Source organism: Falco cherrug, chromosome 9 (assembly GCF_023634085.1).
Source record: "Falco cherrug isolate bFalChe1 chromosome 9, bFalChe1.pri, whole genome shotgun sequence".
In the NCBI taxonomy this organism is placed as follows: domain Eukaryota; kingdom Metazoa; phylum Chordata; class Aves; order Falconiformes; family Falconidae; genus Falco; species Falco cherrug.
This window is the reverse complement of record NC_073705.1, coordinates 36,821,871-37,967,458: the sequence shown is the minus strand read 5'-3', so window position 1 is coordinate 37,967,458 and position 1,145,588 is coordinate 36,821,871. Positions and strand designations below refer to the sequence as shown.

Here is a 1,145,588-nt window from a genome sequence, read left to right as displayed (position 1 = left end):
TCAAGACGCCACTGAGAAACACTGCCAACAACAGCTCTGACTGCAATGTCAGCCTGAATATTGCTGGAGTCAGCAGCAGGTGAAGCAGACTTGGAGCCCTTCCCAATCTTGCCATCAATGACCAGAAACCGGTAGCAGCAGGTGGCAGGGCTGGTTGGTGCCAGAACATGGTAAGGTCACCCACGTCCCTCCCTGCAGCACCCATGTGGCTGGGAACAAACTTCTTCCTTGACTCTGTCTACTGAGGCATCCCTTAATGCTCAAAGCCTGGAGATCCATAGCTCCTACTTTTGTACAAGTCAGGACAACTGCAGGAACTCTTCCCAACTACCCAAAGACATCATTTACCTCTGAAGTTACACAGCTCTTCTCAGCCCTGTGCTGGGTGCAGGCTTCCTGGTCCATCATCACGAACCCTTTTTACGGCTTCTTTGGGTTCATCCCTGGCCTGAGTGTGAGATGCTCCATTTGTTTTGGCAAGAACGTCCCTGAGATTTATACCTATAATTATACAGCTAACCTTTCCGACAGGGAATTTTAAAATGATCAACGCTAAAGCAACCTACACATTAAATGTGATTAATAAGACACCAAATGACTCTGAGTCTGTGCCTCCCTGCTTGTTAAGCATGTCAACTGCAGTGTCCCCGGCTGATCCCACTGCTGCGAGACATCACAGGACACCCGAAAATGGTGTGGAGAGGCCTTGGTCATTCCCACTGGCCATATCCACTCCTCCCAGGCAATGTCCATGGAAGGATTAGGGTACACACAAGCACAGAGAATGACATCCATCTCCTTAAGTTTCATTTCTGAGGGTGGAGACTTCTGGTCCTTGCTACTAGCTTCTCCTGCCTCTCCTGCTCTCTGTCCTTTTGCCCCCTTCCTGGTGGGAGCTTGTACCAGTACAGCCACAGCCAGAGGGATGCTGAAGAGATGACAGCAGGATCTCAAGTGACAGGAGACAGATGAGCACAAGCCTCACTGGGAGGCAGGTTAAATGAGGTGCCCGCTCCCCCAGCACAAGGTCCTCTCTGCAGAATTGTCTTGCTGTCCCCAGGGGCACCTAATGGAGCTCTTCTCCTCACTCCATGAGCAGGTACCAACTTCACCTGCCATCAAAGCAGCCACTACCCATATAATCGGGAAAAACAGCATCTGTCAGGATATCTGTCATTCCCCGTGGAGGTGTGGGGTCCCCTCCTTTCACCAGAAAGGGTTGCACAAGCAGAAGAGAGAAGCTTTGTTGCGTGCAGCACTGCCAAGGAAGCCAGCTTCATGGTGTGCTTGGCAGGTTGTATAGTGCTATCTGTTATGGCCCGCACTGAGTCAAGGTTTTACAAAGCTTGCATTTTGCTGATGGGTTGCCCAAAGACAGTAAAAATCAGTCATAGTCAACCTTGCATTGACCTTCAGTCAACGGCTACAGCACGCTAGAATTACAGGAGAAACCCTGATAGCTGCTTCCCTATTCTCTGGACAAAGTTATTGCATATAAATTGTGTATTGATTAGAGGCAGAAAATGTTAAGAAGCCTCTCTGGGAAAACTGGAGGGGGCAAGAAATTCAGGGACTGACAAAAGACCTACTTTAATTAGGAAGGAAAACAAGGTAGTGGGAAGAAAAAAAACCACAGCCTCCTCTCAAAAGCCTCCCACTCCAGATCTGAAAATCTGATCAGGAATCATCTCTCTTAAGGAAACTAGATTTTGGAGCTGGTTTGGCTAGGCAGGAAAACAAGCTGGCTTCCCCCCTTCACCCAGGACTGATGAAGACGGAGGCTGGGGAAAAAGAACAGCTATGCTTTCTGCCACTCCTGGATTTCGCATGCTGAACAGGGAAAGCAATAGATCACTTAATGAGTGTGTAACGACCATGCTTATTTCTGTCTTCTAGCTCAAAGTGCTTACAGGGTAATTACACATTTTGGACTTATTAGCTGTAATTACTAGGTTCTGTAATCTGCAGAATGTGTCATTAGAGTATGGGCAATCTCAAGTGGTCTAAATACACATGAAAAAGTTTCTTGTTTATCTTCCAACTTTTCCTGTCTCAGCCTTAAGATGACCATGGAGAGACGAGGTGCTTGTTCTCATGTCAGGAAGCCTTGCTGGCCCCCCAGGACTGCTGCAGCTGCCAGAGGTTGCCATTCCCTGACCTGGAATAGATGGGACACTCGTGGGAACACACACAGCCCTGGCCTGCAGCTGATGGCATGTTACAGGAGTCTTTCAGAAATTTGGCTCTCATTCATACAGCCAAATAACACATGGTGTTCACAGTAAAATCACAGCACTCCTCTGGATAGACACCATTACACCAGGAGCTGCTGGATCGGCTACAAGGTTTCAGCTCCTGCCTCCTGTCCCTTTGCTGCTGGGCAGGACTCTGCCTTCAGTTGGATGGCTTTGGAACAACATAGCTATCAACAAGCAGAAAATAAAAATTTTAAAGTCAGTTTGGGTCTACATAAAAACCCTGCCAGCTCATTGCAGATAGGATTGGTGGGGGCCAGGGTGAATTGAGCTTCTCTCAGTGTACAGAAATGAACTGGTTTAGGACTCTCCTACCTACTAGACTGATGCAGCCCAGGTTTCTTCCCACCCCAAATTTTGTGTGACTCACTCCTCCTTTTGCTTGTGTAATCTTGCTGCATTTCCCTTCAGCCTCCCCTGCTTTTCAGAGCACAGGCTGGACCCACACATCCAGGCAGCTACTCTGGTCCATCCCTGCATGCAGCAGTTCCCCTCTGCAGACATCTTGCAGCCCAGATTTGCCCCCAAAATTACACACAGCCTTCTCAGTTAATGTCCATCTCCCTTTCCAGAGGAGAGAGAGCTGGCAGCTTGGCCAGGACTGGAAAGGCAGAGTCTGTGGGGAAGCCTGGGATTCCCACATCTTGGACAATTAGTTTCTCCACACATTTCCCAGGGCAGCTTAGCTTTGCTAGTGCAGCCTTTTTTTCCAAAATCCCTTTAATTTCACACCTGTGCATGAAACTGAAAAGCCAGCGTGCCCATCCATCCCTGCAAAGCACAGCCACAGACAGCCCCATCTGGCATCACTGGGGCTGCTGATGGCACCATGCTCCTGTTCAGAGAGCAGGACAAGGGGGGACCCTTTACTCAAGGCTGGAAACTGCCAACAGCAGATGCAGAGAGGCAAGAGATCCCTCCAAAAGGATGGATGAGGAGATGTGGTGAGCCAGCCCGCCAGTACCTCAGCACCCAAAGGCCTCTCAGATCCAGGTTTTCATTAAACCCAGCAGAGATGCCCAAGGATGAAGACAGCTTTGCATTTTTTACCTCTGGTGTAACACCTCTAAGGCTCACCAATCACCACAAACTACACAGTGCTACAGAGCCCATCTTGACCTAAATAAATTGCAGTGACTGTACCTAAGTTCTGCCTCTGTCTGATCTTTGAGTGTTTTTAATTTTCCCCCAAATATGTCTTTAAGAAAGCTTTGCAATCCATCCCTATGTGATATAAAGCCAGGGTTTACTTCCTTCTGATTCCTGCTTCTTGTTTTGGCCAAAAATCTACTTGCAAGTGGAAAAAAATAAATCAAAACCAAAAAAGCTTGTGGGATATCCTGGACTGCAACATACCCCTCCGTACAGTGTCAAGGAGTTATCCAATATCAGGGTCAAACAGCAGAATAAAATCAAGTGGTCATTGAAGTGAAAGATGGGAAGGTACAGCGACAAGTACAGCACTTGCTGTCTGCACACAGTGCCAGGTTGCAGCATCTCTCACGATCTCGCTTTGATCAGCAGTGACCCTGGGCCACGGCAGCAGTGCTCCCATCCCTACTCTGTTTACAGCAGTGCCCCCAAAAAGCCAGGCAGGCAGAGGCAGACACCAGGCTCCTCACAAAGGTAAGGACTACCTGGGATAATTGAGCTCTTCCACAGGCAGCGAACTCCAGCGCCACTAACGGAGCTAATGCATCTCTCCAGGAAAACAAAATGCAATATAGTACAACACGAACAAGCGTTTTCAGGCCAATTTTACTTTACATTATACGTGACTTCATTTTATCATTTTATGAGCATGTAATACCCCCAAAAGCAGTACTCCTCTGTGGGAGCCTAGCAGCCACCTCACACTGGGCTGAACAGGAGAGCAGTGGTAGTGTAAAACCAGAACGTTGTCCTTGTAACCATCTAGTGAGGGGGGGAAGAAAAAAAAAAAAGTATCACCACCATTTTTCTTTTTGTTTCCTTGGGAACCAACATCCCATCCGTGATGCAAACAATGAGCTACCCAAACAAACGAATTCTGGTTTCTCTTCCCTCTGGGGAAGCCTCTGAGGAACCTCCACTGAAGTCAGTAGAGCTCACTGGGGTTTATACAGATGTAAGAGGGAGGAATAAGGACCACAGGCTTTAAAAGCAACACCACAGGTACCCATTATGGTAGCTCCACATTTCTGGCCACCAGCCAGCAGGTTAGATGGCCAAATAATCCAAACGTATCACTTATCTTTTTGCATGCTTAAGATTTGCCTCCTTCTTTCTCTGTAGTGAAAAAGCACTGTCCAATGCTTAGAGAAGAGGGTGGATATAATGCCAATCATTAGAGTAGCAATTACTTATCTCACAGGAGCTCTGAGAGGCTTAATTAGTTAATATTTGTAAACCATGATGAGCTCCGGAGATGAAGGATGCAAGGAAAGAAACTGCTCACGACAAAGCTGAAAGCATCTCTGTTTTGCTGGCTGAGCTCCCCTTTGCTGTTCAGAAAGCCTGGCCAGTTCGAACCCCACTCCTTGCCTGTGGTGCTGCACATGGTGAGGCTGAAAGACACCTAAGGGAGCGTTCCCTGCTGCATGCCAGCTCTCTGAAACCCAGCATGAATATGACACTAATGACATCTTTCAGAAATGTAATTAGCCTTCATTCATGGTGAGGCACATTAGGGAGAATTCAGAGGCTTGGAGAAGCGGGCTCCAGTGGGTGAGAACCGAGGTTTGTGCTTTGAAAGCTGCATTAGGGAAGGGGAAAAAAAAAAACAGAAAAGAAAATGTTCTAATATTACTTAATTACCCCAAGACATCCTCAGATGTAATCGAGCTTGGAGGGCTAAATGAAGGCTGTGCGTGAGACCGGCAGAGACCGATGCATCTATAATGAGACCACCTTGCAAGGCGAACTAGGTCTCCACAGAAGGAGAGGGGGGCAAAGAGGGTGGCCAAGAAGGGGGCTGGGAGGTACCACATTGTGCATGAAGATCTGCCGATCTCCAGTGGCTTTGTGCAAAGTCCCTTCCCCTCTGCTCGGGGTTGCAAGCTAGGCTGGGTGGACGGAGGGTGGGAGATGAAGGCTGTGGATGCAGGTACAGCACTGCCCAGCAAACCACACACCAAGGAATCACCTCACTTATGGTTTGGATGCTAAAACCCCATGAAAAACCCTTGGTATCCAATAAACATATATGAGCTGTTAACTCATACTGACAGCAAGACGTCCCTCCATCCAAACCAAATCCAAATGCAAGTCATTTCGGCATCTAATCAGCATCATCCTTGGGAAGCCTCCTCCAGGTAGGAAGCTGGGATGGGAAAGTGAGCACAAACTGTCCTTGGGACACGGCTGTCTCCAAAGATGAGGGGAAACCTTCCCCACGGTGGCCAGGGTTTGGCCCCATTGTTCCCATTAACATTAATGGAAACCAGGCAGCTAAATCCTAGTACTGAAAATCAGCCCTTTCATCTGCCACACCAGAGGCCCAATGCATGCTCACAAGCCCATTCCAGACCTGATTTACATACTGTACAGAAGGAGACATTAAAATCCAAATGGTTTATGGTAATTAATGCTCATTTAAGTATTATACTGGTAACTATCACTTCCAATTCTGCTCAGCCTTGAAGAGGCTCTATGTGCATGTATGTAAGTACAGGGAGATTTTAGAGGATACTGTATCTTCTCTCCTGTTCACTGCTTTCCCAGAAAAAAGGATGTTTAATGTTCATTAATTGTTTCACTTCAAGAAATTGCTGTGAAAAAGTCACCACAGGAGAGCAGACTTTTTTTTTTTTTTTTTGGTAAAGAAAGTAATAATGGGAAGCCCTGCCTGTGGCATAGATGCATTATCTGAGTACAGCTCTGCTCAGGCTGTTTAAGCACTGCGATGGGTAACAAATAGCTATTAACACTGAGCTCCCTGTCACTGGAGGAGTGAAGACTATGCAGATCAAAGAACCTTTAGGTGGGAACAAAATGCATTATTTATCACCAATTAATCTTTCTTTCTCCTTGTTCACTACAGAGCTCCAGCAGCAGGACTGGGGTGGGAGGCAGCACTGCCTCACTGAAGACCAAGAGGACCTATGAAGCACCTTTAGTGAACCTTGCACTGATCCATCCCTTTGTGATATCAAACATCAACAGCAAGTAAATAGGTTGAGGAACAAACCTATAGATTGTGGTACAAAATAAAGGCACAAGGGGCTCCTAGTCCTGTTTTCAAGGCTCATAGAGCCACTCCAGCAAGGCCAGGCAGGCGTGACCCTACACTGCAGGCAAAGCTGTACCACAGCATTCCCAGAGGACGAGGAAGATGATGTCCATTGGCACATCCTTCAGGCAACAGTCCAAGTAGAGAGGACTCTGTCTCTTCCCATCTCCTGTGGTGTTTCCTCCTGGGATGATGAAGGATGCAGAAAGTTGTCGCTCAAGGGATATCCAACAATATCCACTCCAGCATCTACCAGATGTCCGGATAGCTAACCCCACTGAACCACGGAGATATCAGCTCTCTCTGGGAATATCTCCCACACGGGATGTGGAAAAGGGCCAGCGTGGTTATCCTACCTCACAATCACCTCTTTCATCTGAACACCATGAGCATGGCCAGAGAACTTGAGACCTGCACAGCACATCAGTGGGATCCAACCGTTAGCAGCTGCAGCAGCTGCCCTCCAGTCAATCTCACGGCACAAGCAAGGCAAAGACAGAGATGAAGTTTTGGCCCCTCTCCTCCTCTGGGTGCAGCCAAGCTCTGCGCAGCACCTACACTGAGCCCAAGGCCGTCCGCATTACTCATTGTGAGAACAGAGACAAAGTGTATATGGCAGAAGTGTGAGCGGCAGCAAAGGGGGAGCAGGGCGTTAGCAGAAATGCACAGTACAGGTCTTGGCCAAGCAAAATGACCGACAAACTCACCGGCATACTGAGAGCATGTGATCCATGTTCATATCTTGTCTGAACAGGGTATTTGACAGCCTCATGCTCCAAAACATTGCTCCTTACCCACCCATCCATGGGAAAGCATGGGAAGTTGCCACTTCCCATGCAAAGATCAGGAGCTATTGCAATGCCCCTATTACACTAATGATGTTTTCTGCCCAAACCTTCCCAAGTGTGGCACCTCATTGCAAAACAGGGGTAGCCAGGAGAACTGCCCTGATCCCTTCAGACTTGGACCTGTCCCTTGAACCACAACTCCCATGAGAAGTACCTAGAATTTTCTTGCAGGAGACCACCAAGTGGTGCTGAGAGACAGAAGCAAGAGCCTGCGCCCATTCCAATCACTTGACAAGGTCTTGCAAGACCCATGTTTGCATTAAAAAGAAATTAAAAGATTTTCCACTCCACTAGCTTGCCCAAAGCCTGCATACTAAATAGTAAATGCTACCTATGAGGTTGAATAAAATCTTCACAAAAAAAAGCTAGCAGTCATTGAATACATCATGAACAATGACATTGGGGAGGCATTGTTCTTCTTCTGCCTGATGGACCATGCTGAAACACCTGTTTCTTATCGTGAAACCGTTAATAACTGTCACCACTGAAATCACTGCTGAAAATGTGTCATTAAGTCAAGTTATTCCAACCACCACCTAACGGAAAAAAACCCCACCAAAAAACAGCAAAAAGCAATAGAGGCAAAACTAGATCTTAGATAAACCCAGATAAGTGTCAAAAACGTACTTGTTTTGTCCACTGAAAAAACACTTGCCAGTGGGGAGTGAAAAAAGACCCAGCCTGCGTATTAGATGGCTCCCGCCTCACAGACATCTTCTTGCTGACAGACACAGCTGGATAACTATAGGCAATTTTAACTGATTAACTACAGACATTGACCCTTACAATTAATTCACTGGGGATTTGTTTCACTGCAATCATTTCCTAAAGCTACAGCCTCCCCACAGAGCAACAGAAACCCAATTTCTGGCCCTGCTTTTCTCCTACACCAGCCAAAAAGTGGTAACAGGGCTGGTAATCCTGATTCAGATAGGAATGATAGAACGTTTTGTACTTAGGAGGATGGACATTTGCTGAATGCAACCCTTTAGGGACTGCAAGGTCTTTATCTTCTCAAAGAAACCTAGACTAACGCACAAATCCCCTAACTGCACAGTTCAGATGTGGAAATGGACCCGAGTTTTACAGTGCAGGACCCTTTTCTGTAACAAAACCTCTTGCTGACATTCATTGTACTGCTCACTGGCTGTATCAACCTGATCTCCCATAACCATTGAAAGCCTTCGATCACTTTCCTATAGCAAAAATGGTTATTTCTCCCCTAAAATCACAACCAGTCTCAGAGTTTCCTCTTTCCCTTCAAGGCCCTGGTCGGGCCTTGGTTTGGTCCTATTTTGGGCTGTTTCTGTCCAGCAGAACTCAGCTGCCACCTTGTAAAATCAAAACATCTCTCCCATTTTTTATGTCTTCTGCACTGGCACAGTAAGCAGAGATATGAATGTTGTTTGTCCATGGTGGTCTACTGCCCTAATTTGCTGCCTTTTTCCCATTATCAAGGACTTATCCTCTTGTGGCACCACTGGAGTACTCCACTTTGTATAAAGAAGCATCAACTGGACGTAGCAACTCCATCCCCTAAATTTTTGGCATAAAGCCACACAGTCCTTTTAGCAAAGCCCTCGATTTTGATGTGGGCAGCACAGGAGCTGACATTGGCCCCATTTGCAAGGAGTCACAAGAGCTCACTGGAATGGTTTGAGCGCAGTGCTGTCCAAAAAAGTCAATTACACTGGTATTCTCTGTCAAAATGAAAAATTAAATGGAAAATTCCTGGGTAGAGCAACTCTTTGCCCTCAGCCTGGGTATCTGCACGGGGCCAGCCTATACACTTCATCCTCCTCGTATGGCACAGAGTGTGAATAAAATCTCCTTGTTTCTATTTTCTTGAAACTTCTAAGTTTATTTCCCCCCACTGCCCCTTGATTCACAGCTATATCGCCTGGAAGAATTTTAAAAGGATCTGAACTTCTCCAGTGGTGCAAGTGCACTCTACAAAAAGATGCACCTGAGATGACCTTGAAACAATCCAAAATGAATCTCTCCAACCCAAGCTGCTGAGGTAGGGAAGCATTGCTTGTGCGGGTGCGCACAGCGAGCCGTGGTCTCGGCTTTGGAAAGCAGGATGGCATCCTTTATCTTCCTCTGCAAACTCCCTGACAGCCTGAGAAAGGATGGTTCAAAGGAGCAAAACAAAACACTCACCTGCATGACAGAATAGTTAGCTTAATCCCCCAAAGGCAAATCCCGTTAGCATGTAAAACTAGGAGTGATAATTGTAACCAGTTTTCAACCTTTACTGTAGTGGAAATAATCACTTCAGCGGCGCTGCCTTGCTTCCCAGAGATTTCTTTCTCTGCAGATTATTTTAAACTAATCTAACAAGGGGGAGCAGGAGGGAAGGAGGATATAAGATTAAAGAAGAGAGAATATTTAAGACTGGGGCAGGAGGATGTGATTCAGGCAGCTACAAGTTGCTCAGGCTGGTCTGAGCAGCATCTCTGCTTGAGAAGCAACTCAAAGACAAAAAATTAAGAAAACTAGTAAAACGCAGACTGGATTTTACACAGATGGATTCTGCCAGGCAAGCCTGGTAAATATATTTTTTTTCTGGGAGATAACAGCTTTTTTTTAGACAAAAGCCAATCTCTGTCTTTTGTGCGAGAGCTTGACCATCTGGACTTCAGAAAAACATTTGATATTGTGCCACATGGGCAAATGATTAGTTAAACTGTAGGAGGGGAACATTACAATAAGAATTATGAATCAAAGAAAAGCTTTGCCTAAAAAAAAAATATTACAATTGATAATACCAAAAAAGGAGGCAGTCTGGAGGGATTTTGCTGAGCAGACTGTTCAGTCACCACTCACGTTCAACACTTCCTTAACGATGGGGGACCAATACTCAAACTCACTGCTTAGGAGGCAAAACAACCCAAAACCGTGAGTGTTGGCATCATTCAGAAGGAAATGATGACTTTGAGAACCAGACCCATGGACGTGGAATGACACTCAACAGTACAAAATTCAAGGCCAGGTTTAAAAGATCAGTGGCACGGATGAAAACTAGTGGAGATGACAACAAATGAGAAGACCCACCTGTGTGGTTTAGACTGGGGGGGTCCCTGGCACAACGTGATTATAAAAAGGCATCTACAACTCAAAGTATTTCCAGGAGAAAGAGAGAGAAAAACCTATTAACTGCTAATGAAAAACATCTCTGAGAGATCATATCCTGAGTACTGTGGAGAGGTTGAAGACAGCAAATACAAACCACTCATCAGCACGTTTAGGCTGGCTAATTACTATTCACTATCATATAAGCCAGGGCCTGAGACAGCCTCCACGGGAACAGCAGGAGCAAAACCCCGCTTGCCATTGAGGTAGCTCTCAATAAAGTTGAAAACAGGGGTATGGTGAGTGGTTGCTTGTAATAGCGAGTGACTGGAGACAGTGAGCCATGAGATCTTTCCAGCCCGACATTCTTCTTACAGCAGTAATTATCAGAGGAGCAACAATACTCCCCAGCTGGTCCCATGCCCATCATTATCTACATGCTCACCAGATCCCTGCAACATGGCATGGGGACACGGAGAGGCACTGGCATGATTAACCTTGTAATTAGTTTCTGGTGGCACACCCAGCTCGTGGGCACCTCACTGCCCACTTCACCAGAAGCAGGTGGGTCCCCTCACAGCTTGAAGAGACATTTCTCATCCCATGGCAGGGCTTCTCTTGAGAGCCCAATGTGCTTTCACAAGCATCATTTGAGGGCTTCTGGGTTTCGCTTTTTGCGGATGCTCAGAAATAACACCACCCCCCATGGGTGTTTCCCAGGTCTAAAACAGATTAATTTAAGGCTTGCTCATTCAGGGAATGCTGGTCCTTAATGCAGCTGAGCAGCCAAATCTAGTCTGGAGTTAAGTACCTCTCATGCACTCTGGGAAGGCTTTACAAGGAATATAGATATCAATAGCTATCTCAAAAAACACAACTCTGAGGAACAGATGCAATATAAGCTGGTCTTATGTCCCACCAGCACGGGAGGTCACACAACACAGCATCTCCAAACCCACATCTTCGCCAGCCCTCTCCAAATGCAATGATCATCTTCAGAGGAACCTGAAACCGTAGTTTCTCCTTCCTCAGACAGCCCTACAAGGTCTTTGGAAAGCAGTAAAGGATGAAGCAAAGGGATTTCAGCAGAAATTAAACTGAATTTACTCTGGTGAATTTTCGTGACAAGATACTTTGGGCAAACATTATTAAGCCTCCCTAGGTAATGTAATTAGAAGTTCTGCCCCTTTTATCTAGAGTTTGCACACAAAAAAAAGCCATCACTGCATTAAGTGGTAAAAAGGGCTTTTTCTTCTTTTTTTTTTCTTAATAAAGGGGTTTTTTTTAAAGCCTTCTTAAAGCAGGTGAACATGTCAGGAGGAATCCTAGGCAAATTCTGAGTACATTTGGATCTCTCCTGAGTAAATCAAGAGCCAGGTTCAGGTTTTACACCAAAATACATGACAATAAGCCTCAAAATTCAGATGGCTATTCAGGGGAGAACACAGCAGCAAAGATCTCTAAAGGAGAATTACTCAGGTTAACCCAGCAACTTCTGTGTTTATGGGAAAAACCCACTCACAGTGAGTAAGGATGGTCAGAAACTGAGACAGAATGGGTTTTAGTCAGAGAATGTCAACTTGCCAAACCCAAGATCTCACACGGAGGAGGAGGAAAAGCCATTTCAAATGACAAATTTATTTACCCAGGCCAGAGATTTTTCATCATCATCATGGAGTTGTCAGCAGTTAAAAAAATAAAAACCCAAAAAAAAAAGAAGAAAGAAGAAAATAAGGAAAGAGCGTCACAAAGCACGAATAACCTGGTATGTTGGGTACTGGCCAGGGATGCAGATGGTTCAAATTCAAGCCCTTCAAAGCAGGGATTTGTACCTTTCCGTCTCCAACATTCCCAGTGAGGCCCCAGCCATAAAACAATCCGGGGATTTTCACTCTCATCTTCTGGTTAAAAAACACCCCAAAAAAATAAAAAAGTATCTTGGTTTTATCTTGATGTAGAAAAAGCACTTCTTTCGAAATCTCAGGAAGGGTTGTGGGATGAGAAAGAAGCAGGTCCCTTCTCTTGCTGTTTTTGATTACAGCTTATTAGCATCATTGTTTGGTTTAAGATTTCCCATAAAAATTCCATTCCCAGCAAACAGCTCAACCGAAAAAGTAAGCAAGCATTAATAGGAGCTGTCTCTCATCAAGACCAGTTTCCCAAGAAACGGGAGCTCCTGTGTGTGTGTGCACACACGTCCATCTCAGTCAAGCCACCATTTAATAACTTTCATCCAGTTTTGACACAGGGTAGAAATCACAAACTACTACATTCCTAAAAGCCTAATGAAAATAAATAGCTGGACAAAGGAGACAGCAATAGCCCCACGACAGACAGCCTGCCCAACCTAACTATTAGCCATCAGAGAACCCACACTGAGGAAAGTCATAGCAGATTCGGTTCTGCATCTTCCCCTGCCAGCAGTGGGACTTGGTTCTTAAAAAAATTAGTAAATTACTGTCAGTAATAACCTGGACTAAGAAGCAGGGAGAAGAAAAGAGGCTTTTCTGTTCAGCTTGTCCTTCTCCTGAGAATGGCCGATTCTTGCAGCCGGTCCCCACTGCTGGCGGGGTCGAGGGCTTTACCACCGCCAGCTCCAAGCAGATGGCATGGACACGCCTGAGCTGGAGAAATCTTTTGTAATAAAACGCCTCTCCCAGAAATTAAATTTAATTAAGGTGAGAGCACTTAATATCTGTATTTGAGATATTAAGCCTTCAGCAGAGAGGCCGTTCCCAGCCTCTTATTTTCACACCTTCCCCAGCATCTCCTTCTGCCCCTGGGTGCTGTGACCCAGCCTCATCCCCTCCCTCGGGAAGGTGGCCCCAGCTGCTAATTTGCAGGGAAACGTGCAGGAGCTTCACGTCTTGGAGCTTTCTATCCCTCCTGGTAAATTTGACAAGGGGTTCAAAACTTGTTAAAAGGAGGCTGGTGGGAGGAAAAGCACTGACAGACAGTACAATCGCATAAGCTTCTTTTCCTCAGGAAACCAGGCTAAAAATAATACTCTGCAATTTGACAGCCTCAGCCCAGGAGAGCCACCAGTGTGCTAGCGAAGATGCAGGAGCAGAGCCTGGCTGGGTGCTGGCTCTGGGCTCCTGCAGCACCGAGCAGGCACAGGGACAGCACCCACGAGTCGAAACCACACCCTCAACCCGCGATGGCACCCACTGCCATCCGCTGGGGCCACCCCACACACCAAGGCCCACCAAACCCAGAATTTTGCAAGCAAAAGGGCTCCTGCAAGATCCCCTGGCTATGTACCCACAGCTTGCACAGTTTCACCATGCTGCTGCTATATTTATCTACAAAAAGCCATTTTACTGCCCAAAACCATGTTCCCCCGATGCAAGAGGGAGATCTTGCTGTCACAGACACAATTCACTCTTCACATCCCGCTCTGGTGATGGAGGAGAAACCCCTTTGGTAGTAATTGACATGCAAGGGAGGGGGGAAGAGATTCTGATAGCTTTTATTATCAGGGTATCCAGATGTAAAACGAATGCCTGCAATATTTATACATGTCATCACTTATAATAAGTAGCCTGATTTGTCAAACAGCGACAAGATTCAAAGATGTCAATTAGGAGGAGACGGAGGGTGAGGCAGGGGAGAAACGGTGCGCAGGATTTATCAGCGTTGCAGATGCTGTATCCCAAATGTCAGACACAAAACCGCAAGTAGCTTTGACCAGCGAAGGCAAGGGCAGAAACCCAAAACAAGGCAGCAAGGGCAAGGCAATGGTTGCGGCTGGGTCCCACTTTGGGGTCAGCCCTCTGCCCCAGGGGTGGGCGCAGGCACTGGCTGGCAGCCCGCAGAGCCTGGGGAGCAGGAGAGGGAAGGTTTCCTTTGACTGCCCTCTAATGCCAGGTAGAGGAAGAAGAGATGGGTGCTGGAGGACACGGCAGCGGCCTGCCCAGGGTAAGGCAGCAGGACTTGGGAGCAGTCCCCACAGGGAGGCGAGAGATGCGGCCATAAACCTGATGGAGCCCAAGAACAGACCAAGGAATGAAGAGAAACCAGCTCTGGAGATACCAGCACCGCTGCACTGTATGCCCTTACCGGGTATTTTAGGCCACTGTTAATGGCAGGGTATCCCTTTCTCCTCGGAAATCATTAGCCCTGCAGGGAAGCGATGGACCATCTTGCTGAAGGCTGGGGTGGGTGCTCCCTCCACCCCAGCTGCTGGAAGCTTCACCCATGTTTGCACCCTCCTTGGCCAGGCAAACCCTGCACAGCCAAGGCTTACCAGCAGCAAGAAGACCAAGGCTGAAGTGTGTAAGGGTTTATTTAAAAGTTTGCAAGCCCTGGCCTCCAAAAAAACCCTAGAAATCCAATGCCAGCCTTAAAACCTGCCTCCTGTAATGCCCATCACTAGTGGCACCAGGCAGGAGAAAGTCCCTGAGGAAGGAGTGCAATGAGGTCACAGGCTCTGAGGAGATTTATACCCAATACGTTTATGTGAACTTTGAGCAAAGCTCCCCAGATGTTTGCACCTCTGGATTTTTGCAGCCAAAGCCCACTTCTTCCCCTCACCCAGCAACTGGTGGCAGCAATGAACTGAGCTGGCTGTGCTCTGCAGGGCCACTGCTCCCTCATACCCCTGGCTCCTCCCCTCAAACCACATCTGCACCTTTGCTGGTGGCCAGAGGCTGGAAATACAGAGGACATGAGCACAACTGAATACAGGTGTCCTCCTCCTATGGGGTTAAGTGGCCCTGCATGTACCATTATAGCAGCATCACCATAGCAGGGATGAGGGACGGGGGGAGAGAAAGAGAGGAGACCTCCATGGAGTCTCGTCTTCCAGCCTGACAAAGCAGAATCACCCCAAAGCGCCTCTGCCTACAGCAATGTTAAAGATAAATCAGGTGGAAACATCGCGTTGAAGATCCCTTAGAGATGCAATTACGTGTGATGTGATTTGCTCGTCAAGGCAAAGGAAGGACAGTGCAAGAAACACAAACAGTGAGAGCTTCCTCCTCCACCCCAAAATTAGTAAGGAATTAAATAACTGAGGTGTGTTTTGTCCCTGAAAATGGTCAGCCAGTCAAAGTTTTATTCATCACCCCCTCTGAGACTGAGGACAGGCAACACCCTGAAATGCCAATACCCTACGTGCTTTTTTAATCAATGTCAAAATATACATCCTGTGGCAAAGAGCGATATAGGAAGAAGCCACAGTGTGGGACTGCTGCAGAAATGCAGCCCCAGAGTCTGCCTCTCCCTGGGAAGCATGTCACATCCCAGGCAGAAAATATCCAGCAAGTTTCAAGACTCCCAAGAATGTCACCCTGCGGCAAAGTCACCACGAGGAGTCCTACAGGAGAAGGAGCAAACCTCTAAGCAAAGCCAAGGGAGATGCTGACACCAGGATTCGTCATGCTTAACTTAATAACTGCAGACACCTACATCTGAGCTACTCATTCTGCACACCTGTCTCTCTGTAATGAAGAGAAATAGGCACTTTTAGGATACAAATCGATTTTTTAGGCATCCGAATTAGCAGATAAAGCCCAAGCTGAAAGCACTTGCACTTGGGAAATCGCAGCCATCGATGTCCAAGCTGTCCGTGAAGCAAATCCCTCCCAATCACAAGACAGGAGACAGCAGAAGGAACCAGCCCAAGAGCAAGATGCATCTTCACGAGACGAGAGCTGATGTCTGGAGACAGCTGTGGCTGACGGGCGAGCGACGGCAAGCAGGGTTGCCCTCTCCTCCATTGGAGACGGAGCACCCAGCCTTCCACCTCTGGGGACTGGCCAGGAGAGAAGAGGAATGACAGACACATTAGCACCTTCTTCTTGTTGACAGCTTGTTTTCGTCCAAGCTTTCTCATCCTCTGCTAATTATTTCCCTTTGATTTGGAGACTTAGAATAAAAAATTTGGCGGTAGCCTCCAGCTACCTGCCTTGGGGCTGAAGAGGGGGAAAAAAAGCCCTGAATGACAGAGGACTCAGAGAAGAGGGAGACTCACTCTTGTCCTTGCATCAAGAAAGCAGGAGTTTCTCTTTAGAAGCATTTGGTGCATAAAAACTAGAGGCCAGACATGAGAGCTACAGTATGTTGCAATGAGATTTGGGGCTGACTTGGGGAGACCAGAAAAAGTTGAGGTCCTACAGCAAGGAGTGCTGACCAGGCACCCAAGCAGGGCCAAGGAGGACATCATCTAGAAGCATCTGAAAAACAGTACAAGGATAGGAGGGCCACTCTGCCCACTCGGGCCCCATGCCACGTACGAAGCATAAATCTCTGCAATGCTTCTTCAAATTAATCCATGGGAAAAGACTTGCTAAATGGCAGAAGGTCAGCGAGGGTGATTCAAACCAGTGGTTTGGAAAATTCTCATTTTGATCGATAACCAAAGATCAGAAAGGAAAAGGGCACATGCTCACAGGAGAGGGAGGAGATGGTCTCCACCAGGAAAGGGAATAGCCTGCATGCAACCACAGCCTCTGCGCAGTGTAAAATGCCTTCATCACACCATCCCAGCACTGCCACTGGCATCCCTCACAGTGATGCTCAGTCCTGCAGCCCTCCCCAGCTCGTAGCTTTGGGGAACTGCTAGCAAGGAGCCATGAAGATCAACTTCCCACCCAACCCCAAACCATCACAGCACACACAGGGCAGTGAGAAAGCACCCAAGGGAAACGACAACAGCCCAAAGCCCCTTCTAGTGCCCTCCTAGCATGATGTAAGCCAGGTTTAAAGGCACCCTCACTCTGCAGCCTCCCAGCGCATGGAGCTGCAGTGACCCAAGGCACCAGCACGCTCACAGCACACGGGGACCAATGCGGGGCCAGCCAGGCATTTGCATGCAGAAATCCTCTGCCTGCTTGGAGCTTTTTCAAGCCCATACGTTTGTATTAAATGGTCTGTTAGAGATTTGCCGGTACTTTTCAAGCCCTGACAGCCCTGTTTTTATTTCAATTGCCTTTAAGCCACTTCATAGAATTTTCATATATAAATATGGAAATATGCAAAAGCCCTCACAGATTTATAGGATCTGACACTGTGGTTTAAATGACTCCCTGACGATCTCGTCTTCTGCTCATGCCTTCTCCCACAACACCCCTTCCTCCGGGCTCCATCACGCCCGCTCCACGTGGAGCAGTAATCCTTCTCCCAAGCAGGTCTGGAGATGTATCCACACTCCCCTCTGCCTCCCAGCCTGCCAATTTCCCATTTAAGCTAGCAGGGCCACTGCTTTGCTGCTCCCCCCGCACAAATGGGGGTCATGCTGTACAGCAGTGGTTCAGTTTTGACCCAGGCACAGCAGCCCAGGGGATGCAACCGCAGTAGTAGGCAGTGAAGAATCAACACCACAGGGCTGTGGAAAAAGCTTTGGTCAGATCCTGTGTGGCTTCAGAGGAGACGATCCCAAGACAAAAATCTCTTGGGCATGCAGCTCCCAAAGGGAAAAACTCCTCGCTTTATATCTCCCATCACAGGAAAGCTCTGCCATCGCTTTGGGGTTAAATCAGAAACTAAAACCTCTGTCTCACACCACATTTTTCCTTCCTGCTCCTCTCTGCCAGAGGATCACAACGGAAAAGCTCATTCAGAGGGGAACGAGTCCCGCAGCTATGATGGGAGCCAAGGGCAAGGCGAGGTTCCTTTCCCCTCTGAGAGCAGGACAGAAAAATGTGGCATGGAGGTGGCTCCCGGTGATGCTTTCAGACTGAAATCCCCACAGGGCCTGTTTGGAAAACTGCCTTTCCTCTTTTTCAAATCACTCCCAAGCAGCTGATCGTAACAAAAACCTACCCTGAGCTCACAACAGCAAAAAACTACTCTGAAACCTCAATCAACCTTGGCAGGGGCACACAGTTCACCCAGGGAGGGACACCACCAGGGGCTCATCCAAGCTGCACAGCCGCTGCCATCCCAACACATGCTTAAAAATAATTTAAAAAAAAATAAAATAAATCAAGGCTGAAGTAATGATAGCCTATATGAGGCTGATGCTTACCCTGGTTTAAATCAGTGAAAGCCAACTAAAAAAGGAAGAAGTAATACACACTTGGTAGTAGAAGGTTAAAGAAAGTCAAATCAGTGACCTGGAGAAAATCACTAGTTCAGTACATGCAACAAGAGCCAGTTAAAATAATCTTCCAGCAGCCATATATATTTCTATAGGTGCCCCACACTCTCCCTGAATACTAACTTGTGTAATGGGCTCACTGCAGTCCAGGAGGTGGTTCCTTTGTGGCTGGGAAAGCAGCTGGAAAATGGCTGTGGCATCCTGTCCACCTCCACCTCTCACAGTTGTTTGGAGAGAAAAATTGAAAGTTTGGCTTTGCAACAGAGCTTAGTTTGTAAGCTTTGAGAACATACAAGAAGGAAAGCTCAGAAGAGATGGGGCTAATTTACTAGGCACAAGCAATACCGCCTTTGTTTAACAAACTGGGTAGTTGAAAACACAAAACATCTTTGACTAGGGGAAGGCAGCACCACCTACTCAGGGAGTCTAGCGTTTCTCCTGGACATTTTTTTTTCTTCCTTCCTTTTGGCCTATTTTCTGCATCAAGAGAATTTCAATTTCCCTCCAAAAGCAACTTGATACAAATCATAAGAAGAAAAAAAAAAAGTGGGGGAAAAAAGTGTAGGCACAGCTTTTACTGAAGGAGATGCCTATAAACAGCTGTACTGGAGCATGTAATTCTTTCAGATAAAGGGTATTTGTTATTTTCTAAGAGACTTTAAATTTAAACCCATAATTTGGTGTTAGACCTACACTCAGTTATCAGATTGACATGTCCTGATTAACCAAGGAGAATTAACCTCTCAGAGTACAGAAAAAGTTGATTATTTTAAACAAACCAGATTCTTTTCCAGTTCAGATCACACAGACACTTGGTTATTTTAAGTCGATCCACAAAAATACATTTTTGGCTGCACATGCCCTGGCATCCGCGGGCTTTCTAAGCTGCTCCTCCAGCGACTCCCTGCAAACCCCAGGCTTCCCTGCAGCCAGGGCAGCCACGTTCAGCCACAGCCTTTCCCCCTGCCAGGATTAAATGAGGGGAGGCTAAGGAAGGGCAAAGCACCTCGTGCTGACTTGCCAGCTTCCAGCAAGGTGTACCCCTGCCTCCATCACCACGTCACCTTCACTCCTTTCTCAACCCCTTCCACCATCTCCCACTTCATCCCTCAGCATGAATCATACTGCTATTAACTTGTGACACCATTAGCTTTTGCTGTCACCAGAGCTGACAATTCAAAAGGCCCTTGAGAGCTGTCTGCAGAGACACAATAAATGAGATCTCTTAATTAACACCTCCCTTAACTAAATAAATTAATTTTATGCAGCTGATATGTTGCATCTTCACAGTTTGAGGGTGACTGAGTAGCTGAAAACGTCCCTCTCCTCTGAGCCCCTGGAAAGACTTTTTACTTGACAGTGTTTCTATAAACAAACCTGGCTCCGAGGTGGCTGCGGTGCGTGACAGGCAGTAAGGGGAGGGAGGGAGACAGACCGCTGGAAGCAGGCCAGCTGGCATCCCTCTGCTTCAGCATCCTTCAGCACCTAGGTTTCCAGGAGGAACACCTCACTCGGACCAGGGAGGGGAAGAAACCCTCTGCAAAAAAGAGATGAGGGACGTACATGCTTGCATCCTTAGGTGGCTGCAGAGGCAAGGCAACTCACCTCCTTTTCTTCCACAGAGCAAAACCAGCTGCAGATAGGCCAAAAGCATGGAAAAAAAGTCAGGGTTCTTCACCTCTCGAGTGAAGAATCGTGAACCCAGTCTTGCAGTGAGTGCTATAAAACCTGGATCATAAAGATTAGGAAAAAAAAGGACTATGGCACACAAGAGTTCGAATTTCAGCCCTTGATCTATAGGCGTCTGATGGACAAAGCAGGTCCCACACCCCCACCTAAATGCAAACAGATCCCTGCTGAAAGTGTGGAAAATGGTTACACACTGAACCTTCACATCCAGCACGCGGCTTCTGATGGATCGCTCAGCCAAAACACTAAGTGCAGCCTACCTTAGTTTTTTTATGGTACACGCACCCTCCTCTCCAAATTCATCTGACTTTTTCCAGGGCAGATGGCATAGATACGTACATGCTCCCTCAAAAACACCTTTCAAAGGATAGCCTTTTCCTTCCCCCTTCCTGCCCCTCCCCCCCCCCCCCCCCACACACACACCCTTTCTCTCCCTTTTAACCCAACAAGCAGAGTCCTCTTTGGGAAGGAAGGAGAACTGGGCTCCCGTCGGCATGCCCACAACTTGTTTCCTATAAAGCAGCCACTGGTAACACGATAAAAGCCTCCTCTATGGCCTTTGATGGCTGAGGGGAAAAAAAAAAACCTGAAAGCTTACCACTAAAAAAGACATTCTCCTCTGGGTCTGAATCACCAGCACAGCTTTTGGTCCTTGAAGGAAATGATAATCCAAGGGAACAGACTCAAGGCCAAAATCAGATTGTATTATCCAGGTTATCAACAGGGCGCCCTGCAGAGATGCAGCCAAGAATTATTTCCTCCTCCTTCTCTTTTGCCTGGTGGAGCACAACAGAGAGAAAGACTCTTCATTTTTGGGGGTTTGTCGTTTTGGTTTTTTTAAGGAAATAGAAATAAACTAGATTTTTAAAGAGGCTTGAATTTAAAATTGATTTCCCAATTAAAAAGCATAAGGTTTATAGTTGGTGCAGGTTTTAAGCTGGGTCGGTTTGTTTGCATTATGACATCAATGCACAAACTCCAAGTGCCATGGTTGCCACTATTTTGACAAGAACTTTTTAAGCAACTTTTGGATGAACTGTTTTCCTGTCCAAAACCAGTTTGAAGGAGAGAAGGCAAAAAAGACTACGCTACTGTCAAGTAAAAAGCAATGCCAGGCCACTACTATTGAAAGGTATTATAAAGCAATGCCCACCTTCTTCACAGGAGCAAGGAAAACAGTCTCCAACAAATCAGAGACTAGTGTAGATGGATTCTCTGATGTGTACCAGGGGGCTGGTTGACTCTGAATTTCTCCCCTGTGGGGGGCACCAACAGCAACTCCTCTTTGGCCATCTCCCTCTGCTCACCTCCGAAGGAATTGGTTCAAGGCTAGACTCTCTTATCGCCTACAAACAGAGCTTGACCTCTGCCATATTTGCAGCAAGCCCTATGATTTTAGGGTTATTCAGAGCTAGAAGCTGATTATTACAAGCCAGGAAGGAGCATTCTAGCTTCTTTGGTGTTTATAGCTTTTATCGAAGAAAAATCCACCTGCACTAGCTATAAAAATAGATAATATCTCCCAGCAAAGTCTGCTCTACTCAAGATCCCATGTCACTAACAAGTTCCTGTATGCTCTGGGAATCTCCCCCACCCTGGAGAACAGGAGCTCTGGAAAAAGGCGTAAGATTTTCCTCCAATTCAATCTGGCCTGTGATCCTGGCTTAGAGGAGCTCTAGAGACAACCTTAATGCCGACAGCACAGCACATTGCTGTGTTGAACACGCTGTGTTGTCATGCAGTAAGCTGGATCAATGCTTCCATCACCTTGGCACTGCCACACACACCAGCAGCCATGAACAGGCGCAAGCAGCAAAGCACAGACCAAGCAATGGCAAAGGGGAGAAGGAAGAGAAGCAGGTTTAAAAAAAACTTATATAACTTCTTGTGTACCAGTGGAGTTACTTTCATATCCAGAGCACAGGAAGCTCATTCGTGGTGGTATTTTCACTTGCTTCCAGGGTTCAGGGTGACTTTGTCCCCTGCCACTGCCACGTAACAGAAGTGGTATATGTTGGTCAGCAAGGCCAACAGCATTCAACAGTATGACATTCATTCAAGCACATTTCTGCAGTGTGTGAGATTTACTGTTATAAGAAAATGCTGACTGCACCCTCTGGAAAGGGGCTGGGTAGTGGGGAACTGCCTGCTTGGGCCAAACACCAGCATGGAGGTACCTGAGCCGTTACAAGAGGAGGTGCAAGGAATGTAAAGGAGACATCTGTAGAGCAGGAAGGTGAAAACATGAGTTGAGGAACAGTTGTACAGGAAAGCCAGGAAACGGACCAAAGCCAGCTTGTAGGGAGAAAAGGGACTGGAGTAAGTAGCAGCAAGCAGTGCTGAGGGAGCTGCAGGAGCCCGAGGGCGAGGAGATGTTGGAAAGCCATCACAACACAGTAAGCTTGTTGGAGGAGGGAGTGCCACGGGTTGGCATCTGAATGAAATGCAACTGCACACAGCCAGCCTCAAAGTCTTTTAGGGCTTTTCAGAACCCTGGTGCCACCAGAGAGGACTTGACGAGCTGAAAAAAAAAAACCCTGACCCTGCATTTTAAAAAGTGTCTATCTCCTACAGCTGAAGAGGGGAAAAGCGTAAACACCCCATACAAACTGCAAGGGAAGGAAGTAGTTAGGAGATGTGCAGAACCCCAAGCTTGACTTGCATGTATTGCTAGAAATAAGATGAGTTTGCCTGTAATTGCTTCCTTCCCACACTTATATCCAACCCATCCTTTGGTCTCTCTCACTCAAAGAGCCCCTGATTCCCAATGACCCATTCCACCAAAGCTTGAGAAGACAACGGGGCTCCCCAAGACACACAGCTCCTACCAGCTTTCATGAAAATCTATGTTTACGCCAGCAAAGGAATCCAGACTAGTGCAGACGTGGACAAGGATATCAGCAAAGCTGTAATACTGCGCAAAGGGTATCTAGAGGCACTTGATGTGGTCAAACAGACCAGAGGAGTGTGGCACAAGAAAGGCAGGGGCATGGAGAAAATTAGGGGGGTTTATTTATGTTCTTCCCCCCTTGCTACTCCTGCTGTTCACAGCACAGTTTGCCTTCTTCCTCCCACCTCTCTCATGGAAAGTCACCCTCTTTCTCTCATTTCCTTGAGTGAAGGGCTTGGCTTAGTCCCACCTAAACCCCAGGGCCAGAAACTGTGATAATCCAATCGCCAGCACCCAGCTCAGCTTTTTGATTAAGATATCTCTCCAAACAGGGAGAAGATCCTCCAGCTGCTGAAGGAACAGCTTCTGGTCTGAAATTTTTACAAAGTTACTGCTTTCACAGGAGACAAGATATTAATTAAAGTTCATTTTTCAGTGAAAAAATAAATCCCAAGATAACCTGGAGTCCCAAGGGGAAATAAGCCAAAGGACAAAGCCATGTGGGACTGCTGGAGGGAACGACAGCTCATGCAGCATGCTGCCATCACCGCTGTTTCGATTCCCTGAGATGACATTATCACTTTTATCCTCATCTCTCCTTTCCAATTCCCAGAGTTAAGTGAAAGAAGTTTTCAGAGGGGCAGACAGGCAAGCACAAGTGCACATTAACAGTGCTACTAGCACACTGCCCATTGCCTGTAGTCACTGTTGCAGCTAAAAGCAGCAGTGAAAACCTCAAGAGAAGCACGGTTCAACCTTAGCTCAGGGAAGACCGCAAGACATGCCAAGGCCTGGGCCCCCAACCCTACATGGTGCCACTTGTCCCCTCCACCCTAGATGAAATGTATTTCCCTTCATTTGGGGATTTACAAGACAGAGCATAAAGCCATTTGCTGCGCCACTGCCACCTTCTTTCCCTCACCCTAAGTTGTTCTCAGATTTCAGCCTTACTGGCTGCTTGAGGACTATTTTTAGAAACTCACAAATTCCTTTTTCGTTTTTTAAATAATTTTTGAAACCTAATTTTTGGTTCCCTGCTGTCTTCATGGACACACCTCAGCTAAAAATGCAGTTTCAATGACATATCATTCATCCAAGGCCTGAGAGGGAGCAAAGAAATTGTTCACTCGCTCCACAAACAAGCACAGGAAAGGCAATATTCCCTCCCATTCCTGCTGTTTCATTAAACTAATTTTATGCATGAGGTGAGATTGCATCTTTCCTAAAAATAATAATAATAATAATAATGAATACATTTTTCTCCAGTGACAGCATCAGTGATGAGGTTTTGCTTTACCACAAAGTAGACATTTCAAGAGAGAACATGTAGAAGCTGCCTAGTTAAAAATGCACCACAAACAGCCAGAATTAGCATCTGGAGGAATTTATGAGGCTTTCTGGGTTATTCTGGAGCAGAAAGGTTGAGGGACCACACCATGTGCAAGAGACTTACAAACCTGTTTCCAAAGCAGTGCCCTTCTGAGGGCAAACTGATACCTAAAGGATCCACCCACACAACTGGATTGAATGAGCAAACTAAGACCACCGAAGCAGAGATTCACCAGTTCTAACTTTGTTAAAGCATAATCCTTCACAAGTCTAAAATGCAACTCTGAACAGGGATGCCAGATAACACCCTGCTGAAAAAAAGCAATGTCCAAAGCGAGCAGGGGATCTCCAGTCCCCACATATCACCTGCAGAGAGCTCAAGGACAACTCCACCCCATCCTCTTCCTGAAACCCAAACCCCAGTTACAATGAAGAAGGGGACATAGGAAGATAAACAGATAAATCAAAACCTTGCAGAATAGCCAAGAAATTCAGAAGTAGCTTTGCGGAGAGCACATTACAAGGAGACATCTCAGGAGAGTCTGACTGCAACACAAGGAGGACAGGGGGAAAAAAGCTTTTAGCACCTGTTTGCTTGCACTTATAAATAAGAAAGGAGGCAACCGCAGTATGAGGGGACAGCAGACACCCATCTTCCCTTGAATCCTGGTTGCTGTCCTTCTGTGAACTCCACACTTCATCAGGGCTGCGGCCAGGAAACCTACGGCTGCGGCTCCAAGAGAAAGTAAAAGGGGAGGGGAATCACATCCCACTTCCTAATAAAGGCGGGCACAGAGGAGGCGCTGAGAAACATATCACCTATAATTAGAAGGCAAGAGTCATAAATACAACAGCTGAATTAAAAGCAGAAATAAGTCCACAGCAGAAAAGCAGAGCTGAAACACAGTCAAATTATGTCCCCAGCTGCAGCGTTTGACCAGCCCTTGAACCTGGTTTACATCACCACTGTGCTTTGCGTCTCCAGCCAAAGGACTTCACACATCCAAGGAGATGACGAGGGCTTAGCTGACAGACTAACTCTGAGCACGCAGCCCCCTACACCAGCAAGACATGGGAAGAGCCCCCTTTCCACAAACAGGGATGGAGATGCCTCCCCCCATCATTAGTTTCCAAGGCTGAATATGTTTAGCATGGATGATAAAGCGTAATCATTTCAGAGAGCTGTTAGAAGCAAGGTTACAGACACTGCTATTGCTGATTAAAGAACTGAATGCACTTTGCTAAGGTAGAGCATCTTGCCCTTTGCAACCCAGCACACAAGGTCATGCAGCACAGGTCCCTTCAGACAGAGGCCAAATTAAACCAGCTATTTAACACAGAAGGGTGTCCAGATCACTCCCCCACCTGCTACAGGGCACACTGAGCACCCAAGGCTCCACAACTGCACCAGAGCGAGCCCACAGCTGTAATCTCCAGGCCTTACCACCAAAGAAGCCCAGCTGAATCAGCAAGGTCCATGTCAACTCGCCCATCCTCCTTGGAGTCCTGCATCACTTGGCTTTGCATCACCTAACAGGAAAGACCAGTGAAGAGAACAATGTCCTGAATAATAACAAGCAACAAATAAAGATGGGGAGAGGGAGAAAAGCAGCAAAGCAATTTGCAAGCCCAGTTCTGTGGTCACATAATGGACAGAAGACCACTGCAGCACACACAGCAAGCTCTTGGGTTTTCATCTCCTGTAAGGCACTCCAGAAATTCTGTCTTGTCCTGTAGGACGAAGTTCAGGGTGTTTGCACCCATCATCAGTTCACAGATACAGAGAGGGAGGGCTGTGCTTTAGGCTACAGATATTCCAGACACCAGCTCCTCACTCCTAATCAAGGGTGAGGACAGCAACAAAGCTGGAAGACTTCAGTCCCTCTGATATGAAGTTATATCATAGCCTCTACTCATCCAGACATCCAAGCAAAGCTTTGGCAAGCAAAGCCAAAGATTTGACACCGTGCCTGCAAAAGGTAATAAACACAACCAGTGCTGGAAGAGCCTACTTGTCTGTCAAGGCCTGGTTTCATAGCATCAGAGGAAAATTGCCTCTGACAGCCTAGAAAGCATGGCAGTGAAGTCACGGAGCAACACCAAGATGCTGTGACCTCCAAGTCCTGTTCAAGAGACCGGCAGACTCCTGTCCTTGCCCAGCAGGACAAGGGAGCAGCTGACCACAGGCAGCAGCAGTCCCGGCTGGAGTCAGCCTCCTAGCCAATTCCACTGACACGTGGAAAGAAGACACACCATCAGCTATTCCCCAGTTATTTTTAGTACCTGATGACTTTTCTGGAAGCACGCCACAGTGGCGGGTCACAGAGATGAGTGCAGAAGGGACAAGCATGGCCCCTCTGCCAGGATCACACCAGCAGCAATAGGCGCCAGCCAAGATCTGAAGGGATCACTGATAAACACAGGAGGACACCAAGCACGAGCTCCAGCTGCTCTTCCTCCATCCTCCTCTCTTTCCCCATTCAACTGTGGAGCAGCAGCCAATGCTAGCCCCAGGGCTTCCTGCTGCCCACTCTGTCCCTGCACAACCCCAGAGGGGATGCAGGGTTGGCAGCACTTGCACAGAGAGACCAGATCATCTCAAGACCATGGACAAGAGTCAGTAATTATTACTGAAGAGACAGACAGGGCATTGCTCCTGAAATGGGATAAAGGCCACAGCAAAAAGCCTTGTAAGTCTGGTCCTAGGGCAAACTGGCAGCTGCATTGCAGCACCTCCAAGCAAATTGCACCCACCAGCCAGGATGACCACTTCCCACAGCCCTGACCGACACATAAGTTCTCTTGGCATCTCCTAGACTGCTCCTGGTCATCAGGAGAAGCTCAATACTTCAGTAGGGATTAGGCTGAAAATTAATGATGTTTTCCTTTATGCTACCAGACAGACGCACTGGAAAGGCATGAAGGCAGGCAGTTCAGCTGAGAGGTCCAGCAAGGAATTCAGCCTAGTTTTCTACCTCATCTAACATACTCCTCCCAAAACAGTCTATAGAACAGCACCCCAGAAGCAACGCATTAGGGCAATGGCAGTGGGAGGAGACGACAAGAATTGGACTGGGTGCACATGGGAGAGCAGCTGGAGTTGAGCACAGCATTGCTTTTGGGTGTGAGTTACCAAACAATTATCAGTTTACTCTCTGCCTGCACTCAGGGGGCTGCAAGTAGAAAGACTCCCATGCACTGCACAGCAGGGCTCAGCTGGTACAATCTTAATGTTGAGGCACCCTAACTGAGCAGAGCCAAGGTAACACTAAATAAATAAAGAGAAGTCTTGAGAATTTCAATATTATTTTTTGCTACTTTAGGACCCAAATCAACAAAGGCAGGAATTGAGGAAAACCAGGATATGCAGTGCTATGAAGTTATTCTATGGACACACAAAATAAAGGGCTTAATTTGGGGGGTGGGGGGGGGGGGGTGTTTGCATAAGACATAGCCCAACTGCCTCATAATTGGCATATGAGGTTTGACTTGGTTAGGATCAGACTATGTACAATTCTGACAATGATACAGCTGCCTTGGGGCCATATTCTGTGGGTCCACACCAAAAAAAATGGGATGGTGAGGAGTTTGAAGAAGCAGGCAGAAGTTTTGAAAATTAAATTCTTACCAATTCACCCTCTTTAAGGTCTTGTCCCATCAAAGAGGAGTTTGACCAGTCACACCCCAGTGCCATCTCCACGGTATCACTCAACCCACTGCAGGGATTTGTCCCAGGTAGCACCCTGCAGCCTGGGAGCTCACAGCCCGAATCCCTCCCTGACGCTGCCAGGGAAGCTGGAACCCAAACTGAGCCTTCTGCAGGGCTGGGTCCTCTCAGCTGGGTAAGGCAGCTCATGTGGCCCCACAGTCCTTCCTCAGTGACCCAACCACCAGGTCTGGGCACTCAGTTGCCCCTCAGTATGGAAGGAAGCACAGCAAAGGCTTCCCACTCTGCTGAGAAAGTCCATGGTTTTATCCTTGCATAAATGATTTATTCAACTTTACCTGTGGCCCAATTATGTGTCAAAGCATTAAAGGAATAAAAAACCTTGATGTGTGCAAACTGTTGCTTTACTAAATTAGTTGGTTGGTGGCACTGTTTAGGATTATTTTTTTAATGCATTCTGATCAGATAACTTTTCTGTTTTGCTTTATGAAAAGAGAATTGGTAAGAATGAATATAAAACCTGTAATAATGAGAGGGAAAGAGAACAGTTTTACAAAAGATGGGCATTAACAGGGTTAGAAATACATGCTTTCAAGATGCGAGACTGTAGGTTAGGAAATGAGGTGAAGCATCACAGTGAAGGAGTTTCATTTTGGCTGCCTTCACTTCCACATCCCCCCTCCCCAACTTCCACATGTGGTGCGATTGATAATGATAACTAAATGTATAATTGAAATGAAATGAAGGCAGTGTAAAGTTCAAACAGATGCACTTGCTAGTCCTTTGCAAGAGCTGTGCGCATGCAGAATAGAAGTATTAGCGCAAAGCTTTGCTCCCTCATCAAGAGGAATTGTCTGAATATCTGATGTAGCACGCGTGCAGCTAAGGCTAGTTAAGCGGTGACACTCTGAGAATATGAATGAAGGCAGGCATTTTTAAAGGCCTTAGAGGAATTAGGTGCCCAAAACACACATAGGCAGAAATTTAATTCTCCTGAAAATCCAGTATTTCAACTACCTTGCTGAACAGATCTCTTTAGATAATCCAGAAAGCTTATATAATACCCTTACAAAGTTGTGGGGTTTTTTTTGGGGGGGGGCGAGGGGCGGGAGACAGGCGACAGGACATAACGCTTGGGGTTTAACATTATGATTTGGTTGCAGAAGGCATTTGGTCTTATGCTTCTCCTCACAAGGCCTCCAGCCTTTTGGGAAGCTTCAGAGTGTATTTTCTAGTTATTACAGTAATAAATGAAGAAAGGCTCCAGTCTAGTGTAATGGGTACAACCTGCAAGCAAAGAAATCCCTTTTCTTCCTCACACCCACTTGCATCCATCCACTGCCTGTATTTTTAGCAAAAAGGCAACTTGAATGCATAAGCTTCATTGCTGCACCTAAACCAAACAGAAACATCCAATCTTGTGAGCCAAAAGCATCACTGGTGCCATCCTGGAAGCATCCCTGTAGACAAGGTGAGCTCAGCAACCTTACTCTCTGCACCCCTTTCACAACAGTTTGAGGGAAACACAAGCAAAGACACACAAAAAGCCAATTAGGGTATTATGAAGCATCTCTCATTTGCCAGTCCTAGAAAGAGCTGTGCAAATAACGGGGTGTCCCCCAGAGCTCAGGTTGCAAACTACTGCCATTAAGCCTCCCAAGGCTGCTCAGCATCTGTGGCTCCCAGGTTGTGCAAAAGGGAGTACACTGGATTTCCAAAAAGCCCTTCTCCATCAGTGGGATGAGTTATTTTCAGGGCCATATTGCACAAGGGCTGGAAATAGGCTCCGATCACCATTTTATGCCTATTTAAACCAGGCAGGAAATGGCAGAGTCTCACCAGGGAGTCTCCTACCTGCGTGGGGTTTGGCAGAGCCACCTTGGTTGGAGGACACCACCTGTCCCCTGCCTGGCCTCCTCCATGCAAGAAGGACAAATGGACAAAGAGGGACTGGGCACAGAGATAAAAAATTAAAAAGCACCAAGAATACTGCAGGCTCCTGACCACAAGGGAAAGTTATTACAGTTAGAAGAAAGCCACCTGCATCAGAAGGGAATGAAGCCAGCAACCAAGATATGTTATCAGGGGACAGGGAGGAGGGCTGGGACGTGATGAGAATAGCCATAAATATGAGGCTGAGGCTGAAATCATAGAAAAATAAGGAAAGGAGAAGGAGGGCTGAGCTACATGGCATCCCTGGTTCAACGGGTCCGGCCTTCCTGCAATCTCCTGCTAAAAGCAGGAAGGGTTTTATCCCCTCTGTTCCCACGGGGAGGCTGGTCCAGAGTCTGATTGCTCTCCAATTGTCAGAAATGATCTTCCAGTTTCCAGGCTAAATTTATTCTGGGCCTGTTTACATACATTTGTTCTTGTGCCAACGCTGTCCTCAGGCATAAATAGTTCTCCTTTGCTGATGCTCTCCCCTCCTCGTCTTCCACCAACGTATTTATAGGCAGCTATCTTCCTCAGCTTTCGTTTTGCTAATTTAATTAAGTCAGGCTTTCCTCGCCTTCCCTCTGAAAACACTAGTTTCATTTTTTTTTATCATGTTAGCAGCCCTTTCACAGCCCCAGTTCTTCGGTCCAGCTCCGGTGTCCCTTCGAGGAAAACAAGAGCCATACAATTGCCAGCAGTGATCTCTCCTAGAAAACAGATGCTTGTGAGCCGTGTGTCTAATTGCAAACTAACAGAGACAGGCTCATCTTTTATCCTGTCAGCTATTTTGATTCAGTTAAAGATCATAAATAGTGTGCTGGAACACAAGCGAGTCCCGTAGTGCTTTGTAATGTATTCAGTTTACATTTTGGCTGAGTTGTCTCACCATAATCCTGAACCGTTCTTCTTTTTCCAATTACGCTACACCACTTTGTGAAACCATATGATGTCCGTCAGATTAAATATTATCCTATTCGGTGTTAGACAGCAGCTCATATTGCAAAAGGAGAAAGCTACGTCCAGCAGAGTGGAGAACAATAAGAGGTCTCATCCCTGCCTTTCTTGTGAAAAGACAGAACTTGACAGCAGACTATATGGGATGTAAATATTGCTGTTTCACTTAGCATTTGGGGAAGAAGTCAAATCCATGGACTTCTTAACAACTAAAGATTATGCAAGAGTGGCAAAATATGGCAACTACAAACACAAGATATATTTAGGTGATCAAGGCTAGGGAACTTGGATTCAAGAATTTTAAGACAGTCAGCCAAGGAGGCATTTGGACTGTTTAATGCTCACTTTAGTAAGAGCTAGAATATCAGAAAAGCTTTCAAAAGATGGAAAAAGCTAACATCACATCAATATACATACATAGCGTATGGTGAGCAAATCCACAGAGCTTTAATGAAACTAGATTTTATGTTATTTTGTTTAAATATTTGATTAACAATGTTAACAAAGTTAGATCTCTCATGCCACTAGTCTTTCTCATTTTCTAACTAGGTGCTGGTACTTAGCACGGTCTTCCTTCAATGTGAGTGAAAAAGGGACAGATCAATAAATGCAGCTAACTGCCTCAGGACTCGCCCAGGGCACAGCTCAAACCCAACTGCAATGCAGTCGCCATCCTAATCATTTCTGGGAGGTGATTAGTTCCTGGATATGACATCTTAAGAAAAGCAGAGGCACAAAAACTCGGTGTCTTTGCAGCTGGTATTAGGCTGACATTTAAAGAAACTCTGTCGAAGAGCAGCTCTGCTTTTCAACCTATCCAAAAATGTTTGTTAGCCAACCAAAACCAGTTTTCTGCCTCGTGTAAGCATGCTTTTCTCCCCTTCTCACCAATGACCTAGAGCAGCTCCTGGGCTCAACAGCAGCTTTGTTGCACTCCATGCAGAATAACAAACTTCTCCCCCTCCTTCTCAGTCTCCTTTTGACAGCAACCAGTGCAAGCCATCCTTCACGTCACCAAAAGCAGAGGCGAAGGTGTACATCACTCTGTTTCGGTGGCCATTAACCCTGGGGAGGTGCCAGCGCTCTGTAAGGCAGTGCAGAGGGACACAATATTGCCCCCATGCACCACTGCATCGCTGCTGAGTAAGGCATTATTTTAATACTGTATCCCCTAATGGCTCATTGCAGGACTGGGTACCGTTTCGTGGGATGATTTTTGATCACCCAGCAAGCAAGACAGGCTCCCTCCAGCCAAAATGGAGGAGAAAAGGTGCAGCCAGAGACCAATTTGCTGTAGCACAACTGCCAGAAATAGCAGAGAAAAATGGAAATATCCTCAAAGAATCCCTAGCCTTACAATAAATAAGGAAAGCTGTTGTCAAGATGTAAAATAGGCAGTAGATAACTGTTCCTCTGGCCCTATTGCACCCCACTACAATTTGCTCTCCTACAAATAACACCTGCCCATTTCCTTTGCAGAAATCACATTTGGTGCTGGCTCAAAGCCACGAAAGCCAAGACCATTTCCAGCAGCATTAGAAACACAACCAACACATCAACCAATTGTCAGAATGACAAAACTAGTGGGAAAAAATAAGGGAAAATATGTTCTTTTCAAGCACCTCCACAGGGAATTTGCAGAAATTGGGTGTTAAAAACAAAGCAAATGGCCAGCATCCTCCAACACAACTCACTTCATCTGTGATTTTACACTTCTGCATTACTGGGGCCTTCCTAAGCCAACAATTTCTACTAAAAGAGAGAAGTGCCTGCTACAGAGGACTCAAGGTGGTCTTGTAATGGGTTTCTTTCAGCTAGAAACAAGCAGATCTAGCATAAACATCTCCTAGCTAAAGGAAAATTATTAATACCAAGACAGCAACTGCAAAACATCCAGCATTGTTGAAATATTAGCTTTTAATTCTAGCATCGCAATTCCCTACAACCTGCACCCTTCTCCTGCAGGATGCTCATGAGGAACCTAAGCTCAGGCTGTCCACTGTGCCACAGAAGTGGCCAGGCTTCCCCCGGCCCCTCCGGAGCTGCTGAGGAGGGGGCAGCCCTGGTGGAGATGGATGGCCAGCCCCAAGGCAGCGTGATTGATTTCCCTCATTAGCCCGAGCGGTTAAGTGGGACGGAATGGTGGCCACACAGATGACGGCAGCCCAGGGATGGGGTGCGGGGAAAGCAGTTTGTCTCGCTCAAGTTTGACATGAGCAATATGTTCCCAAGCATGACTGTGAGCAGGAGGAAGTGCAGAGGAGCAGAAAGCCCTTGCTGCTTCTAGCATGGAGTTTAATGCATTTATGGCAAGGCTTGTGTTGCATCACTGCTGGGGAGCCAGGTAGGATGAGCCCTTCCTTACAGAATAAATTGGTTTTTATCCTTCCTTCTACAGTGAGCTTTCCCCTTTCCATATATGAAGCACAGGTGGAATTAAGGCTCAAACAGCTGATGCTGTCCAGGTGTAGCAGAGCAAAAGGACCTCTTGGTGATGAAGCAAGACCTGCCTCCGAGTTGACCCCAACCAGCCTGAGTTAATATTTATACAGGCAGGCCCAAAGGAAAAAGTTCCCACAAAAGTTTCATTTTAATTTACACAGCTCAGTTTAGCTCTTGAGACTGATCCTTACTTTTCATTTCCATATTGCTAACACTCCAAAATAAAGCATTCCCTGAGAACTCAATGCCCATAATGTTGAAAACAAATCTTAGGGTGAGGCTGCAAAGGGAAAAGTAAGATATCACTGAAAACTTCTCCACTTCCCATGGAACATTCTTCTGCAATCTCAGCTTTAAAGGTAGGATAAAACTGGTTTGGCTTGGGGTTTAGTGGTTTAAGGGGAGTTTTTTGGAAATTAAACAAAGGCACCAGCCATTATGCTATGACACCTGCAGCATGATGCATGTGTGAAGCAATCGCTAAACATGGCTGCCACGAGCCATAACAGAAATGAAATATGGGAAATAGTAAATCAGTGTGGACAGGAGGAGGAGAGAGCACCAGAGGGGTACCAGCCTGACTGCCTTCAAGGCAGGTCGCGGGCCGCAGCGGGGAGCCCCTCGCTCAACGGGCATTAATGGATTCAGAGAGAGAAGACTGGCTTGGTTTGTCATTGCTCCCTCCAAACCAGCTTCACCCCTCACTCCAAAGGCAAATAAACAGGAGCTGGGCTAAATACATCACTTCAACCCTGCTAAGCTCCTGCCAAGCCCTTGCCCTCCACTGACATCCCTGGATCTAGGAGGTTTCTCAGGAAAAACTCCATGTTGGCTATTTTTCACCCTGGCATACAGCCACACTGGGCTCAGCCCCTTGCTCCAAGGTGGGGAAGCATGCATCTCCCTGTGCGTATAATTGTGCATGTATATAGGTCAGCACCAGCTCGTGGGTCCGGTGGAGACATATATGCATTTTTTCTTGCATCCTTAGGCAAGCTGGAAAATGTCACTTACTCGCTAGGCAATCACTAAACACGTTGCTGCCCTAAGTGACCACCTGCTCTGTGTATGCAGCTCTGCGGCTGTGGGAGAGGGCTGCAAGCACGTGTCTGTAAGAGTGAGAACAGGTTTCTCATTTTATACATTGCTTGATTATTTTTGCTGGTTTTTCTTCTTTAAAGGCACACAGAGTGATTTAGAACCCAGAACTGGGGCAAACGCCCCTACTCACGTACTCAGCCCTACTCTCATCTGTGCCTCTGCAGTATCCCTTACCTCCCTTTTTATTTTAACCCTCAAGGAAACCCCTGTCTGCTACCTGGCTTCCTAACAGCAGCACCACAAAGCTTTTATTTGAAGTGAGGCTGATGCCCGAGCAAAACCCACTGAGCAGAGAAATGCCTGCAGAGAGCTGAGAAGCTGTTGCACATCCTGAAGGCAAAGTCCTGACCAAGCAGGTAGTAGGGGTTCCCTGTGTAGCCCATATCTGCATGCAGAAGGAGTTGCATACGTGTCAGAGGAACTGCTTTTTCTTAGTCCTGGCTCCTCCATCCTTGGGGAGGAACATGAGCATCTGGCATAGAAGTTAAGTTCACAGGTGTCTGCTGCTGAATCCCATGCTAATTAAAATAAGTGGGCTGGGGGAGCGGGCTCACAGCACCATTTGAACCAAGCACCCTACAGCAAACACAGCACCACGTTGCAGCCGGAGGACACGGCGAGTCCTTCGTGACTGGTGCGCAGAGGCAAGGGGAGAAAGATGAAAGGGATGAGTCTGAATGGAGGAAAGGAGCAGGGAGACTACATAAACCTGAAGCTCTCCAGGAAGGCAGAGGGCAGCCAAAGATACTTCAAAAGCATCTTCTATCTCCTAGCAACAGGTGCCAGCAAAAAGCCAAGGGAGATGGCCAGAAGATAGCCTTGGTTGAGGAAATAGGGGCTTTGCCAAGTCTCACCCCAAGAGACTCCCATCCCTCCCCTCCTTGGGCTCCTTACAGACACCAACACCACTGCCCTCACCCCAGCCATGCTGCTTTTTGCCCCGCATGGCCCAGGTAAGAGGTTTGGGTGTTTTCAGCCCTGCTCAGAGCACCTCTTTTGCTCTTTTCCCTGTAGGATCTACCCCACTTAACTCAGGGCAATAAGGCCACAATTTGGGCCATAGGCATACACGGGTGACCAAGCAGCTTGGTAGCTAAAAGGGGGACCCCAATATTATGCACAGGATGGTGCTTAGCTGGGAGTGAGCTCTCTGCCCCTCAGGGTCTTCCACTGCTCAGTATTTTGGGCTCCATCTGCTTCCCTGCAAGCATACTCATCTGCAAGTAGCAAAGAGGGCAATATTTACAGAGCCCAAAGGATCTGGCACCAAGACGTTTTAACCCATCAGTAAATGGCTGAAGAACACCATGCTCAGTCCTTTTAAAGACATTAAGGGGGAAAAAAAACCCCTCCTGCATCTACAGGAAAAAAACTGCCCTCCCCTATTGCTGTATCAATTACAGAAGATGCATTAAAAGGTTTTAGTAATGATTTCTTGTCAATAATCTGGATCATCAAGTCTCAGTGTCCTTATTCAAACTCTCCTGGGAGCAAGATGTCCCAGCAATAAGGGACACACCACAGATCCAACAGCAAAGGCAGAGGAAAGATAATAGAAAAGAGATACTGGGCAGAGAAAAAAAAGATCAGAGACAGCAATCTGTACAAACACAGACAGATCACGAGTTTAAAGGAAGGTGATTCTTCACTCTATGCCTATACAAATGATTTCCTTGGCTCTGTGGCTCCCCCCTCCCCTCTCCTCTGATGATTTGAAGGCTTTGGGAGCTGCAGTAAGTGTGACTGGTTTTCTGTGAGAGTCAGCCAAAGATTTAAGCAGGCAGGAGGAAAGCACTCTCTTTTTCCATCAGTGTTCAATAGAAAGATGGGGGGTGGCGGTGGAGAAAAAGAGAGAGAGGGAGAAGAAAAGTCAGGAAAGAGTCCAAGGTGGGAATCGTTAAAAGAAAACACAACCAAGAACATAAAAAAACAGAGAGATGGAGTGGAAAAATACACTCAGGCAATCTTTCCGGCTCTGAGCCACCCTCCGACACTTTTCAGGTATGTAAGGTCTTAACGCAGAGATTAATCTGCAAACTGCTGAGCCAGAGGTGGGGAGACTGGCCTGGGAGGATCCTTCTCCACACCAGGCAAGATCTTCTGATAATCCCCAGTAGAAAGCTAAGGAGGAAAGCTGGCCAACACATTTGCTTAGTCCTTGGGTGATAAAGAGGGGGGAGCGAAGGGCTGCTGCCGGTTATGATAAGGCTGCTCTATGAATGCTGATTATCAGCCTGGCCCTGGCTTGCTAATCCAGATCTCTGGGTCCATAACCCTTTGCCTGACCCCATAAAGCCCTCATATGGGGCCAGGGTTGTATAAGGCAGGCACTTGTGATATGGGTGTTTTCTGACACATGCAGGCGTGCTTGCTAGTCTGGTTTCCTAAGGAAACAGGGTACACACAGTCACAACATCCATCTGTCTGTCCCTTAGCTAACCATTTCCAAACCTGTCAGTCTATTATAATTACATCCAAAAAGAACGAAATAGATCCCCTCCAAAAAAATCACTGGGTACTACAAATGTCATCTTCCCTGGTGAAAGCACATAGGGGAGGCATATTTCTGACTCAGGGGAATAGCCAGCAACTGGGAATTTCTCCCTTGTTAAACTCCAGAGAAACCACATGGGAACCCTATGATGAGCCCAATCACAAGTGAAAGGCAGGCTTTTTAGTCTTCCAGATCATGGGATGGCTTTTTTTCATTACATATGGAAAATTCAATAGGGTGGAATAGAAGAAGCTATTCTTGATGCAATCAAAACTCACCCTCAGACACATGACATTGCAGAAACACATTTTTTCTGTCCTTCCTGTGCTCCAATGACATTCCCAGCTCACAGGAACAGGAATATTGTGGGATGAGGGCTTGGCTGATTATTTTTTCTTCTTTCCAAGACCTTAATCTTTCTTTGCCTCCAAACATTGCCTGGAGCCCATCCAAAGCTCTCCAGGAGCACAGCATCTTGAGTGTGCATGCCTTGCAGCTTTTCCATTCTTCTTGATGTTATAAAACTGTCTTGTAAAAGCAAAATTAAAGGCTTGAGTGCTGGCCACAAAGCCCTTACCATGGACATGTTTTCTGTTGTATGCAACTCCAGACAGAGGGAGGGGGGTGGAAGAGGGGAGAGAGCTTTATGCACTGAACTTCTTTATAAATCTACTGAAGGTATTTCAGCACTTCCCAACATTCCTCTATAAAACCCACTCAGCTACATTTACAAATTATAAAATTAGTTTTATGTGCAGGGTCCAGCTAATGGCGCAGCTAAATCTAGGAAGCAGGAAGATGAGATGCTTCTCCCTTCTTCACGGTGGAATTTATTTTGCAGCATCCCTGCACAGGGAGCAGCATCCATCCTGGGGTGGAAGATCTTCCCCCCCAAGCCAAAGCTTTCAAAGGTCAAAAGAGATCTGACCAGTAACTGGAGAGTTTTGGAGAAGCCACGTCTGTGGGTAGCAAATAGAACTGGATGGCTCAGAGGAACCTTTGTGGTCCACAAAGATGGAATGGTTCTGGTAAATCAGGGAATGCAAACCCAGAGAATTTAAATCCCATGTAAGACAATTTACACATATGGGACAGAGGGAGCGGGGTGCAATACTGAGAATTTTCAGGGAGGAAAAGGACAGTTTTCATTACTCTCCTTATTTTTGCAAAACAGGTGTATGCCTCACTCTGTGCTTTCAGCAGACTGTGGTGGTGGTGGTAACCAGCTAACTGCATCCAAACAGTACAGAGGTGCTTTTTGTTATGCACCTAGGACATAAGATACCTGGCAGCTGTATTACATGTACTTGGTACCCTGCCATGCTGTTCAGAGAAACACTGGCCAGCACCAACCTAGCCTGCAGTTGTCTCCCATTTCTTGGCTACAGCATAAGGCACTACCCAATACAGTTCTCTGCAAGAGTGCTAGAGGATCCACTACAGAGACAGGACCTCCATAAATATTCATTCAGCACAGCAAAACTGCCAGGAAGGGGAGTAATACACATCAGCCCCTCCCACACAGGGCCAGCATCTCTCCTGCCCAGCTCTGTGCTTCATTCCTGCTCACATCCCTGCCCCAGTCCCTCTCCAGACTCCCAGGCATTACACTGGGTGCAGAAAGACTCTTGATGTCACTTACCCAGTCTATGGGGATGCTGTCTGCTTCCCCATGGCAGCCCAGCAGTCCAGGCCTGTGAGGAGGGATCTTATGGCAGAGCAAGGTCACCTCCTGATGTGTTTGGCCACTTGCTAATCCTCACAGTGCTGGGGATCAATGTTGCAGGGGAGGAGGGACAAAACCACAGCAGTTCCCCCAGTTAATGCTGGAAGAAGAAACAAAAGCTAATCAGCTGCAAGCACAGGGGAAATGAAGGGAACAAGCTTCTTCAAGGCAAGTTCTCAGCTTTAGTCCTTTGCTCCCTTTCAAAAAAAAAATAATTTCCCTCTGTAGCGTATTAATCACCACAAGTCAGCCTCAGGAAGAGTTATCCATGGAGCTAGGCAGGGACTGCAAGGACACTGTGTTATAGCAGGATTATTTACTTTTATAACCTTTACAGAAACAAGAGATAACTACATTAGAAAAACTTGCTTGCACACAACAGCAGTGACCGTCTGATTCATTCCTGCACCCTCCCTTTTGTGCACATGTGCTGAAAGAGCTGATGCTCTGGTTGCCACCGTGAAAGACTCACAAACTAGTAGTGCCACCATGCAGGGGCAGCTTGGGAGGCAGCCAGATTTGTAGGGTGGCTTTTTAGCGGGTTTGCCTTTCAGAGGACCAGGGGGTACCTGTCTCCCACCCCACTGGGAGTGGTATTCAAGGGCTCACCCAGGGTTGCCCTGTGCCCCAGGGATGTGCGTGACATTCCACAGCAGCACAAGACAAAGTGGCTTGGTGCAGCCAGACCCTCAGAGCCTCCCCATTGCTCCCATTGGGTTTTCCTCTCCAGCAGGCATCAGCCACCAGCAGAAAGACTCCTGAGGAGCTCTTGGCCACAAGCTTTCCAATGGCTCAGGTCACTGCATGCCAAGAGCAAGCCTGCAACGAACTAAGGGCCCTCCCCTAACAACCACCCCTATCTGACCCGCAGCTCCAAGTATGATGCATCCCTTGAGCAAATGAATGAATAAGCTTTCTTGAGCACTGCCCTCTTCCTCTTCTCCCTGCCCTTGAATGCAGATGCACAGATGAACTTAGCTCTGTGTGTGGTATTTATCCCCCTGGGCACTGGGACCATGCCCAGAGGCCAAGTGCCCAGGAGCAACTATTTCACCTCTCTGCGTTTTGGGCAAGGTGTTGTAAATTTCTAGCAAATTCATCAGCAATAATCATGCCAGCAGTGGCTTCGTCCCTGCAGTCTGCCAGGTGCAGTTTGGAACCTCTTAAAAAAAAATCAAAAGGCACGTGAGGAAAACAAAACAGTTATGTCCTGTCTCTCCTGTGATGAGCCAAACCTCAAAGCAAAAGCACTCTTACACCCATGATCTCCATTTGCCCCTAAATCTGTGTCTTGCACCCTCCAGAGCAGTCTCCTATTTCTGTAGAGCTCTGTGGGCAACATCCTGATCGACAGACATATAAAGGATTATTTGTTTACAAGATAAGAGCCACAAAATGCAAATCAAACCCCCCAAATAGTGCAAGATCAAACAGGGTCCATATCTACCCTTTCAAAGACATCCAGACTGCAAAGCTTGCTATAAGCAATGGTTTTGTTTGGAACATTAAATATGATACTAAAAGCATCTTCTGTGGAAAAACAACATGTATATGAGCTTGTTTATGTTATAACTTTAATCTCTCCAATAACAGGTCTTTAAAGCTTATTTTAAGCTGAAAAAAACAATACTGAATAATGAATCCAGGTATATTGGGTTTGCATGGCCAGGTTTTGGTAGCGGGGGGGGGAGGGGAGCTACAGGGGTGGCATCTGTGATAAGCTGTTAGAAGCTTCCCCTGTGCCCAATGGAGCCAATGCCAGCCGGCTCCAAGGCAGACCTGCTGCTGGCCAAGGCTGAACCCGTCAGTGACGGTGGGAGCACCTCTGGGATAAGAAGGGAGGTGGGGTGGAAATGGCAAATTCAGCTGGAAAGAGGAGTAGCAATATGTGAGAGCAACAACCCTGCAGACACCCAGGTCAGAGAGGGAGGGCAGGAGATGCTCCAGGTGCCGGAGCAGAGATTCCTCTGCAGCCCATGATGAAGCCCACGGTGAGGCAGTCTATGCTCCTCAGCCTGTGGAGCAGATCTCCACCTGCAGCCCATGTAGGACCCCACAGCGGAGCAGGTGGATGCCCAGAGGAGGCTGTGACCCCACAGGCAGCCCGCGCTGGAGCAGCTCCCGGCAGGAGCTGTGGCCCCGTGGGAAGAGGAGCCCGGGCTGGGGCAGGTTTGCTGGCTGGGCTGGGGACCCCGCAGGGGGGACACGCTGGAGTCGGCCGTTCCTGAAGGACTGCACCTCGTGGGAGGGACCCATGCTGGAGCAGTGTGTGAAGAACTGCAGCCCGTGGGAAGGGCTCACATTGGAGCAGTTTGTGGAGAACTGTCTCCCATGGGAGGGACCCAGGCTAGAGCAGGGGCAGAGTGTGAGGAGGAAGGAGCAGCAGAGACACATGAGAGGGACTGACCACAGCCCCCATTCCCTGTCCCCCTGCACTGCTGGAAGGGAGGATGGAGAGAAAATCAGAAGTGAAGTTAAGCCCAGGAAGAAGGGAGGGGTAGGGAGAAAGCGTTTTTAAGGTTTAGTTTTATTTCTCGTTATTCTGCTCTGACCTGGTTGGTAATAAATTATACTAATTTTCCCCAAGTCGAATTTGGTTTGCCTGTGACGGATATTGCTGAGTGATCTCCCTGTCCTTATTTCAACCCACAAGACTTTCATTGTATTTTCTCTCCCCTGCCCAGCTGAGGAGGGGAGTGATGGGGCAGCTTTGGTGGGCACCTGGCATCTAGCCGGGGTCAGCCCACCACACAAGGCCTTAAGAAGCTGATGAGTAGCAGAGAACCATTGCAGAGAGTATACTCCTGATTTAATTAAAGTCTTAAACGTACTCTAAGAAACAAAATGCATCCACCCGTCAATATGATGAAAAGACTGCAACTTCCCTCAAACTCACCTGGCCACCTCATTAACCTTCTGGTTGGGAAAGTGAGGAAAAACACATTCCTCTCTCACTTAGTTCTTCAAACCAGCATTTTCCATGGAAGCATGAGCCATTTTGCTGCCCCTGGGACACACTGACAGGAGCCATACCTGCGCAGTGAGCAGGGAGGAGGCTTCAAAGCCTTCTCACAGCAGGGGTGAGGCAAAGCGCATGTCCCTCGTACCTGTCCTGCAGCTCAGGCCACATGTCACCTCCCCTCCAGCTGGCCTTCCTCCAGCAGCCTCTGTGGCATCCAGTTTTCTGGTGTCCCTTGCCACGCAAAAAGGGATCCAAGATAGCTCCCAAGATAGCTCCAGGCTCTGCCATGCTGGCAGGAGTTATTTTCAGGCACTCCTGTACTCGGACAGCCTGGGGACTGCTCAGATGTCACTCCCATTTCTCCTGGCTTGCACTGATGGCTTACTCTCCCATTTTCAGAGCAGCAAAAATTCAAGTCACACTTCATGAGCACATCCTGCACCTCAACGGATGGTCACTGCATGGAGCATCTGTGCAAGCATCTGAGAGCCAGATGGGATGGACACTTGAGACGGGAGGACTTCCCCAGCTGGACCTCACCCACAGGCCTGCCGGTACACCAGCAGACCACAGGTTTAAGTGATCTCCATGAAGGAGTCTTTGAGCATTGCTGGTTCAGGGGGAGAGATGGCCTGACTCCCCTGAAAGGAGAGAAGCTAAAGGGATTTAAGTACGTAGTCATCATTAGGCATGCAAGTAATGTTTTCCCAAATCAGAGCCTGGGTCACCAAATGAAAAAAGCAAATATTTGCTAGAATGAAAATGTCAAATGTGTGGCAGCTTTCCTTTCGCCTTGTTTTTTTTTGTTCACAGGATCTTCAACCAGTTAATAACCATGTAATACATGGATATTTTTTTCTTTCTTGGTCAGGGAGGTGGGGTCATTCTGAGGCAGTTCAAAAAAAGTTTTGCTTACTTCTTCCTAAACAAAATTTAAAGCAAGAAGAAAATGGGGGAAAAAGATTCAATGGGGAATATGGCCAAACATTTATTATTTTTTTTAAGTTAGCATTAACTTCATTTTGGCTCCAAACATTGCTTCAAAAAGTAGAAGTCAAAACATCTCATTTCAGAAACACACAAAGAAGTGGTTTGGTCTTTTTTAAATTGCTACTTCCTGTTATAACTTTTTGTTGAGTTCAAAACAAATCATTTCAGCTGACCTGAAACCCTATTTTTCAACAAATACATATACGTACACTTTAAAAAAAACAATAAAACAGACTAGTTCTTTAGCCTGTATTTGTGCAAAACCACTAATTTTTAGGTTTTGGCCTTCTGCTAAAGATAATCACACTGAACAAATGATTCTTCTCACAGGTATATCAAAAAGGTTGATGGAAAGAACAAGAAAATAAGATGGTGTATCAGAAAAGGAAAAATACAAAGTGTGTATAGATACAAACAACTAGAAATGTTTATAGAAACAGAGCACCAGCATCAACACTTGAATGCTTGCGTTACCCAACCCTTTTTTGCATTTAGGTTTCACATCTCATGGCAAATGCCTCAAATTAAGGAGCCTAATTTTGTCTGGAAGAGCTTGGAGTGACCTCAAGAACAAGTGCTCTTTGCTTGGAGACGGTGTTTGTTTCGTTCTCGCCAAGAGGAGCATTAGTCCCCTGGGTAACCCAGCTCGAAGGCCTAGGGGACGGCTGCTTCATTTCCTCATTAAATAATTCTGACTCATGAACACATCAGAAAACTTGCATTGTGGCCTTTGACAGTTTACCTCTATAAAGGCGAAGTTTGTCGAAGAAATCATTTTCTGCAAATCATTCACACGGCATTAGTCATGTTTGTCCCTTTCTCCCAGCCTCACAGAGACGGCTCCAGTAATTTGTATTATTTTCATTGCCTTCCCCTGTACCCTCATCTATCTTGACCGAGTGAACTTGCAACTTTATCTCATCTCCCTGCAGCAGCAGATCAAGACAGAACTGCTTGTCCTGGCCAAGAGGAATGGGTTTAAATACAATTTTCGTCTTTTTCTCTTGCAGACAACCTAAATGCCACTAATACCCCAGTCCGGGCTGACTCTTGGCCTTCAGAGGGGTCTGACCAACAAGGAATAATAACCATAAGGACACGACTGGAAGGTCAAACCTTACTGATTTTATTTACCTCCATTGCTTTTATGTGTATAACTCTGACTGGCCTCTCCTTTCCTTCTGATTTTTTCTTAAACTGGCCAAACCACCTATGGGCATCTCTCATGCCCACACATCTCTAAGCCACATGCAAAGCAGAGCACTGAAAAAAAGATGAATATGATAAAGATGCTTTTGAAGGTAATCTTAAAGTTGCTCAGCCTTGCACACTTCTGGGCCCATGAGCACATACCTTCTTGGGTTACATCCTGGGGTGAGAAACCAGTTTTTGAGGAACTTTTCCATGCAAGAGAGAAATGTCCTGAACACCTGATATTTCCTCCCCCACCTCCAAATCCTGGCATATTTCTAGAAGATCTTTACATTTATATCTGGCTGCTTAGCAGAGAAATGCTCTTTCTCAGCCATCTCCACTGTATAATTTCTTCTGACATAAATATGAATTAAGGTTATGGCCCAGTATGATCTTCCCAGGAAAAAGTGTAGATTACGTCGATATGACCCATTAAAGCAATCTTAAATACCCACTGATGGTTCATTATTGCAAGTTTCTTTCCTTCCTGATGTAGAATTTATTCAATATATTGGAGAAAAAAAAAAAAAAAGTCTCCAGGAAGGCACTGCCTATGCATTAATAAAAAGGGACAGCGCAAGGGATGGGCTTGACAAGTTGGAAGAGAAGTCTCCATTTACCCAACCCCGCTGGATGAATCAAAATACCCCTCCTGAAGGGCAAATAGGCCAAAGGGAGAACTTTAATTAGAAAACTTCAGGAGCAAGGACATCCTTATCCCATGCAGCAACAGATCATGCTGTGTGAAATATGAGAAGACATGGATAAAATATTGTGCCTGCCTGAAAATGCTCAGGAACCCAAGAAATCTGAGGGCTAATTCATCTCCTGTTGTGTGTTGAAAATATAGCAGCCTGCATAGCACTGTATCTGGGAGCGGTGGGTAATCCTATGGGATCGCCCACAGTGGCTATATCAGGTGATACAGGTCAGAGGATACCTGGTTGCAGAAAGGACCAGTGCTCCTGAACCCCAGCGGTGAAGGGACTTCCCAGATACAAGCAGCCAGTGGCTTATACACGGCTCATATGTGACATCAGATGTCACCACCTCATTAGCTAGTAGGTTTTGTGGCTGCTTTTTTTAGTATCTTTACCCCACTGCAAGGCAAGAAACAGCACATTGAGTCACAAGTTGGATTTAGGTGCAGAAAAGTGGGTGAAGGGCTCCCCAAAGTATTGCCGCTCAGCTCCTTCCCCATCCCCTGTGCAGAGAGCAGTGACAGAAGACAACTGCAAGGCTCTTCCAGCTCAGGGGAGATGGGATTTCATGAGCCCTAAAAAAACCTTCTCTCTTCCTTTACTTTTTGCTTCTGCAACCTGAATCTGAGCTTAAATATTTTGCTGTGAGTCAAGTCTAGAGGGATGTTTTTTTTTCTTTGCACCTATACGATTCAATTTTAAAAAATAAGAAAACCTGTGTGGAGAAAAGAGAAGCTTGTGCTATGGAAAGAAAAACTGCTCAAACCCAAAGGTGAGAGAACACATACATACACTTACCAGCTTCTCTCCCTTGCAAACAGCACAGTGCCGAAGACACACACCCCAGAGTTGATTGCCAGCAGTCAGCCCTGAGCTGGGCCTGCTCACCATCCTACAAACAGTCCGGCTGACAGCTCATTTCAGCTAACCTCCAGTTCGTGCCGCCGTGCACGCAGGAGCCCTTGGTGCCCAGCACAGCCATGGAAACCAGTGCAGGGAAGAAAGGAGGGAGCTGCAAGCTTGCCACTGGGTCCTGTCACAGCGCAAAGTCCTGAGGCATCGCAGGGGTTCAGCAAACCCTAAAGGGCCAAGAAGAGTTGGGCACTGAGCTCAGGGAATTGAAAGTGCCCTGCACCCTCCCACACCCCCTCCATCTCCTCTGCCTTCAACTGGGAAGGGCAAGACAGCAAACAGCGCTGCCAGCTCAGCACAGGATCATGCTCTGTTCACAGTCTGGCACATCGCCTCACCCATTGCAGCAGGTTTATGGTCCCCTACACTCCCAGGATGCATAGACCTCCCAAGAGATAAACCCCTTTTCCAAGCATCCCTGCCTCCATAGGGTTAGGAGTGAGAGACGCTGCCAGAGCCTTTTCCAGGTTGCTATGGAGCCTGTGCTAACCAAACCCTCCCCTAACAGGATGGCCCTTGCACACCAAAAACCTGTCCCAAAGAGCCAAGAGGCTCCTGTGGGTAGCTCTCACACTACAAATAGCAGAGGGTCCCTGGGGAACAGCACCCTGAATCACTTAGCGAAGGCCAGGCAGTCTGCGCACTGCAGTTGCAAGGTGAGATGTGGTGCATCTTCCATTCTGTTAATTCATAGCACTGACAAACCATAAAATATTAACACCAGAAAATACAGAGTTCTCTTTAAAGAGATTGATTTGCAAAGGTTGGGAGTGGGTCTTTTGCTATGAAGAACAGGTCAGGCAAGAATTCTTCAGCATCAGGCAGAGGGTTTTGTGCCAGGGAGCAAGGATTGCCTTCTCTCTCCTCACCCTACGGGTTCCTGCTTGCAGGGCCTTTGCATGGTGCCTGCTCCGAGGCTTCACAGGCTCCCAGAACATCTTGAGTTGGAGAGGCCTCAGGATGTCATCTCCTCCCACCAGCCCAAAGCAGCTGCTCCTCTGCAGGCCAATTTGCCAACACCTCCCTTAAAATGACACCCCATGCTGTCACACTCCTCCCCAGCATCACCCACCAGGAAATGGGGAACACTTGCCCAGGCAAAAGAGCCAGGACCAAACTGAAGCCTACCTTTTTTCCCCAAAAATTTCCAGTTGCATCAGCTTCTTTATTTGATCCAACTTCCTTTCAATTTTCTGTATTCTTCATGCATCTCATTAATGATTCAGTTCATTAACATTTTTGGAGCAGAATTCTCTTCCCATCTACAAAGTGGCTGTGCCAATTCTTAGCCCTAATTTTAAACAACATATTTTGTTTAAGCTTTCTGCAGAGAAAACAGCTTGAGACCAAAGACTTTTCTGTCTCTTCACAAGACAATTATTCAGAACGTTATCAGCAAATCTTAACGCACCTTCATCTGCGAGGATTCCTCCCAACACTGCTACACAGTCCACCCACCTATAGATGTGCACAGCACTAGAATCAATACATGTTAATTAAGCTGTAACCCACTCCAATTAAAATTATAGGATCTGAAGGACAGACATTTATTTTTGTCAGTAAATTAATTTAAGCATTCATTAATTTTAACTTTAATTTTTAAATTATATATCACTTTAATGATAAATAATTCCTCTCATTACAGAGAAAACATATGGAAGAGAAAGATAAAATAGGAGAGACTTGGACCCAGCGAGGAATATGTTCTCCGGCACTTCCTTCTCTTTCGGCACATCAGCAACCCCATTCATGTCAGCAAACTGGGCTCCTTTGAAAATTTGGCTGGCGAGTGCAGTGCTGAAATAAGAACAGAGATTCTTTGAGTATCTCACCTCCTTCTCTGCTGGGAACATGAAAGCTCGGCTGTGAAATCTCAGTGTTTTAGAATAGCAGAAACTTTGTGCATGCTACCAAAATAAACACTTTTCTACGGAAATAAAAATATTACCATGTTAACGTTTTTTGGGGTTTTTTAATTTATACAGAAAAGGGCAGGTTGTTTTACAAGCTTAACCCTTTCTGCACATATCCCAGGCAGAGAGCAGTGATTTTTAAAGTGAGGTTTGTGCAGTGTCCTGCACTCAGAGTTAAACCTTCCCTGGCTTGGGTATGGCAGTGAATTAAATATGGAGCAGACCAGCAATATTTGGGGCCTTCTTTTCCCAGCACATGCTGCATGGCAAACAATCTGGGCTGGTCCAAAAAGGGGTTTAACCCTCAATATCTTCTTCCAAAGGGACTGCCCAAAAGCTTACCTATCAGTGTCCGTCACATATGTGCCGTGAATTTTCTCTGCTTCACCTCAGTGCAAAACTAAGCAAACATCACAAAGTCTTTTTATGAAGCAGAACGCAAGAGTGACTGGCATCCTAAAACGCTCCCTCTGAGATCACAAGCTCTTCACCCCGCCAAGCACATCCACACAGCACTTCCCGGAGCTGGGATGCTGTATAAATAGCAGCACTGCATACTGAGACTCCTCCACAGACGTACCGTACCCTGCCTGGGACCTGTCAAATGCCAAAAATCAAAATAGATTAACTGAATAAATTATTCAATGGAGAGTGCCTTTACTCCTCAAGCACTGTGCTGGACCGGTAAGAATTGATCAGCTTCACAGCCAATGGTGACAAACAAATAGCAAAACGAAATTGTTCAATGAATAGACTATCTGACAAAAAAAAGAGCTAGAAAAGCATCAGCTCTCAACCTCCGGGGAGCTTCAGGCCTGCAGTGCAATTAAGAGTCTCTTCTTACCATATTTCTTCCCCTGAAACAGCTACTTTGCCCTCTTCCCAGCCTGGCTTTGCAGCTATCATCACAAAACATTGCTGCTGCATTTTGGGGAGACAGGGAAAGAGTCCCTCTCTGAGCCCTGTTGCAGAAGGCTCAGTGCAAGCATGATGCACAGGCACTGTTCATACAGACACCTCTCTGCAGCCTTTTATCTAAGACAGTAGCACCAAAACAGGGAAGAGTCAGTAGCACAGCCTGGCCAGAACTCCACAGAGAAGCCAGGACTCCTAAAAGCCAGACAAGACATGACTACTCATACAGACATCAAGCAGAGCAGAGCATCCCAGCCTTCTCAGAGGCAAAATTCACTACTTCTTCCAGCTCCTCTGCCTCTTGACATCTCCCATCTTGCACCGTGTCACCCTCACACAGTGCCAAAATTAACTGTACTCCCTCCTCAAGATCCACACCTTCCCTCCCCGTGAAGAACCACCCTTAGCAGGGTGGCTTTGCTGAAACCAAAGGGATTTCTCCTGCAAGAAGAAGCCCTGTTGCCTGCATTTCCACATACGAGTATAAAAGCAAGCAGGAGATAACCCAGTGCTTTGAGCAGATGGAGAGGCAGACCAGCAGCTTGCAAAACCTCTTTAGCAAGAACATGCGGGACCTATGTAACTGAGAAGGTTCAGTCGAAAGTGGAATAGGGCAGTGAAAGAGAAACAATGAAAAATATTACTTTATCAGTAATCTTCTGTTTACTTAACTACTGCAGATATTTGAGCATTTAAAAAAAAGCCTCCCCATTTATCTATTAGCTTGTCTTCCATCCAGCTGTGCTGCTGAATTCCCATATTTACGACATCAGTGCATGTTGCTATAGAGATAATTAATTAATGCAACATAACAAAGTCAGCAGTTTTACTACTTTGCAGGTTAACACAGGACTGGAAATAGAGTGGGGAGGATAAAATAACTTTAATCTAAAAAGCAGTATTTTTAACAATCCTCCAAGCACTGAAAGAGAGAGTTGGGCCTGAAAATCATTTCCACAGTACATGAAATGTATTGCATTTGGTATAATCACTGTCGTTAGAAGCCCAGAGAAGAATGAGAAAAACAGCAATGAAGATGAAGGTTCAGCTGAAGAATTGCAGTTGCAGGAAAGAGTTCCCCGAGCACCCAACTAAACGCTTCCTCTCAACCTGGCAAAAACGCATCACTCACCAGGTATTTGGCCAAAGATGCTACAAGCTGTGATGTCCTAGTGGCTAATCCCAGCTGCAGAGAGCCTTTTTCAAGAGTCCTCCAATGCTGGCCACCCCAAAAATCATCTTCTCAAGAGTATCTGTCTTCTATGGAAGAGACAATGAAGGACGGTTAAGAACAGCTCCTCCTTGTGGGACCTTCTGACCAAGTTCCTGATGAGAAGGGGGTTGAGACAACTTCTTTGCATCCCAGAAGACAATGGCCTTCCCAGCTACTCATCAAAGCAAGATTTTCCTGCCTGTCACAGGTGGGACACACGAAGAGGCAGGAGGTGAGACCAGACACTTTCACCTCTCTCATATGTAGCTGCCTCCTGACAGTCAGGTTGACATTTACAGCTGACGAGGACATCAGTGATGTCAGCATGTCCAAACAAGACAACTCTTTGATGAGAGCTATAACTCCACCCAAGAGCTTTCCTTCCTATCAAGAATGAGGAAAAAAAACCAAAAAAAAACCCACCCACAAAACAACAAAAAAACCCCCACAAAACCCAAGGATGCTGTGGAGCATTCAAGTAGGTGCCACACTTGCAGTTTGGTCTAACTCCACCCATTTGTTAATTTAGAAAATTAAAATCAATCCTCTTTTCATTTGAGGTCTTATTTTATTATTTGTCCTGTGCTAATTAGAATCTTTTTATATACTTTTCAGTTCAGGGTCTCTGCCTTTGGAGGTTAGAAAGAAGAAAGTAGCACAGATGAAATTAGGTCACCTAACCCTCAGGATGCTACCATTCTGTAGCAAAGGTTGCCCTGCACGCATTGAAGCAAAGGGGAAAATGCTTTAAGAGAAAGACACATGCAGAATAAATGAGTAAAAGACTGGGTTTTGGGACAAAAGTGACATCATCCAGCAATGTTTACCTTCCATAACCATGAAGGCTTTGTCATGTTGTGGTATTTTCATGGCAAGCTTCACGGTCGTGCCATAACTGAAGAAACCTACACTGCTCAGAGAACTGCCCAGTGAAAAAACAACCAACCTATTTATTAAAAAAGTGAAAAATATCATTTAGAAAAATCAGAAGGCCAGAATAGTTGCCTAATTTATAAGCCATGTCCACAATACACTGCTTCAATAAAAGCACAAAAAAGTGTGCAGCTTTTAGGTTTCATTCATGTACAACACAGCTGAGGAAAATTAGGAAAAAAAAATCCCAAGTATTAAATGCATTATGATCTGTTTGGAGATCTCAGCATCAGCTACCAATTCTTTACAGGCTCAGCTACTTTCAATAGGATAAATTGCATGGAGTCACTAAAATCCAGAGCTTACTGCATACCGTCTGCAGCAGAGACAGTTTCTCTGTTCCCAAGTCATAGCTGTTTTCCCGGCAGGCTGCTGCTTTGACCTGTTCCAAGACTTCTCCGTGTCTGTCTGTAACATGCTCCCCGAGGAGATGGGTCCACCTTAAGGGGTCAGTTTAGCTGCAGAAAGAGAGTGGCAGTAGTCTGTTAGACAATTTTCATGAGACAATTTGAATGGCAATATCCAAGCCACCAAAATATTTGCTTGATCCACACAAGACCCAGAACAAAACCCTCTTGCAACAACCAGCTGCTGCAGCATTGGTTTGTAACTGGAATAAAGAGAGAATATACTTTCCCTAAACCCAGACGACAACCCAACCCAGATAGCAGAGGCAAGAAATCATTTATGGTGAGAGTAACAATGGGCAATTTAGCTTGATTATGTCCTTGCAGATCTTCCTATTTATAACGGTTTGCATTATTTTGAATGCAAAATGGTTTTTTTCCTGTGCATCAGCTCTCGCAACCAAAAGTTGTCATTAGCTCCTGATTAAAAAAGGCTTTAAATAAAGAGTGGAACCAAGCCCAAACAAAGAAGTGCTGCTGCATCCCAGTCTTGTTGTATCAGACTGACTGCTGCAAATGTCAGTTTTATTTACTGTTTGGAGTCCACTAAGCTTTTCTCTTGCAGAAGAGGTAGAACCAGTAATACTGGGCCAGATGGGAGAAAATAACAACAGAGGAGAAGAGAAAAGGTACATAAATAAGCAAACATGGGGCCCATGTGTCCAGGAGGATCCTAGTAGTTCATACTAGCAACATGCATGCAAGTTTGCCCACAGATGCAGCAAACAAATTACATAATATTCACTAGTGAGAGCCTGACCTTTTCCATCTTCCCCCCAGCAGAAATGAAGCTCCGACAGGGACCAAAAAGAGGTTTAGAAATAGCAAAGATAATAAAGTCAGTCATCAGAAGCACAGAAAACTGAAGGGAAAAGACAGGCAGGTGAAAGGACAACCTCAAGAAAACCTGAAATATTGCAAGTCATCCTCTATTGCCAAAATACCATGAGACATAAACTATCCCACTAAAATAATGGCAGTGGAGGGTGTAACCAGGTGAGGCTGGGAGCTCCCTTTTGATGCTGAGAAGAAGCCTGCTCTGCTTTATACATTAAACGGCTCATTTTGGCACACATTTGCTGCGTATTTTTTAGCGGAACAGAACTCCCCTCTAGCAAGGTGCAGGCAGACACCAAACAAGATTACTTTGAATTTTGCAGTCTTGATGGCATCCAGACCACAGGGAATAGCACTAATTATTTCAAGTCGCAGGTTCCTAACCCCAGTGGAAGCTGAGCCACAGCCTTTAGGGTTGCACTGCATAGCCACCGATTCCTCTGGCTAATGGAGAACCTAAGCCAACACTGAGCTGATCAACCACATCAGCACAGGGCACTGCCTGGGTTATTTAGACCCAGCTTAATTAGCCAGGATGAACACCACTGGGAGATGACATAGCAGGACCTGAGCACAGGGTGACACTCTGCTCTACAGATGCACCAGCTTGGTTGGTTCAGTCTCCAGCAGGTATCAGTTTTATAGATGCACCTTTTAGTCAAAATGATGGGAAAGGGGACAGAGGAAGGCACCCTCCACCCTGCACCTTTCCTGACTGTACATATAGCACACTGCCTTTGCCAGGCACGCTAAGGGCTTGCTGGTGAGCAAAAGCGCTGTTCAGAGGAGCTGACAACTGCTCTCTCAAACCTCACATCCGAGTCCATGCTAATGCACTGCTCCAGATTGCCTTCCATCCCAAACAGCACAGGTACTCAACCCTTGTCCAACCCTCGAGAGCAGGAAAAGCTAACTTCAATAAATGCAAAGCATTTCTATTTGATTCCATCTTTTAAATGCAACACTTAATTAACTCTGCTGGGGCTTCTTTCACTCTAACTGCTTGTGTTTCCATGTCACCAAGGTTAGGAAAACACTTTCTCCCTTTGCACAGAGGGGCCCTGCCTTTCCCTCCCTGCTTCGTGCTGGTATTACATTAACCAGACTGTGCCTTCAGGCACACAGAGCCCAGCCCCGAACAGAAAGAGCTTCTCCTTCAGAAACCTGTGACCAGCTGGTAGTTTTTCTACTGCTCTGGCTGACCCTTACTTGGATTCCAGCCCAGTACCCTGGCAGGGCTCTGGTACTTGAGTAGAAGAGGAGAAACCAAGCTGTCACCCCACTAGATGCAACATTTAGAGTCAGTAATGCTAAACTCTCCAAAAAGAGAGAAAAAAAAGCAAAGGTGGGGGAGGAGGGAGAACAACCGAAACCAGATGTTTCTAAGCAGCTGGCATCTCTGTTTCTCCCAAGATGCTGATGAACGCAAACTCTGCTGCTTGACAGACCCCCATCGGCCACCCTCTTCCTGTTAACAGAGAATTCAAATCAGCTCTGGTGGATTTAATCATTTTCTCCTCTTAAATAATAAACTAGGGGGAGGAAAGGAAAGGATTTATTCATGTCACTAACTGTCAAAAAAATGTTTACTGTGCTAAAATAATCTGGGCTCTTGAACTGTGGGAAGGAAAAAAAAAAAAAGTGAAAAAAACCCACCCAGGCAAGAGGGAACTGTAAGAACATCAGTTCTTCACATGAGGAGCATGGACATGCCCACATAGGCATTGATATGGGACATATGTGAGGTCTTCCAGCAGACATTCACAGGGAAATGTAGTGAACACAGAGCAGTGAGGAAAGTGTGGGGAGTGCCTCGGTTACCTTAGCTCAGCTGTTTGAGCAGAGCTCTGTTTTTCAGACAGAGCTGAGAACACTCATTTTTTAAGCAGAGCCCTGTGGGACTCACACCAAACCCCAACACTAGCTCAACAGTTTGTACAGCAGCTCCCCCCAGCCCTGGCCTGCTGCCCTCCGCAGTAGCTGACCAGCATCTCCAAAACTCCTCAGAAAGGGAAAAAAGACATCAGAAGCAGGACTGCAAGGCGCTCCTGCCAGAGAAAGGTCACGGGATGCAGCAGGCCCTACAAGTAACAGCAAAAATTCAATGTACCAGGAAAACCAAAGACTTTGGAGCATTACTGAAACACATTTCCAGCTGCGTCACACAAGGCATGAACTGCAAAGCAAATGCCTTGTAACAGGGCATGTGAAGGGCCCATAACACAAATGTTTAAGTTAACTGGCAGAGCCCGTCAAGGACTATTAATCACAAAGTTACAGATTAACTTCCAGCTCAGGAAGCCCTGAACCTGCAAAATGCCCCAGACTGGGAGGGAGCAAGACAAAGGCACAGGATCTTTCTCAGGCATGTCATCAAATCTTGCCTCTCACTGGAGACCCACCAGTGAACTCAGCATGGCCAGCGTTTTCTGCCTGCTGTAGATAAAATGGCTAATGTCCATATTTCACTGGTGCAGGGGCTGTGAAGCTGCTGGTGCAGTCCCAAGAAGCATGGCCCCTTGAGGGGAACCCATGAAGACCTACACCCGCCCGTATCTGGGACTCCTTCATCACCTGCAGCAGGTAACTGGGAGCAGGCACAGGTGAGACCCCACACTGAGCATCCCATCCTTCAACACACCCAAGTGATGGCATTACAATTGTGCACAAAAGTAAGGATCACTTTGCTGGAGCACGACCTTCCAGACAGCCTTTCCATAGTGGGCATCACGAAGATGAACAGATTTCTCATGGAACCCAGCCTGCCTCCTTTCTCTCCCACAAGCTTCCAGCCTTTTCTACTGGTGCCCACAGCTGGAAACCTGTACAGATCTATTGTTGGTTGTTTTGAGCACGTTCCCAACCTTTTGGAGCTCTCCAGTGCTTTAGCTGTTATTTGTCAGCCTGGGAGACACTCTGCTGGTGGGATCTAACAGCATAGTCAAGGTGCAATGGGAGCCAAAGCAGCAGCTCCGGTCTCCAGTTTGAGGTTTAGAGGCAACAGCCACCTGCAGAGAACAGTCAACAAGAGAATTAGCCACAAGAGCATAGCCAGCCCCTGATTTTTTTGCTGTCCTCGCATACTCTTGGGCTGCCCAGCATCCGGGAAAGTTAGGAGGCCTCTCTAGATAAATCACTGCAAAGCCACAGTGAAGACAACCTTATCATGGATAACATTGATACAGCTGAATCCAGTAACAAATTGTTTTCCGCTATAGACAACGCCTTTCATCACGGTTCTTAGGGGACACGTGATGGAATAAGATTCCCTCCTGTCAGAATTAAATCAGGATGCCTATTACAAGAAAATGAACTCCACTGCTGCACAATTTCCTTTGATATTCCTGTTTCATGATCTGGAGGTGGTCAAACCACCACGATTTAGCAAGAGCTGAAGGGCAGGCTGGCCACCCACCACTCTGCCTGCCTGCAGACCACAAGGACGTTTGGCATGCAGGATGCTCTGTCCGGGTGGCTGCACACACAGGCATATCGAGAGCAAGTGCAAGAACCAGGAACCGCGGGGAAGCAATTACTCAGTGACAACCGATGCCTCATAACTTATTCCAGCAGCAGGACGTCGTTCCAGCTCCACCTGCAGGAATTTCTGCCGGTAAGAAAGCCTTGAAGGTTAGATGGGAAAGGTATTGCTCAGGGAGGTGAGGGAAGTGAGTAGGCTGAGATTGGTGGGGAAAAGCAGGCTACAGGTTAGAAAAGCGGGGAAGGTGGTAAGTCTTGGGGCTGCATAAAAATACCATTAGATAGCTTGGAGAGTCAAGGGATTTAGGTTCCTTGGTATAATCCCACAGGCAAATGCTGAATGCAGCTTCCCAAGAGTGCCTTCTAGCAACCTTTATGAGTTCTCTGCTCCAGCCCATACTCTCGCTGTGTTCAGTCTCTCTGCGTGGCTCAGCAGCTGAAGTTTCCAGAAGGAACATTTGCTGAAGTTGAATTTTAGAGGAATATTAGAGAACATTTGCAAAATGAAATCTGAATTGACAGAACGGGACATTCATGATACAAATGTAATTCCAAAAGAAGGTACTCCTTTAAATCAGGGAACACACAATTGGTATGTCCTTGTAAAATTACTCTTTATTTTTTATTTACTTTATTTATTTATTACTTTATTTTATAATAATTTATTATGTTAATAATATATATTATTAAACATATTTTATTTAATATATTAAAATATGTATTAAATATGTTTTTACAATATATATTAATATTATAAATAAATTTATTACTTTAATTACAGGTTTTGAATATCAGAAGCTTACAGTGCTTTGGAATCTACTGGGCAAAAATATTGTCTTGCAATTCATCTCAAATAGGAGTATGTGGAAACTGTGGTCAGCTCCAAAACATTTCACCTACAGAAAGTAAAAAATTTAATTGCACAAATCGAAATAAGGTATATGCCCAGCAAACACACCAACAACAGTCTAGAGGAACAAACTTCCTGCAGAAAGGGCACACCTGGTTCTCTCTGTCCACCTGGAGCCACACTCCCTCATTTTCCGATGGAGAAGAAACCAAACTGGAATTCATCGCCCAGTAGGAACAGCTTCTGCAGGAGGCTTCTTCCCATTGCACAAGAGCAGCAGCACAGCTCCTGGAGAAGCACATTTCCATGGCAGAGCTGCAAATCCCTATCTTCAGAGAGCCTCAGAGGCAGCAGATAAGCCCAAAGAGGTAAGCAAGCAACCCGCGGTAGGGGTGGGGGTCAGTTAAGTATCTGTGATGCTTCAAGCAACCTGACATGATTTGGGCATCAAGCTTAGGCTAAAAGAAGTAGCAACCGAGCCAGCTGCATAAGTAACCCATCTTACTAAACAGGGAACACCATTAAGAGGTACAAAAAAGATCTTCAGTGCTTTCCCACCGAGAGTCAAATCCTCCAACTTAATAGATTCCAGTGAGGGGAAAAAAAAACCACCCCAAAACAAAACAAAAAAAATCCCCAACCCACTACCTTCAAATCTGCACAATTTTATATAGATATAGATATATGTAAATGCTATCTTTACAGCACCAACAGCAACAAGGAAACGTATAAGCACATCATGGCTCACAGGAGAAACCCCTGCAGATAAAAGACAGCAAAACAGAATCTGAAGTATGAGAGACGGGAGAGTTCACAGCATGGATCGCCAGTCCCAGAGCAAGTGTAAGGCACGGAGAGAAGCAGCAAATGAGCTACATGCAAGAATTGAAGAAAACTGTGACCTTGAGCTGAGAACACATTTGTAATAGATCTATAAAGATGTCAATCTCCTATTTATATAGTGGATAAATACCTGTGCAGCTACCCAAGAAGCCATGCATAAAAATTCTGCACCAAGCTCCTGAGAAAACCCCACGCCAGACATTTCTTTGCTCCCACTGCCATACAATCCACTGCAAAGCCATACAAAATGCCTCTTTTCCTCCCCACAGGTAATAATAAAAGGCCTAAATGCTGTGCATTTTATCTGAATTATCAGCATTTGCTGGGCCTGGCTTTACCTATGCAGACAACAATCACAGAAGAAAAAAAAAAAAAAAGGAGGAAAAATCCCATACAGATTATTCAAAGGCTGGAAATGTCTTACAGCCCGGGTTGTTACAGGGTAATTTTCTTGCATCTCTCTTCTAACAGAAAAGCAGCATGGGAAGAACTAGAGATCTAAAGTGGCAGCCAGACTGACCAAGAAAAATGGTTGGTGGAAAAGCAAAAAAGATTGAGGGCCAGGGTAGTACATACTGAGCAAAACCAACAGCATCCTAAATTGAATTGTTTTTACCAGCTTTGTAAACCAAATTTCAGCTTGTAGGAGACTCAAGAGAGTACAGGTGATTCAGAGTTAGAAACAAGCCTTTTACCCTATGCTGGCTTTGCAGGGGTCTCAGAGAGAAAACAACGGTAGCAAGAACGTACATAACATTAACACATGTGCCTGTGCGTTCTCATTGCAGGGACAGACTGATGGGCATTCCGACAGATGCTGCTGCCATGGGTTGTCACACTGCTGGCTTTTCAAAGAGGAGGCAGATGCACTTTCCTCCTTCCACTTTGGAAATTACCAAATATTTGGGTGTTCCCATGAAGAGAAGCCAGAGAAGCACAAAAAGCCAACATTAACCCTTTCCTTCTGATGCGAATATAGCAACAGATTGATATTATCCTCCTTAAGTAATGAAGTGCCTTCTAAGAGGCCAGGATTAATGCAGTCTCAGCCCAAAAGGCCAAGCAGGCTCTAGACCAAACAGGTTGAGATGACTTGCATTTCCTCTGGGAACCCATGCCAAACCATTCCTGCTAGACACCTCCAAATGCCCTTGAAAAGCCAACAGGGAGCACCAAGCACAGACACGAGCCCAGGTTCAAGCAGTTTGCATTTCATATCCCTGCCTTCCCAACTTGCTACTTGCTCCTCAGTGCTTTCCCTTCTCCAATCCTTTGGGGTGGGGGGACAGACACACACAGACACACACTCTCTCCTCCCACTGGAGCACCACCTGTGACCACTGGGACTCTGCTCTGGAAAACATCATTAACAACATGAGTCTCGAGAAAGCATCAGCTCAGGTCTCTCAATACCTTTTATAACATATCCACCCTCCAATTACTGCACTGTGCCACATCTACCCCTTTAGTGTTTCAGGAGCATCAACAGGTGACAGATACAAGAAAAAAAATAATAAATAAAGCCTAAAGACACTCTGCAGTTCTGGGAGAGCCACCTGAGGAAAGCGACCCAACCGAACACCCAAGAAACTACCTGTTCCCTGCTCTGCTCCAGTACAGATTCACCAAGAGCTCAGCTTCCATGTGGATGGGTTCAGCAGAGGTGTAGATATCTGCCAGAACAGCAGCTCACAAACTCCCATCACCCTCCCAGGGCCATCCTAGCCAAAAATAAGCACAAACCATTATGAAGAATCAATTAAAAACAGCGGGAGCAGAGGAAAGGTGCAATTCCATTCCATCCAGTGTTAAACTTCTCCATCCCAAGGCAGCTTTTTTTTTTTTTTTTTTTTTTTTGATCGGTACCTTTTGCCTGTGGGCAATGATAAAACTACTGATTAAACTTTAAAGGGGGACTATCTTTGAACCAGAGGAGAGGCACAGCAGGGAAGGGATACATTATTTGAAGGAGGGATTGTGTTTTCCACCCCAGCAGCCACCATGAGATTTCCAGGCAAGGCACAGTACTGCAGAGTCAAAATCCAAGTGCCCCGAGATGAACGTTACATGGTAATGTATGCTTAAATAATCCGTTTGTTATATCTTCTGATTGTAACTTTAACAAGGCACAAGTTTTACAGCTAATATTTTGGAGAACTGCAATGGGTTTTTTATGGCATGCCAAGAATTCACAGGAGAATGAGTCTCGCCTAAGTTTACTTCTTCCATCAGGGGACTAAACAGATTTTTCACATAAAATTACCTATCACGTGGTCCCTATAAAAAGATGCAGCTGTAAACATCCCAGTTTTAACCTCACAACTGAAAGTTAGTATCACAAGGAGCAAAAAATTCCTACAGGAAAATGGTTAACTGCAATACATTTTACACCTGTCTGGAAAGCTCTTCCTTCAATGCCGTGTTATCATGTATGCTACAGCCCCCTGCCAGAAGCTTGAGCAGGGCTGTGCAGTTGATGTGCAGCATGCACTGCCAGGGAGGCACTGTGTGTGTTTGCCTATCATTTAAAGTCCACGTTTCTCACTTTTTTTTAAATCAAAGAAGAATTAACCTTTGGGGGGAAAAGAAAAGCTAACCTAAAAAGAGCTATGCATAGACCATCTCCTGCAGTGTTGACACAATAGTTTTCATTTGCAAGCAAATGAAAGTTGAACTTAAACGTCAAATCTTCATTTTTCAGCATTAACCTAGCTTCCCCTCCCTTCTTTGCCCTCACAGGCATTTTTCTTGTTTGTCTTTAAGTGGGCTCGTGAGTGCACGTGTAGAGCCGGTTCTGTTCCCCAGACTACCCCCTGAACTCCTCTGACCCACTAGACACCCCCCTGTGATGGGGTTGCCTGTTCTAGGAAACATTATAAAAAAAAATTGAATTGGACTTTCAAAAAGGCTTCCATTCAGGCAAATCCATTATCATTAATGGCAAGCCTCCCAGAATCTGTTCTTCATTTCTTTTTCATTTTAAAATGTCAATGCATGTTGTCAGAATGCAATTGTTTTCCTTAATCATCCGCAGCAGTGAAGTAGAAAGTACTCATCTTTGTGGTGTGGAAAAGTCACTTGCTTTATTCATACCACACTCGATTTTGAGAGGATACTTTCCAGGCTGGTTTTGCCCTTAAGAATCAAGGTTTATACACTCATCTTCTCTACAAGCCTACGTGAGCAATAAAGATCCTTCCACCAGGAAATTCAGGGGGTTTTTCTACGGTTGCCACTGAAGGAAAGGCACAGGTATGAGGACACATGTTAGAAGGTGTCAGAGCATCCTTAAAGGTAAGTGATCTAGAAAAACTGGGCATCCTCTTACTTTAAGCTTGGGAACTAGAAAAAGAATTGGGGCATTGTTGTCATCTCGATTTTCATCAAAGCCAGAAAGGCAAACTGCAGAATGTTGTTCCGCTCCATTATCGCTTCTAGAGAGTTGCTCCTCAGTGCAACAACTACGTACAATTTTTTCAGTTCTGTAATTGTTGTTTTTTTCCCCCAGCAATCACAAAGAAAAGCTGCTGAAAGGTGCAGGCAATAGACTTCTTAAAGAGCTGTTGACAACTCCCAGGAAACTTTTACATTTCAAATGTGTTCTGCCCACATTTCCTGTATTTTCTGTGGTTCTTAAGTTCCTCAATTTAGCACACAAAGCTATTTGCATGAAAATAGCATCTTGAGAGTTTCTTATGGAAGACTTACAATGCCTTTAAAAAAAAAAAAACACCACATAAATTGTAGAATTATGTGTTGAACATCTCAGGTAGTTGGGGTAAGAGGAGAATGAAGCACAAAACTGATTGCAAACATTTTTCTTTCATTTTAGATCCCATCAAGTTCTCATTCTCCAGCTGCCACTCACAATGGTGCTCCTGGATACATTAATCTAGTGCCATTATCATTCTCTAAAGGCAAGGAGTGCTTTTATTAAAGCAAAGACAAATTAATTTAATGGTTTCACTGTCTATGTTTCTAAAAATACATGTAGGCTTCCTCTTGACCTGCAGGTAGGAAATTCTGTATTGATATATTCTTGGACTAAACCCACTCCTAAAGAAAGATAAATCATCTCACCTGGTAAACACCCCTTTCCCAAAGTCCCAGAAAAATGGCTGGAACCTATGATGCCCCTGACAGGTCAGCAGAGTGTCAGACAAGAGATGAAATCTGTTTCCCAATGAGACGGTCCTACGGAAATCCACCGGACTATGAACTCTACCAAGACTATGATTTGCAGCAGAGAGGTGTTATGTAAGCAAAGATAGAATCTTTTGGGTAGCCAACAACTATCTCACTTAAGGACATTGCACTTCCAATCAGCATCTTAAATTGCACCAGACGGTAAACAGGACAGTTAGCATTTCAGTGTGCTCCAGAGAGGAAAAAAAGCCAGTTCAATACATTTACTGAATTTTATACTTGCTGGCATTTTGGAGTGTGTTGCAAGTGCAGCAAAGGGATCGCTCCCAGTGCTTTTTCCCAGTGTTGGGATAAGCAAGGACAGGTTGCAGCTTGCAGCCAGCCTACACTGCAGTGCCTGTGCAAAGGCTTTGGACAACAGAAGCTCTCGGGACCCTTCTAGACTCAGGATTTTCTCAGGTTGCCCACAAATACAGGGTGCTGGAGCCAACGTATTGCTCCTACCAGCACCACTTGCCTACATCTAAAAGCAAGGATTTTCTGGCCAAACCTGTATCACACAGATGATCATAGTGATGACTCGTCCAGCTGCATTAGGTAGTTGAAACAGCAGAACCGAAGAAGAAATGCCAACTATGTGCCTTAGCTACAAACTCCAGCAAAGGCAGCTACAGTCATTTCCCTATCCTTGGCTCTGTCACCATCAGCAGGTGGGTGAACCAACTGCAGCTACTTGATGTCAGAGCAGTTATAGGAGGTGAGAGGAGACAGAGCATGATGTAGTTTATCTAGCTGCCGTCTATCTACCTTTTATCACCCCTGAAGCAGATGACGATATTACTTCAATTGCCCATGACTCACAGAATCACAACATTGGATTTGTACAAGAATGCCACAGAAGACAAAAGGCAGCCACCATAGATGTAGGGCTACATTATGAAAAACCTCTGGAGACACCCTGCAGACCATCCGGTATCTCAGATAGGTCACAAACACCTTCACACAGTGACATGCTCAGAGCAAGAGCCTCATGCACTCCCATTTACCTGGACCTGTGTCTTAAAGCCATTCACACACACAGACACCAGAAACTGCTCCACCAAGAGCTGTACCAATTTTGGGTATTTTGCAAGAATTTTGCTTGCTGAAGTCCTGGATCAAGCACGTTTCTGCTTCAAAATTCCGAGTACACATTTCTCACACAGAAATCTTGAACTTCAATGCAAAATTCATTGTGAGATGGCAAATCTTAAAGAACTATTTTACTCACCTAAGGCATATGCTTCCAGAGATTAGCAGCATGCTTTGGATACCCCATGGGAATGTGACCTGCCATAGGCTTGATTTGGAGAGATACTAGCAAGGGAGAACTGTCAATTAAGATGATAATCAATATTCTCTCTTTCAAACTACAACCATCGCCCTCAAGATTGTTAGAAAGTCCTAAGAAAGAATCACCATCATCACCTTCTAGGGCGGACCACTGGAACTGTGTATGACACTAAGTATCAGTAAAGGAAAAGGAAGCAAAGAAGAAAAAGAAATTTCAAAAGGGAAGTGCAAATGGCATTTACACCAAAACTGGAATTGCAACAGAGCTAGAGTGTTCAAAATCCTTACAGGACTTTAAGACCTGGCCTTATTGTCCTTTGATCTGTAAGATTTCTGCTGCATCCACACAAATACCCCTGAACAAGACCCTGATGTTTATTCTAAATAGATAGCAGAGCCTTTACAGATCACTACAAGTGTTCAGATCCTTTGTTTTATGCCTCACTCAAAATAATACACACACCTTCAGCAGCATAGACCAAAATTATGAGGGGACATCACATCAGCAGGAACCTGTGGCCAAAGGGAAGAACAGCAAATCACTCAAAATAAACCCAGGCAGCACCTGGGCTTTTTCTTTGTGGACACCCCAGCTTCAACACTGCTTTTCTCATGAACATCGTCAGGATCATCTCCTAAAATGGCACACAGAAAGAATTTCTTTTTGCATGAACAAATGCCAAATTATCTTGATAGCTGGCAATATTCAGCACATCATCACACAAATTCATTAAAAAAATTTACAAGGCCACCTCCAAGTAACTCTTAAATAGCTGTTCTCATGCAAATGTTTGTGTGTGTAAATGCAAGAAAAACACAAACAAATATACTGAAAAGTAAAAAAATAAAAATCACTGCAAGTAGAGGAGCTCTCCCACAAGACAGCAGGAGATATTTTTTAACACTTCTGACTATTATTGCAAAGGCAGGAAGGAAAGACAAATTAGAAAGATGAGAAGGTAGCAAAACACAAGGTCAGCAATAATGTGACTCCAAGGTATTATTGAATTCAGTCAAGGTTAATCAGAGAAGCCAAGTTTCTACCTTCGTGCCTTCACCAGGTGCCTAAAAATGATGTAAAGATCCAGCCCCAAAAAAACATTAGATTCTCTCACTTCTGCCTCACAAAGAAGTATTTGCAAGACCCTGGTTAATTAAACTAATAAACCACAAGTGAAAGCCTGGCCTCATGCCACATTTTTACTAGCATGTTGTGCAGGGGTGTTGCATTAACAGCTGTTATCCTGTCGGAGGGAGATGGGGGAGATGAGAGCAGGGAGCAGAGGAGAAGGAGCAGTAGTGGAAAGAACAAGACAAACCAGCTGATTTTCAATTAACAGTTGAAATAAAAATGAAGTGCTTTTAGCACTCGGCCTTCAAAGTGCCAATACTCTTAAATAACACAGATACCTGGCCGTTCTATAGCCCTATTAAATCAACTTCATTTGTTTTAAGCAAAGCTGAGCGGTACTTATTTAACAAGCACTTCTTCAAGCATGACTCAACATGCAGGGAGGAATCCTTTCAGGGCAAAGAAAAATGTCTGAGAGGGATGCTGAGAGAAGAAATTTCTCTTTGGACTAGAAATTACTCACCACAGCAGCTTCTGGTCAGGCTAGGTGCATTTGAAGATGGTTTGGATCATCTATTTCTGCTCAGGTGGGGGTACATCTTACTTCGTCTCATGAAGTCCCCAGATGTTAAGTAAGCTGCTAAAGGGGTGAGGTGAGGATTGCAGGCCCCTGGAGGGAGAAGCAGACACCTCAAAAGGTGGCCTCAGTCAGGACACCCTAAACATTCTCCTCAGTTACCCCTTTCTTCCAAACAGCACCTGAAATCTTCCTACCACCTTGGCTTTGATTGAAATGGTTAGTATAAATCAGAAACAACATCCACTGAATACATGGTGCTGTGCATCTGTCCCCAGGTGTGAAGTGAGCGAAGCAGCCTTGGTGCATAGTGAGCCTCCAAGCTGACACCCAGCTTGCCTGGGACTCCCAGCCTCTCCTTTTCTTGGAAAAAACAAGGATTTTGCTTACCAAACGGATCTGAGGAGGGGCATGCATGCTACGTCCTTGCTATCCGCAATCACATCCTTCCCAATATCCTTACAGTCCTCAGCCACCCAGACCATCACCCTGTCCCACCTAGGAGTACATCGCAGATCACTTCTCACCCTTCCTGGTTATTTAGGGCTGAGTGAAGCTCCTGGAGCTTCTTCACCACACCTTAAGTGCTCAGGGCTTCATTAGTGGTTACTCTTACCTGTCATTATCTTTTGCTTTAGTTTCTGCGTCCTGATCCCTTTGATCCATTTACAGTAAGATCCACTTACTCCAATCCCTGATCACTCATCTTTGATACAACACACAGCCAATTCCTTGGTTGGAGCCTCTTTCCTTCTGCCAAAGAGCTCTCCAGCAACAGTTTTGTGTTACAGCCAAACCCATTCAAAGCCCCCTTCATACACTTAGCCTGAAACTCTTTTTCAATCAGTCGCTGGTTTTCCATGTGCAAGTAACTCTTGTCCACATGTGACCAAGGCTCTCGTGCGCTCAGCACAAAGCCTCTCAGCACATTCAGAGTGGTGTTTATGAGCCAATGTGCATTAACCTTTCCTCTCAGAAACCTGAATACAGAGAATGATGGTTATCCAAAAGGCCTAATAACCAGTGGGGAGCACAAGGCGCAGCTAAGCCTCGCAGTGTTGAATTGCCTTCCTGGGATGGTTTGATGAGGGACGTAATCACAGAAGTATTTTGAAAGAGTGTACCTTCATCTCTCTTAGAAGTACCAATAATCAGTAGCTAATTTTCTCTGTCCTGTTAAAGCTTGTTTTACTTCTTGAGAAATTAGTACCTATCCTTAACGTTACACTGATACAAGCATCCCTGATTTTTCAATGGCTCAACTTCAGGGCTGCTAGAACAGCAAAATTATCACCATTTAAAGGTATCATTAGTTAAAGCATAAGTTGCATTACTTAAAGTAAAAAAAAAAAAAAAAAAAAGCATGAATATTGTTTGCAATACATGCAGAAGCACGCCTCACTTCACACTTTTGGGCACCAACATTTTGGAAAACTACCCCAACTCTCTGATGCTACCAATGTAATCCAAAATACAGATTAAACTGAAGACATGGGGAAGGAGCAGCACCACACTAGGAACACAAATAGTTTACTTCTCACCTGCCTCCATGCATCTAATTTTAAATCCTTCCTCTATGCCTTGCCTGCAGGGCACTCTGAAACACAGCATTCACATCCTGGGTTTAAAGCACTTGTCCAACACTACACGGTCCTCTCCCTAGCGATGCACCCATGCTTCAGGGGAACCAAAAAAGCATTGGTGAAGGCATCAAATGCATAAAAGCACTATACTTCTCCACCCACAGCAGCTCAAAGGGTAGGATGATGCAGAAACAGCTGCCCTGCTCACCACCACCCGTTTTCCATTTCACTGATGAGCTCCAGACCACAAAGACTGAGGTCTTGCCAAGGCAACCCCTCTGTTCCCCCTGCCACGAGCCCTAGCAGCACCACAGCAGACTGGGCGCACACATAGCCCCCTGAGCCAAATGCTTCCCACGCTTGCCTGGCTTGGGGCTGACTGCATCTGTGTGGTCAAGAAGTGGGTGTCTCAGCCCCTCTGCCCCCTCTCCCCTCTGTTTCAGAAGCATTAAGTAGAAAAAGAGACAAGGCTGAGATTATTATTCGAGGTTTTGAAACCGGGAGGGATGGGGGAGGCTAGAAAATGTCACAGGCTTCTTGCGGACGTGACACAGGCTGGCTTGTGGGCGAATTAACACAACCCGGAGAATTCGCTCAGGCTCATCAGGGTAATGAAATGTGATATCCACTGGAGAAAGCAGGGGCAGGGACACGCTCCACTTTGCTGCAGCATCGATGCCCTTTAGACAAAAGACTCCCCGGTGAAATGCAAAACAACTCTGGGATGGAGTGTATTCAAACAGGATCCAAGGACAGCAAACCCATAACCACATAAATAGATCCCTTCTGCTTGTATCTGTGCTGCATGGGGACATGCCAATGTGTATTTGGGGAGGGGATACTCAGAAAACACTACCATTTTTCTTTTTTCTTGCTGCCTGCTCTCTAACAGTCCTGCTGTTCAGTGTCCAGATGTAAAGGTCTCACCCCAAAAAGCCTTGCTGACTACGTCTACAGGTCATGTTCACCCTGGTTCCTTAAGACTGACCTACAGCAACTGTTCCACCATGCAAGGAGGCAAATTAACCTGGCAAACAACTTTTCCCATCCAGACTCTTTTCTGCAGATCAGCCCAAACCTGTCAGCACTCCTTTCCTGTGAAGACAGACAAATTCCAGCTCTTTTTAAACTCTCCTGTTCAAGACTGCTGGCTGTCAGGATGGTCTGTGTCATCTCAAGACCATGCAAGGAAATCTTCCTTGTTAATGCATGGGGTGATCCATCTAGCGCTTGGCATGCCCCAACCAGGACTGCCAGTCCCACCTCTTCAGAAATGCTTTTTGGTGGTGCCCCAAGATTTCATTCCATTGCACATCCTCCTAATAGCTCCCAGCTCACGTGACTCTCTCCAGGCTTGCAGATGAAGACTTGCATTGTTAACCTATTATGGCCTTTCTGCAAATCAACTTTATTTCAGGGCCCTCTGCCTTGAACGTACCTCCCCATCATCTGTCATTACAGACATCAGACTAATTCTTGCATCAGTGGGGATCCTGGAGAGCTCTTTTCAGAGGAACTTCAAGGAGGTCCTAGAAAAGATTTTCCAAAATAATAACTATTCTTGTCCTAACATTGTGTGAGCATTGTATATACATTATTAAGCATACATACAGAGTAGGAAAATATCCATTAGCCCATGGATAACACTACCTGAGAGGTTCTCTATATGAACTGGTATAACTCTGAGTAAAAGGGAAACACCAGTCCTAGGGAGAGGAAAAAAACAGACAACACAGCTTTAACTTTACTTTTCACACCTTCCCTCGCAGAGGAAATGCTGCATTAAGATGTTGGGTGAAGTATAACACATCCCACACTCCCCATCTCAGTTTGAAACATGCAGCTCTCCATTACAAAACCCAAAATTGCTGCTCTCGAGCAGGTTAAAATAAGACAATTCATTTGCTAAATACTTTCATTGGTATTGTTTGGACTTTAATTAATTTTAATGAGTACCTATCTGAAGATGCCAACACTTAACCATCTAAGACTGGGCAGTCATGACAGTGACACTGGCTTTCTCTGACACGGCTGGCCTCAAAACCATCTCTTGGACCTTGATACCAGCAACATACAGATATTTGTTTCACCATACAGTTTGTTTTGGGTTTTTTAAGGACATTAAAAAGGCTGTTGGAAAAATGTTGACTTTGCAAACAAAGTTTCTACACAGAGCAATTTATCTGATACATGGCATCTTAATTTGGATATGTGTTTTAAGAATGCTTCTTCAGGCAGCAAGCAGCTAAGCTTTGGGAAGTTACATAAATCAGTACATTTACATTTGTATGCACTAACAAGAAATGAATGCCTCTTTCCCTTCCAGTTAGCATTTGTGTGTGTCACAAGTGCTGCTCCCTCTCCCCACCTTTCCCACTGTCTTCAGGATATGACCACAGAAATTGTCATACTGAATTACACTGATAACCAGTCTAATTTAATGCCCACTCTACGATAATACCCCACACCAGCTGCTAAAGAAGAACATTTAACACTCTTTATAATTGACAACGATGGAACAGCACCACCACGAGGGACATACTTCCTTTGCATTAGGGGACCCCCTCCTTTCCTTAAGCATTTTGTTATGTATATTTTTATCCTAGCTCACATACCTGTGAACGTTATACTTCAAAAAAATCTGCTATGGGTTTTTTTCGAGGGGACTCAGCAGTATCTTCTGGCAAGGAGTTTTGCAGATTAGCACATTAATTGGGTGTGCAATGTATTGACTCCCATATTGCCACTCAGTTGCAAGTGGATATCTCTTAAATGTCTCAGAAAGGGCTACACGAGGACACGGGGTAACTTGCTTCGGTCGTTTAGTGACTTGCACACCTTGATCACTTTTCTCTTCTCCTGCAAACAGAAACAGCAACTAATGCAACCTCAAAAAGGACAGCTTTAAAAAATGTGACACTTGCTGTAGCAGAGAAGCCTTCCCTTGTCTCTAATCACTGTTAGAGCCTATCTTCTAAAACCTTCTGTTTGTGCTGGATCGCCCTTCCTGCCTGCTGGAGGGCTCCAGGCAACACGCCAGCTCCCAAATACATCCACAAATGGCTTCAAGACCTCCTTTCACCATGTGGCAATAAAAGGGTGAGCCAGGCCAGACTCTGCCCAGCTGGAAGTCTTCCTCCTGCGGGAGACACCCACACCGAGCAAGCAGAGAGCCCCGTGGCTCAGATGAACAAAAGACATGGCTACTTGGACTGCAGCGCTCCCATGGCAAGGAGGGGATGGGGACGGGGTTGGGCTGCCTTGCAGAGTTCAGCTTTCTTCCTCGACAAGGAAATTTGCAGGGTAATTAAAATGAAATGTTGGTGTCTGTGTTGCACATTGAAATATTGATGGAGGGAGGTATAAAGCATTTTATGAATGCATGCTTCCATTTTGTGATTTACTGCCCCCAAACACCGTTTTCACAGAACCTACTCAGGAAGAAAGGGGGAGAGATGAAAGAGCAATAGTGGTTTTATCGCTGCAGAAAAAGGGAATGGAACTGGACAAAGTTAAATACAATGTATTGAAAGATAGTCTTTCACTCTGAACTTTAAATACAGCAGGAGCTCCCTCACACCTGGAAAGGCTCCAGTGAAGTCCATGGATGGTTTTTTTCCCTTCCCTCGTGCCACACCAAACAATGCTGGGAAGGGGTTACACTGCTTTTAGTTGCAGTTTAAAAGAGGTCAAGCCCCTATTTATAGAGAGGTTTAGTGTACAGTACTCACAGCTGTGTGAGAAGACACAGAGGTAGGACCCTTCATCACCTGCATTTACCTGCCACTGTGTCTTTATTACTCAGCTCTGCCACGTAAGGTTCAGCCAGATGGAAGTCTGACTCCATCCTTATTTCAAAAACAAGGGCAGAGGAAATATTCAGGGGGTTAATTAATGACCTAATTACAGTACAGACTAAGCCTTTCCTGTAGCAAGTGCAGCAGTTAACTGCCTGAAGTTTATCTGCCACAGGAATGGGTGGCAAATTTGTCTCCAGGATGACTGAAATCCCAATTCTTAGCCAAAGATGAGACCTCAGCATCCGTCAAACCTCAGGCAAGGGGAATGTAGAACAGCAGGGTACCAACGCAGCAACCAGCTCCAAAGAGGGTGAAGAAAGTCTTGTCAGGATCCAGGAGGACAGTTTAAAATATATAGTTTCACTGGATTCAGTCACCACTCTTTTCCTTTTTGCTCTGCCAAATCAATTAAGGAACTGCAGCGAGTAGTCAGGAGTCATGAGAAAACTTTGTTAGCTCTGGTGAGGGTCAGATGGGCAGCCAACCCACAACACAGCCACCTGTGCTGCCCACCAAGAGCCCTTGCCAGCGATTCCCCAACCTCTCCTTTTATTCCCTCCTGTTTCTCTCCTCTGCCCCTTATAATCAGGGTGGAACCTGAGAAAGGAGTTGCTGGCCCCATATTTGAGCTGGGAAAGTGCTAGGCTGAGGTGAGGCTGTGTCTGCACCCCAGAGCAAAGTGAGCCCCGGTGAGCACTGAATGTCCCTTGTTTTGGCACTAACTTTCCTTTCCATCAACTCCACAAGCAGACGGGGCTCCAAATTTGCCAGTTGTTTCCCAAAGAGTGGTAGAAACACGAGCCCGCCACTCCCCAGCACTGCACTTGTTCCAGGGTTTGCATTGGTCACTACCAGTCTGCAACCAAAGGAACAGCGATGCACGTGAACATCCCATTTACAGGGTACCTGTGGGGCTGTCGAGGCAGCCTTGCAATGGCAGGGAAGGCTGGCAGGTCTCCACCAAAGCACACAAAGCTGGGGAAAGCTTGCTCCTTTTCTCCTTCAGTGTCTGGCTTTTCTTCACCAACCCTATAGAAACCTACAGAAAGAGACTTGTTTGCTGCAAGCTAAGTCAGTCACAACCATGTTACACGGACGTATTGCAACGTTTTACTCTAGACCAACTGAATGGCAGTGTTTTCAAATGTACAGCAAAATAGTGCCCCCAAATTGCAAGCTGAGGACACACAAATTAAGCGTGTCTCTCCAAACTGACACACACCTGAAAAGGAGGATCTGTATTGCACTACACTTGAATCTTAAGTTGGCACACCTACCTAATTCCAGGCTCCTTGCCAGCAGTTCCAGTCACTGTCGGATCCAACAGGTGTCATGGACAGGCCCTCATGGAGAAGTTCAACACACCCAGGATCTGACTCATCCCTTGAGATCCATTCAAGCCACCTCTCTTGACTACGCAATGAGATTAGGTACCCAAGTGCTGCACCTCAGGGTCTGTGCTGGCTTGGGCTCAGCTCTCAGGGCTGGAATACACTCTTGCTACTTCACTTGTAGATGCCATATCTTGTTTCACTTCTTTTAATTACTACTTGCTCCAAAAATGAAGTTCGTTTCATTAGACTTCAGCTTTACATTTTCTACCTACATTTCTTCCAAGTTTAATTTCCTTTGATAAGCTCAAGAACTTGGCTTTCTTAGCCAACTTAAAAATACTAAATTTTGACTGTGTATCTTTGAATTCAAGCACTTACATGTACAGTTTTGAACCCCTAGTACAAAGCAGATGTCTCATAAGCATACTATAAGCTGAGGCAGATGAGGCAAAACACAGAAATAAATCCAATCAGGTTGAATATTCAAAGCTACCTGGCTGGAGGAGTCCTTACTAGCTACATATTCTGTGAAAATACATTTTATTTTAAGGTTTGAGTCTGTTTTAACATAGAGAGATAGGATTTAAACAACAGGGCAACTTCTTCACAAGATGAATTTTTATATTCCTTGTTCCCTTTAGAAGTAATTCACTCACTGCAATGCAACAAAACACTTTTGAAGCCCCTCGATTTACTACTTACTCAGCAGAAAATATCAGCAAGAGAGGTCTGTAGAAAATTAAATATATGCACACATTGAGAAAAACAGTAAGTGATAGATACCGCTCAATGAAATTTTATGTGACCAATAGCTGTTGGTGGATATGTGATTTAAAGGTTGCATTAAGTATCTGAAGCTTTAACTAATCACTGTATAAATAACTTACGATGGTGGCTTCAGGTAAATGACTGATAGAAAGCTTCTCAGCAGGCAGACACGTATCAATGGAGGTAGCTCCGAGTAAAGTTTTACAGGAAGAGGGGGAAAAAACTATCCCAGAAACACTACTGGAAAAACAAGACAGCAAAACACAAAAGCCCAAGCAGTGCCTATGCACAGCAGCCTGGGAGGAGCAAGCTGCAAAAATAACATTTGTTGTTCATCTCTGCGCAATCCCTCCCTTGGCCACCCATGGGACATGATATCGATGCCACAAAAGGTCAGAGGAGCACACAGAAATTTCCTTGTGCTCAAAATGCATCGTTTTGGTAATCTGCTTCATGAGTTTTCCAGAAGTTTCTGGGAGCTCTCACTGTTAGCCTGATGAAACAACCTGAGCCCACAAAACACCCTCACATGATTTTTTTAAGCAACTCACCTCATAAGCACTGCAGCTAAACCTGGCCTTTATTCTCTTTTTCTCCACAGCCAACAGAAAAGGATGTGCTTTAGGAGAAAGAGCAGTAGTTAACAGGTGTCAAGCCCACCACCCACACCAGTTCATGGATTGGAGGACCACCTTGTATAATCCAAGAGTAGGGGACTAACTTCAACATCTCAGGAGGCTTGAGTCCTTTTAGTTCTTTAAATCATTTTATCTGACAAATGGAGGAATTGCGGGAAGGAAATTACACAACTTCCCAATGTGACCAAGTATGTGTCACATTACACCAGTGTGCAGGAAATAACCTTGCAGGTGACTGAGGACAGCAACGCCCTCTCATTCTGGAGAGCAAGGTTAAGCATGCAGCAGTGGCTTTTCATCACTTCCAGGAAAATACCAGATGTTCACTGAAGTCAGAAAATACTTCCAAGAAGTGTAACTCCTCCTTCCTGGTTTTGAGGTTGTGCATACAGGTTTGGTCGATTTAGGGTTACCCGTCTGCAGATGCAGCTACACCACTGGCAAAGTTAATTTTTAGTATGGAGGAAGGTAATTCAGACATTGATAAGTATTGATCTTCACTTTCTTTCCTCTGTGACCTGAGAGATCGTCTCAGATCACTTACAAAATGCAGATAATCATACGTTATTTATCTACCTTTAAAGATGATCCTGTCCATATTTTTCCTAAGGGCAGCCACTTGGGATAAGAAGCAGAGTGGCTGAAGTCATTGTCCATCTTCTCCATTAACCAACACACAACAAGGGGTGGGAAGAGGAAGCAAAAAGAAATATCACCAAGGTCAGTTTGCACTGGGGTGAGAAAGCGACTAGACAGGAAACCGCCCTTTTACTGTCACTTCTGGCTCCTGTTCCTGGTGTTGAAATCCAAGAGTTAATGAAGATAGATAGACTCACCCATGCTGTTGGGGTCTGGATACTAATGAAAATTATTTAATGGTCAAGAGCTGCCACAGGGTGCACTGATTAATTAGCAGAGTTAGGAGGGGAGTGACTCTACCAGCACGTCAGCTACTAATAATAGAGCCCAAATCAGTCAGGGAGGGTATCCAAAAATTTGATGAGGCAACTGTAGACTTGCAGCTCACCTTCACAGAAAGCAACAAAGGCAAAACCTCTTCTACAGGGCTTTTTTGCATCTCCCAAGTCTGGCTAGGAAGGACTATGTCCAGGATGAGTTGCTACAGGGACAGATGTTCTCAGGGAGGAACTGTGCCTTGGGGGTGGACGTGGCCCCTCTCTGCCAACCCAAGAGCATGTGTGCGCATCAGCGATGGGCAAGGTCAGCAGATGGGCGCTCTGTTTCTCAAAGGATCTGTCTTTCCCTTTCTGCAAGAGGTTCTGGCAACCCTTTCAGACCTGCCCAAGAGACCTCAGCGCAGCCTCCCTATACAACAATTTTCTGCTTTTCATCTTCTGAGGACACAAACTTTTGCTGAGAATTTGGTCTTTTAACACCCCAAGGTCTTAATTTCTCCTTGCTTCAGTTTCCTACCTGTACAAATAAAATCTCCCCCTTATCCATCTCAAGCACAACCTACTCGGAACACAAAATCTGTCTCCCTGTGTATCTAAAGGGTCTGGGGGAAAAAAAAAAAAGAAAAAAAGAAGAAAAAAAAAAAAGAAGCTTGTTCTGGGGCTTTTTCTATGCTACTGGAAAACAAACCAAAAAAAGAATTAACAAAAGTGACCCCTGGGAGCTGAGAGCTGCACTTAAGATAAGCTTCCCAGGTGTCTGGAAGAGTGCAGGGAATGATGATGAAATAGCTATATCATATACACACACATTTCTTAGAGCACATACTGACACAGCTGGGAGACACTGACAGCTCTGCAGAGTAAGACTAATTTCCAAGCACTGAAAATCATCTTGGTGGAAGGCTTAGGAGTAAAAATTATCCAGCCAATCTGACAGAGTGGTCATAATTTCAGCATCTAACATCTCAGCAATGGCTGAGCCATAAATTATCATTCTGCATCAGCAGAAAGAAGAGGTCTTAACGCTTTTTGTTGACATGGCAGACTTGATCACTGGCTATAGTGATTTGGAAAATAAGACAGGTGCTTTTTACACCATGCTTACTGCCAATGAAGATACAGGTACAGGGCAAAGAGAGAAAAGATCCTGGCCTGTTCTCCAGTTTGCTGAAGTTTCCTCCAAGCTCTAAAATACCCTTTCTGGGCCTCTGTAAGGAAAAAATGCAATTCCATGCTCTGAAGTAGACCTAAACCTTCCAGCACTGTAAATGAAAGCAAGTGAAATTAAAAAACAGTATACTATTTCTTTCTCTTAATCTAAACAAGGAGCACATCTCAGGTTGCCTCTCAAATTTCATCAGAAGATGGTACCACAAAGGCAGTAAAAAAACGTTTACCCAACTCATCCCTGCTAGTTGGTTACTTTTGTCAACAAACCACACGCAAAATGTAACCCACAACCACAGCAACTATGGCATGATTCTTCTGGTTCATAGCCCGTAACACAAGTATTTCACAGCATTACTTAATGAAAGCTATGTGCCACTAAGCAAAATGGCAGCATTAAACTGCAGTTCACGTGCAAGCTCCAGAAGGAACAATTCAGTTCCCAAATTTTACTGGATGGGCTCTCACTCCTTCCCCCACAGCAGCCATGTGTGTGCACTGGAGAACTGTAGTGACACCAGGAGGGTACCCAAAAACGCAAGTGCTTTTAACATCACAGTCCCCCCTCCCTCCTTCCTTATGCTGCATTCGATAGCAAAAGCAAAACTGGATTCCCAAGCATCTATTGGGGCAAGGTATATTCAAATCCTTCACGGAGTATCCCTACTGATTTAAGACATCTGTCAGTCATGTAAGCCACTAGTTACCTGCTTAACAAGGCAGATCAGCTGCAGTCACCAGGCTTGAGTGAATCAGCTTCACCTGCTCAATTGTGCATCAGAAGAGACAGCCGAGTTATTGCACAGACATGGCCATGCAGGCCTTGAGGCCAGCCTCAAATCCGCAGCACCGCTACAGTATCTGTATTTATTTACATGCTGGGCATTCATTGTAAACTGTTGATCAATAGCTGTCTCCTGGAGAGAAACCCTCTCTTCACTGAATGACGCTGCTGCTAGCACACAGAGGTTCTTTTCTGATCCTGCTGACTTAAGTCTTTGCTGCTACAGTAGGCAATATCACATCTCCCAGTTGCACTGGAACTGTTGGTCCTTTCTACTGACACAACTTGCTTGATCCAGGAATAGGAATTTGAGGAGAAAAATTCCTGTTTTCTTCTTCTTCTTCTGCCCTTGGCCACTGGGTCTGTTCCTGTCCCTGCTCCACTTCAACCAGCTGTTCCTTCTTCATTTACTTTGCAGGCCATTTGTCCAAAGCCACAGCCACCTCACTGGCTGAGGAAGGGAAAGCACCAGTAGATGAGCTCTCCCTGAGCCTCACGGTATGTCAGAGGCAGATTCCGCAATATACCCTTGCATTGGAAACCCTCCCACCCCATAGAACAAACACTGCCTCCCCATCATGGGGCATACTCCTGTTCCTCAGCTTCCCTTTGTGTAGCCAGCGTGAGGACCAAGCTCTCACAAAGACCCTCTGGAGGGCTCCTTGTTGAAAACAGTCCTACGAGACGTCCCCCTTTCAGAAAAAGCCAGGTCTCTCCCAGCAAAATCCTCCTTCCTAGCACTACAATGCTGTCACCACCACCTTGACTTTTCATTGTGCCTCGCAGGCAGTAACAGCACCCAGTGAAACCTGTCTTGCCACAGGACATTAGCTCTGAGATAACAACACAGGGAAGCTGGTGCTACCAAGCAATGTTCTCCTGAAGTTCATAGCACCAGTGATCTTCCCTTTCAGGTCAGAAATGGCCACCCCCTTTTCTCCTTCCCCCCACCAGCTTTCACACTTTGCCTTTGCAAGGTCAGAAACCCAGCCTACACCAAGTAGTAATTCCCAAGAGCGGTTCAGGGTACTACTCAGACAACCTTCAACATGTAAGCAGAGGTCCAAGAGCTGAGGCAAACCATTACAAGTAATAGGGCCCTCCTTTTGAGCCCCAGCCCCCTCCAAGATAACAGCTGTCGCAGGAGGGAGTAGAGGCAGCTGGAATTAAACACAGTTCCATTTTGCTGTAGCACATCAGCAAACTTACCAGCCCAGGCTGTGAATCAATGACAGTTTGTAGTATTTCATCTCTCCCCTCCTTGCCATGCCTGCCACGGGGAACTCTTTATCCTCAGACTTTGAAGCGAGCTGCTATGTTATTTAATTTGCTACCCCCAACGGGTGAGGCACAGTGGCATTTTGGTTTCTTAAGATTGCTGCGTACACAATTTTCCCATTAATTTTTATCCTGCTTCGAACAAACAGTGCAGACAGCATGGTCCAGTGGTTGTTCCAACTAATAGCAAGAACAAGCAAAGCAGATGAATTCAGTTTTTAAGAAGCACTACAAACTCATTAGGCTAGGGAGGAATAGAGGTGGTAATATAATAAGAGAGTAACCTCATCAAAAGAGTATGTTTAATGCTAACAAGGAAAAAAAAATCAGCACTGCATATGACATGAATTTCATATATGAGCTTCTGCTATCAGATTCTGCACACAGTAAAAAATGCAAAACTTGCCAGTGTACCTCCAGCAGCTTCCCCTATGCCACAGCCCATGCCTGGATATTACCCCTGCGCTTCCAGCAGTGTAATACGCTTCACCCACCTCACCTACAGCCCTTCTGGGAAAGCTGGAGACGAAGCTGAGCATCCACCGAGTGCCCAAACAGACTCCTACAGACAATCTGCGAAAGACAAGCACACCCAGCAGCCAGCAGGGGATCATTTATCACAAAAAATAAAGTAAATCACTCCCTCTGCTCTCTCAGCTCTGACCTGAGAAAAAAAAAGAATTAATAATACTATGAAACACTTCCCAAAGGCAGATCTAGGAAATAAAATTCACAACTCTACTGTCAGGCAAAGCTCCTGGAGGTGCCCACTGTCCCCTCTAGCAGCCTTACCAATGTGCTATGGCCCATAAGCTACCTGTCTCTGTCTCCAAGGAAATCACTGCTTTAGCACGTTTTTTTGTCCACTCACCTACCATCATCTCCTGTACATTACAGTCACTCTTCCCTTCTAACGCAAGGACATGTGTTAAATACCTCGCTAATCTCTGAGCTACTGTTTTCAACTCATTTGGCTTTGACGCTTACTATTTCTAGTTCTGATCAGAAGGGCCTGTATGCCCAAAAGCTTCTCTACCTTCTATAATCCTACCTTCTAATCCTGCCCAATAAAAGGTCTGTACACACAGACCTTGCTTTTACATCCATACCCAGGGCCCCTCTCCTGTCCCTACCTCAGGGCAGCTTACTGCAAGACCTGCAATTGGGAAGCTGGAAATAAAACCAAACAACTTCCAAGACTTGAGAACAGAAATGGTAAGCAAAGACCTCTAGCAATCTGACTGGAAAGACACTCTCAATGCTTATGTATCTACAGACAAGCGTGTCCCAGGACTAGCACCAATGCTTTGGTGCATACCGAAGAATCTGGAGGTGCTTCTCATCAGAAATAATTTGGTCATGAAGGTCCAGCTGAAGAGCTGCTTTGCTGAGTGCAGCCACTCTTTAGCAGAGCTGATCACGTCAGCAATCATTCCGGGGTTTTGGGATCAGATGAGTCTTTGAGAGCCCCAACCCTGTGCCCTCCTGCCAGCGGCTTCGGTTTCAGGAGCTCCCTGGTTTCTCAGCATTTTCCTGACCCCTAGTGACAAGATGCGGCTGTACAGCAGCACTCAACATGCAGTGCCCAACTCTCCCTGCATAAGCAAGGAGCAAAACTCACACTTTAAGATGGGAGAAAGGTTTCCAGATCTGTCAAGATACTCACCCTCCACAACCCCTGCAAATTTGCCAGAAAATCCAACCTATTTAGCAAAGAAGCTCAATTTTGGAGTGAAAGTCAGGAAACAAGATGAATACAAGTTTCCCTTGCACCGGGCTCCAGCTGTGCCAGGGAAGCCAAGTCACAGGATTCATCCATCAGCAGACTGGACAAAACAAGGGGTGGAGAGAACGCAGTTTTGATCCATTACCTTCCCCCAGGGCAAATGCATCCCGTTGCAGGGAGCTAAGTGGCCTTGGCAGGGCCTCAAACTTCATGATCTCACCACCATCGATGACAGACCATGGAGCAAACTCCAGGGGACCTGGGGGAGAAGACTTGTGACACAGGACTACATTAGCTGCCAAGGCGCCTGGCCCTTGTTTTTGTCATGCCATTTGGTTTTAAGGACAGAGTCAAAACAGGATTATTCTGGCCCAACTCTTGAGTTTTCAAATCTAATATGTGCCAGGCTTCTCCGTGCATCAGCTAGCAATGGGTAGTCCCTTGCAGGGCCAGTTTGACACAGGAGAAGGCATCTGTGGAAATGTGCACTCAGGTACTTTGGACTCAGGTTTGCATCATCCTCTTCCTCCAGGAAACATCGCTTCAATGCAACATTTCTTCACTCCCAGATGCTATGGTATTCCACTGCCTCGCACACAGTTGTCTCCCACTTCAGTATTCACATTTTCTACACATTAGAAGCGGTTATGCCACTTCTATTGCCATTTCTTTCAGTCTAGCCTTCTTCCAGGGGCATCTCCACTCTGCCTGACTTCAAGACCCTTTACCTAAAGCATCCTGTGACCAAACCAGAGAAGCCCCAATCTGTACCAGCCTCTGATTTATTTTGTTTATTGTGCTGAGGCCAATTCCCAACCCTCACTGACTTTGATAAAACGCTACAAGAGGAAGTATCACACAGGAATAATTAACAGTTCATCTCTATTTATTGGGCCCTGTTGCCAACTTAAACTTGTCACAACTTCCATAAATCCCCTCCAGTGCTAAACAAACTCCTTAATTAAATCTATTGTGCTTCAGATACCAGCAGAGTAGTCAATGATGAAAGCGTTTCGCCCACCCTGCCTTAAAACACCCTTTAGGGGCTGAGGTTCACCAGAGGATTGTGACTCTGTCCCAAGCTGCTTGTTCAAATGCTGTTAGCATGGATGCAAACTCTGAAGATGTATTCCCAGTGAATTCCTGAGGCACTGCAGCTGATTAATTGTTTCCTTGCTGACTAAGCAGTTGTTCCAGTCTCATTGCAGGAGCAACCTTAAATCCATAATACGTGGGCAATTCAGTACCCACCAGGCAAAAATCTGTTCTCCATCTCGTGGGTCACTAACAGTCCTCCTGCCCTGGGTCTCCCCCTTCAGGGAAAAGAGGTGACATATAGCAAGCCCTTTCCCCTCCCAAATGGCAAAAAGAAGGAATGGCTGATGGTGCCAGACCTGAAGAAGAGCCAAGTGCATCAGTTAAAGGTAAAGCAAACTTAACAGCACACCCAGGATTTTCTAAAGGAAAGCCTTCTCTAAGGAACAGGGACATCCCAACACAGGATCTAGTTCAATACACTGTCTTCAGCTGCAGCCAGAAGTGGACCTGGGAAATGTAAGAACAGAGCAAGCACAAATGAAGTGTCTCCCATTTTCTGCCTCCACCTACTTTCAGCCCAGGAGATCTTCACGTGATGTGTATTTTCTATTTAGAAACACCCACTGGGTCCCTCCTGGGTGTGACAGACAAAAGCACTGGAGGACACACACCTACCTCTCAAAGTACAATACAAAACAAACAGCCCTATAACTACACCTTGCTTGAGATAAAGACTCCTTCTGCCAGTGTCAGAGCAAACATCCCACTGCTGAGTCAGCAGCTCTGCTAACAGCCCATCCAACACAAACTTGCATTGCAGCAAACAAGATGGCAGAAGCCACCACTTTCTTTGCTGGTTAATCCCATTTGCCTCATCAGAGGGCCCCAGATGTAAAATCAGAGTAAATTTACCGTGACTTGAACCATGCTAATACTAACTGCATGAGTCCCAAGGGACGCCTGGAAAAGCACACCTGCAGGAAGATGACAGAGTACATTTTTAATACTGTTAAGTGAGGAGTTAGCACAGACTAAGGGGAAGGAAAAAGGAGGAGAAGAAATAAATCAAACCACACAGAAGGGGAAAAAAAAAACCAACAAAAATACAAAACAGAAAAAAAAATCCCAAACAACACTCGTTGCTGCATTGGAAAGTCCTAGGCTCCTGTGGGCAGCTTCCCCCCCCCCCCCGCCCCGTAAGCAGCAAGGATCATGCTTCCACATCTCTAGCATGATTGCAAGCAGTCACACGCTGCAGCCAGCACTCCCACAGAAGGAAGCTAGTGCACCCTGCTCCCTTCAAAGGGACCACCAAAATGTTTTGAGGAGCATGAAATGAGAAACGGAGAATTCAAAAAGCAAATCTTGAGATGGGAGGCAGTACACAGCTCTCAGCCAAAGCAACCTTCAGGGTCAGCAACATTTTGTTAAAAACTTATTGACAAAATAAAAATAGATGAGTGATACGAGAACTCCCTCCAAATATGAAGAAGCCCCTGTGAGTATGTAACAGCAATGTACGCATGTGGGTTTAACAGACACTGACCTTGCCAAAAGAATCACAGCTCTAAACAAGACAAAAAGGGACAAAAAAAAGAGCAAAAATCTGTTCCCAGTAAGCAGGCACACCCCTTGCACATGGCTGCAAACTGCTCTGAGCAAACACCTTGCCCAACGTCATTCAATTAATCATTAAAAGCAAATTTAAAGGGTCCCATCTCAAAAAAGAAATTAAAGGTGTGCAGAGGGGGACTTTCACGCACTTAAAAGGTTCAGGAGTCAAAGTCAGCCAAAGGACCCCCCAGCCATAGACCAAGGAAAATCACAACTGCCCTGTTGAACTTTTCAGCAAAAACACATCCCTCTGTAAGAGCTCTCTCACATGTAGCATTGGCAGTTAAGGCTTGATTTATACCCTAGGAGAGAAAATGCCATTACAAAGGAGCTGGGTAATCAGTAGACACAGTATAATTAATCAGCTTTCTCCTGATGTTCTCCAGCCACAGAAATTCTCACCTCTGATGAGCTGAGGTGTCTGTCAGTTGCTCTGTACTGGCAGCACATGTATTGGCAAGATAAATAGGACCAGCTCCCAGCTGCCCTGGAAAATCCAACAGAGGAAAAGTAAGGTACCTTGAAAGGTGGGGTATTTGCTTCCTTCCCCTATCTCCAAATCAAAAGGGAGGCCAACAGAGGCACTGTCACCCAGCCAACACGCATTTGAGGCTTTGACAGGTCACCATGAAAACCACCACTGCACTTTCTTGACAAAACTGCAGTTGGTTGAGATCCTCTGAACATAGCTGTTATCTGCAGCACCCATTATCTCCACCTGCAACTTCAAGACAATATTGCTTCCTTTACCTCCTTCTTACGCCACTGTTTAAAGGGGCACTTCTGCCAGGCTGTGCTGATGAAACTGCCAGTCCTGCAATTCAAATGTATGCCAAGAAAATATCTGCTGGCCTTTCCCATCCTCACAAACAACCCCACCTCCTGATTTCATTGCTGGAAACCGCACAGTGCACCTTCTCTTCTCATCCATATCAAAGCTTCCAGCTTCATACGTGCACGCAATTATTTTCTTCTCAGGTGATGCATTGCTCTCTAAGTCTTTTCTCCCCAGACAGACACTCAGGTTCTCCCAGGACCCAAAAGATGTTCATTTTTCCTTTTCACTACCATGGCAAGCAAATCTACAGAGGACAAGAAAGGAAAGGAAGAATTTGCTTTCCTCTAACTTGCCTGCTGGAGAAACAAATCATCTCTGTGGCACTCACGAACCCTAACAGTAGGAAATAAAATGCACGCAAGAGTATATACAAGAGATGTATGTCACACTGTATTAGTTGCTTCAAGGGTAAAGAAAGCCATGAGGGTATAGCAGGGTGCTGAATTTCTGTTGACCCTGTACATCATCAGCACAGTACAAAATTGTTGTCAGCACTGGAAAATTGCCCATCACGTGAGTGGGTTTAGAAGACAATGAGCTACAGGACACAGGCACAAATCCGGCAGAACTGGAGAGCAAAACCACACTAGGGAGCAGCATGTGGCATCTGTGCAGACACAGTTCCCTCAGCCACAGGAGAAAACACCTTAAAAACGCTTCAAGTGTTGTGCTGCACACACTCCCCTCATTACCCCGGGCCCTGATCCACGTGCTGAGATATAATCAGGCTGTCCCCAGACAATGCAGCCTTCAGCTTGTGATTATCACCCCACAGAGCTCAAAGGGCTGGAAGGCACACATAAATACTCAGCCAGGACAACTGTCTCATTCATCACGTGCTGTCAGCAGCATCCAGCCGTAATGGCTTTAACTGCCCCTCTCCATTTCATTCTGCATTTTCCTTGTGCAACAGGTTAAAAAAGTGACCCTACAGAAGAGGGGTGGGTGGTTCAGGGGTGGACACATCACCACTTCCGTGCGCAAGGGTTCAAAGAGACCCCGGGTTAGCCTCCCTCAAGTCCCATGGCCCCATAGGGCCCCGCGGGTGGCTGACCACTGCCGGCCTGCGCTGGGAAAGGCGCAGGAACAGGGACAGCAGCTCGCCGGGGGTGGACCCGGCCCCCTTGCCACGCCTCCCCGGACAAGCCGCGGCTCCACGGGGCAGCGGTACAGCGCGCAGCACCCAGCCTGGGCCGGGGACGGAGGCTGCGGAGACCCGCGGGCAATGGTAAGTTGCTGCTGGGAAATGTGGCTGTGCTTTTGCGGGTGACAGCAAAGGACTGGGCAGGAAGGTTTCAGCGGCGGCTCTGGCCTCCGAGAAGCAGCAGGGAGAAAGGGAGAAAGGAGCAGAGCTCTGCGCCGTGGTTAATAAGTAACACAGGGAGCTCAGCTGCTGCTGAATTACCAGAGCCGCAGCTCACCAGGCTCTGTTCTTCTTCGAGGGGGAGGGAAAGGGTCCATCGGCAAGGCTGCACTGCCAGTGTGACCCCCGCTCAAATTCTGCAGGGCAAGTGTGACCCCCACACACAATCTGTCTGCACGGCCCGTGCAACCCACCCTGGCTGGCTGGAAATCAGCTTTTTCACAGCAGCAGACGGGACAGAAACGAAAGACTACCGGCCTTGGCATACCTGTGGCATACCTCATTTCAGCTCTGCCTGCAGGTCCTGTTTACACCAGGGCTGTCCCCTTTACCTTCTCCTAGGTGACATGTCACCTTTAAAAGGGAATATGCTACTCTGAACAGGAAGGGTTGCTTCACCTCCAGAAAGCCCAAAGCTTTCCCTATTGCCCATGCTGGTTCCTTTCCCTCAGTTGCACAATGCAGCTACTTGGTTTCCTGCTGGAAAAAAAGGAAAAAAAAAATCCCGATGCCTTGGTAATTGAGAGTCGGCAAAAGAAAACAGAATAATTAAATTTCCCTAATGAGAAGAGTGTGTTTTAAAGGAGTAAGTGCACATAAACACATTAACGTGCTTTACCAACAAAAACAGCAGGCTGGCCAATGGGCTGGGTGGGAGAGGGTGGAGAGGATGGATGGTTGAGAGCAGCGGGTTTGCCATCACAAGAGACAGCCAGAGGAGCTGGCTTTGTGTGGTCCAGACCTCAGCCTGGCCATGCCTCCCACTGGTGCTGGCTCTCTGAGAGGAGCTGGGCCTGGAAAAAGCCCCGGGGCCCATCCTCCCATGTAGTCGCAACACAGAAAAGGGTTCAGAGAACAATGAAGCTGCATCCCTCCCAAGCAGCCCGATTTCTTGCTCTGCCTGGGGGAGGCTGGCTTGGAACCCAGCCCCCTGCGTCCATACCACTCTGTTCCAGGAAAGCAACAGCACCGGCTTTATGCAGCCTTTCGTATCTTTAGCACCAATACACAAGCAGAAAGTTGCAGCCACTGGTCCCAAAACCTGGCAGAGCCCCTACTCCCCCCCACGGGTGCCCCCCTGCCAGCGGCCCCGAGCAAAGCCAGCCTCCTTCCCCATGTTACACAGTTGCTAGGCTACCCACGCCCGGCTTATCACGCCATCAGCACGGAAGGGCAATGGCTGAGGGTTTATTGCACTAAGCTCTGTTTACTCACTACCTTCTCTCCAAACCCAGAGCTCGGGAAGGGCCAGGGTTGACATTAGTGGGAGGGGTGGCAGAGCCGGGGCTGGCAGGGGACCATCTAAAACGCCACACAAACAGAAGGGCAGCAAGGGTAGTTTGCATCATGCACGGGCAAGGAAGGCTTTCCCTAAACATCACACATGAGGGAGAGCATAAAGCTGCGATGCCAGGGGGATGGGAACCATCCTGCCCCCAGCCACCCCTGAGTAAGGTTCAGCATGCACACCTTGGCACTCTCCATTTCATGAAGTGCTCTGCAGCTGACAGCTTTCTCTAAGCATAAGCCGAGTGGCTTAGCACAACCAGTAACGTGGGAATAGCACATCATCTTCCCAGCCTTCCTCAAAACATGCAAAACCAAAGAACCAGCCACAAAAACATCAGGTTCATGGCTGCCTCTGGTTTTGTACAGCCTGTGAGTAGGTAAACTATGGGAAAGGATGATTTGCCTCAGCTGCTCAGCTGTTTTAAGATGCTGCTTCTGAGCACTGATGCCCAAACAAAACACCTCAAAGGGCTGCTGACCAAACACCCACTAGAAACAGTGTGCTGTATTTGCTGGGACTCTTCTCTGACTTGCCACACTTTGCTCTACAGCACATAAAGGAAAACAAATTGCAAAAAGATGTTGGTCTTTGTCACTGAAAAAAATAATCCTCACCAACTCAAAAGATCAGATCACCCACTAGGAAAGAATTTTAGTTGCCAGAACATAACCTTTCAGATAGAGAATACCCCTCTGCATTCACCCCTGGCTTCCCCACTGGGCCAGAAGATACGATGGCTCAGGTAGCCCCCATCTCCAAGAACTCCATTTTAGTTTCATCTTTGCCTGTATTCACTTCTCAAAGACAAGAACTGCTGCTTCTCCCTACCCCCCCCCCCAACCTTAAAAAACAAATAGCAGATCTGCCCAAGAGCAGAAGACAATGCTAAATCATAGTCCTTCCCTCTGCCCTTTGTTACTCACAAACAGCCTCTTAAAACTACATCTTAACGGAAGAGACTGAAAAGGAAAAGGAGCTGGTGTGACTCATCTCTCTGATTCACACTTCTCTTCTAAGCAGGTTTCCAGCGCAGATGACCTGCAGATAAAGCCCTCCTGCTTCAGGAAGGTACTTTGTGAACCTCAAAAGCAAGCAATTCTCAGTTCTAGAAGCCATCACAGAGTTTCAGTGGGTTTTTTCCAAAAGCTGTATGTGGTGTATTTGGGAGCTTAACTTCACACAGCCATCGTTTCCTTTGTACCTCAGGTTACAATGAATACATATACACACTGGTGAAGTAGTAGGTGTTGCAGGTCAGAGGGCACTGGACTTCACTTGAGCTAGGTACATACATGCAGGATGTACCCAGGGCAGGGAGCAGAAGACAGCACTGGTATCCCCTGCCATCAGTACCCCCCGGTTCAGGTTCACAGACACACTCTAACCCTCCCATCCAGTATGCAGCTGCCTCCATAAATCCCTAATTCCACAGCCCATGGGATGCCTCACTGTTTTGCACATCTGCTTCATCCTACCTCTTGCCACGCTGACCTGCTCCTCTTTCCTTCCCTTTCTGTGGTGTCAGGCTGGAAAAGCCCACAGGCTGAGCACAGAGGAGAGGGAGCAGCTGCTGCCAAACCTGAGAGCTGTGGGGTGGAACGAGGTGGAAGGCAGAGATGCCATCTTCAAAGAGTTTCACTTCAAGGACTTCAACCGGGTATGAGCATCAGTGATACGGAGTTTCACAAAGTAGGAGACCTGGTTTGCAGAGTAGGGAGACCCACCTGCAAGGCTCAGCCAAGGAAACTGCTACATGTTTCTCCTGAAATATAATGGCTGAGCAAGATAACCTGCTCAAGACACCAAAGTGCTCGGCCCAGCAGACTATTTGTCTGGGAAAAACTCCCCCAAAAGGGGAAAACCCATAGAAAACCTCAATAAAGATACAGAACATCGCAGGCTTTGCATTTGGTTGGATTACCTAGAAATGTGGTGTAAAATTAATAGTAATGAGGTGAAAAACAACATACCACAGAGTAACTGGTTCAAAGCTAACTTCTCTTCTTATTCTACTGGGCAGGCTTTTGGCTTCATGACCAGAGTGGCTCTACAGGCAGAAAAACTGGATCACCACCCTGAATGGTTCAATGTGTACAATAAGGTAAGAAACAGGGATGGTGGGGGCAAATGGAGCTCTTCAGGGAGCAGATCCCTTTTTTGGGGCATAAAACAGCAGCAGCAAGTCCTGTTCAGATCAGCAGGACCTCTTCCCTCAGAATCTATGTCTATGACAGACAGCCTACAGCTATCGGTTACACATCCTTTCCTCCCCCTGTTCCTACCTGTCCAGCTGAGCAGTAGCTGCTTGTAGGCCGCCACCAGGGTTACTTTTTTTAAATCAGTATCAGAAGTAGCAGCAAGGCAAAAAGCTTCTGAAGAAAGTGAGTTGAAAAGCAGGCACAGCTGGCAGCTGTGACCAAGGCAGGGGTGGCAGTGATAGCCTATGGCTAGGACAAGATGTAGGAAGGAGAAAATCAGGCAAAGTGCCAGACCACTTCTCCCACCCCAGAAAATTTTGCTAACAATTTTGGAGAAAGTAGTAGCACTACCTGCCTCATCAGATGCAAACTACAGCACTGGGGGGAACCATTCCTGCCCTTTCTGCCAGCAACACTTGGTCGGTCTGTCTGTCTGGTTTAGGTTCACATCACCTTGAGCACCCACGAGTGTGGAGGCTTATCGGAGCGAGATATCAACTTGGCCAGCTTCATCGAGCAGGTTGCAGCTTCGCTTTCCTGACCAGAGAGAGAGAAGCCAGAAATCAGCTGTGCTGCGGCCACAACCCATCTCACCTGGGCAGTTGTACGTAAAGCCTTCTCCCATTTCCATGCTAGTTCCTGGACCCAGACTGCTCAACACCCTACTAAGCTCCCGGCCACAGCTCAGGTGGATGGAGGCACTTCTTGAGCACCATGCAAATATCCATCTCTGATCTTGCAACTTCCATTCTTAAACCCCTTCTTAGCTGTGTGCTACCAGCCCCCACACTGCTGAGCCTCTGGGGCTTTCAGCAGACCTGCCTTTATGAGGAGTCATGTTACACAATTGTGCCAGTAAATCTTTCCAGAGTCTCACCCCATCCAGGCACTGCGTTATTGCTTTGTACTTGCTGGAATATGCTTTCAACCTAAAACACAGTATGCAAACCCTTTAGTTTCTCTGTAACATACCAGAAACTGTGATGTGCAATTTGGTTATTACTATAACCTCCCTCTAGCAGTATTATAAGCAGGCATGTGATCTCACCCCTATTGTAACCGGCCTTGAGTAGGATACCAGTTGAAAATGTTTACAATAAATGTCTTGGTTAACCTGATGTCAGTTTGGAAGGAGGCCTCACTGTCAGAATTACGCCAACTGGTTTTCCCAAGGCAGTTACTGGCCTGACTGCTCTCAGGAAGGTGCTTCTGCCACGGAAAAACTTCTTGATGAAGCAATGCGGAGAAATGGCATATGCCTTCGCCCCGCACCTCAAAGTGAACAGGGTCTAAAAGACAATGAGATTATCAAAGCCAGAGCAGATCAGATAAAAAGTGCTTGTGCTACAGTCAGAAGTGTAGCACAGCCAAGGCACAAACACAAGGAAGGCACAACCAAAAAGCATGAAAGCAACACAGCAACAGGCCAGGGGCTGCTTACGGTGGAATACTCCCAAAAGAGGTTGTAGGTGGATTTGGTGGTTTAAGATCTTCACTCCAGTATTCTGTAGCCAAATTGCCGTATTTTCCGTACAACAGAACAATTTGCTGTGAAACCAACAGTCACTTTCAGCAGAACAGTCTGGGAGAAACACTACAAACACCCACTTTGGGGGATTTTTTCCTTTTTTTCTAACCCTTTAAAGTTCCATAAAGTATTAAGAGAAAATCCATAGCTCTTGAGTGACAGTTTTCAGCAGCCTTGAACATCACACACAAGATGTAGCCACAGACACCACCTTTCTCTTGACAGAATGAAAGAGCAGGCCTTGGGCAGAATTAATAAGATTCATAAACCATTCTCCCTGCCACAGACCAGGCTGTGCATGATCAAAGACCAGGAGCAATAGGTCCCCATTCATTCATATGATCACTGAAACAGAAAAATAAAAGAGTTCGATGAGCCTAGGTAGCTAAATGCACCATTTTAATACAAACTGGGCCCATTTCCACCATCTCTTCAGCTATTTCAGCCTGCAGTTTTACAGTGGCAAATTGGAGCAATACAGAATGCTGCCATCAGATGAACTCCCATTTGTTCATTAATAAGTCAATGTGTATTTATTGGGCAAGATACTGTGTTGTATGCAACCCTTCCACTCCCCCACCCCCCAGGTCATCAGAAAAGTGCAGATGAAATCCATGGCATGAAGTCACACGTCTCTTCTTGGTCCATCCCATTGGATATTCTTCAATCTAGTATCTATGTGCACGCAAATCCCTTGGGAGTGCTTTGTACAAGCAACAAATTTAGTGTCTCCCTTGGAAAACCTGACAGTCAGAAATCTCGCAGGAATTAATAGCTGCGAAGATCCCTCCAGGTCTAAAGTACCATCCAGTTTCAGACCACAATCCGGTCCATAAAATTCTTCTTTTTTGTCTTTTAAATAATTATTCAACCTGTTAATCACACCCTTTTTCTAAGACCATTTGGCATGATAAAGGAGATGCAGATTACATGTTAGATGACAAGGATGAATAAAGACTACACACCAGTAAATTACAGTGGCCTGTTCCTGACCAGAAGATTACATTTACATTATAGAACATATACACATAAAACAATTAAACCCACAGATATTACTAGTAAGTGAAGCCCAGAATAGAATACACTGACTTACAAATAACATCTTCAAATATATCCAAAAATGTGAAATGGAGCACTGATCTGTTAGATCCATCTACTTCCTCAGAGGAGAATACAACCAGGGAAGAGAAGGGAGTTTCTCCTTCACCCTACCCCAATCCACCCCCTCTTTCTTTTAAAGCAGAAACAAAAAGAGTACCTCCCTTTTTTGCTTTGTTTTGTTTTTTTAAAATGTCGGTTCAAAAGAGAACCATCACAGTAACCAGACACTTAAGACTGTCTCCAAAGTACTGCAAACTCAGATCTGCAGTAATGGTCACATTGGCAAGACCTTAACAGAATAAATAGGTCCAACATGAATGCTGACTGCCAGAGCTGGTAACACCACCAAAAGACTATCAGGCAATTCAAATGCAATGTTTTCAAAAGGGCTCAGAGACACGCATGAAGTCATCAATTTAAGGGCAGATGGTGAAAATACTTTTGTCTCCTAGCACTGAGAATAAACCTGTTAAAAGGCAAGTATCCTTCCCACAACCACTGGGCCCAAGGCTGCACTGGTTTGTGCAGTGGCTGGTAAGTAACCTTCTCATTTGATGTAATTATTGTACAGGTGTGTGCTTCAGCTACATTAAGCCAGTGAGGATCAGCTTTGGGCTAACAAGCCCGCTACAGCAGAGGGACATATGCCTGCCTTCAGACACATCCCACAAGACTGCACAAATGTGGCACAGTCTTCTCCCAAGTGTTGAACTCTCTCTGGGAAACTCTCAGTAGCATGCAAAAAACTGAGAGGAAACACATGGGAAAGCCCTGCAGGAGTAACTCCGCTGCTGTTTAATAACTCAAGAGATTCCAGCTTGTCCGTAAGGCCACAGCTGCCTCACAAGTTGCACTGGGAAAACTCTCTCACCATAAAACCAGTGGAGAAATAGGAAGGGTAAGCCATATGCCCGAGGCTTGAATCCCTCCAACTTGCTGCATCCTATCATCTACCTCTTCAAGCTGTATCAGCATCTTTGTAATACTGTGAAGGGACTTGGCTCAATACAACTATTATTCTATCTTATAGGCAAGCATGCCTTCTCTGAGGCCAGACTGCCTTTGAGGTCTTTTTTTCAGTATAGTACCATAAGGAACTGACTGCAGCAAAGGTTGCAGTCAACAGCTGAACCCTCAAACCCTCCCTGGCATCCCACAAAAAAAGCCAGAGAAGCATCAAGGCACAATGGTGAATGCCCTTTTGAGAATGTGCCTTAAAAGAATCAGTGCAAAAAGCAGAGATTACTACTATTACAAAAGTCACCTTTTTATACTAAAAGATCATGGTAAGAAAAGGTCAGCTTTGGTGCCATCCATTTGCACGTGAAGTCCCTAGCCATGACCTAGCCAGGGCCTTACTGACTCAACTACAGCATTGTGAGATAGTGCAAAACCTTCAAGTTATGAACAGGGAAATCACCGTTTTGCACATCCTTCCAGAACTGTGCAAGGTACAACAGCACTCTAGGTGGTAAATGCATGTTTTCTAGAAGAGGCAGGGAAGCAAAACAGTTACTATGTACCTATGATTTTCAGTACCATCCACTTCCTCTCCCTACACCACCTGCTTGATTTCTATTTCTGCTGTTATTCAAACCAAGCGATTCCAGAAGAGGATTTTGTGTTGGGTTTTTTCTTCCCCTCAGCAGATATTGACTGCAGTCTCACTGAGATCTCCAGAGGGGATTTCAAAAAGAGTACATGACCATCTTTCCTTTGCCAATTTATCAGCTCTGCATTACACAGATACAAGGCTCCCAGCACAGTCTGTTAAATGCAGCAGCTTGGAGGAATACTCAGAAGAAAACAAAATTTTCAATTTATTTTCTGCCTTCAACTTCTGGGAAGATTGAAGCTTTGAAACACAACATTAAGAACTCAAATCTAACACTTGGCTAGACACTGGCTGAATACCAGGTCTGAAGAGAAGAAACAGCAAGGAATGAAGTGATATGGAGAATACCTGAGGAATTTGGAATTGTGGAATGGACATTCAATTCACCATCAATAGTCATGATGAACATAGGCAGGGGGAAGGAGGAAAAGCCCTAGAACTAAAGTTGGGCATGAAAATAATGTGGATTTCAGAACAGACTTAAGATAGGGAAGGATGTTTTCAAGATCAAGCCACCATCAGACCTGCAACTGAAGGAACAAAGGCTTACTGCAATCTCTTCCCCTAGGAAACCTTTAGAACCACCCCAGTGCTAGCTGTCAAGGCACCAATTGTTGCAGTACAGTCAGTGATGGCCAGGAGAGCCGTTCATGTGCTTTTCGCTGCAAGAAACATCCGTGCTGTAGAGGCCGTCCAAGTACGCCTGAGAAATCTCCGCTACCAAGCTCCTGTCTGGGACGGACTGGGCCATTCCATAGATGGCTCCCTAAGCAGAGAAGAGGCGGTCATTACACAGGATCATTAATGCCATCACAGAAACACGCTCGACTCAAACATACCCTCACTATATGCTGGCCTCCTTACCATGCCTGTGGTCTTGGCGTTGAGGTCCTTCACAATGTCCTCAATGCTGTCTTTCACATCTTTCAGGAACTGTTCAGCAACACCAGACTTTGTGTGCAGCTGCGTAATGCAGAGATGAATGCTGGGCAGGCAGGGGAGAGGGGAGAGATTAACCATCTCAGGTATGTACAGCTCCACATTTTCTGAGCAACCAACAGCAATGTCCTTCCCTGGCTAGTGACAACCATGTGTCTCCTTAAAATAGGATTTCAGCAGTATAATAGGCAAAGACAATCCTCTCCCTTCCAGTTCATGGAAATCCCTACAAAATACTTGGTAGAACCAAGCAGCGGGGAGTTCAGCTCTTCTTTTGCAAAATGGCAACCCCTTCTTCCTTCCTGACTTCACCATATACAGTTAAAATCCTGTAATTTTCTCACCTTATTCCAGGTCCTTCTGGTGAGAAAAATGCAGCTGCCTGCAAGCATGGTGATCCCTGCCATCATTTCCCTCCCCTTCCTCTCCAGTTTAAATAAGCCATCAGCCACCCACAGCACGGAATTTAGTATCACCCAGAAGGAACAGTGCTACTAGCACCTCTAAGCTATCGCTTCAGGCTCTCTAGCCTTTGCTTCATGGTAAGTTCAAGTCCAAAATATTCAGATGCATTTGCATCTGAAAGCACTGTCCCCTTTTACCCACAGAAAACCAACATCCACCAATTTAAGTAGTGTCCAACATTCATTCGACACCAGGCTGGAAAGATCACTGAAAATTATCAGCCCTTCACTGTTCTTTCAATTACCTTCATTTTCAGTGGGCAGCAGGAAGATACTAAAAATAAATAAATCTACAATCCCTCAGTTAACTAACATGAGATAAAGCCCTGGCTATTTATATTTTTCTGCTTGTATTAGATGGAGGTAAATAGAAAAGGGAGCCTCACATATGTCCTCTGCCAGGCTCATTAAAATTACTACTGCCTTATCCCCACTACAGTGACTGCTATATATCAACAACTACAAAAGAAATTCCTTCTCTGCAGAGGAAAAGTCTATATAAAATTTATCAGATACAGACAACGCCACTCAGCAAACCACAAGAGCTAAATGGCCTGAAGACAACCATCTTGCATACCCTAACTATGCACATCTCCACTGGTCTCCACAAACTCACCTTGGTGGGAACTGTAGGACATTTAAGTTCCATCCTTTTGCAGCTAAGTAATTAGATAATCGATAAATGTCGAAAGTGTCTGAACCGATGGAGAGGACAGACACCTCAGGTTTTCCAAAAATGAAGATACTATCCATTTTTCTCAGCCTTAAAAAGAAAAAGGAGAAAAGAAATGACTGACCAAGGTTACAGGGGCCAGACATTCTGTCCATTTGAAGCCCTAAAGGAAAAGCTACAGAAGGGAACAGATGACAGCACATTCCTAACAAAACAAAACAAAAAAAAAAAAAAGGACAAAAAAAAAAAATCACACAACCAGCCCAGGCCATTGGGACTTGCAAAAGAACTCGGGTCAATACAGGCCCTAAAATCAGGTGAACTTGGGAAGAAATGGAAAAGAGGTAAGACAGAGAAGCAAGGGAAGACAGAGTAGCAGAGCTTGGGAAGAAATGGAAAAGAGGTAAGACAGAGAAGCAAGGGAAGACAGAGTAGCAGAGAAAATCAGCTCATCAGCTCACACAGCAACACAAGCACCCCAACAAAATAGTACAGCCCTTCTTCTGTCAACCTCCCAGATTCTCCCTCATCCACGACTGAGGCAGAAGAAACTCTCAAAGTCAAGCCAGCTAAATAAAGATGCCTGCACCCCTCCTCTCTTGTGCCTCTCAGTTTTCTGGCACAGGGCATAAACAAAGCATCTTCTCTCATAACTGCCCAGGGGATCCATGCCCAGCAGGTAACATGCTATAGCTTATCCAGGGAAAAAGAAAAGTGCCAGAGAAATAAAAGCAGTTTGGGAGAAGGGAGTTCCTAACAGGGTTAAAGAACACAATCAAAACACTAAGGCGCACACGTACTCTGATTCAAGGAAACGAGCCGTTTTAATGATCCTCTTCGTAGCCTCAACGTATCCCGATTCTCCTATGTGCATCAGAGTTGCCCAGCATGCAGCTATGATTCCACCAGGCCTGGAGCCTGCCATGGAGGGGGACGCATATATGCCTCCTTGCCAGTCAGGTGCTATAAAGAACTGGTAGCTCCTGTACTTCTTGTCGCTGTACAGCACCACTGAGGAACCCTTGGGAGCATAGCCATACTGCAAGGGGCACAGAAAGCATTAAAAAACAGTAAGAGAGCACAGGAACACGTTCAAGCACTCACTGCATGCAGTCACCAAAATCCCATTTGGCTGTACTTTGGTGTGTTACACAAAGCATCTTAATAGAGCAGCTCCTACCCCTGCACTTCAGCACTCCTCCAGGTAGCAGAGCAGAAACACCTGAAGGCAGGGATAGCATCATGAATCACCCCCCAAAAATGAAAGCATCAGAAGACCTTTCTCCCCCGCTTCTTACCTTGTGGGTATCAGCAGAAATGCTGGTCACACCTTTTACACGGAAGTCAAATGGATGCTTTAGAGGGAACCCTGCCTTGTCCATGAAAGCAATAAGAAAACCACCCAGGCAGGCGTCAACGTGGAAGGGGATTTTGTACTTCACCGCAAGCTGTATGTGAACAAGAGATTCTGGTGAGTAACACACAATCGGGCAAGGAAACAATGTGGTTGGGGCACCCAAACTCCAGTCAGCAAATAGTACTCTGGATTTCACAATTAAACGTTTCCTGGACCCTTTGGGAGCATCAGCTCTCAAGCTGTTGAGAACAGGAGATCTGGAAGGACTGGTTACTTGTGGGATGCCTTCTCCTGCCTTCCACATACGTGAAAAATGCCAGCAGGAGGAAAAATAAGATCGCATTTTGGCAGTTTGCTGTATTTGCAAAGAGATGAGACAACGTGGCTTAAAATGAGTATCTGCAATAAAGTGTAAGGGTGTAATCCAAATGAACAGAAGGTCAGAGGCCCTGGCTGATTACATACAAAATAAGCACCAGGAGCATGGAGAGAAAAAGCAAGAGGCGTGTTTGAAAAATGAGATCCCAGCCCCCTGATTCCTGCTCCCTCCACACATTCCTCACACTTCTGCACCAAGTTTGCGACAACCAGTAGATCCTAAATCAAAGCCTTTTTACCAGGTGGACTATTTTGCTGTGATTTCCTTTCAGGTATCAAAGAATGAGCCCTTCTGGTTGGTCTCACAGTGGGTGAGGCAGAGCTCTAAGTCACATACACAATACATACCTTCAGTTATGGCAGAAGTTTATGTCACAGACTTGAGAGCTCAGAGACAAAGCAAGCACAAAAGACTTGCTGCTTTGCCTTGTTACGACACACCGCATGCACCAGCTCAAGTCCAAAATCCAGCCCCACACAAACAGCTTTATGACAATGCCCGGAGATAACTTCTGGTATTTAAAGCACACCCTCTCACAGCAGTTAGAGTACCAAGAAAATACTCCCATATTGCTCCTTGCTTCCAAATCACATCCTACATACCCTGCTGTTGATTAACACCTGATTTGAAGATAGTAATACCCTCCCAGACAGTATGCTCCACCCACCAGATTCACTGGTTGGCATCCTGGAACCCCTCTGATCTTCTTGTACAGAAGGACATGCTGGTTTTATGACTACAGAACCCAGAAGTCCTAGGGACACCTTACCTCTGCCACCTCTTCAATTGGGTCCATAATTCCATGTGGGAACTGGGGAGCAGAACAGACCAGCATGGCTGTGTTCTTCGAGATAGCTCTCCTCATTGCCTGAAGATTTAAAGAGAGAAGATGCACACATTCCATTTACCAAGTGCCATCCTGCCAAAAAAGACAAAAAGTGAAAACATGCAGCATCTGGTCTTAAAAAACAACCCACAAAGCCTACAGAAAGCAAAGCAATGAGCTACAAGCATCAGCAGACATCAACTGAGTCATTTAACTCATTTACTGGGAAATACTAGAATGCTTTTGTTTTCCTTCATCTGAAACCTGGGCCTATTTCTGAAATACAGAAATTATTTGATTCTAAATGAATCACACAGGACAAAGGGATGCATCCAATTGTTTCGTTCATCCCTCTCTACCCACTGACTTGCCACCAGATAGGTAGATTTCTTGCTGTTTGCTGTACAACGCTAATTTCCCACAGAAAAGAGTGCTGTGCTGCCTAAAGCGATACCTGAACATCCACTTCCATAGACTTGGTCAATGGTATGTGAATCAACTTCAGTCCAAAGTAGTGTGCTGCCTTGTCAAATGCTGCGTGAGCACTCACTGGGACCAACCTAGAAAAGTAGCAGATTGCATATGTCAACCCAGGCAGCACCTAAGCCTTACCCCGAACAGGAGGGGAAAGAGTAAAGAAAAATTCAACCTGTAGATATATCTGTGTGACACAGGTCACAAACAGGCCAACAGCATGTTTCAACTAGCCAAAAATCATACAGACCAAAAAAAGAAAGACACTGGGGAAACCAGTCTCTGGGACAGAATAAAGGCCACATGCTGTTCTGAACTAAAACGAGGGGCACTCAATCTTGAACAACTCAGAGAAAACCTATTAAAGTAATTCTATTCCACTGCATGGTCTTCTGTGAACCAGCAACTAGAATTCCCAAGAAAGCTAATTTCTTGTCATATCAAACAATATTGTACCATCTCCAACCAGCCACCCTCCCTGTGTGGGCCATATGACACAACACAGAAGGGATGGAGCAGCATAAGTATCCCAAATGAACACAACTGCTGTTTCTCATCTTGAATGGCAGTGGCTGAACAGCCTTAATGAACCTTGTTTTCTGAGGTATCATATCTTTATCAGGGCCATTAACAGCATGCAGAAATGTTAGAGAGGGAAGAAAAGAACTACAGGAATTCAGCAGAAGATGAACAACACAGTCTTTCATCTCTTTTTACATTTTCCCCTCATAAGCAATTAACCAGAGAAGTATTTTTCATGCATAGTCTAGAAAAAAGCAGCACATTAGAGAAAGCAAATCCTCTATTAGCAGTGTAACAATTAGCACAATTCCTCATTTCAGCTCCAATCAGCTCGAAATTTAGTCCCAGAGTTTTCAGGCTAAGCCCTCTTTGATCTAAATAAATCAAAATCATTAAAAACTTCAAAGGGCCTGACTTTGAGATCTCCGTTTGAGAAGGGCCCAAGCTGATATGAGCAGCCTCTGTCTAGAGTAGCATGCAGGTACTGCCAAAATACATCTGCACAGCACAGCTACCATAGCCGCCCCCCAGCAACATTCATGCCTCCCAGGCTGCTTAAAGGTTCCTGTGCTTTTGCACTACTTCTTTCAACCCAGGTCTCCCTCCTTCATAGATGTACAAAGAGGAGGTGGTAATGAGATACGAAATGAAGAAATATTGAGGTTTGGCAGCTACCTCAACTCACAAGGAACAGTAAATCCCACAAGTCCCCAAAGCAGAAACCAAGCCGTAGAGGTACTGCTTACATTTCTGGTTGTTTGATTCCTCTCTCGTAAGCCAGGTCCCTGTACGCCTTGCAGGCCATCAGAATGCTCTCAGTCCCCCCAGATGTCATCTGTTGTGAAGAAAAGAAGCAAACAAGAAAAACAACCATTCACATAGATGTTGTGGAAGCAAAAAGCAAAAAAGGGATGCTGCCACAGCATCTCTGCCTGGAGATGCTTCAGAGGCAAGAGATGCACAGGACTACTCAGGTTTTCAAGGGCAGCAGAAGCCACTGAACAGCTCACGGTAGCTTTCCGACACTTAGCTTGAAAGTGTCCATACTGAAGTAAATGTTGACTCCTCTATTTAAAGGGGGAAGAAAAAAGGGAAAACAAAAAAATTATTCAACTCAAAAGCCTAACAAGAGGGGACCATACTGCACAATCACTAGCTAGCAAACATGACCACACCTCATGAAGCTGCTACTACTACATACTTAGCTCTTGATTACCTGGGGATTGTTTATCTGGATTACAGATTAATTATGCCACTTACAAGGAAACAACGAAGTTGATACTGCATTAAATCAACTGAAGCCCAGCAGGATTTATCAGGTCTGGAGCAGTGCCACACTGAGACACGGAGCCAGCTCAAGGTTGGCACCACTCCTGAACTATAAACCCTCTGCAGGACCTGTAGTACTTCAGACCACAGAGCTCTCTCCCACCTCCTCACTGCAGAGGCCAGTCTAGGTCTGGTCAACATCAGGCCACAGCTTGTAAGTCCTCAAGGACCCAAGAAATTTTACACCAGGAGGAATTTCTGCATTACTCTCCTCAGCAAGTCCCTTGGTATCCACACAACCACTACCCATGCTATATTGTCCCAGCCCTCTTTACCCTGGCCATAGGAGAACAAGCAGGTTTGCATCAGGACATGGAAGAAAGGAAGGTACATGCATAAGCTGTTTGATCAAGTTTACTACCACATACTAGAACTCCAGAGCTGTTGCAAATAAATAAATGAAACTTTACAGGAACAAATTCCTCAGATGGGAGGACTGTCTCTTTCTGGCCAGCCTTTGCAAGTTCTGGCATGCAGGGGACAGGAAAATGTGTGGGCACAAACCTTACAAAGTAAAATTTTAACCTAGTAAAATGTGAGGTTGGCTTTTCAAGCACCCTCCAGGACTGACTGACTGCTACACTGGGCAAGCCATAACTTGATGATGAGGGGTACTTAGGACAGGTATGCAGAAGTGCAGGTGAAAGAGAGGAATCAAAAGCTACTTATAGCACTTACAGAGGACTAATTTTGATCCTCAAATCTGCTGAACCTACTGCAATTTCCCCTTTTAATCTCTTCCCCCAAAAAACTAAACAAAAAAAGGATGCAATCACATTTGCATGCCTTATGACATCTGCTAGTCGTGTTTTCCTTTGGTTTTTCCCAGCTGATATAGCTGCAAATCCTCAAAATGCAAAGAAGTGTGACTGCTTGACATTGACTAAATGTTAAGTACAGAGATAAGGAACAAAGTTCACAGGCACATAAAACAGCCTACCACATTTGTTCCTAACATGATCCAAGCCAGCAGCAGCTGCCGCCACAGGCAGTGTGGAACTGACTGTCACATCACAGACAACTTCTGCTTTTTTGGTATTTTTAAAGCAACAGCTGTTGCAGAGAAACCCTAACAGGGCCTCGCACTGGATAAAGAAATCATTGCATTTATTGTGAAGCAAATAGATGGTAGCAGGAACACAATGTCCTAAGCATTTTATGGGCTGTGTCATTCACTTCTCAGCCCTTCTTATGTAAAGATCTGGGAAATTGTCAGCTATTACTTTTGGGGGAAAAAACCCTCAGCTGGTATAACATGGATTGCCTTCTGACTGCCAGGTGGGAGAAGAGGAATGGGATTATTGCATACCTGTAACACTGCTTGCAATATTGCTTACAATATTGCAAAGATTGTGAAAACTTTACTAGGCACGACTTGGGGATCTTGGGATTCACGTTACTGAACACCAGACGCTTTGTACAACCAGGCCTGCTCCTTGTTGAGCAAGCAGCCCTTACCTCTAGTCTCACCTAGACAATCTGCTCTTCAAAGAGCAGCCTCTGTAATGTCTTGTTCCCATTTTGATCTTCCCACCAAAACACCAACATCTTGCCCTTATATATAACAAACCTTTCTTCAAAGTCTGGCTGTTCGCCTGCATGGAAATGCTGAGCCACACACAGGTTTTGGCAGTCCAGTCTCAACACTTTTCAGCAGTTGCTCCCATGCAAGTTAAGGAACAGTTTCTAGGATGGATCCTCTCCCCAGGCACCACCAAGACTGGCAGGCAGCTGACCACACAGAAAGCTTCTTCAGGCAGCTGAAAATCCACCCAAAAAGCTGAATTTCAGCCATATCAGCTTCCTAAATTGGCCCACAGTCAGCACATCAGTACCAACATGAATATCTGCCATGGAGATGCACCAAAGCAGCTTGACCTACAGCAGCAACTTCAGCGTAGCTACAACAGCACAAATCCTTTTGGTCCACACTTCTATACCTGCAGAGGGAGTCTGCTCCTTTACAGGCTTTGTCAGCTTAGTTATCAACAGCAATCTCATTCTGCTATAGCCAGGGCTTGAATCACTGTCACAGGATACAACTTCCACGCTGCCTGCAGCATGCCGGCAGCTGGCCAACACACAGTGATTCAGCACCCGCCAATGGCTCACACGTATTTTTTTTTTTCTCTCCTCTAAATGAAAGTCCACAGGCTCAAGCGATGCCATGGGGAAAAGGGGCTGGAAACAAGCATTGTTTTAAGCCACTTTCTAACCCTGCATTATCTTCAAAAGCCAGGCCAAATGTGTGGAAAAGGCAACACACTTTTTTGTTCTTGATTTATTTATTATCTTCTAAATGGGAGGGAAGAAAGGAAAGCACAGGGGGAAAATACCCCTCCTGCTTTCTAAACTCGGTATATCACTTCCATCGCTCCCTCCCATTGAATTCCAGTGCTCTAGAACTTCGACATTTAAAACAGCAATAAGAGGTACAGTCCCTATTCTAAGATTCCTCTGGCCATGCCACTTGTGTATCCCTGTCAAACTCTGACATAAAAGAACCATCTCGGTTCATGGTCTCTAAAGTTTTGCTTGCGTTTTCACCTTAGGAAACACATCCACTCAGACCCTGGAGACAAAACTGACCAAAAGTTTCACTGACCTAAGTACCGCATGAATAAGTAAGCAAACTACAATTTATTTCTGAGGTAGCATTAGAGTAAATATATACCACAATCCACTGCACGGTCATAACATCGTGGCAGACTCACATAAAAACCCTGTAAACCTGCAGGCTGTAAATTCCCCAAGTTGTCTCTCTCAAGGTGACCCACTCATCGCTACAGATAAAACCTGACAAATCTGCAGAGTTTAAGCCCCCCCAAGACACATCACTCACATTTCACTGTTAAAGTCCTACCTCAAATGTGCAGCCAACATTACAACAAAGTTTAGATGCCCCAGAATTTGGAGGCAAGAGACAAAATGGTTCTACAGGAGGCTTAGGTTTGCATCTGCTGATTTTGCCCGGTTTCTGCTGTCCTCAGCTGCAACGTGCAAAGCAGAATTCATAGAGATTGACATCAAATACACACACATGCACCACACACAAATTTTCCCCTGCACTTCAAAGCTGGCCTTTCTTTTCCAAGTTCAAAAAACTGCTAAAACAAAAAAATCACTGAAGCTTGAATAAAAGTGGTGATTTCTCCCCAAATTAGAGGAGAAATCCACAGAGCCAGCACCGTAAAACAAAGCATCTTGTGAACAGGAACACATGCACACATCAGACAAGAACAAACTCCTCCCATTCCTCCTCTATGTGCTGAGCTTAATTAGTCCTTCCAAATAATTGCAAGAATATGAATCTCCTGGGCACCAAAAATCACCAATTCCTGTCTCTTTGCTCTTGCACAAAACTATTAAAAATAAGAACAAAAAGTAGTAATTAGTGAGAAAGAAGAAGCATCCAGCCACCACTGAAAGTGATTACTTTTTAAAACTGCTTAAAAACCTGGAACATCTCTCAGTTCAATTTAAGGCAAAAGGCATGCCGGCACGCCCCCCACCACAAGGGCCCTGTTAGCGGTTTTATGCCCATGTTTAAACAAAGGAGAATTATAGCCCCCGTGTCTCAGATAAAGGCAGCTCCTGTAAATAATCCAAGCTGCTCATCTGATTTAATACTCAGAAATCTAAAAACTCATGTTTCATTTTGGTATTTATTAAAGATACTGGAAAACCTTCAAAAAGGAAGCAGGTGACTGCTCTCCAGAGATCCTGCTTTGGGAGATGTCCATGTGACACAAGGCAGGACTGTGCAGAGATCCCCAGGCTGCTGAAAGCCCTGGGAACAGCACAAATGTGTCATCGTGCTGCTTCGCCCAGACTGAGCAGCAGAGTGTTAGCCCCACAAAATGCTGTCTTGCAACATATCATGGAAATTGGAGCACAGAGGAAGTGAAATTACCTCACTGAGCAGCACAGACAGAAACTTTTGGTGTTTTCCACATAGCATAGTTAAAGATACACTCTCCAGAAACTCCAACAAGCTCTATCTGCTTTCAAGCACCACCACCAGGCACCAACAAAACTGGACAAGCAGTCTCGGCTGCTTCAGTCCAGTCAGTAAAACCAGTGGACAGGGACCTGACACTAAGACACTGCTTCTCAGAGATGGCAATAATGAAATTCAGAAAAAAAACATTTGTTTTAGTTTTCAACACTGCAAAAGTTGAATCAAGTAAACCAGAAGCATTCTCAGTAGTAAAAGCCTCCTGAACAAATCAATTTAAAAATAAAGATAACTCACAGCATTGCACTCTCCCTGGTTTAGCCATCTCTGTTATACAGCCTCGCTGGTTACTGAAGGGTAACTGCATCAGTCTGAGGAACCTCCTACAGCAGGGCCTTCCAGAGACAGCAAGTATAGCGTCAGTTTGAAAAAAATGCTTTCTGTAAATGACTATGTAACTGTCCAAGCCTCCAGAAATAATTCTGAAATGTTAATTCTGTTTTGGGGAGAAGAAAATAAGAGAAGTCTTTGAGCCCAGCTACTTAAAGACCATGTGACCTCCATATATACACCCACATCTCTCCATCAATGATTAGCAACTCTAGACACTTCACAGTCAGGAAGGGCAATGTGGGAGGAAGACTAAAAGTCCACTGGAGAGACTTGTTTGGACAAGATAATTATAGGGATGCAATTAATCTTCTGTTTCTGGCCAATCAACTTTTCAACCACCCCTCTTTACCCCGCAAATTTGACTGTTCAACCAGTTAGAGCGTAACTCCATGGCAGGTTGCACGCATCACCCTTTCCTTTGCTTCTGTTGGAATCTTAGTCATGGGTTTGTGGCACAATGCTCAGAAGGATGGGGAAGACAGAGAGAAAACCAGGATTCCCCAGAGAGCATCTGTGGACATCTCACGTTGGCCATGATCACTGTCTTATTGTTTTGGAGCAGTTTTTTACCTGTTCTGGACTTCTCCTCTTAGGTAATTTTACTTTTAAATTTCAGTGGAAGAGCACACAGGGCCAAGGTTCACACTTTCACAACAATGCTTTATGTAACAAAAACTGAACATACACATGGCAGGCTTCAGCAAGCAAAGATCTCCAAGCACAAAATAAGTGTCATAGAGCTATCTGACTGTTCTATCAGTTGACATCTCAACTGTTCATAAAGATGAGTTTCAACAGCTTTAGACCCAACCTCTACCCCACTCCAGTGATAATCTCACCAGTGTTCTCAGCACTGCAAACGAGGAAGCAGATGAGGTCAGGTTAAATACTTTTTATAAGCAAAGCAGGATGTTCCCTCTCTAAACCTGAAAGTAGCACAAGGAATACAGTGCAGAGCGAACAAGTCAGGCCACAGGGTACAACCTCCTGCTATCAACAGCAATCACATCTTATACTCCCAGACACTGCACAGTCAAGTTTCATGTTCGATCCAGCTGGAGTTTAGTCCCAACTACACCCACCATAATAAGGTAAGTACTAGAGTAGCCTTAACACAACCAAGTCTCCAGTTGTCAGACTAAGCCCATTCAAGGCCAGTTCACCTCATAAGCTCTTGCGTCAACACTGCCTTCCCATATTGATCTTCAGCCATCGCTAGCCTTCTCCCTCCCTAGCATACTTACAGACAGCAATCATCTCATGCCCAGTCTCTGAAAAATCTCATCTGGATTCTTCTCAGAAACAGAACTACTTCTTTGCAAGTTATTAAGCAGCCTGTTTGTACCCCACTTGCACCTGACTGCCATGCTAGGAAATAAGACCTTGCGGTCCCACATACCATGTAAACAAGGAAGGAATTTGGCCTATGGAAGTCAGGATCCTTACCAAAAAGGTAAAGCAAGAGAGAGGAGCCTAAGAACCCATGGCTTATTTTCATGACAATAATTCACCATGCAACTTCACATTTTTGCTCTTTGATTAACTCTGAAAGCATCAGTTTAAGAACACACATCCAGACTCTTGCTAGGAACTCTATCAAGGCTTTAAAACTGGTTTCCACTGTAGTACAGTGGAAGGCCACATAAGCCTGGAAAGACAGCTTTCCAGCTGGACAGATGACAATACGTGCCATGCCTGCTTGATCACCAACACTTCAAGCTGCTTGTTGGTGACCAGCCAGCCAGCCAGCTGGCCCTGTTCTCAATCTTAGTGTTCTGGCAGGCTCACAGATTTCCAGTTCAGAGATTAAGACTGAGGGGAGCTACTCGAAGTGACACTGCTCTGTTCGCCATCCCACACTGACAACCAGCCAGGCTACATTAAACTGGTTCTCTTTTTCCAAATGCCATCAAGCCTGTATCATTTAAAAGCATGAAAAAAAGCTGAAGTAAATGGCCTTGTCTAGAAAACTACTTCCTCAAGTTGAATTGTCTCTCATAAAGCTCCACCAAGCAGAGCAAGTAGCAACCGTCTTCCATTCAGCTATGTAGACATGACATATACAAGAATGAGCTTGACCTCAGTCTCATCTGGATAGCAGAATGTACATTTGCACTTGAAGTCAGAAATATCCAAAATGGTCAGGGGACACTTGAAGACAGGCTACTTACAGCACCACAAGAGTTGGGGCCCCCGTTGAAGAGCGTACAGGCAATCCTTACTACTTCTGCTTCCATCTTCCTCAAACCGGGGAATATATCTGGATGGAGAGGATTACTCCAGGCAAACTCTTCATAAACCTTCAGAAAACAAAGACAGAAACTTAGCCTTGCAGGTGAAGCACTATAGATTATCAGTGCAGATTCAAAAACTCACCCTACACACTGTATAAGCAAGTTAGCTGTATTTAGTTGTAACAATATTGCAGATCTCCTTGGACTTCACTCCTGCTTTAGGTAAATACCACAAGCTGAGAAGCTACAGCTAAGGGGTTAAAAAAAAAAATCATGTGTTTTTTTTAGGGCATTCTGGCCTCTGGAGTGATTCTATAACATAGCAATATTTCTTGTTGCAAAGGCAGGTTTAATCATTCAGCTATCTTTAAAAAAAGAACACAATATGCACCCTATGATTGGTTTACACAAAGCAGGCCAAAAAACTCACTTTGTAGAACTCGTTTTCAAGTCTACTATTAAAGGGGAATTCTAAAGCAGCGAGAAAAGCACAAACGTCCACCCACACTGCAACAAAAGTGGCCGTGGAAACCAGTATTTCATGCTCGTTCTGCAACCACGAACTCACAGGATAAGACTGGAACAGGCCAGTTCCGACCTCCTGCAGTCAAGATCAAAAAGCAACTGCAAGGATGTTAAAAGAAATACAGAAGAATAAACCAGCGAATAATCAGCACGAACAGAGGGAATGTTTCCACAACACTCAGTCCAAGCTGAGGCCCCTCTAGAAAGTCTGCTCTGAGCTTTACATTCCCCCAGAAGTGGCAAAGAAAATGTCAACACAGAAGAAAACAGCAATAGCAACCACCAGAGCTCATTACAGCTGTTATAAAAGCTGTTCCCAGGAGCAACAAGGCTAGACTTCCCTTTCTAGCAAGAAAATTCTTCAAGTGGATATATTTGAAAACAGACCTTTGGGCTGTTTACATTATTTTCCAGCCTTCTCAAAGGCAAAAGTTTCTGAGTAGGTAAACAGACCTAACAAAGACAGCACTGAAGGATGCCAGTGCTCCATTGTTGTAAGATTTGGACCGCACAGTAAAGCCAAAAAACATATTACAAACTTCTTTTTTGCTTAAACCAAGAGGAACTTAGTTTTGCTCAGCGAAGCTGTTCCAGTCCAAAGGTTCCACAGCCTCCCATTAACAGGACAGCCAAGGATGCTTTCACTCTAGTCAGCAGCAAAGGCACATCTGTCAGGAGGCCTGCTGAAATCGATCTATGGCAATTTTATGCCTCCTACCATTCCCTGAATTACAAGGTCAGTACCAGTTTCCAGTTCACTTGTAACCAACTCCCTACTTTCTTACTCAAAACATCTCATTTGATTGGATCCTAGACATCTCTACATGGTGTTTTCACAGGGACAGGCACTCGGCCAGCTCTACAGTGCCCAAATGCTTTACTAATAATAGCCCTTCCACCTACATTTACCCTAGGCTCTGTCTTCACAGCCAAGTAGTCTTAGTTTCAGATCTTCCCTATTTAGTTTGAAAGATGCTGGAACAATGTTGAGAGGTTTCTGGTCACCCTGAAGATGCCAAGGATAGCTACAAAGATGCACAGTTAGACTGCTTGCACTTTACCTTCACTAGCAGACAGGTGAGTTTCTCTTCACCACTGTACACAGTCCCAGAGACCTTCCCATCCTGCCAACGTACACCTCCTGAAAGAGAAGGAAAGCATACTGCCTGCAAACACAGCCAATCACAGAAAGCATGTAGAAGTGCAGAAGTGCACAGAGAAGTCCCCTCACCGGTTCTGCAGATGAGGATTCAGCTTTTGAGATTTTACTGATGAGGAACAACTGTGAGTTTTGTGCCACAGAGAGAGCCGTGTGACACTAAGCCTCTGGCATTGCGTATCCCATGAACTTTGCAACAGACAGCACATAAACAACATCTAGCTGCAGCAAGCAGTTATATTAATAATGTAATCCACTTAATCCCCACTCAGTCTCCCCAAACTGTTCTCCAACCAACTGAACTCTAAGGTGACTAAAGTTAGAGCCACTTTCAAAGACTACCCATCACCACCATAAGCCAATAAGAGATAGAAATGCCAAGCTTTTGCTAAAACATACAGTGCCAGGCACCTCAATTAAATTTCACCTAAAAATATGCCGCTGAAGCTTTAAAAACTGAAAGCAGGTGAATGCAACACCATCAGCAGCACATCCCACTGGAAAGTGTTTCAACCCACCATCCAACATGATGGTACTTAACCAAGTAACTTTCTTTCTACCTCCAAACACCCCAACAGCATATTTCCACTTGTTTGGTTATTTGCTCTCCTAACTGCTAGCCTCCTTCATAAAACTCTGTGGCATCAGCTCTACAAGCGTATATACAGTGAACACTGTCACAATCAAACCCCCATTTCCAAGCAACTTTCAAAGGGGAGTGCACATGCATGGGAAGCAGGGGGCCACAGGAAAAGAAAAAAGGAAAGAACAACATGGTGAAGGAAGGAAATAATAATTTTAGGGAAACAGAGACAGAAGCTACATAAGCAATACACAAAAGCAGAAAAGAGGGAATTGTTATATGATACTCAACTGTGAAACTGTGTATTTCACAATTTGGAGTGGATGCACTGTTCTAGCAGAAAATTCAAGGCATTTCTCAAATTTGGGATAGGAGCAGGGCAGTCATATCTTCTCCTCTGGACAGCAGGTCACCCAAATTTGCTCATTAGGAGTAACAGATATGTGAATCAGGGTGGAGATACTTACATGAGTGAGGAGACTCAAACACTGCTTATGTGGACTCAAACCAGAAGAATATGATGACTTACAACATTAAGCCTTCCTTAAACAGCTTTTTCAAGGTGTAAACCATTATGACTTCGATTAAGAGACACAGTCTTGGAGATTCCCTAAAAAACCTGCTTGAAAGCGTGGTGGGGTTTTTTATTACAAGGATTCCCTGGGGCTTCACAGAAAACATTTCTAGCAAAAGCTGAACATCAAGACAACTGCTTAGAAATGTAGTAAAAAACACATTCAAGTAACTTCCTATTTCGCTTCTCCTCAGCTCTCCCATCATCAGACTAGAGCAGGGGTCCTCAAACTTTGTAACCAGGGGGCAGGCAGCCATCTGCGGCTGCTTGGTTTTCCCCCCTAACCCCCGGCGGGGGGGGCGGCGGTGTCTGTAAATACCAGGGGCCAGATTAACGACCAGGCCGTAGTTTGAGGACCCCTGGTCTAGAGTTCTTGGGGAAGGAATAGAATTTCAATGTAAATACTCTACTTGAGTATTAGAAGTCACGAATACTGATCTTGGTCACTTCCAGAAGGAAAACGGACAAAAACTTGCAAGCAATTAACATCAGGGAAGAAATATTTAAGATGAAACCATAAGCAGGAGTCATTAGAACTCATCTAAGAGAGTAATGTTAGGTCTATGAAACAGACCCACCTCTGCTGCAGTAGACTCACATGCATACCTTTTGAGCTGTACTCTTTCATCTTCTCTAGTACTTCAGGCTGACTCATGCCTTGTTCCGGCAGTGCTTTGATATAATCCTTTTCATCTTTCAGGAAGGATAAACTGGAAGTGACATCATTCAAGGCTTCATCAATCTTCTTTTGAATCTAAAAAGAAAGGAAAACCCCATCAACAATGGTGCTGGCCGTATCATAAATAATTGTTGAGCGTACGCAAGACTGAACTCACTAGCTACATCCATACTGTTAAGCAGAATAGATAGGAACTCTTTCAGCTCTATGACCAAAAAGCATAGCAGAGTTCACAGCCACACAGTTCAACTCCTGCCTACCAAACTCTCCCTCCAAAAACAAGCTGCCTGGAATAGTGAACTGGCACACACTCGGCTCTAAACCATGCTCATGCGAACTGTCTGTGGGAACAGTAGCTGGCACAGCCCAGAACTATGCCAAGTTACCAGTGCAGGTGTTCATGGAGTCACACTTGGGCCACTGCTCAGCTACATTTCGTTTAACAGCACAGACATTACCACCGCAACATCCAGAGTATGTTCTTCACTGTGTATCAAGGAGCAGTGGGCGCCCTGAGCTCCTTCCTTAATGCCTGAGAAAACAAAGCTAAAGGCAAAAACACTGCATTTTTATCCACGAAACCTTTTTAAGCCACAGTTTTTAATTTGTAGAAGTCTTCAGATGTGTTCTATTTTGTAACTTGTGTCTCCTTTGCCACCACACATACAGTTTAGACACTCATGAGAATAGAGGGAAACAATAAAGAAATCTCCACTACAGACACAGTTAGGAGATTTCTTTCATCCCCCCCACCCCACATTCAGGAGGCCCAGACTTCTCACAACACATTCCAATGGAGAGACTCTTCTTCCAGGCAACACAGCTGTCGGTGTATCATCAGCTTTAAAGCCTTTTGGACATTGGAATGCCTCAAAGTCAAGGCCTCCTGTAAGCAACTGATAGGTTATCAGGTATCAGCCTACCAAAGAGCAGAAAGAGTACACATATACAGCACACCAGGAGTCCTCTGGCACAGGAGAGCTTATCAGTGCTAGCCCCGAGAAGCTGAGTCTGGACAACATAGGGACTGCATACAAGGTGCCCAGGTGTCCTTTTCTAACAGGCAGACAAAAACCATAAGCAGAAGAGAACAAGTCATTAGTTCACCTGATCAAGGGCTACTCAAGTCAGAAGGTGAAAGCTGTGGCACTTAACACAACATAAAGGGGGTAGGCTAGTCCCTTCCATAGGGCTGGGGGAGAAACTTGAGAACAACTTCCATGTCCACAGCAAAAAGTTCCTCTTTGCCATTCTTACCTGGTAAAATTGCCTATAACAGACTCCCAAATCATTGTGTAAATACGCCAACACACCAAGCAGAAATGAGTGCAATCAAGTGTGACACCATCATTTACTAGGTAAAATAGACCAAGCTGTGCATTTCTTGATCATTAGTCATTAATGTGCTAAAACACGCTGATATTTGTAGTTTCAGAGTTTTTTTTCAGAAGTAAAAAAAAAAACATCTCCCAAACACTAAAGCTTGTGTCATTTTAATGATTACACAAACTTCTGGTATCTTTGTGCTATAATGCTAACTACTGCAAATAGGTATCTGAGCTCCAAACCAATCATGGGCAACCATCTGATAAAAAAATTATCCTTCCATGTTGCATAACAAACACCTGACTGTCTCACACTTGCTCAAGAATAAGACGTTGTTTCAGAAGAACAACCCCAGTTCAATCCTGTCCCCTTCTTCCATAAATAATTTTATTTTCTTAAAATCTAAGACTGAAGAAGTGTTACTAGAAAATTCCGTAGCCACTCTTACTGGTTCCTAGTTTGGAAAAAAAAAGCTGGCATCCACATTTTATGAGAGTGATACAATTTCTAACTAGTCTTTTTGTCATAGTATCTTTCATTAAACCAGGTGGCAGTAGACCTTCCAGATCTATATCCCTGCATCATTATGATTGCAGTAACATGACAACAAAGATACACAGGACTGTAAGTTTTCTGAACAGCAAGGTGGGCTGAAACAGAGACCTGGAATAATATTAAGAAAAGTTGTTGAAATACTTACCATAGCCCCAACAAATGGCATTTTTCTCAGTAGTTTAAAGAACTGTTTTTTAGTTCGGGATGTTAAACCTGAAAGACAAAAGTCAGAAATTAACCTAAGATGACTCAAGAAACAAAAAAAATGGGCTTGGAGCACAATACTTCTGACACAGCCCACGACACAGGCTCAGTATTTCTGATCCAAGCTAAAATAACACAGTGACCAAGGAGACATGGTGAGACTGATGGAAGTGGACCATGCTACAGAAACATCTGACTTGTGAACAGTACACACCCAAAGGAATAAAAAATCTGACTTGCTTCCTTACTTATAAGGGAACTCACACCTACACGTGGAATTTTACAGGAAACAGAGGTATTTTAGGATTCGCTAAAGGTAAGGTCTCGAGCAAAAATGGAAAATATTGTTTGAAATTATGTTCTGCCTCTTCAAACCAGAACAGTACTGTACCATGAAAACACTCAGGAACATGAAACAGGCTCCCAGACCAAAGAAGGAAATAGCAGTTTAGCCATAACGTGACAAGGATTCTCCCAGTGTCTGGCCGTCTGATAAAGAAAACACATGATGCCAACGGGAGGCAACTCAGGGGGAAGGCGTCAGACAGAGGGAGGAGCAGAAATTCCACCGCAGCCCAAATACTGAAATGACAGAAGCCACTGATGACAAATACCCAAAAACTCCTGGAGCAGCTCTAAAGGCAGGAAGGAAAGCAGGATGACACAGATGCTTTATAGCCACCAAAAATGCCTTTTGACTCCTACAGGCATTCCAACTGAGCACCAGAAGTTACAGGACACAAACCAAGAAACAAACTTTAACAATTGACCACTTTGGGACATGGCAATTTTATCTACATTCCCCCCCTCCCCCATATACATATTTCACTTCATATATTTTGAAAAGCTACATAAATAAGACCAGTAATTAGTTTTGCACATACTGTAGGAAATACTCATTAACACTCTGACAATAACATTTCCATTGCACATTTTAGTGTGCAGTTTTTTTAGTAACTTCCACAGTGAGAGAAGACTGCAAACTCCTGAAAAATTCAATCTAGTGAGATCTTTTAACAGCTAGTCAATACTTTAAAAAAAAAAAATACTGTACAACAGCACAAATACTAGCCAAGAAGGTAAGATAACCCTGTACTGAGCGAAAGCTTCATACCATTTTGTTCCTTCCATAGACCTCCCCACTATTCAGCTACTCTCATCTTAAAAAGAAAAAGGCTGGTTGAAGTTCAGAGAGGCACAGAAGTAAACATCAAGTTAAAAACTTGGTTATTTTTAACAAATTGCCACAGGAGTGTAACCCTAAAGCCTACAGGAACTGAAAAGCACCATGTTCTGCTCTGAGGGCAAGGTATTATCTCTGACCATCACAAAGCAAACTGCGTGTTCATCTAAAGAGATGACACTGAAGAGCTGTCAGAATATCAGAAACTACTCAAAACAGGAAGATGCTCCTAAAAAAAAAGAAAAAAATCCACACACCACCACCACATGCAATTATCTTGGACATCCTGAGGATGAAACATGCCTCCCAACACCAAATCAAAACCACATCTCCTCCCCCAGCAGGAAAGGAAACAATCAAGAGCAAGAATTATCCAGATACTTTGCACCAGTGGTTAAGTTCACAAGAATCCAGCTCTCTGATACATTTCCCCAGGTTTTGAGCAAGAAGAAAGTGTTGTGACAAGTAAATGCTGTAGCCAAAAGCAAAAGGGAAACAAGAGGAAAGGAAGGAGATGCAGGCATATTCCAGGCTGGCTACCGCACCCTCTGAAGAAACGGGGTGAATGTTTCATTGATCAGACAGGCCTTGACCTTAATTTGGAAGAGGGTTTCGTTCATACTAGTTGACAGCAGAAATTCTGTTTTAGGAAGTGTTTGGCTTTCTTTTATCCTCTTTCCTTCCTCAATTTAGGAACAACTCTGCCCCCTCTCCCTTCCCCCCAGACGTAAGAAAATCCCCTCTTTCAAATACTTACTTTCAGGCTGGAAGAGGAAGCCATGCAGCCATACACTTAAAAGTGTTGAAGAAAACGTCAACCCAACCAGTTGCCAGGGTTCAAGTCCATCACACTGGGCATTCACAAAGCTCGTTGCTTTCTCCCAATACATCTGGAGGATTTCCTTGTAGGGAATAATGGCATCCTGCACAAAGGAAAGTAAGAAGGATATTGAGAAAAGTTCAAATGCACACAAATAGGGCATCAGAAAGTGCATGAGTCTATTGCATATTAAAATGGTGCTTTTCAGTATGCAGACCCCATGCTTTCCTTAATTCCTGTAAGCAGAACAGGTAGGAGATAGTTGTCATTCTCTTTCTGTCAAGGGCCACTGTTAAAAATACACATCTTGAGAGACTTCAAATATTCAGAGAAAAGTGCCAAGGCCAGATGACTAAGATATGCAAGATATTCAAGACTCACAACAAGATCTTACTACAGTCCAAGAGAAGCAACTGTGTTAACATTTTTTTTCCAAGGAATTATCAGGATTCCTTGGAAAGGATTCAGTAAGTGAAGACTGAACTACTACAATACATCCACCAGAAAGAAGCCACTCTTCATCAGGTACCATCAAAGCACATCTATTAAGTACCTAGGGCTGGATTTTTAAAGAAGATGCAAGCACTCAGCAATTCCTTAACATATAATTAGTACGTTCCATACAAAGGGAGGACGAAAGAGACAAACACTGTTGCTGCCAATATAAAAAACAGAAAACTCTGATGCAATAACAATTACAACGTCAAACTACCAATTATTGTTGGGACAGAGCCCAAGTACCTTAATCAATAGCTTCAAAGCACGCTCTCTTCAAGAGTCTCAGAAGAACAGGGTAGGGAAACCCGGACATGCACAAGGGAAAAAGGCCACTTCCCCCAAAACAGAGGTCTTCGTTACAATTCCCTGGAAAAAGGTTTCTAGAGAGAAGAACAATCCAGGTAATCACACCTTGTTTAGAGCTATGATCAAAGATGAGTATTTGGGAGGGGGTCATTGCATGTTACAGACAAAAACTTGTGCATTTTTACTTTATTTTTTTTAAAGCTTTTTCAGCTGCCCCCAGAGAGCTCTTCAAATCCTTCTGGCCTTTTAACCTACCATCAAGCTTAGTTCTGACCAGTTTTGCTGGGGAATTTTCTGGAGGGATCTCCAGCTCTATGAAGTTTCACTTTCCAAACACCACTGAAAATACATGGGACCTTTCAAAAGATTTGTTACTAAATCTTGAAAGGAATACATCCTTGATACCTATGCTGCCATACTCTTAGTGGGGTTAGAGCAACTTGCAAAGACAGCTATAAATAAACTGCTAAAACTTTCCTTCTCATGACCCTTTACAGATCCCACTTTCAGGTCACGTCAGCAACAGAAGCAGTATTTAATTTTTTTTAAGGTCACCTTTAGGGGTAACGTGTCATTCCAATACAACTGGACAGGCTACAAAAAAGCCTGAAAAATCCACATTCTTCCAAATAATCAACAGAGGAAGGCAGGATTTCCTTACCGAAAAAACAACACTAATGAATGCTCACTACTTTGGAAAAGCAGTAAAATGCACATCGTAAGAGAGTTTAAAAATATTTAAGCAACCCAAACATAAAGCTAAAAAATTCCAGCAAAACAACAGTGTCAATCCATTGCAGAGGACTAGTATCACCCCTGCTGAGCACAGGCTGAAGGGGCACAGACTAAACTGGGCAAAACCAGGTCTCCTCATAAGGAGCAGTACCCAGCTGTAAGAAGTCAAACTAGCACCCATCTGCCTAGCAAAAGGCAATTTAAAAACACACCAACTACTTCACCCTTGAAAACAAGGCAGCCACATAAACCGCTGCAGTTAGGCAATGTCCTAGCTAATACCCAGTCCTCCAATCCAGTCACCACAAAGCTGATTCAACCCTAGAATTTAAGGGAAGACCTACCTTTTTCAATTAACCAGAGGTGGTACTTAAGTTTCATCAAGTTTGCACAATCTTCTCTGAAAAACCCTGGGAAGGAGTGTCTAACCAACAATGATGACTTTGGTTCACTGCCTAGAACAAATGACAGGATATCACTCAATTTTGAACTGCACTTAAGGGATGGAAACAGAGTCACTAATGTGGTGTCTCATTAGCTGTTTTCAGCTGATGGCAAGAAAATGCTGCAGCATCGAATATAAAGCGGGCTGTGCTTCTTTCTCCTGAAGATGGACAATACTGTAAAGCTATAAGCTCAACATCGAAACAGAACATGATCTTCTAGACATAAGTCACTTAAGTCAACGGCCAAGTTAAAATAAAATAAATAAATCTGCCAAGAGATTGATCTCATTCTTGGAGAAAGCTCTGGACAGAAGACCCTAGTCAACTGCACATTTAGTTGTCAAATCACAGCCTCCTCACTGAAACCACTGTGTTCTGCAGCACATCAGCTCTCCACTGGGACGGGAGGAAAAATATGTCAGCTTTTCTAGACTCAACCAATACCAGTGGCAAGTCTTGCAACCTATCACAAGATAAGAAAGCCCACCGGAAAGGCCCACCTGTCTACTCTTTTCCAAGAGCCCATCAAAGCAGTGCTCTGGTCCACAGACTGTCAGAGTCAGGCTGCTCAACTCTGAACTGCCGTGATCCCAAGCAAAGCGCAGATGGGACTTCTGAAATGCATGACACCACAGTAACCCCAGCATGCTGCCGCACAGAAGTATCTTCTCAGCCACATTACAAGCAAAAAAGGCTCAGGTGCATAACGAAGACATCACGGATGAATGAGCACATCCACCTTTCTGCTGTACTTGTGGTAAGGTAACAAGGCACTGTGCCTCCGCTCACTTTTCTATTCCTGAGATGCAAGACAAAATATTTTACCTTAAGTCCAAGCTAGAGGTATGCACACCAGCATACATGGTAACTCAATGGTATGTCCAAGTTTTGAATAAATAAGAGAAGATTTTCATTATCTTAACTCTAAGCCACTGAAGAATTTCTTTCCCTTTCTTGCTTCAACAATCTGACATCACTCCACAAAGAATACAGTTCAACAGGATGAAGTTTTCTGTTTCTCATTTTCTCCTTCTTACTTACTTTCATACTTACAAGAGGTTGGAGGATGAGACTGATTAATTTAGGAGGATACCAAAAAGATTTAAAAAAAACAGTGAAAATTGGCATGGAAGAGGAATTAGCAATGAAACAACTGCTCAGCTCCCTAGCTAACTACGCATTCAGTGTTTTTGAAGTGCCTCTTTGCCCCAAAGCATCCAGCAAGATACGAGGGACCTCTACCTTCTGAATTACTGACTTAATCCTACAGAAACTAGAGGGCATTTAGAAAGTTGCATTTGAATGTACTCTAGTTTTATTACCCAACAACATGTGATTGCAGCCTCACTGCTGCAGCCCTACACTGCTTCCTTATTTCACAGGGAGAGGAGAAGGGGTAATAAATATCCCATGTTCAGCCAAGCCATGTGAATCTCTTCCCCTGCTGCCCTGGAGAAGCTGCTCCTAACAGAGTAAAAAACAGGTGGGGGTGGGTTTTTTTCTAATCAACTTCAGCCAAAAGAAATGCACATCACATGCAGTAAGAAGAGATGCACTTCCAGCTTTGCAGGATTATAGCATTCATTCACTCCTGCTATTACTGCTTCCCCAGCTGGGCTAAAGACAACAAGCTGACCTGATTTTAAGCCTTATCTACAGGACAGAATTTCATGCAAGACAATAACCTGCTTATTTGTGAAGGCATCAAAAAAATAAAGGTTTCCTTTCCCATTACAGGAGAGTAGATAAGCTGGTTTTATTTCCTTAAGAGAACCTTCTACGCACAAAAGCTTCACAAGACATAGGATTATTTTAGAAGGAGTTTAAAAGCCCGACTTATGAGTGCACTAAAAAGCATGAGGGAAAAATATCTCCACTGGAGGATTTGGTTTTAATTCTCAGAGCATTAAGACAGACCCAGGTATCAGACAAAATACTAATTGCTATCATTAGGACTTGCAGTGTTCATTTGTACTGATATTAATGCACCCAGCAACCCAAGCAGTTTACATATTGAATTTTTAGCTCCACAGATTAGGAATACATCCTTAGTACTTTATTTCCAAAAGCCATTAGCTAGCCGAGCTCCTTCCAGGGATAGCACTTAAGCCACTACAAAAGAGGACAAATTAACTGCAGTAATGCTCTCCTGTCCCAGATGATAGAAAAGAGGGGGGAAAAATGTCAGAACTAAAGAGAGCACATTTTGCAGTTTTGCCAGAACAGTATTTCCTCGGCTGTGAGTTTTAGGACTCAAAATAAGCCTTAAAAAAATAAAAATAAAAAGAGACAGAGAAACAGGCAGTAAACTGAAGGACCTCACACTATTGTTATAAGTGCCTCCCGTTTCTGACACTGTAAAGTGGAAGCACCGTTAAAAGTTTACCTGTGGAAAAAGTAGAAAAAATGTTTTATCAGCAGAATTTTTCTCCCCCCAGGAGAGTATTCAAAGTGGGCCACAGAATAAAAGTAGCTTTTAAAGGCAAGTTTATTTTAAGCAATAACATGAGTCTTAAGCTCACTGTGTGAGTAGGAGCTGCTAAGACCAAACCACATCCTCAGCTTTCACCTGAGGCCACACATTTTCCCAAACCAGGGACCCTGTGACACCTTGCCATGCCCAAACCTTAACATCTGCGTTTGCCATTTGTCTTCCTCACTTAACAGAGCCAGTGAACGAGGCAGTGTCATGCAACTTGGCACGCAGAAAATCAAGGCAGAAAGAGATCACTCACAGCAACTGCATGAGCTAGGTCAACTCTGATTACGGCAACATGAAGAATACAGGTATTACCGCTGTAATTAAGGCCTGTGCCCTATGTAACAAGTTTTTCCCAGGAGAATGCTTCCTGATTAAAAATAAACCACACAAAACCAGCAACGACACAGCAGCTTCATTTATTTATTCAGCTCCTAAGAAGGAGGAAGACTTCAATTAGCCATGCCTTAGCTAACACTTTGTTGCCTGTACATGCTCTGGCCACAAAAGGCATGTCTACACAGCATAACTGGCCTAGGTGCAGGTAAGTACTGGACTTGCAAGCTGCCAGCCAGCCAGCTTCTTACTGGAGAGCCAGGGAATGGGACTGAGCAATGTCACTTCAGCCTCGAAGGGTACCAGTTGCTGCATGTGCCTGCAGTGTTTTGATTTGCACTTCAGTAGTGAAATCTGCTCCTCTGTGCATCCCTCCCTGCCAGCCCCAGTGTGACAAATATCTTTACATAAGCACCGGGCAGAAAGTATTTGTTAGTCACCTCCTAATTATAGCTCAGGGTTTGGCCTGCATGCTGCCCCCTCACCAAAGGATGTGGGCACAGAGCGATGCCATACACAGGATCTTTCAGAAATCAAGTCAGGAACCTTTAGATGTATGGGCTGAACTACATGAAAGAAAAAAAAATCCAGGTCATGCTCATCTTACCACAGCTTCCTGGCACCACCAGTTTCTTCTGCATTCATTTATTTCCACCATTGCCATAATGAAACTTTTTCTTTTGTTTGTTTTCAGAGCAATGGCAATTTTTTTTGGCCATATACAGTGGTTGCTAAATTAATGTATACATACTATCCCACCAGCCCTGAGAGTTCAAGGGGAGTGGCTAGACAATGGCTAATTATAGCTTCAGCACAAAAACAAACAAGGGAGCAACTCACAGTAACAGCAACAGCATCCCAGATTCCACTGAGAGAAGGTAGGTAAAACTACCAAAACAAGATGGAGAAAGGCCGATTTGAGGCTCAAAAAATGTGCAGTTTTACAACAGCCTGAATGAAACCAAATCAGGCACGACTGCAGATTTCATTTAACCCAAAACGTGCACAAGATATTTCTACCTATTGTTCACTTTGCTCACTACAACAAACCAATTTATAAAGCAAAATTTCTGGAAACATCTAGGCATGCTCCAGGTAGCACAGATCTCAAATCTCAGAGACAGGGTTCAGTCAACAGATGTCCTACATGAACCTGTTACGGAACTTTATGGGTCACCGGCTCCAAGAAGGTCCAGTTTTCGCAAGGAATCACCCTCTCTCAGCATCCACAATAATTAGGATTAAAAAAAGTGCTCAGTTCCCTGTGTACTGGGACTCATCTGGACACATTTGTTCATTCTTCCACTCAGAATCCTCACAGATGCAAATCACACAGTCCTTTCTGCATGCCTTCTGGGGAACAAAACGGGTATTTATTTGAAACATTTTGCTAGTAGCTCAGTGCCATGCAGAGGTACGTGCAGCATTAGGAGATAAAGTCTTGGTGCGAGCTGTCTGAAAGCAGACTATAGCATAGCAATTATTCTGGGAATGGGCATCCACGAACAAAGGCAGCATCAAGACCTGGCACAGCTTTCTAGCAGAGTTATGCAAGCCTCTTGACAAAGCCCCTAGTATCAGCACAAACTGAATGCCACTATTATACATTAATGACTCTGTTCTTGGGCAACTTTGACCACAGTGCAGCATCCTCGAAGACTATCTTATCAACACCAACGCACAAAACCCTTTGGCCCTTCTGATACCTAGTCACATGTGCTTCCCCATACGTGGCACAGATGGATCTTGATAAGCTTTGAGTGTCAAAGGAAACAGAAACACACAGAACATAAGGGCTTTCAAGTGACTTTTACCTGGAAATTTCTGAGACACACAAATCTTTCCTAAAAAGGAATAAGGAAAATGGTATCACAATCACTACAGCCCACTGCAAAGACACCAACGCACCTGCTACTACAACATCAATTGACAAAATCCAAATCTCAGTTATACATCCCACTCTAAGGACAGTACCAAAACGTACTTCAAAGCCCCTATGGCTCCACTAACCAGTAAAGGGCCATTTAGCCAGTACACAGAGATTTCAGTACTAAGTACTCCAGAAAAAAAGGCCTGCTGATTCTTGAAAGGGAATGTCTTCAACCACCTGGGACACAGAAAACAAAAGCCATAGTTCTGGTCAAAATGCATCACTCCATTTCCAAAAACTAGAGAGCATCAACGGATCAGGCCTTCTGAAACAACCCTCATTGCATGCTGGGGTCTGTGGTGGGGTGCACAAGATCGGATTGAAACTATGCCTTTTTATTGCCAGAACAGAGTGTTTGGCAGAAAAGATAAGCAACACCTCAAAATCCATACTTACAGAAAATAGGCTATACTGAATCCCTTTTGCCAAGAGAGTCACAGCAAGGTTTTGTTTGCTGCCACACCAGTCAAACCACATGCACACAATAAATGCTGTGATTAGTTTTATCCTAACACCACCAAACCACAGATATATGCACTGAAGAAATCAAAGGCAATGAGCCAGATGTCATCTCAGCAGACCTTCCCCTGCTCAGGTCAGCAATACATCTGTGACTTTAAAGGGTAGTGAGATGGTGGAAACCTCTTAGTATGCTAGAAGCACACAGTACATGAGAGAATCAGGGTGGTTTTTTTTCATTTAGGTAGGAAAGTTTCTAGTCCCTCACAATCCCTTTGACTAAGGTCGTGGGAAGGATCGCAGAGTAAAACCACAGTTTAGGAAAAATGCTATGTATCAGTGTTCCTCCAGAAAAAGCTTCAGCCCCTGAGTATACAGCCAGCTTCATTAGCTTTCCAGAACCTGAAACCCTGTGCAGTAGCTACTCTTTAGTCTAACAAACAAAGCAGCACACCTGTGCAGGTCTTCCAGACGCAGTAAGTAGAATAGCAGTTTTCTCCACAAAGCCTTGGCACAGAGAGACTAAGGTGAGAACAGCCTGACCACACAGCATGCTCCCAGCAACCCCAGGCCAGTCTAGACCACACCGTGCAGAAGGTGCACGGTATTTACTCAGTTCCAAAAGAGCTAGCTTTTGGCAACTTGAAAGCAACTAAAACACAAGCCGTACAAGCTCTCGATGCTGTCCCAGGCTACACATGCCAACAGATGCAAGGCATGTGACGAGCTCTGCCTTTGTCCCCCATGTTGAGGTGGTGACACACTAGTTGGGCACAGCTCCACACCACAGTGGGAAGAGGAAGCAGCACTTGAGTGTTTGGGCATGGACAGCCGCTCCCCATGACCAAGTGGGAAAAGACAGTTGGCCAGAGATGATGCTATTTCGTCTACCACCCAGTAGCAGCCACAATTTCAAGGTACCTTTCGGCAGGGGGGAAAACTAGCACTCTTTCCAGGTTTAAGGACTCAGAAAAATGCATGCCATACCACTGTGTGCCAAAGCCAGCTATATTTCAAGCAACGCCGGTTGCAACTGAAGAGTTTGTTTCTCTGCTCCTTCTAGCCCAAATTTAAAAATCATAAATAAGTAAACCAAGTGTTCATTAGCCATCTACCTTTTATCAGAACTCAGGCACCTTCACCAAAATCCAGACCAAGCAGGGGAAAAAAAAAACAACCCACCCCACCCCGCTGAAATAAACCCATAGAGCCTGCCGAAAACACCATTTCTAACCCTCCCTGCCCTGAAACGAGACACCTGTGGGGGACAAGGAAAGCACTGCATGGCTTGCAGGCCTGCAAGTGACGCACACACATACACAACCCCCCTCACAATTTAGGGGTAACGCACGGGCCTCGCCCGGCCGCCGGGGGGGGGGGGGGGAGGGGGCGGGGGGGGGGAGGGCCGGCGGACCCCTCCCGCCGGAGCCCCCCCCCCCGGACACCCCCCCCGGCGGCCGGGCTAGGCCAGGTTGCCCCTGAGAGGCGACCGAGAGCCCCCGGCCCACACCCGCCCTCCGCCGGACAAGGCCCCGGCCTCACCGCCTCAGAGCCGGGCCAGCACAGGCCGCGCCGGGGGACACCCCTATTCTTCGCCCCACCGTGCGCCGGCCGGCTGAGGGACCCACCACCCCGCTCACCATCGCTGCTGCTGCTGCTGCCGCCGCCACCACCACCTCCTCCTCCTCAGCCTCGCAGGGTCCCGGCGCGGCCCCGCTCTTCCCCGCCCCGACACCGAGATTGCCCGGCGCCTCCCCGCCGCGCCCTCACGGCAGCGCCGCCTGCTGGGCGGCTTCCCGCCACTGCCGCCCGCCCTTGCGCGCCGCTCCGCGCTTTGGGCGGGAACGCAAGGGCGAGCGGCGGGCGGCAGTGGCGGGAAAACGCTCCCTCCGCGTTTAAGGGCTGCAAAATCGGCGCTGCAGCACCCGCGGAACGCTGCCTTTTGGTTAAAAGCCTCCCAAAAAAAAGAGGGGGTTTATAAACCACCCTCGCCCCCTGCTTGGTGTTGGCACCCCAGGTCTGAGGAGCTGCTTCCACACGCCACGGTGACCGGGGAAACTTCCACGGAGAGAGGAGCACCTGACAACGGCAGCTGGGAAGATTTAGGAGCAAGCAGCTCCCTGAGCTCAGAGTCCTAATTAGCAAAGCAGGAGGAGGCCCCTTGGGTTCAGGAGGTCTGCATTAACAGAGTCATCTTTGTGCACCGAGGATAGTGGGTTAGTGCAAGATCAGCTGAGGCTGATGACATTTTATTCAGAGGCCATGCCAGTATACTTCCAATTGCTCTTAACCCCTGTCACTGGATCTATGACACATTTGTAAGCGGCGCAGCATTCCTGCGTTTTCTGGGAAGAAAGTTTTCTGTGCAAGTTTTAAGACAAGGGCTACTGGTCAAACAGAGCATTAAACCCTTCTGGGTGGATCAGGTGTGACCCCGTGTCAAACACCACAAGCAGGGTATAGTTTGGGACCAGCCTCCCACAAGCACAGCTTTATTAATTTAGGTACCCTGGGTAAACACCACCTGGCAAACATCCAAAGGATATTTAAGTTGTGGGAAGCAACGCTGAGGAGCAGTCATGTTACAGAGTAGTTCCAGCTAGAAGGGAACCTGCAGATCAGTCTAGTCCAACTGCCTGACCACTTCAGGGCTGACCAAAAGTTAAAGCATGTTATTGAGAGCATTCATCCAAATGCCTCTTGAACACTGACAGGCTTGGATCATCAACCACCCTTCTAGGAAGGCTTTCCAGGTGTTTGACCATCCTCTTAATGAAGAAATACTTCCTAATGTCAAGGCTGAACATTCCCTGATGCAACCTTGAACTATCCCTACACAGAACATCACATCACTGGATCCCAGGGAGATCAGCACCTCCTTCTCCACTTCCCCTCCTCAGGAAGCTGCAGAGAGCAATGGGATCACCCCTCCTTTTCTCCAAACTGGACAAACCCACAGTCCTTAGTTGCTCTTCATAGGATGCTTCCAGTTAGGTAGCATCTAATTTGCAAAGAGGGAGGTAGCCAAGGGATGTTTCACAGCACTAGGAAACATGCCCCAAGTGTGGGACAGGAGCGGGGGGGAGGGCGGGGAGGGGAGGGCTGTCTCTGCAGAATGAAAGGCAACCTGGAAAGAGAGATGGACAACAGCAAAAAGAAAGGGAAATCATATTACAAAGCCAACCATAACCTGGGCCACATCAAAAGCAGCGTGGCCAGCAGGTCCAGGGAGGCGATTCTCCCCCTCTGCTCCGCTCTGGTGAGACCCCACCTGGGGTACCGAGTCCAGCTCCGGGCCCCCAGTGCAAGGAGGACACGGACCTGTTGGAGCAAGTCCAGAGGAGGCTGTGAAGATGATCAGGGGGCTGGAGCACCTCTCCTGTGAGGACAGGCTGAGGGAGTTGGGGTTGTTCAGCCTGGAGAAGGGAAGGTGCCAGGGACACCTTACAGCGACCTTTCAGTACTTAAAGGGGCCTGCAAGAAAGCTGGAGAGGAACTTTTTACAAAGACATGTAGTGACATGGCAAGAGGGAATGGTTTTAAACTGAAAGAGGGTAGAGTTAGATGAGTTAGTAGGAAGAAATTCTTTACTGCAAGGGTGGTGAGGCACTGGCGCATGTTGCCCAGAGAAGCTGTGGATGCCCCATCCCTGGAAGCATTCAAGGCCAGGGTGGATGGGGCTTTGAGCAACCTGGTCTAGTGGGAGGTGTCCCTGCCCATGGCAGGGGGGTTGAAACTAGATGATCTTTAAGGTCCCTTCCAACCCAAACCATGCTATGGTTCTATGATAAACATTTAAAGTAAGTAGTTCCTTGTGCAGTGACAGCAGAGCAGCCTAGTCTCAGGTAAGGTTGTGTTTTGAGGGCAAACACACAAGTGGATGCTCTGGTCGCCAGTAAGTGGTGTGAACTGGACAAATACCATAGTGGCATTTGGCTTGTTTCCAGCCCAAAAATTAACGTGTGGAGCAACTGCAGTTCAGTGTGTCACAGGGTGATGCCTCTGCCACTGGCGTGGTGTGTTAGCTTGAGCAACTGCCCCTCTTCTTGAAGATGGCAGCAGGAGCAAGTCCTCATCTTCACCCGGGCCTACACAGAAGCTCTTGGAGAACAGCGTCTGAAGCCCACGCTCAACCAGTTTTTAGATAACCTCTGGCAGCTTTGCCAGAGTTGAATCAAAACTGGCAGTTGTTTGATGCCCCATGTATCCATAATAAAGCATTTGAGGTGCACCTTTTGTTGCAAGCTTCCAAACCTACTAAGACATTAGGTTTGTTAAAAGTAAAACTGAAGATTTCTGGTTAGTCACTCCAGAACACATCTTGGCTTTAAAAAATGTATAAATCTGTACATTCTTTTGCACAGATGTAGGTGTGGCTTTTTAAACATTTGCATTTAACCTCCCATGCTTTTGTTTTTGCAATGTTTTGAAATGGGTATGCAAGTATCAGCTCTTGGCATTTGTAGTTAGCACAAATATTTAACTCTGTGCAGCACTACAAGTGCTAACTGTTTTTGTCAGCTGTCACCATGCCATCCAAGCTGTCTCCTCACAGAAGATGGCATCTTACATAAGTCAGCAGACCGTACTTTCATCTCAAAAAAAAAAACAACTGCCCTCTTGGGTTTGTTTTTAGAAGTATTCCTAGATATCAGATGTTCTTTTTAGCAGAAAAGGGAACAAACAGATCTTTTACTAACCCCCTATCAGTCTCACAAAGTAGGTCTTCTTCCCATGCACTTGCCAAGCAAGAAAGCATCTATTTGAGACAACCCCGAACAAGCTGTGTTTTCTGATTGAAACAACCTCTGCAACAAGCACTGAGGCCCCCAAACTTCTAGAAAAATGTTGCTATTTGGAAAATATCCTTATAAAAAAACCAAACATGTACATCCAAGTAACATCTTACTCTCAAGGGGATAAGAGGAAATCTTATTTGTTCCTTCAGCCCTGAAAAAATCCTCTTAGGATGCATCATTGCAAGCCTTGGTGGTGTGTGCTTTACATACACCTTCACATAATGCCAAGAAACAGAGAGCTTGATTCATTTAATATGGTAATAACACAGGTGGAAAGAAGTACTATATCTCACTATAAATATATAAACTGGGGGAGGAAGAGACACACTGGGGAGGGAGAGGAGCCATTTGGGTGAGAGGACAATGGTGGCATGAGAACAAACGGATGCAGGCTGGCCCTGAACCCATTTAGCCCAAGAACTGCAAGAGGGTTTGTAGCCATGGGAGTGCTGAGGCTCTGCAACAGCCTTTACATCAGAGTAGTAACAACTTGCAGGTCTCAAAAACCAGAGCCACTTCTCCAGCGCACATTACAGCAAAGGACCGTGGCTTCTTCACAGCTTTACATCTGAGTTTAAGACCCTATCTTGAAACTGGAAGACTTACTCCATGGATATTAGGTTTTCTGTATTTGTTTAAAGGGTTTCCATTTCTCTCTGCTCCATCACACAGCTGAGCTCCTCCACAGCCCAGGCAGAAATGGCTTTTGCCACTTTCAGATAAAAAAAAAAAACACCGAACAAAAAACCAGAAAGTACCTCTGCTTCTCCTTGCTGGTGCTGGGGTTGGTGATGTGGCTGTGCCAAAGCAGCTGCTCACAGAGAAAAGGGAGTTGCCTTTCCCAACAGCAGCCAGCCATCACCTGAGCTTCTGGCCCAGCTCTCCATCCATCTCTGCTGCTGCTGGCCCCAAGAAGAGCTGCCAGGGGGAGCCTGGGGCCAAGGAGCAGGACAGCCAGGCTCGAGCTGACCTAGAGCCTGGTGCAGAATAAGGCCAAGAGGTTAGGTTTGCTGGAGGATGATCACTCTTAGCACTCGCTGCCTCCTAGCAATGCCAAGAAGACCTCTCCCACAGAGCTTCCATCTGGACACCTCCACTCTGCCAACGAGAATGCCTGCCAGCATTGCTCATGCTGACACAGAGCTCTTGCACCCTCCTTTAAAGGCTGTCTTGGGAAAGGGGCTGGAGAGAGAGAACCAAAGGAGTCATGGTTTACCCAATGAGGCGCTCTCTGCCAGCAGGCCTGTTAGCATTACACTGTGTGTGGGCATTACAGGTTACATATTTCAGGGAAGAAGTGTCATTGAGATCAATCCAGCAGGACTAATCAGTTCAAAGGCTGATGCAAAAGTCAAGTCTGAAGTGGTAGAGTAAGAAAAAACAGAGTGCTTTTATTGCTTTCCACAAAGTAATGAGAAGAGAGGATTATAACAACATTCTGAAAGGAACAAACCTCTCTTTCTTCCTTGGGCCCTGGCTCTGCCTGCTCACTCCTGCAAGCAAGCAGCAACCGGCTGGGGGGGAAAAAGAAGCTACAGTGGAGCAGTGCAAGCACACACCTCTGTCCAGGTGTCAGCAGCACCCTGGCTGCAACACACGTTGGTGAGACACCTGCACAAGGTGGAGAGGAAAGCATAGATTTAAATATTTCTGGTGATAATTTTAAAGGGATATTGCATTCTTGATGTAGTTTAAGGTAGTAACAGATCTACCTATTCAACCCCATTTTGCTTAGATCTGGCAGTCCTGAAGAGAAGGTATGGGGTAACCTTTAAAGACAGAGGGAAGCAATGGGATTTGATGTAGATTTAAGGGTCTTTATGTACATCTGATCAGGGGGCTTCTTTTAGAGACCAAGTTACTTTCTCTGATTCCGTAAGACTTAGAATCATTCATATTTGCCATTTACAAGCAGTTTAACATCACCTACCTAAGCACATCACCAACACCACATTAAGAAACAAACCAGTAGGTAAGCCATTAGCAAGCCTCCAGCTGTAACTGTCAGACATAAAGGAAGGTACAACAAGCTGTGCTCCTACAAGAAGCATTGCTCCCCACTTCAGCAGCAGGCAGGAATTACAATCTCTGCTCCAGCCAGCCATGGCTTGTAGGAGATGGAGATAAGCAGCACATTGGCTTCCCAGAACAGACCACGACAAGTACACATTGTGTCTCAACCCAGACTCATTTCCTTTCCAAACATACCCTCCTGACTGATTAAAGACCACAGTATGTGGTGCTGGGAAGCTGGTAGCAGCTGCCAACCACACCAAGAAGCTGTCAGGTCAGCAGATACAGACCTCCAAAGGTTCCTCCACCCCACCACACTGGTAAACCCTCTCTGCTGCACAGCCAGGAGTACAGAACATGCAGCTGAGGAGCCCACACAGCTCCAGGCCCCAGCCCTGCCAAAAGGGTTGTAAGTGCATGTGAGGATCTGAAGTTCACAGCTGCACAGCGGGAGTGTGGAGCTGTTTTGTTTGATTTCAAGAAGACATGCTTCTGAAGCATAAAAGCAGGGTCAACAAAATTGAAGTTGCATGCGTTGCCTGCTAATGCTGTTCTAGCTAAGGCTTGAGTTGTAATAGAAATAGTCCACTGACCAGTTATACTTGCTTGTTTAGAGGATGTGAAAGGCCCAAGGCACCATTTGTACTGGCTTGCCCCATCCTTTTCCCTGCTTAACCAAAGAACAGGGGCAATATCATACTGAACATCCACAAAAGCATCCATAACTAGTACAGTGATGATGCAGTCTGTAAGTAGTTCATTAGCTAAGCAAGTAATCTCAAAAACCTGGTGATATAGTTAGTGGAATCATTTTAAGAAAAGAATCTGCTGTTTAGGAATAGAAAATAGAACCAGTAAAACTATGTAAATTTAGTGTTCCCCACAAGCAGTTTGTGAGGATCAAGACCCACATTTTCATCCAAACATCCGTGATGACACAACACAGCCCAAATCACACTTCCCCTGTCATTTAGTCTGCGGTGTTAGTGTGTTGTGTACAGATCTTGGGGGAGCAGAGGACAAGAGATCTGATGGTAAAGAGGAACATTGTCCTCCCCTTTTCCCTTCCACCACTCCATGACTCACATCAAGCAGATGGCCACAACACGTGCAAGACCATAAAGATCAGCCAAACGGCTGCTGGGGCACAACCCATCACATCAAATCCCAATTCATGCACCCGTTGCTCAGCTTTTACAAACAAACATAATCCTGATTTTGCAAAGTGCGAGCATGATGTGTTTTAGCATGACTTGCTCCGATCTGACTGCTCACATCCCTATTACACAGGACACTTGTAACTCAACTACAAGATGCTGTTATAAGGACAGCCCAGATCTAGGCTGGTTACAGCCTCAGATTGCCTCAGGGAAAACTGCATCAGTGCCCTTGTAAGATTTGTTTGCCATGTTGCTTGCCATGTCGATATGCACATGGGTGTGATGCGTTGCAGAGACTGAGCCGAGTGCAGCATATCCAGCCTGACTGCTCCATGAAAATGTGGTTACTTAGACCTTTGTCAACAGGAGCTTTCTTCCCCCAGCTTACCCTGAAGGCCTACAGAGGCAAGTCTGGTCCTGAGCAGATGCTCTAAGCCTCAACTCAAAGTACAGCACAAACAATCAAAATTTACAATGTATAAAATTAAACACATTAATACACCTTTGAGGGACATGGACTGGAAGAAAACTCATACCAATCAGAAGAACAGACTTTTAGAAAGCAATATAAAAATAAACAAGCTCAAAGGGCCCTTACGATGAAAGCCTGACATGAGTTTACATAAAAAAAACATTATGTCTGGTTAACCTGGAATTTTCCAGTTGATTTGACTTATAACTAAGCAGATCGAGAACAGTAGCTATTTTCTACACAAGCAAAGTTCTTTTCCTGTAATCGCTATTGATGCACTTTTATATTGTGCACATATGGGCTCAGTTCCTGAAGCAACTGTACAGTATTCTTATTTGGCAGGCAGCGTAGGTTCTCATCTTATAGAAAATTACACTGAAATTGGTGGAATTAAAAGAAATCCCATTTCTTTTCCCATTTCCAAGTTGTTCAGGACAGAAGCTACTCAAAGTGATGAAATACAAGCACTTGGAAATAAATATTTATGTTATTCATTTTGTCTATCTATTAAGAAATACAAAGCTCTTTTTTTGTAAACTCTACAGAAAAAGTTTAAAGAACTCTAAACAGTGTAATGTATTTTCAACATTTTCCTCCCTAGGAACTTAGGAAATTACTTAGCTTCATGACTGCAGCACAAGATTGGGAAATGGCAGATCAGTCTAAGAGCGGCAAGTCTTGAGAAGAAAAATAGATACAGGGATTATCATTTTGCCTTTTCTGTCTGGTTTTACAGTCCTACATGTAGCTCCCCAAAATAAATTGTTACCTTTCTAGAAAGAAAGGGAAAAGCCTATCGAGTCCAGAGCAATTAGCATTAGACACCATCTGCCACAAGCTGAAAACAGGAAATGTTCAACTTCTTGAATAATCTAAAACGCTGAGCAGCAGTTTGCAACATCTACGATTTCTGGCCAGCCTGAGGGTTTCTTGCAAATGCTGACCCCAGCACTCCCAGACCAGGCATTGCTGATAATGTTTATGGCAACAATACTTTAGGCTTTCCTTTCCAGGGGATGTTCCTGCTGAAGGACACCAAGCCCACTCCTGCCCCAGTTAGCGCTCATAGGGGAGTAATTTAAGGGTCAGCTGGGAGGTGACACCAGACTACAGACAAGTCCTAGTGCCATCCTCTGGTCCTCCCCAGCCTGTCCCTCCTGTTGCCACTACTGCTGTGGGATTCTGCCCTCCTTCCTGCCCTGGTTTCATGTCCACTTTGGAATCCCTCTGATCTCTATAGATAGGTCTGACAATTACCCTGCTCAAGACACACATTTCTTTCCAAAGGCACTAGATTTTTTTTAAATATCAGTGGCATAAAAGAGTGAGATGGACCAGATGGCACCAACATCAGCGCTATCTTCCTAGTGCATTCGCATGCATATGACTGCCATCAAGCCCCATCTCTACTGCCCCAAGACATGCACTGATAGGTACCAAAAAAATTAAAGGTCATATTGCTGCCAGGAGGCAGGCCCTGGCATTCTCAGACGTCCTTTGATAGCACATTCCTGCCCTCTCTGTTAAGGATGCTCTGGGTGCAGGAAGCTGAAAGAGTCCTCATCCAAAGCAGAGGAGTTGTTTGTTTGCATATTTACTTTATTAGTGTCACCCTTTCAAGGCAGCAACAGGGCCTGAAACATCCACAGAACCAAAAAGGCACCTGGGAACTTCACCCAACAAAACCTCACTTCTCCTCCCATGGCTCCCTTGCTGGTCCTCAGGTGTGGAGCAGGTGATGGGTACACAGGAACCAGCAGAGTTCAGGTTTTAGTCCTGGACTTTCTTCCACAGCTGTAAGAGTTCAGAGGCCTGGGTTAAGTCATCTTTGAGATGCTTTCCAGCACTATGCCCTTAAAACAGCTTAGGGAATCATCCCACATTCTTGTTCAATTGCATAGCACAGCCTACAAGCAAAGGCACATCAGACAAGGTTTGGATGAGATCCCTACACTTTCAGCTGTCTTTTAACAGTTGGTGCTTGCACAAGCACTTTGAGAGCATTTGACCACCCTAAGTGCAAGGATCCAGCCCAGTCTGGAGCAATTTCATGAACTGCCGCATCCTGCGGCACACTGGCTTTGGTCAGCCATCCAAGCAGCATACTAGCATCACTCTAGAAAATTTTGGCTTCCCCCCCCCCAACATTACATTGGGTGATTTCTTGAGAGTTACAAAATAAACTTTAAAAGTAAACCAGACTTGTAAAACCAAAAAGATGACAATTCTCAGCATAACAGCAATAGTTTTACCATTGAACTGAATTAGCCCAGTAGATGTTTAAATACTTGGATACAAACTTCTTACTACTCCCTTGGCAGAGTAAGTTCAGTCCAAGCTGGAAAGCACTGCAAGCTGTTACCAGGCAATTAGACCACAACTGAGGCAGCTTCCAACACCTACCCAGCAGCAGCTATTTGAATTCAGAGAAAATCCTTCTTGCCAAGGACTAGGTAGAGGCACTGCTCCCTGCCAGAGGCACCTTTCCAACTGGATTTGGATTACTGCAACAAGTACCTTGCAGTCCTGGCTTCAGAGTGGCTGTAACAATATTTGCAATTTCAACTTGTTCTTTCAGTGTTGCAATTGTTTTCCCACTGATTTCTTCAGAGCTGCTTGTCAGTGAAAAACTTTCTAGCCTCACTCTGGAGGCAGAGGAGAAAGAAGCAATTACCTTTCCCTTTAACAAAGAAACCCCAGCATTTTGCAAGGCAAGCAAGCAGAAATTAAAAGTCATGGGCTTTAACCAAATAGGGCCAAAATTCTCTCAGATGTCATGTATGTGCCAAAGAATTTCCATATTTGTTTCTTTGCTATCACATGCTGACACCAAACATATTTGGCAACAAGGAAATACAATACTGAGTATCCCATATCACACAGCAGATTGAGCCTCAGCATGGTAAAGCCTCCCAAAAAGCCAATTAGAAGATGGGTACCTGGAAGTCAGCTAACAGTCCCATACTTGTAACAGTAATCCCCATCTTGGAAAACTGTATTCTATCATCATCTGCATGTACTCACACGTATCAGTTTATTATCTCCGAGTCTCACAAGGGACCCGTTCCTGGAACACAGCTACAGCTGCAACCACTATATTTGGTGCACAGACATGCCACAGAACTTACGGTCTCCTTCCAAATTCTAATGACAGCAAACTACTCTCAACAGCCCCATGGTGGAAATTAGCCTGAGAAGACTGTATAATTGCTCCTCATTATCTGTGTGGCACAGAAACCACAGCTGGATTTATCCCACTTCACTGAAGTGCCTGAGATGGGAGCAGTATTGTCGGCAGTTGATGGAGAAGATTCTGCAGCAGGATTTTCCTGACCATGAGAGGGCTGCTTTGCCTGCAGAGATGCCCCTCTCCTGCTCACAATGGAGCAGCTCAGAGGTGATCAAGCTTCTGAGTATTTTAATTTAAGCCCCGGAAGCAATGGAGGAGGAACTGCTGCCTGCATTATGCCTTACAGTTCTGCTAGGAGGCATCCAAACCCCATGTGCTCAGCAGATAGGGATGCAAACCCAAAAATCCATCTCCGCATCCCTCTGCAATCCTTTAAGAAGTTCCTCTAGTCTGATAAACTACAACCTCCCATTTGCAGCAAGTCCACACAGGTGAAAAACCATGTACTTGCAGCGCCTCTGCATTAGCCTCACCCCGCCTCCAGCAGCCCCCAGGCAGACTGTAGGCAAGAGTGCCCAACACTGTGAGCTTCCCCGTTTCTTGCCACATTTTCAAGGCTATACAAAAGCATTTCGAGGTCTATTGTCTTTTAATGCAGAACAGTGTTTCCACACCGGTCCTGATTATCCTTTACTCATTTGCAAATGCACTTCTAGTCACACCATAGCAGCTGTATTGACCCAAGGGCACCATTCAGTTCACAGCTCATGCACCTGGGAGATCTACCACCTTGACTGGTGTTTACACCACAATTTCAGGAAGGTGCAAGACTTCATCTACTAAACAGAGAATACCCAATTCTGGGAGAGCATAACCTGGAAAGACCCCCTGAAGTAACGTGTCTCTCCCTCTTTTGACCGTAGAGGGAGCTGAGTAACCAGTGTTAACCTCTAAAACACTCAAGCTCCAAATCCCAACATACAGCCCAGAAATTAAATTGGCCCCACTCCCCAGCGCAATGCCCAGACCTCACAAGTAGAGGAAGAAGGCAATACAGAATAAATAATTAATGCTCTTGGATACCGTTTCCCCCCCAAACTACAGGGGATCACAAAGGAGAAAACACTTCCTTAAATATGATTGATTGCTCTTGCTGGCACAACAAGAGAAGGAGAAATCAGACTGGCATATTCTCCATCACTCCACCGGGGCTTTGTCAAACACCATAGCTCCTGCATTTCAATGAATGATAAATCACTTTTAAGAAGTGACTTTTATGTCAATGAGCATGTTATTATTGATTACTCTAACCTGGCACTGGAAAACAGTCTTCACACCCTACTGTTCTTTAAATCGCCCAAAGAGTTTAGAAGTTGCTGTCTAACAAGCTCCTAAGTCGTATCTTCCTTGTCAATCTTATCAACCCCTTGTTTAATTGTAAAAATGTAAATAAAACGCAGCAAGTATTGGCCTAATGCCTCACAACTCACATATCTCTTCCAAAGAGGGAAACGAGATTCTTCAGCTGCACTTGAGGCTTGTCAAGCATCATTTAAATTCTAAGCAAGTTCTGGCTCCCTCAGCTCCTTCCAACAGTAGGGTGCAGCAGAGGTTTGATGGGTAACCAGACACCGTCAGAGTCAGGAAAAGCCTCCATGATTTCTCATGTTTGAGGAATATCAGTTGAAATACCAGTGCAAAGAGCAAGACCCCCAGGGACCACCCATGCCTTTGTTCTCTGCTGCCACCAAGAGCATCAGTGTCTTGTATAGTGAGGATAGAGATTAGGAGCGACTGGAAGATGATCCCATCATTGGCTTTTTGGGACACTGTGTTTTAAAGTATCCTAGCTTAATATGCTATATTTATAAACAACTACTGGGCAACACTTCCTCCCTCCTGTAACTGTTATGCTTTGACCCTCAGAGAAAGGCATTAAAGAAGCATAGCAAAGATCTTCTTAAACAGCAACTTACTAAATCAAGAATTCTAATCAATAGCACAGGCATAGCCTGACTTAAAAACCTATCTTTAAACTAAATTAAAAAGCACATGCATTGCCAATTGACAAAATCAGAAAGGTTTCCCTAACACTTGTTGAGGTTACAAATTAATGAACCATGCAGAAAGGTAGAGCATGGGGGGCTGGGAGGGGGAAATGTATGCGCATTTGCATTGGTTTTTAACAAATATGGTCACGTCTCAAGGACTTGTAGAAAACATTACAGTCTTAAAGGAAAAGTTTCCTGAATCTTTTTCATTCTGGCAAGTGCTTTGCACTAGCCTAAGGAAGACCTCATCAGCACCAACGTCCAAACCAAGAGCAGCAGAGGAAGATTAAAATAACTGCAAGGTCAGTTGCCTGAGCAAAGGAAGCATGATGGGTTCCTCATAGCCAGACTTTTGTCCACAGCTCCTAGAAAGTAGAAAAGCAAGCATACCCCACAGCCTTAACTGGGGAACCGGACCCTCTGGTTCAGCTGGTTACCAAGGGTTTATAGAGAAAGAGCAGGGGTCTGCAAAGCAGGACCTGTGAGGTGTGAGACCAAGGAAATAGGGTGGCAGCTGAGGTATCTTCAAATTCCTTTCATAAAGGAAAGAAACAACTTTCCATGTCAGCTGGGGCTAGGGTTAGAAGTAATAGGGTAAAATTGCAGCAAGATGAGACATCTTTATAGCAGTAAAGCGCTGGGATAAATTCACTATAGAAACGGAGAAACCTCTATCAGCAGAAGCTCTTTGCAAAGAGGTCAGGCATTCATTCATCACAGTGCAGCCAGCCACAGGGAAAAGGGCCACGCAATCTCTTGAAGTCGATCCCTGCCCTATTTTCCTGCAATTGCACAAAATATCATTGTGCATTAACAGAGCAAAGTCTTTTCTTCAGCTTATCAGGTTTCAGGAGACCTCTGATTGAGATGTAAACCCAACTCCTACCATTCTGCTGTGCTTCAGGCTCTCCCCCCTGCCCAACCCCATCTATTGAGCCCCCCAAAGACCTAGCTATAGTGAGCAACCAACAACTCATAAGGGGCCAAGCTCGGGGGTTATTTCAGACACACACACACCCCGTTTCAGACGATAGGAGGGAGAAACAAGGAAGACAAAAAGGAGACAGGCTTTGCTGCTGCCCTGAGTAATGCAGCCTAGCAACCTCCACACAATAAAGCACAAAGCACTCAGACAGTGCCTTGCAAACAGGGGGCTTGCAAGACTCTGCACAGGGTTGGTAGAGAATAGCTCTTTTTATATGTCTCATCACAGACCCATAACTTGTTTTGACTGCATTCCTCCACCCAGGTAGCACAATAAGTCTTTTCTTGGGAGCAATTGTGAAAAAATAGGCTGAGAACACTTGTTGTTGCCAGACCAGACTTAGGTGAACTATCTTAAGAAGGTCTGGTCCAAGACCAGACCTGTATAAAAAAACAAGACAGATTCGCAAATAAAATAGCTCTAAACCTCTCAAAGCCAAGTATTTACCATTGTTACCTGACCACGTTTGAGGTTTTTTCACTTGTTTTTGAATATTGTTTTCTTTTTAGAAGGGTAACACCAGCACCAAGTCAGATACTTTCCTGCCCTTGCTCACAGGGCAGCCCATGGGTTACTTTGCAGGAGTATGTATCATCACCTAAGCAGTTTCTCCCTGTAGAAAAAAATAAATTTGCACAGTATTGCTCCTGTTATCTCATCCCATTTATATGATAAAGCCTAGTGGCAGAGTCAGACCTCAGGTGCTCAACATACATGGCCCAACAAAAAACTATTAGGCAGTAAAGGGTTGCAGGGTACATCCCACCTACCTCAGAGACCTGTGCAAGGTGAAACAGGAGGAAGCAGCAGACACTTTGGGAATGATAACAGCTCCTTAGATGATCCATGACCCCAGACAACACAAAGGGGATGAGATAGGGTGACCCAGTACACACAGTGCATGCCCAAAAAGGCTCTGCCTAGAAGCATCTGAGGCTGAAGCCCCATAAAAGGCTCCATCAGCACTCCCCAAAGCACCAAGGGCATAAAACAGCTTTGGGTCCACCCAAGAACAGCAGATATGAGACAGACAGAGCAGATACCAAGACTCCAGCACAGGCTGAGCTTAAATATGCTCCTGGGCCCGTGGGTGTGGGTGGAGGCCTCAGGTGAGTCTCCCTAGAGCCGATATGGCCCATTAGGGCCCTCAGCTTTACACTGGACACACTTGGCTCCATGGATCCTCCCAGCCAGTGTGTCCCATATGGCGTGGGCCTTACCTGCTCCTCCCTGTCTAATAGGCATGGCAGTGAAGGCTCCATCTGTGTTAAAGAGCAGCATTTAGCAGGAGAAGAGTCTGCACAGGTTTATAAACACAAGAATTAGAAAAGCACTAAGGAAGCATCCACCAGGCACACCTGAAGGAGTGTTGCATGGCTGTATTTACCTCTAATCACTCTAATAAAGTACTGCACGCTTTTGGAGGAGAGCATCATAATCTGCTCCCAAGGAGCTCCAAGAGGCTGCAGAAGACACTCCTTCAAGCTTTCTCCATGATTTCCCATGAAGGAGTTGCCTCCATGGTCCTAGCTTAGAGAGGCAATAGCTTAGATGGGGAATGGACAGTTCAGCTTCTCCACCTGATACTCAAGCACTGGCCTTTAAAGAGTTGTTGGTGACCTTTGCAGCATGGCAGCTCAGCTGCTGCATAAGCAAACAACCCATCAGTGGTCACCCTGTGGGAAAGCATGGACTTTACATTTGAAACATGTAGCTGTAAGACAAAATCAGAGGCTACCAGGTCACTTTCTCCACCTGGTAACTTCTTCTGCCTGTTTGAGCTGAAATGGCTCTGAACCACACAAAGACATTGTCAGATTTCAGATATGTCACTTGTGTCCACAGGGCAGTGGGGAGAGCATCTTAGGGAGGGCTCTTCTGGTGACAGGCAGAAGTACATCACCTTCTGCTAGCAGCAGAGACCATGTAGTCACAGCTGAGACTCACTGTGTCACCTGCCTGTTTCCTAATCGAGTGCAATTACTATGGAAATTAAGCTAGACACACCACCATTAAATTTCATCATTGCCTTTAGCTTGGTTTGCTGCAAGAAACCTGATCAGAAGTACCCCAATTAAGTGGAGCAAGGTGGACCATCCATCAGAGAAGGTCCTGTCCTGCCTGCCCGCTGCCTTGATCCCCACACCAGACCGTTTTGTTGCAAGCCTGACTCCCCACCTAGGTCTTTCTGTAGCAAGGCAAGGGTTTGGTTTTACCCATCCATGGGAGGGAATCAAACAGAGCTTCACTGCCATCCCCAATTCTGGTGTGGGACCAGCTTGGGGGTGTGACAGCATGCAAAGACAGGAGGGTGAAAAACAAGAGGACATCTCTCTGCTCAGGGCTTTTGAAGACTTTTGAGTGCCACCAGCACAACTATGCAGGAAGTGCTCAGACACTTTCAGTTTTTCTCTTTTGCCTTGGAGGGAAGAACTGGGGGACCTTGTTGGCAGTCAGTGCTTTCTCTACCACTGCAACAGCAAAAAAGAGGGTGGCAAGGCAGGAAAAGATGCTGTGAGGGGCATGATGAGGGGCTTTGCAGCTGAACATTATTTAGAAAGGAAGAAAGAAACAGAGGATACAACAAGGAGGAAAAATTGAATTAAATTCAGTCAGAGGCTGCTCCATCACTTTTCTCAGTCCTGGTTTTTTTGAGCGGTTTCAGAACCTCAAGGGTTGTTGGGAGTCTCCTCCCGACAAGGGAAGTTTAAAAAAGCACCTCGCCCAGGATGAGAGGCACAGCCAGAGGAATCCTGCTCCCCAACACAAGTTTTGAGGTTTCCCATCCAAATTCTTGAGTCCATGCAATATGCATCCTTTATCATGTACAAACTTGTCTCTGGAACCCTGGAAACCTCTTCCCTGTGGCACTGGAAGTCTGCCTTCATCACACAAAGCCAACGCCTCCAGCAACAAAAACAAAGGTGCTTGAGCCAAACCAAGAACTGGTTTGACACAGCTGTTTTCCCTGTTGTGAATCACGAGCCCAGTCCTGCCTCAGCACACAGCCGAGCTGACAGAGTCCCAACTCCAGCACCCCAGAGAGCAGACCAGGATTTATCAGTGGCTGCAGATGAAAGGCAAGGAGGACCACCGGAGAAAACCATGGGGGGCCACAGGCCATGAAAAAGCTGATATGGGAGCAGTGAAGGGATTTGAGAGAAGCTGGAAGGGGACACCTTTGAAATTAGGATCAAAGCACGACACAATGCTTGTCAGAGGGCAAGCTGTCCTCTCCTTCCAGCAGCAAGAGTGAGTTTATGGTAAGGAAAAGAGATTGGAGTGCCTGGAAAAGAGCTGGAGCTGAGGTGGCTGTGTCAGAGAGGCAGACAGCAAGATCTGCTTTCACAAGCTTCTGGTCCATAGTAGAAAAGATGAGTGGCACTGAATGGGAAATAAAGCCTCTATAGATTATTACAGCACATCATTTGTTGCCTTTAGCAGAGCTGAAGAATTTCACCTGGTTGTTCTTGCATTGCTGAATGTCTTCCAGCAAAGCTGTCCTGGCTTTGAGGTTACCAAGGGATGGAGCATCCCCCAATTCCCTCAGCAGTTTGCTCAGTGGTGAATCATCCTCACTGCTAAGGGGACCTGCTGTGGGGTGTCCTGGTTAGCAGCAGCCACAGTGTCCCTTGGGAGAATGACTCTTCCCCTGCTCTGGGGGTGCAGCCAGCAACCTTTGCTCTTTGCCTTTGCTCTTTTCCACTGAGTCACCCTGTAAAGATTTACCCCTAGGGTCTGTTATGCACTCTTCATTATCTCTTGCTTCCCCCTCTGGGCTGTCTGCATATTTTATTACTGGAGTTTTTTCTGCTTGCTTCCAGGTTTTTTCTAAAATCTCCTGAATAATAAGAGGCAGGAGAGGGTGCATAAAGATTATGTGCCAAAAATGAGAAAGGAAGATTCCCTTAGGGAGTCTTTCCTTCCACCCTCCCATCTGCCCCAGTGTGATCAGATACTGGAAACAGAGCTGGAAACTCCTCAACTAGCCAAGAACTGTGCTGTGAAAACCCTGAGATGGTGCAGCAATGTCCCCAGTTCAGAGCCCAGTACAGTAGCCTCCAAGCCTAGAGACTGGCCACTGTACTCCCCTGGGTAAGGAGTGTTTGGGTCTTATTATTTCCACTAGACCTTTTTGACGAGAATCTGCACCCGAAAATCCCCTGAAAACCCCCATGAGTTGAGGCTTGCAGTTGATGGGCTTTGATGCAACAATCCCTTTTGCCTCCATTCTGCTTTCATCTAGGTAAGTTCAGCATCTGGGCAGATTGACCACCCTTTGCCAAAGTCCACCCTGACGTCACACCTCAGTGGCAAGATCACTGTGTGCCTCTGACCCTGGGGCACAGTGACCTGGTTACACTGACCGTTCTTGCTCTACTCTGCCAATAAGTTTCAGAGCTGCTGCATCAGGTCCTGCAGCCAGACTCCCCCATGGTGATTCCAGGACCAGGCTCAATATCCCAGTTCTGTCCATAGAGCTTGCCACCATGTCATTTCTAAGGGAATTAGCAGCACAGCGTCCAAATAAGAAAGTGAGAAGATGAAGACAAATCCTTGACCACACAATATTAATTTATTAGAAGAGGACTTGCGCTAGCAGGTTGTGCCTGGATGGAAATGGGAGATCACATTTCCCCTGGGTGATAGGTGAGGGGCTGGAGGAACACCCAGGATTTCAGAAGCACTGTTTTTAGGACCATGCATCTGTCTGTAGGTTTGCAGAGTTTCATAAGGCATCTTTCCAAAAGCATGACAGCCCTAGATGGGTTTGGGAAGCACACTGAGCAAATTGGAGGCCTTACAAAAGTTGGTTAAATTTGGAGTGGAAATAAAGTGAAGATCTAAAAGATAGGATCGGCTTGTGACACTGCTATCAAAACTTTTAATGCAACAGTGGAAACACACTTCCTTCTGCTTCCTCTTTGCCCTCTTCTTACTGAAAAGAGCATCAGTCAGGGCTTGTTGGAGACTGCAGCTGCCAGCCTCCAGCCTGACCCACAGGCGGTAGGGCAGAGACCAGGGAGCACAGGGGGTCTGGCCTCCCAGGATCAGCACAGAAGCAGGTCCAGGGAGTCGAGCAGGGGCCTTGGGAGACCATGCTCTGGGGCTTCCCCATGTACAGAGAAAAAACCAGCATGTGGGAGAAGATGCATCAGGATGCTGGTGAAATTAATTATGCACGAATACTTCCATTCCCCTTCTTTTGTTTCAGCTGTGGGATGGATTCAAAGCTCACTATGTTTATCCTGTCACTTGAGCAGAAGGTGGATGAAAGCACAGAGTATGCATAACTATGCAGTGATGCTGGGCAGCAGTGCTTTTCCCAAGACCCACAGCCATGGTGTCCTATAGTCACTATGGAATGGACAAACACAGCAACACCGAGCAACAAGCAAAGCCATCTGCCCTTTATCTTCATGACCAGCACCAGGAAGATGAAATGTCTGATTTTTTCTGCTTTAATCTTTCACAGATTCTCCCAGAGACAAAAGCAAGAACCGGGTCTAGAGGAAGAGAAACCAGGTGAAAACAGGCACTGGAGCTCACTGCGCATCCCAGCCTCCCCTCCTGCACTAACAAATCTGGGGGAGTTTTCCCTCCAGGCAGAGAAATTGTCACAGTGACTGGCAAAGCCACACATCAGAGAGCAGGATTCATTTCAAAGTTACACATCAAAGTCTGAGCTAGGTATTAAATTTCCTACATAACTGATGGAGTTAAATAAATACCATCAGAGGGAGATTAATGTCACAGTAAGGCAGTGCCCAAGACAAGCGGCATGTAGCATCCTCCAAAGACACCTCTCTCATTCTGCTGCCTTTAGAAGGATCCAGGATGCTTGGTTTAGTCTAGAGACCTGACTTAGGAACCTAGAGATAAATCCCATCCCTGCTGACTTTCCAGCTACGTGACTACTTTCCCTGCCCATTGCTATCTTGTCATGAGGATGAGATTATAAGAAAGGCGATCACGAAATGACAGCAAGAGACCTCTTATCCAGATTTCAAGTGGGAGCTCAGCAGCTCATCCCCAGCAGCACAGGCAGTGGATAAACTCCCTTCCCTGGGTCTGCTGGGAAAACTCTGCCGAGTGATTGTCACATGGTTTTGCCTCTCAAACTTCCCGGTGGGTAGCGATCAGCAGTCCAGAGCTGCCTACAGGAACACAGGTTGCAGCTTGTCGGCTTCCCACACCCCGATCCTGGGAGGACTCAGCAGCCAAATATAAATAAGCAAACCTGTCAAAGTGCAGTTCCAGTCTGAGGCCTCCTTATCAACAGGGTCTTTCTCACAAGCTGTTTCTGTTTGCCTTTCCTCTCCAGGCAGCGTGTTTAGCTGCAAACAACAGACACTCTGGGACCCGATTTTCAGGACTTAGACCTGATTTTCAGGACTTAGACCCTCGACAGCCACTTTGCTCCTTGAAATATTTCATTTTTCCCCACCCTGGCTAGAAAGCTAAGCTTTCAATGTTCAGCAGGAGTGCTCTCCAACCCCAGCTTGCTTTGCTCTATCAGTGCACACTGGCAGAGCAGAAGTACCCCGGGTCCATGAATCCCAGGAGGAGAAGCTGATGCAGGCAGACCCTTCCAACTAACGGCGTCACACCCTGCGGGTACACCTTGAGTAGCCAATTCATGGCAAATGGTCAAATGAAACAGGAAACTGTTGAATGAAAAGATGACAGACCAGCAGGAGAGACAATCATAAAGAGAAGAAAATGCTTCAATCTAACTATGGGATATTTGTCCATAAAGACCATCAGAGGACCAAGTGGAGACACCACATATGGGAAACCTGCAGCTGGACTCTTCCCAGGTAGCTCACAGCTGGATTTGCCCTGCCTCTCAGGTCACAGTAGTGCCCCAAAAGCCCAGCAGCGATGCAGAGCTGGAAGATGTGCCCTTGAAAACGCCGTAACACCAAATCCGTTGGGTTTTGGTCCCACTCAATATGCAGATCACTTCCGTAAAGACATTACTGCCTCTCAGATCCCTGCACAAGAAGGGTGCGATGTGCCCGACCCTCTCCCACTCACCCATTCTTTTTGGCAAAAAGGTCTCTCAGGACCCTAAGCCACATCACCACCTCTAGGGACTCTGGGCCTTTGCAGTCTATAGTCTTTAGGAACTAATTAAACTCAGCAATCGTAAAGTTCATGCATGGGAAAAACAAAAGCACAGTTGGTGGGCCAAGGGCTTAGAAGGCTCTGTGGAGCACAACCAGCCAAGCCCCCCTCCTTAGCCCCTTTCCCATGCTGTATTTGAGGGGTAACAGTGTTCAGGTTCCCACTCATCAGTGTGGTCTCCCCATCCCCCTCCAGCCTGGCCCTTTAAGTAACTTGAGCCTCCAGGCTGCAGATCCCAGTCTCTAACTAAAAGGATGGAAAAGCTGTTTTCCCCCTTCCGGGTCTTTTCTTTTAAAAGCAACCATTTCTTCCCCTTCTGGTGGGAAGAGATGGTTCACCAAGGGACAGGGCGGCTTTCTGAGCATCCCCCTCCCGTATCAAGACAAACTGGCAATCTCTCCACCCTGTAATGCTTCTGGCAGCTCCTTTTTGCAGCTTTCCTCCCCTCCCGCTGCTCTTTGGCAAACCTCAGCTGATTTCCAAACCCTCCGTGGCTGCTGGGGGTTGGTGCAAAGGTTTAATTATTTGCTTTTCCTTGGATGTGTAAGGCTGGGATAGGGAGAAGTTTGGGCCCCATCGCCTGACGTTGCAAATCTTGCCCACTTTTGTTGGATAGCTCCCTCTCCCACCCCCCTTTTCTTCCCGGTCTCCCGCCCAGCTCCCGGAGCCCACCATGAATCCGCAGGCAGCTTTGGGATACATTGGCCTTCTTTGCTTTTCCTTTGTGAGCACAGCAAAAGGTAAGAGACTTTGGGCTGCTTGGGGTCCAGGGACATGGTGGGGTCCGGATGCCCCAATAGGCGGGATGTTCATCCCAGTGCACAAAGAGCCTCCTGGGGCTTGCCGTAATGCAACATCTCCCCAGTCTCTGGCCGGGGAGGGAAGAATTATTGCCTCAGCTGCAAACAGTCTGAGCACCTCCTAAGGTGGGGAAATTTTTTGGGACCATAGAAGTCCTCCCTGGGGGGTGAGGAAGACCGGAAAGCTGGAGCTTTTTTAACTGCACATGGTGCAGAAACATAGAAATTCTTCAGTCCGGCTGATGGAGGAAAGCCCCAGGGAGTGAGCTGGATTTCCATTGATTTCTTTCATTTGTTATTATAGCAAAAATAGCAAAACTATAAAACATTTCAGAAGCCAAACAAGTGCATCAGATGTGCAGAAGAATTTCAAGTGACTTTAGAAAATAGATTAGACTGCTTATGTCATGACAAAGGCAACCCTCCTCCCTGCAACTGTATTTTAATATGAGGAAGAGAAAGGGACTCCAAATAATTGTAGATAAATAAGATTAAAGCAAGGAGTTTTGATCTAAAGCTGCCACACCAATTTAATTTTGCCCTATCTCAAAGTCAGTGTTCTAATTAAGAGTTAGCAGTTCTGATGGGAAACACACAATATGAAGAATATGGCCTCCCTTCTCCCCTAAATAAAAATGCTGACGTTGCCCCAGTTAATGAACAATGCTGAAAAGACACTTCAAGATATCCCTCCTGCCTGTGGGCACGCTCAGGAAACTTTACTTCAGGATTAAAGTGTGTTTCTCTGGCACTTGAAAAAAAGTCCTGCTGAAGTCCCCAAGCAGAGCCCCCACTCTGGCCATTGTTTCTAAGGCAGGGCTGGAAACACAGGCAGGAATCAGCTGTCATCCAGAAAACACCCAAATTTCCAACTGGCTGGCACAAATAATTTCCCATAAAAACCTTCCCATGTTCTCCCCCAAACACATCAGCTATACCTACTGCTTGGTGTAAAAATGACATGTCCAGGAGGCAAAGTGATGCAGGTCACAGGTGTCCCTGCATGTCTGGGTTCTCTCTAGGGTGGAGGATGCTGGCTGCAGCAAGTGGAGGGACCAAGGTTTGCAACTGCGTACCTTCAACATTTGCATCTTTCCTTAGGGAGTTTGCAGCCACTTTTGTTCCAGCCTGGGACCCTGTATCAATACCACTATACCCTGGACGTCCAGCTGGAGCACACGTCCATGCTGTCCCTGCAGGGAGCCTGCCTGCAGGCTGAGGCGTTGGTCCAGTTACACCAGCTCTGGAGGGACCAAAGTGGGGAAGAGCTGCTCCAGGTGCAGGTGTGTGAGGTGGTAAAACCATTGCAGCTGGGAACTCCTCCTGGGAACAGTGATGCTGTCTTTCTTTAGCCCATTCCTTTTCTAGCCTACGCCATCTGAAAAATTACCTCTCTGACCAAGAGGCCATCACTTGCAGGTAAAATGCATAGCAACTTTAGAGCAGACATGCTTGGTTACTGCTTTCTGGCATCTTCTACTGTCATAGATCCGTGACCTGAAAGTCCAACACAAGCCAGAAGAGGAGAGGAGCCAGGATGGCACTGGAGGTCCCCCTGCAGAGATTGCACTGAGCCAAGAGGCACGGGCAGAGCTCCAGCAGCCAGTGTTCATCTCCTGGAGCAGTGGGAAGGTCAGCTGGACACCCCCTGGGCTTGCTCATGCCCTCCACAGAGCACTCCTGCCCACATCCCAATTTTTGCCAGCTACGAAGCATATACAAACTCTTGCTCCACCTCTGATTTCATATCAGAGCACAAGGAAGTGGACAGAGCAGCAAATGTAGGAATATTCACTCTCTCACAGGGTCCAATATGGAGCCCCATCCTCCAAAGAGGATGCAGGTTCAGCTGGAGCTGCAGCATCCCATGTTAAAATGGCTTCAGTCCTTATATATATATATATATAAGGTTATATAAGCTCATTTCTGAGCTTTTCCTCTAAGGCTTTGGAAAACAAGGGTGAGAAAAAGACAAATTTCATGGGCGTGCATCCACAAAACTTGTGCTATTGAGGGATATGGACCTTACTGAGAAAAATCTTCAGATGTCTACAGGGTGTTGCTTAGGCTGCAGGGGAGATGCCTGTAAGCAGGGAAAGCAGCAGGGCCCCCAGAGCTGTCCCCACAGCCAGACACCACCTCTTGCCCTCCCAGGTCAAAGCCTTCTACGGGGATGAAGCAGAAAGCATCCTGATCTCGAACCTGAAGCGAGGCATCATCAGTCTGCTCCAGCTCCAGCCCCATGCAGGCACTGCAGTGGAGGTAGGTGCAGAGCAGGTGCCAGACTCTGGCCAAAAGCCAGGGACCATGCTGCAGCAGGAGGGCCAGCCCCAAAGCACAGACAGCCCAGCTGCTTCAGCCAAGGAAGCAAAATTCAGGATAAAATCATGGGCTTTGCTGTTCCAGCTGCCCCTGGGCTGTGAGCAAGGATGGCTATTAGAAAGGCAGAAGATTTTAAATAAAATAATCAGTAGATGATTTTCAGGAATGGACACACTTACAAAATCATCATCTTTCCCTGGAGGGTAGGAATAGTAGAGAAAAACCTCTACAAGAATTTCTGCCAAGCGGGATTTTTGTTGTTCAGCACAGCCAGCAGCCAGCAAATGGAAGGGAAATCCCTCCATCCAGAGCTCCACTGGTCCTGGAGTAACCTGTGACCAACATGAAATAACCTCAAAACCCAAAATGCAGGCACAAAGATGATGCTGCTGGTGTTAGCTTTAATTTGCAAAAGCAAATTTTCTGCCCAGATGGACTTGGAGCTACCCAAGACCCCCAAATACAGCCCAGTTTCTAGCTTTTTGATGACTTTTCTGTTTCTCAGTTTGTCCTTTGTGTCTGTTCTCTACACAGATCATTTTATTCAGGCTCAGTCAAAGCTGATCACCCTTACCCATGGTCACTAATATTTGCGTTTCAGGAGGACATCTCTGGGAGCTGTCAAGTCACATACACTGTGTCCAACCATTCCATCACAAAGACAAAGGATCTCCTCAGCTGCACAAAGCTGAACTCTGGATTCACTTCTGTAAACAAAGCAAGTGCATTGCTCTCACGGTGGTGGGCTCAACTTATGTCAAGTACATCAGGGCTGTCCCAAAAATCTTGCTGCAGGTGGGCTTTGAGTCCCACTCCCAGCTGGCTTCAGCCTTCTGCACCAGCCTGGAATGGGACTCTAGCTCTTAGACCCATACCCAGCGTGGGATGCACCAACATACCTTGGGAGAAGCATATGGTTTCAAGGTGGGTAGGAGAAGAAAAGATGTCCTGGGTCATCCCATCCCCATCCTTGTTATCGCTTCTGACCCATCATTTAATCCTGCTTGGGAAGGTGGAGATACAGAAACGTTTTGTGGACCTCAGATTTACTGGATTAGGTTGACAGGGACAGGACCAAAAACTGCTGCTTGCTTCATTTAAAGCAGTAGCCCATGTTCAGCCTTGACATAGATTAAACTCTGTGGGTCTTAATGCAGCTATACCTGCCACGATTAAAATCAACAGGTTTTTCAAAGTATATAAATTCTACTGAATTCAATATAAAAATGGGCATCACCACGTAGAGAGCCCACAGGCTTTGGCAAGGGTCTTGACACCTGGCAGTCAAATTCTGAGTGTTCATATAATAAAAGCTTTCTGGGGTATGATTCATAGCAAACTTACCCAAGAAAGTAACGAACCCTGCATAGCACATTTTTGGCAATAAGGTTTTCACACAAACCTGCCATCTGGATTGAGGCAGCTCTCTGGACCGTGCCTGTATCTGTAGCTGTAACAGAAAAATGACAGTGCTGCCCAGCTCTGTAAAAGGCAAAGCCTATGGATAAAAAACCTCTCTATTAAAATAGTGATGTTATTATCCCTAATGCCATTTGCTGTCAAAAAACACTGCTTGCACATGGTTCAGCTCTTCCTCCTCCCCAAGACCTGCCACGTGCAAGCCCAGCTGCTTCAATAACATCTCCCAGCATGACCAGTGCTCCCCTCACCGCAGCTGGGAAACAAGGCAGAGGTGAAGTCCAGCAAGTGCGTCATTTCTTTTGGAAGGAAAAAATCCAGTGAGCTTCCCCAAGGTCACCACGCAAGGAAGCCAAGCATTCTTTGGCATAAGCTTGGTGGAAATTGCTGTTGCTTAGCTTTCTCTTTCTCTCGGAGAACGTCCTTGCTGATGCTTGTCAGGATGAGGCAGGTTTTGGCACTGAGTGCCATACCTCCTTCCCATACTGTGCGGCTGTGGAATGGGCCTGAAGGAAGGGCAATGCATTGGGAGGCACTGATTCCAGTTTGCAGTCTCCAGGCATCACCCATGCCAGGCAGGAATAACCCCTGCTCCCTCTGCTCCCCTTTTCTTCCATGGCTGACCAGCATGATACCACCATGTAGTGAAAGAGAAAGCCTGTTTGGTGTTGATCAGTCTGGCTCCCCACATCAGCCATGGGCAAGAGCATCCCTTCACCATGGTCCTCACCAGGTGTCACCTTCTCCCACATCTGGCAAGAGGTCAGGCTCTTCTGGATTTTCTTTTCCTATGTTTTGCAAGCAAAGCAGGCAACTTTGTGGACTGGAAAACTCTTTTGCTGCTAATAAAAAGGAGAGAAATCTCCTGGGGAGAGGAGAAGAGAGAAAAGGTTGCATTTTTTCTCTCCTTGCTTTTCCTTTTTTAAGATTTTTCGAGTCCAGTGGCAGCCCACCAGCAGAAGCCAGTACATGGTGAAAGACAACCTCCTCCAGTCGGTGCTGGCAGAGGAAAGCCACGTGCTGTCTCCAGCCCTGAGATCCACCACCAGCATCAAAATCAGTTCAAGGTGAGTGATGTCCCCATATCACCACCTGAACTGGGCAGCCTGGCAGGGGATGAAGGTGCATCTATTAGAGCTGAAGTATTCGCCGCTCTCCTGCCAGCTTGGCGGGCACAGACTGGTGCAGGCAGCAGGGACAAGGTGCAGCAGCTGGGCATGGCAGGCAGGGAACACCAAGCACCTTTTGACAGCTTCCACCCACATCTCCTCCTTCTGCAACCCTGCATGAACCCAACCAGCCTCTGAGCCATGGAAGATGTAAATGACAAAGTGCTCCCCAATGGCTTCTTCTCCCTCCACAGGCAGCAGCTCCAGCTAGTGTCTCCTCCAATGCCCGGCCCAGCAGAGGTGTCTGGACGAAGCCCTGAGGATGCACTGGCTGGCACAGAGGGACAGCACCAGACCCTGGGCATGGCCAGCCTGCCCTTCAGGAGGGTCTGCACCCACTGCCCATCGGTCAGTGATGCTGCCCACCCGCAAAACTCGCCACGTGCTCTCCCCCAGGCTGGGCACCAGGGTGGGCAGGAGAAGGCTGTAGAATTTAGGGTTCAACCACAGTGGTGTATTTGAAGGGGCTGGTGACTGCTGTCAAGGCAGGATGCCACCCTGGGAGTGCTGTAGAGCAGCAGCCTGACCTATTACCTCTCCCAAATAGTGTCTAGTGTTGCTACCCATGGTGGAAGGGACTCCTCTGTCCCCCCCAGGCATAGCTGTGTTCCCTTGATGGGGAAATAACCTGCAGCACAGCTGGCACATGCAGTTGCATTAAACTTATCACAGGTCTGAGGTCAGGAAATATTTCCACTGCAGGTCAGGCTGGCAAGGACGAACAAGAGCTTATTTCTGCCTCCTCACGTCCTCCAGACTTTTCACCTAGGAAATGTGGAATTTCAACAACTTTCAGGCATCAGCGATCCTCTTGGTTTCTTCTGATGTTTTCCTGGAAGATACCACAAACTGGGGCTTTAACACAAGTCCTCAGTGGTGGGTGGGAAGCTGCAGTAGATGCCTGCAGGCAACTACATGATCCCCATGGGTCCCTCCCACTCCTAAATATTTCCTGTATAAACATTATTCCATGATAATGGGGCTAGAAGACCTTAAATCCCACCTACCAAACTTCATCTTTGCAGCTGAGAGCCTACCTGAAGGATTTTGACAGCCAGAGAGTCAAAATGGACACCTCAAAGGTGGCAACAACCTGGCAGTTCCAGAGGTTCATCCGGATGCTGCACAGCGCGAAGAAGAGAGATGTTCTGCAGCTGCTGAGGAGAGCACCAGAGGAGATGCTGTGAGACTCCTAGGAGTTACCTTGTTGAAATTGGCTTTCCGCGCGTGTAGAACCCTGGCATGTAGGGTCATTCCTGGTCCTGGCAACTAGGGTCATTTAGTGCTGGTCCATACACCATACCTGATCCAGGCAGTCATCCTGACTAATCCAAGTGTGGTTTTATTTAATGCCTATTCTGTACAAACACTGCATGGCTTGCTATTCTTTTTTTCCTCTCTTCCTTTTTTCCTGCTGGCTTTGAAGCGGAGCAAATACTCCAGCAAGGCTTTCTGCAAATGTCATTGGAGGTCTGTCATTTTCGGACCATCCACCATAGCATCCATTCTTTGTTGGTGCGGGTGCTGTGGCCAGACTCTTCTCTGCAGTGGAATACCTTGAGGTGGGTGAGTTTAGAGCAAGAGCCAACCTTCCAGGTTTCTTAACCCATGAACTGAAGCTCCCAAGAGTTAAAGCAAGAAGAGAGCATGGAGAAGAGAAAGAGGGATGAGGAGCTGCACAGGGTACCTTGTTTCTTCTCCCGTTCTATCAGTGGGTCGTGCCACTGATAACCTCCTCCTTCTTGCTCCAGCCCCTTTGTTGTGGAGGCAGCGGTAGCTGCACAGTCGGTGGCATCCTTGGCAGCTCTCTCAGACTTTCTGGATTTCAGCAAGGAGCGCAAGTCCCTGCTGGAGAAGTTTCTCTACGCGGCAGCTTTCTCTCCCCGGCCTTCACGAGAGCTTCTCCGCCTGGTGTTAGTAAGTATGGATATTTCTTTCCCTCCCTGAGGGTCCTCAGTCCAGGATGGATCCTCACCCCATTTCAGGCAGGAGGAAATAACAAGCATGTTTTCCTGAAAGAGGAAAATATGATTCCATAGAAATATATCTTCCTGCTTGTGGGATTGTTTTATGCGCTTTTAATGGGACACTGGCAATGAGAGTAGATACTCCTCAGAGGAAAGTGAAGAAAGTGATTTATATCAGTGCATTACAGATAATAGAAGCTTAATTAAAAGCCACCATGAAAAAATGGCATTTTAAACCATGCCTTGCCTCCTTCAAGGCGGTTAAGAACCAGTTTCCCCTTACTTTTTTGGCAAAAGCTTTGAGGTAAAAGGTAAAACGCACTCTCCCTCTCTCTTTTTCACCCTCTTTTTTTCTCTGCTTCCTAATACCCCTTTCCTGGTGGCCAGGACAAGCTGGATGGGAAGCAGCTAGCCCCTGATGTCCAGGAGACAGGGATAGTTGCCATGGGGTCTCTGGTCGGCAAGCTGTGCCAGCAGAAGCTGTGTGGGCTGCAGGTGGGTCCTCTGCAAAACCCCACGCTTGGCTTTTTCGGACACCCCTGGCGCCACCTCTGGGGCTGCCCAGAATGTCTCCTGTCCCTCACCCCACTCTGCTTTTCTGCCCTCCTGCAAATCCCGAGCAGGAGGTGGAACGCGGGGTGGAAACCATCCTCAGGGGGCTAAAGGGGGCCGAGAAGGAGTCCGAGGTGGTCATTTATCTGCTGGCCCTGGGGAACGCAATGCTCCCTGAAACCATCCCCACCCTCCTGGACCATGCCGAGGAGGGTCCTGCCACTATCACCGCCGCTGCCATCTCTGCTCTGCAGCAATTCCCCGCTCAGCACATCTCCAGCAAGGTACGAAATGAAGGTGCCAAGGCTTGGTGCTCCTCTTCCCATTCAAAGCCAAGTCATCAGGGTCCAAACAGAACCAACACTTGCACATCACCACCCTAACACCACCATTTTAATTGCCCTCTCATATCAGGTGAAACGAGCAATGAGGAGGATTTTGCACGAGAAGAGGAAGAGCTACGAAAAAACGTGTCGCCTGGCCGCTGCAGAAATCCTCCTAGATAACGAGCCCTCACCCATGGATGTCATCAACATCCTGCTAGCTGCCAAAGAGCTGGAGACAGAGACAGCAACATTTTTGCTCCTGAAGGTCTGGAACAGCCTGCATGCTGACCACCACCCGGCAAGGTGGGTCTGGAGGGGAAGGTTGCATTTTTTACCCTAGCCCTACATCACGTTTTTCTCCCCCTCCACACTCAAGCTGTGGCTTTTGACCCAGTGTGCCTTTAAAGCCTGCTAGCATCACTTCTTGGAGCTGGCACCGAGGCTGTCCCAGAAATTCCCAGCTCCTGGAAGAGGAAAAGATACAGATGCCACCCAACCAGCCAAAACCCAGCGTCCCTCCTCATCCTGCCCCAGTGCAGCAGGACCCAGACTTGTGGTTTCAGCAGAGTCCTTGGAGGCCAAAGCTCTGGCTCACAGGGCAGGGCACGATTTGTAACTGCATTAATCTTCCTATCTGCACAAAACGAACTGAGCACTAACATTTTTCAGAGTTAAGCAAAAGCTGCACAAAAACATCTGACTGGTTTATCCTAATAAACCGGAGGAGAGGGAAATTCCAGGGTAGGCCGCATCTGTTGGTTTCCTTTTTTTGATCACATTTCTCTGGGCAGTCAGTGACCAGGATAAATACTTCAGAAATTTATATTTCCTTCTCTGTACAGCCTTCTGTAATGACCACTGACATTTTCCCTTCCTTCCCTCCCAGTGCTAACACACCCTTTCCCTCTTGCTTCCAGGAAGATAATGAAGGACATCATGGGAGACCCACAGATAAATAATTACAACTTCTTCTCAAAAGCTGGCATCTCCTCTTCTTTCTCAGGACCTCTGACAGGTGACACCACGGAGAACACTGACCCCATGGTCCCCTCAAACGGCTAAAGGAGTGGCTGGTAGGGAAAGGCAGCTTTCAGAGGAAGCCTCAGCTTTATAGAAATGCCCCAAAATCTCAGTGTGAGGTTTCTGAGCATGTCCCCCAGCACCAGCTGAAGGCTGGCTGGTTGCCACCACCCAAAATACATACATCTTTCTCTGACACCCCTACAGCAGGGGGGCTGGGCTGTGCCACATAGTTTCCCTAAATCTGCTAATTTGAAAGAGGTACTTCAGCTGGAGATGAAGCCAATGGTAAATTGTAAGTGGGAGTTTCTGTGCTTTTGCCGATGAGTCAAGATACTTAGCTTCCTTAGGAATTTTTAATAAGCTCTTCAAAGAGGTGAGTCCTTGCACTGAGATAAAATCAAACTTCAGAGAGACTGCGGCAATCAACATTTGCTAAATATCTGCTTAAATCTTTGCCCCTCAGCTCTCTTTTCTGTCCTCCTTCAAATTAGCTCAGTCTAGCCTTGTAGGGGGTAGGTGGAAGCAAAATAGCCAATACCTGGAAGAAAAACATTGCAATGCTGAATCCTTTGATTATTGCAAGAATGGAAGGAGACACCACAGAGAGGCTTTTCCCTCTGAATCATTTAGCTTTATCAGATATTTAACATCTAACATATAAAATCCGTGCAGGTCAGCCACCCTGACCATAGGTGGGACAGCTCTTACAGGACTAGCCATGCAATCTGTTGAGGAGGCTTACAAACTACCATGGAGTTCTGAGGATCCTGCTTTTAGACTTACCTAGTGACCTCCCAATTCCTGCAATCCATCTGGATGAGCTTTTTTAAGAAGCCACTCTGTCTTGCCGAGCTCTGACTTGGTGGCACAGGGGACCTGCTTTCTGGCATCCCAGCCTTGCACATCCCACCTACAGGCTCTGTATTTTCTTATTAGTCTTCATCCCCTGATGCTGCTCTCAGAGCGTTTATGGCTCACCACCATTCAGTGACTCATTCACAAAAAGAGACGTGCCAGGTGCTGCCCAGGGATACTTACAGGTGTCTGTCTGCCTTTCAGTCACCCAGGACCTGCTTTCCACCTTCAGGCTGGACCTGCTGTTTTTGGAAGGTGGATTTCTACGGAAGAGTGTCTCTGATTTCTCCCTGCTCAGCCGTGGCTGGCAGCTTCGCGCAGCTCAGGTGTGCTTCTGGGAGAGCAGCTGGGGGGCACATAGGTGGAGGGGGGAGACGGCATCAACCCAGTGGTCCCACCACCTCAACTGTGTCCCCTCTTAACCTCTTTACGGTGTTTGACCTCACCTCTGCACTCAGTATGCTCCTTATCAGAAATACATAAACGCATACCTCCCATCGTTGATGTGAAGGCAGACAGGTCTGCTCTGGAGAAGGGAGGGCTTGCTCCCCCAAAAAACAGGGGATGCAACATTGCTGCTGCACAGTGCTCAGGGATAGCTTGGATACCCTGTCCAACCCACCCCATCACTGTCTTCCTGTTTCAAAGGGTGCCTGCTGGAGGGCTGGACAAGCAGAGCAACTCAAATAGCACTGCAGGGCATGAAACAACCTCTCCAGCTTTGCTCTGTGCACTAGCATGGGTCTGCTTCTGTGTTTTAGGTCACTATTGAAGCACAAGGGATGGAGTCGATGCTGGGAGAAAACGTCTTGGAAGGAGAAGAGGAGCCAGAGCTCATGGCTGGGATGTCTGCTATCTTCTTTGATGTTCAGTTGCGGCCAATAATCTTCTTCCAGGGATATACAGACTTAATGGCCAAGGTCCTGTTAAGCAGTGGAGAACCCACAAGTGTGGTCAAAGGGAACCTCCTGCTGATGGACCATCACCAGGTACCAGAGCTTGGGGGGCAGCGGGGAGGGACGTGACCTGCCTCCATGCCAAATCTTAGTGAAACTCACAGCATGAGCCAGTGGGTTTTTAGGTATGTTACCACGGATAGAGGTCCAGGAGTGAGGTGGCCCTGCATGATGTCTCTTGTGGTTGGTAAAACAGCAGGACGGCTGGCTCTGCCATGGGACATACATGGCTGGAGTTTCTCCCATGCAAGCCCAGCTTCTGGGTTGGGTTAGGCAGTCCCAGCAGCCACAAGTCACTGCCAGTATCAGCTGCTCGGCCAAGAGCGGTGCTCTGTCATAGCAAGGTCTGCCTTTTCCACCTTCCAGGTCATCCCTCTGCAGTCTGGCCTCCAAGTGGCTGTCAAACTCCAGGGTGGGCTAGGGCTTGACATTTCAGCTGACATGGATGTGAACATTTGGGAGCAGGAGCTGAAAACCAGCATCAATGCAAGGTCAGTGGGTGAGAAACTGCTTGGCTCTGGGGGTGCAGGGTACCTGGGGGGCTCAGCACCTAGCACCTTAGGCTGGCTTTCCACAGCCCCTTCCCCTTCTCCTGCTGGGTCCAGCCCTACCTGGTGGACACAATGAGTAGGGCGGCTGGTGGGCACTGGTTACACAATCCTTTTCCATGGCCAGATCTAAAATTAAGATGCTTAAAAGGGTTGTTTGGTGCCAGTGCACAGTGGCCAGCACAGGGCCATTGCTCAGTGACCGGATTCAAATGCTTCTGTCTTGCAGGGGAAGCCTCACCATTGATTTCCAGGCAGAACTAGATGCCCCTTTCCTCCAAGCCACCCTGAGAAGCCAGACAGAAGTCGAGACCTCAATCCACTTTGACACCATGCTGAGGTTTTCTAGCAGCCCAGTGCTCATGTGCCTGCAGCTGAGAGAGGAGCAGGTTCCATACAGGTAATCTCTGGATATGGCCGGATACTGTAGAAACATCATGACATGCTTGAGATAAAGGAGGGCTTCTTGGAGAGAGGAGGGAATTAATGGTTATGCACTTTTTGAGCAGGGTGGGTCAAAACTGGTAGGAATAGGGGAACACCACCACAAGTTCATGATGCATGGGTGGAAACACCACGTTTAGACCATCAGGAGATGGTGAATATGCTGGTCTGGGAGGAAGATGACGTCCACCACCACCACAGCCTCCTTACCATCTTGCTGTCACCTTGTCCCACAGAGAAATCTTCACAGTTTCCAAATCTGCCGGGAGCCAGAGCAACACCACTCGAAAAGGCAGACGAGGCACCATGCCTGGGCGGGAGTTTGCCTTGCACCGGGCCAACTCCAAAGTCTGCAACCTCCTGCTGACGGTGGAAGAATAGGAGAATCTGAGCACTCTGGGACTGAATAACTGCCCCCTCCCCTGCCACACACCCCAGTTTTATGTGAACCCGACATGAGCTGTCCAGGGCTCTGCCCAACTCCTCCACAACATTCTTTTAATAAGAAAAATGCTGCAATAAGGGCATCAGAAGAAACTACAAGAGGAACTGCTGCAGGACAGCCAGAGGCACCCCTTGCTTGGGGCTGGAGGAGCCAAACCTGGCTTCCCCACCCCAAAGGCTGAGATTTCCCTGTCTGAACCCTTGGCTTGCTAGAAGCCAAACTGGTCCTTGTGAAAAAGAGCCTTCTTTTGCAAATGAATGATTTCTCAGAGCCCAAGAAACCTTTCTGCAAGCCTATAGCCAAAAATGCCACATTTTCTCCCCATTCATCAAAGCAGTCAGGAGAGAGCACATCTGCAGCCAGCAGGGAGGAGATTCCCCGTGGACGGAGTGAATGACCCTCCTTTAAGGCACAGTTTTGCAGCTGCCAAATGGTCCAGGAACATGGAAAAGAAAATATTTCTAGAGAAGGTATGAGGTTTTTAAAAAAATTTTTATGCAGCCATAGAGACATTCACTCCAGAGTAATCCTCAGGGAGAGAAGCAAGATGAAATGCTTCATAACCTGTTGCCAGTTATTGTATGTTCTTTCCAGATTAATTGAAGGTGTTTGCATTTATTTGCATACAAAGGCAACTCAGCTCCTTCACAGCTTCTTGCCATCCTTTTACTCCTGGGGAAATTTGGATTCTTGTTGCCAGGGATGTGGCTGGTGCCACAGCAGGCAGCAAGGATGAGGCCAGCGTGGGGGGAACAACATGTATTTCAGTGGGGGTCAGATTCACATTCAGAGCAAATAAAAGCAGCACGGCAGAGGAATGCAGCCCACAGAGCTTTCCCAAAATCTGGGGAAATGAAGGCAAAATTACAACAGAGCAGGGAAGAGTGTAGCAGATTGCAAGAGACCCTTCTAAAGAGCATGGACCAGCAGTGTCAATCCTCATCTTGAAACAGGGAGAATTGTATTGAGGGTGAAACTTAAAAATGTGGTAAAAATGCTGGAGATCTACCAGCTGCTGGGGGAGGTTGGAAGGAGATGGGGGGGACTCAAACAGGGACTCACTGAAGGAAAAAGGGAAGAGACACTGACTTCTCCAAGGCATTAAAGCATCTCATTGCAGTTCTGCATATCCCCTCATGATGCTGATCCTGAATGACTGCTTCCTAGTGTCTACACTTGACTTTTTCCACACTTTTTCCCTCTAAGACAGGCAAGGCTGCAAGAATCATCCAATGTCATAAAAGCCAGCTTTTAATTAAAAACCACAAGAGCACAAGCATTTTTGTGTTTTCAAAGAATGGATTAAAAAGATGATTTGAGATTATCAGCACTCCCAGCGTGGGGTGAAGACACTGGAAGCAGAGAAATTACTAGTCTTACAGAGGTCATACACAGAGCTGGATCTGAAGTCAGCAATACCCAGCTGGGGAACCAGATGGTTTCAAACCATGGGCACAAGCTGCCAAAGTGTTTGGAATGTTCTTTGTCCTTTGGGTGGTTTTTTTGTAATGATTTATTGGTGGTTCAGTCCATCCTATAGGGCAGATACAGATTCTGGTTGTCATGGAAGGCAAGAGGTCATGTTTGACTGACATGATCCTTTCTGGATTTGAGAATTTATCACAGAGAGCTTGAACATTACAAAGCTGTTGCTTCAGGTAAACGTACTTCAGGGTGTACATTATTCAACCCACACTGGAAAAGTTAAGTAGTGGGGTCATACCTCCATCCCATCACTTTCCTCCTCTTGATAGGAGCCAGCACATACTTCGAAGTGCCTTTTGCTGGTGCATGCAGATTCAAAACCTATCTATTGAAAGGTGGCTTCTGCCTAGAACCTCTCCTCTTCCTTTTTGATCCAAAGTTTACATATTAATGGAGAAGCCTCTGGCCTCTCTTATCACCTGAACAGCAGCTGCCCTTCTATTTTAATTGAGGCAGTAGATGGAGATAAGATTGCTTCAACCCTGCATAGAGGAAGGCAGCGTTCCAGCAACAGAGACACAGCAGCTTCCCTCTCCTGCTGATATTTGGGCTCTTTTGGTGACCATTTGTGAAAATTACAATTAGCTTCAAGTAAATATTGTTCTTCTGTTTTGCATTCTCCTCTCAAGTTGGATTGTTATCAGCCACAAAACACCGCTCCAGTGTTGAAGGGAGGCAAAAAGCAGTATTCCTTCATTCTTTCCCAATAAGAATGTGCCTTTTAATTCTTTGTAGCCCCTTTTTTTGTATTATAAAATGTGCTTTTTAGAAAAAGAGAAGGACATTGAACTTTTTATTATTACTATTATGAGCCTGACAATGTAGCACTGAGCATCCTGGTTTGAGGGGGAAGAAACTTGAGTGTTTTTTCCATCTGGAGACACTAACTACAAGTGCTTTGGTTATGTACAGAAATAAAGGCCATGTATTTTTATATTATCTCTGTTTGACTCCTAACTTTTCTGGGGACACAGCTAGGAAGAAGAGAGAGGCAGACAGTAGTTCCCATAGCACAGGAACTTACAGCAAGAACAGCATAGCCAAAGGTCCCTAGGGACCCATTTTCTAGCTCCATATTTAGGGTGCCTCAGAGACCCATAGCTAAATGCCCCATCAGGTCTGCAAGACAGAGATGCAGGGCTACCTCTGCTCCTAGAAACCCCTGGAGCACCATTAGGGACAACGGCAGCCCTGCAGGAGGGTTCCCATGGGACCAAAGTCACTGCCTTATCCTCTCCTGCCAAATTCTGCAAAGGTATTGGAGGCCATCCAAGACTGCTTAAAATCAGGGCTTCCCCTGAATCAAGGCTCTGCTGATTACAGAGCAGTCTCGCTCAGAGGGGTCTCAAGGACACACAGAGAATAATTGCCTGAGACTTGCCCTCGGGTCTGAACAGGAGGATCCCTTCGTGACCGTGGGAGGAGGGAGCCCGTATCGCCCTTGTTGCATTGCTCAGCTTTCTGCCAAGCTGCTGATAGCGGCTCTGAGTTCCCCTTGCTCCCCATCTTCACGAGGAATATCCCATTATTTCCCACTCCTCTTGTCTCACGGTCAGGATTTGGGCTGATTCAGGCTATGTTTTGTGCACTGATGAGTTGCTATAACCTCTGCTGGCATGCACCACATCTGTGACCACCTATGGACCTACACAAGCCTTAATCACAATCCAAAACCATGCTGCTCTACCAGGTGTTTGTTGAGGACTACTTGGACCCAAAACTTCTCAGTATTTGCTCCACAGCCAAAGCCGGGAGGCATCCACTTGCCATTTAGGACCTTTTCCATTGGTCTCTTTCCCTCTTCTCCACCTCTGAAGGAGATTTAGGGGCAGATTTTTCATTCAGCTGAGGTTTTCATTGCACAGAAAATGCCAGCCTTACCCCTTGGGGTGGGAAAGAGGATAATGTTGCTGATGGGTGAGCTCCTACAGCAGATAGCAGATCAGTTTTGCCCTAAACAAGTAAGTGTGGTGTGCCCACTACCTGCAGATGAAAAGACACCAGCGTTCAGAGGCTGTGGAAACCCCGAAGATTTTAGTCCAGGTTTTACTTAAATGCTGTGCACCAGTGTTACCCTAAAGCAGTTGAACTTCTGGTCCTAAGGATGATACTTGTCCTGCCAGTGGGATGAGGTGTCATAGCTAGGGCTGGAGCTGGAAATGTTTCCAGCCCCCTTCGAAACAGTGAGGACATTTCAATGGGGATCTTACCAGTCTGTATTGCTACTGGAGCTTTGCTCTCCTGCTGAGTCAGTGAACCCTAAAGCTTCTAGGTCCCTTCTGGAGATATTTTTTTCCAGTTCTGGTTGGATGCTCAAACAGCAGAGGACAGTGAAGGGACACAGGCATTTCTGTAAAATTGCCCATTTCTTCTGTATTGCACCCACGGAGCTGGAGTAGGACACCAAGCCTCGGTGCCCAGGCCAAGAAGAAGAGAAACAAATAAGAGTGTCTTCCTTCAAATGGACATTATTCCTACTAGTTAACTTAATCACAGGGTATTTGACTAGAACAAGGGAAGAATTAGCGGCTGAAATCGTACCTTTGCCTCCCAAGGCGCAGGTTACAGGCTCTGCATTTCCCATTTGGCAGCGCTGTTCGCTCGGGAGCTGTAGGGTGTTCCCTGAGCCAGCATCCCTCCAGGGGGTCCTGCCCTGTGCGACTGGAAACGATGAGTCCCCAAGGGGTCCTTGCATCAGGCAGCAGAGCTAATTGGGAGGGCTGGGGTGCCAGATCTCATTCCCAGTCCCACATGCAGCAACCACCCAGCTCCCAAGGGTTTTCCAGGGGGTTAAGGGGCAGAGCAGCCCAGACCCAGCACCTGGGAGCGGGGCTCCTACCCACCTCTCCAAAAGTGGCTTTCCACGTGGAGCTGCAGATCAGCAGTGACCTCCAGTGGCTGCAGCCAAACCTGGTGGAGATACCGGGCCAAAGCCGCCCTGCTGCAGCCACGCAGGGGTGGGTGCATGGCACCCTGCAACCCCGGGGTGTCCCACAGCCTGCACCCAAAGTTATGGGACCTTTGCACCAGCACGCAACGGGCCAGGGCTGACCCATGGCAGCCTCTCACCACTCTGAGCTGGGGTCTCACGTAGCAATGCCATCCTCTCCTGGCCTCCAGGCTTGCCATCGCAGGCAAGTTTTGATATTTTTTTTCCCTGTAAGTCACTCTATTCCCAGGACATCTCGTACAGCCCTCAGGAGAGCATATGGACACCACCCACCAAATGGGGCGATAAAACATTATCTGCCTGTCTATTACAACTTTCTACAGAGACAAAACTAACATGAGAAAGTGTGTGCAAAAGTGAGGGGAATGTGTGTGAGAGGATAGACTATTAGCAGGGATCATCTCTCCCTGGGGGCTAGCAGAGGCGCAGGTTTAAAGCGCTGGAGTAGATTTACTAGTCACTGCTCTCTCCTTCCTTGCAAAAACTCCTATTGTACTTCCTAACTGCTGGGCCCCAGTGACTCCCCAGACCTTGTGAAAAATACAGAAAAAGTAGTTTGTAGCTCACCAAAGCAGCAGTGTAAATCTCAGCACTGGCAATAGCAGATCTCCCATGGAAATGCCGTTGGGCTACACCGCAGCTCCCAAACCCCTAGTGCAAGGCTTGCAGCTTATTTAGGTTATGCACATCACACGGGCACACCTACAAGGCTTTCCTGCAGACATGAGACATGCACACAGGCACTTTTCTGGCCGCCACCACATATGAAGCCACCCTGGAGCAGACTGCAAATAAGCAGCAAAGGACCCGAGGAGCAGCAGCTGGCAAGGGGTTGCTGTTATAACCTGCCCAGCTGTCAGGAACAGAGGGAGAAAGCTGCTATGGGACACAGCTGTGCAAGCCACAGCAGCTGTGCTATGAGGTTACCCCTGCAGGAAAAGCCTGGGGGGGCGGGGGAAACTCAGGGCTGGGGCTGGTGAGTCAGGTGGGAAGCCTGGGAACTTGCTGAGCTGAGCCAACAAGTCCCCAGGGCTGGGATAAAACCTTCCAGCACAGCAGGACCAAAACCCATGGGAAATAAAGTTGAAGCCTTTGTAGGAAATTGTTCTGCCCCCTCCATTCCTGCCAGTATTGGAGGGATGCAATGCTTGCTATAAGAAAAAAGATATTAGCAGCACAGAAGGTGTTGGGAGAGACAGCTGGATTCCTCAGCTCACATGTGGGACAAGGCTATGAAGGGTGACATGGGGATGAGCCCCTGCCCTGGCTCATCTACCTGCACTGGCAGGGGCCGCTGCTTTCCTCAGCTGCGGGGATGCCAGGCAGGCTGCAAAGGTCACCCCATTGGTGAGTGGCTGCTCCTGGGAGCGAGCACGCACCCAAAGGGACCCAGCACCATCAGTTAGAAAGAGAAAATAACTATATTCAACTCCGTCAGCTTAGGGTGAAAATGTGAATTTCCTACTGCTGCTTTTCCTACTTAATCAATTACTCTGCAACCATGGCTATGCTGCCATGCCCAAAAAACATCCACAGGCACCTGTCTTGCTACTCCACTCCAAATAATACACTTTTCAAACCAACATGCAGTACTGCATAGATTCATCAGACTGTCCCCATCACCGCTGTGACAGCCCCAGGGCTGCCAGGGAACAGGCAGTGCCAGAACCTGCAGTGCTTGCACAGCAGCTGTGGAAGGACTGTCCCCATCCAAGCAAGAAACATGCTGACTGCAACCAAAACAGACTGCAAGTCTTGAAGTCTCTCCTATCCCTTTAAAGCCCCAAAGCCCTTCTGGCCTCTTTGCCCAAATATTTTGACTGTGGCAGCCTCAAAGACTGAAGTTAAAGTGAGCGGCAGTGATGCTGTGTAAAAGAGAAGCACCCGACCCATTGGCTACATATGGGTGGAAGAGCCTTTCCATGGTAAAAATCAAGCAGGGTTTTCAAAGCACTTGAAAAAGCAGGTATTGCCAAGGGGCAGAGGAGTACAGTATGGCTGTATTTTAGAGAGTGACCTAGTAGGTTTTGTGTTTAACCTTTAAAAAAAAACAAGGGGAAGGACTGAATAACTTCATGCCAAAAATGTAGATCACCATAAGCAACAGAGGTCTGCGGGGGATGATTAGGAGAGAATAAAGTAGGAAAGAGGAAAAAAAGGCATTACTTGAGGAGTTACAACAGCAGCAATTACCATCTTAACTTCCATGAAATTTTTACAGGAAGAAGCACCATTTTCTGCAAGTATGGATTTAACAGCAGCTTCCACACTCCCCAAGAGCAAACCCACATTGCTCTCATCTCCCACTCCATCCTCCATGCTGTGCCTGTGCAAGTGCCACCAGTTGCCTTTGCTGGCTTGGGTTTGCCACCACAGTCCTCGATAAAGTGGCACTGGGGACCACTAAAGTGTCCCATCCCAGCCATGCCTTGGGGACACGTTCATTCATAGCTGCCTGCAAAGGGCAGGAAAAAAGGCAGGGACGGCTCATTCAGAGGGAAGCATGGCCTTTCCCTCCAGCCCCTCCTCTCGCTTGCCTTGTCCTTGAGTACTCCTTATTCCCAGTTGCTATCTGGCAGCGTGGTCCTATCATCAGGTGCTGTCCTTCAGGCTGGTTATAAAGACGTGCCGGGCTGTAGCGTGCTCCCAGAGGCAGCCCTGCTCCTGCGCCATGCTGCGGGCCACCATCAAGCTTTGCTGTGGCATTGCCCATGATCACCTCCGCCGCCTGCCCGGTAAGCACCACTCGCCTCCCCTCCAACCTCGGGGAAAAAAAGGCAGAAAAGTAGCATTGATTTTCCTCTCGCGTTATATCACATACAGGGTAGTCTTGGTCTTAGCTGCAAATGAACTTCCAGCAGAGACCCAGGGCACCACAGCATCTCCCTAGCATGCTCTGTGCTCACCAAAGCCTGCATGTCTCTCCCCTAGGCTTGAAGATAACAGCCGCTGCAGCAATACAGAAGGATGTGAGAGGGCTGGTGGTAAGAGGATCCCATCGCCTGCCTTCCAAAATTCCTCATTATGTTCAGAGGCTGAAGGGGAAGGAGACGGGTAAGCTCAGCCCGGGTGGTTGGATACCATATTTCCTAGCCCTGCTCACAACCCCTTGCAACACATGGTGGAGGGATGAGTATTAAAATGCACCCTCTCCATATGATTTGACTTATATTTTGAGAGACAGAGTTAATTACCTTCTCATTCCTGGGCTGGTCTCCAGCTCTCTGGTAACTTAAAAGCATTCCTCATACTGACGGCAAGCGGGGTTAGCAAGGAGACCCTGAGATTCTGGGAAGGTAAATTGCATTGGTTCGCTGCACCGGCAGCCAAAGCTTCTAGCAGAGGTTACAGGAACTTATTGTGTTTTCTTGCATGTCTGCTGTGTCCCTATTTCCATCGCTTACCCAAAGACTTGAAAATTCGCAAATTCATCTGGCTTTTTTGAAGTGTGGCTTGGTCCAAAGGTTGCCTATGCAGTGTTAGTAATACCCAAGCAACATGCAATTTGTACCACGGTGTTACTGGGAATTGATTTGGAAAGCAATTTCAAAAAGCTTTCCAAGTAGTCAGTACAGACTCAGTGAATGAATGCCAGGGATGCTCCTGAGGGCAAGGGTTTCTGCAGTAGGCTGTCCCCCAGCCCAAGAGGGAACCAGCTGCGTGGTAAAAGCCAAGACTTCAGGTCAGCAAAACCCTCTGCTCCAGGTCTGTGTGCACTTCTGTACTCACAGCCATGTGCACAGGTAAAGCTGGGGGGGGGGGAGCTTTTCACATTGCTCTGCCTTGCTCCTGCAGCCACCTGCCCCGAGCCTGCTGGAGACATCAGCACCAGCCGGTTCCCCAGTGTGGACCTCTCCTACATCACCCAGGGAGAAACAGCCCTGAAGCGAGCGCTGAGCATCCTGCAGCAGCACACCAGCTGGCAGGCAGAAATGATGCTGGTAAAGCCCAGCCACCTCTTGCCTTACTGCTTTATGCCACAAAAGCTCTCGGCAGGAGAAATGAGCCAGGGGAGGGGAGACATGCTTTTCTTATTTCTCCTGCTTGAAGGCACACCATGGGCACAGCAGATACGCCATGCAAAAGCATGCACAGCAAAGAGGGCTTCCAAGCAAGCCTTCATTAAAAACATTCACAAGCAAATCTGCAAAGTAAATAGACAGCAGGAAAACGCTTGGAAGGGGAAACTCAGATAATCGTGTTCCTGGGGAAAGCCAGGAGTATTTCTGCAGAAAACCCCAACAGATTGTGACTTTGTTGTTATTTACAGTGTTTGTTCATTAAGCTGTTTGCTGAATTGTTTAGCTAGGAAGGAGCTTAAGAAAAAAAGCAATCAGAGCGGCATGATTTAAATATAACGGTTTTTGCCTGTAAACCAAGCAGTGATTAAAAAGAGGACTGGGATAATTTATTAGCAAGACATTTCAGCATGCAGCTGATGACTCGGGGCATTTGGGGTTGATACAGGCTCTCTGCTCTCCCAGGACTCTGGAGCTGCCGTGTCCAGCACCGCCCTTCCTGGGCTGGGCAAGGTGTTTCGGGCAGAGGTGATCCTGGCCGTGCCAGTGGCACAGCTGCACCAGGAGCTCTTCGAGAGGATTGAGCAAATGCCTCAGTGGAACCCAACCCTCAGCCAGGTGAAGGTAAGGTGGGGAGGGACTGGCAGCCAGCAATGCCATCACACACAGACGGTCCAAGATGCATTGCCAGGGTTGCTAGCATCCAAGACCTCATATTTATCAAGGTTTTTAAGATTGCTGAAGGATTAAAGCTAATTCCTCACTTCTGCAAGAGCAGGATATCACCCCAGGGAGACAAGATGTGCTTTACTGATGTGGCGTTGAGAAATGTGTCACTTCCAAGCTCTCTTTTCTGTATGGTGCCTATTCACAGAGGTTTTTCCACACTGTGGGACTCTGACATTGCTCTGACTTTAATGTCAGGGAGAAGCTGTCCAGGGGAATCAGACAGGTCAAAAAAAAAGAGGCAAAACCAAACATATCACACTGCAGGGGCACGCCCAGGAAGCTTATGTGCTGTCTTGGGCTTCTTTTGAGTATTCTGCCTTATTTCTCAGCTCCCATATCACAGCACATCCCTAAGCAAGCTGCTGGCCTCAGAAAGTCTCCCCTACCTCACCTGGGCTGGCTCAGATGCTACCCAGCCTCTGCTTATTTATTGCTACCACTTCCCTGCCCCTTCAGAAAAAGAAACAACACAGGGAGAGTCCCATCCCAGATAAAAAAGGCTGCAAAAATTACCAGCTTTCCCCCTTAATAGTCTGCAGGGGATTGGGACTTAATTATCACCAGGTGCAAGTCCCAAGCCCCTGCTTTGCTGCTGCTTCTGCTCATGCTGCCACCCCACACTGCTGTCCCCAAGGTGGATTAACGTCCCCTGGACAGGAGTAAGGGGGTGGCAGGGATGTCCCTGGAGGGGCAGTCACGAAAAGCCTAATAATGCCTGTGGTGCTCCTTGTTCTGGTAGGTGCTGCAGCGTGTCGGGGCGGACACACTGGTGACACACGAAGTCACTGCTCCCAGCCCAGGCAACCTGGTGGGCCAGCGGGACTTCATCAGTGTGCGGCACCGTGGCAAGAGGGAGACAGCCATCTACCTGGTGGGCACCGCCACCCACATCGAGCCACTGCCTTTGCAGGAAGGCTGCATCAGGTAAAGTCCCCTCCACAAACGACCATCACTGGGTATCGTGTCACTGCAGGGGGGAGACCACTGCTATAGCCATGAATGTTTGCACTGGGCATGGCAAGGGAGGCACACGCTCCTCTTGTGTTTGCTCTGGGATCTCCTTACACTCGTTGTTTCCCCCCTGGGGTGGACCCTAACTGCCTGCTTCACTGCCCACCACAGGGCTGAGTCCCGGCTGAGCTGCATCGTCCTGCAGCCGCTGGCAGGGGACCCCAGCTGTACCCACTTCACCTGGCTCCTGAGCATGGACCTGAAGGCAAGTGCCACCGTGTTACTTGGGTGAGACAGCAAGGGGTATGCGTCCCGGTGTGCAAATGCACCCTCCTCCCCGGGATGGGCACCCCAACTCTCTTTGACCCAGTGGAACCAAATCTGGGGTGTTTTCTGTCCCAAAGGGCTGGATCCCTGCGTCTGTCATTAACCGTGTCCTGCCGCAGTCCCAAGCAGACTTCATCAAACACCTCTGCCAGCACCTCTCTGCCACCACGTGTCCCTGAGCGGTGGGAGGACAGAGTCTGCCTGAGCACAAGGGGGACAGCCTGAGCTGGAAACTCATTCCTGCCCCTCCTCATTGCCACTATGGCTGAGGAGCTGCAGCCACCAGCAACGGGGCAAGACTGTGCACCCACCCACTGAGCACGGAGGATGCTCTTGACCCAGCACTGTGCCCTTGCTTCAGGGACAGAGCAGAGCATCTGCAAGCTGGGGCGACCAAGGCAGCACCAAGCCTTGCATTAGGGGTTGCCTGAAAACCCTTGCCCAGACCTCATCCACGAGCAGCAATGGTAGTGGGTGTTTGGCATTGCTCCTCCTTGCCATGCACAAGGGAAGGGGGTGGCTGTCAAAACGCAACCTGATGTCAGGCATCGCTGCCCACAGTGCAGTTTGTTCTGCAACTTCAGCCCTGCCCCAATTTCTTCACTCTTTATTTATTACCTGATCGTGGCATCAGTCATCAGTGCAAGCTCAGGGGCTCTTTTTAGCCTGAACCAGTAACACATCTTTATTTTTGCGATAGCTAAGGTATGTATTTGTGTGTGTACAGATGCATATACATAGAGGTTTTTCTCCTGCTATGCTAACAGTGGCAGGCACAGCCGGAGCAGGCATATGGCACTAAAACCATGTCCCAAGGGGTCAGAAATGTGCTTTTCACCACCAGTTCAATCGACTTTGGGTATTGCAACACGAGAGAGGGCGGCAAGGCAAGTGAGAAAACAGCTAGTGGAGGCAGGCAGCAGGAAGGTCAGGCTCAGCCCCAGGACCTCATAATGCAGCATCAAGCCCTCCAGGAACATGCCTCCAGGGGAGCTTGTCACTGCAAACCTGCAGCATGATAAAACCCCTGGTGGGTTTTGTCCTCAGATGATCCTCAGGAGATCACCGGCCATCCCACACCCACAGCTCTCTGCAGCAGCAGGGATAGCCAGTCCGGTGACCCTGCACCTTCGGAACAAGCACGCTGTGCCATAAAGCCGCTGCCAACCACAGCTAGAAACAAGCCTTGCAAGAGTGAAACTGAGCAGCTGGGTGTCATGAAATGTTCCTGCAGCCGTGGCAGGGTGCTTGGAATTTTTACCTGTGGGGTTTGCTGGGTCTTCATCTTATTTAAGGCAGGGGGGAATAACCACAAAACAGTTATGTGAAACTAGCTGATAAAGAGGGGCTGGGCTGAAATAAATTAAAGAGCTGGTAGCTCGCTGTGTGAAATCCATGTCACCAACTACACACAGGTCACACTCATATTTTCCCCCTCACACACCCAACCCTCCAAATAAATCAACAGAATGAGATCTTGATGTGGATTTATTTATTTATTTTACATTATGTTAGAGTTCCAAAAAAAAAAAAAAGAACCCAAAAAAATTAATAAATATTAAAAGTTAAAAAGCTCTGAATCTTGTATGTACAAAACTTTATACATCATCGTAACACTGGACAAGGTTACATCACAGGAATGACTTGGTGCGTACACCTGGCGCAAGAGGGTGTGGGGGACCGGAGCACCCTCTCCTCCTGGAGACAGGACCAGATCCCTGCTGGGAGGTGGTACATTGCGGCACTCCATCCCCATGCCGCAGCTTTCCACACACCATGGCATCTGTGCAGCAAGAAGCAACCCAACGTCAGCCTGCCTTAGGCGCTTCTTGCGTTCACTCGGAATAAATACCCAGTGCTGGGTCCCAGCCCTGCAGCATCACCACCCCAGAGCACCCGCACGCGGCAGAGGGGGCTTTATCGCACCCTGCTTTAAATCCCACCCACCTCTCTCAGCTAGAGGGGGGGGTTAGCACCTGCAGCGCAGCCCCCCTGCCCCAAAGCCTACCCGGGGACCCTGGCTGTGGGGTGCAAGGGGGCTGGGCCAGCCCTCAGCCACAGCTCTCCACCGAGGTATAGCAAGGAACCACTGCAAATATTCCTAATGCAATAAAGCACTAATGCCCAGGACAGCACTGAAGGAGGGGTACAGCCAAGATTTTGAGAGGAAGGCATCAGAAGGCATGCACGCATGCATATATGCTGTGTCCTGGAGACATTACAGCCCATTTCTGAGGGGGGAAGGTTTTGCTTTTATTCAACACCTCCGATGCTAGGGGACAGGGGGCTGAACGCTGGAGAAAAGCCTTGCGTCAGGCTGGGAAAGGCAAAACAAGCTCCATCCTGCCCCGAGCCAGCCCAGGGCTGTCCCAGCAGCAGGAGAAGGCTGTGGCACACCCTGTGCCAGCCCCAGCCCTCCCACCTGCACCTCCAGGGAGAGATGCGCCTTGAAGAGTAAACAAAGTGTTATCTTTGGCACAATAAATGCTGGCACTCCCAGCTGGAGAGCACTGCTGGTGGATAGGCCGGCAAGGGGCACAGCAGTGGTATCAACAGTCCAAGGGATGAATCCCACCCTGGTACACACGCAGTATCTCACTGATCCTGTGGTTTCCAATACCTGCACACCTCAGATCCAGGCACCCCGCTGCAGAATTTCATCGGCATCCCTCTGTCTGTCTGCTCCCACAAGGTGTGCTGGTTGCTTGGCTCAGAGTGATGTGGGGCTTTGTTCCACCTTTTGTGAAGCCCAATTAATGCCAAAGGGCAGCACCCAGGAGGCTGGGGACCTGGAGCTTCAGATGCTTTTAAGAGTAGTTAGATAAGCGCTCATCCTGCCTTGACTCAGAGGCGCTCCAGGCGCAGGAGGGTGCACAAGCTGCCGTCTTAACATCTCTTCAGCCCTTTTTGTACTGTGGCATAGCTCCAGGGGAGCACTGCAGAGGCAGTCCAATGCTTAAAACATCAGGAATGCACAGGGTCTCCATTCATTTCAATTAAAGCATGTACCTCAGCCTCCTCCCTGCTGCAATCCACATCAGACCAGCAAAGGCTGAGGTAAGCCTGCACTGATGTGAGCTCCTCTGAGGTGCTCTGACCTCAAGTGCCTTGCAGCCACACGAGTGCTATTGATGCAGCGCTCTGCCCCGGCACCAACAGCACTGAAAGCACCAGGCTCAAATAGCAGCATGCCCTAAACCTGGCAGCCTCCCAGTACATGCCAAGCACTCCGGGCCGCCTTGCAAGCAAGCCCCAGGCACCTGAAGAGCTTCCCAAACACTGCCCCTAGAGATGCCCCGTCCTGCTCCTCAGATGTCCAGGGAAGCAGTACCATCAAGGCTGCAGTGCACGCACCCATTCACGTGCTCCCAAGAGATCCCACTTTACAATGCCAAACTGGTCTTCCTGGCAAGCCTTGCCTTCCCCTGATTCCACCTCTCTGTCCCCAGAACCTCCTCCCTACCAGCGTTCATCCACCATGGAAGCCCACCTTCCCCTGCCACCGCACCTGGAGGTGCTGGATGCCCTCAGCTGGAAGGCTGCACACCACTAAGCACCGAAACCATGGCAGCCCCACTGGGGACACCTCTTGGAGACATCCCTCAGGGACACAGCAGGCTGCCTGACCCCTCCCCGGGGAGGTTTTGAGGACTATAACTCCTCAAGGCAGACCCTGTGCCTGGAGCAGGCCTGACATCAAGCAAGCTGCACGCAGCCCTAGGCTCCTAAAGTGCTGTGCATACATTTAGTACTTGGCACAATATTTTAACAGCGTTAATCATCCCCCTTTCACCCCCTCCCATGCAACAAAAAAAGACACAGATGAATCTGCCTCTCTCCTTTTGTCATAACTGCCCTTAAAACCCACTCCTGGCTTCCCAGATGTCCCCATGTTCCTCCAAAACATGTTGATGCCCCACAGGCACTGGGTACAAGGGTGCAGGGATCAGGCTAGTGGTCCTGGGGAGGCTAGGCATCGGTATCAGCTCAAGGCTGGCCAAGGGCATCATTGGCTAAAAAGTCACCGCCAGGTGACAGGCATTTTTTACATGTATTTTTGGTCTTTGATCTTGTTCTTATTGCTCATGTTAGGGTTGCCTGGACCTCCTCCTGCCTATCCTGCAATGCAGGACAGAATCCGGTCTATAGTTTTCACACTCCATCTTCCCCCAGACATGTTTCCCAAACTCTCTACCCCAACAGGGACAGCCCAGGGCAGCAGTCTGGGCATTCCCTGACACTTCCCCCAACGCACCCCACCACCTCCCTCCAGTTCCTTGCCCCCCCCCAGATTCCCAGCATCCTCCCATTGCTACCCTCAAGCTCTGAGCAGCTAGGCTGAACTGCAGAGCCAGGACCCCCCTCTCCAGCACATCTTGTGTTGCTGCTTGGGACAGGGGCAATAAAAAAATCAACATTCAAGCCCCCTCCCCCCAAATCTTTTTAGCACCTTGGGAGGAAGCGGCCCATCTAACTGCAGCCAAGCTCCTGTCACTATTTTTGCTCCTTTTCACCTTTTTTTCTGTGGCACTGTCAAAAAAAACATGCCACAGCAGGGGAGGGTGAGGGAGATCATGAGAAAAAAAGTGGCTTTCCCAGGAATTTCTGGGTGAGCCAAGTCATTTCCAAACCTGGCTACGCCACCCACGAAAACCATTACTGGAAGTTGGGGGGTGGGGGAGAAGAGGGGGAGGAGGGGAGAGAGGGAGAGAGGGAGGCAAAAGGCTTCCCCTGCCCTACGGCAAGGTGGTCCCAAGAGGGTTACCTGGCTGCCCGGCCCCTGCCCAGCTTGCTGGGGGCTGGCAGCCCCCCAGGGAAAGCACCGCTGTCAGGCATCCCTCTGCCACCAGCTGGCTCGGCCCGAGGTGCTGGGGTGGGGTCCCCACCAGTTTCCCCCCAGGCAGCGATGGTGGAGCTGGGAGCAGCGGTGCCCTGGAGAGCACTGGGGCCGGTGGGGGGGGGCAAACTAGTGGTGGAGGAGGCCTTCTTGCTGCAGGATTCGCAGCAGAGCTTGTTGTAGCCAGGGATGGAGCAGTAGCGAGCCAGGACTTCCATCTGGCAGAAGATGGACTTGTCCCCAAGGCAAGGCTCCCCTGGAGAGGGACAGAGCAGTGTCAGACAGCACAGATGATGAAGATAGCATTAAGCTCCCACCCCTCCACCTTTCCGACAGTCCCAAAGGCAACAAGACACCCCCCTACTATTGCTCTCTGTCCCAGGGCAGCAATTTTGGAAACGCTTGTATAGGAAAGGGGTTGAGGGAGTTGGAAAACAAAGCCCCCAAGTGCATGGGAGATAAAAATCAGAGAAACAGATGCTCCAAACCAGCATCTTAAATAGGATCCTGATGCATCTCGACCAGCTATGAAGCACTGTAAGCAACCCCTTGCTTTAAGCAAGGGGCAAAAGCCAGAAGCTATCACCCTGCATGGGTAAACACGGCAGGCTGAAAAGAGTTCAAGGTTAAAAGGAAAGGGCATAAAATCTGGGAGGCAAAGGGAGTGCAACATGATGCCCAGCCAAAGGCAGTGGCAACTGCAAGATCCCGGACTCCACAAGATGGCAATCGAGTGGCAGGCTTTGCCAGCAGAGGCATCAGGCGTGTAACGGTGGGAGGCAAAACTCCCCAAAACCACTGCTGGGATGCGCATCCTCCCTCCCATCTGCCTGCGTTTCCCATGGGGAGCAGCAGAAGCCCTCGGGAGGGTTATCCCGGGAAACGTCACCCTTACCCAAGCAGGGACACTTACTGGAGGAGATCTTGCTGACAGGGTTTTTGGTCCCATCCTGGGGCACTCGCTGCACTTTGGGCGTGCCATGGTCACCAGCATCGGTGCTGGCCGTGATGCCAGAGCCCTTCCCTGCAGAGAGAGCACCATGATGCCCAGCTGCCATGGGAGGCTGGGAGCACTCAAAACATCTTAGGGGGAGTATTTTAATGAGGAATTTTTTTGTTTTAAGGGATCTCCTTAAAAACAAGGTCCCTTGGGGAGCACCTGGTTGGCCCAGCACTTAAGCCACCCAGAAAAACCCAAAACGAACTCCAGGGTGCCCATTCCATCATACCTCAGCTCACCGCATCTGCAAACTGCCAGAAAACCCAACACCACCTACAGCAAATATCAGGGCCAAGAACAGAAAAGTGCAGTATTTTGGCTGGTGTTTAACCCTTTCTCTGCCAGCACCATCAGGGATGTTCAACCTGACCTGTGCTGGCATCCCCCTGAAGCCAAGATGAGCTGGAGGCGTGCATGAAGGTTGATCCCCGCTGGTGTGTGCCCCCCCCCCCCCCCCCCCCGAGTGCCACCTCTTCCTCTCACCTGGGCAGAGGGCCACATGGCAGCCCTGGACAGCCTCCGGCTTGTCACCCTCGCAGCGCCCACCACTCTCGCTGCCTTTGCACACCACCTGCCGCTGCTGGACGCCTTCCCCGCAGCTCGCCGAGCACTGTGCCCAGACAGACAGTCAGCGATGGGGTGGGGGGAGCTGGCATGCCCCAGCAGCCACCCCAGTGGGGTATTTGCAAGTACTTGCAGGTGACTACTCCTCAGGTGGATATTGCTTTCTAATAAGGAGTCTCCCTACCCATCTCCAGCAACCCCCCGCCCTCACTCTCCACCAGGATGCACAGGGATGCTATCCCTTGTCTAATTTTGATTTTCCCCACAAACCATCACTGGCTCTTGTACCCTTATCTCCATCCCTATGAGACTAACCTACTCTGTAAGCACCTGGCCCTCACACCCAGCACCTATTCCCTCCTCCCGACACTGCCACGCAGCCGGGGGTCCTCCTCCTCCCCAGTTAGCTCACCTCCGACCAGGCGCCCGTCCTCCACTGTGCAGGGCAGGGCAGGCGGCTGCAGGGCCGGCGTGTCTCAGGGCGCTGCCCAGGGCAGTACTTGGTGTGCAGGGTGCGGTTGGTGCCATCCTGCAGGCGCTGCACGCACTGCACCGCCCGCACCTGCACCCCCAGCTTGCCGCAGGACCTGCTGCAGGCACCCCACTCCTCAGCCACCCAGCTGCGGGGAGGGGAAAGATGCACATGGTGATGCCTGCCATTGCGAGGTGATGCCCGCGCTGAGAAGCAGCTGGTGCACTCCCAACACAGCCCCACATACCCCATAGAGGGGATGAGAGCACCTTGGGCCAGCCGGGGGAGGACTTACGCTGGCTGGGAGCACTCCTGGATGTTACAGCGCCGCCGGATCGGCTTCGGCTTCTTGCCATTGTCACAGAAGTTTCTATGCACCATCCGGTTGTCACTTTTCCGTCGGCAGCCGTATTTGGTGTACTGGATGCCTGGGGGCAGAGCATGGGTGCCGAGGCAATGGGTGTGGGGGTCCCACCAGCTCCCCACCCGGTCACTCTCCTGCATCCCTGCTGGGACGCATGCTCTCAGGTGTCACCATTCAAGGTGGGACCCAAGCAGTGCTTCACCCCAGGCTCGCAGAGGATTCTCGTGTGGGTGCTGACCCCCATCCTCCTGGGGTCACCCAGGCTGCTGTAGGGTGCACACACATTCAGCCTTTCCCTGCTCCCTCTCCCAAAAACCCAGGTCAAAACATCAGAGTTTCTTGGTGGAGACACAGCCACCACAGCCCCAAGAGAATTTAGCAAGCTAAAAATTTGGCTTTATTTCTCCAGATGAAAGAAAAAAAGCAGCACATCGCAAGCCCAGCCAAAACACTGCTATAATTTGCCAAATAAGCTGTGCTTGCTTGGGAGCAGACCAGACTGGGGCTAAGCCAGCATTAGCCATGAGATGCCTGCCACCCTGCCAGGAGCCCTGCTACAGCAAGGACCAGGGAGCCAGCAAGAGCTTGTTTTCCTGCTCTGCAAGTCCCAAAATCTTCCAGCTGCAAACTGGTCAGCGCAAGGTGGAAGCATGAGGTCTTCTCCGTTATTGGAGGGTCAGGTAGGTTGGAAGTGATCTCTGGAAGTCTCTGGCCCACCTCTCTCTCAGAGCAGGGCCAGCATCAAATGGAGCCATGTGAAGACAAGGCTTTCATGAGCAAACCTCCCCAACACCAGCACGCAGGCACACATGCTTCCTCCCAGAGGGAAAAAATCCAGCAATAACTCTGCTGGGAGCCCAAATGTACTACGGGCCCTCCATCACAGCACCTGCTGGGGTGTCCACACCTATTCCCATGCAAGCTTTAGGTGCGGTCACCTGCAAGATCACTACTCCTTGGCTCAAATCCAGTTAAACACAGCCAAGGAATTAAAAAACGGTAGCAGGTACACACGGATAGACAGGCAAAGGTATGCACACACAACAACATGGGCTGTTTTCATAAGAAATCTGGCTAAAATGCTTGCCTAAACTGCTCCACAACACTGTCCGTTAACACTCATATTTCCGTGTAGATCCCCCAAATTACAGAGGTGCAAAGAACATGGGTATGGGTGTAGAGAAGAAAGCCAGGGCTCCAAGCAGTACCAGGTCTAGGTCTAAAGCCTTGCGATACATGATCTTGGGGAGGAACACTTAAAAGCAGCATCTGCATGTTTGCAAGCCAGAGCTGCCCCAAAGGGCTCAGGCACTGCCTAACATACCCAAGCATCCTCCCAAGCATGCACTGTAGGCTGCTACGAAGGGAAAGCTACCTCCTCCGCACGCCTTGGAGCACTGAGACCAGCTCTTGAGGGCCCACTCATAGGAATCCATCTCTTCAAGCAGGACGTTGTTGTTTCCAATCATGGGCAGCAGGTCTTCGTGGATGATGTACCGGTACATCAGGCTGCTCCTCGCCTCCTCCTCCTGAGGGATGACCTGCAGGCAGAGAGAGGACAGTTGGAGAGGGGGAAGGAGATGAGGAGTGATGCCATGGGAGAGGGAATGGAAGAGGAGGCCATCAAATAAAAAAAAGAAACTAACAATGACCACATGGTACAGTACACGTAAGAGTAGGAGAAACAAACCCTATTATTGCCTCCAACATGATTAGGTGGGCTCTGAACACAGAGTCTACCCTTCGGGAACACACCTCTCCAGTTGTGGAGAAAAACACTGCCCAAACATCCCAACTCCAGCCTTGGGTCGCATGCCCCTGGTCTCTCTTCTGACCTGCAGGACCACAGTCTATGCCCAAAGCCAGCGCCAGCCACAGGATGGATGGGAGTGCAGACCTACCCCTTCCCTGGGTGCTCAGGGAACCCATCCCTAACTCCTCCACGTACCAGTACAGCTAAAACAAGACATGGAGTCACAAGCAATTGCTGCACAGAGCGAAATACAGTTGGACTCAAAGGTAAACACCTGAGCAATGCATCTTTATAGCATTCTTGCATGCAGCTCATTGCTCCTTGCTTTTGGCTAGCTCATATCCCTGGTTTTAATGATATGCCCTACATACCTTCTCTACTGAAGTCCTTCCACCACCTCCTACATCCCATCTCAGACCACCTCTGTACTGCTGGGTGACAGTCATCCCCAGCATCCCCAGAGCATGTGTCACCCAGGCTTACCAAAACACTGATGGCCTCGTGCAGAGGACCACTGGTTTTCAGGCTCTCCTTGCCATGTTCAACGGTGTATTCCCACTCCAAGCCCATCTCAATAAACACTTGACTTTTAGCTTCTCTGCCCTTGGCGTTAGGGATGAAGTTACCCGTGGCTTGATTCTTAACAGCTGGAGGAGAAAGGAGGTATTCCAGCATCATTTCCTTTGGTCTGCCTTTGAAGGACTGGACCCTTTGGGTGGGAATTGTAAGAACAGGGACAAGGAAGAGGTAGAGGGTGAAGGGAGAGGTTAACTACAGAGTACTCGCCAATGCTGTGAGATGCCGGCTCCATCTCTTCTATCTGAAGGTGCCTTGCCCCAGCTGGAATCTCAAACATCTTCAAAACACCTGCTGACAGGGAGGGAAGGAAGGACGGAGGGAAAAGGAAGAGCAGGTTTGCTCCAACTGGACACGCAACCACTCACACCCACACACGTATCCAGCTGCCCCTGACTGAATCCACTCCCAAACCCATCCAGCCTGCTCACCTGGCTGCTTGGGGGTCTTGGCCAGCGTGCCCTTCACTGTCCGGCAGTGGGAGTTGTCCCCCCCGCAGACCCCACACTTGTCGTCCTGCTTCAGGGAACCGACCTCCTTGTCACAGCCGACATGCTGTCACCCATGGGGAAAGAGAAGACAAGCACGGGGTTACATCCCTGCAGCTCATCCCATCGCGCCACCAGCCCCACAACCCTTTGCTGCACACAGGGTCGGTCCCTGGACTAAAACATACATCCCCAAGGGGTAGTGGGTCAGGGGGATGCACAAGCACTCTCTTGGACAGGCAAAGGACAGGGGCAGTCGCACGCAGCCGCCATCAGCTCCTCACCACGCACTCGCCCCGGACGCAGATGCTGTAGGGGTCTCGGTAGCTGCACCGGGTACCGTCATGAACAACCTGATTCATGAACACCACGTCCCCTGTTCCCTTGGACTGGCAGATCAGCTCACACTTCTGAGCATCTGTAGCAAAATAAAAAGGGGGAAAAGGGGGGAAAAAAGGGTTTGTGGAAGTATATTAGGGTGTTAGAAGATAGAAACTCGTATCAGCTTGTATCCCTGAGCACAGCCAGACTTCCAAACCCCAGACTAACCACGTGCCTTATTTTGCCACGTCTGCTTGCTGCTCAAGAGCCTGCACTTTTGCCCAGCACACATGGGAAATTAAGAGAAAGCAACTGGATGGGACACACTACGTGACACTGCAGGGAAAGACGCCTGGCTGTGTGCGTGAGCGATCCCAAGCCAGGCAGGCGGACCTGGCGCCCAGCCAGCCCAGAGCAGCACGCTCCCCACTGTGGCTCCAGCAGTGAGCAGGCAGAGCCATCACCCCACCACCTCCCAAGGAAAAGAAGACCTCTGTGTGTCAAAGCACACGGAAAGCAGAGATAAAACTTTTAAAGTAGTGCAAACAGATTTATCTCTGGCCACCACTACACCAAGGGGCTCTCCTCTTACTAGTGCAGGAGGAGCAGGGAAAAGTTTCAACATGGGCTGATCTTCCCAGCCCAGCTCTGCTGCACTTTGAGCTGGAACCAGAGCAACGTTTGGGTTTCTCTATGTGACACCTGAGGGCAAGCACAAGAGATTAGTTTTAAAGACCTGGCTGCTTGATGCTCACTTATTGCACGCTAGTTTCCAGCTCAGGAGCTTTCCACAACCCACCACCTGTGCAGCTGGCCCAGTCTCCGTCCCACAGTGATGGCCACCTCTGGGAGGGAAGGCACTTTGGCTACTGCTCCTTTGCTAGGACCCACCGCCGCTCACCGTCGTGATGCTCGTAGGGAAGCCAGGAGTGCTTGCTGTTCTGGTGGGTGTAGTAGGAGTTGCGCTTGGAGCATTGCTGGGCACGGAAATCCTGGTAGGGCCCTGGGCACTCCTCGGCATTGCACACTTGGTACTCGTAGGTGGCTCCTGGGCAGTGGCGACCACCATATGCCGGGCTGGAAAATAAAGCAGGTGAGTTAAAACCGCATCAGAGGATGCTGCTGTCCAAACATGACACAGCTCAGCACCAAAACGCATGGCACAGCTCATGCAGGAACAGATGTCCCCACCCCTGCCCACAGAGCACACGAGGGGAAGAGTAAGGGAACCTCTGACTCTCAACTGCTTCCAGTTTTACCCCCGCTAAAAGGGAGGGAGGCCAAACATACGGCGGGTTGTCACAGCTCCTGCTGCGAGAGCGCACGCCACCCCCGCAGGTCCTGGAGCAGGAGCCAAACTTGGACCAGGAGCTCCAGCTGCCGTCCTGGCTGTAAGGCTGCTCCGACGTCTTCCAGATGCAGTGACCCTTGAAGCACCACTGGAAAAGAGAAGAAAAGACGGGTGAGCTCCACGCCTGCCTCCTCCAAGGTGCTCAGCACCAGTAAAGAAAGCCCTCCTGCACCCACAGCACTACAAAAATGGCTCGCAGTTCGCAAAGCATGGGAGGAAGGTGCTCTTCATCACGGCCTTGGGCATGTCCTTCTTACAGGAAGCAGGAGCAGGAGTGGTGCCCAGGCATGTGACAGCAGGGCTGCCCTCCAGGCTGGTTTGGGGACCAGCAAGCTGCATCACTTCATGACTGAATCAGGAGCACAAGCAGCCCACGGCTTTGCTCCAAGAGCACAGCTCCATGGCTGGGACGCACAGCAGAAAACACAGCAGAGGAGCAGGGATAAGCAGGGCAGGCTCCCAGCACATCTGTACTTGAATCTGGTATAGAAGAGCCTGCACAGTGGTGGTTTACATCAGCTGGGAAGCTGGCAGCTGGGTTATATTGCTGTGTTTTTCTCCAGGGTTTACTTGTTCACAAGTGTTTTGCTTTTAAAATCGTAGCTGGAAAAGCGGGCAACAGAGGAGGTGTGATTTGCTCCAGACATGATATGCAAGCCATACGGCTTCCCAGAGGGAGAGATCAGGATGTGGAAGGACAAACCCGTGCAAAAGGCTGAAGGCACAAGCTTGGGGCACGCAAATATCCCTCTGCAAAACAAACTCCTTTGGTTTTCTTTCCGTAATGCTGTATTTTTTAATTCCTGGACTGGTTTTCTCTCTCCAGCCAAACTGCCCCTCTCCACCCATGCAGATCCTCGGGCAGGCACGGCGTTACACCGGGATCTGGGATGGATGAGCCCTGCGGATATCTCTCCGCTGGCACAAGGGGGATGAACCCAAACTTTTGCATGGAGCACAGCAGCAAGCTGCTGGGCATTTTGGTAAATGCAATCCGGAGCTCCACATTTCTTCCCACGCACGTATAATGCCTGGCATGAAGCTGCAGTGTCGCCTCACGGGCACCCAGACCCAGGGTTTAACGCCAGCCCTGGGGAAAAGTCACCAGTGCCTTCGGTGCCCACTGGGACAGATGCAGGGAAGGTCCCTGAAGGGGCAAAACACTGACCAGCCTGTGGACCTCCCAGTCAAGATGTTGCAGTCCCCTGGAGCCACGTGCCAGCACAATGTGTAACGCATCTGTACATGTTTCAGAAAGCCTCATTTTGGAAGCTTTTGGCAAACTGCCATTCAAGCACTTGGGGAGGCTGCATTTCAAGCAAGATTGCTGGGATTTATACAGAATCTCATCACAAGTTGTTGCATACCTTGTGCCCAGCCACTCTCCAGCAAAGAACCACCCAACACCTACATGGGCCAGCAGCTTTTCCAACATATCCACACTTTCACACTGTGCTAATGGGCACGCCAAGAAAGCCTAAGGTAAAAGCCTGATGATATCCTGAGATTGGATGTGCAATGTCATCGTCGCTCTTTTGCCAGGTAACAAAACAAGCGCTGCTTCTCTGCAGACACAGGCAGATCAGAAGAAAACCAAAGCCATAACTGAGCACAAACCGAGGAAAATAAAGAGTAATGCCAGCTAAAAACTAGGCACCCACTGACTGCTGCCCTCAAGGGGGTCCCTGTCCCCTCCCAAGGAGGGGGCAGGCAGGACCAGCCCCTACCTTGCCTGGAGAGCACTCGGTCCCATCCAAGGGTGGCCCCTTCTTGGTCTTGCAGAAGTAGGGGTTGTCAGGGTGGCTGCACCACAGCTGCTTGCAGGGGTCGAAGGTACGGAACTGGGGAGCACAGAGGAGCTGGGCTGGGACAGTAGCAGCAAGTCCCAGCAGGCCCACAGCACCCCTCCTTGCCCACGCGGCGCCTGGCTGGGGGTCCCGGAGTGAGGGGCAATGTGGCCATGCAACCCATACTCACCGCCGTGCACGTTTTGTAGCCCACACCAAAGTCAAAGCGGCACTGCTCGTCCATGGAGTAGTTAATGCCTGGCAGCTCAGGTAAAGTGGGCCACTGGTGCTCAAAGGGGTCATCCAGGAGGCAGTCGTAGGAGCTGCAGAGGTGCAGGGCAGAGGCAAAGCAAGGTCAGACATGGAGGATTTCCTTCCTTCAACCCTTCCCTCACCTACAGCCCTCTCTCCAAATTCAGATACTGAGAAATCTGAATTATCTTGGCACTGATGCTAACTACGCATTGCTGGAAAACATGTTGCTAGCAAAGACCCCCAAAGACAAGCATCCCTCCGCTGTCTGCAGCTCCTCAGGAGACAGAGCACCTTGGTACTAGTGAGTACCACTACTGCCACCTGCTTTCCCACCACTCTTCTTGGCCCCAACACACAGAAAGCTCCTGGCCTGTCTCTACACCTTTTTAGTATGCAGCACAAAACATTTTATAGCCTAAAGGGGAAACCACACAGGCAAAGCAAATGGCAAAAATATTTGACACGTGGGCTCTGCTAGCACAGAGCTTCTGCAAACTGTTGCTCTGTTGACATCTTCAGCTTTTATCAAGCTCCTATTTGCCTTCAACCTCTGCAGCCCAACGATGACATTGCACATCCTTGTGCAAGGAACCAAAGCTGTTAATAGAAGAAAAAGGGAAAATAATCTCCCAACGACTCATTTTTGCTAATCTGGCCAAAACAAGCAATCCCAATGGGGACCCATCTGCTGCTTGCTTCATGCAGGAGTTGCTGGGTACAAAATGCACGCAATCACGCTGTCCAAAGGGAGAACGTTCCCTCCTGCTTAAAACTGACTTACTGAATGTAGCGGTTGAGCTCCTGCTTGCTGCAGCGGGACCAGTGGTAGCGGTGGAAGGCAGCCTGGACCAGTGGTGCCATGATGCTCCCCATGCTGGTCTCATCAGCACAGCGGTTGCCCTGGCCGTCATGCTCCATGCCTAACCTGATGGGAAAAGCCAGTGTGAGATCAGGTTCCTGGGCAATTTACACCAGCTTGTTGTGTGCCACAATGGTACGCACGCTGGCACCAGCAGAAAGTCCCTTCTGCAAAGAAAGGAGCACCACCGTACTTGTCCCCCCACCAAAGGGGACAGGCAGCTCTGCCCCCGTGACTTACACATGGCCAGTCTCGTGGGCAATGACAAATGCTGAGGAGAAGCCATCTTCATGGTTGAGGGTGCAGCTGCGGAGTGGGTGGCACATCCCGGTCACTGGTGCGTAGCCTGGGGCAAGGGAGAAGGGAAGAAGAGAGGAAGAGAGGAGAGAGAAAACCTTTGCGGGGGAGGGGGCGGATGAAAAATTTAAAAAAAACCCCAAAACACAACCGCAGCCTGGCTTCACTGCAACACGAGAAGAAACAAAGAGGAAGGCACTGTAGAGACAGAGCTGCTCAGGTCACTTGCTCACCAGAATGACCATCAGGGCTGCCAATGCCAAAAGCAGGCTGAGGTTGTGCTGAGGCTCACCAGCAGCTCTCTGCCCTCATGCCAAAACACCCGGGCCGGCAAGAGGGCAGCAAAGGGACCCATGGGTGCTTTATCGGTGTCGGTGACCACAGCCTCCCAGCCCAGAAACGGCATCCCCCCCATTCTTCTTTATTGAAAAAAATAAAGAAGAAAGGAAGAGAAAGAACAAAAGGTGTGAGGTGTCCCCCAGAGCCCCACCAAAAATACAGCCTTGCTTACTGCAGGCTACAGGGGACCCCTGAGATGCACCCACACATGCACCCACACCAACCCCAGGCATGGGGGCACCCCTCTGCCAGACAGAGACAGGGAGGACCATGCACCTCCCCAGCCCCCAGCCCTCGATCAAGTGCAGTGCAGTGGGGCAGCTGTAGGCAGGGAAGCTTTCCCCCCACCCATTCAGCAATGCATCATCTCTATTTCCGTTTATTTTCCTTTTTGCTTATGTTATTTTTGCCCAATTCAATTAATTCCTTGGCTTCTTCTAGAATTTACTGTCCAATTTTTTAATTTTTTTTTTTTTAAAGACTGACCCTTTTTGGCATCAAGGGGAAAGAAGTTAGTGAGGGAAGGACTTACAGGTCTCAGAGGCAAAAGCAGGGCAGGACCATGCTGGATAACTCTGCCCTGGGGATAGGGATGCTGGAAGAGGAAAGCTCAGGGAGCCAAGAGGGAGGCTGAGCTGCAGCAGGAGAGGGGTGCTTATGAGCTGAAGGTGGATGCACACCCCTGCGCCTGCCCTCCTGCATAGACCCTGGCCAAAACACTGGGTCCATGGAGTCCACGTGCCACCATCCTTGTGGGCCACTTGCTCCACACCAAGTCAGCAACTCATGACTAATTGTCCTGGAAGAGGGTGGAGAGGAAAGGAGTGACTGCACTCAACTTAGTTCCCAAGCTGAACAAGAAGGTGGGTCCCGGCACTGTGCAGCTGGTCAAGGACAATAGATTACAGTAAAAAATAAAAGGTTTCCTACAGCTCTGCCCTGAAGTCAACAGTCACTGACTTCGTGGGTGCACCGGGTGAACTGGAAGCTGCACAGGACAAGGGATGGGTCGCTGCTGCACTGCTGGGCACCCAGAAGTTACCATCACTACAGGTATAAGGCAAAACCAAGGAGGTTTGGGGCGAGCGTTTCCCTCGATATTTCTATTTATCAGCTAGGCGGAGATTTTCCAGGGTGTCCACCTGCACTGGAACTTCTGAAGGAAACTTTTCTCATCATAATAATTTAATTTTTCAAAACAAGCCCAGAAAAGAATCTTTGAAGGGCTCACTTACACGGTACTTTGTGAGAAGCGATGGATGCATTTTTGCTTATACTCCAAATGAAGAGGTCAGGTGAACCCAAGTTGCCAAGCAAAAAGCTGAACATTAAATAAATATGCAATTCTCATTACATGCAGAGCAAGTTCATTTCTGCCTGCAGAACACCACATAACCTCAGGGAAGCCCCCACAACAGCAAGGATCTTCTCAAGGCAGCCTGCTTCAATAAATACACTCGGGGTTTTAATTCAATGGGGGAAAGTGTTTTTCATCTTCCTCACATTCAAGTGGGCAACCAGACTTACTCCAATGAACAAACAAACTAAAACACTGTAAGAAAGACAGCGGAGAAATGACGGGCTCAGTGGATGCTGCAGTCAAAAGGAAAGCAAAAGGTAACAGGCCAAACGAAGAGCTTGAGAGAGACAATCAGATCATTTGGTTTAACCATAAAGCAATGAGTCGGATCCTGGATAAATCATTTGAAAAGATTTTTTTCCTCCAGGAAACTTTCCATAAGAAAGAGTAAAAATGTGGAAAGTTTTCTGTACAAGGCAAGAGCAAATATATTTTGTCTAGGATAAAAATGGGACAAATTCCCAACCAAAAAGGCTCTGGATGCCTGGACTGGAGATAGGACAAAAGAATATGAAAAGGTGGATGCTTGGGAAGGCAGACACTGGTTTCTCATAATTAAAACCTCAGTGAGAACTGGAAGAAGCATAAAGGGTTCTCCACAGAATGATGGTCAGAAGGAACTACCTGGGAAATACTTAATTGATAAAAATAGATTAGCCTGCAAACACTTACCAGACACACACATATAGGAGAAACGGCATGTCCTCACCATACCGGCAAGACACCAGCCAATCTCTTGCTTCCTCCAAATGCATTTTATTCTTCTTTATGGACACTTCCTACCTGCTTTCAGTCTCCCTGACCTTCTAACATGGACTACGAGCCTGCTCAAAGGCCAACCATAGGTCACCACAGAGTAACAAATTAAAACTTAAGCAAAAGCATCCTTCAGCCTGGGCCAGAAAACCCTTGGTGCCCACCCACTGCAGAGGGACATGGCACTCTGGTTTAGACAGAGCTGCAGCAGCAGCAGTCAATAATTTATAACACATCTGTCCACTACCAAGAGGCATTTCTCTTTGAAGGGCCGGAGTGTACCTGCAATCCGCATGCAAGGTCAGCACAGCTCAGCTGTCCCTCCTGGCCCTTCCCCTCCATGCCTTCCAGCTTCCCTTGATTCCCAAAGCAACGATTGCATCAGCTTTCCAAAATTTCTCTGTGTTGACCATGACTGCTCCCATTCCCACCAAGAGGCCACAAGCAGAGCTGTTGCCAGCACCAAGAAGTTTTTGTAAACCCCCTTAGGGCTTGGCTTGGACCTGCCACAAAGAAGAGCTACGCCACAAGACTGCAACGCTCCACAAAGACTTGCATCCAGTGCCATGCCAGACCATTCGCTGGTCTGGTTTACTGGCTAAGGGGAGGTGACAGGACACAGGGAGGCACAAGCCATGTCTTGTGAGGATGTGGTGATGGAGCATCATTGGCTTGCCAGCATGGAAATAGCCTGGGCTAAGAGGATCGCATGGGTTAATGAGTTGAACCAGCCCCATCGCCATTGCTAATTGGGCCCACAACTATAAGGAGTGATGAGGCATCAAACTAAGCATGGGCTTGACATTTAAGCTCCATTTCCAGGTCCCTGTGACTTGGAGGACTTCCATCTTCAAAGAGTTCCTTTCTCCTGGCTTGTTGATTTAGGCCAGGGGTCCTCAAACTTTTTAACCAGGGGGCCGGTGTGCGGATGAAGTGGCAGGCAGCCATCTGCGGCTGCTTGGTTTCCCCCCCAACCCCTGGCGGGGGTGGGGCAGGGGGGGTCTGTAAATACCGGCGACCGGACTGAGGACCCTGGGGGGCTGTATCCAGCCTGCGGGCCATAGTTTGAGGACCCCTGATTTAGGCTGTAGGGTCTTTGGAGCAGGACCAGCTCTGCTTTCAGCTCAGTTTCAGGGCACATATGAGCTTGGCAGATGCTCCCCAACTGGTACATACACCCTACAGCAGTGGCTAAAGAAGCCAGCAGGTATTTGCCATCACCTCAGCAAGTCGCTTAGATACCCTCAGTGAACATACGCCATGAGCAAGAATTAGAGGTGCCATGGTCTGGCCCTTCATTGCACATAGCTCCAAGCTAGAAAGGGATGACAGGGATCTAAAAGGACTTTGTTTTGAGGAAAAGAGGCAAGAGTAAGCAAGTGTTACTATTCCAGCAGCCCAGTGAGAGGGCAGTTCCCAGTGGGTGAGGAGCAGCTGCACCGTGTGCCATGCAACACAGCCAGGCAAGGACACAGCATCCACGGGAACTTGTGCAGAAAGCAAACATCCATCCCAAAGATGTGTGAAAAACAGGGAGCCAGACCTGCAGGGAAAAGGGGAAGGAGCTGGAACGAGCAACTGTGGAGTAGGGCTACTCCATCAATCTCAACTCCCTCCCACCAAGGGGGAGTCCAGTGAGTTTCCCCCTTCTGCTGACATGCCAAAAAAGGTCTTCTCACCAATGCCTTTGGACACAGTCACTTTGCCAGGAAGGGTCTAGAAAAACGAAACAAAACCTGGTATGTCACCCACACTGCCACACAGCTCCGGACAAGGAGCCCAAGGCAGGTCCACAGCTTGGTGGGGAGGCTGTTTGCACAACCCAAACTCTGCTCTTTGATGTCCAACAGCATGTTCATTCAAGAGGGCTTCCAGATGGATATCTCCTGTGGTTCATGCCCTGCTACAAGGAGATCCTATTCAGGAAGGCAATCAAAGTGAAGACAGGACTCTTCCATCTCTGTTTCTTCCCATGCACACCAGAAAGACTCATGCTACAAGTCAGTGTGATGCTGCCAGCATGTTCATGGCATCAAATGGAGCCTCCTGATGGGAAATTCAGACTTTGCTAACAGTGTGGGAAGGAGGAGATCGCAATTTGGAGACAGCAGGCTCAGGAGAACTGGGAGAAGACACCTCTCATGATGACACCAAAGCATCTGCTTTTCTAATGGAGCCATAAAACACCAACAGCTTTTCCTGCAAATTTGTTACATTTTTTGCCAAGGTCTCTAACTTCTCAAGACCATATCAGTACAGCCTCTGCACCAAGAGAGTGAGAGAACTGCTGCCATCACCCCTGCAGACTGCAGTGAGACCTCCTCTTTGGCCCAGGGTTTACGAAATGCTCCCATGTCCAAGGCCTAAGAGGGCCAAGAAACCAACCGGTGTAAAACCAGGTTTTAAAGCTCCTCCAGAAGACAGAAATGATTGACTGGCCCCATGAAGCTCCATGTGGTATTCCATCTTTTATACATAATTTGAAAACTTTTTAAGGCACTATGGGACAAGGGGAGGATTGCTGCATGAAACCCAAGTATGGGCAGAATGAATAAAGATTATTTTCTTTTTTTAATCTGTTCAGGTTGATGCTCTGCCTTAATTCTGTCGTTCTTCTACTTTGTATTAAAAAAATACTGATTTTAATAACCTTTTTCTGGACCCTGCTGGCCAAGAAGCAGACTGTGTTTGCAAGAAATCCTTTCCCCTCTCTGGCTTTCCCCCAGCAAACTGCACATACCTGATCGAGATAAATACAGTACCTTGCATACCTGCGGGACCAAAATCTTGCCTGGTGAGGAATACAGCATGGTCATGGTACTCAGCGTGCTCCGGGTCGGAGCGCTGCTGCGAGTGAGCCCAGCGGCAGACCTGCTCCAAGCTCCGAGACGGGTTCCCTCGCTCTATCAGGCTGACTGACTGGGTAAAGAATTAAATAAATACATAAACAAAAAGATGGGTAAGTCAGTGGAGGAGAAGGAACCTGCCAAGCGTTCTGGAGTTGGAAAGACTCCTAAGCAGTGCTACTCCATCATTAAAAGCAACAACATCCCACTTTGCATCTGCAAAGCATCTTGCACCTTTTTTTATTTAAAACCAGCACAGAAATCATTCCCACAAATGGATACGGTCTGGGACATAAGGGTATATGACCCTCTTTGGTCACACAAGTGCTCGGGGCAGCAGTATATAAAAGACAAGAGCAGCTGGGAAGCAAAGAGGATTCAGATTCCCAGCTCCTGCGTGGGCTCCTCATCGAAACGTTGCAAGATGCTGATGCTCAGTGATGAGCAGAGCAGCACTACCCTGCAAAACTTGACCCACAGAGGCTGAGACCCTAGCAGAAAATAGGTGGAGGTGTCCAGGACTGTTTCATAGCAGTCATCTGGCCCTTCATCTTTTTTTTGTTGTTGTTGTTCAAGATTAGCATTTTGCAAACTTACGCTCTATAAATTATGCTCTAAAATAAATTATGCTCTCAGACAGGTACCTGCTGAGCCACAGCGGTGGGAAGAAAGGTAAAACATACTGCCCTTCCCCTGGCCCTTACATGGAAGCCACGGAAGTTTTATTCTACAAAGTGCAAGGTGGGAGACAAGAAACCGCAGGAGTTACTCAGGAAGCATCAGACCTAAACAGCGGTAAGCTGAGATCTCACTTGCATTCAAACATCTGCTCATTACTTCCCACATCATCCCCCAAACCCAAGCAGCAATGTAGCCGGACAAAGCAGCTGCCTCCAGTGCAGGCTTTTGGGAGGATATAGCATCCTAAACAGAGCCCCCCCGTTACTGGCCGTAACACTGCAGCTCTGAATCCCTTCTCCTCCACGTATCATCCTCCAGCCCAGAGCACAAACGCTGCTGGGAGGAAGCCAGACACATTACTGGCTTTCTCAGGTGGAGATGATGTTCCTGGTCTCCTAGAAGCCTTCAAAACTGAGCCAGCCTTTGTCCTCGTCCCTGCTCCTAAGAACCATCCCTGGGTCTCTAAGGTGCATTTGGTTTCTGCCAGCCAAGCAGATTTCTGTAACAAGTTTTCCAAGACCTAATGGGTCTTATTTGTGGACCACACACAGAGACATCACTGTGTTGAGTCATTGATACTTCATGTAGGTTAGGGGCTTGCCACAAAAAGTATAGCTAATCACACTGTTTTAAAGAAAATCTTCCAGCTGCCATGCTCAAACAAGCCTTCAAAAACAAATGCAACCTGGGAAACCACATGAAACCTTCTCATGCTTTTCCTGTCCATGCCCAAGGCACCTGAGAGCTGCAGGACATCCAGTGAAGCCTCCCAGGGCTGCCAAGGCTGGGACACAGGAGATCCTGGCCTTGGCTTCTCACTGATATCCAGCTCCTACCAACTTGGGAAGTCACCTTTGTGCCGTCATCTACTGCCACCCTAGAGCTCCTGAGGAAGCCTCTTGTGGTTTTTCCCACATCCCAGAGCAAGCAGATGAAGGCGGATAACAGCCACCCGACAGCCCCCCAGGGATCTCTCTCTGCCCTGGGGCTGCACGGCCATGGGGCTCTCCAGACCTTCAGGCTCCAGAAACCAGCCAGATGAGGGTTCAGATTCATCACTGCCCAGCACAGTTGTCACTTGGGCTTTGACAGCTGACCTGAACAGCCTCATTTTTCCAAGCCGGGGCTTACCTAACTGTTAAATATTATGGTGAAGACACACTAAGCCACAGTGCTGCTGCACACTTGCCGGCTTTGGAAGAAGCAGAAGCTGCCTGCTGTGCCTATAATACCGCATTTCAGCAACCCTCCTGCCCTCATGAGGCAGGGCTTGAACAAGGAAAGCGGCCAAAAAGCAGGGACCAGCCTGAATAGCATCTCTTCCTCACCACGTCCAAACGCTGTATTTACCTGGCGGTATCCCACCATGATCATCCTGACCAGCACGATGTTGATGTGGACGCCCAGGGACTCGTCATGATAAATTTCATCTACCTGTAGAAAGGAGGGACATAAAACCAGAGAAGTTAAGATCATCCCAGCTCTCAAGCTCCTCCTGTCCTCCAGGCTCCCACATACAGCATCCTACCCGACTTTCCGAGACTACACAAGACCAGGTACAAAGACCTCATCTCCCTCCTCAAACCCCCAGCTTTTTATTTGTTATTTTGCCCCTGTGTAAAAACCATAGAGTCAAAAAGCCAAGCTGGAATAAGCCAAATTTCCCCAGGATGGGTGGCTCGGATGGTCAATGGCATCACCCGTCCCATCAAGAGAAGAGAGGAGGGCTGATTTTCCCACGGGGACTGCCTCCACTGCTGACCATCTCACAATGAGCCACTGCTCCCTTCGGAGCATGAAGTCTTCAGATGGAAGGAAATGCTTCAGACTCCAGCATCCTTGTGTTTGGTGGAAATTAAAAACGGCTTTTGGGAGAGAGATGAGCGATTTTATCAAAGCAACGGCATTACTCAGTTATACCGGTGACTCAAATTTGACCTACCACTTCAGAAACCCCAGGAGAAGACAATACAACAAAAAGAACAGGGAGGGCTTGTGAGTCAATAAGGTATCTATCAACATCAGCTATTAAAAATGATTTTGCAAAGGAAATAATAAGCTATAACCATTTCCTTCTGCGTTTCTAGGATGAATAAACAAATTCTAGTCCTAAGTGCTACCAAGAGAAGAAGATATCCAGATGAGAAAGGTCCCTCCGAGCTGTGCATGGTGACAGGCAGCCACTGAGAGTAGCACTGAGCGGGCAGCCATAAACCCATGCAAGCGCAGGAGATCCTACACCAGCCTTCACCCACCTGCAAAGCACATGTGAAAATACAGCCCAGGAAAAAAAAATCTGATTTTTAGAGAATGGGACTTTCTTATCCTCCAAAAGCCTCCGAAATGAACACTGACACAAATGGGGGTTCACTGCAGGAGTTGAGGAAGTCAAATTAAAACCATCTTTAATATTTACTAGGATGAATGTTTAAATTAAAACACACTTTTTCAACTTTGTCCAAGAGAAAATAATTTGCCTCAGCTCTACCACAGCCTTCCAGACTAGATGAATATTGTAAAGCCAGATTTATGGAGCTTTTCTATTTTTTTCCCCATTCCTTTTTTTTTAAGCTTACATTTGAACTCAGGGGTTGAGTGACAACTACCCCTTTACTGCTGCCCAAATCCAAGCCAGGCATTTCCCAGACTGCATGAGTGCTTTACAAGACCCCTAATTTATACCCTGTGTATCTGTTTGAAATGCCCACTTGGGCCATTTTTAAACCCAAAGACCCAAAGTTAACGTTGCCCCATGACAACTAATACTCCCATGGAGTGGCTTCAAGCTTTACAGAGGGGTAATACAGGTCCTGAGCCTGCCACATCTCGAATGCAGAAGAATTAAAAAAAAAAAAAAATCAATAAATAAATCACCAGCCCATCCTCATTAGTGCATCCCTTTGGATGCACAGGCTGTAAGCCCCACGGGGTCATTTCTTCATCAGCATGGAAAGATAATGCTGCACTGCGCATCCTCAGCTCACCCTTGCTCATCGTGGTTGGGATGCTCCTTCACCCTGCACCAGCACCTTTTAAAGGCATTTTGTAAGAATAATCAGAATACTATGAATTTCTTCCAATGCTAACTCTGGGGGTTTTTTTTGGTGTGCGCACAGATGGGAGGAAGGTTGTGCAGCATTGCAGCTGGGCTCCTGCTTGAAAGCATTACTCAGACCTACAGTCACACCAAAGCACGAAGCATCCATCCCAGCAAGGAGCTGCAACACCCCAGTGGGAGGGTCATGCTCAGCCTCGCGGTTTGGAATGTAGGAGGCTTTGGCACCCTGGAGAAAATGTTAGCAAACCTGAGAAGTCCCACATCAGGAGTCTGACCCTTTGCAAAAATATCCCAGCCTTAATGCCTGTTGTATGAGAGGCAATGTAAAAGGGTGAGAAATGAGGGAAGAGAGGGAGAAATGAAAGATATGCTATGGCCCTAAAGAGCTGGACCTAGGGGACAGTTCAGGGAACGAGGGGGAAAACATGGCCATTTCCTTCACCTTCCCAAATCTTTATGCATTTTCCTTCATCACCAGCACTTGTCAGGAGCTGGAGCATCATTAAGCCTCCTCTTCAGTCAGCACCTCAGCATCATCCACTGGCACTCTGTTCCTGAGGACCCTTCAATGCACTGTGACGAACCAAGTTCCTGCCTTAGGAACCTCTCCACCAGCTGCAGCTCCTGGCCAAGCCCCGGCCTGACCCTGCTGTGACCCAGAGCTCCCAAGGGAGCAGCGCAGACCTCTCCCTGCCCAGCTGCACAGGCTATTCTGGCAGGATGCTCAGCAGACCCCACAGGCAGTGGGAAAGGATGCTGCATAAAAACCTGCCACATGGCAGCCCCAGCCGGCAAGAGAAGGGTCGCATCCAGGGGAGGGAGGAGCACAAGCAGAGGAGCTGGTGGGATGAGAACTTTGCTCTGTGCTGCCTGACATACCATGCAGCAATGGTTCCTCTCAGCAATGTCTCTTCCTCCCAGCAGTGCCTGCAAACAGTCCCCAGGCCTGAGAAGAGCTCCCTGCCCTAAATCACGCACCCCCAGGCAACGTTAGCTACCCTGGGAGAAAAAAAAAAATTTGGGAACAGCAATATTTTTCACAGGCATTGACAAATAAACTCATCAACACCCTCCCAGCACTGCACATCCTTCCTCAGCCTTGCTAGAGGAGTGGCTATGGACAGCAGAACCACGAGCAGCTTAGGAACAGCTCATTAAGGGACTAAGACACAAGAAGCTGTATTATTCCAAGATGGGATTTAATCCCCTAAATCTTCCTTTTAAAGCAGTGCTAAATTCCACCCTTCTCCAGGTAGCAAGGACTAGGTACCCCTCCAGCCCCTGAACCAAAGGGTTAACCCTAAACCCCAGCCCCTGTCTTGTGTAGGGGAGGGCAGCGTTTAGGCAGGAATCTGTACTTAACAGATACCAGCTCAGCATCGACCTTTACAGTTAATTCAGAAAGCAGATGTGGAACCAGACTGCCCAAGGCTATGGACTTCCCTTAATAGCCAGATATAAATAATTGATGGAGGTAAAAAAATAAAAAAATCAAAAGCACTTGCTGCTGTGACTGCTCTGACCCCGCAGTTTCCAAGTTTCTGGTGGGCAGCATCAGCAGGGCCAGCATCCCCCACAGCACCTCAGTGTCTGTGGAAGAAGTGTCGATGGAGCTGGGGGTGGGGGGCACAAGCATCACCTCCCCACTCCCCACCAACCCACCCTGGGCTGGTTCAAGCAAGCAGAGGGGATGGAAATTGGCCCAGAGAGCAGTTTGTAGGCTTGGCACAGCTCCCCCTGCCCTCTGCGGATGCCATTAAGTGTGTCTGCAGAGAAAATCCCCCCCCGAAAATACCTGTTCTGCAATGGGCTCCAGTGAAGGGACCCACCTCCCTGAAGACAGATGGGATAAAGATCTTCTTAGCCCTCTCAACCATGTGGTTAGATGCCCAGCCTGTTTGACACCTGGCAAGAAGTGCTCTCCTATTTCATTTAAGAGAGAACTTTTTCCCCCACCTATAACAGACCAGCCCTTAAGGCTAGCTGCATGTTAAGTGCAAATATGCAAGAACACGCAGCCCACAGGACCCCCCGCAGGCAACTCCAAAGCCCCCAGCCCTGCAGCGCCAAGGGGACAACGCTAACACTTTACAAAGACTGAAAGGAGCATTTAAAACCCTGTGCATCCTCTCCGAAATGCTCAATCAATTTGTCAAGTGCATGGGACCCCCCTCCCAGACCCTCGCTGGTGCTGGGAGCAAGGAAGGCTGCCTACCTAAATCCCTGCAAGCCTCTGGCCAGCCCCGAGTCTGCAGCCCCAGACGCAAGATCTCGACAGCAAACCGCACTGGCAACATCTAGACCTCGCCGTTCTTCAGGGAAGGAAAACAAAGAGAGAGACACGAGAAGAATTTGCCAAACCAGCAGAATAGCTGACATTTCAAAACCCCAGATCGCTTACTCAGAACAGCCAAGTCATCTTTAAGCTCCTTTCTTTTATTCCCTCGCTCAGTTTTCATGCCAGTTGATTCACCCTGAGCCTGCTTTCTGGGGACAAGTGGCTAGAAGCAGAGGCAAAAGTCCCCCTGACAACTTTATTTGGCCCGCTACATGCACTTGCGTCCCCTGCAGGGAAGCACACCACTGCGAACACCTCTGCAAGGGCTGACCCGCACTAGCAACGGAATGGAGGAAAGGGGAGGTTTGCTCTGCAGAGCAAAGCTCTAGATCTTATCATAATTCTCTACGCAACAGGCCATGTTGTCCCAAAAACATAGCAACAAACACATGAGCCTATGCAGGGGGTGGGAAAAAGTGTGTGCAGGCGTAACAGAGACATCAGAGATATTTTTTTGTTATTATCAGTTAGCATGGAGATGGATCATGAACGAACAAAAAAACCCCAGGCAATCATAGACCAGAAGGACTCTAATGTGCACATTATTTTAGACTGGTCTCCCTCCAGAAACGGCACCAAGCTCAGCAAATCTGTGTCTCAAGCAGTCCATGCTCCAGGTTGGCTTTTCAGATAATCCCAGGTTAAAATTAAAGCCAGACGTTTGATTTTTTTCCCCCCTAACGCTCTCCTCTGTGGGGTCTCAGTAGCACTCTTTGTCACTCAGCCCTTGGGAACAATAATTTATTTGGCTGATGTGCCGGAGGGGAGCTGGGCAAGTCCCAGCCTGGAGAGGGCTCTGACTCATGGGGTTTCCTAGTAACCCGAAACAATGGGAAAACACCAAGTACCCTGGCACCCTTAACCAAATCATGGGCAATATCCTACAAAAAAACCAGCAAACCAGTTGATACCAGGGCCAGGCTTAATATAGCCCAGAGCTTGGTTTGCCTCCTCTGAGCAGGGCCAGCCCCAGCCTCAAGAGCATCAGGGGCGAGCGCTGGGAAGTCCAGAGGAGAAAACCAAGGAGCCCAACTGAGTGTCAAGAGGCTGAAGAGCAAAGCAGGACACAAAACATTTCCTCTCCTCTTCCCTTACGGGGTGCTGGATCCCCTTCCTGGTTCCCAGCCCTTCAGCCCTCACACACAGCAGTCACTACGGCTGGGGCATGCTAATTTTGCTTCAGTAGCATCACAACCCCTGCCACAGGCAGCCAGCAAGGCCAGGGAATGGCTGTTCAACATCTTTGTTGGCAACACGGACAGTGGGACTGAGTGCATCCTCAGCAAGTTTGCTGGCGACACTGAGCTGCGTGGTGTGGTTGACACCTTGGAGGGAAGGGATCCATCTGGAGGGACCCTGACAGGCTTGAGAGGTTGGCCTGAGCAAACCTCATGAAGTTCAGCAAGGCCAAGTGCGAGGTCCTGCACCTGGGTGGGGGCAATCCCAAGCACAAATACAGGCTGGGTGGAGAATGGACGGAGAGCAGCCCTGAGGAGAAGGACTTGGGGGTGTTGGTTGACCAGAAGCTCAGCAAGACCCAGCAATGTGCCCTTTCAGCCCAGAAAGCCAACCACATCCTGGGCTGCATCAAAAGCAGCGTGGCCAGCAGGCCCAGGGAGGCGATTCTCCCCCTCTGCTCCGCTCTGGTGAGACCCCACCTGGGGTACCAAGTCCAGCTCTGGGCCCCCAGCACAAGGAGGACACGGACCCATAGGAGCGAGTCCAGAGGAGGCTGTGAAGATGATCAGGGGGCTGGAGCACCTCTCCTGTGAGGACAGGCTGAGGGAGTTGGGGTTGTTCAGCCTGGGGAAGGGAAGGTGCCAGGGACACCTTACAGCGACCTTTCAGTATTTAAAGGGGGCTTATAAGAAAGATGGGGACAGACTTTTTAGTAGGGCCTGTAGCAACAGGACAAGGGGTAACGGTTTTCAACTGAAAGAGGGTAGAGTCAGATGAGTTAGTAGGAAGGAATTCTGTACTGCGAGGGTGGTGAGGCACTGGCACAGGTTGCCCAGAGAAGCTGTGCAACCTGGTCCAGCAGAAGGTGTCCCTGCCCATGGCAGGATGCTTGGACCTAGATGGTCTTTAAGGTCCCTTCCAACCCAAACTATTCTATGGTTCTATGATTCCCCCAGCCACCACATCACCAAATATTCATTCCAAGAGCCCAGCATCAGAGAGGGGGCCAGGTTTTGCTAGGGTGGACAGTGATGCTTGGCTCAGTTATGAGAGATGCTCAGATGCGCCTTCTCCAGCACACACAGCAAGCAACGGCAAAGGATACATTTCCCACTCACTTCAACCTGACCTAAAATCCTCATGTAGCCTCTGAGCCAAGAAGGGAATGGCAGGCTGGGAATGCAGGCTGGGGGCTGGTAGGGAAGGCAGGGGAAGCTCTTAGGTGCACAAAAGGAGCAGTCATCCCCATGTCAGCTTCCTGGGATGGACAGAGTGCCGTTTAATGAAAAGTCTGGCATCCACATTTCTGGCAACAAAATAAGGGTTTGGTTTTTTTTTTTAAAAAAAAAAAACTTCTCTGTGACAAATCATTTACCACTGAGCTCCAGCTGACACCAAGTTCCTAATAAAAGGGTTTGTGTCGCAGGGAGAGCCCTAGGACCCCACCTACAGCAACGCTGTGTTAAGCCAAGCCCATGCACCACCAGGAAGGGGTACATGCCCTAACCCCCCTCAGCATCCAACAAGAACCCCAGAAAGGGCCAGGAAAGTTTATTATCAACTTCCACACTCATTGCCCCCTTTCCTTGGGTTATAGCTTGATAGAAAACCTCCTGGAGGCTTTCCCAGCTGGCTCCCATGTAGCATCTCCCCAGCATACTCCGGTCCAGCTCATTAAGTGCTTTCCTCATTAGAGGGCTGGCCAAGCCTCTCCTCCTTCTCCTTGCCTCCAACTAATGGGATTAGTGTTCAGCTGTGTGGTCCCTGCACGCTCCTCCCCACCAACCCCCAGCACCCTCCTCTCTCTCTCCCTCTGCCATCCAGGCCAGCAAGCATTTTTTTTTCTGCTGAATCGGGTATTTTAAGGCAATCTGAGCCGGTAAGGAAACGAGGCGGCGCCAAGGGAAGAGGAGGCGGACAGAGGTCATGGCAAAGCTGGAAAGAAAACGCACTAAAAACCAGAAAGAAAGAAAGGGAAGGGGGTGGGGGAAGAATATACAGAAGGAAATAATACTCGGGGGAAGTATTTGTTGCATGCATTATCCTGGTTTTTTCCTTCTTTTCATTGATGCTGCTTTTTCCCCCCCTTCATTTAATTCATTATAGTCTCCAGTGCTGCCTTTATTTGAATAGACAGCGGTCCTCCCTTCTCCCAGCACAGCACCCCGTGCATTCACTCCCTGAAAAGTCCTGCCCGCGGGGTATAAACCATGAAATGCGCCTGAAAACCAACCTTTTGATTAGAGCTGACAATCCCCAGGCGCTCAAACCGTCCATCCCCCCAGATCGGAAAGGAAAAATGACATCATCTCCGACCCCCGTAACGTGGGAAGAGCCCGGGGTCAGAATAGGGAACCCTGCAGCTTCCCCCGTGCAGAAGGATTTAATAAGCAAAGGGTAGACACTTTCAGAGAGGGAACTTAAGTGATGCTGAGAGCATCCAACCACAGGCATCAGAATAGAGCACCAGAGAAGAAAACGTTGCCATGAAGGCATTTGCTTTTTAAAGCCAACATCTCCTCTATTTGGGACTGGCCACATTATGCTTGGCCTCTAATCCCATAAACCTTTACCCCTTATGTTGACAATTTTCCCTTCGTTACTGGCAATATGGCTCTGAGCCTGCCTGTCAGGGCAGAAATAATGCCCAAACAAACAAGCAAACAAAAAGCAAAAGCATCCTCATAGCCTGGTTATTTCCAAGTTGGTTGTGCTTCTCAAACACTTTCCATCATCACACAAATACTTAAAAATACTTAAAAATTAAGTACTTAAAAATAGAGGCGAGGATAAAGCATGGAAAACAAAGCAAAAAATGGGAGAGTGCACGAAAGATCTGCAGACCCTATCTGCAATCATTCAGGTGCCAACAGAGCAAACCTGCGAGATGACTAGATGAATAAATGTTGATCCTTCCACATCTCTCAGGACTTGGGGAGTATGTACATTTTTATCTTAAAAAGGAAAGATAAGCAGTGTAGGGAGTCAGCACAGGCTGCCCTGTGCCACCGGGTGGAAGCAGGGCTGCTGTAAAGCTGCTATAAACTCCTTTTCAAACACATCTGACTAATCCTCAAGGTGCCCAGGTTTTCCAAGGAATGTGAAAAAACTTCTGAAAATCTATAAAAATCTTCCCCATCAACAAATTTTATTCAAAAAATAAAGCACCATAATTACAAAATAAATAAAAAAATTCATTTCAAACTAAATAATCAACAACCATTCTCTTTCCTCACATTTGCTGAGGTTTTGGCGACAAGAAGGAGATGGTCTTGGCCAGGAGAACAAGAAGATGCTCTTGGACTCAGGTGACAGATGGTGATGGCAACCAACATGCTGGGCCCTGCTGTCGGCCAGGGGAACATGGCAGAGATGCACAGAAAAGGACTCTGCTTTCCATCACTCCAATTGCTACAGCAATTAAATGCCAGAGCCGTCTGTGTGCAGGAACAGCCCTTCCTGCAGCACTTTCCCCACTCCCAAACACATTTTTTTACCAGGATAACAGATTTGCAGCATGGGAAGAGCAGTAAAGTAAGGGAAGGGTGGGAGCCACAGCCCCCCGCAGCCAAGCCTTACTATGTTCATGAGGGTGAGGACGTAGTTCTGGACATGCTCCTTCCCATGGAAGCGTACCACCGAGTCGTCCACTGCCAGCAAGACCTCGATGTTGTAGTCGTCCTTCCTGGCATGGCGCCTCTTGCGATCCGCGTCCCCCAGCCGCTCTGTCATCAGCTCCAGGGAGTTGGGGAGATCACCCACCCGCACACCAGGCACTGAGCAAGGCAGAAAAAGAAACAGCCATTAAGTTGACCTGGCACTGTGGTGACATTCCAAAAAAATACAAATCAAGCCGGAAAAATAAACTGGATCTTTAACTCCAGCCAGGTCGCTGATCCACCCTGCACTGCAATGGGGAAACGGCTCTGAACTGGGAGCACCAGCACTAAAAGACACATCTATGTGACGATGGCCCTGCACTGTCCATTGGGTGGTGGGAGGACACCTGGGGATGCAGTAAGGTAGCTAGGAGGACAAGTACAAAGCTGGGGGCTGCTTCTTGGGAGCAGATAGCTGCAGGCAGAGCATCCTCCATCCTTCATAGCACCCTTCACCCTTCATGCATCCCTCACCCTGTACCCAACAGCACCTTTAAAACACCCAATTGCAATTCTATTAGCGATGCCACAAAAGCAACAAGCATACTGGGGAAGACTTTTAAACTTTTTTAAAAATCAGGGAGCTGCTTACAGTGCCACAAGAGGTAAATAAACACCAAGAAAGACTAACACCTCTGTGTAAATATAAATAGGTTTATAGAGTGCTGTTGCACAACATTGACCCCGTGTTTGTAAACTCCTGGGTGAGCTCAGCTTTATGCAGGTGAGAGGGGAAGTGGGCAGGTGATTTATGCACACAGAGTGTAGCGCACAGCTAAGTGATGTTATATTAAAAAAAAAGCCCCGTTTTCTCCTTCAAGGCAAAGAAGAAGAAGAAAAAAGAACAAAGCTTTAGAAAAGCAAAATTAATTATGAACGCTGGGAAAAGGAAGGGCTTCTATCAGCTGTTAAGAAGTCAAATCAACACCACATTTCACAGCAGATAGGTGATTAAAACAAGACTGCAGCACCTACATCTTCAAGCCGCAGTCAGCAGCCAAATCGGACCAAGTCCTCATGACGCCTTTTCTCCCGAGTCCCAACTCCACTTCAATGCCAAGGCTGATATGATCACCCATGGGCCTGATCACACCCATCTAGGAGATTATTGTTCTTCGAAGAGGAAGAATAACTCATATATAACTCATCCAATTTTAACAAATTTCGAAGAATTTCAAAGTTTCCAGCAAAAGCCCAGCATTTCCTTGCCTTTCTTCTCACTGATGACCCAACCGGTGGTTAAAGCCAGCCTAAAGCCATGGGGTGAGATGTACAAGACAGAGGGCAAGTGGAAGAAGACACCCTCCCCCCACAAGAAACAGTTGGGAGGGAACAATTGCTGGGAAAGACTAGATTCCAGCAGCCCCTACCTTCAGGGTGGAGGTCCTGGCGGGGCTCAGCACCATCCTGCCGGATAGCTGACCGGCGGTACACCACGTGGGCTCTCCCATGCTCCTCTGTCTCCTGCTGCCCCCTCTCCAGGGGCTCGATGAAGAACTCGTTGCTGTCTGTCCGAATGAGGCCAGCCTGGATTCCAGAAAGAAACAAAGAAAAGGGGAAAAAAAAGGTGTGCTTTTATATATGCATATGTGTACATGCACACTCAATATATGCATTAAAGATTGATGCAGAGCATGCATGAATGCAAAGAGTAAAGCATCCCAAATAAACCGGGTGTCTTGTTACTACTCCATGACACTGGGATGGATTTATTACCGTGTTCATGTATGATGATCCTTAATTTCTCCTGTAGATGGGGAAAAAACAAAAGGGGGGGGGGGGGGGTGGGCAAACCAAGCAACCAAAGAAAACCTGATGACGAATCAAGTTATGCCTCTATATGGCTAGGAAACTCTATTCCTTCTCATCAGCGACAAGTTTTTCTGCCTAACCCTGCACATCAGGGGATACAGGCTGCATGCACAGGCTTCCACACCACCTCGCCTCCCTGCACCCTCCAAATCCCCAGGGCCACAGTGCCAGGGAGGAATCTTGCCATTTCACTCACGCTACAATCTGCAATCACAGCGAGAAGGAAGCGTAAAGAAACCATCATCTCTGCCTCACAAAGTGCTTGAGTATTAACACAGGAGAATCCCTTCAGAGAAACTGGAAAGCATTAGGACTGCATGTCCCAAACATGGGGAAGATGAATGGAAGGGCAAACATCGCTGGAAATGTCCCAGCTACTGACCTGCTCCTAATTAACACCAAGCTCCAACCAAATTCCCCTTACATCAGCCCAAGCACTCACACACTGCAGTGCCAGCCGGCTCGGACTTCTGGCAAGCAAAAGGATCGCCAGGATTTGGCTTCCATCCCACAGGCAGCCCCCTCCCAGCCCAGCATTTTTTCACAGCTCCCTCCATCCCACAGGCGTGTGCCCCTTCCTCCAGGCTGCCCACTGCTGCCTGCTGTTGAATAGCTGCCTGGAAAGCACAGGCAGGACATATGGATCTGTTCTTACAGAAAAGCCTTCAAAAGCATGTACCTACTGGAGTCCTCATCAGGGTTGGGGTACTGGAACTGTTTTCATCCAATAAAATAAAAATTACATATATATATATATATACACACACACATTTTGCACAGAGCTGTATGAAGACGTGAGCTGGGCTCTGTAAACAGCCAGGAAAAGCTGGGGCTCTTCCAAGCCCACCTGGGTCATTGGATCCCCTTCACATTCACGTACCATTGCATTCCTTGTGGCATCAGCCAACCTGGCTCTGTTAGACTTCATCAAATTTCCTGCTCCACTTGGGTTTTATTAGCTGCTTAACTCCTCTGCAAAGCAGGGTTTTGGCTGGTTTTGTTTTACTTCCTTCCCAAGGAATCTAAGTACAGGCAGTTGTGCTAGGATCAACTTGCCTGATACACGTATCTCAGGTCCTTCCCACAGGAGACATTCAGGTCACCAGGGCAGGACCTCTCCAGTAAGGGCCTGTCCCAACACCTCCGGCCAAGGAGGTGAAGATCACAGCAAGGTTCAACCAAGAGTCTGGAGCACCAAGGCAAGGTGGTGGTGGTGAGGCAGAGATCAGGGCAAGGAGTCAATCACAGATCAGGTCCAAGTGGCAAGTTGGATGCGCTTGGGTGGCAAGTCAATGATGATGGAGCAGGTCCGAGGCATTGCTCTTTATTATACAATAAGAGGAGGTGGGTTTAATACAAAAATTAGTAGCTAGGAAGGACAAAGCACTGGGCATCTAGCACAAGCATCAAAAACACTCTTGGATTTTATATACCCAAATTACGCTGATGATTTCCCACCAACTAACTTGCTTTCAACTTGCACATCACTACAAATTTGGGCTGGAGTGGCACTCCTGCTACCTAAAAGCACCTGATGCGGTACCCCTGCCAGCATCCTGTTTTAGCTCGGTGGCAGAAGCAGTAATGCCTGCCCCAAGAGGAGGTCTGCTGGGACACCACTACCCTCTCGCAGCCCTGCCACGGGGTGTTTCACCTGGGACGAGGCACCCCAAAGCCAGTTCATGGGTTTACAGCGAAAGCCGGGACTTGCTGAGTCAGGCGGCCGGAGGAAAGTGCTGGGGCAAGGCTGGATTAAAATATGAAAGAGCCTGGTCCTGAGCCACAGCCCACTTGGGTTTGTGCTGCTCTGCAGCTCGTGACTAATTATATATGGCACAAGAAATAAAGCAGCCCAGGCTTTCTCGCCTGTGCCTTCTCCCAAAGGCCGGATGCAACACGCTGCTGATTGCAGCGATGACCAACAGGCAAAGTGGGAACCGCAAGGACTTGTGTGCACATCTGATCAGAGCAGCCTAATAAATGAAACAGAAACCGCAGCAGTCGCCTTGGCATTTACAAAAAAAAACCAAAAAAACCCACACAAACACAAAAACACCAAAAACACCATTGCAAGAGGCATGCACAAACCTGCCCAGTCTTAAAAAGGAGCAGTTCAGGTTGTATTTCTGCATTTTGCGAAGGTTGTAAACGTAGCAGCAAGAGAGGCCAGACGCCATCCGAAAAGCCTCTACAAGCTTTCCTTAGACTCTTGCCAAGTGATCAATCCCACCGTCAATGATCAATTTGCCTTGTGACTCCAACCCTCAGTTTTATTTGGTTTAATAGCACCAAATCAAATTAAATCTGGGAAGGTGGGACTACCACTACCAATATTTCTAACATGAGATGCTGTCTGCAGCTCTCAGAGAAGGTCATTCCCAAACTCAAAAACGGCCCTTTGAAGACAATTCCACTGGAAAGAAAGAAAATACTATTTTTTTCTTCTTTTATGGAAAACACCAAACTCCCTTCTGAAAGCTCGCAGAGGGTGAAGTCTCTTTTCCAGCTCTTCTGCATCTCCCCAGGCTATGGGAGAGATGAACTGGCTCGGCTGGCCCAGTGCCAGCCTCGCTAAGGGGGGGACCCCCCAGCACCCCGGGTAAGCAACTCCTCCATCACGGCTGGGTAAAAAAACCTCCAACTCCCACAGGAATTCAGGAAATTCTGACACTTCAACACAGCTGAAATGTGGAAAAGTTAATAAAGCAGCTCCACTCAGCCAGAGAAGCAAACAGCACTGAGGAGGGGGAAATCCAGCTGCGTGCATAGTATGTATTTTTCCTACACGATTCACACTTAATTTGGACAAAAAGTCCCAGAAAGCCAGGCTATATGAACACAGGCACTGTCGTAGCCACCGCTCCCCCTTCATCCAGAGATTGCCTGGCGAGGGCATCGGGGGATAAGTAGAGAGATGCATCTGCCCTGCGCAGAGAGGGACAGCACCTTGCAGCAGCACGGCATGTGTGGCACCAGGGCATGGTCCAGAGCTGCTCAGTCACTATTTTGGTACCTCTCAAGCCATCTTTGCACAACACTTTGCAAGCCATCTAACATGACACTCTGCACTCCTTGACTGCTTTTCCCTGCTCTTCATACTGAGGCAAGAGAGGGTTTGGGATGTCTACAGACAGGGAGCTGCTCCACCTTGGCTTTGCCAGGTGACCCAAGAACCAGGATTCAAAACTAGGTCCTGGTGGGTTGAAGGCATGGAGACATGCTCAGTGCTAATTAGTTAATTAGGTTTTCAGCCCAAATGGGGCCTTGTTTTCATCTCACTGCCAAAAATTAGGATTATCACATGGGAGAAAAGCCCTCATACCCAAGTAAAAACCAAACCAGCTGACGACAGGGGGACCTATGCAACAAAAGGGTCATCCCCCGCTCTGGGCATTAAAACCAACACCTTTTTTAGTCCCAAAATTAACCCCACAGTTCAGGAGCTGCAACAAAAATCCTGGAAGACAAACCCATGCTTTCTGCACTGGGGCATCATTATGGGGACTGTTTCTCCCTTCGTTCCACATTAATTACCGTTCCTGAGGGCTTTTGTGCTCTGCTTATCTGCTGCCACCCATCCAAAGGAAGCCAGGGCGACTGGGATGGAAAATGCTGGCTCTACAGTTTGCAGCACACTGCCATTTGGTGCAAATAACCCCGGAGAAGAGTGGGGGGAAAGTCAGCGACAAAAAGCAAATACAGTGCCTACAGACAATAATTCTTCACCCTTCTCTGCAACCAGCAAAGCACGAAGGAAGCAAGGTCAACCACAGGCTGCTAAAGCCGGTATGGAGATACGGGATGCCTTCAATGTAGTGAGATGTGTCTGCCAGGGGAGATTTCTGCCTAGCACTACTTTACCAGTTAGGAATTTGGTGGCTTAGATCAGCTTTGAAATTATGTTATGGACGACAGCATCTTCCCACCCTGGTACGAGACACCCTTACAAAAAAAAAAAAAAAAAAGCCCATATTTTCATGCATGGATGCCTGCAGCAACTAATAGCCACGGACAGTGCCATGGGTTTGGCATCTATGAAAAAAAATCATCTCACTTACATGGCTAAATATGGATTTAGGAAAGATTTAATGTGTACTCTCTTTTTCAAGAGCTGGGTGTTTTTTCCCCTCATTATTTATAATCTCAGTCTCTGTTTATACACAGCGTAAGCTCTTTGTGTACACAGCCTTCATCCACAGCATCCCACAAGGCTTCCTCTGACCAGAAACAAGCAGCCAAATGCCGTCTACAGTGCACGCTATACTGGGATGCAAAAGCTGCAATCCCCTTTTGAAATTTGTGGGTAACTTCCAGCAAAAGTGCACAGCAATTCCAGGGTATGTGCATATCAGAGAGCAACAAAGCTACCTCCACCTGGTGCTCCCCATGTTAAATTACTCCCTATCTAGCACGACATGAACAACACTCCTGACCGCATACATCCCTCCCAGAAGCTCTACTGCTTCCTTGCTGGGTCCTGCTAGAGGTACAGCATGGTCATGAATACCATCCTCCCATCCCATCCATGCCCATCACTGCGTTTTGGTTCTGTTTCTTGCTCCATTTGCTAAATCAAGTTCTTTTCATCGCTTTTTTGAGGTCCTCTTGGTCTCATGACTCCTCCAACGGGGAAGAACCCTGAGCACATATAAGCCATCATGCTAACTTAAGCCAGAGGACCATGCAGCAACCTCCACCAGCCAGAAAATCCAGGAAAGAGAAAAACCAACTGCTACACTGGATGTATCACAAAACCCTCTTTACTGGGGAAGAAGCAGAGCCTCTCCTCAAGCTCTGTCCTCCTGACCTCTTCCCCCAGTCTGCAATCGCCACATGTGCTTTGCCAGATGATGGGAAATTGCTGCTTGAGGCCAGGGCATTTATTTGTTGGCCATGGAGCAATAAATAGACTGTAGGAACTAAAAAAGAAAATTTTTTTTTTTTTTTCCTATTCCCTAGTACTGCTGGAGCTCTTCATGAAGAAATAAAACATCTGCGAGACAACACATCAGCAATCACGATGCTAACATCACGTCCCAGATACTTCAGAAATGGGGCTGCACTAAAAACATCCTGCAGAAGCCCTCAGCGTTTGCAAACCGCCGAAGCCCTGCGCATCAGCACAACGCAGCCAGCTCAGCTAATCCCATCCTGCAAAGCAGCAGCAAACCCCCTGCAGAGCTGGCTGCAGCAGGGGTTAATGAAGGTAAAGAAAGATGAAGCAAGTGCCCAGAGCTGCTGATCCTGGGGGAAAAGCCACTTCTTCCTCTACATGAGCTTAAAAGAGTGGGCTTGGAGGTACCATGGATGGCCAGACAGGTGTGGCTGAATAAATCCACATGCAAAAGCATCCTGCAGTACAGGCTACACCCTAAACCCGTATCGCTACCACCTGCAGCCAAGGGATGGCTGGAACAAGGGCAAAAATAATGACAACCCCCACCTGAGGTGTGCAAGGGGCTGAGATGGGAGAACTTGGGGTTAAAGCCTATAAAAGTCTGGAACAGTTAAACTAAAGTCATTTGAAACGGACCCTAACAGCAGAGTGGGCTCTGAGGGAGAGAAAACCCCTAACACCGTCCTTGCTGCTTCCCGACCATGGTGAGACATGGACTCAGCTGCCAACCGCTTCCAGCATCCCTTCGCTCACAATGCCAACGGAAATGATACCTGCACTGCAGTACAGCCTGCACACTTTAAAAACAGGTCTTCGTTCCAGATGCAGCACTACTACTTGCTTGCTGGAGCTATAGGAAATACCTTTAAAGCTTTCAAGCCTGCCCAAATGCACCAGCCCCAGCACGACCCATGTGACGGTGAAACTTCTGTAGTTCACAGCCTCAGCTGATTCCAAAAAAGATGCTTCAAAAGCTGTGGATTATGTGCTAAAATTGTTGGCAAAAAAATAAACTACTATATGTAGGCGACATACGTATTTCTAGCTGTGCTGCTCTATCATTTCTGCTTGTATAGTAACACCAGGCACTGTATAAAAAGAAAGGAATGCCAAACTGTGCTTGCAGACAAAATTGGCTTAAGGGACTCCCAGAATAAAGCAAAAAAGAAATATATATATATATATATATAAAGCAAAATAAGGCGTTTATTCCTACCCAGGAGTAACATAAGTAGTACCAGGAGAAAACAGCAAACACTGGCACCTAAAACGAGAATTACATTGGCTCAAAGGCAACTTGAAGGGCAATGGGCCAAAGGGTATGAAAAAAATAAGAAGCAGTTCCTCGAGTGTGTCAAAGGTAGAAAACCTACGGGCAGACCAGGCACTGGAGATAAGGAGGTAACGGAGCCATTTAAGCAATTAAACCCTGTGGCAGCAAGTTACCAAGACTGAACTGTGCTCACCCCGCAATCAGAAAGCCAAAAGGCTCTGAGCATGTGAGCAATTAGGGGAAAAAAATACAAAATAGGTCCTCCCCTAAAAAGATGCTTAGAGGCCACAAGCCTGCCTGCTAACAGTGATTGCAGGGGATGCTCGAGCTCACTCAGCCTCATTTAAGAGGTGGAAAACACAGAGATAAAAGTTCCTGAAGCCATCCCAAGGTAAACCATGGGCGAAAAAGGATGAAGCAGCATCACTGGCAGCATGGGTACCCATCCCGGGGATGGGGCTGAGCCCGTGGGCACAACAGCATCTGGCACGGTCCACCTCTGGGCAGGAGGCGGCTCAGGCATGGGACAGGCAATTCTTTCAACCCCTTGAGATAAACGTAGCGGCACACTGGTCGGAGCGCTCTCACGCAGTGCCCTGCCCCACTTATGCCACAAGCCACACAGGGCAAGGGTACCCATAGCTGCTCACTGGTCAAGGGCCACGTACGGCACGGCCACCTCACGCACCACCGAAACATCACACTTCAGGCCACCACGTCCCACCTCTGACGAGAAAGCCACCGCAGAAGGCGGGCGGCACACTCCCACCGCCCCAGCTTACCAGTCCGTCGCAGTTGCTGATGGCCACGGCGGCCCCGGGCATGCCCGAGATGTCGCCTGTGAAGAGGCACCGCTGCTGGAGGGGCTCTCGGAAAAGCACCTCAAAGTCCTCCTGCCACTCGGCCACGGCGCCCGGCGGCACCAGCCGCCGGTTGGGCCTCAGCCGGAGGTGCAGCTCCTTCCCGAACACCGTCACGTTGAAGTAGAGCAAGCGGCCGGCGGCGCCGTGCCGGGGGGGGCCCATCCAGGGGGCTGCGGGGCAGGCGGCGGGGCGGGCGCGGGGGGCAGGCGGCGGGGCCCGTCCCGATCCCGGTCCCGGTCCCCGCCGCCGCGCCGCCGGACACCACGTGCGAGAGGAAGCGGCCGCGGCAGTCCGCGCTGAAGGGGACGGTCACTCCATACTCGCCGAGTTTGCCGGACAGGAGCAGCTCTGCGGAGGCAAGACGGAGGGAAGGGGCTCGGCGCCGTGCCCGCGGCGGGGTGTCGGTGGCCGGCCCGCCCCGGGAGCCTTCGGCGAGCCCCGCCGCAGCCCGGCCGGCCCAGCGACTGCCCGGCGCGGCTCCGCTTTGTAGTTTTAACCGGGCGCGTCAAACGTAGCAGAATAAACTCGGGCTGACGCGCCCCTCGCACGACAAGCACGCCAACTATTTCTCGCCCAGCCTCCATCTCCCCCAGTTGCCCACCGCAAGCAAACCCCCGCCGGCGGCCGCTCTCGCCTTTCTCCCCATCCTCCGGGGTGCCAACCACCTGTCAAAACAACCCCCCCGACCCCCGGGGACACCCCCCAGCCGCCGGGGCCGTACCTGGGGCGCTGCCGGCGGCCAGACAGCCGTGCAGGGGGACGAGGCAGGAGAGCACCAGCCGCAGATAATCCATTTGGGGCCGGCGGCGCGGCGGGATGCGGGGCCGGCGGGATGCGGGGCGGGCGCCGGGCGCCGCCCGCCTCCCCCCGCCGCCGCCGCCGCCGCCGCGGGGCCGTTGGCGCTGCCGCCGCCGCCGCTGCCGCCTGCGGGGGGGGGGGGGGGGGGGGGAGGGGGGGGGGGAAGCGGGCGGCGCCGCTCTGCGCGCCCGCGGCCCCGTGCGCGGCGTGGGGCGGGCCGGGGGCAGGGTCTGCGCTAGGGGGTGGGAGTTACCGAGAGTTAGGGCTTTTCTTATTATTTTGCTATTATTTTATTATTATTATTATTAATTTTTAAAATAATTTTTATTTACCTTTTCGTGTTGTTGTGCGTTTGTGTAATTTTTTTTTTAAAGTTCTCGGGTTGCGTTTGGATAGTTCTTTTCCTGGAGATTTTTTTTTTTTTTAAAGAAAAAAAAAAGCCTTTTCGGGCAGCCGGCTCCGGCCTGCCAGCCCGCCCTCCCTCCCTCCCTCCCTCCCGCGGCTCCCGGCGCGCCTCGCCTTTGTTCGGGCAGGGCTGGAGCCGGGCGGCCGCGGGGCAGCCGGAGCCCCCTGCCCTGCCCCTGCCCCCTAGCCCTGCCCTGCTCCCCACAGCCCACCCCTGCGCCCCGCGCTGCAGCGGAGCTCCCGAGGGGCAGCCAAATCGCCCCCTAGCACTTCAAACAGCTGCTGCCTCGAGAGGTGTGGGTAAACATCCTGCTCAGACACATCTGGGATGATCTGGGTTGTTTGGTTTTACTCCGCCCCTCTGTTCAGGGGGAGATGCGGTGGGAGGGGGGCGCTTGCGGGAGAGCAGCGCCCAGTGGCTGGGTGCCGTGTTGCCGGCTCTCCAAAGGTGACCACCGCTTGCGTTTTCCCAAGGGCATCCCTAAAGCTCCGCAGCTGGGACTGCACCGTTCAGCATGCATCAGGCTCCTTACAAGGGCCAAAAATAAAAAATAAACAGAATTTCAGCAAATATAACACCAAAGTAAAGGAGCTTCCCTCATCACTTATTTTCATTGCAGAAGACACTGGCCACGTCAGTGCTTAAAGCTCAGGGCAGGGGATGGCATGCCACCAGAGCCCTCTAGAGCATCTATTTCAGCATCTATTGCCCAAACCTCACCTCCATGCAGAGGAGCTTGCCTTCTGGTCCCGTTTGCATTTGCTGGGTCCAGCTTTTTTTTTGTTCTTCTGAATCTCATTCTGGACAGGACTCCTAAAGCCAGCTCCGGGGAGGGGGCTGTGCTGCGGCACCGGTAATACCAGTTGTGCTGGTTGTGCATGGTTTATACTTACCTGAGGCCTCGTGGGCAGGGAGCTACCCAAAGCCTGTCCTAAATGGTAATCCCTGCCTTGAAGACCTTGTCACCTAAGCCCCCACAGGAGCCAGAGCACAATGAGAAAGACAACCAGGGAAAACAACGTGCCAGGCTGCAAACTTCACATCAGCTTTACCATTAGGATTATTATTTTGGATCTCCTGGTAGGACCTCGATTAGGAGCTTTGCTGCCTGCCCAGCAGCACAGTGGTGCCACGAGCTGCAGAAGAGGACCCCGCTGGAGAAAAGCCAACCTTTGGAAAGCCCTGCTCACCTCTGCTGGGGATGTGGGTGGGTGGTGGGGCTGCTGAGTGCTGGAAGAAGGATCCACACGTGGGGATGGGGAACCCCTTGGAGATGGTCCTGCTGCAGCCGTTTCTGCTGAAGTGCTGAGGGAAGCGGTACTTCAGTGCTCTCCAGTTGTGTCATGCAGAATGGGTGCTGCCTTTGAATCTGCAAATGAGGATGAAAGCCCTTGCTTTCTAGCTGGGTGAATGGGTTGGGTTTTGGGGAGGGAGGGGGAGACTGAAGTCTCAGTGATCAAAATCCAACCAAAAAAAACCTGTAAGTAAAGCCACAAGATGCCTCCAGAAAAAGAGATGAATCAGGTTACTTCAGCTAGAGAAAGAGAATTTCAAGTTGGAAAAACAGATTTTATTTCCCAATTTAAGTCTTTGCATGCTTCTGTTGCTTAGTGCAATATGTAATTAAATAGAAGAAGTGATATGTAAGAGATTCTTTGCAAGAAAGATAAAATTTGTGCTCTGAGCATTTTAGGTGATTTAGGCAGATATGCACCCGTTAGAGCATTAAAGCTGGAACAAGCCCTTATTATGACTAAACAGATTTATGACAAAACACATAATAAAGAGCATGCTTTACTTGTGAAGAACAGATCCGCAAAACATCATTTAATTACTTTTTTGCAGAGGCAGAAACTATTTCTTCATCTGCAAGATCCATGAACTCATCCAGTCCCTCTAGACCATTAACACTTCCCCGATGTTACCGAACTGTTGGCTTCAGCAGTGTAAATCGGGCAGAACAGCGATGGCCGTGAACTGACATGCAACTGCCCCCATGTGCGGACCTTCTAAAAGTAATAAAGAAATGGTTTTGGGTACCAATCCTATAACTTGCTGTGCATGGTGAGAAGACAAACCTAAGGAGATCTCTTGAGCTCCCAGATGCCAAGATGTTAATTTGTCACCTTTGCAGTGGCATCATCCCTACCCATTAGTCTTACCTGCCTGAAACATCAAAATGATCCACTGCAAGTGGATTTTTGAGTTATCTCTACCATCATATACCTATGATGGTGTACACCATCATTTAAAAAACTGTTGTTCTCTCCAGCCTTCTTTCTCCCAGTTCCCAGCACAAGGAGAGGATGGGAAGAGTGAAAAAGCAAGGCAATTATGGGATATTTCTTGCTAGGAGAGCTAAATGGAGATCTGCAACAATTTATTTTTTTGTTAATAAATTAACAATGGAAAGGAGAGACAGCTATTGCATCATAGCATCACCTCAAGCGGGGCAGAAGCTACACAGAGGACACCCTGGGTGTCGCACACACCCTGGAGGGGCCTTGGCCAAGGCAGTAGAGCAGGTACTGGACATCCCAGCTTCTTTTTCCCATCAACACATTCATTCTTGCCCCCCAAAAGCCCTGCAACACCTGGTTTCAGCTGCAGCTGAGGAGGCCCTGCTGCCCTCTGTTTTGTCCTTTATTTTCCTTCCCCGTTCGTCCTTTCCCTCCTGTCCTTCTCCATTGCTTTGGCCCCTCTGTTCTCCTCTCTGTCTTCTAGCTTTGCCTTTCCCCTCCTGGCCTTTAACTCTGCCCGACCCTTCTCCTTGACTTTAGGCTTAACCTTTTCCTTTCAGTTTTTTGGTTCAAATGGAGCCTTTTCCTGTTTTCCCCTCCTTGAGCACTATTTTATCTCAAGCCCCCATTTCCTCCATCGATAGTACACTTTGTAATTCTCCTTAATGATCCAACAGGCACTCCTCTCTTCAGCCTGAGATTTGCCAGTGACAGCTTTTGGGGGACTTTCCCATTTATTAGGTGACCTCTAGGTCCGGGGAGGAACAGCTTTTCTTTCAAGCTTCCAGAGAAGAAAGCTGACAACAGCTGCTGCTTTTAAAACCCCAAGCCAGACTCCTTTCCATCCAGGAGACTACAGCACACATTCCCAAAGCCTGATTTTTATCTGGCGATACCAAGCCCTGCCCATCCCAGCCAGGTACCAGCTGGAGCCCAGGTGACATGCCCCAAACCTCGGCACAGGGTGGTCCCCCTGCATCAGCAGCAGATACGACTATTGGCCCCTAAGAGCAATTAATCCCGGATTTGAGGGAGGGAAAACCTTTATGCCAGGCTGGAAGGATTTATTAAAAACAAACAAAAAAACCCTTAATTGGGTCTATTTCTTGTGTCTTTATGGGCCCTGGTTGTTCTGCTCAGCCATGCAAGCCTCCTGGAGGGGAGGGCATTAGGTCTAATAAAATCATAGCAATCTCCACCAATTACCTAAACTGGCTTTTCTATCCATAATATCATGAGTTTAGGAGCCAGGAACTTGGGATCTACTGGAGTGAGAAGTGAGGGCTGTATTTCCAGCCATCAGTCACCACATTTCTTCTTCCAAGAGATTTAAAGCTTCTGTTTGTTCATCCAAAAGGCTATGAAACAGCTGCCCCTGCACTCAAGAGCGAGTAAACACCAGCTTCATCCTCACAGTGGACTGATTCCTGGCAAGAAGCGGTAAAATCAGCAAAAAAAAAAATTAAAAGAAAGAAGAAGGCAGCAAAAAAGCATTTCTTCAGCCGGTTGGTTTCATGTGTGTTCTTAAAAGCAGCTGCAAGAAGAAAGCGGGAGCCCTTGGAGAGATGGACTAGCATCCTGGGAGAGATGAACTGTTATCCCGGGCACAGGTAAGGAGCATGGCCAGGATTTTTACATGGTGCCTACCCCCATGCCGGGTGCAACACACATCAATGCAGAGAGAAGGGCAGAGGTCTGCAGCGGTGCTTGGCAGTTACGGAGACATCCAGAACCCCACCGTGCAGAGCCCCAGAGCCTCTGCAGGGAGCGCGATCCCACCCACTCCCCGCTCCCCAAACCTGAGGGACCGAAGCACGAGCGTCGGCAGGCTGTGGGTGAGCGAGCATGACCTCATCCCTCAGACACGCACAGCCGCCATGAGATTACACCAGCGAACAGGCACGGCTGCAGCACCGGTGGCAGAAGGGGAGCCCCGCTGCTGGGAGAGAAACCTCCCCTGAGCATCTTCCCTTCCTTCTCCAAAGCAGCCCCTGGCCAAAGCGGGGAAAGACACCCCTTTTCCAGGATTTCATCTCTTCCGAGGTGGATTTTTAGGAGTGCTGCTAGAAGACCACCAAGGAGGGTCACAAAGATGCGGTGTTCATCCAGGAGAAGAGGAGGAGAAGCACAAGCCCTGCTTTTGGACTCAGAGAGCTCACAGGCACATCATCTGGTCTCTGGCTGCCCCGAGGCAGGATCATTCCTGGCAGATCTCTCCCTAATCCACACTTTAAGACCTCCAAAGATGGAGGGAGCCTCCACAAGCCCCCAGGACATTTTGTTTTTTGCCTTGTCTTGCTTTTCTTATCTTGGAAAGTTTTCCTGCTGTTTAATCTGAATATTTCTTGCAGCTGCTTACACCAGGGAGGTTTTGTGCCATGTACTTGGATTATCTTGCCTTTCCTAGAGCCCCTTCCCTACACAAAGATAGTCTGCAGCCTCCTCTGATCTCCTCTGACCTCTCCCTATTCAGGCCAGCGCTTGCCCTAGCTGTGATGCAGAGCTTGCAGTGCACCCTGAATAAAATCCAATTAGCTGTCCTAATCCTCCACAAAGGTCTGTGGATATTATTTAAAGGCTTCTGGGCTTTTCCTCCAGAAATGCAAATGCAAAGCCATGGCCATGTGCCTTGCACACCCCTTGGGTCTCTTGCACACACCTGGCTCCCTTACACAGAGGCACCCACAACACCCATGCACAAACTCAGAGCTGCAGGCTTTGCTCAGGTAAAATACTAATGGCAAATACGCATGTCTGATACATCCTGCCACCAAACTCCTCTTGCTAACATACCAAAGACGCTGCTAACAATGCAAAGATACTATTACAAAGCCAAGTGACAATGGTGGCAACTGGCAATGTTCTTTCACGAGGCCCCAAACATGCTGGCATCATCACAATTTTTTAAGGCAAGACTTCACTGCAGCTGGATCTTGTATGGATTTAGCACCTAGGAAGCAAGTAATACATGATGCTGTGGATTTTTGGGAGGACTTAGGCCCCCAGTGCCCTTTTGCAGACCCAGAAGGGAGAGCTGGGTCTCCAGGGTGGCTGGGCCAGCCAGGATGGGAAACCACAGTGAACTCCTGTGGTGCAAGGCCCTGCCCTCTTCCCATCGCCGGCCACTCTGCAGCCCACAACTCCAAAGGCTGTCAGCCTCTTTGCTTCCTTGGTGAGGCCAGCATCCCATGAGCACGTGGCATGAGGCAATTCCCCTGAAGTCAATGACCCCTGGAAACAGCTGGCCAGCAAACACGACACCAAGTTATCACAGGAAGAAGGGGATAATGCATGAAGCATAACAGCAAGAACCCTCTGGAGAGCGACAAATTCCCATACAGATGCACACCCTGCACCATGACGGGGTGGAGCCCAAACCCTACTGTGGCACATCCTCCTGATGGCACCTGGGCTGAGTTTGCTGGACCAAAGCCCTGCACCCAGCCAGATCCAAAGGGAAGCATTTTTCCTTCATCCCACCTAATCACGTCGCACTGCATCTCCAAGCATTGCTTCTCCTGCAAGCTGGGCTCAAGCTCATCCCTAAAGCACATCTCCTAGAAAAGCACTCAATTACAGCTGCATCTCCAAATTCCTGCAAGGTATTTGCCTTGGCAACCTTGCTGGAAGGTTTTTAGGGGCTGGGAGTCCCCCCTCAGCCCCCTGCCCACCCAAGGATGAACAGACAAGCTTGGGAAATGAAACCATAAAGCTGAAAAAGGGAAGAAATGAGCCAGGAAGTGGAAGCTGACGCCGGGCCTGGCTGATGGGAGCTGCTGAACTGCAAGTTAAGGGATGGTGAAACAAGGTCAGGGAGATTTATACTGACAGTATTGGATGGCTTCCAGCCCCTACTGTCAGCAGCGAAGGCTTGGAAAAGAGGAGGGAAAAAGTTGCTCTCCTTCTAGGAACTGCACTGCAAGGTTTGTGGAGAAAGCTCCGCCAGCGTGGCTGGGTCCTGCCGATGGGAAAGCAAAAAATAAACACTAAACCAACTTGTTTTCCAATAGTAATGCAGCACAGAGCCCAGCCACAGCAAATGTTGAACTCTGGGTCAGTGGGACCTCAGAGGAGTTCAGGCATTCAGCACCACCACAGTTTAAATAAGCTAGCTGCCTGGCCAGCCCAGACACCTGGGTAAGGAGCTCCCTGCTGTGACAGGCAGAAACCTATTTAACTGCTCTTTCTCAAAAACACAGTGTCTACATAGAGGCTTAAAGCTGCCTGGTCTCTGCAGCATCCAAGAGAAATATATATGCTGTATCCCTGGAACCCAGATGGCTGTTAAAGCCTCTCTGTGCCAGCAAGCGGTCATGGCTTGGACCAACTACCACCCGGGGGGTACGATGCTGATGGCAGCATCACTTGCATCCCACCAGAATTGCTTCATTTCTGGGGCTTAGCACAGGAGACGAGCTGTCCCGGCCAAAATACACACCTACACCACAAGGCTGGCTGGTGGGAGACATCCATCCCTGCCCACTATCTTGGCATCCCCAGCCCTTCCCTTTATTTACAGCAATATTTTTCCCGTCAAGACCCAATACAAACTAGGTTAGCATTGCCCAGCATACCTCCAGATGTGCCTTTCCCTCTCTACACATTGACCATCTTATTAATTTTTAATCACTCTCCTGCTAAAATTGAGCTTACTGGCGTGTAAAACCCAAATTGGGGTGCGTGTGTGTCTCTTCAAGCTAGCTACTGAGCGTTTCCCAGTCCCCCAGGGCCTCGCTCATCCCCTCAGCAATGGTTATCTTTCTGGCATGACCCCTGCCAGCCAGCAAGTGCTTTTGAGTGAATCTCATTGACCCCCATCTCCTCTTTCAGTGCTTTCAGCTCAAGCCAGGGAAAATTAATTTTTCATTTGCATGGAGCCAGAAGCACCCTGATGTGGTGAAGGGCCAGAAAACAGCTTTTGCCAGCACTAATGCTTTACTTGATGCCCCCAGTTTTTGACACTTCGGAAGACCTCCTCTTGCTGCTCACAGGGATGCTTACCCCTCTACACAGGATGGTGTTTGCATCACTCCTCTGGATTTAGCCAAAAATCCCCCTTCTCCACACCATCCCCTTTCACCCCATGATTTATTCCTGCCTTTGCAGCACAGCCTGTACCTGCCGCTCCGCTCCCCAAAACAACGGGGACTTGCCCTGAAATGAGCCCTGCTCAGGGGTCTGATGTGGCTGGGAGGGTGAGAACAAGAGGAAAGGAAAGTTTATGGTGCTTGGAGGTCTGCTATTGTGCCTATATGGCTTTTATTTTTAGTTTTCCAAGGCCTGGCTCCACAAAAGCATCTTAATTACTATTCTTCAGCTATAAAATGAAATACAGATGCGCTCTCTTTGCAGAGGTCCAACAAATTCGTCGGGGGGTTCTGCTAGAGAGGTACATCATAGAAAGAAAAACATGGAAATTATTATTATTATTATTTTAAGAGCCGTTATGTCAGAGCTATTCACGGTGGCCCTGTGCCAGCACATGCCTCCCCAGCATCACTTTCACCCCAGCCTGCTGACAGCTCCCCTGAGCTCAGCCTCTTCCCAGGCACCCTCCCTGCCTCAGTAAATAGAAATTATGTTACCCCCAGCCCCAAAAAACACACTTTATTTTCACTGATAGCTAGGGAATAGTCCTGAGCTGGTACTTGAAAAGCTGATGTCTGTGGGAGTTGGGTACATGTGACATTTTATATTAAGCAGAGCTGCCACATCTGGGTGGAGAAAATAGGAAAAAAGGGTCCTTCTTTCTAAAAAAAATGCAGCCCTGAAGCCCCTGATAGCTGTGGTGATTTCACTGGGGCTGCAGAAGGTTTCCCCTTGCAGTCCCACATGCCAGTGGAATATTGGCTTCTTGGCCTATTTTCCCCTTTGGATGTATGAAAAAACATAAAGACACGTGAATTTAAGCTTTCAAGGATTTCTACTCACCCATAAGGGGGGGGGGGGGGGGGGGGCAGGAAAACTGGCCAAGGTAAAAAGAGCCCCATTCCTTTTACCTCAGTTAAGACCAAAGAGGGGTCCCTTTGCCAGGGCCTCCATCTGATGCAAAGATGCAGAAAGGAAGAATCTGGCCAGGAATAACTGTATTTTTGCACATTTTTGAGTGGAAAAAAAAAAAAAGCCTATTGATAAGCTTAATAAAACAAAGGGGTCCCACAGGCTGATTTAACTTGGGGGGGGATTCAGGGGGAGGATGATGGAGTTGGGATGCGATCCCTTGCCACCCCTCCACCCCCCATGCAGTGAATTTATGTATTTATTTATTGCAGATGTTTATTATATGTATTATTCTGCCAGAAACTATTTTCTGGCAGAAAGCTTTGCTTTCTCTGGAGGCAGGCAGCTGACCTAAGGGTACGCATGGATGAACAAGGTGCAGCTCTCCACTAAAACATTACTCACAACAAACAAGCTCCATCCAAATGCAAAGGGTGAGCAGTGAGAAAGCACATCTGTACTCACCGCATAGCACAGATGCCCTCACACATGCAAGCAGTTAGGGTGTACCTCCACTTACCAGGCAGCTTTTGACCCTGAACTTCCCACAGATCAGGTCACAGGGTGTTTACTCAGTTCCAAAAAGGTTTTCCTCTTATATTGTTAGTAAGTGGTTTATATCAAAATGTGTTTTAATAGGGATTTAAAAGGCAGCATTTATCCCTGTATGGACAGTGAATACCATTTAGCACTGCCAGTGGTTACAGGTTAATCATGTCTCATTATGTATAGGTGGAGTTTTTAATTATATACTTATTTATGACCTTTGCTATGAGAAAAGAGCACACATACAGCACATCCACTGCAGAGAAAAACCTGGAAAGGGTATATCAGCATACAGCAAACCCTCAGGGACAGGAAAGCAAAGAGAAGCATTAATAACTACAAGCTTATCCATTTAAAAAATAATCTCGTTAGCCAGTAGCAGAGCACAGCTACAAAAGTTGCCGTTGCCACGTTACCCCTACGCTGCAGCCAGAAAGAAGGAAAAAAAGTAATAAAATCACTCACTGCTTTTACGACAATGGAGCTGGACTCCCAAACTGGCCAAAAAACTTCTTTCATGATGATCCAGGGTATTTTGGCATGCAGGAGCAAGCATCGCTCCTTTGCTCTGTGCTCAAGGCTTCCTGAGCGGCATGGGGAGAAACCCAAACATTGCTGTTCTGCAAGCAGAAACTGGGGGGCTGCTGGTGTCCCAGAATATGGGAGGAATCTGGTCTGGATTCCAGCTCCTGGGGATGGGTGTAAGGCAGGTCCCACCTGAGGACAATTTGCCCTCGCTTGGCTCAGATGCCCTTAAGGCTACAGCTCCCAGCCGGGTGGGGAGGAGGCACTGGTGGGGATGCAGTGTACTGGCTTCTCTGGGAGAATGATGTGGTCTAGCCTGGTGCACATGGGCAAGGATCTGCTATCATAGCAGCCTTTAAATTCACTCTAACAGCAATATATATATATATATATAAATGGCCTGCTAGCACTACCTGTTAAGGCAGTTGCGGGCCCCTATTCACGATACACCAGCCCCACATCCCATCTCTTTCAAGCTCCATCAGGGCTGTTGCCACAAAGGCCATTTTCAATGCCACAAATAACTTTTTCCATAGACAGAGTAAGGGGTGGTTGTGGTTGTTTTGTGGTTTTTTTTAATGTGATGTTAGGAGTTTCCATAACCCACCCCAGCCTGTGTGTACAAACATGGGTGCAATGGTGGGATACCGAGTGATTTTGGGGGGTGTTGGCTTCTTCCCTTGCCTTGCAGTGACACGGAGCCCATGGAGTCCAGCTCCGCATCCTTAGGCAGCCTGGACGTCACATCCCTCACAGATGTCACAGCCGGCATGCTGGCTCTTGTGGCTGCAGAGCTGGCTCTTTCCCATTTTCCCAAGAGCCTGCCAGTTTGGGAACAAGGGCTTGTAAATAAAGCAAAACCCAAAATATGGGTAATGATACCCAGAGCTGTAGGGGTGCCCTGTGTTCCCCCCATGGAAACAAGAGGCACACCCGCGACGAACACTGAGATGTTATATCATCTGCTATGTGGGTGGATGCTATACCATCGGGCTGGTATAGCAGAAAACCAGCCAGGGATCTGCATCTCCTGCCCTGAAATCAATCCCTCAGTATTTACTTATAAATAAGTATTTGCTTATCTGCCCCAGAATAACCTTGGAACCCCTCAGCTGTATTTCTGCACTTAAAGCCTTGAACAGGAATATGGGGAGAACAGAGAAAAGCAGTTAACTAAGGGTCAGAAACCTGCAGAAAACCAGTTTTCATGAAAATCAATGAAATTAGTCAATGAGCGCTCCTTCCATGGGCTTTCCTCAGCCGAGCAAAGCTGGCTCTGAAAAAACGGGATAAACAGGAGTCAGGAGTAATAAAGAGGTGAAACAAATACAGGCTTGTTTCGCTCCCTGAACCTCACACTAAACAATCTCCAGTGAAAAGGTCAGCTAGCAGACCCAGCCAAAAGAAAATGGCATTTCTTTAAAAAAAATATAAGAACATCCTTTGAGTTTCTTTTTCGTAAGTATTTTTGTCTGCAGATCCTCTTGCTGATGCCTCCCTGGGTTGAAATGCTGCTCCTGAAAGGGAATATACCCCCATGAGGCTGGAGGTCAGCTCATTAACCCCATCTTCCCAATAGCTGCTTCTAAAATATATAATTATATTTATATTCTATGTATTATATTGAATGCATATTATACATCATATACTATATAATAATTGTAGAATGTCTACTTTGTATTATTGTATAATTTTGTTACATATGATTCAGAAAATCCATATAATATATACATGATAGATAATATAAAATGTATACTTTATATAGTATAGTGTATATATATTAATATGTATATACACTCTATGACTATTCTATGTATAATACATGATATATAGCCCCCCTCATTTGCTTTGCCTCTGGCTGAACGCTTTCAGAATTGCCCACCTTGCCCTCAGAGCTGCAGTTCCAGCAGGCAGGGCTGAGTGGCAGAGTGGGGGTGAGCACGGTGCTGGCACCCCCAGTGACCCCATGAGCCTTTTGCCCAGGTCAGTGGCAAAACCGTAGCTCGGAGGGAATGTGCTGAGCCCAGGGAGGATGCTGGGGGTAGGGAAGTCCTGCAGGTCAGGACGGAGATGCATGGCTCAGTATCTCAGCAGCGCGCGACGGTGCAACCATGGCTGGTTGAAATGACAGGAAGAAGTGAAACCGTGACCTAAATATGCAGAAAATCTATTTACTGCAGCAATCAGGATGGGAGAATTGATGGGTACTAGGTCACCCAATGCCTGTGAGGATGCTGTGCCCCATCTCCCAGCCACTTTGCCCCGTGCTGGGATCTCTGCCGGGCTCCCCCCTGCTTTACACTGAGAGCTTCAGCTGGAGCAAACCCCTCCAAAACCCATTCAGAGCCAGGTTTAACTGATCTTCTGGGAGAGGGAGCTACATTTCTGCCTTCCCAGCCTGGGGAAAAGAAGAAATGAATACAGCTCGGCTGATTTTTCAAGTTCAAACACATTTCCATCTCCAAGGCTTTTTTTTTTTCCCAGGCAATTGCTTTTGCCCAACACTGGAAATCACTTGTTAAGATGGTGGGAAAGCGGAAAGTCTTTGAGTCTTTGAGTCGTGTCCGCTCCGCTCCACCCCCCCCCACCCCCCCACCCCCGGTCCAGGTGATGCAAAGCTCCAGCCTTCATTACCAAGATTAAAGGGGCTGGGATTTCCTAAGCAATTAAAAAACCTGCCTAATTAAGTCAGGCTATTAGGCAAGACTTTCAAGGGTTACTGCCGGGGGCAGGAGAAGGGATTGGGTCTGCAGCCTGGCTGAAAGCAAAGGAGCCTGCAGGTAATTTTTTTAGTAAAGCAAGAGTAAATGGAGATGCACTGCAGTTCTGTGAAGATGGAAAGCACGTGCTCCATTACAAAGAAAAAAAAAGAGGAAAAAGTGGTATCAACAGCCTCTTGGAAATCACCGAGTCAACTGTCCTACTACATCAGCAGCAAATTATTTAAACATTGAAATACTTAGCGAGGGACAACATATTCAGGCAGGTATTTCTGCATTCAAAAAAAATGAAAAAAAAAGTAAACCCAAAATGTGTGGTTAAGTCAAAAAAACCAAGGGGACCCTTGGGAACTGGGGCTCTCACAGGCACAGCAGAAACCAACCCAATGTTTAAGAAAAAGCATCCCTTGCTATTTAAAAATGTTATTTTTCTTTCCGCCCTCCACCTTTGAATTTCTGCTGCCTGTGCCTCCCGCCACTGGCAGCAGATGAAAGCAGCTGCTGGGAGAGATGGAGCATGTGCTCCTGCTTTTGTGCTTCCCATCCTGTTTTATCATCCCTCCATCCGGGCTCCCGCCCATACCAGAGACTCCCCCATCGCCCCTCGGCTGCCAGGCTCCTCTCCCCCCCTGCTGCGAGGGAAGGGGGGGCATTGGAAACCTCATTTGCATCTTGTTTTGATTAAGTTAATTTTTCACTCTTCTGTTTCTCCATCCCTTAAAAAAAATAAATCCCTACATTAATTACGATTTTAAGTCTACTCTTTGCTGAGCAGCATCCCCTTGGCACTGAAAAGACATGTCAGGTGGGGGGCAGTGGGGACTCCCAAATCTGGCACCATGGCCCTTTCCCCCAGCTGCATCCTCAATTTAAAAAGTTGGGGAAAGAGCAACAAGATGCCCAAACCTTAAAAATATCCAGGTCTGCAGTGACCCAAGATCTCCGCAACTCCTAATCTAGGCTACAAGTGTTTATGGCTCCAAGTATACATACATACGCACACAGGGAGCCATAAAAAGATATCTCTGTGTGTGCATGTATATATATTTATATATATATGCATATATATGTGTGTATGTATATTTGTGTATCTGTGCATCTATATATACACATGGGTATATAAATATATATATATGTGTGTGCATATGCCACACTGGTTTAGGGAGAAAGTTAAGATGATCTCAAAATATCTGGCACAATTCCGTGCATTCACCAACTTCAGATGCACCAACTTCATCTCAGCATTTCAGAGCCACTTTTTCCATTACACCCCACTCACAATTAAGCACTTGCCTAAAAGGATCGATTTTTAATTTACAGTATTTTTATTGCGTCCAAAAGAACACCAGAAATTCTCCCGTTCTAAGGCAGTTTCAGGGCTCACCCCTCCCTCCCCACACCCCCAGTTTTTGGGAAAAGAGCCTTTTTCCTTTGCCCCCCCGCCCCAGAAAGCAGTAGGGGGCCCCCCCACACCCTGATCCTAAATGAAGTCCCCACGGAAAGGGCGGGAGGTACCCCCCCGCGCCTGCCAGCGGCCCCGCAGCGTGCACAGGGGCTTGCCCTCCAGGCTCTCCAGCTCGGGGAAGCCCAGCTGGTTCAGGACCTCATAGACCCCAGCCACCGCCGCCACCTGAAAGCAGAGAGAGAAGAGATATTTAACTCACCCAGCATCCTCAGGATGCTTTTGCCACTTCCCAGGTGAAGATGCACAGGGAAGGACCCCAGCATCTCCACACATCCAGGTACCTCCCAGCCCACAGCCCCCCAGCTTTCTTCCAGCTACGGTTTATACATTTTATAAGCTGCTTCCTTGCTGCTGGGGTCAGCCGTCACAAGGTTTGTTGGCTTTGGCACCCTTCTGCCAAAAAGCTACAATGGTGCCTTGTTTTTGCTAAAAATGCAGGGATTATGCAGCGGGAAGGGGTGCTTTTGGGGTCAAAGGCTCCTTATATCTGCAGGTTGGGTGTGTTTCCCCACCTCTGGCAAACGGGGGGACAGGGGGCAGATGTAAACCCATGCAGGAAAGAAAGATGCAGTGTGAACGATGCACTTAAACCCATGCACCCAGCATCCAGCCAGCAGCAAGTATCACACATCTCCAGGAAAAGATGGTCCAGTCCCAACCACAACCTCCTGCCATGCTATGCAAACACCAGCATAGCCGGGATGCCACGCCGGGGTGGGCACCCCCCCACACACACTTCTCACTGTGGCCCGTTCCAGGGAGATGGGGCAGGGGGGACAGTGAGCAGAGCTGGCAGCCACCACTTTCATCTCCCGCCTGGCAGATCAAACATGCCAATACGAATTAGCGGTGCTGGCAGAAGCAAGCAAAGGGATGAGGTTTTTCCCACAAAAGGCAGGCACTGCTCACTTAGCACTGTGCAAACCCAGGGAGAAAAAAAACTAATCCCTGCATCATAGTAGAAGTAAATAATAAAAATAAATTAAATAATGAATTAAATAACAACAGAAATAAAATGCAGTAATAAAATAATAATAAATAAATATAGAACATAATACTAACATAATTAAAATTGCTACATCCCCATCTTTCCCTTCTCTCCTTTTACTCTCCTCTCATGCAGAATAAGCCCCCAGGGAGCAGCACACCCACACTCCATGTCCCCCATCACTTGCACCACCTCCAAAGTCCTTTTTTTAAGTCTGAAGCATCTTTCTGCTGCAGAAAGCAGAAAGCAAACCCCCTCAATGCTTGCATAGGAAGCGACATGCCCCAAGTAAATCCAGCACCTATATCCCCCCTGAGCAGGAAATATGGATAATCTGGGGTCTCTCACCCCACCCTCCAAACCCATTTTTTCAGCTGGCTCCCAGTTCCCTTGAATGCCCACTGTCACCATCCCCATCCTCCTGGGCTCTCCCATCCCCTGTGCCACCTGCCCCAGCCAGGCAAGGCAAAGTGGGCCTCCTTTTAATTACTCTTTCCTTTCACTCTTCTGACCTGTTTGGCTGGGATATTGTATTTTTAATCTGCTGCAAAGAGACCAGATGTGGTTTGGGTGCAAGGAGAGCCAGCCAAGCTAATGAAGCCAGAGAGGGGCCCCGAGCAGGGTTGGCTGGTGGCCTCCCAGCCCCAGATGCTGCAATCACAGACAGCAGATCAAAATAAAACCCTGGGAAACTCAAAAGAGGAGAAAAAGGGCAGGTTTGGAGTGGGAGAGCACCTCATCCATGTGGTAGGGTGCCACCCATCCCCAGTGACCCGCCTGGTTTTCCATGACAGCCACCAGCCTGGTGATATGGGAGCTCGCCCAGAGCGATGCTCCCAACAACCATATGGAAATCATATATAAAATGAAGATGGGGGTCATCTTCTTAGCACCCTGTAAATATGAGGTTGAGTGAGGTCTTGCTGGCGGCTTAGACAGGGAAAGCCTCACCTCACGCATCCAGAGACTGAAGGGCCGCTGCCAGGAGTCCTTCTTCTCAAGATGCAGGTAGGCGTTGAAAAGGATCAGGTAGATATAGCGCTCCAGGTACTGCAGGCTCCTCAGCTGCAGTGTCCGCATCTCCTTCTCATCCTTGCCTGACTTCCCCTGGAAGGAGCAAGAGACTGGCTGAGATGCCTGTGGTACCCGCTTCAGGTGAGCATCTGAGAGGCAGCTCCTGCACCCAGTCTTCATCCACCATCCTGCTTGCCATCCCACATGGCAAGTTTGGTGGTGAAGGACCCACAAGGACCTCTTGCCCAAGGGAAAAGCTACGTATGCCACTGCACACCGGCCCTCCGACCCCATTATCCCCCTGAGGAGCCCAGCCCAGCCCGCAGCCTCCTCCCTGCCTCTAGCCAAGGAGGGGGGACAACTCTGGGGACAAAAATAAGCAAATCCTTCCAGCCCCCTCCTGCTGTGGCTTGGCAGTCCAGGCTGTTATTACCTTGTGGTCTCCAGCATATAAAAACTTCCTCTTTACCATGCAGACCTCAAAAATAGATGAGGGATTGCTAAATGTGGGGTGTGTGTGTGCAGGAGCCAGGAATAGTTGCCCAGGTGCAAACTGTACCCAAAACCATGAGCTCCAGGACAGCAAAGCACTTCCCCAGGGCAAAAAAATCTGTCCCCTTCCAGCATTCCCCAGTCAGACTCAGCCACCCCCACTGGAGAAGGAGAGGCCATGGCAGCCACCCAGCACCCTGCTCTGAGGTTGGTGGCCATCACACCTTCTATTATTATTTTTTTTATATGTATAATTAATTATTATTATAGCTGTTATTTTAAGAACAGATGAGCCCTGCAGTGATGCCCCTTCCAAAAATTAATAAATAGAGAATAAACAGCCAGATGGCATAAGAGCCCTAATCCCACAGCCAATCCCACTGTGAACCCCGCAGACCATCCCAAAGAGCAGCAATTCCTTGTTCCGGTGCCAGCACCAATCCACCCTGAGGGACAAGCCCGCTCTGCTTTCTCTAGGTTCTTCCCCAGCCACCCGTTGCCACAGCATACAAACGTTTCCACCTGTGGGCTTTGAAAATTAGGGTTTGCCCAAGCCACCTGCACCTCAACGTGTGGCAGCACCAGGCAAGTGGTTCTGCCCTTGGAAAAGGTGTCTCCTCCACACGTGTGCACCAGTATTTGTAGAGAGCAGATCCTATTATCCTATTATTTATCATGTTATTAGACTATCCTATTTTTTTACTGTATTATCCAATTATTTATCATTTTATTATACCATCCTATTTCTTGTTTATTGTATTATCCTATTATTTACCATTTTCTTACATGCTCCTATTTTTTCCTCCCAGTTTGGGGCGGGAAGGGGCAGGAACAAACCAGAGCAAGTACCAGAGCACCTGTTCCTTCCCTCCTGCTTGCCCTAACCTGGCAAAGCATCTCCCAGCAGGCTCCCAAAACTACAAAGCAGTGTCAGCCCTGGGTGCACAGCATCCACTGCACGATGCTGCTGGTTTACCCAAACGCCGCGTTTCTCTAAACATAACCACAGGTTAATTAAAAGTCCATTAGGGCAATGCCTAGAATATACAATTCCCGTAATTCTCTTCTTCAAACTGCCTGTCACTGGGGAAAAAATAAAAATAAATAAAAATTACAGCATTTGCATGTGCCTTCCCCCAGCCCAGCAAAATCCAACGGGATGGATGGAGCAGCCAAAAGGGAAATGCAAAATGCAGGCAGTGACAAAAGGCTCTTCCTAGGGCAGAGGGTGCAGGGGAAGCGGATGACTCCCTCCTTATCTTGCTTTCCCACCGGGCTGCCAGGGAGAGTTGGATACAGCTGGCCCGGAAACAGGACACGGCCCAGGAACACCCATGTGCTGGTCCTGACTGTCAAGCGCCGGGAAGAGGGGCAAGGAGGTCACGGGAATTGTCTTCTGAAAAAAACCACACCAGGAGCCACCAGGTGAGCCTGCCCTGCCAGGGTCTTCCTCCTGGGACCCCCAAGGCTGAGTGTAGAGGCAGGAGTCAGCAGCAAGGCAGGGGATCATTCTGGGTCACCAGAGAGCATAATTAAATCCATAAGCAGGCAGCCACTCGTTTAGCATGGGAGTTTTTAGTTCTGCAGCAGCAAAGGATGCAATAAAGTAGGTGAGACTTCCCACCGACTATGTGGCTACCCCCTCATAATACATTAAGAGGAGGAAAATAACATAAAATTACTTATTCCAAATAATTTCACAGTAGCTACTGCTGCAAATAGTTGGGTCCCCAGTGATTTGTCCCACAGAGCTCAGGTTTTCTCTCCTAGCTCCCCACCCGCCCTAAAAAAATCAAGAGGACCCCACCAACCTTATGGGGATAAATGCCTGGGGAGCCACGGATGTTACCGGGTGATTGAGTGCTTTGGTTTTAATTCCCCCAGTCAATCGTTTGCAGCCGTTAATTGAAAACACAGGTCAATGGCAGCTGTGGGCAAGAGCTGCAGCAAGGCATCACTGGTGGGGACATTGTGCAAACCATCCCAGGCAGGGACAATGCCGAGCCCCAAGCCCCAAGCTCAGCCTTTCCAAGGCCCCATGAAACAGTTGCACAGTTTAAAAAAAAAACAACCAAATTAATAAAAATTACCCCTTCTCCCCTCCATCAGCCCCACAGCCATGTAAAACCAGGCTGCGTCCCACAGGCTTAGCCAGCAACAGGATGCCTCCTGTAGGGGCATGGATGGGTGCCTTCCCGAGGATGGGTGCCTTCCCGAGGATGGGTCCCTTCCCGAGCTCGAAGGAGCCAGAGGAGCCTTCGGGACTGGGAGCGGAGCAGGACGGACGAGCCCTGCCCTCTGCCGGCTGCACACTGCTGGACAGGCGGGATGCGGGCCGGTGCCAGATGGGAGGGATGCTGAGTGGGATGCAAGATGGCACCTGACAGGCAGGATGCTAGGTGGGATACAGGATGCTAAGTGGGATGTAGGATGGCACCCGATAGGCAGGATGCTGGCGCCAGATAGGCAGGATGCTGGCTGGGATGTGGGATGGTGCAGGGCACAGGACTGGGACAGATAGGTAGGATGCTGGCCGCGATGTGGGATGGCACCAGACAGGCAGGATGCTGGCTGGGATGCCGGCTAGGATGCAGGATGGCATCAGACAGGTGGGTGGCATGTGGGACAGCACTGAGTGACCATAACCGAAAAAGCCCTAGCACCTCTCTGGTGACAGGCCAGAAAGCTTCAGCCCAAGAAAACATCCAGCTTCACAGAGCCCTGCTGCACCCTCTGGGACTGGGGAAGAGGGCATGCTCACCTGTCGGTAGGTGCAGATAATTATTTCTCGGAGATGGTAGTGCATGGGTGTCATGGTCTCGCTGACAGTGTCCAGGGCCATGTCCACCTCCTTTTTCATCCGGTGACCATCTGGCAGAAGCTGGACTACCTTCATCACCACCTGGAGCATGGAAAGAAGCAGCTGGGGTTTCACCAGGTGCCTCCTCACCTTGACCTCACTGCTCCCTCCCTGCCTGGGAGAGGACATGGCCCCTCCAAACAAGCAGCTGTGGCTACTAAGGTAGCAATGAGCGGGCTCAGAGGAGGACCTCTAAAACAGAGTCTGACCAGAGCCCAAGGACTCACCTCAAACTCCCCTTTAGTATATTTGGCATCAGGCACGCTCACAATTTCCTCCTCGCTCATCTCGGGGATGCCCTAGGGTGGTCAGAGAAGGCTGGGCCATTAGAGTCTGCACAGCCCCAGCCCAGATGCCCAACAGCTGAGCAGAAATGCAGACCCTGAACGCAACCCACCGGGACCCCAGGCATCCTCCACCTTCCTTCTACCTGGACAGAGAAGACCCCACCATCCGCTCTGCAAGGTGAGACCCACATCTCTCCTGCCCTTAACCCTTCATCCTGAGGTAGGAGCTCTAAGGCAGGAACAGGGTAAAGGCTCACCAGGGATGCACCCACACTTCTCCTAGAGCTCGCTGGGGGCTAGGCATAGCAAGAGGCCAACATACCGGCGTCCACCCCCCACAGCACACCCTGGTCCTCCCCACACTCCTTTTCACCCTCCTGTTGTGCAACAGCTGCTGCAGGCTGTACTGAACTTCCCCAGCAGCCCCCACTCCAGCCTGACCCCCAGGGATAGCTGCAGATCCCAGTACACACATTGAAGTGCCAGAGGGTGAGGACAGCGATGACCATGGCCACGGTGGTCCTGCCCCGGCCACTGGAGCAGTTGAACACAAAGGCTGCCCGTGAGTCCTCAGCCAGGGCACTCTTCATTGCCTCCAGAAGCCGGTCAAAGTCCTGCCAGGGGCAAAACCAGTGGGTTTTTATGGGTGCAACCCACTGTGGGTCAGCACAGACTGCCCACCTCCCTTCCCCACCATGGGATCCCCCTCGTCCTACGCCCTCCAGGCTAAAATCCCTGGCTCCTTGCTGACGGATCCAGCCCAGCAGCCTTCCTTCCATCTCTGGCCAGCTAAAGGCACCCAGGGTCTCCACGCAAGCAATCTCCCAGGAGATCCTCCCTGCCCCAGCAAGCACCCTGCACCGAGCCTGGGCACACCACCATAGTCCCAGGGCTGGGTGGCACTGAGCACCCAAGTGATATTGACCCCAGAGCAGGAGGAATGGCTTAGGAAGGAGACAGCAGCACCATGCCATCCCTGGGGTACCTGCTCCTTGGGAGCGCAGAAGTCGGGTATGGGGATGCGGCGGTAGGTCAGCCCCTGGCAGGCATTCTTCTGCTGGCTGAATATCTCCTGTGTGGTCAGGCAGCTCTTGAACATCTTCATCTGCTTCTCCACCTCCAGGTACACCTCCAGCCACTTCTGGCACTTCAGCAGGTCGCCCTTCAGGGTAGCCTCTAGTTTCTGCAGAGGACAGAGAAACCCTAACTATAGGACCTGCTCCTCTTAATTTTTTCGGGATTTCAATCGTTTTCTCTTAGATGCAGGCTGACACCCCTCTCAAACACACCACATCCAACCCAAAACCTCACACTGGTTCCCGGTCACTGCTTCTGCCCAGGACCACGGTCCCCACTGTGCTTGATGGGAGCCCCAGGAGCATCATTTCCCACTGCCTCAGGCAGCTCCTCCCCACAGCCATGCTGCTGCTTGCAGCCCAGCTCCTCCACTGCCTATCTCCTCTAGAAACCCAGCTGGAAACATCTGCTCTCCTTTCCCCGACTGCCTTTTACCCTCACTTTCAAGCCACGCTATAAATTCTTCGGGGGAGGATCTCCTCTTTGCTCTGCCTTTGCAAACTCCTACACAGTGACAGCGAAGTCAGAACTCCTCCTTTATATTTGCAGTACAATAAAGAGCCAGTTGACCACTTGGTTTGGATCAGCTGGGCTGTCTCCAGCCTCCATCAGACATGGGAGCGCATGAGCCAAGCATGGCACCCGATAAAACTGCTGCCCCATATTGCCAAAAGAAAAAAAAAAAAAAAACAAACAAGCAGCCCTGGGGGGTGAGTGACTATCAAAGCCTGCAGACATTGCCCACAAGGGCTCCTGGGAAGGGGAGATCAGACCTTCATGGACAGGCAGGAACCCCTGCTGCACCCAGCATCTCCGCAGCAGGCAGGAGCTCACCTCCAGCTGCTGGGGCGAGGCAGCAGGCACAGGGATCAGCTCCTCAAGGTGCCCAGGCTCCCGCAGCGTATAGACCTGCTCATTCCCCTCCAGGACTGCTTCTTCCCGGAGGTTGATCCAGACGATGTGGGAGTGCTTCCTCTTGGCATCCGTCAGGTACCGCAGGACGCTCCCCAGGGTCTAGGGAAAGGAGTAGGCAACAGTGATGGGAGGGCTGGGACCCTGTTGCAGCTGAACCTGCATGCCATGGGATGCATGCCCCTCACCTTGGAGCTGGGCTGCGCAGTCCCGTAGACGGGCATCTTGGGCACCCGTCGGAAGTTGGCCACGCTCATCTCCTTGGCAGTGCTCAGCACGTCTGGGCAGAAGCGCTCATCTGCCACCTGCAGCGGAGCAGAGCCTGGACAAGGGGTGCACCTCCAGCATTGAATGTGCCCCCTCCCACTTATGGGTTTGCATGGGGGTTCCCAGCACACCACCACCTCTCACCCATGGTCCCTGCTCAGGTGAGTCCCCAAACCCTTCCAACACCAGCAAGCCAGGGCTCAAAGCCGGATCACATATTTCAAAGGTAGGAGATGCTCTTCTTGCAGCAAGACTATACCAAAGCAGCAGCAAACCACCAACAGCTCTGGCCTCCTTCACCCCACCACAGCCAAGGACCACCAAGAAACATGAAGCTGCAACTAGGCTAGCATCTTAGGCTCACAGCATGGGGTGCTCCAGCATCCCAGTACCCTGGGTCTGCAGGGCCAAACACATCCATGCGCACAAGGGGTCTCTGGCCATATGCCCAACCTTGCCAAGGGTGCCAGCATGACACAGACCCGAGACATCAACGCAGACCTGGAGACCCCAAGACTCAACACCTGCCCTACAACAGGGAAACCTCTTGCTTCTCCCACCCCACCAAACCTTTTTGAGGGCAAGCATCCCAGGAAGGTGCCGTTCCCAAGGGACAGTGAAGAGCCATCAGCCCCATCCCTACATCCAGGGTGGGTACTCACCAGCACTCGCGTGCCCCTGGTGATGAGGTCACCGGTGACTGTGAGCTCCGACAAGTTCATCTCTGCCTGCAGTCGGTAGAGCTCGGGGTGCCGGCACATCCACCTGCTGAAGCTGAGGGCAAAGCCCAGGGGGTACTGCCGGCGGGGGGCCGGGGAGGGATGTGCCGTCAGCCTGGGCTCACACCCCCTGCTCAATGCAACCCACGACCCCACTGAAAAAACCTGCATTTGCTTGGGAAACTCAGAGGTAAAGACCCCTTCCCTCCCACCACATAGGAAAGCCAAAAAAAAAGCAAAGGAGGGCTTTTTGGGTTGGGGGGCTGGTTGGTTGTTTTTTTACCTGCTCATGAAGGTAGTAGTTGAAAGCAATCAAGTAGAAATAGCGCTCGAGGCTCTGCAAAGTCCTCTGAAGGAAATACTCTTTGGTGCTGCTCCCCTGAAAGCAAAGGCAGGTGGGATTTGTGGTGCCCAGTGCCAACCAGTCCTGCAGCTCCAAGCAGACCAGGAGGCTGGGGAAAGCCCTACACACACTTGTCCGCAGCTGGCTTAGAAGAGAGACAAGCAAGCAGCGAACAGGCCAGAGGCATTTTTTCGTGGAGCAATTTTGAGGGGGGACGAGGGGCAGAAATGCCATTTAAGCCATTCAGGTTTTTTGTGTGCTCATGCTAATTTCACTAAGCTATTTGTTTGGAAAGAAACCACTTCTCAGTGAGACCAGGGCCAGGGAAACTACAAAACCCAATTTGGAACATAGTTTTTTGATACTTTTTTTTTTCCTCATGAAACATTTCAAGTTTTCCATATTAAATGATGCTTAAAGACATAAATTCACATTTCAGCTCAAAAAACCCCTTGCCTTTAGCCCAAGGACACACCGGGAGTGGTTCCAACCAGACCCAAGGGGCATTGCTGTCCTAGGGAGATACGCTGTCTAGATGCTAAAGGGAGACTCAGACCCAAGGGGAGGGGGTTGGTTAATACAAGGTCCTGCTCCCACCCCAGCCACCTCTGTAGCCTTCGGTCAAGATGCTCAGGTGGCAGCATCCCTGGGGAGAGAGGTTGCTGTGCCAGCAGTGCCATAGGTAGGGATGTGGGGAGCCTGCCAGAGACATCACCTTCCAGCCCTGCACTCCAGATAATGTGCAGAAGCATCTTGCTGCCTATGTAGCTGGCTTCAAGCAAGTTCTCATCTTCATCATTACCTCCCCAAACCAGGTGCACGCCCCAGCACAGCTATCTCCTCAAGGTGACGCAAGCTCAAACTCTCAGGATTTTCCATAACTCAGCAACCACCCCCATGCTGCCTCAGGGCAGGGGTTTGTACATCTGAGCATCCCATCCAACAAATTAACCTGCAACACTGGCACTAGCAAATGATTACCCAGTATGGGATCCACGAGCATCCCTGGAGAGCCCATCAGAACCCCCTCCCCCAGGTATAATGGAAAATCCTCTAAGACAGAGCTGTGTATGTACAAGGATTGGCTTCGTAAGCAAGGTTTGCGCATCTGACATTACATGGCTGACTCATGAATATTTACTTGTTCTCCACAAGAGAAATCCAGCCTGCTGTCATTTATCAAGAGGCAGGGCAGCAGGCTTTGCTCAGGAAACTCAAAACAACACCTGTAAGGATGGAGCAGTGCTGGGTTTGACAGCAGAGCAGTGCTTCTCCCCAGGCACTCAGGTTCTTGCAATAAAAACCAGCCCTGTGCTCTCACCCAAAGCAAATCTGTGAATATTCCCCTCAAATAGGCTTTTGATGAAAAGGAAGATGATCCTCTCGCATTTCAGCCATGGAGAGCTGGGTACTGTGGGGGTCCAGCAGTGGCTCAGCATCCCACACCCAGATGCACCTACCCCTGCATCACCATCGCCTGAGGACTTAGATCTCCGCTTTTGCCTCCCAACACAGAGCAGAAACCCACAGTCCAGGGTGACATCATTCATCCGTGCCCAGAAAAGCCTTTCCTCTTCCCAAAATCAAGCAGGGCTCCACAGCTCACCCAGCAAAGTTCCCCAATACCACCTGCAGTCCCTCCAGCCCTACCAAGCTCAGGCTGGTTTTTTGATGGCTGAGCATCAGCCCCTCTACCCTCCTCATCCTCCCCCCCACCCCAGCACATTTTCCTGGCTCTTTGCCATTGTTTAAACCTGCTCTCACTCCACACAGACTTCAAATAAACACTCCTCATAGCTAATTTATGGCGGTCCCCCAGCAATTTGTTTCCCCGGTGTTGACAATGACATAGAGCAGCCTTTCCCCCATGGGAAAAAGTTGGGGGCAAAGCTTCAAGGCAGCAGGAAAATCCCCTGCCCCATGCCTAAGCTTCCCTCACTATACAAGAGAGCACCTACCATCACACAAGCAGCACCAAAAATACCCAAATCCACCCTAAAAGGAGACCCGGGGGATAAAATTTGTGGTTTGCCACTGAACACCAAAAAAGTGACAGTTAAATGCTTTCTTTTCCCATCACTTAATTATTTTCGTGCTGTTTTTCTGCTCCAGACTATTTGCTTTGGCTGCACAGCACCTGTTTTTAGATTGCCCTTTACAGCCAGCCCCAGCACTTCCACTCCACATTCAGCATTTAAATGGGAAAATTACTCTCCAAAGAGGTTGAGATGGGGCAGCACTTCCATCTAAGCATCCTCCCTCCCTCGCCTGGGTGAGGGACCCCGTTGGACAGGGGAGATCACAGCTTTCCAGCACCGAAAACCACGCTTGATGACTTTCCAAAACAAAGGGGGAGGGAAAATCTACAGATAGAAAAGCTTCACCTTTATTGACTATATTTGCAGGAAAGCCTCTAAGCAACAATCCCTCCCAGCTCCTGAGGACTTTTACCAGCCAGGCTGGTATCAATTTTCCAATTCTAGAGCTGACAAAACCAGGGCATGGGATATTATTTGCCCCTGAGGTCATCTACCAGAAGCAGCAGTGAAGCCCAAAACAGCCAGCTTTCCCCCAAATCCCAGCCTACTCTGTTTTATGGCTTTTAAAAAACTGGGGGGAGAAAAAAAAAAGAAAAAAAAAAAAAAGAGAAGCTCCACAACCTTTCAGGTTTCATGTCGCTGGGAAAATTCCAGCTCACAGGAAGCTTCAGATTTCCAGAATTTACATTCTTCTCATCCCCACGCAAGAAGAGCTTGATAAATTACCCCATACAGGTGGCTTGCATCTGAGCAATCCTCTAATTAACATACCTGGATCTGATAGTCCTCTCCAATCCCTTCCAACTTCTTCTTGTACTCATAGATGGCTTCCTTCATGTCATGCATCTCTGAGCAGGAGACGATGGCACCATCCACCTTGTGAGGAGCAAGCAGAAAGCCACTCAGCGAGCCCCAAACTGGGGGGACACACCGACCTCACCCCCACCCACCCACTCTGCCAGGGGTTTTGACGGCACCCCCTTACCTCCTCGACTATCTGCTGGCCTTTGGGGACCATATCGATGAAGGACTGGATGACCCGAAGCCTGTCCCTGGGAGATGTTTTAGGTGGGTGGGGGAGGCTGGAGTAGGAGAAGAAAGAGATCAAACCAGCCCCAGGGGCACGGGCATCCCACCCACCCCAGCCCCAGGGGCTGCCCCTCTTACTCGGGCTTCTGGGAAGCTCCTCGGTGGTGGTGGAGGACAAGTGTGCCCATGGCCATGGCCAGGTTGGTCCTGCCCACGCCGGTCTGGCAGCCAAAGAGCAGCGCTGGTGGGGGTCTGCCAGGGTCCCGCAGCAGTAGGCTGGGGCTCTCCTAGGAGGGAGGGACAGAGGGATGAGGACCACAGAGACATCCAAGAGAGCCACATCTGCCACTGCAATGGCCAGGGTGGAGGTGATGGCCCTGCCCAAGCACGGAGGGGTGGGTGGCACCTCCCCTTTGCTCAGGGGACAGTGTGGATGGACAAGGACAGCACAATGGGCAGTCCACCCACTGCATTCCCCTGCCCTGTGCCCTCTCCAGCCACTGGCAGATGTTGGCTTGTCCACTCCACTAGAGCTTCCCACCATCAGTCCCCAAGCCACTGAGATTTCATCTCCCAGGCTGAAATAAAAAAAGAGAAGCCCCACCATCAAAAGCCTTTGCAACAAATCCAGCTAATTTCTCCCAAACCCATTCAGGGAAGAGCCACCTGCGTAGGGATGCTGGGAAGTGGAGAGGGATGGCCACCTCCAGTCAGGGTTACGGACAAGCAGCTGGACAACACAGACCTCTCCAGCAGGGTCTACAGCAATGGGAATGGGATGCCACCACAGACACAGGCACCCTCTAATAGGCAGTGTAAAGCCAAAACCAGAAGATGCTCTCAGGGAGTCATGCTCCCAGACATGGCGTGCTTGCTCAGGCACACGAGCAAATCGCAACCCAACACGGCCCCGTGGACCAGGCGCTTTTCCTTGGCTCACCCTGAGGAAGTGGATGAAAGCGTCGAACTGCTCCTCCAAAGGGGCTCCCTCAGCGGGCAGGGGCAGCCGGTGGTACCTGCCGGGCACGGGGACAGCCCTTGTTAGGGGGAAGGGGCCACCGCGGGGGGTCGTCCCTACCGCAGTGGAGGACATGTGGCTTAAGAGGGTATTAAGAGCCCAGCTTGCAAAAGCAAAACCACCAACTACACATGAGGAGGAGGAAGAGGAGGAGGAAGGGCAGCACCTGTAGGAGGGCAGGAGGAAGATGGGTCTGCGGTAGACCTCCTCCATCACCTGGATGTCCTCCTCACACTGCACCCGCACGGTGTGGGGCTCGTCCCGCAAGCACTCAATGTCGTTGTAGACATAGTAGACGCTCTCACTCAGCTGCGCGAAGTCATGGATCTAGCAGAGATGTGGACCTCCGTCAAAACCCACAGGACTCCCACCACCTCAGCAACCCCTCCACTTATCTTTCAGCCGGGGATGCATGCACCCCGTTACTGCTGTGGTCATGACCCCCTCCCATCCCACCTCACCTCCTTGCGGATGGCCAGCTCCAGGCTCTCTGCCCGCAGCCCACGCTGCAGACACTGGAGGTTCTCATGCAGATTCTCCTTGCCCCGGGGGGTGTAGGACACAAAGTCCCCCTCCAACTGCAGGAAGACCACGGGCTCCTCGCGCACACAGAAGAAGATGCACTCCTGCAAAGAGGGGGAGAGGTTGCCCAAAGGTTCTCCTGCCTTTTTCCACCCCAGTTTCCACCCTCCCACCAACCTTGTGGCCCCCTCTCTGCAGCTTCTGCAGCACCAGCTTGAAGCCGTTGAGGCTGGGTTGCCCCATGCCGAACACGGCGTAACCTCCTTTGGCTTGTCGGAAATTGGGAGCGCCGCAGCTGCCGGTAGTGTTCAAGACGTCTAATTTGCCATATACATCCCTGACCATGAAATATTTTCCCTGCAAAACAAGATGGGCAGAGAGGAGATGGGGAATAAGTGGATTTGAGCAAGCCGGCTTGAACGCAGCTGGGAAGAAAAGATGACTTTTCTTGGTGATCTTCAAAATTAGCCGCAAAAAACTCTGAGGTCTCCAAACCCCAGGCTGAAATGGGTTCGGCATGGGGTGGCGGTGATGCTGACCTGCACAAGGTAGTGTTCCAGCATGGTCTCAGAAATGCGTCCCACCGTGTAGTTGGCCTTCAGCAGGTCATCATGGATCTGAAACTCCTCCCTGCAGTTGTACCTGTAAAAGCCACATGCGGGTTGGCAGAAGAAAAATTAACGGCATAGGTACAGATTAGATAAAAAAGCATTATTTAGGGAAAAGAGTTCAGAAAAATAAAGGTCTGGAGCTGCAAGAGGCCACCAAGGACTTACGTGATGACCACGGGTGCCACCTTGTTGGTGATGATGGACTTGGCCTTGCTGTTGTGGAGCCCCAGGGTCTGGAAGGAGTGGATGCTGAGGGAGCGCTGGTCCTCCATGCTGCCGTCACCCGGCACCCTGCTCTCCAGGGGAGATGCCGAGACTGCCTGCTGTGCCGCACTGGCGGTTGTACCCATAATCCGCGGGTGGCTGTGCCGGGGCGAGGCGGCAGCGACCGTGGGGAAAAACAAGGAGGGAGGGAGAGGGAGGAGGAATTTTTTTTTTCAGCTGCTCCTGGTTTGGGAAGGGAAAATCCTGGGCAGGAGCAGGGCACCCCCCCGCCAACAGCCGGTGAGGAGAGGCCCGTTTGGGAAGAAGCGCTAAGCCAGCCCTTTCCCTCCCGATGCTGCAAAGGGCTTTCTTCCTCTCTGCCTGCCTGCCACGCGGCGCTCTCCGTCAGGGAGGGTCTGGACCCAGAGCAGCCAAAAGTGGGGCTGACAAGGTCAGGGGGAAGGCAAAATGCTGGATCTGGCCCCTAAAACCTGCTGAGTCAGCAGATGGCACTGAGGAAGGACACAGTGGCACAGCTCTTGGACTCATCCTCCACTTTCCCAGCACCTGTAACTCGCTCCAGGGTCCTTCCCCACACAAAAAATGCTTGAACAGCAAGTAAATATTACTAAATATTTAGTAATTTAGGAGCTGCCCAGTGTGCTTGGAGCAGTGAGCAAAGCTCAGGGAGGTTGCTCCCAGGTCCAGGCTGTGCATGCGTGTGCATGCACACACATGTGTTGATGCACATGCAAGCAAAGGAGGAGCCACAGGGTAATTGTGAAGTGCCCTCGTGATTTTGCAGCCTCAGAAGTTGTGGTCAGCAGCAAAGCAGAAAGGTGTCCCCCACGCAGCAATAAATAATCCTGCAGTCCTGGCAAAGCCACTTGATCGCACGGGAGGCATCAGGAGCCTTGAGGCAGCGGGATGAGAGATTTCCTCCAGCTATTAACGAGCAAATCTGAGAGCTGCCTTTAAAGCAGCCGGTTATTCCCACACTGCAGGAGCACCCTCTCCCCTAGGGCAGGTGGGGACCCCAAAAGCAGACTCCCCCATCCCCAAGGAGCTCATCCCTATACAAGGATGAAAGCAAAAGGGCCAGCCCAGGGCGGGGGAACTGGCGGTGGCCAGGAGCATCCTGCCACACTTGACAGGTCCAGGACAATGCGCCGACTGTTTGCGCCAGCCAGGGCCGGATCCTGGTAACCAAATGAAGCAAGAGATGGCAAGGGGGTAGCCTGGAAAAAACCCAAAACTCTGCCCACCCCTACCAAAATGGTCCCAAATAAAATCTCCTTTGTACTGATGCTACATGGGGAAAAACCCTGGCAGCATCCAAAGGGAGACAGTACCTGCTCGGTGGCAATGCACAGCGCTGGGAAACCCGGGGTAGCTTTAACCCAGTCCTACAAATGCCTTTGCAGCTGCTTCTGCTGCCTTGCAAGCAGGACAGGATCAGCCCCTTACTGCAGTCCCAGGGAATGCGATGCCCCCAGCAGCTGCAAATGCTTCAAGGGGGGGAAAAGCCTCCGGAAAATGTGCTATTTTGAGACACCCGTGCCCCAGCATAAATTTTCCCCTCCTCCCCATCTTCCTTCCCTGCTCCACAGAGAACTTGTTGCTCTACCGTGTATTTTCTGCACCATTAGGCAGCCTGGCTTCTTTTACACATAAGAGAAGGGGAAAAAAATCCCAGCTGTTTCAGACTAGTGCCATTTCTCCAAGTCCCCTTATGTGTTTCTTTCACATGAACACTGTCAGGGCAAAAATAAAGAAAAAAGAAAAGAAAAAAAAATAGGGAGGTTTCAAGTATTTCAGAGCAGGCGCTCGTGGCTTTGGAGAGCTCAGCCAGCAAGCAGGAGGGGGGCATTCAGCCAGGATGCTTTTTTTCCTTATTTTGCTCAGAATTGGTGCATCTTTTCAAAAGCAGTTGGCACAGCCCAACAAGCTCTACCAATTCCTCTGGGTTTGCTCCAGCATCCCCATGCTGGGGGATGGAGACTCACCCCCCAGCCTGCAGGCAGGCACAGGCAGATGCTGTATTTCCTCCATCCTTTACCCCTGCTGCAGTCACCCACCTTCACCGTAGATCCCCCCCGTAGTTTTTTTTTTCCCCAACAAACCACACCAGCAAATAATAGACATAAAAGACACCAGGCAGATTTGGAAATGGTCTTTCAAACCACAAAATGAATGGAGAGAGGAAATCACATTACAGTTGCTTTCCCCTGCTTGGCCGGGCAGGCAAAAGCAAGCATCTTCTAGAAAAGCACCAAAATTACCCAAAATGGGTGCTCCGGGCAACCATGGGAACCGCTCTAAAAAGGCAAGGGAAGAGGGAAGCACTGCTTATCCATCTGGGAGCAGCTATTTACTGGTACTGCTGCATCTGACAGGAGTGGGAGGGCTTACACCCTCCCAGTGCCCAAGCTGGGACACAAAATGGGTTGGGTAGGGAAGCAAAACCCTGTCCCAGGAAACAAGATAAAATGATCTTGCCTGAAAAATCTCCCAAATATAGCTGGTGGCTGCACCGAGAAGAGATGCAATGGAGCCACCATCACAGGCCAGCCAAGGTGGGGCAGGAGCCCAGGGACCAGCCCACCAAAGGGCTCTGGATTAGCCCAAGTATCAGGTGGTTTTCCCCAACAGTTGAACACAGTTAGCAAACACTAAGCAGGTGCTTAGGCAGGCAACTTATCCTTAAAAAAAAGCTTTTTTTTTTTCTTTTTTTTTTTTTTTTTAATTTAACCTGTTTTTTAAAGAACCCCACAGCACCCAACATCCCGGCCTGATGTTAAGATCTGTGTTATTCCCAAAAAATCAGCCAAGCTGGTGGGGCTTTACCCTGTTTCCATGCCACTACAAGAAGTTAGGAGCCTCAGATGCAATTCACATGGATCTTACGATGGCATTAGCCATCAGCTCGGACAAGCCAGTTTTGAGCATGCCTTCCCTTGTGTGAAGCTGTATTTAAGGGTTTCCTTGCTAGGGAAAAGGATGCAGAGACAAACCCCCCTGCACAGCATCCTTGCCGCCTGCCTGCATCTTCTCCCCAAGGCAAGGGGCGCAGGGACAAACCCCCAAAATACTCACCCAGCCAGCTCATCCCCTCACAGGCACTCAACAAGCCTATTCTCACAGACCTAAAAGCCAAGCCTGAGATAAATGGTGGATGTGGCTTGTCAACAAAAAGCTCATTTTCTCCCCAGCCACAAAAAGGACCGACACCCTGCAAGAGCACATCCCAACCAAACAAACCAGCACTGTTCTCCAGGTGTTTTGCTTAAATTCAAAGCCTCAGCGGCCACCGGTTAATTATTGCTGCTGCCTAACAAGAAAGCAGAGCTTCTGGTAGGCAATGTATAGATGCTTCCCTTCCCCTGCAGACCTCCCAAGATCTGCCAAGCCCAGGCTGGGTAGGGAACCCTGGAAAAGCCACAGGTAGCACCAGGATGCTGCTTGAGCATCCTGAGAGATGATGCATGGGTTCTGCGGCCTCTTCCCCCTTAAGTCACGGTTATGTACAGTGCTCAGCCCCCACCTCACAAAGCTGCTCCTCTCCCCCGCTGTCCGGCACAGGGGTTATTCCCATGCCCAAGGACCTGGCGAGGACTCAAAGCTGGAGCAAACAATGGACTAAATATAGTGGGGGGTGGCTGGGCTGCAGCTGCAGGATGCATCTGCCCTGGCTGCCGCACTGAGGAGGAAGCGTGCACTTGCCTGGCTGCCTCATTGTCAGCGGGAAATAAATCAAATAAATCTCCCTCCATGCATCCTCAGGTTATTTTATAGGTTTTTTAAATAAAGCACAAAGCCCTTTGGGAAGCAGCAGCAATTGCAGCATCCTCCTAACACATCCATCCCTCCCTTGGTGTGGGGCAGCCCCAGCAGCTTTTCAGCACTGAGCCGGCATGGATGAAACCTCGAGGGACCGGAGGGCACCGGCACCGCTGATCCAAGCAGGGAGGCAGGAAACACCACAGTAGCCAGCAGGAAGCCCCAGCGCTGCCGCAGGGGCATCACCGAAACCTGGAGGAAGCACTGGAGCCAAGCCTCCTGCCCCGGCGTGCTCTTTAACCCTCTTTTTCAAAAAACAGTGAAAATAACACACAAACATCAAGCCTTTCGCCAGGGGAGCCTGTGTGGGTTGGGAGATAGCCCGGAGCAGACGCTGCACAGAACTGAGCTCCTGTTGTTCCAGGTGATGCCAGAAAAAAGCAGCTCAGCTTATTAAAAACAACATAAAAAAAAAAAAAGTGAGAAATAACATATTAAGCCATGGTTTCTCTGAAACGTATCATTTGCCCACCAAGGTGCAAGGGCAAAGGTGAAATAAGGCAAGGAAATAACACAACCCAAAATGCTTTAAACCAACCCAAAAGCGCTTTGCAATAGGGAGGTAAAGGCTCTGGAGAGCCAACTTTGTAGCAGACAGCTCTGGTTTTACAAGCCTTGATTGCTTTATTATTATTTTTAAACAAGCAAAAGCAAACGGCCTCCATTCTCATCAGCTCCAGGCTCCTTGGAGAGCCAGCACTGACAGCCAGAAGTATAACTAAATAACCAGCATTTCCTAGAAAGTACTGAGGTATTTCTCAATCAGGCTGAGATTGGTGCTGCCGATCCCCTACACACCCTGTGCTCCACCACCAGCACCTGCCAAGGAGAAGGGAAAAGCATCAGTGCGATGCCTTCCCCCAAATCAAAGTGGGAGCACCAGAATAATGAGGACTTCATGCTTCACACCCCCTTCCCGACACACTTCTGCCTTTTGGCAGAAAACTGAGGGCCACATCCCTGTCCTCCACATGCCCAACCCACCGTTAGTTCCTTCGTTTAAAAGTCCTTACCCTGAAGTCAAGGAAAGCTGTTTGAGATAAGGAGGGGGGGGAGAAAAAGAAGGCATCCAGGCACATCCAGCCACTGATGGAAAGGATGCTGGTACCCATTGGGAGGTACCAGGAGTGGTACCTGGGCTGCAGCTCTTGCTCCCAAACCTGGTTTGCAGTGAATTATTGATCAGCAGCATCAAACCTTTGTTGAGAAGCAAAGCCCAGGTGACGCACTGGAGGAATTAAGATATAAAGGTGTCTCATCAGCAGGACATGGCTTTTTCAGATGAGCCACCTCAACTTTGCAAAAAGCCCACCTATAACAGCTAAAACCAGCCCCAGTACAGGATGCCCTTTGGACGAGCAGCTATCATATGCACACTCTCTCCTCCAAAAAAACTCCTTTACTTTTTTAAAGACCCCTGGCAGGTCCTCTCGCATATCACACCGGTCCCTGAGGTGCTGATTCACAGCCCAGAGGCGAGAGGCAGCTCACAGCACGCAGGAGACACTCCAGCTGCCTGCTATTGAAGTGAGGGGTTTTATCAATGAGCATCAATGGGAAGAGGAACAAAGCCCTGATTTGCAAGCGCCAGCACTGCCAGTAGTGCCATCAGCTCACTGCCAGTGGTTTCAAGGTCTGCAAGCATGCTTACTGAAGAGTTTCATTTCAGTGGTGCAACAACAACAAAAAAGCCATATGGGTTGGAGATAAAGGCCGGAGGCATCTCCAAAGAGAGGACCGACCTGTGGAGGAAGAGGAGGTTTCCTCCGACACCAAATACTCCCCAACTCACCAGGAAGCACCACAGCACCACGCCCAAACCTGCTCTGCCAAATTTTTCACCCTGTGCCATTTCCACCTCCTCCTGCAGGTTTTGCAGCGTGACCCCACTCTGGATGGCAGCAGAGGGGGTCCCCACTGGGGACCCGGGGGTGGCACCCATGGCACAGTACCCCGCTCCCAACCCCGGGAGGCTCAGTGCCATGACCAGCCTGACCAGGGCGTTTCGGGAAGGCGAGGGCTATGATTTTGTGCTATTCATAGCTAACCACCGGCTCCCCTCCCGACGGGGAGGGCTGGCGGAGCAACAGGACGGCTCCATTTACACGAGGCTGCTTTTCAAAGCCATCAAAGCCAGGCTGCTGCAGGCCACACCTTTTGCAAGACAAGCGGCACCTTATGCGCACCAGCACCCGCCGTCGCACGCGCCTTTGCACGCTCTCCGCGGTTTGCATGCGGTTTGCATGCGGTAGTGCACGGGGCTCGCTCTCCCGGGCTCTCTTCTCCCCCACCCTGCTCTCTTAAATAGTGAAATCAAGCAAATCCCTGGGGGTATTTGTTCACAACAGAGACCTGCCGGTTATTTTTAGGCTCCGTGTCATTCGTGCAAAGACATAATCACTTCCTGCCTTCCAGGAAGGAAATGTCCCACCACCGCTGCCTGCATGCCTGCCTGCTCCCTCCTCAGGCAATGCCTGCCCGGCTCCCAGCCCACCCAACCCCAAAACCCATTGCCCCTCCATCCCGGAGGGAGTTAACAACCAGGACGCAGCCTGGGATGTCACAAGTGCCAAGGTCCAAAGCTCTGCAGGGAGAAGAGGGGGGTGTTCACCCCCCAGCGCCGAGTGATGCGGCAGGGAAAGGGTAGAGGAAGAGGTCCGGAAAAGTCCAGCAGCCATAGGAAATGCAGCCTGGACACAGTTTCTGAAAGTTTTCAGCCCTGACAGCTACAGATGCTGGGCAGCAGCTCAGCAAGGGCAGGCAGCCTTTCCTCATAGAACATCCTCCTCATCCTGGCTCTGCCCAGGCACATCAGCAAGTGTGACCCCATCCTACATGGGGGTGGGAGCCCACCAGGCTCTGCGATGTACCTGGCACACACATGCCAGTGGAAAACCCGTTAAGTGATCCCAGGTTTCCTGCTCCTCCTGAGCTCCCCAAATGGAAGGCTGCAGAGCCAAACCCCAGACCAGGATGCTCCCCAAGCATGGAAGGGACTGCAGTTACATCTGCTCCTCTTCCTCCTCCATCTTCATCCTCCAGCAAGGAGCCATCCCACAGTTCCCCACTTCAGAGCCTGCTACCCAGATGGCTTTTGGGGGTATAAGGGAGGCAACCAAGGGATGCAAACCCTAAAACTCACTTTGGGGCACTCCAGCCGCAGCGAGCACGGCTGGCACCGCACGGCAGACTGCCGCACTGGGCTCAGCGCCTGGGTCAGCCGCCTGCGGGGCCGGCTTCCAGGCAGCAAGAGGGAGGAAAAAGCCCCTTTTAAATAGCAAACAGGACTGCAAAGGCACAAGAGCTGGGAGGACGCCGCGGGGCGGATGCTGGGCCTCACAACTAGTTACCCGTCTATTTTCTAGAGGTTTGAAGAACTGAGGTGGCTGCAGAGACACCCTCCTCGCCGGAGCTTGGGCACCTCATGACCATGCTGCGGGGTTTGTGTTCCTGGGGCACATTAAAGCTCCCTCCCATCGCCCCCCACCTTGGCTCTGGGACGAGGGGACCCCTGCCCAGCAAGCACCCCGGGCCCCGCGGGAGGAGGCTGCTCCCAGCAGCACCATCCGCCCCGCCCGCCCCCGAGCAACCCCCGAGCTGCCGCCCGGCTCCAAGCCGATACCCCACGGCTGAGTCTTCCCCCTCCATCCCCCTCCCCACGCAGCCGGCTGGGAAACGACACCCCCTCCCACCTCCAGGAGGGGTTGAGCGGGGGAGCCGGTCGCAGGAGAAGGCGGGGGATGCCCGGGCCCAGAGTGTTGGGGGGGGTCCCTGGTCCCGGGGGTGGGGGGATGCCCGATCCCGGAGCGGGAAGAGGATGCCCGGCGCCGGGAGTGGGGGGAGGATGCCCGGCGCCGGGCCGGGGGGGGCGGAGGATGCCCGGCCCCGAGTGGAGGAGGGGGGGATGCCCGGCCCCGGAGGGATGTGAGATGTCCGGCCCCGGGGACAGCGCGGTACCTGGCGGCGGCTCCTGGCTCAGCTCCCGCGCCGGGCTGGCCGCGCCGTCGGGCGCCCCATGGGGGCGGCGGGAGCGCGGTGGCGGGAGCGCAGCCCCGCGGCCGCCCCGACCGCCGGAGCCTCGGCGGGGGGAGGGGGCGGGGGCGGAGGAGGGGCAGCGCTGCCGCTCGGCCCCGCGCCGCGCCCCCGGCGGCCCAGCACCGCCCCCCCCCCGGGACAGCCCCCGGGCCCGCCCCGCCCCGCCGCGCTGCCCCCGCACGTCGCACCCCGCACGGCCGTCACGGCCGCAGCACCGGCGCTCTTAGGGACCCCTGGCGTGCGGCATCCACCCCCCGGAGAGCCCCTGGCATGCAGCATCCCCCGGCCACAGCACTCATCCCCTTGGGGACCCCCTGGCACCCACCGCCCGTGCTCTCAGGGGCTCCATGGCATATTCCATCCACCAGCCACAGCGCCCATCCCCTTGGGGACCCCCTGGCACACAGAACACCCCAGCCACAGCACCCATCCCTTTGGGGACCCCCTGGCACACAGAAGCCACTGCGCCCATCCCCTCAGGGACTCCCAGCACACAGCATCTCGCAGCCACGCTGATCCTTCACATCCCTTCCTGGCGTCAGCCCCCTGGGACAGACAGTAGCCTAGCAGATGCCACCACCCCAGCCAGGTTCAGAAGGACAACAGCAGTTTTGGCAACGTCAAGGCACCGCCTGCACCTCTCAAAGCCACAAAGCCCTTTGCAGAAATGGAAGAGGAGGGAGGGATGCGTGCAGTGGAGGCCAGAGTGAGGGATGCTACTGGATCCAGGCTAGGTGTGAAATGCCTGCAGGGAGCCCCTGCTCCCCTGCTTTACCATGCCAAGGGGGACTGCTCCCCGAAACTCACACAGGGAAAGTAAAGGTCCAGCACTAGCTTCTGCAAGCACTCAGCACAAGTGTTAAAAGCAGGCTGAGATCTGAACAGAGGAATCTGTTAACTTTAAGCCTCCTTGCAGCCTGCTGGTGATGGACACCCCCCCTACCCTGCCCAGCCCCTGTTCATCTCCTCTCCCCGGTATTGTTGGACAGCCAGGTCCCAGGGCTCTTCACCACAGGTAGGGCGGGAAGCAGCTGCTCTAAGCAGAGCTGGATACATAGCACCCCTTTCACAGACCCAAACACTGCCTGGCCTGAGCAAGCCATCTGCAGAGCCTCCACGCTTGGTCTTGTGTGAGGCTTTCAGGGCATGATGGAGAGGGTGTAGACCTGGAGACAACTTCTGAAATATCAGGGTAACTCCAGTCCCCCTCTCAGAGCAATCCCTCCTTGACTGGGCCAGTCAGGCACTTGGGAAAATAAGGCTGCTGCCCCCCCAGCAGCTCCCCAGTACATAAAGGCACCGTGGTGGGCTCTTGCAATGGCTCTGCTGGTCCAGCATCAAGCTCTGCTCATCTTCTGCTGGTTTCAGTCACAGCACAGAAGAAAGCCACGAGATGACTTCAGTCTTCCCTTGATGCCAACAGGCATTGCACTTATTCCACTGTGGCAAAGATGCTATTTGAGCTAATCCATAAAACCCCAATTCCTTCTACTCCTAGCTGCCTTCCCCCATTTCATTTGGGTTGAACTCTGAGCCCTCAGAGGGTTCCATCTAGGAGGAGGACCCCAGCCTCATCTCCCTCAGAGACCCTCAACACCCCAGCTCTACAGTCTTGCTTGCACCCAGCACCATCCATGGCCGCCGCACTGCTCCGTGAGGCACTGCCAAATAAATGTTTATAGGACACCAACAGGATGAAGGAAAAAGAGAAAAACAGCATTAACACATTCACCGGTGCTGGGAAGGAGGGCCAGGAATGTAAACGGAGCCTGGAGGCAGTCCGAAAATGGTAACAGCTGGAAAGCAGGGCTGGAAAGTTTGTTAATCAGGATCCTAGATACTAGCCAGGCTCCCGGCCTTTGGCTTAGCCAAAATGCCCTTTCCTGAGCTGCTCTGCTGAATTTTACAATTGAACGCCACCGGGCAGAGCCCAGCAGTCACACATGCAGACGGCAACTACTCCAGTTTAAAACTCAAATCAAGAGCTACAAATCCAACCAAAGTTTCATTCACTCTGCTGCATGTGAAATTACCCTGGTTCAGTTCATTTACAGCTCGCTAACAATTAAGAGCTTCAGTCCTAGGTTGAAATTTTACCAATTTCTTATTTTTAATTTTCTAATTTTAGCTCCCAAATCAGCATCTAGAAACGGCCCCTGCCCTGAGGAGCACATGGAAAGCCAGGGCACCCCACGCACACACACCTCACTGGAGGGGCTTTGGAAGCCAGGATTAAAAAAAAAAAAGCACCCAAAAATTCAGGAGGAAAACAGTTGTCACTCCCCTAAGCTTGACATCGCATGGGCAAAGCCAAATCCAGAACAGGGAAGCTCCCAAATGCCTCATCAGCTTTTTTTTTTTTAATTTTGCTCCTCCCCTCCATACACACGCTTCAAATTCACTAACGTTTCAGAATTAAAAAAAGAGCAACCCATGATACACTGCTCCCATGCAGTGGTGGAAGGAAAAATGACTTATTTTTATTTTCTTTTATTTTTTAAAAAGCCTTGCTGTCCATTTCCAAGCAACACATCTTTCCGCTGGATTTTTTTGCCCCGCCAGGCTCTAGGCACCCCTTAACAGAGAATTCGGGCACAGAGCCAGAATCTGGGGAGAATATGCAGGACGGAGCAGCAGCGCAACACAGATGCTCTGCACTAGCAGCGGTGCCTGCTCCGAAGAAGCAGGATTTCCTCACTGCCTTCTCCACCCCTGCTCCTACATTCCACTTTTTAACTCAGTCTGCAGAGGAGCGCAAGAAGCAAGAGTATAGTAATAAAAACAATTTAATAATAATACTTTAATAATAACCTGGGTAACAGTGTGACGTGACAGCCCTAAGCCAGACTCCTAGCAGAGCAGGGGCACTGCTGCTGCAATATGTGCCCACATCCATGGGAGGTCACGGCAGGACCACCCCGGATACCTTTGGGTACCCCCAAACCCAGGTCAGTGGCACCCTTGGCACTGCCCCCCCAGCTTCGCCCGTGGGACCTCAGCAGCTGTGGGTGGTTTGGGAATGCGGCATGCTGCTGTGATATTTCATGCGTGGAGTCTGCATCCCTAAGTGATGCGCACAGGGCTGGGTTGCTGGTAGTTTGCTGACACCCACAAAAATTGTGGGACCCCAGAATCCGGCTGTTGCAGCCAGCAGGAGGGGATGCCCTGCTCCCACCCATCCCACAGCACCCTTCCTACTAGGGGGGAAAAGGTTTCCGCTGCTCACAGCCCCCACATACCAAGCAGATGGTATAAAAAAAGGCTGACTTTGCAGCTACTTGCTTTAAAACTTAATACATACATGTTACTAAAATTACAATTGTCCTGGACCAGGACAATTTGTGGCAACACACCTGCATCAGCACAGTCCCCTCCAAGGGCATGAGCCTGAGCCAGGTACCTCCAGGAGCAACAGATGGGGCAGCCAAGTCTACAGCACAGGCTGAGGGATGCAGCCAGGCCAGGGACTGGGCTTAAACGTGCTCCTGGTCACGGGAAGCCCTCAAGGATGAGACTGGGTGGGGGCTGCTAAGAAACAGTTTACATGATGGCCTTAGCTGCCCAGCTGATATTTCAGGAACTTGCCCAGCACTCACAAGGCAGGGAAGGGCGCTGTGTACTGGTGTGAGCTCCTTTCAGCTTCAGCTAGAAGGGGTCACCAGGGTGGGAGTACCCCCGGGCTGGTGCAAACATGCATTTACTAGCAACATGGGAAATTGCTGGGGGTTTGCCATTTAAGCTTGGCTTAAATTCGGGGGTTGCTTTGCACGTTTGGAGTCTGGCCTGGACACATCCTAAGCAGGACTTTCTTTGGCACCTCTCCAGTTTGATGCCCAGGTCTATATAGGCTTTAGCACCTGGTGGTGCAGGATAAATGACCAATTTGCAGCAGTTTTGTACACGAGTACATGTACTGTGGTAAGATCAGATTTTGCTGTACATGAAATTCTGCAATCGGGTCCCGCCTTAACCCTGGGCTGTTGATTCTGGGTTTGACACTCCCCTGCTCTCTGTACACCGAGTTCCACCTGGCTAGAGGTGGGAGCTCACTCCTGATTTACTGTCCTCGGCTGGGATCCCATTTTCCCAAATTGGAAATCTGGAAAGCAACTCACCTAAAGAAATTGGGACAGGGGAACACCACACACCCCCCCCCCCTTAAAATACAAAGAAAGGAGAGTTGACCCACATTTGCTCCATAGGGAAGGGAAAAAATCCCCCCTGCAGCCCGAGTCACCGTCAGAAGAAACCTGCAGCACCTCGATTTAATAGAACCAAGATCTTTATTGATCTCATTGTAACAGCAACCACTGGCGAGAGCTTTTCTCCTCCCGAACACCTGCCTGAAGAGACGGTAAAAAAACCCAAATCTATACCCTGACTAGCGGAGGAGCTGCCCCGGCGAGGCCAGGCACTCCCTCTCTGCTCTTCAGCCCCGAGCCCAGTTATAAAAAAAAACACCAGGAGAAAGTCGCTGGGATGGGGAACGGAGACGAAAGGCGATTGGAAAAGGGGGCATTTAGAAAAAAAAAGTGGTTTCCCTCCAGCTCCTGTCCATAAGTTAAGTTGTCCTCAGATACTTTCTATTTTATTTTTTTTCTGGCTTGGAGAGCAGGTTTCCCAAAACGAGTGGCTGTGCCGAGGGTGCTGGGTCCCTGCATCCACGGTGGCCATCCCCACTCTGCAAAGAATGTCCTTGCCCCTGCCCCTGCCGCTCCCTCGATCCGAGGGCCTAACAGACCTCCTAGGATCTTTGCTTTAAGGAAAATATATTTATTTATATATAATATATATATTTGTGTGTGTCTTATCACCACCCACCCACACGCATATACATATTTCTACTTGCACTCACTCACTCGTGCGCCTATTATGGCCGGCTACATGTCCATGTCACATCCCACCAAGCGTGACCCATGCAAGGGAAAGCATGGAAGAGACCTCCCATTCCCTTAGGTTTTTTGCTTTTTTCCCCCAAAACGAGCGGCATCCCCCCTTGCAAGAAAAGCAGCTGGAAGATGGGAGCTCGCAACCAGCCACCATGCCGACCCACACCAAACACACCTAGAGAAATAAATTATTGGACGGAAAGTGCACAAAGCCTGCAGCACGAATGCCGGTGTGGGACGTACCCATCCCTGGCACACACCAGAGCCACAGTCCCAGCAGGCAATGAGTCCCCACGGCTGAGTACCAGGGCAGAGACAACCCCGGGGAGGGAGGGAAGATGGATGGAGCAGGCACTCGGGTGGTGGCTGATAAAATGGCACTTGAGAAGGTTGCAAAGCTGTTGATAGCTCCCAACAAGCAGTTAAAAAACAAAGGGCGGGTCTGGCTGGTTCAGGGGGCACAGCACGGCACTGCCGCAGTGTCCCCTGCCACGCATGCCCTCACCTAACACTGCTCTTCAAGGCAAGAGTCGCACCAAGAGAAAAAAATAAATCCCATCTCTGGGGGGTTTCAAGATGCCAGGCACAGGCAGGATGGCCATGGTGTGCCAGGCCAGCAAAGCCACCTGCGGTGGGGACGTTGGCACGGAAACTCTTTATCCATGGCAGCACGACCTGGCCAGGGGAAGCCCTGGCATGAAAAGCAAGCAGAGGATGGCACCGATGCTGGCACCCTGCAACTGGAGTGCCCTGGCCACTGCACTGCATCCCTGCGGTGTCTCACCAGTGAGTGCCCGCAAGCCCCCTGGGCGCCTAGTTATTCCTGAGACATCCAATGGCGCCAAGGGATTTAGCTCCTGTATTATTCACATTTTAAAGGGTGTGTGTGGGGTGTTTAAAAAAAAAAGAAAAAAGCACTAGAAAGCACTTTCCCAGAGGCGCTTGTCCCCAGCCTGAAAAAAGAAGCATTGCTGGTAAAGTGCCCCTTTTTAGTACCAAAAAAAAATAAAATCAAGGGCTTTTTTGTAACATACGGCTATGTTGCTTTGAGTCCTGGCTGGTGGGCTGGGGACACAGCCCCCTGTTGAAGGGCCATGACGGAAGAAATCCAGGTAGGAGAGAGATGTGGGCATGCTGCCCAACGCTGTTGGGGACTAACTTGGACCCCACAAGCACCAAAGGGAACAGGCTGCCAACACTGTCCTCCACTGAATGCCAGCAGGTCCTGGGGGTGCAAACAGACACTCGGTTTTAGAAGCGATGCTTTCCCCCTCCTCCTAAGAGGCTGCCCAAATTTTTCAGGAGAAGGGGCAAAGGGGGTGACACAGCTCCAGACTGCCAAGCTGCTGGCAATGGGAAGTTTTGGGGTAACGGGAGGAGGGGTTTTGGAGGGGGGGGGGCCACGAGGCAGCAGAAGAGGCAAAGGGATGTTTTAAAAAGAAGCCTGGTAGAAATCAGGCTGTCAGTGGGCAGAGAAGGAGAAGGAGGAATAGGGCCGGATCCAGAAGGGATGCTCCATCTGGCACAGGCTGGGACCAGTCACCCACAAAGTGGGAGAAGCCAGAGCTGAGCTCCCCGGAAAGAGGGGGGGAAGCGAGCAGGGAGGGGGACACCGGCGGGGTCCGCTGTCGCCTCCGCGTCGCTGGGACGGATCCTGCTAAGCCAAATGGGGTGTGCACAGGTCTGGGGAGTTGCTGCCTCTCCGTGGTTCCCGCTCAGATATCCATCTCGAACTGAGCGTCGTCCCCTGGTGAGAGTCAAGGTGAGATGCGTTAGGGGGACCACCCCCCACCCCAAATCCCCCCACCCCACACCGGGGGTCCCTTACCCATGGATGGCTTCCCCTCCTGGTGGTTCAGGTTGTTGGTGTCCGCTTTGGGTTCCTCGCCGGCCGAGCTGGGGCTGGTGACACCGGGAATATTGGGGAGGTGACAAGGTGGGGTCTGGGCCATGGGGGAGTTGCGGCGGTCCAGCAGGAACTTGCGGTCGTAGATGATGCGGGTACCTGCAGGGGGGATGAGAGGAGGGTGGGGGGCTCCGGCCCGGCAGCACGGGTTGGCAGGAGTCTCCAGGCTGAATGGGCACCCGGGCCAAGGGCCTCCGGTGGGTGATAATTCGGCCCTGGACAAACACCCCCGGCAGCACCGGGTAGCCGCTGCCCCGGGGCGCCCGCCGCGAGCCCAGCAAACCCCGGCAGGGTGGGAGCGCACCGCGGGGCATCCCGCGTCCCCTCCCCCGGCCAGGGACGAGGGATGCTCCAACCCCGGGGTGTCCAAGCGGGCCGGGGCAGAGCCCCCCACCCCTCAACACCGACACCTCGCCGGGCGTCGACCCCCACCGGCCGCGTCCCGCCGGGGCCGCCTGCCACCCCGCACCGGGGGCCGCCTGCCAGCCCGGCGGGACCCTCCGCGCCCCCGTTGCACCCCGGAAAAGCAACAAGCCCTGCTCCAGGCGCTCGCCTTATGGACACCAGCGGCAGGCGCTCCCTGTACGCGATATACAGGCGCGATAGGCGGCGCTCAGAGAGGCGGCGGGAGCGCTCCCCCGGCGGGGCCGCCGCCCCGCAGGCCCCGGCTGCCCCCGCGCTTACCTCCCGGCGTGGTGGAGAAGAGGGTGCCGCCGGGGGTGGTGCAGTAGTCCGGGGGCAGCTGCTCCGCGTCGCTGAGGGCCACGGTGCGGGTGGGGATGGCCCGGCTCTGGCTGGGCTGGCGGCCGCCGGCGGACGACATGGCCCCGCGCTATTGTCCCCGCGGAGGCGGCGCGGAGCGGGCGCCGCCCCCCCGCCTCCCCTCGCCCCCCCGCAGCCGCCGCGCAACCGCGCTCCGGCCGCCGCCGGCAGGGGGCAGGCGCGGGGGCGGGCAGCGCTGCCCGCGCCCTCCCACGTGGTCTAGCGGTGAGGATTCCTGGCTTTCACCCAGGCGGCCCGGGTTCGACTCCCGGCGTGGGAAGAGCGTTTTTGGGGTTGCGGGGTGGGTGGGAAGGTGTCCAGCCTTCCGCCGGGACCGCCCGCGCACCCGTGTCGTCGTGGCCAGGGCGCCTTCCGCCAAAACATTTTGACTGAGCCGAGCTGGTCAAGGTCACCAGGAAAGGGGACACACTCCATATCCCAAAGGTACCAGCCCAAAAAGTTGCAATTCCCACACCCCAAGGGCTACACCACCCCGAGATGATCAGGAAAGGGGACGCACCCCCATATCCCAAAGTACCAACCCAGAAAATTGGGATTCCTGTACTCTGAGGGCCATGCCAGCCCCAGATGATCAGGAAAGGGGATGCATCCCTCTGTCCCAAACCAGGAATGGAGGTGCATCCCCATACCCCAAGCACACCATCCTCAAAAGCTGGGACTCTCATACCCGGAGGGTCATGCCAAGCCCAGCACTGCCTCCCTCCCCTGGGAACGCTGATCCCACCAGTTATTTTTAGCATCCCTCTCCCGAGAGGCTGGAGCTGCTGGTTTCCTCCCGCAGCCGTGGATCCCCCCAGCCACAGCACACCCCCGGCGGGACCGGGCGCCCGCCTGCACAAGAGGATGGGTGAGGCAGTAGCGCGGGTGGCCAGAAAGGTGAACGACACGGTGGAGAACAAAACGGATTCCCTGGGTAAGCCTGGCGCTCCGGCTCAGCTCCCGCTTGGGGCCTGGAGGAGGATCATGTGTCTGGGAGCAGGGCTCTATTTTTTGCTGCCACAGTCTAAAAAAAGCTGTTGGCCTCCCCTCTGGGTGCTGCACCCGAGGCTCCTGCAGTCCTGGGGAAGGGAAAGTCTCCCCAGGCCCCTCAAAGTTTGAATGGATTCCCAGCAATGGCACATAATCCCATGGGACATGCCCCAGGGATACAGTCCCTCCTTGCGAGCGATAACAGGAACCAGGCTTTTCCCCATATCACCTTGTTAGATTTGGGGGTTCCTGCAGTTTTGCCTGTTTCTAGCAAATATCAGAGACTCATGCAGTTCATCAAAAAGAGAGAGATGAAAGCAACTCATTTTTGTTCATGCTGGATTCCCAGCCCCGGGGTACAAAGCAGCATGCATGGAGAGCCAGAGCTTCATCGCTCAGCCCCTTGACATCCTCCTGACTGAGATCAGCAGAGAGGGCTGAGCTGGTGCAGCCCCCACCATGGCTTTGGGGAGGGGGCAGGCAGCAGAGCATCACCGGGCCAGGATTCAGGGTTTCCACCCCCCAGCACGTCCTGGGGGGGGAAACAGAAACAGCTCAGAGCAAAGCAAAAATGCCAGCAGGTGAGAGGCATGGACAAATTCTTTTCCCTTTCCCATGGGGCAAGCACCCATGACCATGAGAAATCCAGCCGGGAGCATACCCAGGGAAAGCCCTGCTCCACCCTTATCCCGATCAGCAATGGATGAGACATCCCTGCACTGCTTGACCATCCCTAGGGAGTCAGTGACATGCAGGAGAGGGGTTACTGAAGTTTTTAGATATGGACAGGCTGGCTGAGGGTTTCCAAAAGGACACTGCAGCATGGAAATATTTGCAATGTGATTTAGGGCTGAATGCAGCTAAAGCAGAACAGCCTTAGCATCATCTAAGGGGGACAAACTACTTGTACTTGGAGGTGACTGCAAAGGTCCCTGCAACAGAGGAGTATGGCAGGGGACATTACAGCATCCATGGGTGGCAGCACCCAGACAGGCAAATCAAACATGAAGGGACGGAAAACCAGATGGAAAGCATTGCTCCATCCCAGCTGGGTGCATTATAAGGTGCCTGGGTCTCTCTGGGGGCAGATCTGGCTAACTGCAAGCTGATGACCTTCCCCATCGGCATCTACAAAGCCATGAGGAGCGTCACTGAGGGGATTCACTGCATCTCCCTGGCAAACAACGAGCTGAAGTCCCTCACCAGCCGATTCGTCACCACCTTCAACCAGCTGAGAGGTAAAGGACAGCCCCACTGTTTGCAACAGCCACTTCCAAACCCCCAGGGCCCAGAAAAAAAACCCCTAGGTTACTGCAGAGAGGGCACAGCACCACAGTTTCCCCATCACAGTTTTTGCTCCTCCACACTTGCACCTCATTCCAGGCACTAGTTCAGAACCCCCAGAATCCATTTTTCTTTACCCTTGAGGAAGGGGGCACTGGTTTTGCTCCCACCCACCCTCCCCAACGCATGCCCTGCCACCTTACAGCCACTTTCAGCATTGGCCAGGCTGCTGCAGGGTCACTCATGATCCTCCTCCAGCTCCTTCCAAGGATGGAGCTGGGGATGAAAGAGGACAGGAAAGGCAGCCTGGGCATAATGGGGCACAGTGGAGATGGGGCATTTCAGGCTGCAAGAAGGCATGCTGGCTTGCTACTGGCTAATTAGTCCCAATCATGAGACAGCAACAGTTGCTCACTCCATCTGCTGCAGGAGATGGGGACAGTCATCAGTGCATGGCTGGTGCCATGGGGACATGTCCCAGTGGAGCCCAGCAAAAGCAGCCAGAAGCTAATCTGCTAGAACAGGGATCCTCAAACTACAGCCCGCGGGCCAGATACGGCCCCCCAGGGTCCTCAATCCGACCCCTGGTATTTACAGAACCCCCCCGCCGGGGGCTGGGGGGGGGGAACCAAGCAGCCGCAGATGACTGCCTGCCACTTCATCTGCGCGCCGGCCCCCTGTTTAAAAAGTTTGAGGACCCGTGTGCTAGAACATAGTAATGCAAACATTCAGAGCATCCAGCACCATGGTTTTGAACGCTGGTGACTGCACTGGGGCTTTGCCTGCCTGCAGCAGCACTGTGGGATCTGGCAGCTTTTAAAAGCTAGTATTTTGCTCATACAGTGTACTGCATGAGTACTGCTGTGGTGGGTGTCTGGGGAGATTTCCCATGTTGTGCTGGAGCATCATCCATGAAAACTCCCCTCAGCTAGAGAAAAGAAACATGTTGAGCAAAGGAAATCAATTTTCATTTTCTAGACAGTACAGGAGCCCTGGGGGTTTTAGGGGGAAGGTCTTATTTCCCAACAAGGGCTTTGCTCCACTAGTGAACAAATCACTCCAGTGACGAGCCTGCTGGGCCTCAGCAAGGCTGTTGCAGAGGAGAGATGCCCTGGGCCCTGCACCAGTCTGAATAAGGCAGGACCTATAAATACCAGGTATTAGCAGGGGCAGGGCAGCATGCATAGGTATTTATAGAGCAGAAAGCCCTGTGTCACTGGAGAAGGGCCCTGGGACAGCAGGATTTGGGTTGTTGTTCCCACAGCTAATGGCCTTTTATGCAAGAGTGCTGCTCCTGGCCCCACAGGAGCTCATTTCCAGGGAGGAAAGCATCACAGGGGTTAAACTCCATAGAATAGATCTTTTTCACATATAAATGCATTTCTTCCACCACTGTTTATGCCTCAGAAGGGGTTCAGGCATATGAAGATAGAAAACTAGCCTTAAGCCATGACAAACATCCATTGGTGAGAGGGGAATTGCATCAACTTCACTAAGAAATACTGCTTATGCCTGCAGCACCTGCTTGCAAAATGTTGCAGAGGTTTCATTAGGAAAGGCTGAGGAAGCCAAGAAATGTATAATTCCTAAAAGCAGTATTTTGCAGCAGGCAAAAGTATGATGGCAAACAATGGAGATGAGAAAAAACACTCATTTTTAGAGTTGGAATCCCATTATTGGATGTGACAGCCCATGGGGGACAGAGGTTGTAAATTAAGCTATGCATTAATTATTTTCCCATTTTTTACCCACACCATCCCACCACCTCTCTCCTCCAAAACTGCAGAGCTCAACCTGGCAGGCAACTACCTACACCGCCTGCCTGAGGAAATCACCTCCCTGCTGCACCTCCGGGCCATCAACCTCTCCCGTAACAGGTTTCGGCATTTCCCAGAGCACCTGGCCTCGGTCACCACCCTGGAGACCATCGACCTGGAAGAGAATGAGATCACAGGTGAGAGGGACCTTATCCCACTGGAGGTGATGCTAATCCACATCCCTGGGCAGGGAGAGATGCTGGCTTGAAGCTTTGCTTGTGGTCCATCACCCCCAGCAGATTCAGCCAGGCTGCGGGATGGCTTAGTGACCCAGCAGAAGGAGCATGAATTTGACAGGGGCAAGGGCACACGGGTGCGCAAGGGAGATGCTAAATAGACAGAGCCTTGTTAGCCACTTGCTTTTGCTAATGCTTGTGCTCCCTTCTGGGGCAAAGCTGTTGCAGGCATAGGGGGAATCAAGCCCTATTCAGTCCACCCTATTCACCAGACTGGGATATAGCTTTCAAAGGCAGCTCTAGCTGTAACTCAAAATCGCCAGGTTTCATAAAAAAATTAACCTGACTGCAGAACCCAGCCTGAAGGATGCTGGGCTGAAATGTTTGCTGCTAGGCAAAGCAAGGGCACAAGCCCACCTGAACATTTCCCAAAGCAAATAGGAGCTGCTACACTACAAAATCCCCTTAAAAAAAAGAAATTAGAGGGATGGAAAGAACCACTCATCCCTCAACCCTGAAGTGGGAGGAAAATCTTTCATGCGCAAAGCTGAAGCCCCTGGAGTCCCCAAGAGCTGGGCAAAAGGGGCAGCTGTTGCACATAGATAAAAGGGGATTTATTTAGGAGTGAGCTTTGAAAGAGCCCAGGCTGGAGCATCCCACAGCCCATGCAGATCCCTGGGGAGGTGAATATTGAGTCCACTCAATTTTGCCGTTTTATCTGGGATGGCTTCAGCTGCTGCTGGGAAAGCTGCTCCCTGCAACATGAGTTTTATTAACAGCATCAGCTGCTCCCTGGCCATGCCTGTAGAAACATGAGACATTAAGTACTGCTTCCATGACAGCCAGTGAAAGACATGGGTTTTCCTCACCCCTTTTTTCTCTCCTACCTCCCAGAGAGAGAGCTGTCTCTCTTAGTTCCCTCCATCACTTTTTGAGCTTAATTGGCTGATTTCTATCAGACCTGGTCTCCAAACACCATATTTTCCACTCATTTTGTGGAAGCAGGCTGCTGTGAGAAGGGAATGCAGCTTTTTGTTGCTTTTTTCCCCTGCCCAAATGCAGGGAGGCAAGGATGCATCGAGGGTTGTACCCAGCTGGATTAATCCTGGGGGAGAGGTGGCTAGAAAACCCAGCTGCCAGGCTTGGTCACCTCCTACAACGCTCCCCTTGGCTGCTGTTATCAGACTCAGGAAAACTAATGAGAGGATAGACATTAACAATTACAAGCTGAAATGTTTCAGGGACTTACCTTAGTAATGAACACAATGCTGTCTGGCTGCAGAAATGGGTAAGATTAACCTGTTTTACGCATTTTCTAGAAAGGGAAGCAGCAGCGATTAGAAAGCCAGGGGTGTTGCAGCCTATTTTTCCAAGGCAAACAGAAGCCTGGGCTAACACGTTGCTCCTGCCAGCCCTTCCCAAATACCTCCCAGGCTCCTTTGCACAGGAGTTTGCATTTATACATATATAAAAATGTATGTATATTTATATACCAATACTGTTTTACGTATTGTTTATGAGCTGGTATTTATATATGCACCTTTTCCTTCCACAACAGCCTGGCTAACAGGGGAAGGAAAATTAAGAGTCCATCAGCTTGAATTCAATTGTCTCAAGTTTTGTTTTTCCTTACTAGTCAAATAGGATTTGAGCCTCTCACACAGCAGCATGGTAGCAAGAGCGTAGGAGATGGCACCATCTTTTTTTCTCTCCTGTTTCAGCTAGCTGAGGACTGTGTCTTGGCAGCCAGATCTTACAAGAAGCAACCAAAATATTCTTGAAAAAGCTGTTAAGGCATCTGGAAGTTAATCTTGGTGCTGCTCCTCAGCAGTGATACCTACATGCCTCCAACTAGCCCAACACAGGAAAGAGTTACCCCAACAGCACAGAAGAGAGCAGAAGCCATATTTTGCTGCCTTTTGTAGTCTGGGACCCAGGTTGCCCCACTTAGCCCACTAACAAGGTGAGGACCTGGCTCCAGATAAAAGACCAGAAGGCAAACAGATGCTTTGTAGACCATGGGTGGGAGATAGAGGCTGGGAAAGGGCTGTTGCTTGTTCTATTGGCACAAAGCTTGGAGATCATCTGGTTTATGGTGCTGCTACAGTCATGTACCACTGCTGGTCCTGCTTATCTTCCTCTGCCTTCTTAGTGATGCTGAAAGAGCTCATAGCAGGGCTGCAAAACAGTTTTAGAAGCACCTGTTAGAAGAGGACTGAGTCACCTTCCAAGACATACTGAATGTTGTAGGCAATGTTTTCCAGCTAAAGGGAAATGGGAGTAAAAGGAGACTAATTAATGCCTGCCTGGAGCCTGTGGGCTCTGAAAGATGTTTAGTGCCATCATCTGCCCTTTTCATCTCAATAAGCTCTTAACTCTGGAGTGTAATTGTGTATATATCAATGTCAGTTATATTAACTCTTTCCCTGCTAATTAGGGTTATATCAAACCAGCATTTTCAACTCCCCAGTCCCTGGGGACTTTTTGGTATCTGAAGCTTCAGTTTCTTTTATTCCTTGATTAATGGCTTAATGAAGAAGATGTTGAGACAGCAAGGGGGATGCTGTAGACCACTCTCAAAGCTGGGCAGGTCACTGCTGGGGGAAACTGGCTAATTTTGTCCTGAGCATCAGGGAGAACCACTCTTAATTTGGGATAATGGCATGGAAAATGTATCTTTGTTAATAGCTGCAGAGCAGCTTTGGAGAAGGCTGGCAGCCACCAAAGGATGTAGGTAATGCCAAAAGGTGACAGGAATCAGCTCCACTGAGCTGAGCAGGGTCCTTCTCCCCCAGTTTGCACCTGCATGTGGCTGTGAGACTGTTGGGGCTATGAGTGTTCACTACCCAGCTCCTCAGATGCCTTGGCAGCCCTTTCATATCCATCTCATTGAATGTCTCCTGATGCCTTGGCTGCCCTTTCTTCTGAAGGAGCTAGGTTTTTCACTCACTTATTATCATATTCTGATCTGAGAAAACTGCTGTTTGCTTTCATTATGAAAAAGCCCGTTTTTGCTTAACCGGTGAAGCCAGTATGAATAATTCAGGCTCAAATGCAAGTGCCTTATCCACTGGGGAGCCAGCAAGTGATACTTTGGGTTGCTTAGAGAGGAGTTTGAGACTCCCACGGTAGGGCCGTATAGCTGCAGGCTGCACTGCATGCCTTGCCTGTTGCTTCATGCCGGAGTGAGTCACTGCTCCCTACCTCAAACCAAGCTGCAGAGTTGGGCTTTTCCCATTCTGTTCCCTAAAATATTTTTCTTAACTAACTACGTTTATGCAAAGTGGGGGTTTATCACTCTGTATATCCTTAGAAGATCACTAAACAGGAAGATCTAATAAAAAAAAAAAGTATTTGTGCATCAAAGGAAAAAAAACCCAACAAAATTATGGGGAAGTGGTGGTGAACAAATCCACTACAAAAAAAATCCATGTGAAGTTCAGCCTGATGACAAAGATGCACTGCTAAGAGATGTGTAGTACAGAAAACTCCACCACTCTCTGGAGGAGGGGAAAAAAAGCACCATCAAGGTATTTGAGTGTTTTTTTCCAACATAAATTGTTTCATGGTTTTAAAATTGCATAATCACCTGCCCAGCTATAATTACAACACTGCATTTCTGCTCCAAGTATTGGCAGAAGAAATCAGAGCTGGGGATATGAAAGACTCCCGTCATTTTGGTGGCCCCATTAAAAAGAAACCATTTTTTGTAAACTCAGGCAGGTGGGCTTCTCATGCCCAAAATATTGTTATTTGCAACAAAAAGCTAAATCTATCATATTTTAATGATCTTAATGGTTAGATTTTTGTATCGGTCTTGTTCCTTTGCTCTCAGTGGATTCACATAAGGACTATCCATGAGACTTGCACCTTTTTTTAATGCAAAAAGGGTTTCCTCTAGAAACCCTGCCTAAAGGAAAACATCCAAATTCATGGAAATGCAAAATAGGAGGGTGCCCAGGAATGGCTGAGAGCCATTTTGCAGCCTGTCCAACAAGGGCAAAGAGCATGTGCTCTCCCATTAGCCTGGTGAGTGCTCCTGGGCATTGCAACACGGGGATAAAATAAGGTAATAAGTCTTTGCATACGGATTCAGCACCCCAGCAGGGGTTTCTTTTTAGGACTGGGAGAACTGGAGGGCAGTGTCCACATGTAATATAGTGGTGTTTGCACCTCGCAAAGACATTTGCTTGAGTAGTCATATAATTTGATCTTTTATTATGTTTCTGTTTTGGTAAATGCCCAGAGATTGGTGGGAGCAGGGTTTGCTCCAGGCTGCCCATCAACCCACGCTTTCACCCACTCTGCTCTGAATTCCCCACCAGGATGGACACTCACCTCGGTGCTCTCTCTTGCAGAGGTGCCAGTGGAGAAGCTGGCCTCCATGGCATCACTGCGGAGCCTCAACCTGCGGGCAAACCCTGTCAACCCTGAGGTGCGGCTGCTGGTCCGGCCCCTCGTCCCCTTCGACCTGCTGCTGTCACCAGAGGAGCCTGTCCCCAAAGCCTGAGAAGGTCTCGGGGTGCCTGGGCAAGCTCTCACAATGGGCAACTGCCTGCAAGAGTGGTTTGATTTAGGTCGGTCCCTGCTATGCCGCTATTTCTGCACGTCTGAAATGTGCAGTGAGGCAGCCAGTCCCTCTTTTTTTCCTTAATAAAAAGCAAGCAGCAGGGCTCCTCCAAAGGGATGGCTTTGTCAGCTTCTGAGCCAAGGAATCTCCCACTGTGTGTTTTGGGGAGGCAGGGGAGCCACAATGAATGTGGTGCAAGGTTTGGGTAAAACTGAGGGTTGGATGTTTGGCTACATCCCTCCCACCTGGCTGGTGATGGGGAGCAGCTGGGGCTGGGACAGTGGCTGTAAGGGTTCCTGCTGGAGTTGCTGACATGGCAGTGTGCCAAGTGCCCGATTAAATGTTTTCCTCTTACATGTTTTTTTTCTTATTTGCTTAAATTTGAATTATCAGTCTTTTCCTTGAAGAAGCCCCTTTGCACAACCCTACAGCGGCTTGCTGCAGCTCAGGCTGAAGCCTCCAGATGGATTCTGCCTAGACCTGAGGAGTATTTCCCTGGATTTTTCCAGGGAATTTTTTTTCTGGGGAAATTGGAATTTTCCCTATGGTTTTTCACCATGGAAATCAAAGTGTCTCAGTACCAGTGGGTTCCCACAAGCTGCTCACCCCATGGGTGTCCCCAGAAGCGTGCATCCACCTCCTGGGTGCTGTGGGTCTTCAAGACATGCTGCTCCCACTCCCAGGAAGAAATGGGCTGTGGAGCTCTGGATATGGCCCAGAGAGAGTGGTTCCTGCATGCCAGGGAGGCTACTGCCAAGCACGCCGGTGCCCCTTCGCAGCTGGCTGCCTGCAAAAACACTCCTGGGAGAAACTGCAGCATTATCTCAAAACTGCTTGTTTAAACATCTCCCGTGTTTGTCCCTTCATATTTTTAGGGGACAAATGCTTCCCAGTGGTGTGGGCTGGCTGGGGGCAGCCAGGAATAGTTAATCCTGTAAATATTTGACTTCCAGACATGCCAAAACTAAACTTTGGTAAAAGACCATGGTAAGGGGGGGTTTATTGATGTTGGCAATGATGGAGGAGCTGGAGTCACTGGGAACAGGGCAGCTGGAAGCACTGGGAGCGGAGCAGCTTTGGGCCAGGACCAGCATCCCTAAGGACTGTGCTGCTTTTCCCCACCGTGTGGTTGATTTACATGGGGTGGAGGACGGAGGTCTCCCCGCTTGTGTTGGGGTTCGCAGCATTTTTCCCCCCTGGGACAGGAAGGAGTGCTGCTGGGGGCACCGGCCAGCAGTCGGAGGAGAGAGTGGCACCGAGTGCCATCATCAGCATGGGAACCTCGGGGGTGGCAACGGGGACACAGACCCCGACCGTCCCCAGGGACCACATCTGCCCCGGCTCTCTCCTCGCCTCCGGTAGGCTGCCCCCCCCCTCGCTGCCTCAGGCGGGGGGGTACGTGCGGGTACCCCGGTATCCATGGCGATAGGAGGCTGTCCCCCCGCTGCTCCCTCCTCTCGCTGCAGCCGGCGACCAGCCGCAACCGGCGCGGCGGCACCGGCACCGCCGTACGGGCACCGGGCTCAGTCCCGGGCGGGGGGGACCGGGGGAGGGACGGGGACAAATTCCCCCCCCTCCCCCGGCGGCAGACACCCCCCTCCCGCCCGCATGCCGGCGATGCAGCCCCCGGAACCAGGCCGGGCCGGTGAAGGTGAGTACCGAGACCTGATTTATTTTATTTTATCCAAAAAGGAAGATGTCCAGCCTCCACCAGACCCGTATTCCACCAGCACAGCCTTTCCCTGTGGTGGTTTCCCACAGCCAGGCAGGGAAGGGGGTGGCCCATTGCCACCCCGCTGGTGCACCCCTGTCCCCTTGTCACTGCATCCGAGATGTCAGGATGGATGTCTCCATCCACCCAGCACCCACCCAGGCACTTGGCAGCCCTTTAATTTGCTTTCCTTGTCTTCCACCTTGCTTTTAAAACCACCTGTGATTCCTCATCCATAGGATACCCACCTCCAGCTAATGCTGCAAGACACTGCAGCCCAAAGAGATGAAGTCCAGCAAAGTTTTGGGCTTGATACCGCAGGTTTCGGGCAATGTCATTACAGTCTTTGCTATCATTTCTGCTAACAAAGCCAGTTCATGCAGGTGCATCTGATGCTGACCAGCCAGACCATCTTGCCCCAGCAGCCCTGATGCTTCTTTGCTTCTCTCCAAGAGGCTCCTTCTCCCGTGCTGGTGCTGCAAACCCACACCCCGTGCCTTTCTGAAGCCCCACTGGAAGCATGTTGCCCAAATCCTGCACCCAGGACAAGGTTATAGAGACCAGGCAGGGCTTCCCTGCACACCAGAGCCTCAGGGAAGCCAGTGGTCCCAGCAGCTGGGAAAAGCATCTTGGCTGGTGAGCTGAGAACCAGCACAGGGGTGGGGGATGATACAGCTGCCCATTATGCAGCGGCTTTGCAGTGCTTTCTCAGAGCAGGGCTGACCTGCAAGCTGAGCCTTAAAGCAAAAATATGCCTTTTCTTGTCTTAACATTGCAGCCTAGGTTTGCGCTAGGTCCCGTCACCACTGCAGGCAGCTCCTGCCTGCACCCAGCATCATCCCGCGTCCCTGCCTGTGTAAAGCTGGGGAAACCCAAGGGGGGTTGCTGCATAGATCTGCTCCCCCTGTTAAATCCGTAGCCAAAAATGCCATTCCCTGCTCCATCAGAAGCTCTCTGGGTCCCAGATAATGATCATAATTATGTACAACTATTGCTTTATATGTAAGGGAACAGCAGGCTCTTGTCTGCCCCAGCCTGTCTCTCTTGGGCACTGTGACTGGGGTATTTTAGGGGATCTAAAATTGCAGATCTCAGAGGTGCAAGGAGAAACAGCAGCACACACCTGGGAGCAGGGATGCTCCCAGGCTGGCTGTGCTGGGGACCACATGGATACAGCTCCCACATGGCTGGAGCATTGCGGTATCGGGACATGGATTTCTCTTCCTTGCATCATCCCCCAACAAAATCCCGTGAGAACAGGATGTCTTCTGGGCTGCTTTAATTCATCATCAAAAATATGATATAAACTAATAATTATATAAAATAATAATGATACAAAATTATCAGCCAAGGTGCTGCAGTACCTTGGGCTGTGTAACCTGAGGAGGAGGGGACTTGAGGCACTGAGATGATCCCAGCAGGACACACCCCAGTCAGGCTGGGCACTGGTATAAGTATGAAAACCCACCTCTGAGAGCATTAAGAAATGAAGGGAATAATTGCTTCATTCTCTCCCAGCTTCACTTTCCTGCCTTCCCTTCCCCAGGCCCTTCCAATGGCAGCTGGTCCAACTCCACAGCAAGTGACATCCACCTCCTGAGGGAAAACTACACCTTCCTGGCATACTACCAGCACTCCTCCCCTGTGGCTGCCATGTTCATCCTGGCCTACACCTTCATCTTCCTCATGTGTGTGATCGGCAACATTCTGGTATGCTTCATTGTGGTAAAGAACCGCCAGATGCGGACAGTCACCAACATGTTCATCCTCAACCTAGCCATCAGCGACCTGCTGGTGGGCATCTTCTGCATGCCCACCACCTTGGTGGACAACCTCATCACGGGTGAGCAGGGCAGTGGAGGGATGAGACACAAAGAGGGGAGAGAAAGTGGTGGGGAACATCACCCACCTGCTGCCCCATGGGTGATTCTTTTGCTGAGGATGAGGAGGGCAGGTGGTGGCCACTCAACCACACCTGATGAAATGTATCACTTCATTTAGAGATGCTATTTTAGGGGGAAAAGTCTTTTTTTTTTTAAGTGGTTTTTTTTTGTTGTTGTTTTTTGACATTTTTTGCAAAATAAGTATGACCTTAGCGCTGCTTTATTTGTAAAGTTCAGCCATTCTCCATCAAGCAACACTGAAAAAAACCCTCTTCTTCTTGCACTTATCTTCTCACATGCTGGCTCAGCTCTGCCCATTGACCTTTCCAAAGATAAAAGGCAACATTGGCGTAGTTGGTGGAGTTCACCTGCAGCAGTAGCCAGGGCGCAGGGCAGAGTCTGTATTTATTTTTTACGAGGTGCAATTTATCTGTTGCCAACGCCTTAGTATTGGGGTCAAGAAACAAGAAGAAAGCCCTTCTGACTGAGGATCCCAAGGCTGGTCCCCATGATAACAGCTCAAGCCCTACGTAAGGGTAGGAGAAATGCCAACCACTGTGCTCCTTGAGTTTCTAGGAAGTGTAATATGTATCTTTTTTACCAATTTGGGGTTTTTCCTCCAAACATCTGTACTGCTAAAGGCCATCTCTGTATGAGCCAAAAATGCAGCCCCCTCCTTAGAAGCAGGATTTAGCATCCCCTAGTAACAACATGGTGGATGGGGACATCTAGAGGGAGCTGCTGATGGACCCAGCCGAGCCAAAGGCACCTACAACCTCTGCGGTGTCCCCTCGCAGGTTGGCCCTTTGACAACACCACGTGCAAAATGAGCGGCCTGGTGCAGGGTATGTCTGTCTCCGCCTCCGTTTTCACACTGGTGGCCATCGCTGTGGAGAGGTATGTTGGCACAGGCACGTGGGGACATGGGGAGCAAGCCACCTCCAGTGTGTTCAGGTGTCCTGTGTGGTTTCCATCATGGGAAAGCTCCTGGGGACACCAGCAGTGTGTCCCAGCTCTCCAGGAGGACCACAAAGCTGTCTATGAGGTATCCCAGCAAGGTGTCCTTCCCCACCTTGGGCTGACAACACCAAATCTGGAGAGATGCCAGCCTGGGATCTCTGCTGCCAAAAGCCATATGTAGAGAGCAATCCACCTTATCCTCCCTTCCCACCCCTGGCTCCTGGCTGCCCTCCTTCCCCTGGGACATCCCAGCAGGTGCCCAAAGCCACAACCATCTGCCCTCCCACAGGTTTCGTTGCATTGTCCACCCGTTCCGGCAGAAGCTGACGCTGAAGAAAGCCCTGCTCACCATTGCTGTCATCTGGGTGCTGGCCCTGCTCATCATGTGCCCCGCCGCCATCACCCTGACCGTCACCAGGGAGGAGCACCACTTCATGGTGGATGCCTATAACAACTCCTACCCCCTCTACTCCTGTTGGGAGGCCTGGCCCGAGACAGGGATGAGGAAGATCTACACCACTGTCCTCTTCTCCCACATCTACGTGGCCCCTCTCACCCTCATTGTCATCATGTATGCCCGCATTGCCTTCAAGCTCTTCAAGTCGGTGGCACCTGCCCGTGGCCAAGAGGATCCAGAGGGGAGGAGAGTCTCCTGGAGGAAGGCCAAGGTCATCAACATGCTCATCATTGTTGCCCTCTTCTTCACCCTCTCCTGGCTGCCCCTCTGGACGCTGATGCTGCTGACGGATTACGGTCAGCTGAGTGAGGGCCAGCTCCGCCTGGTCACTGTCTACGTCTTCCCCTTTGCCCACTGGTTGGCCTTCTTTAACAGCAGCGCCAACCCTATCATCTATGGGTACTTCAATGAGAACTTCCGACGGGGCTTCCAGGAGGCCTTCAGGGCTCCCATCTGCTCACCCCACTGCCATCACCATCGCCACCGTGGGCCCTACACCCCCAGAAACCACAGCCGTGGGATCCTTTTTGGCACCCACAACCGCGTCTTCACCCAGGCGCGGGCCAGCGACTCCCTGCCCGCCTCCGAGTCAGGGCTGCTGGCACCACGCCACACCGGTGTCCCTGCCTGGGATGGCTGAGCAGCTGTGGCCACCAGGCACCTCTGGTCCAAGGGCTTCTGGGATGGGGAACGGGGATTCGCCACGTCATGAGCCATGAGTCACCGAAATAAAGGCGTGTCCTACTGATGCCATGTCCCTGCCTTGGCTCCTCCACTTCCCCCAGCAGTGCCTTCCTGGATGAGGGGCAGAGGGGGCCACCAGCTGAGCCCCCTGGCACCATGGGCCCATGCCCTGCCAGCACCCCCTTTACCCAGCCTCAGACACAGCATGGGGCCAGGGAGGGAGCGGGGAGCAGTTGGGGAGCACGTGCGCAAATGGGCTGTCCTGCACCACGCTTAGCCACACCATGAACCATGCAGCCCTTGGCTGGACCACACCATGCTGTGCTCAACCATGGCCACACCGTACCATTGTGGCCATGATGGATGAAGCCACACCATACTGCTGTGGCCATGCTGGACCACGCCATGCTGTGCTGGACCAAGCCATGCTGCTGTGGCCATGCCGGACCACACCATGCTGTGCTGGACCAAGCCACGCTGCTGTGGTCATGCCGGAGCACACCATGCTGTGCTGGACCAAGCCATGCTATGCTGTACCATGCCATGCTGCTGTGGCCATGTTGGATCATGCCATGTTGTGCCAGACCATGCCATGCTGTCCTCAACCATGCCATACTGCTGCGGCCACGCTGGACTACGCCATGCTGTGCTGGACCAAGCCACACTGTGCTGGATCATGCCACACCATGCTGCTGTGGCCATGCCGGACCACACCATGCTGTGCTGAACCATGCCATGCTGCTGTGGCCATGCCATGCTGTGCTGGACCAAGCCATATCGCACCGCTGTGGCCACGATCGGCTGCACCGTGCTGTGCCGGGCCATGCTATGCCGTACCGTCACGGGCCACGCCGTAGCCCAGCCGCGCCGCCGGGCTACCCAACACCGGGCTGAGCTGGCCCCCGCGCCGCCCCGCGCCACGTGGCGGGGCGGGGCGGGGCGGGGAGGGGAGGGGGGCGCGCGGCCGCGTGGCGGGGGGCGGGGCCGGGGAGCCCGGCGCCTGCGCAGGGCGCACGCCGGCGGCCGGGGGCGGGGCACGCCGCGCCTGCGCAGTGCGGCAGCCGGCGGGCTGCGCGCGGCACGATGGCCGGCTACAGCGTGGAGGAGCGCGCTGCGCCTCACAGCCTGGAGTACCGGCTTTTCTTTAGTGAGTGCCCGCCGCCTTCTTCCTGCTCCTCCTCCCTCTCCTGCTCCTCATCCTCCTGGCCCGGGGGTTTGGGGGCGAGCGCCTCTGGAGGGGCTGGGGGAGCCCCAGGGCCTGAGTCGCGCCCCCCCACCCCCCCACCCCGCCCCTCACCTGAGGCGGCCCCTCAGGCCGGGCCTGACCCGTCCTCCTTGCTTTGCAGAGGATGCCGCCGGGCGCTACATCTCCCCCTTTCATGATATCCCCATCTACGCGGACGCCGGCAAGGTAAGAGGGGAGAGGGGCCGCCGTGAGGACCACCAGGCCGGGTGGCTGGTGCGGCCGTGTTGACTTGGGGCCAGTGACAAGAGCAACCGCTGGAGCTCTGGGCCGTGGGTGTGGGCATGGGGTCGGCGCTCCTCAGGGAGCGCAGTCCTGCGAGCCTGAAGTACCCGAGGGAGGCTCCCAGGGCCTTATGCTTCTCCACGGCAGGAACACCTAACGGAAGTATCGCCAGATCTTGTAAGGAATCGGTGCCCTTTTCTCGTAGTCTCAGCCTCGGATAGAGTGATGTAAGAGAACAGGCGTTCTCGTTCTCATATTCGTGTCTGAGATAGGAGTGGTTGTCTTGAACTTGCCCGTGAGGTCACATGAAAGTGTTTAGGGTTAAAAGAAGCAGTTCTCTCTTTAAATAAATATCTACATGCTCTCCTGTGGAAGTATATGCTCGTGCTGCATGATATTGTAGGCTTAGGTTTTGACTGCAGTCAGAGCAGTTCAGCTGCTGCATAGATGGCGAGGACATTCAATTCTTGCTGTAGCAGCTCCTGGGGACCTCGCCTCGCAGGAAGAGCAGGTGGGGAACCTGCAGCATGCAGTGCTGTGGGGCTTTTACATCCTTCTGGCGGACAGTGGTTAGTCAAAGTAGGCTGTTCTGAATCGCTAAGGTGCCTCAGCTTTAGGAAACCAAAATGGCTGTGCTTCAGTTTTCACTGAATGCTTTTTCACTGGTAACGCGGGCTCTCTGTGTTCCTTACCTTTGTAGCTCGTCTCTTCTTTTAACACATACTGAAAAACTGTGCAACTTGGTAAGTGTAGTGGATAAACTGTTCTAATATTTGTGATAGAGAGGTGCAGGTAGAGGGTGGTTATGGGGAAGGAAAAGAGTGTAGAATTGAGAGGTGAACATCTGAAATACAGCTGATTGAGCTTTGAAGTGCAGGTATTGTCAGAATGTGCGCTGGGAAGTCTGAGATCGCTTTTGCCTACTCAGAAGGGAAAAGATGGATTGTAATCATCAAGGACCATGGCAAAGCAGTTTCTGTGGCCAACTGGGAAAGCAGTTTTCAAAAGCAGGTGTCTGAAAGGTAACTCAGACAAGTAAAATCCAGATAATACTACACTTTGCAGGTGCTTGCAGAACAGGGGGAAAGAGCAGGGGTGTGACTATAGGATGAGGAAGGTTTCTGCAGACTGGTGATGCTTAACAAGGGAAACTGGACTACTGGTGCGCCTTCAGGCACTTAGTGCTGCTTGCCAGCATTTTCGTGCCAAGTCATTAAGAGAAGCAAGTATTGCTGAAGGTCGCAGTCCCTGAAGTTACACAATAGCGGTGATCACATTAGACCTCTTTGCAGGAGTGCCTCTCTGCAGAGATTTTAATCATTGCTTAGCACATTCATTACCAGCAGTGGTAGGGAGCCCAGCTTGGAGGCAAAGGTTGTCTCACTCTGTCTGGGCTCCTTCATCTTTATCCTTAGACTTCTAAGATGCTGAGAGGATTGCAGGGTGTTTTTTTCAGTCTAGGGCTGGGATGTGCTGACCTTATCTGTGCCTGTGTGTCTTGGCACTGTGAAGGAATGACCTTGGGCTACTCAGTGGGTGTCTTAGACCAAGGCAGATCTGTCAGTTGGACTGTGGGGAAATTGCAAGCCTAACAAAGATGCACCCCCAAGTTACTTTTCCTTGCCTGCAAAGCCATAAGCACCTTGCCTAGCCAGTTCTAGTTGCCTCATTCCTATCCTCAAGTTACTTAATAAATAAAAATAGTATATACCTTTTACATATAAATTGCAAATGAGCAGTGACCCCCTGCAGTTAAGGGGATGTAATAAACTTGTGTTAGGGAAGGGTGTGGGCAAAGTCAATGATGTAACAGCACTAATTGCACAATGGCAATCTAATTATGGCGCAGTACAGGTTCGAAGGATTTTGCAATGCTAATACTGCTTAACATGAGGATTAGAAACCTTGTCGATGCTAGGGAGCAAGGTCTGACTTTTTGTTAAAAGCCATAATCTCCTCAAAGAGCAAATGTTAAGGTTCCAACTGTGGAAAAGCTTGTTTTCTTGAAGAGGAGATTGACATTGAACTCTCAAGAGTCTTCTTGGCCCAGCTGGAGTCAACAGGAGATGTTTTCAAGCATCACCTGTAAACTAGATACTGCAAGATGTAGCTCTACGTTTCTCCCCCACATCTTTATCCTCGCGCCATACTGCTAACAAGGTCTGCTTTTATAGGCATGTCAGCTTGGAGAGGAGGAACTCGGGCATCTTCCTCTACTTCAAGACAGACTAGAATATTTGGGAGTGAAATTCTCAGTCGTTCAGGATAGTATGTGGGTGGCAATGTTGTTAAATAGATAGCTTACTCCTGTAATCCTTGTCTCTTCTAAATTGCCAAGGTGGCTCTTGCTGAGCATTAAGCATTTTGCATTTAACAAATATGCCGAAAACCTCATTTTGTTATGTCCAGGATAGTTTGTATGCAGTTGTGTTCGGTTCATTTAAACCTACTGTTCTGTAGGAACATGATGGAGATATTCGTAGGTGGCAGCTGATGGAGAAGGAGAATGTGTGAGTAACCTCAGTCTAGCTTTTGCTGGTATCTTTCATGGGATTCAGCTTTGGGTGATGACATGTGACTGACTGGACTACAGGACTTCCATCAACTGTATCAAAACTGGCTCTGGAAAAAAAGGGGAAAAAAAAAGTTATGGTTTTCATGCTTCGTTATGTATGTACCCTAGCTTACAGTGTGGTCTTGAGATTCCATCCCATTCACTGATGTTTTGCTTTCTTCAGAATGTGTTCAACATGGTTGTAGAAGTACCTCGATGGACAAATGCTAAAATGGAGGTAACTATATTACAGTCCTAGCTTAAAGTGCTTGAGCGGACTGGTCTATTAATCTGGCTTTGCTGATTCTTCCTTTCTCAGTTCCACCTCCTGAATCGGAGTGGTTTCTAACTTCTGTAAATACGTGCTTCATGCTAGAGGTCTAGTGTGGGGGCTGAGTCTTGCAGAGTTTGGAATAACTTAGTGTTTGTCTGTGGCTTCTTATTAAAGCAGCGTCTTATGGCTTTCAACCCCATGTGGTTCTGACATTTGTAAGTCTGCTGAAAACAATATCCCAGGAGATGGCAGTGCAACAGGAGATGGAGTTGTCCGATATCTGCTGTTGGCTTCAGGGTCAGCTCCTGGTCTCTTAGCTTGTCAGTTAGCAGCTAGCTTGATTAAAAAAAAAAAAAATCACTTGTTTTTTTCTTAGAGAGTAGAGAGATTTATGTAACTTTTCTTTCAGATTGCAACAAAGGATCCCTTAAACCCAATAAAGCAAGACGTGAAGAAAGGAAAACTGCGCTATGTAGCTAACGTATTCCCCCACAAGGGTTATATCTGGAATTACGGTGCTATCCCACAGGTACTGTAACTTGCCTCAGTGGCCCATCCTTTCTGGTGGGGAGGGGGGAGGATGCCTGTGTCTGTCTCTGACTACCACTATTAATGAGCAAAAAGGTCAGCTCAGAGTCTGGTCTGGAACACAGCATTTGTAGCTGTGTATATAATCTTGCTAATGAAGAGAACCTGTCAAGGAAGCCGGAGTACTTTTAAGTAGAAATCTCAAGAGGTAGGCTTGTAGCTAATGATGTAAACAAGCTGAGGATGAGCAGCTGCTGCTAGTGAGGTACCAGCTGTGTTGCTCCTCTCCTTGAACTTTGCTTGGACAGTAGCTGGCAGGTCCTTGTCTTTGGATGAAGGAAGCTGTCAGTAGACAAGGAACTGGGCATCTGGCAATGCAATATGCTCCGTTCCTGCCTGGTGAAGCATAAAGAGCTAATGTTTTAACTAATGGTACAGGATCTCAGTGTACAGCCCCTAGGCTGAATCTTTACAGAAGGTTCTTCTTGCAGTGAATTGTTTTAGACTTCGGATGTGGTCAGTGAAAATCTGGATAGATCTAAGACTGCATCTTTCCTATTTCTGCCCCTCTTACTGTTCAGCATCTAAAACACACAGCTAGACTAACCTATTTATGTGTTGGATGGTGGTAGGTGCTCTGTTCTCAGTGTTGGATCTGAGTGGCAGAGAGGTATTCAGAGGTGCGGAGACTCCATGAAGCAGATGTCTGCAGCTGCACAGATATGCTTTCTCTAGAACAGCTGGCAAGGTGAGACTGACAGATGGTGACAGCTGGACCCAGGCTCTTAACTGGCTGGTAACTGCTAGGTAAAGAGGAGCTTTGAGCAAGGCTCTTTGCCTCTGATGTTCTCTAAAGTTTGAGTTTCCTTTCAAGAAATAAATTGTCAGTGACAGTTCATGGGAAAACACACTAAATTTTGTAATTCTAATCTTGAGAGCAGTGCGTGTTGAGTGTTTTCTCCAAGCGGCTTAAGACTATGTTTTGAAGTTGAATTGTGTTCTGCTTGGATGGATTCTGGTGTCGGTTTCTTTGTACAGAATTACAGCTTTTGAAGCCTTCACTCAGTCATATGTTAGTGGATCAAAGATGTTTATGCGTGGGCAAGGATCCAGACTTAGCACTTCCTTGTAGAGAAGTGCGATAGTGATTGAGAAGTGCCCTTCGGCACCACCCAGGTTTCAGTACATCTTCCTGAATGCTCTAGATGCATTGTGGTGTCTTGACTATACATACTCATCATGTCCTGGCATGCAGAGATTCAGGAAGAGTATTCCTTCTCTTTATATCTCAACAACCTTAGATGTAGATGCTCCTTATGATGCAAGTAGGCACAGTGCTCTTTTGCTCCTGGCTGAAAGTGTGTTTTAAGCAGCTATTATTTTGGAGGCACAGCTCAAATGCCTTCTGGAGTCCTGTCTCTCAACTTACGCTCTCTGCTTTAGGTGAGCTGCGCTAGGACACTGGGTGGCACAGGGTATGGGGCTCTGCGTTCTTGACACTGCTTTAGTGTAACAACATGTCTTAAATTGTTTTATTGAAAGGAAACAATACACCCTGTCTGTCTTCCTCCATCTTTGTTGAACTTCGTTGAACTGCTATCTGGAGTTCAGGAAACTTCTGTTAAGAAATGAATAGGGAGAGGAACAGGCAGGCAGCCAAATCAATGACTGTTCTTTATAGATGTGAACTTCACCTTTATGCAGCTGCGCAACAGAGGAGGAAGTCTGGAAAGTGTTGAAAAAAAGGTTTGTCTGTAGGAGGGAACAGCTTACCCTTGGCAAGATAAGACCTTTTAACTTGGATTCAAACTGTATTTGCAGGCACAAGTGAAATAGTAGCCCAAACACTAGACCTGAAAGCAAGTGTGAAGTGGGCCATCATCTGTTTCTTCAAGGCAATCTCATACCTGAAATAAATCATCTTTTTATTTCCTCTTGAAACCTGAGAGTTCTTATTCCTGTGTGTGGGGTTTTTTTCAGACTTGGGAAGACCCAGGTCACAAAGATGAAAATACTGGCTGCTGTGGAGATAACGATCCAATTGATGTGTGTGAAATTGGAAGCAAGGTAATGCGTTCTAAAGGGTAACTGTCTTTTGAAACGTGTAATTAATGTCTCTGAAGGCAATTATCCAGAGTCATTATTCAGTTCCTACCTCCTCTACCTTAAGAATGTGATGTTTCCCTCCACTGCCTCCTGAGATTGTTGATGAGATCTTACAGTGCAAGCCTTGTGAGCCAAGGCTTATGAAGTGCTGAAAAGCGATAGCCTATTTCGTGGTTCCCGACTGCTTGCTGAACTCTACCAGCTTGCACAGTCTCCTGTTGTGGATTCCTTGGATGCATGAGTACAGACAGCAAGGTCTTTGTGCTTGCAGGTTTGCTCTCGAGGAGAAGTCATCAGAGTGAAGGTGCTGGGCACGCTGGCACTGATTGATGAGGGAGAGACGGACTGGAAGGTAATTGCTATCAATGTTGAAGACCCGGAAGCAGACAGCTATAATGGTAGGTAACAGGAGGGGGAGAAGAGGCTTTCCTGTTACTTTCTTTTCTTCCTGAAAAGGAAGAGAGTACTTCCCTTTCTCTGTTGAGAACCTGCAGGAAACTTTCAAGTCAGGACATGGGCTTGCTCTTCTTATGCCACAGTATTAATCAGGTGTGATAAGGGGAGAACAGCAGAACAGGATGTTACCATTTTACTGCTGTTTATCCCAAGCTGTCAGTCCTCTGCACAGCCTGGCGTCTCAAAGAGGGTGGCTGTACAGCTTGTCCTCTGAGTGGAAGGAAAGGGATTGTCCAGTAAGCCTCTAATCAAAGCTGTTTAAGTATGTCCATGCTCCTGGGAGCAATCAGGGTATACTACGAAGATGAAACACTAACTTTTCTGTGCAGATACCCATTTTGTGTCTGTACTGTAAGCTGTCTGAAATGTTGCTAAGGCTGCTTGAGGAGGGGTTGAAAGAGAGGCAGCTCAGAAGAGAAGGGGGTAGTAGCTAAGTAACTTCTGTTACTAGATCTGGCTAAGAAGCCTTTTCTCCCTGGCTAGATATCGATGATGTCAGAAGAATGAAACCTGGATACTTAGAAGCTACGGTGGACTGGTTCAGAAGATACAAAGTACCTGATGGCAAGCCAGAAAACCAGTTTGCTTTTAATGGCGAATTTAAAAACAAGGTAAGATAACCTTTCTTCATTACAGTGAGTGTGCAAAGGCACGCTGTCCAAAAACTGAGCTAAAGGTGCGTGGGGACACAAATAAGTAGTCACTGAGAGAACTGATTTCTGTGGGGCTGCTGGTAGCTGACTTTATTCTTCCTGCTGTTTTTCCAGGCTACCATTCTTCTTGTTTCCAGCCTTGGAATTTCTTGCAGGAATACTAGGAGAAAAAATAGAGGATTATTACCCTGCTGCTGTTGAATATTAGGACTTTTTATTCTAGTTGACATTCATGTCAGATTACTTCAGGGCCATCCCGTGTCAGAACCAGGATGAAAAACGCCAGGTTTATTCGCTCCTGCTCTGGAGCAAAGGATCCTTGACATCACCCTTTGCTTCCCTTGCACACTGGCTTTGTTCCACTGCAGCCTGGTGCAAGCTGAAGTTAACTCAGGAGTTAAAATGCTTCTTCCTTCAGGCGCAAAGTGTTGCCTCACGCCCTTTGACTAAGGCTCTGCCTTGGCAGCATTATTCCTCTGCCTCTTCTCTGGGCTGCATCAGATAACTTACTGCTCCTGAACGGGTGGAATCTTGCTTCTGCACCCTCCTTCCTGCCAGTCCTGGTGTGTCGTGAGTGGGTTAGCAAGGTGACTCAACTCGCAGAGCTCCAGAGTTGGTGCAGAGAAGGCAAGGGCCTGCAAAGCCCTGGGTGGGAAGGAAAGGGTAAGGGGGGTAAAATGGAAGTCACGTGGGAGCGGACTTGTCCCCTTAGGCTGTAGCACAGCACTGGTTGGGTGGGCTGGGATATCTCACTGCCCCTCAGGATGGGTGAAACCGGAATTGAGGCCAAGGCAGAAAATAGAGACAAAGAACCTTGCACATGTTCTGTGGTGTTTTATCTGGCTCTGTATGGTATCAAACCCAGATATTTATTGCTGGTGTTATGCTAAAAAGAACTGTGTGTGCTTCCTTCTCCAGCTGACAGGTTAATGCTTCAGCATATACTATTCTTTTAAGGAAAAAAAAAGTTATATGCTTGGAAGCAGATTAATTTTTAAATAGTTGCAAAGCTACATTAATTGCATGCCTCTTCCTGTTGATCTGTGCGGCGGCTGAATGATTTGCCTGGAGTGGAAGAAGGTTTGCAGATAGGTAGAGATCAACTAGCTGCTGGAGACAGAGTGGGAGGAGCAGAGGGGTGGAGCTGCTTTTATAATATAGCACTGACTGGAGACTAGAATATCTGTGTTCCGTTTCTTTTGGCTTCAAACTCGCTAGGTGACCTTGGTGTATCCTCCCACCTGGAAAGTAAAACATTTAATCTTGTAAAATCCCTGTTGTTTCAGCTGTTGTGTGCTGAGAGGTTGCTGCTGTTCCTGAAAGGTGCAGTAATAGATGTCTCTTTGAGGACTTCCACAATCAGAAGCTATCTAAAATCAGCCCCAAAATACCAGCCTCTCCTTCCACGTAACTGATAGTTTGGATGGATGATAGAAAGATGGTCTAGTGCTTACACATAACGTGATGTTTGTTCTCATCTTCAACTTTAGGATTTTGCTGTGAACATCATCAAAAGCACTCATGAGCACTGGAAAGCTTTAATAGCAAAGAAAACTGATGGAGGGGAGATCAACTGGTAGGTTAATGCTTGTGGTACTGTGCAGGTTCCTTTCCTCTAAACAAATAACCCTGGAACTTCCTTTTCTGAGGGGTGCCATGCTTTCTGGTGGCTGCTGGTTGTCTCCACAGGCCTTCCCCTTCAACATGGCAACTATAACAATGATTCTTAATATTCCATTATTTAATACTTTTTGGGGAGAGACTTGGCTTTCACGTTCTCACAAGCAACTTATCTCTTCTAGCACAAATCTGACGGTGTCTGACAGCCCTTTCTGCTGTGGTCAAGAGTGTGCAAAAGCTACTGTGGATGCAGTAAGTACAGATTTGAGTGTCCTAACCGCAGCGTTGGTGTCAGGCAAAACAAATTGTGTGGTACTGTAACCTGTCCTCTCTGTGCGAACAGCACATTGTATGCTTAGATTTTTTTTGGATGACTGAACACAATGACACTTTCTGATTAAAGAGGGTGTATAAGGAGCAAAGCCAGACATTCCTCCAGAGGCTTCTCCTTGCACTTAGTCATCTGGGAGGTGGAATCCAAAACAGTTTGTGTGAAGGGCTAAACTTCTGAACCATATCTTGGCTCTCAGCTGTTCAGTATTTAAATATTTGGCCTTCCAAGAGCTTCGTAGTGCAGGTCATCCTTTGTGAAAAGAAAGCATAATTCCTGAGAGCTGTGCAGCCGGGGACCTTACATCCTTTGCAGCAAAAAGCTTGAAGTTCCCAGTGCAGTACTCCTACCTAGTTTCAGGACTTAACTACATCTCCTTAGGCTTTTGTGAAGTACTGCTGCTGGCAGCTAGAAAGGGTTTAGAGGAATGGGACAGAAAAATCAAAAGGCAAATGTTGCCTTAGTGCATGGAAATGTGACTGGCAGCCAGTGTCTCCATAGCCTTGGCGATACTTTTAAAACCACTATCTTGGTTTTAAAGTGCTTGTATCCTCTGGTGGTATCTGAATTACTTGTAAGTTTTTGAACGTGCAGTCCTTGCAGAGGGTGTGTCACCAGCTGGGGACCTTTCTCTGTCTTTGGCTGTTAAATATCAGGTAAAAGCTCTTCAGCAAAGTTTTCCAAGAATCCTCTGTACTTCTAGTCCACCACCATCTTACAGCTTTAAAAAAAGCAGGCTGCCTGCAACCGCACAGATGCTGGAGCAGTAACTGCTTGTGGTGAGAAACAGGTGGCACTGCAGCCCGTGCTTAGAGCAAAGCACGTCCGGCGTGTAGGACATCTGTGGAATGAGGAGGCAGTGGGGATGACAAGCCTCGTGCTGCATGTGAACTCATTTATTCCCTCACAGCTCACCAGCACTGGCTGCTGCAGATCAGTCGTGCTGCTTATATCTTAAACGGTGCTCGGTGAAGACTTGGGTACCTCTAAATGATGCCTAGTGAGCTTCAGGTGTAAGGGTCTACGTCTGTCAGCAGCTGCTGTCTGCTAATACACTTCTTGTTTCAGGCACCACCATGTAAAGCTGCCAACCCAATCCCGCCCGAAGGTGAGTCTCAACCCCGTGTTCACATTCTGATACCGAGTGGAGATTTCATCAAGGGGATTATCAATAGGAAAATGAGGGTCTTAACTGATGGCTGGGTATGGCTCCAGCACGAGGAGGAACAAAGGGCTTTGTTGGACCTATCTTGTGTCAGTAATGCAATTTGATTCTGGGATAATGTCTGTTGTTACCTTACTTGTTTGGGTACATGAGGTGAGTAAAGGAGTGGTGAGTAGGAGACCTGAGGTGCCATAGCTTACTCCAGAAGAGATTAAATTTATAGCAGGTCCTGAAAGACAGGCACTACAGAGGACTGAAATGCAGTGATAGCAGGAGAGTGGTTTCCTTTGTTCCTGCGAAACGGGGTTTGTTAGCATCCTCAGTGCAGGTGAGCTGAGGAAGGGAAATACTCCCTGCCCACATGGAGCAGAGGAAGAAGTTAGTTGCATGTTCAGAATCACACTTGCAGCTGAACCTGCTGATCAGAGATCTGTTGCTGAGCAAGTGCCCGCTGCCAGCTGGTAATGAGCCTTTTGGTGTCTTGGGCTGTGACTCTGTAAGAAATGAACAACTGTGGGTGAGTCCTCGCTCAGCTGGCATCTTTTCCTTCCACGCGAGGTTGCTATGGGCACCTTGCACGTGAAAGCGGGTCACTGCTGTAGCAGGGACAAGACCCAAGCACAAGCTGATGCCAGTGTTGAGAACCCACAGCTGTGTGGCAGAAAGAGGGGCTAGGCTGTCCTTTCCAGTCTCTTCCTGGGTAATAAACCTGTGAAGAAATTGGTGTCTCCCATACGGATGTGGGAGTTGGAGGTAAAATGACTTTGCCTCCGAGTCAGCTGAGCCAGAGGGTTGCCAAGCCAGCTCTGCCTTGCTGTCTTTGCCTGACCTGAGTCTTGTGTGGATGCTCCCTATGGCAGCCTGCGTGAGGGTGGCTTCTTCAGGAAAACAGACGCACGTAAGCAGGGCTCTGCGAGAGCCTGTTTGCTCTGGTGGAGGTGTCGGCCAGAGCGGGAGGAAGGCCCTGCTCTGGAGGTGATGCCTGCAGTGCCATGTGATTGCTTAATAGGTGGGTGGCTAACAGAGGACTTAACCCCCTCTTCTTTTTTGTTTGTTTTTTTTTTTTCCACCCCCCTCGCAGTTGACAAGTGGTTCTACTACCAGAAAAACTAAGGCCTGAGGATGGGTGGTGAGACAGCTGTGTCCTTTCCCCCGGAAGAGTCGCCACACGCAGGAGTAGACCAGAAGAATAGCTTCAGTGTCAACAAGACGACCTTGCCTGTAACTTTGCTGATTAGAATCACACATCTAGCAGCGACGTGTCTGCTGCACCGAGGTCTTGTGGAGGCTAGAAGATGTAATTTATAAAAGCAAAACACCCTGCTTGTGTGTGGTCGTACAGTGTACTTTGTAAATCGTGACAGATCGCTCGCCCGGTACGTGTATGGATGCTAGAAATAAAAACTACTGAACCTGAGCGCTGTCGGGCTCCCTGTCCCTTCCCCCCCGCAGCCTGGGGGCATTCGCACGCGGGGTGGTTTGGGGGCGACGAGGGGAGGATTTGCCGGGTAACGCTGGGCCGTGCCCCCGCAGCGGGGGGCTCCGGCTGCTTGAGGCGGCCGGGCTCGAACCGGCGGCTCCGGGAGCCGGGGGCGGGCTCGAACCCGCGGCGCCCAGGCGTGGCGCGTGCCGCCGGGCGTCAGACGCACGGCCGACGTGGGGAGCCAGCGCGGCGATGCCGCCGGGCCGGAAGTGGGCGGGGCGCGTGGGGCGACGTATTTCCGGCGGGGAGCTGGCGGCTGCCGAGGAGGGGAGTCGGTGGCGCGGCGGCCCGGGGGCAGCCGGGGGTGAGCGGCGGCGGGGTCGGCCGGGCCCCGGGGGGAGCCGAGCGGCGCGGCGGGGGCCTGGCCGGGCGCGGGGCGGCGGAGGGGGGAGTGACACGCAGGCAGGGTGGGGGCGGGGCGGGGGCTAGGCCGCGCCGCCCGCCCTTGAGGCCGCCGCCGGGGCCGCCTCTCCCCGGGGCGTTCCCCCCTCCCCGCGCCGCGGGCCCAGCGGCCGCCCGGAGCCCGGGTTGCGGCGGGGGGAGGCCCACGGCGCTGAGGCCCCGGCGGGGCGGCGCTGGCCGGTGTGGTCCGGCGGCCGGCGCCTCCCCTGCCCGCTGCCGCGGTTGGCGCGGAGTTTGTCCGGGGGGGCTGGTCCCCCTCCGGCGGGACGGCTCTCCGCCTGCCTGCCTGCGCGCCGGGAGCGGAGCGGGACCGCTCCTGAGCGGTGGCATCCATCAAGGACTGAGGCTTGTAACTCTGGGTTTGCTTTTGTCCCGGCAGGCGACTAATCTTCAGCGATGTCTTTCATTTTCGAATGGATCTACAACGGCTTCAGCAGCGTGCTGCAGTTCCTAGGTAACGCCGTGCTACGTTAATTCTTAAACGGCTCAGCTCGGGCTGCACCAGCTGCCTTTGGGTTGGTTTGGCTTGTGCTACTTGCCAGTATCACTTAAAAGCTTGTGATTAAAGTGCATCTCTTTTGGAGTGTTGTGATAGCTCTGGACAGTGTAAAGTCTGGTGAGAAAGCTGTAAATCAGTAAAGGTTTTTTTACGCTAGGGGGAGAAACTTTCAGATTATTTTGAGGTGTTTGGCTCCCACTCAGTCTTTCTTCTGCCCTTTAGAAGCACTAGAGCAGCTGGGCTGATGCTAGGTGCCTGTTTAGCCCAGCCCCCTGCCCCAGGCAGATGTGCTGCTCCTCCTCCTGTCCTCCTCCTCCTGGTATCCAAGCTCACCAGCTTTGCCAGAGCTTGCCTTTATTTCTCGCTGCTGCAGCTGGTTGGCTTGCTTCTCCTCAAATTATCAGTTCCTACACCAGTCTACCCCCTGTGACATGCCTGGGGGAGCTGCTGGCCACTGACTAACACCCCCAGCACGGCCCGGATTGAAGGCTCTTTGCAGAGGTGCTGGCCAAAACATTGCCCAATCCAGGGTGACCTGTGCAGCTGGGCTGGCTGTTTCACTGCTGTGTGAACCACCCTTTCCTGAGGTGCAGGTTACGGCGAAGCTCCTCCTGCCAGAGGCATGGGTTCCAGCGGAGGAGAACAGGGTGCCTTCTGTCTGGAGCGCCTCACAAGGGTAGGGAGGGATGAGAAAAAGACGTGTTGGAAACCTAAGGGAACTTTCCTGCGGCAGATGTGTACCTGGCAGTGGGGAAAAAAAAAATCAGTTTATCTCAAGAAAATTATGTGTTGTTTCATACTTTGCACTTTTCCTTCAGCAACTTGCTGCTATCTTTTATTAATTTATTCAGTTTTTCACATTTAAATACCCCTTTGGGATGACAGATTGATCCATAACCCATGGCACATAAGTAATGCTTTGCTGCACACTCTTCTGCTGGGTTGTATCTGAAAAAAGAATCCATTACTCATAGAAATACAAGTTTATAAAATGTCCGTTGTTGTAGACGTGACCTTACGTTACCTTAGTAAAAGCCAGTTGAAGCTGTGCACTTTTTTCCCCTGTTGTTGTGTCCATGCTGGAAGTACTGTAGATGCACAGGGAGGAGCATAGCTCTGGGAGAGGAGTTCATATATAAACAGCGGCAAGCGTGGCAGGGTTTCTGCTCGCGTGCCGAGGGAAGCCTGCTGGAGTTTTTCACACTCGTTTGTTTTCCTTCCAGGTTTGTACAAGAAGTCTGGAAAACTTGTGTTCCTGGGCTTGGATAACGCAGGCAAAACCACTCTGCTGCACATGCTCAAAGATGACAGGCTGGGTCAGCATGTCCCGACACTACATCCCAGTAAGTCTGCCAGCGGCTGAGCCCCGCCTGCCTCCTGGCGTGGTTTTTCCTCTTGAATTTTGGGGTCACGGTGTTGAAAGATGCCTCGGTGATAGCTCTGCGTTGGGGCGGCAGATTTTAAGAGTCTTAAAAAGGCATTTGAGGTTGCACGTTGGTTGCCCAAGCTGAAGTGGTTTTGCGTTTTTCTCTCGAATACAAAATGGAGAGCCTGAGAACTGGCATGGTTTGATTAATATGACTTGCCTCTCTTGGGGAGGGTGTGAGTTTCTAACAAACTGTGTAATAAAGTATAATAACTGCAGATTAATAAGTATGGTGGTTTTGCAAAAAGACTATTTCAGTCACTGAATTCTACATGAAATTCAGGGAATTGCTGAATTCTATAGGCTGTCTTATATGAGGACCATGTGTGTGATGTTAACTTGAGTCCCCAGGAAATTCTGGCTGTGACGGCTTCCTTTATTTTCCTGAAACTCTTATTTTTACTTTTCAGCATCAGAGGAGCTGACGATTGCTGGAATGACCTTTACAACTTTCGATCTGGGTGGACATGAACAAGGTAAAAGTCAAGCTGCTGAGTGGGAGACACCAAATGAGGTCAGCCTTCCGATTTCCAGCAAGTTCTCCAGCCACCTTAGGAAAAATCTACCAAAAAGTGATACCGAAAAGTGATAGCAGTTAGCAGTGCCTATTTATTTGCTGCCTGAATTTGTTTAGGATTAGCTCTAGGATGCCAGTTGTTTCAGTGGTTCGGTACTTCTACTTAATTCTGGCAGTAAGGGTTTTCAGACTTTTTGTTTTTCCTTTCATACACAAAAGTATTAGAAAAAAGGTGCCCTGGCTAAAAAACCAGCCTTGGTTGCCGAGGCTTACTTCTGAAAGCAGAGAGAGTTTAACTGGTTTTTGGAACTGTGGGGTGTGCAGCCTCAGCCCATCCCTTCACCAGAAGGTCTCCTCTTGCCTTGAGGAAATGATAGCGAAGTGGGTGGCTCCTTTTTGGGTGTTGTTTTCCTTCTGCTTCAGGTAGTGTTTTCACTGGGCAGTGTTTGTCACTTCTGTCTTCCAGCTCGCCGGGTCTGGAAGAACTACCTGCCAGCCATCAATGGGATCGTCTTCCTGGTGGACTGTGCAGATCACTCGCGTCTTATGGAATCCAAAGTTGAACTTAATGTAAATACTCTTTTTTTTTTTTTTTTTTTAAAGTTTTGAAATGGCCTGTGGGTTTAGATAGGACCTGCTTCTCAGAAGCCTTTCCAGAGAGACTCCTCTTCCGCAGGAGTGCTGTAGCACCAAAAAGTGGCCCTTGTTGATCACAGAGCTTGAACAAAAAAATATTTGCCTCAAATGCTGAATGTTTTTCCTGCCTCTGCTTAGCTCTTCTCCCATCTTGCACGCAGGCGCTAATGACAGACGAAACAATATCCAATGTGCCAATCCTTATCTTGGGTAACAAAATCGACAGACCAGAGGCCATCAGTGAGGAGAAACTGCGGGAGATCTTTGGGCTCTACGGACAGACCACAGGAAAGGTAGGCAGGCATCCAGATCTTGGATCGGCCACAAGCAAGGGAGGGCTCACGTGTTTGGTTGCAAAACGAGACCCTGTCCGGGAACTGACTTGAGCTGTTCCTGTGAGTTTGTCCATGATACTGACCAAGGTGAATCGTTCTAATAGTAATAATGGTGATGATGATGCCCTCAGGCAAGTTTTGAGAGTGCCAGAATTGTTCAAAACACAGTACCTCTACAACAATCGGGGGATTAGGTATCAAGCTGGTGTTGTAACATATTGCCAGGCACTTCTGCCTTTGTTACTCTGTATTTCCACGGTTACCCATGTAGTAATTTTTTTCAGTGTTTAAAAACAGTACAGTTAGAGAGAATTGATCAGAAATGCTGAGGGACAGTAGCAAAACACCACAAGGCTACTCCTGGTGCTAGCTTATCCACACCTTCTTGTATCACACTGCCAGGTGCTGCAGGTACATCAGACTGTGCCTTGAAAATGGTTTCTAATGCCCGTTCTTCCCCACTGCCGGCTCCAAAGGTCTGGGGGACAGGTCCCGCCTGCAAAGGAGCTGGTGTGCGGTGGAGAGGGGGAATTCCTTGGGCCGAGAGGGGTTTCTCTAGGCAGCAGTGACTCAGTTGCTGCCCCAAGGGCGGCAGCAGTGCAGTTCTGACTCCTCTTTGGATTTCCCTAGGGAAACGTGCCACTGAAAGACCTGAACGCGCGCCCCATGGAAGTGTTCATGTGCAGCGTGCTAAAGAGGCAAGGCTACGGCGAAGGCTTCCGTTGGCTATCACAGTACATTGACTGATACTTGGACGGACACAAGAGTTACTCCTCTGGACTGATCCTGTTCACAGCTTCCTACGGACTTTTCTATTAGAACATGGAAGGCTTTCCGACCGCATAACTGGCATTGACCAAGAGACTCCTGGTTTTCGGCTGCCCTATCACACAGTGGTGACACAACTCTTTTTCCACGTGACGGGGAGACAGCACCGTTCTGCACGCGGGTGCAAGTTGTCCCTTTCAGTTCGGTTACAGCGGGGCTGGCGTGATCTGGGAAGTAAAGCTCTGCACGCTGCACTGTAACAGCTGAAAAAGAGAGCACGTCTCACCACTGTGGTTAATTGACTTAAAAAAAACAAACAAAAAAAAAGAAAAACAATTATATTTTTTAAAGAAAGTGTTAATGTAAACAGCATCCCTTCTAACTTTTTAGTTTTAACGTTCATCTTGTTTAGTCCAGAGTCTGGTTAGGGTTTTTTAAAAACATATTTAACGATCTTTAGATATTTCACAAATTACTGAACCAAGGTATCACAATATTAGAAGTCCTCAATAAAGATAGCATTTGGGCTTAACCGAGCTGTAGGGTGGCTGTGCTGTGTCACGCTGACTGACAACGACGAGGGTGCCGTTGGGACTGACGTGTGCAATCTGAGCTTCTTTAGTTTACAGGCTTTTGTGTAGTCGGAGGGGAGCATCCGTGAGCACGCCTGGTTTAGGTGCTTGGCAGTGGTGACCGGCGCTCGCTCCCAGTGGGATGGGCCACCCGAGCCGCCACCTGGTTCCCCCGCGGCCGGGCCTTCAGTCGAGGGTGTCAAGTCCTCCGGCTGTGCCGTCACAGTAAGAACCACAAAGCTGTTTTGGTGGTTTAGCATGGAAGTGTTGGCATTTGCATATCATGAGGTTATTAATGTAGACTAAACCAGTTTCTTTTATACTCTACAGTTTTTGTTTTGGTTTTTTTTTGTCTGAAGTTTCGTCGCTGTCTAGCGCTCATTTTCAGTTAAATAAAAGACATGTCTCTCTCCTCCGAAGGGGTGGCGATCCTCAGTCTAGCCCAGGGCTGGCTGCGCTGCCCTTCGGCAGTCAGGCACACGGGCCGGCCACGGCTGTCGCTGGCGGAACAGATGAAACAAGCGGGAAGAACGCACTTGCTGTGCCGAGTCGTCGTCTTTGGCCAGGCCGCTCCCGCGCGGGCAGCGACGAGTGCTTGACATCGATGGACGTGACAGCCCAGGCTCGAAGCCGCCTTCAGCGTCGCCCCAGAGCAGCGGGAAGTGCTGGCAGCGAGGCTTTGGCAGGTGGCGCGGCTCGGGGACAGACCCGCACCTCTGCAGAAGCGGAGCGTGCTGCCCGGCCGTGCCTCCCGCGCTGGGGACCCGGCGAGGCCTTCCCGCCGAGGAGGGGGGGAGGGCTGCGGTGGGGGGAGCTGAGGCCCGGGGGGGGCTTGTGTGCCTCCGGGCTGGTAAGCGGGCAAAGCTGGTGGCCCGCGGGAGCCGGCGGAGGCTTTGCGACAGCCCCGCACCGAGGCCGGCGGCGCCTGCCGCTTGCTCCCCGCGCCCCCGGAGCTCTGGCCCCGTCAAAGGGACCCCGCAGGCCCCGGCGCCGCTCTCCGCGGCCAGGCTGCGGCTTTGGGGCGCCCCCGAGAGGCGCCCCCGCCCCGGGCACCGCGCCTGCAGCCGGGGCGGCGACTGCGCGGTGGGGGCGGGGCTGCCGGGCGGGGGCGGGGCTGCGGCGCGGGGGCGGGGCCCGGCCCCCGCGGGGGCGGTCGCAGCGAAGCGCGGCCCGGCCCGGCCCGGCGCGGCGGTGAGCGGCCCCGGCGCCGCCCGCCCCGCCACGTCGCACGGCCCGCCCCGCCCCGCGCCGCCGCCAATGGGGAGGGCGCCGGGCCCCGCCGCCGCCAATGGGCGCGGGGGCGGGGCGAGGGGCGGGGCCGGCGGCGAGCGGGCCGGCGCACCCGGGGCCGCGCCGCGCTGCGTTGCCCCGGCGCCGCCCGCGGTCAGCCGGGGCCCGGCCGCCGGCCGCCGCCATGGCGGAGGAACAGGCCTGCTGCGCCGTCAGCGTCTCCGGCCTGCCCGCCGGCCCCAAGGCGGCCGCCGGCCCCTGGAGCTGCAGCGGGGTGGTGCTGAGCCGCGGCCCCGGGCTGGTGCTGTGCCAGGGCGCCGTCTTCACCCCCTTCCTGCGGGACGGCCCCGCCGCCTGGACCCGGCCCCGCGCCCTGATGCCCGACGCCCTCCAGCCTCGCCCGCGCCTCCAGGTCCTACAGCCGCCGGCGCCCCCGGGCCCCGACGCCCCGGCGGCCTCGACGGGCAGCGTGCGGCGGCACGAGGCACGGCTGCTGGCGCTGGTGCCCTGCGGCGCCTTCCGGCGGGCGCTGGCGCGGGCCTTCGGCACGGCGGAGCAGTGGCGCTTCGGCGGGGAGGCGGCGGGGGACGACCCGCGGGCCCTGCACTGGTTCGCCTGGCTGCGGGTGCCCGGCCTGGACCGCCCGGGCGGCGGCTGGACGGCCCTGGCGAGCGCCGGCCGCCTGCGCAAGGGCGAGGGGCTACTGGCCTGCGGCTCCCCCTTCGGCGCCCTCTGCCCCGACCTCTTCCTCAACACGCTGAGCAGGGGCGTAGTGAGCAACCTGGCTGGGGAGGAGAACGCCCTCGTCCTGACGGATGCCCGCTGCCTGCCTGGCACCGAGGGCGGCGGCGCCTTCCTGCCCTCGCCTGCCGGGCCGCGCCTGGTGGCCGTCATCGCCGCCGCCTTCTGCTGGAGGGGCGCCGAGTGGGTCGGGCTGACGCTGCTCTGCTCCCTGGCTGCCATCCTACGCAGCAGCACCGGCGTCCTGAGCGCGGTCGGGGCCGCGGGGCCACCGGGGCCGGGGGCCGCGGTGCAGACGGGCAGCCTGTGGGCCCCCCTGGGCTGGGCGGCGCTGGTGGAGTGCGGGGCGGCGTGGGGCTCGGGCGTGCTGCTGGGCCCCCGGCTGCTCCTCACCTGCCGGCACGTGGTGGAGGCGCGTGTCCCGCTCCGTGTGACACTGGCGCCCGGCCCCGGCCGGTGAGTGTGGTGGCAGGCGTCCCCGCCTCGACACCCCCTTGTCCTCCATCCCCCCCCACCGTGACATCTCGTGTGCCGTGTCTCCAGGGCTGCTGCCGGCCTTGGGGGCCGCGTGGTATTCGCCACCGAAGAGTCGTCCCCCTTTGACGTGGCGGTAGTGGAGCTGGAGGAGAGCGTGCCGGGCTTCGTCCCCCCATGCCTGGCAGACACCTTCCTCCCAGGTAAGAGGAGGCCCGGGGGGGGTGGGGGTGCCCAGGTGGGGGCGGAGGTCACCACCTTGCACCCACCTGCCCCCCCACCCCAGGTGAGGAAGTGACTGTGGTGGGCTTCGGGGCTCTGGGACGGGCGTGCGGCCCCTCAGTGACAGCGGGGGTCCTCTCGGCCGTGGTGGCGGTGGCCGGGCGCCCCGTCATGCTGCAGACCACCTGCGCTGTTCATGGAGGGTCCAGCGGCGGCCCTCTCGTCTCCTCCCGCAGTGGACACCTCCTCGGTAAGCTGGGGGTCTGCCGTGGGGGGGGATGTCCCTTGGCCAGACCTGGTGATGCGGACATTGCTTCTCTCCCCATCAGGGATCGTAGCCAGCAACACCCGGGACACTGATGCGGGGGCCATCTACCCCCACCTCAACTTCTGCATCCCCGTCACCATCCTGCAGCCCCCCATCGCACGCTACCTCCACACCGGCAACCCCGATGCCTTTGCCGGGCTCAACCAGGCGGGTGAGGGGGTGCAGGCGGCCTGGCGGCTCCAGCGGCAGCCAGGACCCCCCAGCAAGCTCTGACCCGCCTCCCAGGGGACTTGTGCCAGGGACAGGGCTGCCACCTCCCTTCTTAGGCCCCAGTGGTGTGAGGGCCGAGCGCCTGGATCCTGGGGTGGGGGGCATGGTGCGGTGCCTTTGCCAGCTGCTGGCAACCCCAGACTGGCTGGGGAGGAGTTTGGGGTTGGTTTTGTTTTATTTTCTTTTCTCCCTGGAGCCATAAATGCTGTGAGCTGAGGCCCTGGTGTCCCGTGGTGCCGAACTGCCGGGGTGGCGGTGGGGCAGCAGGTGATTGAGGTCTTGGTTGGGGTGTGGGTTGGATTGGGAGGGTCCTGTAAGGGATTTTCGGGGTCCTGGTTGGCAGGGGAGGGGTGGGGGTGGCTGTTACAGTTGGGGTCCAGGACGGGGAGCAATGGCAGTTCTGGGTCCTGCTATGGCTCAGGGCCCTGGGGTGGGGGGTGTCAGTTTGGGGTTGGGATCCTGGAGAGGATCAGGGGCTGGGGGGTCGGGGCACAGTTGGTGCTGGGACGCTGGGGGGGGGGAGGTTGTTCCAGCCCCACGGCAGTTGAGTCTGGGGACCAAACTCGGGGGCGCTGGCAGGTGCACCCCCACCCCTGACCCCTCTACCCCAACCACCCCAGCCCACCCAAACTGAGGGGCAGCAGCAGGGCACCACCAGCAGCCCTGATGCCCCCCACAGGGGGGGAACCCCCCAGCACCCCGTGCAGGGCTGGTGGGTGCAGGCAGGGCCTGGGGGGGGTTGCGGGGGGAGGAACGGGCAGGCGAGGGTTTGACACAGCACGGGGTATTTATTTCACAGCCGCTACACAACGCCGGGGCCGGGGTGTCCACGCAAGCACAGCATGGGGTGGGGGATGTGGGGCAGCTTATCTATGGGGGTTTGTTGTTGGTTTTGGGTTTTTTCCTTTTTTTCCCACTTTTATTAGCGCCGTTTGCCCGGTTGAAGACCACGCAGCAGCACACTAGGCCTACAAGGCTCTACCCAAAAAAAAAAAAAGCTCAAATTCGCACAAGTGCGGCCCCCGCCCCACTCGCCCCCTCCCCGGGCGAGCAGCCCGACACCCCGTCCCACACGGGGGCCGGGGGGGCTGCACCCACCCCATGCCACACCGGCAGCAGGGGGGTCATGGGGACCCCCAGCTGGGGGGCTGCCGCCCGGCCGTGCCGCCCACCGGGCTCTCTTGCTTCTCTACCAGATGTAGCCGCCGTCATCGCCCTCGCCCGCTTCACCCTCCTCTTCCTCGCCTTCCTCGCCCGCCTCCTCCGGCTCCTTCTCCTCCTCGTCCTCCCAGCCCACGCTGCTCCCAAAGTCGCCTGAAAACCCCGCCGCCTCCTCTGCGGGGGCGAGGGGCAGAGGCTCACAGCTGGTTCCTGGGCTGTGGCCCTCCCCCCCAGCTCCCACCCTGCGCTCACCGCAGTCGGGGCTGCCACGGCCACGGGTGCCCGTCAGCTCGGCGCCGTGCTGGTCCACACACCAGCACTCCCCGCCGCCCGGCTCACACTGTGCCCGCCGGTAGTACCCATCCTCGTCGCAGCTGGGGATGAAGGTGCCTGCAGGGAAGCGATGACCCCCCCGCCCACCCCCAAACACATGCAGTGCAAGAGCCCCCCGCGGAGCTCCCCATCCTCATTCCCAGCCCACCTGTACGGGGCCTTGCCAGGGGACAGGGGCCCCAGGACCCCCCACTCACCCGGCTTTTTTTTGGCTGCTTCTTGGATCTGAATCTTCTCCAGCTCCCGGAGACAGGGCGGCTCTGCAGCACCCCACGCTGCTCTTAGGGGGGGGGCGCAGCACACCCGCGGCGGGCATCCCTGACCCCACGGCACACGCCCCCGGCTGCCGCAGCATGCCTTCCCCTATGGTGTGCATCCCCCCTCGGCCTGTGACACGCACCCCCCCCCAAACCCTGCAGCATGCATCCCCGTGCTGTGCACCCCCCCCGTGGTGTGCCTCCCTGCGACCCCACAGCATGCACATCCCCTATCCCCCAGTGTGCAGCCCCCCCACCCCACAGCACGCATTCCCCACGAACCCACAGTGTACGTCCCCCCAAGTACCGTGGCACGCACCCCTCCCGTGATTTGCATCCCCTCCAGACCCCGTGGCAAGCATCCCCCCCCCCCGCAACCCCACAGCATGGAGTCCCTGCGACCCCACGGTGTGCATCCCCCCCGGCATGCACCCCCCAACCCTGCCGTGTGCATCCTCCCGACCCCACCGTGTACATCCCCACACCACCCCCCCCACCCAAGCACGCACCCCCCGCCCCGGCGCAACGCACTTTCCCTCCAGAAGCAGAAGCACCACTCGGGAGCGGAGACGCGGCCGTCCTTGGAGGTGTCACAGGAGTTGAAGAAGGCGCGGATGCACACCTCATACTTGTCCAGGTTGATGGCGGCCAGCTCGGTCGCCTCCAGGAAGAGATCCCCGCTCGTGTCCAGCCGGGCAAACATCCATCCCACCGCCTCCTTGCAGCTGGCCGCCACGCTCCTCTCCAGCGCTGCGGGGCGGGATGCGGCCCATGGCTGCCCAGCTCCCTCCCGGGGAGAGCTCCCCGCGCAGAGGGGACACGTACCGCTGGCGGGGCTGGCGGGGAGGCCACCGGAGCCGTTCTGCTTGGCGTTCTCCTTCAGGAGCTGGAACCAGTCACGCAGCCGGTCTCCCAGGTCAGCCAGGTCCTGCCCAGTGCACGGCTCTGGGGCGGGGAGCGGTGGCGTCAGGCCAGGCAGGTTCGGGGCCGCCCCCGGAGCCCCCCGCCCTGCTCACCTTGCTTGCCGCCGCCGGCGGGGCTGTGCGGGGTTGGGCAGGGGCATTGCCCCTCACACCGCACCGTCAGCTGCTTGCTGGCCAGGCAAGCCTGCTGCTCCAGCTTGCACTGTGGGGTGGCAGTGGGACGTCGGCGGGGGGGGACACAGCGCAGTGTCCCCCTCCCTGCAGCGAGGTGCCATCGTCCTTACCGCCGAGCTGTAGGTGTGGCCATCGGAACCGCAGACGGCAGCGAGCGGGGCAGCGTGGCAGGGCTTGCAGCTCCCATGCCCCTTGGTGCCCAGTGGCTTGATTCTGCACAGGGCGAGAGGCATGGGGGCATGGTGCCGAGCCCCCGCCTCAGCTCCCCGCTGCGGCCGGCTCAGCCCCGGCCCCCTGCCCTCCTACCTGTGCTCCAGCTTCTTGCGGCTGATGCACATGGCGCGCTGGTAGCCCTGCGCCACGCACACCTTGTGCCGGCTGCACTTCACCTTCTGGCAGGGGTCCTTGGTGGTGTCCAGGGCTGGGGGGGTAGAGAGGGGCCGGGGCAGGCAGGGACTCCGGGGGAGCCCCAGCAGTGCTGGCCACCCGCCGGCCTGGCACAAAGCACCATTCAAGCTGCAGCTGGGCAGCCGCCACGGCACCAGCTGCCGCTTCCCGGCACACACCAGCCCCACTGCTGCTCCCAGCCGGAAGGGAAAAGCCCGGGGGGTGTGGGCAGAAAGTGTCCCCACCACCACGCCAGCTGGCACCGAGCCCCCTGCGCCCCATCCCAAACACATCCCAGCTCCATCCCAGCGATACCTTCATCCCCGGGCTGGTTGTCCTCCCAGCTCTTAATGTAGTCATCCTGCAAAGGGGGGAGAGCTGGGATGAGTGCAGGCCGTGGGAGAGGTGACCCCGGGCCAGGTGTGCTACCACCCTGCTGAGGGCCGCTGGCCCAGCAAGGCTCCCTCTACACACACGTGCACTGCACACACACCCTGGCACCCCCACAGCGGGACGGGAGTAAGCAGGCATGGGGAGCAGCCTCCCCCCCAACAGCGGGCTGCCACCTCGGCGAGGCAGCCCCTTGATGCTCACCTCCACCTCCTGGCAGCACAGCGGTGAGACGGCCCGGCCAACACCAAAAAAAGAGAAAAAGAGAGCGCCCACTGTCAGCTCTGGGGCAGCCCAGGCCACAGTGACAGGCACCCTGTGCCACTTGGGCACCCCAACCTTCCGAGGTGCCCAAAGCTCTCGTCACCAGCCCCAGATGTCACCGGTGCCCACTGTCAATAAGCTCGCCCATCTCTGGCTCCAGACCTATAATCCTGGAGAGCCTTTACACAGGATAAAACCTTCCCCCATCATCCCTTGGCTGGCCGGGAAAGGCAGGGAACAGGGACGGAAGAGGCACGGGGTGGAGGAAGCCCCTGGGAGCCCAGCAAGGCCCCACCGGGATCCCCATGGGGTGATGGTCCTCATGCTGCCACCCCAGTTTTTCAGCAGCGAGCCCAGGAGCAGGCTAAGATGATTGTTGCTGCCTGGGGAGGCAGAGCTGCTCCCGCGGGGCCCCAAAAGCATCCTGAGGGCGGAGGGGAGCAGCAGGGATTCAAACCCTCCCAACAGGCGGCATTGCTCGCCCCGCAGGATGCTCTGGGGTGGGTTTGTGATAAGGCAGGAGCACCTCTGCCACCCCAGGGAGGATGGGCAGGGTTTTGGATGGCAGCTTGGAGCGGAGGCGCAGGAGGCAGCTCCGGAAGGGTTGCCTCTTGCTCCGGCGCAGCGGCGTTTGCACCGCAATCGATAGCCCGCGTTCCCGTGCCGTGATTAGTAACACTGCGGCGCCCGGCAGCTCCCTGCGGTGCCAGCGGCCTCCTCCCTGCTGCACGGCAGGTCGTGCTCCCCCCCACCAGCGCTGCTTTGCTGAAAAACCCACAAATCCATAGGATTTGCTTATTAATCCGCACTAACCACCAGCAGGGCTGCAGCCCCCCGGCCCAGCAGCCCTGGCACTGCTGGGCGGGCCCCACACGTGCTGCTAGCACTGGGGAGGGGGGTCTCTCGGCCCCAAACCCCTCCAGGGATGCCCAGTGCCATGGGGGGATGGGCACACGTGCTCCCCCTTGAGCATCTGCAGCCAGCTGAGGTCCCAGGTGCCCAGCGCTGGTGTCGGCCAGCCAGGTATGTCGCTGGCGGGGGTCTCCAGGGAGGTGTTCACCCCCTTCCCTTGCGCCCTCTGCTGTGCTCTGCCCCCCTAACTGGTTTATCTGGGGGGGGGGCGGTGTCCCCCGCCCTGCCCCGCGCTGAGGCACATCTCCCAGCGGAGCATCCTTGCTGCCAAGGTGAACCCGAGTGCGCATCCGAACAAAGAGCAAGGGGCTGGCTGGGGCGGGGGGCGGCTCGGGGTGCACCCCCTCCCCGCTCGGCTGCTGCAGGCCCCCTGCCCCCCCCGCGGGTGGGGCTGCAGTGCTGTGCCCCTGCCCTGCAGGACACGAGCTGGGGTGTGAAATGAGCCCAGGAAAGATCCCCGGCCGCCCCATAAAATTAAGGGCTGGAACCAAATGCCGTTGAGGCTGCTGGTAAGAGCTGCGTAAAAGCACGGGGTTACGGGGTCCTGAGCCCAGTGTGCCAGGTCACCTGCGCCGCTCCAGCAGCGGCTGCATCCTCACGCTCCCTGCTTTGCGTCCCCCCATCCCCGGGGACCCCCACCCCAGGGCCGTCCGCGGCACCCGGCAGGGCTCAGGGGAGCGGGATGCGGGGGGCTGCCCGCGCCCCGAGCTGCGCTGATCTGTCACCGAGCGGCCGAGCGGCGCAGCCCCCCCCCGCCCACAAAGGGCCTGCCGGTGCCCCTGCCTGGGCCCGACGCGGTGCGTTGGGGACAGGGTGCGGGGGACAGCACCCCCACGTCCCTGCCGAGGCTGGCTTTGGCATCGAGCCCTGGCCGCGGTGGCCTCAGCATCAGCCACGCCAGCTTTGGCGGCGGGCACGGTGGCAGCGGCGCTGGCGCTGCCGAAGCCGGTGAGCATCCCCCGGGTACCGGGGCCGACGGCCGCCCACGGCCGCAGCGGGCGGCGGCGGGATGCGGGTAGCGGCGAGCATCCCCGGCCGCCTGCGGCGGGGCCGGGGGAGGGTCGTGCTGCGGCAGCCGCAGCGGCGGGGCGGGGAGGGGGCTCCCGGTGCCCGGCGGCGCGTCCCGTGCCCGCCCCCTGCCCGGCCTCGCCCCGCTGCCGGCTCGGACTCACGTCTCGGAAGCGGTTCCAGTGCTTGATCCTGCCGCCGTACTGGGAGATGGAGGAGAGCCACTGCTCGTCCTCCATGAAATTGCCGGGGCTTTCCCCCGCCACGGCGGGCCCGGGGCCGGTGGCGGGGCCGGCGGCGGGCCCGGGGCCGGCGGCGGCGGCGTGCAGGAGCAGGGCCAGCAGGGCCAGCAGGGCGCGGCGCCCGCCGCAGCCCCGCATGCTGCCGCAGCGCCGGGGGGAGCGGGCGGCGCGGCGGGAGGGGAGCGGAGCGGTGCGGTGCGGTGCGGTGCGGAGCGGTGCGCACGGGGAGGCGCCGGCGGCGAGTGCGGCCGCGGGGCGGCACCGGGCGGCACCGGCGGGAGGGCCGGGGCGGGGCCTCCGCCGCGCCCGCCGCACCTGCGCGCCGGCACCGAGACGGAGGAGCCGCCGCCGCGGCACGGCCGCAGCCCCGGTCCCTGCCCTGTCCCCATCCCACATCCCGTGCCCCTGCCACATCCCTGCCCTGCACCCCTCATCCCTGGTCCCTACCATGTCACCATCCCACGTCCTCTGTCCCTGCCCTGTTCCCAGCCTGCATGCCATCTCCCAGCTGTGCTCCCACGCTGCATCCCCTGACCCCGCCAGGCCCCCACTCTGCAGGCCTCAACCTCCACCCCCACCAAATCCCTATCCTGGAATATCTGTTTTCCCCACCTTCTAGCCTGTCCCCATCCTATATCCTCTGTCCCTGTCATGTCCCCACCCTGCATCCTCTGTCCCTGTGGTCCTTCGGCCACCCTGCAGAGAATTTTGGGCCTCTGGGGAAGATGCCCACCGCTGCCCCAAGGCAGGTCACAGAGTGGAGTGGGGCAGGTGGGTTTCACACCACTGTTTTGGAGCTTTCCCCTCCTCTCAGCCAGGGGAAGGCAGGCAGGGTGAGCACAGAGCTGCTTGCAGGGACATCTCTGTCCGCTGAGGCTTGGCAAGGAAGGCCAGTGACAACTTTCCTTGGCTGCTGCTGCCTCGCAGCTGCAGCCCAGGGAGCTCCCAGCACACACACGGCTTTTCTTCTCCCTGTGAGGATGCTCAGGATGGAGAGAAAACACAGTGCTGCATTTCCTTACAGGAAAAGCAGTAGCTATGGCCCACGGGCAGGTGCACGTGCTGTCCCTGAAATAGCAATGCTGACCCTAAGCGAGGCTGCTACAGCTGGAAATATGCCTTTCAGGTGCTGCTTTTAAGAAAATAGTGTTACTTTCAACTTTACGGTTAACAACAAACCGACCTGTGCTCCAGCGAGGCTTGCTGCCGAGCAAAATGACGGGCGGAAAACAACTTTCCTCTTCTTCTGTGCAATAAGGACACAAGGATCTGCAAGCGAGGCAGCCAGGCTCCAACACAGCCTAGACAGGGGAAAGAAACAGAGCCGCAGATTTTAGTTTTAACAAGCTTTAGGCAAGTTCTAAAGTTCTAGGCTGTGTCTTGCAAACCCGTAACAGTGCCTGGTTTAATGGGATTTCAATTCATCGGTGCAGGATCATGCATAAAATGAAGTTTTATTGTTGCTCAGTATGAAACTGTTCTGATTATATTAATAAATAATTATAGAAAAGGGAAAATCCTTAGTAAATCCATCACGGTACATTTTCTTCTGCCCCAGACCCCCTGAAAAGCAGTAGGTGTGTTTTACTTCCGCGAGTAGCTTCCTTATGTAAGGGTAAGGGGATACAACACCCAAATCTGCCCCTCTCCTTCGTACAATAAACACTTTCATTTCAAAAGCTCTGCCGGCAAAGCAGAGCTGCCACTCCACCAGGCTCACATGTGTGCTTAACGTTTTACAAGGGGATCAAGCGAGGCGTAAATTTAAGTACATACACAACGGTTTGCTGGATCACAGCCTAACCTACCACTCGACTCTGCGGATGAGAGGAAAAGACCAGAACCCTTAATTCTGCCCAGGGACGGAGGTGTGAAACTAATTTAGCCATGCCAGGCTAGAGCAGCAGGATAAGCCATTTACCACTGAAATTCAACCAGCTTCCAAATAGTCACAGAAATAATTGTCATTAAAATATGTCTACACCAGTGGGAAGGGGAGGAGCATCCTCAAATTGGCCCTTCTTTGTAGAAAAGCTGTGTTTGCCTCCATGCTGAGATGCTGTTTGCAAGGTCAAAGTTAGTCCTGCATTAGGGAGGTGGGAAGGCTTAGTCCCAAAGCCAGCTGCACTACGAGCCCACCTCAATAAAGAACTCAGAATCGCCAGTATTAGGTGACAATGGAGCAAAGCAGGTGCGATAGAAATGCCACCGATGCCCTGTTAAGGAAAACTTGAGTGCAAACAGCACCTCATGTCCTGCAGTGCTTAGCTTCTTGGCGAGAGTTGTTCAAAACCCAGGAGGCAGAAGCTTTCTGAGGTGCATCTCCCCTTCCTGCAGCAGGGAGCACAGCTGGCGGCTATGCGAGCAGCTCCCAGGTACGTTCTTTGGGTGGCTGCTGAGATTTGCCAAGTACCTCTTCAGGCTGGTGGAAAGATGACAGTGACTGTTGTTAAGTGCTCTCAGCACCTCCATGCATCAGGCTGCTAGCAAGCATGCCGGTGCTCTGCTTGCTGAGCGAACGGTTTCAAAGGCGGCCCTTCCTCCTCTGCTTGGAGAGCACAAAGGCGTTTAGCTGCAAGGAAAAGCAGAGACAAAAAGCCCAACAGTGGTAATTGGGTACAAGCATGGATTCCAGGGTAAAGGGCATCCAGCAAAACCACACATTATTTGATTTCCTGGCAGACAGGCTTGAAAGTGGAGATAGGTAAGCAATTTGGTCTTGGAAACACAACCGGCAATGCATCTGGGGGAAAAAAAAGGAAAACCACCCAAAATCCTGACTGCCTCCCACTGCTGTTTGTGCATGCAGTCAGAGCACAGCCACACAGCCAGCTCACTTTGGGAGGGAGGAAACAGGCTGAAAACCTCTTAAAACCGATCACTAGTACAAGTGGGTGCTGCTGGAGCAGCCCCATCCCCAACTAACACACTCTCCGCCTCAATGACAGCGTAATTCCACATTCATGGCAGCAACTAGGAACAGGCAGCAGCAGCCACTGCAACCGCCAGGTTCTTGCAAAACAACTAAACACCAGCATTTTCCATTTTTCAAAGCGTTCATCCTCGGGCGAGTTGAAAGCCTGTGTCACTATTCTTAACGTGGAGATTTACAAGAAAAAACAGTCATCTTCAGATGTCTGAACGATTCACAATGGTATCAAAGAGTTTTGCGCTTCTATCAATGGAGAATCTACCTACAAGGCATATATTTTTTGACATGCTCCAAAACGGTCACTGGAAAGAGCTCTTACTGTAAATGCTTTCTTATTAACATAGTTGTGTGCTGGAAGTTTAATTACAGAAACTATCAATGCAACAGGAGATAAACACTTTTCTTTTGAAGGGAATTCATTTATTTGCAGATCTACATCACACAGGCACGTTGTTGGAGATCCAAGCAACGCCTGACCTCAATATCATTAAATCATGCTCCGGGGAGCTCTCTTGGATTTTAAATACCGCTTTTAAGAACAAAGTTCCTTCTTTTGAAATAAAGCCATGCTTAAACATCAGCAATACCCCAAATGCCACCTGCACCAGTTTTTCTAGTTGTTTTCTTGGAAAACAAACAGGCAACAGACATCAAATGGGCAACTCTGCGACATTTTGGTTACCAGTGGAGAAACGAGGCGGAAGGACCCCGGTTCCCCCTGAAGGGAGGGCAGGCAATACGTGTAGGAAAAGCTGCAGGGAAATGCCATGGTTCCTGGCTGCAATGTGCTTTTGAGGAGTCACAAGGCATCCCTGCTTGGAGTTCCCAGGTTCCCATCCAAAATTCATGTCCCATTAAAATGTTTCACTGATGAACTGCATGCCTCTGCGCACAGACTGGACCTGCTGCAGCAGCCCTGTTGCTGCTTCAGGAGAAGGTCAGCTGCCCGGATGTCGCGTAGTAGCCAGAGGCGTCTGAAGAGAACCTCTGGGAAAGACGCACTGAGTCTAGCTGCACCTCTCCAAAGTAGAAGTTCTCAAAGAGCTGAAAGAGAGGAGAAAAAACATTTGAGGGACACCTAGAGAAATGCAGCCTGCAGCTGATCCACAAATCTCTTGCAAGAGCTGGCCCTGCAAACAGCCTCCACTCGTGGACTTGCTTTAGCTTTAATGAAACTATTCTTTAAATTATTTTTCCCCCTGGAGACTGCACTTAACCTTCAAAGCAAACAGGGTATGAAATGAACACCTCTTCTTATCTACAGCAGCAGTTGCTCAAACCTCCTGTACCCTCCTTTCTGACTATGTCTCGTTTAGGGAGCTTGGGGAGGCTATTCACTGCCCTGAAGGCCACCACCCCTGGGTGGCTCCTAAAGTCGCAGGCTCCGCAGGAGCAAGGACTGAGGCCCAGGACATTTTTTACCAACCCAGGCCAGAGGATGTACGACTTCATAGTTATGGCTCAGTCCTAATTCAAACTAGCAGGCTAGAGGCGCAAGGCTCTTCATCCCAGCACTGACCCCGCTTTGTTCAACAAATCCTTCTTTGTTCAGCAAAGACTTGAGTGCAAATTAATGAAAGCAAGCCAACTCTGGGACCTGGAGGGCGTGTCTCTGCTGATTAATCCAAGCTATGAAGCAGACCAAAAAAATGACATCAGAATTTCTTAGAGGGAAATTCAGCAATATTGCTGGAAAGGCATCACGTCCAAGCGTAAAGTGCTCCTCCTGTTCCATTAAGACACAGGAAATTGCTCTACCTGGAAACATCAGTCATGCCTTAGGAAAAGCTTTTCAGTGGAAATGCTAATTTCAAAACTCTGCTCAAATGGATTGCTGTGAGTCACCAAAGGCCTTAGCAGTGACACCTCCCCACCGCCAAGATCTTCAGAATGTCCATTCCATCTGCCTCCTATTGAACTTTCTACCTGCCCCTGCAGGCACTGGCTCATGACAGTCGCACACCCCTTCCTGCCATTACAGAAGGCATCAATGATAACAGGCAATGAAAGCCGAAGCATTAATTACAACACATTCTCCTAGAGCCAAAGATGCACCAATTCCCCCAAACAGCAAATTATGAAAACCCCAAACACCTAGTTGGCATCTGAAAGGCTGCACTTCACCTCCAAAAAGGCACTTGGCTCTGCTTGGCACTGATTTAGGCACCACTGCGACTGCTCTTTTGTTGGTGCTCCCAAGGGTATTCTACTTTGCAAATACCCCTTTTTCACAAGGGGACCAGCTAGGTTTCTTTCAGGACAATTCCTGGTTTTGCTGTCACTCCTCCACACAGGTAAAGTGTTTTAGGGAAGGCCATTCCCTGCCAGTCTTCAAAGCAGAGCGAGCAGTGCTTCGGCCAGGGAGCACAACCAAGGTACATAGGCCACTGACCAGATGCCAGGCACCACGGTGAATCCAGCCCCTTCTCCAGACTGCCAGCTCACCCAGACAGCTCTCCACTCAGGATTTGGCCGAGGCCAGCAATTCCTTACTGACACACAACAGTCAGAATGGCATCTCCGAAGAGAAGGGGTATTTATGCGTGCCGAGCCAGCTCCCAGTGATTGCTAAGCCCCTGCTTCAGTTTGAAATGGCTGCAGCTGCAGTCAGACATGCTGCAGAGTGCCTGCTGCCAGCGGCCCACCTGCCAGCGACTACCTCCTCCTCCCTGGACCTGCCTGTGTGGCAGCAAGGGCAGCCAACCCACAAGCTGCTTCGGCAAAAGGCATTTGGATTAGCACAAATGCCGTGAAGAGCTGAGTTTCTGCACTGGATCATCTAGTCACAGCGTGCCCACCAAGGAGAGGCTCGCCTGCACCTTCCTGCAGCTCATCCTGCCTTTGGGGTGACACTCATCTCTTAAGACCCCGGCACAATGACTTACTTTGCACAGAGCCCAAAGTAATTTGCTGCTAATCACTCAGACTCTTATTAAGCTGCAGCTTGCTGCCAGTTCTTCTGAGCGCATACCGGGCAGGAGCCAGGCACCCCACCACAGAGGTCATGCAGGTCCCCATCCCAGCAAGAGCCCCTGGTGCAGAAGCCTGGCTTTAAGGAACACTGTGTGAGTGGCTCCATGCAGCCGGTGCCCTGAAGTGGGGACCTTGTTGAAAAGAAGTTGTGCTAAGGGAGCATCTCAAACAGGGAGAGGAGAAGAGAACAGAGAAATGACTACAGTCATACAAACGCCATTTTATACAATTAAAGATTTATATAATTAAAGATTAATTATGTTCCCAAAAGCCTGTGTAGTTCATGTTAGAGGACTTGGGATAAAATGTCTCATTAATAAGAGATGGTAGTAAAAAGGGGCTGGTCTCCTTTCTCTTCTTGTTTTGGCTGATCTGAGAAGGAAGGATGACTCCCAGCTCTCCAGGGCTTGCTGCAGTGCTTGCCACCAGCAGGCCCACTCACTCCAAACCGTAACACCCGTCTCTGTCAAAATGGTCATTCATATGGACACTCCCTTCCTTCACAGAGCACTCTCCACCCAGCAAAAATGGAAATAATTTCTCTCCATTCCGAATGGAGGGAGTGGTAGGTGCACTGGTAAGCAAGGAGGTACCAGGATTTGAAAAGGATTTTATTAAAAGAGAAGGGGGATAAGATGCATTTATTTCTGTACAATCAAGTCTTCGCAAACATGAAGAAAACCAACAAAATGCTGGGATGCGCTGATCTCATCAGCAGCCCTGGATGTCAAACTTTTTACCAAAAATGGCCAAAGGAAAGAGTCTTTCAAATACTTGTTTATATTATCTCTGCACACCACAACCTGTTTTTCTTACAAAACACATGTATGTCAAAGCAAAAATTAGTTAAGGAGACAAATGCTCCCCCCAGCCCTTCTTGCCTAGCACAGCCTCAGACACATCAGATCAGAAAGACAAAGTCCCAGAAGATGCTGCCCAGATCAAGGGCCTTCCATTTGTACACTACTATGAGCAAAACAAAATCCTTGGACCAAAGCACTTTGTATTCCCTTGGCTTTTTTAAGACCTACCACCTCTCGTGTGTCCAAGCGTGTGTGTGTTTCCCAGGGAGAACACTGCTATAACTATTGATTTTTGGTATATGCAGCTGTAGTTTCTGAAAGTAAACATGCTACAGGATTTAGGGGACAACCACAGACACTTTTTTCTGCTCTTGTTTCAAGCCAGCTTCACACTGATGCTTCTTTGCTCCCTGAGGCTTCCCGCAACAGAAGCCACTGGACACCAGGTGTGGGGATAGCAGCTGAGCCGCTGTAAGGCCAAGATCTGCCTCGGGCAGTGGGGAGGGAGGCCCCTCAAACATCATCCTCTGAGACCCCTGAAACACCGGGAACTGGCTTCCCATCACAAAAGCATCACAAGCTCGGGTCCCCAGGGGCTTGGGAAGAGATTTCAGAAGGCCAAGTCTGCTTTTGACTTTCACTTCTATTTATCTTGGGAAGAAGCCAAGCATAGCCAAGAAAGATATTTATATCTCCCCCCTCTCCACAGCCACCACGAAAACGCTCTGCTGGTGAAATGCCTCTTATAAAAGCATTTTAGCATTTTTTATTACAGGCCAGGAAAGAAGATACCTGGAGACTGTTACGCTTCATGCACAAATGCTGATAACCCTAAGACTTGCCTAGTCTCCCTCCTGTCCCTTCCCATGGGTGCCAAGGGCCTACCTTTCCTCAAAAAGGCTGCAGGGAGCATGAGGAGGCATGGATCAGGAACTAGGAAGGAGGTGGGGAAGAAAAAATGCAATCACTCACAGTGTTATCAAAAGCCATGTCATTTGAGTGGAGTGGGACGTGAGGCTCAGCAAAAGCACAGTAATTCTATAAATCCAAACATGCTGAAGGATTTATGTCCTTACTGCCTGAAGAATAAATAAGAGGTTGGGATTTTTTTTTTTATTATTATAAATGAAAATGAACCCAATGGAGGTAAAGGTCAGCTTACGAAGTCAACACCACACACGTCATGCAAGCTACTAACTCCCATCAAGGGAACAGCACTTACGAGACTAAGTGCCCTCTGTCTCCCTGCTGCCTTCCCAAATTAAATTAGAATGAAATAAGGAAAGAGCATTGTTAACTTTTAACCCCAGACCCAGCACCTCTAAGCAAATGTGCCAGAGATGTGTCCTGCCTTTCAAACCACAGCCAAAGGCTCAGAAACCACTCAGCGAGGATGCCTAGAAGGACACGGCATCTTCCATGGGGAAGAAGTGGGTGTCTAAAGAGCAGCACAGCATCCTTCCAGGAGCAGCATCCTAGGACCTGCAGGGGATGGAAGGGACTGTAGCTGCACCGCCTGCCCCAAAAGTCATGAGCCCCCGAGAGAGAGGAGTATACTGGTCCATGGATAACCCACATTTGACATGTCAGCTTGCAAACTACCATAGGCTCACATATGCAAGTGCTCCTCCATCTCCCTCTCCCTTCTGGGGGTCTGGGTCCAAGGACACAAATGCGCAGTAACGATGAAAAGCAGGCAGCTCTGCGGTAGCTCCCAGAAAACAAGCTTTTCTCCATTTCTCCCCCAAAGTCATTTATTCTGAGCCAGGAAAGCCGGCAGCATGCCTGTCATTTCTAACACCCCAATTTCTCTCATTTAAGACAATTCTGTCCAGCTGTTGGAAACCCTTCTTCCTCCGAGGTCCGTTCCCCTCTATTACCCACAAATTACACAGCAGGGCTCCCTTGGGGTGCGACAATCATTTTCTGAAGGAAAACAGAAACTGAAGACTTGTTTTGGGAGAGAAAGATTCACACATCAAACTGCTCGCTCTTTGCAAACCAAAGCCAAACATGTCAGTACAAACTTCAGCCTCCAAAACACAACTTCCTTATCAAAGGCAGAGCAACAGATCGAAATCAGGATGCCTCTTTTCTGCAATTTTCCCCCCCTTTTGCCTTAAGCCTGTAAAGGAGGTTTTACTGAAGCACTGTAGAAACAAATGCAAAGGAGGGCAATTCCTCAATGAAGCAGTTAAAACGTATGTCTAAATGATGCTGTGTTCCTGAGTGTGAGTATTTGTCAAGCAACCAACCTTGGGGGCTCGCTTCCCGCAGACAACCCTCCTAGAATGAGACAGCACCTTTGTGTTCAAACCTGGAAACAACAGTAATAAATCATGGCACTAATCCATGTAAGGACAGCAGCAACGCATTTCAGCTCCGGTTATGAAGAGCAGAGATGCCAACACAAACTGGTGCTTTTAAATCACCTGTCACGGGCTCAACAAGCATGAGAAATATTAATGGATTCGCCTGGAGAGGCACTGGGCAGCAGGAGGACAAAATAAGTCCAGACAAGGGAAGGGAGCAAGAGGTATTTAAAACTTCTTTCACGTAATCTCTGGCTTGCGCTCATGCTGCCTGGCCTGGATTTTCCTGCTACCATCAGGATTATTGATCAGTTTTTAAAGCCTTACATCGTCTACAGTAGTCAGCCAAAAAGGACCCATCCTGAATTAATAAAAGTCCAAGCAGCTCTGCCGAGAGCCTCAGTACTCAGAAATGCCAAGGGAACAACGATTCACTGCAATGCCTTGCAATTAAAAACTACCACCAAAGAGCAGCATTATCACAGGATAAAATGCATACGCGCGCACACCCCCCCCCCCCCTAGTCTGCGGGGAGCTTGCTTTGTTGTGAACTCAAGCCACAGAAAGCAGTGCCTTAGGGTAGGGGTATTATAGATTAACAGTACAAAACTGTCCCCGGTGAATCAGCGCTGCGGGCGAGCAGAGGCATGTAATGTCATTAGCCTGTGACCAATCAGCCTAAGAAACCCAGCTGCCCTCAGCAGGGAGCTGAGGGGGTGTCCCGTTTTCAGTATCTGGAACGAGCACAGAAATTCGCAACTTCTGAGATGTGAGAAGGAAGCAGCTTGCAGCTCCGGGAACCTGTGGCTGCAGATGAGCTCACGGTCATTCCTACTGCATGGTACGCTGAGGAGGGCACAGCAGCAATCCCTCCTCCTCCGTTTCATCCAGGTTGAAGGTGTTTATCCACCAAAAGATCCCTTCCAGGAAGGCACGCAAAGAGGTTGAGTACCACTTGTCTCTGCCTCCATGGGAGAACATGCGCAGGAGGATGTGCTGTGGCCATGCAAGATTGCGCCAGGGATCAGGGTCCAGCAGCAGACAGTCATGTGGAGAGAGCTCAAACCAGGAGATTAAAGTCAAGCTTCAGAGGAGCCGCAGGCTGTACAGCTTCATCTTCCCTGCACGCAGTGACAACAGTCACCAGCTCACCCAGCGGCAGATGCTACCCCTGGCGTGTCCTGATCGGGAGCAGCGGTGAATGAAAGAATGAACTCGGAAAGCTGAGAGGGATGGGAGTTTGTTTTCTGTGAGAAATCAGCATGCCACAGTGCTGTTATCCCCTTCAGGGAAGAGAAGCAGCAAACAAAATCTCAGGCACCCGCTGACAAGCATGGAGAAAAATTAAGTAGCGTTTCTGAAGAGGTGCCTCAACACGGAGCAATGGAACCTGTTTGTTTTCAGACTCTCTGCACCCTCCCCTGGATATTCGCGGTGGTACTCGCAGCAGAGCATGACCGCAACACCCCAAACCCTTCCTGCATTGTCTTACACTGCAAGGGAGGGAAGGGACCCAGACAGGATTAGACCATGGGCCCAAATAAACAACAGTCTAATTTTCCATCTCATAAGCGATGGTACATTTGAATTAACACTTGTACAAGACATCCACAGGTTGGGACAGAAAACACTGCAGAAGAGCAGAGAACAATTGCTCTTCCAAATCATCCAGCTAAAGCACAACTGCGGTACCTGTGCAACCTACAGCAGGGAAGGCGCCAACTCTTGGGCAAACTGCTGTGTTACAGAGCTGGTACCAGCATTAAGTAAAAAGGATTGACAGAGGAAAAGATACTGAAGAATGGATTAAAAATTTAAAGAAGAAAAGATTTAGAAATGTGAAAGCAACACTCAGAAACACTGATGGACTGTAAGAAGGGCCCACTGAACTCCAGTAAACTCTACCCATCATAGCTCTTCTGATTAACCTCCTTCGCTGCAGGAACCACAGTCTCCAATCCTGCTTTTGGGATCCCGTCCACCTGCTTAATGTGCCTCACTCCTGCAGCCTCCCACACAGACCTGTCAGGGCCTCTCAGGTCTGAGCAGCATCTCTGTTGCTCCTTGGCAAGCTGACTCCTGAACGCAGTTCAGCCATGGAAAGCTGCTGGCAAAAGGACCTCGAGGGCCAGCCTGCCTGCGCCCCGTTTTGGCTTTAGCAGATTTATGCTACCAACACCTCCCTGGTGACCACCTCAATGGTCTACAGAAGGCTGTTCTCTACACAGAATGAAACGGCAGAAGCTGTTCCCGTTCCCACACTGCAGTACCTGCTGGCAGAGCTCCTTTGTCCTTGTCCTGAGAAATGCACCCAAACCCTTTCCATTTATGACCTAAACTCCCTGAAACTATGACAGATGAACCCCAAACCAAATTCCCTGGTGGCTTCCAGATGATGAGACACAGGTGGGCAACATGTCAAGATCTGGGGAGTTGGTTCAATTAATAGATTTTTTTTTCTTAAATATTCAACTTTCAAAATATGTTTTCTGAAACAGTTTGGTGCCAAAAAAAGAAATATCTGATTCCTGTATTATTCACTCTGGACACTACTCTGCCAATATTTGTCAGAGGTTTAATTGTGCTTGGAAGCTTGCCAGCAATAATGCACGAGAAGTGTAGGAAAAGCAGGTAGACAGGCACTCATCCAGAGAGGTGGCTCTTCCTGGCGTTCCCCACCTACCCTCCAAATTAGCAACTGCTTCCGTTTCATGCCTTTTTAAGGGACTGCTGGCGGGGCATCCAACACTTTCCATTACTGCACAGGTGTTAAAGGATTAAGATGTTGCGCAGAGTCAGAAGGCGAGGGTGGAAAAGAGGACTAGGAAGGGCAGAGAGAGAAGGCAGTTGTCATCTGGGCCATCACCATGAGCATGCTGCCTGTGCCAATGCCTCCAAGCACCAGCCATAAAGCTTGGCGAGTGTATGCAGACGTTTTGTTTTGTTCTGCAAGTGTGCAGCTGGCTCTGGAGTGTCTCTCCATCATCAATATAGCATCAAGTCCTTCCATCCAGATAACACAGGGAACAGCCCTTCCCCTCTCGCTTTCTTTCAACCTCTGGCAGGTTTTAAAAGGTGGCAGCAGAGGCCCTTTCACCTCATCTCCCTTAGGAAGAATAACGCATGCAGACTTCAGGAGGGAGGAAATCTGGTCAAAAACGCCCCAGTGGCCTACCTTTTGGAAGCGCAGCTGATCCGTATCATAAGCAAAGCACTAACTCCTTTATTGTTCACATTCAGCTTGCTAATGAAATTACAGACGCGGGATGCAAGTCAGGGGTATCTCCTCTAGAACACAGGAATAGTCCTTCCAATTAAATCACTGGTGTCATCCCTTGAAAAGCTGTAACAATATAAGCACCTCTATCTGGAAGAGTGCCACCAATGTAAGAGCAAGAAGCGTGTATGGAGTTCAGTGAGAAAGATCCTACCTGTGTATGATGGGAGGTTTCTTTTTTATATTTTTATTTTACTGAGCCAAAGTAAATGCAATATAAATGCCAAGAAGCTTTAGGTGCATTCAAAAATGCCATCCTATGGGTGTTTTGCATACATTTCACATAGTAATCGTAGAGCAACAAGCTGAAGAAAGAACCAGACAAGGTCACTGGCTCCACTGTCCTCTCCTCCTAAGGCAGGAGGGATCTCACTGGTGGCAAATCCTGGACTGATGCCTCTGCTCCCTCAAAACAACTGGAACACCCATTTCTCCAGCTCCTCTAGAGCAGTGCTTCATTATCCTTCCCATTACAAAGATTTTCCTAACACCTAATCTCTTGCTGCAATTTCAGCCTATTATTTACCACCCTACCATCAGAGCACGGAAGACAGGGTATCCACTACTGGCAAAAGCTTTCGCAGGTTTAAAGAGTTTTTCCTATGTGTTGCCCTCTTTCCTCCCTTTATTAGCCTCAAAACAACTCTAAACTTCCAGCCTCAGCTCATAGACATTTTCTAGCCCTCCAATTATCTTACTGTTGCCTTCTAGGCTCTTTGCACCCATCCATGGTGACCAAAACTGGACAACTACTATAGCTAGGGGCTGAGTGCTAGGCATAGTCAGAGGTATACTTTACAGATATTTGCCTCTTTCTTTTACTTCCACAGAGCGATTCATCTGGCCTGTGCTCTAAGGCAGTCCCCCACAACCCAAACCCTGGTCCGGGGGGCTGGTATCAAGGCAGTCCTCCATCCTGCACCAATGCCATCACTCACTCCTGGACCTGCCCTTGTTCACAGCAGCCATTTGTTTCTGCCAGATTTCTCAAGATCATCTGGAGCTCTGTTCCCTCCTACTAACATGTGCAATTTTCCTGCCTCTCCCCTGGTGGGTTTTATCCGCAGACCTAACAGAGGCATGCCTCATACTGCCCACAACACCCTTCTGACCTCCATGGCTGGGAAGGGTACCAGGTTTCCAGCTGAGCTTTGTGAACACGGAAGCAGCTGATCCTTCCCCGACTGCTGCCATGCAAAACCTCAGCTCTTCATAAAACTGGAGCAAAGCCACCTCAGCTGCCAGAGGGTGATGTAGCAGTGGGGAGGGTGACATTCAGCAATAGTCTAAACTAAACTGTCAGGCCTGAATTTTTGCAAATAAAACTATTTGGGGCCAGGTGCAGGCCCTTATTCGGCTAAGATCCTCTCCCTCCAGGCTCCCCCTCCTTCATAAGCCAAATCTAGCGGCGCTCCTGCCACTGCCACGCTGCAAAACCTTTGCTTTAGCTCAGGGTTTTGGGTCCATTCCCCCCCCGACACAAATCCATGAAAATTCATGCGCTTGAGGAAATCAAACCCTAGTTGCTATGGTGAAAGGCATTCTGCAAACTAAGAAACAAATACAAGTGGGACGTTTGGAGGTTACCGAATATTTGCACCTCTTTCAGACAAGAATAAAAAAACCTCCAGCACATTAAAGGCTCTGCTAACTTCCCAGACCCTGCTACACCTCAAACATGAGGGATTTACAGTACAACTTGTTTAAGGAAATTAATGATTAAGCACGGCATTTTTCCTCATCCCCGTGGCTCCCGGCACTGCCTATTATAGCAAATGCAGCAACAATTTTTAAGAGCTGGGCTTTGGCTTTGCTGCAGTGATTCCAGGAGGCTTGAGACATGGCTGGGAATACTAGGATGACAGCTCCCATCAGTGTGACCTACTCGCTGTGACCAAACCACCGAGAGGAGGAGCCCAGCTAAGGAGCCAGTAAATTAATTCGGACAGACCTGAGATATGATCCAGCAGAAGGGTCATAGTACATTTGGGATGAGCTGCCTGCTTTTGCTAATCAATGTGTTGGGTTGGTTTTGGTTTGGTTTTTTGCACTTAATGTGCTGGGTTCCTGTCTTCTATTAAGGTGCCGCTGTAATTCCACCCCTGCCAGCTCCACTGAGAAAAACTGTCCTCTTAAGATCAAAGAGGTGATGTTATCTTGGCTGGCTGGTGGCAGATCAGCGATGTCAGGGAAAGGACGAGGCAGGATGCCCACTGAGTGGGAAGCAGAGGCACCCACAGCGCCTCCAAAGTGGCTGAACTGCTGGGCTGGAGGGGTCTGTGGCACTGCCTGCAGCCCTGCCTGAAAAGGGCAAGAGGATTCAGAAACTTTATAACCCTCTCAGCAAATCCTTGCTCTTCTAGCACTCACAGTTCCTGCTAAAATAAGTCAGAGAGGTGCTGAGCACCTCTGAGAAAAAGTCTTCTCCCCTTTACAGTAAGGTCACCAAACAGATCTCTCTCACACACGGGCAAGTTAGCACAAACCTTCTGCACTTCCTGCACTGCGTTCTCCTCAGTGCAGTGTCTCAGCCTTCCCTCAATACCTCCAACGCCGCCTCGTCGCTCTGCTCCAAGGCCCAAACACTCCAACAAAGATATTTTTTCTCTATTGTCTAGTCTGATTTTTCAAATGCCAGCTCAAATTCCTTTCTCACCGAACGCAAATAATGTGAATATGCCTTTTTTTCCCCCTGAAGAATATAATTCGTAGGAAAGCGTTTTCACGGCAACCCCAATTTAATCTCCTTTTTTTCCCCCAAGATCATACAAACGTTGATTTCCAGTCTCATCTGCTCAACTGTCACATCCTCCCATCCCACTGTTGCTCTAATTGCACACTGCTGAACCCCCTTGATCATTTCAGTATCCCTCAATAATGGCAGGATCAGAACTGAAGGCAAAAATCCTCTCCTCTGCAAAGCAGCAATACAGCCTTTCATTTCTGCTTTTGATTCTTCTGTAAAACCGAGGCAAGGATAGCACTAGCTTATTTCTGATACAGTGATGCTGCACCACAATCTCTTATTCAGTCTGTTGTCACCCCAGTGGATTTTTGTTTGGTATTTTTAACTCTAAACTTTCCAAGCAGCCATTTACCGTTAGGTACTTGTTCCAGTTGACAGTCCTACTTCAGATATGTATCTTCATCATCTCGTTGAGGTTAACAAAGATGTTCTTACCCTTTCCGAACACCAGGCAGTCTTGTGCAGTTCTTTGGCCCTTTGATTTCACCTCAGCTTAAAAATACACCAGGAAAACGCTGCCTCCTTAAATTTACTAACAAAAGTTACACAGAGAAGTCCTGGGTACCTACAGCTGCAGAACACAAGAAGCACTCCTCATCTGCAAGTGGAGTTTGTAATGGTAGCTCTATACAGAGGCAGATTTTAATTTGGTTAGTGCTTGGTGGGTTTGGGGTATTTTGAGGGGTTAGGGGGTTTATCCAGGACAAGATTTTTCTTTTATGTTGTATCTCCTTTACGGCACTGCATCAAATGTCTTAAACTGAACTACTGCATACCACAGCCACTGCACTATTCTTACCCAGCAAGACAAAAACAGTAACAGCAAACACTACCAGATTTCTTTGCTATGATCGGCTCCCCAGTAGCCCTGGCACATCAGTCAGTAAATGCACTTTCCCCCTGCTCCAAGTGAAAGCAGATATGGTCCCAATATTTAATACCCTGTATGCAGGCCTCAGAAGAGAAGCCTCATTGAATTATGCCTTGCCCAACCTAGAAGCCTCCCCAGCACAGTCCTGCAGACTGGCCACTCTGCTGTCACTGCTGGACCAGGACACGGCAGCATGTGTCACTGCCTCAACTGATCCAGTTCCCAGTTTTGCATCCCAGCTTAAAGTCTCCCCTAATGCCCTAAGACAGAAGTTGTGCAGCTTTCTGCTGTTGTACCTCAGTAGCTGTTCCCTCAGTGTTTAATCTTGTAAGCTGTTAATGCACAGATCTGTGCTAAGCGGCAGGGTTCATCTTTTTCTGTACTCAAAATTTGCTTCCTTCTTGTTTGAATGTGGCAAAGGCTGCTCTTTGCCTCATTTCTCAGACCTCAAGTCAAAAATCATTCAGTTTTAACTGAAAGTGAGGGTCCAGGTGGTTTTCTTCCTACTGAAAAAGCCTTCCTTTCTGTTGAAAAGTATAATAGGAAATTTTGGCTAGGTGGTACTTCTGAATTTCTTTGCGTTTTTATTTATTCACTGCAGCCTTAGTTTTTTCACCAAGCAAAATAAATAAAAGCCTGGAGGCAGCCAAGCCTCATCTCCGGAGATGCAGGCAGCTGCCCCAGCTGCCTCTGTGCCAGCACTGTGCCACTCGGCCAGCTGCGACGCAGGGCACACAGCCACCACCCAGGACACAGGAGGAGGCAAGGCAGAGCGGCTGCCAAAGCAGCATCTCTCCATGGCCCGGCTGCCTGCCCGCTCCAACCCTGCTCTCATGGGGAAGGAGCTGCCGCTGTCTTTCAGCTGTGAATTGCTGCCCCCTCCCTCCACTCTCCAAAAGATGAGCTGCTTTGCTCCCAACTGGAGCAAGGTTTTGGTACATAACTCGGATTTCAAAGGAGTCGATCAGCTAGCCACTAGCCACCCTAGAAGAAATACGTATTTCTCCACATGAAGTAGTACATAAAGCATCCCCAGCTTCTTGGGACTAGACTAGACAAGCACAAACCTAAAGCGCCCAGCACTTTTGTGGGAAACACGTATCACTCAGCTCTTGGGTCACACACTCCCTTGGGCTTTCAGCTCCAGCTAGGCCTGGGAGCCTTTTTCATGGATATTCAAGACATAAGTAATTTAAACTCCCGAACGCAACTCATCCTACAGGATCTATTTTCTGAGCAGTGTGGGAAGGTATCGGCCTGCACAACCATTTATTAGCACAAATAGGAGTGTATGTTTAACTCTGCAGGACGGGTAGAACAAAAGATTATTAAATAAAATTCCGATTAGTTCAGCTGAAAGCAAAATACCAGCTGGAGCCTGGGGTAACGCAGGCATGCTATCAGCAAACATGTGCTGCCAGCGCATCTGTACACACACACCAGCTCTGACCATGGGGAGCCCCAGGCTGGAACAGCAGAACCGAGGTGCCTCCATCGCGCTCTAATAGCTCAGGTCCTGCCCTCTGCTAGGCAAAGCCCTCTGCCCGACAGTGCCAGTCATAGCTGCACAACAGGAATAAGAGTGACGAAACCTGAATTTTCCGACTTGATGCCTTCCTACCAGTAGCTGTGCTTTGTCGGCTTTCCAAGTGGGAACATGGCCACTCAACACAGCTATCGCAGAGTCCCACTGCCTGGAAACACATGCACAGCACATTACTCTACCTACAAGGGGATGGCACCCGCAAGCCAGCCTGCCTAACTGCAGCCACATTCATTAACAGCCCGTCGTTTAGATCCTATTGCAAAAGTTAATGAAGCCACTTTGTGAGAGGGCAGCTTCCCTGAGCAGAAGATAAATAATGTATATAAAAGGGGGCTGGGAGGGAACTGGCGCATCCTTGCAAGGTCATGCTAGAATGCATCAGTGGCTGGCTGAGGCTGGGCTCCTCTGGTAAGAAGCCTGGAGCTATTTATGACTCATGTAATTAATTAATGCCAACGGGCGTTCTGCTGCAGGCACGTGGGAGACCAAAGGGAAATACGAAGCAAGCAGGTTAGGAAATGTAGTGGAGGTGGGGGAGAAGGATGACATTTCTTGCGGCAAGACATGCTTTGAAGTAATTATCAACAGTCCTAACAGCCAGCAGCTCTTTTGGCTACATCAGTACAAAATCAATTAGGAGCTTTAAAATTTCATTGGCTCAGATTTCAGAGAGCATCAAGAATAAGCAATAGCCGTCTGAGGTAAGGGCAGTTGCATTTCTAAGCGCCACAGACCACAAGATGCACAGATCCTCAGACCCCGCAGTGCAGCCCACAAATGCTGTGACCAGTAGAGGGAGCATCGTTAATGCCTTCACGGTCACAAATGTTTTTGGATCAGGAGCATTAAGGAAGACCGACAGTTTGATTCTACGTGTCTCTAAAGTCTGATGACAAGTTTAAACAGAAGGACCAAAGGGCAAAGCAAAATGTGGGTATATGCCTTGAAAGCTGAGTCCCTGCAGGCACTCAGGGCTCCTGACAAACACCTTTCTGGGGCCAGCTCTCTTGACACCAGGAGCTAACCAAAACTCGCAGATCACATTAAGAAAGGGACCACGTCTGTGGCTTTCCTGCTTCAGTTTGCAATACTGCAGTCTCACACCGAACACTCAACATGTGGCGACGCTGAGTCATGACACCGCGCTTGCACAGACTGTTTGAGGACAATGAGAGCTTAACCTAATTTTGTCCCTTTGTTTGTCCTCTGCGCAGAGGAGATCAATCAGTTCCACTGCCTGCCTTCACATCCCCATGCATCTAGTGCCTAACACATTACATTATACAGCAAAACTATAAACACAAAAAAAGTGTACCCTTTCCCTCCTCTGGCACCCTGAAGTCCTTCTGGACTTCCCAACTCCCATCCAGCCTGCATCCTCTTTCATGTCTCTTTGTTGCTAGAACATCTTTTTTCAGTTCCCAAGTGTATTCGTGCATTGTCCTGTCTCCCTCTTATCATAGCTGCCTGCAGCAAATCCCCTCACACAATGAGGATTGCGAATTTGCTTACAACCCAGTGCTGTTTTCCATTTCTGCTCTTCCATGCTTGTCTTTTCTCTCTGGACACTCACAGGGGCCAAGCACCACAGCATTAGTCTGACACTGCCATCTGGATGAACGGCAGAGGCTGCCTGCAGTCTTAACCCTGCCTGGCAAAGCCTGGGAGGCTGCAGGATGCTCCCCTTCGAGCCTTACCCACCTCCACAGTCTGGGGGATCTTGCTTTCTACCCTCTGATCAAATGCCAAAGCCCTCAGATGCTGGCTGATGGGACTCCCTACCACTATCAGCTATTTTTCTGGAGCAAAATCATTCAAATCAATAGCAGAGATTAAAAAAAAGAAGCAAAGAGTACATGAAATGGCAGTCAGTTTTAGTTTCATAAATATATATGAGTGAGTAGAACCAAGAGCAACAAAGTACTCCTTTTTGGTGGGCTGAGAATCAACACGAGCCTGAGTCTCCAGGGTAAAACAGGAGCGAAGTAAACGACAACATGAACACCCACTTAGCATGCGTGCTACATTCTCCTGATGTGAGCCTTACCAGCTTTAAGAACGCTTCTGCTAAATACTGTAAAGCTCCCAATTACGAGTGATCTGGATTGTTTATTTTCTAAACAGATTTTCCCCCCACTGGGAGATCCCATAAGCCTAAGACAAAAGCAGTCTTGAAGAGGTGTTTCACCCTCTTTTGGCTATATAATATCCACAGCTGGCTTGATTTCCCTAATTGTTGCGTACTGACCTTGAGGATATTTCGGCCATTAAATGACTCCCGCTCCTTGAAAGATGATTTACCGGTCATTACATTGTTTCGCTCTTCAGCTGTAAAGAGAAAAGCAACCACCAGAATGAGCTTCAGATGGGAGAACTGTGTGTGCTGTACCTCACCCCCCACTCTCTGCCTCCCCAAAGTCCGCTACCAGCTAATAAACCCTCTTTGCCCAGTTCTTAGTGCAAAAAAACACTTTCACTTTGATTTTAAAGAGAACAAGGCGAACACACAGGAATTGGTGCCTCTGCTGGGATCACCTGCGTTAGCTGGAGGAAAGAGCTGAAATCATAGCTACTGCTAGGTTGATTCTGTAAAGCTGATGGCTCAGTGCAACACATCTGCTTCTCTCCGGCTGATTTTAATCCCACATCCTGCCAGAGTGACAGTCAGCACAACAAGTGCTTGCATCACCTGGAACAGCACCAAATACCAGACTGAGCATGCAAGCATAGTGCCAGGTGTGATCCGGACAGCACCTATGCAAACCTCTGCTGCCTGCTCCAGGAAGCACGTGTGCATGCTTCTGCAGGGTGGGCACGCAGCCACACACAGACATTAAGAATAGCAACCTAGGCCTATAGCAACTGCCAAATGCCTATGTCTTAGATCCATTTCCCCAAAGCATGTCTGGATTTTTATATAATCCCTAAGTACATGATCTGTTCTTTCCACAGGACCTCTGCCTCACTCAGTGAATATATTCAATATTTCTTTTTCATCTCCAGCATTAACTATGAAGTCCCACTCACATCTAGCATGCTATTCAAACCCTGTATTGAATATAAAGTGACTTCTATGGCTATCTGTCTAATGCTCTCACCATTGTGTCTAAATGCCTCACATGCCTCATGGGGTTGTTCAGAATATAGGCTTGTAACGCCAGATGCAGCTGCCCATGTGCCTCACCTGACAGAAAGCCACATCAGCACTTTGGGTTCACATTTTCACCAGTTTTCAGGGCTCAATTTGAGAGCTAAGCCCCATCTTTTCAGGGTTTCTACCACTTGAGTATTCTTATCTGACTTCATTAGCAATCATCCCTAGAGTCTGCCACTGGGTGTCCAGAAAACCGTAACAGAAACCATCTGTTCTTATCACTGTCCATACAGAGACTCAGAGAGGCAGTAACTAGAGAGTACTTGATGTAACTTACTGGCATTGCAAAGGGGCCAGTGCACCAGAGAAAGCTATGAAAAGCTTTAGTGCAATGCCAGAGCACACACACGTTTGCACATGGAGAATGAGGCTGTAATATACTGCCCCTCCCTAAATGCAATGCATCTGAGGCTGCTTTATAAAGTAATGCGATGATGCTACAGACTGCTAGAGCAGACAATCTTTTGGCAGAGACAGCAAAAGCTATACATTCAATAACAGCTCATATCCAGCCTTATAGCAGTCTGAATCTTATTTAACAAGAAAGACACTGGAATCATGTTCCTAAACCAATGAGCAATCTTTAACTTGACCAAAGAGGATCCCGCTTTCTTCCTGTTTAAAGGTCAGCACAGCACATTGAGTTGTTACCGAATTTCAGTTTAATACTGGGACACAGACAACCTTACACGGTACTTGAATGCATTCTTCTATGGCCCAGACCTCAGGAGTGCTACTGGGTGATAGGGGTTTTGAAGCTATGACAGAGAATCTTAGAAAAGAATCAGAAAGTGCTCAAAGCATGCCTGCCTTCTCCAGCTCTGCTCATTGCTTTTTCATTTTTCTTCTGGGTTTTATCGGCGGACATCTCCCCACTAGCCTTGTAGGTATTCTTGAAATTACAAAACCCCCAAAAATTAAAAAAGCAAACATAAAAGCCAAAATGCATTTATCAGTAAGGATGAGGGATACGCACCACTTGGATCTTTCCTGAAGAGAGTGTTCATGACTGTAGCATGCAGTTTCACTCTATCCCATTCTTTAAGCATCAGGCCAGAGGCCACAAACCGCTCCACCAGCTGATCAGCGATCACCTGCAATCTGGGAAGGCAAAAAGAGAAAGAACAGAGCCACGTGAACCAAGGAGAAACCCTTGCATTGTCAGCTTTTTGCTTTCAGCCAGTGAGGGCAGCATGTGTGAAATGAAGTCTCTGCACACACATGGGGAAAGGGAGCTAGTCTCTGATGGAAAGTGAACAGAGCCATCAGGATTCAGGTCTAATGCAAAAAGTTCTGGCTGTTTCACAAAGCTTCCTCGGTGATCGCTTCTGCTGTAAATATTCCGCGAAGAAGGGCAGATTTAGCATAGCAGAGAGCTTGTTCGCAGTGACAGATGTTATTGGGACTTGAAGGATGCATCTTTCTACTGCCAGGAAACACAATGTGACTCTCCTTACAAATGCTAAAATCTGCAGATCCCCAGGGGGGGCTTAGGCATCTTGACACCAGAAGGATCTGCTCTGCTCAGGGACTGCAACCTGTGCAGTACACTAGGCTGGAGCTCAAACCTTCCCTGTCCCAAATAAGCAACCCAGTCACTGGGCTTAATTTCTGTGAGAGCCCAGAATGTAGTGACAGAGGGCGCAAACCCAGACAGCACATCCCGGTGAATGCTCCAGCTTTGGAGCTACTGAGCAAGCAGAATCAAAGGACTTATTGCCACCTTCTTGCCTGGCCTCAGTTAGGGATGAAAGCGGCTGCTGAGATCTGTGGACAGACCTGTTCTAGGATAGACAGCAGGAGCAGGCAGATGATCAGAGCAATGCGCTCATGTGTCCTAAGTCTAAAGAGACGAAGGAACTTCCAGGTTGATGCTGTCCCCTGCAATATTTCTGCAGCATCTGAGCCTTACCCAAAGCAGTAAGGATGTGTGACAACAAGAGCTTCCCATCCCTGAAAACAAGGTAAGAGGGTATTCTTCTGTGCAGAAGAATTTGGGCTTCTCTCACTGCGTCCAAGGGATCAGACACCTTTCTGCTCTGCCAGGTCCAAGCACTTTGGCATCTCAGATGCAGTGGGAAAGGCAGTGTGGCCTCTCTGAGGCTGGCCCCCAGAGCCTGGGCTGCCATGCTTTGCATGCCAGCTCCTATCCCACTGCCGGTTTTGTACTGCCCCTCACGGGCTGCAAACCCCCATGTGACAATTTCAAGACTCAAACTACCAATTGTCATGGTTTTCTACCACTTTCTGGCTTTACTTCGGTGATTTTTAAAATTAGCAATGACAAAGATTAAATGAATATCATTACAGACAATACTAAAACAAATTAACAGAGAATAGCTCAAGTGAAAATGGTGCTTTATTACGTTATAAAGTTAATCAAGGAAATAAAACAAATTAGAATGAATTATAATGGAAATTATTTGCCATGTGGGAGGCATCAGAGCATGATCCTTCCCTCAGTCTGAGCCATTATATGCGCAGAAGGGCTTGCCAACCCCTCATTCTGTCTGCAGTTATGCAAGCTAAGTCAGGGTAAATCAAATCTCCTGCTTTATAGCTTAAGCTGATCAAGATCATCCAAAGATCAGGAAGGAACTCCACCCCTCAGCCATGCCAGGAACTACACAAAGCCAGCAAGATGTCTTGCATGAGACAGGAAAGCACACACCTCTCAAATGTAGGCTGTAACAGTCTGATCCAGCACAGCCAGCCATGTGGTTGCTGGTCTCCTCTAGTATTGGCTTTGCAGCTGAGAAACTCTGCTTTCTACCTGCTTTCCCCATTTCCCTGAGCAAAGCACAGCAGGTTTTAGCAGGCAAGAGGTTCATGGAGCTGCTCAGCAATGATCCATCCAGCAGACCAGAAAATGATGCAGTTTTCTGGAGGGATCACCATTTGTCCAGTCTTTATAACCACTGTCTGTCCAACACTGTGTCTGCTGGAATCTCAAAGGAAGCAAAAGAAGCTTTCACTGTTCTCTATCAACACAAAAATATCTTCTCTCCCCTCTGCAAAGCTCAGTGTTTTCTGGATGCTTGCTAACAGTTAAGGAACTATATTAGGAGAGAAGTGCCAGATGAATTAATTTGCAGGTGAGGGCAGGACTGGCCTGGGCCAAGGATAAAAACTTAAAAATGCTTGGCCCTCTCTGAGCACACTGCTATGCAAAAAGACAAAAAGAAGAGGAAGAGAAGCCTCCAGGTGCCATGCAGAGCACAAGATCTGGGTTTGGTCAAAACCTCAGCTAACAGACCTCTGTGCAGGACAGAGGAGACATCAGCCCTTTCTTGGTGAGGTGGGTGAGGGTCATTTTCAGTTTCAAGGCAAGGTGGACTTGGAGACCTCGTTTCTCTCCCCTGCCAAAAGCAGCTCTGCTGCCCCTAACGCACATCAGCATTTTCTGCCAGCATTACGGCTAAGTGGGTTCTCAGCAAAACGGATACAGCTGGCATCTGAAGCAGACCATAGTGCTAGCACCAACAATTCAAGCTGTCCCCAGATGCAGGCAGACATTACTCCCACTTTAGACCCTACTTACATGTTACAGGACTTCTCTACCAGCTCCTCAGCTTGCAGACTTATTTGCAGACGCAAGCAGACTCGCAAGCACCACACCTCAGAGATGACCTAGAGGTTGGTGACTCAGGAGAAAAGAGCCCATACCTCAGCTCTCAGAGCTGACGCTTCGGACACAAACCCACCAAAGGGCATTTGGGTCACCCAGCGTCTGCCTCTGTCTCATCCTTCTGAGTGCTTCTGCCTTGTTTCTCCCTCCACTTCTGCCTCCTGGCTGATATCTAGCTTGTCCTGGTCCTCCATCCTCCCCATTTGTTTTACTTTACCTCTTTCAGGATAGAACAGACTTCAAGGTGGAAGAGCCCCAAAAAGAAGATAATTTGAATTCCTACTGCCTCCCAGCAATTTTTACATTTTCATTTTCCCACCCATTTCCTTATCCCACTTCCAATCTCTTGCTTCAACACAGCCTCCAAAGTGCACTTTTAAGCAGCCCCCCACCCCACTTGTCTCCTCAGCCCTTGGGGAAAGGAGATGCCAGAACATGTCCCTTCTTCCCTGAGCCAGTCCCTACTCACAGCCTCCCTCCCAGAGCTGCATGGCTCCGTGCTCCTCTGCTAGCTCCTGCTGTCCTCTAGCAACAGGAACAGACAACAAAAAGGCAGCACTGCCAGAAAAAGAGAAGGCTAAGGCTCAGAGAGAGAAGGCTAAAGCTCTTCTGGCTACACCCCTACCCTCTTTCCCATGCACCTCACAACAAGCAGCACGGAGTACAACAGCTCTTATGTTTCCCCAGTCCTCCAGAAAGCACCAAGAGAAAAGATGGTGCTGGCACTGGCGACGTACTTGCCAAAAACAAGATGAAGGAAGGTTGTCCGGACACCACCACATCCCAGATAGCACTCTTTGCAGAGCTAGAGCCATCAGCCACAGTGGCAAATAGCACAAACACATGCACTGACACCAACCAGGCTTCAAGATTTCACACCAGCAGCTCAGAAGACAGACTTTTCACATCCAGTGCCTGTTCCAGGATGCTTACAGACACAAAAACCAACTCTGTAACCAAGTCATGCTTTTCTGAGGACCTTCTGGTGTTACTGGGTTTTAAGAATAATTAAGTGCTGCAGAGTATGCCAGGCTATCTGAATTAATCTGGATTGCAGGTTGGGAACTAGACAGCAGAGGCCAAGTTGTCCTGCTTTCTAAGTCATCTCAGGAGTATCTCCTTGGCCATCTTAGCACTGTGTGAGCCATGATACCATTATTCAACCTGACAGATCGCTACAGAAACAAATGACATCTTTCAGCTGCACCACCAGTGACTGATTTAAGGAGCAAACACATCACTGCCTTAACCAGTTTAGGAAGCAAGAATGACTTCATCTTCCTGACTGCTGGCCCAAGGACTTCTAGCAGTACCCACCAGCTTCAGACAGCAGAGGGTTTCTCTGGCACACCACTCCTGCTGCCATGGCACATCAAGGAGGAATGAAAGAAAGGAGTATGGGGAACTCACCGGTCCGAGCCATCCTTCATGTGGACTTTGGCATAAAGGACGTCCGTCGTGGCAGGGTCATCGTTCATGTACTCCACTCCTGCCACTTCCACAGTTAGGGGCTTGCCTCCAGCAATTTGGCTAAAATCCAAGAAATCCCTTACGTTAAAAAGCAAAACATCACACCTGCTTTTGAAATACAATGAACAGTACTCCACAAGCACAGACCAAATATTTGGTTTTGCTATGGGAATGATATAAAATACATTTTTTGCTACAGCTAAACATGGATTTGAGGTTAAGCAGGACTTAAATGTTATATAGACCATATAGCGCAATGAACTCCACTGAGGCATTCTTTCCCACATCTTTCAGGTTGTTTGCACTGAAAAAAACCAAACACAAAAAAGGCTCCCTAATTCCTAAAGCTCAAAAGGCTACAGCTGCTACTGTCTCATCATCTCAAGCAACAGTGTAAAAACATTTCAATCCGTATGTTCAGTGTTTTAGACATACATTAAGTTAACTTGCCAGTGTGCACAGGCCATCTCAACACGAAGATCACTATTTACATTTCAGAAAACCCATCAGCAATAAAATGGAACAAGTTCTCATTCCAGAGAAGCTCTGGCCTTCCCTGTGAAGAGAGCAATCGTGACACAATGTCTCAAGCTTGCTGATTTTCACTGGGAAAAGCACTCAATACAGAATGCAGTTTTAAGTACATTTCAACATCCACTTACAAACACTGGAAGTAAATAGAGCTGTTTTAAAATCAGCTCCAGCTACTCTTGCAGGAAGGCAAAACCGAAAAAGTGTGCAGGATATAATATGCACTCCCACACCTGCAAACACACTGTGAAGTGTATCTGCTTCCAAACATGCCGCCTCCTTGCCTTTACCACCAGAACATCACAGGGAGGCAGGGCGCAGCAGTGAAAGCTCCCTGTGAGTAAGTGCCGTTGTCTCATTTAACATCGAGGTCTCTGGAAAGTACAGGGAGCATCTGGGCAGGCAGAAGTAATAAACACAAGTTAACAATGTGAGCCCAATTTTGCTCTAATCTTGCTCACTTCTGCACAGCTTACTCAAGAGACTGCCTTTGAGATTCTCAGCAAAGCTTCCCAGGTAGAATAAGAAGAGCGTGAGTTCCCCTCCCAGTATGTTTACTGGGAGGGAAAAAGTTCAAGTGTACTGTCATGCACGTCACACTGACAGCACTAAAGGCCACATATTCTAAAAAGGGTCAAAAGGGGTACATCTACCTTCACATGGCACTACCTGCATTTAGAAAAGTAAATGAACGCTAATGAAGGTTTATGTGGGTAGAAGGGAGCCTAAATTAATTTTGCAAGTATATTTATTTGGGTGTGGCAAGGGAAATAACCTAAAGGTTACATTCAAGTGTTGATTCCCCCTCCGCTAAAGGAAACAGAGAATAAAGATTTTCCCTGCCTCAGTTCAATCCACTTATGAGGAAGCTGGCATTTTCCAAATACTGTGGGTAGAGCCTTCTCCTGGAAATGTGCTTGCATTCAACAGCTGAACAATTGGAGCCATCATTTTAAAAGCAGAGGTACAAATTTTGGCCATGCGTTGATTCCCACAGATATCGGCTAGCACAGCATGGCTAATTCTTCATGCACTGAGACAATAAATAAATAAATATCAAGGATCTGTGCTGTATGTGCAAAGGCTTTGCAGAAATAAATAAAGTAATCCCTCAGGCCATCTCCAATTTCTAAGCTGAAGACAGATAAACTAATTACAGTGTCATTCAACCACATTTACAGTTAAAGCCCTAACATCTGCAGCTCAGCGTTAATAGGCAGCAAGAAAGCCCCAGCTCCGGAGCAGCACTGAACTGTCCTGGAGCAGCACTGAATGTTTCAGACTGATTACTCACATGGCTCATGCTGGCTTCCCTGCATACAGCTCCCCGCACTAAGAAATGCATGTCAAGGACACCTCAGCATCTGCTCTGAGGCAGGAGGGAAGCAGCGTGCCAGAGCCCACTGCAGGCAACGCATGAAGGTAATGGAGCTCATCCCTCCCTCTGCAGCAGGCAGGGGACAACAGCAAAAATTGCTCACACAAAAATAACGGGAAGGCATGTGAGAAAACGAAATGAGTAGAACAGGTTTTCATGGAATGCTGTGGATTTGAGCTGAACTGCAAGATGCTGTTAGACTCTGTGACTGCTCAGTGATTTCTACTGCTCCATTTGAAACGATTTGGCCTTTTTCTAAATTTCTAGAGTTGAGATAGACTATCAAGCTGCTTTTCTCTTTGCTGTCCCTTGTCAAAGACAGCTTGCTGCTTTTTCCCCACTCAAGTCCTTGGTGATGACATCCCTTTTTTATCACTTACTCCACAAAGTCCTCTTTGCATCGCTGTAGGAGGTCACATGCTTTCTGGATCTCTTGTTCGTTCAGAAGTACCAGTGTCCCAAGAGTCAGGTGAAGCTTTGCAGGGTTCTGGAACAGGCTGCTGCTGACCCCGTGATCCTACAAATCAGTCAGTCAATCATATATAAGTGTCTTACCCACACACACCCCTCCATCAGAGGAATAAATACTACAGAGAACAGGTACCAAGCCACTGGCATCAAACCTTTTACCTTTGCATCACTGGTTGGTTTCATAGTGACTCAAAGTTGAAACAAGAAACAAAATTTCACAGGCTTTGCAAGCAAGCAAGCTCAGCCTGGCAGACGAGGTGCAGCCCCCCACCACACACACACACTCCCTGCCTGCCTTTTCATCAGAGCTGCTGAACGGCAGCCTGGAAGCTCATTACAATAGGCTCTAACTCAGGACCCAGGAACAGCAGCACTCACTCGTACAGGGTTTCGAGAGGAGACTTCCACAGCTGTCAAAGTGGCAGCTGCCATCAGCAATGAACGCAACACAAGTCAGCACAGATTTAAAACCTGAGTTAAGTCCATTTTTTGTGCAATAAAGCTGGAACCAGCTGTAGTGACAAGCTCTAAACGGTCTCTAAATCCTGTCTAAACACAGGTTGCACCTCACAACACAAGCACAGCTAATACCAGCTCTGATAATTAAATTTTTCTTGTTCCCATGTGCCCTATAGCTTGCTAAGATGAATTAAGTTTAAATTCCCTTTATAAGAAGAGCTACGTGTTGTTGCTGGGGAAGAACTGTTCCCAGGTGGAGCAGTGGTTACATTCAACTTTAAGAAACATGCTCTTTTGTTCTAGGATGTTTATAAAAATACCTCGAGGATGGTTAACACACCCATATTAAAACAATTATTTCTACTTAGTGGCCATTTCCCTTCAGTGCATTAAGTATTGTCCACTTTTAACTCCAGAAGAAGCCAACTTGCCAGGCTTGAAGCCCTTCTCTGTCTGAAGGAAGTCCACTGACTGAGAATGACAGCTTTGAACTTTCTGGCTGTGCTTCTGAGTTTGAAAGAAAACCTTTCAGATGTTTAAGCACTGCATATCTCAGTCCGTCAGAGTTTAATGCCCCACATCTCACTCAGCATTTTTCATGCCTAATGACCACATCCATACTCTTCTTCACAGCAGTGCTTATGGATGGACTAGAGATGAGCCAGCCTACAACACAGAGGCTGGAGGCTCACTCCAGCAGCGACAGGCTGGCAAAGAGTGGTGGTGACCAGAAGAGAGAGAGCACGTACACACTTTCCACTGCTGCTAATTACTGCCTTGCTGACTGAAACCCCAAATTGTACCATGCTAGTAGTGGCAAAGCACATTGCAAACCTCAGCACTGCGCAGTAGCCTGAAACAAGCACAGACTAACTACATCAGGCACATCAGGAGCAGAGGAAAGAGGGACGGCTCCATCTCACTTCTCCCCACCCTCCCTTCTCTGCAGTAAAAGCCTTGCAGCTTCCTTTAATTCATCCTGCTGTTAACATGCATGACAGGACATGATTTCTCTCTGTCAGCCTTTTTTCTTCAATGGTATCCATAGCCAGAGAACATTTGGCCCATCACAAAACAATAGCTTGGATAACAGAAACTGGGAGAAGGTTCAATTTGTCCTGGCCATGGACAACCAGCCAACATCACTCCCACAGCACGCACAGATGATGTACAGTAACAAGAAAGTAGTTCACAGGTCAGAAAGCCAAAGCCCTACCCTTATTTTCTGCCCCAGCATGATTTGTACTGTAAACATTAACCTGTCCCAAAAGCAGCTTTTTCCCCTGAGCTTTCCAACACCTGAGTGTGGGCTGATAGCTGACAAAGCAATGGCACATCACCTCCACAAGCCACACTACTGCTGCTGGTGAGATTAGCAGGGAAGAGCAGTACACAGTGAGCAGGCCAAGACCTAGATAATCTTTCTGGTTTACTCCCTAGTAGTTCAGACAGCTCCTAAAAACCCTGCTTACAGCCCTACTCTTTCACAGGCTGGCAGATCCCACTTCTCCCACGCATAAAATAGATGCTACATCAGAGGTAGCTCTCCCTGGAACAGGCAACGATTCTGCAGGCATCTTAGCAGCCCTTCATGGCTCGATGCTGCTCACCAAGATGCAAAAAGCTTGAACCCACTTATTCTAATCCCAGATTATGATATGCTATCAGCAACCACCACGATGTCTCATGGGAAGCCACCCTGTCCAGTGCTATCAGCCCTCTGCAACCTGACCGTCAAGGCCAGCAACAGAACACAGAGCCTAGAAATGTGTTCATAACTACTGTTAATGAAAAATCACATCCCCCTCCAAGGAAAACAAGCCCAAGAGACATGATCCTGTCAACACTGTGATTTTGGGGCATTATGGACATCTTACCTAAGGAACCCTCTCAAGGTAAGCTACAACCACAAAAGCAGGAGCGAGGAGTGAGATTCAGCATCAGAGATGGGCAGAAGGATCCACTGAGATCTAAGCCACACTCTCCGACTGCTTCTCAGTGACAGACTCCTCTTTCACCAGTTCCCTCCCCTGTGGAATGGAAGGTAGGCACTCCTCATAGCACAAGCTGCAGCAGCTTGTGGCAAGCGGTGGCTTCCAGCCCTAATAAAAATGGAGCACCAGATTAGGGGAGTCGAGGTGTCACAGCAGGGAATCCCCATATCCTACAGGCGAATCTGAAAGCAGCATATTTGCAGGAACTCACCAGCAGATACAAACACATCAGACTATATAGTCTCTCTAAAAATTTACTGTTCAAACTTGGGTCCTCTAAGGATGAGGACCTCTAAGGATGCCTCTCTAAGGAGAGGCAGGAAGAATATCACTTTTATGCACCATCCATACGTGATGACTGGTCGTTTTAGCTTATGCCTCTCCGTGACACTGCATTGTCATGGTCAAAAAACCAACAACTCATTTCCACTCAGCCTTAAAATTTCTTTTTTTTCCTCCCTCCTGATACTTAGACTTCTACCTTTGCCTTCCTCCTTCAGAAGCAACACAGAAAGGGTTTTATCTGGAGTCTTCACCTCTCTTTGCAAAGTACAAGGACATTGCTCCTCCAAATCTAAGGCCCTGTAGTAGGGAAACCATAGACCACAACACACTTCAGGCCTTCTACATGACAAGGCAAAGGATTAAACTCCTTGGCTCTTCCTCCCTGGCTGCATCCTCTCTATTGTCTTAAGAGCTTCCAATGTTTGCAGACAGCTTTATGGTTTTGGGTTTTTTTCTTAATAGCAGGATACTGCGTGCCAGCCATATGCCCTCTCCCACCCTGATCCACAAAGGAGTGAGCCAGAAAAACAGCACTTCCTCAGAACTGACTGAAGAGCTGCAGGCTGAAAAACCTTTCCCATTTTCTGTCCCTTACACTCCAAGATACAATATCTCATTAGCAATGTTTGATATTTACAGGTTGCCATTTATTACAGCAATCATATTTCTTTTCCATGCTACATCTGCAGCCTGTTAAGGCTGCAAATGCTGCGTTTGCACAGCTCTGAAAGACCCAACTGTGATTTTTCACGGCAATATTACTGCAAAGTCTCTTCCCTTTCCCACCTGCATGCTCAGACAGACGTTTCAGTTCTCCTCACTCTGACACCTACATGACTGTGCTAGGAGACTTCCAAGGTCATCCACTCATCTGGACCTCCCACTGCACCACACCAGTAATGAGCCTGTCCAGGTGAGCCACCTCCCCGTATTTATACTAAATTAGCCTCAAAAGAGCCTCCTCTTGGCCCTGCTTCATTGCCTGGAAGCCCTGACCATACAACAGTGTGAATGACACATGAAGTGTTCCATATTTCAGCACAAGGTTCATCTTATAGAAAGTCTTAAAGACACAGACACAAAAAAGTTAGAAAGCATACACCCACTGACATAACCCTATGCTATAAAATATAAATAAATGGTTGTCATGGTAACTGCTTCAGAGAGAAATAGGGTCTCTCACAAATGCTCAATGGCCGGAAGAAATCCTCACACACACACCCCCTTGGTCTTGTCAATTCCCTTCCTTACCGCTATTACCAAGCTTCATTCAAAGACTAGAGTTTACCTAATTCTGCAGTGTTTCACACAAGCAAATTGCCACAGAAAGAGAAGCATACCACTTCTGTCACTGAAACCTATTCAGATTTCTCCAAGTATCCCGAGAAATCCCGTTGCTTTGGACAAATCTATAAGCTCTCTTATTGCTCTGTGAGGCACAGTTTTGAAATACTGTTTTTCATTACTGATGTGCTTTCTAGCAGAGACCCTGCTGTGAGATAAAGTGGTATTAGAGTGGCATTACTGGCTGCTGGAGTGATTGAGAGACATACGAGGCTGCAATATACTCCTTGAACTAAGAGGCAGCAATATATCTAGAAACCCTTATGCTAATACCAGGAGAAGAAAGGGCAGAAAAATAAAGCACCATATATTCCTAGGCTATACATATGCAAACCCCCAAATACCTGCTACTGACCAAATTCCACATTTCAAACTAAGAATGGGAACTCTAGAGCTGATGTAAGCAGGACCAGGAACATTTCAGGCCCTCCTGAGAGGCACAGGGCACTGAGCAGTGCTAACATAATCCCACAGCTCCCAGGCCAGGGCACCTTGTGCCTAAGCAGTGTGGAGAGCAGGAACTACAGCTCCAGACCTTCTGCCTCTACCCATAGATGTGTCTTGATACAGGGCAGCTTCAGCCGCCACCGTTCTGAGAAATTCCCAAAAGCACCTTGATGACTTGGCAGCAGCAAAAGGCATGCTATGTCTTGAGCACCATGCTCTTTTAGAGATACTGCTATTAATGATATTAGGAGGGTTTATGCCCAGGTGCTGGTTCTGAGTACAGTTCAAATCTGAGGTCACTGAAAGCCAGAAGTAGCTGTTAGGCTGAAATGAGTTCCCACATGCATGCTCACACTGAAGCAGAGCCTTACAGGACCCAGTGCTGTCCAGACATGGAACAAAAACTGCAGGAAAGAAAAAGAACGTCAGCAAGAGGAGGAAAAATTAACATGACTAGCCTGGTCAGCAGAGGTCTCGGCACTCCTCTGACCAAGCTTGGGTTTCTGCAGCTTTACAGGACAAGGAGCACATGAAGGTTTGCAGATGTTCCCAGGCAGCTCCTTCTGAACGTGACTGACAACACCGGGGAAAGCACCAAGATAAATTTATGAACATGTTTCTAACTGGATGGCAGACCTCTCTGGCTATGCAGGGATGCAAACTGACACTTAAGAGTGAGCAAGAGACAAACTGTGACAGAGACAGATCAGGAGGGGTCTGGAGAACAAGCAAGATTACCAGCTGAGGCTGAGCCAATGGAGGGCTGCAGAGATGCAACCAAACCAGCAGGCAGGAAAAAAGACTGCTCTGCAAGAAGAGCTAGTCCCCTGTGAGACCACTGTGTTGCAGGATTAAAGACACACAATGACAGCATGAACCACAGCATTAGCTGCAAAGATTAATAAAAGAGGCCACATCTTAGAGATATGACACTGAAAGGGCTCACCTGACACCAGGCAGTCTGGAAGCCAGAACCCAGCAAGACATACGCGATGACACTGATGTTACTGCCCTGCACAGCAGACAGGTCGGGGTTTGCTGTCCGCAGGGATGGACAAGAGAGATGCATAGAACTTGCTGGCGGTCAGCTAGAGGGAGGTGGAGAAGCAGATAAGTGGCATCCAGGATGTCAAGGCTTCTAGCAGGGCAGGGCCACATCTTGTGGGACATCAAGTGAATGGACTGTAACAGCCATAAACCCAGGGGGAAGGGGATAAAGAGCAAAAGAAACACCAGACCAAAAGCAGTGATCTCAGTCCGAGGCCAACAGTATGAACAGCCACTACCAGAGACCCATGCTGAAGTTACCAGCCTCTCAAAGAGCGACTTCTCTCCTGTAACTTTGGTGTCCCCACACAAGGACTGGAACTAGAAACCAACAGAGGGAGCCAGGACACCACTGATGCCAGCCCGAGATCTGGCACTCTGTCCAGCCAACACTTTCTCAGCCTAATGTTTCTGTCCCCCTGTCCTCAAGCCTATCCTTTATTAACGGCAAGCTTAATAAAGATAGCTGCCACTGGCTAATGGGGACAGGCAATCAAGTCAGTGATATCCTCCTAGCCCGAAGAACGGCTCCTCATGGCATTGTACAGGTTGCTAATCCCTGGATCTGTTGGCCAATTTATGTTGTATTTAACATCAGGTGGAAACTTGAGTGATAGAAAGCTCCTAAGATGTCATAGGCAGCTGGACAGAGAAGACAGACTTAGATCAGAACTGCCAGAAAGGACAAGACTGCAAAGCCAGCTCAGTTCTGCTCTTGGAGATGAGACAATTGACCTGCAAGTGACCACAAACACTGGAGCAAGAAACCCTATCTCCCCAGACATTAGATAATCCACACTCACAGCATGAAGGCATAGGAAACTAAACTTCTTAAGCCATGCTATCTGCAAGATTGTATTTTCTGCTTTAAAAGGCAAAAACAGAAGAGACAGACACGAAGGTAAGAATATGAGTCCACAAAACCCTGCTGCATGTATGCAAGCCGACCTGCAGCGGCCACAAAGAGGAACTCTTCTCTCCTGCCTAGACATATCCTCCCAGTGGACTCAGAGGACACAGCAATTTAATAATACCATTCCCACTCTTCAGCCTGGCCCTGTGCATTGACATACCACTTCTGTCAAACTAGAAGCACACTAAAATAAACCAGGGAATACACAGCTTTCACTTCATTCTGTTCCTCATTTCCCTATGCCTAACTATTTCCTGCTGTTCTCAATGCAAGATCTGAAGGCAAGTAGGAGGAACTGTCAGCACAAAGTCTCATGGGGAAGAAGGGAAGTGATTAGGTTTGCAGGATGGCATGTGCTACCAAGTCATTTCTTGCTCAGCTCAGGTAATGACACCCATATTCCTTCACTGTCAGTAACCAAAAGAAAAGTGAAATTGAAGCAGCAGCACACTTGTGAAATCATACCTGGTTTCACGGTTATGTTGAAATCATATAAAATATAGAAAAGTCCACTATATTATTTAGTGGTTTTCCTATTAAAAGCAAAAACAAAAAACCCCAATCCCAACCCTCTTTTGAATCTTAGATATCCTCCCACCTAGGAAAATCTCTGAGAAGAACAAAATATTTTCTAACAATTTACTAAGTAAGCCATTCCATTTTCCAGATTTCACAACAGCACTCAACAAATTCACAGCAGACCTGCCAACTGAAGTAAAAGGCCTGTTAAAAATACATTCCTAGGAAACAGAATAGAATAAGGCCTTCAAGGTAAATGCCAGAAAGCTATCTCAATGAACAAAATGGCACTCTGCTGAAGGACTTCCACTTGATTTTAATTCTTATGTGGCTCTGTACCTTTGAGCATTTCTCCAACACTTCCTCCTTGAACTGCAGGAACTTCTCCTGGATGGCAGGCTGGTTGAGAGCGAAGGATAGGAAATGTGTGAAGGGCTGCTTCTTACGGAAGCTGTCCAGGAGAACATCAATCCGCGTTCGGGCAGAGATGACACCGCTGCGATGCTGCCCTGTAATCACTAGAAGGAAACAAAGCAATACTTGTCTGGTTTCTGTGAAGCTACAGTGAAACTACTGACACCCATGCCCATGCAAAATAAAGAGTAATTAAACAGATCGTGATTTTACACAATACTTATCCATGCACTTTAAAATACCAATATTGGAGGATACTGTGAAGGTAAGAACATTTCACTCAGGAGATGCCGGGAAGGAATTAGAAAAACCTGCACAACAGCACCTCTCTACTGTTAGCCCCAGACTCACTGAAGAAGCGTTAGGAAATAAAACCCCCAACCATGCACAGAGAAGCCTTGCCAGACTCCCCACTTGACTTAAAATGCTTGACACAGCTGTGCTTTCCTCTGTAAAGACAGGATGATGCCATCAAAAGTATCCCTCTGCTCTCAAGAAACTCAGCTCCGAGTGCTTAAAAAAACAGTAACGACAAATCTATCATTTCAGTGGCTCTTCAGATTTCTAGAGCCTTATTTCAAGTTTTCATAAAAGCAGTCAAAGTAAAAAAAGAAAAGAAAAATCTATCAAAGATCGAGATGGCCTGTATCATTTCTGCATGCACTTCAGGGCACCAAACAGAGAACACTTGAGCTTGAAAGGAAAGAACGGCAAGGAGCAAAATTTTCTTGGCTTCCTATTATTAAGTTTTCAACATCTCTCAACCTTCCTAATAGTCCTTCATGGTTCTCAGAAAGAAGTCAAGACCCACTTCTTGAGAAGTACTGCCACGTTCCTGTGCAGCACCACAGCTGGATACCCCTATCACTTACTCCTCACAGCTCTGTCACAAGTTTAACTGTACACTGTGCCAATTATCACTGAAGCATGCACAAGGGGCCCTCTCTGGATACCCACTCAGGCAAAAACCCACAGAGGCCAGCCCTTAAAAGCAATGCCTCCTTCCTTTTTAAGTCACTGGAAATTATGAGAAGGAACATACGATACAAGAATGCATGCTCTCAACATCAGGATCAAGTGACACCAGAAAGGCAGCAACGTCATCCATCAAAACACTTCTCACATTAAAGCACATGCTCAAGTTTATTTTGTGCATAAATTACAACATGGTAACTTTTTCTGGATGTATATTATAGTTTCTTATTAATGGAAATGGTATTATTTTGAAATCAAAACAGAACTCAAACACATTCAGACCTAGTGTTCTCAAACCAGTCATTTAAGGCCCAGAACTGACTTCAGTGAGACTATTTATCGGCTTAAAATAGACTTTTTCCCCCCCAAAAAATTACACTGCTTTATAAGGATTTATAGACAGAAAAAATAAACTCAGAAGAAAAGTGAAGTGATTTTCCCAGGGCCGTAAAGTGAGTCATTGCCATGTCAAAAGCAGAAATTAAAGGAAAAACACCTATACCCCCTTCCGATTCAAACCGTGTCTGTGCAAGAGCCTTTGAAAGAACACTCATTTTGCACACGTTAAACTCACCAATTTCTCCTTCCACTCCAGGCTTGGGAATGCTGATGGAGGTTCGAGTCTCTGTTTCTAGTCTTTTCTTGGTCTCCCCTTTCTTCCCAATGATGTACCTGGAAGCATAAAAGTGCAAGAGTCACTCACAGTTTGTCACTGGGCCACTCTCCACCAAGTGTGTCCAGCCAGCAGGTTAACCACGCCACAGACGAACCAGGCTCCAAGCTGGCTCCGGGCAGTGGGTGCCTCCAGGCTCGGTATTTCCATACTAGAGGGATGCACGCACTCAGCTCCACATGCAGGACCTGGTCCAGGCACAGCGGCTACTCCCAGGACTCCGCGCGTGACCAGCCCAGGACCACAGGACAATGTTGAGCCATGGCTGACAACTGGCTTAAGCCAAAGTAAGACAGTCGGCCCATCAGAGCTCTGCCCAGCACATCCTGCCACAGCTTATTCGTCAGCTGGGTTATCCCTTTTTCCCATTACCCCAGCTGATGAAGAACTACAGGCTCCTTTTCTGCTTTTTACTGGACTCAAGGCAGTTGCTTGCCAGTATCCAAATACACAACAGAACACTTTTCTTTCTCTGCATTTCAGTAAAACTATTCAACCTACAAAACTGTCAAAAATAACTAAATAAAGCTTTGAACACTACAGGCTTCCTAGCAAACATCAGACTGGAGTCAATAGTCAATTCCAGTCGTGTGTGCTTTCTCTCAAAGCTTTCACAAACTCCCCCTGCCAGGCTGCTCACCCCAGTTCTTCCTCCCCTTCTCCCTCCGCTCCCTGACACTTTTATGTTCAAGGAAAGAGATGCTCAAAAACTCTCCTGCCAGCAAGAAAGCACCACCTGCTGTCTCTGTCACAGAGAAGGCTAGGAGTCAAGTGTGGCACAACTGCACTAGAAAGGCATTGCCAATTTTCCCTTCCCAAATGCTAAAATCCACATCCACAAAATGGAGTAAGTTTTGGAGATCTGGTGCTTACCCGACCTCAAAAAAAAATATTCTGCACTCAACTGCTTCCTCAGCCAGTGGCAACTCAAATAAACCAGAAACACACGGGCTCACTTGTATAATGGGCTGGGAACCTCCACTCTGCACTGAAAACCTTTCTCAGTCTCTTCCACCACAAAGGCATCACAGGGTTCATCTGTGCAGTCACCAGGACCTACCAGATAAAAAAACACAACAGACCTTGTACAACCTCTGTAAAGTTTGGCAGTGCTTTATGTAGGGCAACAGTCTCACAGCCGCCTTCTCCCAAGGTTAAATAAAAGAAGAAACTAATTCCTGTCTGTTGCAGGTAACTACTTTTTATTTCACTTTACTACCAGCTCTGGAAAACATAATGACTGCTTCCAAATCCACCAGGCTGAGAGGCGTAGGAAAGCAGTAGTTACAGCTCAGGTTTTCCCTCAGCTGGAAGTTATGCGGCTACCCAGTGGGAATGGTCTTTTCTCCTGGCAGGGTGGAAGCCACCAGCCCATTCAGAGACATGAGGAGAAATTTAAAATTGCAGAAGAATACAAATAAAAAGGTGAGGATAGTTTTCATTCAAGGGTTCAGGTACAGAGGTTTGGAAAACAGGAATTCTCACACCCTTGGCACAGAGGAATAGATGCACCTTTCTTCTGTGGGCCATTCAGTCGTGCCTGTTAGGACCAAACATGACTTCCAGAAAGAGGCCATGGTTTCTATCTCCTCTCCAACACATACAGGGACAAATCTGGGTGGCCAGCAGCTTATTAAAACTTTGTTAAATCCACTGAAAGGCAGGGTGGAGGAAGAAACAGGACACAATGGCCACAACCCTTTCCATTTGAGAAGTAACAGCTGAGCTTTTCTGTGCCCACTATTCATGCAGAACTATGACAAACATACACGCAGAAAGATAAAGTGAAATACATCAGAACAGGAAAAATTTCCCCCCAAAACAGGTAACACCTTCCAAAAGCCACATTGTGCAAGAAGCTAGTTCTTTAAGGAGCCAACATTGTAAGGATAGAGGATCTCTAGCAAGCAGCTTCCACTCCTGCCTTATCTGCAAATAATCACACTACTGAAAAGAAAGGCACTTCAGGAACCTGGGAAGGACAGGTTTACAGAGCTAATTTGTTTTCCTCTTTTACTGGAGATCTTCCATGGCCAGCAAGCAACATGACACCTGTATTAGGTAACCAGGATTACATCCACTTGTTGGTCAGCAGGATCATCAGGGACCAACGCAAAACATTTTTCTCCCTCTTGAACACCTCACTACACTGCATGGGCAGGTCCTTGTGCACATAAAGATATCAGAGATGACACCAAAAGCTCCCTAGGTCCCCAGTGTTGATGCTTTCAGCTGTAGCACATTCTGACAGCACCAAAGCCAACCCTTGCACAGCACTTTTTTACCTGCATAGAAATCCTCATCCTCCTCCTGCTGGTAGACCTGCTCTTGAATGAAATTCTTCCTGTATACTCGCCCCCCAATCCTTATCAGGGTGGGCCGGAGAATATCCATCCTGCTCCTCCTCCTAATACAAAAACAAAGACAGCTTTGCTAACAAGCCAAGGAAAGGTAAATTTCAGTTTCCTCAGGGATAATTCGTAAGAGGCATCAGGGAAGCTCTGAGGGACTCAGCAGTAAAAAGCGAGGTCTGTACCTCCAGAAGAGCAATAACTCCTTTTATGCATGTGTACGAGAGGCTTCAGAAAGGCAATACCTTCTCAAACCTTACGTCACTCATTCAAAGCCTAATTTTATGAGAATTTACAAGTATACTCCTTACCAGCTCGTAAAGCCCAGTCAAGTGAAAATGGAAAATTTAAGCAATGTAAGATATGTAAGACAGCATCGGGGTTTTTGCCCCTGCAAGGAAGTCAGCAAGTGATTGATCACTACTCTCTCTGAAACTCACAGGTTTTAGCTAAAACTCACTGCGGCCTCAATCAATGTGTGCCATTTCAGCACCATTCAGGATTCTAACAGTTTCACCTTGCCATTTTCCACAGCTGCAGACCAAAGAGACCCCAGCCACTTGGAAGGATTCCCCTACAACACTGACCTCTCTCAAAATACCTGACATCCCTGACATCCTCCACTAGTTTCTCAAAGGCCTAAGGAGCTTTTCAAAAGCAAACCCAGTTCCCTGGATCTGCTTGAGAGGCAGCTGGAGAAGGGAAACAAAGCACTCAAGGGGTCAGCACTGGCTGGTGTAAGCAGTTACATCTCCTGCTCTCCACCTCAGAGCACCCTGAGAAGTTTGAAGAACATGCATAAAAGTCTTACGCTACCCTGCATTATTCGAAACAATACTAGAAACATGGGGCACAGAGTTAAACTTTTTATGGTGAAGAACAGTGCAAAAAGCAAAGAACTGGCTGTCATCTGTCTGAGACTTCACATCTTCACTACTTAAATTTCTAGGTTCACTGAAATTGTTAACGTTGGGTATCTCGGTTTGCCTTGTTTTTAAAACAGAAATTTCTGTTGCTCTGAAAACAAAGCCTCCACCAAAAAAAAAATCTCCTTCATCAGGCTTACCTGTCCACTACAACAGAACCAGACAGGTGAAAACAAAGAGTTTGCCTTTGAAGATGCCTTTGTTCTAAACTGGATTTATTATATGGAGTGACACAAGAGGTTCAGCCCGTCAATGCTTTCCCCCTCAATTACAGCCACACCTTCTAAAATAACACACAACCACCTGAACTTACATTTAAATAAAAAGGCATCCCTATAGTTCAAGGGAGGAAGCGCAGATGTGAACCGTGCACAGCAGGGGACAGAACAAGCCATGAAAAAACACATCGTTGGGTTGGGGTTTTTTTTTGTTTGTTTCCGCTCAGGCTTTTTATTTTTGAATTGCAGCGCTAGCGTCACAGTTTCTTAACTCCTCACGGCCGCCCACACGGGGCGAGCCTCCGGGGCGCTGAGGCAGAGAACCGGCAGGCCCCGACGCCTCAGGGCAGCGCCAGGCCTACAGCGCTGCGGGAGGCGGCGGGAGCAACATGGCCGCCCGCCTCAGCCCAACCGTCCCCAGCGGTTACCGCCCCGCCCGGAAGTAGGAAGGAGCCGCGCGCGGCACGCGGCCACCCGCCCGCCCCAGCATGCACCGCGAGCGCGATCACGCGCGCCGCCTGCGCCAAGCCGTCCGGGCGCCCAGGTGAGGCCGGGAGCGGCGGGCGCGGAGCGGGCGCGGAGCGGGAGCGGCAGCGGCAGCGGGGCGGCCCAGGAGGCGGGGGGCGCCCGACGGCGCGGGAGCGGGGGGGGTGGGGGGGGGGGAGCTGGCGCCGGGGCTCTCACTCACCGGGAGGCAGCTCGCTACGGAAGCCGGGGAGGGGCCGCGGGGCGGGCGGGGCGCGGCGCAGGCGCCCTGGCGGTGCCGAGGCCGCCGCGGCGGCGGGGCTGTGGGCAGGGGCGGTGCAGGCGCAGTGCAGGCGCAGTGCTGGCAGCGCCCGGGCCGGGCCCGGCGTGAGGCAGTGGCGGGGCGGGCATGGCCCGGGCGCGGCCCCCCGCCGTGCATGCCTCAGCATATTTAAAATCAAAACCCCGTAGCCGCACGGCGGGCCCCGCCAGGCCTGCAGCAGGAGCCGTCGCCTGGCTTCCCGCACCGGTGGGGCGCGGGGCCTGCCGGGGGCGGCGGGGACAGGTGTCGCTGCCATGTTAACGGCCTCTTTTACCCAGGCCTTTTCCTTCACAGCCCGCAAGCCCCAGTCTTCTGCGAGCTGCTGCCCTGTTCTGTGTGCCGCGCGGTAAATGGGACAGCTCTGGGCTTAGCTGGGAATGAACACAGAATTCCTAATTGTGACAGCCTTTTAAAACCCCATTTTCTCCACTGAATCCTTGAATGATTTCCAAAGGCACTGTCTGCGTAGCCTAAAGAGTCTGCAGAAGTGTATTAAATAGGTAGAATAATAGAAATGTATTAAATGGGCAGGATAATTGGAAAGTGCTTATAAGTAGTTTGAAGGAGTAGCAAGTGCTGTCACAAGTGCCAAGTCACAGCTTTTTTACTCTGAAAGAGGTATGTGACAAGTTTTAAGTACTCCATCATGACAAACGTGCAGCCAATACCTCTTAAAAACAAGGCTGAGGAAGGGGTATGCAAGAGGTGGCTGGGCTTGTGCCGTACTGGTACAGGCAGGGGGATGCGCAGCCATTGCTGCTCTCGGGTAACTGCAGCGGTTTTAAATACAAAAGCACATCTGGAGTGATGCAGAGAGCAGTTGCCGCAAATGAGGCGCAGCTCTGGCTTCTCGCAGGGTGTGGCGCTGGAACTGGCAGTGCTGTGGGCTTCCAGGTTTTATGAGGCAGCAGGACTTTTTCTGTGTTTGTGCTCCTGGAAACAAGGCAAAAAGGAAAGAAAGGAAAAAAAAAAAAGTCTTTTTATGACGCTGGGGAGCGGGAAAAGCGCCAGGCAGCTGGAGGCTAGTGAATTCAGGCCAGTGACCTGCACCAGGCTATTTTTATGCGTGCTTCAGTCGTCCGGCAGAATTCCCAGGCCCCCTTGTCCGAGGGCGGTCGGAGCGTGGGTTACCTTCGGTTTCTGGATGCCACCATGTGGTGTGACAGCCAACTGCACCCCTCCCCTCAGCAGGCGCTGGCAGAGGGCACAGGCAGCCTCTCCCACGCATGCCGGGTGGCCTTGAACCACCAGCACTTTGAGGCTGTGGTGCGGGGGCAGCAGCCCAAAGCTGTGCTTGCTGGCTCTTCCTGAACCTCACTGCCTTCATCTGCCATCAGATACGTTAGTGGTTGCTGGCTTTGTGCCTTGGGAAACCCCGAGATGCCCTTCCTAACTCCGCCTTACTCTCTTCTTTGTTCTTCCAGGCTGGGTCGGGGTGAAATGGCAGCCTCTTCCTCATCCTCTTCAGCCGGTGGAGTCAGTGGCAGCTCTGTAACGGGATCGGGGTTCAGTGTTTCGGATCTGGCACCACCCCGAAAAGCCCTCTTCACTTACCCAAAAGGAGCCGGGGAGACGCTAGAAGGTGATTGCCTCTGCCCTTCTCCTTCCCTGCTCCTGGTGTGCAAGCAGCCTTCCAAGGGAGTTGCCGAGCTTGGCACCCTGCTGCCTTTTCAGACATTAGCTGGCAAAAGCTGGAGTAAGAAAGGAAGCACCAGGGCTCGGGTAGGTCCTGAGCAGCCCTGGCTCTCCCACCAGTTGTTCATGAGGAAGTGATTTTTCTGGCAGTCACCTGTTTTTTAGCTCTGTGACGGCACTTCAGATGAGGAAGTGATCTACCTATAAGGGAACATGACAGTGTTAATTGCTCATTGTTGGCTAATCCTTTGATGTCGGGCTGAAATCACTGTAAAGATAGCTGAGGCAGGAGTATTTTTCTTGGCAAAACACATTCTGGGGTTGGATTTGACTGGGCTAGTGCAGGAGGCAGCTTGTATCCCTGCTCGCCAGGAAACATAGGGCTTGCATTTGCCATCGACCCAAGTTAAAACCTTGCCACAGAGGTCTGTGAGAGAACAAGTAAGAGAGACCTCTCTCTTAATCCCTCAAGGCTGAGCACATTCTCCTTTTGGGCTCACTTTTGTTAGGGCATTTCTCCAGAGCTGCCTGGAGACAGGGCTCTGATCCAGCGCAGCATCTTGTGTTTGGGTGCCTGAGCCCTGCCACCCACTTCGTTGGGGTTGCCCAAAGGAGGACCCAGGCACATCGCAGCTGCACGTCCCTGCCCCTGCTCTGGGTGAGGGAGGAAGGGCAGGTCCTCAGATGACAGGGTTAAGCCAGGGTCATTCAGTCTGTCTGCTTCTCTTGAGCTTCCTGTGTCACCATGCTGCACACTTGACTGTGTGAGCGCGAAGTTCATTGGGGTGGCCAGGACAGAGGCTCAGGTGGCCCTGCAGCTCAGAAGTGACACGACAGTGCAGGGCAGCTGGGAACTGATGGCTACATCATTTAAGGAGTGTTTTTATTACACATTAGAGCCCATATGCCAGTCTATTGAAGTAATTATGACTAAAGGCTTGCTCATAGAACTTAACGAGCCCTCAAAACAAATTAAAATAATGAAGCACTTCATGTTACCAAATAGACAGGCAGCTGTTCCTCCTGAGAGCTACTCGACACGGCAGCCAGGCTGGGGAGTCGGAGGAGAGGGAAGGGTATGTTTGGAAATGGCATGGGGCAGCACCAACACAGCATTGCAACAGTTTGCGAAAGGATGCTCTGAGCACAGTGGAACTCCGACTCTTCCCACTTACCTGGGGTTCAGTTTTGATTTTCCAGAGCCAGGGGTCTATTTCTACCCTTAGTCTTTGAAGTTGCTTCTCTCCTGGAGCTGTTAATTGTTTTTGCTTTGGGTTTACCAGTGACACAGCTGTTCGTCTGCTCTGGGTGGCAGCAACAACTAAACACTCTCCCTGTCACAGGAAGCTTTAGGTTAGCTTTTTAATTCCTGAGATGAAAGGTAATATGCCCGTTTTTTGTCAGGCAGATACTAGTGGGGTAGCTGCATACCAGTTTCCTCTTGAAAAATGCCCACTGACTGACTGGTTTTTATTGTTACTTTAACTGTCTCGCTTGTTTTCAAATAAACCCTTAGGTATCTGGGGTTTTTTTTAGAGGGAAGTAGTATAAACTTTGGTACTTGGCACACAATTAGCTGTGTCTTCCAGATTGCTTTATTTCTGAGACAGTTGTGTGATCAATTACTTAGATGGCAAGATACACATTATTTGAAATCCTTAGTGCAGGGTTATGGTCTAAGCCTGTGGGAAATCATAAAGCATTATAAGGACGCAAGTGTCTGAGCCCGGAGGGAATCAGAGACTGCCATAATATTAGCTGGCTTCTCCTTAGCTTACCTTCTATTTAAGAGGGACTGAAATTGCTTGACAGAGGGGATGTAACAGAATTATCAGCCAGAATGTCTCTCAGGTAGCACAGCTGTTCCCCAGCGGCACTGGGAGCCAGGCAAAGCCCTGTGCAGGATTTGGGCGCAGGGGCTCGAAACTGGAGGGCTGCGAGTTCGGTGCAGGGGAAAGTGTCAGAATGAGGCAAGTGGGGAAACCCACACCTCGAACATAAAAATAGAAGGCCGGCAGTACTCAGTTAAGGCTGCTTAGTCTTAAAACTCTCAGATTAAACCACCTCCCTTTTTCTGTTTACAGATGGCTCTGAAAGATTCCTCTGTGAATCTGTCTTCAGCTATCAGGTTGCATCTACATTAAAGCAAGTGAAACACGGTAAGCACCAAAGCGCCATCTATTTTAACTGCATGTTGATCAGGGAAGATGGCAGGGGAGTGTGGAGAAAAGGCTGACACGTTTTCAGGTGCCGACCACAAAAAAGCAGAATAGCCTTTTAAGTTGGTGGATTAACGCTAAGTCAGACCATCATCGAGCCCTTTTGCAAGCCCTATGCAAAGCGACGGGAACCCACACAGCCTGGGTGGGAACAGACTGTGCCTCTCAAAGCTTGTTTTTCCATCACTGTGTGCCACACTGCCTTCAAGAGAGGTGAGGCCAGAAGAGGAGGGTTATGGGCAGGAAACGCCCTCGCTCTGATCTTGGCCCGGCGCTGACTGTCTCTCTGACCTCGGGCAAAGAGACACTTGATTCCACCTTTGTTTCTCTGCTGAGCCCTTGTGACACCAGCAGGGTCAAGCAAGGTTTCAAAAGGTGCTTGGGAGATGGACACGCAGGTGCCTGGCGTAGCATGACGGGGCTGACTCCACTCCCTGCCTCCCCAAGAAAGAGCCTTACATCTTGTTTGAACTTCTGTTTCCCTCCTGGGGCCTTTGCCGGCCGCCCAGGTGCCTGTAACTGAACGATGGGCTTGACTGCATGGCAGCTTTTGTTCTCAAGATGTTGGGCAGAGCTCAGCGCTAGATTGCATCTGCTGCTTGACGGTCACATCCTTTCTGGTCCCCGCCTCTTTTCAGCTAGAATGGGTACTTCCACGTGTTGTCTCAGACAGGAGAGGTTTCCTGTCCTCCACCGGCGAGGGTTGCCAGGAGGAGGTCTGGGGGCGTGCAGCAGCTTGCAAGGCTGTGATCCTGTTGCTTCTGAACTGAAAAGCAAAGCTGAACTTCAGAGCCATTGTTTCCACAGCTCTGGCACTGCTGCAGCTGTAGCTACTGGGGGCTGCTGCACAGACCTGGCACCCTGATAAGCACCAGCCTTTGAAACTGGTTTGTGGAGCACCAGTCGCCTCCCTGTAAGAAAGGGGAAAGGCTTAAAAAAAGGTTGAGGTCATCATTTTTTGGCTTGTTTGTTTAACAGTTCCCAAAAGCACTCGATTGCAGGAGGTGGAGTGAGAACAGTCCCTCTTAAAATCACCCACTGCTGCAGTCAGCATAAATCATGCACGTTTTATGTTCTGCCTCTCGCTAGTAAGTCATTTTGTACTGGGCCATTTTTCCAAGAGGCTGCTGTGCTGTTCAACTTCCAGCAGAGCCAAGAGAAGAAGGGCTATGCTCATCTCTGTACCACTGCAGCTAATTTAATTGAAAATGGACTCTGTGTACCCAGCGTGCAACCAGTTTAAATAAAGCTGAGAGGAACAAGTTATCTCGGGGATCCCCAGGGACGCAGCCTGTCTCTCCGCAGGGACCTTTGTGTCATTAGCGTGGTCTGATTGCAGAGCCTTTCTGCTACAGTCATCCAGGTCCTCCTCAAAGGACCTTCATTAAAACAAGGAGTTCCTCGTGCTGCACCCAGCTCTACCGTGGGCTGACCAAGCTCTCTCTGAACTTCTCTGTTCTTCTGCACGATAAATATTTATGTTAAAGAAATGAGCTTCATCCTGTTTTCAACCCCATACACTAGTCAGCCTTGCGTTTCCCTGTTAGGACTTGAATTTACACAGCACGGGCAGGGATGGGTAAATACGAGGCAGAAAAGCCTGTCTCTGCTTTCTCCTGTGATCTGGTGAGGTCTCACCGTTTGCACAGGGCATCATGTAGAGTGGGTTTGTATTCAAATTGGCGTGGTGGGTTTTATTCTACTCTGTTCCCCACTGACAGCTGGGAATTTGCATCTAATTGAGAGGTTTAATTGCGCTGTCATTGCAAACCACAGTTACCTTTGAACTTCTCACAGATCAACAAGTCGCACGGATGGAAAAACTAGCTGGTCTAGTGGAAGAGCTGGAGGCAGATGAGTGGAGGTACAAGCCAATAGAACAGCTCCTGGGATTCACTCCCTCCTCAGGCTGAGCATGTCTGCATCACTGCTGTCAGGGAACAGAAGAAAAACATTCTCTGGCCTGGCTTCAAAACACACCCCAATTTATCAGGATGCTGACAGCTGCATCGGCAGGACCAGGCTTTTTGTGTTGTTTTTTTTTAAGTTGAGAGTGGGGATCCCCCATAAAGCTGCCAATAAATGGAAATGATGGGATTCTTAAGTCCTCTGCAGTGTTACAGGCTGGCAGGGCTCAGTTTCTGTAACTTAGAAGGTAGGATCGATTTTACAGAACTGGAAGAATCACCTTATTGTTTACAGAGGAGAGAAGACACACACAGTGTGGTGGCAGCGAAAGCAACCCAGTAACTCGGTCTGGCCTTTCCCCGGTGCATGGCCAAAGGACTGAGCGATGGGTAGGCTGGGAAGCCTGCATCTTCGCTGCTCAAGCCGGGCCTCTATAGAGCAGAGGTACAACGCCCTGCCGAAACCACTCTTCAGCCCTAGCCATTGTTTTGGGGGATGAACAGGATGAGAACTGTCCCAGGTTGGCTGAGAGGGGACAAGCAGTGACGCTTTCTCCAGAAGTAGCTCACATATTGCCGAAGCTGTTTCCTCTTCATTGTTTTTTCTCTTGTGTCTGCACTACGAGTCCTGGTAGGACACTGCTCTCTAATGCAGAAGCTGTACCTTTAATTTTTTTCCCTCTTTATTATGTATTAGATTGCTCTGATAATAAATTAATTCTGTCTTTGAAACAGTTTACCTTTATTGTTTTTTCTTTTTCCTTTTTCTTTTAAAGTGTTGCAAGTATCCTTTTCAAAGTTCTGTGTGGGAGGTCTGCTGACAGAAGCAGTCAGCTGTTGGGTAGGTAACAGGAGGTTTAATGAAGCTCAGAGGCAGATTGGGTGTTACAACGGTCAACTTAAGTTCAATTTAAAAAAAAAAAACTGAGAGGTACGAAAGCACACTTGCTTTACACTCAAAAGTGGATTGATTTAAATCAGCTTTTAATCCTGGTTTAACTCTGCCAGCAGAAACCCCCTATTTAAATCCATTCATTTTAATCGTCTTGTTTTTCATTTGTACTTCACTTCTGTTCTTGAGGGGAACTGGGTTTCCATTTGCTGGCATAATCATTTCAACATGTTAATTTTCCATTGATTAGAGCCTCAACACCACATTTGTGCTAGCCGGCAGAGAGACAGGCTTAGCACTGTATTTATGCAGTTGTACAACTTACTGCTCCAGATGCCTAATTTTTCCATTTTCAACATCTTACTTACAAGATTGTTTTATTTTTACTCACTATTTCAGTCCAGCCACATCTGGATTGGAACAGATTAATTTGAATCCATCCCTGTCTTAGTTATATCACCACCAGTTTGTGTTAGCTAAAACTAAAGGGAAGAAGTATGCAGATGCGTTCTGCATTTGTTTCCGTTTATGAATTGGTTCTAGCATCAGTCAGCTTTTCATGGTCCAGAGGCACACGCTGCCCCAAAGCCAGCCCTGGTGCAGAGGAAGCCCCTGTCCCAGCTCCACACCCGTGGAAATTCACTGTACGGTTTCTGAAACCGTGTCCAGGCATTCTCACGTAAGGCTGCAGCTCAGCTGAGACGTGTCCCACGCCGCCTCCCCCATGCACCGCCCGGAAAACCTCCTCCCCAGTCCTGGAGGGCTGCCAGCCCCTGCTCTGTGGGGGCCTCCTGCACAGCAGGTGGGTCCTCAGCCAGGATCACTCTAAACACGATGGCAGTCGGTATTAAAACTCCGTCCCAGGTGGGGTAATTTTGAAAAGAAGGGAGCGTTTCAATCGTTAACTTGTTTGTTTGTTCTGTATCATCTATTTTTAATCCTGCTTACTCCAGCCACCTAAACTTACCCTGGCCAAACTTGCCAAAAATACCCCCCATATCAAGACGACACCGTGGGGTTTGGGAACAGAGCTGGGCACCTTCTGCCGCCCACCACACAGCAGCACCCCGAGCCCCTGCGCTCACCGCCCGCCCGCCCGCCGACCCTACGTGCTGCAGCCTGCGTAATCAGATGCAGAATGAGCCTGTCCTTTTTTACTGCTTGACGTGAAACTTTTCCACTCCAGCGGCCCTCCGGGGACGCCGAGGGATCTGCGCCTGCGGCTCTGCCGGTGGGATGCAGTGCCCAGGCGTTGCCTGGTTCTCCCCACAAGCTCAGCGTGTGCTGAAGGTTCTGAAACACAGTGGGGCTGAGATTTCCCCAGGGCAGCCCCCCCTCGCCCTCCTCCCGTTCCTTGTTTTCCAGCGTTTCTCTGCGGTGTGCTGGGCTCGTGGCTGGATGGAGCAGGGAACAGCCCCGGCTCCGTGCCGTACATGGCTTGTTTGTATGTGCGCCCAGCACCAAAATAGACACATGTGTGAGAGCCATTGAGAGGAAGTGAAAAGTTCACCCTGTACAGTACTACAAATGCAAAAACATGTTGTTGGCTGTTCCCTCCTCCTGCTCAGTAAACACTTTATGTAAGGCGGCAAAAACCAGAGGGATTGCTAGATGGTAAAATAAAAAAAAGCAAACCCTGCACTCCCCCTCCTGCAAACACAGGTTTTCCCTGGCAGCTGGAGACCCCCAGCTGCCCTATTTCTGCTTTGCAGATCTGTGGGGCAGAGTTGGCAGTAACTATTCCTCCTCAGGGTTTTGAAGCACCGTCCCCCCTCACCTCAGGGGTCTCTGCAGCATCACTGGGGGCTTGGCAAGCAGCTCGGGGGCTGTTTGGAGGCTGCAGCTGGGAGTGGAGCAGCAGGGGGAAGGGAGCCCATCAGCTGCGAGCAAAAGTTGATGCAGGGAGGGGAGGGAAAATAAAAAAAAAAAAAAAAGCTGAACAAAGAGCTCCGTTCAGGGCTGCTGGTTGGTTTTCCTGTGGGTGCTCGCAGCAGAACGTTATGTACCGGCACACAAGCCCCACTCGCGCCTCCCCTCCGCGCTCCCAGCCCTGCTGGCCACGGCCCCAGCCCCGGGGATAGTGCCAAGGCACGCGCTCGCTTTGCCCGGCCAAACACCGGTCCGAGGAGAGCCTCTGCCCCCGCCGAGGATGCGGCGGTGTGGGGCAGCACCCCCAAAACACCAGCTCCAGCTTTTGCCTGGGATAGGGCAAAAGCGTCCAAGGGGAGAAGAATTTCACAGCCCCCACCCTGTAAATGGCACGGTGCCGGCCCGGCACTCGGCGTCTCAGCTGCCAAAACCCATCCACTGTCCTCCTTGGATGCATGTTCCTTGTTTCTCTGCCTGACTCCCGCACATCGCGGGCAGGCAGCCTGCCTGCAGCTGCTTTTCCCGGGGGTGAGAGACAGGCCCAAAAGGTTTGGCTGCGGTGGAGACCTGCCCGGCCGGTGGCACACCAGGACCTGCCGCCGGGTCCCGCCTAGCTCGCAGCCTTCAGCTCACCTCTTTGAGCTGGCCACGGGCTCGGTGTGGTGGTGGAGGATGAGCAGGGTCACCCCTTGCCACAACCGTGGACCCGGTGACTGAGGATGGGGCCAGGGAGGGTGCAAAGGACACCCACCCTGCGGGCACTTAGGGGACACCCTGAAAACCACAGCCTCCCCCCAGCTCAGCCCATTCATTGTTTCCCCCCTATGACTACTTGGACACAGAAGATCACAGCAGCCTCTGCGCCATGCCAGCATGCTGAAATTATGTGTAAATTACCTAAAAGTGGCTTTTTGGGCCACGGAGCTGCTGGGAACTTGAAGATGGGGACTACACCATGGGCAGTGGCAGGAATTTGCCCCCCAGCATACGTGGGGCACGTCAGCACAGGACGTGCACCAAGGCACTCACTGAGCCCCCTGCGGTACATCTCCCTTCCTCCTCCTCCTCCTCCTCCCCAGTCCCCTCCCCCTGCAGCCCTGCAAAACTGCTGAGCTCAGCACATCCCGGGCAGGGGCCCAGCCAGGACCCTCCCCAACGCCAGCCATCCCCTGCTTAACCCTTTGCAGAACCAGACAGGCTGGAAATCACAGTGATCAAGAAATCTCATCATGGGGTGGTCCGACAAGGCACAGCCAGCCAGGAACAGTCTGTCCAGAAAGTTTCATCCATCATCCTGAAGCCCCCTCTGATCTCCCCAGAAAGGATGGCAGGTCAGGGGGAAAGGTACACTGCTCGGCCACGAAAATCACACTGGGTTTAAGCTAGCAGCAGTACCCGGGGAAGGGAAGCACTGGGATTACTAATACTGTAGTGAAAACTTTGCTTTCTAGCCCCAAACCATTTCTAGAGGACCTGCTGCAGAACAGCGGCCCGGGCTGCAGTCTCTTTTGGGAAGGAAAACGAGTGGCAAGCCCCGCAATGCTTCCCCTCCCAGCAGAAGGGTGAGCGTGCAGCATCACGTTAGGATTATTTTATTTCAGAGATCAAAAATTATGTTTCACTTTAACACTTGCTATCACACCAGCGGCTGCTTGCTCCCCTGCCTACCAGGCAATGTTATGGCAAAGAAAGAAAAATATTTATGCTCAGCCTCAGCTTCATAAGCTTCAAGATTATTTTTAGCAAGGCGCCTTCCCTGTGGTCCTTTACCTCTTTTTCATTTATTTGCTGTTTCCAACCCCCTATTTTGACCCCAGAGCCAGCCGTTCCTCATCTATTTTCAGCCTCACCCAGTGAATATTCATACCAATGACTTGGAGGTTGTGGGGAAAAAACCCTGATGAGCTAGATTTTGTTAAAAACAGGATCCCAAACACCATCCAACTGTTCCAGAGCACATGTGTGAGTATTTTGCTCTATTGCTTGGCAAGTGTGCAAATATCGGTGTGTATTTTTAACAGCTGAGATTGGGGTTCTTTCATTTTTTGTCCCAAAAAGCAGAGCAGAAGCCCTGCATGCTGTGGGCACAAGCCAGGGCTTGTTCCCAGCTCCCCACACATCCCCTCCACCCCACGGCTCCCAGGACGATACCTGCTCCCCTGGCTTGGGCCCCACTCCCAAAACAGCAAGGGATTCAGGCCTCGCTTCTCCTTTGACCCCTGAAAAGCAATCTCCACACTGCTACAGCTCCCAGTTGGGTGCCCGGACCCTCAGCACCCACTGCACTGCAGCTCTTGGGTGGGAGAATTTGGCCTTGTCCCCCGCACCGTGGAGGTCACAGGCAGTGGGTGCAATGCTGGCACGAGGGGCCTGTCCCCCTTGCTCCTGACCAGCGTTTGCTCTCCACCATGTTTACTGCTAGGCTGTTATCAATCTCTGCTCAGGAAGGACAGTACCCAAGATAGCTCCCAGAATGACTTCAGAGTGTGCTCAGCTCCTCCGATAAAGCCACAGGCAGTGCGCAGGAGGACAAACAAAGCCCTTTATCACCAATTAATGGGCCTTCGGGCTCCCGCACTGCTCAGGCTCTAGCTTTGGAAAGGTCACGTATGCAGGGGCAGGCACGCACAGATCTGTGGGGGTGGTACATGCTTCCAGAGGGCTCAGAGGAGGACGATGCCTTGCCCCCATTTACAGGACCACTGGGGGTAACCCTCAGCCTGGTACTGAACAAAGCTGCCCATTCCAGCCTGGCTGTGCCCTGCTCTCTCCCCCGCCATAACCCTCCGATTTTTAACGTGTTTCACTCCAACAGCCTTCCTTTTCTTAAGAAACCTGAACAGCGATGGCTAATGGGACACTGGCACCCCCATCCCCCGCCGCGCCTGCGGCCTTGGGCTGTTGGTTTGGTTTGTAACCTGCAGCAGGGCAGCAGCAAACACAAGCCGGCCGTGTCTCACGCCAGGGCTGCCTCTGCCGCTCGCACCGCGATCGGGCCCTGCTGGCGCCCAGTGTGCCAGCGGCACCTGGAAGAGGAGGGTGATCAGCGGGCAAGCTCAAAACTTCACATATGAACCCGCCGGCCCCATCACCTGCTGCCTGGTTTTGTGCCAGCCAGGGCCTGTTCCACGGCCCAGAGAGGGGTCGGGAATGGTGGGGACCTGGCACAAACTGGCCATGGCATGTGTCCCTCCTATCGCTGCTGTCCTCGCCGGTGCGGGCCGGGGGCGAAGCGGTGGGGCCGTGGATGGGGTCTGGCCCTGGGGTGCCGGTGGTGAGGCCCAGGCCGAGGCCCAGGCCCAGGCCGTGTGCTGAGGTGCGGGACGGGACGAGGCCCGGGCCCAAGCCGGGACCCCGGGGGTGCCCGGGGGTGAGGCCCAGGCCCTGGGGCGGCAGCGGGGGCCGGGGAAGCCCGGCGGGCGCTGCGCAGAACGGCAGGCGGATTTCGCACGGGCCCGGCCCTCCTGACGCAACCCCCCGCGCCGTTTGCAGGGCCCGGGCCGGAGCGGGGCCGAGCGGGGGGGAGGGGGCGGAGCCTCCCGCTGTCACCGGGCAGGAGAGACGCCGCGGACGTGCCCCGCGCTCCCATTGGCGGGCGCGGGAAGGCGGGGCGGGGCCTCCCGCGCAGTCCCTATATAAGGCAGGCGGCGGGGAGCTGGCCCAGCGGAGCGGGCGGCGGAGGCGGGGTGCGATGCCGGGGCTGTGGGAGCGGCTGGCGGTCGGCGAGCGGGGCCGCCTGGAGACCTCCGACTGCGAGTCGCTGGGCAGCGCCTCCGGCTCGGAGGGAGGTGGGTGGGTGGGGGTCCGCGGGGGGGGGGAGCTGCTCCCGGGGGGTTCTGAGGGACTGGGAGGTGGCTGGGGGTGCCCGAGGGGGGTGTGGGGCGCTGTGTCAGCGGCTCTCGTGCCCCGTTACACCTCAGTCTGCTGGGCTGGGGGCACCCCCGGCCCACCCCTCCCTGCGGGCCCGGCGCTGACCTGCCTTTTGTTCCCTCCGCAGATGCCGAGGGGGTCTCCCTGCCGGACCTGGACCTGCTGCACGACCCCGAGGATGAGCTGCTGTGCGCCCACCTGATGGAGGTGGTGCAGGCCACGCTGGCCAGGGCCCCGCTGGGTGCCCGGCGCTGCTCCCGGCTCCTCATGCCGGCCCAGCTCCTGGCGCAGGTGCGGACCGAGCTGCTGCGCCTGGCCTGCAGCGAGCCCTGCGGGCTGCGTGGGGCCCTCCTTGACCTCTGCGTGGAGCACGGCAAGGCCTGCCACGAGGTGGGGCACATCGCCGTGGACCCTGCTGTGGTGCCCACCTTCCAGCTCACCCTGGTGCTCCGCCTGGACTCCCGCCTCTGGCCCAAGATCCAGGGACTCTTCACCTCGGGGCCGGCTTTCACGCCCCTGAAGCTGAGCACGGGCTTCAGGGTCATCAAGAAGAAGCTGTACAGCTCCGAGCAGCTGCTCATAGAGGAGTGCTGATGGGCTGGGCTGAAGTGACTGACCCAAGTGCTTCGGAAGACCTGGTTAGAGCGTGGTGGCTCCTGGCAGCCGCTGTAGTTTAGGTTAGGCTGGAGTAGGGCTGTAGGTGGAAAGTAGTTTGGGCAGGCGGAGGTCCCAGTGGGGTGCCTGCCTGTGCTGGGGCATCCCTGATGCGGAGCAGACCGGGACGCAGGCGGAGGTTGCTTCACACTGTCGATTGTGGGATGATTGCAGTAACCGAGCTCCTGGATGTGGCAGCAGGGCTGCTGGGGGGCACACGGTCTCCTCCTGTTGGCTGATTAATCATGGGGGTGGGGGGGTGGGGGGTGTTTGTAACAAGGATTGTAATCAATGGGGTTTCTGGGGGAGGGAGGGCGTGTGGGTGTGAGTGATGGCTGGGCTGTAGGTCTGGGTCAAAGACAACCCTGCTGCTGGCACCTGGTGGTTCTGTGCGGGCTCCCAGTAAGGCAGGAGGGGGGTCTGGAATCGCATTGCATCTTTGATCATGAGAGGGGTAAGAGTGGTGGGAGAGGGGCATGTGAGGCAAGGCAGGGACAGAGGGCAGGACCCCTCCCCGTGCTGTGCTGTGGGGGCTTCATTGGTTACAGTTTACTCATACACTTGATGTTCAAGTGCAAGACTTCCTATGCAATCATGTTGGGGTGTTTTTTTTACTTTTCTAATAAAACTTGTCTTAATTGATGAACTGTTGTTTCTCTGTCACTCTGGTCTGGAGGGGGATGATGCAACTGCTACCTACTGGTCTGAAATCCTGCTGGCATCCTTGGGAAGCCTTTCCCTGACCAGGCAGCCCCTGTGGTGGGAGCTGAAGGTTTGGGAAATGAGGGGGGAATCCCACTGCACCCGCTCCTAATTGCAGGCCACGGGGCTGTGAGTCAGGGGGAACTGAGTCAGGCTGCTGAGCCAGCCAGGTAGCTCTGTGCCTGAGGAGGAATGCTGTGACACCCCGGCAAGGGGCTGCTGCTCCTCCCCGGGGAACTACAGGGCAGAAAACTTGGGCAGAAAAATAGAATTGGCTAAAATTGTGAGGGAGTGACACAGGGAGGGTCACACCTGCAGGGGGAAGCACTCCCCAGCTCCAAATACACTGCAAAAATGAGACCAATTACCCAAGCCTGCAATTAGAGGGACTTGGGGAAGAGGCTTTCACTGAAGGGTGATTAAGCTGCTTGGCAAACGAAGAGCCCTCAGAAGGTGTGGGGGATAAAAAGAGCCTGAAAAATCATTTCCATTCAAATGTGAATTTATTCTGGCTTGGGCTTCTATTGTTTTGGGGTTTTTTTGTTTCCCCCCCTGGGGATGAACAGTGACCATTTATCATTTTCACCAAAAAAGCAGTTTCTGAAAAGGACAATCCACAACCTGAGTGGTGGCAGCAGAGTTTGCTCCCCCACGTAAATACTGCCTAGGAGCAATTGGGGCAACAAGCAGTGCCAGGCAGGTACAGCTGGAAACGTGCCTTTACAAAACCATGTTGTGCAATAGGGGGGTTTCCCCTAAAGTTTTGGGGACCGTGTGTCTCAGTCACATGCCAGAGCATCCCCCTCTCACGTGAGGGGCATCCCTGGTCAGGCAGTGTTGTGCCCTGCAGGGTTGTCCGGCAGCAAACCCACTGTCAAACCAGCGCAGGAGCCACTGAGCAGACTGGAAAGGAAACTCCAAACCCAAAGCTTTTTGGCAAAATCAGAAGAGCAGGTTTTGGCACCGCCAGCACAGGGTGGAAATGGAATGTTTGCTCCCTAGCCATGGTGAGAGATTTATGGCACGGTGATGGCAGTAACGCCGGTGGCTCAGCTTGGGCCATGCTGTCATCCCCTGCTGAGACATATTGTGTCTTGAAGCTATATATACAGCTCCATAAATACACATACTTTTATATATCGCACTCCTAAGCCCGCAGAGGGGATAGCCCCATGTCTTGCTGTGCCACCAGCAGCAGCGTGGCCCCCGCTCATCCCCTGCCAGCCTTTCCAAAGGTGGGCAAGGGGACCCTGCATCACTTTTTAAAAAATTATTATTACAAGCAATAACCAACGCTTTGCAGAAAACGCCAAGAAAGCAAAAAAAACCCCACCAAAACTCACATAAGCAAATGCAGGGCGGCAGGACGGCCTCTTCACTGGGGGGGTGCCCAGCAAAACCAGGTCCATGTGCCCCTGAAATGCGCCATGGTCACAACCCCAGCCACGAGCAATGGCAGGTGAAGCTTTGCTTCTATTTATAGCAAAATGGCCTTTCCATGACAAATCTGGGGAGGGATGTCAAGGTCCCTGGGGTTTCGCAGCTCCCTAGAAAGTGCCAGGAGCTTCCAGCAATGCTGTATTTAGCATCTCCCAGGGCAGGGGACAGGCAGAGGGATATTTTGGAATCCAAGAGGTGGTGGTAGGGCTATTTGTGGCACCATCATCAGCCCGGGGGGTCCCAGGTGCCTTCATGGTGGCAGGAAGATGGAGATTTTGGGGGCACCAGCAGCAATAAGGCAAATGAGGATTTAAATCCCAGGGTAATGCTAAACCCTCGTGTTTGCTGCCAAAAATGATGGTGGTGGGAAGCAGGGTCCCCTTCACTTCCTTTTGCCAGAGGAGGATGCTGGTGGGGCACCTGCCTTTCCCTGCTGCCTCCCTGCCTTGGGTGGCTGCTCCAGCTGAAAGCTCGGGCTAGCGAGCTGCCAGGTGGGGAAGGAGCTAATGGGCAGCCCAAACCACCAGCACTTCTGGGGAGCGGGCAGGGACCAGCACACCAAAATGCAGAGCATCTCCCATTGCTCTAGGCTGGAAATGATCCGAAATGCAGTAAAACTGCCCCAAAACCTGTGGCATGGGTGCACCTGATTGCAGAATTAAAAACAAAACAAAACAAAACAAAAACACAGCGGAGACTGTGCCAGTGGCACTGGGGGGTTTTGCCTTGTGGCTGTGTTGGTTCGTGCTGGACTCTCCTGGCTGGCCTGCTGGCACGGGTGTTGCAAGAGGTCAGCGGGGCTGACTCACCGCCACTGCTGGGAATGCAGCACTGAGGGGAAATGGAAGGGATGTGACACCTGGCTTCTGCAAGAAGGGGGAAAAAATGGGAAAAGGGGGGGAAAACCCCACCCCAAAACCTCCAGCCCTTTGGTACGTGCAGCTGGGGAGGAGGGGAGCACCAGCAGGGTCAAACCTGCCCCAGGTGCCGCGGGAAAAGCCTTTTGCTGCCCTGGGCAGGGAATATGTGGGAAAAAGACCCATTTGGGAGTGTGGACCTCAAATCCAACCCCAAGCATTTTGGGCTGGCAGTTTCTGAGCTGGTGCCGTTGGGAAGCATGTCCAAGCCAACATTTCTGCCCAGGACAAAAGCAGCTCGAGCCTTCACACCTGCTGCCCTCCTCAGATGGAGACCCATCCAAAGGGCACCTTAAAATGCTGGGGCGATGCTGCTAGGATGGTGGCATTCTGAGGTGAGAATATAGCATCCCCAAAAAAGAGCTTGGCCAGAGCATGCGGGGGACCCGGCTAACAGTGGCACTTCAGGGAGGGAAGGCGGGGTCCCCTCCTGGCACAAGCCACCCTGCTGGGAGCATCCAGCATCCTAGTGGAACCAGTTTGAAGCAAAGACGTCCTGCTGACCATTTGCTGTCACCTTGCTGGGACTCGCGGCTAACTTGGGGAGCCACACCTCCTCCTGATCTCCCCGTCCTTACCTCTGCCACACTGGGAAGGCTCCCGCAGCCTCCCGCAGCACTGGAGCTCTCAGCTGCTGGGACTTTCTGGGATGGCAAAGATGCTGGATTCAATTCATTGAACGCCTGTGCAGATGTGACAAAGGGGGCGTGAAGAAGGAGCTGTGAAACCAGAGCTGGCTGGGGCTAGGATCTGCAGGACACAAACACAGCAGGAGCCTTTCACGTTATAAACATTTATTTATAGATGTACAATTGTATAATTAATTCTAAATTGAGAGATACAGCCTCTGTAAGCATCCGTTAGGATCTACGCCTTCTCGCTTGTTATTATCCATGGGTATCTACTTGAAAAAAAATAACCAAAGGTTTTGGCAGGCAGGCTCTGGGCAAGGAATGTCATTGTGGAAGACATTCGGCACCTTCTGTGAACATGACTTTCATCCAACTCCCTCCCCCTGATCTCTTCACACTGGCTAGCCTGTGCCTCTATTAAGAGCTATTACCAAAAAAAAAAAAAAAAAAAAAGGAAAAATAAACCCCCTTAACATTAGGTCCAAGTCATGGCGGCTGTGGGATAAGGCTTGCAGTTAACAGGAGGCTTAGTATTTTGCAAAATAAATAAACAGCTGAAGACAGAGCATGTAGATTCCTACCAATAAAGACATAAAACCACCTTACCTCTCACCTCTTCCAGCCCCTGCCACCTCAGCCAGGAGCTGCCGCGCTTTTGATTCATTTCCCCTGAGCACGTCGGGGGACGGTTCCCACTGGAAATGTCTCTAGACAAAAATGAACTGCAGAGTACCACCAAAAAAAAAAAAATAAAATAAAAAAATATCCATTTATTCCATGGAAGGTAGCTCCACTCGTGTCAGTTTTGCTTTGAAGAGATGGCTCCTAACCTCGAGTGCCCTCCCACCGCCCTAATGCCAGTCCTGCCTGATGGTAATCGAGTGAGAGATGCGCTGCAGAGCTCAGTCAGGGTCCAAGGAGAGATCAGGCGCACCCTCCGATCTCCCCCGGCAAAACTTCTTTCAACAGAAGCAATACAAAGCTCCGTTTCTTATGAATTAGCAGTATTTTACAGGTCTCCTGTAGGAAACGTTAAGAGATAGGATGTCAAGGCCACAGCCATGTTGCACATGGGAGTGCTGATGGGTGAGGAACCCCAAGTGTAGGACAAAAAAAAAAAAAAAATCCAACAAAGGGGGACGGCCCGTGGAAAGCCCTCTTTACAGAACGAATGCTGCACGCTGATTACGAGGCAAAATTAAAGCAGACTCTGCAAAAAAAGAAGTTACGTGCACAAATAAACCCAACAACTGATGAGCAAAAACCATCCAGGACAATCCTTCCCGTCACCGAGTGCGACGCCAGGGCTCAGCTGACCCCCTGCAGCTTCTGCCAACGCTGCAAAACCACACCACCAATCTGGACAGTTTCCCTGATTTCTTTGTTACCCCCTACAGATTTGGAATTTCTTTTATTAAAACCTGAAATGCAGGTATCAGCATCCCAAGACACAGAATGCTGCTGTCCTCCAGAAAGCAAAATACAGTAACTCCAAAGTGATTCTTGTTTGAGTTGTCAGGCAGGAAAGCACTGCAGAGCAAGACACCCTGGGAAGAGATTCCCCACTTCCCTGCTTACCAAGCCAGGCAGAAAACATAATAATTTAATCATCCAACCCCTGCATAGTTTAAAAGTACAACATATATACAGCTATAAATTAATTCTAAATAGATTATATATTTTTTTTTAAAGTTTTCTTCTATCACCAAATCATCCGATTTCTCTCTCCATCAGCAGTAACCGGTGTAGTCACAAAGGGTCTCCCCTTCTGCTTCGTGGCTTCTGCAGTTAGTTTGTGTTATTTTACACTCTACGTGTCTGTTCTCGGGGTTGTGGGATCCCAGGAGCAACGAGACTGTTGCACGCTAGTGGTGTCGGAAGGGAAGGAGGAAGACGGGCAGCTTGATTTCCTGTCCTAATTGCTGCCTGAGACATAGGTCGAACAGCGGAGGCAGGCAGAGAGAAGAAAGAGGGCAGTTGTGCGTTGCTAATTCTCCAATTCCATTTTTAAGATAATGTTTGATTCTTTTAAATAACCAGTCTGTCACCTCGGCTCAGTGCACTTCACCAAAAGTCTTCAGGCATTTCAAGAGTCTGGGAACAAAAGCGGTAGTGGTGTCAGTCTCCAGACAATCGCACGTCACCGTACCTCCCTCTTCCTTCCCCCTCCCCACATTACAGGCAGCAGCTTTTTCATTCAGCAGCTTTTTCATTCACACTGTATCAACCTGCAGCGGGCCCTCTGCCTCACAGCAGCTCTCTTTTCAGGCCACGGCTAGAGAGAGGGAATTAAAGAAAAGCTGGTAATTAATGCCGATCTGTTGTGAAAGAAGAGGGGCAGTTATCAAAACAAGAGAGCGGGTGTATCAAGATAAGAATGGTTCCAAAAACAGGATACACCCAAAAAAAGGCTGAACGCGACCCAGAGCATTTGCTTTAAAGGCCAAATTTTCAGATGCGCACCCTTTGCCAAGGAAAATAAAAATCAAGCAAAAACTCCCCTGCTAAACCTCCTTACTTGTGTCTACAAATCAAGCAGCCAGATGTCCAGCGTCCTCGGGAAGTCTTAGCAAGCCTAAATGGTGTCCATACAACTAGCACTTGGTGTAAGCTTCACCTCTGATTTATTTTCTATAGAAACACTGTTTTCAAATTATTTTGTGGTAGGAGGGAGCTGTAAGTTTTACAGCCATCCCAGCAGTATCTGCTAGGTGAAATCAGCCCAGATAATTAAGCTGAAAAAGGACTCCAAACTCCGTGCCAATTTTTTTCATTATTTTCACACATTTCTCCCGTGATCCAACACATCCAGTCACACACGTGCTATCTGGGCCAGCCTTAATTCAAGCTCTCCAAGCCCTGAGCCTTCCAAATTTCCCCTCAGCTGTTTTTACTTTGATTCCCAGTTTAACACAGTAAGTTACTTCTACAACCTGCTGTGAACTCTAGCCATTTGCTTTGTTCTCCTCAAGTGTCACGGGAAGGCAACAGGGGGCAAGGAACATCTGTTTGGTAGGAGTCTGTTCCCTGTCATCATATTGCTTCAAGTGCCAGGGGATAACAGCTCTTTCAGTAAAACGGACAATAAAGCAACCAAATAAAGGTTCATTAAAACACGGTGGCTGGCTGTCACAGCCAGTAAAACACTTCCAACCAGCCGAGGTGCACATGGCCACTGCATCGAACGGGCAGCTCACGAGACCTCAGCTGAGTCGCCAACAAGCCTGTGGCTTTTGCTCTGTTCCTAGAGACCCAACACCGACAGTGCCAGAGAAAACAGGGAGCCTGGAGAGAGCAGAGGGTGCCGACATGCAAACTAAACAAAATCAATTTCCCGATTAACAAGTGTAGGCTTGACGGAGGGGGGTGCTTCCCCCTGTGATGTGTATGCATCCAGAGGAGACTCGTGAAGATTTTGTCTCAAACAGAGATTTAAGTAAGTATTAAAAGCACTATCATGCCCTGCTCCGCTGCCAGGGATAGCATCACTGGCTCGTACTTAGACCTCTGCTGAGCGGGCAGGCGGTGACTATCCGTGCAGAGAGGCTTGAACGTCTGACAGTCTGCTACAGCTGGGGGTGCCCATCCTCTGTGCTCGCTGGTACAGATCCGAGTCTCCGAAGTAGCGTGCCCGGTACAACAAGCCTTCCTCTGCAAAGGGAAAGCCCAGCGTTACAAACGTGATGTGGAAGGAGACCCACCCGCCAGGCCACATCCCACCACGGGCTCTGCTGGGAACAGGAGGCACCTCAAGTTCTTCAAGGTAAAACGAAGCACAGGATGAGGCTGAGGAAATGCTCTGCGACCTTTAGGACAGGATGGGCGTCACATCTGCTGACAGCTCATCCATCCCAGGGAAAGGCCTAGGAACCTGATGGGACCTGCCTCTAGTCCCAGGAGGCACACGAGGCAGCCTACACAAAGACTTCCCCGGCAGCACAGGGAAGAAGAAATGAAGAGGCTCACAGCTAGGTGCATCAGCCCCACTTGGCACTACTTGGGCTCTCCTGTGTCCCAGGTGCTCAAACCCTACCAGCCACTGCTCCAAGAGCTGTGATCATCACCTGCTGGGAACGGGCGGGCTGCGAAGTCAGGTCACCCCTGGGACTTGGCAAAAAGTTTGCTGCCTTCACCACACTGTGCTGCCTGGCCAGATCATTTCTCACGCTGTCCGGCTGGGTAGCTGTCCCTCCCAACCCTACGTGCCTTCAGCAGCAGCAGTGCTGCCACCACAGCCCTCTGTGCAGGGATGGGATATGGGATGGAGGACACCACGGGCAGCAGGCTTTCAGACATGGTCCCTGAACAACCGAAATATTACACAGAGCTATCAGTGGCCTCCTGAAAACGAGGTGGCTGCAACCTTCCCCCTCCACTGGAAATCAGAGATATCCTACGGACAGAACCTCCGGGGCACAACTCTTGTCTGACCAGTTCTACAGCAGCATTAAAAAACAAAACAAAAACCCCCACACACTGGATTTGTCATGAAGTCATAGGCAGACAAAAAAGCCAACAACACAGGAAACGTGCTTGTACCACGTTAAAGTATAACCTTAGCATAACTCAGCCCCCAAAGACCTTTCTGAGGCTGACCTCAACCAGCAGCCAAGACCCTCCGGCTCCCGACCCGACACTACTCACTCTGCTGCTTCTCTTTCCAGCAGTTATTTCGAAGGTTTGCAATATAGTCGTCCTCCACGCTCCTTTCAACGTTTTTGAGGTTCGTGCCTGTGTATTCATCTGCAAAGTTCTCAGATACGTAGTAGCCAACTTTCAAGTGCTCTGTTACTCTCCTGTGTATGTGACCCACAGACCTAGTTCAGGGAGAAGAGGCATTAACAGTGTAGGACATGCTTCAAGGGCAGATCAAAAAGCTCCCAGCTCTTTATAATGCACAATATGCCACAATACCACACCGCTGCAAAAAATACATTGCTCCCATGCATCCACAGACTTGAAGGTTTGGAAAGAAGTGTTTCTGGTGGAAATGAAATGCCAACACAGGGAGAGAAAACCTGCCAGGCCTCTAGCTAGGTGGGCAGAGCTCTGAATATAGACATAGCTCTGAGGCAGATTGCCCAGGGCCTAAACCCACTTAAAATGCGTTCATACGTTCACTGGAATTTTCAGCACTAATTAAATCTCTCTGCAATTTGCTTGCTGACGACACCATCGTCTGTTTTTGGCAGTGAGCCCCAAGGATGGGTACAAAGCTTGGAGGCTGCTGCTTGTGCGGTGCAGGGTGAGAGCAGCCAGCAAGGCAGAACAGCACCTGGAGGAGCACAGCAGCGCTGACGTGAGGGCAGCAAGGGGCTGGCTGTCACAGCTCCCCAGCACCCCCCCCCTGCTCAGCAAGGCTGCCCGTCAGTCGAACCCAGTCCCCTCTGCTAAGATATCTGCTAACCCCAAGAGCGTCAGCTTCCTCTACCACATCACATGCTGCAACGAACACTGTTGCTGCAAGAACAAAATTAGACCCGCTCTGCACTCGAGCCTGCACCAACTAGTACAGAAAGCACTTTCTAGAAGGAAATCTCTTCTTACCCTGCCCCCGTGGATTTGCATTTCAGACAAAGCCCTGTACTTATTTTTCCCAACACTCCAGCAAAACCTAGAGATACTCACTAGGGTGTGTTTGCAAGCTGTAACACAGGACCTGGGCCCAAATGCTCGATTCATCAGGAACAGCTCCATCTGGAGACGTGCCCAAAGTTTCCCATAATAAATACCAGCTGGCTGCTGCATTAAAAGTGAGCCTGAATCTTAAGCCAGGTATAAACATTAACTTATCTGGCTCACCCTTCAGTCTGTTATCAGGGTTTGCAGGAGTGATTCAAATACTCCTGCACGTTTCATCAAGGTCCAGCACTCAGGGATGAGTGGTAGATAACCAGATAGACTGAACATGACCCAAAAAGCTCTTCTGGCATTATTTGAGAGAAAAGGCTAATGCATCTCCAGCAGTGCCTGCTGGCAGAGATGCAGTCTGCAAGAAGCTCAGCTCACTATTCTACCTGTCAAGACAGAGCCCTAAGCTCTCCTGAAGTTCATATTCCTCTTCTGTATGAAGACGAACTACAGAGGCTACAAAGCATGCCCTCAAAGGAAGGGTATTTAAGCTCTCAGAGCTTCAGCAGCATGCTGGAGTGTAAAGCATGAAATTAAGGGCAGGACCTGGCACAAAAAACCTGCCACCTGAAGTCAGACATGCAATTAAGTCAGGCAAATTCGATGAGGTGTTATTGAAGAGCAGGGTGGCACAGTCAGGCCCACAGCCAAACAGGTCTTTCAGCAGAAAGCTAGTTTTTGGAAGAAATTTACAGAGGTAATGGAGTGACAAATGATTCTGTAGGACTCTACCTTTCCCACTGACAGCCTCACTATCAAGAAGTGGCATTAAAATCTCCGTGTGCCACTGAAACCTCTCCAGGTTCAAAAGCTTCTCACCTCCTGCTCACTGGGTTCAGTGCAGCGAGCTCCAGCGTTCTGCTGAACGGCAGCCAAGCACAGTGCTGCCCTTCACATTAGGCAGCAAAAAGGGCCCGTCTGCCTGTGTGAGCGAGCGAGGAGCACCGCCTGCCGGCACAGCACGCCTTCTGTCCCCAAGCCAATTTCATTCGAAGTGCCTTGGTCACTCGGGAAGGATGACAGAGGGCTGGATCAGCTCAATTGCCACTCTTGCCCAAATCCAAACGCAGAAATCTGTCTGCTTGCCACTACCCGAGCATGCACAGACAGGGACAGCACAGGGAACGCAGCAGCAGAGAAACACCCGGGGCTCAGGAATGGCTTTCCTGACAGCTGATACAGCTGGAAGCAAATCCCTGCCCTTAAAAGCTGCCCAACACCGAACATCTTCTCATCCCGCAAACCACCTCTTCACCAGTATAACCCAAACTGCTCCATCTATATAATGCTTAATTTTAAAGTCCTAATATCAGCAGCAGAAACCACATCTCAATACTCTTTAGCCTCTCAGAATAACCCTTAACCGTGTCCTCTTCAAAACCACTCCATCTTTCAGTTTCGAGCACTAAGGTCATAGTCTACCTTGGACCCAAAAGCTAAGCTGGGTTCTACAGTATTTAACATCATCAATGGCAAGTTTGTCACCCGTGAAACTGAACAGGGACCACTGGCTGTAACCGAGTCTACCCTCTTTAAATGCACATAAGGAACTCCCACTGAAAATTCATTAAGCTGTTGACAAGAATGATGCAAGCAGCCAGAAATCAAGCCTGTTTTCTCATTCTTTGTTGGCACTGTGAATTAAGAAAAGAAGAGTCACTTCATTTGTCAGCCAAATGAGCAGATCAGGGCATTTCCACAGGATCTAGAATGAAACAGTTTCACTTTTGCATAGTAAATGCCTGGCCGTAGCTATTTCATGGCAAGATTACAGTTCAAAACCAGGGGATTTCTCTGGGAGTGTCTTTTAGTCTACAGGAGTGTCTTTTATTCCTTCTTCTCTTCCTCTGCTGCTTTGTGTTAGTCATAAACGGAGGCTTTCATGAAGAACAGATCTGGCTTTTGTTTTTCACACCCCACTTTTAACTCTGCATCTCAGTTCATTTCTGCATATGGGATCTCAGTCCCGGGCTACAGTCTCTCAGGGTCTTTTCATCTGTCCCTTTCTAGGACAGATACACCCAGCTGTGGGTACGGGCTGCAATAAGTCTCTGTCAAAGAATATCCTCCCTTAGGCAAGTGAGCACCCTCCAACTTGGCCCACACCTTCCATCTCGAGACCTGTTTGTGAATCAGGGGACCTTCACTGATGTGTGAAATATCTTGCAGCAAGAGCAATGGTGTGATGAGAAATAGCAAAAAAAAACCCAAAACCAAAACGACAGGAAAAACAGATAGCCTAGATCCCTACCCCATCACGCAACCCTGCCCTCCAGAACCCAACCCCCACCCCAGCTGGACAAATTTTAGAGTAACAGGTACTAACGGCCTCTGGCTCAAACTGTACGGTGGGCTGGAGACCATCATCTGGCTGAGAGCAGACACAATGATCAGGATGAGGATAGGCATCAGCTGGACAAACAACCCAAGGCCACCCTGAAGGAACAGAAACACACAGTGGAGTGCCACCCATACACTTGTACGCAAGGATCCCACAGCATCACTCTCCCTCCCGGCAGTAACACAAGCTTGATTCTCCTGCTTTTTGTGGGCATTTGGCTTAGGAGGCACCCCAATATAACTGGGGGGAACCCAGCAGCCTACAGTTTCCCTCCCGAAAGGGCGGTGTGACTCTGAAGGTCCAAACCCACTGCCCCTTCTCCAGGTGTGACAAAGGGCAGCGGGGAACCTTGTGAGTGAATTTCAAAAGCCTCATGCCCATACTTGTTTTTCTAGAGTATATGTGCTTTCTGCCTTGCTTGTGCTAGTGAGCAGAACTGGTTTTATGGAAAGCCTTCTCCCCTCTTCAGTGTCAGATGAAAGCAATTCCCTCTCTACCTCGCCTCCTGCGCTTCCTCCAGTTCCAGCAAAGTGCATTTTCCCCTTTAAGCTTGAGAGAAAATATTAATGAAGTTCTTCTGGTTTATTTTTAAAAATATAATTGGTTATCTCCAGAAAATAGTAATTTTCAATACATAACCCTGGTCTCTTAAATAGTAAGTCCGTCATTCTCACTTCTATAGACCAGAGGAGTGCTGGAGATATACTTAGATTTTCTGTGATGGGAAAACATAAAAATAGCTCATGCTATAAAGTGTCTTCCTTGCCTAATTAAGCATCACAGATTAGAAACACCGCATCTTCAGTACTGGAATTATCTATTTGGAACTACAAATATGCACATTATCTGAAAAGTGGTTTTCCCTTTTTAAATTACAGAATTAAATCACAAAGGAAATGCTTATTCTGTGGTAAAGACAGGTACACTTTACTGGTGCCATCTTATTTCAAGGCAGCACTGTTTCAAGACACACCAGTGTTTTCCCCACTGGATGACAGCTATGAGAGTCCTGAGAGAACAACCTGCAGTACACTGAACTGCAACTGGGTGTAAATTCTGAAGGCAGCTCAATTCCCATGACTCCAACTTTTTCTGTTCAGTGGGGTGGAAACAAGCAGGACTGTTTCACAAGACAGCCATACCAACCAGCTCACAATTCGTGTATTGGAAAAACCTCTGGACTCCCAGCCCCCCGCCTGTTCTCCACTTACATCACCCTGATGTTCTCGTCTGTCCTGCCTCTGATGGTAAGTATATCGCATCCTGCCATTGCTGTATACGTGAACGTTACCTATAGGCAAAAGAAAACTGTTATACAAAAGGTCAGAGTACGTAAGACGGTGCTGGCTGGCCAGGAAAGGAACCACAAAAAGCGGCCATGTTCCATGTCAGCCCCACCGATAAAAAACACAGTAGGAAAAAGTAGCCTGGGTGCCAACAACAGCAATTTCAGGAATTTTGACTTAGAACATTGTCAGAATGGGCTTGATCTGTTTCTTTGGTTCAGGCCACACTGAGCAAAGATATAAGGACACAGAGATTGTACAGGAATCCACGCTGTGCTCGCACTTAGGTCTCGTTTGCCATTGCCACCGCTCTCAGCTCAGCCTACTTCACGCAGGCAGCAGCGTGCCAGCCAGCTCAGCGCAGGAAGAAGGACAGCACATCTGCCTGGCTGAGCTGCTTCCAGGCTGGAGCTGGGATGTCTCAGGGAAGTAGCGATTTGACAGACCTGGGCTGTTCCTGAGACCCCTGCGTATGTCCCAGTGCACAAGGTACACGTCCATGGTTTTGGTCAGCAGTTCACATGGCTGAAGCCCCTGACTCAAGCCACTCACTCCATCATGCTGTCTTGACAGAGATGGCTGTAGCTTTAGGGCAAGACAGATATGGGACTCCACAGGAGACTGATAAAAGAATTAATAAAAAAAAATAAATCTATTTGCCACCTGAAGCCAACACTTACAAAATGAGTTACATAAGCCACAGCTGAAAAAGGAGTATTCCTAAGGTACACTGAGCAGACAGGTCTGAAGGCAAGCTGGTGGTAGGCACAGAGATCCACCTATAGGATTCTGTAGGACCATATGAATATTCAGGCTGGATGTGACCTCAGGAGTTCCAACCTCCTGCTCAGAGCAGGGTCAGCTATGTAGAGAGAGTATCTTGTACAGGCCTCCTCACTTCTAATTGAATTTACTTTAGATTAAAACCGATTACAAAAAGAAATAATTTTGGTAGTTTTTCCACCCTAGAAACAGGGCTCTTCCATATCTTGTTTTAAGTGGCAAAACTACAGCTGAAAAGGGAGACTGTCTGAGAACGCAGTCCTGAATTCTCTTGGGACAGCGAGGAAAGGAAAAAAAAGACTGAACTAAAATAGCAACCTGCTGTTTTTACTGGAGTAGCTTTGCCTCTCTAACAGGCAGAACATGAATGCTGCAAAAGGCTTCCAGATGCCTTTGTAAGTACTTGGTGTTAGTGTGTTAATTCTTACATACCAGACAGGAAAGAGCTACCAGAGTAAATCTTCTCAACTGAAACAGAAATATTTATTTTTCCAAGCTGGTCCACAGAGGTCAAGTAACCACTGTCTCCACTGCCAGTCAAATATGACTATAGCAAATACAAGAGAGTCTTCTAAAATACCCTTATCCTTACATTGATCTGTGTCTTTTTGATCGGAGCTGATCAAGTGAAGGGGCGGTCACTCAGTTCTTTCCTGCTACCCAAGCCATGATCAGCACTGTTGATAGGCAGGAGACAGATTTAATTTTCAAGAGGTTTAAATTACGCTCTAGAAATAGCACTTTCCTCTTTTTTTATGGGACACAGTGGAAAGAAGGAAGTGGACAGCGATCTCAGAGAAACTGTTTCAGCTCCGTGGCAGAGCAGATCCAGATCCAGAATAAGACCCAAGCGTTACCACAGTTTGTTCTGATGAGAAGATTTACCTTCTAAAACCACCAGGCAGAAAAGCCTTCTTCAAAATAGGATTATTTTTACAACTAGCCTTAAAACAAGTAATTTTTTGTTCTAATGTTCAACCCAACCTAATAACAGCTAATGCTGCAAGCATGCAAACAAATACCTGAAGTTGGGAAGAAGTCCAGCTCTGATGGTATTACCTGCTGGATGCCGAGTTCTCCAAGTACCCCTCTGAACAATTTAGAAAACTCTACGAGTTTAGGTCATGTGTGAAGGAGAACTCTCTCTCGTCAAACTCAGCACTCTTTGCACGGCCAAATAAATCACTACTGCATTGTTGCTCTGTGAAAAGGATTGTGTCCCATTCAAGAGATTAAGGTTTAACGTGCTTACTAGAAGGAAAACCACCACCAAAAAACATGTTGAAGAGGTCCTCGGGGGAGATGTCTGCCTCAAACCCGCGGTGGAAGTCCGAGTGACTGTGTCCGTGCCGAGCAGGGTTGAGTTTCTCGTCGCCAAACTGGTCATATTGCTTCCTCTTCTCTGGGTTGCTCAATACTGCGTACGCATTGCCAATGGCTGAAATATTGACAATAAGGAAGCAATTAGTTTCTTTCTTCTACAAATAATACATTTAGCTCTGCCAACTGCCAGGACTTGCCTTTTTCATTACACAAATGAGATTCTCAACTACCCATGTCTTTCCAACAGGCTACTTCAGCGGTGCAGTAGTAGTACCACTTCTCTGGCGAACACAGACAGACGGAAACCACACCAAGGACTCAATTAATTCAAATAAAGAAGTTATGATACGACTGGTATGAATTCGGTATATGTCCCTAGAGAAACCCTCCCAGACGAATGAAACTATGAATTGTGAAGAAAATACTGGTAGTAGAGCAGCTACACTTTTCACTTAATTAAACTTACTTCTTTTGAACAACTAATGCCCAAATCCTTTAGCCGTAAGCAGCTGTATAGGAAAATACAATTTTAGTTGACAAATTTTATTCGAAAGTGGCACTAAGGGAATTTGATATCATAGCCTCAAACCAGAACTGCAAAGAATTTACATACGAGCTAGATCACTGAAAGAGACTTCAAAACCTCCCATAAAAGCTAGTAAGGAAATGGCTAGAATTTGTGTCTGTCAGCTATGAGTTTCAAAATCTCCAGATGCCAGAAGTAAGGTGCGTAATTACAAGGACTGTTAACCAGTGTCTGTGACGGTGGAAATGTACTGGGACTAAACCCCTGCCAGTTCCCCAGGTCACTCTCCTTCCAACCTCAGCATGTCTGAGCCTTTCTACCGAAACATCTGCCTGTCACCCTCCTATTTCTGTACTTCTCTCTCGACACGTTGCAGCTTACCACTTCCCCTCCGTACCAACCTACCCAAGAGCCTCCTGACATGACTGCAGAGCCTGTCCTCTCTCCTCTCTGGGTCGCAAGGAAGCAAAAATGTTCATGGCCGTAGTTGCCTGGTGTATAAAAGGCAGGGGCAGAAGTGATAGAAAAGGGAGATACATGCCCTTTGGAGAAGATTAACTCCAAGATTCAACATTTTCCCACTAGTCAGATCGAGGTGTACGGTTTCTTCTTGGACTAGAGATTTGGAGCATGGAGGATGTAATGTCAACACACTTGTTCTCCTTCTTGGTTATAATTAGTGCACACAGAGCAAACATTTCTACAACCAGGCAAGGAAGCTGGACGAAAAGGACTGACTCTCAGCATATCAGCTTGTTCCTTCAAACTGTGCAGTTAAGAAATGAAAACGGAGCGGTTCAGGGTTGTGTTCATTGTCTGACTTTCCTGCTGACAAAACCCAAGAAACACTTACTTCCAAATCAGGATTGTAGCTCGAAGTAGCCAGGTTCAACTCTTTTTCCAACGTCAGCCAAAGGTAGCAATGCAAATCTGCCACAAGACAGACTGCAGGCAACTGTAACTACAGACTGAGACAAGGTCTCAGGACAAGATGTAATGCTTTATCAGCTGTCACTGAGAAGACAAATGCCAAGACTTCAGCTAATACATCAACGTAAGAAAAAATTAACTAAAATCCTCATAGCAGTGCACATTTCCCCCTTCACCCTCTGGAACCAAACAGCTGGACTTCAGCGAGCCCTGCAACCTAGGAGCTCAGCTGAGGGACAGGGGAGCCAATGAGGCAAGGCTTGGAGGAGAGATAACCTGAGAGTAGATAGCTCTGCAGCGGAGGATAAAGGGCACCTTGCTTAACACACGACTCCTGGCACGTAACTCTTGACAAAGGCTTCGGCAAACATCATTATTTAAGATTACAGGTGAAGAAACCTGCCTTTCGCCACTTAGCAAGGATTGAAGGATAAACTATCGAGCAGCACATGCGGCATAGATAGATGTCTGCAGATGCTCGCTCTTTAATCTGGCCCCCATACTAAAACACGCTCTCCCAAGTAGCTGGGGGTCAGCTCATTATTTGCTAACAGCAACACACTTATCAGTTATGGATTTAAGCCTTGAAAGACTTGAACAAACCTTACATAAGACTTTTACTGCTGAATTCAGGTCTCCTAGAAGCTTACCCGAATACTGTATCAATACACTCACACCAGGCTAGCCTTGCTCCCTGCTCCAGCAGTAGTCTCTTGTGTTTCACTCCCAAGATGGCCAGAATCAGAACACACTATTTTAATGGCATAACAGTGCTGTACAGCTGGCATCAAGGTGTTCTGCATTCAGCTCAACAGTAATAATCAAAATTCTACAGCCTGCAAGGGTAAATCAGGTTACACGTTCCAAGCAACACCATTTCTCTTTGGAAAATTACTCCGGTTTTAGGGTATCTTATCACTCACAAAACATCCCTGCTGCATTTGTAGAGAGGCTCTGAGAACTGGGATGTCTGCAGCAGAACTGAAGCTCACGGTGACCTTTTTTGAGCTCTGGCTGGGCTCAGATGTACGGCTGGTGCAGTTTCACCCTAGAAATTTTCACCTGGGGTTTCTATCCAGCAATTCCATCCATAGCCTCTCACGGTGGTCAGGTGCTGTGTGCTTGCTTAGAAATCTGAAGGCTTATCAACTGCCTCAAACGCTCAACGAGTGTAAGAGTCTAAATACCAGTTCTGAAGATGGGTTTCCTGCCATTGGGCCTGCCCTGCAACGTTTCTCTCAAGGGATTTGTGAACCCAACAGCTGTCTCTGGCACTGCACAACTTAGTGGGTCTCTACTGGATTTGCCTGTAGACAGGGGTGCGTCCCAGCACCTGCCCTGTGCCAGCTGGCTGCAGGACTCGCAGCTTCTCCCTGCTAGGTGAATGCTCCTGCATCTCCCCAAAAAAGAGGATAGTTAACATCCTGAGGGAATTTTCTCCTGAGCAGCATGGCAGGAGGCTGGAGCAACACACGGGAAGAGCTGCTAGGAGAAAGGGAAGGAAGGCTTCTCCTTGTCCAACTAGCAGAGGTGGAACCTACGTGTGCCAACCTGGTTTTTTTAAATTATTATTTTATTATTTATCATTTTTATTTATATTTAATTTTTAAATTTTTATTATTCATATTATATAAAAATATAATATATATATATATTGACATTTTATTATTTTAAGCTTATACTTTGCTCGTAATACAACCAGCTTAGAAGAAAGACAACTTTACAAAGAAGAGCTTTATGTTCACTCTACCCGACTCATGAGGTTGCTTTTAGGAGTCCTTGCTAGCCCAGCTCAGCACCATCGCCTGATACCTGAGGGCAGATCACAATACTGGAGATGTTCTTTACCTTTAAATGCCTCAGTAGCCCCTGGTGCATGGTTCTTATCGGGGTGAAACTTCAGCGCAAGTTTCCGGTAAGCCTTTTTCAGGTCCTCATCAGAAGCTTCTCTGTTTACTCCTAGAATTTCATAGTAATCTTTGCATTGCTTTACCCTGCCAGTAGAGAGAGGAGAAAACACGGGACAGTTTGTTTCAGCTGTGAAAAGCACTTTGCATTGAATACAACTTTGCAACATCTCAGGCACCATGGTTTCGATCAATGTTGTTCAGTGACCTCTGGTTTACTCAGCTCTAATTCCTCAGAGTGACCCAGTTTTTTTCACAGACTCATTCCCACTGTGCCTGCATTAGTAGCACACAAACACTCTCACCTAACAAGTCAAGCCAGTAGAGGTAGTAAGGCCTCTCCTCAGGCAATGCTATCACCTGCAAAGGAATGTCATTGGCAAATAAGCTTCAGATTCATCATTCTCAGGGTCTGGAGGCTGTTTGGGAGGGACTACAAACAGCAGGCCAGGATCTAAAGGATAGCTGGGCTACTGGCTTTTTTCCTCCCTCTCCTCAGTCTCAGTTAATTCACAGACCTAAAAATAACATCAGCTGAATTCTAGAGGAAGAAAGAGGGAGCTGCCCAGGCCTGTGTGCACAGCCCTGTTTGTTCTGGGTACACGCACAGCCCAGCAATGGTTTCTCCTTATCACATGACCTTAATGAGACAGAATACGGCAGGCTGGGGTTTTGGAGAAATGGGTGACGTAATAAGAGTCCCCGTAAGTCCATTAGCCAGCACAGTTTTGCGCAATTCAGGCCATGCCCACAACCTTAAACAAAGTTTACAAAGTGACTCTGCCTGCAGTTCAGTCCTTCAGCTTCCAGTATTTGCAAATAGTAGAAAGGAAGAAAGAACCGACTGAAACAGTGGTTGGAAAGTTAGGTGACTGAATAAACATGTCCTGGGACTTTCCAGCAGAGGCTTCAGGAACATATCATGCTAACAGAGTGAAGCGTCCTGCAGTGGCTTTATCACGCTCTCATAGAGACCACGAGCAGAGTATCATCAGGAGAGAGGAAGAGGGATATGCCCTGTTACTTGCTACTGGACCAGACCTTAGAGCAGAAGAGCTGCCTACTGCAAGCTATGAGCCATGACTTCCACCTACAGGGTCTCAGGAGCACATGGGATTTCTTCCCAGCATTACTGAATAACACAAAGGCAAACGTTAACGTGAAGTTCATGAGATAAATGTGTCCAAACTGCCTCTTTGGAACTCAGCCAGGAAGAGGCCTACATGCCTACTGTTCTAGCCCTCATGCATGCCTTTGGGGGAAAATCTCATTCCTTGCAGACCCAACCCAGCTGCCTCCCAGGGCAGCGGTAGCTATAAATCCTCTATCCAGGTATGCTTTTAACACCCAGCCAGTTAAAGCCAACTCAATATGGTTCAAAGCTGAAATCTTTAAAACACTGTGGAAAACAGACTGGCATCACACGATAAACTCAAACAAACTACGGGTTGAGGCCACCGACAGCTGCGCACACACCTCTTCACTGCATCCACCTGGTCCTGAGTGTAGCCCTTGGGGGCCTCCCCACCAGCCTCTCCGTTGGCCGACGGGAAGTCTCCGCTCATTTTCTTGAACTGAGGGTTTGTGGACTCCCTGGATTGGGACTGGCCACTGGCCGACTGCTCATTCTTGTTCAGTGACTCAAGAAGAACTGAAATGAGAAAAAAATGGAAAGAAAAAAGAAATTAAGAGACTGCCAAGCTCAATCTTGCCCTTCCAACTCTCCCATAAAGAGACCCCTCTTCATCTCTGCCACTGCTCCAAGATCCCCCACCCTTTGTGAGAAAGGCCTTCACTTTTTGATCCAAGGAACCCTTCAACTCCCGCTGCTTCTTGCCCAGATGCGAGGGCTACTGCTAAAGATATTGCCTGCTTCTCCCAATCCACACAACCTCCACCAAAAGCCCAGGCTGACCCAGCCAGACAGTCCAGGAGCCACAGTGGATCACTGATGTGGCACATCCTTGTCCTCTCCTGGGTTTTTTTCCCATGTCTTTCCTTAACAGCGAAGCATTTCCACATTTGTTCTCTAGCACACTGTAAAGCATATTAATCTTCATCTCCTGCCTTTGGGAGTCTACTGTGCTGAGTAAATTATGTGACGGTGCACATATCTTTTAGAGAGCTTAGAAAATAATACCATGGGATGCCAGTCGCAGGGGGACACTCCCCTTTTGGGGGACTGATTGCTGGCAGCACGGCAGGACCCGTAACACATAAGTCAGAAAGAAGGGTGCTTTGCTCTCTTGCGCAGTCTTACCTACATATTCCATGTGTGAAGAAGCTGTGAAAACCGTCTTCTATCTCAATTACTGAATATGAATAGCATAAATTCCGTTTCCCTTTTCTTAAGTAGAGTGTGCATGTGTTTTGGGTAAATTACTGCAGACTATTGCCTCCCCCTCGCAAGGCTAAGAAAACTTGTCATCCATCCCTTCCAGCCAAGAGGGGACAAACATTCAGGTGTGACAACACTGTGAAACCAAGTGAGACTCCTCCAAGCACAGAAGTATCTTTCCACCTGCATTTCCCTGGAACTGGATAGCACCACCTTTTTAAACTATTTTTGTCTTTTTTTAACCAAACATCAAGACTGATCTCTTTATGCCTGTAGTTTCTGAAGTTTATATATTGCATCCCCATTAAAAAGAATAGGTGCACGGAATACGATTAAAACCAGACAACATTATTTACAAAGGCATCAGTAACTTGACAAGGTTGCAGTCCTGTATCCAGAGCCTAGAACCAAGAAGGATGTTTCACCTTCTCCTGCATATTGCACATTACAGACCTTGTACTATGGGGGTATCACGTTCTTTATGCAAGTGCAAACAATGCTTGCAGGCCAAGGGATGAGCCAAGATATCCTATCTGCCCCACAGAGCTTGTAGAGGCAAGAAAAAACCGCTTGGTAATCCAACAGCCAACACAGGCAATTATTACAAGACGAAGGAGAAAAAATACCTCGCTGGATGAGCTTTTGAGCCTGGGGGCTTCAGTGATTGCAGCTTTCAGAAAAATAAAACCTTTCCTTGCTCGCATTTACACCATTAAGGTGTTCACAGAATTATAGCCTTTGCTTTTGTTCCTTCCAAACCTGGAGCAAACTGCCAGGCACTTTTAAACCTTGTCTTGTGGGGCTGTCCCTCCACTCACTGCACTCTTGCTGTTTTGGGCTGAGTACCCTACAGCTTGCCAAGAGATTTTTAGTAATGTAGTTCACAAAAACAACCACAGAAGCCCACGTATGGCCACAGCTCAGTCCTGTTTTGCTCTACGGCCCCAGCCCTATTGCTTCTGCATCCCAAAGCTATGCTGGTCCTCAGTGCAGCACAGCACAAACTCATAAACTACTGAAGCAGAGGCTGCTGAATTAGTTTCCAGTTCTGCCAACTCAGCTCCCCACTAAGCACACGCTATGGATCACTTTTCCTTGCCTACTAGCTAACATCTATTCAATTCCTGTTAGTTCTTCCAAAATTCACGCTTAAAGGTGACCAGCGGGACTTTGTCTATACCAGAGTGCCCAGCTGTGTTACCATAGATGATTTTTGCTGAAATCTCCTTGCAAAACCCTTTGCTGATCCTGTGATGACACCTGTAGGACTCAGCCAGGGTCAGTTTGAAGCAGTGGCTGTGCAAGGTCCACGTTGCTGATCACTGCCAAACCCAACGTAACTCACAAGGAGGAGATCTCCCAGGGGCACACGCACTGCGTAAAGACTCAACTGCCGTGTAACTGTGGGATCTCTGGCAACATTTCCCAACCACAGACCAGACCAAAAGCGTGCGGGTGAGCAACTGGCAGGACATGAAGCGAAGGGTCCCTGGACTGCAGCTCGGATGGGAAACTTGCATCAGCAGCTTGGCTGGGGCTGGCCACAAATTAGCACGCTGTAAACACTAACCTGCCCTGCTGCCCCCCTTGCCTCTGCTTTCCTCCCCTGTGCTCCAGTTCCCTAACAGTACGTGTCCCACCTTTCATTCCAGCTGTTCCAGGCTGCAGGACTAAGGGAAACCGTGACTGCTTTACATTGCAAACTGGTGCTTGCTGCCATCCAGATCTGCTTTCCCGCTGCACACCCGAGCAGACCCCCTCAGGGCGAGCAGTCCTTCTCGGGGGAGCCTTTCTGCGTGCTATGCCGCGCTTTTTCCTCCAAAATGCACATTTCTTAGCCAGTAATTCCATAAAAGTATAAACTCTGGATCAGAAGGAAAGCCACACCGCACGTACCGCAGGCCGATACGGTACGTCTGAGGGAATGGGAAGAGGCCTCTTGCAACCAAAGAGAATTACAGGAAACCTCGGGCTCTCCGCAGGACAGACAAGCTGCAAAACGCAGCCGAGGAATCCAAACCCAGACACAGCGTGTCAAAGTAAACGAAGGGGGGGCAAAAAGTATTTCTACAGCTCTTTGCGTAAATTTCTGCTCGGCTGCTTCTGCAATCCACTTCCCTGTGGCTTTTGTGACACGTTAGCTCCGTACGCCACACAGCTTCCAGGAAATGAGATCGTTCCTCAAAACCCATGGAACCGGCCGGCGGCCTTCGAAGAAGGAAGGGTGGTTTTTACGCTGCCGAAACGGACCGCGGCAGCAATAGCGGGGAACGAGCAGCGGCCGGGGAGAGCCGGGAGCGGGGGTCACACCGGGCCCGCGTCCCGCCCGCCGCTCCTGGGGCCGAGGCGCCTGGGGCCGCTCCGCGGCGGGGCCGAGCAGGGGGAAGGCTTTCAGCGGCCCCACCGAGGGCTCCCCCCTCCCGCCCTGCCCAGCCCCTTCTCTCCCGGTGCCACCGGCAGCCGTGACGGCCGGGGCACCGGAGCAGCGGGAGCTCAGGGCGGTGCGGAGCCCCGCGCTCCCCCCGCCCGGCCCGCCGAGGGGCCCGCGGAGCCCCAGGGAGACACGGGCCAGCTGTACCGGCCACAGCGGCGGGCAGCGCCCCCGGCCCCCCGCGGCCCCTCACGGCGGCGGGGCCGCCCCACCCCAGCGCCCCCCGCCCCCCGCGGCGGACTCGGCTGCCCGGCGTGCCCCGCGCGGCCCCCCCGCAGGGCGCGCGGCGCAGGCGCGGTGCGGGTGAGAGGTCAGGCGCGGCGGCGGCGGCGCAGGCCCCGCTCCCCCGGGCCCCCCTCCGGCCCCCCCTGGCGCTCACCGCGGACCCGCGGCGAGGGGTACAAGCGCTGCGCCTTCTCCAGGAAGCGGCGGGCCTTGTCGGGCTGGTTGGCCTTGGCGGCGGCCAGCGCGATGCCGATGCACCGCTCCGCCTCGTCCCTGTTCGACTCCATGGCGGCGGCAGCGGCGGCCGGGCGGGGGCGGGCGGAGGGGGCGGAGCCTCGCGCGGGCTGATGGCGTCACAGGCGCCCCGCCCCCGCCCGCCTTGGCGCCGCGGCATGGCGGAGGGCGCGGGTCCCGGCGGGGGCGGAAGCGGGAGCGGCTGGCCCGGCCCGCTGGCGGCAGCATGCCTTCCGCCCGGGCCCGGGCAGGACGAGCCCCGCGGAGCCCTGCCGGGACCGCGGCCGGGGGCTGCTGGAAGGGAGGGAGGGCCCCGCCGGCAGGCCGGGCCGCACGCAAGGCGCTGGGGGAGCCGCTGGGGGAGCCGCCGGCGGCCGCGGCCCCGCTCCGCAGCGCGCAGGGCCCGGAGGGGTCCCGGCAGCGGCGGCGGGCTGGAACTTTAGGGGTTTCTTTTCCCCTCCCCCGTCGCTGCCAGGGCCCCATCTAGGGTGGCCCACGTCAGGGAGGCCCCGCCCGGGCCTGCGGAGCCCGAGGAAGGTAGGAGTGGGGAAGGGAATCACAGTCCTGTCTACTGTGAATAGCCAAGGCAAGCGTCAAGAGGAGGGTGCCAGGCTGTGTGCAGTGGTGCCCAGCGACGGGACAAGGGGTACAGTGGGCACAAACACCACGAGAACTTCCATCTGAATATGAGGAAGAACTTTACCTTGTGAGTGCCGAGCCCTGGCCCAGGCTGCCCAGAGAGGCTGGGCAGGCTCCTTGCTGGGGACATTTAAAACCCGCCTGGACATGACGCAGCAGCCTGCTCTGGGTGAAGCTGCTTTAGCATCACCCAGGAGATGGTGCTCTGCAATTACAACTTGCCATGCGATTATCTCAGCTTTCACAGCAGAGGCTGTTTTATAGATTCAGTTCTACTAGGGATGTAACAGGCTTAATTTTGCTCTAAAAGAGAGAATTTCAAGACAGGTGACATAGCTGCCTGTGGGCTTGCAGGGAGCAGACAGGACAGGCAGCAAGAAGGATGGGCAAAACCTGCATTCCAGCATCCTTGCTGCTCCATGTAACGTGACAGCACAGGGACCAACACCTGAACAGAGCACGCTACTGGCAGGCAAACTGGAAGGAGATGACACTAGACAGAGTGCTACTCAATAGCAGGATCAATATCCCAGTATGAAAATATTCTAGAAGTGTTCTATCCCCTCAAAGAAAGGCTGGAGCTTGTGGCTGTCCTTTAAACACCTGCAGAGAGTGCTCCTCTCCGCGATTTGGAGGCCCTGGCAAATCGCTTCTGGGGCCATCCCAAACAAGACAACTTGCCCGGGGCCAGTTGGCAACACAGGACAGCAGACATGGCAGCACTGGCCTTTCCAGTACTCACTTCTGGGCCTTGTCTTTCCAGCTCTGGAAAGTCATGGGTTTTATTCTCCCTCTTCCAAAACGCCCCGTCTCCAGTGACACGCCACCAGCCTTAGATGAAGACCTGAAGCAGTCAAAAGAGATGAACCATGAGCCATGTTGTTGTGAGCAACATCTTTACGTGATACTTTTGAGAGGACAGCACTCAAAGAGATCTTTCAGCTCATTCCCGTTACAGAACGACAATTCCCCACAGAGCGCACTCCCCATTTAAAAAACACTAATTGGAGACCTCCCACAGCAAGTTGCTTACGCAAGGCAGGATGGGCAGAACAGCCAGTTGCTCCACTACTTTTAACTGCTCTTACACCAGAGGCAGCACCTCAGCTCAGGCAGCCCCTCTGTGAGTGCGCCTGTCCCATCCACCCCCTCTGACAGTCTGCAGGAGCACAGAGCATTTGGCTGATGGAAATCCTGGGCTGCTCCAGCCTCTGCTCCTAGGTCCCACCGGTATGCTCTATGCAGGAATCCCATGGCTTTTTCTTGGGAGCCATCTAAGAATGAAAATAAACCCTGGGCTGTTTTGTAGTAACGTTAAATAAAAGTGATTTGGGTGCAGCCCCATCAACTCGCTTGACACCCAACTGCAGGCAGGGCACATCATGAAGCGGAGGTGGCAGCACAAAGAAAAGTCCTTTTCTTTTTCCTGATAGGGCAATGTTAAGGGGCCAGTGGCAAGCAGAAGCTGTAAATAAAACAGGCTTTGATTTCTAACTTCGATTTACAAAAATCTCCTGTTATGAACAGTCTGGGCTTGCCAGAGCCTGATGCCACCCTGTAGGTGTCCTCAGCAATGGTGGCAGGGCTGATATGTGGAAGCTGAGCACTCCTCCCCGATCCCACTACTGCTTAGGCATGGTGAAGTCCCATGCTGTCTCCTGGGCGCATTTCCACATTGCCCGCATGAGTCGTGTGAAACCCATGTCCTTTGGCTTCTCCAAGCCCCTCATAAGGCGCTGCTTCATTATGGCAACAAACTCCTTGTTGCTCAGCTCGCCGTTCCCTGCAAGACAAAAGGAAAAAAAAACCATGAGAAACACTAAAACCCACCAACAACCTGCATGCACTAACTTTAAAGGGAAGCAGCCACAAGTGTCATTTCTCGCAGACACTGAGATCACGCTTGGCTTCAACCACCCAAAATATCCTGCTGAGCAAGGGTTGCCAAACCACAGCATTTAAATCCCAACCCTACGGATGCTGCCCTGTGTAGCCTGGCACCACTACGCCTTGCAGGGCCTGCAGTGCTGGGGCTTGAAGACAGAAAAACAAATGCAAAACAAATGCCCATGCACCCACAGGAAACTTCACTTTAAGTGATGTAGGAAATAATGGGAGCAGAGAGTAACAGAGCGCAGATTTAATGGAGTAGAAGGGAAGATTCACTGATCTAGTGAGGTTACCGAGAATTATGTCAACTAAATTTATGTTAAAAATAAGATTATAATGAAATAGCAAATTTTGCTCTGTAGTTGCTTAACCTCTGGGATTTTATTTGGGGCGCTGGTTGATCGGAGGGGAGGGCAGCAAGCCACGGTGCCATCGACAACCTGACACCTGCCTGCTGAGGGGCTGATGCCTTCCTGCCACGATGCCACACGTATCCTGTTGCTTGTTTTGCTCCCTTGCCAATGGTGCACAGCTGACAACACTGATTTTAGCTTTTAGGGAGCAGCATAGGAAAGCAACCCACCTTTGGGCACAGAATAAATGAGGGACATCAGCCCTCGAGAAACAAACCTGCCGGTGCCATCGGCTCCCCAGGACAAAGGAGAGGGAATCTCTCTGTCTCATACAGGGGATGACATCATTGTATTTCATGAACAAGTTTCTTCATTTGAGAGCTTTTTTCCTGCCTTACATCCAAATGCAAATCTGGGCAGCAAAATTCCAGCAAACTATCAAGGGCTAGTAAAACTCCCTCCAGTGCTGCACCGTTTTTTGATGCATGCACATCCATAAACACTGATAGAGTGAAAACACACCAAAAAAAGAGGTCTGCACCTGCATTTCCACTTGCCTCCTTCCTTACACAGACTCCCTCTGGCAACCACAGTCTTTCCCCCCAGAGGTTTGCTATCAAAATATTTAGCAGATTCTCCTATGAGAGGATGTAAACAGAGAATATTTGGCTATGCTTCAGTTTAATCTTCAGCCTGATCATCTGGCTTGAGGATTGCATTGGGAAGTGGCACTGAAGCAGAGAAAAATAAAACGAGATACAACCTTAGAAAGACGCAAAGAAGCAGGTGGGGGCTGAAACCAAGAGGGACAACAAGGAATAAAATAATTAAAGACATTTAAAAAATGTTCGCTTATATCAGAAAACAAACAGCTGTCTGTGCATCACTAGGGCCACTCAGAGCTGCCAGATCCTACTGACTGCTCGAGAAGCAGGATGCCAGCAGGGTCTCTGGTACCACTAATTCTCATTAAATTAACCTGAGACTGCTTCAGTGTGGCAACAAGCTATCCCAAAGCACTTGCATCCTCTGTGGGCCAGCAAAGAAACAAGCAGGGCACAGAGCTGCCGCTAATTAAGCTGATATTTGTCCAGACGCTGGAGGAAAAGTACCAGACAAGCTCATTTCCAACACTGGAGCACAATAGCTGATTTCATTAAACAAAATAAAGAGTTTTGTGGGAGAAAAAAAGAAGCTGTGCATGCCAAATGCTTGCATCCAGTGCTTTAAGATCAACATCTTGGAAACTGGGAACCATCAGATACCTTTCCTAGAAAGGCAGGAGCATCAGTACAAATCCATGGTCAAAGATCAGATGAGCCACAGCCATGTCAGTCTTTCCTGGTTGGCATTTCCCCCCTGTATTTCCTCCCCCTGGATCAAATCCTGCCCAGCCTGGCCAAGAGGTTGGGGTCACTCACCATCGCAGTCGAAGAGTGCAAACACCACGTCACACACATGGTCGGAGAGCTCCACCTTGGCCACTGTCCTGGCCACCTGCTGCATCGTCACTGCAACAGAGGAAGGGCACAAGGTTAGCAAGGTGTCATGATGGTGATCTGCCAACTGCACCAAATGCAGGCAGAGGAGCGGAAGACTTTTTTCCTCCCCAGAAGACCGCCTCAAAGAGGCTTGAAATAAGTTTCATCCCCAGCTCATTCAATACATGCCCCCAAACCAGGCTCCTCAAAGCCTTTGCCTTCCTACTGCAACACCACATGGGGTGTGGCAAGGCTGCTGGTGAGCACCCGTGTTCTGATACCTGTGTGTTCAAAATAAACTTTAAAACACTGAGTTGACATGGTTTTTTTCTCCCCCTTTGGTTACAAAATCAGAAGTGTCAGCACTACAGCAAACACAAGGTGGAAAACCTCTCCTGACAGGTTTGATCAACAAGGCAGCTCCTTCTGACCGTGTTGCAAAGATAATGCTCTGAACCAACTATTCCAACAGGTCGGGAACGAAACCGCCCAGTTTTCCTGTTAAGCAACCCGGGGCCAACAATTGCAGAACAAACCCATCCACCCTCCCTGCAACAGGCTTTGCAGCCAGCAGACAAGATTAATCTTGCAATAAAATAAAGAGCTGTAATGAATTTTTACTTGCCCCCCAACCCCCCTGCCCCCAGACTGGCAGCTGAGCCCATCAGTAAAGGAGTAAGTGGTACTGTAGTTTTACTCATGCCTCTAGAACTAAAGAGCCATCCACGGAGCTATCAAACTGGCAGGGTTATGCAGTAGAGTTTGCTGCATAAGGGGAAACACGCCCCACCTCACTGGGGCTGGTTTAGCTCTTTCCCCTATATGTATGTGTGTGCATCTGGCTGCTCTCTGGTCTCCCTTTGACTATTGCAAACTGAAGGAATGAGGGGAGATAAGAGCAGCTGAGTTGTCACCATTTGTCAGGGTTAAAACACCCTGTTCTCTTCCAGATACTCAATAAAACGTAAGGGTTTTGCATGAATGCGAGCGTAATTTAAGTTCAATCACTTCCCTACAAAGCCTGACCCAAGGAAACCTTGTCTGAAGACACTGCACCACGGCAGTGAGCCCACAGCAACTGGGATGAACCTTTAGCTGTGGAGTTGGCAAGGCAAAAGAGGGAAGTGGTGTGACACAATCAGATTGAAACCAAAAAAAAAAAAAAAAAAGCTCCGCTTTCATCCTTCTGGGTTCATGCACTCTAGTCCTTTTGCAGAGCTATTGGCCCTTCAGAAATTTCAAAGGGTTGCATGTCAGAAAGGAAAAAATAAGCACCTATCTATACTGTAATTGGATTTATTAGAAACCACATAAAGTGTTTCTAACGGGATTATTTTTTCCCCCCATGAATGTTCAAGACTATTGGTTTCCTCCATCCCATTTCTGCTCCTCTGAGTGAGGTTTGGTGTTTCTGAGGAGGAATCCACAGCGATCATTAGGTCCTTTTCCCCTATAAAATCCCTCCTTTTACTAAATAATGCAGGAGAAAACTGAAATTAAACAAAAGGTTGATTAAAATATATATAATCTCAAGTAGGCACCTGCTGTTTGCCTGTAATTATTCATTTTGAATTAAAATCCTCTCCTACATGACAGATAGCTCTGGTCTGCAGTTACTACTCTGTATTTTAGTTCTGTCACTGTAAGTCAGGATATGGCCACTGCTCCTGTGCGTGTCCTGCTGGCAGCCAGAGCCTGCTTTGGGGGCAGCAGAGGCAATGTAATCATTAAAGAAAACGTGAATTAATTTTGTTCCCGAATCTTGCCAGCTGAGTTGTGGGGAGACTGCTGTCTCTCCCCGCCCACCCACATCAACCAGGCTGCAGAATATACCGCATCATGCATGTGGCACAGCTCTCAAGAAAACCTAGTTAGCAAAGAAGACAAGGGAATTAATGCTTTAAGTGCAGGGACAGCCACCACGTCCCTGCATCCCTTTCTTTTCATCTCTCCTCTTCTTAATACGCACAAATTAGCCAGCAAAATGCAACACAACTGAATGAATGAACTGCAACACAAGCGAGCGGACGCATTAGATGGCAGCAGCCCACCAAAAAGGGCTTTAACAGTGTACCATTTAATTAGCTCACACTGACATCAAACACCAACAAATTCAATGACAAAGCTGCCTTCAGCTTTCCCCATTGGATCCGAGAGGGAGGGATGGATGGCCAGCATCACACATATCCCAAACCAGAGAGGGCAACTATAGATTGCACACGTATAATGAAGTATTTATAGGTCCTCTTTGATCTAACGCCATGAACACCGGAGCCAAATGGTGGATGGCATAATCCTTTTTACCAAGATACATGCCCTGCCTCTGGATTTTACATATGCCTTTGTAAAAGGTGCCTTTCCCCTCCCCAATTAAGCAATGCTTGTTCCCTAAATACACTCCTGGCTCCAGCCAGCTGCAAAATATGTGCTGTAACTCCTACCCGCCACATGCACTGCTGGGGGACTTCAGTAACATGTAAAGTTCAAGGGAAAATAAGAGGTTTAGGTAAAAGAAAAGAGTTTATCTAGACTTATTTCTCAGTTTATTTTTTCCCCAGAAAGTTCTTTTGCTGGGGAGACACTTTAAAACACCTCAACTTTGGCAACAGCAGAGGTTTTAAGTGCTGTAAGCCACCTCTTACCCAAGACCCACATCTTCAGAAAGCAAAAGCAAATCTGTATTTCCTCAGACAGCAACAACAAATTTCATTTAACTCCTCTTAAACGTAAATCTTCTTTCAAGGTGTTCAACCAAGCTTTGACACCATCCTCTCCTCTCGGGTACACCCTATTGAAGAAGTTATTTGCTGTAGTCTTGAAGGGGGAAAAAAAAAAAGAATTATGTCTTCAATTATAAAGTTATGTTTTCACCCCCCTCCTTCCATCTCTACAGGGTGTCACCTGATCCTTCCCTCCTCTTTGACATGTGCTTATTTATTTTTCATGGCCGGTTTTACCAGCTGTAATTTGTAGCCACCAGTTACTTCTTCCTCTCTTTATTAATCCCACTGTGTATGTGTCACCTCCATCACATTGTTCTTGCTCGATGCAAAAATTCTGCAAAATGTTATTTCACAGGAGCTGCATGACTGTGCTGTGCTCGGTAATGATTTTGTTGATTTTTAAGGAGTCATAAGGAAGGGAAAAGTGTCTCTGCTTTCCACTTTGATGCACACACTCCAGGCTGCAAGGTGTCTCAGTGAGGCAACTAAATATTGAAGTAAACCTCTCACCATAATTTCTTTACTGTTTTGCAAAATGAAATAGGTGCTGTCAGGGAAACATCTCCTAAAACAAAGCTTGTTCAGATTTGGGCATTTGGGATGGCTGCATCCATCTCTACATGGGAAAGTCTCCTAGATTTTATACCACTGAAAAACAGTTACACATTTCTATCTTGAAAAGCTATGTGGCTTTTAAAATTTCTAGTGTCTACCACTGGTTCCTCTACTGGGCCATCTGAGTTTCTTTATGCAAGTTTAGTGTCCAACACAGTTATCTTTTTTTTTTCCCACTCATCTTTTTTTTTTTTCCCCACTCCAATTCCCAGAACTGCACTATGAGTAATGCCTCACCAAATGCTTACAAACAGGGCTTTTCTATGGCTGAGAGCCTAGCCAGAGAGCAAACCTCACTTTTTTTCCTCCATCTTGAGATTAATCACACATTTTTCCAAAATAATGGGCAGCTGGGTTGCTGCTTTCTTTTCCTTTTTAACAGCACCCAGGGTGACAGGAGCAGGGCTCTCTGCCCTGGGCAGTTCCACGCTGCAGAGGCAGGACACGTGTATTTTGGGCTCCCAGAAACCAGGCTATGTAGGGTCTCACACTGATATGCACATTTCATTTTAAGCATCCCAGCTGGAAATGCTGGATGCCATAATTGACAATATAGCTAGAAAGAGTCGAACTTTTTTCAAATCATCAATTCATCTGTACGTACCAGAATATCCATCCATAAGAGGGATGTACAAACCCTATGCAATCCTGTGGCACAACACATTTTTTCTTCTCAAAATGTGAGGCTGCAGCCCCGCAGCTGAGCAGAAACTGTTTTGACATGAAAGGGAGCGTGACGGAAAGTCATGGAGATCACGCTTCTTGGAAAAAAGCGGAGTTACCAGACCAAAGGCTGAGCTGATGCACTGTTTATGTAACATTCACAGTCATAAATAAGTAAAGAAAGGAGAATCTAACACAGAAAATGGTTTCTAAACTGAAAGGTATTCAGTGTCTTCCAGGGGCTGTTGATCTATGCAAAGCTTGTCCTCAGGGTTACCAAGCTGATTTATTAAAGCCTTGTGGACGTGCATCCTCTGTTGTGATGGAGCTTTGCCCAACAACTCGTTGCATCAGCACTCAGCAAACACTGCACCATAATTGTGCGTGTACTAAAGCCAAAGGGCAGGCGAGCTCCAGACCCTTCATGCTTGGGGACAGTGTGCCAAGCATTTCCACGGTCCCTGTCCATCAGGACAAACACACACACACACCCCAGCACACTGGTGTGAGGGAAAAGGTGACAACCTGTGACCATGGCTTGCCTCTGCAGGACACCATATTTCATTGTTTGATTCTTCTCTTTCTTACAAGTTATTGCAAATACTCATCCAGGCTTTCTTATATGTCCAGAGAGGCGATGGCATCTCCATCCTTGGAGATACCCAAAACCTGACTGTAGGTGGCCCTGGGTGAGCTGCTGTAGGTGACCCTGTTGGACTAGAGGGTCTCTAGACATCCCTGCCAACCTCACCCATGCCACAGAAGTCCTGCCCACCCAACCACCAGCGCTCACCACGTGCCATTACTCCAGAGGAGCGAGCTGAGCTGCACCTTCATGGGGGACTGATTTCTTTCATCCAGCTCTGAAGGCAGATTAAAGCAAGCAGCAACTGAATGACAAAAACATGCTGCACTCAAAACTCTTCTCTACCTCCTTCCAAATTCCCTGTCAAGTTTGCAGCCACTTCAAGCTCCATACTTCAAATAAAATGATCTTCCATTAACCCCTCCTGGGCTCCAGCCCTGCTTTGAACTGGCTGAGCCACTGGAGCAAGCAGTGGGCTCAGCCACCTCCCCTCGCTTTGGCCCATCTCTAGGCAAAGCACATCTGTGCCTTGCCCTAAAACACAAAGGAGTTATAGCGCGGCTCTCTGCTGGAGCCAGCAGCACAGCTGCTTGGAAAGTCTGGCTGCAGACAGTGCCAAAAAAAAGTGCAACTCACACTCTTGCCTTGAAAGGGGAATAAGTGACGAATTCGGCTCCTGTCCTGCTGCCAGCTGTAAGCCCACGCTGGGAAAGTTTTCTAAGCAATCCTTATGATTTAAGAGAATGATGGCTATTATGTTTCTGGTAAAAGGAAAGATGGACTAACAAATAATACATGTGTTATTCTATGGGTCATTAAAATAGAGGTTTATGATCCTTTTTAGAAGAAGAGAGGACTTTAATTCGACACTGAAAACAGCTTGTCAAGCTACGGCTGTTTGATGCCATCCATTTTTTTTCCTCTTAGATTTTAAACAGACCTTCTAAAATTATAATAACGTTTGCTGCATTAGGTTAGCAGTGATTTATTTTATATACTAACTATCCTCTTCCTTCTCCCCGTATGATGAGTAGTTTTTACATTTGTTGGTTTTTAACAAGCAACCTTGTGAAAGGTTGACTTTTGGAAGAGTACACTCCATTTACTGCTTATTTGATTTGTGGCTGCAATATCCAGACTGAGTGCACACATATGGAAGTGGGTAATGCATAGACAATTCAGGCATGGGAGCACACAGATCCCTGCTGCAAAACCCAGGTGTATCACTGTACTGCGCTTTGCACCTTCGTTGGGACCACAGCAAAATGCTCTCTTCATGCCTCCTGCCCAGAGCATCTCTGGGTTGAGCAGCACAGAACGGTGCAAGGGGTGATTTGTGTCAGCTACCAGACACACATGAAGAGGGGTTTGCAGAATAACCCTCCTCTTCTGCCCAAGCCCGAAGAAATGTCTCCCAACAGCCAGGACCCTGCAGGCCCCAGGGATGGGCGTCTGGGGACAGGCGAGCCCGCAAGCGGTTTGAAGCCATGTCCCGCGCACCACCAACCCTCCCCAAGGTTTACTTACTCCAGCCAAATAATCCCAGCTCAATGGCTGGGGCTTCAACACAAGCTCATTAATTGCACATAATTAAACAGCAATCACACTGATTTACCAACTGCATGTGGACCTAAATACTCCACAAATGCATATTCCATGACTGGGCAATTGCTAATTTACTGTAGACACCAAGTAAATTGGATTTGCTGGAGTATTATCTCCTTGTGGGATGCTGCAGAAAGGGCTGTGCAGCAGCAGCGCATCCATGCTTCATATTTTTACTTTTAAATGAGAGAAAATCATATTGCCTTCTTTTAAGTCTTAAGATAACAGTGATCTAAAACAAAGAGTATAGATGATTTCCCCCAAACAATCAAAGACGAAAAGGGCTGCTGACACACACAAGAAGAGATGCGACACATTTGACTCCCTTTTGTAATTCCACTGCCCAAAAAACTATGAATGTCTTAATATTCCCACAACAGCAGTGGTTGGAAGAACAGCTTACTTCAGAAACATTTTATTTTGCAGCTGCCTAAATATATCAGCTTTAACTTCCTAGTAGACAAGAGTTTCCACCTAGCCTAAAAAACTTTTAATGAGTTTGCCAGGTTGTTTTTTTTTAAATTCCTAGTCTGAGTATTTAAAAAAAAAACTCTCAAAAAAAGATCTAGAAACAAAACCCACACACTTCTGACAGATCCTGGCAGTAGAGAGTTGGACTTTTTTAAAATGTACGGGTGGTTTTGTTTTGTTTTGTTTTCTCATTATTTTAGAAGAATGTTGTGTCAGATCTGAGAACATACCTGATAGGGATTAGCTCAGAAAATGAAACACACAATGAGATGAAGGAGGATATGGATTATGACTATCACCAAGCTCCCCAGGACACACCATCTCTGAGGTTTATTCAGTCACCTACTCCAGCACGTGCAGCGCCTGGACTGTGGGTTATCTGATGAGAGCCTGCTCTAGGCAGACTTTAATGCTCAGTCTGGCACCTTAGTGGGGTTCCAGTGCTCCCGCCGCTCCTTCCCTCCAGCTCCAAGGGTGCTTGCCATTAACTAGATTTCAGATCACAAATGCAGCAGCTGGCCATACAGCTCTTATTTCTAGGCAAAGTCTTTTACTTTTAAGCAAAGCTGAAACAAAGCAAAGGCTGAACAGTTCCTAACACCAGCTCCGCTGCTGGTTACTGCCTCTGCTGTGTCGATCACGGAGACTTCTACAGAAGATACAGTTTGCAAGAATACTTCTTATAATACTGCCTGTCTTTGTCAACAATTTTTCAAGTACTTTGTAAAAGGAGAAAAAGCTTCACTTGAGAAAACGGGGATGAAGAAGAAACATTGCCATGGCCAGGATCTGGTACCAGACTCACTAGGTCATCTTGCCTCTGCATGTATCAGGCCTGATTGGTCCTGCTGAAGATACCACGATAGTATCACTGCTTACTAATCGGTCACCAAGAAATCACTGCTTCCTAATCTATTCAGGCTATACCTTTCAGCCTTTTTTTCCCTGTATATCTAAAACTGTGAAAGCTTAAAACCTGAAATCCCTCTTTATCCGTGAATGTAGCAAGTCAAACCTCTCGTTACAGAGAGGAACTTTGATCTTGGTACATTTTAACCTGTCAGCCTGGGCTCGTTCAACATCTTCCCAACTCCAAGGACACAGCATGACTCATGCTCCCTCAAGCTTTCAGCACCCGTCCATCTCACAAGTTTTAAGTCCGTCTTACCTTTATCAAGTGAAGCTCCTGCCATGTGGTAGAAGCTCAAAGCCGTGTCCACATCATTTATGTTCTTCAGAAAAGTGAAGAAGCTCTCCACCTCCTCAAATGTCAGCCCCTAGGACAAAGAAAGGGTCTTACAGTGATGGGAAAAGGAGATTGTGACACTACCTGGATTACATATGACAAAGTGACTTATTGGCCCAAGTTGCAGCCACAGGGGAAATCATCTGCACACTCAAGACACTCCTGCCTTGGCACCTGAAGATACGGTTTGCGACCCATGCTTCTGTTTATCCATCTCTGCTCCCCTCCTGGCCCCAACAGTCGTGCAAGGGGAAGGGACTTCCTTGTGTACAGTCAGCAGCGGCCAAGACCAAAAAGCATTTTTCTGGCTCTTGCTCCACAGCCAGCTCTTGCCCAAAAGCGCAGACATACCACAAGCCTGTGGCTGGGATGCAGGAGACAGCTGGAAGCAGGTTCATTAATGTATTGTTTTTAAGCCTGCACACTTGCAACAACAATAACAAAGTAGTTCACGTGCTGCAAAGTCTCTCCCAAGAGATTCAGAGATCCCTGGGGGGATCCACGTCTTACTCAGTGTTGCAGAAGGTGACATTGCAAAGCACAGCACGTATAGAGTGCCCCAGTTGGCTTTGCTGCTGGTGGCAGGATGGCTGCGGGGCTGCATTGCTGCCTGCTCTACTTACCGGCACAGTTGCCTGGGGCTTGGCTCACCCTGGGACGGGTGAGTGTGCGCTGGGTGAGTGCCTACAGCCACAGAAAGGCATCCTGAGATCTGCCAGCACTGGCATCGCTGCATCCTAGCACAGCCAACGGGTAGGCAGGGGATAAGAGAGACACTCCTCTCTGCACTGATCTGACCGGTGAGGAGGGAGCACACTGGGAGAGCAACTGCCAGCGAGTGAAGCTCTGGGACCTGCACCCAGTTCCACTACACAACACAACATCCAGTTTTATCGACCCGTTTAGCGCCAGCACAACTGCATCACTGCTGGGACAAGAGCTGCAGCCTCCAAACTCCCCCACCACAGCCACGGCCCCGCAACAGAGGTAAATCAGTACTATGGTAATAACCACTCAGCCTTCCTCTCTGGAAGAGATAAATCAGCTTGTCAAGAGGAGTTCAGGTTCAGGCTCCCCCTGTCTTGTCTAGCATGATAGACTGATACAGCAAGATACTAAAAATCCCACCTGCATAACACAGCGCGGTTTTATGGTTTGATGGAAGAGCACACGTTCAGTGGGTACTGTCAAATACAAATGTATACAATCTGTTGTAACCCTGCTCAAAGTCTTCCCAACAACTTCTAATCAAGGAACAGCCGCCTATCTTTTTTTGCAAAAAAAAAGCACATTTTTTACAATCTTCTCGTACAGACATGGTACCTCTAGAACTGTAAGCAGAAAAATTAGAGAACATTTGCAGCTTGTTCCTGTCTTTGCTATAACTGAATATGTGGCAATGCACCACTGATGTACGTTGCACAGCGTGCACACTGACAAATGCAACAGCAGGCCTTGTCAGCCCAGATTTCAAGGATTCAGACCAAAAAGGATGAGACAGCAAAATGCACACATGGACAAAGACTATGAAAAAATCCCCAGTTACTGTACAGGAAGCTTTCCTAAATGTATACCTGCTCTGCTTCCCAAGCGGCATGCTCCAAGATGTATGGCAGAATTATATAAAATACTGTCCTAGCATAAAAAAAAATAACCAAATAAATCAGGTACTTCTGCAGGAAGTACTGCAGATTCCTCTGGTTTTTACAATGGATCTACAAGAGAAAATATCCTTGCAATTCAGATGCCCATCCAGACACCTCCCTGCTACACATTTCCTCATGAACAGGCTCCTGCCTGGGAGCGGAGCACTAAGAATGGGTATGTGTACTTTCAGGCCAGAAGATGACACTGTGCTGTGATTTACCTGCTCTGTTTGGGACATCTGAGGTTTGTAGTAGTAGCTGCAAGTCATCTCAGCAGCTATTCTAAGCAAAGAGCCCTAAACTTTGTATTTTCCTGGAATCTTCCACCACAAAATGGCAGATATCAAGGCCAAACAGCACTGTGGGCCCCTTGTTTAGTACCAATAGTGCAGTTGCTATTGCATGTGGACAGATACTGACCCTCTGCAGCAAAAATGCCGTCAGCATTATGAAATCTAGTATTTTATTGATGAATCCTATAGTTGAGGCTGGCATCAGCACTAACTCCTTTCCAGCTGCTAAAACAAAAATAAAATCAGAGACTGAGACAGTCTCAGGCTTTCACTGACAAGTCAACAGATGTATGATGACCTTCATCAGTCAGAATTCTGTGTATGGGAATTTATCTACTCCCCATCAATAAGTTTGTCAGCTCAGCTCTTCCTAAGTTGTTCATGTTTCCGTGAAAGACCAATAGAAGTTTCCATTATGTGACAGAGGCTTGTGTTAATTTGGAATCACAAGAAATTGCGTATCTGGAGGGCACTAGGATAGCAATTATGGGATCTGGATGATCACTTCTTTCAAGGCATTTGTAGATCTAGCTGTTGATTCGTAAGCCTGAATCCTTTCATCATTTAAGTAATACTAGCGATACATAGGCAGGCAGACTCCAGAAATGTGTATCTGCTTACAACAGCTCAAACACCTTCTGCAAAAGTTAGGACTGTTCACCCAGGGACCATTACATCTCCCTCGCACCCTCTGCCATCTCAACAGAAAATTATGCTATGCAGCCCCAAAGCATGTGTAGATGACGACCTGAATCACTAGTTTCTGAAGAGTCAGCTTAGTTTTCTAGCAGTTAGGGAGACATAAACCAATACCTTTCTTGTAAGTGCTACTGATGACTCAAGTCCTTTTTACTAGGAGAAAAGCAGCTGTGTAAGTGTAGCTTGAGTTGAGGGGAATCATAAACAATTCTAACCAAAGCAGAGTGTGGCAGACACACTGAATATGCAGAGGAGTGCACATATCCAGGGTATGATGGGATTTGTCCTCAAGAAAAATAAAAATAAAAGCAGATTATCAATTAATGCAAGAAAACATGCCATTCCCAAAAGCAGGAATGTAGAATAATGATGCTGGAAAATGACTAAAGGTTAGATTAAAACCTTTAACATTTTGATAAATTGCATTTCCAAGGTAAAGCTTGCCAGGCAGGTTTGGTACAATTACTGCCATTCCCTTCCCAGCATCACACTACTAAAATCATCTTACTCCCACTTTCTTTGGCAAGCAATAGCAAGTCAAAGCCCCTAATGCCTTTGGCATGGAGAGGAGTTACAGCAGGTTAGTAAACTGTACAGGTAATGATACTACACAGCTATAGAGGTAGTCTAGTGAAGCGTCACAAGAAAGGATTTGGGGGAAAATTAATCCTGCAAAACAAGCTTGCATCATAAACCTCTCTGACCTACACAGAGTTCAGTGACTGGAGAGTATTGCAGGATAAATGAAGTAGCTGGGTGGCTTTAACGTCTCTTTGAGGTCTGGGAGCCAAAGGGAGAGCAGTGGATAGCACTGGCTCCACTCCCTTTTTTTACACAATGGGAGTAAAGCAGAGCCTGACCAAAGCAGCAGCTTGCTCTGCAGATGTCTGGGCTACAAACACAGAGGAAGAAGCAACACCAGTGTTGAGCTTCTGCAGTCTCAAGCGGGAGAATGCTCTCTGGGTTAACACTCCATTCATTTACGAAGAAAATTTTGCAAGCACACCCCTGAATACGTTATCTGGAAAGCTCAAAAGGTGGTTAACATGATTCTGGTCATGGCAGTCCTGTTCCTAAAGAGATGGGGAAATTTAAGCTATGTAAAACCACTGTGATGATCCCCAAGGTGATCCAATAGAAGTACATAAGTGTACTTAGATACAGTGTGCTGCACACAAATCTGCAAGGATATGGTTTTCTAAAATACCCCTGGGGAAAAAAGAACCCCACAAACTTTCCAGAAAAGTTTCTCTTGTATAAAGGACAAGGCAAAGTTAGGCACCAGCCTGGATTCTCTATGAGACAAAATCTGCTGAAGTGGAGGATTTTGGTGCCTGATTTCTCTAGCTCTGCATAAGCATTGACTTTGAGCTGCCCTGGTTGCAGTAAAAGGCTTATCTGCCTCCAGTGCAAAGTGGCTGGCACTTCTTGCATCCTTTATATCTCCTTAAAGCACTAAATATCTTGTACTTCTTATCACGGAGGCCGTCTCATTTTAGGATTTTGGCTGTTTCATTCTCCCCAGTCTAAGGAATCATGTTTTTTCCACCTGTTTCTTGGTTTCTTGCAAATGTAATTTTTTTGTCCTAATCCCCAGTTTTGCTCCCTGAAATAAATAAAGAAAAAGACTTGCTCTGAATCCGGATATTATCAAATAGAAATAAAATTTGGCTGATTTGCAGATGAGGAATAAGGTAAAAACAAAAAATTCTTCCTGTGCCACAGATGTCAGTGTCTTGGCTTACACATGAAAGGAAGAAAACACCTGCTCTAAGAAACCTTCCAAAATAGCACCCTCTTCCTAATTTCTCATATACCCAGCTACTGTTCAATAATATATACACACATGTGCATATGTATACATATATATATATATTTTAAAAAACCCAAATCACAGCAAAAGAATTTACAGTTTGGGAACATTAACAAGAAAGAGCTGTTATTTTCTATTAGACACACATCACAGCTAAGTATTTTTTCCACAAGAAATCAAGTGATTCCTGTTAAAACTTGAAAGGAGCAGAAGTATTGGAAAAGCCAAATCTGCAGTGTCTTATTCAAAGATCAAATAAACGGACACAACCTTGGAAATATCAAGTCTCATTTAAGCTGGCGACAAAGAGCTTGAGAAGTGAGATTTCCAAACATTAACACACAATGCGTCTCAGATCCAATGACATGTTGACACCATCTATTGACAGCAGCGTATTAAACACTGAACCTATTTTCCTACAAAACATGAGACCATCTGCAAAAAAAAGCTCTTTCTGTAAGCCCAGGGCCAGGAGAAGATGCAGGTACTGTGGGTCCTCCGGCAGGAACGCCACACTGAGCATGGCCTTTTCGCTCACTTATGGTTCCCTGCAGTTTTTCACATTTTGGCATTATTTGCAGTTAATACAGACTATTAGCCTCCGTGCCCTGCTGCTTCAGTACGCCCAAATTCTCCAGCATCAGTGAAAGATAGAGAAAACAGAAGGAAAAATTCACTGGAGTGGCTTTACATGAGCTAAGGATTCCTGCACACCACCGGAGTCCAGTCAAGGCACCAAAAAGGGACAAAAAAGAATGAATTGCTGGCCAACACTTGTGTTTTGTAACACACCTTGCATCTAAACCAGTTAAGAAGTGAACGCCAGTTCTGATGTCACAAGGAAGCAGCTCTAAAACAGTCAGACTGACCCGATATGTAGCCAAAGGCTTTCCATCCATTCTCCTTTTGATGAATCCCTTGTTTATAACCTATTAATAAAACAGTTAATAAAAGAACAATCCATCTTCATAGGAGCAGACGTGGAATTCTAATACTGAAGTAATTTAGCAGCCCATACTTGCCTTACCTGATAAAGCACATGCTTTCGGTCTGGATGCCTTATTCCAAGACTAAATTAATGAGTATAGGATCTTCAACCTTATTCCTCTCTAAATCATAAGTAATTCAAATAATTTTTCATGTAAGTTAATGACTAAATAATAAACTGCCCGCTCACAGCAGCTAATTAATCCAAGGTCGAGCCAGTAACTAGGAATTGCTCTTCAGTGTTTATTCTGGCTCCAGACCCAGGGTGCTGTTCAGCAAATTTAAATTTTGAAAATTACAGCATCCATTTTAACAGGGACAAGCCTACACCCTGATCTGGTCACCGACCACTGCGCTCCCACCTCTTCCACCTCCCTGCTGCTGGCAAAGTATTTATCATCTGCAAAGTCAGCGTGTCTCCCCACACTGCTAAACAAGGTGTGGATGCTTTTCTTAAGAAGATGGAGATTGCTTACTCATTTCTCAGTACGGTGCGGGATGGCTGCCCCCACCACAACTTCCCAAATTTGGCACTGACCTCTCCATCTTGGAAGTGCTTCTTGAGCTGCTTCAGCATGATGGTGAGCTTCTTGGACTGCACCCCGCTGTAGGCCAGCAGCATGCTGCCGAACTGCCGCTCCGTGATCCGCCCTTCCACCGGATCGTGCCGCTCAAACTGGAAGCGGAGAAAAAAAAAATAATACAAAGGTATATGAAAACAAGACTGCAGCAGAAAGCTCCACCCAGGGTAAGGGCATGAAAAACACCGCAACAAAAAATGAACATTGCAGGAAACACTCATGAAGAAGAAATCCTAATGCATATGAATATTTGCTTTTCCCCAGGACTGTATCCGTGAAGAAGTCAACATCTTCCCTACATGTTATTCCTTGGACAACTTCTGGAGAAAATCTTTGTATCTTGCCCTCCTAGTTTCATCTCGCAGGGGGACAGTATTTGTAGAGGTGGACTTGAAAAGACAGAACGATTGCCTTAACTTGAAACCAAGCTAGTGTCCACAGGTCACCAAAGGGGGTGAAAAGCAAGAAGTACTAAGGTGTTCTTCACATGCACTTCCAGCTTGGAGATCTGAACAAGCATCCAGAGAACTCTGCTGCTCAAGTGACTTTCTGATTGATCAAAGATCTGTCTGAGACTGAGCTAATATGCAAGAGTGTGCTTCAAAAGAAGTTCATGTAGGTGTGGTTCCATGATTGCTATAAAGGGGCATAATGGTTAATAGCCCAGGAAACAAAAGTCTTACAAAAACTAAGTCTCATTTTAGCTCTTCTCTGCTCCAAGCCCTACAGCAGTGTCGCAGCAAGGGAAGCTTCATGGACATACCTCACCTTCCCCAGTTCCAGAAAGTTCTCCTCATGCTCAGCCCCATCCAGTCTGCAACCCTTATGAATGGTGCTGTGAGGCCCCTGCAAAACTTCCCACAAGACCTTTGGCACAGAAGGGTTTTCTCCATTAATCCATCTCTCCAGCATTAGTTTATGTTCTCCCGGCTTTTGCTGCAGGGGAGGAGACAAGAGCAATTCCCCAGTTTGGGAAGATGCTGGGTTGGAGCACCACATCTGTGGTAGCTAAATAATGCAGATTTCACCTTTTCCTTTTTCCCCCCACCTCTTTGTGGCTCTACAGACATCAATGTTAGATTTCAACTGACACTAGTTTCACAAATCTCAGTATTCAGGACCCCTTATTTGATTTCCTTCAAATTTATCAGAAAACACATGACCTACACTACAGCTGATCACAAGCCAGAAGATGACATTTAACAATAAAACTGATTTTTAAATTCTTACGGAACAATGTAGTACCACTGACTGGCCGTGATACTGCTTGGTGAGTTAACCATTTCTGCCTCAACTGCTCTTCTGTGCTTAACGACACAGCTAACACAAGCGCCAGCAAGGCACCTAACCGAGATCAAGGTGAGGAGATGAAAGCCAGCAGCTCCACCAGCCTTGCTTTCAATCCTTGTGTAGGCACAGCCCCAGACACAGCTGCTACATATGCTTTTAATATAGTGGTCTTCAGCTATGCTATATAGCAACCAGGCTGCTTGCAAACAAGCTATTACAATTTCCATGTTAGTGCCAAGTTGGTGGTAAATATTTTTTAATTATTAGTATATCAGCCAGACTTTTGCTGCTTCTCCCAGTGGGATACTAAGTGATTCCTACTGCATTTGAAATGCGTGAAGTGCCAGGGCTGGAGGGGTTTGGATGGACTACGCTGGCAGGAGGCAGCTCTCAATCTAACAAATGCTGCTTCTTAGCATCTTGTACTTTCACCTGAGCAACCCACACAGTATTTGGGAAAAAGACGGTGCTTTTTAGTGTCATCTGATACAGACTCATGATGCAAGACATCGGCCTCTCCCCTTCTTGTGTGCTGGGGCAAGGAGAGGGAAAACTCATTTGGAGGAAAAGTATGTGTTCTTCGTTAAAAAGCTGAGGTAGTCTTTTTTACATTTTACAGTACCCAAGGGAGAAAAATTCACAGTCGGTACTGTTTCAAAAGCAGCACCAATGCTTTCTTCTAGTATAATATTCCTAATTTCATCCCAGAAGTCACAAACCAGTATTATTCTACCAACTGCCTTCAAATATCCCATGTTTTAGCAGAGTTTTAGGTAGCATCTTTTACTGAAGGATAAGAAACAGGACCAAATCTCTCAAATCAACCTCCTAAGTGGCGAATTATCCTTAGAAAAGTCTTGAGTCAAGTGTCTAAAAGCCCACTGGTCCTCTCCCCCTGCCTCACATTAAGGAGCTGGCATTGTGCAGCTCCATGGGCTAACACAAGCAGCACAGATCCCTACAACCTCACAGACTGGGAAACAAAAAAGGGCCAACTCCTCACTGTTCTTCTGTAACTAGGCATTCAGACAGTGGTTAGATTTGCACTACCAGATGCAAAATAGACCAGAAATGAAAAATCAAAAAAACTTTTTGTCTTCTTTTTTCTTGTGATGTATCTCACACAAAGCTTTTTGGTGCTAACTTACTAAGATAAGAAAGCAGGACTATTCTCCAAATGCTATGCTGAAGAAGTCTTAACAGGAATATGATGATGAAACACAGCATTTCAGTCCAGCTTTCTTCTTTCATTCCCATTTTTAGCTGTGACCCTGAGATGTTCAAAGCAATTGCCCCACTGCTGCTGCAGAGGGTCTCAGTGAGCCCTTTGGCTCCCCTCGCTTGGGCTTTCCCAAATAAAAGATGAAGATACACCTATAGTTTCAGGAAAGTTGGTACATTAAGAATAATGCTGTAATTTCCAATCAATGTTCGCAGCCATGCAGCTGGGAGAAAGGCAGACAAGCATGTTTTAAGCAGGATTACTTCTAAAATTCTATGCAAACTAACTTCTGCATCACGAATGCCACTACTGAAAACAGATACACTAGAAGTTACCTTATTTAGGGGCACCTATTACTAAACTTTATAGCTTACACTTTATAGCTAGAGAATAAGCAATGGGGAAAAAATGCTTATTCCTCCCATGATTCATCTTCTCAGCTTCTGTTCCCTGGGGTTTTAGGTATTTCCTTGGTGGGAAACTGCAGCTGGCAAACCTTTCTACAACATCTGTTAAAAATAAACCAAATATTCAAGTACAAGGATTTAATCAGCTCTGAGCAGCAGCATTGGAACATGGAGCACAATTAACATGCTGATGCTTGCACTATTTTTGGCATCTTACAAAATTTAATGAAAATGAAACAGTGTCTACCCTACTGCCATAACCCAAGTCTTGATCACAGCAGTAGCAAGAGCCTCACCTGCAGCAGGTGCATGAGACAAAAGAGCTTTCGTCTTTTCATTTCTCATGCAGTTGGGAGATTGTGTTAAGTGACAAAATAAAGATAAAACAAATCTGATGAAAGAACTAAAATAACTTATTTATACACATATCCTTAAAGTACAAAACAGTCCTAAACCCCTGTGAATAAACCAACTCATTCCCCATCACTGTGGGCTCTAAAACTGGTTCTAACTTTTAATTTCTGCAGGTCGTCATCAGGTGCAGTGACGAGTCAAAACACCATACAAATGTTACTCTCAAGAAATACAAAAAGCCTGAAAACCATGAAATTAATGTTTCTTATTCCAGGTTTACCTCACTTTAAAGCAAATACCTTTAATGTTAAACTGAAACACTCAAGGATGCCCAAAGTCAAATCCTGGAAGCCAAGCGTTACGCTCTCCCGTAAACAGGCACACAGCAATGTCCATTGCAAAGGCCAGCCTAGAAAGGGGCTTGCAAGCAAGAGCTGGTCAACAACGAGTTCCCAAATTCAAATATAATCACCACTGAACTGAGAGAAAAAAAAGCAACAAAATCATGGTGTTGTGTAAATAACATTCAAAACTTATCTTCAAGCTAGTGTCAGATGCGTTTAAATTAATTACAGAAGGGATCAGTTGGGGAGGATGTCATTTAAAGATGCAGAAAAATTTTGGTGAGACAATTCTACCTATTTTTTCTGCCATGTTAGCAGTTGTGTATTCATAAAGAAACTTGGTTACAAATGATGTGAGTGGATAAATCTTGATTTCAACTTTTTTTTCTTTTTTTTTTTGTTAAAAAGCTACCCCTGATACCCCCTTTCCCATCTCCCTGTCTAGGAGCAGAGGTACCAGATCTGTGCTCTCCTGACTTCTTGAATGTCTTCTGGCCAATCAAACACAGCTTGCCCACTGCCTCCACTTGAAAAGAAAGGAGGATGCAAATCCTACAGTAATTTTTCTTTCAGTACTCAATACACAGTCCAGGGACAGTGCTAAGTGTTAAAATCCACCAGGTACTTGAAAAGGCAGAAAAAATAAGTGTCCTTTCCCAGATAAACACGATCCTTTGCCTTTATGCATGTAACATTACTGCACAGTTTGTTCTTCCACTCACTTGGTGGGGGAAAAAAAAATGCAAACCCCACAAGGATGGAGTACAGGACAGAGCACACTGAGATTTATTACAAGCAAACAAGTCCTCTGACAACCTTTTTCCCTTTCATATATCTTAAAGAAAGGACAAGCACAGCCAAGGCAATTGCTCAGTAGGCATCACAGGGCACCAGCAGGTGCAGGACGGAGCAGCTTCTGCATGTGACACCCACCACTGGAGATGCTGGGGAGGGAACAGGGGGGACCTACCCGTCTCTGAACTGCAGCCCCAAAAATCTATGCATGCAACACAGATGGCTGTCAAGTCCAACACCTTCACAGCAGCTTCCGCCTGCAGCCACTTGGTGCCAGCAGTGGATTCTGCATCAACACAGTGGCAAGGATACAGTAAATAATAAAATATAACACACTCTCCAGTATTCTTCCTGCAAGCCAGGATGCCCAAGACGCTGAAGAAAATGTAATAGGCAGTATTTTGAAATTCATTATAAGCCAACATGACATGCAAGGAAATCAAAGGTGTTTATGAGAGGGTAAGAAGGCAGGAGAAATGGGGCACAGCATTCTCCCACTGCCAACCTGACCCGGCTTCACTAGCCCAGTCCCAGTAGCCAGTCTGTATACCATATTAGGATACTTCTGACAATCATTTAAAAGACTACCCATAACCTTAAACATGTGTTGAATATTCCTACCCCCTCAAACCACCCCTTTCCCATCAGACAGGACGAACATCTTCATGTTCCTCTATGAGCTGAAATGTGGGTAAGCTTCCTTCTAGCTTAGCTTTCTGTCTGAATAACTACTGCTCTTTCCTTCAATGCACGGAGGAAAGGCTTCACCACGAGGAGAGCACAAGGCAAATCAACAGACAATTTTCTCTGCTTCCATATCCCCTTAATTGCATAACTTTATAGAAAGGGAATACAAGGATCCACCATAAAACAAAAGATCCATAATCCCTCTGCTTCCAGACTTTGTGGGTTTTTTCCCCCCCACTTAATCCACCTACTCCTGTGGGAAATCACATGCCAGCTTCTGAGAAGCATCCAGCCCGAACCATGAGGAGACACCATCACGAGAAATACCTTTATTCAAAAAAACTGCTGGAACTTCTTAAACAGAAACATTGGTTTCCTTTCATCTCTCCTTCTGCCACCACCAGCTGCAAGGCTTCATTACTGGGAAATGAAGCAGCTCTGATGGTTAAGGAGCCATCTGGCACAGGCAGGAGGACCTCCTTAACTGTGGCGATGGGCATTGCAAATGCCTCTGCGGACTCAGCCCATCCACCTTGTAAACACAGACTTTTCCAGTTTGAGAAACAATGGGAAAAACAAGGAAATGTCATTTAAACTGAAGGTTTAGGGTACTAACAGCATCGTGTCTCTGTAAGTGCAGACCTGCAGCCCTGGCATGCTGTATGTTGTGGGGCAAGGGCTGAATCCCCCCTTACGGTTCAGCCTTGGTGCAGTGGGACACATGGCTTCAGCTGAGACCTGGTGGTGTTTCAGAAAGAAAACGTAAGATAAAATTTTAACTTGACCCCAGGATATCCTTCCTTCAGGAAAAGTCAAGCTTGGGTACCAGACGTTCCTCCCTCCTTATTAAATCTGTCATAACCAATGGCATTAATATGGAAAATTTCTACCCAAAACCCCAGTGCTGAAACCCTGTCTAATCCAAGACTGCAAGTATAAAAAACTGCTTAATAAGCAGGGAGCAGCGTATTGCCATTGCTGCCACCAGACTGAACTATGCCCAAGAGAGCAACACAAGCTCTGCAACTGCCCAGGGAGGGATGCCAGAGCACCAAACCCCTCAGAGAGGGCTTAGCGTCACCACACAACCACAAATGGATGTAAAAACCTCACGCTTGAAAAAGTGAGATTTCTTCTCCTTCCTAGCCTGGCATCACATTTTTGGTCTGCACACTAAACTGTGGTTTATTTTGTTTGGTTTGGTTTGCTGAAGATGACTGTTAAAATAACCATCATGCCTTTCCAGTGGCTGGACTCAGCATAGGTTCAAATGGTGTTTAAGATCAACCAAAACCAGCAAAAGCCTCAAAGCCCATCAACACAAGAGAGAAACAGCCAGCTGTAACACAACACAGCATGATGAAAATACAGTTCAGACTTCTCCTAAAGCAATGCCGAAAGAAAAAGCATGGTACTTCCCATGCTGTTCCCCAATTACCTCTACAGTGTAACCATTCCAGCAGCCCTGGGGCGACGGGACGGGGAATGAGCTCAGTCTGTGCTTTGGGACTTGAATCTATATTCCCCAGACTTACGCTGATGGGAATACCAACTGCTGAGCTGCACAGATGGCGCGATACTCTGCGCTGCTTTTCCTGCAGTTATGCCCATACCTATCAGTGCATGGGCTCATCCCACAGTTACTGCACAGCTCTGCTAGCCTATAAACACCAGGAAAGAATATGAAACACGGTCACATCAGTTTTAAAAAGGATATTAAACACAAATACCACGAAGCATGGTACTCTCACTGTGCAAGAATCAGCATCTCCAACTAATTAGCTGAAGGTTTTTACTTTTCAGAAATACTCCTAAACTCATCTTCTGTAAATTTAACATAGAAATTCTTGAACTTCAAACTACCTGTAACCAGGCATACCAGCAATATAGTTTCTATCCTCTTTAAGCACTCATATTAGCAAAATATCTAGCTGTATTTTAACAGGCTCTTAAATTTCTAGGAAGGCCTCTCCTAAAACCCAAACAAATATATATATGTATTTCCTAAAATCTCAAAGGAAGCATCTAAAAAATAAATGTATGTATGTCAATTGAGATAGCAAAAAAAAAAAAATGTACAAGGACTTTTGGACGGAAAGAAAAGTGTTGAGGGATGATTTCTGAGCTTATTTAAGCTGGTTAAACAAACATCAATAGCAGAAATATTACTAATACTAATTCTGTCAGGTTTTAGGGGTAGTTGAAAAAGGTGAACTGTTCTGAGTGCTGTGGTGTGCGTAATAAGGAATCAAAAAGGTCTGGGAAATAATGATTTGTAGGGTAATATTCAGATTCACAATGTATGACCCTTTAAAATTGTATTTGCTCAAAGCTTTATTTGACAGGCTGTAATACATTATTTATCTGCAGACTACTGCAGCACTGGCTCTGTTTACTGTTCTGGAGAAGCAGGCTGTCAGGATCTCTTGTCAAGTTGCATATACAAATATGACAGAGGAAGAAAAAAAAGGGCGGGGGGGAAACACTGTACATCTTCCTAAATCCCAGCAATGTCCTCTGTCCAAAAAAAAAAATTAATACATTTGGGAGTAAGCTGCAGTGTTTGCACAGGCACCAAATTACTGCCAAAAAAGAAAGGCAAAAGTTTCTACAGGCTTTTTCTTTGGAAAGATCAAAGGTCTCAAAATATTACATTTTTTTGTTAATTATGCTGAAAGGTTCCAAAGCACATGGATCTAAAACACTGGGTTTTGCAAGGTGAAGCCCAGCCCGCTCCACATACAGCCTGACATACTGCTTGGGCAGCCTGGAAAGAGCCACCAAATGGGATCAACAAAGCCCAATTATATTATTTGGTAAAAAGCACTCAAAGAAACAGGTCTGAAGACTATCAGAGCTACCAACAGCAGGAGAAACTCAAATGGGAAGAATGCAGAGGAGGAAATGCCAAACCCGGGCTGAACCATTGTGCAGAGGCTGTTCTGGGCACCACTCTGCAAACCCAGACTGCTCAGAAAAAGTCGGTCCAGAGCTGTATAACCCATAGAGACACAAACCACAACCACCACGACCCACCTCCAATGTCTGGAGCAGGCTGAGAGGCTCCCTGCCTGCAGCGCTGCAGCAGCAGCTCCTGCCCCGGCATGCTGCAACACAGGCTGCGCCAAGCTGGCACGCTGCCTGCTGCTGATGGCAGTCCCTGCTCCAACAGCGACAGGCAGAGAGCACCGCAAAGTCCTCGGGTTTGGAAACCACTTTTCAGTCTCATAAAACTAGGCAGAGCATCGGAATTCTTTAATTGCTCATTAACTGCCTCCCCTGCCTGATTCCCTGGACTCAAGTGTGGGTTCTACAGCTGGATCAGGTCAGGAAAAATGCTCCCAGTGCTACCAGCTTGCTTCTCTTTATCTTTAAAAAAAATAAATAAAGAAAAAGGAACTATTTTCACATGAGAAAAATCCAATCCTCTGAATGCTTTCCCTCTGCTCTCGGAGAGCAGCTCAAGTGAATGTGTAGCAGCCAGGTTAAAAATGTACATCTGTCAGTGGCAGTGCAATCCCAGCAGACCAGGTGTTTGATAGATGCTTTTGAGGTTTCACTGACCTTGGCATGCCACTGCTGCCTGCAAGGGGAAAAAATTAATTCCCATCACCAACAACTTGTTACATTTAATGAGCAATTAAAAAAGGTTATGTAAAGATGGCTGCACCTGAACATCCTCATGAATCAAAATAACTTCTTGCCAGCTCTAAAAAGATCTGTGTCTTGAAATTTCATGCAGTCAGAGAATGAAAGGAAGGAAACCTGAAGAGGATGAAATTAAAAATTCTAAAAGAAAAGGATACATGGATAAATTTAAGGGAAGCACTTGCCCAACTGCTGGGATGGAGAGAGGAAAGAGATGAAAAACCACCTCCCACTGTTGCTTTTTTTGTTAATTATGCATTAAAAAAAATTAATTACGCATTAAAAAATAGACCCGACTCTATTACTGCCACTCCTGCCCTTGACAATGCTCCTGGTACCTCAGTGGAAAGAATGAAGCCGCTTTAACATCCTACATGCTCACTGAATGAGAAAGTTCAGAAGCAGTACAAGTTCCTGCGTCCCGCCACCCCCGCAGGGAAACCCACAGGACAGCAGAGCCACAAGTACCTGAGTCAAACCCTTACACTTGAAAAACACAAATGGAAGTCTCCATGGAAGTGATATACACAATTTTATTAAGAAACATAGCTCTCTTCCTGCTGGAGTTTACCTGTTTCTGCTTGACCTTGGCACTCAATTCCCCAATAAAAATAAGTTTGCAGGAGCTTGATTCAGCATAGCAGGGAAAAGGGAGTGCCTGTGTCCTTCTCCTATGTCCTTAATGCACCAACAAAATCAAAGCCAGCAACATGTGGAGGTGCAGAATAGTTCCATCTTTGGAGCCCGAAAGGGGAAAAAGGGCAAGAGGACTAAAGCATTTGTTCGTATACCAGAAGGATGAGGCAAAAGTCAGACATCTGCTAAAAGAATTGCTCGTCAGAAACCTCTCAACCAGCAATTTTAGCACGCTGTTATCATGCAGGACTCTATTTGTATTTACTTTATACTTATTTTGGGTCATGCTTAAGAAGCTGGCTGACTTTTTTCACCCAAGGAAGCACAGCAAGCCCACTGGGTGATAAACATTTCACTTTTTTTTTCTGTGATTAATAAAACACATTGCCCATGCTCCTGTAGTCACTGTACTTAAAGGTCCACGGGAAGATGGAAAACACACAGCCACAAACATCTGCTTCGATTTTCATCAGCTAACTGGGACATAGCAAAGGCCTCAGCAATGGCTCTGCAATAACAAAATAAAGCTGCAGAAGCTTCTGAGATGGTTCCTGCCTTTTGCGCCTCACTAACAGCATGAAACCCAGCACCAGCATGAAATCCTGTGCGAGTACTGAGCCTTGGTCTGAAGGCTTCATCTGTATGGGGCTTATGTGCCCAGGTACATCACCCAGCTAACGCAGCCGTACAGCTGCACTCCAGCTGCTCACACAGACATCCCCAGCTTCTTGCCCATCAACTTCTGGGGCTATATGGCTCTTGAACTGAATAATGCACACGTACAAAAGTATCTAAGCCAACTAACTTATCCCTTCTGTTTTATGGACTCAGTGATACAAACCTCCACACACACTTTTGTGGCAATGTAATTAATTAAAATGCCACTCCTGGGATTTTATTTACTGGAGTCCAACAAAAGGCTCTGCTGCCTGCATGAGCACAGGGCTGGGCGCACTGCACTGCGGGAGCTCAGGAGTGGATTTATACACACTTCATAAACCAAAGGAGCCTGATGTTACAGAGCAAAACCCTCTACTGCTACTAACGATGCAATAAATAGATTCCAATAAAATCCACAAGTGGCTTCCCCTGCAGAGCCGCTGCATCAACCACATTTAAGTCACACAGTTCAAATACAAGCAAAGCAGCATATACCATAATGGGTGTTTTCTCACCAGAATTGCAATGGTTGCTTTAATCAGTCCGTGAAGCACCCATCCCAAATGAGAAGATGGCAAAGCTGCTCCTGTGCATTTGAGCAGTGTCCCAGCAATGCTCACAAGCAGCTGCAGCACCTCCATGCAAATGTATTGTCACACCCATGCCAGCTTCACTGGGACGCTTCTGCACTACTATTTTGGTCTGTTGACCACAAGGTGTTCTCGGCTTGATGCTGGGTACCACTTTGGTGTCACTGCTCTTCATCTCAGCACGTCAGTGCCAGTTGTAGCGCTGCAACTACTCACTTGTCACTGCTGATGGAGTGGATCCAAGTTACAGCTAAGACACAACTTAAGTGGCTGCCTGAGTGCTTTTACTTGATTTCAATCTAATAGGTATGTTGAAGACAACCACACAGCCAGACAGCGTCTTCCCATGCTCATACAGGCTGAGCACAGGGTTGACCTAAGCAGAGCCCAGGGGCTGGTGTGCCCACTGGTTAGCACCCTCAGGATGTCTCACCAAGCCTTTCACAGCTGACATGCAGATGCCTGGTGTGCTCTTATGAACCTGAGCCCCCTAAACCACCCCACAGCTGATACCTGACTCTTCCTCCGCTTTTCAGAGGCCCTGGAAGGATTTGACTTCTCTGGCATGGATGATTTCCCCACTTGCTTTTGCAGCCTGTACTGGGGAGGAATTAGTTAGGAGTAGTGTTTATGGCAGGGGTCCTCAAACTTTTTAAACAGGGGGCTGGCGCACAGATGAAGTGGCAGGCAGTCATCTGCAGCTGCTTGGTTCCCCCCCCAACCCCTGGGGTGTCCGGGTGCGTGTGTGTGTGCTGTAAATACTGGGGGCCGGATTGAGGACCCTGGGGGGCTGTATCTGGCCCGCGGGCTGTAGTTTGAGGACCCCTGGTTTATGGCATCTTCTGATAGAGGCATGAAGCACAGCTTTCGGTACCTCACCCATGTCAGTGAACCACCCACCCACATACCAGCTAGCACTCTCCCTTCTTAATGAAAAAAGGGACTAAAATTCAACCTGTGTTTTATTTAAACTGAACTTTCCCTGGTGCACCTTTAAGTCTTTCATTACCTGCTCTGCCATTACTGATTGATGAAAATTACTTGCTTCACTCTTCTTCATAGTGACTCCTCATGTTTACTGAGACAGTTATCTCTCCCTTCTGTATTTCCTTTAAGCTGCACATGCCATGGCCTCATAACTTATACTTATTTTCCATACTAACATTTCACTCTGAAGTCTTACCAAATCTTTGGCTGACATTGGACAAAAACTAAATGCCAGCCTTCCCTCAAATCCTGAGACAGTACAGTCAACCTGACAGCTTCACAGGACCCCTTCCATTCACACAGCAAGACAAAAGCAGGCTTCCAGAAGCTCTGAATGCCATCAACACATGATGAACTGTCCAAATCTCTTCAACTACCTGCCTTAAAATTCCCAGCTTACATATGTGTACACTGGGCTGTGACTCCTTAACTAGAGTTCCCTGACATGAAATTATTCACGGTGGGCAGATGATCCCATTTTTAACCGGGGATGTCACAAAATTTTCTGCCATCCACAACACCTTCATTGCTATCCATCACAAAAGTCATAGTCATCAGCTTTATTTCTATTCCTTAGAAATTCTAACACAGAAAAGGGAGTATATAGATCTGCAGGAATAAGCCTGATAATTCCTCTCTCCTCGGCACCAAACCCATTATGACTTTGTCCAACCCTGACTCTAGTAAGGACTTCTGAGGGAAAAAGCCTCAGTGTCAAGTTCCTCTTTCCTTCCAGAGCTGTTTAAAGGTTACTGGCTACCATAGAATGATTTGGGTTGGAAGGGACCTTAAAGATCATCTAGTTCCAACCCCACTGCCATGGGCAGGGACACCCCCCACTAGACCAGGCTGCTCAGAGCCCCATCCAGCCTGGCCTTCAACTTCCAGGGATGGGGCATCCACAGCTTCTCTGGGCAACCTGTGCCAGTGCCTCATCACCCTCGCAATAAAGAATTTCTTCCTAATAACTCATCTAACGCTACCCTCTTTCAGTTTAAAGCCATTCCCCTCATCCTAAATCCACATGCCCTTGTAAAAAGTCCCTCTCCAGCCTTCCTGTAGGTCCACTTAGGTACTGGAAGGCTGCTATAAGGTCTCAGTGCTGCCTTCTCTTCCCCAGGCTGAACAACCTCAAAACCCTCAGCCTGTCTTCATAGAAGAGGTGCTCCAGCCCTCTTTTTCACAGTCTTCTCTGGACTTGTTCCAACAGGTCCGTGTCTTCCTTATGTTGGGGGCCCAGAGCAGGACTCCAGGTGGGGTCTCACCAGAGCAGAGAAGAGGGGGAGAATCACCTCTCTTGGCCTGCTGGCCACACTTCTTTTGATGTGGCCCAGGATATGGTTAACTATTTTGGCTGCAAGGGCACACTGCCTGGTCATGTTGAGCTTCTCATCCACTGACACCCCCAAGTCCTTCTCCTCAGGGCTGCTCTCAATCCGTTCTCCACCCAGCTTCTATTAGTGCTTGGGATTGCCCCGACTCAAGCGCAGGACCTTGCACTTGGCCTTGTTGAATTTCATGAGGTTTGCTCAGGCCGACCTCTCAAGCCTGTCAAGTTCGCTCCAGATGGATCCCTTCCCTCCAAGGTATCGACCGCGCCACGGAGCTCAGTGTCATCGGCAAACTTGCTGAGGGGGCACTCAGTCCCATTGTCCATGTTGTTGACAAAGACGTTGAACATAACTTGAAACTAGAGTCAGGGGATGACAATAGTGCCACATACTCAGAGCATGTGCTCTCAGACTCAGACAGAGACAGGTATGATCTCCAAGACATGCCATTTGCTGATCCCTTCATTCCTAATCTGCCTCTGCCAGCTGGGATTGACCAAGAGAAGAGGTTCAGGCTGAACATGGTGTTAATAGCACAAAGGGACAACCGGGTAGCAGAGGATCAACCATAAGAGCTCTCCCCTCAGTAAACAGATCTGATCCTCCATCGCCATCTCCCATGTTTCTCAGCTTCACAGCATCCATCCTGCACCTGCACAGGCAGTTTGTAAGCACACATTTGGTCTGTTGTCTTAACAGGGAAGAAGCTCCTAGGCAACACACCAGAACACAAATGTAAAAACCAAGCTGCTCCAGGTTTTTCTTTGGTTGCCTAAAAAGCATCTGCTTTTTAATTTTATTTTCAGCTTATTCATATTCTTCTCCCTGCTCTAATTCTGTGCTTTGGCGGTTCCCTCTCACAGCAGCCATTGTCTGCCCTTCAACTAGCCCTGGGGTTTGGCCTGCCTCCCCACTGCTCATGACCCAGCTACAGCGCTTGTGCTTTCGGAGGGAGGAGGGAGGAGCTCGCAAGCCATGCGGTACGCTTTACTGAGCCTGGGTCCTCCCAGTGCTGCACCCCCACCTCACCCTCCCACTGAATTGCTCATCCTCTGGGATAAACAGAGGACCCCTGAGGCACACTTTAGGCTTTTTGTATTTAACGATCAGCCCGTTCTCCCCTCCTTCCCCACGGCACACTGAATGGTTTCAAAGTGTATCTATTAATACCTCAAACCACAGCCTCACTGGTGCATCCCAGGTGACTCAAACCATTCCTTAATACCTTTGCACATCAGAGATGCCACAGTGACAGCCACCTCTGGTAAGCCTGCAACCAGGTCAGGAAATCACTAACAAAGGACCCAAGCAACTTCTATAGCTGCTGTTAATCGCCCCACTAAAGAGAGAATTCCACAAGTGCTGGTTTGGCTTTTCATATATAAGGACCACATGAAGAAAAAGAAAACTAGTAGGGGACTAAAGGAAGAGATACAGATATAGAGGATATAGAACTACATATAGAACTGACAAAACTATGTAAGCATACAAAATCCATTTCAGGATGCAGAGAAGGAGGAATTCATTAAAAAAAAAAAAGGGCACCTACCATCATTGCTCCCACAGTGGCCAGGCCAGCAGTGAAGCTGACTGTAAGCGGATCAGCAGGTGAAGGACAACTTTGTGAGACAACACAGCTAACCACAGCAGAGACTACCGTAAATTTAACTTAAAATAAAAATGTCTTGTATAAGTTCAATAGTAAATTGACCTTCAAAAAAGCCCAAGTTTTGGGCCCTTTCTTACAAAGCGTAGCCAATCTGACACTGCCAGACTTCATTTTTCAGGCCAGTCAAAACAATTTACTGAAGCTACTCTTTTTTTCACTTAAATCTCTGCAGGAGATACAAAGATATGCGACTCATGACTGCAAACTTTGTTGCCTATGTTAACAAATCACTGGAAATCTGTTATCAGCTTGCAAGCCCATATAGAAACAAGGCAAAAAGCAGAAAATCTCGAGCAAGCTGCTAACACCACAGTACTTTTTAATACATGGTACAGGGTTACTCAGATACCAACTACCCCAGCACTGGGACTCAGAACATTTATGGAGTCAACTTATTACCCTAAAACCAGACTGCAAAACATTAGAAATGCCTTCTGAAACCACAATATTCATTAAGACAGGGTCGAGATCCAAAAAGATCTAGGCCTTCCTAAAGAGACACACGCAGATGGAAGGGCATCTGTCACCCCTTCTTCTTAAAAACCAAACAAGCCAAGCAGGAATTGTATTGGCATTGGTCATGAACACAGGAATTTCCAGGGTGAAGAAGTTAGTCTCCCATCACCTGTCACAGAACAGACACATAAAATAAAGGATCTGGACGGCAGCAATGACGTGTGGTACCTCTGCCATATTCTCATAGAATTCCATTTCACTTCTCTTCGCCTCAGTACTTGGAAGACCTTTTGCTTGGGAGGGACCGCTACTGGGGCATCTTTGATCCCTGAGTAAACAATCTGCAAAGGTCCCTATGTTTAAATATAAGGATACACACCTGCACGAGGACCTGACTCTTCAACCTATCTGGCAAGCTCCTCCATGGGAAGCTGCATCCCCCCAGCTCAAAGTGTAGTCCCCAGATCACACCAGACCGAGATGTGGAGTTGCTCAAAGCTGTGCAGTAACCTTGCCTCTACAGCTGCGGAGTCTCCCACCAGGAAGACAGGCCCACACCTACAAGGCGCAGGGCTGGATTAGTATCTGCTTCACCAATTCAGCTGAGAACAAATGCCTTCTGTGAGTAACTGTCAGGGAAACAATGTGCTATAGAAATCTCACTGCAGGCAATTTGGAAAAAAAATTTCTTTACCAAGCTCTTACACCATTGGCACATACCCCACTGCTCGCAGAAAGAGACCTGGAGAAATAAAAGGTGACTAAATATGGATATTAAATCACTGCTATTAGCAAGTTTTGCATTCCCTTTCAGGGTGACACAGGTGTGGGGAACAAAGGGCAAACACGTCGTTTCTACATGCACGTACAGAATCATAGAAAAATTTAGGCTGGAAGAAACCCGTGGCCTGGCTGGGATTCCTCTTGGTCCACCAAGGACATAGGAATATCTAGGACAGACACTAACAAGCAGAAATAGCATAAACAATGATTTCAAGTCCTATTCATCTTCCTAACACACAGTACTTTCACTCGAAAAAGGCACCATTCGAGCCCAATATCGTCTGTCCTGACAGGACACGTTATAGCTGCAGAGCCTGTCCAGACAAGCTTGTTTATGATGCTAAGTGACAAGAAGAAAGGAAATCTTTCTGTAGGTGCCAATGCAAGGCAGCTTGAACACAGTAAGAAAAAAGGCAAGGACTTTACTGGGAGCCTGCCCCATTCCGTGGGTCGGCTCCAGTGGCTCAGCCTTAGCTAAGTTGGGCCACCCCGCCACACAAGGTGGCCACAGCTTTCGCAAGTAGCTGAACCACAAAAAGCTGTAATAAACATTCAAAGCTTCTCCTTTCCCTCTGGCTGTGGTTACTCTTCTCATCCTTCCCTTTCTGCAACTGAGCTGATTACTGAGTTTCCATAAAATGATGGAAAATGTACTTTTATAAAAATAAAAAAAAAAAAAGCAGAAGGGAAAAAGAAAACATCAGGCCATGTTTACTTAAACATACTGTCAGCACTTCAGCCACAAAGAACACTGAAATGTTCAGGGCTTTGTCTGATCTAATTCCTCTGAGAAAGTTTCTGCTCAATCTTAACAAGAAATATGTGTGAATATTTTGGTAAGAAAATGAACCAAAATCAGTAAGAGACAAGTGGGTTCAGATACTCAGAAGCTATTGTTCCACCTTCACAGTCTGCAGAAGAAACCAGCTCTCAAGTGTATTAACTGCAGATATGCCTGGATCCTGAGCCAAAAGGAAAACCGCTTTAAGAAAGGTCTTACTTAAAGTAGGTTTCTTTCGGAAGAGAGAAAGCAAGTATTCCAGTTTGAGAACAGAAGCACCGTGGCATTTGGGGGCTGCACCATGAGATATTATTCAGACCTGCTCATGGTGCGTTTTATCAAAGCCTTTTCTGGAGTTCAGACATCAAACATGAACAAAAGCTTGTTTTCAAATAAACATCCTAGCTTCAGACCATTTACTAATTTTGCTAATCCAGCAAAGGATGAGTAGATAAGGGCACAAGAGTTCAGCTGAGCCGCTGGCAGATCTGCCACCAGCTCCTTTCTGCTGCTTCTTGTCCACTGGTAACACTAGCCACGCCAAGAGAAGGATCCAGAGGTGATCTGCATGGGTAGTCAAACACAAGGCTGACAAAGGACCACTGTGCTCACAGGCTTATTGCCAAAGAGACACATAAAACAAGTGAAGCCATTAAAAATCAGCCATGTGAGTTACCTGATGCTCTGTAGTACAGTATTTTGTAGTGCCACTTTTCACATTCTTCTCATTTGCATGGGTCAAGGTAAACACTTCAGATGTCTCTTCTCTGAATTACCACGTTTTTTAAGTGGCTGAGTTCATGAGAGCACTCCCTGGAAAAGGAGCAATGCAAACCCACCAGACACTTGTGTGAAAAGCCACTTAACTGTGAACAGACACAGCAAATGTGAAGCAAGGAGACAAGGTAGAAGATCATGTCAAAAGAGATAAACGCAGAAGAGGAGAGAGGGCACGTAGCATAATGCAGAGGACAGCAATAGGCCTGTGTTGCCTAAATCAGAACGACAAACAGAAAAGTCAGTTACTTTATCATGAACTCTGGAAAAAATTGTTTGGCAGAACAGAACTGTTACCTTTGCCTATGTCAATTTCTCAGTTAAAATGGGTATTAAAAATGCTAAGCACAGCATGGTGCTGTGCTCAAGGGTGCTGTAATTCAGTAATAATGCATTTATTATACTCATTAACTTACCAAGACATAAATACCTTGTACTGTCCCCAACTAATAACTAACTTGTTAGAAAGGCAACTAACATCCACCAGCAAGACACACAATTGACTGTAATCACTAAAACCTAAATTAATACTAAACTGTTGCAGGAGGAAAAGAACAAGTACCATGAAACTGAAAAACACCCCATCGCTTCTTAATGCGGTAAGTGGGGACCCGTGGAAGGAGCACAGGACTCCAGCACAGGGTCAGAAATACTTCAGTGACTCCCCATTGCCGACCCCTGGAGTGAACATGGCAGCGAAACCAGAGCAGGACAGCAAATGAGGATAGAATAATTTCCATTTCCCTTCCCTTTGTGTTTGAGTTTCAGCTTATGTTTCTTAGCTTTGAAAAGTATTTAATTTGTTTCAATTTGCAGAGGCACTGAGGAATTGACATTTTCCAGTTCACAAAGAACACTGCCTTTAACCTGTGTATTCCCCATGCAAATGCAAAGCCATACCCCCTGTTTTTATGACTAGTCAAATAAAGTCAGTGAACTGGACAATTCCCTGCATTAAAAAAATAGTCCTTGGGTTAGTTTCTTACTGAGATTCATAAAACCCCAAATAAAAAAGGGAATAAATTCAGGTTAAGTTTGCAATGACTTACTTAGTAGGAACTTAATAAAATGCTTTCATTAGCTGGATCACACAACCTGAGCATGCAGACATTCATACATCAGACTGAAGCAGTACTGAGCTCCAAATACTGTTGTCTTAACAGGTTATGGTTGTGGAGAGATCTTGTGCACAAATCCTCATTTCTGATGCAAACAGAAGCCTGGCTTTCTCAAGCCAGGTTGAACCTTTGAGCCTGCTACAGAGAAGGGCACTGTTTCTGAGTCAGCTCCACTTGCGAGCCAAGACACAGACCGAGGAGTTCCCAGTTCCTGTTTTTGTACTCACTTTAATTAAAAGAACCAAAATTTTGAAGCTTGATGCTTAAGTTCAGGCTATGTGACTAGGAGCAGGAGATGTGGAGCTGCTGTTAACTCATAGTAATGCCAAGAAAAAAGACCTTCAATTCAACTGGAAAGTAAAAAACTCTGAAGAGATGGACAACATTTCTTATAAAGCACATTAATCCAGGAGTGAATAATGGAGGTCACATAAAAGAACACCTGTTTAGCAGGATTCAAACACAGCTTGAACACTTACATAGCAGAAATATTCAGATTAGTGAATCAAACAAGAAGACAGGGACAAAAGCAGCAATGAAGAGTTTTAGGAATGTTATAAACCCTGGTCCTTCAGGGCACAGCTTGCTCATTAGGGCCAAGATAAACCTTTCTCAGTAATGTAGCAACAAAATATTCACAGCCTCTATTATTTTTTTCCTAAATCATCTCAATCATCTCCATCAGCAGTGCCAAGGCAACAGCAAGGCAAGCACCATGTGGAGGGACATGCACCCAGGATGTGTTGGCTGCTGCTGCAACTCTGCAAGAGCAGCTACTGACAACAGCTGGAGACAGAATCATAGAATCATTTAGGTTGGAAAAGACCTTTAAGATCATCCAGTCCAACTGTTAACCTAGCACTGCCAAGTCCACCACTAAACAATGTCCCTAAGTACCTCAGCATGTTCCTGGGGGTGCCATAGGCACCAAAATGCTCATCAGAAATTTAACAACAGGTTTGATATGCGAGTCCTATGAGCAGCAGCTGTAGTAATTCCCTTTGAACCCTTCCCGTACTCTTGCTCTTGCAGCACAGTCCATGCTGCACTGCCCTCCCCCATACGTAAAAATATCCCAAACCTCAAGCTTCAAGATGTCATGCTGTAGTTTGCGCTGGAAGTCAAGGAAGTGGGAGATTGTCAGCTTCCCCTTCAGATCCGCCCCAAAGAAGTATGTTGTCAGCGCAGAGTTGAAGCCAGTTTTCAGCGTGTTCCCTGTTGTAGAGCGGTCTCTGTGGCGCATGCCCATGCTGGTTTGGGAACGAATGATGCTCTGGACCTAAAAATAAGAGTGAAGATGTTAGGATCAAAACCAACACTGGGACTTATACTAGTCAAGTATTGATACAAAGTACTCCAAGCTCAGCTGTGTTATCCTATTTTTTTTTTCCTGAAATAATTCTTAAAAGACAAGGCAATTCAAAACTTTGGCTGAACTTAGTCATTTTTCAGTCCTCTCTAAAGAAAGAAGAGCATCAAATGCTTAAAATGAGTTTTAAGAAACAATTCACCCCGTGTGCAGATTTGCATTCTAGAGCCGATTCTACGCCTGGTCAGCAGAGAGCAGCTTGTTCCCAGCAAAGTCACAAGGAGGAAAGAATGCAGAGGCAATCATGGGGGGGCGGGGGAAGCCTGCACACGTTTTTGAGCTTCCACTCCTACTTTACGGCACATCCTTGTTAGCTCACACCAACCCCAGTCAGCTCACATTGCATTTCCTTTTCCCTTCTGCACAAACCCAGGGGTTTTCTACCCAAGGACAGCCCCTTCTTGCTGCTGCCACTCTCATGGCTAGCAGCTCCTCCATATCCCTGGGACTGTGCAGCAAGCTGAGCTGCAGGTGGGGGCTGACCCGCCCAGAGCAAAGGGCTCTCCAGAAGCCCTGCGGGTTGCATCAGCCGAAATACAGCTCCAGTGGCAGAATAACAAGTAATGCAGAATTATCAGAGTTACCAGCAGACTGGGATATTCGCATGAAGACAGCCAAGTATGAAAGCACACCTAACAGCAGTCTCTCAATGTTTTCAACAAACCACGCAGGCAACCAGCCTCCTCCTCCTCCCCTGAGCTTGCAGCAGTGCCCTGTACCTTCGCAAAGGCACCGCTCAACTCGAGCGGATGCTACAGCACAGTGCAAGGAGACACAGACAACTCCCCTGTCTACTCTGATGTGACAAAAGGTTGAACTTGCAGGATGCAACAGCCTGAAAAATCCAAAAGTTTGTTATTTTTAAGGGTCCTTTGCTAATTTAAAGGGGCAGCCAAGCCAAATGCACACTTGCCTAGTCTCTCCATCCCCAGGCACCCCATTACCCCTTCCCATCTGAATGATTATTGCTGGGATATGAGAAGCCTGGCTTATTCTCTGTATAACAACGGATCTCTTCCAACAAGGCAGCAGAAGGACTCATATTAAGTACGACGAGTGTGAGAAAGGAAGGGAACAAAAGCCACCCAATACGCTGCCCTGCACTCAGCGTAGCCTTGACAGCACAGGCTTCCTGAAGCTCCAGCAAACACCACTGCTTTGTCTTCAGGCTCTTCCTCCTGCCGTCAGAAGTTGGGAAGAAGAAAAACAGCTGCCAAGAGCTCCAACTGTCAAAAGGATGCCAGAACCTCGTTATCATGGTATATGGCGTGTTCAATTTTTTCTTAACAAGAAAGTGAGCGCTGAAACAACCCCAAAGGGGATGCTCTAGAGGAGCATGCCGTGTATCACTGCCGAGCTCACCTTGCTTGAAACGCTGCCTCCAAACCACAGACTACTATTCTTCCACTACAAGGAAAACCAAGTTGAGCCAGAGAGGAAAAAAACCCAAACCCAAAAACCCAACAGAAAAAAGGTTTGGGGGCTTTTTTTTTGGGTTTTTTTTTTTTTTTTAATATGCACTGTGATGTGAGGAAGGATTTTTACACTGTAAATAGCAACTTCTTATTTTACTTTGTGCTCTACTTTAACTGCGAGCTCTGCATGCACATTTTGGAGGCAATTATTTATAAACTTTCTGAAGCAATGCAGTTTATGGCCAGCTTGGAAAATTGCCCCTGTTTCTGCAGAAGCAAGTGTTTATCACACTGCAGACTGTTCGATAGAGCATCTTTTCCTGGGTGTTATTTACACAGCATCCTACGCCCCTCTTTTTCTTTTCCATCTATAACAAGCATCGGGCAGTTTGAAAATCCATCTGTGGGCACTGGGGCCAAAATTATTTGGCTGGTTCCTATTTTGGGTAATCCTTCTAATACCCAGAAAGGCAGGCAACCACTGCAAGAAGTTGTCCTCCAGCCCAGCCGGTGTTGTCCTCCCTCACAGCTCATCAATCGTACAAGGCTGTGAAGCACAGAGATGCTTCACTGTCTTTTATACTTATTTCAGTGTGTTTGTGATGTTCCATCTTTTGCGCTAGACCAGCAAAAAAATAAATTAAAATACTTAATGGTTTGAAGAAAAATCATGAGTAACTGCCTGCAAGTTTACCACTTCTCATCCAACTTTTTAATTAAAAATAGAAGAGAAGACTAACAATTTAGATACTGAAGGATGAAAAGTTGAAGATGATACTGATGCTGGCACCAAACTACTCAGTGCTATTCGCTAACCATATGCATCAACTGGAAAAAAAATATCTGAGGCTCTTCAGTGAGGCCTAAAGAAATTCAGTATTTTCTTATTAGGTAGTTAAAGCCTCCAACTTGCATATTAGCTAAATTACTGCAAGTAATTTTCTTATTCAATATCATTGGGTTTTTCAGACATTAATGAGAAGAGGGACCTGCTGTTTCCAAAGACAATGTTTGTGTGTGTGGGAAAAACAAAGAAACAGAAAAAAGTACAAGATTAATTTCCACATGCTCACAGCCAGTAGGGACAATACGATGCTTTTGAGATGACCCTTCTCCTTCTTTTTCTACACATTCTCACCAAAACAACGCCGCTCTTTTAAACTGATGCCACTTCTAGCAGCATATTTCCCTGGAGGAGCCAGTTCCAGCTGCTCCTGCCAGGTAAGATGTTTATGGGACAGATCTGCAAACTCTGTCATCCTTCATGCTCTTATTGAGGCATTTCCATAAGGAGTGAAGAAAAGTATTTATCATATGAATTACTGTGTGTGTTATATACATGTATAATGTTATATATGTGCTTCTTGCTGAAGCTATGTGTTTGCTTTAATCCCGTTTGGGAACTGCAGCAAATCCATTACAGCGATATCTGCAAAAATATTGTCAGCTGCTTCTCACTTTCCAAAACAGCTCCTTCATCCTCTGACTTGAAAGCTCTGGAAGATCAGTCCTCATCAAAATATTCAGATGCTAACCAGAAATTTTATTCCTTTATATAGAGGTAGTGACACATGTAACAAACTTAACAAAAATACATTCCCCTTCCTAAGAATTTTTATATGACTTAATGCACATAACTTCCCTTTCCTTCTGGATGATTTAAGAACATCTATTTCCACTTTGTACTTTCACCTTCATAGTGCTTCTGAAACATTCAGCCTCAATAAACATTCATTCTTACTTTACATGGCTAATAAAAAAGCCAAACATGACACCTGTGTTAATACCTTGGTGTCACTGCATTTTCAGTGGGCAGTTAACTGTTCTCCACTTTTCTTAAATTCATTTATCTCCTAATTGATTTCACTCTAGAACATCAGTAACTACTATAAAATACCTTTTGAATTGTTAAATATTATCAGATTGCTGCAGTGGAGTGCTATATTCATGCACTATGCAAACAGAAGGAAGAACAGTATATTTTTAGTGGGAAAATAGGAAACCCAGAATTTTTCATAGCTAAATCAGTATTTTCTCCGAAGGCAGTGCCGAACAGCACAATAACTTGGACATAGCTGTGTATTCAAATGTGTACTCAAAGGAAAATGAACAAACTCCTGGATTTACATTACAAGCTGTCACATGAAGGGCTATCACATTGGAGATAAACATACTCCATTCTCCTTACGGAGTCCAAAGTTTGCATCTTAAAAATGTGCAGTTAACCAGATATATTACACAGCTCTGGAGCAAACTCAAAATAATGACATCATACCCACAGGTAATAATTTAAGGAGGATGACAGCAAAAGATTAGAAGGGGGAAATTAATTTATCAGACCTGCTTTGCCACTAGTTCTTCCCATTTATAGCAAGTGCCCCAAGCACGACCTCTCAGAGACTCTTCTGAAGTTAACTAGTCATTCAATCAGCTGATGAGCAAGAATTTGTAACTAGATTATTGAGGTCTGCTTTGTTCTCGGACATCAGTACACAGCTTTTCACCTTTTACAAATACGGATGTCCTCCAGCATAAAAAAAAACCCACAAGGGCAGGTTATTTCTTAAACCAGAGTCTTGTTTCCTTTGCCCAGAAGCAGCAGCTTCCACTTGCCCACTAAACACACAGCTTTGAGGGATACGGGGTTTCAGAAATGCCACATGAATATTAGCTAGATCAGTGGTGTATCTCCCCTACCTTGTTCTTTGACAACAGAGATGGTGACTCCTGAACCAACTGGCCTGTTCCCGCATTTACTTTTCCTTTCATGAGTAGAACATGCATGGAGATTTCCTAATATACGGCAACTTCAGAATGTTTGTAAGTTTCCATAGCCTTAAGGCTGTTTCTATATATGCAAGAAAACCATAGAAAACCATACACTTATGCCTGGGGAGGTCAGATCTCTTTCCCATTGACAGCTTGAGTCTTCAATCTATTCTCACTCTAACACAATCACAAACCATAGCTTACAGAAGGACCTCACCGGTATCAGATAATGCAGACTAAGCTCATTAAAAAGCCTGCATCAAACTCCCTGTGGATGAAACCTTGTAAGAACTAGGGGAAATAAACTGATGAAAATATATTCTCAATAAACATGTTTTTAGACTACACTGAAGTGGCTAAATTCTTCTTTGAAATGGACTCACTCTTGTTATTCTCTGAAGACAAACAAAATTAAGGAATGCAGTACAAGCTGTGAAAGAAAGTGGGATGAAAATCCTACAGCATCACTAGAATGAAAAAAATTCTTTACCTTGGAGATGACATATTGTAAAGATACCTTGGTGGCAAAGTAACAGGAAATCAAGAGTTTATACTTAAAATTGTCCTGGCTAAATGAAAAATTATGTCTTGAAACATCCAGTTTAAAAAAAAAAAAAAAAAAAAAGCAGGCACTGAGGCAACACAGCAGAGCACAGAAGAGCATAGAGCTGGTTTACTTTTCAGATGTAAACCAGCACTAACCACAAATATAAAACACACAGTAACGTCAGAGAGGAGTGCTGCACTTCTGGCTAAGATGCTATAGCATCAAGAAGTCAACCGGTCATTCAACTTGCCTGCTCAAACTCTTCCATGTCCACCTCACCATCACCATTCAGATCAAACATCTTAAAGGCAATTTCGAAATTCCTCTGGGGAGCTGCAGGAGAAAAACCACAATAAGAAACAAAGACCAGTTAACGAAGACACAAGAGCTCAATTAAAAAGGCGCAAGTTCAAAGTTACTTTAATCAAAAGCAATTTTCCATAAATCTTGCCATTTTACTAAGAAAATGCAGCTCTTGGGAACCCCTAGTTACAAGCTCCATAGTGATCCTTTTACCAAAGGTCTTGACAAGGAGGTTGGAAGGAAAAGCTGTTCCTTGAACAAAATTTATTCCATTTACAGGTGGAAAAAGCATGAAAGAAAGACACCATCTGATATTTCTAATGACAATCAACAGAAAATTATGTTGCAGCAAGAGCTCAAGCCTGCTCCATACAGTATGATACCAATTTGGCCAGAGGACGTTCCTCTGGTGCTGCAGAGCACTCTCCACGCTTTGTGAAGCAGTTGGTGGGTGAGGAGCAGACCTGAACTTTGGGTAATTCTATTCCACACTCAACTCTTGTCTCACTGCACAAATTTAAACAAATCATTACCAACTCTCTCTCAGTCCAGTTATGACATTGAGATAACACACAAGCTGAAACTCACCAGGCTGAGATGCACTTGAGACAACATGGTACCTTATTTTTCATTGCATTTAGTCTATGTTGTCATGGTTTATTTAGAACTCTGCAAAAGCATCACTTCACAGCCACCCATCACAGCCCAACCACGCTCTTTTCCCTGCATCCCACCAAGGAATTTCAGTACGTTTTCATTTTGGACTCTGTAACCCATCACCATTTAAAGTTACAACATAGTACCACAGTATTTTTCCAAATTAAGTTAATATATGAGAATTTATCTTGCTCTGCTACTTTCAAATACATACCACCTACAGGAATTTTGGTGTTTGCTGGGGTTTCTAGGGAGTGCTCTAGACTACGACGAGTGCTTAGGTTGTAATTTTAAATGATCAGTTAAAACTTAGCCCCTTTTTTTGTTCTGGAGATGGCTCCCCCCCAAAAGAAATCTGGCAGCAGGATGTAGATCACTGGCGAGGCTCATCCCCCTTCAACTTCACCTATTGCAATCAACTATCAATATTTCTTGCGGATGCTCATTACAAAAAGTAATGAGTTTCTGCAACCACCCTCCTGTGTTAAGGCACCTCCCAGACAGGAGTGGGGAGACAGAGGAATCACTCAGACAAAAAGAAATTAATATGAAATTAACTGAACTGGATTTTGTACATTAGTTACAGCTTCAATTTAAGACTAGGAGACTTTTACATCATGTTTTCCCTTCGCTGTAATAAACTGTAGCACTTTATCACTAAAAGATTCAGCAAACATTCATGAGATCACTTTTTCCAATCACTTCATGCCTTAAACAGCTGTTTAACATTAAGCTCAATGGCAGGAACGGCCTGTCGCTAGCCACTTGATATATACAGCACATACAGTCCTGCCGTTATCATCCCTGGATTTCCAATTTCCTTGTGCCAATTATTTGGGCTTTAAGTTCCAAACACCTCGTGCCTAAGTGATGCCTCCTACAGAACCATGGCAATCGCCAGCAGCACGCGGTGGGTTATCTTCTCTTCCATACACAGCCCTGCAGCAGAAGCCATGCCTCCACCCAGCTCTGCTGTCCTGGCTGCTGGGATGAGGAGACCTTTGCCTGCCATCTCTCATTAATTCAGCATTAGCTGAGCTGTCATCGGGGGGACTGGCTGTCCCCAACATCGACTCCATAAGCTCTCCAAGGATGCAATCTAATTAAAGGGATTTATACCAAAAACCTCCTCTGTATCCATCCATCATTTCCAGTGATTAACTCCCCATTTCCTTGAAGAGCAACAATATTAAGTATCTTCCAACTACCCTCTTAATGTTTAAATAACACATCCAACTTCATTCGCTTTAATTGCAAGTATAGGCTGGACATGAATCAAAAGCCTGGACACAATTTCTTGTTAGGCCCCAAATCTAGCACGGCATGGAAAGAGTCCCTTCCTCTATGAGGAAAAGGAGGACTATACAAAACTCTAATCTAGTTACAAGATGCTAGAAAAAGAACAATTTACACATCTTTCCTCACCCGTTTTCTCTGCCAGGGTATAATGATGTATATGCTGAGATTTGAAAATTTGTTACTCCTTGTTAAAAAATGGTGTTTGGGTTGGGTTTTTTCCTTTTAAGAAAACAGGTAATACCATGTCGCATTCACACAGACACAGGGTGAACAGAGAAAGCAAGATACTTAACTTACCCCTCACAAAGGCCATTTCCTTCCTTTTCCTTCTCTAAATACACATTTTCAAGAGCAATTTATCAAAGCCTCAGAGGAGAACATCACTTGCAAAATTAAAATTAACAGTTCAGCATCAAAAATTTGCAGGGTCAGTATTTTCTAAGGACAGGGAAGGAAAGTAGCTTTTAATTAGCTAAAGAAATGAAGTAATTCAGTTTGCCAATAAGCAACATAGGCTGTTTCTTCCTGTGATCTGCATATCTAATTCCACATACTTGTAACAACACTTAAATCCAAACATGAACCTGAGCCAGGGCAACCAGAGGGCACTGAAGACAATTAGCTCATCCCGCTCCTGCTCAGGAAGAAATGTTCATTAAGATTTATGTCCCTGATATCTGGGCAGTCTGAATTTACTAGTCTCAAGTGAGATGATTTCTGCCTCTCCTCTTGGGTGTGATGCTTCTGACCAGGATTTATTGGGGAAGAGTCATCCCGACGGCAGCTAACCCCCCCTTGCCCACCCTGCCCCATTACTTGTGGTTACATCAGCCTGTACAACCTCCATTTCTCTTCGTCCTCTTGTACATACACCTTACAGAAACTTGCAGATCATAAAAGCCACAGACACCAGTTTGCCTAGCTAAGCTTAGCCTTTTTGTCCTCCCTCTTTTATTCTGCTCTCCAGTTTTACCATTCTCCACTGCAGCTTTTCTAAATTTCTCCATTGTCTGCTTAATTAAGATGCCTCAAAATGAATGCAAGATTCCTCCTGCAATGATTATCAAAACCATTTAAATGACTGTTTGCTTTTAATACAGCGCAATGCCTGTCTTCACAAAGGAAACTCATTTCTGTAATTTCCCCAAGTGCTCTGCTGCATTTCCAGCTTCTTTGATTTTGTGACCTATCTCCTCGCCATCCTTTTTAACATTATCAAGAATCAAGAGTTTATATTGCAACTAATTTCCCTTGGACAACGAATAAGGAACTGGTCAGGGCAACTGCAGTTTCTTTTCTAGCTTTATTTCTAGTCTTTAGATGTTCAAGAGAATACAATGACTTCCTAATGATTCCTCAAAATCATTAATATAAATGAAAACATGCTACCGGATACCAATTCATCAGTTACCTATTCCTAGCTTTGAGATATATGTAACTATACCTTGAAATCTAGATCATGTTGAAATCATTCTGTAGATCCATGGTTCCCCACCAGCTTTACACACCAAGTTCCTTTTTCAGCTAATCTGGGAGTTGGTGCAAAGGGCAATTAACATTTTTCTCAACTCATTTGTTCAAATCAAGTATTTGGGAACAGAAAGGCAATAAAAAAAGCAAAAGCCACACACAGTAGCGTTACGAAGATGACCAACCTCCACCAGACAAACAGATGATAAGCAGCAGCACTGACCACTGAAAAAAACCACTCAATCCATCAGTATAAAGCCCCAGGGAATCTCTGAGAGATTAGATGGATTGATTAGGCATCTTTAAGCCAATTATGTATTTTTAAACTATTTTCAATTATCCAATGGACCAATTTGCAGCACTCAACTGCTCTTTATTGCCATTTATTGCCACCAGAAGCAATGCATTCTGAAAGGCAATAAATGCTCGCTGATGAGAAATGCCAATTTTGCTATTTTTGTGCTCACATTTGATCTTCTGTTTCCCCCAAACACAATATTCCACACTTGAAGAGACACCTCCCAACACGTCTTTCCCTCTGACTCCTATTGCAACTCATTCAGTATGTGGTTGCACACAAAAATTAAGTGTCTGTAGAGCATCCACCTCAAGCAGAGATATTGCATTTTAGGAAAACTGGTTTTAACACACTTTTGGAGAATAAACATTCCTCCCTTCAGATGCAGTTGAGAATTTCTTTGACGAAGTAGAGTGATTTTTTGGTGATGTTACTTAGAGGAAGTGAAACTTCTGGCTACTCATTTGAAAAAATGCTTCCCTGAAATAAGGACTCTGAAACAAGCTGTGGAAGTGCCAGCTCCAGATGAAGGCCATTAGAATCTGTGCTCTACAGGGAACCCCTGGAGAAAGAGGACACCCACACCCCAAACACCTACAGGTTCTGGGATACTGCTATCAGCCACACAAAATTACTCTATTTCCTAATTCTATAGAATGGCAAGTAAATTTCTGGAATTTCTCAATCAGGCTAACAAGTGCTGCACACAGACTAGTCCTTCCCCACTGCAAATTTACTGTCCTCTGATAGAGGAGACTGGTGGAGATCCATCAGCCCATCCCACCATGTAAATACAAGGGATGAAGAGATGAACACAGAAAGACCAAGGGAAGACTGCAGGCGGAGAGGCTGGTAGAGCACCCCATTCCCTAATGTTGGTTTTTGAACTGGAGAGGTCAAGCTCCGGTTGAAGGAGGCTGAAGACACTCATGTCAGCCAGCAATACATATTCAAAACAGCCACAGCGCAAACACACCCTGGAGATCGTGCCACCAGTGCAGGAGAGCATGCCATACTGCCTCTATTGCATGACCCACACACCACTCAATATCTGGCCAGTAAACAACTGCCAGACCTAGATGGCTTGGGATTTACTTCCTACACAGAGGAAAGGAAAAAAACCCAGTGAATCTACCCTAGGCAAGAGGCCTCTTGCAGGCCAGTACCCTAAGGGACAGCAGCATGCAGTGCTCTAGAACGAGCCCACAGGAGAGGGAGAAGGAGCTGCTGGTTTGCTGCGAGAGCCCTGGGAAGAGAGTAATTACTTTGGCTTGAGCCAATGCTATTTAACTCCGTTCCAGGAGGGCACATCAAGACACAGTGACAGTCCAATTACAGGAACAACACCAACTTATTCTTTTAATGCCCAGCTCCCTTCAGTACCTGTTAATCAAGCAGGCATTAGTGCGCCTGGACAACAGACCACGTTTGCTCTGAAATTGCAGTCACTGATGATGGAAAAGCTCTTTCTTTACTTCCTCCACCTGTTCTGCAAGTTGAAAAGCAAAAACCTCTTTGGTCAGGGAAGCGATGTCTTTGCTTTCCTGTGACATTTGAAGGACCCAGGGGAAATCACATCAGTGGTTTGCTTATCCTGTATTTTGCTCATCTTTCCACCTCTGCCCCAAAACAGGAGTGGCTGGAGCAATAGAAGTGATGGGGTATCCTCAAGGCCATTCAGCTCTCATTGCCTTTAATAGAAGACTGACTTCCTGAAGCAGTTAAATGCTATTTTATTAGCAGTTTTAAAAATATATTTTCACAAAAACACAGCAACCGATAAGAACAGACAGTGCTAGAGCGAGAAATCACTCGTAAATAAAATATGGTGACAGACTTCATTTTCTGTGCAATACGCAAACAGCTCTCTGCAAGCAACACACAGATGAAGCCTTCAGCCCTCTCTCCTCATCTCCCTCCCTTGCAGCTGCCACATGATTCCCATTTCAGAAAATAGAATTGAAGTGAGCTCAGCTGAAGCTGCAAAGACAAATTAAATGAAAAGCTTTGGGAAGCACTCTCAAAGCCCAGCAGTGCTTTTGGTAGGTCCAGGGAGATGGGTATGAACCATCTCAGCAGACTTGCTGAGCATGATCCTCCCAAAAAACACAATAATAACACAAACCCCTTTGGGTTTCTTGCTTTCAGAGGTTATCATTGATCAGTTTCGAGTTCAATAAGCCAGACCAGACCACAATTGATCTCTCCCCATCACTTCTGAGCACAGCAGAGGATCATCTCTCCCTCCTGCCTCCCACCCCCAGACCCGATCTCACACTCCACCTTCCAACTACCCTGCTTTACTGCACAGACCACCACCTTCTTTTCTCAGTATTTAGTGGCTCTGAGCTATTTGATGTAGTCTACAGCTCACTCTTGTCCAGATACCTTCTTAATGCTTGGGTTATTAAAACAACACAGTGAGAAAACCAATATCGAACTGTCACAATTAACAAGTAGTTTCCTCATTCTATTTATTTCCCAGGGAAAAAAAAAATACAATCAGGAACTACTGGATTCCTGCGAGGTAGTGCTTACCAACAGGAAAGTAAACCAGCATGGCGAAACAGTGAATTTTCTACCTAGCCACAGGACAAGGTTTGTTTGGGAGGTTTTATTTGCATAAAAGCAAATGCTTTAAAAATGAAACCAAAACTCTTCCTCTGGGGAATCACCGTTTGACAGTAGCTCCAGAGACATTCCTCCATCTTCAGTAACCATTCTGCAAACTCCCCAAATACCTAAAATTCAGCTTAAAAGTCACGGAACACTTTTTTTGTCTTTTTTTTTTTTTTTTTCCCCTTTTTGAAAGTTCCTGCCTTGCCCACCTTTCACATTGTTCCTCAGAGCACACACCACCCAATTCTGTCTCCTCTTGTTAGTTTGATTCCCCAGTAATTGTGAACATGTTTAAAAACCTGTCCCTTCCGCATAGCCCTCAAAAACAAGGCTGGCTGCTACTCCGACACAAAGTGGTCCCTTTTATTCTCACAAGAAATACATTAAACCAAAGCAAAAACAATTTCTCTTTCTGCTGCCTATGGAAGCATATTAATTTTGCACCTTGCATACTTGATTAGGAGGTTGTTCACCACCAGCACAGCCATGAAACCAAGGTCATGAGTGTTTTCTAAGCCACATTCAGTAATGTGATACAACAGGTTTGAGAGTTCATTGTCATCTGTGGAGACTCAGATGAAAAGCCCTCATCACACAAGTGAAAATACCTTAGGTAATTTCAGCATAATTAAAGTCTTAAGAGTCAGTTCTGAGACTCATTCAAACAAAAAAAGCAGATTAAAATCATAAAACAAATTCCCTGGCTTGAACTCTCAAGCTTTACCTCCCAGTATTTCTTTTTGTGACATGAAGGTCACTTAACATGGTTTCCCCCAGTCCATGCCCACTTGACAACAAACAAGACCTTGAATGTTGCTTCTCCCCAGTAACGTATCCTCAGTAAATGAAGAGCTGCCTCTTTCATTTGTCTATGTTACAGCATGCAAGAACACAGGGGAAAATAAAGTGCCCATTGCTTTTATAAAACATCAGTGAATTACCCAGCTGACTCCCCAGACAGCACAGGGCAGGCAACAACAGCAATCTGTAGTAAACTGGGAAGCATCCAGCTTTTTAATTCCTGTAATCAGGTCATTGTGAAATGGATACTTGCAAGATTAAATGGCCAAACTCTCTCTCGCTCTTTTTTTTTTTTTCCCCTCGGGGTGGAGGGAGAAGTCTGAAAATAAAATACCTCAACTTCATTTGGACAATGGCATACTCCCCACTAACCAATATTTTCTAATGGGGCTGAAAAATAACTGGAATGTCTGTTGACTTTCCTGTTGGTGATGCAGCACCTTCCAAGTGGCTAGAGAAGCTCTGCAAACAAGGTTTTGAACTTGCTTTCCCCATTAAGAAAGTCTAGAAATGCCATTTGACTTTACCAAAGGCTTCAGTTTCACTGTTTCTTGCCAACAAAGGAAACTTTGATGTGCCAGCACTTCAAGTGCAGAAGACTTTGCTGGAACAGATTTGCAAAACACAGAAATACCAAAAATGCAAGTCAAGTGCAGCAGCGTGAAAAGACAGAAAGTATCTCGTGATATTTGTTGAAATGTTACAGCTTAACTTCTCTCTTTATTGGATTACATCAGGCACAAGCCTGAATATACCCAAGTGAAAATACAGCGGGAAAAGAGAGTTTGCATAGTCTTGTAACCAGTGAAGAGCTGGAAAGCAATATTCCTCCAAACACAAGAAATATCGTATACACACATCTCCATTTACAGTTTTGAACAGCAGGTCAAATGACTCATTTAAAAAAAAATGTGCGACATTCTAAAATGACAAACAAATCTTCAGAAGTCATCGATCTGCTTATCTTTCTGAACCACTCAAAGCTAAGTCTAAACCAGCTGAAGCAATAGCAATTAGTCATTCAGCTCCAGTTTCAAGCAATCAAGAATTCCTTTTAGGGAAACGTATGTAGACAACAATAGCAACATCATTGCTTGTAAACCTTCAAAACTTAAAAAAAGCAGTAACTGCAGAGAAAAAAACCCCACTGTACTTACTGGAAAGGACCGTTGTGAGGAAGATGTAGTCAGAAAAAGAAATGAGTCCACATTCTCCAAGTGCATAAAATATGCTGTCCTCATCAGCAAACTTCTCTCGCTCCTGGGATAATTTCTATTTATTCATCCGATGCACACCCCAGAAAGAGAAAATAAAGCAATCAATTAAATAGAGAAATGGAAGGCTTTCTTTGCATCCTTATCACCAACAAGCCGTTCCACATACACACACACCCCTACTATCTCCATTCATATTCAGTAGACCTTTTCCAGCCTTCAAATCTGCCAGAAATTCTCTGCAAAGATCGGTGCTTCCCCATCTCAAATGAGAGATAAGGAATTGTGCAGTATTAATTAGTTGGTTTAGCCTAGCTGAAATACAGGTAAATAAAACTGTGTCCCTTATGCTTAAAATAGTCTGAATCTTTGAGAGACAGTGTTATGAATCAGATCTTTTAATACAGGATTCAAAAAGAAGTTATTATATTTCACTAATACCTACAGTTATTGTAATATATATTATTTTAGTTATACTTTGCTGTAGTTTTCTTGGCTATTGGTATTTCACATTAATATAAAGTACGATCAAAGTTATTAAAAACAGGTAGCTAAAAAAAGAACACAATTCAGGAGTGTGTTTAGTAAGCTCACTAGGAGGACTGGGACCAATACCAATCTCAGTCCGTGTCTCTCTCTTGCTCCAGTTCTTTTTCAACATCTTGTTTTAATAGAAAATACTACATGTGTTTTATCAGCTCCTATCTTTTACTAATCTAAAAATCCAAGTCCCTTTGATCTGCAGAACCTTCAAAGACTGGAAAGGATCCATAGAACTGTTAGGAAATCCACACCAGTGACCCATTTTAAGAACACGGCAGGAGGCGGCGCACACACACACACACAAAAGAAAAATGAAATTAATATATAGGAGAGTAGGTGTGGATGAGGTTATTTCACAGAAACCATATCATGCAAGCACAGAAGCATGGTGAAAAGCAAGGCTGAATTTAGGAACGGTTTTAGGAAAAACCACCAACAAACACCACCACACCAGGGTCCAGCTACACAACTGTCCCCCACTGTTACCTCTGTCTAGCGGAGATCCCATCATATACAAGATAAAGGAAAGAAAACTGGTTAACCAACAATAAAATAAGCAGGCAAAACATAACATCAAGTTGATTGGTTAGACTGGCAAAGAGCAAGAAAGTTTCGGAGCAACCAGGTCGTTGCTTTGATTGGGCACCGCTAAGAAGCCTAAGTAGACATCCCAGCAAGAGTTAGCATGTAGCCTTTCCGGGTCAGACCCACTGTCTGCAGCTGATGTCTCTCATCCACCTCAGGTTTTTTGTTTTGGGGTTTTTTCTTTTTTGGGGTTTTTTTTGAGAGAACTCACCATTGTATGTGACTGCAGAGTGGGGATGAGCTCAGCTAATAATTTAGATGAAAATTTAACCCGTATCTGGCTCAGAAACCACAAGAAAAGAGACAAAAATAATCATATAGATCACCAAAAATACAGTTTCCAGGGGAAAAAAGTTCAGCTCTATTGATCAAATAACCCCCTTCCCAGTAGCTCTAACCTTTTCCATCTGGAGAGTATCAAGAATTTAATAAAAGGCAAATCACTAACAGCAGACAACATGCTAATGGCATTCATTTCATGCAAGATAATTGCTGTTTATGCTTACAGGATACCAGGTTGAAGGATCATTTACTGAAAAAAATGTTTTTGCTTCCCTTCCCATTGAGGTAGATCCAAAGCAAAATTACACTGATGCTTACGTTAAGGACAAATAAACAATGTCTCATTTTCCTTTAAAATGAAGGGAGGATTTACGGAGACAGTTTTCTGCGATTGATGCTGGTGGTGTTGCCAGCATCTCACCTGCTCGTGTGATTTATCACTGCTATCACTCCCATTGCCTGTCTTCAGCGGCTTTTATGATAAACTAGCTATTAGCATCCTACTTCACTCGCTCAAAGGATCCCATGAAAAAGTTCCAGAGGTTGGTTTATTAGTTTTTCTGCATTTCTCTTCTGCACTTAAAATTCACAGTCAGCATCAAAACAGCTAAAAATATTCCTCATAAGCTGAAAACCACATCCATAGAGTAACAATAAAAAGAGGTATTAAGTTAGTTGCTCTCTGAAACACAAAGGTGTAGACAGATGGGAGGGAGAAGCATTTACTCATTTGCACCTTACTTGGAGCAAACAAAGTAAAAAAATGTATTTATTTTAAACAAGCATATACTTGTCAGAAACCTGGGGAAGGGGAACATACACTAACTATGGTGTTCAGGCTGCCTGCAGCTACTGGGAAAGGGAATTTCTCCCACTGATCTTATAACAGGAGAAACAACTGACCTGACTGATAAGATTTCCAGGCTCCCAGTGCTAGGACAATCGTTTAGAAAAATTAATTATCCTCCCATTTATTTTCTTCTGGCTCACTGAGAAGCTGCATGTTTGATTGCTTTCCACAAAGTACGTGAGAAGCTCACCCTACTACAGGAAAGGCTGAAAGCACCCTCATCAGGGGTTGTTTCCCACCATTAAACATTGTATTTACAGAATTAATCCCCAGGGGGCGGAGAAAGAAGCAACCCCAAACCAATCTACCTACTTTACAAAGCACAACATGGACTGCTGTGATCCTCCAAGTTCAAGGTGGAGAAATCCAAGGTCAGTTCTCACTAACATCTAAAACCACTGTCCATAGTCCTCGAGCTTCTTTTCCACATCCTACTGTCTATCATCTCTTCTCTACCATACTCTATCATCCCTTCTAGCCAGAAGGGTAATGCATAGGATCAGAAAATGTAGGGAAAGATCCTTTTCCAAGCCTTCATCCTCTTTTAGAGACATGTGTCATCTTGACAAATCAGTTATTCCCACAATTTCATACAACTTTCACATTTCACACCCTTTTGTATCTGAACACAAGTTAATTCTCAAAGTGCTCAGTTAAAACAGACTATTTTCTTTCATTGAAGATTTTTTTCTATGTCAAATCCATTCCCCAAACCAGATAATTTGTTAAGATCATTCAGCACACCCAAAAAAACATTAAAAACTGAGCATTCACAAGTGAGCAAGCCATGGTGAACAGTTTACAATTATCATGTATTTTTAAATCAAGCAGTAGATTCATATTAAACAAGCAGACAAACAAGCAAACATCCAAATTAATATGTAAAAAGAAAAAAAAATTCAAATATACCATTTCAGCACAAGCATGGCTGTGTAAGTTCTGTGAAAAGCCACCAGTCCAGTCCCAGTGGAATAAAAACGTTTTACAGGCATTCAGGCAGATTATCTTACAATACCAGACATCAACAATAGGTAAAAAAAAATAACGTAATTGCATTTCAAAATACAAGCTTGGTTTGCCCTTTCCAACTCAGGCTTCAAGCCCAACGAACAGGACCAGAACAGGGGCTGAACATATCAGTAACAGTGACCAACCTCCCCCAGACCCACGTGCTGTAGGAAACCCAGTTGCATGCCATATGCAGGCAACTCCACAGACTCGTGTTACGGGCTGACTGCAAGCAAGCAAAGCACCCAAAGATATATCACAAACATCACATATTCTACCCCCAAACTGATCTACTGCTGGAGCCTCCCTTGTGCCAAGTACACTGTACAGCTCCCAGGTAAACGTTTTTTGGGGAAAACCCCCCACTGATTCCTTCCATTCCTTGCCAAATAATACTTTTATTTTGGATTTTAAAAATGTTTTCCCAGGGCTGAATGAAGAGTGAAATGTGTTAATATGTAATTATGCAAATCTGAAAAAAGATGTATTTTTGCAAATTAAGGGATGTCTTCTGTACAGAGACAGGTGCAAGGTGCAGTGCTGGGGTCTGCTCTGCATTCCTAATGCAGATTTAGAAAAGCTTTATCAGCTAAATCCTTGCAGCTCCACTTCCTTCTGTATTTCAGAAACTGCTTAATAAGTAGCATTTAGTTTGCCACTTCAGGAAGAACACATTCTTGGTAAGTCACTTAAGAGCTGACAAGTTTGCGTTTCAATCTGAAGGAGAAAACACACGTAACTTGTTTATGATTCAGTATCACCTTTGTACTTAAATGAACCAAGGCTTCAGGAATTTATCAGCCTTATGTGACCACTCAACAGTGACTTATGCCTGCCAAAATGACAATAAAATAAATATCAAAGTGCATGCAATATAATGAGTATTTCTCCAGAACCAGAAAGTAATTTTGTAAATTAGTACGGAATTTTAGGTGAAGCATAACCATCTTTTACTGACAAATGTCATCATACTCAGTTACTCAGTTTGTTCCACTTAAAAAGAAATGCGTTAAGGTTACCAATATTGTGTAAGCAAATACAAACCCATGAACATTTCAGTGAAGTCACCTTGCTGCAAAGCAATTCTCTTTCAGTCCCAACTGACCACCTTCAGTTGTGCAAAACATTGAAAAGACACCTATTAATGTATTTATTACGTGGTTAGCTGCAGGCATACAGGAGAAGAAGTTAAAATGCTGTAAGTTCATTGTTAAAAAGAAACACTCTCTTTTCCACATTAAGAGTTTCCAAAAAAATCTGTTACAAGTTGGCCTCGTGGACAATTTCTTTCCTTGTTGCTGTGTTTTCTGGCTTCATAACGTAAAGACTTTCCCTATTATTACAATTTTGGGATATGTGCCTCTTTATAAAGGAAATCTCTCTAAGAAGAGGAAAGGAACCTCACATTAGTACTTGTGCATGTAACATTAAGCAGCATGCCTAGACATGATGTGCTATTAGCCCTGCTCGTACATGGCTTGATACCTTGGGCTTAAATCAGTAAACAGCATTCCTATAAATAAGAAACTACTGGGAATCCTTCTAAGGATGAGAAAACTATTTTTTTCTTAAAATTTATTGGACAATCCATTTAATTAATGCATTTTAAACACTCTTTAGCACCTACTGTGCGTATTGTTCAACATCTTAAAAAAAATTAGTTAGCATCTGCCATCTTATTAGTGCTACGCAACATTTAAATAAGCATTGACGTGGCTCCTATTTGCCTGGTCCACCAAAGCCTGCAGGACATCATCATGCTGGCATGGACTACTACAGCTCCTTCCCAAGCAGAACTGTTTAAAATCTGGGGAAATACTTAAGAGACTCTCACTGACTACGTCTATGTGTTTGCAGCAGATGCTCTGTGTTAGTCTATCACACAAGACAGATAAGGGAAAAAAAAAACCCCTTAAAAATGCCAGCGAAAACTGCAGGCAATGCAGCCTGTTATGGTAACTAAGAATATTAATGCTTTGATCTCTGCCTGCATCAAAAATGCTGAACTGGAGGCTCTGAAATGAGGGAGATTTTTAATTTTGCTCATTTTTTTAGGATATAAACTTTGAAGAACCAAAGCCATTTATTTAGAGATTTCAAGACAACTCATGTTGGCACCTCACTACCTAAATTAAGAAAATTGAAATAAAGAAATAAAAAAGCTTTCAGAATCAGATTTAAAAATTGAGCCTTTCAGCTCAGACATTCAAAAGCCCTTTAGGGAAAAAGAGGTGGGGGAGGTCCCTCTGTGATATGAAACAAGGACAATAAAAGGACTTGGGAGAGAACTGAGGGATTGAAAAGTTTTTAAAGCTAGCTTTAGAATGCGGATGCAAAATAGGTCATTTGAGACACACCGCCTGGGATTTTTTCTGTCACTTTTTATATATCACTAAATAAGAATAGAGTGTTTAAGGTTGTGATGGAAACAGAACAAGGACTTTCTGAAACTCATAAACCTCTTTTTGCACTGGAAATGTTCACAGTATCATTCCTAGCGGCTCTAGATAATTTGCTATGAAGTCTACATACTAACACAGGCAAATGCAAACAGATTCTGCATGGCAAATCATGCTGGGTGAATGTTAGCATAGGAAAATGCTTAAAATTTACTGTTGGCAGATAAATACTGCAGCTTATAACCTTTCAAGAGTGTATTTTAATAAAGAGTTTTTTTAAAACCTTTGATTTGGGGATTATTTTATCTGTATATACACGCAGGGGGGCAAAAATACAGAGCTGGATATAGATGAAATTATTCTGCACACTCTCTACCCCTGAAATTTGGACACGTACAGAGAATCAAAAATTAGGCAGCAATTACTACTACAGGTGGTCTCCTGAGACTGGAAAGAGAAACTTGCATTCCTTCCTTCCAGCAAGGCTGTAAATATTCATCACCTTTAAAACAAATGGCACCTGAAACGCAAGGCCAGCATTCTGTATGGCTAAGAAAAAAAAGGACACAGACTTTCCCGACCCTTCACAGGCAGCAGACCCACTCATGCGAGGGAGAAACCCCTGCTGGAAAAGCAAATAGGAAATGCCTCAGAAAAGGGACAGCCTACACTTCTGCTCCCCTCCACTGCACTGTTTCAGTCCTCCGCAGGGTAATGAAATCACAATCTGTAGGACCACAGTGGCATTAGTCATGGAAATTTGATGTAGGAGGATTAAAATTAGGTCCTTGATGTCCTAAATCATGCTTCTAAAATGAGTTGACTTTTGACAACTTTGAATTTAAATGGCTGTTTAGGTCTCCAGACGGAAGTTGGGATACTGCTTTCCCTTGTCTCAGCCTGCATTACCAAGATGAACTCATTGTGTTGATAACACAGTCTGCTCGTCTTCTCAGATAAAAAAAATCCAGTGTAAGAGTACACGAGGAAAATAATGATTCTGTATAGAAATCAAGTATTAAACATGGGCTCAGATGATGAGGTTGGGGATATACATTCGGTACTAATCAACCACCAAATGAGAAAGGCGTTTGGGGAAAAAACACATGTAATCATGTAATTAGAGATTGTCATCACGACTGCAAATAGTTTAAGGAACCAAATTATGATACAACTAAAAATCTTGCCATTCTCTTCCACTCCGCCTTTCTTCTTCCCCCGCTTCTCCCATCCAGATCTCCCATCCTTTTGCAACCAGTGAGGTCAAGCATCTCCTAAAACGTTTCTTCCCACCTTGCTCAATCCGTTCTCCTTCCCTCCTCCCTTCTCCCTACCAACTCCACATTACCCAAGGACAGAGTTTTCAGAGCTCAGTTTTGTATCCCTTAAGTATTAAGCATTAATCTAATGCCAGCAAAACTATCAAAGAAATTAAAGCCAAAAATGATCCCACAAACCACTTCTTTGTTAAAAAGACTGCATATACCCACTAAGGGCACTTTGTCACCAAGTTGCTTATTTTTTGCTAACTTCCCCTGTGGATTTCATTAAGGTCACAAAGCTACAGTGCAAACTGAACATGTTCAGAGTACATTTCCCTCTTACTGAATGAACGTCTCTCTGCTTTCTAGTTGTTTTTCCTAGAAACCCTCTTATGAACTCTAGCATCTAAATATCTTCTTCCTAAAATATTATTTAATACTTGAAGAATTCAAGAAAGTTTGCAAGAATTACCTTCCCCAAACTTACACACATTCATATACATGATGCTTCCTCACAGCATTTGGCCAGAGAGACACCTGTCCTTTTTCATCAAAGTCAGTAAAACTAACTTTTTTGGCCTTGAGCAGAAAATGCCATTTACAACAGATCCAGCTCTATCCCAGTCTCACCAAGCTGCAGAGTAAGTCAGAAGCCTCAAAAGGCATCATGAAAATCAGAGGACAGGGAGATAAACATTCAAGCTTTGCTCAAAGATGTCCCCGATAATAAAGCTATGTATTAATAGTTACCCTGAGGACAGTACTCTTAACAAGCCAGATACAAGCATTATTTATTAAAGGAGCAGGGAGAAGAGGTGAGCATACACTGTCCCTTTTACATGAAAAGTGCATAGTATGAGGTCTGAAGCACAAACTAATCAAAGCACATGCTGTCTGCTTTGTACCTGCCAGAAATCCTGGTGGAAGGGGAGAGGGTTAGAAAAGGGAAGAAAATGAGGGAATGCTTGGTTACAAAAAAACCCAAACCATAATTAGAATAAAGTCACAAGTATCAGTGACATTAGTAGCTGGAAGAAACACCTGCTGGATACCTAGAAACCAGAATAAAAGATGACATACAGCAACCAGAGCATTTTAGTAGTGTCTGCCAAACGAGCCCTGTGAAAACGAGCAACAGAATTAGCAGTACAAAAAGATAATAGCAAGCAGACTTCTGTCAAAACTGAAATACACCACGAACTGCTGGTAGGGGAGTTAGGAAAGGATGAAACATGTTCTGTACATGGATGTAAAGCAACCCAGGTGTCCATAGGGATGTTTGCGCACCATGCATTTTCCCATGTTAGAAGCAATTAAGTATTTTTTTATGATTTTTTTTTTTTCATTAAAAACAAGTCAGGGGAAGAATTTGCAGTTCAGTGTCCACACAGGTCCCAGTGAACAGGGAAAAGGAGTGAGGAACACAAAAGTAACTCAAAACTGCTAACCAAAGCAATGGGAGGGCCAAGTTTGGCTGGGAGGAAAAAGACAGCAAGCAAAAACTCACAAACACGGACAGTGCCGTCAGCAAAGGAAATCAAGAAAAGAAAAAAGGTGTCAGTTCAGATCAGATTTTCTGATTAACTGCAATAAACTGTCTCTGTTTGTTTCCACAAAGGGTCACAGGCAAGAATTATCTCCCACCAGTTCATTATGACACTTTTGGGAATGGTAGAGGAACTTTCATATAAACGTGTGTAAGGTTATTATCTATGTAAGAAGACGTCTCCTGGTTACTATGTAAATGCTGCCTGCGCTGAGATCAGAAGGTGAAGGAATTTAAAATCTGGAAATCTGAAATTGGACAATGACGTTTTATACAGATTATGGACTGGGATAGCTGAATGCTTCAAGGTATCTTCAAGCAAGTTATAACCTAGACTCAACAGCTCCAGCTGCTGGCACTGGGGACCCATTTATTTCGACCATTCTTACAACAGACACTGGCAAGACCTCATGCAGTTGTATTTAAAGGACTCCTCACCTGTTTTCATTGGATCTAAGCTAGAGAAAGTAGTAACTATCCCCCTCTGTTAACAGCTCAGAAAATTCACTGCACATGCAGTTTACAATGCTATTTACTGAATTGCAACAGCTTGCTTTTGTTAAGGTATCATTTAGAGTTGCATCCTTTTGAATGAAGGTTTCAGAGGCACTTCAGACATCACAGGAGCGCAGAGCTCTAATGCAATGTTTGGCTCCTGAATGATGGCAGGACTTTGAGCTTGTTTCATTTGCTTCAAGTTTGGGTCTACAGCAGCTCATGCCACTCTGGTGGAAGTCTCACACTCCAGCCTTAGCTCATACACAAAGCAAAAGGACCCCACAAATTCAGGCTAATAAATAGAGGCTCCTTTTTCCCCTTCCTTCAAGCCTGGCAGCAAGATCCTTCAATCCACCAGAAAAGGATCTACTTCCACCCTTTTCCATAGGAATCCTTCCTGAGTACATGTTTTTAGGCTCCTCTGCTCCCAAGATGCTCTTTAAATCTTCCTCCTGAGCTGACTCCCAGCAACTCTTCTTTAACGGACACAGACCTCCAGTTACACAGCCATGGCAGATAAGTGTAATTTAAGATAATCATTGTATTGGTCCATGATACAAGCCAGCATTATCCAGTGGAAACAAATTTCAGATGTTTTACTGGCCCTTACAGAAACCATCTGAAGTATTTTCCTTTTCCTTCATTTTGCTATTACCCTGCATTACTCTACAGCATCCCCAAACATCTAGAGATGTAAATGTAAATGCTGGCAGGAAATACGTAATTCATAAATTTAATTAGAGGGCATTGAAAGCCTCTATAATTACTTACTGCAGCAAGGGTAGCAGGAGGGTAAGCTGTTGCTGGTAGCTCAAAGGCTTTTGTTCATATTAAGCAGCAGCAAGAAATTTTCCCCACAAGAGAACAAAACCAGCAAGTGAAGTGTATTCTGTATTAAACTAATAAGCCATCTCAGGTGGTTGGTTTTTTTTTTTTCCTAAATAGGCTAGAGGTCTCTTAAAAGCACTACATCTTACCTTCAGTGTGAGCACCCAACTGCACATGCTGTGCACCCACCACATCCATTTTCTGCCTCTGCTCACACCTTTCCACCAAGCTCTACTGCTGAAAGCTCAGCTGTGGACTGCCTGGCAGCTGCCCTGGTGCACCAAAGGACCCAGGTGACAGGGCGTAGTTTTGGTCTCAACAGGGTAGATATGCAGATTATGCTTCAGAGGAACACCATTAACAGCATAATTTCTTTTTTTCTTTGGGAAATTAAGCTTGTCAATAATTAATGCATAAGCAAAAAAAAAATAATCAAGAAACAGAAGGCATGAAAAAAGAAATTTTAAACAAAATCTGTATTACAACTTATGTAGCATTAATGAAGCTTACACCATGTTACCTGTGCTAAGACATATACTTCTACTTTGTGACAGCTTATTCATTACTATCCTCTTGCTAAGCAAGATGCAAGTAGTGAGTGATGAAACAGCACAATGCCTCCATTTGAAAATCAAATGTGCAAAGAACATCTCCATGTCACCCTCAAAAGCACCCTTGCTTAAGGCCTAACAAACATTATGTAGCAGGGGAACATCTTAAATTAAATAGGACTTCACTCCTCCCAACCAGAGATATATTTTTCAACAAGGTAGAACAAGAGAAGGGACAACAGGAGGTGTTTCTCCTACAGATGGGTTAAAGCATTTGCTTTCCCACTGTCAAAATGCAAGAGGAAGAAAGAGACACAGTGGAAACAGAACAGATGAACATAGTGCTCTGGACACCTTCATGCTACAGCACCACAAGCTACACATTAGATTGTGTCTATTCTCACATCAGCCATTTGTTCAGGCTCAGTATGAAGACCTTGAAATGTCTGCAGCCTGATTAATTCTACTCTGAATGAATAGTAATCTATGCTTTTTCTCCCCTATGCTTGCTTCCCTGGGGGAGAAACCACCACACTCAAGACAAAAATGGAACTAGGGACAGTTGCCCCTTACACACTCAGCCCAGCAGCAGGTCAAAGAAAAGTATGAGTTCATGCTGGCAAACAGATCTGACCATGAGTTTTTGCTGGATGAATGTCTCTAGGGTTTTTGGTCTCGCATCAGGAAGAAAAAGCATTTAGGCTCAAATTACAGAAGCATTGTTTCCATTAATAAGGCAGTAACATTTACCTCCCTCTCCATCAACTATAAATTATCACTAGGAAGGAGAAGGGGCAGGAAGAGGGAAAAAAAAAGCAGGTATTGTCTTCTCACTATAGCATTCAATCACATGCACAGCAAGATGCTTCAGAAACCCAATGCAATTACAACAGAGGCACATCACAAAACCCTTTGGCAAGACCAGTCTCAATCACTGCACGACAGCCAATTAGTTGTTTTGATGGTAGTTTTATGTAAATAAAATTGATTCTGTGAAAAGAGCAGCTCATACATCTCCTTACTAATGCTGTAGCATTTAAATCTCAAACATACATGCTCAAAATTCACACTGGTACTAAACATTGTCTTGTAATACGTAATTAAAATGCAACTGACTGCACTGCTGGTTCTATTCTTTTAACTTAATCGCTTTTGAAATTATTACTTGCATGCAACCATGGGTATACGTCTTTGCTTGGAACTAAAACTAATTCCATTTTCTACTCTTCAGCCAAGATTTAGCCTGCAGATTGTCAGTACTTTTCAGTACCACAGCTTGCTTGAGTCTGACCACTCATAAACTCCTTTCACTTTAAACATGAAGAGGAATTTTCCACTGAACAGGCCTATTACTTTTTGAGTGCATGCCTGTACCACAAGTCCCATTACCTGCGTGACATTCCTAAGGATGCTTAAGGGACTGATGGACCTCTTACTCTTCTGCTTGAAAGCTCATCAGCTCCACCAATGCACAAAGGTAAAGCACCAGAAAGTCATCTCCAGGTAGAGGATGCTTTGATAAACCAAGAAGAATATGTAGTTGTAAATAGGCAAGGAGAAAAAGATGCAAGAGGGTTTTATCCCTTGGGTGCTACTATGCAAGTGAAACTCAAATGAGTAAGGTTAGCTCTGCAGCACCTCAGCTGGTGCTTGACTGAGAAAAGACAGTGTTGTTTTTTAAACTGAAACACAGAGCAAGCAATAAAATGAGAACAAGATGCTATCAGACAGATCAAGCTACTCTCAGCTTCTTTCATTACCAAGGGAGAGCCAAGGCCAACTTACTTTATACCCTCCTCAAATTATCCTCTCACCTGAACATTATCGCTACCCTAATAGCCACAGCCAGATTTAGCCAGTCCCAAGGTATCTTTAAGCAGACAGCCAAGCAAACAAGAACCTCTATATCTTCATTTTCAAGAGAGCAAACTGCTTCTAGGGTGTTATTAGACTGTGGAAAAAATAGGTCCCAGGAGAAGAGAACAATAATGGAAAGTCCACTGCAATACCCTAAATCTGCTGCCTCACCTTCAGACTATCCAAACCACAGCGCACAGAGATCCAAGTGCAGCACTGACATCTGTAAGTTACATAAAAAGCAATTTCACTCTGTTACAGATCAGAGTGAAAGGTGGTTAGTGCATAAGGCAAAGGCTATCTGTTCTCCACCCTTCAGCCAGCACAGAATCAGCCTTGCTGAATGGCAAGATCCTAAGAGCATGGATGATGTGCACAGCCAAGTACCTCAAACACCAACCGTGGATTTTCAACACCCCTGTGTCCATCACATTCAAATGTGTTGCAATTCAAGCCCTCGGTGCTGAGGAGCAGAGGAACAGAAAGTTGAGTTCAGCAAAGGGACTGCCTTTGTATCTTTTATAAAATGTGATAGGAACCGACTGCAGAGTGCTCAGGAACAGAGGAACGATTAGCAAAAATAGCGTGGGATTTAGCATTACTTCCCTACAAACAAACCTTGTTTATGTAAAGCCTAAGGGATGAGTGCAATAGCTTGACAAGAAAAAATGATAAAAGTGAGTGGATGCAAAACAGGCTGTCATAAACCACAACAAGAAACATTTAATATTTTGCAAAGAATGTATGTACTTTTTGTCTGTTTGTATTTTGGGGGTTTGGGGTTTTTTTGTTCAATCATGAAAACAGACATAAAGTTTGTGGCAGGGGGAGAAGAAAACAAGTGTTCACAGCATGCTTTGTAGTTTTATGCATCAAAACTAACTGTTCAGAATACTACCTTCCAATTATCTGTTTTCAAGCAAAATCTTGCTCTGCTGTCTGGGTAACCAGAACACTTGTACAGCACTGACAACAGTAACCCCGGGTATTTGATCACCTTTGGCATTTACCCTTCCCTACGGAACACAAAACAAGACAGGAAAATGCACGTGTTCAGGCCACGCTGTGTTTATATAAAGCCTTAAATGATTTTTTTTTTCAGCATCGAGGCTTTCTGGAAATGCCTGATACTGTGTCAGGTACCTCACTCAGCAATGAAGGGATAAGATGCTGACTTCACCTTGGGAAAACAGAAGCTTTATTTTCAGATTATGCAGATGAAATGAAAACATTGCTAAAAGCTGGAGAACCGTTATGTGCCCATGACGATATGATGGAAAACTAACCTGCAGTTATCTGCATCAGGGAGTCAATATGAGCTGCTAGTCCTAGGGTCAGAGGTGCCTTTCCTGTACTCCTCCATACCACTGGGATTTACAGTGGTTAATTGGGTCTCTGATTTCCATAATAACAGGTAGGATGCTACATGGCTCCACTTACACAGGCAGACAAAACTAGATCAGAGCGTGCTCAACATTTTACCAACATGTATTGTGACAGCACAAACATCCAGAACAGCTGTGTACCACTGTAGGAAGGACCTAGGGTTCTAAAGGGGAACGGAGTAAGGCTGTTGGAGGGGGGGGGGGGGGGGCGGGGAATACATGCTCAGGATGCAGATAAAAACAAAAGAGCGGCTCCTTCCTTTAGGAATCTGGAGATGAATCGGGAAGGGAAAGGTCAAACAAGCTTCCCTTGAAATGGTGTAACGTGGGGGTTTCATACAGTCATAAAAAAGCAGCAAGGAAACATGATTGTAACCTATAGTTTCCTGACATACCAAGAGATAAGAAGAGGTAATATTTTGACCACAAACATTAAAATAAGACTCCTTAAAAAAAATATCTTTCTGTCATTACAGAAAAAGCACTTCAATGCTACCAACAACAAAAAGCTCAGAAGTGAGTATTTTGAATACTTCATTTAACTTACACCCACATGCAGGTAATAACTAAGGAACTCTAGGTAAAAAAGCCATTAAACAATATATACTTAATAGCCTAATGTTCTCACCTTCCCATCATAGCGTTTCACTATAAACTGATCCAGGCCCAGGTCTGAAAGAGAAAAAAAAAGGTATTTTAAAAAAATAATAATGCTCTTAAGAGTGTAAAAGTAAGTACTTCCTGGGTTTCCTGTTTGACTGAGGATTAGAAAGTAAAATGCACTGTCTGAATAACACCAATGGAAGGAAAATTTTTTTTGGCTTTGTACATTTAGTACTTTGTATTTTGATCATGAAAGACAACAAATACATGGGATCAGAGCAGAAAACCTCCTTCCAGCAAGGTCAGTAGGAGAACAGTTCCCAGCAACTCCCAAGAGTCTGAAATACCCACCCCAGCACAGATTTTTGCACTATTAGCCCGCAAACATTTTGCTCATGATTCCCCATGTAAATTTGTGTTCATAAAACTGTTACTACTTTTAATAACATCTTTTAACTAGTTCACAAATGGGAGGAAAAAATATTGTTCCCATAATTAACTGGGATATTCCCAAATAAATCCAAAACTCGTTTAAAATTGCTCGTACAAAGATTTTACAGGAGATAAGTTGTAGCTGCATTTGTAAGAAGGCAAGCGCAATAGCTAGGAGAGCATTTTGGAGAAAGACAGAAAGAAATATTATTTATACTAGTAAATTCAATCTCTCATACCGTCACAAAATGTTTTTTCTGCCTTGAAAAGCGGAGAAGAAACCCCAGCATTTACAGAATTAAGGTACAGAGCTCTCCATCTAATCCGCAATGCCCAGCAGGGTGTATGTAAACTGATGAATACACATATAAGCAAGATGACAAAAATATTCACGAAGATTAATTATCTGAAGTTTGCAATCCAAAGTCGGGAAGATGCACCCTGAGAGAAGATTAAGCAGAACTCAAATCGAACACTTCCAGTAATTTGGGAGAGCCCAGGCCAATTTTCAGCTCTCTGAAGAATAAAACCACTCATCAGAGTTACATCCCATTCATTTTCTGCCACTGTTTATGATAATTATCACATCCTCATTTCAATTCAAATTAGAAAAAAAGATGAAAATAACAAAATAAAACCTCTCCCATGCCTGCTGCATCACCTGCTCATGAAAGAGGATAATAAAAGCCTTCCCCATCTACTGGAAAGGTTCATCATGGTTACACAGTGCAGAAAATGGAGTGATTAATCACTCCAGGGTCCCCTTGACCTTTCTGAACCAAAGCAGCTAAAACTCCTCTGTCACCAATTTCAGATATCAAAGCAATTTTCAGAGGGTTTTCTGAATTTGTGAATATCCAAGCCAGAAACCTTCTCAGTATTGTGTGCACCTGACAGTAAGAGTGAAAATTGCATGTTCGTACCCATTTTCAGACTTTAATAATCATCTTGTGACTTTTGTCCTCCTCAGACTTGTGTGTATAAACACAGTACATTAAGTATTGTCACATTTGGTAAGTGTGCTTATTTTACCAGAGACACATTACCTGGTCAGAGCTCACCCCAACCATCCATCTGGATGCTGACTGCTAAGCAAAGCTTAGTTTATGTCCACGTGTTGTAACAAAGTCATTTCTCAAAAACACCTGTTCCTATGCCAGGAAAGAGTGCTGTAAGACGTATCTCTGACAACCTGACATCATACATGTACTCACCGAGAGCTAAAAAAGGACCGTTTAAAAAAAGCAAGTAAAAGTATGTCTTAAGAATACCGCCACCCCCTGCCCACAACTGGACACTGCTACTGGGAAAGCAAACAGGTTTCAAAGGAGATCCAAAATGAACGGATGCTCACATAGATGAACAGCAAGACAAGATGAACAATAATATTTTCAAAATGTATTTCTAAATACAGATAATAAATATTTATATAATAAATAATATATACAATATTCTGTATATACATGCAGAAAAGTTATTAAAAACAGATGAATGGGAAGAATACCAGTACCTGTACTAAAGCAAGAGGCTAGTATTACAAAATTTGTGCTCTCCACAGATGAACATGAGGCGGGCAAAAGGGGAGAAGATGCAGGGAATGACTGGAGGGGACTAAAAAGCACCAACAAATCACAATAATGGAGTCAGCAAAAGAAAAACACACTGGTGAAATCAGGAGTTTTGAATACAGGGTAGTTTGCTTCCAGACTAGGGTTTGGTCCAGCCTCATTCACCTAAGCACAGAGATGTTTGTTTCCATGTGTTTCCTCAATTACTATGGCATGCAACAAAAAGACATGGAAAACCAAAGCATCTAGGTAACCCGAGACTATTCCTGTGAAGAACAGTGATGGACCTTGACTTACATACAGCTCTTCTGTAACTGCATCCAAACCGTCATGCCAGGTATAGAAGCTGCCAGATCTGTCCTCAAGCTTAAGAGTTCCAAGCACTTCATTATTTGCTGAAGAAAAAACTGCTTACCCCAACACAGCAGGTGCAGGAATGTAGCTACCATTACCTATATCATGTCAGTCTCCTTCAACACAATCACATCTGATGACAAGCAAATATATAACCTTGATTTATGCATGTTTTGGAGATCGGGGAGACACATTTATATGAAAAAGCAGCACAAAAATTTGTCACTTCTGCTGCTGCCTTTTTTCAAGTCAGTGTATTAGCACACCCTGGAAGACAGTGTTGGTGAAGGGAGCTCAATCCAGTTGGCAGCCAGTCACAAACGGTGCTCCCCAGGGCTCAGCACTGGGGCTGGTTCTGTTTAACATCCCTATTGACAACCCGGATGAGGGGATCAAATGCACCCTCAGTATGTTCGCAGACAACACCAAGTTGTGTTGGTGGGAGCGCTGATCTGCTGGAGGGCAGGCAGGCTCTGCAGAGGGGTCTGGACAGGCTGGACCCATGGGCCGAGGCCGACTGTATGAGGTTCAACCAGGCTCAGTGCCGGGTCCTGCCCGTGGGTCACAGCAACCCCACACAGCCCCACAGGCTGGGGCAGAGCGGCTGGGAAGCTGCCTGGCGGGGAAGGCCCTGGGGGTGCTGGCTGACGGCCGGCTGGGCATGGGCCAGCAGCGTGCCCAGGTGGCCAAGGAGGCCAAGAGCATCCTGGCCTTTATCTGAAATGAGTGTGGCCAGCAGGAGACAATGGAAGCAACTGTCCCCCCGTGCTCAGTATTGGTGAGGCTGCACCTCAAATACTTGTATTCAGCATATAATTTTGGGCCCCTCACCACAAGACAGACACCGAGGTGCTGGAGCGTGTCCAGAGAAGGGCAACAAAGCTGGTGAAGGCACCAGAGAACAAGTCCTATGAGGAGCAGCTGAGGGACCTGGGGCTGTTTAGCCTGGAGAGCGGGGTGGTTCAGGGGGGACCTTGCTGCTCTCTACAGCTGCCTGAAAGGGGCTGTGGGCAGGTGGGGGTTGGTCTCTTCTCCCAGGTAACAAGTGACAGGACAAGAGGAAACAGCCTCAAGTTCTACCAGGGTGGGGGTTAGTTTGGATATTAGGAATAATGTCCTCACTGACAGGGTGGTCAAGCATTGGACCAGGCTGCCGAGGGAGGCGGTGGAATTCCCATCCCTGGAGGTGTTTAAAAGACATGTAGCTGTGGTGTTTAAGGACATGTTTAGTGGTAGACTTGACAGTTCTAGGTTAACAGTTGGACTTGATGATCTTAAAGGTCTTTTCCAATCTAAACAATTGTATAATTCTAAGGTTCTATTGCAAGCACAAGCCTATTGGTTCACATCAGTGTTTTATGCTCACCCTTTCTCCCAGCGATGCACAATACTATTCTGCTCTGCTGCATTAACTAAGCTGTATGCTTAAGTCCCTCTATACAACTCCCCTTACCATAGCTCTCGACAGAATAAGCCAATTCAAAAGCTGAAAAAAAAGGCATTTATATGTTCAAGGTATAAAGTTTTACTCTCTATATTTTCCTTTTTCCAAAACAGTTTATTTTCTTTTTTATGGACTTAGCTATGTGTTTTTCCACAAGTCTTTAAAGTTGACAAAAAGGAAACCAAGAAAAAAGAGGGAGTGTGGCTTGCTGCCTGTGTTCTTTTTTCTTTACATTACATAAAAACCCCAAAATACTTTTCCTTCAAGACATTACAATAGGAATTCAGCATTTGCGTAGGCTGGAGAGCTAAAGGAAACACTGCACGAATCAGTCACATCTGAACAAGGAAAGGAAAGAATGTTAGTTATTACATCTTTGTTATTCAAAAGGCAGCGTGCTAAGTTAAAGCTACTGCAGGACTGTAAGTGATACATTCATAAAGCAAATATCCTCTGACTGGGCTATTGCTGATGAGCTGCAGGAACACAAGCTAATAGGTATGTTTAACAGTAAAAAAAGAGCTTTTTCACCTTGCGCTGAAAAGCAGAGTCCGAAATACTGTTCCCCCAGAAATGAATTAAAGCATTTCCTTGAAGAGAGACAGCGATGAAATCCAAAGAAACCATTTCAGGAAGACAGCTGGCTGCTTCACAAAGTCTCCCCAGGACTGAACACACCGTAATGTGCACAACAGCTACTTCAGCTCGCATAGTGAGCATCCAGAGCAGCTGGGATTTGGTACTTGTTTCTACTCAAACCAACCCAGAGCTTTCGCCATGACCTGCTCCACAATATGTGTTTTATTTGTACGGAACACTGTAAAACCACCTCACCTTTCACTACACATCTGGATTATGAAAGCCCCTTTTGCTTCCCCAGCCAAGGGCTCTGCACCAGCCACTCAGTTTCAGAGTGCCAATGGTGACCTGCAGCAATTTCCAAATTTGCTCACCATACCAGCTTGTTTGTAATCTTTAAGTACCAATATGTATCACTCCTACAGATTCTGATACCACCTAAAGTACTATCAGGGGATCAAAAGAAACAGCAGCGCTGCTGTGGTGTACCTAAGCAAGTAGCACCACTAGGACTGTTATTTCAGATTAGACTGACACCACTTACCAATACTAACATAGGCCTCCACTCTTATTCATGTGATGGTACTCACACAGCATTCTTAAATAAAAATGTTTCAAAATAAATAAAAATTACTTACTGCCTCCCACAATGGGGAAAGGAGGGTGTTCGACAGGAGAACCATATTCTCTGCATTAATTTTTTTGGGGGGGTGGGGGGGGGGTGGGGGTGGGGGGTGGAGAGGATGTTTGAATGGAGAAGGAATTATTTATGTAAAGGAAAAAAAACCCACATAATAACCTGCTGTTACTCTTGTTCTTGAATCTTAAGTCAAATGCTTATTATATTTCTATCAATTAATGAAAACAAACATTCCACAGATTCACTCAAAGCCAGCTAATAACCATACTTGATAAATATCTAAAATACCAAGGTCTTCATTTTATCCTGAAGAAAAAAAAGAAATCCATGGGCAACAGATTATAGATTGCAGTTTTGAAAGATATTTAACAAATGAGCTTCTAGAATAATTATTATAGTATGTTAAGAACACAGTTGAGATCAATTAGAAACCATCATTATCTCCTCTGGGATGCCAGCAGTTTTCCACTAATAGAAACCTTTTCAACTCCTTCCAGTCTTTATCTTTGTAAGATGTTTCACCTTATTTGGGTAACATTTAATCATCCTCTGCTTTTCCTTTCCTGTTGCTTGATATATAACATGGACTCTTTTTCTTGAAAGTAGATGAGCAAAAGGGCTAATTATGAAGACTGAAAAAGAGTCTGTTAACTGTACATGCAACATGCTATGTTACGGGAAGAAAAAACACTGGACCAAGTTTTCCCCTCCACAGCTGTAACCCAGCTTCTGATTTTTATGAGTGTTTTCCCCTGAACTTCAAATGTGATCTGCAAGCAAACAATAAGCAGCCTGAGACTGTTCAGGGGGCAACACTCTCAGCTTTGTGTTAAAGTCTAGAACTGTTTTGTTCATTCACAGAACTACTTCGCCCTCACTTATCTCCCCCTCCTCCAACGGACAAGTCAGTCTCTCTACGAGATGTGCATTCGTAACACAACTGATCAGCCATATCAAACCGTCATCTATACTGGAAACCCTGTTTCTTCTGATGACTATCACATACACATGCATGTAAAAGCACCTCTCACTTGCTCCTCCTTGGCTAGGTTCCTGGGGTCTCTCATATTAGGTGTTACGGCCCCAAAGATGATTCTTGCCTAGGAATGATGTATTTTCACAGAAAAAATACCCACATCTATTCACCTTCCTGGTTTAGGAGATAACCACTGTGTTACCTCTCCCTTTCACCCACACATCCTTTCCCTAAAGGTCTTTCCAGCAGATGGATTTGGGGGGAGAACACAGAAGTGAGTCCCTATCAACAAACCAGAAGGCAAGTTCAGCATCTCTAGTTTCCTTCTGGGTGTTAAATACCTGAACTGAACACTTTGCAAAACTTTAGGGATCTGTATAAGCTTAGGGAGTCCTTCCCCTCCCCACCAGACTAGGTGGGCATTTGTCACAGCTCATGACTGTTGGTTCTACAGAAAATCAGATCCGTATTTCACAAACTTAACTCAAAATAACAGATATTCACCCAAGCATTGCAACAATCCAGATGCCAGTTTCTGCTCAGCTGCTCATGATTAGTCCAAACATGAAAACCAAAACTATTTCAAAACTGAGAATCAAGCTATACACAGACTGGTCAAGCCACCAGACACCAGCTCAGTCCTTCACAGCTCCTGTACTCCAACACCATCCCGTGCACAGAGGCTGCAGGGGCAGAGCTGCTGCTTCTGGCTGAGCTTCAACAGCATGTTCATAGTTTCTTGCAGACAAGGTAAAAAAAAAAACCAACCACAAAAGCCCCCCAAACCTTCCAGGGCATTTTCAAGAGTTCAGATATTTGAGTTGCTACACAGCATGGTGGATCTTTAAAGGCAGCAGGAGTTTTCATGCAGTGGGAGTCTGGGTTAACCAGGGGTGTTAACACTAGGATGGAAGAGCAAGGCTGGTTTGCGTGTAACCTGTTTTTGTGATGCTGTGATGATATATGAAGCATTTTTTACTTCTTTCAATCCTTATGCAGAGACCAAAAAAATAGTACTGGTTGATTATACCACAGCTCCTTCTCAGTCCAGGATACCCTAAAACACTCAGTTCCCCTAGGAAAATGATCAATGTAGAAAGGACCCAGAGAAACTTGGAGAAATGGAGGGAACTTAAGAGGCTAGGAAAGAAAGGATGACTGGGCAGGCCACCACCAAGCAGGTCCAAGCACTTGGCAACGTTCTTGTAGGCCAACAGTTGGGTAAGACTACAGAGAACATGCCAGCAACAACCTGCAAGTACCAGGCATGGTTATGGTTCCTGTCAAGTGTCATGGCTTCATATGCCTTTTTCAGTAAAAGCCCACCCGCCTTCAAAGAGCTGCAACATCTAAAATGTTTTTTGTTGTTGTTGTTGTTTTGTTTTGACTTGTTTGTTTTTGTAAAACCTTACCCTGTCCACCAGAGTAACAGTATTTTCAGCTGGGGTACCAAGAAAGCACCAGGTACAAAGCAACCATCCCTGTTCATCCAGCCTTGGAGCAGATATCACTGCCCATGCTTCTGTTGGTGCTTGGACTTCCCAAACAGCATATAAAGAAAAAAAAAATTTAAAGCAGTTTCCAAATTTAATGCCATTCTTTGGCTTATTCTGACAGAGTTCCAAGCTCAGCAAGAGGGTGTCATACCTTAAGCGCAGCTTGCCTACTTGAGAAAGCTACAGCAGAAAGTTTTACTGAACTAGAGAAAGCAATCTACAGGAGATAATGAATTTGCATTCATTAACAAAATGCAGTCTAGAATTGAGTTGACACTTTGTTGACAATAAATCAAACTTTCCTCTGTACAATCCATAAAAATGAGTCAGGCATATGGTACCTCACAGTAGATTATCAATTTAAAAATAAATACAACAGGGACTTGGATACCTCATTACTCTGTATCACTTACATTCCACAGTATTTTTCTCTCCATAAAATCACAGACACATTAACAAGAAGTTACTTGCTGAAATTAAGACTGGCAGCTGGAGCATACTGAGCATTCCCCTGCCCTCCTCCTGCCTCAGACTGCTTATGCAGGACCATATTAATTCACAGGACCAGAAGGTTATTGCTTTGCTGTACAAACATACCAACAAACGCCACACGCTGAAAACCTTGGGGTCAGCGAGACTGCAGAAAGTAACCCATAATTTAGTTCAAGCATTAACCTACCAAGCTAGTATGATTACAGTGGGCTACATCACTACCTGAGGGAGATTTCCAAGGAGCACTCCAAGCTACATAACCACCCGAAGGAGTGCCCTGGGATGAAGGCAGGATGCTCCAGCCCCAGTGGAGGGCATACCTGAGCTGTGGCTCAGGGAGAAAGCAGCCTCAACATTTCCCTACTAATCTATAACCTAGGTAATCCTGTGAGCCAAAAGTATCAAACAGATGTAAAGTATGGAAATAATCCAGTCAGCAGGTAGCACTCTTTGTTTTTCACTTCTGGTTTTAAAATCAGACCTATCTTTTTCATTATTTTTTTTTTTTACTACCAGCTTTTAAAACATTTGCAACAAGATTATGTCTGCTTTGACTTTACTGTAGCATTAAGTGTTTTTACCCTTCTGCTGTTCATTATGTATTAAAACATTCACTGTGATTGTCATCATGTACAGTGCTCATAAGGAAAAGCCATCCCAGCAGCAGCTTAGTCTAGAAGAAAGTCCATGACAGTAACAGTCCTCAAGACAGATTTTCAAACTAACAAGACACAAGATGTTCACTCTCCTGCTTTGCCTGCTGATAGGTAGCCAAAGCTCAATCTCATTCCACTTTCCAAGAGCACCTCGAAGTATCACCAAGGCAATCTTCTTCCCTTATAGGCTGCTTTGTGTCACTGACTGGCAGCATTTGCAGGCTTTTAAAGGCTGGAACAGGCTTCAGGGGCCATTTAAGCAGTTCACCTAGCCAGGGTAACAACAGCTACAACAAAGTTAGTGGCTAAGACTGACAAATTATTTCCCATTAGTCACCTTTGCTTGTCTCCCAAGTAGGTGTTTTCTGAGCACTCTTCAACCTATTTTCTGTGCACACCTTAAAATGCACCAAGCACATATATTGCACAGAGGAACTAAAAGAGAATCAGATGTGTTGAAATTAAACATAGGATGTTCTCTATTTTTAGCTGGACAGCAAAAATCCAGAAAAACCAAACCAAAAAAACAAAACAAAAAAAAATCTTGCATGGGAAGACTTGCACTCAGCCAGGTGCTACTGCTTTTCAAAGTACCTAAGAGCTTAAGATAGATAAAATGGTAAAACAGTTTCATTATCTATGAACATTATTTTCTGTTTATTGCTCAAGCTACTTCTTCACTGAAGATGAAACTATGTAATTCATATGAAAACTAAAGGCATTTTCAGGACCTGATGAAAACCTAAATAGCAGTTCACCAACCTGTTTTTAATGCTAATGCCAGGATTTTTTCTTCCCTCCCATGCACACTTAGTGGTGTTGTTTTCTAAGCACAAGTGTGCATGATATTTATTTAGCAACTTCATGTAAGATATCAAAACAGTTTCACAGTTTGCACATAAACTCCACTCTCAAAAAGTTAACATTTGGAGGCTGAAGTTCTTCATTAATGCCTGGGGAAAGAGGAGGAGTTTTAATTTGACCAAAGCCTGTTTCATTCTCTGAGAGACACTCTGGGAGACCAAGAAACCTGATTTCCCAGTTGTCACTCAAAACACAAATCTCCTCCAAAACAGAAGACAGGCAAAATCCTCCTGCCATCCCACAAAAACCAACTTCTTGCCAAATGCTCAGGACATAGCTCCCCAGACCAGAAAAAAGCATCTGCTCTCCCACCTGTTGTCTGCCAAACCCCCACAGGTACCATGGCTGATGTGCTTCCCTGCAACCCACAAGGAATTTGAAGCCAGCAGAGATGAGCCCCACTGTGGCCAGCTGCATCACAACTCAGCTGCGTGAATGGGGCTGCCTCGACTCCTTTATTGCTAAGGTTTTCCTTGCCAAAGCAACCTCCTTTTGCAGGTTTACGAACAGTTCTTAAACTGTTTCAGTTGAAGCTAAACTTTCATTATTAAATACGCAAGAAGGTCATCTCATCTGCTCTTCATGGGGCCTCACCAACAAGATATACTATGCTGCAACAGAACTTCAGGCAACATTTTAGGTTTGGAGCATGGAGACAGAATAGATCCAAAGCTCCAAAGAAGCATATCACAACTACACTTCTGAACCCAAATGATCACTGTTATTTGGCAGCACTGTGCTGCTGCCAGTCAGCTAAGTTCAGGCTGGCATGGACTCACTGCAGACTCTGTTGGAGAGATGAGCATGGCTCCTGCACAGCTGCACTGGTAACTTTCTGCCCTGTTCCTACATCTGTTATACTCGGTTATCCTTCTGTGCATCATCACACTGCCATAATGCATGGGTTCAGAGCATTACTTTTTTTGACTGTGGCAGCACCCAAATCAGACACCGACTCCCCTTCTGTGCCATACCTCTCAATATAACAAGAACAATACCTGACAAAGTAACTTTTTGAAGTGAATTTTAAAGATCAGGTAAGCAGAGACTGGAAAGTTTATTCCACTTCACTGTATTAGTTCCTCCAATTAGTACACACACAACTTACTTTCTGGTTGTTTTTCGTTAGGTGTTATCGATCTCACAAAATCCTGCGGTGTCATAAAAACCTCCGATTCACCATGCTCATTTATGACTTTCAAAGTGGCGAAGTATCTGAAGATTTTGTCCGGTGTGGAGTAGGCTCTGATTCTGTTCTCGTATTCCATCACCTGGATATGAAATTTAACCAGCATTAGATGGTTAAATTAGATCCCCCAACACCCACCTTAGCAGCCACCCTTAGTCCTCTGAAGGTTTTGCCACAGGAGAACAAAGATGTGTGCAGCAACACACTGGAAAGAAACTATGTTGAAAGGGTCAAACCCCATCCTATCCTCAACCTTTGAACTACCAGGAAAATTGGAAATATCTCTCTTAATACTGGAATATTAGGAGCTCACACAAGAGTCCTTACTATTGGTAAGTTTTGAGTCACCATGATGGCAGGGGAAAAACAAATTAACAAAGTCTCTGAAGGTGCTTTTAAACATGAACATAAAAAAGCACTAGCATCACATTCATGATGCTAAAAGCAGCTCAACATTTTAACCATAGTGTTGAAGGTTCTGACTTGTGATTAGCAAATGAAGTAAAAGAAAAGTCTTGGAGAGCTGGGAGAGACCTTTATTTTCAAGCTGAGTCTTGGAAAGAACTACTTGGAGCCACAGCTGGTTGCTCAGTCACTCAACCTCATTTTTTCCTCTTTTCTATCACATTGGCAAAATTCTGCAGAAACATTCTCTACTCAGTCCTCTCCTCCCCACCAATCTGCCACTTGCTAACTCTGCCAGCAGCGATTATTTTGTACCTAGAACCATTTTCTCCAACACACAGCTAGAATTAATCAAAGAGAACAGAAAGCTTTTACAAAATCACAACATAAGGCCACAAGGGAAGAAAAAGGCACAAAGACCTACACTTCATTATGTATTAGGATAGAAAAATTTCCTTCTTAGTTCAGCCTACTATTCCTGTATTATATGCCATGTTTGACAGTCCATAAAGTACTTGAAACTTTCAGTACTTCTGCCCAATAGCTACAGGAGAAAAAAAACAACAACAAAACCACCACCAGTGATCTGCTGGAAGAGAATAGGCAAGATCAAGGGTACTGCCAAAGCAGCTGTAGATCATTTATGGCTTTCATCTTGTTTTAGCCTTGTCCTTAAACTCAGACAACTTCTCCACCCTGATGTTTATCAGGCAGAAAACACCCTCTCTAGTTTTTCCTATTTCTAGGATAAAACTAGGCCAAGGCTTTTAATCCCCCAAGTCAGGCTTTGGTAAAGCAACCAGGGGAAAGCAAAGCCTCTCTCTTCTACATGTGTTCCAGCTCTGATCTTGAGCAAATACAGCTGTAGATGACATTATCTATAATGCCAATATCTAAAGCATCGTCCCCACTCTTAGCATCACCATAGATTTTTCAGAATTCAGAAATGTCCTTGCATCAAGCACTACAGCCAGCTCCCTCTTTCCTGCAGTCACCTACACAGAAAAAAATTTTTGTCCTTAGTCCCTTTTGCTACTCACCTTTGCACCTATAATCAAGCAATAAAAATGGGATTAGGTTTGTTGATTCCACAAGGTCCTACAAAGATAAAGGCACTGGATCAAGAGCAGTTGTCTTACTGTAAAGTTACAAGTCACTGTCTATCAGCCAAACCGCAGTAAACAACAACATGCACTTTCCCAGCTGCCAAACTGCACGTGTCTTTGCCTACAGCTCCCACCTGGTAGGTGGTAACTTGTTATGCCAAAGTGACCTTTTGACTTGTGATTTCAGGCCCATATCTCACCCCTTCCTGTAGCATGACCTGATCTCACGAATAACACCCCACCCAACCTTATCAGCCAAAAACATAGTTAAGCACCTTACCTTCAAGCAAGGCAACTAAAACCAACTACAGTATCAAGCCCAGAACTGGAGCTAAAAGCAGACACCACAGACTAGAACCAGCAGCTCCCTCCATCCATGACACCCTTAGCTAGAAAGCAAGCTGTGTTGAAAAACATCTGTCCACCTGAAACTTCACACAATTCCTGAGTTTCCAAGCTTGGGGAAAAATTTCTGGCAAGGCACTATCAAATGCTTTCCTTCAACCCAGCCAGGTAAGTTGCACCTCTTTTACTCGACAACTCCACTGCTGCACCAGAGACATTAGTCTTTGACGCCTCTGCCAGTAAAACCACGTTTTGTTTTACCCCACTCAACTTCACATCCACAATGGATCTTTGTATCTGCTTTAAGATCTTGCTAAAATACTGCTGACAGGCCTATTGCTATCAAGTGCTTTTCTTCTCATTTTTGGAGTATGGGCATTGCCCTTGTTCCTCACCCAATATCCTTACTGAGACTCCTCCTTATTGATCCAACAACTTCACTGTTAACTCTTTCATACCCCCCAAGCTCGGGGTAATCCTCAAAGCCCTTGCTTTCTTGATGCTAAGCAGTCTACATTTTGCTTCAACTTCAGGCACAGCAGTTTTCCCACACCCCAATCAGATCCACACTGCACCCTCAAGTCCACCACGATCATCACTTGCAACAGAAGCAAAGTACCCATTTACTACATGGCCCTTTCCTACCTAGATCATTTGCCATACTGTCATCTATCCATGCATACTGCTAAACAAAGAGCTTCCTCGGATGACCACTATGCACTTACAAGGATGCAGTTTTGATATGTGGCTTTAGAGCAGGAAGGGTCAGTCTGTTGCTCAAAAGCCATGTACAGCTCTCAAAGCAATGTGGCATGGCTCACAAAAGCTTAAAAAAGGTCTCCTGTCTCAGCATGCAGCACAACAACCCTTCACAGATCTGCAAACCCAGAGGTTTGTCCACATGCAGTCTGAAATTTCACGAGAAATATGTAAAGCAGTTTTGGGCTTCCCATCCTCCAAGAAAACCAACTGAATGCCTTTACAAAAATAGGACCAATAGCAGGTGGAGAGCTGACCATCTCATTTCGAATTAGTCTTAAAGCAGCATCAGACAAAGCAGGAAATTAAGGATTTTTAAATGACCATCATCTTCTGATGCAAAGTTTGCCACATCTGGCCAAAGCAAGCTGAGCTGACCTACCATCTCCATGAAAGCTCAAAGCAGCCCCTCTAAGCCCACTGCAGTGTAAAAAGCGGGTGTTACCTGTGAAGCGATTAGTTTCAGATCCATAAAGGAACATGATTATGTACAGCTACTCAGCGTTTCATGGGAAGCTAGTTTTAATTATTTCCATCCTTTTGAGTCCCAGTAATTAGCTGTGACAAACACATTTCAGGACAAATACATTCCTGAAAAATTATGAGGAACAACAGTCTTGAATAACTCACAATCTACACCAAAAAAGTAGAATCTAAAATTCTTGTTTAGTATCTCACAGGCCGTTTTCATCACAACCCAAATCACACTTCCTCAAAAATCCCTACAAGAAGTGAGCAAATGCTGCAACACTTCTGCCCTTTTGCCTGCAGCTGAACTCACGACTACCTCATTTTCGCTAACATGATCTAATCAGCTGGCAAAACCTAATAAATATGCTAAAACCCATCCCTCTGACTTCAAGACCAGACTGAACATGAAGCCAGGTCAAGAAGGGAACAGCCAAGACCTTGCAAATGGGAACAACTTACTCAAGATTGGGTGCTAAACACAAAGTGGGCAGTAATATGGGTGCCCTGATCTCACTATACATATGTGGAATAAAAAGCACGTGTGTTTTTGGGTGCACACATGACCATCTCTGAGGGCTTTTTACACTACTTCTAAATAATCTGGTCACAAAAATCATCTCAGACAAGTCTCTTCTCCCAGACCCTCTCACCTATGAAATAATCCAAAACATTTTCCTGGCAAAGCGTGTACCCAGGCAGTGGCCTTTTCCCAGCACGTGCCAGTCCTCGATGCAGTGCAGACCTGCCAAAACCCTCACCCTGACCCCAGAGGCACAGCCTCATGTAATCAGGGGCCTCCAGAAAGATTATGTGACCAAATGGGAAAAAATCTTTTTTTGCACTTATTAATATAGTACGTACTTACTGGAGGAGAAAGATGAGCAAGTAATCCCCATTGCTCTACAAGAGCAAAGCTGCTGTTGAGACAGTCAATGTTTATGCTAAGCCTCAGGTTAAAAGGAAAAAAATCAAGTCTTGTGCAGACATGAAAATAAAGCTCTAAATTAACATCTCAATTCACTTCCAGAGCATCACCAGGGCCTCCCTGACCATGCAACAGTGCACACATGTCAGCAGGGTAAATTAATTACAATTAATTTTCTTTGGGTTTCCTACTGTAATGCACACCAAAATGAAGTTCCAGCACAACTAACACTCCTAAGGCAGCACACCTGCAGGACACAGAAAACACTGCAATCAGATCTTGACAAAGCAGCCCTAATGCTGCATGCAAACACTTAATTAACACATCAGTCCACCCACATCGTGTATTACCGCTCATCAGCCTTCTACCTATGAAAGGGCTCAAAATCTTTTCCTTCTCTGCCTTACAGTCAGACCTATACATCGCACAGCCTAAAAGACAACACGTGCCTGGGAACCACCCATACACAATCGCAGCACCAGCCCCAGCAAATGCCAAGGGGTTTGTATTTCAACTTCCTCTTCACTGAATCACTACCCAAAATAGCTATGTCAAGCCTAATTTGTTATTTCACCACTAATCACAACTTCATTAAAAGCAGAATTGGCATAACAAACAACTGTTAAAATACTTTCAATTAAGCTTCATTTTTTTCTCAAGGAAAACCCCACACTATGTTCCAATTAATTACGGGAGGAGCCGGAAAGGGTTTTTACTGTGGGTGGTGGTGGTTGTTTTTTTAAAGAAAAACATAGAAGAGTCAGGAAAGAGTCAGGAATTCCCTAAAGTGCTACACAACTCATTAGGAGAGTAGCACATCCTGAGAGCAGCCCTGATTTTGAGTCAGAAGCCAGGGCACACCTTTGTCTGTCATCTGAGCTGGTAGCATTCAGACATACCTCCTGAGATGACTCACTAGGGCAACTGCTGATCAAACACCAAGCCCACAACAGAGCTGCTCAAACAAACACAGAACCCAGCACCTGGGAGACTACCGGTTACATCCTGCATTAAACAAAGCAAAAGCAACACTGCCATTCGGGTTACAGAAGGTACATTCCATCTTAAGTCTGGAGAAAGAAGGGCTTACATTGGCAAAAAAGTCCGTCTTAAACACTGCTCTCTCCGCTGAAATCACTGCCCCCGAGTTAAGTACTGTAGGAGGAAGGCAGGCTGTGGACTGAGAAGGGATCCAGGCTGCATTCTCAACAGACCTCTTGGGCATCCTCCACACCTGGCTCACATCTTATTTGGAAAGCATGGCCATATTCCTCCCTGCCTAGTATGGGAAGGAAAGAGCTGGTCAGCGTAGGGATGTCTCCTAACAACTGGAATAAAAGTCCTCGCCTGCAAACAAATATTCGCTGGCTTCCCTAGCCAGAAGCAACCAGCCATGTAAGACAAAAGGAAAAAAATTAATAACATCAGTCATTACATTCACTTGTGATGACAAATTTTTTTTCTTTAAAAGTAAAGAGTGTGGATGAAGGTGGATCATTTCTTTGCTCTTTGCAACCTGCCACCATCTGCTGATACTGGAAAAAAAAAAAGATAACCCACTTCCCCTGAGTGGTACTGGCAAGAGTCAAAGTTTTGCTGAAGCTGTCAAGAGTGCCTGACACCCAGTTACCAAGAAAATTAGCACAAGCCAAGAATCCATATTCCTGGACAATTCTGAATATCTCAGTGTAGTATCTTACAGCATAACCTAACTGAGCTGCCACCACAGCATGTCACAACAGGGAGAGTCTGGAGCCCCAGATACCGCAAGGCACTTGAAAATTTCAAGTTGTGTAATATACTCTAACCAAGAGCAGAATATGATTCAGCAACGTCAAATAAACAGCTCTTAATTTTTTTTATGAAAAGTTGTTAAGCCACTATATACGACCATCCACAATTTAACAGCTAATGAGATGCAGCCTCCAGGATACAGACTTAAAAATAATTATCAGAAGCAAATCATACAGAAAGAAATAGTGAAGAGCATATACTCCCATTCTCCTCCTTGGCACTGCAAAGATATTAAATCATCCAACACAGCCCAATAAAACCAACATCCAGACAGCTTTAAAAAAAATAAAATCACATTGTCTGCCAAATCTCAGTTATAGGACTCTCCATCAGACCAAATCATACATCTTGTAGTAACAGTGTTACAGATAGTACTGAACTAGTTGTCTAACAGTTCTGAGCAGCCCAAAGCTCTCAGGATTGCTCAACAGTGAAGCCAAGTCACAAGCTGACAATATAGTTTATTACTCAAGCTTTCCTCTTGTTGAAAATGTGCCTGATATGAAAATTAAATAGGCATAAGCATCAAGAGGGAGATATGACTAACCATGAGCAGAGCGAGGCTGTATTTCAACAGCTACTCTTACATGGAATAATTAAAAAAAGAATTAAAGTATGCTTTTCCGACAACCCTCCCTTCCACATTCATCCTCTTTTTCCTACATACACTCCGTATGTCCACAGGCAAATAGATGGACTCCCAGACACACACATGGTGGATGCCCTAGATGGTTTTAAAGCTTTTGCACTGACCCCCTACTTTGCATGCACCAGGAGTCTTGATTTCTCAGAGCAATTCTTCTGACATCCAACTGGAGATGTGAGAAAAGATCTCTGTTTCACAGGATCAGTATACTGTGCTTTCCAAGTTGCTTGCTAAAAAAGTTCAACCTAAAGAAACTCAAGGTAGCATGCCAAGAAAGTAGGTTCCCAAAACAGTAAGGTCCCTTAGAAAACGAAGGCACAGAGCAAAGGCCAGACTCTATACGTTCGCTACACCACAGTCTGAAAAAACATTATGCAAGTTTTCTCCTTTTCTCTACTGCAGTGCAACAGCTGCAGCTGTAACATGCCCAAGCTTGGTACCTTACGGTCCCTGAACCCGGAACGCTTCTTCTTCTTCCCTTCCGGCTGAGCCTCCTCATTGCCCGATGCAACGGCTTTTCTACCCTCACTGCTGCTGCTTTCCTCCTCCTCCTCCTCATGCTTCACCTTCTCACTTGGCTCAGACCTCGGATCTTGTTTTACAGAGGATGAGTCTTCTGCATAGGCCCTGTACAAGGCAAAAGAAAACACCAGTTTAGAAAATTGAGAGGGGTGCTAAGGCTACAAAGACCGCCATGCAAGTCTCTCCCTGAATGAAACATTTGTTACAGTTCAGCATGGAGGACTGCAAAGCAAAAGCAAAAAAGTGATCAGTCTCCTTGGAATATTGTGTGCCTTTACCTGCTGTAATGCAATTTCCACCACCCCCACGCCCTGCCAAATCCAAGCTAATAATCACAGTGAGTTTTCCCAGCCCAAAAACATAGAGCAAATCACTCAGTGAATTACTGTGCCCTCTCCCAAAATCTACACATGCAAGAAAGAACGGGAAGGGCATACCATACCTCCTCTAGCACTAAATTCCACCCCCACTCCCCCAAAAACGATTTATATGAAAGTGATAAAAATCTGTTTTACCATCAGCACTGCAGGATTCAGAAAGAATAGCCTCTTTGTTTCAGCTCAACTGATTTATTTTCTATCTCCAGCAGGTGACAGGCTGTTTTATTTCCTCCTTCCACCAATGACTGCTCTAAACTCCAGTGCTACAGGAGTTGTGACAACAGAAACTGGGGTTGTTTATCCTCAAGCTGGAAATACAACTCTGGCAGAACAAAGGACCCCTTTTCCCTTGCTGTTCAAATACAAAGTTCTTCAGCAACCCTGCTTGTAGACCAAGACTCAATACTCAAAATCACTCAGACTAAGCCACAAGTAACTCGCAGAACTGCAACTGGCAATAGGGTGCTTAAATAATCCATAAACCAAACAATGCTATGGCTTTCCTATGCTTTACTTTTAAAGTGGTTTACAACCAGAGCTCAGACCACGTTAATATGAGTTAAATTAATAGTCTTTAAGGGCATGTTAATGTGTCACAAGCAACAAAGCAAAGTTTGATAAAATGGTTTCTCTTTCTGAAGGACTCAAACAGCTCAGGCGAACACCCTAGCCTGCCTGTAACTTAAGTGAAGCTGCCTTGACATGCATTCCTGGTGATTTATTTTGGACTTCTCACAGGGTTCAGGGCTCACACAGTTAGGTGTCACTCATTATCCAGTGGCCTTCAGATGAAGGCTGGTACTTTAGTGCTCCCTGTAACTATGAATGTGGTCATTTACAACTGCATGAATTTATTCAAAAAAAGCTGCCTTGGGAGGAAAACAAAACCAAACCAAGATCTTTGAAATCTCCCAAGCTCTGAGCAAAAGGCTACCCATATTTTATCCTACCAGTTTCCTGTAAAACACAGACACAGTATGTAAAATCAACAGAGAAAGTTTGTGTCTCCCCAGCAGTATGCAGATTTGCAGCAATCTCAGAGCATCATCTTCCAAGAAGAAGAAACGAGGATAGGTGCTCCATCAATTAATTTAAATGCTACTGAAATTAAAGACAAATCATTCCTTACCAGCATCTAGTAATTCACTAACAGTCATAGGACAGGACAGATGGGGAAGGGCTAAAGAACTCAAATCGTTCCACAGTACTGCTGAGAAACAAAAACTTTATTGTTCTAGAATAAATTCCCAAAGAGCATACTTAAGAATATTGAATCATGATGAATGCAAATTAATTTTTGTTCATATTATGACAACTACTTCAGCGAAGTACCAAAATCACTTGAACAACCACCAAGATCCCAGCATTGCCTTGGAATGCTGTGGGTTATTCCCACAGCACTACAGCTAGGTTAAAGCAGTTCAGAGGTTTCTAGTCTACGCTGTGACAGCATGCAACTCCATCGCAAGGGTTTGATTTAATAAAATACGTAAGCGCTTGGTGAAGAGCAGTACTAGCCATGACTTTTCATGCAAGACACAGTCTAATGTGCCAGCCTTTCCTTTCTGAAAAGGTCCTGAGCCTTTATTTGCCAGTATGTTTTCATATTATAGCAAAGCACCATCTTTAAGACCTCTACTGAACCAAACGGGTTCAGTGAGAGACAGAATCCAAATCTTGAGTCCTTCACAAGCATCTTAAGATAGGGAAATTATTTCCCCAGAAGAGGCAGGAAGTTGATCTGTCTCTTGGAGCACGAAGTCCACACTGGCACCTCTCCTGAAGCCTTTCCTGCAAGTTTAATCAGCAGTGGCACATACTTGTGGAGTTGTGGTTTTGGCTGATATGCAGTTTGCTAGAATAAGGTGTTGCCAGCTGAGGCTACACCAGTAGTGCATGTCAAAGAAAGCCCTTGCTTAAGCAGGACACCAGTCATTAGCTCTGAGAGAACCTCTTGGGAAAAGGTCCTGGGGACAGAAAAGCAGTAGAAAATTGATTGCTTATCTACACAACCAAGCTATTCCATATGAAACATGCCAGAGAATAGCTGTATCGGTAAAGATTTCCTCCTGTAATGCTTGACTGACAGCTAGCAAACCAGGCGAGGGATAAATGAAATTAAAAATCAAACGTTTTCAGCAAATCCTACGCATTCCTTCAATCCATCACACTGTCAAGGCAGTTGGCTATAGCCATGCAGACGTAGGCTGTTTGAATACAGTCTGCTTTCCCCCCCTCCCTGGTTTATCCAGGTAATTAACTCTGCTCTACAGTTAGATCACCGTTGCAGCATACAAGCAAAACAAGCTGTGAGAATAAAAGCTAGTCTACTTCCCAAGCAAGGTTTTAAACAGTACCTGCTATTCCTCACCTCCAGGACACAGTCCAAACTACTCATTGAATTAATCACTGAAGGATCTGCTCTCTACGTACACCTACTACTTTGTGTATTTTACATCCTGCACAACCATCCTCTGTTGAAATCCTTGGCTTCCAACAACTACACCTTCCATCTGCACCCACATAAAGGAGTCTTTGAATGCAGATGTCCGAGTATGGCTGGAAAAACCTCACAGCTCTAGAAAGATCCACCCTGCTGGACTGTCATCAGCCAGTGAAGACTCTCCACCTCCTTTTTTGATGAGACTGACTTTCCAATGGCATGCCTGTGGTTACAACTTCTGCACAAAAGGGCAACAAAAATACAAAGACTCGCTTCACTCTGTGCCAAAACTGGCAGCCAGCCTCTACCCACAGAGTGTGCCTGCCCCAGATCCTAGCTGCCACGCTTCAACCCTACTGGTCTCTTCAGGTCCTGTCTGCGTACCCTGCCCCCAGTGAACGGAATTTGAGGCAAAGACTGTATTTCCCATCTGCTTCATAGTATCTTCTTTTAATCCTTGGAGAAAGCCAACAATCAAGCATAAGATTAGGTTCATCATCCCCAAAGAAAACCACCTAGCTACCACAGAGGAGGACTAAATACTGAATTTTCACTTAGCAAATGGTTCTTTGACAAAGCCACGTGCATGCAACCATACGATATACATACACAAAGGATCTTGGTACTCACAGCAGTCACTGGCATGATACTCCACAGCTGCAGGTCTTCCAATTAGAGAAATTGTAATCTCTCACTTTAACGTATTTTTCTTCTTTGAGTGACAGAAGCATAACAGTTTGTTAAAGTAACAAAGCTTTGTGCCAAAGGTAAGTGCTTAGTTGTTCTAAACCTGAAGGCAGTAGAAAAGCACTTAGATATCACATCTAATAATCATGTCATTAGTCTCAGAAGGAAATGCAGGAGATCTAACAAGAAGTTGGGCACTCAGGAGTCAGCAAAAACATTGCCACCAAACGAAGCAGGAGAGGGGAATCCTGCCTGACAGATGTGTTCTTCAGGTGACGAGTTGCCATACTCCCTATCTATAAACATCTGGAGACATCCACATGAGGTTTAAAAGCCACTTAAAACTTCAGTTTTCCATACTGAAATACAAAAGCTAGCCTGTACACAACATTCATAAAAATAGGCAGCCTCCAGGGATCAGGAGTGCTTTCAATGAGGAGCTCTGTCTCATCCTCACCTCAACCATATTCAGCAACTAAATTACTTAGCTAAGGCTTTAATAAGAAGTTAACCAGAAATTATGAAGATCCATAGCCCGCTTTTTCAGGATGTCACCCCACTCAGGATTTTTTACTATTGTGCTTCCTTCCTCAGCTTTCACGGCACTTAATACTGCTGTAAATTAGCACAATGAATTTGTAGCATGAACTGCAATGAACATGCCAAAATTAAGACAGATTCCAGAGGTGAATATGAACAATTAGATTGAGGAGACAGCTCTGGATACCAGCCATAGCTTAAAATAGGTCCAAGAACATAAGGAGACAGCAGCATAATCTGCAAGATGTGCACGTCCTTCCTTCCACCCCAGCCAGCAGCAGGACCATCCCCACAAAAAAAAGCCTTCAGCTACTGACAGTGCACTCCAAGGAAGAGCTGGACAAACCGGAGAAGAGCCAATAAGGAGCAGCAGGAATGGTTAAGGGTCCAGAACACAATGTGGGGAACTTGACCTAAATAAGTCAGATTGCTATAAGAAAGAAGGAAAGAGGAAGGTGAGATAACTAATACATAAAACCACTGCAGCAGGACTGTTCTCTTGGTCCAGCAAGGGCAGGACAAGATTCAGGATGTGCTTAAGAACACCATAAGGGAAGAGACACACGGCAAAGAAGGAGAAGCCTATATATACACGTTTAGATACACAGAAAGCATGTAATGTTAAGGACAGAGAACACTGGAATCAGCTGCCAGGGAGGATTTATTCCATCACTGATCTCTCCATCACCAGCAAATTCCTAAAAATAGGTGAGACAGCTGCCTGTCAAGACTAGATTGGAGGCCCCCAGCCCTGCCTTGGCAGCACACTAGCAGATTTCTCACGCTCCCTCCCACTCTCCTCTGTTGCAGCCCAGTTTAGGCACCAGCACCAGCTCAGGCACCAGCACCAGCTCGTGGGTGCAGACAGACAGGCCAGAGCATGAGGACCTGCGCTTCAAGCCCCCTTGAAAGGGACTGCTCTGAAGAAAATGAACCTGAATGGTTTTAGGTCAGTCTCACCAGCTAACTTGGATCACGTGGGATAACACACAGCTCCTTAGATATGACTCCCCGATAGCAAGGAGAACAATTGCTTCACAAAGGCCATCAACCCTAATGACACACACTGGAGGCATCCTACTGACGTTACCATAATATCCTTGTAAATTACACATCTGTTAATTTCTTAAACCAGGAGACACTGCTTACATTTCCAAAAGAGCTCACCTCAAGTGGGGCACGGGGCTATACCCCTGAACCACAGTGCTGACAGACGCACGCACAGTTTCTTGCATATCCATTTGGCTTCTCCGCACAAATCCTAGCTCTGATTTGCTATGTAACATTTAAATAAGATACTATCAACACACTCTGATCAAACTCCAGAGCTCTGCAAGCTTAGGGCAATACCTGTGCTTTAAGCTCTGCAGGTCAACTGAGGTCACACCACACACCCCCCACCCCCCCCGGGCTGTTCAGATCTTTTCCTAATTGACTCCAGTTTTGACTTTGGCTCATTTCCCAACATCTGATTCTTTCCTTCCCCTGATGCTCATGGGTAAAAATAATATGAAGCCAAAAGCCACCTGAAAGGACACAGTGCTCTTTCAAGACAGCACTCAGATCGACATGTCTTCAGGCCTTAGGAGAAAACCCTCAGCACAGCAATCCTAAGGATAGCCTCTTGAGTCTGTCATCTCTCACAAAAAATTAAAAAAATGGAGCAGAATTCTCAAAATAAAAATAACCTCATATGAATAATACCTATACTTTTTAGTCCTTTCTCTCCTACATCAGGTTACATAGTACCTGACATATCCATAGCTATAAAAACAGCTTCTCCCTTCTTGACTGATTTACATGGTTTCTTTTGTTTTACTAGAAAAAAGATTTTTAAAGTCTCAGTTTCAGCCGGCATAAGGCATTTCCAACACTTCTGCCATTAAAAATGTATTCCAAGCAAATTACTCTGAAGTCTCCATGACAGTGATGCAAACCCCCCCAATGCATTCCTAAACAGAGTTAGCTATGGGCTGATCTAGCTTCAAAATTAATTCCGGAAGCGCCGATGGAGAACCACCAAACACCAAAAGCAGTGAAGGTCAGTAAAGCAAGGAAGACGAAGAGTCTTCTCTACAGACAACCTTCCAGTAAAACAACTGGGCACTTGATACAGGGTGGCCGAAAAAGAGAGGAAGAAATGGTAAAGACTGAAAGAAATCTGCAGAAGTGGCAGCCAGCACTGCTCAGCTTGCTGGCGAGGAGTGAGGCATGAAAAATATGAGTTTGTAACAAAATGAGAATATACTGTCAAGGCTGGGAGATGGTATCACAAGCTTAATTGCTTCAACTTATGCACAGAATGGGGCAAAAGACGTAAGAGCACAGAGTAAGGCCAAGGGGATGCAGCAAAAGAAGATTGGGTACTGCATTAGATACAAACATGCTGGTAGCAAAGGATCTTCTTGTTAAGCAAGTTCCAGAACAACACAGATGTCTTGCCCTTATTCATACCACTAATATATTTGCAGAAGGATAAGAAATGAAGCATAACTAAATACTTCCAGTCAATCAGGAAGAGCACTTGGTAAGACACTGCTTACAGAAGTCCTCCCCAGAGGTCCATATGCTCCCTTATTTCATTCAACACCAGGTTGATTGAGTGACAACATTCAGCACTAAAATGCCAGTTTAAGTGCTTTCAGATGCCCACTGCCCACAGATTCAGCCAGGAAGGTTTGTGACATAAAGAACATATCTGTGGCATTTTAGTAACACTCCCAATGGGTATGTAGAGCTACAAATACAAAATAGAAGTTTTACACAAGCATCAGTAACAGTATTTTTTATAAATATTAAGCTTGTTGCAAACTGAGAGGTTCAGTACTGCTCATCTATTAATGGCTCATTTAGATTAGCCAATGAATGCACCAAGATTTATTTCAAATTAATTAATTCAGTTCATTATTCCAATGCTCAGATACTTAATTGCTTCTGCCGCCAGCTGGAAATCCTCAGAGTTTAAGTTATTGCTTAGAAAGGGTAAACTTCATTAGTCTTCTAAGCTCAGTTATTTGCAATGCTAAAGTATTCTCCACGACAGCCAAACAGAGCACCATTAGTTACTCCTGTTGTGTAATTTTTCACATGAGATTTACTCCACCAAAACCAGGCAGCAGGAGCTCCCAGAAGACAGCAAAGTCAATAGGACCAACACTCACCTGCAATGGATGGCTATGCAGAAGGCTACACACAGATGCAGATCAAACGTGATGATCCCACCAGCCCACCTCCTATCTCAGGAAGACACAATCTAAGTCTTTCCTGTCTTACGGCATAAAACCACTGTGGTTTTTTATATATATCTTTTCAATCCTTGACTTATCTACCTTTGTGCAGGCTTTCTTACCCCAGCACTGGCTTCTGACACTGCTCAAAGCATATCCTGCAGAATCAGTTTGTAATACACTGGTTTCAGGCTGCACATGGCAGACAAACCACTTGAGAAGTCCTGTCTTTCCTCATGCTAAGTAGTGGATAGCGTGAGTTCACATACAGGCACTAACATATTAATCCTTTTCAGCAATTTACACTATCATCAGAAGTACAAGAAATCTGTTTTGAAATAGTAAGTTTGAGCATTTTTTAAGTACTGATGAGAGATGCAGTGCTGCTCCCCACACAGCAGTAGAGAAGAGCTGGGGCATTTACACAAGGCTTTATGCAGATGGCAAAAAGAAATACATCAGATACTCTTTTCCTTTTATTACTGCTCTTCATCTAACACTGCATCATCTTCTACTTACTTAGCCCAAGAAGCACAAGATTTTCAACTGCTTCTTGATTCAGCCTACTACATCTTTAATGCCTTAACTATAAAGAACTATTAAAAAAAACACAACAAAAAGAGGGAGACATCCCTTACCTTAGAAAACTTCACTGACAGCCTGCAGCAGAGCATCCCTTAACAGCATTCCCTACTCAAAGGGCAATGATGTGCCTCAGCTTCATTAACAGACCACCAAAAGTTAAGCAGAATATTAGCAGGCACACATTCCTCATTAGAGGAGTTTGTCATCAAAAGGGACAGCAATTCTTTGGTATGCTACGAGAGCCACGCTTAGGACCTGCCGGACCCCTCAGAGACTGGCTATGCAGCATGGCAGTTTCCTATCACAATGAAAGCACAGTTGCTTCACTAACCTTAGGTAAACAAGCATCATAGGTCATCCCTGCAACAGAGTAACCCCAGCAACAGAATTGGTTATGCAAAGGACCTCCCTAACCTCCCATTCAAAACCCACTGCAACACTTCATAAATTGAAATTGCTTACTACTAACTGTAAATACTCAAGACGCATACAGACATTTCTCTCTGTAGTCCGTAAGTTATATTTTCAGTGACATCTGGCGTATTCAATCCTGTGCCCTGGCTACATGTATTACATATTTACCTTTTGTAACTAATTCATTATACTTACTGCTACTTTACTGTAATAACTCAGTATGTACTACCTAAATAACCCAGGATGTCACTACAAATGTTTTGTATTCACCTACACTTATTCTTAAACTCTTACTAATCACCCATTTTATATATTGTGAAAGACAAAAGGAAATTTGCAGTTCCTTATCCCTCATTTAAACACAACATTAAAATGCCTATTTAAAAGTCTTTTTAAAATGTCTACAGGTGTCAGTATGAAGTATTTTCTACACAAATATATCAGTTTTGTTCCTCCTCTTACTAAAGAGTTGTATGCCAAGTAGTTAATTAAATGAGTATCATAAGCCTGGAAGTACTATTTTACAGTTACTGACATTGTGGATTTATTTCATGGCTCCTGTAGGAAAGGAATACCTCAAAGTCTGTATAATTCTATTTAGTGCTTTACAAATTTATAACAGACAAAGTAGATAGAGCAAAGAAGCAAAAAACCCAAACAGTAACAGCAAGTCAGCATCTCCAGATTGATAAGGACTGGGGAGATCACAGACCATGCTACTCCAAAGACATTGCCCCTCTCTATCTGATTTCAATCAGCACCCTCAGCTGAGCAAGGTCAAGCCTAGTCATAGTGCCCAGGGGCCTCCAAGAAACAGCCAAGTACTCCAGGAGCCAAGAATCACTCCCTGAAATCACCTGTGACCTAGCACTCTGCATACCATTAGAGCTCTTTGCCACAGGAAGCACCTTCCTACTGATGAAAGCTGAAGCCAACAACTGACAATTTGGCTGTTTTAAAAAGCAGAAGTGAACCTGCTGCAGGAGGGAGATCTTAACTCTCTGTCTTCTGATCTTAACTCTAACTCTGACACCTTTATGTAGGACATTATGTCCTACCTACTTAAAGATCATGCTGAGGATGTTTTAAGTGGAAAAAACCCTGCTCACTTCCCTGACTGAAAAGGGGTGTTACCCTGGCCATTGCCACAGAAGTCTTCAGGTCCTGTGAATAAAGAGGCACTACATAACTGCAGATTATTAGCAGAATGCAGCATAAGACAACACTGTGCTGGATCACGGTGTTTTTCCGCAGACTGAGCAACTCCTTTTAGCAGATATCAAAGTTTGACAGCTCTAGGAACAGCCAGAACAATCACTATCATTTTCCTCCTGTTGTGTTAGAACTAGAGCCTTCCAGCCACAACACAGGTGAGCAGAGTGGCAGCAAAAAAGAACCTAAATATTGTCATGAAAGTAAGATGGGTTTTAAGCAAAGGCTTTATTTTCAGACTCCAATTGCAGCCATGAGCTAGAGTGACTGCAGGTGCCACACCGCTCCTACATTTTGAGGGAAGAGAAGGGAGTCCTTGATTTATTTCAAATGTGGCACAGGCCCATGGTTCACTGATGGTCATTCAGGCAAGCACAAATAGCTCCTTTCTCCCCACAATCATGGAAACAAGCTTTGAGCCTCACGGACCACAAGTAGGTGACCTCAGGCTCTGGCCCTTAAAAACCAGAGTCCTGCATACAGCTACCTTACCATCACAAGATGAACTGTCCCCTTCTGCTTCCCTGCTAAGTTTCATATATGAAGCAGTCAGCAGAGCACAAAGAAAGGCAGAGTAGCATCCCCTAGCCAAGTGTGCTATCCCTAGCAGCCCTCCTAGAAGCTGAAAGCAAGACATTTCACCCAGCTTGGTCAAGTCAACAGACTTCTCTTTGCACAATACCACAGACCCATGTAATGCTGGGGGAAGCCAGGCAGCAAATCCTGCCATGGGGAAAGAGCTCACGTGTGGATGGCTCCAGGGGAAAATTCAGCCCTCAGCTTTTTTGCATCTCTGACTACTCACAGTGGCAAAGCAACTCCACAGGGAATCACCAACAGCCATTCCTTGCATGCAGCAGAAGCAGGACAAGCAACAATGCTTTAAAAAGTCTCCCGCAGATCTTAAACTCATCTGGAGGACTTACCACTGAACTAAAGCAGCATGACATCTCAGGCAAAAAAAAACCCAAACAAAAAAATATGTATTACCTCTGCCAAAGGAATCTGGCACTTGTTGTCACTGCAGTTGTCCCTACGAAAGCTGCCATCACAAGCCTACGCCTGGTCCTTGGGTGATGTGCCGTCCCATGGTAACGCCGTGAAACAGCGGACAGCCCTGCTGCAACAGGAAGAAGTCGAAGGCGAAACATCCTGTGGAGTAAGAACAACATATTAGTAAAGCAACAAATGGCTTCAACTATCCCAACCAGATAGTTGTTCGCAAGTTGTTTCTTGAATAGGAAAAGTTACAGAAAATAACTGTCACAGACATTTATTAGCTGTTCTGCAATAGGCACATAACCTAATAAATAGATAATTACAAGTGTTACATACTGGTGTACACCTGGCTGACACATCCTCACTACTTACTCAGCTGTTCTTACAGCATTTCTTCAAATTCCTCTTAAGCCTTCCTCCAGCACACCTCATTAAGATGAAATATTTGCACGCTTCCACCCAAGTGCTAAGTCACAGAAGATGCAGGTAGATCTTACACACAAGTATAGCAGATAAGAGCCATTTGGCCACAGGGAAAGACACAGCTGGATTTTAAATGGCAAATTAAACCAAGTAACAAGAAACCTACCAAACAAACCCCAACCCAGTCATTATAAATTTCCCTAAGAAAACCCTACAGCTCTTAATCACTTTTTTTATCTACCCTGGAGCAAATAATTTATATCAAACTTTAAATATAAGGCAAGTTTCAAAGCATCAAAACTTGTAAAACACAATCCATACCTCAGTACACACACACCAGTACACAGACAAACAGAAAACCAGAACTACAAATCCAAACATTATTACAACAGAGGAAAGTGAACTGCAAAAAACTTCACCTCATCACACACACCAGCTACAGGAGACAAAGCAATTTTTGCTAGCTCACAAGACTGAAGGTGAAGGGTAAATGTCACCCTTGAAAGGGAAAGGTGCTGTATCTTTAGTGAAATAAAGGTTTTATTTCTAACTGATGCAAATTCCTTTTGCAGATTGTAGGGTCAGCCTTAAAAAAAAATAAATTTGGAACAGAACAGTATAGAACTCCCAAGGCCAGCAAAAATGTTGGAAGTGGAAAGCACGGGAGCAGTGGCCCATTTTTTTGTTTTGTTCCCCATTCTTGCTGGTTTGCTCAAATACTCCCAGCCAGCAAATAACCACAGAATACAAAACTGAAGTCACATCTATTGGTTTTTATTTGTTTTTGCAACACAAGATGCCACCACACCATTCTGCTAAACCATTAACTTCCAACAATGAGAATCTTGGGACCATTTTGTGCAAACATATCTTACGTGTGTGGCGTGTTATCCCATTTCAGCTATAAAGAGTTGAATATATTACCGCCCTTTTCCGCTGATTAAAGCAACACACAGCTCAAGATTTCATAATGTGAACCAGTGATGTGAACTTAGGGAGGAGAAGAGAGAAAGAGGAAGGGAAGACGCACATAAAATATTCAGCAGCTAATTTTGAGTGCCAGAGCTCAATATCCTTTAAGGTGGTGGAGATGCATCTCAATACTTCACAGCACAACCAAGAAAGGTGGTGAGGGGAAGACAAGCACAGATAATGAAAAATCATTAGAAAATCCCTTATCAGTGATTTTTCATACAGATCTAAGGCTTTTGCATGGTCCTGGGACAAGGGAGATGGAATGAAGCACCAGCAGCCAATGGCAGGCTGGAACAGAAGTTGCAATACTGCTCTTGCTGTGTATGTCAAAGCCACAGGGTGCCTATGCCTTGCCACCCTGGTTTATGGGCAAATACTGCGAACTTTACTGCTCACAGCTACTGCATCTCAGCAGCATCCATTTTATATTCATCTGTGCACATACCAACCCCCAAATTTCCAGTGGGCATTCCCATTTTGTTTATTCCTTTAAAAATAAATAGGCTTAAAATTAAAGTTTGAATGGAACACAGCCAGTCAACGGCGCTTATTCTCCAGTCTTCTCCAGTTCTGAACAACAGAAGATTGTTATGAAAAACAGCTCTTATTTCAAATTTAAAGTTATTTTCCATCCTACACAAACCTGATGTTGCCATTTCATCTCCAGGGACTAACTTCTGTTTCATATGCAGAGAAAAATCTGCATTTTCTGTTTTCACCAAGAAGTAAATGTTGCCCTTACTTGGGTTCTGCATCCTAATTACAGCTTTATATGCATAAGATGCAATGGATAAGGGAAATCTTGCCACTATCACTTAATCAGCCAAAACAAAAGTCAAGCCCCACAGTGCTTACTTTTGAGCTTGATGAGATTTTTACAACATTTCAGATTGTTGGCTTTAGTACTGAATAAATGTTTGTCCTGTCTGAGCCCTAAGAAACACTATATCATCTGCTTTGTCCAAGTAATCTCCATCCTTGATGGTGGTGGAATGTTCACCCAGACAGCACTCTGTAACAATTGCCCAAGACAGCTGAAAGCAGGTGGTTCCCATAATAACCCTAAAATATAGAGTATCCTTATCTTGGAACAAAAACAAAAAAAGCACTTTGTAAGCTGAATTTTCCATGCTTTCCATCTGTGATTTTACAATCTCACTTCTTTTTTTTTTTTAATTCAAAAGCAGCATGATATTTGCTATGTTTCGTTAAAAGCTCCAGGCACGTAAGCCAAGATCACTTGAGAAAGCCGTGCTCACTTTTAAAAAGATTAAAAATAAGCACCTTGCCCAAACTGCAGCAATGAAAAGCTTAACACCACGATCTGCAGTAGAATAAGGAATAAAACTGAGATAAAGTATAAAACTCCCAAGAACAGATGTGATTACAGCTTATAATAACAATCTCAATTCTTGCAGGATTTAATGCAATAAATGATTATTTTATTTTCATTTATAGGATACAACAAAGTAGCTCAGAGGAAAAAAACCCCCACAATCTCCATAATACTGAAAATAAGGACCAAACATAAGTTACAATAATGTTCTAGCATTAGAGCTATAAGAAATCTGTAGATCATAATTTTGTTTCTAAGAGATAAGCCAGTAAGTTCTTCCTCAAAATAGCTCTACTTTCAGAGACTGACTTAACATCCTTAGACAAAAGAAAGAGTGGGGGCTTGTTTCCCTGAAAAGAATGACATATCTGCTTTTATTTATGCCACGAGACACAGGTATTGTTATTTTTTAAGCAGAAGAGTCAACCTACAGACCTCAGGATTTAAAAACAGAAGTTTTGATGACTGTCTGCTCCACCAAAACTCAATCCTCAGAGCCCAAGCATTCGAAAAAACTGAGCCACCCAACAAAAAAAAAAAACTCCACCTTACCCAAAACCCTCACCAGATGAGATGTGAGAGCCCATCCTGGTACCTGGCTCTCTTTGTCCACTTTGGCACCGTGTTTTTGTGCCCTGGCTCCGTGGTTTGAGCTGTGTTTCTGCACCAGCAGCTGCAGCAGCTCTCACAGCCATCAGGCAAGTGCTCAGGGCCCTGCTCTATGGGTACATGTAGCTGGCAAGATGCAACAGCATAGAGCTTGCTATATTTGTAATTTAGCATTAAACATGTTAGCGTCTTGAACATCCAGGAAACCCACAAAGCCATTAGGAAAGTACCACTTCCAATCTGACACACAACGGGCAAACTAAGGACATCCAGATCATGTTAAAAGAAATGCAAAAGTGTTTCAACAATTATATACATTCTGGCTTGATGTGGGTATTTTATTTCCCCAAACAATGATCTGCTGTCCGCTAACATGTTTTGCGAGGGAATTCAGACAAGCTCTCTCCTTCTCCCCCCTGCCATGTTCACAGCATTAAGACTCCTGCCCTGGACTTTTTCAGTTGAAGTACTGAGGCCTGAGCAACAGGCCCTGAGCCAAAGCTGACCTCTAGATGAACCTGACAAACAAATGGTTTTTTTATATATGTATATATTTGGTATCCAATCATTAGCAAAATATGCATGATCATTAGTTAAAGATGTAGCTTAGACAGAATATAATCATTCGCAAAGATATAGTGCATCCTTCCTTGCTTAGGGGCAGGTAGTCAAGGCTATGAAACCAGGTACGTGGCCTTGTTTGCAAACCAGTGGTTAAAATCAAGCTGCTAAGGAAGACTCCCTTGGTTCCTCCCTGAGCCCTGGACCAGGCTTCAGCGCGATCCAAGAGGAGAGCGAAACCAGATGCTTCGACATTGGACATTAGGTGAGCTTGTTTATTCAACAGTATAAAAGTTGGACCCTCTTACAGCAACTTTGGAGACCTCACCTACAAGTGGACGCACTGCGTAGCCAAATCCTTACTGTAGCAGGGGATCCCCAGCAACAGAGGATCTGGACGATGGTAATGTATTAAGGCAGTAGGTAATGTATCTTTCTTAACTATATTCTGTCATATGTAGTAATGATCAGGTGCATTACTTAGTCTTGCTTTATTCTTCCTGCATTATTTCACTTACTATTCTATTGCTTTAAATGTAAGTAAAGATAAACTCACTTCTTTAACTAGGTGTCTGTTCCCTTTGTGCTGACCCCATCTATTGACAAAACACCAGTGCACATAAGAATTAGCAGATCCCAGCTCTTGCATCCTTTTTCAGATACCAAAAGAACAAAAAGACTTGCTCGTGGTTTTCCAGCACCAGTATCTCAGCCCAGGAAAAGGAACTTCCGTTCACACTTGGGTAGCCCACAGCACTGAACTTCTTGTAGTCCTTTTGGGCAATCCAGAACAGCCTCAGTTTTTAGGATGAAACACACCTAAAGCAGGGGTTTTATGTCAAAGGTGGCCTCACAGTAGCACAAACATGTGAAAGGAGTAAGCTGATGGGTGTTTAATATTTCATCAGAGAAGGGTTCACAGGCACTTTTTATTTGAGCAATTTTACTAGGACATGGTAAGCCTGCACATCAGGGCAGAATGTAAATTGTAAATTTAAATGAAAAATACTGTTATGTAATATCTTCTCAAAACAGATTTGCATTTACGAGGCACTGCTTAGGCATATAGACTTCTGCAGGGACTGGCTGAGATGGAATCACTAAGAACTGAAAGAGCTTTCTGGAGCCGTGTGTTTATCAAAAAGCAAAGTCTGACATTGCCAGAGCAGACCAAGACACCCTGGCCCAGAAGCTGCTGTACGAAAATTCCTCACCTATTTCCACCTCAGCCCCTGACTGTCAGTTGTACCTCACCCTTGCTCACTGAAGCAGCAACTCCAGAAGGCATGGGGTGCCCTGAAGCAGGAAGGCAGCAGCAGTAAAGCATGGATCTCATCTCTCAGCTCTCCTGTCTCTGTCTTCTCAAGAGGATTATTGGGAAGAGGTGAAGGAAAAATTGCAATGGGAAGAACAGTATGACAAATAAATCCAATGGGAAGGAAAAGTCAAGACACAAGGGAAAGGTCAAAGCAATCAGGATAGGTGTTTTACCATCAACACTAATAGAGATGCTTAAAATCATATGAGATACAGAAACCGTGTGTGTGTATGTGAACCTCTTAGCATCAAAGCTGCTTCCACCAAAATTAAGATATTAATTTTGACCTCTCCTCCCTCCAGTTCTCTGTACTTTGTTTAGAAAATGGTACCAGCAATAGCTATTTGTACAAGGGTGATTTGTACAAAGGGTGCCCCAGAGGTGGATTCCAGCTACCAAGATGTCTGGATCCACTCCTTGCCCCATCACCAAGAAAGACTAAACCACTCCTGCTCTTTTCCCCTCCAGAAACTCTAAATTTTCACCTTATCCAGTGCAATTTCAGATAAAGGATTACTCACATTACTGAAGTTATTAGCTTACCGAGACGCATAAATCAGTTTTGAAAATGCAAATGATATCCAGCAGCGAAAGTAATTTCTTCTCAGGTATGAGATAGGGCAATATTTGATCACATTAATTTCACTAGAGAGGGAAACCACATTTGTTTCAGAGCATGATTTAAATTGATGAAAAGTCCACAATGCATCAATCGATAACACACTGCCAGGTCTTTAGAAGAAACCTAAGCCATAGCCTGGCAATTTCTTTTTAACTGTCATTGCAGTAAGGGTTCATCTTTTCCTAAAATCCTCCACCCTGAAAATGCACATTTCCCAATGCTACAGCTCGGTAACTACACCATCGCTTGTCCTCCCCTTGGGGACAATCAATGCCATCCCTCAAATAGCCAGATTTAGTATTAAACTTCATTCTGCTCTGAATGCAGCTGCTATTAAAGCCATACTATTGCATTTCATAACATGTCTTAAAATTCAGTCTAATATTGCACTACCAACACGTTTTGGCATTCTGAAATCACCTCACCGTTAATGTGGCTTATTGAGTGTAACAATTTACCAGGATGATACACATTAAGACTCTATTATACCATCCTCACCTCACAAGTTATTTTATTCTGCCAAATTGATCATTTAGCATAAGACAAAATGAAAATAAAACAGCAAACCCATGACTAGTTGGAATCCAACTTGTTAAACTACCACTTATAGGCACAGGTGGTATTCTCAATTTAATGTATACATCCTTACTATTAACTATATTTAAATTAAGGAAAATGCAGGTTTCTCTGTCACTACCAGTTCCTCTAATTCCTCCCCTATTTTTAAGCTCCACATACCCACACCTGGGCTCTCACTGCTTGAAAACTAATCTTCTATCTCAGGATGATCTGCATTTCCTAGCAAATACTATACAGAAGAAATAACCATCTCTCCTTGGGCTGTACAAGTCACCCATGCCAATTTCTACTAAATCTGCTTCCACAGGAGCATCACCTTAGACTGCAGCAATCTGGCCAGAGAACAGTCACAAACCCCCAACACAGCTGTGCAGAGAACCTAGATTAAAACTGACAAGACTGAAAATAATTTTATTGATCTTCAGTGCCAAGTAGAGAAGACACTGTATTGTGGTGACACACACAAGACTTTTGATTTAGCTTTAATAAAGCATTATTAGTAATTGCAACTGGATTATTTATAAGGGTGTAGGTCAGCAACTAGCTTCGTCTTGATCTCCCCTTGAAAGGGAGACAGGAGTGTCTACTCACTAGGGAAAAATCTTTTCCTATGTGCCTTTGAACATTTAAAGTATACTTAAGATAAAGACTTTGGTGCCATCTAAAATGGCAGAAGAGACACCAGATGGCAAGCTCAACAGCAACCCCAAATCTAACTTGCTAGCTGAGTCATTAGAGGACTTGCGAGTGGATGCAGCCAGCAGGAATTGCAGCTTTTGAGAAACAAATAAAAAATATCAGTTTACCCAAACAAAGTAACTGTGTTACCATCTGTTGCAGCAGCACTGCAAATAGCACCTTCAGCACGGTCAAAATATTAGCTTGCTCTTTCAGTCAGTTTCCAGCAATGCACAGTAGGTTTTTAAGGAGCAACTACAATCTTCCACAGAAATCAATGCCAGAAGTTGCTTTTTCCTGGTTAAAGTTTTCCTTTCCCCCAAAATGCAGCCTATTCCTTGGGCTCTTCCACCTAGAAACCATTACAGTAAACCTCAGCATTAACAAGCTCCCTACTACCATCTCCATAGGAGCCAGAGGTAACTAGTAGAGCTGCAAAACCAAAAACAAAATAAAAAAAAAACCACTTCTCACCCCCTATTAAGGATAATGACCCTGTTTCATGAGCTACTTCCACCTTAATCAGTTCAATGTGAAATCTTCTTTTTCCAAGCACTATTCCTAAATACTCAGGCTGTGTGGCAAACCTGCCACATAGGCAGGCACACCAGAGCAAAGACATTTTTGCAGGAGGAAAAAAACGACACTGATTCAAGGAGCAAAGGTTTGTCAAGAGAACTATTGGCAGAGGGGTAGAAACATAATACTTCTGCCTTTTTCTGTAGAAAGTCACAGCCAGCAGGAATAAGGCTTGGTTGCTTAATGACCCGAGTGATTTAACTTGACTTGCACAATCTGTGTCGATGGGATGTGATTTTCCTGATAATTCCTAACTTTTGCACCAAATAGAAAAACCCTCCTTGAAGCTCCTGCCTTTTCTCCAGCCAACGGCCACCTAACTGCATGTACCTTACCATAACAAACAAACAAGAATATCTCAGAACAGTTAAAAGTAGGTTTAAGAAGTGTTTATGGCTTACTTGGTTCCAAGCTGGTGCTAATTCTTAATAAACATGTGTTTCACAAGAAAATACTGCTGAAAGAAAAATGTAAGTAGTTTGAAGAAAAAGCAAAAGCCTCACTAGGCTGTGAAGGTGACAATTCAACAGGCTTGAGTTATCTGCAGACAAACGTACAGCTCTAGAAAAAGACATTTCATTTTGGAGGTATGACAGGCAGCAGATCATCCCAGAATTTGACACTGAAGTCTGTACCTCTTTTCCTCTCAGACAAGGAGGAGAAAGACTTGTGAACCCACTGAGAACTTGAATTTGAATATCACCATATGGTCATTTCTTCCTTTCCCATTCTCTCTTTTAAACAGAAACATCACCTACCTCAGCAATAGCCACTTGCTTCTTTAGAAAACGCCTCTCCTGCCCAAAAAGTCACACTTTGGTGGCACACATCCAAAGAAATTTTAAATAAAAATCTACCGAAACAAACAAAAAAGTGACAGCATCTGCATTTCACCTACCAGATGGCAATTTCTTCTGAATTCCAGAGAAGGGCACTGGTTCCCCCCAGAAAAATGAAAAGTAAGTCTGAACTCCTGCAGCTGCTTTTCCAGAAACGCCTTATTGGATTAGCTTGAATTTCAGACAGAAAAAAAAAAAAAAAAAAAGAATACAGATAATCCTGGCTAGTGCCTTATGCTTTTAGAACATGACCTGAGGAGCTCACTTTCAGCTTGAAAACGCTGGCAACAAATACTTGGCTCCACCCAAGGTGGCCAGACAGATAGCACACTGCCTGCTCACACACTTATCTGGAGCAAAGGCCCCACCAAGCAGCGGACCCGATGAGTCACAGTGCCTGGCCACTACCACACACCACTTCTCTCCCTGCAGCCATGAAACCTAGACAGATAATCGGAGGACGGAGGAGTTTTACTTTGCAGTCCACCAAAACTTCAGCCAACAAGAAAAAATAGGGATCATCTTCATGGAAACAGCAAGCCATAGTTACAGACTGTAAGAAGAGATGTAGAGAAACACCGCCACATATCAGTGCTTTTAGGGTTTAAATTAATGGGGTGGGGGGATGGGGACACGACTGGAATTCCTGGGCAACTCTAATATACTGCAAGCAAACCTGGTGCACACACACAGAGCATCTAACACAGTGACAATCCTCTTGTAGTCTTTAACACTGACTGGCATAAGGCAGAGATCAATTCTTGCAGATCTTGTGTTTGTATCGTAGCTAAGATTTCAGTGAAAAAAATAGAACTAGTCTTCTAGCTCTTGAAGCAAAAATGCCAGAAACAGAAGTTTGCATCAAATGACAACACAGATGTTGAATTGGTGGTACATAATGCAACTAGTCTATACAGATACTGGGTCTGATTGTGATGTTGCCATAGACCAGATTTGTCTGCATCACAGATTGACATACTACAAATATTGTAAAGCTACACGCATTCACAGGTCTCATGTTTCAAGCACAGGTCAGCTGCAGCATTGCTCATCTCAAACCAGGATCATCTTTCTCGCGGTCCACATGAGAATCTTGGGTTTCACTTCAAAGGGCTATAAACTCTAAGAGAAAAAACTAAGAATCTGAGCTTGAGAGACCCTGGAGACTTAAATGAACCCCACCCCCCCACAACCCAGAGAAGGCAGCTTTTTTCTATTTTAAAAACACAACCTGGAAACGGTTACTTTAAGCTAGTGATTTGTTTTGTCAAGGAAGGGTCACAAGTTGTAGGGACAGAAAGGAAACCCTGTAACAAATCAAAGGCTGTTTATGCAAAGCATTTAAGGCCACACATTCACAGCTATTATAAATCAGCACAAGCAGCTGGCCTGCCCCCACCTGTGCATTCCCACCTTGTGCCAGCCCCAACACAAAACTCCAAGTTAAAAGGATCAGCACTTTGGTCTGCTCTGCCTTCTCATACCCACATCCACAGTAGTGTCATCCAAGACAAAAGGATCTCTTCACACAGTAGTACTTCCAGCTCTGAGCAATGGTGGGACAGCAATTAAAAGCTGCTCTTGACAGAGGTTAAATCCAGAATGCATGAAAGGAAACTTTATGGCAGGTTTCTGGGGGAGGAGGCGGAGTCACTGCACTCACAGACAAGGTAGCAAACAAAGATAACCCAGAATTTACTAGCCAAGGACTTTCGGCTAATACTACAGTGCCGCAGTATAACAATGCATGATATGAACGGTCAAGCTGTCCATTTTTTCTGTTTGATAGTATCTTAAATCTTTCACTAACGGGCAAGCCTGCCAGACTTTTGGATATGTGATTAGGCAGATAAAGTGCAATTCAGACTCTACTGTGAGTCCTTGCATTTCTTAATAAAAGTGCCAGCTGCCTCACCTTAAAGATACATAGCCATCCCCCCATCAAGAGGCAGCCATGCCATTTGCAACAAACCTTTCTTAAAACCATTGTAAAAAAAAGATGCAATACCATTCTTCTCAAAGGCCCTGGCTAACGTTTGCTACTGAAGAATCCCAAACAGCATCATGCCACCAAAAGTCTATCTACATGAGGACACATTTTTGCTAACACCCCTGCAACATCCCAGCAGAAAGACACAGCATTTGGAAAATTAACTTTTTTTTTTATTGCTATACACAAGCATCCTCAGCTCTACTGTATTGAGCTGTGTTAAAATACAGTGGACCAGTAAAACCACTGCAAACTCACGCAGTATAAAAAAAAGTATTTACATATCCCAGCTCAGTCCATTTCAAGAAGCGTTAACGCAAGTGGAATGACATCCAACAACATTTTTTTGTATAATAAACCTCATATGATCTCTACAGAACTTACTTTACTCAAGAAATGCAAAAGTAGTTGTTACCACATTCTAGATCTAAACATAGCTGATGGTTGCCTCAAATATCACCTGACAAACGTAATGCTTATGGGATAGTGCTCCAAAGCCTTCCTGAGACTTGAGAGGATGCAAGTCTTGCAGTTTGCTCTGTTAAATTGCCTAAGGACAACAATACAATCTCTCCTCTCAAAACACCACCTGCTTACCCAGCGTTACACCACTGACTTCTCAGCCCAAGATGCACAACAGGAACATATACAGTGAAGTTACACAAAGACTAATGAGATGCAGCGAGCTCCAGAGCGCCCCCATAGACAGACATTAATGATGTAGGCAAGGCACACCATTCTTTTTCCTCCAGAGCACGAAATTCCAAATTCTTCAGTTCAGGAAGCGTAAATATCAAAAAAGTTTCTGCAGAAAATGGGTCATTTGGACAACAAGCTGTTTTCACAAGTATACAAACAAAGGTTACATGGGCTTAAGATACACTGTTGAATATAGGCATTATACCCTTGCCAACATACTACTGAATACCAGAAAGTTTAAGGGGACGGTTATCAGCCACAGGACCCTCCATGGCAGTAGCTATATTGGCTGAAGAAGCTGCTGCCTGAAACTGGTGGCCAACACAACCCCCTGCAGAGTCACAGAGAAGCAGGCCATGATGACACTAGAACACATTTCCCTTGCACCCCTGGGCTGGCCAAGCAACGTGATGCTCCAGGTGGACAAACGCACAAAGTTTAAGCGTCTTTAGTTACGTTTTGGTTGTTTGGTTTGTTTTTTGTTTTAAGTTAAGATACCTCCCGATGTTCACATACATTTTTACTGAGTGCACAGAAATAGTGAATAGGATTGTTTTCTTTAGTGTGTTGTTTCCCATCCACCCCCCATGTTTTATCAATGTGACATAACTGATGTTGGGTTGACAGGAAGCTCTAGGCAGCAAACTTCTTTCACAGCTTGCTCCCATGCCTGCTTCACTCCTTCTTCCAAACCACACAGCACTGCCCGTGGTATTCCAACAGAAAAGTCAGCACAACTTTGCACATTGCAAAAAGACAAGGTGTTTTCCTACAGCTTTAGGAAAAATCTTGGGTGAACACTTTCAGAACAATTCCAAACAGGGCAAATTTAAGGGTAAGTATCAGCCAGATGATTAATTCAGTTAAAAGTACCTGAGAGCAAAGCCACAACATGCTATGAGTCGTGTAACATCCTCACCTGTAGTGCGAGTGTACTTGCTCCCTACCTGCGGGTCAAGTGGTCATGAAGCACCCAGGGAATAATTTTTTAGTGGTTGCAGAGCTGTGTTCTAAAAACAAGAAACAAACACAATAAAGATTATAACTCTCTGCTGCCAGCAACATGCTGCACACTATTTCTCTCCAGGCAGTCATGCTCTGCAATTCTGTGCTCTCACATACGCATCTCAGACTGCCTGCCACATAAAGTCAGGAGGAGAAAAACGGTCACACAGCTGATTAAAACAAAAAAGCAGCCAGGCCTTTACTTTAACTGCAGTCCAAGACGGCACTCGGGGTTTCTAGAGGAGAAAGCCTCAAAAAAATCCTGCCTTGTCTGACCTGCCCACCCCAAGTCAACAGACCCCACTAAACAGATTTATCAGCTTTCCCAGGCAGCTCATTAAACTAAAGGCAAATAGGTAATACACGAATCATGTCACAATAAATATCAGGCCCTTCTATACTTTCAGCAGTTTATTAACCCAAATTAACCCTAAAGGTTTTTCCAAAGACAAACTGCACATCAAACACAGTCTGGCCGCCCAGTGAAGTTAAAGCTGTTTAACAACCCGCTATTAGGAAGAGTTGCTTTGACATGAGCTATAACGCACAGCAATAACTCGCACAGCCTCGGCAACACGGCGCGCAACCCCCTACAGCAACAACACAAGTCAACCAAAACCAGGGAGCTGAGGCCCAACTTCTGGAACCGCCCGAGTGCTCCCCAAAGCCCCCGGCGGCCCCACCGACCCAGATGCGCCGAGGGGACCCAGCGTCTTTCCCAGCCAGAAAAGCTAAGTGCTGGAACGGAGGCACAGACCCTAAGGTTTATTCCATAGGGAAGAAACCATGGTATCACTGCAGGGCCCCGGGGGACTGGGGAGCCACAGCACGTCACGCCGAGACCCTGGCACCCGGAAAGCCCGCCTTCCCCGGGCAGCGGCTCTCCTCAGCTCACAGGCCCCGGCCCCTCTGCCCCGGGCCTGGGCCCCTCCCCAGCCCGTTTCACGGTAAGCACCCGCCTACGTGCCCCCAAGCCCGCTCCCGCCAGGACACGGTGAAGGGAAGGGAGGGGAGGGCCAGGCGGAACGGAGGCGCCGTACCCCGCCGCCGGCTGCTGGGGAGCGGGTAGGGAACCCCCATCGCGGCCGGTCCGCCCGGCCCGCCCGCGCTCACCTCGGCCCGGCCGCCCGTCCCGCCGCCCCGCCCACCACGCAGCCCCGCCCACCAGGGCCGCGCTTCCGCGGGCGGTGGCAGCCGAGAGGGGCGGGGCCTCTGTGGCGCCCGGGGGACGCGTGAGGACCGAAGGGCGGGAACCGGGGTGTGAGGGGAGTCTATAGATGTCCGGGAGGGCCGGTGTGTAAGGGCTCAGGGGCTTATATACAGGTCTTGAGAGCGCTCTGTGTAGGGGCTTGGGGATTGTGTGGCTTCTGAAATACTTGTGTGTACTCTGTGAGGGGTGTTTGTATAGGTCTTGTGTATAGGGCTGGGGGGGCTTGTGTGTAGGGCCTGAAAGACCTGGATGCAGGGTCCTACAGGGGCTTGTATGTGTAAGTTCTGAAAAGCCTGTATATAGGATCTCAGGGGCCCATATACATATATATATAGGTCTTGAGAGGCTTGTGCATATAGTATGAGGAGCATATAGGTCCTGGAGGACTTGTATGTAGGGTTTGAGGGTCTCGTATATAGGTCCTGAAATGGGTTTCAGAGGTGTGTATAGAAAGAGTCTGAGCAACTTGTATAAACAGGGCCCGAAAGGGCCTATATACAGGGTTTGAGGGGTCTATATGCAGGGTCTGAGATACCTATGTGTAGGTTTAAGGCACCAGTGTAAAATGCCTAATGCAGCTGCCTATAGGGTCTGCGTGGGCTGCAAGGCCTTGGCCATTTCTGCCATGCCCTACTGGATCTCCCCAGTTTTATTTCTGTGATAGGTAACTCCCCCGCTCTGGGCAAGCGCTTCAGGTGCCAGAGGGGCAGCCTGTTCCCCCTGCCCATCCCTGGCGCAGGCCCAGGGGGTGCTCTCAGCATGGGGAAATGCTCTGAGGCATCTGCAAATGCAGCACGAGAAGAAGGGAGCTCTCCCATCACCACAGAAACGCAGAAAACTTCATTTTTCAGGTATGATCATCTAAACTGCAAGTTCTTTGCTAGTACATGAACTGAACTGATTTCTCTCGTTGTTGTTGTGTCCCGTCCCCCCCTGCCCCAGTGTATCTGGTTGAGCATTTCCATGTATTTCTGATGATAATTCACTTTAAAAAATGAAGGGGTTATCTCATGAGAAATGCGTCTTGTGAGCAGGTGATTCTGCAGGGTCCAGAACAGTTGCTGGGTCCAGAGCTGAGGCACAGAGCTGATGCTGCTGTAGGGCAGCATGGCCTGAATTAGCAGTGGAGCAGACATCATGGCCTGCCTGAACTGTCCCTCACCCTCCGAGCTGTGCCTGCAAGCCTGGCTGGGCAGTGTGAACTGTGTCCTCCTACTTCTGCATGGCTTTCCTCCCTGGGCTATTGAACTTACAAACAAAATCTTCATGGGAGGGTCTATTTTCCCTGTGGACCACAATATTTACAACACACTAGGGGAAATATTTTTGCTGAGCTGCCAGCTTCACACCTCTCGCCAGAACAAACTTATCCTGTACTGGAGATGGCAGGGAAGGGCTCAGGGCAATGCCTGCAGGTAGGAATATCTCTCCTTAATCAAGATGGAAGAGATAACTGTGCCCTGCTGCCACCCTCATACTGCCTGCAGTGCTCCTCCCAAATGGAGGGTGCTGCCTGCTGCTGAATGCACGCAGATGGAACCTGGGGGCAGAAAAGTCCCCAGAAATGAGAGAAAAGGGAGAAAAAGAGAGAAAGGGAGGAAGAGAGAAAGAAAGGAAGAAAGGCAGAGAGAAAGAGAGGGAGGAAAGAGAGAAGAAGGGAGGAAAAGAGGAAGACGGAAGAGGGGAAGAAGAGAGAAAAAGAAAACAGAAGAGGAAGGAAGGAAAATTACTTGTGTGGCATATTTCCATGTGGAAATGCTCCCGAGTGGTTTGATTTTCTCCCAAAGAATATGAAGACTTCTGGGTCCTGGATGCAAGTGTCCCATCTTGCGTTCCCTGAACCTGGTGCCCAAATCAGAGCTGGTGGTGGAGCTGGAAGGTGGTGTGGGGGCAGAGGGGACACTATGGTGGAGCAGCAGCTGCTGCAGACATCGAAAATCTCTGGGAGACCCATGTTGCTGTTTCAACCCTGTCATTGAAAATGCGTTCATTTCTTATTTGGAGTGCTTTAGCACCCCAGGAAATTTGGCATCTCCTTCTTAGGAGAATGAGGGCAACAGCAAATGCTCCTGCCTCTGAGAAGAAGCTGACAGCAAGGCAGCCATGGTTTTATTCACCCTTCCAGGGGCTTTGCCCCACACATGTTGGATAGGGACCTCGCTGGAGGTCAAATGCCTTCGCAAGCCCTAGGGCTTTCCAGGCTCAAGGAGACCCTGTAGCAACATGGGGGTCTGGAAGGATTGCATCCCTCCCGTAGCACCCACCTTTTAACAGTGGTGGGTGCTGCCCAGAGATGTAAAACACAACAAACCTCTCTATGCAGGATTTATCAGAGAGGAAAGCAACACCAAGGGCATCGTGCCAGCCCAGCAGCACTTTGATTACAATTAATCTCATGCACTAACAAGATATAAATATCATGAAAGCCCGTGCCTGAGCATCTCACCCAAAAGGGGCTTTTTTTTGGATGGCAGAGGAGCTGGGAAGGAAATGAGACACTTTGAAAACAAATGTAGCTGGGTGTCATCAGTAGCCGGAATTTGGGGAATAAGTGTTGCTCCCCCAGGACAGAGCAACGCCCAGGAGTCCCCATCCCAAACAGTGCCTGCAGCAATGGGGGAATGTCATGGTTTGTAGCCATCTCTGAGATGGGGCAGTCCCAAAATGCAGACGTGGAGGCTAATTTTTGAAACAAGGGAGGGACCCCGGCAAACCCGGTGGAGGGATGCTATTTTCTCCGGGGTCGTGGGTGTGTGCGTCAGCTGCTGTGGCTGTGCCTGGCAGCTCAGGAATGGGATGGCAGCGGGAAGGGAAAATGAGAAAGGCACGCCTGGGTCATGTGCACGTCGGCATCTAAATCAGAGGGAGGATTCACTGCTGGGGAGGCTAATTTTAGGTATTTTAATTTTAGTTGCTTCCAGATGCCTCCTAGGTTGGCTATCTTCAGGCTTTAATGAACCTAATGAACCCCCCATTAAAAAATACATTTTCTGGAAGCATAAATAGATCGTGATTGCTTTTCAGGAACATGGGAGGCTGCTGAATTCTGCCTTTGCTCTCCTGCAGTGAAAATGCTGCAGGGATTTCTAGGACAAAATTTTTGAAAAGGATTAAGGTGATGCCAAAGACTTGGAGGTGTTGCTGCAGGGCTGGGGTGCAGCAGCACGCAGAGCTCTTGCCATCTCTGATAGAGATGCCAGAGCCTGAAAGGAGGTGGGAGGAGAACACGCCGCAATGAGTAAATGCTGGCGTGTTTGGGTAATTCAGGGTTTACAGCCGAGGTCCTGTGATGGAACAGGGGCCACCATCCTGCTCAGCCCAGGGGGATTTCCCTATCACATCTTGCAGCTGCATGAGTAGCTGTTGTTGTGCTCAGCTTAAAGAGAATTGCCAGCACCATTCCTTCATTGACAGGTAGGCTCTGGCCCCCTATCTCAGGGCTGTGCTGTGTTATTTGCATTAGTTTGAAAGCACCAACGTTTCTTCTAAATAAAAGGAGAGGAGATGCACTTGGACTTAGTATCCTCCTGAATTTCTGCATCCACCCACACCTGATGCACCTGCAGGATTTTGGACATGCATAGACTCCCACGTGCATGATTTTGCGAGCGTCACAGCCCTGGACATCTACAGGAATAAAATAAATCCTAAATTTAAATAGCATGAAAAAGTTGATGAGCCCATGGACCAAGAGACCATTTGAAGTTTTTTTTTGTTCCTAGCCAGTTTATTTAATCTGAGCACTCTGGGGCTCACTCAGGTCTGAGCCAAAGTCTTGGGTTTGCCTATGGCTCATTGTACGCTCACTTTCTCTTAAATCAGTGTTTTATTTGCAGGATTTTATAATGCCTCTGTCAGCAGTGTCAGGATGGTTGATGGGGGGTTTGAGGCTTCAGCTTTCCACTTCAGTCTTCCCATGGCAATAATATTAATTGTGAATGCTGGCATGCTTTTCCCCATCAATTCTTCTCAGGAGCAGCTTTCCAATATTCAGCTGGCTGTAATTATAAGCACCAGCAGAAAGCCTCCTTAAATACATCATTTTATTTAGGTTTTCCAAGAGTGGAAGATGCTTCTAACACAGTACCAGGAGATGTCTGGCCTAAAAAGATGGGGTTTCATTCTGGTGCCGACATCCTCATCCCATTCACCCCCTTGTGCTCTTGGGAAGCCATTCTCTACCAACTTGTTTAATTGCATAGGGTATTGATCTCGGGACTCGTGTTTGATTCCTATTTCTGTGCATTGTAATGAGCGCCCATATGTTCAGCACAGGTTTGCTAATGGATTATTGGCCTTTCTTCTGCCCTAAGCCTTTGCTCACAGCCTGTCTTGCCCCACCTCTATCAAATACTCCCTGGAAACATTTAAACTCTGCCTAAAATATGACTTCAGGTGAACACTTCCAGCTTTCCAAGTCCTCTTTAAACAGAAATAAAAATCTAAATATATAATATGAGTGGCTGGAGGTAGGTAGTAGGAAAGAGGAGTTGAAGCAGGTCTGAACCCCATGGTCTGCTGGACATACCTATCCTTGCCCTCCCCTGGAGCTGCTGGCACAGAGCCTGGAGGGCAGCTTGGGCTCATGCTAAACACATCTCTGCTCACCCAGGCAAAAAAAAAAAATTGGGTTGGGTAGTTTATGGCATAAAGATGTAGCTCTGCCCCAAAGCACTGCTGGGGCTGCATCCTCTGCCCTCCCCAGGACCTTCTCCATCCTGGGAACTTCCTTCCTTCCCCTTTCCTGCCTTTCTAATCTCTCTTTTCCAGCTCCTACAGGCTGCATTAACCCCGGTTTTGCCATTTTGAGGCTTTTAATCCCATTGTGTGGGGATGCTGCAAACCATACTGGGGAGAGGCTGAAGCCCCCAGAGAGGGACACCCGTCTGTGGTCCACAAGCCAGCTCTTTTGTCAAGATGTGTGTGGGAGCATCTTCTGGTGCAAATACTCCTGGGGTCATTGGAGAGGGTTGTGCTGCACAAAATTGTTATTTTAAAGCCTTTTTCCTCCTGCCATCAATTTTCAGTGTGGAAGGAGAGGGAAATATAATGAACAGGAGCTGAGTAAAGGTTTGATTTGATCCAAACAGTGGAGCTCAGAGCAGCTGCTGCAATAGGTCTCCTTGATCTTGAAAGAAAGAGCAAACAATTATTGAAGTGCTAAACTTGCTGCACTGCAAAGATCGCAGGTAAATCCTTCAAGCAGGACACAGTCGAGACTTGATGGCTTCAACCACGAGTTCCCAGCTGACAAAGACAAGAAAGGGAAAACCCGTTTCTGCAGGAAAACCCAGTCAGAAATGAGGATTGAGGTGGAGGACTGCTCAGCAACGAGCTGTGTGGCTCCAAAACAATGTCGCTTGGGGAAAAGCTGAAAACAGCCCTTCAGCATCTGGGCGGATGTGAAGGCAGGACTTGGGGAAGGCAGCAGTGGAGGGAGGGGGCGATGGCAGCAGGACGGTACTGGTGTGTTGTGACGATGTAGGTGATAGCTGAAGGGCATCCGGTTCACCCCATCACCTGGTCATGCTTCCCTCTGTATTTTTAGAAGGTCTTTGTGGCAAACTAAGGGTGGTAAATAATAGCTGGAGTCTCTCAGCCCACGTGTTCCTGTGGCAATCTTCGGCCTTGTCACAGTTTTCTCCCCCATTATTTTCCAGTGATTCTCCATTCCCGAGCGTCCTCTTCCTCTCACTTCCCAGGAGAAGGTGCATCCCAATCGCTCCATGCAGTGATGACCCTGGCTCCTTGACTTCAAAAATAATAATAATACAGGATACCAGCTGCTTTTAAGCCAAGGCACTTAGTTTCAGTCCCAGCCATAATGGTATCACTGCACATTGGAACTGCTTGTGCATTAATGTTTATTATAACTCCATTTTCTAATGAGCAATTCTGGGGTCACTTTCAGTACCCAAAGCAACAGACTCGTTTCCCTTCCGGACTATTCCTTCTGAGGAATTAAAAAGGAGCCACTGGCAAGGTTGTAACACCTCCCAGATGGAAAAGTACTTTCTAAGAAAAATAATCCAAGTAAATCACCTTTCAAGAAACAATTAAGCACATGCAGCATCTGGGCTAAATAAGTAAGGTGTGTGATGGTGGCCTGGCCCAACACATGTGCATGTACATCTCTCTTTCTGCAATAGAGATCTATATGTATTTTGATCACCCACTTTTATACCATTTATCAAAACTGCCGGGGGGTGGGATGGGGGGGTGGGGGGGAATATGCCGGGTTGACCTGGCACCCAAATCCCTATGCCTTTCCCACGGTGCCTCCCCAGGGCCATGGTGGTGCCTTTGCGGCCTTCCCTGCTGCACACCACCTCACCCCCGCACCCCTTGCCCGGTGCATCCCACCTTTCTGTACCCCCTCCCCTGTTGCACCCAGTTCCCCCCGCGCCCCCCTCCCCTCCCTTGCCGCTCCCAGCCCCGCCCCAGCCCTGGCCCCGCCCCCGGAGTGACCCCGCCCCTTCCCCGGCCCCGCGGCGCCTCTGCCCAAGAGTTTCCCTGCCCTCCAGCCCTGGCGGGGCCCCGCCCACCGCCAGCACGGGAGGGAAGGCAGGGACCAATCGCCTCTCCGGGCAGGGCATCCGCGTGGCGCTGATTGGCGGCCCCGGCTTGGCTTGACGAGCCCCAGGCCAGCGAAAGGGTCGCTCCGATTGGCCGCCGGCGCCGGCCGGCCCCGCCCCGCAGCTTCCCCTCCCTCATCCCCGCCCGGGCGGCAGCAGCAACCGCCGCCGCCGCCGTCGCCGCCGCAGCGTGAGGCGGCTCCAGCGGCGCGATGGCGGCCACGGCGGGCAGATCGCTGCCGCTCCTCCTCTGCCGCCGCCCCGCTGCGCTGACGGCGGCCGGTTGCTTCCCGGCGCTGGGGCGGCGCCGCCAACAGCAGCAGCGACACCGGACGGTGAGTGAGACGGGAGCCGTGCCCTTCAGGCGGTGGCCGGCTGAGGCGGGCGCGGTGCCGGCAAGCCGCGGGCGGCAGGGGGGCCCCCTGTTCCGCCTCCCCCCCCCCCCCCCCCCCCCCCCCGTTCTCCGGGAGGCGGCGGCGGCGGCGGTCCCCGGCCCGGCCACGGCAGCTGCGCGTTATTCTTAGCGCCGTCGCCGGGCGAAACTTGAGTGGGGCGGGCGGCGGCAGCCGAGCCCCCGGCCCCGCTCCGGCAGCGGGCAGCCCCCCGACCCTCCCGCCGCCGCTCCGCCCCGCGAGCAAGCGCCCCCCGCCCCCGCCTTGCGCCGCGCTGGCTCTTACCTCGCTCGTCCCGGAGGGCGCGGGAGCGGCCCGGCGCAGCCATTTACCGGGCACGGGCTCGCGGGGTGGGGGTCGGGTCCCGGCGGGGCGCGGCCGCCAGGTGGCGCGCGGGGCCGCCGCGAGCCGGGGGGGCGGGGGTCCGGCAGCCCCCGGCGGGGCGGGCGGTGGCGGGGCAGCAGCGCCCGGGGGCGCGGGCTGGAGGAGGCGAGCGCCGGTGGCCAGCGGATCTTCGCTTTTTCTTTATTTTTGTTATCAAACATTTTCCTCTCTTTTTTGCCGCCCCTGCTCAAGGTCAGCCAGGGGAGGGGCACCAGGGGGTCTCCCCGAGTTCCCCCCCAGCGGGTGTCAGCCGGGTTGGTGCAGCCCCTGGGAGAGGGGCCACAAACAGCCGGTTATTGTTTGCTTCCCCTACAGGAGCAGCGTGCTTCATGGCTTTGCCAGGAAAGAGGAGACTGGCAGCACATGCGTTGCTTACTATGTGCCTTAGGGCGGAAAAAAATGTAAAGGCAGCAGGTTGCGTCTTGGAGCTCGAAAGATTTGCTAAAAATACCGGGAGGCTTTTTTCTTTTTAAATTAAGGGAACAGTATGTAACCGTGGGATATACTTCTAGCTTTTTGCCACAATCTGTTTTATTGCTGCCTATAAAAAAAAGCTGCCGTTGGAGGTGTGCACCTGTCGCTCGCTTGTTTTGCTGGAGAAACTAATCATGAAACTACGTAAAGCCACCAAAATCATGTATTAAGTGGGTGATGGAGCAGGGCTCTGAGCTCCACTGGAACAGCGGATACAATGCAGTGTCCCTAGGGTACTGTGTAAAGAGCAGCGAAGTGTTTGTGCCTTGTACCTTCGGGGTGCCGGTACTCTACCGGTGTTGGTATGTTCTCACAGCAATGGGATGGCGGAGGTTCTGTCGGTATAGAGTGTCTCAATTGCATCAGTCCCATATTTGCAGTGCAGTCGTTCACATGTGTGAAGTGTGACTTCTGCAGTATTGATTTCAGACTTTGTAAATACCGACCTGACAAGTGAGGTCACCAGTACTCTGGGTTCTGGTCAGGTGTGGAACAGCCTTTTCAGCTTTCATAATTGTCATTTAAGTTGTCCCTTTTAGCAGTCTGACCCAGAAAATAATAAATTATTTATCTAAAATGAAGTTGACCTTTGCAATTAATTTAACAGAGACTTAGATTCATGCTTGATGCCGCTAACTGGGCTAAGTGTAGCAGTATATGTGCAAGAAGATCAAAACCAACCATTAAAAACAGTGCTGAATCTGTTCTGTTTTTCTGGGATATTTTGCTGCTGCTGTGGCCCCAGCTGAAGGGTGGGCATGCTCGGGAGCACACTAAAATTGTACTGTCAAAGCGGTCCCCTTCAGGTACTTGGGGAAGGAGAAGGATTCTGCTTGTCCTGTGAACTGATTATTAGAAGGCTCTTCTGGCTTTGGTGCCGCTTGGGTTATGCAGTTTGATTTTTGGTTGCTTGGCTGTTGGCTGTTTGTGGTATTGCAGTGATTGATTTTGGGGGTTTCCTTATTTTCAATAGGGAGGTTGTACACAAGTCAGTTCAGTAGGTATTGAATGGTGAAGTATCCCAGTGAACCTAGCGATCAAGCGAAAGCTGCTGAGAGCAGGTCAGGACCCAGTATCTTAACTGTTCCTCTTGACAGTATCTGTAATGTGCCTATTTATCTCCTCACAGAAAAGATGATTTATCCTTTCCGTCATGCTGCATTTGAGAAACTAGGTGGACCACTGGGAGAGAGTAGAGACCTGAGTGCTGCTGAATCCTGGAATAAATGATCACCAAAGAGAAATAACAGGAACCAGAGCTCTTCGTAATAAAGAGAAAATTGAAAGGAGGTTGCTGTGATGTGGAAGCAGAAAAACAGAAAATCTGTTCTGGGTAGGAGAAGAAGTAATGGGCTTACAGTGTGAGAAGATGGATTTGGTTAGGTGCTGGGAATCTTTTTACTGACAGTAAGAGTAGTGAAATCCTGAACTGTTTCCTGGGAAAGCTGTTCAGTCTTCAGTCTTGAAGGTGGTTGGGACAGGTTGGACACACATGAATCTGTTATGGCTGATGAAGAATTGATCGTGCTCTGTGATGGGACTGGACAGCGTAAGCTTCTTGAGTTTATAGGTTATATTAAAAATAGGTAGGAAGACTTTGTAATAGAGTGATTATATTAGGTATGTCTGTGCAGTATTATTTTTAGTAGCATAAATTCTACTTGGTTGCTTCTCAAGATGGCTGATTTCTTGCAGAGGTGATAAATTAAATGGGCTTGCTTGAAAAAGGGGGGAAATGCTAAACGGTCTTACGGATGAGTTCTTTCAAAAGGCATATAAAATATGCTGGCAAGAGCCTGGACCAATTGACTGGACTACTGTGAGACGACAGTACTTTAAAAAAACAACACCACCAAAACCAACCCAAAACAAAAAAAAAAAACCCTCCAGATGGGTAAAGTGCAAAGAATGAGGCTACGATAACATTGAACAGTAGAGGGCAAGGAGGTCTAAACTCTTGAGTAAATAGACACTTGGTTTATGAAGGGTCGGATGGGAATACAGTAATATTGGGAGCTGTAGGGCTTGAATGAAGAATTCACAGCTTAAGAGTTTTGAATGCTGAGAGAGTTGGGAAAGATCAGCGGGCTCAGCATGTAGATAGGGGTTTATGGAGGATACCGCAAGTCTTCATGTTCTGTCCTATCTGAACAGTATCACAGGATGTGAGAGACCCTGGGAAGAGGATGCAGAAAATTTGAATGAGAAATTTGCTTATTGATCTTGAAATAGGAAGAAGCAGGCAGGAGGAAGCGTTTACTGATATTTGTGAATTTCAAGTGATAATGTGCCTTGCAGGATTACTGGGCGGGGTAAGGAGAGAACTGATTGGCAAAAGTGGGGCTGGAGCGTCCATAGTGTTGGAAGTACATGACAGGGCTGAATAAATGGACTTACAACAGAGGTACCAGAAGTTGGATCTATTTCTATTTTCCCAGTCTGTTACACATACCTGAGAGTGGAAGAAGCCTTGTAGAGGAGGAGAGGAAGAAGAGTTAGCAAGCATGTTTGCAGTGGAGACGCTGCTAAAGCAGACAGGGGGTTTGTACTGTCAAGGGGAACAAGTGGATGGCTACAGCTTTGGAGATGAGTACGGCTGAATAGTTTGTAGAGCGAAACATCAATAGTATTGATGTTTGTTTTAAACTGATGCTGTATGCACTTGCTTGTTGGGAGGGAACTGTGGACATCTGATGTGCTGCTGGAAGGTTGTGTGTGAAGATGGGAGATGAGAGAAGGCAGTTTGGTTAATCAAGCCCAGGTAACTTCTGGTGGGAAGACCAGAAACAGCAGAAGTCAGTATCAGCAAGCAAGATGGGGTGGAATGAAAGTACTGTGTGTGGTTTCTTTTTTATATACACCAGCTACATCCAAGAAGTTGCAAAGGATGGAGAAGCAGGGAGGGTGGTGGAGACAAGCCCAGCTGGTGCTGGTCGGCAGGGACTGTTACAAGGTGTGTGGTGGGGGTATGAATGTACAAGCCTATGCACTGACTTTTAAGCCACAGGATTGAGATGGGGATGGAGCACTTGGTGGGTGATTAGGTAGCACTTCTCAATCTAGCGGTGTTTGCTAGGTTATCAACCGGTGAGAAGCGTAGCACCCATGAATTGCGATACTGCCTATTAAGGCCTTTGTCCTGCAGTAATTTCTAGAGTTTAATGCAAAAATTGCTGCTATTTCCCTGTTAGACAGCTTGCCCTCAGAGGTGTGTGGAGAGAGTATTCAAGTGGATGTTCCTCAGAGGAAAGGTCCCCGCAAAGAAGGTCCTTCTTTGACTCTTACTTGTTCCAGGTAGTGTGGGTGTTCAGGGTAAGCTGCTGAAGACAAGAGCTCCGCGCTGCTGAGATGCAGCGGGGCTGGGAAGCAGTCCTTTATGAAAAAGGTTCACAAAGAAGTAATCTATAAATGTTTTTCAAATATGTGGTGGTAGGCAAGGACTTAAATAAAATGTTCTACTTCTGCATTTTGAATACCTAATCTTCATGGCTTTCTTCTTACAGGGATTAGTCTCTGGTTACTGTGTTTCTTAGTGCATGTAGCCAGTGCTTGAGTTCTGCTGGATTGGAATGTAATCAACTGGTTCAAATGTGGAAAAAAATACCTGTAGAAAATCAAGAGCTCAGCTGTATGTAGTGTTCCTATAGTAGTTAATCTTGGCAACTCTGGGTAGGTCAGGAATAAAGACTCCAACTGCCGCCTTCTAAACCTGAGAAGGAAGATCTGAACCTAACTGAGCTGCAGCCAAATTTCAAGTAGTTATCAGACAGGTCACAGGTTTTTGTCTCTGTTCCAGAGGAGGATCAGGGCTACCTGTGTCAATCGGCCCTCCAAGCCAGGTAGGGTTTTGGTGCAGGTAACGCTGTATTAAGGATGCAGTAGAGAGCATATCCCACAAAGATGTGAGGATTCTGGACCAAGGAAAGGTGTCCTGGGGTGTGAGAAACCATGGGAGGAGGATGCAGTGGACATGGTGCATGTATTTGGTGGTTTCTTTCCTATGCTATGGCTGAAACTTGCAGCATCAGGTTCCAGAGAAGCTGCTGCTCAGCTGTGTAGTAATTTCTGTGGTGGGGCCCCCAGTAACCACCCAAAGACCTTGCTGTTACAAGCAACAGTTGATTGCCCTACAGTTGTCCACCTGTTGAAACAAATTTATTTATCTGGCAGAGCTTGAGGCTCACAAAACTCATGTAGCAGCAGTGACTGGCTGCAAGGATGGTGAAACTTGGAAGAATATTTCGCTGTGGTGTCTATTTTTGCTGAGGATGGGAACTGGTGTACTGCTTTAATTAACTGAACTTTTGTTTTCCTGACCTTGCATACTGCTGACGGTAATTTTCAAATGAATGATTAAAAAGCTGAAGAACTGGTGGCTGTTCAGTGGTTTGAAGGGGCATAAAACAATTATTCTTGCCAGATCTTTGGTTGTACTTGTTGCCTGCCCTGACCTCCAATGTTTCCCATGCTGCGACACCCATAGGAACAGTGACATGCATGCTGCAAACGAGGAAGAGATCCATCTGGTGTCATTCTGGAAGTAAAACAGGATATGGCTTGAACTGCAATATAAGTAAATACCAATCCAGCAGAACATTTATAATGTTGAGGGAGCTCTAGGAAGAGTTAAAGACCGTAAAGATGGGTCTCTCCACCAAATCTACCTTTTTCTCCTGTTCCTTCCCTTGTCTCCTTCCTACGCATGTGCACTTGCTGTCCTGCTGACTCCTCACTTGCCTTGCCCTGGCAGAGGGTGGTGAAAACATAACAATTTCTTGTAGCTGTCATTGCCACTTGCCCACTCTAGTACTGGCTAAATTGATTAAAATGCGAGGCAAAGGTCGGTCTGCTGCCTCATGCCGGATTTACTGCCACAAGGAGCGCTATGGCTCAATAGTATTTTGAAAGGTTCAGGAGGAAAGAAAACTTTTTCCATGCTTTTACCTCAAATGAGAGGAAGGAATCTGCCCTAAGCTAATTATAGAGCAATGGAGTACCAGTAGTAAGTTGAAAATTTTGTGCTTTTTAGCTTTCTTTGTTAGATTGTGTTGGGATTTTTTTGCATGAACAAAAACTTAAGAGGGAGATGACCAGCAAGTATTTTTTTGATGTGTGAAAGTAGTTAAAACATTCTTTTGGTGGTTTTAATTCTTACAGAGCAAAATAGGTTTTTGAAGGGAGGCTGAATCTAAAAAAAAAAAAAAAAAAAGGTATTTCATAGCTTTTGCTGTGCCCATTCATCCAGTGAATAGGAAAGAAGCTTCAGATGTTGGGTTTGTGGTTTTTTTTTTTTTACAGCTATTTGATGATACTATTTTTTTTATTTATAACTCAGCCTGTGGGAATAATCAAGACTTTTTATGTAGGGTCTGTGATAGGAAAGGAAATTACAGTCACGGTAAGGTTGATCCAGTCATTAATATAAAAATTTCAGGACAGCTTTTTGCATATGGGGAATATTTCTCAGCTGCATTCGCACAGAATAGGTATAGCTCTCCTTACTAGAGTCAAGCCTGAAAAAGAGAAGAAAAAGAGCAATATCTTTTTTATTGTTTTTCATTTTGTAAAGCTGTTTTTACACTAATCTTAAAGATTAAACTTTCTTTGAGATTAGGTCCCATCTGGTTTTGAGGTTAAAATGTAACTTTTATGATTTCATTTCAGATTTGTGCTATGAGTCACTTTTTTGTAATTCTGTAAAATAGCATTGAGATGACACAAATCTGTAATTTATATTATTATCCTATTTGTAGGTCCATGGAAATGTAGAAGTGGTTGGGTTTTGATTTTGGGTAGCTTTATTTTTGTTGGGTTTGGGTCTGTGTTTTTTGGTTTGTTTTTGTTTTGGTTTTTTTTAATATTCCTTATTTATTGCAGTGTCAGCTGGTGGTCACTCTTGCTGAGATCCCAACTGCTGCTTTCTGCTCCCATGGCCTCTGGTAGCCCCACGTGGGATGAGGAGCTGTCCTTGACAAATTTTGCTAGATGAAACTGTGCTCTCTACTCGCCATGGAGGAATGCTTATCTCTGGAGTGCTCTCTGGGTGAGAGACCACCTGTGATATTGCTGATGTGGTTTTCATCGTATTTCAGTACTTGCTTTTTGAGGGCAAACTAGAGCAATCTGGCTTTAAGGGCTGTTCTGTCATTCAGTATTTAATGATGAAAAGAAAATGACTTGTCCCTTTTCTATTAAACTTTTGGCAAAGGGTTTTCTTCCTGTTATTAAGATCTTAATTGGTCATCAAAATGAGATGTCATTTTAATGAAGATGAAAATATGCATCACTTTAATGTGATGTGGCACTGTTTTCTAGTAGGGCAAGCCTATAGGGTATCGCTTACGTCTCATGTAAAACACTAAGCATGTCTTCTATCTTTTTCTGCATTCTTGGCAGCTCTTAAGGAATTAGGAAATGTAGAACAACTTGCATAACTGGGGGGGGGGGGGGGGGGGGGGGAACACAGTGAACAAGCTTATTTCAGCTCTTTGCTTTTGTTGGCTTCCCCAGGAGGAGAAGGCTGCCATGCAACGAGGAAAACTCAAGTCTCTGAAACTATGTATTGGAGTAATTAAAACCTGAATTTCACTTTGTTGTATAACAGGAAGCATCTACTGGGGAATGACCACCATAAATAAACCCTCTGGGTGATTGTCAGTTTTGTGTTCTGTCCTGCAGCCTGCTGGGAATAAAATAATTCACTCTGAGGTCATAGCCTAAGAAGTTTTATAGGGTTTAAGAAAAGCCTTGTGGAATGTATTGCTGTTTTGAGAGGGTTTTGGAATAATGCTATGGTAACAATTTTGATTGCTTCCGTCACACAGGTCCCAAGACATGCATGTAGCTTGCTGCTCATTCTGTTATCCAAAGCTTATGTAGACTCAAAGTGGTGTGAGGTTGTAGAAACGGGGTGAGGAAGAATGGTTGCCAGATGAAAGTGGTAAGCCTTGGCTTTGCAATGTACCTCAGAGCAGCATCTGTTCCTCTGTATGTGTGCAGGAGCTGGGGACACCTGAGCACACTGTCAGATGGAAAGAGGAATGCAAAATAACTGGATTTCTTGGATCAATCTGCATGCGATTTCAGGTGGGGAAGCTCACCAAGCAGTTCGTGAATGAAGTGACTGTAGGGTTGGTGGCTGGCAAACAGCATCCTTTCCTTCTAGATTGTCAGGGGAGTTTCTAACTAATATCTGTTTGTCTAGGTCAGTTGCTGGAAAAGTCTGAAGTTAGTCCATGTTTTTCCTGTTCTGCGTCATCGTGTTACCTGAAAAGCACCGAGCTAGGCAAAGCTTTCCTTGTTTTATTTTGTTACAAAGAATGTTGTGCTTTCTTAAGCTGCATACTGAGTTTATTTGGATAAGCTCATGTCAATTATTACTAGAGCTGCTAAGGAAAAATGTGTTCCCTAAATGTAGTAATGGAGGTGGCTTGTTTGTACATCTGAGACTTGTATGTTTTGGAAATGGCTAGAAGAGCAACTTTAAGAACCGTTCAGTTAGAACCTGACATATGGACCTTGTAAATTCATGGGTTTGTCCATGATTTGTAAAAGGTATAGGTTCCGATGAGCAGGAGGTACTCCCTTGACATACGGGCTTGCTCGCTGTCAGCTGAAATGTGAATTGGCGATACCTGCTGAACTGTGACTGTTTACTCCTTGTCAGCTGCTGTTCTCTGTGTGGTTTCCTTCATCGGTGCGCATACCTGTCACTTACGTACTGTAGACCCCCTTGTTAAGGCATGGTGATATTTGTCTTGAGCCCTCGTTTTCTTCTGCAAAAAATGACTTCTAATGATGCTGCGTTCTCTTTGATTTGCAGCTGAAATCTGTAGAATGAATAGCAAATGGATGTTTATCAGCCAGAATGCACGTTGTGAAATATCATCAGAACAGCGGGCTCTGTCTCTAAGTGAAAGAAATTAGTTGTGACAGACTGTTGTGAAAGGAAATAGTTATTCTCTCCACTTAAACAATTTCTTTAAAAATACATCCTCATAATTTACTCTTGTCATTTTTCTGAAGATGTTTGGACTTAAGTGATAGTGAGTTTTCTGCCTGGCAAAGTAACTCCGAAGGCAACAATTTCAAATGGTCCTCTGACAAATGAAGATCTTAAGAGAAAATGGGCTGTCCAAAATAGCACAAGAGTAATACAGGAATTTTTCAAGTTGCGTGTTAGAAAGCAGTAGCTGGGATCTGGATGATAATTTTTATATGGAACTTTTTCTGTACAATTACTACATTGCCATTACATACATAATGCTTGCCACTGGGAACAATTTGATACACCATGTCCTATTCATGTTTTCTGCTTCTAAACAAAACCCGCAGTCAAAATGCAATGCAGTAGCAACCTTTTAAAAGTAATTTAGATTAATTGGGAACCTGTCCGAAACATTGCAGACAATCTTGTGTGGAGAGAGATGGGAGAGAAGGCTGGCAGAGAAAGTAATTTCTCACTGAAATAACAGTGAGGTGAAAAAGTGCAGAGATTTCCCAGGGGAAGAAAATGTGATTCCTTTTTTGGAGTGAAAGTGCTCTAATTTATCATGTGACTTGGGAAATCCTCTTGGCTTCCTGCAGAGGCAAAAGGGGGAGTCGAATGTTCAGTCGGATGATAGAGCGTGGCATGTTTGTGATGCGCAACAGCATTTGCTGCATAAAGAGCTCCCAAGGGAGTCTGCTGCTTGCTGCAAGGCTATTCCTGTTATCAAGGGACTTGTTTCTAAGGTAGTGATAACAGAAATTCCATTGCCTAAATATTTAGTAGATTTTATAATTATATCAGTACAGCGCAGTATGGTTTCCTCTGAGTTTGAGGATATTATTACATTCAAGAGGAGAGTATGATTCTTCACTTGGACTTGGGTGTAAGGGTTTCAAGATGGCCAAATCTAATCTCTATCTGAAGAAAGAAGAGTTGTATTATGAGCAACGTATATTGCTAGCAATGTAACAAGCTCCAAATACTCCCCTCTGAATTGAAGGAGTATATTGAAGATTTTTTCTTTCCTGTTGCAAGTTCCAGATAAGCTGCTCTTGTGCTGTATGAACTGCCTGGAAAACTTGACGAGCAAGTGCTGTTTGGCTTTTATTCAGGCTACGGTCAGTGCTGTGCATCATGCAGAAGGACTGAGGAGGCAGAGGGCATGTTGTTGTTTTTGACACCTGGAAAAGTGAAGGGAGAAACAGTTACATGTGTTGAAACATGGATTCCTAGTTGTTTGGCGGGGTGATGGGAGTCTGATCACTAAGTAACAAGAAGCTGATAGTCCAAAACAGAGCTTTGGTTTGAAGCCAAAAAGACAGGGATTTCTCTGACCGCAAAGTTGAATAGAGTGATGGTCTCCACGATTAATTTTATCCTAAGAATAATTTTGTCCAAAGATAAAGAACATGACTCAGATTTGCACACGTACTCATTAAAAATAAATCACAATTTTGAATCGGCTCATCACTCTTGTGTGTAGGAGTGACCATTTCCATACTTCCTTTTGGCATTTAGTGTTCAAGAGAGTAATTTTAAACAGTTTCACAAAGTACTCCTCTTCATTATTTAGCTAGATGGAGTAGGACAGGATATGAGACTATGCAGATATTTTCTTTTGAGTTGGCAAGGATGCTGAAAGTAAGGATTTTGAGAAAAGCATTAATACCACACAGGCACTTGTGAAATGAATTGTTTTGTAAATAGCATTTTGAACAGATGTTGTTTTTTATCTTTCTCCAAAGGTGGGTTGTTTCTGTTGACTATTCCTGCATGCCATTCAGTTTTACTCTACATAGCAGCTCCTTCTCTTGTGCTCAATGTCTGCTTGTAATTATAGCATCATATTTTTTTTAATTTTTTCTTTTGCAGTCAATGATACGCCTATTATGTCTGTTGCAGGGCATCCTTCTCTCTCCTCTCCCAAGCATGCTGGTAACGCACAGCTCCAGTTTGAGTGGAGCACCCAGGACTTTGGATCTAGGGCAGTGAGTTTTGTGGAGCTGCTGTTTTCATGACCTACTTCTTGGGCAAGCATGGAAGTAAAAACTGTTCTTGGTGGCTCAGACAAGAGATTTGGGCTTTTTTTTTCTTGGGATGAAAAATGATCAGACTTTGGTTTGATAGAGTTTTGTTTCTCAAGGTTAGGAGCAGTGTGTCCCCTCAATTATTCAAGTATCAGTGAAAAGGAGAGAAAGAGACAAGAACACCGAACACAGAACAGTGTTGCTTTCAGGATTTAAGACAAGCACTATTTTCTCCTTGTCATTGTGGTCAGACATAATTAATTTCTTAGTTTGTCCTTTGAAGAGAGGTAGGTGTGTAACTGAGTCATCCTAAATGCTTTTATCCACATTTTTACTTCCATTTAGGAGTTATGGCAACACTCATAAACCTGAATTGCTATGATTAGCCTGACATTTTATATAAGAGAATGCACTATAGAGGGCTGTTTGTTCTTGGAATTACAGTGTCAGAGTACCAGGGTACTTTTCAAGGCAGTATTTACTTAAGGTGTGTGGATTTCTACACCAGATGGAATCCGCATTGCCGTGTGACAAGCAAATCATAGGAATATCTTCATGTTCACTGTGTATCTGAACTAGTTATTGTATGGGTTTGATGGCACTACAGGGCTCGATTTGCCTCCTTCAGGACGTGATCTCTCTAGCCACAGGTTAGAGCTGATGATGCTTCAAACAGGATTCTGACTCGCAAACACTTAAAAGCTTTCTTACAGTCGTAATGTGGCAATACATGGGTTGCAGGCGCATGACGAAAGCTGCATTACTATCTTAGTGCTGTGAGACACCCTAGAGGACATGGAGACCCTACAGTAAGGGTGTTTGAGTAAGCTGACTGGAAATCTGTGCTCTGTGAGGGATGCGTATCAGTAGTTAAGTGTATCCTTACTTTTTAGCCAAGGCAATTCAGTGAAGTAAGCTCTTGACTGCTTTCCATTGATCACACCAAAAAAACCCCACTCTTTTCTGGTAATTTTTTTAATGTGCTCTAGCTCTGTTACTCAGCCTCCTTCAAGCTTTTCTAAAGAAAACAAAGGAGAAAAAAAAAGCTTTCAACCTTTTGCTGTCATACTTTCCAAGTTTAGGGTGCTTTTGGTTTTTACAATACTAATATCCAATGAATCTTGGTCTTAGGTTAGGCTACTTTAGTTCTCAATTACAAGCAGACATTGAGCACAAGAGAAGGAGCTGCTATGCAGAGAAAAACTGAAAGGCATGCAGGAATAGCCACAGAAACAACCCACCTTTGGAGAAAGATGAAAAACATCTGTTCAAAAAGTTCTCTTTTTAGTTTAGCTACTTCAGTTTGAGAACTGAATTTCCTTTTTTCTTCAGTTGTAACCATGGGGTAGTTTAAAACACTTCTAAATGAGTTTTGGCCACTATTTTCCTCTGAAAAAGCATTCTCTGTAACTCTTCATTTGAAGACAGTTACACTTACCTGCTAGTGGTGGGCTTGGCTTACCAGTGCTGGAAGTAATACATGTCAGACTTGTTTAATCTAAAGTGATTAGAATTTGCATTTTATGAGCTGTGTTTACAGCTGCAGTTCTCCAGCTCTGGCTTTATATCTGTGCTGGGATTGCTTGCACCTTAATATTAATTGTCAGTCATGGTAATCACTGAGTCATGTGAGGCTTTTCCCATTCTCATTAGCAGTCTCTGCAAGCTTTCTAGCCTGAAGCTTGTATGAATGAAGAGATCTACCTCTCGCTTGTCTGTTGTCTGAAGAAATATCACTAGTCAAAATAGAAATTACATTTTCTGTTGTCTTTTACTGTATCTTCTCTCCTACTGCAATGGTATTTTGCTGAGTCCCTCAACTTCTGCTGTAGACTGAGATGCATGAAGAGCTGGTACATAAACATGAGAGAAACCCTGGAATTCTGTGCGACTTCTTGTAGAGAAATCTTGATTTGAATGTGAAAACCTTCCAGCTCTCACTGTGAAAAATATCTACATAACTTATTGTAGAACTGAAAAAAAATTGCACATGTTGAAATGACATTGTAAGTATAACAACTTCATCTTTTTGAAATCAGTTAATGAGGTTCAAATTGAGCAATACTGAAAGTCAACTTGATATCTTGCTGATCAATATAAATACATCTTACGGACTCACTGGGAAGCTAGTTGTTTTCCAAGCTAGAGGGGAAGTAGAGTTCCAGGCAGAAAATAGGGGAAAAATAGTAGATGAAGTATAGGGTGCAGTTGAACTATTGTCATCTGTTCATATTCCACTTTGCCATCTATCATTATTATTATAAGTACAGGAATTTGATGACACCTCAAAGCTCTTCAGTGACTTATTCCTGAATTACATTCTGGTAACTTTGGTACAAAGATGGTGTTCTTACTCATCACTTGGTTTCTCTAGTGCTGTTGCTGCAATGTTGCTTTTTCCTCCTTGCTTAATAGTGTTCTCATAATGACAAACACTTTTATTTTTTCCCTGTGTTAAGGCTTTTATCTAGTAACAGGGTTTTTTTTCCATCATCCTTACGGTGAAAATAAGACTACCAGGTTATTGTGGCGCTATTAGTTGCACTTTTGAAAGAGTCTGAAGGAGCACAAACTTGCACGTGACCCAACATAAAAAGTCTTAACTTTTAACAGTTATAATGGCTGTTTGCAGGCTTAATTGTGATACGGCTTTTGCAGGTGAATAGTCCGATGGGAGAAAAATAACCAGTCTCTGATTAAACATTTGCTTCCTTTCTACCCAAAGCTCTGATAAGCTATAAATTATTTTTCCCTCTCCACGGTAATTAGGATTGGGTTATGAAGCTCAAAGGTTGAATGTAGTATATGAGCCCTTGTGTCCTGAAGAGAGGGGATGGGAAGGTATGCTTTTGTGATGCCCTCCTGTGGCTGGAGTGACAGTGCAAATGATCTGCTTTGTTGTCAGCTTCAGCTGGTGTTCATAAAAATATTTACTTTCCAGAACAGCTTTTAAGTAATAGTCAGGTGGAATTTAGAAAAATGACATACAGTAAAATATTCCTACTAAAGCTACTTGTTTCTTTTTTCTTACTTGTTGCATGGGAAACATCCTGAGTTCCTCAGCTGTAAATACTGATGCTAGGGCAAGAGGTTTTACTGGAAGCAACTTTACATCACAGTGTGGACCATATGCATGTTAGCAGTAGTTTTGTAGTTATAACCTAGTGTCAGTGCTTCCGTTGTAGTACAGGACCTTCTCCCTTCAGAGTAGCAGTCCTTGCTCCATCTGTCATGAGACAAGGAATCTCCCTGGATCCTGTGTAACAAAATTAGCTATTACATATGGATTTTTTTCCTCTTAAGCAGCTACTTAAATGAAAATTGCCTTTAGATCTCTGAAACAGTCCCCTGAACGCTCCTTGTGACCTATTCAGTTGACTGAACACTGTTTCTTTTCATTGCTAAGAGCTCCTTCCAGCCCTTGTGTTACTGGCGGTACCCTTGCTGCTGCCCCTGCTGGTGTGCCCTCTATTGTACCTCTACATGGGTGTGTATATAATGAGATACAATCTCACCTTGTGCATCAGTCCTTTCTTTCTACGGCTTATTCTGGTAAATGAGATGCTGTGCCTCTCTGTAGAGCTACTGACTGTGACTAATGCCTTCCTTGCTGAGAAAGCTTAAGTACCCAGTAGCTGGCAAGATTAATTTTATGTAACGTGCTGACTTGATGCTCCAGAGCCTCCAATCAGAAATACGTCTTACTTGAACCTCTCCCTGTCCCCTCCCTTTTCTTCTGTCTTCTATCAAGTATGGTTTCTAAAACAAAAACCCAAACAGACTACATAGTGGTGTAAAATGTCCGCTTAATCCAGCACAAGCTATAATCTGTTTTTGCATGCTGGTTCCTACCAGTCTTACATTTCTATAAACTGATATTTTTATAATTAGCAAAAAGCTCATATGAAATGGCAAAGAAAACCTCATCCCAAACCCAAAACAATTGTGTTTTATAGAGTGTTGTTGGTTGACAAGTCTTGCTCAGACCTTTCACTGATGATAACTTCAGGAAAGAATTGTTACTTCCGCTCTAATCCTTAAGAGCACTACTGGGAGGGTTTTGGGAAGCCTAAAACTTCTGGGGTTGGTTTTCACTCAGAATTTGTTGAGAGTGATTCTTGGAATACAAAGTACGTACTTCCAAACTTCTTACCTTACTGTACTTAAGATTATCCTAGTTTAGAAAAATAACATGGAATTACTGTCAGTAAAACAGTAATCTGGCAGACTGCTGTGATACAGATTTAAATGGCTATGCCATCAGTATTGCTAACAAATAGTTGGCAGTGAACCGAGCAGGGGTTCGGCATCAAATATTTCTAGCTGTCTTGTAGTTTTAGAAATTAAGATGAGATTAAATGCCCCATCTTTATTGGTACAGCGGGAAGTTCAGGTGCAAGTGCTTCAGAAAAGTGCAAGAAGCTTGAAGGGCAAAACTACTTAGATTTTGCTGATTCCACAGTCAAGCAAGTGGAAAATGGCTTAGGTTTTCTTGAGTTCTATGGCCATCATGGATTTTTTTACCCTCTCTTGGTTTCTTTGAAAGCATTTTTTGGCAAAGAACTGTTTTGCAAGGCATACCTCATGAAGCTGGGAATGTTTGGACCATACACAACCTCACCAATTTTGTGGTTACCGTTATAGTGTGCTCTGATTTTCCATCTGTTTACTGTGGGAAAAGTTAATGTTTGGGTTGGAGCACAGCTGTGATACCCCTTTTAAGCTAGAGATGTGAAGGTGTTCATATCTGCTTTTCACTAGCAAAAACTGGCATTTGCATGTTCCTTTGTCAGTAAAAGCGTGCAGAAAGACCAGCTGGCTGTTCTCCAGGTTGTCAGGATGAGTAAGCATGGGTTAAGAGGCAGGAGCTGCACAGTGACCCGGTCCTGGAGAAGCTGGTGTAACTTACTTCACGCTGGCTTGGTAGTTGCCTGTGGCGAGAGGCCTCGAAGAAAGGAATTTCTGCAGTTCTTGTGCAGGCAGATGACTTACCTTTATGAATCGTTCCTTGTCTGTATGCAAAAGCACTTTTCAGAGAAGGCTGAGGTGTCTGTGGGGATTGTCTCAGGTTTTCTGCAAGTAAATATTTAGTTCGTAAGAATCTCTGCCCTTTGAATGGTGACCTTTGAGCCATTACTGCAATAAACGGCATGCTTCTTGGACCTCTTGAAGGATATTTGACCTATGATGTTAAACTGGCTATTTGTTCTGATTTTAAAACAGCCTTGGGGATTGTGGAGTGGTTCATGTTGCAAGTGTGAGCTGGAAGTAAGTAAGTTTATCACACATCAGACTGGTGTTGGTAAGTGTCCCTGATGGCAGGTGTGTGCAGTCAGGGACACCAGGCTGCTTTGATACGGGGTTTCTTCATGCAGCTGTCGTATCTTGCCAGGGATAAGAAGAAGCTGATTGTTATTTAATACCACTAAATGGAAAAAAAATGTGATTAGGCTTAAGTTTACTAGATACAAATACATAGTTCATAATACATGACTGTCTTCCAGAGATTCTGTCAGCAGTTGATTTTCCTTGAACTGATGACACTTCTACTTCTGCACCATGGCAATAAAAAATAATAGTCTCTTCAAATATACTATTAGCATCGTTGTTCTTTAGGAAGTATCTTTGTGGTGTCAAATCTGTACTGGTGACAGTGGTAGCATGAGGGTTAGAGCTTGATTTTTATGCAATGAACTTAAGCCAGAGTGAGTGCTGCTGCAGAAAATAAGCAAATGGTGTACGCTTTGGAAAAGTGCAGGAAGCTTGAAGGGCAGAACTGCTTACCAGCTGGGGAAACTATACCTTGTTTTCCAGCACCTACAAGGAAGGGAGTGTATATTGCATTGAAAATTGTATGCCTCTTCTACCATTGCAGTATTTAACTGGATATTTTCTCCATGCGATGTCTAGTAAAGCTTTTCTTAGTAGTTTTCCATGGTTTTTGGCAAAAAAAATAATCCGCCAATGGTTAGGATAGAGATTGAACCAATTAAGAGCTTTGCTAATACATCAAGGGAATTGGTTTAAAAAAATAAATACAATTAAATGGGGGGGTGTGGGGTGGGAACACAATGCAATCCCTTCTGCTACGGCTTGTCTGTGTGTCCTAACCAGGGATTTTTCTGTCCCTCCAGCAGCTGTGATCAGAGTAAAACCAGCTGGGTAGAGAATGGCAGACTGACCTTGGTGGGTTTGGAGGGATGAGTTTCACCTGGCCCAGAGGGTTCACCTCCCCCTGCGGTGGTTGGAGGGGCTTGGTACCCCGTTAGGTGCATGAGGAACAGCTGTGTGTGCAACGGCCTGACCTGAGTTAGGTGCATGAGGAACAGCTGTGTGTGCAACGGCCTGACCTGAGTTAGGTGCATGAGGAACAGCCGTGTGTGCAACGGCCTGACCTGACGAGGAGCAGTTGTGGAAGGGGCCCTGGCTCCCTCGGTGAGTCTGGGGGATGGCAGCAGGCATGGGCTGAGCACAGCAAAAAGGCTGCAAGAACACCATCACCTCGCTTGGTGCTGCCTTGGTTTTCCCTTTCCTCAGTATGGAACCTGCAGTGAGTAATGTGTGTTATTTCTGCCTGGAGGGTTTTGGGCTTCTGCTTGATTTAGCCTTCCAAGTTACTTAATGTGTTGTAATTATCTGGCATTGTAAGCCCTCTGATCTTTATGTGTTGGTAGTGTTGGGCCAGTACTTGGGGTGTTAGAATTCTTGGTAGCTGGGGGATGTAAGAAATTCTTTGTAGAGAAAGAATGTACCATTTACCACCAGAACGCTTGCCTGGGGGAAATAATGATTTTTGCCTTGCGAGCCTTGTTTTCTCTCCCAGCCTTTTTCCAGACCTCAAAGGGAATAAGTAACAAACTTGAAAACTGTGGCATTGATATTTTCAGTGTTTCTCATCGTTGTTTATACTTTAGTAATAACTTCATGAAAATTCTCAAATTCAGGAGAAAACATTTGGAAGCTTTACAACCAGCACTTGATGTTTTCATGGTTATTTGTGTACTTAGATCAGAGTAAGCCTTTTATATTGGCAGGACAAGGAACAAAGAGTAGCTTTTTCGACCGTGCAAGTTGTTGGATAAAGTAAATGACAGTAATGCCACACGAATTCCTATCCAATTGAATTGTGCGTGATGGTGTGCTGCGTATGGTGTTCAAAATAAATAAGCAAAAACCTGGATAGGCATCTTACCTGCTAGGGCAAACCAGAGACTTATATTCAACTTTTAATAACGGAAAGCTGACTATTAAGGCCACGTTGAGTGTGAGAAGGTAGACAAACAGCTCTGAGTATGTGCTATAACTCCCTAGCTGTACCTCCTGTATGAGTAGGCTGTAGGGCTGCTTTCTAATGCCTCTTCCCATGGAGGAATTGGTTCTGGGTGAAGCTTTGAGTAGAAGTTGGTGTCTTCTCTTGTAACGTCATATCTTGGGAGTTGTCCTTCATAGTGGAAGGACAAGGAGTTTAAATGAGCATATGCGCATTACACATGTGGCTAATAAGAAGTTTCCATTTTTCTTCCAGTGAGGCTTGCCATGGCTGAAGCTGTGTCTCTGTTCCCATGGAGGCAGTTGTTTTGCAGCTTACTAACATAATGGTCACCTTTTAATTCTTGTTTACCAACTGGGTGAACACTCTGCTTTTGTTGCTCGCCTATAATGGCTTTTTCTAGCATATAACTAGTAACTCAGGCTAAATAGTCTTTTTCCCAGTGAGCCTATGTGTGTGGGAGGGTTGTAGGATGAAAAACTGCCTCTTTCCCTTTCTTCTTCCTTCCATATGATTGATGTTTCCTGACTCTGTACAAAGTCCTCCATTGATAAACAGGTAAACATACATTAAGTATTTTTTTTCTTCCAAAACCCTCAGTATTTGATCTAGAATTACAAATCCCTTCCTCTTGTTTACAAAGCCAGTTTCAGCTTTGGTTTTCAAGCTAACAAACAGGTCAATATTAAAAACTCTGCAGTCAGCTTTTCAATGAAATTGTGTGGGCATGATTTATCTGGTTTTTCTAGAGACAGAAGTCTAAACAAATGTTGCTAGCAAATATTTTGGCTAAGTCTTAAAAGAGTTTGAAGTTGCTTTTTTCATGACAAAATTCAAGTTTACTACATAACCTAAAGTTTTATCTTGGTTTTGCCAAAAGCTGCAAGATCGTGCCTGTTTGTGGGGCCTTGAGAAAGTATGTACCATCCAGGCACAACAAGGAGTAAAAAGAATGCTGTGCCTGCAGGAATAAGCCTTAGTAGATGGAAGCTCCATGAGCTTGCCTTGAACTGAACGTTAATTTTGTATAGAAAGAGTAACTGAATTTACATACAGATTTAATCATCTTCAGAGCTGATGAGGAGTCCTCCCTGTTGTTAGAAGCAGTAGCAATGTTGCCTCTTACAGCAGCACTTGGTAAAATTAAGTTATTTACAAAGATATACATGTGTAGGAATTTTTTTAAGTTTCTGACTAATTGATGGGAACAAAAGTCTAGCGTTTAAGAACTGCATGAGTGACCCACTGGGACTGAGTTAGCAGCAGGTAGTGTTTATGGTTTACTGCAGCATACGTGCTCCTATTTATCGTGTTGTTTAATTCAAGAATGTAGATATTCCCACTTAAAAATGGGCTCATGAAATTTGGTTTCCTTTTTTTCCTTTTTCTGCCAAGCAGAGCATGGAAGCTGTGGCTGTTGATCGTGGGATACAGCATTTGAATGACATCAGGAGATTTTGGTAGCAGTGTGACTATATGAATGGTAGAGTGAATGAAAACTGAAGTAAAATGTACAGGCAGATTATTAAAAGGTACGAGGACAAATCCAAGTATTGGTGGGGTGGTATTGTGGTTTTTGAAAGTTACCATAAGCAACTTATTAGCTGAGATTGCATCCAATTAGGACCTTCACATGGGGCTAATCATCTGATTGGCAAATGATTAACTAATCACACCTGTTAGGTCAAAAAGTAGTGTTCATACATTGGTAGTGATTTTGATTGCAATGTGTAGGTGTCTTGAGTACAAACTTGTTGGGGGGGGGTTTACATTAGGAACTTCTAGAATGCAGAATTTGATCATCTTGAAGGATGTTAAGTATTTTAAATGGTAGATATTGTGGATTTGTCAGTGTTCAAGTTGGAAGAAGGTAACATTATGCAGGTTTTCCATATGGATGTTAATCAGCAGTAAGCCTAGACAGTTGTTGAAGATGACTGGGTAGGTTGTATTGGAGGGGACCTCTGCAGGTTGGCAACATTAACCTACTTGGAGGACAGTTGGATTGGGTGCTGCTTCAGGTTGCCTAAGGCCTTGTCCAGGTGTGCTCTGAAAAACCTGCAAAGATGGAAATTTGACTTGTCTCTTCAGGCTTTCTTTTTCAGGTGCTGCACAGCTCTCATGGTAATTTTTCCACCTTTGTTTTTTTTGTGTGTGTGTGCCTAAGATAATTCTGTTAAAACAATTTGTGTCTTGAGGTTTTGCTGTGCAGCCCCCAGAAGAATGGCTCCATCTTGCCTATGGTTCCTCTTCAAGTATCATGTGGCATTGGATTGGATCATGTGGCAGTGTCTTCTCCAAGCTGAACAGCCTTTAGCCTCTGTATGTACCTCTACTGTAGCCTCTTATATATCCAATGTTCTAGACCCCTGACCTTCTGGTGGACCTTCTCCTAGGCTCTTTCCAGTCCTGCTTCTCAGTTGTACTGTGCGTATGAACTTTGCTATTCTCGGTGTGGCCTCATGAGGCAAGTAACCTGCAGGCAGAGGGAAGCAGTTTTGTTTCTGTTAATGCAGCACAACATGTGGTTATAACCACATTTGAGTTTGACCCTCCTGAACTGCTTGCTTGCCTGTTCATCTGACCTACTGAGGTGCTCGAGGGGATAGCCTTCCCTCTACCATATCAGCTCTTTCCCCTTATTTGTATGTGACTTATAAACATGCTGAGAGTGAATTCTGTGCCCTCACCCAGGTCGGTGAGAAAGGTACTAGTGTCGCCCCAGTATTATCTGGCTTGCACATGGATGTACAACTCAAAGCAAATCCCAATATACAGCTCCACTTTTGCTTTCCTGTCTCTTTATTTTTAATGCCACTGCACTAAATCTTCAGTTGCCTTAAACTGCCTGCCTTCTGGGGCTGTATACTTATAGTTCAAAAATAATTTTAATTTTGGAATTTGGTAGTACTGTTCTTTCTGCATTTTAATTACTCTTGCCTGAGTAATGAGGTTCTTTACCACTTCCTTTCCACCCCACCATGTCACTTGTTCTCTACCAGTACCTTTTTTTGTTCATCTCTTCAGTATTTTATCATTTTGATCTTCATGCTTATGTCTACCAGCATGGAAGTAAAAACCTAAAAGTCTTGGACAGTGAAGACTTCAGTTCTTAAAGGTATGTTAAGAGGTGTTGAAGATCATCATTAATTCATGTTTCAATGTCTGTTAATGGCAATGAACTTTTGAATCTTTTTACGTAATACATAAAAGGTTAAAAAAAAATTGTTCTGTGTGTTAGTCCTAAAGTTTCATCAGAAGTGTGAACTGTTAATGTACTTTGAGAAAAACTTGAAAAATAGCACCACGTATTTGGAAGTCCAATAGGATTTTGACTACGTTGGATATATCTTCTTGTTTATTGCAAAGACTGACTGAAAAATAATTTAAGAGGAACTACATGGCATTTGTTCAAAAAGTTACGTTGATGTGTATTTGTTTAGGGTTAGCAATAACTGGTGAATTTTTGAGTAGTCAAATAGAATGGGGTATGAATTATTATGATTAATGTGATTTAATAGGTTTTCATTATCTGCTGATGAGGGAAGGTGCCATAGCATTTCTGAATGAGGTTGATATGGAGACCAGTCTGTTCATCTCATTATATGCCTCTGATTTTTCTGATGAGAGTTTAACTGTATATGAAAACTAAGTCTAATAAAGCTTATTTGGCAATGAATTGTGTTTTAGAGCTCTGAGCATGCTGTTCTTGGGCAGTCAAGTCAATGAAAGGTGTAGAATGAGGGAGCCTCTAGTCAATGTGATGCAGTATTTTGAGACCCACTGAAGTTAACAGGATGATTAATACAGCTACTAAGTCACTACTGTTATTCAGTGATTGAATCTTTTAATCCCGTTTCCCCATGAATGTAGCTATATGTAGAAGTTCCTAGCAGCTTAAAGCTGAGGATGAGGTGGTGAATGCTTGTGACTCGGGAACTGGTGGTTGCAGTGGTCAGAGCTGTAATGCTTAGCGGTTACTCTATTGCCTTACCATTGTTGCAGAAACAAGCTTACAGCTGAATAACTGCGTTCATTTAGAAACTACTCGCTGCATCCTGAGTGTGTACTTCTCTGTCTTGCTGGGGAACTGACTGGGTATTTGAACAAGTGGTAGCTTTTTATTTAAAATATTCATTCTTAGCTGTTGTATTTATGCATGTATTTAGACAGATACAGAGGAATTGTTACCATCGTTATTGTCTTTCTCTAGGTTGTAATACTGCCTCAGATAGCTGTTAAGCTTCTGAATGCTGAAAGGAGGTGGTAGTTTCTTCCTTCTGAGGACTGTTAAAACCCCACGTTTTTCCCAAATCAGGGAACCATATGGAAGGAAGTTGCTGGTTTTTTTCTGAGCTGGGAGTGTTTGCTGGGCTGAAAAAAGTCTTGGGCAACAGCATAGTGGGTCTTGGCAATAAAGTTACTTATCTTCCTAACGTTTGACCTGATAGAGAATTTAAAACAAATTGTATGTCCACATTTTTGAAGGAAGAATAATGAAATGGCAGGTAAAACTGGATTTTCTAGTTTAGCTGTAACTGGTTGACTCTTGATTTCCTTCCTGTGGCTGTAGTCTGGCCACAGTTGCATACTACATGGTAAGACTGTTGTGTTAGGAGAATGTTGCACACATCAGGGAGAGCCAGTTTGGCAGTATGTATACTCTTGGGGTGGTTTGATGTTATACCCCCACCCCCTTTTTGAGATAGGCAGTGTATTGAATGCTGAGCAGGTGGTAATGAGGGAGTTGTACAGCTTCATAGTTTCTGCTGGAGTCTATAAACAGCAAGAGCAGGAGGACTGGTATTGGAGGATGAATTCACATTCTTGGCATTATCTGATGTGTATTTACCTGGCAAACTTGTAGACCCTTGGAATACTATGACGATTAACTCGCTCTGTCCTACGTATATTCTCCAGTACTGCCTTACAGCAGCCTTGGCTGTTGTGACATCTGTCACTTGCTTATCACACATGGTTAAAGCACAGGGAATGTGCTGACATGTTGTTGATAACCCTGAATTGTAGGTTGGGCCTGTATTTATATATCGGTTGTGTATTTGGATAACTATGAGTCTTTTCTGCTCAGCCATGTGGCATATACATGCAAAACCAATGAATGGTTTTGCAACCCGTCCAATCTATGGAAACATGCAAAATCTTTAGTGTGAACCTATGACCTATCTTTTCTCTAACCAGCTCAAATGTGAGTGGTGTAATTTTTGAGCAAGCCTTTCAGGTGACAGTCTGTCTCTTATGGCTTCTATCTGTTCCTGTCTTCGACCGCAGGAAATATTGTCAAATATCTGCTGGACTTAACTCTACCATATATGAGACAAAATTATTATTTCTTGAAGTTGACTACCATGATAAAGTAGTGACTTGGCTGGTATTCTGTGGCAGATCAAGTATGGGGACAGCTATTTAGTGACCTGGTTTTGAATGATTTTTCAAAAATAGCAAAATAAACATGCTTTAGAAAATTATCTGTTCTCTACCTTGCATTTGTAGTAAATTTTGGCAGTAGATGGGAATATGAAAGCATGAGTTGGATTAAAATAAATGCTCTTGATACCAAACTGCAAGGTGCTGTTCTAATGTTAGACTGAATTACAGAGGTATGATCATTTTCTTCTTAGTCTGATTTTAGCACAAGTAAGAAGACAGTTGTATTTTAAATGGACAATGCATTGTTAACAAATTTTCAAGGTTTTCTTTTTTCCTGTTACCTTTCCTTACTGAGGTGTTTCAGGCCAAAATTCTCAATACAGTTGGTAGGGTTAGGGGGGACAGAAGGATAAGTGCAGGAAAGAAATTTTTACTTTTTTGGCTGTGACTTGGTTTTGCTATATTCAGGTCAAAGTGAGCACTGTGCTGAGTGTTTTGGGGTATTTTCCCCTGCTATACCAGACCTGTTCAGAACTGAAGCAAAACTTGTGATTTTTTTTTCAGGTGATAAATGTAGTTCACATACCGATGGCTTGAGAGGGAGATTTTTTAAGAGGAAGCAGATGGAGTGGTTTTTGAATAAGTTCACGTAGTTCCTTTAGGCTTCCTGAATTGATTTCCTTCAAGGCTAAACCTGTGAGAACCTGATATGTAAATTCATCTGTAAAGGACCGATTTGGCATGGATACGAGATTTAGTGCTAAATGCATACGTGAACTTGGCAGCTGTGCTCTGGAAAACAGATTCTAAATAGCTGTTGCTTGCCTCATTGAACTAACCTCACTTGCTCCATACTTCTGTTTCAATGCCAAACTTACCTTCGGGTAAACATATGGAGGAAAAAGATGGTAAATGCTTGTGGTTGTGAACTTGTTATGATTATACCAGAGTAAATGATTCTTTGGGGTGAGAGAGCTGGTATCTGTAGATCTTGCTCATCTTGATCAGGATGTTAGTTCCTGGAAGGCATTGTCTGGTGTTTTTCTGCCCCTTAAAGCATGTATAAAAATAAGTGTAATAAAAATGGATTTCTTAGTAATTTTTTTTTTAAATTGAGGATCAAGATTAGACATATATAATAGTAGCAGAGACTACAAGTGTGCCTGGGCACCTCCTTAGAGCTACTGACTGGCATATGATACAGGCAGTACATATCCTGCCTCATCCCTCTTTAGCCCCATTGAGCAAATTTACCAAAAGCAGAGAACTTAATCAATGGGTAGAGATATTTGTGATTATGTAAATAGTGTGAGGCTGTTTAGACCTGTGTGGCTCTGGTTTTGTGGGTTCCCCACCCCCACCCCCCAGGTTGCTGTTAGCTCATGGTGCTTCCCCTTGTGTACTTCAAGCAGATGGTGGAATTGTAGGTATTGGTGATGTGAGTTGAGAGAAGCTTTTCTGTAGGCTCTTGTTTCTAGCTTTGTTGGCGCTTCTGGCAGGTTCTATCAAAGGTACGGTAGAGGGTTCCCGAAATACAATACAGGATCAGAAATGTCCTTTTCTCATGGGTTTGGTAAGAGTTTTGGTGCAATTCTAGTAATACATAACCACAATTTCTGTTTTTCAGTGCTGCTATTTGTTTTTCTCCCCTACCGTTAATCCAGTCTTTCTGATAAATTTTACTTGTAGAAATGCCTGAGGTCATGACTTGGGCCGAGCTGTCTTGAACTCCTAGTGCAAAGTTTAGTTTGCAGACTGTGGCAAGTGAAGCGTATAAACCTGGCTGTGTACAAACAAGTCCATCTCATGAATGCAAAGCAAGATGATGTGGGATACAGGGTCGTGCATGGAGTATGAATTCTGCAGCTTCAAGATTTATCTAGGGACCAAGTGTTAATTAGAGCTTAACAAAAATCATGAATGATCAGAGTGAGCAGTGGTACGCATGCCCTGACGAACAGATTTTGGCCAGCTAAGCTGATGCTTTTGGGTGGGTTATTTGCCTGCTTTTTGTCCCCTGTACTATAATGAGACTTGTCCTTTCCCAGATATCTTTGGTTTTGCTGCTTCTTCAGATGTTTCTAGTTTTTTGGAAGTTGTTAGTGGCAAGGTGGTATGTCTGAGGATGTTGTGATGGGTGATAAATACTGGAAGTAATGAAGGTGCTGGGCAGAGGAGTAGAGTAGAGGCAAGCTGTCAATCTGCTGGATGCTTTGAGAGGCTTCCTAAAGAAGCAAAGACAGACCTACTTGCCAGAGAGCAGTTTGAGAGCTCAGGCAGTGGCCTGGCAACAGCATGGGACTTGTCAGTGCTCTGCGGCTGTCAGCAAATTGCAGTCTGATACAGGTTTAGCAGGATTTTGCAGTAGCCAGTAGAGTTGTGTGGGAGAGGGTGTGTTTTTTTTTTTTTTTTTTGCAGCACCTTGGAAATAGGAGAGCTATTTCAAATGCTTGTGCTTTCCTAGAATTTCATGTGGACTGAATGGTAAAGCTATAGTTGCCAGCTGGAAAGTGGTTTTCTTCTTTAATTATATATCCATTTTATTGCTAGTGTTGCAGGGGGGCATTACTGTGTTGGGGCAATGGGAAGGCTGAACAGAGGAAGAACAGATGTGCATTGCAATAAAGGGCTGCAGAGGGGACACACAAAGCCATTTTACACTCTAATGGGAACAGATGGATCCAGACTTCTCTTCTGAGTGATGAAGTCATCTAAGAGACAGAAGTTGTATGGACATGATAGTACTATATAGTACCTGAATCACAGCTGCTTACACCTCCTCAGTTTTGTTCCTTCATTATTGGTGGATCAGGCTCCTGACAAATTTTTGACTTATGCTGTCTTTGGGTTTCTGGGGTAGAAAGTTAGTACTTCTGTTGTCCCTCTCTGGACTTCCTGCAGCAGCTGTAAATAAAATGCCTGGCACAACAAAGAACATATCAGATGCTTGCAGCCTTAAGGATCCTGTTGACATTAACCTTGTGGATCAGCTCCTTACTCTCCCTTCACCACCTCTACTGCTCCTAAATGCTCCTAAACTGATGTTGTCTCAGGTTGGGGGAGAGCAATGGAGAAGTGTCATTCTGTCTCCCAAAACTATGTCTAAGAATAGTCTTTGGCAGCATTAGGTTGCTATACATAAAAATACTTTCCAAAAAGACGAGCGGAGAAGCTTTTTCAAATTTTACTACTGAGCACTGTTGGAACTGTCCAATTCAAATTGGGTACCCAAGCATGGAAGTTTATGCGAAACACTTCTATATTGCAAATAATTCTTAAATGCTTAACATCATTTTTGCACAAAAATCCTGTGGAGAAAGGATTTCCTCCATGAATCCCTGTGGCTATAATAATGATGTTACTTTTGGCAAAAATGACTTAATTTAATCCTCCTTAATGTTTGGTCTCTGAAATAACAGGTGACAAAGGAAATGCAGATTACTACATTTTTCATTTTAGCAAGATAGGCTATGTCCAAATGTAACGGTCAAAAAGTAAAATGAATTATTACATGCCTTGCTCTGGTATTCGGTAGAGCTTAATGTAGTGTTGTGCAAAAATGCAATGGAAATTTAGAACCCCAGCAAAAGATTGTCAGTTTGAATACATTTTTTTTGTTATCTAGTTATTGACCATTTGACTTGTGTCCTTTTCCCATTAAGTGCTTAAAGTCATAATGATGATATATTATCAGTTTTAAATGAAAGCTGCAGCTTTTTTTGAAGCCAGTTTGTGGTCCTTCATTGGCTTTTCAGAATTCTGTCTGTCAAAATACCCAGCTTGCTGCTTCTGCTCCCCCTGTTCTTAGCCCTGTGACTGGTAGGGGACTGCTATGACATTTGGATATTGGTTTGTCTACTGTGAACAAGCTGTGGTGACTGTGTGTCTGTGTGCAATGCTACTTTCTTTTGTGGTGGTTCGGTGTGTCTTTGCTGCTTGAGCATTGTCTTCCCTTAGCCTTCCACTGAAACTGAAGGATCAGGTGATCCTTTTTCTGAGGAAAGGAGCAGGTGAGATGTGTGGATAATCTTGTTTCTGACCAGTACCTCAAAGCTGACCTTATAAACTATCTCAGCTGCATTGCTCAAGCAAACAGTTTTGCTTGATAAAATGTCCCTGCAGTAAAACTAGACACTTCTGATGGACTCCAGCTACACCTTACTGGGATGCTACTGCTTCATGGTGAAATGGTGGTGGTGGTCATCTGTAGTACTGCAGTGGACTGCTTTTCACTTCCCCTGGATAAGAAGTGCTCCACAGACTACAGAATGAGTAATATTGCTCTAATGTATTCCTGTTAGCTTGTGTTAAGGGCCTGTCAAAACATATATTAAGCTTACATTTTTCTCTCAGTGTTCCCTACCGGAACCCTTGTCTGGATAGTTGGGTTTTGCAGTGTCTGGCATGGGAGCTCAAAGCTCTTGGGAACAAGGGGCATGCTGTTTTATATCCCACCGAAAGGACTGTCTGGGGCGCACAAGCAACTACAGTATCTAACTGTATAGATCCATCGGGTGTTTTCGTAGTGCCTGTGCTCTTCTGTTCCTCAGCCAATTTTCTCCTTAGAGGTCTGGGAAGCAGAAATGGTATGCAATAAATACACAGTCTTCAGTTTTCCTCCTAAAGCTGCAGAGAAACTGAAATATTAGGGACGCATTCTAGAGGTTGTTGCTAGAAGCATTGTTTCCCTTTAACGTTCTGCCTAGTATATGTATGCTGGCTCTTAGCCACATAAAGGTATGGGAAGGATGCATCTGGCCTGTCATGGATATGAGACTTCAGGGGAAAGGAAAGATCAAGTGCAGGTATGTGCTGGGTGGCTTTAGTAGGTGAACAGTTCAAGCTCCCTGTCAAACTGTCAAGGAGCTGTGCAGCCTGGTTAACTTTGCGATAAGTGTTCCTGTTGATGTAGCGCTCTGTTCACACTAATGTCACTTCTTAGAAATGGCACTTATTTATCTTGTTTCCATTATAAATACTCTGGAAACGTGTGTGCTGCAGTCTGTGTATCTGGAGGCTGGTGCCCTGCTTCTGAAAAAATAGGGGAGATGCCTCGTCCTTGTCACTCCTTGGTGATCTCCTGTGCACTGGGTTCATCCTTGGCTGGTAGCTTGTTTGTTCTTACAGAAACTGCATTTAATAAAAATAAAAGTTCTGCCAAAACTTACTAGTGTCTTTGATATGGAGCTTGAAAGTTAGTTATCCCAAGGCCTCCCTGAATCTTTAGGTCCTATCCTCCATTCATTTAACAATTCAACATGTACTTACTGACTGATGTTACAATTATTGCTCTGAATAAAATGTTTTGTTTGCTTACATCTGTATAAGGATCTTGTTGTCAAAAGCACAGCAATCATCAAAGACCTCTTTCTGAAGGAGAGCTTCCATAAGAATGCTTTTGAGATTATGCAAGTTGGCTATTTTTTAAATATTGGCCCCAGAGCTACTTGCTCTGAATTTCTTTTTCCCCTTTATAGAGAGGCTGTAACAAGTTCTGATTCTAAAAACAAAACAAAACCAACCTCCCTCTGAAATTACTCGTTAGAAACAGCTTGGAAAAACAATATTTCTAAATATGTTGGACAGAAAACCATATCTGAGTCCCTATGTTAAAAAGAAAAATCTTTGGTGTCAGAATTTTGCTTGAAATTTGCTCTGGAAATGATGTTAATACGTGGACTAATGAGATATTGGTGTCATTTGCCATGTTGGGGCTAGCAGTTGAGCCAACTGTAGTAGTTTTGATAGTCCTCGTTAAGAAACCTCGATGCATTTTTTAAAAAAATTGGAAGTCCTTCCAAGTGCAGTGTAACAGTATTTTTATAAAAGCAAAGTGTGCATTCAATTGAAATTCACTGCACAGTTAAGAATGGGGTGCTTTGGGTTTTTAACTTAGTTGTCCTGTTTTTGGGAGATAAAATTTGTGGTCACCATCCGTTTTTGTATCCTCAGATAAGGACAAATACTCTTCCTCTCAGAGTCTGCTAGATGTATTTTGAGTAGTCATGCTCAGTGTTCATCCTGGAGTAAAACAGGAAAATAGCTTCGGGGTGTCTGAAGTCTTTTCCAGCTTGGGCTGCACTGTGATTCTTGCCCTACTGTGTCCTTGGTGGCTTGTCTCGCCCAGCTGTAGTTGGTGCATTGCAAAATGGTTTGTATGGAAGAGTATGTTGCATTGGTAATCGTGGCCCTAAATCTTCCCAGCAGCTTGTATTTTTCCAGACAGTTGGTAGGATTGGAAAACCAATAGAGTTGAGACAGAGGAAAAATAAGCTTACCCTGCTGAAAGGGACTGTTCAGCTGCCATTGTAGCTTCTGAGATGTAGCTAGTTGGTGCCAAATAATTATATGCTCTCAGCTGGAAAGAAACTGCTTCGTTCGCTCTAGCAGAATATAAAATTAATATGCTGTGATTGTCTGCTCAGCCCTACTTCAATATCCCATTTGGGAGTTTTTTTGAACTGTCAGAAGGTTGAAGTCAAGGCCAGTGATGGGCTCCTCTGCTTTGTGAGCAACTTGATTTGAGGATTTTCTGTCTGAGTCATGGTGGCACTCTGCAATCCTGGAGCTCACCAGGCTAGGCTTGGCAAAAAGGTATTTGTGTGGGTCTCTTGTGCCCTGGATTTCTGCCATGCATCTCCTGTTCCCCTGCTAGACCTGAGCTGGTCCTTGAGCTCTTAGTCCGATCGTTTGGTGCAAGGGCAGCAGCCCCTCTCCATGCATGTAACAAACGCCAATACATAATGGCATCCCACTTGCAAGGAAGTCAAGTTTAAAATTAAAACATATCTACACACACTTACTCATGGGTTTTTTTCTTTTCTCTCTGCAGTGCCTGGCAAGTGTTTTGCCAAGTTCAGCCTTGCAGAAGGGACCAGCTTGGGCTGTAGGTTAGAAGTGTTACTAACTTGAGTTGTTGCTAGTGGTATCTGCTTTAGCACGCATGTGATGGCTGTGTTTGAAACAGACTGAAGTGCTCGCTTGTTTAAAGACTTCATTTGTATTCCTGGCAAAGGCAGCCCTTATTGAAAGGAAGCCGGTATTGCAGGCAATTACCGATTGCAATGGCCTGCTAGTTTTAAACCAATGTGAAAACTCTCCTGTAGTGAAAGATCTTCGCAGCATTGCCAGCCACAAGCCCTAATCCCACTCCAACAGAATTAGCCTTGAAACAGGATCGTGAGGGCTTTAAGTCTCTTGTAATCCACTGTACTCAGAAAACCACAGTGCACATCCCAAAACTGAAAATATAAGGCCACTGGTGTAGATGGATGGAGCTGCCAAAACAAATGCGCTGCAGGAAGAGATCTTGAGACATGGTAAGGTTCGTGCTTTCTAGGTATAAGGTGTTAGGTAGTTGGGAAGTGAACTACACCTACTTTAAAAGACAAAACCAAGTACCTTCATCTAATCTTAATTGGATGTATTTTTGTGTGTCCCCTCCTTAACTGTAAGTTTACTTGTTTGTGAGGATGCTAGGGTGGAAGGTATCTGAATATCATTAGGAGCTCTGACATATACAATCTTTCTTGTTTCAGAGTAATTAATTTCCCTTTGAATTAACAGAGTGAAACAGAAGAGAAGATGGGCAGAGGGAGACCTGAGGCTTGAAAAAACAGCGGTGTAGATTTATTCAGTGTTGTCTTCAGGCATTTCAGCTTGAAGTCTTTTTCAAGTTGTGTACTCTTTCTCACTGTAGCTGGGGGGCTGCAACACTTGGAAATGAATATAGTGCCTCTTCCATAAAGCCTCAGAAATGCTTCGATGATTAAGAAAACAAATGTTAGAAGACCTACCAAAACTCTCGCTTGCTTTTCCTTGGGACAAATTCACCTTAACATAAACTCATGGTAAAGGGAATTTGTTTTTCTGAGCTGATAACAATGGTAACAAAGCTGCCTGCAAGTTTACAGCCTTCATTTCAAAATAGCAAGCTTATGAAGTATGTGTGTGTGTATATATATACGCACGCACACACACACAGAGGGAATTCTGAATGGTAATTCACCTGGGATTTGAGGAGCTTCTTGTAAAACATGAATATCTACCAAAAAAGAGAAGCAGCAAGAAAAAAAACTGTTGATTAAATGGTATCTTATAGAGGAAATAACATTATTAATGGTTCAGATATATCCAAAGTGTTCTAAAAACCCTGTTTTCTTCTCATTGCTGAACGGAAGGCTTTTTCTGCTCTAAGAGTCTGGAGCACTGTCCCCGTGTAGCCTGGAGTTCCCCTTTCAGTAGCGTATATATAACTGTCCCAGTGCTTTTGTAGGCATGACTAATCTTGCAGCTTGAGCTTCTGTTTCCTGGAGGCAAAACCTCATGAAGATGACATTCAATTGAGTTCTGCAGCATCCCGTTCCTATTGTGTATAGCAAAAAGTTTTTAGTGTCACATGGCAGTTGGTCATCTAAGTACTTGTATCTAATGAGCTGTCTGGTGAAAGGTAACTGTGAATTAATTTTTAGTGAAGATAAAACTGGTGCTCGAACAGGAATTTAAGAGTCTGGAATATTCAGTAACACTAATCCTCATGTAATTATTCAGTTAAGGTGCGCTATGTTTGGCCCTATTTTGGTTTAGCTTTCTTGCTTGGGTCCCCATGTGGAAAGCCCTTAATTATTTGGGTTTTTTCTCCCCCTCGTCATCCTAATCTGACTATCAGGGGTTTCAGCAGCTAGAATATACTTGCCATATGGTTGTGGAGCTAAATGCTGATTTACTCTGCAGTCTTGGATACTCAGGTTTTTACCCAGACACTGCATTGTCTATGAGACACTTAATTGATGGCAGAGCTTTGAAGCAAAAAGATATTTGCATATATATTTCTTTCTTGCTATGGGGAGGCTCTTTCTAGTTATTATAAATAGCCTGAAATAACAGGCACGCTTTAAGTAGTACTCCAGAACATCTACTAATTGGTAAGCCACACCTTAGTAAGATGTCCCCCTCCAGCTCTTAGGCAAGTTACATCCTCCTGTCTTTGAGCCCTTTATCCCTTTGTACCTTAGCAGGTGAGGGAGGGAGATGGGGAGCTAATACTTAAGGAAGTCGAATGTTTAGTCTTCAGTGACATGCAGTGCTACCTATCTCTTAAAGAGACTTTATTAGGAAAAAGTGTCTGACTTGGTCCAGTCATTTCTGTTCTTGCTTAGGCTCTTAATGAAGCAGCAAGCTGTTGCTGAGCATGTCCCTTCCTGGTTAGGACGGATGCTTGTGACTGTGACCAAACAGAGGCAGTGGAACCAGTGGGGTGGCTGTTGAGAAGTGCCATGCCAGAGCAAGGTGTCTACAGGGCAATAAAATAATATTTAGTCATGATATCACCATGCTGCTTTTTTTCCTTTTGGTTCTCACTTTTTATGTTTCTTGGGTTAGAGATATGCTAATGATGACTTTCACTTCATGTCTTCATGAGGAAATTGTCTTGGGCTGGTGTTTAATTCCTTTGGAGTGGTTTATCCCATGTAAATTGCTATATAAGTTAGTGTGCTGAGGAAGGAGAAAGGAGCCAAAGCCAGCTTCAGCTCATAGTAATAATTATTTGACAAATCCTGTAGTGCTATTTACATGGGAATACGTTGTCAAGTGCAAAATGCTGATGTTGGTAACTACGCACAGCAAAATATACAGTTAGTTACTTTCAGTATACACGTTTCAGTAACTATCAAACCTTTTAATTTACTTGACCCTAACAACTGGAACAGAAACTTCTCAATTGTTTGAGCTGTGCTAGTGTGCCTTAGTTCTAATAGCAGTCTTCATTCTTTGGCACAGCTATAGAGAAACAACTACTGCATTGAAGTAAACTTTGGTCACTTCAGTCTCTATACTGCAACAAGAGTTGTCTTTGCTATATTCAAAATGGGGATTAGTAATTTTCAAGGATTGAGACTGGTTTGTTAAGCTTTTGTATGGTCTTTTCAAAAGCAAAAACTTGCCAAGGAATGGTTTTTGCAGCAAGTGGATGAATAGGATGAAGTTAAGAAACCTATTGGCCAGATACTCTGATGTGCTCCTTTGAGGAATCATCCATCTCTTAAGCGTTGAATTTCTGGAGAAGGGTTGTAGTTTTGGGAAGAGGCTGTGGTGGGTGGCGTGCTCTTCTCCCAGTCCCAATCATTGATGTCCTTGTCCCTCAGTGATGACCTTCCCATTCATTTTCCCAGACCTGTGTTCCTGTGGCCTTTGTTGGATATGATAATAGTCATGCCTTTCTCCCTTTCTCATTCCAGGTCATCACTACTTCTCTGATACGATGTCTTCCAGTTCCTGTTGACAATGTAACCTAGTGAAATCTTACTGAAAAATCTTAATGTTGCTGTGCTTCCAGCTTTCTAAGCAGGATGGAAACATCTATACAACCTGATGACTGCCAGGTCATTTGATAGTGTGCTGTTAAGTCAGGTAATAAGTCCTTGTGTATGGTAGGCTTGCTTAGACAAACAGAGCTCCTGTCAACACTGATGAGTGCAGAGGTTTCCTGCAAGTTCTGAATTTAAATAAATGTTTCTTCTGTGGAAAGGTTTTAAGGAGAGAAACAATGTCAGTATTTCCAGTAGAATTCTAAAGGTGTCATGAATTTTAGTATCTTAGAAGTTGGAGTCAGTCGTGCAACACAACTCTAATATGAAGTGCTGAAGTATCCTTGAGTGTTGCCTGGGAAAAGAGTTGGCACCTCAGTGATGCTCTGGTATCAACAGTAAATATCTTAGATCTTAATTTAAAGGAGGGCTTGTGAATTGAGGCTTCCAGCTGCCCTGGAACCGTATCTTCCACTGGCTGCTTTGAAAGCCTTGGTGTAATACATCAGGTCAGGATATTTCCAGGAACATGTGAAATAGCTGTCTGATTACATCTCTCTTAGTTTTTCCTTGGCAGATCTGAACCTTGAAGGGCATGTTAAGGCCCATTGGGTCAGAGTCGTGTTGGCAGCAGCAGGCAGCCTCGTGTGGGTTCCTGCCCAGGAGGTTTGCAGGACCTTCAGCATGTCCTATGTGCTTTGTCAAAGCAGCACTGCTTGGACTCAGCGTCATGGCATGACTGCAGGTTTGGCCCATCAGTGTTGAAGAAACCTGTGTGATGTGTGAGTAGCCCTGACCCTCTACCCGTTTTCTCAGTTGTCTCAAGATTGTTATTTATGTTGCTGCTTAGCAAGTGCATTAATCCAGAGGTACTTTTATTTAGCCTTTGGATATTATACCTCTTGTGCTAGACGGTAAATTCTTGTTCAGACTGTAACCACTGTTTCCATCCTTCGATCTCCCTGTATGATTATTCTATTGATTAGAGAGTAAGGTTGTGTTGCTTTTTCGGAGAAAGTGTTTATCTTTGCAGGAGATGACAGTTCTGTTTCCTTTTTCTCCATGTAATTGTTGGCATGTCTTATGTTCGTGAGAGGTGGCAGCTTTTTCAAGTGCTGGTCGCTGTTGCTTTTGTTGTTTATTCCTCCTCCTCATATGGTAGTATTTCCCAATTCAGACTTAAATAATTTCAGAACTTGGAACATTGAGGTAGGTAATGAGGACTTGGACAGGATTTCCCCAAAAGAGGAGAACATTATATTCCTCTTCTGTGACCAGAGGCGAGTAGCTTTATTCTCTTCTCTTGGAGAGAGAAAGGGATTTTGTTCAGCTTATAGCATACCTTTTTCTAAATTGTGTATATAATCCATACTTGGAGAAATGTGTTTAATTTTTGGTTTTATAATTTAACAGGATCCTGAAGTTATTTTGGCCTTCCATGCACAGATTAAAAGGGTGGGGAAAGGCTTTCTGCATTCCTTGAGCTTTGCCCGGTCCTTCTGCTGTGAAGTTTTTTTTTGCTCAGATGACTTAATAATGAACTGTACTTCAGAGATGACAGCTGATTCTTTAGTCTCTGGACTTTGCTTCTGGCTGATACAGGAGACCTGCTATCTTTTGGGAGCTTGTCTTCATCCTGCAGAGAAAGGGGGAGGATGAGAAGCAATATTGCTAAGGTCTTGTTTATTATGGGGTTATCAGTTGGAAGTCAGAAGTTCTGCAGAGGAATTGAATCAGTGAATCTCTATGCATTTAAATAAATGACTGTGCAGAACTTAGAGTTCCCCAATGTTATTCTAGTTTCTTAACCTATACATCCTTTGGTGCATGCCTAAAGAACATTTGTTTCATGTCTTCAGCTGTTTCCTTGAAACACTTCACAAATTCTGCTGATTTTGTGAATACTGCACTTTCTTGTGGCTTTTAAGTTCTTACACGTTACTACACAAAATAACTTGTTTAGTAAAGCTTCCCCATTTTGTCAATCTTGGCTTAAAATAACCTAGCGAAAGATCTAGGGAGAAGAGTTGAGAGCAGGAAATTTTGGTTGTTGAGATAATAAATCTATAAAAAAAAATCTGTCCTCTGACTAATAATGTGCTGTGCTGGCAGGAGTGTTGGAGGATTATTGTGGTTCTATGACTGACATGGACTGTGCCAGTAGTACTAGATGGTATTGCCTGGGCACTGCCGCACACCTGTTGCTGTGTCAGCAGGTGTGAACAAAACCTGAGATATTGTGGCATTGCTGAATGTGCAGTGGCTGATTCAGTGTAATGCTTTTTAAAATAAAGCATGCAGCATTAAAAACCTGTGAAAAATGTCTATAGCTCTTGAAAATAAAAATTTCTATTTAAAAATGAGGCAAAATACTGTAGAAAAAAAAATGTTTCACTTGAGTCAACAGATTGTCTACAAACTTACTCCCTGTTTGCGTAAGAAAAGTAGCAGTACAGGTTTGCAACATACCATGAGGCTTTGATTACATTAAATAACTGTAGTAATAAATTGTGATGTAGTATGCTAAGGAACAAATAATAGTATACTGCAAGTTAATGTTCTATTAAAGGTTTGTTATGACATATAGCTGTGTAGCAAATCGAGACTTTAATGTTTTGAGTTCCTTGGCAGGGCTCTACACACTATGAGAAAATGGACAGACTGTCAAAATGCCTTTAGTGTAGCAGTTTGTCTCCTGGTTTCAGAGTTTAAGAAACTGGTTGGCATACTGGAGTGATAAGGGCATAAAAATGTTCTAGCTTCACATACTGTGTCCAAGAGTCCAAATCCAGGTTAGCAGCTGTTTGCCTCCAAGCTACAGTTCAGATGGCCTTTGGCTCCGGAGTTGATGTGCCATGTGAGAGACACAGGAGGGTCTAAGCATTCATACAATGCCCAGTTGTGGTGGCAGTTGACTTTTCTGTAATGCACCTTCCTATTTCCTCATCTCTACTGCTTTGAAATAAGCATACGCTGGAAGAATACTCCTGGGGACAAATCTAGATGTGATTTGTGATTCCTGAGAGACAAGAGGAAAGCCTTTTTCTGTGTAGGGAGAGAAAAATCTAAATAGCTGGCACGTTGGGTACCTGAATTGTGCTGGAATAAATTTGTTGCACTGGAAAATGCGGGTCAGTTGAGGTATCAAGTCTGCCTGAAATGGGGATGTAACACTGTGGAATCTGAGAGAAAAAAGGGAGGGAACTTGTTTTTTGTGATCTTGTCCTAAAAATCATGGGTTTCAGCAAACCTGACTTTGGATGTAGTGTTATTTTTCCTTAACAGTTTGAGCTACATGCTAATACCCAGAATAGCTGAGGCTCTAGGGAATCATTTAAAAGAAAAAACAAAGGCTTGGGGGTTCTGCCATGAAATTAGGAGGAAACAAGTAACCAGAGCATTACTTCTAAAAAAACCACCAACCCTCGAGTCCTGTTTAAAAAAACCAACCAAACAAAAAGGCCTCACTGAATTCTTAAATTTTAGTGGTATTAGATGGTGATTAACCAAACAGAAAACTGCTTTCTTGCCATGATAGTACTACGTTGTCAGTAACCTGACAGAAAACCTACTGTCTCTTTTCCTTCTAGAATGTTTGTACGGTGGAGGGAGTGTTTTAGCTGTATGCTATAAACGCTACGAAGATGATCTTTGTACTGTATATTCCTGGCTCTGCGTGGCTTGAGGATACCTAGCAAGAAGTCTTTGGTCACTGAAATTGTGCGGCTGGAAGTCTGTGTACTCTGTTTTGGCTGTTTCTCCTAGATGGCAGAGTAGGAAAATGCTTGGTGTTTAATGTGTAGTTAATAAAGACGAGGTTGTCATAAAAAATAGATGCCTTGCTGTACTGGACTAGCTGTTTACTGGTCTTTCCAATCGACCCACCAGTGACAAGATGCCTTTCCAGCCATTTTAGCAGCAAAAGGTGTGTATGTGCCCTTTAGTTCTCACTGCAAAGAGGGAAGCAATGCAAATGTTGCGCTGCACCTTGTGCTTTGGACACACTGTTGCATCAGTATAGGGGGCTCTGTGGAAATGAGAGGGTTTCAGCTTGCCCACCTGATAGCATGCAAGACTAGTGTGGCTTAGAACAAAGGCTGGGCTATTCATTTCATATGCTAGAGCTGTTAAATAGTTAGACTGACTAATATTTAGCTCATGAAAATGTCCTGTGGTAATCGTCTATCTTCCCTGGGGATGTGGAGTAGCAAGCAAAGCGCAGCAACTGTAACTCCATGTGTAACTGGCTCATGAATTCTTCAGAGGCATTTTGTCCCTCTTCCCCTGGAAAAAATCTTTTGCTTTCTCTTCCTACAGCCAAAATGTGTAATTCTCTGTAGATTTATTAGTGGGCAAAGATTTTTTAGGCAAAGGTACATAACACTGGATGTAGTAAAAACCAAGGTGCAATCAGTTCTGCCAACAGTGAAACTGATGGTGCTTTCCAAAATCTACACTATCATTTTTTTCCATAATGACTTGCATAGTAAGTTCTTGCATGTCATTAATTATAAATGCTGATAGTAATGATGGTAAGGTAAAGCTAAGATTTACTGGGACTCTGTTCTGCAAAGCGGGTATGGCTATTTGTTGGTAGAGCTGTTTCTCTAGTGTATCAGTATAGGTGGGGTGCTTACCTAAGTGACCTGGGTTTGAATCTCTTCACAGAACTGCGCAGGCATTTTGCATTATTTATTGAAGAAAATGCGTAATCAGGCCTGGTTTTCTATTTCTGTCTTAAAGCAACAACACTGCCACAGTAAAGGTAACCTTTCAGAGCTCCAAATGCAAAATGAAAGGCTAGCACTGCTTCCAAATCTGTTTCTCTTAAGTTTTGTTACATGCAGTTTGTTTCTTTAAACCACAGGGTTCACAAAACACATACGGAAATATTTCTGTCTCTTAAAACATTAATTTCCCGCTCAGTGGCTGCAGTGAAAATGATTAAAGCACGACACAATTCTCCTTAAAGACATACTGAGGGAGGGTGGCACTAGTGCTGCTTGTTCTCTGATTTAAGATTACTTAATTTACAGGGTTGACAGGAATAGCTTACCTGAAGAGAGCTCCAATGAGTTTATTCAGAATAAGTAACCATGGTGTGTATTTTGGTAGCTATGCTGGAATTTACTATAGCTTTAAACTGTAGGCGCTTCAGGACAGGGCTTTTTATCCTGTACTGCCCAGGACACAATGGTTCTGATAACCTGTCCTGGTTGCTATGAGAGGAGACGTAAAGACATGCTTCTTTATAAGCTGCTTAGATAAAAGACAAAGCTGATAGGCTAACTGTTGCCTATATGTTTTGCCATATGCTACTACTCTGAAGTGTTATTTGCTATTGGCACTTATCATACAGCATTTTTAAAAATTTTCTTTAAAAAGCTGTCTTTTTACTCGTAAGGAGGTGGCTAGCTGAGAAAAATCATTTTTGGACTGGGCAGGTAGCTGCTCAGCACAGAAATTTGGTTTCTGTTATCTTTGACCCTGTAGGAGTTTGTCTTGGACCATGGCTGGGTTTTTCATACTAGCAGTGTACTTGAAGAGCAATGGGTGAGTCATTCTGGAAATTGGGAATGCCTTCTGATGGGAATGTTTTTAATGGTACTACGTAGTTTTCAGCTTGGCTTTCAGTATTCAGCTCAGCCACTAGGGAGCCAAGGAATATCACGTGGGAAGGACTTGGATGGTTTTCTAAGTTTTAATGAAAACTACAGAATTGCAGTTTTGCTGACACTGCCTCATGATACGAGACCATTAGAGTGATCAAACAGTCTAAGAAAGCAAGCTGGAGAAAGAGCTTTTGCTCACATAATGACAGATCTCACCTAGGAGCAAACTGCAGTATATAATGTGTTATGCAGTTCACAGTCTGTAACGTATACGCATATTGCTGTGTACGTGAAGGCATGGATCCTCGTATTCTGTGACTGGTGTGAAGAAGGGGAGAGTACAGCAGAAGGGAATAACCTCTACTCTGCCCAGTGCTGTTACCTGACCCAAATGTAACAGGACATGTACATGCAGCCTGCTGCTGCTCTCCTGGATATCACAGGTGTTATTAAAACGGGGAAACAAGTTCACAGAAGATGTCCTTTAACCTGCTCAGGTCACTTAGGTTGAGCCTGAAGGCTCTCTTCAAATTCATCAGCAAGCGTTTATGTTAACTTATTGCCATAAATGGACTTCCACTGTTTCAGAGATGATTTTTTTGTACATAACTAGTGGAAATAAGATAGTGGCTAGATTTCTGCTTGCAGGTTTAACTGCACAGTTAGGCACTACGTCCCCAAAAGAAAAATATCCAAGTAAGATGAGCAATCTAAAATCCCTTGGCGTTAGAGCACAGTCACAGAATGAGTAGGTGTTCTTATTTTCTATGTATTTTAATAAGAGTTGAGAAGACTCAGTGTTTTCCAGGGTTGAAGTGCATTTCCACCAAAGTCAATACCATCCTCTCGGGCTTTCCAGAGGTCACTTGACACTGAACAAGAGTGTTTCCTCTTGGTCTGACAGCCTCATAAAAAGCAATAGCTTTCCCTTCCAAGGGAGGAAAGAAATGGTAGCCGCAGGGTTCTGGATGCTACTGAGCTGCTGATGGCTTGGGAATAACTGCCCAATTTATGGGAATTGTGGTAATGAGGAGCAAGTAGGTGACATAAGAATCATTCCTACACTTGTTCACTTGGATATTTTCTTTGCGTTAGTACAGGAACTGAAAACTGTTGGTATACCATTTCATAGAAAGTTGATGTTCCTGTAACAGCTGGAAAAAAACTGTCTTAAAATCTGGATCCTTGTGGAAGAACTGAAGATGTTGACTACATTGTAGCCAGCATAACTGGATCATGTGGTATGTTGTGAAGTTGCCCTACATAAATGCTTGAAGAGAATTCTATTTTCTGAAAGTCATCCCTTGACTATCACAAGACGGGGGAATGAAGTTGAGACAGTTTTAATGTGAATGTACAATGTTAGTCAAGTATGCTGCTAAAAATTGTCTACAAACCCACACCAAAATAATTCAGGGTATGCTCTTGTTTCCCATTCTACACAGCTTGTTTTAGAAATATCTCAAGAGCCATTGTTTCGGCACTGCTGTGTTGTGTGTGTGTGCGTTTCAAAGTACATGGGGTTGACCTGAAGAGTAATGGTTTGCAGGGTGCTTCGGGAGGTTGCCGGTGCGGCAGTGAGAAGTGTGTTGGCACAGTCTGTGGTGACACTAATGCAGCATGTGTGGAACAGATGCTTAACGCGCTTTCAGGGCAGACTAATGGAAACCACTTCTGGGGTGTGTGCAAGTCAATCAGAGCACGTGAAGTGGATGGAGTGTCCCTTCCTAGAAGGATAAAGGCAGCGCAGTATGGACAACTGTGGATGGACACAAAAGGAAAGCTGCTGAACTTCCCCACTACCCACCCCACCCCACTTACCTGGAGCTCATCCTTCAAATTTGGTTGAGGCAAGAGACTACAGTAATAAAGCAGCCTTTTGTTTTTTGTTTGTAGGTGTTTTTTGTTTTTTTTTTTTCCCTTGAGTATATTACCATTTTTTAGCTGCATATCTGTTAGGCCATGTTTAAGTAAAACCAAAATTTCATACAGAGATGGTTGCTTTCTTAATACAAATCACTAGTATTAAACTAGCCCTTTCTGTAGAGGGCTCGAAATGTTTGTAAGCTAATTTGTGAGGCATTGAAAGTGGTTTCACTTATAAAGTCTGTGTAAGACAGCTGACAGTAGCTGGCATTAATGCGTGTGAAATGCCTCTGGTTTGGCATGTGTGCGTGTTGGGAAGTCATGTTGAAGAGCCTTCTGCAAAGGACACTTGGATTAGATAGGCTGTCTGTAATGATGGGTGTAAAAACCATTGTTGAATCAAGCTTTATACCAGTGTTGTCCAAGTTAGCTTACAATTTGGTTAACAAGAAGGTTTAATTGCCTAGAATACTTACCCATGTGGAGATGTACTTGGATAGATTTCTCTTGTAAATATTCCCAAAGAAATTAATGCTTTTGTTCTTCCTTTTTTGTTGTATTGCAGAATGCCATGTTCTTTTTCACAGCTATTGATTGAAATATTTTGGTATCTCTTGATATTCCATTTAAAGCCATAGTAAAAAGACGCTAAAAATAATGCCTTAAAGCAGCTTGTTCCTTGTTTTTTCAGAACTGTGAAGAAAATTTCACATCGGAGTTGACTTTCATTTGATTGAAAGAACAGTGGCAGCTCCAGGTGACAGTTAGTCACTATCTAAGGAGTTATGAAAAGTTTAGCAGTTTATAATCCTCAGAGAGACCATCTTGGTCCTATTAACCTGATTGCCTAACCTTTGACCAAGTGCTTCTTTGGCGATTCTTTTAAAGACAGAAAAGTTCTTGACTGTTTTTTGCGCCTGACTCCTGAATTTTGTTGGTATGGAGTGAAAAAAAAAAAAAACTTGAGGTGGCTGCATTTGCACTGGAAGGTGATGAAACTGCCACTATGGGAAGCGAGGGCATCCTGATCTCGGTTTCCCTTGGCCCTGTAGATTTGCCTTAGAAGGCTGTGGGCTTGCAACGGGAGTATCTGCTGGGAAAGCACCACCTCCTGAAGAGCAGAAGAGGTCTATCAACATTACAGGATGAGCAGGTCGCACTTAAATATACTCAGGTCAATAAAGCCGTGAAGATGGCTCTCATGAGTATTCTGGAAACAAACAGGTGCATTCCCCCTGCCCTTTCCCATGGTGTTCATGTTGCATATTTCCCAGAGAAGATAAAACAACTTTTGATTAGTAAAGTGACTCAAACTTTTATTATGATAATTCCTGAGATTTTAGCTAGTTGCACAGGAGATTAACCCTGGTTGACACTCACAGTAGTAGGGCTTTTTCTGTTTAGCAGTAGGGACGTATGATGTCTGGGGTTTCATACATCATGGAAATGAATTGGTGAGAATGCACTGGGATGTTCTTTTCACAGCCTTCATTGTCAAAGTAGGTGTCTGTTGCTGTGGAAAAGATCACTTTAAGTGGAAAACATGTCTACACCCTCATATTATCATAATATAAAATAGCTTTGATATTAGGAGTGACGCTTCAATGTATCTTCTGCCTGACGTTAAGGAACTGAGGTTAGTTATACCTCGCAACAGGGAGTGAGATAAATTCAGAGATTGCTTCTTGTCTGAAATACAGATGCCCTAGTGGGATAATAAAACGGTGAAAGTTTCTGGTACAGCTAATGTAGGAAATCATGTGATGTAAAAATAGATGTAGGAGATGGAACAAAGAGGAGATGTCTTTCTTGCCTGTTCCTCAGTTTGGAGTTGAGCAAAAAAACCCCTGAACATCTTGCAAAAACCTGTAAGATCTCTAATAAATTAAGTGGGTTAGGTTTTTTTAACCCTTGGTTTTGATTGATATCTTTCTCCAGTGACACTGTCAGTTCAGTTCTACTCTGTAAGGGGAAAATGCTTTTCTTCTCATGTTGGTGGAGTACACTGATCTCATCTCAATTTGCCTGTGGGAGAAGCAGCAGCATAGCCTTGAGGTACACTACCTAGCACCTGAGAGTTCCTGCTGATGTAGGGTAGGTGTCATGGGGTCTCTATCTTTTTCTCCGTTATACTTCTGTCTGCTCATCATTTCTTTTTATCCTAAAGTTACAGATTTTCAGAAGTTAAAAACAGTGGCATGCAACTGTCAACTTGAGAGACAATTTATAGCGAGAGTGGTGTCGGTCTGGGGCGATGAATGTGTGTTTTCCTCTCCCTGGGACTGGATGAAAAAAAATCTAGTGCTTTCTCGAAGGTGGTCTGTGGAAACGCCTCTGGGGGTAGAAGAGAAGTGTTTCGCAGCTAGCTCAAGTTAATGAACAGCATGATGCTGCTTGTTCTGTGGCTGTGTATTTGCTAAGCAAAAGGATGGTGGTGGTTGAGGTGGTTCAGTACTGGCATGGATTTTCTAAATGCAGACCAAAATTAGTAGCTGAAGAGGCAGGTGAATCTTTAAATCAAGTTCTGCTTCATAAATGGTATGAAAAGAGAAAATTCTTTATTAGCTGTCGCAAGAGGCTGTAACTTGTTTCCTGTTTTTTGCACACCTGCAAACTGAAATGTCTTGAGGCTCAGGAGTAGTGGATTTCTTGCTATACCATTCTTTAACAAGGAAGAGAAGGGTCGTGTTTTCATTCGTAGGCCACGTAGGACTGAATGTTTTGAGAGAAGCTTCAATAAAACGTTTGCATTGCTGGTTGCTATGAGCTTGTGAACACGAGTTTATTTCTGTCTGCACTTACAAGCCCTGCCACCTCCATAAAGTAAAAGCATGGCTTGCTGCTATCAAAATGGGAGTGAAATTGTGAACACAAGGCTGGCAGCATATCTATCTGCACTCTCTATGTGCTTTAAAGCTCGGCAGCAGCATGCTTATGAACGTGCAGGAGGGGTGAAAACAGCTTGTAAGCAAGGCTACAGAGCTAGGGAGGTTTAATGTATAGTGTCGCCCAGAGATGTTTGCTGCCTGTCATGCAACCTTCAGATTTAAATATGTGAGTTTTTGCCTCTACTTGTATGATATTAATATCCTTCTGACACAGATGAAGTGTTTGGTTGCAAACGTCTTCCCCGAGCTACGTAACAGTCTGAACTGTTGTCTTTAGGGAATTCATATAGCGGAGCCTTGGAGAAAGGCTGAGAGCAAGAGTGTGTTTACTTTACCTCTGATTTACAAAAGTACTTGATATAGACAGAAATAATCTCATTGTGGAGCATATGCATTTTTCTTAAACGCATTCATACTGTGAGTATGGTTTTTCCACTCATAGTGGTACCACAGCTGACTAGAGAGACACGTTATTTCTTGAGAAGAAAGATTAGAAGTTTTTTTAATCTCGCCTCCCAAGTTATTTTTTTCACATGTGGTATCCAAAATGTGGCTGACATTTACCCATTTATTGGTGTCCTGCTGCTGTTATCCCTGTAAGTTCATAAAACTAAGTATGTAACAGAATGTTGGATAAATAGACCAAGCAGAATATGCCTGTATCCAATAAACAGTCAAGTTTAAGTTCTGAAAAGTACTTCTGTGTTTTGTCTGCAGCTTTTCTTTTTATGTCCTGTTGTTCTCCTTGTCTCTGAGGTGCTGAGGATCCCTGTAGAGATGCTGCTTAGTGCTTGACAGGTCAAAGCTTTGTGCTTCATAACACACTGTTTTATTGCTGATGTTTTTGTTGTTTTGCATAGGGACAGGTGTTAACTGTTGTGAACTGTTTAGTTCTTACCATTGGTGCTTGTTCAAGAGTTTGTACCTCAGTTAAATGAGTTGAGGACTTTGGGAGTGAGCAAGTACTAGATACAGACAATTCCTACAATTTATGCGCTTTAGCTCTTGGGGGAGTTAATGGTCTTGTGCACTGTATTTGCTGTATACACAAACTCTTCGTGGGTCTTCACATTTGTCCACATTCTTGAGCTTTTTCTCCCTTAAATGCAGCAAGTGGTAGAGGTCTGCCCTCCTTGAAAACAGGTAGTTTGGCCTAGAGGGGCAATGCTGAGGAAAAGTGCTCTCTAAATGCAGTGATCTTCTTGACTGCAATGCTTGATTTGGTGAGGTGTGGAGGCTACAAGGCTACGTAGCTCCGGGGTTTGTTGTAGATGTGAAGCACTGAAGGCTGGTTTTTATAGGTAAGTTTACTGAAATCACGTACAGTCTAAATGGTTGATGCTGCATCTTCATTTAAGATGTGATTTCACCCCGCCCTTCCTGTAGCGATCTGTTGTGGCTGGAATACAGATGTGACGTTGCTTTCTCAGTTGCCTTACCTTTAACTGTTCAGGTTCCCTGTCACAGCTGCCTTCCTGCACAGAGCTTACTAAGAGGTGCCAAGCTGTGTGGTTTGTGTGAACACCCTAGGTATGTCTGCAACAAATGCTTCAGCACTACAAAAGTCAGTGGGCAAGTTCAGGTAGTAGGTGTGATGTAGCTGCTAGCTTTGGCAGGATGGAAAATACCTCTGAACTTGAGAAGTGGAACCAAGCTCCTGATAGTGAGAATATTCATCTGCTTCACAAAACTTAGAAAAGCAGGTGGTGTGCAGGGGCAGGGGCTCTTGATTTCTCAGTTTGTATTTGCTAAAAATCTTAAGTTATTCTATGAACATAAGCCCTTACCTGTTGTACATTTAGCATATTCACTTAGTTGAAACAGATACCTAGCTCAAATACAATTAAAAGTAATAATACAGAATGAATTAATTGCAGAGTACAACGTGTTACTACGCAGGAAACCAGCCCACAGACTCGTGTTGCTGTGTTCTGCCTGGAGCTGAGCGCACTGTCTGAGGCACTGACTCTTTCTCTGGCCAGGAGATTCTGGTGTAGGTCTCGGGGACTCCTGTGGCTGGTAAAAGAGGAACTGTAGGAAAAGTAATGCTTGTTCAGTTCCCCTGTTGGAGAAATGGGCTTCTGAAGGGAGCATGAATGTTAAAGAGAAAGGAAAATCTCCAGGAAATTTACACTAAACAGAAAGATTGTGGTGTGTAAGTCTGGTTTTGTTTTGTTTGGTTGTCTTGTGGGGTTTTTTTGTTGGTGTTCGTTCTTGTTGTGTTTTTTAGTTAAAATTCCTGTTGGTGTCTCAGAATTAAAGCACTCCACCTGCCCATCCTGATTTCTGAAGGTAATTAAAGTAATTTCTCCAGCTCAATTATTTTTATCTTTTAAAGGAAAAGACATCTGTTCAAACAGAAAAAAAGCCCTATGTTGGTTCTTTCATGTGGTCTCCATAATTAGCTCCACTGCTCAGCATTACATGTGGATAGAAGATGTTACATTGATAGGTGCATCAGACTAAAAAGAATTACTTCATAGTTTCAGCGAATACATGTAGCATATTACACAATTTCATTCAACAGCTACAGTAGAAGCATTTGGCTGTACTAGAAGAGCAGAACGGTTTCTGCAGGAATAATTTGTAGTATTAATGTTACTCTGGATCATGCTTGCACTTAAATACACATATCCTTCACAGAGAAAAATTATTTAGTAAGATGTGTGAATGCAAAGGATCTTGAAGGGTTAATATTTCTAGGCTAATTTTGCAGAGTGCATGTATGCTATATAAATATGCAAGCTACTTCTGCGTGAAGAATTTCTGCATTGTTTTGGGTGGGTAATTTGTTGCAGTCTCAAATCACTGGACTGCTTTTTCAACACTACCTCCTCTTTTTTTTCTAATTTTCTGGTATTCTGTGGATTTTCTTGCTTTTGCTTTTAAGGTGACGTAATTACTTCTGGCAACAAATTTCCAAACAGAAATTTGGTAAGGTAGGAGTGTAAAACCATATTAATATATCTGTTGGTATTGCATGTTATAGTACGCTGGGGGAGTTGATGACAAAAATTTTCTGATCTGTTCTCATATATCTGTACCTTGCTGCAGTTGATTATGACCGTAAATAAAATACAGAGATAAGGCTTTAATTTCAAAGCATCAGGGGAATCCCCAATATGCACACAAAGAAGCAGTGGGTTGAAAATGAGACTGCAGAACTGCCTTGTGCTTCTGATGTTTAACATGGGAGTTCCCTACAGCAAAGGTAATTCCCCAAAGCAGCGGTTGCTAGCAACGTTGAGAGGAAGGAAAGGGAAGAGATGGAGATTGTTTAGTGTAATTTCAAAGCCACCTTTTACTACAATTTATTGAAATCTGTTCAGCAAAGGCATCTTGTTGCCAGGGGAGCTGGGATTCCTTGTACCACGTTACTCTTTCCTCACCTTCCCACTTAGTATGCAGGGAGAGCTGCATCATCCAGCAAGGGTATCTCCTGTTTCCCACCTCTGTCTCATGCTCAGCAAAGCCAGCAGCAGTGGACACAAGCAGCTCATGCTGCTGCTGCTCTACTAATAACCTTCAGGCTCCTGCAGCAAGGTTGTTGGCTGTATCGGCTGAAAGCTGTAACTTAAATTTCCCGTGTCGTGTTCTATGGGGTGCCCTTTCTAAAGCAAGACCCTTTTAAAATAATACAGCGAAAGAGGATTACACTTTACTTGTTAGAGCATGTTGTTGAAAATGTTGCTGCTATAGTAACAAAATACATACTAGAAAGCCTGCTACTAAAAAGTAGCTTTCCTTTCTTAAAGGAGGGAAATACGTATGTGATAAGGAGACCGAAACAGATGGTCTCTGTGTGTTTGGTTTGATCAATTTAGAAATTTGGTTTGAATTTAGAAACAATGAGATTTGAGCACTCTTGTCCCACAGCATTTATTATCCCAGGGGGTTGGTGGAGCAAGGAGAGAAGGGAGGCATTTAATCATGAAGACTTGCTTCCTGCACGGTGCACATTAAATGGAAATGCCTTTGTTTGTCTCCCTTGCACCATTCAAGTATTCTTCATTTTGAGTTGTGAACCCTGCTGTGTGACTTGACTAGTTAAAGTAATTACTATATGTAGGAATTTCCTGGAACAGCCGTTTTTGACATCATCTCACTTTTGAAAGTGATCAAATATTTTGACCTGTAGGTAACGCAAGAGGAAAAAATGTCACTGTTAAATAGATTATTGCCTGCGTGCATGTTAACATCACTGCCTCAGCTATTGTCCTGTGCATCACTGGTGCGTAGTAGAGATCAGATAATCTTTCTGTAGCCTTTTGCTTAGCTAGACTTCAGTTCTAGTCTCTGCAGACAAAATATGGTTGTATATGATTTTTAGACTACCTGAAACACAAATCTAAGTGTCAAATGGAGGCTGTGGAAATGAACGAGTATCACTTATGTAGATAGTAAATTATAGCATCTGCACTGAAAAAATACTTTAGAAATGTCAGAATTAGTGCGAGACTGTTTTCAAACTAACCTTGCTGTATAGAATGTATTGAGATTACAGTTCAGTTTCTCTGCGTGTAAATTTTAGGTGTTGTGAATATCAGCTGAGGTCTTGTGACTCTGCCAAGCCCCATTACATTCAGATTCAGCTCCTGGTGGTTCCCACGTAAACCATCCATACCTGTGTGGTTTCACACTGACTTTGGTGAAGGCAATGGTTTACAAAAAAAAAGTATCTATTTAGTCAAGAGTGAGTTCGGTATGAGAACACAGTTATGTATGCAGTCAGCTGTTTAAAAATCAGAAAATTTATTTTTAACAAAAAAAATAAAAAGCTCACCTTGTGTAGGGAAGCTTCTGGTTGTATTTTCAGATAGACCATGTGTGAAAAGCTTATGCTAGAAATTTAGGTGTACGTATAGAGATTTGCAATATGAATTTAACTGCTGTACACTTGAGGATATTAGTTTCTCTGAAATGCGCTACATATTTCTACACACTATGGCCAAATGTTCTTGCTTGTGAGATGCATGTAAATAGGGAAAATACCTGCTACTGAGAATATTTCTACTTGCATCTTTTTCCGAAGTGCTTTCTCCTCAAACATGAGGGTGTATGCAGGTTGTTCTATATATAAAGTTGGAATTAGTCCCCTAAGCAGTGAGATATCAAGCCAGGTGACTGCGGCATAGATCATCTCCTGAGCATCTTCCCAGGGTCCAGAAGTGCAGACTGCAAAGGAACGGTGGCGTGGGACAGGAGGAGAGTTTGTTCCCCTTGCCAGGGAAGAGGGGGACTCCTGCTGCTGCAGTCAGGCAAAGCTACAGGCAGGCAAGGCAGACAGTCCTGGGCAGGAAGTAATCCTGGAGACCCTGGCGGTGGGCTTTCTATGTGTCAGCAGCACGGGCTTGCTGTGCTGAGCACGGTAACAGCTTTTGGGGATGAAGGATGTAGGTTGAGCATAGCAAGGATGCTTGCACCATGTGTGGGAGAGAAGATTGGTCTGTGTGTGTTAAAGCCTGTGAAATTTGGTGGTAAATTTAAACCAGTGGTATGGTTGCACAGCAAGCGTGCTACGTGAGGCAGTGTGTATTGGTTCTCAGTTATTGACGGGGGCAGGAAACCCATCAACAGTTTGAACTTCAGTTCTCTACAGCTAGAAATCTAAGAAAGGCCCTATTAGGGACTTGAATGAGCCTTATTTTACAGATAAAACAGTAGTTCTTAAAGGAACACTGCAACGCTGCCAAAACACATTCCAAAAATCTATGGTGCTTACAGCTGGTGGGATTGGACCAGGCAAGCAGGAGGGAGGAAGATGGGAACTTTTTATTTGAACTTTACTTTCATCCATGCTGCATGTGAAAGGTATTGTGCTTCAGTCTATGCTGACTGAACAGGTACTTCTGTATTTTGCTAAAAGATGCCTTCATCTTCCAGCAGATACCAGGAATGTGTATGGTTCCGAAGCTGAATAAATGGCTAGCAGGGACATGGGTCGAAGGGTATAGTCTGTATACAAGCTGCATTTACATGCTTTCCTTAACAGAAAAAAGATTGTCTTCAACAAACTCCTTTTGAAAGGATTGCATACTCTATTTTTATAAAAATGGACTTTTTTCTTACTTCTCTCTTACTAAATAGTGAGGTTTGTGTTATACTTTATAGATGATACACTTGCCAGGAGGAAGTAGAGGTGGGGTGTGCTACGCCTCTCCTCAGATTTTACCAGGCAAAATCTGTTGGAGGTAATCATGGCAAGTGAAAGAAGGTCCCCTCTTGGCCTGAGGGTCCTAAAGCCATGCTGTTGCCTTACTGTAGTGCACAGTGTAATAATTGCTGGACTTAGATTAAAGGCTTACTTAAAAAGCTTTGAACAGTTTAGGTGAGTCTTGCACTAAACTAAAGGCTGCTAGCCAGAGGTTCCTATTTATTTGTGTGTTTCAGATAAGAAATTTTGATTAACTTCAGATTTCTTTGGCTTGAACAGTGTTTCTCAGCTTGTGACCTGAAAGAGGAAATGAGGCAGAAGAAATGTGCCCTTGGCTCATCCTGCAGGCAAGCCACTTGAAGGCATACTGAGTGTGTTCTTAATTTATTTTAAGCATGGTGAGAATTTGAGACCTTAAAACATCACTCCTCCTGATGTCTGGCTTCTAAAAGCACAAGCTGAAGCTAGTTACTTAGGGGCAGCTGTCATCCTGGCATGCTCTTTTTCCCCAACGTTAATTCCCCTGTGTAAGCTGAACAGCATGAAGGGTTCATTAGGTGAAGGGGGTGGCATGCAAATAGATTACTTCTCTGTAAGGTGAGAAGGCTAGAGAGGTGTGAAATGTGTGCTGTGGTCCTTGCTTTCCCCTCTCTGTACCAGAGGGCTTCAAGAAAACGTGCTGCAGAGGTGAATATTTGCTATGAAGCAGGAGAACTTTTATTTGGTAAACCTTGCAGCTGTTGGTGTGAAACGGAGCTGAAAATAATAGATATAGGTTGACTGTATTGGGACATGGTAATATACATATGCAGACTGATGCTGCTTTGATGGACATACGGTGACTGTACAAACAGCTTCAGCGCAGTCAGTTCTTGTTCAGGAGCAGATTTCTGTGCTGGTTTTCAAAGGATGGCACCGCCAAGTCCACAATCACTTGAGGTGTGTCCTTCTGGAAAACTTCGGTCTTCTAGCTGACATTAGAAGCAGAGGCGCAGTAAAATTACTTGATTCTCCACATGTCAGTACTTGGGTGCTAGGTACCTTTGTGTTCTCCTCAGAGGTTTATGGTAAGCTACTATGTTAGTGCACACCTGCAGGTAGGAACAAGCAGGTGTAAAGGATGAGTTAAATTGGCTGCCAGAGATTTAGCAGTCTTTCAAATCCTACTTTATTCTTTTCCTGAAGCGTTGGACATTAAGACCTTCTGTCTTTTCTAGCTATTATAAACACGTAACTGCAATGTTAGCTGAGGGTGAGATGAGCCTTGCAAGATGGCTGAAATGGGACAGGACTGATCTCTTCAGCAGAAGTTCCATAGCTATTTCAGGTAACAAGACTTTGGTTCCTCTGGAAGATGGGGGCTTTGCATTTTCTGCTCACTGAAGAGTGAGAAATTGGACTGGGGGAGGAGGGGAAGGGTATGGTAGTAATTTTTGGTAACTGTAGTCCTGAAGTGGGAGCAGGGAGCAAGCTTAGGGTGCTGCTTCTCAGCTTCTGTGCTGCTTAATATGGATTTCATTTTGATTAGATAATTACAGCATTGACAAGCCTTCTTCTGCCTAAGGGAAAATTTAAGGCAGATGCTCACAGAAAATGTGTGCTGTTTTCTGAAGAAAGATGCATTTGGCTACGAACTTGGCTTTATTATGAAGTGATGTTTTGTTTGATGAGAAACAAATAAGCTTTTCTGTGTGTGTCTTGTAGTGCTGATATATTGCCTGGGCTCCAGGGTGAATTTAAACCCCTCTAATAGTGGAGCTTTTATTGAAATGAATCTTTATAGTTCATTAATACAGTGGTCCTCTCTTAAGTGATGAAAAAACGAAGGTCTGACCCAGCCATGTGGCAGTGTCCTTCTGGGGGATAGGAGTTAGCACCGTGCTTTTATGAAAGTGAAGTTAGCAAAATCATCTGCAGAACTCATGTCCCTCCAAGTATGCAGAACAGAATACTTGTGAACCCTTAACATAACATTTGACGCTTTAATTTTTCTTAGCTTTATTCGATTGAAGCCATCAAAGTTTCAGCCGCCACTTTTGGTGATGCTTATGTGGCTTTCACTGGACAACAAGGATGGATGCAAATGAAGGTTTGGCAACAAGTAGCACAGCGCTTATAGTGCTAGCCTCAATGTCTAATTAGAAAGAAAATATCAGCCTCAGATGTGAGCAGGGATGATGGGTTATTTCTCATTTTGCAGTTGCAAATGACACAATCAGGAGGATCAGTGGTTGTGTGGCTAGGCAACATGTTGTATTAATTCTCTTACCCAGCTGATAACTCTCCCTGCAGAAAAAAAATGGGTGAGCTCGAGTAAACAAGATGACATCAGAGCACTGTCATGGGCAGGAGTAGGGAAGACAGCCCCCTTCAGTGGCAGCGCAGTTTGGGTCTGTTTAGTTAAGGTTAACACAACAGATTGCACTCCAGTAGTCACAAGGTTTCATCCAAATAGTATATTAAGCTATATTTTTATAGTAAAGACACTCAGTGTTAATCTACTTTTGTTATCTACTTCTTCTGTAAAGCTTCCTTGAAGGTGAAATGCTGTGCAGACACTTAAGACCAGTGTGAGATGGATGGTGCGTGCTGACAGCCTGTGGGGGAATGTGTTGGCAAGCAGGCAGCAGAGACTGAGGGATGCAGGGGATATGTCAATGCCAAAGCTTGGTCTAGTTGAAAACGCAACCCCAAGAGGGAGACAAGTGTTGATTCCCTGAATTTCTTATTGGCTGTATTGCTGGGCAAGATTTCTGGGTCAGACCTGCTTATCTCACAGAACACCAAGGTAAATGCCTTGGAATTAATGCGAAGGGAAAAGAACTGAGAGTTGCAGTAAATATAAGCAAGTAAAGATCAAAGCGACACTGACGTATCGGATGTAATAATGAAGGTACCAAATAAGTACCAAAGGCAGAGTTTGGTGGTGGTGCATAGTCTGATGTTTTGGACTGTTAATGTTTGGGAAGTGCGTAAACCTTTGCCATGCAAGACCAGTGCCACTGGTGCAACTGCCACCCACCAGCAACATTAGGAAAGTTTGTGATTTTTGCTAACAGTAGAGCTGGTGTTGCTGTGTATTTTGTAATCTGGGAGTGGTATGGGCAGAAAGCAGGACTTGGGGTGGAGGCATCTTGACAGTGGGAGTCTAGTCTGGATCCTTGCACCCCTTGGCTGTTTGCTTTTGCAAACAATAAATAAAAAAGCTTTCAACCTGTTGACAGAGTTGGTTTGGTTCAGAAAATACAAGAAATGCTGCACTGCAGCAGTTGAAGTTGAGTGCTTTGAGCCTATTGGAGAGATTGAGGTAATATCGTACTTTTCATTTTTCTGTAGGGTAGCATTTGTCTTGCATTCTGGAAAACAAATCCAACTGTGGTTTTAAAAAACAAAGCCCCAAGGAATTTCATTTTGTTCATGTATGGGATCTAAACAAATTTGTCTTCAAGTGAATGCCTGAACTATCATGCTGCAGGGTTTATTCAGTCTCTGCTGTTGGAGCCACCTACGCTGTGAAAGGGATGCTCGTTGAACTGCACAGGAACAGGTCTGTCCTTGTTACTGGGGTCCGTGCTGTTCTGGTGTAAGGACAGGCCATGAATTTTTGTGAGTGGTGCTGCTACTATTTATGAAGCTAGCCCATTTAGAGACTTCGGTATTTCTAAGACTGTTGAGATGAAAAAATACGAGATTCAGTCTGTAGAATCCTCTTGGATAACTAATATTTAAAAAACTGAAAAGCCTAAGTCTTGCTTGTTCAAAAGCCTGTATTTCTCTGTCCATTCACCAGGATCTTAATACCTGCTGACCAGTGTAACTACACGCTTTTGAAGTGGTGTCTCTTGACAGAATGCAGAACTGTTTTAACGGATTTGTCGGTTCGGTGCCAAGCTGGAGGAAAACTGGCTGAGTAGCCTGAACAGTGGGTCAGGGTAGCCTGGGTGGGCAGGGCTGCGGAGCTGGCTGGCAGCACACAAGTGCAGGCTCCTCACGCTTCCCTCGATGCTGCTAGCACAGGCAGAATCTCTTCCCCAAGCATTTTTGGACAAGACCTCCCCAGGGCACAGCACAGGGTGGGGGAAGCCTCTGCGTTGTCGTGGTGAGCTGCTTGTCCTCGAGGAAATCAAGGCAGTGACTGGCATTCAGTATGAATGAAATCAGTGGTGAGTCATTTTCCCCTTGAGAAAGACCTTGCTCAAAATGGTAATGCAGAAACGAAGTGTCTCCCTTTGGGGCTCTGCTTGTGTCCCTTCATGTGCTGGTAGCAGGGAGGAGGTAGTCTTGAGTCAGAAATGCTCGTTCCATTTATCAGCCTCACTAGCAGAAAAGGCAATCACAGAGTCCGAAGCATTACTGGGATTCCCTGCTCTTTATTTATTTATAGGTCTCAAGCACTGCTGAAAGCAACTAAAAGGAGAAAATACCGGGCATAGTGTGACACACAGCTTGCTCTGAGCAAAGCATGAATGGGGTGGCTGGCTGTTCAGATCATGCTTGATCTGATGCAGTTATCATAACAACACCCTCTAAAAAGTTCTTTTAGTATAATCGCTAACAGATTTGGCAAGCAGATTAAATTTAAAGTCACTGTCTGAAGTGTGGGATAGATAGGATAATCGGTCTACTGAAAGATGTCAGCTGGCTTAGGAAAATTTGGGAGAGTACCAAATAAAGAGCTGATTACTGTGGAATTGGGCATTTACTTTTTTTCCCTTCACTTGCAAGAGACTTCCTCAGCCAAAATAAATGAAGCATTTTTCTTTTTCTTTAGTTTTGGGCAATTGGAGCTCTATTTTTTTGATCACAATACAGGTAAAGCCACACATAATAGTGACTGTCAGAAGTCACGTCTTAGGCTTTGAATATTTTGATAAGCATTCCTAAGGATCTATTTTTGTGCATGTTAACTTTATCAGACTTAATTCTTGCTGGAAAATAACCATAAATAGTTGTAAATACATCAAAGTATTTAAATTACTATATTGTAGTAAACATTGAAATGTTAATGTTTTGAAGGGCAGCTGCTTTTAGAATGCAGTTTGGGAGAAGGGATTATATCTTGTCATTAAGATCACTTTCTAGTTTGTAAAAGTCAGTATTGCATATACCATGTTAAATATATTTTTCTATACCTGCAGCAGGAAGTGAAGATATTCTATAATTTTTACCAGGTGTATGTGCTTTTCATATCTCTTGTGCAAGAAAGCTTTCCTGATTCTCTAGCTTGTTTTCTTGCTGGTGTGTGGAAAATAAAGCTTGACGAGAAACACGTTAAACTCGCTGTAAAAATTGGGGGACACGTTGGACTGGATTTTGAGACATTTAGGCATCTGAAAGGCAAATACGTTGACTTGCGTTCATTTTTGCGCCTTTTCAATTTATATGGAAGTCGGATATCAGACCTCCCATAATTATTCTGGAAGTTCCAAAAGTATCTGGTTGTGGGTTGTTTGGTTTCTTTAGTGTGCGTATGCTAAATTATGTCTATTACAGTTAGCAGTAGCTTCATGTAAACGTAAATGCTACGAATAATGTGTATTTAGAGTGTTGATCTATTCAGTACCCTTAAGGTAGCTACATTTGTCTTGGATATTTGTATTTCAATTTGAATAAGTAATAAAAATGTCTTGTTTAGTAAATGTCTGGTTTAAATATATCTGAAAGTATTGAACTACATGGATATTTGTGCTGTGTATTTTCTGGGACGATAAGCATAATATGAAACTGGGAGCCATGATTACATAGTCTGATGGGTGTACCTGAGTGTAGGTGAGTCTCATGTAACTGGGTGCGAGTGGTATTTCAGGTAAATAAAGTAGAAATGGTGAATGTATTTAGGGCTGACTAAATGAGTTTTTCTGCTTGGTAGCTTGACTTACTGAAGCTGGGGATTCTTGAAATTGCTTGGGTTTGAAGTCATATATCCCAAACCTAATTTTTGCGTTGCACTATTGCTAAACCAACCACAAAGAATAGATAGGAAGATTTTGCCAGGCTTGATGAAATCCAGAAACATTTACCTTTTCCTTAGTTAAAAGTGGATGTAACTAGCCTTTCAGCTCCTGAGTGTTTAATCTCCGGTATTGGTCTTTTTGGAAGAATACCTAAAGTCTTGATAGTACTATAATCACATCCTGGGCAGCGTGCATAGGCGCTCGCAGGTATCCCCTGCTGATCCAGGCTAGGTTCTGTCTTTGCACGAGTTCTGCGCTTTTCTCCTGTGGGTACTGAGAAATATCTCCCTTGTAGTTCAAATGGCAATTAAGAATATTTTTCAGAATTTCAAGTTGCTCACCTACCTATGTGCCTAATAATTCTCTGAACAAATTGAGTGGAAATAACATGGTTCTTAACTGGCTTAAGTGGTTTGCCGTGGTGTTACCAGGTGGCGGTTCTGTCGTGGTACCTGTTTATGCTCCCTGTAATGGCTGAATAAGGTAGCGATGAGGTTAAATGAGGTGGGCAAATGCAAGTGAAATGATCTGTGATATTTGTTCTCTGGGCTCTAATTTTATTCAATAGCTAAAATAGGGTGGGTGGGGGGAGGGTGCTTTGCCAAAGCAGCACCTGAAATAATACCTTCACAAGCAGAATTATTAACTTTGGGTTTTCTCTTCAATGGATGTCTGAAGCTACATATAAGAAATTAACTTGCTAAGTGGCGTGCTGATTTCACCTGGGTTACTGTAAACTTGTGGTGGTAAATACAGCAAGGTGAAATGATCCTGCAGTTGAAGGCTGGGCGAAAGGGTGGTAACTCTGCTGCAGAAGGTTATGGTCTCGGCAAAGAGCAAACTCGCCAGGGGATGTGAGTAGAAAATTCCTGTCAGTTCTCAGGACATGTCCCTTTGGGCTCTGTTTATGGAAAGAGGGACTGTAAGGGTTGTCAGCACTTAGCACTGAAACGTATCCTGGTGTTAGCCTTGTTCTCAGCAGTGCCAGCATGCAGCATACAGCACAGAGGGGCAGCAAATAGCTGCTGAAGTCATAGCTATGGAAAATCCTGAGCATTTGCTTTTTGTTTTGGGGTTGGGTGCTTTATGCTTTTACTTAAATCTGTAGTCCTACAACTGTGAGAAGCATGACCAGCAGCCTGCCAGTGTATCTTAGGAACATTCATCTCTCGCCTTGTGTGTCCTGTCTGACTACTGCCTTTGAAAGGGCACACATTCTTCTAGAAGTCTTTGCTCAAAACATCCTGTTAGCTTTGGCCTTCTCTAAGGCAAGCACAGGCTTATAGCCTGTTGCCCTCCCTTTGTGTCCTTGGGTGAAATGCAGATGAATTCCAAGTGTTTAACAGAAAAATTCCTCTAAAATATTTATTCAATAATTGGGTTGAACAGGTTTTGCTGTCTGATTTAATCAACTACTTCATACCCACTTCAGGCTGCAGGTAATAGACTGAACTGAATATTTTGTATCTTACCTCTTTTGCATTATTCATAGCCTATTGTCTCTGTTCTCATCTTGCGAGATAAATGACCACTGTTTTCAATACTTAAGTTTGATTTATTCTTTATTCAACCTCTGTAATATATAAACAATTCCCAGACAGATCTGGAAGATAATGTCTTGAAGATACGAAGTGTAGGATTGCATTGATCTAGCATCCACTGATGCATCAAAATGACAGCATCCATTTGAGGGGAAAGTGGACCAAGAAGAACTTATATTTGAGGATTGTAAGTTCTCTTCCACAAACCATTTTTTTTTTTTTTTTTTTTAGTGGCAATATTACAAAACTAGTTCCTTTTAATCTTATCCTGGTGACTCATCTACTCCTTGATTACTATAAGGTTGTTTAATACCAGAAGTTATATAATATGCTTTTTGGCAATAGAACTGTTTTAAGAAATTTGTCCCTGCAGTTATCCTGCTTAGCACGGCAGTTGCTTGCCTCCCGTGCATGCCTTTGTGTACGCCCTGTACAGTGGCCTTCAGGGCTGTGCCCCAAAAAGTGACACATACAGAGGTTAAAACCTAAATCGTACAGAACAGTATACATAAATATTGGAAGGTTTAACGTAAGCAATAGTGATGTCCTGGTAGTGTATTCTTGTACAGTGGGTAAGTAGGATGGCAAAGGGTGGATGGGGAGTTTGGGGGAATAAAGTAATAGTTGGTAGCACTGAGAATTAACCCTTGGTGTAAAACAGAAGTTTATTTTATGTGGAGCAAGACAAAAATAAAGATAGTGATTTGAAACTGGATAGCATATTTTGACCTGTGTACCTCCCGCTTTCCGAGTTGGACAATCTATTTGTGCTTGATTTCTGTGTCAAATCCTTCTTAAGGAGGAATAAAATTTATTGACTGGAAGAAAGAACACCACCTATGTGCAGGTACATGGGTAAATAACTTTACCTGAATTATGTCTCTTGGTTCTTTGCTATATGAAATCTTTCATTTGAAAGAACCTAATGAGTAGTCTAAGTGCTGTGCAAACAGGGTTGTAGAGGGTAAGGCAGTAACCACTTGAGAAATGGCACAGCTAGTTTACACTTGTTAGTTAATTACAAAACAATTTTTTTTCCTATTTAATTTGGAGATAATACTTTAGTGGTGCCTTATGCAGAAGGATAAAGAGTGTGAGTGTGTGTTCACGCGTCTGTGCCTGTGTCAGGGAACTCTTTTGCAGTGTCTGTTCTAGTATTTCTCCATTTTTGGCAAGTCTTTGAAAACAGTTTTTTGATTAATCAAACTGTTGATGTATATCACAAAGCAGCGATCTCATGGATAAACTTGCTTAGGAAGTACTTTCAACTATTACAGCAAATTTAGCCAAGCATTGAAACACTTAAATTTTTTTTTTCTTGTTGCTGTGCCAAAAACTTTTTAACTGCATTAGATATCCTTTGATATTTTTGGTATGGGCCAGTGATAACTTTTCTTATGTCTGTGAGCCAAGAAGATAATAAAGGTTGCAGAGTTCAGTAGAATATTTTTCTTGGCCTTGCTGCTGTAAGGAAATGGTTGTGGAAGTTTCCCTGGATTGTAATAAATAGCAATGAGCAGTCAAATGATAGGAGGCAAGGACACCGGGAGAAGAGTGGATGTTACAGAAGTTTGTCAAGAGCACCCACCATACTGTGTGCTATGCTGGGGCTTGGCAATTCCCTGTGGGATGTACTGGGCTCCTAACACAGTAGAGTCCAGATGACTGGAAACTTGGCACAGCAGAAGTAGGTATTGCTTTCCTTCCTCCAGTAAATTTGCTTTGCAGTTCTAAAATGTTAAAATTCTGTATGGCTGGTATCTGGGAAGACGCAAAGCTTAATGTGAATAAAATAACTAGCAAGGGTGTCAGAAAGACAGCCTACTGGAAGGGGAGGTTTTTTCTTGCTGAGCATGTGCAAATGTGCTAGTGAAAAAGAAATGCTGAAGTTGCTTATTCATGATCTGTTGTCTGATCCCAAAGGATGGGTTCCAGGTTCAGTTGCTGGCTTCTTTCAAGCATTCAAGCCATGTGCTCTGTGCAAGAAGACAGCGGTGTGACATTTGCACGTCTGTGACCCATTTGAAAAGAACACACAAACCTGAAATGAGGTGTGCGAAGAGTCAAATGAACATTTTCAGTGCCATGTAGAAACAGGTTTCAAGTTTGTACCTGACATTTAGTGACTGACTCGATACCGAAAAATCGGAGACAAAGCTCTCTTAATACCTGGTTTGAAGTGTTAGAAACTTCAGGCATTCTTTATTTATGGCACCAGGTGCACAGGGGATAAGTTCTGCCCAATGTGCATACTGGCTTTGTTCACTATTTATATGTCTGATCTATACATATTAATGACATTTCTAAGAAACTACTAGCATATTCATTACAGTTCGAAGAACTGTTTATCATATCTATATCTTACTACTACGCGTGTGTGGCCTAATGGGTCGGGGGTCCTCTGGTGGTTGTCTAGGACATCTTCTCTTCTTCGTAATCTTCCTCTTTTTATCCTTTTCATGACTGTCTCTTCTTCTGGCCCTGTTTCAGCCCTCTTGGCTCATGGCCTGGTTTCTGACAGGTTCTTATCTACTGAGTAGCTAAACCGTACAGTGCAGTGTTCTACTGTAGCTAAACTCCATAATACAGAATGTACAGCTTGGCCATTCCGTAGATACGTTAGATGCAGCATTTGCAATTAAGCACACTGGTAAAATTCCTTTGGTATTGAACTCCATTTTGAGTTTGGCTTTGATCCTTCTCTCGTACTCATCTCATACAACAGAGTCCAGTGTTGTGGGCCTGCTTTCTTCCACACGCTTCACCACTGTGAATTTGCTCCTGGAGAACTGCAGCTGAGCCACTGTTTCTGATGCAGCAGTATGGAAAAATTTTTTCCACTGTTTTACTCTCTTGTGCTTCTGTTAGCACCATATACAATACATACTCTACTATGAACTGTGTTTTGAAGATGCTGAGATCAGAAGTGTGGTGGGGGAAACTTGTAAACAGGGCAAGGGCAGCCTCCCTTGCGCATGAGAAGTGCTGGATGGCTGGTGACAGCTGATGAAACAGCTGCAAATGTAATGTATGAGGTTGCCTGTTATGTGGCATAGCCCAACCATGTACCACTTCTGGTATTTTAGGTTTGCTGTGAACAGCTATTAAGAATAAATCCGGGTGACTGTGCTTTATTAGTCAAGTTCAAGACATGCTTGCTCACTGCCTTTCAAAGATGGTTGTGTCCTTGGATTTAAGAATGCAGTTGGGGTTTTGTGATGTGATGAAAATGCTCCATAAAGATCTTTGTTTTCAGCTAGCTTTTGCTATGGAGAGCTTGTGGAAATGTTCAGGATGACAACAGAGCCCATGCTTGTAGGAAGTGACCCTCTGTCACTGTGCTGCCTGTACCGGACAGACACATATGGGCACTTTTATTTTACACAGAAATGGGCTACTGTTCTAAAAGTCTAGTTACCCGACACTGTTGGTCAGTAGTGTACCTGTTGTCCAGAACTGTAGTATGACTGCAGCTTTAGACACCTTCTTCTGTGTCAGGTGTGGGTGCCACATGGACTGTAAAGATTTAATTTGTACAGAAGCCCTTGCTGCTTGTTTCCAAGCTGTTTAAAAAAAAAAAAAGTAATGGAAAACTACCATGTGAAATATGTATGAACTGGTTGAATAACACCTCCTTTGTCCTGTATATGTGTATGGCTTGTATCAGTTGCTTGCTACATACAGTAAACTGAATTATGTTCTTAAGGATGGGTGGGAAATACCAGGAGTGCAAATGCACTGCTTCAGAAAAATAAACTTATGGTAAAATAGTCCTCTCACTCATCTTTCCCCCCCAGTGTATTAATGCTTCGGGGTTACCTGAAGTCCCTATTTTTTCTTTCAGAATAATGATGATAAACTCTGCCCTTTAAGCTGGTGGAGGGTTCTAAAGAACTGGTTGTGTTTTAATGGCATGGACCAATGAGCTGCCCTAATAGTACTGTCTTTGACAGCTCATGAATTTGCTATTCATCTTCTTATTGATAGCTATTAAAGCTGCTACCAGATGATGGCTGCAGAAATGATGGTGGCAGAAGCTTGAAACGCTACCATTCTCTGGCAAAACATCCTTGTAGCTAATCATTTGTACTGTCAGCAACAGTTCTAAGGTAGGCCAACTGACTTAATGTGCTTTCTCCTATTCATGCAGTTAGTTCCATGGCTGTAGTGGTCACTTCTAAGATGGTCATGATGACCTCTACAGTGATGCTCTAACCCCCTGCCCTGTGAAGTGTGGTACTTAGCTGACATATGAGGGCAAATAGCTGCTGCAGCGATCAGCAAAGTGCCAACAGTCTGTGGTGTATTTTAAGTTGGGTCAGTAGAGACCTTTAAAAGCCCACCTGGAATTCGATTTGGTTCCCCAGCTGTGCCAGGTTAGCTGCTTCCCCATGGTCCAGGCCTGTAAACTCTGCTACTATGGCAAAAAAAGGGGGGGAGGAAAAAGGGTACCCAGGACTGGCTTACAAGAAACCTTGGAGGTTGTTTTCACTTGTGGTGAGGTATAATAGTATAAGAAGCATTCATTGTGTTAATACTTGAGTGATTTCTGTCAGGTGAGATTCCTTTTAAGGGATATGAAGTATCTTTGCTGGGTCCTCTATTAGATTCCTCTTGTTCCCAGGTGCTGTAGCATATGAGAGGAAAAGAAAAGGTGCTGGTCACCCAGATGGCTGTTGTGAAATGTACCTTCTGTGAAGAGCAAACACTGACACTAGTTTAAAGTTCCCGTTGTTATCTCAACCTTCGCTACAAGCAAGCTCTTGGCTTTTTCTTACTATTCCTGAGGACCAGACAAAGCTAGTTACCTCACATAAGGCAGCTAACTGGGGACACTTGTCTGCCTGAGTGGACTGGTGTTTCCAGGTCTTCATACTGTCCAGTGTTAAAAAGAAACTGTCACTCGTTGGCTGAGACAGAAAGCTGGTCAGTCCTACTGCTGTGCAGACACTGTACAGGTGTACGTGTTCACATGTATGTGTGTAGCTTTGGTTTCCACTGGCAGCCAAGAGCTTCACAGGCCCATCTTTCTTTGAAATGGAGGCTTCCCTTGTTTGCTTTTTCAGTATAGCATTACACTTGGGTTGCAACGTATCTAGTGAGGATCAAACCAAATAACTAGGTGAAACTTTATATAGAACAAAGTAGGCGTGAATTTTGAGGAAGCTCAGCTGAGCCAACAGGATCTGATTGAAAGAAGATACAGCTCAGAAAAAACACCGCTTACAGGTGGTTTTTGGTCAAGGGCTGTACTGCAAAATGCCTGCTGTTGTGGTTATAAATTCACTGCTACGAAACCTGGACTTTGTACCTGCCTTTCATTCTCATACCAGCAAAGAAGAGAGACTGAGTGCTTCATAGACAGGGTGTGGAGCGAATGAGTTGCTGAAGCAGCTGCTAAGCAGGTAGTTGGCAAAGTCAGTAGATGTGGCTGCTGCTGCAGAAGGCCTTGGTGTGAGTCTTGCAAAATGGTTCCTCCGTGCAAATTTGTATTTTGGACAAAATTTTTTCCTAGAAGGAGAAAACAGCTGTTTGACTCCTTGATGCTCTAACAGTCAATTTGGGCACAATGACTTCTTACTGTTTACTTTACTATTTAATTTGGGATCCTTGAAGGAATCACTAGGTGGAATAGGTGGAAAAAGATTCCCTTCATAGACCTTAGCCAGCTGTTGTATGTCTTTAGAAATAAGTTTCTGAGTAGACCCTGTACTGCCTTTGTGTTCATTGAATTAGTTGGCTTCTAAATAGAGGTGAGGCACAGGAGCCTTTTTCAGGTAGCAGTGAGTGACTGAACATGCTAATCTTCTCCTAACTTGATAAACCTGTACAGCAGCATTTCGGAGTGGGAGCTGATGGGCTCTAGTATCTTTTGCTGGAACACATTACAAGAAGTCTCAGACCCTCAGGGCTGTAAAAATGAAGTAGGAAGGGTCTCTGCACAGTTGGTGCTCAGATACAGAAAATTGATGGTCTTGTACTTGTCTGTCTGTTAAAACTTCTAGGCACAGAAGTGCTGCTGAAGTTACCCAGTGGTGGTTCCAGTATCTGATTGTGATTTCCTTTGCAGGTGATGTTGGATGCAGGATCCCAGACAGGTTGGCCTGAAGTTAAGGGTGTTTGTCTTGCCTCCATTGTTAATGACAAAGTGTATGTGGTTCCCCAAGCAGTGCTTTAACAGCTGTGGTCACTTGCCAGTGCAGTCTTAAGGATCAGTGGTAGCTGTTTTGCTCGAGTTCTCCCCCCCTCTTCCCCACTTATCGAGCAATTGAGCATTGCTCTGTCAGATGGAAAAGGTACCACATGTCAGCTAATGATTTGCTTAATAGTGCAGTTAAGCACTAGTGCAATCAATCTGGTGACAGAGTTAAAATTATCTCCTAATTACACTGAGAATCAAAGAAATCCTGGCTTATGGGGGGAGGAGGGAAGCAGGGAAAGAGATAACATTTAAATGCAATTCAGAGAAGGCTTGGAGCATAAAAGGCAGTTGGAGTCACCTTGTTAAGGTGAGCCTGACACTTATATGAGTTACCTCTAGCCAGATCAGAATCAGCATTTTTAAGCTTCTTGCTGGGCTGAAAATAGTGTGGGAAAGCCTATTGAAATCTGGTTTTGGCTATGCAGGCTTTTTTTTTTCCTGTTTATCTTCCTAACTTCCTTTTATACAAAGTCCCTGAGTAGTTGTATTTCCCCAGAAATAAGCTGCTGTCTAAGCTAGCAAGTGTCAGAGGTGTTGATTCTTCTGTGCAATTCTTTTAAGTAGGGTGTACCTCGCTGTAGACCTCCCCATCCCCAGAAGGATCCAAAGTAGACCTCTACAGAACTGCAGGGGCTTGTTTGTGACTTGGTAGTGTTGAGGTGGCTGTGACAGAAATGTTCGCAGGCACTCCTGCAGCTAATGCCAGTGTCTTGGTATGCAGTAAGGGACGGTGGTGCCAGTGGCACCTGTAATGCAGATCACCGAAGTAGCAGCACCACAGTGTGAAGCTGAGCTGGCCTGGCATGCTTGTGGCTTTCAGCCAGCAGGGAGGAGTGCTCTGACTTCCTGCTCTGACTTCTGGCAGGGGCATAGGGGTTAAACAGCATAGGAGCTACCTCTGTCCAGGGAGATGACGTACAGATCTGAGACTCTGGTAAGAAGGGTAGTTTGTACAGGGTGCTTTCCTAAAGATCTTGTGGCTTTAGTGAAACCAGGTATTTAATCTTCGTTAGGCAAGACTTTCTGCCTGGAAGATGCAGAATGCCAAAACAGGAGTTTCAAATTAGCGGAGTTAAGGATAATAAGTGTGTGTGGGAGAACTCTCCCAGAAGTCCCCTCAACTGCCACATGCTTTCCTACAAACTTGTCCATGGGTTTTCCCACTAGACCTCAAAATCAAAAGGGTGGGGGTTATTCAGTGGACTTGGAGATGATGCTTCTTACTTTTTCAGTGATACGGAGGATGGAGGTTTTGGCAAGCCTTTGGGTAACCCAAAGGGTCTTGGTGCTTTAATGCTCTAACTTTAAATCCATCTTCCCTTCCTAAGATAGGCAAGGAAGGAGGTCAGGAGAACAGCAGTTATTACTGATCAGACTTATTACTGGTAGCGTTGGTTGCTTCTGTATTGTTAAGTATACTGTATGTATGAATAACAAATAGCACTTACCATGAGAAAATGTTTCACAACAGCCACACAAGTGTTTCCTGATCAATGACCACTAACAGACTAGACTCTAGCCTGTAAAACTGTTACTCTGTTGAATAAAACTTTTATAGAAAACTTTTTAAATAAAACTCTGTTATAGTTATTAAAAAGTTGACATACTGTGGTGTTCTGAAGTACATGATGGTAGCAGCCCTCTGATGTACGCAGAGGACTTGAGACAACTTAAAATTGGCCATGGTCTCGTTTCAGAAAAGGCTGGAAGAGTTTTCCTGGTGTTTCCAATAAAGGTGAACTTCATAAATACCTTCTTAGCTGTTGCATGCTGAGAACCTCTCAGTGCCACCAAAAAAATCTGGTGAACTTGAATTGTGTTGCTCTTGTCTGTAGGCATGTTGGAATGCATCTTCCTTGTTTTCTAATGTGGAAAAGAAATTTGTCCTAAGAGGAGGATCCCATGCGTGATTGCAGGCTGCATTCAAACTCTTGCAACTGTAACTTGGTCTTAATGATTATCTTGGGGGGGGCGGGGAAATTATGTTCTTCGCTTACAGGAGCACAATTTAGAGATGAGACATTTGCCTCTAACTTCAAAACACTCAGGTGCATTGTGGCCTCTCTGAGAAAGGGCAAGGTAAAAGGATTTTTGTTTGTTCTACAACCTCCTGATTGATAATAGCACAAGGTTATTCCAAATGCTGCTACAGAAGTTGTGCTTGTCTGTGGACAAGCCATGTCGTCTTCTCATCCATGTGGGATGTACTCTTGAGTGGCTTTGCTGTGTTTTCCTGTTCCTGAAAAAAATAATACGGTTTGCAGTTGACGCAGTGTCCCGCTCTGCCGTGCAGCGTTGTAGCAAGGATGTGATCTGTGTTCCTTCTGTCTTGTTGCTCTATGAGCATCCTAGCTACTGCTGTTCAAGCCATGCTTTGTGTGTGTTGGGTTTCCATCATGACTGTTCTCCCTCAGAAATTAGTGGTCTTTCATGTTTAATCTGGACTTGATGTAAGTATTATTGGTGGTGTCTAAAACAGTGGTCTGTTTTCCCACAGATCCCCCCCTCCCCACCCCCAGCTTTTTTATGGAATTATCTGGTATTCAGCTGGACAACCGCTTAAACTGCTTACAGCAAGCTATTTTAGTAATTCTTTTAATGCTTTCTCAACGGCTAATGTGTTCTCATTCTTGTGCTGAGAAAGCCACTTGGCTTGCTATCTGAATTGGTTTGAGTGCTGTCAGGAGACTTAATCTCTGCAGAGATAAACTGTTTGGTTGGGAGTGTCTGGGCCTTGTACCTGACCTCTTAACTAGTAACACCTTGCTGCATTTTGTCTTGTTTTAGTAATAAGCTGGGTCTATACTAAAACCCCATAAAAATAAAATACTGTGAAAAGAGGAATCTGCTTTCAGTGTCTCACGAGAATATTTCTGGGCATGCAAGCCTTTAGTAGATACAGTTGGAAATAACCATGACTAGCAGCTGCGACGGCTAATTGTGGTTGGCTTACAAGTTGTTTTGATCTAGTTCATCCATCAGTGAAGTAGCATAAGCAGGCAGGGATGAAAGAAACTGATTATAACTGAGTCCGAACCCTGAATCACTCCTTTATGGCTGGATATTAAGTTTGTTGATACGTGTCCTGGAGATGATTGCAAACTGTGCCTTGGTGCAGGTGCAGGACTGCGGAACTGTGAACCCAGCAGACTTCACAAGCTTTGAAAACAAGGTAGAGTCCTACCAGTGTGTCAGCTGTGTAAACTTGCACTCTTCGTTGTTAAGTTCAATCCATACAGCCAAAAGAAGACTACAACAAGACTTGGAGGGGAACTCTGACCTCTTTTAAGATGGTGGCATCCTAAAGTGGGAAAGTGGCCTTAGTGTGTAGGACTTCAGCCTTTCTCATTAAGGAATGACCCAAACTGACTGACTGGTCCTGGTGAAGGTCTTGATAGATCTTCTGGTGTGTTGAGCCTGTTCTCACTTGTGCATGCAAAGTCCCTGTAATGCAGATAGCATGACCAAATAAAAGTGTTAACTTGTCTCCAGTGTTGTGGCTTCTGTAACAGCTTGCTTGCATGACCGGGTGGTTGTAACGGGAAGGTTTGGGGCTCTTTGATTGCTGTCTGACACCAAGGCAGGGGATGAAGTTGGTGGAAGGAGATGTACATACCTGGGAAACTGAGTGGGGTTTTACCCAACTTGCCTTAGCACAGGCTGCAGATGTGTGTGAGGCGGTACAGTTTAGTGGTGGCAGACAGGGGCTCTCTGGCTTCTTGAGAATATCCCCGTAGAGGAGGAGAAACCTGGTATTCAAGACTGAAAGAACTTTAATAATTAGCACTGGATCAAAGGAAAAGTCCCGGTTCCCAGCTCTATTTACTGCAGTGAAAAAGCATTAAAAAGGTTCTTGGAAAGTGTGGAGAGTTCCTATTGAACTCCTTTGTTATATCGAATATCCTATAGGAGAGAGATCCCATTCTGCATGAGTTGACCCAGGCTCCTTGCTTAGATAGAATGTATATGTTTTGGAGTCCTTAACTTGATGCCTGTCTCTTTGTTTTTCCATGGAGACTTTTTTGCTCTGTTTCATATGTATATTTGATTTTCCTGAGAAGAATGATTTAATTTTTCATTAACTAGCTGAGAGTGTCAATGAAAACACAAACTGTAAAGGTGTCTCTGACAGCTTTTATAATTCAGAGCCAAATTGTAAATTGCTGCCTTGTAGGCCACTGAACACGCATCACAATATCTTTAGTCCATTTTAAATGATTTGGAAAAGCTTTAAGGAAGTATCCTAGCCAAAGTCCTCCCATTACTTTCCATTTCAAATCTTCCTCTCCCAGGATAATCTCTTTTTCCCCAGGGTTGTTGATTCTTAAATTGTCTTAATACTAGAAGAATGGTCATTTTTCTAGCGATTTGTTTCCAAGACTTTTCAGTCTTTTAATATTAATTAATTCTCTGTGTTTATGTTGGACAGAAGTATGAACAGCAAACCGTTTGTAGCTTGTGTATCTTTGTGTGGTTTACAGTTTATAATTGGGCAAGTAGTTTCAACTGGCTTTTCAGGACTGGCTGCTGGAGACTGATTTGTTTTCTGTTGGGCCTTCCTTGTGTTTTATTCTTCCAATGAAGCCACAGAATTTCTACAGGAGAAATTTTTAGATAGTTAAAGGTATAAACACAGTAGATGTTCTGGATTTGCAAAACAAGAAAAATACTCGAATTGAAACAATGAAAAAAATTTTCAATTAAACAGAGAACCAAACTAGAACTAAATATCTGGGGAACACCTTTCATAATGCTCCCCTATAATCCTAGTTTATCACGGATGCTGGCAGTGGATAGTTTGATAACCATTGAAAGCACGTAGTAGAGGTTTTGGTCTGGTTTTCTTTAAGTTCTTTAACTAGTAATTTAACTTGGATGCATTGACTTATTATATAATCTAAAGGCGTGTTTGTGCATAGTCCACGTGTTGATAAACCCTATTTCAGCTAGTTTCCCTAAAATAGAGGAGGGAGGTTCAGGAAGTGACGGGATTAATTAGTGCTGAGGATGGCCTGGCTACAGGCTCTGCAGTGACACCTGATGGGGAGAAGCAGCCCTTCGTGAGGGCCTTCAGCCTGAAGGGGTGATGGACTTGACTGACCTTGCTCCAAGGATGGCACTGGCTGTCAGATGAAATGATCAACTTCAGGTATTAGCTTTCCTGAAGCTTTGTTTAGCTGTTAGTGCCTCTGTCATGCTTTCATGCATTTAAGAATAATCACGGTATTCAGTGATTTTGTAGCACAGTAATTCCATGCAGGAGATGCTGAAATTAGTAGCTTTGACCTAGTGAGTGCTGCTAGGAGATGCTGTTACAGCCCTTCCCTTTATCAATGGTCAGTTAAACAAAAACCTTTGTTCTGTGTCTGTCCTCCTTATCTTTCCAGAGACGGCTGATGATGAAGTGGTCACTGTGGGCACTGGAGTTCGTCAGACCCAATTGCTGCCAGGGTTGGGAACAGGGGTTTGTGGGGAGCAGTCCCACAGATTAGTCCTGTTGCTCTGGAGGATGCAGAGTGTCTGTTCTGTGCACTCCCTAGCCAGAGTGGAACTATAGTACAACAGTGTTGAGGAGCTTGGGAAGTACTGCCCAGTTGGTGTTTCTGAAACCATATGCAGAATGCTACAGGGTACCATATGGCTGTTCCTTGTGTTGTACGGAAGGGATCAACCCTAGTTTCCTAATTTGTCCTCTTGCAGAGAGGCCAGGTGAGAAGAGCTGCGGAAAGCTGAACTGGGAAACCTTCAAGACTGCATTTAACATGCTATTTAAACATAGGGTTCAAAATAAGTGTGTTAGTGTTCTTACTGCACTTCATTAGTATGTCAGTGAAGGTGTGCCTCTGCAGAGTGCTGCTTTTCACTTGCATTTAACTTCTGTTGAGTTGCCTTCTCTAGGCATATACCTGTGGCATGCAGTAGGTGAGCAGTGCGGCATTTCATCTTTCAGGGCGGAGGTGGGAGGCCACCCTGTAAAGTAGTCAGGTACAAGGTACAGCGTTACCTTAAAGGATATTAAACATTAACATATTAGGGATATTAAGTTTGCACGTAAGCTTCCTTGAACTGTGGTCTGGTAGCACAATGAGATTACGTTCTTTAATGGCTTTAAAATATTTATATATTTTTGTTGGCATTTTTTTCATTTTCTTCTGTTGCTCTCATATGATGTTAACTTGCCAGGGAACGTAAGTGATTTAGAAGCCAGAATTGTGCAGTAACAATCCTTATGGCAAATAATGTATCTAGGGGAAAAATGTCAGGCATCCACCCTTAACCAAAGGGAAGATTTTTCCAGGGCTTGATGATGTCTGTGAGACTAGTGAAAGGATTGATTTTTTTTTTTATTATTATTATTATTTTTTTTTAAACACTGCACTAATCGCACCTGGTAGTGAACTGAGGCAAACAATGTAGAAAGTGAAGATGTGTGCCAAGTTGAGCATCCTGCACTTCAGTATTTCTTGTAGAAGAAACCTGGCCAACTCTTAAATCTTGAACAGTGTGCCTTGTAAAGGATTCAATCCTGAAGCTAATTCAGTCTCCACGTTTGCCCTGTAAGGCTCGTAATCTGAGAAAAAGAGCTACTTTCTGTCTTTAGTGCATGGACTGACTTGAAGTGACTTTGTGGGTACGGAAGAACTACCTCTTACTGTCTGAGGCATGCCTCCATGGAGTACTTAACATTTCTGTTCCATGAGGTCCCTTTTTGGACCAAATCCAAGTAAGGTTAGCTAGAGAGATGAATTTTTTTTTTTTTCTATGTTCTTCTCTGTGGGCAAATGAGCAGGGAATTTATGGTGTAGGACTCCCCCAGCACTGGGATGTACTGGGCTGCCATGGCTTGCAGAATGTTGTACCTCTATTTGAATGTGCAGCTTCTTTGAAGCTGTATGTATTCTGGCATCGACTCTGAAGTCTGCAAGAGCCTGCTGTTTCTTTTCAAGAGCTGAAAGCAAGGTTCCTTCGTTTCTGAGTTTATTTCCCTGGAAAACCAGTGCAAGTTGGCTGTTCCCCAGCATGCATGGAGGCAGAAGGAATTTCCATGCACCTGTGGAAATCGCACTTCATAACTGTGCTTATTGTTCATTCTTGATGTTTTAAATGCTAGGCATGCGTCAGTAAGCTGCCATTTCCTCATGAGGAAGTTATTTATGCAGTATGGCAGCAAGGTGGGAGAAGAGGACTAAGAGCTCTTCTTTTAAACTGGCTGTAACAGAGACAAAAGTAATTGCCTAATGGGGCTGATAAGTGCTAGAGGAAGAAAGAAAAATAACAAGACAACGGTAAGCTGCTGTGGGCAAATTGCTGAGGGGAGTCCCTCTGTTTCCTTCTTTCTGGTTATACAGTTTTCAGCTGTGGGTGGCAGAGGGAGACAGAAATCATGAACTCTGAAATCTGTGGGATCAGAACTCACTAAATTCTTGAAACTGCTTTTTAAACCAGGGTTGATGGCCACTTAAATTTGAGAAGAGAGGTATCATCTTTTTCATACAGGAAGATTCAGTAATGAATCTGGAAATTAAGGAAGGGAATTCAGGTTTGCCTTGTCTTTGTGTTCAGGTTTCAAAGCTAACACAGGATTAAATGTATCGTGGTCTTCTGCTTGGTTTTGGTGTTGCAAGCTTTCAGAATGGAGGGCAATTAAAATTCTCAGCCTTATTCAAGTAACTGTAAGGGCTGTATTAAAGAAATTTAATTCAAACAATCCTACTCAAGCAAAGCAAGACTATTTTCATAGTGAAACTGATCTGGCTTCACAAACTGCAAGGGAGATGGATGTTCCAGCCCTGGTTTGCATTGCTTGCTAGAGGTAGGAAGGACTGCGTGAAGTTTGGATGAAAGAGGGAGTGTGATGGTCTGGTGTACTGTGTCTATAATCTATTTAAAGTAAAGTAGAAATACTGTAATTCTCTAAGTTGTTTACATGTGCAATAAAATTAAGAATGTAGACTGAGGAAGCGTTTGGGGTTTTGGTGGGTTTGTTGGGGGAAGAACGATGTGGATGATGGCAAGGGAAGCACATGTTTTAGAAGCGGTGGAGACTGCTTGACCAATGGGCTTAACATGTCTGTTATCTTTTTTCTTTCATTACTACTTCTTCCCTCTTGTGCACCAAGAGGCTCTAATAAAGCCATCAAAAGCGTGATATACCTGTTACAAGACTCATTGTTGCAGCATCTCCACAGCAGCAGTAATGCCTGGGAGAAAGGTGCAATGAAGAATGAAGATCACTTGCTTCATCCTTTTTTCCTCCCCACTCCCCTACCCCCACCTCCTTCTGTAAAGAGTGAATCTCCTTCCTCCTACCCACACCCCCACCCCCCCCCCCCCACCCCCCCCCTTCCTGGACTCTGTGTATTACCTGTTTCTTTTTACGCAGATGGGCAAAGGAAGCAGGGTGAGAAGGGAATATTTATAGCTCACCTCCTGTTTATGTTCCTTTCCTAGCAGATGTGATGAAGCTCTGTACTGGTGCTGGAAGAAGAGAAAATTCAGACAGGAATGAAAAGTGTGGCAAATGAAGACCATTTGCTAACGTGTAGGTCGTACAAAGTGCTTCCAAATGCAGAGATTAACACTTCCCACATTGTATTGACATTGCCTTTTTTGTGTCCATCTTCTAAGCCTGATTTTAAAACAAAAAAGCTAAACAAAATCAAAGAGGAACAGCACTGCACTTCAGCCAGGTTCTCATTTGCTTGACCTTCATCTGCAGAAACATTGCCCTGTGGAGGGAGTGGGTGTGAAATGTTCTTTTTGGGGAAAAAATCTGACCTCTTGAGTGGGATGTGAGCAAGGTCATACTGGCAAAGAGAAAGAAATGAGTTCAAGCCAGTGGGATTTATTCATGCAAGTGCTTGGGTTCTGGGAGACAAGCTGTATGGTTTAAAAAGGCAGCAGTTTGAAGTTGCTGGAAACTGGGTAGAAAATAGTGTTCAGGGCTGTGGGATTCTTCTGCTATGGTGGCTGTAGGGCTGTTGCAGGAAAACAGCTCCTAGGTCTAAGGGCCTTCCCCGCCGCATTCTCCTCTCTGGCCAAATGTTTGGGGTTTTGCATGTCAGCTTGCTGTGAGAGAGCTGCGGGTGTGGTGTGAGTGCTACCCTTGCAAGAGCAAGTTCTGTTTTATTGTGTACCAGGCTCTCGGACAGAAGCAAGGTGGGTGCCTTGAAGGAGATACATCACTTAGAATTTACTATGCAGATGTATCTGGAGACCATAGCAAAATGTTGGAGAACGTCTTCCATATAGGGTTACTGATTTGTTGAAGAAATCCCTGGTAAAGCTGGGTTCAGTTTCAGAGGAAGATTGAGATTTACTTTCTTTTTTTCCTAAACGGAGATCCTGGAAGTGGGCCAAGGCATCCAGATGCCTCAAAAGAATGGAGGTGGTGAAGAAGGGGGTGAGAGATGCAGGCAGAGATCTCTCATGCCAGACTGGCCCATTTTTATCTCTTCAAAGGTTCCTGAGGAAGCCAGGGAAGATGCTGAAGAAGGCATCTGAAATTAGCAGAGCTGTGCCCGGGTGCTGGCAGCAGCAGGACCTCTCTTTGATGGTACTGTGGGCATGAGGCCTGCTGTCAGGTCTTCACCCTGCCCCCTTGCTGTCCTCAGGCCCACATGAAGGACTGCTGCAGGCGTCCTTCATGTCAGAGGGCTGAAAAGGTCCTGCCTGTGCTCAGAGCCCTACATTCCTTCATCTTTGAAGGACTTCAGCAACTACTAAAGCAAAGTTTGCAAATGTATTGGGTGCCCGGGCGCTGAGGGGGGTCTCTGAGGAGAGGCTGGGGCTGCCTCAGGCTGGTTCCAGCTGGTTCTGGTGGCCCTTGGTGAGGCGCAGCCCAGCCCCTCGGCCTTGCTGTTGGTGCCTTGGGGAATCTGAGGTCAGAAAGGGGAAAAATGCTGGAAAGAGGAGAGGCATGAGGAAAAAAGTGTGAGGAACAGCTCTGCAAGCGCTGAGGTGGGAGGAGGGAGCGGAAGTTCTGGGGCAGACTCCATCCTGGTGTCCTCCATGGGCTACTGTGGATCTTTCCAGAAGGAATGTCCATTCCCCCCCACCCCTCATGGTGGGGGAAGGAGAGTTGGATCCTGGAAAAAGGGGTGGAGTGAGGAGAAGGTGTGTTAATTTCTGTTTATTATCTGCTTTAATTGGTGTTAAACTGTGGTTCCCCTAGTTGAGTCTGCCATGTCAGTGATGATTGAGTGATCTCCCTGCCTTTATCCTGACCCATGAGCTGTTTCATCTTGCCTTCTCCTGTGCTGTTGAGGAGTGAGAGAGCAGCTGGCTGGGCAGCTGGCCACAGTTACATGTACTTACATCCAGTAGGAGCATATGTAGTGGTGCAAAAATATTAGCTGCTTTGATGAGCTAATCCACATCATGGAGCTTGAACAGCAGATTTCTGGTCCGAACGCTGTTTTACTCTGCATCTTCGCTGCTTTGCAAACATGGCTGATAAGAGGAGGAAGCAAAATCGGAGGACAAAACAGGACCCAATGACTTAAGATGAAAGTACTGTTCTGGAGAGATCAGTGTCACAGACTGAGTACAGGAGTAGAAGTAGCTGGAGCCCTGAAGTGAGGGAAAGATCAATAAATGGAGCTCTTCAGCACTTTTCGGGTGGGTGGTTTGGGTTGCTGTGATTGCTTGAGGAAGCTTGCAGCAATTTTTGTCACAGAGATGCTGTCCAGGAGGTTTTAGGACAAGCACTGTTACAGCCAGGAAGGACATCCAGTTTTTCATGCTGTGAAAGTCAGGGTAGGGAGGAAAGTAGCTGTTGCTTGTTGGAAAAGGTGAGCTGCTTCACTACTGACTTAAGGCAGCCTTATCTAAAGGAGGCTTTTCATAAATGCTGAAATGGATGTTACAGCTGGCACTTGCAAATGTGTCTCTTCCAGATTTCACTCATGGAAAGAAATTTTTACATGGAGAGTGCTCGGGTTTTCACAAAATCTCTGCAGCTTTTGCTGCACTAGTACTCCAGCTAATGAGTTAGCAGCATGTTTTAGACGTGTTCTAGGTTAAGATACTAATCTTTTTCCATGCTTGGAGTGTTGGTTTCTTTCTGGACAACTTTTCTGATTTTCATTAGAGTTTGGAGTCCTGGTACCCCTAAGTTGTTACCATTCTATCATCGATGATAATATAAAATGGCAAACGAGTTCTGGCAGATTGTTCCATCTTTTCCTATCAGAGAGCACTTGCTGGTAGCTAAAAGACTGTTTTGGGGTTGGGTTTTTTTTTTGAGAAGGCCTTTGATTAACTTTGTCACCCATCTGGAATTGAAATAGCTATGTTAGGACCTATAGAGATGCTGTTAATTTTTACCTTTGGATTGTCCAATGTAGACCTGGACAAGGCTTTTTGAAGTGCTACTCTTAGACAAAAGAATTTCCCTTCCCCACCCCCACCCCCCACCCCCCTTTCTTTTTTGGCCTTGTTCCCATAATAATTCTGGGAGCAAAGCTGCATACCCCTGAGCCTCTTAACGTTGAAACAAAGGATTTAATGACTCTGAAAAGTGAATTCCTGCATATGTTCTCTTGAGACCCAGAAAGTTATTCTGGTGCTTAAAGCTTCTAATTTCAGTGGTCTAGTTTTGGTGCTTCTCACACTCCAAATGTCCCTTATTGTGTTGGACAAGTCTGTCTCAACCTGGGTGTAATTATTGCACATTTCATTGCTGAAGTAGTGAGCTGTCATCCATTTGTTTGTCGGCAGGCAAACAATTTGAGATCTGGTCAGCAAAGCTTGGAACAAGTTTCTCTTCTCTGACCCACACTGCTTCAGTCCTGAGCTTCAGCCTTCTGGAACATTTCTGCATAAAGCTGTTGAATTGCAGGCATCAGATAAAGGGTTCAGATAATTCTCTCATCTCAATTTTAAAATAACAGCTTCCCTTAAAGAAGAAAAAAATGTTTCATGATCCCTTAAGCTCTTGCTAACCTTGGATGGCAGAAGATGATATTTAGGTCTCTGCTGACTTTGAGTTCATTTGTTCATTTTTTTTCTTTTCCTAACCAACAGAGACAATTTTCTTAGATAAGAGAATTCTGACAGAGCATGTATCGCAAGGCACAGTTCGAACTGCAGGAATGACAGATATGTGTAGTTTAACCAGTGTCTCTTCCTGTAAAATGTAATGTCAGCATAGTGCTGTGGGGTTGATGAAACGGTTGGTTCAGATCTCAATCGCAGTAAAAGAATTATCGAAGAGGTAAAACCTAGGGACACCTCGGCTTTTTGATGAGTCACCTAACACCCTATTCTTTAACTTCTTTTCTTGCCTTTTCCCCTATTCTTGCCTGTATTGTGTGAGGGTGGGAGACTTCTGGAGCTAGCTTCTACCTGTTAAATAGTCATGGCCTTAAGGTGATGTCTTTGCCGTTGCAAGCCGGTAATATCTTTTGGTTATATAGCTATTTTGCAGGGGGGTAAATGCTGGGTTTAGTGGGGTTTAGGATTTGCTGAAAACTGCTACTGAATTTTTGGGCTGCCTTGGCACATCTGAGAGGAAGGGAGACTCTTGATGTGCAGTGCTTCAAAAACAGATGATTAGTGCCACGTAAGAGGGAAGAGTAAAGCAGTGAACAGCACTTATCTAAAGCGCCAGCTCTGCCATGGGATCGGGTAGAACAAGCATATAAACAGTGCTCTGTGGTAGTACTGTCTGGCAGGATGTTTTGTGTCTATCTGTATAAATTCTGCCCACTTACTATTGTATCTGATCTGATACTATTTTTGGAAAGGTTAAAAATTGAAGTTGCTACTTTGAACTACAAAAAGTTTAAACTTCCTATAGAGGCTTCCCCTCCTCGGGTAGAATTTGGTTCTGAACAGTGACTTACATGTGGTGCAGGTTCTGCTCACTGAAGCTCCTGACTTTTTTCATAATACAATTATGATCTCAAGACAGCAGATCTTGATTTGTCCAGGATGTGAAGCTGTATTTGTGTGTGGGGTGGTTTTGAGTTTTAAACCTCTTCAGGTGGAGTGGGTTCCTGGTTGCTAAGCAGTGGCACACAGGGGTGTTTGTCAGTCCAGATGACTTAATATTTTTCAAATGTAAAAACGTAAATTTGCCTTTTGGTTCCCAACACATATTAGGGGGCATGTGTGTGCAACATTGTTTTTGCCAAAACATACAGCTTCCCACTTAACTTCAGTTACAGCTGCTTAACGCCCAGTTCTCTTTTCCTGTTAGTTGCCTGTTTGACTTGACTGTGGGAAGCTGAAAATGCAGTTGCAAGGAGGAAAACTGCAAATGACTTGACTGATTTTCATTGTCAAGACTGAGAAGGCGTGCAAATACAGCACAAAGGAGAGTGAATTTCCAGAACTGCAAATTCATTGACCACCTGGTCCATAGGTCCTGCTTTCAAGACAGACTACTGCAGTTCTAACTATCCTAGACTTGCATAGCAGGCTTTGGAAGAAAAGTTAAGTAGCAGATAAAGCTATTTTAAGAAGATTATTGAAAGCAACCTCACAAAATACAGATGTCTGGACAATTTGGCAATGAAACAACAGCCTGGGTTTTGTTTGCAAACTTACATTGAAATTTGCTTTAAAAACAAGCCCTACCTGTGAGATAATTTATAGAAATTCAAGTTTGGCAGCTGTATTTTAGAAATCAACAAAAGACAAAAATCTCAGACCACAGGAATGCCCATATTGGACTGCAACTGTTGAAGAATCTGAGAGCTAGTCACTGAAGTTTATAGCACCATTGACAGATGAGACCTGGTGTTGCACTGTATTATTTTTTAAAATTGGGCGCTTTTATGCTGGAATTGTAATTTCACTGTTGGGGGAGGATTAGTATATGACTAGTATAACTTAGTCGTAGAAGGCAGACTTTAAATCAGTCTGATTTTAGATTTTCATGAACAAATTAGTCCCTTGCCAAAACTGTAGAACATAAAAACCATTCATGTGCACTTTTTTATTGGGCTTTTATTTATAGCTCAGTATAACAATTTTTGTTTTTATCTTGAACAATTTGTTCTTCTGTGAACAGGCATGTTTACTACTTGTAGCTTAGAGTTTCGATGCCTTCTGTAAGGGTGAGAAGGAAATATATGTCAGCACAGAAAACAACCGAAGAGAACCTCTTAATCCGCAACTGCCTAACCCTCCCCCATTATTATGCTAAAACTTTTTTTTCATCTTTGAAGACTGATGCTTTCGTGTTACTTCGACTTTCCATGTCTGCATAGTAGTCTAATTTCTTAAAACTGATTAACTCAGTGTGGCTTTAACCAATACTTTTTACATTAATGGGGAAAAAAAAGCTCGCAGCTGTGCTGTTACACGTTCTGACTTAAAACTCTGTGCTTTGGCCGTGAGGTGTGTAGAGGTGAACTTGGCTGAGGGGGGAAGCCCTACTGAGTGACAGATGGTAGGAGAAGGGGCTGTTCTTGACAGGCGCTCCTGGTTTGCTGTCACCCCTGCGGCGGATGGGAGGAAATGCCTGGCCACAAGCGTCGGGGTAGGTGATGGCAGGAAGGGGGGTCAGGAGGTGGCATTGGGGTGTGATTCTGCCAGACAAGCGTTACTGAACATTTGTCCTTTTTGCTGTTCTTGTATTTTCTAGGTGCATCAGAGGCTTTCTCCTTGGCAGAGTGTGAGAGTGGTCTATTGCAGTACAGTAGTGCCCTCTGATGGTGAGTATTGACACAGAGAAACTTGTGGTTCGCTTTTCACTTGCTAACTTACATCGTGTTCCCTGACCCTTTTTCTGGCTGAGGCTTTTTTGGCTAGGAGGTAATCTCATTTTGAACTAATTAAGTGATAGAGAACAAAGTCGGTCAAGAAGAATTATGGAAATGGTCAATTTGTCTAATAACTGTCCTTACAAAACTGGGCAAGCATTATAAAGGAAGATGTAATTGTGTGCAACTGTCCAATTTTTTTGCCAGACTTTTTCTGGATGCAGCAGTGAGGTCTGTGTGGTGCTTACTGTTCAGGGAGCTGTATGCCCTGTTAACTGCACTTTTGTTATGAAAATACCAGCTACTTGCTCAAGTGGCTGCAAGCACTGTTGCTGCAACAAATAAGTTGTGAAGCCAAGGCAGTTTTGTTCCTTTGTTTAAATTTTGGGGCAGCCCAGACGTTAAACTTTTTTGTTAAGGCTGTCATAACACAAAGCAAAAGAATGCACTGGTGGAACTTTTAACTGCAAAGAGGAAGCAAGCAGCTTTGAGATCCCTGCCTGCTTAACATCTGCATGCTGTGCGCAAAGACTAGAGCACTTACGCTGACTGACAAAAGTGGTTAGTAGATCCTGTCCCCAGTAGGGCTTGTTAATAAAGCCTGAAAGCTAATAAAGTAAATGCTTATGGCACGGTTGCTTTCTCTGCCAGGATACTGAGTGTGCAAACACAAAGAGAACATGACTGCTGTGGAGAACTCAAAATAAAGCCTGAAGCTTAAATAGGTAGAAGTGTCGAGGACATCGTAAGGTTGAGAGGATAACTTAAGTGTGTAGCTACTTGCCTGATTTTGTTTTACTTCTCCTGATATTGTGCTTGAATGTTTCTCTTATTTCTTGCAATAACTTCACCTTTACCAGAAGTAAATGTTGGACACAGAATTCTTTGGCCACACCCTTTTTAAAAAATTGTACTTTGTTTAGGCCTAAGGTATTGCTTAAGTTATTCCTATGCAAGAACAGAGATGTGCTGAAATGCTCATAATCTGTTACTGATGCACATACGGTTGAGTCAAAACTTTGTGGTGTTTGGGTGGAATTCATACCTTAAAGCAACCTCACACTTAATACAGTATGTAAAGCTTTTAAATCCTCTCTGGTCTTACTTAGCGGTATCCCTGGGCAGGTTGTAGATGTCTGTAAAATTAAATGAAATACACTTGTATCAGTAACTTTCTTTTACTTGTCTCATGTATTTAAGTACTGGCTTGAAATTAGGGAAGATTAGCTGAAATGTTAGCTCTATAATTGGTGAAATGTCAGAATGCTTTGTCCACTTAGTAACTTGTAGTTGCCCTCATGTAGGCAATCCACAGGGCTGCCAGAGCAGATGAAAGCGAAGCAGACAGCCATATCGCAGTGTCTTGTTAGTAGGTTTTATTGGAGCTGTCTGTTGCTGTCTGTTAGGTTTGTATTATTGACACGTTCTTCGGATTTTTTTCTTTTTGTTACTTGCCTCTGAGTTCTTCCCTCGCCAGTGCAATAAAAAATCTGACCAGAAGTTACTTGTGTGGGAGGTGATGAGAGGATCAAACTGGAATTATGGTCTTTCCTGCTGATGAATTAGGCAAGAAAATTACTTTTATAAGCTTTTTATAAAGAAAACATAAATTAGCTGTAATTCTAGACTTACTGAGTCAGTCTTCTGAAGGGAAATAACTTGGTCTTTAACACTTCACCTAAGCTGGAAATCCTTGAGAAAGGTTTTGTGTGTGCTACTGTTGCTGCTGACTCTTGGTGCAGTCCAAGCTATTGCGTTTATCACTGTGGTCTCAGTCTGGTCTGCGGAGGGTTAAAATATGGCAGTGCTGGTAGGCACTTAACTTAAAAGCTGGCAGTCATGGAGCTTCAGCTCCCAGTTGAAGCTCCCAGTGTTGTACCAGTGGGGATACATGGAGAAGTGTTGGTGCAGACATATTATCTCTTCTGCTCTGCAATAAACTGGCTCACTGCCTGTATGCTTAAGGTAGTATTTTAAAGAAAGACTGTTTTTCATGTCTTGTGGTTATGTAAGCAGTACATAAGTTAATGCTGTATTATGCTGCTCACAGAACCAACAAAGTAAATACTTAAGTGGCTATTTTAAGCTTCTAAATGTGTTGATTGTTCCTTCTGAGTCTGCTACCGTAAGTGTAGCTAATGCTTATCTATTTCTTACCAGTCTCTTGCTCAGATACTTGAGTGAAAAAATGCAAAAATCTGATAGTTGGTGTCATAACACTTGCTGATAAGGAGCTTGAAATTCTGTCTAAATGAATTGGCAGTTTGCGTTATTTTTTTCAATAAACTGTTGTCTCAGTTCTAAGCTTTGAAACACTAAAGCTACTAAAATCCTGTCAGGTGTTTGAGTCCTGAGAATAGGCATTTATAGGCTTCCGAATACTGGAGCCTGTTAAGATGCTTTAGTCATTTTAGATGTCCATACTTGGTCACTTTCACCTAGTCTTCAAGAAGACCCGAGGACCTCTTTGTCAGCACTGGATAGTAATCTCCTGGAGGACGGGGAAAGCCTTTGTATGCATGATTCAATTAATGAAGGCATGTGACAATAAACTCAAAAGCTTGATAGAACTCTTCTGGCTTTGTAAAACTGTACTTGGTGCATCCTTTCTCAACATACATGAGCCTCCCTTTTCGGAAAGGCATGCTGCCCCAAGACTTGTCCTAATATGTAAATGAACCTATGATAAACAAGTTCATCATCTGGCAGCAAATCACTGAAAAGGGAGATATAAAGGCCACTGGTGGCAAAACTTCCTGAACGGTGGCATGCTTAGAAATAGTTCCCTTTGGTAGTTCAAATGTCATTATTTGCTTCTATTTCTACTTGCGTTGACTTCTTTGACCAACCAGGTTCGATGCTAGCTGCTTAAATTGACTTAGCATGTCAACACATGAGTTAAACTTATTTGAGTAGATGGTGTGGTTCGTGTAGTTGGCCAAAGCTACAACAGGTGGCAATACTAAACCAGATGCAGTGTGGGTGGGTGTGACTGCACAGTGCTTAAGACATGGCAAATGCTCTGTGCAATAAAGATGACCTTACATTCTTACATAAGACAAATAAGTAGCGATCCAAAGTGAATCATTTCTAGGTGTGCTGCTATGTCTTGGCAGCTGCTACACTTGGGGGAAATTTTGACTGTTTGTAACTCAGTAGAGGGCATACAAACTTTTAACTTCTCTTTTCTATGTATTGATATCCCAGAGCACACAGAGTGGGCTGTCTTTCTGGCAGTAAAATAACTGGCTTAGAGTTCCTACAGGTCACTACCATAAAATTTTAGAAAGGGGCACTGAAACCTTTCAGAATGCTCTTGTAAAAGCTCCTGGCAGAAAAGGAAGATGTTGTTTTATCTACCCCACTAAGTAATGTATGTCTTCTGAAGTACAAAGTGTATTGATCCCATGGATTTTAGATGAAATGACCTTGAAGCTTAAACTCGGAGTGCTATTCCTACAACCTCATACTCCTGACTATTGTCTTAAATATTTGTTGCCTTGCGGCAAAGAAGGAGGGCAGAACTAAACAAGAATAAAAAGGTTTGAAGTAGGTCCTTCCTTGATGTTTGCTAATATACACAGTTTGCCTTTGTCTTCTGGGCTGTAAATCCTGATAAATTGCATGCTGTTTTGTCTGCCATAGTTCAAAATACTTTGATTCTCAAGAACAAACCAAATCATTATGTGCTACCAAGTTGTGGCTTTTAGATATCGTGTTGCCTTTGGTGTAAACATGATTGTGTTTAGATTAAGTATCTTTTACTTTTCCACAAAACACAAAGTTTTAAGACATGCTGCCAAGTTAATGGTACTGAAAACCTCTGACATGCCTCGGTTTTCCTTTGATAGGCATTATCTCTTGATAAAAGATGAACCACAAATTTAGTCTGTCTTGCGTTCAGCTCATAACTCTGTCTTTCTCTGTGGGATAAATACAGAACTAATGTGAGAAGGTCTGCTGATTTTTCATGGTAAACTTACATTTTTGTCTTCTTTGTAGAAGTGACAGTGGTTTACCAAAACGGGTTACCTGTAATTTCTGTGAATCTTCCATCCCGGCGTGAACGCTGCCAGTTCACGCTCAAACCTATCTCAGACTCTGTTGGTGTGTTCTTACAACAGCTGCAAGCAGAAGACAGAGGAATTGATCGGGTTGCCATCTACTCAGCAGGTACTGTTGTTTATAAGCTAATTGATTTACTTACTTGCCACCTATTTTTGTCTGGCCTTTTGCTTTTTAAGTAAAAGTTTGCTATGGTGTGAGTTATTTGACGCTCCTGAAAAAGTATAAGGTAGAAATGCCACTCCTAGTGGAGGAATGCTGTTAGCTCTCCCTGTGTAATCAGGTCTGTAAAGGAAATCTGACTGTAGAGTGAAGGAGGAGAAACACATTCCTAATGATTAGTTTACAGACATCAGTCCTAATGGAGGAGTTTGCACTGAGTTTCCTACTATTTAGCTATACAACCTGTGTTAGATGTTCTAATCTGTTTGTAAGGAAGTAGGTAAGAGGTGGTACAAGGGAAATCGTACCTTGTGTAGCTATGAAGGCTCAGTCATGTTTCACTTAGCCTTATTGTACTGTTTTGTTCAATTGCTGTGTCTGATAGCCACCAAAGCTCTGAAACATTGTTACGGTGTCTTTATGACAGTGCCATCAAAGCAGGTATTTCCTTAAAGGTCTTGGTCTGGGAGGAAGGTGTTGCTAGGTTAGTGGTGTCAAAACTGTCCAATACCAGAGACTGAAATAATTTCTAATGCCAGTGGGGAAAGATGAAGGTCACTTAAGTGGATTGTATTGCAAAACATTAAAATATTCACAGTGTGTGGGATGAAGGGAACTGCTTTTTATAAGATGGCTCGAAATACCAAAGATGTAGAAAAGCAGCTGCATATGTAGCTGAGCTAGTATTTGCCAGGTAAGGTCTCCCAGTATATATATAAGTATCTTGATAAAGAGTATCGTCTGTGGGAAGACATAGAAATCCAGTAACTGGACTTGGGATGGCATTGCAACTTAGCCACAGCATATTTCGGTACAGTTTGGTTTCTACTCTTTAGTAACTCATCTGTTTGCCTTACAGATGGCACACGTGTTGCCTCTTCTACAGGCATAGATTTGCTTCTGCTGGATGACTTCAAACTGATCATTAATGATGTCACATACCACGTCAGGCCACCAAAGAGAGGTAAACCAGCTTGGTTCTGGTAAACATCAGAAATAAAACTTAGTGTTCATTTCCCTGTTTAATTGCAGTGTGCTTTATTAACTTGTTCAAGAACACCAAGTGTTATTTCTAAAGGAAACCTTGCAGATTCTATTCCTGCCCTTGTAGTCTAATTTAGTGATACCAAGTAATGGGAGTAGTCAGTAATGAAAAGCAAATATTCATTCTGCTCAAAGCCATACCCCTTGTAAGAGGAATAAGTGCAGAAATGTAATTTCTTTTAATTTCAATTTTTTTCTGATATTTTTTCTGATTACTGAAAAGTAATTAAATTTAACTCATTCTGAAGGATTACAGTACAAAATGGGAATTGGATTGAAACTTAGGTTATCTGATTTATAAGAATAAATTGTGCCCTGACCTGACAGTTAATGTTGTTTCCTATTAAGCGTGGTACTTTGAATACTGCAAATAAACCTGGAAACCTTGTTAACTAACAGACAATGAAATAAATGAGACCGTGCTATTACAAGGTTACATTGATTAGAATCAAATAAGAAGGGACTGATTCAAAACCTATGTTGAATCGATAACAAAATCCTTCTAAATTATGGGCTTCGGACACATGTGTAATTTTGAAGATGTGAAAACTTGCAAGAAGCTTTTGAGATTATCCAGAGTTAGTGGCAAAAGCAGGAACTTGGTATTTTCATCTGTCCTCTACTCTCTCTCCTAGGCAACTTTATAGGCTTCATAAAGCACCAGGTTCTTGCATGCCTATACTTACCTCTGAGGATTTAAACAAAAGGACCAGTTTTGGAAATGTTGGTCTGCTTGTTGGCTTGGCTCACAGGTAGTGGGGGATTTCTGTCTACCTTATTTTTCTGTTAGTGCAGGCAATAATGTGAAGCTTGCAAGCAGTTATGTTTCTAAAAAAAGTTTTTAGCCCTGTAGACATGCAACCAGATTAGGAAGGATTTGTAACTTTACTTTGTATGTCCACTTGAAGTTAGATGGTGGAAATACCTTCCCCTATTTATCTGAGTGTTTTCCCTAGTGTTTGGGCCTTCCTCCTTTCAAGCAGTAGATGGTGAACAAAATCATTCATAAGGCAAAAGCTGTGAGGGAACTGATAATGTTCCTTTTACCATCTTGACCATCCTGAATAAAGCAACATGTTAAAGCAAGTTATCTGTCAAAAATCGGGAGACTGACCATATCTTCTGGGTCTGAGACTACCCTGGCTGGCTGATTGCTAGGAAGATCTGCTGATATATGCCATCTTCCTCTGTAGATGTAGTTAGCTTTCAAGGACCTTTTTGCAAGGAAAATAATAATGTGTTCTAGAGTTTTATTATTCACAGTATAAAAATACCAAGTTAAAAAAAAAAAAAGTTTGACTTGGGGAACTTTGTGCAGCCACTTGTCCTTACTATGTGGGAGTGCAGCATTGGGTGAGGTGCTGTTTCTCCCCTAAGTGTGAGTTAGACTGACCTCCACTAGAGATGTTTTTTTTTTTTCCCACGGTCTTGTTAAAAGCACCTTAACAGAAAACTCTCCATTGAGTCTGGGTATCTAAATGACTGAATATTACACACACAAAAAAGTTACTCTCTGCTCTGTCACCCCACTGCTCAGTGTCCTGAATGTTTCTTCACACGCTTACAGGACTTCTTAAACCAGAGAAGTAGAGTGAGGATTTTAACAAGGTAACTCTTCTGTTAGCCCCTGAGAGCAGGTGATGATTCAAGCCAAGCTGGGCTAGTCTGTAATTTTTAATACAACTAAATGAGAATGCAGACATGGTGTCTATTTCTGCACTAGAGAAATTGCTGTCCCGAGGTAAGGCCATTCACATGTCCCACCTACCGAATGTTTGAGAGAGCAAAGGCTGTGTCAGTGAGTGGGTATGTTTTTTGGTTAGCTTGCTTGTATGATATACTTCTTGTGTGCTGGTAAGTGAGCTCTGGGATCTCCTAGGTTACATGAAATTGCAGACTCTGATTCTTTTTCCAAGGAGATTTCTATAGTTAGTTTGTAGTAAAATGAATATGCCCATAAATAGGCCCTGAGATTAGTTCTGTTAAACCTTTCAGTTATTGTTTTTCCATTTTTACAAAATCACTAGTATTTTGGAATGGAAATGCCAGGATGCTGTAATCTTAAATACTAAGTACTTCTTGATGGTCACTTCGGGAGGAACACATGGGGGTTTTTTCTTCATAGGGAAACAGGAGCCTGTTAGCTGGGAGGGGGATTTGGTGTGTCTTGGCGCAGACAACTGAGTGTCTTTCCCTTGAGCTGCTAGTGCTAAAACTTGAGCTGTCCATAGCTGTTTATGTGTTGGTAAAATCGTATTTTGAGAAAAGAACCTAAGGCACAAGCCCAAGGATGCTACAAAAATTAATTTATTAAAAATTATTTCTGTATTTGGTTGATGTAGGGTTCTTAAGCTTTGTATGGAAAAACACAAGTTTCAAAATTAAGTGTGTAGTACAATACCACTAGTCACAACTGTCTTACAAATTGATTTCCTTTAGGAATCCTTTTTGTGTTGAAATGTGGGGATGAAGGCAGTTTCAGTTAGCAACCCAGTTACTATCTCGTCTTAAATACTGTGACTGAGAATTTCATCGCCCTGTAGATGGCACAGCAGGGTGTTACCCAGAGAGTGTTGGGAAACATTTCCTGGCATTGGTACTCAAAATAACGATCATAAGACTGCATATTTCTGGGGCCACTAATCCAAGGTGTTTGGTTGCCATCATCAGTAACTATGGCTGCTGACAGTCTGTAATCTAAATTTTGACTGTTTCTTGACAGCTGGTGTGATGGATCATACTACGTAGTTCATTTGTCTTAAGTCTTGTATATAAAAATGGATCACAAGTAGCTGTTGATAACTAGCAAGCGTAATAGTATGTATCTCTTTTTCTTATTCTTACCAAATTTTAGAAATTTCCAATAATAAAGCCTGATGTTCTTTTGAAGAAATTACACTTTCTTAGTGTGCTGTAGCTCTTCCAAAGGCTTCTTGGTTGAAAAGATAGCTTCATACTCTTCCTGTAGAGATTAATAGCAGTTTCTCAAGAGTATGTAAGAAGTTCTGTGGGTACACACATATAAATCAGTCTCTTTCTTTCCTAGAGCTCTTAAGCCATGAAAATGCAACAACGCTGAATGATGTCAAGACATTGGTTCAGCAGTTGTATACTGCCTTGTGCATCGAGGAGCACCAGCTGAACAAAGAGAAGGAGCTGATAGGGAGACTAGAGGAATTGAAGGAGCAACTAGCACCACTAGAAAAAGTAAGAAGTTTCTCATTGTATTCTACTTACCCGCCAAATGCAGCCTTAATTTATTTCAAGGTTTTAATTAGGCCCCTGGCATGCTTCAAAGAGCATCACTGCTTCAGTGATCTTAAAACTAACTGTATACCAAATCATGTCTGTTTCTGGTTTCGGTGGAAGTGTTTTGTTTCCTTGCTTTATGTAACTGGAAGTTATTTTGGTAGTAAATAAAGACTGGGGATAATGCAACAGAAAATCTCTAAACGTAGAGAAATAAATACTTTTGCAAGGCATTCGGAGCATGCTCAGTGCAAAATATGGATGATAGCAAGATAGTGATGGAAAGGAAGTCTAGATTTGTCTGCATAATCTAGACTAAAATCATATGTTTCAAACCACTTAACATGAATATAAATACAAGATGCTTTTTTTACATTATCTCTTAATTTTACATTATCTCAATTATTTTTGAGAGTACAAGGTGTATGCTTTTGTCTTGTGCAGGTAAGGATGGAGCTCAGCAGGAAAGCAGAGAAGAGAACAACCTTGGTGTTGTGGGGAGGCCTGGCTTATATGGCCACTCAGTTTGGGATTCTGGCCCGCCTCACCTGGTGGGAGTATTCTTGGGACATTATGGAACCAGTCACCTATTTCATCACCTATGGTAGTGCCATGGCAATGTATGCTTATTTCGTAATGACTCGCCAGGTAGGACTTGTTGTACTGACACTTCAGTAGAAGACTTTTTTTGAGCTCTGCTCCCTAGGAAAATAGCAAAATTTTGCCCATTAGAGGTAGCTTTGCCCCTTATCCTGTCAGAACCTGGGTGCCACTTGATTTGATTCGCGCTCTCCAGAATGGTGGTGTATGATTGTGGGGTTTTCTGGTCGTGGTCATTGGTGATTTCCTGGTTGTCTTACTGTAAATGCTTACACATGTTCAGTGATTGACTGCTTTAGTTGTACAGGTTCATCTACTGACAGATAATGGTTTTTGCATGCCCACACATGCAGCCTCATGCCCACTGACTTGCACCAGAGGCATCCAAGTGCTGTGATTTGTGTCTGCCCCAATAAACTATGGGTTGTGAGGTACCTTCTGAATTTCAAGGAATCCCACCTCTGACATGAGATGTTGGTCTTTTTAAAGAGACAAAATTTCAGGGATCTTGCTGGAAATGCTTTTGTTGAAGTGTTTCATGGATCTGGTTTCCCATCCAGATAAAGGATCCTTCTCTGGAGCCTGGTAGTTGTGACGGACTGTGTGGATTTTCTAGTACATGGTTTGTCTCATCACTCCCATTTAAACTTCATAATCCCATCTAAATAATGAGGCGGTGCCTCAGAAAGTCTCTGCTGTCACAAGACCATCAGAACAGATGCTGCTGCAGGTGTTCTAGCATGGTGTCCCAGGGGTCTGTCAGCTGCACATTTCAGGGGCTGAGGACATGCGTGCCCCTGTCAGGGGGCTGCTAAGTGCAGTTGGAACTTCTGCCGTGTTTGGAATCAGATCTGGTGTTTTAATTGCCATCTGTATTAATTAGTATTTTTTCAGCCAGATCTTAGTATCTTGGTGTTTCAAGGATGATGTGATACTGAATGCAGCTTTTCTCCACCTGATAGTGCTGGCCATTGGGTGTACACCAGACACAGAGGCTGTGGGCTGTTCCAGTGCAAGGGAGAGTTAACTTGCGCAGGCAGACCTGTGCTTTGGAGAGGCTATGTGGGATTTGTTCTGAACAGATCTGCTGCTCCAAGTCACCTGCATGCTCTAAAAAGCTGTGGCTTTTTGCGGTAGAGTATCCCTGGCAAAAGCTGTGGTATTGGGTTCTTATTCTCCCTTGCATAACTTCGTTGAGAGATGAACTCATGAGCAACTATTGTTGCTTTAATTAACCATTGCACATTTATGATCTTAAGAAAAAGTATGGGCCATCTTACAAAGGCTTTCTTATGGTATAGCTTTTTTTCCCTTTCTCCCCATAAACTTGTCACTTGATTGAGTGAGGGCTTAATTGCTGGCTGGGGTCAGCCCACCACACTACGTGAGCTTAGACAGTGCTGTCTGGTTTTGTGCTTTCACTGACAGAAATTAGTCATTCTCCCAAAACACACCTGAGATATACTGTGCTAACTGTATCCTGTGTTGCATCCTGTTGTGGCTTTATTCCTATCTTCTCTCCTTTTTTGTTTTTAGGAATATGTTTATCCAGATGCCAGAGACAGACAGTACTTGTTATTTTTCCATAAAGGAGCCAAAAAGACGCGATTTGATCTAGAGAAATACAATCAACTCAAGGATGCAATTGCTCAGGTAACAAGATTTTTTCCAGATGACAAAGAAGCTACTGTTTGCTAGTTCTTAGCTGCTATTAATGGATGCATCTCAAATAAGTTTGGATATATCTTAAGTTTCCAGTGCATTTTCTTGTCATAGCCCCGGTGCAGTCACTGATTTGGTGTTGATCTGCCCAGGAACAGAACGACTGGATGTGTAAATCAACATGAAATGGTTGCTTATATCTGTTGGTAAGGGGTGTTTTGAAGCTGCTGGCAAATCTTGAGTTGCTTCAGGCACTTCATGCCTTAGAGGAGGCTAATTCAACATTTTCTTTCTTCTCAACTCCTACACACCAGATGGATTTAGTGAGGAATGAAGACTTGCATCCATTCAGTTAATGTCTTCATGACATAAAACTTCAGTGCACTGGATTGCAGTCATGGAAAAGAATGTTCCAAATACTTAGCTGTATTGTTAGAGGCAATGGGGACAGATTTCTCATATTCTGGGGGTAGGCACTTTTGGCAGACTGTCCATGTTGTGGGATCTGCTTAACAAAGGAGTCGAGTGGAGGTCTTTCATGATGTTTTGGAGAGCCTTTCTGCAGAAGGATGGCATGAGCAGAAAAAGCAGAGCTACCATGTTCTTTTTTACAGCTCTGTATCATTCTCTGTTTATTCTCAGGCTCTGGAAATGACAGAGTAGGATATCCAAGGCACGTTGGAGAAGGAGCTGTGCAAGGAGTAGAGGGAGGTTGGAGCTAGGCTCTCTTTGTTTCATGAGAAAACCCAGAAAGACCTCTGGGTTTTCTCATGCTGTATTGAATACAAATACCCTTGGCTAGCCGTATTTTCCTGGAGCTTTTCTTTTAGAATCAACCATTTCCATTAATCTAGTTTGTTTCTGTTTGAGTTTGGGGGTTTGTTTGTTTGTTTTACAATAAAAAAGGTTCCAGTGAGTTTCTGGGGGGTGAAATCTTTCCTGCCATGTTTCTTTTAACTGGCTGCATGTAGAGAAGTTTAGAGAAGTATAGAGCAAATGTCTTTAGGTGCTGAGAATGGCTTTCCCAAATACAAGCCTGTGACTTTGTTTTACTTTCTGTAAACTTCCCTTCTGGACAGAAAAACAAGGAAATACAGAAGAGTTTTGTATTCTGTAAAGGGGAGTGGTATTGGAGAAGGTGTATTGGGAGCTTGTTCTTTATAATGTGTCTTTTACTTTTAGGCAGAATTGGACCTTAAGAGGCTTCGAGACCCACTGCAGGTTCACCTGCCCATCCAGCAAATTGATGAAAAGGACTGATCAGCAACGAAGCTCTGAACCCCGGCAAAAAACCTGTTCATAGCTCTTGCCTTTTTAATTAAAGCATTGCAGGTGGAAGCTGGGAGGTTGTGTTGGGGTGGAGGGTTTTTACCTTTAATCAAGACAAAGGACTGTAGGGGGGAATCTCTTAAACCTGAAGATGGGACATTGTGGAATGTTAGTTCTGAAAAGGGCTTGGCAAATAGTCACATTTAAAAACTGTCTGAATGGCAATTGTGTACAAATACAGGATTGGGGAGGGGGGGGGGGTCATGAAAAGAGTGTAATGTTGGGGTGTACGGATGTCTTCTTCCAGCTTTGCAGGGTCTGCCTCTTGATAAAGACACCAGCAGCCTGCTTAGCTTTTTTAATTTTCCTTTACCTGATTCAGATCTCTCTTTCTCTCTCTCTCTCTCTCTCAAAAAAACACAAACAAACAAAAAAAAAACAAACCCCCAAAAAAACAAAAACAAAGAATCCAAGCCACCTGGAGCTATGGCTGGTGATCAGAACTTGCACTCCACGCCATTAACACGCACACTTCTGATCAGACCTGGTCTCTTTTATAAAGTTACTACAAGACTGCTTTCTACTGGAAAACCATGAGCTTCCCCTCCCAGCCCACCCCATGTGCTCCACTGACTTCTTCCTTCGCTTATTTGTAGCACAGATTGGTTGTAGCCAAGTGAGAGAAGGAATGAGTTTTCTTCTGGACATTTGATAATTGACATTTTTGGATTATTCCATAATAACTATATAAACTTTGTGTTCCAGTGCCCTTCAGTTCCTTCTAGAAATCAATGGCAGCGTTGCATGAGAGGTGTTTTGGGTTTTTTTTATATTCAGTCTTAAGGGACAGAGATTCCCTTCTTCTACCCCAATCTGATAGCCACCTGGACTATGAAATTATGAAGGATTAAAGGATTGTGAAACTGTTGCGTTGTCATGAGTCCTGCTTCTAAATGGAACAGTTTTGGAACATGGAATAGTGAAAATTTATATTTGAGTACTTATGTAAATGGGATAAAAGGCCTTATATATGTTCAAACCATTTTCCTTGCCCAGAGGCTTTTTTCAAAGCCTGGGGCTCTTAAAGTGCAAGGCACAGAACTACTTTAGTTCTCTAGCACTTTCCCCTAATGAAGTAGCTTTGAATGAACTTTGTGTCCACAGGTCAGAAGTTCTTAGGAGTGGCTAATGACATATCTTGTTCTTAAAAGAAGTAGAGGAAGGAAAGTCAACCCATTGCCCTCTCTTCTAGCCAAGGCTGGCTGATCTCTTAGCAGATAAAACATCTCTTCTTTCAAAGCAGGTCAGTCTGCTTTAGCATCCTGCTGATAAATACTGTGGAGACAGGATGAAGGTGGGAGAAGGTCACTAAGCTTTATATACAGAAAGGCTGGCTGCTTTTTGATGTTTCACTACTACTTCTCACTGTGTCATGGAAAGAGGATTCTGGTTTTTTGGAGAACCATGTTTTTAAAAATATAGGAAAGAATAAACAAATCAGTATTAACTAGACGCCAGGTGCCTTGCAGATGTGGAAACACAGCTGGGATTGCTGCCTCTTCTCACTCAATGGCATGTTGGACTGAATGGGTGCATGTTTCTAGTTTGTTTTTTTTCCTTCCCCTTTTCCTCTGTCTTTCAATTTAATTACATTGTGTGATTATTTTTTATCTGTTTTATCCTGTTTGTGTGGTGAGTTTTAAAGGGAAAAAAATGAACACAATCCTGTAGCTAAATCCTTGGTGTGCGTTTGGGATGAGGGAGGGAGCATGGAGAAAAATCCTTTAAAAAACAAACAAACTGAACATGTGTAAAATCCTGTATCATTTATGAAATATGTATAAAAGAGCAATGTACTTCTGGAACAATAAATAACTATTCAATTTTTGAATCGGTGCTCTTGAATAACGTTATTTTCCCCAGCTGAGAAGAGAATATTGTGTGTGGCAGTTTGTCACCTGAGTTTCCTCCATTTCTTTTTGTTTAGGTTGTTTCTTCTTGACCTTATATCACTGAGGCTCCGGTGATGCAGATCATAGCTTTCCTGAAGCAACTTGGATGGAGATCTTGCTGTCATGCCTGGCTCTGTAACACAGGGATCTCAGGAGCAGTTGAGGTGGTGAGGCAGAGGTAGAGCTACTTGGCCTAACAAAGGTTTGCCTTTGTTTGGCCAGCATAGTAGCTCCACGTGGAGGCTGACAAAATCTGGAGATGTGGCGTGCTGCAAGATAAGGATATGTACGGTTGTGTAATACCTAGCAACCTAAAAGGTACCAAGTAGAGTCAATGTATTTCTGTATTGCATTCAATTGCTGTTTCAGTGGAAAAGTGAAGTTTTAAGCTTCTGTCACTTTCTTTCTGGGCCCTTGAATGGCTGTGGTCTGATTTGTCATGATGACTTATTGTTTGTTCATTAACTTTGGGAGTTAGCAGATTGTACTTGGTCCTAACTTTATGGGATGTTAGGATCAGACATCTGGAGCCAGAAGGTTTTAATCGTGTTCATTGACTGTCTTAAAAAAAAAAAAAACAAAACAAAAAAAACCCCAAAAAAACAAACCCAAACCAAAATGCATGATCAGCCAGTTCTTCAAACAGTCAACTTCTGTGGTTTTTAAAGTTGGAGGGGAGGGGCTAGAAGCTGTTAGTCATTGCGATCTACCTTTAATTGCTGCTGAAATTCAGTTCAGCAATGCTGACAAACCCTCTTCCTCCAAGCAGCTGTTAGTCTGCTGCTGTGTACAGATGAGCTGTTGCTCTCCCTACACAAATTACTTGGATGAGTTGCATAAGAAGTTGTCGCATCTTTGCATCCAGAAGAACTGAAGACTTGGACGTCTAGCACCACAATGTCTATTTCGAAGGCAAAAAAATGGTGTGGCAGAATTATTCCTGCACATGCTGTATTGTTTGCTAGAGATGATGCAGGAAAAGGAGTAAAATTAGGGTTTACAATTGTACCCTAAAATATGGGCTGTCGAGTGGGTCTTGTTAGTCTGTACCCCTGCAAGATTGTTGTCTTGCTCCTCTGCATCACCAGTGCACACATGGTCTCTGCCAGGGGTGGATGATAAGCTACAAACCTCAAACTCATTTTGGTGCTTAGAATCATAGAATGGTTTGGGTTGGAAGGGACCTTAAAGATAGTCTAGTTCCAACCCCCCTACCATGGCCAGGGACACCTCCCACTAGACCAGGGTGCTCAGAGGCCCACCCAACCTGGCCTTGAATGCTTCCAGGGCATCCACAACTCTATTGGTGTTCTAGTGCCTCACCACCCTCACAGTAAAGAATTTTTTTCTAACATCTAATCTAGATGTCTAAATACCTAAAAAGCTTCTGCTTTTGTTTTGCTTGAATGCTAACATCGAAGGGAACGGTGATGTTTGTTTGCTCTACTGAGATATACTGTTGTAATCAACGTCAACAAACTCTCTTGCAATAGCTATTTCATGCCTGGAAGTCAGGCAGGTAATAGTCCTGTGCCACTGGCAGCACTTTAAGAGCAGGCTGTGCTGCCTGAATCTTCAAGTAATGCCACATTCCGTTCTTAAAGTCCTGTGAATGATCAGCAGCGGTGTGCATTGCAGTGTTCAGATGCTGCTTTTTCTGTCAATTTTGTTATTCATTTAGTTAACCTCTCTTCCCTGTCTTGCTTGAGGGAGCTTTGAAATAAATACGTGTCAAGTTCGAAGTTGTCTGCAGAAATGTATTGGGTTCCCTTTTTGCCATGCCTGCAATGCCCTACCTTGCAAGCACCTCCAGGAGAGGTGTTCATGGCTCCTGTTTCCTGAAGAACCAAGGTGAAACCTTTTTCCTTTTCTACTGTAACGCTTCCTACCTGGCAAGCAGTGACAATGATCAACTTGCTACAAGTTCTTACACTTCCATGTTGGCTCTAAGAGGGTTTGCATGATGCTCTGAAGCTATTGTTGGCTGTCAGACCTTGGCACTATGTCAGTCAAGTGAAGCTAGCCAAGCTCTGAGCCAGTGGAACAGTTTCTTTGATTTTCTGTGCCTTTTGTGTGGAGTTGTAAATGCAAACTGCTTTCTTCATGCTACATTGTATGACTTCATTTTCATATAACAAGGGGATTTTTATATCTTAAGTATTTTTCTACTTATTACAGTTATTACATTTTAAAGAAAAAAATCAGTTTTATTTCTATACTGACATTAAAGGGGCGGGGGGGGGGGAAGGTAACAAGTAAAACAAACTGCAAGTTTAATTTTCATCCTTGTATCTAAGCCTTTCAGTTGGTCAGTCATGGAGTGGTTTGGGTTGGAAGGGACCTTAAAGATCATCCATTTCCAACCCCCCTGCCATGGGCAGGGACACCTCCCACTAGATAGACCAGGCTGCTCAAAGCCCCATCCAGCCTGGCCTTGAACACTTCCAGGGATGGGGCATCCACAGCTTCTCTGGGCAACCTGTGCCAGTGCCTCACCACCCTCACAGTAAAGAATTCCTTCCTAATAACTCATCTGAATCTACCCTCTTTCAGTTTTAAGAAATGCTGAGTCATTGTGGCTCTGTAAAATTGTAGAAGATGGATCTGACTCTTTTTGCTGCCCCTGACTAGTTTTGCCATTATGGATATGCTGTTTATGCCCCAATTCTTCCACCTAGAAATTGAGAAACATGGAAAACATACTGGGTTCTGTAGGACCTGTGGAAAAACGCTGTCAAAACAGAGTTCTGCAGCACCGAGCTCCACTAAGGGAAAGGAAATAACTGCTACTCTTTGCTAAGAGTGAGTTACTTGTCTGATTTTAATGGGGTCCTGGTGTTTTACTTTTTCTTGTGTAGACTTTGCTGGTACTTCACTGAATTCATGCTCAATCCCTGATCTGAATAGCCCTTCCCATTGGCACTGTGTCCTAGGACAAGTTGTTTACAGCAACATGGCCTATCTTTAAGTCCTTGACTTCTGTGCAATCCATCTCAGCAGCCTGTCAAGGCGTATTGTGAACATACATCCTCAAATCAATTGCAGACAGGGATTCTGTCATGTGTGTCAAGTTCTCCTCTCTCCCAGTGGCAGGAAGTGCTGATTAGCCCTTCCGTCTGCTCCTTCTAGGCAGGCTGCAGGAGTTCCTCCTGCACCAAGAGTTGTTCTTCACATACTTTGCTTTCATCAAACATCGGTGTGTCTTGAGAGGTGGCTCTGACAAAGACAAGGCCAGCTTCAGCGAACACCAAAGCATCTTTCTTCAGTAGTCCATTACAAACAGAAAAATTTGAGTTCCTCGTGTAAGGATGGCAAAGTCTCCAAATCTCTGAGAGGGGCAAGAAGTGTGGTTGCCTCCTCCAGAATTACCCTTTCTTGCATTAAGGATAGACATACCCAAGCATAGAAAGCAGCAGGTTTAGACAGTCCTGTTTCTTGTGTACCAAAATAAAATCCCAGCCCTGTATTTTAATATTGTCTTTTATCTGTGTCTTTTAACCCACGCTTATGCCTACCTTCAAGAAATACTAACTTAATCCTGATTCTTCTTGCTTCTTGGGAAGTCAGGCTCACTTGTCTTTGGGGTGGGGAAGAGGAGGTCAGGAACAACAGATTTATCACATCTGCCTAGAGAGTGCAGGCCCTTGCAGCATCTAGAGTACTCCATTGGAATTCTATCTTCTCCCACAGAGGGTCTGTTTGCAGGAGGGTTTTTTTGTTTTGGCCCCTTCCCCTCTCCGAAATAATTGCTGCAGCTCCCCGAGGCATGGATTTGCAGTGGTTTACTGTAATACAGGTTATTATTGGTTGACAGGGAACTGGAGCTATGTATGTCACCCAAAATAACTTCTGAAGCAAAGAGAAAGTACTGATAGAGGAGTTGCCTCTGGTTCTTCTTCTGGAAGACTGAGATATTCTTTATCTGTCCTGTGGATCCCGAGAATGTTTAGAGGCAGGACACTGAATCTTCTCTAGTTTTAGACTGCTTCCTTGAACTAGATTTTATGGTGATTTGGATAGTGTCATCTCTAGGAATGCTGGGGCATCTTCTGCTTTAATCCATTTTGGAGAACTTGTTAGGGCCTGTCTGTGCAACTTGTGAGGCTCAAAACTGCCATGATGCCGTTCATTTTCGTATGCTAACTGTCGGTTATCAGTCCTACATAGTTGTTAAAACGTTACTAGCGTCAAGGCTAATACACCACCTAAAAAAATAAAAGTAGCTGATAATGAAATGGTTTGGAGAAATACACACACCTCTAACAAATAGAAAATTCAATTCAAGCTTGTCAGTTTTATTTACCTGGGATCTTAAGTATGAATCAATCTCTCAGTCAAAATCACAAATACAGCTTCCTGTGGGTTGTGTATTATTGTCCGTTCAATTTTAGTTTGTCTTCTGGGAATTCACATAATCACCTTTTGAGGGTTATCTGCCATGCTAGCTTTGCGTAGTGAATTTGTTTTCCTTTCCTGTTGTTGAAAAGCTTGTCTGGTACTGCATAGCTGTCAGCATAATATAGCCACAAAGGGTTTTTTTACTTATTCTTTTGGCGGGAGCAATGACAGTAATTTATAAAATTGCTTTTGTTGTTCCCTAGTGTCATTCACTGCAGAAAAAGACTGCTCTGTTGGGGTGGAGCAGAGCAGCATATTGCGCTTCACTGCTAGGGGAGCACCCAGAGGGAGGCTATTGAGAACTTTTTGTCATGTACAATGTCTACGAAACAGGCAAATACCCAACTCCTTGACTTGTGCAGACTCAATATGAAAGTAACAGAGCTATTTTTTTTTTCTTACTGGAATTTGAAGCTAGCCCATCAACCTTGACATTATTCTTTACACCAACCTGCTGATAGAAATGCAGCGTGCAAAGGAAATGAGGACATGCTTACACTTGCTTCATAATGCAATTGCTGTACGCTTAGCTGTACTCTTTGCTGATGGAGAGCTTTCTGCCTGGATGTGATTTCCTGGAGGACAGCTGTACAACCATCGTTTATAAGGACCTGTAGATGTGTACGTGTATGCATATGTAAATCTGTTCTGTATGATAAGAGCTACAACAAACGGGATGAGAGGGAAGATCCCTTTCTGCTTATTCATTTTGCCCGTGATATCTCTTGCTGCCAGTTGTGGTGCTCAGTCTGCTTTAGTAAGGAACAGGTTTCAGTGTGCTATATTTCATTTGTAGTCAGAGCTTGTGGTGATGACTTGTAACTCAACCTAATTTGGTTGGAACTGGTAAGGCAGAGGCTCTCAATTACTCTCTTTTGCATGGAAGTTAATTTAGTAATGTTGGATTGCTTGACTTTTGGTTTGTTTATGTTTTGTTAAACATAGAGATCACAAGGCTACTGCAGAAAAATTTGCCTTGTGTGATAATCTTGTGGCAATGGTCAAGTTATGTTACAAGGAGTGGAAAGGGTCTTTGTGTAGCATAGGAACAGCATATTTCCCCATGGGACAACAGTCCTTCACTTTGACTGATGTTCCCATTGTAGCTTTGCTCTGAGCACTCGTTTGCAATCTCTGCTTGGAAAGTTCGGTTCTCCTCCTTGGGCCACTATTTCCTGCAGTTAAGGTTCTCTAGCTGGTGTGTTCTGCCTGTGGGAAGCCATGAGGTCTTGACTTCATGGAAGGAGCAGAGATAACAACAAGCACCCATCTGTTCTTTTTTTCCATCCCTTTGGGATATCCGGGTGTCCCTGGTTAGAATTCTTCTCCAGATAAGATAGGGGAGGTGTCACTGTGGGGCAGTCAGGCCAGAAAACAATAGTGGGTTGAGTCCAAAAACCAAGATTGGTCAGTAAGTACATCTCTGTTGTCAATAAGGGGCAGAGCTGCTCTGTGGAGGTCAAGGCTGGAGCTATACCCCACATCCCTTCAGCTTCTTCCTCTGATATACTTCCAGGAGAGCTATCACACTTGCTCTTCAGAAAGCTTGGGTTCAGAAGCTCCATCGAGAGGAAGGCTTTAAGAGGCGCAGCTTGTGCAAGGGCTTTCGAGCCCCTGTTCCTTGAATGGTAACTGTTCCTTCACTGAGTGGGATGTTCCAGTACTTGTTTTTCTTTATCTGCTTCACCATTCAGTTGCAGCTAGCATCTTCAATGGGTGAGTAAGGAGGCAGGGCCTTCAAGGTTATTTTTGTTTGCCATTTTTAAGGTTCTCACTGAGCCTTGCTTGGTATTAGATGAAAGACTGGAAAACGTGAGAAATATCCTTTCTCTTTGAAGGTGGTGTGAAATTCTTCCTAATTGGAAAGATCTTTCAGTCACAGAGTGTGAAGCCTCCTATGTTGGGAGAATCTCAACTGCCGAGGCACTGCAGGATTTTCCTCTCCCTTCATAGGAGACACTTTATGAGTAGATATTTTGCTACATTTTTACCTGCTTCTTTGGCAAATCTTAACTGAATTTAGTATCATAACGTAGTGCTTCTCATTTCATTGCTTAGTCATGCCAGAGCAGAGACCTCCAGTTACACAATACACACAGAATTAATCTCTCTGCAGAATGGTGGGCTTGTGAGTGCTTGCTAGAGCCTGATTTGTCATCCAATATATATGCTAGCACATCCGCTAGAGAACTAATGATATCATCAAGATTACAAATGGAAAAGCTTTACTTCATAGCTAATGCTTGTCAGGCTGAATTGCTCAGGCCACACAAGAAGTATTGGGGAGGAAAAAAAAATGAGCCAAGAAAAATTAAAAACAGGGTGAGCTGGAGGCAGTTATACATCTTGTGCAAAACCCCCATGCTTTCATTGTTTGGGGAGAAGTGACGGGAGGTTGATTGGTTGCTTCTATGTTTTTGTGGAGTTTTTTCTTAAAAACTTAAATTAGTTTTCAGTAAACTGTGCTGCCAAAGACTGCTCGGTGTCTGCATGGAGGCTGGCTTGGGGCAGCGCTGGCAGTTTGAGGGTGGCCATGAGGGTATGCAGTGTTCGGAAGAGCACTGTCTGCTTTTTCTGCCTGTTTGCCTCCCCTTCACTCCTGCCTGAAGCTCTCAGAGAACTGAAAGATGTGAGAGTGTGCTACCCTGTTCCCCTGAAGTGCCTTCTTCCAGCTCCCTCTGAGCCACTGCCTGTTCATCTCAGTAAATTTTGTCTTTAAATTATCTTCTGAATGTTTAGGAGACAGCACAATCTCCCTAGATGAGTGTTTTCAGAGTCTGTCTACAAAGGATATGTCATAAAGTTAATTATACTATGTGAAAGCTAATGAATGCATGTGTATTTTTGGTGCTGCCCAGCTGGGAAGCTGACAGGGCATTCCTTGCTTTGCCTCATTTGGCTTTTAACAACACACACCTTTTAATCTTAGTCAGTGACTCACCCTAAGGCCATACCAAATTATCTTGTGGAGCCAAGTGAGTTACACTGAGGGAAGCCCAGGGGAAGCTCTGTTCAGCTGCATGTAAAGAAAAGGCAGGACCCATCTTTTCTTGTTGCAAGGAGTCGAGCAAGCCTTTGGAGGATGGGTGCTGCTGCAGCCTGTGGGTGGGTAAGGGGGTCAAGGAGAGGCAGGTGAAATCAAAAGCTCATGAGGGATTGCCTGGTGAATCTCCTCAAGAGATTTCCTGCTGAGTTCCCCCCTCTGCTGCTCAGGAGAGCTAGGCTGGTTGTGCCTAGTGAATCTGCTTCTCTGCATATCTCGTGGAGATTCCCTTCGTAACCCAGGTCTGTGCTCCCTGTGCCAGCTTGCAGCTCTGCAGCACTCTCATGGCTGTGGCAGCTGTTTCTGCCTTTTATGCTGGATTTGAGGCCAAACAAAGCATGTCTGTGGCTGAGGAAGGTGTAAGGGTGTTTGTTAGGAAAGATGTATTTGTGAGAAGGTACAAGATAGCATGCTAGTGGGACAGGTATTTACAGAAGATGCAGCTAAATAAGGGTGACCTCAAGTCCATTCTCCGAAGCACTGGCAGTTCACACTTTAAAGTCAGTGAAGCGAATCAAAATAATGAACCAAGAAGGTTTCTCTGAGTCCAGAGCATTCTGATAGAAACTGATAGAAATACACTGTCTCCCTCTATTCAAACGGTATCACCCTGTTGTTTAAACAAAACAGTTTTAGAATGTATAAATAAGTGTGATAAGGAAAGTAGAGGGTATTCCAGTCTGAGATGCGTTTAATCAGAATGATTGGGTTTATTAGCCTAATTCTAGGAAATAATAATCAATTTTCCTTACTCAAGACAGTATTAGCATTCATTTTGCTTAATAGGGAATAGCCACGGGTAAGTAGTGCTTAATCAGGTATTAAATGTAAGTGAACATGAAAGCTCTGGAACTTTTGGTCGGGAAGCTGCCAAATCGGGGTTGATTAGGAGAAGACTGAAAATGTAATGAATGCTTCAACTCTTTTTTTTTTTTTTTTTTTTTAAAAAAAAAAGTTCTTCTCCCTGTGGTATTCTTATGTTATAATTGTTTGCAGAAGGTTCAGAAAGACCTCTGAAAAGGAACACACCCCTTGACACACTGCATGAGCAGACATGCACGTACCAGGAGGGTTCATGTGTTTGTATCTTAACCTCACAAACACTCACTTCACTCACAAACATCTGATCTGCTGTGGAGATCAGGAGGGTTTGTGGGCTTGCAAGGAACATACCTGTGTAAAGGGCTGAACATTTTGCTCCCCAGAAGGTCCTGGTTCAGACCATCATGCTCTCTAGGTTTTAAGATAATAAATAAAAAGATACAGGGAAGCTGTTTTAGGTGTAGGGAGACAGCAACATCACACAAAACCACAATAGATATTGTGAATCGCAGAGGTGGGTGGCATTTGGCAGAGAGAAGTGGGGGACAGAGTCTCTGAAGGAGACCAGGGCCCATCTAAGTAGATTTTTAAATACAGGGGGCTGCCACCTCTCTCTCTTGCCCTGTTGCAGAATTTTACAGAGTGCACATATTTGAGTTACAGCTGTTGGCATAAATGTACATAGCTGTAGGAGAGACAGTGGATGCCAAAACCCTGGGTAACTGGAGCAGGATCTCTTTCTCCTACCTCACCTCACTAACCATACGCTCTTGGTTAGAGACCATCTGCTGGGCTATAGGTCAACTTCTTTGTGACCTGGGAGAGCAGTTCTTATATTTAGCTGTTTAAAATTGTACCCTGAAATGAGTAGGAGCTGGTAAATTATGCTTAGATACTGCTTACAGTTATATAAGGGTCTAATAATTGAATTTTTTTTTTCCTGTACACCTTAAATGTACCATTCCTGTGGCGTATCTTGTAGTTCACATTTTAACTTGTGCTTTGCAAGGTGATCTCTGGCTTGTGGTTATGGCAGCTCAGCTGTGAGGGCTGACTCTGGCTATGGATGGATTTTGAGAGACGCTGCATAACCTGTTTGAATTCTGGTCCTTTTCTCCAAGGCACCAGTGACCAGGAGGGGCTTGCAGATGCTTGGTTAGTACTCAAAACAGAGGGTGGCTAGGTCCAGTGCTCCCAGGACGTATTTCCTATGGCACAGTCACTGCCTGGACCTGAAGCTTGCTTTTTTATATTTATTTATTTATTTATTTATTTTCTTGTCTGTCATACTCTGCGGCAGCTAAACAGCAAGTCAGACTGTTGCATAATGTTTTAAGGGCTCTGTTAATTTACTTGTTCTTCCAAAACATTTAAGCCAAGCTGTCAGAATTTTCCATAAGGCAATTAGTTATCTGGTTATCACTGTTTCTCCCCAGGGATCCCTATCTATCACAATGATTCTGTTAACTTAGGAATAGAAAAAGAAATTATTTTGCATTCCTTGCAATTGTCAGTCAACAACTTGATTTGATATCTACCAGATTTTTTTTCTTGTCTCTTGCTGCACGTCTCAGCCCTGGACCCCTGCTCTGCCTACATCAGCCTGAATGAGCCCTGGAGGAACACAGATCATCAGATAAATGGTTCCCATGGCCAGCCGACATGCGACAATCAAATCAACGGAGAGTGGTATCGCTTCACTGGCATGGCTGGTGATGCTATGCCTACCTTCTGCATCCCAGAGAACCACTGTGGCACCCATGCTCCCATTTGGATGAATGGCAGCCACCCGCGAGAGTCTGATGGCATTGTCCCACGCCAAGCCTGTGCCAGCTTCAATGGGAACTGCTGCCTTTGGAATACCACAATTGATGTCAAGGCGTGCCCAGGCGGGTACTATGTGTATCACTTAACCAAGCCTAGTGTTTGCTTCCATGCATACTGTGGGCGTAAGTAACTGCTGAGATCGCTTCTCTGAAACCCCTTTGTCTTTGTGATGCAGGAGAAGGCAGTGAGCATCCATATACCCAGGAGAGATGGTGACTGTCTTCTGGCTTTCTCACCCAGAAGTGTGTCAGGTGATGCAGTGCAGATGGTGGCCTGTCTATATGAGAAAGATTAGACAATTTCACCTCTGTGAATTCTAGCCTTTGTTCAGGTGGTGGAAATCTTCTGTAGCTGACCTGGCCACAGTGGTTTAATGCTCTCTGTGGGCCCTGTGGTTTGTCTGGCATGTTCCCAAAGTCAAAATTTGCATTTCTGACTTAATTAAAATAGATTGTTTCTTATCAGCTTTAGTGAAATCATTCAGCTTTCCTAATTTGGACTGGGTCTATAACTGATAGACTAGACACAGGACATGAAGCTGATGGTATGAATACATTATTTACATTGCATGCTCAGTGTTTGTGCTGACAATGTTTTGTCATACCCTAGATTTTTATGACATCTGTGATGTGGTGGATTGCCAGGGCCCATGCCTGGACACCAATGACTGCACTTGTTCCCTGGGGACAACACTAGGACCTGATGGACAGACATGTCTTGGTAAGGGTGAAAATAATTTGTCTCAGTTACTAACACTTTCTTTCCCCTTTCTTCCATTGCTCGTGTCTCAATCCATTGTCTTACAAAGCAGTACAAAACAGGAAAAGTATTCTGAGAGGAGTTTTCCCCCCTTGCTGCCTAGAACAGGTTTTTGATTCTGTAAATGGTTCTTGCTCTCTTCCTGTGGGGTGAGAGAATGACATCCCATGACCGAACACATTTTGGTGTCACGGGAGCTGCGCACGTACCGAGGCTAGACTTGCTTTCTGCATGGTTCAGCTGCTGAAGGCAGCAGCTTCACTGTCAGTAGCAGTTCCTTTGCAAGATCACGGTACAGTCTCATTGGTATTCAGGAACCGCTGTGCCATTTGTCATTAGAGATTTCCTCTCACCTGCTCTGTTGAATGCCTCTTTCCTCCAAGAAAAGTTTTGCTGGCTGGTGGAGGGCTACACACACTAAGCTTCACCATAATTACTCCCCCTGTGGGGCATTGTCCACGGCCTGGGGCTTGAGGAAAGCCAAAGGGTTCTAAGTCTCAGCACAGCTGCAGTGTTTTTAGGCAGCATGACGAGGTGGCATTCAGGAGGCTGGCACTTGGTGGCTGTGCTGGCAGAGACTAGCATGACCAGGAGGGAGGTGGAGGGCTGTGAGAGCAGAGCAGGGGAATGTGGGCTTCAGGGATTTGCAAGGGAATCCCCGTGAACCTCTGTGGAGAGGATGGCTGCAGTTGTGCATGTGGTGCTGGGAGGAGAGCACCTGGACTACAAAGTCTTAGTAAGAAGATGGTCTGTGGGGCTATGGAAGGGGCTGGGAAGGGGTGGCTGTTGAGGAGCTGCAGAACCGCACTGATGGATAGCAAGAGGTGATAAAGCAGGAGGAAGGGGTGCTAGTGTTTGGGAGAAGTGGGATCTCATCTTTGTCTTCGTGGCTTAGTTTGGTCAAGTTGAAAGCAGAGTTGGTCCAGGAGGCTGTGTGGCAGATCAGTTTCTTCCATACAGACTACAGCTGACAAAGCAGGTGTGGGTGGTTTCTTTATTCACACTCCTCATGTCTGTGGGCATCGGGGTAGGGGCTGCAGTCTGCGGAGAGAGCAGCCTGGCTCTAGTGCAGATTCACACTTGTCACGCTGATTCTGCAGAAGGGTTTTGCTTAAGCTGCTCCACATCTCTGTGGCTGAGTTGGCGCTCTCTCAGCTAATTAGAAGTATTTATTGGCTGCTTCTGTGCAATACTTCCAGTCATAGAAGTGCCCTTGACAAGCACCAGCACTCAATAAATGTGTGGCAGGCTCTCAGGAAAGGATTTCCTGCAGCAGGAAGGCATGCAGGAGTCCTGAGCCTGTCTGCACGTGCTGCAGCTGCCTTCATCCCACTGTGGCCAGGCAGGATTTCTGCACTGCTGCTTCTCTTTATGGTAACCAGATGGCACAACGTCTCAGCTGTAGAAATCACACTGGTTTACCTGCCTGCAGCCTCTCTTGTTGTATGGCTCACTCATCTATCTAATGACTTTCTGTTGTGTTGAGTAATTGTGCAATCTCATCTCTGAGAGCAATCATGCTGGCATTCTGGAGAAATCAAACAAATCTGCATTAGCTTTTCCTATACCTTTCCTGTACGGAGAATGTTCTTCCCTTCCCAGCTCACTCTGAGAGGGAGGCTGAAGATGCTACAGTAATGCTAAGCAGTTCTGTCTGTGACCCTCCCTGTGCTAGGCTGTCTTCAGTATATTATATGCTTTGAATCCTAGAGTAGAACTGCTGATCCTAAGTTACATTTTCATTTGCAAACTTACTTAGGGGTTAGTTTAGGTCTTAGACATTCTGTCATGGATCCACCAGCTTGGTGCTTTGCCTTTGACCTCTTGAATACCTGGACCCATGTTGTACTAAGCCACGGTTAAAGTCAGTTCAGTGCTCTCCTAGTCCAGTGTCAAGAAAACCAGCCTGTATCCCAGAAGTGCTGGTTTTCATGGCAGTCGGAGAGCAGGGACAGATCTGCTGTGTGCTGCAGAACTTGGAGGACTGGCGAGGTGATTTGCTGGGTACAACCCTTGACCAAATTAAGCTCTAGGACCTTCTGACAGCATCTTCATGCCTTTGCTAGTAGCACTTTCCCTCTTTACCTTCTGTGTTTAAGCAGCTTTAGTTTTATTGTTAGCAGGGAAAGTGTGGAGCCTGTCACCTGTGTGAAAAGGGAAGTGTCTGTATGTGTCTCTTGGACATGCTTCCTGCCTCCCAAGGCAGGGTACCAGCCATTTCTTTGGCTAAAAATATTCAGTTCACGTCATTTGTGGAAAGAGACACCACCAGCAGCTGCAAGCTGTGGGTGCTGTTTATGTGTGGGACCACTCATACCTAAGAGAGCTCACCTCTCACCTTTCTCTTAAAATGGTATTTTCCTTTTTTCTTGGGTTTAAGGGTCTGACGTCTAGTAAATGATGACTTCTAAGCTGTTTTGGTGAAATCCCACGTGAACCTTGATTGATAACCTCAGCATTAAGAGAAATCATTAGTTTTGTGGCTCAGCAAGAACAATGACTGTCCCCTCCTCTCTGTTTGATTCACTTTTTGCACACAGAGATTAAATCAGGTTGAAGAATGAAAATTTCAGAGAACAAAGTACTTTTGGGAAAAAAAAAAAAGGCAGAACATAGAGGAACTTCAGCCTTTAAAACAGAAAATTAGGAGGACTTTTCAGAGATTGAGGCATCTGCTGCACTTTTTCCTCAATAAATACCCTCAGCACTCTGGAGGGCTCTTGCCTGGAGCTGAATACAGCCAGCACAGAAATGTGACACAGGTGTACTATTCATGGGTATATTGCTTTAGGTTATAAGAACTCAGTCTAGGCCTAGTACAAGGTTATTCTGCAACCTTTATCCAGAGTCTGCTCCAGAAAGCGCGAGATGCCAGCTCAGGCACTTCTTTCTTCTGAGCTGGAAAGGCAGGAGCCACAGCTCTGTGGAAGGCTGCAGAGGAGCGGAGCAGGGAGGGCTGTCGTGTGGCAGTGGGGAGCTAAGCCCGCAGAGGGAGTATCTCAGAACTCGGCTCTTCATCTCGTCTTTAGCACTGCGTGTCTGAGCAGCTAATGGCTGTGTTGGCCTGTGTGGCACCAGTGCCCAGGTTAGGTCTTACCATGGTGAGCTGACCTTTCTGTTCTGCAAGAACACCTGAGCTGCCCGGTGCAGGGAGCAGCCAGAGCTGGGACAGGAAAGCAAAATTATCGCATTTCTCATTATGTGGCTTTTCTTGGAAAGCTTCATGGGGTTCATTAAAATGGTTTGGTTTGGTTTCAGCTTTGTTTATATGTTTAGAGCTGGTTTTTATCCTTGTGTCTTTATTTTGAACTGAGGGGTGAATCATTTAAAATTGCTGGAGGATAGTTGACCACCTGTACCCATAGCAGGTGTGATACAAAAAGTAGATAGGGTTTATTTTTGACTAGTTCTGGTATTCATCTAGTTTTACTGTGCAGTGAAGTCATGTTGACTTCATTTTAATGTGATTGCGAGTGGAGTGGAACATAGTTTAGGATGAGAAGATAAATGAAAACATGAACTCTCCAGCATGTGGGACCAGTTTGGAAGCTTCCCAGTGAGACTGTGTCCATCTTCACTCTGAAATGGCTGTGCTGTGCATGCAGTCTTTCCCTCCAGGTCTGCTTTGTTCCTGAGGTAGACACAGCATAGCAAAACACTCCACTAGCGGTCTGTAGCATTCAGTGGGATTACTCATCTCTGTTGCCCTGATCCAGGTCATGAGGTCAGGAAAGCCAGTCCACGGTCTGACCAGTGCGCCTGTGTAGCAGCTTTTTGCCAGCTATGTGTTTACCAGGGGGCACGTTATGACAGTGGGGTTTGATTTTTTTTTTTTTTTTATTATTATTTTTTTTCCAGATGAAAATGAGTGTGAGCAGAACAATGGAGGCTGCAGTGAATTCTGTGTTAACCTGAAGAACTCCTACCGCTGTGAGTGTGGGATCGGGCGCACTCTGGGAAGTGATGGGAGAACCTGTGAAGGTGAGGTTTCAGCTATTGCAGTCTGCTGGAAACTATACAAGTCATTCCCCTTCCCTTGCAGCTCTAGTTCTTTCTTGGCTCCTTGCAGCTGGGATCAAATGTCACTCATATCACTTCTGTGCTCGTCAGTGGGGTTATTACTGAAATGTCCTTCTAATCAAGCAGAGAGAAGTCTTCTTGTTGTTTGTTAGGATTTGCTTGTATTTATCTCCATGGGGGAAGAGGCAGCAGTGGATCAGGAAGATTAGTTGTCCAGACTGAAGTAGGTAGTTATTGCTAGATATGCTGCAGTTTGGCTCTGGAGATTTGTATGATAGTTGTGCAGGGGAAGATTTAATGTTGCTGGTTTTTGATAGATAGCATTAGATATGGAGTAATGTCATGACATTAGACTAGAGCATGAGGATCATTTAGCCTCCCAGAAAAGAGATTGAGGAGAGGGGGTGCCAGTCTGTAAACAGAAGCTGGATTTGAAATTAGAGCTGCATTTTCACTGTTTGATTTTTATAAGTGGTTAGTTGTGGGTTCTGCTGTGTGCAGCTGCTACAGTTACTTCCCAGTGGTGGCACAGCTGGGTTGAAAACCCTTGATGAGTTTAGACTGGTAGCTTAGCAGGGGTTTGAAGACCAAATTGTAGGTTTGATCTGTTGTCACAAACAATGTACAAACATATTTGAGCAGAAATATGAAAACCCAGCAAAAATTGACTTGTGCCTGATGTTTTCTGTGGTCAGCTGTAAAGAGCAATGTGCCTCCTCCCAGGCAAAGCTGCTGTGTTGTATGTTCACAGATACTGTGGTGTCTCAGACAAGAATAACAGCTACAGCTGTGCCTCAGTCTTGAGCTGCCCAATTGCCAGATATTAATACATTTGCAGCCTCCATGCAACCTTATATCAGCTGCTGTGTGACAGACATCCATGGTGCAGGGAAAGAGAGGGATTGCCGTTATATTTTTGAGCTGGGCTCCACCCTTTGTGATTTGCTGAGAAATGGCTCCAAGCTGCAGGTTTTGTCTCTGTTTTCCCCCTCTTTGATACCAAAGTACATTTCATTGCACTTGTGTGAAAATCTCCTCTCTGAGCTGTGTTATTAAAACGTTGCTCATTCAGACAATGACACTTCCCTAGGGAAAGCTATTGTGCAGAGTGCTCCTGAAGTATTTGTTGTGTGGAGCCAAAAGTGGTCTGTGGGCTTTGTCCCTTCCACATCCAGCACTGAGCTGGTGGGGTGTCACACGAACCAGCTGTGCTACATGGCAGTTTTTATTCCTCAGCACTGCACTCTTCTGACAGGGCTGGAATAGTCTGTGCTTGGAAGCTTGTTTATTTCTGCTGTTCCCAAAGTTGGATTTTAGGGCCTGTGATATATCATTTAATTTCCCCTTCCATAAGAGGGATTGTGCTTTTCACAAGTTTAACACTGCTGCTGGGAATTTTTACAGTCTTGTTAGTGAGTTTTATTTTGAAAGATGTGCCCTCAGCTTTGTAAGCCATTAGAGTATGTGATTTACTTGTGAGCCACCTCACAGCTGTTGCTAAAGAGAACAAATCTAAGAGATTTAGCTTGATTACATGAGCTGGTGAGGCTGAGTAGGGTTATGAGTATCTCAACATTTCCATTATAATGGTTTACCCATTACTTTGTTCAAGCTGTTGTTTTCCATGCAGTGTGTAAGACTGAGTATGGGATTTCCATTCTTTTCTTTACATTTCAGAGAAAACTACAGTCATTTCTGACTGCAGGCTTATGGAGAAATATTTTGTATTTATGATTTGTTTAAATTATATGAACTATTATTTTACTGAGAACATCTAGTAATATTTATCCTAAAGGGTTTAAAAAAATCAAGCAGTGAAGGTTTGTTGTTTTTTTAAAAAAATCATGATATTCTGCTGTTTTCTTTATACTAGAAAGCCAACAATACCTGGAAGTTACCTTATTTGCCTTCAGTTTTCAGATCTTCAGACTGTATTTGGGTGACCTTCTAGGCTCTTTTCTGCAGCTGTAGTGGCTAGGAATATGTTTTACACAGAACCTCAGATCCTCAGAGAGTTGCCTCACCTGAACAGAAAAGATATAAGGAAAGACGTGATAAATCTTCTAAATAGCCATGCTGCCCTTTCTCCTCTGCATTTTAGAATGGGGAAAATTAGGAGGGGAATCAACCTTACACCACGAACGTGTTCTGTCCCTGTGATAATGTACTTCAGGGTAGCTAACCTCTAAGCTTAAAACTTGTAAACTAGCACAATTCCTGCTAAACAAACTCCTACGAGCAGAGTTGCATCCTCAGCCTGCAGAGGGGAAGCAGGAATCCAGTATGCCCACCTCCATCACAGATGGGAAATCCACAGGCAGGGAGTGCATCATCTTCTCTCTGGTGTTCCCTGATGGGAATAGGAACTGGCTACCGGCAAGTCTTGTCTTCCCCAAAACACCTCCCCTGCAAATCTCAGGGCTTTAATTCTGGTGATGACTAAGGGAGTGAGTATGGTTCCACATAGAAATTTTAAGAGGATTTTCCTTCCACCTTTTTAAAGTAAGAAACAGCAGAAAAATTTCATTTAAGAGGATGTCTCAGAAGTTAGGAAGGGCCAAGCTGAAGGTTGCCTATTCAGCTTTCTTATGTACGCCAGTTATAGCATGCAATTTAATTTGGTAAGCTTTTTCACAGAATTCCTTGTTAACTTCATGGCGAAATGACAAACATAGAAAATTGTACTATTAAAAATAGGCTTCCACTGAATTTTCTTGGAAGCAAGCTCTCACCATGCTGTGGCCTTTGAGCTCTGTGTTGGTTGTACTGTTTGTTAGTCAGCCAGGAGTGTATACTGAGGCCTGCACAGCCGTCACACAGCTGTCTGAGGAGCAGCGTGTGCTAATTTTCCTTTGTTTTGCAGAGATCGAAGGCTGTCACAATAACAATGGAGGCTGCAGCCATACCTGTATCGAAGTGGAAGACACGTACCAATGTGAATGTCCAAGGGGACTTGTTCTGTCAGAAGACAACCACACTTGCCAAGGTAGGTCAACAAAATCTCCCTGACAGTCTCTGTTCCCTGGACGCCAAAAGTGTGTCTGAAGGAACTTTTCTTCTTGTTTTTGTCATCTTTTTTTAGTTTGTGCTTTCCAGTTTGGTTAATGGAGCTTTGTCATTAATGACAGATCATCCAAAACTGAGAGCCTGGAGGTGCTGCTTTTTTTACCAAGCAGGAGAACAGACACAGGACCCGGCTGGGTGCATCTTGCATCACAGATGGTTTTGGCAGCGCTCACTTAAAATTAAGATTGCTTAACATCTCCTGTTATATTGCTCCGCTTCAGCTCTGTGTGTCTTTGACAAATTTGTGGTATTGGACTGAAATTTTCTGTGCTTCAAACTGGGCTTTAAAAATTTCAGCTCAAGTGGTTCAATCCTTTCCAAGAATGAGAGGGGCCTTTTTTTGCCCAAGTATCTCAGTAGCCGTTCCAGTAAGCATTCCTGTGTCTGGAAGCAGGGCACTGGTTCTCATAATAGGTGTTTCTGCTGTCCCTTGGAAAAGTGCCCAAGATAGAATCTGAAAATGGACTGTTGCTTCTGCTGCATTAGAGGCAAGCACAATGTTATCCTTGGAAGACCTTCCATCTGAATTTTACTCCATTCCTGTACGCAGGGAGTCCTTCTTGCGGACTCATTTGCACCTATAGCATTGCACGTGGAATAAACATGTTCCCTGTTTTGGGTAGCAAGAGCTGAGTGAGATTTCCTTTGCAAATGCATCCAAGCTCTCAGGGGTCAATTTAGCTCTGCAGCACTGAGTGCAGGGAGCCAGGGGATCAGGGAGAAGTTCCTGAGGGCATTGAGAGTTAAGCAGAGGGTCTGTAGCTCCTCATATAATGACTTCTTACAAGCCAGGACTTGCACCCTGGATTCTTCCTGGTCTTGTAATCTCACAGCTAGCTGAGCTCCTGTGTTGCTGAAAGCATTGAGCACCCTGTGTATCTTACAGAGAAGATGTCTACTGTGATCTGCTGCTGAAGGGACATTCAGTCAAAACTGCATGTTGGGAAGAGCTATATGGGCATGTGAAAGGCAGATAGAGGTCATGCTCTCTGGTGAGTCTCATCTGACTTGGCTGGCCACTTCTCAGATTTGTCAGGCTCGGCACAAAGCTGGAAAAGGTACACTACTGCTCTGGTAGAGACAGACCTCATAGCGCTCTGTTTGTGTTCTGCCTTGGTGGGCCCATAAAGAAACCTGTATGGTTGCTTTGAAACATTTCTGTGGGAATTTGCTAATGGGCTGGACTCAAGCCATAGCCAGGACAGAATCTAAAATGCAATAAAAGGGATTCTGTCATGGGCTAATTCACTTGGGTTTTAGATAATACCAATGAGCCGGTGTTATCCCGGTGTGCTGGGAATCTCCCGTAGTCTGATGCGTTACCGAGTGCTCAGACATCAGTTAGAATAGATCCAGATTTTGTGGTGGCCAACAGGGCAGGTATGCCTCAGAGATGAAGTTGGAATGGTTCTACTTGATGAAATTTGTGCTTTTTAAGCTTTTTAGAAATGCAGGGTACTGTTGTCGGGGCGAACATTGCACACTTGGGAGTCAGTAGTGCTTACTGCTCCAGCAGAGCCAGGTGGGGAGGCGGAGATGGGGATTTCCAAGAGCTGTGATTATACCTACTGATTGGAGGTGTGATTGATGGATACAGGCCAGAAAAGGGAAATGTTCTTCAATCCTGGCTCCCTGAGGCAATGCCAGCAGGGTGTTAGAAGGCCATGCATTTCTCAGCCAGTGTTTCCCCTTCTTCTGAAGCTGCTAATGAGAGCAGCAGCGCTGCTGGGTACCAAGCTGAGGCTTGAGATACAGAATCTCATAAAGCAAAATTGCTTGTTCTTTTGGTACATCCTCACACAGTGGTCTGCAATTTTGAGCACATATGACAGAATATATCTGGAACTTGACCACACAGTTTTTTTAAAGGCATCCAGTCAGGTTTATAGTGGCACAATTAACAGTGCAGGGCAAGCACAGCTGCCTGAAGCAATTGGATCTGCAGCCTGTCAACCCGCTGCACTGCCTCTACATTCAGAACAAACATTAATAATCTTCCACAGAAATCAGAATCTTGGCCACAGTTTTTCCCACAAAGACACCAGCCAACAAAATACTTGAAATTTTGCAGACCATCCTATTACCCCACCTCTTCCTGAAGCGTAGTGGTGAAATCCTGTTCTCCCCTCTTCCGTGCCCAAGCCTCATGTGCAGCTAAGAGGGTGCAATGGTGTAATTTGTGCCTGCAGCAGTGGTTCAGGGCTCCCCAGCACCAGAGTGCCTATCTTACTGAGCAGCCGATGCAAAAAGATAACCTCTGCTCCAAGCAGCTGTACTTGGAAAGGCCAAGGAAGGAGCCATACGCTGGACGAAGGACGTGGTGCCAGCAGTAGCAGACTGCAAAATGAGCGTTGGACTCACCACAGAAGCTTCCTGCTGGGGTCAGGGTACTTGCAGACATTGGTGCAAAGCAGAGTTTAAAGCGGTAACGAGGAGACTTTCCCTGTGCTTACAGGTGTTCAGCGGTGTTTGAGGGTGAAGAACTGGAATGTGTGACTGGCACGGACTGGGTGGGGCTCTTGAGCCTCACAGGCTGGGGTGAGCCCAGGGCAGGGATGCAAGAGGTGGATGCTGACAGCACATCAGGAGAGTGTAGCTCTCTGAACAGATGCAAGAAGTTGTGAATACAAGTGGTTTCCTTGGCACCCAGATTAACTCATTTCGGCTGGGCAGCTCAGCCTTGACAGTCAGGACCTCATCACTTGCACTGGAAAAACATGTCTGCATATAGTCACGGCTGCGTTGTCAGCTCCTTTTCGGCTCCCCCTACAATGTTATTGCTGGCAGTCTGTCTTGGGGGAATCAGGCCTGCTCAGAGCCGAATCATGCTGGTGCACAGTGTCTCTCTGCTTGCAGCACCACTGTTAAATTGGTAGAACTGAAACACTGTTCTCTATTGATGACTTTTCTGTGTACAAATGTCTAGGGTTGGTTGAATTGTGTTACCAGTTACTCTGAGATGGTTAGTATAAGGAGTTTCCCAGAGTTTTTTCCCCAATAGTGATGAGTTGGCTTGAATCAAAAGTGCATCTGCTCACAGGTTTCGTTCACTTGTTTCTGTGCCCAGGTGGTGGAGTGTACACTGAAAGCACCTGCAATGCCAGAGCAGAGGTTAAATGGGTGTCCCCTCTTTCTTCCCCTTTGTGCCCGTCAAAGGCATTTAGAAACGGAGACAGCCTGAATCAAGTTGCTCCTAAACTTTGGAGGATTGCAGCTGAGATCCAAACTGTCTTGCCCTGAATTACGACTTTATAAAAGCATTACATTTTTTTATTAAATGAGTTACTAGAACAGTGAAGCTTTAAATCCAAATTGAGCCAGTTGGTTCTCCAAAGGATGTTCATCTCTGTCTGGGTTGCACTGTGTTCTCAAAGTCCCTTTGTCTCCTTGTGAGTTTTGCCATTTGACACGCTCAGTTACTGCTGCTGTGGATGGAGGAAAAAGTTAAGGTAATTCTTAGTTCTTTAGTTTTCTGTTCTAACTCAGCAATGTCATTATGAGAGCATATTGCTTTGGGCACACTGCATACATTTTAGCATATCACCTTGAAAAGATCAACTTTTAATAAAAAATACTCCCTGCAGGTACACAGTAGCTATTACAAATACCTTAGCTGGGACAGGAGAATTTTTTTGTAAGGGAGGTAAAAGGCATGTTTTAGCAGTGTGCCTTGCATCCAAGATCCAGAATCTTGGATTATATAATTAATGATTAAAATTAAGGGAAGGCAGATCATATGAATGTCAAGCATTGGGACTGTGAATAATTTTAGGAAAAAGCTTGGGCAACTGGTATATTTGAAAAAAGTTTTGTCATGTGATTTTAAAATATGATAAATGGAACTTCTGCAGCGGTTTTGTTTTTCTGGCTGAAACTAGAATATATGCACCAGTACGCTTGTCCAGTATCTAACTGAATAGATATGTTTACACTCAAGGACTATCTGTAGTAATTACTTTTTCATTGAAGTTTATTACCTTTTCTTTCCTCTGTCATTTTGTCCAATCTTTTTTTCTTTTGCTGCTTACGTAATGTAATTTTAAGTTCTAAAAGTTCACATGGATATCTGTATCTAAATTCAAAGGTTGGAAGGAGTTGGAATAAGTGAGCTAATTAGGTTGGTTTGTCAGAGCTGGGTTTATTGCTTATGAAAATATTATGGCATTTTGAGGTGCTTCCATTTTAGCTCAGCATCTGTATGGATTACTCTGCCTTGTTTTGACATGTTCTGGTTTGATGTAAATCTGATTAAGGGTTTTAAAAAATGGCTTTGCCTGGTGTGTGGTGAATTTGAAATCTGTATCTGAGAAAGGCGCTTCCCAGGACACAGCAGTGCAAGAGGTATCAGTCAAACCTGCACTGAGTATTAAGTATAGCTGGAAGTTACTGCACAGCTAAGTTCCTGTTGCAAGTGTAGCGGTCATGTTAATTGTTTTTTGTGGCATCGCTGCATCAAGAAAATTTGGGGTAGTTGGTAGCTCAGGAGGTTTGCGTTGTGTAGGTAGGAATGTAAGATAGGTAGTTAGATTACTACGGTAAGATAGTAATCATAAATGCAACATATGATCCCCCTTTTTTTACCCAGTATCAATCGGCATAGCCCTTCCCCAGCTGCCTGGTAGATTTGTAGTGCAGGCTGTTATTCTGGGGACTTTTCTTGTAGTTCCAGTGCTGTGCAAGTCCAGTTCTATTGAGGTGAGCATCCCAAAGGACCTGGTTGGAGGCCTGGACCTTTCCCTCATCAACACTTCATGCAAAGGAGTGTCCAATGGCACTCACGTCAACATCCATTTCTCCCTGAAGTCCTGTGGCACTGTTGTAGACGTACGTATACCCATTGCTGTCCTGTCTCTTGGGATCTCTGGGATGTGGGGACTTGGCTATGGCTTACTTGGGGAATAAAGCTGATTTAGCTGTACCATCAGAGCAGTTCCCTGTGTTGCTGTGCAGTTGGCCTCAGACTAGACCTGGGGTGGCACCCCAAAGTAGGAGAGCTCGTTTCCTCTCCTGTCCAGTGGTGTGCATCTGTCAGCATAGGTACTGCTTTCTGCTCACCTAGCACTTGACAGAGGCAGCTTCACTATCATTCCGGTGCAGAAATCGCGAGTGGTGTCACCCTTCACCCTCCTGTTGAGACAGAATCTGGTCCCCCAATAATAATATCTCAAAGGTTATGCTGGCAGCTGGTCAGGAACCAGAGAGCTCATCTTGGGGGGTGGCAACTGGAAGAAAATTCTTCTGCTTCATGCAGGAGTACAGTGCATCAAAGTTGACAGCAAACTGATAGAGGCTTTTAGTTCATAGGTAAGGATGAACTTCATTCTAGTTGCAGCATATAAATTCACAAGCTGTTCTGTCAGTGGCTAGTTTATGTCTGAGTTTCCTGAACAAGGTAAACTCAGCAACTAGTCTGACCTCGGGTCTTCTTCAGTGATCTCCCCTTTCCCTTAAACTCCTTTCTTTGCTGCAGGTAATAAATGATAAAATCATTGCCACCAATCTGGTGACTGGCTTGCCAAAGCAGACTCCAGGAAGCAATGGGGACATCATTGTCCGCACTGGCAAGCTGCTGATCCCAGTGACCTGTGAGTTCCCACGCCGGTACACCATCTCTGAAGGTTATGTGCCCAACCTCAAGAACTCTCCCCTGGAAATCATGAGCCGCAACCAGGGCATCTTTCCCTTCACTCTTGAGATCTTCAAAGACAAAGACTTCGATGAACCCTACAGGGGTGCGCTTCCTACCCTCAAGCTCCGGGACTCTCTGTACTTTGGGATTGAACCCTTAGTACATGTCAATGGACTAGAGACACTGGTAGAGAGCTGCTTTGCCACTCCTACTTCAAAAATTGATGAGATCCTGAAGTACTACCTGATTCAAGATGGGTGAGTTGACTGTTTCCTCTCTTGCTGGCTATTAGATGGGAATGGGTAGTGGGGCTAAGTTGCATTGCCTGTGTGACACAGGAGAACTGTCACTTCTCTACAGCGACTTATCTGCTGTGTTCCTAGTAATCACCAGCAGCCAAGCCTTTCAGCCATCAAGCTGAAACCATCTGTCCCATCAGAAGTGATTAGAAGCAATGGAAGGCAGTGAAAGAGGTTACTCCAAGTGCAGCCTTTACAGGATATATTTCCCTGTAACTAGCCTCGTGGATAATTGAGTTGGATCCTATAGAAAAGATATCCTTCCTGATATCCTCTCTCTGCCAACCTGCAGATTGCCAAACCAATCGGCAGAACCCCGCCAATGGCTGCATGCCACTGCCGCGCAGCCGCTGCAGCAACTGGAGTTAATGTTCCCATAACAGCCCTATTACAGTGTGAACTGGAAGGCTCCATGGCTGGTCCAGGTTGGAGCTCCCAGAGCTCCCCTTGCTTTGCTCTCTCTCTGTCTGATGCCTGTCACATCACTGTTACTGATGCAGTAAGCTTAGGGTCCCTCAGTCTGGCTTGTAATTTTCTGAGATGTTTGGGGTTAGTGGTCTTTCCAGGATATGCTCGTAAAAAGCTCACAGTGGATCTGTGGGTTCACGGTTATGGGTTTTGCATCTGAGGTTGGGGGAGCATTGCCGTGGGCTCCTCTGTGGCTCCTAAGATGACCCCTGTTTTCAGGCACTTGTTTGGGTGCTAACATGGCAGTGCGACGCTACGACATTGCTGTGAAGTGTTTGCATCCAGCAGCGCCTGACAGCTTAACCAGACAGCACTGTGGAAATGTCACAGTTGGGAACCAGTCTGCTGTCCTCTAGAGAAGAAAGTCTAGCCACATAATATCTAAGACATACCCAAGTGTCATAGCCCAACAGTCAAGGGACTGTGCTTGTACACGTTCTGTATTCTGTTTGCCAAACCATCTAATGAGGACAACAATTATTTCCTCCGCTGCCAGACTAAATCACCCACCGTTACAGCTGGTGATGACAAGCCCTGTGTGATTGTCTTGTATCAAAAGGGTCCTGCAGAGTACAGTACGCAAAAATACTGGTTTTATTTCCTTCTGACAAAGGTTTCAGCGTTAGCTTGCTCTCCCTTCATCCTAGGCTGCAGCTCTTCTGTGCCTGACATTTCTGCAGTTTATGAGCAGATTTGTAATGGAAGGATTGATTTATTGACTCCCTGGTTTGGCTGTTCCTGTGGACCCTTCACAGAGTCAAGGCTCCAAACATTCATTCATTTCTCACAGTGAGTGAACATGGTGGGATTCAAAACAGTGGCCAAAACCTGAACTGAATAGAGCAGGGACAGGGCAGAAAATGTCATTTCTTGAATTCACCACAGCACTATTTGGAAGATTTAGGGCACCAGCAGCCCCTTTGGTACTGTTATCCTGCAGAGGGCATTAAAACTTCACCGAAGGGAAAAGTGGGCTGGAGTCGGCTGGCTGGAGCCTCACCCAACCTGCTCTGCTCTCCAGCTGTCACTGCAGGCCCCAGCGTCCCCCGAGGTGCCAGCCCCTGTGGGCTGTGCTGTATTTAAATTGAACCACTCGCTTAGACCAAAGGCTAACGATGTGCTATTGAGCTAACTGCAGTTGTCTTTCTGTGTGCTCACACCAATTAAAAAGTAAAACCAGGTGAATACACTGCTGATTTGTCCCTGCCCCAAACAGCTCTGTAACAAACCAGTTTTTCCTTCCATCAACCCAGCCCCAAAAGCCCAAGGCAATAAAGGTGGGATTTTAAAATCAGTTTGATGATGTAGCATCAGACCACAGGAGTTAACTGCAACTTCCAGAAGGAAACTGTTAAAATTTGTGGGGATATACCTTAGACTGAGGAATGGGAAAATTCCCTCTTGTGTTTTCTTCCCTGTTAATTCCCTGCCATGTCCAGTTGGCAAGAAGTGGGGGTCACCTCCCTATGCTAATGTGACCATGCTGGAAATCAGGATTTTCCCAGATCCCTCCCCGCTGTCTCTATAAAACCCTGTACTGCTGCTAGCCCAGCCAGCCAGCCTCAAAGCAGCTCTCCCATTTCTGGTCTTATTCTTCCTCTTTCTCAAAACAAAAATAAATAAAAGGCATTGACTGGTTGCACAGGTGATAAACATTGAAGCTGTCTGGGGCATCTGGAGCAAGGTCATGTCACCGAGGGCAATTGTAATCTGATGTGGTCAGGAGCTGTGATTTATCTGAGCATGGTGTGGTTAAGGTAGTTCCTTTTCAAGGCTCAGCTTGTTACACCTCCGGCTGCCCATTGTTTATAGGCTGATGTGGTTGTTCTGTGACCAAGCCCTCCTTTTTGTCTTGCAGTCCTCCAGTAAGAAGGTCAGAGCACAGCTTCCATGGCACAGTTGCTCTCTGCTCCCCTAACCTAAGCACATTGGGCACAGGAAGGGGTTATTTTCACCATGTCCTGGCCAGGGTCACCTATTTTCTTTCAATACCTGTGCTTCCTGCCCTTTCTTACTGCTGCAAGGTGGGAGGAAGAGTCTGGGGGTTTCCTAGGAGGGTGGGACATGATATGGTCCCATACAGAATGCAAAGGGGCCTGACTCTGCGAATCGGGAGGTTTCTGAGCTCTTTTTGTCATGCTGCAATGCATTTGTCAGAACCCTCCATAAGACATACTCAGGGGCATGGTAGGGGCTCCATGTATCCCTGGTTCCTCCTTGTTCTTCCATTTTCCCTCTCCCCAGCGCCAAACCAGTAGGTTTCCTGCTACCAGTGAGGAAGGACTTTGGAGAACCTGGAGTTTAGGAGTCAGTTTGAGCCAGCATCCAAGAATCATCACAGGTTATATGCTCACAAATGAGGACGTGCCTATGAGTTGACTTTATGGCCCCAAAGTTTGGCCAGTCACTTATGAGAAGTTTTTTAACTGTCATTCTTTACAATCAGATGCCTTCAGGAATGCTACTTTTAAACGCACTTTTTTCCTAAACAACATAGTAATGTCTAGTGTTTGGCCTCAAGGGGGAGGAATCGATGTCACTTTTTCTAGATGCGCAATGTTAATTCATTAGCTCTCCTTGGATGGCTTTTTATGTTTGCCTCCCAGGCAAGTTAACTAGACAAGCGCTGCAGACAGGGATATCCCTTCAGACCGTGACTTCAGCTGGCTGGGAAAAGCTACAGAAATACACAGTGGTGAAAATAACGTTAGGATCAGACCAGTGCTTAGTGCTCCCATGAACATACAGTGCTCTCTACTGTACGTAGCTGAAGGGCAGTTCTGGAGGGATTGCAGAAGGCTGCCACCCACCGAGCCGAGTCAGCCAAAGAGCACAGAGATTTCCAAATACGTGTTCTAGTAAAAGCAGAGCTACATATAGATACGAGGTTTGCTGCTGTTTGATAATTGAACATGTCAAATGTCAGCATTTCTGACAATGCGTTATATATTTCTGGTGTAAAGATGGAAGCTAAGGATTTCTGCAGGAGTAGGACTTTCATCTGTCACTGTTACCTTGTCTCTTCCGCCACCACTTTTTTTTTTTTTTTTTTTTTTTTTTAGTATCTTGCAAAGTCCACATTTCTGGAATTCACTGGCTAGAAAGGGAAAGCAACATTGTAATGCAATATAACAGCAGCATCTGGGCCTCTTAAAATGCCTAAGGCTTTGTAATAGGCAGCAGTAATTATCAAGTCACTTTTTGTCTTGCTGTTTCTCTGTCAAACTCTAAATAGGCTGTAATGATTTATAAATAGACTGCACCTGGAATGTAACTTTTAATAAAAGTACCTTATTTTCTTGCAGTTCTGTGACCTCTCACATGATCGTGTAGTACTAGTGATGGAGAAATTCAAATTAGGAATTGTAGGGTAGTCAATTTGAGCTGTCCGACCAAGTCCAGCAGGACAGTAACTGATGTAAAGCAAAGTAAATCTGATTTTTTTTGTGGTTTTCATCTTCTGCGATATTTTAGTAATGTGGGTTGAGACTTCTTCATTTTAAGCATGATTTATGTGCATATATATGTGTATACAGAAACTACATAATATATACTGTATAACAGTTCTGTTGATCACTGCAGACTGTTGCACAGGAAGGTAAAATGAGGACAGACTTGCCTGCAGCTCTCTGGCAGTCCCTCTGCCGAGGGGACTGGACCATGTCCTGCCAGCTCTCTGCTGCTGAGTTGTTCTTTGTCTGGAGATGCTATTATCATTGCTGTTGTTTTTCCCCATCATTCCCGAATTTTCTCTTGTGGCCAAAGAGGAAGTAACATGGATGGTAGCTTAGCTTGAGAGCGCCAAACCCTCCTTTCCTTTCTCTGGTTAAATAGGCTGGACTGATTTTTTTCTCTTTCTTTTTCCATTTCTGGGAAACCCATTAAAGCCTATCCCTCTGCTTTCCTCAGCTGCGTTTCTGATGATTCAGTGAAGCAGTACACGTCAAAGGATCATCTTGCCAAGCATTTCCAGGTTCCTGTGTTCAAGTTTGTGGGCAAAGACAACAAGGTAAGCTCAAAATACACCTCTTAGATTTGAGCTGATGCAATATCTGAGGGAGTCTCAGCACAAAGACAGATGCGGTTGTGCCTATTCCAGCAGTTGTGTCTTTCAGGAGCCTGACATAGGTACTTTAGGAGAGTGATAAAAATGACTAAAATTAAATAAAATGTGGAGAATATTTGTGGAACATCAATGCCTAGCAGGCTGAAATCATTGTTGTTTCCAGGGTAGTCTTAGCGGACCTTTGTATGCTGGGTGAGAAAAGTGTTCCCAGTCACTAGGCACATTATGCAGTGTCCTATCTTTAAAACCGGACAATCTGTAGTTCTGAACCTCTTCAACCTTCTATCTTCTCTAGCTCTTTTGAGTACAGATGCCAGCTTTCCAGATACAAGGCCACCACAGTGTTTGATTCAGTGTGAAACCAGGCCGTTCAGGCTGGTGGCACTCTGGGGCAGAACCTTTGTAGTAGGAGGACAGTTGAAGGATAATGCCGTTTTCCTAATGCAAATAGCTTTCCTTTTCTGTGCTAGAAGAAATCAGGCCTTAGAGTTGCAGTTATGCTCAGCCAATACTGCTTGATCCAAAAGGCATAAAGCTGCCGTTGCAGCTACTGGAGAGCCTCAGCAGAGTTAAAAGAGATGAGATCTTTCAATATTCAGAAATTTAATTTTGCTGTCTGATTGCCATTGCTGCCTCCAGCCTGTGCAGTGGATTTTGCTTCAGACCTCACTATTGACCAAACATTCACAAATATTTGCTTCCCTAACTGCTGCTTGCAGGGATCTTGCTTTACTGTCCTTGTCCTTTAGAGGGCAGGGAGCAGGAATCTTGTCACTGTCTGCCTTTACTGTGCAGAAAGAAAAGGCCGCTATCTCCCTGCCCTTTGTGTTCTCCTCCTCCCCCCAACTGCCAGTCTTAACCCCTCATCAACCTGCATTTTCCTCATTTGCCCCTCGGTCTCCTAGCTTTATGTCTGCTCAGCTCATGTCAAATTCTCTTGCACGTTTGTATCAGTCCATCTTTTTGTGAGGCTTCATGCATTCTTGGCCGCCTTCCTACCGTGCAGCTCCTACCCACCCATGCAAGCTCTTCCAAGCTTATTCCTAGCATTTTCATCCCTTCCTCTGGAGGATCTTTTCATGCCTTCATATTGCCTGTCTAGCCCTTGGCTAACAGACAGACACCATGCTCTGTGATCCTGGCCAGGCACTCTGGAAAATGTGCTCTCTCCTGGGCATGTAAGAAAAGAGATGGAGCCAGCAGGTTTGGCTGTGGATGGCAATGGTAGATACGGAGCTTATTGATGCAAGGACAGAAATGGCTGTACAGTGGGAATGCTGTCACGCATGCTCTGTGAGAGCTGGTAGCGCTGCCAGTCTGATTCCCAGATCTGCACATTGACTTGGCCTGCTGTCTCACCACCTTCCAGGAGGTGTTCTTGCATTGCCGCATCCTCGTGTGTGGGGCGCTGGACGAGAGCTCTCGCTGTGCCCAGGGCTGCCGGAGACGTGTGCGCAGGTCAGCGGAGACAGAGGAGGAGGAGGAAGAGGAATCTGTTCACGTGACAAACCACATCTTGACAGGTGGCCCCATCAGAATCGACTTTGACTAAGACCCACTGGAACAACATCTCCACCTGAGGTGGACCTTTGTTATCAATGCCGCCTTTCATGGTTGTTTGAGAAACAAAAAGTATTTGGTAAAGCCCCTCTTGAACCTCAGGACTTGTTTCCCTAATTGTGTGATGATTATTTGTGAAGTGTGTTGGGCACACGAGGCAGCCCTCTGAGTGCAACCCAGACCACAGAACAGTTTGGTTTTACCTGCGTTTCTTCCCCAACAGCCCTTTGGCTGAAGGGACCCTATTGCTTTGCAGGCCTGAAGCTTGTCTTTCCCTAAATCCACCTGCAGGCTCCATAGGACTGTTCGTCCTTGACTAAACAGAGGTTACTCAAGCCCTTCTTCCATCAGACAAGACAAATAGTATCGCAGCTGAATGTGTTTGCTATATGCAGTTCTGTGAATGATGCTGAAGCTTTTGGATGTGATGAGAGTTTGGGATGACTGTTATTGAAAACATGTATAAAAATATTATATCTCCTAATGTGTAAGTTCTTTGGAGCTATAAAAAGTTGCCATTGCAGGCAGCTTGGATCTAGCACAGGCACATTTAAATGTTATTTTTAAGTACTAAAAGGTATTTAATAAATACCTTTTAAAAAGTTTTTTTTTGGTGTCTTTTGATAATTGCATGCAGTTTAACAGTGCTTCCTCTTGTATTTAGTGTATAATTTTTCTCTCTCTTCTTCACCCACCAAATCCTTGGTGCCTTTCATAAGTGCTGTAGCACTTGATTGTAAGAAAAAGACCATTAAAAATCTATAAACACCCTCCCTCCCAAGTGTGCTGCTACCAAGTCTTTGCTTGAAACTTGTAATGCATTACTCTGGTCTAGAGAAGCTGTGGCTCTGACAAAGGGATTAGGGGAATGTGCATTAAGTATTTATAGCAATCAGTTGTAATGCAGGTAGTTCTCGCGATGGAGTTGTCCCCAGTGAGCCTGGTGACAGGAGATGTGGCAGCACTGTTTGAGTGACTGTGCACATTCACGGGCTCCTGGTGGGTGAGAGCGGGCCAGGGATACAATTAATGGTGATGGCGGCAGCATCACGGTTGTCAGGAATCCCTTTGGGCCATCAGGCTCCTTCCAAAGAAAATAGAGCGGCTGATCAGCTTGGGCTCCTCTGGGCTTTATTCAGGAGCAGGAGCGCTATGTAGAGAAGGATTTAGATATGTGAGGTGAAAGGAAGGAGGCTCGGTGCGTGAGCAGTGAAGGACAAAGCAATAGAGGCAGGGCTGGAGGATGAGAGAGGAAGGATCAGTCTCCACCGTTGGCTGTGGCACTGCAGGGTGTTCATGGGGTTTTCTGTAAGAAGCTTCACAGTGTGCAGCTGTGGCCTGTGTGTTTAGAGGTGTGCTGGAAGGTCCCCCTAGCTCGAATTACTCATTTTCTACTTTGGTTGAAGCAGCCAAATTGCTGCCAAGGCTAAAATTTGTTGCGGCTCTCAAATGGATGGGGAGTCTGTTTGAAGGGACCATTTAGAAGGGAGTCACAAATCACCTCAGCAATATTCCATTTCACAGATTTATTTATTTTGGTGAGTGAGATTCCAGTGAGGAATGGGCGCTTGATGGGCTGGGAGTTTGATGATTTTTCTCAACAGCTTCATGGCTGCTTTTCCAGTTTGGGAATATGTGTGTGCACGTGTCTGTGTTAAAATAAATGAAAATGTTTCTATGATGATAAGTAACTGTAAGTGGAAAGGCTTTTCATGTGTTTATCTAACAATATGTGAAAGAAAAAGAAATGAAAAAGCCTCCTTTAACTGCTGTGCATCTCCTGGTTCTGCAGATTCACGTGTGCATTAGGACCACACAGGCAATTTCCCACTGCCACTTTTTTTGTTCAGGCAGCCCCTGCTAAATATACTTGTTTTGATAAAGCAAGAGCTAGGAAATGAAATTAGCTTATGCCTTCTGGAGGGGCAACTGGTGTTTTCTTGTTCGTGTGAAAGTGATGTGATGGAGTGGTGGAGGGAGAGGTTAATTTCCTGGCTTATTTCAGTTAGCGTGCGCATTATTTGGTTCTTCCTGATAAATTCATATGAAGCAGCTTTTCTACTCTGCAGCTTCTTAGTTGAGTAATCTGGAAGAGTAATGAGGAGGAAACACTGGTCTGGGTGGCCATGTGAATGGAGCGGTCTGGGAAGGTGTTTGCCTTGCAAGTGGGGTGGTAGGTCTACCATCTGCCACTGCCCTATGGCCATTCCTCCTCTGACGTGGAGTGCATGGCTCCTAGACCATTTTTCAAAGTCTTTTAGCTCTCTCCAGTTTACCTTTTGCTTCCGTCTGTCATCTTTGATGGCATTACACCCTGGACATGAAATAGAAGATTGAAATCTGAGCACCAAGGGACTCGTCTGTTTAATCTAATCTGCCATGCCACAGAGTGGAAGCAAAACACACAGCCCAGGCGTGTGCAAGGACACAACGTACCTGACCAGTGCTCCCAAAGGTCCACCCAGCGCTGCCAACCATAGTTCAAAGTTGGAGCTGCATCAGTGCTGCCCAGTGTGTGCAGCTGGTGTTCTGGCTGGTGCCACCTCATCTCTCTTAGCATGTGAAGTGTCCAAGAGTAAACACCTATTGCCTGCTGTCCTAGTCTCTGCTTTTAGGTCCTCAGTGGAAACACAGAGATTGCTGTTTGGGGAACCATTGGTAGAAGAGGGTACACTGGCTGAATGGGTTGAACATCAGTTCAAATAACCCTGCCAATACACAAAGTCAACAGGAAGCCATCAAGTGAGCACAATGCTGTCTCCCTGTTCAGAGCAGGGTGGGAATGAAGATGATTCAAGGTTTGGGCATTGACCTGGAGAGGCCTGTGATCAGCTGCTTCAGTGGCTCTACGCCGCTGGATAGCAGGAACAGCACGGAGGGGAAGGAATTTTTAGTTTGGATGCAGAAGTTTTACCGTAGTTCATGCACTGGTTTTCTCCTGTGCAGGATTATCTAGTGGTTTTCATGAGTCTTTGCCACCACTTGGAGGTTCAAAAGTTTCCTTGTACAGTTGCTTACGGGTTTTTCAGATCGCCACAGTTTAACTTCATAGTGAAAAATGCGCTTATTCAATTGCTGTCCTGCATGAAGCAGTCTGTAGTGTTTTGAGGTGAATGGGGGTCTGAAAGCATGAAGAAATTATTTGTATTAATGATGTTTCCGACGCATCAGTGTCTGGATAGAGAGACGTTGTTCAGAACCCTTCTATTTTTCCAGTGTATATCATTGTCTGTCATCATTTGCTTGACCTGGCCTTAATCTGATATCACTTGAACTATAAAATGCTTTCAGACACTTACCAGCCAGTTGGCTATTGAGTGTAGACAACAAAGCGTAGATCTTTTTTTTTTTTTTTTCTTTTTTTGTCGTTTCATCATAAGAGTATACTCACGTTTAAAACTGGCAACAGGCACCATTTCACCAATGAAATACAAAGTTTGGGAAGTGTCTGAAATGAGGAACGTTTCCTTTGCATCCCTTGCCAAAAGTAAGTGTTTCTTAGATGGATAATCAAGACTGTCTGTCCAGCCTCGTGCTCTGAGACACACACTGTAGTGAACCTTGGCAATGCAGCATTCACTCTCCAGTAGCATTAGCACAGCTAGGAAAGGATGTCATTGCATCTGATCAGTGTAAATTAAGATCCTCCTTAATGGAAAACATCCCAGTACACCTCATGTGGTTACTTCTTATTTCCTGGTCTTAATACCAGTGGGCTCTTGTTGTTTCAGTCTGTTTGGGGTCAGATGAACGTCTCATTGCTGTTCACTGTAAAGCAAAAAGATGACTGGCAAGAACAGGAATATGGGGCTTAAATAATTTATAGCTCCATGCATTCAAACACAAACTAACAGAAAAGTAACTAAGGCTCTTCCCATTCTTGTTAAATCACCCTTCTGTAGCCTTAACTTTTCCACGGCAGATGGAAGAACACAACCATAAATGTTTGCAGAAGACGCTGAAGTATTTACGTGGCATGGCACGCACACCCAGTAGCAACTTCCTTTCAACAAGTAACACAGATGAAAGCTGTCTGCAAATGTTATATGTAGATGAAATTCCATATACCACTTTGAATTCTAATTTTGCATGCAATAAAAGCTTACGCTAGCAGATGGAAGTATTAACCACGTTTTAGAAAGAATGCCATCTGAGGCTGCTGATCACTCATCAGTTGGCGGTGTCTCTGCCCCACAGAGGTAGCATGTAAGCCTGACAGATAAGCCTTCAGGATTTTTAATACCTCATCCAAGGCAACTGTGAGCCTCCTGTTTCCCTCACACAAAAGAAGGGAGGCGGATACCCAACCATTTTGTGTAAAAAGGGATCTTAAGGGAAAAGCTTTGTTAAATGATACAGGAGGAAGATAATTAAATAGATCTGGATGACACTGCAAAAGGAAAGCAGCTTCCTCTCCTGAGACAGTGGGAGAGTGGTATGATTTCATATCTCAGACGTGATGGGCTTCGGTCCCCTTCTGCCCAAATATGATTTGTGCCTGTATCACAAACACTTAGTCTTTCTCATGCTTACAAAATCCCTGAATGTTTTAAAATGTTTTAAGATCCACAAAGTATTTAAATAAGCAGGGTTGTCAGGGTGTGTTATGATAGGATGGAAAATGTCAGGGATGGGTGTGAGCAACATACTGAAAGCAAATTTACCCCTCTTTTCTTCAGTCTATCAACAGTGGTGGAAAAATGTAAATAGTGTGTCCATGGACTGAGTTTTTCAGGGGTTGCAGAAACCTAATACCTTGCACTGCAAATTAGAGAGTTAAGGGGCAGGGGGAGCTAATACAGGTGTGTCTAAGGCAAACAAACAGGTAAAGCCCCTTGTTTATAACCAGAGCTGCATCCTGCTTGCCTCCCCGATGAGTCTGTGCGAGTCTGTAGAGAAAACTGGCATCGGATCGTTCAGGCTGATGGACTTGGAAAGGGGTAGGTAGGGCTGTTGAACTGCATCTGTGGTGGACAGCGGGTATCACTGCGCTGTGTGCACAGGCTGTCCTCCCGTTTGTTTGCAGCCCTCTGCCCAGAAGCTGTAGTTGATGTGTATTGCCTGGCCCAGGTCCCCCCATCCTGTGCTAGGCCAGAGAGCTGATAGAAATCGCTGTGCTGAAGTGGTATCAGAGAGGGGACGCTTGGCAGCAGGCTCACAGAGGCCGGGCATCTGCTCTTCCTCACAATTCATCTCGTTCTTCCTCGCTGCAAATGCAGGCGCTCCTTTGGCTGTTCATGAAGGGCCGGCAGCCCAGGGTCCAGACAGCGTTGAACACTGTGTCTGCGACGGATTCACAAGCTGTGGAGAAGGAAAAGATCAGGCAGGTAAGTAACAGGCACTCCGGGACATCTGAGGGCTGGGTGGAAGCAACCTCCCTTGAGCCGTGCACCGAGTTACGTGGTATTTGCAGTTGGAAGCATAGGCTGTCTTTTTCTCTCTGGGTATTAGGTTTTTATAAATCTAGAGGTTCCCTCCTCCCTCTTGCTGAACTGGGAGCTCATTTCTCCCTAGGATGACACCGATCTAGCATTAACTTCTCTCCCCTCTAATCCCTTTCCTTTCTTGCCTCTCTCAGGCTTTTCTGGCTGATGGATCATTTGGGGCGCTGCAGATAGCACTGTGATCTGCTTGGTAGATTTCCCAGAAGACCTCCACAGTGTACTGTCTTTCCTGGTGCTCTCTCCCCTCAGTTTTGCTTATAGCCACTACTAACCAACCTTTTCTGCTTTCTGGGAGTTACAATGCCAGCTGCCAGCCAGCTTGAAAAATTCTGCTGTGGTTGCAACAGCAAAACTGTTAATACAGTCTGCCTGACCGCTAGCCCCTCCTCTTCTGCAAAAACAAGGTTGAAACTGCTTGTTAGTAAGTAAATAGGTTAATATTAGGTCTTTTAGGGTTTACTCACTGGCACTAACAATAATTGCTGCATGCATAAGGGATTTGGGAAAGCCCTGCCTTTGGGACTGTCTCCTCCTGCCTCAGTCTCTCCGAGCACCTTGCTCTGCTCCTGCTGCTTCAGGGGTCTGCTTGGCTGGAGGGTTCTGCTCGGCTGGCAGGCATTGAAGAAGCTGTAGTGAGTCAGTGGGAAAACCAAGGTTTTGGTTAACTGGCACTGCTGCAGCTGGGATCTTTCTGCCCACAGGAAGGGAGTGCTGCTGCTCCTCCCCAGCCTTTCTCTGGACCCCTGGTGACTCAGTGGAAAAGAATCCCAGATAAGAGTTGGGATGGCAGTGGAGAAGGAGGAGGACTGTGTGACAGGAGCTGCTCAGAGCTGTCCTGAGGACAGGGAGTGGTAGGTATAGAGCACAAGGCACGGGGAGGAGAGGATAGCCCAGAGGTTTGTTCATGTTAGCAACTACCTGTCCCTTCTGCAGCAACTAGGGCAGAGTTGCTGTCTAGTAGGAATCTAGTCCTACTTGACGATAGGCAGAGGTGGCTTGCTCAGCCAAGGGCTGTGGGCTCTGCTCCACCTTAAGTCCCTAGGATCTATCTGTTTGCTTTGCTGCTGCAGGCAGAAAGAAAAAAGGAGGGATCTGAAAAAATGGCAGGGGAAAATCTGAAGAGATAGGAGGAGGTTGGTTGCATGAGGACCTGTAGATAAGGGTGACCATGAAAGATTGGCTGTACTTGGCCTGTAGCACTTAGATTTCAGTCCACATCTTTGTTTTCTCTGACCTGGACACTCTTTCCAAACATTTATCTGTGATGAGGTAGAAAGCCATCTGTACTAGTACCAGTGTCATGCAGTGTGTCCTAATCAGGCTGCACCTTTGGAAAAAAAAATATGCACATTTAACTATACCTTACAGCAGGGCATTGGCAGAGGGGATGAACCCAGAGGGGCTGGCTGCCACTAGCTGCAAGCAGCTCAGCAGCACCATGAGGCTTATTCTGCTTTGGGAATGGGCTGTTCTCAGGGGCTCTGCCAGGTTTTCATACCTGAGCTTCTGTAAATATCTTTAACTGCTTCAGGGTCACCTGCTGTTGGAAGATCTTATCTCTGCCTGTCCTACATTACTGCCACACAGCCCGTCTGCAAGAGATGGATACCTGCCTTACAGAGGATAGGGACACTGAAATGGCCTCAGGAGGAGCCTGGGGTAGGCTTCCCTGCTGTGCCTGACATCTGGTAGCGACCTCTGGTTTCTGCCTCCTCGCATGGTGCAGAGGTGCTTGATGTTGGCACAGAGGATCGAGAAGCAAGCTTGGGCTATCACACGTGTAACCTTCACAGAGGTTACCAAATGCAGCCTTTACGAAAAAGCTCTTCTCAGACTTGCAGACTGAGGCTTTTAAAATTAGGCAAAACCAGGGTGGCTCTTGAGCTGCAGACAAACCAGGGTGGCTCTTGAGCTGCAGACACACCATGAGAACTTGGTTAGCATGGGGGCTTCTGAGCAATCCAGATCTCCTTGCAGTGGCTCCTTCACCAGCCACTCTATGGTGTGTCCCTGGTGCCATCATCATCTCTTATCTGTGAACCACATTGCAGACAGCCCTTGTCCTTGGCTCTCCCAGCTTGTTGGCCCTTGGCCACGTACAGGTTTCAGTGTGTGGCTTACTGGCTCTGGACGGCTTTTTGGTCTCCTTTGAATGGGGGGCATCCAACAGTTGAAGGCATTACTTCTAGGATTCTTTTGTTGTTTGTTTCTTTTCTTTCCACATGTGTTTTGTAATGTTTTCCAAATGTAAATATTTTTAGGTTTCTAGTCTTGGGACAGAAGTGTGTGTGGAGGGGGCAGATGTCAGGGGTCTCACTCCTCCCTGACCCCTCTATGACAAGCGCAGGACAGATGTGCTGCTCCCTACAGCAGATTTTTCTTCCTTTGGCAAGGTAAGGGCTCCCTGCCCACACCCTCCCCTCCCTGCCACTGCTTGCTCCCTCCACAGGGCATGTGAGCTGGGGAGCCTACCTTCCACCTTGGAGACGAATCCGAGGCTGCGCTTGAGGTCGGAGCAGATGGAGTGGAGGCACCAGCGGAACTTGGCATCGCAGCGGTATTTGTTGGCCCCACAGGTGTCGTAACAAATGTCCAGCTGGTTACAGCACTTGGTCATGGCAGGGATGCCCAGATCTAGCTGGGGAGAGAGAGGAAAGAAGTGTCCCTTGGCTGTGTCCTGGCCTCAGACTCCAACAGCTGCAAATGGGTGAGGTGTTGCAGAGCCCAGCTGGCTTCTTTTTCAGAAGCTACTCCTGATAGCTGTGGCAGCAGGAGGGAACACATGCCTCTCCCTCACCATCTAAAGAAAGGGGCAACAGTAGTGCAGGTCCAACGCAGGGCAGACTACATTCCTTTCTCTCCTCTCTGTTGTGGGGGATTAACTTCTGGTAGAAACAGCCCCTCTGCAAGTATTTGCTAGATCTCATTTATCAGAGCTCATTGGAGAGCTTCCTGTCCTTGCCAGCAGTAGCTCAGGCCCCTTTTCTCTTTCCTCCTTTTCCCACAACGTGACCAGTCCTGCTTCTTGGCCTAATAAATCTGCTCTAAGTTTTATTAATGCCTTGTTTTTCAGAGATGCATTTGTGAGGCCGAGGACAGCTTGGTCAGGGGAGTTCTGCTTGCTTGGAGGTAAACAGCAAGTTTAGCTAATAACCATGGAGGTGATGGGATAGAAGGCCTGTGTCCTGGAGAGACAGGACTCATTAGCTTGCTACAAATTCCTCCTCTTTTTGGCCTTCCTCATGTAATATTTAGGAGATGAACTGTTTCTTCATTGCGCTTAGTGCTCATGACTGCTGGCATAAGGAAGAGGTACCACAGAAATGCCCACAAGGTTTGCAATGAAACGTAGTTTTAAGGAACTAATCTTAACATGAATAACGTGAAAAATGGCCTGTAAAGAGAGGGTATTTCACAGCAGGAATTAGCTTAATTGCCGCAGACTTCATGGGCAGCAGTAATGCATGAGCTAAATAGTAATCCCTGCTCTGAGAGCCTCCTGGGAGTGCTTTTCCTGGTGATTGCTATATGATTTTATTAATTGCCTTTAAAAATAACAAGTGGGTCTGATGTTAAAGCCCACGGGTTTATTTCAGTGCTTGGCAGAGGCAAAAAGCATGGAGTGAACAAGGGGCCAGATGTGGAGCATGCATTCAAGTATTGCCATTCGCACGTTAGGCTATGTCACTGAGCTGCCTAGTGTTGAACGTCTTCCCTGTCCTATCGCAAGGGCGTAGGATTGTTCAGGGCCTTGATAAAAATACATTTCTCCACACTGGCGCTCTGCTTAGCCAGGTACACCCTTTTCTTGTTCTAGTGCTAACCTACTTAGGAAACTTTCTCTATTTGTACCGTCTGAGGCAATGAGAGCAACAGGCCGGTCCTTTGTAAATGTAACTTTTGTCTGTGTGATTCCTGTTTTACTGCCACCAGCAGCTGGGATCTTACTGTCAGTCAGGGAGGCAGTAAGTTAGGCAGTGCTCAGACTGACACGTTCGCCTTGCCTGCCGTCAGCAGGCAGTCATGTCTTTTGGCAGTCCCAGGCACATAGCTTGTCCCCTAACACCACATAAGTGACATTTCCTCCATTTTCCAGAGCTCTGGCTTCAGCTGCAAAGAGAAACCATCACACGGGCGCTACATAGCAAGGCAAGCCTTTTCCCTCCCCAATGTTATTAGCTGGTAGCTGTGATTAGAGAACTGCATCGTTCGGAAATGGGGGGTGTGGCAGTACATACACTTTCGGGTACCTTGAGCCCCAGAAAATAGGAGCTACAGCCGTTGGGTTCTTGGGGTTTGTAGTGAGGTCGCGGCATTGGAGCCTTCCCTGATAAAGAAAGGAAAAATGTTAGGACAGCCGAATCTTCCCAGGAGTAGCACCAAAAAGCAAGGAGTGACGGGCAGCTCCCCTTTGGTCTGCATCCCCAAACACTTCGTTCTCCTCGCAGAGATGCAAGGAGCAAAGGGTGAGTACTAGAGCTGGCTGAGACACTGGCCCTGTTCTCAGCTCAGTCTTGTCGAGGCTCTGCAGCCTGACTTAGCTTGCACCTCCTCTGGCATGGCTACTGGAGCACTGCGATGTGTGTGGACTGGGTCCCCAATGCCTCTCAAATGTTTAAGCTGGTCTGAGGCCAGTCCCTAGATCTGGGACTCTCCCCAGCTCTTACAAATGGGCAAGTCCCTCTTTGCAGCATGGGGTTTTGCAGTCGAGCAGCCCTCCATGCTGGAGCTAGTGCCTCAAACTTCCCAAATCCCCTAGGAGCTTTTTCACATGCTTCTTGAGAGCTCTGTACAGCTGGGATCACCCAACTGTTTTTTTAACTCCTTCAAGAAACTACTAGATAAACTACTAGTTTAGCAAAGGGATTTCTTTCCATTCTCAGTTCATTCTCAGAGGGTTGGTGTGCTATGGGATCTCAGAAAATTGTGCTAGACCTTGCATGTCTGAGCTTGCTCCGAGCAGGAGGTCTTCTTGGTCCGTTTTCTGCATGTGGTGATGCAGTGCGTTTTTCAAATAGTTTCTATTCCTTTATCTCCGCCCTTCCTTAATATGTTTCTTAATATGTGTAGAGTAGTAAGAATTGCCGCCGTGAATAATTATTTACCCACTATAGAAAGATTCCAGCAGACAATTGGCTAACAGTAGCTTGAGCAGCAAGGTAATACGTTTTACTTTGCTATGCAGGTGTGCAAGCCCTCCTGTCTGCCTGCTCGCCTGCGCTGGGGCTTTGTGGATGGCTGGGCGAGCGCTCTGGGTGCGAAGGGGGGACTCCCAGGACTGGGGTGGGAACTGTCCATGCGGAAAGCAGATCAGTTTATTCCCTGCCCTGTCTCATCCTCTTTTCTGTCATCCCTGCCTCAGCCTCCATCTCCACCCAGCCTAACACCTCCCGTTTGGGGGAGGACAAGTCACCAGGCTGCTTGTGTGCCTTGACCCCACCGTGCAAGGAGCTTGTTTAAAGGTGGGAGAGGATTCTCCCCTGGAGAAGTTGCAGGGACTTCCCCCCGTGGAGTTGGGTTTCTCTGTGCTGTCCGTTGATGTGTATTCAGTGCTCGTTCTGTTTCGGTCCCAGCCGGGTTTATAAAGGGGACACCTCAACTGCAGAGTGAGATGTTAAAATAAGACATTTGAACCCTGCTCTGGGAAAACTTCGTGAGCTGTGTGAATACTCCAGCAAAAAAAGTGCGAGCCGTGCCTCCTGTATGTCGATCAACCTCTAACATTAAGTTTCTGCTTCCCTGAGCACTGCTAGAGAATTTATATAGATGTAAATTAGATCTAATTTAGCTCTTCAGGCAGGGTTGGGTTCTTTTAAACTCAGTTTCCACTGTTTTCTTCTTGTCAGCACCAATAATCATTTAAGATGCTTTCCCTTTTTTCTGTCAAAGTATGCCAAAATACCGGGGGTTAATATAGCCATAAATCAGCGGTGTTCTTGAGAAGACGTCACAGCCAAATGCCTCAAAAGGCCTTACGCGCAGGAATGTTCCCAGCACCTTCTAAATTAAAATTTGCCAGAGCGGTTTTGTTTAAACAACAGATTTGCAACAAATAAACAACAAACTGGAATCCTGTCCAGCTGTGAGGCGGCAATAGCCAATTTTCTCCAACCCTACAGAAATGCAGTATGCACTGAGGATTTAGCTGTCTGCAGGCCAAGATAAAGCTCTCTAGTTGACATTGCCATTTGTGTGAGAAGGTATTTCTCAGTCTAACTGTTACTACTGTGTGTTGCAACCTTTTTGAACAGGTCAGATCTGCTTCATGCTTCAGATGCAATTTTCTAGTGTAGAAAGCATTGTTATCTTGAGCAGGTAGAGCTGAGTTAACAGTAGTCAAAAAGCACAAATTGGTTGGTTGCAGCACACGGTTGTTATAGGATTATCTTTAGACCAAAACCTCAAGGCTCTGGAGGTACGCTGACGCAAAGTAACTTCTGAGTTTATGATGCATTGCACATTACATAATGTAATGTGCAATTACATGGTGGTTACACTATAGAGAGAAGGAAGTGTGTCTTTATATGGGCTGAATCTATAACCCAAGGCTCCCAGCAATATAAGGAGAGGAGAGCTGCATCCAGGTGTCAGTGCCTAGCTGCTCTTTTGGAAAGGGATGAGAATTGGGACTCGAAATTCAAATGTTCTTGAACTGAGGTAGCAGCCAGAGGAAAATTCAAAATCCAAGGTGGGTTTTGCAGGATGGGTTCAAATTTTAATTACTTGCTTGTGATACTGACGGTAAGTTATGTTCCAGCAGTACATTGTCGATTAATGGGATAAGGTGGCAAGTCAGAGTAGGAGTGGGCTGTTTGGAGGCATGGAGATAACTGTGTTTCTGGAGATAACCTTCCATTAATCTGAAGTTACAGATATTATAATGTCTTAGAAAGTTGTCCTGAGAAAAAAAATATCTCACATGAGAATCATGATCAACAAAACATTGAACTGCCTTCAAGATGAGCCATTGTAGGAAACCTTGCCCCACTCCTCTCTGAAAAACAAAGCTTAATCATTTGTGGAGTGCCTCTTTGAGCACTCTTTCTCAGCTAAATAAAGTCCAAGAAGGCACAGTTAACCCCTCTCCCACATCTTGTTTTCTAGCTAACAGCTAAACAAAAGCAAAGCAGAAATAATAGGTGTTTCTGACTCTATGTGAGCATCAGCTCAGTGCTCTTGTTATCAGTTACTGCTTGCCCATCCTAAAGGCATGTCTGTGACAGGGGAAGAAACTTGGTGGGTCACACTGGCTGTTTTGCTAGCTGTGTTTCACCAGGGACCTGTTGTGGTCTGTCTGCCTGCTGCAGGGCATTGCTGGGGAGAGCTGCAGAAGGCAGCTGCAAGCACAGCAGGGCCTGCCCAGCAGCATGCTGAAGAGCCATGCTGATGTGTAAAAGCACAGCATTACTGAGGAAGCTGGTTCTTTGGAAAAAGATCTATTTCAGGGCACTGCCTTGTTGGGACAGCCTTAGAGGAGAACTGAAACTGAGTTTCTAATGGGAAGCGAGTTTCCCTGGTGCATTGTAATATCTCCAGACTGTTGTAGCTATGCCAAGAGACTGGAAAACAGCCAGCTGGCTAGAGCAGCTGCTGGCAATGCAGGAGGTCTCAGACACTGCAGTACTGGTACACCGACAGAGGGAAGTGAACGTATTTCTGGGTGAATAGATGGTCTTGGGACTCCTTGCTGTTTTGAGTGATCCACTGTTACTTCTCTGCCCCAGGCAAGCAGGCTGTGAGCAGAAGTTGCCCATACTTATCACAGCCTTTTAGTGCTGTGCTGGAGAGCTGAGTTTGAAGCTTCTTTTCCTGCAGCCTGGATGTGCCTTCTCATCTTAAGCCCCTCAGGACCAAATGTTGAGCTAAACATTGAAGTCCTCCCTGGCCAGACAGCTGAAGGAAGCCATCAAGGGATTTACTCGCAGTTCAGGCTGTTTCCCCCTCTGAGACGCCCAGAGAGGTTTTGTAAGGAGGAGGAGATATTTGCCGGCAAACACTAGCATAACCCTAATGTCCTGATTTAAGAGAGTAATCCATCAAGCTGTTTGCAGACCTCACTAGCTGCTGAAAAATCAAGAGGTGAGTCTTACAGCCTGAACAGCCAAGTGCTACGTGCTCAGCTGAAGATGGATGTGGCAATCACAGGTGAGTCCTGACCTTTATCATGGCAAAATACGCTATTATTGGTGTCTCTTGGCTGAAATCAAAGGAAGTAGAAGGCATAGTTTTTGCTGTGTGCCTGGGGAAAAAGCAATCAGGCCCTGATTCAGCAGGAAGATGGTAAAGATGGTTTGTGTTAATTTTTCTGGGGACAGACTGGGTCTTGCTGGTTTGGGATTATCCCTGCATCCCCTCCCTGGGTCTCACTTGTTTGGGATTGTCCCTGCATCCCCTCCATTTGCAGTTTACAATGTCTGTGCTAGAGACGAGCACAGTCAAATGGTCCTGGAAGGCTCCACAAAGACCCTTGGAGGTGCACAGGCAGTGTTTCAAGAGTTTCCTCCTTTAGCCAGTGATTAATGAGTTGTTCAGCAGAGGACAAGAACAGGGCTAGCGATGTGCTTGTTTGTTTTCCTTCCTAGGTAAAACCTTTCTCCAGTAAGGTGCAGGATGCTCTCAGGGAGCAGGCAGACATTTGCACCATTCTGTGGAGGTGCTCTTCCCCCTGCCCAGAGTGCAGGGACAGGGGCAGGGAGAGCCCTAGCCTCAGGATATGCCCAAGAGCGATGACTTCTCCAAGACTTGGTGAGTCCTGAGATTCCTTGAAACTAGCTCTGAATATCAGCTTTCCCAAATCTCGTCTCAGGCCCACTGCAGCCCCAGCCACGTTATGTGCACTACCAGGGTTTTCAATCATTACATGAAGAAGGGCAAGCCTCTTTCTGCTCTGAATTTGAAGCATGTGTGGACCTCAAGAGAGGTTGTCACACATGTTGTGGGGCTGCCACCACAGGGCCCCCCAGAGCAGCCATGCCCTCCTGAGCTGCTGCAGAGAGGCAGCTCTAGCCCGGGAGTGCCACAGGGCCCCAGGCTGAGGGACAGTGGCCACTGGGGCTGAGGTGATGGGCTGGGGCGCCTGGTGCCCTGCAGGTCTGTGGGGCTGAGGTGCCTGGATTACTGCTCCCTGTTTGCTGTTAGCCATGGGGCCTGGGAAGCAGAGCTGGCAGGAGCAGAAGGACAGATGCATACACATTGTTAAACAAAACAAAACAAAAGCAATCCAACAACCTTAAGGCTGATTTTAAACTCCCCTTGTGGCCACACTTTGGCTAAGGGTGGCCCATCTGCCCTCTCGCCCTGACAGGGAACTCTGGTCCCGGCCCTGCAGCATCTGTGTCTCCCAGCACCCTCACTGCTGGCCTGGGAGGGGCAGGAAGTACTTCCCTCTGGCTGCATCTGTCGGGAGCATTGCAGACAACCCGGTGCAGGCTGGAGAGGCACGGCGTGCAGCTGGTGTTCTGGAAGAAATGGGATGCAGCAGACTGAAACTTGAATTGGTGGGATTTCTCCAAAGCATGGAGTCTGTGTCTGTGAAAACCAGTGCTCAGGGAAGGGGAGGCGCTGACATTGCCTCTGTGCTCACAAGTATCTTGCCCGGGGGGTCACTGGGATGAAGCTGGGGTGGAAAGGGCTGATGGGCAGGCCAAGGTGGCAGAGAACAGTCGTTGCTGTGCAGACAGTTGTAGGAGGCTGGGGAGAAGACAGAGTCTGTAGGAAACCTTGCTGTTCCCAAGCAGGTTGTTTCAGCCGGTACCCTGCCGATGGCTGGTGCTGCCTGTGCCTCCGCCTGCCAGTGCCCCACAGACCTGCACCATAGGGGCCTGCCCTGCTGCACCTCTGCACCTGCCTTGGCTCCTCCTGCCCTGCTCTCCCTGAGATGTCACCCCCTTCATCCTGCCCCCAGGACAAACCAAACTCTTCTTTTTGGTAAATCGCTCTAAAGTCCAAGGCGAGCGGTAGCTGCCTCAGACCGCCTTGAGTACTAAAGGTTCCTCCATGGTTACAGCAGGTCTCGTTTACCTTCCTGTTATCTCCTCTCCTCCAGCCCACGTTATTAGCCAACTCGCAGCTGCTGAACAATGATACTCCGAAGGTTGCTGAGATCAGGGCCGCTGGCAATACTAGCAACCCCCTCTGAGTCCGGTCTGCATGGCTGCTCGTCCTCCCTTCTGGGGCCTCCTCACCCTGGTCCTTCTCTCCTGGGGTCCAGGCAGCTGGGCAGCCTGGTTACCCATATGCCCTGCCTGTAAAACCTGTGTCCTCTCCGCTTGTCCCCCCGCACACAGCACAGCAGCTTCAAGATCGGGCTGTTCTTGGTGAGAGGGAAAGATGAGAGTTCCGCGTCCCCGCGCTGGCACTAGCAGGGAAGTTGTGACTCTGCAGTGACTTTTCTGTGCTGAGCACAGTAGGGGTCACGTCATGGATAGGAGCTGGCTGTGGTCTCAGGGGAGTGCTGTGAGTTTCTCTATGAGAGTGAAAGAGGGGAAAGGGCAAGGAAAGAGAAGCCAGCAGGAGTGAGCTTTGCTTACCGTATCGACATCTGTACTGGCAAACACCGTTTTTTCCCCCAAGCAGTTCCAAGAAGGAGTCAAAGTAGCTGTTAACTGTTTCGAAGCTGTCCCGGATGGCTCCGATGCCCCACTCTGAATAGGTTGACTCTGCTTGGGAAGCTTGGTGGACGGTGTTCTCCTGTGTTGTTTCCTCACTACATAGTCCTAAGCCCAGGGTCAGGCACAGAACCACTGCCTCAAAAAGCAGCCGCATGCTCCGGTCCGGATCCAGGCCCCAGAGCCCTCGTCCAGGCAGGCAGATGTGTAGGCAGGGAGGAGTGGGAATGAGCTGTTGTGCGTAGGAGGCAGGTATGCACCCCTCTCCCCTGGACTTTAAACACTGCCGAGGGAGCTGGCATGAGGTCACCACAATCAGAGTGCAAAGTGCACCGCGGAGATTTAGACCAAGTTCATCTTGCGGAGAGACACCGGTATGTGAGTTTGCATAATCCCGTTGGAACAGGCTCAGCCTCTGCAGCACCAGGGCTTCAGCTTCCCCAAAAGAGACTGCTCGCCGGGGTGCTGAGCAGGGTCTGTCTGCTCATGTTGTGTGGCACACAGGACACCCTCCGCCTGCCCCACCGAGGCACTGCATGGGCTGCCCTGTTCTCTCCCCAACCCGTCGGGAGATGAGGAGTATCTCTGCCCAAAATTTCTGCTGCTCCGGCCGTGGGGGTAATAGAGCAGCAGCAGACTGGGGAGTACCCCTTGCCGTTTTCCTGGGCACTTAATGGGGTGGGACAAGACATCTAGCCAGCCTAGCTGCAGTGGGGGAGTGCTTCTAGCAAAACCTGCTGGACTGCAGGGCTGACACACTTGGTGTGTGAAGGGGCTTTCCGTGCCTGCACGCCCAGAACAGGCTGCGTTGCAGGAACACAGCCAGGACAGAAAAGCGTGGCAGAGCACTCGTGTCCTGCCCTGCGCCGTGTCCTGCCCTCCTATGGCTAGAGGGTGCTGATGGGGCCTCACAGGGGCTGATCCAGCAGCTAGGAGTAGTTTGGGTTTAGAAAGACTGTATTCAGTGCAATCCCTTGGCATGCTCCCTCCAGTTATAGGATCAATAACGTAGGTGAGTATTTGCCTTTGATGGCACTCCTGAAGGCTGATGTTAGGTGGCTGGTTGTCACAGCTTTTGTGTAATGCCAGCATTGCTGAATGAAACATGTAGCATAAGTGGCCCAGAGTGAGGAGGGGCTGGCGCTGAAACCCATCAGGTAACAGCTTTGTGGGGGAGCTGCAGGTCCTGGCTCTGGGGTGGGACTGGCTCTCCAGGACTTGGGGGCCTGCAGAGCTGGTGGAGATTTCAAAGGAGTTAGTCACTAAAAGAAAACCACCAAGTGAACACCAACAGCAAAAGACAACGCAAACCACTGAAGAACAGGGAAGGGAAACGGCATGAGAAGGCTCCAGCTGCTTGTGGAAAGCTTTTCGGATATGTCCCAGCACAGCACTGCCTCTCAGAAAGAGCCACTCTGCAGCTGGTTGGCTGATCTCTGTGGACTCTAACAGCCAGCTTCAGCAGTTACTTCTGTTTGAGTGGCCAGGCTGTCAAGTGGAGACCTTCCAGAGGGCAAGGGAGAGCTGGGCAGTGGGTCTTTCAAATACATGGCAAACATAAGTGCACATTCTGACATTCTATTGTTTTGCAGGAGACTCAGCCCCACTGCATTATTACTTCTGAAGTGCCAGAGATTCAGCGCCTGTCTGCCAGCACCTTTCTGTATACAGCTGTGCATTAAGTGCCTCAGACACGGGGATAAGGAGGAAGGACCACAGTGAAGTCTTGGTTTTTCAGACAGGTAAGTCAGAAAAGAGGTGAGGAAGAGGAACAAACAAGCTGGTTAGTCCCTTTCTGGTGAAATGGTGTGGAGCGTGGAGCCGGCTGCTGCCATCTTGTTGCATCTGTGCTGGTACCCACCACTGACTGTGCTCATGCTCAGTGCCCCTTGGAGGTGACTGTGAGGGTTCCTCAAGTCAGCAGCTGGAGGCGATTCGATTGTACAGCCACAGCTGATACCTGTGTGGTGCCTCCCCCCTGAACACTGTTATGTAGCCAGAGCTGTGCACCGCTGTCCCAGCCCGTGGGAGGAAGCTTGGCTGAGTTACTGAGTGAGGGGACATATAAGGTATGCAGGAGGTCCCAAGGGAACCTCAAACCAGCTTTGTCTGTTGGGAAATGAATCTGAGAGGCAGAGAGCATCAGGAAGGGAGGTTGGCAATGTCCAAGCTGCAGACAAGGAGGGGGAGCACTGTAATGCCTGATGAGAAATGAGAGTGAGGTTTTGGGTTGTTAGAGGTGCCAGGTTGCTACTAGGTGGTTTGTTTCTTGGAGCCTGGGAACCAGCAAATCCCTGCCTCTAGTGAGCCGTTCTTGAGCAGTGTGTCATCACTGACACAAAGCAGTGGGGACACTCGTGAGGTGAGGACTCCCCTGCGGGGACACGTTGCAGGCCAGGACTGGAGAGCTTGGGCCTGTCCTGCTGTCCAGACCATGCTGGGGACTGGTCTATCAGTCACGGGTAGAAATGGGCTGCTGTGCCTGGAATTTGTTGTCAGGGAGCCCCAGTGAAGGGAAAACTGGGTTCAACAGTCCCATGCTGTGTCTTGCACCAAGTGGAGCCGCTCATGTCCCTGTCGGCTGGATCACTGCCCTGTGTGACACGCCGGTTTGCAGTCCTAGTGCTGTCTGCCCTTAGAAAGAGCCTGGCAGAAGTTAATGTAAAAAAGAGCAAAATAGCTATTTAGAAATAGCTTGGAAACATTGTGTAGAGCCCCTGCTGTGGCTGAGCTCGGTGCTGTGCTTTTATGTGGAGCCTTTTAGGGTTGCTCTGGAGGCAATTCCAGAACACAGCTTTCTTCGTCATCCCTTGGTCCCTGGTGGCAGATCTATGTGCTGCTGAACTGAACAGAGAGGGGCAAAAATGCCGACAGGGCTGCAGAGGATGCGAAACAAGTGACTGTTGCATGAGCTGCCCATGCTGCATCACACAGGGTATGCAGCCTGCCGCGGGGTGGGGGGGTGCGTGGCTGTGGCCAGAGCGTGGAGCCTGTGCTGTTTGCAAAATCAATTGGAATTAGTTAGGAAAGCTGGACGGGGTGTGGGGGGGAGCAGCTGGCAAAGTGCGGAGTCTGGGGAAGAGTCAGAAACTTTCCTGCTTTTTGTCCCAAAGCAAAAGTTTGTGAATAAAAAAAGCAGCTATCTGCTTTCCCAAAATATGGCAGCCCCTTTACCCTGCCCTGAGGATGGGCCACTCTCCTTCCCTCCTTCTGCTCCCTTCCACCCCTCCCCACACTAGTCTCCTGAGACGTTTTCAGTCCGGCTGCCAATAGCTCAGCTGCACCCAAGCTTCAAGATCTGAAGACCAGGAAAAATGTAGGATTGAGTAAAACCAGCCAACACCTCCCTGCACACACAGTTCCTTGGGGAACTGCTGTTCGGGCTCGACAGCCGCAGAAGCGAGGAAGGGCTTCCTGAAGTGGATGTGCCCAGCAGGTACTTGTAGGTTGTCTGACTTCGCTTTGACCCACTGTGGTTGCAAACACCCCCTCCCTATGCTGATTTTTCTTTCTCGAAAGATTTGAGAGAGACAGATGCTGTTTGTCACAATGGTGAACTCTGACAACTAATTTCTGAACCTTGTCTTGACCTGAGGATAAGCAGCTCCTGACTCCATGCATTCATTTCTGACTCTGTAATGCTTAAATATAGAGCAGCCCTGGGGCTGTGATGAGTCACCCACTCCTAATGACACTATCAGACTGTTGGCAGCACGCTCCTGTCCAACAGGAGGTAGAGCTGACTGCCCCGGGCAGACACCCATCCTGCTGCAGCGCAGCTGGATGTGTTTGCCTTGGTCCCCCCCATGCTCATGGTAGCGACCCCTGTCCCGAATGGAGCTGAAACCCCTCTTGGCTCTGGGTTTCACCCGTGCCAAAGCAAGTGCTGAGCCCTGGGTCCTGGGCTCGGCTCCTGGGAGGGCAGCGCAGGGGCTGGTCCAGCTCCTTTTGTGTATTTCTTTTCCAGAGCACACTGCCGTAGAGGCGCGTGGTGATGCGCTTTGCCAGGATCCTTCCCTTGGTGTCCCGCTGGGGATGTGCGGGAGCGCAGAGGACTGAGGGGCTGAGCTCTTTTTCTATCAGTTTTGGCTGGCTCAATGAGTTGCTGGTCGATGTTTAAGCACAGCTGAAGCAGGGAGAACAGGCTTAAGTTTTTTTGTTTTTTCTAAGTTGTGGTTAAGTTTAGTGGGTAATCTGTGGTGGGTTCGAAGCCTGGTTTGGGAGCCAGATGAGTCACTGATTATCAGAATGAGAAGTGTAGCTTCATGATGAAACGCCCACGTCCCTCAGAGTCAGGTCAGAGTGCACAGCTGGAGGAGGGTGGGTGGTTAAAGACCCTCTCAGGAGGGCTGCGCTCAAGCTCGTGGTCTGGTCCATGCTCTCCAGGAGTCCCTGGGCAGTTTGCTTCAGCCTTGGGCTGCCTTCCCCCATCTGTAGGTGCCCATCACGTCACACCCTTTCCTTTCTCTTCCTCTCATCCTGCCGGGTGGTGACTCCTGGGCCTTTGTCCCTGTCCCCGACCCTACCCTGCCTTCTTTAGCTGCAGCTGCTGCATCGCTCCCCCAGGCGGGGTTCCTCCCACGGCCACGGTCCCCCCGCTGTGGTCTAGGTGCAGCTGTGCTGGAAGAGCCCGCGTGGGATGGTGGGAAGCCCCAGTGCATGAGCACTGCTCAGGGGTAGCACAGTGCTGAGCCACAATCCTGCCTCCCTCCGTGGGAGGGGGCAAAGGGCCGCTGGTCCCGTGCAGGGCAGCCCCTCTCTGGTGGCAGAAGGGAAGGCTGTGACCTCTCCTGCCCGAGGCCCCGCTGAGCCCCTGCGCTGCTGGCTTGGCAACAGCAGCTGGGGGGCCAGGCTGGCAGCAGAGCCTCATGCCCGCTTGCAAAGGGGCAGCCCTGCTTCAGCCATTGCTGGCCTGGGGCAAGGGAGCATCGTCCCCAGGCCGAGCAGCTGGAGAGCAGCCCCCAAACACCCCAACAAGCTCTGGGGGCTGGGGGTGAGCCCTGTTCTCTGAGCACAGAACCGCCCGGCTGCTCATGCTCTCCTGGCGTTGGCCCACCTTACTGAGAGGGACACGGCAGCCGTTTCGCAGCATGCATGGAGGAACTGGGGACGGAATCAATGTGTCCAAAATAAAAAATTGTGGGTATGCTTTACTTGTTTCCTATCTCGTGGCTGCTAAATTTGTGAGCACATCAGCCGTGTCTGTGGGCTCTGTGGGGAAGGGAGGGCAGTTCCCCGACTGCAAGCCAAGTGCTCGATCACCGGCAAGTGGTCTCCATTCCACAGGCAAAAGGATCAAGGCTTCTAACCAGTCCTTGCTATGCCTTTGTGCAAGTTCCCAATGACCAAACGAAGTATGAGCGCTGGTGTTTTGAGAGAGTGAGGCACAGGAACAGCTGTAGCATATCATCTGCACAAGTCTTGATTATGGAAGACATCAACCTGACCTTCCTCCATGTAAATGCTCTCTGCTTCTGGTGGTGCTGTTGGTGTCTGTACTGCAGGACAGTCTGGTTGTCTTCCCCTCCCTACAATTATTCAGAACAACGGGTTGGTTGACCCCTTGGCTTCAGGCAACGGAAGTATTTGTGACCCCTGGAAAAGGGTCCCTCTGCGGCTGACCCTTTCCTGTGCTTATTTTGAGTTTCAGGCCAGAAGCTCACGCAGTTCCCATGTCACTATCAAATCCCACACCAGCTACTGCCACAAATCAGTGCCTTACGGAGACAGCGGGGCTGATCCATACTCCTCCCTAAGAGCAGTTCAGTTCCTTTTCGTAAATTTTTGCCCACAACATGCTTTCAGCCCTGTTATCTGCCCCCCACCCCCGCCTTTTGCAGCCCATTAGTGCTGTGTTTCCAACTGACAGACAAAGTTTGGGTCTGAGAAAGCGTTTAGTAGTAACTTGGTATGAGCATCTTCTGCACCTGCCCGCCTAGACTACGAAGCAAAACAAATGAGCTCAGTTTCTAGGGAACGCATATGGTGATAAAAATCTGTGTGATCAGATTTACAACAGCCATATATAAGGAGAGGGTGATGTGGAGGATTTTTCACTGCTAATGGCAGTGGCTTTTATTTTAAGCCCATTTTTTTTACATTAAAGATTTTATTACAAAAATTTTAACAGTAAGGCAGTTTCTCCATTGTCGGTCACTGTGAGCCACAGTTTTCAATCATCTTTAATACAAAACTAGATTCACACAGGAGCCATGCTCTTGATCCAAAAGCCCTTTAAGAAATGAAGGGGTAAGGCAGAAAGCAGCAGCACCATCTGTGTAATAATCCCTTACATATTTAGTGTTAGTTGCATAAACACTACTGCAGTGGAAAAAGGAAATACGGATTGTCTGTAGTTTAAAAAAATAAGCTTACCCTTTCTCTTCTAATAATCCGGAACATTTTGGTCTGATGTGCCTCAGCACACTTCAATTTTAGTTTTGAGGGATTTTTTTTTTTTTTTAAACCAAGTGAAATGTTCCACTGTCAAAAAAATAATTTTCTTCCCCAAAGAATTGCAAGTCATTGAGTATAGTTCACCGCTTTAAAAAGTCATGCACTAAAATACTTTTACTCCCCAAGCAATGCCTCTTACAGACCATTTTTAAAATGATGTTTTAACACTGGAAGTAGTTGATGGTAGTTGGGGTGAGGGAGGTAATTGTTTAGCAAACTTCCCCACACATTCCCCAACTTCTCTCAAGCTTGTCATTCATCTTTTGGTGTTGGTTGAACAGAGATGGGGGGAAAACCCCAAACCCCTTGTTTAATGTAACAAAATTATTGTTTCTTATTGCTCCAACCACTATGTAAGAGACCATAGTGTTTTCTTCCACTACAACAGTACCTAAAGCAGTCACTGACACTTTTTATTCACTGCTTCTCTTACCTTGTGTAAATTCTACAACTTTTAGCTTGTAATTATTTTAATATGCCAAGTAACTCCTCTGCTTACTTTAGAAAAAAACCCCAGGTTTTCTGTAATAGCAAAACCAGATGCATTTTCGAAATGTGTTTGTGGTGGCAATACACTGATATTTTGTGCTTGTTAACTGTGCAGGCCTGGCTTTTCTAAAAGCATTAGCAGTTGCCTTGGAGCTACTGAGAGAAAATCAGAGCCCCAAAGGCAAGACTCCTAAGACCACGTTGTTTGCTGTATTCTTTTACTTGCAGGAAAGTGGCAGGACTTACCTGCAGCCATGGTTACCCTTTTTTGGAGCTTAAAGGACTAAAAAAGATGGGAAAGAGAAAACCATGGATAGGAATGGAGATGAATGACACTGTGTGAAAGGGAGAAAACTCCGGTAAGTAGAAATGTTATGTGGGTTTTTTAAATGATTATGATTTAGCGATCAAAAATATGCTCCGATAACCTATTTCTTTGGTGAATCTATTTATATATTAGATACTGCTCTAGCTTACCAGCTATTTTGAATAAATGAGCAGTACAGACGTGAGGTGGAACTATTTCTGATTTTCTTTTTATTTGTTTTCTTAAGTGCTGGATGGACTTTGTTTCACATCTGCCAAAAGCACAGTCAAATGCAAGAAGGTGCAGGGCTAAGGATAAACAGTTACGTAGGTCCCATTGCTAACAGGCTCAGCAGAAATTTAACAATGAATTTTCCAGCAACATTTTTAAAGTGTCTTCTGAAAGTATGCAGTTTCTCAAACTATAGTACCTTAAACTGCATTCTCAGTATTACAGAGGTATTTCTAGCATGTTAACAACAGTTGGCTTAATCTACGTTTTGGCTCAATTTTCAAGATTGTATTGAGGCAGAAAATCCAATTAACTAAAATTGGAATTTTTCCCTTGGTAAAGACTTCAGGCTTGACCTCTACATCAGTAAAACCATCATCATCCAGAAAACCAGACTGTTTAGGTAGACTCTGGTGCAGCTCAGTTTGATTCTTGTCCTTGTGCTAGTGGAATATTCAGACATTTTGCTAAAAATCCTGCTGTTGAAGAGAAAAGGCTTAGGAAAGCGAACGAACCTCTCTGCAGCCTCTCCCCACCCTGCTTCGCAATTCCTGTGCCGGGGGCAGCGGGGGGGGACGGCAGTTATTCCTCCCACAGGAGTCTGATGAGCAGAACCAAAGTTCAACAGCTACAGCAGCCACAGTCTCATCTCCCTCAGAGGCTTCAGCTTCATCTCAGTGTAAGGATGACGCGTCACAAACTAAGGTCCCTGAAAGTCACTGTGAGCAAGTTCTTCCAGTGCGGGCAGTGCTGACTGGGGGGACACTTTTTCTGTGTGGGCGGCGTGAGTCGGAACAGCTCCAGCCCTGGCTCGTGGGAAGAGCAGCAGTGAAGTGAGCAGCACCAGAGCCTCTGCAGGAGGCCCCTTCCCAGCGCTTCCTCCCTCACGGGTGCCAGTGACAGCTAAAGAGAGGGGAGGCAGCACGAGGCGCACAGCAGAGGCAGCCTCTGCAAGGTAAGCAACACCAAACCATCCTGTGCAAACAGTCGCCCCGTGACTAAAGGCATGTCACTGCTGTGACCTGCATTCAGCGTCCACAGCAGGAAAAACATTTGCAAAATAAAAACCATCTACAAAAGATTTAGGATTATAAATAGGCCATCTGTTTCTCACAGAACCTTGAGAACTGGGAAGACAAGGGTGGAGAGCATTCTGCAAGGACCATGTATTACCTCATCACCTGAAGCCTCATAACCAATTTGAAATTCCAGTATCCTAAGGCACAATTATTTTGATTAATGAAGATGGTAACATTCCCATCCCCACTGCCCAAGGAACAGATGTAAGAGTTGACTACCAAGACAGAATAAAAGCAGCATTTGTTTATGTGGACAAACACGAAAGAAAAAGAATGAAGGGAAGATGGGCTCTAATTGTTGTCAGGCTGCTCTAATGCAGGCATGTGTTTGGCACAACACTGCTGAAGCATCTCATCTATGTGTTTGGAACTGCTGGCTCACATTTGCAAGGTTAAGAGCCAAATTCCCCACAGAGGCTGAGAAGGAAGATAGTTTAAAAACTGGGGCTTTCGCAGAAGTGGAAAAATGGGCTAAAACATGGTAACAACCTGTTCCGCAGAGAAACACAAACCATGCCTGCAGTTCTCAACAGTAGTGGTCAGGTACTCTGGAAAAGCAAGGAGTCAGACCTCTGGAAATTGAGGAATATGAGCTGGTTTAATTCAGCCTGCCTTAGAAGGGAGCCCTCCCATTGAATCGTCCCGCCCTGCCCTTAGTAGACTGACGGTTGTGAGGAGGGCTCTAAGCAAACCATCACTGGCTGGCCATGCTGATCTGAGGGGGCGATGGTGAAGGGAACACCACACACACCACCACTGTTAGTTGTGGCCCTGATCTGTATTTTGTCCTTTTTTTTTTTTTTTTTTTTTTTTCCTGTAACACTCATAGATCTTAATATAGTCTGTTCATAAAACCTTAAGGAGATATTTAAAGGGAACTAAAAGCATGTTTGTTTTGTCCACAGATGAAACACCGGTGTAGTTGAAGACTGAACCTGTAGTGGAGTGTTAGTCAATTGTAAACTGTAGGAGACGTGTGCATTTTACACAAACTGAATACAGAAGAGACAAAGGATGAGTCTGCATCATTCCAACTCTGATAAAGTGCACGGCCTTCGGAATTCCTGTCCCCGCTCATGGAGCCATTTATTGGATACTGCAAAGACATAAAAGGTATACGATCACTGCACCTGGTTAGCTCATGTTTCTATTTAAGCTAAATATACGCTGCCTGCCAGCTTTTAAGTAAGCACAGGATTATCTTAATTTTCTGAAGTATTTTAATACACACACAAATGGGAATTTGGTCTAATAAATCCAAGAGGGGAAAAAAACCTTCCAGTAGCTGCAAAACTACAAAAGACTATTAAAGTAGATGCAGTATTACATATATATATTAAAATATGCTACTATATATAATATATATATATGAAAGAGAGAGAGCGCTATGAAGTAGACAGATAGAGCTATAAAGTAGATTTCCTTATAAAGGACCTAATTTCTGGCTGCTTTTTATTCCACCACGAAGTCCAGAGGAAAAAGAAAACCAAGACAACCCACCACCAAAGCCCCAGACCTCCAGGTCACAGGCAGTCCAAACAACATGAGGGGTACTTACCCCATTTGTTTCCAACTAGTACTGGGCAGGCTGCATGCCGCGTGCTGTAATCTCCTTCTCCACTTGGAAAGAGGTTGTACCAGAATACAGCTGTTCCCTGGAAATTGCAGTGAAAACCCTCAGCATTTTGCTCTGTGCAATACATACTTTCACACCAAGTTACTCGACGATAAGGCAGGGGTATGTGTATTTTTATTTCAAATGTTCCTTTTAAACTGAAGGCTCTTTTGGATATTCCACCATTTGCTTTCCTAAGGAATGGGTCTCCTTGGACTCATTCCGTGTCCATATATACTTGGATGCTGATTCTTTTTAAACTCTAAGCCAGTTTCATTCAATTCTGAGCAGTTTCAGAAAGCAAGACAATTTACTAAAAATGAGAGCAGGCCAGTGAAAAAAGACCTTATCTGTGACCCTTCTGAGGGAAAAAAACTAACAGGAACACAGAATTTCAGGGATAACTGCCTACAGACACCTCGAGACTAAACCTATTTACAGATTTAAGTATTTTCAAAGCGTTTTGAAATATTGTAATGTTTTGCAAAGCCTATGCGTTAGAAGCAGTTTAGTCCAAAACACAACTATGCATTAACATGCAAAACAACAGAGGCCCTTGGAATCAGCGGTACTGCTCCGGTCGCTTCACTTAGTTTTAAGTACCTCTGTGCTCCATGAATAGTACTCTAATCTTCTTTATATAAACTCATTTTAAAGCTTCGTTTTAAGCGTTTATACATCTGTTGTATTTTTGAGTAGCGGAGAGAGGAGGGGTTACCCTGGATAAAACGCCCCGCTTACCTTTTTGGGCCAAACACTAGCTCCCACTTCAGGAAAGACAGTAGCGCCCCCTGCTGACACATCGCTCATCTGAAGAGGTGGGAAAAGGCACAGGTTAAGTTGCAAGCCGATGCATTTCCAAGTGTCACGTTTTAGTAAAGTAAAATTAGGCTACTGAACAACTTAATTTCTACCTCCCAATTAGCGAGCAGAGGCTGCTTGATTAACAGTCTTAACAAAGGCCGAGACCCGCCCACTTTGTTCCAATGCAACAGTCGGTCTCACCCTGAATGTCACATGCTCAAATGTTTTGGGAATGAGCATGCTATAAATACCGATGCAGATACAAAAATGAATAGACAGTCAAATAATATAAGCTCATGCTCAACTTTGAGGAAGAAAGCCTTCTGAAGAACAAACGGGAGAACCATCACTAACAGGTAAGAAGATAACCTGTATGTATTACCGCTAAGTTGGTGGCTGCCTTCATTTGCAAGTCACTTCAGTAAAGAAATGTAATGAAATCATTCAATGGTACAGGATATGCAGTGACAGATATTTTCGGCACTAGCACATGGCAGAAATATATCACTTACATAAAACAACCAAGTAGCAATTCTGTTGCCTGTTCCCAATTCCTTAAAAGCATCTGGCTCATCTTTCTGTGAATAAAAGCAAGCAGATTTAATAAGCATTTCCTTTTGATTATTGAGAGGAGCCAATGACATACAGCTGCAGAGCCAGCAGCAAAGTCATGCAGAAAAACTAATTCAATCCCTCTAGCTGGAAGGAGGGGAGAATGCAATATGAGTCTTGTCTATTAATTTAAATAAACCAGGCATTTTAAAACTCTGTAGGGCAGGGAGGGCATAAGCCTAAATTGCTAGTGGATAAGAAACAACGGTACTGTCTGAAAATTACTATACAAATCGTCTTCACGGCCGCAAACTTAATGATTTAATTACACTCACTTATCCCCTCTTGTCCTCAGCCAAGATTATCAACAGCAAGGGCAGCTCTTCCATCCCCCTGCCGCAGAGGTGGCCCCACGCGTGCCCTGAGGGCAGCTGCCAGCCCTGCTCCCCTGGGGGTGGTCCTGCATTTGTGGCCATCACCCCCTCTGGCCTCTCTGACCTTGCGCTGGAGCTGCAGGTGCCAGCTGCTGTGCCAGGCAGGCTGCTGCTCCACCTGGCCGGCCGGCCGCGGTCTGCACTCCTCCCTGGTGTACAGGCGTTCCAGAGTGCCATTAAAAATCCAACAATGATTCATTAAGCAACACGCTGCCAGCCGCAGGGCGTCTGTGGCAGCCGTTCCCCAAGCCTTCGACAGGAGTAAGGTATGTCCCTGCCTAAACGCACGGGAAGGCGTGTGGTGCAGCTGCGAGGCCACCAGCTGCCTCCCTGCCACGCTCCAGCATGTGTGCGCGTTCTGGGGCATGTTACCAGTGCTCTTCCTTACAGCTGGGAAGGAGGGAGGAAGGCGAGTGCACCTCAGCAGAGCTGCTCACAGGCTAACAAAGTAGCCCTGAGAGCCGTCTGGTAGCAAAGAGGGTATTTTATCACTGACTTTCAAAAAGCCCTATTTTGATGGGTTCAGATACCCACTTTTGTCACACACCCGTCTTCACTTCTAGAACCCACCCTGGCTGTGACCACCATTTCTATGTGTGTGCTAAAATTCAGGCAATCATTACTCCAGAAATCAACCCATGCATTTCCCAACAAAAACTGTTAATCATTTGCAATGCTTTTGAGCATGTGCTTACAGAGCAGAGATTCTGATTAATAGTTGGTGGCTTGGATTCACAGCATAAAGTTAATCTGAAGGTGTTAAATCACACGTACGTATGCCCAATAAATAACCAACTGAATTCAGTGGCATTATTTCCAGCAGTCCGCAATTTAAGCTGGAACAGAAATAGGTTGAGAATTTAAATAATTTTTAAGGACAGTGGGATGAGAAGGCCTTGGTAGGCTTTTTCCAGTTTCAGGAGTCTGCTAGCAATCAGCAGGTAAACCACAGTAACAGAGCACTTGCCGTTTTCAAAATTTCTTCCACAGTAAGCAAGATGTCTCAGCTCTAGGGAAAGAGGTTCTCCTTCCGCATCACAGATGGACACGGTAAGCTGCAATGCAAATTTTCCTACGCTGCCTGCGTCTCTCTCATAGAAGAGGACATGAAGCTTTCAGCCGTGCAGCCACGTTTGCCTTATTCAGCAATGCCTGGCACTGCAGACACGGCTACGGTGGCTTCCGTGCCTGGATGCATGTTAGCTCATCATCTGCCGCACATGTCATACGCCAAGTGTTTATACAGTTTAGCTGTATATCCTTCAGTGGTTTTAAACAAAATAGCTTTACATGGCCAGTACCTTGGCCAGCCAGAATATTTCTAAACGTTTCCTCTGATTTAGAATAAAGCTAATGCCCTTTGCTCTGTTAAGAATTCTAAGTCATCAATATATCTTTCTTAATTACATTTTGGAAGAAAAACCTTGTTGCTCTGTAATGCCCCAAATTTTTATCGCTTCAGCTGGTGGTTTAGAGGGCTTTCTCCACTAACATGGATTAGAAGAAATTGAAAAGCTACAAAATTTAATACACATTGAAGAATAAAAATTGTGCCACAGCCAAGAGGCCAAGGCTTCACCAGGTGACTATCTCTCCTCCATCTCTTTACTTGCCCGTGCAAAGTCAAAGTGGGGTTCATACTGTCCTCCCACTCCATAATTTGCCACCTGAAAAAGAGAAACACAGTGCTTGTGAAGAAGAAAGAGGTGGAAACAGGAAACAGGACTTACCCTTCCAAAATCAAAATGAGGCTCATACTGGCCTCCTACTCCGTAGTTGGCTACCTACAGTGAAAGGAGAAGCACAAAATCTAGTAAAGCAGTGTTTTATCCAGAGGAGAATCTGACCATCATCTACAACCTCTTGAGAGGTCAAGGTTAAAAATGAAGCCATAGGAAATTACAAGGCTCTGACAGCTAACCTATACCATATGCAGTGAAGTCCTACTGGGTTCCTTGACAAATAGCTCTGACTTCAGCCAGACTCATCGGTGTAGAGCCAAAACGGCACTCTGAGCTTTAGGGTCTCAGCCCTTCCGTCTGTCTTAGCCGTTCTGAACTGCAAAGCAGCTGGCCTTCCCCTTCCCCAGCACTGGCTTTCTTTGAAAGCTCTTCTGTTCACCCCCAGCTCAACAGGTAAAGACATCCTCCCATTTCTGAGTGCCTGCTCTGTCTGATCTAATGACTTTCAGGTCACAGAACCTGGCCATGAAACTTTTGAAGACCCAGACAGCTGCAGACTGCAAGGAGCCCCAAGAAGCTTGTTTACAAGAGCAGCAGCACATCCCTGACTGGCACCGCAAGATGCAGGGTACTCCTGGTAAGGAATGTGGTACTTCCCTAGGTTAGAAAAACATTTCTGTTCTATAGAAACTTTACAGGCTCTACTCTCTTCAAAGTAGGTCATGGCACTTCTACATCATTCAAGTTTAAATCACTTTTTCAGCTCTATGTCAGTGAAAAAGAGGATACACTGTCCTTTTTGCCGATTAATTAAAAGTACTTCTAAAATAACATTTACTCAGGTTCCATGTACAGTCAGTCCTTCCCCCGTTACAGAGACACCAAACAGGTGGTTAGTCTAGGACTAAGAATGGGAAGGCAAATCTAAACACCCATTCTCTCCCCCTTTCCTGAAGTATTAGTCAAGCTAAGCTCTTTACTATCAGCACAACAGCAAAGTTTGACCCTGCAGCAACAAAACTCAGTTTTACCGGTATAAGTAAGAAGGAACTACATGTCCACTTCAACAAACATCAGGCGTTTCATTTGTTACTGTTTCCCTCCAGCCATAGAAAGCCGTTTCACGCTAAAGCAAGCTGCAAAGACAACTCTGTTTCTTCCTCCCTGTAAAAAACTCACTCATTCCTCCCACAGCGTTGAATGAAACCAGTCGCCCCTGGGGCACTGAGCTTTTGTGGCCACCTCACCAACACACCTGAGCAAGCACAGTGTGCACACAAAGCCACAAAGCCACCTGCAACAAAATGCTAACTGTCATTCACCACCTTGTCCTACCAGTTTACCTGTAGTTCCTCTGCTGTGGAGACATCAAGTCCTGTTAGGTCCTGTATCCTCGTGTTAATGCGAGATACCACAGGGCTTTCATATCCAGACAACCAAGCACTACGGGGGGGGGGGGGAATAATTCATATAAATTATTAAAATATGGTAATAGCAGCCTGTAAGCTAGCCGTACAAAAGCAACATTTGGACTTACTTAGCATTTGAGTTTATTTTTTCATACTTTTGAAGAATTTGGTAGGATGATCAGAAATATTTCCAGGACATGACGAAGACCTGCATTTAATAAACATGTTTTCTGGAAAGAACACTTACAGTGCTGATTTAAGGAAATGCTAAAACTAAGGGCCTTAATTGCCGTACTAGACTAGACTAGCGAATGACTGAAGAAAATGTTCCAAGGAGTGACATCTGCTTCAAGCCGTTTTCTAAAACAGGCACAGAGCAGTTTTGCGCCCTTACCCATTCCAGACAGATCATTTAGATTTAGACTCCACATTTGATGCATTTTGAAGCAACACTGGGGAAAGGAATAGGTGAGTTGCTTTATGTAACATAGGCTGGGTCTATGTGATTAATTGTAACTCGGCTCTCCTTTCACATTACTTACCTGTGCAATGGTAATAAAAATCATTATGAAAACAATTAAATAATGCATTAAATTCTTTAACATTTTCCCTGTTGAACAACTTCTACCACAACATCCCCTTATGAATTTGGTAATTAACATGTTTCAGGTACACAATGGTTTTTAAGGGGAAAAAAACCCCAAACCAACCCAACATCTTTTTTAAAATATAAATGTGAAAGGTCAACCTCACAGTTCCAAAGGCATCTTCAAAATGTCTGCCTCCTACTGTACGTTAGAGTTTTTCAGCTAGAAATAAGCCATTTAAAATAACTGGCAAACTAGTTAGCAGAGAAAGGTATGAACAGGTAGAGAAGCAGTTCTGCATGAGAGTCACTGCCTTCACCCACACCCAGAGCAGCATTTTCTACTCTTAAGTGGTGGTTCATTCTTGAAAGCAGTTCTGTCATCCAGAAGCAGCCACATACCCAGAATAGTGTTTGGCAGCAGAGGGCACAAACAGTGTAACCGCAGCACCCTTACCAGCCGTGAACACATCCAGTTGCTTACATGGAAACACACAGGCATTTTTCATCTCTTTACAAGGTAACATTTTGTTCTTTTTGAAAAAATAGTGATTTCATCTACCTGCTGGCTTTTTTTCTTTTGCTTTTTTTAAAAAGAACTCATTTGCTCACATGATGCTTATTTTCTTGCTGCTTTACTCACACCCCATTCTAGCCAACGCACCTTCATTTTATCCAGTCCCTCTTCTCCCTCTTGGCATGCTCACTATCTCAGTGCTCCTCTTCTCTATTTACGTTGCCAGTCCCCTGCTAGTCACTAATGTGGATGATAATATTGGTGATTCGGCCCCATTTCCCGCCCCCCCCCCCCCCCCCCTTTTAGCAGGAAAATGGAGACAGCTAGTTCTACCTTTTTTCTAGCACCTGACTTGGACTTTTGGGCTCATCAGTGGTTCCTGCTGCTTTTACAAGACTCGGACAGAAATACCTGTGCTCAGAGCCTAGCTGGTGAGTACATCACAGTATTTCTACTCAAATTAACTTTCACATCTATACTAAATTAAGGTTGGTTTTGTTAAAATCTGTATTGACAAAATACTTTGCATGGGAGGAACAGTAGCATGACATGACACAAGGCACTGACACAGGTTACAGAATCTCTACGAGCATTTTTTAAAATGACAAGTAACTATAAAGAAGATTTCTCAAGACAGACTTGCACAAACACATACACAGATTCATCCATTTCTGAACCCTGTTAGTATAAAGAAGTGTTACAATGCAACCTTCTTTGATTTAAGGTGCTAGGAGAATGCAAAGACTACTTATGAAGCGTTCTTCCCCCCCAAAAAAAAGCAGCTATGCAGCCATGTTGAACAGGTAACGCTCACATTTAATGCACAAGAAAAGCCCCAACACAGCCATCAGCTTCAAAGCGTAGGCTCTAGCTACCTCTGTATAGGTGACACATAAAGGCTTTAAAGAAAAAAACCAAAAAAAGCAAGCATTTTTACTATATTGGTTGTTTAGAATTGCAACAAATGCTTTCAACAGTGAGAATACTACATCCTTTCATGAGGGAAAGTACCATATCTATTTTAGAAATAAAATTAATTGCCCAAGGATACAAAGAAAGTCTATGAAAGGTGAAGGAAACGGGGAACTGAAAGCATATTCCAAGTGCCAGCCTGTCTGCTGGTTGCTGAATAAAACCTAGGGGGAGGCCTGTAGTTCTGCGCTGTGATTTAACCCTGTGTAAGCATCGCCCAACCTGCTTCAGTAAGGGCAGAGAGCTCAGGATGGCCTGCAGAACCCTGCACCAACTGCCCAGCACCAGCAAGTCCCTGTGCCTGCTGCACTGAGAATACACACAAGAAAGACCTTTGGTTACTGCAGACTTTGCCTAGCGGCCTTCACAAAATGCAGCAAATCTGTCCTATGTGGTAGTCTCAGCCTTGGTCCTTTAGTGACATCAAAGAATGCCTGTGCCTAGTTCAAGACCATTTACAGCAGGTACTTCTTCACACAAAGCCATCTCTTTTCCTACTCATCTGTCAAAAAAGAAAAAAAACCAACAAACAAAAAACCCCTTCACCTAGTGGCATATGTGATGCAGAATTAAGAGCCTCAGATTGTGCTCAGCCAACTTTTTTTTTTAATATATGCATTGTTCAAGGTTCAGCATGATTCAGTAAATGCACACAGCTCTGCTCTTCAATGTACATTTGTTAAATTAAGTTGTTTATCTCGCAGGTTAATTCACGAACAACATTCTGTCATATTTTTGACCAGCTGACACCTATGAGTCCACCATGGGCAGAAAACTTCATAATGAAAAGAGACAGGCTTATTTCTGGGACGTCATAAGCATGGCAGTTTAAAGCGTGGGTGACTTGCTTAAGGCCTTGATGTTTCTGAATAACTGCCACATCAAACCCCAAAATTCCCTGACTACAAAGGCACAGTATTTTGGTGTCCCATTTGGCTTTGTATAGAGACACACATGCACTAAGCTAATATGTTAAAGAAATTGAAAGAATTTCATTGATGTGCTGAATTCATGGCTGGGGTTTGCTTTTCTTCTTCCTCACACAGAGATCTGGCTTTCAGCAACTTTCATATTCATTACAAACAGCTAGCAATAATTACATTTAGTCCTCCCTAAGGCTGTCTCAGGTACCTTCTTAGAGACTTTTGGAAGCACTACTTATACGCAGAAATAATTTTAGACTAAGCAGTACATTAGAAAAAACCACCACCCGGACAACTGTCCAGAGCTACATGACGTCCAAGGGCTTACACACCCAAAAGCTCATCTCCAACTGCACTAGCTGGTCTAGTACCAGACATTACAAAGGCTGTGTCCTTAGGGCTCAGCTACACCAGCATATTTCAACACTGCTTTTGTAACAGCCAGCGGTCACACTGAATGCTTGCATTTATGTCGAAAAAACTTTCTAAAATGTGCTTTGTATGTAAAAAGTACTAGTAGAGATGCAACAGGGAGTGAATAAAAGCACCAACTGGTATCGCTGAAGCAGAGACTTTAACATCATACGCTACAAGCTCTGACTAGCTGCTGGGCAGAGAGAGCAAAAACCCAGCTTCTTTAAAAGCAGTGTCAGAGTGGCTGAGTTTATTCTGGTACCGCACACAGCACGGCTCGATGGTGCTCCTCATACTGCTGGCAAGGTGCCCCCTTTTATACAGCCTGCCACGTACTGCACCGCGAACAGTAGTCCTCTCAAAGAGAGAGGAATGCTGTAATTTAGAAGTGCATTTGCTAGGAAAGAATGTGAGGGGGAAAGCACTCATCTATTAAAAAAATAAAGCAAGAATTTTTTTGGTTTTCAGGAGCAATGATTCATCTGGAATCCAAACCAGCTGAAACAGCTCAAAAGATGTTTCTACCAGTGGTTCTGCAAGAGAATCTCAGCAATCCAGCATCAATAACATGATCCTTCTAAAGCAGTGGGGCTTGGGGTTTTTGGGGGTGCCTTTTACCCTCCCACTATAGGTTTAGGTGTTGAGTTCTTTTGGAAAGTATACACATCCTAAACAATCTGCCCATGGAGGAATGCAAAGGCAATGGGAAACATGAGAAGGGAAGTCCCCCCTCCACCCTCAGAGGCAGTTCCTACCCTCTGAAAACCGTCTTTGCTAACTTCCCAGTGTGCTGTGCCCCATTTACTTGTATGTTTCTTTGCAGTTCTAATTCCAGTTTCCAGTAAGATACGGAATTAAAAAGCTTAGCTCAGTAAAATCCAGTTTAATTCTGTGTGTTCCTTATGTACGGTGGAAGGAAGGCCCAGAATGTCATCTTCCTGAGCACTAAACCTTAAAGGTTTAAGGGTCCCCTCCACCAGGCACTACCCCTGAGGCTCTCCACACCAAGGAGGCAGCAGCACTGCACAGCCAGCGGCTGCCCTTACGCTTTATCACAAAGTCCCTAGGCAAGGTACAGCACGCAGTTAATTCTAGATTCAAGCCCTAAGAGAAGCAGTTGTTTTGTCAGATCACAAAGCCAACAGCAAGGTGATGGCGAAGGGGACCTGGCTGCACCATCAGCTGCGTGAATTCACAAGGAGATCTGCTTTTCATGATGGGTGTTGTCTAATACTATTTTTGCTGACTTGTGGCATCTGCAATAGTCCCAAGGCGTAACACTTCCCACTAAAGAAAAAACAAAAACTCTAAATAAAAAGATCTTTTACTAAGGATCATCTATTTAAATAGGGGGCAATTATGCATTTCAATTTCAATTAGTGATCTGGCCACCTTCTCTAATTATCGGCTTATCACGTTTGACAGAAAACGTGAGGACATGTTCAAATGGATTAACAAGTTTCTTGAGTCACAGAGGACAAATTCCAAGACTGAATAAATGCTTTCTTTAAAATACACAGTCACAGATAATCAAGACAGATAAGCCACAGACAGACTTTTAAATTCAAAACAAAAAATAAAAATGAAATGCAAAATATGTCCAACAGGAAGACGTATGTCCTTGAAGTCCTTCCTGGGGGGAAGGCCTGCAGAGGGAGTTTTAAAGAGCCAACACGTAAAGCTCACCAGACAGTTTCCAAAGGACTCCCACTACCTGCAGCGCTCTGATGAGGAAGCAGGCCTGCACGCTGCGCAAGGGGTGAGGCAGTTCTCAATGTATGAAAACAGAAGTTTTCAACTTGCCGCTACTTGTAACAAGCTTAGCTTTAAGGATCAGGCATCACCTACAACGGTTTACTAGTTTACATGAGAGTTAGTTATAATCATTCCTAAATCAACCAACTTCTTGTGATCCGGTATTTTGAAACACTTTTTTCTGTTTAAATAAATTCATAGCTAAATAAAAACCCTTAAGCTACTACCCATTCTAATTTCAGCTTTCAACAAAAAAAAAACCAACCCAAACCAACCCACACTAGTTTTCTATTAAAGCAGCGACTACTTTCAATCATTTAAACAAGAAAATGCATTACAATTATCAACTAGCTTTAATTTGCGCTATTCCCATGAATTACAGTGGCTCATCAGTCAGTGCCTGGTATTAAGCCATGAACACTGAAGTCCAGCGGCAGCGGTGAGCCGCGCAGGCAGCCTTTTCCACCGGTCGTTAGTGTCGCAGAACCCCGCGCTGTGCCAACATTTTAGTACGTTAGTAGCACCAGACAAGCCATGCTAAGCAAAAGAGGGCACTCCCACCTGGGCTACCACTAACACTGAGAACTATTTTCTATTTCACCAGACCGCTCGCTTTGCTATATGACAGCTCAGCTTGCTTCAGGCCATTCTCTTTCTTCTGAAGAGCCACCAAGAACAGTCAGGTTGCACAAAATCCTTATTTGCCCCACATTTAAAGATGAAGCAGTACAGCCCCAGAACAGACTTCCTCAGACTGAGTATACCTTTGGAAGACGTTCCCCTTACCTCTTAGAGACTCTGTAATGTGCTGTGGTCAGTTTCCCAGTCTCAGGGTCATGAACAGTAGCACGGCTCAGCTACAAAAAGAGAAAGGACAAGGGCTTACCCACCTAGTAGGCTGCTTTTTTGCCAAGCCACAGGTGTTTGAAAGGGTTCCGATTGGTCTGGATGGTATGCAATGCTCTTAAATTGGCAATATTGGAAGGGCAACAGAAGCTGTAGCTGCCATGTCCAAATCAAAACAAATTGGTTGGAAAAATTTGGTTAAGATTGTCCTTTCACTTTTTTCCTCCCTTTTTTTTCACACTTTTTTTTTTGTTTTGAACTAGAGACTTTCTGTGAGTAATTTACGATGCTGAGTTTCACAGACAATTCCTCTTCGCCCAGAAGTTTAATTCCTTTCAGAATTTTAGCTTAACGTTGATGGGCTGTGCGGCCAATCTTTAACTACCACTTTAAAACCAGAGGAGGGAGCAGGCAGAGGGCAGGTGGTTTCATTTAAGGGCAGCCAATTTTAGAAAACATTGGACAAGCTGGAAAGAACCAGGCACCCGGTGAAAACGAGCTTGCCTTCTGCCACATTTGTGTCAGGCAGGAGGTAAAAGAGCCCAGACAGGAGTACACGGGATTATCTCAGACAATTAAATGCCATGTGACTAACGAAGGTGTGTTTTGCATGCCACTCCAGCTGTCATGCACAGTAAGGACTTGAAGCAGCTCTTACACCCTTAAAGGCACTTTAAGTGGTCTGCTAGATTTTACAAGGAAAGGAAGGACAAGTCTTGGTTGGTAAGAAGAGCAAGGGGAAGACAGACCCCCTAGAGTCTACTGGACGTTTTGTAGCATCACCTGATTTTTTTTACACTGCTTGTAGAGACTCGCTTCTTGTACAGATCGTTATCTCAGGACACACACTGAGCAGGTGACCAAAACAAAGAAAAAGAAGAAATCAAAATACACCCGCAGAACTTCCAGCTGAAGGAAAAGACTGAGAAACTCAGCAGTAACAGCCTGTTACAGATCTGCATGTAATCAAGCGGTGGGCTACCAAGCCAAAGTTGTCTTTTTAGACCACCTCCTTTTTTCCCCATAATGAGCAGAATCTACACACTCATTACAGGCCCAAAACATCTGGCATAGAGCTCTCTTACCTTTTGCTAATTCTGTAATGTGCCGTCTCCAAGGCTCCTGTTATGGGGTTTGAAATGGTGGCTCGCCTCAGCTGTGAAGCGAACCATCAGAATAGTTGCATTACAACGCACATACTGCATCACAGCAATCCGACCATTCAGAAGCCTAAGGGAAGTGTCACGCAAGCGCACGCAAGCCACCCCGCCACCTTTTGCGGTGGTTTTTCTTTTATGGAGGGGGTGGAAATTCACAAAGCTGTGATAGGGAAGGAGGGAGAGTCTCCAGTTTTCATAAAAGAGAGGGGGTTCAGGCTTTTTTGGTTTGCTTTTTTTAAACAGCATTAGAGAAGATCAGGTTTTCCAGGAAGCAATGTTTCCATTTCTGTAGCAAGAAGAACAACAGCTGTCTGAATAAAGTAAACTAGAAGCTTTCATTTCCTTCATATTGCAGCAACTGCTGGAAGCAGTACAATTATTATGGCACATGTACAACTGGTCCTTTGTTAGCACTGTCCTACGCATGTAAGAGGAGTTTTACCGTTAAATTGAATCCAGCCAACACTGTGATCTTGTAATAAGCCAAAGACGAATACAGCCCTACCTTTTTGATCCTTTCTATACCAAAAGCAGCACTGAAGTCCTGCAACACTGACTGCTAACACAAACTACCTGCTTAGACCAGAGACATTTACCTTGTATTCTGATGTCACGCAGAGAATTCTTGGTTCAACGCTTTCCCTTCCCTTCCCTCTATTGCACTCCATTTACTTGACACCATCCCATCTGTGCTGATCCTCTGATTCAGAACCTTCCGCGCGTCCTTTAACTTTGTCCATGCGCTATCAGACACTCTCCACCAGGCATAACCGGAAAGGTTGATTTGCAGAGCCCAGATTTTGGAAGAGGCACAAAACAGCATACCAAGTCCCAAACGATTAGAAGTATTTTTCTATTGTTAAAAGACACTAAATAAATCAAGGCCTCTCCATGCCTACCAACAAGAAAAGGTACTGGGAACTCTTCATAGGCTGCGCCTCCTCTCATCCCATGCAGACACGTGTAAGAATCAAGGCACAAAACACGATTCTAGTGAGACTCCCCTAGCTCAGCAGTAAGGCTTCGTCCTGCCAGTTCAAGCTGCCATCATAGCAGAAGGCTGGGCACGGATCAGACAACGTGGTCTTCTGAGGGGCAGCAACAGTCACATCCCAAGCATCGGGCGGGAGGAGATGGACCTTTCAGCTCAAAAAACGCAGCCCTTGTGCTACACTCGGTAACGAGCCCGGCAAGGCTCGCAGGAAATGTGTGGAATGCTAACCGCATGCAGATGCTTCTATGCTAACGAACTACAGGTCTCTAAGTCTTTACCACGAGCCAGACATTTGATAGGAAAGCAATTATCTCAGCAAGTTCAGAAGTTACAATCACCATTTTCACAGTTTTTTGTCTTCCATGCTGAGACTTATTTCTACTCCATACAGAGGCTATTTAATCGTATTCCACGGACGTAATGCCAGACCTTTTGCAGCACCAAAGGGACTTAAATCATCTACAGACAAAAACCACTGGGGCTCTGATTTTTAGACCTGCAGCAAGGCTGCCTGGCAGGAGAACAGGAAGAGACATTTTACAGGTTAAGTGAAGAGAATTGCTTGTACTTCTTGCTTACAGTTCAGAATGATACCTCAGAAATACAACATATCAGCCTTCGGGAAGCTTTTAAATTGCCTTCAGGCTCCCTATTACTCAGTGCAGTGGCCAAGGACAGCCTCACCCTCGGCGGGCCCAGGTGTAACTCACAGCCGGTTTACTTTGCCACAGACCAAGCTAACAGTCTGTCCTGTACTTAACGCACTTATCCCCCTAATCTCCATCTGCTCACCTCTCTCTGGACAAAAAGCTATTTAGGCTAAAAACAAAAACGCAGGAAAATTGTGTTTCTACAGGTTTAAATCTTATTTTAGAAGTCACTGGTAACTGATGGAGAAATTAAATCAATTTATCTTCAACAAACATTTCGAGATGCAGAGTCGCACCAACTGGATACAGAAGGCGACTCCATCAGTTTGCTGTTTGGCTTGCATGCTCCTGTTGACTTTGACAGTTGAGCTGCCCTGGATCACCCTGAATTCAGAAACAAGAAGCTCGGGATCCAGTTTCTGAAATAGGATTTGGTGAGCCAGCATTGTGAATAAGCAGCTGAGTGCCACTGATTAAGTACTGCCCTCTGAAAGCTCTTTCATCTGCAGGCAACTTCAAAGCCTGGAAGACAGAACTCAAGTTTTATACTGAATGGAGAATGCAACCGTTCATTCTTGTCCACACAACGGCATTCCAGGCCCAGAGAACAGCTGCCTTTCCCCAGATGGCACTCTTCTCCATGTCACAACTTTGGCAAATACAGACTTAGAAAAGAAAAAAACCACACCAGAAAACCAAACAAAAACCAGATGACAGGTACGCTTCAAGGCAACCTAGCTGGAGTACGTTTGTTTTCTGTCGTAGAACATTCTTCTCCTTATCTGAAATAGCATCCACTGAAAGTGTGTTTGCTGAAAAGCTTGACAATCCTGCACTGCCATTACCAGGCTCTCTTAACTACACAGGATTTCCAGCTTCCCCACTGCGTCCTTCGAAGAGCATGTCACCAAGAGCTACAAGGTGAGAAGAGCAATGTGTGAGCACGCTGCACACACATCTGCATTCAAGAAGGGACATAATCACACACACTCACACAGAAAACTACCGACAAAATCTAAGATCCCAAAAGGCAATGAAGTGTAAGGCATTTACCCTCGGCTTTGCTAGTTCTTTCACAGTTTCGATCTCTTCATCGGAGATGATGTCAAGGAAGCGAACAATCCGAGGTTTGTCCCACTCATCTTCCTGTTTGACAGGGCCCAGAATGTATCTAGGATTCCTGTTTCCGTCATAGTAGCGGCAGAAGAGTCTTTTTTGTCTCCGAGGTGTCTGAAAGCAAGGTGGAGCAAGCCATCATCAGAGAACTTCCATACGACATTAATCTCTCTTAAGAAACAGAAGATGTCCCAAGAACAAGAGACAGGAACAATTCACCTTCCCTATCTTAATGCCATGTTACAAGTTAAAAGAGATGCTTTAAGTTTGAGAAATTAGTACTTTCAGCATATTAATGTTACTTTGTAATACTGCAACACACAGTACTTTACACAGTCCTATGAAAAATAATTTTCTCTCTAAAAAAACACCCTCATTCAATTCCACATGTAAATCTAGACTTCCAGCATCCTTATTCCACTAATTACATTGTGTAGCCTATGCAAGTTAGTCAGCAGTGCCTATGGCAGGATTACTTTTTGTCTACTGGACGGAACAAAAATGGGGAAGAAATCCAACACACACTAATCAGTCAGCCAACTGCTGTAACAACTTCCTTGCTCTTGTGCCACATACAAATTCTTGACATTGTTTTGTAACAGTTGGTTTCAGATATTTGAAAACAGTCTACTCCACTTTACCATTTTGAGACCCTCCCCACGGCACAGCATTTCGTACTTCCTTCTCTCGGGCAAGTAATCCTTTTTCTTAACCTCAGTGTCCTTGTCCATCTGGTCTTCTGAATCTGTACTGGACTTATTTGCTTCTTTTTCTTTAGCCATGATATATTCAAAATATTTCATGTTCCCATTTGCTCTTTGATGTTCAGGATCTATTGACAAAGAAACAGACAAGTATCACTGGCAAGTTTCAAACTTGTGAATAGGTATCCAGAAGAGGCTATTTACAAGAAGAGAAAGAAAACAGATGCACACTACTTGCTTCTCAAAGAGAAATGAGAAACATCTACTCTGGTCTGAGAGCGTTCACAGGATAGCTAAAACTCTGAGCCAAGCTGGAAGCAATGCCAGCCTGCAGCACACACATATCCTTACTCATCTGCAGGAAAACACACAATGAACTTTCAGAGGTGAGCTCAACTCATTCGCAGTTATGGAACTGCTCACTGTCAGGCCCGGACCCCTCAGTACACACAGAGGCCCAAGCATGAAAAAAAAGGGGGTTGACCATTCCGGCCAATCTCACCAGAGAGGAAGAGAGAAGGGAATGGGACAGGGAGAGAGCTGGGACAGCACAACTGACTTAAACCTAAAAACTTCCCTGACAGGGATCAAGATTTCCGGTGACAAAGCTTTTAACAGCCACTAAACGTACAGAATTAGCTTCAGTTTAATAATAAATAGTTCTCAGTAGCCTTTGCTGTATTGGGCTTAGCTCTGCGCTTCCTGCAACATCCTTTACACAGTCCATCAGTGGAATATTTGCAGAACCATACATACTTATCGTATTTTACAAAATGGACAGAATTGTAGCTCACTGTACGGCATTCTGTATTTCTCATTTTGGCAAGCTTTTCATCTCAAGTATGCTTAATCTGCATTTAAATAACCTGCACAGATTTTGCATTCACTGATCTAGTTTCAATTTGATTAATTTTGTTTGCGCTTGTACCTAAGGGGAAGTGATCTCAACACAGCAAAGGAAGATATAGTAAGAAACCCAAATTTCAGGCAGTATGACTAAGATGAGTAAGTGCTTAGAAGCCAACAGTGACAGGAGGCAGAAAATACATCAATAGGAAGGAGCAAGCCTTAACCGTGACGCTTTCTGACATGGCAGTTGAGACTAACTGTCCCTCTAAAAATATGGTAACAAAATATAATTTCTGGCAAGTCTGAATTTACTGAAAAGTACACATCAAGATGTTAATATCAGTACCAACCCATTTAAACAACCCATATACAAGTCAGAACACAGGCAAGGCTCCGCTCCCCGGTACAAATCCATAGCTAGCACCTGCTGGAGCACAGAGCTAGACAGTGGTGAGCTGTGGGTCTCCCTTTCACATACCCAGTTCCAGAAGGCGTTTGGTGAGCATCATGGCTTTGCCCAGATCCCCCTGCTGATACACAGCGTAACTCAGGTAGTCCAGAATGTAGACTTTATCTGCAGAAGACACCTCTCCCTCATCCAACTGTTTCAAAGCTTGTTCCATCCAGAGCTCGGTGTGGTAGTAGTCAGCTTCAGTGTAGGCAATCTTTCCCAGCTCAAAGCAATCTTCAGCTGTTAAAAAGGATTTGTGCTTCACACCTGTATTTGAAGCAAACCAAGACAAACAGAATTTACATAGAATTCCAGACCAGTCTTCAGAGTAACATGCAGTTATTTCTTAGTCTTCACAGCAAGGTTTATTTCTGTTCCTCAGTACCTCCCTTCTGTGGTGGCTCTTTGTTGAACACTCAGTTTCTAAGTATCTAAAGCCTGTAAATCCTTGGCAGGACACATAAGCAGTTAAATGCAGTTTTCCATTGCTAGAATACCAGCAACTAGCTAAATGTCTTTACCATTAGTGAAAAATCCAGTAAAATAAACCTTCCTTCTTCAAAACCTCAAACACTTTGAGCAAGAGCCATAGTAAGCCAAATATGAAGTTTCAGAGATCTGTTTTCAAAGACGCTGCATTATCGCTTTCAAAATGTTACTGAAGCACATCTTGTTAGCGATGGCTTAGTGGGGGAGGAAAAAGAAAAATAAGTCAGTAAATTCTCAGCTGCTCAAGATTTTTGAAGTCAGTGATTTTTAGAAACATTTGAAGAGATCTCTGAAAGATTAAAGCACTAGTAAGCAAATTACAGATTCCTATTTTTGCCACTGTAAATTAAGGCCCAATGAAAAACCAAATTCAATCTTGTAGAAAGGAAACAGGACCTGCCAGTTTTACAGCTAAAATTACATTCCTGATTATATCTTAATACATCCCGAATTTATAGTCACAGCTCCCGCAGCTGCATTCACACAGGGGAATTACTCTGTTGAAGATGTGCCTTAAGAGATTAAATAGCTGAAGAGACAGTCCACGAAATGCAGTATCCCACAGAACAACTTTTGTTTCTGCTGATTAATTAAACACCTTGTGGTCTATCCGGTGCTGCCAGTGTTTTTAGTTTTCTAAGCCTGAAGCCACAAGCTCTAAAATAACACCAAGATTAGGCAATCGGGCACGGTGGTGGTGGAGCGCTGTCAGACAGAGATCCTCTAGAACGAGTAACAGGTTTCAGGGCCATAGCCCGGTACATTTAGGGGCAACCTAACATCCACAGGTGAAAAGGCAACTCTTAAAACAGTGCTTAAGACAGAAATCATCAAACAGGGTTGAGAGTTAATATAAAGAAACAGCACAGCCTGTAATGCAGGAAAGAGAATTAGTAAGTGGTATGACAGTAGTTAAGATTCTGATCAAAATTTGGTGGCCTGGCCCAACAAAAAATCCCTGGGAAGGAAGCCAATGAGCACAAACAAGTGACCACATGGGATGTCCCTCACTCTCTGGAGCCCTGAAGAGACCAACCTGTTCTCTTTTGTACTCTAGAACTTTCAGGTTCTGCAATTACACTTTATTCCACATGGTCTGGACAGCTGATTTCTTCAAAAGAAGCTATCAACTACAGCCCACCCAAAGCACTTAGTCTTGTATTTTTTGTGCGGTTTTAAGAAAGCAATAACCAACTACTTATTGTATTAGTGTGAATCAGTAGGTCTTTGAGACTGCCTTGAACTAAACCCAAACCAAGGTTGTACACTGTAACATACAAAGCCAATTACCCTTAATTTTATTAGGCATCTGTCCACAATGAGTGCTTGCAAAAACACATATGGATTGTAGAGAGCTGATTTTTTTTTGCCAGCTGGCACAGTACTATTTTCAAACAGAGGAAACCAGGAAAACTCAGCAATGAAAGAGTCTTCTAACAAGAAAAAAGTGTGTCGTCTTCTGCATATAAACCCATTAAAGGTTACCTCAGGTAATGCCATATAAGCTCAAGTCTGTGTATACACTCTGTCTTTTGTTCTTCAGTTTATACATGCCATTAAGTTTAATCTCAAAGAAACTTCGGTCACGCCCAATCTGAAAGGTCCATCTTATCCATGAGAGGGAAAGGCATAATAAATGATAGAACTGTTCTGTTAAAATGCGTTACATTGTGCAATAAAACCAGGTATCTGCCAGTGCGCAACCACTTCAACACGAAGAAAATCCTCACCCAGGCAAGATTTTATTGCTATTGAATTTTTATTATAAACTATTAACACTAAATTATCTTAACATAACTGCAAGAGAGATGCAAACTTCAACTACAAAGATATTTTCAAGTTCTAGCACAAGCAGAAAATAAGCATGTGAATAAGGTGAGGAGAATGACAGGACAAAGGAGAGTCTCAGTGCAGAAAGAAACTTGCATTCCGTGCAGCGTGTTTTATCCGCGTGCCCTTGGGCGGAGTGCTGACAGTAGAAGGGAAAGGCAACGAAGCCAAGCGGATGTAGTTTCCAACAGAACCATCACAGCAACAGACCCGACAGCATGCCAGAGCAGGTCAGCTCTTCCAGCGTTCCTCTTCACCGCTAAGCCTGAAGCAACAGGTTTCTCTCTTTTGAGGTGTGGCAGAATTAGAACTGACACCTCCACCAACCTATGTTCAGTAACCCACATCATGCCACTTTCCATGAAGTATCAGCTAGCTCAAATGCTTTCCTGTTGCTACCCTCACACTACGCGGTTAAGCAAGACAGAACAGAGTCAAATGATTTGTAATCAGGACATTTTGTAAAAGTTCACAGTGTCTTCTAAAAATAACATTGATGACTCTTTACCTGGAAGATTCCCTCTTGAGAGGGTGTCTGTGTCCAAATTATACGTGTCTTGAAGCCGCAAGAGGGCTTTTGCTGCACCGGTCTGATCTTCATCATTTGGGAAAAACTGCCGCTGGATAGTCATGTTGGAGATAAAGCCTGGGCAAGACAGCGAAACATTTAGCATCCTTTGTCCCCGGGATTCTGTAAACTCTACGCATGAAATAACTCCCTACTCAAGGGAAAAATAAAGTTTAGGAAAAGTCCATTAATAAGCCAGGAAGAGCTATCAGCCCTGCAGAGCAGCAACAAATGCCCTAAGTTTGTTCCTAAAGGCCAAGAATACCCGTTCAGTTGCACACAGAAACATTTTTGTCTTTTAAAAAAAAAAAAAAAAAAAAAAAGTCACACACAACAAAAAAACCACCCCCACATTATAAATAATATATTGGTAGGTTTTGCAACCATTCTGCTCAATCTGCCTTTCAAAAGGCTTTTCATTTAGTAACAAGGAACTTACAAGTAATTTAGAAGAGGGAAAAACAAAACAGTGCTAAGAATAGCAGTGTAAAGATTAAGGCTGGTCAATAAAAAGATGAGAAACAACGACGCTGATGTCTGCTACCTGCCAACAGGTTTTGGTAAGACTTCAGGCAACTAGGCAGTCCCTGCGAACCTAACTGCTTTCTGTGGACTTGGGCATTAATATATTTACGTAGAAACTTGAGAAACACACAAAGTTAAACAGATTTCTCAAGATCCAGGTTCACACAACTCTGAATTGAACTCAACCCACATGTTGAAAGTAAGCATTTTGATTATTTTTTTCTGGTGAAAAGAAAGCAAAGAAATTATCAAAAACTTGGGGGCTTTTTAAAGAAGCACCAGGGCAACACTTACGGAACAGAAGACAAGCAGATTCTATAATGTAAAAAAATGTTCTCTCTAGGAACCGTTCCCTGGTCATTAGCGTTACACGTAATCATCTCCCCTGTTACGACAGCTTCCCAACTCCTCTCTGGTGAACACACAGACAACCACTGCTGTTACTTGAAGGGGCCACCTGCAGAGCTAGCACATTATCCTGTCTTCTGTGGGAGAACTGGTGCTATTTTCCCCCTTCTGCTTCTGCACAGTCAAGAGGCTGGTGGGCTGTTTGCACTGAGGAGGGAAACAGATCTCTAGAAAGCCAGAAGGGCAGAACCAGCATCCTGGTACCCACAGCCACCAAAAGGAACAACATCAAAGCCCACCACGAGGACCTCAATTGGAACAAACTGACACCCACTCCAGCATTTTCAGAGAAGTGACTTTTCTACTAAACAAACTCTTTTGTCCCAAGATCCAGGAGCACAAAGAGCTTTACAGTATTAACTAAGGACAGTGACAATATGTTTGTTAAGCTTATCCAATAGCCACCAGTAAAAAACTAAGCAGCACAACCAAAACCAGACAAAGCACAGTATGCAACACTCGGCTGCAAAGCCATCCAAAAAATAACAAACTGGCCAAATCTGTGATTTTGGCCACACTCTAGTAGTCCTTTTCTAACTCTTTAACACTATTAGTTTATGGAAAGGCAATCCTTCTTTAAAAGCTACCATATCCTTTCACTGCTATGCATCCTTTCTTTTACTACACTATGCTTCTCCCAATATTCTAATACTTTCCTTTTTCCTGATGATTTTTCTCAAAACAGAACAGTCCACTTGGGGTTTCTTGGTTTTTTTTTTTTCCCCTCCTCTCCTCTTTTTCCTCATTCAGAAGGACTTAAGATGCACTGGTTCAGATTTCTGGCCGACAGGTGCAGTTTTTTCAGTTGGCATTATTCAGTCCTTCACAGCAGCAACAGGGAAGCTGAACATGCTGAATCCTTACCAGAGACTAACCCTGGGTCTTTTTTGAAAGCTCCACTTTTTTATCGTTTCTTACTACAAACCTACACCTTGTACTAGTTACTTGATCAGACAGATTTTCACAGGTCAAATGTAATCATCCAGCTTCCTTTGCAGCTAAGCATCTTTCAGAGTCAACTATTTTATGTCCTGGTCCCTGCTGAAGAAAGAGGCAGCAAAATGTTCACTATGCTAATTCAGATCAGTTCCACAAATGCTCAGTCTCCGCCAACATTCAGGTTTTGAACTATAAGACCTTAACTCTGGGCATATCAGCAGCAACAGCACTTGCCCATACTCACAGACAGCCCCACGTCCTGCAGTTCTGTTCCCCTTTTTCTGTTCACCAGTCACCACACTTAGAGATTGAACTTCCTAAGATACTAGTTCGCAAGAAGTGGGAGAATATATGAAACAAGCCCTGACCCTTGCAAAATTTAAAGCATCCAAGGAGATTACTCAGTTTAAACATGGTAATTTTCCTAAATTTTTGGAAAACTTAAATTACAGCACACTGACAGCGAAAAAGCAGGTCTTTTAGGATTTTTTATGAGGGCACCTCAAAAGCAGACTCACAAATCTAACTCAAACCATGACATGTGAAAGACATAGTCAAGTAAATGCAATTATAATGTGATCCTTGTTCTTACTACAGGCACACTTACCATCAGACATGTCCTTCAGAACCAGGCTCTCCAGCTCACCCCACTCTGTATTAAGCCGTTTCATCAACTTGAACGCATTTACAGGATGTCCTAAAAACCCCTCTGGGTCTTTTGTAGCCGTATCTGTCAGCTGATCCAATTTCTCTGCCCATCTATAGTGAAAATATAAATTCGTTAAAGTCTCTTGTAAAAGCCTACCAGCACTGTAAAATTCATTTCAAGCTACTCAACGGTCTTTGTTAATAAAAAACCCAACACAAATTGCAAGCTTTTACGTCATCTATATATAATGAGCTCTCCTAGAAGGAACAAAAAGGACTTTCTTCTTTCTTCCTTTTTTTTTTTTAAAGATCATCTTCCTCAGCTGCAGCCTAATCTCGCGTTGTTCTTGAGGCCTTTTTTTTGTTGGAACTGCTCACTGCTGAACAAATTCCTTCCCACAAATATGGCATGCAGTATACGAGGAGTTTCATTATGAGTTTTCATGCAGGACCAATCAAAAACAAAGCTTTACACATATTTTTGACATTTTTAAATGTTCTTTTTCCTAAAGCTTACAAAACAGTAGTTCAATGCTCGTCTCAAATTATTTCATGTTTAGACACAGGCTCTTAAATCTATAAGCCTCTTGCTTCCCACCACAAAACTGCCTTCCATACTGGGAGCCTGTATTAAGAAAGAGGTAGTTCTCACACTCCCAAATGAGGAGCCCAGATGAGCTTTCTGATGCTACAGCTCTGACTCCAGAAACCTCTCCAACGCCACTGGTGACCTCAGCCATTCACAATTCCAATGCACGCTGCAACAAGCACACCTTTCAACAACCGCTGCTGTTCATCTATCATTTTACCAGGAACATCCAGGGAGTCTGCTCCAGTCTCAGTCAGGAAGCAAGTCAGTCATGCTCTAAGCACCAGTGCTATGCTACTACATGTCTGCAAAACAACCAAACTTCCCCTCTCTATCCCAAACAACGCAGATCTAGAACATGAAGACATGTAACAGCACCCTGGTAACAGGATAAATTAACTCTAAAAAAGCCACACCCCATGGAGAATAGAAAACAACACCACCACTGTAAAGCAAATCCAAAACCTGTAGCCTGGAGAGAACTTTGCACACAAGCTGACATTCAGCTTGTTCCAAAATATGGTTTGCCTGAATTAAGTTTGCCTGCTTTACCTGAGGCAGGTAGATGTTTACAGCTGTTAAAGGTGCCACTACTTGCATTCACTCTTCCCACACTGTCTTTAGTTGTTTTTCTACACTCTGACAGACCCTATGTCTGGGTTCTTGCAGCAGCAACATGAGTGAAGGGGTTCCCTCCAAAATGCAGTGATCCAAGTGCTCCCATGGACCAAGCCCAGCTTCCAGCAAGACCAAGACTGAAGAAACAGTTTTCAACGAACTGTGCATTCACACTGCAGGTCGAATCCATCATACATGACTATCGAACCTAATGAGTAGCTGAAAGTCACTGCAACCGTGAGCCACAACCACAGAGCCCTGATTTCTTTTCAGTAGTTTCTGTTTCATAGAAGCCTCCACCACAAGCCACCCACAAGGTGCGAGCCATCCTCCACATCTCAGTGAATTACCAACTTTCAGTGAGTTTAAGTCAACACAAGCTACCAATATCCTTCAGCCAAAGTACAGAGCCCAACAAACTTAAACAATGCTGGCATTTCTTACAGATTCTTCTCTCTCTCTGTGACAGTTAGATTAACTTTTCTGACCAGACAGTGAGCACCTCTAATGTAATAAAAACAGAGCTGCAATGCTTGTATGGTAAATTGTATTTATACACTTTTGGATGCCCAACTGGCATGCTCCCATTTAATTTGTAGCTGTAAAGAATACACTTACATAATGTTCTAAACCTATGAGCGATTCCAACTCTGTATTTTAAGTGATAAAAAAAAATACAGTCCAACACAGGTATCTTTCTTCCTAGATGGTAGAATGTAATAGACAAAGGCTAAAATAAAATAATGCATCTACCTAAAACTGTTTAAACATCCTCATGATAGATTTATAGACATTTCTGAAAGCCAGGTAACCATCCTGTTCAAGGATACAAAACATTTATTTCTAGCAGGGATAAAATCTGACATATTGAGCTCTGGTCCTCACACCTATAGAGCCGAGCAATAATCGGGTCTCTTGCTTTTACACAAGCAGTAAAGCAGTTTTCTTCTGCTTTATTTTACTTTTAAATCTAAATGCAGCATGTAGAAAGAGACTCTGCTCCATAGTGGGCTGTTACTATTCATTGGTTAACCGCTCTTGGGCAATGCAGCCGCAACACTTTTTAGTGCTTTTACATCTAGTGCATCACTGCAATCTTTCTAACACCCGTTTGGAGACTTCCTGCATTTTAGTTTCCAAATTGTCATTCCAAGAATTACATCCCTTGGGAATTACATACAAGCAGGAGTCCTAAAGTGAAGGTATCACACAGAGTGCAGGTTGATTAGATTTCATCATTAGAAAGCTGCCTAAAACAAACCAGTGGCTCGGAGATAATAACTTAGGACAAAAAAACCAGCAAAACCTGCTAGTTTAAGCCTTGCCTCAGAGGAAAAATTCCACAAATTTAATCAGCCTTGGGAAGCACTTTTTACAGAAGTGTGGACTCTAATTATTAACTATTAGCATTATGAAACAAGCTGCTTACTTTTTGATCTGTTCCAGCTTGCTTTCTTCTGCCTTGATGTAATCTTTCAGTGACACCACCAGATCTTTTTCTGTATTAATTAAGTCTGTCATATGACCTAGAAAACAAATGAGTTTGGTTAGACAAGGAGAAATTAAAAAAAATGGGGAATTACACACATTCTTCCTCTTTTCTACTTCCTTCCCTTCTTCCCCAAAGTCCTTCTGCCATTTGTTTAAGTAAGCCTGAAGAAATATTTAAGTAAGGCTTCTTGCCCTTTTGTGTTTTTAAGCAGAAAATCTCCTGTTGGACCAAGCTTGTTGCCATGGAAATGAACGTAATATCACTTATTTATTATTAGAACTAATTTAGGATTCATTTGGAAAAGGAAGTAGGTTGCAACAGAATAATCTTTCATCCAAGCATACATAATGTAGAGCAAATAAAGACAAAGCTACAAAAATATGCAAAGTCTTCATGTTTAATATACAATACTAATCCAGCATTTTAGTTCGAAGATTACTTGCATGACTTCAATGGGTCCCCTAACAGACTGTTATTAATTAGTAATTGCTTCATTTCCTGCTAACAGGCAGCTGAACTGGTTCATCATGAAGTGATAAGGTCCGCCATCTTCAGCTGTGTCACAGGCCATTAGAACCCCAGAGAGAGTATGCTCATCATATCACCTACATAAATATGTGCCCTGAACAGCCGTTTTGCTTCCTTCTACATGCGTGCAACAGTCCACGCCAAAAGTTGTGTCTAAAATCTAATACCTGTAAGAATACATAATGAATACACAGCCTAGCCTGGGTCACTAGGCTAACTGGACGGCCTTAACTCAAAGCACGTTTCTCTCAAAAGGAAGAAGTCAATGAGGTCCCAAGAACTAGTAAATGGGTTCAGTTCTGTACCAATTAAAGCCTTGGATGTCATTAACACATCATCAGGAATCAGATTTTAGAGCCATCAAGAAACTCTTTTGGCTATGCAGCACGTACACCAAAGTATGTCTCACCAATGGAAGTGAAGAAATCCGTATGGGCATAAGAAAAAGGCAGCAGAAGTCCAAGGGCTACGGTATACCAAATCTTGTTGAATGCCATCGTTAACAGCTGTCACCTCACCACGAACCTGTGAAAGAAACATAAAGTAGGTTAAAAACCACCCTATTCACCAGAGAGTTGAATCTACCTTCAAAAGAGACAGCTTATTCTCTTGGGGCTGCCACCAGTTCTTGAGGTGGCAGAATCTCGAAAAGCTTGAGCAGCTCTCTAAGAGAACGGATACCCTTCTGCAGCCTTTCTTACACTTTTGTCTTGTGTGGTAAGAAACAAAAGTATAGCTTGGAGAGAGGGTTTTCATAGGCACTCTTCATCTTTTTGACATTTAAGACACACTGCAGGTAGAGCTGCTTCACAAAAAAGCACCAAAAAACACACGATCAGAAACTGGGAAAAGACATAATACCACGTTAAAATACATATTATCAAGTTCATCCACCCAATCAAAAAAAAAAAAAAAAAAAAGGTTTCCTTTGATCCATCAGAAAGATGCGAGTGGAACAGGTCTAAATGAAAACCTAAGCGGTCCACAGAGTAATTTACTCACGTAGTCCTGCTCCTCAGCTGCCACCACCACGAAGCCAGCCTCCATACCTGATACAAAAGGCTTCTCTGTCTGCTGGTCCTGTTAGTCACTGGATAAGCCCAGAGCAGGCTCACAGGCAGTGCTTTCTCCCACAGACAGCTGCCAAGCTCTCAGCCTTTCAAGATCCTGAACACTCCTAACAGCCTAGGATTTCCTTGCTGCTGCATGCTTTAGAAGTAATAATGCAGTCTTGGAATTCACAAGATTAACTTTTTCCAAACACAAAAAGTCTCATGTATTGTATCTGCTCAGAAAACTGAAAACAACTGCGTGTGCTAACAGAAACTATTGTACAACTCTTTCAGTGGCAAGACAACTAATGAAGAAAAAAAGAAATAAGAAAAAAAAAAGCAACATCACAAAGCAAGTCCAGCTACAAAGTGGTTTGGCTGATTTAGGGAAGAAAGCAATATGCTTTTGATGAAGTTAGCAGTACTGATAGCACACAAGATAAAACCAGGTGTGCCATTCACACAAGGAAAGTGTAAACGAAATGAGGAAAGTGCAAAAGTCACACCCAAAGGAAAATCACTTCACCTACAAGAGGACATACTAACAGGAAACATTACCTCGACTCCAGAGTGCAGGACCTGTACTCATAGTGCACCTGAGAGGTCAGGAAGCAGTTCCTTCCTTCCCACCTCGAACACTACAGAAAGAGCAGTACTTGGGATTTCCATTTACTGACTCAGTGGACTGCCTCTTGGACGGGGCAAGCACAGTTTCCCTGGCACTAACAGGAACAGGAAACTATACCAGCCTAGAAAAGCAGCACAGCCGCCAGCTCTTGTAAATCATCTGAAATCTGCATGACCACAATTGAAGGGCTGAAGCATTCTGACACGTTCACTGGCAGAAAGTAAGTTGTAAAGTAAAAATGTGCAGCGGGAAGCCTGGAGTCCTGCTTTTTCCCCAGTGCAGTGACACGCCTCAGCCTCACCAAGACCCTAAACCATCCCTGCTGTCCACAGCAGCATTCCTCACCTCCGCCTTTGCTTGCTCGTCCCCTCCACGAGCAGCCAGGCAACAAGCTACATCAGACTGTTTGAAATAGAACTATCCAAAAGAAATTCCCTCCAAAAGCTCATTTCACCCTAAGCCCAACTCTAATACAGCTCTTAGCATCCATGCCAGTACAAGACGGCAATTTGGACACAGGAACTGGAAGCCAAAGACAGCAAAGGAAGGCAAAATTGATTCTGGAAGCAGCACAGATTTAATCCATTTGTGAAACTCCAACCCAAAACACAATGAACAAATACACAACCCTCCAGCCAGCCTGTAACATGTAACTTTTCAGCATAAACCAGGGATCCTGGTAAGTAAGGTCTATACCACGGCACCTACCTCTTCTGTGACTGATGTCAGTCTCAGTAAACACAGGCTCCCATCAAGTAATTGCTGTAAGTTAATGGGTCACACCTGGAAGCAAGTTGTCTTGCTGGCAAATCTTCTTTCATTCTTTACTTAAAAGAAGCTGTATCCACATGCACAAGGACAGCGATGTGCACCTGGACCCTTATTAAACACACTGCTCAATTCATATTTTATTCTGCAGAAATGCCTCCTGCTCATTCAGCACTCAAGCTAATACATCTGTGAATCAATTACAAAGCACAAACAGTTCTACTACACAATAAATATTTCCCAACTTTATCAATACTTGGAATTCATTGAGCTATTTGTTTACTGCACTCAGTGAGAAACACAAGGAAAGCTTCAGAAAGTTTACTTTTTGCTATGAATCAATACGAAACTTTTCTAAAACACCAACAAAACACCATAAGGGTGACGAAAACTATGTTCTCTCTCCACCTACTCCTCTTGGTCTTCCACCCTGCACAGCAGAATGATGCCTCAAAGCCTGTTTGAGTAGCTTGGAAACAGTTTTTCCTCCCTACCTACCTTTACAGTCTGCTTCAACAGCAGACTGACTCCTAATGCAGCTGCAACCCTTTTCACCTCTTGTACCTTCACAGGCATACAGCAGAGTAAGTGAGTAGCAACGGCCACAAATGACTAGGGATATTCTAAGTAGGTACAATGAAGTTTCTCACAAAGACAGCAGTTAGGCCCTACAAGAGGTCGCCCAGAGAAACGACGTTTCCCATTCTTGGAAGAATTTCAAAACTAAACAGGACAAGCCAGCCTAACCTAACCTCCAAGCTCACCCAGCTTCCAACAGGAGGTTAGGCTAGCTGGCGTCCAGAGGTCACTTCCAACTTAATTCTTCTTTCCCTTCAGTCTCCCGATTTTCTGTCATTTGCAAGGACTCAGGCTCCCGTAATAGCTTTCAGCCACCCAAGATTACTTCCTTCCCAGACGGAATTCAGTTGGAAAGAGAGCCCAAAGCAGCAGCCAGCCAAGTTTTCACTGCCCTAACAGCAGTTGCTAAGTAGCACAGCTTTCAAAACTACTGCAGAAGGATCAGCTACAGGTTCCCAAATCAAAGAAAATAAAGCTCAGTTAAGATAGATGCTGGAAATCTCTTAGATACATAAGCTGCCAAATAAGTAGGCTTAATTTCTTCCTGTCATTGACGTGAAGTAAAACAAGATGAAAATCCTCTCTACGTTATTCCTGTCAGTCTGACTCGCCTCCTCAGCCATATCCCTTCAGGCAAACACAAAGATGGCAGCGGGGCATCTCAGAGAGGAGGGAACCCACTACCCACACAGAGAAGTGGGAGTCCAGCTGACAGCTCTAACACGGGAGCTTCCCAATGTTTCATAAGAAGTTTGCTAAGCTTTGAAACAGTAAAACACGGCAGAGAAAAAAAAAAAAAAAAAAACAAAAAAAACAAAGGGGAAAAAATAGCAAAGAACAAACACGTAGATGCAAGTAAAACAAAGCAGTGATTAGACAAATGATACTGCCACACAGTATTCCCTGAATAGTAGGGATATACAACAAATGCCATTTCCAATTATGAAACTTAGAGGCGTGGGGTTTTTGCGGACTTTTGAGTTCAGCTCTGCTCCCCAAGGAGGAACAACATGCAAGGTAATAGGAGAGTGGAGGTGCACACAGCATCCAGGCCAGCAGAAGGAAAAGTGAAGTTAAGGCAAGCTACAGAGACTGATATAATCTCACAACAATCAAGATCACGCTAAATGGCAACTGAAGACCAAAGCGTTTAACTGAAGATGCTTATGACACAAGTCTCCTCACTGCCAATTCCAAGCCCCAAGGTGCTTACTAGGATCCGGAAAACAAGATAGGAAATGGAAACTGAGGCTGTACTTCAACATGAAATCATTCTGGAATAGCTCTAACTTAATTCCAAAACAGCTTCTTTATTTAGGTAAGAAATAAGCAACCTACTCAAAATTAAGTCTGCTGCAAGGCCAGAAGTCAGAACTGTATCTTCAATACCCTAAATTTTTTTATTTAAATACCGGTCTGCTCTCACAATCCTTACTGCATCCCACTGAGTCTGGGGGAACAAACTGCATCCCACTGAGTTTGGGAGAGGACAGCACCAGAAATTATAGCTCTGCACTGCACCAAACCGCTCCTGTCTCAAAGACAGCTGTAGTTAGTCTCATGACACAATGTTACAGGAAAGACTACTCAAAAGGAAAGGACTTATCCAGAGAAAAGTGTACTAACTACCAAGAACATTTAGGTGTCATCATTGCTTAGTATGTGGTCTCACAGGACAGAAACAAATGAGGAGCAGAACGAAGTCCCCACAGTCCAGGAGGAAAGGGTTAGTGACCTGCTGCTCCACTTAGACATGCACAAGTCTGTGGGGCTGGACGGGATCCACCCGAGGGCACTGCGGGAGCTGGCAGAGGAGCTCACCAAGCTGCTCTCCACCATTTATCAACAGTCCTGGCAAACCGGGGACATCCCAAAAGACTGGGGGTCAGCCAGGGTGATACCCATCTACAAGAAGGGCAGGAAGGAGCATCTGGGGAACTACAGGCCTGTCAGCCTGACCTCGGTGCTGGGGAAGGTTATGGAGCAGGTCATCCCGAGCACCATCACATGGCACATGCAGGATAACCAGGGGATCATGCCCAGCCAGCGTGGGTTTGTGATAGGCAGGTCCTGCTTGATGAACCTGATCTCCTTCTAGGACAAGCAAGCTGATGTGATGTGCCCAGTGGATGAGCAAAAGGCTGTGGATATTGTCTACCTGGACCTTAGTAAAGCCTTTGACACCATCTCCCACAGCATTCTCCTGGAGAAACTGGCTGCTCATGGTGTGGACGGGTGTGCTCTGCACTGGGTGTAAAGCTGGCTGGACAGTCGGGCCCAAAGAGTGGTGGCGAATGGAGTTACACCCAGCTGGCGGCCGGTCACACGTGGTGTTCCCCAGGGCTCAGTACTGGGGGCAGTTCTTTTTAATGTCTTTATCGATGATCTGTATGAGGAGATTAAGTGCACCCTCAGAAAGTTTGTAGACGACACCAAATTATGGGGGAGTGCTGATCTGTTAGAGAAGAAGGCGGCTCTGCAGAGGGGTCTGGACAGGCTGGACCCATGGGCCGAGGCCGACTGTATGAGGTTCAACCAGGCTCAGTGCCGGGTCCTGCCCGTGGGTCACAGCAACCCCACACAGCCCCACAGGCTGGGGCAGAGCGGCTGGGAAGCTGCCTGGCGGGGAAGGCCCTGGGGGTGCTGGCTGACGGCCGGCTGGGCATGGGCCAGCAGTGTGCCCAGGTGGCCAAGGAGGCCAAGAGCATCCTGGCTTGTGTCCGAAACAGCGTGGCCAGCAGGCCCAGGGCAGGGACTGTCCCCCTGTACCCGGCACTGGTGAGGCTGCACCTCAAATCCTGTGTTCGGTTTTGGGCCCCTCACTGCGGGAGGGACGTAGGGGTGCTGGAGCGTGTCCAGGGAAGGGCAACGGAGCTGGGGAAGGGGCTGGAGCACAAGTCTGATGAGGAGCAGCTGAGGGACCTGGGGCTGTTTAGCCTGGAGAGGAGGGGGCTCAGGGGGGACCTTGTTGCTCTCTCCAGCTGCCTGACAGGGGCTGCGGGCAGGTGGGGGTCGGTCTCTTCTCCCAGGTAACAAGTGACAGGACAAGAGGAAACAGCCTCGAGTTCTGCCCGGGGAGGCTTGGATTGGGTATCAGGAAACATTTCTTCACTGACAGGGTGGTGAAGCATTGGACAGGCTGCCCAGGGATGTGGTAGAATCACCATCCCTGGAGCTGTTCGAAAAAATGCATAGATGCTGTGCTTAGGGACAAGGTTTAGTAATGGACTTGGCAGTCTTGGGTTAATGTTTGGACTCGATCTCAAAGGTCTTTTCTATGATATGATTCTATGATAAGAATTCAGTTCTGTAAGTTCTCTAGCATATTAAATTTAAAGGCTGTTTGAAAATTAAGATCCAAGCAGTGAGAAGGAAGATTTTCTAGAATTGCTCCTAACAAAAGAACGTGGCATATTTCAGGCTTCTTTTTAATGACAAAGTTGTAATATAAGTGATCATATATATGAAAGCAATAAAAGAATCAGAGATTAGAATCAATTTTAGAGTCAAGTAGGTGATGTGCTTTAAGTATCATTTACTGCTAACTTGAAGACAACACTCATGAGTCAGATTATAGAGCAGGCATATTCATATACAGATATGTACCCAAGGAACCAAAGAAAGTTTTTCATCCGTTTCTTTCACATTAAGAATGGACGCAGCTCTCTCAGAGCCCACTTGTTTTAACTTTCTAAGCCAAGACAAAGAACACTGGCGATGGAGCAGAGTGTTGATCTTATTAGACACAACAAACAGGAGGCTATCCTTCTATTTATCCTTCTGTTCAAGGATTAGCAGAATATCTATAGAGATATACACAATGTTTTCAGATACTAAGGCTGATTATAAAGAAAGTAGGACAATCCCAATGATCAACAGCTGAGGAACAGTAACATACAGTAGCTCTTTTAGGCTGAAGTTGTAGCCCCACATGTGGTTCTCCAGTAGTGGAAAGCCTGCTCCTCTTGAGGGGAACAGCAAGTCATTCTGAAGTTCCTGCAAGAATGCTGCCCAGAAACACACAGCACAAACGAGAGCAAAGGCGCTGTTTCAGCACAGACTTTATTTACAGTCTTTCCTGAGTTACAGACAATTTCTCAAGTAAGCTTCCTTATCTACATCAACCTCAACATGGAGGCAGAGTTCACTTCCCATAAACCTCTATTTATCCTCACTCCTTCTACAGTGTTATTGTCATTTGTGTTTTTCAGATTGCACTGGGTATTTTCCAATCTATGCACACGCCTCACAATCACAGCTTTCGATGCTAGATTTTAAAACCATTCATGATACAACAACGTTTAAATCTCTACAGGTCAGAGAGCCACTCTTTCTTCTAGCTCTATGCGCAGCCCTTAATGCATGGATTAACCCTGTTGCTCAACTGGAGTTTCTGCAGCAGCTCCCATCTCCATACCACCGCTTCAGCCGCGCCAGTAGATGCCCCATCTCACGCAGAGCTACACGATGTATTAGCAAAGGGAACTAATCTACAGGAGCTATTTTTTGCTGGGAAGGTAAGTAGTGATCGCCCGCCCCCCCTCCAATTACTTATTTCTGTTTTAGTTTATCAAACATACCGCCCTGCGTGAAGAGCGGAGATCTGGAACTGCACGGAACAGCACTGCCACTGGACAGCAGGTCATGAAATGATGCTGCTTCTTCAGTTTCTAAATTAATTAACAGCTAGAAGAGATATGTCTACCTATGCTACAATCACTGCCTAAGTAGCAAAACTAACGCCCTCAGTATAGCAAGATTTAGACACGCTCCTGTTGCTTTGAGGGAAAAATATAAAAAAAGAAAGAGGGGGAAATAAAATAATAATTACTGGTTCTGTCAGCACATAATTAAGAAACAGTGCAGAGTACTCTAGGTCAAATCAAATGCTTTGCAGTATAGTACAAGCCATTCAAAAGTCTCCAGCAGTGATCTAAAGGTAGCAATGGGTGTGAAACAGTAAGACAGAGAACACCTCTTACCCCAAAAGTAGGCCTCCGCTTCCCAAACTGGGAACTCACTACTTTCCACTCCTGCCAGAGCGCTGCCTGCCTGCTTAGCTAAACAGTCTTTGGCATCATAAGAAGTTGCATTTAACATTTATCTACTGGTTGTAACCGGTAGCTTCTTTCACTTACTAAGACCTTGGGCACGGAACCTTTACGTATCCGAAGCTGGTGAACACTGAAGCACTCAAGCACCCCTGCAACTCCTCATACCGAATTCAGCAGCAGAAAACCTGTGTGAAACTGAATGCTGCACAATCCTTCTGGTACCTTCTCTCTTAACCCTGAGGTATCTTTCCTCTAAAAGCATCCAGCTTTTCAGGTAAACTAGATTTGTCTTGTATGTATGACATTTTTATATTCTCTTCATTCAACAGCATCCTTGCGACTCCACATCGTGTTCTTTTCTTTCTAGTCGGGTTAGACCCTCTCAAGATCGCTACGCAGGAGCGCTGCTGACTGCGAAGCGAGATGCAAAACTGCAGGTCACGCAGCGCGCCGAGCCTGGCCCGAAGCGGCGAGCAGAGCGGGAAGCCCAGACAAGCCCTACTCCTCACGGGGCAGCGCTACACGCAGCGCCCGTGGTTACAAACACCGCGTCTGGCAACCACTACAGCCCCCGCCGAGTTGCTCCTCACCCATCCGAGCGCGGCACCGGTTCGGCGCCCGAGAACTAACCTCCCGCGGCAGCGGAGGCGAGCGGGCCGCCAGCCGCAGCCCCGGCGGGGGGCCGGAGCCCACCTGCGCCGCGCACCGCCGCGGGGGAAGCCGGCCGGGCGGCCCCGCGGCTCGGGGGCTGCGAGCGGCCACGCTGAGGAGCGGGGGACGGGCCGCAGGGCCCCGGCCCCCGGAGGCGGCGGCACGGCTCAGCCCGCCAGGCGCGGGCCCGCCGCAGCCCTGCCCGCCGGCGCCCTCCCGCCCCCCTCCGGAGGCTGCCGGCTCCCGTTACGTAACGGCCGGAGCACCGGTCCCGAGCCGGGAGGGGCGGCGGGGCGCTGCCACGTATCGCCCCCACCCCCGCCGCGGCCGCCGCCGCCTCCGGACCCCGCCGCCCCCCTCGCGCCGCGCCGTCCCCCCCGAGCCAGCCCCCACCGACCCACCGCGACCCGTACCGGTGAGAAGCGGGGGGAGGGGCGCGGCCGGGCCTCACCTGAGCGAAGGTGGGGGGGCGGGGGGGCGGCGGCTGACGGGGCGCGCGGGGCCGGAGGGTGAGGGGACGACAACGGCGGCGGCACCGGGCAGCGCGAGCTGCGCCCTGGCTCACCCGACCGCGCGCGCCGGCCCCGCGGCGGGTTTTATGGGCCCCCAGGCCCCGCCCACCCCGTCTGGCGCCGGCAGGGGCGGGGCGCGCGCCGCGCTACGTGAGCCCGGTCACACGGCGGCCGCCCCACCGCGCACGCGCCGCCGCCCGCCGCTCCACGTGGGCGCGCGGCCCCGGCGTCCCCCCGCCGCGCGGGCGGCCGGTGCTCGGTCACACCGGCGGGGTCCCCGCGGCAGCCCTGCCCGGGCGGGCGGCAGCGTGCTGCCCGGGAGCCGCCTCGGGGGCGCGGCGGGATCTGCCCGCTCCTCGCCCCTGCCTGCCCAGCGAACGCTCCCTCGGAGCCCCTGCCCGTTTATCTCCGGCGGGTGCTTTAATTTCCATCGATAACTTCGATTCCGCGCCAGCCTCGCACCTCCCGCTCCCCAGCTGGTGCCACTGCTGCATCCCGCAGCACCCCCGCTGCTCCGCCAGCCCTCCCCGCTGGCAGCCGGCGCTCCCGCCAGCCTGCTGCAACGGCCAGGTGAAGGTGTTTCCAGATGGACACGGTCTCTTCCCCAGGTGCGGCCGCCCCTCCTTCCAGAGCTTCCATCTAAACCAGGCTGATACCAAGGCATCGGGCAGGGCAGTACCGAAAGCTGTATCACCTGTATCACAAAGCACATCACCCCTCACCTCACCCTGGCACACAAGAGCTCTCCGTTGTTGCAGAAAAACATTAAGCCGCTCGGACGCATCTTGCCGTGACAGATCTATGCTGACTGTTCTTTGTTTTCAGGAGTTCGTAAGTAATCTATAGTTTATTTCTTCCTTGTAGTTCCAGCGATGAAGTTAGAATCGGGGACCTTCGTAAGAAATTTTTTCTTGCCTTTTAGACGTGGGCTTCAAATAAAGAATCATCCCCTTACCAGCCTAGCCAACCTGTGGTCTTCCTTCTTTGCAGACAGACAGTTGTGGCCACCCGGAGCTAGACAGCTTTCACAAGAGCAATTACAGGGTGCTGGCAAAGCTGTAACAGGGGTCAAAATCCCCTTCTAACACACATTCTTTAGCATAGTTACCTTCAACTGGCTTAAAACCACCGTATCCAGAGGAGGTACCTGGAGGCTGCAGCATGATCCAAACCCAGGATTTCTTCCATATACCTAAACTGTTCCCTCAGCTTCAACTCCCACAGCAATGCCTTTTGAAGAGCAAACGTCTCAATATCAGGTGTTATGCCCCATGTGGGGGAAGACTATGAGATATGTCGGATCTCCTGTGAGAAACAAACAACATCATTAAGTGAATGTAGTCATTTCTCATACAGATGTGGACACAGATGTGTCCACACAGCCGACTACAGCACCAGTACTGCGAGTGCTGCTGTGCCAGAGCAGGAAGGAGGCCAGATTTAGTGGAACTATCCGTCAAAAAATAAGCCTTCCTTTCCTCTCATTTTGGTTGTCTTCCAACAGAAATACAACTCCTACAACTAGCAGGAAACACTGGAATGATATCCAAGCTTCTAGCTGAGGCATCTAGTTAAAGCCCTATTATCCAAAGAGTCTGTAATATCTAGCCAGAGATTTAACAGCAGCTTCTAGAGATTTGGCAAAACCTCACACACTGTAGAGGCACTCATTTTTTCTAGCAAGATTCACTGCTTTCTCATAATCTTTTTCAATATCCAGATATTTCTGGGAAGTAAAGCAGACAGTGAAGAACAAGTTTGTCAGCATGTTTAGTAGCAGGCTTGCTTGTATTGACCAGCATGGGGATGAAGGCAAAGAAATTTCTGTAAAAGGAGCCCAGGATTTTGGCATCCACCAGTCAAATCAAGAGTTGTTCAACAATCATGGCATCATCTTGCTCCATGAATCTGTTTCTGCCCCTTACCGGGGCATTTCTGCCAGTTAGGTAGGGAGCATTTAACTCATTTTCTCCCGCCTTCCTCAATTCTGGCATAGTTGCTGATGTTCCCGTTGCATTAGAAGATTGTTTCTAAATTGCTCTGTGCTGGACTTGTGCATTATCACCTGCTGTCAAATGCTGATGGGGCTGGGCAGCTTCAAGCAGGCCTTAGCAGAGCAATTCATGTCGGCGCCTTGTTAAGAAGCACTTTCTCTAAGAACAGGTGCAATAGGAACGTGTGTTGAGAGAGAACTGGAGCAGAACAAGTGGCTTTCAGACTTTCTTTACGATTTGCAGAGCACATAGCAGAAACTCCTTTGTAACAAGCACAAGCCTGACCACATGCTTCTTTTTCTGAGCAATCCTGTAGAAGCACTGTATAGGCCTGAGCAGAGGGATGCCAAGAGAAGGGTCCATCTAAAATGAGAATGAAGCACAAGAGACCTCATAAGAACACAACTGTAACGGCTCACACCAAAGCTCCGTTTAGCCCATGCTACCTAGAGCACTGTCCCAGCCTCCAAACTTTTAACTTAGGGATTTTCTCAGGCTGACGTGGTTTATTTGGTAACCCTCAGTGGAGTTCTCTCTTAAGTATTTCTCCTCTTTTGAGCTAGAGCTGTTTTGTACCCACAACATCCTTCAGCTAGCAGTTGTGCCATCTCTTTAGCCAGGGCATGGAAAGCCACCCACCTTTGTTCACTGGGAACATAGCTCCAGCTAGTTAGATTTCATTACCCAGGTTCCTGCACAGGATGAGACAGCAAACAGTTATTGCATATCTCTTACACAGGCTGAAGCATCAGATCCTACCTCATCCTTGCAGTGGCCGTACTCCAAGTCTTTGATCCCAGTTGTTGTCCTCTTTGAACCTTTTCCAGGTCTTCCGTATCCTTTTGGAGATGACAGGCTGTGACCTACATACAGTGTTTTAAGATACAGGTGAGTCATCTTTATATCACACCAAGTTAGCTCACAGTACTGCTTAGCTTTTTAAAGTGTACTAACTTAGGTTTACCCTTTGTGAAGAGATGAAGCCTCATCTGGTTTCACGTGTTCAGCAAACGGTACTAGCCTGCTCCCAAAATGAAGTCATTACCGGCAGTCAAGGAGCTGGGTCCTATAATCCGTTATTTTGTGCAGTGCAACAAATCAGTGCCAGAGTCTGAGGATCTTGCCCATCCAAGAGCAGCAGGGAGGGGAAAAAAGACAAAAAACACACGTTACCCCTGTAAGCTGAAACGAGCAAATCCTACTGAAATCTCATTCAGATGTTAAAGGGTCTCCTCCATGCCTGTGCAAGTGTTAGGAGCATAGGATGTAAGCAGCAGTATCAAATTAGACAGTTTTCTTTCTTTCAAAATCCCCACCCTCAATATGAGAAATTGTAGGAGCCTATCATATAGATAATATACATAAGTCTAACTTTAGAGAAAAGCCAGATTGGGTTAGTTTGCATCTAAAATTTAATGATAGAGAGAAAGACTACTCATTAACCTTCTCTTTAAAGAAGTGGTTTATCATTCCTTGGGCTTTTCCTAAAAAAAGATGTATTTTTTTACCAAGAGGTTTCTTGTGGCTTAACTGTAAGTTTTCAGTGTGGGTTTGCTAGCTTTATGTATTTAAAGCAATTAACAGTTGTTTTGCAAGGGCCAGCTGTTAGCAATTCTAATGCTTGTTTCTGCTTATTGGGGGCAGCTGGAAAGACACAGAACAGAATAGCAAGAAGAAGCCAGACTACGACTATAACCATTATTAGCCTAGATTACATTTTCCAGCCACTTCTTTGGCTTGAAAAATCTTTTGCCAACTGCCAATACCAATACAAGTATTTTACAAACCCAAATTAAAGCAAAAAATGTCTTAGCAACACAGGACCAAAGATTTGCCTATTTTGCCATCTCTTCCATGTAAGAGATTACAAGTATTTGTCCCTGCTACTTGCGTCCTCCTTGCCTGCTCCTTTTGTTTGCCCTTCTTGCATGAGGAGAGTCCCAGGGATGCACTTCCTCTGTTGGCCTGTCAAAGCTCAAATTAGCAAGCAACAGGAAACTGTCAGCAGCTGTTCCCCTGCTTATGTGCTGCAGAAATATTTAATAGGGTAATGCGCAATCACACGGAGGTGTACAGGCCCTTGGAGAAGGCACAAGGAACCTCTCACAGACTGCGTGACTTCCCACCAGTCAGATCAGTCACGGAAGTGACTCTGATATCATTTTCTCTTTGCTGACTCTAATATAATTTATTGTATTATTTATATATGTATTAATTATTAGATAAATAATATAACATAATTGTCCATCTTTGCACACCATGGGGGCCAGGTATACAGGATTGGACTAATCCATGACTTTTTTTCAGCTGCATATAGCTACAGCACTGAACTGCCTTCAAAGGAGTCTTTACAAGGCAGCAGAGTACTCTGGCTTTTAACCCTTCGTGTGGGTAGGGGTGCATTTACCAAGTGACTGATTGCTTTGTGCTGAAGAAGGTTGAGAGGCTGCCCCAAGATTTGAGGTCCAAACTCCTTCCCTCTAAAACCAGCTCCTCTTGCAAGATCCATTTCTGGGAGCAGTCAGGGTCAATAAATCTGTTAGTTTGTTTTAACATCAGGGTGGATACTTCCCTTAGAGATTATATTTCAATCCTTTATCTTATTAAGGGAAGATGTGTTTTATCCATTAATCCAATTAGCCTAGTAGATTAATAAGATTGGGCTTGCTCTGTTTCAGGAAGCACACAAATAGCAGTCAGGCATAATTAAACCTAAACTTGTAAGTAACGCTGGTAACAAGAGCACCGTTTCCCTGCGTATTCTATTTATTATTTTTACAAGCTGTGCTCTCAAATTACATGACGTGCATTCTCGATTAGAATGTCTCAATTCATGACCAAAAAGCAAAAGGCTGCCCTGAAAACGTTTACTTTCGTATGTTTATAAAATTCTCTTTGTGCTAAATATAGGCAGGTAGGTTCCAGCCCAGAATAACGTTTTCAGTACTTGAGAGGAATCTGTTCAGTTATAAAAGCATGAAAATAATCTGCCATTATTCTGACATCTGCCTTGGCAAAGCACGCTTTCTGATCAGAGCTATTCACTTGCAATTTCAACTGCGGGTTTGGGTGCTTGAACACTAAAGAGCTTTGTCCTTTAGATATATACAGCTCTTGGCATATTTTCCTGTTTGGGGACATATGGTCCTTAACTTGAAGCAATGCTCTTATGTTGCTGATACAAAAAGCAGAGAAGCTTTGAAGAAAAAAAAAGGAAAACGAAAACACGAGAAAGAAAGTAACAGGAACAAACTCCTCTGCTAGGAACAGCTCAAATGACTGCAGTAGGATTGTTCCTGTGATAACTTCTGTACGGCTAAATGCGGCATGTGGATTTCGGATAGAACGAAGCAGGGGTGGGGGGAGGAAAGGGAGCGTTTACTCTCAGGCAGCTTCACTAACTCCAGAAGTTAATGGCAATCCAGAGCAGCTAGTCGGCCATCAGCCTTGCCAAGGGCTTGCGAGCAGCCTGTGCAGAACTACATTTCCCAGCGCTCCCAGTGGGGGACAGTGACTCAGATCCAGTAAGAGCTTGTGCTGTTTGTTTGCTTGTCTGAGCAGGGCTTCTGTCTGCCTGCCTGCCTGAGGTCACCGTGAGGCTGATGGCTGATCCCTGCTGCGGCAGGCAGCCCTCCTTCCGCACAGAGCACAGTAAGTGGGGAAAACGTGTGGGGGCGACAGCCCTAGACCCACCTGCTGCCAGCCCTACGGCACAGCTGAGATCCGCAGGCACGGCAGCGGACCTCGGGCCAGCCTCCTTGGATCAAGTTTTCACTGCCTCCCTCTCTGCGTTTGCAATGATCCTCTAACGGGAATCTGGCGCGGTGGTTCCTAGGAAGGAAGGGGTTATACACCTGCACGCGTTGCATTTCAGTGTTCCAGCTACAAGCCATTCCTCTTGCCCCGACGCCGGAGACACGCGTGCAAGCGCTCCTCCGTGCAGGGCTGGGTTTTCACACGCCAGGCTGTACGAGACGTGGGGGTGGAGAAGTGACGGGCATGTCGCACCACAAAACCGTTTCAGACACGATTTCTGTGACAGTCGCCGCCCTCGCACGTGTCTGCCGAGCCTGTCGGCAGCGTGCCGAGCTCCTGCTGCGGCTGAAGCGCCAAGCTGGGATGCCAATGCTCTCCAAGCAGCTTCCCCAGCAGGCTCGGCTCCCCTTTCTCCCCAGGGATCATCCTGGTGAAGACCACCCTCAGCTGAGACAGTGGGAAAGAGAGATCCGGGGCAGAGATGTCAGAAGCCGCAGAGCAAAGCCTCCACGCTGCTGGCTATAGGAGCTGTCTCCACGCACTGACAGGAGCCCCTGCTCAGGCACCACTGGGGCTCGGGAGCCATCACGGACCTTCACCAAAAGGGCGGGCTCTCAGACTCTTCTTTGGCACTGCTTACGTGACTGTAAATCTAAGCAAACGTAACTTCCTCCTTAAAGAGCTTTGAGTCCTGTGGTTGAAAAGTGAAATATTCAAAGTACTAGTTAAGGATTATGAATTGTAGTTAATTTTTGTTTCAGCTGAATGTTAGAGACGGTAGCGTTTCTGGCTGCTTTGACATCCTGAAGCCGAGTTCAAACTGCAGTCTGTGACTGCCTGAGCTGAAAATGTGGTAGGATGCTTTGGCACAAAAACTATTCATAGCTGGAGGTGATCCAATTCAGCTGCAACTGCTGTCTCTCATCTAACTCGGGGAATTCTCTTCCGCAGCTGATATTTTGTCTTTCATTCTCTTCTGGCATCAGTGCCTTTCCCACAGATCTACTGTGTGCTGCAATAGGATGTTCAGTTGGATCAAGGCCATTACAACTGTGCAGGGAACAAACAAAAAAGCAGCAACCTTCACTGCTCTTTTCCCCAGGGATACAGAAATTTGGGACAGGAGCATTTAATCTAGTCATAGGCATTTCTGTAAGACCTGTGCACGCTCACAGATGGAAACAAACTGACGTATCTCTAAATAGACTTAGAAATTGCCTGAAACTGGGTATTATGTGTGACTGGAGGCTAAGACTAAAACAGCAACTTCAGAAAGCAAATGCCTGCATTCTGCAGGCTCTGCAAGTGGGAGATCGCTGGTAGCAGTGGGTTACTGCACCTTTTAAATCAAACTTAACTTTTTAGGGCCGCTGCATTATATTCTGTGCTTCTCTTTTTAGGCAGAGAGAGCTTTCCGTAGCTGTTGGTTATGGCTGCGATTCATCAAGCAGTGTCTAGAAGAGCTTCTTTTCTGGTCTGCAGGTTACATTCTACCTATGTTAGAAAAATGAGGTAAGTTCTCATCTGATCCTTGTGTGCAGTGACAATACCAGAGTTTGGTGCTTTTGTGTCCACTGTCACAAGTAGCCCTACCAAAATCTAACCCAGGGGTTAATCTGTTAACAGTTCAGCAATAACACGTAATTCTGTGTGAGCTCTGTAAATTGTAAGTCAAAATCTCCACTCCCCTCACTACTGGTAAGAACTGGTTTTCTCAGGCTGAAACTCTGTTAATGAATGCCTATGGTTGCTGTCCTGGCTGAAGATCTCTTAATATACAAGGCAGACTTGAAGTGATGGTGCTCACCTTGTTTAAAATAATACGTCAAACAGTCTGAAAGAAGCACATCCTGACACCCTTTTTCCAGTGATTGCTTTTCCTAACTCAGGCCCTGGCCAGCTGGCCCCTAAGGCTTCAGCTTGGTCTTTACTCCTGATGTCAGTGTGACACAGAACGTACCCTGCAGTAACGCATGTAAGCCTGATGGGAAGCATATTCAACATCTGAAGTTCAGTAGCCTTGCCAAACAGGACTTGGACCCATCCAGACTGGGGGAATAAAAGGGAAGATCCAAGTTTTCCTGCACATAAATGATCATGTCTATAAAGCAGACCTCTTGGATTAAGAGACTGGGTTACTGATCTTCTCAGATGTCCAAGACTTGAGGCTACTTGTGTAGTAGTAAGAAGTGCAATATTTTCTGCCATACGGCACCTTCACTAGAGGCTACAGCCCACCAAAGAATAGACTCAGCTGTCAAAAACTCTAGAAGCATGTGGAATACATAAAATCTGTACTGTCCATTCAGTCCCCCTGCTCTGCACAAAATAAATGTGTCCGAATAAGCGTAACACAGGTAATCTCAACACAATCTTGATTTTATCTTCCCAATTATTTTCTCACTTCAGATACTTAAATGAGCTAAAGGAAGATGATAGCCTTTGTAGACAAGCCCAGACCTCGGGAACTTTCTGCCTCTTTCACAATCTCTCCCCCTTCCTGCAGAAAGTTGGGAAGAAGTACTTGGTACCACAGATCAGTGCAGCAGGTAAGCAGGTGTCCAGAAGGAAACACCTCCTGCATCACACAGATGAAATGATACAGAGTCATCTGCAATAAGCAGCCCCTTACATGGGGGTTGAAAAATCTATCAAGCTGTGCAGGAACATTCTGCTATATGTAGCACTCCATTTGTTAACAACCAAAGACTATTTAGAGTTAGAACCTTGACATGCCAATACAAGCTCATGCTCTTCATACACATATGGTATCAACATATATCTGATCTGTTTTGAGATGATCAGGTTTAAACATTTGGGACCATGCCTTTTGAAGAGAAAGAGCTGGCAGGAAAACAAGCAAGGACTAACTGACAAAGGTTATTTGGCGTAACACAGGAAAAGTTTTCTTTGAGAGAAAGGTATTGTCTGGTGTAGGACAGAAACAGAATGGACAGCTGCTTCCCAGCTGCTTTCCAAGCATTACATTTGCATCTTGAGCAAAAGTCAAAACTTCCAACAGCTTGGAGGAAAGCCAGACTTTTGGTCTCCATCCAGGTGGGACCACTTATCCACTTGTCTGGTCCCCTCTCTCACCTGAACACGCTGCCCTGAGCCAAAATTGTGTGTGCCTTGAAGATCCAGAGAGAGCATCGCAGCTACGTGAATTTGCTTTCACCTCAGCTTTTTCTTCCCCTTTCTCCTTCTGCTTAGAGATGAAAAGGATCCTGGAGATATTCAAAGAGACGGAACAGTGGATAGAGAAGTCGGTGCTGATCGGTTGTTCAGACGAGCACACACCACACTTTGCCTTGGAATTAGGTTGGGATGACCCCTCTCCCATCTGTGTCAGCATCATGTTTGATGCACTGAGATGAAGATGCTGCCTAGGCAGCATCCCTGGCCCTTGCCGGGTGAACATTTGCTACCAAAAAGGACTCGGCTGAGTCTCTGTAGGAGCTGTTGTGAGCATGGTGGGTCAGAGGCACAGAACTGCACTGCTGTTCCTGTGCATGTGTTAGTAAAGGTGGGCTGTTGGCAAGTCACTTAATATTTGGGAATACTAGCGCTGATGTGGTATCACTTCCCCGGGAACTTCCAGAAATTGCATACTGGAACAATGGAGGGCATAAAGTTGGGATCACAACTGCAATTTATGAGATCAAAGCTTTTGTTGTTGGTTTTTCTTTTTTTTAAACAGGAGCCTTAGAGAAATCGGTCATTGAGTCTGAACTTAAGGGATCATTTACTGACTTACGGAAGGCTCTCTTCGTGGTGGATGAGAAGGACTCTCCTTTGCTGGCTTCGGTACTGCATAGGATTTTTCTGCTTTAAGGAGCTGCAATTTTAAACAGCAATCCTTCTCCTTGTCTCCCGTATTGTTTTATCGTTTAATGTGTATTGTGGAAGTACCTGCTGTACACTTTCAGTGACGTAGGTACAAACACACTACAAATTAACAGCAGTTTACCAAAATCTGCAATCCCAAAAGCAAGCTACAACAGAAAAAGAAACAGAAAAGTGGCTTAAAAATGACCACCGTGATTAGCTGTTTAGCGTCAACCTGCTGTATGTCCAGCGTGAAACATACTGATCTTATCAGTAGCCACAGCAATCCCAGTTTGTTCTCAGCTTAACAATTATCAGGCACTTGTTTTCTGTATTCTTCTAGGCAAACTGAATTTCATGAACGAACTTACAGATCTTCTCCCAGACCTGCTTTTTTAAAACTACTCACTTGTAAGCTGTTATTCTGCCAATGCCCTAACACTTAGAAGCCCTAAGAAAAGACCTGTGTGTGAAAATCTGCTCCCCTGACTCATACACAGAAATAGCTTTTGTTTCTTTTCCTGTTCTGTAATGTTTTGGTGCTTGGGCTATTTTTCAAGAAGGTGTTCAGGGCTGAAGACTCCTTAGAAAAGTTCAGTTTCCATTACTCCTCCCACAATATCCCAACAAAGAACAACTCTTCCCCACCTCCCCCAAACATGCTGCAATTTGGATGCTAAAGCAAGAAGCATGAAACATCAACTGCAGAATGTGCCGTTTTTCAAAGCAGTGCCCATAGTTCATTTACCTTTCTGAGGCTTCCGAACATAGTCAGAGTTTGTCCACGTGACTGCAAGCTGGGGAGAAGACAGCAAAGTGTTATTCAGGGAGACTGCTCTGAATCATCTCTTTGCCCCAGCTGTAAGTAGGGTTTGTGTTTGTCCCTTGCTGTTCGCAGGCCCAGGCCCTTCTCCGGTGGCACGCTTCCCACCAGTACTGCAGCAAAAGCGGGCAGCCCACTCAGAAAAACGTAGCTGGCAGCAAGCGTGTCTGCCATGCCAGCGGAGTAATTTACTATCCACAGGTGAGCACCTGGGCAGCAAAGGTAAGCAACACAGGGTCCCTGTGGCAACAAGCCAATGCTGCTGGGTCACGTGGAGGGGAACCTGTAGCAGGCAGCAGCAGTGCTTTGCATGTAGCTGGGTAATTTTTCTTTAGTGTTCATCCAGTGACCTTCCACTGGCTGGGAAAAGCAACAATTTGCATTCACTTGTTTGGTCTGAATTTCTTGCTTTGCTTTTTGATGCATTTGCTAGATGTCTCCAGTGGTTGTGACCCTGGTGTCTGACGGGAGCCGGTGCCTCCTTGCACGACAGCCCTCGTTTCCCCAGGGGATGTACAGTGCTTTGTCAGGCTTCTGTGACATGGGTAAGGTGGGCTCTCATTTAGCGCAGTGGCCTCAGACATGCAGGGTGGGGGGAGGGGCAGAATGGAGGGACATCAACCAAATGCCTGTTCACAGAGAAGGACGGACACAGGTGATACCAGGGAAAAACATAATGGATCTAAATAGATCGGTGTTCCTATTCAGAGTTCAAAATAGCTGTATTTAGCTGCAGTGAATGGGAATTATGGGTGTGTATCAGTTGCTCTAGTCCCTGATGGTAAGTACAAGTGTGAGGCTCCCCAGGTTAGAAGCCTGGATAGCTTTTTAGCCTGTCTAGAAGAAAAACTACAGGCCTCTTGTTACAGGAGGGAGAATGGCTTAAAAAGGGAAACGATGAAGAGAGGCAGCACTGTTCTGTCCACCAGCTGTGTATAGACAAAGCCAACAATGTCTCTGATGCCTCTGTTTAACAGAGGTAAGCACTGTTGATGAATTTCGTTGAGCATCTTGTTGACAGGTGTTTCCAGGTCAGCACAGTCAGACCTCCTGTGTGTGCAGTCAGGGCTGGAACGCCTCAGAAATGAGTGTGCCTACATTTTCTTTGCCACGGTTTGCTGCCCTGAGGCCAGGCCGTCCTCACCTAACTCTGGTTGCCTCTAGGTGAAAACGTGGAGGAGACTGTCCGTCGAGAGGTGGCAGAAGAGGTGGGCCTGGAGGTGGAGTCACTCCAATACTCAGCTTCTCAGCATTGGCCCTTTCCCAGCAGCTGCTTAATGATAGCTTGTCACGCATTGGTGAGACCACAGCAGGCTGAGGTGAGCAGACTCGGGTTCCCCTGAGGTATTTCACTGCCTGCCTTATGTAGCAAAACCTCTTTCAGTCCACAGACTTAAATTTGGAGACAACAGATCCTCTCTAAGTGCAGCTTGCCATTGGCTTTCTCTACAAGTGAGGAACAAACTTCAAAATAATCTGTTGCAACGTACCAGATTTTGCACAGGTTACTATATACAAGCCCAGAACACAACGCCCCTGTGTTTTTTCCTCTGACTTTTTCAGAGGAGGTACTCTAGTATTAATATCATATCTGACACAGAACATGCAGATTCTGCCATGTTAATTACTATGCTCAGTCACTGCTACTTTGCAGGCCAATGCCACGATGGAACAGGGCTACCTGATTTGTGGCTTCCTTAAGGAAAGCAAGACGACAAAGCACAGGTGGATAGTAATGGCCTCTGCTGTACTGGCATCAGCACTTCTTTCAGGCACGGATAAAGCACTCTGGGTATTCTAGCATAGGATCTTTGTGGGTGCGAGTACAAGAAAGGTACCACTGCCCACATTTACATCTGATTTAAGGAACTGATACTCCCTGAATTCTTTCCAGATCAGTATGAACAGCCTGGAACTAGAGGAAGCCCGTTGGTTTGGCCTGGAAGAAATCGTGGAGTGTCTCAAGAGAGCGCCCGGATCTTCAAAGCAAGACAACGGTAGCTTTTTACCCTGGTTCCCTCCCAAACAGGCCATTGCTCACCAGCTGATTTGTGAGTGGGTTAAGCAGCAGACTTCCCAGCCAGCTTAGGCATGACGTTGAGCCTGCGATTCTACCAGAACTACAAGAGCTTGATACAAAAGCTCCCAAAGTTACTGAACGCGAAGTCTGTGTAACAGCGAGGACAGCACCAGACTGATGGCAGTCTTACACTCAGACACATAGATTTACGTAGCCATTTCTAAACTGATCATCCTCAGACAATTCCATGTATGGTGGATCACCTTTAAGATCCCAAGACTTGCAGTAAATGTACAGTAAAATTCTTGGTTCCAAAGTTCAAACGTACTGTGACCAGCTGCTGCTGTTGCCCAGGAAGCAACAGAACCGTGAACCACTGGCATTTATATCCCATTTTCCTCCATTTTATCCAGCTTGGGTAGGTATCAAACACTTTTTCCAGAAAAAAAAAATAAAGGGACAGTGGCACCTTACAGCATTCATGTCTATATGGATCTAGAAGAACTATCAAAAAACCAGAAGAAAAGCCACTGCCTGTATGCTTGCCCCTTCTTCTGTTTCCCTTCCCATTCAATCTTCCAGTTTCATATAAAACATACTATTTCTTCCGCAAATGTTAAATGGGTTTCTACTTTATGGATATATCAAGTATCTCTAGAGGCATTCTTCCCACCAGTAAGCAGTGTTACTTCCAAGGAAGAGAGAACAGAGCTATCTGGTGGTAGAGAGTGGAAGAACAAAACTTACATATAAGCATATTAGAAGAACGCACATAATGCAAAGGTGAGAGGAACTGCTGCAAGAAAGCTCCGCACTTCCAACGAGAAAAAACCTGAAAGGCACAACGCCCCTTACACTGTGCCGAAGTTTGTGGCTTGCCTAGACAGCTGGTCTCATTTTACTGATAAAATAACACCACTTCTCTGGAGGGAGAGAGACAAAGAGACAGGCTGGGCAAGGAAAGCTTAGTGAAAGAGACAGATTGAAGTATGTTTGATCTGCTGCTGATGCAGGCCAACAGTCCTTTCTGCCTGTTTGATAAGAGTTCAAATGCCAAGATTGCAAAGCCATCAGTACAGAAACCTGAAGGGGGAACGGGAATGTGTCACTGACCGCCACCATTAGGATTCATTGCAGGTGAAAGACCTTTTGAGCAATGGTAAAAATACTGTGTCATGACACCTGAGCAGTAAGTAAAAAAGGTGACTTTCTCACACTATTGAGACGCGTCTTGTTTCCCCAGGTTAATTTTACTTTAGGAGGTTGGGAGGGGATTCTTTCAGGCCATGGTGGCACGTACAAACACCTATCCCACCCTAAATTTCAGTCAATAAACCCTGTATGTTTCATATTTATGAACTCCATCTGTCAGTCATCCTAGTAAGAATGTACCCTGGTACAGCCAAGGACATTGCTTCCTCCGCTCCAGCCCAGCCAGACACACCACAGGAGCCCACACACCACTCAGCTGCAACACTCCTGCATCCAGTTTCCTTTGAAACATGTCTCACTGTCTCTCTTCATAGTAGTTCCTCCTGCTTTCTCTCTCACCACACCATTTTACTTCCCCAGCATTTATCACGTCTTCTCTCATCTCTGGAATCTGTCATTTTCATTTTCAGCCTCGCTCCTTTCTTCCCCTTCTCTGCAGCAGAAGATTCAGGGAATCTACCCACCACTTCTCATCCTCCTCCTTCCTTCCCAGCTCACCCTGACGTAGTTCATTAATGTGCCCCAAGCTTACTTCCAGCGTACAACATCCAGCTCCATGTACCTAGTACTTTTTGATACCCACACAGGATCTGTTCTCCCAGTGGCAGAAAAAGGACTAAGAAGTAAAAGCAGCAAAAAGTACCTGTGAGCGAAAGGAGGAATGGCTGTGTGTCTTCTGCAGCAATCTGAGCTTTCTGTGTTTCGGTTTTGTGCTTTTACAGTACGTATCTGCAGTGTGCGTCTTTGTCAAGCCAGCTGCAGTGCGATCAGATTCAACATCACAGAAAATTCACCTGTGTTTGGGGAACACTGTGTTACTCTGCTTATCAAATTATGGTTTTTAACGTCAACGTGCAGGCTATTGTTGAGCTCTCACTGAAGGAGAGCAAGTACTGACTGAGACCAGGTCCTTCTGAACTGTCCCTTCTACACCACTGATACAGACCGGTCTTGGTACGCTGTCCCTTTGGGGTGGGGGACAGAAGTGGCCACCACAGAGGAAGGCAGGGTGGTCACAGGAGGTGCGATAGTTACTGCTGCCCCCTTGCTGGATGCTGGTGGGCCACACACTGCCCAGGCTGAAGCTGCTAGATGCCCACAGAATTCAGGGCAACTCTAAAAGATCTGCAGCCTGTCTAATACTCAGTCTATACCAGGCTTTATCAGATTTCATCAGTTACTGCCTGTTTTCTACAAGAAGTATGTTAGAGGAAAAGCAAAGCTATTTTATCATTTATTTGCTTCTGTGATTCACCTTTTAAAACACAGTTTTAAATGTCTGCATATTCCTTGTAATTATCAGTAAGAAAAAAGTCTTCTCAATTTAATCCTTTTTTTTTTTTTTTTTTGGTAGAGCAAGAACAACTACAAGGCAATATTCTCATCACATCTTTTGAAAAGCCTTAAATTTTAAACTGTTTTACAAAATTGTTAATCCATACCCTTTTGACTTAGGTATGAAACAATAGTGGTGGCCTCTGTTCCTGGTGTTAAACCAGGAATGACTACAGGCAATACACATGTATGAACAGAGCAGAAAAACAAGGCGAGAAAGACATAGTTCTCACTTGCATTTGCCTCAGAAATCTGGCTGAAGCCTTAGTAATACTGCAGACAAGACAGAACATGCTCCCTAAAGGCAGGTGACCTGGAAAAAGAAACAGGCAATTCCTGACAGATGCTTCAACAAAACACAGAAGGCTTTCCATGTAAAAGATACAGGCAGGCAAAAGGGACAAAGCAACATACTTGTCTCAAGAACACACCCCTTAAATGAATCCTCTCTGGGGACACTTACTTGTATAAATCACCGAGACTGCACTGCTTTCAGAGACTGCAAGGGCTTGGGATTTGCAGCAAGACCTAGCAGTGAAAAGCAGTCAGCCTGTGGCATTACAACCCAGTTGTTTACAGGTATGACCAGTCTACATACATGGGCAGCTATAATATACTAACGTTCACCTGATGAATTTGAAATAGCTTTTGAGAAAGCAATGCAGGCAGGTTCAGAACAGCATTCCACCTACCTACCAAAAGCAGCAGGGGATAAAAGTTATGTTTACCTTCAACATGTACCAACAGAGGATTAAAGTAACTGAACCACATGACACAACTATCTCTGACTGAGGGAGCTCAGAAAAATCTCACCTGGAAATGGTGTGGATTGAGAATTCACTTACCCCATGCTCTCCCATCACCTTGGGTGCTCTGCGGCTGCATGGAAAGGTCACGTTTTCCTACCCAAAGGGGTATTCATCCATTATGAATGGCAAAAAGTCTGACTTCAGCATTACAGGTCAAGGAGGAACCTCTTACATCAAGAAATTACTTCACCTTAAAACACGCTCTGAGACACGGTGGACACATGCCAAATCTGATGTTTAGCCTGAAGACCCTGAACACTTAACAGAACACCCTGACAACATGACTGTGTTAAATCAGGTTATCATTCTACAGGTAACCATGAGCAGTTCAACTCTGTCAGCTGCAAGAGACAGGTTGTCAGAACAACCTGTAATTACACAAATACAGTTCCTGTGCTTCAGTCTGAAGCACTGCTGAAATGAATTCAGCAGCCGCAGCCTTCAGCTCCCGTTTAAAACTCGTTCACTTTTCAACTTCACAACAGATGGCAAGCAGCTGTGTAAGGGAAAAAAATACTGCCAAATTTGTGCAACAATGCATACACCTGGGAATGACAGAGCACCACCAAAACTACTGCTGTTTAAAAAAAAAAAAAAAAAAAGCTCAGGATGCCAATGCGGATATTGTGTGACCTGCACTTTCTTTAAGACCCATCAGTGGTATTTTGTAGGCAGTCAGGTGCACTCACTCAGTGACGTCCAGATTCATCGTTACATGGAGAAACTGAAGCTGGCATCAGCTGTCACAAACATGAGAAACACCGCAGCAGCAGAAACACAAAGCTGCCCCAGCTCCCTCACAGGCAGAGCAGTATTGGCACAGAAACAGAAAATGCTGATACAACATCCCTCTCCACTGGTCCCTGTGCTCAACTATATGTAGCATCTTTTTATACACTGTTCTCCACAAAACCTCACATCTAAAGAAAATACAGATACAGAGAGAAACAGCAGAAGTTAGGAGGCAAGGCAGAGATTTTTCAATAAGATTTGAAGTGATTGGGGGAAAAGAGTGATACACAGTAAGGTCATTCTAATAGCCAGAAATGCAAAGGCAGCCCTATCTCTATTCGTGGAAATGTTGTAAAGGCACTGAGAAGATTTACTAGTATATGAATAGAAGAACAACGAGGTTTGCCATAGGGGCAGAAACAAATTCACATGTTGCTTTTATTAATAACTCTAAGAATCTCAACAAGATCTTTTAAAGAATGGGAAGCTGAAAATTCATAAACGATAAGGTGGATAATGCAGTTAGGGTGCTAAATAAACGTGTGTTGGATTAAGGCAAGAGGAGCTATGCAGCTTTACCTATGAAACTCTGCTGATTTAACAAATACTGCAAAACCAAACAGACACCACACAAAATTCAGTAACTGCGATCTATCTGAACAACAAAAACCTGGAAAGTTTTTATCAGTGAAAGACAATACATCTACAATTACAAGAGATACACAGTAATGATTTGAGGAAATATGATAATTAAATATGGCTCCTGTTATTATGCAGGATGCAGAATGCCTAGATTAAACTAGATCGTATCCCAACACTATATGGCCTTATAACTGCAGATAAGGTTAATAATGCTCACCAATTAAAAAAAAAAAGTCTAGTCTTAACTAATTTAGATTAATATCACTGCAGTCATTGGATATCATTACTACTTTTCCCCACCAAATTATAAAGTCTTTACTGGAAATATCTCACTTTGTGCCTCCTACCTGCAACAGTGGTCAAGTCACCTACATGTCTTTTTCTGAATAAACTGAGCTTTACTTTCATGTTAGCATTGATCTTCACTTCCCATTCTTGTATGCTTGAAAAATTGTGAATATCCATCTCGGAGTGTTGACCCACTTAAGTACAGGTTGTACTCCAAACAGCAATCCACGCTTTACAGAGGAGTAACACACAATGGGACATTCTTCTGCTTCAGTTAATCAATTCTTCACTAGTTTTGCACCAGAAACCTTTAAGTTGTTCATGACACCCTTTTCCATGACACTGTACTGCACAAGACAGTTTCCCAGCTTGGAAACACAGCCAGCACGTATTCCTATATCTGACTGTTGTTTCTATCTTATTTCCACAGGACAAGTCGTTACTCTAAGAATTCAAACACAAAATAAACTGAATCACAACATCAATCTCGGTTCTGTGCCCTGAGAGCACAGTTTTGCTGTTGAATTAATTATCTACTTTTGGCACCTGGAATTCATAATAGGATACCTTCTCTATCCTCAGGAAGTGGTAATCAGGTTCCTCAGCTGTTGGCTGAGGAACACACTTGATGCACATCAGCTAAGCTTCACACCCCTGACTTCATATTCTTGAGCAATTCATTTTTTTCAATAACTCTGTATTCTGCTGTTTAAGCTGAGAACTCCAACTGCCCTCCATGGTAATACTTTCTTAGGGGAATAAACAAAGTTGGAAAAAGAAATAAATTTCCATCTTAGACCTGCCAGAACAGATGCTCTTGTGTTCCATTCCAAAGACACAGATTGCAAGAGGCAGGGCAGCTGTTGCTGCAGCTTTTGCAGCATCCCAGGGGATCCCTGAGGTGGTACAAAGGGCCTGCCCTGGCTCCTGCTGCTATTAAAAACAAAATCCAGTTTCTCATGAGTTGGGTAAGTAGCTGCAGCAGGAGCTGTGCAAACATTCATTATAAAAATGCTTTTCTGCCACTGCAACTAACACATGCCCTGGAGATAACCGTCAGTCCTGTACTGCAGTGTTAGACAGGAAAGGCTGGAGGCAAGCACCACGCAGGGAAGGTGATCTTTCATGGCAGCAGGGCCAGCTGACATCCACTTACACAGCAAGGATGCTGAAACTGGTTTATTTGCAGGAGTCTGACATAAGCACAGGGATTAGTATCACTGACACCAAACTGCACTTGAACAGAGCTAGCTGTAGTTAAATACCATTCCTTGTGAGCAACACCTCCTCCCCGCTGACCAGAAAGGAGTTAGACTCACAGTGGAAACATTGCTAGCCTCTGGGCTGCACACTTCTGCACATCCTTCACTAACACACCAGAAAAAAAAGGTCCTCTTCCTTAGGCTCCTCGCTATTCCATAAAGCTTATTGGTGGAAGGAGTGGCAACAGCTAAACTGCCCAGGTGTTTAGAAAAGTTTTAACAAGTCAAAGGTCTCTGCTGTCCTCTGTGATTAGTTTTGATCTCCTCTCTCAAGATGAAAGAGCCACTGTTTGTTTTCTTGCTTGAAACATACCAGTAAACAACTATGCCATTCACAACTGGGACTTCAGGGGTCAAGCCACAAACAAGAAAACTACATTTCTGGAAAGGGTCAGAAGTTCTAGGATGAACAAGGGCTGTACAAAAGGCAGATGCTCAAGTGAGCGAAGTGAATAAATTATGTTGGAATGCAGTTCTAGTTAAACTAATTTAAAATATAATGGAAACTTTGATAGCAATCCGTTGAAAGGGAACCACACTACACTTGTCTTCCCTAATTAATTCCATCAGGCTTCCTTCACTAAAAATACTCTTTCAAAATTAAAAGCAGAAATGCCTCATATGTTACTTCAAAGCAGCAGAAGAGGCAGCATGGAAATGCTTATTCTTCGATGGGAAATTCTCTTGTGAGCAATTTCAATCTTGAAGGTCTCCACTGTGAAGCTGCTAAACAAATGTAAATAGTTGGAATAAGTACAACCCCACAGAAATAACAGTCCAATTGATGGAAAAGATTATCCAAGAAGCCAGATCAGCTGAAGTTCTTCCAAAAGAGCAGCTTTGTTCTGAACATTAGCTTAGAAGTTTTCTTCACATACTAGATTAGAAGAGTCCTTTGATCTATTTTGACCTTTTGTATAGTACAGGCCACAAGAGAGTTTAAACGTGATCATGTTCTTGCAACTGAATTATTTTTTAAAGTATCTAAACCTGATCTAACTACTCATCAATGGATAATTTTATGTAGCTTCAGCATTAATTACCTTCCCTGTTAAAACATAAACCCTTTCTAAGGCCCAGGTACATGTGTTTTCCACTACTAACTGCTAGTTATCCTTGTCTGCTAGATTCAGAAACTCCTGCTACCCCAACTGCTCTGGCGCAGATTTGTTAAACTCAATCTCATTCCACCTCTCCTCTCTGCAGTACAAACTCCTTCAACTTTAGTGGCATCTCTATAGTTCCTAATTCTTGTTGTCTGCCTCTAATCCCTGTCCAACTTGCCAGTACTCTCCCTAAACTGTTGACAAAGTAACTTACATGACACTGATGGAGGACAAATGTGGAAGTAGCATAGCCATCATACCTTTCAACCACATTCATTCCATGCATTTGTGTACAAAATCTCCAACATTTATGATGCCTTACTGGAGCATTTTACCAGATATTTGTCATTTGCAAAAACAAAAACAAATCTGGAAAACCAAACCCCCCCACAAGCATAGATCAGTAGGGAAGCCAGAAAGCAAGCATTCACTGTACCTCACCAAGGTCTCATTAATTTCAATGAAACTACGCCAATGGGACTTTCAAAGAATTTTCTATGCATTGGTCAGACTCAGTCGGCATGGCAATCAGATACCGAAGGGCATCATTCGGTAAGTGTCCAAGTCCTGCGTGGAAACAACTTTTGCTACATTCTGCTTTGTCAGTTAAAACAACGCTGCCACTTAACATGCAAAACAATTAAAGGCTTCAACTAAATTGACTCTAAACCTTAAGACTAATAATAATAGCCTCAATAATAAATAATAATAATATAATTCAGTCCATTAAAAGCAATTAGGTATGCCTTCAGGATCAATCAGGCTCTTGTATCATTGAACACTTTTTCTGAATATGTTTAAAAAAAGAACCAACAAAACCCAAAAACTCAACCAATGAGCTTCTCTTCTACCAGTTAAGACACTTGATTCATTGTCGTGTGAAAGAAAAAAAATAAAGACTTGTAGAAACCTATTCAGAATTGACAGAACTGTGCTCCTGCTGTCTGTAAATCAAGAATTTCTGCATATTTTGTTTCAAATTTATCTTGTTACAACTAAGTCTTCATATCTAGAATAGATTTTTCATTCTATGTGAAAGCAACATGCTGAACACCTTCTAGCTACATTTTCACTGGAAACCAAACCAAAACTCTTCAGACTGGGATCATATACAGCTACTGCTGGCACGATACCAACATTTGGCAATAACGGAACTCAAAAATGCCCGATTATGAAAATGCTTCCGATACTGCCCTCAGGAAGTTATGCATACCTTAAAAGAAAAAACCCAACAAAACTTTGCAGTAATCAAGTTGTATTTTTGCTTTTATTTAAACAAGTTTTAAAAATACTTATAGCCAATATTTACATATTCAGTCCAATTACTCTTCAAATCCTCTTGGTTAATAAAGAACATATTCTTACAGTATTTATCAGAAGTTCTTACAATGAAGCATTGTACTTTTGGAAGAGCTATTAATTCCTTGCTGAACATTTAACCAGGGTTTCCAAATCCGCACGAGAACACTGTTCCTATAACACAGTATTCCTCTATCTCCCCCTGAAGGCAGCAGCATTTTCAGAACATGAACTGCTTTCCAAGATACTGAAACCACCTAGTAATGGTTAAAAGCACATTTTAGAAATATGGCAAATTGGATCATTGTTATGAAAAATTTAAGACAGGTTTAGTACTAAAAGTTTCATTCAAGTCACATCATCATTTTTCAGTTTTCTGAAAGCATGCTACCACTGGAAAAATCTGATTTCTATCCAAGATAGTATCCAAACAGATGGCTTTTGCAGATAAATTCACTTTGCATCTTTGAAGTCACACATAACTAATGCATAAAATCCTATAAAATTCAAACCTTTTGTCTCTTCTTCCAAATACTGCTAGTTTTCCTGTGCTTCATTTTTTTAGTCAGCCATGTCTTCTGAATTAAGCCAGTCTTATTCTGTTGCTCGATTGTTTGAGCCAGTATGATCTGCATTTTCAGGTAAATGCACCCCCATGCTCTGTAAAATGTTAGAGGTGGGTCCTGCCAGTCCAGACTGAGCACTATAGGATTCAAGCAGGTTAGCTACTAGGTTCATATCCACATCAACTGGTGTCAACTCAGTATCTTCTGTTCCAGAATCAGGGCCAACACTCTGCGACATAGCTGCTTTAGCAGAACTTGCCTACAGTAAGTATAAAGAAAAAAAATTATATCACATAAACCCTTTTTTTTTTAAAAAAAAAAAAAAGACAAACCACAAGACAAAATAAACAAGGAAACAGTTCTGCAGCCAACAAAGTTCACTACATTCTACACTGTTTTGACAGACACAAATTTAGTCACCAAATGCTTATGCCAGTTAAAAATCATCACTTTCCATTACACAGAGTAAGTTCCAAGAGGACAGAGAGGGTTACTGAGTCCTGGCTCAGCTTGCTATGGCAGTAATCTACTACAGGAACTCATGAAGTCAAGCTGCAGCTGCTTGCCTCACTACTAAAACAAGAGTAAAAAAATAAAACTAAGTCTTGGAAATGATGTGCAAGTTAATGCTTAGATAACTTTTTGTTTAAAAAAAAAGATACCATGGTGCAACCACAGCACATTTTGCTTGCACATAGAATTTTTTAATTAGTTAACACATGACTAGAAGACAGAACTTTTTCATCACCTTACTCAGAACGACCACTTTAGCATATTTCCTCTTTCCTACTAAAACTCTTAAAACTATTATGCTATGAACTAGAACTCAAGGTATACTTACCCCCTTCTTTTGCATGGTGAAACTCTTACCAACACTGGTATGTGCCAGTTCACGGTCCATCTCATTCATGTATGACTTGAGACTGCCTATAAGCTCATTAGGTGACACCTCCTGGTCTTGTCTTTCACTTTCAGCATCTAAGCCTTCATCATCTTCATCTGAGAAATCAAACTCCTCCTCTTCATCCAGATCATCAGAATCCAGCTCTTCTGAGTCCACCCCTATGTATTATTTTGTGTCAGTACAGATCGCAAATGTATCAGCACAGTGCCACTGGTGATCAGAAGACCCAGGGAAGCTAAATAACCAAGTGACAGTTTGACAAAAGAAACAAAGAAGCAATCTCACCTAAAATTCTGTCTAATGCTTTTGTAAAAGAATCTACATCAAAGGTAACATGGGATTCATCAGATGACCTGAAATATAAAAATATTTTTAAATAAATAAAGCTTTTATCCGTGCATAAGCCTGAAAACGCCATACTGCATACTGATTTCACTCAAGCCTAGATTAAAGTTGGGACGTCTGAACTAACGGTCTTGGAAGTGTTTAGAAGTCTGACACCTGCACAAATTAGAACAGCAAATGGAGGAATTCCTGGCATGAAAGGGAAAATAAACCCAACAATGTTAATGGTTTGTCATGGTCAAACAAAAGTTGCACTGAAGACAGCCAAAATAAGCATGCCTAAACCCTTCTGAACAAAGTGGTGGCGTTAGACCTTAAAAAAAGATTTTAAAAGTTAAGAATCTGAGGTCTCCTGCCTAGAAAGAACACTAAAGGCTTCATTCTGGTCTCTCTTAAGGCTCAGTGGTTTGCTTTTTTTATGTGTTGGGGTTTGTTTTTTTCTTTGTTAATTAACCGAGAAAACCTACGGTACAACTCAGACATTGACTTCAGCATTATATAAAAGGGATCAAACAGTTAAGAGCATAAATAGAGCTGACGCTTATACTCTTCATACAGCTTACGCAGCATTATTTTCTCAATATTAAAGCTATTAGAAAGAACCTGGACATTAGGCTATCACCTTTCTTTTTTAAATTAAAGGCCTGTCCCCACAACATTCTCACACACTTATTTAACTCCCAACAATTAATCTAGTGGCATTCTGCTGTTGTCTAAATACTTAAGTATCTTCAGTTAGCACTCTTCTTCTACTGTTGGCAACCATGAGAGGGATCCACAGTGATTCTTTTCTCCCGCTTCTAGGCATATAGTATGTACTTCAGTAGTGCAAAAACAGGCCTAGTATATTCAAAATATTAATCTACAGGAAATCTAAGTACAGCTGTACCCCAAAAATCAACAGGCTTAATTCACAGAGAGATTCCCTCAACTTAAGTTTCATTTTTGCTTCTGCACAGCCTCATCAGCAGAATCCTAGCAGTCTGAATAGTCTGCCATGGCAGAAAAACTTCAGCGCCAACTAACTTGAGATGTACATTTTAGTAACAGTACTAAGAACTCCGGTAACAAACAATAGTAAGCCTTAAAAAGTAACCTTAAAAAGGTTAAAAATTTTTTAGTATCACAAAACCAAACTAAGTAAGAGTGCTGGAAATGAGCGCAACTTCCAGCACTTTTACCTGCACAGTCACAGTGGTCACCAAGTGGGTTTAAAAGCAACCACATATTCACGACTACCATGGGTTTGTTTCGGACCTGTCAAGTAGAACATTTACAGACTTTGATTCTCTGCATTATGAAATCAACCAAAGGGCTGCAGCAGAATGAAAACACATTCTACAACAGATACCAAACTTAAAATTACTACTACCATGGCATTTCTGCTCCTTCATGTGTTGAGACTTTGGATACAAAAGCCTTCATACTTTCAGCAACTGCTTCCAAGTCGTATTTCTGCTCTTCCTCATTTGAGGAAAGAAGGGACTCATTTCTTGCCTCCTTCAGCAACTTATCTAGATCACCTGGTGTAATCTCCAGCCAACTGTCATCTGAAAGAATATAGGACACGTTTGTTATTCTGCACAAGTCTGTTTGCCCACAAGGCCCAATCCAGACAGTTGAGAGTACTGCTAGCATTTTGTAGCTTATTTTTGACTATTAAATTTTCATGCTGATACTGGATAAAAAAGGGTCTAAGGCAGTGAGAGGCTGAGAAAAAGAGAGTTCAGATTTCATTTTACTACTTTAAAACTCTGCTTTATAAGCAGCTTCAAACAAGCAGATACTGTTCTAGTCACATATAATCCTTCTGCCACTAAATGAAGGAAGAGAAGGCTTACACTATAAAGGGAGAGCCGATCCAACCTTTGACTATGATCATTAACATTAAATGTTGAATTTGTGTGCTACTGCATCATTCAGAAATACAGACATGACCTGTACTGCACACTGGCAACAACTACATTGCCACCAAATGAGTGAAAAAAAACCCTATTATATACTGGCCATCAGAGTAGACCAGACCGTAACTTAACTATTGTCAGTACTGGAATTGGTTTATTATTATAAAACGCTCAAATACTTTCTGCCTGGTAGACAGCTGACACAAAGCACTGGATCTGGTGTCAGTGTGCATGGTGTTCCTGATCTTGTGGTATCAAATCAGAAACTGCATTGTGTATCTTGTAAATTCACAGCCTCAGGTTTTGCTGCTTAATACAAATGAAGTAGCTGCCTCAATCTTAAGTGATGGCACCTCTAGCAGTCATAGGATAGGAGACAAACTAAGCAGAGAGACCAGTACAGTGCTGTGAACATTCACCCTCCCCTCCCAACCTGTAATCATTTGTGATAGGAATAGTCCACCCCCCTTATACTACTCACCATCCTCTGGAGGAAGACAAGCTGCTTCTCTCTCAAATTCCTTCAAATCAATGGTTGTTGCCTGTAGCAATGTCAAGATTTCATCACCTGGGCTTACTTCAACAGAGCTAGAAGAAGAAAATTCAATTTACTGAAATGGATTTTTACTAGCATTACAATGCCAGTGGCATCACACACTTGACATGCAGGTTTCCACTCAAATTCCTCATTATTCCTTCTATGCAAACATGTAAAAAAGATAACTGAATCTGGGGAAAGTACCAGACCATGATACAGACAGAATTAGCCAAAACAAGACACAGGCAATTACTGTAATTCCTTGTTGATGGCTCCCAAGCCCATTTCTCAGGTTTCCTTTGTTCTTCCTATTTATTTTCTCTTGGTAAATTATGATTGCCAGTTCCCAAACAGCACAGACTGGAAACTCGAGCAACTTACAGTCAAGATATTACGAGCTGGCAAACCCTCAGATGTTTTTGTAATGATTTATTTTTTGGATCTGATCTTTTGGAGAAATCTACAGCCAGCTGCCTGTCTTGAGTAAAGGAGATAGATTACTCCATATTTATTATTCACTGGGATTGCTTTTCAGTGAAACTTTTATACACTTTCTATAGCCAACCAAGAAAATGATGCTTTTCAGTCACCACTTAACCCACTTTGAATAGCTCAGCATTTCACAAAAAACAAGATAAACAGTTACTCAAGCAGTAACTTCTGCTAGTAGAGAGTAATCTAGAAGAATTAATACCCATATGTCCTAGCCACAGCACTGACGTTAAGTTTACAATGGAGAAAATACCTTTTTTAATACTTGTTACAAAAAACCTGAACATAAGTTAAAGTACTTGTAGGTACAGTGTACGATTACTAATCAATTTCAAGTAGTTCTTACCTTTCTGGCTTGGTAACAGATTGCTGGAAGTAATCTTCTGCCATGTGCAACAGGTCCAAGTACTTAGCAGATCCTTCCATTTCTCCCTGTTCAATGCAAGTCACCAGCATGAATCTAAACTATTCTCCCTCCCCTTCCTTTTCACAGTCAGGCTTCACAACAATGACTATTTGTCACCTAGAAATTTAGTGCTGAGAAAAGCAAAACAAGTAATACTGCTTTACACGTATACTTGGAACAAAATATAGCAAATGGGCATAAGGTGTTTCCACAGTCAAATATGAATTGAAGCCTTATCCTGCAATACCATACGGTGTACACTAAAACCAATCAAAGACAATACAAGGAATCCCACAACACGGTGGATTTACCGTGCCCAGGTTACAATTGCACAGACACTGTGAATGAATCTCTTGCTGTCTGGGAATTATCCACAGAAGTGACATTGCAACACTGTAAGAATACTCCCTTTTTCCTATATTTAAAAGACATTAATTGTCCAATTTTGTAATCTTCAAATAAATAATCAATTTAAGTCAAATTTATATGCTTCAAATAAGAAGTCAACAGCCTCTTTAAAAAAAACCCACCCAAACATAGAAAACAAAAGCCACCAAACCCACAGAAACAAAAAATATGCTTACATGGGCCCAAATGGGTCCATGGGTGTTACTATGTATCTTTAAGCCTATTTAATTCTAGATGCATGCCAATGATATGTGAAACACTGAAAAGAGTTACACTGTCACACAACAGTATTGTGGTTTCCTTTATCTTACTGTATCTCCCCTTCCTTCATATGTATGAGTTCATCCCCAAATCCTTTTTCCTTTTTAATTTCCAAAAGAAATACATTCATTTCAAAGGGGAACAAACTGCACATTATCTCCTTTAAAGATGTTAATGCATTTTCCATAGACAGAAGCATTAGATTTCTTGCCCTGCTGTAACTACTTACGCAAGTTCAAGAGCTAAAACATGTTTTTCCTGGAACGCTGAAAAGACACACACATGCATGCACAAATGTGTGTGCACACACACACAAATTCACCTTGAAATATTTTTTTTCCTTCAGGCTCCTGAGGAATCTCTCCCACAAAGGACCACTTAACACAGCTCTCTTGGAATCAGGAGATACTTTACTGCACTTGGAACACAAAATTTCAAAGCCATGAGCCTGTACAAGAGATGCAACAAGAGGTTCTCAAGATGTGACAAATTTAAGTGCACTTTTAAATGACTGCATAAAAAACAATCATTCAGCTCCTGATGCTGCCATTTGAGAAGCAGGTGCCCAACTCCAAGTCAGCTAGTAGTATTTTGCTTTGGAAGTTGGAATCTGTCTTTCTACAACAATAACGGATCATTTTGACTGTGCAAAGTTTCTCTACATGGGCAAAGCAATCTAGACAGATCTATAATGCACAAGCTACTCGTCACATAAGCACGAAGACTCACTCTACCTGTATTCATGATCTATGGAAGTACATGAGTGCTCCATTCTGTAAAAGAAATCTCCCATGGCACTGTACTTCCAGAAAAATGTAATTGTGAATTTGCTCACATTTTTCTGTACTAGCAGACTTAGAAGAAAAGAGTAATTTCTCAGACATATGTAAACAAGCGATCTAAGTAAAAAACGCATAACAAATAACTACCAGTTTCATGCCCAGTTCATAGGCTTTGTATTGAGGGTGAGATGGAAGGGGCAGTGTATATCCACTGCGTCTATCTGGAACAAACTTCTGCTGCATCAGTTGTGCATATAAACACTTCGTGAAAGTGACCTGAAAAAGCCAGAGCAAAAAAACACATTCACTGCAGCGTGACTGTGTCGTGTACAGGCATCAATTTTCCACCACTCACATCTAAACTTTGTTTTAAAGAACCCATATTACAGACCACACCTGAGATAATATTCAAAATACATCTTAGATACACTTGCCCAAGATATGTTTGCTTTTCAGATCTTACAAAGTATATTCCAAGTTGACATCTCTAAATAAACATGAACTTCCTTCAGTCTACATATATTAGGAAAAATTTTCAGTATTCATGCCAACAAGGTATATTTTGAAAAATCTAAGGGCTCTTTTCAATTAATGAAACAAAATTTGAGATTTCAGAAACAGTCTAGAAGTCTAAAATGTGACTCCAAAGCTTATTTTCAGGAGTCCAGGAGTATGACTCTGTAACGCAAACATACCAGGTACAACACTGCTTGGACAATGCTCATAAAACACTTCATAAAATAGCTTTCACAGAGCTGTGTAAGCACAGCTGAGAAGGTGAAAAGCCTTGGAATGAACAGCTAGGGGTAGTAAGCAACTCCTTATGTTAGGTAGCAGTGCTGTCAAACTGCTCTGATCACAGAACTGGATCAATTTATTTTGCAAGCGTTTCAGCAAAGGAGTAACCTCTGATTTCAGAAACACTTTTCTCATGATCAGCCATTTGAAAGTCTAGCCATGTCAACCTGAAAGCAGAAAAGCTATTAGCGTAATGAACTGAAAAATCATGCCTAGCATCGAAACAAAGAAACGAATCAGAAAACATGCTGGTTTACAAATTAAATCCATGTATTTTTATCACTTGACCACAGAACATCCATCAGTTACAGAACCTAATTAAGTGACAAGTTACATTAGAAGGATCACTTACTACAGTCATCACACGCTTGTCTGGAGGGAAAGTTTGAAAAGAGCGACAGGCTCGTAAATCTACAGGATCACGAAGGTAAAAGGCCTGGACTGCCGCAGCCACCAGCGAAGGGCGCTGCCTCAGCACTGCCGCAATGCCTGCCGGAAGGTAGCAGTGGGCTCTGTGGAACGAGGCCTGAATTTTCTCAGGATACCTGTATCATACAATAGCAACACAGTGCATGCATTAAGTGTACTGCAAGCCCAAACCACTCCTTTTTAGTTATTATTCCCATTTTCACTTTGATATTAAACTATATTATGGGCCAAGTGCCAGAAGATTATTCTAAACTAAAGCTAAAACTCAGCTAATCTAACACCTAGAATATGTTTTTATATATATATATATGAATATGCATGGCTAATAAAATTTAATCCCCACATTGGTAAGATGAATCACTATGAACCTGACTAATCCAGCTATACAGTGCCCTTTACCACACCAAGTGCGGAAGTCATCTGGCTCACGCTGTTAAATCCTTGCAAAAAAATAATGTACAGTGCCGAACACACCTGTGACAAGCTGACGCTCTGAAAAGCATGCCGATTCTACATTTTAGCTCAGAGTCCTCTTTCTGCCCCTGAGAAGGGCTCCTAAAGGCTCACAGAACTTTCAAATTTTTCAGTACAAGAAGGATATGAAGGAAGAATAACCCTTGTCATTGTCAGGTGTGGCATCATAGCAGTGAACCACTTTCAGAGCCCCCATATCACAGTACAGCCTACAGGACACTGGTCCCCCTCTTTAGAATGCCAAAAAAAACCCACTTCCACCTGGTGCTTTCTGAAAAGGAAGCAACTTCATCACATCTAACAGGAAAATGACTGAATACAAGTACCCCAGACAGCCTAGAATCAAAACTCACTGTTGCGGAAGACCAAAATAAAACACCCACATACCCACTGATGCGTTTATACACTGCTGTTCTAATGGGTTCCGCAGCCAAGAACTCCTCCGAACGGGTGGATAACAGAGTTAACGCCTGCGAGATTGTTGGACTGGGAACAGATAGGTCGCATTCCTGTTCATCAGTATCTGACAATGGAATGATGTGCAGCTCTCCTTTGTAAAAGAACACCTGGCAGATAGTAACAAGCTCATCAGACAGGGTAAGAACAGTCACACACTAAGCAATGCAAAATATAATTGCATATACGAATGCATTTGTTTAAACACAGAGAATACTGAAGTACAAATAGAGAAATAACAGAGGAAACAGTGTCATTTCTGTTAAATGGGGGAAGAAGTAGAGATGCTAGAGACCACGACCCAACTAGTAAATAAAAAGCCCCATTTTAACTGCAACATTTGGTCAAATATCTTGTTTCCTTAATAACAGTAACACCAAAAGCTTCTATTCAACTAGAGATTTGCTTCAGAAGAATTAGACAGCATAACCTAACTGCTGAAGAATAGGACAGGGACTAAAAAGCATTATTTCAGATACATGACCTCTGTTGGTTCCCGAACCTAAGAGAAGGAGTGAATGTAACATCAACTCCCTCACTCTGTCCCCTCAGACGGAAGGAAAATATGGCCCTGATAGTCCAGATACAGGTTTGCAATTAATTCTTCTGTGATGCTCCACCCCTTTTCTTTTAAACCCACTGCCAACAAATTCAGCGACTTAACTACCAGCAATCACCCACAGCAAGGCGATCTGGCAGCAGATTGCAGGGGAAGGAGTCCACTCACTAATTCACCTATGCCAGACCCAGTGTGTCTCCTTGTAGAGTCACCAACACTCTAGTTTTGGGCAACAAACCCTCATGCCTGAGCACTCGAGAATATGGTAGAAAAAATTCAAGCGGCTACAGCAGAGCTAGAAAGTTCAGGTGAACCCAAGAGTGGTCCTTAAGGAGACCGATATGGTACGTTTGCACTACACTGCCAAATACATTCCACAGTTGCCATGTTATCCAAGCTTCCCTGTACTCCAGTAACTTAGAAAATGGAAAGCTGGCCAAACTTACTGATTTTACAGATCAATCAATAGCACAACAGCTTCACTGCCTTCACATCTGCCACCATGAGTAGCAAGTTTTTAAAACTTCAGTTAGCTCTGCATTAAGGAACAAATCTTCAAGAATGATTTACATGCAAGCGTCAGATCTAGCTGAACACTGCAGACTCACAGCCTAGAAGACAGGTTTGCAGTCTCCATATGAATGTCTTGCCACTAGTATAAAAACATTTAAGAACTTTCTCTTTCTTCCTTACATCAACAAACCAATTCTAGAAGAACCACTTGCTATCTGTAACAATTTCCAGATATCCCTACAGCAGTTTCGCTGGACACACTCACTCTACACAGCATCCTGCAAGACAACACAGACCAGAGTCAAGTATCAGAGGTTTCCAGTGGTGAAGTCTCTCATTCAACATCTACAGCAAGCATAAAGTAGCTCATTGAAACCAGAATGAAAACAAAGTGTGCTGAAAAAAACCCCATGCTGTTAATTAAGCCAGGTCTTGAGCCCTGACCAGAAGTTTCTGCACTAGTAAGGGACAGACAGCACTCTGGATTTTCTGTGGCCAGTCAGACCACTCGGCTAGACTGGGGGCAAGAGAAAACTCCAGCTGGCAAGCAAAAGGCCACTGTAAGCCTCCTGCCGATGGGTACGGCCGTCTCACTCACCCTGTTGTCACTGTTCTCAGGATTCAGCCACTTCGGAAGAAAATCTGCAGCTTCGATCAAGAGAAACTCCCCATCGTTGTCATCGACCCTGGCCAAGGAGAAACCGGTCTCTTACCAAGGGCGGCCCCCGCAGCACAGCAACGCACGCTCTGTACTCACGACCACCGTTTTTTTAACATTAAGACCCGAACCCCGCCAGCCCCCGCCGGGGACCGCGCCTCAGCGGGCCCGTTACCTGCCCGCCAGCCCCGGGAACGCCCTGGTGATCTCCCGCACGAGGTAGACGATGAACCACTCGTCCTCCACGTTATCCCCGAACGCCGTGGTGCCGCCGATGTGCGCCGGGGTGTCGCCTGGCCGGGGGCAGAGAGAAGAGGCAGCTCAGCGTCCCGCCGGGCTCCCCCTCAGGTGGCGCCGCTCACCGCCCGCCCGCCCGCCCGGGCCCCTCCTCAGGCGGCCCCGCTCCCCGCCCGCCCGGGCCCGCAGTGTCCCCCGCTCACCCCGCGGCGGCAGGTAACGCAGGCGGAACGGCTGCCGCTGCCAGATATAGGAGGCCAGAAGCGGCGCGAATCGCACCACGATCGCCTCGGCACAGCGGCGCAACAGCGCTTCGCCGCCCGACCCCGCCGCCGCCGCCGCAAAGAAACGGTAGCGCACAGTGTCCTCCGCCGGCGCGGCCCGCCCGATCCCCTCCATGGCGCCGGGCCGGGCCGGGCGGTGACGCCCCGCCTCCCCGGGGGTGGGGCGGCGGCATGGCGGCGGCGGCGGCCCGGCGGCGGGCGGCGGCGGCGCGGCGCGGCTGAGGATGATCTCGCGATACGCGCGGAAGCCGGTGCCCCCCGGCGCCCCGGAGATGTGAGTCGCCGCCGCCTCCCCTGGCCCCGCCGTCCCGGCCCCCGCCGCCCCGCTCGGGCCGCGCTCCCGCTCCATCCCCGCGCTCGGGCCTGCCCGCCCGCATCCCTCTTCAGCCCGAAAGCCGGGCCCCATGGCGAGACGGGGCCCGGGTCACCGCGTGTCCCCGGGCGGGGCGGCCGCGTTTAACGTGTAGCTGCGGGGTGGGGGGCGGAGGCCTGTGCGGGGGCTGCGGCCGGCGTGAGGGCAGCGGCGGTGGCGGGCTGGCGCCCGAGGCGGCGGGCGAGCGTGGCGCTGCCGCTTGAGGGACGCGGGCGTGACGGGAACGCGAGTGAGCCCTGCGCAGCGCTTGGGGTCTGTGTCGGGCTCTTTGATTTTTTTGAGCCCGAGAGGCAGCGGCCGTGCAGGCGCTGTGCAGGGCGAGGCGAGAGGTTTAAGCAAACGCTCCGGCTCTGGCAGCTGGGCTGTGGCCTCGTCTGACCCTGTCGCCTTCCCCCCCCCCCCCCCCGAGCCGCCGTGGCAGCAGAGCGGCGGCTTCATCCCAGGGCTCTCCGGGCTGGTGCTCCTGTACTGGCACTCCTCTCCCTGCCTCCCGCTGCTCTGACTTCTCTTGACCCACTTTCTTAGCTATCTAAACTGAAAACAAAAATCGATCCAACACTATTTCTCCTAACTCGCCTGTGCCCACTTTGGTGGCTACTCTTCTTCTGTTTGATTAGAAGTCTCCTACAGGGATGATGACCTTGGATCTGCTTCCAGAGAGCTGCAGACCAAGTCACAACTACGTTTTAAGTTTAAAGGAAGACGCCGATTTCTAAGCAAAGACCTGTAACTCCGTGTTTAGCCTGGAGTCAGTTTTAATACCTTAATTCTAAAGCTTTGGTAACAAGCATTAGCCTTCCAATAATAACTGATGAGCTGTGGTATGCAAATTAGTACATTCATTGAAAAGCAGAAAACACCCCAAACCTTTAAAACGCGAGGACTCTGTAGATGTGTATTCTTGTAAGTAATGTCAAGTTCCACTTGTTTCAGAAAAGGACTTCCAAAACATGCCTTGCGGCATCATCCGCCACCAGAACCACGAGCTGAGGTGTGCCCAGCCGTGCTCACGGCTGAAAACTATGGCAAGATCTCAAGGTATTTGTCATAACATAAAACGAATCTTTGTCTGGAGATAGTGGCAAACCCAGGCACTTTGTGTTATCTTTACAGAAGTGACGCAGTTGGTAGGCTTTACCTCAGAACTATATCATTGCAGAACATGTCCTTTCTATTTTGGAAATAATAAAAAAGTGTGTAGCCATGTTCTGTTCCCAGATCCCAAGTAGCCTGGGTCATCTAATTTTAAAGCAGAAACAAGAGGAGAGAAGATAAAAATAATTCCTGAGTGGTGGGACTAGAAATAGTCTGCAGTTTAGCTGAGATAATTTTTGGAAAATCTATGTTTTGCTTGACCTCTAGACTTCCTACATCATGGAGATTATTAGGCATTACAGTTGTTATAATTACTTGTGCACTATAGCTTCTGCTTAAATGCCTCTGAAGTAAATATTCACGCTATGAAAAGTCTGTTATTGCTATATCTATACTTTTTTTTGTACAGAAAGAAAAGTACTTATCCACTTTATTTCTCATTGTGTATTGTTTGGGTTTTTTTCTTCCTCCTTTTCCTCAACGTGTGCATTTCAGGGAGTCTGAAATCTGGAAGGAGTCAGATTACCCTTCTGTTACTCCAGCTGATGATGGGAATTCAGGTTCTGCTGGTCAGAGTTACGCTGACACTTCCACCGAAGACAGCTCAGTCTTCTCTTGGGGCTATGATGTGAGTAGAATAGAATCATCCAAGCCGAATCTAGCACAGTGAATAGAAAGACATTTGTATTACCATTGCAAATACATTTCAGGATAAAAATGAAGATGGGATCTGTCAGTAGATCAAGATAGCGAACATCATGAAACATCCCAGAAGGAGCATCTTCCTCCTCTTTCCTTTCTATCCAATCAAAACCTATCAGGCTGATATTACTTGATATTCTGCATTTCCACCTAAAATTTTGGAAATTAAAATCATTTAATGCGTAAGTGTATACAACATAATAAATGCCGTTAGCTTGGAATCCCAAACATGAGTGGATGACTTGCAGACATGTGGCATGAGTTTATCAAACTTCTGCATACTTGTAAGTTTCTCAAAATATAGTAAGCCCCTAAAACATTATTTTCATTTAGAAGTATGTTTTATTCTCCACCTACCAATACAAAGTGTGCAGTTGCTTTCTGTGAGGTGAGATGGAACTGTTTAGATTTAAATTACACAGGAACTGACCCCATTTTCTAACTACATGAGAACATGTAGCAAAGGCCCTGAACATCCTTCACTTTCAGTCTTCCACACCAGCCTGCATTGCTTTTTGTTTTGCTGTTGCCTATGGACTTTGCAAGCAACAAATTTTCGATTTCATTAAAATGTCACTGAATTTTATCCTTCCTGTTCTGATTTCTTTTGTGTAAATTACTATGTCTTTAACTTAATACAATAGTACAGATATTTCAGAATGGTTTAATAGTTTTTCTGTTGTGTCAATGTAAGCTTTCTCTGTAGCTACCGCTGGTCTTAACAGCAGTCTGCATTGTCTCCGGGGGCGAATTATTTAAAGTTGATGTCTTTCTGTGAAAAAGAAATATAACTGTTTGAATCAGTCCTGCTGAGCTGGGACTGACAAATAGTTGTCTTTTTCAATTATATAAAAAAACCCCAATTAAACCCACTGAATGCTGTTCACTAGGTATTTATTGAATACCTTCCCTTTCTAGGAATTTGATAAAGCTGCCACACAACAAGTTCAGCAAATGTTCAGGCAGATTGATGAGCTTCTCTATGAGCAGAAAGAAAATGCGCATGTTGAGGGACTGCGGGAAGAATGCCACCAGTGGACATCCAACTTTCCTCATCTCAGGTATTTTATTAATAGGCTAATGCTAGTACCATCATAAGGTTATAAAAGGGTAGGGATGGAAACAGTTGCTTTTAAAACAGCATAAGTAGCAAGGTGATAGAGATAAAAAGATCACTTTGGTAATCTACCTGCCATTCATTGTTGTTAATAAACATTCTGCAATGTCACATTTGGTTCCTTACCAGAGGATCATTGCTATTTGCAGCTGACTTGGCTTTAACATAGCAAAATTCTCTTAGAAAAGATGTACGGTAGAGCTAAAAGACAGGTGCTTAGAATAATTTAAAAATCCTCCTACCCTAGTTCAGCAGTTCTTATGGGTATCTGGAAATTTCAATTTTAAATCTTCATTATGTGGACTTGAACAGTTTTGTCCATGTTCAAAAGTATTATGATAAACAGAACATAAAAACCAAGCAAAATTTTCTTAAATGTATCTACCTGACTTGAAGCAGCCTGTACTAGGGAAAACAACTGAAACCACGTTTAACTGTCACTAAGAAAATCACATAACTTCTCAACAGAATTTTTAGGATTTGCTGCTGCGTGTTCTTACACACACTTCAATAATCTCACTTGCAATGTTTTTTGATTTATTTATCTTTTGCTTTTGCCATGGCAGGGTTGTGGGGAAGCAGATAGTGATCCCCACAGATGAAGGGTATGGATGGTATTCAAGTTCACCTTCTGGCAGTTTAGGTTCTTCAGATGTAAGTTCACCACAAGAAAAAGATTCTAATGAGTAAGTACCAGCGGTTAACCCAGACCGTACCAAGGCAGGAAGGTAATTTTGTTCTCAGTGAACTGCAGTGAAAGGCTTCTTAAAATGTGAAGCCTAATTCCTTTCTGTTACGCTGAGTTTTGAACACAGCACACTGTTTTTTGGTTTCGTTTTTTTTCTTTTTAACTAGAAGTAGTACATTCAGAATAGCAAGACTGCATAGCTGCGCTTGTTGCTTACCACAGTAAACTAGTCACTAAGCAGAAATACTGACTTCTTAAGAATATGTATGTATTATAGCCGGTTTTACTGTTAATTGTCTATTAAATTTGTATAGAACTTCAAAAATACAAAGCACTACATTAGTACTACTTTTATTATTTAATGTTTTAGAATGTTTTTAATTATCTTTGATTTTTTTTCTGAAGTTTCTTAGCAAGAATTAAAAATACCCAAACCAAAAGAGTTTTAACTGTCAAGCATAATTTGTTGGCCTCCCTGCTGCTTGGCCTTAACTATCATGTTGTCTCTCAGTTCACCAGATGCTGCTATTTGAAATAGAATGACAACTTATTTCATTTCTGCTTTCTGAAAATTGTCACCTGTTCAGATTTAGTGTTTTTGGCAAGAAGGTACCTCTTTCTGTTACTCCTGTTCACAAAAAGACTGACCGTTCCAAGTCTCCGACCTTGTGTTCTCCAGAGAGCGAAGAAGGAGATGGAGTAATTGTCTCTGAAGGCATAATGGAGGAATATTTAGCATTTGACCGCAGAGATGTGTAGGTATTGAATACAATAATAGAAGATACAATTCAGTTGAATACAATTGAAGATAGCAAGTACTACCAATGTCCTGGAATTCCTGCTGTTAAGATATGTATGTATTTGGTTTTGATGTTAGTTGATAAAGTATTTGATGAATTTGTTGGGGTTTTTTTATATCTATCTTCTAGAGAACCTTCAAAAGCCTGAGGTTGCTGGGGCTTTGGGAATTTTCCCAATCCATTTCCTAGAAAAGTTTATTTTGCTATATTATTTTTATGAATATTTTGTAATTTTTCATACTAGTCATTTTTGTGCCTGGTTTAAATAGTTAATTCCATCATAACTAAGAGCCTGTTATGTATTGGCATATTTGTTTAAATGCCATTTATTTTGTATACTAAGTCAAAGTCCTTGTTGTTTGTTATGCATTACCAGCATGCTGATTCGGTTTTGTACTAGCATTTTGGGTGGAATTGTACCTTTCCAGATTTTCGGTGGTAATTTAAGACTTGGATTTGATGCTTGCCAAGAAATAATTACCACTATTCTTATCTTCAGAAGAAAGGATTAAGGGTGGCATAAAGAGAATTCTTTTTGACCCTTTACTTGATTCAACCCATCCATGTGAACACGTGGCCTGGGTAAGGACTCTAGATGGTACTGTCCGTTGCTTATTGCTTAATTGGTTTTAATAAAAAAAGCCACTTAGCTGCATGAACTGTGAGATTCGCATTGCTAGGTGGTTTGCTTTGACTGGGCCAGAGAGACATGGCTGCAGCAAACCATATTGTGGGAGAAGCATTATAGCTTTTTCTAGTGGTATTTCCTTTTTTGTAGCTTTTTTGATGTTAAGTGCTAGTTCAGGGAGCGGATATGAAAGCCATAATCAATGGGCTTGTATCAAAATTGTTTTCTTCCTTCTGGAGTTTCAATTGGCAGATGAACGTCAACTTTTTTGAGCAGCTGTCTTCCAGGTTTCACACTTCAGAATATCTCTTGTATTGTGGAAGTCAGTAGCAAAGTCCACCTGTTGCTGTGGACTGCGGGTTTTTTTCTCCTCTCTCATAAATTACATCTAATTGTCTAAAACTGAATTAAGCCTGGGCCCTGAACACCTTCTGGCTGTTGGAGCAGCAGGCTGAGTGGCATTAAACAATCATGAGTAGTAACATTCCTCTCTCTCGTCCTCAGAGTTTTGTAGTGACGTTAGATACGGAAACTAACAATGTGATGAACAGATGTCACTGTAACTATGAATATTTAGTTTTAATGGAACTTTAATCTCCTTGGTAAATGATGTATTATTCAGGAAGTATCATTTATAGTCATTCTGTATGGGGAAACGAAGGTGTACAGTGATAAGGTGATTGTCTCAGTCATTTCTCATTTAGGTCACAAGTAGATTCTGGAAGAAAAAAAAGTTAGGTGCCCAATGCACAGAAGCTTGCCTTTTTCAGTATTACACTGTTACTTGATATTACTGTTTATTAAATTATCAGCTCCCAGAAAACAATATTGTGTGATAAGTACGAAACTTCTCCTGCAGTAATGGCTTCAAGCTATTCAGCCAGTTGCCTTGACCTATTTCGGTTTAAGAGAAAATAGAACAGAAATGCAGCCTTAGCTGATATTTTAATCCTATTAAATAAAATATAGGAAACAAAGAAAATGTGTTTATGGTACAGGTAATGCTTACATTTTTACAGGGAGGAGGAGTTGCATGAAAGGAAAATGGGATTGTCCTCTGGTAGACGGAAATTGCGGTTTCCTCCTATCTCTCCATATTCCTGCATGAAGGATTCTGTGCTTACATTTGTGTTTGATGATGTGTGGAGTGAAGTCCTGGGCTGCATGGAAGAATTAATCTGCAGACACTGGGAAGGGTCAGCCTCTGGTAAGGATCACAATTAAACTGAAGATTCAAAAGGGGATTTCAGTTACTTAATTTTGCAAGGCTGCAGTGAGGGAGATGTATGTGGGAATAATCTCTTCAGGGCAGGGAAAAAAGGGTTATTTTGCTAACAGTGTGAGACATGCCTTCAAAAGATTTAACAGAGATTGCTATCCAAGAGGACTGTCTTTATAAAAATTTGGATTCATAGCACTGTCCGCAGATAGCAATGACAGTAGTCTGTATTGACAGGGATTCTCTGTTGCTTTGCATAGATGATGAGAAAAACATCATAACAGTAGAAACAATCAGAGCAGATGCCAGAAGCCCTTTGCAGTTTGATCCTCTGCCAGTGTTATTACCCCATGTGCCACAAGCTAAAATGCCCTCAGTGACATCAAATCTGGTAAGTATTTTTAGCCAGCTGTTTTGTGTAGGGATGAATCAATACAGTGTCACCTAAGCAAACAGATTCAAATACGCCAGGGGACTGTTTAGATACATAACTAGTTTGGATTTTGTATGAATGCTGACTGTCCTTTCTGATACTTAAGTTCTGTTACTCCTCAGCTGCAAGTTTTAGTTCCTACTTTTCTCTTCAAAACAGTATTTTACATATGTATTGGGCAACGATGTGACTTCATTAACGATGTAGTTCTTTCTGTATTTTAATAATGTTTGAACTAAATTCTGAGATCAAGGATTATGTCTGTGAGATCCACTCTCACTAATTTACCTATAGTTAACTCATCAGGCAACGGAGGAAAAATTTCAGTGCAGTTGTAAAACAGGTTTGTTTTCTCAGATGCTGAATTTGTCTATATAATCTGCTTTAGATGATTTGATCCTAAAGTGGTGAGCATCAAAGTGTTACCTGTTTATTTCATTTTAATTCATCTCTTTCCATCTTAATTCTTTTTATTTCTTTCTCCTTTGTTTCTTACCCCTGCCTCTTCCTCATGTTTCCCTTACTGTATGTGTAGTGCCCAAAACCCAGATGCGGCCGCAAAAGCAAAAAGAGGAGAAAAACACCTCAAGTATGTATGCTGGAGAGATTAAAGCTCTGGTATTTTCTATTTGCTGCCATTACGGTGGGTGGAATTTGATGGTTTTCCAGATCAGTCTGTATTCCAGGAAAGGAGTTCGCAGTTCTGTTCTTGACATAAAATGTCAACATACACTAAAAATCAGTTTTGTAAAGCTTCTGATTATAGCCATTGTTGGAAGATCCCATCATGCAAACGAGAAGCTCAGTTGGAAAGCTGGAAAATACTAAGTATGACATAGCATGGTAGAATACATTTTCTAAGCACTGCCATTTGCATGAATGCTAAGATGCCTGTCTTAGGTGGGGAGATAATATAACTGAGTATATATATATGGATGTAATGGAAGAAATCAATTTCTTTCCTCCAAAATTATTTACAAGGACAAAAATCTGTAAATATGTGTGTATGTCTCTGCCTGGCAGTAATTTACTTACTTATTTTTTAAACTTTCAGGTAAGTCTCTCTCAAGGGTCCAGTAGTGGCTCTCAATGTAATCTAAATGGCCTGATGGTGATACATGGGATCCAGTTACAGCAAAGAAATCTGCCTGTAAAGGAGAAAACACTGTAAGTACTATAGATCATCTGTTGAACAGTAGAGCACTCTCACGGTGAGAGGAATTCAACCCAAAACATTGTGAGAGAACTTTCTGCACTGGAGAAAGCAATTCTTAATTATTTTCCTGCTTTTTTGTTTGTTTCTTTGTCCTCTATGAAACAGTATGCTCCTAGTGCAGGTTTTCTGTTTCATTCCTGCTGGTTTACCACTTAGCTGTGGCATTACTCTTGGCACTATCTGACATCCTGAAAAGAGATGAAGCTCAGAATGGGATAGAGAAACTGATTTTCTCAGCTGCAGGAGGTGGACCTGTGTTAGATCTAGGCTATGGGTGTGAAAACTGATGTTAACAGTATGTTTTTTTATAATCTGTTCTGTGATTAATTTTATACTGAAATCCCCAATGACAAGGTTCATAGTTTAATAAAAAAAATCAATAGGCTTCTTTTTTTCTTTTCCGTCCCCTGTTCTTTTCTAATTTGGCTGTAAATTACTGTAGTTATGTAAAAAAATGAAAACACATCACCTCTATCCACTTATCATATTATTAATGTCACACGTAGATGAGCGCTTTGCTAACAGGTAGTTATCAGTCATGTTGACCATATCTCTTGGTTTTGTGATTCTTTTGTTAGTGACCTGGATGACAAACGGCCAGGCTCCAGTTCCATCCTCTCTACCAGAGTGTGGCCAAGTCGTCCTCTAGAGCTCAGCACATCATCCCTGTCACGTTCCACAAGAAGGCGAAACCCACCACCACGTACCCTGCATCCCATCAACAGAAGCCACTCTGGTACTGGGACCCCAGGGTCTGTGGATGATGTCTTCAGGGGAACTCGATTGTACGTTTCAAAAGCAGTTTCTTGCTGCAAGTTACCATTATTTAGAGAACCCAGCTTATTCAGAAAGCCTTCAGATGAACAGAAAGAGCATGAGTTATTTTTGGGGTCTGGAGAACGAGTCTGATGAGGAGCAGCTGAGGGACCTGGGGCTGTTTAGCCTGGAGAGGAGGGGGCTCAGGGGGGACATTGTTGCTCTCTACAACTACCTGAGAGGTGGAGGTGGGGTCTGTCTCCTCTCCCAAGTAACAAGTGATCGGAGAAGAGGAAATGGCGTCAAGGTGCACCAGGGGAGGTTTAGATTGGACATTAGGAAAAATTTCTTCAGCAAAAGGGTGGTCAAGCACCGGAACGGGCTGCCCAGGGAAGTGGTGGAGTCTCCGTCCCTGGAGGTATTTAAAAGACATGTATATGTGGTGCTTAGGGACATGGTTTAGTGGTGGACTTGGCAGAGCTGGGTTAACGGTTGGACTTGATGATCTTAAAGGTCTTTTCCAACCTAAACGATTCTATGATTAAAGAAATTAACTGCCCATTAAAGCACAATTTCCCCTGAGAAAGCAGAGTTGCTAAAATTAACATTTACTGTGCTACAAGCTGTGACTCAATGAATTGCATACATATTTAGGTAGTTTTGCACACAAACTATAGACTCTAGTCTGTGCAGTACAAGCAAAGCAAATACCATCTCTTTTTTGGCATTGACTTTCTTTTTTTTATAGCCTGTTTTTAAGATTAACTTAAAAATCTAGGGTTTGGAGATCAAACTACCTGTTGCTATCCTAGCCCAGACTGGGCTGTGAAGAAGGTGCTTATCTTAGATAACCTATCTGACTGACCAAAGGACTCCTAATGAACTCAGTGAGCCCTCAAATCACATCTAGAATCTCTGATTTTTGTTTGGCATAACAATCTGACTGAATGTAGTCATTTAAAGGGAGCACAGGGTATTAGGAAACAATACAGGGTTTAATATACTTCTGTATTCCAGGTGCTTTAAATTGACGCAGTTCCCCTTCAGTTTTGTAGTTTACCTATAAACTCATCCAGTCTGTTATTTTTTGTCACGTACTGCTCAGAGACTTGTTCCTTGTCCTTTCACACATGATGCTTCTACTTCCAGTATTTTATTCTTCTGTTCCCTTTCCTCAGGTTTCAATCGATCTAACAGTCGTTGACATCTCCCCTTCATTACCATATATTTTAGATGTATGTAGAGCATAGACTTAGACTGTCTAATGTAGACATGTCTACATTACCAGACATGTCTAATGTAAACTTGTCTATGTAGAACATAGACTAGAAAAATCTTTTTTTTAAATGCTGACTATAGTTTGAAGCTTTTCTGATGTATTCTTCTGAGGAATCCTTCCTTCAGCCAACTCCAGAACGCGTATAGAGCTAGGACCTCTTGATCTTTTCTAGCACTTCTCAAACATACAATAACATGCAGACACATGTGAAAAGGCTGTCATACAAAAAGGCTGTGCCTAGAAAATACAGTACTTTTTTACATGCCTCCCGTGACTAAAGCTTAATTAATTTTGTATTTTGTACAATTAGATTGGTTTAGCTAAAGCTTAATTCATTAGCTATTTTGTGCAGTTAGATTGTTTAGAAGGCTCTTGGCACCTGTTCCTTCTGTTATATTATGCTCAAACATAACATGGAGAAGGTGGAAGCCTAGCGTTACCCCCAGATGTTTTATTTGACGCTTGTAGTAAGTGAAAGAGCTATAATATGCACTTGGATTAGGTAGCTTTTGTTACTTGCTTTGCTTAAAACATGGGCTGCTGCTGTTTTCTAGGTTCATCGTTTATCTCCAGTTGCTAGGCTGAAGTTAGCAGTAAGCAGTTCTTCATCCTAAAGGTTATGAACAAAGAGCAGAAAATAATGCCGTATCTGGGAATGGGCAGAAAAAATTCTACCATTGTATGGCAACTGGCCATGAAGACACCTTTATATACACACACCTTTATTGTGGAGTACCAGCTGCACAGCACACTCCTTCAAAATGTGCTGGATGCTGCATTTTAACCACCAACCAGCTTTGATATACACTCGTTACCAGGGTTTCTGCTGGGGCATTCATTCGCAGACTCACTTTTCCTATGTGCTTCATATTAAATATTTTGAAAACCAGAAGTTCTTGTTAGTAGATGAGAAAGATTCCTGCCAAACTTTACCTGCATCAGAACTCCTCTTCTAAATTGTCTCCAATAGGCAGCCCTAACGCCAGCATCTCACAGCAAAATTCTGCAACTGTTGCTTTTAGTTTTAATGTTGTTTGTCTATAATGCCAAACAAACCGACCATATTGTATGTTTATGCAATGCCAAACATATAAACTGTATGTTTTTTCTGCTCTTATTGGGGCATTTCAGTCCAACTGCACATGAGCAGCTGACCTCACCCTCACCACTGCTGCTAAACCGAAATAATCCCCTACCACCTATTACTACCAGCAACGTGGCAGAGCATGTGAGCACTGCAGGATCCCAGAAGCATAAGGTAAGAGGCACAGTAATTTAAATTTATTATTGAATAATTGAATAGTATAAAATTGTAACCACTGCTGATCAAATTACCAAACCCAAGAGTTCCCATTTATTTGTTATCTTGTGACAGCAACTGAAATAGATGCACAAAAAAAGCCGTATCAGTTTTGACTAACAGCATCACCAAGAGTGGAATACTTTAATTCTAATTAATGGCAGAATTTTTTCCTTGCCATAACTAGGTATAGAATATTTGTCTTGGAAAATTAGCTTTAATTTCTAGGCTAATTATTTTGCATGTACTGCTGCAATAGGAAGTCATCGTAACTGTTACTCTTCAATGCAGAAATCTCGAGGGAACTTAAGTCGAGCTCACAGTGTAACAATACAAGAAGATACCCACCAGCAGCCACAGGAGCGGCTTTTCTTACCTGATCATTTCTCCAGGCCTAACAGAACCAACACGTTCTCGGTAAGGCATAGCAAATTACACCAAAATCATCCTTAGTTACTGAATAGGGTGCTTTGACAATTAACGTAGTCAAACATTACTTGAGAACCAAATGTCGTAGGTGGTCAGTGCCAGGGAGTTCATCAACTTTGCCACTTGATTAGATACTCTCAGGTTAACAGTAACATCATTGCTTGGCACTTCTGAAACAAGCAGAGCAAGTCACTTGTTCATGGATAGCTCTTCCACTATAGTCCTCACAATCAGCTGCTAACCACACCTATATGCAGCTGGTGGTACTCAACTTCTTTTGAAAAATGGAAGTTTGAAACACTTGCGGAAAAAGCTAAGTATTCGATCTTACCATTCGATCTACCATCTGCACTGGTAGTCTAGCATCTTCTGTGAACGTTTTAGAAGAACTATGGGGTAGGAGAGGATGCTGTAAAGCTTTGCATAGGTGTTAAGAAGTCATTCCTGCAGCTGTATTCAGAAGCACGAGGGCAGGGTAGTCTTTTAACACTTTCTTGCATAAGTTTGCGGTACTACCACTGTGCAGTCTGTTTCAGTATTAAATACTTTTGGTTTAATTTATTGAAACACCTACTCTACTGATATCTTGGTCTGTCTAACAAAGCATTCTTTATCTAAGCCTTAAAACACTAATTTCAATGATAGCTTTTAGATAGCTGCTTGTTTGGTTTCTGTGTACAATTTCGACATCCTTTGACTTAGCTTTCACAAGTGTACAAACTTTCTAAAATCTATTTTGTAACAGAACAATTTCCAGAAATGGTGAGAATGCCTTTAACTGGCCCAGTGATCATTCTAAGTAAGTGTTATAAAAACACATTTTCTACTCCTAAAGTTGGTTTAACCCTCCTTACACTTGTAAAAGCTCTACTTAGACCTTTACAACATCATACAAGTTAGGAAATGTATGTGTTTAAGTAGCTCGTAGCTGTATTATAATCTTGATGTTTAAATTTTTTTCACACAAACATAAATGACTTGAACTGTCTTTTCAGCCAGATCCACAGCACCACTGTTCTTGCACTGTTACTGATCATAGTAATCGGTCTCGGACAAGCAGAGGATCAACAGGTTCAGGTACGCTTATCAGTCACAGAATTCAGTCAGATCAAGCAAGAGGTAATCTTTTGGGACAGGGATGCATTTTCTACATAGGCAATTGCATTGAGGAGGTTTTTCAAAGTTCTGTTTCGTGTTTTACACTTTCCATTAAACAGGTTTTATACTTGCATGTAGAGTATGTAATGGCTGCATGCTTTTTTCATTACCACCTGGTAGTTTAAATCATTTAAGGATGTTGAATGTAATCAGTCACAATGCTTCTCATGTTAAAAGCAGGAGTTGCCAGTTTAAACAGAAACTAGCAACAGCTACTTCCTGTCCAAGGATTTTTCTTCTGCTCAGCTATACTGCTGAAAAAAATTGCATTACTTCCAAAAGAAACTTACTTGTGCTGTATCTGGAGGGGATTCTACTAGATCTGTGCTAGATTTCAAAATTGCATAATCAGCCCGAAGTGTATTTTAAAGCCAGTACCTGTACCAGTATAATTTACATGCATACTCTGAAATCAGAGTTGCTTGAACTGTTTAACAAGTGCATGAACTTTATGGAGTTACTTGGTATAGCCTAAAATGAACTTCATCTGAAATGACTTGTTTTTAATTGACTGAAGTATCAAGGCATTCTTGTTAATGTCACGCATAACTTTTACCCTCTAGGTTCCCTTCCTTCCCTGCAAAGTCATCGCCTTAAATTGTTTATGGTTAATACGCTTTGAGAATAGTCTTCATAGAGGCTTCAGAGTAGTTACACAGTCACTATCAGGGTTGTTTTGTAGTTTCTGGTTTTCTTTTAATAGTAGGAAGCTACAACATTAAGCTGCAGGTGTGTACGTAAGTGTTAATGGTAGACCAGTGAACCTTACCTTCAGAGATTTAGGTTTTGACCTTTCGCTGCACACACAAGGGCTTGTCTAGCCAGTGGAAGGGGAGTATGTTCATGGATGATGGTAGAGCAGAAAGTTGACTGTTGTGCCCTGGATCAGCTTTTCTGGATGCCATCTTTATAGTGCTCAGCTGAGTTCACCTTGAGTGCTCCTCGTTACCTTCAATACAAAGTCCAGTTTGGTATCACCTCCACCGGGAAAGGGTGGCACAGAGCAGGGCATTAGATGCACTGGGTTCTTTTCGTCACAGTGTTTTGGGATTCCTTACGGTGTTGTCAGAATTTCCCACACAAAAATACACTAACAAGGTAGGATTGTAGCCGCAAGAGTTAATGGAAGCTGCAAAAGTTAAGGTAGCAAGTACCTGGGTGATGGGTCTTTTAGCTTAACAGCTGAACAGCCTACTACCACTAATGTAAGTGGTACAAGAGGCAACTTGAGTTTAACAAAGGCACTGAAGTAACTTGTTTTTAAACAAAGGTGGTTTAGGCTGAAATTAAAATAAAAATCTGCACCCCCTCCCAGAAAAAACCAATAAATCAACAATACCTTTAAATGTAAGACGAGTTTCACGACTGCTGCATTAAAATAATTTAAATCAGCAACTTTGTAGATTTAAATACTTCATGAACCATCAAGAAATACAGTAGTTTCCTGCAACGCAGCAACTATGAAAGCACAAGATTTGCCCCTTTTGGAAGGCCAGTCACTTGTCCAAAATTCTGTAAATTATACATAATGCAGTTGATAGCCACATAGTAGAATTAAAAAAACAACAACAACCCACCCCCTCACCCCCGCATTTTAATTTTAAGCTAAAGGAGATGTATTTGGTGCTTAGTTTTAATACCTTCCAGAAGTCTTAAAGTTGTACATGATCTCTGTTTATTAGGTCTTCAGCTGCATGGCTCTGTGAAAGCCCACAGTCGAAGTGGATCGGTCACAAAAAGCAAACAAGGGTTCTAACGTGCCATGAGGAAGTCTCTCTCCATCTCCAGTCATGAACCACCTCTCATTCCCAGCAATGTCAACATTGTTTACAGAGAGTTTTCAAACACCCTTCCTTAGAAATAGTTATTTTTATATAAATCTAAGAAGCAGCTGCCAAAGATTAGAAGTGGTATACTTAAACATTCCATTTTCTAACACTAGAAAAAGTTACACTCCAGGGAAGGGCAAATATACTCCAGCAGACAGTAAAACCCAACTCCTAGAAAAATCTAGCAAATGCTCTCAGTCATTGCTGTTTTCCAAGTACTGGCTTGTGACTGGTTTACATTGTTACAAGCAGGTACTGCAGAACCTGATTTTTCCATTAGCTGTACAGAAGATTCATCAGGCCTTCCACATCAGTAGTCATTTAAATTTTTTAAACTGTATTTGTATGTTTTAAAGCAATATTATACTATGAAAAGCAAGCACAGCACATGATACTGCTTCTACAGCTCAAGACTAACTTAGGAATCCTGTAGTAATGGCAGCAGATAGCACAGTTGCGTAAAACTAAGGTAGCAAACCAAAACCCAACTGACAGCTTCAAGGGTAGCACACCACTGGCTCTGCCTGTGTTACATACTTGTACCTCTTCCTCGTGGCTAAAGAAGGTTTAAGAGGCAAAAATGAGACTTCTACTCCAACTCAGTAGTTCCAGACAGCATTCAAAGTACATTGTCTTCCTGGTGAGGTATGTTATGGTCATTTCACAGAGCAGGCCAGAATCCCTTTCTAAAACTACCTACAATTATACAAGACTTCTGCACTCTGCCGTGGAGCTCCACAACCCACAGATGCCATGTAGCTTTTAATAGACGTTCTGCACTGCGTGACAGACCCACTGGAGGTATTAGCTGTAGTTGCCCTTGTGGCTCCAGATAAGACAAAAACATGAAATACAGGCTTCTCAAAATAAGTGATTAGTTGAAGGTCTTACTCCTAAACAGTAAGTTCCACACTACAAGTGTAAAACAAGGTAAAGATAACCACTTACCGTATTTTAACAAAGTTAGGACACTGCACAAAACCAGTTGTTCCTCCATAATCTAATTAAGGAACACTCTTTTTCTACATTTCCTTATTAATATTTTTTCCAAATTGCAATTCAGAATGGAAAAAACCTGTCAGTATTCTTTATGAAGCAGTTCCCGTACTTCCACAGTCTTTAAGTTATTCAGTCCATCAAATGTCAGTGGTACCAGAACAGAAAAAAAAATTTTTAATCAATATTGAAGTTTTTCAGTCCAGTTGATCTGAGTATACTGTAATCAAAAAGAAAGCAAAGCAGAACTGTGCAAATATGGCCGAGTTAACTTTCCTTTGCATTTCTAGAAGGGGAAAAAATAAGCTCTGGGCTCAACCTAAATCTCTTTAAGTTTGCACAGAGATAAATGGATGCTAAAGAGAGGCCTCTATTCACTGAACTCTTTCAAAATACTGTTTCTCTTCACAGTTATGACTACTGGAACATTATACACTATGTCATTTAGTTACCTCAAGCTAACCGGAGATAAGCATCCCATCTGTATCAGTGCTATTCCTCAGGGACCAAGTTAGTTTTCTGTAGCTCTAGTGTGTAAGAGTTACAAAAGTAGACAAACTTTGAATAGACTTCTAGTAATATAATGTAGTATTTTATAGCCTAGAGGAGTCAGTGTGTTAAAGTGAAAGCAGCCTCATCATAAGGTAATTTTTGGTTTCTGTATAAACAGTTGACACCAGAGACTTCTGGGCTGTTGATACCTATTTCATATAGTAAAAGTTATGTTCAAGTCAGATGTTATGCAACTTAATGGTAACACTATACTGTCTCCAAATCAGGATTTTTGAAAGCAGCCAAGTAAACAGGAACAGTTCCCACCTACCTCTAGCTTCCCCTAAGAAGCTCTGTTAGTTCCTGAATGCTGTCAGTTGAGACCTTCAACTCAAAAGTAAGCGTTCACCTTGTGGCTTGTAAGCCTTTGAAAAATCAATCACAATATAAGGCCAGCCTCATTCCTTTGAATAGTGAAAACTAGTTCCCTTCAAATTCGTGCCCCTGCACACTACATCAAGTAGTTTAGAAACAAGTGAAGCAAAAACCTTCTAAGTATTTGCGCATCTTAAGGAAGTAGTTCACTTCTGAAATAACAAGTGTTGACAAGTACAGTGAAGTAGCTCATCACTACCGTCCCACAGCAGGCTTCACTGTCATGGTATTGAAGTAACACGCAAGATATTCCTAAGCTTCGGAACATCATGGGACATCATGAACCCTAGAAATACACTGAATAGACTCTGTGCTGTGGATTGTTAACTGTTAACCTCACCTCAGCGTGTCAGAGAATTTCTGCATAGTCATGTACATGCTGCAGTCTCATACTCTTCTTAAGGCATCTATCGCAGGCAGGCAAAGACCAAACACAAGGTGGCCCTTTCACCTAATGTAGCGTGACCACCGCCGACACCACAGTTGACCATATAGCCATATTTTCAGCTGCTATAGAAGTATGTAGTAGTTACTTGACTTAAATCAGTCAGAACAGTGCATGTGATGTTTGTTTTCAGCAGCTGCCTAGAAAATGTAGAGACAGTAGTGGAAGCAACATAGCACCAAATTCTGCAAAAACTTTTTATTTATTAAATCTGTCATTTTCCAAAGTACCTTTATAAATCCGCTGGAATATCTGGAAAACATCTGTTGAGCTGAACTGCAAAACCTTTAAAAACAGCAGAAGGTTTGTTACAAAAGAAGTGTGTGAATAGCAAAAAGATAGTATTTCCAACTCAGAAACCACAGGAATATGGCACTGAAGACTCTCAAAGGTATGGAATTACGCTGTTTTACCCTCAGCTGTACCAATATCCGGTAGGTGTTTGGAAGGCAGGTGCTTCAACAAGTTCAATAAACACACCACCATCCCAAACATCATACTGCTTCCTTACTGTAACAAAACTTTTAGTCAAAGAATCTGTTTGATCTTAACTGAAGAGCACCAAAGTGATTTTAAACATCTTCAGGATGGATTCCGCATCATACCTCCCACTCACAGCAAGTTGATGCACACGCAGTCCAAAACAGTAGCCCAGAAAAAAGCTCAAATTCTCCCAAATCCACGTTCTCATACAAAACGACACCTGATATTTCAGCCTACACAGTTCTTTATTTCTTTCTCTATTTCTTTCCTTTCCTGGCTGCAGTCTTCTTTCCTCCTTTTTTAGCACTACTCCCATATTTTGCTTCCAGTTGGGCCAGAAAGTCATCCATTTCCTTTTCCCGATCTTTATTTCTCTTCTGGGGAAGGGGGAGAAAAAGAAACCAAATTCAAAACTTTTACTACTGCCCAAGACAGCTGATTCTATTGAAGATAAGATAGCTACATAAAATCTTGGAATAATTAAACAGGGAATACAAGCTACAGAAGGTATAATACTGTAAAGGAAAAGCCCGCTTGTATGGTCTAGGCCAGGGGTCCTCAAACTTTTTAAACGGGGGGCCGGCGCGCGGATGAAGTGGCAGGCAGTCATCTGCAGCTGCTTGGTTTCCCCCCCGCAACCCCTGGCCTGGGTGTGTGTGTTCTGTAAATACCGGGGGGCGGATTGAGGACCCTGGGGGGCTGCATCCAGCCCGCGGGCCGTAGTTTGAGGACCCCTGGTCTAGGCTCTATGCCTAACTTCCTGAAGTATCAAGACAGAGGTAAAGGGTGACTGTAAAAATTCATGACAGAAAGCTAGGAAAAGCCAATCCACTTCTAGTTTAGACCCAAAACTCTACTACAATTGGAGAAATTATTAAGCATGAACATTCTAGGGAGCTCACTGGATGACAAGAAAGAAGAAACAGAAAACGTTCCAGAACACGGAATGTAAACCGTGTGTTTCTTTCCTCAGTCCCCAAGATGCAAAAGTGAAGTAGCAAGTTCTATTGACTTCTACATCCTCCGGGAATCCCTCAGAAAAAAATCATTAACACTTCCTAACTCCCTAAAACTAGAATTTAAGTATTTTGACTGTGTATGCAATAAGGATATTAAAGTAACTTTGTTAATTTTTAAAAAGATGCAGGAAATAAAATCCATACCATGCTCTGACTTAATTAAAGTACATAGCTAGTTAACATTAAGGTCAGGTTTTAACCTCAGGAACTCAGAAGAATTGCAAGGATGCAGAATACAAAGATGCTCAGGGAAAACACAATTATAAGCTGGTAACTTATCTTCAACAGATACAAAAAGCCTTACTTGAATCAGCGCTTTCAAGTCATCTTCTCCACCAAGGCCCAGTTCATCTTTAGTCTTCTCTGCCTCTCTAGCTTCTTTTTCTGCCTGAAATAGCAAACTAGTTTTTTAAAAAGCATTTCGGACAGTATTTGACAAAGCCTTACAGTAGTTACCAATAACTTTTTTTTGCATCTGAATACAAATTGATGCAGGAGAACATGAATGGTTTCCAAGTTTGGCCACAGATGAGAAATTGTCAAAGAAAGCCCATTCCGGTTCCACAGTTTAGTAGATCAGGTTAGTTTTTTTGCAGTTTCACAATGCTGAACGTGATGTCTGTCCCCATCCCTGTGACCCCCACCCACACTTATTTTGTCTTAGTAGCTATTACATTTTCTTTAAGTCAGAGAAAGGTTACTGTGATGTGCATATAACATACTCTACAAAGTGCCCAAAAAAACCCGGGTTGGAGAAGAGGTCCATTTAGTCCAGCATGTTATTTCACACTTGCCAGAAGGCAAGCATAATATATTTCTACCATGTATCCTTCTTCAATACAGCAACTCATAGCTTTGTAAATAAACGCAGCGCCATGCAGAACTATTAAGCCATTGTGTATAATAATGAAATGAAAGAATAATAAGCAACAGCCTATTACAACTCTTTTTAAAAGCCTTTCACAACAATTGCAGGGGGGCGGGGGGGGGGGGAAGGGGAGGACACAGGTGATAAATGTGAAAGTCAAGGATTCTGAGAGCAAGATCTGTAACCCAGCAATCCTGTGGCAAACATTTGTCTCGAGAACAGCTGTGTTTGTTTCTACCAAGGAAGATTAAAGGCTTATCACAAATAGCGCTTCCCTTTGGTCCCTGATTAATATAACCTACCCGCCTTTTTCTTGCCATTGTTTTCTGCTTAGACTCTTCTAAAAAACATTTGTAGGATGGGACTTCTCCAGAATCGATGGCTTCCTGTATGATTTTCCTTATTCTTGGTTCATCGGTATAGTCCACACACAATACAGACTCCATTATTCTGTCCATGTCCCCCTCAAAATCCACGTACGCTGCTTTAATATCGGCGAGCTCTTCTTCCGAGTGTTTATAGCTCTTCTCAAAATCTTCGATGTCTTTCACCGAGATCTGAAGCAGAGAGGAGACACTCGAGCCGCTGGATTTACCAGGGTGCGGCGACAGCACGCACCCCCCGCCCCCGGACAGCGCCTTCCACGAAGCTGGCAAGGGGGACACGGCCACAGCGCTGAGGCTGCGGGCTGTGCCCGCCCCGTCCCCGGGGCCCACCTTGTTGAAGAGCAGCCGCCAGTACTCGTGCCAGTCGCGCTCGCCCCTCAGCGCCTCGCCCTCCTCGTCCACCGTGCCCCGCTCATCGTACAGGGCGCGCTGCGCCTCGTCGCTCAGCACGGCGTAGGCCTTGCCCAGGACCTGCGGGGAGAGGGGCGCCCGCCCCGTCGGTGGGGGGTGGGGGGGTGGTATAGTTGAATTGAAATAACTAGAGCCCGAAATAAATTCACTATTTATTAAGGCGGGAAAGCAAAAACAGCTGGGCGGCCGGGGAGTCACAGCTCCATCCAGGCTCGCCAATTCCGACAAGCGACACAGCCCTCTTATCCTCAGTTTCAAGGCCGGTTTAAGCAAACAGTTATGCTTTCGGTCACGTAGCAAGAAGCTGTATATTACAAAACTAATCTATTTTTACACAAAGGTCTAAACAAAGACAAAAGTCGTCACAGTAACATGAGATTACGGTTTAACATTGGCCTTGAGAAAGTACGTCTTGCAACCTCACGGTTAAGTCTTTTCCCGCCAGACAGAACGTTCTCAAATCTGTTGCAGCAAGATCATTCCTGCTGTTACAACCCAACCTGATCAGCAAACTACCCTCAGTTACTTATTACAGGGGGCGAGCCGCCCGCCCGCCCGCCCGACCGGCCCGAGAGGGGCCGCCCCCCCCCCGCGCTCACCTGGAAGCGCCGCGTCGCCTCCTCCTTGTCGCCGGGCTGCGCGCGGTCGGGGTGCACGCGCAGCGAGGCGCGGCGGTAGGCGCGGCTGAGCTCCCGCCCCGAGGCCTGCCGCCGCGCGCCCAGCACGCCGTACAGGTCGGCGCTGCCGAACGCGGCCCTGCACTCCTCCAGCAGCCCCATCGCGCCGCGCGCCTCCCGCGAGATGGGCGGCGCCGGGCCGCGCGTGCGCGGCGCGCCACGGTAGGGGCGGGGCCAGCCGGGCTTCCCGCCGCGCTGCGCCCCGCCCCGCCCCACCCCCCGCGGGGCCCTGCAGCGAACCGCCGCGGGGCGGGAGCCACCGCCTGCCCCCGCGGGGGCGGGGGGGGGGGAAGGCGGGAGAAAGGGCCACACAAACAAACAAGGCCAAACAGAGGGCCAAACAAAAAAAAGCCGAAGGGGGGGGGGGGGGGGGCGGAAATATGAAAAAAAATAAATAAAAGGGAGCAGAGCGGGAGAAGAGCAGAGCAGGAGAAAAGCTAACCTGTTTGGCTTTCCAGTTCCCACCACTAAACAAGCAGCTTTGGTGGCTTCTGTGGGTCCCTCAGGATGGATGAAACCCCCGATCCTGGAAAAGCTTGCCTTTCTGCTAAACCACAGACTATGAAATAGCTGAGACGCCCCAGAAGAAAACCAGCCGCTCTTCAAAACAGCTGTATTTATTAAATGAAAATCGACAGTTTAAGCAGTTCATACATTTTCTGTTCGTTACAGGCTGCCCTAAACGTGACAACAGGATGGTAAAAGTGTTTGCATATATCCAAAGAAACCATGGAATAAAAGTTCAATAAAGATACTTTTATACAAAACTGACATTGTCTTTAGTTAAATGCAACATAAGTGTTGTACACAGGTTGATACATTAAAAAAAAAGAGACGGATACATAAAAGTATTTTACATTTCTTGTGCCTTTTGTTGAAATGCAGAACATTTCTCTTCACTACCAATACCATGGAGGGAATAAACCACAGCAGCAACTCAGATTTCAGCTCTTACAAAATTTAGATGCTAACATTGCAGAATATTCTCACTTTTATAAAAAATATCCTATAAACGCTAGTGTTAGCTACCGTTAATGGAGAGCTCTGCTGATGTCAGTATCACTATTCACAGCTTGATTAACCAGTTACCGTTGCACAGCTCGGGCTATGCCCGCAATGATTATTTCAGTCAGTTCTGTGACACAGTGAACCCCGTCCGACCGCATCACCTTTTCCACTTCTCCAGCGGGCCCTTCATGGGTTTTCCAGATTTCAGTGCTAATGCCGACAGCAGCATTAACACAGCAGGATAAAGACAATGCAACCAAAGGGGACTAAATATGAAATACTTAACCATTTTATTCTTCTGATCTTTTCAACTGTAATTTTGCCTTGTTTTCGTGTGAGGAAGCTTTGGCTGTTGCAGTTTTCTCTTCAGTTTCAGCAGTTTTCTTTTTTGGCCTTGGTTTTTTGGAACGTATCAGGTCTTCACGGCCAAGTTCAACCATTTTTGCTTCCCATGACCTCATTTCATTCTCATACCGAACCTTATCATCTTCAGCAAGCTGCAGGTATGGCTGGAAGAAAATCAGGTATCAACAGTTACAGCAGGGGCTTTGTCTGGGTAACTGCCATGTCACATAATCCCCTCAGATACAAAGGGACTTCGAGCAAGACCCAGTCACTGTGCTTCCCAGGCATTCGCATTCACCTCCCGCAAAGTTAAAAAAAATATATATATATCTTCAAACTTGCACAAAACCATAAAACCTTAGCACTGAAGTACAGTTATGTCAACAGATGGCCACTCCTGAAAAGGGAGTTTATTCAAAATTGCTGCTAACAACACTAACAACAATCTGGAAGAAGGGCATTCAGGCGGAAGGACAGTGAGGTACAGAATATTTGAAAATGTGGAGGTTTAGATTCACTTTCAGTATAGCACCCCTCCAACTTCCATATACCCATCTGCAGGTTCACATCTCGATACACCAAGAAAGCTGGCAGAAAACTGTCCCCAAGACAACTACAGGTAATCAATTCCCATGTGCATATCACTAGTAGATTTCTGTTGCTTTTACCTGTCAAAAATCTTTCCACAAGAAGCAAATTACTATGGTGGCATTTAAAAATACTACGTATTATTAGAAAAAAACCTATCTAATGATTGCAAATTATTGCACCTTCCGCACTAGACGCATGTATTTCCAGGCATAAACAACTTCCATCCTGCCCCACTGACTCGCATTTCATCAACACTGTGAAAAAAAATGGTCGCTAATGGAACAAGAGTAATGGCAATTTTTTTCAAGACACATAAAACCTCAGAGTATTTTCCTTAATACTAATATTTTGAGCAACCGAGTTCAAGATTTTGTATATAGTTATAAATTTTAACTCAAGCTTGTCATTTTCTGATCACCTCGGAGGCTCATCAGAAACCACCAACATACCTGCTTTTGAGTACTGGACAGTTTTTGCCACGCATCAAATAATTGCTTCAGCTTTGCCTACAGGATATAGAATATGCAATATATTAGGATTATTTTAACAGCAGACTGACCACAGAGGGTTGCAGGAAATGCCACACTAGCGAAAGCCAAGTATAAAGCAAATAGAAAAAAAAGCATCAAGTCACATGGGCTTAATACCCCACCCTCTTAACGTAATTAAGTAATGAACAATATGGTTCAAGCTGCTGGGCATCATCACAGCCACATTTACAGACAGTATCAGGACTAAGCTGTTAAAGTTACTTGGCCTGCTGAAAAAGCAGGCAGCCAGAACAGCTGAGCTGATTTACAGCAACATGACTAAATCTCAGCCCACATACTGGTTTCATTTAAACCAAGCCCTAATTTAAGCTGAGCCTAGACAAGCATTAACCATTTTCACAGGGAACTCTGTACCATGTCAGGAGTATTTTACCATATGTGTCACACCAGGCCGCAGCTGACTGGAGATGCTGCATTGTATGCAGAAAGCCAAGGAACAAACCATTTCCACTATCCTGATACACTGACTAGAATGTATCAGGCACACAGGTGAGGTCTCCAGCACTTCAAGTGCTGTAATCCACCAGCGCAACTCAAACTGCCCCAAAGCAAGGTTCAGTGTGAAACTTCTGAGCTTGCTGAAGAACTCCTGCATGTTCTGTGACACAAACTGTGCTATAGGAGGTATGCCAACCAGTACTACAGAAACAGCAGCAGACCACCACAAGCATTTGAAAAACTAGTGTATTTCTATACCAGAACAAAAAGGAGTAGAATTCTCTCCTTACAGAAGAAACAGGTGAAGTCTTTAACAGAGATGTGCAAAAAACCAGCACAAATATTTTAAGTCTGTATACTCACACAGCAGTTTATACAGGACATGCCACCAGCAGTATAGCTAGACCACTGCAGCCTAAAAAAGTAACCTAAGCAAAGCAAAATCCAGATACTGAACAGTTTCTTTGAAAATGACAGAATCTAAACCAGATTTTTTTGAATACAACAGATGTATTTTAAAGAACAATCTTTCCTGGCTTACCACAGGTGAAACTCCCTCACTTTCTTTAAAGTTTTCTGACACAAAAATGTTAAAGCCGCTACGAGGTCTCTTAGGTTTTCCAAGCACAGTCAATTCCTTTAAAAACAACAAGAGAAGTTATACAATGCACCAAGCATGCACTTTTCCAAAGCTAAACCTACCATTTGTCTTTATATTCTATACAAAAAGTCAGACTCGAATTCATTTTTTGGTGTTTTATTCTGTAAACTGTATTGGACTGTATTGTCAAGATGCTCTCACCACTTGTCTGGACTAATGCTTAACTAAATTAAGAAAAGCTATGAACCTCAATTCTTACAGACATAACATAAGCATTTAGAAATGATTTGTACTTCAGCTAAGTCTTTTCAGAAACTAAAGACTCTTACTAAATTCCACTCAGTAAGAAAGTCATGACAACAGGTTTTCTGTTATCTTTGCAGGGCTTCGGTTTCTGGTGTGAAATACTGTGTGTTTGCAGAGAGGAGGGCAGATACCTAACTGCAGGAGATGAGAAGGCAGAGCAGAACCAGCAGATTTTCAGGGAAACAGACCCAGGTTTCTGCTACCAGAACACTTCACCTATGGGGCTGGTGGTGAAAGAGGGAAAGTACAGCAAGTTACGGACGTAATTACACTTGTTTTCTCCAGCCCCAAGACATTCCCACTACAGCCTGGATGCTGCCGATTGAACACCTGTTTAGGTATCAGGTATGCCAGCTAAATTCCTTCTGGTGCCATACTCTAAAAAAGGATCGCTAGAATTATTTGGATTTAAAATTACTCTAAGTAGGGAGTCTTTTAAACCAAATTAACTTCACTTTTGCCAATTAGAGCAGTATCACATCAGCAGTTCTATTCACAGGAATGAATAAGCAGTAAGTAATCCCTTCAACTGATCCTGCCACTGGACGAACCATATTGTACCTTTACAGGTGGTTCTGTCTCTCAAGATTTATATATAAGCCAGCTAAAAGGGAATAGGGAAGATCATCTGAATAAGTCAATAAAGGACACTAACAGATGTGCCTCTGTGCAGCCCTAATTCAACACGTCAGCAGCTATACAGATAGCAAAGTGGCAGAACCCAAACAAAAGAAGGAAAAAAAGCTACTTCAAACAGCTATTACCTTGTAGGGGTCACTGAAGTAACACCTTCAAGGCCTTTGTGAAAAGCTATTTCAGGATTTCTTCCCAACTAAACAAAGTGTTGCTGGTTCAAGTATCTTTTATTACCTATCATTTCTCTGGCACCTTTAGGAATAGGAAGAAAAAAGCACAGAGAAGCAACCTCTAAGCATAAAGATATACGCTATGGTTAAAATTCTGGTCTTCAAGTGCAGGAAAGCCACCTAAATAACAGCTAACACTAGCAATTATTTTAGTCCATGGGGCCTTGTTTTGGAGTTTTGGTGGTGGGTTTTGGTTTTGTTTATTCTGAAAGTCTCTTTATGCTTCAACCCTGCTCTGTATACTAGACAAACAGAACCCATGTTCCTTGAAAGAAAAGCAAGCTGAACTTCAAAATACTTACTCTTTTTGCCTTGAATGATCTTCTTTTTGCCAGTCGTTTTCTCCTTTCTTCTTTCAAAGCTGCAGCCTGGGCTGGAGTTAGCTGTGCTTTGTATGAGGCCATCTGCTCTTGATATTTTTGCCAATCTGTCTTTCTAGCTTCCTCATAAGCCTACAACACAATCACCAACCTTAAACAGATGCTTTCAGGCTGTGACCCCATAGGCAGCCGGTGCTGGAGCAGCTCGTGGCAGGAGCTGTGGCCCCGTGGGAAGAGGAGCCCGGGCTGGGGCAGGTTTGCTGGCTGGGCTGGGGACCCCGCAGGGGGGGACACGCTGGAGTCGGCCGTTCCTGAAGGACTGCACCTCGTGGGAGGGACCCACGCTGGAGCAGTGTGTGAAGAACTGCAGCCCGTGGGAAGGGCTCACATTGGAGCAGTTCACAGACAACTGTCTCCCTTGGGAGAGACCCCACGCTGGAGCAAGGGCAGAGTGTGAGAGGCCCTGCCCCCTGCAGAGGAAGGAACAGCAGAGACATGTGATGAACTGACTACAGCCCTGATTCCCTGTCCCCCTGCACCACTGGGGAGGGAGGAGGTAGAAATAAACCAGGAGTAAAGTTGAGGCTGGAAAGAAGGGAGGGGTGAGGGGAAGGTGGTTTTAAGATTTGGCTTTATTTCTCATTACCCTACTCTGATTTGATGGGGAAATGAGTTTATAACTTATTACCCAAGTCAAATCTGTTTTGCCCATCACTGCAATTGCTGAGCTATCTATCTCTCCCTGTCCTCGACCCACAGGTCTTTTGCTGTATTTTCTCTCCCCTGTCCAGCTGAGGAGGGGAGTAATACAGCAGCTTGGTGGACACCTGGCATCCAGCCAGGGTCAACCCAACCCACCATATGTCGCCTGAGTACTGTGAAGCTCCCGATTCTCTTCAAAACTGTTCTTAGGTCTGAGCGTTTGTTGTACGCAAATGGTTTTTTGTAGTTTAAAACCAACCAACCAAAAATGCTCCACACAAAACAAAAAAACAGAGGACACCAATGCAAGTGAAACAACCACTAAGATTCTGTAAGTTCCAAGTACACAGATCAAAGACACAAACTCACCTGCTTCTGTGACACTGGTAACGCCTTCCAAGCATCTGCTATTTTTTTAATCACCTCCATACTGCTCGCTTCTGTACATTAAAATTAGAAAGCAAAAAAATAAAGATCAATATTGTATCTTTAGTAAGCTTCTTCAAGTTTTTCCCAAGGAAATCTGTCACTAGTATCTTTTTCCTGTACAAATACATCTTCCTTCTTTCTTAAAACTAGCTAACTTACTGTGGCAGTTAAAGGGAACCGTAGCATTTTGGAGCGGTGGAGAGAGTCCTTGCTCTTGACTTAAACTAGAATGAAATGTGCAGTTGTAAACCAAAGCACCACTTCAAGACTGGCAACTATTACCACCCTACAACAATTTTAGTTTCTTTCTGTTCAGTTGGATACTCTTCTACACAAGACAGGATGGTCTGAACTTGGAGGGGGGCCAGGAAAGAAACCAAAAGTAAGATTTGCAGTTTTCATTTTTTTTTTTTGGCAGAAAGACTGCTGGATTCTTCAAAGCAAGTACAACGTGACCTTACCCACCTTGTAAAGCACATAGGCTTGATCTTTATTAAAATAAAGTCCTTGATTTATAATATAATTCAACAGAAGCAAGGTTAAAGAAAAGTAATTTCCTTCTCCAACAAACAAAATTACAGTGAATTAAATCTCTTTAGTTTTCAGCTGGCTGCCTTTTGCCTTTGGATGCCCTTGCTCTATGGTCATCTGCTGAGGTTTCCAGCTAGACCTGAATTTACAAAGAGAGAAAAGTAGTAATAATAAAAAAATATAAAAAAAATCTGGGGGTGGTAGAAAGAGAATATAAGCTTTTCTTTTCTTGAAAAATCCTTTACAGGCTTTCCCTCCACTTCACCCTAAAAGGAACAAGTAGATCTTCCTCTCTCCCACCTCAAATGTGCATTTCAGCCATGTCAACAGTGGAAAAGTTGAACTAAGCTCTTAACAGTAAGCTGACTTCCAGAATTTTTGAAAAACAAGACAAATAGGGAGTTTTTAATCCAAGTATACCAGTCTTAAAACCTTTGAAAATACGATGCTTTGCCAATGATAGAAGATAACAAGTGAATTATCAGTTTATTTTTAAATATTACCTCTACTGAAACAAGAAAGCACCCAATTCTCAATTTATGTATGATACAGCACATTTATTTGCAGATTATTCAAATTTCAGAAACACGTGGAATACACTGGTGTGGCACACAACCACAGTAAGTTCCAGAAGCTCATTTCTCAACTTTTCTGACTGTTGAACTCCTGAACTAATGAGCAAAACAGGGTATCAAATGGTTTTCCCTACTTAAGTTTAACACATGACTTGCCCAATATGATCATTGTTCTTTAAACATATTAACGTTCACTTTCCAGTATTTTCAAAATCAGCACACCTCTCCACTTTGCTGCTCTCTGGCCAAAGTGACTGCATAGCCTATAAATGAAGTTTTTGATAACAAACATATTCACAGAAAACCATTTTTCTCCCATATACTCTGAGGCAATCCAGTATGTGTAGTTTTCAGGTTACTAAGCATCAACATAAAATCACATACAGCTCCTTTTATCAGAAACAGCATACTTGAAACACATACAGATTTAAGGATAACTTAGAACCACAAATCACTGTTAACACATATTGCCCAGGTGAGCTCCTTCTTCTAACGTTTTTAAAGTCACATACAAATATTCACTTTTTTGAGTGATTAAGTATCGAAGGCTAAGCTAACAGAGATACAGGCAATAAGCACAGCAATACTAAATTTACTTGTGGTACACTACGATAAAAAAATAGCTTTGACCTCCTGAAATCAGGGTAACGCACTTTACGACGTTTAGTTTTACCAAGCAATACTTTGTTCCAGTTTCCTCTTCAAACGACGGGTTTTGGAAGGAAAACACCGCCTGCCTGCAGAGCGCCGCACGCTCCCGGCCTGAGGCTGTGCTCGTAAAAGCAAGGCCCGGCCAACCGCCAGGCTTCTCGCCCCCAACTCCCTTCAGGCCTCGTACCTGGGTTTTTCTGCCGAAAAGCCGCATGATGTTCTTTTAGGAAACGAAAATAGGCTGACATGGGCCGCTTCGGGCGCTCCACCGAGCTGATGCCCCTGGCGAGGCACGCCGCCGCCGCCGAGCCGCCGCCACAGCACCTGCACACAGGGCACCGCCGGTTACCACCGCCGCCGCACGGCAGGCCCGGCGTCCCTCCGAGGGAGACCGGCCGCCCCAGCCCGCCAAGGAAGGGCACCCCCCGCCTCTGAACTCCGCTCCCGCCCCGGAGCCCCGCTCCCGCCCCGCCCGCACCTGAGGAGCCGCTGCGCGCCACCGACGAGGGCTGCGGCCCGGCCCAGCCACCCCAGCGCCGCCGCCATCCCGACCTGCCGCGCCTGCGCGCGCGAGGCTGGCGCGGCCGCCGCACGGCACCCTGGGACAGCCGCCGCACGGCACCCTGGGACAGCCGCCGCACGGCACCCTGGGACAGCCGCCGCGCGCAAGCCGTCCCGCGGTGAGGCGACGGGATTGGCTGCCGCCGCCATGGCGCGCGCGGGGGGCGGAGGCCCCGCCCCACCTTCCCCTGCCAGGCCGAGGTGACCCCGCGCCCCCCCGCGGCCCGCAGGAGCAGCACACCAGTTCCGCAGCGGGGCTCGTGCGCCGTTAGGGCAGGAGGCCGCCGGTAAGCACACCGCAGCAGCAGCCCTCGCAAGGGCACCGAGGGGGAGGGGGCGAGCTGCGGCCCGGCAGCCGCCCGCCTGGCTGGGGCACCGCCGGGAGCCTGGCTGCAGGGCGAACGCTGCCGAGGGGGCGCCGCTATCGTTCCACCGTGGTGGCCAGCAGGGGATGGCAGGAGGCCAGCCGCGCCGCCGCAACCGCGCCCGGGGGCGCTGGGCGAGCGGTGCGGGATCCCACCCGCCCCCCACGGCTCAAGTCACGTTGTGTTTATCGCCGCCACCCTCTCAGCAGCAGAAGGGCCGCACTGCACGGAGGCCTGCAGGAAGCAGAGACTTCACTTGGAGCTGTTCTGTAGCATGCAGGAGGCTGCAGGCAGAACGCCTCGCTCGCGGCTGGGGGCGTTGGGTTTTTTTGATCCTCCTGCTGGTGTTGCACTGCGGTGGAAAGTCATCCTCTGTCACATATGGCAGACGGCAGAAATGCTACCAGTTGAAATACAAACGTTTTCAAACCATCTCTAATAGAAATCCGTAAAGCAAAAGAAAGTATTCCAAGATGCAAGTCAAACTTCCAATTTCATACCGTTCAACACAGATATTGCAAAGATTAAAAGGTAAGAGCTCCGAGAACACAGTCTGGTGGTCAAAGTTCTACTACCACTGTAGCAGTAAGAAGAAACAATGGCGCTGCCTTCCCCAGCTACACTGTCCTAGTCCAAGTAATGAAGCACTCGTTTTAATAACAAAAATACCCACATTTATTCAGCTTACAGTTGTAGTGAACAAGGGTATTTTAAGATTAATAGAGCCACTCTACATCAAGCTTTTATTTCAAAAGTCATCATTACATCATAGATAAAACTGTAGCACAGAGGTGACATTCTTCCCTGTACGTGGCCCACTCGTGCCCTGTGGGTCAGTAGCATAAAGATAACAATATTCCTCTGCTAGGAACAAAAGCTCCTACTTTGCATGCTTCCCCATCCACACCTCAAACTCCCATTTGGCTTTCATTACAGTAAAAAAAACCCAAATATTTCGGTTGTCTTATTTTATGACAACACGTTCCCCAACTGCAAGTCATTTTTCTTTCATGTGCAAGGCACAGAGAAAAACATTAGTCACGCATTTTCCTTTTTGGATACCCAAGAAGGTGGTACAGTAGGAAATCAATGTTGCTCTGCTTTTAACCAACTTTGTAATTAAAGATTGCCCCTTTCCAGCACTACTGCTATTCCACATGCATAGTCTGAAGCAAATGAAGTGCCAGTTAATGGAAAAATTAGGTGCATGCCTGGTAAGTTTACTGTGACATTCTGATACTGCAAATATACCACCTCAACTGAAGTGTTTGATGTTCAAACACTTGTGCTATTTCCTCCATAAATGAATATGGTTGTAACATTATTAAACTAGTTTAAATTCTATATAAAACAATGGGCAGAGCATGCTCAATAAATCAGGCTAAAGCTAGCATAAAAATTAATTGCAACACAGTTCTAAGTAGTATGCGATGCATGGCTTTATTTTCCCTTTTGTCTACAAAACACATGCACACATAATACTTCAATCCTCTAATGTTAGAACAAGCATATTAAGGATATGCATGATTTTTAAAAAATAGCCAAGACAAGTAGTAGAAAACCTGTTTTATTTATATGGAAAAGGCTACATTTAGATTTGTAAAAGGTCTGTGATATTGTTATGTTGCCCACATGTCAAAATCAGTTGTGAAAAGCAACAGAACGGTTATGTATCTTTCTACATAGCAGTGCAATTAGTTCACATTGCAATAAAATTAAGTCAAGTATGCAACAACAGAATCCAAACCAAGTGTTTCTCCATAATCAGCGTACAAAGAAGTACAGTGCAAAGATAATTTCAGGTTTTAAGAAGTCTGCAGTCAGTCTTTAGAATATCCTAACGGGTGGGATACTCCTATTACTATGAGTTGTATCTTGTCAATACTGTGCACAAACAAGTACGTCTAAAATGAAGTGACTTACATGGTAAATAAAATATTTAGTCTATACAGTAAATAAAAAGTACAAATTACATAATTGAACTAACAAAATTAAACTTGAACACACTTATGAAACTGACAAGGTACTTTAAAGACACACATACAGTATTCATCACATAAAAAACGCTACTTTTTCCAGCAAAAATAATTTGGTAGCTTTAAAACTGCATTATGGGTCTTGTAGTCTGAAGATGCAGATGTCCAACTCTTAAAAACCATAATAAATGTCTTCTGCAAAGCATACAAAGAGGATAAATATTCTTATCACAGTCATAAGGTTATTTTTGGAAGTTTGTTCTCCCTTGCTCCAGAAACACACTTACATGGGTGAGAAAAGGGGCATCATGACACATTGAAAGAGTAAACTGTGCTCCGTTTTCTTCGGATTTTGAAAAAAACCCTAGAATTTACAGTACTCTGTGGTATATGAAAAAGTCTTCACAAGTTTACATTGCATATTTCTGAGTCCATTCTCTTGCATGTCTGTTGTATCTGTACGTGCAGAAAGAAGGCAGTACGGTGAAGAGCTGTTAGTGATACATTGACAATAGCCACATATTTACTTAATACAGATGTTATTGTGCTTCTCACTTCTTAGCAATGATTCAAATAACGTTAAAATAGTCTAAAACCCACGAAACATACACCCACTGTATGTTCAGTTTCTAAGGTTACCTATTAAAGCTATTTAGACTTAAACTCAAAACCAATCTCACAAGTTTGTATTTAAATGCATATAATTGTGCATACTTAATTTGCATTTCACAACCTGTTCCCTTATTTGTACCTTAACAAGAATTTGTTGTCAATTATTCCCTAATGTGTAGGCTCTTAACAGTCTGACAAAGTTCACACATTTTAGTTGCATAAAATTCAGTAAAATTAACCAGTTTTGGAAAGGGTGGGGATAGAACACACAGTGGCGGGTTTTTTTATTCTCCATTCTAGAATGCCTTCTGCATTTCAGAACTTGAAAAATTTTTGAAAAGCGTTTCTGATTAAGGTCTTGGGGGCTTCTCCTTCTGGTGTGAAGCCATCAGCACTCCCAGCAGTCAATTTCCTTAGAGTCACTAATTTTCACTCTGGGCCTTACATTTGTTCTATCCCACCCTTCAGATGAGACTCACTTTCCCTCTGGGTCCTCCAGAGAAAATGCTGACAAGTTTTTGAATCTGTTTCTTAAGACCAGTATAGCAACTCATGTACTAATCGGGTGTTTTTTTCTTAAGAATATGCTACCACGCAAGTCTTTGGATTTTACTTATACTAAAATACCCATAGATAAATGCTCAGGGGTAACCAGCCATATCTTTCATTTCCTAAATCCAAAATGAGATTAAAAAAAATTAATAGGTATAAGAAGATCAAGCTATAGTAAGACTATACATTCTCTAACTTTCTCTAGCAATGATTTAATGTTGAGTTTTGGAGACAGAGAAATATCCCTTGTTCACTTCCTTCACAAACAGGATACACAATAGCTGAAATCACTGTTAAGTGGGTGGACAAAAGTCACTTTGTGAGGAGAAGCTGAGATAACAACATCCTCAACTTGACCACTATCTGCTTTGCAGTACAAGCTAAAGAGTTCAAGTACTTCAGAAGTGGATTATGTGATTTGATTGTATCAGACATCAAGCTGTCAGAAAAAGGCCCACTTTAATAATTCTTACTCTAGGGAGAGAAATACTAGACCACAGACTTCCATGTAACTTCTACATCACTCCTCTATCCAGTCCTCAAGGTACAAGCAATACTCAAATCTTCACGGACCTGTGATATGTGGTGAACCACAGGCCATTAGTACACGTTGCAAGAAGTCTTCAATGGCTCAGTATTAAAAAAATCAGTACCAAACAATTTCTCAGTCAGTTAACCATAAAGTCAAAAATTATTCTGGATATCACAAACATTCCACAGAATCTGAACCACCGAGTCTAACCATTAAAATAGTGAACAGCAAGGTTACCAAAAAGCAGCTTAAGTTCCAAGGGTAAAAAGCCTGCCCCAAACTAAATCTGTAACTTTTTCCACAACTTGAAGCCAAATAAGCAGTGGTGGTTAGATTGTCTATGAATATACCGCATGGCTATGGCTCTTTAATTTATTGTCAAGGCTGCCAGAAAATGTGAATTCATTTGGGGAAGGTTATTCCATTCTTGGCAAATTGGGACTGGATGTATTTGAAAAAACCTTAGAGGCTCCTATTCCTTGTTACTATCCTTAAACTGATCTTGGTTTTCAGTCTTTCTTAATCTCACAGAAAATCCACAGGTGCTGAAACCCTGTTAGAGAAGACAGCTCAGGCCACACTGACCGTCTGTAGACTACATCCTGGGCTGTGCCCAAAACACCGCCGATAGCAGCAGAGTCCAACGAAATCTCACAGCGGTAAGCAAAATGGTGTTTCCTTCCTGGATCACTGATTCCGTAAACTTTCCCATGCATGAAGTTTTTAGTTTGCAAGCCCAGGAAAAGCAGGCAGTCAATATATCAGCAGAAAGCTGGTATGATGGGAAAATCTCTCATACAGGTAGTATTCTCCCCGTGGAACCTTTGGGAAATCACACAGTCTAATCTGTGGAATAAAGGGCCTGAGCTTCCTGCCACCCACAACTGCAACAAACTCTCTAACAAATCAATTCATTACTTCGCTTAGACATCCACAGACGCCAGTATTCAAAGTCTGAGTGCCAGAAGGAATCACTCCGGAGAGGTGGTGATCTGGAAAGAAACACCACTACGCCAAAGCACCAGGCTTGCTAGTGACCCCTAAATCCTGTTATCTGATGCTGTGAGAGTTCAGCCATGTATGTAGTTTTAAGACAGCGTTTCAAAACCTTCCTTAAGAGTGATGCACAAAAAGAAGTCAGCAAACCTTAAAACTGAACTTTGGGAAATCCAGGGCATTTCCGCACTCTAAGTAGAGACCCCCAGACAGATGTTCCAGTCAGTATAGTATTTTTAGAGTTAAAAGTTCTCAAATCAAAATCAGATTTGGTCCAGAAGCATGTAATACTTCAGTTACATGCTATCCATGTAAACCTTCCCAAGATCAAACCACCTGCAAGTTCTACAGCTGTTCCAGAAAGTAAAAAACCCCCTTCTTTTTCTCTGCAAGATCAAACCACCTGCAAGTTCTACAGCTGTTCCAGAAAGTAAAAAACCCCCTTCTTTTTCTCTGCAAGATGCTGCAAATTGCAATGTAACAATGGCTTTTAACACTAAAAAGAGCTGGGTATTGTCTATCCTATATTTATAAAATTTTGTCAAAAAATTGCTTGTTGTTCATTCCTAACATCTTACTAGAGGCACAGGTTTTACAACCAGAGGATCACAATAGTAACAAATAACTCACATTTGTGAGATGACTTTTCATGCAATGAATATAAAAACGAGACACAAAAGCGTGAAGGTTTCATGCAACTAAGTACAATAAATTAAGTACCCAATAGCTGTGTATGCCTACAGTTTTCTGCTTGCCATTCCACTGACCGATATTTTCGAGAGTTAAAAATTCTAATACTGTAGAGCTCTATGAAAACAGTACCTTTAACATTTAAGATAGAAGGTGCATAGCAGATAACCATCTGCAAGTACCACACATACAATTATGTATATGTTATACTCACTTTTCCTTGTCTGACTTGTAGATCTGTGCAATATCTGGTACTAAAGGATCATCTGGATTAGGATCACAAAGTAAGGAGCATATGGACAATAAAACTAAATAAAAGAGACACTAGATTAAACAAGTTATTTTGCTTTATTTCTATAATCCTTTAATATATTCCAGTACACCGAAGAAGGGTGGTGAAAGGGAGAACGGAAAGAGAATGCATATTTGAATCAAGCTTTCACATGGCAGTTCTGTTTAGAAATGTTTATACAGCATCATTTTTCTAGGTCCTAAGTAAACAGCACCTGATAATAGCCTAGAGAACTTGCGACCCATGGAACTGTACCTTTCGTAATGATCTTTCCCCCACATTTTAACCTATGAACATTAAACAAACTACTGACTGCATAGCTATGTAAAAATATCTGATCAAACTAAGCCCTTTCCATCTAAAGCTATTTAAAAATAATTAACATTACACTGCCATGTGCTACTCCATTTGCGCATATCCTTCTCCACTTCTGTGCTGCTGACAGTTATTCTCCCCTTCATATGAACATTTCATTTAAGTGTGACTTCCATTTTGGGAAAACACTTCATCAGCATTATATGCATGTATTCATTTATAATTCCATATTCATTTCCTAGTATTGCACCAAGGATGTTTGATTTTTCTAACATTTTCAGTCCATACTTTTCAGGAAATGTCTATTTTTATACTCAGAACTAATATGAATACAAGAGTACACAGTTAAATAATTCTAAGCGTGTTGTGAAACGGAATTTGATGCTGCCGTAAGAACCTGATATAGGATTTTTTTCCTTCCTTTGTCTTGTTACCAAAAAGCCCAGACTAACACCTATTTTCAGCTGTATAAGTTCAACCACATCATACTAACATGTTTCATTTTATTAAGTACCAAACACACCAGTAATATTAAAAAAAAAATCGGGTTAGAATACTTGGTCACACCAACAACAGGTACTACCATTATATTGTAATCCTTTGATTGAGTAAAGCAAGAACTATAAAGGAGAAACTTGCATGAGCCAGTGAGCTAATGTCCAGTTTATACAATGTATAACATGCAAGCACCTTAAAGCATGTCAAATCAGAACCTAAGACCACAGCAGACTGCTCCACTTTGTAACTGAAGGAACACTCAACAAGTAAAGACACAGAAAAGTACTGAAGATCTAAAAACTTCAAGAGTTCTCAGTTGTAAATGCCAACTGGTAAACATGATGTAAATGCCAACTTCTGTTTTCTAAATACCTTCTAAATAACTAGAAACAAGGCAATTTTTGCTCAGCAATAAACCAGCCAGTTTCTGTGGAAAGCTGACACCAACTACACACAAAAGTAATTCATGCCTTCTGCAACTATTTCAGAAAACAGTATTAAAATTAGGTTTTATTTAGCTTATGAGATTACTGTACAGGGTCATTGTACACAAGCACAAGTTGCTTTTCCACAGGGGAGGTATAACACTTGCACTTACATATTGCAATTTCCATTGCACAAAACCTAACATGTTTTTCCTTGCTTGTACAGCAAATGCAATGACACTGTTCTAAAAAAAGACACATAAGACACATGGTTTAGAGGGCTCTCAAGCACATAAGCAAGATGTGACACTGTTTAACCTTGAGTCACATGAGAACTTTCTGTAATATGACTAAGTGTGCCTGAGCATTTTGAAGATGGGCGAGAAAAAACAATGATAGCACCCACATTTCAAGCAGCTTTTGAAGTGGCACAAAATGCCTACAACAAAAGAACTGCTAACTGTAACCTCAATGTTCCAAAAAATCTAGTGTTACCTTGAGAAAGTTTAACTACAGGACTAGAATATTTTAATAAATCTTTTACTGATGACTTGGAAAGCAGCTACATTTTACAATATTAATCTTTAAGAGGAATGCAAACCAGAACAATTTATCTCATTTTAAAATGAAGTATAACGAAGACCTTAGCCCACACAAAGATGCTCAGGCAAGCCAAAGAGCCACCAATAAGCAGAGAAGCCCATCACATCAGTATCAGGGTTTTCCATTTACATCCACATTAATTTGATTTTGAAGGTCTGCTGACCATTTTCTCCTCAGTTCTGCATGCACAGTCAGCTATAATACAGAAGTTGCATTTCAGACTAATTGGATGTTTGTTATCTTACCCAACTTGTTTTAAAACCTTTCTTTGCCATACACATAGTATTTTATGTAATGTGACACTCCAAATAAATTGTGCAAAATCTTGGATCATAACAAGAATACCGATAGAATTTGCCACTTCTGTAACATGCAGGAGAAATGAGGTTGCACTGCCACCCTTATTACAGTAATACACAAAAATGTGCCATGGCAGTGTAAGCAATTTCATAAATACATTAGCAAATCTGTGAGTTTACCTTTTGATACAGTCAGAGCTGGTGACCATTGAGATCTCAGGATATCAAGGCAAATACTCCCATTACTGTTTATGTTTGGGTGGTAGATTTTTGTGGTAAAAGCAATCTGGAATAAAAAAAATAAATAAAACCAAGTAACAACAAATTATGTTTATTATATTTAGAATCCTTAACATTGTCCCTTCAGTTCCAGACATACAAGATCTGCCAACAAATTTATTGTAGTCTTATCTGTTCATCCACTATGAACATGGATCCTATTGCTGGCCTTTCTGGTTTTATCTTCAAAAATTAAGCCTCAAAGAACAAAGAGACAGAAACAAAGCTTGACCAAAAAAACCCTGTAAATTTTGAGAAAAGACTTACCTTTGGCGGTTTGAAAGGATAGTCTGTTGGAAAGTGTACTGTGAGAAAAAACACTCCTCCTTGATATGCACTATCAGGCTGGGGAAAAAAACAAAACAAACAAAACATATTAATATATTTCAGTTATTTTGGAGCTTCCCTTCTGAACACAGATAACCTCCCAAAGCTGTACATAATCTTATAAAATCCACTTTTTCCCCAGTACACAGCCCATGCTATGCGCCACGGCCCACTATGGGCTGTGTACTGGGAAGGCACAGTGGGAACTGAACCCCCCCACTGGCCTGCAGGGCTACAGTAGAGCCAACCATGGCTACTACTGCAGTAGCGCAACAAGGCTACTGAGTGCTGCCCTTCCTGGGGAGAAAAAGGGAGGGAGCTATGTGCGACTGGTGGAGCTGCAAAACTGCTGGTCCATCAGCTCCACCATGCCAAGGGGAATACAAAAGCCAGAGCAGGTCTTCCAAATCCTGTCTCCGTGCAACACCACCGCTGCTCTGATCCTCCTCCATCCTTAAGCTACAAATATACTTACCTTAAGAAGTGGTTTCTCTTTGCAGATGCAAAGAGTAGGATTTTCCAACATAATTCAGTTGATCATGATGACATCAGGGAGTTTTAAAACACACAACATCTTTGTGACCTGTACAAATCTGTGAACATGCATTTTGTTAGAGAACATGTGCACAGGTTTACGTCCAGGTTGCACACAGTAATAGATAGAAATAACTTTGTGGCAGTCATCTGTTGAGGAAATCTTTCATTTTTATTAATTAGAAAAGTGAGGGGGAAAGTCTCAATGATAAATGATAGAGAGCAGTGCTGCCGTTTCTAATTAAAGGAAGGAGAAGAAAACCTTTCTCATTACTTGGCAAGTTTAAAACAGCAACATAGGACCTCAATCTCGCAAAGCTGCAGAAGACCAAGTTTTCGGGTTTTCTTAGGGAAGCAAAGGCAGACTTCTTAAAATAAAATGTTTACCTTGGAAATGAGCAAAAAAACCCACAACAGTCCGAGATGCATATAGGAGGTAAAGTCACAAATGGTGCACCAAGACATGTCATCTTACAGACTCAAAATGCAGACCGTGTTGCAATGCAAGGCAGGTTATATATAGTATTGCTAAGAAGTCAGCATTAGGTAACATCAGAATAGGTTGCCGCTGTACTTCCAATAAGGTTTGAAAGGACTGCTTGCATGCATACTAAATGGATTTGTCAAAGTTAAAATAAGCTGAAGATGAGACAAGTTCAGAGTCAGAGAAAAGGCAAAGTGAAGTCACACTGTGTTTTATGAGTAAAGTACATAAAACAAATTTATGATGCCCGCAGACAGGAGAAAAGGTTACCCTACTTTCACACCTAGGAAGTGAATTTTGAAGGGAAGTTTTAGTCCTATGCTTCCCTCAGCCATCAGGCAACATACAGGACGTGCATCCCTATTTCTTTATGTCATCAAGATAAAGGATTAATCTTGGTGGTGTTCTTTTCTTGTATCTCAGCAGCTACTGCTGACAAAGAACGGCAAGAGACACTCATTCTTATCCTTAACTAGAGAAATCTGAGGAACCTGAAGCAAAGAAAAGAATATTTTCCACTACAGAACATGAAAGGTGAATTGCAAGCTGGAAGAAAAAAAATGGAATTTAAGTCAGGATTTACATGATAGTATTTCCCTTAGATCAACAGAGTCATTCAGGATAGAGACCTTATCAGCGGCAATCAGCACATAAGGTTTTGTTAACTCTTCTTTGCTGTTTTGCCATTCACCTTTAAGCAGTGTAGGACAGCAAGGGTCAGAATGACTTTGCATATGAAAGAACATAGTTGTTAAAAGAAAAAATGGCAAAAGCATTAGTATTCTACAGAAAAACTTGCCACAATCACTTCAGTTGCTGCTGGGCCATTGACAAGTTGGACAACAGACTCCAGCATACTACTGGCATTAGCAACTGATCTTTCACTGCTTCAGAGCAGCTGTGCTGAAAATCCAGAAATAGTCTCAAAGCAGACACAATTCCATTTTTCTCTGCCATATGATGCTGCACTTTAATCCATCAAGTATTATTTCAAAATTTCAACTCACACAGTGATTCAGATCACAATCTGAACCAGAGACACTTCTTTCCAAATTACTAAGTCCAAAAGGAAAACACTAGGAATACAAACTCCCTAACATAATATGAATAAACACCCCTTTCCTCAAGTCATGTTGTTCTCTATTCTTTTTGTTAAAACTCTGTTCAGTTTTCCTTTAAACCTTCCCGTTCTTAAGCTTTGTTGTCCTTTCTTATGTCACTTCCTTGACAAATGTCATCAATGGGGTCTTCAGAGCGTCACCCTACCCAACAAGGAAAGCAGGCCTTTCCAAACAGAAACTGAAAGTACCCACAATTGCTGGTCTACATTTTGCAAAAGTCGTCTGTTTTTGCCAAAGCCTTATCACAGCCAACAAATAATCACCCTGTGCAATTCCACTCTTGTTTACCGTTACCAACTTTAACACTGGATCATACCCACTCTTTCTCTTCTCAGGCAGGTGAATCTTCCAGAATTGAAATCACCATATTTGAAAAGCAAGCTTTTCACTTTGCAGCCCACCTCACCAATTCATACATTGCCATTTACTGATTACGCACCCCTAACTTCATGAAGTTTGAAGAGTTACATAAAGAAACTTGTACCAGACTCCTAAGAACAATAATACTACCCAAAATCTGTCATCTATACACAGCACAGCTGAATTTGACTGCCATGTTTACAGAAATCCAAATGAACCCTTCTGCAGCAAAAAGGGAAACAAGGTCTACATTCTAAGGGGCATGAATTACATATACTTACAGGTCCCATAATTGTTGCTTGCCAATGAAACACTGAAAGTCAGAATGATACAACAATTAGAGATTATCCAAGTGTTTTTGAAACTGAAGAAAGGTCAGCAGTGACAAAGCACTATGAACAGCTTACAGTCATCTCCAACAGGTCCGGCAGAACAGTGGGCCGGTGGGTCTCGCTGCAGATCACTCAGTTCCTGTAAGAAACACACAAATATTGTCAAGGCATCTACACAGAAGTGCACAGCGCTCAGCAGCATCACTTCATAAGTGAGAACACAAACAGATTTTATTAAATAGACCTGTGGTTTTTTTAAAGAAATCAACACTTGAGATGCCCATTGATACCTAAAGGGTTTTTTTGTCAAATAGGTCTGCAGCAAAAGACAGCATTCTGCTATAAATTAATATCCAAAAGTATTTACGAGTTATAGTCAAGTTCATAATAAACTGGATATACTAAAGCAGATAAAAAAAATAAAAGTAGTAAATTAAGGGTTTCTGGATTTGTCTGTAAACTCACTGCTTAATTTAGAAATTTGTGCCAATTTGATCATTTCTTCTGCTATTGATTTTACAAAAGCTTCTTGCCAGTCAACTGATTTATTCCTCTTACAGAAATCTATATAGTCTGAAGTAATTTAAGATTATAATTTAATTACACAAAACCAGCTCAGCTTTTCGTCTGATTGATCATCAAATGTAAAACAAGCCAGATATTAACACTGGTTCATTTTCCTTGTTTAATTCAATATACTGCAATAAGTTTAACGATTATGTGTAAATACTTCCACTGAAATAAGCTAAAAGATGTATGCTAAACCACCTCTCAAGTCACTCAAGTAATTACTGAAAACATACATTTAAGCCAACAATAGCCAGAAGCAGGTCTGCAAATACCTCCTTCAGTTTAGCTTAAGGACTAACAGTGGAAACATTTCTACTCAAAAATCATTAGTCAACTACTTACAAAATCAAGGTTTAAATTGGAACTAAGTTTAATTCAAATGTAGAATTCGTGTACATAGCATGATCAGATCTTGCATACAAATTGAAGTGTTAGAACTCTGCTTTATTTTATCCATGAATTTATTAATTAATGACATCCAGTAACTCACACACTGCTCTGAGGGACCCAATTTACCATGGACTTGGCACCTAAATTCAGGCACACTTCTTAGAGGTCCACTCTTGGCCCTGAATTCAAAGAAAAGCAGTGCAATGTACCTTCAGCCAGTTAACAGACTGGTAACGTTACTACTGGCTCTGAAGTCACTCCTCACAATCCTTGCAATTTAAAACAAGAGGCAGTTCTTTCATATACTAAAATAGCTCAGGTTGCCAGCTAGTGTTACTTATGTGCCCTAAACTTTATTCTGCTGGTGAAATAGTATGCTGGTCCAGAAACACCACTGAGGGCTAGACTCTGACGAATAAAACCAATAGCAAAACCCTTCAGAAGTTCAGTTCCCTTTTTAATCAGAGGATTCAAATTTCACTAAGGGAGTGAAACAGAGAACCAGTATTCTATGCAAAGCCCAGTCATTGCCAGCACACCAAGGGAGTCAACAAGTCTCAAGTTTCCAGGAGTTGCAACAAGCATTAGCAGCAGCAGCGCTGTTACAGCCGCTGTCTACTCTGTTCAAGTGCAACAAGAAAAGCTTCTATAGGTACATCAGGGATAAAAGGAAGACTAGGGAAAACACGGCCCCTCTCCAGAAGAGAACAGCAGACCTAGTGACTCAGGACGTGGAGAAGGCTCAGGTATGCAATGACTTTTTTGCCTCAGTCTTCACCAACAAGTGCTCCAGCGACACTGCCCAAGTCACAGAAGGCAAAGGCAGGGACTAGGAGAACGAAGAACCTCCCACTGTAGGAGAAGATCAGGTTCAAGAACATCTAAGGAACCTAAACATGCACAAGTCCATGAGACCTGAAGGGCTGCACCCACAGGTCCTGAGGGAACTGGCAGATAAAGTGGCTAAGCCACTATCCACCATATTTGAGAAGTCGTGGCAGTCTGGTGAAGTTCCAACTGACTGGAAAAGGGGAAACATAAACCCCAGTTTTTAAAAAGGAAAAATATGGAAGACTCAGGAAACTACAGGCCAGTCAGTCTCGCCTCTGCACCCAACAAGACCATGGAGCAGATCCTCCTGGAAACTATGCTAAGGCACAAGGAATATAAGGAGGTGATTGGTGACAGCCAACATGGCTTCACTAAGGGCAAATCGTGCCTGACATTTGGTGGCCTTCTATGATGGGGCTCCAGCATTGGTGAATAAGGGATGAGCAAAGACATCATCTGTCTGGAATTGTGCAAAGCATCTGACACTGTCCCGCATGACATCACTGTCTCTGAACTGGAGAGACATGGTTTTGATGGGCAGACCACTCTGTGGATAGGAATTGGCTGGATGGTCATGCTCAAAACAGTTGAGGTCAACAGCTCAATGTCCACGTGGAGACCAGTTACAAGTGGCATTCCTAAAGAGTTGGCATTGTGACCAGCACTGTTTAACATCTTTGTCAGCAACATGGACAGTGGGATCAAGCGTACCCTCAGTAAGTTTGCTGATGACACTGAGCTGTGTGGTGCGGTTCATGTGTTCGAGGGAAGGGATGCCATCCAGAGGTACCTTGACTGGCTTGAGAGGTGGGCCCATGTGAACCTCATGAAGTTCAATAAGGCCAAGTGCAAGGTCCTGCATGTGGGTTGGAGCAACCCCCAGTATCAATACAGGCTAGGCCGAGAATGGATTGAGAGCAGCCCTGAGGAGAAGGACTTGGGGGTGCTGGCTGACAAGCTCAACATGACCTGGCAATGTGCCCCTGCGGCCCAGAAAGCCAACCGTACCCTGGGCTGCATCAGAACGGTCAGGAGGCAATTCCCCCCCTCTATGGGCTCTCATGAGACCCCATCTGCAGTACTGCATTCAGCTGTGGGCCCTATAGTAAAGAAGGACATGGACCTGTCTGAATGAGTCCAGAGGAGGGCCACTAAAAGGATCAGGGGGCTGGAGCACCTCTGCTATGAAGACAGGCTGAGGGAGTTGGGGTTGTTCAGCCTGGAGAAGCGAAGACTCTGAGGAAATATTACAGCAGCCTTCCAGTGGGCCTACAAGAAAGCTGGAGAGGGACTTTTTACAGGGGCATGTAGTGATAAGAGAAGAGGGAATGACTTTAAACTGAAAGAGGGGAAATTAGATTAGATATTAGGAAGAAATTCTTTATTGCGAGGGTGATGAGGCACTGGCACAGGTTGCCCAGAGAAGCTGGGGATGCCCCATCCCTGGAAGCGTTCAAGGCCAGGCTGGATGGGGCTTTGAGCAGCCTGGTCTAGTGGGAGGTGTCCCTGCCCATGGCAGGGGGGTTGGAACTAGATGATCTTTAAGGTCCCTTCCAACCCAAACCATTCTTTGATTCTGTAATTTGCAACTCAAAAACTAACCAAACAAGGGAAGATTAGGTCTTGTACTCACACTAAAGAGAAAGCCAGCTACATGAGACTGTTAGCTAAAACAGAAAACTCAAAGCCTAAGAATCACGCATTTTATAATGGTCATTGCTGACTACAAAATTAAAGGCAGTGATGGGAAAAATATATAGCTTAAACTCTTCAGAAAGTCTCTGAAATATATGCAAACATTCCCTTATACATATGCAAAGTGCTAGGCAAGAACTTAACTTTGAAGTCACAAGTGTGTAACAGTGCATTCATTTGCTAAATGCTTTCTCAAGGTCTTTACATATGCCAAACCCACACAAACTTGTTTTCTTTCATATGTACAGATGTACTTCAGAATTGGCAGGAACTAGGAAAGACTCCTCAAGTATATACTTCCAATTTGTTCAGGCTAAAGGCACTGAAATGTATCCATGATAAAAAAACCATGTCTTTAATCATACCTTGATGAGACCCAGAACTATCAGCTCCTTTTATTAGTATTTGCCCAATAATAATGAAGAAAGGTCTGTCTTCAACAAACTCACTAAATGAGAGTGATGTTCATGGGTACATTCAGAGAGCTTCTGCAGCTAGGAAACAAAGCCAGACCAAATTTCAAAATCAATAGAGCAAATTCAAGCCATATTTTCTAATCATAAGAAATGGACCAAAGGTAACATCGTTTAAAAATACAAATGGTAACATGATCAAACTTTGTAAATTGACACCGACAGTGTTAAAAGCTTGAGCATTTATATACAGAAGCTCAGACCAAGCTGTGATAAAACCGAAGTCCTATTCAGCTTTACATTGTTAACTATGCTGTTTAAGCTTCACAGTCAAAGCAAAATGATCTGGAGAGCTGTAAGATTTAAACTTTAAGCCTTCCCACACCTTCTGAAATGGTGCCAGGAAATAGTCACCATGTCCCCAAGCCAGACTGACTTGCCAGTGTCCAGTACTGAACACTGCAGAACAGTTGTGAGGACTCTAGAGTAAGTAAATGTAGAAAAACTGCTTCATGACTTTATATAGTCACAAAAGAACAAGAAGTTGAATACAAGAATTCTCTACACAAAGCAGAAAAGATGCTCTTCTTAAGAAGCCTAAAAACTTGCTTTGTCAAGGGACAAGGCTGAAGAGTTACAAAGCACAATGGGCTGAAGCCTCATCAGGAAGTGCAGGAGAACAGCACGTAAGGCATTACACAGTCAACGCTAAAACTTTCCCTGTAATTTTAAGTTAATCGGTTCCAGCAGATTTGTCCATGTTTTATGGATTATCACCACGCAGCTGCACGATGCAGGTCTGGTTACTTCAAGACTTTGTTCTTTACCAATAATTTTAGTCACTCGTAGAGAAAATGCTGGTACAAGACTTTGATGTGTGTAGGCTAACAAACAGGATCCATAACTCAAAGCAGTGCCGTTTCAGTTTCAAAAGAGGAAGTCAACACTCTTAATTACAGTGTACACCACCGAAACATCTTTTATGAGAATACACAAAACCAAAGTTTTGTATGCAACAGATGCAAACCAAAGCGTCAGTTATTTCAAACATTGGTGAATGGCACATTATAAAATCATCTACCAAGAGCTCCAACACATGCCACGCTATCCTAGTACAGCCAGGACAAACTTGTACAAACAGCTAAACTGAGGACAGTGGCAGAAATAAATCTAATCCTCTCAAACACAGAAAATATTACAGAGTAGAGTAGAATACTGTTAATTCTATGCTTCTAACTAGTTGCAATGCAAATTATTTCTCCCATTTTTAACTACAGAACAGCAGCAGAGCACAAAAGCAAGCCAGACACATGACCAGGTGCAGCTAACAAAGCAATATTAGCATAACGCCACAAATGCTAAACAACAATTACTGGAGATGGACACAGCCAAGCCTCCAAATTACCACCTTTCACTGTGCCACACACATTGTACAACAGCTCTGTGGGCAGCATGAGGTAAAAATTTAAGGATCAGGTTTAACTGATCTGAACCACACACTATGCTGGCTATAAATGCTGAAAATATTTTTGAACGTGCAGATTAGTACTCATTGTCAAAGTAGAATACCCGATGTATTTCATAAAAGTATAAAGTTGGTGACACTGGTGAAGGCCAGTTTAACACTAACATGTTTCATTAGCAGTCGGGCTTCTGTCCTAAAAAGCTGCTGTAACAAGACTGTGAAGGACACTTTGGTAACAGGGAGAAAAGTAGTCTCAGCACAGTACTCATGGACACTCAGTGACTATGAACATAAGTAGTAACAACAACAAAAAAAAAACCACAAAAAAACTAAACAACAACAAAAAAAGGCAGGCATAAAAATGTCTCCTTTTTTCCAGTTTAAAAAGAAAAGTCAGAAAAAAAGACCGCAGACTATCAGAAGACCAAAATAAACTGCAGGCAGCATCACTAAAAGTTATTTTAACTCTCCAAGCGACACAAAACCACAACCAGAGTTCCACACCGTTACTTAAAAAAGAGGTTTTTATACTTGCCAGCTATGTTCTTCATTTCTTGCACAAAATGCACTGTAGACCACAAACTCATTTCCTACCAACTCCATGCGTACACTGCTGCTATTATATTAACCCTGTTTGGAACCATCTGTCAAAAAACCCCCAGTGATTATACTTATGACTAGTTAAAGGATTCTCTGTTCTTCATAAATTTGGGAAGTGTAAAGCAAGTATTAATCATAAATTTTCTTGATTTAAAGGTAAGTCTTAGTTATTAAGTATATGTATTTATACAATGTTTTAATGCAAAAAAAAATAATTGTTGTGATATCACAGCTGATGCTTTGTAAGCAAGTTAAAACTTTTTACATTACAGATCCAAAAATTTCCTCAATATGTTTACTACCATCTGAAGATAGTACATGACTCCACAGTTTAAAGTCAAAACCTAAACTACAAGTATTGGTAAAACTTCATCTACTTGAGTTTATTTACAGTAACAAGTTATTTTCAACATAAATATTCAAGTCCCTATGAATATATGAAACACATAGTGAAACAAACAGACATATAGTTCATTCACATACCTAAACGTTTGAATGCTTCTATTCTTTCTGAGTTGTAGGGGAAAAACAATCGAGCACTATGTACCAACAAGATAAAAAACAACAGCTATTTTTAAACCCTCTTCAAATGTCTCTCTTGTAACTGGTTTCAGAATCTCTTCTAAGTCCAATTTTTTTAATGTCTATAACAAAAGTAAATACTGGTTTTGTACGTATTTCAGAACAGCCCGAGCCATTAGCAAGCACAACATCAAGCCCCCATTAACACTGGGGGAGCACCCAGAAGTACAGGATTTATGATGAAAACAATCTCCCCAACTGCAATAGACTGCAATCTCACAATTAGATACATAAACAAAGAATTCAGAACAGGAATCTTAGAAACATCGTTCTGCATAGGATGATGGATGGGCAGAACTGACCTATGCACTAACTTGCATAACCTGACAGCCTGAATTATTTTCTACCTTGCACAAAAGCCATGGTGTCTCAGTTTCCAGAGGTGGCAACCATAAAAGCTTCTTTGCACAATATCCCTTCCCAACCAAAACCTACACTATTAGCTTTCACAATTTGCAACACCTGGAATTTTCGATGCCCACAAGAACACGCATTATTCTTTCATTGGTGCGTCACAGACTACAGAGAAGTAATGCCCGCCCCAGGGAACATCTATTCTACATCACACACAGAGCGCACCCTAAAGTTTTTGACAGCATAGAAACACAGTGCCTCTCTTTCATACAATGGCAAAGCAAAGCACTGACAAGGTAAACCAACACAGACTCCTCATCTTAAGATGAGTAAGAAACCCCCATCTTTCTGAGATTCTCTGAGGAACTCAGAGATTAATTTGTCACGGAAGCAGCACTGATGGCTGTGCTTGCACAGCACGGCTTCACGTCCTGACCACTTTTCTTCCAGTGCAGCACTATGCTGAACATACTCTCATGTGCAGTGATCAGCTTGTTCATTAGTTATTCTGTTGCTCATTTTTTAAGAAAGCTCTGAAATGCAATACATCTTTCCGTTACTAGTGTATAGTGTTGAAGCCCATAGGCTGTTGTCCTTTGAGGAGACCCTCAAGACTGATCAACAAAAGACAGGATGCAACAACACAGATCTCAATGACAATACTATTTAGAAATTGGGAGTCCCAACTGGTATGAGACAAAATATGCTTATTAACATTTCTACATATTACAGCTTTCCTTCCTCTGTAGGAGCTATCATCCTGAACACACAAATTATCAAAATTATTGTGAACAAACACTCAAGCTTGCCACCAAAATCCCTAGCTGTGTTTAAGTGCAATTCTGAACCACCCTAAAACCACCCAAGCTTAACTTCAGACAGTATGTCTAGACTGACAAGCTCTCAAGTAATACCATTGTGTTTTCTGACAATGATTTGTTCTCCAAAGAGTTCCTCTAGGCGCTCTGTGAAACTATGAAGTCCTTACAGCATTTCCTCTACTCCAGATCTTATCCCTTCCTACCCTTGAGATACAACATAGCTATCAATCTTTACAGCCAGTCTGAAACATGAGGAAGTCAGATCGGATAAACACCCTGTCACACAAATACATTTAATCTAGCATTAAACTTCCAGGTTTATGATTTTCAGGAAAGCTCTGTCTACTACAGTGACTTCAAGATAGTCTGTCTTCTCGATCTTCTCCCTTGCATTTTAACTTTCCATTTGAAACAATCCTATTTTCTTGCCCCTTTCCTCTTCTTCTACTCTGGAGGCAGGCTGCTGGCCAAATTCCTCTAGTCTTATTTTTTCTTCCCCTAGAAAGGCAGCAGGTAAGTGATGATGGTCATTAATCGAGAAAAGAAAATGAGCAACAATAATTTCTGCAGCAAACTAGAAGCAAGAGGTAACTAGTTCTGAATCTAATCTGACCTCTTCTCATAGGTCGTTCCCAAATATCTCTTCATGTTTTGGATAAAAGTTACTGCATAATCAGAAAATCTTACACTACCTTGAAGTCAACATCCAGGTAAGTGTTTCTACATTTTCAAAGAGGAAAAACAGAATCTAATAAGGCTAACAGGATGAAAGATACGCTTTTGTAAATAATCTACCCATCATTTCAGATCCATCAAACACAAAAGTTTTAAAATGCCACACTAAAGAAAATTGTAGGTTACCAATACGTATGGACGTCTCTAAAGTAGAAATAAAAGTTACCTGGGAACGTGGTAAGAGAAAAATATGGAGAACAATCCTGTTCTAGCAGGACCTCATTTGGAAGGCCACGAAGTACCACTCCATCTCAAAAACACCAGAAAACTACCAGACCTTCCAATTTTTCTTTGTTCATCTTAGCAGAAGGGAAGCGAACAAGGAGAGCAAAGAGAGTAATATATTCAGAACAATCCCTTTCTTATAAACACAAGGGTAAGAAGATGCTCAAGAAAAGGTGGGAAATCAAAAAGGCAACAAAAGGCAAAGCATTCCCATAATACACAGAGGCATGACAGAATTATTGCTAAAGAACACCACTGCAGCTCTTTATTAATATTTGATATAATGTTCAAATGCAACCTTCACAAAAAATACATGATATGAAATAACAAAAATCTCCCTTAATTGCACTACCTGTACAGGGATAATAAGATTTGCAGCACGAGACATGACTACCAACTTCCCATAGAAACTCCTCCAAAAACCTTTACATTTACTGCAGGGTACCCTAAATCTGCTCGCTACAGGGTTAACTGGCCATTGTAGAATTGCATTTCTGTAACACCAACGTTTTCCAACAGCAAAAGGGAATCCAGAACAAGAAATTACAACACAGAGAACCAGGATAGCACAAAGGCCAACTAAACATGGTGGATCAACAGCGACTATAACACATCGAATGCATCAACATCAACTCGACTTCTATGCTTACCATGCATGATACTTTTTTTGTCTGTGCTGTACCAGCCAAGTCTTGCGAAACAAAAGGAATCTAGACATTTACTCCAGCATTAAAACCTGGCCATTTATAAATCTTATGAAAAAAACCCTATAACTGGGATAGAGTCAAAGGTCGTATCAAGTACCGTGCTGACAGCACCTCTTAGCGCGGACAAAGCCTGCTGCCCAGAGCTGGCGGCGCCGAGCCCAGCAGGGACGCGGTGTTTTGGCAACAGGCACAGCACTTGCATCTCTGCTAAAGATAACCCACCAGCACAAGTTCGCCCTTCCCAGCACCCCACGGCCACAGGGCCCCCCTCGGGAAGCCCTTCCCCAGCACCCCACGGCCACAGGGCCCCCCTCGGGAAACACATCCGATGCTTCGTTAAAGACGGTTTAAAAGACTGACTCGGGGTGGGGGGCCTTCAAGCAGGCGAAGAGGCCCCACACCGTGAGGAGACCGACAGGAGCGACCCCTTCTCCCCCTCAAGCCCACTCCGACTGGGACAGCCGCGCCCCGCACCGGTCCGCCCCCTCCGCCCCCTGAGGCGGCCCCGCCGGCCAGGCTCCGGCAGCGGGGGCACGGCCCGGGCGGCGGCGGGTTGAAGGACGGGGCCCAAGCAGACAACGCGGGGCAAAGGCTCCCGCGAAGCCCCCCGCCGAGCCGCGGCGCGGCCCGGCGCCACCCCCGCGGGCGGCAGCGGGGCAGCCTTTCCCCGCACCCCCCGCGGTCCCGCTCACTTTCTGTATCCGCTTCAGCGCCATGGGAGCGCGGGGCGGCGGCGGCGGCGGCAGCGGCGGGGAGCGCGGCTGGGGGGCGGGGCGGGCGGGGAACGTCATCGGCGCGCGCCGCGGGGGCGGGGGTGAAGGGAGCGCGGGGCGGGGCGCGCACGCGCCGGGCCCCATGTGGCGCCTGCGCAGCCCAGGGCCGCTCGCGGGGCGCGCCGGGAAGTGCAGTGCGGGTAGCGCGCGCGTGTGGCGCTTGCGGAGCTTTCCTCATATCGGCGCTTGAAAATGTACTGGGGTTTGCGAATGGGCTTTGTTTAGACCTCGTTCTCTTCCCCCTGCGGATCCTGTGGGTGACTGGGAAACGGAAGCGCTATTAGGCTGTTTGGGTTCAAAAAGCAAAAGGTGCTTGAAGGTCACATCCCCCGCGGACACCCCGACGGGCGAAGGGGAGGTCAGCTGCGTGGGGCTTCCCTCACAGCACCCGCCCCTCGGCAAGAGCCACATGTCACGTTTGCAGTGCTGTACGAATGGAGCGGGAGAGGTATGCTGGCTGAGAAGGCCGTTCAGGAAGGCCCTGACTAACAAGTCCTTAATCAGGGATAGGACTCTGGTAGTATTTTTTTTTTTTTTTTAAGTCAAAAGTAGCAATCCTCTTGCTTACGTCAGTATCCCAAGTTTGTGAGGTTTAAGACAGCTGTCACTGAGCATATCGCTCTTTAGTTCACCTCCACAGCTTCACGGGACCAGTACGTTCTAATGGGCTTGCAGCGCCCCAGTGACGGGGGGCACTGGGCTGCCAGTCGTAAGGCCGCACCAGGCCGGCGTCTCCTCAGGATACATCGTGACGCCCCCCACCCACTTCACACGGGCACAGGGCCCCGCTGGCCTCAGGCACCGCCTTGCCCTCACTGAGCGTCCCGCGCCGGGCGCCAGGCCAGCGAGCGGCTCCGCTCCGCTCCGCTCTGCACCTCCCTCTGTCCCCTTCCCCGCCTGCAACCACCCCCCGCCACCGACCCCTTTCCCTCGCGGGGAGGCCTTTAAGAGGCGGGGCCTCGCCGCCATCTTGCGGGCGGGCGGGCGGCTGGCGGCGCATGCGCGGTGGGCCGCGGAGCTTCGCGTGCCCTCTACGGCGTCGGAGCAGGAGCGATGGGCCCGGGGCAGCACTCCGCCGTGCGGGGTACGGGTGCGCACGGCTGGTGGGGCGCGGGCGGGGGGTGCCGTCGGCAGACGGGGAAGGGGTGCCGTCCCGTCCCGCCCCGCGTTGCGCGGAACCCCGGACCCCGGGGGACAAAATGGCGGTGTGGCCGCCCCCCGCGGGGGCTCCTGGGGACGGGCGGCGCGGACGAGCCGCTCTCTGTTAGTCGGCTGGGGGTGGGGGGGGGCAGCTGTGCCCCCGTAAGGTCCCGGGGTGCGCGGAGCCCCGCGCCGCGCCTTGGCGTGTCTGTGGTGGAGGGCGGCCCGTTGCGGGCCCGCGGTGCTGCGCTGCCTTGTCCCCTCGCCTCGTGCTTGGTGTTGCCGTTGTTCTCTGATCAGCTGTCCCCTTGCTTTGTGTGCAGCTGCTCGGTGTAAATTTCATGAAAATCTGTGAATTTCTGGGATTGTCACTTCTCCTCGCAGCCCGGTCCTGTGCCGTTGGGATAACCGCGGTGCTCGCCCTGTGCAGCGGCGGGCCTACGCCGCGCCTGGAGTACCTTGTGTGTTTGCAGTGCTGCTGGCGGGGCTGAGCTACCTGATTTCCCCCGAAAAACGAGCTTCGCTTGTGTGGCCGTGGCTCCCGGTTGCAAAGCCGTTCCTGGTTTGTGCCTTTAACTCAGTGGGCTCTATCCAGCTAGGTTGGTTTGTTTGGTTTTTTTTTTCTGGGGGAGGGTTTACAGTGTTGGTACAGAGCCTGTTTGGCCAAGGCATCGCTATAATCTCGAATGGGTTATAAGGTGATGGAAGGCTGTGCTTATTAAAGTAATGAAACTGACGCCCTAAGGGTGACTTGGTAATAGCTTGCATGCAGGTTGGGTTCCCAAGGGCAGTTTGCGGTCATTTATAAGCTTGCAAGAATTAGAACAGCTCTTATATGGTAGGAATTGAGAAGAAAACCGAGTTTGTGGGGGAGAGAGAGCACGTGCTCTTAATCAGACTGCAGACATTCTCCTTACCCCAGGAAAGCAGGGGGACAGCTGATCAGAGCAGTCGGGAAGGTGCTTTGTCTCAGAGGAGGCAGTGACAGCGGCATACAGTTAGTGTGATTTCTGTCAAGATTGAACTTGATCAGTGACTGGCAGGTCACAGCTTGCTCTTCAGCTTGCGTGTATCTCGGGCTGATGAATTTTTGAAATCATGCTAATGCCTTACTCTCTGCTGAAAACTAGGCACCAGAAACTCATCTTATTTTTGTGGCATTTAATTCCTGGTATTAAAAAACCCAAACAACTGCTTTTGTGTATATGTGCTCAAAGGTTACCCTTTGGAAGGCAGTGAATAGCACGGCTAGTGCTTTTTCTCATGACTAATATGGTGGTTTGCAGATGTGACCCTACACTGACCACAGATCCAATCACTGTGACTTATCTTGTGCTGCTTGTTGGCCAAATCCAACGATCTTTGTCTCTCAGGTGGCCTCTCTGTTTTATGGTTTCAGTTAAATTAAGCTTGTCAGTCATAATCCCATTTCCTCTGAATGTTGTGAAGTAGTAGAAGTGGCTTTATCTGCTTGACAGGTTGGATTCTACCATTAGGCTTTCTGTGCAGCCAGTTATCCTGGACACTTCTTCAGTAAGCAAGTGTCACGTGTTTCTCCAGGCAAGGCCTGCAGAAAGTGGCCTTTTGTTGTGGTCGGTTACACTATGGGATTGTCAGTAACTTCTGGACAGTAATAGCCTCTTCATTGGCAACAAAAGGAGGAGAATGACACTTGAAAGTTTTTAAGCCCTTCTGAAGACAAAAAGTACAGATTTCCATGGAGTTACTATTCTGTAGCTGAATTTTGAATAACATGAACATTTTTTAAGCAGCAGAGGTAACTTGAAAATTGCCTCTTAGGTCTGTCTTGTACTAACTTGGTAGGGCTGCGGCTATGCCCCGTGTTGTTGCCAGTTCCTGGAAAGTAAATTGATACGTGTCATAATGAGATTTGTGTACTTCTTACAGAGCCAAGAGCATCTTGGCTTCTTCATATGCTTGTCAGTGCAGATAAAATGTCTGAGCACTCTGGTAGGTCTAAAACTTCCTCTGTAGCCTGTATGTGGAAACATCCAGAGTAATACTCTAGCTGGTTAGAGATGGAAGAGAGGAGAAACTGTGATCCAAATCTCTAGTTCATTAGGACATGCCCAAAGAATATAGAAGAAAATAAATTCCCCTCATTGGCTTGTTGCTGTTCTCATCTTCTTTTTTTTTTTGTTTTACTTCTGTGCACTGTCTCCTCTCCTAGGACTGCGTTCTTTGAGCTCCTGTTTCCTTCTTTCTGTCGCTTCCCTTCTCTTCGTGCGTTAATTTTCCTGCAGTTTTAGCCAAACCTTTTCCACTGTTTAGTGCTTATGACATTGAAACAATTTTTCTGCCATGTTACACAGACCTCTAGTGTGTGGATCTGTAGTGCTTTGTAACATTGTGTTTTGGTATTATACCAGAATTGGAATTTGTTTAATAATCATTCAAAAGTTGCTCTTAGTGTTTTTATTTTAAAAAGAAATAAAAAACCTGTCATTCCACATCAATGTCACTCTGTTAACAGATTCCTCTTCAAGTAATAGATGCATGACCTTAGGAGTTTGGCAGCAAACTGTTGAATTGGCACCAGAGGCCTATTGAAACAGAGGTTAAAGTATTTAAAACTTCTGGGAAGTCTTTTCTTTCCAGGTGCAGTGTTATGGTTAACTTAGTTTGAAAGATGAAATGGGCATTCCAGCTCTTTCAAATGTATTTGTGAAACAAAACACTTGACAAGGAAACTTACTGTCTCTGAAACCTTGCAGGATGGTAACTCCATAAGAGAGTCTTATTTGTTAAATTTAAATAGCTTTCATAAATTTACATTATGTTTATTAAGGCAATTCTGAACTTTATAAAGAATGGGCTACCCTAAATGTTTGGATTTCATGTATTATCAGCTGATAGCATTTTTCACCCGGATACAGCTCCTGAAAAGTGATTGAAAAAAGCTAATACAGTAAAAAAGACACTATGATGTATTATAAGAAAAAAAAATATCTTAAGCTATTTGTATGTATACACTTTGCCCATGTGTATAATAGATGAATCTGGCCCTCAGGAGAAGCAGTAGAGGGTCACTGAAGTATGAGATGACAATTACTTTAATGATCCCTGCTTGTTGAGCTGGTTGTGCTGTGCATGGTTATGTGGTAGGTGGCATTAGGAATAGCTAGAGGGATCTGGGTTAGATACAGGGGCGCAGACTAGCCCTTCTGAATGTGCTGCAAAGCTACTAAATTATAGTGCAGACTTTCTTGCTCAAGCTGTGAGTTGTAGAAGTATTTTTGTCATCAGGATTTTTTCCTCTGCTGTTTTGTTAAGCTGACCTGGACTTTGGGATAGGTGCAATAGACAATCAGCTTCCTTAAGGTACAGCACCTTAAAAGGGTGGTTCAATGGTAGGTGTCAGCCTTGGCCTTTATTAAAATCACTTTTTCCTTTTGGTTTCCTTAAGGGGATGGAATTCTATCATTGTCCCCTCATTGGTTACTTAAAAACATAGGTTAAGATTTGATTCGTTGGCAAACACATCGGCTAGCAGCTTGGGCAATGCTTGCAACCACTGCTTTTCTGAAATCCCCAGTATGGGGAATCCCTCTGTTTTGCCTGCCACTGTTGCTGCACTTGACATCTCATCAGAAATCCCATTAAAACTTGTCAGACCCAGCTTGTCAATGAACTGGTTGGGTACCTCCTCCCTGCTGTGTTTGGGGAAATAGGCTCAAGCAAGAAGGGGAAAGGGTGCTACAGGCATCTCTGCAGTGGCTTTCCTTGGGAGAACCTGCTGCCTCTGATTTAAACTGTGGTGGTTCTTTGGATTAGTTTGGGCTGGTTTGCTAAATTAAAGCAGATTTTCATAGAATCCCTTCTTTAATTTACCTCCTGACTTCTTTACCCTATTAGAATTGGAACTCTGGCTAGTTTGTGATGGGGAGATAGAGAGGTGAGAACTCACCGTGCTGGATAGATTCACAGTATGCTTTCCTGGGTTTTTGTTGTTCTAAAGAATTTGGGAGCAGGGAAACATGCCCTAAATCCTTTGCTGTTAAAGATGGCTTTCTGTATCTTAATATGACTCTGTTACAGAGAGGGTTTGTCGTTCATTTGCAGGATAGGTCTCTGTATGTTGGTCTCTTCTGCTTCATTTCCTAAGAAAATGAACTCTGAAGGATTTCTGCGTCTTTTACACCTTTAGTAAGATTCTAAAGGAGTGCCTGTCTACCCTGATCTTACAGAGCTGCAGACATGGTACAAGTATTTGTCTAATTCCACACATTGCTGTGTACAGACCCTCATGGATCTGCATGGTGCATGTGAGCTAACACAATGTTTTAGCTGAAGAGAGGTCTTGGCATGGATTTCAGAAACTGCGGTGGAACAGGGGCAGAAAACCTTCTTGATCTTTTTAGTGCAAGCTTACAGTGGCAATACAGCGAGTCAGTTGCCTGTGGAAGGTAGGAAGAACTAACAAAGGCTTTTTGTTTCTTCTTAGCCTTTAATGTAGTAAAGTCTCATGCTCCAAAGATGACGTCTAGCTTGGCATCTTTCAAATCCGATGTGAAGATGGAAGGGTGAGGTAGAAGTTCCCAACTGGAGACTGTTCTAGTTTTCTCAAGTTGTGTAAATGTGCTAAAACTTAAATTCCTCTTTGATTTGTCTGTAGAATCAGCCAAACTGTGTATGTACGTATTAGAGACACGTGTGAGTAAAAAGTGGTGGATAAAAAGCAAAGAAAGACCAGTTACATGCTGCTCCGAGAGAAATGGCTGGGCTGTTGCTGCAACCAGAACCTTTGGGCTGAAGTCCAGCGTATTTTCGTGGGGCAGAGAGAAAGAAGAGTCACAAAAAAGTAGGAAAACTCTTTGCAGGAAGGGAAATTGTACTAAGTGAACATGACTGCGAAGTTTGTAGTGATAACTAGAGGGAGGAAAAGTGAGGATGAGCGGTGTTGGGAAGAGGGTTTTTTTAATGGAAGTTGTCTTTCAGAGAGTCAGGACCTAGTCTAGTTAAAATAAATTTGTGCTATTACTCTTAAATAACAGTCTTTTTGGACCCTTGTTCTTCCCTGTACACCACAGTAGGGATTTCATCCAAGCTGGCTTTTGTTACTGGTGGTAGTATATTAAGTAATTTCTTCATTGCTGAACACTGGTTAAATTTCTTCAGTTAGAAGATGCATGATACTAAAACCTACTTGGTAATCATAGCTTGGGGGGATCCTGCTTGGGTTGGTGATGCTGAATGTGCTTCTTCAGTGACTTTCCTGCAACTGAAACAACAGGGTTTTCTGCTGGTACAGGGTGTATTTATAGCTGGTTTAATGTGCTGAACTTGGAAACGCTATACTACTATTGTTGGTATCGGAGGTTTCCAAATAAAAGGGTAAAAAACCAAAACACACCAAATGCTGCCAGTTGAATCCTCACCTTGTGTAGAAGGGCTTGGGGTGAAGGAGCACTGATCAGTTAAAAGGAGTAGATTAACTTGGTAAGTGTCAAAAGAAAATATTCTTCTGAACCAGTTTATTACTACTATAGAACAAAAAGGTGTTGGGAGGTAAAGGTGTTGCCACAAGCGTGAAGACATTTACTACTGAGTAACTTTACCAAAATGTTGTGGTCAAAACTTGACATTTTCTTTTTCTTCTTCTCTCTTATTCTAGTTGAATGGATTGCTGCAGTTTCCTTAGCTGCTGGAGCAGCTGCTGTTGGGTATCTAGCTTACAAAAAATTTCTCTGTAAAGACAAATGCTGCAAAGCAATGGTCAATCCCCATATCCAGAAGGATAACCCCAAGGTAGTCCATGCATTTGATATGGAAGATCTAGGAGACAAGGCTGTGTACTGTCGTTGTTGGAGATCTAAGAAGGTAAGAGAAGAATAAGTGGTCCAATTTTGTTCATGTGCATGTATCTTTCAAAAAAACTAGTTTCAAACCGCTTTATTTAGTGGAAGCTAACTTCTTTTCACCTGAACTATTCTGCAGTGAGATGTAGCAGTTCTGTAATTCATAAAACTATGTAGTTTTATGCTGTCTTGCAGTGAAGCCTGCAGATCGGTGCTGATAGTGAACAAAATGTTTCTGTAGCTCTGAAGAAGCAGATCTCTTGAAAGGAAAGGTGCTGTATGGAGCAATCACAGTCATGAATGACAGCTTTTTGTGTGCTGCCTGTGCTAATACTGAGGTTTATCCAAAGCTACTGGCCTGTTGGCAATGGGAGCTCAGGAACCATAGTCTGAGAGGACCTTAAACACCTTTTACTGGAGAAAGTTGGAAGCTTAGTTTTTTCAGTCAGAAAGTACCTTGTTCATGATGTTAATAACAGAAATCAATTAAGAATTCTCTTGGTATACCAGACCTGGTATCAAATTGTCACTTGCAATACCTGAACCCATCTTTAAATCTTGTAGACAGAGCGAGTTCAGAATTGTTGTGGGAAGAGCCTGACTTGTGCAGATGGTAGTACTGCTGTTCTGTCCTGAACTTACTGTTGTAGTACTGCCGCATACTGTAGATAGCTATCTTTTGCTACATGAGTACCTTGGTGAATTATTTCCAGTGGTGATGGAGACGATCTAAAAAGAAGTCACTGTGGTTAAAAGCTTTTGAAGAATCTAGACAGATGGACTTAATGTGTTTGTACCTTTGCAAGGCAAAATAGTTATATGGGTAATCCCAAAGTAAAGCCAATGAAATCATGATGGCATATTTTAAGCCTTTATTTTTGAGCAGTTAGAAGTCTGGCCTAGACACTGGTCCAGCTTATGTGCATGTGAAGTTGGGTTGTCTCAGTTGACTAAAATTAGCGGGAAGTGTGACACGCAGCCTTTCAATAACGCGGAGATGAGATTTAATCTGAGGTCGAGGTGCGTGACATTTGATGTAGCTGAGATCTGTGCAATGTATCTGTAGCAGTAGTGCCAGGACATGTAATGAGAAAAAACAGATTTAATGAGTAGCCTTGTGCATGTACCACTGGCACACATTTAAGTTTTTTTTTGGAATTCAAGGCGCTAATGTGTGGAGACTGAAATAATACAGCCCTTCAAAGCCAGGTAACCAAGGCCAGCTGCCTTGAAATCTAGCTTGCTCTCCATCAGTGAACTGAAACCCAGACTTCTCAAGCCTTAGATGCTAGTCTGATTGGGCCACGCTGAAATTTTCCAGGTGTTGTAACTTTTCAGTTCTTGGTGTTGTCAGATCTGATTTTATTGCCTTGCTGGTGAAAGTAACTCGGGTAGTCACTGTAGCTGTATTTGGTTTAACACTGAAACACTACGGAGGATTAAACAGCACCATGATTTGATTCTAAAATAGTCCTGTGGAGGTGGACTTGTCTGCTCTACTCTGTCCAGAGTCTGAACTGAAAAACATAATACATTCCTCCTACCATGGCCACAGTGTGCTCCGCAGACTAAGTTACATATTGTATGGTTGTACCACAGGGAAGTGTGTACATTTACATGCAGTGCTGATGGGTGTACACCATGCAGGTATCATTCATATATGTACCAGTATTGTTGCTAAATATTTGTGGCAAGTCTCGACTGACAGCCAAAATCCAAGCACTGGAAGTTGCCATGACTGGTACAGTTTCAGAAAAGAAAAAAGGGAAAGAGAAAAGCTGCTTTAGGTATCTGCACTTTCTGAATTTGGATTTACCTCAGGTGCCTCCTTCAGTGCTTCTGGGAAAAAAGTAAAAAATAAAATCCTAACTTGAACCTTGCTTTTTTTCTGAACAGAAATGGAAGATAGTGGTTGTATTGCAGCTCCTGCCAATATTCTTGCTATTGTTTGAGACTGTCTTTTTTTGTGTGAAATAAAAATCTTAAGCACGGTTTGGCATATATTGAAGGGGACTTGTCAGTTCAGGAATGTACTGTCCTACTGAGTTAAGGCTCTGAAATCACACACTGAAAGGAAGTAGATGGGGCTACCTTATAATGAGTCTATTCTTTGAACTCTGATCTGAAAGTCTTGTAAAGACATTAAGGAGGTCAGCGGAAAATTTTGAAGGCATTTGTTTTCTTTTACTGATGCTTAATAATGAGTATTTTAATCAGCATGTTCTGCTTGAAGGACTGCAGTTTCCAGTTTTGCTGCCACCTTCTTGCCCTGATTGGTTGACCTTTCATGGTGGGTAGAATAATTTTTAAGATGGTGTGCGTGATTCTTATGCTCAGTTATTGCCAAGCAGTAATAAAATAAGAGACATTCCACATCATTCCAATGTGTGTCATCTTTGGAAGTAGTTAACGGGCATTATCTGTTCCTTACAGTTCTCAAACACTAAGGTCCTGTTAAAATTTCTAAGGTGATGTTTATATGATCACAAAATGGTAGAATGTGTGTGCTTCCAATGCAGGGGAATAAAAATCAAAAGCAATAAGTATCCACTCTGTTAAATCAGTGGTGTATGGGGATCTCTATTCCATATATAGGTTAGAATTAAGTGTCCTCTTATATCACTGCATGAGCACTTCTCATCAGATTTAGCCTAATCTGAACCAGTAGCATTATGAATCATAGGATACTTCTGTGTGCGCTGACAGTGTGCATGCACTACAGCTGACTTTGCATGGTGTACCTCCCATACAGGGAATAAAAAAACAGTTGGACTATACCAGGGTGGTTTGGAGTAACCCTTCAAAAAATGAGCAAAATCATTTTCAGGGTTTTGTGTTTTTTCCGCCGCGCCCCCCCCCCCCCCCCCCCCCCCCCCCCGAAATAGTACTTCAAAGGCTTTTGCTTGTTTGTGCTGGCCAAAGCCTTCATGGAGTGTTTGTGTTTGAACAAACCACATGTGGTATCTTCAACGTGTAATCTGTTAAAGCAGGTAGTAGGTAGTTCTTTAAATGGCTGTCTCCTGCCCAATGTTGTGCTGTGCAGGCACTTGACAGGGCTGCTTGTCAAGTTTTGTGGAAGATCCAATTGCTCAAATTTACCAGTGTAGAGGCAAGAGCTTTGTCTTAAAACCAAACTGTAATTAGTCTAAAGTCAGAACACTTGTTTTCTTAATCTTCTACATTTTTAACTGTGTGAGCTGAAGGGAAGGGTTAATTTGCTTTCTTTTTCAATGACCTGCAACCTCTGTGCCTTCCAGAGAATTATTTAGTCCCCAGGCTGTGGGTCAAGGAATACTGCTGCAGAACATCAGAAGTAGCAGTAGAGAATCTAAACTTGTTCAGTGTCAAGGGAAATAAGCTGAGCTGTCCGCATCCCTGCGCGCTTCCCTCAGGGTTTGAGCTTTGGTCACTGCTGCTAGCCTGCTTTATTTTAATTAAGGATAAAGATGTTGTGTCAGCCTCAGGATCCACCTATTCAATATCTGGCCCTCAAGGTGATCAAGTGGGTCCTCTGGAAGAGCGGTGGTGGTCTTTTGGTTTGGGTTTTTTTTTCCTGGTGTGGTTTTGGTTTGGCTTTTTTTTCCCCTGAGGAGCTCAAGTCTATTGTCCCAGCCCCTGGGAGCCAGTGGTTCTTGAGACCAGCTGATGCAGAGGGTGAATTCGGAGCAGTCACAGTTGGTAGCTGTTAAATACCTTTTGATGTTCTCTGAAACCTATGAATCCCACCATTTCTGTCACTTGCTAACTTGAAGTGATGATGTTGCTGTAGCTGGACCTTGGGCTTGCCTCCTTGGGCCCTGTGAGATGTTAATGTCAGATGGAAGCTGGGTAGATGCTTCTGTGAAGACCAGTGAACTGTGGGGCTGCATGGAAAAAAAAAAATTGGCCCAGGAATATCTGGGTTGGAAGCTGGTCACTGTCCCATGAACATACACATTCTTGTTTGATCAGTTTTCCAAATATCTGTCAGTACCTACTCATTGAGTCACAAATGACTGATGCAATGATAAAGTTCCTGCATTAATCAGCTTACAGGAGTATTCTCTGAATTCAGTGTTTCTTTATTTGGAAATATCACCTGCCACTTATAGCATGGATTTTGACATTTTGTAACTGTGAAAAACAAAAAAAAACCCACCTCTTGTCTCTGCCCCCCACCCACCTCGCCTCACGGGGCATGTGGCTTTATTTTTAGAGCTCTGGGAATTTTTTTTGCAAGTATATTGTCTTCATTATATTATCTTGTGCAGTGCTTTGAAAATTTTTATTCTAACTTAGCATGGGTGATAGGGTATTAATTTTTTTCAATGGCTATGACTGAGGCATGAACACTGGGATCAGTGGAATGTCAAAGACTGATTGTGACTGTACTGTGAGAGAATATTGCTGTTGAAAGAGGCAAAAGCTGAGTAATGCCCAACTTTGATTCCCAAAATTCCCAAAAAAGCAAACAAAATAGTAACAATGCAAAATACTAGAGTGATTTCTGTGATCGCCTCCCGAGTTTCCTTTGCAGAGCAGGCATAGCCCTGAAAATGCAGCCTTGACAAGTGATGGGATCTAACCTCGCTCTTGCATGTAAGAAGAGCAACCCAGGAGCAGAGTGGTTGTCACTGGTCTGGGACCTGGGCGGTTACAGTCAGCTAGGCTAAAGGGAGTCCCCATGGGTCTTACTCTGACCAGGCTGTTCTAGGGGTTTTTTTTAATGGAACAAATGTTTCTTCAAATTACTTCCTCAGCGCTACCTCGGTGCTTAAGAGCCTTTCATGAATAGCCATGTCAGTTGGAAGTGCAGGTTTTTTCCATTAGCAGGTCAAAATCCTAATGTGGAAGCCAGCTTATGCAAAAGGACCTTTGTGTCAATGAGAGAAATTAGCTATGTCAGGGTAAAGCAAAGCTGGCTTGCCACTTCAGCTGTCTGGAGGCAGGACTAATAGACAAGCTAGGGAAACTGTCCCTTTCCTCATCGTGTGCTATGGAGAAGCAGGGAAAAAAATCAGCTAAGGAGCTCCTCACCCTCACCTTCTGTAACTGCTCTCAGCTCTGGCTGTTGCCCAGGAAAATGGTCTGTGGGGCAAGGCTGAGAGCAAGATACTCCAGGTAGGTTACAGTTGAAGGTCAGCTCAGGATGAGTTTTCCTCATGCTGGCCAGAGGCAGGAACACCCGATAGGGTGGAGTTGCTGCTTTTTCGTAACAAGCCTTTCATCCATTCTGTGCTCACATGGACAAAACTAGTGTTCAGCCAAAACGCTGGGAGACCTGAGATGCTAGCACAGAAGTTGTGGTGTGCGGTCACAGTGGATTTAATGACAAGATGTTCTAATGAACTTTCAACATAGGTTCTTCATGCTGACTCTGCATGTACTTTAGATGTATGTATTCTTTCTTTCTTCAGTTCCCGCTGTGTGATGGCTCTCACACAAAGCACAATGAGGAAACCGGTGACAACGTTGGGCCTCTGATCATCAAGAGGAAGGAGGCGTAGAGTGGACAGTAGAAGCTACAAAATGAATGTCTGACAAACCCTCTGCTCACTTGTAATTGGGGAAAAAACCACAAATTCTTTGTCATGCCACTGAAGACTTTCCAATGTAGTATATACATCAGGCTTCAGCATGTGTATTTTCTCTGGTGTTTGTCTTGTTTTAATCACTACAATGCATAATTTACTAAATAGTCATGGTTTAGATTTTTTTGTCCTGTAAGGTGTGTGTACCCTGTCACTGAGTATGAAACTAAAATGACGCACAGAATGTACTTCATCAGAAAATAAGTATTAAATTATTTTCAAATACATGTGTACTACTTTGAGGCTATTCCATAGAACAGTGTTTGAAAGGTAGATGCTAAAATCCTGGAGAGGTTCTGAAGTTACAGGTCTCGACAGATTTCTATGTAAAAGGCAGCAGCAGGAAAGAAGTCATGGTGCCAAAATGCAGCTTAAGCTCTGATTATGCTGTGTTTTCTGCAGGTGTCACATTTGGCCTATTACACTACTGTTCTGTGTGGCTTCTGTAAAAGGAACAAATTCAAAATAGCTATCTGTGAACAGAGGACACGAAAGGTTTACAGCAAGATGGGGCTAAAGGGCAATTTTACCTTTGATTTTTCCTGCAGTGATGAAACTTGACCCTACTACCGTATGGTATCAGGAACATACTACTGGAACTGCAGATCTGTATTTAGAGTAGGATGAGGAAGATGGTCGCTGCGAGAGCTTTCTTAATCGACAAGCAGAATAATACAAAGTGCTCAAAGAGTGATGGGCAGGGGTGGCAGGGTTGTTTTTGCTGCTAGAAAGCCTTGGTTTAACTTGCAGTGTCTAGCAGCGAAGCTAATTTCCCCAGACTAGGGGACACTTCTCAGGCGGGGAGGCTATGCTGATATATTCCAGAAGCTAAAATAAAAACTAAAACTCCACCCATTGTTACTGTCTGCTTCATCATTGCTCTGGCTGGTTCCGGAGGACTCTTCCTGCTGCAGAGGGAGGAGGCACACCTTTCTTACTAAGTGGCCTTAGGCTCTATGTGTCTTAAATAACCCCTATCTCCCTGGGCTATTAGTAGTTCAGCTAATTTTACCAAAAGAACTGACATGGACAAGGAAAGGCTTTGGTGACAGCTAGAAACAAGGGGGGAAAGGGTGAGACAAGGAGAGCTCTTACCCTCCTTTTGTATGGCGCTTGTCTGCATTGTCTGGCATGGTTGCATTAATGGCTGTCATGCTGGTTTCCTTAAATTAAATAGCTTTGATTTATAAACAGGCAAATACTACAAAGCAAAACCCAAAGAGTAGGGTAGCAGAGGGCAGTTTTTTATTAAACCCAGTCCCTTAGCATAATTGCAGCCTGTGTAAGACTGAGCTCTCAATGTCCTGGGACAGAGAGACTACCTCAGAGCTAGAAGAATAGGCCTTTGCAAGAAGCTGACATTTTGACCTGGACCCTTAAGGATTCTTCCAGATGGCTGGGGCAGTAGAGGTTTTAGTTAATTTTCTTTTTTTTACAGGTGTGGTTGGTATGACTGATGAAGATTGAAGAAAATGTCTTACATGTTCTCTATGTGAGACTTTCAGAGGCTGAGGTCTTAGCTGACTGATATAAACTTTGGCAGAAAGCACAAAAAGTAGAGAAGATGGCACAGAGGTAGAAAAGGAGGGTTTGCAGGTGGAGTGCTATTGCTATAGTAGGGACAACAACTGTCTGTGAGAGACCTCTGCTTGTAAGAAGCTGCAGTCAAATTTTGTTTCTATCTTCCTGTCCTGACTGTAAAGATACCTGATATTTTTTACTTGGCCAAGTACTGATGCATATGGAAAGTTGTTTTAACCTTGAATTATCAAATACATCGCTTTTATCCAAAACAAAGTTATTTCTGTATTATTAGAATGTGACACTGCATATTTCTGTATTTTTGTCAAATACACGTTTGAGCTAATCTTAATCTTGAGGTTGTAGTATCTGTGTTATCTCATGAGTGTGCTGGTTTTGTCAAGGGAGAGTTACACTGTTGTGTAGTGCTGTATGCCAATGCTACTGTAATCATAAACCTGTGTCTGGGTTGGGTTTTCCCTCTGAAACTTCTTTTCCCGTTAGCAGCAAAGCCTGGCTGCTCTTGATGGAATAAAAGTTCACTGAAAACTGCAGTATGTGCTGAGAGATGAAGTCCTGAAGTTTCAGATGAGTCTCCGGAGTCCTAAAACTATTTCCTGGAGTTTACCAATAAAACATTTCCTGGAGTTTAGGCGTTGGGGAACTGGGTTCCATGAGGAGTTTTCCTTACTGGGAAGCAAAGATGCAGAAGCAGTGTCTTTGTTGATTTACATCTTGGTGGGTTTGTTTGGGAGAAGTGTCAAATTTCTGAATATTGACACAAAGGGGTTAAATCTTACTTTTATGTATGTACAGTTTTCTGTACTGTACCTAGAAGTTCCTGTTACTTGTGTATGTGAGCTGTTTGAACATGACAATGAAGAGAGATACTTGAATTTGTGTAAACAAACTTGGCAGCAGCCTTGATGAGCGTCACAGAAAACACTTTATTTTTTTCGTATACCATGATAGGTTATCATATTCTGATGGTCTGAGTGCTTGCTTGCTTGCTCTGGTGTTTTCTGAAATCTCTGTTCTTCAGTGCTTTCCTCAAATAATCTCTAGAATACGAAGTGAATTGGTTAGATTTTTACCAAGTTTTAACTGTAAAGAAATTCTTCTGCAAATGGGCAATTTTCATCTCACACTGAAACTCCTACACGAAAATGTGGTACAAATTCTTGATATTAAAGTAGTGAAGGATTCCTGTCCTAGGGTAAAACTGTATTGCTGTTCTGCATTGTTATTTTTCAACATGTAAGTGTTCATTAGGAAGGTGAATAAACTGAAGTACTGATTCTGCAGTAATTGAGTGTGACTCATCAAAATAGTCTCAATGTCAAATACTCAAGGGCTTTTAGAATCAGCATTCTTGAAGAGGAGATGGCTGTAAATTACAGGTATTTTCTCCACAGTTAATTCAAGCATCGTTAATCTCGCGACATAATTTCAGCACTGCAGTCACATGCTGCTCCACTAGGAGGAAACAGACACTGTGCAATGGATACTCCGTGATCTGGGCAACGCTGATTTTAAGGGGGTTTTTTAGTATGCATATACTTATGTATCTGGGTTTTTTTCAGCAGCATTGCTGTCTGCCTGAGCCCAGGCATCTGGAAGTGCTGCATAAATGTATTTGGGACTAAGCTGTTTGTGCACAGAGGCTTATGCGCTTTAAATCTAGGAGTGGTATTGCTCTTTCCCCAACAGCCAGCTGCACAGCTGACCACAAGCCCTACTAAAATTGTCACCGTATTGTTGCAGTTTGGACCTTGTTCTGGTGCACAGATTTGCACAGTTGCACAGCAGTTGGAGCGGCATTTTCCTTTCAGTGTAATACAGCTAGATAAAGACATAGAAATGTGAGTCACTGCTGTATCACAGTCGTTCCAATAACGGAAGAACATTGTATAATAGGAAGGATAAGAACGTAGGCATGAAACTAAATGTTGGTGTTGCAAAGAAACCTTGTCAGCTGGCTTCTCTTTAGCCGTTCCAAACATGGAAGGAAGTCTTGCTAAATTTGTTGTTTGTTTCAACTCCTGAAGCTTCAAGGCTGACCAAACCCATGCCGAGCCCTGGCTGGATTAGGCAGAAGAGCACCATCTCCCTATAGCGTGTGGGCAGGGAGGGGATGCCCCAACACTGCTGCCAGCAGGCTGAGTTCATCAGTGCTGTATTTCAGCCTGGTCAGACCAAACGCTTTTTCCATTGTCACGGGTACACATTAAGCCCAGCAGTGTTGGATACCCATTCCCCCAGTTGCTTTCTGCACCCAGGCTTGTGCTGCCCTGGTTTTCCCACACTGATGAGTGGCTTTTCTGCACTGGCAGGAGACAATCATTTTCCTAGAGCCATCGTTAATTTAGGATGGGTACTAGAGGCTGCTACTTGAAGCTATCTGCTGCTTGTTTTCTACTATAGCAGTGGTGCAGCTGCACTGACTGCAGAGCGTAGAGCATTTCTCTGGCATGATGATTTCCAGGCTGCCTAATCCTGAGGCTAATGCAGAGAGGAACTGAATAAAAACTAAATAACACAAAAATAAATAAATCAAATGTGTGGAGAGAAACAAGAAGGTGAAAAAGAAGAAATGAAATGGCAGGTGGGAGAAGCTAGAAAACACCATGTAACATTGTTCCAGGTGGTAGCAAAAAGGAATAAACCAAATTGCAGAAACTGACGTGTTGCTTTTCATTATACCTCTTAATAGAGCTAAGCACAAGGTCTACAAAGTGGCTGTTCATTAGCTCTGGGACTAAGCAGTCCTATTAGTCCAAACTCCTTGGAGCCAAAGGGGTTATGTGCCTCAAGCAGTCACCTGTTACTGTGTTTTTTCTTCCTAACTGTTCGTGAAATCCCACAGTACTGGTCAGAAAGTAAGGCACGCTCATGCTGTGGGTCCCCTGTTAGCAGTCCGGTGTTCCTCCATGCCCACCTTTGTAAACTGTTTAATTAGATGTGCCGTTATAATATATAGAAGGAGTATTTACCAGTATACTCCCTGAAGGCAGTAAAATCACAGTGGGCTTATGTAACTGTAGTGAAGCAGATCTCAGTCCAACTTTCTCATGTGCAGTTCGGACTGGTAAGAAAGTATTTATTTGGGTTCTCAAGTAACTTCTGTTGTCCTTGATACACAGCAGTTGCATACACCTCATGTAAGCACAGAGAGATCATTTCTCTTGTTGTTTTTTTCCTAGCTGAAGACTGAACCATCCCTCCTCTCCAATATGACATTGCACTGCCCTTAATCCACTCTGCTCTGCACCCTTTTTGTTATGCAGACTGCAGTTTTCTTTTGGTGTTTTTGAATGCATGGCACATTTATACAAAAAAAAAAAAAAAAAAAGCCTTCTGCTCTCTGGGAGAAGTCCGTAGAATAAAAGAGGAGCTTCCTGAGCATGCCAGAAATTATAGCGTTAATGTGTGAAGCATTCAAAATTCAGGATTTTTGCAAGGATCTGCAAGGATCTGCTCAGTAGCTGGAATGTTTGTGCCATTCAGTTAAGTCAGCCGGCAACAGAAAGAAAGAAAAATGAATGATAAGGTTACTGACACTGTAACTTTTCTCCAATATTTTTCTACAGCTGGCAAATATCACCATACGTGGTTAAGATGTGGTCAAGATGCACTGTCTGTTCACCACCAGGGCTCTTGCTGGAGTCTTGGGTACCAAAACAACGGCCAGAACAGACTTTCACTTCAGTAATTATTAAATTTGTTGCTCTTTTCAAACAGTGTGATCCTGCTCTTTCAATCTCATTCTTGGCTCCAATGTGTGAAGGTTAAATTACTTCTTAAGGGTTGAAAATCTGTTGTTTTGCAGATATATCTTGGCAGTAGAATATCGTTTAATAGAAGAGACTTTTTTTAATGCCAGTTGGCCGTGGGTTTAGTCAATAAATAGGTGTTTAATTTTACTGCAGGTGGAGGCAATGTAAGTAGCCTCTAGGGAAAGACAAAGAGGCATTTTAAATAAGCCTCTTGGCAGATTAGTCATCTTAAATCAAGTATGGGGGTTAACCTAAAGTATTAGGATGTGACTGGTAAAATGCCATCATGCATTTGTAAACCCTGAGCAACCCCCTGATAGAGATACGATACCATACTTGGAAAATATTTGTTTAGAAAGACAAAGGGAGTAATCTTTATCTACCTGTAAGCCATGAGATCAGGAGAAGGTACTAAAGACTTTGATCTAATGCCTCTATTTCAGAAAGATGCACAACTTCTTGATCAAGGATTCAACGCATACACCTCTCACTGCCATTTGCTAGGGTTGGAGGCAGCGAAAATATGTTTCATTTGTTCAGACTCTCCACAAATCATCAGTTTAGTTCCATCTTCTGCACCGCTTAATTAATGGTATGTTCCTATTCTCTGTGAGAGACCAGGCATGGAAGCCGGACTCAATACATGGCACGCTGAGGCTACACATAGCAGCAAAATTATGCCTTCTGACTTTCTCTCAATGCGCTTCCTGATGTTGCCCAACATTTTGTTGGCTTTTTTTGGCTGCAGACATGCATCGAGCTGATGATCTCAGACAACGGTCAACAATGACTTCAGGATCTCTTTCCTGAGCCGTGACACCAGTTCCAGGATCAGTATCAAAGACCTTTGGTTTGGGTTATTTCCTTCTACATGTGATACCTTACGGTTCTCCACATTGAAGCTCCTATGACAACATTGTCTCTTTTATTCGGTTTTGTCAGAGCCTGCAGGACTTATTTGCCGTCAGCGTGGCATTTGACTGCCCTAAGGAGGTCAGGAATATTCACGGACCTGGAGACTTTGTGCACACTCCCATCTACAGGTCGTGAATGAAGATGTTGAATAAAACCAGTCTCGGCAAACACCCACTGCTGGCTCCTCTCCACCACCAAAGTCCTTCTATTTGCTTCCCACCCCTCAACCTCCTCTCTCAGCCCAAAAATGAACCTTTCCTCCAAATTCTGTGATTAGTTTCTTTAATGATCACCAATAAAAAAATAAAATTGAAGGACGCTGAGGAAGAAAGGAACTATTGAAATGAAATTAGCTTTCTAATACAAAACAGACCTCCCCAAATTTACAGCTGCGGTTCTGTTTATAGAAAAGGTGATCCAGAAAATACACAACTGCCATGAATTAACCTCACAGTCATTTTTGAAATGTACTGTATTATCTCCAGAGAGTGTATGTTGGCTTTTGACACCATCCCTTTGTTTTCATCCTGGAAAACCCCAGATGTACCCTGGTTGCCAGGGAGGAGAGTAGTGTCAAAGACTTTGCATCAGTCAAAGCCAAATAAAATATTAATCATTGTGGGACCTGATGCCTACATGACAAGGCAGCAGCTAGAAAAGAAAGCAGGATAGCACTGTTGAGTCTTACAGCTACAACAACACACAAGAGTAGCTTAGATTTTCCTTTACTTAACAAGAACAAAAAAGACAGCACAGAACTTCTGTGAACTTAACGAAAGATTAAAAGCCCTGAGCTATTTTTAGAGGACACGATACAGCAACACTTCTGCTGTGAAATGGCAAGGAAAAAGAACTGCAACACCTGCTGTAATGCCAAATGAGCAGGACAGGCCCTCCTGCCTGCAGAAGCACCACCGCAGATGTTCTCACCCACCCAGCAAATTATTGCTTTTGCTGATCAACATTTCTGATCAGGACCACAGGTATGGCCCAGGTCAACTCTGTTGCAATCTGTCTGGCCAGCAGAAGCTACACAAGCGCAGCTGCCTGCTGCAGGAAGTGGCTGCGCAGGCAGCAGGATCCACGTCTCTCACACAGACCTCATGCAGATAACACGGCTCCAGCAGAGGAACTGGTTTTGGCGAGATGGGGAAGAAGTGGCTGTGAACCACGCAAAGGGACAGTGAAAATCCAGCAGTGCTTGTGGTCAGCATACCTCTACAGTACCGATATTTTGGCCAAGACCCAGCCCCACTAATCTGTTTACCTAACGTCCCCCTGTACTTCCACTGAAGTAGGAGCTTTTTTCCTGTACTAAACTGCCATGTGTCTTGCAGTTAAGTTATTAACTAGCTGTTGTGTTTGAAAAAGGGCTTTATCTCAGCGTAAAGTGATTCATTTTGTAATCCTCACTCAGTTCAGGGGAGCTCTGCAATCTGCTGGCGAGACATCCTCTTGCAGCACAAAGCAGTTTGTGCAAAACAAATGCGTGCGTAACATTTTGTAGGCATTGTCAGTCTTTGCATTTTCATCAGAGCGAGAGAGGTAAGACTGATTTCCAGCAACAGAGAGAAAGAGTAATCCAGAACTAAGCATAATTTTGCCAAATTAATTTTGTTTGGGTTGGTGGGGGTGAGGTGTCCCAACCACCTGCCCCTTCAGCAGCTGTTAGCAGCCACTTTCGCTTTCTCTTCCAGTGCAATTGCACAGCCTGGAGATAAGAAGTTTCTTTGGGAATCTTGCTGGTAGGTTCAGCTTTCAGCACAAACTCTTACAGTATCACACTCTGTGGCAATATTAATTATTTGTAATTTCTGGTATTCTCTCGGTTTAGCTCGTTTTGTTTTAGGGGAAGTTCCCAGATAAGATTAGTGAACTCCCTGTGCTGAAGTGTGAGGGTGGAATGAATGAGCAGAGGATAGTTGCATGTCGGTTGATTTCTATGTGCATAAATCTGACTAAAGCAGTATCAGGGAAAAGGAAGTAGGCAGTCTTTACTTATTCCAATTACTCATGCTTTCATTATTTCTTTTAAATCCTTCCAGGCCCACTTCTGTTAGCTCTAAGGATATCTAGATGCCGTTCAGGACTAGGTACTTGAAGAGTCTTTAAATTCCAATTTTTTGCCTTTTAATTCCCTTCTTTTTTCCACCAAGATTTCGAGTTCAGGTAGATTGCAGTGTTATACAGGCACTCATGCAGGTCTGAAATGCCATCTACGTTCTTCTCTCTGTGTTTAGACCCAGATCAGCCGAAGCGTCTCACATCTCTGGAGGGGGGAATATCTTTCCGCAAGGTTCAGGCTGGCATCCGAACCTTGCAGCAGCTGCTGCTGCTGAGACCAGGAACCTTCTCTCTGCCAGACACGTACCACTTGTGCTTTTTTTTTTTCACTATACTGCTCAGTAATTTTTTTGTGTGCAAGGCTTGACCAATCTGTGGGATTTCTCTCCTGTGTCAGCACCCCCCTGGGAAAATTCACCACGGGGGGAACTGAAGAGAGGAGTTTATGCTTGCAGCCGTCTGACTCCTAATCTTTAGGGCTGGACAGTAACGACTGTTGAGAAGGGGATATTTGTGAAGGAGAAACGTTAAGTTTTCTGACCAGCCTTGTTACTTCAGAAGGGATCTTTCTGAGTTGTTACTACTGTCTTCCCCATGTTACCCAATTAAGAGAGTGAAACAAAGTGTTCCATGAACAATGAACTAATGAAACTTACTTTGATAATTTATATGCTATGCTCCTTCCTCTCACTCCTCAATACCCTAATTTTCCCTGTGACATTCCTGTTCCCTTGATACATTACTTTCACCAGTAAATCCCCCAGATCCCATCCAGTTCTCCCAACCACCTGCCACATCTCCCTACTATGGGACGGGGAAGAGGCTGCAAGTAATAGCTGAGCTCACTGCATTGTTGTTCCTTTAATGTCAGCGCTGATTCTTGATACACGTCAGCCCAGTTTTATAAAACCTGAGGGAATGTCATATATCTGCTAAAATTCATTTTCCTACCTCCAGCCTCATTTTCCCATTCTGCATCCTACTAATGTTAAACATGACTTGACACTAGCAGATACCATGGCAAAAGTGCAGATCTAATATTCACTGAGTCCACCTAGTTCTATAAAGGAAAGAAACAGCAAAAAGAGAAGCCAGTAATTACAGGCTGACAAATAGAGCTGATACCTGCCCCAGAGAAAAGAAATGTTAATGAAGCCTCCTAGCCAGGCTTTGGGGTCCTGTGAGTGAATGCAGGGCCTTGTGCATACCTTCCTCCACCCACGGGGAGTTAAAATTCGTATTAGAGATTAATCCCTTGTCCAGTTCTGATCTGGTGTCAGGCCAGGTGCGCCCACCTCCCATACAACACCCGCGCCTAGAAAGCCTTTGCTAAGGCGCTGTTTTAAGCGGCTTTAAAGGTCCGTACCCACTGTAAGGGTCCGACACCGTCCCCATGCTCGGTCTGCTCTGGCTTGTGCTCCCTCTGATCTGCCGGAGAGAACACACACAAACCGCGGGATGGCGGCGAACCGGGACAGCTGGAGAGGAGCTCGGGCGCATTTCTGGCCGCCGAGACCCAGCGGAGGGGGCACGGCCCCCGCCCGCCACCACCCGGCTCTGGCCGCGCCCGGCGGCAGCTCTCCCGGCACAGCCGAGGGGCGCACGCTGCCCCGCTGGCTGGCGGCGGACCGGGGCGGCGGTGGGGGTGCCCACGGGGGGTGTCACCGCTCCCTCGCACGGCCGGGGTCGGTTTAGCGGGCGCTAGGCCCCGCTGCCGCCGCAGCCGGCCGACGAACGCAGGCGCTGCCCGCGCCGGCCTCGCCGAGGCGCCAGGGCCCGGGCGCGGCCTACCCCCGCGCCGCCGCCGCCGCCGCCACCGCCCCCTCAGCGGCGGCCGGGCCCCCCGCCCCACCGCGGGCCGGGCCCGGCCGGGCCGGGCGGCGGAGGCGGAGCCACGTCCGGGGCGGGGCGGCGCCGCGGCCAGTCGCTGCCTCAGCGGCGGGGTGGGCGGCGCGGAGCGGCGCGGCGCGGGGTGATGGAGCCGCGGGTCCTCGCCGCCCGCGTCCCGGCACGCAGCGCCCGCTGAGGCCCGCCCGCCGCCGCCGCCGCGCGGCCGCCCCTCTCCTCCCGCCGCCCCCCGCGCACCCCCGGGAAATGGCCACGGAGCCCCCGCGGCCGGCGCCGCCCGCGGCGGGGCGCCCCGAGGGCGGGTGCGGGCGCTGCGCGGGCGGCGGGCGCGGCGAGGCAGAGGAGGCCGCGGCCCAGCCGGCGCTCGGCGCCTCCGCGGGCCCCGCGGCGGCGGCGGGGGGCCGGCGGCGGGGGCTGAACGGCTGCGTGCCGCTGTCGCACCAGGTGGCCGGGCACATGTACGGCAAGGATAAAGGCGGTGAGCGGCGGCGGGGCGCGGGGAGGGGGGCGGCGGCGGCGGCGGCGGCCCGAGCCGCCCGTGAGGGGCTTCCCCGCCCTCCCGTTTACCTTAATTCTTCCCAACCCGGTGGCGGCGGGGCGGCTTTCGCTTCAATTCTCCTCACGTCCCGCTGGCGGCGGCCGGCAGCTCTGCGGGGGGCGGGGGTGACAGGCGGGCGCCGCTCCCGGGCGGCGGGGCGACGCGCAGGGCCCCTCAGGCGCGGCGGGCAGGGCTTGCAGCCCCGGGGGCGCCGCTCTCGCCAGCGCCGGGTTCTGCCGGGCTGCGCGGCGGGTGCCCGTTCGGCCCCGGGCGCGGCCTCACCGGCCGGGGGGTGTCGGTGCGCAGTCAGGTGCGCACCTCGGCGCTGCGGGGCCCGGCTCCGTGGCCGGCGCTGGCGGGGCTCGGCCGGTGTGGGCGGGTTGTGGACGGAGCGGTGTCGCCGCTGCTGGGTATCTCTTCTGGTGGTTTTGCGTAAATGGTAACGGCCCATCAGGTGCGTGTTAACCTTTAAGCCAAAGGGCCTCTGTAGTCCGGCTTCGTTCCCGCAGGTACCCTTTAAAAAAGTGGGAATTTAGGATGGTGCACTGGTATCCTCAGAACGAACGCTGGAACCGGGCTTTACCTCACGGGAACCCCCAACCTCTATCGCCACTGGAAGCTTCGGCAAAGTACTAGCAAGAGGTTTACCAACCAGGGGTAACTTCTTAGTTGCTTGTTTATTTGATGGTAAGAGTAATTCTGAACCAGTGGCTAGTAAGCAGTCTAATAATACAAATATCATGAAGATACAGTGTTACTAAAGCATGCCACCGGTAGTTTTAAATGTCTGTTTTAATTCTAGGTTGAGGAGCAAGGTGTTGGCCCTTCCGATGAAGGCGCATTTTAATACAGGCAGTGCTCAGTGCCAGAGTGAGCGGCCAAGTTGATGTTGCCAGGTGGCATCTCTCGCCCTTCCAGGATGTCACATTTGGTATCACTGCGGCCTCTGAGTCAAATGCAAAGTATATGTCCATTCAGCTCTCGGTGTGCCCTTTGGGAGTAGCTATAACCAGTACCTGCTGTTATATTACCTTTGAGCCCCGTTAGTAGGAATGCCTCTGCCAGATAGGCCAAGGGCTGAACTTCACAACGTCTTCAGCTGTCAGGGCGTGGAATTACAGAACTAATGGCACTGGGAGTTGGTCTTATCTCCAGCTTACATCCATGGTGTGTATTGCTACTGATAATCTCCACAGCGAAGTCATTCTTGTGCCTTGCCTCTGTTGCAACTGGTGCAATAAAATGTTGAGGGAGGGGTGTTGGATCCTTGGAGATGTACATCTTTGTTGTTGTTCCCACATCATAACATGGGGTGGGATCAGGCAAAAAAGGCTCACTTCAGGGAGAGCCTCACCTTTGGCATGTCAATTTTATTGCAGTTAGATTGAGACAACATGGGTGATACACTATCTATATTGTGTGTGCAGCTCAAATGGGTTAGATAAAGCTAGCTCTGCTACATCTAATGAGCAAGACAAATTTTCTTGCAAAGGTACTACCATGTTTGATGATCTTGTCTTAGAAACAGACTTTTAGATTTAAGTGAAGACCAATGCTGCTCTGGCCTTCACAGGTCTCTTTTTCTTGTAACTGAATCTTCTCATTTTATTTCTTTATAGATGTTGTATGTAGGAGTGCTGGCAGTTGAGATGCTAAAGATACAGGGTCATGTATAATTTTGCGATGCTGCTCCCCATGGTGTCTTTGTTGTGAAAGTAGTGGCCAGATGCTTGAGTATATGTAGTTGCTAATAGCACCAGTAAGGAATGTCCCAGGCAATCTCTGTGTCAGAATCTGTGAGAACTTAAAGCATGTTAGAGGAGACCGGTGTGTCTTCTGCCCTCTCCACTGCGTTTTCTGCCTTTACTGTCAGTAGTCAGCCTTCCCGCTGTCTCCCATTCTGCCCGTTTCTATCCTATTGAACCTTTATCGTTTTAAAGCCTAAAGCTATAAAACCAGTGCGCCTTTTTGTCAGGATACCTCTGTTGCTTTGCATACGGCTTGAAGGTTGTACCTGCCTGGTGCCAGTATCTGAGCTGTTCACTGATTCAAGCTCAGAGCCTTCCTTGTTCTGCCCAGCTTCTTCCTGCATGTCACTTCTGTCCTCTGCATTCCACTTCCCTTCTGTCCCCTCATAGAGACATACAGAGGATTTGAAGGTATCCAAAGCATTTTTAAACTTTTTTTTTTTTCTTAAAATATACCTTAAACTTTCTTTGCCATAGGCTTTGTTCCCTCCTTCCTGATGGCAATCTCCACCCAACAGAGACTTCTGCACCTGCCTGTGGTTTGGTGCTTACACCCACGAAGTGCTGGAGGTCCCCAAGTCATTAGTGGGATTCTGTACTAAAGGAGCCATTCTCTTTCCTTGGGACTTTTGTAGCCATGCAAATCACAAAACTTCAAACTCTGGCTGCTGGTTTCACAATGCAAAAGTGAAGGTGGCACATAGATACTGGTCAGTCCTTATTAGATACCCTGAGAGGACAGAGGATCTTTTCTAAAGTAAATACTCAGTGTATTTGTGCAGAAAAGGTTTGTCTATATTTCAGTGAAGCATGTGGATTGGATGTGATTTTTTTTCTTTTTTGTTTAGAAGAGCGTGTAGTCTGTATTCATTATTTTTGCAGTAGATTTGAGTTCCAGAATGCTAGCAAGCTTTCTGTACAGAGGCACAGAGAAATGTTTGTGAAATATTTCAGAGTTTTAATTTTGGTATAGTTCTGCTGCTTCTTTAGAAGTGTTAAATTGCTGAAATAAAGAATAAATTATTCATATATTAAACCGATACTACTCCTGATCTGTGCTGAAAAACCCCAGGAACCCTAAAACAAAGCCATGAACCAACATCCATATGTTAGTATGATCTACAGGTGATGGTATCCTATGGTGGTTGTTGTAGATCAGTGGGAAGGTTACGGCATTTTCATCTTTGTGATGAATGTTGAAACACGTGTCTTTGGTTTTCAGTCCTGCCTCAGTCACAGTTACAGAGTAGGTGCTCTAGTCGGTCAAAAAATCCAGAGGATAAGGGAACTTCAGACAGTGTCAGGTTATATTAAACTCTTTTCAAGTAGTATGAATCAACCAAATAGTGTATGGGTTCTACCTAAAGGAGTATTTGCTTGATCTTTCTACCTTGTGGATTGTCTACTTGTCTTATCAAAGCCAACATGCAGATTTTGAGGAGTATGTGTTATAAAACCTTTTTTTAATGTTGTGATTGTTAGCAATTTGCATTAAAAACACATGCCGTTCAAATACTTCATGCAGTTTGCTGAGTGGCTTCCAGCACATGTCAAAAAGGGTACAGAGGGTGGGGAAAGAAGTTATTGTCTTGAAGATGTTGTGGTAGTCTGCATGTTGTTGTGTGGCATATATTTCTAGTTCTGGAAAGTGTACAAAATCCAACTTTCAGCAAGCAACATGACTTGAGAAACTGGTTTATGCAAATTTTTAAAACCACTCATTGTTCATTGGCACAGCCAACTAATGAAAAGACTTTTCTAAGTCTGGTGGTTGTTTTAAAATAAGTGTCTTAAGCTCTAAAGATTTTGTTTAGTTTCCAGGACTTCACAACAGAGCCCATTCTAAGATAATGCTTTCTGAAAAGTGAAAACACAATTGTTGTTAGAACTCTAAACTCTTTTTGGGACACAAAGCTCCTGGCTCGTTTCACTGTGTTTCCTCAAGTGGTAAGCTGAAGATGGAACCTATTTTGAATATTTTGGATACAGTTGACATTTTTACTTCCCTTTTAAGCAAAATAAATTGCTATCTGGAAAGCTATGAATAAATCCTAGGAGAAAATTTCTTTTCCAGAAGTGGGTTTTTCTTTTTCCCTTGCAACTGATGAACTTGAAAGTTAGAGTGCATTTCACAGGGATGCAGTTACTTTTCTCTGTTCTTGCCCATATCCATCTCTTGAGTATCCTTAGATACTTGGTTACATTTCTTATGCAGCTACTCTGCAATGTTGCTGGCTGAAGAGTCATTAAGGCTGTTTCGGGACGGTATTTGGGGTCTTTCTGGTGCAGGCGTGTTGAAGATGGTTGCCTGGCTGAGGTGAAATTCTGTGTTATAATTGTGGGAAATAGAAATAGTAGCATCTGATTAGCATGAAGTGCTATAGGGGTGCTGCTTCTCGTAGTACAGAAGTGCTCCTTCTATGCCACTAGTACAGAAATACATTGACAGGACAAATTACTAGTGCAGCTAGCAGGAAAGGCATTAAACTTGGTACTGACTCCTTTAACTTCTTGGCATTGTTGGAAAACCAGCTTATCAGTTACTTAAGAAGGGAGTGTCTATGTAATCTTCCATAGTTGAATCAATGTTTTTTTTGGGTGGAACTTTTAATGTCAAATCCCAGTACTGTGTTGGCCTTGAGCAGAATTATACCCAGGAAATCATCTGATGGCTGGAAAAAGAGGAATGCAAGCAAACCTCTGCTAAGGGTTTTGTGTAGGAGCTGCCAGTTTCGACTGTACTGTGCATGTACTGAAAGCAGTACAACTTTGCAAATAGGTTGTCCCTGATGGTGTATTTGCTATTTGGTGGGGGTGGGGGTGTGTAGTTCTTAGAACTACGTCCTGATGTATATGCTTCCTTTCCAGGTATACTGCAGCATCCAGATGGGACTGTCCTGAAGCAGCTGCAGCCACCACCTCGTGGTCCCAGGGAGCAGGAGTTCTACAACAAGGTGAGCGTCCTGCAGGGTGGAGGGAGCTGGCTTGCTGTGGGTGAAATGGGTGTGCCTTCCCGTAGAAGTACACCCTTATTGTTGTGGCTGGGAAAGTGCAACAGAAATATCTGAATGGTAGGTCACCAACAGCCTTGTCGTGGTATCTGTGTGCTTTCTAGAACTTCCTCTTCTTTGAATATCTGTCCATCTGCCAAAGCTACTTCACTTGCAGGATTTAAGCTTGCTCGTTTGCTCATGGGACAGCAGGGTTTTCACAGCATCTAAGATTTTATTGAAAAGACTTGTATTATTTCCGTCTATGATTAAAAGGTGGTATATTTGATCCCATCTTTCTCATGATGCCGAGTGTCTCAGAATGGGTTCCATCTAAACTTAGCATGTCTTAGTCTTCCACCTAGTCTGGTTTACTGCTAGAAATATGGCTCTGTTGACTGTATTAAAACTGTTCACTGTATTAAAACTCAGCTCCTGGGTCTCAGAGCAATTGTAGAGTGGCAGTGGTGATGGACACCAACTCTGTATCAGGTAATAGGCAACACTCATCACTGACCCAGGGCAGCAACTTCCTTCTGTCGCACCCAAAGGTTTCAAAGCCAGCACACTTTCTTTCTTAAGCAAGACACTGCTTTAGTCAATAAAAAGTGAATCTCTCCAGTTTTTAACTGTAGTTTGTTGCAATTTTCCTATTGCTTATGTTCAGTTTGCTTATCATTAAATTTAATAACATAAATCAGGAGAGTTGTTGCTTGTTGTCTATGAGGGTAAACTGGTTTTAGAGCTGCTTTCTCTTACCGACCTAACTGCCGGTGATAGTCTGTCACGTGTTCTTTCTGTATCAGCTTGATGTGTCATCCCTTTCTATGGCTTATTCAGTATGAAGAACTGTATGCAGGATGAGAGAGGAGTCTTGAGACCCTCTTTTTGTTGCGGTGTTTGGTGGTTGGGGTTTTTTTCGTGGTTAACTTGAATATCCTTCTAGGAAAAAAAAATATCAGAAGACCTTAAGTATTTTGTGGAAGTGCCTCACATTAAAACCGGCTGAGCAGTGTGCTCTAGGTGAAGAATGTGTTTGCATGCTAGAATTATTCGATAATTCTCCTGATGGGACTGCTAGACAAAACAGCAGCTCTTGAGTTAGTAGGAGCTCAGCAGGAGCCAGTTAAATGGAAATGTAAATATTTCTCTGAGGTTTCTCAGTGACTGTCATTTAGATGAGGTTAAGAAAGTTGCAGTCCAGCCTAAGCAGTAACTCTTCAGCAGAAGGAGGAAGTTTGAACAGACTCTTTTGAGTGTCAGGCCACTTACTCTTCTGTGAAATCCTGAGGGATGGACAGTAATGTGCTATCACTGTCTAAAGGCAGTGCATAAGGAGGGTAAGCTTGAGCATTGCCTAGATGTTAACCGTTCACAACACAGGCTTTATCATTTTGCCTGTTGCTTACACTGCCATGACAAGCTGTGAGCAAGACCCTGGGCAAAATCTTCAAGGAAGAGGTCTGTGTTAGCGCCCTTGTTACTGTGCCACGACACAGTGGAAGAAGTTGGTCTCGATGCTGGTAACTTGCAAAGTTAGGTTCAATTATGCATGCCAGGGCCTTGCCAGGTTGCTTCTGACACTAAGTTTTTTTTGGTTATAAGCTATTTGTGAAAGGGCTTGGGCAATTCTCAAAAAATAATGGGAGAAAGGGAAGGGTGTATACGGAACTAGTTGTGCGTGAACTAGAATGGCTTTTTGTGGGAGAAGGGAAGGAGAGCAAATGCCTGTATGTTATGTAGGTGAAAGTACAGGAGAAAGGTCTTGGGGATTTATCGCTTCTCGGTGATTAACTACTATCATGTTTGCTGTCAGGCCAGAACCATGTGATGTGGGATATAGACACCCAAGCGCTGCCTGTCATTGTTACAAGATGAGGATTACTGTGGATTGTGAGGTTCATTGTAAGGTACAGGTTCACATACAGCTTGATAGAATAGCTCGTTGCTGCCAAGAGGGAAAAGCCTTTCTTGCCGTTCTTGTCCTTTACTTTGTCCTGTCCTGTGCTGGTGCTTTTTGGACACGATGAACTGATCTGATTTCCCTAAAAGATGGCAAAACTTCCTTGTGTTCGTAGTCTATCAGTTTTAGTGATTAAACTGTGGGGGCAGTGGGAACAACAGCAAGATTGCCCTGTTTCGGTGCCTGAGCTCAACACATCTTATAATCAAAGAGACGTTATCACCTTGGAGTGGGCTAGTGAGCCTCCAGAGAATGGGGGAAGGAGAACTTTACCAGTCCTTGAGACAAGGGGTTGTTTACCAGGTGGTCTAGTACAGGAGGTGGTGAGAAACAGTGCAGAAATAGAACGGGTGAAACAAGAGTACTGTATCCCAGGCTGTCACTTTGTCAGGCCTAGACAGTAAGTCCGTTGGTAAGATGGTAATAATGGTTGCCCATTAGTATATGTGGATTAATTGTGACTTAATTTCTGCACCTGCTTTTCCATATGTGCTTATATCTGTTCTGTCTGTAGTGATAGATCAATTACTGCTTCCTTTGCATGCTACCTTACCCTGGCCTGAATTAAGATTAGTACCTCAGTACCTGGCCCAGAAAAAGTGTTTTGTTTTTTTTTTTTTTACTTAGGGGTAAAGCTCACCTCAGCTGAAGTAATTAAGAACCTCAGTAGCAAGAAGATGAGAGTGTCTCAGTTTCAGCTGCACAAGTTGGCTGGAGAGCATCTATCAGAGATTTGAGGCAGAAGCGTCTTCCAGTAACCATCAGTGACCAGGAAGTGGTATTTCAGCATGCAGTCTGAGTGCTTGTGAGCTGGAGGTTGCAGGGAGTGTGTCATGATAGGAGATTACGAGGCTTTAAGAGACAAGTTTGACTAACTCTGATATATTTAACCTGACACCAGGCAGATACCATCTTCATTCTGGTCAAGACATTCTTCTCTTCTGAAGTTGCTAGATTTGCGTTCAGCTGGATGGGTGAACATGACAGAGGGCCATAGTCTGTGTCCATGAATCACCAGAAGTTTCTTCCCATGGTTTTTGATGGGTTATTTTCTATTGAACATGAAGCTGAGTGCTGACTGGTAGAGCCCAAACAAAATGGGCTTCTCTTTTTGGCATGGAAACTTGAGCAAGACACTGTAGTGCAAAATACTAATAGTGATCTAAAACCTGCTCAGAAATGGTGGCAAGTTAAGATGTTGAAGAATTTCACAGGTCTCTGTCAAGGTGGAAAACTGGAAAAATCTCTCATTTAATTCCTACTCAGACTGCCATTAGGTTACCTTCCTGTGTTCCTGATAGTGTATTTTCAGTTTAGCAGTTTAAAAAAACCAACAAAACCAACCCACCCTCTAAATACAGGTCTCCTTTCTTAAGAGATTATTTCACCAAGTAAACCAGACTTTTATCTCTGCTACAGCAATATGTGTCATTCTCTGCTGATGGGGAAGTGGCTTGCCATGGTTCTGTGTTGTGAGGGAGGGGAAACACAGAATGTGACAAGGTGATTGTGAAGCCTTCCCATGATAAAATGTAGTGGAACAATGAGCGGTTTGTAGTAATTGTTAGTAACTTACTATCTGTTGCTTAATTTGTCATTGGAGTGTGACTTTCCAATGGTAATGTCTGCTTCCTACTGAGTTCTGTAAATATGAGTAATTATTAAATGAAAATAATAACATTTTAATTTAGTTTGTGCAAACTCCCTTCCTGTACCTGAGGGCATGAACTTCTCACAAACATTGGCTGCATAACCGTGGAGTGTTCTAGCAGGTCTTCTGGTAGCCTTATCTGGGTAAAAAATCTGGAGTTTTTTTAACCTTGAATAGCTACAAGATACTTTGTTTTGGATAGGTATGAGCACAAGGGAATGAAAAAAAAATTGGAGGGTTGTGTTTTTTCAGGACTCTATAGTCTGCAACAGTTTCCATCTAATGGAAATACTTGGTGAGAACCTGTAGGTGGAGGCACTCTAAAGGCCTGCTTTTTTTTTTTTTTTAAAGGAGTTTCAGGAGGGAGTGGCACACAGAGATGTGGAAACAGGAAAATAGTGTTTGGAAATGTAATATATTATGTAGTAGTGACCCATTTCCACTAAAGAAAATTAATTGTTAAAAGGCAGTATGTGTTTATGGTAGGCTGCCTACACATGCATGCTAAGAAATCCACTAAAGCAGGCTACTAGTTGCTGTGTTTTAGTATTTGGCTTCAGCTTGCTTTATGCCAGGGTGCATTTATACAAACTGAAACAGTCTGATTTAATTCAGCAGTGTTGGGGAGAGGGAAGAAGCCCATCAGCCCTCCTATGGTGATCTCTTCTGGCAGCTGAGTGGGGAACAGAAGGAAAAACATCCTTTGACAAAGTTAGTGCAGTCACTTACTGCATGAGGTAAAACCTTGCATAGCTGGGTACAGAGCTCTTGTCTCAGACATGCCAGGCTGTATCCAAGAGCACTGTGTGCTAGCATAACTCTTCCCATTTAAGAGCTATCCTCTTCAGCACGAGGTTTTTCTTAAATTGACACATCAAGTATGTAGTGTTGCAGAAACTGCTGTCCTGTTGATGCCCTGAAGAGGGGAAGCTGGAATGTCAGGCTTAAAACGGGGCAGATGCTTTTGCAGGCAGAAAAGGACAGAGCCTGGGCTGCAAGTATTTAAAACTGAGGAAAAGAGAATTTACAGTTGTTGAGGTTACCTTCGTGACTGCAGTTTCCTACAAGCTGTGTGTTTAGCACTAAGAGGTGGAGTGTTACTTGGGTTCAACAGAACAGGAGAAGGTCGCTGAACTGTTTTGAAATGGCAGCTCTTTCACTTCTGATTTCTGGCATTTGCTTGGTGGGGCTGTAACCTTCTGTTTACTGTGTGTCTGTGTTCTGAGTGTGGCATACTGAAGTTTTGAAGGTTGCTAACGCGGTAGTTAATAAACTGGGATTTTATGATTAGCAGATCAATAAATGTTCCTGTAAACTTTTACTTGAATTGGCCTTCTGCTTTTCGATGGTGACAGCGTGATGCTTGGGGTATGAGTAGTACGCCTTGGCCCCTCATCCTGCCTACTGAAAACTGTCCTGAGAAGGCTCTTGCAGCATGGACAACTTCCAGTGCTTACATTTTTTGTCCCCCTCTGTTTGCTAGTGGCTGCGTATCAGAATTGTCATAGCTGGTTCTTGTGATGTTGCAAAGTCATGGCTCCAAGTAACATACCTGCAGTACTATAAGGTTTCCAAGGCTGCTGTAACACAACTCTGAGCTGAACTGTCGGATACCCTTGTCCCAGAGTGCAAGGGTAGTTTTGGGAGGATTGGAATGAAAAGGTGGATGGAGTTCTCCCAGTCCCAGCTCAGGTCTAGTAGCATTCTACCTCTATCCCGGTGCTTGGGAACCAAGGGATCTGATTCACCCCACGTAGCATCGGGAAAAGATAATCAGGCTAGTCAGCTGGCCCTTCTGGATAACAGATCTTCCACCCATTGCCAATTACTAATGGTTTTGTTAGCTGCTGTAGCAGTAGTCTGAAAGTTCAGGGTTCAAGCCCTGCTGCCATATAATATGAATGCAAGGAAGCGGTTACCACTGTAGATAATGGAAATTGTTTTTCACTTCTGTTAAATGTCCTGAAAACAAAGCCAGGATGTAAGACACACAAATAGCTCCAGCATGTAAAAGAGATTTACGTTACTTAGGTGAGAGTCAAGCACTTGAAAGCTAGGAAGTAATGGTTTCATGGTTGCCCGCACAATTGTTCTTCTGAACTTTTGTTGGATGCATTATAATGCAGCTTTCAATAGGGCAATGACCTGTCTTTCTGTTTTGTTTCCTCTAAAGAACTTAGTAATTTTGCAACCTGACATAAGGCAGATTTAATATTGTTTGTGCAACTTCTTCTGTCTGTCTTGTAACAGTTGTTAGTCTTTGAGTTTGTGACCAGAGGATAACATGTTAGTGAAGACCCAATTATGTTAATATTCCTGAAGTCATAGTTTCTTGTGCTTCTGTGGTTACAGAGAAGAAACATGGGAAGTATGCCCCTTTGGACCATTATCAATAATCTTCTCTTTACTGTTTATTTCATTCTCAATAACCTGCCACTAGTCCTGTGCAGTGGCTTTTCATTAGTGCTTGATGCTTGCTTGCTTCTTTTTTGCATTGTCTAATTCTAATTAGTATTCAAGCAGCTTAAGGCAGTGCAGAAGACTTCTGGTGACTTCCCTCCCCCTCCATGGTACAAAATCAAGCCAGCAGCCTGAAAGATGTGTTTTGGCCTGGAAGCTTTTGCATAGAGTTGCAAGAACTGACTCATAAGGCTCAGCCCCCTTTCAGACTATATAGCACAAATCACGATAAGGCAGTATGTGTTCTGTAAACTGTTCTCTGCTAGTGACGGAAAAAGAAGGGAATTGGGGAGGCAAAGTATGTCTTGCTTCAGGATGAATTACCCTATTTTGTGAACTCAGTTAATGGGTTTTATAGTCTTGATTTAGATTATTATCTTTGACTGAAAAAGGAGTGGATGATGGCCATCATGCTGCTATTGTGTACTAAAATATCCTTATCCTGTGATCAAGTCTCCAGCTGAGGTTCTGATTTGTCAGTCTTGTATGGACAAAGCTTGGAGAAAAAGGATGCCCGGTTTTCTTAACATCTTACATTGGGGATGCAGTGCTTTGCCCAAACCTTTCTTTACTATTGCATTCAGAACTGTAGCTCAGTATCCTGAAGGGCTGTCTTTAGCCGTGTCTCATTCTGTTACATCCAGACCTGCTGCATTTCCAGTAAGAGGTAGCGGTACTGAAGTGTGCAAATTACCTGTTTGCAAATGTGGTGGGCACGTTCTGATACAGTCCATTTCTGCCCTTGGCAGCATTCTTCCTGCTGAGAAACTGACTGGGAGGGTTTGTGTTCTGCAGGGGAAATAAGCAAATTTAAGTTCCCAAACCAGTGTGTGAAATTGCCTCACACTCTATACTTTAAACCATGATCCTGGACAAAAGTATTGTAATAAAAAGAAGGACGCGCAGGACTCATCAGCTAATGAGAAGAAAATGGCTTTTTGATCAAATTGTGAAATACTGTCAGGATGTATTCATATCTCTTTCACATTAGGAGTTGTCTAGGAGAGGTGAAGAATGAAGTGTAGGTCTAAATCTGCTGGGTTTCTACTACTGTCCTATAAACACTGACATTTTATGTACTTCAGGTCACTATTAAATGACTGAAAGCCTACTGTACCAGGACAGTAAGACTTAAAAAATACGGCAGATTTTTGTGATTCTTGCACCCTGTAGCAAGAAAAGCTTGAAGGGGATGCACTGCACGGTAGAAGGTTAACAGTGAGCATCTGTTCCCTGTGCTCCTTGTATGTTGTGTGCCACAGAATAATCTACAACCAGCTTTATTAAATCTTAAGAAAACCTCACAAAAGGAAACCATAAAGGGCCATTATTGCAATTTGATGCTGTTGGGGAGCTACTAGGTGGGGTAGCTAACAGGCTTGAGTAGTCTACAGTCGATGCTATGTAAGCAGGACAAAAAAACCCCAGTTCTCTTACCAACCTGATTTTAAGCAATATTCCTTCCCGAGAGTAGATCTGGCTGAAAATAAAGCAAAAATGCATAGCTTTAATGTGCATATCCAAGTACGTTAAAATGGATTAAGTTAAAAGAGTGCAGTGCTCCTTCTGTGTTAGTCATGCAAGCACTGACTTTTTCAGACGGGATCAAATACTGTTTAAAAGTGAATTGAGTTATGAATCTTTCAGAATATGGATCAAATTACTGAAGGTATGTTGGTGTTATACAGAAATACAGTACTTTGTGCATTTTAAGTTTATTTAAAAATAAAGATATGGTTGGTAGGCTGCCAGTATGGGATTGAGGAAAGCGTAGGTTGCCTCCTTGAAAGAAAAGGAAAATAAATTCAGTCTCTGAAAACAAGAATTCCAGTTTTCAGATTAAAAAAAAAAAGGCTTTTAATATGAGAATATTGCATAAAGCTAGAACTGTGTATGTGTGGAAAGAGATGTGAATCTCCAGTGCATACGGTGGAAATGTAATGCAATGTTTTGGTGTGTTCTTGGTCTTCCAGGTACCAGATGAACCATAAGTAAATGAAAAACTCCATTAAATATTATGTTGAATGTCCCACTGTGTATATAACATGGTTGTTAAAATTCCGGTAATATCCGATACTTAGGGAGCAATTTGGTAGCAATTATTTTTCAGTCTTTGAGTATTTATTTTTCTGAGTGTGTGTATATTACATAAATATATGTATATATACACATACATAAATATATATGTGTTTATATAGGTGCAATATACACACACACATATATGTTTATATATATAAAAATCTTCTTGAGAAAGCAAAGCAAATGACTTTGCTCACCATGCCCGGGTGTAACAGAATCCACTTACCCAGATTTTTTTGCTCTGCCTTACTGGAGCAGACTCTGATCAAAGGATTCCTGAGGTTTCTTAGTGGTGTTATTGCTGGTTTTCTTTGTTTCCTCCTTTCCACCCCCGATTCCAGCACAAGCTAGCACTGCTGCTTTCCTGTCTTGACAGGGGTGAGCAAGGAGGTTGTTAGCAGGTTTGGGAAGCAACAGCCAATGTGCTTGTGCAGCAGACGAGTTAGTGAAAGGAAGATGTGGGCTCATAGCTGATTTTGTAACTTAGTTTTACACAGTCAAATGTATAGGTGGGACCCTAAGGAGTTACTTATTCAAAGCAAACAAAAAAATAACTCTAGTTATTACAAACCAGCTATTTTGATGTTAGTCTATGTTCTCTAACAACTGAAAACCACTCTACTTGGGTAGAAAACATCAGAATAGCTTTTGGGCTGTTATTTTTGATCGTCATGGAAGGAGCCATTGCATACTTCTCCAGAATCATAAGCCATCATGTAAAATTCCTGTTAGTAGGTACCATTCTTCTCTGTCTGTTAAAAAAAAATTAATAAAAATAGTAAAATGAAGAGGTTATTACTAGCTGCCTGTCTCTTGGCAAGTGTTCTCATGGCAAAGTAGAGCTCGTGCTGGCAGAGGAGCTTTTGATGTAGAAACTGAGACTACAAATCTGATGTAACATTTGCAGAGTAGTCCTTGAAATGATAATTTTGGATACCTGGCTGCAGGTGGGAGTTGAGTATTCTGGAGTAAGGGGTAGGGTATACTAGAAGATGGTAAAATACATAGTTGCTGTTAAAATGCAAATAATTTAGATGAACAAAATTGTCAAAATTAAGGGAAGCCCAAACAGGTGTTTTTTAAAGGAAGGTATTGACATGATTATTTTTTTTCAGGAGTATTGATGGTAGATGTACTTAAATGGCAGTTTCAGTGGAGTGCCTTGGCCTGGTAATGAGGCAGTAAGCCAACTCAGGGTGCTCAGCAGGCTGCAGGACCAGCTGGATGCTGACACTGCCGCAGAGAAGTGGATGAAAATGTGTGTTAGAGTATGGTAGCCCTGGCTCTTAATTACCGTGAAGCTGCACCTTTAGGCTAATGCTGCAGTAAATTCTTTGTGAGGGCTGCCTTTTGCAGTATTAGGAAAAAACCAACCCAACATATGTCTGTCAGGACTTGGTTCCCCTTTCTGTCTCTTTGAAATGTAAAATTAAATTTTGCCTGTTTAACTGCTTCAGGGTTCCTCTCTCCCTTTGTTCTCTGTTGCTCCCTAGTTTGGATCTTCAGCTGTTATCAGATGGCTTTCCAGAAACAAAGGGTAATGCTTATTAATGTTCTCAGAAAGTGGGGCAGTCATACTGGCTTATTTACCCCTTTGTCCTACTGTTCCGCCGTTTCACTTTCAGTGATAATTTAAGCTTCAACTCTTGAATAGTTGGTGTTGCTTAAAATACAGTATCTTGGAGCAGAAAATTTGTATGAAAAGACTCTTGCTGTTGTCTTTGTTCAACTTGCTTTTGCATCTGTGAGGATTTGGGTATGTCAAGGTGCTGGTTTCGAACCAGGTCCATGTCTTCCCTTAAAATGCTAAATAGTATTCATGTTGCACAACTTAGTGCATTGCAGTAATAGAGCTGGTTTTTGGCACAACAGTTGTAAAGATAGATGAGAAAACTGGTTGTACCATACCTCTTCAAGGGAGGTATGAAGTGGCAAAGTGACTTGACTTTTTGTCTTGCAATTTGCTGGATCTCTCTGGCTGCTGGTAGCTTGAGTTTTTTGCAGTGGGTAATTTCAGGACAGCGTCAGCTCAGCTCTGTTGGTAAGTGTTGTCAAACTAAGAAGGAAGAGTAAGTAAGAATGGGACAAGTGTGTTAAAATTGAAACTTCCTTATCAGGTGACCAATGGTAGTATGTCTTAACCACTTTTTGTTAGGCTGTCTTCTCTTTATTTTGGCCTCTAGTGGAGAGTACCTAATGTGAACTCTATTTCAGTCTGTCATATATGCACGTTGACATAAGTGAACCAAAGGAACGTAGATTCTGGAGTGGAGACCTTGATGTGTGATTTGCCATGTACTTTTGAATTACACTCATGTAAGAGTCTGGTAACCTCCTTAGGACACTGCTTAACAGGTGTTTGTGCTGTTGATGTAAATACAAACACCTACGTTTCCCTGTCTATATTCTTAAAGAGTTTTGGGTTTTTTTTGTTTTTGGGTTTTTTTGTTTTGTTTTTTTTAAGAAAAAGATGAATTGGATAGTGGTGCCTGAGGGGTCAGGCTTTGCACATTCTGAAGGAAAAATTCTCTGACTTCAAAGAGCTTTCAAGTTCATTAAGACTCTGGCTTCTATGCAGTTGAAGATCAACGTAACATCTGATTGTGCTAGTGAGTTGTGAACCTAGGAGAGACTGAAGGGCAAGAGGAAGCTCACTTCTGTGGCAAGCGATTTGTGATGAAACATGATCTTTAATTTTGCAATTTGACTGAGAAGGTCCTGAGGGCCCACCAGCCTGCTCAGCTCGGTGGCTTGCAGCAATTGTAGGCATGTGTGGGGAAATTATTTAAACTTGCTTTATTGTTAATCTTTAGTTGCCCAGGAATCGTGTGGAATGAAAGATGAGATGAGAGTTTGCTGTCTTGTGAAGGAAACAACCTTTTTCTGCTTGTGATGGGGTAGGGTTGTGTGCCTGCTGATGTCTTTCCAACTACATTACTGCCTTGCCTCTGTAGTAAGTGGTTATTGGCAAGAAAGAGGGACTGGATGATCTGTCTCTACCCAACTTAACTCTGACTGTTTCAGAGTGACTTGCTGCGTATGGTGTCTGTGGCTTTTCACTCATGGCTCCACTGTGGTATTTGTTCAGCATTGCTCTGGTGGCTGTCTGACTGATGCCTTTTGGTTTCTTCTGTCTGCTGAAGTTTTGAAGCTCTGCCACATCCGCAGAAATGGGTCAGGGTTTGCTTTGCCTCTTGTAAAGATGATTCCATGCCTGGGGCTGCAAATCTTGCTAGGGTCAGCCTAAATTTGACTATATAAAACATGTGGAAGTGGATGAAATAAGACATACTGTTTTTTTGGCATTGCTAGAGAATGACTGGTTGGTAAACATGACCAAATAAGTATCTCTTCAGGAGATTTCTGAAGCTTATTCCACATCCTTCATTTTTTTTTTTTTTTTGGAAGGTGAGATGGCTAACTCCTAGCTATTTTTTTTTTCCTGGAAGAAGGATTTGATTGTCACAAGTGTGCACCATTCTTAATTGAAAATCCACTTAGGTGATCAAATTGTGGTAATATATCCTGATTTGTTTGAAGCTTTTTTTTGTCTTTCTGTAGGCATCTTCAGTGAGAATACTGATGACAATCTCACGTATAGTACAGCTATATATTAGATAGTAAAATAAGCAATTCAATCTAATAGCATTTAGTGTAATGGCATTAACAAATATTTAACTTCTGGAATTACTCTGGTATAGATACTTGGAATTTGAGCAGAGCTGACTCCAGTCATATTTGTGGAAACAAATACTGTGGATGCTTGCAAGTCAAACTGTGATGGTACTACTTAGAAAACGATGCAAGGGCTATCTGAGTTGTAAAGCCAAGCAGATAGGAATTGCTAGAATCACAGCTGCTGTTTCAGCCTCAGTTTTTTTGGCCCTTGTACTTGCCTGGTGTAACTGGGTGATGTAGGAGCCCAGAGGGAAATGCACTGTGTGCTCAAGTAATTAAAGTCTGTAACATAATGCATACACATTGGGAGACAGAATTAAGATTGCACTATCACCTGTACATCTTGCATCTGCTACTGAGTGCGTGACTAATTAACTGCTCCCCACCCCCCCAGAACCCCCAAAAAAGCATTTGGGAACTGAACTCTGGCTGATGCTGGCAGCTGGCTGTGTATGCTGAGACTCTGCAAGCTATAGTGCTACTGCCTTTAGGGACAGTTTATGATAGCTGGCAATAAGAAAAGATAATGCTTCAAACTGACATGCTTAATCTGGTGTTTAAAGCTTCCTACTCAAATAGCTTTAAAATACATGCAAACTTAAAATACATATTCTTCTAAATCAACTCCTAACGTCCTTGAGAAGATTCTCTTTAGACTACATCTCAGTCAAGGTGGTATTTGCTCATCCAGACAATTAAAGGCGGGTCTGTACTGCCAGAACTAGTTTCCTGCTGAAATTCAAACATTTGTTTTACCCTCCCTTTGTTGTTTATGTGATTAGTGAGTCTTTAGAAAACAAGAAAACCTGAATGTCATGAATAAGGAAAAGAGCATTCCCATTCTCCCAAGCAGCCCCTGTTTGCATAAAAAAACAGATGAATCTGTTTGGATCAGACTTAACAAAACAAACAGAGCGTACTTTGGATTAAAAACTAAGGGATGGTAAATTTGCCTCGGAATTAAAAAGTCCCAAGTAACTGGAAATTATGACTTCATGGTGCCTATTAGACTATCTGAGCTGCCACAGGACATATCTGGGACATATTCTTCCTATGAGTTCGTTGCTGTAATTTGTAATGGTCATGTTGTAGTCTTCCAAATGTCAGCATCCTGTTTACTTGCTTTTAAGCCCAACAGTTATTAAATTTAATGTCTCCAGTTTGTGCTTTTGGAAGAATGTAGCCTGTGATACGTCGAATGGATACCTCCCCTGGCTGAGCTGTCACTGATTGTTCTGCAGTTCTTGATTTGTTGGATGGAGATGTTAAATACAGTTACTAGTAAAGCAGAAATAACTTAGATTTGTCAGCCTGTGCTGGAGAAGTGGACCTGTTGTTACATTAAAAAAAAAAAAAAGATGGGGCTGCTTGAAATTAAATTGGAATATTGCCAATATAAGCAAAAATATAATGGCTTATTTCTAAAGGTTGTTCTGGGGTAAGTGCTAACTTGTCTCCTCCGTGAGTTTTCCAGCAATGTTGGTAGTGATACCTTTGGGTACCTTTGGGGGCGTAAGGTGCACAGTTAATTTTCTGTGTAATTTTAGGGATGGTTTTGTCATGTATAGATTTATATTTGGCATTCTGAACGATGCCTGAATATGTAGCTTGCTACCGGGTTGTATGGAATGAGAAGTGCCCGTGGCATGGGTGCCATTTGCAAGGTCCTTCTCTAAGGAGCAGAAGGGGTTCTCTCCTGCACAGAAATAAGTGTAATTCCTGAAATGCCTGGTTTTGTTGCTTTGCCCACACCAGATGACTTCCTCTGATCTTTATTAACTGAGTGCTTATTCTTGTTTGACATGCAGCTACATTACTGGCTGAGACTGAGGTCTATATTAAAGTCAAATAAGTGCTTTGTGTATGTTATGTCAAACTTATGAGGGGAGTTTATTACTGTTTCTGGGAGCAAGATAACTTCTTGAGAGACAGAAATAATGCACTTAGTTCTGTTATGCTGAAGTAATGATACTAAACACTGTATTACTGTGAGTTTTGTCTCAGTTTAAAATGTCTTGCATCAGTGTATTAAAGGATAGACTACTTGGAAGATACCATTCCTGGAGCTCTTTTCCTCATTTGGCCTTGATGTTGGCCTATTACACTGCATTATAAATTACCTGACTATCTTTTTTGTATCCTACTGTTTGAAATACGCAGGAGCATACTTGTAGGTAGTTGCTAAGTTCAATTGCCTAATGTTTGTGATTAAAGTCAAAGCAAGAGTAGTGACTTAAAAACATGGGAGTGGTCTCCTGACATGTCACTTGGTCAGAACCTTGTGGCCAGTAAGTTAAGCAAATGAGTTCTGATTATGTTTGCCTGTTTTTTTTCAGCTGCATTCAGTGTTTCTTCTCCTTGTCTGTTGCACTTAAAGCTTCCATCTCTCTCTCTTGTCCTGTCCCAAGTACATATATATGTTCCCCTGTAAAGGCTGTGATAATGCATGATGGTTGCTGCCTCTCAGATCTGCCTAAATTCACCTGGGAAAATAGTATTTGTGCTGGGTGCAATGCAGTTCCCTGTCTTAGCTATGAGGTGCTATGATAGTAAACTACCACAGTAAAAAAAAATAATAATTGAGATTGTAGTACTTACCTGAAAACACCCACAGCATGAAGTAAATCCACTGGTCAGTGCTTGGAGCCCTGGCCCAGAAACAGCTGTCTGTATGGTGGTGAGCAGTGAACTCTATTACAAAAGATAGTAGTGGATGGGTCTGTGCCTCAACATTTGCTTGGTGCTAATTTTTTTTCTCTTCTCTCCCACCCTTAATTTTTTTTTTTCTGAAGTTAGTAAGATCAAGCCACATTGCAGTCTTCTGGTGAAAACACTTGTCTTCTGCTGGCAACATCTGAGGCTCAGCAAAGAAATGTTGCTTAAATGAAAATAAACAGCAGCGACTGATCCCAGGGACAAGCAAGGTTTTTTGTCTTGGGGCACAAGTGTATCAGCATACCAGCTTGTGTTAACTTGGAGGAAAAATAGCCCTAGACCTGTAGTCCTCAGGGCCTGTGAAAAGAGATCAGTGCCCTGTGCTTGGTAAGATAAACACCCAGCAACTTTTGTATGCTTAAGCTTAAGATAGGGACAGTAGTGGTAGAGGGTGTGGTGGTAGGTGTACGTCAGTGTTTTGCATCACCCTGTGGACGTATTTGTGTAGTTTGAGCTTTGAGGATTCAGCCTTCTCCTTAAGGTCTTTAAAATGGGGCTTAAACCATAAGCTAGTTAATGGAATGTGTCAAATTGAATTATTTAGCATAAAGTCAGTGTGGATTTGGTTTTATCACCACCTTGGTCGCTGCCCAGTACAGTGCTGGCATAAAGGTGTCAGAATTGTGGCTGGTACAAGCCCAGGAGAGGGTTTTAAATGTACCTATAAAGGCTGTGGAACACGGGTGCATTTGAAGCACACTGGTGATCTGAGTTTGCCCATTTGAGATTTCTGTGATGAAAACTAAATGTAGCAGAAACCCGCGCTGACTAATTTTAACATTCTGCTGCTGCATGAGGCTCTGTCTAGAGTTACATGGCATTGGTGGTCATAGCTGAGGCTTGCCTTGATGCTTTAAAATAGTAGCTGGACTTCAGGTCTGGGGTTTTTTTCCCTCCCTGGGTGTATTAATATTACAACACTAAAGGCATGTATTTTGTGATACGTACATTTTGTAGTTTCTGTTGCAAGATACTCTCCCACCATGGTTAAATGTGGATCTCGGTGCAATGAGCTGAGCTAACTGCAGAGCTCTGTTAACACCTTAAATAATGTTTTATGTTGCTTCTGACTGCACTCCTGTGCATTGCGTGCTGAAGTAAAAGCAAAATTACCAGCTTGCCCTAGTCGCTCCTGTGCAGCGCCTGTGGTATTGCTGTGCAGCTGCTGCGGAGTTGAGGGACAGGACGTGAGTGATACGGTCAGAAGTAGGGTAGGTGCAAGGGGGTTAGGATGGGATGGTTCCTACATGCAATGATAATCATTGTAACCTGTGCTTGTGTGGATATAGATCTTTTGGTCTGCAAAGCCTGCTGAACCATCCTATAGGCTATCGCCTACACCTGTAACTAGATCTTCGGGGAGAGTGGGGGGAATCTGGTCAAGGGGATGGTTTTAAATCCTCTTAGCAACACCACTGCAAACTGGTGACAGTCATGTGATCCCATAGCAGATAGTATCCAAGGCTTCATTTGAACCCTGCAAAGAACTACTCCTTCAGGAGTATAAACCAGCTGCTGTTCCCAAACTGTTGTTTTTCTCACGGAAGTTGAAAAGAATGTTGAAAACAGTAGAGCGAATAAAAAAAAAATATTTGATTTGTGCATTGTTTGTGTAATGTAGTTACAGAATGAGTTGTTTTGGAGGAAATGAGGAAGTACTATCCGGTCTGAGCTTTTTTTATACTTTACCTGATACAGCTTAAAAAGCTTTGGGAATATGATGCAGTGTAGTAATCCTGTACAATCTTGGATCCAGGATGGAAGAACACCCATGTTGCTAAATAGGCTTGATGCTAACAACTATAGTTTAGATTTTTATTCAAGGTAAGACGTAAACTATTCTTAGAGTTGAGGCATCTTTTCCACTTTTAAAATTTGAAAGAATGGATACCATTTATTTATGTTGGACTATGATAATTATAATCTTCATCTTGTGTGGCTTTTAAATGTGAAGTAGAAATCTTAAACATATGAAAACAAAGACTATAGGAAATTATAGTTATGGGACAATTGGAAGTATAAAATGAATGTTCTAAACTGATGATCTCTCCACCCCTCCCTAATGTATTTCAGGTTTATGACTCCAACTGTTGCGACAGCATTCTTCTGGAGCTGCGGGAATATCTGCCAAAATACTTCGGTGTCTGGTCACCACCTACTGCACCAAATGGTACTGTTCTAATTTTATCTGTTAATCCAAACCTCCCAGAAAAATCTTCTAGAGACTGATTTTTGGCAGTTGCGAGCTCTGTGGGACTTTTTTTGGTTTTGGGGTTTTTTTGTTGTTTTTGTTGTGTAACCCACTGGCGTTCCCTCCCCTGTTCTAGTTTGCAGTCCTCTGACTGGATTAGTTTTTTGGAGCCTTTCCTCCCAGGGCAGATGGGACATGGCTGTTGGTATGGCAAATGTTTCCTGAGTTGCTGGATCTGATGCATATTGCCCTGGAGCTGCTGCCTCTGTCTGGGTCATGCTGGAGGAGTGGGCTGGTTGCATTTTTATGTCTGGTCAGGCCATCAAAGCAAGAGGCAGGTGCTGAGTGGGTGTGTAAGGAAGAAAAAAAAAAAAAAAAAAAAAGATAGGTTGGGGCCTAAGGGGAGGCATTCAAACTGGAATCTGCTGCTGGATCTCCAGAGATTGGATCCCATTGTTACGCTGTATCATGCAAAGCAGGTACTGGGGAAGCTGGGGAGCTCTGCTTGTCACCCTCTGTTACTGCTTTGAATGGAACAAAGCTCTGCTATCTTAACTTTGTGTTCGTATAACATGTTAGGAGTCAGGAAGAAAAAGATATTTTGGGAGAGCAATTGGATTTTGAGACAAAAGAGATATTATTGATGTATTTAAAACAGAAACTAGTTTTTCTTCTGAGGACTTCTCTTATACTGGGGAATTGGAGCTTCTGGAACATACAGAAACAAAAGGATGACTCTGAATGTATTTAAATACATGGGCACCAAAACTACATGCTGTGCTCCTTTAATATAGCTGTCGTCTTATGCTGTCACTTGATAGACTTATTTTCAAAAGGGAGTAATAAAACAGCATCCAAAGACACTGTTTAAACTCTGCAGAAAGAAATGCAAGGAAGATTGTGGTAGTACCCAGCACTTTCTTGGCTCAGTTTTGCCTTCATGCTTTCATATCTGGCATTGACTCAAATAGCTGTACTGGAGCTATCTTTTTTCCTTCCTGTATAATTTTGTGTGTGTTGTGGAGCTCACTTAATGTCCCCTCCAAATTGGAAATCAATTTATTCTATTCATGGTATGATCTTAAGATCTAAAAACGTATGGTCTAGCCAAGATACAGTACTTGAACACATCCTGAGTTAACTTCGGGAATTCACTAGCACAGTGTGCCATGGGGCTGAATTTTGGCAGGTCTCCACCAGGAATCCGCACATAGCCAGTAGGAATCACTGTTTAAAGGAAGAGTAACTTTAGATTTTGTTTGGTCTGCTTCTTGAAAAGACAATGCACAATCAGGAGTCCTCTTCATAGAAAGCTATGGCGGGAGTTCAAACAAAACACTCCATTGCCAACTCTGTTATCTGTAGTATTAATGAGTTTTGATTTCTATCAAGACTACACAAATACATTGGAGATGATGGAGTTTAACAGAATGCACACATGCTGGGTACATCCAAAGTTAAGGAGGTAGTCATTCGTGTTGGAAGTCATTGGTTGGTTAGCAGGTGTTTGCAAATGCGTTTTGCTAATGCCAGGTGCAAAGGAAGACCCATGATGCATTTGTGTGTGTCTGTGCACCAGTGCTTGGTACCAGAGACTAAAAGAATTGGCAGTGTTGCATAAAAAATAGGAAAAGACTGCATAAAAAACAGGAAAAGAAATTTAGAAAAATAGGAAGAAGGGAAGTAACCACACCGAGCAAGGGACATAGAGAGACTGTTTTGGGGAAACCATGGATGGGTTTGTTACCTGTCTGCCCAAATTAACTGTGGGTTAAGCTCTTGCTTAAATGATTGAACAGTATATTTAGCTGCTGTGGTGTGTCTCGGTGACATGAGATGAGAGAATCTTGACATTGGGAGCCTTTGTCAGTCCCTGCTTTACAGATTCTGGGGATGCAGCTCCATATAATCTCTGAGTAGTAAACCAAATAATTCCTTATTGTTCCTACATTGGGCATAGGTGACTTCTAAAAAAACAAATTCAATTAAACAATTACCAGTTACCAAACTGTTTGCTGCATGTTCTGAACTGTACCTATCTTAATTATTTAAGTGTGTGTGTGTAGGAGCAATGGCTTGCCTGGTTTGATAGGACAGTGTTCTTTCTTAATAAAAAGATTCCTTATTTATGAGATAAGGAAGAAGCAGGACTCCTTGGTAGAGTGGTGTTGCGTATGTGTAGCGTCATAGTTGTTATCTTGGGCACAGGGTTGAGTGTCTCAGTAGGTTCATGCAGATATGGAGAGAATCACAGGCTTGTGGTAAGAAAAAAACCAAGAGTAACTTAATCTAGGACCACTCTGACCTTCATCTGTGACAGTCTCTGAGTTTCCATGTGATGGGTGACCAGGAGCTATGGTGGGTAAGTTGAAGAAGTCAAGGAGTTTATTTTCTTGGAGAAATACTTAGGGAGAAGCTTCAGTCTTCTAGGCTGAAAATGCAGATGAGTGGATGGAATTGCTAGCTAAAAGGGGTTAAATGTATTAGGTGTAAATGAGGATATAGGAAGCATGACAGAAAAGATGGACTGATATTCACAGTATCGATAAAATATCAACGTTAAGAGGACAGTTATTTTACAAGTTGCATGCCATACTACTGCACAGGGGATAGAGTTAGAGGTGGGTGACACTCCGTCTCCCTAAGCTAATCTAAAATTGGAGTGAGACAGTTTGGTTTGAAATTTGGGTTCACTGGCGTTGTGGGCATTGGGAGTTTATTAATGAAGTGGAAGAGTTGTTATAAAGATGTAGGAGCCATGTCGAGCTTTTTGTATCTCCTGCTGAGAGGTCTGGTTTTTGCTGCCTACTTGTTGCCTCTGCATATTTTTTTTTTTAAGTAACTTTACTGCTGCTCATTTCATACTGTACTCTTGATTTTTATTGCCTAAACTGAGAACAGGGTAGATAAATATAAGCCAGCCTCAAACTTTTCTTTTCTTCCCTTGTTGCTGGGAGTAACTGAGGCTTTCCCCTGCTTATTCATATGTTTTGAGAGATGTCTTGTAAGTTATGAGAAGTCAGATGCTTCAAGTTACTTTGTCACTTCTGATTCCAGTGAGGACTGAGTGCATCAGCATGTACGTGCTGAAGTCTGCAGTGGTTCATGTCATGCATACTTGCTGAATGAATGTTGGTGGTGTTGGTTTGTCTCCTTTGGGAGTGCAATAAAATATGTAAATAGTAAGTGAAGCCACGTCTTCCTGCCATCTTCCCTGCCCCTGAAAAACAGAAAGGCGGAGGGTAAGCCTCTGAGGAATGATTTGTTTAATTTCTTGAGATGTATAGTCAGGATTACCTACCAAAGCTAAGATGCAAAAATCCTTAAAATTATTTTCTCTGTAGGAGATTTTAATTTAACCTGGTTTTAGATGGCAAATGCATGATGTTCAGAAACGCATTGCGTTAGCAGTGTGCTACATAATAGTATAGAAAATCTGAACTGCTTGGAAAATCTGTTTTTTTGTTTAACAAAACAAGGAGAGGAAGGATAGTGTGCTAGTTATCTAGGCTGAGCTGCAGGCTTGTTGATGACCTTCAGAAGGACACTTGGGGGTCAAATCCTCAAAGACAATGAGAGCACCTGACTTCAAGGTGATACCTACCAATGTTTCCATCTGAAGCTTTGTTTGCCTTAGTCTTAATGCTTCCAGATACTGTAGGGGGAAACGTTGCAAGTTGGGGTGTGTGCTGATACTGTGGTTTTGGGGTCTCTTTCAGTAGCCTGTTGAACACAGTGCAAATAACTGAACAGTGCCAGGAAAAATGAAGCATAAACACATGATGCATTTTTTTTTTTTTATGCTGTACTGAGGAAAAATAGCTTGGTATAATGCTTTATCTGTGGTGGCAGCATTGCTTTCCCTGCAAGGACAAAAAGCTTTTTGAGAGTGGGAGTGTGCGTTGAACAGGTGTAACGTAATCTTAATTCTGAGCTTGCAGTTAGCTTATGAGGAAGATTTAAATAATAATTCTAGAAAGTGTGAGAGAGATGAGTCACTTAGAATAGTTTACAGGCTTTGCCAAGTAATTAGTGTTTCCCATGGTTAGTGTTAGCTCCTAAGTTATTTTAATGCTTAGTTTTTTAAAAATAGTAATTGTTACACTTTTAGGTCAGTAAGAGATGATCTAGCTTAATAGATCTGAAATGGATGGGGAACTGAAAAGTGACAGATATTTAGAACTTCTAAATATTTGGGAGGTGTTGAATGTTGGTGCTGTATGCTTAGAAGAGGGATTTGGACCAGTGAGACAGAGGATGGCAGATGACCACAGGCACTCAGTCATGCTCTTTCCATTGAAGGCATTTGTAATCTTGTCCACTTGTTGTCTGAAGGGAAGTATGCTAGGTTTTGGGAGACTTAAGTTCTTTTTAAGCTAGTTATTTTTATGGGCTCACTCTTTGTTGTGTTATAGAAATAGATGTTGCACACTATATGCAGTTAGATTTCAGGGTTGATAAAAATATTGCATCTAAACAATTTGTACAATTTGTGGCAACTTGCAATTTGTATAATTTTGGTTTTGTAACGGTTTGAGTCAGGAGGTGCTCACAACATAATCCAAAGCATTTTGGAGTTGGTGGTAAAGGAGTGCAGCCATTTTCTGAGATGTTTTTGTATTTCTTTCCCCACCTCCCATGGCATACCTTTGTCTCAGTGCTTTTGAGAGCTAGGCACTGAAAAACTTGAATTTCATTTAGTTGTTTTCTGGATTGTTTTAGAGCGATGACACAAATCTATTGATTACAGTGATTTCTGTAATATGCAAAAAGGATTGAAGTGTGGTGTTTAGATTTTTACAATTTTTGTTTTAATAACAGATAGCTAACAGGTTGTATGGACTCCCTTGGATTTAGTAGCAATTCTCCAAAACCCCACAAAAGCTGTGTTAATATCTGACTGAATTAGATCAGTGTATAAAAACTTTAAACAGAAGATGTGGCACCTGCAGTTCAGGTGATGCTTTCCCTACTAGGAAGTGTATTCTCTATTTGTCCTGGTTTTCCTTAGGGGATATCTAGTCAGCAAATACAGAGTATGTTTGCTGCCTGTGGCTTCTCAAAGTTAAGTATGAGTTACTTTAGCTGGGCATCCCTGCAGTTGCAGTTACCTGGTTTATGGGTGAGCTAGTCTATAATTAATCTCTGGATTGATTCTGTAGCCCAGAGGACATTGGAAAGGACTGTAAGCTGCAGTGACTTAGGAGACTGGATTTTTATAAAGTAGCGTATTAGTTTCACATGCTTTCCCGAGAATGACTTTAAATTAACAATGTGCTTAGTCTCATTTATACATAAAGCAGGCATCTAAGAATTAAATAAAACCTATTTCAGATTGATACATAAGTACTTTGGGGAATTGGGCATTTGATCGTGATGGTGTAAAAAGTGAAGCTTTAAGCAGGACTTACTAAAGTAATAAAAGCGCCTCCTGCTTCTTACCCGTAAGAAAGTGTTTCTGCTTATTAAGTGGAAATGGAATATTGCTTGTTCCCTTTATCTTGACTTGTAACTGGTTTTGTTACCTGTCTGTACAGCAGACAAGTAACTTAAAACAAGCCACTGTCCCTCTTCTCTCTTAAAACTTGAATTCATTTTGCTTTCTTTGGCAATCTCATTTTAGGTTATGCTGCAGGAATGGGGAATACTACAATAGTTTTGTGTATTCAGATTGCCCTAAAGCCAAAGAAACTCACTGATGTAACAGGCTGTACTTGAAAGAAAACCAAACTTCAATGTGAAGTTTGTGGCTGATAACAGATTGATTTGCAGACACTGATGGGAAGAATGAGATGTGTGTTAATGCTGTGTCTTGTCTTGGTGTCTGTTGTGTGCTGGCAAGTGCCGGAGATCTGTGCAACCTTGTCCAAGCAGAGCTGTCAGAGTCAAGCAGTTCCTGAATCTTGTGTTTTTGCTGTGTTCTGGCAATCGGCACTGTAGATCATGGTGGTAATAATTTCTTGGGTGTACTGGAGAAAAGCATAAACCAGTTTGACCAGGGTTTGGATGGTCCTTTAAATCTTCAGGCACTCCAAGGTTTTGGGGTTTTTTGGTCCACCCACCCTCCCAAAGGAACTTCTGGAAACAGATGAAAGGCAGCCTGGGATTTGAGGATTGTTTTCCCCAAACGGTGTGCTGTGAGAAATGAGCACAGATGGGAGTAGGATAAAAAGAAAAGCGAGATGCATTTTGACCCCTGTGGTGTACAAGTCTGAAATTTAAATTTAATTTTTTAATTAAACAAAGAAAAATTGCAGTTTTAATTCTAGCCCTTTCACACACAGAAAGAGAACGCAGTCCCCACTGCAAAACTGGCCATGTAGTAACCTGCTTGTGTATGTGCTTATTAATGCTATTTGAAGTATGTTAATGGCATAATAAAAGCTACTCATTCATTTCATCTGAGCAATGATTTGAATTTGAGTGCTAGGTTAGCACACTTTAATTGTATACAATTTTCTAAACAATAAGGCATTTAGAACTTAATGCCAAGAGAATTTGTGGGTGTCAATGACCATGATATTTAGTCTGTGTTCCGAGGCAAATTTGACTTTTAAAGAACTCATATGATGTTAAGCCATGAACTAGTCTCCTTCCTCCACAGAAGCTCAGCAGAAATTATATAATTATTTTGCTTTGACCCACTGTTCATGAAAGTTTTGTCTTTTTAACAGATACGTATCTAAAACTGGAAGATGTGACCCGTAAGTTTAATAAGCCTTGCATAATGGATGTAAAAATAGGTCAGAAAAGTTATGATCCATATGCTTCAGCTGAGAAGATACAGCAGCAGGTCAGCAAGTACCCGCTGATGGAAGAGATTGGCTTTTTGGTTCTTGGCATGAGGGTAAGAACATGTTTTGTTTTCAAATTCAGCTTATGCTCTGGCCTGTTGTCCCACACCACATAGAGCAGGTAGTAGGGGTTTGGGTTTGTTTTGGTTTGGGTTTTTTTGGTGGTTTGTGGTGTTTTTGGTTTTTTTGTTTTTTTGTTTTTTTTTTTTAGCAAATGACAATCCTCTGGAGTTCTGTGTAAATAAAATGTTACCTGAATATGTTGGTATTATTGGTATCAAGTGTTGTGTGAAATATGTTCCAAAAGACTACTCTTGTTCACAGCAGGTGTTTAACTTGGCTGTGTCCCTCCTGGGAATCTGTTTGCAACCTGGATTCTGTATGCGTGTACAAGAAAGGGGTTGGGACTTTTAAACTGAATGTAGCTGCAATTAATTCTTCTTGCATAGCAAATGTTTCAATTTATAATTTTTTTTTTTTTTTTTTTTTTTACTTTTAGGCTTATAGCAGAGTGTTATGTACTGAGCCAGTCTTTGTAATAATGATAAATTGTCTCCAAATTTTTCATGTTGATTTAAAAAAAATAATGTAAAATGTAATTTTTCTATTTAGGGAAGAGTAAGTTAGCTTTGACAAATGATGCATGTAGCTAGAAATAGCTGCTTATGTTCTGCATTTAAAAAAGCTTTCCATCAGGAAAAAACCTCTTACGTTCTGGAGGAACAGCTCTCAGTTGAAGGTTAATTTCAGATGGATAAGCCCCTGCAGATGCCTGTACTAAATCTGTTAGGTTTCCTTAAGTTAGGTGAGGAGAAAAATGGGAATTCAATATTTGTGTGTTGGCTACTCTAAAACTTCAACATAAAGAAAAGCTGTCCAGAACATTTATGCATCAGAAACAGAGGTGTTGATGTCAGTAATGAATTCCTGATGCAATGCATTTAAAGAAATTTTTTTCTGCTGTGATTGGCACAAGAATAATTTCCTTTTTGATATGAGATTTTTTTTTCTTCCTTCTCATGTACACAAAGCCAGGGCTTCTTAAGCTCTGCATCAACAAGCATAAATGGCTGAAGACTTTTGATAAGCTTGCTCTTTGCTGTTAGATAGCAACAGCACACAGGTTGCATCATTGTTTGAAATAATTGTAATATCTCTGTAATGTTTTGTACTTAATTGCCTAGGCTCTCGGCCTTAACTCTGTCTTGAGATAAGCTTCTACAGCTATAAATTATAGTGGTCATGAGCAGTAATTATGTAAGCTTATGAGAGAGAACGTGGGAGTCGAGTCAAAAAACAGTCAGTTTAGATGGAGAAAGAAGGCTGGAGATTATAGCTTTGGATTTGGCTTATGTTGTTACATAACCTTTCTTATCTCGTGTATAACAATGTACTTCTCATCCTTTGTTTCGTGACAGTGCAAAAGAAATGAATGCTTGCTTCCACAGTGTGTTTGCTTGTGACTGTTGTTTCCAACATTGTCATTTATTGGTGTCATTATCCTGTTGAAGAAATTCTTTCGATTCCCTAATTCAAACTCTATGTATAATGATGGTTCCCCAAAACGTTGCGGTTTCCCATCTGATGTTTGACTAGATGACATTTGTTTTGTGCCTTTGGTACCAAATTGCATGTTGGAAATATTTTCCTAAAAGAATTCAAAAGGTTCCACCTCCACTCATGCAACACTTAGCAAAGTCGCATTTCATGAGGCATTTTTTCTGCTCAGCTTGCTGCCTCTTGATTGTGGGGTGCTCTCTGCCTGTCTGCTTGCTTTTATATTTGTAAGATTCTGGCCGTAATATAAAACACTCTGCTGGGCATTTGCTGCCTGTAACGGCTGACGTGCTGGGTGAAGGTTGCTGGTGTTTGCTGGACAAAACATGGTACAACACTATTCAGAAAGCAGAGCATTTTGTTTTTAATCTCTCTGTTCAGTGTTGTTTTTAACACGGACGTGGGCTTGTTTATTAAGTTTCTATTTTAGAAAAGCAAGAAGGGGGCCCAGGAAAAATAGAAAATGTAGTTATCTGTGTTTTTTAAAGTACGCATATAAACTGTCATTAAGAGATACAAGCAAAAATGTGATACAAATGGGGTTTTTTACCCCAAAAATTTATTTATAGTGGGTTTTCACCCCAAAAGACATTGATACAGCACTTTTTCCTTTTTTTTTCAATGTACTGGTAAATGAAGAGTCATCTATTTATATATAGAATATGTATGGTTTGTCTTTAAAAGAAGCAAGTCTCCTATCTGGCAGAGCTTTGATTTACGTACATGGCTCTGGCATTTGGCATATGCTAAACTACATTCATCTTAATGCACTGAGTAGACAGAATAAGTGCATGGAAATGCATTTAGAAAACAGTCATTTCAATGGCTTTGTTAGAAACCCAATTTCATATTTAGTGGAACCGTTTCTTTAACAGAAGAGGACATAGATTTGTTATTAGTGAGAGTTTAAATAGAAGTTGGAAAACTAAGGTGCAGTTCCAATAGCAAAAATACAAGTTTACAGTATGGTTTCAATAGTAAAATATAAATATATAAGAATTATCATTGCAGTGAAAGCAATATTAAAAATAGAGTATTTTGTATGCTGCTGAACACAAGCAGAATGTGTGGGTTGTGATCTCATTTCGGATTTGCAATCCATTCAGAAACCATAATTCCTGATGTCTGCAGGTTTTCATTTTTTTTCTTCCAGAACATCTTGATTGCAAGATCACGTAGTCCATAATATTTCTGAAGCAGTTTTTAAATCATAAACTGGTGATCATATAACTTCACCAGTATAATCCATCATCTATTTTTACTGCTTGTGCCTATGAACTATTGCATGCAGTAATGCATATACCTCATTAAAGCTGTTTTTACAAGTGAATTTCCTAATCTGCAGCACATGTTCCTGCAAGCTATTTTAAAACTGACGGTAGCTGAGGCCGTTTTCTGAGTTCTTTATGAAACCGTTCTAGTATCGTAATTTTCATAAGCTCTGATGTGTTAATAACAAGATTTGGGAAGGGAGGAGTAATAAAGCTATTAAATCCTGCATCTAGTGTTCATATTCTTCGACAGTAAAAACTAATCAGCTGGTTGTTTTTTACGTTTATAAGTATAATTCAGTCTTTGATGTTCAAGAAAACAGGTGGACAAAACAAAAACTAAACACAGAGCACCCCGAAACTAAAAAAACAAAAACACAAAACCACCCAACAAGTGAAACCAAAGGAACCAACCAAAAGCCCTGGGAAAACAAAAACCAAACAAACCCAAAAGTCTGGAAATAGATGTTTGCAGTGGTTGAAATGAGCAGTAACTCAAGGCTCTTGTTGGTTTTTCTCTGCTGGCTTTGTTACCTCTTTGTATCTCCGCCTCCTCTGCTTTTCTCCCTTTCTGCTTTCACTCCCTGGTTCTTGCCATTGACTTTGGCTCATCTGTTTCTCAGTCTGATGGTGCTGAATCCATGCTGCAGAACTGAATGCGGCAATTCCATGGAGTCTGGCACCTGCTGGTGAATTGAAGGGTATCTTGCAGCAGTGCTTCATTTGTAGAGTTCAGGAGATTAATCTGTCATCCTTTCAGGCAAGTTTTAGCAGATGGTTACCCTGGCTTGCCTTTTTTTTTTTTTTTTTTTTCCCCCAGCAGTTTTTCCTTACATGAAGGACTTGTTGTGTATATGACAGCTGGTCCACTTGTGTCCTTATGGCTAATAAGATTTCCTCTGTTTGGAAAAAGCTGATCATGGATGAGACGAGACATGGCTCCTTCCTTCACCCCCTTATATAAAAAGGAGGCATAAAAGAAATACATTCTATTGAGGTGCTCTGTGGAAGTTGTGGGAGTCCAAAATAATGTATTTAACTATTTTTAAAATGGTTCATGATTTACCTGGAGTGTTGTTACTTCTTCTATTAAGGAGATTATTAGTCTTTTTTCAGTCATCAGTCAAAACTTAATTTCATTCTACAACTTACTTATGTAAGGACCTTACTAAAACATTATATTGATTGTAAAAGCATTTGGAGGTGTACTTGATCATATAAAGCACTCTGTCAAATATTAGAAGAACAAAGAAGCAAAGCAGACAGAATAATATGTAAGTACAGCCTTAGAAGTGGGGGAGCAGGAATGCAGCCTTCCGAGGCTGAATTTTCCAGCCAGCAACAAGCAGGGATGTGTGTACTTCTGTCACTTGTAGTGTAGCAATGACAACATAATGTTGGGGGGGGTTGTTTGGGTTTTTTGTTTTGTTTTTTAAAAGATGTGTATGTGTGTTTCGATAAATGGATTTAGCTATATGGGCATGCTCTCAGCAGCAGTACTGGTGTTGTAGTATTACTATAAAGCAGTACTATGAAATAAGAGAAAGTATTTTTTTAAATTTATCCTTTTGTAATTTCTTTTCTTCAAATTCTTGTTTTAATTTTGGAAAAGAAAAGATAAGGCTTGTTAAAACTCAGTGTTTAAATCTTCCACTGTGGCAGGATCGGTCCCTGAGACATCACAGGACTGCAGAGGAACCTTAGTTCTTCAGACGTGAAGGGAACTTGTATATTTACCTAGGGATAATCATGATGTCCAGGTAAAAGGTGCCAGGTTGTGGGGGTGGGTCTCGGCCTGGCGCTGGAGTTAGTCCCTGCAAAGGTGCTGGACTGATGCTGATGTTGGACGCCCTTGCGTTCATTGGGGTGCTGCCTGCTTACTCCCACTTTCAGCTTGGCTCCAGTTTTGGCAGCAGGCTGGGCACTGACCTTCCGATGCCAGTTGTGAGGGCAGAGGTGCCTTGCTGTAAACAGAAAACTCTGTGTAACATTTAAACACTCGCTCACTCTTACCTATGTGAGTGTAAAATAGGGGTGACCATTAAGCATGTTTATGGAAAAAATACGGGGGGTGGACATCTCGGCCCTTTGCCCATTGACATCTGGGTGTCTCAGCGTCAGAGCATCTATCTAACCTTAGTGTCCTCGCTTAGAGGAGCAGGGCCCAGGCTGCCCTCGCGGGGTGTGTGGGGAAGCAGGGATGGGCACCGGGAGCTCCGCAGGAGCTTCCCAGGCACCAGCTAGTGCGTAGGGACATCAGTGGCACGAGTCCCCACGTGCGTGCAGTTGGGTTAGCCGGTGCTTTGCAGGTGCCCCTCTGCAGTACCGTATGAGCCTGCTCAGAATAGGGATTTTTTTCCCCCCAGTTTCAGTGATGTGGTTTGGTTATTATTTTTTGCAGATCTGAAAGAGCTCTGTGAGTTATTTAATAGATACTTTTATTTGTGCTAGCTGTATCTCCACCAAACAGGCTAGTCTTAATTAATATGTATTTAAATCATAGTTTCTGGAAGTTGGGGAGTTGCCACAGATAAGTATTTGAACAGTGTGTATTTTTCTGCCTTGCCATGGAAGTCAGTACTGAATTTCTGTAAACAACACGACATAACATTTGATACTTGTTTTCCTCAATCCTGTCTTCAGCTTTATTTCCTAAAGCCGCAGCTGCAAGGTTTCTAAACTGTTGAGATCTTACAAGGTTGTGCCTTCATAAAAGCCACACTGGACCAACTTAGTAGTTCAAGGTTTCCCTCAGTTTGAGAATGTCAAGTGAGCTAACCATAATTGAAAAAAAGGGTACAAAAATATGTGTGCATGTGCAAACAGCAATAACTCAACACCTCATGGGGAAATAAAAGCCAAGTGCAGGTTGAGAAAAGTCTAAAGGTAATTTCCCGTGACAGTTAATCACCTGGGGTTTTTTATGTGCTGCCCACACAGAGTTCCTACTGCTACTAGTTAAAACACTGAACCCGTTGGCATGCTGGATTCCAGTTAATGTTCCTACAGAAACCTCGCTGGCTGGGAGCTGCTTGTAGGCACGAGGAGGAGCCTTCACATTGTCAGCCTAGGCAGCACTGGTGGTGTGTAGTAAGAATGTACAAAAATCATTGATCAAGTGGGAGCTTTGTTGAAGGTGATGTAAAGTTTTCTTTGTCATGCACTATACACTGAAACTCGTTGTGAATACAGAGCAAACACATAACAACCTGTGGTGGGTGGACAAGAAATTAAATTTTCCTGTCTAATAAATTTTCAGCCACTGTTAAGGTTACAGATTTGACTTACTTGACTTGTCATCATTTGACAGAAGTGGGCTAGTACAGACAGCTACAACAAGTTGGTTCAAAGGGAAATAGCCTTTTGGGAAGGGTTAGAAGCAGCCTAGCAGTGGTAATGGAGTGAACAAAAGCACAGTGAAGCAAGGGGTCTGTAGATTTAGAAGTTCATCGTATTCTTCTGCTACTACAGCACTGGCCATAGCTGTGTTTGCAGGGGTAGGTGTGGGTGAAGCCAAAACTGGTGAAAGTTTATTTCTGTATGAGCTTGGGTTTCTGTTCCTCTGCTATCAGGATGGGACTTAATTTATTTGTATTTGGTTGAGGTTTTCCAGGAACGTTTCAAATAGTCACCTCCTTGCAGTTGAATACTGCTTGAAGCAGTATTGAGAGACAGCTCTTTGGCTAACATGGAGAATACTTACACAATTACCTGTATGTGTTTTCCTTTAATACTACTGTCTGCAGTCAAGCCCGCTGGTAACTGAGGATTTTCTGAGTCTGCTTGTTAACAAGATAGTTAAATATATACATTACACTGTTTGGTATGTGTGCGGGACCGGCGAGTTTGTCATCGACTGTTTTGTATAGTTAAAAATGCACTGTTAATGCAAAACATGCACATCTGCCTGGGTATTTTTAAACTATATAGAGAGCCATATGGGGGGAATGGTTTTGTGCAAATTATGAGAAGAGGTAGAGTAGCTTCATGGGAAACCCAGCTCAGAAGCACAGGGGGCTTATGTGCTGCTCCAGCTTTTCTTTGGAAAACAAAATGAGCTTGCAGATCTTAATCAGCGTTTTTGAGCAAGTGCCCACATCGCAAAAACTGTTAGCTCCTTCATGGAAGAGATAAGGTTCTTGTAAACAAGGTTATTCGTTCAGGAGCGTGCTGCAGTGCTGGTGTATGGAGGAAGCTGCCCCTAGACCAACTAAAAGAGAACACTTAATATTATTAAGATGAAGACGTGGCTAGTGAAAACTTAGATGTAGTCATCAGACTCTTGACCCTCTTTCTAAGCGATGTAGTTTATTTCTTGCTTTATTTAATTACTTTTGGCTTGATGCTCTTCAAAAGAGTTTTGAAACTTTTGGTATGTTTTTGAAAGTAGCTTTGGTACCTGGGGTATTTATGGAACTAATCTTTTGGTTCAGACGTTGTATGCTGTATATCTCTTCTGTGCTTTGGAAAAAAAAAAAGGGGGGGGGGGGGGCGTGTGTGAAAAATGATTGTTTTCATGAAACCAGGAATTTCACTACTCAGATGCTGTTTCAGAATAACTCACCTCTGCTATTCTCATCTGCAATTTATAGACATCAGGGCCTCAGTTTCTGTATGTATCATAACAGTGGAAATAGGAATCATAACAGTGGGAAGTGTCTTTGCTACCAAGCAAGTTGAAACATTCAGACTTACAACTGTTATTTCTTTAGAATAAACAGAATTATTTACTGCCTCTTCTGCTCAGGGTTGATGACTTAAATCAGTTTCCACGCACTGTGATTTAAGTTCCTTGGGGACCCTGAATTGAATTAATTCTGTCTTATTGTCAAAACAGGAGCTATTTGAGACTTTTCTTCCCAGCTACTTTGTGAAGCGGGAGTTAACATATGAACATATGTTTTCACACTGTGCTTGGTGTGGTTTGGATGGGGGCAGAGGATTTGGGCAGGGTGGGGGCTGCCATGAAAACAAGGAATTGATTTTTTTTTTTTATTTTATTTTTATTTTTTGTTACTGCTCATGTACCTCCTTTTATGCACTGATGTTTCATTGCCCTGGACTTCCTCTGTGGATTACAGCAAGAAAAAGACCCCAAAGGAGGGAACTGGGGACAGGTGCCTCACCAGTGCACCCCGACTTGCTTTCCTTGGGATCCTTTCTTTTTAGGGCGGGTGAAGGGAGGGCAGAGCACTGCAGCCAGGATGGGTGCCGCAGGGTTGGGTGGTCTGAACAAATGCCAAGCACAAAGTTTCTGCCAGAGACAACTGCCTGCTTGGTAACACCATTATTTCTGCAAATAAGAATTGTCTGCACTCTCATAAACAAATTATACTTGGGCCTGGCTGGCTGGCACGTAACTACTATGGAAATTATTTCAGTTCGAGAGAAAATGTGTCTCTGTAAAACACTTTTGAATTAAGTTGTTGAGCTTGTACAATTCCTGATATGGACAAAACTGTACCCATACGAGTTGCCTCCCTTTCAGGCAAGTGGTGATGTACTGCTATCCAGGCTGGAACCGAGCTTTCACTGGGTCATTTTAGTGTGTATATGTATATATATATTTACTATTAACCTGTAGTTTCGGGTGGGTTTCACACGGAGCTAGGCCTTCTTGGTCATGTGATATGTTTTGCTGTTGTGCTAAATATTTTTATAGTTTTAAGAATGCGAAATAATTGCATTGAATTTTGTAGCTTGTTACATATTACTGATAGTCATAGTAGCATGGGTAGGAGTACCACAGTTTCAAGTCTTGGCGTTTATTTTCAAGGGAGGTGCTATATAAAGTGTTTTCCCCTAATGGATACGTTGTTTTTTGCCAAGGTGATGGTCTTTCTAAGGCTGGAAAGCTGCAGCATAGACCCCAGGATGTGAAGGGGAGGCCCTTGCAGATGAGCATACTAGAGGGCAGTGCTGGCCGCTGCAAGCAACTTCAGTCTGCGGGAGGGTACAGGGAACCAAAGGTTTTGTAGCCTGTCTTAAGGTGTCTCTTAGATCTGCGGAAATACTGGTTGTTTCAAATAAGTACAGAGTTATCTCCTTGTTTCTTGCAGGTTTACCATGTCACTTCTGACAGCTATGAGACGCAAAACCAGCACTATGGAAGGAGCTTGACAAAGGAAACAGTAAAGGATGGTAAGGGAGTTTGTGTGTCAGGGTTTGGTGCTCTTGGTTGTTTTTCCTTTACTTTTGCCATACCATTGAATAAGTAAGTAAATAATCTTTTGTGTTCCCCTTCTAAAAGTCTTTTTTTCTCCTCTTGCCAGGTGGGTCTTTAGCTGTTTCCTGTATCATTGGAACTGCTTGTTGATCCTAAATTAATTTTGCAGTTGGATATAACAGCAGTGTCAACTACAGGAATTTTCTCATCCTGTCTTTTACCACTACGAAGGGGGTGGTAGTCGTAGAATTCAGTTTCTTTGCAGCTTTGAAACTATAGTTAAATAGAAATATTTTAGAAGTAATAAATATTTTTATAATAAGCATATTTTTTCTTCTGGTTGTCTTCTGTGAATATGTCCAGGTTTTTATAGTAGCAAGCTGCTATAATTGCATCTGTCAATTTACAGGACTTTCTTGGTTGAAGTCAATCTGTATGTTGCTCTACATGAACAATAAATAAAAAAGCTACCATCATATAGCTGTTTGGTGATAACTGTTTCAAACTACTTATTAGTTGACATCTATTCCTCGTGGAGGGACAGAAGTACAGACGCCCAAACATCCCCCTCTCCAGACCTGGTACTAACTTAGCTCTGTCACCCATGATAAAGAGCTGCTTGAGCTTGTTTGTTCCTGGGGAATTTAAAGGGTCCTTGCCCAAAACTGCCCAGATACTTGCTAGAGTCACCCGAGGAGCAGGAATCATGTTAATCTACTGTTTGATTGATAAATTGATTAGTTAGTTGTACTTGCAATCCAAGCTGTATCTGTGGTATTACTATACAGCTGGCCTTATGCAGCTGAGGTGACTGAAGGTATCAAGAGGTTCATGGTGTGCTTCTATTTTAGTTAATAATTGCCTGAAAGGGAACTATGTGAATGGTGTCTGTTTCTTTAAATAGAGAACTATTCTAATCCCAAAAGAAAAGAAACCCATTTTCTTCTCAGAGGTGAAAATAATCCTGAAATGTGTCTATTTCTTGCAGGCATCTCAAAGTTTTTCCACAGTGGGTACTGCTTGAGAAAAGATGTGATAGCTGCCAGCATTCAGAAGATTGAAAAAATTCTGGAGTGGTTTGAGGGCCAGAAGCAACTCAACTTTTATGCAAGCTCATTACTGTTTGTTTATGAAGGTTTGTGTCAGGCAACGACCATGCGATTGAGTGATGTCACCTTGGCAGAAAAGAGAGGAGTGCCCAAAGGACTGTTATCAGGTGGAGACATACTGGAGTATAATAATAATATTCATGTAATAAATTCTACAGAGAATGGAAAAATTGAGGCCTCTGTAAGTAAAGGCTTGTCCAAATTTTATGCACTTCACAAAAAGGCATACTCAAAGAGGCACCACAGTCAACTCTCACTAAAAGTTGAAAACTTGGAGCAAGGCAATGTGTGGAAAAGCAGCACATGCATTACGCAAGAGCATCTGAACGGAAATGTTATACCCCAACTGGAAAAAGTTTTCTGTCACATGCCGGCAGAGACCAAGGAAAGTGCAAACGTAGAAGTCCGAATGATAGATTTTGCTCATGTGTTCCCTAGCAACACAAAGGATGAGGGCTACATTTATGGTCTGAAGAATCTAATCACAGTACTTCAAAATATTTTGGATAACTAAATTCTTTGCTATGTTTTTTACTGGGGCCAATGATAAATAAGAGCAACAACACGAAGAATTTCTGCACTTGTAATGCTGTATAACTGGGTTTGTATTGTTCTATATTTTATTTGTCTTTGTACTTTTGGTAGAAGGGTTTAACTTTTTATAATCTCACTCAGGAAAATAATTGATCGTTAATTAGCAAGTGTGAAAGGATGAGAATATTTGAGATGAAGCAGGATAGGTAAATTAGTAGAATGAAACATACGTGGTTGGCTTAAATCCAAGGAGTACAGTTGTACAGTAAGGAAGGATTATGCTAGTTCCCCTAACGACTTTAGCGTAGATAACATTTGCCCACTTAGCCTTGACACTGAGCCATATCTCCATTAACAGGTTTTTAGAAAACGGACTGAAAACTAGTGTGCAGGATTGATGTCCGCAGCACTGCCCTCTTGTGTTTACTGTATTTGGATAACTGGAGTTAACCTACTTTGAGTGAAATCCTGTTCTGAGTCAGCAGTCTGACCTGGAAGCCGGTGTATCAAAAAGTGCTTTTCAGTGTCACGGGACAATGTTACTGTTGTTTCAGCCCTGGTGTGGGCACTCTGGGTGGTTGTCGGTAGCCAATGCTCACCATAGACAAGCTACAATGTGGTTTGTGTTGAGGTGCTAAGAAAATGCTGGAGTAAAATACTTTTCACAGGCTTAAACTGCACAACTGCTAGAGAAACTGTTTGTTCCTAAGAAAGAGTAAAAACATGCAAATGTGAGATGTTCCAGGAACTAATTCAGTTTAGGAGATTAAGTCAGTATGTTAATGGAGTGTCTGATGTTGTGACTAAGGGAAATGCTTCACTCCTTTGTTCTGATGGCCCTTCTCCAAAAACACTGCTTTTAAAAGCAAACTAATTGAATGGGGAAAGAAAGCATTTTGAGTAAGCATACAGAGATTTCCTCTAGCTGTTTGCCACTTGTAGTTTTGCAGCAAGCGTTTCACGTTTCCACTGCTGGGGAGCACCAACTGGAAACGATGACCAGTACAGGTGAAGGACCCTTCACTGCGAAGATAAGAGTTCAGCCCTGGAGCAACCAGATGTACCTCTGTTTGTTGCAGTGGAGTTGTGACACTCTTACCCTCGGCTAAAGCCAGCTCTTTCCTTAGTGATACACAGGCAAGCTGCATAATTTGAAAGTTGTCCCACTTCATTCTTTTTCACAGGAAAATTCCACATTTTCATATGGAGTATTTGAGATCAGGATGATGTATCCAAAGTATTTTTGGTGCGTGTCTTCTGTATGCTGTGTACATGGCTGTTGTACCGTACGTATATAGTCAGCTATATGGAAAGTTGGGATGGAGGAGTTTTGCCATCCATAGAGCAAGATTCTAAGGCTTTAAGCAAGCCCCAGAAAAATAAAACTTTTTAGAATGGATTTGGTTATTGGAAACATACATCTTGTACGTGTGGACTTAATGTGACACTGTGGCCTTGCTGCTCTCTCTGTGTGGTGTTCTGCACTATGCACTCATTTGTGTACATGTCTGCAAGTTCTTGATTTGACATCTGTTTTCTATATTGGAAAGAAATACTTCTTCAAGCAAATACGCTGTTTTAAATAAAGCTGAAGGTTTAGCTCTATTTGAGAGCCTGGGTTAGTTGGAAGAAACAGGGTATTACGTATAAAACTATATTGGTTAAACTTTAGAGCTAATATTGGCCAATACATTCAAGAAGGAAACCCATCTGTTGGTAACATGATGTTTTTGAAGCATGGGAAATGATGCTTGTAGGAAGGGTGGTACCTTTGGTGAAGAAAATTATGCAAATTGTGGTGAATGCTGAGGCGAAAATATCAGGATGAGAAATATTTTTTTTTTTCCTACCTGGTATTTCCACTGCACCATATAGTTACTGTATTCCCCACTCTCTGTGAACTAATTTAAGCCATATTCTGGAAAGAGTTTGTGGTTTTGTTTGCTTCAGCGCTGGTTTCTCTGTTAAGATTTTGTAGTTCTATCCCGTAAATAGTGAACACTAGAGTAGTCGAGGCTGGCAGTGGCCTTGTGTGATAAATTCACAATGTATTGTAGAAAATATGGGGGAAAACACTTCTAAATCTGAATTTTTTTCTTCTATAATTCATTCTGTCTTTTGTCTTCTGGATTTTACTCCATTTTGTGCTGGAAAAATCAGGCATCTGCCTCGAAGTCAGTTATTGGGAAATTATCTGTATGCTTTTAGTATGCACCTTCTCCTGTCTCTGCTTTAAGATACAAGTCTTCAGTGTTTGAATGCTCTTTAGGTATTGATTGTTGTGTTGATTATGGCAGTGTTTGTAATGCACCTGGAATATTGTTAAACTGTCAGAATATTTTGAATTAAAAAAAAAATAAATAATTTTATCATGTTTTTTTACCAGTAGTTACTATGGATATATTTCTGTTACTTTAAAATGTAGCTTGAGCGATAACAGTATTTTTAATTGGGAGTTGTGTAAATAAAGCTTGCTGTAGGGATGCTCTGGCATAGTACCAACTGTGAATCTGAGCCTGCAAAGGTGTTATTCACATTGTTCTTGCACATTTTAGATCAGGCATTTCTATCTGATCGGATTCGTTTCAGTTACAGTTGGAGATGTATTCACAGAAATCATTAAACAGATTACAGAATTAGTTGGAAAATGATGAGGGAGGTACTGGCCAATAAATGTGTGCATTGCCATTGATCTCCCTCCCTCTCAGTGATGCTTCTTTTGTTGTCTGTATGAAGTGTACAGGACAGGCGACAGGTACGTGGAAATATTTATGGAAATGGTAACCAGGCATATAGGTATTTCTGTCTCATAAAACTGAGAGCAGGTCACTTCCCCAGACTGGTGTGGTGTATCTGAGTGCTCTTGCCGTTGATGAAACCCATCTGTTTTGATTTTAAGCAATAAGAGTTTGATTTAGCAGAGCTGATTGTCAAAAGGAAAGATTCAGGGAAGCATTGTCATTTGTGTACTTTCTCAGAATATGCTTTTCTGAAGACTTTCTACTTTGGTTATTGTGAGAATTGTGTATAGGCTTACCTAATGAGAGCTTGAATTGTATGGAGTTTTATAAAAAAAACCTTTACATACATGATTATTTTTGGATATGGATGGAATTTGTTGCATAAATTACATTGGAAATTACGATACCATTATGAAATTTTAAAACACTGTAATCGGATAATTTTAGGAACTAAAGTGGAGACTTTTTGTTGTGATTCACATGAAACTTGTACTGTTTTTTTTCCTGCTGTAATGCATAGTCAGACCATTCTCTTCCATAACCCTATAGTTCCATGGAGAACTTCTGAAGTACTCAGTAGATTAGGAGATCACTAATTCCCCTTAGTTTGATTTAACAGAGTGCGTATGTTCTTGAAATAGTTCAGTGCACTTATTTTAAGTACTGTTAGTGTATTACGCACCTAGAGCCCCAGTAAAACTTCCTCACCTGCAGAGAGCTCCTGCTGATCTGGGTCTGGACTACACAGTGTTTAAAGCGGGCCTTCTCACAGGGAGCAGTGGTGGGGAAGGGAAGGCACCACCTGTGACGCTCGTGGCAGGCGGGGTGCTTACAGCCTGAACTTAATATCGTAACTTCTCTTATTTGCTGGTGCGAAGTACTATCAAGTATAGGAAGATAGTGGAAGGATAGAGACTTGCACCCACATCTGCTGTTTACAGTTATGATTAGTTGTTCATCCTCTCTCCTAATTTTTTGTGGCTGCTTTTTTTTCTCCAAGTAAGCTTTCCTCCTGAGTGCCTTCTTTAGCTCTTGCCACCAATAACCTTCTGTAGCATCGTTGTGAAAAATTAAAAGTGAAATTGTAATTTCCTGGAAAACTTGTGCCCGATAACTGCTCTTAAAGTGCAGGTATTGAAAAACATCATGAAAATCCCTCAAATACTGTGGGAAATGCAGTTTCCCTTTTGCACCCTTTCCCATGAAAGAGGAGTAGTAGAATGTTAGTGGTGAGACTGGATGGGAGGTTGTGTAAAAATTACCTGTGTTCTGAAAGGGACATCTTGGGGGCAAGGTGAGAGATGGCAAAACTGCATGAAGTTTTCCTTTTTGTACTGCAATTAATATGGAGGTTTGGGGTTAAGAAGGTAGCGTAGCGGGAAGTGACGGAAGCTTTTCGTAAGGAGCCCTGAGTAGGACATCTGGTCAGGTCTGCAGTGCAGGTCACCGCTATGGATAAGATCCAAATGCTGCGTGTCTTCAGTTCTCTCGCAGGGCTAATATACCATGCATACGCATCAACTTACAGCAGAGCCTTGCGGGATGTTACATGGGAAGTACCTTCCATCCCAGAGCCACAGGCCGAATGCTGCCCCTTTGCCATGTTCACAGCCATCTGTGTATGAAAGCTGCAGAAAGGGTTGTCATCAAAAGGAAAAATGTAATGGAGTGGTGTTTGAAAGGGGAAAAAATGAGAAAAGCTAAGGATTGTACAGCAGAAAGCACTTCAAGAAACATCTTTCAGTGTAGTCTTGCTTAGTGGAGATGGGCCCCATGTATTTGGAGTTTAATTCGTTATATGACATCCAACAGCAAATAGAAGTACTGTAAAACCACCTTAGTTTGAATTGTGTACATTGGTTCAAATAGTTATTTTTTTAAAAAAAGTGACCTATGAAGTAATTTCCAAATATGATGTGTGTTGCACCTGACCATAAATGAAACTAGGGTGCACAAAGGCACTTTAATACTCTGGGAACTGTACTGGAAGGTAAATGAAAGCATGTGAAATTGCACCTGATGTTGTGTTAATTGTTTTCAGAATCTAAAAGTCTACCTTAATTATGCTTGATGGATGAATGTATCTAGTCTCAGTTTCTTTGATTCAAGTGTCTAAAGCCGTCACTCAATCTCCTCTAATTTGTATGTCTTTGTAATTTCATTTGCTATTTTTTTCCATTATTGGACTGCAGGGGGTATTGTTAATAAATGTGTTTATTTTATAGAATATTGTACTATGTGCTATCTACCAACTTTTGTAACTTAATTATAAGTGATATTTAGGATAATTCTAATAGCTGTATATTTGGCAAATTATTAAAACTTTCTGCAAGTGACTTGCAAGTATAATCGGTTTCTTTTTCATACAGGAAGATTGTTGAGAAAATTTTCTTGACTGTACCTGCACTGATTAATCCCTCTTTTTCTCCTCTTTTCTGTGCACTTTATAATGGATATTTACCTTGGATGTACCAGCTTTGCTTTACCACTGTATTTTTGTCATGCCATGCGTTACCATTGTTAGGCATACCTGCCTTGGCATACAAGAGACACCTCTATAAAGTTAAAAGGAAAAAAAAAATCCAAATCCACACACAAAAACCCCACCAAAACATAAAAAAAAAAAAAAAAAACAAAAACACAACAGTCCATGATTTGCTGTTGGTTTGTGTTGTATTTTGTTTCCATAGCAGTCCACCAGAGTTTTTCCTAAAACCTTCTTACTTGCTAGGAAGTGCTTCTCTGAATGGAAAGAGGATTGGAAAGGACAAAGCCATCCTCAGTGGGCGTGGGTGTGGGGGTTGTGGATTTTTCGTAAATATGGGACAGGCCTTGGTGAGCAGCTAGGAAATGGCTGTTTTACTCCAGCAGAATGGAACCTTAAGGTTACCTTTAGTATTTGCTTGAAAGCTGTGAAAATCACAGGTTGAGGGTGTTACAGCTGACTTTTTTTTTTTTTTTTTTTCCCTTGTCCTTTCAGAAGAGGGTGAGTAGTTGGGCAGTAAAAGGAAGGCAGAGATGACAAAGTGCAAAAGTTTCTCCGTTGTGCTCAGGGTTGTAAAGCAGGAATCTGTGTTGTCTTCAAACAGGACGTAATCTGAGCTGTGTATGAAAGAATTTACTGCCTATGTTAAGGCAGGCAACGGAGTTATTGCTTTGCAGATGCGAAAACTAAAATTAATCAACTGATGGCATCATGGTTGTAATTGGCACAGTTGGTGCCAATTAATAGTTGTTTTGGGCTAAGGGATATTTGCAGACAATGCTTACAATTGTTTTGTAATAGAGAGCACAGTAGTCTTATTTTTACACTGTACCTTTAGGTAAATGAGTTAAATTGCTTATGTAGGACATCTGCATGTAAAGTTTCTGTAATCTTTTAAACTCATCCTGGAAAACAGGTCCATGAGAGGCTGTGTACATGGTTGATTACAAGCTCTTTTGCATCTACAGTCAGGTCCCTAAATCTAAAAGCCTGTGGGAACAGCCTTCCAGTTTCATGGTAAATTTGTTTGGTGGGTTTTTGGAGGTTGTTTTTGTTAGGGTTTTTTGTTTGTTTAAATGTGTTGTCTTGGTTGTATACCAAAAGCTGTCTGAATGTGTTCAGTAGTCCTAGCATTGGCCTGTGGGCCTGTGCAGCCTTCCGTCCTGTGCTCCAGAACTGAAGAAATGAAAAATGAGGTGAGGCTACAACTGTGGCAAGAAGCACGGTTTTGTGAGGATCTAGTCTATATTGGGTTTTAAATTTTAAAAAATCTCAATGGTGGCTATGCATTGAAGCATCCTCTAAAGGAAACCCCATTTGCTTGTTTGGGAGTGAAGGAGAAACCGTGCTTCTCCGTTGCAAACTCAAATCACTTGTACGGTGGGTATTGCCCAGTTGGGGGTCACCCTGTCTCTGCTGTCTCTTTCCTTGTGCTGACATGAGTGTTGAACGGCTGCACAGTGAAACATTGTGGGGAGCTGACGTGGCTGACAACCGACTCGGGCAAAGAAAATTGCATGTGAGATTGCATGGGAGGTGCAGAGTGGAGCGGGGAAACTGCAGAGCCCCCCACAAGGAAGTCCGATCCAGGATGGATGAGTTTAGGCTGCTTGGATACAGCCCCATGTGAAGACTACTCTTATCATTAAGACGTACTTGCCAGTCTGCTAGCACAGCTTTTGGGTTTATTTTCCCCTACCTCTGTTGCGCAAAGCGTGACCAATGGCTGATGGATGCTAAATATTACAGTCCTGCTCTCTCCTTGCCCTGGGTGATCTGTTCCTGCGCCCTCTCCAGCTCAGCTGAGGCTTTCTGCAGAGAGTGGGTTTCACTGGAAACCAATGTGACACATTACTTAATTTCTGCTTTCTGGACTTCCTCAATTTGGCTCATTCTGGGGGAGCTAAGTGCCTCTTCTGGGTGTAGTGGAAGACTGTGGGTGTGGAAGGGGAATGGGATTGCTAGAGAGCTGTTAAGGAGGCTTACCTTTAATGTCAGGCGTTTCTCTTCATCTCCTATTGCTGCTCAGCTATCTTTGGTTGTACTTTTTGTCCTTCCTGCCATCCCCCAGGTGTAGACTTGCACTAAATGTAACCTCTTGTAGTTTGTAGATTCAGTCACCACAAGATTTAAGGATAAACGTAACCTAGAATGTGAACTGTAAAAGATCTGCAGTCAATATACATTTTCCTCTGGTCATCTCAACACTTACTTTGGTCCTCAGTAGAGTAAATATATCTACCTATGTATTGTGTATCACACCTGAAGGGCAACCTATAGCCTGCTGCTCTGTATGTCCCCACTGCTGGCAGTAAAGAAGCAGCGTCAGCACACGCTTTGGTTGATGAAGCGTAAGGATAAAATGAGTGCAGCCCATTTTCCCCACAGCTATATAAGCTTTGCGATGTGGCTAGCAATAAAAACTTGATTTTGTTAGCAAATTCAGTGGATATAAATTGAGCAAGCAGATGGGAAACTATTAAATAGATACTCTGCCAAAGTACCAGTTTTGCAAAATTACTTTTAGAAAGAAAAGCCAGAAACAAACCAGGAACAGCTATGAAGAAAATAGTGACTTCTTGGACTTTGGTCAACACAAACCTTTTTGTTCTCAAATACCATGAGTCTAAAACCAGAGTAGCGTCTCTTCTAGGATATGCCCTCAGGCTTCTGCAATACTACTTTATGCAAGTTTGTGGGTAGAAGAGGTGATTCCCCAAAACCATCATGTTCTGTAGCAATTAAAAGCCACTGGGAATTCTTACTGGATGCAAACAGAAAACAGTGTTATGCTACTATATAAGTCTGTAAAAGCTACAGTCCTCGTATAGCTTGAATACTCTGTGTAATACTGGTGGGAAGCAGAGCTGTATGGACCCTCATGCAGAATCACATGGCCTTTTGTTAGGTCTCACCCTGTTTAAAGTCACAGCGGTCTCACTTAGCTGGGGATGATGCACCTCCTGGAACTCTGCTCATGTCACCCAGGGTATGTTTCCTCTCCAGCTCTGGTGGTCAGAACATCTTCCTCCTTTCTCCTCTATGCCATGAGACAGTGAGTTCAGGGACTGCCTATCCTATTTCCAGGTTTTAGTCTGAGTTCTTCACAGAGTTTTGTTCGGTTGGGTTTTTTTTTCCTGCTAAGATCTATCTGGGAGGGAAGGGAAGCAGTGTTTTTAACCTGTGAGGTGCCATGTGATACTGGATCGTAAGCAGCTGGGTTGGTTATCAGAGGCCTCATCCAGCAGTACACTGCTCTCCTTAGCATGTAGCAAAAGTCCAGAATAACCCATTAAACTACAGTTGTTGCCACAGGCTTAAGTAATAATTATAAGTACTGTATTGTGCAGCCTCCTCCATAAAGAAAAATAACGTTCTTGTGAATAGACATCATGATGTCAGCCTGCCTGCTTTTTTCTCTTTAAAATCTGTTTTTTACTGAACTTGAGTATTAAACCCACGGTTTTAAAATTAACTAAGATACATCATAATTCCTTTTATCAGTTAAACTGTTTTTGTGGTCTGTATGAGGAAAATGGAAGTAGTAAAATGGAAAAAGAGCAATCCAGGCATCAAAGCAACAGTTATGATCTCTCTTGGTCAACAGATGTGGTTTTATGAGTTTGTAATTATCATTGCAAATTAGAAAAATGTACTGCATTATAAAGAGACGAGAGCTGGGCAGCTTGAAGAAGCGCTGCTCTTTCCTTTGTGGTGTTGAATAAATCTAAGCAAAATCACAGCCCATACACATCCTTTTCATTAAATTACTCTTACCCTTAAAGCTAATCAAAATGCATGTAACGGAGGTTTTTAGTCTAATTAAAGCCCAGCAACCCATACAGGTTTGTGGGACATGCCCCTGAAACTACCTGAAGGTTTTCAGCAGCCTAGATTGAGCTCTCTCTGAAATCTTGCATCTGATGTAAATAATTTCAGTGCTAGTGACAATTCCTGAGTTTGACCTTAGCGTTTGCTTACTTATAGCTGAGAGTAGTACAACTGTGAAGCCTTTATTTGTGTTAGACCTTTGTGTAGCCACTGAAGGAGAGGTACCTCCGGGGAATGTAAAATATGTTCCTTTCCAGGGTTGGCAACTTCTTTTCAGTGACCTTTTTCAAATTAATTGTACAGAGGGAAGATTATTGTAAAAAAGGAAAAGAGTAGAAGACGAAGGTGAGTCTGCAGTGCTGTGCTTTCCCTGCATCCCTGCTCAGCCAGGGCTTTTACAGAATTCATCCCACTGACTGTAACCACACGTTGGCATTTAATCAGCTTGACTCAATGATGACTTCTTACCTTGTGTGGTAGCTTTTTGGGTCCATTTTCCACATTGGTACCCCATCGTTTGGAGCAAGAAGGCTCTGGGTTTCCAGGCTGTCACAGCTCAGCTTTCACATCCACTTGGGGTGAGACTAGAAGCATTAGTGTTTTAATGATATTAAAACTCTGTCTGGAGAAGTAAAATGATTGTTTGTTCTACAAAAGCCAGTGTGCCTCTAGGAAAATAGCAAAGACACAGAAGTCCTGAGTATGCCCTTGATTTACACTTCTTTATTGACCCTTTTTTTCATTTTCAAAGTGTCCATCTCACCTGGTACTTGCCAGTAGAAAAGCAGCTGTGCTGCCTGTCAGAGCAGGTGGCAGGACGGCCAGTGTGGGAAGTCAGAGAAGTGAATTGTAAGGTCTTCATAATGCAAAACTTTTTTGCCAGCAGGAAAGGAAGGTGCCACTTTAGTCTTCAATTGCATTAGTTTTGTCTAAATGAAAACAGCTCCTAAGATACAGAAATAAAGACAGAATGAGAAAGAATGGATAATTGATTAAAGAAAGGAGAGGGGGAGAGAATTGGGCTGAAGAGGAGGAATGCATTTGCAAGGAGCTGGGAGTTATCCTTTAAAGAAAAGTGCACTGAAATAAAAGTAGTTTAACAAAAAAGGGGTGGGGTGGGGATGGGCTTGTTGCTTGTGAAGCATACACATGTAATAGGCTAGTAATAGAAATCATTGATTTATTCATACTAAGCTAGAGCCTGGGAATTGCAGAAGGGCTCCCTTAACCTTATCTGTTATCCTTAAGTCCCAATGCTGGCCTTCCCCATGGGGGCCGCAGTGTATATTCCGTATGACTTTTGGTAAAGTGGAAAACTGAGATCAGTTTTTGCCTTTAAGTGGCTCTATCATTTGGTACAAAAAACTCAAGCTGTTGCATTTCGGTTGGTATTACTAATCGAAGACTGTGTCTGCTTTTCTTGGGGACATGAGCAGAGAGTTTTCCTCTTGGAGTACATTTAGAAAAGACCCTTTTGTTCCTCTGAGCAAATTCAGTGCCATTTCCAGTTGCACACTGAATCCCTGACTACACATTCCTGTCAAATATCCTGAGAGTTTGGAGACTGATACGATGGTCTGCAGCATCCTCCTAACCAAGCTGCTTCTTTGGGTAATGCTTGGTGCTGGTTTGGGATGTGCCTTTTGTACCCGGCAGGGACAGTGGCATTTGGCATTATGCCATACTGCTGATTTATTCTTTGTTTGCTTAATTCCTCACATTAAGACCTGGCAGGGGGTCAGACCAGGAGAAATGAGCCTCTGGGTTTCTCCCGTGGGGACCTGTGGCATGTGTGACCAATGTCGGGATGAACAGGGGAGGTTGGTTCATGGCACTGCTGCGCTCTGTGCTGGCAGCCCACCGTGGCTGCCTGTTGCTAGTTTTGGTGGTATTGGCACAAGTGTCTCTGATGCCCTCCTTAGCAGCAGCTCGGCTTTACACACAGTTTTCCTGTTTCTCAGAGCTGAAGTCTTTCTAGTCATATTTCTTCAGTGCCTCAAGATGAGTATCCTGTTTGTTTGTGGAACATGTCCTGAATTCTGGTCCTATTTTGGCTCTGTGCCACTCAGCTTGTCTGGTTCCAGACTTTCTAGTGACCTTCCTGAGATTCTTTCATTGCTTCAGGGTTCTTTTTTCTTTTTCTGCCTTTCCTTTAGCAGGAGCTAAACCCACCACCGACAGACAGTGTTTAATTCCACCACTGGCACATTTTTTCCAAAACATGTTACAGTAATTCTGGCTTGTGCACACCATCTATCTTAAAGATAACAAGTATCCCATGCAGCTTTCCTACACGTGTAGAATGATTGGGGTTTTTTTGGCAGGTAGCATCTTTTGCATTTTTCCTGGCTGCAGATCCCTGTCACAGTGGGCAGACCCTGGAGCCTCCCAGGTCCCCTTGCACTTTCTGGCACTGCTGTGGCCCTGTATTTACTGAGGGTGTTAATATCTCACTAGCATGGGAGATTAACCCTGGGATGGTTCTGGACAGTGACCTGTAAAATTCATGGTGGAGATGGCTACTCCCCATGGGGCTTTCAGGTTTTGACCTGCAATTATTTTAATTAAAAATAAATTTTAGAGCATTGTTCATCACCAAAGGCTGATCACGCTTGATTTTTGTTCCAAGCCAGGATCATCTGTTAGTGATGATAGCTTTTTGTTATTTTCATACTCATAGAATCATAGGATAATTTAGGCTGGAAAAGACCTTTAAGATCACCAAGTCTGACCATTAACCCAGGACTGCCAAGTCCATCACTAAGCCACATCCCGAAGTGCCACATTCCGAAGTGCCACATCTACATGCCTTTTAAATACCTCCAGGGATGGTGACTCCACCATCTCCCTGGGCAGCTTGGTCCAGTCTTGGCCACCTTTTCAGTGGGGACATTTCAGGATGACAGGGGTTAGGGGGGGAGCTGCTGAAAACCTTCCTGAATTTCTCTCCCCTGCTTGAAGATCTACAATTATTTTCTTTGGTGGTAGCAGCTGAGATACTGCCAACAATAAAGAGAGCTGCTCTGCCCCAATAAAATGCTAGAGACAGTGCATTAAACCTGACCAAGACAGGTTTACTACTACATATCTCTTGGCTTTATAAACATATATTAGAGAAACCATTCTATATGTTAATGGGATCATTTCACAAGATGTAGAGAAGTAATAGAGCTCTTATGTCAGTGGAATTGTGGTAAATAGTCTTAGTACTAATTATTAATTACTGATAATAAGCAGGAGCACTTTCCCAAGGGAAGCTGTTGCACATGTTTAGTGCAATGTGTTACTGACAAATATTGATGTGTTTTCCTAAAAACTGTGGGTTTAAGGACGTCAGTCTGTGATTCCCTCAGCTGTGTGGTTGTAACAGATACATATTTTTAGATGAAAATCTGTGAGAGTTATGCTACCTTGCAAAATAACTACAAAAGAGACCCTCTGGAAGATAAAGATATGTATACAGAAAATATCAGTTCCTCTAGGAGAAAAGGCTGATGGCTTTGAATGAGAAATGGATGGGAATAAAATCCTGAACTCCTCCATGCAGCCTCATGAGGTGTCAGGCAACAAGGGCATAATGGTGAGAGGGACTCACAGTCAGCAGCTGGGATATGGGAGAGAGCCTATTTTTTTCCTCTGAGCCTTCATCCTCTCACTCCTCCAGTTAAAGCTCCTTAATTGCAGTTTTGTCAACAAATTGGTCCTTGAAAGTAGGTTAGAGATGAGCTTATAACCAGCAGACCTGCCAGGATCAAGAGAGAGTGTTGAGCAAGAGCTGCTCCTTGTGATGTTTTTTCTCTTGTCCCTGAGGACAGTGGCAATGATCTTTGCCAGCAGCAGGCACAGCAGCCCGGTCGTGCAGAGTGACTTCAACCACAGACCCTGCTGGCATGCCTGAGAGCATCAGGTTAATCTGCTGACTTATGGAAAAAGAAGGAAAATGCTGTTTTTTCAAAATCCCTCTATTTAGTGGTATTATAGTCAGTGGAGGCTGAAGTAACAGGACTGATTTTTTCTTTACAGCAGCCTGGGCTGGGTTACAGCCACTTTTGGAAGCAGCTTTGGAAAATAATATTCCTTCTTTCTAGGACAGTTCATTTAGGTAGTTGCTCTGGGTTTTACCCTCTGGCAGATGGTTTGCATTCTGTGTTAGGAACAACATATTTCACAAAATAATTGTTTTTGCAGCTCTTTGGGAGTTCTCAGTTAAAGACAGTGCCCTAAAGCCAGTGCATGTCTATGTAGCAGCATGGCTGTTAGGGGCTCTGGCATGTAGCTCTTCCCTGGCCATCTTGTACAGGGGTTGCAATATGCTATAGGTTTGTACCACCAAAGGCCAAGTTTTGGCTACAAGGGACCTCCGGAGAAAGGGCAGAGGTTGGAAAGACAGAGCGTGTGTGGGGCTTTCTGCCTTTTTCCCCCTTTACTGGAGACCCCGTCTCCATCACCCCCAATGGATGGGCTTGCAGGGAGCTTCCCCCCCTACCACCACTTGGGGAGAAGGCATTTTCTACCCCAAGGCACCTACAAGTGATTAATCACAGCAACATGGTGCTCTACAGGTGGCCAGAGGAGCCCATCCTTGTCTCTGGGCTGGGTAGGGTCTGAGCTTTGAGCCAGTTCACCTGCAGGTACATAGAGCTTAAAATGAAGCTGCTCAAGCTTTTTTAATCTCTTCAGATGGGTCCTGACTCTGGACACACCACTTCCTGCTCCCACCACCAAGGAGGTTCCTGGAAGGTTGCCATGGCTGGTCATCCCTAGCTCACATCTGTTCATGTGCAAGGCTGCCACAACACCTGACTGTGGAAGGAGAGCAGCTTCTCTTTTAAGGAAATTCAAAAGGTTGTAAAAGGAAGAAAGAGAGTAACGCAATTGCAGGCCTTCTGGCTGTTTTGCAGTACTTAGGATCGTTTTAAAAGATGCAAAATAGAACAACAGCTTCTGGAAAAAATGACACTGTTGAACGTAATTTCTTTCCTCCTCTGATCCTCTCTCATCTGCCCTCCCATCACTCCTTCCTGGTTGCTCTTGAAATAGCCACAGCACCTGTTTTTTATTAAATAGAGGAGAGGCAAAGACTCTCCGGAGCACCCTTTTGTGTCAGTGCTGGGAAACATACAGCTCCCAATGTGACAGGAGAGCCTGTTCCTGCTCTATGCGCAGATATGCAGTGATGTCTGGGATTATTCTGGAGGCAGCTGAATAACCTGTTAGGCAATAACTGCCTTCATTGAGCATGCAGTGCCAGCTGCTCTCCCAGCTAGGATGGGGAGGCAGCTCCTTTTGGGTTGAGTGAATTGCATTAGGGTGATTCAGTTAATTTTGGCAGAAATAGTGGCTACAGCTGCTTCAGGTCTAGCTGCAAACGGCCCATCCAGCAACCAGCAGCAACCCTCCTCCTTTAAAAGCCCCAGAGCCCTCAACTAGGCAGGCTGCAGTTTGGTTCTTTAGTGTTTATCAGTCTACTAGGAAGAAGGTTCTGGAAGTCTGTGGAAAATGCATATAAGTGCCTTTCTTTGCTTTGGTCCCTTAGGTTGGTTTATAGGGCGGCCTGAGCATGCTCTGCTGTTACCTTCTCTGACCAATACCTGCGTAGGGGACGTTCTGCAGTGGAGTGTCCAAATTCACTGGGAAAGCAGTTTCACAATCAACAGAATGCAATGTTAAAATAAGAAAGTTCCCTGCCACCGATTTGTGCTGTCTGGCAGAGGTGAGATCTTCCTACGTCATGCCCATCTCTCCTTCACACTCCAGCTGCCTCATCAAAGTCTTCCTTGTGTTTGTTTTTGTTGGAAAATAGCAAAGCACAAAAAAAAAAGCTCTAAAGCAAAATACTTCCTTTTCTATATTGTGTTATTTTTTTATCTTGTGACAAATAAAATTTTCTGTTGGCTTTCCTGATGGAGTTGGAAACACTAGGGTAATCAATGCTTTGCAAGGTATTTTTATTACACTTAAGCAGTTAGCAGGGGGATTTCTCTTTAAAATCCACCCAGATGAAGTCTGTGGGGATTGGATGGTGCACAGGTGAAAAGCTGATGTGGGTCTTCCCTTGTAAACTGTCTGTTCTCGTTCTGCTTCTTCTATGAAGGAGGTTGAAGGAGCTAGTGTTGGCCTTGAGGATTAAATATGTGAATAAAGCAGTAGGGGATCTGTAAAGCTGGAAGTTACCAGGGAAAGTGTCTGCTTATGGGTCTGCCCGTGCTTGCAGCAGGATTTCCAAGCTGGCTTCAGTAACAGAAACTCTGGTGGGAGCTGTAAGTGCAGTATTTCAGCACAGCTTTGGGATTTTTTTTTTCTCTTCTCAGCCGAAATTGAGCTTTAAAGAGCTGGTGTGTTAGGCATTTGAAAGTGGATGTATTTTTGAGTGATGCAAAAAGAAATTGTTTTTTTTTATCCCTGCTTTTATAAACTGCAAATGTAATTACTTAAGTCTTTGTAAGTGGCATTCACCTGTGCCTTTCCCGGTTAAATGTTTTTCCTCTATGTACGAGGCTAGCTCTGATTTCTGTGCTGGGTGTTAGCTTTCTCTGGAACAGAGGAACAAAAAGGTAGGTAAAACTACAAAATATAGGCAGGGATGTGTTGGGGTTTTGTTGGCAAATGATTTTCATGGCTTTAAGGTGTTAGTGCTGTGTTTGAGATGGTTATTACAGACAGGGAGGGGTGAATGTAGACACAACATCCTGCGATGTATGTGTGTTTGAAACCAAAGCTGACAAAAAGATAGCACTTCGCTGTGCAATGTTCATAAACTACCAGGAGGACTTTTTTTGTTGGCAAATGACAGCTGAGAAGCTATATAACATCCAATGTAGGGTGACAGACATTAAAAAAAAAACTTGTCAGAGGCTGACCTGGAGTCTGCACGGTTTTCCTTGCTCGTGTGTCGCTCCTGGCCCTGGAGGCTGCTAGCTCATCGTGCTTGTAGAGTGTGAGGGAAGCCAGGCCAGCAGCTCCTGTTTTTTGTTGGGTTTGGGGCAGTTTTGTTTCTTCCAAGATGCCCTGCCTGCTCAGGAGGAGCTCTCTTCCCTCATAAGCGAGGGAGTCACCCAGCTGGTTCATGGTTCCTGCGCCGGTGTGTGAGGAGCTGGCCTGGGCTGAGGAGTCCCGATTCTCATCAGAAATGCCTCATGGTGAGGAATGTGGTTATTTCTTGGTGAAATAGTGCTCTTTTCCCCAAAGACCTTTCCACTAAAAATTGCGACCGACTTTTTTGAAGGAAAATACATGTTTGAGGAAGGCTTTTGCAGCCAGAGGAGTGGCGAAGCCTGAGGGCGCGGCGCTGCTGGCGGCCATTACCGACCCCTGGCTGTGCCCCGGGGTCCCCTGGCTGAACGACCAGCTCGTAGCTCTTTAGTGCTCTGCTTATCGCTAAAACAAATGCGGAATTGGTTGTGGCATTTTTGTGTGTGTGTGGTGGGGCTTTTTGCGGTTTTTTTTTTTTTTGGTTTTTGGTGGTTTTTTTTTTAAGCCAAGGCGCAGTGGCCGGACCGTCGGTCCCGCCCCGGCGACGCCACGGGATGGCGGGCTCCCGCCACGGCCCGGCCAGGCCGTGGGCGCCACCTGGCGGCCCGCCTCGCCCTCCCTGAGGTGAGCGCTGCCCCAGTGCACCCCGGGCCGGCCCTGAGGGCGTCCCTGGCTGGGAGGGAGCAGGCGGCACCCGGGTGGTCGAGGGGCACGCAGTGTTCCCGGTATGGGCGAAGCTCACACTGCAGATAAGCCAAACCTTCCTATTTTAAAATCACTTGCTGCCTGTAAGGGGTGTGTGTGTGAGGACAGTGCCTTGGGGAGTCACCGTCAGTGGTGATGCCTGAGGTAACCCTGAGCAGAGCAGCTGTGCGGCTGGTGAGGCTTTCCTCAGGGTGTGCCTCTGCGGCCAGTGAGGTAAATTTGAAGCTCGCCAAAGCTCAGGTTCATGTCTTCACCACAGCCTTCAAGGCTGGCTCACGGGGAGTTTGTTTTCCCTGGGCTGAGCTGCAGGACAGTCGGGAATGGCTGTCTCCAGTCAGCAGGCTCGTGCATGCAGGGTTTTTTGGGGAAAAACCACCCTTGGGATCCTACTCTGGGAGCAGCAGCAGGGTTGATTTGCTCTATTAAATAGTATATTGCATGCTGTGTGCACAGGTTGTCTTGGCCTGTGCGGTGGAAAAGTGGTCCCTGAACTGGAAGTGAAGGGGAAGGGAACAGGCATCATTAAATATGTACCTTTGGGACATCTGATGCCCTTCATTTTGCAAAAGCTGAGGATGTGCTAGGTTGTACTAGAACCACATGCAAGGAATTGTCCTGAGGCCTGCATGCCAGGTGAGCATCGACTGAAAGGTGGTTCTGGCTCTGCTGTTGTTTGGACCATGAGCTGTTGTGTACTTGGCACTTCTGATGCCTCTCCTGCTTCGCCTGTGGGTCATCAGCACAGGCTCTCTTTGGGAAGAGGTGCCTTTTTCTCATTTTTTCAGTCAGTTCTAGTTGAACTAATGCTATTTGGCATATGTCCAGTGGTGGCATGTGCCACACAATTGGGGGAAAAAAAAAAGTTCTCAGGCAGTAGTTTGCTGCTCCACATCTGTGACGTGTAGCAAAGTAAAAGCTGTAGGAGGAATAGTAATGTCTCTGATGTGCCACTGAGGACAAAGTGTTCAAAGACAAAAATTTAAAATATCATGTTGTCCAAAAATTTGATGGAACAGGGTTTGTTGGGATGTGGGGGAGCCAAGTCTGACCCAACTTAATTCCAAAGTAAATAGAAAGGCTTTATCCAGTTGTTTTGGGGGATGGCAACCTTAAGGGCAGGAGCAAGACGGCTCTAATTTGGTGTTTGTAAGTTTCTTATTGTTACCACATTGTATAGCGACCAAGGCAGCAGCAAGGGTACAGCAAGGCTAGCAAGGATGCTGGTGATGTAATACTGCTCTGCAAAAGTAAACTTTGTGTGAAGCAAGTACATATATATTTTTTTTTTTAATGTGCAAGGGTTTTCTTTGTCTGTGTGTGTGAAGGGGTGTTGCTTTGTTTGCTGTTACGAAAGTGCATCCATCAAAAAGGTAGAGCCTGGAGCTCATGGCATTAGTGTCCTATTAATAAATAGTGTTCATCCAAGCTCAGATCTACTTTGAAGTCCTGGAGAGAAATCCTGCCCCACTGCTTCCAGTGGAAGTGATGCTGTTGACTTTAACTAGTCGAGGGCTCGATTACCAGTGTTGATCTGGCAGGCATTGCCTGCACTTTGCCACCTTTTTCTTGGCTTTTGTCTGTTGCTGGAGACTGAGGAAGGTCAAGCACAGGCAAAGTTAAGATTCAGGACTGTGAGCAAGCTGCTTCCTGCTGTCCTCGTGACCTTTCATGCTGAAACAATTTTAGGTGAGACAAAGTCTTGCAGAAGCAAAATTTCCGAATATTAGTGGGTACTGTAATTCCTTTGTAGTGCATGACTATGAAATGGTGTTTCAGGTCTGTACCAAGATTGGAAAAGAAAAGCCCTGACCTTTAGTTCTTACAAATCTTAAATTTTTTTATTTTAGGGCTGTCTCAAATCTATATGTGAGTTATTTTTTGGAATAGAAAGAAATAGGTTCTTCTGCAGCAGGCATCAGTTTAATGGTAACAAACAGTGGTGTAGCACTAGATGTCAGTAGTGCTTCACCGGTTTCTGTGTCAGACCTTACAGGCTTTATTTGCTGCTGGCTGGCTTTTGGCACCTGAATGACCTCTCCTTATTCCATATTTTCCTTTATAATAACGCACAAATATTCTGCCCTTCAAAAGTATGTTTTTTCTTACTTTGCTGTCCTTGGTGAATAACCATCTTAGGTCACCGACTTCCAAAAATGACATGTTTTCTGACATTTCAGTAGATCATGCATAGGCTTTTTTCATTTTAGTGGTCAATCTATAAAAGTTGTGTCTGGGCTTGTAACTTGGCAAATATCACTCTTGTTGCAGTTGCTTATTAAAGTTCAGGTGTGAAAGTTTCAAAAACAGTTCAAACACTAACAAAGAACTTTTTATTTGTAAAAAATATACTTCAGGTGTAAAAGCTCTGGTTTAGCTGCATGCCTTAATTAAACTAGATCACTATCAGCCAGAAGCTTTAATGAAGTGTCCTTTATCACACTTCAGGAAAGCAAATGTAGAAAAGAGGTGGCATAATTGGCTGAAGGACTTGGATTTCTGTTCTTAAAATGCTGTAAAGCAGAAGACACATTTTCGTTGTGATCCTATGCTTTTTCCTTGTTCATAATACTTAATAAAACCCACTACGGCTAGTGTTGTGACAGAAGCCAGATAGTACAGCCACTTCTTGCTTCTCCTTCCTAGGCAATATTTAATATGTTACCCTAAAATTTCTGAAACCAGATTTCTGTTATTGGAAGAGTTTCTGGAGATTGTAGTTATTTCTCAAGGGTACGCTGTTGTAAGAAATCAGCCTGTATCAAATAGTTACGATTTGGCTTCAGGATGGAGTTAAAAATATAAGTATGTCTTATGTTGACTTTTGTTTTCTTCCCTTGAAGTCACCGTAGCCTCTTAGGGCAGGTGCTGTCCTCGCGTGGTTAGATACTGGGCTATGCATGGAGTTCAGATCTCAGCTGTGCCTCTTGGGTGCAGCACTTAAACAGTGTGGGGAGGAGAGATGCAAGCTTAGGAAAAAAGGAAGCTCTGTATAGAGGAGTTTACTAAGCTCATCAAATATGGCAGAGGAATCTCAATTACAGAATGAAACTTCGAAAATTGCTAGTTTTCCCAAGATACAAGAAGCAGCAATCTTTCCAATAATCCACGCTTCTCATGCGTGTATTGGATTTAATGAGATGGAAGGACATGCCTCATTTCTCCTAATACAAGAGCTGGGAACGTAACATGAAATAGTTAGCTGGCAGGTTCTGGCCAAGGTAAGTATGCCTTTTGCACAGAGTTCAGTCAAATTAGAGAATGCATTCCCACAGGGGATTCCAAACAACAAAAGTTTAAGTGTGCTAAAAAAGGGAATAAAATTTGATGGCAACTCATCTGAGAGCTATTAGAGCCAGATCAGGGTCAAGGAGTCTGGGTGTTGCTGATCCATGGAACACGGGACAGTATGTAAAGGCCTTGGCAGAGACTGTGCATGGGGATAAACACGTTTGTTGGATACATGCGGGGTATCAAGCCAGGTGGGTGAGGCAGTGGGTACCTCTGTCCTGACCACTAGTCCTGCTTTCTGTCTTTATGTAATATAAGAATTTTGTGGGAATAAGCATCTGGGAAGAGACTTCTGCCAAGGAAAAACAAGTTATTCCTATTCTTAATGGAGATCAGAAAAATGACAGCCTTGAATGCAACTCCAGGGGAAGCTGTCCTGCATGAGGAACTTCTTATTTTCAATAGTACTAGTAAATCCTTGATGCTAAAATAAAACAAGAAGAAAATAGTTCCATGCAAGGGAGTGCTGTATTTTAAAGAAGTGTAGCATCATGTATTCCTTACCTCTGTGGAGTAGTTATAAACATCTTACCTACACTCATGCTGTCAGTTTTAAGATAGAAGACGAGCTGTATTATTTGCTTTTGTGGCATCTCTTTGCCTTCCTTTTGGGAGTTGTGTTATTGTGGTCAGCTACAGCTGTCACTCTGAGTCAGCTAGCCTGGAGAGTAACTTTCCTTGTAATGAAATACGTGTGATCAAGATATGACCTTTTAATCCATTTATCTCTGTTTTTGAGATTTCTTTTTAAACTGGTGTTTGTGTACTAGGCTTGCTTTGGTCTTTAAACTATGTAGACTAACTTCTTTGTGTTACTTCTGGGTTGGCATCTGTTACGGTCTGTACAGAGTAAGAACTGTGGAAAACCACTAGCATGTTTGGGGTATTATGGGAGAGCAGTGTTCTCCACTGCAGCCTCAGATTAAAGAGTAATTAATGCAGGGATGGGTGTTTCTCTTTCACCAAGCTGCTCAAGGCATCCTCAGCATATATTTCCTTAAGAACAGAAACTATTCATGTGAACATGATGCAAAATGTCTGCAGAAGCCCTTTAACAACAGGTTAGCTTACTGTTGTAGCAACCTTAATGCATAAAATGTTTTTTTTTCAGTACTTGATCACTAGGGTATGAGACAGCTTCTGGGGACAAAAATCAACTATTCCAGTTGCTCCAAGTAAAAATAAGTAAAAGCTAACAGAAGTGAAGAAGTGACTTTTTTATTTCCTTATAGACTACTCTATTGGCTCATAAGTGTGCCTGTATCAAGTAATATTACAAAGATGTGCTTGACTGGTGGTGTTTTGCAGAAGATGGTGTTACACAGAATTTTGCAAGCATGGGATTTCCTTCTACTTTGCAGACTACTCTGAGAGAAGTAAAGCAAGGATTAAGGATGCAGATGTAAGGGCAGAGGAACTACAAGAAAACTTCTTTTTTGGGGAATTCCTGAGCAGGCTAGAGAAGCTTGGCAAAGGCTGTGTTGTATGGTAGGAAGAATCCAAAGGAAGTTAACAGGGAAGAGAGAAAAGGCTTTTAAAAACATTCCTGCCCTCTTCATTCAACAGAGGAGTGAAAGACTGTGTTAAGTGTGTGCTTGGGAGTGTAGTATCCCCCTCCTTGGAGGCTGAGGTCCCTGAGGGTGGGGTGTTGGTTAGTGACTCTCCAGATTGTCCCCATGTGGGCCTACCATGTGGGTGAGCAATTTGGGAGCTGTAACTCCTCTTTTTTTCCCTTTTTTCTTCTTTTCTTTCTTCTCTCCCTGAAGAGGTTGTGGGTGTGGTATGGGGGCTCAAATTCATCAATCCAATCAAATCAAAATCAAATGCAGATTCCCATCGGAGCTATGTCACTGTTGAGGTATTTACAAGGGCTTAGACAAAGTTCTGTTTTAAAACTTCAGAATGTTGCTGCTGCCTGCTTGTACTGCAGTTGTACAGCAGCTCTGCCTCTGCTAGGCTTAACGCTAGCCAGTAAGATAAGGGCGACTGTGACTCTGCCAAGTCTAAATTGTGGGCCAAGGTTTGTGTCTCTTGGCAAAGACAGCTGAGTGGGCTGGTTGTAGCTACTGTTGCTTTTAAGACCAACAAACCCTGTGATGTAGACAGAAGCTTTTAATTTCTTTCTCCTGCTGAACCCTGATACAAAGTCAGTCTGTCTCCTGGGGAGCAGATAAGGCAACTTGTGCTGTTTCTGGGTGCAGTTCTTATAAGGCTGGATGCTTCTAGTCTTTATAGGACTCTATAGATAGACATACCGACTGTGCAGACAGCGTGAGAAGTATTTTTTTTTTTTTTGCAGTGGAGAAGAGCTGAGAAATAAACTACCAAGTACAAAGTATAAATTGTGTAAGGTAGCTGGGATAAACTAGTCATAAATGACCCTAAATTAAATATGAGGCTTGTTACCCATTACAGACAGGTGTATGTGACATACAGAATGCATATGTATGTTTCTAGATGTTGTACACACAACCTATTGCAATTCAAATAGGTGTATGCAGGAGAGGCAGCTGTTACCTAGAGTCTGTCCTGTCCTGATCTGAGAACAACTGTGACCATCAGTCTGTAAAAGGTTCAGGTTTACACTGGGGGAGCAGCAGCTGGAGTCCCATGCTCTGTTATTGCCCAGCAGCAACGGTGGGTGCTCTTAGTCGCTGCGTGAGGAGAAACGAGTTGTCACATTGAAAGACTTGTATTTTGTTGATGGAAACACTTCTGCGATCTTATTGTCCACCTGGCAGTGAACATTGCTGTCCAGCCTCTGCAAACTACTGTCAATGACTAACCAAAACTAAAGAAAAAGGTTAGAAAAGCCTGTCATGAAGTGAATCTGTGCAAGGCAGTGTCCACTTTGTAATTCCACTGTTTTTAATATAATCTGGTGTTGCTTCATTTAAGGTTCTCTCATGAAAACCTGAGTGTGTTCTGTGGCTTCGCTTGGTGGCATCGGCTGAACTGAGTTATGCAGCTAAAGGACAGGAAAATAAGTATTTTTAAAAACTTCAAAAATTCTGTAGGTACTCTATGTACACAGACTTTGTCTAAAACAAGCACAATTTGCTTTTTCTGTGTGATTATTTCCAGTACTGGTAATGAGTTAAGTGTTACTGTTAACCCAAGGCTTCCCAGCTTTGCTTTCCTCCTAAGGAAATGAGGACAGACAAAGGTGACTGGCTCCATCCTCCTATCCTCCCCAAAAATAAACAGTAGCACTTCTAGTTAAGAACAGTAGAAAGTGTTTTAAAGTGATAATGTGGTCAATATTGGTATTAAAAGCTTATGAAGACAGACAAGCATTGCAGATATGAAGGAGATATCATATATTTGAGTTAATCTGTACAAACAGTTTTTGTAATTGAGTTGTGCAAAATTGTATTTTACAATAAAATACTGTTAGCTGTCTGGGTTGTTGGCATGAGTATTTGGTTGCTTGATGCTAACGAAGTAGATACTATAAAAGTAGCTATGTAAGTAAGGATTTAACATACTTGAAAGTCATTTCAGTGAAATCATTCACTTACTCTTCTCACTTTTTTTCTCAAAGTATCCCCATATATTAAACAGCAAACCTGAGCTGAAGCAGCTAGACAGCTGAATTTTTCGAACAGGAAATGAAGGTAGAGATCCTGTACATTTTCTTTTATTGTTCCCTGAAAGCCGAGCTTCATCTTGTCCTCCAAAATAGGTTTCTGAATCTTAAAGGATTAAATTCTCTCATTTCAAATTTCCTAATGAATTGTGATTAGTTCTAGTTTATTTTTTCTCAGCTTCTGTTTTTCAGAAAAATAAATAAATAACTGCAAAGTTAAGAACCTTTCCAGGTCTGTGATGGTAAAACTTAAGTCTGTGATAGGCAAGTGTGGCCATTGGACCCATTGTGGTCTAGGCAGGTGCAGTTAGTTCCACTGAGGTCTCCCTGATGTTGGCATACCTTTGAGATCCCGTCTTACTTGTTGCTATGGTGGATTATTTACCCCTGCTAATAGATGCTTTTTTTTTTTTGTCATGTTCAGGAAATGAGATGTCTTGTGGTGATGAATGATGGTCAAGAATGAAATAGGGGAAAGCTTGCTGAGAAACCCTTGTGTTGCTCCTGGAACCTCAGATGGGTCTGACTCCAGATTTATGTATGATTTATAAGATTATAGGGCTGGTGATATTGAATGTTACCTGATTGTGTTTAAGCTTGCTCTGGCACTGCAGGCAGTGATTTCCAAGGTCATTCCTAGGGCTCCCTTGCCTGTATCCCATTTCTCCTGCTTTGTTATACATCAGCTTTTCCTTTCCTTGTAGAATTTCTGATGGGCTTTCTTACAGCCACATCTTATCACAGGTCAGAGCAGCTCCTCTAGTACATAGGACCTTCTCCTAGCTTTGCTTGGGACCATTTTCAAGAAGGGCCACAAAAAGCTCCATCATCACTTCCGCTTGCACAAGAGGTTGTGGGATCTTTGTTCCTGGAGGAGTGCGTCTTTCACCAGAGATGGTGAATTTGATGCTGACCTCCTGCATGTAGTTTCAGAGATGAGTTTCCAGTGTTGTCCTAGAAATAACCCATTAACATACACAGCCTGTCCCAAAAGGCTCTAGTGTACCCCAAAAGAGAGGAGGCTGCTTCATACCAAGCAGTAAATAGTTGTTTGGTCATGCTTAATGCTGATGAAAGACTAAGCATGGTATCAGCATATACCACAGTGTGTGCTCCTTCCCAGCTGGTAAGGGGCTAGGAGTTTTGGGCACCTTTTCCTGTGACTGGTCTTGGGTAGGGCTGTTTTGCAAACACTGGTTCTCAAATCCATAGAAATTCAGAAAGTATCTGAAACCTTCCATTAGCCTTTAAATAGTATTTACAAATTTTATTGTGAACATTAATTTTATTAACTTGGTCATAAAGTATTCCAATATTCGATATGGTATTTAATAAACTACAATGCTAAGGTAAAATTGCTGGAATATAAACAAAGTAGATGCAAGCCTTCCAGAAGGAGGATAATCTAGCAGTAGTGACGGAGACAAGAGGTCACTGTCCTCATGGGAAAAAACCGTGTGAATTGGGGAGGAGGAGATGTTTGTGTTGTGAGAATTATGCTTGTTTTGAAGTGAAGGATAGGAAGAGGTTAGTGATACACAAATTGTGGCAGAATGTAATAGACACAAATAAGCAAATTCCCAGAGTAGGACACGTGCAGTCCCAGAGGGGCCTTTGATTCATGCAGCAAAGGAGTGCCGTGCTGATAAGGGCGTTTGTGCATGACTCGGGAGAGATGGCTTTGTCCGTTGTTTTGCTGTTGACCTTATACCTCCGTTTCTTTCTCCTTTCATCCTCTGCCTTGTGTATTTAGACTGTGTTTCTTTGTATTGGGGCCAGCCTGCTGAAGAGCGTGTGTTCATTCAAGACCTCAGCTTGGGACTGCAGACACTCTTGTCATAGAAATAAATAATCTTTAAAATGCACAGGGAAGCTGTAGAGGATAAGGTGGAGGTGACAATCTTTGGTGCCATTTTTGATAAACTGGCAGTACTGTTTATGCATATAAATAATTATTTTTTGAAAAGCAGCCTGCTATGCACAGGGGAGTCGAGGGCAGTAGTAGCAGTGATTTGGAAGAGGCTTGATGGTGGTGTGACCCAGCCCGAGTGCTCCTGCAGCCAGGGCTAACTATGTATTTAGTCAGGAGAGCTATGGGACTGTGCTAATAGAGAAGTTGTAACAGTTAAGCTCAGCTATGCCACAGCATCCTGTGGATGAATGCAGGTGTGGAAAGACTCACTCACAAAAGATGCTGTTTTTAACAGGTTTAGATCTGCTAATTGCTAGATATGAGTGAAGAAGATGGGAGTCTGTTAGATTCAAGCCTACCTCTCCATAGTGATTTACTGACATAGCTAAACCTGGAGACTTTTATGTAATAGACAAGATAAAACTTCCTCATGGGAAGTGGCTTTTGAAAAGTTTTAAAAGCTGGTTTGTTCTAACTTAGAAAGCAGAAAATACCTGTGGGTAAGGAACCAAAGCAAACTTATGTGCTGTTGTGATAAGAAAATGTAAATCTGAGTTCTAGAAGCAGTGATTTTTAGCTTGAAAAGGAGGCTTTATTTCAAACAGAACATGGAGGACCAGGACCAGCCCAGTGTTGGCATTTCTTGCAGGCATACATCCATGCCCTTGTGGTGAGGTGGGCCAGATGGAGCTTCCTTACCTGGGACCAGCATATGGAGAGGATGTGGCTTTTAGCAAGGGCTGTATAACTTGAGCACATCAGCGATTCCCCAGCCTATGTGAAACTCATATTATACCAAGATACAAATGGTATTGTCTTGCCTCCAGCTTGGAGGAGAGAAAATGGGCCCAGAAAAACTAATGCAACTTCTTGTACTAAGACAGAAGATGCTCACCCAGCAGCTAGCTGTCACCTGCTGTTTGTTACCAGCCCTTTCCTGCTATGGGAGCTTGAAATTTAAGAGCCATTTTAATGCTGGGGTCTTTCTGTACAGAAGAACAGGCCCTCCTCCATAAAGCACAGAGCAGCTTTTCTGACAGCTACTGTAGGAAATATCACTAGGAAATGTAGCCTGAGGGTCCGAGTACTCTGGGAGTTTTTCATAACGTTCTTATTTCCAGAATAAAGCTACTAATTTTGGCTCTTGACTCTGCGCACGTTCATTAGGCAGATTTTGTATTTCAAAATGTGTGCTATTGAATAAGAGAAGGGTAAGAAAGGTCAGTGGGGGAAACCTGAGAAGACTGAAAAAAAAGGGTAAAGCAGAGCGGAGAAGTTTGTGATGAGGTGGTAAAGCTGCCTGCTGTTTTCATGCTGAGGTGGTCAGGCTGGGAAGTGAGGAATAGCTGAGAAATGCGCTGCTGAGATTGGCAGTAAGGAAATCCCACCATGAAGTCCTGACAGAAGTTGTGCAGGGCATGATGGTGGGTGGAAATGTAACCCTGCCTGACAGGAAGGATTAAAAACAAGTGTTTGGAGCTCTGTGAGCAGAAGAGATGGCCAGCTTTTTTTCCCTACCAATTTTTGCAATTGCTTCTTGTGCAAGTGTTTTTCATTTCCAACTTTTCATGAGTGGCCTGACAGATGTGAAAGGGCTGTGCTGAAGCTGTAAGGGCACCTGGGGCTGATTAGTAGAAAAGTGCAGCTCTGTGTCTGCCCTTGTGAGATTTAACTACTGGTTTTGAGCTGGTCTGTGTGGCAGTGTGTGTTAAAAAAAGGCTGTGCATGCTGTCCTTTTGTGGGCTTGCTTTTTTTCCTGTTGTCTTTCTGCCTTTTTTTAATCTGCATGACAATGTGGGCAGCAATCGGTAAGAAAACTGTAACCTGAAGCAATGAAACTATTTTAAGATTTGTGTTTTGAACTTCTCAGCAAGGTTATGTCTTTGCTGCCTGAATCAAGCTGGTTTTCATTTCGGTGGTGGACACTTGGCTTTTAAGCCGTTTATGTGAAGATGGAAGTTACTGGTTATTATTCTACAGACCTGTGGAGAATTGTGGAAAGTTCTTTCAATAGGTACTTTACAAACATCAAGACACAAACACTTCTGAATGTGTGCAATGTATTAATTATTTCTAAAAAATGTACATGTTGTTTGCTTAAATACAGCATGATCTTAACACAAAATAAATTTGTAGTGAGAGCCTCTTTTAGAGGAGTAAATGCATAGGTTCTAACAAGGGCAGTGAATTCTGTCCTTGCAGTTGGGTCCAAACCCAAGTTGTTGGCCCTGAAGCCTGCTATGGGTGCTGGGCCATTGGAGACTGCTTTTTGCTCACTGTATTCCTATGTGCCTCTGTAGCTCCTGCTGCCTTTTGCTGTTCCTGTTGAGCTGGCGGGTGAGCCATTGCCATCTTCTGATGCTCCAAATTCAGTGAATCTGGTTTGCCATGGCAAGAGGATAGGAGAGGTGTTTTCCTTGAAGAAAAAATACTGCTCTTGAGCCTCTTATGATGGTCCTCTGGGTTCCTCTCTGTCTGTAGGAAAAAGTGTTGAGGATGAGCTGGGCTATCTGGTTTTTTTTGTTGTTGTTGGGTTTTTTTGTGCCTTTTTTTTTTTTTAGTACAGGCTGTTTTCATACATAACTGCTCTTAAGCAAAAGTGGTCACTGACAGCCTGTGTAAGGTTTACGAGCTGTAGGCAAAGCCATGTGTCCCTGGAGATGTCTCTAGTTGGCACAGGAGAGTGTGGCCTCGCAGTGTCCACTATAGCTCTACCCTGTATCCATTTATTGCGACACTGCTAACAGTAAATAATATTTTTCATCATTTTATTGATAGTAAGTATTCAGTCTCTGAAAAAATATTGAAGAAGTCTTGAAGGACTCCCTAGAAGATGCTTGATCCAAAGAATATGAAATCTTAAACTGGTGCATATTGGACACAGAGTGTTGTGAAAGGGTAATGAAATTTCAGTGGTATAACTTGAGATCTCTCTGTTGCTTACAAATAATGACCTCAAGGTGTATTTACACCAAGCAGTCACCAGGTACCTTCACAGGCTTATCTAGTTAAGTATAAACTGAAAGGTATTAATCAGAGTTTGACAGTCTAAAACAGGGGTCCTCAAACTACGGCCCCCCAGGGTCCTCAATCTGGCCGGGGGTTGGGGGGGGGAAACGAAGCAGCCGCAGATGACTTCCTGCCACTTAATCTGTGCACCGGCTCACTGTTTAAAAAGTTTGAGGACCCCTGGTCTAAAATATGTTTTATCAGAAGCTCTTGCCTTATTTCAGTAAAGCCTTTTCAAACCTGTCATGCTGATAGACTAGATATCTGTTTCCCTTGGTTAACAAAGCCAGTTAAAATTGGTATTCTAACTCTTTTCAATTGAGCCATTACATATACTCACTGTTGCTCTTGGTAGTAATGTAGGATCCTGTTTGCACATAAAGTGCAGAGAGATGATTCACTCCAAAATTATGGAGTGGCCCTTTAGAGAGAAGTAAAATTGGTATTCCCTCTAACCAGTGTTTATTATAAATCTGAGTCTCTCAACAGCAGTAGCAAAGTACTGAAAGCACTTCCTGAACAGCATTGTGTTAGCTGTATGTCTTGATGGACGATGTTATATCACATCTGAGTCCCAACACTGGGGATAGTTATTCAGTTTGTGCAATTGTGTGAATGAATCTCTATCTTCTTCCAAAGCTACAAACAAAACAGCCTTCCCTTTGACACAGGTCTGTGCCCAGTAGTGAAGATGATAGCTGTAAGTCAGAGGCTTTTTTTGTGGTGAGTTGACGTTTTTCAAATATGTAGATGTAGTTCACTGAGACTATAAAGGTGCATGCATACCTCAGATGCTTTTGTGTCTCACCGAATTTTGTATTGCCCTATGAGCTGTTTAGGTGTGGAAAATCTCTAAATATGACGGGTAAGTCCTAGCAATTTTTAGTGATTTATAACTGCTGGAGTTATAAACTATTGGAATATATGTTCCACAAACAGTTCTGGTAAAAGTAATGCTGAAAAACACTGTTGGAATGCAGTAGGGATGGTGAGTATGTGTTTCAGAGGAACAGCACATCAGGGCTGCATCGTTGGCTATCCTTGCCAGATGGAAAGGATGACTAGGTGACCGCTTCTCCCTATGTGCTTACATGTAAAGGGGAGGGTGTTACAGAGCAAGGTTTTCCTTCTCTGGATACCACAGGCCAGATGAATTTATTCTCAGCCACCTCTGTACTATGCATGAGGACGCTCAGGAATCTCTTTACTTTTTTGGGGCATTGGACAACTCTGGGTGCTTGAGCTCCCTGAGCTACATGTGATTCTGTGGATAATAACTCTGGGTTTCCCCATATGCTGAGGAAAAAGCAGTTTCTACAACCTGGTGTTCTCAGCCTTTGTCTGCCTCTGGGGACCTGTTAGGTTTGAAGGTTTATATCTTGAGAGTTTTGCAGCGTGGGTCTTATCTTTGGTGTCCTTTGGTTCTTAAAGCTAGCAGTAATGGATGTGAAGTGGCTGCTATTATGGCTGCTGTGGCTTTAGGTGTTAAAGGAAAATTGCGTGTTGGGAGAAAAAGAATTACAAGTCAGTAGCTTGCAGACAATCTTATATTGTTCCTTAAAATTTGGGTGCATATTATAGCTGTTTCTGTAGTGTATTTCTTCTGGGTATGTACGTGTGCTACTGCTGTCTGTATCTTAGTGCATCTCATGTTAGTCAATGGAAAGGATGATGTCAGAGAAACTGTATTTGCTCTTGCAGAACTTCCTGCTGAAAGAAGAATAACTATGATGAAGTATTTAAAGGTAGGAGTCAGTCCAATATTTGGATAGATAAAAGAAGCTAGGTAACTTTGTAAGGGAAAATATTGCTGTCATATCTTCAATAAGATAATCTTGAGTACAGCTCCTCCAGGGAGTTCAAGGAAAAACTTAGACTATGAGCATGTCAATGGAATAGGAATAACATTGTTTTGAAAGTTCAGCTTTTGATAGTAGGATTTGTAAATGCAGTTCCGTAAGCAACATATCTGTGTCTTCTCTTATAGCAAGCTTGAGTGAGTTTTATTCCCCATACCATAGCTATATCTGAGCATTTGTCCATTTGTCTTTGCATTAGTGTTTCATTATTTACACGTTCTCAATTCTTACTGAGTTTGGGTGGAAGTTGGGGAGTCTCCCTCCAATGCATTGAGGCTGTGGATAGGTGAAGAAACTGTCACTGCATGCAGCAGGGAATATACTTTATACCAGAAAGCATAATTTTAATATTCATAGAAAGGTTTGTGGTTCTGTGTAGATGTAGGTAATCTCAGAATAATTTGTGTCAGCAGAAGGTGGCTTGATTTGTTCTTTAAGAACAATTGAACCTTACAAAGAACCACCAAAAAAAAAAAAAAGTCAAGATGCTCAAAATACCCTGTTGAAGACCTTTTCTGGTATGAGTATTTTAAGTAATTTTGTTGCTAGGAAGTTAGGCTGTGCCAGGGTAGTGCAGTGCTTGAAAAGCACTACTGTAAATGGTTACCCCTCCAGACTGACCACTGAGATTTTTTTTTTTTATTTTTTTTTAGAAATCAATTAAGTGTCAATAGCAGGAATTTGCAGGCAAAACGATGTGTTTTTCTCCCCTGCCCTGTAATAATGAGCAGACATTGATTATCCTGCTATAAAGATGAGATGGAGAGAGCATTTCATGCTTTTACTTTTTACGTTGGTAGAACAAAACCACTAAAAAACCCAAACCACTTTGAGAGGTACAAGTCCAGGTTAGTTACTTGGAGATGCTGGTATTCATGCTGATACCACTTCAAGAGATACCAACCTTAAACGCTCATCTGTCAACTAAGCCTTACTTCCCCGTGGAAATCTCAAGGGAAGTGAAATGATCTTCATTAACCTCTTCTTGGATCATGTTATAGTGTAATGCACACTCGTAAGAGCATGTGCCAGCTCTGTGGTTTTTCAGCTGAGGACTAAGGCTGAAATGAGTTCGTAGCCAACATGTTCCTGCTGCATCTCCTCCTGGGAACTGGCTTTCATCTTTCCAAAAAGGAGCTCCCTTGAATAGTTGGCTTGTTTTTGCAGCTGTGTAAGCTACCACAGTGGCACTGGAGCAGCTTAGAGCCCAAAGTTGGTGAGGATCTTATGTGAGGCATCTGCCTATGGAAAAGACCTCAAATAAAACACTTTTCACATCATGTTTCAGGAAAGATCTCTCACCTCAGAGCCAGGAATGACAGAAAAGTACTTCCTAGCAGGAGGTTCAGTATTACTGTTGCGCAAATAACCAGAGTTCTGGGGTATGCTCATGCACGTTCCTGTGTTGTCGTGCTTGCTCTTTGCTTACGTGTACTTTCAGGCTAGAACATTGGTTATTCCTGCTTTGTTACGTGTCTACACTCAAAAAAATCAAACTCTAGATTCCAAATGCTGCGTGTTGTCACAGTGCAGCAAATTGTGATGAACATGTGTTTTGAAGCAGTCAGTGTGAATCACCTGTTAGCATTGCAAGGGGGGACCCAGTATGAACCTGTTCTAAGTGCAGACTGCTGCTATTTTTGGCATCATCACTTTTCAGATATTCTGGTGGGATTGTGGCTGGCACTTGGTGTTTGTGCCAGAGACTGAATTTTAAAAGAATGTTGCCCTGAAATGCAAGATTTTACCCTCTCATCATTGTGCTGCTTCAGGTGTACTGCTATGCTGAAGTACTTTATTTTGATATGAGGAGATCGAAGTGTTCTGCGTAGTAGTATAAGTGGAAAACTGATATAGGGTAGCTTCTGTGCATGTGTTGGAAGGTTTAACGTGTTGTAACAGACACTTTGTCTGGGGGCCAGAATTTCCTTGTTATATTATGATGGCACTAACACCCAAACTGTGTATTTCCAGAGTGTTGAAAATCCTTCAAAACTTCTCATCCATTCCAGGCTGCCACAAAAAGCTTCTGATTTCCTAAGGTTGAAAAAGCCCACAGTTGCTAGCCTTGCTTCTTTCTTTCTGAAGTTCACGTTTTGTTATTCACTTCCTGAGTAGCTATGTTGGCTTGGTTCCCTCCCTGAAAATTGGAAGTGAGTCCTATGCAGCTGCATGCCCTTCTGAAGATTCAGACCATCTTTAAAATTGGTCAAAGCTGCAATAAGTTTGGGAGACTTCTTAGAGCTCATGCAAGTGGGGGTGCTGCTTGGGTGAATACCAAGTAGGCTATTCTGTGAACTAAACCAGGGTTGCTGTCAGAAAATTTTGACCGTTGGAGTGAAGCCCCTGCACACCTCAGACAATTTCCTGTTTCAAGGTAGCGTAAGGATCGTACCAGCATACATAGCTGTTCCAAGAAGAGAGCTAGGTACTTCTGCTGGCTGTATTGGGACTTCAGCAGCCCTGCAGTCCTGTTAGTGGCTTTGGTGCTTCTAAGTGCATTTTGGGAGCTGCCTGATGTGTGCTGTGGTCTTTGCCGGGGAGCATGTGTGCCCCTCTTCTGCAGTGTGGTGGTTTGGTGCAGGCAGCTAATGGAGCATTCTGTATGTTTACATAATTGAAAAACACCCTGGAAGGGCCATTACCGAGCTGCAGGTTTGCATCGGCTTCATGCTGCTCAGAAGCCACAGATGTATGTGCCATGCACACTTATGTCATTATTATACCTTACCTGAAGCATACACAGCCTAGTTATGAATCTCTTGAAACACTGCCTCCTGCTTATCTGCCTTAAAATGAGCAAACAAACCCGTTCCTCCTACCTCACAGAGCAGGCTAATGAAAATGCCCCTCAAACTAAAAGTGAATATATAAATGCCAATCAGTATTGAGCTAGTCAGATCCAGATTTCATATTCCTGCAAGAATATTAAAACAGTGGGCAATACTTTGCGACACTTACTGTAAGAAAATAAAATGGCATAGAGTGTCTCTGAGATCAGGTCTTTAAAGCAGAGATGACTCTACAGATGAGCCTTTAAAACACACCCTAAACTGTCTGACAAACCCATCATTTTTTCATGTGGCCACTTTGCCTTTTATCATAGAAATCTCACTTTTTTCCTCAAGTAGCCTGTACCCTTGCACTTGATGCATCCAAGTGCATGCCATTTGCTGACGTTACCACAGCAGATTTCTGTAATCTTTGAGCAATGCTGTCTTTTGCTAGATTTCTTTACAGTGCAGTGTCTATAGCCACTTGCACTTAATTTCACTGATCACTAGCTTTTGCTTAGCCTAACTCTCATAAATTCAGTAATTTATTTGATGGGTTAAAAAAACAGAAAAGAGACTCAAGAGCCAAATATGTTATGGTGGCTAGAACAGAAATCACTTGTTGATGTATAATGTAACATGGAGGACTAAATATTTATATGATGCTGAGGTATTAAGACTGAGAGCTTTCATTTGTAGGATAATCTCTTGTAGGAGATGCTGATACCTGATATCTCATAAATTTAGGATCGTGCTCTTAGAGCAGACTTGGTCTAAGAAACTATTTTTCTTGCTGGTGTGCCAAAAGGTAAAATTTGAGGGTGGAGCACTGTTATGCACCACAGCTCACTACGTTTTTACCTTAAGAGACTATTTTCATAGGATTTTTGTATTTTGTGTAGGGTATTTGTGTGATTGTGGCTTTGCAAGTGGGGACAGCTGGGAGTCCCACTCCTACCTCCTGTTTGTGGTAACTGTAGAAGAAAGGGTCTTAAATGCAAAGTGTTGTGAGTTCTGCCTGCCTCCCCCCCCCCCCCCCCCCCCCCCCCCCCCCCCCCCCCGGCTCCCGTTGGCTTTCGCAGCTCCATATGTATGTGCACAAGGATTCCCAGCCTCTCTTTTCCTTGATTTCCCACATTTCCACTTGCCCAACCTCTCACAAGCATGCAGACAATCCAAAATGCCACTTACACATATAGATAATTTAATACTCCTATCCATACTGTTCCTTACCCCATATTTGCATATTGTGGCTGAATTGACCAAACAATTTTGGTTTTAAAATGGCTGCTGTGATGGGATGAAGTTGCCTTGGTTACAGCAGCTGAAGGCCTTTCTGTTCCTTAATGAAAACCCACATTTGCAGACTTCTCACTTCCCTGACAGTCCTTTAGTGGATCAGCCTTAAAAATCCATCCTTATGCTGATGCCTTTTGCACGTGGAGTATGCATCCCATTGCATGTGGATGTGTGCGCGCATGCCCCCACATGCATGCAAGGCTCTGCTGAATGGGAAGTGCTCATGGACCCAAAGTTCTGAAAAATCAGTGGTTCACTTTTCTGTGTGGTGTTTTATTTTAGTGCCCATGGTCAAGTTAGATATGTTGCTGGAGCTCTGGCTCGCTGTGATTATGTGTCTTGAAGGCTCCACTCAGTACATTGGGAAGCTCTGCATACTGAGGAGCATACAGCCATGTCTCCCAACTAAGATGCCGAGTGGCAGAAAAATTAAATAGTCTGTAAAGGGTTAGTAGTGATAAGGGCAGCCATTTTGATATTGCAAATGTGATAAATCGAGAGGCTGTTTTCTGAAAGATGGGACTTGTGTCAAATGGGCTCCATGCATCTGTCCTCATGCAAGAAGGTGGCACAGAGGTGTCATGTTTGCAAACTTTTGGTGATGCCTGGACTCATTTTGCTAGCTTTTATGAGAGCTTTTTAAAACAATTGAGAGAAAATATGATTTCCCTGGAAGTACATGTTCCTGCTGAACACTATTTTTGTGATCTGTGTGAAAGAAGGGGCTCAATATTAATGCAAAATGTCAATTAAAAATCCTTGTAAAATTCAACAAGCTGAGCTTAGCACTGTGCTTCAACTGAGAAATATATGATTTGTCTTTTTTTTTTTGTAATATCTCAAGACATGAAACTTGCTTGTTTTCTTCAACGTTTAGCAGTTAGCTCAGCACAAGTGCCATCAAGTGCCACAGATAAGACCCAAGAGAGATGAGATGGTGAGCTGCCAGGAGTGTTTCTGGGCTGCAGAGTGATGAAGCATGTTACCAGAAGATGAGCAAAATGAGTTACTTCATTGCAATATTTTCAGGGTCTGGGGGAGCTCCCAGTTAATCCCATTAATTCTGTTGTGTGGACACAAGTCACTGTATTTAACCCATGTACTCTTTGCACTGAGTCTTAGGGATAGGTGTTTGATGAAAGCATATTATAAAGAATTCAGTGTGATTTGAAAACATAAGGAGGTGGAGAATATACGAGTTCCATGGACAGTGTGTTGTTAGCACACCCCCACACCACTACTAGCTCCCGACTCGCTGCTGATTAATTGCTAAAGTTGTTTTAAAGTATTTTGCCTTTGAAGTTGGCTTCAACTTCCATGTGGCAGTTCATGTGCACCTTTCTCTGTTGATTTAATTTCATTTAGTAACCAGTATCTTTTTATAAAAGTACATAAGTGTTGTAATTGGGTTACTTGTTTCTTGCTTATTTATAACCTTTTCTCTGACAGCGGAAACTTCTCAGCCCTTTAGTTATCTCAGCTTTGAGATATTTGGAACAGTTGTTGAATCACTTTCTTGAGCTTTTTCCCCTGTCTGCCTACTCTATCGTTTTCTGTGTGTGTTGCTCTGTTATCCTTTTGGGGACTTGGATGGAGTGAGCCTTTCCTCATTCCTCTTAGCTTGCCCAGATCAGGTTGAGATGGGCACCTGGTCTTGCTCTATGAAGGATGGCTGTAAACACATGACCAGAGAAGCAGTGTGTTACCAGCTTTGTGCCTGATGCAGACAGGCTAGGCACTCACCTTCCCCACTGTGGGAAGAAGCTCTAATTGCTGCTGTCTCTTTGGGGTACAGCTGCCACTTCAAGATGTGGGCTGTCAGCTCTTCTGCACATCCTTCAGCAGCTGCCATGGAGGTTTATTAGTGTCTCACTTCCAATGTGCTACCCTGGTACATTATTGTAAGAGAAGATTTCATTAGAAGGGGCCTAATGTTAATCCCTGCCCCTTCTTTGGTGTTTGTAATAGGTGTATTTGTGCATTTATGGGTAGGTAAGAAGCAGAAAACGCCTTTGAAATCTAATTATTTTCACATTGGAGTAAATGAAAACCAGATTTCGGTGCAGTCCTCTGCAAAATAAATTGAGTAATCTAGCAGCTTTGCCCTTGAAAATATTTTCATCCACTGGGATACATTCAAGGAAGACTTTTGTTACACGTTGGCCAAGTATCCCACACGATCAGGTTCTTTGCTAGCTCCTTGACTGTTACCACTATGCAAATAACAGAACAGTGTTATTGCTATGGAGGGGCATAGGGATGGGAAATAAAGGGTTCCATTGACACTAGATGGTGCTCCGTATCTACATGTGTGTCACTGAGTGCTCTTGCCACTCTCGCTAATTTGTTTGGCAATGTTTAAGGGTTTTTAATCTGTATGAGATTTAGTGGTGATCAGGTAGGACAGAGTTTGTTACTCTGGAAGATATCATTGGTAGAACTCCAGTTTAAATACTCAGATGAGACCCTTTGAAGTATATCCTATTATCTGTGAATCTTAAAGTACTTTTTTGAATATTAACTGATTTCACTGGGTGTCAGTGAAGCTAAGTGAGCAATACATCCACTTTATAGATTATTAAATTAAAGCACAGTTAGATTTATTGACTGCTGGAAGTCATGTAGTGAGGCAGTGACAGGGCTGGGTATAAAATCCAGGAGTGCTGGCTTGCAGTTCCCTATTCTGTCTGTTAGATAACGATTCATCTGACCACAGTTTCTGTAAAGTGTCTCCACTGAGAGGCTAAAAATGAAATTTAAGGAAAATAATATATATTTTTAAAATTTTAAATAGTGAAGGTCTTTAGCCTAGGTGTGAATATATGAATGTCACATACTTCTTGGTATAAAAGACAGCAGCTGGATATAGCTGTATAGTCCCCAGTTTAACCATTGTGATCTACAGAGTCCTATTGAGTCTGTTTGTAGCTGGTAGCACCTGCAGACAGGAAAACCCTAACATCCCTTTCTGTCAGCCAGCATACATCTCTTCCTATTGCTTTTTCTTTCCTTGTCTGATTGGAATGGAGCAAAGTTTAAGTTATATGCTAGACTTTCCCAGATCTCCTCTTGCCTTTTGGTGATTGCCCTGATTCCTGCCATTGAGGACCTGCAGTCACATCCCTCTTCCCAGGCAGGTGGGTGATACCTGGCTCAGCTAGTAACAGTGGTAAGTCAAGTATTGAGGTTGTTACCTACCCCATGTTATTGCAGAGCAATTAATGTGAGAGACAATGGAGGATTTCTGGGTACTTCCAGGCTCCCTCAGTGTTTGATGACTCTGCCACCTTCTGTGGTCTTGGAAGATTTCAGAGCTTGTTCTTGTGCTGCAGAAGTGTTTCCAGAGCTGATCTGTCAGAAGAATAAGGATGCCGAATCCCTGAAGAAGCAGCTAATGGTGGTTAGCATATTAATCGCATTGGAAAAATGGCAGATTTGGAATCACGGAGGGAAGGCTGGTGTGATCGCATTGATCTTTCCAGGTACTTGTGGTTTGGTATTTGTGGGATAAAGTGCAGGGGTTCATTAGCAAACATTATTTCAAGTCAAACTGGTAAGGAGGCTGGTTACTATCCACCTCTGTGCAGTGGAAATTGGATCTTTCTTTGCTCTCGGTCTCTATGTCAGTGAATGTACTGGGCACAAGAAATAGTTTGTATATCGTTCTCCACAGTGGAATCTGAATTAACAGCCTGTATTTGGCATAAATTAGATATCTTGAACTTTAACTGTATGCTTGTGAATGTGTGATGCTAACTAGGTTATATGCTCTGGTTTGGGCTAGTGGTGCTTTAAACAGTGCAGCTGACTGAAGTCATTAGGAGATGGAGCAAACCTTGCTGCCATTCTGCAGCAGTGTCTCAGGGTAGTTATTTTTGCCAGTCCCTCTGATATGTGCCTATGTTAAGGCCTGCTGCCTTACAGCCATCTAAGCTCCGTGACTTTGCTTGGGACCCACCAGGCTGCAGTTGTAGCTGTGTAACTGGAAATTCCTCAAGCAAATGAGCTTAACGTTTTCAGAAGTTAATTTCTGGCAGTTTGGAGCAAAGATTTGTTTGGTCATTTTTGCTTAAATTGCTGCCTTTAAGACTCTTCCCATCTGCTAGTGACATTTTGGAGGCTAATGCACTTGCTTTTAGTACATTATTATTATTATTATTATGAAAAGCTGCAGGTTGCATATTTGTGATGCAGTGGTCAGGCATCTGCAGTTGCTATGGCTTAGTATTCCTTTGCTTATGTAGTATTTTTAGATAAGAGAACAGCACAGGTTGCTAAACCAACCATATCATAACATTTTCATAGATCTGGTCTTTTTCTAGCTTCTTGAGAGAAATTGACCTAAATAATATTGAAGGTTTCATGAAGAGGATAATAGGGTGGAGAAGGAACTCAGTGGTGTTGAATGACTTATAAAAACTGAAATTATAATGAGCAGGTGGGAAACAGTGGCTTTGTTATATACTTTACAATATATTTTTCCTTGCCACTGAAATTAGAAACATAACTTCTGTCTTGAATGGTCTTATCCAGATTTCAGTCTGGATTATAGTGAGGGAATAAATATAGGTTTAAAAGGGAATCCAGAACAAGAAATAGTGCTATAAAGCTGTATAGTGTCGGAGTTGTATGGCAAAATTTTCTGTGTAAGTCTGTAGAGACTTAGTGTAAATGGCTTGATGAATAGTGATTATTATATCAGTCCAATTTCAATGCAAATGTATGGACAGCCTATTCCAATGTCATTACAATTCTGTTACAGTTTGAAATTACACTGAAGTATTTGAGTGATTCTTTGGAGGCTGTACTAATGAAGCTATTACAATGCAAAATCACTATTTAGGATAGTAGTTTCAGTGCAAATCTGTAGATTAACTGATTTTGTATCACTAGACGGGCTGTGCTATAATTTAAAATAAAGAATGTATTTCTGAGAAAATATCTTAATACAATGTTGGGGTTAGGACACAAATTTGTACAGTGACAGGAGTTGAAGGCTGTGAGTTACTACGATGTTTGTAGGACTGCATCAGCCTTGTGTGTAGCAGCTATAAACTCTTCATGCAGGGTTTGGAAACAATACTCTCTTATTGTTATATATTGGTGCAAAGCTGCGGCTGGAGTGCAGGGTTTCTACTCAGTGGTGTGCCTTGCAGGCATTACAAAACGGTGGGTGGGAGGAGGGCTGTGCTTGGTGGCAGAGCTGGCCAGCCAACCCTCAGCGTGGAGCTCAGGTTGGAAGGCAGGAGCATGGGGTTGACGCACAGGCACTGGCTTTAAAAAAGGAAAAGAGCACTGGGTTTGAGCTACAGATGAGGTCACTAAGGGTAGGTGTTGGGAGAAGGTTTTGGAGGGCGAGGACAGATACGGTGTGGCTTCAGCTGACCTCCAGGGAAGGTTTATTTGCGTTTCTATCCATTTCTTGCCGGTCTTCCTCCACCCGTTCATCCATTTCTGCCTCTGACACTTCTCCTTGGATATTTCTGTCAGATTAAATTTAGCACAGATAAGGCTGATGGTCTGAACCTCCCTCCTGCTCTCTGGCACAGGTGACATCACTGCTATCTTACCTGTTATCAGGCTGGCAAGCCGTGGGTCAATTGTGTTCCTCCCTGTTGTCCTCTGTAGATATATAAGCTGTTTTTTAATAATCCTGTTCCTCTGTCTCTAAACCTTCTACAATCTGACCCATTTTCTCCTCCCATGCAGCTAGAAGGGTTGTGTTTGTGTAAGGTTAATCAGCAGCAGGGAACTTGCTTGAGACCTGCAGCCCTTCATCCTCAGACCAGCCTCCTCATCCTTCTCCATCTTCTTTCTTTTTCTTTTCAGCCTGTGGTTTGTTTTTTTTTTGTTGTTGTTTTTTGACTTCTTGCAGAAACCTTCAGGTGGCTTCTCTTAATACTGCTATGAGCTCATGACAACAAAGCAGCTGAAAACAGTGCCCCAAATGCTCTTGTTTGGTTCAAGTTGTTCAGACAGGCACTGTACCTGCTATCATCTGGAAGGGAGGCTGCATGTAAGAAAACAGCTTGTCTCAAGCAGAAACTAAATTTCCTTTTGCATGTCGTGTCGTGCCCGTCCCCCCCCGCCCCCTCCCTGCCATTTGGAGTGTCTGCCTTTCAAGAAGCAAGTGTGGACTGTCATAACAGCAGATTCATTTCATCTGAACTGCTTTTTTGCCTTGCCTAAAAAAAAAAAAAAAAAAACAGCAAACAAAAAACCAACCCAAAAAACAAGCTGCTGCTCTCTTACTGTCTTAAAGATTGAGTGGGTCTGTTGCCTGCTCCATGAAAGAAGAAGAAAGATATCTGCAAAACAAAATCATTTACTGCTAAAGGAAAAAGAATGTTTGCATGGGAAATGGTTTCACTTTTCCTGCCTTTTTTCTGCATCTTGGTAAGTTTTGTATGTGGTGTTCCTTCCACTCCACTCCACCTCAGGGCCTCTGCCTCTAGTAGAATATAGCAGCCATGATGTTTTATTCTTAAACTCTGGCATTAGGTAACAACTTAAAGCTAGAAAATGGTATGTTCACTCTAAGATTTCTGACTTCCTAAGGCCACTTATTTAAAATTAAGGCAACACTTAATATACTTCAATGTTAATGCTTGGCAGATGATACAGAGCGATCTGACCCCCTCAGCAGATAGCATGAATAACCACTGGGTCTCACTGCACGTTAATCTTTCTGCTGTCACCTCTTCTAGTATTTGCTTATGGTATTGAGTCAATCAATATTATGACTTATTTGGAGGAATGACTGTGTTTCCATGCTGAGGTTTCTGTACAGCGGTTAGCACAGTGTGACCCAATCTTCACAGGAGATTTGGAAAAGTAAACTGACAGAACAACCTTATAACAGAGAAAATAGCTCATGTTTTAGCTAATGTTTTTGGTACCTGGGGGGCAATCCTTGCTGCTTTTAGGGTTGATTGATACTTTCCTCACACTTCTAGTGCACGCTTTTTTTTTTTTTTTTTTTTTTTTTAACGTGGGGGATTTCAGCAGCTTTCTGCCAAGTACAGTTTTTTGGATTCATCTGTATCATTTTGCATAGGCTTGATGTAGCTAATGCTCTGTGCAGTACTACTGAAACCAGATGAAAACCAGTGGTCTGTAGCTGCGCGTAAGCACATACTCTCTCCTTAGGCTCCCAGTTATGTGTTCTTGTGCAGCTCCTCAGACGGAGGTACTAGCCACAAAAGGCTGCAGTAAAGCAAATGCAGTCGGAGCTGCTCAGCAGGGAAAATCCAATTGCTTTGCACTGGGCAACTATAACTAGTGTGGTATTTTTGATTGCTGCAGAGACACTGATTTAATTTCCTCCAAGGCAACCTCTGTCACTGTGCTCCCTTTGCAAAATATATCTTTCTCTCTGGCTTTAGATCTCTTTCAGGGTTGAGTCAAGTGTTGAGGAGAAGAAGGATGCATCATAAAGGAGAAATTGTAGGAAAACTGCAAATGTACTAAAACATTGCAAGTAAAAAAAAGTATTTTAATAGTGTGATCTGTGGGAAGTGAACAAAACATCAAGTGATAATAACAGTGCTCAGAGGAAATTGCTAAGTTAAGCCATTTCCTCAAGGAAGGGTAACAGAAGTCAGTTAATAAGGTAAGGCAGACACAGGAGGGAAACTGTAAGCTCTTAAGTTACGTTTTCTTGAGGAAATGCTGAATTATGACCCTCAGAAGTGTAAACTAATTTTTTCTGGGGGAGCACAGTGGAAAACACAAGTCTGCTACTAATGGATTTTTTGTTTTATTTAACAGAAAAATTCTATTATTGGTTAGTCCAGATTATTGGGTCATTCAGTGAACTCATGTTCCCGTCATTGTTTTTTTTTCTCAAACTTAAATAGAAAATAGTTAGACTGTGATTTTTACCTAACATAATAAAATTCAGAGTAGTAAAAATCAGAAACAGCAATTTAAAATAGCGTCTTACTGAATTGTATCAGGATGAATACATAGAAATAGTATTTTCTGGAGCCCTAACTACTTAGTCAAAGCCATTTTGCATTGGCTCTTATTTCATGCTGTTAAATGCTATTATTAAAACTGTCTCTATAATTAGTATCAGACATTAACAACAGCTTGATTGTGGGAGTTTCCTCTTCTGCCTGTCTATTGACTAGGAAGAGTTGTCCCTCCATGTAGCATCAGGGCCAGCCAGAGCTTGGCTTGGTTAAAAGTATGGATGGGAAAAAATACTTGTTTTCTTTGACTAATATAAAAATGTTTATCTATGTGGTGGTTACGCAGAATGCTCACCTGAGTGGGTTTTACAGTCTTTAGTGAGGAGGTTGGAGTCAACAGGTTGGCATTTGGTGATGTGGGTCTTCAGCAATACCACATCAGGGACTGTATGTCCCCTGTGTTGTGTCACAGTGATGTGGTGTTGTCTTGCGGTGATGCAGCGCTGCGAAGCTGACATGCCTTTTTGTTCTTTGTTACATCAAGGATCTCTGCAATGCTGTAGTCTCTGTGCTGTGTTATTGACGTTATTTCTGTGTTTGGTTTTTTTTTTTTTTTCCTTTCAAATTGATGTTTTGGCACCTCTTCTCTGTCTCGGTAAAACATCTCTCTTACCTATGCAGAATTTGTTAGCTCAGTGGATGTCCATCAGTGTTGTATTCATGTACAAAAATGCTTCCTGTAAAGCCTCTATTAGCTGTGATTTAATGGTTATTCAACGCTGCTGTTTTAAAAGAACCTCCACAATGTGGGAAGTGGTTTCTTCTCAGTTTGACACATGAAATAAAAGGAACTTGTTTGTGCTGAATGAGTTGGACTTTGCCATGTTAATGAATAGCTAATCCAGGCCTGACAAGTAAAGCCTTGTTGCTGCTGCCTGATATAAAGAGAGTTGCTCTGTACTGAAAGAAGAGTTTGGCTCAGAACCTGCCTGCAGTCAGGCCTGTTTGTACCCCTGTGCTCATGTGGGCTTCATGCTAACTTCTATGATACTTAGTGCTTGTTTGTTGTGGCCTTAAAAATGAGGATTGAAAACTTAGTGTATCACTGCATGAAAGGCCAGTCAACCACATGAGCAGAGCATATAACAAACACTGCATGCTGTCAGACTTGGGTTACGTGCATTGGAAGTAATTCAGGAAGCCACGTCCCAGAATAATGAATGTCTGTCTGTACTCCACATGAGGTGAAAAATTGTCAGGTATGTGAAGCCTAGATAATGCAGGAATGGGGCCAACAGAAATAAGTACTGAATCTAGTGCCCCCTTGGCAAGGCAGCTTAGAGATAATGTACTACATTAGCAAATTTCCTACTGATGATCTTGAAAGAGCAAGTTAGAGATGGATGTGGTTTAAAAGGTAACAGAAAGGTTGCTGTTATATACAGGTTACTGTTGTGAGGTGCCAGAGTAGAAAAAAGGCATCCCCAAATGTCCACTTGTGCTGGAATCAGAGTCTTTGCAATAATACTGCAGGAGAGGGCAAGGCTGTGGGGCAAGAGGAGGGCTTCAGGTTCTGCTACTGCGGTATACGCAAAGCTGCCTACAACAGTCCAACATCATGCAATTCTGAGTTTGTTGTGCAGGGGCAAAATGAGGACAGCAGCCTGTGTATTCCTTCATAATGTGTAGGTTTGATAAAAGGAGAAGATTTGCTCTTATCCAAACTTAATCTTAAAAACCACAGGAGGTGAAATGTGTTTTTTGTTTTTTCCCCCAGATATTAATTCTATGCAGAAAAGACACTTAGTCAATATTTTCTTTTCAATCCTGAGCTACAGGCGCTTTTTCCAGAGAAGTACTTGAGGGAACACAAGTGAAGAGGATGCCATATGGTGTATGTATTTCAGACGAAGGATGTTTAAAGTTTACTCCTCACAATGTGCTGCATATTTTGTTGGTGTACAAGTTATCTTCTGTGCAGTGGGAGGGAAACCCACGTGGTGCTTGCTTGCAGGGTGTTCAGGTAACATGTGGGATTTGAGAGGCCAAAAGGTACCTGTGGGCATGACTACTGCTGATTCAGGCTGCTGATGTTGGAGCTGGGGTGGCTTTGCTCCTCCTGTCCCTGCAGAGGTAACATGTTTTCACCTATAGCTGCGGTGCCCCAGGCATGAGCAGTCCTACATGCAATGCGTCCTCTGACTTCCTCTATCTCACCCCTGCCTCCTGTAAAACTCGCCTGAAGGAGGATCTAGTTCTGAAGTTAGGATTGCTTATGTTTTGCCTGTGAACATTTTGGAAAGAGAAAACTGCAATATTGCCTGTTTCCTTAGATTTTCATATTTTTTGCTTTTACAGAATTTTGGTTTGGGTGGTTGACTGCCAGAATTGGGTTGTTTTGGCCAAGTTGTACTTTTTTTTTTCCCCTAAGACACTCATGTTTCAATAAGCACTGGCTTTTTTTTTTCCATGTAGAATAACAGAAATGCTTTTTTTGACTGTATCTGAATTTATTAAAAAAAATATTTTTATGCTCCAAGGGATGACTTGGGCATGTAAAACACCTCTGCAATGTCGGAAGTTGTTTCTTCCCCATGTTGTGTCAGGAAAGGAAATCCCTGGAGTCTTTTCCTGGATTGCAGCAGCTGGAGAAGCCCTTCCCCCTGTGGAAGGGGAAGAGACTGATGGAACAAAATTTGAGATAGCCCACTGTATCATTGATCCCTCCTCAACCAGCTGGTTTCTAACATGGGCTCGTTTCAAGCTTGTATTTCAGAAAGCAAATAATACCACAATTTGTGGATGGCTGTATGTGGGAATTCACAGTAGAAATTCCAAAATAAGTGTTTCCTGCATTGCTGTGTATTTGTTTTCACTTATGTAAGATGCACTAGACTTGCCTGAAAAAGTTGAAAACTTGAAACTTAGTGAAAATAGCTTGGCGTATTTTGCCCCTGATAAAGCAGAAGTGGCAAAATGCACATGTCCTTGGTATAGAGCCTGTTCATCTGCAGGATCTACTATATTCCAATTAAGGGCTCAGTGAGGAACCTGACCTGCAGTTTGGAGGTGCTTATTAAATTCCGTTGGTTTCAGCCACTTGCTGTGATAATACAGGATAAAAATTTTACTTGGAGGCTAATAAGAAACCATTCTCATTGGGGACTTTGATGCGATATCTTCAGAGCAGATATGAAATTTCTACTTTAATGCATAATGAATAATCTAGTTTCCTGTTTGAACTTCAGGCTTTCCCTCAGTGCTGTTTCATGCACTAGCTGCCTGTGATGCCTCTCTTGTGGCAAATACAAAAAAAAAAAAAAAAAAAAAAAAAAAAGTCGTCTACTGGTAGTTGAGGAAAATTAAGACATGCCAAGGAGAAGGTCAGGGGACTGCCGACGTGGGTAATGAATAAGATTGGGAAGGTGAGAGGGCAGACAGAATAGCAAATCTTTTGCAGAAGGCTGAAGTGGAAATTTTGTTGTTAAAATGAGCTGGGGTAAGATCAGGCCCTCTGAAAGATGGATGGTGGAGGTTGGTACCTCCGTTGGGGATGTTGGAAAGGGTGGAAGTGGCTGTAGGACAAGGAGGGAAATCCCTACAGGCAGGGTTGCAAGGGCTATGTGGTCAGTAGGATGCTGTGAATTAGCTGATATGCCCAGTCTGGCAAAACAGGAGGAAATAAATCGTAGACTGAGATAAGAATGAAGTGAAAAGGAATAAAAAAATATTTCTACTTTAAAAGTGATAGCATTACAAATTTTGAGGTGAGATATAATTTGAAATGAAAAAGTGCTTTGTTTCTGCAAACAGATATTGAATACTTCTAGAAATGAAAGAACATTTTATTTTTAATTCTGAAGTTTTAAAATGCACAAGGTAATCTCTTAATTGACTTGTTTGGAAAAATAAATGTAAAAGAATACAGTTGCTCTGCAAACAGTTTTAGTTGACCTGATTCTTTCAGTAAGTATTTGATCAAAATGTTTTGCTTATCTGTGTCAGTGAATCGGACCAAGTCAAATATCTTACTGTGCCTAAATGTGGACTTAGGATGGTGTTTTACTGCACAGTTATTGATTAAATTCTTTAGGTATTTGTCATCTTGATACTCAGCTTCTCCCACCCCCAGGGAGGGACAGCTTTTGACTATTTTGAGAGAATTAATTGGTGCACCAGTGATAATGATTTCTACCACCTCTGGACAGTGCAAAGTCTTTTGTTATTTTTCACATAGATAGGAAAAACCAGAAGAAATTACCGGAAAATAATTTCTGAAATGAGCATGATAATGAATAATTAACAGCTCAAACCCAGCGTCAGGGATACTTGTTTCAATGGGTATCCAGTAAAATTAATTCTATATTTAAGAGAAGAATTAATGGCGTAAACTGCTGTCATAATGATGTTTCAATGGCTGGAACAAACTTACTAGAAAGTAGTTATTTTACCACGTGTGGTCCAAACCCAACAGGAGATTGAATACAGCCCTTAAGACTAAATGTGTTTAGCAAAGCTGTGGCACATATAGCTTTATACTAACATTTTAATTGAATGATCATCAATAAATATTAGATTAAAACTTCCTTACTAAAAATACATTATCACTTCAGGTTAGCTGAATTGCAAACATAACCTCCAGTGAAAAGGTCACTATGTACTTGCAGGTTTGCTTGTAGAAATGTAAGATTCTTGTTGGGGTTTTTTAGGACCAGTAAAACTTTGCACAGGAATTGGTTCACTCTGGGTTTTCTATGCTGCTTCTCAACTCTATGCATTATAGGAGTACAGTTTGCTTGCTGACAACCCGTGAAGCAAAAATCTGTTTAAATCAGATGAATGGCATAATACATATGCCCAGCTTTTTTAGGTGCTTGCTGTAGTCTTCAGATTAAACAGCCTCGATACATAGCTTATAAAGTAACTGCTGAACAAGCATGGGAACCACTTGCTGTAAAGCCTCTTACTGCTACTATTGTTAATCTATAATGTGCAGCCTAATAGTATCGATCCATAACAGCAAATTTACAGATGAGCAATACATAGTATGGCATGCATAGTACCACAGCAGTTCTTCATAAGGAAACAGACTTGGTGTTTATTTAATCCTTTCTGTCACGAAAACCTTTTATTTAATTGGGAGAAAAAAGTATGAACTAAATGCTTAAACTTTCATTAATGGGCAAGTAAACTAAATCATCCCTAGAATTGCAGTTCATTAAACTACTTAACCTCTGTGCCTCAAATTCACACAGAGCGCTGTTGATAAAATGACTCTGAGTGTCTCTCCAACTAGTGATATTGTGGTTACGAGGAGGAGGATCCCATCTGGGAGTCGGGAAGTGGTTCTGCCTCTTGCTTCAGGCATACTGATAAATTGTATGAGTATATGCAACTGCAAAATTATATCACAGAACAGTATCGATCTGTGTAAGATAAAGGTGTCTAACTTGGGGTAATGTTTCAGGTGCTGCTTCTTTGCCTTGCATGATGTATTGAAATAGAATGAAAATAAAGTCTGCTCTTCTTTTATTTTAGGGACAGTAATAGTGTCTTCAGGCAGTGCTATGAAGTGTGGTCTAATAATCTTCATTGCACCTACTAAACTTGACCTGCTTTTTGAATACTAATGTGAAAATATAAGGAATAAAGGAGGACTGAAGTTGGAGCCTGGCTCTTGGTTTTGTTTAAGTGATAGGAGGTGGTTGAGAATATGTACACAGTAAACCGAGATCATTTTGAGCACCTCAGTGGCTTATGGTTAGGATTTTATTAACCTGTATTCTAGGAGGAGAGGGAAAGGGAGTTCAACCACCCCTAAAAGCACTGCCATCACAAAGTGGTTACATACCACTGTGTCCAGCCTTATGTTGAAGCCGATAATGTGCCAAACACATCTATCCTGTTCAGCTATCCATGTACAGTGTGTTTGCTAATGTGTAAGTTTACACAGGGTATGAAGTTTTAGCAAAGAGTCTTTGGCGTGAAATGGGGGCAGAGTGCTGCCCTTGCTGTCTATCGGGTAGCCCAGCACTGAGGGTGGCACCAGCTTTAATGATGAGGCTCTATGTTTCCAAAGAAAGCTGGTTGCTCTTCTGGGTATGAGGAAATAAAACGCATGTTAGGAGAAGGGATATAATCTGCCCAGACTCCCCAGGTCTGGGAGAGTTTGGCTTCAAAATTGAGTGTGTGTGGCCAAAATAAAAGGCATTAAGAGCTTCAGCCTGCAGCTCAAAGTATGAAAGGTGACGTGAGACCTGAATGTGCCCCAAAGAAAAGCTTGCAGAAAACCAGTCTGGGAAAATAATGTGGGAGAGAAGTGTCTGATTCAACCGTAAATCAGGCATATTTCTCTTATTTAACAGATACATCTTCTGCAAACTGCTATTATGAGATGTTCTGCTTTGGATGTTGCATGTAAAGGCTTTCTGTTCATGTATAGCTCAATGAGATGATTAAGTCTAAAGTGAATTTTAAGCAAACCAGCTATCAAGAAGGCATTCTTTACTCCATGTGGTGATAAATCTGGAAACAAGGTGTCTGTGGTGTTTTTGGCCTGCGTCCAAGGTAGCAGGGTCAGTTTGTGCAGCAAAGTCTCTCCCTGTGCCAGAAGGGAAGGAGACAGGTCAGGAACAGAGCATAGAATTGTTTAGGTTGGAAAAGACCCTTAAGGTCTGAGTCCAACCATTAATCTAGCGTTCTGCCTTTATTAGGGATTTAAGACCTCTAAAAGCTCTCCTTGCATAGTTAATGTGGTTCTAAATTGTTTAATAAGGGTAAACAAAATCTATAGATTTCTGTGCAGCATCTTCTGCATTGCTGTCTGCAAGTGACCTATAATTATATAGCTATGAGATGACTGTCAGGGAGTAAGACCAGCCAGCTATTTCTGATGTCATATAACATACGGCTTTGGAGGGCTCTGACTTAATAAAGTAAGTGGTTGTCAGTGGCCTTCTAGGTTTCACTGACAACACTTGATACCACCAATAAACAGTATTTCAGGGCAACTGGAGAAAAGGAAGCTGGCAGCTACGTCTCTGCCTTTAGGTCCTCCCCAACGGGTGTAGTACCAGTGTCACCTGTCACTCCCAAAGTGTGGCCAGCATGTGCACAGTGTTGCTGCGGTTGACTTAGTAGTGAGTGTACTGCTTGCTGTGGCCCTTAGCGTCTCTGGTACCCGAAGTTCTTAATCAGCAAAAGGGGGGGGAAAGGTGGACTGTGTTATAGGGAATGATGCTACTGTTATTATCTTCTTCTTGTGGCACAGTAAGTAAAAGGCTTTGGGGAGTCTGTTTTTGGAACCTTTCTGATATAAATTTATGGCAGAATTAAAACTTGTTTGTGTCCCATAAATCCAGCGTTTAGAAGGTCAGTGCCAGAGGTGCTCTAAAGAGGTGTGTGTTGACATTGTTTTGCTTTTAACTGTGTCAGAAACCTAAATCTCAACTTGCTGCCCATATAGCGTATCTCCTGAGGAGCAGATGGTGCCTTGCAAGCTGACAGCGAGCAGGCTCTCTGTGTGTCTTGCTCTTCTGCCTGTCTCTTTTCCATATGCCTTTTGAAAATAAAAAGCAGAAAATAAGTATGTGCATGTTTGGGTTTCTTTTAATGGTACTAAGCCAACGTGCTGTCTCTGCACTCCACCTTTAAGTGCAAGGTGCTGGAAACACTCTAGTTGGGGTTTTGTTGTTTTATGGTGCTATGGAATTTGGTGTGCTTGTGCTGTGACCTTCACCAAGGCTGATCTCTGTAAGTGCTGCTTTTTTTATTTTATTTTATTTTTTTTTTTAAAATCAATGCCAATACACTACACAGAAGCACTCCTGTTCTTTTGCACACCTTGTCAGGGAGGCTGCCTGGGCTGGGGAAGGCATGCCTAGATCAATAGGAAAGGAGTACGTTGGGGTTCAGGTTAACCTTTCTGTAGCCCACTGAGGCAATGACCTTCTCCAAGGGATAATGCAAAAAAACTTACCTAAAGGCATTATTTCAAATGGGGAGGAAAGAGCAGATTGATTGGTTAGGACACCCTAGGGGTAAGAGAGGCCTCGAGTGAAAGGAAAACTTAATAGGGTAGGTGTACCCATAATTCTGTGAAAAAGAAAAAAAAGGAATCTTTTGTTGATTTTAATCCAGCATAAATACTCAACTTTATTAATATATAATCAGTCTGGAAAAAAATGTATGTCGGGAAAGAAAAACACAATGGAATTATGTTTATGTATATGTGATAGTCAGTGAGTCAGTAGCAATAAATTCCATTAATTTTGTGAGTAATGGGAAAGAGATGATTATTACTATTACCAGACAAAAGAGAAACCTCTGTGGCTTCAATGAAAGCCTGTTGAAAAAGAAATAAACATGTAAATGGTGCCGGAGAATCATTAGCTGGTGGTGATAAATATAGTAGGATGCATTAGTGCAGAAATAGCAACACCAGCAATTTGTATGCATTATATTTTCTATGGAGGCCTCTTGTAGTGCAGTGAAAGAGAAAATGATGGCATGGTACTGGAGGACAATGCTATTGCTTGGTATGTTCGGTGCGACTACAGCATCATTTTATGTTGGTTATGTGTATAATACAGTTTAGATGGAAATACTTCACACCTGAAGTATGAAGGCAACACTGCTAAAATAAGCTGGGAAAAAAACTTGCAGAGAGGTATTGCGAGGGAACTCTGCAGAAAAACAGTGAATTGTGGAAGAAAAATGTCACTATAGCACATATGTAACATGCAGGTGTTTGAGTCTTGATTTCAACTGCCTGTACTGTGAATGGATCTGGCAAAAATAAGGATGTGTGCAAAACCAGGCATTTGATGTGCACAGTTTAAACAAGTGTGCACACAAAGAAGGGAAAAGACTTTTGTGCAAATCATGCGAAATAAGTTCCTCCATACATAGACAAAGATACTGCTGTTAGTAGATGAACTTTCGTGTCTTTTTAGTCACCTTTACTCTGAAAGGATCCTAGAAAGAAAACTCCTTGTTAGGAACCCAGTCAGGGAAGGGGTTTTGTGTACTGTTGGGGTTGCATATGTTAAATAAAATATCCCTTGTCTATATTATTATTTGATACGACATTGCATTTGATTAGCAACATATTTTATATAATGTTTTTTACTAAAATTATGATTACGTAATTTGCAACTCAGATGCATTGCTAAACAATGATGGTAAAATCTCACCTGGAATTTTCTTAGCTGGGGCACTGGGCTTTGTGCTTTAATCTCACTGTAAATGTTTCTTGCCCATACAGAGTGGGTAAGATTTGCTTTTGCAAAGTAGAATATGAAGGTAAATGTGAATCTGGGGAGGTTCTTAGGTTTGCAGCCTCCCTCAGAGACTTGAAGATAATGTAGCTTTCATAGGTATGTTGAAATTGCTGGCAAGTGTTGCCAAGTTGGGGCCTGCAGCTGCTTTAAGGTTAGTTTTAGCCCTGCTGACTTAAGCTAGGTATCACTTTTGGGTTGTTCCTCAACCCTCTGGCATTAGCACCAGTTTTAGACAGAGGTACTGTGCCACAATGAAAGACAGGACGCTGCTTGATGCAAGCAAATGTCGATTTATTGTATACAATCACAAGTTTATATATGTTATCAGAGGCGCGCTTTAAGCAGATTGGTTCTTTAAACTAAACCTTACATACTAGGCAACCCCTAATTGGTTAACTACAAAGAACACTTTAAGTTTTTACAGTCCTCAATTAACAGCAATGTGTTACTTCTTGGCGCCATCTGTCCATTATTCCCTTATCTTTTCTCGGCCTGACTCATCCTGTCGGTTATCTGTTCACATTCCTTGTCCTCCCGAGGTTTGCAGAGGTCATCCCAAGGTTTTATGGCCACCCTCCTAAGGTTTATGGCCGACAAGCTCCAGCACATCCCCACTTATCAGTTGGACCTTGGAGACTTGCCTCTCAGGCCTTGTCCCACAGTACAGAGCCTCTGAGTTTGCAGGCAACAGCAAGGATGCAGCCTCTTGCTTGTGTGGCTCAGGTTCTTTTGTTATGTAACGTAAAAGTTATTCAAGTTAAATTACTTACTGTGCTTCAGTACTATAAATGTGAATCTTGAAATTACAGAAGCAACATAAATGTCTGCTTCTTATCCTTAGCATTGTGACTGTCTTCAACTTCACTGTCAGATAATGTATTTAATAACGTTCACTGATGGAAGATAACATTCTGTTCTGTCTTGCTTGCTGTTTTGAAAAATGTCCTTTATTTCTTTGGAGTTGAGCTTTCTCCTGTAAATCAAATATACATGAGTGAGTTTTCTGATGGCGAAATGCAACAAGGTTATAGTCAGAATCACTTTCTAGTCTGCAGTATAGAGGCAAGAGCTTACTATTTTTTTAATCATTATTTTACATTAACAAAGATAAAAAATGTAAGTTGTAGCATGTACTTACAGGGATAGTATATTCTAGACCGCCCTTTTTACACTTGTATTACAGTGATTTTAATGTTCACATATTTTATGAGATACTTGGAAGGAGTACAAGCCCTGTATTCAAGAATAAAAACTGCAAGCAAGTTTCTGGCTATATTCATTAGGCTTGAATTTTCGCACAGTACCTGGGTCAAATTTTGTAAATCAAGACTATTTGTGGTGTAAGATTATAAGTCATGATCTAGCTGAAGCATTTTGCTTGCAGTGAAAAGAGAAAGTCTATCCATGTAAGATGTAATTTAGTGTTCTGCACTTGCTGGGAGTCAGTGGCAGCTGAAGAGAGGAGGAAGCAGAAATTCTGTTTCTCAGGCCATTAAATTTAGATTTTGGAAGTTGAAGGTTTCAGTTTTTTAAAAATCCAATCTGGAAATTAATCAGATTTACAGAATATTTTCTAAGAAAGCAAGTTCTAAAACACTAAATGTGGAAGGTAGACTTTTGGATCAGGTAAAATGTTTTCTTTAAGCGTTAACTCTATAAATCGCAAATGGTTTGGTGCTACACTTCAGAACTTGAACAGAACCATTTTGGAAGGAAACAAAATATACTGGAAAAGCTCTTGTCAGCTCTGCCTCATCCCTGCCTTCAGGGTCCAGGATGTAAATGTGGATTATACCACTAACAAGGGACTCATTATAGATACTGTAAAAAGAAATCAAATCTGGATCTTCCTCTGTGAAATGTCAAGTTACATCTGAAATGGAAAAGCGCATAGTGAAAGGCAAAGTGTGTGCTCTGCACTCTCCAGACACAGGGCTGTCCCTTGAGGTAGGTGTCTCTAGCTACAGTATCTGTATGATGCAATTGTTAGAGACCTTCTGTTCCCTTTGCTATTAAAAATGTATCTTTGGGGGCCAAATGCGTAACTGTAGAATGTTGAGTGGCAGTGGGTGGAGGGAGACCATCCCAATGGGAGAGCTGGATGTGCATAGACGTGCTCTCTGTTTTCTCGGGGTACTTGGGCCATAGAAAGTGCAGAAATCATCTGGCATCAGCTGCTCTTCTTTGCTGTTTCTTCTTCCTCTGTAGGCCTTTAGAAAAACTACTACTTTCCCTCCCCCCCCCCCCCCCCCCCATTTAACAATAAGCTATGCTGAGAATGTTTCTCCTGGTATGATCAGCAATTCTGCTTGCCTTGTTGGTTTTTATTTGTCACTTCTTGAGCCCCCATGAAACTGGCCTTTTCCAGCCCTTTTGTCTGCTGCTGGAGGAAGAAGAGAGCTTTCCTATGGGCATGAGTCTTAGGGAGCCTGGGATCTCTCTCTTCTGTTATATCTGTTCCCTGACCCCTGGAGGATGTTTGCAAGTACTTCCTCAGCTGCTTTGGGGTCTCTTACTTCTCTAAAAAGTGTATGGAAATAAGGGAGTGTTAACTCATATAGCTGAATCATGTATTTCTTGCTGGAGCTGAACTGTGGAGTCCAGGATGTTGGCTACTTACATCCCACTGCTTAGTGACTTTCCTTTTGATGCCAGGCACAGTACTGAGCAGCCCACTGCCTTGTGCATTCCACTTCAATGTAATTAATGTCCAATTTGCTCTGACTGATAATCCATTTATCATGCCCTGCGGTGCTGCCAGTGTGGTGCTCCAGCCTCATTGTGTCATGCCAGTGCACGCTGGGGATGGAGGATGGTTTGCTCTGCCTCAAAGCCACTTCACATCATGTCGTCCATTGCATTTTTTTGTCTCTGTTCCAGGCGGTGTACTGTCAGGGATGGACTGACATACTGTGTCAAGCTCCAGATGTCGTTCTTAACTGATTCTGAGCTGTGCAAGTCTTCCTGCCTCAGGTATTTGTTTAAAAATCTTAATTTTTCAGCTGTCTCTCTATTACTATGGTAATGAAGACAACTGTAGAAATCCATTGTGGCAAAAATAGATGCCAGCTTTTGTCTCCTTTCCAGGATCAGCTGCACCCATGTCCCTCGACAGTAGATGTTTGTCTTACTGCTTCTTCAGTGTCTCCTGTATCTGAGATTTCAAGGTTTGGTCAGGAAGCTTAACTCTGTACTGCCCTGTCCTTACTTTTTAAAAGTTTCACTTCTTATCTGACTTAGATTTTCTTTGCCCCAGTTGAAGTGGGTTATCTCTGTCCCTATCCACAAGGACACAGAACAGATTATTCCTTGCCTTTATGCAACAGCCTTTTTTGTGGTCCGTCCTTTTGTTCCTCTTTCATCTCCTTTTCTTGGGGCTAAGCAATGCCAAATTATTAAATATCTACTCCTATGCTATCTTTTAAATACCTCCGAAGGGAAATAGTACAGTTCAGTTGAAACATTTTGAATAATAGTTCATGTATAACTTATTTAAAAAAAAAATGTTCTGTATAAACTTATCTCTGCATAGTGGCATTTCAACAATTACACCTGCAGTGAAGATTTGTCTACAGTATTTTTTTTTGGTGTGTTTTTATTTAGCATCAAATTGGAATGTGATTTGAAGCTTCATGGGCAGGATATACTTTGAAAACCCATTACAGAAACTTATAACTTAGGTGGTGTTATTAGATCCACTTATCCACCAGGTAGCCTTAAGAACTGGAACAATCATCAGCCACCTCTGCAGTGCTTGCTTTATCCTGCATTTCAAATTGCTTTTTTAAATGCTAGCTTATTAAAACAACCCCAGAAATCCCTAAATGTTACAAGGGTAATGATCTTCCTAAAAATATTTTTGCCTTGTTGGACTGAAGGAGTAGGAACTTGCCATGAAGTTTAGAGCATTTTGGAGAGGGAAAGAAATGCCTGAATGGCTCTTAGAGAAACAGCTCAAATACATGCAGGGAAAATGTTTAAGGAGATGATATAGCTCTTAGTCCCCACTGCCTTTGGTCTTCTGTACTTGTGTCATGGAGGGGCTCCCACCCCTCCTGCCATCTGTGATTGTGGCTGCACATGTGGCTCTTTCCCAGTACTGCTTCCATAAGTAATCCATAATTAGGTACATGCTTGTTTTGAGATTTTTTTTTTATAATGAAATATTTTACTCTGCCTAAACAGATTTGTCTTTTGCAGTTCCATGATATGGCTTTATTCAAATAACTTGCATTAAGTGAAAGCCTAGAAGTTGGGTTTTTTTCCTGCCTCATTTTTCAAAGCCTTTATTATCAATATCTTCATTTTCAGTCTGCTCCACTGCTGCTTATAAATGCATTTAGAAAGGTTAACATTCAAAAATAATGAGACTTTCTTCATTTATAGTGGTGACTGGGATATTTTGTAGTAATAATGTCTCCTGCTGCAATAAAACATTCTTTAGGAAGTTTTGAGAGCTTTTGTAATTCAAGGTTAAAGATACTAAGATAAGTTGAGCTAGACTTAGTATTTCCTTAATAGCATGCAGAAGAGGCCCTTGCAGTTTGGGAAAGTCATTGTTTTGAAGTGGTGTCGTCCTTTTTTGTGAACTGATCAGCTTGTTAGATGAGGAACTAATGATAAATGTGAGTTTCTAGAGATGTGTGTTGTAATTTTTGGTTGACAGAAGTAATATCTGCTCATAAGGGTCCAATTATTAACATATTCTGTACTCTGGTCTAAATTCATCATTGTATTGTCCCACTTAAGCGGAAATATTGTGCCATTTCACTGCCATGCATCATAGGAGTAATAAAAATTGAGATTTCATGATATAAAATATGTATGTTAATATATATTGATATATAAGAGATACAAATTTATGAATAAAGATTGAGATAATAATGAAAATGTTTACAGAACTGAAGGATTTATTACTGAAGGACTGTCAATTCAATGTAGGATTTAAGGAAAAGAAAGTTAACATGAGCAGGGATCCAAAGTGCCTGTGCCGTGAAAGGAGTGGTTTAGGTCAGATCACTTAAAGAATTACCACCAAAGAGTCGGAGTGAAAGAGGTTTAACATGAATTTGTAGAAATGCAACTTCTCAAGATTTAATAACAAGGTTCCCTCTATTACTTGTTACTTGGAGTAAACGCACAGAGATAAATCAAGTTGAAATCGAGCCAAGATAGAGTTGCAAATAGTTTATAAAGATCAGAGGTATACGAGGGTAAAGAAGATCCTGCTGTTGAGTCACAAGGTTTAGAGTGGGCCCCCCTGCTTTCTTAACTGTCACAGAGTTCAGGTGTGGCTAGTTCCTATCTTATTCTCAGACTCGGACAACAGTTTGTATCTAAAGGGTAGAGAGAGGGAGTTTTTTCATAATTCAAGATAATCTATAGGATTTTAGCAGCAAAGAAAATAAAATTTGCTTTAAATCACAAAAACTACATGATTAACCGAACTTCTTCAAGCTTGCAATGCATATTACAACAAAGGTATACCTGTTAAGAAGTTCCCCTTGAATTCAGTGAAATACACGTCTAATGTTTTTGCATTCCTCAGTGGGTGAAGGGGTGAGTCTCAAGGAGCAGGGGTATCATCCCAGGCCTCATCATTGACTCTTCGTTGACTTTCTGTGGCCATCCCCCTAGTATCACAGACTTAGTGGTCTGTGAGCTCCGAGTGGCATCCCACTCGGAGATGCTGGTTGCAGCTCGCTGCTGTCCAGGAGAGCTCAAGAGGGTTTCACTTTAGGACTGCTGTTTATAAGGTTGTGAGATGATTTGCTTTAGTCATCAGTAAATTTCCATCTTGGCCGCAACCTCAGTGATTTTTCAAAAATTCCAAGAACAGTGGCATCATTCCACTTGCGTTTCCACTTGGGCTGTGATCTGAGTAGGAGCGTTCTGGGGTTGTCAGGGAATAACTGTCTCCATTCTTGTTCCCTGCTTTGACGGTTCAGTGGGAGTTTCAGTACGGACAGTGCCATTCTCTGCCTTAACTGAGTAAGATTTACTGGTACAGTCAAGGGGTGCTTAGCTGCCCAACTCATTACTCAAGGTGCCAAGACCTAGTTGGCAACTCCTCCTCCAGGCTGTTCTACAGCCCCCAGAAGTGCACCACCATACCCTGTGCAGCTGGCTTTGTAGGATGCTTGCAAAAGTTCAGCTTGGGTATTTAATGTAGTCTGTACTGCTAATCAAGATGACTGTGTGTGTGTGTGTTTCAATAAATACATAGTACTTGGTTGCAATCAGACAACTCTGTATTGAGTTGTGCCCAGCAGCTATCAGGAGTATGGTCTGACTAGCCAGCCAGCTAGAAGCAGGTGCTAATATATGATTTATTAAACTGTAATGAGTTTCTGCGCTAGTTTTTTCAGCTATTTGTTAAAATGTGGGTTCTGTCCTGACAGCAATTTTCCTTCTCTATTTGTGATAATGCTTCTGTGGTACCTACAGTGGATTAGAAAGGAATTTCAGAATGTTAGTCCATTTTTTGGTATCCTTAAGTACTGTAGCAAGGATAAATGAAGGAAAATATTGTAGGTGGCGGCAGCTATCTGGAGAGTGTTGGCAAGAAGTCTGGGTACCACTGCAGATGTGAAGTGATATGCACCTCTTTGGCTACTTGTTTATGAAATGTCATGCATTAAAGTGGGTTTTAACATCCTCTGTAAAAAAAAAAAAAAAAAAAAAAAAAAAAAAAGTCTGTGCTGCTTTATGGTGAACCAATTTTAAGAAAAGTTACTAAGCACAACCTTTGCGACAGTGCGTAGATATAAAAGAAACAGAAACAGGCAACAGAGTTTCCTCTAAATCCACTGAAATTCAGAAGGCAGATTTATTCGTTTAGGTCAAATGTTTAAGTCCCAGAATTTCTTCCTTTACAAGTTTATCAGCTGACAAAAATTAGGAAGTTTCTTAATCTAGTATAAAAATAAGTCCAAAATAGTAATCTGTTTTTTTCAGCTACACTTAAAGAAGCCTTAATCTACTGTATGTTTCTGTATGTTGTGAAAAGACCGTTAATAGGATTTCTCTGGCCCCCTCTATCCTATCCCAGCTTTCTGGGAAAGATGTGTTACCTCTGGCTTTCTACATGTCACCTGCATGTTAGTGGTAAACCCTTAGCCAGGATCCATGGTTTTAAGGAGCTACAGTAGATGCTTTCAAATCTTCTGTGATTACCAGAGCCCAGAATTCCTTACACTCATGACTGTGTCTACTGAGATGGGAAATATTTCTATATGTTATCTGACCACAGTCTTTGAGTGCTACTTTATAATGAAAATAAAGAGATAACTGGATAACCAATAATCGTGTGTTAAAAATTTAAATAGTTTAGATCTCCTCACCCCCCCCAGCCTCCAAGTTCTAGTCCTGTTTGAGTGCTGCTGTGGCTTCTCTTTCTGAATAGGATTCAGCCTTTCTGTAAGTGCTCAAGTATCTTGTGGAAAATAAATCCAGTATCTTTTTAATAATGCCTCACCATGGTTCTGTTTGAGATTATTACATCAGATAGTCTTACCATAATAAAAACATGGGTTTTTCCACAAATCAAATGGGGGAAGGGGAGAAAGAGACGCAGTAGTGAGCTTGTTTCTCTTCTTGCTCTAATTTGCTATAGCCTCATGATTTAGAGCTATGGCCAAGGGCACAGTGAACTGGTGGAGAAGGGCTAAACCACTGGTGAGAGGAAAGACCATCACTTCTCAGCTCTTATTATGGTGTGCAACTAGAAAAACCATGTAACACTGGTACTTGCAAAAAATGCAGTATTGCCTGATGGCAGGCTGTGATCATTGCTGTTTGCTGAAAAAAACCCAAAAAATAGTGGCAGTATTCCTGGCTCAGAAAGATGTTCCCATATGCAGGTCTGTGAGGGCATGCATATGCTGAATAAATATCCGAGTATATAAATGTTTGATGTTTGTAGTGGTGTGATTATCCTTGTGACCCTTATCATCCTTGGGAAAATCTGGCATCGTCCTCTGGTTTGTGAAGCTTTCCCAGCAGGTAACTGAGATCAGCTCCCAGCTCTGTATGTCCAAGGTAAAGTGGCCTGGGCACATGCCTGAGCATTGCATGGCAGAGACCCAGACTCCTGATTTCTGCAGTGGCTGGAAACTTTAACCTGAAATTAAACTCCTAAGTTGAAAGCATTTTGCTTTTTTTATTGTGTGTTTTAATGGTGTCCAAGTTGCAATGAAATTGCAGGCAGTAATTTTACTCATGGTACATGAAACTGCATATACTACTTCATAAAAAAAGGTAAGAAAAAACTGCTACCAAATAGCAAAAAGTCTTCTGAAAAAACTGGGACTTCCCATTTTCGAATGATGCTTGTACTTATTTTGCATTTCTGCTTTGCCTCATGGTAGCTAACAGTTGCTTGGAAGTATTAATTTTCTCCCAAGTTTTGTATATGGTGTAAAACAGTAAAACACAGGTTCTGGCTGGCATTTGAAGTCATGTCAGAACAGTGTTACTTGTATATTGTCAGTCATTGATCTTGCTATGCAGAATGATTTGTTTTAGCAAATGAAATGTGCAAGCTTTGCAGAAAGTGGAGCTGTGGAATAGAGTTCTTTGCTAGTCTTAAAAAAATGGGAACCCTGTAATTGATGCCTTGAAAAGTGATAGGCAAACTTGTATGTATCCAAATTGCAGGTGGTGGAGGCTTGGCAGGTGCCTGGAAATATCTGTAAGGAGTGTAGGAGTTTTGTTTTCCTCACCACATGCAGTTTTGAAAAACCTGATATTTTTTTATATATGTGCACACATATGATTTATATATTTTTTAATATATATACACATATATATGTAAAGCCAGAGGACTGGCTTAATACTTACAAAAGATATGTAATAGGGAAAAGGTCCTTCTGGTTTATTCTGAGAAATGTTTATTGTGCATTTTAATGCCAACTTTAACATAAATCACTGCATTGTTAGAAGCTTGGCAGTGCAAGTTTCAAACTGGTATGTCAGTGTGTGTGGCTTCATATTCTGCTGTTCAGCTGTACAAATATTTTGTCTGTTTTTTGCTTTGTATGGGGCTTGTTCTGTGGATGCCTTTCTGGATGAATCTTTAAGGTAACAGATTTTGACCGTTCCTGTGAAGTGCCTAATTGTCAGCTTTGTTTTGAAATGGTAGGTTTAGACATGGGTTAGGGACCTCTTAAGAAAATCTCCTCACTCTACTTAATCACTCCAGTTTTTCTCTGGAACTAACCAGGCTGGGTGATAGCATTTGTTCTCTTGGCTGTCTCTGGGATGCACGTGCACCACAGTCTCTGTTCTCATTTGGCTTGGTGCTAGTGGTCCATGCCAGCTCCTGGCACTGCACCAGTTTTTCACCTATTCTTCTCAAAGTGCTTTTGGATGGGACCAGTTCTGTTTTATTTCATGCCATTGATGCTTTGTTTTTTGAAGTTTGCAACACACCCTGTTATTAATGTGTTAGGTAGTCTCTACACGTTAACATCATTATTCTTTGAGCCCTTCTTTCTCTATAGGCGTTGGGTATGTGCCCATTTGCATGCAGCCAGCCAAGTGATCTTGCTTGCCCAGCTGTTCTGTGGTGCACACTGATGACAAACCTGTGTTATACCCTGGAGACTGTAATGAGGACTGCAGCCCTTGCTCTCCCTGTGTGCCAACCTGGGGCTCTACAGGATTAAGCAGACCCATAAGCACCTTATTAGCACTAACATTTCCTCTTTTTACAGTCTTAGTCTTCTGCACTTTGTCCATTCCCATGTTCTTTATCTGATTCTCATTGTCTTGTGTATTTAATAAGTTTAGAAATTGCATTGCTTTCTTGACTTTCCAGGCACCCCAGGGCACCCTCTCTGCCTGCTGCTTTTCTGGTTCCTTGCTCTTGAGGTATTAATATGAAATATTCATTAGAAAGTAATACAAACCTATGACTTATGTTTGAAAACATGAATTGCTGTTTCTTACTCCTACCCTTTTTTAAGCCACCTCCATTGTGTCTTTAAAGCCCATCTCCTGGTTTGTCTCAGTGCCAAGAGTAAATCCAGCAGTCTCCCCACCTCATGATGTCTGTTGGTCAGCTCCTCAGGTTTTTAAAGCTTTTAGCTGAGGCTGGGCTTGTGATGAGGCTTGGCAGTTGGCTGTCACCTGGCAATGATTAAAAGCAAAGCTTCTGTCACACAGTTAGCTAAAAAGCCTCTGCCTCTTCCTAATGCTTGGACTCTGAAAAGACCTCCCTGCTAACTTAAACACTACAATCAAGTCAGCAATTGACAAAAAAAAAAAAAAGTTGGAAGGTATATCATATTCCTTTGACATCAATAACCTGCCTTTCTCATTCTTTGCTGCTGCTGCCCTCCTGGCTCCTCTGCTTCTTTAGCCAAATGTTTAATATATTTCCATGCAAGGTGTAGAGAAGATCAGTGGTTTAAAAAAAAAATAATCATCTGGTCTTGTACCTAACAGTGTAAATACTTGGAAGAAATTTGCTGTGATGGATTTCCTCAGGTATTAATTGGGTTACACAGGTAGGTCACTTCAGGCAGCAACGTGTTAAATGACGTGGGAAAGGAGGAGTTTAGTGCAATTATCAGTTTTAATTGCTCTGAAACTGGTAAAAAGTTTTCCATAACTGAAGTTTTGTATAACTTGTTATACTAGAGTATAATTCTATATCTGTATAACTTGAGTTATACTCTAAATCTGATCCATTTGCTCTACCAAGCAAGGCAGGCTGAGACGGATAACTCTTGCTCCTGAGAGATGGTTCAGCTTGTATCAGACCGTGCCCTTTCACCTAGTGCAAAGGAGTACAGGTGGACAAATGCTGTGGTAGGGAGAGGAGAAGGAGTGTTGCCTTCTGTCAGCTGTGAAAGAAGCTGGTATCCAGCATGAATAACTAGCCAATAACCAGTTTAAGAATGCAAAAAAGACTCAAAAATGATTAATTTAGCATAACACCCTTTCTTCCTTTATCCTTAGGAAAAAAGGCCACTGTATGAAATGGCGCACTGTAAGAAAGGCAAGAAAGTTAGTGCTGCATGTCTTGTAGCAAATTAATGAGTGTTTAAAGCAGGCTTTAGAAATTTGAGTAGTGCATCCACTTATACATCAAGAAAGCCTAAGAAAGGTAGCAGTCATCACCTGGGGGGAGGGAGTACCTCCATCCTAATTTTGGGCTGACTTCAGTTAAGATCCTTGATCCTGAAGTACTTTATTTCTAAAAATTGTTCCATTAATTTCATGCATTACCCATGGTGATGAGGTTGAGCACATCTGTAGGTTTGTGGCACTCTGGGGCTTGTTGGAACTGTTATCTGTCCAGAAATTGTATAAATGGTGATGTGAGCTGCACTTCATTCAGCCACTGTGAGTAGGCAATTGTGCTGAACAGCACTTTCATAGGATTTTGGGATGTTTCTGGTATTTGGCCTTTGCCTGCTTCACTTGCCTTGGGATCAGGAGTGTCTTACAAGTTTTCCGTCTATGCTATGTTTTCTCTGACTCATGGATTTTTACATTTTTTATTTTACAGAAACCAAAACTTTCCTTCAGGTTTAAGTTGGAAAAAGGTTAGAACTTTCTGTCTATCATCTGTAGGGTAATGTAAACTTCTGAAAGCTGTGCTTGGCAAAAGTAAGGGGATCAGCTCAGTATATCCTAATTAATTGAAATTATGAAGGGATACCCAGCTTAATGCAGTGATCTGAATTGTTCTTCAGCTTGATGAGTCAACAGCAGAGGGCAAACCATGAAACTTTTGGAAAGTATTTTAATGCCCTTGTCAAAAAAATTAGATACCTCAGGCTGAAAAAGTTTGCAAAATGTTGTTCTAGATAATAAAAGTGGTAGGGGTTAACAGTCATCTCAAATATTACTGCTAAATATTTTTCTTTTAAAAGCTACTTCCACCCATCCCCCACCCCCGTAGTATTTTGTGCTGTCAAAAATGTTTGGGTGTTGAAGTGTTTTCATCTTGCAATTGAAATTCAGAAGAGGGTTGGTCTGTGGATGAAAGCTTTTCAAGGATTGGGCCCTAAGTCTGTACTGCTGTAAATAGGATCTGAAATCCATATGGGATTTTGATATAGTCTGAGGGAACAAATTCAGTCTGTACCAATATGGCTTATGCAAAGAGACTAAAATAAATTTTACTCTTCTGCTAAACAATATGCTAGCTTTCTTCCTGATAAAAATGGATATTCCCTTATATTGCCAACAATGAAGTTCAGTGCAAAACAAATGAATGCTCTGAATCTATTACTTGCAACACACTGGCAGCTTAATGCAATAAGAAATCATGAAGCCTGATTTACAGATGCATTATTAATTCATACTGGTAGAATGTTTTAACACAAATAAGGTAAAGAAAAAATAATTTTCCCTCTTCCCTCCTCCTTTTCTTAAATGAAAGATCTCTTCCTCCCCAGACTCACATAGTTGTGTAATATACAAGCAATTTAATTTTTATTGTGCTTTCTAATTACCATAGTGGGATACCTTAGTGAGCAAGACTGGCTTTGTCATCCTGCTCTGCATATAACATGGCAGCTTGTGAGAGGCAGTTCAGCAAGCCCAGCATCTCCAGCTGCTTCTGTTTTAAGTTCAGCAACCCAAGAAGTAATCTGTCAGTCTCAGTGGGAGCTACTAACAATGCTCAGGCTTTTCATCAAATCTGCCTTTAATTTCTGGAGATGGGGGACTCTGCCAGTTGCTGGTGGCTCAGAGCATATTGGAACATGGAAGGAGAGGGACTAAACTTCAGCAGTTGGGTTAATTTTTTCATCTGCATGTCCCTATATGTTTTATGCAGCAGCATCTGCTATCAGTGCCTAAAGACAGTTTTGTTATCTTTTGCTTTTCTTAAAAAAAAAAACAACAAAAACCCAACCTGAAACCTGTGCATGTTACTATTTTTTTTTTTTTTTGGTGTTTTTTGGTATCTCTGTCATCTGCTGAAAGTACTGATACTTTATTGTAGTCTAAGTCACATAAGAAATGTGCCTGTGTCTCTTCATATGAAGTTCATCTTCTTCCTTTGGTCCCCTGGTATATTTGAGTAAAGAAACAACTATATAGCTTTTTTATATGCTGTAAATCCTTTTTCCTTTCTTCCCATCTCTGTTTTCTTGTCTCAGCCGTAGACTGTCGCTTTTACTAGAGCCCTTTAACTTATTTTAAGCCTATATATGTTCAGTTCTGACACAAGATTGTTGTATTTCCATGTCGTTATTGTTTATGGTGTATTTCTGTTTCTAGGCTTCATTACATTTCTATTCTCCCTACCTCTCTGTTCTCTCAAAATCTGTATGTTGAAGAGCAACAAGGTCATCTGAATATACTAGTAAATTTTTAGTTTATATATAAATGCAGAATGTGAATGTAGGCAGGTTTAGACATCGAAGGTTCATTGTTGGAGTTTATACTATGTGCTCAGCCAGGATGTTAGCTGTATTATTTTTTTTCCTGTCACTGTGATACTGGGACTACCCTTCATTTGTGTTAAGATGTGAATGCCTTGGACAGGTATCCTCCTGGAAGTGAGTTAAATCAAACTTCAAGGAAAAAGTCAGCATTTTCTAGTTTTTCAGTTTGCACAAGGCCCTACTGGACAATAAATCTCTATGAACAGAGCTGGAAAGTTTCTAGCAGCATGGGGGATTTATAACTCTTGTCTGATGTGAGGGAAGAGAGGTGGCTCGGGGTCCCTATTCTCCCTCTGGGATTGTGAAAGCTGACAGGTTACTCTAGGGTACCTTACGACATCTGTCCATCACTTGTTCAGATCAAATTCTGCATGTCTTCTGTTGAATTTCCCCACCATCTGGTGAGACACATGTGAAATGGGAGTCCCCAGATATGCTTGTGAGGTTCATTGCTTTGGGTCTGCAGATCTTGGCTTGGGGCAGATCCTGTGGCAAAATGCTGACCACCCTCACTGTTCTTGTCTTCTAACTCACCATTCATTGTCAGAGTTAAATTTTTGCTTTTCTAAGCAATGTAGGTCAAGAATAAGACTCGTCTACCTAAAAACACTTTGAAAGTGTGCTTTGCAGAAACACTTCAGTGACCTTTCCCCAGCTGTATTGTGGCTTTAATGGTGAAGATCTGAAAGTAAATGCAAATGAGGATGCAGCTTCATACCGGACTCCTCAACTATTTTAGATTCCTTTGTAGCAAATTACATACGGAACCGTTTTCAGTTTTCTAGATCTAAAAATTTTCTGTATTTGGAAAGGTCAGATTTGGTTTGAAACTTGGATTGACATTTCACACAAATCTTACTTTTATGAAAGACCAATCATAACTTCAAAAAAAAAAAATCTGATCTCAAATAGATGATGAATCAGGGTGCTCAGTATAGAGTGGGCTTTGATGGAGACTGGAAAGTGTCCATCTATGGGAAGATGGCTCTGGGTGAATGCTTCACTTCTCCTTGATTAACCTTGAATAAAAATAAAATGTTGAGTCTAATCCTGGTAGAGTTGTGTCTGGGTTCTTGTGGGTATAAAAATATGGTAAATCCTTTATGCAACTCAAAAGCTACATAAATGCATGTAGCTGGTTATTTCCCTTTTGTTCTTGAGGATAGCTACTGAGGAGCTGCTCTGGATGTTGTGGAAGGTCACTAAACGTCTGAGATACATCAGCAGTTTAGGTAAGAAACATCTGGAAATCGCTTCAACAAGGACCATGTTAGTCTTCAGAGGGGAGTTTATGCTCTGATCACAAATTACCCCAGGGAAGAGGATGGTGAGTTTGGCCTCTGGCTCATGCCAGAAAGCAAATTTTTACAGCTGAGGAAGGAAATGGATAGGACTATGTTAACCTTGGACAGAAAGAAAGGGTGAAATGGGGAACAAATGAGTGTTCATTATTTAAAAAAAAGTAAGGTGTTATGAACAAAATGAGTTGAGATACAAAAGGGTATGGAGAGACAAAAATTTGTAATTGTCTCGATGTCAGTGCTAGGAACCTGTAAAAATAGACAAGAGCGTCGAGAATAGCTCATATCTGAGCATAGCTGTGACTGCACTGCATTGCTGAAACCTTATGGCAAAATTTGCATAGTTAGAATATTAACACCCCTGTGTCTGACCTGTTTTGCAAAGTTTGAATGAGAGAAAGGGATGTGAGTGCCACTGTCAGGAAAGACATTGCCACTTCTGAGGCTCTAATTACAAATAGATTATTGGCTTGAATAGCAACCTTTCTGTAGTGTGTTTGGGATTGTCTTTTTCTTTCCCCTTGTGGCAGGAATCTAGAGGAAGCCAGGAGATTCTTCCTTGAGGAAAAGGCTGAGCTGCTTTGGGGGGCTGATCCTTGGGTGGGAGGACAGGGGCCATGGTGCTCAGCTCTCCCAAAGCCCCTGGTGATGGTTTTCTTTGTGTAAGGTGGGAGCTGCTTCAAAATAATAAACTTACGTGTTTTGAGCTGCAAAATTTTCTCCTGTGCCTTACAAGGGAAAACCCTACATTAGACCTTGCTTTGGCAGGTATAAAATGAAATGTGGAATTGAAAATTGAGGTTAGGTTAGATACAATGATCATAACTTGGTTGTACATGTGATATGCATAGAATAAAATCCAACACATTACACTCCTAGTGCTTGAAAAGGCCCATTCTAAAAGCTACAAAGTTTATTAGCAAAACAGGTAGGAAGAAGCTATCTAAATGGAAAAAATAAATGGCATTTTGGAACTGCCAGGAGCATCTCACCATATGCCCTGAAGCCCACAGTCAAGAGGAAAAGAATCTACTTGTAAAATAAATGCATTGCTTATTTGCATCTAATAAAAAGTACACTGTGACAATAAAGTTCCCATATACTACAACAGCAAGGGAAAAGGGATTGGTAAGACATGTTTTATTAGATGCTAGGGGCAGAAGCTGTTCAAGAAAGAAACAGGATGCCAGAAGTAACTATGGCTGTCAGCACTGAATATAAAAAATAATTTTTTAAGTTTTGAGAAAACTCCTGCCAACAAAATTACTTGTTGCAACATTAGATAGCAGTGATGGTTTTTGGCAGTTATGCAGAAACCTGTGCTTAATTAATACTTCTGAAGTGTATCTGGGAAACATGCAGGTGATGTGGTCATGTCAAATGAAGGTAGTGATTAACTTTCCAGTCTGGCTCTACCAATGTTATGGGCCCACGGATGAGTTCTTGTGAGCTGACCTCGGGTGAGGCTGGGTGGCATGAGCAGTGCTGATTCTCTGTATTTGACTAGTGTTTTCTTTAGGGGTAAATCACCTCATGTGCATCAGGGGAGTTTGGGGTATTTGAGCACTTAATGCAGATTAGCTGGTTACCTAAACTTCACATAGTAGTTTACCTTGGTCATTAATTGTATAGTCAGATACCAGAAGGACACTAAGTAACATGTAGTCATTTGTAGGCTGGTGACTTGCATTACATGAGTGGGTGAAGACACTTTTGGTTTGAGCTGACTTTAGTTTTGTTTGTTTAGTGTATGCTGAAATGTGGGGAAATACAAAAGGCTGAATGTTGTGAATATAGCTGAACAAGAGAGAAGGTTTATTGAGGTTGCTGTCGGTGTGACTTATGCTAATCTTGGTCATGGCTGTGAAATACTGATAACAGGTTTTGAATGATGATCACTGGTTTAGTATATGGATGGTAGGGTGCATTCATTTGTCTCATCAATGCATTCTCCAGTGCAAAAATCTGGAGATGGGTACTGTCCTGCAGACTTTTCTGTGCAAGCTAAGTGGGTTTCCCATTGTACAGACTGTAAGGGGACTCTAGCAATGAAACTATTAGTGGTAAAGAACAATTGTCTTTCTACTTGTAGGCATCTTTAACTTATCTTTCTGTTAAAATTAGTTAGCTTTTATATATTCCTGTGGAATTTGCCTGCACGTTTCTATGCAAGCTCCTGTGTTCTGAGGTGCCTGAGACAGGAAGAAAAGGGATCACTCCTGGCATCACTGCAGTTGTAAAAAATGCGGCCGTCCAGACTTTCTCCGTTTGTTTCTGCAAGGTCTTATCTGCAAGTCTGAACATGGTACTATAAATTAGAAACTCTATTTATCCTCCAGAAAAGCAGACCTGCCTTATGACATTGAGTTTAGTTAAGTCCCCTTTCTGCCCCCTGGCTTTCATCTTGTGGATCCAGACAAACTTCTGAAGTGCATCATAAATTCTCAAGGCAACTCTCAAAAATGCTTCAAAAACATGGTGGTTCGTGTAGAGAAGGTCCATAAATTTTAAGAGCAAGTGACACATAATTCAGTTGTGCCATGAATGGCAGTGCAGTGGTGTAGGATAGATGGAGATCTGACTTGAAACAAGTCTTTCAATTTTCTTTCTTTTTTTCCCCTTGAATGTAGTTGGTTCTTGCCTATTCTTGCTCCCCTATGCCTTTCCTTCCTGTGGTGTCTTCCAGCTGTTTTCTCCCTGTGTCTCATTCTGCCTCTTCTTGAAGAATTGCTCAAATTAAAGATGTAGAAGGACACTGGAGTATACTTAGGCCAACAAGTCTCTAAGAAAAATGAGACTATATTGTCCTTTCTTGTAGCATTTGAAACATTTGGGACAGAAAATTTAAGTGCTGGGACTTCTGCAGCTGTTTCTCATGAGACTTTCCTGCTGGCTGATAGATGATATGATCATGAAGCTTTCCCCAGAGTCCCAAATGTTTCCTTTGTTGTCTTCATTTGATGCCCCCTAAAATGATACTAGTGCACCAAGAGACAACAAAATCTTTCAGGTCGTGGTGGATGCTACAGTCTCTGCTGCATGATTGTTGCTTTGCAGAGCAGTGTGAAACTGAAGTGAGCTGTCTGAAATGTTTCCTTCAACAAGCTCTGCTGGATTGCTTGTCAAAACTGTTTGTACACTGCTGTTGTGATCCTGGAAACAGTGCTTAGAATTACAAGTAGTCTTGGTTTGGTTGTATGGGGGCAGTGTGGCAGTCAATTTTCTCTTTTCAATGTTCTTCAATGCCTGTGCAGTCACAGCCTGAATTTGATTAACTTATTTCAATCTTGAAAGTAAGCAAAGCTGCAAAGTCACAACAAATTATTGTCTACTCGGTACTGACATAATCTTGATTCTGGCAAAACTCACGTTGATTTCAGAGAAACAGCATTTCTGCATATTTCCAGCGATGGCTTTATTTTATTTCAGGCAATGTTTCTATTGCCAGGTTTCTTTCTCCTTCTTTGACTAGGCTTGCATTGCCTAGTAATTTTGCATCAAGTTCCATTACTTCTCTTTTGGGTGATTAATTAGGAGTGTAAAAAACCCCCGCAAAACAAACCCAAACAAATTAGCTTTCACATTTCCCTTTTTCCTGCACTTTTCATGTATTATAACACTTGATTTATAGTTCTCCCTGTAGCTTGTAGACTGTAATACTTGTTTCACTCCCACCAACTTGAATTAATTTTCAAGCAGTACTTCTTGAGACTACCCAATGTAGCTAAATGGGATAGTTACTTCTTTTCCCTCAGCCTCTAGTTTTATAACTCTATTAAATAAAATGTTATCTGACAGGATTAAGTTTTTATGAGTCTATGCTGCTTCTTGTTCAGCCTATTACCTTGCAGGTGTTTACAGGTGTGTTTGCTTTGGGTTTTGGTGGTTTTTTTTTCTATTTAAATATACTTAAATTTTTCAGGTACTTGGTTCCATTATTTTTAGTGAAACAGTTTTACAGAATGTGCCTTTGTTAATAACTTTTCAAGTTTGTCTTCAAGTTTTCACATGGAGAATCCAGAATATAAGTAGGATTCATGCCTTGGTGATTTTCAAGGCATGATTTGTGCATTTTCATGTACGTAATCCATGTGTTGTTTATACTGGTGTGCTCCCACCTCTCCTGCCAGCCCATCTGCCCAGGTTGCAGTTTAGCTCTACGTCCGCCAAAGCTTTGGGTAACTCCAGAAGCGGGTTGTACCTGCAAAAGAAGCTAGTTTGGTCCTTTACTCTTCTAGCTTGTTGCACTTTTTTTACTTGTGCTTCTCTCCCATTTTACATATTTACAAGCAACATGTCTCTAAGTCTTTCTGAGCTACTTTTTAACTTGTGAGCTCCTCCATTGTGGGATATGGCCTGCCATGGTTGTCCTGTCTTAGCTTGGTTTGGCTCCCACCTGCCCACCTCCATGTGAGCAGTCTTATCCCCAACACTTGGCCATCAGATTTCACTCCTAAGTCGGTTCTAATTAAATATTTTCTAGAACCTGAAGTAAAGCTTGGCCGGAGTAGCATCGCACCTTAAGCAGCAGTTCCAAATTTGTTCTTTCCTACTAAACTTGCACATTCAAATTTAACACCAAGCATGGTTTGTTCAAATGTTTTTCAGGAACCACTTGGTCAGCTCCAGTAAGTTTTACTCAGCCCACTGAAGCAGTAAATACGTTCTACCTCTTCGGCAGGCTTGACCTTTGCTGTATCTTGTGAATGTTTTAAGCCATGAGGTCATCTTCCAGTTTGGTGGTCTCCCGATAATGGTAAAGTAAATAAGATTTCTGGATCTTCTCACTGATAAAAGTATGGCAGTGCAAGTTTTGAGCTTGTAATTTTGCGATTCTCACACTGGAAACATGAGCGATGGCAGAAGGAGGCTTATTTCCACCCTTCTTCCCAGCCCCTTGCCCAATTTGGGCAGTTTCCCTGGCACTTGCCTTGTTCCTTGTAGTGAGGTTCCAGACCGTATTGGGCATGGTGCTAAGCTGATTTGTGTGGTTCATTTGGAAACCTCTTCCTTACAGCTTTAAACTTTTCCAGCGTGCCAGAAAATCCTGTTCCTTTTCGGCTGTTTCTTACCTTTTGTCTAATCGGAGTGGGATCATTGTTTCCAGCTTCTGGAAGAGGGAAAATGTGAATGGCATGCTGGATCACATGCTAAGCAGAAAATGCTGATGATTCCTTAACCTCAGCATTGTTAGACAAAAGTGCAAGAACTCTTTACAGAATTTTTTTTGTTTGTTTTTATTGCTGGCCATGACATTTCAAAACTTCAAGTTCCTCTGCATAACCAGGGGTTTCCAGCAATCAGATTGTTCTAATGATGCAGGGAAGCATTTTTAAGTCTAAGCTGTAGCCCTGACTATTTCCTTGCCTACTGGCTTCTTCTGTAGGGGGAAAAAAATACCCACAACAGTTCCAGCTTCACCTCTCAAGGAGACTTGTATTATCTGTTGTTGAAAATCACATGCAGTTTAGAGCTCACAAAGGCAGATGCTAGCTGAACAGGTGGGACTGGAAAGTAATCTGAGATAAAAGGGAGCCCAAAAGGATTTGTGGGGTAAAGGTGCTGGGAGGTGGCAGAGCAAACCTCAAAGCCCTACTTGTATGAGTCCTGCTGCAAAAGGCAGAATTTCAATTGCCAGATTTATTGCAGACATTTCTGTAAGGTTAAAAGTGAACCAAAATGAAAGCTGAAGCAATGATATGCATTGTCAAAATTAGATTTATTAGGACTTCAAGTCCAGAAGTTGATATTCTTGCTAAGTTGGCAAGAAGATAGAATCAAGAGTCTGAGTTAATGAATTAATTGGAAGGATTAATCTGCAGTTCAAATCCTTGCATTTTAATGATTAAAATTATTTTAACATCAGTAAACAGGTATGTTGACAAAGAGTTTATTCATTTCTGGAAGATGAAAATACATATGGGTTTTTTTTCTGAGCTTTCCACTGTGTAATGTTGAAACAGTTTTATTTAGGATGTTAGGAGAGGGGAATGCTCAGTATTAAACTGTTGAGATAAAAGTAAGTGGTATTTGTTTAATCTGTGGAAGACTAACATCAGTCAGTCGTTAAACTGTGTATATCCCCCAAATGCAAACTGTAACAGTCAAGTCCCATGCCTGCTTTATTTTAATTGTTTTTTGGCTTTCATTTATGTGAAACTGCCTATCCCCTGTGTTTACAGGATGCAGGCTAGTTTGCTACTGTGAGGACAGGGAAATCCTGGCTGCATGGAGATTATGCAGCTCTTCTGCTCTAGCAGTATCCTGACTCAAGGCGCACAGTTACCTGAAAGGACCCTACAAAGCATTTGTCTAAATAAACTACTCTTTCAATCATCTGCCTTTCTGCTTAAACAAAGAAAAAGAAAAAAAACCCCACGCTTGCAATGTGCAAATTCATTAAGCTACTAGCTAAAATAACTTGTAGTGCTTGGATGCTGTTATTTCCTCCTAGCTTAAGTAGGTGTTCACATAGTGTACAGATTAATACCCATATGTACTACGTAGGAATAAATATGTTCTGGGCTATGTAAAGAACTGAATGGTTTAGTTCAGATGGATATAGAATAAAGCTTTCCTGAAGCAAAAACATGCCACCTTGATCCTGTATAGTCAGTTAAACTTTTTTGATGTCTCATGTATGGAATGAGTGTCTCCTCCCAAACTCTCTGGATTTTGTACTGAGAATGCTGTATTGGGTGGCAGGTCTGTATGGTGAAGTTGTGGTATGTGACTGAAGGCATCGACTCCAGACTAGCATTTATAGTGATGAAAATCACATCATTTACTAATAAGAGCCCTCTGGAAGCTTGTATGAAGATGTGTGCTCTACAAGTATTAAAAAGTAACTACAGCGATTGACAGCACAGGACTTGTCAGTCAGTGTAGAGACTTACATAGCCAACATAAAGTACTTTGGGGATTGGATATTGTATGGTATCTGGCTGGCTTTTCTCTTTTGGCTTTTTCTATATATTATTCTTTGCTATCATAAAAGCTATTAGAATCAACTTAATGTAATGAACAAAAAGAGCATGACCTGCTTTCATTACCTTCGGGGGGGGGGGGGGGGGAGGGGCGGGGGGAGTGTGTTTAAGTATAATATTAACTACAGCGTGTACCTGCTCTGAAGTGGGCTATCTTGAGCAAAGGTGCAAGTCTCTGGATCTGTTCAGGGCAGAGACTCAGCAACAAAGCTTCAGTTCAACTAGGAAGCGCACAAGTGTTAAACTTGTTAAATAAAGCCTAAGTTTAAAAAATAAATAAATGAATAACAACAATCTAAACCCCAGAAATCGGAATCAGATTAGGTCTTTCAGAAACCACCAAGTAATTGTGAATAAATAGAATTGCATGCGTACGCTGAGACCAAATATAATTTCAAATGCCTCTTAGATTTAATAAAAAAACCCATAACTTTTTTCCTCATTGTGCTGTCCCTGATTTGCTGTTTTCAGATTCCTAAATGAAAGGAAGAGCTGTACAACTTCTAGTGCATTTTAATGACTGTTCCTCTGCAAGTACTGTAGCTCAAATGTGACGTATTTAGATTGTCACAAAACCTGTTACATTGTAATTAGACTTTTAGTATCTTTGATTACATGGCAAAAGGTTCCAATGCATTTTCATCCCAATCACTACCTTGTTTATGGTTACATTTGTTGCTCCAAGGCTAAAAAAGAAAATATTACCCAAATGGAACCCTCTACCTACACAGAATAGTATTAAATCTATCTAAAAGCATCCAGTATTAATCTTGTTTATATGCATGTTGCTGATCTAACTAGGGCTGCTGTGGATTTTGACTAGTGCAGAAGCTGGCAACAGCCTAAGATTTAAAGCTTCCTTAATTCTTTTTCTTGTCGTCTTTCCATAGTGACCAAATGCCTCTGAGAGATCGAGGGAACACAAAGTAAACAACAATGGTCGGTTTGAATATCATTCTTTGTTTCTGTGGTTATTAAGCAGTCAAGTTGCTTATTAAAAATCCCTTTTGAGTCTAATCTGGAACATGTGGCTTTTGAAATGATTCCTACAGACAAGTCTCTCAGAACCATCCCTGCCTTTCAGCAATTAATATGCCAATAACGCCAAACAAGTTCCTTCAAAGCCCGTGGCTTTTTAGAAGCTCTCTGACAAAGAATATGAAGCCTTTTAAGTTGTGTAGTTTTATTTTGTTTGGCCCGATTGCTTCTGTTTTTGTATGATAAGGGCTTGGCATAAACTGCATAAAACAGCAGTTAAAGTCACAGCATTGGAAGTTTATTGCTGACTTTCAGCACTGAAGAAAACCTCCTTGTTATCCTTGGAGAAGCCATTAATGAAACACCTTGAGTAGTTAAATCCTGTTACTCTCTATTCTCCTTGAAATCTGATGAAAGAAGAAAAAGCATGTAGTTGTAAGAAGAATATTGGTTCGTGTTTTGGGTTTGTAATCATTGTCTCTGCTTGATAACAGCTCATCGAGACAGAGGCTCCAGGAAAAATAAGCTTGCTTTGAAAACTCTGGCACCTAATACATGACAATGTTGCTGCTTACCAGGAAGTTTGTATCTGAAAGAACAGGGATATGGCAAATAACAGAGGTCCAAGGGCTTCCTAGTTTCAATTTAGAATATGTAGTCTCTGTCATTAAAGGAACATGCACCTAATTATTTCAAAAAGAGCCCTTAAAGTCTGACAAGCAATGTAACTACCTGATTTTATTTGAAGAATCTGTGGTTTTATTTTCCTGCCAACTTACAAATATTCTTACTGACCCTTTTTTCTCAATCCTTTCTGAAGTCACCAGCTTGCATTTTGAGAATGGTGTAATTCTTCAGATTCTTCTGAAGTATTCTGTCTGCAATTAATTCAACTGTCAATCTTTGGTTATTCAAGCTGAATTGTTATATAATTCTCGACAAATGTCAAGATACAGATGTGAGGGAAGCGGTGTGTCCTTTCAGCACTTAAAAACCCCCATAATTATTCTCTGCATACTGCAAATGAGCAAGGCAGGTAATTATTTTCCTGTTTTCAGAAGCAGGGCAATTACATTCAATGAGCAGCCAGCCCCACAGAGCATATTGCTGCTAAACAATATTCTTTGCTCTAACTTCTAGGTCTTCTTAGTATTTTCCTGTTTGTTAAAATATGTTTTTATTCTTCAGTGCCTTCTCTTCCAACAACCCTTAGATATGTTGGGAATTTTTGCCATTGAGTTTATTTTTGAGCGCTTGATTCGCTTAGGTGTCAGTCCTGGGGCTTAGCTGCCCAGCTACAGCACTCCCTAAACTAGTTTTAGCCATATGTGGGAAGTGAAAGGTTTTATTGCATTCATCGTCTCATTTGTTCTGGAGCCATTGGGACATGAGCTGAAAGGTCACAGAGTCTAATAATCCTACGTACAGCAGCAGGTAGGATATGAACTTGAATATACCTATAGTATTAGTTAATGGTAGTTGTCTTCTGTTCTTCTTCACGCATAATGTAAATACTTGATCATAGCAAATGGAAGTGAATTTACTTCCATTTACTACAGGTAGGAGAAGACCAAGTATTAGTTAAAGGTAAATTTACTAGCCTGAAGTGTCTATGTATGAAAACTGACGTGCATTTTACCTAACTCGTCTTTGGGAATAAATAAAATATATATTCTATAACACGTTTCTGAAATGAAATATTTAGCCAACTTCTGTGTTTACAAGCATCTGGAATTTCAGATCTTAACTACTAAAAACAAAAAACAACAAAAACCCCACCAACAACCAACGTACATTTCCTTCTAGGACAGTTTAAAATGTGGAAAGAAATTTCAGCAAAACTTATTTCTCTATGAAAATTCTTGCTCTTCTTGGGTTTTCTATTTTTTAATGTTTTTATTTTTGCCTGGCTTTGAATAGCTTTTCTTGATGGAATGACTTGATACGTTCCTTGTCAAGTTTACTAAACCAGGGAACGAGCAGCTTGTAGACAGGAAAACTTGTATTTCTGACTGCAGTAACTTTGCTCATTGGGATTGCAATTGAAATTTTATGAAATGAGGTCATTAGTGTTTGAATGCATGTCATTACTATTTGATGGCTGCTTGGAGGCCTGTGTAAAAATGAGCTTTTGAGCTTAGCTATTATTTTAATGTAACTGGATGGATCACAAAAAAACCCTGGAAGTGACAGTGGTTTTCCACCATTTCCCAGCTGTTCTGTGTAGCTGGGCTAGAGCAAGAAGGAACAAGCTGCTGTCACTTAGGAATACCTAGTGTATCTACATGTATCTAATACATACCTACTATCAGTTTAGTGCCTGTCAAGTGCACAAATAGAAAGGTTCTTTTTGTATTGAAGTCAGCATTTTTATACCTGAACAAATCTGCATATCTTTGGTGCTGACAGAGTATCAACCTCTTCCATTTGATATCTGTTATTGATGTCACTTGATTTATCCAGGAAGTAAATGGGAAAGATGGAATAACTTTATTGGTCTTTTGCTGGGAAATAAGAGTGTTCTTTACAGATCCATGCAATGAGTTAAAAATAAATAGTAAACACCGGAATAAAAGTTATGGGGTTTTTTTACTCTCAGTTTGTGTGCATAAAGCTTTTTTGAAGTGTGAGGTAGGAGCAGGAGTTTAGGGAAAGATTACTTGTCCTCCATTCTTCCTGCTTGTAAATGTGCATTTTGTGGTCGTCTTCTGTCTCATGCTCCTCCCTCCTCTTCTCCCCTGATGAATAATAGCTTGTAGTTAATTTTAATTTCAGAGGCTGACTTTTCTTCCAGCTTTTTTATTTGTGATGATTACTCTTCAGAAGTCTGAAGGTAGTTGCAACGTTGTCAGCAATTTTCTGTTTCCCATTGTTGATTTAGGCAGCGTGACAAATATTTGGCACTGTGGAAGGTCCACAGTGCCGATGTTTTACCTTTCTAATGTGCTTTTTCCCGAACACTGCCTAAAAATTGTATTTATCTTTCATATTGATGCACTTGAAGGAAAGGAAAAGAGTGAACAGAATGTAAGCAACTCCTGGGAAAGTGCTCTACCCCATTATTAAAAACAAACAAGTCTCTGAATATGCAGTTGCAAGGTTCAGGTGGGAGGTGATTTTTGAGGAGTAATGAGGGTTATTTGAAATGGACAAGTATCTACCTGAGCCTAAGATGGCTTAATGCTGGTTTCTGCACAGGTCTCCCTAGGACTGAGGTTTATTCACCAAGATATGTGTGCATCTTTTCAGTTGCTTTCCTCTCGTACCCACGCATGCTCTGTGATTCACAGGATTATGGATGTGGTTTTGGCAGGCATTAATGGTGCTGACCACTGGTTTTGACTACCAGATTTCTAGTTGTTTTTTCTGGGAATGTGTCTTATGGCCCACATTAGAAGTAAGGTATGCATTGACCTTCCTGTATTACTAATGTTTGTAAATATTGCATTATTTATTGTTGAGTTTTTTTTTTTAATCAGTATTATTTTTAAACATCTTAAATTGTCAGCTTCTTGAGAGGTGCGAGTGCCCCATCTCAGCACACATTCCAGTAGCTTTCGGCTACTTCCTTACAAGTGTGCTGAATCTTCTTCCTTTGCCTCTTCCAAAGCGGGGGGGGGGGCCTTTGGGCCCCTCAGTGCTGTCTTGTAAGTCACATACAGTGAACGCCTGTAGCAGGCAGTACAAATACTTCCAGTGAATGTATGCAATTTGTTTTAGCCTTCAGTTTCATTAGTGGGGTTGTGGCAAGGCTGATGCACAGGGATTTCAGAGATATTTACTTTTCAATGGGTGTTCAGAACCAAAGGAGAAATCTCATGCCTGTCTTCACTAATATATGTAATGTGTCCCTTCACAAGCTATTAGGAGGGAAAGATAAATGAACATTAAATACACGAGTCAGACAAATAACAGTGGTCTGGAGTAGCAGTCTGTTTGCCTTTGATCTCAGTGCTGTGTAGATTGAATAGATCCTTTTGTGTGAAGCTGCCCGGCCACTTTTCAGTAGCAAGACTTAAACATCCAACCTATGCAGATCTTTGGGGGGTTACTGATATCCCCTACTAACGGGTCTAACAGTGCCAGAGATTACAAAGTGCTTTTTAAGGTAATATCAGTCAAACTTTTAACCTCAGGTTTGGTAGCAGTGATGTTTTTGAAAGGTTGTGATGGAGAACTGTACAATAACACAGCCTTGTACTTAACATTTGAGTGACAGCGCTGCTTGCACTTAGCATTCCAGTATGCATCTGTGTATGGTATGTACATCGATACCGCCTATCTTATATTTTTGGCAGAGAAATGTCAAGAGGGTGAATTTCTCTTCATGTTTTTGAACTAGGGACCTACCTTTGCAACATTGCTCTCCGTAGCAGGAGTGTAACCAAGTCACTTGATCAGTTAAGCAAGGTAAATCTATTTAGTTCTCTCAAAATGACTGGATTTTAATTTCCTAGTTAGCGGCTTTTTTATTTTTTCTCTGCTCTGTACAATCCCAAGTAACAGCTATAGCTGAGTCTTAATTAACAATTGCCTTAATGTTATGGGAAATGGATTCCACCTCACTCTCCTGAACATGTGGTGCCTCTGTGATAGGTAACACAGTGTGGGACAACTGAGCAGGACCCGGACCAAGTCCAATCTTAAGAGCCTTTCCCTAACAGTGATCAAAAGTGGACATCTCAGGAAGAGGTAACAAAAAGCCTAAAAATGCTCTTCCTCCTTTCTCCTTCCTACCCACTCCCTGCCCTCTTCCCCACATGTCCAACCATTTTTGGCTTTCTGACTCCTGAGTAAAATTTTTTCCAAGTCTGAGGAATCTTCTCTGTGTTTTGTAACCCTTGTGGATTTCTCTTCTACAAACCATGGCTGCTTCGTCTCAAATCCCTGTAAACAGCATCCACAACATCCTAGAGCAAACAGTGCTTTTAAGTAACAGAAGCTAAAGAAGCATGACAGTTAAGCGGATTTCTGCAAGATAATTTGCTAAAAGTAGAATAGCATTATGTTACAACTTCTCTGATAAGGTGGTAATGAAAATGAATTCAGTCCTCTAATCTCGAATGCAATTTGGCCTTAAGAAGCTAAAGTGAGAATAAAAAGAATGATGCAAAGCTCCTTCTGCAGTCTGCTTTTTTTTTTTTTTTAAATGTAGTTACTGTAAGTAGTAACTGAGATCGGACATAGTTTAAGAGGTATACAATTAAAACCCAATACAGATTAACATATGTGTTGAAATCAGTACACATAACCAATAAAATTACTAAGAAATAATTCAGAATGCCAGAAAGCATTCGTGGGCATGTAGAAAACTTATAAACCAAAATTAGTGTAATACCTGAATATGTTACACGTCAGTCCTAAATCAGCTGTACAAGGTATGAATGCTGCCAGTGTTTGGGATGAGAGCTCTAGGATGACTTGAAGATGCCCTTTTCCTGGCTAAGCCCATAGCCCATCTGCCTCCATCGTGGAAATTGCCACCCCGATACCAGATCTGTGGTGATACTCAGCTTGGCGTGTTACGGTGAACTGAAATCACATCTTTAGCTTGATGTGCTGGGCTGAGTACTGTAGTCATCCATGAGCTGTTTCATGAGATTGATAGTTGTCCTCACTGCAGAAATGGCAGCATGGATCAGCGGTGGGGGTTTTGTAGCAAGCACCTATTGCAGTAGCTGCTGTTGATGAGTCAGGGCCTTTGGACTCTGTGGGGAAATAAGAATTCAACTCATGCGCACATCAGGGGGACAGACACTGCACCCAAACATGGCTATACTAAAGGCAAATTTGAGAAGGCCTTGGTAGTTTGGGGTTATTGCCAAGTAGCATACGAATGCATGCTTAAGAAAGGTTGGACATATTTTTGTGTTGATTTGTACATTTTTTACTGGCACCAGTAATACCTGTGTCAGTGCAGCTTGAAAACCTATGCTCAGCATACAAATTAGCTGCATGGGGAACAAAAGAATAAGGAAGATGTAGTGATGAAGAGAAGAATTAAAATGCACAAAGCACTGATTTATCTCTTCCAAATAGATAAATGTCTCTTCTGCTTTGGGCTCTTCACTGTTTTCTAGGCAAATTGTCCTCTAGTATTGAAGGACCTCTTTTTAACATTAACTGTCCAGATAATTATAAAACAGAAATAAACACACCTCCTTCTTCACTTTGGTACAGCTTAAGCAGACAAAAGATAACTTACTTCCTGCTTTGTAATACAGATAGGCAGATTAATAGTTTGATACCTCTGACAGAATATGCTATTTTTGTTACTTGAATTTCAGCATTTGATTATAACACTGAGGATCACAATACCATCGTATTTTTCAAGGAGCTCTTCTGAGTTTTTTCAAATCCCTTAAATACCTATAGGATGTTCCCATAATAAAACCAGGATACAATACCATCTTCAGCACAAAATGCTATTATATTGTGTAATGTTGGGGATTTTTTTTCCACTGAAGAGTGATTTTTGTGTTAAGTAATTGACTTCAGGGTCTGTCACTTTGTTTTCCATCACTTCCACGGATGTGATTAATCGGGAGCAATTCTGTTTGCTAGGTTTTCATCCCAAGTGGCTCTATGTGATGCAATCAACTCTACTTTAACCACATGGCATGGGTAAATCCAGCTCAGGTGATGAGCACTGATTTCATATGGGAAACTTGTGGTTAAAATCATAAAAGATGAAGATGTGTGCATGGGTTTGAGGGAGGCAAGGTACCATATTTATTTTCTCCTTTCTCTGTTTTCCTTTTTACTAGGATATTTTTTCCTTTTCTGGTTAACCAACTTTGTACTTCAGTAACTAAGCATTATATGTACAAAGTGAAATTTTTCCTCTCTAAAGTTCACTGAACATAACTACAAATGGAATGATTTTTCTGTTTTTATCTCCAGCTACAGAAATTTTGCAGAACCTAAAAGAAGTGGTATTTTGTTCTGTCAGTGCAGGCATAGGCAGGCATCTGATCTCAGTGGATTGCCAGATGTCCATGTGGGTTTAAATAGGCTGTTTTAAAAGAGTAGCTGCTAATGTCCCAGGTGTCTTGCAGTATCATTTATCCTAGTGAAGGCAAGCCATGTTTACCAGCAATGGGAAGAGTTGTGCTGTGGAATTCCCTGATGAAGTAAAAAAAAAAACTTCATGTGAGGATGTTTTTGAGGGAACTTCTGATATTTTTCATCTAGGAAAAGTCCCTCCTCCTCTCCTGTTTTTATGCACTGGTTGCTGCTTGGCTAATACCCAAGAAAATTGAACTGGGGACTATAGAAGATTTTAGTCTAAAAGGGCTTTACAGTTTCAGCCGTATTGCTCTAGATGTTACAAACTTTGATAATAAGGAAGGAACATTTAAACACACTAATCCATAGGCTGTATGCTGCTTCTGCTAAAGAAAACATGCGTTGGGAACCCCAAACTCCCTGAGGAACTATCTGTCCCTGAGACACTGGACTCCCACATTGGGGGCTTAGAAATAACTTATAAAGTTTAGGCATGGCTCAATGAGCAGATGAAGAGCACTGTGGTATGGGTAAGCTAAGAGTTGTTTGTAAGGAAGGCTTTTTCTCTCTGTGGCTGAGATTTGAACCCTGAATTCAAAGGAGGTCTCAGGTGATCTGCTGTGGGAACTTCGGTGTAAAAATCAAGTCAGTGTGAAAGTGAGTCCTGCGTCAGAACATTTTTATCTTACATCTATATTGGACAAGTATTGTCTTGTTTTTGCTGATCTCTGCTAGTAAAAGTCCTCATCCATGTGTTTTTGTCTCATGTTTGCAGCTTGCACTTCTGCTGTTTTCTATTTATTTTATTTTCTTGTTAGTCTTAGCATGTCAGAAATAAAGTTGGACATGTGCTGTTTGTTAACTCTTCCAGTCAGGTGCTTCTAAGCCTTCTTCTGCACTGATTTAAATAATTTAAAATGTTATCTTTCTCATAGGTTTCTAGCCCTGAGCAACTGAGCCTCACAGTGTTTAGACCCACATATAAATGACCTGTTAGCTGAGCTGGGTTTTTGATAACCTGAAAAATGACGTGCGGCTTCTAGAGCTTGCACTGCAGAGCCTACGCTCTGTAGCCATGGGCTGTAACAAATCACAGCACAAGGGGATCGGCACAGTGCAGGATTTGCAACAGGCATATGCACTTGAGTGAGTTATATCAGCATTAGCTTTTTGCCTTGAGCAATGCTGCCTTTTGTGTACTTGCAGTCAAGTCCTACATATGTCAATGTCCTCTGCTTGGAATACAAAAATAACTTAAGGATGACTGTGCTGTCTAAGACCAAAAGTCTGTCTAACCTGATGTCCTGCTTTGAATGGTGGCCAGGAACAACTGGGAGCTTGTGGACTTTCAGGATTATGGGAACTGTTGAGTTCCTTCTGGCCAGGTGTTGCAAGGAGAATCTTTCACTTCTGAGAGGACTGAGTTATTCCATGTGTTTACTTTTGGCTCTAAAAGGTGTTGAGGAATATACAAAATTAGGAGAGAAGAAGGGTTGCTCTTACATACAAAATCCATTTCAGCTTTCTCATGAGAATATTTCCTTTAATCCTATGAATCTTATTTCTGGATAGATACCCTGCTCTGTATCACTGTCAGATGTCTTGGATTTAAAATTGTTAGAAGAAATAAGTTATACTGCATATAAGTAAGAGTTAAAACTATGACATGATCTCCTATACCCCATGGGCTAAAAATAAAGAATGTGGCTCCCCACCTCCAACTCCATTCTTTCTCAGTGGAATGACCCTTGTCACAAACCATACCTTGATGGTAGGAAGGACCCTCTCATCCATCTGTTATATAGGAGATTGGTGTTACTGCTGGTTTACTTCTTTGAGGAGTGGTCCCCGAGTGCTTTCACACTGATAGCACTCTGCACCCGATGACTATTTCATCCTAAAGAGTGAGTGGCATAGCAGCCTATTCATATTCACTTTGTACAGCACAGTTTGGAGGGAATCTGATTTCTGTTATTTTAGTTTGCTTTGTGTCAAGAAGATGTGTTACCATTGAATATTATACTCATTGGTGCATCTGATACACAGTAGATGCTCTATACATATGGATTAATGTTGTTTAGTTTTTAACTTCGAAGTGTTTTAAGCATTATAAATAAGTGTGCTTGGGCCGAAGTTGAATCTGTGGCTGAAATTTAGTAGTGGCATTGCGATGACATGAATAAAGCTAGCAGACTTCTGCTTTTGAAGTGTTTTAGAAGCCTGTGACTGAACTACAGCTTTTGTAATGGCCATCTGTCAAAATATTACTTTAAATACTAATGTGACCCAGAGTGGCACTGCAAGTGTAATAAGAATAATCATCACTGTGCTTGTTATGGTAAAACATAGCGTATTACAAACATACATCAGCCAGGATTTACTAATACAGTGATGTACTTTCACTCATCTTCCTCAGGAGACTGCAGTTTGGTCTTTCTGGTTTCCTTCTTTTGAAGTGACAATTATTTCTTGCTATCTATTTCTTCAGGACCTTTTTTTTGCTTTTATTATAGAAGACCTGACTCTAGGATAATGGGTTTTGTCTGTTGCTTGGGGAATGCAGGACCCCCAAGTACTTTTTCACTTTCAGTGAATATGGGAGGATGCTTTGGGAGTTGCAGTGTTGTAAAGCTGATCCAAACAGCGGGCGTACTCTGGGGCCAGGTGAGAGGAATTGTGTGGTTTCATTTCAGTTCAATGCTTTGGGGAAGACAGCATTTCAAATTATGCTGGGAAGGATGGAAGGTGTCCACAGACAAATACTGTATTATGTATAAGTCCTCTTTTGCAGTTCATAAAAGTCCTTTCTGCAGACTTTCTTACACTGAGGTCTGTGTTCTTGTGTGCTGGGATACTTTGGTGTGTATTTCTGTGCTTACTTCTATGTATACAAGTTGAATAATTCTGTAAACTACTCTTTATAAAAATAATTTTGTCAGATGTTCACCTCCTATATCAACTTTTTGACTTGATACTTTGAATACTGTGTTACACTAGTAATGAAGTTAGAATCTATTGTTAGAAGAAGAAAGCTGCATGAAAGACTTGGTAAGAGAATCGGTGGCAAAAAAGGCTACTGGGTTTGTGTTTCTTTGTTGGTTTGTTGTTGTGTGTGGTTTTTTTTTCCCCTCAAAAAAAACCTTAATAGGAGTAGCGTAATATTCCTGTATTTGATATTTTGTCTCCTACTTGATTTTGCAGCCTCAATGGAATGAAATGCATGTTGCCTGTTGAAGGATACTGCCTGTTATGTATTCTTGCCTTCCTCTTAATGTCACTACCGTTAGCTATCAAAAAAAGAAACATTTGTTTTATACGTGCCTCCTAGTTCCCTGTGCATCCTTTTAATGGAGGTTATCTGGGGTTGTATTCTGAAAGCCTGAAGCAGCAGTGTCTAGACACCATTATCAATAGATAAATGCTTACTGAACTTGCATTATTTTAAAGAATAGTTCTTCTTGAAATGGTTCCTTTTGTGGGAAACTATCGTTTGGATGCCATTCTTGAAATGGCCTCAAAGCAAAATCCCTGGTTCCTTCCATCATCTCATATGTGGGATTGTGATGCCAAAATTTTGGGTCTGTTTTGATTTACCATATGCTGAATAGTAAAGCAGTCAACTCCTTTCTTGCAAGTGATTTTTCTGGTAAAACTAAGAATGTATTAAAAATACACAAATTAAATTGATGTCTTTAAAAAGTATTTGCTGTTTTCAACTTAATTTTTTTTTTTCAAGTCTTCATCTGTCTGTTAGCACTTACTGGGTTCGTTTTTTTTTACTGTTCATTTGAATTTTTCCATTTTCTATTTTTCCTTCAGGGCTAGTAATAAAACCAAGTTAATGTCACAGTATAAGGTTTGGTTCTTATCCTGGTTTCATATAATGCAACTCTAATCCATCCTGTTGATAAAAGTAACTACCTTTAGCCAGAGAAAACGGCAGTATCACTTTTAAGCAGGTCAACTATTGAAGTGATAATCCCATGGCAGAAGAGGATGTATAAGGCAATAAATTTCTCCCCATTTCATAAACATGGAGACCTGTAACTCATCTGTTCGTGCCTCAAGGAGACGTTTACTCATCTGTGGTACAGTGGCTTCTTTAGGGATACTCTTACTCTATAATGAATAAAGGAAATAATTTGTGATGAATTTTTCCGGCTTATTCTTTGATTCTGACATAGTGAGGGAACAGCAGGCAGCACAGTGCAGCAAAAAGACTTGAACTGCAGATGCCCTCTGAAAATCTGACTGCAGGATTGGAGAACTTTGGGGGAGAGGGATGGTAGCCTGCTGGAGCACTTAGCATCCCTCCTGGCTAAGAAACTCTCTTGGAGTTCTAGATACATCTGGCAGTAACTGCCTCATTTGGGTAGGATTGTAAAGAAGTGGGCAATTTGTACGGAAAACAAACAGTAAACCTGCAGTGGGGAGTAATTTTTTTATTCCTGAATTATTTATATTCAGGTGAGTATCTCTTTCTCTCTAAGTTTAGTTTTTTTCTGTAATATAGACTTTCTTTTGAGCTTAAAAAGCTCAACTTTTATATTGCAACTGCAAACTCCTTGTGCCTCAGCCACAAGTTTGCTGGGGTTTAGTGTTCGCCAAATGAATGAGAGATGTGTAGAAACTTGCAGTTTATTAAATTAAGTGGGTCATCAGAATTGGTCCCTGTGCTTTCATATCAGAATTATGTGGAGTAAGATATATTACACTGGGAGGAGATGAATATTTTACAACAAAAGATTGGAGGTGAGGTGAGGTTGTCTGCCAGCCAGCAGAGGGAAAAGGCTGTGTGCTTGGTCAGGTCCAGCAGCCTTTCCTGGCCTCCTGTCTGTTTGGGAGGCAAATGAGGAATGAAAAAGCACTTTTTAAAGAGCACTTCCATCCTGGCCTTGTCACCAGGTTTCCCATTCCCTGGCTGGCCTAAATGGGAGTTAAGAAATGATGCAGTAGAAATCAGTAAATGTTGCAAATGTGTGCTTCAGTGATGCTGGAAGATAAATCATTGAGACCATGTGCTTATTGAGCACTGACATTAAATTTCAACTGTTAGAGGCTATTGTTGTGAGCAGTGTTTCATGCTATTTTAGCACTTAGGTTTGCAAACTTTATTCTATACCTGCAGCTTCCTCAGGTGTCTATATAGGGGATTTATAACTCCGTTAAAGTACCTGCATCTGTCATAATTCATTCCTTGCAATCTGATTTCTCAAGTCAGCAGACATACTGGTAGTGCTCACTATAACAGGTTTATAACAGCTAAAGACTTTGAAGCTTTCAAAAAACTTTTGAATGTTAAAGATATTCATAGAAATTGGTTCACTGATAGCAGAAATTAAGTCCCCTTGCACAGTGCTGGTAATTTCAGAGAGTTTGATCCTGTGATTAGTGGAAATTTTGGCTGATAGTCCGTCAGATCCCCTTTGTGGCTGTCTACCCTTTGCAGATAGGGGTAAATGCACATACTAACGAGATCCAGTTGTTTTGGGTTCTTGACAGGCTGTGAATAATGTAATTATGCAGTTGGATTTCCTGTGGATCATGCAAAGAGATAAATGGTGTACAAACCACATCATATTGATTCATGCACCATTTGCCTCTTAGCTCACTCAGAGAAACACAATTACTGCTGTTCCACTTCATTTAAAAGAATTGCAACTTTTCAGCAGTGCAAACAGCTATTGTGTCTGAATTGATGTTCTTTCTGGGCCAAACCTTAATGTGTTGTTTTATGTTTTCCTGATTGCAACCAAACAAAACTTAAAAGGGTTATAAAGCTGTATCTTTCCCATTACTGTTCTCCCTGTGCTGCCCTAGAAAACTACAGAGCGTTTTCAGAACTCGTACTGTAGCATACACATTTCCATCATTTATAATATACATTATTTTTATAGTTGTATAAATGATTGTATTGAATGCAGTGTTTTGCTGATTTAAGGATAAAGCTGGGTTTCAGGATCTGTGCAGACATTTGCAATTCCCATTTCACTGAAACAGCACAGTAAGCAGGTAGTAATCTCTAGATTCCAACACATTTGCGTGAAAGCGTAAGTTTAGGCCTCTCAAACTTTGTTGGGGCAGGAGAGTTTGATTAAAAATACTGGCTATCTTACATTTTAGTGAACTTCAATGTTAGCAAGTGTTTAGACTGAGAAAGCACGGATGAAAGTACGTGGTAGAACAGTTCTCTCTGTACATGCAAGGAGGAGCGCTAATGGTATGGCTGTGAAAGTGCCATAACAGTGAGTACGCTGGGTTGCTGAGTGCTCTCAGCGTTTGCCTTGCCGTGATTTTGCTGGAGCTGACAAAATTTACATCATTGCCTTAAACTGAAGGGAGAGAGATGCTAGTGAAGATCCTGTTTGTTGCTGTTTTCTCAAGTTGAATAAATAATTTTCAGGAGTTACTTATATATGTCTGAAGTGCCATGGTGTTATTTGGTGTAATAAGAATGTAAGGATAATAAATTTGCTCTGAAGTTTCTTTTTTTTTAACAGTTTTCACTGGTAAAGAAATAATACAATTCAAGGGTTATTTTTACCCTGTGTAGGGTGTATCAAGTGTGTGTCTGTCATGGCTTATCCTGAAAGAGCTGGTGTCCCTGGGGAAGTGTGTCCATCTCTTGGAGCAAGACGGGTCTGAGCAGCAAGAGCTGCAAGTGCTTTGTCTTGCTGCTCTTCACAGTTCCTGGGTTTCCAAAAGGTTTCTGCATTGGTGATAGGGGGTCTAAGCTGTCTTTTATGCACTGACTTCTTCTGGAAGGAAGAATTCCGAACTGCACTAAAGAAATGAAAAAAGCAGCACTTCGGGGCTGGCCAACAGGAGCTCATCCTCAGGCTCTGCTGCAACATTAAGAGGGAGTGTGCTTAGCAGTATCTTTCAGCATTAATTCCACACTTAATCCTTGAGAGAATGCTGGGCTGCAGACCATAATGCACTAGATTTTTGAGAACAAGTTTTCTCCTCTGAATATGAGTCATACTTGGAAATTTGTTTTGTAGTCAGGGAGAGAAGCAGTTTTGTCCAGAAATGTTGTGCCTCTCAAATAGAAGACACCAGGGAGAGTTTGTTTTGTGCTACAGTAATTTCTCTGCTGTATTTTGTTCTGTTTCATTTACCCTTTTGAAAGAAACTTTTAAAATGACTCATCATAGTAAGATGGATTATGCAAGCAGGAGTTTTCCCTTTCTTGCAGCTTTGCAAATTTGTCACCTCTAGTGGGATTTCTCTGACATAAATGAGGAAAGAAACTGGCCTGCAGTTGAGCACTGATGGGGAGCTCTGGTGCTGATGGAGTGAGCCAGAACAGACGTTGGATCAGTGCAGTTTTTGAATCCTGAAGCTGTTCAGTACTAGTGTCATTGAGAGGAAAAGGTAGTGGATAGCTTGTCAGGTTTTTATGTATTTCATTTTAGATAAATGAAGCAAGTAAAATGCTAAAACAAACTCAGCAAACAGTTTCTGTTTTGGCCTAGGATCCTTCTCAATAAAATTACATGTTAAAGCTAGGATATACAGGGATGCTCTGTGTTGACAGAGGGCAGTGAGATGTCACCAGTGACAAAAAAAATACAGCTGGGGTTAGGGCTGTCTGGCTCCATTTTGACATACCTAGAGGTCTCATTTTTATTATTTATGTTCAAGGAAAAAGCTGTCTACCAAGCTGTTTTCTCAAAGTATTTCCACTTGACAGACAATATTTTATGAGAAAAAAACTCTGTAAAACTCATCAAAGTTTTACCATATGCCAAATTTGCAGCCTCATTTTTGTCTTTATTTTACACTTGCTGATACTTTGAGACATTGAACACAGTTACAAATCCGTGTATCTTCATAGATTTGAAAAGAAGGTAGATCTAGACTGAATTAACTTGAGCTGCGTAGCCACAGCCCTCTCTCTGTGCTTGTCCTGTCAGGTCAGTTGTCTTCATTCACCCTTTTCCTAGAGGCATCAAGTGATGCAACTTATAAACCCAGGCAGTTACTGCTTTAGCTAGAGGGTTGCCAAAGGACTTCACTTCAGATTGAAGCTTGGAATACAGCTAATATGTGTAGCCTAGATATTTCCATAGTATGTAGGAGATTTCACATAACTTAAGAAATCGTAGTTTGAGTTGTCCATTAAGGTCTGCAATATGCGATTCTGTTTTTGAGTGTAATACATAGTTCTTACTAGTGAAACATTAAGAAATATTGTATGAGCCCAATCTCCACAGGAGGGGTGCTGAGACTTACAGAAACAACTGTGCAGGCTATAGGTAAAACTAATGCAGCAGTAGAAGATGTAAGAAGGGTGGGTAGCTTCTGGGGAGGGCTTTAGGAGAGGAGCAAGTGCAGGCAGACTGAAAACTTGTGCTTGTATTCTTTTGATTTTGGGTACAGGGCTGATTCCTCTGAAGCAGAGTGAAGCTTCCTGTAAATGCTGCCAAAAAATCCCATCCTGTGATTTGGCTGTAACAGAGAAATTAAACTCTGTTCTTGCTGTGGTGCCATTCCCTTTATTAGCTGTGAAGAAGGGCAAGTGTGTAGGCTGGGAAGGTTAAGGCTTATCTCTACTCATGTAGAGAAGCTTTCCAATGCTGCATGCTAGTGTTGAAAACTAGAGGTTCATGGTGGCAACAGAAACGTTGGAAAACGCAGCAGATGGACTCTCCAAGAGGCATGCTGTGTGCTTGCCGGATGGATATCTGAGGGTTCGAGGCTTGGCAGAGCCGGGCGTGTGACACCCCAGTCCTGGCCCTCTTGTGTTACTGATTTTAATAGAGCAGCTCTTATGCAGCTGGGAGTTTTGTTCTGTACCAGTGGCGATTCCTGTGTCTGCCTGTTGGTTCGTGTACTCCTTCCTGTGCTTATGGGCAGCAGCAGTTTGAAACTTGGTGCTATGATGTGTGTTCTCCTTTCTGGCCTATGCACAGCCATAATGAGCATGGCTATTAGTGAACAATAAGTGAAATTTCTGCAGACACTTCTGTCGAAGTGACATCTGCTTTTTCTTCTGAGCTGTGAAACACTGTCTTGCTCACAGTTATTTCTGTGAATATTTCCTGCTTGTCTGAGGAGTCACGACTATCTGCAGATGTCATGCTTTCAGTGTACAAACAGGCCTCGCGTAAAACTGCAGACAGCACTCAGGGGAACCAAGCAGATGAGTGCAAGAGCTTTTATGCTTTATTTCCAAGCTCTGGTGCATGTTAGTAAAGAGCCTTCAATTGTTGTGGAGCACTGATGCTCCTGATGACTGACAGCATTTGTTCTTTCTCCCATTTTGTTCTTTTATGTTCATAACTGAGTCCTGTTGCTGTGTGTTTGAGAGGCAGCAGGATGCAATGAACAGGAGACTGGAGCCATGAGCTGGGAGCGGCCAGCCTCGCCTGTGAGCTGGCATGAGGAGCCTGCAAAGACTGCTGCTCTGCAGGTCATTAAGCTAATTGAGCTCAAGGATGGAAGCACAGACCCACCTACAGGGATAAAGTTGTCAAGAGCTGCTTATACACCTAGTTTCTGTTTTGTCTTTGCTGATTGCTTTGACTTTTCCCTGTTTCAAAAAATGAATCTGTTTTTTCATTCAAATTAAGTCATTGTAGGAAGCTCACTGTAAGGAGATAATTTAAGAAAATCCATCTCAAAGTCTGGAACCAGTCAGGATTCTGCCACCCTATTTTTTCCCCTCTTGTATTTGCAGTGATAGCTCTTGGGATGCACTAATTTCAGAACAATCTTAACCTCATGGGTAATCCTTTTATTGGCTCAGGGAGACAGTGATGATCTGTATGCAGTTGGTGGCAAACTCCAGTAACTGCCCCTGAGTGTTATCCCAGAATGATGTAAAAAGGATGCAAAAGTACTAGGCTGGTGTAACATTGCAGTGTGGCTGGAAGCAGATGCTTGATTAGATATGTATGCTCTGAGGGCTAAAAGTTATGTAGAGCATATAAAAAATATACTCTCTTGGTCATTCATGTTATGCAAAATTATGTTTTCCATATCTTGAATAATTGATCAGGAAAAATCACTGCGAAAGTTCTGTTTTAAAGCTGTAGAAAGAAGAGCATTTTATTCGTTGAGAGGCAGCAAAATATGTGTTAATGTGGTATCTGTTAATACACAAAGTTAACAAATAACATTAAGTTGCTTTCCCATGGAGCTGGTGTTAGCATAAGAGACTGATATCCCTCCTGAACTAACAGTTATTTGCCATGTAGATGGGTTCAGGATGATGGACTAGATGAGCTCTTTTGATCTGTTCCAGTCCCATCTGTGATTCTGTGATACAATCTCAACCCCAAGAGGGGTATGTGTATCTCAAAAGTGCCTGTGCTGTCAGTGGGGTCACATTTCAGAGTGAAAGCCTGTGATCCGGGTTACTTTCTGTGAAAGATACCTGAGAAAGCTTTGCTTGTATCTTACAAGCAGTGGGAATGAGGGATGCTGCTGGTCTTTAGGCTTGTACCTGAATTACTTCTTTGGCAGCAAATGAGAATGCAAACCTTGTTCTGCCAAGAAACAGCCTTTAGCTGTTTATTTTTGTAGCTGGTTTTAATATTTGTATGCTGCAGATAAGTGAACCAGAATGAGTAAATAGCAGAAAAACATTTATTTTCTGCCCCATGAGTTTGTGAGCTCTTATTTGCCGAAATCAACACAAATTAACATGGGATATATAGTTAATTTAAAACTGCCATCCAGTCCAAAAAGTATTTTCAGGTGACCCACAAATAACACATTTGGTCTGTGTGCCCAGCAGTCTGGGTTTTCTTCCAAAGCATGAGGCACTTGCCAGGTGCAGGCAGCAGGGTTGGTGTTACTTCCTTCGTTTGTCTGACTGATTGAATTTGTTGCATTGATACTTTTCATTGAAATGCAGGTGGGCGTGGTGCGCTTGCTTTATGTACTACTTATATAGACACATGCCCAGCCTGAAAATGCAAATCAGACATTAGTGGTGGGTAAAAGAGAGTTTTAAACTGAAGTGGAGGTTTTGGTCAATCCTGCTGGCATGGGGAGGTGGGTACTGTGCATCAGCAAGGTCTGCTGGGCTCAAAGGGCCAGCTTCTACAAAATTCCTGGAGTTCTAAATGCAGCCTCACAGCTTTCCTACCAAATTTGTGGGCCTGCCTAGTTTTTTTCTCTCGTCTCCTGCCTCCTCTCTGGTGTAGGTTTTGCTGTTGTGAGCAGCTCATGCTGGCCCTGAGATCTCTCTGCACAGATGGCTGTTGTCAGGCACAGCTCATACTGCATTTGCCAAGCATGCACACCTCCATGTTAAGCAAAAGGTATAGGCAACTGTGTACATCACTTATGTACCTTGCCTAAATTAGTGCAAAATTCCCCCAAATAGGTGCCAAACCTTGATTTGCTACGTATGCTTGGTATATACACTATATTCTCTGCCTTGGAATGGCTGCAGTACCTGTTTGGGACTTGGCTGTCCATTTTGGTCACCTTTGGACAGTCCCTGGAGTATTTTTGTGTGAGGAGGAGACAGTTCCTAAAGTGGATGTTCTCTAGGAAATGCTGATGCTATGGCTGTGCCAACTCCATCTGGCTGGCATCAGTACTGTCCTCTTCATGGGGAGAGCTCATAGAAAGCTGCTATCAATTGCAGTGATTTACAGCTGTTGAATCTTGCTGTTGTAAGCGATGTATTTGGAACACTGAGGGAGAAGCAGCTTTCTTTTGTGCATGGGCTTTGGCAGCTTTTTTCCAGAGGCCTAATGCTGCCATGAAGCGTCAACCTTCTCTCCTTACCATGGGAGAGTCTAACTTGTGGTATTACAGTTTCCAGTAAATTGTCATGGTACCAACATTTTGCATTTACAACCCATGTCGTGTGTTTGGTCGTAGTGTTAGGATTTTTTCATGGTTTCCCTGTGAAATGCTGTGGGAAAAAATGCAACACAAGTCGTTTATACTCTTGAAACTAGAGGAGGAATCAATGACTTTGTTTGAGAGAGTTTGGTCAGGACACAGCTTTGAGAATATTTCCATTCTGCTTTAGATATCTGTTGTGATATCTACTCTTCAGTAACGAAGGTGATAATTCTTGTGAACTGGAAAAAAACAGTAGAGAAGGGGTGAACTTTCTGATGGCTTATATCCGAAATAAAGACTAGGAAACTTCCACTGATGTTCTTCCTTCTTTGATCCCAAGCATGCTGGTGATTATTTCTTTACTAATTGACAGTTTCTGCAAAATTGAGATCCACATGGTGAATGCTTAGTAAAAGCCTCCACCCCTATTTGTGTTGGCTCTTGCATTCAAAGGACAAACATTAACAGGACAGATTTTTGGATCCAGTAGATAGTGGGTGGATGATGACAGTCTTTTGATGAGTCTTGGTGGGTCTGATTGCTTCTAGAGCAGCAAATATTTGGGAGATAGTTTTTTACCGTCCCCAAAATTGACAACGTATTTGGAGCTTTTGGGATTCCTGAATGGTTTCCAGCCTCTGTTTTCTGTATAGTTTCCCTCGGAAGAGGTTTAGTTAAAAAACAAGCAGCCGTGATGGCTATCATATCAAGGTCTTCCTGTGTGCAGAAAGAGGATTTTTAAAAACAGCTCTTCAAAGTTGTGGAAGCCAATGGGAAGCACATTCCCAGAAGCACATTTCTACGTATACGGAGAACCTCAGGACAATGTTAAAGTCTTTATTATATTGTATGAATACCAGAATCATAGTTGCTAGACATAGTGAATTATTGCCGCCTTAGCCCAGGGGTGAAAAAGCCTATATGAGGTCAAGGTAAACTCTACAAAAGCAGTATATAAGGTCCTGGGGGTATAAACTGAAATTCTACTGAATGAGAAACAAGCGTACAGCAACCCCGTCACTTGCAAGTGGAGATGAACACCTGCTGTGGGCAACTCACGTCTTCAGTGCCGTGAGGTTGCTGGTGGCAGGTCACTGAGCAGCAGCTCCTGTGGGGCAGTGTTTTATGTCCTGCATCTGTGTCAATGTCTTCCAAACCTTGCTCCTGGTCTATATTTACAAGGTGCTACACTGTGCCCAGGACGACTCCTGATATTAATTTAGAAAGTGCTGAGAGTATGAAGTGCTCTCTCTTGTGTGAAAGATATTTCCAAGCAGGTTCAGTTAAGTTGTTTAAACATGTATGGTTGTTGCATATCCTAGGTCTTTTACGAATCCATGCAAAAAACTGATGGGTCACCATGTTAAGGTGTGTAAGTCTGGACTACCGTAAATGTGTGAAAACATTTAATCACAGACTATTCCTGCATATTGTTATATATGCATATATATATCCATTTATATATACATGCACATATAGATATGCATTAAAAAAAATAATATTTTGTGCCTTACATCATATTTCTCTATCTATGCACTTTCAGTCAGTTGGAAATGCCTATGAGTGAATGTATTTTTGAATGCCTGCCTAACTTATTGATGCTGATTACAACATTGCTAAATCCAAATCAGTTCACACATACTTTAAAAAATTGTAATTATCTTTCTAATAATTTTAATAAGTCTTATAGTTTTGTTTTGGGGAAAAAAAAAAAAATCCCACTAAACTCCAAAGCGACAACCCCCACCAGTTTGCCAGAGTCTATTGGTAGAGGCCAAAAGCACCTTGGTGTATCGTTGCCTTTAGTTTTTAGTTACATAAGGGAAAGTTCAGGTTCATGTAATTCAGAAATGGGTGAGTTTCTTTTGGTATGTAGAAGTATGATACATATCTATGCATTAACAAGAGAAAATCCTTGCATATTATTGTGCTTTTAATGGTATTGATCTTGCAATGTGCTCATTAAAGTTGCATGCTTTCTTAACAACTTGTTTGCAGGAGCCAGTGCAAAGTGCCCAGGCTCTAAAATCTGATTTGACGCTTGGTGCCAAGTTGAGAAGAAAAAACAGAACCTGTGTTACTGACAGTAGACGCATGGAAATGGAAACCCAGCAGTGATGCGTGAGCTTCCCACGGCTGCCAGAAATGCATGCCAGGATGTTCTTGGTGACTCATGCTTTTCTTGGCTTGTGCTCCTTCTCCTGCTATGCCAGCAATGTGTATTTAGCTCAGGTCAATGTTGGCAGCTCCCTTGCAAGAAGAATGTAGGATTTTTGTGAACCTCCTATGAATTTTGTCTTAGTAAAACCCTCCAAATTTGAAAAGAAACAAATTGATCTGTCTGAGGAATCTCTGAATAAATAATGGAGGGTTGGCATGTGGAGTTATAGGTTTGCCATCTGGTAGTACAGCCACCGGCAAATTGTAGCACATTGTCGTTATCGCGAGTAAATGCTTATTTGCTGAAATGGACTGTTATTTCATTGCTTTAGCACTGAGCAGAAGCATCGAAAATGATGAGCAATTTAGGAGAGTTTTTAATGCAAGTCTCTCTTATAGGGAGAAGAGGCCTAATGGAAGCAATGAGTTCTTTAAAACAAAATTAATGGGTCACCATAAAAACGTGTTTAAATTCTCTGCTGGTTTAAGTTTATCTTCCTGAAGTTTATGCTTTTCCATTCAGGTTATGCATTCCTGCAAGACATGCTTTTTTTATTCCATAGGGATCAGCACTGGACAACCTATCAGTATGGCACAATGTACTGTTTGTAAGCTGTCTGAGGATGCTTGTTGAAGGTTTGCTTTTCCTGGAACAAAACTAAGTCACCATAATTTTTATTTTATTGAGTTAAAAAGTGACTTTTCAGTCCTGACTGACAGTTCCAGCTGAGAGCAGTTGGAGAGATGCGGCAGCTGTCTCTGCAACAGGCCTGACGTGAGGGAAGTATTATGAATTAGGCGTGCAGAAGAAGAGAGATTACAGGCAGATGTGGACCTGGGTGAGAAAAGACAAGGATGGGAGTGAAAGGAACATGAGTAATGGATGCATTGTTAGGGAGCATAAATGATGTGAGAGGTTGAGGAAACAGCAGCTTGATATTTTAAAGGTTTGGTGAGAGGAGACTTGGGAACAGCAAATTACGTATAAGCTCTACTGATGAGACTGCTCTCGCCAAAAAAAGCATTGGAAAATGTTTGTTCTCATTTGGTTGTTTGACAGTACTGGCAAGAGCTAGTCTGAAATATGTTAAGTGCATAGATGTACATGGTGCGATCAGCTCAGAACTCCTAATGCAAATTTACAGACAAGTAATTGAAGAAATTTTAAATGTGGTAGAAAAGAACTGGAGGTGCTGCTAGTAGTAGGGAAGAAAAGAGGCTGGGGAGGGGATTTTGTTTTTTTTGAAGCAGGATCTTTTTCCACAAAGCAGTAGTTACCAACTCATAAACTGAAATTTTCACTTTAGTTTCTCCCCCTGCCCCACCTTATGAAAAAAGACAAAGCAAAGACACATTGAGTTCTCCAGTGGCATTGTTAACCTGGTTCTTGTTTGTTTTGTGCTTTTTTTTTGCTTTTTTTTTTTTTTTTCCTTTTGAGTACTCATGAAAGGTTCTGAGATCCTGTCAGCCTGTTTAGTGAAGTGGGGTCAACTTCAACATTACAACCTCAGGTTGTCTCCAGCGTATTCCTAACTGGCCAGCTGCTGCTTTGGACTATTAAAACTTAATACCTATTTGGTATTTAGCTTCTCTGGGAAGTCTTTTAACAAGCATATCCATTAATGAGAATTGTCTGAGCTCTTGGCTGCTTTGCTGCTGATAATTTATCTTCTGTGGGATATTTCACCACTACCAGTGCTAGTTAGTGACAGATTTTCTGCTTTAAGTGGAAAGCCGACTGAAACTTTTCATCAGCATTTTTGTTTGGATGTCAAAGTATCCAATAATATAATTGTAAGTATCATAATAAAATATTGTTTAGCTTTGGCTGTAGATAGCAACTGATAAGACTATTTCTGGCTTTCTCATGAACCACCCTGTATTTGTGACACCTTTTGCTACTAATACAAAAAATGCTTCCAAGTCTAAAGAGGTCAAAATCCCCTTTCTCATTAATAGGTAATTCCCCTTTGAAAAATATGGTTGCTATACTGAGGACAGAATGCTGCGTGCCTCTTAAAAGAGACTTTCCTTTCAAGGGAGACTTTATGCTTTCATCTACCAGTTTACAGTCTTAAAAAGGAAAGACTGATTATGTCCCTTTGTGTGGAGAGCAGCGGAGACATGGGAAGGGCAAATGGCTTATTGAGTGTCCAGGAGGATGTCTTAGGCAGCAACAATAGGAACCAAACTCCATATTGCTAAAGTCCATGTGCATTTTCTTAAATTTTTCCCTTTTTTGTCTTATCCTTCTTTTCAGAAACAGCTTTCCTGTGGCTGTCACTGAGAGTTTAGGTGGCTGCTTTGCTCTGGTTAAACTGAAAGTGATGCTGCATGTCAGATGCTATTTATCCCAAAAGGGAAAACAGAGAGTCTTTGTAGCAAATTCAATTTTTCTTGAACGTGTCATTTCAGAGAATCTCTGCAGTGAGCCAGTGTTTCATAACACACTATTGATTTATTGTTTAAATGCCACAAATCTTCCACAAGGAGGTCAAATGATAAAATTTATGGAGAATTTATGGTTTAGAATGAGGGAGAAGATAGATATATCTCTAAAAGCATTGACAGTTAAGTTATAGGATTTATTTTTTTTATTGAATGTGGAAAAGTGATATTTCATCTGGTACACTTGGGCTTACGTCCTGCACACTCATCTGTTGTTTTCCCAGTTACAAATCTGAGAATATACTATATGCTGACATGTAATGTACTACGGTATGCAGAGGTGCTTCTGATCAGTGTATAGTTTTTCACTTGCACAACAGCAACAGAACCAGTGATAAGTTTGGCCTAAAAAATTATTTCTTTAGTAAGAATGATATTAAATTGTCCATTGCTTACACTTAACTTTTGAACTCTGTCATCATTAATTAAGTTCTTGGAATCTGGCATTGTAAATATGCAAGGACAGACATGCTTTTGGCAGTCATTCTCATGGAGATGTCACATTCATGAGCTGATGTAAAAGGACTAGGTCGTTAGATTGCTATTTTCACAGCAAGATGGTCAGACAATAATATCAGTCAACTTCACTTTATGGGGTCTGGTCTTATGCAAGGTACAGCTTATTAAATAAATAGCCCTCTCCAGTAATTAGGACGTGGATGGTAAAATACAGGTCAGTCAAAGCCCTGCAAAGGGCTATAATTGAAAGAGATAATTACTTGGGCTCACTGATATCACACACACCTTTGAGATGCCTGCAGGTTGGGTATCTTCGTGACTGCCCTGGAGAGCTTCCTTGGTTATCTCTGGTCACCAGAAGACAAGGTCTCCTGCTGTTACCCCTAGGGATATCTGCTCTCAAGCCAATGTCTACAGAGACACAGCCATTTGTCCCTTGAAGCAATATGATGGGGAGCTGATGGCTTGCTAGTGTGTCTTGGGAGCGTAGGTTTAAAGGCTGCTTCCCTGAATGGACCAGCAGTGTGTTGTATCTAGAGTTGGATTTATCATTAAGTAATTTAATTGCTTTATTAATTAATTAATATTATTAAGGATAAATTGTACTTGCTTAAGATGTAGTCTGCAGCACTGGAAGGAGGCACGCTGTTAAAAGAAAACCTAACAGTTGAGGTGATCTTTGGCTTTTTCAGCACCTTAGCTAGCTTTTACTTCTCCTTCACCCCAGTTTAACTGCAATCTTCCTCTTTTAACTTGAAATGAGTCTCTTGCTTTGCTTATGGAAGTTGCTGCCTTCTATCCTTATGTTGACCCTTCTGCCCCCTCAGGAGAAAGGGAGGATACAAAACGAATGTCCTTTTATCTGAGAGATGGTAAACCAGGGTGTCATAGCCAAATGCCCTGCCCAATAATGCCTTGCAAGACCTCACCTTCTTTTTTTCTTGACAGTAAGAGCCAAGACGTTGTGAAATGTTGCTGTATGACCTCTCTTGTCTCCTTTTTCTCCTTTGGGTCTTGGGTTTGCAAGCAGTATTGCATATCTTGATACATTCACACTCGAGGTTTCTGAAGACATACTTTAAAGCAGAATGAAACATACTATGAGAAATACAAAATGTTTTTTGTACTAAATCAGTAACTTTTCTTGTGAACATCATAGAATATCTTAATGTGACACTGTAGCTCAGGGAATTTAGATGCAGGCTTGGATCGCTTCCCACCTTTAGCACTCATGTTTTTGACTTGAAACAATCTCTTTCTGGCAAACATCACAAATAGATACCTTTATGAATTTAAGTCTACAGGGACTGTCTCACTCTTCAAATCTTCAGAGGAATAGCTGGAGATTCATTGTGTTTTTAAATAGAGCTGTAGGCATCTCTGACAGAGGACAGCAGAAATTCCATTCTATCAGTTAAGGTGGTTTTCTTAATGCCGAGTAACGAACACATTGGCCTACCTTTTTAAAGCACTAACTGATTGTTGGTTATTTAAGAGTCTGACACCCTAGCTTAATTCACTCTTTTAATGGAGTAATTGATTAAATAACAGGCACAATCCAAATAATATAATGATATTTCTTTTAATGAAAAAGAAAGAAGTGGGAAATGGAAAATGTAGGTTTCACTTTGTGGCCATATTTCTTGCTTTACTTTCTGGCTTTGACTTCCTTGCAGGTAAGTTCTTACGCACTCAACAGCTGAACTTGGAAAAAACAAAACCAAAATCTTTTCTGGCATTGTGAATCCAATGTCTTAATTACCCAGTATTAAAGTATCAGAAATCCTTGTTTTACAACCAGAACATAGAACTGTACCCCTGACTGACCAAAGACCCTTAGCTGAGTTAGTACTAAAACCAAACCAGCATTTCCTAGTGTGCCTTCAGTGAAGGGTATTTTCTTCTGGCAGTGATGGAAGATATAAAACTTGGGTAATACTTGGCAACTGGTCACTTAGAATAAGGCAAGACAGACCTGGAGAACAAATCCTCTAAATGATCCAGAAAAATGCTGGTCATCTTGGCTGTTACAATGTATCTGTAAGTCCTACTTGCTGTTACTTGATTCCGTGAAGTGAGGTTGGTTAGCGGGGTCCATTAATGGAGTTGATTGTCTTGTCTTTTCTCAAATTTGCCATTGCAGTTCATTTATTACATCTTCCCAAGATGATTTCAGATTTAATTTTTATCTCTGGCAGCTGGGTTCAGTGCTTGAAGCTGACCACACGGATAGGGCTTCAAATCCTTTTGTTCCTTCACAGAACTTGCAGGAATTTACAGGAGCAGGAGAGGAGCTGCTGTATGACTTCACATGTCAGGGCCTGAAGTCTGAGGCAGGGAGAAATGCTGTCTGATTTCCTTGAGCTTGCTGCAGGCTTCACTGCATATGCTTTTGCTCACACACAATTTGGGAATGAGAACCATCAGCAAAACCTCTCCATGGTTTTCAGTGCACATGAAAGCTTGCTTTTAATATTTCAGTCCACCTGTTGGGCATTTCCTTGGATTCTGTAGAAGGCAGATGTATGAATGGGAGATTGCACACATGAGCACCATGGCAGATCTCTGCAGTCAGATGTGTCAAGTAGGTATAAAAAGAGAAAGGTAAGAGAATCTGATATCTTGGCCTTGGGGTTTGTCACTTGGAACCTCAAAATGTATTTGCTAGATGCAGAGGAGAACAGAGACTGGTTTGTGTTTTATATAGATTGATTCTTCCCAACACTTCTTTTAAATCCCTTTTATTTAGCTTTGTGTATGTGGGCTTTGGCTTGCTACTGACTTGTTGCTGCAGCAGTGATAGCAGTTCCCAAGGACTGAAGTGTACCTTTACAGCAGCATCTTGGCAATGACTTAAATAAGTCATGAAAGAAAAGGCTGATGTGTTACTGGACTACTCTGTGTCCATTGTTACCATTAGGACACTACTATGGGAGGAGGAGGAGGACTCTAGGAGGGAAATGTGTAAGGTTATACGTGTTGACATTGTACCAAAGGTGACTTTCACGGAAAAGCAGCAAGAGCAGACTGGGAGAGGAGCTGGTATTCTAGGTCTCAGTTGAGGTTAAAAGCCTATTTGTAGTCTTAAAGTCTGAACATCCTCAGCGTCTGTTGCACAGGCATGTTGGCAGAAAGTTGGAATATTAAGTGCATACCATGTGGGTTTTCTTGGTTCTCCGCCCCACATTACCAGGGGTCTTACGCTTTTTTTTTTTTTCCCCCACTCTGATGTTAAATTTAGATTTCTTAGTGTTATGGTATGATAGATTCCACTTCTGAATTTGCTGATGCATTTGAAGGACCCAAAGCAGCCCCTGAAGACTTCCTTAGAAACTTGCTGCTGTCATCAAGAATGGCAGAGCCCTTGTCCTCATGTGTCTCTGGTTAATCTGTAAAACAGTGTTAATGGTGAAACCCAGTGGTCTACAATAACTTTAATATGGCTGTGTTTTCTTGCCCCTAAGGAGCAGTATGTCACCCAACCTTGATGTGAGATCTTTGATGTTAAGGTTTCATATCGTAAAAAAATTATAGAAAATTTCTTGGGAATATTAAGTTACTTCTGAGTGAGGAAAATCCAGTCTGGCAGACGAGTGGACCAAGCTGCTCTTTGTAATGAATCCCACAGGAAAATGCTCAGACTGTGCTGGGAGAGGTTTTTTTTTTTCCCCTAAGCTTGTGCACCACTATTCAGTAGGGGTCAAAATTAAAATAACTATAGTGCTAATGAGCCTTTCCTTTCATCTAAATAATCTGATCATTATGGGAGGTGGGTGGGTGGGGATACAAAATAAGTAGCTCTGGGGAGGTGCTGCCCACCCATCTTTGAAGAGGAAATTATGAATAATATTCCAGTTGGTGAAAATCAAAGGAAAGCATGTAAGTATTTGAATCTGATACCAAAATAGATTAACATTTTTTAATGAAACACATTTAGCAAATTCACAGAGCATTTTATGATGCAGAGATCAAAAATAACATGAAAAGGAAGGGAATCAGTGCTGCAGTATATTGCTTTTTTTTCTTCAGTGAAAATAGTGGGAAGTTCAGACTCAACATAATCAATGAGTGAAGAGCAGAACAAGCTGAAATGTGATTAGTGGAGTGTCAGATGAAAAAAAACCAACTTGCTTCTACTGACAATTGCAGCAAATGCTCTGCTTTGCAAATAGAGCAAGTTTATGCTGAGTAACCCAGTACAGGTGGGTTGAAATAATATCTCCTTTATAATGATGCTGGGCGTAGATAAGGAAAACAGTTTAAGTGCTTCCATATGTGGATGCCTGTTGTAGGGTACCTTGGTGTCTTCAGCTGAGCAAGTACAATAAGATCTATAAATAGCAACAATGGCCAGTTGTCCTTCAGTCGTTCTGCCTGGAAAAGTTTTCAAGCTCAGTGACAGTGCTGTAGTCTGAATGCTGAGTTAATTGTTAACATGTCTCTTTCCTGTTCAAAGCAAGCAGAAAATAAATGTGTCAAACTTAATCACCAAAAGAAAAAAAAAAAAGCAAGTTAATGACTTGTTCCTGGCACTGGAGAGAGATGTGTAACTGATACTGAATATTCGGTATGTAAATCTACATGACATAAAAGAGCCAAACTTCCTCAAAGGTGAGGAAAAAATGTCTTTTGATTTTTAAAAAATGGACTATTACAGATATCTTATGCCTCCTGCCATCTTATAATAAGATTTTATTAAAAATATTCAGGATTAGAAGGCACTTTTTAGAAATGACCACCTAGAAAGGGATATATATGTCGTGGTGTTTTGGCTAAAAATTTTCTAGCTTCATACCCCTGAAAATTTCAAAGTGTGTTTTAGAATAAGTTTACAAATATAAAATATGCTGAATATGGAGAGAATTCGGGTATGTTGTCAGACTAGCAAGTTTACTGTGTAAGATGTACAGACAACTAAAGCTCTGCTAGTTGGAAGATGGCCAGTCAAGTAATTACAAATTTAAAAATACTGTATTACTGTTCAGTTAATCCATGTAAGAAATATCAGAATGATTTCCTTTCACTGTGGTATATGTTGTAGTATATCTCTGTTTTTAAATAAAGTTTTCTGTTTCAGGTTAGCAGGTATGTTGTGATACATGTGGGATTCAGCATGTTTGGATTGTACCTGGGATTATTCAAAAACAAAAAAAGTCATGGTGCTGTAGCTAATGAACTAAATGATGTAGAGGAAAATTAAAGGCCACCTTAGGCATCTCTTCTTAGAAGATAAATTTACTAATGAATTTCCCGTGAGAGCAGACACGACAATGCAAGAAAATGAAAAAGATGTGGGAAATACTGGCAAATGAACAAGCATGTGTTTTCAGCTATTGAATATTTGGGAACCCCAGAGGTCTTTTTTTGTTCTCAGACTATAGAATGGGTAGAATCTTGGTATTGTCTCCTTCATGTTGGGGGTAGGAGGGGAGAATGCTGCTTAGTCTTTTTTTTGCATAGTTTAAATCATTGTGTATGATTTGAAGTTAATCTCTGTTTATGGTCTGGAAGCCCTGGCAAAGAGCTTATTTAAGTTAAAATCAGCATTAAGCACCATACAATGCCTTTGGTCAGCTTAGCTCCCAGCTGTTGGCGTATTTTAGACCTACTGGAGCTGTGAAGATTTGGCCTCCCTGGGTGGCAGTGGGCATCCAGCTATCTCCTCTTTCATTTGAACTAGATAGAGCTGGGCACATCTTGTGTGCAGCTGCTGCCTGCAGTGCTGTTAATGGCTCGAGCTGCCAGTCCTGTGGATGTGTTTTGAGTCCAGCTGATGGGCAGATCTGTCATGTTTTCTGTCTCTCTCAATGGCAGGATTACGGTGAAGGAGGCAGATGAGAGTTTTAGTGAGTAGGACAGCCAGAGCTTTGCTCAGCAGAAGGGCCCCTTATAGTTTCCTCCTGCCCTTGTACCATGTTGAAGCTGAAGGCAAGAAGGTGGCTTTTGTCTGTGAAATTTTAGGACCTGGTGGCTGTAAATGGGGTGGGGGGAGGCAGGGGTACTGCACACGAGTTTCAAAAGTGTTTATAAATAGGACAGAGTCTGCCAAGATAGGTAGGATTTGGTTACAGGACTGACCTGTCCTGTGCCTCATGCCTGTGTCACTGAAAGGAGAAAATCGTCCTCACGCATGTAAGGGAGCTTTGTGGACGTACATACTGATGTTTCTTTTTTCTGTTAGAGCATGTTGTACATAAGTATCCCCTATATCCTTTCTGAGTAGGCTTTGTTTATATTAACTCCAAAATACGTTAATTCCCCTGAACACTGGCTTTTTTTCCCTCTGTCTGTGGGAAGGCTTTTTGTTCCTTGTGGCAACGTATTCTTACTTGGTGATTTAATGCACAAATTCCCTACATTTCAGTCATTAAATTCTATTCTTATTTCTGCAAGGGTTTTACATACAGCAGTGCACAGAGGATGTGTATAAATAAGCATTATAAATGTATTTATGATGTAGTATATACTTCTGTATTATATAAATGCACTTGTAAAACAATTTCAACATAGAAGGATCCCAAAATCTGACTCTTTATACCACATTTGGATCAGAGGAAGTTTTAATCCAAGGAAAGGGAAATGGAGATGGGCAGAAGTTTTACATCCTAAATAAATATTTAGATATTTGTCTTCCGCAGCAAGAATGAACTTAAAGAAGAGAGATCACAGTGCCAATAGTACTGAATTACAGTAGTGCCTTAAATGCATTACCATCTTAGGAAGCTCTCCCCTACCACCGAAAGCCTTGAATTCCTCGATTGGGTAAGAAAGCCAAGATGTTCAAGAGCATCTGACAGTGACTAGCAATCTTTCTGCTTACACCCTGGGACTCTAGTTGATGGCAATTTGATGCAGGGGAGTTTGGAGAGTGTTCAGTCTTTGTTTTCTCTGTCTATTTAGTGAAATGTGCTTCTCTGATGTTAGTTGACCTTTCTTCTGGGAGTACCTGTAAGCCAAAAACATAGCCTTGATCTCCCTGAAGAGCTACTTACTACCTCCATTAGCTCCAAAGGCAGTCCTGTGGCTAAAATACAGCTCTTAACCGTAATTGATGTGCCTGACTACTGTATGTTATTCAAAGGTTTTATTGTGAATTGCTAAGGGCAAGTGTTTATAATCCATGTACTCTGGACCATTATGTATAGACTTACTGATCAGAAAGGAGTTCAATTTCTCCATAGGTCTGTAAGTGAAAATCTGTTGGTGAAAGTGAACTCCTTTGTAGGAAGGGCTGTGCTGTAGCTGAGCATTGCTCCTGCGCTCACCCACCTCCTTCTTGTAGGTACTGGAGAGTTCTGTTAGGACCAAAATTGGACTAAGCATGGCAAGAGGGAGCATCTGGAGGTCTTCCATACAGCTAGATAACCTGCGGTGGTTCAATTTATTCCTGGCTCAGGAACAGAGGCAGACATGGAGTTAGAGGAGGTTTATATAGTCCCGTGTTCTCTTTTCCCTTCTTTTGTATCTGCCTCTGAGGGAATGCCAGTGTTTAACTACCTTTGCTTCTGGACATGGTATGGGGGATGTTTAAAGAGTTTAGTTTCTCCCCAAGATGGTGAATGAAAAAAAGAAAACTAATTGGAGTAATAACTGCAGGAGGAGGAATAACTGAATGATTCTGGATGCCAGCTATTACTCACTTTGCCATAAGGAAAGAAGCCCAGCTTATGTGCTGTTCATGAAATGATTTAATTGCTCTCTTTATTTAAACAAGACCCCACTAAAATCTTCAACTGACTACAGTGCAAGCAAAGTAAACTTTATAGTCTAGATGCAACAAGAGGGCCATAAATCAGCTTGTCCTCATGTCCTGCTTTGTATTGAAAAGAATATAAACACATCATGTTTAGTCTAAACAAAAAGTTTTGTAAAACTTTGTTGCAAATTACAGTTTTAAACATTGCCCTTTGTGTCAGTGAATTGTAAGTTAGGTTCTCGGAAATGCTGGGAGTTTGCCTGGAAAAAGCATGTTATGGGTGATCTGCCTCTTACACTCTCCCTTGCGCTTCAGCTGCCCTGAGCAACGGGACATTGAGTCACTGGAGTATTTCTTGTATCTTTAGGCTAGTCTGTGAAGCTCTGAGACTCAAATGGTGGGAACAGAAGCAACTTCAATACTATTCAATGGGAAGTTTTGCATGTGAGAAATGAGCTTTTGAAAAGCTCAGATAATCTGAAATTAGCCATAGCAGTATCTGGAGGGCCTCAGATCTAATTTCTGTAATGTATTCAACATACCATGAAGCAGAATAGAAGCCAGCCACCTTAATGCATAACTGAGCCAGCTGGAGGATATGTGGAAGTATAAGGATTTGGTTAATGCAGTAGGACATAAGACCAGAAAGGAGCTGTGCTCAGCTGATGTTGACATGGCTGGAGTTTGTTGGCATTTTTGGCTTGCTGGGGAACGGCTAAGAACTAAACCAATAAGACTTAATGTACCAGGGGAGATGATTTTTTGGCTTTTTTTTGGTAACTATTATGACAGAATTCTAGGATTAATAAGCAGGAATCTGCAGGGGTACCCAGATAGACTTCAGAGTTTGATTAATGTCAGGCCAGGAAGAGCATTACCACCCTGAAAGCTGTGGCATTTCCAAGCAGATTTTAAAGTTCTCCTTGCATCAGATGAACAAAAACTTCCGCTAGTGAGAAAGTAAGTAGTTGATCTGTGCATACAGTTTGGGGTGTACTGTGACCGATGAGGGAGAAGACACCTGTTTGGGCTAGGGACACTACTGAATAGTTTTTAAATGTAATAAATATCAGTGTGCTCTCCTAATTCAGGATCAATGTGCTCTCCGAAGGGTGCATACTTAAAACTGCAGGGAGGGAAGTTCTGGCAAGCTACTTGCACAATTTTTTTTGGCTTTTTGGGAAATTAGGCGGTAAAATAGACTGACATGGAAAACCGTAGCATTTTGTCACTCTGTGGAGTTCTTTGGATAAATTAGATGAACATCTTTCATGGACAACAAACACTATTGATCCTGCATTGCTAGGGGGTCATGGCAGACTTAGTGATCATCTGTGATCCTTTCCAGTCCTATGTTTGTGTGATGCCGGCTTAAACATCAGTTTTCTGTCCTTCTAGTCTGAAAACAAGCTCAAAGCGGACAGTTCTAACTAGTCTCAAAAGATTGGTGAAAGGTATATTTCTGATGCTTTGGCAATGTTGCGTTCAAAAATTGCTATCTGATATGTAAGTGACAAATCTGGGAGCAGAAATGAGGGCTGAACAAATTAGTGGTTTTGATGTTGGCTCAGCTTCTGCTGAACGCTTCTGCTGAACACTTCTGGCCATCTTCCGGACTGCAGCTGTTCCCAGGCAGTACAAGTCTGCTGAAGCTCAGAGCTGTCTTTTTTGGGACAATCTTGGATAGCAGTTGTTGGTGTCAAACACGTCCAAGTACAGGATGGGAGGGTGAGTGCCCCCGATTCCTTCCTGGGGCAGACATTTGGCATAGCCTTACTGAATCATGTACCCAAATGCATTGCTGATTTTGGGCTTCAACACAATGCTGCAGTTTTTCACTTGCTTTTCCATCCATTTCCCAACATCACAAGCTCCACTCTATTCCCCGTGGAAAGCATGAAGGAAGAATTAACAAACTGGATCTTTCAGTCATCCTCAAAGCAAAGCCACTGGGCAAATTTTTCAAGCTATTTTGTGGCCATCACAGAGAAGTGGAAGAGGAGTTGCATGTCCCTGTGCGATGTGACTGCCATGGGGGTTACAGAATGACAGAATGGTCAGGGTTGGAAGGCGCCTCTGGAGATCATCTAGTCCGACCCCCTGCTAAAGCAGCTTCACTTATAGCAGGTTGCACAGGATCGTGTCCAGGTGGGTTTTGAACATCTCTGGAGGAGACTCCCAGTCTCTCTGGGCAGCCTGTTCCAGTGTCACCCTCAAAGTAAAGAAGTTTTTGATGGTAGTGTTCAGAGGACAGGACAGGGTTTTATCAGCACCCCTAACTTCAGCCGCTGGAAGTGGGACAATGTTTCCTTCTAAAGTAACTGGGTAAGGATAAGCAGCACCAGAAGGAGCTGATCTCATCTTAAATACCTGTGCTGATGGGTCTTAGTTTGGCATTCAAATTCCACTAAACTTGATGTAATATCCTAGATCTTTCTTTGAATAGTGCAAATAATTCACAAGGTTCCCCAGAAGAAAATGAAAATGAACAGGTATAGTATATAGTAAAGATGTACCTATAGAATAAGGGTGCTTGTAGAAACAATTTATAATTATACCTCTTAAGATATTTTTAAAGGCTAGTATAACACAAAAAAACACCATGTTGGGAACGTTGTGGGCTGTGAAGGAATCAGTGGGGCCCGATGCACCAGGCTGCGGCTGCCCCCTGCTCTGCCTCTCATGGCACTGTGACAGAAAACACTGAAAGGATATGTGGAGGACTTATGGAAAGAGATGAAGTCATAGATTAAATTAAAGTTATTAATAATGTATTATTCCTTTTCAGCATTTTTTTGTCCTCTGTGGAAAATAGAGCTGCCGACGAATTACTTTGTGTTTTTTATCATTGCTTTTGTCAGATGTTTCAGACTGTGAATTCAAAGCCAACTCTTTAAAAGGCAAAATGCAGTGGAATATATGACAGGAATAACAAAGTTAGAAAGTGCATGAAAATCCATGTAATTTAAACATCTGTTCATAGTATGAAAGGACAAAGTGCACCAAAAAGAAACTGCTCGATTTGTCATAGGAAAAAATATATATTGTAGGCGCTTTATTTAAAAGAGAGTATCTCAGTACTGTGCAACGAAGTGTTTCACAGGCTGTCAATAAGGCGTTGCTCTGCAGACTTGCTTAGGATTCAAAAGAAAGTAGCATTTTTAGTAAGACAATTATCCAGCTGTAAGAAGGCAGTTTCATTCTGTGTTTTTGAGGAGCTGACAGTATCTTGCTTTTTGTATTTGTCTTGCATTTGGACAGATCATATTGTTTTTTATTAGAATTTGTGGGAGGGAAAAAAGCGATGAAAAAGAAATCCCTTGTGAAATTGCTTGAAATTGCCTTTCACTTGCCTGAATAAATTTGTTATTGATTTTTGCCCTTTTATAAGAATGAAAGGTTAATGAAAACAATCGCATTGCTTTCATCCCAAGGTAGATATTATGTAATACATACAGGGCTTGGGTTTTTGGTTTTTTTTTTTTTTCACCTAACAAAAACATTAGTGTTTAGTTATTAGCCTTATGAAAGATTAGCTGTTGTGATGGGAAATGAGTTATGCTACAATATCTTCAAGAGCTGTCATACAGTGTATGACAGATTAATAACTCCAGCCTTTTTATAGTTTACTCCTTGGTTATTTGAGATGGGTACCATCATAACTGGAATCTGTACTCCCCAGATCTGCAGGGAATGTTTTATTTCTTGTGACTTGCCATAGAGTAAGGAAGGTACACTGTTGTTTTTGCACAGGAGGCCATGGAGTGCAGTGTGTTTGATCACTGGTAGAGTCTCTGCAGTACTGCAGAGTGACATGATGTCTCTAGGAGTCCTTGAAGATGTGAGTTCAAAAGCAAAACTCTACCCCTGGAAACAAGAACAGGGTGACAACTCCTCCCAGAGCTTGTCTGAGCTTATGACATACTAAATAAGGGAAAACTGCTAGTCCCTGCTTGGATGTCAGCAAAAATGTGTGAAACTGCAAGGACATGTTCCAGTGAGGTGTGTGTGACCATGGGACCACAAGCTCTTCATGGTGGTCTCCTAAACAGACATCCAAGAGGGACTGGGGTGGCCTGTTGGACCCTTTCTCCTCCCTGAGCCCTTGCAGGGCATCTGCAGCTTGGCCTATTACACCACTGAGGCATAGCACTGTTGTCCAGAGGGTGCATTTCCTGAAGAAATGTGCTCTTCCAGCCAGTTTTACCTTTTTTGTAGTTTTCAGTGCTTTAGGACCTGGGCTTTTTGTGCAGTAAATGAATTAAGGTACTTTAATAGGGCCAACCCTGCACAGCTGCATCTCAGGGCACCCTGGTCACTCTTGGTGAGTTCATCCCTCCTGTGTTGGTACAGGACTTAACTTCACACATAAAATTGGGGTTGCTTGTCAAAAAAGTTGTTTGGTAGTGCTGCTTGCAGTGTCTGCAAGGCAAAGTTTACCCCAGTGTCCTTTCTATGTCCCAGCTTCCTTGCCTCTGGTGTCCGCTGTTTGCTCCTTCTCCTATGCTGTATGACGGCAAAGACTACTTCTAAAAAGTTGGTGCGTAAGCATACCCTTAATCTATAGCCCCAGAACTGAGCTGTACTCAAGAGTAACGGCCATCATAAGCTGGCAGCTGTTTCCTCACTGTGGTTACGCATCTCCGGTAAAGTAGGAAGTGACCTGTCCAGCTTGTACCAGCATAAATTCTGCACCAGGTAAGGGTAGGACACACGGATGCCACCTGCACTTTGCTGCCTCCTGCCTGACCTCTCCTCTGCTTCTGCAGTATTTCTGGTGCATCTCTTAAAATGGCCTATTCTAGCTTTTATTCATGGCACCTATTTCAATTAAATTAAGCATATCATTTAACACCATCCAACAAGGGAAATATGGATCTTTCCATACATATAGGGGACAGCACTAACCTCTTTTGATATAGCTTGCTGATAGGGAGGGTTCCTTCTATATCCTGTGTCAGCTTTTTAAAGGCCTGCAGGTGGGCACGGGCTGACCGAAGCATGGAACACTGCTAGAGGTGGTACCAAAGGAGATCCCCAGGTACTGGTATAGGTGTTCAGTCTTTCATGGCCTGTATTGCTCTTCCCAGGGTTGACCTCTAACAGTTTTCTGCAGAGCAGAGAAATACTGAGTCTTCTCAGATGACTCCTCCAATTCATATAATACCTAGGAGGGATGGGGAGCTCCCTTTGCCAGATACAATCAACAACAGTCATTATTGGTCAATCTTAAATGTTAAGTGGTTTCAAACGTACTTTTATTTGCTGCCTTTGGCTGTTCTTGAGGAAAGGGTCACCTTGACCTTTAAGTTGTCCCAAGCCTCTTAGCTTTTATGCAGAGCGAGTAGGTATAAATAGAGATTGTTTAACTTTGAAGCCCACCTTTCTCTCTTAGGCTGAGACCTACTTATACCCAGGTTTCTCCACTGGGTGTCTCTTGCCAATGTTTGTGTTGTTTCTGCTGCTCTGGCATCTCTGTGGTCTTCCCTGTTTGTTGCAAACTTCTTATACCTCATAAAAATGCAAACAAAGAGGATCAATTGATTTGCTGTTCACTAGCCATGTACTCCTTTAATTGAGTGAGATAAAGATTCATTATAGCAGACTTTCATGCAAAAGTGAATTTTTATTCAAAATGTGCAATCAAATTTGATTTTTTTTTTTATAAGCCATTGCTGCCCCCACAATTCCTTGTAAGGTATTATATAATCTATAGTCCACGACTAAACCTTTGGCTGGAAAGCAATGAACTGGAAGAAGGAATGGCATTTCTACATCAATGGTTAAAGTCTAATCACACCTCCCAAAACAGACAATTTCTGACAGAATAGCAAGTTCATTTTCCTGAAGACACACAGCTGATAAATATAACATGCATTTATTTGGCAGGTTATAGTAAATTTTCAACTCTTGGAGAGCTTCAAAATTCATTATAGCCAAAAAGACTGTGTCAGATGCAGGACTGGGATTCTTTATCAGTCTTCAACTGTACCAAAAAACCATCCCATTTGAAAACTTGGGTTGTCAGCATCTCCTCAAAACAACAATGAAAAACATGCTGCAAACTGATGTTTCTGTTTATATTCTTGTACTGTTTGCTGGCATTTTTTAAGGGGCTTAGAAACAACATCTGCCCAGTTCTTACTGCAGTATAAGCATGCAAATTTAAATGCTAAATGTCTGAGTGACATAATAGAAATTGACATTATACAGATTTCTGCAATGTCGTCTACTGGTGGTTGTCCTACAGCTGTAATTCAATTTGTAGTTCTTGTATTTTGTCTTGAAATCAATGCTTGTATTTAAAGTTATGTAACTCATGAACTGCAGCTGAAGGTTGCTGGGCATTAAACGAATCTGTAAGCTCAGCATAGTGCTCTCTTCCATACGTATATGTTAATGTACATGTTAATGTGATGTTAAAGAAATGGTCTTGCTGATGGTGGGGATTTTTTTCTTTAAACAGCTCTTTGCTTGGGGAGGGAAGGTACGGTGCTACTTTAAGTTTGGGATGATAAGATTAAAACAAAGGCAGGGGGCTTTAAAAAAGTGCATTAGGAAATTTTCTGAACCTACCGTTATTCTTCTTGCTGCTTGCTTGTGTTTCTTGGGGCACTTGTGACCTAACTATCTGATGTGAGACAATTACTGTGAATTTATTACTCTAATATTTCATTTTTTCTTTTTGTAAGTTTTATCATATAAAGAACTTTGAAATTCCAATATTAAAAAATTAATGTACTTAATACATACAAGCCACTCTTCAGCCACTTTCTGTCAACTTGTGTTTGCAACCTACCTGCTAATCTGAGATCCCATTTGAGCACCCAGGGGACAGTAATGGCTCTGTCAGAGATCCTGCTCTTTTTTTTTTATAAGATCTCAATCAATAAAGGATGTTTCCAAAATTATTCTGCAGCAATGTTGGCTGATTTTCTGTTCCTTTTTATTTCTCCTTTCTAAATTTGACTTTGCTGTTGTCTTCATCTTGTTGAATTTTAAGAGGACGTTTTTAATTATTCTCCTGTTGTATTTTAAATAGATTAATTACGAGGTAGCATGCAGAATACCTTCTTGGTGTGAGAAGCTATTTCCACTTGTCTAATCCATATTGGACTCGACACCCTTGAGTCAGGAACAGCCTATCCAGTGCATTAATTGTATCAGTGAATACTTAGAAAATCTCAACTTCTCATTACACTTTTAGGGCCAGGTGGCTGCTACAGCTTATGCTTAGTTGCAGTATTTGTTGGGTGAGTCATCTGGGCATGTGGTTCTGCTCACTAAAGGGAATGTATCAGGAGCACAGAGTGAATTAAAAATGAGCGATGATCAGTGAGTCTTTAATATTGCCCCTGACTATTGTCTGAGACGTTAGGAAAGAAGGTTGGTAAATTTTACTATTCCAGTCCCACCTTCTAACAGTGCCAGGTGGTGTGTTACCACTACTCAGCAGAGCAGAAACCATTGCTGTACCTCTAAGGCAAACTGCACAGTCTCCTGCTTTCAGGTTTCTCTGCTTTCCTTAAGCACCATCACGCTCCCATTGGTATCCCACTGGGTGACACTGTCTGAAGAAGTTTTTTGACTGGCTGTATGAAACGATTTTTGTTCCTGAGACATTGGAGAGTGAGTCCGATGTTGTCACTGTCATGGCTTTTCTGGTAAGTGGACTGAGAAGGGGTTGAGTGGTTTTTATCCTCATTGCTCTCCTACTTTGAAATATCATCTTTGTTGTCTAACACTAGAATTTCTCAAACCACTCCCCGTGAATGAGTTCCTCTCCACCTCTGGCTTACAATTCAGACACTTCAGTTTGCACTGAAAAGAATTCAGTAGTTTGCTAAAGATCTAGCTGGTTTTGAAACAACAAAAAAAGCTCAATAAATGAGAATATGCTTGCTTGGAGACTCCCTGAAATTGTGTAATTCTCCAAAGCTAGTCATACTCTTATGTGTGGTCCTGGTTGTTTGCACTATTTGTCAGTAATCCTTTCAGCATTATAATGTGAAAGGATTGCTCTGGTTTTGAACCTTGGTGAGTAAGACCTGTAACCCTGATATAGCTGATAGGTCCATTGTTGTCTTTTCAGGTTTTAAGGGTGATATGTAGCTGTTCTGCTATGTGCATGAGGGAGGTCTTTGGCTATTTCTAGCAGTTACAGTACATGCACAAATAGCTGCAGAGAGAACATCATATGCATTAAAGGTGTGACATGTACCTTGTTTACATGTCAACATGGACAAGCCTTAAAGGTTGACTTAGCTGCTTTGGATTGGGCTTGGCTGAATTTCAGTCAAGGCCCCTTTAACTAAAATTATGTCACTTGTAAAATTAGATTACTTTTTCTGGGCCCAGTCCTGCTAATGACTACGTAGTCAAGCAATCAGGTATCAGTGGAAATATATATATATATATATATAAAAATATAAAACTGGTAATACGGAAAGGTTTGTGAGAATACTGGTAATATGATAGAAGTTTATGTATTAAGTAACTCTGCAAACCAGTACGATTTTAGGAATGAGTAGGAAGTAGGAGCAGGTATTTCTATGTTCATGTGATATGTGGTAGAATGCATGTCTTCTAAAACCAAATCATCAAATGGGCTGAACTGTTTATCTAATTCAGATAACTTTTCCATATCATCATGGTCTTAGTGATTTTCTTGTTCTGTTCTTGACAAGGATAGCCTATATATTCAGGAAATATAAAGGGGAAGCTTGGTAAAAATGTGCTGAAATATGAAAAACACTCTTCTTGAGCCTGTTAAAAAAGAACCTTTTCTGGTGATCTCAACAGGACCATTTTTAAAAAATATTTTCCCTTAAAGCTGTTTTTCTCTTTGCAGTCAGTGTTTTATAGCAGTTATTTAAAAAAAATAAACTCAAGTCAAAATGCTGATGCAGTACTGCGTGTAGCCTGATGCAACACCTATGCAAGGAGATTAGACTGCGGTATTCAATTAACCCTACAGCTATAATTTAAACCAGGGCATACGGCAAGAGGTGTGCTTTATGCATAACTTCTTACCTAATGCAAAACTTATGTACCTATTCATTCACGGAAATCAGAAGGTCCATTTTATTAATACTGCTAATTAGTTATTTAATATTTGTGACACGCAAAGTTGCTTAATTACTACCCGTGCCGTTGGTAGTAATGCAAAGCCGGAAGCAGTCTCAGACTTGTACAGAGAGCAGTGAGTAGCTGCTCCTAAATTATGAATAACCAGGAGGAAAATAATCCAAAGAACAAGTTCAGTGTTTGAAGTGGGTACGTACGTTGTGTGCCCTGGATCCTGGTGATCAAGGGGTGCATGGCGTGGGTACAAAGTATCTATCTTGGGTTTGTGAAGGATCTTTGGAGCTGCTCATCCCTCTGGGGGATGCTCAAATGAGCTGTTCTCAGCTGGACCCCATCAGTGAAAGCTGCTGTAGGTAGCAGGTAACTAATGACTGCAGAGAGCTGCAGCAGTGCTGCGCACAGTGAGTTTTGACTTTTGCAGGTTTTGTATTTTAAGGCAGACCTGTGAAAGTATGACCTTAGGAAATTCTGTGAAAACATGTCTTCAAAAGACCATGAAAGGCTCAGAGGCATATCACTGTGGTGGGTGGCTCCTGTGGGGATAGCCCCGCTGATTCCCAGTGCCTGGAAAACAGCAGGACTCCTTTGTCTTTGCGGATACTGAGAGATTTGCTTATTTTCAGCTCCCGTCTCTCTCCCCAGGCCACCAGACACTGTCCAGTTCAAGAACATGTTTTCCAAGCACAATCTTTAGGCTGTGTGGTTTTCGTCTGTAGTTCTGCCTTTCATGTTACTTTTATTATTAATTGCTTTGACCCAAAAGAAGAAAAAAAAGGGGGGAAGAAAATCAGCAATGTGTTAGAGTATAACGAGAATAAAAAGTAAAAGCATTTGCAGGAGGGGAAATGAACTACTGAAGAAAGTAATAAAAGGAAAGTAGTATTTTTTTTTCCAGACGTCCTAAAAAATACATTACCAAGCACAAAGCTGTCTGAGAGTTTGGTCTGTAAATTTCAAATGGGAAGTCTGAGCCGCATTTCAGGCTGCAGGAAGCAAGATTTTTACTGCTTGGTGATAAGCAAAACCCAGGTGGTGGCATCTCACTCTGGATATCTCTGCAAATCTATCCCTATTTGACTTATCCTTAACCTACTCCCACAGGAGTTCTTATATCAAAATAGGTGTGAAATTTCCTATCCAGAGAAACCGAGATCTCTCTTGCACAGTTCAGGCAGGAAGTGGAGGATATCCCCGTGGCTTTCTGAGGAGGTCAGGGTACAAGAGAGGTGTGAAGAGGTATTCTGCTTCTCTGTTTTATTTTGCACCATCGTTTCCTGATTTAATGCACGTCTTCCATGTGTGGGGTTTTTTTTGTGGGTTTTTGTTTATTTGTTTTTGTTGGTTGGGGTTTGTTTGTTTTTTATATGGGTTCTGGGCTGAGTATGTTGGAGGAAGTGTGTTAATGTAGAAATTATCATTCAAGCTACAGAAATTAACCCTGCTTTTTTTAAGTTCTCTGTTTCTTTACTTGCTTGCAATCTACCTGTAATGTTTTGTGCACATGGCAAAAGACTTGTGGAGGAAAAAAAAATAATTGCCCACAAGCACTGTTTGATTTTAAGGCCAAAGGGACCTCTGTTGATCGTCTACTCTAATATAATTTCTGCAGTGTCTTGGAAATTAGCGATGCATGATAGCAATGGTTATTGCACTTATGAGCCTTGTTAGTCATGTGTAGATGTAGCACCTCATACACATAGGAACAATCACAGTAATAATGTCCCTACACTTTTTAAAAAAAATTCTGTTAACTAAAATACACACTGGATTAAATAGAAATGAGTTTCAAATCCACTTCACTTTATTTTAGATTGGAATGCAACTGATAACAGAGCTGCCTCAGTGTCATAAATCATTTCTTCTTCAGCTGAAACTTGTTTAGCTTTTGCTACTTTTGCAGTGATTCAGACTCTTGTTTCAAAGGTTTAAATGTAGTAATACAGATTATCTTGTTATCTGCACCTTCAAAAATTGAGGCTTTGTCTTCATCTGATCTTGCAGGAAGAGTATATTTAGTATTTCAAACAGTTGGGATTTCTGTGGTGCTTGTTACCCCTATATTTTTTTCCAGTATGCATCTAAGTTCTGTTTTGTAGTCAGCTTTAGCTGGAATAATATTTTCGATGGATTGATTCTTGTATTCCCAGAGGCAACTGATACATGGGCTTTTAGTATGAGAAACCTTGTTTTACTTCTATTTTGATTTATTAATGTATGAACTAAATACTTATTTCTTTAAATACACTAATTCTGCCAACGTCTCTTATTTTTGAAGTTGTATCCAGCATCTTAGGCCAGGCTTCACATTCATAGCCGAGTGCCAAACATCAGTATGTATCAAGGTTAGGAATGTATTTATCCTTCTAAGGTCTACCAAGAAGATAAGTTGTGTTGTACCCATCTGTCTGATGGCAAACCTTGAGATACAGAGGTATGGGACACCATTTCCAGGGTAGAACAAGGAATCTGCTGAAGACCGGAGACAAATTCCACACCAGGGCTTTGCACTTGACCATTGGCCCTCTCTGAGTCCTTGTCATCTTGGAGTGTGACTGCCCAAGGTGGCACGCAGCCTCATGTAGCTGATTGATTGGCCACCTTTCAGCTGGGTCCCATAGGCTTCATGAGACCTGTGGTGTTCTGGAGTGTGTTGGGAGGGAGGAAAGAGAAGGTGGTGTCAGTGATGAGGAATATAATTAGCCTGTCAGTTAAGGGCTTTTCCTACAACATTGAGGCCAAGCAAAGCAGTTTAAAATGTTTAATTATCTTGGAACCAGCAGTGATTTTTTAAAATTACTTTTTATTTTTAATTTCCTTTGAAAATCCTATTATTTTGGGTGGGGGAAGGTAGTTCTCTTTTTTTTCCAGCTGATCTGGGCTTGACATCTTTTAACGTAGGGGGAGAAGGCAAAGCAACTTGTGATCCTTTTGCTGATTGTCAAGGTCCTCTAGCTTTTGGAACCCTACTTAACTTGAGGCTGCTCAGAAGCATTAAAATGCTATTTGACAGTCATGATTTGTATGTCATGTCACTTCATTTGTGTACCAATAGTAGAAAACCTATCATTACACCAAAGTATAATTTGGAGCTTTTCCATATTCATGATACCATATGAGGTTGGAAAACAAATGCTACCTCAATACAGTACAATTACTGATTGCATGGAGTGACTGATCTTTAATTGGTTTTAAATTAGAATCTTCTCTAGTTCATTCCCCTGCTGAGTACTGTTGAAGCTTCAGGTAAGAAAAAAAAAAAAAAAGTGTCATATTTTGTAAGAAACCATAAACCCACCATTTCTAGTATTAGCTCAAAGGGATTTCAGGTCCAATTATTGTAGACCAGGATGAAGACTTTATACAAGATCACTGCCAATTAAAAAAAGGTCTCTGGTACTTCATGATCTCTAACATTGTTTTTGGTTATAGTAAAGACCAGTAAAGTTTTTCCACTAACATTTTAAATATGTTTTTTCTTTATCAACTCCTATTCCAATGATACTTTAAATCCTTCATAATTAAACCTCTGCTGCAGTTAAAAATATTGTCACAGTTTCTGTTTAAACCAACCTTTCTGAAGGATGAACAGTATTGAAAAACCTGTTCACATTGCCATGTAGCATGCAAATAACCTTGTGGATGAGCTACAGAATTATTTTTTTTTTACCAATTTTGGAGACTATTCTGATATAGAAAAGAAATTTGGTATGCTAGATTTCCAGTATTTTTCCTTATATAATAAGAAAACAATCTGGTTTTTGGTATGCAATTATTTACTGCTTTTGAATGTGTAATAGCATCAGAAACATGATTCAGCAGCTCAAGTGCCCTTGGTTCCCGATACATTTAGATATAGTTACTTCTCTAAAGGAGTCTATTTGGATTTGGAGTAGGGAAAAAGTGGAACAAACCCTCAACTTTTAAGTCTTCCTCAATCAGAGTCTGGCTACTGTTTGAATTCTACTTTTTTTGTGTTTAATACAGAACATACAGGACTGTTGTTGTGCCTAAGTAAAGGGAACTGAAATTTCTGAAATAGGGAGAATTTATAAATGTAGTGCGAGCTACTGGGCCAGGCTGCAACCCTCCTGGAGCAAAGGAAATCTGTCGCTTAATTTAGCGATGATCTGTTTCCACTTCACACACCGACAGTCGTACATGGGAAAGGCTTTAAGGTTCCAGTTCAAAGGCCCAACCTGGCGCTTCAAAAATAAGGGAAACTGTAGCCTTTTGGACTTGTTACATGCCAAAATAGCTTTTACTTGTAAAACAGGGTTTCTTGGATCCAGGTTCCCTCAGAGAACTGCAGATGGAGGAAGTGAGGGCAAAAGCTGCATATTCCTGCTTGCAGGGCAGGGCGTGAAGTTTCCTTGTAGTGCCTGTAGAGTTGTCTTCACAAGTGTCTGTGAGAATTTTCTAATGCAAATGTAAAAGAGGCAAACAGTGGTAATGCTCTGTTTGTCCTGCTGGTCACAAGCAGAAGACAGTACCTAGCGGAAGAGTACAGCTCTAGACAGTAGCGTGAGCTGCAGTGACCATAAGGTGATGACTGGATTGAGGATTTGGAGGACAGGTGGGAAGGTGAGCAGTGGAGGTAGTATCCTGGCTTTCAAGAAAGCAGGCTTGAGCCTTTCTAGGAAATTGCTAGGCAAAATGAAGGGGAATGGTGTCCAAGAGAAATGGCTGAATTTGAAAGAAAACTGATCGAGAGCTGGTGTTTTGCGGGAAAACTGAGAATTCTAGCAGGTTTGGCTAAGCAAGGAGCTTCGCTATGAACTAAAACGCAAAAAGAGAACATACAAGAAGTGGAAACAATAATGGGCAATAGAGGAGTTGGAAAGCATTGCTCAGGCACTAAGAGAGAATATCAGAAAGGCCAGAGGCCAGCTGGAGCTCTAGAGCTTAAGTCCAAAAAAAATCAGCAAGAAGGGATGTTACAAGTACACTAATAGGGAGAGGAAGTTAAAGGAAGCTATTTGTACATGAAGAAGAGAGATGAGCTAATTGTAGATGATGTGGAAAGAGCTGTGGTAGTCCAAGCCCTCAGCTTCTGCAGGGAAAGCCTATTCCCAGACTGCTGTGTCCATCAGTAAGCTTTGGGAAGGACTGAAGCTGCCAGCAGTGGGGGAGCAGCACGTTAGGGACTATATAAAGAAACAGAATGTCTTAAAATCTGGGGGAGTATGGCATATTGCTAAGGCAGCCAGAAGAGCAGGTTGATGTGATTGCAGGGTTGCTGGCAACTGTAAACTGAGGTGATTAGGGTGATTGCTGATGACTGGAAAAATGTTGATTTTATGTTTATGTCTGTCTTTAAGGAACACAGCTGAGGTCCCTCTGAGGTGCCCAGGGGGTGATGTGATAGCAGCCTATGACTAGGTATTTTAGGAGTAAGTTCAAACATAATGGAGCCAGACTCTCTTCAGTGGTGCTAGAAGACACAGCAAGGAACAAAGGCCAAAAACTGCCTTGAAAGGGTTGGGTTGGACATAAGAAAATATTTTTCACCAGGCAGCCCTGGGACAGGTCACCCAGAGAAGCAGTGGGCTCTCCACCTTTTGGAGATTTTCACAAAGGCAGGGCCAACCTCACACACAAAACAAAAATCAGTTTTTTTTCCTTCCCTCCACCCCCATCTCAAGCTAAGCTAAAAACTTTTGCTTGGGAATGTTGTAAGTCCATGAAGACCTTTTTTTTTTTTTTAAAAAAAAAAAATTAAAACCACAAAGGGGTGGCTGACAAGCTCTGAAAGAAGGGTAGTAACCAGGTTCTTGTATTCAGGCACTGAGTACTGTTAACATCTTCACTGCTGTAAGTAGTTTCTCAAATAGCAGTTTGTTCTCAACTATTTGAAGATTCCCAAGCTTGTGTTTTTAAAGAGTTCCAAGGAGAAGAGTCTGATAATGACCGCCTTCAAAATTTTGATGCTGTGCTGTGAAAACCTTTTATCAAGTCTAATTTGTTCATCTTCATAATTACTCCAGCTCCTTCCAGCAATTTTCTGCTGTACATAGGAAGAGCTAATGAATCTTAAAGGCAGTTTTCAGAATATCTTCTTTAAAAAAATATATAGCCATTCCTCACACACTTTACCTCCAGTCCAAGCTACATTTTTCAGCTAAGTAAATCAGGATTCCTCTAGCAGACTTAAGAAGTTTTTCTCTTTGTATGTTTGTGCAGAGATATATGAAGTTAGCTCATGGTCTGCCTGGGAGTTTCATCCCTAAATGACTGTCTGGTGGCTTAAGAGTGGATGGTTAAACAAACCCAGCTCTCAGCCCCTCTTCATATGTGCCATGGCAGCCCTTGACCATCTTGGTACCCCTCCACTGGACTTACTCTAGTGAATCAATGGCTTTCTCATGCTTGGGAGCCCAGATCTGGATATAGTCATCCAGATTTGTCCTCACTAGTGAAAAATAGAGGGGAGCAATCCCTTTCTGTTACAAAATGCAGATCTTGATAATGAATGTCCGAGGTGTTAATAATGTTGGGATTCAAGGCTGTTTTCCCAGAAATTTCTATCCTGACTTGTAGCCAAAATACTGTGCATCTTTATACAAAGAACTGTCTATTTGTATGCATTGATATGTACATGCTGGAAGAAGGTGCATGCAAAAGAGGTGCACAGTTTGCGTTTTGGAATACAAATTCTTCTTTGGAATTCCTTTCACAATTAAAGAGTGTTTTAGTCTTGACTGTTGGCTCCGGTTTACTTATTAAAGGGCACTCTTCCTCTGCGTATTTAGCAGTTGCTTTGGAGATGTGTTTTACAGGTTTGTCAAGTAATTAAGAACCTCACAAATGGCCCCTATTCAGGACCCATGGTGTAAATTGAAATATGTTGGAAAAAGCTTTTATTTTCTGGAAGCTTCCACTTTGATCTGCTCCTAAAGCTCTGATATCCCTAGTCTGACTCAGATTAATGACTGTCATGTCTAACTAATGCATCCTGTTGTTAATGATCAGAGCTGATCATTGTTATCTAAGTGAGCAAAATATATATTACAGTTGTGGTTATGACAGACAGCTGTCATGCAAATGAGCACATTTCTCCTGACAAATACGCAAATACACCCTTTAATTTTCATTTTTCCCCTGATCAGAGCAAACTGTGAAGCCTTCAGCAGAGGAATGCTGGGTAAAGTACTTGGTAAATGGCCATTACCTTCAGAGAGATGGCACAAATTGCAAACCCCTATTTTCAAACTGATGTGAACCCTACAGAAGTAGGGAAGGGAGATCTTCCACGACTTTATGTCAGTATATGCTCACTCGTAAAACTAGATAGATTTTTTTTTTCCTTGCTAGGGAGACTTCTGGGTAAAGGCAATTTGCTCTCCTTCCTGAGTGTTCCTTGCCATCGAGATTTTATTGATAGTGCCAATTCACTGAAGAAGTGGGACAACATTGGTGAGGAAAATTCTCAAACTTCCTTGCTATTGGTGCATGCTTTCCCTTGCGGAAGCTGCTGCTCTTGCATAACAGAGTAATGGTGTTGTAGACAGGGCATTTTTGGAGGACTTTACAGATGGGAGCTCATTACTTTTCAAGGCACTTAACTGCATTCATTCTGAATGTGACTAATTGAAATGAGTCCTTGCACAGAGGTCTGGACTGAGCTCAGCCATGCATGATTTCTTTGATACTCTCTCTGTGTTGAGAAAACTGCCTCCTCGTGGAACGTTATTCTTGCAGTAGCCCGATTTTTAAGGCCTCTTCTCCCAGTTCTTTCGCTGCATCAGATTGTGGTGGTGGTGTCAGAAAACCCCACTTATGCCAAATTTCACTCCTCTTACTGCCCTGTTTTCCATTTGAACAATTGTAATGCAGAAGTAGACAATGAACTGACTTTGGGGCTTCTCTGGATTTACACCAGCAGAGGAGGCAGCTGTATCAAATATCTCATGTCTAACACAGGCATCCTTAGGCAAAATTCCCTCTGCTTTCTACAAGACTGAGTCTATCATTACATTTACTAATTGTCTTATGAGTACTTCTCTGCTCTAAATGCTTCCTTTATGGTTAATGTGAGCAATTTCTTTGATAATATAGTCCATCAGAAAGTGAAATTGAGATTTAAATAGAAATCTATTTAGTTTTAAATAGTTTAATTTTTCTCAAACTGAAAAGGCTGTTCTGGAATATCATTAAGTACTTGGTTGTATCTGGAAGATGATTTTAAATTTTCTGAGTCTATATTTTCACAAACTTTCATTTGCATGTCAAAATAATTAGATTGTCTTCAAATAATTAGCACATTTGACTTAGCATAGACACTTAATAGTATTTTAAATCTGCTTTAAGCCATTTGCATTAATTCTAATAAATCACTCATCTAAATTGGACACAATTTTAGATAGAAAACAGTGTCATTCCTGGGGTTTTGAAAGTTGCTAGAAGGAAAAAAGCTAGTCATGCTGAAGAAACTGAACTGTATTTCACAGCTAGTTGTAGGAATGTGCATGTGCTACTGGGTTCCCAGTAACTTTAGAAAAACAAGATCATTGTTGGCACTGTAGCCAGTCAGATGACTTGTAGAGACTGGAAAAATCCTTACTGTGACAATGCACCTGCTTGTGCAGGATGTATTATTTAAATGTTTAAAATTTAAAGTAGATATCCCAGCAAAGTACAAATATGATTAGGTTATGACCTAGGTTATCCGATGAAAAACTTCTGAGTATAACTTTCAGTGTGTTTGAATGAAATGGACACTGCAAAAAACAACTGTCTCGGAAAATGTGGTTTAGTTCTGTGAAAGACTTTACAAAACAGTGGTAAAACCCAAGCTGCACTTTAAAATTAAGCCTGTGAAAATGCCTATGGGGTTGAAATCTGGCTTAAAAAAAATATTAAAGTTTTGGATATACCAGCACCTGGTGATTTTTTCAGAGGCTGCTAAAATCAAACACAGTTTGAGCCTCTGTATGGATGCCTCTGTGGCTGTGGCGGAGAGTAAGAGATCTACTACAAATACCACAAAATACCACAAAAGGCCGCATGCTACCTAGCCCGTATCTGCCTGTGTTTGTGGGCTGTCCCAAAAGGAGGGTGAATGTTCCTACCTCATCACTAGTAGAGTTGCTTCCTTGCTCCCTGCATCTGTTACGTGAAATATCCCTTTGATATAAAAGCACAAAGCATTAAGTAGTCATGATGCATTTTTCTGCAGCTCCGCCATATGCTAGCTGGTTCTTTACTTGATGGTTGTTGTGGGATATTTACTGGAAGACAATGGCACTCTGGGATTTAGAGTCAAGCTAAATTATTAGTAGCTTAGTATCTCATTATTCCTGTTTCTTCTGTGAGTCAGCACCATTTTCAAGGCACCATCTGGCATCATGGAATCAACACCCCTGCATGCTACAGTCATTAATAAGAATTTGCTGATGCGTATGTATTGGCAATCATTTAGCCTTGGGTGATTTGAGAAAGCGTGCCCTGGCAGTCAAACCAAAGATGAGGAGACTGTTGTCATCAGCTGCTCCTGCAGATGATGTTTCTGCTGGAGCTTTATTTTGTAGCTGTTGCTACAACCTGATGTCCACGTAGGTGCTGTAGGCAGGTCCTGAGCAGTCTGCTTGTGCTACTTTCGGATCCAGCTGCTAGCCAAGGGAACAATGTCCTTTGGGAGTTGTACCCAGGTAGCACGGAAGAGTGCTACCAGCCTGTAGTTCCTTCTTCTGCATGTGGTCAGCTATCCACTGACCCCTTTCAGGTCCCTGGCACCTTGTCCCCTCCTAGAGGGACCCTCCAATCACTGCTACAACCTCTTCTGCAGACCTCAGTTCAAATGCTTGTGGAAGGGAATTGGGTGCAGGCTGCAAGATAAAAATAGGACCTGTTCTTGAATCAGGCCTGTGCTTTTAAATAGCCCTGTGAAGCTATTGTAGGAAATGTTTTATGCTTTTGTAGTGGAAGTGTCAGAGTGTAAATTTGACAGTCTTTACTACTGAGGTTAGACATGCATCTAACAAGTGATCCCTGATGGTTTATTATCACACTGAGAATCCTTATGGCTGAACAGAAGCAAGGCAGTAACAGCAGAAATCTCACGAAAGCTGCTTCTCTAAATGAACAAAATCTTGACAATTGAAACTTTGGAGGTAAAAACTATCCAATCCATGTATATGTTTTGCATCCTCTGCCTTGATAGTGTGCATTATACTTAATTTGCCTTATTCTGCTGGTTAACATTAAAGAAGTTACACATGTATTCATTTTCACAATAGAGTTGCAACACACTTTAAAAATGAACTTTTCAAGTTATTTGGCATACTTTGACTTCACAAATGTGATCTTACAACAGCTGATGTCATAAGCAATCAAAACCATGTCATTCAGCAGTTAGTCACATTAATGTATTGTGATATTGTTACTACTCTCTGCAAACTTCCCTGTACTAAAGTAAATTTTTAGATGCTTCCTTTGATTTTGTTTATAAGAACCGAATACTTTTATGTCTGTTAGAGAAATTAACACATTTTTCATGGAACTCTTAAAGGTAGAAATGGTTTCTACATGAACATAATTGTTACTGTAAAATATCTTCGTATAAATACCAAATCTCTTCACATAGATAATACCAGCCCTTTGGAGGTTGGATGCACGTAATGCCTATGGAGATGAGCCAAACCCTAGCCCCATTAGTGTAGGCTGAACAGTTTTGGGCAGGAAATAATGAAGGAGGAAGCAGGCTCTGCCCTTTAACATGTAGCTTTGTGCTTGCTTATGTGATGCTTAGAGCTTTGTATGATATAAACTTCTTATTTTTGTGTGTTATAAACTTTCATCTGTAGTGTTGAAAATAGTTCCTAGGGTATGGGGCTGTTCACTGGGCTTATGCTTTATGTCTAAGACAATAGGAAAGTCCTTTTACTGAATATGTGTCTTCAGAGAGCTATCACACCATCATCAGCTTTCATTGGAAAACAATTACGAGGCTTCAGAAATGATTAACATGCAAGATGTTTTTCTTTGTGGCTTCACTTACAAGGATGACAGAAATTTCAATGCATGATCTTTCCCTAGTGTATTCTTTACTATTCATTAAAAGCAGGAGTGGGAAAGGTAGATCATACAAGGTATAAATCAAGCAGGGAAAAGCATTTACATAAGTGAGAAAATATGCAAGTACCTAATCTTAGTGGGTGTTACTGCTTCTTTGCAAATTTGGGGACCTTCTGTTGGGAGTTGGTACTCTCTGGACTCTGGTTTCTCCTGCTGCATCATCTTCTTTGTAACTCTCCAGTTGCTGGTCTTTCCAAAGGACCTCTGAAGTATTTCTCTCTGGAGGCAAGGTTTTGTGTCCTCTTGCTATTCTGGCAGCTACTATTGATGCAGAATTGCAAGATGGTAATAGACCATTTGTGATTCCATACTGTGGGCTTTTATGTCTCCTAAGCTTTTCTGAACTAAATGCTGTTGAGTAAGACCAGTGGTCTGTGCACCACTTGTAGGTCCTATACTGGTTTTGGCTGGAATAGAGTTAACTTCCTTCTTAGTAGCTAGTGCAGTGCTGTGTTTTGGCTCTGATGTGAGAGCAGTGTTGCTAGCACACATGTTTTTAGTTGTTGCTGGGGTATGTTTATACTAAGTCAAGGACTTTTTGGTTTCTCTGGCTTTGCCAGCCATAGGGCTGAAGGGGCACAAGAGACGGAGGGGACACAGCCAGGCCAGTGGCCCTGAAGCAGCCAAAGAGGTGTTCCATACCATGGGGTGTCATGCTGAGTATATAAACTGGGGTGCATGTGGGGGGGTGGGTTAGCTGGGGCCAGGGGACTGTTGCTCGGGGATTGGCTGGGCATCGGTCAGTGGGTAGTGAGCAGTTGTACTGCACATCACTTGTTTTCCTTTCTCCCTTTTCCTTTGGATTTTATCCTTTTCCTCACCTTTCCCTTATAACTGTTTATTAGTATTATTGTTGTTGTTTTTCTTACCTTTTTATTCTGTTTGAATCATTAAATTGTTATTATCTCAACCCTCCAGTTTTATATTCCTTTCCAATTCTCCTCCCCGCTCCTCCGGGTGGCCGGGAGTGAGCATGCGGCTGTGTGGTACTTGGTTGCCAGCTGGAGTTAAACCATGACAGGTCCTAACATTACATCTAGTCACCAAACAAAGGTAACAAAATAGAAGCAAATATGTTGCCAGTTGTCACCAGCCTTAAACTATCGGAAGGCTTGCATCTTCTGAAATTTTTTAGGACTCCACAAACTGAAAAAGTTTGAAAGCTACTGACAAGGAGCGCTTCCTTTATGGAGAGCATCCCAGTTGCAGAGAATCCACCTTACCTCACCGCATCTCGTTCTAGTTGGCAATCGCCTGTCTATTTAAAAGCTGGCCTTTATTTCTAGGTTTGCCTTGTTGAGCTACCCCAAATCTTGCATAATTCTGAATTCTGGATTAAAGGATCATCGATCTTTTGTAGGTGGCAAGAGGCTGTGAGCAAGCCACCACTTTATCTTTCATTTGATAAATTAAATGGATTGGTTTCAAATCTTTTGCTGTAAGGCATGTCTTCCAGCCTTTTAACTTGTCTGTGTGCTTTGATAGTTTGTGGAGATTGACGCTTTGGAGATGAGACCCTGTTTATTGAGTTTGGGGTATAAGGGTCCGGTGCTTGTTGTTTTGGGGCTTTTCAAGCCCTTCATGCATCTGCTTGTGCAGAAAACAATTTTTTCTTGTGTGTTTCAGGTTGTTCTGGCAGACTGTAAAATGTTTGATTTGACCTGATTGCAAGGCTTGACTTAAATCAATATGAGGGAGATGGAAATGTATTTCAGTATGTTTCTTTGTTGGTCAATAAAATGTTATACCCTATGCCATCAAAAAATGCTGAAATCAGCTTTGAAGAAGCAGAAAAATGCCACAGTGGCAGATACAATTATAGTGATTTGCTGCTCTAAATCACCTTCTGTATACAGGAGTAAAATGGAAGTTAAAATAACAGAAAAGAGATGTTTGCGTTCCTCAAAATCTGGGTTTTAGATTTGGGATAAAAGGTAATGTATGCTAACAAGAAGCTTATGTGACCTTTTAGTAATGAAGTAATGGGAAGGACATCAGATACTTCATCACCAAAATGTGACATTTAATGTTAATTGAATTAAAGCAAATGTGTTTGTCCTTGTCCTGGTTTCAGCTGAGATGGAGTTAATTTTCTTGCTGGTGCAGTGCTGTTGTGCTGCACATCACTTGTTTTCTCTTCTCTCTTTTCCTTTGGATTTTGTTCCTCTCCCCTTCTTCCTCCTTTTCATTATTATTATTGTTATTATTATGATTATAAAAATTATAAATATTACTTTAATTATTATTGTTTTTTATTTTATTTGAATTATTACATTTATTATTTATCTCAACCCTCGAGTTTTACATTCCTTCCTGATTCTCCTCATCTTTCTGGGGGCTGGGTGGGAAGTGAGCAAGTGACTGCGTGGTACTTAGTTACCAGCTGGGGTTAAACCACGATAGTCCTGGACATTGCCAATTGAAGTTTCCTTCTTAAGGGGTTTGTCATAACACAGGGGATGACACTAAACTAAATGTGTGGGGTTTTATTGTTATGTTTGGATGGAAGTGGTGATTAATTGCCTGACTAGAGTTCCCTTCCTATCTAATTATTTCCCGATGAACAAACATACGGCTTGTGAACTTGTAATCAGTGAAGCTTCTGGGTGGGGGATGGCCTGGGCCATCATATGACTGCAAAACTAGGAGGAAAATTAATTTAACTTCATTTTGGTTATTTGCCACGACAGCTGGCAGAAATCTTCTCAGTTCACTTTCACAGAGAATGTGGAAGTTGGCCTTGTGGGGAATTTTTTTTTTTTTTTTTTTATGTCAACCTGTCTGGGAATCTGAGAATTTGCATCAGATTTCAATAAGTAACGAGACTAATGAAGCATTTTGGAAAGACTATTAGTGCATGGTAAAGTCTGCAGTGTCTGTGGATGATACCTAAATTGACAAAAGTTATCTGAGGTGAGGCTACTGCTGCAGCATCTCTGGCAGCGCAGAGCTCGAGACTTCTAACACAGCACGAGATGGCATCCTCTAATTCTATTCATTTGTTGTTTGGAAAATGTAAAATGCATGTTAGTTTTCATAAGACTGTTGTGAACCTGTATGATATTTTTTAAAGAAACGAATTCTGTATTCCTAAGCTTCTGCCATGCAGCAGTGAGCTTAAACGGGGAAAAATTAAGTTATTCTGACTGTATCATCTCTGGAGTTTTTCATCTTTATTGCCATTAAACCTTTCAGAAAAGTCAGATGGGTGTAATGGAGCTGAATTTATCTCTTTCTGCAAATATATCAAATGCTATAGATTCTTGGGAACTGGTACATATGACTATTGTATAAACAAAACAACACATATGAAGTAGTGATATTACACAGGTTACAGCAATTCAAATAGAACTCTTATTTTAAAAAAGGTAAATAAACCTGTCAGCACTTTGTAAATGGTGTTCTTCAATATTGGGATTGTCTGACTGCAGAGGTATGTACCTACCAACTGATGAGTTCTTTAATGTTGTTATACGATGTTGGCATTCTCTAACTAAGACAAACCTACCCATTTTCTACACTTCACTGTCCAGTTGTGTGTGTTGGCTGGCACAGGAGCCTCATGTGCTGTGTCCTAAAGCCCCACCACATTCCTGTGATGGGGTTTCTACACCACTGGTTGGATAGTGCAAGGTCCAAAAAGTCTTGACTAGTTTTGGTAGGATGTTGCTGTTTGTGGAAGGAGCGGAGTGATGCTAGAAACTGCTTAGGCCTTAACGCAGGCTGAGGGGAAAGGAAGCTGAAGTTGCCAATGGAGATCAGCAGGGCTGATTACTTGTAATCAAAAAAGGATTGTATATATACTGTGGAACTGCTGAGTGTTAAAGGAATTGAGAGGATTATAAAGGAGCATGTGCTCCATTTCAGTAAGGAAACCATCATCAGCTAAATTACATAATAAAAACGAGTATTCAGCTTCTTGGCTGAACACAAAATGCTACAAATCACTGTAAAGGACTTGTCATGTGCTATTAGATTGATCATACCAGTTATGCTTTTTTGCATGTCCCTTCATTGCCTGCTGAAAAACATATATCCCTGTTTCTGCTCAATTCTCAAATTTCCCACCACTTTCCACATTTTTTCAAAGCTATGTAATACAATTCTACAGCTGTGATAGATATTGGAAGCACCTTGGTGACTTCAGGGGACCTGCTTGAAAAGTGAGAATTTAAAAAAACTGTTCCTTTTTGTTATAGAAAACAAAATGAAGAGAGCAGGTCGAGTGTCATAGATGGCCATCTTCTAAAATTTGTGGTGATTATTGTGAAAAGCAATTTTCCAATGCATACAGAAATCTGCTGGCTGGGGTTTTGCTGTCAGTTTGAGGTCAGCATGTAGAATTTGTTTTGAAATGTTCTCATTTTAGGTATTCAGGTATCTGATACATATGTGGTCATGAACAAAGAAATCCTCCCAGAGCAGTGCTGCTGCCTGAGTGTGGAACAAACAAGGTGATGAGTGAGCAGCCTAATTTTGGATTATTTTCCATCGCAACAGCCCTTTGATGTTTGAAGCAGGACATGATTCAGACTGGTTCTGTAAAGAAAGGGTGCTTGTAGGTCAGCGAGGAAATACACCAGTGTCCGCTAGCTGTGAGGTCCAACAGGAACTGCTCACACATCCTCAAGTCTGGCCAGAGACCAAACGCAGACTTGTCCAACATGAGTGGAAACCTGCTGGAACTTTTTATCATCCTCCATGGAAAGTTTTGAACTCTTCAAAGTATTTTTTTTTTCTTCATGCAGTGCCCTGACAGCATGACAATATGGGCACATCATTAGCAACAGAGTAGTGGATTTTGAATAAACTGAATTTGAGCCTCTTAAATCCTCCCCAGACTTCCAAAACTTTTTCTTTTCTCCTTTCAGAATTTTCTGTCAAATTTCTGCCTGGATCGCCCCCTGCGCTTCCCTGCCACCCCGACCACTTGTGTTATTTGAGGATCAGATATCCCAGTTAGTGTCATCATCTTTCCTTTATGGAACATTCTGCAGTATTGGATTAATAAACTTTATCCATTTATAAGATAAATTGGCAATTTTTTGGGTCCACACCAGTTACTGCAGAGCACTTACAGGAAAATGCCTTGTGGTACCCACTGCTGTGGCCTATAACAAATTCTACCAAATCTTTGCAAGTGAAAGACTTTGTGTTTTAATTGAGGCAGTAATCTAAATTAGAGGTGCCTGTGGAAATAAAGCAACTTTTGTCTTTTAATAGTTATGTAAAAGTATGTTGTGGTACCAACAAGTTTTTGTTCATTTGATGTTCTAACCATAGTATCTTACCAAGATTTATTATATATGATGAGATTTCTAAATGTATGTACTGGTATTATGTATACATTTCAAGATGATATTATCTTGTGTGAGAATTTGCATCTCCAAAGGTTCATGTTTGTAAAAAATCTTGTCTGTAGGATTCATACTGATAAAAAGGACAGGTGTTAGGTCCTCATTATGCCATTAATAGAAAAGAGAAGAATTTGAGCTGAATTCTTTCTGGGTGTACTGACGCTTTTAGAAATATGAGCTGTGACTTTTAAGTGTGTAAGTACCCACTGATCAGATATGGGGAGCAGGCAAAGGGTTATACATATACAGATTTGAACTGGAAATTGTAGCAGTTGTAGCAATGTATCTACTGATTACACGGTACTCAGGAATTAGAGGAAGAAAGTATCTCAAAATGTCAACTTAAATTTTTACTTTTTGATTATAAATGCAATACACTGATTTTTAGCTTAGGGAAGCCTACACAGCATATGGTATGAAGGTGTATAGACAATACATTTACAAAACTGAAGCTACTTATTTCTGAGAAAAGGCTCAGAGGTGATGAAACCAATATGCTTGAACTACATCAAAGGTGTTAGGAAATTAGTGCTGATTATTTGGTTGAGGCTGTTGAGCAGAATAGAAGTAAAGCTTAAGCTGATTGAACAGACTGGAGGAGCATTTGGGAAGGTGTGGTTGTACACAGAGTACTGATTATGATCACTGAACAATTCTTGTAAAAAGACATATAAAGTATAGGATGATGTAAAGCAAGAAAAATAATTAATTCAATCACTTCATGCTTCAGTGTATGTGATAATAGGAAGATACAAAGCCCATTAGAATTGGTGTATAATAGCATTTGATTCTAAACATATTCCTTGTGCCTGCATGTTATTACAAGTTTCTATTCCTGAAGATATTCCTGAGTCTGTTGAGGATAGATGAGACTCTTGTCTTATGCTCTGTAGCTGGCTCAGCTTGATCTGCAAAGAATTCAACTACTTGATGTCTCCAAAAATACCGCCTGTCTTTGGATATTTAAATACATTCTCTATCAATTATAATGTTCCTACTGAATGCAACTGCAGGGTGCCAAAGCAGAGACAGAGCCTTCTATTTCCTCCAGAAAATATTATATTTTGATGCATGAAGTAATAAAATAAAATTTGCTTTTAAGTTAATGTTATGGCTGATGTATATCTGGAAACTATATATGCCAATTATGTTACGTGTAAATATTTATTCTGCCTGGGATGAGAGTTACCAAGGATGCGATATGAATAATCCAGAGCAAGCCTGAACCAAAAGTGGTATGTTGTTATACCCTTCCACGTGTCAAGCAGATCTAGAAGAGTCATGCCTCTCTTTATACTTTGCCTTTACTGGTAGCGAAAAGTAAGGGTTTTCATTGCAGCAAATCTCCTTTTTCTTCTGTACAGGTGCTGACTTCTTTTATACCACCTATGCATCACTCAAAGGCACCTTTTTAATTAGAGCGCTCATCATTTCAAAATGCTGAATTGGAGCCACGTGACCTGACTTAGAGAGCGCTGCGTTCTCTGGCTCACAGAGGCAGCAGAGCTGGTAAGGCAATCTATTTAGAGGGTTTTTTTGGTGGTTAGAAAGGTAGAGATGTTAAAGAAAAGCAACAAATATTTTGAAGAACGATGTGCCAGATGGTTAAAAGCCAATGCAGATGCTCAATATCTAACAGTATTAAACAAAGTACTGCGTATTGCCACTCTGCTAAAACAATGCATCATGAAATGATAAAAAAAAATATTTGAATGATTCTTCAGTGCTATTATTCATAGTAACTAGCTTCACTGATGAGGAAGGAGTCGAGTAGAGAAAGAGAAAGCCTCTTAACTGGTGGGAGCATTCTTGGTTGTAGTGCCAGTGTCGTTGCAAGGCTGTGTGCACAGCTCATTTCTTTACGTGGCAAGCAACTCCTTGGGTTCCTATTTCCAGACAGGTGTCTGGTTTGGGAGGCAAGGTGTAATATGGCCACATATTTCTATAACGACTGTTAATGCAGATGAAGTTTTTTCCAAACATTCTTGGTTTATCATGTAGGCCTAGCCTCCATAATTCTCTTAAGCCTTGACACCCTTCTTTATTCTCATAATGTGCTCTATGCTTGAAGATGTGTAGATGGTTTAAAAAAAACCCATAAAAAAATTAGTTGAGTGCTCTGCTGTTTAAACATTCAGAAGTGGGCCTTTCACTCTGCCACTTGGCTTACCTTGTTCTTTTCCACAGCTGCCTCTGTATTTCTTCACCTGAATGTATAAGCAGTGAAATTGTTGACACTGTTGTTTAACGTCCTCTTCTGGTGTGGCAATGAAGCTCTCAATTGAAGTATAAGGACTTTGTCTCTCTTGAGTTATTGTTCCAGTCCTCACGTGTAAGATGCTGTGGATAAACATTGTATCTCAGTGCCAATTCTTACCTTTATTTTTAATGTTGAGTATAAAGAAGTAGAGGCTGATGACATTTTAAGTGGTGTAATTTCTTAGTGGGGAGGATTCTTGACTGTGTAAATACTTTGTAAGAGCTAAATACTGAACAGGGCTGGGCAGCTACAGCTTAGTACTGAAATGAAGTAGTTTTTTGTAAAAAAAGCACTGAAGTGGCGTTACTGAAAATGCTTCACATCTTAAACATGAAGCGTTAGTGTTCAGAGAAGGCTGGTAGTACGTGGCATCCCTTGTACAGAGCTTCAGCTACTCTCTTTTCCTGGCATGTTGCATTTTATATAGTGCTTCACTGAACATAGTTATTTTCACAGGGAGTAGGAGAAAGGTTTATGGAATGAAAACTATTGATTAAAAGGTCCTCAGGAGACAAATCTATCAACAATGGATTTGAAATAATTGGTAGCAAAATGTATTAATGCTGCTGCACAAAAATTTTGAGTACTGGTAGGGTATGCTCCAAAATTGATCGTATCATTCTGGCTCAGACTTCAGCCTTGTCAACTTTTGTATTGATATAACTGCAGGGAATATTCCCCTCCTAAATACTGAAGCGTTTTTTTTTCTTCTGGTTTCAGCTGGACTAAACTATTTCAAACAATGGATTTCAAGTAAAATATACTAACTGAAGTTCATAGGTACAACTCGGCTTTAGCAGTTGCTGTTTGATTCTCACTGAAAAAGCAAGTTCTCCCAATGTAGTTCTGTTCAGGTGCATCATATAATTGTAGTAATCTAAAGAGCTGCCAGGTAGCACACCATGGTATTTCACTGAGTACTCATAGCCATGGGTTTGTCTATCAGTTCATGAATATTATTTGTCATAAACTGAAAGATTTCTAGATGAAGCAAAAATGAGACAAAAGATTTCACTTGTTTGATGAGTAAAATATTGCCCAAAGAATGTAAAGGCAGCCTGAGAAGAGTGATGTCAGGAGTACAACATACACTGTAAGCAGATCATCTTTGGTGCACATACTGCTTTTATGGGAAGCACAAGGCCAGGCTTACTGGTAGGCTCCAGATGCTTTCCCATGCTCTGGAGATTCAAAGGTGCAGTAAATCGAATTTAGCTGAGCAGTTGGGCAAGGTTTACAATTGTTTTGTGTCACTAGAGTGGAGCAAAGCAACCAGACCTTATGCATGAATGTGGCCTGTAAATGTCAAAGAAATGAAGGGCATGGAATAATGGTATGTCCCTGGATCCTCTGCACAATTCACATGTAACCAGGGCTGCACGTGTGTGTGTGAGTGTAGTTGCATGTCCGAATGGATGGATAACTATGCAACAGCATGTGCTGAATACAAGATTACGTGTTTGTGCCAGAGTATGTGTCTTGTGGGTGTTTTCTACTTTTGGTTGTTTCATCATTTTACTGAAGCAACTGCAACCTGTTTTTAAAACACTGGAAAATTGCAGTTTTTTTCTGATAGTGTTATAAGGTACTGTATGTAAAGAGTATGTAAAATAATTTCATCACTCCTTTTCCTCCCTGTTTTTCGTAACAAAATTATTTGCAGGTTTTCTCTCCTTCTTCCTCTTTATTCACTTCTGCATTATTTTCAAAATTGTGACTGTGTTGTGTGGAGTCTTTTGCTGTGATGTAACTCAGATTTTATGGCTATTAGTTACTGTATGAAACTGGCTAAGGGCTATTAGGCAATATCACAGACTATAACAGTAGTAAATCTTTAACTCTACTTATAATATGCAGAAAACTACAATCCATAAACTTCTTAAATGTTCGAGGTAAAAGAAGAGCTGATGTTGCTGACAGTTTTATAATGTTTACGTAAATGTTTCCGTACTCATGGCATAATAAAACCAGTGAGTTAGAGACTTTAAATGGAGCATATTTAGACTGCTTAAGTGAAATGTCCTGAAACTGTTGTAGCAGAGGATAAGGAATGTAAGATCATGGGAGCCTAATGTATAAGGCTTTTTATCCTCCCAAATTTTGTATTAGATTGTACTTCAGGATTTGTGACAGGCCCCTTATTTGCCAAACCTTTGAGACAGATGTACTTACACCTTACGCTTAGCCATTCAGAGAAGACTTAAAAGGCTCTTTTAAAAAGCCATGTTTCGTTAGATTACTCATTAGAAAAAATAGCAGCTTTTTTTTTTTTTTAACACAAGGTTAAATAAGAGAGAATAAAATGAAGGATTAATGCCTAACTTTTCCTCTCTCCATGGTGTCCTGATGGGTCAGTCACTGCTTCCAGATGTGGGTCCAATCACTTTGGTGGCTTTTGGGACTGCAGTAAACTCTGCTCCCTGGCCAGCTTTTCTTCCTGCACCCACACAATCCTACCTCGCTTGGCTTCATGCTCCTCCTTACCATTTCTCTCCCTCCTTGCTGGGAATTTTTGTGCAAAAAATGGTCACTTAATCAAAAATGCTTTCCCCTCCCCCCCGCTCTCAGATAAAGATCACCTCAAAAAGCTCTTTCCAGTTGGTTTGAGATGTTGATCCTGTGTGACATGGCACTTGCCTTTGGGGCCCAAGTAGTACCCCAATCTTACAGCATGCCAGCTAGCCCCAGTGTTCTCTGGGAAACACTTGTGTTATTCTTGGGTAAGAATTTAACAGATTTATGCTAAGCGGGGTTTGAGTTTGATGAACTGAAAATATATGCACTTATTCATAAAACCAGAAAGTGAAGCGATTAAAAAAAAAACCCAAATGTGCTTGCTTTTCTCATTGGAAAGCTGTATCAGAGGAGATGCTTCCTCGCTCCCCCCCCCCCACCCCAGTTCAGCTAAGTGTTATTCCTTGGATGCAGAGGCTATAGAGACGTTGGCCTTTGTGCTTGCATCTTTTCCTCTTGGTGGAATATTTCCATTTTATAACCAACCTCAACTTTTTGAATCTTTAGGGGTATTGACAGTTTTAATCTTTTACCTCTATAGCCCCTTTAAGTAGAGAAGGGCTACATCTTACCAGAATATAAGCTGTTTTCCCTCCATACAAATTTAAACACCTCTTTACTGTAGCAGGACTGATAGAAAAACTTTCTGCTTCAGTGAGATTTAAAAGTCTCTCTTCCCCCTTTGCTGGCTGTAGGACATCCTTCAGCAGGGTCTGGGCTATACACTGGACTTTACATTTGCTGTTGATGTGTATGTTAAAACTTTAGATGAAGCCAACATCTGAAGTGTCTAGTTGGACATACGTACCATTGTCTCATGAATGAGACTTGGACATGTTCTTGCCCAGCGTGTCTGGTTACCATGGCTGGTTTGGGATGTTCAGTTTTCAAAGTCTTTTCTTCCATACCGCAGAATCTAGATTCTACAAAGATGGTCAGGTGCATCATCAAGTTAGCACTGATAAGAGGAACTGTAGCAATTTACTGCTGTCATATACAATGATCATTTAATTTAAACTAAACCTGGTCTTGGGATAAGTGAAGCTGAATATTTTGCACTTGCTGCAGACTAGGGACATGTCTATCTGCAAATACTGCGGAATGACTTCTGTAAACCAGTGATACACAGAAAATGCAATAACTTGCATTTTCATTCAGAGTGATGAAACTGCTCCCTATGGTTTAAGAAAGAGGTTTCTTTGTCCCAGTGCAGTTTTTTCCTGAAACTAAAGCCACCTTTTTACAAGGGCCTACAGATTACAAGGGCCTACAGAAGCTGTTTCCTGAAATCTTTCATAATTTGGCTTTCTATCTGGAAATAGGTTAGTTTAAAAAAAAAAAAAAAAAGTATGAATCATTTGCCAGGGAACATATGGCCATGCCAAGGTTTGCTATTTTCTTTTGTGTGGTGTTCCATAATGCAGTATGGAAGCTGCGAGCCAAGTTTATTAGTATTGTACTGATATGTAAATAAGAGCATCTGTAATGTGCTTAGTTATAATAGCTGCAAATTGTGGAGTGCTTTGGTTTCCTGGTTACTAATAATGCTATCTGTATTTAATTGGGTACATTTCAAACTATCGATAGATTTCGTTTTCCAGCTAGTCCACAGAGGTATGTTTATGATAGAAAGTACTTCTGATTTCATAGTTAATTCAGCTAAAACAGACAAGCTAATCTATTTTAAAATCTTAGTAACCACACTGATCTCTTCTTCTGGATTGAAACTAGCACACATCAAACCCCTTAATTTTTCTGTTATTTATATGAAATGTCATTCTACTAAATTGTGTTGTGAAAGGTGTGCAAAAAGCTCATGATGGTCATCAGAGTCCAAATCTAAAACTGCTTCTTAAAATTGCTTCTTGTCAAAGAATGATTTATTATTTTAATTTTCACTACAGCAGTTAAGGTGTTAGAAAACATTCTTTTGAATGACTTTTTTCTTCTGACATAACCTCATTACTGCTTCAAGGTATTTACCTTGCCAAAACTATAACCAGTATCCAAACCTTTTACTTGCCCCAGAGCTCTCCAGAGATCTCTAACGTGTACCATTGCGACCTTCTTTCACTGATCTTACACAATTTTGAAAGTCTAAAACCTCCTCTAGGAGGAAAGTGTCAGCTTAAACTATGGTTAATTCAGCATGAAAGAGAAAGCAATGGGAAAACTGTAACAAAAAAATACTATAATGCTGCTGTCTGTCATCCTGGGTAGTCCTGGAGTAAATTCAGAATCTGCTGAAGCCCATGGCAGGAAGGCAAATACTGGATACTACCAAATGTATGCAGTTCAAATTGGCCTGATAACGCTGAATTTTGGCTGAGGGTTCAATGCGGTTTTTTTCATGTTGAGATGTGTGTATATTCCTCCTGTCAAGTGTTGTGCCGACGCTGTTACTGATTTCAGCTCGCCACGCCAATGACCCATCTTATCTCTCCAGCTCTGTCTTTGCTGTCACCCCTGCTGTTGACCTACAGTGAGGCTTCACCTGCCTTACTCAAGGGCAGAGCTGTTTGCTTGATTTGGCCCTCATCATGCCCTGTTACTGATTTTTTCCACTGCTGAGTGCCTTCACTTAGACCATCACCTGTTCCCACACAGCACTAGCTTCCCTTGTCTTTTCCTCGATGCTGAGCCCAACATTGCCGACAAGTTTCTACCTCCTCCCTGATCTAATCTCAGTAAACCCTCATTTTTTTCTAAACAGCATCTTTTCTTCTTCACTTCTTCTTCCTTCACTTCAACTTCACTGTCTTCCCCCAGCACCCAGTGCTGGTGTGCTGTGGCATGTCCTTACATCCCAGCAAAGCCCAGATGGAAATCTCCTGGCCAAGTTGGATTCTTCCATGGCAAGTTTATTCTTCTGTGTTTTATTTTGCCAGATCTTTTTAGCTGAATGTGCCACCTTCACAATGATGGGAACAAGTCACCTTATTTTCTTTAGGGAAGAAATTAATAGTCCTCTCTATTTTTGACGTGCCTGCGGAGGACTTGACAGAATTGTGACTGAGACAGGCCTGTTGCTTTCCACCTGCCTTTGCTTGATCTGAGCTGCTTTTTTACTTGGCTAGGAACCTTTTGGGGAAGAAAATTTGTATTTGCTCAGTTTTTGCATGAAGATATCACAGTGGGATCCATAGTGAGATACCTCAGTGGTAAGACAATACAAACATAATAATAATGCTAATTAACTTAATGCTAATGGAATTTCATTCAAATTCATGTGCTTGTGGGTTTTTTTAGGGATCAAAATAAGCACTTCCCCTGCTGCAATTAGGAGTTTATAACAGGGGTTGTATCACCCTACATCTGCCCTATTCTATCCTCTTTCCCTAAGCCTCCATGCATAGCCACTATCAAAGATCACCCTGATTTCTCTGGAATAATGCCATTTCTTGTCTGCTTTTATGTCCTACTTTTTTAACAGCTTACAGCAGTGATTCTTCCTTCTGCCTAGATTTTAAATGTGGAGTGCTCAGACCTTCCCCTCCCCATCTTTCTGACATCTAGCTTATTCTCAACAAAGATGAGGTTTTTTACTATATGTTTTGAAAGCTCCCTGGACATTTTGCATGTCCCTGCAGTATAACTACTGTTAGTAGCATAGCCCTCTGGGGAAAGGGAGTCTTGAGTATGTAGGAAGTTTGGTTGGAGTGCAATGAGTTTTAAAGAGGAATGGAGCAAGTGTGTCCCCTTTTAGAGCTGAAATGCAAATTTTGCAAATGAATACTTGAACCACCATTTATAATTTCAGTATACAGAAATACTGTGAAAAGTTAGAGGAAACTCAGGACCCTCTGAAGACTGCGGTCTGTTGTAGTAGTGTATATTCCAGGTATTTGTAGTATGAATGAAAAGGATGGTAATGAGGTGCAATTAAAATGTCAAAGGTTGAACGGGAAACAGCTTATGAAAAAAACGAATTAAGACTGTTTATTAAATGTTTTTCAAGAATATTCCATCTGGAATTGGAGATTTTAAATATGCCATCAGAATAAAGCTCTAGATTCATATATTTCAAAACTGCAAAATCAACAGGTGTTTTATTTTTTTATATTCAGAGTGATTCATTGTGTGTGAGTTTGAAAGACTATATATAAGAGTTTAGAAATATTTTAATAAAAAGCTTTAGCCCCATATACGAGAGCATGTTAGCTTGGATCTTACTGTTGTTTTATAACTTCTGGATTCTTGGAAACTCTTGTACTGGTGTAATGTTTGATCTAAATTTTTGGCTTGATATTTCTAACAACAGACATACGGCTGTTCAGCAACGATCATTTTGGGTACAAAGTCAAGGTGATATAAAACAAACTACTAGACTGAAAGCATAGACAGTCTCAAAAATAACTTAATGTAAGTGGCAAAGCAACGAATACTTTATTAAAAAACCCAAAACAATCAATTAGTAAAGTTGCTGCAATATAGTCAGTGCAGGCACAATATATTTGGAACAAAAAACCTCTTAAAAACTTATGTTTCAGAACAAATAGGTCAAGAAATGGTTATTTAAAGGGGAAGATTCAGGGGAAAAAAACCTTCAAACGTACTTACATGTTTCTACGCTAGCAGCACATTTCACTGCCTGATGTGAAGTGCAAACAGGAGTGGAAAAATAAAAACCTTCTGCTGTATTTAAAAGAATAAAAGTTAGAGATAATGTGGCTTGAAATTACTTGCAAAACTAAAAGTTCTAGTATTAAATGCCTTTTAAACACAAATCCTTAAACCTTCAGGGATCTTATGATGCTAAGCATCACTTAAGAGAAAAATGTTTTGTAAAAGGTATATATGAAAGGACAATCTTTGAATTTTAATCAAATATCCATAGGTAAAGAAGAAATGAAAATTGATGTTAAAATTACTACCAGCGAGTTTATGCTCTCTAGAGGAATGAGTAACTCTTTTAAACAAATCTCAAGGTTGAAAAAACATTTATAGTATAACTCTTTAATATAACTTTATATTATAGGAAATGCAGGATGTTAGGAACAGTAGCCTGTAATTAACAGTGAAGAACTGAACAGAATGGATTATTATTGCCTTGGCTGGACTATGAATTTTCAGAAGTTTTGGAAATACATCTGGATAATCACTGCACCTCTCTAGAGAGTGATACAAAACAATAAATGTGGTAAGACCTTTGCATGTATGACCTTTATCCTCAGTACATAGGTTTATACTTCATTTCAGTCATGGAAAGGTGTCTTGTGAAGACCACTGGCTTCAAGCTGGATAACCTTCTGTGTACATTGCTGAATCACAGTGTAATTCCCTGCTGTTCTTTTAATTATAGTGCTGGGTTTTCTTCACTAGATTTAAAGGTGCTTTTAATAATTGCCTGTTTATTGTTACTTGTAAGAATGTAACATTTTTCACCTTTCTATCAAGGCATCCTATTACTAATGCTTAAAACTATTGACAACTGAAAAAAGGCACCCATTATGTTTGGTATCTTCTGGAGGTCATTCTCACTTGCTTACTACAAAATTATGAAAGAAAAAATTTCCAAATACTTTCTTAATACAATCAATCAAATACTGTAGCAGCATTGCATAGGAACCTAAGAGGAACTGATTTGTCTCAAAGCATTAATCCAATTTTAATATAGAGCTCGGATACTGCTGTAACATTTTGCGGCAGAAAATTCCTGAGGAATAATGTGAATGGTATCAGGATATGTTAAATTGCACTAATTTGAAAATTGTACAGATGACATGTTAATTTAGGAAGATAGTCTGGAGGAAAATGACTGAGGAAAAAATGCAGTCTATTTAAGGGTAGAATTGGAGGAGAACTGAGTAAGAAAACGATGTTTGGGTTTAGTGATAATATAATGAAAAGGTTGGGAGCTAGCAGGCAACCTTTCTGAAGCTCAAACCTCTCCTGATCTTGGAACCATTTCCTATATGGAAGGAGAGGAGGGCAAGGAGTGCTACTGGAAAATGTGCAGGCTGATGGAAAATGAAATGTTTGGTGTGCTGGTGCTCCTCCAGGAGTCAGCTGTGCTGCTGGAGGAAGTGTGTTTCCTACCAGCTCACCTGGATCTCAGGGAGCCTCTGAGTCCCATGTCCCAGCTCCCCACATTTGCAGCTTGTGCTGAGCCAGAGGTCTGTGTCCTGGGGTTTCTGGTTCTGGTGCAAGCTGCTGATGTGATGGTGATTTCATTTAAGAGGGAGCTAGGAAATATATGGCTTTTGTTCCAAGTCAGAGTGAATCCAAGCATCCAATTTCTCTTTGAAATACAGTAGCTGTGGCCTGCAAATTGCACAAGTGGAATCCCTTTTTTTGCCCTGTACCATTCAGAATCAGGGTTGTGGAAGCTCTGCACATAACCAAGTCTTTAGCTGTTCTCCAGCACTGGCCTAGTTTCAAGTTGGCATAGGGTAGTTAAGGTGCTTAGAAGGTCTACAGCAGCCAGTCACTCTGCCTGCTCCTTTTGTAGACGCAAAGGGAAGCAAAAAGCACCTGCTGCTGGGGGAGCCTCAATAAGCAAGGGTGGAGTGACTGTGTTAGGGCTGGTAACACAAAATGGGAAAGCAAAAATTTCAGGGATTAGCATGCTAGCAGAGGGTCTGGACTTTGTTACCATACAGGGCTTTGGGCTAACAGCAGCAAAATCTCATCATTCAGGAGCTGCACAGGCTGTGCAGAGCAAGACAACACAGTGCAAGTTGTTCAGGAACAGTCATCAGCAGAGGAGGACCAAACACACTTGCCTCCCTTCCTTTTTAGCTTCCAGTGACCTTAACAGTGTTCATCCATCATAATCCTGCCAAAACTAATCCCAAAATACTTTATAGAAAGAATTTCTATAATTTACAGAAAATTCAAACATCTATATGGCTATGCAGAGTAGTATCCAAAGAGCTACTTCAGGAAGGTATTTTAGAAATCTCTCTTTGCAGAGACCTAAACTTTTCCCAACACAAACTACTATGGAAAGAAAACTAAGACAGAAGGTCTTCTCTTGATATTAAGTACCCCAAGAACAGAAAAGATGAAATAAATATATGGTGAAGCATAACAGCAGCTGCAAAACTATTGCTTTGACTGAGCAGCAAACTTCAAGTTTATGAGGAACAGTAAGCATTTACCTGGTAGGGAAATGACAGCGCCCAGCTTCAATCATACAAATGGTGAAAACTAAGATTTAGCACTGTGCTAACACCAAATGGATAGTGCTAAAAAGGGGGAAGGAACCTGGTGATGAAGATGAAGGAGCTGGTATACAGTCCCAGAAAGAGAAAAACAGCCTGCCACTTTGCGTAATACAACCAATGCAGTTTCACTAGCTGCAAAAGAGGCTGCAAATTAACCTAAGGTAGTGAAGAATAAAAATAGTCTTGGAAGTTAACAGGTCACTGCTCAATTAGAGGAAACGACTGTGTAACCACTAAAATTTTAAGTCAGAGGACTGTGAGCAAATGAGCAAAATGTGGAAATGGATAAAGGGTATTTGAGAGCAAATAATGGGGAAATTCTAGTGGTTCTCAGTTTGAATAAAAGTAATGACCTTAACCAACACAGAGTGCTCAACAGAAGGTAAATGCATGGCTCCATTAAAGGCTGTAAGTGTTAGATAAAAGTGACCTCTAATGGGGAATATAAAAAAACGGATGGCCTTAAAGATAGCATACATGCAGGTTGTAATGGGGACGTTTATTTTGGTGTCAGAGGGCTAATGGCTGTAATATTTTAAGAGGAAACTGTAGAAGTTTGATGAGAACAAGAGAGAAGTTGAGTTGCTGCAGTTACGCCCATGTGTGCGATCTTGGCATTGTTGCTGTCATGTCTTGGATGAAACTGCCTCCTGAAGCTCCTCACCTCTGCAGGGCAGAGTGTCTTCAACAGTCATGTTGGGCCTGCAGTGGTCCAGCTACAATAGCCAAATTAGATGACTGCTGCTGGTGAGGAATACAATGATGCTGTAGTAAAGTGCAGTAGCTTTGCTGTCAGTACTTCAAATGATCCTGAAAGAAATGAGCAATAAAATAGCTTAGTTTTCAACAGTAGTGATAAAGGAAAACTATTCTGCTGCAATATAACTGCTAAAAAAAGAAGGAAAAAGAGTAAAAAAAAATAATTCTGCAATGTCTTCTTGGGATTATTTACCCACTAAATGGTGGATGAGCAAAATACTTGAAAAATATTCTCTGATTTTAAAGTTCAGATTAATTAAAATTGAATATAGGATTTTCTTACAGGGAAGAGAGAATGAAAACAAAACCAGAGACACTCAAAACTTGATGGAAATACCCCCGGTCCTTTTGCAGTTTCAATATCTACATTGGAGTAATGTTTGATGGTGTCATGCTTCTGTGGCAACAAGGCATTTTAATGTTAGTAGAACCTATTTTTTTCTTTTTTTCTTGCATGCTTTTATTTTCTTTTTTTTAAAAACCCTAACCTCAGGCTTGGGCCTACCTGAACTCAGAGATACTAGTCAGTCTGTAAAAACACCAAAACCAAACCAAACGAAAAAGCCCACAAAAAACCCAAAACATCCTGCCCTGCCCCCCACCCCCCTAAAGAAAAAGAAAAAAAGAAAACCAGGCAGGAAAGCAGGGCAAAGGGGGAGAAGAATAGGTTAGGGCGTTTGGTGGTCGTTTAATTTTCTTTTATTTTGTAATTGCAAGCCTGTTGTCTAGATGGAGATGTTGACACAACGCTTTTGCAGCAGGGACTGAATTTCTGGCAGATGGCCCTCTGCACCTCTAATAAAAGACACAAAATTGTAGCCAATAAAAAATAATTGGAAGAGAAAATCCTAAGAATGAAATGTCAAATAGCACTGGAAATGTTAACACAGGAGGGAAAATTATTAGTAAATAGATAGGTGAGACTAAAACTCTCCCTTTATGAGTGGGAAGGGTCAATTATAGGTGAAGGACAAATACCCTCACATTAAGTATCTAATTGGGATTATTTATCACTGCTTATTAAAAGCAGCATTGGGCATCACAATCATATATTAAAGTTATAAGCACTGAGAACAAATATTTTGCATAAGGAGAGAGTATTCTGTGATACAGACAGTACCTGAATGATTGGTGAGAAATTAGGAGCTTTAAAAGCAGTAGGACATAAAAAGCAGCAATTCTTGCTTTATATGGTGTAATCCTTGAAAAAAAGCAGAGGCGGGATATGCTGCATTTTTATATCTCAAATCATTAAATGCCAGCTATGTTTGCCCATGTATATTACTCTATAGAAGAATTAGCCTTGATGGTGGTGGAAGAAAATGGTTCTCGTTGCTCCTCGTTCCAGTGGAGTGGGGACACTAAAGGAGCAGTGGGAAGAGGCTGTTTTATATATCCATGTCTGGCTGCAGTGGTGTGATGTGCACAGGTTTGTGTTCTCCAGCCACCTGACAGTATTTGCACCAAAATAAGGGTGCAATATCCATTTGGGGTAAAATGAACCAAGCTGGCCAAGGCTTGTAATAGAAACCACTGAAACCAGCTCAGCTCATGTTGATTGTGCGTGGCAAGGCTGAGTTTGTGGTTTGATAGTTGCTGTCATTTCCATGATAATTAGCGGTAATCACTTATAAATCTAGTACTGATGCAGACCTAGTTGTTTTGTTTCATATCTTTGTTACATGGTGCAGGGGCAGGCATAGATTTGCAGTTCATATAGGAGATCAGATGTAAGCAAAAATGGTTGTGAACAGGTACGTGGAGCAAGGGTTTGTTGATGAGTAAGTGAAGGGGAGGGTGGCAGCAACAGACCAGATTCAAAATTGCTCATAAGAATTTGCCTTTTTTTCCACTTGTAAACGTACAAAATCCTTCTCTATTGTTTTGGCAGGTCTTGACTGTGCTAATCTCCTTTCCATTAATGTGCAGGATGTGAACACTTGCTTAGACATTTCCTGTCCTGTATGTTGCGACGGAGGGAAGACACAGTCACTCAATATGAGTGATCAGCAGACTTCGTTTATTGTACCTTACAGTCACCTTTTATGCCTTGTTATAATTAGCTCATACATATTACAAAAGTTAAGCTCATTATTGGTTAGTTGCCTAAATACCAAGCCCGCCCCTAGTTTCTCTTCTGTAGTTATCTGCAACATTCTTTTCCCACCAAAATCTTCCTGTTATTGTGTAACAAGGACAGCCAAAGACAGTGTATTTTGCTTTACTTCAGATAAGCTGAGAGCGATGTGCATTTTTGTCCAGCCAGCTGGACTATGTCTATGAGACCCTTTTCAGCTAGCCAGTTATCCACACCTGTAGGCAGTTCAGCAGCTAAAATACAGACTCAGAGATTGGCCGCTTAGTAGTAAACCGCTATTGTGGAGGTAAACACCCTGGAAACCATGCAGCTATCACTGCAAGTTGGTTATTTAAATATTTAGAAACAATATGACTATGGAAGTTTGTAGTCAGCATGACTGAGCAACCTCTATGGCTTTTTACTGAGCCAGCCCAAACAAGACACAGTGGCAGGCTGAAACAGAGCAAACAAAACGCCGCCTTTGAGCTGCTGATGACTTCATCACATCTCCACTTAGGTGGCTGTGTCCCCCCTCATGCCTGCATCAGTACTTGGTCATCTAGGGCCGAAAAGGTTTAAAAGAAGTGCCAGAGGTTGCAGAGGAAGTGTGATAATGAAAATTCAGCTGTATTGACTATTTGAAATCCCTGGCCATGACATCTACTACCTGGCATTTTCCGGAGGCAGCAAGGCTGATGGAAGACAAGAGGTGGATACTGGAGAATTGCTGCATTAAATACATTTCCATGTCTAGCTAGCTTCAGTGTGCTAGGGAAATGAAGTAAATTAAGCAGATGTAAACATAAAATAATACAAAAACAAATAGGAGTTGAAGCTGTAAAAAGTTTAGATCAGAATATATTTCTTGCCACAACTTCTTAAAGGAAACTTCCAAGCAGACTGATGGCTCTGGGAGTGGGAGAGAGCTTGGGGAATGTTTCATCTTTAGGAGCAGGTCTGCACTGGGGGTGGTGTGTGTGTGTTTCTTGGCTTTCATGCATGCAGGACCAGTGACTGTTTTAGCTGTGTCTGTGGCTAGCAGTGAATTCAGGGATATTAGCAGTTCACAGAAGGTTTGTCCTCTGTGATTTTGATAAGTCTTGGGAAATCTTCCCTGCCTGCATGGAGACAGATTCAGCCTGCTAGTGCAGGTAGTGAACACGTGGTGTGTCCTTCCAATCTGTTCCTACTAGGAGAAAAAGTGTATCCACCCGACAAGCTGTTCCTGCTCTCGATGTGACAGTTTATGGGTTATTAATGCCCAGTGTCAGAGTGGAAACTTGCTTTTGTTTTCGCTCATCACAAATCATGAAAGAGTACACTTGCATCAGAGGGCCTGGGAAGCAGGTGTTTCAATTACGTGCTTACTACCTGCAAAACGGGGCTGGCGTCCAGACTGAAGACAAGATGGTAATTGTACAAGATGGTACAAGTATCATGATGCTAGTGCGGATGCATGTCTATGCTGCTTCCTACAAGGCTCATGGGGAATATTTCTATGTAGGAATATTTTGCATGATAGTTCAATATTTTCAAGGTCTAGTACAAATAGTCTGAAAGTGGAATGGATGTAGTTGAACTGGCTCAAGGAAAAAAAGAAATAACATGTTGTTTGTGTTCCCCCACCTGGCAGCATTGCCCAGAGCTTCAGGGGGAAAGACAGGGAATGTAATGGTATAATGGGAGCTTCTAGAGCAGGAATGTCACATACGCTGCTTTTTTCTGTCTAGCACATTGTTGCAGTGGTGCACTACAGTGACAGTTTGCCAGCTCTGTGTTTGGGATGGATCTTTTGTGTTTGTGACACCTTGATCCCTCTAATTAATAAATGCTTGTGACTCAGTCTCATGAATCTTCCTTATTTTGACAGGCATCTACATGCAACCAAAATTATGTATTAACAAAACTGAAAGGATGCACAGGGAACATTTAGGAATTTGTAATGCAGGAACAGATAAATTGAGTGTAATTGGCTGTGCATGTTTAAGTGTTCAAAATGTTAGGAAAAAAACCCCCAAAAACCAACCACCACTGCAGAATAAAGAAAATAGCCCCAGAGCCCAGGGAAGCAGGAGTCTTGGAATGAGGTCTCTTCTTCAGGAGGAATATTCAGGTAACATATAGGTGGAGAGAGTTATGTGGCAGTACGTGAGTATCTACGTTTGACTGATGGCTGGAGTTTGGCAGTGCCTGTGCGGTGTGGAGGGGAAACACATCAGGGGCTGGGTCTCACCATGGTTGAGCAGGGTCCATGATGGCCTCTTGTGCTCTGCTGGCCACTGGGATTGGTGGGTGGTCCTGATTCTTGTTCTTCTTTTCTCAGGGAAGCAATTATCCTTCCCAATACACATGCTACCCTGTGAGGCTGGCACATGATGATTATACCCCTGCAAGGGCACTGGCTTAAATAAAAGACGGCAACAAGAAAATGCCTATTTTCACAGGCTTAATTTGTAACAGGTTTGTACTTTCTCATTTACATATAGAAGACAGACACAGAAAAAGCTGCACATAATTACTGCTTTGTCTATAGGATTTGAAGACTTCTATCTGTTGTTCAAATGATAAACTACAAGGTCTTAGCTTGAGCCATAGAATTCTAGGATTTAACTCCCAGTGGGGAAATTGTGTGTTATTTACTGCTTCTAAGAAAGTAACTGACAAAAATTAAGCAAAAAGAAAAAGAGGGTAAGTTAAAATTTATTCTTTATGGGGTTGGTGAGAAGAGTCCTTTGCAGGTGATACAAAATAAAGAGGTGGGCAATCAATGCTTTACCGTGTACTAATTATCTCTATAGTGGTATTTGCCTTTGTGTATTCAACAGTAGTTTTTGGTATGGAAAAAACAGTGTAAACATGTGGAACTATCAAAGAATCTGGATTATCTTTTAACATTAGATGGAACGTGGTTGGATTTCTCTACTAAAATTTATTTATGTGATAATATAATAATGTAATACATAAATGGTATAACATAGTACAAACATTAGTTTCCTTCTTTTAGAAATTTGTGATGTGAAGAACATGGTTCCGTTGTCTAAATTGGCATCTTGGTTGCTGGGGGATGCCTTGGCTGGCCTCCTGCTGCTGCTTGTGGAGAGCACAGGTCTGTTGGGAGGTTCCTGTAGGTTCCACCAGCAATTTTCTTGTTCTGTCTGCCAGGCTGTGCCTATGTCTGTTAGCCTGAAGTGTAAGAAATGGTATTAAGTGCTGTAAAGTATTGGCTACATCAAAGAAATGGGTGATGGGATTTTAAGGGATGATGTGAAAATCACAACTGTTGGTGTTTTGAAATAAACAGCCTTCAAATAACATCATTTTTTAAAATGATGAATGCGGGGCATTGGGGTGGAGGCAGAAGTTCCAGCTGATAAAATTTTGAAGTATTTCAGCGTATAAACAGATGTGGGCATGAACCGCTATACAAGATTTTAAATTGTATTTTGCATTTGAATACTTGCTGGTTTACATACAGTTCATCTCACGATTCTGGGGTCGATTTTTTTTATGTGACATTTAGGATGCAAAATATGGGTGTTTCAGAGGGTTTGCAATCAAAGCTGCATTTCAGCCTTGTAATAGAACTGTTTCTTTCACCAGAAATATACTCATGGTAAATTGTTTCCATATATATGGCTGCAAAATATTAAAAATTAAAAAGGTAAATAGTATTCCTTTTCTCTGAATATATTTAGAAACATTCATATAGAGACAAAAATAAATATCCATTAAACTGGAGCCGTTTGGGGTTTGAAATATCTAAACCCATGTAATATTTTAATGTTCAATGTTCATTGCTTTACAGAGTAAATAAAAATAAAAAAAGAACTTTCTTTTTTCTTATACAAACATTAATGAAATAAAAATCTTCACTTCAGCATGAGGTTTGCTTGAACAAAAAGGCAATATTAGGCCTTGGAATAATATTTTTGCAGCAGCTATGTGAAAAATGAACTTCATATCTGTTATTGCACAAAACCCAGAAGGAGATCCTTGGCCGGTAGGAAACATCACTCAATTTGGTTTACATCAGATAAATTTTTTTCATGTATATACAGCTCAGGGGGAAAGATGGGGGATAATCTGAGTGGGCAGAGAATAGTTTTCTTTGATGCTGTAGTCCAGAGGTATTTGTAGCTCTGCAGGACTGGTCAGGTTTTCAGGGAGCAGCTACAGGCATGTATTTCCCATTCAGAGCTACAGGCATGTATTTCCCATTCAGAGGATTAATTCGTGGGACCATGCCAAAGCTTGGGTCACAGGCTGGCTGGCTGAATGATTTGATCTTCCGTTTATGGATCATTTCTTCCTTCTTCTCACTAACAGGATGTTTGTTTAGAGGGGAAATTAAATATTTAATATTGGTTTATGGAAAGAGTTTCATCTTTGGAAACAATGATTATTGCTTTTTCTGGTGATTCATATGTAAATATATTTGTTGTTCAAGGACATTAGATTAATTTTTTGAAACAATCAACCCTTTTCCACAAACTTTTTATAAGACACTAAATACAAATATTTGTACTGCTTTATTTGAAGGTATAATGCCAGTCCTTTTAAAATTATATCACACTCCTTAGTGTGTCCCCTACCTTAGTGATTGCACTGTTTATATAATTATATACATTTATATATTAGTAAAGCATAGTTAACGTTGAAAGGACAATGTAACCATGGAGAAATAGTCAGTGATATTTTGGCTGAGTGCTGTTTCAGCTTTGACAGCCAGATGGAAACAGATTTGATTTGTAATCACAGGACAAATGCTGCGATTGCATATTTATTGGCCGGAGCTGAAGGCTGGATGCTCTCCGCTCTCCTGGGAGGTTTGTCAGCTTTTACTCACAGGTCGGTGCTCACTGATGAAAGGATGGAAATGTACCACCACCTGCTGATACTTCAGTCTCTCTGTTTGTCTCTGGCACCTTTAGAGTTACTTAATTTGTTATTGCAATTCCTGAATATATATAAAAGGAGATAACTGAGGGATTAAGTCATTGATGCAGGGGGTTGCAATATGACCAAGGTCTAAGTCTCATGAAATTAGTGGGGTGTCTCCTGTGAACTGCGATAGTCTCTGAACTGTACCTATAGAGAGCTGGGGGAGGAAAACCTTACATAAGCAGATAGACAAATTTCACTTTGCACTGAGATTTTCCCCCTCCGTACACGCTGTTGGGGTCCCTCTGTAGAAGATTATGCTGAGGGATAAAAGCATAACCTGATCCAAGCCTCTACACTTTGTGATGCTGGAGGGGGCTGATTTTGCATGCTGCTGACAGTCTTGCCCCTCTTGCGCAGATGCTTCAAGTGCAGATGTACTTTAAGCACATTAGCAATCCAAAGAACATGTTCTCCACTGTATGGTGGATTTAAACTAAATGAATGTTTATTCTCCCTACTTACCGGTGTGTAGGAAGGTGGGATTAAGTTGCATAAAAAGTAAGCTGCAGCATTTCTACTTTTTTTTTCCTGGTCTGGTTGTGTGGCTGGCAATTTGAAAAGTCTGTCTCTTGGTCAGTGAACTTCAAACACAGTTTAAGTTTTCAGTGTCAACTGATGCACTCAGGTGTGCTGAAGAAAGAATTTTTTCAGGTAGCGAAGTTATATCAAGCAGGTACATAATATATTTCTTTCAGCTCTCTTCTACCAACATAAAACGGAGACCAAATTTTTTTTCCCATTGGAGCCAACAGGAACACAGGTATACTGACTTTTGAATCAGCAAGATTTGGCATGGTATAATGCAGGTTGCAGACTGAAGCAAGCATATTAAAAAAAAAATCATATATAGAACATAATTTTGTCCAAGTCAGTGGAATTCTAGTAATTATATTTTCATCATTTAAGTCTCAGTTTACAAATGTAAATGTGTGCATATTTAGAGTTTGGTCTTGCTCTGAGTTTTGCCGGTAGGAACTTGTCACTGGCTTTCTGGCATTGATAAAAACTGACTTGAATGTTCAATATCTATAAAACAAGGTAACTGAATTAATGCAGTTGAAATGGATCTTATGTAAAATATAAATGAAAGACATGTTTAGATTAGTTTAAACAATATTAACATTAAAGTATTACCTTGTAAAGCAATATAGTTCAATTATCTGGAGACAATTGTTAGGCAAATTAGCGTAACTCCTGAGAAAACACAAGAAAAATTGAGTTACTCCAGATTTATGCTTGTCTATGAGACCAAGGTTTGTCTGAAGGCAGACAAAATGTTGTTCCACATAACCGTCACTTAGTAACATTGCAGAAATATTAAAGCATAAAAGTGAATACCGTGAAATTCAGCAATTCAGAATACAAGAGGGATGAAATAGTTTTGTTCTAGAAGCCATAGTTCAGAATTTCCTGGGCTTTGTGCACAGGAATCACCAACCCTACATTTTCAGTATCGTATACTATTTATATTTGTAATAAGGTGTCTAGTCCTATTCATCAGGCTTTACTCAGGATTGTTATAATCACAAAATGTTAAATATGTGTAGGTCAGCATCGCAATATAAATTCACCAGTAACATATTTTGATTTACGTTCTCTTTTAGTGTATTTTTACTCGATTGTAAAAGCTTGTAAGAAAGGTGCCAGAGGGTGAAGGGTCTTTTTTTATCTTCAGAACAGCTGCAGCCCACTCAGCTGCTTTATAAAAGTGCACGGTTGCCAGCAGACACAAAATGCCAGTGTTATTAGGAAGGATTACTTGTTCCTGGGTGAAGACATTGCAGCCTTTGCACCTATACCCTGACCTCTTCATCAAGGCTGCTAGAGAAGGGTCAACCCTGACACAGTGTGACTGTGGTGCCTGGAATGTGTTTCACTGATGTCATGCCGTTTGTGCAGGTCTTGGTTTAGAGAGGTGTTGGAGAACTTCTTTTATTTTCAGCTCACAGGGCCAAATGTGCTTTCAGGCAGAAGCAGATACATTCAGTTTTCCTGGCCCCTTCCTCCTCTCTCATCCAATAGTTTTCATCCAAGACAAATTTTACATCTGTCACGTGTTTCAGTTTTGGTTTGAACCCTGTAATGACTGTCACGGGTAAAAAGGGGCAAATGCCCGTTGCTGAGAGCTTCAGTTAAATATAAATGATCATCACAGTCTCTTCTTCCTGTTATCTCTAGTATTCCAAAACCATTGTTAAATGCACCAACTGTCATTAAGCCTTTATATAAGCATTTTGATGACTGTCAAGGTATCAAAGCATATTTCTAGGGGAAATGCCAATGGATGACTTGTTACTGGGAGAGATGGACTTGTAAAGGGCTCTTGCCGGATTTGGTGGAAGTTGCTGTGAGGCAGCCCCTGTGCAGTACAGATCAAATAATTGCTGAAAAAAAATTCTGCCACGTAGTCTGTCTGTCTTCATTACAAAGCAGAATAATAAAACTTTCTGGAAACTGGAAAAACACAGCATTTTTTTTCAGACTGGGTCTCAATCCCTCTAGAAACCATGCTTAATCTCCTGTCTGTAAGTGCTGTGTGCCAGCAAGAAGGGAGATGGCTGAAAGTAGCCTTGTATTTCACAGTTGCTGATTTAGATTATTTTTTTTTAATTTACTGTTTTCTGCTAACTTGGGGGACAGTATTTATGAAAGTACAGTACAGACATTTGGGAGGAGCTATGTTCTAAATAATAATGAAAAATGAGAGAAATGCTTTTATGTGAGAAGTATGAAAAGAAAAGTGAAACTCGGGAGTGTTTGCAACTCGTGTAAGACTGAAAACTCAGCCTTGCAATGTAAGGAAAACAGTTATTTGATAAAAGGCTGTGAGATGCTCAGAGAGGGACTATGGGAGATAAGAACAACCCTCACCAGACCAATGAGAGTCTACCAAGATATAGTTATTCAGCAGTGAAGCTGGTAGTGGGCAGTGGTTTGAATTTGTGAAGGTGACAGCAAATCCAAAATACCCTAGGAAGAACCATAACGTATGATGCTAGGCGAAGCTCAAAAGCTTTTAAAACCTAGAAGATAATTCCAAAGGTAAATGAATTACACACACACACACACACACACCCCCACACCCACCCCCCACCCCATCCTGCCGACATTGTAAATGGTGTTAGTAGAAAGACTGAGACAACGGTTTGGACAAAGGAGATGATGGGAGTCCCATTAGCCTGGGGGAATTCTTCATAGGAGCAGAAGACAATGGTGCAGCAGAAGATAAATAGACTATTTTCTGTTTGAAATCTAATGCTTCTGGTTGGGTACTAGACCACAAATCAAAGTGTTGCCAGAATGAGCAATATTAACACTGTGAGAAAAGCTAGAAGCAGTAGAAAGTAAACAGATGAGATTCAAGGCTTTAAGCAATAAGCTTATTTCCACTTCACCGGTATTTCTACAAAAGACTTCAGATCATAGCATTTGGAAAATGTGCAATATTTAATTGAAGGTGAATGGGGGAACAGGGAACCAAACCAAGATTTCGTTAGAGAAGTGCCAAAGTCCTTGGTCTTATCCAAAATCCCACTCACTGGGGAAGCAGGGAGTGACTGCAGGGGTGGCACAGCTTGCAGCTTGCTGCAAAACACAGAGGCACTCTCAGAAAAAGTTTTTATGTAGTGCACTGAGACAGGTAATGCAATTATACTGATCTGTGATCATGTTCAGGCCTTGGACTGCCTTACAGAGGGAGAATTAGAGGAAAAATATATGTGTACTGCAATATAAAAAAGTTGTTAGCACTTCTCCCCTTAATTGTAAATGATACGACATGCACTTTTGATAGAAAAAATACTTGAGCTTAACACTGGAAACTAAATCTTTTTTTGTAAATGTATTTTTCCTAGCTTGATAGTGGTTAAGTCTTCATATATGAGATTAGACTGGCTTTTTTTTTTTTTTGGTGTGGGTTGTTGTTGGGTTTTTTTTGTTTGTTTGTTTGGTTTTTTTATATGTCTGGTATTAGCTTTTTGAGGGAAGGGCCTGACAAACAAAAGATATGCCAACTTCTCACTCTCACTGCTGAGACAAATTTTGGTATGTTAATATCTAGAGATCACAATGACCACAACTTTTCCTTATCTACACCTTTATCTTCAAAATCTATCTTAAAATGAGGAAAGGGGGATGAAGATAAACTTGATGAAATAAGTCAATATGAGGACATATTCCTCAAAGAACTGACAGGAGAACCAAGCTTTGCAGTCTTCTGGCAGGTTAAAGGTCAGTTTTCCTCTGCAGGAAATCACTAACTAAAAGGGCAACTAGAGGGCTATAAAAACGCAATGCAGGCAAGAGCAGAATTCTCTTGTATGGCCAATATATATACACACAATTTCAGTAAGAGAGCTTTTGGATTGAATGTATCGTTCCATAAAGTCTTTCTATTTTAAGTTTCACATTTTAGAATTGGTAAGAAACCTAATGCAAAGTATATGATCTTCTATCACATTAACGTTTCTTGTTAAAGCCCCGACGGGAAATTTTGAAAACTGAATTTAAAAGTAACTACATCATAATCTGAAATCTGCTGGCAGAATGAGGGGTAATAATAGCGCATCACACTTTTCAGGCTTGCTCTGTGTCAGTACCAGGACTGAAATTATTAATGTAGGAAAAGGTGGTCGTGTTCTGCCAGATAGACCTGTCGGACTGAGTCCAGAGGAGGGCTACCAGGATGATCAGAGGGCTGGAGCACCTCTCCTGTGAAGACTGGCTGACAGACTTTAGGCTCTGGGGCTTATGAGAAAGATGGGGAGAGACTTTTTAGTAGGGCCTGTAGTAATAGGACAAGGGGGAATTGCTTTAAATTGCAAGAGGGTGGATTTAGATTAGATATTAGGAAGAAATTCACTGCGAGGGTGTTGAGGCGCTGGCACAAGTTGCCCAGAGAAGCTGTGGATGCCCCATCCCTGGAAGCGTTCAAGGCCAGGCTGGATGGGGCTTTGAGCAGCCTGGTCTAGTGGGAGGTGTCCCTCCCCATGGCAGAGGGGTTGGAACTAGTTGATCTTTAAGGGCCTTTCCAACCCAAACCATTCTTTGATTCTATGACTAAATGCAATTTAATGTTGCAAGCTAAGAATAAAAAAACCTGCCTAAGTGCAGTGAGATTTCCTTGACTCCACATTTTGGAAGATAAAACTGGAGTGAGCCTGGGTGGGTGTATCTTGCATTTATTCCACATTATGTGGGGGTGTGTGTGTTTCCATGATACACCCCCAGTGTGCACAGTTAGGTAGCAAATGGGAGGAAGAGCACAGAGCTGCCCGCTGTCTGTGCAATGTGCGTTAGCAAGTAGTGCAAGTGATGGGATATTGCTGGGGACATGTTTGCTTCATGTAGTATGCACTCCATGAATTTGACTCCCTACCAAGACCATATAACCTGACCCAGACTTGCTTTACAAAGTCTAATGTTTCTAATGTGCTGCTGAGAGTCCAGAAGGAAAAGTGTTTATCCCAAAGCCACTCCCACCTCACTAGCCTGGATGTTTTTATGTTCAGAAGGGTGCATTTGGAGGTGATGTGCAGGAGTGAGAAAGTGAAGCAGGAGGAAGGTAGATTATTTACTGATAGTAACTGCTAGTTCAGATAGATTTCTGTTAACTAAATGCTGAGGACACCTGGAAGAGCATAATCAGAATGGGCCATTTATAGTGATTTTTTTTAAAAAGAGCTTTGAGTACTTACATGTAAGTTAAAAGAATTTGATTTTCATTCCTTTCCTGGTTTACTTGTTGCAACACAGGCTGCAACAGAGGCTTGCTTTCTCTGAAGTGTTTTCAATGGCCCTAATTAACTGTGGTGGAAGTCAAGGAATGTTATTGTTGAGGAAGGAAGAAATGTCTCCAGGGTGAGTCTATCCTATTGTAAGAGTACTGTGCAAGAGAGAGTGATTCATCCATGTTATTTTAGGTTTATCTCTCTGAGACTACAGAAAGAACTGCATGAGAGGCTTAGACGAGGACCCTGAGTATATGGTGGCTGTAGTTGGATGAAGTCAGCACAGACAAAGGCTGTTTTCTGTGTTGTACCCAAAATTGTTGCACGCCATTAAGCACTACCAAAAGATGGTCACTTGACCAATGTGGGGAGAAAAGGAGCATGGAAAATGGGTGGTGGGGAGAGAAACAGTAACAGTAATCTTCACTTGACAGCTGTTCCTGTTTTGCCTCTGCCATGTCACCCAATCCAGTGTTTTTGAGGAGAGGCTGGTGTGTCTTCTTCTGGTGGTGAGCACAGCCTGGGTTTCCAGCATGGTGGTAAAAAACTGCTAGATAGGGGAAAAGGCTTTTGGTCTGATGAACCAACTCAGAAACAGATCTAATCTCTGACATTTATGCTGCTTTTCTCTGCAGCTGCAGTTAGGATTTGTTGGGATTTGCAGACTATCTGCCTTCTCGCTGATGCTTTTACGTAAATCTTGAGTGCTGTTGCTGAGGGGGCAGTTCCCTGCAGATCCATCTAAACCAGACAGGGAACTCTGGTATTTAAAGTACAGGACTAAGAGATGATGAATGCAGGAATCTGCACCCTGTCTGGCGGAGCTATTGACCAAGAGGTGTAGTTCCTTTTGTTGAGTTAAACATGAGGATCATCTGGTTTGGGGCCTCTTTCTCCACTGGCAAGCCATGAAAAACCGTTACTGAAATACATGGGTAAATTATTCTTTCTTCTCACTGTGTTATAAAATATTGCATGATAGATTAGGAAAACTCACTAAATTTCCAAAAGGTAAAAAGAAATTACATAAATGATATACTTTACTTTTTTGAGTTAGGTCATCTGGTAATGAACATCTAAATTCATATGCTATAAGCAGCAATGATACATGAGGAAGGACAGCTTTGTAGGCCTCCCCTCTATGCATTACATTTATAAAAGTAATTTGTTGTCATTTCCTCCGTATAGTCTTTTTACAACCCACAAGAATGTAAGAAGCCAAAAGAGCAACATCAATGAAACCAAAATCAGGGCACCTATGTACAAATAGAAATAAAACTGATAAATATGTAATAATGAGAAAAATATTGAAAAGATTAATTTTATCATTAGCTGTATCTTTTAGGGCAATTTTGCCATCGCCAAAACAACATTAATAAGCAGGTCTACAGTAAGACACAGCAGAGCTGTGATTAAAGGGGGGTAATGTTTAACTAACATGCTTTGAAATGTGCTTCCCATCTGCATGCTGCTGGCTTATTCAGGGAACACACATCTAAGGACCTTGCCTGCTAACGGGCAAGAAGAGAGGTTTCTGAAAACACAAAACTTAGTTGAATACAAAACTGGCATGTAGCGACAAGATGAAATTACTACCTGTTTGGCAGGAGTCCTCCCTCAGATGTCAGGACTGTAATTTAAGGAGAAAAATATTAAAAAGTGTGCACAAGTTCCCATCTCCTCCCTTTTATTTTTCACACATATTGTGGGGGGGTGGTGGGTGAAGATGCCATAATTAAATAGCAAAACTCTTTTTTTTTTTTTTTTTTAATATGGCTTTTCATTCCAGCCCTGTCAGGAAGCTGGAGTGCTAAAAATCTATTGCAGTTCTTTTTATTAAAGGAACCTAGGTATGTTTTTACCAGGTCATGGATAAGCATGAAAATCTTTGGTGCTTTGATTTGAACTTTGAAGATTTATCTGGCAGTATTGCTGGATGCCACAAAACAGCATATGAAAAACCCTAACCTTTAATAAAGATATGGATCTCTATGATATGAATTACCACATGCAGATCTTCAGGGACATTCTTCCATGTTTTATCCTCCAATTTAAAAATCAGTTCCTTACATAAAGCCAAGTTTTGGAGTTCATATGTAAACTTGGATAAAAAACGAGTGAAGTCAGTCTTTCTCTAATGACTCCAGTGGCTGTTGGATAAGCTTAACTGCTATTCTTTTTTTGTTTGTTTAGGAAAAAATTACATATCATGTTAGATTACCTGTGTAATTTCTGAATAAAACCTAGTGAGACTGTTAGTTGTATCATTAGTATGATGCAGAAATTTCAGTACTTTCTTGTTGGGCTCAATTTTACAAACTTTTGAGAATGTTAGTAGAATGCTTCAGTTTTGAATTTGCAATGAAATTTCAAATTTTGATGAATCTTGAATGACTTAAAATTTTGAAGTGAATATTTTAAACCCACTGCAATCAATCATTAAATCAGCAGTTACGTGTTTTCCAGATAGATTCCCAATTTGAGATAACAAGCTCAGACTGCAGAAATTCAAATGACAGCTGACAGTGAATTGCTCCTGAATTCTCTATATAGTGTGTTACGTCCGAGTTTGTTTTGTAATTGTTATAGAATCATGTTCAAAAGTATAGTTCTGATAATCCTTATGATTTAATCAGTGTAATAGTTATTGAAGTAAAGAAAGTTAATCAGAAATAATTAGTAGTGGTAGTAGAAAGCAGGTGGTCAGATTTTTGGAGACACTGACTGAAAGATTCCGTGGAATTTTATCTTGTGCAAACATCTAAGACTATCAAGTACCATGATAACCCTAATAACTTTGTGTTCTAGTAAATCTTTACTGTTCATTACAAAATCTTTAGGAATGGGCTTAAGTCTTTATGTTATCGGCAAGCAGCAAGAGATGACCTGCCTTTTGGGAAGATGCTTATGTCAACTCAAGGTGATTTTTCTGTTCTTAATGAGGGATAGAAGGATACGTGGGCAGGAAGCAGTTTTTTGAGCTAAGAGAAATGCAGCCTTCTGTTCATATTTACTTATTTTGGATGGATTTTGTTAGGAAGGAGGCCAAAGCTGAGTGCTATAGTCCTTGCACAAGAATGGTATACTCATGATTTTATAGGATTGGCCTTTGCTATCCATGGTTGGCCTGCCTTGGCTTTTATTCCATGTTTTTCTGCTCCCAAATTTACAGATCCACCCTGTTCAGTATTTGCCTTTGTAAGTCCCACAAGTTTGTTGGTTTAGACTACAACTGCAATCTCAGGAAAGTGATAGGTGCCTGTACCAAATACTCAGCCCTTCCCCAAAAGGCTGATGCAGAGAGCTTTCGTGGTGCTGGAGTTCTCATGAAAATCTCTGCACAAAGGGCTGAGGAGCTACAAAGAGCTTAGAGTTGAAAGCTCTTAAGAAATGGCAAAAAGCCAATCCACATATTGACTCTAACTTTTCTCTCAGCACATAAACCAGGTAAAAACTGAACCGGATATAACTAGGTGCAAGCACTTCCATGTATTTGTAACTTTATTGTTTTTTCACTAGGCCTGGTCCCTGAAAGATAGGATGCCAATAGTACAGCAGGGCAATAGGTGATTTGTACATGTTGAGGTGGCATAGTGGTTCTCTGTGAGAAACAGGCTTGAAATTCTACTTCAGAAAGAGTTGAGGGGACCAAGCTGTGTTTTTTGTCATTGTTGTACCTGGCATTTAGGATTACTGTTTGGTAGCTTGCATTTGTACCTAAGAGTTCTGGGTAGAGACCACACACACACTGCTGTGAAACCCAGGGCAAGAAGCTGTTTGTTGCCTCTGAGGGCCTGGAGTCTGGAGCAAGGAGCAAACAACTCAATGGAGAAAAGGATGAAAAAACTCTCAGTAGTGGTTACTGGGCTTCACATGGGGTTGGGTGGCAGAACAAGGAGAGGGTTGGTGTTCAGTGCTGAAAGATGCTGCTTTAAGGTTACAGTGGTGATAGGGCTATTTGGTTAACCCAGGTTGAAACCCTCACAATGTTTATGTGTGCAAAAACTTCAAGCAGAGGAAAAAGAGAGGGAAATAGTAGAAGGACCTGGCTGTCTCACAGGATGAGCTACAAGAGCAAGAAGAAAAGAGAGATGATTCATCTCACAGCTGCTAGGGGAGGTTTAAATTAGGTATGAGGAAAAATTTCTTCACTGAAAGGATTGTCAAGCATTGGAACAGGCTTCCCAGGGAAATGGTGGAGTCATTATCCCTGGGGTTTTTTAAAGACTTGTAGATGTGGTGCTTAGGGACATGGTTTAGTGGTGGACTTGGCAGTGCTTGGTTAACTGTTGGACTTGATGATCTTAAAGGTCTTTACCAACCTAAACAATTCAGTGGGTCTGTGATCTCTTAGCTGGTATTAGTTCTGGTGAGTCTGGTAAAACACAAGTCCTCTAACTCCTTATCCTTCCGCTGCAGGAAGGAAGAAGAAATAGTATTCTGGTTTTCATCTGTCTTTCTTGCTCCTCTCTTCTGAGGAGGGCTGTACATTGCTTCCCAAAGTGCTGTATTTAAAAGGGCTGTATTTAAGAAGTTTGCCTGTCTGCACAGGGTCTCAAGGAGGGAATCCTAACTACAGTGATGCACGGGCTATTTTTCCTGTCTTCTGTAGCTTCTTCCATTTTATTTCAGTCAATGCAGGTGATAATTATTTCCTGTAGAAACACCTTTTAAATACAATTGCAAGTATCCAGAAATTACAAGGAAAACTACAGTATAATGAAGTATATATAGGCAGTGCTGATGCTGAAATAACTTTTGGCCTTCAGTCTACATGACTCATATGTCTTGATAGTGATGACATAGTAGCACATTTTAATATGGCAGTTCTAAATTTTTAAAGATTTTCCCAGCAGGTTTCCTATTTCATAACATTTCAATTAACTATGGAATGTCACTAGAAAGAGGGAAGGATTTGTCTGACAAATGATGATAATTGAAGTAATGATTTAGGTGCTGTGAACTTGAATGCTAATTCTGTTGTGGCTTGGAACACGAGACATGATTAATTTAGACAGTTTTCATGTGACTAAAAGGATCCAGATATCAGTCCACAGCTGTTTCCAGGTTGGAAAACAGCTCATATTTTTCAAGAGGTGATAGAATATCAATTTTAAAGGCACTTGTTCTCCGTTGTGTAGTCCTGGGCTTCTGTAAACAAAAACAGATCCACAAACAGGGAGTGTGTCTTGCCATAGTGTGTCAAGAGCAGCACATGTCCCTGCTCCCAGGTGTGCAGCAATGTGAAATGATTAGCAATGATGGGAAAGTCTGGCTGTGAGAGAGCGATTCCTGTGCTTACAGCTGTCTTCAGAGTACCATTGCTCCATGCAGGAGTTTCCAGCATCCTGCAAGGACGTGTGTGCCTGAGTAACAAGCTCTGCTTCCAAACAAGCTGTGCCAAAACATCCCTGTTTTTCCACCATCCTATTTGTATCCCGTTTTGGAGGCTGTAGGTACTGCCCTAATTAGAGCAAAGCCAATAAAACCAGTCCCGCTGGAACTTGAAGTGGGCCTGTGTAGCAGCTGGCCCCAAAAGACATTTCAATGAAAGCAAACTGTGACTATAAAGCAATAGACAGAATTGGTAAAATGATTTCTGGGATGGGACTGGAGCTCCTTACATTATTCAGAGTCTTTGGAGATGCCTTAATTTTGCATTTCCTAAGGTATGTGTGCATGGATAGAGCTCAGCTGTAAATTGGCTTTACACTGTGATGTTCCTACTCCTGCATAATATTCTGTAATTTTATAAATGATGTCAAGTTTAATGATTTAACAAGAAATATAATTATGGTTTCTACAGCAACCATGACTTTAAATATCCTGAATTATGTACATGTATAATCTCAAACATAATGAAAGACTAATGCAGCTCATTGCATGTAAATTACAATCAAAGTTATAACTTTTAAGAGAAAACTGCTTTTCAATGATCAGGATGGAAAAATATGCATGAGAAACTCTTCCTTAGCATCAGAATTTTTGCTGGTTCATGCTCAGATATTTAAAAATAAAATAAAGTACTTGTACTTCAACATTTCGAAGCCAATTAATTTCTTGGCTGAAAATATGAATGGGAATATAGTTTATGAGCAGTGTTGAATATTAGCATTGGATATAAGTTTATGAGCCTTCTGTGTTGCTCTTAGGAAAAGTGGACACAACTTGTTATTTGGGAAGGGAATGCTGCCAGCAAAATGATGATTGCTGTTTGCTTTGATCCTCTGGGGTCTTGCTCTGCAGTTGGTTATGTCTCAGTATATGTCCTGTTCAACAAAAAACTGCCCAAGAAACTCTTGCCTTTGAGAAGAACAGGCACATTTTTGTGAGGCCAATTCTAGCTCTTATAGAAATGTGCTGTGATGTTGTACACTAACGAATTAAAAGAAGGGAGTGTGAAAAAGGGTGACAACACTGCTATGAGCAAGGAGGCAATTCAGGGTGTAGGAGTGCAACACTTGGGCTGATAAAACAGATGCTCTTAAAGTAGTCCGGAAAATTGCCAATGGGCTGGAAACACCAAAGTGAAAGGGGGCACAGGGCCTCCCTACCCACCTAAACACCAAAAAGAGCAATCCTCCTTCCAGATACCAGGAGCTGTGAATTTTCAGTCTTTCTTTTGCTTTAAAATGCTCTGAATCCATATTATAGTATGGACTTGTGAAGAATTTTTTGTTCTCTTACAATCACAGCTCTGTCATCTTAGGTACAGAAGGTGAGGCCAGTTTAGTTTTTTTACTTAAATCTGAAGTGATTTCTTTTTATTACTGAAGTGGAGATTTTTTGGTTTTGGATTTACATTAGTGTAACTGAGAGTAGGATTTGATTTGATCTCTCCAAATGAGTAATTCTGTGCTTCTTATCCCTGTAAAATATCTGTGGGAATATGGAGTAGATTTAAATGTGGCACTGAATACTCAAAGTTTTAATAAGGACTTAAACTATAAATCCTTATAAATCACTCTGATGATCATTAATGTATGTTGTAAATGAATATTAAAAAGTATGGCTCTTTTGCTTAAAGTACCTGTATTTGTATTTTGAACCTAACAAGTTAAGGATGCTGTTTTGTTTCTGAGCTGTTCTAGCTGTAGGCAAGCATTTCAGTAAAAAGTACAATGGAGAGTTGGTGAACTTTTAAACACAACAAAACAAAAAGAAGCACACCAGGAGTTAGAACAAAAGACAAGCTAACAAGATGCAAGCAGAGATAATAATTTTTGTCTAGCAGTAGGATTTACAATATTCAGTATCTCCAATCTCTTGCCCCTGTCATACTCCGGCTAAACTGTGATAAGTTTTAATACTATTGAAAGAAGCATATTTATCTTGAAAAATCTTTTTCTTCTTTTCTTCTAATGTGAGCAAAGCTGCCGAGTTGCCATAAACAAGGCTGCTTCTTGTGGCAGATGATCTACCTCAGTGTGCAGAGACAGTGAATAAACTAATCTCTTTTTCTCTTTACAGGATACTTTTGTTGAAAAAGTAGAATTTATCTTTAATACTTTCACTGTTGATTTCTCTCCTTAGGATTATATAACCACCAGATGTCTCTAAAACCATATTCTCTCATAAACATTTTATAGTCTTTGAAGATGTTGAAAATCTAGGATTTATAGGACTATTACATCCATCTACCCAGGGATCAAAAACTCTATTACAATTACCCCAAGTGCAGAGTCAGAAAATTTATTTAGCTGAGCAGATAAGTTTGGGAATTTTCAAAAGTCCTCATTTAATCTGTATACAGTAAAATCTAATATATTAACCTCCTTTTGAGACATAAAATTAAAATCCCTGTAGGATACAATACTTGTATCAAAAATGTAAGTAAAGGAAGATTTATTAAGCGGGATAGCAACCCCATGAATCTGAATATGCCATATGGTATTTTATTTCCTAGTGCTTATTTGAAGTTCATTCAGTTTCATACAAACAGACTTTTTATATTCAAATAAAGAAGTCCCCAGTCTAGCAGAATTTTGGATGAACTGGAGAACATCAACCTTGTGTTCTGAAGGATTCCTGTTGCAGATATGCTGTCCTTTATCTTCCTGATTATTAAATCTTCCGTTATTAAATCCTGAGGCTGGTAATTCGGGCAGATGAGATGACACTCAAGATGTGATCTTGTCAGTATTCAGAACCGGTATATACAAACTGAGTATGCTGCTTGGTGAAAGCCTGTACCAGCTGGTAGCAGAAAGGACATCCACTTGGAAAAGGTGAACTTGACCCTTACAAATTAAAAATGGTGAGGAGGAAGAGGAAGGTGAATCTCAAGGGTCTCCAGCATGGGATATTTCCCATAGCTGGGAAGTGGAGTGGGTCTTTCCCAGAGACAGGGAATGCACTTGAACTTTAACTTTACCCATGCCTGGCAGCATTCAGAGCTGTGATCAAAGGTTAATTTACATGTAGTACTTGAACAGTTGGCATAGCTGTTTGGTTGGAAGATCCATAAGAAGCTAGGGGATAGGGCAGAGCTGCAGCAGTTAGCACAGACACTGAGGCAGTGTCTTGGCTGCGTAGCTGAGGCATTGTATAAAGGCACCTCTGGGATGTGGCAGTGCTGCCAGAGCGGCTGCACTGGTTCAGCTGTAGCTGCCTCAAAACCAGACGGCCAAGCTCATCCAAGTTTAACCATCCTCAAAAAGTAAACTTTATCTTTAGAGTGAATTTCAAGCATGGCCACACAGAAAACTGAACTAGCAGAGCTGCAGCTGTGGTTTGCTGTTTCAAAGCTTTTGGGAGATTTTTCTCCTGTCCCCCTGGAGCTGGAGCTACAAGTTCATTTAATGTGGGCCATGAAACAGCAGTTAGGTGATAATAACTTCCATTGCCAGCTTAAGCCAAAGTGATTTCTGCTGTTGTATAATGTTTTATCTGCCTTGTATCTGTATAAATGGGTATCAGCTCTATACCTCATCACCTGAAAGGTAACTCCTGACAGAGAGCCTCAGTAGAGAAAGTTCACTTGGAGGTAGTCTGAGCTCCCTAGAGTCAGAGCTGCATCTCTGTGAACTAGAAGCACGTGGTTTTCCAAGTTCAAACTTTTTATTTTTTAATGATCCAGACTTAATTAATTATGTTTACCATGAAAATGAAACTATTGATATTTACTTAGAGCAACATAAAAATAGAGAGGTGCGTATCTTCTTGGGAGTACCAACTTTGTATTGGCGTTTTTGCAGTTAAAAAGAAATAAATAAGTCCTTATGTTTACAGTGGAAGGAGTGAGACCTAAATTTGTAAGGGTTTGCAGCTCTTGCCTACTACTATCGTTCTCTTGCTTGAGTATCTCCAGTGTCCCCAATGTATCCTGAGTTCCCTCACATGTCTCCAGTTAACTTCTGCAGAAAAGGAGGGAAGTATTGTGGCTGGATTTGAGGGATGGGTGTGCTGGATGGCTGGCAGCAGGTGTATGCCACTTAGTAGCAGCATGTGATTACTGAACTTGATGTGTAGCCTTTCCGTAAGTGGAGACTTACCTTTCCACCTGAAAGGTTGCAGGCTGAGACAGACTGAGAGGCATGCTTTTAGCCCACTAGCAGTGTTCAAAAACTTGTAGGAACTTAAGAAAAAACTTCTGAGAGCTCCATGTCTTATAAAATCTGTTTGTAATTGCCCAGTATGTTCAGGGATTCTTGGGGAAAAGCAATTTTAGCTTGCGTAGAGTACAACTTGGTAAGAAGTCTGATCTGTCTCATTCTGTGCTTCATTTCCCCCTCCTTAGTTCAGTAGGAGTACTCTGTAATAAGCTGCAAAAAGCTATTTCCTTTCCTGATAGACCAAAAGTTATTTTACTAGTGACCATGTTGCTTTGCCAACTGTGAAACAGGACCTAATGCAAAAGGGCAGCTACATAAAATGTGTAGGCCCAGATTCATCCTTATGTCAAAAACGTATTTGTAACTTCAGGCTGGCTTAGAGCTTGTGAAGATGCTAAACCATTTGCAAGATCCATGGGTATTCTGATTAAATCTAGAGAAAGATCTTAATAACCAATATTTTTTATACTGCTGACTTTTAAAAAAAGTGTTTATTACTGTCAGACTGACTTTGCAACGACGTTGGTAATGAAGTGACAGCCCTAGCACATGCAAGCTATACATTGGGAATGCGGTTTGTTTCAACGAGATTCAACCCTCTGAAGGTTAGGATGCTGGTTTCATCCAGCAGTCCAGTCTCTCTCATCATCAGATCTCACTCAAGAAAATGTCATAGGTAGGAAAAATCCTTTTCTTGAGTGCTTAAGACATTTAGATGCTCTACATATATGCATGTATGTAGAACACTTGCACAGATGATATTCCTTTCCCTTTCCTGCTTTGCAGGCAGTCAGTGTAAATGGCAACATTATGAAATGTTCACCATATCAAAGTGGGCATGTGAGCCTTTCAAAACCTTTTTGCCTGATTAGGCTGTTTATTGCCTTGTTCTGTAGAGAACACAATAGATTAATTAGCACAGTGAACTGTATTTACATGGTCCCCTGTATGGTATCAGGTGTAACAAGGTTAAGAGCTGCATGTGCAAATTTTGCAGCACTGGGAATGATTTATTGTATTATCATCTATCTTTTGTGAGAATCATTAATGAGTTAATGTAGTGTGTGAATCTAAGGCAAAGGTTTTAAAGAATGTGTGCTATCAATAGTTTGTGAAAGCTTGAAAAACAGGTTATTGGAATCGGTCATAATTAGCCATAGATAAAATCCTAATAAATCACTGGTAATGTAGTAGTTCTCTTCAAATTGAAAAAATGGAAAGACTAGGAGAGGGTCAGAGCAGTCATCTATGAAATTATTCAGGAAATGAAATGATGACAAGAAGAACTGATAGTGGTACAAAGATACCTGTACGGGAACATTTTAGCGAAGAAAATCCCCATTTCCTTGTGGGATGAAGAGAAAATGAGAAAAAAAATGATTATATATTCCCAGAAAGCACCAGCCTTCCTCTATAACCGAGGCTGTATGTTACCACTGTTTGAGGCAGCTGAAACATGTGCTGTAATTTCTCCTTTCTGCATTATGAACGTTTTTAATGGGAACAGTTAATTTCAATCAGAAAGCTTCATCTTTCAGCTAAGGTGAAATACTAGGGTCATGTTGGCTTCAAGATGGATTTCAAAGCAGAGACCTGAATTCTTTTAGAAGTAATAAATTAACCTTCTGTCCTATGCAGAGGACAGCCCTACCAGAGCATCCCACCTGAGCTGTCTCAAGCACTTCCTACCTTGTTCTTCCCTGCTCGCCTGCTCTGGTCCTGAGCTGGAAAAGCAGCAATGCAAGTACCAGAGCTGTGTGTCACCGGTTCATGCTGGATGAGTTCCTGCAGCCCAGCGGCTTTGTGGGCAGTGCCTGAGTATAGATTCATACTGCAAAGTGCATGCAAGGGAATTGGAGATGACTCACAGTACAGTTTTGATGTAGTCTGTTTGATCTACAGTGTGCAATTGTGCTCTGTGTTGGGGTTTTTCATGTCATTGGTCTCGACGGGCTCTGCCTGGTGTGTGGAAATTAATAACACTGCCAGATGCCACCTGGGTTGGCACAGTTGGAGAGAGAAAGCTTGTTATTCCATTACAGTGTATTATTTGAGGAAAGGGTGGTGGTGGGGGAAGTATATATGCTTATATATATGAAAAAAGAAAAGTGTTTATAACTTACTGCATATGTGCAAAGGAACAGAATGCAAGTTCAACCCTGGCATAGCAGTTCCTGACATAAATAACAGAACTAGCTTTTTACATGGATACTGCAAATGTTTCTCTAACATAAAATATTCAAAGCCATTCACATAAATCCCTTGCTTTTTAAGTTAATGTTCTAAATTAATGTATGTAATATTTGCAGGCATGGGGATACCTAGAAAGCTTAAAAGTCAAATCCTGTCTTTGTCAAGGAAATCAGACATATGTCACATTTAAATCCATAGTCTACTGCATAAGCAGCAGCAAAAATTGTTTAATAAAATGCCAGTTTGTGTCAAACAGGGAAAAATGCTATCTTCAGGCCTTGTGATAAAACTATATGAAGTATTTTGTAGATTGTGTGTGGAGCATAGGATCAAGTTTTGGTCATAATTTTAAAAAAAAGTTTCAGCTGGAAAAAAAAATAATTATGCAGTAGAATGACCAAGGTAACAGATGGAATTTCTCAGATGGAGTTTCTGTTCAGGGAAGACTGAAAAATTGATTTTTTTTTTGCCAACAGTGTAATTTAGAAGAGAAATTATTGAAGTGCTTAAGCTAGTTAAGGACATTTATTATATTAAATCTTATGATATATTTGAGGATGTTGGGAGAAAATTAGTTAGATAACATAGGACAGGAGAAAACAGGTACCATCTGTCTGACAGGCACTAAGCGCCCTTTTATTGCTGTCACAGAGATTTTGGGACAGTGACTTGTCTGTTTTTGTCTTTTGAGGACTTTTCTATGTAGGTGAACTTGCCTTTCCCTCTAGATTTAAGCCCAAAGGAATGACAAGGTCATGAGGCGGTTACAGCATAGCAGCAACCATTAGTGTTGGAGGGTTCTTGCAGGTGGATGCCAGGCATGCTTCCATGGTGTTCCAGGCAAACAGGGTTTTCAGCTGCTCCCCATCCAACGGTGCTGTGTGTGACACTGGCTAAATATGTTACGTGGTTGATGGGATCTGGGACCTGGCTGTGTTAAGGAGCCTTTTTTCCTAGAGAAGCAGTGTCTTTGAGAACAAAGTGAATTAACCTGTTTTTAGTTTGGTAGTAGAGTGTTTAACTTGCCCAGCCTGAAACCCAAACAGATGACTTTTACCTACTTTTTAAATTTCCTGTTGCAAAGCCCTACTTAAATGAGTAGTGTGACAGGCCTGTCTCTGGAGATGTAACTCACTTGGGTTGCCAGTTTAATTTACAATATCTTTATCAATCACCACAAGGGCAAGATTTCTTCATTCTCCAGCTGTGTGATAAAACGACTGTTGCCAATTCAGTTTCAGGTTGAGACTGAAACAAGGGTCTAATTGCACACACGTGATTGAGATGAGATTTGCAGCACCTCATGCTTCAGTGAAAGCTGTACACCACACAGGAGGGTAGAAATTAGGCATGTGCTTGGTATTGGCATGAGTGTGAAAATTCTGAAGCCCCACATGGAAATCATTTTGCTAAACTAATTATGCAAGGTAAAATCTTGTAATAAGAATCTCTAGGCAAGTAACATTCAAATTGTTTTCCCATAACAATGCAAAAGGCTCTTAATTACATTGCTACAGCATTTTCATACACTTCCAGAAAAAATAGAATCATTCAGTTTGGAAAAGACCATTAAAGATTGTCAAGTCCAACCATTAACCCAAGACTGCCAAGTTCACCACTAAACCTTGTCCCTAAGCACAGCATCTATGCATTTATTAAACACCTCCAGGGATGGTGATTCTAGCATCTCCCTGGGCAGCCTGTCCAATGCTTCACCACCCTGTCAGTGAAGAAATGTTTCCTGATACCCAATCCAAGCCTCCCCAGGCAGAACTCGAGGCTGTTTCCTCTTGTCCTGTCACTTGCTACCTGGGAGAAGAGACGGACCCCCACCTGCCCACAGCCCCTGTCAGGCAGCTGGAGAGAGCAACAAGGTCCCCCCTGAGCCCCCTCCTCTCCAGGCTAAACAGCCCCAGGTCCCTCAGCTGCTCCTCATCAGACTTGTGCTCCAGCCCCTTCCCCAGCTCCGTTGCCCTTCCCTGGACACGCTCCGGCACCCCTACGTCCCTCCCGCAGTGAGGGGCCCAAAACCAAACACAGGATTCGAGGTGCAGCCTCACCAGTGCCGGGTACAGGGGGACAGTCCCTGCCCTGGGCCTGCTGGCCACGCTGTTTCGGACACAAGCCAGGATGCCCTTGGCCTCCTTGGCCACCTGGGCACGCTGCTGGCCCATGCCCAGCCGGCCGTCAGCCAGCACCCCCAGGGCCTTCCCCGCCAGGCAGCTTCCCAGCCGCTCTGCCCCAGCCTGTGGGGCTGTGTGGGGTTGCTGTGACCCACGGGCAGGACCCGGCACTGAGCCTGGTTGAGCCTCATACAATCGGCCTCGGCCCATTGGTCCAGCCTGTCCAGATCCCTCTGCAGAGCCTTCTTCTTCTCTAACAGATCAGCACTCCCCCATAATTTGGTGTCGTCTACAAACTTTCTGAGGGTGCACTTAATCTCCTCATACAGATCATCGATAAAGACATTAAAAAGAACTGGCCCCAGTACTGAGCCCTGGGGAACACCACGTGTGACCGGCCGCCAGCTGGGTGTAACTCCATTCGCCACCACTCTTTGGGCCCGACTGTCCAGCCAGCTTTACACCCAGTGCAGAGCACACCCGTCCACACCATGAGCAGCCAGTTTCTCCAGGAGAATGCTGTGGGAGATGGTGTCAAAGGCTTTACTAAGGTCTAGGTAGTCAACATCTACAGCTTTCCCTCATCTACTGGGAACATCAGCTTGTCCTAGAAGGAGATCAGGTTCATCAAGCAGGACCTGCCTATCACAAACCCATGCTAGCTGGGCATGATCCCCTGGTTATCCTGCATGTGCCATGTGATGGTGCTCGGGATGACCTGCTCCATAACCTTCCCCAGCACCGAGGTCAGGCTGACAGGCCTGTAGTTCCCCAGATGCTCCTTCCTGCCCTTCTTGTAGATGGGTATCACCCTGGCTGACCCCCAGTCTTTTGGGATGTCCCCGGTTTGCCAGGACTGTTGATAAATGGTGGAGAGCAGCTTGGTGAGCTCCTCTGCCAGCTCCCGCAGTGCCCTCGGGTGGATCCCATCCAGCCCCACAGACTTGTGCATGTCTAAGTGGAGCAGCAGGTCACTAACCCTTTCCTCCTGGACTGTGGGGACTTGTTCTGCTCCTCGTCCCTGCCTCCCAGCTCAGGGGGCTGAGTACCCTAAGGGTAACTGGTCTTACTCTTAAAGACACAGGCAAAGAAAGCGTGAAGTACCTCAGCCTTTTCCTTGTCCTTTGAGGCAACGTTCTCCACCGCATCCAATAAAGGGTGCTGATTCTCATTGGCCCTGCTTTTGTTTGTCATGTATTTGTAAAAATGTTTCCTGTTATCTTTTACAGCAGTGGCCAGCCTGAGCTCTAGCGGGGTTGTCACCTCCCTAATCTGCGCCCTGCATAACCTCACAACATCCTTATAGTCCTCCAGAGGTGCCTGCCCCTTCCTCCAAAGGCAGTAAACTGTCCTTTCTTCCCCAAGTTCCAGCCAAAGCTCTCTGTTCAGCCAGGCCAGTGGTCTTCCCTGCCAGCTCATCTTCTGGTGCATGGGGATGGCCTGCTTCTGTGCCTTTAAGACTTCCTTCTTGAAGAATGTCGAGCCTTTCTGGACCCCTTGGCCCTTCAGGACTGTCTCCCAAGGGACATTGTCATTAAGGCTCTTAAACAGGCCAAAGTCTGTTCTCCAGAAGCCCAGGGTAGCAGTTTTGCTGATCCTCCTCCTTATTTCTCCAAGAATTGAAAACCATCATCTTGTGATTGCTGTGGCCAAGATGTCCTCTGACCACCACACTATCCACCAGTCCTTCTCTGTTTGTTAACAGCAGGTCCAGTGGGGTATCTCCCTTGGTTGGCTCGCTCACTAGCTATATCAGGAAGTTTTGTTCCACACACTTCAGGAATACATTCTTGCTTTACTAGGAAACCACTATGGACTCTCTTCAGGTTCGCGATGAACTAATACTGCTGTTGTACTCATACCCATGGACAATATAATGATGCTACAATGTTTTATTTCTACATACAGTAAAATTGCGAGAAGGGAGTTAGATGAGGTGATTTTCTTTTCCATGAAAGAGAGGCTAGTCACAAGATTTTAGTCTTTCACAGATGGAAAAGCTTTGCAAGATGTCTGATGCCTTCTGTTTCCATGGAAAGGGCTTAAACATGAAAATGTGCACCTTAATATACTGCATTTAAGATGTCTTTAGATCTGTTCCATTTAGGTCACCTGAGCCAGAGGTAGGGCAAAGGGGAAACATTTATTTTTCAGTATTTCCTATTTGCATGACCTAATGTGAAGCATTAGAAAAAGCATATTTTTAATTTGGTTTGGTTTCAGAACATGCATTTTTCCATCAAATAACATTTTTATTTACTTCAGTGATGATCAAGGCTAAATACTATACCACTGCTCACAGAAGGTGTAGCTCCTGAATAGTCCAGTGCTTTGGTGAAACTTGTATTAAAATAATTCTCTGGAGAGTTGTTTTTCAAGGCTTGTACCAGACAGAGCTGTTGTGGTTAAATGCATTATGGAGTTCTTCCTTTCATTTCATCAGGCTTTGGATAATAATGCCTTCTGTTGGTAAACTGCTTCTGTTTCTGTCATGGCTATGAAACTGTTTTAAGTAGTACATCATTGAAATATATTGGGTTAAAATAAGAGATTACGAACCAAGTCAAGTAAACTGTCAGCGTTTTCTCTGGAAGAATAAAGGTGTTATACAGGCCTTGTCAGCTAAATGATTTGCACAGTAGGAAGTAGTGTAATTCAAAATATCTTAGTTTCATTATGTTTATTCTGAAATTAAGTAATTTTACATTTGCTGCTCTGGAGATCCAGATTTTCTTCATTATTATGTTTCTTTTTTCTTCTGTGTTATAATTCCTGTTCACTGAGTCCAGTCTGTGTCAGCCAAACTTTTACAGGACTGGTAATAATCTTGTTACCATCATATTATCCTTTTACTTAGGCTTAAAGGCCAGTTTATGACTGAAAGGGAATATCTGCAACTAGTAGGACCCTGAATCTAATTTGTATGTAAATTAAACAATTCTGAATGCAACTGTGATTTCTGAATACACAAAAAGTATGCTGTTTTGATTCCTGGAAAATAAAAATGCATAACATTAATAAGAAGAATATAATTTATATAGTGGCTTTTTTATCTTACCAATTTCTATTCATCTGAGTCTTTTTTTTTTTTTTTTTGTAGTTTCTGTGGCAACAGCTGTAATGTGGATCAGGATGTGACAAAATCTTACTTATTTCCACTCACATTAATAGAGGATTCTCAGGTTAAATGCTGGCTGAAGCCTAACACTGTAGGACTTGTTTGTACCTAGTGTTATTTTATTATAGTTGGATCATGAAGGTATGAGAGCAAATGGAAGGGAGGAAATTTTAACATATGGATTTGTCCTTTGGCTTGTTTTGGCTCTTTCTGCTATATCAGATTATATTAAACACTGCTCATTCTTTGCATGAGATGAACATTGCAAAAGATGAAGTAAGGATAGCTGAGAGAAGTTAAAAGAAAAAATCAATCAGCTAAAAGACAAGATAAGGGAATAAATGGAATGGGGAAAAAAGAAAAGAAAAGAGTAGGGTGTCATCTTGCTTCTAACTTGTATTTAGGACGAGTTTATGGATCCTGTAAGATTCACTAAACCTGCTGAAATTTGGGCCGGCCCTTTGAAACAGTTACTCGTATTTACTGCCCAATTGTTGTTGAGTTTCTTACAGTTACTCAAATTGTTTGGTTATTGGAAATATTTAGGCTCACCAGCACAGTCAAAAGGGATTAAAGCGCCAGAAAAAGTTGGTGAAAAATAGATTTATTTTATTTTTTTTTTTTTAATGAGAACACTTTCTTTTGTGATGACAGACATTCCTCTGCTGGAGCTGTTTTCCCTTCTGCTACTAATGAAGACATGATGCAGCGAGCTAACCACAGGGCACTTGTGTCTTGAGGGCAAACATCAGCCTGTGCTATATGCAAGCTAGTGAACACCAGAAAGAATTTGTAGAAGAGAGGTTTTGGTGCGTGTGTGTGCAGGAAGAAGTTTCCAAACAGTGTGTTTGCAGCAGCAAGAGCTCAGCCTTGTTTTGCTTACACAGCCCTTGAGGAGGCTGAGCACCCATTGATCCCACTGGTTACTCTGGGAATTGAAGGTACTCTGTGTTTCCCAGGTGAGAGGCCAGTTTGATTTTCCTGATAGCATCTGTCAGTGAATTCTGAGCTGCTTGTGTGGGAGAGAGAACCCTGCGCTCTTGTTAGCTGTCCTATGCCTGTGTTAATTGCCCCCATGGTAGGGAGGCACCCTCTTGGAACAGTCTGGTTCTGCGCTGCCAGTCGCCTCCCATGATAGCCAGGGAGAGATGCTTCTTGGAGCTTATTGATGTATGCAAATACAATCAGTGCGTAGTAAAACTTGGCTTTTGCTGAACTGTGACTTCTTTGCTCAGGATCATGGTTTCAGTTTGACATAGAAGCAAGCTGGCTCTTTAGAAGTGAAGTTGCTGTACATGAGCTGAATGGCCGATTTGTGTAACAAAGAAAAATAAGGAAGTGCCTTTAGTGGAGGTTGTTGCAAAGAAATCTGTATGTCAGTTGCTATCCTTTATCTTTAGCCCGTTCTGAACAATGTTGACATGGGAGAGGCGGCAAATCCACCCAAGTTTGCTCAGCTGTATGAATAGGGAAGGATTTTATATACAAGAACAGAGAAGCAGCAGAGATTTGGTATGTGGTTTAAGCCCATATTACTTTCTGCTGCCCTCCCTGCAATTCCCTCTCTCTCTCCCAGGTCTACCAACTTATTTCCCATTTGCCTTTGATGTACCTGAAGGGCAGATTCTGGACTGTTTGTACAGCCTTGTCTGTGCAGATTGATCCAGCTGTGCAATACAACAAACTGGCCATTGTAGTGGGCTGCTGGCTTGCAGGGATAGCACATGGGGTTTTGACTGATAAGTCGTGAGTATTTTGTAGAACAACATTTCACTGCGGAACAGGCTGGACCTCAGCAGTAGGCTGGTGGCGACGCAATGCTGGGACCCTATGGAGGTCATTGAGCAGTTGTATAAGCCAGCCATGGGTGCAGGTGCCAAATGTGAGCCCTAAACACGCAGCTTCTGTATTCAGGAGCAGGACTACTGTCATCTTGGGTGAAGCCCATCAACATCTATTAAGTTTATGTTTAGCCCTTGAATGGCAGGCAACATGCTGTGTACTGTGAGTGAGATGGCCTACAGGCAGCAGTTCCTCTAGGTATGGAAACTATGACACCAAGTTTCTGGATGTACTATTTTATCTTCCACCCTTGTTTAAATTGTTTCTGCTGACTAGTGTTTACCATTTCTCAGCCTGGGTACGTATCAGTTTCTGGTTTTTGTGGCAAGGAGGTGGTGTTTACTAAGGCTGCTAAGCACTGGGCCACTTTTATTGATCATTGCAGTTAGTTAAATAGGCCCAAGGTGGCTATTCCCAGTACCAAACTAATCTGTTACAGAGCCTGGCACAGTTTGGGACCACCAGTTTCTAGATGGTAATTGTGACTAAATCTGCTTCGGCATAGCATCCCTCAAACGGCTGCCCTGGCTGAACAGCTCGGCCTTCTCTGATAGATGTTTGCTCCACTGCTTCATGCAGATAGAAGTTCAAATCACTGCAAAGTGCTGTGAGGGGATATAAAAAAATGGAGGTACTTCTGCTAAGCTGGGCTTTAAGGTAAAAAAGCCAACCAAAAAAGGAACCAAATGGGAATCAACTTGTACTTGTTCCTGCTTCTGGTCTACTCAGCCTCCTGTGGGAACTCCTGGTTCTGAAATTTAGTTCTGTTGTATGGAAAAGTGCTTGTTAATGCTTTCATTGGCAATTGCAGGGATGCCTTCTGTAGTAATGCCAATAAAGGCCTGAAAAATATGGCAGTCGATCATCGTTAGCATGCAGACAAAGTAGTGGGGTATTCAAGCGAGTTGGCAGAGGGAGGAGCAGAGGGCCCGTAATAAGTCTGAGGGCTAATGACAGTCTGTGCAGGATGGAGGGAGCTGGACATAATATAAAGCCTATTTAATGATACAGAGCATGAACTGTGGTGGTAGTGCTAGTCTGGCCAGTACTTTTGCAAGTGCTTAGTCTATAGATAAAGTAGCTAATGGTGAAAGCAGGATAATGTGACATGGAATATATGTAACATGGTAACTGGTAGAAGAAAGCATGAGATAGTCTATAAGGAGCTGGTTAAGTATACATAAAGGAGCATCAGGGTTGTGATTAAGGCTGGTACTACACTTGCTACCAGTATTTGCCTCTTGCAATACACTGCATGATTCGGCAAAGCAGTTTCCTAGTTTCTTCGAGAATCCTCATGCACTTTAAGCCACTAATATGCAGTCACAAGTTATTTAAAATAAATGGAGTATGTTTCAGTACTGTGCTCTGTTCCTTTTTTCTTCCTAGAAAAAAATGCCAGCTGTCTGGCATGTGTTAGATTTAAGCTCATTTTAATCAGCCCGTGAAAACTCGTGAAGTTAATGAGCTGAAATACATTTTGATTTAAGAAAAAAACAACCCAAGAACCCCCCTCCAAGACAAAAAAACCACAAAAAAACTAACCAACCCCCCCTCCCCTCAAGATACCCTACCACCTCTCACCTATCAACTGTTATTTATGATTTTAATTTGACAAGGACAAAGAAAGTCCCCTCTGCTGGCAATTGGTGTAATAGTTTTCAGACCAAAAGAAATTTCTATATCAAAAGTATATATATACTTAAGAGTTCTCTGAAGACATTTCTGATAACTGAAAGTTTTTCTCTGTTACCAACTGCACTGGTGTTTTTAGGCCATGACAAAGCACAGGGGATATTATAATGCAATGCCTTGCTATTAAAAGGAAGGTGATATTGAAGTTAGGAGTACAATGAAATATCTGGAGAGATGGAAAGCTGTAGTTGAAAGGATGCTATTATAGTCCTTTCTGAAAGTTATCAGTACAGAAGGGCTGTTTTAATATACAGCACTAGTTTCAGAGAGCATCAGATTCTTGACACTGTCATTAGTCACACTGCTCTTTCATTTGGAGTGGCAATACTTCATTTTCTTACCATGCACTGGTAGACTTTTTTATTTCAAATAATTTCATAGCTCAGTATCAACGACTGAAATGGTGCTGATCAAACATCAGGATCTCAAAGAACTTTAGAAAATTAACGAATAAAACCTCACAGGTGGCACGTAGCATGTGTACTTGTGTGAGAGGAAGAAAATAGGTGCCCATTACAGAGAGCTGTCTTTGCAGAAGTCACTGGGAATTCTTCACCACAGTCCATATTTTCCCCAAGGATCCTTTTGCTTAACTCTGTAGTGTCTCTGCCCCTTTCCTGGGGCCGGGATGTCGTTTGTAGTAATTGCTACAGCAGCTACACAAACCAGTTGTAAATGTGACCTGAAAAGGAAACCAGTCCTTTAATGAAAAGCAAAGAAAATTCAGGGAAGCACAATGTCATTCTGTGTGCTGAAACTTTGATAGGCCTCTTGGGTGATTAATGCCCATGTCTCCTGAATTTCTTATTGCCGCTTACATAAGCCTTGTCAACACTTGGGAGAAGGGACAGGTAATTTAGTGCCAGCCCAGCTTCCTGGAGATAACACCCTATTTCCAAGTGAGGACAAATACACAGTAGAAAAACTGCCTTAAGCCCTGTCTATGTGGAGCTTTCATTCTCACTAAAATCAAAGATGTGCTGGTATAAAATTATTCCTATTAGCAATGGACGTTGACCCAGGAATGAACCGTGGCCCAATTTTCAGCAGGCATGTAGCATCCTAGAGAATACTGTCACCTTCTGGGCAACCAAAAAGGCCGTCACTATTTAAAATGTATATTTAGCAACATCAAACTGAAAGAATGAAAGAAAATGTGGATATCTGTCATCACTGAGAATGTATTTTTGGTTCACTGATTTAACATAGACAATTGTGTTTTTTCTGTGGTGATTGCATAGTATGTCATGCATCATGGAGAATTAACTGAGTTGTAAAAGCTTGTGCTTTGGGTGGTGAAATGTTCTTTCTTCCCGTCTTAACTCCTGTGGCAACCCCATGCACACAGTTCAGCACAGGATTATCTGTTATGTCCTCAAAGTGAACCTGAGCTCTGGCGAGGAGGCAGCTACAATAGGGTTATAGGGCAGAGCTCTGCAGATATGAAACCTTGCTGTGGTGCGGGGTTATATAAGAGACATTAGGGTTCATTAACCAGAAAAAAGACACATCAATAAAGTGAGAAAGAGGTTTGGTCTTTGCATTGGTACTTCGGAGATGGAATGCAGGGGAGGCATGGGGTAGAGACACCCACCAGAAAGAGTTTTCTCAGAACAAGCAACCCCCAGGACCAGGAGCCTGAATTTACACTGATCCTGGACCGCACAGCTGAGCATTGCGCTGTGTGTCAGCTGCCACTTGGTGTGTTGTGAGCTGTTTCTCCGTCATTGCATTGCCTTTGACTTTCCTGGAAGTAAAATTTTTATCATGCTATAAATGAGATAACTGAGGGAAACCTGCTACTAGCAATTTGCATGCCAGTTTGTATCTAATTATTGGAATATCATTACTGAGGCTAAAAGCATGAGATGATAATATGAAAAATATACACATAAACCCTATTCAGCTAAAGGGCACTAGCTATTTTTAGGTGAGCAGCTTTGGCTTTTAATAGGGAAGGAATAAAAATCCAACAGATTTATTGTTAATGATAGCATAAATGCAGACTAATGCAATTTTAGGGTTCAATTAAGAAGGGAAATCTTGAATTTAAAGGTGATTCATTGTATCATCTGGTGAAATACCTGACAGAAGAATAAACAGACACAGAAAACAGGTTAGACCTGTGCCTTTCCACAATCCAGTCATCACAATGGAGCCAAGATACGCATGGTGACCCTAAGCCTCTGTGAAAGTTTAAGATACATCTCCCTTTTCTGTTTTTATTAACTAAAGCACTAGATGCAGCTGTAGGTGTGGCTCTTAATGTGTCAGTGAACAGCTGCATGTATAATCTGTTATCTCAATGCCTTATTTCCACCAGTCTTTCACTAATATTTGATGACTGGAGGGGAGAGGTGGTGAGGACATCGCTAGTAGAGTTACCGATGTGGAACAACTTCCATTGTGGAAAGTTTCTCAGGCCCTGTCTGGCTTCCTCCTGTCCTGGGGGCAGCGTGGTGCGTGTGGCTTAGGGCTGCACAACAGCAGAGGAGGCTTATGTGGGATTTGGGGGTGTTTTTCTCCTGCGTGTGGTGCGCTTGTAGAGTGAAACCTTGAAAAGACTAACAGGCAGCGCAGTGAGGGGTCTCTGTGAGTGGAGGCTGGGGCTGCCCCAGGGCGGGCATGGCTGCTTGTGGCTGGTTCTGGTGGCCCTGTGGCCAGCCATAGCCCAGCCCCTCAAGCCCCAGTGGCGGTCCCTTGAGGAAACAGATGTAAGAAAGAGGAAAAATGCTGGTATGTTCCCACTCATGCTGCTGCTGTTGCTTACTTTCCTTGCATAAACCATTGCCTCACAGCTCTTGGTTTCTCCTGTGCCACTGTGGGAGCAAACTGTCCCTGCTGCAAAGATGAGAGCTGCATCCTGGTCTTGGCTGCAGGGACTGCAGATGGGCTTGAGCCTCCCAGCCTCTTCTCAGTGTCCTCTCTCTTTTCTGCCAACCCAGGCTACCGGGCAGGGCTAGTGGCTCACCCCTTGGCACAGACACTGCCTCATACTGGAGCCTTTGAAGCCTTTCCACTCTCTTCCCATCCTAGTACCTGCCCCTCCTCAAACTCCCAAAGCAGCTTTCCATGAAGTGTCCCTGCAAAAAGTGTGCTGAAAGCTGAAGATGAAATGCCATTCCCATCATCTCTGTCTGGAAGTTTTTTCTGTCCTGCTACACATTTCTTTGCTGTACTTCACATTGTGCATTGAGGGATACTTTTGACTAGCTATAGTATCGACATAGGCCATTTTGTGTCACTTCAGCTCCTGGTGTTTTGCACCCATATTACAGCTAGTGGTTGTGTGAGATACTAATCTGTCCCTGAGAAGGTGGTTATGCACATACATTTGGGGACTTTTTTCAGTATTCAAAAGAATAAAATATTATTGTAATGGATAAATGAATTAAAGTTCTTGGATAAATCTGTTTCTTGAGCTAATAATCTTAGGCATATTTAGATGAGACATAGTTCAGCTGGCATTCAGCAGTTTCTGTAAAACAAGTGAAAATATCTTCAATACAAAACTGCTGGATCAAAGTCCGGTATTAACAACATAAGCACAGTGCTCCATATCAGTAAAGTTACTGTTAATGTCACTGAGTAAAATATTATATCTGTGACATACAACTAATAAGGTAGAGTAACACAATCAGAAGAGAAATCACACTGTATAAGGAGTTTTACTTTATTAGAGTTGTATGGCCAGATCAATACACATCAGTTTTGCTTTGTTGTATTGTAAAAGTGAAATGGTGCCTGTGGTATATGATTCCAATTACATCATTTTGTAAAAACTAAAATGTACAGGGCTTTGGACAGCAATCAGACGTCCTCCAGAAGATGCCCTTACAACCCAGAAAATAACAGGCTTGTGTTTCAGTACTTCTTAAGGAACTGCTTGTGCTGTTAACCGAATCCTTCATTAATCTACATTTGCATTTCCTTCTAAGCAGAGGAAAACTGTAACACTCAGCCACGAGTGTTACTAAGGGCTGTGCTCACAGCCTTAGCTTTTTTGGTTTGGTTTGATCCAGTAATCAATCACAAGTTATTTAAAGCAATCTGCAGCCAGCATGTAAGGAGAGAGATACAGCACAGTAGCTGTTTTGTTTTGGTTTTATCAGTAGGTGAGTATTTTGCAGGGAAATTTGAAAAAAGCAAAGGTTAATCATGCACTGAAAATTTTATGTTCTTAGTGTTGCTAACAGAGAATGTGGGTACTACGGCAATAGGTGCATTTTGTTGGAGCATTATTTCTATATTACTTTTCACTTTCCAGGTGCCCAACAGCATTGTGTCCGTGACTGTTTCTGGGACTAGAGGTACTGGGGTAAGGTCTCCAGGGAGGAAGTCTGATGGAAGAGAGGGGGAAGGAACTTGACTGATCTGAGCTGCAAACTGTTTGGCCAAATGGGTTGAACATAAGTAGAGTGAAGCTTTAAAAATTGTGCTGGCTTGCTGCCAAAATCCTGTCCTTGGGCAGAGTGGATATGCATTGATTGTGTCTTCTTCCCTTCTCCCCTTTCCTAGATCTCTAAGTGCTAAATGTGGGAAAAACTCACTTCTGTTCTTCCCTTTTCATAGCACTTTTCCTGTTATTTAAGATGCCCCTGCATCAAAATGTAATAGAACGGTGAGACTCTGTGTCACACATTGTTAGAGAGCGAAGTGACTTTATGCCATCCTCTTTCCTTCTTGTTTGTGGCTATCTCAAAGTCAAATATCTGATATCTAAATAGCTCTCAGACCCCATCTTTGAAGTGTGGTGGGTCAGTTTTGGGAAAAAGGCTTGAAAATTCAGCAAGGGTGCACAGCGCAGTGTCTCAGCGCCTTACTTCTGGAGTGAGGAAGTCATCAACAATTAGAGCTTGATAAAATCTAGTGTCATTGCATCATACTCAGAAATAAACAACAAAGTAGTTTCATGTGCAATCGATTTTGGTGGGTTTTTTTTACATTTGATTTGGGTGGGGAAGTTTTTGATCTCAAGGAGGCGTTCATGTAGGCAACCCGTGGTGAGGAATCTGGCTATACTATCACTTGAAAAGGGTAGAATTCATGCTTTTTTTTAATATTGCATAAGAAAGATAAGATGTATCCAAACTATATTTAGAAGCAGAACTAGTTGCTTTGTGGAAACACAAGCTGAGCAAAATCATGTTGCATAGGCATGCCTCTTGCAATAAGAGTTTCCTAAGTTGATTGAAACAGCATGCTGGGTGAACTTCAGGGGCATTTGATACAAACAGCTCTTAAAAACACATTCCTTGGCAGAAACAATACTTATCGCCTGGTAGTCTTTTATTCAGCTGAGCTTGTGTCCAGGGGACTTCAGAGTTGCCTGCTGCTCACCTGAATCCTGCAAATCTGCCTTTTAAATTCAAAAATGGAAAATAACTAGTCAGAGCTCTTCCTGAGCTGTTAGCATTACAGGATCTTGGATTCCCGTTAGGGAGCAGACTTAACCCACCTGTGAGTAAAGACTACTTTATTGCTGCAGTTTCACTTCTGCTCTCTTTCAAAACCTGACTGTTCCTTTCCAAATGTATGTATTTGCATATTACTGTGCAGGTAAAGTTGAAAACATTTGGGAGAAAAAAAGGAGGCTAACATCTTAATTCCGTCAATACCCAGGATTAGGGATGCTTCTTAAAGTGCAGACTGAAAACATGGCAGTGTTTTAACCCTTGCGTAAGCGCAGTCAGTGTAGGGATAGTCAGCAAACTGCACATTCCTGCTTGTTGTTGTTCTTTAAATCACTTTTTTACAATCCAGCTTTTAAAGAGAAAAATACATTCTTCCCCCCTTGATTTTTATCATGGTAATCTTTCTTTTTAATACATAATACATAAAGTAAATACTTTCCAAAATGGTGTAGAGACCAAATGAATCAATCTGTGCACAATTAGTTTGTAACCTGTATGTGATATTTGTAAATGCTTTTATTAAGCCCAGTTCAGGATTTGGGTTTTCTTTTCCATAGTTGTTCCCTGGGAAATAAAGAACTGAAAGTATTTTATACTAGGTGCAGGAATGTATTATTAATTACCGTTGTTAATGTGCATATGTGCCTGAATTGCAAATTAAGTAGTTTGACTAGAGTTTTTCAGAGGCAACTATATTGATTGGTCCTTATTTTTATCTTCCCTGGTAAAAATTAAATCTTTTTTGTATAATGAAGGTGACCCTCTAAGAGATTAATCTAGGTTTTAACATGATATCCTTTACAAAGTCTCTACTAATCTTTGAAATTAAGACATCATTGATGTGAGTAGAGGGGAGGAATACCATCCTTTCCACACACACACACCCCTTTCTATTTTTAAACTCCAGGCAGGTATCTATGACTAAGTTAAAAAAAGGACAATGCTTTTTACTGTAGAAGGGTCTTTGTAAAGTAAATATATTTAACACAACGATTATTTTTTTCGCATATCAAAGCCTGGATCTTGAGGGAAACAGCAAAAAGTGCACAAAAATGCAAAATTTGCAGAATTCACACATTTTTTGTCTGTTACTTTCTGATTCACTGAAATAGTGAAATATGAAGAATACTTGATGTAAAGCTAGCAAGACACTAGTCTACAATTCATAAAATTCTATGCGGTGTTTTCTTGCTTTGAAGAAAACACGTTTCTAACAGTTACATGAGTTTTTTAAGACATCATCTGTTTTTGATCATAGCAAGCTAAGTGACCTCAGCTAAGTCTTAGCCCCTTATGTTCAAAATTCTGTGGAGGGTGGCTGAGGGATGGATAGGCAAGCCTTTACTCTAGGCTGTTTGTGTTCATATGTATTTACTATTTTTTCAATTTTGCCATTCCCAAATCAGACTTCATGATCTCTCTGTCCAGCCTCTGTCTATCATATCCTTGTCCATGATGTTTTAAGTTACCAGCACTGTTCACAATCAAGGCAACTTATCAAATTGTCTTCATCTCCAGTGTTTCCTTCTTTTCTCACTTTTGGGTCACGTGAGAAATTAAACATTGCCAGACTTTGCAATTGTCTGCCCTACTAAAATGTTAGCAGGGGCCCTTCTTTAGTTTTGGTCTCTGGAGTGAGCCTAGAACATGGTGCCGGACGGCGGACTGGGTGCGACTGTGCTGTTTGGGATGTTAAGAGACCATCTGTTTGGACAGAAGCTGAGCAGCGACAGGTGGCTAAAGTGAGCTTTTTTATTTACCAGTACAGGGTGTGATGTGCACCCCAAATTGTCAAACATGCTGAGTAAAATTTCTAGATTTACATTCTCTTTCTTCAGTCAAATGTCTTAAGTGGGATCCAAACATTTCCTATCCCAGCTATTTTATCTCTGTTTTTCCATGTTATTAATCGAGCTAAGCTATGTGCTAGCCAAAACACTGGCATGAAAATTTTCATACTTGCTCTTATGATCACAGATTTTTCCATTTGTCCATGTAATTTCCTATGCCTTGTGCCAGTGGTGGTGTTCTCCAGTCCTCCTTTAGTCTTTTCCCCATATCCCTTTTTCGTGTCTCACCAGTTCACCTTTGTGCAAGCTTCTGGTGAACCACCCGGCTTCATTCAATCCCTCCTAAACATGTCTGCTCACAAAAGCAGTAAGTGGGAAGGAAGAAGGGAAAAAGGAAGGTGAAGTGTTGCCCAGAACCAGGAGATGGGCCACAGTCTTTCCTGAATAGCACTTATATTTATCCATCCTTCTTTTCTCGGTGCCTTGTTTCTTTATGAGTGATACTTTTTGCCATGTCCAAATCACACTGAGACTAATTTGGGAGAAGATGACTGCATGTTATACACAACTACAGTCCCCTTGGTGATGCATTAATGGCCTTTTCCAGGAGTCATACAGAAATTAAACAGTACTAAGGCTTCCCTGAACCCCATTACAGGGAAGCAAAGGTTACTTTTTCCCTATAATTGCAGCCCGTTCTCAAACAACCACATAACAGAGGATTACCTGGAAATGAAAGCACCAGGAAAAAGCAGCAAAGACCATTTACATCGGACTTGGTGATAATAAATGGCTGTTGGAGAGTCTCCTATTCAGGAAATGTGTTTCTTCTCTTGCCCACACTTGTTATGCTATGTCATTAATTGCCAAATTATTTATTTATACACCACCAATGTAAAACTCTGCTCTCCTGATTGTGCTTTGCGGTGCCCTAGAAAGCCAAATGAGACCGCAGAGGGGAATAGCATGCTTGACAGTATCTCACTGCCCTGGTTTTGCCTTCTGAAAACCCTATGCCCTGCGAAGGTGCAGCTGTGCTAGCATGTCTGTGGAGATTCTCTGAGCTTGTTTGATAGACGACAGACTGCTAGTGACTGCCTTTGGGTGCTCACCCCTCTGGCTAACCTCCTAAAAGCCATCAATAAAGCAGGAGGTGCAGCTTAGCCAGTAATAGGATATAGATCAGTGTTAAGGAGTTCTTATCGAAGTGACCCACCATGCTGACTGACCAACTTCTGGTGGAAAATAGCTATTCTGAATCTCTCTGCCACCAGTTGAGACGTATGGCATAAAAATTTAGGGAGGCCTGGGTGCTGCCATTTGTCCAAGTCCTATTACAGTATGATTGGATACATGCAAGAAACTTGAAAGGTTTTCACCATACTTGCTCAGAGAATCATAATGTCACCCTGTAACAGAAGCTGTGACTCAAGTTGTTGACCTGCCAAAAAGGCAACTTCCGAAGCAGGCCTGGAGAATCACAGCATTTCTGTGCAGAGTTCTGCAGTTGGAACGGTGCTAGATCACTCCTGTAGGCAGAAGTGTTCATATATACCTGAGATCTTGTCAGACCCCCTGAGTCAGAAGAAAGTGATGCAGTTATCCCTGTTTTAAAACCTTTTTATGATTTAGTGATTCAGTTGTTCTGTCTGGAAACTGATGGCTTATGTAGAAGAAAGGCATGCCTGAGAAGAGCAGAATAAAAGCTGAGGTGTGAGAAGCTATTGTTCAGCCACTGTAAAGAGAACTGATATGCTGTGAAGCTGTGAGGAGAAATTTTAACACTCTTTGTAATCCTGTGTCTATCTGATGCTGGCATGCCTGGCAATTTTCCTGGAGGCCAGGCTGTTTTCATGAATCCACTGGTATGTATTTGTGCTCAAATCTTTTTATTTCATGAAATAGATAATTTTGCAGCATTTTTAATGTTTGCAGCTATTAGACAGGAGTTTGCATTTTGCACTTGCAAGAAACAAGTGGAATTGATATGTCTGGGATTCATATCTGAAAGGAGTTTTTCAGGGGTTTCTTCTACTGAATTACGTTGATCTTCTCCCACTGCCGCACAAACTGCAGATTTAATTTGCACCAGAGCTCTGCTGGGAAAAAAAGTATGAAATGGAGAGAGTGAATCCATTACTTTTCCAACTTGCTGAGGCTGAAGCCTTCTCCCAGGGTTGCTCTGCCTTTGCTACGGGCCCTGCTGCCTTCCTCTGTTGAGGGTCTCCCTGGTATAAGTTGTGCTGCCTCTCAGAGAAGTTACCTGTGCTCTAGCAGCACCCATATTGATTTGTCTCAGTGTATTTTGAGCTCACTTCATATTTGAGACATAATTTCAGCTAGGGAATAGAGAGAAGATGTTCTAGAATCCAGCTTTATTGATCTTGTTTTTAAAAACATCTAGATGTTTGTGATCTAAAAAAGATATGAAAGATCATAGCTATTCAAAACTATGTATTTTATTTTCCCTATTTTTCATGGCTGTACAACAGGCAAAATGTTAATGTTTTTGCAGCAGTATATGGCACCAATGTTGAAGCAAGCAGCATAACTGTGCATTGTTCAACCTTTTTTGTGGAATATAGCTCCTGATTAATTTCTAATATATGATTTTCTGAAGTATTGGAACAAAAGGTGTAGTTTTCTGAGCTTTCAAATACAAACTAGATTTATACATTCTGATATATTTATGATGATATTTGTGTCAAGGCAAATCTCTTTAATACAAGAATAATATAATAATTTGCACAAGTAATTGAGGTTGGATATTCCTAAGTAAATCTAAACCTGTTGATATTCCATGTTTGCTCTTTCCATTGCAAACTGAAAACCAAATATTTTTGGACAGTATTTTAAGATTCCTGAATTTTTGAGTAACAGTTCATAAATGAATATAGCTTTGACTGATTATACCTAGAAATGTGCCTTTGCTAATGTTTTTTTTTTAAATGTGTATATCCAGAATGCTGAAACAAAATGGATTTATACGAAATTATGAAGTTAATTCATAAACTAATAATGGAAAAGTTGGTATTTTGTATAGTATTTGTTAGCCACCATTGCTAGATTTTTCAAAAGCTTTCTAGCCAAAGGTATTTAAATGGAGTGTAAATTATTTCATTTCTAAACTGTCTTCAGTTAGAAGATTTACATGATGATTTCTCTGCAAAAGAGACGACATCAGTGCTTCACTTTTCATCAATATATAACCATCTTCTATTGCAACATAGCTTCATCTTCTTACTGAAAGAGTTGTCTATCTGTTTCAATATATATAAATTTGAACCCTCTGCATTTTTGAGCCATTTTGGAGTAATAACTGATGGACTGATTTTTACCATTAGTGGTACTCTTGTGCACTTCTATAATAAGATCCCGTATGTGGGATACCGCATTTTTTCAGGTTTTGGGTCTCTAAAGCTACATCACCTTGGAGATCGTGCTTTGTCCTTAACCTGAAATATATCAAGAGTTTCTGCTGCCATAAGATCCCTTCTGGTAAGGTGCCTTCCAATTTACACAAAGAAAACTCATGGTTTCAGGAGCCCTTGGCATTACAAGCCCTTGCTGGCTGACCCATAACTGCCCTACTCTGATATACACTGTTGTGTCTTGGCAACTGGCTTGAGCAGAACCATCACTCAGCACTAGTTCATTTTCAAGGTGAGTTCACAACCTGGCAGTCTTATTTCAATGTGGTGACTACATCATAAACCAAAGGTCACGTTCAAAGTTAATACAGGGTATAAATATTTGAACAATATAAGATAATTCACCATCTTAAACAAATATATCTAGTTTACTGCAGTTTCCTCACAAAGATTTCTCGAAGTTTCTCAGATGCGTGTAAAGTTATAAATAAACTTTGCAACAACATGCAAACAAAATAATTTCAAGTGGAGAAGCTGATGCAAAGGAGGAGAGAAGGTAAAGATTTCTGATTTCCACTCATTTATGTTAGCAACTAGAATAAATTACCCTCTAATAACTTTAGGTGCATGTTGACTGATAAGCTCTAAGTGATTTTTATCACTTGGGCAGCATAAAGCAGCCATTGATGCTTAAGTTTGGTTTATGACTGTTGTACTTTGCCAGCATGGAACAAAGAATCTCAAATAAAGATCCTACTGGCCTCATGTATTTGTGGAGTTGATTGCTCAAGATAAAGTGCTGCAAATTAGTTATAACTAATATAATCTATTTAATGTAGGAAAAAGATAAGATGACTGCAACTGTGTCTGTCTCCTTTTCCTTATGGTGATGTTTCATATCACATGCTTCTTAGTTAACAAATACATACTGCTCCTTGGAGAAACTAATGCGTAATTCTTTTTTAATGAATTGCTGCAGCTCCAAATAAATGCGAGATCCTCCATCAGCTTTACAGTAATATCTAAGTCACTCTGAATTCTCTTTCTTCCAGCAGCATATACTGAGGGTTCACCTAAAAAACCCCACCCAACATTTTGCTGCCCAGTGTTACAAAATCATGAGTAGTGCTGAAGTGATTTTTTCCATGGTGAGAAAAATCTGCTATCTTTAGGCACAAATAAAATTAACTGTGTTATGTGTTCATGTTTCACTGCTGGCACATGCTAGAGATGTGATTAAGAAGTCAAAGCTTTGCCCATTAGACTAAAAAACGTGAATTAGTCCTTCAGTGTATGCTCTGGGATAGCATGGAGGCTTTCCTGAAGGAATTTTAATTGAAGGTTCATTTAACTGTCTTAGAAACATAAAACCATTTGAAAGCAGTTATCTCATATACTCCGAGGCTGAATTTTGCCCTGCAGAAATAGTTTTGATGCTTGCAAAGTGATAAGAGCCTTTTGCTTTATGATATACCAGTTAATTAAAAGATACATGATGTTGCTTCGACTGATGCTTTTCTAGAGACTGTCTGCCATTTTTGTAAATGAATTTAAAAGTAAGTTGATCTGCATGTTACTATTAGAAGATTTCCACTGAAGAGGAATATATGGAAAACTGCTGAAGGTGGTAAATTTGCTCACAATTTATCTGGATTTTTTAAAAGGATGAAAACAGATGATAGCATTTTTGATTCTGTTTTATTACTGCACATTATTGTGTCTATGAGGGAAAATATACTTAGAGGTATTAGACATGGCATAATGAAGCATGTAATAGGTATAACTTATTTTACATTTTTTCAAGCTAAGGCTTCTCTCCATTGCTGAGTTAACAGGGTTGTGGCATTTTGTTAAAGAGACTCTGGCTTCAGCTGTGTGTAGGATGTGGAGCCTGATTCTGAAATATTCATTACAGAGATCAGTAAGATCATGGTTTGCATCCAGCTGTTGGCTTTACTTAGGAGAAATGGGACTCACTACGAGGAATTTGTGGACATTGAGTCTACCGAGGTGTGATTTATTCACTCTTGTTATCTCTTCCTTTTACAGTTTATATAATCAGAAACATCTTCTACAGTCTTTAACAATTGGAAACATTGCTGTATTTTATAATAGCTCCTAATGCTGTAAATAATGATTGAGTTGTGTATTAAAACAATATATGATTAGTTCAAGGGAGGATTTTTGGTTCAAGTCCAGAAGTATCTTAGCACAGGAGTATTCTTCCTTTTTGCTAAATTTTCTGTTCTGCAGCTGTGAAATCCTGTATGTTTCCAAGGAAGTGGCCATTATCTTCTTGACCTTGTAGTAACAGGGCAGAAGATTCTTGTCACTGTGTAGGGCAGAGCTAATGTATTAAATCTGGTGTTTGTTAGCTATCCAAGCAAATAAGCTGGACAATGAGAAGTTGTAGGAAGAGTCTTCTGCAATGCAGACTCCAAGCAATTTCACATTTTATGGTGAATATTTCAGCCCTTGAAATCATCAGGAATTTTGTCATTGATTCCTATTGGACTAAGAGCCGAGCAACTGTCATTCTATAAGCACCCACACACGTTTTGCACAAATCTAACAAATCATTAAATCTATCCCTTTTCAGAGCTTTACTTGAAAGCGTTTCACATGTTTCATCTATAGCTTGTGGTTGTCATTTTTTTGACTTGTTTATGTTTTCATTTGTGAGGACTTACATTAGGTTTAGTACTGGGGTGCAAGAGCACCAGTTTCAAGGCTTATGACTTCCCACTCTCAACCATGCAGCCAGCAGATAGGACTGTGCATCATGCTTGCCTGCTCCCAGCTGCACGCTGGTTTCTGGTTCTGCCAGTCGCCCCACTAGCCTCCATGCTGAGGAACGCCCATGGTCCGTTTCTGTCTTGAAATGCTGCCCTGGGAAGGGGAGTGTTAGGCAGAGGCTGGTAGGGTTGTCCTGGTCATGTATCCATACAGCACATAGGGTATCAGTGCATGGTGAAAAAACCCAAAGTCTCCAGAAAGCGGGCAGTGTGTGTGCAAGCTAGCCTCGTGATTCTGCTTGGCTTGCAGTTATGGATCTACCCAGATAAACCACGATGAACAAGCTGCAGCCGTTTCTGTTGCTGTAGCAAGGCACAATGAGGTGACTCCAAGCCGCTGAAGGGCTCCCCAGTAAGGAGAGTTCTGTCAAAAGAACATCTGCCCTGTGACCTATTGCAGTCCATAATAGGTGGTTTGGGTTTTTTTTTTTTGGAGTAGGGTGGCCTCTGTGATGATTATGAAGTAAGTTCAATTATAAAATTGTGTTGTGAGGATGTTTGTGGAATCAGGAGGAAAAGACTTTTCCATCTTTTTGGTCCAGTGATCAATGAAGTAATCAGGAAAATATTGAGGATTAGAACAAAAGGAGAAGTCAGAATATAATTTTTTTTGCCATAATGTGTGTTGACTCACAGAAAACTTCACATCATGTGATGGAGGAGGGAGGGTAGGAGTGGACTTTTCTGAAAAGGCCAGATATTGGATATCTAGTTTTATGGAGGATCTTCATGTGGATTCCAGGTTTCTTCTTCACCTACTTCTGAAGTTCTGGATTTTTTCCACCTTGAAAGTGCTGTCGTGAAGAGCGACAGTGTGTAACAGACTGGGAGAATAATAAACAGTTTTAAAAGTGAGCAATTAGTTCTCTAAGCTGTGTAGACATGCAAACGATTGTCTGTAAGAAACGGATCACAGAAAACCTCTTTTCGTTCCAGGGAAATAAAGGTATCTTTTTCTTCATAGGCACATTCATTAGGTAGAGTCAAATTTTGTGACAGGGAATTAGGAGAAACAAAAGGCTTCCTATAATATTATGTCAAAAGGCTTATTGTGATTCAGAAGAGAGGTTTAGATGCCAGTCTGGCTTATGACATATTATTCTTTTCCTTTTCGTGAAATACAACTGTGGAATGTAATTATTGCCTCTGTAATGTACCTTGTCCTATAGTCATCTTTTTCCCTTGAAATATCTTATGTGAGCTAAAATGCCCTGTTGTAATAATGACCCATTGCAGTAATAAAATTGTCAGGCCAGGTACATGATTGACCACTTCGTATTGTTGTAACTGTCCTTTTCATATCATATTAGTCTGACTTTATTACCATTGTGCATCATGTTTATGGGGCCACCATAAAATTTGGAGGCAGTTGCAGTGTATTTGCCTTCGCTCATTCATCAGTGAGGGCTGTTTTTCCTCTTCCAGTGTTGTAATTTGTTCAACAAGTAGTTCTTGTATTATTATTTTAATGTTATTTGAACAGAGATAGGGTTCAGAAAAAGTTTATGAAAGATATTTTTAGACTGCACCTAACTTCTTTCAAAGGGATATTTGTTTGCTTGGAAGAAAACAAAGCATTTTCAGCCAGGACACTGATCTTCTTCATGATTGACTGACTACTCTGCAGGTGAAAGTCTCATAATGGCCAGACTTCAGGCAGAGACATGAAAAAAAATCCTGCTTCTCAGGTGAACTTCCTTGCCACTATGTGTGTCCCTCAGTCCATGCTGCGGGGTGGTCTGGGTTGCACAGTTTACTTGCATATACAGACAGCAAGAATGATGCTGCAGCTATTCACTGGGGTGTGTGGACTTCCCTCCCAATAGTATCAACTATTTAATTATGAGTGCTTAATTATGCATCAACAGAAGTGTTGATCTTCCTGACTGGGAAACCTTGTAGGTGAGTAGCTCAGCCATTCTTGAGCAGAAAAAGACATGAAATTCAAGACTTCCACAACCTGCGTTAAGTGTGCTAGCCCCTGAATGGGAGGGTAAAGTCACCTGCTTTCACTCTGGTTTTGTTTCACCCAGCCAAAATCTTGAACCAAGTTTAACACAGATTTTTAGTTTCTTGATGATAAAAACCACATTTGTGGCAGACTACTTTTCACTGAAAAAGATTCATTTAGATCCAATCTATAGGACATAAGGCCGTGCAGAGTAGCTGGCATGCAACAGAATGCTGTGGTACTTGAGGTCAGGAAATCCAAAGTTAAGGTTGGCAATGAAAATGCCATCTGTTTGGTGCTGCTTTCTTAGACCTTTGCAAATTAGTAAATTAGGTTAGTTGTTATAACTATGCTGCATTATAAAAAGAAATTGCTTATATGATTTTACAGTCATCAAGCTAGAGAACAGCTTCATTTTGAGCTCTGTTGCTGGTGCTCTGTTCTTGTTTTCAGTCTGCATCAAGTATGTGAAAAGCTGCTTGCTTGCTTTTTGGGGACTGGCTACACTCCTCTGTCACATGGGAAAATTCCAAAATCACTGATAATAAATAAAACCTGGATAGCGTGAAGCTCAGTAATAGCATGAAGAGAGAGCAGGAGCATCTGCACTGTACTTCCCAGTACTCTGGGTTTCTGGTGGGCTCATTTTCTCAGGCGCAGTGTCACTCTTTGCCAGCCCAGCAAATAATATTTGTGCCCACAAATAAGTTTCAGTATCAAAGGAGATGTGGCCATTTTCTTTTATGTATGAACATGAACTTCCTGTTTCTCAAAATATTCCCAAATGCTTCAGGGGTTTGTAGGGAAACTGCATGTCTTGTTTTGGTTGGTTTGTTGTTTGGGTTTTTTTTTTTTTTCCTCTTTCTCAAATTACTAGTAGCTTTGTGGTGTGTCCCCAGGGAAAGACTACATAAAAAATATCAATTGTTTTGAATAATTACCATCATTTCTTGGATTTGTGATTAATGATAAAATGAGATGGAAGAAAGGTGTACCTACAAAAAGAAAGTAGGAGGTGGTCTACCTTAGGAGAGAAACATAATCAAAAGTGTATCTTAAATCTAAGAAGCTCTACAGATCTTGTCAGGGACCAGAAGATGACTTTGGGTCTGAAAGGTAGAGCTGGCCTTCAGCTGGTAGTATAGTTTGACTATTAATAAATCTGTTGCTCCTGTATTGGAGGTATTTTTGGAAGTAAATTAAAGGCCTTGGTTCCTATGTCTGATTTTAATAGGCATAGCACGTTTCTGGAGTTTTCTAAGTAGAGTTTTGATGAAGATGACTGTTATTTTCCTTCACCCCCCCATAAGTCTTTGTTTACAGTCTTTTGTGCTGTTCTTTTGACATCAATGTGAAGCTGTGCCTCAGTACAGCTTCCTCTATATTGTATTCTTTTTCTTTTGTGCTCTAAATCTTCCCTGTGGTTTTAGTTACATGCACAACTGAAAGGCTTTTTGAAAAGCTACAGGTCCTTATTTATGTCAATGCCAGCTTTAAAGAACTTCCCAAGTTCTAAAACACCCCACAACTACTTGAAAATATTTTTCTCCTTGGTTTGCTTTTGTGTTTCTCCAGTTGTGTCACCTGCTGAGTAAATGTGTGTGGTTGTGGGAGAGATGGCTCTCTCCCTACTGTACGTAAAGCTGCGTGGCCGAGTGGCCCTTCCTGCCCACCACGACTAGTTTCCAGTATAGTTAGTTTGAGGCATTCCATCCTGAATGGTGAAGGAGTATGCAGAAGTGATTGGGAAACGAATATTTTCAACACTCTTCAGAGATGATACAAACTGGGGGAAAGGTGCAGTGCCTTATGATGGAATAGGTTATTATAAGGAAAGTATCCCTTGGATTTACATCTTCTGCCTATGTGTATGGAGTCTTGGTAGCATTGCTGGAGAAGAAACCTGTTCTGAGAGCTGCCTGATGGTGGCTCCCACTGGAGAACCAGGACTGTCTTAGTGGAAAACCTCCTTTCCCTGTAAATGAAGGAAACTATTTTTAGGGACTTGTAGTATTGGTTTGTCTGTGGAAGGTACGTCAAGCTCAGGAAGGGAAATATCTTCGGGTCTCCTAAGGCCATCGCCATTTTTTTTTCCCTTTTCTTTTTTTTTCTTCTCTCTCTTTTCCCAAAAGCAGTGATGCCCACTTCCCTGTGTGTGCCAGTTAGGGAGGAAAAAGGGAAAAATCCAAAAATTCCATGAAACAATTTATATCCGTATTACTTCTGGTAGATTTTAACAAAAGAAAGGGTGACTGATCTTGAATGTAGATTTGCTAGCCTCCAGAAGTTAACTGTCTCCTTATAACTAGACGGGAATTTATTCATCTAAGTTCTTCAAGGGAGTAAATGTAATAGAAGTGTTAACTATTATCACTAGCACATTAGGAGGAAATATCCAGGCACTGCATTCTTTAACCATTACAACATTTAAAAAAAAATATTTTAAGTTGTTCATATGACATATTCTTTATTACCAGAGTCTGATTAAGCAAGTTTAGATAAATCAGAGCTGGGATTTTTAGAAAAGTAACATTACAGGTTTCTCAGATGACCTCTTCTGCCTTGTTGAGGTTGAAAGACAAAAAGCAAAGAAGACTTAGACCATTGTGAGGGCTGTCAGAATATAAAAGAATATTTTAAATTCAGTTTAGTTGACATAATTACCACATCATGTTATTGTTACACAATTAGTTTGTTGTCAGTTCATTGTATTTTTGAAGTGATGTATTTAGTTGCAGCTCTGGAGATAAAGTCACAGGAGTGACTTAAGGAAGTGGATTTCTTTTGATAGAATTGCAGAATCATAGGAAAAATTAGGTTGGGAGGGACCTTAGGTAATTTTCTTGTTCTCCTTCATGCTTAAAGCAGGGCTAACTTCAACATTAGATTAGGTAGTTCACAGTCGTGTCCTGTTGAATTTTGAGCATCTCCAAGTGTGGAGATCCTACAGCCTCTCTGGGCATCTTTCAAACTGTTTGAGCAATCCATGAAGAAACATATTTCCTAATAAATAACCAGAATTTTCCTCACTTAATTGTGCCTGTTGCCTTTTATCCCTTCTGAAAAAAGCCTGCTTCCTCCCTTCTTGGTACAGGAATTTACCTCCCCCTTAAGGAGAGAATGACCAGTGATGAGTGCTTCTTCACTTTAGAACTGTGCCAGTGTTGACAGCTTTGTATCATGTGGCTTAATCCATCTGAACTGGCCCGTTTTAATGAGGGTTAAAGTCCTTGGACTTCTAATTTGATAAAAAAAATTAAACTTCAAAAGAACAATGGTTCTTCTCCCGAATAGAACAATACTGCTTTTTGTATGCTTGCAAAATAAAAAGGGGGAGAAACCTCAGATCACTGTCAGTCATCCCTTTTGTGGCATGTCTTGTATTACATCTCTGATCTTTGGAGCAGGTCAGCTGGCTAGGTGCCTTGCCTTCTAGCTACACTGGATGCTACAGGTACAAGAAAAAAACATATTCTTCTGTGGTGTATGGAAAAGAACATCCAGGTCTGTGGACAAGCTGCTGTTGAATTGTTTTCTCTCCATATCTTAAAAAATGGATGCATACCCCTGAAGTTTCTGGATTAAAATTAAGAAGCTACAAAAAAGGACAGGAGAGTGATGTGATGATAATGAAACACACACACATCCCCCCCACACCCCTGACCCATAAATGGGAACAACTATACCCCACAAGGCTGTTGTAACAAGTCAGGGACTAATCTGTTTCTGTGTCCAAGGTGGCTGGGACAAGAAAGGCAATTTGAAAAAAAATATTAGGAAAAAAATCTAGAGGAACAATGAAGGTGAGCAAGATGATGTGTTTACATGAAGAAAGCTCCTATCCCAGAAAGTCTGTCAAGAATTATGTAGACATGGCTTCTTTTGCTGTGTGGGACATGGAAATGAATAAGGTCATGCTGAGGTCCACAGCACCTGTAAGTAGAACTGCAAAGGGTGCTTTTCCCCTCTCTTCTTCCCCCTTGCTCTCTCTCTTTCTCTCGTCTTCATATTTTCTTTTTTTTTTGTGTGTGTGTGTGTGTTTTGTTGTTTTTGGGTTTTTTTTTGACTAAGACACTGAACAAATACAGCAGTTGTCATAACTGGATGATTTCTTTAGACTTGACTAAAGAGTTCAAGTCATCTGTGATCCCATCAGGTGAGTAATGGGCAGAAGAGCACTATTTTATTGGGTATATTCAACTTAAAAAATTCAACACAGAAGAGAAATATGTATTGTCTTATGGTTCCTTCTTGGCAGAAACAGGCTATTATTTTTGCATGTTCTATAGATTTATTTGTTTGTTTTAGAAGAATATAGCAAGGAGAGAACTCTCTTTTAAAATTATTCAGCAGAAATCCTTTTTCATCTAAATGAGTAGCGATCGTTTGTGGTCCTGGGCATGTAGGATAATAAAATGATACGGCAAGGTTTAAAGCAGGGATGGGAAGTTATGAAGGCAGAGAGAATGCCTGAGATCTAAGGCACAATGCAGATGCACTGGCAGCTGAACAAGAAGTTTTGCAAACAGTTGTATAGCTGCTTCTCTGAGTGCTGGGTATATTGGCAGTTCTGGAAATGGAGGGATCTACTGAGAAAACATGTTATCTTTGTCCTGTGAACAGCTGATGTATATCGTGCAAACAGATGTTTATGTGTGTGAGTAGCATGAGTAACAGTGGCTCTGTATCAGCAAATGAACTTCTCTGTATTTGTATAATGAAGAGCAAATCAACCTGGAAGAGCTTAACTGTGGTGCACAGCAATCCAGATGATACCTGTAGTAGGCATTAGAGGACTGATGCATTGCTGTGGCTTTCTGTGCTCTGCCCATTTATCCAAACACTGAAATCCAGAGATGGATGAGCTTGAAAGGACTTTTCTCAGCAGCTTTCTTATAGCACAGGCCACAGAAAAACTTCCTATGCTCCTTTATTTTGGAGTTTGTTTTGGCATGTGACCTCACAACACAATAGTTTTAAATATTTTTTTTAATGTAGCCATGGGCTCTGACTAGAAACTACCTGACCTCTCTGCAGGAGCTAAGGCTGTGGAAATAAGAATGAGAGTGCTGTAAGTTTCTGAAATATGTCAGTGTTTTAGAGTGCTTGTTTTTGTATTCTTCATGGATAGATATTTGTAACTCTCCCAAAGGCATAGTACATAAATTTTCTGTATTGGTATATCTTGGTAAGGACTTGGAACCTTATTATTTGGAACTTAGACTAACAACTTGAAGGCTGAACAGCTTATTCGTCTTTGTATTTCATTTTCCTAAATAGGTCACATTGGCTTTGAGTGTACAGTTTGAAATTTTTGCCTATGTGATGTCTGTCTGCATTAAAACTTTACTGATTAGGAAATCACTTGCATGTACTGCCTGTGTGGCTCGTGCTGTCAGAGCAGTGAGCTAGGGCCAAAAGCAAGTAGTAAAAAAATAAAATAAAATGATGGGGCACAGGAAGAAGGTTTGGATGCAGCCTCTATCTTGGATGAAGAAATTGCTTTAAGTAAATTTATTTTTTTGAAGGGTGAGGCTTGTAGAGAAAAAACAGGCTTAGTTTTGAACAATATTGTTTCTAGGTTTCCTAGTATTTGCTAAGAAGCAGTGTGTGTCCACTGCTCTTGTTTTTCCTCCAGCTTTGAGCAGAATGCCATTGTGCTTTTCAGGGCTCAGCCTGTTGCCATGGATTCTAATCAAGGTTTTAATGGTGATTTTTTGATGATTGCATTTCAAGGAAGGATAAATGAGCCTAGTCTCTGTGAAAACATCATGTCTATTGTTTTTACTGGGAGGATTTGCTTAAAAGAAAGCAAGATAAAGGCCTCTTGACTAGTTTTGCCTACAATAAGTGTTCTCCCCTCACTCCTTGTGTCTGGTTTGGCTAAAAAGCCAGGGTGCTAAAACCTTTTGCTCAAGCATCTTTGTTACTATTTTATGTTTTCTAACAGTACTATTTCTGATCTGTAATGTGACGTTTTTTATATTAATGTTTTTGTATGCAGCTGTCTCTCTTCAATTTGCTTTTCAGTTACATTGTATTGTACCAGTAATAGCTTACCCCTCTCTGCTGTGTGCGCCAAACCCTCCAGTATACTTTGACTAGCTACTCTTAAAGAATTTGTTGTGGACTATGTTGTACTGATTCAAATTAGATATTCATTTAGTATGATGAAGAAGGGTTTAAATTTATGCAGAGTCCTATACTTGAACTGGACAGAAACTGTAATTTGGTGTTGCTCCCCTTCCCCATACACACAGCCTGTCTTCACCAAGTAGCTGGATTTGGTCAAAACAGTTTTGTTTCATGTTTTCCAGAATGCACCATGTACAAATGCAATTGCAGACACGTGACTGTAAAAACCCATCCCCATTTTGCCTGTAACTACTGATTTTAAATTGAAAGATAAGCACATATTTAGACATTGAGATAGCATGTTGTATCTTTTTTTTACTGCTTAACAAAGTGAACACTACTACCTATATGTTGCAGAAGACTGTTGATTTAAGTTGGCATTTTAGATTGAAGGCTTCTCTTTAGGAGGATATTGGTCCATCTTCCCAGGTGGGTCTGTCTGTGGGAGAGAGAGAAGAGTTTGTTTTGCTCTTTTGGCATCTCTTCTCTTGTCTGCATCTATTTTTAGATAGATGGAGTTGCACATTCTGGCTGCAGTGACTTCTTGTTCCTGAAAATGGCTAATTAAGTGAGGGAAAACGCAGGCAGGAATGAGTTAGAGCATGTGAACATAGCTCAGACTGCAGAAGATGCTGGCGGGTTCTGCCACCAAACTGTCAAGTTATCAAGTTGTTTGCTTTTTGCCAGGCTTCATCAGCAATCATTAGCTTCATGGTCTGGCCGAAATTCTTTCATTTCAGCAGAGTGGGAAACCAGTCTCTGCTGCTTATTTTCACTCTGACTCCTGCCATTGGTGGTAGCCTGGCTCAGTATAGGCTGATGATTGATAGCAGCAGAGAAGTGGTGCTCAACAGCTGAATACACAGCCCTGTGCTGCAGAAGATATTATGTTCCATCATAAACATTTCCATTCTTAAAATTTAAAAGACACTGGGGGAACTGGGAAAGCCCTGCCTGTGAGCTTAGCCACTAAGAGCCTACTACGGTTAAGTCACGTTGCATCTGTTGAGCTACTTTCCAATTTAAGTGACTTAAGGAAAAATGTCTGTCTTTTTAAACTCTGTCCTCCCTTGGTCAAGATGGTTTTATATTATGTTGTACCACAGGGAAAGGTAAGCTTGCAGGTTTACCTAAATGTAAGAAAAGATGTTTCTAAAAACTCCCATGCTAAACGTGTGAGCTTTCTCTTGAGGTACAGACAAATGCTTTCCTTGCTGTTTTCTCCTGCTTCTTCTCTCTTTTGGTAAAAGGCTGTGTCCTTTAACCGATACAATTTATCTCACTAAGGAGAAAAAGGCAGCAAGCTAAAAGGGCAAGTGAAGACAAATGTGGACCGCTGGGCTGGGCGACTGGACACGTGGTATACTGCTCACCAAGAGGTGTGCAAACAGAGGGGAAGGACAGTACCAGGTCGTCATGCATATATCTAAAGCACAACCAAATACAGCATTGTGTATGCACTAAAGCAAGGCTATGTAGGCCCCAAAAGCATAAAATCTAATTAGGTCATTGTTTATGTGAAATATTGGGGAGTTTGAGAGTGTTTCTGATGAACTGTGGTACAGAATGCTTGCAGTCCATCAAACAAAAGTCTACACAAGACACTCACAGTATTTTATTTTACAAGAAGGATGTACAGATGAGGAAATGTCCCAGAGAAGGAATGTGAAGAACTTACATTGTACAGCGAAGTGTCTTGAGCATATACCTAGAGTATGGAAAAAGAGATTAACAAATTAAAAAATGGTGATGGGAGATTTTTGATAGAGACACCCTTCATTTTTCTACCAGTTGTGGCATACAAAGTAGTGATTAAATGTCTATACGGGGGAATCCAGGGCTTTTCTTGGGCTGATGGAGCCAGTGTGTGCTCTTTGAGCACCTTCAATATGAATAGCCACCGTCTCCGCAGCCTTTGACTTCAGTGGTATTTATTAACTTAAGTATTTTTACATGTGTAATGATAGCTTTTTTTTCAAGCAGCAGGCCATAATTAGACACAGGATAATGGCTTGTGTGCTCATTTAAGCCTTATAGTGCTTTTTAAAGCTATTTTTGGCCACATGCGAGTGCCTGGCAGGTGGAGTATGTACTGCCAGTGATTGCTGGGGCTTTGCACAAGCAGCATCTGTCATGGGCGAGTGTGCAGTGCTTGCCGTGCTAAGGTATGTGCATTCCTGCATCTTTCCTAGCAATAATAAACAATGCAACCAATATTATCACGATTCATGGAGTAAGCCAGAAATCCTCATGTGAGTTACAGCCTTGATGGCTGGATTGCAAATGCAATTATTCTTCTATACATAAATATGCAGTGCTGTCCCAATCAGTTATGCTACTTCTGAAGCCTTGGGAATAAAGAAGCAGTTTGCTGCTGAATAACATATAAATGGAACCTTGAATATCTCAGCTGAAACAGTAAAAGAAATCTCATGCTAGTAGTCCCTAGAAACGAGCTAGATGGATTTCTGCTTTGGGTATTCTCCTGCATGCTCTCAAACAGAAAACAGATGGGTAATATGATGAGTGAAGGGACAGCATTAAGCACCTATATTTTAAACAATAAGATTCCCCCCGCCCCCCTTTACAGACAGGTATTGTGTGCTTCTCATTTCATCATTCATATCAGGCTTCCTGAACAAGATATTTTTGTGTGAAGAGTGTTTTAAAGGTGTCATTATGAATTTCTTAAGAAAACTTTGGAATAAATTTTTATAAAGAGTCTTTATTGAATCATAGGCTAGATGCTAAAGCATTGTACATGGTTATCATTCCCAGTGAATTTTAATTTCAAAGCCTCACATTTACCATAAAATCTTGAAAAATGCAAAGGGCTTTAGTTATAATGAACTGCTACCCACTAGATGGACATGTTTAAGGTCTGTAAGGTTTCTCACTTTTCTGTCTTCTGCTGCAGAAGTACTACCTGGCACCACCAGAATGAATTAATCAGCTTTCAAGTGGTAACATTGCCAGTCACCTTGCGGCTTTACATCCATTTCATAAGCCTCCCTCAGATTTTTCTGGCCTGTCCTTAGCTTGCCTATGGGACCACAGAGACATTTAAGCCTTCATCTATCATTGTGGGCAGCTGTCTTAATTGAATCACCTGGTGGTAGCATGAAAAATTTAGCATTTTTCTTTGCTGCTTGGGTGACAACTTTCCTGCTGTTGTTGTTTGTGATGGCTGAATCTCTTCCAAAGTTTCAATATGAGCAAACTGTTGCAGCAAGTTATCAACGCTCGGAAGAAGGACTGTGGTCTCTTTTTAGTCTGTGTAAACCAGCTGCATCATTTAAAACAAAACACAGAGGAAATATTAGAGAGTCCGCAGAGCTGAAGGAGGTGGGGAAGCCTGCCACAATGGGGAGCAGCTCTGGCTCCTCACCCAAGTTCTGCCTCTTATGACTTGGTTTAACATCTGATGGCATATATGATGCCTCAGAAATGTGGAGTCATTTATCCCAGTGAATTTAATGCATTTAACTGTGATATCTAATCATTACAATAGGTAAGGGGGAGGATTATGTGCACACTGCTAGGAGCAATTCAGCCAGTTCAGATCTGAAATTATTCTGTCCCTCTAAAATGTCAGAGAGAACGTAAGACAGTAACAATTTCAGTTCTTCAGGTAAGTCTCTGAAGGCACAAGCTGGGCATGATCCATCTAACTTGCCAAAACCCTCGTGACTGACTGCATTTATTTTAACAGAAAATATGTCCGCTCTTATCCATAAGATTAACCACAGATTTTCTTTGGATTGTTTGATGTTATAGATATATCACCAATTACATCTGCTTCACAAAACTCTTGTAGCATCAATTTTTGTTTTGTAACTCCCCTGTCCCTCCAAGTAGGCAAGCTATCTTATTGCTTCTTCTCTAAGGTGCTTTACCTTCTCTACTATTCTCTGCTGAGTCTACTCCATCTCATCTTTTCCGTCTCCTGTAGGTGCCGAACTCTCAGCTTCCCATGTTCATTCACCCAGCTTATTAATTCTTATTTTCTTGATTGCCGCTTCAATCCTGTGTGGTGGTATGGGTCATGCCTCAATGCTCCAGCTCCCCTGTGTTCATCATCCACTGCAATATTCTGACCTACTGCATCTCTCCTTTTGTCTGAAGGTGTTACAGAGCCTCTTGCTGTGTCTTTGATTTTTATTCAGACCTGGGTAAGGTCCTGATTCAAAGTCTCCGAACCAAGTGGCACTGTCCTATTAAATGCCAGTGATGCAGAATTACAGGCCAACCAAATAAATGCCAGTATGGCCAAAAAGTCATGCTTTTCCTCTCCCTTCCAGCCTATAAATGTGGTGATGTGTTTTAGACTACCAGTCATCTATAATCAAGAAAATGGAAGCAACTGACTCCCTAAATGCAGGGTTGGAAAAATATTACTAGAGAGCTGGGCAAAATGAGGTACCCCTCAAAAGGTAATGAGTGATTCTACCTTCTGCTGCAACAAGATGTAACAGAACCATTGTTCTATTCAAGCCTAAAAAGTCTTTACTTTGTGATAGCTGACTTTTGTGTGTATGTGTTCTATGGCAATTTTCTCATAGGAGTAGCTAGAAAACAACATTTTACCAGGGAAAAAAGAAAAAGGATTTTAAATGCTCTATAGATCTGTGATATCCTGATGTTGTGTAGCTTCATGTTGTCTACTCAGTCTGTGGAGATATTTGCATTTGTAGCAATTGTGTCCTTTCAAATAGGAATGATGTGGTCAGTAGTTTGGCTGCTAAATGGCCTACAGCAGGAATTTTATCTTCTGCACTCAGAAAAAAACTGTTATGTTTTATATTAGATTTCAAACTCCATCTTCCTTTGCCCCTTGCTAGCCCTGCTCTTCCCCAGTGGAAGTGGTATGGCAGTAAAATTGTGGGGGAGCTTATTAAATCTGTGCATTTAATGTCTCAATTTAAACCTTGGTTAATAAAGGACCATCTTTCAATTTAAGCTGTGGATTTACCATCTGCACAAATTGGATTTTTTTTCCATGCTGTATTACCTGAAAAAATAGCATTGCTATGGATAATTTGTGAAGCATTGGTTTCTACATGGCCGCCTACATTCATAGTTAGGTCATTGTACACAGGAGTTCAGAAATGGAGATAGACACCTGGACACTGCTCTTCCTTAAGCCATTAAGTCAGGTAAGCACTCCTTAAACAGTATTTAATTTTCTTCTGTAGTTTTCTCCTGTTTAAATGTTGCTTTAATATCTCACCCTTAGTTCCTTCCAGTATGAGAAGTAGTAACAGTTCTGAGTGTCCTGGTTTCGGCTGGGATGGACTTGATTTTCTTCTTAGTAGCTAGTACAGTGCTGTGTTTTGGCTCTGATGTGAGAACAACTCGATAACCACACCGATGTTTTTAGTTGTTGCTGGGTAATGTTTATACTAAGTCAAGGACTTTTCAGTTTCTTGGGCCCTGCCAGCCAGAGGGCTGGAGGGGCACAAGAGACAGGGGACACAGCCAGGCCAGCTGCCCTGAAGCAGCCAAAGAGGTGTTCCATACCATGGGGCGTCACGCTGAGTATATAAACTGGGGGAAGAAGGGAAGGGTGGACATCTGCCATTATGGCATTTGTCTTCCCGAGTAACCATTAATGTGTGATGGAGCCCGGCTTCCCTGGGGATGGCTGAACACCCGCCTGCCCATGGGCAGTGGTGAATGAATTCCTTGTTTTGCTTTGCTTGCGTGTGTCGCTTTTGCTTTACCTATTAAATTGTTCTTATCTCAGCCCTCGAGTTTTACATTCCTTTCTAGTTCTCCTCCATGTCCCTCTGGGTCGGGGGGAGTGAGCAAGTGGCTGCGTGGTACTTAGTTGCCGGCCGGGGTTAAACCATGACACTGAGCTAGGATGGTATTTGGATGCATCTTCTTAGTTTGAGAGCAGGTTATTGGCTATAACCAAACCCACGGTTGGGGCGGTTGCTGCTGGCTTGCCGGCTTCTAAAGGTGGGTAGGTCAGAGAGAGGACGTGTGCCGAAAGTCCAGCTTCCCACAGCACTGGGCCTCATTGGCTGTCCTTCAACTAATTCTAAGATGCTTTGTGACTATCCCCCAAAACTTTGTGCTACCTTGTACTGTAAAAAGAATATAACCCCCAAGAAGTCTAGTGCGTGAATTTCCATTGCACAGGTTCCAGTTAGACAGGATGGTCTGTGGTACGCTGTTCATACAGACAACATTTTTACGGACGCTCTTAAGAGGTGTTACTTGCATTGCAAATGTAAGATAATTGTAATCAGGAAAAAAGAAGTCACATGCTCTGTTTGGGTAGTTAGATTAAATGGATATGCGGTTGCATATTCAATGTTAAAGAATTTTGGAAAAAACAAAACAAACTCTCTTTACCCTGTAATAATGAATTAATCTCAGATGACAGTTCCTAAAGGAAAATTGCAAACATGGGAGGAATCTCACATACCAGTCACTCATTCCCACCTCTGCCCGAGCGCCCTTTGCTTCTGGGTCACGTTAGGGGTTGGGGCTGGCTTGTGAGAGGGTCTGGGGACTCATTTTAGGGCTGAGAGAGTAAGGGAAGACAGTGGGACTGCCAGTTCAGCTGAGCAGCTCAGCCATGTCAGAGAGTTTGTTTATAGAAGAGCTATGCAGTGTATTTAAGTCGATTATTCAAAATGTTTTTTTTTTTTTTCATCTCCCCTCTCTACTCTGTGTGTGTGCAAATGCAATGCAAACCCTTCTCTTCTGCCTGCCTTGCAGTAGCAATTTTCAGGCCAAAAGTAATTTTAACGTTTGATTTACCATTGAGAGAAATGGATAGGTTTAACGTTGTGAATATGAAAGTTAAACTACCCAAACTGATCCTGTTTTGCAGCCTAGCATCGTGAAGGGAGACAAGTTCATCATCGTCACTTTTGGCCCAGTTTTTTACCTCTTGTGCTCTCTTTTTATTCCTTTCTTGAAGGAAATAGTTAAGTTTCTTATCCTAGTAAATTTTTCACACAGAAAAAAGGTCAAAATGAGATACTCCCATGAGCTAGGCCCTCTTCCCACCGCTCCTTTTCCCAGTAATCCTTGAAGCATTTGGCCAGCTGAGGAGAAGTGCCAAAATCAATGCTGCTGCCCAAGAACTGTTTGAAGCATGCGTGGCTGGTAGCAAGGCAAATAAAGTAACAGTTACTGGCTTGCATGTGATGGCAGAACTGAGCAAGCGCCTCCTGGAGAGCAGTGTCCGTGGCTCCACCTTGGACCAGTGAGACCACTGTTCTCAATTCCTGTCATGATTTCCACAGATACACAGTTTTGTCCGTAGGGCTGAGCTGAAAAAGATGATCCTAGGGTAATTGTAATCCTGAGTTTAAATAATTTTTGTCTGTTGGAGCATGTAAATAGGATAGCCTCAGAGTTGGTCTAACATACATTATTGGGAAATCCTTAGGACATGGGGAGTTCCCTGACAAACCCAAAGCTATAAATTTGGCGCCTGCACCAAGCAGAGCTGAAACTGTTTGAGCCCAGCTAAATCTGGGGGAGAGGAGGGAGGATAATATTAATTTCTGATTTGTCAGCTCTGACTGTAATTTCTGTAAATCTAACTCCGTTGCTTGTCTATATGTTGTAAAAGCAATCACACTTCATCACGCCAATTGTATATAAAGGTGAGAAATTGCAAGGAAGGACATATTTAACTTTTGACATTTGCTTAAATTCTTAGAAAATTGTGTGGCATAGTGTCCAGCAAAATTTGAAAGTTACTGCAGATTAAGGCTACTAAGGGCTGATTTTAATCCTCAGCACGCCTGAGCATTGAGTCCATTAGTATCTGTTACTGTGTCAACAGAGACAACAAACTCCAGGCACTACCAATTAACTTCACCAGCAAGCATATCTTCCTGAGAAAAATCAAGTGAACATGCATCTTTTATTAGGAGGCGGGAGACCAGAGCCAGTGTTTCAGACATCTGATGACCTTTGTGTGTGTCTGCTATCTCATTGTCTTTGACAGGGATTGAATTCAGTCTTCAGAGCTGATCAGTGCCTTCTGTCTCTCTGAGGAGACTTTATTTAATTTACTGTACTGTATGATATAATAGCATCTTTTCTCTTTAACTGGAGACATCTCAATCTATTCTAATAATAGTTATACTGAGTGTGCATATAAATACAGACTCACATTTAGAGCTATAGGTGGCTTTAGTCTGTATTTGGGAAGATGTTAGAAAACACAAATCTAAACTTGATTGCATCTAAAATTAAATTTGCTAATGTCTAAATATCTAAAGTGAAAAAAGAGCCAATCTTGAATGGGTGCTGTGTGCTATTCTTAAATGCAGGTTCTGCTGTAACTAATAAAAAGAATGACTTTGAAATAGGCTTCCTGTGAATTTCCTGTGAAATGAGAATTATTGTCATCTAAGTTTGATCTTGTATGCCTGCCAGCACAGGGCTGAGCAGTCTTTCAGGAGCCTTTTAATGGCGGAGCTTGGACATTTCAGGACACCCCGGAGACCAGCCATACAGGGAACAGGCGTTTGTCTAACACTCAAATGGCAATGATTGCACTGCTCGTGTCAAATACACTATGTGCCAGAACCCCAAACAAAAGAAATGCCTGAACACCACGGTACTATTGTTTGCTCCTAACTGCCCCCTAAACCCCTGGAAGGGGCTGTAGATGTAGTTGGAGAGCCCAATCCCCATGCGCAGAGCCTTCAAAGTGCCAGGGGGATTGCACTCACCTGGATAATTATGTGCTGGTTCCCACTTGGCCTTAAGTAAATGAGTATTAATTCTTTACTGAAGTGGCATGGCCTCTTTACAGCAGGAATTTATATACAAGACTTATGCTATAATTCAGGCCTGATGGGTCATTAATGCACCTGTGTGCACATACAGAGGGACAGCTGGGCCATGCACATGCCACCCAACCAAATTTCTGTGAAAGCTACTTCTTTCTCTTTCAGGGGAACAGGGAAGGGTAGTTGGAAGAGTTCAGAAAAGCTACCACAGATGGAGTATTTGTTATTGACTGAAGTACATAGCCATGTAGTTGGAGAGGAATATAAAATTCAATATAATATAAACAAATGTAAATACAAAAATATAAATATAAAAAAAAGTTTTTTGTGGCTATGGTATGCTGATGCGAGGGGTTGAAGGTGGCTGGAAAGATATGGCTAAGAAAAAAAGTAACAATACCACTTTCCAAAGGTAGCTTGGACTTTTTTCATTTAGGCTTCCTATCCAGCTACTAGCAAGTGTGTGATGTGTGGTGTGACTAAGGCAACCTGTTAACGATGACAGGCTGGGAGCTAAATGCGGCTCTTGTGTGACAAGATATTTCTTCTTTGTGGCTTTTTTTTTTTCCCCTAACATGGTTAGAAAGTTGTTCTGTCCACCTTCTCATTTTCCAGCCTTGAATGTTTTATGTTGAGGGTCCTATATTATATGATATTTTTAATCTTCCTTTTTAAATGATGAGATGTTGGATGAAAGCAAAATCATGTTAGGAATACAGCAGAACAGGTGTTTCGGCTTTTCTGTGCAGATGCTGTAGCTTTCCAGCAGTAGCAAGTTACAAGCATATGTAATCCATAGGAGGAAATCACAGTACGTCATGACTGAAGTAGTAAATGCTTGGAAGGTGTGTGTGAAGTAATTATTCTTCTTAATTCTATGCATTATACTTCATTAAACAGGAGACGAATAGCATCCCCTTACACATGGTTTGAGGAACCAAGGTCTGGCATGAAGGAAACGTGCCAAAATGCTTAATTTGAGTGTTGTTTAAAGTTGGTGGTCCATGGGTCCATGGCTGTATCTGAGCAAATGTTTTGGTTCAGAGCGGTGGTGTGATTTTGTAGAAAATCCCTTGATTTGTCCCCATGTACTGAGAGTTGGCTTGGTTCAGGGAGGGGCTTTGTTGGGCATGGGCTGAATTGCTTTTGGAGGAAACATACACCAGTATTCTGCAGCCCTGGGTGGGCATGGGGGTTTGAACCAGGGAGGTGGCCTGAAGAGCAGATGTGAGGGGGGACATTCAGTCCAGAGGATAAGATTAATCAAGTCTGAAGTAACCAGACTGAAGCAGAGCTGTGGAGCTTTCTGGATTCCCAAATCTCACTGCTCTTTGGGGTTGCTCCCAATCAGAAGACCTAGAGTCCCCAGTTTGAGTGTTTGTAATGTGGAGAGGGCAAGATGGAAGACTGAGACTATCAGTAAGCACCTTGGGTGCCAATTGCCTGCCTAGCTGGAAAGTAAACTAAATAACTGTCATCACTCTACCATTCAGTAGAATAACTTTGCTTAGCTTAACACGATCGGTTGTAGTAGGATATATAGTTTATGATTAGCAAATGAATTGAGAAGCTGCCACCTTGCAATCTGAACAGCTTTGCTCTGGTGTCACGCCAATATAAGCATCTTAAAGCTACAAAGTTCACTAGGAGGCAGTGGTTATTTTTAAGTGGTAAAGTACGGAATATTTAGCTCTCCGGAAACTTTGTACCTGAGCTGGATCAAAACTTTCTCTTGAGTTGTGGACTTCCCACCTCGCTGCAGGTGGACTGCAGGACAAGGCCTCAAGGACAAGAGTCCAAGTACTGATAGCCTGATGAATAGAGACACGTTAGAACTTATAGGGCACAAGCCCTGGGAACAAAGGAGCAAGCTAACTGCAGACTCTTGAGCCGTTGCAGTTGAGATGGCAACCAGATGGACAAAGAGGAACAAGTAGCCAGATAAGGGAACGGATAGTGCCAATAAGGAACTTTATTAATTAAGAAAGTCATGTAGGAAGAAACCCCCTAATCTTAGAATAGAAATTGTTGCTATGACAAGGTAAACTAATCAGTTCCTATTGTTTTAACGGTGTGCCTTAAATGTCAACCAATCAGTGTTTTTTACGCTTAAGATTTAACCAATCAGTGTGTAATATGTAGAAGATAGAAACATATATAATTGTAAGAAAATCACTAATAAAGGGACAACTTGCTTGCATCAAGCTGCGTCCCGTCTCTTCATTCGCCGCAGTGGACAACACCTCGTCAAAAATGTATGAGTGGTAGCTGTGATGTCCTAAAATGATGAGAAGTTGTTAAGTGAGACAAGACTTGTGAGAAAGGGTCATGCGGTGTATCCAGCAAACTGATACTGGCTTTGAGGAAAAGACAGCCTAGGCTGGATAGATGGTTTTTAATTCAGAAATAAAAGCAGTGCTCTTCAAAGCTAAATACGAAAAGTTCTTTGCATCTGCTCTGTTTAAACCACCTCAGAGGCAAATTACTACCTAGTCTGGCTCAGAGGAAGAGGGCTGTATATCCTCTTTTGTTCCCCTCAGATTGTCTGATTACTTGACCTAATCCCTCAGATTAACAGTACAGACCTGTGAATGCATGCTGGTGGCAGAGGAGACGGAAGGGTGCAGCGCACTATGGCAGTAACTTCTGCCTCCGAGGGCACTCCAGAGATTGAAGGACTGAGTTTAGCGGAGATCAAACCCTCAACTGACTCTTAATGCCCTTAGACTGACCCACACAAACGTCCTTAACACAGCAGTGTCGAGAAGAAACACTCACAAATCAAGACATGACAAGTGGATGCTCAGCTGCAATACTGTCCTGGCATAATTTGCCTGCTTTGACTGCAGAGCTCAGCGGCTCACTCTGATGTGTGGTAGCAATATGGCTTGCAAGTACTGAAGTCACTTCGGGAAATGGAATTTGCAACCAAGAGGTACAGGGAGCCCTGAATGCTCTCCCGTGCCCCGAGATATGCAATTCCTGTATTTTCACTGAATGCCAACAGCTTTCTACCTTCACTCAAACTCATGTCGGGGTGTGCATACATTGCAAACAACAGGGGATGTATTGGTTGTTTTTTTCAGCATCTTTCATTAGGTAGTGTTTCTGGATGCCAAAATTTCAAAGACGTGATTCAGTATTGCTCTGTTTGCTGCATCCTTTGAAAAGCAGTAGAGGCAGCAACATTACTTTGGGGCTTGTGTTCCTGTTAACTTATTTTAAAAAATGCATTTTCACACTGGTATTTCTTATTTTTCAGATGTGTGCACTCCCAGGGACAATCAGTGTGAAAATAAAGATCTGCTAGGTTAACTGTTTCTGCACTTTCTTCTTCTCCTTCAATGTTTTTCTCTGGAGCAATTAAAACAAAGTAATTTATTAACGAAGTCACAGTGCTTCTGTGTGGGAATGTGTTTATCTTGCACTGTCTGGACTACAGGACAGATCTTGCCTGGATCCTGGAGATTGCAGTTCAAACAGCATTTACCACCTTTTTGGTTGCTCACATTTTGTTTGACTGCTGGTTAGGTTGAGGAGCTGCATTCAGCCACAAAAAGCAAACTACTATTCATGGCTTGATGGCTTGTGACGTGCAGTCGGCAGAGGAGAGCTAATCCTTCAATGTTTGAAGGAGAACTGAGGCAACAAGGCCTCAGGAAAACTAATTATCCTGTCTCTGTCACTCGACAGCTCTAAGTTTTTTTCTCCCTTCTTTGCCTAGTCTGCTACCTCCAACAAACATGTCTCAGCTCTCCCCTTCAGGATCTGCATGCGAAGCATACCCTGGAAGTCCTTTGAGCACTGCTCAGCAGTTCTCTGCTGCTTTGTAAGGCTGCAGTGCTAACTTTCAATTTTTTTTTGTTAAGAAGAAACAACAACAACAACAAAATATTTTAAGATCTTTCCTGTCAAAGCAGAGGGCTGTGGCCTTGGCAGAAGGATGGAATACAGCTTTTCTTTTGCAGTGTGTGGTCTCCCAAAGAAAAAACAGCACAGAAATCAGACACAAAAATGTGAGTAGACTGACACAACAACAGTCAAAATCAAGCACTATTGCTGCTTTCTCTTAATGAAACTCATGGATGGTTGTTTTATTTGCAGCCTGTGGCTGTGTTCAAGTTGGCAATTTGACTGCTCTTCATAGCAAATGGCTGCATGGTCTGATTGCTGCTAACGGGGATTGTTACAACCTTTCTCAGTTCTTGGAGCACCCCATGGCCGGCTATTTTCGTTAGCCATGTTTGAAAGAATGATTCTGACCAAACCGCCCCAAATACAGTCTTCAGCACTGCAATGCTTCTCTCTGACTCAAGGTCATATGGGAGTAACTGCTAATTCCTTAAATATGTTTAAAATTAGTGAAACCGACAAATATGTGTCATGCCCTTCCAATAAATTGCTTATGTTCTCTGGCTGCCAGCTTTTCAGCTGTATGTATGTATGTATTTATATACATACAATAATTCTGAGTAAAGCTTGAGATTTATTCAGATGGATGAAAAATTCATTCAGAAGGATGAAAATTTGGCTGTTCCACCCATTTATTTAAATGCTGATCCTGCTCACTGAAGTGGTGAAGAATTTGCACACGCTCTGTTCCCCAGCAGCGATTTAGGTCTATGCAGTCTTAGTAGGATGGTACTGGATATATGGTTATCATCTATATGTACGGTTGTCTGAATAAGATTACCCATAACGCTTTTGCTTGTGTACTGTGCTTTGACAGGTTTTGCCAAAACACACATTTTTTAAAAATAAAGCCCCCAGATAGCTGCTGAGATAGAAGGCTTGGGAACTTCTGACTTCAAATTAAGCATTTCTGAGTTTCCATGCTTGAGCTGTGGTGTTTGATGGTTTCTATTAAAGCAGCCAAGATATATTGCTAAATTGAAGGGAAAACAGAAATATTGGGATTTCACCAGTGAAGTGAGCAGAGAGGGTGCATAAAATGCAGCAGGTTTATTACCTGGGCAGACCTATAATTGACTAAAACACATGGTGTAGCGGGAAAGGAGTGGGAATGGGCGGTGACTCTCTGCTCAGGACTGTGAGGGAAACACAGCAGAACTACGTCTGTGACGGACAGAAACCAGCACACTGCAGCCGTGCACCTTGCAGGCAGCCCTGGGCACAGTGTAAACAGGCACTGAGTGGGGGACACATATGACTATATGTATTATTTGTGCATCTCAGCAAAGGATTTCTTGTCTCCAATTATAGTAGTTTGCTCCTTGCTTTTTTTCAAGCTTTTTTTTTCCCTCTTCATCTTTTTAAACTGTGCTCTTCCTGTAGCTAACACATCAAAGCCTTACTGCATGGGCATGAATTTAAGCTTCTTTTTGGCACATTCAAACATACACATCCAGAAGAGACTCTAAGCATCAAGGAACAAGATGATATTGCAATGACTAGACATACTCAAACCTTTATTTCCCATCAACTGCAGGGTGTGTTTTTCTTGCAGGTGGACAGCCTGGGTGGCCACACCAAGCATCCTCTAAGAACTGAGGAAATCACCCTGTAAGGGTATAAAAATGTCTCGTGAAAATAGTCTTACAGACTGATCACAGAGTCTGAAGTCTGTGCTGACTGTGAGAGCTGAATCTCTGTGTCCCTACTGCTTAGGGTTAAAGGCAAAACATAGCTAACTTTTGCTTCCCAGAGCAGTCCTCTATGGAGATAATGTCTGGTCTGCTGCAGTAGTTTATGGACTTACTATGGCACCTAAAAAAGCAGTAACTGTTCCCTGTAGAGACAACACAGTGATATATAAGATTTACACACACGCGCACACACACACATTATCTGTTGCATCTATATGAAAATATCTCAATACTACATATGAACTGCACCAGAGTTGGGAAAGATGGGAAGCCTACAAGCAAAATTCCAGGGCATGTGCACTCTGGTAATTTTTCTTAATGGTAGTACTATAAATGCTACATGTGGTGTTCCTCCACACAGAAAATACTGTAAATGCTATAAATCCACGGGAGAAATGTTATGACCTCTTTTCAGTTTGGAAAACTGGCAGGGAATTGTTATTCTTTAGCATATTGCACAGGAAATTGAGCTTTAATTCTGTAGAATACTTCTCTGAGTCTCTTGAGAAGAAAACTCTAACTTGTACTTCAATAAAGGGTTAATTCAGGTGCAGAAAGAAGTGTCTAGCTGGGATTTTCTGCCCCGCTGTGCTATTGGGAAGAATTTCAGGCAGGAACAGTTCACTTGGTTTTCTCGAGACATGTATGCAATGGGACTCTGAGTTCTGCCTCTTTAACTACATCAGAAATGCAAATGCAAGTACTTGTAACTGTCATTTGGATTTTCAAGGTACCAGAAGACCTTGGGTTCACACATGCACATGCTCAGGTGCAGGTTTTCCTTCCCAGTTAGACTAATATGGGAAAGAAATCACATTTTTTTTAACATGCTCAGGTATAATTGTATCAGTAATAGATATGAAATACCGAACTTCCTAACACCAGGAAAAAAAATGTGAGACTGGAAATGGGTGTACTGCACTGCATTGTGGGATGAATAAATGAGAAAAAAGGCACCCATTTTGCTTTATTTCCTGTGTAAGGTGGAGGGAGAAATTGGAGGTAAAGGGAACTACAGGACTTGATCTGTGTTTGGAAAGCAGAAATAACTGTGCAGCATTTTGGTAATGAGCTACCTATTAAAAAATTAATTTACAAGTATGTAGTTGTCTCATTATCCAGCTTGCAGCATACAAAACACTTTGGTAGGAGATACTCTGCCCTTTGCATGAGGTGTTGTGAACAGTTTTGCGGTGCTGGGCACCAGATGTTTTGTGAAATGTATATGCCTCTTGGATGTGACAGCCTTGCAAAACTGCGTTTTCTTTTGCTGTTGAATGGAGAGCATTAATCAGCTTTAATGATCACTAGCGGATATACTAACAGCTTACAAAAGTTGCGCTCTCCATTCTGCTGTAAATGGAGCCTCAAATAGTTGTAGTTGCCTACGGCTGTGTGCTAGAAAACCTGTTTTCTTCGGTGGATCACACTCTCACCCTTTAATCAGAACTTGTTCTGAAAATGGCAATGCCATGTCTCTAACGGTGATCTCATTTTTGAGGGCAGTAGCCAAGGGGGATATTGTCATCTGTTTCAGCCTGTTCAGAGAATGAGACTGAGAAAAACGCAGTTTGAACTTCAAGAAAAAACATTATTCTGGTTTTTAGGCAGTTCATCTGGGAGTCTGTCTGCACAGAAAATCTCTGGGTTTTGTTCATGCTGTTCTGATTCCAAGGGATGCATCAGGACCTCTCTCCATGATGACCCCAGGGGACTCACCCCAGGGAACACCATAGATGTCACAGTAAGTGCCTACTTGAGAGTCAAGTGTCTCGGCTCCCGTTAGCGAGAACAGACCTGTAAAGCAGATGGGCTCATCCTAAAGTAGGCACTGAAGGGGGGGAGGTTGGTTGCATAAACACAGCTGTCTGTTGCTGTTTGGGAGGGATGCCCTACAGAATCTGCACTATTTGCATGCAGCTGGCAGATGTGAGGGAATTCAAGGAGGAGCTGTCTTTTTGGACTTCCAGCTGGAGGCCCAGAGGCTAACTTCAGGCATCCAGAATATTGCTAGGTGCTCACATAGGGGCGACTGGATGTCACCCCAACTGTTTTGTCATATTTAGATGGTCTCTGGGCACCAGTGACTGTACGGGCTGGGGATTACAGTGGGACCATGAAGACACACTTACTGTGCATGTAAATGCCTAAGTTCAATTGCCTTCACCTGAAACTAAGCCTTATGCACAGTCTGACTTCATGAGGCTCTGTAACTTGTTACAGTGAAATGATTGTTCTACCTAAGAACAGAGACACATGATGTTGAGTGCATTTACTAGGAGAGCATTACAGAAATCATAACCACAGTGATGTAGGTGTTGGGGTGTAAATGGCTTTCAGGACTACATAGTCATGCATATGGTATGAGCTTGGCATTGTGTTGCTCTTATTTTCCTAAGTAGACTCGTTTGTTTCTAACGCTTTCATATGATTTAAACTAAAAAAACTTTCTTTAAAAAAAGCGCCTAAACTACACATATAAGTTGATTTTATTGACATTTATGTTCTTTCCTTAATAGGTTAAGGTGAATTTCTGCTTAAAAGTAAGGCTTATTTATTTGGCTGTCTGGTGGAGGAAATGCCACCAAAAGTCCAGTGGTGGTCTTATAGGTTGGTAGGGTAGGGTGAAGCTTCAGTGGATGTTCAGCGTAAAGGGGAGCTATAACCCTGTCTGGCTGATGTTAAGGATATGAAGAGAAGCGTTGTCTTGTGCTCTCTTCTTTAACCATTCAGAGCCTAATAAATGTGTCTAGACCTGGAACACAATGTTTTCATGAGAAAGCGTAATGGTGACGTTCTGCCTTATTTTCAGTTAACTTGCAGAGTTTAGCTGTTGGTTAAGTGTTAGTGTTGCTAGAGGGATGCTTTACAGTGGGGCTGCAGTTCACTTGCTTGCCTATATTCTTCCACAGTAAATCTGCACCAGATAAAAATACACATATTTATGATATTCAGAATATATTTTAGCCCTTGAATGCACATGTAATGTGGTGTGTATTTATTGGAAGTAGCCATAGAACAACTCAGCTCAGTATGCCTTTTACCGTATTTTTGATCAGCGTTTACATCTATGTACATGTGCTCAGAATATTTGGTATTGTTATGAGATTTAAAATATTTTTTTATCTACTTTTATTGCCCTTGTAGATTGACCCTAACTATGTTTTATATCAATTTTGAAGATGTTTTACTGTTACATAGTGTCTCATTTGAGCACAGAATTAGAAATGGGATAATTAAAATATCATTAGAGAACTTTATTGTTTCCAAATGTTTTATCCGAACACCAAGCTGAGATGCTAAGTCGGTTTCTATCAATAAGACTCAAAACACATTATTTTTGGTAAATACTGCAAATATGTTCAGTATCTAGGAGCTTTTATTTGATACAATGTGTACTTGGCAGAATGTATCACTTTGGATAGGCAGCACTGAGGCGCTTCCTGAAATGAATTGAGTATTCTTTGATAAATCTTGTACGTGACATAATCTCTTTCTATTAGCATATGGATAGCATTATATAGGGAAATACTGCATTTAATTTAAATACTTCGGTTTGTGATTGACACAACACCCACTTTACATTCGCAGTGAGCATTAATTTGCACACTTCATTGTATTTTTTTGTATGCAGAATTGAATCACATTCTAAATGTAAATGTGCTGGCAGCTGGCCTGGTAAAAGGGACTGCAGGTACGTGGAAGTTACAAAAGAAAATGTAGCACATCCCAGCGGCATCCAAGAGGTGCAGGCCTGTCTGCTGTGCTTATCAATAATGCTGTCTGAGAGAAACCATGACGGTGAAAGGGGCTTGAGGAGTTACTTCCATTTCCTGCTCACAAATAGAATAATGTCATAAAATGACATAGGCTTGACTGACAGCATGGTGGTGGAGGTAATGATGTACTGAGAGGCTTGAAGGGGGTAGAATTGGCTGTTGAGAAAGGAAGAGGAAAAATTGTCCATCAGAGTGAAGGTCAGATGGTGATGTGAGCAAATGTAGCTGGGGGAAGGCCATTATGAAACCCAACAATTCTTTTCAGGCACAAATCACTGGGGCATAATCAAAGCCCTAATTAAATCAGTGTTTTGTTTTGTTTTTTTCTTTTTGTGTTTTTCTTTTTTTATTTTTTAAATTGCCAGAATGTTTCCCCTGGGTGATATTTTTTACAAAAGAAAACCCTGCCAAATACATTCTATGTGAGAGAGACTGCTTAAAGCAAATAGTACTGGAGGGAAAAAACCCAACCCCAAAACCTTCCTTTTTTAGAAAAATGAGAATAAACTACTTGTGCCCAGAAGAGTGTGCCAGCAAAACACCTAGTTATTTTCACCTTCAGAAATGATCAACTGGATTATGGGGCATTCTGGGTTGTCTCAGCCCTGGTGATGAGCAGACTCTATAAAGCTCTCTCCGTATTTAGAAGAGATTGTTTTCATATTAATAGTGTGACAATCGTGCAAACAAAACTGCTGAATTAATTTTGTCCTATTGAATGCTGGCAAACATTTATGAGCTACTCAGTTTGAAGAGGGGTTTGGCAGTAGTTTGGACAGATGACGGCAACAGTGGAAACACTGTGGTAGGGAATCTCTGTAGAGTAGCTGTCCTATATTGTCAAAGCTCATATTCAGAGCAAAAGATTCTACTTGGGGCTACATCATTCTTAATTTTTTGTTCTGAGATATCCATTCGTATATAAAAATATAGCTGCGTTTCATCCTAAAAGGCACATGAGTGGCAGAGATCATTCTTCTATGCAGGTGGTTGGGTTTTTTTGTGTGTGTTGAGGATTTATAGGATGAAATTCATTAAATAAATATAAAAATATTACTTTGACTTTCCACACTGAAAGGTTATAGCAGAGTTTCTTTGCCTGCCTTTGATTCAGCCATGCCTAGGTGCAACAAGGGGTGCTATAGGCACATCACGGAGGTGGTCATATCTCATTTCAGCCAAGACTGAGAACTGGTCCATGATGGGTAGGAGTATTGAGCCCTCCTTTTAGCAGTCCATGTGTTGGTATCAAGTATTTTTTTAGTTCATGGGAAAAAAAGTGCTATTCTGAGCCTTATGTGTTGCCCAGCAGGGCACCGCAAGCTGGTGGTATCTTCATTACACCTTTCTGAATTCCTTCTCCTTTACCATCTGTCTCAGGAGGTGGCATTGTCCCACCATGTCTACAAGATGTTCCTGCTGCCACAGTGAGGAGTGGGATGGTATTAAAATGAATGTAATTAACTTATGGATCAAGTAATGCAGGGAGGAGAGAAAGGAGTGAAAGGTTTGATTACAAGGTCTCATGGGTGTCTCTGGTGTTACCTTGTAGAAAGGCAAAGCCATGTAGAAAGGCAAAGCTCTACACAAGGTTATGTAAAATCTAGAGAGCTGGCCATAGGTAGTTGTGCGGCTGCTGCGGCTGAATCACAGAGGGAAAACCACTGGAGTCCAGATTGATTCAAGCCTGGGATTTATTTCGTTTTGTTTGTCCTTAAACCAACTGTAATTATCTTGCCTTTATTTGGATGTTACAAAGAAGTTTTATTTTTGCGTGGCCCTTTGTCCAGTGTTCAGGTAGTTTGGTGTTGCTGTGAGACACTGAGGCATCACCCAGTGAAAGGAGCAGCAGCTCTCCATACCAGATGCTGTCTTACTGCCAGCACCCCAACATGAGGCTCCGGGTCACCCAGAGGCTGGTCTGACACAAAGGCAAGTTGTGGGAAGGGTGTGTTTTGTTGATGGCCTTAATCAGAGCTTTACCAGGAGAAACCTGCTGGGCTCTGCGGGGCTTCTGTTAGGTTCCCAATGATAATTCACAGATGTCTTGCAGAGCATGGAGTTTAGAAGTTAGGTACCTAAAAGCTAGTGGATCCTGGCAGTTAAATTTCATCTTATATAAGGATTAGCATTTAATGCAATCATTAAAGAAGTGTTCACTTCTCTTAAGAGTTTTGAAGTAGGGTTTTTTTCTACTGTTCATAGGTCTGTCTGCTAGAAATGAATAGTCAATCTCACTGGAAAGATGTAATATTCCTCTCCCCTTTGATATCAGTATCTGTTTGTATAATGCAAAATACAGAGTTTTAATTTGAGACATTTTTAAGTCTGGAAGAGCTGTCATTAAAAGAACAGTATTACCCTTTCCAGCATCCCAGGCCAAGATAATCACAGGCAGAAGAGTGTCTGTGTTGAGTAATAACAAGTTCTGGCAGGGGTCATTAGCAGAGCTTTCCACTTACATTTATATCATGTCTGCTCTTCACTGTGCTCCACTTCATGCTGTTTCTCATGCTAGTGGGGACCTCATTCACTGCAGTGTGGCCTCAGCTGCGTTTTTTCCCTTCCCACCTGACTGTCATCCGAATGGCTGAGGGATCACTTTGCTGTGCTTCATAGCAGTCCAGAACCCACACTCAGCAGGACAGGTCCTGCTTGTATTTATTTAAAAGAAAAAGCTATTCACGCCTTCTGGTTTCTGCCCTTCTATGGATCATTTCTTATTAAACCTAAAGACGCTGATTCTCCCTTAGGAAATTCTTGAGCTACAAAGAGCTGGAGGCAGAAAAAGTGTAACAAGGAGTTATTGCTGTATGCTCACTGCCTTTTTATACTCCAGCTGCTGTGAGGCACGAGCCTTGTACCAGACTGAGTTCTCATGTGACCTGGTCGGGCTACTCCAACATTCCTCTGTCTGAACTTCTTTCTCTGAAGGCACAAAGGTGAGAAATATATCTAGGAAAAGGAGACAGTTGTAATTCTTATGAAATCCAGATAGAGACCTTAAGATGATCCCTGTAACAGACTATGGCTTAAGTCAGGAGGGATCACAGCAGCATCTCTCACCAGTGTTGTTTCTTGGAGCCAAGGAGGCTCACTTTTGTCTTAAAAGAGGAGATACGAGCCAGAGGGGATCTTATCTGATGACAGCTCCTTACCCTGGTGCCTGTAAGCCTGTGCGTGTGTGTCATAAGATCCCATGCAGCCTGCTCTAGGTGAACTTGCTTTAGCAGGTGATTGGACTAGGTGATCTCTAGAGGTCCCTTCCAACCCTGACCATTCTTTGATTCTGTGATTTTGGTATAAAAGACTTTGAAACAAACTACATTCATAGGGAGGATTTTTTTTTAATGATTTCTCCTGTCCTTCAAAGTGGAACCAAAAAGGTCTTGTTTTCTGCTATTGCTCAAGAGGACCGTAACAATATCTTTGTGAGCATAATTTTCATACTTCCAAAATTCAAATGCTTAATCCCTTCAACCTGCCTGCAGTAAGTGGTGTTTCCTCATTTTGCAACACAGAAGTGACTGCTGACATCTCAGAGAGCTGCTGAATACCTCCTGGGGGTAGGAATGCGTAGGCAGCACCTATCCCCAAAAGCCTCCATTTGTAGAGATGTGGATTTTCTTTTTCTCTAATCCCACTTTCCCTCTTTGCACACACTTGAAGACAGTGTGCAGCTGACTTGGTATTAGTTTCAGCCCTGCTGATGGATTATTAGCAGTTCTTTTGTTGCAGGGGAAAGGATGCAGAAAGTCAGGAAACAAGGGAAACCACTCTGACAGAAAGCCCTGACAGATGCACAAGGAGAAGTGTGATGTCCTCCATAATCACCTCCTCACCTCCTCAGTCACCTTTCAGCTTTTGGGTGTTAGGTGCTGTGTAACAGTGTCTAGCTTTCAAAGACATGATTTTTGTTGCTGCTGGTGGTGTCCCTTAAGTCAAGGCACTTCGGTTCTTACATTATGAATGTGATGCCAGGGTGTATCACCAGCTTCAAGAGCTTTGTGCTACCCTTGGTCCCTGCCTGGAGGGAATCTCTGAAAGAGGGTGCAGAGAGCCAGCCTCGAAGCCAGAAGCCTTTCTCCCATCCTTGACCCCCAGGCCCATCTCCTGTCCTTGCTTCCAGCCAGCCCAGAATCATTTGCTATGCTCCTGCTGGAGCTATACCAGCATGGAGGCAGTTTTAGTCTGTCACTCAGTGCCAGCAATCCCTGTCAGGGGTGTCAGCTCATGCAGTGTCCTCTTACACAGCTGTTGTGTTCCTGTAAGGGAGGGATGTTACTGCAGGAAAGAAATGAAGTGTGAGCACTGAGAGGAAAGATTTAGTTAGAAGTCATCTTTTAAAATGACTGCATGGATTGCTCAATTTTCATAATGTTTTGAATTCTAGGGTGAACTGCTGCTCTGTTCCTTATCTTCATCATATGCAAATGATCATAAGGAGGATAAGGAATGATCAGCATTCCTTTTCCTGGGAAATATAAAATGGGGCTAATGTTGCTAGGAGACATACTCACTAGTTTGCACTTCACTGTACAGCCAGAAGGACTCTGCACACGTACAAAGCACAGGAAGTCTGCAGAAATATAAAATTAAAAGCAGCACTGATGAAAACAGCCAAGGTATTTTCCAACTTAGCATTTTCCTTGAGTACTTGGAAGAAGCATACAGGAGAACTTCATGGCCTGGATGCCTTGGTGACACCTTTAATTAGGGTCTATATTTCTGGGTCTTAAGGCAGATGAGAATGAAAAAGTGTTGTGCAGGGCTGCTCTTTTTTAAAAAATAAATATCTTTGCCAACATTATACTATTACCATTTTCTCCTGAATTGCCATTAGTTTTTGTCACTTCTCTTTGTATCCGTTAACTAAGTCAGAACTTTTTCACTTCTAAAAGCTTTTTGCTGTCCTTTGTGAGACAGTTTAAGCAACTGTGATTCAAAATGACTATAATGCACCAATAGCAGAAGTTTTTGTGAAGTGTGCCTTTGACTTCCTCATCCAATTAGTTCTTGGCATCGAGTTTGCTTACACATGTGCCAGAAGTAATTTTTCAAACATTAGAGAACACTTCTATGAGTTGAAACAACACAACTGCTTGGGAAAAGAGAGATTCAAGCCAGAGCTGGTGCCACAGACAGATTTAGATCTTGAGAATGGGTTGAAAAGTCAGGTGAACTTTTTGTGCATTAAATTACTGGACTCTGCTTGCACCTTTGCCATGGGCGCCTGAAAGAAGCAGGGCTGTTGGGCTTTAGTTGGTGACTGATGTTACATTTGCATCTCTTCTGTGCTGGCCTGATTTGGACATGTCTGGTGTATGGAGACACAGGCGGTTGGGCATTGTGCTAGTGGGAGCACTGCAGCTCCCTTACCCGTGCTGAAATCTGTGTGCACAGTGAGGAGGTGCCATAGCTGCTCCAGTTCCTGTTTCTGAGCAGTTGCAAAAAGGATGCTCTTGAGAGAGCCCTTTTTGCAATTCTTGGCCGTTTGTTGGGGTAGCCAGTTGGTTGTGTTTCTGATGATGTCTTTCTTGAAGGCTGCACAGATTGCCTTAGCCATGTGGCCACTGGAGACTTTCTGTATTTCCATGAGAGTGCTGCCTTTTCTGCAGTACCCCATTATCTTGTTTTTGGTAAGAGGCACTTAAAGCGTTCACTGGTGCAGAAACATAAGCTCTGACTCCAGCTCAAGCATGAGACAGGGTCCTTCTGCCTCTGGCCCACTGAATACTTTGCCTCCTAAAAATTGAAGATCTCCAAAGAGAACGAACTGAAAGGCCAAGTGAATGCAATAGCCTCATGGCTGGCCAGTTACAGCACCCCTCTTACTGGCAGTTACCATGTAGGCAAGATAAACCCTAGCTAGCACTGTCAAAACTGGGAAGTACATTTTGAGGACTGGACATTTTCAGACAGAAAAATCCTACAATCCTTTGCTACTTCTCCTCTGCTTTTCCAGTCTTCAGCTGTGCCAGAGAAGCTGTGGAAAGGAGTTTCTGTGTTTTGCCTGTATAGATTTCTGTTTGGAAATCTGGGTGATCTGGGTATAAATCTGGTGTATATACATTCAAGCTGGCTTTATTCGTCTGGATCTCTACCACTAAAGTAGAGCAGTTTGAGGAAGGAGCCGTGGGATATATTATGGTTAAGCATTGTATGGCATGGCCCTAATCCATGCTGTAATAGAGTCCTTTCTTAAGAGACACAGAAATGAGTACAACATGTTATGGTGTTAGTGGAATCCAACATACTAAGTCTGTCCATTGATTCTCAATTAAATTTTATCTTGCTTGCAAAAGTCTTCAAAGTGGTAAGTGACTTTTGGTGTAAATATGTTATTACCCTGTTTGCAAGGCTTCCTTCATTATGAAGAGGGGTATATACTCAATGCAGGTTGTTTTGAAACTTCTGTAGGCTCCAGCTTTGTATGGAGATGAAAGAATAAAGAGCAATAGCTGTAGCCAGGTCATCAGCAATATAAAGCAAAGTCAGAATTCTGTTCTGTGTCCTGGGGTGCAATAACCTTAATGTGTCTAGCTGATATGAATAAAGATATTAAGATTCTCTGCTGGTGGTGGATCAGAATTAAAAGCATCCCTAAAAGACCTTAATAATGAAATCTAACCTGGGAAATTGTGTGCAAATAGATGCTCAGGCACGCAGCATTTTACTGACCTGCTGCATCAGAACACCTCTGTCTCCAGTGTGATTAAACAGGTCAGTGAATTCACCTTGAAGCAAGTACTGGGACTTCTCCAGCTTCAATGACTTTAGTAAAGCCTTCAGAAAAAAAGGAGAAAATGTATTTTGTGTGTCTGGCTGTACTGGGAATTCTTAAAAGATGGTGAGTAGTCTCTTTGTATGAGTGTACAGGTGAATGATGAGCTGAGAAGTGTCTAACATAATAGTCATGAAGATGAGGAACTTTTGGTGGTGTTCTGGTCGTAGCTTAGCATGAGGACTCCATAGATCTCATTCGTAGTCCAACACGTATGTGTATAAGTTCTTCCCCTGCAGGACATGCTCGGTCTTTATTGCTCTTTCTCCTGAGGACAGACAAAGATGAAGGTAAGAAGTATAGGGCCATGTATATAGAGTAGCCTACGTGGTTTCAAAAGTGTGTTGCTACTACCCCAGGGCAGCTGGCTGGTGAAATTGTTCAGCCTGTCTCAGGTTTGTGGCTTTGTCCTTTTTTCTGCTGTGCAGATCTGGGCTGGTTTGACTGTCTACAGGTACGTAACAGCTCTGTGAAGGCCTCCAGTAGGTGCTACAAGAAAAAAGATCCTGAGGCCATTTCAGTCTTCACCAGGATACTGAGCAGGCTTCAGAAAGCTTCAGGAGGAGGATCTACAAGTTAGCTCAGAAAATAATGTTTCTCCACAAGTTCAATTTTTTTGGCAGCCTATGATAGTGCTAAGATTATTTTGAGCTGAGACTACTGGCTGTGTGTTGTTCTTCCAATGTGCAACAGCATCAGGGTTTGGATACTTCTGCTCTTAAGTATCTCAACATCTAAGGCGATAGTGTCTGGCATATACTTACAGTGCTTGTCTTGTCGTGGAAGGAGAAGACAAGTCCCTGGCCTGCAGTTGCATGTATTGCAAGTATGTTTTATGATGTCTTCCAGTGGTCATTTACCAGTTGAATATAGCAGTTGAATATAAGTTGGAACAGTTAATATTTATTGGGCTGTGCTGAAAAAATGACGAGCATCAACAAACACAAACTTTTCTTTCTTTCTTTCTTTTCAAATGCTGCATCAGAATTAAAGAGACAATAATAAACTCCATAAATGTATGGTATGAAGTATTACCATGGCTAGCTGGAGTTAACAGGGCCAGAACTCCTTCATGGCCGCAGAATTTTATTTAGCAAAAACTAAACAGCAACAGCCCTCACGATTTGTTAATTGATCCCTTATCAGTGAAGTGCAGCTGTTGATTTAGTCATAGCTGCTCTGCTTTTCAGGCAGAAAATTAAGTATGTCAAGATATGGGAAAATCCAGATAAAGAAATAAAAGCACTATAAACATTTTCAGAGTGCACAGTAAAACCTGTTTATGAATCAATAAAACTATGAGTTAGTGTTTGGATGTTCTTCATCTTTACAATTTCACTTTGGGAGCCAATGAGCTGATCCAACATGCACCAGAACTGGTGTAAAAGCTCCCATTGATTTTCAAATAGACTTTGGATCAGCTCCAGGTGGTTGTTTTGAACTCCTACAGAGAGGATCCTGATCCAAAATAGAAATGGGAGCAGACATTTGTTCCTACTGCCATCCTGTCTTTGCAGTGCTGCAGAAGCAGAATGCACTTTTTTAAAAAAGGAAAAATAATTTCTGTAATGCTGCTATGGTCTCTTCCACCTAGTAGGGCTAGAATTGTTACTTCTTGGGTTGTCATTCTCATCATATTACAATGGAATTTTCCCCACCTCCTCTATCCATGCACCAAAATAATTCCATGTATCATAGAAGTTTAAGTGAAAAAGGTAGGTGCTTTGCAAGTAGAAGCAAGCTCAGCAGTCAAATCAAATGTGCATTCTTGAATTTCCCAGAGAGCAGCAGTATTCCCGCAATATTTGCCTGGAACAACGTTGCTGATATTCATGTTTGGTGCCAAAACCTGAGCCAGTAGGTTAATGTCATGCAAGTATTTACCAAGTGTCCCCAAAAATAGGTTGTCTGCGCAGCCATGATTTTTAATATGATTTTTGAAGAGACATAAAAATGGTGACTCCGTAGCATGCAATCTTTGCAAACCATTTAAAGGAAGGAAGAAGGCATTCAGAGAAAAGGAAGGCTTTTTCTGGAGCTTCTGCAGCCAGTGAAGTCCAGTGTCTTTCTAGGGAGGATGTCACTATCTCATACCCTCTCCGTGGGCATGGCCAGCGTGCCCCTACTGCAAATAGGTGTCTCCATCCAGGGGACTGGCTCATGGCTGCACCTGGGAGCGGGGCTGTTGCTACATGGGACATACACAAAGCACATCCAGGCTCCACCAAGCGCCTGGCTCAAATGCAACGCATACTGTTGGTACGGGTGGGTTAGTAGGAGAAGGTACTTAAAACAGGGTAAAAGCATTTACATAAGACTCGTATCTTAGTCATGCGATCTTTCGTGGTTGCTACCAAAATTAGCATTACTTCATCTCTCTCTGCCTGCTTCTTTTGCCCTGAGAAACTGATGTGAGCACCCAGCAGGGTTGATCAACCCAGGCAGCCCCACAGAGGATGAGCAGATCTTGATCTAATGGTCTGAGATTTACTTTCTGACAGCACCCAGGGCTTATCCCGTATATGTCTGTTCCCAATTATGTCAGCCTGTTCCAGGCAATGCATATTGCACTCCGTACTCTTTGCTCATATGGTTTGAATCATGGCTGTTTTTATTTCTGCTTAAAGTACTTGAAAGAAATAATCCCCACCATGGACTAAATGCTGTGTGACATATGAAAGCTTCAGCTGACGGCACAGATTAGAAAGTGAGGCACCAAATGAGCATTTCAGACAGTCAAAATGTAAGGTATGGAGAAATAAACTGATTTAAGCCAGATTTAATTTTGCTGCAGGATACAACTTGGTGCTGTAAGTTTAATGATGAAGCGCATTCTTAGTCATTTTACAAAATTCTGAGAGATAGGACTGCAAACAGTTGATACCTTGGTTATAAACAACTTTTTGATGCCATAGCTTCAAATAATTTTTGTCTAGAAATGAGAGAATAGCTCTGATCTTTCTTTTCTTATACCATTACTAGGCATTCCTAGCACTACTTTCAGCTTCAAAAAAGGCAGAAGGTCTGTGGTTTGTATCTGCAACTAGTTGTTACTGATAGTTGCTACTAACTTTAAAAGCAAATATTTTTTTTTCCTACTAACTTCTAATCTCTGCCATAGGAGAGGCTGAAACTATTATCACAGACAGCAGCAGTATAGCAGTGAGTATAAATTTGGGAATAAAAATACTAGCCTACAAGTTTGTGAGGCAACAACAAGGCTTTCTCTATGTTTCTATAAAACTTAGCATAGTAAGGGCTTGTTCCTCGTTGGAGTCTCTAGGCACTCCACAGAGATATATAAAAAAATTGCTATTAGTATAGTCTCCTCACACTCCAACAACAGCATTGCAGTTTTTGAACTCTTCCTTCCATTTATGCACAACTGTTAATTTAATGGAGGGAAATAATATATATGGATGAGTTAACATTTTTGTAGCAGAGAAAACAGAAAATAGCCACTTGGAAGGTCTGAATATCCATGTGTTGCAGAATAATTAAGTGACTTGCTGGTCTTTTGGGTGCTTATTTTAAGCCAATCCAATTGGAAGGCAAGTACTGAAAATGCCCAAGCCTGAACTTGTGCTTAGATAGCTTCACACAAGTCATTTTATCATGGATGTAAAAGCAAAAGAGAAAATAACTGGTAAAGCTGGCCCTGATAGTTTAGGGCTCTTTGGTTTACTCTGAAGATGCTGTGTGGAGCTTGTGCTGGTGCTGATTGATAGCTCTGACCTGGAGGTTGCTGCTGGGCTCGTTAGAAACACATGAGTCTTTTATCATCATGGACAAGTGTGGGAGGGTGCCGAGAGCTAGTGCTTGTCATTCTCACCTACCTGCGTGTTTACAGGACAAGCACAAGGAGCCAGGGTTGTTACTGTGCCTTTTTGCTTTATTTGCACAAAATTCAGTCCCCAGGATTCTGCATTTTCCTGCAGCCTTCATCTGGCAGAGGGGACAGGTGTGGGTGGGCAGACTTCTGGGTCTGTGCTGGATCTGAGCATGCTCTTAAAATTGAGGGGATTTGATTATATCTAAGTCTTACAAAGGGGAAAAAATACAACAGATGGAAAAGCTCTGAACTCTTGTAACTTTCTGCCTTTGCAGCTGAGTGTATAAAGCCATAGCCTTGCATTAAGAACTAATCTGAAACCATGAATATATGTATCAAATTAGCTTTCAGTTTTCTTAGTGGGCAGCAAATATGTAGAGGAGAAGCTGATTTGACATTCATAGCTGTCCACCTGCTACCAGCAGTTTTAATGAGTCACAAGGCTCCAAGAGAAAATGTTAAAATGAAGGTGAAATGTTGTGCTTTTCCAAACAATGAGCAAGTGAATTACCCAGATTCCTGTGATGTTTAAGAAGTTTAATGGAGTAGCAGGAGCTCCCAGTGTTCTTCCATTCATATGGTATTATCAAAGGAACAAACCAAATCACTCTGCTTTTAATGATTAAGAGAAAATCTTGCAATGCAATGTTAGAAAGAGGATGCAGTAATGGCTTTGCACCTGGGAACAAACTGGAATCGCAGCAGCAATAAAGCTTGATTGCAGTACTGAAACTTGATTGGATTTGCCACCGTGGGGTCCTTTTGGAAGCAGAAAAAAAAGTTGAAAACATGCAGCTACAAAAAAGGAGAAGATGTTAAGTGAAGCTGTAATATGTTCTGATGTAAGTTCAGTGCGGTGTTTGAAAGTGAATTAACAAAACCCCCTCTAAGTCTGGGAATAAAATCAAAGAGATACCAGGTTGTCCTGAGGGAGACCAAAGTGACAGTGAAAAAAGAAAGAAAGGGTCTTGGGGAAATCTCCGGCTGCAATACACAGCAGGGGGGACTAGCCAGCAGTATTCTGCATCAGATCTAATTTAGTACTGCAGGTTTCTGTACCATTTTTCTGCTTTTACTGTTCCTGCGGACATCGCAGGGAAGTGTTCTGTCCCACTCTGTAAGGCAACTGTAGTGGGAGTTCCAGGGCCAGAAAAAGGGTGAACAAGAATAAGTCTGCTTTCATGGCCTACTGCTGGATGCTCATATGGATGCTCCAGTGAAAACCCAAGTCCTAATTCCCAGGGAACAGCTTTGTGTTTTGCATGAAAATCACTGTGTTAAGCGCATTTGGAAATCTACCCCTTACTCCCGTCCTTGCCAGAGAAAAACTGTGATTTATTTATTGGTTTTCAAATACATGACTACAGTGCAGAAGTCCAGGAGTGACTTTCAAGTGTTGAAATGGAGTTTTATAATAGCATCTGTCTCAGGGCTGGAGTTCAGGGCCAAGCCCAAGAAGAAAGGGCTGGGACTTCAGGCACATCTTTCCTTCATGTTTTCTATTGCTTGGTGTAGTTCTGAATCATGTCTGGTGTGCTGGCTCTAATAATTTGATTATAAGAAGTGTAAAGGTTAAAGTCAGCCCTTGGATTGTAAGGCTTATTTCTAGAGGCTCAAAATTGGGTGATCCAAACCTAAGGCGTCTCTCTGTAAATCTGGAACTTCTCTTTCAAACCCCAGAACCACAGCAGGGTGGCTGTTAGTTTGGAGTGGGAATGGCTTTTTGAAAAAAAAAAAAAAAAAAGTTTCGTTTTTCTTTGTGGAACAGAGGATGCTTTTGTTTTGCTTTATGGAAAACAACATATTCAGTGAATCCAGAAGGCATCGTTTCAATTGAGTATGTTTCTGTGTTACTGCCCACATAGAAAATCTTCTGGGGATGCTCTCAGAAGCCTAGTGAGCTAGAAAGCCTGTATTGATTCTCGTGAAATTGATAATTTTGGGATCCTTTTCTTTCAAAAACAAGAAATAGGAAAAAATAGAATCTTTTTTCTTGGCATTCATTTGGAATTGGATGTGCTTCAAAATTCTGTTATTTCCCCATGGATGGGGAGTTCCATTTTCTTGTCTTTCTTAGACAGTGGGATTTTCCAAAGCTTTTAGGTTTACTGGGAAGACAGAGGCACTGAAGGCTTTGAAATGCTCAGATATTACAGCAGCAAGGTCTTAGAAACTTCAGAAGAATGGAATTCATATGGATTTATGGGAAAGTACCTATTATCTAGCTACTAAAAAAGAAAAGCAACTAACTCAGTGGTAACTGTCTGCATTTGAAACAAACACTCACATATTCAGCTCATATGATTCCATTAGTAGGTTTTCTGAATGTTGTTCATTCATTCGAGTACATGCACCTCACTTAAATTTTGATACATGATCATTCCTCCAAATCAGACAGCAATTAGTCCCCAGAATGGCTTAAATATTATCTGTCTCTAATAATAAACTGTATCAAACTATATGAATTTGAAAATGCTGTAACACCCTCCTTCCCTGAGGCCAGTCTCCTTCTCTTTCTACAGAAAAATGTGTGTTTTAATTTATATTCTTTTTTTAGCTTTGGGGAGAATTCTTCCTGGAACACAATACTTCTTAGTACATGTTCTGTGAGACAGTAGCTTATGTTTAATTACGAGATAAGGTATCTCATTATATGGTGGAACACTTACAACTTCAAGACTATGAATAATTTTGTGTAAAATGGCTGCAGAATCTGTAAACATCTGGCAAGGTTTGACTTTGTTAGTGTGGGCGGAATTCACTTGTTGCTTTGGTGTTCTGGTAGTTTCTCAGAAACAGCAACGGAGATACCACAGACTGCTGCTGAGGACTGCTGCTGAGGACTCCTCCATGTCACGGTGGCATTAGCTGAGTCCCGCAGGATCTCATGCCTGGCCCCAGGCTGCTGTCCGGTTTCTTCCCCTGAGATGAACAAATCAAGGCAGCGGGTGAACGCCTACATGTCACACAGCGTCCCCAAAGACTCACAAAGGATGGGTAGCCAGGCAAAAACCCCCAGTGCTGTGTGGTGCGAGAAAATAAGCTGCTGCAGTGACAGAGTACCAAAGCCAAGAATAGACCCTAAATCCTTGATTTGATATTTTATTGCTGTCTTTGGCCTTTGCCCCTGAGTTAAGAGTTGCACCGGATAATTGAGGAAAGATCGTCATGCCCTAAAAGTGTCGAGTTCAGAGTTTCTAAGTGGCTATGGAACTGCCTTGAGCATGTTGTTAGAGAGAATGGTGCTTACATATAAAGAAGTAATTCTAATCCCTAAATTCAGATCCTCATCCCTGAAGACCCAGCTGCCTTAAAACTTGACTTACAGACTCAATTATTTGTTAAATGAAGATCACTCATGTTCAAATATTGAGTGCTGCTTCCTTACCCAGAAAATCAAATTTATCTTTAAATGACGATGATCCTTAAGTTTTAAAGACTATACAATACTTAAAATTCCATGTGCAACTGAAACATTTTGAGGATAAATAGAAAACTTAGAAAAAAACATTAGTACATTTTGTTTACCATTTTAATTTGTTTGTTATTCAGTGTGCAGGTTTTTTTCTTTTTTAAATCTGTGCAGTAAGGAAGGAATTTGTTCTGCTTCTCTAAAGAGAGATCTTTATTGTGTTTTTTCCCCTGTAGCACTTGTTTATGTGGCAGAGTGAACAATAGTGAATGAGCAAGAAAGAGAAATTACTTCCCTTTTGAGATAGATTGGAATAGTAAAGACATTTTTTACCTGAAGTGTGTATTTTGTAGGATGTTTGCTAACAGCAATAGCTGTTTTGCAGGGTTTCTCAGAGGTCTGGGCATCCATAGCACAACCAGAAGCTATGCTTTTCATGGTGGTATCTTTGCAGCTACTGGAAGAGCAGAAAAAGGTGAGACCGAAGTGGTTGTACAGGGTAGGAGAGCAGCTGGGACACTTGGGAAATGATATTGCTGCTTGAGATCTGCTTCCAGGCAGAGATCAGAGCAACACTGGTGCTGATCAGGCAGTTCAGGTGTGGAGATGAACAGACATGGAAAATTTGCTAGGGTATCCCTCTGGAGACTGGCTTTTAGTTGGGATTTATTGGCATAGGGAAGATAGCATAAACGCAGCCTATAAATCTTCAGAGGATTCTGGTCTAAGAGCTTCAGCTAGGATCGCTTTCAGGTTGTTTTCTCTGACTGTCAGCAATGTTAAATGTGCTCGTCCACATACTCGGAAGCTAGGATGGGCACAAAAATCATATATAGGACTTTTAAAAAAATAACAGCAGACAGTGGTTGGAAAAGTAGCAATTTGTTTATTTAGTACTAAACCCGTGAGTACTGCTTCTCATTTTGATGGGGTTTTAGTCGCAGGACAGTTGAGAAGTACAAAGTATAAACTTCTCCAACAAAAGCAAGTATTTTTGTCACCAAAAGGTTTCTTCAGTGTAATAGAAAAGCAATGACTGTCACTGAGAAATTGCTCTACACAAGCCATAGTATTTGTACAGGGATTAACCTCCTATGGATTCAGGTTCTGGCACTCCAAGTCATTTATTGCTATGGCTTTTGGTTGGGAAATTTGATCTTGCAAAGCCTGGCTCTGCTTGAGTGTTCTATTCTCATAGTAGTGACCTGTATTTTCTTCCTACACTTTGGCATTTATTTTCCATTCAGGATACTTCTGTCACTGCAGCTGTTTCTCCTTGACAGCCCTTGGCTATGGGCAAAAATATTTGGAGTTTTTGGGAGTTTTGTTTGTTTGTTTTTCTAGAAGCACAGTAAGCATAGTTGCATACTTTTTTGCCCAGGACTTGCTCTTCATTTCTTGTGATGTGGTTATTCAGAAGGATTTGTTCTGCAGCTGGGATAGACAAATGGTCCAAGTGATGTTGAGTTTGTGAGCTGTTTTCCACCACCTCAGGGATGCCTCACAAATTGCAAGTAGTGTGCATTCATTTGTAGCATTGCTGCTGCTTCTTAGTGGGGTGAATTTGAGCTTTGACAGAGAGTAACAAATGGCAAAAGTTAAACAGCAGACCTTAGATAGGTTTTCTTTAGGTCTGTCACCATATAGCAAGACTTTGTGAGAACTGAAAGCAATAAGCAAACAAGAATACAGAAATCTCATTTATACCTGTGTGACTATACTTGCTTCCTTTTAAACATTTTCCCTTTTCACTGCAGGAATAGTACTAGTAAGTTATCTCTTTATAATGCAGCATTTAAAAACTGATGAAAACCAGGACCATATGTGTGCATCCTAAACTCTGTTGCATGTCTTCGTAAGGAGAATGTCTCCATGCATGAGGCTGGTGCTGGTGTCCCCTGGGCAGAAGGAGCAGAGGGCAGGGCCATGGCTTTGTTCCCCAGCCTGCAGCACTGGGTGGTGTGTGTGTGTGCTGCATGTCTGGCAAAAGTGCTGACACCCATGGGATAACCCTCTGTGCTCATCTTGTGTGATGCCTCCATCTACCACTGTGCTTTCAAAGCATGACCAGGGACACATGTTGCTGCTGACAGCTTTCTCTTGATTAAGCAATGTGTTCAGATAATGGAGATTGTATTTTGATCTACTCCACTGTTTTGTTTGGTTATAGAATTATCAGCTGTTTTAGAGGATTTTAAAATATATTTTAATATTCAATGATTAATAAAAAAGAGTATTTAACACTTGTCAGGAAAGACAGAAATGCTGAATTATTCAAGATTTAATTTTGCATTCTGAAGTAGTGAGTGCTCGTGTATAAATAATGCATTAAAATTATTGTTGAGTTTCCAGTCACTTCCCAGTTTCTCTTTAGCCCCGCAGTGAACAAGAAGGGGCGGGTGTGGGGAAGGCAGAAGGACCGCAGTGGCTCATGGTATTGCCCTGTTTCCAGGTGAGGTGCCTTTTGCTTGCTATACATTAGATAATCCCAGTAGAGACCTGATTCCCAAGCTGTTAAGAAAGTACCCTGAGGAGCAGAGCCTGGCTGAGGATCACTTAGCTGAGCAGCGAGTTTTGCCTCTCAGCAATGGTTGGTACTGAGCGAGGTGCCTGTGGGCACTGGAGTGTCCCAGGGGCTGGTGCAAGGGCATGGCTTGAAGAGAAGAAGGTGCATGATGCCCCTTCATCCTTCCTAGGAACATGTCATGGCTTTTTGGAAATGGGCTGGGAGGGACCAAAAGCCTTTGCTTTGCGAAATGCAGTCAGAAACATTTCCATTGTACTTTCTGGGAAAACTGATTAAGCTAGTAGTCAAAATCTTTGTGAGTAGGGATAGCTGGGGGTGATTAAAGCGTTGAATCTGCTGCTTGGGCTTCTCTCCGGTCAGGCTGTCCAGTATGTAGGTAACTTCTCGTAGCATTTAAATATTGCCATGTTCTTGGTTTTCCCTTGCATGTGCTGTCTTATGGGCAAATGGCTGTGGATTTGTGTTCTCTCCCAAGAAAGCCCTGCAGATTTTCTGCAGAGCAGTCAGCAGCAAAAGAGCATGTTGTAATTCCTTCAGCCAGCTTGAACAGAAAGACATCTCTCATTGCAATGACAGATTCACTGAGCGATCACTTGAGATCTCCTTAAAAAATTAAAAACTGCCATTGAAATTTCTAGGCTGCTGTAAAACTGAGTGAACATAGCCCTTGTGTGCTGAAATAGAACTCTCTACTGTTCTAAGTAAGAGAAAGAAAAATAGCATCTTTAAATACTTGTTTACCAGATGTCCAAAGTGTGTAAGTTAGTTCAATATATCGTGTGTAAATATAGCAAGTGTGGTGGTGGAACATGTGAAAGAACAGTTTCCAGATGCTCAGTGGTTCAGCTTGAAAGCATCCTGGATAGAAAGCCCTCGTTTTTCCCTAGGAAATGATCAACACTACTATACTTTCCATAGGGAGAATATATGCCTGCCTTGAAGTTAAATCTCATGGAGGATGCACAGTTTGTGGTTGGGCCTATATCCAAATCTGATTTCTTAGATGAATTGGGGTAAGAGAAAGGACAAGCAGTAACAACACTGGATTTACTCCACTTCTGCACAAAGGTTTCAGCCACAGGAATTTTACGTGCTTTTCTGAGGTCTGTGTTGGCCTCTGGTTTATTTCTGTGCCCGAGAGTTCTCTATGGGAACAGAGATTTGGTTTAAGCACCTTCCTCCATCCTCCCGCTTTGTACCTGCTGTGATTGACTGGCTGGGATCACGGAGGGCTGTTCTGCTGCCGGCCTTTGGCAAAGGGCTGAAGGTTCTGCAAATAGATCTGGCGGTGTTCAAGCTTGTTGGCTTCCTGATTGCTCTCTGCAAGAAGTTTACTTAATGATGAAAAACTTGAATAGCATGGATTGGAGGGGGATAAAGAAATGTAACCAGAATTGTAGAGGAGACACACTGTGCTCTGTGTTTTGCCAGGAAACCCAGCATAGCCATGAAACTCTTTAAATGTGTTGGTGTTTAGCAGCAAGTTGAGATATGCTTGTGTCCCTTACTGCACCCTGGAAACGCCTGCAGCTCTATATAAATTAAACTGCTCTGTGGTCTATCAGCTTTGTGGTCTTTTGGAGAATTAGCCTGGAGATGCTGCCCTTTCCAAGGTAATTTCTTCTGAGCCTGGATGTACATAGTTAGTCAGCAAGTCTGTGTGTCTGCATGCATGCCCACACATGCACCCCCCCACAAACACACACATAAACACTGTTTTTTCTTTTTCTGTTCATGGACAAATCCATCACGTGGATGAAGGTGATATATCATGGGATAAATTGCATAGCCACAAACTGCAGAGTTGAGTTAAGGTACGCAGATGTCTTCAGTGCAGACCTGAATGTTGAGATAGATGACCTGTGGCTCATTACTCGCATATAGTTTGTAAGCAATTAAAATTACTCAGTTACCCATCTAAAATCAGATTTCCTCTGGACTCCCTGGATTTTTATGGCATTTACTGGAATGAGACAAGTGTCATGATGGTGAGCAATAAAACCAGAAATATGAGAGCCCACCAGAGCCTAAAGCCACTGCCTCTATGTGGAGGAAAACACCTGACATCAGCTGCTGTGCACTGACACCCGCGTGTGAACTCTTCCTCCCTGGCATGTGTGAAACACATCTCCTCCTCCTGAGACATCATCTGGGCTGAGATCTTGCGCAGGAAATGCCATTGGCCTGTAGATGTGTTGGAATGCACTCCAGTGTCTGAAGCTGGGCTTCTAGTTGAAAAGCTTTGTTCTGATGGAGGTCATGGAAATGGTAAGAGCAACTTGTGTGGAGAGGGTCAAAAACTTTGGGCATTTGTGTAACAGAAGTGCAACCAAACCCTTAAAGCTGGTGACTCTGCATTTCATTTTATGGGTGTGTAGACGTACATACATATATGCATTTGTATCTATACACACACATGTACGTGCACTGACTAGGGAGAAATGACCTGGCAAAGAGCAGGCTAATTCTCCAGGAATGCCAAGTGACTGACTGATCATGGTGCTGCTTTTAATTAAAATTAAAGCTGTGGATGTTTGTGGAAGCAAGTAATGGTGCAAGGCTGCCTAAACCCCACTGTTAGCATACAGAATAGCACCAAGGAAAAAGACAAGTTTGAGAGATGTGTGTCTAGGAAAGAGAGAGAGAGATAAAACTTACCTGTAAGGGTAAAAAACTTCATGGAAAATCATGGAAACCAGTGAGTTGACAGACTGGGTAAGTACAGGTTGGATTCTGGCACAAAAGTCAATCATATTTATGCTACTATTGCTTCAGGGACAAGCTCCTGTGCACTGACACTGGGGACTGTGGTGTGGGTTTGCTACTGGAGCACTTGGTTGCCCTTTGCATGTGTGTTGCAGCCAATGCTGACCTTTGTGCTGCCATGAAAAAAGCCACACAGAGCTGTGTGTTGTCTTACATGATTTTGTAAAAATGAAATCTTTACCTCTCACAACTTTTTAGTATCTTAAACAGCGCACAATCCTCTAAACTTTGAATAGGACTTCTGGGCTATAGTGCTGGCATCTTTTGTTTTTTATAGGAACATGATTAATTTTTCTATTATAAATAAGGATGGTCTACACTATGGATGTGTCATGCATATTTTAAGCTGCTACATTTACTAACTCCAAGATTAATTGTTCTACACTAACTTGAAGTGTTTAGATCTTGCTGACATCTTCATTTGGACAGAAAAAATGTCATGCATATAAATTGTATGTCGACATTTATTTCACAAGGGTAGTTATCTAGCTACTGGTAGCCTGCAGAGTGAAGACTTGTCAAAAATAATCACTTCCAGTTCTCATTTTGTTGAAGTTAAATAGTCTGAACAGGGGAAAACTTGTTCATGCTCTGTAATCCTCATATTATTGCAGTGTGAAAAGTGAGCATATAAATAGGAAAAAACCTGATAATAAATCAGTACAATAACATACTGGAAAACTGGAAAGTGGTTTCTGGAGAAGGTGAGATAATCTTCCAATAAAACAACACTTGTTAGCATTGGATTTTGTTTGCATCATACAGCTCTTTAGAGAGGTGCCCATTAAAAGGGGAAGAACTTTTCTCTCTGAGAAATAACTACTGTAAGAAACTCTTAACTTATAAATAAATAACTTCAAATCTCATATGATCTGAAAGTATGCCCTGGGCATTGAGATACAAGTCGACTGTATCTTGTTTGATATTTCTCAATTTCTCGATTTCTCCACCTCATCTATGGGGATGACTAAATTTTGAGATAATCCGAAATTTTTGACAAATTTGTGATGGAAGGTGTTTGACCTTTATTGATATTGATATATTGGTTCATCAAGGTGAACCTGATGAACATGCTGTGTGGTGAACGTGCTTTTCATTTTCCTGAACCTTGTCACCACTTCCCATCAGTCATGTGCCTTGCCTTTTGTTGCTTTTCGTTTATGTCACTAAGTGTTCATTCTTCTGTTTCAAAACCAAACTCCTGTTCATTAGACTGCCATTATCATTCCTGACAAACAACTCTCACCTGGCAGTACAGACTCATTCAGAGCTGTGGTGACCAATACCACATCAAGTGGAAGGTAGCTGGAGTACACTTTATATACAACTAATTTTCCTCAGAGATGGAAAATTAATAACTTGGACTGTAAGAGGTAAAAAAGGAACAATTTAAAGGTAATTATTATAGTATACATTTGGGCCACCTAATGTCCCATGGGAAAAAGTAAATGCCATTATAGCATGCTAATCATGATTGATAGCTGGTAACTATGCGCTTCCTATAATAAGCTGAACGCTTCAGTCACGGTATAACTGGAAAATAACTTCTTTGTTTCCTACTCTGGCTGTGGGCAAACCCCCCCCAGCCTGTTGTGCTATGTGGTAGAGGCTTCTGATAACACTGAAGAGTTTGTAGGTTGGATTCCAGGCAGTACTGACAAGTTATATATCTGTTTGTTTTGTTTGTTTGTTTGTTTGTTTTTGTCCAGAAACACTGTTGTGTTTTTTTTTTATCTGGGGAATTCCTTTCCATGGACCACCTTTTGAACACATGGCATGAGGAATTAGAAACTTGCATTCAGAAATACCAGTTTTGGTGGGAGTTCTTGAAGAAACTTGAAAGAATGAGATTTCCACATGGAAGTGAATGTTAATAAACAGGTGTTCTCCTGATTGTCCTAGACTCTACAGAAGCAGATAATAATAGTCCTCTCTATAGCAGAGAATCTCTCTATAATCCCTTTTGCATTAAAAACACAGCGTTGGTATTTAGTTTGCCATGATCTGGGTGAACCCCAAATGCCTGGGGAAATATGTGAAGTTTCTGGGTCATTTGTCTGGATTACTCAGAGTTTCAGCCTTTTAATAGGTCCCTGAAATTTCACAGTATGAAAAACTATTTAAAGGTACTATTGAGCTGTGTTTTTTGAACACAAGAATGGCTTATGCACCTAAATACCTGAGAAATTTTCTATAGACCTGCAGGCTCAATTTCTCCTTCCTTTTTAGATAAACTGAAACCCTTGGAACTTCTAGATGTTCCTGTTGGGTGCTGGGAACCACAGGTGCAGGAAAGGCCCTTTGTCTTTTTTAGATCAGCCATATGGGATCAGGCATGGCTCTTCTGTTTCCTCTCTCAATACTGTGGGAGTGCTGATCAACTTTTCTTACCCTGAACATACAGAGAGATGTCAGTAATAAGGGTTTTCTTGTTTTGTTTTGGAAATGCTGTGTGAGTTAAGAACCAGGAGATACACCAGCAAAAGAATAGCACGGGAAGACATGACAGGAATAGGGAAAGCCTTCGTACCTCCTTGCGTGCTTTCTGGCTCAGAATTTATTTTTGAAATTTCACTCTTGATTGTTATCTGTCAGCTCATTCAAGATTTCACCTCTTACACCAGAAAGCCTGGATCTTGTCCCTGAATCCAGCAGTTCTTGGCTGGGGGACTAAACCATAAAGTCTGTACTTTGAGCTTGGCTTGTATTTCATGGGGCTGCAGAAGTGAGCAGCCATCTTCTCTAAACCAGCTTTCTTGTTTTGTGGTGTTTGGTCCCTTTAAAAAAGTAAGTGGTCTCTTTTAACATTTTTGCTAAACAAAATCATCTGCCTACAATATGAAGACAACCTTAACACCAATCCAAAGGGGACTGCCACGGACTTTATTTAGCATATACCTGGATTCCAGGTCCTACATTAGAAATGTGTTGTGAGTACTTTGCCAACTAGATAAAATATTAACATTTTCCTCTTGGGTGCAGTTAAGACAATTGTAGTGCCTTTGTGGTGTAAGAAGTACAAAGGGTTTACATAAATAATAGAGAGCCTGTCAGACTATACAGGAGTCCAGTGGTTCCTGGTTGTAAAGTCTCCCTGAGATTACTTATGAACATGTTATTCTCCCTCTTCAGTGTCTCCCTCTCTTTGACCTAAGGGAAAAGCTCATTTAAAGTAACCTTCTGTCCAGGTGGGTGAGAATGTTCGACTAAAACTCGATTTCAGGCTCTTCGTCCTCTAATTAGACGATCTCAGGAAACCTGGTAGTCTTTCCAGCTGCTTTGTGGCTGAAATGTGGGGTGAAAATAGCAGGGAAATGAAGAACCTTCTTTTTTGTATTCAGTGAAATTTTTGGCACCCTGTCACAATCTGACACATACTACAGTAAGATTTTCAGTACCATCCTTGTATCATTCAAATGTCTTGTCAGCTCTAGCTGACACTTCTTAAAAAAGATGATTTTTGAAAGGTATATTTGCTCACTTTCCTGATGCTGAAGACTACCTCTGAAGGCAGGCTTGAGTAGCAGTCACTTCTTGGTCTATGAAACACATTGGTTTTGACTTACCTGTATTTCAGTATTTTCCTCTTGAATTAGAAGCTTCACTGAAGTGTACTCGAAACTAGGAAAATGAAGAAAACTTACTGCTTAGGCAGCTTCGTTCTCCACCTTTAAAAATGTGCTGTTGTCAAATTGTCTGAGGCAAAAGGGCAACTTTGTGTATGACATGCATATTGCAAAACCCCACTCTATATCATCACTGATAAATACTAGCTCTTCAAAATCTAGCTGCATGCTTTGCTGAGTACACCTACTGCCTAATCCTTCTGGAGAATTGTGTTTGCTACCTCCCCTGTTACAGCTACACAAACAAATGGAGATTTATTAGGTTTAAAATCAAGCGATAGTGGATTATTTACAACTAGTTCTGTTGTTCTGCGTTTAAAATGTACATAGAAATATCTCCTTTCCCTGTGGATCCTAAACCAGGGAAAAGGGATTTTTTTTTCCATTGGATTTTTCTGATATTTCTAAGGAGAGAAGAAATGCCTGTTCAGCCAGATCATACAAGATCCTGTAGAAGCAAAAGAAGATGTAAACCCATTTAACAGGTCATTTCAAAAATAGAGATGATGAGCATACTCTCATGATGAAATGCCCCTGCCATGTATTTTTTTATCCTGATTCACCAGCAAAGATGGTGATTTAAACTTTTCTGCTGTTTTGATGCCTTTCAAATATTTAGGTATGATTTTGAAACCCTTTTTTGCCTAAGTTCTATCTTTATAATACTGAACAAGGAAAATGGAGGCTATAAGTTGGAAAAAATGTTACCTGCTGGTGTCATTCACAACCTTAAAGATCAGTCCACAAGTAACTTCCAAGTAGGTTTTATTACACGGTGGTACTATTGCTGAGCAGGTCTGTGCAGCCTGTGGTGTGAGCATGTACATCAGTGAATCCGTTGTACTTAGCGTCTTGTGATCACAGTGTAGGTTTCAAGCTTTTGCAGTGAGTTATCTGCCAATGACCAGAAATGCAATGATGACATCTTATTTCAAGTGGCAGACTTCAGAGTTTTTGGAGGGATAAATGCCCGGTTCATGAAATATATTTAAATATAGGAAGATATTAAATTGCAGTTAAATGAAGGTGAGATAAATTCTTTGCACAGTATGATTCATAACAAAGGTTTCATCAGCAAAGCTTAGCCTTACACCCCTAAATTCAGAGAGTATTCATACAGAGAGCTCTGCAAGCAGTATCAGTTTTCCAAGCATGAGGAATTAAACGGGCAGAAACAGATGATGGTGAGATATAATCTTCCTGATACACAAGGGAAACTGGGTTCCTGTAACCCTTTAAGGTTTTGAAAGCCTAGTGCCCATTAGTCAAAAATGTAAAACTAAGGAAAATATTTTTAGGTGAAACTATTAACTCTAGTGATGAATTATATATGCACGTATGTTTGTGCAAAAAAATATAAAACATCGGTAGAGAAGACAGATAACACCTCATTATGGAAACATTTTTGTTTTATTAGATACTTTATGACTGAATACACATTCAGAACTTCAAGTTATTTTTTTTTGCTGTCATTTTAGCAGCAAAATCTAAACAGTTCCATTAGGAAAATGCAGTCTATTTATCTGAACATGCATCTGAACATATCAATGAACGGGCAGCCCTGCAGCTTTTGACCTGCACAAAGCACCAGCAGTGTGGTTATTTATGTTAAGAGGTAAACCTGCATCAGTCAACCATCTCGTTAAAAGAAAATAAATTCCTCAGTCTTAAGGCTTTATGTTTTAGATTTTCACAAGTCTGGCAGAGCACAAATTAGCCATTTCAGGAGCGGCAATACTTGAATAACCTACGAGACTACATATACCTTGTGGCAGCCAAAGCCCCACCTTTACTACTGAGACACCAGGAGTCCCAGGTAGCATTCAGGCTCACATACCAGCCAAGCTGTTGCGCAGCTCTGCAGATCTGTTTGGTTCCTATCTACAGATTTAATCTAGACTGTTGCACTTGTTATTTGCCTACTTTTCTCTATAGGTAATACCTACGTTTTAGCAGCAAGTATTTCATCTAGGGAAGAATGCTGCCTTCTTGGAGGTAGTTATGTGTCCTTCACCTCTTTGTATAACCTAAACCTGGTGGTGCCAACACTGAATTAGAGCTTATATCACACGCTCACCTTTTTTCTCTTGGTCAGGTTTTTTTCCCCTGTGATATGTTTGTGGGGAGCAATGCCATCTTCTTTCAACATAAGCTTTCCTTTCTGTCATAACTCCCCTAGCCTCCTCTAGGTGACTTCCCATTTGATCCCTCTTTCTTGAAGAAGGCTGACCAGAACTGAGCTCAGGAGCTCCGAATACATCTTTACAAGAGGTTTTAAACACTCTGAGATCCTTTGCCTTTTCCTTCTCTCTCATTTGGTGATTTTCTTTTCCATGCTTTGTTCTTATTAATTATTCCTTTTATGACTCACAATTTATGCGTTCTTACTGTCACTGATACCTGAGACAAGGGAGCCAGGTTTAGATTATCTTTAATCTCAGCTCAGTCTGTATCTTTAGTGTTCCTGTTTCGTTTTTTTAATAACTAAAGATCTATTTGCTATAAACTGAGAAAAAGCTGTTTTCCTTATCAGAAAATACGATGGTCCTATTATCTAAAAAGAAAGTGAAGGGACAGCAGCGATGTGGTTTTGGCAGGGTTTTCATCCCTCGCTTTCTAACTTGCTGAGGATCATGTTAACAGTGAAGCATCAGACCTACTCCCCACCAACTACAACAAGGGAACAAAGGAGACATTTAACTGACCTGATTGACTGTGTAATATGTGGTTACATCTTTGCAAAGTGGAGGCAATTCACCTTTGGTACTCTATTTTCCTAGGTGTGAATGTCTCCAAAATATGAGAGACAGTGGGGAATTGCATTTACTATTTGTAGCAGCTAGCACTTTAAAAACCCTTTGCTGCTAAAATAATTCTCTCCCTTTTTGTTTCTGTCAGGGACAGTATCGTGTAAATGGTGCCTCTTTTTTTTTTTTCTTCTTCTTTGACTGTCACACCATGTTACTTCTTTATTTGTCCAAATAAATACTTCATTATCTTGATGTAATGCCAGTCTCTAAAAAGAGAGATCTTCCTTTCATCTGCTGTTCAGTGAAACACAAAAACATGTTCCCTATTGCTGGAACCGCTCCTCACTAAGGAGAATAAAATGAGAACTCTCACAGACACTCAGAAGTAATAAAGAACATCCTAAACATTTGCTAGATAAATTGTAATGCATTTATATCCGTCCCCCTGAAATTGTCACTGTAGTTTTGATAATAAGAAATGTATTCTGGTCTCACTTTATCTAGTTGAAGGACTATATATTTGGATGGATTTAAATAGCTTTCATTGTGTCTTATGAGCATCTAGTTTTTTAATATGGCAGATAAAATCATTGAGAAGAACTTTTTTACTTTTTGTTTGTGTCAGGCTTTGTCATAATGTGAAATTATATTGCAGAGATATTTCTATTCTAAAATGTTAACTTTGCAGTGATAATATTACTTGAACAATGCATCTGATAACTGCAATGCCAGTGATGTTGACAGTAAGTCAGGAAAAAGACTCACTTTATAATATGAGTAGCTGAAAAATGTCGTCTCCCCCTGTTTATTTCCCTACTGTGCAAATTCCCAATAAAAAACTGAAACCTCTTGCAAGATGTCTTTAAAAGAAATACAAGAATAACCTTTTTTCATGTTCTTTTTTATTTTTTTTTAAAATGCATTTTTTAAAATGCAGTAGTTTCCATTCTGTTTTTTTCCTTCACCCATTTTTTACTACAAAACCCCAGTTATCGATTAATATTTCTTGCAATGTCCACAGTCTTGGAATAAAGTGATTCCCTTTATGAGACAGCAAATTTAAATATGGAGACATATTTAAATAATACACACGAACTTTTAATGTACCTGTAATGGAAACAAGTCCATTGCGGATAAAGTCTGACTCAATTTTGCATGATCTTATAGGAAAAGGTTTTTTAAAAAATGTCATTACAGAAAATTGTATGCTAATGGTTTTCATCGTACTGCCTAAAACTATGTGGTTACAAGTACATTGCTAGAGAGGTGTTTGATTTCTTATTTGCATGGCCATTTCAGCTGTTATCTTTTCTACAGTAAAGGTTGCATTAGTGTTAAGTGTAATAGCTTTTTTATTTTTGCTGGTTGAGATGGTTACATTTCTTTTCCCAAAAATTAATTGTGGAGATGCCTATGTATTTCTCTTTGTTTACATGCTTATTTTCTGTCATCTATTATTACTGAAAAAAATAGATTAATAATTCATAGAAGGCCAGCAAAACATTTTGACGAAGCTTCAAAGGGCTATTAGAATCATATTATGTTGATGGAATATGTTAAATATTTTCAGAGCTTGGTTATGTATTTGGTAAAGATTATTCTTAAACTTCTCAGTGTTCAAGGCTCCCAAGAAGCTAAACTGTTCTGCAGTTGACCCACTTCTCTACTCTGCAATGTGGAATGGTTTTACTGAAACTCTTCACTTTTTTGGGGGTCTCCAAATAGGAAACTCTTTTGAGTCCTGTTTGTTACTGTATGCCTCACTGTGGGGCTGCTGTGAACTTCTGATTCAGGAGATGTATTTTACAAACCAGTTTCTGTCTTCAGTATTGTAGTATGTGTCCCAGTTCTCCTTGGGCCATTCAGTGTTGCACTTTGTTTATGTGTGTTTTTAAAAAAGTAAAAAAGCTGGGGTTTGCATATTGAAGCAAGGGAAACTTTGGAGCCAGCTGGCAGTCTGAAAATTGTGTAAGGTCTGCTGTTCAGCCCCTTTAACTTACATGTATCGAAAGCTGCCTCATGGTAGCAAGTACCCAAACTGCAGTTATCCCTGTGGTCTGCAGTAAGTTTTTCAGCTTAAAGTAGCATGGAAGCTGTGATCACACAGTGAGATCCAGTGGTGGTTGGATGCTTGTTTGAGTTTGTTAAGAAGGGCCAATAAAACACTTGTGCGTCTAGCTGGGCTGGTATTACGGCTGTGAATGAAAGGCTGACAGGGGAGGTTATACATACGCAATGCAAATGGTTGTCAGCTCGGCACTGTCCCTGATCTTGAAGACAGCTTCTCCATCCCCTGCAGATGTATGGAAAGCTCTGCGAATACAGCAGGAGCAGTTCACTGCTTTTAGAGCAACCATAGGCAGGTTTGTTTTTTTAAATATGTATATCTATATATCTACACACATATATAAATATAATAAATAAAACTGTTTATTTTTATATATGCATATATCTTAATTACCACAGGTACTACCAAAACAACTTTTCTAGAAAGATAGTTTAAATAACTGATTTAAAGATTACTAACTTGGAGATCACCTGTTTCCAGGGACCTATAGAATCACTTTATGCCTCACTTCCTCTCATTTTCCATATGACTTTGCAGCTGACCGCCTGGTCCTCTCCATTTCTGCTCATACTTCCTGTAAATGCTGCAATTAAAACATGCACACGAGTTAAATTGTTGGGAAAGTCATTACAGGTTTTTAGCGAGAAGCTGGGATAAAACAGTGTACATTGCTGAGCTTATGAAGAGGAAAAGATGCTGATCATACTGGTCTTTGTGGTTTTAGACAAGGGTCAGGAGTTGCCTGCACTCTCTGTGTGGGGAATGGGGAATGAGGGCTTTGTATCTTGCTTCTGCCAAATTTCTGCTCTGCTTACCTGGCCGGCCCTGGATAGTAGGCAGGCCAGATCAGCACGACGTTCCCTCCCTCTGATCCAGACCTCCAGAAAGCAATGTGGCCCAGCTGGACACAAGGTCTTCTCATTGATCCGCTCTGCTTTAAAGCCTGCTAAGTCACTGAATCTACAGTAAATCTGTGCTGACATTTTGCAGTGTGAACAGATGTATTTCGCATCTTACAAAACCTATTTCTGCAAACTGCTGTGTTCTCAGGTCTCATTGACTTGAATCAGGCATTAAGGGCAGAAGTAATGGTTTAGAAATCATTTAGTAAATCTGAGGTGTAATTTTTACAGTCTATTAGGAATTTTAACCATCCTGACACTGTTGGAGTGGAGAGAGATACAGTTCTTTTTGTATTAAGTATGAAAAGTTTATGTGAATTGCAACAATTTTCTGAATCTGAAAAGCTAATAGAGAGCACAAAGTACCAAATCTGGGAGAGTAAGTGTTGCAAGATAAGGCAGAGGGTGGGGAGCAATTACTTGCATTTATTATTACAGATGCATTCTCTTGTCCTTTATTTAGAGGAGGGGTAAGAAAAGATGTGTAAGCTTGCTCTTTATTTATGGGTGGGTGTCATCTGTGAAAAAGGGTGCCATGACAGGACGAGAGAGTCAATATGGAGAGTAAAAAAAAATAATCTGTAGGAACAAAACGTAGCTTGAGTGACACAGATACAAGACTGGGGTTGTCAAGTTCGGGACGGTACCATCCCAAATGGACAAGTATGGGGTGCTTCTCAGTATGACTTCCTTGCTCATCAATATTGTACCTCTGCATGGGCATTTTGCTTCCAGCTTCCCTTCTCCCTCAGACCCCCTCCCCGAGACACAGAGTGATGAGATGGTTCCCATAGTCCAGCAGAGCAAGCACAGTGACTGTGCTGGTTGTGTGATGCTGCTGTAATACTGCAACACATACCTAATGTGGACACGGGGGTGCAAAGCCACTGCTCCTTTGGCTGACAAGATACAGTGGAATGGGCTCAACGATCCAGGTAAAAAGGGAACTTAAAATAGGATGGGGCAGTCTGCTGTGTTAATGGCTTTACTAACAGAAGAAAATAGTAAATGGAAGTCACAGTAAGAGGAGAAATGGGGCTCCACTGTGCTGCTGCTGTCCTGAAGTACAAAGGCACACTGGCAAAAATATTGAGCAACTGTAAGATGGTCTGATAGAGGCTTGCACTTTGAAAGGGAGTCCTCTAACATGTATGTACATTTTAAGATGGAAACGCACTGGATAGGATCCTGAGAAGGGCATGTAATTCCAACCTTTTGACCTGTAAGTGTGCTTTTCAGAAATACCAAACCCCTACAGCAAAGTAAAAGTAAACTAATAGTACAGCGTGTGAGAATCTGATTCTGCAAATCAGAGGAAAAGTTCATGGCCAGGGATGCTTCTACCTCCACTTGAGCCACACTGCTCATCAGTATTTTCAACATTTCCTCCCTGCTTTTGCAATAATGTTGCTCCTGAGCCTCTCCTTCCCACCAAAAGTTATTTTCAGTCTCTTGCCTGGAGTTTGAAACGCAGCATTTCTTGATGTGGGACTAGTGGGTGCTTCTCTCTTCCTCTCGCCCGTTCCAGTCGGCTGTCTGGAGATCACCTTAACTTGGCAGATGGGTCTTTGCTGCTCCTGTCAGCGGTTGTTGAAGCATGTTTGCAGCTACTTTAGGACCCAGTTGCTTTCTTGCTCCAGAAGCAGTCATGTTCCCTTCCTCCTTTCCACCTTGACTCATTCTGTTTTGTGTCCCCAAAACACACTGAGCAAAGTATCACTGTCTGCTTCATTAAGTCAGCTGGTTGATTCTTCCAGACGTATGTCCCCAGTCCCATATTACTTAGTGCTATGTTTCCTTTCTCTTGGCATTTGCTAAAGGTACCTTTACTTTATGCATGACACATCGGGGTAATTTTCTTCCATTTGCTAAGACCCCTCTCCGCATAATAGTGATTTTTGTTTATTTTTTTGTCAGTATTTTTGATGTGGACTCAGTGGAGGGGCTTTTACTATGTGCAGTAGCATTGGATAGTATGTCAAAAATAACTGCTTATTTGCCCTGATAAATATGCATGAGCTTTGGTAGACCAATAGTCAGCTAATTTTTTGGCATAGATGGATAGCAGTGTTTGCTCTAGCACAGCTTCAGAGAGTGTTGGCCACAATCGTGATTGTAGCTGTGGAGAAATTTATAGTGGTGGCATCCTTAGCAGCTCACATGTAGTGATTTTTCTCTTGGTTTTTTTGGTGGGGTTTTTTGGTAAACAGCTGTTATTATACGCTACTTGACTCCATCAATGGTTATGCACAGAAATGCCATTTTACTTTTTTATTAGTTGTGTGTCTGTTGCCCAGGCAGACCCGAGTATGGCATCTTCCCTACCCTTTATGCAGCTACTTGTGTTCTCTGTGCCATTCACAGTGATGAGTTTAAATGTATGGCTACAACTATGTCAGACTCCCTTTAGCAGTTTGTTTTGGCTGTGGTTGTGCAAGACATTAACGCTGCATGTGCGCAGCAGAGCTGTGCGGCTCAGAGACAACAGCTGAAAGGGCGCACTGAAGAAACAAAACCTCACAAGAGCACTTGCAGCAGTCTCTGTGCCCGTCACACAACACAAAACAGCTATAGCAGATTAAAACTATGAATTCAGTGTTGGACAGTTGCAGATTTACCACTGTGGGGATGAGGAGGAAGGCTAAGAGGACTCCCCTTTATCAGCAGCAGTCCCTATGGAGCATACCTTATAGCACATCGTAGAAGGGACAGGCTGTGGTGCTGCACAAAACCCAGGGATGCTGCTGCCAAAGGCAAGAGACAAGTTCCCACCTGACAGCTGCTTCGTGGCAATTTTTAGGTAGAAATGCTCCTGCTCCAAGACAAATCTGGGATAGCTTACCCCACTTCCACTGAAGGGCTGAAATTACCTCAGGATTACTCTTTATATCTCCGTGATAAAAATATGCACCCAAATGGCTATATATTACCTGCTGTTTTATACTCAAAGTTAGTTGCTTGTGTATTCTCACCCTGTATCCGTCCTACTGGGGACACAGGTGCCACAGGGAAGCTTACAGCATCTTCTGCTATGCTGAAAACTATTCAATAACAGGCAATTCCTCTTCTTTGCTACCCCCTAATACACTGTGCTGGGATCACTCTTGAATTTTAAATGCCTGGATGGGAAAAAATGCTTGCGTTGGATTCTGGTAAATGCAAGAGAAGAAATAGCACTTCTGAAGCTAGTACCGAGTTGTGGCGGTGTGCTTCCCCGCCTCCCCGTCCTGACCTTTACTTCCTTAACAATGCTGATGTGATAACCACCAGGGGCGGCTGTAATGGCTGTGTCTGGTCCTGATGGCTCCATCCGACTCAAAGTGGTCTCGGTGACACAGATAACATGACAGCCAAGGGCTAATGTGAACAATGCACCCACCTAAAAGCGGTGGTCAAGGTCCACTCTAGACAAGTGTGAAAGAAACCAGCTTCTGTAGCTGTTATGCAAATACGGCTACGAGTCAATTACCTTACTCCATCACTAGTGGACACTCAGGGCCCACTGAGCTCTCCTGCATGGCAGTGGGCAGCATGACACATCTCCCCTTGAGTAGGGACACCTCTCAAGGTTGATCCTCGAGGCTCAGAGATTCCTTGCCACAACAGATTCTCACTAAGTGATTAATAGCACGCTAAACTTCGAAATCTTATCCGAGTGGTATAAGGGATTGATCACGCACATATAATCCTTTAGAGCAGGGGTCCTCAAACTACGGCCCGCAGGCTGGATACGGCCCCCCAGGGCCCTTAATCCGGCCTCTGGTATTTACAGACCCCCCCGCTGGGGGTTGGGGGGGAAACCAAGCAGCCGCAGATGGCTGCCTGCCACTGCATCTGCGCGCCGGCCCCCTGGTTAAAAAGTTTGAGGACCCCTGCTTTAGATATAAACCATTGACAAAGACTGAGACTAATTCTGGATCTAGCTGCACCTAAACTCCCCTCTGAGAAGGAGTTTAGAATGCAAGGGTGTCCTTTCTGAACCTCATGACTCAATAGGAGGGTCTCTCTGACAATTTTGTCTGACCCTGTCCCCTGTGCAGTAAATAATCAAGTGTACCTTGCCATCAAATCTCATTAAACCACTGCTGTATTTACTATCAAACTTTCTTAAATCGCTGTTTTATACCAATAACCATATCGCCGTTTCTCTGTTATGAGTGAAGTGCATCACTCCATCTGTGACAAATTGGTGTAATCTATCCGTGACACCAATGTTTGCATCACTGAACCCAGCTCTGCTGATTAGTTCATTAAGTCCTCTTTACTAGAGCCTTAAGTCTTTTTTACTAGAGCCTTCATGTGGGAGATCATCTGGGTAAGAAAAGGAAATCCAGAGCTGCAGGGCTGCTTGGAGATGCTGGAGATAAGCAATGTTTTCATGTCTCCCTGGACCTGCAGTGTTCCCCCTGCAATTAATGATCCTTCCCACCTAACACTTCAGTTTAGAAACTTTCTAATCAAATGATGGCTGGAAAAGGTCAGAGGAGACTGGGAGAAGAGGGGAAGATGCCAGTGTAGTATGCGGTGGTGATGCAGGATGGGATATATGCTGGCCCAGACCCCTGACAAAAGGCAAGGCCGAGGATAAATGCCCAGCTACTGCTTCTCCTGCTCTCCTGTCACACTAGGCAGCCTGCACACAAGCCCTGCTGAACAGTGAGAGGTTTCCAGCTTAAAGACCAAGTCCATATCCAGCTCTGGCATGTGTCGTTACGAAACATCTGAATAAGGGTGTTGTGGCTACCAACAGAGTAAGGAAGCAGTGAATTCAGATTTAACGCTTGACTTGTGCACGCTAGTGAATTGAGAGGTGTTCCTAGGGGTGATTTACAGACAGATGGAAGTAAACAAGGGTGTTTGAGGCTCTCCCTGGGAAGAAGTGTTTTTGCCCTCTGTGAGCTGGCTTGCTAGCGCTGCCAGCAGCTGCTTGTTGCACAGACTTGCTCCTGCACAGAGAAGGGGAGAGGAAGATGAGCCTTTGCAGGCATCCTGATGCTCTGCTGCTGACTATCGATTCCTGCATCAGTAGCACTCTGGAAGCTGTGTTGCTTATCCTGGTCATGTGTGCCTGGTGCCAAGACTGGATTTTCAATTTAGCATTTACTTTCAGCTCCAAACCATCTGCTGGCCTTGCAATAACCACATTTCTTAATTCTACAAGTATTTGTTGCCCCACAATTTATTTAATCCCATTATGGAATACATTTCTTTTATCCATTTACCTCTGTTTCTGGCAACCTTATGGTGGCTCCTAAATGACTTTAAAGAAGCTGAAGCTGTTTAGCATGGTTGACTTGTTCAGCCCTGAGTGTCACAAGATTGCTAAAATATGTTGTCCTGCATGAAGTGTTTCATGTTTATGTATGCACTAAAATGAAATTGCAAGCATTGTTCTAGCACCGCTAAGGATGTGCCACTGAGAATACAGATGGAAGGTCAAGGGGACAATAATGCTGAAGAAGTCATGTTGATAAACTGTTGAAAAAAAGGCTTTGGACAAGTACAGCATCTTAAAGACATTTGCAGTGCTGGGAGCGAATATATATTTACCATTAAGTTGTTTGTTTCAGGATAATTCAATTTTGCTCACCTGAAGAAGATTATGAAGGTTTTTATGCCCCCTACTATTCTTAGTATTCTATAATGGTGAGTAAATACTCGTTGGTGGCAATGGATTTGCTGTAAAAAACCCATTAATTTTAACAGAAAATGTAGGGCTGTTTCTTTTTTACATCTTCCATGTGAAAATATGAAAACATACCATCAATAAAAATTATGGAAGAATCTCAATACTTTACTGTTATCCTCCCCCCCCCAAAAAAACCCCAACAACAACAAAAAAAACCCCAAAACCAAACCAACAACAAACCCCAAACAAAAAAGAAAGGAAGAAAGAACACTTTTGAGTGTAGATAAAATGTGTCTCTTTACCATTTTTTATTTACATCAGAAATAGGAATCCATTTGCTAATGTGTTTTCAGTGCATTTAAAAATATTGAATAATCCCATTGTGAGGAAGAAGGACATATCTGGATAAAATATGCATGCACATGTGCACACATTGCTAATATAGTAAGTAGATTTCCTTATAATATGCACTTGCACTTGTTGCGTCATCTGTAGCATTTTTCCTTGTACAAGTGGTTGTAGTAAACTGAAATTAATCTTTTTTTTTTTTCTACTTTGGGACTTTGCATCTTACAAGCTGTTTCTTCTTAGAGAAGAACTGCTAAAAAACTGGCATCCAGAACCTTTTAGAATATGAATATTTAATAGTCAAAGGTTAAAAGTGTGCAAGATATACATTAAAAAGGCAATTGACAAAATATTCTTCATTGCATTATGCACAGGTTGTAACCTGGAGTAGCTCAAAAACAAATGCTGTTGTTCTGTCTATAAGCAAATGGGGAGAGTGTGCCCTTCCATACCCTGCAGGGATTGTGTGACTAACAAAGACATTCAGAATCACGAAGCATTTAAAACATTTCTACAAAGGGAAGTTGCAGCACTATCATACTTCCTTCTAGGAACTAATAAAACAGACTGGATGTTAAACCCTAACACATCTCTTGTACTGTCAAGAGAAGAACAAAATCTGATTGCTGTCAGGATTATAAAGGCTGATGGGTTGTTATATGGTGGATAAGTCAGGCTCTTGCTGACCTTACTTACACCGAGGGACAATATTTTTTTGCAAGGCTGAACTACTTCTAAACACTTTCTCCACTGAATTAAATATGCACATGATTCCCCAGACAGGATTCCTACAGAAATACTTTATTACTGGTACTCAATTTCTCAGCAGAAAATCCTGTGCTGCAGTCACAGCACCACACATCTTATCGGTATAAAGCGGAATTTCTATCATGTGAGCCTTGGTGCCAAACCTTTGCTTACATCTGTCTATCGGATGGTGCTTCTCCTTCAAATCACACAGCATAAATTGGTGACCTTTTCTAGTACCACTGCCCTTCTGGGTATCCAGGCTGAAGTTTCCTTTTGGCATGTAAATCTGCAAAAATGAGCATTTATTTGGCTGTAAAACACTGACTAGGTAGCAAAGTCTTTGCAGACATTGCAAGGGATCACATCAAGTTCATGGCAAGAAGGGAATACAGTGACATTGTAGGACCTTTTTGAGAAGTTCCAACTATGAAATCCCTTCAACTTGCCTTATCTTTTGCACCTGAATACACTGGGATTTCTCCTGGCCCTATCTTTTCATTTTCCCTGATCTCTGTTAGTTTTCTCACAGACACTCTAAAGACAGCTCATAGCCCCTTTCCTCCCTGGATCTTTACATGCAGTCTCCACTGTCAAAGTGCATCTGCCTCTCACCTACTTTCAACCTTCTATATGTCCCTCTGGGCCTTCTACCTCCTGCTACCACTGCTTGTTTGAGATTGTACCTAATGTACTCTGGGCTGTTCTGGTGGTTTTTTTTCTCTGTTGCTTTCATGCCCTGATTTTCCTTGTTCCATCCTTGTTTCCTCTTGACTGCTTCTGGCTTCTTGAATCTTGCCCTTTTTCACCAGTGTGAACGTTTCACACAAGTCTGTCTGCACTGAAAAGAAATGTATAATGTTTCTTTTATATTCAAGGAAAGCCTAGGTGAGTGTGATTGCACAGCACGTTACCTTGTATTTATATAACTGTAATATAATGCACTGAGGCACTGTACTATCAGATCATTTGGGGACTAGCTCTCATACCATGTAGGGAAATGTTTCTTCTAGTTTCAGAAAGTGCAGTTTAGCATAGAAAAGTCAGTATCTTGCATGCTACAGCTTCCCTGTGATCACTTTGTTCCTTCCCCAGCAAAACGAGCAAGGAGTAAGGTCATGTAACATCTTGACATCTTCTAAACCCCTATAACAGGTTGTTTTAATGTGCCGACCCTTAGGGTGGTCACATTGAAGGCATTTGTTTTGTAATAGAGCTGTACATGAAAGAAAAAGAAACATGCCTATGGATATGCCACAGAAAGAAAATGATGTTGTCCTGGCATGCCAAGAATATTGATGAACAGGCTTTACTCATAGTTAAGGAATTGCCATGTTCAATAGAGCTGGGAAAACATTTTGAATAAACTCCAAGGAGAATATTGCCTATTTAAAGTAGAGCTATACTGCAGATAAAGGACCTAGCAATGTTTGACTGAAATGGAATAGGCCTAGCTGCTCAGAACACCAAAAGTCTCTATGACCATCAATCTGTAAATGCACAGCTGTTTCCCAGTGTGAAATAATCACACAATATAATAAAAACCTTTACCTGAATAAATGGTTTTTTAGTAAACAAGTATGTTGCCAGTTTGGAAGTACAGATACTCCGATTAGCAATCATCCTACCAAATTCCTTTCTGCATGCCTCCAACTTGCACTGTTGAATTTATTACTTATTTCCCCCGAGACATAATTATATGACAGTGAAAAGTGTTCTTTTTTGCCTTTGTTTGAAGGTGCCGGTACTTTCATCACCTTCTCTTCTCTCATCTGGGAATACTTTCTTCCTTTTCCCACCTATTTGCAAGTATTCAGCTCTGCAGTGAATTGCTGGCCATTCCCAAAATATTCTATATGTCTGTTCTTGGAACTTTTGATAACCTAAAAAGCTCTTCTTTTTGTACTGATAATGTGTCATTTTAAAAGTTCTGCTGTTTAGTTTTAAGCCCTCATGTATGCTGAATAGAAAACCCATGAAAATGTAAACTTTATAGGTTAAACAAATTGGATGGTATGAATTCAGAGACTCTTAACTGCTCTCTCATATGAGTCTTGGGGTAGTGTGGTTTCTCAGCAACGAACACTTGAAACAGTTAATGCAAAACAAGTAAAGTACTGCTAAAGTGCAGGGAATGCAAACTGCTTTCCATGTGAAGCTTGCTCTGATCAACACAAGTCACATCCTTCTCAAGCAGCCCTTCCCTCCTCTTAACATCTGTGAGTGCCAGTGTTGTGGAGGTGTATCCCTTTTGTGGCCATTTGTTGTCACATCAGCAAAGCCTGCACTTTGTTCCCTTTCAGTGAGTAGGTACATGGTAAGCAAGAGATGCTTCGCCCCTTGCCTAAAATCTAGTACCCTAGCTTGTCTCAGGTTTTCCAGCAGCTGGTAGTAGTTGTCCTTCTGTGAGGGGATACAGAGAATTAAATATAAAATGGGGATCTCTTGTAAGTAATTAGCTCAGATCTTTTATTTTTTCTTACGGTTTATTGTGTCTGTGCTGCAGGCTTGTAGGTGGCTTTTTTTTTCTTGCTTGAACCTTTTCAGCATTGAATTATGATAGTAACTCTTCAAAGATGTGGAGCTCTAGTTGTCTGATGTGTCTTCCAGCAGCAGGCAGCCACCTGAGCACACCCAGTGCGGCAGGAAGCCTGTCGGTGTGTCAGGGTGGGTATTTTAGAACTTTCCACAATGGTGACAGTTTTCTTTCATCCACAGGGCTATCGAGGAAAGGCTTCAAAAAGGGTGAACTAGCCTGGGCCGTTTGGTAGGCTTACAGGGCTATCATCCTCTGCTTGACTATCACTCCCTTTAATTAGACTCAACCTCCTTTCTATGAAGGGCAAATTATGAGCTATGGGAAACATACTGCAAGTAGTTTAGCCTTGTGGGCTGGGCCTGGATTCAAGATCATGAGAGACATTTTCCTTGATCTCCTGGGAAACAGCCTGCTCATGAGAATGTTGGAAGATGAGGGGCCTGCAAAATTAAGGTGATAAAGAAGTCTGGGACAGACAATAGAGGAGACAGGAACTGAATACTAAGTCTGAGTGGTGAGTGGAAGGTCTAGATGGCAAATGCTTTTACACACGAATACCAAATCTTTCTAGCAAAAGAAAGAACAACTTAGCATGCAAGTAGCAGCTGATGTCTCCCACCTCTAAGAGAAAAGAATTATTTTCTTTTCCTATTCTGTCTGTGAATAAGCCAGTGAAGACACATAAAAGCTGAAACTCCATGAAGTGCGAGGGATGCGCATCTTTTGTGAGCATCTGTAATGGAAATACCTTTAAATTGTTGTAACCTGGGATCTGAGTTTCATGCTGTGGGAATTACTATATCAGGAACCCCTTGTTGCTAGCCAGGCTAGGAGCAAGGGGAGGATGTTAAACCTGACAGGCTGGTCCAAAGGCACCAGGGGTGGAGACTGTAATGTATGTACTTTTAAATCACTGTAACCCATGATTTAAGTTGCGTGTTCTAGGAATTGCTATAGCAGGAACTGCCTGAATCATTGGTCTACAAGCCTTACAAGAAGCAGTGCAAGTGCAGCAGTGACCTGACCTAAGCTGGCTCTGGTGCCCAATAACCCCATGCAGCACACCACCTCTCCTGTCCTGAGTGACCACCTTAACAGATGGACCCCCAAGTCATGGACTAAATGAACTCTATGGACATTTTGTGGACATTTTATAGGCATTTTTACAGGGGTCGCCCATAGACTAGGAGAACGATATCTGTGTGTTATATCAAAGGATGGGAAGGGCGGTGGTGGTTTGTGAGGTTGTATTGGAAAGTGTGGCATGATATAAATGGTATGGCATAAGGGGTGGATACTGTCCTAGTTCCAGCTGGGATAGAGTTCTTCTTCTTGGTAGCTGGTGCAGTGCAGTGTTTGGGATTTGGTGTGAGAATAATGTTGATAACACACTGATATTTTTAATTGTTGCTGGGTAATGTTTAAACTAAGTGAAGGACTTTTCAGTTTCTCTGGCCTTGCCAGCGAGAAGGCTGGAGGGGCACAAGAAGTTGGGAGGGGACACAGCCAGGACAGCTGGCCTGAACCAGCCAAAGGGATATTCCATACCACGGAACGTCATGCTGAGTATAAGCTGGGGGAAGAAGAAGGAAAGGGGGGACATTCGGAGTGATGGTGTTTGTCTTCGCAAGTAACTGTTACGCGTGATGGAGCCCGGCTTCCCTGGGGATGGCTGAACACCCGCCTGCCCATGGGCAGTGGTGAATGAATTCCTTGTTTCGCTTTGCTTGTGTGTGCAGCTTTTGCTTTACCTATTAAGCTGTCTTTATCTCAACCCATGAGTTTTCTCGCTTTTACTCTTCCGATTCCCTACCCCATCTTGATGCCAGGGGAGTGTATTATTATTATATTATTACTATAACAATATGTTAGCCACTGTTAGAAAACCACAACAGCTACTCTTAATGGGGGCCCCAAAAGGTCAGTGTATGACATCAGAAGTGTTGTGGAGAAACTGGTCAGATTAATTTCTACTGACGGGTGCTTAAGCTTAAAAATATTGAATATACCTCTGACAAGATAATTTTACTCTTTTTAAAAGGACTTGTGATAAAGAATTTAATCTTTCTAAATGAAGAACAGTCTGTTATCTTAAACATACAAAATATTAAGTAATACAGAACATTAAACATCTAACTAAAATTATTTCAACAGACAGGTGAGCTCTACTTACAGGATGCTGTTTAACTTTTAAGCCTGCTGATCCTCTTCAGGCAGGACTAAAGGGAATGCTTTTAATTTACAGTTTTCTTTCATTTTATAAACCTTGTATACATAAGTGATGATAATTGTGAAGAAAACCACTGTACATATTTAGGAACTTTAAAAGAATCCAGAAACTGACATTTCTTTGTGAAGAACTGATCAAATATTTTGTAAGTGGGGAGAAACAGAAACAGAGAACTTTGTGATTATTTCATCGTGGTTTTCTGCCTCAAGTATTTACACAGCAGTGGTTCTTTCAACTGGGGAGTAGAAACACGTATATGAAAGCAAACTAAGGTGACTGAATCCCAGAATGAGAAAGCTGTCTTTTAGCTTAACTGGCTGAATGCATAAAACGAACAGATTTTTAACATGTACTGTAATGCACCAGTAAGATTCATGCTGACTTCACAGAGCTTTGGCTCTTAATCATCCAGACGAGGGCATGTATTGAGGATAATAGTCTTTGTGAAATGGGCTGTGGGAGTTGTACCATTAAGGATGCCTCCAATACTATGGTGGTGTCCCATATATTTGTAAATGATCATATTTGTTTGCTTTTCTTTGCACTTGACCTCATTTCCCTTAACTTTAAGCTAATGGGAATTTTTCCAGTTGAAAGGAGGTAGATTGCAAATAAGTGCATCTGTTCGCAAATTCAAGTTTAAATCAGTAAAAGTAGAAAGTAACCTGTCTTCAAATGAGAGCAAGGTTCAGTCATGTCCAACACAGAAAAAAAAGCCCAAACCATAGTCTTTTCCTCTACTGAGCTTACTGGTGAAAGACCCATAAGGACACTCTGGAATTATGGCAACCACATGTTTTTAGTGTTGGGGTGACCTGGGCAGTTGGCAGGAGGGAGGGGATCGATACGTTGCTAGTATAATGAAAACCACTGACTGTCTGCTAGTGTCAGCTTGGGAGCATACAATATTAATTAAATGCAATTAAATGGTGAGGCTACGCTCCTTTGGCACATAAGAGATCCTTCCTCCTCTTCTATTTCTATGCTTTGGAAGGGTGCCAAATGATTATCTCCAACTAGCAAGCAAAGCTGTGATTTCTTCTTGCTGTTTAAGCGTGACTTACTTTCATGGAAGTGAGTAGCAGCAAGAAAAAAGTTGCTAAACATTTGCATCAAAAGTGAGGAAGAATGTCTATTTTGACCAAAAATGAGAGAATGATGGTTAGGTGGATTATCATGATGGGATGTTTAAAATTTCCTAATATAATTCCAGTCTGAAGCAGAGTTAGAGAAGGTCAAGCCTTTCCAGGATATGGATAAAATTGCCCATTGGATGTGTGATGGAGGAACTGGATATACCTCTAGACCCTTGCTGGTTGTACCTGACTGTCAAATGGTAATGAAAGATTATGCAGTTTCATTAAAAAAAAAGCTTGTTACCAGTTGTTTGTAGCTAGTATAGGTTTAGATAATATGCCTCATTTTAGATGACGAGGTTCTCTCCTCAGTCTGTGTCACTTTGGCTGGCAAAGAGCAGTATTGGGTGACTTTAAAAGAGCCACACAACCATCACAACTGCAAAAGCAGAAGCATGTCGAGAAATAATTCCCTGGCGGAGCGCTACTACACAAGATGCTACAGCCCCTGTGCCTCCATGGTGCCGGGCATGCCGCAGGGTCAGTTTGGCTTGCCTGCTTCCCTTTGATATTTTGATGAGTACTTTAAAGATCCTATTATTTTTAAATAACAGATAGACGTTCAAGAGACAGCTTTAACTGCACATGAGGTGCATGCAAAACCTTGTAATTCAGGGAGGGAGCTGTCAAATTTTTATCATCCTTCGTCTTCTAAATTGTTCATATGTAAGTTTACGGAGGTGAGCAGCCCTCGCGGACCCAGGTGTGTTGCAGTGTTGGTGAGCCGGCGCGCAGGGACGGGCGGGGGCGGGCGGCGAGGGGCCGCGGTTCCCGCGGGGGCAGCGCCGGCCGCGCGCGCCCTTCCCGCCCACCGCACGTGCGGCTGAGGCTACCCGCCCGCGCGGGGCCAGCGCCCCCTGGCGGCTTCCTCGCACGGCGCGGGGCTCGCCTCAGGCTCACCCTGGGGGGAGCGGGGCCGGCGCCCGGGAAAATGAAGCCCACCACGTCCCATGAGGTGAGGGCTCGGCCCGGCCCCTCGGTGCCACAGTTCCGCGGCAGGAGGCAGAGGAAGGGAAGATGGTGTCATTTGAGAAGATGGCGGCTGTGCGGGTAGGCCCCAGAGCTGCTGTCTCTCCACTGCTGGCAGCTTTCTTGGTGCAGTGGTTCTGAGTCCCGGCAATAACCCTGTTGTACTGCCTCATTTTTCATCCAGCAGGTTGGCACTGGTGTATTTACATGCCATTTCCCCCTCAGGTGCAGCGGGGGAGTCACCCCAGTGCTTGTAATACTCCTACAAGCTAACTAGGGTGACCAGCCTTCTTAGCCAAAGGCCAGCCAGCAGAGATAGTGGGGCTTGGCTATTAAAATAGGCAATGTCACTCTGTTTTAGGATGCGTTGGCCCTCTTTTCACTCTGGGGAAGGTAATGCTGTATTGTTGCTGTACCTCTACCGTGTGGACTCAGGACAGTAGTGGTGGCTGCAGCTTGCCCCCTGCCTCAGCCATCCCAGCCGGGGGGCACAGGGCAGCCCCACCTTGCTGTGCGTGAAGAAGACAACTTTTTTTTTTCCACATCCACGTGGCACTGGGTGTTGGCCTCCTTGGAGAACTGGAACACATTGCCAGGAGGACACCATCAGCCATATCCAAATGCTCTACTCCTGACACCTCGGGGATATGTGGTGCACTCCTATAACTGCCATAGCGTGCCCTATAGTTGTAATAGTGTGCTATAGTAGTGCTGCTACCCAGCAGGCTGGGATCTGGCTCTGGTTTCCCCCCCAGATCTCTGTCTGGCAGGGATAGGGTGTCCATCCTGATGTGGTCTTTATGTCTTTCTCAATTTTTCTCTGACAAATACCTTCATCAGTAACGTGTTTCCTGCAAGCATCTGTGTTTTTCTAAAATGGTTCCTTAACTAAAAAAACACCCGTAAAAAAAGTAAAAACTTCTGTGGTATATTTGCTGAACTACAACATTAGGGGAAAATATGTCTTCAAATGTCACTGTGCTTTTTTTTTGGTATACACAATACAACGTTTTATAATTTTAGGTAACTTTCTTAGTATCTAAAGCACATACAGCATAAGCATCATTCAAACTGTTGTTCATCAAAGTCTGTTGGAAAATTACTACTCTAAGTAAAATGATTGTTAAAACCAGGGCATTGATGAATTTTTTTTTTCAAGGAGTCTAAAGGAAATAGGCAACAGCTCTGTAAAACTTCAGGGGGTTGTGGCTCTTGCAGTCCCTTGGGACCCTTTCGAAGACCCATTCTTGGTTGACTTACTGTACCATTGGCACAGTAAAAACCAGCAAAATTTAAGTTCCCTGTCAGTTTGTCATTTAAGATAATAGAAGGGGAGGATGAACTTGAGTAATTGTGATAGAGGAGTGATCTGCTTATTTTGTGTAGTAATGAGATACAGCTGAAAAGAATTTATGTTCCAAATTAGCATGCCAGAAGCTATGGCATGCAGAGAAGCTCTGGTAAAATAAATGACTTAAAAAGCCTGACAGCAAATAGTTATTAACTGTTGTGCTCAACAGCATGATAACAATGCTTTTTTAGAAACTTTCTTATCTTGGTGATATAGTTGGGAACAGTTCTGAAACTAGCTGGTAGGTCACAGCCAGGAAAGTACAGTTTTCAGAACAGAGACATGTGAAAGCAAGGGATCAGTACGTACTTTGAGGAGCTTTACTTCAGTGTACTTTTTTTTAAACTAGGTAAACAGATTAGATCTGAGGCCAGATAGTCAGTACAGACAGGGAGACAGCTGAAGAGATTTAAATATGCTTTACTTTTGGCTTGAATCTTCATATGTGGCTCAAGCTTCAGCAAGCTCTGAGGGGTGCATGCTGTTCTGATAGTTTCCTGAGGCTTGCTCATCCCATCCATTGCTGCATAGAGCACTTTTGATTCTCTTTCTTGTCCAGGTAGTTTAATATGAGAAAGGTATGGGCTGTTAATTGACAAGAGCTGTAGAATGTTGAAATTGGTGGTTATAATGTACCTGCAGTGAAGGAGTAAAGAAATCTGGTGTAACTAATGCAAAATTGGTATCTTGAAGAAAATAGGTTATATCGAAGAAACAGTTGTTTTCCTGTTATATTGTGTTCTGGCTTCTAAAGTTAACACCAAAATAGCACCTTCCAAACCAGTGACTGCATACGTGACTGGCAGTTGCCAAACGGTAATTATAAGGGGTAAAAACATTATCCACTGGGAGTCTGTGCATGGATGACTAATTCAGGCTTCCTTTATTTCAAATGTCTGCTCAGGTTTCACCTTTGTTCTTCAATACTTTCCTACGTCTCTTTTTCCCCCCACATTTACATTCTCCTCCATCATGTTTTCCTAGCATGGAGTCTTAGTGCCTTGTAGGAATGACTTTTAACAGAAAATGAAGTAAGCAGAAACTTTCTTATGGGAATATGTTGCCACATACTTAATTTGACTGCAAATATTTTTGCCCAATCTGAAAAACTGATGCAGAATATTTTGCTTTATTGAATTGTCATGAAGTGTTTGGATGTGTTGAAGTATATGAATTGGGTTTAAATACCTCAAACATTAAAAGGTAGTTCTGTAAATCTTTGCCGTGTAGGAAGAGCACCCTTCCTCTTACTCTGTCTCCTGTGAGCTGAACTCCTAGAAGGGTTACATTTCCTGAAATGCAGTGTGGTCCTAAGAAGGTGATGGTAGTTAGGGAAGCTGTGTTACTGTTGTCTCAGGAAACATGTAGCCCAGCCAGGGAGAACAGAGGTATCTGGCCTCCTGACTCCACTCCTAAGAACATCATTAGATTTTTTGAATGTTGTGGGGTTAGATTGCCCTTACCCCACAGGAATCCAAAATGTTATTGCTGAAGTTGAGAAAGCATTTAGGAGAAATCAGAAGAGACATGTGCAGTGTTCTAGGCTAAAGCAGGAAGAACAACTCACAGGAAAACAAGACAGGGAACACTCTGTAAGAGTTCTGCAGAAACGGAGCAAGGTAGACATGGGTCAGTAATGTTAAAAAGAGATAACCATTGTACTAGGATATTATGTAACAGGAGTATTTCCTGTGAGATCTACAGAAAGGATCCTTTTGGTCTCCTTAGCACTGGGAAGACTAAAAACTACTGTATACAGTCATAGATACACCTTAAGAAAAACATGAATCAGATGAAATTTTTCCAGAAGAGAGCAGCAGATCTGTGGAAAGTGCACAAAATGTGAGCAATGTTAACTCGCAGGAGCAACTGAGTTATCGAATCTGGGGAAGAGAACTTGTGGTATAAGAACAACTGTAATGGGTCACAGCTTGGTCCAGTGAACTCTCTTTAATGGTGGCCCACCGCAGAACCCTAGGATGGAATGTCAAAACTGGGCAAGAGTAACTTGGTACTTTCTCAGAACACTGTGAAAGCTGGCAGGGAGTCCGGAGCTGTGGCACATCATTGCCTTGAGGCGGTGGTAGTGGCTGACTAAAGGGTGTTGCAGTCTTCAGAGATAGATTACTGCTATTGATAGGGGAGAGATACCCAGCTATTCACATTTGCTCAGGGGATGTAAAGTTGCAGGTGTAAAATTTAGCACAGGAGGTACAGGTAAGTGTTCAGAACAACTACGCAAGCTAGAGATAATGAAGTACTAGCAAGGATGGCCAGGCATAGTATACAGCCTTTATCCTCAGTCAGTTTTTAAAATATTAGCCAAATCAAGTCATCTTGGTGCAAGTACATCCTGGAATAGGGTCTGGAGTAGATTATCTGTCATTTTCTCTTCCATCTTTTGACCACACATCAACAATTCTATGTTGCTGTTCTGCAGCTCTAATTTTAGCAAAGACATTTTTGTGCAGTGTGAGTCTCATACTGTTCATGTGTTGTCTGTTAATGTGCTTTCCATGTACAGACATTGTTCGATAATAGTACTTGTTCTGCCTCTTTTCTCTTTGATGTAGAAAATGAAAATGAAAAAGACATCAGTGCTCAGTACACTAGTATCTTTTTGCCAGATGCCTGAAAACTGTTAATAAAATGTACTCTGTTCAAGTATTAAGTGTTCTTGTAAATTAAAATGATATAAGATGTGTCTTTACAGTTACTTTCTTTTTTTTGGTCAACTATGGAGACACATCTAAACTGTAGGGTGTAGAACTAAGTCAAGGCTTTGATCACTCCATGTCTCAGTAGCATTCAAGTGTTTGTTAACTTTGGCTTGTCTCCTGTGTGCAGTTGTAATATTCCTGTCTTCTTGGATACTTATTTGTAGCCTGGGCTTAGACATCTGCATCTTTGTGCCTCTGTAAATCTGATTGTCTTTATTCTTTTTGAGCAGATGCAGAGGATGATGGTATGTGTGCCAAACAATAGCATGCCTTCCACCAGTATTCATGGGAATGCTGGCTGCTGAAGTTATCAGTAGAAGTAGCTAAGAAAAGGATTCCTTTGTTCAGCTCTTACAAGCTTTTTTCTTTATGTTGAAGTCTGAGAGTTTATTCTGCCAAATCGTCTAAATTTCTCTATAAATTCAGTCACAAAAGGATGCCAGAGGAACAGCCTCATGCTGTATTTGGTATTCTAACGTTAACATTCTGCATTTTATCTGATTCAGATTCTTACCTGTATAGGAAAAAATCGACAAAGTAAGATGTATAAAAGAAAGAAACGATGTTTCAAATGCTGCTGCAGTCTGTAATCAATTGAAATGCGTTTAAATGCAGCAGCTAGAGAGAGGTGTTCTGAAAAGATGCTTTGCCCCTCTGCCTCATCAGTCTTGATCATAAGTGCTTTGCGCTAATGCTTGGTACTTGTGGGAGCAGGATGCTATCTAATGTATCCACTCACTGCTGGTGTACTGGGAAGGATGTGTCCCCTTAGCATCTGCTGCCAGATGTTGGCAAGCGCTCAGGGACTGAGGCCATAACCTCGTCCCTCACTGTTTGGGCACGCTGCCACTGGTATGTGCTGCCAACTTGTACAGTTTTCAGGCCGACTGAGAGTAGTACTTTGGTTTTGAATATTTGCTACTGTTTTCACTTGCTCATGGATGCCTAACAGATCAGTGTCATGACACCAGGAGGGATGTTCGTAGGTTGATGCTACTGCTTGCACGTTAGGACTTCTTTCCCCCTCCACCTTCTTAAACTGATGTTTAAATAAGCTGCCTCTGTTTTTCTGACGGGTTCCATGAAGAAACAGCAGCTTTTTTTGAGATACCAGTCAACTCAGACCTTTCTGCAAGGATTTGAGAGCTAATGAAACTTTGAGGAAGCTCCTGTCTGCATTCCTCCTCTGTACCCTAAATGACACACTGCATCTTCAAGCCGCCATGGTGAGTTCGTTCATTCCTGCTTCCTACCAGCTTAGGAGGAAGGATGAAAGTTAGGCTCCTGGCATTGTTCTCCTCCCCACAGGCTGAGGTTGGAGATGGAAAATTCCTGCTGCCCTCCTTCCTTTCCTCCTTTACCTCACTACTTTTTTCATAATGATTGAATATGCTTATGCCTTCTCTTTCACCTCCCAGAAGCTTCCTTGAAATGCTCCTTGAGTCTTGTGAATGGAAAAGGTAGGAAATTCCATTCCATCTTTGTTCCCAGTGATTGGAACTAACAAGAACTGAGTGTCACAGAAGAGATGATGATGGTCGTTGTGTGCTATATGTTATAAACCCGATCTTTACTGAGGATTTTTGTAAAGCTTAAGTTGTCTTTTGCCATTGGGTATGATTGGGAAATGTATACAGCAGCAATGACTGTAACTCAGTAATGCAAAAAGGTTAGAAAAGCATAAGCTGAAAAAATCTCTCTACTTCTGAGAGAAATTTCATGTTCAACACACCAGGATATAGGCTTCCTTCTAGATAATAAGGTTTGTAACGTATATAATAAGTTTTTAATTGTACCTCAGCCACCTCTATTGATTTATTTAATAGCAGGGAGTAAGGAAAAGCTGCTGTCTGAATTTTAGCATTCATTTAATGCAGCTAAATACTTAGATTTGGGATGTATGACTATACTCACAATATATTTATACTTTGTTAAGATATTATGAAATGTAGATGAACAATTCCTTAAAAAAAATGGTTCAAATCAAACGTTCTTATCAGATAATCCAGAGCTGATGTCTTAATTTTATTACTCTAATACTGAAATTCAGCTTCTCTGTAGTACAGTGAAATCATGGTCATTCTAGGGTTATTCCAAAGCATCCAGTTGGCTTTTCAGGAAAATCAAACATTGCTTTGGTTTTCTACTCATCAGATAAAATCCCTTGCTCTTGTCTGTTATTACTAGCAAAAGCTAATTGCAAGAGTTTTATACCTTAGGGGTGGGGTAGAGGCGACAGATAAAAAATGAGGCAGTTAACCTTTGGTTTTGTCTGGGCACAGGTATTTGCCTTTTAAATGCACACCACTTGACAACAGAAATGTAAGTTTTTTTGAGTTTGTTTTTAGAAGAAACACAAATAAAGAAAGTGTATCTGCTGTAGAATTTTGAGTTTGATTGCTCTCTGATGACAGTGCTTACTTCTCCATGATTTAAGAGATCTCACACTACTTAGTGATAAAAGTGAATTCCAGGTAATTTTTTGAAAGATTAACATAATATTTGCACATAATAAAAGGTAACTGATGAGAAATTAAGATTTTTTTCACCTTGATGAGGAGTACAGGCTTTTGAGGTAAGTATTGATAGTTAAGCAACTCTAAGCCTCAAGGCTGGTTGGGTGTTCATGTGGATGAACTTAAAACAGCACTTTCGACCTTAGTTTGGCCTTGACATTGTAATTATTTTTGCTCTCAGTGCGGGCATTGCTGTCATTGTCCATGTTTTATGCCCTCATAACTTGATTACTAGTCGTGGCTATATCTTAAATCAACCTAGAAACTTTGGCTGGTACAGAATGCTTAGTAGTGTACTGAATAATGAAGCTGGAGCATGGCAGAATTTAATGTTCTTGGCTCAATTTTAAGTAAATTCCACGGTAATTCTAGAGGGTAGTAGGTGAGTATTACTAGTGACAAATGCTTTTCTTGCTGAGCGCCATGGATAGTAACAACGCAGGCTTCCCTACACAGCCCTGACAGCCTGACTTAGTGATCTTATGGGATGGCAAAAATATCACTTGTGCACAAACCCCTTGTCTTTTCTGTGCTGGTAAGATTTTTCAGAAGAGGCAGTAAATGACCTGAGCATATATCTCATAGAAACTAGAGTAAAGTTCTTTAATGTCCACAGGGAATGGAACAGGCTTCACTGTTTATGGTCTTGGTGGAAATTCCACATCAGCAAATGGCAGGAGATGTAGTTTCTCCACTTTTTAGATGAAAGATTCGTTTGTGTCTGTATATTTGAAACCTTATTCTTTGCTCTGCTAATCCATCCCCTCCAGTGATAGCTATAATTCCACTTTGTTTTTCCTCCCTTTCTGTAGAAGATATGTCTGTGCAACAGTCATTCCTTCTCAACATGTATCCTGGGAATATTGTATTCCAAAGGGAAAGCAAGAGAGTTAGCATGGACAGAGATTTGTCTCCTGTCCTTAGTAGTCTGCTGGGAAGAACTGGTTGGGAAAATTTATGTTAAAAAAAATTATCATTGTGTGTACCTAGGATGCAGGAGACTGAAATTCATGCATGTGATTTGGAACAATCACTTGAATTCAGGTCTGATACTGGGTAATGGCTAATTTGGAATAAGCGTGCTTTTTTTCTTCATGAATGTTCCTGAAAGGTGATGATCTGATTTCATGCTTCAGCATGTCAGTATCCTTCAAGGAATAGATTTGTTGCATTTCCATCAGTCATGGCTTTGCTTTTTCAGGATATTTATTAGGATGGAAAGCATGCAGTGAATTGGAGCAGGTGTTTCAGTTCAGTGGAAGAGAGCTGTGAGATCTCTGGGAACTGCTGGTGATTTGAGTCTACGTTTCACTTTTTTCCCCATCACCTTTTATGTGAGCAGACTCTGACATTATGCTGCAAGTGCCTGTGCCTCCAGCACTGCAAAACCCCTCATTTATTACCACCTACTGAATGATAGTTCTGGTTTTATAACAACTAAGTGTAGTATATTGGACTCCCATCAAAGTTTTTATGCAAGGTTAAGGTACTTAATTAACAAGGTCTAAGGAGACTACAGTTAGAAGTTGTGTACCAGAATGCAAAGGAGAAATAGTGAAATTGATTGTGAAGTATAAATTGGATGCAGGACTTACATACGACAAATATATGGCCAAGATTATTCCCTGATGTGGTAATTAATGTACTTGCATATGTTGTGCTGTAGCTTGCTACACAACAGATAATATAGAGTAAGCAGAGTGTGCAGAACAAAGTTTTAAGTTAGGAAGGTACATTGCATGGGTAAGGTACTTTGCATTCACTGCACAATTACCTCGATAGCTGTTGTAATATTTTGTGGAAGCTGCTTTGAATGTCTTAGAAGGATTTGTTTGTAAAGAAGAGTCAGAGTAAATGGCCATCTGGTATAATGGCTCCTGAGAGATTTAGCAGCACATGTCCCCAGATATCCTTTCTAGACTGTTTGTCTTTTCATGTAATTTGGTGATCTCGTCTGCCTCATTTGCTATGTCCCTACAGGAACAGCCTCTGCCTAAAGGGAGCTCATCATGTTTGAGATGCTGTGGGTGGTGGCAGGCACTGCTGAGTCTCAAGGTGCTGCTGCTGTAGGCTTAGAAAGAAACACACTCTTACTTGTATGTTATTATGTTATTGTGTGCTAAATCTACAGATTTATTTTTTTTTTTTAAGAGGGGAGAAAATCAGTATCTGATACAAAACTTCCCATGCTTTTTGAAAACAAAACCTGATGCAGGAAAGCTGTTTGCCCTATGATGTGGTAACAAGAAATACTGAATTGACTCTTGTGTCAAAGCCAGTACTGACTTCCGGAAGGTCATTTCCTACCCTTTTAATCTTGTTGGATGTCATGGTTTAACCCCAGCTGGCAACTAATTACACATAGCTGCTTGCTCACTCCTCCTGCTCCACCCCCACCCCCCTGGTGGGATGGGGAGGAGAATCAGAAAAAAGGTAAACCGCATGGGTTGAGATTAGAACAGTATAATTGAAATAAATTAGAAGTAGTAATAATAACAGCAACAGTAACAGTTGTAACAAAGAGGAGAGGGACAGAGGGGAATAAAACTCAAGGGAAAGAAAACCCAAGTGATGCACAACACAGTTGCTCACCACCTACTGACTGATGCCTAGCCAGTTGCTGTGCAGTGATCATTGTCTCCCAGCCAGCTCTCCCTCGTTTGTAGACTGAGCATGATGTTCTGTAATATCCCTTTGGCTAGTTTGAGTCAGTTGTCCTGGCTGTGCTTCTTCCTGGTTTCTTGTGCACCTGCTTACTGGCAGAGCTTGGGAAACTTGAAAAGTCCTTGATTTAGAGTAAGCACTACTTAGCGACAGCTATAACATCGGTGTGTGATCAGCATTATTCTCATCCTAAATCCAAAACACCACACTGTGCCAGCTACTAAGAAGAAAAATAACTACCTCAGCCAAAACCAGGACGCTGGAGAACTCTCCAGCATGTCAGGAACTGAGGAGTAGTATTTACATAGCAGCAGCGCCAGAGGCTTCCAGGTGGAGATGAAGTTCTGGATACTCAGGTAACCAGGAACAAATGCACAGTGTTCCCCAGAGAAATTGTGATTTAGGGCTTTTGAAAAAGTTACAATAGTCATCCAAGAATTCTTGCAGTGAGATGAAACTAGATCCTTGTGAAGCAAATTATGCCTTTTAGTAGAGATGATCTGATATGACCTTTCCTGAGTGAAATGCATTCAGAGTTGTTCTTGAAGCTGCTGGAGTGATCTCTGCACGTGCACTGGCCCTGTTGAGAAAACAATGTGCAGTATACATCCAATCAATGTGAGATAAAAAAGGGGAAAGCCTAGAAAAGGAAAAAAATGGCAAGTGGCAAAGCAGCAAATGATGAAAAGCTGAACTAAAATGTATTCCTAAGAAACACTGGATAGATTCTTTTTCACTAGCGAAACAGTCCTTTTCATGAATAGGGGAACAGTTCCAGACTATTACTGTGTCCCGCATCTGTGATTTAATGAGGATTTTCCATCTTATTTCTGTGACTGATCGGAATTTAAATAAACTGGAAGACATATTAAATAGTGGAAAAGCTGGATCTTTTCACAGAAAAAGCAATCAAGGTAGGTCATGATGGAGTGACTTCCCTTCTCCTAAGGGAAGGGCAAAGATGGCTTGGATCATAAGCATTCATTACGTTTCAGCTGAGTATGAGTTTGTTCAGTCTCAGTGTGAATGGAGTAAATGTTCACCATATGAAATCTGTTGACCTTCACCTGTAGGTTTGAAGTCAACACTAATAATTCTGTTGCATATATATTTTTGCAGAGAGAAATACTGTTTACATAGGAGATGGTTTTAAGGTCCTTTGCCACTTGAAGCCAATCTTTAATAGCTGAGCTTCCACTGGTACTGAAATAAAACTGTTGAAGACCACAGGTCAAATATCACAATAACTGTACAGGCAATTCTTGTGAGAATTTATTGCAGGAAAACACGGAGCTTCATATTCTTCAGACAGGTTTCCTTCTTACTTGGTGACACAGGTAGCAGCAACTACTCTGTAGAAATAGTCATTATTGTGCTTGCACCTTTGTGTCTTCAAAAGGGAATCCTGCTTAAACACAATGCTGCTTGTATGCATGAGGATTTCCAAGATAAACACTAGGCAGAGAGGGTTCAGCATTGCAGCAAAATCCCACTATATGCTGTGGCTGAGTGGAGAATGGGCTGTATTGCATCTTGTGGTACCAGAATTCTGTAAAGCAAACACAATTCAGAAAAGTGTGTGGTGGTTTTTTTTTTTTAGCTTCTCAACAATTTAAAAAAACCTGGAGAGTAAGTTAAAAACTAGTCTTTAGTGTTAGCTTACTAGTTTTAATGTTACCCTCTGGCTAGCTCTGGTCATGCTATTAGCCTATAAATCTGGAAGCTGAGAATCCTGCGTGCTTGTTCTATTTCTGTAGCTGCCTTTGGTTTTTTTCTTCTTGCATGCAGAAGATATGAATTCATTAACTCCCTCTCATCTCAACATCTACTTTTCAGGCTTTGTCCTTAATAGTCTTTAATAGTTCTGGGAGCAGTTGTTCCTTTTCATTTATTTGTTTTCCATTTTTCCAATGCAATAAGCATGCCAGGTCATACCCAATTAATATTGTTCAACTTCCCAAATTATGACTCATATTATTATTGGAAAAATCTTTCCCTTTTTAGTAAGGAAATGAGATCCATCAGTGGTCTAAGTGCAATTCAGAAAATTAACCTTGCAAATCCAGCAGTAACATTTGTGCATCGTTGAACTTTCAGCAGTGGGATATAATCCAGCAATATAATTCTGGCAGGTCATCTGCCAGCAGCACTAGGCACTAGCTACAGAGCAGGAGCAAATAGGTTGGTGTTTGGGTTGGACCGCTAAGTTTTGTACTAGTGAAATGATGCTTGTGCACCCTGAAGGAAAGCTTTCTGCTGTTGCTGTGCTGTGGCAGATAATGGCCCAAGCTAGTTTGTTTTCCAAATTTCACATTTCTTGCTTTCTGCAAAGATTTTTTTTTTCTCCTTTGCCTTCCCACCCCCTTGCAGAAAGCAGACTGTCATTTTGCCACTGCTACTGGTCATGTGGGTCTGCATTGCCATCATCCAGTGGCAGGTCTTAGTTTTACCTCACAGCAGTGATCTACTGAAAGAAATTTCTTCTGGAAGACGCCTGCAAAAATAACTCCTGTCTTCCCTCTATATTCTCTACTGCTGTTCTTGTGACTTGCTTTCAGTCAGTCCAAGTCTAAACCATCTGGCTTCCTGACTGACAGTACTTAGAGGCTGTTCAATTTACATGAATAATCAGCCTTGTAGTGCTCAGAAGGGTTGGCTCCAAAGTCTGAAAACATCTGGCTCTGAAAAGCTGAACAATGGAAAGCTAGGATGGAATTTTTTTATATGGTCCACCTGTTGGTGGAGTAGGTCCCTGCAGGGTTTCACACTTCACAAGAAAGAGAAAATTCCATCAGTGTGATGGCCTCATGGCACAGATTTGGACCTTCAAGGAAACTGCTGAGAATCCTGGGGGGGCTGTTTGGGGGAAAAAAACGTGTCCGTGCAACTTGATTCTTCTTTCATCTGTCCTGCTTTCATTATAATAGGTTTTTCTTCCACCCCTCCACTCTGAAAACAAGGCCTCAGTTTGTTCTCTCTATTCATTGAGTTGATAATCCAGGTGACTTAAAAAAGAGCAGGTTACTTTCAAAAGTTCATACAAAAAGCTGGACTCATGCCCCTCACATTTGTCTGCTTGGAGAGATGTCAGCAGATGCACCTCCCCATGCGTTGGTAACATCTGCTTCTCAGTACATGTTCTTTTGAATCAGCTTTCTGACCTCACAGTGAGCCCATTTCCCTGTGAAGGCCTGGGAAAACAGAGTACTTCCTTGTTAGTTTGAAAGGAAAAGGGAGTGTGAAGCAAAGGAGCAAAACACCGAGGCTTTTGGGTCGTGACTCTTTCTTAGGTCCTCTGACACTGATGCTAGGAGAGCCCATTAGGGCAATTTTGTCAGAAATGTGAAAATCATATTTTTATTGAAGAGATTTCTGTCTGGGTAGATTTTTGGACAGCAGATGTTATAACTAATTTAAGTGCACCTTCCCAAATTAGAATGCTGTAAGGACTCATTATTTTTTCATGCTAATGCACTTCAATGCATTTAAATAGGCTTTCTTGCCCTTCAAGATTAGTGGTGCTATGTGGGGGGGTGGGTGGTGGGTGGGGAACCCACTTTAATGAAAATAATATTTAAGTAAAAGATTAAAAGACCTTATCAAAGGGAGTTGGAATGGAAAAATACGGGCAGAATTTTCACTTTCTAAAAAGCTCATAGTAACAGGTATGTTTTGCTACCTTTATTGACTGGCTAAACAGTTCAGTCAAGCAAAGTCTCAGTAAGCTGTAGATTTCTGGAGTCTGACATACCAAGATTTTAGGAAGGTATACAATTTGGGGCCTGATCATGATGCTGTTTCTTTATGGAAGCCATGAAATTATTGTTGACTTTTGAGTTACCCTTTGCTTTTAATTGAAAGTTGGATGTGACCTGCAGGATCCCATTATGCATAGTTATAAAGAATTAATATTGTGAAGGTATACAAATCTATTCTTCCCTTTTCTGTCAGTGTTTTTCAGGCTGGTATCTGGCCATCTGCTGCTTCATCCTGTTCCTAGGTAGTTTTAGCTGCATAAACTACTACTGTATGTCATTAGCTGTCATATTTGAGAAGGTGCCTTCAGAAGGTTCTTCTTAACATCACATTGTAGGCGTTCATTACACTGAATTTCACGTGGTTGAAATTGAGGCTGAGCCTCCTCCTCTTCCCATTCTTTATTCCATGAATAATAATAATAATAATTATATAGTAATTATTTAGCAGGTTCCAGGTATTTCTAAATTTTGCTGACTTTCCTAAAATACAAGTCCATTTATCCATTGAGACAAAGAATCCTCTTGCATCCTTGTGTCTTGTTTTGACTCTGTCACGTTTTTTAATGTAAAATGTTCTAAACTTGCTGTCTTCTATTCTTCTAGAAAGATTACGCCAAAATATTATTTGAACAGAAGAGTCAAGATTCTGTCGCTTTGTTGGCTTCCTTTCAAATTGCAGTCTAACCTTTCTTGTCTTTGTTTGCAAGTCTTTAATAATTGAGTCTTAAACTAGTTAAAACACATATAGCATAAACTTTGTACTGTATCTCCTGCCCACCAGTTACTTCTTTCCTTCAACATTTCTGTCTTTGTTTTTTTCTTCCCCTCTTTGCTTCCCCCTCCAGTGTTTCAAATACAGGGCTTTTAAATTATTTTTTTTTGTCATTCCACGTAGGCTGTGTTAATTAGTTGATAATTATGGGAAGAATCATATTTAAAGAAAATAGTGGACACGTGGACATACAGGTGTATGGTTTTGTATGTTAGAACTATTGAGGATATTTTGCATGATGAAAGTACGCATTTTGCTTAGGGTGACTTGTGATGCCTATTTTGGCACCTAGATAAGGATATAGCAGTGGTGGTTTTCATGTCCATACTCAAGACAGTATAGATAATTTAGACATTTAACATGTTCTTATTATTTTCTGCATTTTCATCTTTTCTTATTCTCTAATGTTTTGTATTGGGCAATCTTCTGTGTGTTGCTTTATTTTCATGATTTTCATTTTTCAAAGCTTGTTCCTTTGCTTGGAAGGCTAGTACAAATTGTGGTGATGTCTTAAAGGTATTGATTGCGTGCTGACCTAAAATGTGTTGTCTAAATAGGCTTGTCTGCTGCATTCAGTGATGTTTGAATAGGTATCATCTCTGTTCCAAAATGCCTGAAAATAATTTCTGAATGTGTGAAATACGAACAATGTTGTAGCTGTGATTTTTCTCCCTGTTCACTTTGAATGCTGTTGTAGGGACCTCTCCTTTGTGAAAGTTGCGTTTTTAAATCTAAGATTAGTATGCTGAAAATCGCTGCTTTAGGTGACTAGTAAATAGTTAAATATTTAAAATATCCTTGTATCTCTCTTATTTTTGTTGGCCTGGTTACTGATTGGGAAAATCAATTTATAGCAATGCAGCTAAATACTTATGAATGATGATTATAGTGATAGACAACTTTTAGAAAGAAAATTCAGTGTTTGCAAAATATCTGAATATAGATGTGTTCAGTGAGCAAAAGGTTTTTAACTTAGCTTGACTGGGTTGCAAATATAGTCACCTATCTGCAACTTGTAATTTAATGAGTTACAGTGAAATTGACTTGAATATGACAATTTGCTTTTGTGGTTTCACTGAAGCACTAATTCACATATATAGTACAGTTTCTTGTTTTCTTGGAAATTTTAGCGTGAAAAAAATTGAACTGGATCCGTACTTTTTATTGTTGGACAGAATTGCCTTTTCTGATCTGTTTTCTTCATAGTGGTTAACTTTCACAGAGAAATGAGGATATTGGTATTCGAAAGAGGCACACACAGATGCATTAAAGTTTTTTGGTAATTAAGGCAAAGCAGATGGTTCCTTGCTACATTTATAATATTGCTTAAGTTTTATTTTGATTCATTAATGGAAACCATAAAATTACATAATGAAGCAGTGGGGACAAGCCAAAAATGGAAAACAGTCTATTAGCAGTACTTCTATTACCAAACTAATAAAAATTAACAAGTAAACATAGAAAACATGTCATATTATTTATACAGCTTTCCTTTACCATTAATATTATTGAATATACCAGGTTAGATTGCCTGTAGTGCTGAATGAATTAAGGAATTTGCTAATAAATTGAATTTGAATGACTCTTCTTAAATTTTTATAGGAAAAAAAAATCAAAGAAAAAGTTCAAGTGTTTGATTTTAAGTTTTCCTAAATATGTCAGCTCTAATAGAAGGCATTTCTATTGAGTTTCTTCTTAATTGGACTGCTTCCTGTAGTAACAATGAGAATGATTGTGTTTGAAATATAATTGTTGATTTATGAAAAATAGTGTGCATGCTGAGCTCTTCTCACCACCTAAGCCATCTGTGTCCAAATCCTTCTGTGTCTACTTTTTGGTAAAGTTCAGGCCCTTAAAAACATAAACTAGCATGTTTTTCTCTGCAGCTAGAATTTTAGCTAAACTCCTTTAAGACAATATACATGCCATCTAAACTTAGATATTTCCTGAGGCAACCAGATTAGAGGCCAGGTTGTTGAAGGCGCTTCTCCTAACCAGAGGAAAAGAGATAGCCCTACAGGCAGTCCCACTTGTGCCTTTAGTGGGGATTTGTGTGGGGACTGTGATTATCAGCCAACTTCATAAATGCCTCAGGCTAAGTTTAACAGCTTTTGGAGTTTTGCAAGTAGCAAGGTATAAAAATGCTGTAAAACTGTGGATTTGATAAAACATCACTCTTCACCATATGAAGTGGCCTGTGGCCTTCCTGTCGTCCTTTGGACCCCTATTCACTACAGTTCTTTCATAGTACCTTTCACCCATGACCTCTTCAGGATCATCTCAAGTGTATAGCAGTGACTACCACAAGCTGTGCAGTCGGTTTCACATCCCCAAAAGAACTTTCAGAGTTTCATTTGTTTCCATTTAAGCCAGAGGTGGGGATGGGGAAAATAGATGATGTGTCTCTGCTGTGCCAGCTCAGGAAGAATTTTTGCTTAGCAGCCAATAGGAAATTTATATATCTTTTCTAATCTGAGCAAGATTATACCTTGCCTTTATATAGTAATAATAACTTTCTAGGGTTGTAAATCCACTGCATTTTATAAAACATGATTTTTTCGTGGGAAGTATTGCTCACCTAGTATCACATTCTCATTACTTTTGTGTGTCCCTTTAATGCTTGTAAGTCACTAGGCAATTCTATTGAGGTCAAAGTTATGACACAGTAATATTTTTTTCATTGTTCCATTATCTTGTCTTTCCAAGTTGAGTATAGCACTCTTTGTCTTCTCCTTTTTTGCTTTGAATTCTGAAAGTTGACAGTAGGTTATTGCATGTCTTGACTTAAAGTGCGTTACTCTTACTGTGAACCTGATGTAATGGGCTGTTGTGTGTAAGACTCATTTCTGTATCCCCTCTATTTCAGAAAGTAAGTTAGTATGCTTTACTGAAACTAGACAGTTATGTTTAATTTCTAGTATTGCGTCTCTATTTATAGTAATTGCAGCAACAAGAGAACAGCATACTTAAAGTTAAGCATTTTGGCATTGCAGACACTGTGCAATACTACCAGCTCAAATGTCAGCTGTATGCCACAAGTGCACTGTTACCTCTGGGTTGTCTGCTGCTTTCTGGGTCCTGCAAATAACCCCTTGAATCGGTAGAAGCCCAGTAGTGACCACATGTGCATGTTTGACCAGGATAGCCGCGTAACATATTGTTGAAGGCTTTTGAAAAAAATACAGGGTGCTTCATTGTCGTAGGTTTACCCCAATATGTGGGATTCTCCTGTAAGACCCCGTTCAACCACAGGCTTGGAAAGTAGCACATACTTTGCCTCGTGCTGGGACACTGCAGTCCTGCTGGATGCTGTTCTCTAGGTGCTGGGTTTACATAACCTTGTATGGGATTTATCTCCTCTGCCCCATCCTTTTAAGATGCATGTCACAGGTGCTGAGGTGAAAGGGTGTCTAGAAGCAGCTCTGGAAGGATTAGGCCTTGCCAAGTGGAGGGAAGAAGAGGGGATGGTTCTTGTTTCTCTTTCTACTAAGTCTTTAGCAAAACTTTTATGGTATTTTACATTTGCTGGCTGCCGTCTTCTGAGTAAGGACTTCAGGAATCAAATCCAGTGGCTGCTTGTTGTTATTGCATATTGGCAAAAAATGGGATTTATTGAGGCATTTTGTCTGTAATTGTTATGATATAAACAAAGGAATAAATGTATTTAATATATTATATTTGCAAGTTAGGGAATGATGCCATAATACATGAACAGCTGTAGCCTCTAATGAGGGAAGATGGATGCTGTATATAAAATCAATCTATATGTGTTGTTTATACAATGACAGCATTAAAATGCAAAGAAGCTGCCAGTCAAAATGCTGACAACATGCAAAACTGTAAAATAGTGAAGCAAGTGCTTCTGATGTTTAGTGATGAAATAAATGTCAGCGCTTTCAGTTTAATGCAACTCTACAAAGAGGAGAAGGGATATATTATGAACATCCATCAACCATCTGTTTTGTAGCAGTCCACATATTTCCTTCTATGATAGAATCCCAGTCAGAAAACACTCCTGTCCAGCTATGCATTATGTCATTGCGTTGTAATTAAGTCAGTTCTTTGAGGCCAAAACATCATACAAGGAAACAAACAAGCATAAAAGATAATTATTCTGGATGTAGTTCCAGCCCCCCTTTGTTTAAAAGGACTGAAGATCAAGACAGTTTCTATTTTTGTCTCCACTGCTTAAGTCTTCAGCAAGTCTCTTATTTTTGTTATTCCTTAGATTTATGTTGGCCAAGGGGAGTGTTCCTGCTGTATCAAATATTGTAACTTGTCTGTAAGGTTTCCTGTTCTTTCTCTCAATTTTTATTTCCTAGCTCTTTTCTGTCTAGCTATATTTAATATTTTGGTGTATGCCACAGTAGCAGATAAAATAATTTCAGTATGCACCCATGTTCTGCAGCCATGTTAATACCCTGCAGCACCCACACCATTCCTTCCGTATTGGTATGCAGTACAATTACTGTGATTCACCTATGTGTGTTAGAAATTCACTGCAGGATGAATGCAATACGGCATAGCACTTTGTATAGCATCTTTCATGTAAAAAATATAACCAGGTGCTTTGCAGAATGAATAGTAGAACTACAGAGCTAAATAATACATTTACAGGGAATAAATAATACCTTAAAGCAGAGAGAGAAATTAAGAGGCAAAGCAGGAAATGAGTTTTTGCTTTAACAAGAGTTAGAATTGATAGAGCAAAGAAGCTTCAGATGGCCGGCTTTCCAGTTTGGCCTGACATGGTCATTCAGATCTGAGCTGTGATAATCATAACTGAAATGTTGCCTGAGCTTTTTACTCACATCATTTAGAAATCTGACCAAGCTGTTTACAGCATTAGGTGAACTAAAATACAGACAGAAAGCTAACCTTACTGTTTCTCTACCTTTGTTTTCTTCAATGACTGTCCAAAAGATGCAGGATTATAATGAAACATTTGCATTTTGGTATAATTTCAAAGAATGAAACTGGATTTTTTTTCTCCTTTTGTTTCTTCCTCTGCCCCAAAAAGGAAGATGATTAATAAGGAGAATGAATTGGGGGGTGGGGGGAGGAATTTGAAATCTACAACCTATGGTGTTAAGTGAAATGGAACTCTTCAATCATATGGGTTGAGAAAGCTTATGTTACAGAGCACCATCAGAGTGAAGTTGAGAAGACTGCATTAATGTGGAGGTAAAAAGTAATTGAAAGGAGGACTGGTTACCTCTGATGGTCTAAGAACATGGTGTTAGTTGCAGACTTGGAAAACGCTACCCATATTCATGAACTTTTTCCTAGGAATTAGTTCTGCAGGATTGTGTCTTTAGCTTACTTTGTCCTGTGGCTAATTTTGTGTTCCACCAGTTTTCATTCAGCCTGGGGAGCAGACTTAACATGCAGGAATTCAGTACCATTGTAAATACGTTGCTCTATGGAATATATGTGGGTTCACCTCATCATTTATTTTTTAAAATGCTTTTACTGCTACAATATATATCTCAGCAAGATACAGTAAAAAGAAGGGAAATAAAAGCTTTCCAACTAACACTAGTCATTATGGCAAATGAGATGTAATTCTTTAATGCTGTGGGAATTATCATACCTGGTAAACTTCTGGTAGCAAAGGTAAGCTGATCCCTTCCCACTTTCGCTCATCCTGTCCAAAGTTGAACTAGTTTTCCTGGAAAAACAATAAAAAATATTTCAAAGAGGAATGAGTGATACTCATGTAACTGGAGATGCATAAACATAACTGTAGCAAGGCAAGAATATGAAAGCAGATTTTCTCTGAGAAGTTGTTAGAGGTATGGAGGAGGGGATTCCCCGCCTCCCTGAGATTTCACTCTGAGCCTTGATCAACTGTGAAAGGCATCAAAAGCTGAGTGGAAGAGCTTGTTGTGAGTCTTTGAGGCAGAACTGTAATTTAAAATGCTGAATTGTGAGCCCTGTGGGTTTGAATATCAGATGTTTAATACTGTGATTGATAACACAAGGAGGTCTTCTCATTTATACTACATAAGCATTAATGCAGCAGGGAGCTTAAGTATCTTTCCCTTCAAGTAGCTGATGCTAAAATACAAAGGAAGCAAAATATGCCTTGCACTGAATTTCTTTGTCTGTTAAATTAATCCATTACATACCTAGGAAAAACGCTTCACTTAGAGCTGAAAAACAGGTGGTTTGGGTTCTTTTTTTCTTCCTTTGTTTTGTAATTTCAGCCAGTGAAGATGAATTCTCTCAGCCCTCCTTCATAGCCACAGGGGTCTAATAAATGGCCTCTAAAACTCAGGTGCTTGGATTTTATTAAAACACAGAAATGCTCTTTCTGAAACAAAGTGAAGGTTAATTTTATATTGGAACATACTTCTAACTGAAATACTGAAGCATATTTTTAATCATATGGCAATCACATGGCAGAAAACTGTCCAGCTACTAATCTCATGTGAAAGGAAGGTGCAGGACTGTTCATAGTCTCTTTTTTTTGTGAGTGTTTAACCATTTTAAAAATGTTGAGTCTCTTCTTAAACATATAAAGCTTGCTGCAATATTTCATTAGGGTAGAAAACTTCAATGAAAATATACAGCTTGGCTGAATGATTCATTATATCAAAAGCTAAATGATGCTATAATCCCAGTCACCTGAAATTAAAGAAATATATGTACAAAAGTTACTCCTGACATCTTCAACAAGCAGAGTTTTTTGCAGACTTTTATGAAACTTTCTGAAGGTCTAGATGAGATCAAGTCTTGTGCAGCAGAACTGCAGCTGAAGTTCCCAGTCCTGAGTTCCCTGAACCCCTGAAAAAAGACATTGTATGGGTGTCAACATGGGCACCCAGAAGCTAAAGGGTATTTGCCAAAGGCTTCAGTGAGGGCCACTGAATTTAGTTTCTTTCATTACGCTTATATGTTTCATACTGTAGAGGTGCAGCAACTGTGCAAAGCATGTGTTTTTATTAAGTTCTAAACTTTAATTCATATTGGTTTGCTGACCAGAATTATGATCAAACAGTAATAACTTGTAATTGTTAGTGTTTTATGAACATAGGTTTGTATGATTTATTTTTGATTTAGTCATCAAAGTTTCCTTAACTTGACTTTGTAGCCCTTTTGCTGGGAAAACAAAGGGGCTGTTACATGTTGGAGTCTTAAAAAATCCTGCAACATTATCCAGTCTGCAAAACATTAATGCAATTAAGTGATTGATGATATCTGTTCTCTGAAGATTCTGAACTTTCATGTATATTTTTCAATCTGCTTAAGCTTAGTTATTGAATCTTTGCAGTGTTCTACTAAACTAAAGCTATGGTGCAGAGAAATTGCCTGCATTTTAAATACAATGCAAGTCAGGCAGCTTGGTGGCTTGGGAACTGGTGCTCCATTAAAGTATTTCAAAGCCGATAAAGTGCAGGCACAGCATAAACCCAAATCTGTGGTAATCGACCCCCTGCAACAGCATGTTGTTGTGCACACCCTTGTGTTCACAAACCACCTCTCAAGAAGCATTTATTTAGAACTTACAGAGATAAGAAACTAAATTTTTGACCATAAAATTTGAGCTTTTTTATTGAAAACATTTGAAGTGAAAAAACAGCTGGTGTTCTGTGTCAGGATTTCTTTTTTTTTCACTCAAGTCTCAGCTGTGTTGTGCAGGTTTTCCTTTGTTGTGTGCTGAGTTCCTTCTTTCATTAAACATGCTTAAAGATCATTAAAGAAGCTGATACGAATTACAAACTACCCAAGATAAATGGAGCGGAAAACTAGATCAAAGGTTCCTTATACCACATGTCTGTTAGAGCAGTTGTATACAAAGAAAGATCTTTGTCCTGTCAGATAATCTGCCAGTTGATTCACTGTTACGTTGGCTGCAAATTTGCCCTTTGTAAATTCTTGTGTAAACATGAAGAACACACCATCCTCAAAAAACAGAACAAAAGCCATAAGTACTTTCAGTGTGTGTGAGGGGAGGGTGTTTTGTTTTATTTGTGGTTTGTTGTTTGGGTTTTTTTTATTATTTTTTTTTAAATACACCTGCAAGAAAATTAAAATGACACAAGTAGCATTCAGCTTGAAGTTTTCCAGGTAAAATAATACTAAGAAATGGATAGCCTTTTTCCAGTTTTCATTACTTCAGTGATACATTGTGTTCATTGCTCCAAGAACTGTGATTTTCTAACTAAGCTAGATATTCATTGACACAAATAAGCTGCTAAATTTGATTGCAACACAGAGGATGTAATGAAGTCCTTAAGGCTTTTAAAGAAGGTCAGTGAGTTTTAAGTGATCTACAGCTTATGGCAGTACAATAAATACAGTTGTGCTGAAAATTTATATATAAATGCAGCAAAATTAGTTTTATGTCAATTTTAACAGAAAAAGGTGATTAATGTTTTTTTTCTTTTTAACTTCCTATCCATCTTTCCACTGTTTATTCAGTTGCAAGATAATTTGGTCACATTGCAAAAAAAAATGTGTGCTCAAGGTAATTCCTTTTAGATATGTTTGTTGAGTAAAGAAGCTTACACAGCACTGTTACTTCCTGAAGTCTTGCCCCCTTTGCTCAATGAGATGGGCACCTGCCCATTGCTGTACAGCCCACCAAGGGAGAACCCATTTGGGTGTAGGTCTTGAAGTACTGACTCTTTTCTGTAGTTCACGCGTTGTAGCAGCAGTGACTGCAGCCTAAGCCTGCTGTTCTTTCAGAGTGTTTTTTTTAATGCTAGTTCCAACCTTTCTGGTTTCTGAAGATGATCTTTCATTCCCAGTATTTTTCCCTTTTTCCTCCTCAGTTACCCCCCTCTGCCCCGTAAGTGTGGAATTCTCTGGCAGCATGAAAAGGTGAGAACTCCTCGTATCAAATTATCCCATGACTACACAAAAAACTGCAAAGAAGGGAAAGGATGGGAGAGATGAGTTTGATCAAGAGGAGAATATGTGATTATAATGAGGATTTACAAGTGCTTCCTAAGTGGTCTCTGTTGGCTTCTTCATGCCTATTTACTTTCCTTGCTGTTTTTACCTTCTGTTTTGAAAACGGAAGACTTTCTCTCCAACAGAAACTTTAACAATTTCAAAATTGCCTGTGAAGGCCAAGTAATGTACACTGTATGTTAACAAACTGTAGTTTTAACCTGTGTTCCGGTGCCTTAATTAACCTTTGTGCTGGTTAACCCAACAGAGCACAGGTAAAACAAAGTGGTCTGAATTTACATACGGTATCAGGAGACATCCTTTTTCCCTGCTTTATTGCTATGTATACATTATATCCAATTAAAATAAAACTTTTTTTGAAACTTTTCCTCAGATACTACAGACCCTTCTCCCACATTTCCCTGTCTTGTTGTAACATCCTTGATTTATCAAATTGGCACTGAGAGGCAGTAGATTGAATTGCTGCTGCTGTTCTTCGTCTCACTGTTCTTTGGTGATTATGTTTGCATACTGGGGGGGCTGATGAAGCTCTTCTTTTGTACTGCTTAGCAAATATGACTCACCTTCCTCCCTCTCAAGCCCAGTGCCTCTTTTTGCTACAGACTTCCATGATGGTGATTACGATGCTGCTGCATTCTAAGGAGACACAAGTTGTGCTTTTTTTAAAGGCATGAATATTTTGTGGCTATGGTTGATGTTGATGGCATTGTTACTTGTAATAGAGTTTGTTTCCATGGGAAACAGTCAGCAAAGTTGGTATGAATTAAAGCATGTAGTAAAGATGCTCTAAGATTAACTTGAAGTGAGTGACAACCCCTTTACTACTTCATTTAAGAGATGCAATGAGATTCAGTATCTTTATTTAATTCATCTTTATTCTGCTGAATTTGCTATGAAGAAAAGCCTTATTTTGTGCCTCGTTTTGGTTGTTACGTTTTAAAAAAGATGCAGGAAAATTCAACAAGGCTATGGAACAGCTTCACTTATGAAATACAGCCTGTAAAACTATGTCTCAAAGTAGGAATTGTCCTTTTGGCTTCTTTACTTTCTAAATCTTCTCTTTCAAATGATTATAACAAAAAAGGAGAAGATAGTCAAAAGCCTAAGGTTTCTCACTGAGCTGGACAACTTTTTTTTACTCTAAAAAAAATAAGATAACTTGAAATTGAAATGGCCTGATAAAAACAGAAAAAAGGTGCAAATTGAAACTTATTAACTTGTGTAGCAGTTACATTGGGGTGCTACAGGTTTTCTGGTAATAGAAGCACCTAAGTCAAGACTAGATGCCTTTTAAAAAGACGTAAGGCTTTAATTTAAGTTGATTTTGGCTTCTTGCAAAAATTACCAAAAAAAAAAAAAGTGGTCTTTGTGAGGGTTGATAGAGGTGATTGTAAGGTCATACAATATGTAATTTTCTGGTTTGTGTCTTTTCCTGTTTGAGAACTAGCACAAGTTGAGTTTTTGTCAGATAATCCTAACAAATGGGAGGAACTAATTTCTGTACTGTGAAGAAGCAACCATCACAAGTCACAGTCCTCTTTGTCAGATTCTGTACGCCAATCTTCTCTTGTGGCTCTAAATATTTTACTGTTTTGTCTGTGCTTGCGTCATAGTACAATCTCCTTGTTACCTCTCCATCCTTTTGAAATAAGGAAGTTAAAATAGTAGTTGACTATCGGAACTAAGCTTTTGCTTCACCGCTAAGGTTTCTGTGATTTACTGAGAAACAGCAGGGCTAGATGAAGTAGCAGTAACTGGTTTCTGGGGAATATTAGCTCACTGCAGACACATCTTCTGTCCAGTCATCCCAGCTTATGGGAGCACTAGCCTCACCCCAGATCCCTTCCACTGCGGCTGGGGGTTTTGTTGGAGGTGACTGAGAGTGGAGAGCATGGGTATGAGCAGCCTCTGGCCTGGTGCTGGTGCAGATGGTACTGTCCCAGGCTGGGGTCATGGGGCAGGAGAGAGGTGCTGGGCAGCAGTGGGCTGTACTGCCTTGGGTAGCACAGTGTGGGGTACAGGACCCCTGTTGGCCCTCTCTTGTCATTTAGAATTGCATATGTCTGAAACTGTGGTATTATTTATTATCTCTATTTCCTGGATTGGTTAATTGGAACTCTCCGAGTATAGTTTAGGGAAGACAAAAAGAACACAGTCATCACTATAACATGGTAAGGATGGTGAGAAGGCTCTAAACATTGTTTCTCCTGTTGGTATAATTTTGTATGTAGTACGATTCCTTCCTAGCAGAGTGGCTGGCTTGAAAGTGCTGGTGGTTGCAGCACTGGCTTGCAAAAAAGGGAAGCCCATGTTTGTAGAGGAATGCAGGCAGTGGGCTGATTAGCATTGATAACATGCAGCTGTGGCCTTGCCACAGAGGCAGTGGGTTGATTGACATGGATGATGCACAGCTGTAGCTCGTTCCGGCTAAGTAGTTAAATAACCCTGAGGAGTGTGGGAGAAGGGGTTGATGGTGGAGGAGCAGTGTGGTCTGACCTCTGGAGGAAGGAGATACAGCACAGATAATAGAATCTGATCAACAGTAAAGCCTTGTTGCAGCCTCCTAGTTTGTCTGTGCTGCAACACATGTTCAAGTTACTGGTTGGATTTTTTATTTTATTTTTTTTATGCACAGTGCAATAGCTAGTGCAGGCTGCTGAGAGAGAGACAAATGCATGTAAGTGGAGCTCTGCCTTTTCTTAAAGAAAGAAACCAAAAAATCATTCCCGAAGCCCTGCATTTCATTTTGCTGCAGTAAGAGCAATTGTTTGTTATCTTAGCTTGCTTGGGATAGGAAAGGGAAAGTCACTTGCCCGCTGCTCAAAAAGAGCACAGTTAGTCAGCCAAACTTGTAAATGAGCTGAAATCTGTCTAAATTCTTGCACATAATTCCCTGAAGTTGTCTTTTTCTTCACTGGCATCACTCAAGAAATATAGAGCTTCCTATGGCAGGTGTTCCAGATCACCTCTCAGAAAAGCTGTTCAGGTTGGAGGGGCCTGGATGCAAAGCGCTCTGTAACCTTGAATTATTACTGTAATCCCCTGGTTTCTGGACCTCTGTAGTCTTCCCCACCTTTCATCTATCACTCCTTTACAATCTCAGCTCTCATTTTAAGGAGTTAGAACAGGGCTGAGAATGTTTTTCTGAGCTCAGAAAAACAGATGGTGCATTTTGGGGGTAAGGTTTCCTAGATTTGTATTCTCTCGCCTCACCTTTACTTGCTGAAATAGGGAAAGTACATGCAATTTTTCCTTGAACAAGGAAATGCTACTGATTTGGACTTCAGTCAGTTTGCTCCGGATGAACCTCTTCATTTTGGTGCACCAAAAACCTTTCAGAAGAGCAAGAGAATTTTTTTTTTAATGCATAACAGGTGAGAGTGCTGTTGTGTCTATGTTCATGTTAAAAAAGCTCTGAATCACTGACATTGCAGGTAGCATAAATTTTTCAGGGTGTGTGAACAACTGTTCCGCACTGGGGATGAAAGGGAACTGTAACCAATAGCCTTAAAAGAAATTCATGACCACAAAATGTGAAAGTTCCACATTGCAAGATTAGAAATGAAGTGAAAAAAAGAGAAGCCTCTGAAAATCAAAGCAGCAAGTATCTTAATGACATAACATAGAAGAGCTTGTTCAATTTCCTTTTGGTTTTAAACACTGAGGAGAAGCATCACATGCAGGTTTACTTATATTTCAGATGCCCACTGTTTGGAGGTGCAGGCACTGGAAGGCAGTTGTGTTTTTGAAGAGGCATGTGTAGCCTGTGGAGTTGCTCTTGGCAGGGATGGGCTAGGTTTCTCTACCATGGTGGTGTGCTGTGTGGAGGATCCTTGAGTCCAAGAGACGTTTGGAGGAGAACTGGAAAGGGTAATACCTAAATTAGTTGTGCAAGTTTTCCCATTGGAATAATACTGTATGTGTGCTAGTGGAGGACTGGTACGGTGGCACAGAGACTTTCTTTGTATTGGAAAACTATCTTGTTTCGATTACGTGGGGCAGTGGTGCTGAGGGCACTCCTTAGTCTTGTTCTGCTTACTTAAGATTGTGGTTTTATACATAAGTTTTCTTGAGGAAAATTACTACAGCTACGAAGAGATCTCTGAGAAATTGGGGGTGATAAAAGCTCTGTGATTTAACTGAAAGCAAAGGTAATTTTTGTATCATTTAAGTTGGAGTTAGCTTATGGCACAGGCCTTGTTCTTTTAATTTTGGCCACTTATCTGTAGTGATGTAATTGTGGAGTGGATCGTGAAGAATGTTTAGATTTATTAAAGCATTTTATCTTGCACAAAGAATACCTTGATCCTTGGATTCCTAGGTAGGATTTTACTCAATAACTGCTCAATATTCTTCATTAAAAAAGATTTTTACTGATCTAAAAGCTGAGTGAGATGCAAGCAAAAGAATTGTACTTAGTCTTCCTGTCCATAAGCAATATAACATAGCTAAACTTGGGCTGTGTTTATGCAGGCTTGTATTGGTAGCTTCCAGAACTACGGCTTTATTTTTGTGTATGGCTACAGACAAAGCTAGCAAACTCAGAGGAGAATGAGTACAGTATATAATAAAAATTAAAATTAATTTCCAGAAATTTGCTTATTAGGTTTACCACCCTTACTAATTAAATCACAAAGTATTTTTCCCTAAAATGTTGCTAGGGAGATGGAGTTAATTTTTCAAGAATTTATATGCATGGGGTAGGTTGGCAATAAGAACTATGAGGAATTTTGGAAAAGCCTCTGCATTTTAATTAAATCCAGCCTTTGAATTTTTACAAAGTAGTTTGAAAACAAAGCAAGACTCATTCTCAAGTTACTCATTCTGAAGCCTCAGGACCGTTCCAGCTAATAAGGGATTTTTGGCTCTAAGTATTACACAAGCCCTAGGTATTAGACTAAAAGACATGTGTCAATGAATATATAGAAAATTAAACAGTGAAGTTAGTTTTTGTCTTCAAAAGTTATTAACCTTATTCACCCATGAATAAAATGGAAGAAGAACTGTCAGAATATTTATTTAGGAATTAAATGCTGGAAATTAGCATGAATGTTACATGATAACTAATTGTCTGAAACAGTGTATAGTGACAGATGGCTTGTTATGATGCTTAGGGACTTTTTGTCATCTTCTGTTGTCAGATAAAATACTTGTCAGGAGTCAGATCTGCAATGATTGTGTGCTGATCAGGGTTTTATCAGGAAATTCATTTAGTATGGAAGTTGCTGCTCTTCGGAAGGCAAGCATGAAGTCAAAGGCTCAGCAGTCTCACTTACAATTGGAATTTAATTTGTGTAGCTGTTCTGGCTTCTGACAGAGATGATGTTCTTTCTTTATGAAGAGTGACGCTGAATATATGTGCTAAGCATGGCTGTACATTAAAACAAAGAAAAGCAGAGGCATGCTGGCAAATCATTGTTTCAGTCTGCTGCTAAAAGATTTTTTCAAAAGTGCCTGAGTGAAGTGAGGAGTATGAAGGACTTGGGGGCCTTGTTGGAATGAGGCATTTAAATATTCAGAACTTTTCTTCTTTCTTGTGACGTCAAAGCTAAGATAATTTCAAAACAGGGAGAAAAAAAGGGGATACATTGTCTTCAAGTGAATAAACACATACGTGAGGTCAAGTTGCTAATTCTCTGCCTGACTGTGACTGGACCCTCAGTAATGAAGCCTGCCTCTGTGAGGGTTACAGAGTGCCACCCCCATAGCCTCTAAGGGATGTGGTCACTCTCATGCTGTTCCGTGCTCTGGTAATGAAACAGCCAAACGCCACCCACCCCAAAATTACTGTGCTTGGGACTTCCCATCTGAATTGCTATGACAAATGCTGAATTGCATTGGTGTCTACTTAAGGAACCTATGAATCATTGTGAGACAGCAGCACGGCCCCCGTATCAGTCCATTCATGCAAAAGCGTACCTCTCATCTCCCACACCTGCCCCCGCCTCCCCAACCTGGTGATTTCCCCTTACTTTGTGACTATTAGCCTCTTTTCCTTGTTAACAAAATTTCAATATTGCCTACTGGAAGGATTCTGGTGTCATTCAGACTTGTAAAAATATAATCCCTATGTATTAGCTTGTAGCTATGGTATTGGAAATGAAAAGAATGCGCATGACACTGTAGGTATCACAGGAAAAAGAAAATGCCAATGGTAAATGTTGTTTGTAGAACAGAATTGGCCATTTTGGTGATGTTTAGTATGCTGCAAACACTGCAGTGATTAGTCACCAGGAGTTAAAGATTTGAAAGAAAAAGCCTTTAACTTCTTTCAAGAGGTCACCTTAATTTTGCTTTTTGTCTGAACATAATATAATTTAAAACAGTGAATGTTCTGTGCACTTCAGAATTTCTGTAGTTGAGGAACTTCTGTTCAGCTTCTAAAATTACTCACCAGTCAGTTTTGTAAAGCAGTCTTATAAATGATCTGGCACAGGACATATTCCTAAATACTCTTCTGTCAGCTAATAAACTCTTCACTGCTAGTCATGATGTACACAGATTTGTATACATGGCATGTGAAATTTAAAATAGGGCTTTTGTTAATGGCATTAAAATCATAAAAGTAAGCAACAGCAGGTAAGCCCAGGAAAGTAAGGAGGAAAAAAGAACTTGAACTTTTATGGTCCTCCTTAATGCAAGGAAATCTCACTGAGTCTGTTTTAGCAAATATGTAGGGATTTTAAAAAAAACCTGCTGTATTTACTGTTAATGAGAATATTGCTTGCAGCTTCCCACGCTCTGCAGTTAAGAATGACTCTCTGTTTTAAAGTTGTTTTAACATGATTTTCTTCTCATTTTGTTACGTATCGTAGATCACCAAAATTACTGCTTTGCTAACTTTTATCACAGTCTGGTAATAAAACTTAATAAAATCAGGAAACATCTAAAAGATGTAGCTAATGTATCCTAATGCTGCAAATGTTAGATCGTCAGTTACTTTACCCTTGAACAATAAAGTTTAACTCTTCTTTATGGAAGTAGAGACTTCACAAGAATGGTCTCATAATGTAATGAAAACATCCTTCATCTGGGCTCTTAGTAGCTCTTCTATCATGTGTGTATGTTCTCTGCAAAAAGGTGATTTGTTTTGTGAATTTGTTTCGTGATGTGGGTACGCCATAAACCCCATGCATATCTCTAAATAGAAATGAGGGTCTTTTCCTTCTGGCATACCTTGGTCTAACAGCTGTTTAGTCCTTAGCCTGAGACAGCATTTTAAAGAAGGCCGGTGATAGTAGCTGTTGTTATTACAGTAATTATTATTCCCTTAAATCCTGGTATTACCCAGAAGCTGCCTAGTTATGGGCCAGTGATCATTTTGTTAGGTCCTAGTGAAATGCCACTCTTTTCCCTCCCACAGCTGGCTAGGGAGTGCCACACCACTGGATTATGGTGCTGCTTTGGAGAAAATCAAATTCGAAGCTGTCAAGGTGATCTGTGAATATAACACAGGAGAATAAGTTGGGAAGGAATGGTGAAGAACTGCCAGTGCAGAATTAGTGAACCCGGGGTTGTCCTGCACAAAATGAGAAAAGAGGCATATGCAAAGACATAATCTTTCATTGGGTAAATGAAATTACTGTGGCCAAGCTAAAACAGAAAATAAAACAAAGTGTGTATGATGTTAGAATAAATAATGTATGACAACTGGAAGAAGAGATAATTCATCCTTGTAAGAGTGGTTCAAACACTATAGGAAAGAACGCAAAATGTAATAAAAGGTAAACAATGTTATACTCTGTAAATGCTCAACAAAATCAGTTAAAGCTCTGGAATTGAAAGAGGCCTCCTACAAGCCTTAACTACAAAAATTACGAGAAAATTTAAACCACAAAACAAACACACCCACAAAACAAAACCCAAGTGAAAAACTCACTTATTCAGTGCAGTGGAACTTTGTTGCTTCATTGAGGCATCTTCATAGCCAAGGGTTTATGAAGGTGGATGGTCAGGAAACTCTCTTCTTCAAGACACTCTGAGGAGGGGAGATTATACATCAGGGTTAGAACTGGAAAAAATCAGTTATGAGGTCAGTCCCGTTCCAGGCTACATCAATTAAAACCAATTTTCAGCCTTATGCTGATGTGAATGCTATCCTGGTCAGCTTGAATCCTGATGACTACAAGTTTCCATTGCTAGATTTATGTAACAGGGTCACAGAAGAATACAGTGACTTTTAGTATTCAAAAAGCTGAAACAAAAGGGAGATTCTAGCCTGGTTTCTTAAGGAAATAGCTTTTCAGTGACAGTGCTTTGTGAGCATGTGTTTCCATGTCTGGCTGTCTATCCCTTTCTGCCAGCACCAAGTAGCTTTGCAGTCTATTGACTGACTGCAGCAATAGGCTGATGGCTCACCGACGCTTACGTTCTATAGAAACCCTAGAAAATTACATTGACAACCTGAAGGGATATATATAGGTTCTGGCCAGCTAGCCAGTCAGGATTTGTATATGTCTATGCTGCCTATTGCTCATTAACTTCATTAACTTCAGTCCTGAGGGATCTTGCAAAGTATGGTGACACAGGTCTGAGATACTGGGAATGGTTTGGGGATCAGTTTTAGTCATATGCATTAGCTAAAACATAGCATAACTAAAAGTGAAAAAACCAACAGGCTTTGATCAGGTATGCATGATGTAGGCTTGCACAGAGGGGAAAATGTAAGCATGCTCTTTATTCTGGAAATGCAGAATGTACAGCAAAGCTATAGAAGAAAGTAGAGACTAAAAAAATCACAGGGAAAGGAGGTAATCTGAAGAGCACTGTCTTGGAAAGTGTTAAGAATCATTGTATAAGAAGAATAGATTATCCCGAATGTTAATTAATAGGCTTGAAATGAAAAGGTTCACTCTACACCCCACCAGACTCTATTGATCAATCTGAGGTTACAGGTAGCATAGATACTAGATTTGTAAAGTGCTTCCAAATGGCAAGGTCATTTAGAGAGCAAATGGAAAACCATCTACTGTGAAGCACTGAGGAAAACACCAGGGGCAGATCCAGTCAGAAGTAATGGATGGAATCTGATGAAAACTGGAGAAGTAATAAAGGTGATTTGTGTCTTGGGGAAGAGTAATGAGGGACATCACTAGATGACTAACACTCACATGAGGGTAAATGCATATGCATGACTGGACAATACAAATAGGAAGAGAAAAAGCAGCTGAAATAACATCATAGACAATGCCATTGAGAGAGATTTGTCAAAAATAAAACGTGCTGATTAGATGTCAGGTACCCCAAATGCCAGAAATACATAGTAATATTTTGTCCTATTTATTTACACTTTAACAATGTTTGAGAACTCCTGCTGGGCATGTAATCACTTTTATAGTTACCAATGATCACTGCAGCACTGGTATGTGATTAATTATTTTCCAAAGTGATTTGGAATACCTTGGGTATTAAAGGCATAAACCCAAATTTTGTTCTTTGGGCTCCCACTCCATTCCATCGTGCAGATAAGGTACGTCATTAAGACTCAAATGTCAAGAACCCATGAAATGTGGACACGGGTCTAAGGTGGAAGATTTTACTTGGCTAATCACTGTTATAAATTCTAAATCAATTAGTTATTTGAACTTCAGTAGCCCCCCATTCTAAAAAGAATTGTATTCCTTTCAATGCTTAAAATGCCACGCTGAATACTCAGTGTCATGCACAAATCAAGTTTCAAGTTACTTAGGCTTCTGCTTATGTTTTTCTTGATTTTCAAATAATTTTATTTTATGTCCGGTTTAAGAAATGTTGGTCTGATGCTTGTGTTGCTACTCACTATTTATTTGCTTACTTGTTTGTGTAATTTTTATATATTTGATCTTTTTGGTGTGCAATGAATGAAATGATTGTTCCAAAGTTGATTTATTCTTGGCAATTGTTTATTTATAAATGATACTCAATGATCTGTCTTATGTGACTAGGAGAGTGATGGTGGTCTTAAGTTTTCCTTTGTCTTGCAAAACCTTTGCTGTCCACCAAAGAGCCTGAGAGTAATAAGTAAATCAAAATGTTCTAGTCGGATTGCTAGTTATATGAAAAGCAACGGGTGGTGTATGGAAGTGCAAGAAAATTGCTAGAATATTTTATCTTTTTCAAGGAAGATGTATGTATCCCTCTGAACAGTACATTAGCCTCTGTTGAAACAACACAGCAAATACAAGAGGTGTTAGCTCAACCGAGAGCGCTTAGACTGTGGAGTTACAGGACTGAGGTTCTGTTTCGTATGACCAGTGTGGCAAATAAAGTCAGAAAAGCCAGCAGTCTGTTGACAGAGTAGTAGCACTTGTCCCTATTAACATGAGAAATGTTCATCATTAGCAGGCGTCCCTTATGTGAAGATTCAGAAGGTATGTTTTAGAAAATCATGCTAAGACTGTTTGTCAGAGATTATGAAACCAAGACTAGATGTCATTAGTGTTAATGCTGAGTGAATTTATGGTGTGTAAAAAGTACGTGAAGTACAGAGGATAGCAGAGAGACCATAAAAATGTAGTTAAACTTACCTAAACAGTTGGAATTTAAGAGTTTTCAACTCTGAACGTTGGCAAGAAAGCAGAGTGATACTGCTCTACTTTGGGACTATTAAAGGATCAGAAAATGTGCCAACCCTTTCAGCTACATTAAAAAGCCTGAGGAAAAGAAGCGACCAGATGTCCTTTGACACCTGGGGTTAGACCACTCGTTCTGTGTGCGTCACTAGGACTTAGCACCACCAGGTGATGGTGAACCTGCATATTGCTGATGCAGCTGTGAGGGGTTTCAGTGTTAACCTCTGGCTAGGCCATCTTTGGATAACATTTCTGCCCTAATCATCTGTATGGAACCATCAGCTTGGCTTTAGACAGCTGAATGATCCAGGAGTGGCTGGATTCCTTCTGAAGGTCAAGCAAAGCCAGTGGCAATGATGTGGTAACTGGAGAGATTTTGGAGATGGCTGTGGCACAGATGCCTGCACAGAGAAAGTTGCCTAACAGCGCAGGGTCAGCAGAGACCCACTCTCTGAAGGTAACTTGGATAAATGGCTGAACACCTTTGAGCTAGTAAACTTGCTGGTGATTTTTCTTGTAGTTACTACTGGCCTTCAGTTCAAGACTCTCAAACAGAAGGCATTAAGAGGGCTGCCTAGTGAGATGTGTTCAGCTAATTAATAATTTTGTATACGTGTTTAATTAAATGCTAAGCCATAGCACTGGGCCAGAAGTTTTGAGTACAAGTTGATAAATCAGTCATTCCCAGACTGTGTGTTTCTGGAAGTATGTCCCATTTGTAAACAGCTGATTAATGCAGGTTTACAAAATCAACAATAGCTGTCACTCCTTGCCTCAGAAGGCTTCTGAATTGATGTGACAACTTTACCTTTTGGAATGAATGAATTAAACTAGGGTATTAGCCACCTTTTGTGCTGGTTCACATATTTTAAAATAGAAATATTTACATTCAGATTTAAGATTCAGTAGCCTACCATAGCAAATCCATTGTAAGTTCTAAAACATTTTCTTTTAAATTGAAGCATAGCAGGGGATTTTGCAGCCAGCTCTGCTCAGAGTGGATAAAACAGTAATCAAATTTTAAATGTCTATTTGTCCTTTCTTCTGTTGTATACATAATTGATAAATTAACATTTTAATAGAACTGATGTCCTGTATCTCATTCAACCACTCCATGGATAGGTGGATTATTCTTGTTTTTGCTATAAGAAACCTGAGAAGTGTGTACTTTTCTACTAGAAAATTCCATAGTAATTAGAGAATCATACAACAAGAAATACCTAGACTTTCATGATATTTGAGTATGAATTGTATGCCGCTGTTCAGGGTTGGCTCATGAGCATGTCACCTTCTTTACTATCACTATCTTCTGTCTTTTAATGTTCATGGTGCAGTGTCCTGAATCCTGAATGCCTTTGAAAAATATTCTTTCAGTATATGTAAATCAAGGATTTGTTTCCAGTGTGTAGCTTGATTTTTTCTAAGGCAGATTTTTTATACAGGTTTTTTCTAGCATATTTTTATTTCATTGAGGAGAAAGTGTTGGCAAAAAGGGTACAAGTTATATATTTCCTTGTATTATATGTCTACCTAAAAGCTATTGTGTCGATTTAAGTTGATTTTGTGTAGAACAGTACTTTGCCATAAGTAGAGTAAGGGAAATTAGCTGAGCAGATAATCTTTCAAAAGCGTGCTATCATGTAAAGCTGAGAATATACCAGTGATTGCACAAAAGCCTGCAGAGCCTAAGTAGGCCTTGACATCAACCTCATTTTATAAACCAATAAATGCATGAAGTTGGAATAGCATAAAGCTAACAAAGGTGATGTTCGCAAGCCAGTTTTTTGAAGGCATGATGTTTGGCGTTACCCCTGAAAGCTAAAGATACACAGTAAAGCCAGGAAGGAAACGTGTGCAATCCCTAACTGGGGAGAAAGGCTGATATCTCTGTGAACTTAACAGCCCATTCCAGTACACCAGACCAGCCTGCCCCAGGTCGGCCTGGGAAGCATGTTGTAAACAGTATGGAGGACCCTGCTCAGAGGAGTCATCAACCTTGCAAATACTTTTTAGTTAGCACTTCTCTAACAGACCTAGATCTAGGAAAAAAGAGCACACTGAGGCAGGGCAGTAAAACTCAGGGATGCTGAGGAGCCTCTGAGAATTTGGGGAGGTACCCACATAAGCACAAACAATTTTTTTTAAAAAAAAATTTTGGGGTAAACAGCTGCACAAACACAAACCCCAAGTATAAAGGGAAATGAGAGCAAATCAAAGCAGAACTACTAATAATGCTAAGGAACACAAGGAAAACTACCATGACTTGCCAAAGTAGTTTTATTCAGTTTTTTTAAAACAAATACTACTTTGCCTATATAGCATTTTGAAAAGTGTACTCAATACTGTTTCACTCCATAGAATGATTCTCCTAGTAGTGTTGGACGCTTGGGGCAAAAATATGTGTTCAATAGTAAAGGTGCATTAAATATTTAGCACTACTGTCTTGACCAGTGACTACAATGTGCCTGTGCTATAGCAGCCATTGTCGATTAGAAGAACTGGGTGATTCCTCATCTGTTCAAATTGAGATGAAACCTATGAGGTAATAGCTGGAAACAGTGAAACAACAAGAATGGAAGAGCATTTTCTTTACCAGCTACATGATGGGACCTGTGATTTTTAAAGCAGTAGAATTATTCTCTTGGAAATCAGTTTGTAATCCAACCCAGACTAAAAAAAATTTGCCACTTTAAAGAGTGGTGGTAAAATTTGCATTTATGTATTTACACTTGACAATTAAAAAAGCCTCAGAAGCTTAATTTCCCTTGTGTATTAGGCACTGCATTAATAGGATAGCTGAAAGAATACCTACAATTTCAAAGCAAATGTCAGTGAATATTTAAGTACAATGTTCTAAAACATTCACAAAAAATGTTACTTGGGAATGGCTGGTAGCAAGAGACACAGCAGCAAATCTTCAATAGTTTTGTCAAAGCAAAACAGGGAGGTTCTGCCTATTCTAGAATGAGGATGTTCTAGGAGCAAATGGCCAAGGGGAATAAATCAAAACTCCCTTCCACAGTATGCTATAATCCACAACAATTTCACTGTACTGCAGTGTATTCTATAATAGCAGGATTTGGGTTGGGTTTGGCCATAGCTGTGGGAAGCTTTTGGGGAATCGGGGAACCCTCTGATGATACTCGTGGCCTTGCTAACAGAAAAGACAGACCAATGCATCAAAGTGGTGTCAAGCTAAGAGTCCATTTCTTATACTTTAATTACTTTACAAATATGATGAGCAGGTGACTTCTTCCTAGCAAAGGCCCATACTCATACCTTCTGCTATATTAATGGATTTTTTCACATAAAGGAATCTTGGCTGTCTTTTTAATTCTAGCATTTCTAAGTTTTAGCAGGCTCCTCTGCTGTATCCCAGCCTGGGAGTAAATTGTGGAAGACAAGGATGTCTTTGAGTATTGTAAGCAAGTTTTTGTTTGCTCAGACAAATAGCAAGCTGATGACTATGAGTATTGCCATCTTTTTAATGATATTTGTGGTGTAAGTATTCCCCATGTTCTGCATAACCACATTTTGAGATGTCACAATTAGATTAGATTCAGTCAATATCTGAACTTCAGAAAAAAGATCAGGATACTTTTTGAAAAAGATTCAGACTTGCATTTTAAATATAGATGACTTAAGGAGAGAGGAATGATAGTGAGCAAATTACATTAATGTTGATAAGCAGTGAGGTTTCTTTTTGGTTTTGTACATTAGGGATTAGAGCTATTAAAAGGGCTGGGCCATTTGTGATTGTTAAATATCACAAGTACATTATCTGCAATGACAGTGCTAACAGCTTCAGCAGAATCTTCTTTTCATTTCAGTGGGTTAAGGCAACCATTTTGTCTGCTTAAATATTTCAATTTGACACAGTGTTGTGCAGTTCCTGTCCTAAGCTTGTGCACTCTTCTCAATTCCAAGGCCTGCTGTATTCCAGAGGTACCTGCAGACACATGCTGTACAAACACTTGGGCTGAAATGGAAGAGGATACTGTTACTACAGGTTGTAATACAAGCTGATGAATGGAAAAGATTCAGTTGCTCTTCTTGTTGCTGCTTCCTTTCAGGGAAACATACTTTATAATATCGGCATTTAAATGATTTTAATTTATTTATAGCACTACACTTTTAGTAATTGAATTATACTAAGAATACCTAAAAGCTCACAAGTGTTATGTTGTGAGGGTTTTTTTGTAAGGAACAAAACAAGTATTATATTTTTGTATAGAGCACAATCAACCTCTTTATGCAGTCTCTGCAGCATTATTTTGCTATCTTGGGAACCCAGATGGGTTTTTTGAATTTACTTCAAGCTGAAGAGACTTCGCCTGAATCTCAGAAGTCTTAGATTAGTGTAAATACTGCACTTGTTTTGGTGCTTAATTCTTCTTTCTGGAGATCATGAGAGGTAAAAATAATGCCCTGCATTTGACAAGCATATTGCAAATCAGAACAGAACCTTGATCTGGACTTCCAGAAGGCAGAGGCTGATGAGAAATCACCAGTAACTCATCCTTTATTCTTTCTGAAACACATTCCAATAATATTTTGAAATTGCTCATGGGCAAAACTAAGCTAATCCCTTCTCAAAGCACCTGGAAAAAGGCTTCAGAACGAAGAGTCAGTAAGGATGAGTCCCCTACAATGACAGAGGGGACCACAACTCCACTGCTGGTCATGACTGCCCAGCGGTCTTTGCTCCTCAAAGAGGTTTGCCCTCCCTCAGCTCTGCCAGTGGTTGTTGCATCCCAAGCCTGACCTGGGTATGCATGAACAGTTCTCATGGACGGATTTCTTCATCCTGTATCACTTTGACAAAATCCAGGCTCAGGAGCATTTACATGATCAGCTGTAGTAGAATATCTTGGAGGGTATGGTAAGCAATAGCAGAGGCAGCAATACTTCATGTGGCTAAGAGAAAGTGTGGACTCAACTTTACTGTATGCCAGGAGTATGGATGTGAAGAATCATGGCAGATTTAGTTTGAAATACTAGCATCCCTCTTCCACCTTCCCTCCAGCCTCGGTTTCCCATTTTCTCTGCTAAACTTCCTACATTTCATCAGTATGGTTGAATAGTGAAACAATACACCCTGAAAATAGCTTCCCAGAATATGAAACAGTTATTTTTGAGCACAAATAGCTCTGCATGGAATTGAGCTGAAGTGAGGGGAAAAAAGTTCAAGCCAAGTTGCTTAAGCTAAAAATACCTTCTTTCATACTCCAAGACAAAACAAATGCATTGTTGCAATATGACCTTGGTCTGGCCTTGTGCAAAACCCAACGTTCTCCTGCATGTGAATCAAATTATTTTGTGTAGTTAGAGATGGTCCTCACATTATTCCTACGTGTTTTGCATAATAGAGTGCAGTATGTATACTGAAAACCAAACCAGGTTTATGATGATGTTTTTCTAATCGGTGTGTTGTTATTAAGTGTTCAGTGGTAGAACAATGACCTCTGTACCTTGAAAATTTCCTTCTTTTTGGTAAAGAAGAAAAGTTTTTCTGCTGTGCCTGATATTGACCAGTCTTTCAAGGTCATCAGGAACCTTCTTTGTTTATAACAGGAAGATTTGCTAGGAACATACAGAAATGGGTTTGGTATCTGTTAGAGGATGGTATTTTATACTGCTTCTAACACTTGATTTTAAATCCTTTCCATTCAAAGTAAAATAACTCATTATTTCTTTTAGCTGCAATACAAAACATGACTGTCTCATTTTCTCCTTTACGATCATAATGATTTTTAGAATAGAAAACAGTAGCTTATTGTCTGTTATTTTGAAGTGATCCCCCTATTTGTTTGCAAATAAATAGCAGCCCTGAAATATTTAATTGATTTTGTTTAGTATGCTTATAGCAGGCAACAAAAATATTTATGTCATTGTCACCAGTGGTATCTTCTGCATGGAGCTGTAATTCAATATAATTTTTCTCAAGAAGTTATAAAAGGGGTTTATGAAATAAAAGTGAATACTGCACGTAGTTCACCAAGACTGTCAAAGCATCCACAGTGCTGAATATATTTGCTAGTTCTGTACTGGGTTAGTACTGCCTCATGTCTTGATGTTTTGGAGTATATTTGCATATAGCCAAAAGAAACCCCAAAAATGTCTAAACCCACCACATTTTGAAATGAAATATGAATTTTCTATCAGAATTTGACATAGAAAAATTGTGAAAATTGTATCCATTTATATAAATTCATGTCTATGTACAGATGTGCTGTAGACACCATTATATATTTTTAGAATCTGGGCATTGATACTCATTTGGAAGTCAGAGTATGTTATTTATATTTGATCACCCAATATTTGCCCATTTTTTTCCTAACAAATAAAACAAATCCATATACATTTACATGCACCGCACCCGCACCCCACCCCCCTCACACTTTAAAGTCATACAGTATTATCTGAGGACATTACTTTTTACCTGATTTGTCTTTGAGTTCTGTTTATGTAAACAGAACTCACTATGTATCACTACGTTACCGGAGAGCATGCTGTCCAACTAGACTGCACACAGAAACTTGATTCAGTATAAAAAAAACCAGTATGATTCATCATAAGAATAAAGAGGTACCACATGCAAAGGTATATGTTTATGTACTTTGAACACTTTTTGTCTTTTTTATTCTCTGACATTTCCAGCTATCATCAAGAATATATTGAATGCTCCCCTCTCCATTTAACACCATAGGTTTCAACTGCAATTTATCATTCCTCAGGAATGCTATTTAGATTTCACCTTGTTTCAAAGTCTTATTTCACAATGAGAGTGGTAAATGGTATAAAGTATAAATATCTGCTACTGTTAAAGCAACAAAATGTGCACTTAGGTCACCTGCTTCTTTTTACCAAATCTTTTTCAGGAACTTGCCAAAGAAACCCAGCGAGCATGCTGGTGTTAGGAGAAACAGTACATATAGCTAAACTTTTTTCCCCAGTCTTCCAGTGCAATAAATGAACTAAAAAGTATGTAACAGTTTTCTTATCAAACTTTTTCAGTATTTCTTTTCTTTATGGGTCAACTTCACCCCTTGCATAATTTTTGAAAATGTGAGTCTACCTACTGCTTATGAATATCAGATTCTTACAGTAATTATTTCTTGTAAAGGCATATGCTTTAGAGGCCAAGAGTGAAGATATTGTTCAAGACCTTTGACATACAAAATAAAAAATCTCCCCACATCCTACTGAGCTGTTTTCAGATGTGTAGAGAGTAATAATGTGCAGGAAGTGTCAATGAAAGCTGTCTTTACTCCATCTTTTTGTACTGACTATTTTTCTGGCTGCTTTTATTCTAACCTTTGAGTATCTAGTGTAAATTGTTCTCTGTATTGGCCATAATCTCATAACAGAAAAAATTGTGTTCTCATTTAAAAAGGCACAAGACAACAGACAGAGGTAGGAAAGCTGTTAGGAAAGAGGGGTCTCTCTGGTTAATCTCCCCATGTGATTTCCTACACTTCTCCGACTTACAGTGCTACTGACTTAGAGAGTTTCTCTTTTTAAGTAGTGTTCACAGTTAGGTATTTCTATGCTAGATTTTTCTGCTTGGGCCACAGATTTCTGGTTTTCCTAATTGGGAAGTGGAAAGACATGCATTTCTTCTGAGCAGGATGCAAGGTGGAGCTGGATTCTCAGTTTCTCCCAGTGCTTCTGAACACAAATCTATAGAATTTAGCATTAGATGTCCTGTGCCACTTGGGCTTTATGGCAGTGATCCTGGGCCCTGAGGAAGCTGTTACTAGGCTTGGCAGGTTTAAAGACAAGAAATTCATATTGTGGAACATTTGGAAATGGCAACTGGGCTGTACTGATAACTGAAAGGGAGTACAGATCTTTTTCTGTCGAGGCAGAATGCAAGACTTGGGACATAGACTGGACTTCTTTGAACTCTCTAGAAGTACAGATATTTTACAGATTTGAAGAATGCATGAAGAATGTACAAGAGAAGAGTTCCTATCCCTGGTTTACAAAAGTCTCCTGTGCACAAAAGACTACATTGTCCTGCAAGTTATATCACTTGGTCTGATAAAGATAATGCTATTTACTTAAAAACCTTATCATGCCTGTGTCTGTAACCCATTGTGACTATAGCAAAATATGAAAGCATTGCATGGGAGAGTGAGTAAAAAGGCATTTGTAGCCTGGTTCTCAAAAGATAAGCTTCTGTTACGGGTTTCATCATTAGTTGATCTAGAGGATTTCAAACTAGAGAGATTCTTTAGCAACTAATGGTGACTTAGTGAGAGTCTGAAAGAACCCAGTATACTGGTTTTAACTTGGCTTTTCATGTTTATGTGGCTTCTAGTAGCTTTATAAACACCTTGTAGCCACAACAGGGATTTTAAACACAGTAGCTTGTACAAATTCCTTCTTTAAATAAACTGTTCTCCCTATTTGGAGGGGATGTTGTCACTCACTTTCCTCTCTACCTCTGGGTCTGGCCAGAACAGCTGAGACCTGACCTTGAATTCGTTCTAGTTTTGGATGCAGTGTTTATAGTACGTAGTGGTTCATTGGGTGCTTTGTTATGGAAAACACTAAATAACTGTGAATTATAAATGTCAGTATTTTCTGAGTTGTACATTTTGTAAAAGTGATTCTTTAGCACCATATTTTTTTTCTCTTGACTTCCCATTGACATCAGCATTATGTATTTCCTTGCTACCCTGTGGAAGTGTTAATAATAATTTTGGCAATTGCCCATGTTTTATTATGTTGTAGGAAAGTTATTATGAGTGCTATTGACAATAAAATCTTGCTTTACCACTGTTTTTCAAAACAGTTGCGAAGAAGCTCACTTGAGATCTTGTGCAGCTATAGCTTTTTATAGAAGGGAAAATGTGGTTTGCATTATTTGTAGCCTAATTGGAATGATGATGGATGTCACCTCTTAATACTGACTTGCTAATTGCCACTTACAATTTTTCTAGAACTTTAATATCTGTGGTTCTCCTTTTACATACCCAAGCTAAAGTCAGTCACAGGAAGAGGGTTTCAGCATTACCAATTTTCCTTCTTCAATCACAGTGAAAGTGCTTCTTTTCTTCTGAAAGAAGAAAACTGGAAATTGGAAAACACGGTAAGGATAAGAAGTGGTGGTGTATTGTGGGTCAGTGCATTTTCAGGTGTTGATAATAACCTCATGTCGAGTAAAAAAATAATGCTTTTGTTAACTTACTGCTTTACAGGATAATGAGTCTTAGGTGTGTTGAAGCAGGTGATGTTTGGAAAGTATCAGTTGTGCTCTGAAGCAGAAGGGTTGCAGTAATCCAAGCCACTAAGAAACCTAATTCAAGGGCTCTATGGGTCATATGGGAAAACCCAAAAAAGATACTGTGCTCATGCTTCTGGCTCTCTTGACAATGAAGTAATTATTGCAGTACGTCAGAACGCAGGTTTGTGCAGATCTCTATTTGTGTATTTATGTGATTGGCTCAGAGGATCATTGGATCAATATGGTCAAGTTTTGTACAGAACTTGTGACGAGCATGGCTGTTGTTTCTTAGTGCTATTACTGTGTTTAATATTATTATAGTGGGTGTGTAGAGGGCAAAATTTCTCTGAAGGCAATGAGGGAATGCTCTCAAAGCAAGAAATAGACAAGGACTGAGAAGCTGTAGAGCTCATGTAATGTTCAAGGAGGTGATGATGCTCAGGCACACTGCCCTTTGTCTAGTCCTCATCTTCCTGACATGCCGGAGGTAAGCTCCAGGGCTACTGCTGCAAGACAGCACTAAAAAAACCTACTGGGCCACACATGTAGTAGCCAGTATTGGGAGGGGGAACATCTTACCTTATTGCCTTCCACTTACATTGTCTGAAACTCCAGGTGTGCCCTCTCTGCATCCTTGGATCTGGTTTATCCAGTTGTCCTAGAGAAATCTTTTGTTTCAGAGAATGAAATGCTATACTCGGTGTTGAGTCTCTTTATTGTCTATAGTTAACCCCCAAACTACATTGTTCATAAGCAATGTCTTCTATTTAAAAAGAAAACCAAAAGGAGTAGTTGGTAGCATGTGCTTTGTTTTTCATGTTCTCCTTTACTTTTTGAAGTTGGCAGTGTTACCTCTTCTCACGTTAAAGATTTGGCCCCTGGTTTAGCATACACTGCACACCTGAATGTGTTTCTAATATTCCTCAGCAACTTTTCCAAAGACAGGACTGGAAGATAGTCCCTGCAAATATTCCAGACCTGTTTTGATTTAACAAATCAGGCGAAGATATCTTATGCTGAACCATATGTGGAATCAAAGTTAAACTAAGGGGTTTTTAGTTCCTTGGCCTGTGTTGGTGGAGGTGAGGAACTGTGTATCTTAATCCTTGAAGCATGTTTTTTAGACAGAGGAGTAAAATGGAGATCTTGCAGGGAAGAAGCTTGTGGGGAAGGAAGAAGTCTGCTTTGTGATAAAGCCGTGTGAAATCTCAGTGTAATGGCTTGAATAATTTTAATGTTTGAGCTGTGCTTATTTCTTTTCTGGGAGTCATGGTTCTTTGGAGAAGCATAGTATGGTGTGGTGACAGTGTCATTTGTACTGTTTTTTAAATTTTTATTAATTAATTGCCTTCATTGTTATTTCTGTCACTCTAGGGCATAAAGTACCCAATAAAAACTATGGGTAAGCATTCCTGAGCTATTTTCAAATTGCATATATAAAGACAGTGGAGTAGAAAAAAGTGAATGCAGAGTATGTCCATGAGCAATGAAAGGAAAACCTATTAGGTGCTTTGATTTCTTTTGGGGTTTTTTTTTCATGTTCTGTGTTTCATTTGACTGGACATTGCATTGAGATAAAACACATTTCAATTATCTATAATGGGAAACCAAATTACATTCTTCAGAAGACGTTCTGATAATACAATACATGCAGGAGAATGTAAAATGATACAGTGTATTGCTGAATTCTTATTATATAGTAGCATGATCTCCACTGTTCTGATTTCTTGATGATGAGTCACAGGTATGCCTGGGACTGGATTACATTTCTATTGTAAATCTGTCGGACACATAGCAGCCTTAAGAATAATGTACTGTTGTGTCTCTTTTTTATTTAGGATGTATTTTAATGGATGTGGTTTTGTGAGCTAGACAGCTCTGGAGACCATGCACATATCAAAGTGACAAATACCTGGCTGTTAAAGCCCTGTGTCATATTCATGAGGAAAACCAAGATCTTTCTTTTCCATAGACTGTACAAAGTCATCACCTTTGGGGGGCTGTCCTGGATAGCTACACACATAATCTTGTTTACCCCCAGCATTCTTCAGCTGCACAGAGCTTGCATCCAGCTTTGATGGTGATTCTCACCATTAAAAACCTTCAAAGCAAGCTCTGGTCTGTGGCTTTTGATGCTCACCTGTTCCTTAATGCCTGTGAGGTTAAGGTATGGCAGCCTATAGAGCAGGCCTCTTGTCTTGCAAGAGGCAGCAAGCAGCTTCATTGTCATTAAAATACTATACTAGGTCTTTCAAATGAATGAAAACCAGAGTTGACAGGGTAGATTATGAAATGTATGGAAGTGAATCAATATTACTGTTTGACATAGTGGGCTTTTTTTAAAATTTATTTTAATACCTTCTGCTTAGTACCCGAATGAATTGAATTTTGGCATTTAGGCACTTGATTGGTGGGAATATGATTTTAAGATGCTGTATGTTGGTTCCTCTTGTGGCTAGGAGGTTGACATGCCTTGAGGGATACTTGGCAGTCCTCAGAGCATCCTAATGAAATTGACAGTGCTGAGAATATTTCATGTGCCCCAAGAGCCTGTTCAGGATAATCCCTTACTGGCATGGAGCAGTGTCCCACAGCCATTGGGAGAACTTGTAAGACAGAAAATAAGAAATGTTTTGAGTTGTATTTATCTGACACCTTGCTGCTCAGACTGCATGGCTGGTATGAAATCATAAACAAAGTTGCTACACATGCTATACTCAAAGGAGTTTCAGGGGTGGTTTAGCAGAAAATGAGATCTGGCCATTTACCAAGCCAGGCATTTGTCTGCCTCTGATGCCATGGCAGATAGTCTACAGAACCATCACACAGGGCAGCATGTAGGAGGATGCTGGTCCTAGGTGGTCACCTCCATGTTCTGGAAGAACGTTTTGGAGCTTGGAAATGGCTTTTTGGTCTCAAAACTGGAAGCTGTTGTGCTTGTACCTGTGGTGTTTTGACCCTGGCTGAATGCCAGGTGCCCACCAAAGTCGCTTAATCACTTCCCTCCTCAACTGGACAAGAGAGAGAAAATATAATGAAAGACTTGTGGGTTAAGATAAGGACAGGGACATCACTCAGCAGTTTCTGTCACTGGCAAAACAGACTTGACTTAGGGAAATTAGTTTAATTTCTTACCATTCAAATGAGAAAAAGCACCTTCCCCCCACCCCTCCCTCCTTCCATGGCTTAACTTAATTCCCAGTTTCTCCATGCCCTCCTCCTGAGAGGCACAGGGGAACAGGGAATGGGGGTTACAGGCAGTTCATCACATGTTGTTTCTGCCCTATTTCCTCCTCACACTTTTCCCTTGCTCCAGCATGGGGTCCCTCCCACAGGAGACGGTTCTCTATGAAATTCTCCAACCTGAGTCCTTCCCACGGGCTGCAGTTCTTCACACACTGCTCCAGTGTGGGTCCCTCCCACGAGGTGCAGTCCTTCAGGAACGGCTGATTCCAGCGTGTCCCCCCTGCGGGGTCCCCAGCCTGGCCAGCAAACCTGCCCCAGCCTGGGCTCCTCTTCCCACGGGGCCACAGCTCTCCAGTGCAGGCCTCCCACAGGGTCACAGCCTCCTTCAGGCATCCACTTGCTCTGGCATGAAGTCCTCCATGGGCTGCAGGTGGAGATCTGCTCCACCGTTAACCTCCATGGGCTGAGGGGGACAGCCTGGCTCACCATGGGCTTCACCGCCAGCTGTAGGGGAACCTCTGCTTTGGTGCCTGGAGCCCCTTCTCCTCCTCCTTCCCTGACCTGGGTGTCTGCAGAGTTGCTGCTCTCACATAGTCTCACTCCTCTCTTCAGCTGGTGCAGATATTTCCCCCCCCTCCCCCCCTTCTTAATACATTATCCCAGAGGTGCTTCCGCTGTCACTGATGGGCTTAGTCTTGGCCAGCGGCAGGTCCTTCTTGGAGCCGGCTGGCGTTGGCTTCATTGGACATGGGGGAAGCTTCTGGCATGTTTTCACAGAAGCCACCTCTGTAGCCCCCCCCACTACCAAAACCTGGCCATGCAAACCCACTACATGTACCTCAAAGAATAAATGAAATGCAAGAAGAGCAAGGGACTTGGAGAGATAAAAATATACAGGTCAGTGGCAATCTTTTCTATTTACCATAGTGTTGGGAGTTTCTATGTTAAAGGAAAGAAAGAGAACAGTTATTGTCTATCCATGTGAGAAAACTTCCAGGTATTTAGTTAGTCAGCACAGATTGGTAATTTGCAATTTAGAAAGAAAATGTTAAATATTGTGGAAATGGGCCACAACAATGACAGAGTTCTCAATGTAAAAATTTTCTTCAGATTTTGTGGTCAGAGCTTTCTGACTGTTTCTAGAGATGAAGAGGGAGGGAATGCTAGGCTCTTCCTTAGCTGAATCAAGTTAATGAGGTTATGGATACACCCTCTGTGGGTAACTAAATCTTTCAGTGATGTGTGAAAACACACACAAGCACATTCCAAGTTTGTGTTAACATTTCTGAACAAAACAGACATCTTTTGCAAGATCTTTCAAGTCAAGCAAGACTTGAAGACTTGCAAGCTTATGTTACCCTGTAAAGAAGCTTTTTATTTGTGGTGTTTGAGTGGAATGGCTAGATGCATAATCAGTTATGTTCAAGACGAATGAAAGCTGGGAGAAAATAAATTTAGAAAGAAATTGAACATGGGTTTTAAATGAGGTGATTTAAAGGTGAAGTATGAAGAAGTGCGTGGCATTTTGCAGATTGATACATTAAGATATATTGAAATCATTTTTTGTAGTCTTCCCTTCTCCTCTGATTTTTTAATAACATTGAAATGCTGTTTCTTCATTTTTTGCTTTACTGAAGACCTTACCAAGATCTTTGGATAACTGAATAGTGAGCAGCCTAAGCTGCACTCTTCCTGTCTCCACCCTGTGGAGAGTGCTCTTCTGCCAAAAGAAACACAGAGACATCCAGCCCCTCCAGAAGAATGGTACTACATATGGCTTTATATGTATTTAGGACTAGAAAGTCAAAAAGTTCTTTCTAGATGTGAAAGGATTAGGTTGGCCGTACTCACATCTGTTGAAGAAAGGAATCTGTTTCTATTTTTGTACAGTTTTTGTTTTTTGACAGGTAATGGCCTATACAAATAAAATGCCATTGCAGGACTAAGTGTAAAAATTTTAATTTCTAAAATATATGCCACTTGTGACACACAGAAGTGTGATAGAAATTTACTCCTTTTAAAAATAGTATTTGTAAGTTTCTTTTCAAGAGTAATTATCTTAATTTTAATGAGTGAACTAGTTTCTGCATTTTTAATGGCATGCTATTCTGAAGTTCAAAAATAAGTAACAGGCAGTATGTGTTATATTCCCTCTTTGTATACAAAGGATATAATTTGCACTGAAGGAAGTGGAGTGTCTTTCTGGGAGACAAGGAGAGAAAAGAGGGAATTGTGTGCTTATTTCCTTTCCCTCACATACACACAGTGTATTTCTGGGGATTAAGTGATGCTAAGAAGGAACAAATCTTATGCAGAGATTGTGCCCACACTAGAGGGGAGTTTCACCTCCATCTTCATTCTAATTCCTGAGTATTAAAAATCTTTTTTCTGGGTTTCTTGTATCAGGTGTTGTGAAACTATTGACTTCTGCTATTCCAGCCTTATGAAGAAATCACCGTGTTTTTTTCTTGTGAGAAGGTGGCAACATCTCACCAGTTGTCATAAGAATAAGGAAAATTCCAGGTGTGGTTAGTATCACCCTCAGAGGTCTGAAGTTGCATCCTTACAGTTACATCTGTTTTAATACTGCTTCTATTCACCCGAGTGCTATGAGCAATGAAACACATAGAATGGAAGGAGGGCTGTAGGCAGAAGCTGAAAAAGCTAACTCAGCAGTTTTCAATAAACTTCTTTCCTAAATATTTGCAGGGAAGTTTTGCTTTTATATTGGAGAAAATTTACTTCCTCTGCAGATCAACTTTATTCCCAATTCCATTAATCAGAGAGCAAAATTCAGCAGTGTTTACAAATGCCCTTTAAGTTGCTAATGTGCAAAATTCGTAACAGCCCAGCGATCTGCTACTCTTCCTCCTAAGTACAGCACACATTCAAAACCAAATTAAAATGTTTATGGGTTTCTGCCTAATCACAGCCAGGCCACTCAGATCTACACAGTGCTGCTGTCTATTTCCCTGCTTAATTACAGCTGTCAGCTTTCTACTAATATGAAGTTACAGCTGTTTGAAGTACAGTTGCAACGTTAGTGTCCCATCTCTTTTTTCTCTTGGCAATGATCCACAATTTGGCTAAAACATGAAGAGGTTTACTTTTAACTGAGAATAAATACGTTGTGTGTGGGAAAGTAAAAAAAAGAATCCTGAAAAGATGGAATTATAAACTATGGAAGAGTCTCTTGGAGAGTTATTTTTGTACTGAGTCAGAACAAAAATACCGTGTTTCTTGCTATTCTTTTTTTTTATTATGGGAGATTTCATGGGGAAATTGGTGCTCAGTGGAAGCTATTTATAAAAGTCATATCTTGTTAATTGGTATATTTTTGCCTTTTGGTTTGCTCCTTGGCAGGTCGGTGAGACCTATTCTTTTATCCATGACAGTAAACTCCAGAGATTGTTTTCCTTATTTTCTAATTTAAAGGAAATGAAATGAAATTATCTCTGTAGCAATATTAAAAAGGAAGTTAGACTTGCATCATCAGGATATCTGTGTTTCTTTGAAGTGCCTCAGGAACTTGTGCCCACATTTGGGTGTTATGTTTTTTGGTTACAGTATCATTATTAGTGAAATTTTCTTGAATTACCATTTCTTACTACTGAAAATAGATTTTAGACCATAGCAACTCTCTCAGTATTTCCTAGAAATACACAGGTTGATTTTTGTTTTCTGTGCCAGCTCAGTGAAGAAAAGAAAAAAAAAAAAAGCTGACTGTCTTTATCATGAGCACACAAATAATTGTGCAATGTTCTCTGAATAGACAATACAGAAATAGAAAAATTTACTGTTCTGAATTCTTCTTTCTCTTCAGTTGTGGCAGTACCCGTTTTGCCCAGGGGGTTCCCGTCAGGAGTGGTTGTTACCCTTGTATATGAAGTACAATTGCTTATTATAAACTTCCTATTGGAATACTTTTATTGGTAGACTGCAGTTACATACTTGTAATAACACCACAGTGTAAATTAGGGCTTTGTGTTAAGATACACAAATTTACGTAGTCATTCATCATGAGATTTTTTTGAGAATATGTTTATTATGCTGTATTTTTCTTTCATGTATTGAATTCATAGACCATTGAGGTGTCTCCTGTTAGAAGAGAAAAAGAAATGTGCAGCTTGGCAGGAAGCCAGATAAAGAGATGATCTGTGTTTGCCAAGCACTTGCCTGTAAGTCAGCTGCTAGGTTCCTCAGAGCTTACTTTTGCTGGTTATGAGAGGCAAACCACCACATTTTGCTCTTTGGAACATGTAAGGTGCTGTCAGCACACATAAGAAGCATACAGAGATTCTTAATTAAATTTATGATGTAATTGTCCTTTTGTGTTGACGCTGCAGTTCTGGAGACCAGCCCCTGCTGAGCCTGCCATGATGAGAATGGGTGCCTGCCTGAAATCCAGGCTGTGCGACTCCTCAGTTTCCTGGAGGCACAATTTCTTCTGATCAAGTCCTAGTTGTAAGAGGAAAAAGCACCGATATCATACAGGCTAGAGAGAAATAAAAAGATTTGCATTTGCTCTTTGCTGGAAGACATTTAGTCCTAATAAGCTCAGTTTAAGGTGATAAAAGTTCCAAACTACCCAGAGCTGCTCTCTAGTTCCAGTTTTTTAAGGAAATTTTACTTTCCATAATAAAGGAATCCACAGTCCTGGCATTAGGTTTTGCTGGTTCAAGAATTTAACTGTTTCTTCAGCTATAACACCTTTTCAGGGAAGTTTTCTGCATAAAGCTACAGCTTTATCTCAACTTTTTCATTCTCCTTGGTGTGCAGATTCTTACTTTATCTTAATTAATTTCTTTCTTTTATTTCTGTTTTTGTCCCTAAATGTTTGGTCTCTAGTATGCATAATGCTCAAGATTTTCTGCAGGTCACAAGTTTAGAAAGAGCAGCTAATTTTTCTGTTGTGTGCTTGTACTTACTGCAGTTACATCTAAAATTGGAAGAGGTGTTCCCTGACCTTGACTAATAGGTAATTTTGACACCAGTAAGTGTATTTCCAGAGGAGTGAGGACATGATAAGTCCCTATGAGTCTTACATGTACTGTCATTGCCTAGGCAATGTCACTGTCGTGTATTAAAGCTTTGACTCTTTCACGCAATGAGTTCCTGCATTTTTATGTCTTCTAAAAAATGTTTTTTCAGTATCTTAAATTTTCAACAAGAAGAAATGTGCAGGTTTTGAAAGCAGAAATTGAAAGGGGAAAAAAATGGTTGAAATGACCATGTATCATTATTACTGAATGTTAACATGAACTGCATGGTAGCAATCCAGTCTGTGTTGGGCAGGCTGTCCAGATCAGTGAAATTTGGACTGCTGGTTTCCTGAATGGTTTCCAATCTGAAAAATACTATTAAAGATGTGGTTATTTATATCACCGTGCCTTTACTTCACCTGATTAGTATTGTATGGGGACAGAAGCAGACATGAAAACCCGAAGTGAGTAAAGGATTTTCTGAAGTGGTTACTGTTGCCCTCATTGGAGAAAGGGGACTAATTTTCAGTACTGAGCTGCCACATCCTGAATTTGTAGCTTCTCTGATGCTTCTCTTGCATTTGCTTGCATCCAGACCAGTCTGAACTAATTATAGGGGATCGGGGACAAGTTAATTCTCATGAGGGTCCTTATAAAGGATTACGGTCAACAGATAGTAGAGCTTGTAATTTCTGTTAGTCCTGTTCATTTGGAACACTCTGACTCACATAGTATGTTAATAGTTCAGAAAATTATTAAACTTAGAAATCTTAAAACTGCATGAGTGAAAACCACAAGGTCTAAAAACTACAGGAAAATAGGTGATATTCTGTGAGATCTGTGAGCATCTAGTGGCAGACAAAAAAGAGCTAAAATGTTTGTTGCTTTTCCTCCATTGTGACAATATCTAGTGTGGTTTTTACGTCTGCAGCTGTCTGGCTGCTGCAGAGTTTTATTCTGTTGTACCCCTCCACTGGCACTGTTGTGGCATTGGTCTTTACTGTATAGTCTGCCTCAGGGATAACTGCATGACAAGTTCTCTTCCTGGGCAGAAGCTGGGCATAAGAGCGCTTCCATATTGAAATTTTTGCATGCCCCTTGGCTTGGAATGGAGAATGTGGGGTTTTTTTCAGCATCAGTTTCTACTGTTAATTATTTTTATATAAATCAAAGACCTAATGGTAATTAAGCCAAGGAGCATTTTGTTTCTGCTGAAAAAAGAAAGGCATTCAATACTGCAATGACTAATTCCATGCACTAAGGAAGACTGGAGTCTTTAGAAATACATTATGTCAAGCATCCTGCTGGCAAGTGGAAAAATAATTATTGAACTGGGAGAAAAATTATTGAACAGTGCAAGAGAGATGACAAAAACCTCAGAAAAGTCAGATTTGGTTTTAAACTTGTATTTAATCTTGTGATGTGGTGAGAGGGGGGAAGAGAGGAGATACTGAAGGATAATTGCAAGATTAGAAGAAGTAACAAGTTTCTACACAGACACTTACTTCAGGGGAGCTATCTCTTTCTGTATAATATGCGTCAAATGGCCTGTACCTGAATTTCATGGAGGCTGAGCTCTATGCGTTGTTGTGAGGCTGCCAGCATAATAAGGAGTTGGACAGACTGTAATTCAAAACCCAGGCTCCTGAGACTAGTAAATCTACAGAAGAACGACCCTGGCTGACAATTCCGGTGGTAGACTGAGTGTGCTTTTTTTTTTTTTTTTTTTTTGGGGGGGGAGGGGCAAAAATCCCTGCTAAACTGGGAAAAATCTACCAGATTGGAATTGTTTCATAGATTGAAGGCTGGCATCTGAGTGCCTTAATAATCCTGTTTGGGATGCCTTAATAATCCTGTTTGGGATGAAGAGGTAATAGATTTCAGATAAGGGTCTTGCAGCTTCAGATTTCCTTTTAAACATTGTAGGGAGATTAACATTTCAATTATTTAATGTGTTTTCCCTTGGGGATAATGACTTACAAATTGCATAAATTTCTCAAAGTCTTATTTAACATTAACCTGGTGTTGCAGCAGTCCTGCAGTAGGTATGTGGACTGGACATCTGTCACTGGATAACAGTATCTATTCCCTAGGCAAATAAACTTTTTACAGTTCTCCCCCCCTCCCCGTTATGCTCGATTTTTTTCCCCTTTCCCCTTCTTAAATGGCATGAGAAGAGAATTATATTAAAAGTCTGTGTACTTGCAGTGGTCAATGGAATCATGGCAAGTATTTACCAACCTCCTTGTTTAATTTTTCATCTCTTCCCCATGCTGTTTTTGCCTGTTGCAATAGTGAATATGCCTTCTTCAGTCATCAGTCTTTTTACCTGAAAACCTGTACACACTGCACAAGCAAAGAATGTAACATTCTCCCCCCACTCCTCCTCACCAAAGCCTTTCATCTCCAGCTATACAGAGAACTTTGTCCTTTGCTTTTTATGTAATTATTTAAAAACCCCATGTAGTTACTTTGCTTTTCTTGGCCGGTTGGACACTGGCCGTCATTATAATGAGCAGTAATCTTGGATTGTTGCAAGGAACTTTGAGGCACAGGACAACCATGAGTTTTAAAATGAAGCTGTAGATTTCTGCAGCTGGTTGATAAGAAGCTTGACTGCTGGGAACCTTTCTGAGGTTTGTAAAAATGAAACACTGGAGAGTGACAAATCCTTTAGTCTACCACTGCAACACTTCATTTCTGAGCAGAAGCAATAAGGTATGTATAAGATTACAAAAGGCTGTAGGCACCACTTATATTCCAAGAAGATGTTTGCTGCTGCCCAAATAAAATATTTTAAAATCACTTTTGGGTGCACTGAATATTTGAGACCATGATTGCATATTTTATATCAGACAATAATCCATTCTTCAGCTGTCCTGATGGATCGTCAGGTCAACTGCTGAGTTTTCAGGAGTGGAGGTGTAGGAATGGCAAAATCACTGACGTGTGAAAATTTTATAGAAGCAGCCCATTACTTTGAGCAAATAGCTGCTTTTGATCTGGTGATTGAACTGTTGATTTCTCAGGACAGGGAAGTCTACTGCAGCTTTTTAAGCGCAGCATGTTTTTCATGCATAATAACTTCATGTCTGTAACCTTCAAATGTTTTGGTTTCAGAAAGGCCTTTTCCTTGCTTTTCTGGTCATAGAACTCAGACGGTTCCACAACTTTATCCTACATATGAGCTGGGAATTTTATTCCACCATTAAGAGTTAATTTGATGTAATATTTCTGAGTCATTTTGCTCACAGCACTTTTACTGAAAATGACAGGCTTGACAGAAGCCTAAGGAAGCCAGATATCCTGGAGACCTTTGAGAAGTTACAGTCATTCAGCATATGTTATTTTCTTTTGTAAAGTGGACACACGTAAAAAAGAATTACATGATTTAATGGTTCTCAGTTGCTGTTTGTTCACCCATTGTACAAGAATAGCCAGCAGAAGAGGGTGGTTAGGGCCTGATCAGTACAATCGCCACAGAAATTCAAGCATTTTTTTTCATCCATGTTAGGAGTGCCAGAGCAAATGTCAGTCTAATTATATGCTAAAATGAAGCTTTTATTACAGTAGTGTACAACTGTTGAATTGTCTATTGATAATGAATAATGCATCACGCATACTTGACAAATGTGAAGGTAAAATAGAATATCAGCTAAAATTTTGCTTGTCTTACTAAGCTTCTCTCCACGGGCCTTTGGCCCCAAACTGTTTCAAGGTTCTCGGGAGTGGGAGATGGTGTTTGTTGAAGTGCCGTTCCCACCTCTCACAGGACTGAATGCAGGCATAGCTGGCAGTTTTCTCAACTATTTTCTCTCCTCAGAGTGTTCTCTGTATCCAGCTAGCTGGGCAAATAACAGGAGAATTAGCAGTTTGTGTAACAGTGGGATGTTTCATGCCTCAATTCTTTCAGGAACACAACCTCATCATTAGTTTTGGTTTTTTCCTGCTTAAAGGAAAAGCAGCAGAACTGGTTTGATAAAATTTCCTTCTCCTTCCACTCCCCTAATTTGTCAAATGATGCCATTATTTGGATAAAGTAAAGCTTAATTAGTGTGATGAACTTTTAGTAAATATTAACTGGATGTATAAATCATTAGTATGTTGCTTGCAATATTTGCTTGGTAAAATGCAGACAAGTTACCCTCATGACAAAAGATTTCCTGACCATTGCCATAAACTAGTGTGGACAATGCAGTAACATCTCCTCTAAATATTCTGCTCATGCCTTACAAATGTATTTAAACAGTATTAGTTTGCCTTTAAAGGATTCATAGTTAATCTGTAAGATAGCAGATTCTGCACACAGTTATACTCTTTGAGATTTGTACTGTAGTGACTTAAGCCATCCACTGGAGAACAGAAGCAATTTAATGAGATTTATATAAACAAAATGTCTGTCAGTTTTCAGGCACTTATTACTTGAGTACATTAAGTGGTAGCAGCTTGGGGATCAAAGTGATAAATTTAGTTTTTTCCAAAACATAGTTATTTGTTATAAAGAATGTGCCAGTCATTGCAAGTAATTATAAAGGTTGAATTTAAGTTTGTCATCAGTACACAAAAAAGATATCATTAAATATATTTTTTGCTGTACGTATGTTTGAGTCTTAGTCTTTTCAGAAATGTCATGATATGTTCACTTTGTATTGCCCATATTTAAGGGCAGATAAGGTGCCAGTCTCTTGTGCTTGATTGGGGTTATACATGTTTAACTTTGTCTTCTTCAGAAGCCAGTACTGTTTTGTAGAACCATGAGAATGCAAATAAACTTCACCTGTTAAATAGGGGAAATACTTAACATATCTAATCAGTTTATCTCAAGTCTAACCTTATCTGAGGTATCTTTTTTTATGTATTACTGTTACCGTTTCACTTGCATGAGTTCTTTCTGTCATTCAAATTTACATCTATCTCAGAGAGGCCCTGTGCTTACCTGGATGAACTACACATTTGAGTCTATCTGATCATGGCTGTTCGTGTGCATAGCAGTGATACATGTAATTATTTTTCCTATTTCCTCCAGAAAGGTACAGGAAATAGGATTCAAATGTCAAGCTTCTGCAAAATAAGGGAGGATTTGGATATGAGACTGTCTATACAGTTTATGGCAGCTGTGGTGATTAATACAAGGAAACATACAATCAGCAGACATTGCTAGTTTGGGCATTGGTAAACAGAAGTCATAGCTTACATGTGTGGGTTTTTAACAGGTTTTGTTTTTACTTGGGTAAAAGCTGGCAATTATGTTTAGTGTTAGATACTTTGGTTTCAAAATGAGTTAAACCTGTATGACAATGCTGTTGAAGTGTAAGGAAGTAGGATGTAAATTCCCTTTCAGTCTTTCTTGGTTTCACTTCAGCTTTAAACTCAGGTCATGTACTGAAAGAGAGCAAACTGTCCAAAACAATTTCCAGGTGATATGTAATAGGATCCCAGCAATGCTTCCGATGTTGTCTTTCCAAAAAATCCCAGTGGAAGCTGGACAAAGACTTTGGGGATTCAGTCCAATTCATTAGCCCAATGGACTGACAAATGTTTCTTTGGATGTTCATTTGTTTGAATAATAGAAAATGCTTTGATCCTTCAGACATTTCTGGATTTCTGAGTGTGTTAGACTAAACATGGACAACATTAGTGTGACTTAGTGGGCTTGGGTTTGTCAGCTGCTGGGTTTGGTGCATAAATAGCAATTGCTTGTATTCATATGCAAAATGTATGTTGGCTTTTCTACCCTGTAAGTACATATTTCTAGCTGGCTGTGGTTAGACTGGTCAGCTGTGCATGGTCACCAATTCCCTCTTCAGCTGGTTGTGCTCTAAAGATGATGATCCTCTTGCGCAGGTGTTAGTTGTTCTAGAACTGCTAAAAACAAGGAGGAGAAAGGCATGCTGGGGTGCAACCCAGGAGGAAAACTAAGGATTCCTGTCACTGGGGAAGGTATGGTTTAAACTACTTAACTTGTATTGACATACTTGTATTGACATCAGTAGTGATGGAAAGCGTAAGTGCATATAAATGGAATTTGTCTACTTCTAATTTGGGTAATATCACCTTGCTTTATTTTCTACTTCATAACTGTATGCAAATTGTGTTACTCAGGGAGAGGAGAAAGTTGTGTTCCTTGTTTTAATTCATGCAGCCCAGTGTAAAGGAGTCTAATATAGGTATTGGTTCTTGGAATTGTTTTAGTTACCTGTTTTGAAACAGAGGCTGTAATTGCATATCATCATTCATGTTAGTGAAATCTTGGCAGCTTTTCAAGAGAAAGATCAGTGGATCACAAGTTATTATAAACTCTTTTCTTAAATTTATGAGCAGCCACCCTTATGAATGGTCTTGCTAAAATAATTTTCAATATTGATGTGAACAGCTGCGTGTCAGTGAAAGTAAGTGGTTTGAAATTGCTCCATGGTTTTGATTAGTCCATCATATCCATAGTATAGCTGAGGAACCTAAAAGCTCTTGTTTTATCAGATGGGAGAATACAAATATGTTAGAAGTCACAAGAGAGTAGCCCTATTTTTTTTAAACTTAAGATTTTTATTAATGAGAGATCTTGATTTAGTAAAGCAAGGTCTTGGGAGGAGGCTATAATTCAAGCCACCTTAGTTCAGTTTCTTTCATAAAAGACATAAAACTCAATTAAAGTTCATGATTGAGGAATAAAATTAGGTGAACTGGGAACTTTAACCAGATCTACAAATGCACTTGGAAAATTAAGCACAGATTATTCTAATCATGTACAAAGTCATTTAGGTGGTGAATGGAAACCATACACTGTGAAACCTAGCAAATATTCTATGTTCATAAATAATTGAAACCCCTCAGAGTAAAATATTCAGTTGCAATAGGCACCTAATAAAACCAAAAGAAATAAAAAGGACATAAGATCACCAGAGAATATCCAATACATGATAAAGGACTTCAATGTAGCTACATCAACTGCATCTAGGTTGCCAAATAATGTAAAAGTGAAGCTGATGACCAGGCAAAATGAAATAATCAAGCAGGCTGAATATCTACAGATGGTATCTGGTAAAGAGGCTTGTGCAAACCAATAAACCAGAAACTCTGCATGATCACAAGGAAGAGTAGGTTTAATAACTTAGTTTTCTGTCTTAAACACCTAGAGTTAGGTACATAGTAGTTGGAATGCAAATATTGATAGCTGGAGATGAATGTTTTTAAAAGTATCTTGTAAGTATAATATAATATGTGAAGAAGAAAAAGTTACCCAGAAATATTGTTTTACCATTTTGTGAAATGTCTATCTGTAAAGTGACTATTAGTAATTCCAAAGCTACTTGTAATTATTACTAGGGCTCGCTGAAAAAGCGAGACAAAGTACTGTCTTAGGATGATGTGAAAAGAGGAAAAAATCCCTTTTATCTTTGTCAAAAAAATATATACAGCAAAACTGGAAGTATAGAGTTTTAAAATGAGTTTATAATCCAGATGCATTGCTGCTGCTGTTGTTAGATGAAGGTAAATTACGGGACTTCATCTTCTGTTGAAGATTCCTGGGTTACTAGCACTATAAACCACACCAATGACAGTGCCATCCCATCAGGTGTTAATGCAAAGGGGGCAAACGGTACTTTAGTACGGGGAGCACAGACTGGTGCAAAAAACAGAACCAGCACTCACTGGCCAGAACCCAGGGCTCATACTAGTGCCCAGATCCAATAACCTCCTAGCCAGGGCACGTGGGCCTCTGACAACAGTTACCCTGAGTCAGGTTACCCTGCACTTACACCTGTGCTTTGCTAAATACTTATATTTGCACAAGGAGTGAAAATAACCATGATTAGAGTAAATATTAAGCTGATGCAACAGAGATGTATTTGTGCTCTTATTTATTGAAACCTGAAGCTGTAAGCAATCACTTTGAATCCCGATGAACTGGCTTTCACTGTATTATTGTCCAGGGTATCATATTTCTTTTCTTTCCTGAAACCACCTTACCAAACCAAATACAACTCGGGCTCAAGAGCTTTTCTTTTACAAATAACTTCTAAAGTTTTCTAAGATAGTTTCAGGTCATGATCTGATGCTTTGTGATCACACAAAGCTATTTGATAGGAATTCACAACCAAACTATGTCAGACATTGCTAATATCCTTTGGTTCTGTTTGCTTGTATTGATCCTTTGGCTTAGCTGCTGAAGTGTTGTATGGTTCTCAGCTTTTTCACAAAGACAACTTAAAAAACCCCAAGTTTTGTGGGATCATTTCAGAATCTCAGCAAGGTTTTCCAAGAGCCAACTGCGGTATCATTAAGTCTTTCATGAAGAGAAAAAGTTGTTGCTTTCTACCCATATTCATCAAACTGTCCTCTAAAAATGAGTGAGATCTTTTATTAGCTGTACAGATCTTGCGTGACTTGTAAAGTCTGGCCTGATCCTCTGATATTCCAGTTCATATACAAAAGTCTTTACACAATATCTAAAAATACTGAGGCCAGAGCCCATCAGCAAGTCCTCTGTTGTCACAGCTGCCAGTGAATATCCTGGTTGCAAGTCAGGCAGCAGCAGCCAAAATGTATCGCTGCTCCTCAGTTATTTTGACTCACAGAAGGCAGCAAATACAATTCCACAGATAGCTGACCAGAAGTGCTGCATGCACAGGGTGGGGAGGATCGCAGCTATGGTAGGAAAGAGGGGAGGAAACAGCTGCATTGTAAGAAGACAGCGTGTGAAATGCTTTGTACAGCTACTGGAAAGGTGAAGGAGAGCTGAAGATGGTGGCTGATTGCAGCAAACAATGAAAAACACAGCAGCCTTGCTGAAAGGGTGTTGGTTGCAGTATTGGGAGTGCTGGGGTTTTGTTAAATCCTGCTGCTAGAAAGAGGGAAAGGCAGCTGTGCTGGGGTGTGTGTGCAGCTGCTGGAAGTGTCTGGGCCTGATCTAAGCTGTTCTTGCCGTTCTGATTTTTCAGGACTGTGTTGTAGGCAAAAGAGGTAGCAGGACGGAAATGTCTTTGCTGCTTCAAGTAGACTCTTCTCCCATGTGAGTACCTACCTTGTTGGTGTTTTGAGCCAGACATGCCTTGGCTTCCACCCTCAACCAAGTGGTAGAAAGAAGAGGGAGAGAAATTATGTCCTCTTGAAAATCACAAGGAGGAGTGAGTTACAGCCCAGAAACTTTGTTGTTTGTTTGCAGGAATAAATGCATCTCCTTGATGTGCCATGAAAGCAATACGAAACAAGGTCTTCCCCTCCCTCCCCCCTTCTGAGTTTAGTATCATCTGTCTGCAAACATGAAAGTATATGCACAGCTTGAATTGTCCCTTTCCTATGTCATTATGAGTTTTGTTTCCTGTTACAGAAAAAATCTGGTTTCAGTTAATGCAAACTTGGTAGACTTTGTATGGTTGGGAGAGTCTGGCTCTCTTTCCTGGGTATCTGCTCTTGGTCAGTGTTAGAAGCAGGGTGCTGAGGCAGGCAAGCCTTTGCTCTGCTTCATTGCTGGTCTTGGGCACTGATTTCTGATATTTAGTTGAAGATAGTATTACTGTTACTCTTGTATCCCTTGAACATACTGCAACCACAGACACAGAGGGGAGGGAGATGTGTGCTCAAATGTTTTGATCTGTGGAATAGAAAGCCTGATTTTTTATTACTGTTATGAAGTCTGTAGTTAAGTATTACACTTGATTAGAAGTAAGCTAAACATGTGCAAAACTTATTTTTGCAAACTAACTTGCATTCTTTTACATGATTAATGGTCTCTTGTGGAAGATTTTATGCACACTAAATTACATGGTCCTAATGTTTTTTTCTTTGGAGGCAGGTTTCTTAAGTTGCATCTGTTTGGTGAATCTTTACTGTGGTGTCAATCACTTGTTCACTACTTATTTATTGACATAATTTTTTCCCTTCCTAATTCTTCATTACCTGTTTTTTGTTGTTGCTTCCTTTAGTAATGCAGTACCTCAGCTCCCCAGCAATTGTACGTGTTTTTTAGTTCAAGGAGTTTTTGTTTGATGTTTGTTTTTTGTTCCCCTCTCCCCCTCCCCCTGCAGCTGCTTATTATTTTTCATCAATTAGAAAATGGATGTGATCAATAGATCCTTACCTTGCCAGCTCAAACAGTCTGAACAACCTTCAGCTGCAGTTATATGTTGATAGCTCGCTCCCAGGAGAATTCAGATTACCATAGTGAAGTTGATGACTGTGCAAACAATAACCAAAAGCTTTGGAAAACACCAGTCTTCTGAAAATCATTATTTTGTTATTACACCAATATGCTACTATAAACATACTGGCATAGGTGTTTTTGTGAGGAAAGAAAAAGATGTATACGTACACACTATATATTTTTTTCCCTTTGGTGTTCAGTTTTCATGCAAACTAGGTGATATGGAACCGTGTCCCTGCCAAGCTGGACTTGAATTCCCTTCCATACAGCATGCTTTCCCTGCTCTTTTTTTTCTAAAATTTGCAGGATTTAACGTATCTATGAGATGTCTTGGCAAATGCAGTCTGTGTATGACATTCCAAAATCAAAATGCAGTCTGCAGAGTATTAACTACATGTCTATTACTGGTTTTTTCTGGTGGCTGTGTGCTAAATCACACTGGACTTAAATTTCTTTTCATGGCACTGGCTCTTATTTCTGCTCCTGTTCTACCTTGTTTGCAGCTGCATCACACAGTCCTTTTATATTTTGGCAATTAATTGTGTGTGGGTGGAAATTACTGTTCTATAAATGAAATGGGGATGCTGCTGCTTGGAGAACTGTAAATTATAATAATTTGCTGTTGAGGGGAAAACATTGTTGAGGATTGTGAAAGATATGGAGGTCTCTTCTTTCCTTGCACTGTGTTCTACTCTGGGGAGAACAAAGTTACCTGGAGAGTTGCAGTGAGCTGGTTGAGCAATGTTTTTTGGTAGAGTTAACAGGTTGGATGTGTCCTTCACTACAGGGTGCATCTTCTTGCCAGCATTTTTTCATTTCCTCTCATACATTTCCCTGGTGTATGAAGGAGTTTGGACAATGACGATTTCACAGCCAGTCTAGAAAAAACACCTGGAAAGATGGAATTCCAGTCCTATACAGCTGTGCAAATTTCAGGCTCCCTGTTTTCTTGTCCAGAACTATATTCCTTTCTTGTATAAAAACACACTCTTGTCTGCAAAGAGAATAATGTCTGGGAGAGCTCAGGACATAGCTTTCCCAATAGTTGAAATGGAGGCAGGAGAGGAAAGCCTGTGTACCAGTCTGTGAGTTCAGCAGTAGCATATCAGCTTTTACTGGACATCTTGCACACTGGCATATCATATTAAGCTGCTGATCAAAATGTGTTTGTAATAAACTTTTTCTTTCATTGTGGGTGCCAAATGCCTGTATTCCTGCTGTTTTTCAGAATTGTGCAAATTAATATTGACAGCAAAAAGCAGAGCTTCAGCCAAGATATTTGTATTGAAAAGCTTATTCTGCTTAAGTACATGAGCAACCTAGAAAGTCTTGTAAAATCACCAGCAAATTAGATAACTGGAATGACTTCAAGGTGGTGGTAATGTCCTCACTGATTGTGCTTATAAAGTCATTAGAAGAAATAAAAACTCATTTGTTAACAAAAAGGAATGTTGATGAGAAATCCCCACTGGTACTGTCTGCAGCACTCATTAGTCTTGGTAATTAATTTTTTTTTTCTTTTTCTGTGAGGCGGAGGTGCTATGATGTGAAAGTGAAAGATCATTCACTTCCAGAGCGCTGAGGGGCTCAACAGCAACATTTCTGGTCTGTTTATTTGCTTGCTTACTTTCTTGTGTTGTCTTATTCAGCAACAGAGAAATGATGCAGCATATTAAAATACCAGTCCCGTTAATTCAGCTGAACTCATAAGCTGTGCAAAGCTGTGCTGCAGAACTTGGAGGTGAGGTGGGTTTGAGGCTTTTTGGATGTTAGTTTCTGTTTGTTTTTAACATAGGTGCAGGTGGGAAATGCAACTGAAGAGAGACTGAGTTTCATCTCAGACAGGAGTCCTTGCTTCTGGACCCCTGTGGCTAGTTGGCCACAGCATTTCTCTCTGGGTATAGAATAGCTCTCTGGTCATCAGGACAGTGATATTTTCTCAGCATCTCCCCTCTGGCTGGGCCAAGGGTATTAATCGGACTGGGAACAAGACAAACAGCGTGGAGAAAAGTAAAAAAAAAAACCACCTAGGTATGCCTAGGGGTGCAACATACTGCTTGGCATAAGCAATCATAAAAATTGTATCCGGCAACTAGCAGAGGGACAACTGCAGGAGTTTTGTGGTGGGCTACGGGTGGCTGATGAAAATAGGCCCTGTAGTTCAGCTGATCCATGCAGGAAGCCATAGATGTTTTGTTTATATTTCTCTCTTGTAAACTGGAAGAGCTCTAATGGTGGTATTGAGCATAACAGAAGATAAAATTCATTTTGGTGCAGGAATATGTTTTTGTGGCCATTACAGCACAACTATTGAGAGTGCTTTAGGAATACATGATGAGGTAGAATTTTGGATCCTAGCTATCGAAGGGGTCAGCCTCGCTGTTTGGGGATTTTTGTGCAGTAGTGTGTCAGAGCACACATTTGGCTGCTTGGCGTTTTCTTGATAAAAGGTAAATTTTTGTTTGAGGTCTAGGGAAAGTAGGCTTCCCAGCTCATGAGGAGAGCAGGAATTGGAGAACTTGTCTATGCTCAGGGTAGGTTCCGCTTCCCTCAAGGGGTCATTGCATCCTGGTTGGATCCTGGAAGACGCCTGCACTCAGAAGGATGTAGAAGTAATTTGAGCTCATGACAGAGATCCTATGTAGACCTCTATGCAAAGTCCTAAATAGTCTTTACCTGTGGTATTGTACAATAAGAACCATAAAACATCTTGCTGGACAAGGTCTTGTTGGATATAGTGAGTATAGGGCGGTTATACAGTGACTGTCCTCCATAATAGTAAGCTTAAATCTGAACCCATAGTAAAAGATGTAATTCCTGCAATTCTCATGCTTATCAGAAATGAGATATGAAGATACTGTATTATCAATGGCTACCAAAATCCATCCTGTTTCCTGTCTTATTTTCGTTGTCTATCCTAAACAATATACCTTGATGGAGGAGAGGACAAAGTCCTATGAACCATCTGCTGTAGAATGGGCATAACCATCTACTGACTGAGTTTTCCAGACAGAAACACAGTGCAAACATCACCTGCCCTCCCTCTGCTATTTCAGTAGATGCAATTTTGATTCCTGTTGCTAGCTAGCAGGAGTGTATTGATCCCTATATCAAAATGTGCAGTTCACTCAGTTTGCTTGTTGTGCTCTATCAAATTCTTCCTTTGTACAAGTTTGAAGGGAGATGTACAGGGATGTTTCAATCCAGGACTCCTGTTTAGTCTCTGCAGTTACTTGCAGATGAAGTCATTTTTTTGCCATCTGACTTCAGAATTTGGAAGTGCTGTTAGCACGTATACTTTGGATGCCATTGAAGCACTGCCTGGAGATCTTTCTGAGAGCAGCATTTTACCCTCTGGTAATCATATATATGAATTTCAGTGACGAAAATGTGACTTCAGTGGACATATGCTGATTTGCACTGGTGGCCTCAGACCTTTTTTTTTTTAATTTTTTTTGTTTGTTTTTCTTTTTTTTTTCTTCCCCCTTTCTGATGGTTTGCAGAGAGAAAGAGGAAGGAACTTCATATAGCCAGTTCAATTTTTTTGTCTCAATTGCACCTGAGGATTGTTAAGAGAGGTAGTGTTACTGTTTTTTTTCTTCGGTACTTGAATTTCTGGGATTCAAGGTCTTTTGGAAGGTGTTAAAGAAACTGGGGGAACTAGTCCTAGTGGTATGGTAGAAAGATTTTTTTTTTTTTAAGTCTTACAAAGGTAAATAATGCCAGTGTGATCATTATTTTATGATGAGTGAGAAAATTGAGCTTTTTATCTTTTAAAATTCAATCTAAAAGCAGTATTTCAGCCTCTCTTTTATCCAATAAAATAACTGAAAATAGTTTTACTTGGAACACAGATAAGAAAATGCTAGTGATTAAGGATAATGTTGTAGAATGTCTGGCAGGGTTCAGTGCATCAATAACCCTGACACATAATTAAAGTAATTGAAAATGCCCCGCGTGTGTTCCCTGATAGAAGGCAGTAAAACATCATTGAGGTACCAAAGCTTTTTCACAATACTAGATATATTTTAAAATCAATCTCTTTTATTTTTAATCTTTTGAGTTCTTTAAATCTCTACAAAGCCAAACCTAAACCTGCATCAGTGCCTTTAGCTAGTCCTGTTGGAATAGAGGCTTGTATTTCATTCAGTTAATTTCTAAGGTCAGCAAAAAGGACTGGATTTCAGCTGAGAAACAGTGCCAAGAGGCTTCTTGAGCATTCCAGCTCCAGGTGGAATTGGAGTGGTGTCTCTCTCCTTTTCCCTGTCAGTTTTCTTCACCATCTAATCTTGAGTCCCCCTGTCTCCCCCCTAATTTTCTCTTTTCTGTTTTTTCTTTTTTTTCTTTTTTTTTTTGTTTGTTTGTTTGAACTAGATGTTCCTGTGCTTCTCTTTCCTTTCTGTATGCTTGCCAGCTGTCTGAAATTAACCCTAAGATAATAGTAAAATTTGTTATTTTGAAGTTTTTCAGAAGGGGGACATCATTCTGATTTAGGTTACTTATTTCCAGATGGGTCCCGGACTTCATTAACCCAGAACTGTGCATTGGTAAGAATTGATAATCTTTCCAGACCACTCTGATTTTAACAGAAAGGACAAAACTATATGTGATTTTGTAAATTACTCCAGGGAATGCAGAAAGGAAAGCATTTTCCATTAAAAAACAGCAAGAAATCTGGATTTGTTTTGCCTCAAGTTCAGACTCTGCCAGATGTTAAAGTTCTTCCTGGATTTTCTTTATTGGAAAGTGGTGAGGGCATCTGACCTTCAAAAAAAACTTGAAGTAAAATGTCAACTTTCCACAGAAATGTTCTATTTGAAATCACTCACTGTTGTTCGAGTGCCAGTACTGGAACAGAATAGAATAGACTGTCAGTGAGAAGGGACCACATTGATCATCTAGTCCAACTGCCTGGTAACTGACAATAAATTAGAGGTTTCCTCCTTCTGTCCCTCTCTCCCTCACAATGTTTACTCTGATGCTTGTCAGAATCCTTTATTTTTTTCTGCTAAGGACACATTGGAACGATAGGCTTGGGACTCAGGAGTTCCACGTAATTATAAATATGTCCATACTTAACCACAGTCATTCACATGTAATGAGTTCCAGATTTTTTATAAATTGGAAATGTAACTTCAGTTATGAGATGCTGAGACAAAAAAGCAGGTAGCCAGTCTGACTTTCCTACTTGTCTCCCTGATGGACAGTGCTGCATGATCAAAGTATTCTGTCTATGGATTTCTCTCATGAAAAATGACAAACACACTTGTAAAAAATCGCTTCTTAAAATTAGGAAACATGTAATGAAAGGTGTATGTTGCCAGCATGTTTTTCTGAACGAAGATGACTGTTGCTAATGACTTCTGTTGTGTTTTATTAAAAAAAAATAATCCTTACATAGTGTTAACTTAATCTTGTTTCTTGTACTAAAAAATGATCTCATGGTCTCTGGTGACTCAATCTATATACAAGTACTTGGAAGACAGAGAGCCTTCAGAGCAATTCCTGTGGCTCTAGAAATGCATGGGGTGTAAGGGCTTAGCACTTGGGCCCCTGTGACAGATGGATGCAGCCACATCTCTTTGGAGAATCTCTCGCTGGCAACATCACTAAGCATTTTCTCAAAGGGAACAGATTGGGGATGTTTCTGTACCCATCATCTTTTTGTGCAGCTGAGCAGTAATGATCAATGTTTTATTCGTGCCTCAGGAGGAAATAATTAAGATTAGTGTGATTAGAAGTTAAATGTAGAGATGAGGAAAATATGCTCTGTACATAAAATTCAATGCATTTTCCCTTGATCAGTGTTTAGGGCAAGCACAGGGAATAATCCATGTTTCAGTCAGTTTGGGACTGATTTGTGAAAATTGCTTGAGTAAATTAACACACAGTGCTAAAATACATTACTGCAACACTTGCGATCTGAGAGTGAGTGTAATCCCTGGTGGTAACCTTAAATGATCACCAGAGCAGAGGAGTCCTGAGATTCATTAAATCATCACTACAGAGGTCGGGGAACCTAAGTCAATGGAATTGAATCATAACATATGCTTTAATAGATATATTTGGGTAGGAATAAAATTAAATACCTCTTTGAATTTTTATCCTACATGTTTAAGCTTCAAAGATACAGAGAAGGATGTGATTTGGATATCGAGTCTGCTTGGGAACCTAGTGGACAAGGGCAGCTGTCTGCCTTTGCAGACATGTAAATACTTAAGGAAAGTGTCTTGTATTTGTGATAGTGAGCTTGTGAGGATTCTGCTTTTTCAGCTAGTCTTTTATTTTTATAGTGAGCCTGTTATGGACTCATTAGTTTATCGGTGAACAATAAGCCCAGAACAAAGCAGATTCTTGTCTGTCTAAAGTACACCATGAGGGCAGAATATTTACTGTCAAGAAGACTGAGATGAGATAATTAAGAGTGGGTTAGATGCTCAAGTCATGTTTATATTTGGATTTTTTTTTTTATTGGTAGTTTCATTTTTCAGTTACCAGCTGACTACACAGCTCAACCAGAAGGCAAAGATAATGATACAACTGATATGTTCCTGGAGGAGGAGTAGAGGAACTACTTGTGCATGTGATGATAAACTCTCATTTCCAGCCAAATTATAACAGAAAAGTTAACAGTATTGCAACAGTTCTGCAGCATGTTTGCATCTGTACGTTAAAACACCCATAGTTTTGGTGTCAGGTAGCATTGCACATGCTCTAATGACCTTTTAACTTGTCTTCTCTCATCTCTCTCATTTTTCATAACAGGACTGTGGATGTATGAAGCTGTGTGCGAGTAAGGAAGCTGGGCAGGCAGACAGGCTGCATCGCCCATCCATTGCTCATCCACAACCAGTGCTTGTGTTGTCTGGTCTTGGAGACACTGCAGCCTCTAACTAGCCTTTTCAAGTGCTTCACTCTGCATATTGTGGGTTTTATTTTCCTAATACCTGACTAAAATTTCCCTTCTGCTACTTCAAAACCTATTAGTTCTTGTCTTGCTTACAGTAGTTTATTCTTTCCTGTTCAATAGCTATGTTTTCTGTACAATCTCTTGCCTACTTGTTCTTTCGTCTGGACAACCTCATTTCCTTCAGCTTCTTGTTTCAGATGATGTTTTTCCAAGTCTCAGGTTGTGCTGTTGTCTGTATTCTTCTTTCCTAATTAAAAAACATCTTATGATTTACTTCAGCATTGCAGGCTGCTTAGGATAACAAAAAGCATCTAGACCTTTAAGAAAAAAGCAGGGTTATCAAAACGTGTGTCAGTTGGCATATGCCTCACCTTACATGCATAGCATGAATTGTAATAATTCTGTCATCAGCACATAGAGTCGTGAGGGGCACTGCATGGACATAGTGTGGATGCCCTGTCAGAGTAGCATTCCAGGATAAGTCTTAATAGACAGCTGGCACAGAGGGAAGATATGGTGCCTGCCTTTGTATCAGTTATCTGTATCATTGGAGTGCAAATGGAATTTAAATAGTTTATGGCCATCATAACCAAAGCAGAAAACCACACAGTGTAGAGCTGTAAAGCCAAAGCCTCTTTGCCAGGAGATGGAGGGAATGTGAGTCAGATGCAAAAAGATTTTGCGTCTGATTTTATGTGTTCTAAATGCTAAATGGGGGTTGTGGAAAAGGAAATGCTAGACTGCTTAAAGCTTAACTTCTTTAAAAAAAACAAACAAAAAACCCCCAACAAAACCCAAACCCCCTAAAATTTAATCTTGTGTAGGAAAGTTGTATTCATTAGGTCATTGCTTCATTTTTCTTTCAGAGAACAAGTCTAGGTGACAGGCATGGACAGGTCAAGTCTAGGACATTGGCACTAAGTGTTGCAGTGTCTAAGCTCTACTGGGGCATTTCTAACAATGGGCAGTGTGTTCGTACATGTGTGTCTGAGAGGAATCTTAGGATTTGGGGTATTGGCCTAGGATTGTCAGACATCTTGTAACACAGTCTGAGCAAGAGGAGTAATAGTTTTGACTGGTTTGCAAGCAATCTTAAAAGCCAGGGCACTCTGGATACAGCTGGACACTGTTAGGTCGTAAGTGCTGTAGTTGCATCTGGGGTGTGTCAACTGGGAAATCCAGTTGGAAGGATGAAGCCCTATCCCTGATGGTGGCTTCATCTGAGCACTACAAAATCTAATTGTCACCCTACAGAAAATGTGGATGCACAAGAATGGCAGTAGCACATACTGTTAGGTTTTAAATAAGTTGTCTGATGCATATGAAATCTTTCATCTTGTGTTGGAATAGGTTCCAACAACAGGTTGATGAGCACTGGCTCAGCTTTGGGCTGTTAGAGCATTGCCAGGCTCTGGTAGAGTCTGTATTATGATAAGCAGGTAGTGATGGGCTATGACAGTCCAAGAGGGGTGCATTTGCTTGAGTGGCATGTTCAAGATCAAGGTCTTAAAGCTAGGCTGGCACCTTGAAGGTAAGCTTGACTTTGGGAACACCTGGGGGTTACATCAGTCAAACATTAAGTTCTCTTGCAGTCTCTTTAATGCTTGAAAATGGGACACTTATTTAGGTGCCCGTAGACTCAAGGGCTGTGCTGTTCATTAGTTTACATCCCCCTTCCCAAACAAGCACTTGGAAGCCCTGTCCATGTGCATAGGCCAGGGCAGGCCTACAAACACCAATGGCTCCTGAGCAATTGTTTCCTGGCAGCTACAGTGAACATGAAAAAAAACCTCTATGGACTGTTACACAGCAAAGTTAATTGGGTTTTTCAGAAAGCTCTGAACAGCGCAATGATAACTGTGTGTCATTTGGTTCTGCTGTCAGTCTTGCCTTGAGAATTTTATTTGTAAACCGTCAGCCTAAGGTGAAATACTGTTAAATAGGGTTATAAGTGTAAAGAATCTCTCTGACCCCATAAAAGAAAATGGGGGGTGGGGGTGGAGCTGGGGGGGAAGTGGTGGAAGGTGGAGACTGCAAGACAAAATGTTTGAAAGAATTACATAGCAAGAGGCTAACTGGATATAATGTTTTTTTTTCCCAAAAAGTGTTATGATGGATGCCAGAGAAAGCTGTAAGAAATCTGGTGTCCAGATGCATTTTTTTCTTATGGCTAAATGTAAAACTCCCATTGACAGCTGGTGTCTGCAAGTGATTCCAGGAAACAGATGATAGCGATGAATTACCACTGAGGAAATCAGCACGACAGCCAGATAGTTTAACTACTTTACATGGACCCTCATCCACTGCCCTACAGCTTCCAAACTCACTGTCACAACAGAAAGCAGTTGTTTCAAGAAGGTGATAGCTTCCCTGAATTAATAATAAGTAGTTGAACAAAGATCTGACTTAATTTGGGAAAATTCCTCTTGGCTCCAGTAGCTGGGAGTGTGGCCCAGTTAGGAACTGTGGGATTTAGCAAATCACTCTATTTGGGTTTGAGCTGTGGATTTATAGTTCATTTGCACAACAGAGACTGGACATTTTTATCATAGGCTGATAAATTTGTGTCTGTATATGTGGGCATGAGAGAAGGAAAAGTGCAAGCTTCAAGGAAAGAAAATATAATTTTTCCAAACAAGATAAAAGGGAATTAGACATGTTTTAGCATTAGTACAGTCTAGCTTCTCTATTAACAAGTTTCAGTGACAACAAGTTGGACTGGGAAAAATAGACCATGGAGAGACTAGTGGGGGAAAAAAATGAGTGACTGGGACATCAGACTTTGACCCTGTTAGAATGTCAGACCACTGGATAAGATGTCAGATGCCCTAATGAGGGCATGTTTTCTACCCTATATTTCTATCCTATGGAGTAGAGTAGAAAACCTCAACGTTTTCATAAAGTGAGAAGAAAGTATGTATTAATCAGATAAACCAGATAACGTGCTCCCTATCAGTATATTACAAAAACAATGCAGAGAATGGAAAGTGTTTTGGACTTTCAAATTTCTATTTTAGAATTTTGAAAATAATCTTGACCTTTCTGGACCACTTGTTTTTCCCTCCTTCCCTCCCCCAGTTTTTTTTCTTCCTCCTGTCGTCTTCCTATGGTTCTCATTTGCTGCTTGAACAAGCTCAGAAGGTACCTTCTGTTACCAGCCTCAACCAAGTTGTGTTGCTGGGCTCCGGTCTCCACAACCCGCAGATGAGGATTTCTCCTGGGACAAACAGGCAACCAGCTTCCTGACAAGGTTCTACGTTTTCTCCTTGCCTTCTCCAGACTCAGCTGGCAGAAGTAAGGACTCTCAGGTCCACAGAGCTGCTCTTCGTGCTTTTCCTTCAGGATCAGGAGGAGGCTGAGGCAGTCACAAGCCTGCCCTATGCCTATGCTATAATTACCTCCAGCAAGGTACATGTAGCCCAACTTTCAAAACCTACATTATTGGCCCTTTGAATCTTAGGGACTGGATTTTGCCTCGTTGATCTTTCATCCCAAACTTCAAATGAGTCCTACTGTGTCCTGTTAAGATTGGTCACTGGCAGTGTGGGTAGTGAATTGCTCTGTGATAAGAACATCTGCTGCTGTCCTTGTGATTCTTCGGTGGCAGGAAGGTAATACTCCAGATGGATGTTCTCTCTGAACTGATCTCAGCTTTTATGCAGCTACGCTTGCTGCTCACTTCCAACTTCCAGTGCCTCAGTCCTAGATATCTGGAAATATCTGAGCAACCTGGTTTAGCAGAAGGTGTTCCCGCCAATGGCAGGGTGGTTGGAACTAGATGATCTTTAAGGTCTCTTCCAACCCAAACCATTCTGGGATTTCCCATACTTGAAGGATTTGGGGCTTTTTCCTTGCTCTGAGAAAGTCCAGTATAGCTGCTATTTCTCCCTGCTGTCATCTGGTGGTTCTGTTTTCTGCCCTCCTTCCCCATTCTTTACCATATGTTACTGAGGATCTGAGTCATACGTTAACTGCCTTGTGTACTTTGGGAGCTGAAATAAACTCCCTTTAATGCCTACGTACTTTCCACTTCTCTTTTCCATGAAGCTGATGTTCCTTATTGTTACTAGCTGATCTTAAACAGTTGTGTACACTCAGATCCCTGAGACTTGATTGCTCCAGTATTTCTGGGTTTTTTTTTTTTCAAAGATGTTATTCTTCAAAACAGTCATTTACAATTCCCATCCATGTGACGTCAAAATATGTATTTATTCAGAAGGATGTTTTTTGTAAGTCTCCATACTTTGAGGTGAGTCTGCACTGCACCTTTTTGATGCTTGGCATGGAATTTAGATATTTTTGCATTAAACAAGCATTTTATTATTGTATTGTGGGGTTCAGAATAAACTATCTTCTATTCTCTGCTTACAATAACATAGACCAATACCTTGAAGTTCTGTAATGCGATAGAACTGATTGAGATGAATTAAGATGTAGTCAACTAACACAAAATTGATATAATGATGGAGTAAGATATGCTTGGATCTGTACAAGCTATATATAACTCAGGCTAAAGTAGGAATAGCTTGATCATAATGCTAAAGGTTGGAATTGTACATTTTTCCTTCGTCATATGGAGGAAAACCACAACAAAATAGTAGGAAGCCAGTAGTATCTGGCTCTAGGAAACAAACTAGAGGAAATGTTATTTATGAGAAGCCATAAATAAATAGTCTGCTTCTGACTAAAGAAGCAGACTAAAGGAACCAGATGGAAAGACCTGGGGAGTATGTGTCGTGACAAAGAGTTAAACATTTACTTTTGAGGGTTTTTAATCATCGATGTGTTGCCATTGTACATTGATGTGGCACTTTATATGCAATTGCAGGGTAAAGAGAGGCTTGGTCTTCTGCAGAGTGGGTATATGGAGTACCTCTGGAAACATGATATGCTGAGCAAATTTAAAATGAAATCCCATGAAGGTTTCCTAAATGTGCTTAAGTCCTACATTTGCAGCCCTGTGTTTAGAAGCCTACTGTCTGTCTCTGTATATGTCTATGAAGAGAGTGTGTGTATATTTTATTTAAATATATTTAAAAAGAAAGAAAGAATGTACTCTCTGGGAGTAAAAAGTTAATGTTTTGGGTGTTGGCATTTACTGGAAAAGGAAATCAATAATAGAGTCCTATATATCTTTGAAGCAGTGCATTTCCCAACAATGCTCTCTGGAAAGAATAGCCATAATAATTGGCTGTTTTGTTCAGAACTTTCAGCCTCTTTGCACCAGCAGTGAGCTGTCTTGCTTCCCTTTCTTCACTTTTACTCCAAATTCTTTTCTCTTCATTCTTCTGCTTATTATGCAGAAACCCCACCCAAAATGCATCAAGTCAAGTCCAAGGGAATTAACTCCTTGTTGCTTGTGCTCTCAGGGTGGTTCTGTATTGGCCTACCTACCTCCACAAAAGATGTTACTTTCTCCTTACATATATACTGAATAAAGAGCAGCTGTTCCCTTCTCCCTTACCCAGCCCCTCCAATGAGTATAATGGACAGAAAAAAAGGAATTTATTGAAAAGTTGTAAAGCTTAGGTTAGAATGGAGAAGCTACCAAATCTGCTTGTTGAGGCAAGAAAGAGATCTCAACAAAAGACTCTGCAGTAGTGCAGAATGCAGAGAGATAAGCCTAGGATGAGATGGAAACATTTAATTTTTCATTTGTAGCCTATGGAAATTCTTTACCAGTTTGGAGGTTTGAGAATACCACCCTGAGCAGTCTCCTACAGAATGGGACGGACAGTAGTTGATTCCCCGGAATAAATTCCTCTCAATGTTCAGTTATTAAAGCACAGCACAGCTGTTTTGCTTGAGGCACCTCACTTATGCCCCATTTTCAGAAAGCATCCCTTTCACCTTTGAAGGGTCAGAGACAAATTGCTGCCAGGTTGTCATATAGGGAAGGATGCAGTGAAATCTGTAAACAAAAAAGTTTCAGAAAGCAATAATATCATTATTAATGAACTCAAAAATTTGCATTTTTTAGTGCAAATATAGTCTTTGTTGTGTAAGGACTGAAAAAGTTTAAATCTCTCTGGGAGAGAGAAAGGGAGAGCATGGTGGTAGACCAGCGTAGTCAGAAGATGGATGAGCAAACAGTAACTTATATTGATCTCTGTCCATGAATTAGGCGCAGTCTGACAAAACATCCTTATTTCTCTAGGTGTCATCACACATTTCCAAAATATCCTACTTGCCCGCTGGCTGCTCAACCCTGTGAGCGAGGCCTGTTTTGCCTTTAAATGGGGCCTATTTATCAAAAGAGTAGAATGGAGATGTTAAACTAACAAATGCTGCAGTGTGAGGGTACAGACAATTAAAATGTTCTGTTTGACATGTCAAGTATGAGTTTCCATTTCAGGGAAATGTGCCTTTTCAGATTACATACAGCTTTAAATATCACAGGTACAAATGATGCAGAAACCTCACACGTTCAGTAGTCCTACTGGTATCCAAGATGAAGCAATCCAATATCTTTATTTTGAACAAATTGGCACAACATCTGAATATAAATGCAGCTCCTGAGCCAAGAGAGGAGGAGGAGGAGGTGGCCCTGTCTTGCTGGCTTTTCTCATACAATGTTTTCCCAGCAGTGGGATTGTGGGGTACCTGGCTGTGTCTGACAGGGCTGACCCTAAACTGGCATCTCAGCCCTGGAGCAGGGTGAGAGGCTGCAGAGCCTCTACACCTCATTCGGGACCCAAGCTGTCAGGGTCAAGGGAAATTCAAGAAACCATGTCCAGGAAAAAAGTTTGTGCCTTCATGTGATGTGTTTGAAAAATCTTCAGTTATGTCACCTAGATGCAGCAAGTAAATTAGCAACATTGCT

At 44.2% G+C, this 1,145,588-nt stretch overlaps 30 protein-coding genes, 8 long non-coding RNA genes and 1 other non-coding gene across 73 annotated transcripts; 21 read left to right on the top strand and 18 right to left on the bottom strand.

The window, feature by feature from the left end:
• Positions 1 to 25,786: 25,786 nt before the first annotated feature.
• LOC114018167 (uncharacterized) lies at positions 25,787 to 80,057 on the bottom strand. Its single transcript, XR_008733843.1, has 18 exons — positions 70,597 to 80,057; positions 70,226 to 70,358; positions 68,135 to 68,378; positions 67,170 to 67,225; positions 66,958 to 67,048; positions 63,883 to 64,029; positions 56,119 to 56,254; positions 55,920 to 56,012; positions 55,392 to 55,577; positions 50,706 to 50,850; positions 50,287 to 50,405; positions 49,379 to 49,506; positions 46,830 to 47,215; positions 46,547 to 46,709; positions 45,305 to 45,585; positions 38,576 to 38,759; positions 37,212 to 37,461; positions 25,787 to 25,870 (listed from the first exon to the last, which is right to left on the bottom strand). It is a non-coding gene; the product is annotated as an uncharacterized LOC114018167 (long non-coding RNA).
• On the top strand, positions 55,598 to 58,415 carry LOC114018168 (uncharacterized). The gene is made up of 3 exons (XR_003563593.2): positions 55,598 to 55,708; positions 55,898 to 56,334; positions 56,672 to 58,415. It is a non-coding gene; the product is annotated as an uncharacterized LOC114018168 (long non-coding RNA).
• Positions 80,058 to 82,464: 2,407 nt separating the features above from the next.
• Positions 82,465 to 87,391, top strand: PCBD1 (pterin-4 alpha-carbinolamine dehydratase 1). The gene is made up of 4 exons (XM_014286885.3): positions 82,465 to 82,649; positions 85,601 to 85,732; positions 86,096 to 86,176; positions 86,716 to 87,391. The coding sequence occupies exons 1-4, from the start codon at positions 82,647 to 82,649 to the stop codon at positions 86,812 to 86,814; spliced, it is 315 nt and encodes a 104-aa protein (XP_014142360.1). The 5' UTR covers positions 82,465 to 82,646; the 3' UTR covers positions 86,815 to 87,391.
• Positions 87,392 to 88,183: 792 nt separating this feature from the next.
• SGPL1 (sphingosine-1-phosphate lyase 1) lies at positions 88,184 to 120,614 on the bottom strand. Of its 4 annotated transcripts, XM_055720038.1 has the most exons (16): positions 120,503 to 120,521; positions 113,557 to 113,667; positions 112,415 to 112,537; positions 111,611 to 111,776; positions 109,612 to 109,679; positions 107,513 to 107,660; positions 105,652 to 105,731; positions 104,003 to 104,131; positions 96,898 to 96,986; positions 95,610 to 95,715; positions 95,099 to 95,197; positions 93,892 to 94,041; positions 93,394 to 93,632; positions 92,537 to 92,683; positions 91,382 to 91,502; positions 88,184 to 91,283 (listed from the first exon to the last, which is right to left on the bottom strand). In XM_055720038.1, exons 4-16 carry the CDS (start codon positions 111,741 to 111,743, stop codon positions 91,143 to 91,145), a joined length of 1,650 nt encoding a protein of 549 aa, XP_055576013.1. In that variant the 5' UTR covers positions 111,744 to 111,776; positions 112,415 to 112,537; positions 113,557 to 113,667; positions 120,503 to 120,521; the 3' UTR covers positions 88,184 to 91,142. The 4 variants fall into 4 exon arrangements, with proteins under 4 accessions (XP_055576013.1, XP_055576014.1, XP_027672861.1 ...); XM_055720039.1 differs by lacking the exon at positions 112,415 to 112,537 and having other exon boundaries at positions 120,503 to 120,518; XM_027817060.2 differs by lacking the exon at positions 120,503 to 120,521 and having other exon boundaries at positions 112,415 to 112,551.
• Positions 92,690 to 93,187, top strand: LOC129736766 (uncharacterized). Its single transcript, XR_008733813.1, has 2 exons — positions 92,690 to 92,937; positions 92,997 to 93,187. It is a non-coding gene; the product is annotated as an uncharacterized LOC129736766 (long non-coding RNA).
• A 20,662-nt stretch (positions 120,615 to 141,276) lies between the features above and the next one.
• Positions 141,277 to 153,365, top strand: LOC102055751 (microsomal triglyceride transfer protein-like). The gene is made up of 18 exons (XM_005433537.2): positions 141,277 to 141,343; positions 142,505 to 142,686; positions 142,892 to 143,035; positions 143,558 to 143,665; positions 144,327 to 144,443; positions 146,072 to 146,211; positions 146,508 to 146,661; positions 147,339 to 147,496; positions 148,065 to 148,230; positions 148,668 to 148,775; positions 148,904 to 149,116; positions 149,247 to 149,461; positions 150,076 to 150,173; positions 151,241 to 151,362; positions 151,798 to 152,025; positions 152,359 to 152,483; positions 152,770 to 152,940; positions 153,221 to 153,365. Exons 1-18 carry the CDS (start codon positions 141,277 to 141,279, stop codon positions 153,363 to 153,365), a joined length of 2,661 nt encoding a protein of 886 aa, XP_005433594.2.
• Positions 153,366 to 160,535: 7,170 nt separating this feature from the next.
• Positions 160,536 to 164,069, top strand: LOC102055587 (steroidogenic acute regulatory protein, mitochondrial-like). Its single transcript, XM_027797239.1, has 7 exons — positions 160,536 to 160,599; positions 160,796 to 160,918; positions 161,660 to 161,805; positions 162,349 to 162,507; positions 163,352 to 163,536; positions 163,735 to 163,828; positions 163,968 to 164,069. The coding sequence occupies exons 1-7, from the start codon at positions 160,536 to 160,538 to the stop codon at positions 164,067 to 164,069; spliced, it is 873 nt and encodes a 290-aa protein (XP_027653040.1).
• Positions 164,070 to 165,365: 1,296 nt separating this feature from the next.
• Positions 165,366 to 204,790, bottom strand: ADAMTS14 (ADAM metallopeptidase with thrombospondin type 1 motif 14). Its single transcript, XM_055720728.1, is given in 23 exon segments — positions 165,366 to 168,983; positions 169,641 to 169,751; positions 170,211 to 170,337; positions 170,704 to 170,911; positions 171,059 to 171,191; positions 172,503 to 172,668; positions 173,364 to 173,527; positions 173,667 to 173,747; positions 173,888 to 174,011; positions 174,229 to 174,362; positions 175,167 to 175,342; positions 175,556 to 175,704; positions 177,344 to 177,457; positions 177,594 to 177,726; positions 178,440 to 178,583; positions 178,758 to 178,863; positions 184,032 to 184,188; positions 186,147 to 186,230; positions 194,951 to 195,147; positions 196,401 to 196,557; positions 203,795 to 204,035; positions 204,037 to 204,223; positions 204,597 to 204,790. Coding segments are annotated over 23 exon segments (3,498 nt in total). The 5' UTR covers positions 204,670 to 204,790; the 3' UTR covers positions 165,366 to 168,651.
• A 13,624-nt stretch (positions 204,791 to 218,414) lies between these two features.
• Positions 218,415 to 240,907, bottom strand: PALD1 (phosphatase domain containing paladin 1). Of its 2 annotated transcripts, XM_055720843.1 has the most exons (20): positions 240,755 to 240,907; positions 232,919 to 233,116; positions 232,682 to 232,784; positions 232,320 to 232,499; positions 232,082 to 232,246; positions 231,787 to 231,947; positions 231,543 to 231,618; positions 230,741 to 230,889; positions 230,559 to 230,655; positions 230,345 to 230,449; positions 227,475 to 227,570; positions 227,135 to 227,269; positions 226,394 to 226,510; positions 226,128 to 226,307; positions 225,202 to 225,399; positions 224,690 to 224,830; positions 224,157 to 224,228; positions 223,831 to 223,971; positions 220,515 to 220,670; positions 218,415 to 218,740 (listed from the first exon to the last, which is right to left on the bottom strand). In XM_055720843.1, the coding sequence occupies exons 2-20, from the start codon at positions 233,101 to 233,103 to the stop codon at positions 218,591 to 218,593; spliced, it is 2,607 nt and encodes an 868-aa protein (XP_055576818.1). In that variant the 5' UTR covers positions 233,104 to 233,116; positions 240,755 to 240,907; the 3' UTR covers positions 218,415 to 218,590. The 2 variants fall into 2 exon arrangements, with proteins under 2 accessions (XP_055576818.1, XP_055576819.1); XM_055720844.1 differs by lacking the exons at positions 218,415 to 218,740; positions 220,515 to 220,670 and adding an exon at positions 220,680 to 222,465.
• Positions 240,908 to 245,096: 4,189 nt separating this feature from the next.
• EIF4EBP2 (eukaryotic translation initiation factor 4E binding protein 2) lies at positions 245,097 to 248,501 on the bottom strand. Its single transcript, XM_055721118.1, has 3 exons — positions 248,312 to 248,501; positions 247,550 to 247,726; positions 245,097 to 247,468 (listed from the first exon to the last, which is right to left on the bottom strand). Exons 1-3 carry the CDS (start codon positions 248,448 to 248,450, stop codon positions 247,437 to 247,439), a joined length of 348 nt encoding a protein of 115 aa, XP_055577093.1. The 5' UTR covers positions 248,451 to 248,501; the 3' UTR covers positions 245,097 to 247,436.
• A 96-nt stretch (positions 248,502 to 248,597) lies between these two features.
• Positions 248,598 to 248,669, top strand: TRNAE-UUC (transfer RNA glutamic acid (anticodon UUC)). Its single transcript has one exon. It is a non-coding gene; the product is annotated as a tRNA-Glu (tRNA).
• A 482-nt stretch (positions 248,670 to 249,151) lies between these two features.
• LRRC20 (leucine rich repeat containing 20) lies at positions 249,152 to 257,554 on the top strand. The gene is made up of 4 exons (XM_014286845.3): positions 249,152 to 249,323; positions 250,468 to 250,617; positions 252,450 to 252,617; positions 257,015 to 257,554. Exons 1-4 carry the CDS (start codon positions 249,254 to 249,256, stop codon positions 257,164 to 257,166), a joined length of 540 nt encoding a protein of 179 aa, XP_014142320.2. The 5' UTR covers positions 249,152 to 249,253; the 3' UTR covers positions 257,167 to 257,554.
• Positions 257,555 to 258,229: 675 nt separating this feature from the next.
• On the top strand, positions 258,230 to 262,985 carry NPFFR1 (neuropeptide FF receptor 1). The gene is made up of 4 exons (XM_014286844.3): positions 258,230 to 258,877; positions 260,484 to 260,780; positions 261,618 to 261,717; positions 262,070 to 262,985. Exons 1-4 carry the CDS (start codon positions 258,646 to 258,648, stop codon positions 262,875 to 262,877), a joined length of 1,437 nt encoding a protein of 478 aa, XP_014142319.3. The 5' UTR covers positions 258,230 to 258,645; the 3' UTR covers positions 262,878 to 262,985.
• A 958-nt stretch (positions 262,986 to 263,943) lies between these two features.
• PPA1 (inorganic pyrophosphatase 1) lies at positions 263,944 to 275,493 on the top strand. The gene is made up of 11 exons (XM_055720426.1): positions 263,944 to 264,068; positions 264,268 to 264,332; positions 267,128 to 267,181; positions 267,627 to 267,746; positions 269,726 to 269,812; positions 270,123 to 270,249; positions 270,791 to 270,918; positions 272,451 to 272,536; positions 272,763 to 272,832; positions 273,980 to 274,019; positions 275,158 to 275,493. The coding sequence occupies exons 1-11, from the start codon at positions 264,005 to 264,007 to the stop codon at positions 275,187 to 275,189; spliced, it is 873 nt and encodes a 290-aa protein (XP_055576401.1). The 5' UTR covers positions 263,944 to 264,004; the 3' UTR covers positions 275,190 to 275,493.
• A 259-nt stretch (positions 275,494 to 275,752) lies between these two features.
• On the top strand, positions 275,753 to 281,039 carry SAR1A (secretion associated Ras related GTPase 1A). The gene is made up of 7 exons (XM_055720427.1): positions 275,753 to 275,863; positions 276,341 to 276,415; positions 277,684 to 277,803; positions 278,297 to 278,362; positions 278,870 to 278,973; positions 279,201 to 279,332; positions 280,005 to 281,039. The coding sequence occupies exons 2-7, from the start codon at positions 276,358 to 276,360 to the stop codon at positions 280,119 to 280,121; spliced, it is 597 nt and encodes a 198-aa protein (XP_055576402.1). The 5' UTR covers positions 275,753 to 275,863; positions 276,341 to 276,357; the 3' UTR covers positions 280,122 to 281,039.
• A 1,003-nt stretch (positions 281,040 to 282,042) lies between these two features.
• TYSND1 (trypsin like peroxisomal matrix peptidase 1) lies at positions 282,043 to 284,136 on the top strand. The gene is made up of 4 exons (XM_055720425.1): positions 282,043 to 283,141; positions 283,229 to 283,362; positions 283,446 to 283,631; positions 283,711 to 284,136. The coding sequence occupies exons 1-4, from the start codon at positions 282,129 to 282,131 to the stop codon at positions 283,920 to 283,922; spliced, it is 1,545 nt and encodes a 514-aa protein (XP_055576400.1). The 5' UTR covers positions 282,043 to 282,128; the 3' UTR covers positions 283,923 to 284,136.
• Positions 284,137 to 284,687: 551 nt separating this feature from the next.
• On the bottom strand, positions 284,688 to 290,255 carry SPOCK2 (SPARC (osteonectin), cwcv and kazal like domains proteoglycan 2). Of its 3 annotated transcripts, none has more exons than XM_055721443.1 (12): positions 289,893 to 290,255; positions 287,749 to 287,757; positions 287,470 to 287,515; positions 287,074 to 287,188; positions 286,878 to 286,980; positions 286,687 to 286,795; positions 286,496 to 286,615; positions 286,202 to 286,420; positions 285,611 to 285,673; positions 285,333 to 285,470; positions 285,092 to 285,254; positions 284,688 to 284,897 (listed from the first exon to the last, which is right to left on the bottom strand). In XM_055721443.1, exons 1-11 carry the CDS (start codon positions 290,106 to 290,108, stop codon positions 285,109 to 285,111), a joined length of 1,284 nt encoding a protein of 427 aa, XP_055577418.1. In that variant the 5' UTR covers positions 290,109 to 290,255; the 3' UTR covers positions 284,688 to 284,897; positions 285,092 to 285,108. The 3 variants fall into 3 exon arrangements, with proteins under 3 accessions (XP_055577418.1, XP_055577419.1, XP_055577420.1); XM_055721444.1 differs by having other exon boundaries at positions 285,113 to 285,254; XM_055721445.1 differs by lacking the exon at positions 287,749 to 287,757 and having other exon boundaries at positions 284,688 to 285,254; positions 289,893 to 290,254.
• Positions 290,256 to 291,043: 788 nt separating this feature from the next.
• On the bottom strand, positions 291,044 to 331,413 carry ASCC1 (activating signal cointegrator 1 complex subunit 1). 4 transcript variants are annotated; one of them, XM_055720207.1, is made up of 10 exons: positions 331,316 to 331,413; positions 329,418 to 329,539; positions 328,089 to 328,188; positions 327,034 to 327,131; positions 325,410 to 325,588; positions 317,972 to 318,108; positions 315,623 to 315,742; positions 311,561 to 311,685; positions 309,679 to 309,758; positions 291,044 to 291,271 (listed from the first exon to the last, which is right to left on the bottom strand). In XM_055720207.1, exons 2-10 carry the CDS (start codon positions 329,524 to 329,526, stop codon positions 291,059 to 291,061), a joined length of 1,161 nt encoding a protein of 386 aa, XP_055576182.1. In that variant the 5' UTR covers positions 329,527 to 329,539; positions 331,316 to 331,413; the 3' UTR covers positions 291,044 to 291,058. The 4 variants fall into 4 exon arrangements, with proteins under 4 accessions (XP_055576182.1, XP_055576181.1, XP_005433487.2 ...); XM_055720206.1 differs by lacking the exon at positions 331,316 to 331,413 and adding an exon at positions 330,723 to 330,853; XM_005433430.4 differs by lacking the exons at positions 291,044 to 291,271; positions 331,316 to 331,413 and adding exons at positions 293,301 to 293,946; positions 330,723 to 330,853.
• ANAPC16 (anaphase promoting complex subunit 16) lies at positions 330,946 to 337,907 on the top strand. The gene is made up of 4 exons (XM_055720209.1): positions 330,946 to 331,171; positions 332,839 to 332,996; positions 335,134 to 335,208; positions 337,066 to 337,907. Exons 1-4 carry the CDS (start codon positions 331,116 to 331,118, stop codon positions 337,179 to 337,181), a joined length of 405 nt encoding a protein of 134 aa, XP_055576184.1. The 5' UTR covers positions 330,946 to 331,115; the 3' UTR covers positions 337,182 to 337,907.
• A 5,658-nt stretch (positions 337,908 to 343,565) lies between these two features.
• Positions 343,566 to 345,106, top strand: DDIT4 (DNA damage inducible transcript 4). Its single transcript, XM_055721358.1, has 2 exons — positions 343,566 to 343,724; positions 343,934 to 345,106. The coding sequence occupies exons 1-2, from the start codon at positions 343,628 to 343,630 to the stop codon at positions 344,398 to 344,400; spliced, it is 564 nt and encodes a 187-aa protein (XP_055577333.1). The 5' UTR covers positions 343,566 to 343,627; the 3' UTR covers positions 344,401 to 345,106.
• Positions 345,107 to 348,296: 3,190 nt separating this feature from the next.
• Positions 348,297 to 369,621, bottom strand: DNAJB12 (DnaJ heat shock protein family (Hsp40) member B12). 3 transcript variants are annotated; one of them, XM_014286914.3, is made up of 9 exons: positions 369,488 to 369,621; positions 364,355 to 364,529; positions 362,820 to 362,965; positions 359,445 to 359,630; positions 357,335 to 357,414; positions 356,109 to 356,218; positions 352,796 to 352,968; positions 351,651 to 351,802; positions 348,297 to 350,245 (listed from the first exon to the last, which is right to left on the bottom strand). In XM_014286914.3, exons 2-8 carry the CDS (start codon positions 364,441 to 364,443, stop codon positions 351,681 to 351,683), a joined length of 906 nt encoding a protein of 301 aa, XP_014142389.1. In that variant the 5' UTR covers positions 364,444 to 364,529; positions 369,488 to 369,621; the 3' UTR covers positions 348,297 to 350,245; positions 351,651 to 351,680. The 3 variants fall into 3 exon arrangements, with proteins under 3 accessions (XP_014142389.1, XP_055575620.1, XP_055575621.1); XM_055719645.1 differs by lacking the exon at positions 369,488 to 369,621 and adding an exon at positions 368,027 to 368,202; XM_055719646.1 differs by lacking the exon at positions 369,488 to 369,621 and adding an exon at positions 368,027 to 368,202 and having other exon boundaries at positions 351,657 to 351,802.
• Positions 369,622 to 369,624: 3 nt separating this feature from the next.
• MICU1 (mitochondrial calcium uptake 1) lies at positions 369,625 to 475,405 on the bottom strand. Of its 6 annotated transcripts, none has more exons than XM_055719640.1 (14): positions 475,367 to 475,405; positions 474,168 to 474,258; positions 462,032 to 462,193; positions 451,472 to 451,658; positions 444,500 to 444,662; positions 433,916 to 433,959; positions 421,033 to 421,098; positions 419,637 to 419,751; positions 411,283 to 411,365; positions 406,014 to 406,211; positions 386,355 to 386,492; positions 380,301 to 380,409; positions 372,410 to 372,499; positions 369,625 to 370,528 (listed from the first exon to the last, which is right to left on the bottom strand). In XM_055719640.1, exons 3-14 carry the CDS (start codon positions 462,190 to 462,192, stop codon positions 370,368 to 370,370), a joined length of 1,515 nt encoding a protein of 504 aa, XP_055575615.1. In that variant the 5' UTR covers position 462,193; positions 474,168 to 474,258; positions 475,367 to 475,405; the 3' UTR covers positions 369,625 to 370,367. The 6 variants fall into 6 exon arrangements, with proteins under 6 accessions (XP_055575615.1, XP_055575617.1, XP_055575616.1 ...); XM_055719642.1 differs by having other exon boundaries at positions 474,196 to 474,258; positions 475,367 to 475,388; XM_055719641.1 differs by lacking the exon at positions 475,367 to 475,405 and adding an exon at positions 475,294 to 475,314.
• A 6,775-nt stretch (positions 475,406 to 482,180) lies between these two features.
• On the top strand, positions 482,181 to 573,657 carry MCU (mitochondrial calcium uniporter). Of its 3 annotated transcripts, none has more exons than XM_055721531.1 (8): positions 482,181 to 482,373; positions 561,084 to 561,153; positions 565,204 to 565,374; positions 566,288 to 566,392; positions 569,519 to 569,679; positions 570,166 to 570,369; positions 571,858 to 571,974; positions 573,170 to 573,657. In XM_055721531.1, exons 1-8 carry the CDS (start codon positions 482,251 to 482,253, stop codon positions 573,284 to 573,286), a joined length of 1,068 nt encoding a protein of 355 aa, XP_055577506.1. In that variant the 5' UTR covers positions 482,181 to 482,250; the 3' UTR covers positions 573,287 to 573,657. The 3 variants fall into 3 exon arrangements, with proteins under 3 accessions (XP_055577506.1, XP_055577508.1, XP_055577507.1); XM_055721533.1 differs by having other exon boundaries at positions 482,182 to 482,373; positions 573,166 to 573,657; XM_055721532.1 differs by lacking the exon at positions 482,181 to 482,373 and adding an exon at positions 559,810 to 560,978.
• A 7,411-nt stretch (positions 573,658 to 581,068) lies between these two features.
• On the top strand, positions 581,069 to 605,930 carry OIT3 (oncoprotein induced transcript 3). Its single transcript, XM_005433425.4, has 9 exons — positions 581,069 to 581,318; positions 585,042 to 585,416; positions 585,904 to 586,014; positions 589,912 to 590,034; positions 592,937 to 593,059; positions 597,803 to 597,963; positions 598,610 to 599,025; positions 603,445 to 603,544; positions 604,971 to 605,930. The coding sequence occupies exons 1-9, from the start codon at positions 581,228 to 581,230 to the stop codon at positions 605,151 to 605,153; spliced, it is 1,683 nt and encodes a 560-aa protein (XP_005433482.3). The 5' UTR covers positions 581,069 to 581,227; the 3' UTR covers positions 605,154 to 605,930.
• A 3,034-nt stretch (positions 605,931 to 608,964) lies between these two features.
• PLA2G12B (phospholipase A2 group XIIB) lies at positions 608,965 to 621,497 on the bottom strand. 2 transcript variants are annotated; one of them, XM_027817045.2, is made up of 4 exons: positions 621,135 to 621,497; positions 614,856 to 614,932; positions 613,078 to 613,243; positions 608,965 to 610,462 (listed from the first exon to the last, which is right to left on the bottom strand). In XM_027817045.2, exons 1-4 carry the CDS (start codon positions 621,367 to 621,369, stop codon positions 610,344 to 610,346), a joined length of 597 nt encoding a protein of 198 aa, XP_027672846.1. In that variant the 5' UTR covers positions 621,370 to 621,497; the 3' UTR covers positions 608,965 to 610,343. The 2 variants fall into 2 exon arrangements, with proteins under 2 accessions (XP_027672846.1, XP_027672845.1); XM_027817044.2 differs by having other exon boundaries at positions 614,844 to 614,932; positions 621,135 to 621,495.
• LOC114018163 (uncharacterized) lies at positions 610,379 to 613,071 on the top strand. The gene is made up of 3 exons (XR_003563589.2): positions 610,379 to 610,488; positions 611,307 to 611,456; positions 612,867 to 613,071. It is a non-coding gene; the product is annotated as an uncharacterized LOC114018163 (long non-coding RNA).
• LOC129736896 (uncharacterized) lies at positions 614,939 to 641,863 on the top strand. 2 transcript variants are annotated; one of them, XR_008734058.1, is made up of 8 exons: positions 614,939 to 618,750; positions 619,188 to 619,350; positions 622,805 to 622,954; positions 628,386 to 628,516; positions 630,680 to 630,887; positions 635,371 to 635,498; positions 637,718 to 637,804; positions 640,151 to 641,863. It is a non-coding gene; the product is annotated as an uncharacterized LOC129736896 (long non-coding RNA). The 2 variants fall into 2 exon arrangements; XR_008734057.1 differs by having other exon boundaries at positions 614,939 to 619,350.
• On the bottom strand, positions 627,255 to 666,177 carry P4HA1 (prolyl 4-hydroxylase subunit alpha 1). Of its 6 annotated transcripts, none has more exons than XM_055721525.1 (15): positions 666,025 to 666,177; positions 657,251 to 657,366; positions 656,251 to 656,347; positions 653,574 to 653,725; positions 651,035 to 651,172; positions 648,235 to 648,474; positions 646,845 to 647,035; positions 646,141 to 646,317; positions 643,369 to 643,439; positions 636,205 to 636,304; positions 634,789 to 634,963; positions 632,706 to 632,767; positions 632,131 to 632,199; positions 631,333 to 631,429; positions 627,255 to 630,870 (listed from the first exon to the last, which is right to left on the bottom strand). In XM_055721525.1, exons 2-15 carry the CDS (start codon positions 657,336 to 657,338, stop codon positions 630,800 to 630,802), a joined length of 1,728 nt encoding a protein of 575 aa, XP_055577500.1. In that variant the 5' UTR covers positions 657,339 to 657,366; positions 666,025 to 666,177; the 3' UTR covers positions 627,255 to 630,799. The 6 variants fall into 6 exon arrangements, with proteins under 6 accessions (XP_055577500.1, XP_055577502.1, XP_055577505.1 ...); XM_055721527.1 differs by having other exon boundaries at positions 632,706 to 632,771; positions 634,910 to 634,963; XM_055721530.1 differs by having other exon boundaries at positions 634,789 to 634,846.
• A 207-nt stretch (positions 666,178 to 666,384) lies between these two features.
• LOC129736895 (uncharacterized) lies at positions 666,385 to 676,555 on the bottom strand. 2 transcript variants are annotated; one of them, XR_008734053.1, is made up of 4 exons: positions 676,412 to 676,555; positions 669,044 to 669,198; positions 668,839 to 668,942; positions 666,385 to 668,442 (listed from the first exon to the last, which is right to left on the bottom strand). It is a non-coding gene; the product is annotated as an uncharacterized LOC129736895 (long non-coding RNA). The 2 variants fall into 2 exon arrangements; XR_008734052.1 differs by lacking the exon at positions 676,412 to 676,555 and adding an exon at positions 671,773 to 673,227.
• Positions 671,361 to 679,722, top strand: NUDT13 (nudix hydrolase 13). Its single transcript, XM_005433528.4, has 9 exons — positions 671,361 to 671,730; positions 673,236 to 673,347; positions 674,245 to 674,384; positions 675,049 to 675,156; positions 675,536 to 675,642; positions 676,562 to 676,687; positions 676,920 to 677,031; positions 677,651 to 677,805; positions 678,381 to 679,722. The coding sequence occupies exons 2-9, from the start codon at positions 673,265 to 673,267 to the stop codon at positions 678,573 to 678,575; spliced, it is 1,026 nt and encodes a 341-aa protein (XP_005433585.1). The 5' UTR covers positions 671,361 to 671,730; positions 673,236 to 673,264; the 3' UTR covers positions 678,576 to 679,722.
• A 7,418-nt stretch (positions 679,723 to 687,140) lies between these two features.
• Positions 687,141 to 698,364, bottom strand: ECD (ecdysoneless cell cycle regulator). Its single transcript, XM_055721521.1, has 13 exons — positions 698,125 to 698,364; positions 697,860 to 697,977; positions 697,625 to 697,712; positions 695,886 to 696,064; positions 694,948 to 695,140; positions 693,945 to 694,073; positions 693,338 to 693,463; positions 692,287 to 692,372; positions 691,392 to 691,498; positions 690,379 to 690,556; positions 688,947 to 689,014; positions 688,599 to 688,819; positions 687,141 to 688,016 (listed from the first exon to the last, which is right to left on the bottom strand). Exons 1-13 carry the CDS (start codon positions 698,318 to 698,320, stop codon positions 687,786 to 687,788), a joined length of 1,920 nt encoding a protein of 639 aa, XP_055577496.1. The 5' UTR covers positions 698,321 to 698,364; the 3' UTR covers positions 687,141 to 687,785.
• FAM149B1 (family with sequence similarity 149 member B1) lies at positions 698,343 to 714,588 on the top strand. 2 transcript variants are annotated; one of them, XM_055721522.1, is made up of 15 exons: positions 698,343 to 698,479; positions 699,512 to 699,616; positions 700,169 to 700,301; positions 701,294 to 701,436; positions 702,059 to 702,178; positions 702,768 to 702,935; positions 704,628 to 704,815; positions 705,088 to 705,218; positions 705,796 to 705,849; positions 706,315 to 706,427; positions 707,055 to 707,261; positions 709,643 to 709,769; positions 710,103 to 710,228; positions 711,236 to 711,317; positions 713,081 to 714,588. In XM_055721522.1, exons 1-15 carry the CDS (start codon positions 698,430 to 698,432, stop codon positions 713,152 to 713,154), a joined length of 1,821 nt encoding a protein of 606 aa, XP_055577497.1. In that variant the 5' UTR covers positions 698,343 to 698,429; the 3' UTR covers positions 713,155 to 714,588. The 2 variants fall into 2 exon arrangements, with proteins under 2 accessions (XP_055577497.1, XP_055577498.1); XM_055721523.1 differs by lacking the exon at positions 705,796 to 705,849.
• On the bottom strand, positions 706,309 to 713,119 carry LOC129736894 (uncharacterized). Its single transcript, XR_008734051.1, has 3 exons — positions 713,039 to 713,119; positions 712,168 to 712,910; positions 706,309 to 706,408 (listed from the first exon to the last, which is right to left on the bottom strand). It is a non-coding gene; the product is annotated as an uncharacterized LOC129736894 (long non-coding RNA).
• Positions 714,589 to 715,778: 1,190 nt separating the features above from the next.
• DNAJC9 (DnaJ heat shock protein family (Hsp40) member C9) lies at positions 715,779 to 719,574 on the bottom strand. The gene is made up of 5 exons (XM_055721524.1): positions 719,362 to 719,574; positions 718,682 to 718,822; positions 718,268 to 718,522; positions 717,402 to 717,485; positions 715,779 to 716,455 (listed from the first exon to the last, which is right to left on the bottom strand). The coding sequence occupies exons 1-5, from the start codon at positions 719,539 to 719,541 to the stop codon at positions 716,336 to 716,338; spliced, it is 780 nt and encodes a 259-aa protein (XP_055577499.1). The 5' UTR covers positions 719,542 to 719,574; the 3' UTR covers positions 715,779 to 716,335.
• Positions 719,575 to 720,040: 466 nt separating this feature from the next.
• On the bottom strand, positions 720,041 to 727,962 carry TFAM (transcription factor A, mitochondrial). The gene is made up of 7 exons (XM_055721099.1): positions 727,832 to 727,962; positions 727,541 to 727,677; positions 725,537 to 725,607; positions 724,448 to 724,597; positions 722,914 to 723,009; positions 721,833 to 721,889; positions 720,041 to 720,956 (listed from the first exon to the last, which is right to left on the bottom strand). Exons 1-7 carry the CDS (start codon positions 727,897 to 727,899, stop codon positions 720,738 to 720,740), a joined length of 798 nt encoding a protein of 265 aa, XP_055577074.1. The 5' UTR covers positions 727,900 to 727,962; the 3' UTR covers positions 720,041 to 720,737.
• A 1,868-nt stretch (positions 727,963 to 729,830) lies between these two features.
• Positions 729,831 to 749,674, bottom strand: UBE2D1 (ubiquitin conjugating enzyme E2 D1). 7 transcript variants are annotated; one of them, XM_055720383.1, is made up of 8 exons: positions 749,587 to 749,630; positions 739,582 to 739,645; positions 739,456 to 739,487; positions 737,151 to 737,268; positions 736,616 to 736,693; positions 736,250 to 736,355; positions 733,852 to 733,945; positions 729,831 to 730,711 (listed from the first exon to the last, which is right to left on the bottom strand). In XM_055720383.1, the coding sequence occupies exons 4-8, from the start codon at positions 737,199 to 737,201 to the stop codon at positions 730,666 to 730,668; spliced, it is 375 nt and encodes a 124-aa protein (XP_055576358.1). In that variant the 5' UTR covers positions 737,202 to 737,268; positions 739,456 to 739,487; positions 739,582 to 739,645; positions 749,587 to 749,630; the 3' UTR covers positions 729,831 to 730,665. The 7 variants fall into 7 exon arrangements, with proteins under 7 accessions (XP_055576358.1, XP_055576357.1, XP_055576354.1 ...); XM_055720382.1 differs by lacking the exon at positions 749,587 to 749,630 and adding an exon at positions 743,358 to 743,376; XM_055720379.1 differs by lacking the exon at positions 737,151 to 737,268 and having other exon boundaries at positions 749,587 to 749,674.
• A 921-nt stretch (positions 749,675 to 750,595) lies between these two features.
• Positions 750,596 to 764,271, top strand: CISD1 (CDGSH iron sulfur domain 1). Of its 2 annotated transcripts, none has more exons than XM_055721411.1 (3): positions 750,596 to 750,751; positions 756,443 to 756,648; positions 762,023 to 764,271. In XM_055721411.1, exons 1-3 carry the CDS (start codon positions 750,721 to 750,723, stop codon positions 762,110 to 762,112), a joined length of 327 nt encoding a protein of 108 aa, XP_055577386.1. In that variant the 5' UTR covers positions 750,596 to 750,720; the 3' UTR covers positions 762,113 to 764,271. The 2 variants fall into 2 exon arrangements, with proteins under 2 accessions (XP_055577386.1, XP_055577385.1); XM_055721410.1 differs by having other exon boundaries at positions 750,654 to 750,757.
• Positions 764,272 to 765,163: 892 nt separating this feature from the next.
• On the bottom strand, positions 765,164 to 777,464 carry LOC129736885 (uncharacterized). The gene is made up of 3 exons (XR_008734027.1): positions 772,888 to 777,464; positions 771,839 to 771,900; positions 765,164 to 769,569 (listed from the first exon to the last, which is right to left on the bottom strand). It is a non-coding gene; the product is annotated as an uncharacterized LOC129736885 (long non-coding RNA).
• Positions 772,416 to 816,841, top strand: IPMK (inositol polyphosphate multikinase). The gene is made up of 6 exons (XM_055721409.1): positions 772,416 to 772,798; positions 777,475 to 777,560; positions 794,216 to 794,312; positions 801,008 to 801,180; positions 810,015 to 810,096; positions 811,110 to 816,841. Exons 1-6 carry the CDS (start codon positions 772,567 to 772,569, stop codon positions 811,742 to 811,744), a joined length of 1,305 nt encoding a protein of 434 aa, XP_055577384.1. The 5' UTR covers positions 772,416 to 772,566; the 3' UTR covers positions 811,745 to 816,841.
• The last annotated feature ends 328,747 nt before the right edge of the window (positions 816,842 to 1,145,588 follow it).

Coding starts and splice junctions, on each gene's coding strand:
- PPA1 (XM_055720426.1), top strand. CDS start 264,005: ATGGCCGGCTACAGCGTGGAGGAGCGCGCTGCGCCTCACAGCCTGGAG. Junction 267,182..267,626: donor GGACAAATGCTAAAATGGAG/GTAACTATATTA, acceptor CTTTTCTTTCAG/ATTGCAACAAAGGATCCCTT. Junction 269,813..270,122: donor TGTGTGAAATTGGAAGCAAG/GTAATGCGTTCT, acceptor TTGTGCTTGCAG/GTTTGCTCTCGAGGAGAAGT.
- FAM149B1 (XM_055721522.1), top strand. CDS start 698,430: ATGATCTCGCGATACGCGCGGAAGCCGGTGCCCCCCGGCGCCCCGGAG. Junction 700,302..701,293: donor TCTTCTCTTGGGGCTATGAT/GTGAGTAGAATA, acceptor TTCCCTTTCTAG/GAATTTGATAAAGCTGCCAC. Junction 710,229..711,235: donor ACAGAACCAACACGTTCTCG/GTAAGGCATAGC, acceptor CTGTCTTTTCAG/CCAGATCCACAGCACCACTG.
- CISD1 (XM_055721410.1), top strand. CDS start 750,721: ATGGGCCCGGGGCAGCACTCCGCCGTGCGGGGTACGG. Junction 750,758..756,442: donor CTCCGCCGTGCGGGGTACGG/GTGCGCACGGCT, acceptor CTCTTATTCTAG/TTGAATGGATTGCTGCAGTT. Junction 756,649..762,022: donor GTTGTTGGAGATCTAAGAAG/GTAAGAGAAGAA, acceptor TTCTTTCTTCAG/TTCCCGCTGTGTGATGGCTC.
- IPMK (XM_055721409.1), top strand. CDS start 772,567: ATGGCCACGGAGCCCCCGCGGCCGGCGCCGCCCGCGGCGGGGCGCCCC. Junction 794,313..801,007: donor ACCACCTACTGCACCAAATG/GTACTGTTCTAA, acceptor TCTTTTTAACAG/ATACGTATCTAAAACTGGAA. Junction 810,097..811,109: donor AAAGGAAACAGTAAAGGATG/GTAAGGGAGTTT, acceptor TATTTCTTGCAG/GCATCTCAAAGTTTTTCCAC.
- LOC102055587 (XM_027797239.1), top strand. CDS start 160,536: ATGCTGCGGGCCACCATCAAGCTTTGCTGTGGCATTGCCCATGATCAC. Junction 160,919..161,659: donor GCTGAAGGGGAAGGAGACGG/GTAAGCTCAGCC, acceptor TTGCTCCTGCAG/CCACCTGCCCCGAGCCTGCT. Junction 163,829..163,967: donor TCCTGAGCATGGACCTGAAG/GCAAGTGCCACC, acceptor TCTGTCCCAAAG/GGCTGGATCCCTGCGTCTGT.
- EIF4EBP2 (XM_055721118.1), bottom strand. CDS start 248,450: ATGTCGTCCGCCGGCGGCCGCCAGCCCAGCCAGAGCCGGGCCATCCCC. Junction 247,727..248,311: donor CTTCTCCACCACGCCGGGAG/GTAAGCGCGGGG, acceptor TCCCCCCTGCAG/GTACCCGCATCATCTACGAC. Junction 247,469..247,549: donor GGAGGGGAAGCCATCCATGG/GTAAGGGACCCC, acceptor GACTCTCACCAG/GGGACGACGCTCAGTTCGAG.
- SAR1A (XM_055720427.1), top strand. CDS start 276,358: ATGTCTTTCATTTTCGAATGGATCTACAACGGCTTCAGCAGCGTGCTG. Junction 278,363..278,869: donor TCTGGGTGGACATGAACAAG/GTAAAAGTCAAG, acceptor TCTGTCTTCCAG/CTCGCCGGGTCTGGAAGAAC. Junction 279,333..280,004: donor ACGGACAGACCACAGGAAAG/GTAGGCAGGCAT, acceptor GGATTTCCCTAG/GGAAACGTGCCACTGAAAGA.
- LOC102055751 (XM_005433537.2), top strand. CDS start 141,277: ATGAATCCGCAGGCAGCTTTGGGATACATTGGCCTTCTTTGCTTTTCC. Junction 149,117..149,246: donor CTCAGCACATCTCCAGCAAG/GTACGAAATGAA, acceptor CTCTCATATCAG/GTGAAACGAGCAATGAGGAG. Junction 152,941..153,220: donor GAGGAGCAGGTTCCATACAG/GTAATCTCTGGA, acceptor CTTGTCCCACAG/AGAAATCTTCACAGTTTCCA.
- NUDT13 (XM_005433528.4), top strand. CDS start 673,265: ATGGCTGCGATTCATCAAGCAGTGTCTAGAAGAGCTTCTTTTCTGGTC. Junction 673,348..674,244: donor ACCTATGTTAGAAAAATGAG/GTAAGTTCTCAT, acceptor TTCTCACTTCAG/ATACTTAAATGAGCTAAAGG. Junction 675,643..676,561: donor ACTCTCCTTTGCTGGCTTCG/GTACTGCATAGG, acceptor TGCTGTTCGCAG/GCCCAGGCCCTTCTCCGGTG.
- LRRC20 (XM_014286845.3), top strand. CDS start 249,254: ATGGGTGAGGCAGTAGCGCGGGTGGCCAGAAAGGTGAACGACACGGTG. Junction 249,324..250,467: donor GAACAAAACGGATTCCCTGG/GTAAGCCTGGCG, acceptor CTCTGGGGGCAG/ATCTGGCTAACTGCAAGCTG. Junction 250,618..252,449: donor CACCTTCAACCAGCTGAGAG/GTAAAGGACAGC, acceptor CCAAAACTGCAG/AGCTCAACCTGGCAGGCAAC.
- TYSND1 (XM_055720425.1), top strand. CDS start 282,129: ATGGCGGAGGAACAGGCCTGCTGCGCCGTCAGCGTCTCCGGCCTGCCC. Junction 283,142..283,228: donor CTGGCGCCCGGCCCCGGCCG/GTGAGTGTGGTG, acceptor CCGTGTCTCCAG/GGCTGCTGCCGGCCTTGGGG. Junction 283,632..283,710: donor CCGCAGTGGACACCTCCTCG/GTAAGCTGGGGG, acceptor TCTCCCCATCAG/GGATCGTAGCCAGCAACACC.
- MCU (XM_055721531.1), top strand. CDS start 482,251: ATGGCGGCCACGGCGGGCAGATCGCTGCCGCTCCTCCTCTGCCGCCGC. Junction 566,393..569,518: donor CGTCAGGCCACCAAAGAGAG/GTAAACCAGCTT, acceptor TTTCTTTCCTAG/AGCTCTTAAGCCATGAAAAT. Junction 569,680..570,165: donor AACTAGCACCACTAGAAAAA/GTAAGAAGTTTC, acceptor TGTCTTGTGCAG/GTAAGGATGGAGCTCAGCAG.
- ASCC1 (XM_055720206.1), bottom strand. Junction 325,589..327,033: donor TGGAGTGGAAGGAGAAATTG/GTGAGTTTAACG, acceptor GTTTCCTTCTAG/TGATTACAGGGCAGCATCGC. Junction 291,272..309,678: donor ATGGCCGAAATATCCTCAAG/GTCAGTACGCAA, acceptor TCCCCTGTCTAG/GCTGTGTTGGAGCCTGGCTG.
- SPOCK2 (XM_055721443.1), bottom strand. CDS start 290,108: ATGCGGGGCTGCGGCGGGCGCCGCGCCCTGCTGGCCCTGCTGGCCCTG. Junction 286,616..286,686: donor CGCCGGCGGCGGCAAGCAAG/GTGAGCAGGGCG, acceptor TCCCCGCCCCAG/AGCCGTGCACTGGGCAGGAC. Junction 285,255..285,332: donor CCGTGGCAGCCCCGACTGCG/GTGAGCGCAGGG, acceptor TCGCCCCCGCAG/AGGAGGCGGCGGGGTTTTCA.
- DNAJC9 (XM_055721524.1), bottom strand. CDS start 719,541: ATGGGGCTGCTGGAGGAGTGCAGGGCCGCGTTCGGCAGCGCCGACCTG. Junction 718,823..719,361: donor AGGCGACGCGGCGCTTCCAG/GTGAGCGCGGGG, acceptor CTCTCCCCGCAG/GTCCTGGGCAAGGCCTACGC. Junction 716,456..717,401: donor ACTTGAAAGCGCTGATTCAA/GTAAGGCTTTTT, acceptor CCCCTTCCCCAG/AAGAGAAATAAAGATCGGGA.
- ANAPC16 (XM_055720209.1), top strand. CDS start 331,116: ATGCACCGCGAGCGCGATCACGCGCGCCGCCTGCGCCAAGCCGTCCGG. Junction 332,997..335,133: donor AGCCGGGGAGACGCTAGAAG/GTGATTGCCTCT, acceptor TTCTGTTTACAG/ATGGCTCTGAAAGATTCCTC. Junction 335,209..337,065: donor ATTAAAGCAAGTGAAACACG/GTAAGCACCAAA, acceptor AACTTCTCACAG/ATCAACAAGTCGCACGGATG.
- OIT3 (XM_005433425.4), top strand. CDS start 581,228: ATGGTAACTGTTCCTTCACTGAGTGGGATGTTCCAGTACTTGTTTTTC. Junction 581,319..585,041: donor GCAGCTAGCATCTTCAATGG/GTGAGTAAGGAG, acceptor TGCACGTCTCAG/CCCTGGACCCCTGCTCTGCC. Junction 590,035..592,936: donor TGATGGGAGAACCTGTGAAG/GTGAGGTTTCAG, acceptor TTTGTTTTGCAG/AGATCGAAGGCTGTCACAAT.
- P4HA1 (XM_055721525.1), bottom strand. CDS start 657,338: ATGGCATTCAACAAGATTTGGTATACCGTAGCCCTTGGACTTCTGCTG. Junction 656,348..657,250: donor GGATTTCTTCACTTCCATTG/GTGAGACATACT, acceptor TTTGTTTTCTAG/GTCATATGACAGACTTAATT. Junction 647,036..648,234: donor CAAACGCCTTCTGGAACTGG/GTATGTGAAAGG, acceptor CTTTGTCAATAG/ATCCTGAACATCAAAGAGCA.
- PLA2G12B (XM_027817044.2), bottom strand. CDS start 621,369: ATGCGGCTGCTTTTTGAGGCAGTGGTTCTGTGCCTGACCCTGGGCTTA. Junction 614,933..621,134: donor CCAGTACAGATGTCGATACG/GTAAGCAAAGCT, acceptor TTTCTTTATCAG/GGAAGGCTCCAATGCCGCGA. Junction 613,244..614,843: donor GGCTCAAGGTACCCGAAAGT/GTATGTACTGCC, acceptor CTCTCTCCCCAG/CTAGATCTGGGCATCCCTGC.
- NPFFR1 (XM_014286844.3), top strand. CDS start 258,646: ATGGCGATAGGAGGCTGTCCCCCCGCTGCTCCCTCCTCTCGCTGCAGC. Junction 258,878..260,483: donor ACCAGGCCGGGCCGGTGAAG/GTGAGTACCGAG, acceptor TCCCTTCCCCAG/GCCCTTCCAATGGCAGCTGG. Junction 260,781..261,617: donor GGTGGACAACCTCATCACGG/GTGAGCAGGGCA, acceptor GTCCCCTCGCAG/GTTGGCCCTTTGACAACACC.
- UBE2D1 (XM_055720379.1), bottom strand. CDS start 749,610: ATGGCGCTGAAGCGGATACAGAAA. Junction 739,646..749,586: donor CGCTGAAGCGGATACAGAAA/GTGAGCGGGACC, acceptor TGTTTCTTACAG/GAACTGAGTGATCTGCAGCG. Junction 736,356..736,615: donor ATCCTTTCAAACCGCCAAAG/GTAAGTCTTTTC, acceptor TTTTTATTCCAG/ATTGCTTTTACCACAAAAAT.
- DNAJB12 (XM_055719645.1), bottom strand. CDS start 368,159: ATGGAGTCGAACAGGGACGAGGCGGAGCGGTGCATCGGCATCGCGCTG. Junction 359,631..362,819: donor GGCTACTGAGGCATTTAAAG/GTAAAGAACATC, acceptor TCAATATTTCAG/CCATTGGCAATGCGTACGCA. Junction 357,415..359,444: donor TGGTGGTGGTTTTCCTTCTA/GTAAGCACGTTA, acceptor TTTTGCCTATAG/GTAACGTTCACGTATACAGC.
- TFAM (XM_055721099.1), bottom strand. CDS start 727,899: ATGGCGGCGGCGCTGGGGTGGCTGGGCCGGGCCGCAGCCCTCGTCGGT. Junction 723,010..724,447: donor GATCATTCAAGGCAAAAAGA/GTAAGTATTTTG, acceptor TTGTTTTTAAAG/GAATTGACTGTGCTTGGAAA. Junction 720,957..721,832: donor TGTCCAGTACTCAAAAGCAG/GTATGTTGGTGG, acceptor ATTTTCTTCCAG/CCATACCTGCAGCTTGCTGA.
- DDIT4 (XM_055721358.1), top strand. CDS start 343,628: ATGCCGGGGCTGTGGGAGCGGCTGGCGGTCGGCGAGCGGGGCCGCCTG. Junction 343,725..343,933: donor CGCCTCCGGCTCGGAGGGAG/GTGGGTGGGTGG, acceptor TTCCCTCCGCAG/ATGCCGAGGGGGTCTCCCTG.
- ECD (XM_055721521.1), bottom strand. CDS start 698,320: ATGGAGGGGATCGGGCGGGCCGCGCCGGCGGAGGACACTGTGCGCTAC. Junction 694,074..694,947: donor ACAAGCGTGTGATGACTGTA/GTAAGTGATCCT, acceptor TGGCTTTTTCAG/GTCACTTTCACGAAGTGTTT. Junction 693,464..693,944: donor ATGAACTGGGCATGAAACTG/GTAGTTATTTGT, acceptor TCTCTTGTACAG/GCTCATGGCTTTGAAATTTT.
- PCBD1 (XM_014286885.3), top strand. Junction 85,733..86,095: donor ACTTCAAGGACTTCAACCGG/GTATGAGCATCA, acceptor TCTACTGGGCAG/GCTTTTGGCTTCATGACCAG. Junction 86,177..86,715: donor GGTTCAATGTGTACAATAAG/GTAAGAAACAGG, acceptor TGTCTGGTTTAG/GTTCACATCACCTTGAGCAC.
- PALD1 (XM_055720843.1), bottom strand. CDS start 233,103: ATGGGTACAACCGCCAGTGCGGCACAGCAGGCAGTCTCGGCATCTCCC. Junction 230,656..230,740: donor GGAGCTTCCCAGAAGCCCGA/GTAAGAGGGGCA, acceptor CTCCTACTCCAG/CCTCCCCCACCCACCTAAAA. Junction 223,972..224,156: donor ATACTAAAGGGGAGTTTGAG/GTGAGTCCTTGG, acceptor TCCATGCTCCAG/GTGGTGATGAAGGTAGTCCA.
- MICU1 (XM_055719640.1), bottom strand. CDS start 462,192: ATGTTTCGCCTTCGACTTCTTCCTGTTGCAGCAGGGCTGTCCGCTGTT. Junction 451,659..462,031: donor GCCAGATTCCTTTGGCAGAG/GTAATACATATT, acceptor TGCCTTGTACAG/GGCCTATGCAGAAGACTCAT. Junction 419,752..421,032: donor CTCTGCAGTCACATACAATG/GTGAGTTCTCTC, acceptor ATGAATAAATAG/AAATTATCCCAGGAGCGAGA.
- SGPL1 (XM_055720037.1), bottom strand. Junction 104,132..105,651: donor TCACCTGTCTGCTAGTGAAG/GTAAAGTGCAAG, acceptor TGTTTTCTGAAG/GTTTATGAAGAGTTTGCCTG. Junction 93,633..93,891: donor TTTCTGCTGATACCCACAAG/GTAAGAAGCGGG, acceptor TGCCCCTTGCAG/TATGGCTATGCTCCCAAGGG.